The sequence below is a fragment of the Oryctolagus cuniculus genome, chromosome 12, assembly GCF_051225735.1.
Source record: "Oryctolagus cuniculus isolate XC-2025 breed Fujian yellow rabbit chromosome 12, ASM5122573v1, whole genome shotgun sequence".
In the NCBI taxonomy this organism is placed as follows: domain Eukaryota; kingdom Metazoa; phylum Chordata; class Mammalia; order Lagomorpha; family Leporidae; genus Oryctolagus; species Oryctolagus cuniculus.
The window spans coordinates 76688863-77660370 of record NC_142878.1 but is presented as its reverse complement, the minus strand read 5'-3'; the positions used below and the strand labels follow the sequence as shown (position 1 = coordinate 77660370).

The following is a 971508-nucleotide window of genomic DNA, read 5'->3' as shown; positions in this document are numbered from 1 at the left end:
TAAATACAACTGCAGGAACACAGTGATTCTTAAAGATATTGTCCAAATAATGCTGGTTGTGCAGACGAAAGGGGGGTGTTGAGACTCCTTTCAGAACCCTTTGACATATGAACAGGCACACTTTGTGGTCTTTATGAATAAAGCTGAATTTTGATTTCAATTTGCACAAGATGATGTTGAAAGGTGTCAAGACATGACACAAAGCAAAATCAATGTAAAATGAGCATTTTGCTATGAGCAATAAAAACTTAAGGTCATGATATTATTTCCATCACAAGAACATGAACTGTGTGAACATGGCTTTAGTATCACTGAGGATTTTGTTGGGTAAAATTTTATTAAGTCAATTTATATTTTAAAATTCTAGATTCAGGGAAAGTAGGGTTGGCTAAGACAGGCAAGGAGAAGTCAACTCCCAGTGGATTGTAATTCTCCCTTCCTTAGAGTTAGCCAAGTATTGTACTGGAAATTTTTACACACATTATTTTAATGGTACAAACTCTGGTTTACTTATTTCTTTATTCAATTCTGGAGATGATAAAATTTAGCTATGAATTATTTAAAACATTTTTTCAAGGTTGAGTAAGAGGCAAGCATCAGGGAGAGGTGGCATCCAATCCAAATTTCCCTGATTGCAGAGCTGTCTGTCACACAATGATGTCACATGGCCAGTCTCCATATAGGATTGAAGACAGTGACATGTGTTGACATAAAAAGTATGTGTAACCTTTGAAGTGCATGCAAAAGTTCATAATCTCTGAATTTTTACTAAAAATGTTTTCTGTACCTGCATCTGTGAACTCCCAGAGATAGTATCACAACTTGAAGATATTTGGAGCAGATACTTTATCCTAAATATAAAATTCATTATTTTAAACATTAGCACAGTAGGGATCCCTTCATTTTTATCATCTATGAATTCCTATAGACTTGCATATTCTCTAAAACAACAGACTTCATATTATAAGAGGATTTCTGTTGAAAAAATGTTAAAAAAGAAAAAAAAAGTGTGTGTTTTAACTTTTGGACATCATATTGAGGATTAATTATAATAATTATTTTTGAGACCAGTAGTTTAGCTCTTTCTTTTGTTAGTGAGTACACAATTAACTGCTTAAATCTGATAAGCTTTCAGTGGAGGATAAAGGTACTTGGAACAGATAGTGATTTACATTTTTATCCAATTTATATACTGCTTTTTACCCAAAGGAAGGTAATTAACTCCTCTGACCTCGCTTTATTAGTCTGTATAATAAGATATGAAAATAATACCTACATAGACATGTAATGATGATTCAATAGGTAATATTTATGAAGCTTGTACTGTTGCTTAGCACAGAGTAAGCACTATGTAAATTGTTAAATCAGGAAGATAGGAGCTTCAATAATACAAGGTTATTTATCAAGTTTTTGATATGTATTATGTGGCTTGTTTTACCTGAACATAGCAAAGGAATGTGACTGGCTTGAATTTCACAAATAGTTGGTGATCAAGCTGAGGTTCACAGTATGTTCCATGAATCTGAAGTGGGCTTACTCTTAGCCTCTCACTTTCCTAAGAAGAGGGAGACATTCAAGCAGTCTTCCTCTATACCTCAAAGTAATCATACCACTTTCCTTTACCATCTCCAAGATTTCTCTGTTATTCTGAGGGAAATTCCTTTCCTCTTTGAACTTCTTCCTCTTATATTCAGTTCTGTGCTCTGGGCTTTGCCCCAGGAGTCTGCTCTTTGGATCTCTATTTTGTGTTTTTCATTTGATTATTCTACCTTTTCCTCTGTGTATGAGCACTGTGCCCACATTTCTGAGTTCAGCATGGCTGAGGAGTCAGAAGTCCTATGTCTGCCCTTGGCCTTGCTTATTTAGACAATCACCTCATATTTTTAAGCTCATTCTACTTTTAAAAATTGGCAATGAACTGGTAGGTCTGATCTTACTAGTTGAACTCTGGGACAGTGATCACCCTCCCTTTATTCCTTGAAGACATGGGTTTGGGGTACCTAGAATTACAGTAGCAATGGCTTGCTGGGGGCCCTGCCCTCCAATTTTGTTTGATTATCTATTGCTATCAGTTTTATCTTACTTCGAAGTTCTTAAGTCCCTTTCTAAATAGCAATGACAAGTCCAAGTTTCCAATTCATTTGTTTTGCACAACAATGAAACATTGTCTAAACATTTTACATTTGAACTATGCCTGGAGGTAGAGCCTTCACTCATAATCAAGTAGTTCTCTTAAATGTGGTCACTGAACTGTTTCCTTCCTAGGAGTATTGTGTGTCCTTTCCCGTTTGGTTGAAACTACAACCAGCTTACCCTTGAGAACGTTTTTCTTTCTGTATAATTTGGGGGCACAAACTAGCATGACTTGATGCTTCAACATGCAGGGCAGAATCCTCCTAGAGTCTAGAAGACTGGCAGTCAAGAGATACATTCCATCTTGTTCAAGCTAGCATTTCCTCAATGTATTTGCCCACTGATTTTTTTGGTTTTGCATTAAGCTAATATATTTGTTATGATTCACCAGAAAAACAGAGCAAATAAGGGGGAAGGGTGGGATATGGGGAGGAGGGAAGATGATGGATATTTATTTTAAGGGACTGGCTGACATAATTGTGGTAGCTGACAAGCCCAAAATGTGTAGAGTAGGCTAGAAGGATGAGGAAATGGGAAAGAGCTGATGTTATGATTGATGTCCAAAAGGTGGTCTGCTGGGCTGAGTTCCTCCTTCCTTGGGGTGGGCTGTCTTGTGTTCCATTAAGGCCTTCACTTGATGTGATGAGTCCCATTCACAGTGTAGAAGGTGATCTGTCTTTTTTTTTTTTCTTTTCAACTTTTATTTAATAAATATAAATTTCCAAAAGTACAGCTTTTGAATTATAGCAGCTTTTCACCCCATAACCTCCCTCCCCCCGACAACCATCCCATCTCCTACTCCCTCTCCCATCCCATTCTTTATCAAAATTCATTTTCAATTATCTTTATATACAGAAGATCAACTTAGTATATACTCAGCAAAGATTTCAACAGACTGTACCCACAAAGACACACCAAGTATAGAGCACTGTTTGAGTAGTTTCACCATTAATTCTCATAATACAACACACTAATGGCAGAGGTCCTACATGGGGGCAGGTGCACAGTGACTCCCGCTGTTGATTTAACAATTGGCACTCTTATTTATGATGCCAGTAATCACCCGAGGCTCTTGTCATGAGCTTCCAAGGCCGTGGAAGCCTCCTGAGTTCAGCAACTCTGAATTTATTTAGACAAGGCCATAATCAAAGTGGAAGTTCTCTCCTCTCTTCAGAGAAAGGTACTGCCTTCTTTGTTGGCCTGTTCTTTCCTCTGGGATCTCACTCACAGAGATCTTTCATTTAGGTCATTTTTTTCTTTTTTGCCATAATGTCTTGGCTTTCCATGCCTGCAAAATTCTCATGGGCTTTTTTTTTTTTTTTTTTTTTTTGACAGGCAGAGTTAGACAGTGAGAGAGAGAGACAAAGAGAAAGGTCTTCCTTCCGTTGGTTCACCCGGCCCCTAATGGCTGCCATGGCTGGCACGCTGCGCCGATCTGAAGCCAGGAGCCAGGTGCTTCCTCCTGGTCTCCCATGCGGGTACAGGGCCCAGGCACTTGGGCCATCCTCCACTGCCTTCCCGGGCCACAGCAGAGAGCTGGACTGGAAGAGGAGCAACTGGGATAGAATCCGGCGCCCCAACCGGGACTAGAACCCAGGGTGCTGGGGCCACAGGCAGAGGATTAGCCTAGTGAGCCATGGCACCAGCCCCTCATGGGCTTTTTTAGCCAGATCCGAATGCCTTAAGGGCTGATTCTGAGGCCAGAGCATTGTTCAGGGCTTTTGCCATTCTATGAGTCTGCTGTGTATCCTGCTTCCCGTGTAGGATCATTCTCTCCTTTTTAATTCTATCAGTAAGTATTAGCAGACACTAGTCTTGTTTATGTGATCCCTTTGACACTTAATCCTATCTTTTTGATCAATTATGAACTTAAACTGATCACTTTAACAAGTAGATGGCATTGGTACATGCCACCTTGATGGGATTGAATTGGAATCCCCTGGCACATTTCTAGCTCTACCATTAGTGGTAAGTCTGAGTGATCATGTACCAACTGTACATCTCCTCCCTCTCTTATTCCCACTCTTTTCAGTTACATTTGAACACCTAAGAATAATTGTGTGTTAAAGAGTTCAACCAATGGTATTAAGTAGAACAAAAAAATACTAAAAGGAATAAAGTATTAAGTTGTACCTCGACAGTCAGAACAAGAAGGTGATCTGTCTTACTCAAAGTCTGTTGATTTAATTGTTAAGCTAATGTAAACAGTATATTCATAGAAACACCTAGAATAATGTTTGACCAAATATCTGAGTAACATGGCCTGGTTAAGCTGACACAAAAATTTAATCATCACAGCTAATTAATCCAAGGCTAGTATTTCATGGACAATATACTCTAGAAATAGAGGCGAAGCATCATGTATTACTAGGCTTAAGGGACTTGGACTTTAATCTGTAAGTAAAGAAGGGTTCTCAGTTTTGAGCAGAGGTGTGAGATGTATTTTCGGTAGAACATTCTGAAGGTAGCTATATTTGAGATGGATTGAAGATAATTCCATGAAGACAACATTTACAAATATGATACACCAAATAATATGGCATTCACACATTAAAATATGTACTAATTTCCAGAGATGAGAGGAAATGTGGTATTTGTCTTTCTGTATTTTACTTCTTTCATTTAGCATGATCTCCAATTTCATGTATTATATTACAATGTCAGAATTTCATTCATTTTATGAGGTGTAATCTTCCATTTGCGTGTGAATGCATGTATCACATGTTTATCCATTCATCAATTGTTGGGCATTTAGGTTGATTTCATGTCTTTGCAATAAACATGGAAATTTAAGCATCTTTGCTTGCTGGCTTTGTTTCCTCTGAATATCTCTAACATAATAATATATCATTGTTTCTTCCTTTTTGATCTGTGTGGTGATTCCCACTTTATGATGCAAATATATGCAAAGTAGGAAGTGGTAATGGAAGTGCTGAAGGCAGAGTGAATTTCAAAAACATTTTGGAGGTCTAGGTAAGAAAATGGGTTGAATGACCAGCTTTGGGAGCTATAGAAGGAAAACATTCATAATAGTGCTACGGCTTTAGGCGTTGGATATTGAGGAAATGGCAGTGAGTCTGGTAGAAAAGAATATTGAGGGGCCGGCGCCGCAGCTCACTAGGCTAATCCTCTGCCTAGCGGAGCCGGCACACCGGGTTCTAGTCCCGGTCGGGGTGCCGGATTCTGTCCCGGTTGCCCCTCTTCCAGGCCAGCTCTCTGCTGTGGCCAGGGAGTACAGTGGAGGATGACCCAAGTGCTTGGGCCCTGCACCCCATGGGAGACCAGGAAAAGCACCTGGCTCCTGGCTCCTGCCATCGGATCAGCGCGGTGCACCAGCCGCAGTGCGCTGGCTGCGGCGGCCATTGGAGGGTGAACCAACAGCAAAGGAAGACCTTTCTCTCTGTGTCTCTCTCTCTCACTGTCCACTCTGCCTGTCAAAAAAAAAAAAAAAAAAAAAAAAAAAAGAATATTGAGGGAACATAGGCTTTGTAGGTGGTGACAGACCTTATATCCAGATAAATAAACATTTTGGTTTCTTCATAGTTCGACATCTGATTACAAAGACAACTGATAGCTGGTACCAGTAACTTTATGAGAACTCCATGTGGAGGGTACAGCCATGCATATTGCTTGATTAGTGTGGCATGTCAAGCTGTTTTATTCCCCTAGGAATGAGGGATAGAATAAAAATTGGGAAGAAAACTATACACTCCATAGCCAACAACCCTTTGTTTAAAAGGAATGAATGCTCACTAAGACCTTCACAAATGCAACCCAGACCCCCAGTATTGAATTGGGCTGCAGGATTTGTCGCAGTGAATATTTCTGAGGCAGGGAGAACCAGGGTCAAGAGGCTTTCCAGGATTTGATGAAGGCAGCCAGTGGTCCATGGTAAGATCATACTGATTTCTTTTCAATTTGTTTTGCCTTCATTGGTGCTTATGCTTCGCAGCAATGAACAATTCCCCAATTTCAGCTGACCTTTGACTCCCACAAAGATACCATTTTCATCTTCTACTTGCTTCTATGCTATTTTCAGTTATGTTACTTTTGAAAATGTGTCTTTGATCTACTTAAAGTGCTATCACTGAATCGGGTCAAAAGAAGTCTACCCACCTTTGACTTCTAAGTTGAGGACTGGGACATGAATTACTCACCTGAGCCTGGTTCTGTCCCTGACCATTGGTTGAAGGAATTCTTGGACACTCAACAGATTACTGTTAGAAGGGTCCCACAGGTCATCTAAGCCCTTCTCTTGTGCTGTAGATGATGAGGCAGATATTGGAAGAAAGTGAGAGTCCAAATCAGTGCTGAGAGCAGGAGACATGTTGTCTGACTTCAAGTCCAGGGATGCTTCACTACACCATGGTGATGTAAGCACCCAGAGTTATATTAAAGACTTTAGAGGATTCAATAGATGAATAAGGTATGATTTTTTTTCCCAGTTAGAATTTTACATTGGAACCCCTTACTCCCCACTCCCTGCCAACTTTGGGTGTGGAATGGGGAAGGTTCTTTAGCGTTGTAAAAGGCAAGTCTCTTTTCAGTCCTCACAGGTTGAGACAATGTTAGGTTCATTTTTACCAGATCATCTCAGTCTGTTTTTCTGCTAGTCTTATAAAACCTCATGGCCATTTTATAAATCTTTTTCTTATCAACCTCAAGTATTAGGACCAGTGACAGTTGACTACTGTTTCTTGGTTTGCAAAAAAATGAATCACCTCATTGTGTTGTTCTTTCCCTAATTTGTCACATAATACTGGTGAACCATTTGACCTCTGTGCTACACAGGACATGTCTTGTTAAGAAGAATTATGCTTCTTAGGTACTAGGTTTTGATGTCCACTGGGCAAATTGCTTCTGAAATATGGCACATATTGTGGCTCTAGGAGATGTTTACAGATGTTGACCTCTGTTGACACCTACTGTTGAACTTGGTACTTGCCTGCATGATATAGGTGAAATGTGTTTATGCGGCTGCTCAGAGTCAGTCTGACTGACAGTTTGCATGTAAACTAGATAATGGATAAAGCAAATCCCAATTTGTCTATATGGGAATAATACACATGGAAAAAGTACTTTATAACTTTTAGTTGGGATTTAAAATATGCGCAATTTTCATGTGAAAACATATTGAAGGACTAAAAATTAAATGGAGGAGTAGTGTTTTTTTAAATTATTTATTTGAAATTCAAGGCTATATAAAGAGAAGGGGAGAGAAAGAGAGAGAGAGAGAGAGAGAAAGAGAGAGAGAGAGAAGTATGTTCTATTTGCTGGTTCATTCCCCAAATGGCCACAACAACCAGGACTGGGCCGGGCTGAAGCCAGGAATCAGGAGCTTCTTCTAGGGTCTCACATGGGTAGCAGGAGCCCAAACACTTGGGCCATCTTCCACTGCTTTTCTGAGCCATTAACAGGGAGCTGGTTGTGAAGTGGAGCTGGTTCTGAAGTGGAGCAGTTGGGACACAGACCAGTGCCCATAAGGGATGCCAGAGTTGCAGAGGCTTTACCAGCTACTCCATGGTGCTGGACCCTGGAAGAGTAGTTTTGTTTAAGAGCACAATTTATAGACTTTTGAGGGCACTTTAGAAAGTTTCCAAATGTGAAATTGCACAGAAAATGCCATGGCTGAGAGAAAACTTCTAAGATCAGTCCCATTCACAATAGCCATAAAAAATTTAAATACCTTAGAATAAATTTAACCAAGGAGGTGAAAATTCTCTATGATGAAAATTATAAAACATCAAAGAAATAGAAGCAAACACACACAAATGGAAAAACCTTCCATATTCTTAGATTGGAAGAATTAATATAATCAAAATGTCCATACTACTGAAAGCAATGTACAGATTCAATGAGATCCCAATCAAAATACCAATGACATTCTTCTCAGATCTAGAAAAACAACGTTAAGGTTCATATGGAAACACAAGAGACTCCAAATAGCTAAAACAGTCTTAAACAACAAAAACAAACTGGAGACATCATAATACCATACTTCAAGATATACCACAGGGCAGCTATAGTCAAAACAGCCTGATACTGGTACCAAAAGACATATAGACCAATGGAACAGAACAGAGACTCCAGAAATCAATCCATGCATCTACAACCAACTAATCTTTGACAAAAGAGCTAAAAATCATTCTGTGGAGCAAGCACAGTATCTTCAACAAATGGTGCTGGGAAAACTAGATCTCTACATGTAGACGTATGAAACAAGATCCGTATCTTAGACTTTACAGAAGAACCCACTCAAAATGGCTCACGGACCTAAATTTATGACCCAGTGCCATCAAATTCCTGGAGAATATTGGGAAAACTCTGCAAGACATTGGAATATTGGTTCTTGGAAAAGACTTCCAGAAGTACAGGCAATCAAAACCAAATTGACAAGTGAAATTATATCAAGCTGAGAAGCTTCTGTACTGCAAAAGAAACACACATCAAAGTGAAGATCCAACTGACAGAATGGGAGCAGATATCTGCAGACTATGAAACTGATAAAGCCTTAGTATTCACAGTCTACAAAGAGCTCAAGAAACTCAGAACAGCAAAACAAACAATCCAGTTAAGAAATGGACAAAATACTTGAATACGTATTTTTTTAAAAGAAGAAATTCAAATGACCAACAGACACATGAAAAATTGCTCAGGTTCACTAGCCATTAAGGAAATGCAACTCAAAGCTACAATGAGGTTTCACCTCACCCCAGTTAGAATGGCTCTCATACATAAATCAACATAAAACAACAATGGCTTTCATACACAAAATAACAAATACTGGCCACAATGTAGGGAAATTGTAACCTAATCTGTCAGTTGGAATGTAAACCGGTGCAGCCATTGTGGAAGACAGTATGGCAATACCTCAGAAATCTGAATATAGACCTATCATATGACCCAGCCAACCCACTCCTGGGAATTTACCCAAGGGAAATGAAATCAGCATATGTAATAGTGATCTGTATCCTCATGTTTATTGCTGCTCAATTCACAATAGCTAAGATATGGAATCAATCCAGATGTCCATCAATTGATGAGTAGATAAAGAGATTATGATATATATACACTATGGTATACTACTCAGCAGTAAAACAAAACAAAACAAAATGACAACAGAAAGATGAAATCCTGCCTTTTGCAATGAAATGGATGCAATTGGAAACCATTATACTTAATTAAATAAGCCAGTCCCAAAATGACAATTACCATGTTTTTCCCTGATCTGTGGTAACTAATACAGTACCTAAAAAATAATGTGTAGGAGTGATATTGACATTTTGAGATTTGATGATTGTTTATGGCCCTTGTCTCAACTTTCGAGGAACAGTGTTTTTTTTCTTCATACTGTTTGTTGAACTCTTCACTTAGCATAGGTTAATCTTATGAATATAAAGTAAACTGAAAATAGATCTTTGTAAAAATGAAGAGTGGGAATAGGAGAGGGAGGAGGAACTATGATGGGAGCATGGGAGGTAGAGAGTATAGGGTGGGAAGTATCACTTTATTCCTGAATCTGTAAATAGGAAATACAAGAAATTTGTATACCTTAAATAAAATTTTAAACAATGGCAAATTAATTTTGCTATAAAAATATTGTAATCTTTGCATAGTCTTTTCATAATACACATTTTCCAGAAACATTTAAGAAGACTACTTGTATATATTAAAATGATGTATAAAATGGGAAAATGAATAAATACTGACTTATTGCAGAAGTGTAGTGTTTGGGGCTTTAGACACCTGTGAAATCAAGGCCCAGAGTGATGAGGGAGATGTGAGATTTGATGTTGTCTGAAAAGGGTGAAAAACAAAGGCTCAGTATCTGAGAAAAACCACTGATGTGTCATATCACAGATTGGGTTAGCTGTAAAGACTTCACAACTGGGATTAGCAAGACTAAAGCAAGGATAGGCTCATAATGCCAGAAGGAAGACGAGGTAGATAGATGGAGAGAATGCTGTATCCATGTGATAGGGAGGAGGTTAGGGAAAAACTTTAAATGTACGAAGTTTAGCATAATACTGGGAGTAAGGATTTTGGGCTCATATTTTGGCTTTGTCATGTGTAATTTTGTGAAATGATTAGCATACAATTATTCTTAGGTGTTTAAATTTTAACTGAAAAGTGATCCCTGTTAGGAATTTGGAAAACATTATGTTGAGTGAAATAACCCAATCCCAAAGGGACAAATACAACTTGTTCTCCTTGATAGGTGACAACTAACTGAGCACCAAAAAGGAAACTTGTTAAAGTGAAATGAACACTATGAGAAACGGTGACTTGATCAGCCCTCACCCTGACTGTTGATGAGCAGCTTCATATGTTATCCCTCTTAGTATTTTTTTTGTTTGTTCTACTTAATACTTTTGGTTGAATACTGTAATCAATACACAATTCTTCTTAAGTGCTGAAACTTAACTGAAAAGTGATCGCTGTTAAATGTAAGAGTGGGAATAAGAGAGGGAAGAGATGTGCAATTCGGGACATGCTCAAGCTGACTTACCTCAAATGGTAGAGTTAGAAACATACCAGGGGATTCCAATTCAATCCCATCGAGGTGGCATGTACCAATGCCATCTCACTAGTCCCAGTGATCAATTTCTGTTCACAATTGATCATAATGATAGGACTAAGAACCAAAGGGATCACATAAACAAGAATAGTGTCTTCAAATACTAGCTGATAGAATAAAAAAGGGAGAGAACGATCTAACATGGGAAGTGAGATACACAGCAGACCCATAGAATGGCAGATGTCCTAAACAGCACTCTGGCCTCATAATCAGCCCTTAAGGCATGCGGATCCAGCTGAAATGCCCATGAGAGTATTTCAGGCATGGAAAGCCAAGACACTCTGGGGGAAAAAAAAAAAAAAAACTAAATGAAAGATCTCCACGAGTGAGATCCCAGTGGAAAGAATGGGTCATCAAAGGAGGTACCTTTCTCTGAAGGGAGGAGAGAACTTCCACTTTGACCATGGCCTTGTCTAAAAATGATCAGAGTCAGTGAACCCAGGGGGCTTCCATAGCCTTGGCAGCTCATGACAAGAGCCTAGGGTGTTTACTGGTGCCATAAACAAGAGTGTCAATTTGTTAAGTCAACAACAGGAGTCACTGTGCACTTACTCCTCATGTAGGATCTCTGTCCTTAGTGTGCTGTACATTGAGATTTAATGCTATAACTAGTACTCAAACAGTATTTTTCACTTTATGTTTCTGTGTGGGAGCAAACTGTTGAAATCTTTACTTAATATATACTGAATTGATCTTCTGTATATAAAGAGAATTGAAAATGAATCTTGATGTGAATGGAAGGGGAGAGGGAGTGGATAAGGGGAGGGTTGCGGGTTGAAGGGACGTTATGGGGGGGAAGCCATTGTAATCCGTATTCTGTACTTTGGAAATTTATATTCATTAAATAAAAGTTAAAAAAAAAATCTAAACCTGCATAAGGGAGGCATTTCAGTCTCTGTTGGCTTAAACAGTCTTTAAAATAAATTTTGTGAAATGAAATTATAGTAAATATGGTTCATAGGAAAATCATACATTTTCTGGGCATCAGTATCATCTATTGTAAAATAAGTGTAATGATACTATTCTGAGTTGCTAATAGGATTAAAATGAGATTGGTTTAAAGTCCTTTGTGCATAGTAATAAACTATATCAGTGACAGATACATTTGATTTATTAGCAATTAAATGAGAATGATGGCTTAGGCTATGTGTGATCATTCAGTTTCAATAAAAACCATTATAAAATGGTTGTAAATTTTATGTCTTTCCATTACAAGATGAGAAAGTGGCTTTGAGAGGCTAGTTCACTAGTCCAAGGACTTAGCTAATCAGTAAATATTTTCTCAATTTAGAACACAGGCAGTTTTCTTATATCTATTTTATACCCTACAGCAAGAAGAAATAGGTATGTAAGAAAAGTTTAAAAAGCTGAATTTATGTATTTCTTTTTTGCAAAAGTCACCATCGCACATCCAGAGTATCAGTAGAATCTATCACTTGTGAATTTTTAACAGGCTCATTGGAGAAATGTCATGGTTCATCAGAGCCACATAAATCAGGGTTTGCTGGATTTAGTCCAATCTTTAAGTGTCACTTGGAAATGAGGGAATAATACTGAGCCAATTTTCTGTGTAAGTTTAAATATAAACATTGAAAGCAGGTAGAGAAATCAATTAACATTTGAGAAAAAAATTACTTGAGCCAGAAATAGATATCGCTAGATATAGGAAATGGAAATTTTCTTAAAATGTGTGTTTGAATGCAGCAGGCTTCCTTGTCTTTCCTTTCATATACCTTATGTGACAACAGTTTTGAACTATTGGTCTTCATAAATATTTCTAGAGTCTGAGAACTCTCTCTAGTTAAGTGCATAACTAACTCCCTTACCACATATTCAACTCCTGCTGTGTCAGCCAGGACAGGCTGAATTTTGCTGTAGTCATCAACAACCCCCAAAACTCAGTGGCTTACAACAACAAAGGTGTATTCCAACACATTATGTCCCAGGTCCATCTTGGTCTCGCCGTTGTTTGTATTAAGTGAGTAGAAAACTCCATTGGCTGAAAATTTAGTCCAGGGTCACATGAGGCCTGAGCTTAGCAAAGCTAACCCTGCTGACAGGAGGATGCAAATGTAGGCACGTAGGATTGGTTCATATGGGCTACTAGTGAGGACGATGAAAATGGGAGGACAATTTCTGTCTGTAGCCTTGAGAGATGATCTCTTTCTGGATTGTGACGTTGCCAGAAACTGAAGAAAGCAGCCAGAAGAGGAAAAGGAGAAACCCCAGAAACTCCAGCCCTTCTTTGGTGAGGTGAGGATTTGAGGAGAAATTGGCAGTACCAAGCTTGAAAGAGGGCCTCACCAGAGCCCAGTCTTGCAGTATCCTGATCTTGAACTTCCTGCCTCCTGAACTTTGGGAAAGGCATTTCTGTAATTTATAAGCCACCAAGTCTGTGATACTTTGTTACGACACTCTGAATGGTCTAAAATGGTGACTGTGTTTCTGCTGACAGCTGGTAGGTGACATTTTTAGGGAGTACAGGTCATATCTTACTTATTGATACTAATAATAGGTAGTGTTCTTGGAAAATGAATAATGCTTACTTCTTTTGATGAATTTGGAAGAAACGACTCATCTGTGCCTCTAATCCTGTGTAACACAAGGCATCTTAGGTTGATCATCCAAGTATTTTGGTATAGGTAAGAAGGTGGTTAACAGAGGTTGAGCAGAGTCTCCCCACTCACCCTATATTCTTGCCTCTTAGTTTTAAATCTAAACTGAAGAGTAGGTGGAAATATTGGAGACAATGAGTCCCTTGGGAAGAGACAAGATAATCTGCATTTTCATCATGTCTTAATTGGGTTCAGAGTGTGCAGGATACACAGTGCTGTGTATCTACAGCCAGTTAGGTTCTGCAAATGGTCATGACTAGATGAATCTTCCTTCATCTTCATCTTCCTTCATCTCTGGTTTAAGAAAGTGATGTGCTCTCTAACAGCATTTGCAGAGTTGCTGCTACTTTGAGTCTAATTTAATATTTTAATAAACATTTTGGGAACAGTTTTAGTTCATGGTAAAATTATATGGAAAGTATAGAGAGTTCCCTTGTAACTCTGACGCAGAACTATTAATTTGAAACTTAGAATGCTTCATTTCTTTTTAGTAAACAGGCTGATCTTTCGCAGCAGGCTGAGTCTAGTTTCCATCAATAATACTTCCAGGTTTTACAAATCTGTATTTTAAGAAAGCACTTCCATATTTTTAAAAAGATTTATTTATTTATTTTGAAAGTCAGAGAGAGGGGCCAGTGCTGTGGCACAGCGGGTCAAGCTGTCACCTGCAATGCCAGCATCCCATGTGGGTACCGGTTCATATCCCGGCTGCTCCACTTCTGATCCAGTTCTCTTCTGTGGTCTGGGAAAGCAGTAGAAGATGACCCAAGTCCTTGGGCCCCTGTGCCCATATGGTAGACCCAGAAGGGGCTCCTGGCACCTGGCTTTGGATTGGCGCAGCTCCGGGCGTTGCAGCCAACTGGGGAGTGAACTAGCAGATGGAAGTCCTCTCTCTCTCTCTGCCTGTCCTTCTCTCTGTGTGTAACTCTGAATTTCAAATAAATAAATAAATAAATAAATCTAAAAAAAGAGAGAGAGACAGAGAGAGACAGAGAGAGACAGAGATATCTTCCTTCTGCTGGATCATTCCCTAGATGGCTGCAACAGCCAGTGCTGGGACAAGCCAAAGCCAGGAGCTTCATCTGGGTCTCCCACATGGGTGACAGGGCCAAAACACTTTGGCCATCTTCCAATACTTTTCCAAGGCCATTAGCAGGGAGCTGGATCAGAAGTGGAAAAGCTGGGGCACGAACCAGTGCCCATATAGGTTGCTGGCATTGCAGGTGGCAGGTTTACCCACTATGCCACAATGCTGCCCCTCATTTCCTGACTTAAAGGGTAATGTGTGGGAAGCAGGGCCCGGCTCCCACAACATGGCGCTGAGAGGGAGTAAACAAGTTCTATACAGCGGCTTCGGCTGCTTCATCAATTTGACTAATGAGTTGCAGGAGCTGACCCAACCTCTGATTGGAAGAAAGCAGCGTGCTCAGCACACAGGCAGCGGAGCACGGATTGGTGGAAGAGGACTATAAAAGGAGACTCAACTGCACTTTCTGGGACAACTGCTGTCTCCGGGCTGGTGGAAAGTTTCGGGGTGGAGAGTTCGCTGGGGAGCTCGTTAATTCGTTCTTCTCTTTACTTGTGCTTGCTTTACTGTAGAAAAAACCGACAGCAAGGGAATAACAGCGTCTGGTCCGGTGCCGTTCCTCCGCTTGCGGAGGAGCAACAGTAATGCCCCATGGTTTCCACCTTGTATACAAGCTTCTTAGGAATCAGTATCCAATTCAGCTAACACAGACAGAAGTATTTTATGCTGAGAACACTTGGAATTGATTAAGAAGTCAAATATTTGACAAAATGTATTTATAAAAAGTAGAACTTGGGAACAGAAAATAAAAGACATGGTCGAAATCAACATTTTGAATGTGTGACTACAAATGTTTAAAATGATTAAAGTTTAATTTGCTTTAAGGGGTAAGGGACATCAGAAGGCCTTTCTTGAATTGTGTGTACAGAAATGGTAGCCATGCGGCATGAGAGCTAGTTCAGCATTTGACAGCCTATAACAGGAGTCTTAGCACACTGATACTGAATTGAAAAAAAAAAAAAAAAACAGACTTACAGATTTATTTTCATGGCGATTTTCTTCCTTCTTGCATTTTTGCTAGGCTTTGGAATGATAGTAAAAAATTCTCGCTTAATCTGATTTGCTGTATTATAAGTTTCCAATTTGTAAGCAGTTTCAAGGTCTCTGCAATTCTGATTTCCAGAGCAAAATGATACATCAGGAAAAATGGCTGCAAAATATTACAACTTTGCATTTATGTGCATATTGGCGTTGGGACAGAAGGTAAAGCAGAGGCCTCAAGATGAGAGTGTAGAAGGGGAAAAGAGAAAATACTGAATGATTGTGTGTAGCTGTTTGAGATTAGTAAACACCATTCCTTTTCAGAGATGAGAAAGCTGAGGTTGAGCAGGATTAGGGAATAAGACTTCATACAGCCAGGCAGATCCAGCATTCATAGCGCTCTCTGCCAAGACTCCAGAATTCATTCTCTTTGTTCCTTGCTCCCTGTGCAGAAGACCTTCTGAGATGAAAAAGAAGGATGAAAAGGCAGAATTTTACAGATCTGAAATTTGGAGTACAGGGATGCTTGGGCAGAAGGTTAAAATGCTCGGACTGTGGTGGTAGTCACTGCTGAGTTACTCTGTGTTCTGTCTGTTGGTCGGTGCAGCTGAGAAAACTGTTGTATGTACCAGCATGGCAATGGGATATTAGGAAGATGGCAGTGAAGCAGCAGCTGGCTAGAGCTCTAGAAGCTTTCCTCCTGAAGCTGAGAATAAATTAGAAGGCAATAGAGGAAAATGGTTTATAAGCTGATTAAACTGTAAGGTGTGAATTTGTGTGTCTTGAGGGCTGCACAGTGAAAGAGAATAGTCTATGTGCCGATTGGACTTTAAAATTTCTTTTTTTATTGAACCAAATCTTTTTTAAATTTTTTGACTTTTTAAATAATCAATATAAAGAGAAAAGATTTATATATATATCATATTTACAATTCTTAGAAGACAATCATACTTCCTTTGCCTGATCCCTCCCTCCTTCAATACCTCTCCTTTCTTTTTTTCCTTTAATGTTTGCAATAATATACTTTCAATTTACTTTATTATAACAGGATTAATGCACCACTAACCATACTGTTCAACAAGTAAAAGTAGCTCTCTTTCTCCGGGTGTTTGGCCCTGTAGCACCTCGCGGTGAGGACCGCCATAGTTCGGCTGCAGCCATGGCGTCCAAGGGCCCGCTACAGTCCGTTCAGGTCTTCGGACGGGAAGACAGCCACCGCCGTGGCCCACTGCAAACGGGGCAACGGGCTGATCAAGGTGAACGGGAGGCCGCTGGAGATGATTGAGCCACGCACGCTGCAGTACAAGCTGCTGGAGCCTGTTCTGCTCCTTGGCAAGGAGCGCTTTGCTGGCGTGGACATCCGGCTCCGAGTGAAGGGTGGCGGTCACGTGGCTCAGATTTACGCGATCCGCCAGTCCATCTCCAAAGACCTGGTGGCCTATTACCAGAAGTATGTGGATGAGGCGTCCAAGAAGGAGATCAAAGACATCCTCATCCAGTATGACCGCACCCTGCTGGTCGCTGACCCCCGCCGCTGCGAGTCCAAGAAGTTTGGAGGGCCCGGTGCCCTTGCTCGCTACCAGAAATCCTACCAATAGGCCCATCACCCCGATCAGGGGTCGGCTCCATAATAAACAGTGGCTGTGGGATTTTAAATTTCTAAGAAAAAAAAAAAAAAAGGAAAAGTAGAAAGACTGCTGTTCCACAGGAGCATAGACAAGGGCTATAAACAATAATCATGATTTTAGTTTCATTCTTATACATTTTTGTATCCTATATTAATTAAACATATGATATTTATCTTTTTGTGATTGGCTTATTCAAATAAGCATAATGGGCTGCACAATGACTACCGTGTGGGTGAAATCATTATATTTTTAGTGTATTTATTTGAGATAGAGAAGATGTGTGTATGTGAGAGGGGAGAGGAGAGAGGGTGAGAGGGAGAGGGAAGAAAGGAGAGAGAAGAGAGAGAACACACTATCCTGGCTCCTCCCCAAATGCCCACAACAACTAGGGCTGGGTAAAGCTGAAGCTAGAAGCTGGGACTCAATTCCAGTATCCCATTTAGGCCACAGGGACTCAACTACTTAAGCCATCACCTGCTGCTTCTCAGAGTGCACACTACAGAAAGCTAGAGTTGGGAGTGGAATGGTCTTGAACCTATGCACTCTGGGATGGGAAGTGGGTGTTCCAACCGGTGGCTTAATCACTAGATCAAACACCTGCCCTAAGATCATGCTTATTTTGAAAGACAGACATCATATATTTTCTCTTACTTGTGGAAGTTAATACACAAAGTGTCATGTCATATCATTAGATATTTAATTACAAATATTACTCCACTGAGGGGCCAGCATTATAGCTTAGTGTGTAAAGCTGCTGCCTGCAATGCCCGCATCCTATATGGGTGCCAGTTTATCTCCTGGCTGCTCCACTTCTGAGCCAGCTGTCTGTTAACGGCCTGGGAAAAGTGCAGGAAGATTGCTCAGGTGTTACCTATGGGGGAGACCCAGAAGGAGCTCCTGGATCCTTGTTTTTGCCTGAACCAGCCCTGGCTATTGCAACCATCTAGGGAGTGAACCAATAGTTGGAAGACCTCACTCTCTCTCTCGCCTTCTTTCTCTGTAACTATGCCTTTCAAATAAATAAATAAATAATAAAACAAATATTGCTTCACTAAATCAAACTGTATAGATGACAATATTCTCTTCTTTTCCCACATTATATCATTGTCGTGAATCCCTCAGTAAGTGATATTATTATCCCTGTTTTCAAGAAAAAATTATATAGATGTATACATACAATGTCTACATTTGAAGTGAATGTGGCATAATGTAAAAAATGATAAAATGTCAAGGCTGGCGCCATGGCTCACTTGGTTAATTCTCTCCCTGTGGCGCCAGCATCTCATATGGGTGCTGGGTTCTAGTCCCGGTTACTCCTCTTCCAGTCCAGCTTTCTGCTGTGGCCCAGGAGGGCAGTGGAGGATGGCGGTTCTTGGCCCCTGCACCCGCATGGGAGACCAGGAGGAAGCACCTGGCTCCTGGCTTTGGATCAGTGCACCGCCAGCAGTACCAGCCATTTAGAGTGTGAACCAACAGAAGGAAGACCTTTCTCTCTCACTGTCTATAACTCTACCTGTCAAATAAAAAATATAAAATGTCAGTATAGACAGCAATATATTTTTCAGACAAAAACTGTAAGAGACCAAGAAAGGAAGAGTTCAAAGTGAGCTGAAGTCATGGGGAGGGGGTGGACTCATGGTACATGTGGTGTTGGGTTCGGGTATGGAAGGTTGAATAGGATTCATCAAACAGAAGGGAAATACAGATATTTCCGATATGAGGACCTACATAAAAAGAGCCATAACCTGAACCATGTTTATTGCACCCATAATTTTGGTCTTATCCAACATCAGAGGGAATTAATAGATTTTAGAAGGTTTTTATTGGTACACCTTAAAATAATGTTACACAGCTAAATAATAGTGAGAAATAGACCTTATATTTAGCTTTTAATTTCCTGTCAGTGAAGGGATGAAAAACATGAGTTTGATAAACGAAGTATAGTTGTTCTTCAGATGAAGTAGGATCTTGTGTCTCCCCCACCCCAATTTCAAGTTGGTATGTAAAAGACACTGACAATGTAACAATTTGTTTGTTATCTTTTTACCAAGAAATGTAACTCAGCTGGAGCTGAGTTTTTTAGATTTCATTTTTTTTTAAAGATTTATTTATTTATTTGATAGAGTTACAGAGAGGCAGAGGCAGAGGCAGAGGCAGAGGCAGAGAGAGAGGTCTTCCATCCTCTGGTTCACTCCCTGGAAGGCCGCAATGGCTGGAGCTGTGCCGATCCTAACCCAGGAGCCAGGAGCTTCTTCTAGGTCTCCCATGAGGCTGCAGGTGCTCAAGGACTTGGGCCATCTTCTACTGCTTTCCCAGGCCATAGCAGAGAGCTGGATCAGAGGTAGAGCAGCCGGGACTCGAATCCGCCCTTATGGGATGCTGGCACTGCAGGCGGGGGCTTTAACCCACTGCGCCACAGCACCGGCCCCTTAGATTTCATTTTGACAAAGAATTATATATATATTTTGGGTATAAAGTCATGTTATGGTATATGTACACCTTGTGGAAAGATGAGGTCAAGTTAATGAACGCACATATCACCCATTACACCTCTTATTTATGATCAGAACGTTTAAATTTTACTTTCAGAGGAGACTATATTTTTCCACTGACCAAATTCCTTGCCATTCAGACAGTGAGTGCAGAAAGGGAAATGGAACACATAACAGTATGAGTGGGGCATACTGTGTTGTAATCGTATCTACATGCTTTTCTTTGTTAAGGGCTTGGTCAAATGGCTAAACTTGAAGGGAAGTTCAGAAATGAAGTCCAGTGGTGGACCTTGGCAGACAGAGAGAAGATTTGGTGCATTTGGTAGAAATTTATTGGTTGCATAAGAAAAACTTTAATAGTATAAACATTTTGTGCTACTGGTTGAAGCAAGATTCAGTCACTTTTTATGTCAGATACTTGTGGGAAAATTAGGGACTGGGATTGGTTTCATTCCACATGGGGAACCATTCGACTTCCCTCTGACTGTGAGCTGGTGGGAAGTGGGGAATGGAAGCTTTCATTAAGAATCAACTTATTGGTTGTTCAGTGTTGGAAAGGTACTAGCTAAAATTCAAGGGTTCAGCCTGCAGAAAAAAGCTGCAGTGATGATTCATAGTGGAAGCAGTCTGAATGTCAGATACTAGAAAACTGTAGAACTGAAATAATGCCTATTAAATGAAGATAGGATCTTGGTTACTGGACCCCCATTCATTCAGTCACACCTTAGATATCCCAGCAGTGATGCTGAGATTTCTAATTCCTTTTTCCACAGGAAGAGGCTTGGCAAATGATGGACCCTTTTAATATTGTTATGAAGTGATAATAAAGCGTATTAGGTTTCTAATATAATTGATTTGTGATTGGAAAACATTATGTATAGTACCGACTCTTTAAAATTGCTTCATGGTTAGTGCATGATCAGTATTTATAAATATGCTATACAAGTATGTGCTTATAAAATGCATATTTCCTGGTTATTGATGACAGTTACATTATAAGGCTGACTAAATTGCATGGGTGCTTTTTTTTTTCTTCCTCAAGTTTGTTTGCCTTTCCAACTGGAAAGTTTTAAATCCAAAGTTTTTAAATCTTCCACAATGAATAGATATTTATCAATTTCATTTGTAATTCTTGACCAAGATAGTCTTAATGTTCCTCCTTCAGCCTGACCAGACTTTAGACAGGCTTTTCCTGACTGTAGCTGCCTGGTCTCCTTTTTTCTTAGAGCATTTACTTTAGAAACATTGTAACTGTGAATCCCTTCTCTGTCCCTATGAGATGTAAGAAGGTCTCTTGCAGGTTTTACAGCTCAGGATATGTTTCTCAAGGACCTAGGTGCCATCCTTTGTAAATGTAATCTTCCAGGAAAACAGAGACCCAGTCTTCTGGTCTCAGTGGAAGGGTGGAGCCTTGTTAGCCACAGCAGGTGCCGTGATCCAAGTTGCAAAGCTATCTCCTTTCCTGAAGGTGAGACTATGCACTACTTCTTTGGATAAAGCCAAGCAGCAACCAGAAACGTCCTGCACTCCCCTTACTCTCCTTTCTGAGATCTCCCGTCATTTGTGCCAGTGGGGTTGAGGTGATTGCATTCTGCAATGCTTTGGAATAAATCTTCTTTACTTGTTTAACTTGGTCCAGTACAGATTTTGCTGTTTTAAAATGTACTGACTATGACTACCTCAGGACTACTTTAATTTTTTCAAATAGATTTTTTCCTACTGGGCAGATAATGTAAATCTGAACTGAACATCCCTAGGAGACTTCTGGTGGGGGAGAGGTAATAGCAGTTGTAGTCACTGAATTTTTCTGGAACTAGGAAAGAAAGCATACTGGATAAGGGTGGAGTGAGGTACTTGTCACCCATGTACCAGAAGACAGTCCTGGTGGCATTACCCTAGATGCAGCAGGGACAACAGATATCATTGTCATTGGCATTTATTAAACAGAAACTGTTTGCTTTTCATTTAATTCACATGGACTCAGAATCAAAACCGTTGTCATTTAAAAAAATTTAAAATTTGAAAAGCAGAGAGTAAGACAGAGATAGACAGCAAGAACACTTCCATGTGCTGATTCACTCCTCAAAAACTTACAGCAGCTGTGGCTGGGCTAGGCTGGAGCTCGGAACTCATTCTAAACCTTCTACGTGGGTAGCCGGGACCCAATTACTTGAGCCATCTCTGCTGCCTCCCAGGGTCTGCAGTGACAGGGATCTTGAGCCAGGAATCAAACCCGGGTACTCTGACATGGATGGTGGGCATCTTAGTTGTTATGCCAAATACTTACTCCTGTCTCAATTTTTTTTTTTTTATTATTTATAGGCTGTCAAAGCACATATGAGGCAACTAAGTCCTTCATGTAATTTTCCCCTAATTTCAGGCACAGATCATTTCTGAGATGTGGAATGGGTCAATTTCTGAGCTCTCTTTTATTTTGAGGGCCTGCCAGGGTTAATGCTTGGCAGTTGTCAGATGCATAACTTTAGAACTAATTAGTTCATAGAGTTACTTGCAAGTGGTCAATTGCACTTAAGGAATGGATTTCTCTCTCTCTCTCTCTCTCTCTCTCTCTCTCTCTTTTTTTTTTTTTGACAGGCAGAGTGGACAGTGAGAGAGAGAGACAGAGAGAAAGGTCTTCCTTTTGCCGTTGGTTCACCCTCCAATGGCCGCTGCGGCCGGCGCGCTGTGGCCGGCGCACCGCGCTGATCCGATAGCAGGAGCCAGGTACTTCTCCTGGTCTCCCATGAGGTGCAGGGCCCAAGCACTTGGGCCATCCTCCACTGTACTCCCTGGCCACAGCAGAGAGCTGGCCTGGAAGAGGGGCAACCGGGACAGAATCCGGTGCCCCGACCAGGACTAGAACCCGGTGTGCCAGCGCCGCAAGGTGGAGGATTAGCCTAGTGAGCCGCGGCGCCGGCCAAGGAATGGATCTCTTACAGTCTGAGCACCATCTTGGAAAACTGCTTATCATTAATAGAATTTTTATATTACAACCTGATTTATGGAAAATGACACAATTCTGAATTCCCAAGAATTAGCAGGACAGAAGAATGAAACATTCTTTATGAAGCAGCTGAAAATTTTCTGATGGGTGTTCATGTCATGGAACCTTACAATATGATGGGATTGCTTTGAAATGAAGATCAGACAAGTAGATAAACCAAGACAAAGTAGCAGAGTCTCACTCAAGTTCACTTATAGAATATTGCAACATTAGAAATGGAATATTAGCCCAACACATATACTGTTACATTCCTCTTGCTGATTGCTTTTTGCAACATACAGAGACAACTACAGTTGATGTTCTGAGAATATTTTTTGTTTTGGAGTAATGAAGAGCCCTTTTTCATGCTGGTTTGGCAACAGCTTATAAATGGCTAACAATGAGTGTTATCTAAAAATTACCTTCTTTAGTGTATGCCAACCATAAAAATTCTTTTTGTTCTGAAACGTCTTGACTTTTGGTAGTACCTGTGTTTCCTACTGCTCAAAAGACCTTGGTGCTTCCAAGATTTCAAGGGGAGAGCACTTTGACCTTCAAGTCTGGTGGCAGTGGGGAGGGGGTTGTAGGAAGGTTTAGGGGCATTTTGTTTCCAAAGTAGATTATTTGTAGTGTATTATTGGTAGGTAAGGATACTAATATGCCTAGTACAGGATTGAAACAACCTCAGTAGCTGTACCAAATAATACATTGTTTCCATTTGGGAATCTGAGGGACTTTGATAGAGATAACGAAGCCACCGACAGCATTAATCATGACATAGGCTGAGCTATGTCATTAGCATTAAAAATACTGTCTTTAGAGTCTTTTTAATTTTCTTCTTTTCAGATACTAACTTTACCCCACTCTTTTCCATGTTTTCTTTTCATTTTAATGATAAAAATCCTTCCAAATACAGATGTGGGGACTACAATAACTACAAAATTCTAGCCTAGATGCATTGTGATTGTTCTTTTTATCCTTTGCAGCTATGCTATTTTTTTTTCACATTAGTGAACAAATAGGAAAGAATTGCAAAAGATCTTAAAGGCCTCCTGGCATAAGCTCTTCTTACTGCCCTAAAGTAATAGGAAGAAAACTGATTGAACTGATGTCTGATTACCTTTTACTGCTGAGTGCTCCTCATATGAACCTGCCAATTTTTCTTTGGTGATACAATCCAGATTGGATATGGCTCATTACCTTATTACCCCTTGCCACTGACAAACACCTCAGGACGTATGGTTTTGTGGCTAAGTTCTAACTAGTAAGTTAAAGCAATGAGTAGTAAGTACTCCCAAGACACTATTGTAAGAGGAATATGCCCCTCATTCTCATTTTCTGTCATATTAGAATGTGACAGAGTATTGAAGTGCTGTCAGGGCCGTGGCTTCTGTTTTGAACCATGAAAACACAAGGTGCATTGCAGAGCTGGTGTAGCTGACAATATGGAAAGGTTGGGTCTTGTGGACGATGACTGTAGACTGGTCATATTGCCACTAGAATGTCTAACTCTGGAATTGGGTCAAAGGGATAAAAATACATTGAACTTGTTTAAATCACTATTTTGAGTTTTCTGCCACATGAATTGAACTTATACATGAGACACTTTATGGTTTATTCAGTCATTATATTTCCAAATCTCTTAGTTAATGTCAGATTCTGCATTATGTCAGTGCAGAGACAAATAAGAAAGTGCTTACCTGGACCAGTTGGAGGTGGGAAGCTACCCGAACAAATAACCGTAAGACAGAGTTGCAGTAGTAGAGGTATGTATAAAGGGTAGGATAGAATAAAAGGAAGTGAGCCCCTCTGTTTTTTAGATCAAAAGGAGGGTTCACATATGGGGAAGTACTGAGCTGACTCTTGAAGATTTGTGGAAATTTTCTTGGTTAGATGATGTGAGTGGCATAAAAATCATTTGGTATATACTTGTAAAATATTGAGATTATTACAGAAATTAAAATACTTCAAGTAAACACTGTTATTCATATTTTGACTGTTGACATGCAATTTAACAAATATTAGTGATTTACAAAAATTTGTGATTTACAAAAATGTGTTTGTGTGCATTTGTGTCCTATATCTATATTTTAAGTATCTTATCTACCTGTCAGTCATCTGTCTAATCACAGAAACATGGACCTGAAAAAACTCTTAGAAAGAAAGATTTTCTCAAAGCTTTAGAAAAGCAATTTAGTCTTCTAAGACAGGTTGAATTTCTAATTTCTTGGCTCCTTAGCAAATGACTTTCCATTAATAAACACCCAAGGAGAAATTCTGAAGTATAGACATAATTTATTGATTTATTGATGTAGGCAATTTGGAGCCATTTGGAATCGAAGAAAGCATTAATAAGGTAATAAATAATGCATTCTAATAAAAATACAAACTGCATGATTATGATTATTTCAGGGAGACAACAGTTACTGCCCATTAAGTGGCACTTTGGTTTCTTCAGGCAGCCTCACTCCTAAATATCACTGGAAAATTGTAAGCCAAGAGGCTCATTCCGGGCATTGTTAGAATCATCTTGCAAAGGAGGTAGGTGTATGATTAAGAAGAGGGCAATGGAAACTATGAATCTGTTCTAGAATCCGAGACCTGACTCTCCACCCTTGCACTCATATTGTGAAAAATCACTTAAGTGTCTCATTAAATATTTTTTTGTTTTTCTGGTTATATTTCTATGAACCTTGTAACACCAGAAGCATTGAAATGTGACAGCCAGGTCTGCTTGTACCTTTGATTTTTGTTGCTGATGTTATTCTCATGGTTTTTAGAACAAAGATAAGAACTATATATATATATATATATTCTGGTTTAATTTCAGAAAACTTGAGACATTCAGGCTTATATATCTCTATAGAGAAACAATTTACAAAATGAGATGAAGAAAGCAAGATATTGTTTGGATTCCCTAATAAAGCTTTCATTCACTAATTCTTCAAAAACCTAGAAGCTGTGATGTGAAAGGCACTGTGGTAGGCCCCAAAGTGGATGGATAGCGCCTTTATTGGATGTATGAAGAAGGGCCTGGTGCTGTGGCATAGCGGGTAAACCCGCCACCTGCAGTGCCTACATTCCCTAGGGACGTAGGTTCAATTCCTGGCTGCTCTGCTTCTGATGCAGCTCTCTGCCGTGGCCTGGGAAGGCAGTGAAAGGTGGCCTGAGTCCTTGGGCCCCTGCACTTGTGTGGGAGACCTGGAAGAAGCTCCTGGCTCCTGACTTCAGATCAGCTCAGCTCTAGCCATTGTGACCATCTGGGAAGTTAACCAGAGAATGGAAGACCTCAGTCTGTATGTCTGTCTTTCTTTCTGCCTCTGCCTGTCATAACTCTGACTTTCAAGTAAATAAATAAAATCTTTAAAAGAAATAGACGTAGCCAGTGCTGCGGCTCACTAGGCTAATCCTCTGCCTGCGGTGCCGGCACACCGGGTTCTTGTCATGCTAGAAATGGAGGATTGGGTCTGTATATTGAATGGGAAACTTTGGCGATATTTGGCCTATCACCAGAATTCCATTGGTCATGTTTATCTACATTCCTCTCTGCCCCCTCCCCAGCCCATACACTCAGCTGAATTGTACTGGTATGACCCTATCTTTTTGGCCTCTACTGTTGTAACCCAGTTCCCATTCCTGACAATTAAAAGGATGCCATCTGGCAACACAACAGACTCTTCTCCAACCCTTCTGGCTGATGGCACTTTTGATTGGTTGGTTCCAGGAGCACTGTGCCACTTACTAAGTGTTTTGAATAGATCTCCTTGCATCTTCACAGAGGATACCAGGAAACCTTCTATGGAGTATTTTTCTCAAACAAGACTTATAGATATTGACATTTGTACTTCCAGGTATATATCTCTAGTAGGCAGACCAGGTGTTATACCATAATCCTGTTTAAACCTAAAATTTCTACCAATCTCAACACAGCACTTCAAATCAGGCTTAATCTGTGGATAAATAACAACATATTAAAAATAAAGACATGTTATAAAATTCTCTAATATGAAAGGAAGAAATCAGCTAAGTGGTAGGTCATTGAAAGAAAAATAAGAGTGAGAAAGAATTTAAAATTATATCACAACTATAATGATATAATGACTGAAAGAGAATAGAATTTATTCCTTTTCTGAAACATGAACCATATTCTACATACAAAGAACTAAGAATAGGAAGTTTTCTGGAAATTATAACCTCTAAAATCTGAAAACTCAGTGGACATGTTAAAAAAGAATATTTAGGATGTCTACTGGCTAAATGAATGAAAAGAAAAAGACATGACTAAGAGAAGATTAAAAAAAAGCAAGAAAACGCCTGACCAATAAGAGTTTAAGTGACAATTAGAGGAAATTTTGGGAAGAAAGTTAACAAAGATACAGCATTAGATATTTTCCTAGATCCAAAGGACATGGATTTTCAAATTATGAAAAACCAGGAAATTCCAAGGTTTTTGGCTAATTAAATTTGAAACAAAACAGAGAAATCATTGTTAAAGTTTGCAGAGAAAGGAAATTAGGACATGGCTAATATAGGTGACAGTTGATTGTCAGTGTCAACATTGAAAGCAGTGTATCCAAAATTATGAATGAAAGTACAATTCTCCATTTGTCAAGTCACTTTCAAACATGTAAATACTCAAACATCTATTTCCCAAGTGCCTTGTTTAATAAGCTACTAAAATGTGCCTAAAATTTGAGTTCAGATCCCTGAGTTGCCCCATACTAGCTTTGTAAATTAGGACAATATGTTAACTCTCCTAGTCCTCTGTTTTCTTCATTTACAAAATGAGGATAATACCAGTTTCTGCCAATACTGGGTTGATATTGGGATCAAAGGAGAAATAAATTTGAATTGCTTGGAACAATTAATGGCATATGGTTTTACAAAGTAAATAATAGTTGTTAGTCACCATTAATAATGTTATTATAATCCAGCAGGTTTTATTAGGTGGGAAATTGTACCATGAGGCATTTTTACAGTGCTGTTTTTAAATATGCGGAGACTCACTCATGTGCTCAAAGAAGATTGAATAAAAAAGGAGAGGCAATTGTTAATTCTGGGAAAATTGCAAAAATAAAAATAGAAATATTAGTATGCTACAGACGGTCCCTGACTTTGTGATGGCTTGAAAAGATTACACACTTGGTAGCAACTGCCCTTCAAATTTTGAATTTTGATTTTTTTCACCAAGTTAGTGATGTGGCTGTTGCAGGATGCTGGGTAAGCCTCACAGTCACAAGGTTGAACAACTGACACCCTTCAGTCTGCTGTGTTGCTAAGCTCTGATGCTCAGCAGGTTAGGCATATTAAACGCATTTTCAGTGTATAAGGGGATAAATGGCTTAACGGAGGTCTAACAGTATTGTAAGCTGAGGAGGATCTGTAGTTGGTTCATCAGTAAGATTCAGTTGACTGATTATTCATGAAAAATAGTAAGTACAAAAGGTAAATAATTACATTGGGAAAATAAGGGGAAGAGGGATTTAAGTGAGAAAAAGATCCTTATGTACCATACAGAAAAGCAACTCTATCTCAAAAATTATTAACTGAATGTAGAAATAGCACTTTGGAACTTTGATTTAAAAACATAGATTTAAATATCAGAAGAAAATGTTGTCCGAGTTGAAAATGGTATACTTTGTATAAATGAAAAATAAAGTCTTTGAAATATATCCACATTTAGGGGCCAGCGCCGTGGCGCAATAGATTAGTCCTCCACCTGCAGTGCCGGCATCCCATATGGGCGCCGGTTCTAGTCCTGGCTGCTCCTCTTCTCATCCAGCTCTCTGCTATGGCCTGGGAAAGCAGTAGAAGATGGCCCAAGTCCTTGGGCCCCTGCACCCACATGGGAGACCAGGAAGAAGCTCCTGGCTCCTGGCTTCAGATGGGTGTGGCTCTGGCCATTGTGGCCATTTGGGGAGTGCACCAGCAGATGGAAGACCTCTCTCTCTGTCTCTCCCTCTCACTGACTATAACTCTACCTCTCAAATAAATAAATAAAATATTAAAAAAAGAAATATACCCACATTTAGTAAAAATGTTTTTTAAGAGAAAAAAGTAGGGGTCAGAGTTGTGTGGCGGGTAAAGCTGCTGCCTACTATGCCAGCATCCCATGTGGTTTGAGTCACAGCTTCTCTACTTGTGATCCAGTTCCTTGCTAATTTGCCTGGGAAACTAGCAGAAGATGGCTTGAGTCTTTGGGCCCCTGACACCCATGTGGGAGACCTAGAAGAAGCTTTTGGCTTCAAACTGGTCCAGCTCTTGCCATTGTGGCTATTTGGGGAGTGAACCAGTGGATGGAAGACCTCTTTCTCCCTCTCTCTGTAACTTTGCCTTTCAAATAAATAAATAAATAAATCTTTAAAAACAGAAATGTAAGTAGATTATCTAATGTAAAATTCCATTTGTAGATTTGGTTATCTAAGAATTTAGTCTGTTAGTCATTACATATTATTCGAATGAATATGGTTGACTTAGTCATTTAAGAAGCACAGTCTTTGAGCTCTCTTTAGAGGAAGATTCAGGATCACAGATCCTCTGCCTTCCTGTAGGATAAACAGTTAGTGTTGGCAGGGAACAATGAGCTGTTGTGATGATCTTATGTTGTGCATTGCTGCTCTGGATGGTGGAGGAACACAGCTCCTATTAAACCATTTGAAAGTGTTGCCTGTTCTCCTCAGGGACCAAGCATAAGTATGGTCATGGAGGACAGATGAAGGTAAGAAGTAGAATTAGCATCTTCTGGTTCATTCCACAAATCCCTATAACAGCCAGGGCTGGGCCAGGCTAAAGGCAGCCCTGGTCTCCCACGTGAGTGGCAAGGGCCCACCATCTGTACCATCTGCACCACCATCTGCTGTTCCCCAGGGTGTGCATTAGAGGAAGCTGGGATTGGAAAAGATGCCAGGACTCCAACCCAGGCACTCTGATATGAGGTGTGAGTGTCCCAAGAGGTGTCTTGAGCTCTGGGCCCAACAATTGTCCCAGTCCTGAATTCTAGTGGCTCTTAGTCCATGATCAAGACATAGGACATCCACCATTCTATGAGTCTGCTATGTATCATGCTTCCCATGTTGGATCGTTCTCTCCCTTTTTTATTCTATCGGTTAGTATTTTCAGACACTAGTCTTGTTTATGTGATCCATTTGACTCTTAGTCCTATCATTATGATCAATTGTGAACAGAAATTGATCACTTGGACTAGTGAGATAGCATTGGTACATGCCACCTTGATGGGATTAAATTGGAATCACCTGGTATGTTTCTAACTCTACCATTTGGGGAAGTCAGTTTGAGCATGTCCCAAATTGTACATCTCTTCCCTCTCTTATTCCCACTCTTATATTTAACAGGGATCACTTTTCAGTTAAGTTTCAACACTTAAGAATAACTGTATTAATTACAGAATTCAACCAATAGTATTAAGTAGAACAAACAAACAAAAATACTAGGAGGGATAAAGTATTAAGTTGTTCATCAACAGTCAGGGCAAGGGCTGATCAAGTCACTATTTCTCATAGTGTCCATTTCAGTTCAACAGGTTTCCTTTTTGGTGCTCAGTTAGTTGTCACCGATCAGGGAGAACATATGATATTTGTCCCTTTGGAACGATCCAACATGGGGAGTGGGATACACAGCAGACTCATAGAATGGTGGATGTCCTAAACAGCACTCTGGCCTCAGAATCAGCCCTTAAGGCATTTGGATCCGGCTGGAAAGCCCATGAGAGTATTTAAGGTATGGAAAGCCTAGACACTCTGACCAAAAAAAAAAAAAAAAAATGACCTAAATGAAAGATCTCCGCGAGTGAGATCCCAGCAGAAAGAACAGGGCCATGAAAGAAGGAAGTACCTTTCTCTGAAGGGAGGAGAGAACTTCCACTTTGACTATGACCCTGTCAGAATAAGATTGAAATCAGCGAACTCAGAAGGCTTCCATAGCCTTGGCAACTCATGACAAGAGCCTAGGGTGATTACTGATACCATAAACAAGAGTGTCAATTTGTTAACTCAACAACAGGAGTCACTGTGCACTTACTCCTCTTGTAGGATCTCTGTCCTTAATGTGCTGTACATTGTGATTTCATGCTATAACTAGTACTCAAACAGTATTTTTCACTTTGTGTTTCTATGTTGGTGCAAACTGTTGAAATCTTTACTTAATATATACTGAATTGATCTTCTGTATATAAAGATAATTGAAAATGAATCTTGATGTGAATGGAAGGGGAGAGGGAGCAGGAAAGGGGAGGGTTGCAGGTGGGTGGGATGTTACGGTGGGGGAAAGCCATTGTAATACAAAAGCTGTACTTTGGAAATTTATATTCATAAAATAAAAGTTAATAAAAAAGACATAGGAACAGATGCATGTTGTGGATTCTTGGAAATGATTTCAGATGATACAGAATTTTAATTGTATCAAGAAAGCTGAAATGTCATTTATTAAGAAAAGGAAGAAGATAAGCAGACAAAGGAACAGAGAATAAATGTGATAGGTCTGATGGGAGGATTGAGCGTTGGTGAATGTCGAGAGGCTGGGAAAGAGAACATTGGCAGAAAATGCTTCATGGACGGCACTAGCTCTAGTCTCTACCCTAATTGAAGTGGCCAGATTTTTGGCCTGGTTTATTTATGTGTTCAATGTGGAAATAGACCATCACAAAATTTATTAATAAAAATGCCCTCATGTTCATGTTAGAAATGCCAGTAAAATATTAGCAGTATGAAAGCCTTAAAAGAAATTGTACAATTTGGTATAGCTTTAAATGCACACCAACAACATTTTGTACTCATTTTATATGCTTTTATCTAATTTCCATTTTTATATCTAAATCAAGTCATAAAAATACTTTTTCCCAAAAGGATTTGGACTGTGCCAATTAACACCTTAAATTTTGATTAAACAATTAGAAATTAAATATGTCTCCAGGAAACCAGATTCCATTTGAAGGACATATTTTCATCGACATCTGTTGCCAAGTAAACATATCTCATTTCCGTCATTCAAATGGAAGGTGTTTCTTAAAAACCATAATTCCCCAAAGAAAAAGTAGCAAAGCATATGAAAAAGTCTACTGACTTTATTATGTGTTTTAAATAGATAAACTGAGGGACCAGTGTTGTGGTACAGCAGATTAAGTTCCTGTTTGTGACACTTACATTCCGTGTGTGAATGTCAATTCAGGTCCCAGCTGCTCCACTTTTTTTAAAAAAAGATTTATTTTATTTTATTTTAAAGACAGAGAGGTAGAGACAGAAAGAGAGAGGTCTTCCATTTGCTGGTTAACTCCCCAGATGGCCCCAATGGCCTGAGCTGCACCAATCTGAAGCCAGGACCTTCCTCCGGGTCTCCCATGTGAGTGCAGGGGCCCAAGGACTTGGGCTGTCCTCTACTGCTTTCCAAGGCCATAGCAGAGAGCTGGATTGGAAGTGGAGCAGACAGGACTTGAACCAGCGCCCATGTGGAATGCATTGCTTCGGGCCAGGGCTTTAACCCACTGTGCCACAGCACTGACCCCTGCTCCACTTCTGATCTAGCTGTCTGTTAATGTGCTTGGGGAATCAACAGAAGAGGGCCTAAGTGTTTGCTCCCCTGCCAACTACACGGGAGACCTGGATTGAGTTCCAGGCTCTGGCTTCAGCTTGGTCCAACCCAGGTCATTATGGCCATGTGGGGAGCAAACTGATGGATATTCCTTTGTCTCTCTGGTTGTCCCTCTCTGTTTGTTGTTCTGCCTTTCAAATTAATAAAATAGACCTTAAAACTAAATCGGTAAGCTGAAAACTATGGTAACAACATAAAGATTTGACCAATTCTGCTATGCTTAATAATACAGGCTTCGTATCCTTATCTGAAATGTTTAGAACTAGAAATGTTTCACACTTCTAGAAATTCTGGATTCTTTGCATGTACATAATGAGATATCTCGGGGATGAGACTTAAATCTATGTAGGAAACTCTTTTTTGCTCATATACTACTTTAACATAGAAGGAGTGCAAAATTTGACACACTTTGAATAATTCTATGCATAACACAAAGCATGATTCATCAGAAGCAAAAATGTTTCTGTCTCAGCCACTCAGGCACAATCAATTTGTATCACCATCATTCGTGAATTTAAATGCTAATGATAACCAGTTATTTTCTTATAGATTCTTGCATGAGAAATCAACAGTAAAGAATATGACACACCATTATCACAGTAGAAAAGCTAATGTGTTCAGAGTAACTGAGCCACTCCGTAGCCTCAGCAGTGTACCTGTGTCGGCTATTAAATAACAGCATCAACAAACCACTGGAGGCCTTTGCTCTCCACCCACAATACTGTATTCTGATGAAAAGGTTACTATGCATTGAAATTTTATATTTTTAAGTGAGAAGACACAGGAGAAGCAGGTGAGACAGGATGTGGATCCTGATGGATGGCTTTTTTTTCCTTTTTAATATTTAATAAATGTGAATTTACAAAGTGCAACTTTTGTATTGTTGTGCCCCACCCCCCCACTTCCCTCCCTCCTGCAGCCCTCCTCTCCCCCACTCCCTCTCCCATCCCGCCCTTCCTGATGGATGGCTTTTAAAATGTTTCTTTTGGAGTCAGCTGCCCTCTAACCAGGGTTTTGCCTTAGAAGTCTCTCTTCAGTTTCATAAATGGACATGGTTGCTTGTGATGTTTGAATGCACGCTGATCTAGTCTTTCAATAAGCCCATCACACATTTAATCATGGTGTTGATTGGCAATTTTCATGCAGTGTTAAGAATGCCATGTTTATGGTCACTGTTACCACACTCACTTTGTTCAGAATTATTTTGAATGTTTCATCATTGATCAGTGACTGAACAACTGGAGCTTCATTGTTAGTGATAAAAGTTTCCTAGATATCCCCATCTTCCAGCTTCCTGATGGGCTCTGAAGATGTGTGTGTGTGTGTGTGTGTGTGTGTTTTCCAGGCTAGAGGTTATGTCAGGCAGGCATGGTGGTGTCTTTATTCACTGGGCCCAAAGAACTGGGAGCAGAGTGTCAGATAGCCTTCATCCTAAACTCCTTTTGCAAACCTTCCATGCCCACGCCTCTGTTCACTGCTTCTAGCATGCTTTCCAAGAATGTGTTTATATATTTATTCTTCATTGGTCTATGGATATCCTAGTCCTATGTCTGGATTAATGGAGTCAATTTTCACCTGGTGCAAATACTACTTTTGATGAGAATTTCAGTGGAAGATGAGTAGAACCATTTGTCAAAGAATAACAAAATCTTGCCGGCCATAGTGGCCACCTGGGGGGTGAAGCAACTGAAGGAAGACCTTTCTCTCCGTCTCTCTCTCTCTCACACTAACTCTGCCTGTCAAATAAATAAAAATAAATAAATAAATAATAAATAAAAAATAATAACAAAATCTTACTATCATCATCCAGTCTAACTTCTGTGAATGAACTTGAATCACTGGAACATGAGAAACCAATAAGAAAATATGCCTCTGGTGACCCATGCCTTTTTGTTTGCATGGTAATGGACTGATAAGAAGTTAACACTTTTTAAACAGCAAGGACAGGAGCTTTTGCTAATCACAGTAAGGTTACACTTCTGTCTGTCTGTATCACCTGGAAAGGTGTCACAATCCAAAGTCACTATCTTTCTGGGGCAATAATGACAAAATGACTATGTTTCATTAGTATTATAAGTTTTGTGGTGATATTAGATTTTTATTAGCAATGACTTTCACCAAGTTATCAGGGAATATCTCTACTGCTTCATAAATCTCTCAAAATTCAATGCTGTGATTTTTCTTAAAATTTTGCAACTTATTCGCATTTTCACTGTTCTCTTCAATTTTCGATTCACAATGATCATTGACCTTTGATTCAGGATCAGCATGCTGTTGAGTTGCATGTGTTGCCTGTGGTGCTAACATATCTATTTTCTGAGTGCACGGTCCATGTGAGTATAAATTCAGTTTTATATTTTTTTTTTATATGCAGTGCTTTTCTTTTTTTTTTCTTTTTTGACAGGCAGAGTGGACAGTGAGAGAGAGAGAGAGAAAGGTCTTCCTTTGCCATTGGTTCACCCTCCAATGGCCGCTGCGGCTGGCGTACTGCGCTGATCCGATGGCGGGAGCCAGGTACTTATCCTGGTCTCCCATGTGGTGCAGGGCCCAAGTACTTGGGCCATCCTCCACTGCACTCCCTGGCCACAGCAGAGAGCTGGCCTGGAAGAGGGGCAACCGGGACAGAATCTGGTGCCCTGACCAGGACTAGAACCCGGTGTGCCGGCGCCGCTAGGTGGAGGATTAGCCTAGTGAGCCGCGGCGCCGGCCTGAAGTGCTTTTCTAATATTTAGTAATTTTTGTTCATCAGTTCCAGCACAGAACTTCAATGGTTCATTCTTTTGTTTGTTCAGGTCATGTAAGTTGAACATTTCAGTGGCAAACTCTTCTGCAAGATGTTTCATAATAGCATTGCTGTCCAATTTCTCCAACAGCTTGAACTTCTCTGCTATATAAATATAAATGCTTTCTTTTATTCTTTTAATATTTATTTTATTTAAAATTCAGAGAGAGAGAGAGAGAAAGTGAGTGAGAGAGAGCAAGATCCCACCTGCTGGAAATGGCTGTAATGGGCAAGGCTGGGCCAGGATGAAGCCAGAAGCCAGAAGCTTCATCTGGGTCTCCCACATGCGTACGGTGGGGCCCAAGCACTTGGGCCACCTTCTGCTACTTTCCAAGGTACATTAGCAGGAAACTATGTTGAACCAGAGCAGCCAGAACTGAATCAGCTCATGTGAGATGTTAGCATTGTAAGGGCCCACTTAACCCACGGCACCACAATGCTGGGACTTGCTTTGACTTATTCTTATCACTATTACTAACAGGAGTATGTGTAAGCCTTTTTGTTGTTTTCAACACTGTCTTTACACCACAGAACAAAGAATAAGCAAAACAAACCAACAACAGCAACAAAAATAACACCACCAACACATAAAAACCACAGAACCGCATGTAAGACTTGGTTCCATGTGGAATTGCAGGGAACCTCCCTTTGGCGTAGCCATACTGCACATGGTGATTTTAGCACCACTGATTGGAGTTCATGCATTAGGGCAGTCTGGGCATGTATGACAAGGTACCTGACAGTTGAAGGAGTAGGTTTTCCTATGGATGCGCTTGATACACCGTGCTAGGCCCTGCATTTCCACCATGAACCATCATGTGATGCAATGTGTGACATTTTCTGCTTTTTGGCATCATGTCAGTGTTCAGATGTTTTAGATTTTGAGATAAGGGATGCTTAGCCTGCATCAAAGGTTTAGCATCAATTTGTCCATGTAAATCTGGAGAACAAAATTACTCTAAAGCACAGTGATAATGGGAAATTTGTCAAAATAATTGCTGTTGCACTGTAAGTGGTTTAAATGAGTTAATGCATGTAAAGTACTTAGGGCAGCACCAGGCACATAATGTTGTTGGCATTATTATAAAAGTTATCCTTAGCATTTTACATTATAGGATGTATTTTTCTTCACACTACAAAGCTTGAAGGTTTTAGATTTACAGAGAGAGAGGAGATAAGGAGATAATGTAGATAAAAAGTGATTTGCAAACTGTCAAGTGGTATAAAAATCAAATTATTCCTTTTGGTGATTGGAGACCCAGTGTAATAGGTGGAAATTTCATCCTTGGAATCAGGCCACATAAAAAAGGCTTTTTTCCTTAGTAGCTTCTTCTCAAAAATGGGAAAATTAACATCAAAATTACAGGCGTGGATATGTGGCATAGAGGTAATTTGGCACTTGGACTGCTTGCATGCCCTACCAGAATGCCTGATTCGTGTCCCAGCTACTCCATTTCTGAACAAGCTTCCTGCCCATGTGTGCCCTCAAAGAAAGCAGGTGAAAACTCGAGTACTTGAGTCCCTGCTACCCACACGTTAGGCATGGATGAAATTACAGCCTCCTGGCTATGGTCTGGCCCATTCCTATCTCCTATGGGCTTCTTGGAAGTAAACCAGTGAATGGAGGTTATCTCTGCCTCAAATAAAATTTAAAAAAATAAAATAAAAATATTCAAATAGAATTTTAAAATAAATAAAAATATTCAAATAAATCTAAAATAAATAAAAATATTCAAATAAAATTAAAAAAATAAAAATCTCTAAGTAGCTATAAGGTTTAAATGAAATAATACATAGAATATTTCAAATTTCAAGTATTTTAGCATGTTTAGGAATCCTTTTTCCTCATCCTTTTTTTGCTGTTGTTATTGGTTCTATCTTCTATGTGTCATTGTATTTGTTTTCTATTCCTGTCGTAGCAAATTGCCTAAAATGTAGTGGCTGCAAACAACACACATATGTCATCTTACAGTTCTGTAGGTCAGAACTGTGTAATCTCATGGGTTAAACATCTAGATGAGGCAGAAGAATCTGTTTTCTGTGATTTGAATCATCTTGAGTTTTTAAGACAGGGGTCCTCTGTACTTGGTAGCTTCCCAACTTGGTGTGGCCACCTGCATTCCTTGGCTTATGGTCCTACTCCATTCCACAGGCAGTAATGGAAGGGCTGGTCCTTCCATTGCTTGGAGCCTCTCATCCTTCCCCTCAGCTCTCTGACTTAGATGATTAAATAGCTCCAAGTAATTTCCCCAGCTGAAATTCTAGATTCTCACTCACATCTGCAAAGTCTCTTCTGCCAGGTAAAGAAATATATTCAGGGGTTCCTAAGATTAGGGCCACTAATCTGTCTATGATAATTAAGTATTGTGGTTGACACTGTGCAATATAAGGTATGATTGTAATTATAGATATAGGCAACAAGTTTTTTTCTAAGTATTCTACATATACATTTAAATGATCAGATTCACCCAGTGATGTAGGTGCTGGGACAGGACTTATTTTACACATGAGGAAACTGAGGCATGAAAAAGTAAGTAAGTGGCCCAAAGCTACCACACCAAGTAAACCAGGGTTTGAGCCCAAGAATTTTTGGTTTGGAGAGCAAAAATGCCCCATCCCCATCAAATTCATCATGAAGTAGGTGTTGTAGGGTTGGAAAAACACAATAATGAAGTTGCAAGTGTAAAAGTAATGTTCTAATAATGGTGAGTTCCAGGTAGGTGAGGTGCATGGTGCAGCACAAGACTGAAATGGAGAGAACTGACTTGATTAGGGAAATGTGAGGACTTGGCTCTTGCCTGCGTTCTGGATAACACATAGGTGTTGACCAGATCAAGTCAGGATTGAGAGCATTCTTCACTGAGAACTCCGCATCTGCACAAGGCCTGCAGCAATGATGTGTCAGCCAGTGTGGAATAACTCAGAAGAGACTGTTGTGACCAAGTGAGCGGCAGTAAAGGAGAATGTAAAGCTGAAATGAGACTGTTAAAGGAAAGGAAGGGGAGCCAGACCTCAAAGCACATTGAGGTTTTGTTGAAGTTTTCTGTGTATCTGAGAGTGATTGACAATATTTTACGTCCTGGATGATATGATCTGATTGATGTCCCCTGTGATGTACCTGCTTATAATGGGAAAAATAGGTTAGAAAAATGCCGGCGTGGAAGCCTACAGCTCATGGGAGGGTAGTGAAGTAGAACGAGGGCTGAGTGTTGGGATCTTGGGCTAGAGTGGCACTGGAGGTGATGAAGATAAGAAGTATTTCCAAAGTGTTGAGTAGCTGCCATTTCATCAGGGTGCTGTACTGCATGTGGTGTGAAGAATTAGAAGATGGAGAGCTACAGGGTGTGCTTCCTTTTTCCTTTGGCTTGCTCATCCTTTCTAGCATTCAGTATAATGTCACTGGAGCCTTGTGAAACTGTGACTTTTTTTTAAGATTTTATTTATTTATTGAAAAGGCAGCATTACAAAGAGGCAGAGAGAGAGAAGGAGGGAGGGAGAGAGGGAGGGAAAGGTCTTCCATCCACTGTTTGACTCCCCAGTTGGCTGCAATGGCTGTAGCCAATCCAAAGCCAGGAGTCAGGAGCTTCTTCTAGGTCTCCCATGCAGGTGTAGGGGCCCAATCACTTGGGCCATTTTCTGTTGCTTTCCCAGGCCATAGCAGAGAGCTGGATTGGAAATAGAGCAGCCAGGACTTGAACCCTCACCCATATGGGATGCCTGCACTGCAGGTGGCAGCTTTACCCGCTACGCCACAGCGCTGGCTGTGAAACAGTGACTGTTAATTGAGTGTCCTCATCCTGCTTATTTGCATGGAAATCCTGAAACAGGAAGTCTGATTTGAGACTCTAGAATTTGAAAAGTCAGAGGTTTTTGTTAAGTATCTCATTTGGACTTTCTTGTGTTTAAGCAAATTTGGGAAGCACTGATAATAGTGTTAAGTAGTCAGTGGTTCTCAGCACTGGCTGCACATTAGAATCTCCTGGGGTGTTTTAAAAATATTTATGTAAGAGCCCTCGCTGAGAGAACTAAATGAGACTCTCCACAAGTTGGGTCTGGGCATTGGCATCTTAATAGAGGACTGTGATGTGCAGCCTGTGTGAATGGAGTTAAATTATGACCCCAGAGAGCTTGTGGGAACAAAGAGAACCTGGGCTGGTGTAAAGAAAGGAGTGTGCCAGGCATATGGTAAAGATGATTTAGAAATCCAAACCAAGACAAATTATTCAAAGTGAAATTGGAAAAGTAATAAAGGAACTGAATTATGATGGCCCCACTGGGATGTTCGCAACCTTTTCTAACAACTGCACACAATTTCCCTTGTTTCTTCTGGCAGGAATGATGAACTGTTGTTTTGAGTACTATACACCTGTGTTTTCTTTAAGCCAGAGATAAAATAAATATGTCAAATTTAGAGAACCTCTTCAGAAAAAGAATCAAAAGCATTCCAGTGAATGTAAATCAACTTGGGCGTAACCATTAGCACGATCTGATGTAATTTATACAACAAATTACAGCAGTGCCATCATTTTGTAGTTATAAACTTTATTTATTTATTTATTGAGATACACACATCCAGAGAGAGAGAGAGAGACCAAGCCAGCTTCCATCTACTGGTTGATTCCTAAAATGACAGCAACAGCTGGAACTGGGTTGGGCTGAATCTGGGAACAAAGAGCTCAATCCATGTCTCCCATATGGGTGGTAAGGACCCCGATGCCTCCTAGGGTGTGCAGTATCAGGGTGCTAGAATTGGGAGTGGAGGCTGGACTCAAGCCCAGGCACTTTGATATGGGATGTGGGTGTCTTAACTGCTAGACCAACACTCAGTCCATATAAGGTAAATTTCACTGCCAGTTTTATATCAAAAGTCATTGTATTAAAAATATTAAAACTTATATTTCTTATTAAATATTTTTCATTGTTGAGAAAGCTTTGATTTAAAGCAAAGGCTAAAAAAAAAAAAACAATGTAACTGCAAATCTGACTTTTTTAGTAATTTTTAAAAACAATAGCGTTGAGGCCAATGTTTTGGTGTAGTAGGCTAAGCCTCTGTGGTGCCAGCTTTTGTCTGACTGCTCCTCTTCATATCCAGCTCTCTGCTATGGCCTGGGAAAATAGTGGAGGATAGGCCAAGTGCTTGGGCACCTGTACCTGCATGGGAGACCCAGAAGAAACTCCTGGCTCCTGGCTTCAGATTGGCACAGCTCTGGCCATTGAGGCTATTTGGGGAGTGAACCAGCAGATGGAAGACCTCTCTCTCTGTCTCTCCCTCTGTCTGCAACTCTTACTCTCTTTTAAATAAATTACAAAAATCTTAAAAAAAAGTATTGCAGACCTAATGACTATTCTCATTCGAAGAGAACAACCTAGGGCCCTGAAGAATCAAATTGCCAACTGAAAGTTAAAATAGGCAAAGGTCTAGAGAGATCTTGGCTTGCCACTCCTGTCTGTATATCTGAGTTATTTTTGCCATATAAAAACTAAGTATATTTAGAATGCACAATAAATGTTTATTTAAAACATAATTTAATATTTCGATGTATTTGTATCTTTGTGACACTCTCGTGAAACTCTCATGATGGAGACACAGAATGTGACCAGTCCCCAAATTCCCCTGATGTCTTTCTACTCCTCTTGGCCGTCACATTTGGTATTTCCCCAACCTTCATAGATTCATGATGCACTTAATTTGTTTTCACCCAGAATATTATTTATTTGGGGGATGCACCCAACTTGTAGAAAATACCAATAGTTCATTTCTTGCTGTTGCAATCCTTTGTATAGCATCACCAGTTTTTCTGCTCGCTTTTTTTTTTTTTTTTTTTTTTGACAGGCAGAGTGGACAGTGAGAGAGAGACAGACAGAGAGAAAGGTCATCCTTTTCCATTGGTTTACCTTCCAATGGCCGCCGCGGCCAGTACACTGATCTGAAGCCAGGAGCCAGGTGCTTCTCCTGGTTTCCCATGTGGGTTCAGGGCCCAAGCACTTGGGCCATCCTCCACTGCACTCCTGGGCCATAGCAGAGAGCTGGCCTGGAAGGGGGGCAACCAGGACAGAATCTGGCGCCCCGACCGGGACTAGAACCTGGTGTGCCGGCCGCCGCAGGCGGAGGATTAACCTATTGAGCCACGGCGCCGGCCTGCTTGCTTCTTGATAATCACTCAGGGTAGCCTCCAGCTGTTGGCTGTAACAGATAATGCTGCATTCATGTGTCAGTCTGTGTGTGGGTAGAAGCTTCTTTTCTTGGGGACCTTGGAGCAGAAGGACTAACTCAAATGGAAGGTATATTTATGATATCTTTAGAAACTTAAAAAAATGTTTCACAAAGTACTTGTTCCATTTTATGGTGCTACCAAGGTTTTTCCAGAGATTAATGCTCCAAGTGCCACCTGCAGATGTAAACCTGTCTGTGAATGCTGTAAGATTTGGGAGGGAGAAGCGGCACTGTATGTGGTGCTTTCAGTAAACGCTCCTGTCATGAGTGTGGTGCCTCACCCTGCCTATCATTCTGCTTCCTTGGCTTCTGAGATGCTTAGACACAGTTTATACAGAGAACAAATCAATTGCCTCCCAAGGGACTGAATAAAAAGAAATCACTTGGCTACACGGGATAAGGGACAGAAACAGAGTCTAATTGCTCATGTCCAGACCATCAGGCAAACCTTCGTTTTCAGGGTCGTGCCTTGCCCTCACCCCACCTGCACAGAGAGCTGAGATCCCCATTACCTGACCATTTCTGGTTAGCTTATGGCTCATTGGTATCTTCCTGAACACTCGCTTCTGTAACGCGACCTTTCACTTCTCCATTTTCTACCTTCTGAAACTTGCTTAGCATCTCTTGTTCTACCTCTTTCTGTGGCTCTACACGGTGTTTCATTGCTGACACTGAGAAGTGTTTGGAGTGGCGTCGATGCTGATTACTTGGCATCCTAATTCTGTTGTTACAATAATTAAGGAATATAACCTTTACACCCCAGAAACATTAGAAATAGCATGAGGGCAGAGTGGATATTCAGGAAGTGTGTATTGTGGATGGTACCCAGATTTAAAACACGAGCGCGATTTGATGCAGATTGGTTTTTAGTGACTACCCCAAACCTCCTGCTCCACGAAAATCCCTGCCTCATCTATGATATCTAAATATCGCCCATGATTTATCACATGACAAGGTAACGCCGAGTGCAGTGGGAGGGGCTCCAGGGTTCTGTACTGGTGCTCACCTCTGTCCGTTTTGATTGGTGGTACATACTCTGCTCCGCAACTTGTGTGATTAGTTGGGATCTGGCTCAGGTTGACCAAAATCCACAGTATCGTAACATGCTTGACAGTTTTGATGCTACCCTTGATGGAAGAAACTCTAGCGCATGTCATCTTGTGGGGGAGGAGGGAAGAAATGAATTATTAGTTTGAAGGGAGGCAGATGCTGGAAAGATAGTTCAATCCTTTTCTAATATAGTAGAAACTTTTGAGATAAACTAAAGATTTAGATCTGGGGTAGACTTAATCTGAATATAAGCATGGAACTTCAAATGGTTAAATTTTTCGAGATTCAAATGCATTGTTTTATTTACTGACCTGGGAATGCTTTTATGTCTATATTTACATTTACCTACATGTGTTAGGTATCATCATAGCTGTATGACTTTTATAACATGAGGTAACAAACACTTTTTATTCTTACCATAAAAGCAATACAGCTTTTTATAGCAGTACAACCTGAAAAACTTAGCAGAATACAGATAAAAAATAGAAAATCCTATTATTCTACAATTCAGAGATAATAATGTATTTTGTGTGCATTTTTCATAGTTAAAACAAGTAAAATTTTTTAAGCCTTCCTGTTGTATGAATTTCACATTTCATTTCTTTTTAAAAATATTTACATTATAATGGTTTCTGACCTTATCCTTTCAGTCAGAGGAGAAAGTCCACTCTTCTAAGAAATTTCTGGAAATCTTCAAGATACGTGTGGTACGGAATATTCACAAAACATTATAGTTGGACTTGCTTCTTTCTTTTTTCTAGCTTTACTTCACATTTGTAAAATTCTCAGGCCTCCTTGGGGCCTCCAGTGATTTTTCTGAACGCCATTACTTTCCCATGAGTTCACTCACAGTGTGTATATCAATCTCTCATTTAATTTCCCCAACTCACACCTAGGACGAGGCCGTGATGTGTCATAATGCTGATTAAATGTTTGACTGTATCTTTGAGACAGTGCAGGAAGTGTTTTCAAGTGCCCTTAGCACTGTTTGCTTTTCCTGCCTACATCCGGACATTACCCCAGAGATGCTGCCCAGATCCTGGCCAGCCTGCTGCTTGATTCCTTGGTGACAGAATCCATTCCTCCATGGAAACCCCCAGCCTAGCACTCGTGGGGTGATCAGACTTTCTTGTCCCAGGAAACATATTCATGACAGTTGCCTGTATGTTTCCCAAGGTTGAACCATGTTGTCTCAGTTTTCTATGTAATGCCAACAGTTCACATTAAATGCATATTTACTGATGTATGGGGGGAGAACCTAGGTTGGCAATGGCAAGAGCTCCTAAAAATGAATATATTCAATGCCCATTCTATTACAGAATATACAATATTTCAGTATTATGTGTCTGCTTTGAAATTTGGTAGGATTTCCACAGTTTTTCTTTAGATCAAGAGATTTGTACTTCCTTTATTGTTATATTACTGAAGCACCTGGGCTTGTGATTCTTTTCTAAAACAGTCTGTTTGAAAGATAAATCAAAGTTGTTTCCAAAGAAAAAGAAACTGCTGGTAATGCAGATGCTGTTTTTATTTTTATTTTTAAAAACAGCTTTATTGAAATAAAAATCACATACTCTGCAGCCTATTTAAAATGTACTTCACTGTGTGCGTTCCGCCTAGTGGTTGAGGAGACATTTAAAAGCCCACATTCTGCATCAGAATCTCTGCTTTTCACTCTGAGCTCTGGCTCCTGACTCTGGCTTCTGCCAATACAGAGCCTGGGAAGCAGTGGTGATGGCTAAAGTAGTTGGATTCCTCCCACCAATGGGAGACTTGGATTGAGTTTCTGGATCCTGGCTTCTACCCCTGCAGCCATCATGGGCATTTGGAAAGTGAACCAGCAGATGAGGGCTTTCTCTTTCTCTCTGTTTCTCTGCTTCTCAAATAAATTAACAACAACAACAACATGCAGTTCAGTGTTTTTTAAAATGTATTAATAGAGAATAAATACAACCATCATCAGAGTCTAGTTTAGTTTTCATCACTTGAACAAGAGACTGTATGCTATGGTGACAGCCTCCCTGTGCACCCATCCTTCTTGTTCCTAAGCAAATGCTCGTACACTTTCTGTCTGTGTAGAGTTGCCTGTTCTGGTCATCTGATTGGCTTCTTGCATTTGGCACATGTATAGGGTTCATTCATGTTATGGTATATATTAGCATTTCATTCCTTTCTGTGGATGAACAATATTTTGGTGTTTGAATATCTTATTTTGGCAGATGAACATTTAGATGGCTTCTATATATTGGACTTTTATTAATACTATTGATATAAACATTTTTGTTGAGCTTTTTTTTTTTAAGATTCATTTATGTAGTGAAATGGCAGAGTTAGAGAGAGAGAAGGAGAGACAGTTAAAGAGAGAGAGGGATAGGGAGAGAGAAGAGAAGAAGTGGAGGGGAGTGCCAAATGAAAGAAGCCAATCAGATGACCAGAAGAGGGTTTCCAACTGCTGGTTCATGGCCATAGGCCTCTGCTTTCCCAGGTGCATTAACAAGGATCTGGACCAGAAGTGTTGCAGCTGGGACTCGAATGGGTGCCCAGTTGGGATGCTGGTATTGTAGGCAGAGGTTTAACTTGCTGCACCACAATGTTGGCCTCTTATTCATGTTTTTTTTTTTTTTTTTTTTTTTTGTATAAGCACATATCTTTACTTCTCTTTTTATTTTTACAGGCAGAGTTAGACAGTGAGAGAGACAGAGAGAAAGGTCTTCCTTCTGTTGGTTCACCCCCCCAAGTGGCCGCCACGGCCGGCACTGAGCTGATCCGAAGCCAGGAGCCAGGCACTTCTTCCTGGTCTCCCATGCGGGCACAGGGCCTAAGCACCTGGGCCATCCTCCACTTCCTTCCTGGGGCACAGCAGAGAGCTGGCCTGGAAGAGGGACAACTGGGACAGAATCCGGCACCCCAACTGGGACTAGAACCCTGGGGTGCCGGCGCCGCAGGCGGAGGATTAGCCTAGTGAGCCGTGGCACCGGCCTTCTTTACTTCTCTTGAGTGTCTACCTAGGAGTGGGATTTATGGGTCACAGGTAGGTGGTAATGTAAATCCTTTTCCTTTAAAATGGTTATTTACTTGTTTATTAGAGAAACAGGTTGAGAGAGAGCTCCCGTCTGCTGGTTCATTTTCCAAGTTCCCACAGTGACTGAAACTTGACTGAGGCTGAAGTGAGGGTGGAGCAAGCCGGTTTCCCACATGGGCTTTAGGAACCCAGCTGCTTGAGGCACCACTCCCCCTCCCAGGCTCTCTACTGGCAGGAAGCTGGAATTCCAACTAAAGTGGGGCTGGTGCTGTGGCACAGAGGTTAAAGCCACCACCTGTGGTGCCGGCATCCCATATGGGTGCCAGTTCTAGTCCCGGCTGCTCCACTTCTGATCCAGCTCTGTGCTATGGCCTGGGAAAGCAGTAGAAGATGGCCCAAGTCCTTGGGCCCCTGCACCTGTGTGGGAGACCTGGAAGAAGCTCCTGGTTCCTGGCTTTGGATTGGCGCAGCTCCGGTCGTTGTGGCCAATTGGGGAGTGAACCAGGTGGATGGAAGACCTCTCTCTTTCTCTCTCTCTCTCTCTCTCTGCCTCTCTTTCTGAGTAACTCAGACTTTCAAATAAATAAATAAAATCTTTAAAAAAAAAAGAAAAAGAAAGCTAAAGTGATGGTAAAAGGAATAAAGAATAACAATAGTCCTGTGGTTCTTATATTAATATAAAATATATAATAATATAATTATATATTATGTATTAAAATATATAATGAATATTAATATATTAATATAAAGATAGGGTTTCCTGAAAGAAGAAGAAAGCCCATCTACTCTAGAGCTTTAGAACAACTTGGAAAAGTAGCAGGAAGGGAAAAAACAGAACCAGCCTGTTTCTCTTGGCATCAGTGTTTTCCTGTTTTAAAAATGTTATTTTCTCTGTTTACCAACATTTTTTCATAGTTAATGCACCGTTGCTACCCAGAGGATGTCTAACTTCATTTTGTGCAACTCTTAAGTAATTTTGCCATTGTCATTAAGATACATTGGTTTTATTTATAAGATCTAAGACTTAACTACCTAAATGCTGTGTGAGGTGACTTGTTTTGAGGAAATAAATGAAGTGAATATAAAAATGAAAGCCAGAGCAAAGAATTAAACCCAGCACTCTGATATGGTATGTGGGTATCTCCACTGCTAAACCAAATGCCTCACCCCGTCTGTCTGTCTGCCAGCCTCCCTCCCTCCCTCCCCCTCTTCCTTCCTTCCTTCTGTGGAGAACTCTGGTGTAAACTATACATATTGATGACATGAAAACTAATCATGGGGGAGATGGGATTAGAAGATAATGAGTCTGCTCCCAGGCCACTGTTCACAGAGCATCTCGACTTGCCCCAGCATCTTGTGGAGAGCTGCCCCCAGAAGGGACAGAGTGCTGCAGTGTAGCCCAAGGACTATGCAGGCATTGGTGACCATGAGATCTGGCAGTCTGAGAGGCCAAGGGGATTTTTTTTTTTTTGGCCTTCCTCTATAAATCTTGGGCAGACAACAAGAAACCACAGGACTTTCTGATGGGACTTAGTGTTTGGCTGGTAAAACCTATCATTGGCAAGTTTTTAGCCATCGCTGTGCCTAGGCTGGTGCCTGTGGATTGAGCCTCTGAACCTTTCCTGTGGAAACTAAACTCCTATGGAGTTCTGTGGCCCCAGTTGATCAGACTTACATCCCATTCCTTTTCACCTGTGGATTGTTGCAGTAGCTTCACAATGTGAGTCTACCTAGGGAGCAGGAAGCCTATAGCAGTAAGTGCTTTGATTCTACTCCATTCCTTCACATTACTTGATGTGCTTTGGCCTCTGGGTATGATCAAGTGTTTAAAGTGTTGGCTGCAGGATTAGGAATGTGGACCCACTCCAACCCCAGGAGAAGACTTGAGTTAACAGATTACCCCTTTCTGGACACTCCCCCACTTCCTTATGAACAACATGTTAAATGTGGATTTGAGACAAATTTGAACTCGAGGCATCCTCTAGGCCTAAAACATTAATAGTGAACATCAACAGTGGACTTGCAGTAAGTAGGATACCATCCAGTGCTGAAATAGCAGATGTTTCTTCATGCTCAGAGAGAACAGCCTGCTTAGAACTCTGGGACAGCCACGAAGTCAGATTGTAAAGACTGAAAAAAATATCTAATCCTTCCATGCACAGATGGCATTGTGTATCAAGTGTGCATGACCTCAACTAATAAGCAAAATACGGTGCCAGAAAACAACCAGAGAACAACTGATAATTGCAGATTTGTTGATGGATATAAAATAGTTGTTTTATGGAAATTCAGCAAACTTCAAGAGAACACAGATACATGGTATAACACTCTAACAAAGACTTAGTGAAGAGTTGAAAGTAATTAAAAAAGAACATAAATTTTAGAACTCAAAAGTGTGCTAAACAAAAGTGAAAATGCAATAGAAGGCATCAATAGCAGAATGATTCAAACTGAAGAGAACTGGCTTGAACATAGACTATTTGCACAGTTGAGGGAGAAGGAAGATAAAAGCTGCAAGAGGAATGAAGGATGCTTACCAGAACTTGAAATGCCAAAGGCATAGAAAATAAGTTAGAAAACAATAAAAACCTCCAAAATACAGAAGATACAGCTATGCAGGTTCAGAAAGATTAGAGGTCACTGGTCAGATTCAATTGCATGAAGTCTACCCCAAGACATGTTATAATCAAGCTATGAGAGGTCTGAGATAAACTGCTAATCAAGAACAGAGTACCCAGTGAAGCTATCCTGTAGTTAAGCATAAATAAAGTCATCCACAGACAAATAAAATCTGAGATCACTTATCGCCACCTGTCCTGTCATACACAAATTGCTAAAGGGAATTTTTAAAAGTGAAAGACATGCCAAGGACAAGAGAAAATATCAGAAGGTAGAAAGTAGAAGGGCAAGAGTAAGTTTATAGACAAATTCAGAACATTTTCTTATTGTAAACTTGGTGTGTAAACCATTCATACCATAGTATGAAGAGTAAACAAGAGAATTAAAAAATAATTATATTAATATATTAAAGATATGGTATTATAGAAAGATAAAAGTAAAATGGTGTTTTTAGTTTTTATTTCTTGAACTCTTTAGTAAGTGGAGTCAGTAAGCCTTTGACTTAAAAATATTTTCAAAAGTAATTAAAATCTTGGCAAGAACACAGGAAAAGTGCTATGGGCTTTTTTTTTTGGTGTTTTTCATTGTTATCTATTATTTTTTCCTGTGTTTTTATCAGTGTTATATTTATATAAAAGACATTTTCTGCAAGTTTCACGGTAACCACAAAGCAAAAATCTGAGTTACTGAAAATAATAAACAAGCACTACTACAGAAAAATCACTTAACCTCAGAGTAAGATTGCAAAAGTGGGAGAATGAATAGAATTCCAAGATCATAGAACATAAGTACCAAAATTACAGTGGTGAGACCTTACCTATGAAAAATTGCCTAAATATGAATGAATTATGTTCTACAATTAGAAACCGTAGAGGGGCTGAGTGGGTCGATAAAAGGGTGGCTGACAGAAAACTCAGTTCACTTCTAGAGAATGGAATAAGATGTTCCCTGCAAATAGAAACTGAAAGAAATCATCAGTGGCCCTGATTATATAAGATAAAATATTTTTAAAATAAAATGCAGTAACAAGAGACAAGGGAAGGTCACTATATACTGATAAAGAAGTCAATAGAGCAAGAATAAAAAATGATTATAAATATTTATGAAACCGGTTTTAGAGCAAAGATATATAAAGCAAATATTAATAGACCTAGTGGGAGATAGATGCTCCAGTAAGACAGCTGTAGGGGACGGTAACACCTCCTTTTCAGCAATGGGCAGATCATCAGACTGGAAAAATCGAAGAAATAGCAGGAGTAAATTGCATCTGCAGTAGATGAGAACACATTCTCCACTGCACATGAAATACTCTTCAGGATACATCCTATGGTAGACAAAAAAAGACTAAAATAATTAAAATGTGTTTCTGATCACAATGAAATGAAACTAGAGATAAGAAGAAGAATTTTGAAACTATATATATAGAAATTAAACAACTTAGTACTGAACACTGGTAGGTCAAGCAGGAAGTTAAAAGTTTATTTTTGAAACAACATACCAAAACCTAAGTGATGTAGCAAAAGCAGAGAAAGAGGAAAGTTTATAGGCATCAATGCCTGTACCAAAAAAGGAAGATCTTGAATAAATGAGGTGTCACCACTCCTTAAGGAACTAGAAAGCAGAGCAGAAATAGAGACCACAAACACAAGGCAAAGTATCAGGACTGGCATTGTGCCTTAGTGGATTAAGCTACCACCTGTGATGCTGTTCTCCCATATGGGCAGCAGTTCAAGGCCTGGCAGTTCCGCTTCTGGTACAGCTTACTACTATTGTGCCTGCAAAACCATCGGGTGATGGCCCAGGTGCTTGGACCCCTTCACCCTTATGGGAGACCTGGATAAGTCTACCAGCTCTGGCCTGGCCAGTGCTGGTGTTGCAGCCATTTGTGGGGGTGGGCCAGTGTCTGTCTCTCCTTATCTTTCTAGTTCTTCATTTTGAAGAAATATTTTTTAAAAGACAAAAAAATCATTGAGATAAATAGTTGCTTCTTTGAAAGAAAAAGTTGACAAACTTTAGCTGAACTAAGAAAAAATGAGAGAAGACTCAAATTAGATTTTTTATTGATAAATTTCAGGTATTACAAGTGACAGAACAGATCAACAATTATTATGGACAATTATATCTCAAAAAAGATTGAAACCCAGAAGAAATGGATAAATTCCTGGGCACATATACCTTTCAAAGAGTGGGTCATGAAGAAATAGCATACTTAAATGCATCAGTTATGATCATGAGATTAAATCAGTAAGAAAATGTCACCAATCAAAGAACAGGGCCAGGTAACTTTACTGCCAAATTATATTAAACATTAAATGATGAATTAATATCAATTCCTTTAAAAACATTATAAAATATAGCAGATGGAATTATTGCAAATTCTTTTTATGAGGTCATTTTTATATTGATACCAAACACTAGAAAAGGATACAATAAAAAGAAAGGTACAAGCTGATATCCTTGATGGGCATAGTGAAGAAGCAAAAATCCTTAACAAAATACTAGCAAGTTGAATCCAACAGTGCATTAAAAGGATTACTCATTATAATCAAGTTGTATCCATCCTGTGTGGGCAAGGATGGTTCATCATGAGCAAATCATTTAACATGATGCTCTATGTCAAGAGAATGAACATAAATCATGTGATGATCTCAATACATGCAGAAAAGGCATCTGAAACATCCAACATCTCTTTATGATAAAATAATCTGAACAAACTAAGTATACAGGATACTTGCCTTAATGTAATAAAAAGCCATTTGCAACAAGCCAACAGCTAACATCCTGAGTGGAGAAAAATTGAAGGTTTTGTCTATAAATCGGAAACAAGAAAAGGATGCCCAGTTTGATCACTTTGATTCAACACAGTAATGAAAACACAATCAGAGCAATTAGGCAAGAGAGAGGAATAAAGGCCATCCAAACTTGCAAGGAGTTGTTACAGGATCACAGTTTGAATATGATGTAATCTAATGTAAAGAAAACTCCAAAGACTCCACCAAAAATTACCGGAACTGAGAAATCAGCAGAGATGCAGGCCCAAAGTTGGTGTACAACAATCAGTAGTGTTGTGCTTCACCAATAGTGAATTTTATATCACAGAAATCAGAAAGTATGAAAAATAAAATACTTCAGAATAAATTTAACAAGAGGTGAAATACTTCTGCAATTAAAATTATATACATTGATGAAATACATTGAGGAAATAGAGATAGAAATGCATCTTGATTTGTGGATTGGGATAATTAATATTGTGAAAGGATATACTGCTCAGGGACATATACTGATTCAATGCAATTCCTGTGAAAATACCACTACTGAAATTTGATTGGAGCCACAAAATATCACAAATATCCACAATAATCTTTCGTAAAAAGTACAAAACAGGAGGCATCACACCTTCTATTAAAATATACTACAAAGCTATAGTCATTAATATAACTTGGTATTATGCCACATAGACTAGTGGCATATAATAGAGAGCCTGGAAGCAAGGTCATGCATATACAGCCAGCCAATTCTTAAAGAAGCTAATAAGAACATATTTGGGAAAAAGAGAATGTTGTCAATAAACAGTCCTGGGAAAATACCTAGAGCAAAAGTGGGACACCATCCGCCATAGCTCCCCATGTATAAAAATCAACTCAAAATGGATTGAAAGTCTAAATTTAAGGCTTGAAACTTAAAAAAAAAAAAAAAAAAAAAAAAAAAACACATGAGGACAAAGTTCAGGGCATTACATTGGGCAATTGGGCAAGGAATTTTTAGTAACATCTCCAAAGCACAGTAAACAGCAACAACAAAAATGGAATTTTTATGAAGGTTAAGAGCTTCTGCCCAGTAGAAAGAAGAAGCAAACGTACAGACTGGCAGAAATTATTTGCAAGCAATGTATCTGACAGGAGTTAATAAGCAGCACGTATAAGGAAAATCAACTGAATACTCTGACCAAATCTTCTTAAAGACACAATATATCTGAACAGATATTTCCCAGAGGAAACATACCAATTGCCAACAGGTATCTGAAAAAATGCTCAATTACTCATCAGAGAAATGCCAATCAAAACCGCAATGTGAAACCACCTCGTCCCAGTTATATAGGCTACTATCAAAGGGAAAAAGATAACAAGGGTGGTGACAATTCGGATGAAAGCGAGTTCCAGCTCACTGTTGCAGGAGCATGCATTAACAAAACCAGTGTGAAGACAGAAAGGAGTTTACTCAAAACTAAAAAGTGAACTATCACATAATCATACTGGGCATACAGGATATGAAAGTGGCCTATCAGATATCTACAGTCTCATATTCACTGCTGTACCATTCACAGTAGCCGAGAACTGGAAACAATTTAAGTGCCCAGAAACTGATGGATGAAGAGAATGTGGAATATAGACACAGTGGAATACTATTTAGCCATAAAAAGCATGAAGTTTACAACAGCATGGTTGGAACTGAAGACCATGGTGTTCAGTGAAGTGGGACTTGAATCGAGGCTTGTCTATGAGATGTGGACATCTGAAACAGCGTCTTAACAATCGCACCAAGCACCTACCCCTAATATCTTTTTGAATCTATAAAAACTACATATGTCTTTGATGTATGGGCTAAATTCCCAAAAGTAAAGAGTTGATGGAGCAAAGATTGTGCTACTTAGGGGTGAATTGGATCCCATGACTTTACATTTTTTGTAAAAAAAAAAAAAGGTTTTTCTAAGCATTAAGAAAATGTATGAAAGGGTACTGTTTCAATTGAGATAATTGTCTTTTAGTGCTTTGAGCAGCTGTCCTTGTGGGGAGGGGGTGGGGATATGATAGATATTTTAAAAAATAAGAGATTAAAGCATCAAAAAGTAATGATAACCAATGGGAGACCAACAGGTCTTCAACACTAACAGACGGAGTAAAAGGATGGCAGGAGTGAAGGATGAGTAGGAGTAGCGATTCTTTTCAAACTTTGGTGTGTCATAATCTACACATTTGCGTTTTTCTTTTTTAAATGTAAGCCATGTTTAATTGGATGTATGTAAACACAAACATGCCCAACAGCCATTCTTTAGCCTATGATTGTGACTCTGTGGGTCTTCTGCAGAGAAAATTCGTTTACCTTTCCAGTATATGGGCAAAATGTGTTAAAAATGTGTCCTAGGCATCACGGTAATTGGCGAGGCAGTCCTACAGTGGTAATAATGTTTTCACTGCAGAATATGGAAAACAAATGAGGAACTGCTTGGGAAAAAGATATTAATGTAGAAACCAGTGAGCATTGGCTCAAATGCTTTCAAAGGAAGTAAAATGCACAATTTGAAGGAGAAAACACCTTAGGTGATCTCACCACCATTGCAGTGCTGTAAAATATCTGAAGAAGATGGCTGAGCAGGAAGAGTGCAGCAAAAGCAAAGTTATTATGATCAGTTGGTCTGCTTTGACAGGGATAGCCCTCAGTTTTTATTTGTTTGTCTCTGATACACAGGAGTGCATATATTTAGTGCCATTTTCATTGTTCATTTTTTCTCTCATCACTGTGTTAGGAGAACTTGAGTTTTCTGGTCGTGACTCTCCCACCTCTGGCTTTTTGTAGAAACACAGTGTTTGCATGTCTTTGAAAGAATCTACAGTAGAAGTAGTCCCAGGGGATGGGAAGACCTAGGTGCGTCTAAAGAGTGCATTCATTACCTGAGCCTCAACATGAAACAGTACATGAAACACAGCCAACTTTTGTTCTCAAATTTAGAGCACGGCACTGATGGAACTTTTCTGGCAGCCTGTAGAAGTTCAAATGAGCACACACTGCAAGTGCTTGTAGCAAGGAAATTCTGGAAGTCAAAGGTCAGGAAAGAGAAGGGAGAAAGCACTGTGATATGGCTAATTACTGAGAAGGTGCAGAGCTCAGAGAAAGGGCCAGAGAAGTGGGCACTGACACCTGGGAGTTTGTGACCTGTCTTCTCTACCCCTTGCCCAGAAAGCTTTATGGTAGAGTGTGAACGCCACTGTCTGTCATGAAGCAGGTCAAGGTGAAAGGCCTGGTAGGGGCCCCAGAGTACGTGGCTGTCACCATATGCGTATCCTAAATATGCTCTGCGGCTGACCTCACTTAACTTGTTTCCTTATTCAGTGTTGCATTTCTGAAGTGCTTGTCAAACTTAGAGGAGTAATAGAGAACATGAGATCATAACTAAATAAAAGGGTCATGTGCAAAAGGCAGTAACACATTGCTTTTCTAGCTTAATATAAAGTTCTCATCTGTCTTGACTTTTTCATTTTACCTAGTGTCAGAAAAATGGCGCAGTTTTATCTATGGTGCGATCTACACCCTGATTTACATCCTAGGCCCCAGCCCCCGCTGCCATTGCTGGAAGCCAGGTGGCCACATGGCCCGACAGCTGTTGTCAAGCTCCACCCCCATCCTAATGGGATTGGCTGCTCGTTGTCAAGCTCCACCCCCATCCTAATGGGATTGGCTGCTCCTGCTTCCCTGCCCGCCCTCAGACAAAGTTTTAAAAGGGCCTGTTCCTGAACACGTGGCTCTCTTGGCTCTCCTCTCCTGCTCTCTTGGCTCCTCTCGTCTGCTCTCCTCTCCTTCTCTCGTCTCTCTTCTCTCTCTCTCTTCTCTCTCTCTAGCCTCCCATCTATCCTCTCCTCTCTCCTCTTTCTCCCTTACCCTCCTTTTCCCTCTTTGCCCCTTCCCTGCAGTCTGCTGGGTGTTCCCCAATAAACCCTTTCCCTTACTCTGGTGTTTGGTGTGTTTTGTGACGGCCTAACAGAAATACGTAAGACCCAGGAGTAAAGAAACAGGGATCCTCAATTCGCAATTCAGCATTTAATCCCTCAATTGCAAGTGTTTAACCGAATGATTCATGATTCATTTTAGCTTTAAATTCTGAAGGGTCTTTGTCTTCTCCTAAAACAAGCACAGGATTATCCAATCAAGTGTTGGATGCCCTGGTTTATAAAGTGTCTAAGGGCTTTTATTTTTAAAAATTTGAACTTAATTTTAATTGGTTTAAAAAACAATGTGATTTGTAGATACAATTAAAAGAACATAATGATATTCCCTCCCTGCCTTCCTCCCCCCTCCTTCCCACCCTCTTTCCTTCTTCTTCTTTTTCTTTAGTTTCTGAGATAACATCTTCTAAAATTGCATTACAGTAAAACTTAGTATTTTACCAAATAAGAAGCTTAACAAGCAACAAGCAAAAAGACTAGTTTAGTGAGAATATAGAAATGGTTATAAATAATAAATGAATGGAAAAAGATGACCGTTTCACCCATGAATGGGTACAGAAAATGTGGTATAGATATTCAATGGAATATCATTCATCTTTAAAAAAGAATTAAATTCTACTATTTGCAGCAAAATGGTTGCAACTGGCGGTCATCATGTTGAGTGAAAGGAGGCAGACCCAGAAAGGTGAATAGTGCCTGTTCTCCCTTGAGTGTGGGAGCTGAAATTAAAAAAGAAAAAAAAAAGAAAATAGAAAAAAGGAAATAAATTACTTGTGTATCAGTATTTCCTCAGATATAGTTTTCTAAAACTTTGTTTTATAATTTTGTTAAATCAATGATTAAGGATGTTATACTACTATAGTTTTAATAAATGTGTGATCACTTCCAAAATTTCTTGGAAAAGTATAATGAAAACAAGTTTATTTCGGTGCAAAATATTTTGAAATCTATGTATTTTTTCATACCATGCATTTTCCATGAACTATTTTATTTAATAATTTTTGTTGTAGAGATCTTTCATTTCTTTGGTTAAATTTATTACTAAATATTTGATTTTTGTGACTACTGTGAATGGGATTTCTTTCTTGATTCTTCTATGAATTCATCATTAGCATACAAAGGGTACTATTTTGTGTATTTATTTTGTAACCTACAACTTTACTGAATTGTTTATCAATTCTAACAGCTTTTTGGCAAAGTGTTTACCTTTTTCCATGCATAACATTATGTAGTCTGTGAACATGGATAATGTGACTTCCTTATTTCAATTTTGATAGTGATTCTCCCTTCTAATCCCTAATTTCTAAAACTTGCAATACTATATTGAATAAGAGTGGTTAAAGTGGACATGCTTGTCTTGTTCCAGAACTGAGGGCAAATGCTTTCAGCTTTCCCCCATTCGATATGGTATTGGCTGTTGGTTTGTGACATATAGCCTTAATAATTTTGAGGACTGTTTCTTCTATACCTAATTTGAGGAGGGTTCTTTTTTTATCATGATGTTGAATCTTATCAAATGACTTCTCTGCATCTATTGAGATGACCATATGGTTTTTATTTGTCATTCTATTGATGTGATTTATGATATTTATTGATTTGTGAATGTTGAATCACCTTGCATTTCTGGGTTAAATCCCACTTGATCATGATTATTTTTTGATGTGGTTTTGGATTTGATTTGCTAGTATTTTGTCGATAAACTTTGCATCTGTGTTTATTATTATTATATATTATATTATTATTATATAATAATTATTATTATTAAGGATATAGGTCTGTAGTTTTGTTTTGTCTTTGATTTTGGTATCAAAGTAATGCTGGACTCATAAAGAGTTCGGTAGAGTTCCATCTGAATAATGGCTTCTAATTGCTTTACTTTTTAACTGGTATTCAAATAAATACTTTATAAATTTTGTTTACTTTTTTGAAAAGCTGACTTAGAGGGAGAGGGGAAGGAAGAGGGAAAGAGATCTTTCAACCACTGGTTCACACCCAAAATGACTGCAACAGCCTGGATTGAGACAGGCTGAAGCCAGGAACTTGGAATTATATCTAGGCTTCCAATGTGGGTGGCAGGGGTCTGAATATTTGGGCCATCTGCTTTGCAGGTGCATTAGCAAGGAGCTGGACCATAAGTGGAGTAGCTGGGACTTTAACTGACACCCATATTGGATGCAGGTATTGCAGGTGGGGGCTTAACCTGCTTGGGACAGTGCTGGCCTGTGAAATACTTTTGACTCATTTGTCCTTACAGTTCCCTCCTAAGTTTGTGTCCTAGCCTTCCCCAGTCCACACTCTCCCTTGACTTAGTTATTCCCTTATTATACCACAAACATGGATTACCTGTTTTCTCATTGAAGTCCTATGATCTTTCTCATTCTTCCTGTAACACACTTCCCCTTACACCAACACTGAACAGTGCTGCTCTCTGAAGCCCACTCTAGTCACCTCTTTGCTCTTTGGGGAGGTCAGGACTTCAGAATCAGAGGAATCTCTGGCACTTACTAGGTTAGCAACCTTGGATCAGTTACTTAAAACTCCTGTGAACCTATTTTCTTTATTTGTAAAACGAACTCATGGGAGCACCTGGCTAAAAGAAGACTTGTGAGGTTGCATGCAGAGCACTTCACCTGTTTTTGGCACAGAGTAAACCTCAGGGAGTACTGATTCTGAGGAGGAAGAATCCATTGTTAGAATAGTGCATCTTGCCTCATGGTGTCATTCACACATTTTGAAAGGGCCTCTTGTGTTAGAGCTTGTTCTGCATGTATACTTGACTGTTATTTGACACCTGAGTATCCCTTTGTACTTCTGGGAAGAAAAGCTGATCTCCATGAGAAAGAAAAGGCCCTTCAAGTCCAAGAGAAGGGCAATTTCCATTTCACAACCTCAACTTCCATCTTAACTGTGCTTTCTTTCTCCAAGTTTTTACCTCATTATATTTCTCTGTACTGTTCCCTGGCCCACAGTTATAAACTGGGGAACACATTATTGAAATGAAACGAATAATTATATCATCCTTCTGATCTTCAAGCACAAGAGTTCTGATGGATTGTGAGGCATATTTTACATGAGCAGGTAATTTGCAATCTGCCCACTTTGTCTTATTAGATGGCATTTAAACAATCACACTCAAAATCACAGCAACTAGACAAAAGTAGACTCAACTACTGAGGAAGCATAAGATATTACAACTTAATAGTTAGGTGTACAGACAACACTGGGGACATTTCTACCATGAAATGTACCTTTTGAGCACACACAGCTCATTTTGGTTTCTAAAAATTACTACAGTTATTAGTGAAGAACACATTTTAATAGGACCAATTTCAGCCCTTTTCCAAGCTCGAGTTATCTAGTGGCTTAATCTTAGAAATTCCTGGCACACTGCAATGATTGAGGACTGGTAGGCAAATTCTTTTTTGTGTTGGTAATTAGGTCCACCCAAAGTATTGATTAATAATCTTTTTGACTTTTATCCAAGCCATTAGAATATATTACATGCAGATTTCTTAGTGTAATGGGACATGCATTTTTATTTGGTTTATATGTGTTATACTTACTGATATTGTACTAATAACACTGATACATGTTTAAAAAATTATGAACACTTATAAACAGTAGCATAAAAAGTACATATTAAAGGCCGGCGCCGCGGCTCACTAGGCTAATCCTCCGCCTTGCGGCGCCGGCACACCGGGTTCTAGTCCTGGTTGGGGCACCGGATTCTGTCCCGGTTGCCCCTCTTCCAGGCCAGCTCTCTTCTATGGCCAGGGAGTGCAGTGGAGGATGGCCCAGGTGCTTGGGCCCTGCACCCCATGGGAGACCAGGAAAAGCACCTGGCTCCTGGCTCCTGGCTCCTGCCATCGGATCAGCGCGGTGCGCCGGCCGCAGCGCGCTGGCCGCAGCGGCCATTGGAGGGTGAACCAATGGCAAAGGAAGACCTTCCTCTCTGTCTCTCTCTCTCACTGTCCACTCTGCCTGTCAAAAAAAATACATATTAAAGCAATAATTTTGTGGAAAATGATTATTGATAAGAGTGGTGTTTTTATTGTAAAAATTTGAGGTGTGCAACATGTTTTGATGGACTTGTGACAGTCCTTCAAAAATTTGTTTAAAGTGGGTTTCATAAAATAGCTTACATTGGTGAAAACATTTTTTAAAAGATATATTCATTTATTTGAAAGGCAGAGTTACAGAGGAGAGAGGAAGGGAGAGACAGAGAGCTCTTCCATCTGCTGGTTCACTCCCCAAATGGCTGCAACAGCTGGGGCTGGGCCAGGCAGAAGCCAGGAGCCAGGAGCTTCATCAGGTCTCCCATGTGAGTGCGGGGCTCATGTACTTGAGCCATCTTTCACTGCTTTCCTAGGTGCATTAGCAGGGAGCTGGATTTTCAGTGGAGTAGCTAGGACTTGAACGGGCACCTGTATGGGATGCGGGTGCTGCAGGTGGTGGCCTTATCCACTAAGCCACAGTGCCAGCCCCAGTGAAAGCATTTTTGAAATGTAGTATAGTTATTTCAGTATATGCATTTTATGTGGACTTGTTGCAGACTCCTCATATGCGTGGGTTTCAAAAGAGTCGATAGCATAATACGTTTTTCTTTTAATTCCATTTTCCACAAACTTTTGGAGTACTGTTATATACATAATGAAGTGATTATCTCAGTCCAGTAGATTAACCTATTACTCTTCTTCCACTTTTTTTTTTAGTGTGTGTCTGTTTTAACCATACCTGAAATCTACTCTTTTGGATAAATTTTCATTACACAACTGTAGCTCTAATGTGTGCCTTGGATGTCTAGATTTATTCATCTATGTAGCTACAACTTTGTATCTTTTGAATATCTCCCCATTTCCCTTGTAGTCTATTATTCCATCATTCTGCTCTTCATTGTATTTTTTTAAGAAGACTGTACATATAATCAAGATAGTGCATTGCTACTCTGTGCTTGGTTTATTTCACTTAGCAAATGCCCACTAGGTTCATGCACATTGTCACAAATGGCAAGATGTCTCTTTTTTAAACTGGAATAGTTTTCCACTGTATATTTGTACTATGACATCTTTATTCAGTCATCCCTCACCAGACACCCGCGTTGTTTCCATACGTTGGCTGTCATGAGTAATGCCACAGTGAACATAAGTGGGACCTAAAAAATAATAACACACCTGAATCTGAACACAGGACATTGGTTACTAGAGGCTTGTATGGGTGGGTGGGTGGAGGGGATAGAAACAGTTTGGCTTAAAAAAATCGGCAAATTTGGCTGTTTCATTAATTATGACAAATATATTGACATGATAACTCAGTAATAGGGAAACAGTGGTGTGGGGTACATGGGAACTCTGTACTACTCTTCACATTTTTCATTTAAAACTATTCCGAGATAAATTTTTTAAGTGAATTAGATCTCTACAGCTCTGAGGACCACTACAGTGAGCTCAAAGAATCTGTTCCCTCCACAGTAGCCATGCCATCGCTCACTTACAGAGCCTGGCAGTCACTCAAGCACTCGGTCTTTTCTCCAATCAACTGTGCACCAGACATCTCTCTATAAGTCTTTCTCTGTGCCTCAGTGGTGTAAATGTTAGCAAAAATATTCTTTGTCCCAACTATAGCAATAAGATAATGGGTCAGAAGATGAAAACTAAATGGAAAGCCTTCCAGTAACAAGACTGTGTGACTTGGGGAAGTACATACCTCTCGGAGCCTGGTGTTCTCAGCTATCATAGATAACATTACTTGTCCTGGTTAACTACTCCTGAGATGCTCAGAGAATCTGATGCATGTGGGAGGACTTTGAAATAGGAAACACAATTGTAAGTTTTTTTTTTCTCAGTGTAAGCCTGGTGATCTGTAAGAGTAACCTCCTTGAGACAGAATACCAAAAGATGCAATAGATATTCTGTCTTTTAAAACCAGATCCTAAACTAAAACTGTTGCAAAAAGAACATGGACAACCCTGAAATCACACCTGTCAGTAAACAAGTGACAGAGAAACTGGTTTTTGGTTTTGTTTCACTTTGTTTTTAAATTTTTTTTTTTTTTTGACAGGCAGAGTGGACAGTGAGAGAGAGAGACAGAGAGAAAGGTCTTCCTTTGCTGTTGGTTCACCCTCCAATGGCCGCTGCGGCTGGCGCGCTGAGGCCGGCACACCGAGCTGATCCGAAGGCAGGAGCCAGGTGCTTCTCCTGGTCTCCCATGGGGTGCAGGGCCCAGGTACTTGGGCCATCCTCCACTGCACTCCCGGGCCACAGCAGAGAGCTGGCCTGGAAGAGGGGCAACCAGGACAGACTCCGGTGCCCCGACCAGGACTAGAACCCAGTGTGCTGGCGCTGCAAGGCAGAGGATTAGCCTATTGAGCCGCGGTGCTGGCCCCATTAAAAAAAAAGAAGAATCAGTTATTTTAAAAAATTATGGAGAGAGAGGTAAAGACAGAGATCTTGTATCTGCTGGTTTACTCCCTAGATGGCTGCAACAGCCAGAGCTGGGCCAGGCTGAAGCCAGGAGCTTCATCTAGCTCTCTCATGCATGACAGGAACCCTAACACTTGGGCCATCTCCTGCTCTTTACCAGGCCATCAGCAGGGAGCTGTATTGGTAGTGGGCAGCTGGAACATGAACTGGCACCATAAGGGATGCTGGGTTTGCAGGCTGTGGGTTTACCCACTATGCATAAATGCTAGACCCTGTAATGTTCTTGTGAAGACCTTTGATTTTTTCTTCTCAAATGGAATGTGGTTTTGCATCTTTACAACTGTATAAATCCTAAAATCACCCAGTGTGGTCATGAATTTGACATGCTTTGGATATCTAAGCTTCTCACTTCTAAACCATTTATTGTGGCTTTGAAATGAATAGAAAATTCATGAACATACAGTAACACTTTCAAAAATTCACTTGTTTACTGAGTAATGTCTCATTGCTAGCATATTGAACTAATATATTTATAAACACTGAGCTTGGTAAATATGAGGATGTGAATATATCTACCCCCAGGGATATTTTTACAAATATCCAATAAAATAAGAAAAATACACTAGTATAATGTATCTGGTTATAATTTTTTAAAGCCTTCTTGACCAGATTAATTACTGAGTGACTTTTAAAATGTCACATCAGTAATGTGTCAGAATAATGCCGTATAATTAAAATGTGACTTACCAATTATTCCTCCAGCATATAAATTATTGACATTGCAATTGCTTTAGTGCATTTATGTTAATGTCTTCATGTTTAAAGTCTGTCCACAGGGATAATTTTGCTTATAACTTTAATGAACCAAGAGATGCTTGCTGAGTCGTCACTGTCACGGTTGATCTGATTTGTGTAAAATGAATATGCTTATTTGAATTCAGTGCTATGTTTACTTTCCTCCTCTTTATCATAAGCCAGTAGCTAAACACTTCGAAGCCCTTTTGGAGTTTAAGATCCACATAAAGCAGCAAAATTAGAAACCAGATGTGTCCTCAGATGGTATGGGTAGAAATAGGCAGATGGGTAAAAATGTGGTGATTGGAAATAGGTAGGTAGAAACAGAGTATGGAAGAGTAGAAACAGTTCCTGAGAGAAGCTCAGGAACAGGGTTGCAGGAATATGCAGTGTTTGCTCAGATGTGGTGCTGATGTCTGCTAGGTTAGTTGATTATCATACTCATATCTAATTCATTAGCTTGTATTACATGTATACATTTCATTACAAGAATTAAAGTATGTGTGATGACTGATGGAAATACACCAACAAAGATAATGTTAAAGAAAATATTCATGCAGGTGATTTAAATCATGAACATGAACCACCCAGTGATTTCCATCACTGGGAAGCCCTGACACGGCCTTCCCCGGGTCTTGAGTCCCTCGGGCATTTTATTTTGTCAGTTTCCTTGTCAAATAATCAGAACTTGATTACTTAAACATGATACTGTTCTTAACACTGTTTCTTTAAATGGAATCAAAATATTTCATTTTGAGTGATTCAAATGCTGAAGAAAAATAGCATTGATACATTTTTTGATGTTTATCTTTCATTTTTATTAGATTTTCAAAAGTAATAATTATAAGAATACACATTAGTGCATACTCTATGGAAAATAGTGTGGAGATTTCTGTGAAAACTGGAAATAGATCCATGTGATCCAGTAATCCTGCTACTGGATATGTATATCCAAGAGGCATGACATCACAGCATCAAAGGGATAAGTTCTCCACCATGTTTGTCACAGCGCTTTTCATGATAAACAATACATAAAATCAACCAAGATGTTTGTGATTAGATGAATTGATAAGTTATGGTATACATACACCATGGACTACTATTCAGTCATAAAAAGTGAAATCCTGCCATTTTCAGCAAAATGGATGGAACTAGAAGACATCAAGATCAGTGGGATAGCCAGGCACAGAAAGACAAATACCTTATATGCTTCCTCGTATGTGGGAGCTAAGGAGAAGATAAATCTCTGAACTGGGAAAGGAGGTAGGGATAGAAGTGGTTTGGATTATAAAATAAGGGAGACTGGGTGTGGTTTATTGATTACAACAAATATATGAATATGAGATGTTACTAATAGGGGTATTGGGCTGAAGCGTGTATGGGAACTCTCTTTTAGATTTTGTGTCATTATTAAACAAAACACTATCACATCTTATCAACTTCATTTTTAAAATGAAATACTAAATGATTTATTTTTTTTCTTTATCATAATATGCATTTTCTATGAACTTTTAAAAATTTTTATTTAGATTATACAAGTTTGATGTACTTCATATATACAGATTTAGGAACACAGTGACATCATCAAAATGTCCATACTACTGAAAGCAATTTACAGATGCAATGCAATCCCAATCAAAATACTAATGACATTCTTCATAGATCTAGAAAAACATGATACTAAAATTCATATGGAAACACAAGAGACCCTGAATAGCCAAAGCAATCTTACACAACAAAAACAAAGCCAGAAGCATCACAATACCAAATTTCAAGACATACTGCAGGACAGTTAGAATCAGTACAACCTGGTACTGGCACAACAATAGACCAGTCATATAGAGCAGTCGTGTAGACCATGTGACTGGTCATGCCATGTGTGGGTTCCAGTGTGCTGAGCCCCCAACCAGGGTCTTTCCTGGGAGACATGGTGTGCCATGCCCTCTTAACCTCCTGCATGGGCTAGGTAGGCAGTCTCCCAGCCAGGTACAGGATCACCCACACTTTGGAACTCTGGTGGGCCCCTTTACTAGAGAAAGTTGCAAAGAGAAAGGTTAATGAGAGGAAATAAATCCCTTGTTGCTAAATGTGGGCTACAGACTAAACTATGATCCATTGAGAGCCTTTGATATTTACCTAGCTCCTTTGTGGTTAATAAGCCCTGTTCTGTGTGTGACCCAGGGCTTCCTCTCTAAGGAGACCCAGTCCATATTTACCATATCTTTATTAGGCTGTGGCTATGGCAATTGTGGGTTTATCATTAATGTTAGATGAGGGTGTATTGGGATATGCCAGCCATACACTGCTGAACTTACTTCTCCTTCCCCAAGGCCTAATAACTGCAGCTCTTCTCCTGATGACCATGTTAGTTACCTTCCAGGTTGGTGATTTCTTTTTCTATGTTTGTTTTTCTGGCCATGAACACAGGAGCCCCAAATGCCTGTGTGGCAGTCATATCATATCCAATGAGACCTACGTAGTCTTCTGGGGAGAGGTGCACCCTATAATGGTCATTGATTTAACATGTATATTGATTGCATCCTGTGTGTGGAGGATGATGCCTTGTTCCGATGTGAAGTTGCCTGATGTCTGGGGCATCATCAGCTCCTTTAACAGACATTTTTCATACAGTCTTATGCCAGCAGCTTCTTAGTGATAAGACCGGTGGATTTCATGAACACGTGCTCCTGCCTAATTTCCTTTGTTATTAAGTAAGGGTGCATGGGATGCCATGTCAGTGGGTCGCATTCTCTTTAAACTCTTGGGTAGGGACATTTGCTAAGGTCTGTGTGGAACGTGTGGAGATTTCTGTTGACCTTCATTACTGTGTCTTTGAAGAAAGAAGTTTGGGGTAGCTAGCTGGTCTGTAAGTGTGCAGTTGGCCTCTAAAGAATGATACTGTATTTAGGGACTTATTATTGGTCTCTGTGGGGTCCTGTGAAAGTGTGGTAGCTAGATGCCGCTTGCTAAGTTAAATTTTATGCTACTTGATTCATGCCTAACTCCATTCCTGCCATGATACCAAATGCTTAGCCTGAGCATAGAGGAAATTAAAAAAAAAAAAAAAGGAGTTAAAGGCTTAAACTCTCTTAATTGCAGCAATACCTAATATTGATAATTTTGTTTTACTTTTTTGCCTTAGGAATGCCAATTGCAAATCTCTGTGGGTTGTGTGAAGCATTCCTGGGAGATGTAGTTTACTCTTCCCTGTTGTATCTATTACCATTTATGTATCATTTCTACTTCTTTTAAAGGAAGAATTTGAGTAAGTCAGCATCTTCTTTTAAGAAGTGTTTCAAAATCAGATATTAACCCAGAATCAAATTTATTTTAGCATCATAGTATTTCTGTGTATGGAGTTTTTTTTTTTTTTTTAACATTACTTGAAATTGATGGGAATGTCATTCAGAGTGTTGAACACTACTCTGAATACATATAATCTGATGCAGGAAGAGTAGGAGAAGCTCCCAGGAGCATCAACATCATAAGCATGACTTGCCATTGTATACCAAGAACTCTGTTGATGGACATAATTTCTCAGTGCAAGCAGTATACTTTGTGTTTCCGAAACTTTTCAAATTAGGTTTGCTCTACAGAAACAAGAATTCAAAACACTGTGTCTGCCAATTCTGGAAAGTTAAAAGATGAGTAGAAGTTATGCTTCTGAATTGTTGTATTTAAAAAAATTACCTGTCAGAAGCTTCAGGAACTTCCTTGAAAATGTATGGTCAAATAAATGCAGCTCTCACAAATGTGTTGAAACAGTACGGTCTTCTCTTTTTCCTTTTAAGTTTTTATTTATTTGAGAGGCAGAGCTACAGGCAGAGAGAGGGAGACAAAGAGAAAGATCTCCCATCCATTCATTCACTCCCCAAATGGCTGCAATAGCTGGAGCCTGGCCGATCTGGAGCTAGGAGCCAGGAGCTACTTCCAGATCTCCCACATGGGTGTAGGGACCCCAAGCACTTGGACCATCTTCTACTGCTTTCTCAGACCATAGAAGAGAGCTGGATCTGAAGTGGAGCAGCTGGGACATGAATAGGTGTCCATACAGGATGCTGGCGCCACAGGCAGAGGCTTAGCCTACTACACCACAGCACCAGTCCCAAGAATACAGTCTTATGATTTTAAAAATAAGAGCTTCTTTAAAGAGAAATGTTTTGAGAGACAGACACACAAGCACATATATGGTGGGCGTAGGGGAAAAGAGGAGGGGTGGGGGAGAGAGATAGCATTCCTATCCATTGATCCATTAATTCACTCCCAAAATAGCCAGGACTGGGCCAGGCCAAAGCCAGCAGTGACAAATATAATTCAGGTCTCCCAGGTGGCTGGTAGCAACCCATTTACCTGAGCCCTTACAGCTGCCTTCCAGAGTCTGCAATAGGTGGAGCTGCAGTCAGACCTGATCCAGGAACTGAGAGCAGCTATTCCAGGGTGATACTCAGATGTCTTCACAACTCACTAAATACCTGCCTCAAGAGCAGTCTTGATTAAATGGATCGGAGTATGTATCTTAATTTGGTACATTTTGATTTAATGCAAAATCCAGTAAGAGTTTGATTAAAGGAAGCCACAAACCCAAATGAACCAGAGTCTTCAGTGAATTGGATGTTGGTTTGGGGCCACATTAGAGTTTCCTGAGACCTGGACCAAGAGGAAGAGAAAATTCATACTCAAGAATCCTCCCTCCAAAAATCATTTTCCAGGGATGTGTTGTTTCCATGCATGTTTTGTCCAAGTTTCAGCACATCCCATAATCACAAGCCCTGTGCAGACGTAGTGATGTCTGAACATCACTTGGAGGTCCCACAGGATGTAAAGTGATCAGTGAAAGATTCAGCAATGTTCAGGGGATGGGTCCTATTTAGGAAAGACAAATTGCTTCTGTGTTCACATAAGGGATCCCTCTCAATGATGGAGAGAGAGGGACTGGTTAGTTTTCCAGGTTACCTGGAAGTGAATCAATCATCCATTTCCCAAACATTCTACTTACTCACAGCACTACTGTGTATCAGATAATCCTCTCCTTGTTAGCATCTGTGTCCTCACAAGTGTTAGCAATTTTTTCTTTAAGTTCCAAGTTCACACTTTGGGGCTGTCTCTTGATTTGCTTTATCAGGAGTCATTTTTCTCCTATCCACGGGGGTCTTTTACATTTCTCTTGTTATCTGCCCTCCAAATATTTCTCCTTTCTAGAATCATTGTTAAACAAAAAGTGAAGCAAACATCCATCTAGCTCCACCAAATGGCTAAGAATTTTTGTGGCTCTGGATAGAGAGGTCGTGTCACAGGACACAGAGTCTGTGGCAGCCTTGCCGGCCTGATCTGGTCCCCGTCCTTCCTTTTGGGGTCACCCCTCATCCAGAGTTTCTTAGGCTGATTCTCTCACTAAGTGCCCCTCCCTACCAGAGTGTAGCCCCATAGCCTAGAAGGAGTGTCTTCCTCAGGCTGACTATTGTGTCTGTATATAAATTTTGAAGGCATCAGTAAAACCTCCTATCTCTCTCTTACTTTGGTTCTGCCCACTTAGTGTATGCATGCACAACAGGACGAATCTAACTGTAAAGTCAGGTTAACATTTAAGCTGTTGCCTTCTGACCATGATTTTTGGTCCTCTAGTTTTTATTGTGGCTAAGCAGTGTTACAGAAAAATATTAGTTATACCTTTTTAGGGCCTGGGGATCAACCAGTACACCCCAGTGGACAGTTGGTTGGTACGAGTGAGTTTTGCATCAAGGGGACCAATCCAACATAGGATTCTGAGTGATCACGTGAGGGCCACTTGGGATTGGTCTATGACTTGATGTCCTGGGAAGACAGGTTCACATGCCAGAATCCTCCTTTTTCAGAAGGGGACCATGCTGGTACTCCTGATCCTTGCCTCCTGGAGCCATGTTGGTACTCCTGATCCTTGCCTCCTGGAGACAGTGTGGGGGTCACTGGGAACATGTGGCTCCCTGCAGAGGCTTGGTCAACATGGTAGAGGCACTGCACTGATCGAGCCTGGGGCAGGGCAGCCTGGGAGCCAGGGTTTGGGTGGCTGGGGTGTCAGGGTGGAAGGCAGGGAAACTAGTGTCCCAGAAGCATCTGTGGTTGGTGCACCATTACGATTCGCCAGGTGCCAGCTCCAGTGCTACTTGGCTAGGATTTCACTGAGGATTTTGTGTCTGTACAAGATACTGCCCTACAGCTTGATTTGTTTTTGTTGTGTCGTTGGCTTTGGTATCAGGATGATGCTGGCCTCACAAAATGAATTTGGAAGAATTTCCTCCTCTTCTATTAAAAAATAGTTTGAGGACGACTGATATTAATTCTTTAATTGTTTGGTGGCATTCTGCAGTGAATCCACGTGGTCTGGGGTTAATGGTAGACTTTTTATTACCACCTGGATCTAGTACTTATCCTTGGTCAGTTTAGGTACTCTGTTTCTTCATGATTCAATGATGGTAAGGTGTATATATTCAGGAATTTCCCTTTTTTCTAGATATACAATTTGTTATGTAATTGTAATAATTTTTAACAATTCTGTATTTCTGTGGTATCAGTCATAAGTCTGTGTTTTTATCTCTAATTTTACATAACTGAAACTTCTCTCTTATTTTCTTTTTTGAGAGATAGAGTTATAGACAGAGAGAAAGGTTTTCCGTCTGCTGGTTTACTCCCCAAACGGCTGTAATAGCCGGAGCTGCACCGATCCGAAGCCAGGAGCCAGGAGCTTTTTCCAGTCTCCCACATGGGTGCAGGGGCCCAAGTATTTGGGCCATCTTCTACTGCTTTCCCAGGCCACAGCAGAAAGCTGGATGGGAAGAGGAACAGCCAGGACTAGAACTGGCACCCATATGGGATGCCAGTGCTGCAGGCGGAGGATTAACCTACTATGCCACCGCGCTGGCCCCTCTCTCTTATTTTCTTTGTAAACTTAGCTAAAAGTTTGTTAATTCGGTTTATCTTTTCAAAGAAACAGCTGTTTGTTTTGTAGATTGTTTATGAATTTTTTTTAGTCATTGTGTTATTTGTGCTCTGTTTTATTATTTCCTTTTACTAATTTTGGATCCCATGTTCATTTTCTAGTTCCTTGTGGAGTAGAAGTAAATTGTTTGGGTCAGTTTTTTCTGTATTTTTGAGGTAGGCATTGATGGCTATACACCTGCCTTTTACTACTGCTTTTTTAGGGATTCCATAGTTGTTGTTATGCTGTTTCTGTTTTCATTTTTTTCAAGAGATTTTTGAATTGTCCCTTGCATTTCTTCATTGATTCACTGGTTATTTAGGATTAATTATTTATTTCTGTTTCTTTTGTAGTTTTTTTTTCATTTGTTTTTGATGTTGATTTTTATGGCCTCTTCATCAGAAAAGATACTAGATATGGTCTCTGCTTTATAAAAATTGTTGGGATTTGTTTGTGACCTGCTGCTTGGACTAACCTGGAGATTGTTTCGTGTGCTGCTGAGGAGAACGTGCGTTCTGCAGCTACTGGGTGACTTGATCTTTAGGTGTCTATGAGGTGCGAACGCTCGAGGTGCAGCTTAACGCCTCTGGGTTGTGAGTTCTGTGTGGATGATCAATTCATTTGTGAAGGAGGCATGTGAAATCCCCTACTGTAATTTTATTGACGTTTATCTCTCGCTTTAGGCCTGTTATTATTTGCTGTATATATTTAGATAAATACTGGAGATATATACATATATAACATATGCATATATAAATTTATATACATATATTTAGATGATCTAATACTGCAGATATTTATATTTAATATATATTTATGATATAACAAATGTATACTACATTGAATATATATTATACAAATATATATTTAATATATATTTCTTCTTGCTGGCTTGAACTCTTGGTCATTAAGTAGTCATCTTCTTTGCTCTTTTTATTGCTCTGATTTATAACCTAGTTTACTTGGTACAAGTGTGAGTATTTCTGATTTCTTTAGGATTTCATTTGGATGGAATATTTTATTCTATCCCTTGACTTTAAGTCCGTGTGTGTCCTCAAAGGTGTAGTGAGTTTTCTGTAGGGAGCATATAGCTTGGATATTGTTTGTATCCGTTCTTCCACTGTATGTCCTTTAAAATTTTTTTTCAAATTCATTTATTTGAAAGAGAGATGCCTTCTATCCATTGATTTTCTTCTAAAACACCCACAACAGCTAGGCATGGGCCACACCAAAACACTAGAAGGCCAGACTCAGTCCAGGTCCCCAATATTGGAAAAGGCTAAATGACTCTCTCCCATTGTACAAAATATCAGGAAGCTAGAACTGGGAATATGGCTGAGATTGAACTCACCCATTCTAACCTGTAATTCAGGCTGACTTAGCAGTGTCCTAACCACTCTGTCAAGTGCCTTCCCCTGTATATTTTAACTGGTAATCAAATCCTTGCACATGTAAGTTAGTTATTGTTAGGTGATTTCTTCTGCCATCTTGATACTTGCTTTCTAGTTTCATTGTCATTTCTTTCTCCTCTTTGAGGCTGTGTGCCAGGTTTGGAGAAGGGATGGTAAAGGTAGTCCCTTGGCCATCCAGACTTGAACCAGACATGGGCTGGTTCATCCTTCCTGGACCCTACAAAGTCTTGGGGTTGCATGCCTGGCCCATGTGAGACTGGCAGTGATGCATACCAATGCAGGTCTTCATGTGATGCCAGGGTGAGTAAAGATTCTCCATCTCTGGGTGCTAGACTAGCATAGAGGTCTTTAGGCTTCATCAGTTGCTGGGCCCCATGCTGCATGGGAAGGCCCAGAGTTCCATCTCCTACCCTAATATGTGCAGCCTGCACTGGCTGTGGGTGTGGAGGGTCCATTTTTCAGTCTGTAGTAAGGCCTGGGGGTAGGAGTTGTGGGGCCCTGTTTGACTCTGAATTTTATAGCAGTGAGCTTGATACTGGGATTCAGTTCCTTTTCCCTTTCCCAAGTGAGAGGCATCTCTCTCCTTCCTGTTTGACTTTCCTTATTGTTAAATGAAAAGGTAATTTGGTAGGTGAATAGCTGTTCAAATTGGTGACTGTGTGGAGGGGGTTGTTGGGATATCTTAATCAGCAGCCGTCTTGATCCCAGCCTCTAGATTTTAAATGCTTTTTATTAATTTCCTGTGTTGCTGAATTGCGATAAGATGTTGTTTGTACTGTATCTCTTGTGTGGAACTGAGAATTTAGTTTGTGATTAGTTCTCATGAATGTTTCATATGTCGTTAAGAATGAGTTTCTGCGTTGCAGTGATGGATGTGTTAATTTGATTGCAATAATCATTACACAATATATATGTACATCAAGTCAACACCCTGCACAGTTTGATTATATTCAGTTCTTATTAGTGAATTAAATGTTTTAAAATGAAAACACTTTTTATCATTTTAAGATTGTAAAGTTTGTCTGACGCTATTCACCAGCTCTGCCTTGTCCTTTAAGTCTTTTGTACATTTCTTAATATTCTCTCTGTATGACCTATGCGAGGCCAAGAGTCATGTTAAGCATGTTAAAATATATTATTATGAGTGTCTTTGTGTCATTTTCTTTTTGCCTATCTGTAGTTTCTGCTTTATGAATTTTTAGTATATTTTTAGTACACAGATTTACAATTCATATCTTTATTGTAAGCTGTTTCTTTTAAAATTACAAAGCATTCATTTTGTTTCAGTTATTGTTGGCACTAATTTCACTGTGTATGTCTTACCAGTATTACATATCCTGTTTCTCAGTTTGCATTTGTCTCAAATATTTTTACTGGTTTATTGCTCTTTATTTTTCATCTTTCTGTGTCTTTTTTAATTTCTATTTTGTTTGTAGGGTGGAGATTGATTTTACTTTAATCGACGACGTAGGGGCAGTCATTGTGGTATATAGTATGTTAAACTGCTGCCTGCCATGTCTGCATCCCTTATTGGAGTGTCAGTTTGAGTCCCGACTCCTCCACTTGTGATCCAGAGTCCTGTTAATGCCTGTTCATACCCAGCAGATAATGGCTTAAGAGCTTGGGCCCCTGCTACCAGTGTGGCAGACATAGATGGAGTTGCACGTTCCTGGCTTTGGCCTACCCAGCCCTGGATGTTGAAGGCAATTTGGAGTGAACCGGTAGATAGAAAAGCTCTCTCTCTGTCTATTTCTTTCTTTCTCTCTCTCTCCTCTCTTGTTTTCTTTCAAGTAGCTGAAAATAAACAAACATAAAAAATGGAATTATATTTTTAATTAGGTGAGTTAAAAGGATATTTACAGTGGTTTGTATGACTTTTATGTGTGGTCTCAACTTTGTCATTGTATTTGGTGTTTCCTGCTACATTTGTCATATTTTTTCCTCTCTGATGATTGTTTCTGCCCCTTTTAAAATCTGTCATTTTGGCAAACTTGAATATTTGTTGTAGTTTTTACTTTCCTACTGGAATTTTTATGATGCTTTCTCTACTTTTCCTTATTTGAGCTTGGTTTATTTTGGGTCTTTTTGTTTGTCACCTTCAAAGGTATATACTTTGATTCCCACCTCTTAACTATGGGGCAGTCATTGTGCTTATTCAACTTTGCTGTTTCCCTCTTCGCTCTTGCTCTGTGTTGTTGCTACATTTTTAGGCCATAGTATGTAGTATTTAATATACTTTCGAGCCATGATTCTACCACTGTCTTATACTTAGATTTCTTTAAATATTTTCAGTACACATGCCGTTCTTTGCTAAAACTCGCCTGTCATCTCTTAAAGGCATGGAACTCATTCTGTCGATTTAAAATATGACTCATTTGTTGTTTGAAAGGCAGAGTGATAAAAGGAAAGGGAGAGAGACATCTTCCACACTTTGGGTCACTCTAAAATGGCCATCACAGCTAGGTCTCGGGCAGGCTGAAGCCAGGAGCCAGGAGATGCATCCTGATGTCTCACATGGGTGGCAGAGGCCCGGGTACTTGGACCATCTTCCACTGCCTTCCCAAGTGCAGTAGCAGGAAGCTGGATTAGTAACAGAGCTACTGATACGTGAACTGGCACTCCAATATGGAATGCTGGGTTTACAAGCAGCAGTTTAACCCACTAAGCTGCAATGCCAGCCCCAGATTTGTTTTAGCACATTTATTCATTTGCTTGGAAGGCAGAATAACAGAGAGAGAAAGATGAATTCCATCCAGTGGTACACTACTCATATGCCCACAACATTTAGGTCTAGGTAAGGCTAAAGCCAGGAACCAGGAACTCCATCCAAGTCTTTGATGTGTGTCTCAGGAACCCAAGTACTTGCATCATCACCAGTTCCCTCCCAGGCACATTTGTAGGAAGGTAGATTAAAAGCAAAGCAGTCAGGATTTGAACTGGCACTTCAATAAGGGGCTTAACCTACTGTGCCACAAAACCTTTCCTCAGTAGGAGATTTTTGAAGAGTGATTTGCTAATCAATATTCCAGGAGATCTTTGATATTTGAACTGTTTCTGTTTACTGATGATTCATAAAAAACTTGGTTAGATTTTTTTTAAAATCTTCGGGTTATATGTTTATTTTCATTTTAAAATATATTCAGTTTTAAAAGATATTTGTTTAACATGTAATACTTGTACATTTTTCTGGGTTGTATACAATTCAACACACATTTATAGGATAAACTTCTCAAATTGGACAATTACCATGTCTTTTTTTTTGTAATTTAGTATAGGATGCCTGATTTTAAGACATACTGTAGTGCTGTTGTAAGCGAACAGAACACACTGGCATAAGAACAGGCACATAGATCAATGGGTGGGTATAGGATACCAGAAGAAATTCATATATGGACTGCCACTGGTTCTCTACAAAGATGTCAGTTTTTGCTTGCTTTTCTTCAGCTGTTTTAAAATACTACTGTGTTACATTTTTGCTCTTTCTGTTCTTTTTGAGATATTTGATATTAATCTGATTTTTTTCTTCCTTTTAATCAGCTAGTCTTTCTTCTCAGAAGCCCAAAGAATTATTTTATCTTAAACCTCAACATTTTTTCATCCCATAGAGTTGGATTTTTGCTGTTTCTGCAAAGTTTTCTTGTTTCACAGTTTAAAATACTTTTTCTGCTTCAGGGACTCCAATAATTTTTAAAATGTTAAATTTTTTTTTTTACTTTTTGTCTTACTTTCGAGTGATACATAAAAATTGTAAATGTCTATGGGCTACTTTGTGATATTGTGATACATGTGTATATTTTGTACAAGGTAAACATATCTGTCTCCTCAAATAGTTATCACTGCTTTATGGTGGAAACACTGTAAATATGTTGTAAGATCTTACAAAATAGGTAGTATATTATTGCTATTTATAGTTGGTGATTCTACTAATGTATTACACCCTTCATTATCTATTTCTTTAGCGTTCTTCCTGTAATATGCCCCTACTCTCTTTATAAAATACAGTACAATCCTTTATCTTGTTTCTTGCACGTTTTAATTTTTCCTCTTAGTTCTCCTGTTTTGTCCTGAATTGTTCCCATTTCCTGCACACACTGACATTCAGTTTAGCCTTCATTTCTGAAGGGATAGTGTGTGCTGCTTCAGAGTCCTTGCAGCTCGGGTCTCCCTCATTTCACGGCTTCCCATTTTTGTCCATTTTTATTCAGAGATTCAAATATTTGATTCAAAACCTTTAAAATATTCCCAGCTGCTTATTTAAAGAGACTTGATTCAGGTGGGTATCTTATGCCACAGCCTTTACTCACTCTGCTCTGTGTTTATTTATTTGGACAGATGTTTTTGTCAGTGAAAATGTCTTGATTCCCTGTTTCTCCAGTAGCTTTGTAAGAATGTCCTCTGCTATTTGTCATCAATGTTGAATATCCGGCATTTTCCTGGTCTGGCAGTAACAGATGTTTCTGTTGGCTTTTCTGCCATTGGGATAGTTTTGTGGATATCTTAAGAGCCATTCTCTTCCGGTGGGGTTTTAGAAACCTGTACTGTGACTCCTTTGAATTTTTGCAGTTCCTGTTTGTCTCTGTATATCCACTGCTTACTTCTTTGTCTTCACAAGCTTTAAAAATGCCCTTCCTTGGGGATGCTGGCATCAGTCTCACAGTGTTAATCCCCTTCGTTTGATTTCCCAGGGGCTTCTGCCCTTGATCTGCAAAGTCTCACACTTGTTCTTACCACTCTCTGTCACTCAGTGGGTGACATCCTCTGGTGCTGGTTTTATCTGTGTTCCTCATGGTTAGGCCCCCAATGCCCTCTGTTTCCTTCTGTGCAATCCCCATCTGACTCTTTCTCCTTGGGGTCCAGAGCGGATTCTACCCATTTCAGATGGTTATTGCTTTACTTTGTCTCTATGTGTTGTATTCCTTATCCCCCAACGTACGTGTCAAGATAGTTTATGAGTAGTTTTATTTGCTCTTTTTTGCTTTCATGTGATGTGACTAGTACAGATATATAGATGAGCTTTAAGAAGCTGGCATTATTCTATAAGATGCTTTTATTTGGTTTTGTTCTTTAGGTTTTATTACAGTAATGTACACAAGGCTTACTACCTCCTTTCGAGGAAGACTTCAGAGTGAGTGTGTGAGGTTAGGACCTTAAAATAATACCTCAAACTGCATCCGTGGAAGCATAGTGATCTTTTCACACAACTCTATTGTCTGTGTTCGTATTTTGGCTTACACCATGAAGAAAAGACCAAATGACTTCATGATACTGAATTTTACATAAGTTGTGATTGAGAGCTCTGTCCAGATAATTGGTTCATTAAACATCTGCACTTATGTAGTCAGAACAACCCCGAAATATTGCCAACAGTAACTGCCTTCATAACCACCACCAAGCAACTGTTCATTACCTTTATCTGCATAGCAGATATACAATGGAGCTATTTTCCAGTATTGTTCAGTGTTTTGAAGTAAACTGTTAAAAAGACTCCGTATTAATGATGACTGGCAGTTGAAAATGAGTTCAATGTTAGGAAAAATAGTGATAAGGAGTATGACTCAAATGATAGTCTATTATGTTAAAAATAAAAAGATCTCAAGTGTGAAATGTTTAACAAAAATACATTATTGTACTATAAAACCTATTAATATGATTTAATTTTAGTGAAGCATTATATATCACCTCAAAATAAAATTATTTTGAATTTTATTGGTCTTAGAATTTTATTGCTTATTTATGAGTTTTATATGGTTTTACACTTGTTTAGGAGCTATAAGTATGGAGTTTATTCCCATTTTTATGTTTGTTATATTTAGGCAAGATGAAAGCTAAATTGACTGGATGCCGGGAGTCCACAACAATTACTTCCCTCTACAGTGTATCTGTATTATTCAAATTTGAGACATAGTCATGTGTGCAAACTATAACAGTTTTCATATTCAGTGGTGTTGAATTTACCTCACTGTCATTTACTGACTTGGGGGATTACGTAAGTTTCTGAGTTTCAATTTCCTCATGTAAGTATCCGGAGAAATTATTTCAATATCATAAGGTTAGTATCAGATTTAAATGAAAAGAGAGTTTGCATATGAAGTGATAAACACAGAACTGTAGCAATTATTGGTAAATTTTTGGTTTACCAACAATCAAGGACGGATTTAACTCAGAGTGACTACACTGTCCAATCCCATTATGATTTTACAAAGGTCCATCTCCCCACCATATTAACTATTATGTTTCTTCAATCCTCATACTTGCATCTCAGTTATGACTTTTCTCACTTTGTGCTTCAGTGGGAAAATGGAAGCTATGAGGGTAGGACCCTCTAGTCCATCTGAAGTTAATCTAAAAAACACTAGCGTTCACATTCAAGTTTTTATTTCTTCTGACTACAAAGGTGATGAGTTCGTGCTATTATAAAAAGCCATTCTGTCTGAATGTTCTCTATTCTATGCCTCACTGCCTTTGCAATGACCTCTCTCTTTCTTTCTCTTTCTCTCTCTACCTCTCCCTCTCCATGTCTCTCCCTCCCTCCCTCTCCCTCTCCCTCTCCCTCTCTCTCTCTCCGATATCTTTTCTTTCTCGAGCATTATCAGTTGCTCTCTCTGTAGGATTCCACAGAGAATTCCTATGGGTGCCTTTCTATTTCTCCAGGTCCCTATCTGGATTGTGATTTATTTCTTTGCTCCTTTTTATCACTGAATCTCCCAGATGCTTTGTTCACAGTGCTGTTGCTCACTCATTCTTAAATCCATGCCAGTCTAATTTCAGTTCCACTTCTCCCTTGAACTGGCTCTTGGTTTATTCACCAGTGATTTCCATGTGGTTAAGTGCAGCTAGGTAAATTTTAGTTCTCTTCTTGAAATATCCCTTCCTTGTGGCTTCTGGGACTGTGTGTCTACTGTTTGCCCATTTATTCTCTTGTGCTTCTCCTCTTCAGTTATCACTGTCACCTGATTGCTAGGCCCTCTTTCACTTTTAAACTTTCTGCTTAAGTACTTTAATCTACCTCAATAGATTTAAAAACCATTTCCATGCTTCTCCTCATTAGTGAAGGAGGGATCCTTGGTCCTAAATAGCATGAAGAGGCCAATCGTAGGACAGAGGACACTGGAAAGAGGCTCCTCCTGCCGCTGGACAGATGGTACAGCAGTTCAGCAGTGACATACGTTCACAGGCTTGGGGAGGAGGGTGCCACAGGCCAAGCAGGACCATGTGTGCATTGCACTTGGGGGTACACTGAACCTGCAAGGGTGGTGACAGGCACACTTTGTATAAGGAAGATGGAATGTCCCACAGTTCCTATGGGGGGATGTATTGGCTTGTCTGAATGGTTCTGCAGGCTGGCAGGGGAGGGAAAGCTCTTAGACTGAGGACCAAGGGAAATAGAGCTGGTAAGGATGTGGGGAACCAGATGGGTGGGGAGCCTTTGCCACTGGAAGTAGAGCTCATCTGGAGAAAGCAGGAGAACTAATGGGTAGGTCTTTGGGCCTAGCCCTTTGTGAGGCTCAAAGATGGCAACGAAGTGCTGGAAATTTAGTCTTAACAACGTGCATGCTGGTGGTCTCCGAACATGGCCCTTCGCCCTTCATTACGAGCCTTCTCTCTGCATCTAAATTTAAAAACAAAAATCCACTGTGTCCTTGAAATTTTCCATGGAGGTATTTCCTAAGTTAAATGTTACATTTCCCCAAGTTCTGCTCCCCTTCACTCCTGTTTTTTTTTTTTCCCCTATATTTTCTTATCTCAATCAATGGAATTATTATCTACTCAACTATACAAACCACAAGTTTGGTAGTAATGTTGTATTTCTACCCTTATTTACCCTCAGAATTCATTGCATCAGAATTGCCATTTTAAAAAATCATGCTTGCTTCACCATCTTCCACTCCTGTCTAGTTTCACCTCTCCATATCATTTTCATCAGCCGACTCCTAACCAGTCTTCCTAGTTTAGTTCCCTTCACTCCAGTCACTCCCACGAGGTAGCTGAAATGAACCTTTATAAGGATCAGCCTGACTGGGCTGTGTCCCACTCTCCAGCACTAAGCAGCACCTATGTTCCTGGGTGTGACAGTAAGGGCAGTGATAAGAGTCTAAGTTGTAAGAGCTAACATAGTTGGGATCTAAGGACCTCAGCTTATAAAGGGCGCAAACAAAAGGTGTAAGTGTCCTTGTAAGAAATTATGTCACTTCCACTCTTGGATGTAAATTCACCTTAAAGTCCTAGAAGGAGCTCATTGGACCATATGTTTATCCACCTGTTGCTATTGCTTGTTTCCCTTGGATGCTTGATTATATGCACAGAGAGAGGGTTCCTTTTGCCAGGCTAACATGGGATGGTGTGCAAGATCAGACCCACATGGTTTCTGATTAGCTCACTCCTCCTTAATACTCAATGTATTTCTTTTGCATTTTTGCCCCCCTTTCATTGTCTTGTTTCTTCACAGTTTCAACAATGCCCATATTTCCTCTGATTTCACAGATTTTGCCCATTCTACTCTTACTGGTGAACTCTGGTGGATTTCCTTCCTCTAGTCCAACAGATTTATTTTTAAATCAATCCTGGCCACTTAACACAGGTCACAGCATTCCCCTGCACGGCATTCTTCAGGACTTCCTCCTGAGCATAGTAAAACATGAAGTTCTCATCACGACCAAACAAGAGTTGCAAAGTAAAGCCCTGATGTAGTTTCCAGCTTCTTCCTTTTTAGTCTCTCCTTTGATCACTGTGTTGTAGCCGCCTGAGTTCCGTGAACACATCAAGCTCTTTATTGCCTGACAATGTTAAAAACATGCTATTTTGGGGCTGGTGCTGTGGCACAGCAGGTTAAAGCCCTGGCATGAAGTGCTGGCATTCCATTTGGGTGCCGGTTCTAGTCCTGGCTGCTCCATTTCCTATCCAGCTCTCTGCTATGGCCTGGGAAAGCAGTGGAAGATGGTCCAGGTCCGTGGGCCCCTGCACCCGTGTGGCAGACCTGGCTTCAGATCGGCACAGCTCCGGCCATTATGGCCATCTGGGGAATGAACGGATGGATAGAAGACCTCTCTCTCTCTGTCTCTCTCTCTCTCTCCCGCTCCCTCCCCCTCCCCCTCTCCCTCTCCCTCTCTCTCTCTCTGTAACTGTCTTTCAAATAAATAAAATAAATCTTAAAAAAAGAATGCTATTTCCTCTGGCAGGTCTCCTTTCTCTCATTCATTTCATGATTCCTCCTTATCTTCTATGCAGCTTTCCTGATACATACTAGGGCTTTCTACCCTCCTTCCATTATTCTACCTAAATAGTATGTCGTTCCATTTCTTTAAAACTGTACCCAGGTTTGTAATACATATGTAATATGTATTGTTTATCATCTTCTGCCTTTACTAGGAGTAATGGCTATATGTTCATCACTGTGTTTCCAGAGTACTCCACTGTTTTGGCCAGAATTGGCCTCGTGAAAGTTTATTGAACAGTGAATGACAGCACACAGATGCAGAATGTAGATGGAGCATAGGAATCTATTTGTGGGCCAACTGCAGTCTAGACCAACAATTATCAAAGTTATTTTACTTAGGACCTCTGTGCATTCCTCTTTTTTTTTTTTTTTATTATTATTAGAAAGGCAGAGTTACAGAGAGGCAGAAGCAGAGAGTCAGAGAGAAGGGTCTTCGATCCGCTGGTTCACTCCCCAAATGACCGCAACAGTCAGATCTGGGCCGATCCGAAGTCAGGAGCCAGGAGCTTCTTCCTGGTTTCCCATGTGGGTGCAGGGGCCTGAGCACTTAGGCCATCTTCCATCACTTTCCCAGGTGCATTAGCAGGGAGCTGGATCAGAATTGGAGCAGCAGGGACTCGAATGGGTGCCCAAATGGGATGCTGGCACTGCAGGTAGCAACTTTACGCCCTATGCCACAGCACTGGCCCTGGACCTCAGTGCATTCTTATAATTTGAGGATCCAAAAGAATTTCTTTAAAACATTGGTATTTATCATATTAGAAATTAAAATTTTAGAATTGATATTAGAAAATAAATTATGAGTTTAAAATATTGTCATTTTAGAACAATAATAAAATAATTTTGTATTAATATAAATCATATAATTTGAAGAAAAATATAATAGGTAGGTGGGAAATTGGTTCTTAATGGTTTTTCACATCTCTTTAAATGGTAGCTTAATAGATGAAAGCTTGGGAACCAGCTTTGTGGCATAGTAGGTAAAGCCACTGCCTGTGACACTGGCATTCCATATGGGTACATGCTTGTGTCCTGGTTGCTCTACTTCTGATCCAGTTTACTAATAAAGGCCTGGAAAAGCAACAGAATATGGTCCAAGTGCTTGTGCCCCTGTTGCCCATGTAGGAGACCTGGATGAAGCTCCTGGCTTCAGCCTGTCCTAGCCCTGGCCATTGTGGCCACCTGAGGAGTGAACCAGTGGAACTGAAGATGTCTCTCACTTTCTTTCTCTCTCTGTGGTTGTCTGTAACTCTGCCTTTCTAATAAATAGATCAATCTTTGAAAAAGTTGGATTTTCTTATTATATCTGATATCAGTCTTTTGTTGTGTCACCTATTAATCTCTGGAAAAGCTTACTGTACACTCATGAGTGAATACAAATAATAAAAAAAGGTTGCTGACATCCTAGTATTATTATGCAGACAGCCCCTGAAAAGTTGTCCCTCTGTTACATTTTAAGACTTGCTGGTCTGGACAGTCACACATTTGGTGAGTGGCTATGACCTGTATATTCCTAGAGAGGTCACTCAGAAATCTAGGTGGCAACTGGGGCCGTGTCAGATGAAGAGGTCATGGCTGAGAGAACTGGGTTCTGATGCAACATATTGTATTACGCATGCCCATTTGTTAGCTTCTTCCTTTGTAAAGCGGGGGTGATTGTGTGTCTTGATGAGCTCCGTGATGATGATGCGTAAAGGGTGGTGGATGGACATTGGTCGAAGGAAAGTTAGCAGAGGCAGGAGAATGTAGGTGGCTATCTCTTTGCACCAGGCGCTTCTCACAAAATGGATAATGCGTGCAGGACTTCTGCTTGATGTAAGTTCTTTCCCCGTGGATTTGGCTTTTCATTGTATCCACAGGGCTAGAAGAAAAGTGTGACACTGATTCATGGTTTTGTGATGGCCTCTATTGCGGTAGCAAAGTGGAATTAGGTGAGAGACCTCTTGCTATGATTTTGGAAATCTATTTCCTGTGGAAATAAATTATTCATGTCACACACACAAAAAGTTAATTGTAATCTACTTCATATTGATTTTCTATTCACTGAAAAACAAGAGATTAAGTGACTGGTTATGTAGCTACCCTGGCAAGAGCTCTGCAGGACCAATAATGTCCATGTGGAGTCAGGGGTTCCTGTTAGCACAGTTCTCTTGTCTCACAGCTCTGCAACATCTCTGCCCTGTTTTGCAAAGTCTCACTTCTGGTAAAACTAAGAGGCTCATAATATGCAGTGCATCTATAAATCACTAACCTTTATAGTGTAAAGTAGAGTTTAATGTTTCCAAGAGCAGGAGTTACTGTTTCCTCACATATTTAATAGACTAGAAGATAAAAAGAACAGTGGTGCTGATGACCGAATCTTTGTAGTGGGAAAATCGTAAACTGGACATATTTCCAAATAGTTTGATTCTCATAACAGTCTTTACTTATTCCCCAAGTCACTAATAATCCTGAAGATATTTATAGCAGAGGAGAGCGGTTAGCTAGTGTTACTACTCCGTCAGCAGTAAGATAGCACGGGGGTTCTCAAACTGGAGCAGGCATCAGAGCCACTTGTGGAAAATCACGCTTCTGGGTACCATGCCTAGAGATTCTGGTTCAGTTGACTTCAGACAATTTCCCAGCATGTGTATTTCATGCAGATCCATGGACTCAGGAAGTGTATTTTGAAAACTACATTGGTAGAGGTGGTTTTCCGATGGCACTTTAGGCTCAGGCATACCATGCCTCAAATATCTACTTCCTGTGTAATCTCGGGTGCTTTTCTGTTTCTAAGCCTTAGTTGTTTTTTTTTTTTTTCCCTCAGAAAGATGGGATTAACATAACCCAAAGCTATTGCAGTTGTTACATAGCATAAGGAGTTTAAGCACATGCTTGGAGTGGTATTTTATAATTCTTACTGTTTTATAAGTTTTCTATTGTTTTCAAGGTTGAGTCTGTCAAGTGTTGGCAATGCAGATATTTTCTGTTGATGACTGAAAATATATTTATAAGATGTCGGTACTCTACCAATAGGTAGAAAGTCTGACTGTGTAATGTAAATTAAGGAGATTTGTTTGCTTTCTCAAAGCCCTGGAGGGAAAATTATCTATTCTTTTTTCTCTTTATTCCTTTTACTTAAAAAAATACTTATGAAAGAGTTACTGGGTCAGGGTGAGGGTGTTGCCACTGATTGTGGTTCCTCCATAATTTCATTTTAGCATTAGACTCTCCAAACCCTGCTCCTCCTTTTCCAGTTCTTCCCTGACCCCAGGAATCCTTAAATCTTACCGGGACCTAAAATCCATTGATATTTCCACTTTTATAATATTTCTCACATACCATATGCCCTCGCTCCTACATTCACGTGGAGTCCATACCCAATTGTTACAAATACTCCCTTGCAGACCAGGAGAAGCACCTGGCTCCTGCCTTCGGATCAGCGCAGTGTCATTGGAGGGTGAACCAATGGCAAAGGAAGACCTTTCTCTCTGTATCTCTCTCTTTCTCACTGTCCACTCTGCCTGTCAAAAAATAAAAAATAAAAAAAATAAAAATACTCCCTTGCATATACCCTTATGTTCTTTTTCTCCCTACATCGTGTTTCTCCAAGAAAATCTCAGACCTTTTTAAATGCAATTCTCATTGTTCTCCACAGAGCAAAACAAAGAAACACAACAACGTTGACTGCCTTTTGTGTATACATGTAATTTTTTGTTCTTGTGATTGGTGAAATGCCTGTATGTGTAGCCAAGGACACCCCTTTCCTTCTATTCTGGAGCGCATCCCCTCTTAAGGACATGACTCAAGGAATTGTCTTGCACCTGCTTCACACATCATCAAGTTGATCCTGTTCTTAGTTTATTTAAAAGAACTGCAAAATCTATATCAAAATACAGCTTCCTCAACCTCACATTCCTCTGTACTTTATTCTCTTTCTCTCAGCTTCTTTCAGCAAAACTCCTCAGAAAAGTTGCCTATACTTGATTCCCCAAATACAGGCAGCATCGTGCACTGAATCTTCAAGAAATTTACAGAATGTGCATGCTGTGAAAACAATGTCATGGATTTCAAACTTCTTTGCACTGCAGAAAACCTATTTTTTTAAAAAAAGATTATTTATTTGAAAGACAATTACAGAGAGAAGTAGAGACAGAAAGGTCTTTTATCCACTAGTTTACTCTCCTAATGACCACAATGGCCGGAGCTGCACCGATCTGAATGAAGCCAGGAGCTGGGTGCAGGGACCCAAGGGCTTGGGCCATCTTCTACAGCTTTCCCAGGCTCATTAGCAGGGAGCTGGATTGGAAGTGGTGCAGCCGGGACTCAAACCAGCACCCATATGGGATGCCGGCAATGCAGACCAGTGTTTCAGTCTGCTGTACAACAATGCTGGCCTGAAAACTTATTTTTAAATTCCATTTGCTCTTAAACATCTTGAAGTACCCTGGTTAATCTTGTTTCCCCCATTCTTGCTTGAATTCACTTCAGTCAGGCCTTCTCTCTGCCACTCTAGAGTTAGGTTACTGATATATTGTAAAACCCAATGATTAATTAATTCCTAGCCCTTGTCTTACCTAACTTACTGTCTTTTAAAGCAGTGAAGACATTGTCTCAAGAGTTAGGATTTTGAGGAAGAAAAACATCCAGATCATCACACTAATTCATATATATATGGTTTATCTAATGTAATTAATTCAAATACTGTCAGTCACCTGATGAACTTCAAAATTTATATCTCCACCTTTCCCCAGAATGCAGATCTATGTCTTTTATGACCTTAACCAACCACCCTAAAATGTCTACTATCCATTAAAATCCATCATGTCTACAGAGACATGCAGTCACATGGTGTCTAGTTTAATTCTGCCTTGACTTTCACATCTCAGTTGATACCTTCATCCTTGCCTTAGCCCCAAACTGTGGAGTCATCACTTTCATGGGCCATTCATCAGCAAATATTGTTAGCTCCATCTCCAAAAGTCAGCTAGAATCTAAGCACATCTCATCATTATGCAGCCAATGCCATAGTTTAGACATCATCACCTTTTCCATTTTCTGGGTTATTGGAGTAGAATCATAATGGGTCTCCTGGCTTCCTTGTGTCCTATACGTTGCTATTGATTTCCAGTATATCCGCTTGAGTGGTATTTTCCAAAAAGTTGAACCATGTTACTTTTCTGCTTAAATTCCCCCGTGCCCTTTTATTCTGCAGGTTGAAAGGTTAACTCTTCAGAATAATTTACAAGGCTCTACATGCTGTGGTTCCACTACTTCCATTCTAACCTTGTTTTGAACACATGTTTTCTCGCTTCTGTGCTTTTTCCAAACATATCTTGGAAATTCTACACTCTGTACCCCCTACTGTGTGTAGTCTTCACCCAGCTTTCTGCACAGCTTATGTTCTTAATCCCTCAGGTCCTTTTCCACATACACCTTATCATCCGGGCAATACTACACTGCCCCCTGTTCTGCATTCCTCATTTCCCTCCTTGTCGTATTTTCTCTCTGCCACTGTTTGAAAAATATGTTTTCTATTTACTTTTTTGTATATGTATTCATTGCCTTTCTTAACAAGAATATGAAATCCATGAGATTAAAAGGTTGAATATCACTATATTTCCCATATACTAAACTGTCCTTGAGAAATATTAGCTCCCTGATAAATACTTGTTAAGTGATTTTAATGAAATTGATGAATTTTAAAAATACACTGAAGATGACTGGGATGCTAAATTCAATGAACTGTGTGAGGTGCAATTGATTTTTATTTTGTGCTTGATAATTTTTAAAAGATTTTGCTTATAGAATCCTAAGTGCTTGTTTCTGCCTTTAAGATCCTCTAGGTCGATGATGATAACGAATGATAATGACTAAAATATTAATAACAATAAAATTGCTTTTCAATTTGGAAGATGTTCTTTCAATTAAATGTGGGAAAGCAGAAGCAAGGGAAAATTTAGCAAAACTTTTCCATGTCTTTGGTGATTTTTTTTGAAAGTCACCCATAGATTAGGAAATTGCATTTTATCAGATTTTTAAAGATTTATTTATTTGTTTGAAAGGTAGAGTTAGAGAGGAGGAGAGATAGGGAGGGAGGGAAGGAGAATAAGAGGGGGGCGGGGGAATTTCTGCTGTTTCACTGCCCAAATGGCTACAATGGCCAGGGCTGGATCAGAATGAAACCAGGAGCCAGAGCTTCATCTCGGTCTCCCATGTGGGTGCAGGGACCCTAGCATTTGGGCCATCTTCTGCTGCTATCCCAGGTGCATTAGCAGGGAGCTGGATTGGAAGTGGAGTAGCAAGGACTCAAACTTAACCCACTATGCCACAAAGCTGGTCCCCAATCAATTTAAATGTAATACTTAAATATTAAATTTGTGTGTTGGTACCTGGTCCTTAAGCTCACTTATGTTGGGGTGAAACATACTTTAAATACCACTTCTGACACCATTTATTTTATGAATGGTAGATTTTAATCTGTTTCTGCAGCATGCAGAATAAATATGAGCGGTCATGTGATTTCAACATAAAGTAACAGATACTTGCTTTAGGGAGTAGAGATTGGAGATTGGTTAGACATAGAGGTTGTATGAGAAATAGGATCCCAATGGAAAGCAGAAATGACCAATTAACTTGTGATGAGAAACTCATGTGAAAGGAAAAGATTTGCTGAAATGGGTTAAAAAGAGAGACAAAAATAGAGGTTAGGGCTGGATAAGGAGTGGGGCTTGGCAAATATCCAGAATGCATTGAATTTCTAAAGGCTGTGTTGTATACAGAATGCTAAATTACTAATAGATGTTTCCTTATAGTACATCAGCCTAGCTTCACATACTTTTGGTTTCTAATAATTTTTTTTAAATTTTTTTGACAGGCAGAGTGGACAGTGAGAGAGAGAGAGAGACAGAGAGAAAGGTCTTCCTTTGCTGTTGGTTCACCCTCCAATCTAATAATTTTTACAACATCCAACATTCTGGTTTCACTAAGAAAAATAAATTCTCTATGGAATGATAAATTTACATCATACAGAGTCTCAAATTATCTCTCCTAATCTCCATTCATAATAGTTATCACTCGATAAGGAATACTTGATACATAACAAAAAACAAATTCTGGTGAGGATGTGGGGTAAAAGGTACCCTAATCCACTGTTGGTGGGAATGTAAACTGGTACAGTCACTGTGGAAGGCAGTAGTGAGAGACGACAGTATGTAGATATCTCAGAAATCTGAATATAGACCTACCATATGACCCAGCCATCCCACTCCTGGAAATTTATCCAAAGGAAATGAAATAAGCATATGAAAGAGTTATCTGCACTCCTGTGTTTATTGTAGCTCAATTCATAATAACTAAGATATGGAATCAACACAGATGTCTGTCAACTGAAACTGGATAAAGACATTGTGGTATATGTACACCATGGAATACTGCACAGCAGTAAAAAAAAGAAATCCTGTTGTTTGCAACAAAATGGATGCTCCTGGGAAACTTATACTTAGTGAAATAAGCCTGTCCCCAAAATAAAAATACCATATGTTCTCCCTGAGCCGTGGTAACTAGCAGAGTACATAAAAAGTGATTTATAGAAGTGAAATTGAACTTTTTGAACAGTCCTTGTCTTGACTGTGGAGAAAGTTTCTTTTCTTCATACTGTTTGTTGAACTATTTATGTAGTGTAGGATTAATCTTATGTATGTAAAGATAATTGAAAATAGATCTTTGGAAAAAATAAGAAGGGCAGTAGGACAGAGAGAAGAAAGAAGGGAGGGAGTCGGGGGTAAGAGGGAGGGATGGGTGGGAAGAATCATTATGTTCCTAAATTTGCATATAAGAAAGGCATGAAGTTTGTATACCTTAAATAAAAGGTTTCAAGATTAAAAAAAAAAGAATACTTGATATAACAAAAAAGAAGATTGGGCAGAAAACCCAGAAATGAAATAGGTAATTGACACAGACTCCATGTAAAATAAAGAATTTTGGTGGTTAATTTTGCAGAAAATGAAAGATTCAGAACTGGAAATGTAACTGAATGTAGTAATTCAGTGAATGGATGAAGATTACACACAACTAGAGAGAGAGTTGGTGATACAGAAGGTAAAAGGTGAAAATCCATAGATATTTCCACCCAAGAATGCAAAATGGCAAGAAAAAAGAAAAATAATCCTGTTGAAATGTCTAATACGTATGAGATTAAGTAGCTGGATGGAGAATAATAAAATATAGCAGAAGGAATATGTAAGCAAAAAACTGATTAAGAATTTGTGAAACTTGAGGAAAAACAGGAAACCACACATTCATACCCAGATACACAAATAAAAGAGAAAACTTAACTTTGACACATCATAGTAATGCTGAAAAGAGAAAAATCCTTAAAGTGAATAGCGAGATAAAAAAAAAAAAACCTTAAAACATCAGCAATTAGGGAAATAGATTTATTTTCAAAAATATTTCCTTGTCTTCCTCAACTTGGAAAGGAAAGAGGGAGGAGAGAGATTGAGAGACATTGTGACCTCCATCTCCTGGTTGACTCTCCAAGGGACCACGCCCATCAAGGCTGGATCAGGCTGAACCCAGGAGCCAGAAATTCCATCTGGGTCTCCTCAATGAGTGGCAGGAGCCCAAAAACTCGAACGGCCTTTGAGGATGCATTACCAAGAAGCTGCCTCGGAAAATAAAGATGAGAATCAAACCAGAACTCTGATATGGGATGCAGGTGTCCCAAGAGGTGACTTAACGTTCACCCCAAATTTTTGAATAGATGGAAACCATAAGCAAATGAAATATCGTAAAGTTGTTGAAAAAACAACTTCCAATATAGAACTCTATAGAACTTAATACTAATTAAAATATCTGCAAATTAAAAAAGTATATTTTTATCCACCAACTGAGAAAATTTGTTAATGGTGGACCCATATACAACATATATTAACAGATGTTATTCAAGCAGAGAAACTCATAATAGGCTGAAGGTCCTAGATATAACTAATAATAAAAATGAAAAAAGTGAGTCATTTAGTTAATTCCCCTGAAAATCACTAAATATTGATAGCGTTTTAGTATTAATAGTGTTTTAGATATTTTAAAATATAGAAAATTAAAATACATAGCAATAATGGCAAACAGTATGGGAAGGGATAAATGACACTGTAGTATACTCAGAACTTTGTCTTGCTTAGGAGAAAGCAAATACACGAAGTTATTTTTCAAGTACTAAAAGTATAGTAGAAGGGATTTGTAACAAACAAGGTAATGGAAGAAGTGGAATAATAAAATGCACATACTCCAAAAGAGTAAGAAGTGATAAAGGGACAAAAATATACATGACAAAAAGGAAAACATGTAATAAGTTCACAGGTTTAAATATAATTATTGATGTCGTTAAAAGCAGAGGGGCTGAGTGTTATCAGTGTAAAATACTTTCTATTTTTTATGGGCCCAATGATGTTGATAGAGAAATTGCGTCTTTGTGTATTTGTTATACCTATATTTTAAGTTAGTACAGAAATGCTTTGCATTGAATACTTCACATGTGGAAAAAAGGTGCTTAGATGTAAACATATATAAATAAACAGTAACACAAAACATCCTGTACTCAGTGTGTATCTCTGGCAGCTTATTCACAGAAGTGGTGCTGGAAATTTTGGAAAAGATGCTGTGAGATTCAGGATCTGGAATATGAGGCTTAGTCTTCACTGTGTTGTTATTTGTATTGATTGGTTATAGTTCACCATGTGTACATACCCACTTTGAATACATATTTTTCAGATAACCACTGTTTGGAGAACAGTGGTGCTTGCCTGATTCTAAATATCTTCTAGAGTCCTCTAAGTAGCATAAAACTGAGGTGAGTGTTGTGGCATATTGTGGCTCAGTGGGTTAAGCTGCCACTTGCAACTCTGAAGAGAAAAACTATGCCAATAAATTAATAAATAAACTATGCCATGACAAGGCCTGTGATTACAGAGAAAAAGAGAGGGGGGATTTCAGGAAGAACATGACAAAGAGAGAAGAGCAGGAACTCCAGCAAAGAGCAGACAAAATCACTCCCAAAGAGAAAAGGCACCGCAGTGAAAATCAAAACTGGCAACAGGAGAAGGGTTGGACAGATGCAAGACTAAAGGTGTAACTTTATGGCAGCATTCTGGCCAAGAATCAGACAGGGAGCATGAAGAGGAATATGCTTTCCTGACAAGTTTATAAAGGAAAAGAAAAATATGAGCACAAAATTCAACATCTGGAGTGGGTATTTGGTATAACACTTAATGTGCTGCTGAAATGTCTATGTCTCATGTTGGAGTATCTGGGTTCAAGTCCCGGCTCTGTCCTAAATTCCAGGTTCCACTAAAGTGCACCCTGTGAGGGAGCAGATGCTGGCTTGAGTCTTCTGGCTCCTGCCACCCTTGTGGCAAACCCACACTGAGTTCCCAGCTCCTGACTTCAACATGGCCCACATTCAGCTGTTGAGGGCATTGGGAGAATAATGGGGGACCTCTCTGTGTCTGTCTATACATTAGTCCTTCAAATAAAAATGAATAAATTAATGGATGGATTCAAGTTTTTAAAATAAAAAGAAAAAATAAAATTCATAATCCTATGGAAGAAGAAAAACAATAAGATTTAGTCACTCTTCCCCTTCCCCACCATAAAAGAGGTTACACAGAATAGACAGAACTAACCTGAGAGTACCCTTGAACTTGAACCATGGAGTAGACAAAACAGAATACTGTATAAAAACAACAAAAATCCTTACAATCCAGAGCACAAAAATAAAAGTGTCACTGGTGATTAAAAATCTCTCTCACAAAAAAAAGGGGACCTACAATGAAAATGGAGAAAACTGTTAGATATTATTCCACATATTAAGTACTTTCATATAATCATTTGAGTCCATTAAAAATACACACCTTGTATTAAAAGAACAAAAATTAAGGCCGGCGCCGCGGCTCACTAGGCTAATCCTCTGCCTTGCGGCGCCGGCACACCAGGTTCTAGTCCTGGTCGGGGCGCCGGATTCTGTCCCAGTTGCCCCTCTTCCAGGCCAGCTCTCTGCTGTGGCCAGGGAGTGCAGTGGAGGATGGCCCAAGTGCTTGGGCCCTGCACCCCATGGGAGATCAGGAGAAGCACCTGGCTCTTGCCATCGGATCAGCACAGTGCGCTGGCCGCAGCACACCGGCTGCGGCGGCCATTGGAGGGTGAACCAACGGCAAAGGAAGACCTTTCTCTCTGTCTCTTTCTTTCACTGTCCACTCTGCCTGTCCAAAAAAAAAAAAAAAAAAAAAAAAAAATTAAGGGAGAAATTGAATCCAAAAAGGAAATAATTGAAAGTTAATGAAGTTAGGAAAATAATAGAAGGAAAAAAAAGACAAATTTTTTTGAGAAATGAAGACTAACTTATGAGTTCCCAAAGGAAAGGGAAAAAATAGAATAAAAATGAGATACAAACATAAAAAGAGCCCCAGAAACAGTGTTTGAACTATGTTATAATAGAGTCCCAAAATTTATGTGGTTGGTTTTCCTGAAGAAGAAAAAGCAAACAGAATAAAACAAATACTTAAAATGCTTACCTGGTATTCAGAAAAGTTGATCTGGTCGGTTATTTGACACTTTATAGTAAAATGATTAGGTTTCGAGTATAAAGTAATTGTGGTCAGGGTTCCAGGTGATAGAGGGATAGCACAGGGACGAGATTATCAGGCTGGCGGAGACGTCCTTGAAACAAGGGAGCAGGGGAGCAGCATCAAGAAACTTAAAGAAACCCAGAATAGTGTATGTGTATACTATAGGTGAACCGTTGAGTCCACTGGGATAAATACTTTAAGGAATAAGAAAGGGTCTTAAAAGAACACCTTAGGGTCACAGTTTCTTGGCCATAACTAATTTGAATGAGAAAGGGAGGAATTCAAGCCAGGAAAACTAAGGAGATGGTGTTTATGTTTCTCCTACAAGCCCTTCCATCCACCCCAACTCTCCTTCTTCCTCCTCTCCATCTTTGTCTTCCCTGCACTGTGCCTGTGGGGCTGGCCTCTGTGCAGCACACTCCTGGCAGTCTCCTGTCTGCCGGCTTCCAGCTGGGTCAGGGGTGTGGGGACAGAGATTCCCTTACTCTTCTGCCTTGTTGCGTGGTCTGTTAGAGTGTTTGTGTTAGATTTAAGCCTGCTCTTGTTGGCAGCTCCTTGCCCCAAGGCTCCCTCTGCTTGCTCTCTCAAGCTGTGGGTGATGAGGGCCTTGCCATGTCGCTGGATCCTGGTTCCTTTATCCCGGTTGGCTCTTTCAGTGTTTGCCCCGCCTCTGTAAATACACGCTTTATTGAATGCTCCTTAACAGTAACAGCTGAGTAGACCTTCTGTTTCTGTTGGGACTCTGATGGGCACAGGTTGTTTTCCATTCATTTGGGGTTAGAACTAAAATTTAAGCCTCAATTCCAGATTTTATTTCTTAAATAAGTGAGAATCTCATTGCTGCAGAACCCCCTTGTCCTGTGTGATGAACGTCGAAAGAGAATTGCGAGTGTGTTAAGGAAAGGAATTCCGGAGATATGCAGAGACCAGAGAAGGGGCAGAGAGCCTGGGCTTTTACTACTTGGTGCGTGCTGTCTGATTCCAGTCCTTCTAGCTAGCTTCCTGCACACGCCTAACAAGGCAAACCACTATGCTTGCCATAGATTAGTGTCTTATTTTTTCTCTTAGAACATTAGAAACTGGTTTGAACTTTAGTTGTTATGAAATCGTTGTTTTGTGCTTGAATTTCTGATTGCTGTTTAAAATTTTTCAAAACTATTATAAAATTCTCAATGTTCTAATACTGGTAGTTTGATTTATAATGATAATTAAAATAATGTATTTATATTTTAATATGTGGGAGAATATACATCAACAGTAATTTTTTTCTGGAGTACAGAACTTCAGCAGGATTTACTTCTTTCATTATTATCTTAATTTGTTGAAAGCAATCACATTGTCAGAAATTAATTTACATTCCTTTTAAAATATTTTCAATTACTAAATCTATAACTGTATACTATATTCTCATTTTTATTTTTTATTTTTTAACGATTTTATTTATTTATTTGAGAGGTAGAGTTATAGACAATGAGAGGGAGAGACAGAGAGAGAGGTCTTCCTTCTGTTGGTTCACTCCCAAGGTGGCCGCAATGGCCGGAGCTGCGCTGATCTGAAGCCAGGAGCCCGGTGCTTCTTTCTGGTCTCCCACACGGGTGCAGGGGCCCAAGCAATTTGGGCCATCTTCTACTGCTTTCCCAGGCCACAGCAGAGAGCTGGTTTGGAAAAGGGGCAGCTGAGACTAGAACTGGCACCCATATGAGATGTCAGCACTGCAGGTGGAGGATTAACCTACTGCGCCACAGTGCTGGCCCCTATATTCTCATTTTTAAAAAGGATTTGTTTATTTATTTGAAAGGCAGAGTTACAGAGATAGGGAAAGACACAGAGAGAGAGAGATCTTCTGTATGCTGGTTCATTACCTATGTAGCTGCAACAGCCAGAACTGAACCAGGCTAAAGCCAGGAGCCAGTTGCTTTTTTCCAGATCACTCATGTGGGTGTCAGGGGCCCAAGCACTTGGGCCATCTTCTGCTGCTTTTCTCAGGCCATTAGCAGGGGGCTGGATCAGAAGTGGAGCAGCCAGGACATGAATAGGTACCCATACAAGATAACGGCATCTCAGGTGGTGGCTTTACCTGCTATTCTACAACGCCAGCCCCTGTTCTCATTTTCATTCATGGATTCTTATTAGAGAAAAGTGATATTAGATAAAATTTTATTTGATCTATATAACTTACTGGTAAAAAATGAGCAAATATGACAAAAATGAATGTCTTTTATATTTACAAATGACTAAACCACAACCATTATCATGTTATAATTTAGAACTATTGGAAAATCAATAGTTGCATGGGTTATAATATGGTATATATAAAATACATACATTAGCCACTCATGAAAGTTTTCCCATGGCTTCAGTGTTTATGGGAATTTCTTATTGCTTATGATGGGTACTTGCAAGCATTTTCTACTTAAGTGGTCAGCCTACAACAAACCTCATGAATCATAACTTTAATGAGCCAAGGGAAGAAGTTTCATCTATTGTAATTATGGAAAGAGAATTAAGTAAATGTGTTTTTAAAATTGTACAGACTTATAGAGCATCTTAATGGGTTGTTATACATCTGCAAATAACTAGCTGTGAAAACTTCATGGATGTTTGTGTGGTAGACAGAGACTCACACTTCACCAGGATCAGAAACCTGGGTCCTATGGGCATTTGTCAGCAGCTCATGGGCTGCAGTTTCTCGATTGGTACATTTTGGAATAATGACTCTCCTCTCTATCTCATCCATGAGCTTTGAGAGTCTTTGTAGTTAGTGGATGTGTATGTACATTAGCATGTGTAAAGTTCTTTGCAGCCAAGTTATTATATATTCTTCTTATTGTGTTTAGGTTTAGATGGAAAAACCACTAAGCAGGGAAGTTCTAGCCTTTACAGTCTATTGATATCTCACATTTATATTGAGGCTTATCATATTCAAAGACTTTCATATGCATAATTTTAGTTAGTCCTTGCAAATATTCTGGGGAGTGGTACAGCAGGAATCATTTGTCCCCAGCTTATTTTTCAGTTTATCAAAACTGAGATTTAGAGGATTTCATTACTATTGCAATCATAATAGTAGGATAGTTTATTTGGAGTATTTATCAAGTACTGAGCATTGTGGTATAGTTACATCATATGGTAATGGTCATGCGGTTATGCTTGGGTGATGCCTGGATATGTGATATGACTTTAGGACATTGTTCTTTGCCATTGTTATCTTTCTTCTATGCCATATTATCTTGTTACTTTGCATGTTTAAATGTATTCATCTGAGAACTTTCATACCCTTATTTTGAGTGCAGTAGGAGTTTTATTCTTCTTAAATTATATTGGGAAAGCAACTGTTATTTGTGTTACATTGGTGAAGAATATGAAAGGAGAGACTGCAGAAATTGATTTTAGAACAGCAAAGCATACACTGGGGAGGATGTTGTTCCATTTGGGGGTTTAGTCAGGCTGTGAGTAATGCGATTTTCCTGATTGAGCAATTCAAGCCTTCCACCATCTTTTCCTACCTCCTATGCTAGCTTCTTTGTTCAATGGAAACAAAAATTAGTCTAATTTCTGGGAATAAATGCTAATTTTTCAATCTTTCAGGGAGGAAAAAGATTTGAAATCTTGGGGATCCTCAAGGTATTAGGGACATGGCAAACCCAATTTCTAATAGACAAATGCAACCTATTAATATATTTTACTTATATCTTGCTTTATCATGTTCCCTGTAATTTCATATCAGTTTTACTGTTTGATTCTTGCAAGCGCTTGGAGGTGTAAATGCAGAGGTGACTGTTCTTCCCCATGGTGTGATGACGCTGAGTCCAGAGGCTGTTGTAGCAGTAGTGATTCAGAGCTGATGCACTAATTTGATAAGATAGAATGGCAACGAGATAGGCACATTAGAGTGATCATTCTGGGAGAAGAAACTGGTGTGATGAGATACTTTCTGCTATTTTTATAGATCACTGGTCTCATTGCACACACCTGTAAGTAAAATATTTTGACCATAAATGTCCACATTGAAATATCACCAAGGCAGTATTTTTTCTAAATTTGTGTAGTAAACTTCTACTTTACCTGACTTTGTATCAGTTCCTTGTTCTCACAAAGTAGTCAGAAAGTAGTGCTTTTTAATATTTTTTAAGCAGGTTGTCCTAGAAACCAATGAAATTTTCTGGAAGACTGAAATCCAGTTATTCTCCTTCTAAAGTTTTGAGGTGAGCATGTGTGACCAACTTTAAAATACGTAATATACTTTTCTTGAACTTGAAATGACATGACCTGAGACAAATTTCTCATACCAGTTTCAGAAATTTTTTTTTTTTTTTGTGCTACTTTCTTCTTCTTCTCTAATTAAGACTTCCATTGCCTTGGCAGCTCATGACAAGAGCCTCGGGTGATTACTGACATCATAAATAAGAGTGTCAATTGTAGGCCAGCGCCCTGGCTCACTAGGCTAATCCTCCACCTAGTGGCGCCGGCACCCCGGGGTTTTAGTCCCGATGGGGCGCTGGATTCTGTCCCGGTTGCTCCTCTTCCAGTCCAACTCTCTGCTGTGGCCCGGGAGTGCAGTGGATGATGGCCCAAGTGCTTGGGCCCTGCACCCGCATGGGAGACCAGGAGGAAGCACCTGGCTTCTGGCTTCGGATTGGTGCAGTGCGCCGGCCGCAGCGGTCATTTGGGGAGTGAACCAATAGAAAAGGAAGACCTTTCTCTCTGTCTCTCTCTCTCTCACTGTCTACTCTGCCTGTCAAAACAAAACAAAACAAAACAAAACAAAAAAACACCAAAAAACAAAAAACAAAAAAACTGTCAATTGTTAAGTCAACAACAGGAGTCATTGTGCACTTACTCCCCATGTAGGATCTCTGTCCTTAATGTGTTGTACTATGTAAATTAACGGTATAACTAGTACTCAAACAGTACTTTGCACCCACACAGAAACACAAAGTATAAACTGTTAAAATCTTTACTTAGTATATACTAAATTGATCTGTATATAAAGATAATTGAAAATGAATCTTGATGTGAATGGGATGGGAGAGGGAGTGGGAGATGGGATGGAGGTTATGGGGGGAAAAAGCTGCTATAATCCAAAAGTTGTACTTTTGAAATTTATATTTATTAAAGTTAAAAGAAAAAAATCCATATAAAAAAAGGTTTCTAGGCAATGCATTTTTTGAAAATATGTAGAAAAGTTTCATGTCAAAATAAAAAAGTTTAAAACATAAAAAGATTCTACTGTAAAAATCCATCAGTGGCAATACTTGCATGCTTTTTAATAAATCCTTTATCAGCAAAGTGAAATTCTTATGAGAATGTTTGTACTCTCTCATTTCGTATTTGTGAAACACTAAGAAATAAACAATCGTTAAAAATACGACATACTGAGATGTTAAAAATATTTATTCTTCAAATGTGTAGTATACCTCTCATAGCCACATAATTCATTCTAATGCGTGTTTCTTCAAAATTTCAACAGTGTGTCTGTGTGTCCCTTTAAAGCAGTATCTTCTGTGGAGAGGACTTTTAGGCACGTCAGTGTGTGGGTGCTGCTCCAACATTCAGCCACTTTAACTGCTTCAGTTAAACCAACTGCTTCCTGTAAAGCAAATCTTTTTTTTTTTTTTTTTGTAGTTTGCGCTGTGAAATAGGAGATGTAAAAAGAGACTTCTTTTTATTACAATTCATGACATTGTGTCTATCCTAGATAAGAATCACATGACTTTCTATAACACTGTAGAAATTCATAGCCAGATTGTGGATGATTAATTTTGCAGTGTTAGTTAGAAGTGAAGGCTTCACACAATCATTAGCTAGAATCTCTGGACACAATAGATTCTTAAGGCGCAGTTCATTTTCAACAGTATCAGGCGAGATATAGATCCATATTTATATAATCTTGACAAATCCAGGATGTTGAAGCTCACTTCTTGCCAGGTGTGATTAGATTATCGTTATTTTTATTTTTCCAGTTGACAAAGAACATGTATTGGAGCAGGAATGTGTCAGCTCTGCTTTTATTTGTTGCTTAGTTGTTATTTTAGTATTTTTTTTTTGACAGGCAGAGCGGACTGTGAGAGAGAGAGACAGAGAGAAAGGTCTTCCTTTGCCGTTGGTTCACCCTCCAATGGCCGCCGCGGCCGGTGTGCTGCAGCCAGCGCACTGCACCTATCAGAAGGCAGGAGCCGGGTGCTTCTCCTGGTCTCCCATGGGGTGCAGGGCCCAAGCACTTGGGCCATCCTCCACTGCATTCCCAGGCCACAGCAGAGAGCTGGCCTGGAAGAGGGGCAACCTGGACAGAATCCGGCGCCCCGGCCCGACCTGGTGTGCCGGTGCCGCAAGGCGGAGGATTAGCCTACTGAGCCGTAGCGCCAGCCTAGTTGTTATTTTAGTATTATATCCAAATTGTTTTTGTTTTGCAGAAAGTTTTTGAAATTTATCCTTTTTATATGAGGGTTACTTGGTTCAAAAACAGATGACAAAAATGGAAAATCCATTAACCAGCTTTACATAGAATGAAATATGTTGCAGCATATTGGATACAAACACAGTAATGGTGCTTCTCTAGTCTATTCTGTGTGGGGAAGCTTTTCTCCTTCAGGCAGCACAATGCTGAAAATCAGTGATCTGGCACAGAGCTGGGGCGATGATACAGGTATTAAATGAAATACAGTTCCATGCTCTTTCTCTATACAATTCTATCACTTTGAATGTAACTAGAAAGCATCATGTGCTCTTATCATTCTATAATGTGACATCTTGTTCATCCCAAGGATAGGAGAGAACCCAGTTTTGGACTAGAGAGTTTGGCTTGGGAAAGAGTAGCCAAAAATGCATTACTTTGTAGTGAGTTTGGTTGTTATTCTTGAGGTTCCTGAATCTATTTGGAGTGGCCTGTCCTAAAATCCCACAGCCTTCAGAAGACAAATAACTATATCCTTGTTACCAGTTATGAGCATTCTTTGAAAGAGGGATGTGTGATTTGAGGAAATTCTGAGCCCCCAAATCTGTCAGTCTGGCTTCATTAGTTTTTTAGACTTTTATGTATTTACTTTAGAGGTAGAGTTACAGACAGAGACTTGGAGAGACAGGGAGAAAGGTCCTCCATCCGATGATTCCCTCTCCATCCAATGATTCCCTCCCTGAATGGCTGCAATGGCTGGAGCTGAGCTTAACCAAAGCCAGGAGCCAGGAGCTTCCTTTAAGTTCCCCACATGGGTACAGGGCCCAAGCACTTGGGACATCTTATTCTGATTTTCAAGGCCATTAGTGGAGAGAGCTGGATCAGAAGAGGAACAGCTGGGATAAGAACCAGCACCCACATGGGATGCCAGTGCTGGGGGAGGGGGGGAGGCTTAGCCTACCATGCCACAATGCTGGGCCCTCTGGCTTCAGTCTTAGAGTTGATTCACTTTGTGTCAGCAGCAAGTATGTATCCTCTAGTACACAGAAATCATGCCCTACACAACCACCTTATTTATACTAATTCTGCTCTGCTATCAATACTTATGTACAGATTTTTTTCTATATCTTTTTCTTGTGCAAGACCAGTCAACATATAAAAACAAAGTCACCTGAAACTCATGTAAAGCCATATTTTTCCTGCACAGGTCTGTGAACTCCGTATGAGTTTGATTATTCCCTCAGAAAATTCTGGTAGCCTCTAGAGCATGAGATGCTATGGCTACTTCTTAACAGGAGCTCTTTTCATGACTGGTTTCTAAGCTGCCACGGTGACCTCTCCTCCGGGACACCAATGCTCTTCAAAGGCACTGCTGTCAAAGTCTGAAAAAGTTGCCCTCTGCTGTCTGCCAGCCAGAGCTGTCTTGCCCAATGTCCAGACAGCTGGCTGGTCCCCGGAAGTGATGGCACTGCAGCTGCACATTCTTAACGCAAAGGGCACTGCTACTGCTGCTGTTGCTGCCCGCTGGTGTCATTGTTGAGACTGTAGAAGACTGATGAGGACAGGGTGGTGATGTCTTCAGGTCAAGCGGCTTCATATTTCACTTCATTTGATGAGAATAGCAGTGTAGCATCTGAATGCAGGTAGATGTTTGCAAAATGCTTAATGAACTAACCAATCAATCTTTTGGTAAGATACTATATTATAGATGTTAAGGACTCCATGATTCAATTTGTAGAGTGTACAAAGTTATAATTAATGGAATGTGTATGTAATTGATAGTTTAATGACTGCCACCATCTCCCTGAAAATTTCTCCTTTTCAAGTTAGCTTCTCAAAGGCTATAGAGCCTATGGTACCAGCCCCACTAATACTCTTTTTTTCTTCTCTTCTCTTTTTTTAAAAAAAATTAACATAAAAAAATTCCATGTATTCCATATATACAGGTTTAGGAACACAATGATATTTGCCACCCTATCCTCGCTCCCACCCATGCTCCCAACCCTCTGCCTCCCTCCTCCTCTTTTATTGCCTCTCTTAATTTTTGCAATGATCATTCAGTTTACTTTATACTCATTAACTCTACACTCATTAAAGAGTTCAACAAACAGTAAGAAGAAAAAAAAAAAAACACTGTTCCTTTGCAGTCAAGACAAAGGCTATAAACACTTATTGAATCTCAAAGTGTCAGCTTCACTTCTATACATTATATTTTTAAAATTTTTTTTTTATTTTTTTGACAGGCAGAGTGGACAGTGAGAGAGAGAGACAGAGAGAAAGGTCTTCCTTTTTGCCGTTGGTTCACCCTCCAATGGCCGCTGCAGCCGGCGCTCTGCGGCCTGCGCACTGCGCTGATCCGATGGCAGGGCCCAAGTACTTGGGCCGTCCTCCACTGCACTCCCTGGCCACAGCAGAGAGCTGGCCTGGAAGAGGGGCAACCGGGATAGAATCCAGTGCCCTGACCGGGACTAGAACTCGGTGTGCTGGCGCCGTAAGATGGAGGATTAGCTTAGTGAGCCACGGCGCCGGCTTATACATTACATTTTTATGTACTCTATTAGTTACCCAAGATCAGGGAACTATGGTATTTGTGTTTTTGGGACTGGCTTATTTCACCAAGTATAATGGTTTCCAGTTTTATCCATTTTGTTGCAAAATACAGGGTTTTATTATTTTTTATGACTGAGTAGTATTCCATATGACATATATATATATATGTGTGTGTGTGCGTGTGCACGCAAGCGTGCCCATGTAGGTGTGTATCACAATTTCTTTATCCAGTCATCAGTTGATAGACATCTGGCGTGATTCCATATCTAAGCTGTTGTGAATTGAACTGCATAAACATAGGGATGCAAATCACTCTTTCATATGCTGATTTCATTTCTCTAGGAATTACTGGGACATGCGGTAGATCTATTTTCAGCTGTGTGAGGTATCTCCATACTGCCTTCCACAATTGCTGTACTAGTTTGCATTCCTATCAACAGTGGATTACATTACTCTCCCCATCCCCACTTCCTTGTCATCCTTGTCAGCATTTATTATTTATTGACTTCTATATGAAAACCATTGTAACTGGGGTGAGGTGAAATGTCATTGTGGTTTTGATTTGGATTTCCCTGACGGCTAGTGATCCTGAGCATTTTTCCATGTGTCTGTTGGCCATTTGGATTTCCTTTCTTGAAAAATACCTCATCAAGTCCTTTGCCCATTTCTTAACTGGATTGTTTGTTTTGTTGTTTTTAAGTTTCTTGAGCTATTTATAGATTTTGGATATTAATCAGTTGCATAATTTGCACATATTTTCTCTCATTCTGTTGGTTGTCTCTTCACTTTTCTGAGTGTTTCTTTTGTAGCACAGAAGCTTCTCAATTTGATGTAATCCCATTGCAAAAGACTTCTTAAAAAAGACCCCAATGATGCTCTTGATGTTAGATGTCCAGGAGTTATTCTGCAATTTTAGTTCTACACTGTTATTTTTCTGCAGTTCCCAAAAACAAGTTTAGGGAGACTGGACAAGATTAGTGATTAGTGATTAGTGACTAGTGACAGCTATGAGCATGTGCCTGGCCAACCTTCAATATAGGAAGTATAATTGACAAAGGTACTAGCCTTTATGCTTTGAAATTCATCTCTGTGTGTTTGTATGAAGGCTGTACCACCTTCTGAACATTTCCCACCAGTGAGTGAGTGCAGATGGTAGGAAGACATGCAAATCTTTTGTTGACCGACTTCCCCAAGGCTTTGCTGAACTTGTTCAGACTGGAAGCGATGAAGGACACATCACCAGCTGTCTGTCTGCCACTGTCTCCCTCACTCTGGAACATCATGCTTTCATGGTTCTTGCAGCCTTTTCTGGCCTAGTCCTCGTGTCCTTTTTTTTTTTTTTTTTTAATTTGAAAGACAGAGTTAGAGAGAGAGGAGAGGCAGAGAGAGAAAGATGTCTTCCATCCGCTGGTTCATACCCCAGCTGGCATCAACGGATGGAGCTGCGTTGATCTGAAGCCAGAAGCCAGGAGCCTCCTCTGGGTCTCTCACGTGGGTGCAGGGGCCCAAGCACTCTTCTACTGCTTTCTCAGACCATAGAAGAGAGCTGGATTGGAAGTGGAGCAGCTGGGACTGGAACTGGTGCCCATATGAGATGCTAGCGCTTCAGGCCAGGGCTTTAACCTACTGTACTGCAGTGCCAGCTCCTGTCCTCGTGTCCTTTTATACAGGCATTTCCCCAACCAAGCAAACAAAACCCTGCATGTTTGATCCTTTCTTTTCACTTACTTCTTGGAACAAACACACTGATGAAAGCAGCAGTGTCATGAGAATCTTTTTTCTCTCATTCATCTGTGGTGCTTGGTCCATTGTGTGTGCTACAGGTTTTGCCTTTTAGGTTGGAATTTCTTTCCATGAGGATCCTTGGTCTTTCCTGTATATGATCTACTAGAGGGCTTTCTCTGAATTTCTCTATATTTGCCTAAACACCCTACAGTTTGTGGCCTGGATATGTACTAGGATCATAAATGTGATAGCACAGAGTGTTTTGCTTACTGCTGAGACAGTGACATGAATATGTCCAAATGAGAGTATAGAGAAACAATTTGTGTATAACCCTGGACTAAGAGCTTCATGTAACGCTAGAGCCAAGATGTTTAAGAAATCATAGATCTAAAAAGTTCCATAAAATATTATATAAGGAGGATGTTCTTGTAAAGCTTTGTGTTTTCACATTTCTTTCTGTGATTAGACATAAGAAGCTTTGTAGGAATAAGAGGGCCAGACAAATGTGCTTCTTGAGCACCAGAATGACAAAACATTAGTGTACAAATGAGAATATATGGGCGAGCCCAGGGCAGTGCTAATATGGTGGAAAAATACAAAGTACTCAGGATTTGTGCTGATAATTGTGTTCTCTGAAATTACAACTGTGTGAAATAGCTTTGTAATTTATATCAATTACTGGCTTACATTGGCCCATAATATGTATCTTCTAACGTCATAAAAAACTGAGTTTGACCAATGGACCTGACTTAAAAATAAAATTGCAGTGTAATACATTCTGTTTTGTTTGGGAGGCAAGGAATTTAGTCAAGAAGTAATACAGCAAATCACAACAGAATTGAGAGAAAGTGGACAAGTGGCTTTCACAGAATGTCAGTCACTCACTGCCTAACTTAACACAAGTAGCACCGCTTAATGAGATTGAGTGATCTGAGGTGCAGGGAATTTGCCACATAATTTAGAAACGCTCAAAATAAGACCTATAGTTTTCAGGGTCTGATTTTCACATGCATGTGTTCTTTGAATACATGTTTGGTAAGTCATGGGAACTTTGGGACTCTTCAAGAGACAGCTGTCTCAGGCAGAGAAGTTGGGAAGATGTCCTCTTCAGTTTCCAGAGAAAAGAACTGTGCTGTTTTCTGATCAGGCATAAATGTATATGAAACTGACCTGAGAGACTAGTGCTGTGCTCCCACTGCAAGAACTGCATGTTGTCTCAGCATCATAAAAAATAATATTCAGTCTAGAGGGGGGCTTTTCCACCTGGTCAATAGTAGCTTGTGGGAGAAACCATGAGATGGTGTCATGACTGAGGTATTTGTAAGAAGTCGAAATGCAGTGAAATGTGGGCTTGTGATACAAGGGGTCTTCAGAAAGTTCATGGAAAAGTGTATTATGAAAACATAAACATATGCATTTTAATATTTTTTTTGCATCAAAAGAAACTTTTAGCTCTATTTTCTCCACCAAGTTTCTGAAATACTCTCATAGGGAATGTGGTAATACTCAGGACCTAAAATCAAAGGATAATGGACAGGACCAGATACACAGAATTTAAGACTCATAATAAAGTAAAATATTCATGGAGCACTCAGCTACTTCTGTTGATAGTACTGTTTGTTATTAGGCTGTTGGGTTAATCTAGTTCCTTTTTGGTAAATCTTGCCCTCTGCACTTGGAGAGTAAGTAAATGACATCAAGCTACCAGGCTGTGAAGAAGGTGGATCAAGTTAGTAGGGATATGGACTTCACAGAAGAGTCTCTGATTTCTAACCATCGGGTCTCTGACAGAAAGATGACCTTGCAAGTGAAAGCAGCATTCTTTGTGTTGGATGTGGTATGTACCATTGAAAACTGTGAGAAACAGAGTGATTGTCTACTGGTACTGGTACTAGGACATTCCAGGAAATTGCCTCTGATCAAGGATGGATGGTTGCAGTTTTGAGTAAAAGAGAGGAGACAGATGTGCACCTAGATGTTAAGGCATCTGCATCCCATGTTAGAATGCTTGGGTTTGATACCCTTTCCGGTTACCTGCCTACGCAGACCTCGGGAGGCAGCAGTGATCTGTAGTGATTGAGTTCTTGCTCCTAGTGTGGGAGACCTGGGTTTTGCACTGGGGGGCGGGCCATCAGGTACCCCCTCACTATGTAACATACATGCATTTGTTGGTTTATCTTGTGTCAGAATCCTCTGTTCCCCTTAAGCAGGAACCTCAGAGACTGCATTCTTCTCTATTTGTAGCCTTTGATTCTTTGAGAGCCTAATCATATTCTCCTTGATTCTTTTTTTTTTTTTTTTTTTTGGACAGGCAAAGTGGACAGTGAGAGAGAGAGACAGAGAGAAAGGTCTTCCTTTGCCGTTGGTTCACCCTCCAATGGCCAGTGCGGCTGGCGCGCTGCGGCCAGCGCACCGCGCTGATCCGATGGCAGGAGCCAGGTACTTATCCTGGTCTCCCATGGGGTGCAGGGCCCAAGCACTCGGGCCATCCTCCACTGCACTCCCTGGCCACAGCAGAGAGCTGGCCTGTAACTGGGGCAACCAGGACAGAATCCGGTGCCCCGACCAGGACTAGAACCCAGTGTGCCGGCGCCGCTAGGTGGAGGATTAGCCTACTGAGCCGCGGCGCTGGCCTTCTCCTTGATTCTTACGAGTTCTCCTCTTGATGTTGTGAAAGTGGGAGTCAAATTATTTAAAAACCGGTAGCCATATGATTACTATTGTACTTCATTTTAAGTAATTGTTTTCTGTAAGTCATCAAGGGAAAATGAGTATTTAACTTTTCAAATCACATTGTAAAATGTATACTCTCTAAAACATGCATTCTAATTTATTTAGTCTACTTTTGTGCATCTATGAACTTGTTCAGTGTATTGATCATAAAGTCCTATATGAAAACACTTTTGAGGTAGAATTGGATGCTACTGCATTGTATTTTAGGTTTCCTAAACCAAAAGGAGATATGCAGAAATCAGCACCTTCTCAAAAACTGTGTATATTCTTCTTACTTAAATCTTATTTGATTTTCCAATGAATACTCTTTGACCAACTTTTCCATAGTACAGAATTATTTGTTGTTGTATTTAAAAATCATTAGTGCCTGTTATGTTTTTAAGCAAGAAGCAGGGGTTTTTGTTATTTTGCCAGCAATTTTTTTCCTTGGCAAGAATTAATCTTACATAGCATAACATTTGAATAACTTTTAAATATTTATTTATTTATTTTATTTGAAAGGTGGAGTTAGTGGGGAGGGGATAGATATCAAGAGATCGTCCTTCCGCTGGTTCACTCTCCAGGTGGTTTTAACAGCTTGAACTGGGCATTTCTGAAGCCAGGAACAAGAAGCTTCTTTTCGGTCTCCCATGTGGGAGCAGGGCCCCCAAGTTCTTGTGCCATATTCTACTGCCTTCCTAGGAGCACTAGCAAGAGCTGGATTGGAAGTGGAGCAGCAGGGTCTCAAACCAGCATCCATATGTGATCTCAGCGCCAGCACTGCAGGCAGTGGTCTTACCTGCTATGCCACAGTGCAGGTCTCTTGAATAATTTTTAAAAATTAGTTTAAAATATAGATATTTCAAATACTTGATTTTTTGCATTCAATTTTTTAAAATATGTGGTAAGATGAAAAAGTAACATTTATCTTTTCCTCAGTTACCATTCCTCTAACCACACTAAAATGTAAAGGGATACCTCTGCAATTTTTTTTGATAGCCATAATGATAAAGTTTTACAGAGAACTGGTTTTGTAAAATCCAGAATTTCCTGTGTCTCATAAGCTATTAGAGCAACCTTCTTCAATCACTTCAAGAAGTAAATAAGGATGCTGGTAGTATAGCAACATCTGAAAGGGAAAGATTATTTTCCAAGACAGTGAGCATGAAGCCACCTATTAGATGAATACCTTTTAGGCATTGTCATCACTTTTTGCTTTTCCATGTTGCATTATTTTTGCCTGAGTTCAAACAGTTAACCTCTTTCCACTCCTTGTGGCACCTACCTCTCACTTCTTTGTGACAGATCTGGTAAGCACAGCTATTATTTTGGGCCAGCAACTTTTCCCTTCACCACCTGGACTCTGATGGTTAAGAATGACCTAAGCTGTGCCCTTTAACTTCCCCTCTGGGTTTCTTCCATATGTGCCATCTCTTATGTGGGTAGACATTTGTAATATATTTTTGTACCATAAAACCTTGGGGTTTTTCCCTTTAAACTTAATTTTCCCTAGATGATGATTATTTGTAAATTCAGTTTCTTTGAAGTCATTGGCAACTATAGCAATAACCATTGCCAACTATATGATTGAAAAAAGCAGTATGCTCCTCAACATCTGTTTTCCCCTATTCATGCTTTTATCAGTACGACTGATATTTGAGTCGAGATATTCTGTTTCTTTGCCCCCCCCCAAAGAAACCTTTTATTTACAGAGTACAAATTCCATAAGTACAACTTTAGGAATATAAGGAATATAGTGATTCTTCTCCCCATAGACACAATCCCACCCACACTCCCACTCCTCCTCCTCCCTCTCCCATTCCCAGTCCTATTCTCCATTAAGATTCATTTTCAATTAACTTTATACACAGAAGACAAACTCTATGCTAAGTAAAGATTTCAACAATTTGCGCGTGCACACACACACACACATTGAGACAAGTTTTATAGTTAATTCTCATAATATAACTCACTGAGTACAGAGATCTTGCATAGGAAATAAATACACAGTGACTCCTATTGTTGATTTAACAATTAACACTACTATGTATGATGTCAGTGACAACTTGAGGCTCTTGACAGCAGCTGCCTAGGCTATGGAAGCCTTTTGAATCCACAAACTCCATCAGTGTTTAGACATGGCTATAAGCAAAGTGGAAGTTCTCTCCTCCCTTCAGAGAAAAGTACTTCCTTCTTTCATGACCACTTCTTTCCTGGGTTCTCACTCAGAGATCCTTCATGTAGGACATTTTTCTGCCACAGTGCCTTGGATTTACATGCCTGAAATGCTCTCATGGGCTTTTCTTTTTCTTTCTTTCTTTTTTTAACTTTATTTTTTCTTATTTTTATTTTATTTTTTCCATTTTAATTTTTTTTAATTAATGCATTTTTACTTAGATACAACTTTAGGAATATAGTGGTTCTTTCCTTCATACCCCACGCCCCACTCCTATCCCACCTCCCATTCCCTCTCCCATCTCCTTCTTCATTATGGATCATTTTTAGTATGACTTTATATACAGAGGACCAACTCTGTGTTAACCATAGACTTCAACAATTTGCCCCCACACCCACACACAACATATAGAGTACAGTTTGGGGAAAGACTTTGCAGTCGATTCTCATATTACAATTCCATATGGATAGAGGTCCTACCTGGGGAGCAAGTACACAGTGACAGTGACAACTACTGTTGTTCCTTTAACAATTAACACTCTTTTTTTTATGATGTATGTGATCATCCGAGGCTCTTGCCATGGGCTGCCAAGGCTATGGAAGCCTTTTGTGACCATAGACTCCATTGGTATTTGGACATGGCCATAAGCAAAGTAGATATTCTCTTTTCCCTTCAGAGAGGAGTGTCTCCTTCTTTGATGACCCTTTGTTTCCTCTGAAGTCCCACAGAGATCCTCCATGTAGGATGCTTTTTTTGTCACAGAGTCTTGTTTTTCCATGCCTGAAAATGCTCTCGCAGGCCTTTCAGCCTGACCAGGAAGCCTTATGGGTTGATTCTGAGGTCAGAGTGTTATTTACTGCAAAAATCATTCTAGGAGTCTGCTGTGTGGACTGCTTTCCATGTTGGCCCTTCCTTCCTTTTTTTTTTTTAAGATTTATTTATTTGAAAGTCAGAGTTACACAGAGAGAAGAGAGGAAGAGAGAGAGAGAGAGAGAGAGAGAGAGAGAGAGGTCTTCCATCCGATGGTCCACTCCCCAATTAACTGCAAAAGCCAGAACTGTGCTGATCCGAAGCCAGGACCCAGGAGCTTCTTCCAGATCTCCCACGTGGGTGCAGGGGCTCAAGCACTTGAGCCATCTTCTGCTTTCCCAGGACATAGCAGAGAGCCAGATGGGAAGTGGAGCAGCCAGGTCTCAAACTGGCACCCATATGGGATGCCGGCACTGCAGGCCAGGACGTTAACCCGCTGCGCCACAGTGCCAGCCACTTCCTTCCTTTTTAATTCTATTATTTTTACCAGGTACTTGATGCTATTGATATCGTCCCTTTTAAACTTAGACCAGTCTCTCTGTTGCCTTTAACATTTAATATGATCATTGTGACAGTGAAGATGGCGTTTATACCACCGATTCTTATGGATTTGGAGACCCATGATTAGTTCTTAGGCTGTACCCTGAGAGGTAAGTCTATATGCTTGTATGCAGAACTATACTGTTTTATAGTTTTAGACTACCTCCTTCATTTCTTATTCCCTCTCTTATTTTTAACTGAGATCTTTTGCAATTGCCTTAAAATACATATAAACTCTGTGTTACATATAGAGTTAAGCAATTATAATGTGAAGTAGAGAAATGAGAGAGAAAGAAGGAAACAGAGGAAAAAAACAACAAAACAAAACAAAAGAGGATAATACACACAGTCAAAAGCAAAATGGTAAACTGTCTCTCGACAATCAGGTCAAGGATTCTTGAAGACATTGTTTCTAAAATTGACAATTTCACTTCTATAGCTTTTGTTTCAGCTGTGCTATTATTTCTCCCAAATCAGGGAGAGCATACGGTGTTTGTATCTTTGGGATGGGGCTATTTCACTAAGTATGAGGTTTTCCAGCTTGCTCCATTTTGTTGCAAGGGACCAGATTTCATCCTTTTGTATTGCTGTGTTGTATTCCATAGTGTACATATCCCACAGTTTCTTTATCCAGTCTTCGGTTGATGGACATTTAGGTTGATTCCATGTCTTAGCTATTGTGAATTGAGCTGCAATAAACATGGAGATGCAGATAGTTCCTTTGTTTACTGATTTCATTTTCCTTGGGTAAATTCCCAGTAGTGGAATGGCTGGGTCATATGGTAGGTCTATATTTAGGTTTTTGAGGTATCTCCAAACCGTTTCCCACAGTGGCTTTACCAGTTTACATTCCCATCAATAGTGGATTAGGGTGCCCTTTTTCCCATATCCTCTCCTGCATTTGTTGTTTGTTGATTTCTGTATGAAGGCCACTCTAACTGGGGTAATGTGAAACCTCATTGTGGTTTTGATTTGATTTTTCCCTGATGGCTAGAGATCCTGAGCATTTTTTCATGTGTCTGTTAGCCATTTGGATTTCCTCTTTCAAAAAATGCCTGTTAAGGTTCTTGGCCCATCTTTTTATTGGGTTGTTTTGTTACTGTGGAGTTTCTTGATAGTTTTATAGATTCTGGTTATTAATCCTTTATTAGTTGTGTAGTTTGCGAATGATTTCTTCCATTCTGTCGGTTGCCTCTTCACTTTCCTGACTGTTTCTTTTGCTGTAAAGAAACTTCTCTATTTGAGGTAATCCCATTTATTCATTTTGGCTTTGACTACCTGTGCCTCAGGGGTCTTTTTTAGGAAATATTTGCCTGTTCCAATGACTTGAAGGGTTTCTCCTATACTCTCAATTAATTTGATGGTGTCATGGCATAGATTTATATCTTTAATCCATGTTGAGCTGGCGCCGCGGCTCAATAGGCTAATCCTCCGCCTAGCGGCGCCGGCACACAGGGTTCTAGTCCCGGTCAGGGCGCCGGATTCTGTCCCGGTTGCCCCTCTTCCAGGCCAGCCCTCTGCTGTGGCCAGGGAGTGCAGTGGAGGATGGCCCAGGTGCTTGGGCCCTGCACCCCATGGGAGACCAGGAAAAGCACCTGGCTCCTGGCTCCTGCCATCGGATCAGCGCGGTGCGCCAGCCGCAGCACGCCGGCCGCGGCGGCCATTGGAGGGTGAACCAACGGCAAAGGAAGACCTTTCTCTCTGTCTCTCTCTCTCACTGTCCACTCTGCCTGTCAAAAATAAAAATAATCCATGTTGAGTGGATTTTTGTGTATGGTGTAAGGCAGGGGTCTTGCTTCATACTTTGACATGTGGACATCAAATTTTCCCAGCACCTTTTGTTGAAGAGGCTGTCCCTGTTCCAGGGTTTGGTTTTAGCTCCTTTGTTGAATATGAGTTGGTTGTAGATGTTTGGATTGATTTCTGGTGTTTCTGTTCTGTTCCATTGGTCTATCCATCTGTTTTTGTATCAGTACCAGACTGTTTTGGTTATAACTGCCCTGTAGTAAATCTTGAAGTCTGGAATTGTGATGCCTCCAGCTTTGTTTTTATTGTGTAGGATTGCTTTGGCTACTCTAGGTCTCCTATTCTTCCATAAGAATTTCAGTATCATTTTTTCTAGATCTGTGAAGAATGTCTTTGGTATTTTGATTGGTATAGCATTGAATCTGTAAATTGCTTTTGGAAGAATGGGCATTTTGATGATATTAATTCTTTCAATCAATGAACATGGCAGATTTTTCCATTTTTTGTGTCTTTTTTTTAATGTTTTATAATTCTCATTGTAGAGATCTTTGACATCCTTGGTTATGTTTATTCCAAGGTATTTGATAGTTTTTGTGGCTATGTGAATGGGATTGATCTTAGAAGTTCTTTCTCAGCCATGGCATTATCTATATACAAAGGCTGTTGATTTCTGTGCATTGATTTTGTATCCTGCTACTTTACCAAACTCTTCTATGAATTCCAATAGTCTCTTAGTGGAGTCTTTTGGATCCCCTATATATAGAATCATGTCATCTGCAAAGGGATAGTTTGACTTCCTACTTTCCCATTTGTATCCCTTTAATTTCTTTTTCTTGCCTAATAACTCTGGCTAAAACTTCTATGACTATATTGAATAGTATTGGTGAGAGTGGGCATCCTGTTCTGGTGCCAGTTTTCGATGGAAATGCCTCCAACTTTTCCCCATTCAATATAATGTTGGCCATGGGCTTTGCATAAATTGCCTTAATTGTGTTGAAGAATGTTCCTTCTATACCCAATTTGCTTAGAGTTTTCATCATGAAAGGGTGTTGCATTTTGTCAAATGCTTTCTATGCATCTATTGAGATAATAATATGATTTTTGTTTCTCAATTTGTTAATGTGATATATTACATTGATTGAATTTTGAATGTTTAACCATCCCTGCATACCAAGGATAAATCCCACTTGGTCCAGGTGAATGATCTTTCTGATGTGTAGTTGGATTCAGTTGGCCAGGATTTTGTTGAGTATTTTTGCATCTATGTTCATCAAGGAGATAGGTCTATAGTTTTCTTTCTCTGTTGCATCTTTTCTGGGTTTAGGAATAAGGTGATATTGGCTTCATAGAAAGAATTTGGGAGGACTCCTTCCCTTTCAATTGTTTTGAATAATTTAAGAACTGGGATTAGTTATTCTTTAAATGTCTGGTAGAATTCAGCATTGAAGCCATCTGGTCCTGGGCTGTTTTGTTTTTTTTTTTTTTTTTTTTTTTTTTTTTTTTTTGTAGCGTGTTTATTACTGAATCAATTTCTTTCATGGTTATGGGTCTGTTTAGGTTTTCTATGTCTTCATGGCTTAGTTTCAGTAGGTTGTATGTGTCCAGGAATCTATCCATTTCTTCTAGGTTTCCCAATTTTTTGGTTTCTGATTTGTCTTATTTCTGTTGTGTCTGTTGTTACATTTCCATTATCATCTTTGACTTTACTGATTTGAGTCTTCTCTCTCCTTTTTCTGGTTAGTTGGGGCAATTATGTGCCAATTTTGTTTATTTTTTCAAAAAACCAGCTCTTCATTTTGTTGATCTTTTGTATTTTTTTGTTTCAATTCTGTTTTTTTCTTCTCTAATCTTTATTATTTCTTTTCTTCTACTGGATTTGATTTAGTTTGCTGTTTTTCTAGATCCTTGAGGTGCATATAGAGATCATTTATTTTGTACCTTTCCAGTTTCTTGATATAGGCACCAATTGCTATAAACTTTCCTCTTAGCACTGCTTTTGCTATATCCCACAAATTTTGATAAGTTGTATTGTCATTTTTGTTTGTTTCTCGAAATGTTTTGATTTCTCTTTTGATTTCTTCTATGACCCACTGTTCATTTAGAATCATGCTATTCATTCTCCATGTGTTTGCATATGATGTAAAGATTCTTGAGTTGTTGATTTCTAGCTTCATTGCATTGTGATCTGAGAAGATGCATGGTATAATTTCAATTTTTTTGAATTTATTGAGGCTCCCTTTATGGCCTAGCATATGGTCAATACTAGAGAAAGTTCCATGCCCTGGGGAGAAATATGTGTACTCTGTGGCTGTGGGGTGGAAGGCTGTGTAGATATCTATTATGTCTATTTGGTCTATAGTGTCAATTAGCTCTGTTGTTTCCTTGTTGGTTTTCTGGTTGATCTGTCCATTGCTGAAAGTGGTGTAGTGAAGTCTGCTGTTACTATTGTATTTGAGTCTATATCTCCCTTTAAATCCTTTAATAATTCTTTCAAATAGTCAGGTGCCCTGTAATTAGGTGCATATATATTTATAATAAAAATGTCTTTGTGTTGGATTGATCCTTTAATCATTATATAGTGTCCTTCTTTGTCTCTTTTAATAGCTTTTGTGTTAAAGCTTATTTTGTCTGTCATTAGGATGGCCACACCATCTGTTTTTTGGTTTCTGTTAGCTTGGAATATCTTTTTCCATCCTTTCACTTTCAGTCTGCGTGCATCTTTGCTGGTGAGGTGTGCTTCCTGAGGGCAACAGATAGATGGGTTTTCTTTTTTAATGTATTCAGCTAGTTTGTGACTGTAGAGTTGAGATCATTTACATTCAGTGTGACTATTGTTAAATACTGTCTTTTTCCTGCCATGTTTCTTTAAGTAGAGCATTTCATGTATTTTGGTCTTTTTTTATTTTAGTTGGGTCATTCTCTTTTCTTTTCTTTTCTTTTCTTTTCTTTTCTTTTTTCTTTCTTTTTATTTTTTTGACAGGCAGATTTAGACAGTGAGAGAGAGAGAGAGAGAGAGAGAGAGAGAGACAGAGAGAAATGTCTTCCTATTCGTTGGTTCTGAAGTAGCCCCCTGACAGTAGGGACTCCATTTTGGAGTCCTTGAGACTCCAACACCCCCCCCCCCCCCACCGTGAGACTCTGGTCTGAAACTATGGTTTCAAATAGTCAAACAATAGCAGTACACTATATCACCCTTGGCAGAGCACAAAAACCCCCTAGCATGATTGCTCAAGCTTACAAGCACAAAAAGTTGCCCCTGGGTTACCTGGATTCATAATGAAGATGTGATTTGTCTGTGTCTTACATTAATGTCAAGTCCTAATTGCTAATTGTAAGATTGTAACTGGTATTGTCAAGATTATGATAAATATTAATTTCACTTAGGTTTTAGGTTATGTTGACCCCAGTAACCATATACTCTTTTGATTTTATGTACTCTCTTTTGATCTTAGCAATTGTGTATAGCAACCGTGCATAGCAACCGTGTATTCCCCCCTTCCCGGTTTTGCGGTTTTTGCCTTTATAAACCCTAACCCTTGGTTATTCGGGGCTGCTCTGTTCATGATGATCAGACAGCCCCAGCATGCTGGATAATCAATAAAACTCCCCGTGCTGTTTGCATAAGAGACGTGTCTCTTGGTGACGTTTTTCGGGTGGTCGACTCTAACAGTTCACCCCCAAAATGGCCGCTACAGATGGTGCACTGCGGCCGGCGCTCTGTGCCGATCTGAAGCCAGGAGCCAGGTTCCTCCTCCTGGTCTCCCATGCAGGGCAGGGCCCAAGCACTTGGGCCATCCTCCACTGTCTTTCCAGGCCACAGCAGAGAGCTGGACTGGAAGAGGAGCAACCGGGACAGAATCTGGCACCCCAAACAGGACAAGAACCCGGGGTGCCTGTTGATCTTCTTTAGTAGTAAAGTTCCTGGTACTGTGTTTCTGTGTGCAGCACATTCTTGAGCCAGTGTTGTAGGGCTGGATGCAAAGATACAAATTCTTTCAGTTTCTGTTTTTTTGTGGAAAATCTTTATTTCCCCTTCATTCATAAATGGTAGCTTTTCAGGGTACAGTATTCTTGGTTGGCAGCCTTTTTTTTTTTTAAATTTGGAATATATCATGCCATTGTCTCCTTGCCTGTAGGCTTTGAGATGAGAAGTCCGGGGTGAGTCTGATTGGATTTTCTCTGAAAGTGATTTGTTGTTTCTCTCTCTGGCACATTTTAGGATTTGTTCTTTGTGTTTCACTGTGTTGAGTGTTGCCACAATGTGTTGTGGTGAATTCTTTCCTGGTCATGTTTGTTCAGACTCCTGTGTATTTGTTGTAATTGGACATTTAGTTTTCTGATATTATTTCATTAAGAAGGCCTTCTAATCCGTTCTCTCTTTCCACACCCTCAGGGACTCCTATTATCCGGATGTTACAACACTTTATTGAATCTTTTAAGTCTCTAACTGTGATGTTTAGTTTTCTAATTTCTTCTTGTGTTTGATCTGACTGTATTATTTCTGGAAGTTTGTCTTCAAGTTCTGATATTCGTTCTTCTATATCAACTGTTTGATTTCTGAGGGACTCCATGGCATTTTTTATTTGGTCAATTGAATTTTTCATGTCCAGTATTTAATTCTGGATTCTCTTTAGAATCTCTATTTCTTGGGTATGCTTTTTGTTCAGATCTTGAATCTGTTTCTCATTGCTTCTAAGTAATCTGATTATTAATTTTCTGAATTCTTTTTCTAGCATGACTTCAAATTCTTCTTCAGCCTCTATTATTGAAGTTTTAGATTGCTCCATTGGTGAGTTAATAGGTTCTTCTATATTCTTATTCAGGATTTTTCCTTCGTTCTTTGGCATTTCTGTGTGGTTTCTGTTTGGTTTAATTTTTAAGTTGATTTCCCTCTGCTATGGGCTGCTGTGGGTCTGTGCTGATTGTCAGTGTAAGCAAGCAGCTCCATCTTCTAGAGCTTTGTTTATTTCTGGTAGCTGAGGGAGGCTTGTGTAGGCTGGTACCTGGGCTTTGAGGTACTAAGCCCCGCCTACTGGGGCTGGTCTCCCTGTTCCTTTTTTCACCCAAAAGCACCTGGGCCTCCGTTGTTCAGCCCCCCGTCACTGTGCACCCCCATGCGACAAGGGGGAGTCACTCCAAACTGCTGTAATCCTTGTTCTCTGGTGGGGTGGCCCCCACCACTGACATTCATGTATGGTTGGAGAAAGCACAGCCCACCCTCCTGTGCTCCAGAATGTAAACATAAACAAACAAGATGGCTGCTCTCCTCCCACTGCAGCTCTGGTTGGGTGGGGGGTGGAGACACCAAGGGATCGTGGCATGTTCAGTCTCTCTGTTCGTTCCCCAGAATCGTGCCCTCCTCCCCCTTACAGCACCAGGCACTGTTTACTTGTCCCCGTGGGCTTGCACACTCTTATCTGTTCCTCCCAGGGTGCGGTGGGTGCGGCAGCAGCAATTCTCCCACTGGTTCTTCGTTCTGTTCTCTTTCTGCAGTTTGGGTACCTCTACCTCCCTGGGCATGGTCCCCAGCACTCTCTGGCATGCTCCCATGCCACTCAGTGCCAACCTTCTGTGGTTCTGTGGCACATCTTGCTGCTATACTGCCATCTTTCCCCATTCTGGACTTCTTTTTCTCACAGGCTTTTCAGACAGACCAAATGCCTAAGGGCTGATTCTGAGGTCAGAGTGCTATTTAAAGCACTTGCCATTCTATGAGTCTGCTGTGTGGACTGCTTCCCATGTTGGAACATTCTCTCCTTTTTAATTCAATTTATTATTACCAGACATATGATCCTATTTATGCAATCACTTTAACACTTAATCCTACCTATATGTTAACTTTAACAGTTAACATGATCACTTTAACACTTAAAATGGCATTTTTATCACCTAGCTTAGTGGCATTTGGGGTTCCATGGCAAGTTTTAAACTGTACCCTTAGGAACTGTACCCTTAGGAATGTATACAGGACTGTACAGCTTTACAGTTACAAACTTCCTCCTCCATCTCATTCCCACTTCAATTTTTTACTGAGGTCTATTTTCAATTGACTTTATGCAATATGATTAACTCTATGTTAAGTAATGAATTCAACAAATAATATGAAGAAGAAAAGAAAAAACTGTTCCTTGACAGTCAAGACAAGGGCTGTTCAAGTCATCACATCTCAAAGTGTCAATTTCACTTCTACAGATTTCCTTTTAGGTGCTCTATTAGTGAATTGATGTATTTGTATTACTTGGATCCTCACTGGGCACTTTTCTTCAGTCCTCTTCCTATCCCAACTACATTACTTTTTGTAGTAGTTAAAATGTGCTATGTCCTGTTATAATTTTTTTTCTTTCTTTTTTGGGGGAATTAGACATTTAATCAGCTTCTAACCTAGGCATATGATTTGTTATAAATTCACGGTGTATATAAAATACAAAGCACCGTGGTAGCCTGGCTTTTTGTGGGTGCCAATGTGGACTGCCTGGAATGGTCATTGTGTTTACCAGCTAATACATAGCTCCGTCTCTGTATCTGCTGTCTGTTTTCTCCAGAGGTGATGGTAGTCCTCTTTCAGTGTTCTGTACAAATCCTCTTTTCTCTTTCCACAGATACGCTATATGTTCTGAGAGTTTCCTGATTTCTTTCTCTGTCTCCCCAGAAGTCCTGAATCTTGAGTGCGGCTGTTGTGTTCTGCTTTTACTGCTCTTGGGATTTTCTCTGAGTACCCTGTTTAAGTTCTATTTCTTGAGGCATAGCTTACATAGTATTTTCTAACTTTATATGGACAATTTGTGTTTTGATAAATACATCTCATTACATAGTGACCGTGACACTCATGGGGGAAAGGGAAACACATTCCTCACTCGGAAGCTCCTTAATTTACACACTGAACATTTCTGTAAAGGAAATGTTTTCTTCTTTCCCTCTGAATCCTATTTTCTCTCTTAACTGAATGATTGTCTTCCTAAGGAAATTATCTATGTTACTTCTACTTCTTTCAATCCAGAACCTAAATGCACCACTGTTTTTAATGCCTTCTTTTTCTGAAAAACTTCTCCAGAGATTTTCCTGTTGCAAAGGGGCTATTCTGCATTTATGGGGAACACTTTCCCTGCTCTGTTAGCTTCTTCGCCTTGTGTTCTGAGATCTGAAATGTGTGCCTCTCTCTGCCTGTCTTGATGATTTTATCATCTTTGGTAGTCTGAACAGGTGAGTACTTTTCTAAAATGTAGAATTATGTAAAACATCCCTCTCCTCCCTTTTCCCCCCAATAGCAACTTCTGTAAGTCTGCTTGGAGACTGCTGTGGTGTTTTTGTTTATTACATTGTATTTTCAGTTGATTTCTAGATTCACAAAATGTGGCTTTTCTAATTCTGTGTCTTCAGTGAGAAGTATCCAACACTGATTAATCCTTCCTTCTCTTGCCACCATTTTAGTCCGTTTTTGCATTCCTGGATCCAAATCTGACAACTTTTACCCAATTTTTATATTATATGATAGTATCTTTATTGCTCACATGATTTGTACTCATTTCTTTTTAAAGTTTTTAAAAAGATTTATGTACTTGAAAGAGTTACAGAGTGAGGGACTGAGAGAGAGAGCAAGCAAGGGAGAGATCTTCCATCTGCTGGTTCACTCCCCAGAGGACCACAGTGGCAGGGGCTGGGCCAGGCTAATGCCAGGAACCAGGAGCTTTTTCTGGGTCTCCATGTCAGTGCGGGAGCCCAAGCACTTGGGCCATCCTCTGCTGCTTTCCCAGGCCTTAGAAATGACATGAATTGGGAGTGGAGCAAGCAAGACTGGAACAGGTTCCCCTGTGTGATGCCAGCGTTGCAGGCAGCAGCTTTACCTCAAGGCTGCCCTGACTTGCATTCATTTCACAGTGAATGAAAAGGAACTCTACATGATTCCTCTTGCTGATCAAATGCTGCCAAATGCTTGGATTCGTGAGCATTTTTAGATGCTGTAGAAATACCTCAGACTTTGGAGAGAGCACAACTCAGATAATGTCTGTACTGGACTCTGATCACGAGGCTGTGGTAGCTAGCTTACTCATGACTCAATTTATTCCTTTGTATAGTGCAAAGAATGCCTTTCACAGCCTTGATACAGTAAAATTAGGGCTAGTGTATGTAAAGAGTCCTTTAGAAAAATATATGCATCTAGAGAAAAATGTATAGAGAATATCCATTATATGTAGGCCACAGACAGTGTTCATTAAATGGTCGATATTAGCATCATTGTAGACTGTGAGAACTTCAGATGAATCCTAAATAGAAATTATGACATTGATCATGTACTTTTGTACCTAGTGTTTTAACTGCTTTCTCTGCTCTTGCAAAAGTTTCTACATAATTTCTTGATCTTTTAATCTTTCCTTGTGCCGTCCATACACCAGAAATTCCAGGATCCTAAGGAAACAAAACAGGAAAAGCCAATCTTTGCTTTGGCTTTTCTACTTCATGCCTTCCTTGATTTCTGTGCTTCCTCTTTTTTTTTTTTTTTAATTAATTATGCTTCCAGCATTGCACTGTCTTTTCCGTTTTCAAGTGTCGGGAGAGAATGGAATGAAAGAAAAGCTACTATGGAGTCTTAGCCTACTCAGTCTTCATTAGTTTTTTTTTTTTTTTTTTTAGAATCTGATATTTATTTTGTTTCTAAAAACAAAAGCACAAAGCTCTTTTCCCACACTTTAGCCCCTTTTAGCCCCTACATCTTCCTGATATCATTGACTACATTTTTTTCCCCATGTAAAACTCATTGGTTTGGAGAACTCACAGGATGTGTGTTACTGTCTTATTGGTAAGTAATTAGGATCCATAGAAGTTATTTATAGTTGGCCAATAAAACTGTTAGGCATATCTGGTTCTCAATTGACAATTTTGAGACTTTCTACCTGGTCAATAGTTCTCCTTAATTTGGTACTGATCAAACCTGCCTGTATGATTATCACTTGAGGAGATAAGTTTAAGTAAAAAAAAATATATATATATAAGTTTAAGTGCTTGGGCCACACCATTGGCCCCAGGAACCTGTATTTAAAAAAAACTTTAATAAATATAAATTTTGAAAGTACAACTTTTGGATTATAGTGGTTTTTCTCCCCATAACCACCCGCTCACCCACAAACCATCCCATCTCCTACTCCCTCTCCCATCCCATTCTTCATTAAGATTCATTTTTAATTATCTTTATATACAGAAGATCAACTTAGTATATACTAAGTAAAGATTTCAACAGACTGCACCCACGCAGACACACAAAGTATAGAGCACTGTTTGAAGACTAGTTTTACCGTTAAGTACCCTCAGATGATTCTAATATATAGCTGGCATTGAGAAGCACGCTGCAGCTAGATATCTCATTTCCAGGCTAACACTTATTTTTAAATTCAATTTCAGTATTTTTGGAACCAAGGAATAATTTTTTGAGTAACTTTGTTTTCTGGTGGAATTTTGTTTCCTAATTAAACAGGAAAAAACTGGAGTTGCTTTGAGGTAATATTGTGAATGTTTATTTTACCACTATACTTTAGGTCCCATTTCAGAATCTAAAACTCTGTTTGACATCCATTAGCCTCAGGACGGTGTTCAGCATCATTCTATGTAAGGTATACAGTGAATGCATCGGAAGGATGTTGGACATTATTCTCTTCAACCTCTGGGTCAACTGTGCAAGACCTGGCTGTGTGCCTCCACTAGTTTTGTACTGTACAAACCTTACCAATTTTTACATCAGTTATTATGGGAAAATGTCAGAATCACAGGTCTAAGAGATTGTTCTTAGGTCAATTTTTTTCACTACAGCCATGGCTATAGATTTCACTAAGAAACACTTCAGCAGTTAAGGGCACAATCAACAATTTTCAGCTTCTTTTAGGAAAATGTGAAGGTTTATACATTCACCTCTTTAATTTTCTTTTTGCTTTGCTTTCTTGCCAGTGTTTGTGGGTAACATTTCCAAATTAAGTGCATATTTAAAAATCAGTCCGAAACAGTTTGTAACAGGTGACACTCAACCAGGGAATTGGTTTTCATCACAATTACTTGGGAATTCTCGGTGGATACTGGCCTTGTTTATGTGTATTTTTTATAACAGAAACTCTATACCCAGAGCAGAATAAATTTTTGCATATAGCTTGCCCCTTGGTTATAGGAGATTCCCAGGAGACAAGCCCACTCCCGGGGTTGTTGATACTCATCTCATGCCGTGCATGTAATGAATTATTGTTGGGGGTAGCTTTGAGTGCATTACAGCTGTCATGTCTAGGACAGCTAACCTAGAATTAGATTGTGCCATTTCAAATGCTATTTGTCTTCATTAGTCTTGATTTGTGCCACCATTTGTCCTACACGGTGAGTGTGACCAGCATAGCTTATTGGTGGTGTGTTGTCAGGCAGTCTCAGACTGAAATACACACTGTACCTCATACATCTCAGTAATCTGAAATCTATTCTTTGGGTCATGTTGTTGTTGCTAGATTTTATTTTACTATGTTCTTGGTAACATTCTGCCAAGACTGCGTCCATCTTCATATTTTACTTTGATAACATAAGAAACAGGGGTGATTAAGGACCAATTGAGGCAGGATCTTGTAATCCGATTCACTCGAAAATTTCTGCTTAACTCAAGAACTGTCTTCTGGATGTTTCTTCCACTAAAATAAAATGTCCTTCAGACCAAGGAGCATGTCTTTGTCTTCATTCTTTAATGGAGTAGTTGATATATTGTAGACTCTTGAGTAGATAAACTTTTATGATAAACTAATGAACTGAAGAAGTGTCTGAAGAACACTGCAGGAGTACAGGACAAATTGATTACCCTTAAGTGTTACAAAAATCTCTGCAGAGAAGAAAAGCCCCCATTATACAAGGTCACACAGTGTATTAGTGGAAGAGCTATCTGTTTAACTTGAAATACGGTTTATATAGAAAGAAAAGATTGGTGTTTCATTTGTTTCTTTAACATTCTGAATTAATTTATATCTTTCATTTAGTTTTAGCTTTCAGAGGAATTTGTTAGCATTTTGACAATCTTCAAACAGACTAAGATTTTTCCCCAAAAATGAATCACTGTAACTTAATAGATTTTTTTAAAACTTTTATTTAGTAAATATAATATTCCAAAGTACAGTTTATGGATTACAATGGCTTTTCCCCCCCATAACTTCCCTCCCACCCGCACCCCTCCCCTTTCCCACTCCCTCTCCCCTTCCATTCACATCATGATTCATTTTCAATTATCTTTATATACAGAAGATCAATTTACTATCTATTAAGTAAAAATCATCAGTTTGCACCCACACAGAACATAAAGTGTAAAATACTGTTTGAGTACTAGTTATAGCATTAATTCACACTGGACAACACATTAAGGACAGAGATCCTACATAAGGAGTAAGTACACAGTGACTCCTGTTGTTGACTTAACAAATTGACACTCTTGTTTATGGTGTCAGAAATCTCCCTAGGCTCTAGTCATGAGTTTCCAAGTCTGTGGAAGCCCCTTGAGTTCGCTGACTTTGATCTTATTTAGACAAGGTCATAGTCAAAGTGGAAGTTCTCTCCTCCCTTCAGAGAAAGGTACCTCCTTCTTTGATGGCCCGTTTTCTCTACTGGGATCTCACTTGCAGAGATCTTTCATTTAGTGTTTTTTATTTATTTATTTATTTATTTTTTTTTGCCAGAGTGTCTTGGCTTTCCATGCCTAAAATACTCTCATGGGCTCTTCAGCCAGATCTGAGTGCCTTAAGGGCTGATTCTGAGGCCAGAGTGCTGTTTAGGACATCTACCATTCTATGAGTCTGCTGTGTATCTCGCTTCCCGTGTTGGATCATTCTCTCCCTTTTTGATTCTATCAGTTAGTATTCGCAGACACTAGCCTTGTTTGTGTGATCCCTTTGACTCTTAGACCTAACAGTGTGATCAATTGTGAATTGAAATTGATCACCCTTAATAGATTTTAATACTTATGAATTCCTTTGACATTTACATCATGTATAGTCATTGTTCTTTTATTTATTTATTTATTTATTTTTTGGTTTTGGTAGCCATATTTCTATAGGATGGCTTTTCATATTCTTTTGTGACTAACCTACCAACTACTGTTTGATATTTTTATTTCTTCCTTACATAAAATATGCACCTGGATAGTTCTGTGCATTCCCTGCCCAACCTTGATTTTGCTAATTCTCTGAGGAGTCTTGGATCTAGTGAGTTGGTTTTTAGAGGCTATAACCAGGGCATTTGTGATGCTCATTGCAACTATGCTCTTAATGTTTTCAGGCCATTTCAATGGGAAGAACTAGAAAATGATTTTTAAAATAGAAACAAACTGTTAGTTAATATAGCTGTTTCAGGTTTAAGAATGTACATTTTTAAGTTTATGTAAAATATATACTTATATCCCTCCTCTTGAAATTGAATGTCTTGTTTGCTGATAACAGAAGCATACTTACTCATCTTGTTCTACAGTAGGTATGTAATAATTGCAAAATACCAAGACTAGTATTATTAATAGTAAGATAAAATATAAAACAGTTCTAGTCCTTGTTTTCACATGATATAGTATAAAAATGGAGACCAGGCACTATTAGTATATAAAGATATTATTTAGTAGTTTTTCATAATTTATTTTGAAATATTTTGAAATTTTTTTAAAGGATTTGTTTATTTGAGAGGTAGAGTTACAGAGAGAGAGAGAAAAAGAGACAGACAGGGATAGATCTTCCATCCTCTGGTTCTCCCCCCAACCACAACCCCAAATGGCTACAATGACTGGGCTGGCCAGGCTGACGCCAGAAGCCAGGCTCTTCTGGGTCTCCCACATGGGTACAGGGGCCCAAGCACTTGGGCCATCCTCTACTGCCTTCCCAGGTGCATTAGCAGAGAACTGGATTGGAAGAGGAGCAGCTGGGACTTAAACTGTTGCCTATATGGAACGCCGGTACTGCAGGCCACGGCTTAACCCACTGAGCTACAGTGCAGGCCCAAAATATTCCAAACATTCATTAAAATTGTACTAACAATGCAAAACCTGTTAGACTTTCATATCCCCTTCATATATTGTCAGTTAATATTTTATCACATTTCACTTGATGTCCACTTTTTATGTCTATTTCTGTTATATACATATTATTAATATATATATTTACTATGTATTATATGCTTATTGCCATTATTCTTTTAGTGATCCATCTGAAAGCAAATTATTGATATCATGTGCTATTAGCACACAATATACCATTGTTTAATTCTCTTACTGTATGCCATGAGTATTATAGAAGTATCCAAACCAGGAAATCATTATCGGTATAATCCTTACCTCTAATTCACAGAGCATATTTATATCTCACCAACAGTTCCAAAATTGGATCATTTTTATGGGAGCATCTTTTGTCCAATCTGTTATCATGCATAGATTTTAGTTGCCGTGTTTCTTTAATCTTTTTCAGGCAATTCTTTTAGCTTTCTTCATTTTTTTAAAATAACTTGAAAATATTATAGACCACAGACCTCTCAATATGTAGTTGCTCAAATTGATTTTCCCCATTGTTTATGCATGACCATATTTAAGTCATTTGTCCTTGGCAAGAGTATGATAAAAATCATGCCATGCTCTTCTCAAGAGCACCAATGGGTGGGTGTTGCAGTGCAGTGGGTGAAGCTACCGGTTTGGCACCTGCATTGCATATTGGGGTCTCTGTTGAGTCCTGGCTACTGTGCTTCTGATCTACCTTCCTGTTGATGCAGCTTGGAAGGAAGCAGAAAGAAACAAACTGTTAGCTAACATTGCTGTTTTAGGTTTATGAATGTTTGCCTGGGCCCTTGCCACCCATCTGGGAGACCAGGATGGAGTTGTTGAACTCATAGCTGCAGCCTGACAAAGTGCTGGTTGTTGTGGGTATTTGGGGAGTGAAATAGCATATTGAAGATCTCTTTCTCTCTTTGTCACTTTGCCTTTCAAGTAGATGAAAATAAATCAATAAACATTTAAAAAGAAACATCACATTTAGAGATACTGACTTCATCATTGGTTAGGTTAACCTTGATAGCCTGGCCAGGTAAGTGTCTTCTGGGCCTCTCCAAAATAATGTCAACCTTTTCCCTTGTAAGTGATTGGTGTTTTGTAGGGAAATAGTGTGAGACGCCATCAGTACCACATTCCTCACTAAGGCGTGTGGACTATTCCTGGGATTTATTAATGATTCCTGATTGAATTAACTACCACTATATTGGTTTAAATACCTATTTGTCATAATTTCTTTTTCACTTCTTTGATTAATTTTTTCCATGAGGAACGGTTCTCTCTGTTCTTTCTTAATGTTTTTTTTTTTTTTTTTTCTGTAGTGTGAACTTACAGATTCAATGTTCTTCCACATTTTGAGATCCATTATTATTTTCTTAAAGATTAATGTATTTAGCCGGCGCCGTGGCTCAATAGGCTAATCCTCCACCTTGCGGCGCCGGCACACCGGGTTCTAGTCCCGGTTGGGGCGCCGGATTCTGTCCCGGTTGCCCCTCTTCCAGGCCAGCTCTCTGCTATGGCCAGGGAGTGCAGTGGAGGATGGCCCAGGTGCTTGGGCCCTGCACCCCATGGGAGACCAGGAAAAGCACCTGGATCCTGGCTCCTGCCATCGGATCAGCGCGGTGCGCCGGCTGCAGCGGCGGCCATTGGAGGGTGATCCAACGGCAAAGGAAGACCTTTCTCTCTGTCTCTCTCTCTCTCACTGTCCACTCTGCCTGTCAAAAAAAAAAAAAAAAAAAAAAAAAAAAAAAAAAAAAAAAAAAGATTAATGTATTTATTTTGAAAGTCAGGGATACAGAGAGAGATCTTCCATTGCTGGTCACTCCCCAGTTGGCTGTAATGGCCAGGCCTGAGCCAGGCTGAAGCCAGGACCCAGGAGCTTCATCCAGGTTTCCCATGTTGGTGGCAGGGGTCCAAATACCTGGGAAATTTCTGCTGATTTTCACAGGCCATAAGCAGAGAGCTGGATTGGAAGTGGAGCAGCTATTTCAAGAACCAGCATCCATTACCTGCTACGCCTTCATGATGGCCCCTTGAAATCCATTATTGTTGCCTGTATTTGTTTTGGTGCTCAGACTGTTGTATATTTGACTAGTGGGCATCCATTAAAACTGAGTTCATGTCTTTTTAAAATGAACACTATTGGGGGCCACCATTGGGGTGTAGCAGGGTTAAGCTACCATCTGTGACGCCAGCCTCTCCCATGAACCCTGCTTCCTGTACCAGCTGCTCCACTACCAACCCAGCTCCCTGCTGATGGCCTGGGATAAACAGTGGAAGATGGTCCTAAGTGCTTGAGCTCCTGCTCCCATGTGGGAGATCCAGACGAAGCTCCTGGCTCTTGGGTTCTGGCTGGCCCTGTCCTGGCTTTTGGAGCCATTTGGGGAACCAGGAGATGGAAGATCTCTCTTTCTCCCTCTCTCTTTGACTCTGCCTTTCAAATAAATAAATAAATAAAAATCTTTTCTTAACCCTCTGTTGACTAACAGCATAGATGCTCAACATGAAAGCTGTACTTAACGATATTGCTTTGTATTTGGAATTTTTACTGAAAGAGTGGTTTTAGGTGCTTTTGCCCCGTGAAGAGGAGAACTGTGAGATTTTGAGTATGTTAATTTGCTTGAGTGAGATAACAGTATCATGTTATGTACCTTAAATTATATAATGAGAAAGAATAAATGCTTAAAATTAATTTTTCAAATAGCATTTACAAGATGGAAATGTAATAGTTTTTAAGATTCTAGATAATATGAATTCATTAAAACTCACATGAGGACTTGCCTTTGGTGGTTAATCTTCCTGGGAATACTTTTCTCTTCTCCACTCATCATCCAGGCTCAGATTGTTTCTCTGACATCTTCCTTTGCTGTAATTCTGTCTCCTGTCCTCCCTCCCATCAAGTGCATACCCGCTTAGCGGTTTTGCTGTTATGAAAGCATCTCACTTCAAATCTGGATGAGACCTCAGACTTTTTCTTTCTCCGCTGTGTGATGTTAACACTGAATATCCCAGTCACTGACAGTGCAGACTCCAGATCAGACTTGCCCTGGAATTTCCCATTCACATAATGACCCCGCTGTTTGTCTTCAATGATTGCCTCACACGTAGCTCCCACTGGAAGTTTCCCCAGCTGAGCCTTTGTTTGCCCTGCTACACTGGATCTCCTCTAGTCTGCCCCGTCTCACTTGGTGACACTGCTGACCACTTAGTTGCTTGCGATGACAAGGGGAAATACCATTTCCTTCCTTTGTTTCCACTTCTGAACACTGCCAGTCAGTCGTCTGTATTTGTTTTGTATCCGATTATTTCTCCATCGCTCCAGACACAGAGCACTCTCATGTTTTCCAAAGGCTCTCACAGTAGTCACCTGGCTGGCCCTCCGTAGACGCCTTAGAGCCCTTCTTGTCTGTCTGTTCCACACACACAGCCATGTTTAAAAGCAGAAGTTTCACTGTGTCACTGTCCTTAAGTGAGATTCCATCATACTTAAGATGAAATTTAATGCCTCTATTATATTATTTCTTACATAGACCTATTTTATTGGCCTACTGTGTTTTATATAAACTGAGCAAACCCCTAGGAACTAGGCGTCTTGAGCGTTCTACACTCAGCAGTTTCCAATAGAGAAAAATCCCTTAAATAGCTAAGAAGGCCATGTGTTCTTCCCATTGTAGCTGAAGTCTCAAATCTATCATGTCTTCTTAGATTGCTTTATGTAAATTCAGTGTAGGCCTCTTTCTTTTCCTTGGCCTTGCTTTTTCTAACAGTGTCCTGGTTTTCTCTGGAGCATTTGTCATCTTTTGCAAATATATGTTGCTTTTGTAAAATATATTTTTTGTTTAAAAATTTTAAAATTAAATTTTTTTCCTTCCTGGTCACTATAGTGTTAGAACCTTGAGCAGAGATGATTTCTGTCTTGTTCATTGTTAAAGTCACAGTATTTAAGATTGTGTTTGCAAGTAGTAGATACTCAACAAAGATATCTAAAGGAAATTAGCAAGTTATTAATTTTAGTTTTTATTCTGCATTTCTCTAAGTATTATTAGTCCTCTCTTTGGAAAGATGACACCTGTGTGTCTAATTCAGATAACAAAGTCATGGATCTGAGCACTGTGTCTGTCACTCAGAAAGCCATACAAGGGATGGGCAGTGTGGCACAGTGGGCTGAGCTGCGGCCTGATGTGCCTGCATCCTGTATCAGTCCCAGCTGCGCTGCAGTGCAAGGCAGAGAGCAGAAGATGGCCCAAGGTGTGGGATTCCTGCCAGTCACACCGGTCCCTGCTCCTGGCTGTGGTCCGGCTCAGCCCCAGCTGCTGGGGGAACTTATGCAGTAACTCAACGAATCAAAGTTATCTCTTTCTCTGTCACTCTGCCTTTTAGATCAACAAATCTTTTAGAGAGAGAGAGAGAGAGGAAGAGAGAGGGAGAGAGAGAGAGACCGACCCAGATAGCAGCATATCACTCATATTTCTGACTCCCAGCATTATATAAAAACTATTGATTATTGATTCTTGGGCACTCCAGACATTAGAATCATTCTCTTACTAGTCAGTTGCCTCAGAGTTTTGTGGTGCCATAACAGGAAGAGAAAAAATAAAATACATCTCTTATTTTACTTTGCAACTCTGTGCAGTCAGAAGCAGACTGCCTAGGTTTAAACCTTATCTTAGAGGAATTCCATGAAGATTTTAAAGTCTAATAATGTCTTTCCATGCCTTTTTACTTTACTTTTAAAAAAATTATATAAAGGGAACACATTTCATATATGTATTTTTATGAGCACAATGGTACTTCCCACCTTTCCATCCCTCTTCCTCCTTTTCTTATTTTTATTTTAATTTTTCAGTGACATACTTCCAATTGACTTTATAATCACAAACTTAACTCTCCACTACATACAGTATTAAAGAAACATTATGTAGGAAAACCACTGCTCCTTAAGAGTATACACAAGGCTTATAAACAATAATCAAATCTCAAAATGTCTTACTTAGTTTCTTTTTCCTTTTTCCTTTTCACACATATAACCAAGGGTAGAAAAAGTTCCTGTTTTTCTTTAGGGTCCTTAATGGTATTTGCTGATTGATGACAATTAAATAGACCAAGAATAAAAAAAAAATCACTACTTATATTTTGCAAATCATGTGTGGCATTGTTCTATCCTTGTCTCTGTTCACAGAGAGCTGTTGTTGGCTCCAGGAAAGTTTGGGTGGCCAGGTACCCTGCAGCAATTAGCAGGCACCCCTGGAAATCTCTCAGTGATTATTTGCCTTTCAACTCTATAGTACTTTGAGGATATAAAATCAAAGACCAAGCAGGGAGTGAGCTGAGGGTCAACTCAAAGTTTTTTTCTGTCTGAATGAAGTTCAATTTTATTTTAGTGCCTGAATTTATAATGAACATTTGGACTTTGTAGTATCAGACCCTTGAAAGTTTAGGTGGTTATATCTCAAAAATATCTAAACCTAATATCTTTTATTACACCATGGATTTTTGATGGAGTTGACTTTCTAGTATTTTAAAAATATAAATTAGGCAATAATTAATATGCTAACATCAATTAAATTATTTAGAAGTCAGATTAATGGTTTATTAAGAATTATACAATGCAAGGACCTGTGCTGTAGACTGTAGTATTACAATATATCCTTGACATTGTGTTGTAGTGGGAAAGAATGTACTTTGAAATGATCAACTTATACTTGAACTTCATGTCTTCTTGTTAGTTTGGAGGACTGGCTTCCAAATGGATCTTGACACTATTAGAGTTCCATAAATTATCTTTTCTGGGGAATATTATGTAAGAGAATATGGGAAGCATACTTAAATTTACCCCAACATGGATTTTCTGAGGAAGTCAGCATTGATCTGCCTTTACTTAGTGGAAGCAACAGAGCATGGTACTTGATAGCTCAGAATTGAGAGACTGTGATGTGAGTTCCAGCCCTGCCTTTTGTTGTTCATTTGTGTGGGTGAAATGTTTGATCCAACATGTGGGAAATGGACTAGGAGCAGTTAAGCTCTTGTCTGAAGTCACCAAGTTGTCACTGGTAGTCTGGGAAAGGAAATTAGTCCTCTACCCACCTTCCCCTAGTCCATGCTATGAAAAAGCGACACATTTACCTTTCTTAGCTTTATACATGACCTGAGATATTAATTACAGAATCTCACTGAAGTGTTTCAAGCCCAGAATAGTTCATTCACGATAATCTGGTGCTGTTGTTGTCAGCTCGAAGTCCAAATGTCCTTTCTAATCTCTGTGTTTCTTGGCATTTGCATAAGCCCTGTGTGTCATGGCTCACATAAGGTACAATTTGCTCTCATGTGTGCATTGATGGAGACTTTGGTTTACTATTTCTGGGCCTCTAGTGGTATCTGAGCACTGGCCTTGGAACATCCTTTTGGGAGATTCCCACCTATTCTAGAAGTTTTTCAATAGCAGGCGAACCACGTTGGATATGAAGGATGCTTTCCTACTAGAGTTTCCCAAGCAGTAGAAAGTAGCCTACCCTGGAAAGCCCAGGGGGAGCATAGTAGGCATGGAGAGCCAAGACTACAAGAAGGACCCCTGTGGGTGAGACCCAGTGGAAAGAAGGGGCTGTACTTTTCTCTGAATGGGGGGGGGGGGGAGAACTTCCACTTTGGATATGGCCTTGTCGAGCTGGGGGTCCAAAAGGCTTCCATGACCAAGGCAGATCATGCGAAGAGCCTTGGGTGATTACTGATGCCATACATAAGAGAGTTATTTGTTAAATAAACAACAAGAGTCACTGTGCGCTAACCTCCCACGCAGGACTTCTGCCCCCACAGAGTTGTGCCGTGAAACCAAACAGTAAAACTTGTTCTTGGAATCACCTCCTTTTAGTATATAAAAAGGAGGAGACTAGTATGTCTCATTAGTTATAGTTAAGCCTGAGTCTGCAAAAGATGTGTCATCCTTGGGGTTCTTCTTTAAAGACAACTAAGTTTCTAAATGGAAACAAGGGGGAGGGAGGAAGGGAAAAGAGGAAATGGGAAAAAAGGAGAGAGAAAAAAATCACCTTCACCTTCAAGAAGCAACAACATGGGTCAGCCTTGTATAGACTGATGAGGAACACGTCTTAGTTTTTTTACTCCATTTGTTCTTTTTTTCTTTTTCTTTCTTTCTTTTTATTTCTCTTTCTCTCGGATAAAACAGGAGAGAGAACAGGAAGTCGGGGGAGAATGGGTGGGAGGGTATGTACGTGGGAATTACTAGGTACATAATGTTGTATTTATGAGATGCATACAAAGTAAAGACAAACAAACAAATAAATAAAATAAATCGGGGGAAAGAAGTAGCCTTCCTCTTGGAGTGCACTTCTGGTACATTTGAATTCAAATGGAGCTTTTGCTCTTCTGCTCTCCCTGCTGCCATTCCATTCAGTAAGCACTGCAGCTGACATACAGGGCCTTCCATGGAATTCAGAAATTGCCTGAATGCTACTGTCCTTTGGGTTATCCATTTACCACTGATGTATCACATGGGGGAACAAAATGACTTTGATTATTTACAAGATGATGTTCATAAATTAACCCAATACTCTATTATTTTGGATATGCAGGATCATATAAGTACATTGTCTATAAATTTGCATGACTCCTGTTTTTATTAGTTTGCCCAGACATTGGGTCCTGAGATTCCTGAGGATCTCAATGATAACTAATGCTGTCTGGAATTAGCAAAATTTCTTACTATCATTGCGAATTTCTCTGCCTCTTCAATTATTTCAATTTGATCCCTTTAGTTCCACAAATCTTTGGTAAGCCACCTACAAGCTGACTTTTCTTGGGATTTAGTAAGAGTTATGTTTTACCAAAAAGAAACACACTGAGATAAACTTGCATTGGTGTCATCTCTCTTTGTTAGCAATAGCCCCCTGTGTCCCTGTCACCTAAGTGTCTGTCTTACCATTTAGTATACTGTTGGTGAGGACATGCAGTTTCCAAGCTGGCAAATGAGACTTGAAGGAATCCCCACAAAACATAAGAAAAACTCAGTTCACACCTGTAAACTCACAACTGTTAGTGAGTTCAGGATTCATGAAAAGTTAATGAAGCCTTTGTGATCATCCAGTGTTTTGCATGGCTTGTTACCATCTCCATGCACAATTACATTCCCTGTACACAGCTCATCTCGTCATATGAAGCTAAGAGATTGATGTTCTGTCGGGTATTTTATGAGGTGGATGAATAGCAAAGCAGGTAGGAATAGGAGACGAGAAACAGATCGACCTGTGTTCTGATGCCACAGGGCTCTACCACTTACTGGCTGTGTGAGTTGGGGAAAGTTACATAACCTCTCTAAACCTCAGGGTCTTATCTGATTAAAGATGATAATGTTGTTTATCTCATGCATCTGTCATGAGAATTAAAAATATAAACTATCTAAAAGCTTAGCACGATTTCTGGCATGTGGTAAGTGTTTCTCAAACATGCAGGTTATATTTTTCCTAAGGAAATAAAATAGCTCAGTCTTTTAAAAGATTTTCTGGGCTCTGGTCTTATAACCCTCAAAATGATGGTCATAGTTTCAGCAAAATATTTTCCAAATCCTAATTTTTTAATTACTAAGTCTAAAGCCGATAGTGAAGTATTTGAAATGAGACTGCCTCCAAATATAGTTGGAGTTAAATCACTGTGGCCAGTTAATACCCTGCAGTTTTAAAGAAAAATTGGAATTGACTAATACCTTTTACTGGAGACACTGGCTTTACAACTGCTACTCATAGGCCTCTACACCTCTCCTAATTGCACAGTTGCTCCGTGGTTCTCAGAAAGGTTATTGTCAATAAAATGTCAAAATGGATTAGGCATAATTCTAGACCTGTCACTGGACAATTCTAAAGGAAGCACCAGGACAGACCACAGCCCATTGTGTATGCTGGCTCCCTGAGGAGTCTTAATTTGCGACATAGGTAAAGCTATGGTGAGGGCCAAATGCCCACTGACACATTCAATCCTGTTTTCTAATGCCCTGCAAAACACCTGCATAATTATCCTCTTGTTTTCAGATGTTTGGCTCTCATTGCTGGCGTTTTTCTGTTGGGAATCCAGGGGAAACTAACAGCCCACAGACTGGAGTTAAGCAGCTTTTAGAGGAAGAGTAAAAGCCATTTAGGATTACACTTCAGATCCTTGTGTCAGGCATCTGGGCTTAAGAGGACCTCAAAAAACAGGGTCATGCGGGAAAAATAGATGTTGCTAATACCAGGGGAAGCTCAAGATCTGTGAACAGTAGTATCTACGGAAGTGATCTGCACTGAAAGGTGGCTGTTTCAACAACAAGGATTGGTCGTGGATGCATAGAAATAGATGGCATGTTGCTATTGCTAGATTTCCTCAAACTGTCCCTCTATACTTATTCTCCACCTAGACCTTGCCCTGTGTACTAGGAGATTAATCTCTATGGATTGTGTGAGTCAGGCTCCTTGGTCTGTCAGCATTGGATTGGACCTGGCCAATGAGAGGAAGCCTCAGGAAACCAGAGAATAGGAAGAAAGAGGAGTAGGAACGGTGCTAACCTCCCTGCACTGCCCCTTTTGAGTAGGTGAACTTTTTCCTACGTTGACATTGCTTCTAAATGAGCTGAATATAGAAAAGGGATCAATCAGTTTAATCATGGATTTCTATCAGCTTTCACTAAATGTCTGTTAGAGATTACAAAATTTAGTAATTGCACTTCTGTATATTCTTGACTGTTGGATCACAGCCTGAGAAGGGTAGAACATTAAAATTATTTGGCAGGATAGCGTAATGAGCAGACTTGAGAAAAATGATGTCTGTTTAGAAGTTGTCATATTGGTAAATAACTCTGAGTCAGGAAATAGAAGAAAAATTAGAAAACATTGGAATAAATCAAAATCAAAAGTAAAATTTGTTATGTTATTTTCTGTAGCATGAAAGTTTAATACATAAAAAAATTGATTTCCGTAGACTAGCAAAGCACAATTAGGAAGTGAGAAAAAATTTTAAATACCACATAGAGAGGCATGATAAAAACCAAAAAATACCTAGGGTGATATGCTGAATAAAATATATGCTTGACCTATGCCCTTAAAACTATAAAAATACTGCTGGGAGAAATTAAAGGAGATCTACATGAATGTTTGTGGATCAGATGATTGAATATTAAGATGTCTTTTCTTATTACAATGCTCTATAAATTCACTACAACACTAAGTAGAATGTGTTTGGTCTTCCATTTTTGCCATTGTTCTTTGGTAGAAATTGACATTCTACTTTAAAATTTCCATGAAAATGTAGGGCATATTGAATGTCCTAGTTTGTTTATATGAAAGGGAGGGAGGGAGGGAAGGAGGGAGGGAGAGAGAGAGACAGAAACAGAGACAGTATACTTCCTTCCACTAGTTTATTCCTGGAGTTCCTTCAGTGGCTGAGACTAGGCTAGAGCTGGGATCTCAGAACTTATCCAGGTCTCCCATGTGGGAGGCAAGAACCCAACTACTAAATATATTACCACTTCCTCTCAGGGTCTGCGTTAGCAGAAAATTGTAGTCAGGAGCCAAGAGCTGGTGCCGAGTATCAAACCAAGGCACTGGCATGGGGTTTTTATATAACAATGTAGAGTGGATATCTTTCCAAGACTGTAGGGAGTCTTCACCAAGTTCTTGGAAAATGTGTGTATGTAAAACTTATGCATGGATTTCAAGGACTTTTTATTTGCAGCAAAATAAACTTAATTTTAATTCTATTTTCTATGCACTTTTGAAAGCTGTATCTAGATCGATTTCTCTCATGGCTTCAGGGTATTTTGCAGGATGCATGAACTACAATTTAGTCATTCACCTATTAATGGCTACTTGGCTTGCTTCTGTCTTGTTTTCTATTATAAGCATTGCTATGCTAAACAACTGTCTATCTATATATTATATTCTCCAGCTTTTAGTTGAGGTGAAAATGTAGACAGAACTGAGCATGACCCTAAATACTATCACCCCTCATGAATCTGGACTAGGATTTGGTACTTCCCATCTTTAAATAAAAATTCCCAGAGACAGAAATAGACGTGCCTGGAGTCATATTTTAGGAAGCATTTCTATCTTAAGTTTTCTGGGAAAGTTGCATAATGTTTTTGAGCTTATTTCCTACGTTTCCGGTTATACAATGTGAGATCCACCAGGCAAGTGGTTTTTGTCTATTTCTTCCCTGCTGGGTCTCCAAAGCTGATAATCATGTCCACATCAAACGCTTACAGTCAACATTCGATAAATAAAGGGATAGATCTACGAATGGGGCTAACACTGAAGATTCCAATACAGTCATGCATCATGGTGATTGCATCTGTATGCACCAAGCAAGTAGGAACTTTACTCTTTGCCATGACTTTTTCAGTCACTAAGCTGCATAGAATTCCAGCTGCTGTTTATTGGATGATCTCATTTAAAACAACAGTAAACCTAATAACACAAGAAAGATGACTTTGCCATTTCAATGGCACAAATATAATTTTTAATGGAAGGTTTATATAGATCAGTTCATGCTGTGCCCTCTTTCTTACCAAAGAATCCATCAAGATGGGAGCATTAACTTATTACAGTAGCTGTGTGAAAAATGTGTGATAGGGCACTATACTAATGTTGCTTACTATCATAAATCAGAATGTATAAGTGTGTGTATGTGGGTGTGCACGCACACATGGTTTTGCATACGATGCCTGTTTGTAGAATAAACTGAATATTTCTAAGGAGCATACAAGATCTATGTTTTTAGCATTATGCTAACTAGTCAAAGTTAAATAAGAATAAAACAAATTCTTCCACATAAAGTAAAATATACATTATTTATTATACGAATCCTAATAGACATTTCTTGGGAAGATTGTCAAGAATTCCCTCTTCCTTGTTTACTGTGAAAATGCATTGGTTTCAGAAGTATACAAAGCTTTGCAAAATTTTATGTTTATTAGGTTATGATGCAGAACTTCCATTTCTCATTTATATTCACTTACTGTTTAATTGGGCATTTAATTTCATCCTCCAGGCACTTCTTTCCATTCAGGAAGTTGTGAATAACATTATTTTGCTGGAAACTACTGGAATGGTAAGTTCCCAAAATAGAAACCTCAGATTTAGCTTGGAAGAGCTTTAGAGATAAAAGAAACAGAATTTCAGGGCAACAAACAGTATTGTTGTGTTGGAAACAGAAAAGCACTCGTAAGACTGTAAGACTCTTTTTGTGTGAGAAAGTCAAGGTAATTAGTGTTATCATTAAAAAAGACAGTACTTGAAAATGTTAGATATTTCTCATCAGAAGTAAGACAAAGCTGACTTATTTTGCTCATGAACATGATGTTAAGATCCTATCTTTACAGAGAAGTACAGTTTATGGAAAAACCATGTAGAAAGAAATTTACCTCAACATGATAAAGGCCACATACATGAAGTCCATGCAAAAAATCATACTGAATATGTAAAACCTGAAAGAATTTACTCTATAATTCTGAACAAGACAAGGATGCCCACTCTCATATATATTCCTTCGGCCGAGCACTGAAAGACTTAGTCAAAGCAAGCATGCCAGAGAAATTTTTTTTTAAAAAAAGACATTCCAATTGGAAAACAGTGAATCAAACTGTCACTACTTGCAGATGACATTATCTTATATGTGGGAAGCTCCAATGACTCCACCAATAAATTCTAAGGACAAATAAATGAGTACAGCAAAGTTCTGGGGTATGATGTCAAGATACAAAAATGAATGGTGTTGTTATACACCAGCAAATTATCTGAAAAATCAAGAAAGTATTTCTATTTTCAATAGGCACACACACACAGACAAACCTGTGGTAAATTTAATCAGAAGTACAGATAGCTGCAATGACAATTAAAAAGAAATGGAACCCTATGTTGGTGAATTAGAAGAATCAATATTGATAAAATGTCACTTTTTGTGCCCAGCAATCTATGGACCGATTTTAAATCCTATCAAAATACCAGTGAAATTCCTTGCCGAACTGGAAAAAAAATCAATCATGAAGTTCTTATGGAACCACCAAAATGCCTGAGTAGCCAAATCTGTTTATAGCAGAAAGAACAAAGCAGGCATCATTATTGTGCTTCCTGACTTAGAAGTATTCAAAAACCCATAATAATCAAAATGGCATGCTCTTGGCATAAGCACAGATGCATGGACTGAACAGAGTAGACCTTAAAAATAAACCCACAGCATATACAGCCAGTTGATCTTTGGCAGAGTACTACTAACACACACTGGGGACAGCACAATCTCTTTAATTAATGACTCTGGGAAAATTGGATGTCTACATGCAGAAGAATGAAACTAGATTATTACCTCTCACCATATACAAAAATCAACTTGAAATTGTAGAGAACTGGAGGTAAGACCCCAAAGCATGAAACTATGAGAAGAAAACAGGGTCAGTACTTCAGGATATTGGAATGGAAGTGGAATTTTTCCATCAGACATTCAAAGTACAAGAAACAAAAGAAAAATAAGAAACAAATGAAATTACATCAAAGTAAAGCTCCTATATGACAAAAGAAATGAGAGTGAAGAGAAAGCATATAGAGTGGGAGAAAATCTTTGCAAGCTATTCATCTGAGAAGGAGCTAGCCCCTAGCATATATAAGAAATCAAAAAATTTCAGTAGTCAAAAAACAGAACAAATGACAATAGAAATAATCTCATTAAGAAATGATGCTAGTGGGCATTTAGCCTAGCAGTTGAGAAAGATATTGGTTAAGAGGCTTGTGTTCTGTATCAGAGTATCTGGGTTTGATACCTGATTTCAGTTTCTGCCTCCAATTTTCTGCCATTATGAGCTCAAGGGGGGCAGAAGTGATGGCTCAAGTAGTTGGGTTACTGGCTACCCTGTCTCAGATTTGTTTGGCCTTGGCCCAGTTCTGGCCATGGTAGGTGTTTGGGAAAGAACCACCAGATGGTTTTGGTGATCTCTCTCTCTCTCTCTCTCTCTCTCTCTCTCTCTCTCTCTCCCCTCTCTCCCTTCTCTTCTTCTTCTTCCTCCTCCTCCTCTCTTTACTCTTCACTCTTCTCTTTTAGGCCTAAATAAGTATTTCTCAAAAGAGGCTATACTTAGGCTCAACAGGCATATGAAAATGTCCATCAGGGAAATGCAAGTTAAAATTGCAATGATATCTTGTTTCCCCCAATTAGAATGACTATTAATTATCAAAAAAAAGATAACAAGTGCTGGCAAAGGTGCAGAGAAAAAGTAACTGCTAGTCAGAATGTAAATTAGTATATCCATATGGAAAATAGCATGGGAATTTCTCAAAAAATTTAAAATACTGTATGATCCAGGTGTTCTTCTGCTGTTATTGGTTGAAAGAAAATAAAATCAGTCTCTCAAAGAGTCATCAATACTCCAAGGCTTACTACAGCCCTATTAATAACAGCCAACAATTGGAACCAAAGTATTTATCCAGTCATGAATGGATAAATAAAATGTAGTGTATATATAACACACACACACACACACACACATAAACGAGTGCTATTCAGCCATAAAAGCATAAACTCGGGTCAAGTGTGACAACATGGGTTTGTCAGAGTTCTTATATTACGTGAAATAATGTAGACACAGAAAGACAGGTGCCACATGATCTTATCCATAAGTGGAATCTAAAAAAGTTGACTTCATAGAAATTGAGAGTAGAAGAGTGGTTACCACAGGCTGGTTAACCAGTAGAAAGGGAAGGGTGGGAGTTGTTGCTCACTGTGTACTGAGTTATACCTGGATAGGAGGAATATGTTCTGTGTGCTGTTGCACAATAGGGTAAGAATAAATAATGAAAAAGTTTAGCATATTTTCCAAACTAAAAGATTTTAAAGGTTTTCGATGCAATTAAATAGTGAATGCCGAGGAGTTGCAGATCCTTGTATTACATTATATATACGTGTATCAAAACATCACATAAGGCTCCATCAATATGCACAGTCTTTATGTGTCAATTAATAAACAGCAAAAGGGGCCAGCGTTGTGGCATAACAGGTGAAGATGCCGGCTGGGCTGTGATGCCAGCCTCTCGTTTGGATGCTGATTTGCTCCCCAGAGGCTCCATTTCCAATCCAGCTCCCGGCTAATGACCTGGGAGAAGAAGGGAAAGATGGCCCAAGTGGTTGGTCCCTGCCACCCACACAGGAAACCTCGAAGAAGCTCTTAGCTCCTAGCTTTGGCCAAGCCCCGCCCTGGCCATTCAGCCATCTTGGGAGTGGGCCAGAGGATAGAATTCTCTGTCTTTCCCTCTCTATCTGTAACTGCGGCGCCGGCACCCTAGGTTCTAGTCCTGGTTGGGGTGCCGGTTCTGTCCTGGTTGCTCCTCTTCCAGTTCAGCTCTCTGCTGTGGCCCAGGAAGGCAGTGGAGGATGGCCCAAGTGCTTGGGCCCTGCACCCGCATGGGAGACCAGGAGGAAGCACCTGGCTCCTGGCTTCAGATCAGCGCAGTGCGCTGGCCGTAGCAGCCATTTGGGGGGTGAACCAACGGAAGGAAGACCTTTCTCTCTGTCTCTCTCTCACTAACTGTGCCTGTCAAAAACAAAACAAAACAAAAAAACACATGACTCATTAGAGTTGTATGTAAGTGGAGGCCAAACAGTGAGTCTTGTGATGTTTCTCAGAGGGAAGGACACTTGTGGGGTCATTTCTGGATACTTACTATATTTGGACAAGGAAAAGTGAAAGTATGTGGAATTGTCTTAGTCCTATCTTCTGTGCAGCCTCCTCTCTGGGGAGCGTCTGGTTAGTTAATTTTATGTTTCTTAGATCATCCATTCAGGAAGCTTTAGGAACTCTTTTAAGCCCTCTGAGTGGGGAAATAAAGGTTTAATGATGGAACCAGATGAGTAAATAATAGATCCATGTAAAGTAAAAAAGATCCATGGAATAGGATGGGCGTCTTTGTGTGTGAGGGTGGGGTGGTGGGAGTGGACACTAAGGTGCTTTGCAAAAATGTGACTTCTGCCTTGCTCCGTAAAGGGTAGGGGTGATGGCAAGTGCACTCGAGGCTGATGTTGGAGCTGGGGGTCCACTCGTACTAGCATATTTTTTTGTTACCACTTTTGAGAGATGCTTATGAAATCATCAGTGCATTGGTAAGACACTTATATCCCTGAAAACTTTCTCTTTCTCTAAAATGAGCTAACTGTGGCCCCAAGTGAAGGCTGACCATAGCAGAAATTGTCTGAAGGAGCTGCTTGGATCACTTAGTGTCACAGGTGATAGGACAGTGCCCTCCAGGAAGTCGGAGGCATCAGTGAGTTTGCAGTGTTGCCGACTGCACTAATGATGATGGAAGACTTTCTGGAAGAGGGAGGAAGGACGCCAACAGAGTCCTGTGTGCACTTCTTGGCTTTCTCTGTGTGCACAGCTTGGCCTTCTCTGCATCAAAGGAGACGGGATTTATTGGGTGGGGTCGTGTAGAAGTCCTCACTGGGGGATTCTGCACAGAAGCAGGAACCCCAAAAGGGGGTTGACTGTCCCATGCAAGCTCCTCTCTCACCCAGCTGAATTGTACACACTGAGCAGAGTCCAGAAAAACATGATGTTAGATTGAAACGGACATCTTTCTCAGGGCGTTGCATTCTCTCCCCTTGTGTAGTGTCAGGCTTCAGTGCAGTTTTTCTCTGTAACAATTGTTGCATAAAAATTTATTCCAAGCCACACACTGACTGCCCTTAGGTACCATTAAGAAAGGAGAAAAGCTAGCACTGTCAATTTGACAAAACAGGTGTGTTCATTAGTTTATGTTTGCTCGGTAAATAACTCAATTATATTAAGATAAAGTTTTGTTAGATTTTTTCCATGTCTGTCCCATAGTGAAAGACCCACTAAATCTCTAATAGTAACCATTAAAATGATGTTAAACGAAAAGCTGTTTTTAAAGTGTTATGGGATAATTCAAAGATAAGCATTTATCGGGTCCCATGCTGTGTTTTCTTTCTTTCTTTTTTTTTTCTTAAGATTTATTTATTTATTTGAGAGGCAGAGCTAGAGACAGAGAGAGTTCTTCCATCTGCTGGTTCTCTCCTGAAATGGCTGGACCTGGGCTAATCTGAAGCCAGGAGCCAGGACTTGGGCTGTCTTCTACTGTTTTCCCAGGCCATAAGCACAAAGGTGCATCAGAAGAGGAGCAGCTGGGACTTGAACCAGCACCCATATGGGATTCCGGCACTGCAGGCACAGGCTTAATCAGCTATGCCACAGCGCTGGCCATGCTCTGTTTTCTCAAATTTGTCCGCATCGTGTACTTCACATAGCCTCAACGTCAAGCTTCCTATGCTATTTATGGCATTCTTCAATCATAGATTTTCTTTAGACACTGCTGATAGTTCAACATTTGTGACTTTCCTTCTCCTATGATCAGTTTAACCCACATATTTCTTTATAAAACAACAAAGAAAAACTTATTCAAATTCCTCTTTAAAAAGTCATATGACTATAGAAGATATGATGAGTCTACCCTCTTCAACATCCCTTGAGATTAATGTCTGGAATCTCTCTGAAGGGAGAATGATGTAGGCAAGCAGAGAGGATAAAATTAACTAGGTTTGTGAGAAGGAAGACCACGCCCCCATGTGATCTCATGCCCCACCTGACCCTACCTGTATGCCCACCTGCCAATCAGACTATGTAGCCACTCCCCTTTGGAAGTGGATAAAAGGCCTGGACCAGGGTGGGCCTGTCCTTGTTACCCTTGTTGCCCCACGGGTGGTGGCAACTCTGCTCTCCTGCCCATGTGCTTGCTCCACTCCTGATCTGCTCTCTGCTTGGTATGGACCCAACTTAGCTTCTAGACCTTTTTCTCTCTCCTAAATGAAGTCCTCACTCTCCTGCACATTAATCTCCCTGAATAAAATCCTTAAAATCTTTAAAAAAATTCATAAAAGCCTTATTTAAACATCATTCGAAATTTAACAGTTTCCTGACAAAGGGGAAAGAGAGTTAATATTTAATGAGAGCTTACTATGTGCTGGGGAACATTTTGCATATTTTTCTAATGAATTCTTAAAACAGAGTTATGAGGTGTGTGTTGTATTATTCAATTTTATAGTGAATATCAAAAGAGAAGCAAAATGTACTCAAGGCCTCACATTTAGTAAACAGGAAGCAGCGTCTAAGCCGAAGGCTGCATGATGCCAAGTTTCTTCCTCTTTATCTTGTACTCTGCTGTCTGTCAATAGGAGAGAATCCTAGAACTTCAGTGTACATGAACTCTCCAGCTACAAAGTGAAGTAGTTAATACATGTTTGTGTTTCAGGAAGTGGCATAGCAAATAACATCTCAAAATAGTTAAAAGCAGACAAACAAAAAGACCAGGCCTTATATAAATCCTCATTCTTTCTGACAAAGGATTCGAGTGTTTTATAGAGAGAGTTTTAAAACACTAACCAAGTGATAAGGCTTTAATTTACTAACGTTAATGAAGAAATGATAAAAGGATTAAATAGAGGGTACTTTCAAACAATACTTAAAGAAGGAAGAGATTTGTTTGTATTCCTGAGTATTCTCCACTAGGAATCATAAATATTTGGCACATTGAAACATTTTTAGCAACTCATGCTGTGTTTTATAATAATCTCAGTGCTGAAAACCCTCAAAGGAATTACAGACGTGTAAGGAGACTATGTAAGTGCACTTACAGAATGCCTTTCCTCCTCTGGCATGATGAAGTATGGGAGTCAGCACCAGTCAAATGTGCTAAATGCTCTGATTTGATCATTGTACAATAGATGCATGTATTGAAGCATCACCCTGTACTCCATAAATACGTGCAAGAGCTATGTGTCAACTGGAAGCAAAAATGCAAAGTATCTGTCTGCAAAATACCTTATATGCAAGGTATCTGAATGTCTGAGACAGATGCCTTCTATGCAAGGTCACCCTGCCATTCAGTAGGAGGGGAAGGCCAGCCACGGAGAGCATGGGTCACAGTCAACAGCAGGCTTGTCGCTTAGGAGCAGCAGCTCCATATAGCAACAAGACCAAGCTGGTTGACATATGATACAAAAGAGAGTTTAGCATAAAATAAGCAATTTGCCTGGGAAAGGTTTTAGTAAGGTGGCACTTAACTATGAATATGAAGACTAAATGCATGATGTTGAGGTTTAACAAGCTCTTTTATTCCAGAGGTATTCTTTTTTATCCCCTCTGTTTCATGAATGTGGCTGCAGATATGTTCATGGAATTTATAGTTAATGGAAGTCTGGCTGGAGGATTATTAGAGATCTCCTTTTCAGCTCAGGGCTGAATTACCAGGTATCTATTAAACTCGGAAAAATAAGTTTTTCTGCATTTTTCTGGTCTCTTGACAATTTTTCTTTGAGTGCCTTTGCTTTTATAGAGTTCACTATTCAAGGAATGAGAAAGAGTGTCATTTGGCTCGGTTAACATGCCTCACTTACCTAGACAAAATCCAATTTCCATGTGCTTTTCAGGCTTTCATGAAAATGGTGCATCTTTAAAACTTACCCTTAATACTAGATGTAGGAATGAGGGGAAAAAAAAGAAAATAACATCCATATCCCATCACTCAAAGATAGCCACTATTTTGGAGCTTTTTCATTTATTTATTATATATGTTATATTTAAGTAGGTATAAAAATGAATAACTATGTGCCTATCTATGTACTTCTCTCCATATAAATAAAGACATCTATGCTAGTACTTACTTTCTTCCAAACACTGCGCAGGAGTATAATAATGAGCAAAACAGGTATGACCTGTGTGCTCAGAGCATCTGGTATGTTTTGGGATAGAGCACAGGATTAGAATGACCAGATATTCATACGTGTATGTAATTACCATTGTCATTTAGTGCCATGGAGAAAAACATATGACACAGGGAGACACTACAAAAGGAATCTATATTTTATCAGATAATGGGAATCAGGAAAAGTTCATGTTTCTTGAAGATGAAATGGTATCTAAAAGCTGAATAGAATTTAAGAGGTTGCAAGGAAGTGGGGAGTAAAGAAAAGGAGGGGAAAAGCGAATTCCAGGCAGGGGGGGCCACTCTATAGAAATACTCTGAGATGGGGAGTGCGGAAGGTGACTTGATGACCAGGAAGAATCAGAGAAGCTGGAGCACAAACACTACATGCAGGAGAGATCAGGGCAAGGCTGTACTTTTTCATATAGGTCGCATTTTGCAGTTTGATCTTCGTTGTCAAGAGGATGAGTCAGCATGAATAGTGTTGGAAACAAGGTGAGCGCATGATGAGATAGGAAGTTACAACACTGCAGAGGAGACAGGAGGCGAGGCCAGAGAGGAGTGCAGTGGGAAGTTGGGAGGTTTCAGTGGGAGCAGAGAAGTGTAGACCTGTGTGGCTGTGGATGCGTGCAGTGTGGGCAAGTTTGAGAGATACCTAGAAGCTTCAGTAGTTAATACTGAGTCATGGATTGGGTGTGGAAGTTAGGGAGAGTATCCTAAGTCGACCTCTAAGTTGTTGGCTTGTTTAACTCATGAGAAGATAATTACTGTGTTAGCAAAGAGTAAGGTGTGAAAAGATCCTGGATTTAGCTTTGAACGTGCTTCATTTAATGCTTCAGGTCTTTATGCTGAAACAGCAGCAAGTAGTTCGGCATGTACAATTAAGACCTTCAAAAGTAGTCATTTCTGGGAAAACATCTGGGGTCCTGGGAGCAGATAATAACTGTCGCTATAGGTATGGATGGAAATTCACTGCTGAGATGATAATACATTTTGCTTTCTTCTTCTTTTTTAGTTTTTATTTTTTGAAACATGAAGAGTATGAGGGAGAGATCACATCCAGACTTTCACTGTCCAAATACCCCACAATGGCTAGGGCTGGGCTGAGGCCAAAGCTGGGAGAAAGGAATGCCATCCAGATCTCCCACGAGAGTAGTAGGAACTCAGTTACTGGAGTCACTTCTGCTGCCTCCTAGTTCATGCATTAGCAGGAAGCTGGAGTTAGGAGCCAGAGCCGGATGATCAAACCCAGGTACTCCAGTGTGGGATGTGAGTGTATTCTATGCTAGACTAAACACCTGCCCCTCTTTCTCTTTTCTTCTCTCTCATTTAATTCTTGGTTTTATCTTCCCTCCCCTTTCCTCTCTTTTCTTTGATTAATTTTCCACTTAAATTGATGGCACCAAATGTGCAATATCTAATAAATGTGATAAGATGAAATTAATTTTTTTTCTTATAAATGTTTAGAGGAATACATCTGTTTATCAAACACTAAAGGTTGGGTATAATAGTGAGACAAAGTTGTTTCAAGTATTTTCAAGTGTTTTTGTTCCATACTTAGATTGAAGTTTGATTACCTCCCTGAAAGTTCAAAGCAATCTAAGTCAGTTAGGATTGGTTTCCGTTCTATACAACAGTGACTTGGATACATAGGGATTATTTTTGTTCATCTGAATGGGGTCTGGAAATTGCTATGTAGGGCAAGTATATTTGCTCTGTAGTTATCAGGGTTTTAGGTTTAGAATATGTCTTAAGATATTAAGGTTGCTTCCTGAGCAAGACAGCTACTACAATCAGAGTGACCACATGCGCATTCCTGGTGTGTCTCTCTGTCTTTCTCTTTGAGATACATATCAAGAGCTTTATTGGAACAAATGGGCTCACACAATTATCAGCGCTCTTTTTACAAATCTGAAGAAGTACCATCTTTCATAGGGTGCTTGGCCACCTGAAAAGTCTATTTTCCTATTCCGTTAGAAAGAAGAGAAGAAATATGAGTAGACACCTAAACCTCTCTGCCTGAACATGGCTGATTATGTGGGGGCTGGCTTTAACTCCAGGCCATACTGTTAATAGGACTTGCAGCATTACAAACTCCTCTGTGAAGAATAATTGGCATGCTGTGTGTGGAAGGGTGTTTTCTAAGTGTTGGACAATACTGCTATTGTTATTACACCTGGTGTGACTGGCTCTATGGGTACTTGAAAAATAGTTTAATCTTTGTTATAAGCATTAAAAGACTACCCGGATTTCAAAGTTAATGTTCTAGAAAGAAAAATTATTCTCTTAAATGTATGAGAATTGCTTTTCCATCGCTATTCTGAAGGAGTTTTGCATCCTGCTTTCTCACTTAACATTATGTTTTAGGCTTTGTCTGATGTTTCTACACAATCTTTATTGCCATCAGTTTTAGTGGCTATATAACACAGTTTATTATTTGGCACACCTATTATTTTTTGGCACACCTATTATAATTTCAGTAATTTGTATGAATGAATCAGAAGGGCACCCTGCCCCCCCCCTTTTTGTCACTAGTGGTGGCCAGCTTGCTTCAGTTCTTTTTCTATTGATAAAATAATGAATTGCAGTTCAGAGAGACAAAAGCAGGAACAGGAAAGCCAAGTTTTTAAAAGCACATTTCAAGCAAGGCACTGGCCAGTCGAGAGAGCCCATGGCACCCTTTCCTGGTTTGGGACTTTAAGCCCTAAAGCATGAGTCTTGACTGGTGATGTAACCAAGATACTCATGATTGGCATTTGTGGGAGTGGCATGCCTTTGGGTTCCTGTGTGAGTGGCTATCGACTGGACTTTACTGGCTTGGGTGATTCCCATTTTATCAGGACACCTTAACCACAAATCAGTTTTGTGCAGTCTTAGTTGGGTTCTCGCAGAAAGCAGGGTCCTTGGTTTTACCCCTGGAGGAGGGCCTTTAACCCTCCCTGGTTTGCTCATGTCTAATTACCTGTCTGTCATTTAAAAAGTTCCTAAAAGTGTTAAATATTGCTACAGGTAAGAAATTTTGCCTATTTCCTCATTTTAGGGAACTGTTTCTGGTGATGACTACTATTTTTTTCCTCTAAGCTTTTACCTAGTAAAACAATTAAATTTCCTAGTTTCTGGCATCTAATGAAATTAATACCCCCTTTTTGTTTTGGGAGGGGGAGAGGCTGTTACGTGGGACCAAAACTGGGTTCTTTGTCCTTTTGGTGCTATGAAGCCAATTACAAAACTAAAGCTGGGCATCAGCAGTGCAAGTTTTCTTCAGTGGCTGGAGATTCCCGAAGGGGAAGCTGCCTGGCCCATCAACCTGTTGGGCTGCTGGGGGCTAAGGACTCACAGACACTGGGCAACAGGAATGAGAGGGAGGAATCTACTTGTAAGTGGCAGGAATACCCATGGCTTCCTGGCAAAGGAGCGACTTTGGGGGTCATCTTTCTGTCTTCTTCTGGTCTGTTCTGATGGCTGTCACAGCGATTGTCTACAGCCATGGCCCTGGTGGGAGTGTCCGTGAGCACAGAAGTTGGATTATAATGGAACCTCAGATTTGTAAAGGTTGATTATGCAGCCGCAGTGTGGCTGGCTGGTCTGGTGAGTTCCTTTAAAGGAGGGGTAGGGCTGTGACTGTCCAGGCCTTGCCCCATGTAACCACCTGACTAAATTTTGTATATAAATGGGATAGATTTTGTTAGTTTTCTATTAGATTTTTTTATTCCTGGGAGAAATGTATTCTGTTTAGTAGATAGTTCTGTTACTCTCTGGGGCAGGCATTTCAGCACAGTGGTTAAGGGGCTGCTGGCAAACTAACATCCCACCTTTGAGTGCCTGGTTTTGAGTCCTGGCTGTGCTTCATATTCTACCTTCCTGTAATATGCAACCGGAGAGGTCAGCAGCTCAAATACTTGGGTCCCTGTTACCTATGCAAGACTTAGATTGGATTATGCTTTAATAGGCATTTGGGAATTGTAATGGCTGGATGACCTCCCATTGTCTGTCTATCTCTCTGCCTTTCATATAAATAAAGAAGTTTTTAAAAAAAAGTTATAAGAAATTTAAAATAATTTCTTATGTGCCATTGAACAGTTTGAAATGATTTAGAATTAAAATTGTTTAAAATTAAGAGCAGTCTATTTTTCACTTGTGGCACAATGTAACACATATATTATTTATCACATACCATTAACTAAGTACTTTACATAATTCATATAATTCTCTCAATGACTCAAGTATTGGAAATATTGTTATCCCCACTTTGAGCTATGTGAGCTAGCTGAGAAACTATTACAACAGGAATCAACGTTAAATTGGTTTCATAAAATAAATGGAGTTAACCTGTTTTTTTTTTTAAATACTCTAGAACCATTCATAGGATATTGAAATAAAATGGTTCTTAGACATTTGAATAATTAATAAAAACATCCCTCTAAAATATTTTGGGAGAAAACTGCTTTAAATGGTGGCTGACGCGTAACTCATTTTTGCCGCCTCACTGTGTCACATTGATTTGGCAGCATTGGCTTGATGCCTGGTAGCACTGGGTTTCTTTCTGGAGAGAGGGGCACCTGTTTGCTGAGCACCTTCTGCAGCCAGGTGGGGGGAATGTGGGTAGAGGTGACAACGCTGCCTCCATGACTGCCGTGAAGGTGATTAGAGCACTTCCACGGTCATCCTCTCTCCTCTCTGTGGCTGCAGTGGAGGGAGGACGCCCATGTTGCTGCCTGAAGAGAAACTGCTCAAGAGGCCAAGTGACTCACATTAGGATTATTGTCAGTAACAAAAACAATGGACTGCTTTGCACCACTGATACTTTTGCACTGCTTGCTATGGAAGGTTATGCTGTTCACTCCAAGATATTTCATAAATAAAAGTTTCTCAGAAAAGCAGCTGTTTTATCCATATTTTCCAATTTATTAGCACAAGGCTTTGCATCGATTAAAATTTACCTTTGTGTTGTTGTGATACTTTCTTTTTTTAAAAAAAGTCATGCCATTCTTCTTTTTTTCCACTCCCAATTTTACTTATTGTTTTGCCATATTTTCGTCTTGTCACTTTGCTATAGTGAATTTTACCATTTTTATTGTCTTTTAGTGTGGCCGAGAATTCTCTCTGTTCCCACCCTCCCTCTAATCTTTTTAATTGTCTGTTTTTTAAAGTTATTATATTTTTTGAAAGGAAGAGTGACACAGAGAAAGAGATCTTCCATCCTGTAATTCATTCTCCAAATGGCTATAATGTCTGGAGCTAGGCCAGGCTGAAACCAGGAGCCCAGAATTCTATCTGATCTCCCACATGGGTGACAGGGACCCAAGTACTAGGACCATCATGAAGTGCTTTCCCAGGCACCTTAGTAGAGAACTGGATTGAAAGTGGATCAGCCAGGATTTGAAGAGGCACTCCAATGGAGGAGGGCATTGCTGAAGCGATGGTTTAATCCGCTATGCCACAGCACTGGCCCCTACCTGCCTTATTTGATGATACTTCCTTTATGACAGTTTATATCATTGATATTTTAAAATATCCCATATAGTCTTGAGAAAATAAATTCTCTATTTATAATATATGCAAATTCCAAGAGCAACTTATCAGTTCTTTGGGGTTTAATGTGCAAGTGTTGAACACAGTGTGAAATGTTTTCTACTTCAGTTGTCAATCTTTATACATTTCAGGCAGAATTTGCTTTGAGTCCTTCTTCCTGTACCCTGTATTGACTTAATTTTTTGTTGAGTCATGGGCCCCATAACTAAGAGTTTTCATTTTTACTTAACTGAAATAGTACTAAAAAGTGAAAAATTAAAGTATTTCATAAATACTTACCAGTATATTAGTTTTGTAAAGAAAACAGGTTATATAAGGAAGTTGGTAGAGACATTCTCAAACATTTATTGTGACTCCAATGAAATGTTTCTTTCTTGTCGAAACAATAAAAACAACCAATTTCTGTAGCCACATTTTGTTCAGAAATATAGTTTAATAATAATGAAAACTAACAACATTATTCTCTAGTGTGCCAGCAGTGGTGACCGTAAGAGCTGACGGAACAGCACAGATCTGACAGCGGGCCTAGACACTCCTACATGGGAAGAAGGGGCCTGTGGGGAGAAGGAGAAGAATTTGGGAGTTAACTGTGCATTCCTGTGATATGCCTTCACAATATTTGAAAATTTTCCAAACTAATAAAACTGCACCTAGGAAAGCCATTAACTTTTGTTGCTTATAATCAGTTAATGTTTGAAAGCAAAAGAATTTGCAGATGTAAGAGTAATCGAATTTTAAATTAAACGTTTTTTTTTTTTCTAGGAACATTAATCCTAAAATGAAAAGACTGCAGCAGTTTGATTTTTGTTTTAATAGAGCCTTCACATCTAGAGTCTATATTGGGGCTCAAATTGAAATTTACAGATGGAAAGAAGAATATGCCATATACTTCATACAATAGTTTTACATTCTAAAAGATTCTTTAAAGTTTGTTTCTTAATCTCTGGTTTCTATTTCCACTATATACTCCAACACCTGTTTTTGGAACCATTGCAATGCATTTTTTTTTTTTTATTTCAAATGAAAATGGTGAACGGGGAAGAGGGAAGGAGAGACTGAGAGAGTCTGAGAGAGAGAAGGACAGGCCACTCCCAGCTGCTGATTCACCCTCCAGATGCTATCAGTAGCCTGGTCCGATTGGGGTCCAGGTGTGTAGTCCAGGCCTCCCGCTTGTAATTGGTGTGAAGAACTCAATTACTTGGCCTGTCACCCCTACCTTCCAAGGTGTCTGCATTACCAGGAAGTGGGAGTCAGAGCTGGGACTTGAACCCAGGTACTCAGATGTGGGATGTAGACATCTTAACTGTTCAGTTGAATGCTTGCTCCATGTTTCTTTGTTTTATGTGCTATTTTAAAACATGTATTTTTATTAATAATGTGCTCTAGACCTTCTGGTTTTGGTCTTTGGAAACCACCAGTGTACAGGCCTCTCCCTATTGCTGCATGTTCTTGTGGCCTGTGCCTGTTACATTGCACAGTAAGCTATGCTCCCTCTTCTGTTATCTACTCCCTCCCCCAGGGATGGCCTGTGGCCAATTACCTCTGAAAACCCTGCTACATCAACCTCTTTCATGCCCTCATTCAGACTTGTATGAAGAATTATTTCAGACATAAAGCCCAGGAACAGGACTGCGGAGTTAATTGATTCTAACGAAGTGGTGCCATATTCCTTTCCTGAGTAGCTGCACATGTTTATGCACGCACTGATACTTGTGAGAGGTGGCTGTTTCAAAGTTTAGTTTATTACAGGGAGAGGGAAGGAAGGAGAAAGGGAACAAATAAACAAGAGAACAAAAGTGAACATACTGCTATTCGCTGATTCATATTCTAAATGTCTCAGTGGCCAAGGCTAGGCCATGACAAAGCTGGCAGCTGGGGAACTGAAGCTATGTCTCATGGGTGGGTGATGGAGAACCAACAATTTGAGCCATCATCTGCTGCCTCCCGGAAATGCACCAGCAGGAGGCTGGATTCAGGAGTAGAGCAAGGATCAACTCCAGCCACTCTGACAGTAGATAGAATTTCAACCACTGTCTTCACCTCTAGGAGAAAACCTGCCCCAGGGGATAAATTTCTTGATGAAATTTTCAATTTTTAAAACAGTGAGGACTTTACTTGAGATTCTATATCCTCAGATTTTTATTTATTTATTTATTTGACAGGTAGAGTTATAGACAGTGAGAGAGACAGAGAGAAAGGTCTTTGTTCCGTTGGTTCACTCCCCAAATGGCCGCCACAGCTGGCGCTGTGCCGATCTGAAGCCAGGAGCCAGGTGCTTCCTCCCGGTCTCCCATGTAGGTGCAGGGAGATATAGTAATGAATATCAAATACATTATATGGATCATGATCATTTGCATATTTTAGAGAAGAGGTTCATAGCTCCAGGAAAAATCTGATGAAGCAGAGGAATCAGGAAACAGAAGGGAAATCAAACACTTGGGCCATCCTCTGCTGTCCTCCTGGGCCAAGGCAGACACCTGGACTGGAAGAGGAGCAACCAGGACTAGAACCCGGCGCCCTTATGGGATGCCAGTGCCGCAGGCGATGGAGGATTAACTAAGTGAGCCCCCTCAGTTTTATCACTTTTTATTTTTCTAAAAAGTATCCATTTCATCTATTTATTAGAGTATATTTAATAATAACTCCCTCTATTATTATTATTACATTTCTTTGGTCGACAATCCTCCTCTTCAAACTAAATATATTGAAATCAACATTTGAATACCTCTCCGTATTGCTTTTACATACAGTCTTATAGGTAGCATTTTAACTATAATCAACTATTTTCATAAAACAAAAGTTATTTGTGAAGATACTAGTTTTCAAGCGTATGTAATGTTTAGTTTCTTTTTGTTGTTAATTCATACTTCATTGAATATGGTCAGAAAACATAATCAGTGTTTACAGATAATCAGTTTGCCTTAATAGTCAATTAGCAATTTTTCTGAATATTCTTTTTCTAAAAAACAATATTCCCTATTTATAGGATAGAATATCTTTTGTAGTACTTAATAGTTAACATTCATTATAATGATATTATAACTAATAATTCATGTATAATCATTTCACATGGGCATATGAATTTCTTCAGTTGTGCTTTCTGATTTCTTTCTCTTTAGTCCTCTACGTTTATGTAGGTTTATGGGTTTTTGTTTGAATATATTATTATATGCAACTATGTTGTCAGCTGAATGTATATTCATCATAGTTTTATTAGTGTTCATCTTTGTACTCTGAAATCTGCTTTTGCCTTGAGTTTAAAATTGAATTCAGACCATTTGATTTTAAATTTTGATTTCCTCAACAGCTTAGTGGCCTTGGGCCATTGATTTTTGTCTTTCTAAATGACAGCTATCTTATCTCTACAATGTTTATTATAATACAAACCTCATAACAGTATTGAGAATATTAAACAAATTGAAGCATTTAAACATTTATAATGGTGATGGGCATGTGATAGCATTAAATTAATGCTAGCAATTAGTTACTGAGCATTGAGGTCATAAAGAACAACTGAACAACAGCTAGTAAATCATAGGTGAAGGATTTTAAAGCAAGCATAATTGCCTAAAATATAGTAATGAATATCAAATGCATTATATGGATCATGATCATTTGCATATTTTAGAGAAGAGGTTCATAGCTCCAGGAAAAATCTGATGAAGCAGAGGAATCAGGAAACAGAAGGGAAATCAAACCAAAAAACCAAAACTTCCAAGAAATGTGATATAATAATAATGACTATAAACATTTCTGAAAATTCTTTAAGGTAATTAATTACTCATAGAATTTAAAATGAAGTTAATCAAGTATTGTAGAAGATAAACTCCTACAGACACAGGCCATGACCCCAGTAAGTTGAGGAAGGGAAGATGAGCCCCTGGCAGGGTCTCTGGCACTGAAGGACAGACACTGCCCGCTCCCAGTTGCTACTCTGGGTGAGGCTTAGTGGTCAGAGACTGATAAGCAACTCTGGGGGGCCACAGTATCCTTAATTTGTACTTTAGCTTATGGAGGTTGGAAGTGTGGGGACAAAGTACAAGGCTGCTGTAGAGCCAATCAGTTTCTTCTCAGAACGTGGAAAGTTTTGCCAATTTCTTTTTTTTTTTTTAATATGTTGTTACCATAAATCCAAAGAATCTGATTTTTATTTATTTTTAATTTATTTGCCCCCCACCAAGAAACATTTTAGTTAAGGAATATAGCATTCATGCATTTCATAAGTGCAACTTTAAGAGTATAGTGATTCTTCCCACCATACCTGCCCTTCCACCCACTCTACCAAACCTCCTCCTCCCTCTCCCATTCCCAGTTGCATTCTCCACTAAGATCCAGTTTTAATTAACTATATACACAGAAGACCAACTTTATACTAAGCAAACAGTTCAACAATTTGCACGGTAAAAAAACAAAAACCAAACCAAAACAAAAAATACCTGTTCCTCAGCAGTTGAGACAAGAGATGTTCAAAGTCATTGCATCTTGAAGTTAATTTTACTTCTTTTTATTCATTTTCTAAGAAACTTAATTAACTTTAATGAAGCACCCGAGAATGATACATCTTTTGGGAGCACTTAGGCATAGTTAAAATATAACTCTTTGAGGAGAGAGGTCCTGCATGAGAAGTTAGCGCACAGTGACTCCAGTTGTTAATTTAACATTAACACTCTTATGTATGACATCAGTGATCACCTGAGGCTCTTGACATGAGCTGCCTAGGCTATGGAAGCCTTCTGAATCCACACACTCCATCAGTATTTACACAAGGTCATAAGCAAAATGGACGTTCTTTCCTCCCTTCAGAGAAAAGCACATCCTTCTTTGATGACCACTTCTTTCCACTGGGGTCTCAACCACCGAGATCCTTCATGCAAGACATTTTTCATCTCAGTGTCTTGGCTTATCATGCCTGAAGTGCTCTCATGGACTTTTCAGTCAGACCAGAATGCCTTAAGGGCTGATTCTGAGGTCAGAGTTCTATTTAAAGCAATTGTCATTCTTTAAGTCTGCTCTGTGGACTGCTTCCCACGTTGGAACATTCACTCCTTTTTACTTCTATCTATTGTAATTACCAGATCCTTAATACTACCCATATGATCACTTTAACACTTAAGATGGTATTTTTACCACCCTGCTTAAGGAGATTTAGAGTCTGATGGCAAGTTTTTAAACTGTGCCCTTAGAAGTAAGTCCATAGGAATGTATGTAGAACTATACAGCATTACAGTTAGAAACTTCACACATTATAAAATTACAAGTTTAGGAACATAGTGATTCTTCCGATCATGCCCCCCTCCTACCCATATTCCCAACTCCTCTTCTTCCTCCCTCTTATTCTCACTCCTATTTTTTAATGAAATCTATCTTGTAGTGAGATCTATTTTGGGTGAACAACATGAGTGGAAGATTAAAAAGGTTTTATCCAAGCTGTTCTCTCAAATCCATTTCTGGGTGCCCCTGAATCCCTAAAATAGCACTATCACCCCTGACACACACCCACACCAACACCTATACCCACACACTTCTCCTGAGTTTCCTGAAAAATTCTTCACTCACTTCCATGCTTTCGCTTTGCTGTCCTAGTTGCTCCAGTTTAATTTCAGGGGAAAATGTTAGCATATGTGCTAGTTGATTCACCTTAGGGACTCTTATTATAAAGTATCATTTTCCATAAGCAGTCCGTTCAAATGCTGTGTTAGTCTTTTATTCTGTAGGGAAACTCCTTGTCTTCTTATTGTCAAAGAAATAATCTAAAATAAACCTCAAATCTATGTCAGAGAAGAAAATGTAGTTCACAAGGTATGTTAGGAATTTAGACATGAAAATTCTGAGTTTTAATTAATCCTAGACTAACTATATCCACTAATCTTGTCCTTGTGGTCTTCTAATTAAAATAATTGTTACATAATACTTTGTATATAAAAGATACTTTAACAAAAAGATGGTTTAACATATATGCATTATCTGTTATAAAACACAGTTATGAAGTATTTATCTATGAATCTACCACATAAACATTAAAACAATTCAATAATGTTGACACTTTAAATTTAGTAAAAATATTTACACATTTGACATCAACCATTTCCTAGAGCATGGTTATTTCATTTATTCCTTTTTATATAATTGGTTTAATTATGAACATCCAATTATTGTTCATGATGTGGAAACACTTTCAGTTTCTTTATCAGGACCCTATTTGGTCCATTTGGTGCTTTTTGTCTTAATTTCTAATTAGGCCTATTAATAGCCCCATGTACTTTCTTTAGGTTTAAATTTTGCAGATATATTTTATATTACTTTTAAATTATAAAACATCTAAGTTGGTGTTTAAGTTTATATACTTAAATAATCAAAATATCATTTTATTAAATTCTTACCCTTTTCATGTTAAAGTTAAACATGAAATCTAAGTTTCAAAAAATTTATTTGATCCATTGAAATTATAAAATATAAAAATATGTTTATCAGGATACAGGTAATTTATTGGAAATTCTATCTATATTAAGAATCATGGCTGGTGCCGCGGCTCAATAGGCTAATCCTCTGCCTACGGCGCCGGCACACCGGGTTCTAGTCCCAGTCGGGGCACCAGATTCTGTCCCGGTTGCCCCTTTTCCAGGCCAGCTCTCTGCTGTGGCCCGAGAGTGCAGTGGAGGATGGCCCAAGTGCTTGGGCCCTGCACCCGCATGGGAAACCAGGATAAGCACTTGGCTCCTGGCTTCAGATCAGAGCAGTGTGCCGGCCGCAGTGCGCCGGCCACAGTGCGCCGCCGCAGCAGCCATTGGAGGGTGAACCAACGGCAAAGGAAGACCTTTCTCTCTTTCTCTCTGTCTCTCTCTCTCTCACTGTCCACTCTGCCTGTCAAAACAAAAACAAAAACAAAAACAAAAACAAAACAAAACAAAAAAGAATCACTAATGTTTTCAGGTGTCTAGACATATTGTAATATTAATGTGTTTATTTGATAAGTATAAATTATATGTGTTTCTGGCACACACTGTGAGTTTCAATATCAACATATATATTCGTTGTGGAATCACTAATTTAAGCCATTTAACACATGTATTCTCTCACTTATTTTTTAAGGGGATAATACTAAAAAATTTCTTTGCAGTTTTTAAGTATTCTTGACTATAGTCACCAAGGTATATAATAAATCTACTGAACTTTTTCCTCCCAACAGATATTTTGTTTATTTTGACCAATATTCCCCCATTCTTCCCACCCATTGGTCTATGGTAGCTACCAATATTCTCTGTATTTCTGCAAGTTAAATTCATGTACATCCAGATGTAAGTGAGGTCATGCAACATTTATCTTTGTGTGCCTGGCTTATTTAACATAACATCTTCCAGGTTCATCCTGTTATGAAAGACAGTGCTTCCTTCTTTTTTATGTATTCCTTTGTGTATATATACCATGATGGACACTTAGTTTGGTATCATATCTTATAAGTAATATGGTGAAAACATGGAAGTACCAATGTCTGTGTGACAGACGGATTTCATTTCCTTTGGATATATACATAGTGGTAGGATTTCTGGATCATATATATGTTAGTTCTACTTTGAGTTGTTTGAAGAAACTCCATACTGTTGTCCATCATACTAACTTGTATTCCCACCAACAGTGTGGCAGCATTCTTTTATATTATATTTTCTCATCAATACTTGTATTTTTTTTTTCATATCATCTGTTCTTGAAAGTACAAGGTAGTATCTTACTGTGATTTGACTTGTATTTATCTGATGATTAGTGATATTGGGCATTTTTATATGCGTTTTGGCAATTTAAAGTGTTCATGTCATTTGTCTATGATTTGATTGGGTTATTTTGGGTTTTGCTACTGAGTTGTATGAGTTCCTCATAGGTTTTCTATGAGCCCCTTAGATGAACCACTTATCAGATGTATAATTAGCAAATATGTTCTCCCATTCTGTAGATTGCCTTTCCCTATGTTGACTGCTTTATTGGCTTTTTCCCAGAGCTTTTACGCGTGTTGTAATCTCATTTGACTATTTTCACTGTTGCTGCCTATGGTTTTAAGGTCATATCCAAAAAAGTCATTGCCCAGATGAATGTCATGAGGTTTCTCCAAATGTTTCCTTTGGGTAGTTTTATGGTTTTAAATCTTAGATAGTAAGTCTTTAATATATTTTGGGTTTGGTTTTCATATTGTTCTGAAGTAAGGATACAGTGTCACACTTAAGCATATGAATGTGCCGTTTTCCAATATCTTTATTAAAAAGATTTTTCCTTAATGTGCATTCCTAACGTCTTTGCCAAAAATCATTTGACCATAAATGCATGGGTCTATTTCTGGACTTTCTATTCTATTAGATGGAATTTTTTCTGTCTATTGGGTCTATATGGTCTAAAGTATAATTCAAGCCTAGTGTTTCGTGATGAATTTTCTCTGTCGAGGATGAAGACATTATTAAAAGTGGGTGTTGAAGTCCCCTACCTTTACTCTCTTCTGTCTCTCTCCCATCAGAAGTGTGATTATTTACTTTAATACTTTAAATGTTATTATGTCAGGTATATAATTGTAATATTCTCTCAATGGCCTGACTGTTGTATAATTGTATAATGACTTTATTTGCCTCACTTTACAGCTTTCGACTTAAAGTCTTTTTTTTTTTTTTTTTTTTTTGAGGTACGTGTGTGTACTCCTTTACCCTGTATGTAGACTTTACAACCCTGGCTCCACATGTTAGGTTTTTGATTTTAAAATTCCTATCTTTTTTATATTGTGTATACCTTCACAAATTGTTGTTGATGTAATTTGACAACACTTGGGTTAAACTTCATACTAAGATACAAGCAATTTAGGTACCATTGTTAAAGTATTAGAGTTTCCTGAATTTGTGTCCTTTTATTGGTGAATTTCATATATCCATGCCTTTTCATAGTACTAATTAGTATCTTTTATTTTTGCCTGAAGAAATCCCATTAGCATTTCTTTCACATTTATTTTTCTAATTTAAAGATTTGTTTTCTATTATTTAAATTGACATATTTATATTTATATACAGCACATAGTATTATGATCAAGTCATCATAAGCCTATCCATCTATTCAAATATCATTTTTATATCACATTTTGTGATGATGAGCTCTCTCAACTGTTTTGCTTTGAAATCCAAGAAAAAAAGATTAATTTAAGTCAGAGAACTCCCAGAGTGGCCTGGATGGAGGCTCCAAGACAGGCAGAACCCGAAGGGGCTGGTGGTGCTAGGGTTTTTAAGCACAATTTTGGGGAAGAAAATATCCACTTGACATTCAGTTACAGGGCAGGGACGAAACCCATCAAAAGACCTGATTGGCAATCTTTTTACCGTTGGCTTGCTCATGATAAAACAAGAGTCCTCAGAAGGGTGGGTTCCTAGTTAGTTTTGCAGTAGACTGGGAGCTCAGAAGGGTAGACTCAGCTTTGATTTGCTTGCTGAATTCTTTATATCTTTGTTTCTGCCAGGCACACTATTCATGGCAGGTGGTTTTTTCCCCTTTGGTATTTTGAGCATATAATCCTACTCTTAGGTGGTCTGTAAGGTTTCTATTGAAAAGTCTGGTAGGCTTACTGGAACTCCCTCTTATGCAATTAAGCCACTGGGCATAAGTCTGGATTAAGGGCACTGGTGGATCAGTGCTACTCAGAGCTCAGGGCATGTATGGAGTTCAGCTGCTATTCTGAAGCAACTCAATAATAGCTGCTTCATGGATAACAGAGTTATGCATCTGTGTCTCCCTCTGTGGAGCTCCTACTGGGAGCAGCTATTGGTTACCTTAGTGGCAAAAAGAGGCCTGTCTCCTCTGTGGAGCAGGCTGCTAGGACCCCGATGGTTCTTGCCAATACTGATAAATTTTGTCCTTCTTTATTCCTACTTGTCTCCAGGTGTATCAGGCATGCTGATCTCATCAGTCGTTTTTTTTTTTTTTCTTTTTAATGTGGAAAGTCTCCGTTTTTATTCCATTATGTCACTACAGATTTTTCAATGGCCGTAGAGTCCTCTTAGGATTATTTGGGCTTTGGATAGCTGTTTGTATTTATGTGGGGGCATGAAAGTGGTATCTCCTACTACCATCTTGTGATGTTACCTCTTTAACGTAGTCATCTTTCAAATTTCTGTGTCTCTCTACAAGCCCTGATATTTTAATTTGCTTTTGTATGATTCTTTTAAATAGAAGTACTCTGGATTCAATTAAATCCTGTATGAGTCCCTACAGGAAAATTTATCAGCTGTGTATTTAAATTCTTATTGTCACACTCGGAGTCTCTTCTCCCTGATTTTAATATTTCTAGTTCGCATTGTCTCCTGAACTTCCATTCAATTTTTTTTATTGTTTGGCTATTTGTTGGCATGGCATTTGTAATTCTATATTAATTTAGAAAAAGGTATTCACTTTCAGTTCCAGTGATGGAGAATTTAAAAGTTTCCCATAATTGTCTGCATATAGTCATTATCAAATATACATACCAAGACATTTATTTCAAACTATGAATGAATAATTATATTTCATTTTTTAAAATCTCATTTCCTAGATCTATCTTCTTGATCTTATTCTAGAGTATTGAGTTCTGTCATTTAGACAGTTTTTTTGAATAAGGTATTTTTTGATCATGTTTAATCACTAGCCAAGTTTATTAGACTTTCTCCCACAAACAAGTAATTTTTGTTTATTTCTTGTGTTTTATGGACCTCAGTGCTTAAGAGCTAATGCATACCTTGAGTATTTATGGTCCCTATTCTAAATATTTTATATGTACTAACTTTCACAATCTTCACAATACTTTTATGAGAATGACATAATAGCCATCGTGCAGAGGAGAAAATGGTGGCTTAGAAAGGTTCCATGACTGCGTAATGTCATCAGGCTACTGAAGAAGTCAGGATTTGAGTTGAGGTTAGTGTCCATCGGAGGCCTATGTTCTCAACTCCATAGCAGTGGCTCTGAACTGAGGTGATTCGCCCCACCCTGCTGTGGCAGCTTAGGCTGTCGGGGAACATTTCTCGTTGTCATGATTCAGGGATGTGAGTGTGATTGTCCTCTAGTGGGTGAGGGCTGGTGATGCTCTGGACATCCTATAGTGCGCAGGGCAGTGTTGTACAGCGAAGGGCATCCTGTTCAAAATGCAGCGTTTTCTCTCATCTTCTTCCCGTTGATGCCTTCTTCACTACCATGAGTGCTCTTCAGTGCACCAGAAGCACATGTCACGTTGGTCTTGGCTGTTGTACGATACTAGTTCCTGAAGGCATTGTCTTCTTGAATCTCGTTAATGACATGGAAGAAAGATCAATCAAAATGTGACACTGATTATTAAAACAGCATTTTAACATTTATGCCACTTGGGTGGGTTCAAGATGTTTTGTGTTTTCATTGCTTCTAGTGGAAGTATATATATTTATTTATTATCATTGGTGTTATTCTTACATGAACTTCCTATTGGATTTTTAAAGAGATTGTTACAGTTTTGCCCTACATGATATAATTTAATTGATTACTGGTTGTTAATATATTTTTTTCAGTTGGACTGCAAAAAATATTTCTTTTGTCATTTAATACAAATTCATTTTTAAATTCCTGCTTAAGAATTTGTTTCTTATTCCTATTTTGTAAAGATATGTTTCATTCTAAAATACATTTTGCTTTAATTATTAGCATTGAAATCCATTTATATTTCATTTTATTGTTGGACTATACATTGACATCTACTTTTATATGATATAAAATATACATAAAATGTTTATGAATTTATACAATTACTGAATAATGTACCCTCTCCCTAATGATGGCAGTTTCCCACATATTCACATATCTGTTTCTTGGGAAACTATTTTCTTTCATTTTGTGATTTGTCAGTCTTAAAAAAGACCTGTAACTTTTTTACAGCTTCATAACAAATCTTGACTCATGATAGGTATGTTCAGTGTGTGTCTAACTCTTCAAATGCTTTTTTGCTTCTATATGAACAATAAAAAAATACTTATTTATCTGAGAGACACAGACAGCTTCCATCCACTGGATCATGCCCACAAATGTTGCAATAGTCAGAATTGGGCCTCAGTGCATGGAGCTGGGAACTCTATCTAGGTCAGCCATGTGGGTATAGGAACCCTTCCAGTTCTCATTAGCAGGAAGTTGGAGTTGGGAGCCACAGTTGGGTATTGAGCACAGGCACCCTAACACAAGGTATCTAACAGACGTTCAAAAATATATGAAGCAGAACAGATAAAAATGAAAAGAGAAACAGAATGATTCATAGTTATATTTGGAGACTTGATTTGTCTTAGCAACTGATAACACAAAATGCAAAAGATCAGTATGTAAGTATATTGAACACATAATTTTATCAACCAACCTGACTTAATTGTAGAATATTTCACCCAATAGCAGCAACACTATTTTCTAATGCAAATCTCTAATGTATTTGTATATTCACCATGAATATCTCCAATCAAAAACAGACCTTGTCCAATTCAAAGGAATTATAATTACAGAAAATATACTATTTAACCATAAATAAAGTAGAAATCAGAAAAAGAATATAAATATTCCAACACTCTGAAATTAAACAAGGTACTTACATATAATTCATGGGGCAAAGAAATCGCAAGGAAAAACAGAAAATATTTTCACTCAATAAAAACAGCATATTGGGGCCAGCACCGTGGCTCACTTGGTTAATCCTCCGCCTGCGGCACCGGCATCCCATATGGGCGCTGGGTTCTAGTCCCAGTTGCTCCTCTTCCAGTCCAGCTCTCTGCTGTGGGCCAAAAGGCAGTGGAAGATGGCCCAAGTGCTTGGGCTCCTGTACCTGTATGGGAGACCAGGAGGAAGCACCTGGCTCCTGGCTCCTGGCTTTGGATCGGCATAGCTCTGGCCATAGTGGCCATTTGGGGGGATGAACCAATGGAAGGAAGACCTTTCTCTCTCTAACTCTATCTGTCAAATAAAAAAATAAAAACAGCATATTAAAATTTATGGAATGAAGTTAAAGCAGGGCTTAGAGAAAAATGTCACAATAAGTGATCATATTTAAAAAGACAAAAGGGATCCATTCAATTCAGTAATAATCCAAGATCTCACCGTAATAAATTAGAAGAGAAGTTAAACCCAAATGAAGCACATGAAAGAAAACAATTAGGATAGCGGAAAAACAAGAGAAAAGTCAGTTAAATAAATTAATATATCTATCAGTGTAGACATCTTCAGTCAGATTGACCTATAACTGAAGTGATTATGTGATACTATAGTAAAGATTGAAAGAGGGAAAATCACTATAGACCCAACAGATTTTAAAGGATGATAAAGAAATATGACAGCAGCCTCATGCCCCTAATTTTGACAAATTTAGCAATTACTTGTAACACATAATTAAAATCTCTGGAGAATACGTAACTTTGATCTTTTTCTTAACTTAAGATCTCTCAGCAAAGAAGAAATCTAGGCCTAATGTTTTCACTGTTAAATTATAGAAAACATGTAAGGAAAACTGTTCTAGCACGTGCTACAGTTAGACTACCACTTCTATAAATCCCTTCCAGAAATTAAAATGTAGGAACTATTCTCAGTGCATTTTAGGAGGCCAAAATATTCTGACAGCAAAACAAAACACATTATATTACAGGACAAAAAAGCATGGATCAACATAGCTTGTGAATATAGATGTAAGCATTTCAACAAAATATTACAAAACTGAATTTAGCAAAATAAGAATGGATAATGCATGTGACTTTAAAATTCTGAATATTCTCATTACAAAGGCATGAGTTTATCCCTGAAAGTAGCCTATCAATGAAAAGTTAACCAAAAAAGTTGTCCATATTAACAGGCTATAGAAGAAAAATTATATGATCATTTCAATTGGTGCAAAAATAGCATTAGACAAAATTCAAATACCATTTGTGATAAAAAAAAAAGTACAATTCAGTCTAATAGGCATGGAAAGGTTCTCTAGGAGATAAATGGCACAAAGAAAACACAGAACTAACTTCATACATTCTAGAAGATTAATGTATTTAGTGATGGAATTTTAAGTGGGTTTTTCCTAAGAGTGACAACAAGGTAAGCATATTTGTGGTCACCTCTCTGATAAGACATCATACTAGAAGCCTTAGCTGTGTGATAAGGAAAGAAAAAGAATTCATATACAAATTTTAAAGGTAAAGAAAGGTCTCCATTTTACATGATTTTCAAAGTAGAAAATTTCAAGGAATCCACAGAAACAATCCAATAAATAATATGAGGTTAGTGAAGTTACAGGAAACCATGTCAGTATTCAAAGATCATTACAAGAAATAAGTGGAACTTGCATTCTATTTTTGAAACTATTTTCCAATTTATTTGAAAGGTTTAAATAAGGGCAGAGGAGAGAGTGAGAAGGAGAGAGAGGGGAGAGGGAGAAGGAGAAAGAGAGAATGGGAGAGAGAGAAGGGGAGAGAGAGGTTGGTCTGGGTCTCCCACATGAGTGGCAAGGACCCAAATACTTGAGCCACCATCTGCTGCTTCTCAGGATGTGCATCATCAGGAAGACTACTTGGAAGTGGAGGAGCTAGGATTCTTTTCTTTTTTCTTCTTCTTCTTTTTTTTTTTTTTTTTTTTTTTTTGACAGGCAGAGTGGATAGTGAGAGAGACAGAGAGAATGGTCTTCCTTTTGCCGTTGGTTCATCCTCCAATGGCCGCCACGGCTGGCGCGCTGCGGCCGGCGCACCACGCTGATCCGATGGCAGGAGCCAGGTACTTCTCCTGGTCTCCCATGGGGTGCAGGGCCCAAGCACTTGGGCCATCCTCCACTGCCTTCCTGGGCCACAGCAGAGAGCTGGCCTGGAAGAGGGGCAACCGGGACAGAACCCGGTGTGCCGGCGCCGCTAGGTGGAGGATTAGAAGGATTCTAACTAGGTACTCTGATAGGGGCATCCCAACTGATGTGCCAAATGGCCACCACCTTGAATTTTATACTGAAGATACCATGTTAATTATCATATGCACAATAGAAACACTAAGATTTATATGAAGTTGCTTCAAGAAGTTCATGGACTTTAAAAATTGTTTGCATTAAAATAAACTTTTAATTCTATTTCCATGAATATTTTGAAATATCCATAAATCCTGAAAACTGCAGAAAACTGAAATTGATCCAAATTAGAAACTTTTATTCTGAAAGATTCTGATATGGGACGAAAAATACTAGCCACAGTCTTGGATGAATATTTGAAAATCTCATATCTGAGAAAGGTCTTATATATAGAATATATACAATCTCTCCAACTTCAATAAGTTAAATAAATTTAAAAAAAGGTTTGCAGGCACTTTACCCAGGATGAGAAATGGATGCCAAAGTAGCACTTGGAAAGATACTATCAAAGCCATTTGGTGAAAACAGAGTGAAACCATGCAATGCCACAGCCAGATAGGAGAAATAATTTCTGGTGTTCTGTTATACATGAAGGTGATGTTTATTATAATTAACAATGATTCAGAATAGCTAGGAGAGGATTTTGAATATTCTCATCACAAAGGCATGATGTATGTTTGAGGTGATGAACAATATCCTGAGTAGTTTAATACACAATGTATAAATATGCTGAACTAGCATACTCTACCTTATAAGATGTGTACTTTTGGCATTGATTAAAATATTGAAATATCACTGCATACATTTTAGAATAATTACAATGAAAAGAACTGATAATATCAAGTGCTTGCAGAGATGTTGAGAAAATGCATCTTTCACATGGTGCTGCAAATCTAAAATGTCATAACCACTTTGGAAAAAGTTTGGTAGTTTATTTTAAATTTACTCCTGTGCTTACCAGATGATCTAAAAAGTCTACTGATGGTATTTGCCCAAGAGAAATAAGACATAAGGAAAATTCTGTACATGAATGTTTATGACAGCTTTGTTATGATATGCTGACACTGGAAATGACCCAAATGAATTAACTGGTTATTGACTAAATGTTTTGTATGCCCATGCAATAGAATTATACTGAGGACTAAAATATAGTGAAGAGTTGGTGCATGTCCCAACGTAGATGTATCTCAAATGCCTTGGGGCCAAGTCAAAGAATACAGGCTCCGATAGCTTAGTGCTGCCAGGATGTTTGTCTTGAAAGTAGTAGTATGATTGAATTCTGGGAGATGATGTAATTATTTGGTCTACTGATTGCTGCAGGTTATCCATGAGTGCATTTTCCAACACATAGAGATGTATATTGGAGTATATTTCAGTATATGCTAATTAAATGTACATAACTGGAAAATGCCTAACAAGTAATAGCTTTTTATACCTTTGTAAATGTTCCTTTATTAATATATTTATTGATTCTCATTCATTGCAAGACAAGCCATTTTATTATATGCTATTAAGACAGAAGGAAATCACTAAACAGTATGCCGAATGGTTATTACATGTATTTTGATTTCAAAATTATTACAACAAGGAAAAGATAGGAAAATTGAATTATATATAATGTGTGATTCTAGTAGCCCGAACACGAGTAGCCCAAACCAGAGATGCCTGATGCAGGATTAAGAGAATAAAGGGGCCAGCTACATCCATCAAGAGAGGACTTGATGGAAAAGAGCAGATGTTAGACCATGGGAATGCAGTCCCTTCCCTGTGTGCCCAGTGAAGAGGGAATCTGACATTTGCTGAGAATATTCCCTGTGTCTGGAAAAACAATGATTAAATTATTTGAGTACTGAGATTAAAATTGCTATATTAGTAAGATGACATGTCTTTGTGAAACTGAGATTACCAAAGAAGAAAATAAACCTTGCTTCAAGTGTTTTTTCTTAACAAAAACAAATGAAAGACATTAAGTTTATCATTTATGAATGTGCCCAATTTCAGGTAACTTCAATATTTAAGTTATTTGACAAAGGGATGAATTTTAGAGTAGATTGTGATGGGAATGTCTAATCATTTCCTTTAATAATAATTCATCAGAATGCCTTTGAATAGTAAATGTTTCACTGTGGCTTGAAATACTTTGTTTTGGCCAAAATTGATTTATATCTGTGTTTTTAAGAACTTTTAATGAATAATACAGCTTTTCCTTTTTATATTCTTTCTATCTAGACGATTCTGAAGAAGTCGCCACACACCTTAATGGGCATTGGAGTTGACAGAACACTGTAAACCTTAGAATGTCGTCTAATTTGGTAAGTAAATACATGAAGTTTTGTTCTGAAGACAATCAAAATTTATTTCTTCGGAGAAAAGTCTGCAGAATTTAGAACCATTTTAAAACTAGCACCTCTACTTTATGATGGTAATAAGTAGGTTTAATTCACCCTGCCACTATTAGCATTTTATATATAATGTATATATTTTGAAAAGAATATGTAGATTCAGTAAGTGTGTCCTGGGTAAAACTCCTTAGCTTGAAATTTCTTTTCAGTGACAATGTGAACTTGAACTGCAATTCATACGAATGTAAGATGTTTCACGACATTAATGTGCTCTTCAACAGCTCAAGTCGGTGTTCTATAAAATCACAGTAAATCTAGCCTGGAGCCTTCAATTAATTAATAAAACCTTACACATTAGTTCTTCTCACAGACACACCTGTTGAATTAATTTTAATAACATTCAGGTCTCAACAGTGTGAAGAGTGCTATCTACAGTAAACAAGGGCCTGCAGTTTCTGTGCTGAAACAATGAAGTCGTTTTGCATGAATGAATAGAAAGAAGATACAAAAAAGGTTTCCATGTGCTCCATATATATCCATTTATTAAATCAAATGCCAGAGGATCACATTGCACTATGCATTTGGAGAAGTCATTAACAAAGCAACTGTATCACAATTTAATATGAATTAGCCAATGTCACTGGTCTGTGTTTTCGCTCCCAGTTGCAGAAGCATTCTGAGTCCTGTCACCAATCACTCCCATTCTTATCACATCAGACCAGCTTGTTCACAAAATTTAATAATTGTAACAGGTTCTTATCTGCAAATATAGGTAGTCCACTAACAGTTATGACCTTAAGTTACGATTACAAAGTACGGTTCTACAGCCAAATACTTAGGTATAGACTAGAAAGTCAAACCATAAAAATGCAGATATTCATAAACTATCTTCTACTTAAAAACCATTGTAGGTATATTTTTATGTACTAAGCTGTATTTTCCTGTTGCATTTAATGTTTTGGGCTGATAACAAGTTACAAAATTGTAAGCAATTTCTTCAGATTTTATTTTACATTTTTTTCACTAAATAAACATTTGGTTTTGGTGCAATATATACTAATGCTGCATTCAGTATAAATCATCGAATATCTTAAAAAAGAAACATCTGCCTGATTATAGAGTAAATACGGAGATAGTCATAACTGTTAGAGGGGAAAATTCTAACCATCTAGGTACTTACCATAGGTTATTTAAAGAAACAAACCTATCTCTTTTCCCCTGTGACTTTCAAAGAATGAAATATTTTAAAGCTCAGACTTAACGCTATATGGCAAATGCATCAACTTACCTTTGATACAAATGTGATGTGACCTTGGCAGCGTTAAAGAACAAAGTTTTGTCAATATATCAAACATTGTTAACAAACTCTATTTAGCATTGCTTTGTATAAGTTTGCTTTGACAGCATTTTTTCACAGTGATATTTCAGAAAGGTTGGAAACTGATAAGCATAAAATATTTCCCGCCTTTTCTATTTTAATTTGTATGCAAAAATCATCACAATATATCTGCAACTATAAAATTACAAATACTTTCTAGAAGTCACTGCATTTCTAGTTATGGTAGAAAAAGGTATTTGTAAGATGTCTACCATGAGGTAAGTCTAAATAAAAGAAAACTTGGGTAAATCAATTCTTTCCGCTCTATGGGCAATATGAATTAATCTAACAAAGACAGCTAGTGGACAAATTCAGAAGACTGTGTCGTATGTCTAACGGATGGGAGATTTGTCAATGAAATGAAAGGAATGTTAAAAACATAGTGTTGGTATTTTACTTGACATCATGATTTTGGCACTTCATGGAATATCGATTTCCCCAGGACCAGAACTGGTAGAAAAGTTCAATAGATTTTCCACATGCCTTGTACACAGTGTACTTTAATATGGGCAAACATTGAAACGTAGTGAAATAAACATTCCTGTGTATTTGCACACGCATGCAGTAGTCAAATAGTCACAGTTTATGCATCCTCAAAGATGGTATCTTGCTGTACTCATTTCAAGAGCTCTCTTCGGCTGATCGGGTTTCGGATTTAAGTCTTACAAATTCCTTAGCCACATCGTCGCTGGTCCTCTGAGAGAGAATTCTAAGGATAGTCAAACCAGTTTCGTCCATAGAGATGCTTCTCAAAAGAGGGTACCATGCCCCGTAGCTTCCCTTTTCTGCTATGTTCTGTAACTGAATGACGGTCATGCCGATAACTCGGTCTTCTCGGGCAAAGCAGTAATCCTTAACCGAGAGATGCAGTTCATAGGCCCCGGGACGGTTTTCATTACCCAGGGTGCTGTAGGGGTTAAACATTCAAATCATGAGAAAGAAGTATTTCCTTCTGGAAATCAAGAAGCTTCTAAAATACTGCTGAGAACTGCATACAGTGCTGAACATACTTTGTTTTCAAATAGAGTAGCATTCTATTTTTAACCCTGATGTAAATATCCTATAAATTTTACTTAGATTTCTCTTAATATCCATGAGACTAGGAAATCTAACTTGAAACTCTTTTTTGCCTAGACAGAGAAAAGTATGCTTTACTGCCTTGATGTTAAGCATATTAGCAACAATGAGAATTAAAATATTATGCTGTACTTAATTGTTAGAGGCTGAATTTCCCATTGATATCAAGATTGTGGGTATAGTGGGGTTGCTGGGGTTATGGGGTTATGCCAAGTGAGAGCTCCCTCTTGTAAGAATTTCTATGCCAATTTAGCATCGGTAACTACCATCTCTTTTTTAGCACAGATACCTGGCTAGGGTATTCTACCTAGGAGCCTTTTCGCAGGGGAATACCGCACAGAGTATGAAGCACCGTTCACAAGATGCTAAACTGGATACAAAGCTCCAGAGCCGGTCAGATGCAGCAGACTCTGGGGCCTTAGTGCCAGTTCTTTCCTATGGCAACAGTCAAATCTGTCACGTACAGTGGGGGATGGCCTCTACTGCTAACAACCTAAGACAACTTGTCAGCATCGAACTGAACATAATGAAGGAAGCTGAGTGGTGACCCGTGAGAACTAATCTTCCTCTGTCCCTTATTCTAATTCGTCCTCAGATATTCTTGAATTCCTAATGAATGCACATCTATTCCTTTGTGTTACAGGCTTCCAAATACCTTTCCATGACACATTTTTTTCAGACTGCAACTTTAGTTTCTAAGAGACAGTAAGGTGCTTTTAATTTAGAGAAAATTTGCAATAATGTGAAGGAAAATGGTAGCATGATAGGAAGCCAGATCTTCTAGTGAATTAAAATTCATAAAAAAGCCAGCCTTTTCAAGAATAGTGGTATTGGGAGCTCACTGTGTTTTGTGTAATTTTTAGGTGATCAAAGTAAGTTTAAGAACCTTTAGAAGGGGCTGGCCTCTGTGTAGCAGGTAAAGCCGCTGCCAGTGATGCCAGCATCCCGTATGGGTGCCAGTTCATGTACCAGCTGCTCTATTTCTGATCCAGCTCCCTGCTAATGGCCTGTGAGAAGCACATCAAGGGAGGATGACCCTAATGTTGGAGCCTCTGTACCCACATGGACCATGGACTTCGGCTTGGGCCAGCCCTGGCCGGTGCAGGTATCTGGTGAGTGAATGAGTAGATGGAAGATGTCTCTTTCTCTAGGACTCTAAACCAAAAATTAAGATCATTTAATTGGATCAATGTTTCAGTGTAATTTGGAGAGGTAGGCAGTTAGAAACAAGTATATTAGCAAAGACTTTGATAGTTTTAAAAGTCTTGATTCATGTAATAGGATAGTGAACTATTTGTGAGTAGTAACAAAGTCAAGAATTCTAAAAGATCTCTGAAGAGCATAGCACAAACACAGAGTAACAGATTTTGGGTGAATGTGTGGAAAATCCCTGGGGGCTCTGTCCTGGGGACCCCTTATCTGCACTTCTAGGTCATTTAGTTCCACAAATCTAAGTCAGCTCTAAGCATCCCTCCCTGGAAACTCCTTTGGGGTCTCTTTCTGAGCTTCAAATGTCAAATCCCCGTGTGATGGGGCATTTACACCCTCATCGCCTCTCCAAACCCATTTCATTGCACTCCCTTACCCACAATCCCCCTGTGCCTCCCTTAGAGTCCTCGCACCAGCTGTTTCGCTTGCCCTGAAATGCTCCCAGTCCTCCTCCCTGCACAAATGGATGTTTATTTTCTTAGCTTTCGATTTTTAAAATCGCTGTCTCGCTCACTCGATCGAAGCCACTAGTAACGACACATCCATCTCTGTATAGGATTTATTACCTTACAGCCCTTTTTTATGTATTTGCGATTTTGTCTATCATATATTGATCAGATCTTTAGAAAGTAACTTCCTCGAGGGCAGAGACCTCTTAACATTTGTGCCCCACCCCTGTAACACTGCCTGGTGCGCTGCAGGCACTGAACAAACACGCAACACCGGAAAACGGCAACACGGCCTTCTTCCCTCGCTGTGGACCTGCCATGCAAAGGTAGCTTCACCCTGTAGCTGTCTCAGTCCTGGACTGAGCTCACGGGGCGGCTGGGACTGTGACTTACAACTGGAACGTCTCGTTGTACTTGGGTGACCACGTGTTGCTTTTCGTCTTTGTGCCTTGTTTCCGCTTCTTGTCTCCGAGGTTGGGTCCCAGTAGGAAAACTTCCACAAAGGGCCGAAACATCGCTGTGGTCTGCCAGTGTAGGTCGTTGATAGCAATCACTGAAAAGCAAAAAGAGACGGAACCAGGACATTTCAGCAGAAAACTCAGAGTACAGAAACTGCGTTCTCCATTTGGTCCACAGAATAAATTTTTATTTTCTAGTTGATTTATGAAACCTTAGCTGCGGTTTGATAGCACCCTAACCTCATTGACAAGAAAATGTCTTTCCAGAAAACAATTTCCACTCTGGAATGTTCCTTGCTGAGAGCTTTCAACTCTGAGCTATGTGGTACCTGTATAGCAAAAGGTGAGCTGTATTCAAATGATGTGTTTTATTAATGAAAAGCTACTGGTTTTCTTCCTTAGGTAAAAACATGGTATTTTTCACAGTAAAAATCTAAAAAAATGCTGAAATCTGAAGCATGGTTGATAGGCATATCTAGATATATGTAATATATATAGTACAGCTATATACTATTCCTTATCTAGATATATGTAATACAATAGTACAGCAATTATTTTTTGTAAAACAAAGGTACAACATGCAAAATAACCTGGGAAGCCATGGCTCTGCTCAAAATGGCTATCACTTAAAGAGACTAAGTTTATAATATAAAAATAGAAATGTATATATCAAACCAAATGTTAACCCTTAGATGCATCTGTGAAATGATCCCTGCTTTGAGCCACTCATTTAAAAATCACTTAGGAAAAAAAATAAGTAGGTAGATTATGTGAACAGTAACACTGACTTGGAATTTAAGAGTGTGATCAATAAGATACAGAGCTAATAATAGTACTGATGTTCAATATATACACTTAGGGAATGCAATTACTCACGTAAAGCATTTAGATACTGTAAATATCATAGGCAATCATCTGTAGTATTTTTTTCAGTTTTAAAAGGTCTGCTTTCATGCAACAATTCTCAGCATACCCTGAAGCAACTTAATACATTTAAAAAATCTAAGAAAAAGTAGATTCTTCACATGATGGATGCTGTAGAGGTTTAAAGTGGGGTAGGCTGTCTGATGAACATGGATCTGAAATATACCTTTTACAGTGACTTTATGCTCTCCAGTTCCCGGGGTGGCAGTGATGTCCACATGAACAGATATCTGGCCCACTACGTCTTTGGAGGAGCGACCTGCAAGGAAGCAGAAGTTTATTGCCCTGATCTCTCAGACTGCTTAATGATGGACAGCCACATTGTTTACGTAAGGGACTCAGATGTGTTAGTGGGAGTGAACAGTCCTTCCTTTTAATAGTTCATAGTAGGTGCTGATGACTGTTTTCTAACTCTTGCTATTCAGTGTTTGGGACTTGAGTTTAATCTTACTTGGCCCACTGAGTTGAACTTTGATATTGTCTGCAGCAATCCTAAGACATCCTGTCACAATTATTTCTGTTACAAGAACCTGGGGTTTCCTTACTAGGCCTATAAAGCCCTGTTTATTGCTGATGCATTACTTCTTTTCATTGCTTGAAGAACCTTTGTGTCATGTGCTCTCTGGAGGGCAGTGGAGTCACTGAGTGGACCCAGTAGGGCACCTGCCCTCAGGAAGTTCACACAGCAGGAGGTTACAACATAAAGCAGACTGTTGTAAAATGGTATGGTAAGTTCTCTAACAGACACACGTATGACATCTACTGATTGCATAAAAACATGTAGCCACCTGTATGCTGTTGAGGTTAGCCAAACATTAAATAAGTTGTATTGGAAAAAGCTTGTGATCTGGGGTCAGATATACATGAATTCAAATCATAATTATGCTAATCATGGTTCTAGGATTCCAAGTGATATATTTTTAAGCCTCAGTATTTATATTTGTCAAACGAGGTTAACTCCAGCCTCTTAGCACAAACACATTTATTCATGTATCATCTATGTCCATACACAATTTTCCTTAAACAAACTGAAGTAACATTCTATTATTTTTCACCCAAAATATGTTATGAAGTACAGTTCATTTAAATATATAGCTGTCTCCACATTGTTTTTCTATGGCTTGGAATGTCCTGGTGTACACAAAGACTCAGTTGATACTTGATCGAAAATGAATCCTTTAGCTGTTTAAAAGTTCTTATTTAGAGTAATCTTTGGTTTGTTGTCTGTTAGATGGATATAACATGATTTTAGCATATTTTGCTAATTTCCCATTCCTTGCTATTACAATTCATAGTAAATCATTACTTTTCACATATACAAGTCTATTTGTAATGTAATTTTTCAAATTTGAATATAATTTAAGAAAACTTTTCATACACTGGATAATAATGTTGAAAACAAAAGATCCTGAGAAATGTTAACTTGAGACAATCAGTGGGATTTAGGTCAGGATATTTCATTCAGACATGATGCAAAGAACCAGACCATCACACGGGTCTCACGCCCCTATATAACAAAAGTTATCCTAAACTCCACTGGGAGGGAGAAGCAAAATTTTTCTTTGGGAGAAGGAAATGCTAAGAAAAATCTAAGAAATTCTCAATTCTGAAAATACTAGCAAGATGGTCATTTCATTGTGGACAGATTGCCTACTTAGAGCCAGTATGACCTGAATAAGGGTATGTGGGTGAAAACCAGCCACAGAATATACCAGGCCACATTGTAATGTTCATAGCTCTTGAGAGATAAGGGAGGTGAGTCCTGAACGGGCTCGATGTGCCAGAGTTGAGGACAGAAGAGCGTCTTGTTGCCGATTGTCAAGCTGGGACAAAGAGACAGCTCCCTCAGAGGAATGAAGCATACTGGAACTGGGGTGACTCAAGAGGAGCCAGGAGCTAAGTCTTCAGTGTTGCAAGTCTGTCAACACCAGCAGAGTCTTACGGAAGTAAGTTTCAGATGAGGCAAGTCTGCGTACTTCCACTTTGGCAAAGGTAATGAACTACAGCAGTCATTACCACCCGACCGAACAGATGATGGCCTTCTCTACTAGTTCAGGTGACCACTCGTTTGTCTTTTCCTATCTCTCCAACAACACAGAGACCACCTCCAAGAGAAGGGCATTCATGAGAGACGAGCACACCCTCCTCCTGCACTTTGGAGAGAGGAGAGAGGCTCTGAACAGATGTGTGATTAAATATTTAATGTGGAAGGTATCAAGGCTCCAAAGTCTGCTCAGTAAGGAAGGTGTCGATGCAGTAGAGTGAGGCTCATGGAGTTGATGATTATATATTGGCACAATGAGATCCTTTCATTTATCCCTGAATTGGTGACATGGCTTCTTCCTATTCTAGAGCAGAATAGTTATACATTGCTTAATGATGGTTATATGTTGTAAGAAATGCACTAGTAGGTAATTTTTTTGTTATATGAACATCATAGAGTTCACTTACAACAGCTTAGATAGCTACACCAGCACTAGGAAATATATTTTTGGGGAACACCATCATATTTGCAGTCTATTAGTGACTGAAACATCATTATGCGTGAGTGTGTATCTTCTCATTATTCTAGTCATCTTATTTTACTTAAACTACATTGTATGTTTTCCCACAGAGGTATCAGTTTATAAAGTTTATTCCTAGCTATTTTATTTTGCTGTTTTAAATTGAACTGTTCTCATTTTAAATTGTAATAGGGAGGCTAGTGATTTTGCACTTCTTTAATGTTAATCAAGACAATTGATTCAAGTTGTGAAGGAATGATTTTCACTTAATTGTTTTGAGGTTTGCAAGTATAAAATCATTTCTTATTGCCTGCCTTAGCTGATTTTCTTAGCTTATACCTCTAAAAAATAGAGCATATGTCCATGTCATTGTTATTCTGTATTTAATCCAAATTCATTTTCTACCATTTTCCAATCTTTCCACTATCATAGGATCACCTGTGTCACAGTATCAGCGGTCTCCTCTGTACTCCCACAGCAAGTCTTGGCAAGAGACGGGAAGGAGATGGGGAGCCAGCTCAGGCACTTGTTTTAGTCTCTGTCCTATGGATTCACATTTTTCTGGCTAAATCATGCAAATGTAAGTCAATTTCCTTTAAACAGTCCTTGGCAGCAGACAGTCTCTTCTATCGCTCTAGTAGCTTCGTACTCCCCTTATGTTTTTCCTAGGGAGATTAGTTTCCTATTCATTCTATTCTCTCATATTCTGTCCATGCCTTTGTACATGGTTCATTGGAGGTAGGATATGTCTGGAGATTGAGCAAAATCATTTGGTCTGATTCTGCCAAGGCAGCTACAGGCAAAACTTGAAATTCAATACATATACAGCAGATAAATGTTTTAATTATTTTATTTATTTATTTGAAAGACAGAGTTACAGAGAGGGAGAGAAAGAGATATTCTACCCACTGGTTCACTCCCCAAATGGCTGCAACAGCCAGAGCTGAGCTGATCTTGAGCCAAGGGTTTCTTTCAGGTCTCCCATGCACTTGGGCCATTTTCTACTGCTTTCCCAGATAATAGCAGAGAGCCAGATCAGAAGAGGAGCAGCTGGGACTAGAACTAGAGCCTCTGTGGGATGCTGGTGCTGCAGGCAGAGGATTAACCTTCTACGCCACAGTGCCTGCCCTTGCTTAGAAAATTTTAATTTGGGTATGCCATTTAGTTCCTATATTGCTCATAATTTTAAGAGAAATCTTTTGAATCTTTTTCTAGTATTCCTAGGTTTCATGAATCCACTTGAGAATGTTATGAGGATGATGTAAATATATACACTCACTACTTTACAACTGCTTAAGGAGTTTCTTGGTGGTTGATGTGGAATGTATCCTGTACTCTAAGGGAACAGAGGACATGGCATGCACACAAATGAGATGCAGAAAATGGAACTGAGTCAAACCTTAATTTGCCTAACATCTGACTTGCTAGAAATTGCAGAGTTCAGTACAGAGGTAATATTAGAGAGAAAGCCAGCACCTTGTATATCATTTGAAAGAGCTTAGACATTACATTGGAGCTGCTGAGAATTCTCTTAAGTTTTTAGTCAGGAGTGGCATAGTCAGGGTTTTGAAAAAAATTTCTCACACCTGTGTACAAGGTAGATTCTTCTCTCTACTCTCTTGTGCATGGCCTCCCGGTTGCATTTCCTTTTACTGTGAGCCAGGTCTTCATCCAACACTTGTCTAGGTTGCCTTGGACTACCTTTCACTTCATCCACACAGTGGGCCCCTGCTGTTTACCCTTGGGAATATTCTTTACAACTTTAACGGAGGAAGTTTTTCTTGATGAAACGTGCAAAGTAAATGCTCTAATGGTTAATTCTTGACTCATTTCAGGTTTTTAAGATAAAAGTTTGTTTTATTTTTATTTTAAAGGCAGAGATAAAAAGAGGTTTTCCATCTGCTGGTTCATGCCACAGTGGGCTGGGCCAGATGCCTGGAACTCCATCTGGGTCTCCCATGTTGGTAGCAGAGGCCCAAGTGCTTGAACCGTTTTCCACTGTTTCCCAGGCAAGGAACTGGAGCAGCTAGGACTTGAACCAATGCTCATATGGGATGCTGGCATCACAGGCTACATCTTAACCTACTTTGCCACAATGCCAGTCCCTTATTTCAAGGAAAGAAAACCACATAGCTGGCAGCATTGTTTAAGGCTTAAAGAGTTGTTTAAAAATATAAACTATTGCATGTCTTCCAATATATGGATACATGTTTATTATAATACTTATGATTGTTTAAATCCTAAGTCACCTGAAAATTCATACTTACATATAAAATTATGCAAAGAAATCCCTGTGAATTTTATGCTTATCTGTATCTAACAACTTTTGAGTTGTTTCTTCATTAAAATATTTAGTTTAACACAGTATGGATGTCAGGGTTTTAAGAGCCCTTAAACATTGATTAAGAAGACTTAAATCTACGACCTGACACCATCAAATTATTAGAGAGCATTGGAAAAACCCTGCAAGATATAGGTACCGGCAATAACTTCTTGAAAAACACCCCAGAAGCATAGGCAGTCAAAGCCAAAATTAACATTTGGGATTGCATCAAATTGAGAAGTTTCTGTACTTCAAAAGAAACAGTCAGGAAAGCGAAGAGGCACCCGACAGAATGGGAAAATATATTTGCAAACTATGCAACTGATAAAGGGTTGATAACCAGAATCTACAATGAGATCAAGAAACTCCACAACATCAAAACAAACAACCCACTTAAGATATGGGCCAAGGACCTCAATAGACATTTTTCAAAAGAGCAAATCCAAATGGCCAACAGGCACATGAAAAAATGTTCAAGGTCCCTAGCAATCAGGGAAATGCAAATCAAAACCACAATGAGGTTTCACCTCACCCCAGTTAGAATGGCTCACATTCAGAAATCTACCAACAATAGATGCTGGAGAGGATGTGGGGAAAAAGGGACACTAACCCACTGTTGGTGGGAATGCAAATTGGTTAAGCCACTATGGAAGTCAGTCTGGAGATTCCTCAGAAACCTGAATATAACCCTACCATTCAACCCAGCCATCCCACTCCTTGGAATTTACCCAAAGGAAATGAAATTGGCAAACAAGCTGTCTGCACATTAATGTTTATTGCATCTCAATTCACAATAGCTAAGACCTGGAACCAACCCAAATGCCCATCAACAGTAGACTGGATAAAGAAATTATGGAACATGTACTCTATCGAATACTATACAGCAGTCAAAAACAACGAAACCCGGTCATTTGCAACAGGATGGAGGAATTTGGAAAACATCATGCTGAGTGAATTAAGCCAGTCCCAAAGGGACAAATATCATATGTTCTCCCTGATCGGCGACAACTAACTGAGCACAAAAGGGAAAACCTGTTGAAGTGAAATGGACACTATGAGAAACAGTGACTTGATCAGCTCTTGTCCTGATGGTTGATGTACAATGTAATACTTTATCCATTTTAGTATTTTTTTTTGTTCTAGTACCATTGGTTGAACTCTGTAATTAACACACAATTATTCTTAGGTGTTTAAATTTAACTGAAAAGTGATCCCTGTTAGGAATTTGGAAAACATTATGCTGAGTGAAATAAGCCAGTCCCAAAGGGACAAATACCACTTGTTCTCCCTGATAGGTGACAACTAACTGAGCACCAAAAAGGAAACCTGTTAAAGTGAAATGAACACTAGGAGAAACGGTGACTTGATCAGCCCTCACCCTGAATGTTGATGAGCAACTTAATATGTTATCCCTCTTAGTATTTTTTGTTTGTTCTACTTAATACTTTTGATTGAATACTGTAATCAATACACAATTCTTCTTAAGTGCTGAAACTTAACTGAAAAGTGATCGCTGTTAAATATAAGAGTGGGAATAAGAGGGAAGAGATGTGCAATTCAGGACATGCTCAAGCTGACTTACCTCAAACGGTAGAGTTAGAAACATACGAGGGGATTCGAATTCAATCCCATCCAGGTGGCATGTACCAATGCCATCTCACTAGTCCCAGTGATCAATTTCTGTTCACAATTGATCGTAATGATCGGACTAAGAACCAAAGGGATCATATAAACAAGAATAGTGTCTGCAAATACTAGCTGATAGAATCAAAAAGGGAGAGAACGATCCAACATGGGAAGTGAGATACACAGCAGACTCATAGAATGGCAGATGTCCTAAACAGCACTCTGGCCTCAGAATCAGCCCTTAAGGCATGCAGATCCAGCTGAAAAGCCCATGAGAGTATTTCAGGCATGGAAAGCCAAGACACTCTGGGGAAAAAAAAAAAAAAAAAAAAAAAAAAAAACCTAAATGAAAGATCTCTGTGAGTGAGATCCCAGTGGAAAGAACAGGCCATCAAAGAAGGAGGTACCTTTCTCTGAAGGGAGGAGAGAACTTCCACTTTGACCATGGCCTTGTCTAAAAATTATCAGAGTCAGTGAACTCAGGGGGCTTCCATAGCCTTGACAGCTCATGACAAGAGCCTCTGTTGATTACTGATGCCATAAACAAGAGTGTCAATTTGTTAAGTCAACAACAGGAGTCACTGTGCACTTACTCCTTATGTAGGATCTCTGTCCTTAGTGTGCTGTACATTGAGATTTAATGCTATAACTAGTACTCAAACAGTATTTTTCACTTTGTTTCTGTGTGGTAGCAAACTGTTGAAATCTGTACTTAATGTATGCTAAACTGATCTTCTGTATATAAAGAGAAACGAAAATGAATCTTGATTTGAATGGAAGGGGAGAGGGAGTGGGAAAAGGGAGGGTTGCGGATGGGAGGGATGTTATGGGGGGGAAGCCATTGTATATAAGCTGTACTTTGGTAATTTATATTCATTAAATAAAAGTTAAAAAAAAAAAGAAAATTCCCTCCATTCTAAAATATAATCAAAATCTGTATCACAAGTTTTTTTTTTAAAATGAGACTTTTGAAAACACTCTTGTTAAAACCAACATTAATGAGAACAGACCTCTTAGTAACAGAAAATGTTTCCAATTCTTAAGGATTGGAGCCTACTCGGTACCTGGGTTTATGTTTAAAACTTCTGTAGGTGGTCTTACAAGCATTACCTTACAGAAGAATGTAGCAGTGGGTACTTTATGCCCTAAGTAATCCCAAATGATAAATTGTTTGATTTAACCTATTTGTCATTTCTGAGAACTTTTCAAAATACTTACCAGGAGTTGTTATTCAGCTGAGTCTCCACTAAGATAATTTAATGGCTTTAATTGTCTTGTTATAGAACTTGAGAGAACTACATGGTGGAACAGAACGATTTTTATTATAACAGGCAAGTTATGGAGGAAGAATTCTATCCTATTTTAAAATGAGTAGCAGCTAACAAAATATATGGCATTTAAGCTTTCCCCCTTTCCCACATTGCTCTGCTGGGGTTTCCCACTTGTACATCCTGACGGTGGGTGTTTTCTAAGGGGACGATTGAAGGACCACAGGGGTAAGGAATGATTTAGCAATCACACTTATGTATTCAACAGCGTCTGAACACTGTGCTGAGTTTTCCTGGGTAGAAACACTTAGTAGACTCTCAAAGTACATTTTTGTTTTTCTCACAAATACTGTGAGCTTACTGCTTAATCACATCAAGCATAGTATTTAAAATTGACCACTTAATGTCACACAACCCTTGAAAGTAGAATTGAGAAAGTAGTAATTTTCTAACAGTGTTGAGTGAAGGCAACTGCTATCAGGGTGGAGTAGCCACACCTATTAGAATTGCCATTTTGGAACGATGTTTATGCTTTCCTGGCCTGGTGCCTAATGTACTCTATACCCCTGTTATATCTAATATTATAGTTAATTTTACTTTTGTGTTCCATAATGTCAGGAGACCGCTTTTTCTGTTTTAGTACCCTTTTCCTACCTGCAGGTTTATCTTCAGGGGCTTCAGTTATCCTTGGTCAACTAGTCTGAAAATATTATGTGGAAAATTCCAGAAAGAAATGGTTCGTAAGTTTTAGGTGGTAGGTTAATTAGTAAGATGAAATCTCCCGGCATCCCTCACCATCCCCCCTGGGAAGTGAATCATCTCCCATTTACCTATATATATACTACGCACACTTGTTTGACAATTACTAGTCATGTTGGTGTCAGATGGACTTGGTGGCAGCTGATGTACTCTAATGCTAGTACTTCCATCCTACATGTCACTGTGTGGCACTGGGTAGTCTCACATTATCCAAGAGAAAGAAGGGTGAGTGTAATCTATTGATATTGTTACAGAGCGCCCCCCAACACCTAGGTCCACTTGGTGAATGTGCAGCAAGCCAATCACTGACATTGAGGTGGTAGAATAGTTCATTTTGCTGTGCACAGAGCAAGTTGAATAGCTATTGTTCAAAATCTTAACTCCAAGAATTAAAATTATTGAATCTTAAGAAATTGGGGTTGAATAGCCAATCTTCTCTCATTGGTCCACAAAGCTCATGGTGTTTTTTTTTGTTTTTGTTTTTGTTTTTTTTTTTTTTAATTGGGCAGCAGTAAGAGTTTGGTGTTTTCTACAGAAACTGTTGTGATATGAAAGTGGTCTGTGACTCATCTGGGGTCTGTTGGTAGATTGTTATTTTCCTTTGATCAAGTTTTCAAGTTCCTTTAAAGCATCTCTGGAGGTGATCTGGCATCAAGATGCTAAGTATGGAGGTGATGAATGAATTCTGAGTCTGGCGGGGTCAGCGTGTGGAGGCTTATACCACTTCTTAAATGTAGTGAGATAATCTTCAGTGATTACCAGACAGTGCCTTACTAAAGACAGAGGAACCCCAGCTAAGGGAGAGAAACTGGGGCTGGATTAAGTCTACATCAAAGTGAGGAAGGGGCTACGTTTCATATTTTTAAAGAGAAACCACATTCACATAGAACTGTGATTACCATATATTTCTATAATGGTTGTATTTGATAATTAATGATTGTCAGTATCCTACTATAAATGAATTATAAATTAAGCTTTACTACATGTCTGTACATATGTGTCTGCACATGTGAGTACAGGAAAAATCAGTATAGGATTCACTACTTCCTAGTTTCCAGTATCTGGGGTGGTGGAGGGATCTTAGAATGCCTCCCCATGGTTAAGATGAGACTTATAATCCATACTTTTAATCTCTCATTTATATAATTACTTCATTCTTTTGATTATATATTAATTGACCAATTAAATATTTATTGATTGAATTTGCAGGCAGCCTTCACTACCCATGGCCTGTATACGTCTAGATTTCAGCTCCCATAGTTTATCATTATTTGTGTTACACCAAATGTGTCACATGTCAATAATTATAAACTTCATGGGCTGCTTCTTTACACCATGAATCACTCTGCTATTAGGTCAGCACCGCCATCAGTGTGTCTCTGTTACTAACATTTTCAAACATGGATCATCCAAAGAGCACACTGGGACCAGCATTTTAGTGTAGCGCATAAAGATGCTGTCTCCAACATCTCCATCCCATATGGGTGCCAGTTCATGTCCCAGCTGGTCCACTTTCCAATCCAGCTGATGGCCTGTGAAGTTATAGAAGGTGGACCAAGTGATTGGGCCTCTGCCACCCATGTGGGAGACCCAGATGAAGCTCTTGGATATGGTGGCCATCTGGGGATGAGTGAGCAAATGGATTATCTGTCTCTCTTTAACTGACTTTCAAATAAATAAATAAAACTCTAAAACAACCAAACAAGAAGGCATTGGCCAGGAAAGAGGATAGGGCGTCAGACACATACAGTGTTCACTGTGGAGTGAAATTTGAATAGCATGTCAATTACTGACTCTGGGAATGGTGACAAGACTGTCCTTGGAGAGGCGGCAGGGAAGCAGCCAAGTGACACAGTGAAGGTGACGAGAACCTGGTGGAAGTGATGGCAGAGAAAAATAGTCACGTTAAAGGAATTTCAGAGGCGTGTCACAACATCGAAAATAGAAAGGATTTAATGTTGGTAAGGAATCCAGACTTAGAAAGGACTATGACAGCCCACCAAGGCATAAAGAAGATGAGATGCTTGCTATGTGCAACCTGAGAATAAAAGGGAAGCGCTGCTCAAATTACTTTAATTCTCAATTTTTACAATGATCTCATATGAATTTTCCCACACTGTATTTCTCCAAAGACTTAGAAATGATGGCAAGAGGCTTTTTTTGTTTGTTCTAACAAAATGTTTTTAGAAGTCATGGCAGAATTGTAATTTTTCCACTGAGTTACCAAGAATGCTTTGCACAATTTCAGTCTTCCGTGTTATTTTCACAGTCTGCATTAGTTTACAAACTGAGAATCGTCTTTAATTTTTTTTTTTTTACAGATTTTAGAACATTACATGAGAGTTACTTGTGTGCTTTATTATGTAATAGTTTTTCTCCTATCTAGGTTAGTGTACTATAGCTTCAAATGCTTTTCCAGTATGTGTGAATGCAGAAGTGTGCCAAATGTCTAGTGCAGACAAAAATGAGTAAAAAAAAAGCATTTCTGAGTTGAAGGTATGTGCCAATAATGCAGTTATTTGCCCCAAGTGTAAAAAGTAACATGTAAGGTATTTCCATTTCTCATGAAACTGAGTAACAAAATAATCTTATATGGTGCTCATTATTCATTGATTTAACAGTTGCAATGTGCACATAATGAACATGTATAATGGTTATGCCTATTATAATCTTGTCTCTTCTAAGTCATAGGAATTAGATTACTTGAGTCTCAAGTCAGCATCTAGGTATGGAGAAGGCCCTTTGTCACCCACGGCATGTTTCATGACTACCTGGGGCTATGTGTGCATAAATATTGGCAAAGAACCGATGGCCTGCTCTCTTGGAAGATATTTTTAGAACAGCAGCTTTTGAGGATGAAAGGTCCATTGTGATACAGCATTAAATAAGCACTTTTATAGAGTGACTCTCTTCCCTACCAATGAAGTCATTGTTCTAATATTGAAAGAGCAATTGCAAATTATTAAATACTAGATGCAAAATATCTCAACTTCTCAGTGACCCCTGCAAGTTAACCAGATTGCTCAAGTCCTTGACAGAGGACTTGGAATTTGATTCTATTGACTTCAGCTGTGATCCACAAGGGATGAGGTGGATAGTGCATAAAAATGACTACTCTGGCAGTATCACAAATATCTTCAGGTCCAGGACTCTGAGTCAGAGTAACCTACCTCCATCCAGTCATGGAGGGAATACATTGCGAAGTGAGTCAACTTAAGCTATTTCACACGTTTCATCACTTCTCACACTTTGCTCCCCATTGGGCCCTAGTCATCAAATCCTGTTTCATTCTTAAATATCTTTGTATTTTATATTAGCTACCACATATTGGAGAATATTATGTTTGTCTTTTTGAGACTTTCCCTTAGCATAATGTTTCTAGTTGCAGCCATTTTGTTGTGAAAGACAGAAGTTCATTTGTCATGACTGAATAGTATTTCATTGCTTTTATATACCACATTTTCTTATCCAGTATGTGGGTTGATTCCCTATCTAAGCTATTGTGAATTGAGTTGCAATAATCATGGGGGTACAGATAACTCTCATATTCAGAATTCATTTCATTTGGATAAATTCCCAGCAGTAGGATGGTTGGGTCACATAGTAGATCTATATTCAGATTTGAGGTATCTCCATCTGTTTTCCACAGCAGCTGTACCAGTTGAGCAAATTCTAACGGTGGTAACAGCGGGGACCAGATGGTTAGTACCTGCTTAGAGGGCAGAACTTACAGAATATTTGGTATTTACTATGTTGTTTTGGCTATGTAATCATTCTCCCACTCCTTTCCATGTCATTTAAAGTCTTTCTGAATTCAAGACAGAGCAAGATGGTAGCTGGTATGATGCTCCAGCAATCATCTCCTTATAGGTATACTGTCCAAACCTTCACAAGAGCTCCAGCAGCCAGGAAACAGACCGCAGCGTCTGGCTGTACAGTATCATTTAGATAAGACATTGATGGAGAAATGAGTTTTCAAACCACCCCTTCCCCAGCTCCATGATGCACAGGGTGGAGAGACACATCTCTCCTCCTGCTTGGGAGAAGGAAAGGGAAATAAGCCAAGTCCTTAGAGTTGAATTCCAGTACTAGGCCCTCCTCCAATACATAGCAAAACTGCAAAGAGTCCCAGGGCCCCAGCCAATTCCTGTAGACTTAAAGTTTGTATTTAGAAATTTCTTTTTTTGACAGTGTTTGAGAGAAAGGTCTTCATTCCATTGGTTCACCCCCCAAATGGCGGGTGCAGGGCCCAAGCACTTGGGCCATCCTCCACTGCCTTCCTGGGCCACAGCAGAGAGCTGGACTGGAAGAGGGGCAACCGGGACAGAGTCCAGCACCCCAAATGGGTCTAGAACCCGGTGTGCTGGTGCTGCAGGCAGAGGATTAGCGAAGTGAGCTGTGGTGCTGGCCATGTAATTAGAAAAATTTAAAAAGTGTACCTGAAAAGCAGAGTGATGGAAGGAGTAAGATCCTCCATCCACTGGTTTACTCTCCAAATAGCGTCAAGGGCTGGGTCTGAGCCAGGCTGAACCTGGGAGCTTTTTGCTTCCTCCAGGTCTCCGACATGGGTGGGAGGGACCTAAAATCTTGGGCCACAACCCACTGCCTCTCAGGATATCCATCAGGAGGAAGCTGGATGGGAAGTTCAGATGCTGGGACTCGAACCAGTGCTCCAATGTGGCATGCTGGTGTCACAGGTGACATATTAATGCTGGCTTTTTTTTTTTTTTTTGACAGGCAAAGTGGACAAAGAGAGAGAAAGGTCTTCCTTTTTCTGTTGGTTCACCCCACAATGGCCACTGCTGCCAGCGCGCTGCACTGATCCGAAGGCAGGAGCCAGCTGCTTCTCCTGGTCTCCCATGCGGGTGCAGGGCCCAAGCACCTGGGCCATCCTCCACTGCCCTCCCGGGCCACAGCAGAGAGCTGGCCTGGAAGAGGAGCAACTGGGACAGAATCCTGCACCCCAACCGGGACTAGAATCCGGTGTGCCGGCACTGCAGGCGGAGGATTAGCCTATTGAGCCATGGTGCCGGCCGAAATAAGTCTTGGAATCCTCCTTAGCTAGCTGGTCAAGGGACTCTTCCTACCATTTCTCATCAGATCTTGGGAAGCAAAGAACCAAGATGGAAAAGAAAAGAACTGAGACCTTCACAGTGAGCTAGGTGAGAAGAGAGCAGCTGGGATAGGAAATGGCGCCCATGTAGGATACCACACCAACGGCTCCTCGTTGCCAGTTTGCAGTGGACCTGCAATTTGTCATAGACTGAGGCAAATGTGTGCCTTAGGGTACTGCAAGTCTCACTGGCAAAAACGTTGCCATTATCACCTCTCTAGGAACCTGGGACAGAGAGCAAGAAACAGAGGACTCAAAGACACTGGTAGGAGCCAACATTGGGCAGATCCTAATAACGTGGAATGGGAGGATATGTTCACAGTATTTGAGGGAAAAAATTATGCCAGACAGTATACTGTACTCAGCAAAGCTATCTTTCAGCTTTGAGAGGTAAGGACATTCCCACATGGATAAAATCTGAGAAATCTATCACCACCAGATCAGAAGATAGAAAACTAACCCATCTAATATCATAAACCTGGTTTGTAAACCCTTCACATTTTTAATGGAGCTTGCATTTGCTTCATGTTCAAACATAAACAAAATCCATTATATGGGGCTGGCACTGTGGCATAGTGGGTGGGGCCACCACCTGCAATGCCAGCATCCCATGTTGGCACTGGTTTGAGTCCCGGCTGCTCCACTTCCTATCCAGCTCTCTGCTATTGCCTGGGAAAGCAGTGGAAGATGGCCTAACTCCTTGGGCCTCTGCACCTGCGTGGGAGACCTGGAAAAAGCTTCCATCTCCTGGCTTTCGATTGGTGCAGCTCCAGCCATTGCAGCCATCTGGGAAGTGAACCAGCAAATGGAAGACCTCTCTTTCCCTGCCTGTGTAACTCTGACCTTCAAAATAAATAAATATTTAAAAAATATCTATTATATACTTATTCAAAATAAAATGTGATGAATCACATGACACTATTAGAGAAAATTATATAGCCACAAAGGAAGATAGAAAAATAAAAATGAACTATAATGAAACTAGAAAGCAAGCACAAGTATAGATGTAAAAATCTTCAACAAAAAGCTACCAAAGCAAATCTAACAAGGATTATTCTTTATGACAAATTGGTCATCATCTACATGATACAATGATGGTCCAACATGCAGAAATCAATAGACATGATACATCACATCAATAGAATGAAGGACAAAAAAGGCATTTGATAAATTCTAACTTCTTCATGATAAAACTCTCAATAAGTTAGGTATAGAGGGAAAGTACTTCCAGAAATGAATGGTCATATATAAAAAGCCAACAGCTAACATACCAAATGAAGAAGAGCTAAGTAACTCATAACAAAATAAGAATATTTAGTAAAAGTGGTAAAGAAGGTATAGTACTGCAAGACTTAACCAGAGCAGTTAGGAAAGAGAAAAACAATAAAGGAAATCCCAATTGCAGGAAAAAAGGTCAAATTATTTGTAGATGACATTATCTTAAATATAGAAAATCCCAAATATTCTACCAAGGTGCAAAAACCAATAGTATTAGTATAGACCACACAGCAAATTCTATTTACAATAGCTACCAAAAAGTTCCAAAGAATCAAAAAAATCTCTCTGCTATATACACTGTTAAGCACTGATGAGAATGAAAATAAGTGGATAGATACCTCAATCATAAATTGAATGAATCAATATCATTAAAATATCCATGCTATCCAACATGATCTACAGATTGAGAAAAACGGCTACAATTTGTATCACAAAAGATCCCAAATAGCTAAAGCAATCTTGAGCAAAAAGAACAAAGTAGAAGGTACAATACTACCTGGCTTTCAAATATGTTACAAAGCTAAAGTACTTAAAACATTTCTTTGTAATAAAAGCAGACCCATAAACAAAGGAAAAAAAATAGAGGCCCTATGAGAAACAGTGACTTGATCAGCTCTTGTCCTGATGGTTGATGTACAATGTAATACTTTATCCATTTTAGTATTTTTTTTTGTTCTACTACCATTGGTTGAACTCTGTAATTAACACACAATTATTCTTAGGTGTTTAAATTTTAAGTGAAAAGTGATCCCTGTTAGGAATTTGGAAAACATTATGCTGAGTGAAATAAGCCAATCCCAAAGGGACAAATACCACTTGTTCTCCTTGATAGCTGACAACTAACTGAGCACCAAAAAGGAAACCTGTTAAAGTGAAATGAATACTATGAGAAACGGTGACTTGATCAGCCCTCACCCTGACTGTTGATGAGCAGCTTAATATGTTGTCCCTCTTAGTATTTTTTTTGTTTGTTCTACTTAATACTTTTGGTTGAATACTGTAATCAATACACAATTCTTCTTAAGTGCTGAAACTTAACTGAAAAGTGATCGCTGTTAAATATAAGAGTGGGAATAAGAGAGGGAAGAGATGTGCAATTCAGGACATGCTCAAGCTGACTTACCTCAAACAGTAGAGTTAGAAACATACGAGGGGATTCGAATTCAATCCCATCCAGGTGGCATGTACCAATGCCATCTCACTAGTCCCAGTGATCAATTTCTGTTCACAATTGATCATAATGATAGGACTAAGAACCAAAGGGATCACATAAACAAGAATAGTGTCTGCAAATATTAGCTGATAGAATCAAAAAGGGAGAGAATGATCCAACATGGGAAGTGAGATACACAGCAGACCCATAGAATGGCAGATGTCCTAAACAGCACTCTGGCTTCAGAATCAGCCCTTAAGGCATGCAGATCCAGCTGAAAAGCCCATGAGAGTATTTCAGGCATGGAAAGCCAAGACACTCTGGGGAAAAAAAAAACAAAACCTAAATGAAAGATCTCTGTGAGTGAGATCCCAGTGGAAAGAATGGGTCATCAAAGAAGGAGGTACCTTTCTCTGAAGGGAGGAGAGAACTTCCACTTTGACCATGGCCTTGTCTAAATATGATCAGAGTAGATGAACTCAGGGGGCTTCCATAGCCTTGACAGCTCATGACAAGAGCCCAGGGTGACTACTGATGGCATAAACAAGAGTGTCAATTTGTTAAGTCAACAACAGGAGTCACTGTGCACTTACTCCTCATGTAGGATCTCTGTCCTTAGTGTGCTGTACATTGAGATTTAATGCTATAACTAGTACTCAAACAGTATTTTTCACTTTATGTTTCTGTGTGGGAGCAAACTGTTGAAATCTGTACTTAATGTATGCTAAACTGATCTTCTGCATATAAAGAGAATTGAAAATGAATCTTGATGTGAATGGAAGGGGAGAGGGAGTGGATAAGGGGAGGGTTGTGGGTTGGAGGGACGTTATGGGGGGGAAGCCATTGTAATCTATAAGCTGTACTTTGGAAATTTATATTCATTAAATAAAAGTTAAAAAAACAGAGGCCCTAGAATTACGTTATGCATGTAAGGCAAACATATCTGAAAAAACTGCTCAGAAAATGCATTGAAAAATAGGAATTTTAAGAAATACAGCCTGGAAAATTGGATGTCTCCATAAAGAGTTCTATAATAAAACCACTTCAAAATAGAATATAGATTTGTGTCTAAGATAGGAAACTAAGAAATAACTCTAGAAAGCAGAGGATAGAGGCTTCATGACTTTGGAACAAGCAATGGGTATTTTTGTTTTTTTAATCAGATACTAAAAGCTCAAGGAAAAAAATTGAGAATAACTTAGTGGTTAGCATATGCTGGGGGTAATGGGGAGGAGTGATGGGCTTAGTTGATTAATGGGTATTAAAGTTATAACTGGAGAAAAGTTCTGATGTTCTGGTTCACCAGAGAGTCACTATAATTAAATATATAGTATATTTCAAGAAAAACCTAAAAGATAGTATTTTTAATGTTCTCATCATAAATGCTAATTTATAGATTTTTTATATTGATTGCTTATCATACAATGTATACATATATTGAAAACATCACAATAATCCAGAGATGTGTACAATTTTGATGTGTCAGTTAAAAATCTTGCTGAACTAAATGAGACAATTGAAAAATCATTGTCGCTTATATTCCTCATTATTTTCCTGCTGGACTACATTTTTTTTTATTTGTTGAACTCCATTTAGTAGAGACATTCAAGCTTTTTTTATTTTTTTGACAGGCAGAGTTAGACAGTGAGAAAGAGAGAGAAAGGTCTTCCTTCCGTTAGTTCACCCCCAAAATGGCTGCCGCGGCTAGTGCGCTGCGCCAATCCGAAGCCAGGAGCCAGGCGCTTCCTCCTGGTCTCCCATGCGGGTGCAGGGCCCAAGCACTTGGGCCATCCTCCACTGCCTTCCTGGGCCACAGCAGAGAGCTGGACTGGAAGAGGGGCAACCAGGACAGAATCCGGCACCACAACTGGGACTAGAACCCGGGGTGCCGGTGCCGCAGGCAGAGGATTAGCCTAGTGAGCCATGGCGCCGGTGACATTCAAGCTTTTATTATAAATGTATATTAATTCTTCTCAAATAGATATATAAAAGATAGCATACTTAAGATAGGTACTTAATGATTTTTGTGTTACAATATTTAGTTTGTGCTTGCCATCATTATACATTAAACTCTATACCAGTCCTTTAAAAATTCTATTTCATTAATTTTGCCTCCTGGGACTTTGGGGTTTGACAGCTTCCCAAGGCTTTTTCATTAAACTTATTACTCATTGAACCAACTTATGCTTGCTACAAGTTATCAGTGAGGCTCCATGGTGACAGTTTGCTGAATTATGTTGACATGGTTAAGTGTCAAATCTTTGCACTAAGTCACTATTCTACCTGGGAATCTTTCTGGAATTGCTCTGAAATTTCTACTTTTGATTTTTAGGTTTAAAAATGTTAGAGCAAGAGTAGCTTTGAAAGCTATTGCAAGTTGAGGGTAAGTACCTGGTAGCGCTCCCATAACTGGTGTGTATCAGTGGCAGATGCTATTTTCAGCTCAGGAGGTTCTTTCTACTGACAACCTGTAGGTTGCCTCTAAAAATGTCTTTGATGTCCCACAGTATTGCAGACTGTGAAAGTATAGAATTTCTTAAGTAGATAGCACGAGAATTTGGCCAATGGCTATTTGTTCCTACTTGGAAAATCAGCAGTTGGAAAAACATAGCAGAAATAGTTAATAAAATTTTAATCCTGGTAAATGCTTGAGAATCATTCCTGATATATTCTGTGCTGATCTGTTTTATGTACGCCCTAAATATCTCTTCCAAAATGTATTCATGCTCTGCGATTCCAGCAAATTGAACTACCTAGGAGACAGAGGGTAAGAACTATGTCCATACAGCAATGTGTAACCAACAAGGCATTAGAGCTAAGAAGAAACTGGGTGGGGGTGGGAGGCAATGAAACCATGAGGAAAGAGAACTTTAGGGTGTGTCTGATTTCTTGGCAGTCACTGAAGTCAATAAATGTACTTGTGGGAGCAGAGCTTGTGCAAATGAGGGAAGTCAGGCTGGGATTATGAACGTGCTCACCACTAGCTTCTGACCACTGGTTCCATTAGTAAACAAGGAGTTAGGAAGTGGTTAAGGGTAATCCTATTTACCCTTATATTGAAGAATTGTATATGAATGAATCTTCTCATTGGAGGATGAGTAAGCATCAAGTTCAATAATGTGCTTCAGAGGAAAATCAAGAAAAAGCTAACAGTATCTTAATGACTAAGCGGAGAATCTCTCTAGAAATGAAGTTTCTCAAGAAATCAGAATATAAAGCATGGAACCACAATTATAAGTAGTGAAAGCAGGACTCAACCTAAATATTTTAATTTGTGTAATAATTACTTTAGAAAAATACCAATGTATGGCAAGCTTTCTTAATTTCAAAGATATTGGGCAAAACACAAGTATTTAATAAATACCCAAGAAGTAAAGGAACAGGATTCCAGCTGATCTATATTTAAAAATCAGAAGGAAATAGAGCATTAGAGCATTCCTGAATTTTAATTCCAGCCAGATGTTTTCATGTGTGAGTTAATATACCATTCTAGAGAAAGTGTCAGTTTGCATGGAAGCCATTTAAACATGAGAGAATTTGTATTTTAACTATGAGGTGCACATCAATGAGTCCTTGAGAGTAGACAGTCTACATTAGTTTTGAATTCCCCCTGCCTATCTTTTTGGCTGGCACAACAGACTCAAGAGTTGAAAAAACAAAGGATGTGGGAATTGAACAGGAGGACAAGAGCCTAGGGTGATTACTGACGCCATAAACAAGAGTGTCAATTTATTAAGTCAATAGGAGTCACCGTGCACTTACTCCTCATGTAGGATCTCTGTCCTTAATGTGTTGTACAATGTGAATTAATGCTATAACTAGTACTCAAACAGTACTTTACACTTTGTGTTTCTGTGTGGGTGCAGACTGTTGAAATCTTTACTTAATGTATGCTAAACTGATCTTCTGTATGTAAAGATAATTGAAAATGAATCTTGATGTGAATGGAATGGGAGAGGGAATGGGAGATGGGAGGGTTGTGGGTGGGAGGGAAGTTATGGGGTGGGGGAAGCCACTGTAATCTGTAAGGTGTACTTTGGAAATTTATATTTACTAAATAAAAGTTAAAAAATAAAGAGGGGATGAACTCTTAACAGGAGTGTTTCCATGAATGGGTTTTTCTCTTGGTTTTAATGTTGGCCTATTATGTAAGCATGTGCATGGTTGAAATAATCTCAAAGAGCATTTTTCTTAACTGGGTATTTATTTATACCTGGCTTCCACCATCCAGATGTATTCTCTACTGTGATATCCATAGTTACAAGAAAAAGTGTGGATTCAACTAAAAGAATAATTCTTTTAATAGATGCCTAAAGATTCTAAAGTTTGCTTTAAAGGAGCTTGGAGATTCTCATGACAAGTCTTCTAATAGAACTCTTAGGACTGTGGGTTCATGGATATTAGTTATGGCACAAGTTCTATTCCATGTGGTATTAAAATAGAATTAGAACATTAGCATTAGTGAATTGACAAACACTGGAACGTTTTAAATTAGATTCTACAAAATAGTTCCAAAATTTCTCCTGATATTTGTGTATTAGATTAAGAGTTAAATGAGGAAAGCAATATAACTATTTGTCTACAACCACTCTTCACCAAGTCCCTCTAGGAAACTACTTTATTTATATAGCTGGGTACCAAAAAGGAAGGGTAGAGTTAGCACTAGTATTATTGTGTCTCTTACCAACATAAATGCTCCAGGAAGGAAAAGCTTTGCCCTGCTCACAAGCACTTCATCAGTACATAAAGCAATGGTTGGTGTTCAATAAATACCAAATACAAAAGTAGGAAATTTGAAAAATAAGTGAGAAACAATGATAAATAAAGGAACTATTAGACAGGTAGAGTTATAGACAGTGAGAGAGAGAGACAGAAAGGTCTTCCTTTTCCATTGGTTCACTCCCCAAATGGCCGCCATGGCCAGTGCTGCACTGATCCGAAGCCAGGAGTCAGGTGACTCCTCCTGGTCTCCCATGTGGGTGCAGGGCCCAAGCACTTGGGCCATCTTCCACTGCCCTCTTGGGTCACAGCTGAAAGCTGGACTGGAAGTGGAGCAACCGGGACTAGAACCAGCGCTGCAGGCAGAGGATTAACCAAGTGAGCCATGGCACCAGCCCCCCATTAATAGTTCTAAGTTATAAATATTAAAATGATAAACTGGATTTATAATTATGGACATTATCATGATCTGCATTTCTATTTTGATTAGCTTAAAATATTACAGAAACTGTGACAAGCTCAAAAGTACCCTTTCCTGGTACTGTTATCTGTCATCATGAGCTGTCAAAGTATTATGCATTTTATATATTATAGGCTTCTAGATTGTTTATAGATGGCATTATCATTGCTTTGGCTGACCAAATATTTTTAGCTCATGTTAAATGTTGCTGTAGCTCATTCATTTTATTTATTAAATTTTTCTATTTATTATTTGAAAGGCAGCATTATAGAGTGGCCAAGAGAGAAAAGACTTCCATCCACTGGTTAACTCCCCAAATGGCCACATAGCCAACCTGGGCCAATCTGAAGCAAGGAGCTTCTTCCGGGTCTCCCAGGTGTGTGCAGGGACACAAGGACTTAGGGCCTGGGAAATCAGTGGAAGATGGCCCAACAGAAAGCTGGATTGCAAGTGGAACAGCTGGCACTCAAACTGGTGCCCACATGGGATGCCTGCACTGCAGGTGGTGGCTTTACTTGCTATGCTAGATTGCCAGCCCTGCTTATTCATTTTAAACTGCTGTATTTGATACCATTTATTAATACTTTATAATTACTCATACATTCTGTTGAATGTTTAGGTTATTTTATAAATTTTGGAGTAGCAAATTTAACACATTTAATGACATATGTATTGAAACTGTCTCCTGTTGTGGTTTTGTTTAATGTTGCATTGAATGTATGGACTATTTTAGTAATTGGAACTTTGATGTTGTGGTGTGTTCCATAAACATGGTATTTCTCTTCATTCAGCTACTCATTTATGTCTTACTATGAATAAAACTTTCAGTCTTATAGGTTTTAAGCATATTTTATTAATGTGTAGCTATCACTGCTTTATTGCTAATTTAAATGGATTTCTCATTTTATATTCAAATTGAGTATACACTGTAAAGGATTATAACACTGTAAAGGAATGCTATTGAGTTCATGTTGATTTTGTGGTGAGCAAACTTGTAACACCTTGTTTCATTTTTTATATGTTTGCTTATATTACGACTGAGATTAAAAACATGGAGAAGACGACCTCACTAAACCAGTTCATACAACTGCAAAAAATTCTAAATGAAGCCCTGATTAAGTACATCCCTTTGATCACGTAGAGGAAGTTATTGTAACAAGAGCTGATAATATCACCAAAAAAATAGCGAATAATGAAACACTTGATTGGTTTCCATGCTAATTCATGATGAAAAAATTTAGGTTACTCAGATTTGGAAGATGGTTTCTAAGTTTGGTAAATACCATTTCCTATCAAAAACCCACCAGTATCATATACATGTAAACCATCAAATACAGTTAGTTAGCAATCTATTTGGAATAAGTGACTCTGCAAAATTAGAATACATCCACTGTCGGAAAATATCTGAGGACAGTGATAGACTATAGAAAATGTAGTCTAATTTACAAATGACAATGACATTGCTATAATGTCTGCACAGAAAGCTAGCATAACTGAAAAATCATTTACTAAGAGGGTTTTTCATATTAACTTGGTAAGAGAATCCTGAAAATCCTAAATAACAATGTGACAAATTGAGACCTAACAGAATGAATGTAAAAGAAACCCATCTCAAAAATGAAGATAAAGTACCTTAGGAATTGCTTTACTGTATTGAGTTTACTGCAATTTTTAAGAAGGATTTATTTTATTTATTTGAAAGACAAAATTCCAGAGACATCTTCCAAGCACTGGTTCACTCCCTAGATTCACTCCCTGGATCGCTGCACTGGCCAGGGCTGGGCCAAGCCAAAGCCCTTACTGCTTTTCAAGGCACATTGGCAGGGAGCTGTATCAGAAGTGGAGCAGGCTGGACACAAACCAGCACCCATATGGGATGCAGGCAACAGCTTAAATCACTCTACCACAATGCCAGCTCCTACTGCAATTCTTTTCAGAATCCACCTCCTCCCACGGATTTTTATAATCAGAATCCAGGGACAGGTAGCAAATCCAGCAGGTTAAAATGCCCGCAATCCACTCACGACTTGGATTTGATTTCCGACTCTGGCTCCTGACTCAAGCTTCTTGGAATTATAGAGCCTGAGAAGCAGTGCTGATGACTCAGTAACTGGGATTTTGCCAGCCCTGTAGGAGATCTGGATTGTATTCAACTGCAGCTCTAGCCACTGAAGTCATTTGGATAATAAAGCCAGCAGAGGAGACATCTCTCTCCATTTGTCTCTGTTACTGCCTCTCACAGTCCTTTTGCAAAGTATGGACAACAGTAACTGAAAACTTAATTGCAAAGGGAAATGAACATTTATCATTTTTATAGAATATTAAGGTATTTTAAAAGTAATAATAAAATGACCTAATCCTCTGTAAATGGCCAGATTAGGATAAAAGGGCTGGAAACAGAATTCTAATACATTTAAGATGCCAATGACAAGGGAATCATCAGTGGAAAAAAGATAAGTGACATTCTGTGTGAATCAGTTACTATTTGGGAGGAAAAGTTACATGTACCATCTGACCAAAGCACAGATCAACTTTTAGTTTTAATGTGTGTGTTGAAAAACCCTGAACTTAAAAATGATCATTATGTTGAAAACATTTATCAATTGGCATCCCATGCTATATTTGAAGCTAATTCAAATGGGAAATAATTGCAAAAAGTGTTACTCAAAGATTACTACCCTTAATATATTAATATATTAAGAAGTCACATGAATTGCTAAAAACTCCAAGATACCAGAAAGTAAATCTCAAAAAGAAATAATTCATATAGAGAGAGGTTCAACTAGTTAAGAAATATGGAAAATTTAAAAAACTTTTGTCATTAGATTAATATATCTGAAATAAATTTTCCTATCATGTGAGCAGATATGTAATTTAATATTTAAAAATTGACATTGTGCTTTTAACTTTTACAACGTGATGCTTCAATATATGGTCAAATCTACCTAGTTAATGAGTACATTATGTAATGCACTCATTTTTGCTGATAGCAGCTATTTTATACAAATAAAGTCACCTCGTGCTAGATGTTATGGAAAAAATCTAGTTCACTGACAGTGAAGAGGGAAATGGGAACAAAGTCTACATGGAAAACAATTTGGGTTGATTAGCATTTTGCATATTCAGAACTTAGAATTCAGTAATTCAATTTACAAGTTTTTATTTAAAATAAATATGAGTAAGCATTCAGAAGTTACTGGAAAAATGAAATTAAAGGATAAAATTGTTTTGGTGCAGAAAATTTTGAACACCTTCCATATGTATAGATTCCAAACACTGTTTACACCAACAGAGGCATCTTTTAAGTCTATTTTCCATGAACTCTTTCAAGTCCATTTATATTTTCTAAATGGGAATTATATACATTATGAAACTCATATGATTGTAAATATCATGTTTATAATTATAACCAAAGTGTTAATATGTAAAATAATTATTCTATGTGAAAGTGATATAATTGAATACAAAGTTTAAAGTATTTAAAGGATATTTTTTCAAAATTTACTAAGTGAAATAGCAAAAAACTACTTTCTTGAGTAATCAAAATAATACAAAAGAGCATAAAATGTTTTCCAGTATGCATATGCATTTATTACCTCATATCAAGTGTGATTTAATATTCACTAAAACAGAAAGATAGCAAAGAATTTTAAACTCGGTAAAGAGATTTCAAAGTCTCTGGAGTTTTAAAATCTCGAGATTACTTCATTTTCTTTTTAAAACTCAGCCACCTGATGCACAGATATTCTAACTTCTTTAGATTCCCTCTTATATTCTGATATTTAATCTATTTTCTTGTGCATACTTCTTGCAAGACTTGCCTCCTGGATTCCCAGTCTCTAGTCCCAATTCACCATCTACAGCTCTGGGTTACTTCTCCATCCCTTTTGTATCCTCCTTTTAGTGTTCTGTTTTGTGACTTCCCCCGATTTCAATACAGTGGTCTTTCTTTTCCTTTCTCCATTACTACTGTCATCTTTACGCTATGCTCTTCATATTTGTATTTCCAGTCCCTATGGTGATCTTTAAACTTCCTTTCTAATTGTTCAATAAAAATACTTTCTTGGCCTAACTTTATGAAATCCAAAGCATAAGTTGTGAATGCTCTCAAAACAGCTCTAGTTCAACTTCCCCATTTTCAACGCTGATAATATTGTTCTTACTACTGTCCAACTCATTGGAAATCTGTAGATTTTGTGTTCTGCTGACCCCTAACAGCTAAACTGAATATTTTCCATAACTTGGTTTTACTTTATCTACTTTCACATTGTATTATTTCTTTGTTCTTTATAGTTTAGGCTCTTATCACCTTCCAAGAGGACATTTTGCTTTCTGTCATTTATAGTATATTTCATATAACACAGCAGGATACAACTTTCTACTGTATCAATTCTATCCACTCACCATTACCTTCCTAAAACCAACGGATCTCAGTGCTTTGAATTCCCAAAAGGTAGTTCTAGGATTTAAGCATTTTTTCCCTCAATTATAACAAAGTTTATCTCAGACTTAACAATATATCTTTCTTTTATTTAAAAATCATGCCAGCTCCAAATGTGCCATTTCTCCATTGCTTTCCTAACCCCATATAGCTGTTCTTATCTATACTATCCATTTGGAAATTACCATTCTGCCTCATGTGTATTTCTCTATTTTTCTACAGATTATACTCTTAATTTAGTATTGAGACTCAATTTTCTAAAAAAATTAATAACATCCACTATTGAGCAAATTGGTGGGATAATTGGGAAAATATTCCAATTGGGAAACGATTTCTGTAAATACAACATAATCACACAGTAGGTACACAGAAAGTAACAGCCCTGTCTCTGGTCCCCATTGCCTGTGTTGGAATCCATTCTGTACCACATACTACCTGGTGACCCGGTGCCAGTTACTTCCCTTATCTGTAAAATAGTACCTTTCTCATTCAGTCATAAATATTCTATGAATCATCACCACTATCAGACAAAAAATACCTGACATGTAGGAAGTCCTTCATAAATGTTAGCTGTGGCTGTGTTTATTAAAATATTGATTCATCCTCTCTGATCAAGCAGCTTCTTTTCTGTGAATCTAATACAGGACCACTTGTATCAATAAATGAAGATATATGTAACATTTATATAAGGGTTACAAATGGAGACAACCTAGGTTTATAAGCAAACAGTGAGTATATACTCATGTTATAAAATACTATGAGTTCAAACTGAGAAAATTAAAGGAAATTTGTATGGAAAAAGACTTGTTTAAAAATAAACAAATAGGACATATTACATTCTTTCTCCCTCTCCCCAAATTGGGTAAGTTTCATACAACAGGTCTTCAGCAAGTTCATGGAAGGTGTCTACTATGAAAAGTTATACATGGATCTCACTATTTTTTACACCAAAATAAACTTACCTTTTGACAAGTTTGGGGTATACCTGTACATCTATGATGGAAGGTTTGGGAGAAAATATGTTAGAGTTTACACATAGGGATGAAGTTGGCTGAGCATATTATTTTTGCCACCACACACTTTCATATCTCGTTTTCAGTGAGCATCTACAACTTATTAAGTAAAATGCTTCAGTACACAAGAGAAGAACTGGAAGATTCGAGCAGGAAAATATTGATGGCAAATTTGCTTCACTGATGTAAAACCCTGTGCTTTGACTACCTATGAGAACACACACTTCACTGATGGGCCTCAGTCATTTTGACCAGGAAATTATCGACCCTGCTAAGACGTTATCACAAATTGCTGAGTGCAGCATGCAAGCTAGTAATTTAACAGTGTTGAGAGGAAAATTGGTAATGTACGTGGGTGGGTGGATGGAGCAGTGTCCACAGTGATAGAGTAATTGGCACCTGGGTGACAACCCCAGACAGCACTGCCTTTTTTCAGTCATCAACCAGGAATGCTTGCCCAGCAGAATACTCAAGCAGTAAAAAGATGTTAAAAAACCAGTTTTGTGGGGCTGGCGCCGCGGCTCACTAGGCTAATCCTCCACCTAGCGGCGCCGGCACACCGGGTTCTAGTCCCGGTCGGGGCACCGGATTCTGTCCTGGTTGCCCCTCTTCTAGTCCAGCTCTCTGCTGTGCCTGGGAGTGCAGCGGAGGATGGCCCAAGTCCTTGGGCCCTGCACCCCATGGGAGACCAGGAGAAGCACCTAGCTCCTGGCTTCGGATCAGTGTGGTGTGCCGGCCACTGGAGGGTGAACCAATGGCAAACGAAGACCTTTCTCTGTCTCTCTCACTGTCCACTCTGCCTGTCCAAAACAAACAAATGACAACAACAACAACAACAAAAAACCAGTTTTGTGAAGAACAAAAAATGCAGAAAGATGACGAGATGACCACAGTTAGCAGCAGTAGGCCCCTGGTTCCAAAGCGCATGGCTCACAACTCATTCAATACCAGAACTCTAATTGCAAGCAAGAAACAAAATTCTTAGAAAAATTAGTAATGAGTGTTGAAGTAGTAGTACGTAATTCTGATCATCACTTTGAAGCAGCTACTCTTCATGAGGCCAGCATACACAAGTTAGCTGCCTTCTCATAAAGGCAACAGGACTTGGAAATGTACTTTTTTTTTTTTAATCAAGAACTGGATCCATCTAGCGTAACTCAAGGACAGCATAACAAGATAAGGGAACCATAATGTACAGAGGAGCAACATTTATTGGGAGAGAAATGAAGAATTGATACGATTCCACTTCTCAGCACATACAGTGAGCAGAGAAAATTGAAGAAAGTGATTTCTATTCTTCCCTTTTTCCTTTATTTTGTCCATTGATCATTCAATAGCTCTAAGAATTTGAAATACGGAACATAGGAAAATATAATGTAAAAATCAATTAAACAACATCCTCCACATTTGTTGATCTACTAACCCTGTCATTTTGCCAGATGTCATGGCAAACAAAAACCAAATGCCAAGATCATGGCACTCTGTCCAACAAAGCACAGTAAAATGTATATATAAATAATTCTACAGAAAATCAAGTTTATAAGTTACAATATCTGGATTTGAATCCTGGCTCTACTGTTTGCTACCTTGGGCAACTGTTTCAACATCTTTGAGAGTCAGTTTACTGTGGAACTTGGATAATCACATTCTTTTCACAAAGTTAGGAGGCAACACTTGGTTAAGTGACTATTCTCAGGTTGTTAAACATGTTAATTCTTTTCTATAGGCCCCTTTTTAATTTGGGTAAGATGATCTTTTAGGGTACTTCAAAACATTCCTGGAAATGGGGTTAAAAGATCATTTTAGGGGCCTATGTCTTGGCTTGGTGGGTTAAGCCATTACCTGAAATGCCACCATCCCACATTGGATTGTGGTTGGATTCCCAGCAACTCCGCTGCTGGTTCACCTGGGAAAGCAGTGGATAATGGCCCAAGTGCTTGGGCTCCTGCCACCCACTAGGGAGACTCAGATGGAGTTCCTGGTTCCTGGCTTCTGCCTACCGCAGGCCCAGCCATCATGGCCATTCAGGAAGTGAACCAGCAGATAGAAGATCTTGATCTCTCTGGATCTCTCTCTGGCTCGCTCTCTCTCTCTCTCTCTCTCAAATAAAGGGAGGGAGGGAATCTCCCTAGTCTCATCCCTCTGCCTAATAAGTTTTTAAAATTAGTTGTGGTATAAAAAATTTTCAAATCTGTGCAGCGTTTTCCTAACATATGTTTTCATGAAACTTTAAGTTCCCTTACAAAGGCCTTTTCATATGTATAGCAAACTTAAGAGTATATATTGTTCTAAGGGAAAACATCTGAATACCTTGATGTGATTTTAGTTTTTTATTTAAGATTTACATTTGATTAAACAGAATAATTTAAGCACGGAATCAATTATTTTCTTCCAAATATTTTGAACTAGATTTGGTAAGTTGAGAGAAGTGGGCTTTCTCCTCCTTTGGAAATAAATACAAAAGACAACTATTTGTCAAAAGCCATCATAAGAAAAGAAAACCCAGAAAACTGCACGTCTCAGAAACAGCTTCCTCTGGCTTTTTATTTTACAAGTACTGTCACTCTAATGACTTTCTACACTCAAACAATGCTGAGAAATTCCCTGGTAGGGGATACCATTTAAGACATTTTTCTCTGTAAGAAAATATTGAACCTCTGAAAATGGATAAACTTGCATGGGGAAACAAAGATAAAAGGCAGTGACCTGAAGGAGCTTCAGTGACAACATGCAGCAATTTATGGGGCTCAGTTCGATTCTGTGCTGTGTAGCTTGGTTTTCTCTTGATACTTGCCAGCATTTATATCATGCATTCCCCTCCTGGTTTCTACTCTGTAGGATAAGAACTCAGCCACAGCCAACCAGTGCTTGCAATCATAATGCAGAATGTGCCATAATATTGGACACCATCTTTGTTTTCTTAGAAAGCAATTCTAATTTTCATTGATTTTTTAAAAAACTGGAAATTTGGGCTGAAATTTAATGCTATGTTCACAGAGCATTCCCTGATTCCTCCACGAGAAACTTGCCTCCTCTTATGAATTTTCCCTCATAATTCATTTAAAGCTCTCAGTATTTTCTACTTTGATTATTGTTATTCGCATGCAAAATACATGTATTTCTAGTTCAGTACATTGTAAACTTCAGAGTCGGTGATAAATTCATCAGTATGATTGCTTGCCTAGCCCAGCATCTTCAACTCAGTATGCTCTCGGCCATGGAGCACAGCAGAGAGCTTGATAACACACTGCAGACAGAGGCCTTGGAAGCTGAGCTCCCAACTCAGCCTGTGACTTGGAATGGTTTCTCCATCTTTTAAACTTTTCATTTCTATTTGAAAAATGGGGTATTAACCTCATAGGCGTGTTGTGAAATTGAACAACAAAGTGTCTAGTACAGTGCTTGGCACATATTGGCCCTAAAGCCAGATCCATTCAGAACTCTGGGTTTGGCCAAGGTCCTTATACAGCTTCACCTTACCTCTTTTTTGAAAAAGAAAAACTGACCAAATGTCAACTTTAGTTTTGCTTCCTAGGTTTCCTCAAGGAAGCCACATACGGTTTATAGGATTTATACGGCAATATATTTTAGCTACATATGATCTTTTAAATTAATTGGCAAGTTCTGGCAAGATGGCTTACTAGAGGGATTGGATACTCTCCCCTTCCCCTCCCCCAAAGGAGGATAAAAACCACTGAACAAATAGCTACTACTACAACATGGGTCAAATAGAGAAACTGTGGAACACAGACAATCTTGCTGGCCAAGGGAAAAAAAGAAATCAAGATACTTGCAATGACTGCCCCATTGCCCCTGTCTGGACCGCCTTGGACTCTCTCCCATGATGGCAAACAGGTAAATTAGAGGTCCCCAGTAGCCCACGTTGGCATCATAGATACCTGAAATTTTTGTTGTGAGGCATCTTGTAGCCCTTGTAGACCTTGAGCCCAGTGGGGGAGCTGTTGGGAAATACATACCATCTCAACATTCCAGAGAAACCCAACTTACGTGGAATCCTCCCCCACCCAGGCTGTAGTTGGGCAACACCATCTTGAGACAAAACTCAACCATAGACCACCATTTCTGCCAATCACAACTCACCATCCCCAGACCCCTAGAGTGGCTGTACCACCAGGCGGTCTGCAGAGATTCACAGATGCATGTTTGATCAACTGTACTACAGCACCTGGGCATGCTAGAGTGACCCCACTCCCACAAAGGTCCCAGAGACTGACAGGTGCACCCCATGCCACAGGCACTCTTCCTTTGCTTCCTCTTGAGCTGCACCTCCATCACCTGGGCAAACTTGAGTGACCTCAGCCCTCTGCAGTCCTTAGAGATGGGTATACTTCATGCTGCAAAACTGTCCTGCTCCTATTGCTCTGTGAGCCCCATCTCACTCACCTGAAGGCACTGGTATGACCCTAGTCGCACTCAGTCTCCATGGACTGATTAATAGATAGGTATCTGGTTATGTACTTACAGGCACTCTGTCCTGCCGGCCTCTGAGTTTTACTGTCCTTGGGGCCTGCCGGAGCAGTTCCATGCTTGTGCAGCCTGTGAAGACTGGCTGGTACTCTGTTATTGGTGATACACATGTCACACCACAACTCCTGAGACATGCTGTATGGCTGCTTGAGACTTACAGGAACACTCCTGTCACCAGTCACATGCACGGCACTGAAATCGCCTCAATGTGTGGAAATGGCCCTTCACCAAGTGCCACACCCCTACTTTTAGGTGTACCACATACTTGTGTGATACTGCACATACCTTACCTTACCATGGGTCTCATGTAGATGGGCGAGATGGGTTCTCTGACCCTCTTGCTGTATATAACACACTCAAAGGCATCCATCACAGCTGAAGAGGCTTCACAAAACTACATTATGGTGCCTAACCTGAAACAAAGCCAACATTGCCTACCAAACCAACACCCTAATCTGTATCTCCAGAAGTAAGACTTTTACTATGAAAGGCATGCTATAGACTTTACTAATAAAGACAACTGATGTACCAGATGTGCAAGTGTTAACAAAGACACAAGAAGCACAAAAATGCAAGGTAGTATGGTATATCCAATACAAATGTTGTTTAGTAACAGATCTCAGATAAAAATTGAAAAATGCCAGGAAAGTATTTCTGAACAATTCGAGCAAACTCAGATACAAGAGAAGACAGACAAATGAAATTAGGAAAACAATTCATGATATGAGAGATTCAGTAAAGACAGCATGAAAAACAAACAGAAATCTTGGGAATAAAGAACTCAGTAAGTCAAGGAGAAAATCTAGTTGAGTGCCTCAACAATAGACTACATCAAGCAGAAAACATTTCTGATGTGAAGATAGGTATTTTTAAAGAATACAGTTGGATGGGGAAAAATAAAGAGAAAAAACAGTGAAGAAAGCCTCTGAGACTTGTGGCACAGCTCCAAAATATCTGAATTAGGGGGTTCCAAATGGTAAAGTGAGGGAACCATCATTGGAAAAATCTATGCATTGAAATTATTACTGAAACCTGCCAAATCATGGCAAAGACATGTATATCCAGGTCCAAGAGACCCAAAGGACCCCAGACATATGACTAAAAAAGGTCCTCTCCACAGTATATCATAATCAAAATGTTGAAGCCCAAGGCAAAGAGAATTCTGAGAACAAAAAATAAATGCCAAGTCACATTTGGGGGACCCCTCTACTAGATCAACAGCAACTTTTTCAGAACAAAGCTTATAAGCTACAAAGGAATGGAGCAACACATTGACAGTCCTGGAAGAACAAACTACCAAGCAAGAACAATATAGCCAGCAAGGATATTCTTCATAAATGACAAAGACTTGCTAATACAAGTGAAGACAGAGCATTCACCACCAGACCTGTCTTACCAAAGATGCTTAAGAGTCTGGCATTAGAAGTAAAGAGAACTATAATCATGAAAGCATAGAAGTATAAAACCCTAGGAAGAGCATTTATACACAGAAGATAAATGAATCAAATTTTATCAATACAAAAAGCCACTAAACCAAACTATCAAAATCTCTTTACAAAAGAAGGAAAACTTAAATAACCAAAATAAAAAACAAAATGCAAATCTTTTCTGTATCAGTAACAACCTTGAATGTAAACAGATTAAGTTCTCCAATTAAAATGCACAAACTGGCTGGATAAATGAATAAGACCTAATGAGAGATAAGCTACAAAGAACTCACATAATCACTAAAACACACACACACACACACACACAGAGTAAGTGAAGAAAGGAAAAACATTCCACACAAATGGAAACCATGAAACCATGAGTAGGAACAGCTTTACTTAGATAGAATGATTCAGTAAAAAACAAACAAAAAACAAAAAAAAACCAACTATGTACGATACAAATCAGCTCAGTAATAATTTAGTGATCAGTGTGAAAAGTGGATATAATTATAAACATATGCACTTAACACCTGAGCACAAGATTTTGAAAAATATACATTATTAGATCTAAAGCAGACATAAGTTCCAATACAGTAATACCAGGGGACTTAAACACCCTTTCAACAATGAACAGATCAGACAAAACATCAATAAAGCATGCCAAATTAAACTGTACTATGGGAAAAACTGACCTAATTGACATTTATACAACATTTAATCCAACATTTATAGTATACACATTCTTATGAGCAGAGGGGATAGTCTCTAAGATATTCATTAGGACACAAATCTCAACATCAAAATCATGTTATGCATCCACTTGGACCACAAATGAGTAAAATTTGAAACCAACTAGAGGAATTTTGGATAATGTACATATAGATGAAAACTAGGAAATATGCTACTGAATTCACAAGAAGTCATTGAGGAAAAGGGGAAACTAAAATTTTCCTTGAAACAATGAAAATGGAAATAACATACCCAAACTAATGTAATTCAGCAAACACGGTATGAAGAGGGACATTTATCGAAGTGCTCATATCAGATAATGAAACATTTGATATTAACAATCTAATGATACATCTCAATGAACTCGAAAAGAACAAATGAAATCCAAAATCAGAGGAAGTAAATAAAAAATCAGAGTAGAAAACAAAACCAAGACTAAAAAAATTACAAAAGTTTACTGAAATAGAGTTGGCTTTCTGAAACAATAACCAAAATCAAGGACACTTTAGCTATATTAATCAAGGAAAAAAAAAAAAAGAGAAGACTCTAGTAAAATATTTAATCAAAAAGGAGACATTAAAACTGATACCACAGAGGCCATTGTTGTGGCACAGCGGGTTAAGCAGCTGCCTGGGATGCTGGAATCCAAAATTGGAGCTCCAGTTTCAGTCCTTGCTGCCCTGCTTTGCATCCCATTCCCTGCTAATGTGCCTGGGAAGGCAGTGGAAGATGCTCTAATTAGTTGGGACCCTGTAGTAGACATAAGATCTTTCTCTCTCTCCTCTGTCACTGTGCCTTTCAAATAAATAAAGTAAAATGTTTAAAATAAAGACACCACAGAATTACAAAGAATCATTAGAGACTGTTCTAAATAACTATATACCAACAAACTGGATAACCTACAAAAAATAAATTTTTAGATTTAACCTACCATAAACAAATGATGAAGACATTGAAAATCAGAGTACACCAATAATGAATAGTGAGATTAAATCAGTAATCAAAAATCTGACAAAAAAGCTGAATTCTACCTAACTGATCAAGAAGAATTATTTCCATTCTTCTCAATATATTCCAAAAAAAAAAAAAAAAATGGAAAGGGTGAAAACCACTCCAAATTCATTCTAAGTGGCCAGCATTAGCTTGTTCCAAAAAACAGACAAGGGTATGACAAAAAGTGTAGATCAATCTCACTGATGAACACAGATGCAAACCTCTGAGTAAAATACTATCAAACAGAACCCAACAGCTCATCCAGAAGATTATTCACCATGACTAACTAGGATTCATCCTAGAGATTCAAAAATGGCTCAGCATTTATCAATCAGCAGTGCAGCTTAACAGAAAGGACAACAAACTTAGGATCTTTTCTTTTCAGTAGGCGTAGGAAAAGTGTATGAGAAAATTCATAATTTTTCATCATGATAAAAACTCTCAATAGAAATACTTCAACATAATAAAGGCTAATTATGATAAACCCACAGCCTATCACATCAAATGGGGAATAAGAATGTAGATCCTGAAAAGTTCCTCAAGTTGTCCATATTGATTACTCTTATTAAACAAAATACTGGAATATTAGCCAGTGCCAATAAGGAATAGGAATGGAGGAAATACAAATTCTGTTTTCCAAGGAAATATGACTTGAAGTGTTCCTGGCTCCTAGCTTCAGCCTGGCCCAGCTGTAGCTGTTGTAAACATTTGAGGAGTTAATCAGCAAATGGGAGGATTTTGGCATCTCTGCCTCTCAAATTTAAAAAATCTGGTGTAATCAATGCTGTGCCAGGAGGCAATGGGGCATTTGGAGCCCGCAGGAGAAGCACTTCATTGGGGGGAGACTACATAGGGAATTAAGACCAATGCCGGCTGACGCCACGGCTCAATAGGCTAATCCTCCACCTTGCGGCGCCAGCACACTGGGTTCTAGTCCCGGTTGGGGCGCCAGATTCTGTCCCGGTTACCCCTCTTCCAGGCCAGCTCTCTGCTGGGGCCAGGGAGTGCAGTGGAGGATGGCCCAAGTGCTTGGGCCCTGCACCCCATGGGAGACCAGGAGAAGCACCTGGCTCCTGCCATCGGATCAGCGTGGTGCGCCGGCCGCAGCGGCCATGGAGGGTGAACCAATGGCAAAAGGAAGACCTTTCTCTCTGTCTCTCTCACTGTTCACTCTGCCTGTCAAAAAAAAAAAAAAAAAAAAAAAGACCGACCGATGCCAACAAATCTTCATCTGCATTATCGAAGTTGCCATTTCTGTATAATTGGCCCCTCTGGGATTCGGTTGTCTGATCCACGCCAGGACTGAATAAGCTCCATCACTGACAGGAGTTAATTTCTGACCGAATGATCCTCCCCTGGGGCGACTCTGCCTGTTTCCCTGTGAACCTCCCACTCATTTCCCCACCCTTGGCCTCACACTTCAGTGCGCAGCTGAGGTACCGTTTTTGTCCAAGGCCAGGAATCCCAACTCCCAGCTGGGAGCATCCCCTTGGTCAGGCCCCACTAATTGAGAACATCCTTTGGAGATAAAGCGAAGAGTAATTTCCTCAAGATTTGCTTTTACAGTGTATTAGAAAGGCAGAGCGCGGCTCACTAGGCTAATCCTCTGCCTTGCGGCACCAGCACACCGGCTTCTAGTCCCGGTCGGGACGCCGGATTCTGTCCCGGCTGCCCCTCTTCCAGGCCAGCTCTCTGCTGTGGCCAGGGAGTGCAGTGGAGGATGGCCCAAGTGCTTGGGCCCTGCACCCCATGGGAGACCAGGGGACCTGGCTCCTGCCATCGGATCAGCGCGGTGCGCCGGCCGCGGCAGCCATTGGAGGGTGAACCAACGGCAAAAGGAAGACCTTTCTGTCTCTCACTGGCCACTCTGCCTGTCAAAAAAAAAAAAAAAAAAAAAAAGGCAGAGTTACAGAGAGGCAGAGGCAAGGCTGGGAGGGCAGGGGAGGGTTTTCCATTTGCTGGTTCACTCCAGAAGTGGCGGCAACTGCCTGGGCTGTGCCAGGCTGAAGCCAGGATCTTGGAGCTTCCTCTAGATCTCACATCTTGGTGGTAGGAGCCCAAGCACTTGGGCTATCTTCCACTGCTTTTCCAGGGAGACCAGCAAGGCGCTGGATTGGAAGTGGAACAGATGAGTCTCCAAACCAGCTAGTGCCCATACAGGATGTTGGCCTCCCTGGCAGCAGCTTAACCTGCTATGCCACAGCACCATCCCCAAAATTACTCTTCAACATAGGAAACAAAGCTGATTAGGCCCGAGTCCATGTCATCTGCTAAATTTTAGCCTTTTTATAACTTATTTATAAATAGAACAACTCTACTTGGTTTGATTTCCCTCATGCTATCACTGTAACAATCCCCTTCAATGGTTTCTCAAAAGAACAACATCTGTGAGTAACTAAAAGCCTTCCAGGACATTGTGGTCACAGTAATGCCTTGCATGGGCAGTGGAAGGAAGTATTCTGATGCAAACACCATCCTAACAAAAATACACGGCCCTAGGAGGCATTGCTGATTTGGACACGAGTAGAGGAGGGTCTGCCCTCAAAGGAGAAGCTCTTAATTTCTGGAGTAGCATTTCAACCTGAGCTGCTTCTTGGAAACTGGGAAGCCTTCCAGGAGGTGAGCCCTAAGATCAGAGATAGCAGAGATCCCCAACTTCTACTGCCCTGATCAAGATAATGATTCTCAGTGAATATGGACCCAAACTTGAAGGTACTGCATAGAACTGTGCCATTAAAAAAACAAAACAACGTACAGATGTTAGATACACAATTAAGTAAAACGAAGCCAATCTACATGGTGGGATATTATGCATTATTTAACCCACAATTTCAGAAATTTTTAAGTGACACATGAACACAGTAGGTGATAATACAAAAAGCTGGCCACAGTGTGGCATACAATATGATGTACACAATGGCAGTACATGGATAACACTGGGGGCCAGCTGGTCCAGTGTAGGATTAAGAAAAGGCAATCTCCATCAAAGAGGGGCAGGGGTCCATGTTACAGATCAGTAAGATGAGGGTTCAAAAGATCAGAGGCAGCGAAAGAAAGGTCTGGGAGCCTGGGTACAAGCCAACTGATGCCAGTGGAAGCAAAGAGCTTGTGCCTAAGTGGGAAGGAACTTTTAGGTATCGGTAATGAAGACAGGGATACCCTGCACAGAGACGATCAGGTGGAGAACAGCCATGCTCAGGAGTGAGCTTTCATGAAGTCTACCTGGCTAATTCTTCATCTCTTCATTGCTCGTGGGTGGAAGCATTTGGGGATAGGAGTGGTTAGAGCTCTGGACTGAAACATGAGCAACAGCAAGTGCCTCAATGTGTGTGGCTCAGCATGAAGTCAGTCTACAAGCAGGGTTCTGGCAGCAAATGAGCTGTGGAATAGTAAACCACCAGATGCAGCCTCTCAATCTCCAACAGAAACATAGTTGCCCAGAGTTGCAAGTAAAGTCACTTTGAGTAGCAACTATTTTATCATTAAAAATTCAACAATCTATAACTTCAAGATACAGAAAATATATGAACAACTATCACCTTTATCTGAACTCTGGGCAGGAGGCCCATAGGTGACATCCTAATTTTTAGATTTTATAAAATCCAAATACAGACATAGAGAAACTACTCTTTAAAGTTAAAAAAAAAATAAAGGAACTATTTACCAGGAAATAAGTGTCAAGATCATTGATCAAATCCATTAAGTTGATAGTGAATGAGGCACCACCAACAGCCATACGGTCTTTGCAGAATTGGTGTCTAGGTGGATGAGAAGTACACAGTGGCAGGAGCACTCCAGAAATCGCATGCAAATCCTACCTATCATCTCACCTGAGGGATGAAATTTGAGTCCTGTCAGCACTCCACACCCAACAGCCAATTCAGAGGTACACAAAAGGACATGGAGAGGTTGAATTACATATTGTATTTATTCAACAAGGAATACCCAGGTTTTTGGAAACGCTATAGTTAAGTGACCTGTTACTCTTAAAAAATAAACTTTAAAGAAATGGAGAAATATATTAAATAAATCAGAGGTGTGAGTACAGTGTCTACAGATTTATTTTGAGGCATTAAAATTTAAAAAAGTATAAAAACCAGGGTGGGGCCACTGCTGGGGCCCAGCGGGTTAGCGCCCTGGCATCCCATATGGGTGCCAGTTCTAGTCCTGGCTGCTCCTCTTCCAATGGCCTGGGAAGAAAGCAGAAGATGGCCCAAGTCCTTGGGCCCCTACACCTGTGTGGGAGACCTGGAAGACGTTCCTGGCTCCTGGCTTCAGATCGGCGCAGGTCTGGCCATTGTGGCCAATTAGGGAGTGAAACATTGGATGGAAGACCTCTCTCTCCTCTACCTCTCCTCTCTCTGTATAGCTCTGATTTTCAAATAAATAAATAAATAAATCTTTAAAAAAAAAACAAAGTAGGAGTTATCACAAAACAGCATGGTACTGGTACAGAAACAGATGGATAGACCAACAGAACAGAATAGAAACACCAGAAATCAATCCAAACATCTACAGCCAACTTATATTTAATCAAGGATCCAAAACCAATCCCTGGAGTAAGGACAGTCTAGTCAATAAATGTGCTGGGAAAATTGGATTTCCACGTGCAGAAGCATGAAGCAAGACCCCTACCTTTCACCTTACACAACAATCCACTCATGGATTAAAAGACTTAAATCTACGACCCGACACCATCAAATTATTAGAGAACATTGGAAAAACCCTGCAAGATATAGGTACTGGCAAAGACTTCTTGGAAAAGACCCCAGAAGCACAGGCAGTCAAAGCCAAAATTAACATTTGGGATTGCATCAAATTGAGAAGTTTCTGTACTTCAAAAGAAACAGTCAGGAAAGTGAAGAGGCAACTGACAGAATGGGAAAAAATATTTGCAAACTATGCAACAGATAAAGGGTTGATAACCAGAATCTACAAAGATATCAAGAAACTCCACAACATCAAAACAACCAACCCACTTAAGAGATGGGCCAAGGACCTCAATAGACATTTTTCAAAAGAGGAAATCCAAATGGCCAACAGACACATGAAAAAATATTCAGGATCACTAGCCATCAGGGAAATGCAAATAAAAACCACAATGAGGCTTCACCTCACCCCGTTGAAAATGGCTCACATTCAGAAATCTACCAACAATAGATGCTGGAGAGGATGTGGGGAAAAAGGGATACTAACCCACTGTTGGTGGGAATGCAAACTGGTCAAGCCACTATGGAAGTCAGTCTGGAGATTCCTCAGAAACCTGAATATAGCCCTACCATACAACCCAGCCATACCACTCCTTGGAATTTACCCAAAGGAAATTACATTGGCAAACAAACAAGCTGTCTGCACATTAATGTTTATTGCAACTCAATTCACAATAGCTCTCTGCTGTGGCCAGGGAGTGCAGTGGAGGATGGCCCAGGTGCTTGGGCCCTGCACCCCATGGGAGACCAGTAAAAGCACCTGGCTCCTGGCTCCTGCCATCGGATCAGTGCGGAGCGCTGGCCACAGCGTGCTGGCCACGGCGGCCATTGGAGGGTGAACCAACGGCAAAGGAAGACCTTTCTCTCTGTCTCTCTCTCTCTCTCACTGTCCACTCTGCCTGTCAAAAAAAAAAAAAAAGAATACTATACAGCAGTCAAAAACAATGAAATCCGGTCTTTTGCAACAAGATGGAGGAATCTGGAAAACATCATGCTGAGTGAATTAAGCCAGTCCCAAAGGGACAAATATCATATGTTCTCCCTGATTGGCCACAACTGAGCACCAAAGGGAAAACCTGTTGAAGTGAAATGGACACTGTGAGAAACAGTGACTTGATCAGCTCTTATCCTGAATGTTGATGTACAATGTCATACTTTATCCCTTTTAATATTTTTTTTTTCTAATACTATTGAACTCTGTAATTGAATTTAAACACCTAAGAATAACTCTTAACTGAAAAGTGATCCCTGTTAAATATAAGAGTGGGAATAAGAGAGGGAGGAGATGTACAATTTGGGACATGCTCAATCGGACTTGCCCTAAATGGTGGAGTTAGAAACGTGCCATCAAGGTGGCATGTACCAATGCCATCTCACTAGTCCAAGTGATCAATATCAGTTCACAATTGATCACACTGATAGGTCTAAGAGTCAAATGGATCACACTAACAAGACTAGTGTCTGCTAATACTAACTGATGGAATCAAAAAGGGAGAGAATGATCCAACACGGGAAGTGGAATACACAGCAGACTCATGGAATGGCAGATGTCCTAAACAGCACTCTGCCTTCAGAATTAGCCCTTAAGGCATTCGGATCTGGCGAACTCAAAAGGCTTCCATAGCCTTGGCAACTCATGACTAGAGCCTAGGAAGATTACTGATGCCATAAACAAGAGTGTCAATTTGTTAAGTCAACAACAGGAGTCACTGTGTACTTACTCCTCATGTGGGATCTGTCCTTAATGTGTTGTCCAATGTGAAGTAATGCTATAACTAGTACTGAAACAGTATTTTACACTTTGTGCTTCTGTGTGGGTGCAAACTGTTGAAATCTTTACTTAGTATATACTAAATCGATCTTCTGTATATAAAGATAATTGACAATGATCTTGATGTGAGCGGGAAGTTATGGGGGGGAGCCATTGTAATCCATAAACTGTACTTTGGAAATTTATATTTACTAAATAAATTTTAAAAATTATATGTTGCATTTTATTTAAATATATATTATTATGTAACATACATATAACATGTTATTATAAAATAATACATATTGTATTTAAATAAATAAAATAACATGTATAAAAAAACAAACTAGGGCAATGATCACCTTCTGCAGGGAGTATAGGAACTGTGATTGGGATAGGGCATATGGAGGAACTTCTTGGGTGGATGGCAAAGTTCTCTTTGCTGACCTGATTGGCCTCTGTATTAGCTTATGTGGCTTCCTGTCCTATACTGTGTTTTACAATAAAAGTGAGAAAAACACTAAGAAGAAACCTAAATGTAAAAATATTTAAAAGCCTAAGATCTATTGCTGAAAACCACTTCAAAAATAAAAATATCAAAATACTCCCCCTACTTGATATTACAACTATGATGGCCAAGCAAAGAATATTCCCGTGTCTCATTTTATGCGAAGTTGGGAGTGGTGGAGGATGAGGATCAGGGTTGAGGATGCTTTTCCCACTCAACTTGCTCTGACCCCCACTTCCAGCCCAGTGAAATCAATCTATTGTTCTCACAGAAGAGGAACCATTGTGTTTATTACTCTGAATAGCTTCTTAATGAGCTATTACAGTTAATAATGTGTTTCAGAAATAAAGTCATTCCTCTACCTCTATGCTGCCAAGCTCCATGGAAACCACCCACAGGTTTGCTTCCTTTGGATATTTTCCTGGTCCTAGAGGCCAAGGAGGAGCTAATCTCTTCTCAACAGCTGCTAATGGATGAGCACACAGATAAACTTGCCAAGAGAGGGTCTAGGTAGAAGGGCAGTATTGCAGGATGAGGGAGTTGGATTTGAGATCAAAGAAGGAGTGGAGCAAGATAGTTCTTCTCAGATCTGGCAGTGGTGGGTAACAATGGACATCACAAAATACAATCCACACACCAGGCAGGTCGTGTCCCCACTATTTTCTCACCTTTGCTCCTTCTATTTCTCGATTTTGAAGGGAGACAACATCTTACATGAATGGACATGGCATCTGTACAATTTCGCTTCCTTCTGCCTGTTGTCAAATTTAAGGTGAGCAAACTGCTGGAGGCAAGTTGGGAGTGGGGTGGGGAGAACAAGAGTTGGCTCTCTGGACTATTCAGTCATGCCCTTAACTCAAATAACCTACTGGTACTAAGAAGGGAAAGCCTTGTGTTCCCTATGAGCACCAAAATGTTAAGACTTTCACTGGGTAGGAATGTCAGTGGCAATGGTTCATTTTTATTAACTGTAGATGCTGATGCCAAGTAGGCAGCTGCTAAGCACTCTGCCTACCTTTCATGTCCTGCTCTTTGCCTTTTTTGACAGGCAGAGTGGACAGTGAGAGAGAAAGGTCTTCCTTTTTCCATTAGTTCACATCCCAATGGCTGCTGCGGCCAGCGCGCTGCAGCCGGCACACTGTGCTGATCCGAAGCCAGGAGCCAGGTGCTTCTCCTGGTCTCCCAAACGGGTGCAGGGCCCAAGCACTTGGGCCATCCTCCACTGCACTCCCGGGCCACAGCAGAGAGCTGGACTGGAAGAGGGGCAACCGGGACAGAATCCAGCACCCCAACCAGTACTAGAACCTGGTGTGCCAGTGCCACAGGTGGAGGATTAGCCTATTGGGCCAAGGTGCTGGCCCCTTCTCTGCTTCTTGATAATTGCTCAAACCCCATCCAAGTTAGGTCTCTAGACCCTCTATGTCTTCTCTGTCATTTCCAACCATAATGTGCTCTCTCCTTTGTCTACACTCAAAATGCTGTCCAGGAATATCCTTTTACCTCTGGCTGGCTTTTAAGTAACATTTGTGGGCTATTTGCCCAGGAGGTTGTTTGCTTTGATATTACAGACCCTATTTTATTGTACTCTGGATTCTCTCTAACATCCAGCCCAGTGCCTGACATGAAGGCCATGAAAACACATTTGTGCCCCATTTGATTCTTTTTACTCATGTTTGCTGCTTGATACATAAAGAGTCCTTTGGAACTAGAGAATTACAAGGAAGGATGTGCTAGTTCTCTTTAATCCATGTATTAGACTGGAGATTGCCTGGGGATAAGGGTTTAAGCATTAAGTGCTGTGTCATCAACATCTAGAATTGTGCTTAGTCCACGAAATACACTCAGGCAACATTTGTCTCTCGAATGAATCATCAACCCATATATGAAATTATCTTTCTAAAGGATTTCTTTTTCTAAAGAGACTTTTTAATATAAAAAATAAAACTAAAGCACATTAATTAGTTGAGAGTGAAATCACATAATTCAAAAAGGAATTTTTTTTTGACAGGCAGAGTGAATAGTGAGAGAGAGAGAGAGAGAGAGACAGACAGACAGACAGAAAGGTCTTCCTTTTTGCCGTTGGTTCACCCTCCAATGGCCGCTGTGGCCAGCATATCACGCTGATCCAAAGCCAGGAGCCATGTGCTTCTCCTGGTCTCCCATGCGGGTGCAGGGCCCAAGAACCTGGGCCATCCTCCTCTGTACTTCCGGGCCATAGCAGAGAGCTGGCCTGGAAGAGGGGCAACCGGGAAAGAATCCGGCGCCCCGACCGGGACTAGAACCTGGTGTGCCAGTGCCACAGGTGGAGGATTAGCCTATTGAGCCACGGCACCAGCCCAAAAAGGATGTTGATTAATCATCACCTGAAAATTAACGCATCCAAAAAGTGAATTCTATTTGGACTAGTGAGATGGCATGGTACATGCCACCTTGATGGGATTGAATTGGAATCCCCTGGCATGTTTCTAACTCTCCCATTAGGGGTAAGTCTGAGTGTGTGCCGAACTGTACATCTCCTCCCTCTCTTATTCCCACTCTTATATTTAACAGGGATCACTTTTCAGTTAAATTTAAAACACCTAAGAATAATGGTGTATTAATTGAAAAGTTCATCCAATGGTATTATGTAGAAAGAAAATACTAAAAGGACAAGAGCTGATCAATTAATCAGCTTCAGCTCATTATTGATCATAATGATAGGATTAAGAGTCAAAGGGATCACATAAATAAGAATAGTGTCTGCTAATACTAACTGATAGAATCAAAAAGGGAGAGAATGATCCAACACGGGAAGCGGAATACACAGCAGACTCATGGAATGGCAGATGTCCTAAACAGCACTCTGGCCTCAGAATTAGCCCTTAAGGCATTCGGATCTGGCTGAAGAGCCCATGAGAGTATTTTAGGCATAGAAAGCCAAGACACTGTGGCAAAAAAACAAAACAAAACAAAACAAAAAACAACAACAACAACAAAAAAAACAAAACAAGAAAAACCAAACCACACACCCTATGAAAGATCTCTGAGTGAGATCCCAGTGGAAAGAACAGGCCATCAAAGAAGGAGGTACCTTTCTCTGAAGGGAGGAGAGAACTTCCACTTTGACTATGGTCTTCTCTAAATATGATCAGAGCTGGCAAACTCAAGAGGCTTCCATAGACTTGGAAGCTCATGACAAGAGCCTCGGGTGATTACTGACACCATAAACAAGAGTGTCAACTGTTAAATCAACAACAGCAGTCACTGTGTACTTACTCCCCATGTAGGATCTCTGTCCTTAATGTGTTGTACTATGCGAATTAATGGCATAACTAGTACTCAAATAGTACTTTATACTTTGTGTTTCTGTGTGGGTGCAAACTGTTGAAATTTTTACTTAGTATATACTAAATTGATCTTCTGTATATAAAGATGATTGAAAATGAATCTTGATGTGAATGGGATGGGAGAGGGAGCGGGAGATGGGATGGGTGTGGGTGAGTGGGAAGTTATGGGGGGGAAGCTGCTATAATTCAAAAGTTGTACTTTGGAAATTTAAATTTATTAAATAAAAGTTAAAAAAAAAACTGAATTACAATGAGTGACCAAATGGCACAATCATTGCATATTCATCAACATGGAAAGCGTCATTAAAGGAATCTCAATGTTCTTCTCTAATCCAGTTTAGTTTACCTGAGCTTATCTTGCTGTCAAATTGAATCCTCTACTCCAGCCCATCTGACATATTCCATCATATCCTCAACATGGCTCTCTTATTCTTTATTTTTTTTTATTTATTTATTTTTTTAATTTTTTTGACAGGCAGAGTGGACAGTGAGAGAGAGAGACAGAGAGAAAGGTCTTCCTTTGCCGTTGGTTCACCCTCCAATGGCCGCCGCGGCCGGTGCGCTGCGACCGGCGCACCGCGCTGATCCGATGGCAGGAGCCAGGAGCCAGGTGCTTATCCTGGTCTCCCATGGGGTGCAGGGCCCAAGCACCTGGGCCATCCTCCACTGCACTCCCTGGCCACAGCAGAGGGCTGGCCTGGAAGAGGGGCAACCGGGACAGAATCCGGCACCCCGACCGGGACTAGAACCCGGTGTGCCGGCGCCGCTAGGCGGAGGATTAGCCTAGTGAGCCGCGGCGCCGGCCTGCTCTCTTATTCTTACTTTCTTGCCTTGGGTGGTACCATTGTCTTCCTAGAAATCACTTCTGACTTATATCAAATGACTCCACTGAAATCTCTCCCTATATTCCCCTTTGTCACAGCATGTTCCTATGTAACTATTCTATTCTTTTGAGATCTTGGTATAACGAGATCAAGTAACAATCCAGAACCTGCCATGTTTTTCACCTATCAATGTGCTACTTTGAAATGACTGTCAATGTCCAATTTACATATTATGCCCTGATGAAATAGATCCTAAGTTACTTTGGAGTAGAAATGGTATGCATCATTGCCTTTGTTCCCAAGCATCTAGTAAAGAGTTTTAAAAATTATGATATGCCTAAATTGCACCTAGGAAATGTCTTCCCAAAAGTTGCTGAAAATAATCAAAACGATACTTTAGAAGCAAGGGGATATGTTAATCTTTTCAATATCCATTAAACAGCACAGCTATTTACTGTTCTTTTCAAATTTACTTGCCATGCTTGGGGAGAGGCCAAAGTGAAGAAGAGAGTTACATGTGATAAGAGTTACATATGATAAGAAAACAAACTTCTCTCTGGAGGACAGAAACATGTGATAAAATAGACCCAACACATACCTACAGAACATTTGTCTTGGCAAGAAATTTTTATCACAAGTGACTCAACACTGAAGTAGTCCGCTTAGAGGAAATTCTTAATAAACGTGCACATTGTGCACATTGTGCACACAATGATTTTTTGGGGGTGGTTTAATCATTTGACGGCTGTAAGAACAATTGCTGTTTGAGGTTCTTCCAGTATGTAGAGCCATCATCTAATAAACTATAAGGCCACATTCTCAGAATTAGAGAAAGTGTTTTATACTGATTGTAGATAACAAATGTTAATAACTGCAAGGAGATACTGAGCAAATCCAGATCACCTTCACATTTCTAGAAGATTCAAGCACAAAGAGCAAAAGAAAGGGGAAAGGCATGAGGTGCAGAAGAAATGGCTCAAGCTGCATTTTTGCTTCATCTTCACTTCGGAAATTGACATAATTGCTCAAATATTTTAGAAAATGTACTAGTTGTAGAATCTTAAAACCTATTTATCCTAACAACTAGTTATGCAACTTTGATGACTGTTTAACTTCTTGGGACCTCCATTTTTCCCATTGATAAGATGGATATTTCTCTACCTATGTTTTTGTTATAATCTGGTAATATCATGAATATGGTTGTATTTCAAGATTTAAAATCTGCTATTAATCCAAGAAAAAGGATAGTGATAAATATAGCATTATTTTATGTTGTTACAGCACAGCTGCTGTTTTTTCGCCACTCAGTAGATGTTTATTGAGAAGTAGGCACAGCAGGTACAGAAATAAAAATAACCCTACTGTCATTCTTGAAAGACAAACCCTTACTTAAATATGAGCATTTGTACCAAATACAGAAAACATCATTTACTGAGAGCTTGCCAGATTACCAATGATGCATGAACATTTCTGCATAAACTTTATGACTGAACCAGTACACTTAAAGCAGCATCTAGCATGAGGGGAGACTCATCATTCTATTTTTAGAGGGGAAAATGTAGGATATTTAGTTAGAATTATGTCCTTAAATCAATAGAAATAGGCTTAATTTTTACAGTTTAAACTTTGCAGTGCTTGATTGAAATCAGGATAAACTAATCTTTCTTTTAAAGATTTTTATTTATTTATTTGACAGGTAGAGTTACAGATAGTGAGAGAGTAAGAGACAGAGAGAAAGGTCCTCCCTCCGCTGATTCACTCCCCAAATGGCCGCAATGGCCAGAGCTAGGTGCCAGGAGCCAGGAGCCAGGTGCCTCCTCCTGGTCTCCCATACGGGTGCAGGGGCCCAAGCACTCGGGCCATCCTCCACTGCCTTCCCAAGCCACAGCAGAGAGCAACCGGGACTAGAACTGGTGCCCATATGGGGTGCCGGTGCCGCAGGCGGAAGATTAACCTTGTGTGCCATGGTGCTGGTCCCAGGATAAACTAATTTATTTTAGGAAAACTGACAATACTTTCTTAGGGTTACTTCCTTCAGTTAGATTCAATGGAACATGCACTTGCTCAAATTATACAGGTTGTGTCTGGCAATGCCTCAAAAGAGCATAGAACTATGGCTATGTACTCAAGACCTGATCAAATTTTCACTCCAATTTTCTAGAATTCGAAACTTATATCACAGATTCTTCAAATTTAGACATCTTTAGTGGCTAACACATGGCACTCTTTGCAGGAGTCCTTTCTAAAATATGCCTGCAAAGTCTGACCAGTCTTAATTTGATTTCTATCTATCATGGGAATATCACAATCTAGTCTGGTCCTTTAGTAGACAGCTCCAGTGATTTGAGACAGAGCCCATCGTCTGGTTCAAAAGCTGAGACTGGGCTGTGCCAGAAGTGGGAGAAGGAAACTCAATCCAGGTCTCCCACACTCTCAAGGTCTGTATTAGCATGAAGCTGGACTCAGGAGCTGTATAAAACAAAGTCTACAGTCCAAGAATATTTCTAACACTGCAATTTCTAAAATGGTCATTATTCTATTTCATAAATGCCAAGTTAATTGGAAAATGGTTTTTTATCATTGGCCTTATTCCAGGAAAACTAGATCTAACTGGAAAATGACTTAGAATTAGAGCTAATAGTATTTTTCTAAGCCAGAATAAAAATTCTATAGAATGTACTTACTTTTGTAACACTTGAAATCATCATTAATGTAAGAAGTCTCTGACACTATGGATCAACACATTATTCTCCCATTTATTTACCCACTAATATTTAGAGTTTTTAGTATTTGTCAAGCAATGGGATTATGAGCTCATGAAAGATCAAAATCCCATTCTTTAGTGTAATTATTACATTTCATGCAGTGAGAGAGCCCTTTCTCGCTTGCGCAATGCCTCAGGAGTGAGATGACTCTGTGCCTAACAATCATTGCTCCCCTCCAGCTGATCTCCCTGAGAGCCATCAGTGGGGCTCTAAGCAGAGGACCCCATGGGAGAAGTAAAGTAAACCCTCTATGTGAGCAGAACCTTTGACTTGGAGTGCGGCGGACTACCTTTCTACTGGAGACCCCGTGGTCTGACAATGGTGGGGGGAGAGTACGTCAGCTCATCTGCTCACAAGCCCGGTGCAATTCCTCTGACACCTGTCGTCCTTGGCTCTGGCCTTCCTGAGTATGGTCTCGTCCTGCTGTGCAATGCTTCAGAACATGACTGTGCTTGAACCCCATGACTGATTTTATTCAGGCATGGACACACGTGTTCAAGGCAAGCCAGGGATCTCAAGATCATTCAAGTTTGCATCTTACATTCCAGTTCACATGAGGCTAATTCAAAAAGTTTGAGAAAGGTAGTTATTAAAGGAAAAAAAAACACTGACCAGATTTAAATTTCTCACTCCAAAGTATGCTCTTCTTTTATTACATTTTCCACAGATTCTTTGAAATACTCCCCACAGTTGAGCAAACTCCCACAGAACTAAAACTACCATAACTGTGTGGCCTCCAAAGCCAGCTTCCTCATGTAAGATCCATTTTCTACAATTCACAGGGAGGCATGTTAGGCTTGTGACTTAGAAACCGTCTTTTTAATAAGAGCTGATAGAAAGCGTGCCCGTGGTTAGAAGCAGCTTATTTATATGCAACAAAAAAGATACATCTTCCCAGTAATACAATCTGACATGAAACACACTTTTCTGGTTTGAACTTTGACTAAGCAGTTCAAAACTCATCCAATTCACCTCGAGTCAGGCGTGTTACATGTTTGACCAAAATTACCAGTTAAAAATTCAAAGCAAACCCCAAGTAGATGACTTTAGCTGCTACTGAAAATGTTGTGGGGCCAGCACTGTGGCATAGTAGGTTAACTGCACTGCTGGCATCCCATGTGGGCTCTCATTTGAGTCCCGACTGCCCACTTCCAATTCAGGTCCCTGCTAATGGCCTGGGACAGCAGTAGAAGATGGCCCAATCCTGGACCCCTGAACCTGTATTGAAAACCCATTAGAAGCTCCTGGCTTCAGATAGGGCCCAGCTCAGGCCATTGTGGTCATTTGGGGAGTGAACCAGTGCATGATGACCTCTGTCTCTCCCTGTCTCTGTAACTTTGCTTCTCAATAAATAAATCTTTGAAAACAAAGTTGCTGTCACTGAAATTTTTAAGTCACCTTTATTTTTTAAATATTTATTTATTATTTGAAAGGCAGAGTTGGAGAGAGAGAGAGACAGACAGACTTCCATTGCTGGTTCACTCCCCAGATGGCCACAACGGCCAGAGCTGGTTGGATCCAAAGCCAGGAGCCAGGAGCTTCGTCCAGGTCTCCCACGCAGGTGCAGGGGCCCAAGGAATTGGGCCATTTTCTACTGCTTTCTCAGGCCATAATAAAGAGTTCGATTGGAAGTGGAGCAGCTGCATCTCAAACCAGTGCCCATATGGGATGCTGGCACTTCAGGCGGCGGCTTTTCCCATTATACCACAGCGCTGGCCACTTAAATCACTTTTATACTTAGAATCTGTTACACCTTCAGTAAAATGCTGGATATGTAATAATTTTTTTTTTTGGACAGGCAGAGTGGACAGTGAGAGAGAGACAGAGAGAGAAAGGTCTTCCTTTGCCGTTGGTTCACCCTCCAATGGCTGCCGTGGCCGGCGCGCTCTGGCCGGCGCACTGCGCTGATCCAATGGCAGGAGCCAGGTACTTATCCTGGTCTCCCATGGGGTGCAGGGCCCAAGTACTTGGGCCATCCTCTACTGCACTCCCTGGCCACAGCAGAGAGCTGACCTGGAAGGGGGGCAACTGGGACAGAATCCGGCGCCCTGACCGGGACTAGAACCTGGAGTGCCGGCGCTGCAAGGCGGAGGATTAGCCTAGTGAGCTATGGCACTGGCCAACAATTATTTTTAGGTTTGTTTATTTACTGGAAGACAAAGTGACAGAGAGGATATATAGAGATACATTATGAAATATCTCTCTATATAGAGAGATAAATGCATCTGTTCATTCACTTTGCAGATGCCTATAACAGCTGGGGAAGACTGAAACCAAGACCCAAGAATTCTGTGTGGATATCCACACAGGTGGGAGGGACCCAAGGATTTCATATATCTTGTGCAACCTCGCATGATGCAAATTCGCAGGAAGCCGGATCAGAAGCAGAGGTGGCACTCAATCCCAGGCACTCTAATTTGGGGCGCAGGCAGCACAAGAGGCACTTTAACCCTGGACCACAATCCCCACCACTAATGAAATCATTTAGAGATCAAATGATTAATAAAATACAAAATTACTTCTATATTTTGGTTATTTTTTCTATACAATATCAAGTGCAAATCACTTGAAAAATAAGCCAGAGAATGAAATCAATGGAAGCAGCTCACTAATTCCAAATTACTTCTAGCCAAATTGTTATGCAATCAAATCCCTTGAGAGCATCAGTCTGAGTGGCAGGAAATTAATGTCCTTATAGTTTTCATGGAAGAGCTAAATACTGTTTTTGTTTAAATTATCTAAGCAAATTTTGTATCACTAATTAAGATTCATAATGTGCATATAAAGTATTAATTATATGCTAGGCATAGTTCTAGTAGCTTTATATACAATAATTCATCTAATCTTCTACCAACCACACTTACCTTATTACCATCCTAACTTTGCAAATGAGGAACTGAGGCATTGCAAACTTAGATAATTTACCCAATGTTGCATAATTAACAAGTAACAGATCCAGGATTTACAGAAATTAGTAATATGACCATACACTCAGTGAAAAGCTCAATTTACCTCAGAAAGCCAATTATAGCATATTATCATGTTCTTTGCATTGGGACAGATAAAGCTTTCGGTCTCAGGGCTATTTGAGAGAACACAGTAAGACATATCTAGCTCCACCAGGAGTTTTACTATGCAAGTAAGCATTCTCAGGATGTCAGATGTAAAATGCCAGGGGATGGACGCAAAGGCTGTCCTAACAATTACCACATCTCTACCTTGTTACCTCCAACTTCTTTTTGGGTTTGCCTAATTCATAACATAGTGTACAACTCGTTTTCCTGAGACTATAGTGATTCACCCATTCTTGGTGCCTAGGACTAATCCTGTTTGCTTTTGAAACCTGGTATAACAATGTACAATGAATCATCTTTTAAAAAGTGACCATTTGTCATTAAAACATGTCCAAATGGATGACTTTTACTCCAGTAATTATTGAATATGTAAGTGTATTATACAAAGAAGTCTAATTTTTATTTCATTCCAGAGATGCTCGTCATTTGTATGTGGAAGACAAGTGAAGAGGGGAGAATCAGAGGGTGAGGTAGGGATTTCTATGGAGATGTAGAGGTGTCATCCTACCTTTGCTTACTCGGTCTTCAAGTGTGAATGGGCCCGGGGCAGGGAGGAATAGGATCAACTCTGTCTTAGGTGGTGAGCCCCCTACTCTACCAAAAATGCCTATTAATGATTGAAGTTTGGGTGGGTACACCATGGCCTTGGAAACCAACCCCAAACCCGTTAGTTGTGAAGAGACCATACAGATGTATAATAGCTGCTCGGGAAGATACTACATATAATCCTGTGACCTAAGGTAGTGACAACAAACACTGATGGGGGAGGAAACGTCTAGAGTGTTTATGTGGAACAAAAGTAAGCTTCCCATTGGCTTAAAATAGACTATTACAAACCTAAGAATTTTTACCTAAGTCCCCTGGCAACCACAAAGAAAAAAATTACAATAGATTTACAAATGAAACAGAAGAATTGAAGCTTATCAATAGAAAAAGCCAGCAAAGCATAAAGGTAAATAATACCAGAGCAAGGAAAGAACACAGTGCCTACAAAACACACAAGAAACAACAAACTGGGAGAGGTCTTTAGCTATCAGTAATAACCTTTAATGTAAATGAATTAACTTCCCCAACTTAAAAAAAATACAGAGCATCCACATGTATAGAAATGAGAGATCCAGGGGTGAGCCAGTGAAGATCTCTGCATTTCCTATTGGAGTACCGAGGTTCAGTACTTTGCTCTGGATCCTGACTCCAGCTTCCTGTTAATGCAGACCCTAGGAGGCAACAGTAATGGCAGATGCGATATGGGAGACCTGGATTGCATTCCCAGATACCAGCTTTGACTTTGGCACAGCCCTAGCTGTTTGAGGCACTGGAGGAGTGAACCACTGGATGAATGCATGCTGTCTAATTAATGTTAAAAATATTTAAGAAACAACTGTATGTAGCCTATAAGAGGCCCACTTTACCTATAAATACACCAAGCATAAAAGTGATGAAAAAATGATACTCCATGAAAACAGACACCAAAAGGGATCAGAAGTGGCTTACTTATCAGTTTTCAAATCGACCTCAAGTCAAATTTTAACAGATACAATCATTTTTATAAAATGATGAAGCAGTCAGTTTAGCAAGAAGATATAATTATTATAAATACATGTGTACTCAATATAGAAGCACCTAGGTATATAAGGCAAATATTAAAAGACCTGAAGAGATAGACTCTAATACATTAACAGTTGGAAACTTTAACGACCCATGCTCAACAAGAGACAAATCATTTGGACAGAAAATCAACAAGCAAACGTTGGACTTAAACTGTACTCTACATCAAATTGGTTTAACCCATTTGCAGAATTTCCCATACAACAGCTGCCTAATGCATATACTTCCTCAGTGCATACATGACATTCTCCAGCACGTATACTCGGCCACAAAAATCCAATCTTAAATTTAATAATATTCAATCATACCAAGTATCTTTTCTGAACAATGTGGTCTAAGATTAGAAATCACTGGGGCACAAGTCCTTGCATAGCAGGTTAAGCTGCTGCCTATGACACCTACACTCCTCATGAGCCCGGTTTGAGTCCTAGCCACTCCACTCCTGATTTGAAGTCCTGGCTGCTTCACTCTCCTGATCCAGTTCCCTGCCTATGGCCTGGTAAGAGCAGCAGAAGATGGCCCAAGTGCTTGGGTCCCTGCCACCCACGTGGTAGACTTCAAAGAAGCCATGGCATAGCATGTAAAGCCACCACTTGCAGTGCTGGCATCCCATATGGGTGCAAGTTGAAGTGCAGGCTACTCTGTTTCTGATCCAGCTTTATAGTAATGCATCTGGGAAAGCAGCAAAAGATGGTCCAAGTACTTGGGCCCCTGCAGCCACGAAGGAGGCCTGGATGAAGCTCCTGGCTTCAGTTTGGCCCAGCTCCAACCATTGAGGCTGTTTGATGAGTAAGCCAGCAGATGGAATATCTCTTTAGGTCTCTCCCTCTCTGTCTCTAACTCTAGCTTTCATATGAAAAAATAAACCTTAAAAAAATAAAAGAGGATCCTGCTTCCTGGCTTTGGCCTGGCCCAGCCCTGGCTATTGGAGCCATCTAGGGAGTAAACCGGTAGATGGAAAATCCCTGTCACTCATTCAAATAAATAAATCTTTAAAAAATAGAAATCATGAACAGGAACAAATCTGGAAATTTTATAAATGTAGTTATGCACTGCGTAAGGGAAGTTCTAGTCAATATTGGATCAGATACGCAGTAGCAGAGCTTTAAGATTGTCTTAGAGGGGCAGACATTCACCCTAATGCTTGACACACTGGTTAAGACACCTACATCTCATACTGAAGAGCTTGATTATAATACCTGCCTCCCGCTCCTGATGCCAGCTTCCCACTAAGGCAGACCCCGAGAGGCAGCAGTGGTGGCTGAAGCAGTTGAGTTCTTGGATTCCTTGGCCGTGATGGACTGTTGTGGAGTACACGGAAGCTCTGTCTCTTCACTCCTTGTCTCTCCTCTCCCAGTCTTCTACTTCCCCCTTCACTTTCTTTACCTCCCTTCCTGTCTCACTCTTTCCCACTCAGGTCTTGGTCTCTCTCCCTCTGTTCCCCCACATCCTCCCACCCAACCCCTTCTCTGCCCCTGTCTCCCTGCCCTCTCCACCTTTTATGAGAAGTTGGAATGATTCAGTTTTTTAAAAAAGATAATGGAGCCAAAAATTCCAATTGCCTGTAACTTAGTATTCTTATGATGTTATTACATAACACATATATCCTGTGTTTTTGGTGAGGCTGGGCTAAGCAAACCTACTACACTGCCAGTCATATATTCACAGAAGCATAGCACACACAATTATATACAGTACATAATAGTTGATAATAATACATGACAGTATTACTGGCTTACACATTTATATACAATGCTGTTTCATTATTTTATAGTGTTCTACTTAGAAAAGTTTACAGTAAAACATTATGCTGCAGGGTCCAATGCTGTTGTGTAGCAGTTAAAGCCCCTGCCTGCAGTGCTGGCATCCCGTATGGTTGCTGATTCAAGTCCCGGCTGCTCCACTTCCAATCTAGCCCTCTGCTATGGCCTAGGAGAGCAGAAGATGGCCCAAGTGTGTGTGCCCCTGTACCCGTGTGGGAGACCAGAAAGAAGCTCCTGGCTTCAGACCAGCTCAGCGCTGGCCATTGCAGCCATTTGGGGAGAGACCCAACAGATGGAAGACTATCGTTCTTCCCTTCTGCCTCTAACTCTGCCTTTCAAATAAATAAATAAATCTTAAAAAAAAATGTTATGTTGCACCAGAAGTTGTCTCCCATAGCTCATCTTTGCTTCATCTCTTGACGGCATGATGTGGCTATGCTACCTGAGCTTGCCATCTAGGCTTTTGTAAGCACACCCTCACAACATTACACAATGACACAATGTGTTCATGATGCATTTCTAGAATGTATCCCTAACATTAAGTGACACACAACTATAGATGGAAACATGCTACTGAATAATCAATGTGTCAATGAGTCTGTTAACAGGGAAATTTAAACAATCCCTGAGACAAAGGGAAATTGAAGCAAACACATAGATCAAATACCTCTTGGACACAGCAAAAACAGTTCTAAGAGGGGAAAAAATTAAAAGATCTATGTCACAAAAGAGGATCTCAAAAAAAAAAAAAAAAAGGAACACTATAGCTCAAGAAGTAGACAAATAGGAACCAACCTACCCAAAATTTGTAGAATGAAGAAAATACTTCAAAATCAGAGCAGAAGTCAAATACGACTTAAAGATCATTATTTTTTTTTTTGAAAAGACAATAATAAACAAACTTTTACCTAGATTAACCAAAAAAATAAAAAATACATAAATGATGAAGAAGCTATCACAACTTTTACCACAGAAATAAAAATACCAAGACTATATGTCAACAAAATGGGTAACTGAAGATAAATTACTGAGTACATAAATCTAACAAAGTTGACTCATGAAAAAAATCTGAACAATTCAGTGATAAGTGAGGAAATAAATCAACAATAAAAATATCTTGTTAAAGAAAATCCTAGTACCTGATAGCTTCATTGGTAAAGTCTACAAAAATATTTAAATATGCCAATTCTTCTCAAATAATCAACTAAAAAGAATCCTTTCAAACTTATCCTATAAGGTCAGCATTACCCTGATACTAAAACAAGGCAAAAATAGAAGGAAAAACCACAGACTGCTATTCTAGATTATGAAGCATAGTCACATCAAAATACTAGCAAATTGAATCCAATAGCACATTGAAAAGACCATCCACTATGATAAAGCAAGGTTTATCTCAAAAACTGTTAAACACGTAAGTCAATAAATGTGATACATCACAGAATTAAGGGCAGAAGTGTATATTTTCAGAGATAAAGCATCTGACAAAATTCAACATCTCTTCCTGATAAACACATTCCTTCTATGCCTAATTTGTTGAGAGTATCTCATTACAATAAAGTCCTTGTGTGATAAATCCAAAGCTAACATCATTTTGAATGGGGCAAAATTAAAAAGTTTCCCCTTAAGATTCAGAGCAAGACAAGAATGGCCCTTTCTACCACTTCTATGCGGGTCAGGGAAGGGAGACAGTCCTGAAGACAAATCAGGAAAAAGGAAGAAATAAAGAACATACAAATTGGAAAAGAAATTAAGTCATCCACTTGAAGATGACATGACCATATATCTAAAATTCAAACAAAATGGCAGGATATAAAAAACCTAAATACAAAAGACTCCAGAAGCATAGGTAATCAAAGCCAAAATAGACAAACAGGATTACATCAAGCTGAGAAGTCTGCACTGCAAAAGAAACACTCAGCAAGGTGAAAAGGCAACCAACGGAATGGGAGAAAATATTTGTAAACTATGCAACTGGTAAAGGATGGATTAAGAGTTTTTAAAGAGCCCAAGAAACTCAACAACAATAAAACAAACATCTAGGTAAGAAATGGACAATGGGTTTGAACAAGCATTTTTCAAAAGAGGAAATCCAAATGGCCAACAGACATATGAAAAAATGTTTAGGATCACTAGCCATCAGAGAAACACAAATCTAAACCACAATGAGGTTTCACCTTAGCCCAGGTAGAATGGTTCTCTTACAGAAATTAACAAATAATAGATGCTGGTAAGGATGTAGGGAAAGGTACCCTAATCCACTGTTAGTGGGAATGTAAACTAGTGCAGCCTTTGTGGAAGACAGAATGGAGCTACCTCAGAAAATAGTTCTATTGTATGAAATAGCCATCCCACTCCTGGGAATTTACCCAAGAGAAATGAAATTAGCATATGAAAGAGTGATCTGTGCCCCCATGTTTATTGCAGCTCAATTCACAATAACTATGATAGGGAATCAACCCAGATGTCCATCCACTGATGACTGGATAATGAAATTATGGTTTATATACACTATGGAATACTACTTGACTGTAAAAAAGGAAATTCTGTCTTTGCAACAAAACAGATGCAACTGGAAACCACTATACTTAGGACTGAAATTGATGTTTCGAGCTTCAATCATTTTTTCTAAAGACACAAACAGTATTAGTTTTTTCCTATTTGTTGAATTCTTTAATTAGTGTAAGGTCAATCTTATGAATATAAAATAAACTGAGGAGGGATTCCAAGATGGCTGAATGGTGAAAGGATGGACCGAAACACATGAGGTAAAATTAATATTTAAAAAGGTGAGAAACTCTTGGCCAAGATAATGCTGTGGGAAATTTGCAGCAGGTAACCCAGTGAGAACAACAAACAGTCCAGGTCTGTGCCAAAAGAGCAAATAAGCAAAAACAAAAACAAAAACAAAACAAAAAAACAAAAAAAAAACCAAAAAACAAAAACAAAAAAAAAAAAAAACAAGCAAGCAAACAAAAAAACAGTGGAGGCTTAGGCCCAGAGAGGAAAATGCTGGTCCCAGAAAATCAGGTGAGAGGGGACTCTGTGGGCCCATGAACTACAGATAGCAGTGGGAGGGTGAGCTTGGCGAATTGCTTTTGAAGTTCCATGGGGGAGAAACAAGTATATAAATAAGGAAGTGAGTGGTGTATTGCCTTCCCCCCTCCGTCCACCCCGCAGAGACCTGCAGCCAGCTGGGAAAAGCCATTTTGCTACTTTTTTTTTTATGCAGGCAGGTGGCTGCTACCCCAATTTCCCTTGCATGCACACAGCAATACCAGGGGTTGCCTCACCCCCCAACCAAACAGCGAGGGCCACAACATTTTAGAAGAATTCCTTCCCCCTCCATACAAGCTGTATGGCAAGGGGAAGTGCCACCTATGGGAAGCCCATGCCCACCCAACACCATTGAGAAGTGAGCCAGACTCCAACAGGCAGGGGCGCTGCACACTCAGTGTGGCCAACAGACCTATAGCAGCTCATAACAGAGGGAAACATGATCACAGGAAAGACTCCACAGATCATAGGTGCAGTTCATTAAGCAATGCAAATGAGTGCTGAACACACAGGGACTAACACCAGGGCATACAGCAGCTGTGAGAAGGGCAGGTCACACCCACAGAGAGAAGTACCCTTCTCCATCCAGATAACCAGAGGAAAGCTACAAAGTCCCATGGGAGCCTTACCTTGTATATATGCTCCACTGGAATACTGAACAGAGCAAACAGGCCACACCCAGCACACACCTCTTAGTACTCACTGAAAGTGTAGATGTCCCACTAAGCCACAAAGATACAAACCAAAGATCAAAGCCACCAGGTAGTTAAAACAAAACAAAACAAAAAAACTACACAAATGCCAAAAAAAAATGAAGTAACTTAAGAACAAGGAAGATACTATGAGCCCTCCAAAGCAACACTTCAATAGAAGGTCAAGATGAAGAGATTAAGGATATGCCAGAAATGGAATTCAGAAAATTAATCAGATTAATTAGAAGCAATCAGAAGCAAATTCATGACCTAAATGAAAATTTTCCCATGAAATTGAGATGTCAAAGAGAAATCAATAAAATACTTAAAGAATTCAATAGATCAAATAAAAATGCAGTGACTGTCTTAGTAACAGACTTAGTGAGGCAGAATAAAGAATCAGTATTAGAGGATAAATCTCTGGAAAGTTTACATTCACACCCCCCTGCCGTAAAAAAAGAAATTAGACAACTAAAAAACACTGGAGATCTACAATATACTATCAAATGACCCAACATATCAGTTCTAGGAGTTCCTGAAGGTGTGGAAAGAAAGGATTAGAAAGCCTTATTAATGAAATAACAGAAAACTTCCAATTTGGAGAAAGAAAGGGACATCCAATTTGGAGAAAGGGACATCCAAGTACAGGAAGCACACATAATTTGCAATAGACACAACCAGAAAAGATCTTCACAAGGACACATTATAGAGCCTGGCGCTGTGCCGGCATCCCATGTGGGCACCAGTTCTAGTCCTGGCTGCTCCTCTTCCAATTCAGCTCTCTGCTATGGCCTGGCAAAGAGGTAGAAGATGGCCCAATTCCTTGGACCCCTGTACCCACATGGGAGACCCAGAAGATGATCCTGGCTCCTGGCTTTGGATCAGTGCAGCTCCGGCTGTTGCGGCCATCTGGGGAGTGAACCAGCAGAAGGAAGATCTCTCTATCTCAACCTCTCTGTAACTCTTTCAAACAAAATAAATCTTTTTTAAAAAAGAACACATTATAGCAAAACTGTCCAAAGTAATACAAACAATGGATTATAAAATGCACATGAGAGAAATGCCAGATAACATTCAGAGGAACCCCAATTAGACTCACAGCTGACTTCTCGGCAGAAATCCTACAGGCTGAGAAAATGGCGAGATATATTCCAAGTCTAAGGAGAAATAAAACTATCAATCCAGAATACTATACCCTGCAAAGCTCTCATTTATGAATGAAGGTGAAATGAAGACCTTCCACAGCAGATATTCAAAGAATTTGTAACAAACCACCCAACCTTACAAAGATGCTCAAGGATGTGCTACACCCAGAAACAGGAACATCACTATGAGAGAAGGTGAAGGCAGAAAATCACCCAGTAAAAGTACAAAGGAAAACCAAAGTAAACAACAGGACTAATAATGGAAATGACAGGGCAAAGTCATTACTTAACAATTATCACCCTGAATGTAAATGCCCTCAATTCTCCAATTAAAAGACACAGACTGGCTACATGGATTAAAAAAGAAACCTTATTTGCTTCCTACAAGAAACACATCTCACCAACAAAGATGAACGCAGACTGAAAGTTGAAGGATGGAAAAAGGTATTCCATGCCAACAGAAACCAAAAAAGAGCTGGTGTAGCCATCCTTATATCAGACAAAATAACTGCCACAAAAACTCTTAAAAAGAGACAAAGAATGACACTTTCTAATGATTAAGGGATCGATTCAACAGGAAGTTGTAACTATTATAAACGTATACGCACCTAATTACAGGGCACTGGGTTATTAAAAAGATATGTTAAGGAACTTAAATGGAGACTTATACTCCAATACAATAGTATTTGGGGACTACAATACTCCACTTTCAGCAATGGACAGATCAACCAGATAGAAGATCAACAAGGAAAATCGACTCTATAGACCAAATGAAACTAACATATCTACAGAGCTTTCAATCCTGCAGCCACAGAATATACATTCTTCTTACAAGTGCATGGAACTTTCTCTAGAATTGACCACATGCTAGGCCATAAAGCAAGCTTCAGCAAATTAAAACAAAAAAGTCAAATTCACACCATGCATTTTCTTGGATCACAATGGAATGAAGTTGGTAATCAACGACTCAGGAATTATCAGAACATATGCAAACAAATGAAGACTAAACAACATGCTCCTGAATGAACAGTGGGTCACTGAAGAAATCAAGAGAAATCAAATAATTTTTGTAAACAAAAGATGACAATCCAACACATCAAAATATATGGGATACAGCAAAAGCTGTGCTAAGAGAAAGGTTTATAGCAATTGGAGCCTATGTCAAGAAATTGGGAAGGGACAAATAAATGAGCTATCAATGCATTTCAAGGACCTAGAAAAAGAGTAAACCAAACCCAGAACTAGTAGCAAAGAAATAATTAAATCTAGAGTAGAAATCAAAGTCAAAATCCATAAATACAAAAGATCAGCAAAAAGAGCTGGATGTTTTGAAAACACACACACACACACACACACACACACACACCATTGGCCCAACTAACCAAAAAAAGGAAAGACCCAAATCAATAAAATCGGACAAGAAAAAGGAAATGTAATGACAGACACCACAGAAATAAGATGAGTCACCAGAAATTACGAAGACCTGTACAGCAAAAAAGAAAAAACAAGGGAAACCTAAAAGAAATGGAGCGATTCCTGGACACATACAATGTATCTAAATTGAGCCACGAAGACATAGAAAACCTAAATAGATCAATAACTAAGGCAGAACTCAAATCAATAGTAAAGACCCTTCCAACAAAGAGAAGTCCAGGACCAGATGGCCTCATTGATGAATTCTACCAGACATTTAAAGAAGAACTAACTCCAATTCTTCAAGTGATCCACAATTGAAAAGGGCATCCTCCCAAATTATTTCTATGAAACCAGCATCATCTGAATTCCTAAACCTGAAAAAGATACAGAGAAAAAGAACTACAGACCAATCTCTCTGATGAACACAGACACAAAAAATCCTCAAAATACTAGCAAATAGAATCCAACAAAAGATCAGAAAGACCATTCACCCAGAATAAGTGGGATTTATTCCTGGTATGAAGGGATGGTTCAACATTCATAAATCAATGTGATACATCACATCAGCAAATTGAGGAAAACCCTATGATTATCTCAATAGATGCAGAGGAAGCATTTGACAAAATACAACATCCTTTCATGATGAAAACTCTAAGCAAATTAGGAATAGAAGGATCATTTCTCAACACAATCAGGACAATTTATGACAAACACACAGCCAGTATTCTATTGAATGGGGAAAAGTTGGAAGCAATCCAGCTGAGATCCTGAAACCACTGCTTTTCAATACAGACCTGGAAGTTTTTAGCCAGAGCCATTAGACAAGAACAAGACATCAAAGGGATATAAATCAGGAAGAAGGAAGTCAAACTATCCCTATTTGCAGATGACATGATTCCATACATAGGGATTCCAAAAGACTGCACGAAGAGACTATTGGAACTGTGGCAGGATATAAAATTAACACACAAAAGTCAACAGCTTTTGTATATGAAGACAATACCATAACTAAAAAAAAAAAAAAAAAAAGAACTAAGATCAATCCCATTCTCAATAGCTACCAAAAAAAATAAAATACCTTGGAATAAATTGAATCAAGGATGTCAAAGGTCACTACAATGACAATTACAAAACAGTAAAGAAAGAAATAGAAGATACAAAAAATATGGAAAAACCTTCCATGTTCATGGATTGGAAGAATCAATATCATCACAATGTCCATATTACCAACAGCAATTCACAGATTCAAGGTGATACCAATCAAAATAAAAAAAAAATTCTCACATCTAGAAAAAATGTTTAAATTGGTAAGGAAACATAAGAGAACCCAAATACCTAAAGCAATTTTAAACAAAAACAAAGCCAGAGGCATCACAATACCAGATTTCAAAACATACTACAGGGCAGTTATAATCAAAATAGCCTGGTACTGGTATTAAAACAGTGGAGGGACCAATGGACCAGAATAGAAATACCTGTCATCAATCCCACATCTACAGCCAACTAATCTTTGACAAAGCAGCTAAAAATAAATCCCTGGAGCAATGACAGTCTCTTCAAGAAATGGTGCTGGGAAAACTGGGTCACCAGATGCAGAAATAGGAAGCAAGTCCCCTACCTGACACATTTTGCCAAAATCTACAACATGGACCAAAGACCTAAATCTATGACCTGACATCAAATTGTTAGAGAACACTGGGGAAAGCCTGTAAGACATCAGCACAAAGAGTTCTTGCAAAAGACCCCAGAGGCACAGGAAATCAAAGCCAAAATTGACAAATGAGATTCTATCAAATTGAGAAGCTTCTGCACTGCAAAAGAAAAAAATCAGCAAGGTGAAGAGACAATCTACAGAATGGGAGAAAATATTCACAAACTATACAATTGATAAAGGATTAATAACCAGAATATATAAAGAAAACAACAAATTCAACAATGAAACAATCCATTTATGAAATGGGTAAAGGACTCAGAGACATTTTTCAAAAGAGGAAACCTAAATTGCCAACAGACTCATGGAAAAATGCTCAGGATCACTAGCTATCAGAGAAATGCAAATTAAAACCACACAATGACGTTTCACTTTACCCTCATTAGAATGGCTTACACACAGAAATCAACAACAAATGCCGGAAAGGATGTAGGGAAAAAAGGTACCCTAACCCACTGGTGGTGGGAATTTTAGCTGAACTAGTAAAGTCACTGCTGAAGATACTGTAGAGATATCTCAGAGGTCTGAATAAAGACCTACCATATGACCCAGCCATCCCACTCCTGGGACTCTACCCAAGGCAAATGAAATCAGCTTATGAAAGAGCTATCTGTACCTCCATGTTCACTGCAACTCAATTCACAATAGCAAAGACATGGAATAAATCCAAATGCCCATCAACTGAAAACTGGATAAACAAATTATGGGAGACATACACCGTGGAATACTACACAGCAGTAAAAAAAAATGAAGTCTGGTCATTTGTAACAAAATGGATGAAATTGGAAAATATAATCATTAGTGAAATAAGCCAGTCCCCAAAGGACAAATTCTGTATGTTCTCTCTGCACTGTGATATCCAATAGAGCATCTTAAAAGCAACATATAGAAATGATGGGGCTGGCGTCGTGGTTTACTTGGTTAATCCTCTGCCTTCGGTGCCAACATCCCATATGGGCACCGGGTTCTAGTCCCGGCTGCTCCTCTTCCAGTCCAGCTCTCTGTTGCGGCCTGGGAAGGCAGTGGAGGATGGCCCAAGTGCTTGGGCCCCTGTGCCCACATGGGAGACCAGGAGGAAGCACCTGGCTCCTGGCTTTGGATCGGTGCAGTTCCGGCCATAGTGGCCATTTGGGGGGTGAACCAACGGAAGGAAGATCCCTATCTCTTTCTCTAAAAAACTCTACCTGTCAAATAAAAAAATGAAACTGACATTTTCAAAACCAATGTTTTTGAACAGTCCTTCTCTTTGGACTGCTGCAGTTCCGGGTGTTGCGGCCATCTGGGGAGTGAACCAGTAGCTGGAAGACCTCTTTCTCTGTCTCTACCTCTCTCTGTAACTCTATCTTTCAAATAAATAAAATAAATCTTTAAAAAAACTTATGTCATGGGAAAAGCAAGTAGTAGGACTAAGTCCTTATATTCTATTGCACATTAAGGTGACTATAGTCAACAAGATTGTACTGTGTATTTTGAAACAGCTGGAAGAAAGGATTTTGAATTTTCTCAAAGAAATGGTCAATGTTTCTGGCATGAATCTTAACTACCCTGGTGTAATCATTACAGGATGCATACATATATTCAACCATCATATTGCACCCCATAAATATGTACAATTTTAATGTGTCAGCCAAAAGTAAAACTTAAAAATAAGCTTAATTCTTTGTTATAAAGTGAATGATGCCACCTTCAAGTGCATGTGCAAAAACTTTGGTCCCACCATGACTGCCTCAAGGGATGGTCTTTAGGGACATCATTAGGTTGCATTAGGTACTAAGTGTGGCACCTTAATTCTGTAAAACTGTTTTTGTGAAATGAGACAGGCACACCAAAGATCTCTCTCCTTTTCCTGTACACACGAGGGCACAGCACAAAGACAGCTGTTTCCAAGCCAGACATCTCGTGAATCATCCATACAGTACCTCAGTATTGGACTTTCAGATACCAGAGCTGAGAGAAAACATGATCTGCTGTTTAAGCTACCCAAGGTGTGGTATTTTACGGCAGCCTATAGAACTGCTATAGCCTCTGAAGAAAATCACGTAAGAAACATCCTCCCATGATTGAGAGTTCATCGTTTGTCTTCCTGAAATGAATAGTCTTCATCAGAAGTTCATTATGAAAAACCTAGGCATGGATTCCATTTTTTTTGCACTAAAATCAACTTTTTTTTTTTTTTTTTTTGACAGGCAGAGTGGACAGTGAGAGAGAGACAGAGAGAAAGGTCTTCCTTTGCCATTGGTTCACCCTCCAATGGCCGCCGCGGCCGGCGCGCTGCAGCCGGCGCACCGCGCTGATCCGATGGCAGGAGCCAGGTGCTTCTCCTGGTCTCCCATGGGGTGCAGGGCCCAGGTACTTGGGCCATCCTCCACTGCACTCCCTGGCCACAGCAGAGAGCTGGCCTGGAAGAGGGGCAACCAGGACAGAATATGGCGCCCCGACTGGGACTAGAACCTGGTGTGCTGGCGCCGCTAGGCAGAGGATTAGCCTAGTGAGCCGCAGTGCCGGCTAAACTTATCTTTAAATTAAATTTTCCACGAAATGTTTGAAGTACCCCAATATATTAACCTTTTTAAAAGCTAAGTTTGGGGACCAGCATTGTGGTGTAGCAGGTGAAGCCACCACCCGCCATGCCAGCATCTCATATAGGCACTGGTTCAAGAACTGGCTGCTCCACTTCCATTCCAGTTCCCTACTTGTGTACCTGGGAAGTGGATGGAAGGTGGCCCAAGTACTCAGACTCTTGTAAACCCCTGGGAGACCTGGAAGAAGCTCCTGGCTCCTGGTTTTGGCCTGACCCAGCCCCAGCTGTTGTAGGCAATTGGGGAGTGAATCAGTAGATGGAAGACCTCTAATTCTGCCTTACACACACACAAACTAAATCAGTCGTTTATCAGGCTTACAACTCATAGGTGTCTTTCTCAAAGCCCCGAGAACCATCCTTTTGAAACTTATCAAGAAACAGTGTCTCTGTGTGTGCCTGTCTCCCTCTCTCCCTCCCTCCATTTCTATAAGGGAAAAGGAACTTAGGTTCGGTGGGTGTCTCCTGCACCAAACTGTGCTTTGGATACAGCTAATTACCTACCAGGGACAGTTATCACAATTATTAAGTACATTATTTAAGATGAACTATGGGTGAGTAACTATGCTGTTAAATCTTCCTGCAGGAAACATTACTGGTGGCCTTGAGAGTGAGTATGTAGTAGCTTCTATCTGTCTTTGTGGAATCTTAATGGATTGCATCCCATTCTGGTTTAATGCTTATTCAATAATAAAACTTGGCTTTCCCTCTTCCGTCTTTGTGTATGTTTTCTAGGTTGGGAGGATATTTTGTTTCCAATTAGATTTCTCTAACATTTCCAAGTGCTGGGGCAATGGTTAGTCCAGGTCCATTGAGTTAGTATCTGTAATTCCTCTTTCTGTCACTACAGCATCCAAACAATGAGAAGTTCTGCTGGACTTTGTTACGTCTTAAGTAAGAGTAAGCTGAGGATGAGGAAAAAAGGCTATAGACTAACGATGCCTTTGTCCATATGACCACAGCACCACCTGAAACGTTTGGAAAAAATCAGATTGCTTTGGTTAGTGGGCTAGTTAGGGGAAGTGCCCTGTGCTTGTAGTAGGAAGAATTGACATGTGAGCCCACTTCTACTACTTACTATTTATGTGATTCTTACAAAACACCCTCAATCCCAACCTCTTCTGAAGATGCCTCATACTCCTTATAGGGTCCCAGAAAGGATGTAGTGGATTATCATAGGTATGCTTGATGCAATGGACTTTTAGGCTGTAACGTTTGCCTGTATTCATAAACCTTGCTGTCTAGACTAACATTTTCAGGCTTATTTACAAATTGGCTTACTCCTAAAAAAAGGAATACTGACTTTCTTCTTTTCCTTTCACCCTTTAATTCTGCTCCCTTAAATTTACTTGTAGTGAATTCCCTGTCTTTCAACACCATGTTATTTCCTTTCTTTAATAATGTAGGACGGAGTGCCTATAGTTTTGCACTATTTAATTTGGTTCTACATTGGAAGTTATGGTTGCTAAGAGGGCTGCTCTATCAAGTTATCTTGTCTGTTCAGTTAAAGAGAATTCAAGGTGTTTCTAAACCAAGGGAATGAAATGACTTCCAGCGGAAAATAAAACGAAATGAAGTCTAACAGCATGCGACCAGATAGCAATGCAATTGAGAGCTAGAATCAGTCTAGTGTGTCCTCAATCTATCATAAACACATTTTACATTATAAACACATTTTATAGGTAAACAGCCACATGTTCTTTATAATTTCAGATTTCTTTCTAATTTGGTCTTGAGGTTGCCCTATTGAAAGTGTCCATAATTCAAAACGGCCACCCCTTAGGAGAGACCTGATGTGGCAAAATCAATATCAGAAGCGTTTGTCAGGTGAGACCCAAGGAGGTGAAACCAAAGTGCATGAAACATAAGAAACTTGGCTGGCATTGCGGCTCACTAGGTTAATCCTCCACCTGCGGTGACGGCACCCCGGGGTTCTATTCCTGGTCGGGGTGCTGGTTCTGTCCCGGTTGCCCCTCTTCCAGTCCAGCTCTCTGCTGTGGCCTGGGAAAGCAGTGGAGGATGGCCCAAGTGCTTGGGCCCTGCACCCCATGGGAGACCAGGAGGAAGTGCCTGACTCCTGACTTCCGATCGGTGCAGTGCGCAGGCCGTAGTGGCCATTTGGGGGTGAACCAACGAAAGGAAGACCTTTCTCTCTGTCTCTCTCACTGTAACTCTGCCTGTCAAAAAAAAAAAAAAAAAAAAAAAAGGAAAGAAACATAAAACATAAGAAACTCATTACTTACTGCTTCCAGAGAAGTTAGGGCTGCCTATGGGAGTCTGGTGGGAAGCTCGGAGTCCATGAAGAGCAAGAGAGCAGAGACAGAAGACTTGTGGGAAATCTACCTTTATTAACATCAGGATGTTATCCCTCAGTGGGCTGTTATGGGTCAGCAGATTTAAAGATAAAGCTTATGAAGGGTGAACTCACTTACCTCATCCTGTCATCATTGTAGTCAGCAGCTGTAGGGTATGTTGAGTTTTGGGTCTGTGTGATGAGGAACTAATGGGCTAACTTGCAAACAACCATTCAGGAAGGGCAAGTTTTAACTGGGTGAAGAAGTTTCAACCAACTTTTAGTGGCCTGAACATGGATGCTCAGACAACTATATTTAGTAAATTTGTGAAACTTTTCTATAGAACCTCTTAGAAGCTTCACACAATATTTTATAGGAACAAAAACTAAACTTTTCAAATAATTCAAAGTCACCCTTTTGGTTTGAACTATTGGCAGGGATCAGGTTTCTAGTGTCTTCTATTATATGTAAAAAGGGATATGATTTTTAGGTGAAACCTAAGATATGAGAAAAAAAATGTGAGGCAAATATGTAGTCCTGAACCTCAGTTAGGCAAGCGTGAAAGTGTTCTTGTTTTATTTCACAAAGGACTTCCTTCGTTTTAGTTTTGCTGCTGTTTTTACCGCAGACCACATGAGGGTCTTCTTTTGATTCTATAAAATACATTCTTTCATTTGGAAATCACATTTTCGTTGACTCTATGTTTTCCTGTTATCATCTTCAAGTGTTCTTTTCATGTAGAGGTTTTGTTTGTAAACACATTATTACAAAGGCCTTCTATTACAGTTGCTGCCAAAGAACAACCCTGAATTAGCTACAGGTGTTCCCAACCTTGTCCCAGGACTACACGATGGTTCTCAAAGTGCGATCCCTGAATTGCCAGCTTCGGTGGCACCTGGGACCTTGTTATACATGCAAATTCACAGACCTCTGAATCAGACGGATCTAGCAACCTGTGGCCCAACAAGCCCTGAAGGTGACTTAATGTGCTCCAGTATCCGGGAACCACCAGTGTGCTACTGTAGAACTCTAAATGAGGTAATCCATCTCCTGAAAGTACATAGAAATGGATTTTCAGTTGAGGCTGATTACTGTTATTCTATTTAGTAATGGGATCAGAAAAATAGTGATGGTCAAGATTCTTGTTGGCTGGATGGCCGTGCTTTGCAGGCATCATGATTTATTCCAGGGACTCGCACGGAGTTTGCAAACATGCCTCTTCTGAAGTGTTCAGACTCAATTAAAGACCTTTAGAGGCAGTAGCCAAGACAAGTGTTTCAAGGGCAGTTCTAATTACCTTGTGTTCTTTTTTTTCAGTGGTGAGGTTTTCTGACTTTGCTTATGTCTCCTCGCTGTGTGCCCTCTCTCAGAACTTGCACTGACTCCACAGGATTTGATAATAACTTCCTGAATGCTGTTTGAGAACCAATTGCTCCCTTGACTGTATCTCTCATCTGCACAGTGGACACGGTCACTTAGATCTCCTTCTATTAAGCTTGACATAAAGAAACAGAGCTGGATTTACAGGAGCCTCAAAGCAGTTCCCAACTAAACTTCCACGTTCTGGTCAGAGGCAAGTTCACGGACAGAAGTGACCCAAGTTCTCCTGTGCCTGGCTTCCTTATTAACGACCTGTATGTTCTTCCTTCATGACATTTCTCATATCCATCCCTTTGTCCCCGCTCCTGTTATTACTATATTGAGACCGTGGGTTCTTAAATTGCAGAACTGATTTTCACAAGACTTTGCTCCCTCCCTTCATTCCTTCTCAGAAACAGATGAAAAGGAACCTTTGAGCCCAAGTCCTACAGTTTTTAACTCAGTAGTTTGGGGTTGAAGGCTCAGATTTTGGATTTCTAAGTAGCTCCCAGGTCTTCTGAACACCACGCTGGTGCTTGCCCCATGCCCATTCACATGCTAAAGCTCTAACCTTCAGTGTAGTCGTGTTTGGGGCTGGGGTGACAAGTCAGACAAGGTCACAGAATAGGATTGGTGACCTTATGAGACAGGGAGCTCCTGCTCACCTTCTCTCTACCATGTGGGATACAGCATGAAGGAGGTGGTCACAAGCCCTGAACAGAACACTCACCAGAGACTGAACTGGACAGCATCTTGAACTTGGACTCGCCAGCCTGTGGTGTGTTGTTGCAAGCACTAGCAGACAGAGGCAGCAGCAGCTAATCCTGATGCTACCCACGCTTGCACTTTGAGTGTTCCTCTCTATTCCACTCTGCCGGGTCTGCTGCTGAATTGACTTCTTTGTCTGCCTCGCAACCCCATCTTCTCTCCTTGCCTGAACCTCGTATGTCTTTGAAAGCTCACAGCCATAGCCTTTCTGTGAGGCCTTCCCTGCTCCTTCCTCCCTCCTCTGAAAAGACATATAATTTTCCTTTATGCTCATCTGCCATCTAGCATCGTCTACTTTGTATAATCCTTTTTCTCTTCATATTGCTGTTTTAGTTTCACTGTGACTCTTTGGAGTAGATAATTTGTCCCCTGTGTCTCCCAACCAGCAGAGTGCTTTGTGCTCAGCACAGGCACAATACATGCATGCCTATTTGACAACCATGCAGAGAAGGAGTTCATAGAAACTACCAGTGTGAGTCATGCAGGTGTCATAGTCTCTCAAGCACTCTGACAGCCTCTCAGAGATGGAGAGGCACAGCCTAGGATGGGCACACACTGGTGGCTTCCTTGCTCAGAGAGCTGCATCCTAAGAGTGGAGACAGGATTAGTCCCTCTTAGCTAATGTTTTGTACAATGAGGAGTTTCTTTTTCAGGCAGGAAACATCTAATAATAATAATGTGAAAGAAGGACATTCAGTTTTCCGGCAAGATGGCGGAATAGGAAGGGAGCACACTGATAGTCTGGGGAGAGATAGTTTAATAAAAGTGGAGATACTGCAGGTTCAAGGAAGAGTAGGGGAGGAAACAGCAGAAGAAACTCTTCCGGAACGCGTGACTCACAGCGGACCTGCGTGGAGAGCGTGGGAGCCCACAGTTCGGGACATCAGCGGCAGACTCAACACACCAGCGCTGGAACGCGAGGTGAGCCGAACCTCAATAGCCCGAGACACCGGCAGGCAAGCGGAGAGAGGAGACTAGAGGGAACAACCCCCGGGGGGGGAAGTTCACAAGGCTAACTGGAAGAGAGAGAGAGAGAGGAAAAAGGGTGACTAGTACGGACACGGGTTTCTCTCTCTCCGCTCACCTCTCAAGGGCGAGCAAGACAAAGAGCAGGCGCCATCTTGGACATACGTCATAAGCAGAGCGACCTCAGGTCTGCACCGGCCCTGAGCCTAGCAGAAAAACCTGACTCTGGGCGGGGCGAATTAACAGGAGATTAGGAGCTAGTAAATTTGTGGTGCTACTGAACTGAGACTGTGAAAAAAGAGACGGTGGGGGAGAGAACTCACGGAATTCACGTGAGCACTCTCCAGAGACGCTACAATTCCGTAACTTTGGCAACCCAGTGGGAGGCTGAAGGAGAATTTGAGCCCACTCTGAGGGCCGAACAGATTCCCTGTGGGGATCTTGGGAAAGAGCTTCCGATCTCTGGCTCCTGTGGGTATATCATTTGCCTGCTAACTACCTCCAACTTCGTTCAGCTGTGCGGAATTACTTCCCTTTTGAATCAAAAAAAAAAAAAAAGAGAGAGAGAGAGAGATTTACCACGCCTAACCTGGGAGTGTCACCTTTGGCACACCAAACAGAGCTCTCAGGCCACACCCATCTCAAGCCCTAAGGCTCCATCAAAAACAGATAGTCCACTTAATCTAGAGTCATAGTATAACAAGAAAAAGCACCACAGTGAAGAAACCAAATATCTCCAATATGCCAAATAACAAACGCAAAAACCGAGGTAATAAAAACAAGGAAGTCACCATGACGCCCTCAAATGAAAAAGACACCCCAATTCAAGATTATGAAGATGATGACATAGAAGAAATGCAAGAAGCAGATCTCAAAAAATTGATAAGAACATTAAGAAGTTCTCAAAAACAAATTCTTGAACTACACAAATCCTTAATGGACAAGATAGAAAATCTCTCTCGTGAAAATGAAATATTAAGGAGGAATCAAAATGAAACGAAACAACTAGTACAACAGGAAACTGTGATAGTGACTGAAGTGAAGAATTCAATAGATCAAATGAAAAACACAATAGAGAGCCTTACAAACAGAATGGGTGAAGCAGAAGAGAGAATATCGGACTTAGAAGACAGAGAACAGGAAAGGATACAGTCAGACCAAAGAAAAGAAGAGGAAATTAGAAATCTGAAACATATTGTCGGGAATCTTCAGGATACTATTAAAAAACCCAACATTCGGGTTCTAGGAGTTCCTGAAGGCATGGAGAGGGAGAAAGGATTAGAAGGCCTTTTTAGTGAGATATTAGCAGAAAATTTCCCAGGTTTGGAGAAGGACAGAGAAATCCTAGTACAGGAAGCCCACAGAACCCCTAATAAACACGACCAAAAGAGATCCTCACCACGACACGTTGTAATTAAACTCTCCACAGTGAAACATAAAGAAAAGATCCTAAAATGTGCAAGAGAGAAACGTCAGATTACTCTCAGAGGATCTCCAATCAGACTCACAGCTGACTTCTCATCAGAAACTCTAAAAGCTAGGAGGGAATGGCGAGATATAGCCCAGGTACTAAGAGAGAACAACTGCCAGCCCAGAATATTATATCCTGCAAAGCTATCATTTGTGAATGAAGGTGAAATAAAGACTTTTCATTGCAAACAGAAATTGAAAGAATTTGTTGCCACTCGTCCAGCCCTGCAAAAGATGCTTAAAGATGTGTTACACACAGAAACACAGAAACACGGTCATCAATATGAAAGAAGGTAAAGGAAGGAAACCAAGGAAGGAAACCTCACAGCAAAAGATCACAGGGAATTCAAAGCATATATTAGAACTTATCTTTGGCAAATGGCAGGGCAAAGTTACCACTTATCATTAGTCACTTTGAACGTGAATGGCCTGAACTGTCCAGTTAAAAGACACCGATTGGCTGATTGGGTTAAGGAACAAAACCCATCTATTTGCTGCTTACAAGAAACACATCTTTCCAACAAAGATCCATACAGACTGAAAGTGAAAGGCTGGAAAAAGGTATACCATGCCAACAGAAATGAAAAAAGAGCGGGCGTAGCCATCTTAATATCGGACAACATAAACTTTACCACAAAAACTGTTAAGAGAGACAAAGAGGGACACTATATCATGATTAAGGGATCAATTCAACAGGAAGATATAACAGTTATCAATGTATATGCACCTAACTACAGGGCACCAGTTTATCTAAAAGATTTATTAACGGACTTAAAGGGAGACTTAGACCCCAATACAGTAGTACTGGGGGACTTCAATACTCCACTCTCAGAAATAGACAGATCATCCGGTCAGAAGATCAACAAGGATACAGTAGATTTAAACGACACTATAGCCCAAATGGATCTAACAGATATATACAGAACTTTCAATCCTACAGCTAAAGATTTTACATTCTTCTCAGCAGTACATGGAAGCTTCTCTAGGATTGACCACATACTAGGCCATAAAGCGAGTCTCAGCAAATTCAAAAGAATTAGAATCATACCATGCAGCTTCTCAGACCATAAAGGAATGAAGTTGGAAATTACCAACTCAGGAATCCCTAGAGCATACGCAAACACATGGAGATTGAACAACATGCTCCTGAATGAACAATGGGTCATAGAAGAAATCAAAAGAGAAATCAAAAACTTTCTGGAAGTAAATGAGGATAACAGCACAACATACCAAAACTTATGGGACACAGCAAAAGCAGTGTTAAGAGGAAAGTTTTTATCAATAGGTGCCTACATCAAGAAATTGGAAAGGCACCAAATAGATGAGCTTTCAATTCACCTCAAGGATCTAGAAAACCTACAGCAAATCAGACCCAAATCTAGTAGGAGAAGAGAAATAATTAAAATCAGAGAAGAAATCAACAGGATTGAATCAAGAAAAACATTACAAAAAATCAGCCAAACGAAGAGCTGGTTTTTTGAAAAAATAAACAAAATTGACACCCCATTGGCCCAACTAACTAAAAAAAGAAGAGAAAAGACCCAAATCAATAAAATCAGAGATGAAAAAGGAAATGTAACAACAGACACCACAGAAATAAAAAGAATCATCAGAAATTACTACAAGGACTTGTATGCCAGCAAACAGGGAAACCTATCAGAAATGGATAGATTCCTGGACACATGCAACCTGCCTAAATTGAACCAGGAAGACATCGAAAACCTAAACAGACCCATAACTGAGACAGAAATTGAAACAGTAATAAAGGCCCTCCCAACAAAGAAAAGCCCAGGACCAGATGGATTCACTGCTGAATTCTACCAGACGTTTAAAGAAGAACTAACTCCAATTCTTCTCAAACTATTCAGAACAATCGAAGAAGAGGGAGTCCTCCCAAATTCTTTCTATGAAGCCAGCATCACCTTAATTCCTAAGCCGGAAAAAGATGCAGCACTGAAAGAGAATTACAGACCAATATCCCTGATGAACATAGATGCAAAAATCCTCAATAAAATTCTCGCCAATAGAATGCAACAACACATCAGAAAGATCATCCACCCAGACCAAGTGGGATTTATCCCTGGTATGCAGGGATGGTTTAATGTGCGCAAGACAATCAATGTGATACACCACATTAATAGACTGCAGAAGAAAAACCATATGATTATCTCAATAGATGCCGAGAAAGCATTTGATAAAATACAACACCCGTTCATGATGAAAACTCTAAGCAAACTGGGTTTGGAAGGAACATTCCTCAATACAATCAAAGCAATCTATGAAAAACCCACAGCCAACATCCTATTGAATGGGGAAAAGTTGGAAGCATTTCCTCTGAGATCTGGTACCAGACAGGGATGCCCACTCTCACCACTGCTATTCAATATAGTTCTGGAGGTTCTAGCCAGAGCTATTAGGCAAGAAAAAGAAATTAAAGGCATACAAATTGGGAAGGAAGAGCTCAAACTATCCCTCTTTGCAGATGACATGATTCTTTATTTAGAGGACCCAAAGAACTCTACTAAGAGACTATTGGAACTCATAGAAGAGTTTGGCAAAGTAGCAGGGTATAAAATCAATGCACAAAAATCAACAGCCTTTGTATACACAGACAATGCCATGGCTGAGGAAGAACTTCTAAGATCAATCCCATTCACAATAGCTACAAAAACAATCAAATACCTTGGAATAAACTTAACCAAAGACGTTAAAGATCTCTACAATGAAAATTACAAAACCTTAAAGAAAGAAATAGAAGAGGATACCAAGAAATGGAAAAATCTTCCATGCTCATGGATTGGAAGAATCAATATCATCAAAATGTCCATTCTCCCAAAAGCAATTTACAGATTCAATGCAATACCAATCAAGATACCGAAGACCTTCTTCTCAGATCTGGAAAAAATGGTGCTGAAATTCATATGGAGGCACAAGAGACCTCGAATAGCTAAAGCAATCTTGTACAACAAAAACAAAGCCGGAGGCATCACAATACCAGATTTCAGGACATACTACAGGGCAGTTGTAATTAAAACAGCATGGTACTGGTACAGAAACAGATGGATAGACCAATGGAACAGAATTGAAACACCAGAAATCAACCCAAACATCTACAGCCAACTTATATTTGATCAAGGATCTAAAACTAATTCCTGGAGCAAGGACAGTCTATTCAATAAATGGTGCTGGGAAAATTGGATTTCCACGTGCAGAATCATGAAGCAAGACCCCTACCTTACACCTTACACAAAAATCCACTCCACATGGATTAAAGACCTAAATCTACGACCTGACACCATCAAGTTACTAGAGAACATTGGAGAAACCCTTCAAGATATTGGCACAGGCAAAGAATTTCTGGAAAAGACCCGGGAGGCACAGGCAGTCAAAGCCAAAATCAACTATTGGGATTGCATCAAATTGAGAAGTTTCTGTACTGCAAAAGAAACAGTGAGGAGAGTGAAAAGACAACCGACAGAATGGGAAAAAATATTTGCAAACTATGCAACAGACAAAGGGTTAATAACCAGAATCTACAAAGAGATTAAGAAACTCCACAAAAACAAAACCAACAACCCACTTAAGAGATGGGCCAAGGACCTCAATAGACATTTTTCAAAAGAGGAAATCCAAATGGCCAACAGGCACATGAAAAAATGTTCAAGGTCATTAGCAATCAGGGAAATGCAAATCAAAACCACAATGAGGTTTCACCTCACCCCGGTTAGAATGGCTCACATGCAGAAATCTACCAACAACAGATGCTGGCGAGGATGTGGGGAAAAAGGGACACTAACCCACTGTTGGTGGGAATGCAAACTGGTCAAGCCACTATGGAAGTCAGTCTGGAGATTCCTCAGAAACCTGAAGATAACCCTACCGTCCGACCCAGCCATCCCACTCCTTGGAATTTACCCAAAGGGATTTAAATTGGCAAACAAAAAAGAGGTCTGCACCCTAATGTTTATTGCAGCTCAATTCACAATAGCTAAGACCTGGAACCAACCTAAATGCCCATCAACGATAGACTGGATAAAGAAATTATGGGATATGTACTCTTTAGAATACTATACCGCAGTAAGAAACAACGAAATCCAGTCATTTGCAACAAAATGGAGGAATCTGGAACACATCATGCTGAGTGAAATAAGCCAGTCCCAAAGGGACAAATACCATATGTTCTCCCTGATCGGTGACGACTGACTGAACACCAAGAGGGAAACCTGTTGGAGTGAGGTGGACACTATGGGAAATGGTGGCTTGATCAGCATAGCCCTGACTGTTAATGAACAACTAAATACATTATCCCTCTTAGTAGTTTTTTTTAATCTGTTCTACTTAATATGACTGGTTTAGATCTGTAATTGATGCACAGTTATTCTTAAGTGTTGAAAATTAACTGAAATGTGATCCCTGTTGAACATGGTGGTGGGAATGGGAGAGGGAAGAGATGTATAATTTGGGACATGCTCAGGCTGACTTGCCCCAAGTGGTGGAGTTGGAAGCCTACCAGGGGATTCCAATTCAATCCCATCGAGGTGGCAGGTACCAATGCCATCTCACTGTTCCAGGTGATCAGTTTCAGTTCACAGTTGGTCATGGTGAAGGGACTGGGAGTCAAAGGGAGCACATAGACAAGTCTAGTACCTGCTAACGCTAACTGATGGAGTAAATAAAGGGGAGAGTGATCCAACATGGGAAGTGAGATACTCAGCAGACTCATAGAATGGCAGATGTCCTAAATAGCACTCTGGCCTCAGAATCAGCCCTAAAGGCATTCAGAGCTGGCTGAAAAGCTCATGAGAGTATTTCAGGCATGGAAAGCCAAGACACTCGGCAAAAGATCTCTGCGAGTGAGATCCCAGTGGAAAGAACAGGTCATCAAAGAAGGAGGTACCTTTCTCTGAAGGGAGGAGAGAACCTCCACTTTGACTATGACCTTGTCTAAACAAGATAAGAGTCGGAGAACTCAGAGGGCTTCCATAGCCTTGGAAACTCATGACTGGAGCATAGGGAGATTACTGATGCCATAGACAGGAGTGTCAATTGGTAAAGTCAACAACAGGAGTCACTGTGCACTTACTCCTCATGTAGGATCTCTATCCTTAATGTGCTGTACATTGAGATTTAATGCTATAACGAGTACTCAAACAATATATTTCACTTTGTGTTTCTATGGGGGTGCAAACTATTGAAATCCTTACTTAATGCATACTAAACTGATCCTCTGTAAAAAAAAAAAAAAAAAAAAAAAAGAAATTATCGATTCCCAACTTGACTCTCACTGGGATTAAACATGACAATAGGTCTGCCCTGATTTCATCATCATTTAAAAAATCATCTATTATTTTTCACTTTATGTTTCTGTGTGGGAGCAAACTGTTGAAATCCCTACTTAATGTATACTAAGCTGATCTTCTGTGTATTAAGATAATCGAAAATGAATCTTGATGTGAATGGAAGGGGAGAGGGAGTGGGAAAGGGGAGGGTTGTGGGTGGGAGGGACGGTATGGGGGGAAGCCATTGTAATCCATAAGTCGTACTTTGGAAATTTATATGCATTAAATAAAAGTTTTTTAATAAAAAAAAAAAAAAGAAGGACATTCATTGACAGATTGCTGTGTGCCAAGTGCTTTTGATTGTTACCTATTGTAGTCCTCCCCACAGGATGGCAGAGCGGGAACTATGGTGCTACCCATTTCACAGATAGGAAAATGGAGGCTTACAGAAGTTAACTGACTTATCCCAGGCAGAGGAAGAACAGATTCTTGGACCATGACTGCACACATATATGGTTCCCTACTTCCCAATTTAAATCAAATATATCTATTTCTTGCCTCTTTTCCATAAATAGAGACTTTTATCCATAAGTTCATAAAAACTTGAATTTCAACCTTTACAGATTTATGTTTACTATTGCTAAGTCACTTAAGACAGTTTATATCCCTCTTAGTAATGTAAATTAAACACTTAAAAATAAGGCTTAGCTTCTACCATGGAAAGATGAAAAAATATTCCATGTTCTCTTTTATGTGTTAGTTGTAAAAGACATTTGAAGATACTACAAAACGTTTGTGGAAAGTGGGATTAAAACACAAGTCATTTTTGTGCACAAAGCTCAACATGCATGCATAGTTTATTCATAACCCACATCTTCCACAAAGTTCCTGAAGACCCCTCCTTGTGCAGGTTGTGAGCAATAGTCTGCAGTGACCCATCAATGCCATGGACCCCTGGGCTCCCAGAACCTGCGCTAAGTAAACAGATACAGGTGTGACGGCTCAGTTGGCCCAGAGATTTGTACTGCTTTTTGCTTTCTAGACTCAGTGATTCTAAAAATGTTTTTCTGACATGCCAGCATTACTGTAAGACTCCAAAACAACTGATTCTGACCACTGTTTTACTCTCATATCAGACCCAAGAGTAACAGCAGGAACAAAAACACCAAAGAGTATCATAATTATCCTTGATGAATCTTACATGTATTATAATACTTTGAAATATTATAAGTATTATTATTTTATTAAGTTTATTATATGTATATTTGTATAATACATATAAGAATTATGATTTTTTTAAATATCTGCTTTGTCATAACCTCAGCATTAGCTTAACTTTAAACAGTGCACTATGCAATCAATTACTGAGTAATTTCCTCCAAAAATAAATTTTATAAGATTAAATTATATAGGGGCCGGCACTGTGGCGTAGTGGGTAAAGCCACCACTTACAGTGCAGGCATCCCATATGGGCACCAGTTCAAGTCCCAGCAGCTCCACTTCCAACCCAGCTCTCTGCTATGGCCTGGGAAAGCAGTAGAAGATGGCCCAAGTCTTTGGGCCCCTACACCCCAGTGGGAGACCTGGAAGAAACTCTTAATTCCTGGTTTTGGATCAGCACAGCTCCAGACGTTGTGGCCAATTGAAGACTGAACCAGTGGATGCAAGACCAACCTCCCTCTCCCTCTCTCTCTCTCTCCCTCTGGCTCTCCTTCTCTCTGTGTGTAACTCTGACTTTCAAATAAATAAACCTTAAAAAATTACATATAATATTTTTACACATATACACACACACAATATTATAGATATAGTACATGGCTCCCTCTCCAAATAATTATCCTAGCCACAGAACAATTTTGAAATCCTTTGAATCCTAAAGAGAAAATTTAATGGGGATTTTTATTTAAATCCACAAATGATAATCCAAAGCCATGAAAGACTTCAAATATCTACTACTTTGAATTAATTACATTTTGGTAATCAATTAAACCAATTTAATTTACATAGCAAAGTGTGCTTGTCATATTTCTTTTTAAAGGAAAATTATAACTTTAAAATAAATACCTGGCTATTTTTGGATCATCTGAAAGTTCACAAAATTTTAAGACAGAAAAAAAAATCACTGTCATTTTTCACACAGAGGTAACTTCTGTTTTACTAATTTGACATCACTTGCTCTAATCTAATTTGCTCAACTTCGAGTCTGTCCACATCTTTCCACCCCTATTCTCACTGCACTCCCCTGAACGTTTGCTACATCCTCCGTCTCGCCTGCTGCCTTCCAATGTGTCTCCTTTCAAGCTATTTTCTACACTGCACTCCTGCTCAAACCCTGCCACTGACATCCAGTGCCCCTGGCTACGAGGATTATCTCAAAAGGGTACCCAGACACAGTGTGGAACACTGGACCAAAGATGCAAAGGTCTCTGTGTGACTTTGTGGTGTTGTTCTGGGGCTAGAGTGTGGGAAGAGCATGTGAAGGTGGCAGGAACCATAAGAGCTCTCAAAGGAGAAGGTCTGGTTATCAGGCAGAGCTTCATCTCTGATCTTCATCTCTGATGTCAAGAGTTTTCCTTTGGGGCCGGCACCGTGGCACAGCAGGTAAAGCTGCTCCACTTAAGATCTAGCTCCCTACGAATGGCCTGGGCAAGCAGCAGAAGATGGCCCAAGTATTTGGGCCCCTGTATCCATATGGGAGACCCAGAGGAAGCTCCTGGCTTTGGCCTGGCCCAGTGCTGGCCTTTGCAGTCATCTGAGTAGCAGATGGAAGCTCGCTCTCTTTCTCTCATTGTATCTCTGACTTTCAAGTAAATAAATAAATCTTTTTTAAAAAAGTTTTTGTTTATTTTAAATATATATGTTGTTCATTTTCATATTCATTTAAAACAATCTCAGCCTTTGAGAGGCAAATAGCACATAATTCTTTTAAATCCAAAAATAGGGATTCTACCACCTCCAATATTAAGCATGACTTGGAATGAGAAATGAAAAACTTTCAACATACAAACACACACACAGGGTTGTTGGTTTAGTGTTATGAAAACATTAATCTTTCAGGTATTCATGCCAAGCAATGAGGAAGCAATGGAAGGGTACCTGTTCTAAGCTAGAGAAATGTGTATTTTAGTCTACCAGTGCACTAAACATTATATTGCCCCATTACCTCCCATACAAGAAACACCTACCTACTCATTCCATGCTGCATGAACTTGTACATTCTACCAATGGTATCACTGACAACTTCCAGTTGTCTCAATTTGATTTCAAATTTCCAGGTAAGATGAAATGCTGGGTGGGGTAACTACGCTATGAGAAGCTAGGGTGTGTGATTCTGATGTCCTGCCCCGAGTGTGATGGACATACTCCTGCAAAAGCTCTTTTTGCTCATTCTAGACAACTCAGTCATCAACATTTGATGTTTTCCCTCACCCCAAAGAGAATTATTCTGAAGCTTGACCTGCTTATTTCAACATGTTATTCTTCAGTGATCCCATTGAAAAGTAGTTGATATGGGGAAAAATAACCAGTAAAGTCATAAAGATTGGTCTTTGTGTTAATCAGGGAATTAATATCAAATAGATGGAAATTCACATTAGAGTAATAGTAGGATGAATTAAGAAATAGACATGGGGCCTGCCGGCACCGTGGCTCACTTGGTTAATCCTCCGCCTGCAGCGCCAGCATTCCATAAGGATGCCGGGTTCTAGTCCCGGCTGCTCCTCTTCCAGTCCAGCTCTCGGCTGTGGCCTGGGAAGGCAGTGGAGGATGGCCCAAGTGCTTGGGCCCTGCACCCGTGTGGGAGACCAGGAGGAAGCACCTGGCTCCTGGCTTCAGATCTGCACCGCGCCGGCTGTAGCGGCCATTTGAGGGGGTGAACCAATGGAAGGAAGACCTTTCTCTCTCTCTCTCTCTCTCTCTCTCTCTCTCTCTCTCTGTCTAACTCTGCCTGTCAAATAAAGAAAGAAAAGAAAGAGACATTTACAATCGTTTTAGTGGATGCCTAGAGAAACTGAAAGGGAGAGTGGAGCTACTTGCACTTGTAGTCCGTAGTGACTGAAAAGCAGAAGCAGTTACTGGAATTCGAAGCCAGCGTTCTCTAAGGAAGGCACATCGACAGGCTGAGAGTCAAAGGATCTGGCCAGCCTGAGCGGACCATGCGCAGAGCGAGCCTGCAGAATGAATACTTGGCTTCCCTCTTCCTGCTCATGAGGCTTCTGAGGGGCTCTCGACTACATGATGCAAAGAGGGCACAGGGAGCAAGAGCCCCTGGTTTTACTTCACACGGCTCAGCATCCTGGGGAGAGGTGTGGTTCACAGAGACAAACACCAGGTGTTCAGCACACTCATTGCAGTTTACCAAGCACTAAAAGCAAAGCCCAGCACATGGTGGATACTGCTAAATGCAAGTCAGGAGAAAGGACAGAGGAAGCTCTCAGTAACCAAAGACAAGCGCACTCATATGCTTGTTTCTTTCTTGTTTTGAATTTCATGCAGATTGAATCACACATCGTGATTAAAGAATCTGATAAAAATTAGTCATCTTCTGCTTACATCTAACTTTACATACTCCTTTGTTTTCATCCAATGCCATTTACTGTTGTTATTTTGTATGTTAATTAATGAATATTATTAGCCTTAGAAGTATGTAAGTACACACACACAGACACATTTTGGGTACTACACAATGGCTAACACAGGACCATGAACACAGCTGCTATCAATAAAGGTTTGTGAACATATAAATTCAAACATGACGACGCTATTACAAGGCACATTTGCTTATAATCCCATAGATTTAGATATGAGAATAGGTTATAAAGTTTATAATCAGATTAAATGTGGGGATCACATTACATCACATAATTTAAAATTTTAATTATTTATATTATATATTATTAAATAAATATCATTCCTTTGCTCTAAAGGTCACCAAGTCCCCACCTTGCACTATACTAATCACTTGGATTTCCAGGACAAATACACACAACGCAATGAATACACTGTGAGAGGAGAGAATTACCATTTGGCAGCCAGAGTACGACTGACAGTGTTAGGGGATGATGCAATGGACCCTTCTGCAGGCGGGGGATAGGGAAGGAAGATACAGCAGCAACATCCTACACACAAATAACACAGCAGACTCAGGAGGAATGGCCTCGGGCTGCATTCGAAAGGGTTTCCTGAAAGCCCAGTGCACTGTCTTACAAGCATTCACCTTGGATCCCTACAACCTAAGTGCTTCCCATTCACACTCACAGGGTGTCCTGGCTCCTGAGCCTGCCCAATACTGAGGCGCAATGAGAGGACACTGGGAATCAAAGGATGAAATTAGGAGTTTGGTGAGGGGAAAAAAGTATCCAAATTATCTCCTATGCAGAAGGGAGAGTTGGTCGTACTGCAAGGCAAAGCAAGGAGGAGGCAGGGTACCCAACTATCTGAAATGAGGGAAAGAAAGATTGTGGAGAGTCATAAACCACTGATTGCTTTGCTGATGGAAATGAGTGGGAGGTAGTGGGCCTTAGCAAATTTATCAATATATTTTTGACTCAGTGCCTCGTGAAAAATGCGGGTAACATTCCAGTTTCGGGGTGGGGAACTTTGGGGAAGAATGGCATGTAAGTAGATAGCGTTCTTGATGCACCATAGATACTAGCTCAGCGTTCCCGGAACCTTACCAAACACCTGCCATTTCTGCTCTGGGAAGGCAATCAACATATTCAGAACCAGACCACAGTACCATTTCTATTCAAGTTGTTTATCCACAGCTTTTTGACTGCACCAAGGATCCTCATCCAGTTTTATGAAGCGAATGACAACTGAATGCAGTGTCTGAGGAGGCAGAGTTCATGGATTCCTATCTATTTCTCTCCTCGTGACTTTCAAGAAGTGTTAATATTTCTCTTTGGGGACTGGGGGCACTGCTATCTAGTCTAGTGGTTCCTGGAGAAAGGCACTGAAACAGACCTGTTGAATAGGATTCCAGACCTCTGGTCATCCCTAAAGTCCTCACTGGTTAAAATGAGATGCTACCTCTATGTTTCAAATCAGCATCAAGTTGAAAATGGCCAAGTGGGTTATTACTGCTCCACACAAGCTAGACATTCCTCAGCATTTCCCTCGTAGACAACCGTGTAAGTGACCTTTCAGATGTGGCTCCTTCCCAAACATCTCATTTTCTCATTATGCTGCCAGTTCTGTCAAATAAAAAGCATCATTGCTAAATTCCCCTACAATTCTGATAACTCAGAGAAATGCTTCTTTTCCACTTCTGGGCATGCATTCTATAGATTGAAGGAGATAATGTGAGATGATTAATGCTTTCACTCGGGAACATGACCATGTTTGAAAAAGTCTGAAATTTTCCCTCTGCAGAATACAAGTGTGCTTGGATGTATAATTTGACATGTAAATTTTTCAACCTGTATTATGGATACTGTCACAAATAACACCAATTTTTTTCTACTTAAATTATAAAAATGACCAATAAATATAAGAGTGACCAATCCGACATAACAGCAATGTAATATAACGAATATAGTGAAAAATATTCATAGAATCCAAAGTGTACACCAATAGCTCTCTGCTTTCCATTTCAAATGGAAATACATTACATACTGCTTCAGCAGGATATGGGTTATTAAGATGACTAAAATGATATGATTCAAATTTTAAGAAACCTCACATAAGCAATCCTCAAAGATTTTACTCATGAAAACCAAAACGGAGAATAGATCATGGAATAAAATATTGCAGCTTATATTTCATTTCATATAATCATTAACTACAAAAGCTTTTTTTCTTTATGAAATGGATGTAACTTAGACATAAAATATCCCTTTTCTGTGCAAAGCTTTTGTGATTGTTTCCTCAAGCTGAAAAGGAAAAAAATGCAAAAAATCTCAGATAAGGAACCAGAATACCACACAGGATGGCTCAGCAATTAATCACACTGTGCCTCATTCCAAATTGTGTTACCCATTGACAATAAATGCGTAATGTGTTACAGTGTTATACATTTCTCACTGTCTACTACTGCATGCAGTATTCAAAGAGGCCTTGATATAACAAAAGAGCTGTTACAAAAAGAAACCCTTTTTTGTTTGGATGATTAATATCCTAATCAAGATGCAAAAAATGTATTTCATACCTGTTTTTAAAACAGTAAGTAACACATCCTGCAGAACTAATACAAAAAATACAAATTTTCAAGCAAATATCTACACTGAATTGTCAGCTTTTAGAGCAAAATTACATAATAATTTTTACAAATATTAAAATAATTCAACACTACCCAAGTCTACTGTAGTGTTCTGTACTGACAAGGAAATTAAAGACATTTTAACAATATTTATTGAGCAAAATAAGATAGCAATGTGCTATATTTTGTACCACAAGCAAAATAAACACTTTTCCCTAATAAAAACACACTATGGAGGTGCTTGCCACACTGAAATATTAACACTAATAGTACCATTGTATACTTTACTGCACAGATTCTACCTCTTCATGACCAATAGATCAATCAGCTCACTACCTTCTCTGCCTTACCTGTCTCCTCAAGCCAGCATCTCCCCTCTTCTAACACGATCTACTTTACATCAGTTCTCACTTCCAGCCTGTATTAGAGTGAAGTGTCCCAATCTCAGCACTATCTCCACTGGAAGTCTTTGGCCATGGGGAGCTGTCCTAAGTGCTGTAGAATGCTTAGCAGCATTCCCAGCCTCCATCTGCTTGATGTCAGTAACATGACCACTACTCCCAGATGTCGGAACAAAGCTCTCCAGATACTGGGGGACACAATCACCCTGCTTGAGAACACGGTATTAGAGCAACTTATACACCTATCATCCTATTCAGCTTTGAATATATTCTTTCTTGTATGAGACTTAGTGTGTAGATCATACTAAATAAACATTTGTTGAAAGAATGCAGAATAAGATGGTGTTTTAGCACTTCAGTTCCTTGGTAGAACATTATGTTATGCCTATAAATTGAACTTAGGAGTCTAAGAATACTTACACATCCATTTTGGAGTTGTTTGATTTCCAGTGTTTGGAATCGACAGAGAATAGAAAACAGTGCTTTTCCAATACAATAGATCTCATTTGAACTCTGTGATGCATAAATTATTTTTTTGACTGGTAGAGTGGACAGTGAGAGAGAGAGACAGAGAGAAAGGTCTTTCTTCCGTTGGTTCACCCCCCCCCTCCCCCAAATGGCCACTGTGGCCAGCGCACTGCACTGATCCAAAGCCAGGAGCCAGGTGCTTCTCCTGGTCTCCCATGCAGGTGCAGGGCCCAAGCACTTGGGCCATCCTCCACTGCACTCTGGGGCCACAGCAGAGAGCTGGACTGGAATAGAAGCAACCGGGACAGAATCTGGTGCCCCGACTGGGACTAGAACCCGGAGTGCTGGCGCCGCTAGGTGGAGGATTAGCCTAGTGAGCCATGGCGCTGGCCAATGTGATGCATAAATTTATGATGGAACTCTACCACTTGAATTTTTTTCCTTTCATATGTTCTCTCTTTCTCTCTCTCCTTCTTTCTTTCCTTCCTTCTTCTAACTCCCTCCCTACCTCTAGTCCCTATCCCCTCTCCCCTCCCCTTTTCTCCCCTTCTCTCCCCTTCCCTTCTCTCCCCTCCCCTTCTCTCTCCTCCCCTTCCCTCCCCCTCTCCTCTCCTCTCCTCTCCTCTCCTCTCCTCTCTTCTCCTTTCTCCTTTCCTTCCCTACCTCATTTTTTACTACTAGAAGAAAAAAAAAACAAAGAAACAGGGAAGCAGGATCAAAAAAGAAGAAATAAGAAAAAATAGAGGAAGAAAAGGAAAAACTAGTGAGCAAGATAAAGCACAGTTATGAAAAAGTTGAATTAAAATATTTTCAAGGAATATCTTTCACCTTGAACACAGTAAAATATTCAATTAAAAGTCATTGATTTTCCTCCTTATATTTGATACCACAATTAATTTTCTAATACAGAAACACAAGAGATGAAAGAAAATTTTAGAAAAGGAAAATAAAATCAGAAATTCGAGTAAGAGATTATATGAAAGTAAGACAAATAAAACATGCATTAAAAAGGTACACTTAAATTTCTAAATAATCATGGGACATTTTATACAACATCTGTATGTTATGATTAATTAACACTTTAATGGTGACTTAATTTCATTTGAAATAATTATTTCCCTGCAGAGTATGAATTTGAAATTAAGGGTACAAAATAACTTTCTGGCTTTTGATCATAAGGTAAATGGAAACATGCAAATTTAAATAAATTTACCTACTTACAACTTGAATTTCATTAATTAGTTATGAACTCTTAATTTAAGAAAACATGAGAAAAAAAAAGCCCAAGTATTGGATAAAATTATCTGTGGCATTTAGCCTTTATGTTTACGATCAGGGAGTTGTGTTCATTGATGAGAAGGGCATAGGATCTTGATCTAGACATGCTGGATTAGAATCTCACCCCTCACTTGTAATCTTGCATGTGGGTTATATTCCAGAAGTACAACCTGAGAGAAGAATTGAAAGGTAAGTATTTTATTTGGGAAGGGGTCCCAGGGAAATGAGTAAGGAAGAATTGGTAAGAAAGGAAGAAGTAGAGAAGCTAATAAAGAATACTATCAAAGCAGCCCTGTTAGGGGACTGGCGCCCATCTCACAGGGGGATTCTGGAGTGAGGTTTATGTAGAATATGCATTGGACTTGTCTTAAGTGAGGAAGATGGAGGTTTCCTTTCCTTTTTTAAAAACCCATCAACTTCCTGTATTTCACTGGTTGAGGGCTACTCTGTGGGGTGTTACCTCTTTCTGGCACTCCAGCTTAGCTTGTGTGAAGCTGAGCAGGTGTCTGCTGCACTAAGTCAGACAGTGGCAGGGGTCAGTTGTAAGCAAGGCTAGTGATTATTAGTTTACATTTCAATGATGCCATAATATCAGTAAGGTCTTTCTAGGTTGTATTAACAAAACATAAGTTTAACAAAAAAAAAAAAACATAATAAATCTTAATAGGTACTTGAGATTGTGTGAAGCCCTACAAAATTATTTGGATAATGGCAAACATGTTTACACTCGAAACTAAGACTTCATTTGGTCATTTTGGACTCAATGCTACCAGTATAGTAAGTCCAAAAAGGGGATAGTTAATCCTAGTATTCATGGAAATAACCTGCATTGAGTACTAACAGAGTGCAAAGGGTAGAGTCCAAGAGCCTGTATTTCAGCATATCCAGTGTCAACTGTTCAGGATAGCATCCTGTATAAATAAGACTCTGAGAATTAAACTTCTTTATATACTGTTAGTAAAAGAGCCCTGGAAGTGGAAGATTCTGTGAAGCCAAAGACAATGTGCACTGGATAGCAGAATCTGGAAGTCTTAAGTATAAATCATGACTCTAGGGTTAACTACAAAAACAAATAGTGGATTCATTGCTATATTTTCCTTTTTGTTGCTTCAAAAATAACTCTAATGTTCAGGTAATTTCCATTTTATCTTTCCTTTCCCTCACAATCTTATAGAGGATGTAGTGTTGATAGATAACTTTATTGTTCAATTGATTTTCATGAATACTGAGATGGGAGTCTAATAGAAATTAAAGAGAGAAGAAATACTTCTCAGAAATTCTGGGTCCAGTAGCTGATGAAACTTTGGCTTGCTCCATTTCATGATTCAGCGTGGTTTTTGTAGGTAATCCTAATCCCTTCTTTTCAGTTTGGAAGTATAAGCACCTATCTGAGCAGGTAGAAAAGAAAATTACAGAGCAATGGCAGGTTGGACGAAGTGTGACAGTAGAGAAGCCTCTGTTAACAGCAAATCCATGGAAATGATATAGGGAGTTTGTTATGGCACAGGTGGATCTCATAGGTGGAAGTAGGGTTTTAAACTTCTTCCTGGAATCTCCTTCCAGAGGGCTGGCCACTAGGGGTAGATTTTCAAGCATGAAGAAGCCAGGGCATATGCTGCCACTGGCAATCACAGGGATCACTGAAGGGAGTTAAGATGGAGTAGATACCACTCATCAGAGAGCTACAGAGATAGGAAACTCCTCAACACAGGATCCCTAGATACACCCATGAGAAAGTCTGCTTTGGGATTTTGTATTGGAAGTGTCAAAGGCATCTTCTTCCTCCATGTTAGTTTTCACTTTCCAACAAAACCTGAGGTATAAAGGGGCCTAGAAGAGGAAGGGGAGGAGGAAAAAAAGAGGACATCAAACTTCGTTTATAGCTAAAGTGTTTGGAGCCTGAGAATTCTTTGTTGGGGGAGGTTGGAGGAGCAGGGAGAAGATGGAAATAAGTTTCCACAGAGCATGGTTGAAGCTAGTTATAGCAGAAAATGAATAGGCATTTCATACTCATATCCCATAAGTTTCAGTTCTGTAAAAATTTGTACACTCAGAAAAAGCCAGGAAGCATGTAATAGAAAAGGAAACTAAAATTAAAATTAGTTCTATTATGTGAGTGCATTGATATTTCAATCCTCTTTTTCCCAACATATTTTAATGCTGTTGTACAATCCATATATTAAGAAGGAGCCATATTCTATATACCCAAGTTAGTCATAAATGATAGATAGATAGATAGATAGATAGATAGACGGATAGAGTCCCATATTACTCAGTGATAGGGATACTCTATGAGAACTGCCTCACGAGGCAACTTTGCCATTGTGTAAATGTCAGAGATGTGCCTACCTGAACGAGGAGGTCCACAATGTCACTAGGTGATGTAATATCATGGGACCAGCACTGTAGATGCAATCTTTCCTTGACTGAAAGCTTATTACACAGTGCATGACTAATAAATACTAATCACCCTTATCCATGGTTTTACTTTCTGTGGTATCTGAGAAGTTACTACTGGTCAACCATGGTCCAAAATAACTAAATGAAAAATTCTGCATATAATTTCTACATTTTCAACTGCACGAGTTTTTCAATAGCCTGTTAACATCTCATGCCATCTGTCGCTCCCCCTCTTCATGGAGGAATGACACTAAACCCTGCCTAGGTTTCCTATCCGAGTCACGGCACCATTATGTCGCTCTCCCTCTTCGTGGAGGAACGACACAGGACCCTGCGCTGTTCTTTTGTCTGCTCAGCCCTCCCCGGGTTTGCTGCTGGTCCTTCCCGGGTTGGCTACCGTCCCTTCCACCTCCGTGGAAGGGCGGTTCCCCCTGCCACTTTCCCCACTTCCACGGGGGAGCGGCACACCGCCGGCCGGCTCTCTCGGGGGCTGCACAGGTGTTCCTTCAGATAGATGTTCCTGGTGCATGTTGTCTCTCTCCTCCTTTATAGTCCTCTTCCACCAATCCCAACTCTGCTACCCACACGCCGAGTACGCTGCTCTCCTCCAATCAGGAGCAGGATCAGCTCCTGCAGGTCATCACTCAAGTTGGCGAGAGGCAGCTGCGTAGAAGTTGTTACTCCCTTCTCAGCGCCATATTGTGGGAGAGCAGATGCATAGAATAAGTCTTAATTCCAGTAACAGTCTAGTCCGAGTTGTTCCCCACAGCCATCTGTTCTGTCCTTCCCAGGATATGAGTCATCCCTTTATCCAGTGTAACCATGCTATCCACCCATTGGTTACGTGTTGTGTCTTGGTCATCATACTGACTAATGTAGTATTACAGTGCTATGTTCAAGGCGCTCCTACTTAACTGTGGCCCCAAATCATAGGAGTAGTAATGCTGGAGATTCAAGTGTGCCCAGGAGAGTACTTTATAAGAATGTAAAAAAAAAAAAAAAAAAAAAAAAAGCCAGCGTCGCTTCTTACTAGGCTAATCCTCCGCCTGTGGCACCGGCACACCAGGTTCTAGTCCCGGTCGGGGTGCCGGATTCTGTCCTGGTTGCTCCTCTTCCAGTCCAGCTCTCTGCTGTGGCCCCAGAGTGCAGTGGAGGATGGCCCAAGTGCTTGGGCCCTGCACCCCATGGGAGACCAGGAGAAAGCACTTAGCTCCTGGCTCTTGGCTTCGGATCGGTGCAGCGCGCTGGCCATAGCGGTCATTTGGGGGGTGAACCAATGGAAGGAAGACCTTTCTATCTGTCTCTCTCTCTCACTGTCTATAACTCTCTGTCTCTCTCTCTCTCTCTCTCACTGTCTAACTCTGCCTGGCAAAAAAAATAAAATAAAAATAAAGAATGTAAAACAAAATCGGATGTTGAGTTTGCTAAATTGTATGGGAAGAATGAATCTTCTATCTGCACAGTTCTGAAGAAGGAAAAATAAATTCATGATATTTTTGCTACCACAGGTCTAAGTGTAAAGTTTGGCACAGTGTGTGATTAAGTGCTTGGTAAAGATGGAAAAGACTAAATTATAGGGTTAGAGTACTAACACGGTTTCAGGCATCCACTGGCAGTCTTGAAATGTATTCAATGCAGACAAAGAGAGACTCTGTGTGTGTGTGTATACATATATGTACACCTATAAATACAAAGCAAAACTTTTATGTTTTCATTTCCTCTGGGGATAAATCTCTATCACTGTTTATCTTATGCATCAGATTTGCATTTATATCTATAAAGTTCAGGAATCTTTGAGGAGCCTAGATTCAGGGAGTAATGCTTCCATTATTACTCTCTCTCTCGATAGTCATTCTTCAGTTCAACTTTCCCCTTTCTGGAGCAATCCCACAATGTAACCCTGGTTTACATGCCATAAGAAAAGGGATATTGGTAGCATCTAACTAGAGACTGTCAGAAAGCACATGGTGCTAAAGACAGGCAAAAACATCAAACCAGCACCTAACTTGGCATTATTTTTGATGCAGTTAGAAAAATATCTGTAAAGAAACACAAAGTCTGCAACATTTTTATTAAAGTTAAAAAATGGAATTTTATCATTTCTGAGGATCTTTCATGAGTGAAAACAGTGTATTGTTTGTTTTCATTATTTCTGTAGTAGTTTCAGTCTGTATTTTGATCTTTTTGACTCATATCAACAGTTTCAAGAACCTCTTAGAAAATGCCAGACCCGTAAAGGTGTGTAATTACCAAAATATAATAAGCCACAAAGTGCCTTGAAAGAAAAGTTTTTGAAGAGCATATCCTAGAAGCTTAGGAGATGAGAACTTTGCCTCCTGAAACATATGTGAACTTTAAATAAGGTATCAAGCCTACCTTTTGATTCATTTTTTAAAAAGGTGAAATTTTTCTCATATAGAATTATGATAAAATTATAGATCCCTTATGGAAAGCTCATTGCAGGAGATGTTTAACAATTCAAGTTAGGATTTAGGGAATTTCTATCATTTTCGCAACTTACCAAGATAGGAAAACACTGAATCTTTTGTATCTAATTGAAGAAAATGTCATGACCATGGATATTCAAAACTGGTTGTACTTAAAATAGTATTATGAAAGTTAACATCATCGAGAGTTAACCATCCTATACAGTTTTAGTATTAAATATGTCATAGTGTTATTTAAATTATTTATAAAATTATAATTGATAAATGTCACAAATTGTTATTCTCCATTAAACATAATTCTCCATTATTAATGATGCTTTAATTTACTGTAGCAAGGCTAGCTCTATTTACTATGATTCTGATGCTGAACCTTAGTTTAGTGTTCAGTTTACCTTATTGTCGGGTCCAGTGTGTTACTTACTCTGTGAGGTTTGAGTGTCTATGAATTTCTTTACCAAGGCATCCGTAGTTTGGGTATAAAGACTAAGAGCATATTTCAGAGACTGAAGATCTGGGCTTTTCTCCAAGAAATTCTTTTTGAGACCATTTCCTCCTGCATGAAAGTATTGCTAAAAAGAAAACAAAACATAATCAGAGGGATTTAGAAAGAATTTTTGGAGGCGGGACTTCATTACTCTAATAGTGAAGCTCAAAAGACAATATGACCAATGCAAAGCAGGTACAAAGATATAGTGCTGTCATTTGCCTACTTCTGCATCATCATCAAACTTGGATTCCTGACATATTTCTGAAGTGATGGTCTATGTCACAGATGCTAGACCCTGAAAGGACTAAGCCTTTTCCTTACATTCAAAATCTGTGCTAAACACATGGAATTATAGAAGCAAAAGTAGAATCCTTACAGAATGACAGGTTTAGTTAACAGTTGCCTTCTGTTTCTGAAAGTGAGGAAATATCTTGAACCATCACACGTGCACAGGAGGGTAGCTCCTGGTCACGTATTTTCCAGATCGTACCCTGAGATTCTAGGCCAAGTGCTTTCTGCTCACCCTTCCCTGTCCTCTCACAGGCCAACCTGATGATGCACAGCGGTTCTTGGAAATCCAACACCCTGATCCTATGTCTGATAAATATAAGACACTGAGTTCATCTTTTGCAATTGTCATCCAACAAACTCAAAGCATTCCAACAGCTAAAAGATAATAAGGACATAATATGCTTATTAACAGTTAATACGGTCACTGACAGATATTAACGTTTTTAATGCTGCAGGTATTATGCACAGACATCTCTTTGGAAAGCAAAATATCCAGAGATAAGTCATAGAACTAAGAATGCTTTAACCAAACCATTTATCCAGAATAATATATTTATAATACTCCATTAAGTTTAGACAAATGGTTCACCAACCCCAGCTCCAAGTACTTGCCACTTCTTGTACCAACAGTGCTGGAGGAAGGTAAACACTCACCATTAACTGTGGATCACTGTTACACAGCTCTGGTGGAATGAAATATTTTTAAGACACTCACTAAATGATTCTGATACACTCTTTTAAATTGGTACATGTCATCTCTTTATCTTACATCTTTAGAATTTCTGAGGTGGAACAATTCAATGAACTGAAAAATCATAATTCACTTTTCGCATTTCTCACCTATTCAGGGAGAGATGCGGAAAAATATTCTGGGCATTTGCAAACATCTGAGTACACGTTCAGAGAGCGTGATGTAGTGAAGATTCAGAGGACGGGCTGGAGAATACAGCAAGTGGGGAAACAATCTTAATAAAGATGGCCACAATTATAGTCACCCTTCACAGGGAGAAAAATCTATGGCCATGTAACATACCATTCATGGATTCCAGTTGAGGAAGCTGTAAAAACACAAGTGATGGCAAAGCCTATGGAGAGTTATGAAGAGGGGTCACAGGAAAATGCGAAAATGGGGCAGGCATGTGGCACAGCAGTTAGCCTGCCACTTGGGAAGCCCATCTCTCCTACTGCAGTGCTTGGTTTAGAGTTCCTACTCCACGTTGGACATAGCTTCATGCTAATGTGCACCCTGAGAGGTAGTCGGTGATGTCTCAAGTACTTGGGTCCCTACCACCCATGTGGGAGACCCAGAGGGAACTCCTAGCTCCTGGTTTCAGCCTGGCCTAGCCCCAGCTGTTAGGGGCATTTGAAAAGTAAATCGGGGATGAAGATAAATCTGCCTCTGAGCTTTCCAAATAAATCAAATTAAATAATTAAATAAATAAAACTTTGAAAAAAGAAAAATAGGAAAGTCTTTTTTAATACTCTTTTTTTTTTTTTTGACAGGCAGAGTGGACAGTGAGAGAGACAGAGAGAAAGGTCTTCCTTTGCCGTTGGTTCACCCTCCAATGGCCACCGCGGCCGGCGCACCACGCTGATCCGAAGGCAGGAGCCAGGTGCTTCTCCTGGTCTCCCATGGGGTGCAGGGCCCAAGCACCTGGGCCATCCTCCACTGCACTCCCTGGCCACAACAGAGAGCTGGCCTGGAAGAGGGGCAACCGGGACAGAATCTGATGCCCCGACCGGGACTAGAACCTGGTGTGCCGGCGACGCAAGGCGGAGGATTAGCCTAGTGAGCCGCGGCGCCGGTCTTTAATACGCTTTAAGAAGATAAAGATTGAGACAGGCACTGTGGCATAGCAGGTGAAACCACCGACTGCAGTGCTTGCATCCTATATGGGCATCGGTTCGAATCCTGGCTGCTGTACTTCTGATCCAGCTCCCTGCTAATGTGCCTGGAAAAACAGCAAAAGATGGCTCAAGTCCTTGGGCCTCTGCACCCACGTGGGAGATCCAGATGAATCTCCTGGCTCCTGGCTTTGGTCTGGTCCAGCTCCGGCCATTGCAGCCATTTGGGGAGTGAACCAGTCATTCGGGGAGTAAACCAGTGCATGGAAGATTCTCTTTCTCTTTCTTTCTCTCTCTTTCACCTCTGTATTTCTGCCTTTCAAACAAATAAACAAATATTTTTTAAAAAAGACAAAGACGTAAGTACAATTGTTCTATACTTGTATCTTCTTTTAAAAATGTTACAGTGTTTTCATATACAGCAAATATTTATTGAGGACTTTGAGTCCAGAATTGTTTTTAAGTGCTTAATAGATGAAAAAAAATTCTGATACTCTTTCTTGGAGAAACATGATGTGATATGTAAGGGTAGATAAAAGATGTTATAGATTTATTAGCAGGGAAAGTTTAGATTGGGTTTGACTCTGTGTGTGTGTGTGTGTGTGTGTATTTGTGTACAGTCTCTGGAGGACTTTTCACATGATGAACCAAGGAATGATCAAAAGAGAATGATTCATATAAGAGTGAAGAAGATTCTTTTTGTGGGGAGCAATCCGGACTAGACTAAGTTACTCGAATTAAGACTTATTCTATGCATCTGCTCTCCCACAATGTGGCGTTGGGAGAGAAGTAAACAGCTTCCGCACAGCTGCCTCCAGTTCAACTAATAAACTGTAGGACTTGCTCCTGATTGGAGGAGAGCAGCGTACTCGGCGTGTGGGCAGCCGAGTTGGGATTGGCAGAGGAGGACTATAAAGGAGGAGAGAGACGGCATGCACCAGGAACATCTATGGGGAACATCTAAGGGAACCCGTGCAGCCCCCGAGAGAACCGGCCGGCGGTGTGCTGCTCCCCTGCGGAAGTGGGGAATGTGGCCAGGGGGAACTGCCCTTCCACGGAGGTGGAAGGGATAGTAGCCAACCCGGGAAGAACCAGCAGCAAACCCGGGGAAGGCCGAGCAGACGAAAGAACAGCGCAGGGTCCTGTGTCGTTCCTCCATGAAGACGGGGAGCGACACTTTTCAACAGAACCTAGAAGGTGGGAACTCACCAAGGTGAGGCATTCTCTCTGTCAGTGTTTCTCACAAAACCTCAGCCTTAACAGATCTGAGCCTAAGTACCAAGTAATGATGAGGAGGATAGTGGAAGAGGAAAAAAACTAAAAGTGATGAAATGATTTTTTTAAAAAAAAATTTAAGTTATGTAAGACTTATGTACTTCATATATGCAGATGTAGGAACATAGTGACACTTTCTCCCCCACCCTCCCTCCTGCCTACGCGCCAACCCTTCCTCTTGCTCCCTCTCACTTTCCCACTCTTAATTTTTACAAAGATGTACTTACAGTTTACTTAATGATCATATAGCTAATCCTATACTAAGTAAAAGAGTTCAACAAATAGCATGAAGAAAAATAAACAAACAAAAAAAACCACTGTCCCTCACTGTAAAAGACAAGTGTTATAAACAATCATTGAATCTCAAAATATCTATTTCACTCTTCTCAGGAAACAAGGGAAAAAAGGATTAATGAGTATTCTTACTGCTGTACCCAACTGGGTTTTTATTATTTTTCATTACCTTTGAACTGTTTACACACTCTGTAAATTCCGTGATTTTTTTTTGTCTATACTAATGCAAATTAATTGTTTCTGGTGAATACAACTGAGTGTTATTCTGTGGACCTATCTACTTTGCCGCTAGTTGCACATTTATTTCAGCTTTGCTTATTGTTTAGACAAGTATAGTGCAGTTCTTGGAATTCTCCTTTGAGCCATTTCTAATATCTTACTGGTTACCTCTTTAATTAATGAGCTAAATAACATTTTGGTACATTTTATAACTGCACAGTTACCACAATTACACAATTAGAGTTACAGAGGAAAAGAAGAGAGCCAGAGAGATCTTCTATCCATTGGTTCATTCTGCAAATGGCCTCAATGGCAGGTGTTGCTGTGGATTCTGAGAGGAGGAGGAGCACAGTGGGGGCAAGAGGTGCAGAGTCATCACACTCACACAGGGAGCTGGGTAAAAGCAGGACAGAGGTGAGCAGCCTGCAGACTCATTTATTTCAGTTGGAACAGCAGCATATATAGCTGAGGCAGCCAATCCAGTCAAGGGGCAGTTTATGCCCTAACCAGTTGACAGCCCTAACAGGCTGTAGCCTGTTGCCAGGCAGGCTTCATTGCCAGGTGGTTTCCCAGGGGGTTTCTGAAGCCATTCCTGAGTAACATGCTGGCTTGCCAGCAGCAATCTTGGCATGGCCTTCTCATTCCACCACGGGCAGGGGCTAGACCAGGCCAAAGCCAGGAGCCTGGAGCTTCTTCTGGGTCTCCCACATGAGTACAGGGGTGTCGCTCCCCCTCTTCACGGAGGAACGACACAGGACCCTGTGCTGTTCTTTTTGTCTGCTTGGCCCTCCCCGGGTTTGCTGCTGGTTCTTCCCGGGTTGGCTACGGACCCTTCCACCTCCGTGGAAGGGCGGTTCCCCCTGCCACTTTCCCCACTTCTGCGGGGGAGCAGCACACCGCCGGCCGGCTCTCTCGGGGGCTGCACAGATGTTCCTGCAGATAGATGTTCCCCTTAGATGTTCCTGGTGCATGTTGTCTCTCTCCTCCTTTATAGTCCTCTTCCGCCAATCCCAACTCGGCTGCCCACACGCCGAGTACGCTGCTCTCCTCCAATCAGGAGCAGGATCAGCTCCTGGAGGTCATCACTCAAGTTGGCAAGAGGCAGCTGCGTAGAAGCTGTTTCCTCCTCTCCCAGCGCCATATTGTGGGGGAGCAGATGCATAGAATAAGTCTTAATTCCAGTAACTTAGTCTAGTCCGAGTTGCTCCCCACACAGGGGCCCAAAGACTTAGGCCTTCTTCCACTGGTTTCTCAGGCACATTACCATGGAGTTGGATGGGAAGTATTGCAGCCAGTTCTTGAACCAGGGCCCATATAGGATGCTGGCATTGAAGATAGATGTTTAACTTGCTATGCCACAATGCCCGCCTCTAAAACGTGTTCTTTACCAGTGTGGCATTGATGCCTTACCAAAGATTTACTAAACTGGTACCCTGAGCCAGACCTTGTGCTGGATGCCAAAGATGAAAAGCAAGAGGCATAGAGATTACTTTCAAAGGGAGTATACTCCAGCGAGAAATGTAACCAAAGTGGAAATGTATTAGATAAATGCCTTGAATATACAAATAAGGGAGGAGGTAAATAATTCTATTAGGGAAGAAGTCAGTAAAAGCCTCCAAAGAAGTCAAGTATTCATGTTGATCAGTTAGTCCTGGATGACAAAATCTTCCTTCAGAAATGGCCTTGGCAGTCTGGTGTGGAGATGACAAAGAGAAGAGGAAGCTTGTATTGATGATAAATATTTACATTTTTATTCACTGCAAAATACATGAGTGGCATAGGTTAATATTAATGTGTTTTTTAGAGCCACAAAGTTTTATTTTCTCTAAGGTTCAACATGCTTTAATAAGCGAAGGGGGAGTTATCCAAGTGAATGAAATCTGATAATGCAATAATACAGGTCAACAGGCCAAGACCAAAGGTGTAATATGGTAAGAACTCGATCCACTGGTAAGTACATATATGGAATATTCGGTCCATTCCTAGGTTTCATAATTTATAAGAAACACAAAAAGGTGGAGGGTCTCCAAAGATGACTGGAATTTTGTCTTGAGGTGTGCTATTCAATGAACAGCCACTAACGACTTAGGATAGCATGAGAATTTTCTTCTATGTCTCTAAGACTATGGCAGGGAAAAGGAAGTAGAACTGCTTTATACTAGTTTCTTTTTTTCTTTTTTTTTTTTTTTTTTTTTTGGACAGGCAGAGTTAGACAGTGAGAAATAGAGAAATAGAGACAGAGAGAAAGGTCTTCCTTCCATTGGTTCACCCCCCAAATGACCACTACGGCCGGTGCACCGCGCTGATCCAAAGCCAGGAGCCAGGTGCTTCCTCCTGGTCTCCCATGCAGGTACAGGCCCCGAGCACTTGGGCCATTCTCCACTGCCTTCCCGGGCCACAGCAGAGAGCTGGACTGGAAGAGGAGCAACCGGGACAGAATCCGGCGCCCCAGCTGGGACTAGAACCTGGAGTGCCGGCACCGCAGGCAGAGGATTAGCCTAGTGAGCCGCGGCACTGGCCTGCTTTAGCTAGTTTCAAAAGACAGAAGGAAGTCCATTTCATAGCTAGAAGCAAGGAAGCATAGTTTTGTTTGTTTTAATAAAACTTTTAAAAGAATTCTTTCTTAAAAACAAAAATTGTTTCTGGCCATTATATTAAGTGGTGACTAGACGAACACTCTAGGAGACATCTCTCTATGAGCAAAGGTGGGAAGTGTTGGGTCATGTGTCCAATTCTGGGGTTCTAGAATTCTCTTCACTAATTGTACATAAAGATTTATTTAAGAGGCAGAGTGACAGAAAGACATACACACACACAGACACACACACACGGAGAGGGAAAGGGAGAGGGAGAGGGAGAGAGAGAGAGAGAGAAAGTGAGAGAGAGAGAGAGAGACAGAGACAGACAGAGAGAGAATCTGCCATATGTTATTCATTCCCCAAAGGCTATGCCAGCCAGAGCTGCACCAGGGTGAATCCAGGACCTGGAGCTTTATCCAGGTCTCCCACATGGTGGCGGAAATTCACTTACTGGAGCCATCACTCACTGCTTCCCAGTCTCATTAGCAGGGGGCTGGATTGGAAGTTGAACAGTCAGGGTTCACAACCAGCACTCTGATATGGGATGTAGGTGTCCCAAGCAGGGGTTTAAAACAATGTGTTAAAAGGCTCACGCCCCTTCACTTTTTAACTCCTTGCTTTTTACTTTATAATGTGCTAGAAAATGTAATTTATCATCTGTCCCACACATAGTGTGAGTGTCCTGTAGATTATTTAGCCTCGCAGAGTGTCATGTCATCATCATAGAATGGGTAGCTGAAGAATCCACACCACCTGTGGTCTCACAAAGATGTAAGTAGTTACTGGATCCAAAAGAGTTTTATAAACTATAATTTCCACTTGTAAGAAAATATACATAATTGGTAGAATAAACTCCCAAACTGTAGGCTGGCTTTGTCTCCTCAGCACAAGCCCTGTTTTGCTGGATACTTAGTTCCATCATCCTGCCATCATATCTAACTCCACCATGGCAACAGAAAAATAGCCCCCAGCATGACTGGCTGCTTTCTCGGGGGAACCATGCTTTTGTAGGTACCAGAGCTGACATGTCTGCACCACCCTAGGCTCCTTGTTACTCTCATTCTGCACTCAGTTGCAAGGTTCCAATGACGCTCCCTTTCTCATGCCATTCATACTTGCCTTCATCCTCTACTCACTCACAATCCCTTGGTGACAGCTCTCATTGTGATATAAATCAACTAGCTATAACTGATCTCTGTTACAGTCTTGAACTATGGAACCTATTTTACACATTTCTATAGGATGACTATTGCTGAAGTGACTTTTTAATGCACCACACATTTTCAAAGTCACAAATAAAGCCATTTTTAGAGAATATATTCAGGTCACAAAAGGACCTAAACATTTTCAACCTAAACATTTCCTTTTGACTGCATTATACACCACTTCATTATGCAAATGCTCAGTTAAGCCCAAGGCTGTCCACAGAGGGGTCTCCTCATTGACCCTAGCCCTCTTGTACAGAACCTTTCCAAGGTGAAGTCCTTTGTCTCTGATGACATTCCATTCATGGAACATGTTCAGGAAACTTCCTGAACACTCAGTGAATTCTCATCCATCCCTCAATATCACCCCAGATTTTCCTGATCTCTTCGCTTCATGCTGGTTGGTTATCGCATTTTAGCCCATGCCCTGTCAATTAACTATTTGCATTATCCTGTTCCATCTCTTACACTGGTGCCTTTAAGTGAGCACATATCATGATTTACTTGTCAATGCCCCTCAATCATTTTTCAATCTACACTGAAAAAATGTGAGGGAAGCAACAGCTTTGATCCCTATAGGAGAGTCCAGAGGAGTTGTAAAAATCCTTGGAGACTTTCTGCTGTTACAGCGAGGTGGTGCTGTGCAGCTGGAATCAACAGGCTGCAGGAGGAAACCTGGGCATGCGCCATTGCGTGGGGGATGTGCAGCGGTGTCGCTCCCCCTCTTCACGGAGGAACGACACAGGACCCTGCGCTGTTCTTTTGTCTACTCGGCCCTCCCCGGGTTTGCTGCTGGTTCTTCCCGAGTTGGCTACGGACCCTTCCACCTCTGTGGAAGGGCGGTTCCCCCTGCCACTTTCCCCACTTCTGCAGGGGAGCGGCACACCGCCGGCTGGCTCTCTCGGGGGCTGTTCAGGTGTTCCTTCAGATAGATGTTCCTGGTGCATGTTGTCTCTCTCCTCCTTTATAGTCCTCTTCCGCCAATCCCAACTCTGCTACCCACACGCCGAGTACGCTGCTCTCCTCCAATCAGGAGCAGGTCCTACAGTTTATTGGTTGAACTGGAGGCAGCTGTTTACTCCTCTCCCAGCGCCATATTGTGGGAAAGCAGATGCATAGAATAAGTCTTAATTCCAGTAACAGTCTAGTCCGAGTTGCTCCCCACAGAGCGGGAGGGAAAGGGGTGGACTGAATTTAATAATTCGCTTCACTGAGAGAGCTGAAAGAGTTTTATCATGAAAGAAGGGACAAAACACATTGGTTACAGTAGAATATGTGGGGTCTTGGATTTAAATATGAAAGATGGTCCTCCAATGTAAACAATCACTCCTCCAGCAACAAGAAAACTAAGTTATGCAGAGTTTTCTATGTGACAAGAACTGATTTAATGGGTTCAATGTGATAACTCATTTGATTTCTTTCATGCAAACAAATAGGTAAGCTTTACTAATGTAAAGGATGGAGACAAGAGACACTCCTATACCTCTGAATGGGGGTTGGGATAAGCTATGCAGGAAGTAACATTTTCATGATTTTGAAAAATAATGGGAGAATTTATTCCACTTTTTGCATTCTTCATAAAACTGCAGAAACTAAAGTCCTTCAGAACTTGCTGTGATTTCTGAGCAAGAAATATTGCTGCTATATAAAAATCAGGATACATATTGTCTGCGTGCTTAGCAAACCTTTCTTTTTATAATCCCAACAGACCCTGTAGCTGTGTAACTCTTCAGATTTGTCATAAATTGTAGATCTTTTACTTTCTATTTTTACTTACTGGGAGGAACAGTCTAATATTTCTTCACATGATAGCAAAAAGAATTTCCTTTTTGGTAGCAATTTCCTATCATCACTTTTTCCCCCCCTTCAACACCTGTTTCCACACTTTCTGGCAAATCCATGCAGATAATTCGTTTTGTAAACTCAGATATTATCACAACCCACTGAAACCACTGAAGCTTTCTTTTTTAGAAATTATATGATACTCAAACAATTGTTTGCTACCACAGCTGAAGTCTTCCTTTACATATCAGAATATGCTACTCCCTCCCATAAAATAGTTCAGTATTTCCCTCTGGCTGACAAACTAATGTTGTGATTCTTTACTTTGATGCTAAAGCTTCAGCACCTCAGTCCAATGAGCCATTTCCATTCCCTGTGATCTTCAGGCAGTCATGATCTGTCCCTCTATGCAAGTCTGTTTGAAATTCTCAGGCTGACTGACACCTTCTCTCATGTCATCCATGTGTTTTTCTAAGCCTAAAATGCATCTTTCCCCTTATTTTGTCTCTTCCTCTAAATTTCAGAATGTTCCTCTTCAGAAAGCCCCCTCAGGAGTTCTCCCTCAAACATCCAATACAAAGTCAGGACTGTCTCTGCTCTGCCCAGCACTTTGCCCCTGACTCTTTCATTTAATTGATGGTTGATGCTTCCTTCCTAAGCCAAAGGCAAGAGCTCTTATCTCCAGCTACCTCTTTATTGCCCCCCATATTTTCTACATTTGGTGAGCCCTCAAATAATGGTTTCTGAATTTTAATACTCCAAACTAGGTAGGTTATTTGTTTTCCCAATGAGCAGATGAGTTTTAAACAGTGCAAAACCTATAAAGTAAAAAAGAAGATGCAGATAATCAGTCACTAAAATTGTCTTACGGATAATGGGTAGCAAGGACAAATTAGACTTCAGTCAGGGTAAGAAACATAGAGACACTGAAATGTGATTTGAAGCCATATTCTGCTATTTGGATTTCTGAGTATAAAAAATAGCACTAGGATTAAAGAAGTTAATAAGAATATTGCAAAGTTATATATGAACTGATACTTTGCCTAAATAATCTCCTTCATACTAAGAAATGCCATTTCTCCAGAGGGCCTTGATCCAGTGTCTACTATTTTCAGAGAAAGTGCTGAATTACCTCTGCCTGATGTTCAGGTGTCGCTCCCCCATTCGCGGAGGAACGACACTGGACCCTGCACTGTTCTTTCGTCTGCTCGGCCCTTCCCAGGTTTGCTGCTGGTCCTTCCCGGGTTGGCTGCCGACCCCTCCACCTCCGTGGAGGGGCGGTACCCCCTGCCACTTTCCCCGCTTCCGCTGAAGAGCGGCACACCGCCGGCCGGCTCTCTCGGGGGCTGCTCAGGTGTTCCTTCAGATGTTCCTAGTGCATGTTGTCTCTCTCCTCCTTTATAGTCCTCTTCCACCAATCCCAACTCTGCTACCCACATGCCGAGTACGCTGCTCTCCTCCAATCAGGAGCAGGATCAGCTCCTGCAGCTTATCAAACTGATGAGGCAGCTGCGTACAGGTTGTTTGGTCTCTCTCTCTCAGCGCCATATTGTGGGAGAGCAGATGCATAGAACAAGTCTTAATTCCAGTAATTTAGTCTAGTCTCAGTTGCTCCCCACATTCAGGTCTACACACACTATGAACATTCTGTAGAATGTGGAAAGGTGGGGGAGAATCAAACCAGACAGGATTTTTCTTTATATTTCAAACTTCACAGTGAGATGACTTGAGGGATTGTTTAGGAGTAAAGAATGTCCTTAGGTCTTTGAATTCATGCTCAAGTTAGAGAGGAATTATTGTTGGGAAAAGGTCTCCTGTTTCTCTTAGAAAGAAATCTTCATTTCAGGAAATTCCAGGGCGGCCCAAGTCTTCTTGGAATATAAGTCAGGACACAAAAGTTCAACTATAATCCATTCAAACTAGGGTTTCCCAATGGGTAATCCATAGGATTGCACACACTGATTATGCTCTTGGTTCTCTCTCACAGCTGTCGCCTTGCTACTTTTACTTTGAAATACTCTTTTTTCCCAAAGGAAACTTTCATTTAAGGAGTACAAATTTCATAAGTACAACTTTAGGAATATAGTGATTCTTCCTACCATTTCCCTCCAACCCCTATTCTCACCCCACCTCTTCTTCCCTCTCCCATTTTCAGTCCTATTCTCCATTAATTTTTATTTTATTTTAACATTTTCAATTAACTTTATACACAGAAGACCACCAATTCTATACTATGTAAAGATTTCAACAATTTGCACCCCTCCAAACACAAATAAAAAACTGCTTGAGAACAAGTTTTATAATTAACTACCATAATACAACTCATTGTGGACAAAGGTCCTGCATGGGAAGTAAGTGCACAGTGACTCCTGTTGTTGATTTAACTGACACTCTTATGTATGGCGTCAGTGATCACCCAAGGCTCTTGACACAAGCTGCCAAGGCTATGGAAGACTTTTGAATCCACAAACTCCATCGGTATTTAGACAAGGCCATAAGCAAAGTGGAAGTTCTCTCCTCCATTCAGAGAAAAGTATATCCTTCTTTGATGGCCACTTCTTTCTACTTGGTGTCTCTCACAGAGGTCCTTCAAATAGAACACGTTTTTGCCACAGTTTCTTGGATTTCCATGCCTGAAATGCTCTCATGGGCATTTCAGCAAGACCAGAATGTCTCAAGGGCTGAATCTGAGGTCAGAGTACTATTTAAAATGATTGTCATTTTATGAGTCTGCTGTGTGGGCTGCTTCCTATGTTGGAACATTCTCTTCTTTTTAATTCTATCTATTATTATTATCAGACACATGATCTTATTTATATGATTCCTTTAGCCCTTAATCCTATCTATATGAGCACTTTAACAATATGTTCACTTTAATGCTTAAGATGGCATTTTTACCACCCAGCCTAATGGGAGTTAGGATCCCATGGGAAGTTTTTAAACTTTACTCTTAGAAGTAAATCTATTGGAATGTATGCAGAACTATACAGCTATAAGTTACAAACTTTCTCACTTCCTCCTCCCTCTTTTATTCCCACTCTTATTTTTTATGGAGACCTATTTTCAGTTGACTTTATACACATATGATTAAGTCTATGTTAAGTAAGGAATTAAAAAAATAGTATGAATAAGAAAAAAAAAAAACTGATCCCTAACAGTCAAGACAAGGGATGTTCAAGTCATTGCTTCTCAAAGTGTCAAATTCACTTCTGCAGATTTTCTTTTAGGTGCTCTATTAGTCATCACGGATCAAGGAGAACATATGGTATTTTCCCCTTTGGGACTGGTTATTTCACTAAGCATGATGTTTTCTAAATTCATCCATTTTATTGAAAATACTGGATTTCTTTTTTACCACTGTATAGTATTCCATAGAGTATATATCCCATAATTTCTTTATCCAGTCTTCATTTGATGGGTATTTAGGTTGATTCCATGTTTTAGCTATTGTGAATTGACCTGCAATAAACATGGAGGTACAGATAACTCTTTTATTTGATGATTTCATTTCCCTTGGGTAAATTCCCAGGAGTGGGATGGGTGAACCATATGGTAGGTCTACATTCAGATTTCTGAGGTTATTTCCATACTGTATTCCATAGTGGCTTTACCAGTTTATATTCCCACTATCAGTGGACTGAGGTACCTTTTCCCCCACATCCTGGCCTGCATTTGTCATTTGTTGATTTCTGTATGAAAGCCATTCTAACTGAGGTGAGGTGAAACCTCACTGTGGTTTTGATTTGCATTTCCCTGACAGCTAGTGAATCTGAACATTTTTTCACATGTCTGTTGGCCATTTGGAATTCCTCTTTTGAAAAAATGTCTGTTTAAGTCCCTTGCCCATTAATTTGGCTGCTCTAGCAGGTGAATGGAAGGTATCAAGGCATAACCATCCTCTGCAGCAAGACATCATAATTTCTCTTATGTCCACCATAGTTTACACTCCTGGCTTATAATTGAAACTACATCCCAGGAAAAATCGTTGCAGCTCAATTAAAGTTTCAGTACTTAAGAGAGTTAATACTCCTATCAAAACTTACATACAGGCTGAAATGTTTTAAATTCATTTAGAACTAATTATAAAGTAATCTAAATAATTTAAATATTGCATTATAATTCAAAAGAAGTAATATATCTGGAGAAAAGTGATCTGTTTTGGCCTGTTACATGTTATTTACACTTTGCAAACATTGAGTGAAATAGAGATTACATAGAAGCACGGGCACTGACTTGAGTCTGTAGTCTTTTTTTTTAGCTCTGCCAATTACCAGTAGTACTTTGGCCTCAGACAAACAACTTAACTCCCTGTACTATCAGTATTCTCATCTATATAATGTGAATGATCATTCTGTACCCATATAATACAAAGGATATTCATAAGGATCAGGTGAGATTATATATACACATGAGATAACATTGAAAAATGCAAAACTATTTCAGTCTATTTTCTTCAAGCCATAGCAGCCTTATTCTTCCTTTCTCAGCTCCAGCTTCTTTGATTAAATTGAACTAAAGGATAATTGAGGATCATCTCTTTGGCAGTTATTGGCAATCAGCCTAGGTAGCATCTGCTGCTATGGATTAAGAACATCTTTCCCATGAGGCATGGCTTCTCTTACAGTGCTCCTTTTGCTGAACTCCAGACAGTCACTGAATCTCTAGTTCTTGGAGTTACATGTCTTCTAAGTAGTGCTCACCCTTCTCTGTAATTCCTTGGTAGTCAGCATTAATCATAATTAGTACTTGGTAGGGCAGTCCATTGGGGCAAATCTCAAAGACAAATGAGATCAAGGGAGCCTCAGCTTTGGCAAACTGATGACAGGGGCGTTGGACTGCAGTTATCAGGTGAATAACATGCAGATGGACAGATCGCAGTATCAAGAGACTGCAGGCACAGCAGGCCAAGCATGGAGATCTCAAGAAGAAAATTTGGCATCACCAGTTAGGGAATAGAATAACTGAAAACCTGACACCTGGCTCAGGGGGACCAAGGTGAGATTCTAGTCCTGGATGAATGAGACAATGACAGAGATTCAGTTAGTACATCTTGGATTCCATGTGGGCTCTCTGTCAACACTGTTGGGCTGGGATTCAAAGGATTTTCTTAGAGATCAAGATTGTTTCAGAGATTGGGGAGAATCTGACTTGTAGATGGTTGCCATGTGCTCCCACCAAATATAATTAGAGTAAGGTTGGGGCTTGGGATGAGAACCAGGCCTGTCTCTACATTGGAGGGCTTTCATTATTTCCACAGAACATGTTTCTTTTTCCTCTCCTAATGTCATCCATTGACCTAATAAAACCTATAAGGAACTAAATTCAGATTCTAATAATTTTAGGGTTTTTTTTTCCTAATTCAGATTAACTATTGAGTCCTCATGTTTCTACCATTCTTTTCTTTTTTTTATTTTTTTGACAGGCAGAGTAGACAGTGAGAGAAAGAGAGAGAAAGGTCTTCCTTGTCCATTGGCTCACCCCCCAATAGCCACCTCGGCCGGCACGCTGCGTCCAGCACACTACACTGATAGAAAGCCAGGAGCCAGGTGCTTCTCCTGGTCTCCCATGGGGTGTAGGGCCCAAGCACTTGGAACATCCTCCACTGCCCTCCCGGGCCACAACAGAGGACTGGAAGAGGGGCAACCGGGACAGAATCCAGCACCCCAACCGGGACTAGAACCTAGGGTGCCGGTGTCGCAGGCAGAGGATTAGCCTAGTGAGCCATGGTGCTGGCCCCATTCTTTTCTTATATAAAACTATTAATACTCCCACAATTCCAAAGTTTAGTCATTTCTTACTCAAATTTTTAAAAAATAATTTTTAAAATAACTTATTTTGATATTTTTCTTGAGCTTGCTTTTCATAATTTCTATTTTTTTCTCAAACCTATTTTGCAAAACTTTCTACATCCTGAGGAAATATTCTTGCCGCATTCTTTAAGACACTGTACTTCTGTAATCTCATTGTTCAAACCCACACTCTGCTGGTGCCACCAGGTGCCACAGAATCTCACAACACTCATTTCAGAGTTTTCAGCACTGAGGCATCAAAAGGTGACTTCATATTAAGCGATGAAAGTACAAAACAGGAGTCATGTGCTAACAGCTTTAGGAAGGTCTGCATTACTTACTGAGATAGAGCTCTGATTTAATGAATACTATTGCAATGTGTGTGCCAGTGGTACAGTTCTGTGCTCTACAATGGCTCTTGATAGATAACAGTCCTTTGCTATACTGTTAATATGCCCTGGATAATAGATGCTTCCCACAGTGAAGAGGAGAAATACTGAACAGTTTAAATTTAGAACATAAATTTGTTGATTCATTTTTAAGTTCTTTAATAAACTTTCACATGTAAATATAATACTACTCTACATCCTGGATCTGCACATATTAAGCCTATATTTTAATAAATTTTGGTCAGCCATTGGCTATGAAAAATGGGGCACATATCATAATATATTTTAATTCAATAAAAATTAAAATTAAATTATTGTATCTTCTAAGACAGAGGAAGATTCATGCTTTAAAATTAACATCAACAAACAGAAAACAGAAAAGCAAATTTTATTAACCCAAATTTGTCTTGAAGCATCTCTTTAACTGAGTTTTTCTTTGAAACTGTTTATAACAACATGGGTTTCATACACATCTTTTAAAGAAAGATGAAGGAAGTGTAAGAACAGTGTAATATAGATGTAACAAGGAGATAGACAAAGGCTATACTTGTCATGCCCTAGGGTCCTCTCTATTCAACTATCTGTAGTCTCCTGGATGACAAGGCTGTACAGATATGCATCAGGGGTATGCAGCTCTCGAGGTCCATGGGGCACTCTTAGTACAGAACCGGGGATCTTCAGTCTTACCTTGATCGTAGCCAGGACCACCTCCATTATAGCACACTGTCTTGGTGTCAGACCCTTGGCATCTTCTCGAATCATGTGCTCCTGGAAAACAGGTTAACAACTGCGTATAAAACAGCCAGTTCAAAGCTGTTAAGAGTGATATACTTCTCTAGTTTTAATGGCCTGTGATTATTTTAAAATTAAGTTTATGTGAGTGAAATTGATATCTTGTCATTAGTTGACTGTTTATAGTTCTTCCCTTATGTTTCTGCTGACCTATGGTGTTTTTACTTTTTACTTGTTGAATTCTTTATTTGGTGGCACATTAAGCCTTCGACTATCATGCAAATTAAATATCTGAAAAAAATAGCTATCTCATTTTTAAACAACTACTTTCAAACAAAACCTGTATAGTTCCCATATGCAAACATTCCCTACTTGAAGTATGCTCATCTGAATGCATTTTAGGTGATCCTTTTGTCATATATTAATAAACATCAAGTTTTCCAATAGAAGAAATACTTTTAAAGCGGTATGTTGATAGAAATATAGCTTTATTATCACTTGCAAGTTAATGTTAAAAAAAGGGGGAAATCCAGAAAATGTGTGCCTAGGCTTTTTCACTTAATTCCTGGGTTTGTGATCTGTCACCTTGAGGAATGTCAATCACGGAAGGGATTTAGGGGAGATTTTAGCCTTTCTCACTATCTACTGATAAAGCCTATGTAAAATATAAGGTCCCTTAGGGCAGGCATTTGATGTAGTGGTTAAGTCTCCTGTTTGGGAAACTGCTTCCCACATTGGAGTACCAGGTCCACTTTCCAACCCAGCTGCTTGCTAATGCACTCCCTGATTGTGGGGGGAGCTGTGGGGGGTCCAGTGGGTCAAGTGGCTGGGTCCCTGTCTCCCATGTGGGATACTCAGATTGAGTTCCTGGCTCCTGAGTCCAGCATGGTCCAGTGCTGGCTGATGCAGGACTTTGAGGAACGAACCAAGGAGAGAAAGAGGGAGAGCTCTGTTAGTCCCTCTGTCTCCCTCTTTCTCTCCTTTTTAAATAAATAAAACAAACATTTTCTTAGATACCCCTAATGTTTACTCATTACTGAGAAAAGTTCCGAAGAATGAACTGAATTTGGTTTGGAGATTTAAAATATTTTATAATAATTTTAAAATTATTTTGCCATTGATTTAAAAACTAATTTTATTATCTTACAATGAATTTTCCCTATTTTCTCTGTGTTCTGTCTCCAGTCATCTAAAACTTAATTAGAGAAATGATAGTAGAAAGAGGAAATAATAAAGGAAATAGAAATCTGTGTAAGAGAAAGAATTTAAAATTTCTTACTGCCCAAACTGACACAATCTTCCTAGAGCTGCCACTGTCCTATTCAACAACACTCAACACATATTTGCAGTTATGATTATTCTTCTCTGGGTGACTGAGAATACTGCTCAATGCAATGAAGACTTTTGTTTTCCTGGAACTTAAATTCTAACTTAGGTAGGTGCCTCTGTGTGAAGTAGAGGAAAAGTCCCATGTGAGTAGACACATGTCCCATGTGAGTAGACACAAGTCCCATGTGAGTAGACACATGTCCCATGTGAGTAGCTCTAAGAATGCATAGCTTAATTAATGCACTGCTGCCTTTGGTCAGCAGTAAAAGTGTCTCCTTTTTTTTTTTTTTTTTTGACAGGCAGAGTGGACAGTGAGAGAGAGAGAGACAGAGAGAAAGGTCTTCCTTTGCCGTTGGTTCACCCTCCAATGGCCGCTGCAGCTGGCGCACCGCGCTGATCCGATGGCAGTGCAGCTCCAAGTCTGCACCCAGGGCTTGGTACGTGCAGCAGCGGTTCAATATCAGCTGCTGCTTGCTTTCTTAGATGTGCACTTGTTTACTGTGCACATCATGTTATCACATCCAGTGGTTTGTCCTTGTTCTATTTTATCACATTTCAAATGTTGCTATTTGGCAGATAACATACATAATCTCTGTGTTTCACCAACTTCAGTTTTTTTTTTTTTTTAATAATTGTCACCTGATAGGTAGTTAATAGGTTTTTGGATATTGAATTGTGCTTTCTTTAGCATTTCTTAGTGTACAGTATGTGTGAATAGAATCATCATCATTGAATATTTTCTTGCTTTTAATTTATTTATTTATTTTTGACAGGCAGAGTTAGACAGTGAGAGAGAGAGAGACAGAGAGAAAGGTCTTCCTTTCCCGTTGACTCACCCCCCAAATGGCTGCTAGTGTTGGCACGCACACCAATCTGAAGCCAGGAGTTAGGTGCTTCTCCTGGTCTCCCCATGTGGGTGCAGGGCCTAAGCACGTGGGCCATCCTCCACTGCCTTCCTGGGCCACAGCAGAGAGCTGGCCTGGAAGAGGGGCAACCGGGACAGAATCCAGCACCCCGACTGGGACTAGAACCTGGGGTACTGGTGCCGCAGGCGGAGGATTAGCCAAGTGAGCTGCGGTGCCAGCCCATCATCATTGAATATTATTGAAAACACTGTTTAATTATTCATGGGTCCATGATACACATATATGCATCTTACTTCATCTTTCTTCGATATAGGGGTTTCAATTTAAACATATGAGTTCATTTAGTACTTTTAGAATAAGAATATTTAATACTCATTTAAACCCAAAATAATAGGAAATTGTTACTGATTATGCCAAGAAATACTACAGGACAAGTAACTCTAAATATGTTAAATAAATCTCTCTGGATTTGTCATTCTTGTCTAGTTTTACAATGTGGTTCCATTTTTAAAGCAAATACTAATGAATAATATATGCTACAGGAAAACATAATTCTTACTAGAAATATTTTTCTAAACTGTAGCTCATTCAAATAAACGGTTTTTTAAAAATATATATTTATTTTCTTTATTTGAAAGGTAGAATTGCAGAGAGAGAAAAGAGGAAGAGGAGGATGGGGAAGGAGAGGCAGAGGGAGAGGGAGGGAGAGGGATTCTCCATCCATTGATTCACTCCCTCAAATAGCTGCAATGCCTGGAGCTGGGCCAGGCCAAAGCCAGGAGCCTAGAATTCCATCTGGGTCACCCACATGGTTGCAGGGCTACAAGTACTCGGCTCATCTTCCACTGCTTTCCCAGGCATATTAGCAGGGAGCTGGAGCAGAAGTTGTGTGGCCAAGAATTAAACCAGCACTCTGATATGGGATGCTGGCAATGCAGGTGTTGGCTTAACCGACTATGCTACAATGCCAACACCAAATAAAAGGATTTATAAAAGAGGCTGGCAAAGAGTTAATGACCAAGTAAATGATTTTGCTGAAATAATAGCCTAATGTGTGTTTTCATCAATTATTTTTGGTATTATGACATTATATCATGAAGATTTATGAATATTTTAGCTATGTCAAATAAATCTGATCCCTTTAAGTAGTAATAAGTTGGACATGCATAATATGCATACAGAATGAAGTACCACTAAGAAGTAATATCGAAAATGTCAAATTATTGAACACTTGTTTAATGAATTAATATTAAATCATATCAAATGTAAAACAAAATGTTGGCTTCCCACATTGTTCTGATTTTCTTGGTCTTGGGTTAAGTAAGGTAGTTATATGTTAATATTAATATGTAATAGTTCTGAAATCCATCGGTATGATTATTTCCAACAACACCTTTCTACCAGATTAAATCTTCTTTCAAACATATAAAAATTTAAAGGCAAAATGCTTAAAATACAAAGAGAAGTGACATGCTAGTAAAATAAGATAAAATAGCTTTGTAAAATTTGAAATTCTTCACAGTAGCTGGAGTTTAAATTTTTGCATAAGGTTGTAGATGATTTATTGATCTGTTACCCAAACTAATAATTAAGTGAGTTAATAATTTAAAAATTTAAGAAATCAAGTGCCAATTATTAAAAAATGTGATTTGGATCTTATTATTCTCTCATGAGCTACTGATATCAAGTTTCCAATTCTTATTCATTCAGATTATTTCAGTGTTGATGCAACAACCCTGTTAGGTTACTTTATTCATTGTTTGCTTTTAGGTTATTACAAGTAACAGAGGATTCACTGATACAAAAAAAACAAAAAACCAAAAAAACCTGGGGACTACAAAGGTTGTTGCTGAAGTGTCTGGTTTCACCGTGACTCTCATTGTCCAGCCAGCATGCATAACACCGTCTGGGGAACTGGTTTCTGTATGCTTCCCTTCCTAAGATTTAGGCAGAGCTGACTGGACCCCAGCTCTGGGATGAACCTGTGAGTTATGGCATTTGGCACATGTCCCTTCCCAGGCCACCATGATTTGCTTAGGAATAGTGACAACACTCCCTCAGAGCCAATGAGAGAGTAGACTCACAGGACACGAAGCTCAAAAGATATAGTAGAGGCAGCCGTCTTCTTGCCAGGAAGGAAGGTTTGTTGTGGCAATACATCAAACAAGGAAAACAGCACCCAGCTCTGGGTGGTGAGTGCCTGGGTCTTACAATATTACTCTAATATTACACTAATTACACAGTAACAGAAACCAAGTTAAGCCTGAACTATAAAATTTCATGTACTAATCAATTTCCTGTTGGCTCCTGTTAGTTTGGTTTCCTATAACTTGAAACTGAAACAGTTTTAGTTGAAATAACATTTAACTAAGGAAACAGAAGCCTAGGAGATGGAGTACATTTCATATGACACAGATGCTAGACACACAGCCAGTGCCATTTCTTCTGTAATGAGGCCAGTGCTGTTTCTCCTTCATGGGTTTACATAAGGAACTTCAGTACTGCATACACCCATCATTCAGCGTAGGGTACAGAAACCCCAGGGAGTCAACCAAAGAGATAAATGAAGAGACAGGGATCCAAGACACAAGGGAATACTTTGTCAGAAATATCTACCTGCCCTCTTCCTCAGCTGCACTCAACACCTGTATGAAACAATTTTAGCTGATGACTATGTCTTCTAGATGGATTATTGGTTTTACATTTTTTTCTAAGGAAGTACATAACATAGATGAGAAAACAAGATAATGAAACTTTAAGGCACATGTTTTACTGCAGTCAATAATTATGCAAATTTATGATCCTTTTCCTGTGTTATACACACAAAACAATATCAGTGATACTATGGGCTACAGTCGGGGAAGAAATGAAGACAGCTCCATGTTTCCGTGGAAGATGGCAAGCTCTTGGAAGTTACCATATGCATTACGTCATTTATTTGCATAACCATCCTATGAACCCAGTGTTCAAACGTTCTGCATTTTACGAAAGCTACTTCTGAAAATGGGGGCAGTTAAATACTTCAGCCCATGTCACACAGAGGAAGCAGTTGAGGAGGAAACTGGAATGAAGGTCCTGTGCCTCTGGAATCCATCCTCTAACTGCATTCCAGGAGACAGAGCTGGTATGAAAAGAATATGTATTTGAGCAATCAAGTTCCTGTCTGAGAAGGATAGAGACTGAGGCTCCCTAGAGAGCTCCAACGTTTGATGATTCCAAAGTGAAAACGAAGGGTAGTGATTTTTACTCAGCCAATCCCACCTACAGTTGGCAAGTTCAGGATCTATTTTGATGAGTTTCATGTTCTTGACTTTAAAACTTCTCTAGAGTTCACTGGATTTCTATGAGGTCTATTATCTGCTTTTATTTATACAAAGCGAGTTTAATATATTGTGAGCCCTCATCTTCTCCATAAGCTTCATGTTATAATGCTAAAAATCTGACAGCAGATTTTGACATTGCTGAAACATATGTGGACTTCAAGAAGTTTGTAGGGAAAGGAATTAAAGGATACATTTATTTAGGTGTAAAAAAATTTAAATGCAGGAACAGGGGTATTAAAAAGTTAACAGAAAATGCATTTTATAAAAAATATTATACATGGATTTCAAAAGTTTTTATGCTAAAATAAACATGTCTTTAATTCTGCTTTTATTTCCCACAAACTTTCTGAAGTCCCTCTATGTGTCTTCTTAATCCTGCCACATACATATCATCATTACTAAGAGGAAAATGCCTTCTAGCAGAGCTATACTTAGTAAATTATTTTAAGGACAACCCGTAACTTCATTATGCTTATTACCTTCAGTTTGGATAACTGTCCAAGATCTTTGGCTGCGATGAAAATCATCTGGGGCCCCTAAAACATGGAGAGAAAGAGAGAAGACTTAATGTTAAGATCTGTAATATTAATCACAGTAGAAACGTGGTAAAAGAGAACTTTTTTTATTTCCATTATTATTACCTTTGTGGCTTTTATGCCAGACACCTTTATCTATTTTTAAAAGTTCATTTACTTATTTTCATTTATTTGAAAGGGTGACAGAGAGAGTGAGAGAGCGAAAGAGAACAAAAGAGAGAAGTATCTTCTATCTACTTGTTCACTCTCCAAATGTCCACAACAACTGGGACTGGACCAGGCTGAAGCCATAGACCAGGAGTATGAGCAAGGTTTCTCACAGGGTTGGCAGGGACTCGAGTACTTGCACCATCATCTGCTGCCTGGGTGAAAAGTAGCAGGTAGCTGGGCTGGAAGTGGAGGTGGGACTCGCTCTCAGGTCCCCTGTAAGGAATGCAAGTATCCCAAGCAGTGCTTAATCTGCTATACTGCAACACCTGTCCCATTAGTTGTTCTGTATTAAATTTTTTTTTTTTTTTTTTTGGACAGGCAGAGTGGACAGTGAGAGAGAGAGACAGAGAGAAAGGTCTTCCTTTGCCGTTGGTTCACCCTCCAATGGCCGCCGCGGCCGGCGCGCTGCGGCCGGCGCACCGCGCTGATCCGATGGCAGGAGCCAGGAGCCAGGTGCTTTTCCTGGTCTCCCATGGGGTGCAGGGCCCAAGCACCTGGGCCATCCTCCACTGCACTCCCTGGCCACAGCAGAGGGCTGGCCTGGAAGAGGGGCAACCGGGACAGAATCCGGCGCCCCGACCGGGACTAGAACCCGGTGTGCCGGCGCCGCTAGGCGGAGGATTAGCCTAGTGAGCCGCGGCGCCGGCCGTTCTGTATTAAATTTTAATGATTTTAAGGATATCTAGCACTGCTGGAAGTGTAACAGTCCTAGTAAGTGTTGAAAGGCTTGAGTTGGGTTAAAGGTTTGCTGCTATTGTAGCCAGTTTAATATAGCATATAAATTAAATCAGCATTTTAAACTTTTATTTATTTTTAGCAGAAGCAATTCCCCCACTATCATCTGCTCCACAAAATAATCCTATAAAAATTTTAATATACAGGGCTGAAGAAGGTGGAGGTGCTTCTCCTGAAATGCTGTCCAGACTATTCATGTCCTGTCCACCTATCCCTGCCCTTAGTAAAAGGCATTCTCTGGAACAGGGGAAAAGAAGTTGAAAACCACTGGAATAAACCATCCAATGCATGGTGAGGACTAGCCTGGAGCATGTCTGTGGCATATTGCATGGAAAACTCCTGAATGTGGCCCATTAGAAGCTGGGAATACTCTAGTAGTAGGGGAAATCAGCTAGTATGTTTATAGTCTCATGCTTTTTTATTGCAATGTGTATATTCATTGGGAAACCTAAGACTACAAGTAACATTAGAACAGCAGCCATGGCTACTTTTGCTCATATTTTATTCTTAACATCCAACACTATGTAAAAAGTCAAATAATATTTATTCAAAAAATGAATAACAACATAATGAATAACAATATATAAATAATACAAGTCACACTTGAAGACATCAATGCTGGAAAAATTCAGGGGATTATAATCCTTTCTACAGATGACCTTATTTAGAAAATGTAATGTCATATATATATGAGTTATATATATATGATTATATATACTCGTATACATATATATGTATATACATGCAGTTAAGTCCATATATATGCATATATGTGTGTCGGGTTCATATATATATACATACATGTATATATGTGTGTGTGTGTGTGTATATATATATATATATATATGAGTTTCCAGAACAGGAGGAGGGTGGTCTGCCGGGTGTGAGACCTAGGCAAGGTATCTCTCTCCAGAGAGGGATCCCATGTGCAGGTGCTCTCCATGTGTGTGTTTGTTTTTTTGAAAAGCCCATGTTAGCTAAGGTGAGAGCACCTCCATTTATGAGTGGACAGTGAGAGAGAGAGACAGAGAGGAAGGTCTTCCTTTTCTGTTGGTTCACCCCCCAATGGTCGCTGTGGCCGGCGCACCGTGCTGATCCGAAGCCAGGAGCCAGGTGCTTCCTCCTGGTCTGCCATGCCGGTGCAGGGCCCAAGCACTTGGGCCATCCTCTACTGCACTCTGGGGCCACGACAGAGAGCTGGACTGGAAGAGGAGCAACTGGGACAGAATCCGGCGCCCCAACCAGCACTAGAACCCAGGGTGCCAGCACCACAGGCAGAGGATTAGCCTAGTGAGCAGTGGCGCCGGCCTGAATTATTCTTTTTTAAGGATTTACTTAGGGCCAGCGCTGTGGCTCACTAGGTTAATCCTCCGCCTTGCGGCGCCGGCACACCAGGTTCTAGTCCCTGTCAGGGCGCCGGATTCTGTCCCGGTTGCCCCTCTTCCAGGCCAGCTCTCTGCTGTGGCCAGGGAGTGTAGTGGAGGATGGCCCAAGTGCTTGGGCCCTGCACCCCATGGGAGACCAGGAGAAGTACCTGGCTCCTGCCATCGGATCAGTGCGGTGCGCCGGCCGTGGCGGCCATTGGAGGGTGAACCAACGGCAAAAGGAAGACCTTTCTCTCTGTCTCTCTCTCTCTTACTGTCCACTCTGCCTGTCAAAAAAAAGAAAAAAAAAAGGATTTACTTAGTTGAAAGGCAGAATGAAGGCAAGAGTGGGAGAAATGAGAGAGAGAGAGAGAGAGAGAGAGAGAGAGAGAGAGAGACAGGGATTGGAGATCTTCCACCCACTGGTTCTCGCCCCAAGTGGCAGTCAGGAGCCAGTGTGAAGCCAAGGAGCCAGGAAAGGCTGCCCAGGAGGAGCACGTGGCTGAGGAGAACCTCAGGGCCTTCCTCCGGATGGAGACCCAGCTCCACAGGAGGGGTGGAGGCGGAGCCAGCCGGCAGTGACACCCTCTGCGGGACAGACTCCCTTGTCCAGCAGGAATTGGAGAAGTTACAGACTACTGCCTAAGAACAAATAGACTCTGTGTGTTGCTACAAAAACAAACAAACAAACAAACAAAAACCAGAAAACCCATCCTGACTGCCCATTTGAGTGGCAGGTGCCCAAGTGCTTGGACCATCTTCTGCTGCCTGCCCAGGCACATTAGCACAAGCCAGTTTGGAAGCAGAATAGCTGGAAGTGAACTGTCACTACAAGCTGGGATACCTGCATTGCAAGTGGTGGCTTTACCCAGTGCAAAACTACACCGGCCCTGTGTAATATTATCCTTTGAAAATCTTATATTAAACAAAATTATTCACTAAAAATAATAGGGCTTAAGGGAAAAATAGCAGTGGGCACTACAATCCAAGCCCCTGTAATTTTATTACCTAGGAACTAACAAAAACAGTAATTACTGCTCTAAGAGATTGCTTGGACAGCATTAGGGAGCTCAGCAAAGCTGATGGCTGTTCAAGGGATATTAGATATGTAGAGCAGATAGACAACAATAAAACAAGAGTACAACGGCAGGCAGTGGAGTTTCCAGAACAGGAGGAGGTGGCCTGCCAGGTGCGGGACCTAGGCAAGGTATCTCTCCCCAGAGAGGGATCCTATGTGCAGGTGCTCTCCATGTGTGCATTTGTTTTTGAAAAAGCCCATGTTAGTCAAGGTGAGAGCGCCTCCATTCATGCTGAAGCCACAGCTCTTCTGTCACATTCCAGAGCCCCTTAGCCAAGGAAATTTCACACAAACTAACTCAACTTGCAGATTATACTGACTTCATTCTGCCCCTGATCAAATACATGAGTACTAACTAGTGTTATAGAAACGTATTATGTATGGTAGCAGAATAAGGGGTGTGTGTGTGTGTGTGTGTGTGTGTGTCTGTGTCTGAAGATTCAAATATTTTAAGGAAATGATTATTATGAAAAGGATCATGCCAGTATTTAATTTTGTACCAAAATAATTATCTCATAATTCCATTTTCCCAGTACTTTTTGAAGTACTCTTGGATATATGATTTGGCCACCTGCACATGTAGGTTATAAGTAATTAAATGACACATTTGTGGCATTAAGCAAAATTCAAAGTAGTTTATATTTGATCACTCACTGTCTGGCAGTAAGTAAATGAAAATATCTGTATCTTTTAAAATATTGGAATGTTTTATAAGAAAATATTTTCTATACATATAAATTCATGGGATAAATATGGAACAAGTGTACACGATTAACAGTATCCATATGTATTTTAGCTTAGTTTATGACTCATTATTTGTACCAATGTATCTTCCTCAATATCAGAAAAAAATTAATTCCTCCTTAATGGGTGCTTGTTAGTGTGATATTTTTCCTTTATTGTTTTAGGGTATCTGAACTGAGGTACCTGGCACTGTGTATGCGCTTCACTGTTGTCTAACTTTGCTGCCAACTGATCTTTCGGGTTCTTTTTCTACTTTACTGTTTGTGCTACAATCACATTCTCTAAATCCACTACAAGGTGTCTCCTCTATTAACCTCTATGTGGGGAGGTAACAGATAAAAGGAAAATGGAAAGGTGAAAAACATTCCATATGGCAGTCTGGAAACCATGTCCTTGAACTATAAATTTAGAAAAGAAGCACAGTGGGTTTGTTCTAGCCTAAATGTATTCCCTTGTATGTTCACAGTAAATTTTTATTCCTAGAAAAGTGCACATTAATTTTAATTTCTTTTTTCTATGTTTCTTCCAGGAACTGTTTGATATACTGTAGGGAATAACATTCATACAACAGCATTTCAGCATATTAACTGAGTTTCAGTGTTTTGCTTATGATGCTATTTTCACGTTAATTTTTTGTACTAGTGAGATGGGGTATTTCATGCTCACTAACACACAGAAAGGGTGGCAAACAGATCTCAAATTTAAAACAGCGAAATCTTTGGCTTCTCAATTTCAGAAAGGACGTAAACTCTAAAAATGGAGTCGAAGAACTCTTACAGAGACCATGATGTTTTGAGTGCCTTGGACTAGTAAAAGCTACTTTGTATGGCTGTAGTGGAAAGAGGAATTCAAGGAGGAAATAAATACGTGACAACAAGTAGAGCAAGTGGACTACACGAGAACCTGGTGGTGTCCTGAGTGAGAAGTCATAGAAATGGCTGGTGTGTCGGATGTGGTTCACAGTAAAATCAATAGAGTACTTTATATGCAGACCAGATAACCTGGTAAATTGAACATGGATAGTGTTTTTGAAGAGATGAAATTTTGAATTCAGGCCCAGTGGGAAGTTTGGTTGCTATTGCCACTATTTAAAATAGATTTGGATACCACATTTAACTTGATCAATCATTGTTCAAGGAAAAAAAAAAAGCTGCTTACCACATAGCTTTTCCTAAAATGGATTTATTAAATTTTTGATTGGGATTGAAACCACTCATTTAAATAAAAATTAATTAGATGGGTTCCTGAAAGTAAAACTAGAATTTGAATACTTACTGTTTGATCTGTCAGGGGAGGAAGAACAATTTGTTTTTCTATTTTGTTAAGAACTAGCTTCCATAGCTCTTTCAAAACTCGCTTTAGCACTGTCTTTTCACAGATTTTTGCTGAGAGACTTAATCTGCAACAAGATAAAACATACAGTTTTAAGTCTCCTATCAGTGTATTAAGTAAATTTATTAATCAGAAATCATATTAAATATTGAGATTCAGGTATCTGAATAGGCTTATATAATTTTCAAATGCTGAATTCAATTTACCAAACAAAATACATAATAACCAAAAATCTATTTCACCATACTATACATGAGATAACGAACTGGTAGGAAAAAAATCAGTATTTCTTTTGGAGTGTTTCCTAAGTTGACAGGTTTCAGAAAGTAAAAACATCTTTGAAAGTGTACATAGTCAATATTCATTAAAGATAAAGAATCCTCCTTTATTTGTAACTAGTACCTACATTAGGCCAAAAGCAATGTTTGAGATAAGTCATGAGGGTTTGGCATGAAAGCTGAGAAAGTGATGATACAGACAATATTTTCTGCCCACTTGATGGAAGTGGAGGGCTAACCATTCACCATAGTAGAATTGAAGTTCCCAAAATGTCTCACTTTCACCCTCACCTGACTCTGTACCTGGCCCATGTCCATAGTCTAGGCCAAACACCAAAGAATTACACTTTTATTACAAATGGGTGAACAACATAACCATATGTGGTTCAAATATGCTTAGACTTCCACTCAAGAACCACAATGAACCAACTCTGATAGTCCTATGTTATTCTGCACAGATGTGTCTCCCAGTGATTTCATCATGTCACATTAGCTAGCATTCGTATAAGAGTTTATAAAACTTCTTTAGAAACCTCTTCTGCATGTATGAGTAGTTCTCACATATCACTATAACTATTTTAGAAATAGAAAGTTGGTCCAGAAGTTTTAGGGTACTTGCCCAAGGAAGGGAAGCAAGTAAACAAGATCCAAAATTGGGCCCTTTTCTTCAAATCCTGCATGTCTTCCAATGTTATCTCACTGCCCATGATGAACGTGCTTGTGTATGAGGGCCCAGCAAGTACGGAGGCCCAGGGCTGCCCACATCCACTAAGGAGATCATAATAAGACTCCCGAATCGTTAAGACTCCTTTCCTAAGAGTGCATTAAGCATGGTTCATGGGTAACCTGAGCCCTGTTTTTCAGGGCAGTCTCATCAACTCTACCCAGCTCTTCTAAATACTCTGTATGCTTTTGGACTCAGAAGTTAGACCCGGGTGACGGTTCTGATAGACAGAATTGCTTGTTTTCAATAATTAAATACATATACAAATGATATCCATAGTTAATATTAGGGGCCAGCTCTATGGCATAGCAGGTAAAGCTGCCTCTTGCAGTGCCGGCATCCCATATGGGTGCTGGTTGGAGTCCTGGCTGCTCCACTTCTGATCCAGCTCTCTGCTGTGGCCTGGGAAAGCAGTAGAAGATGGCCCAAGTCCTTGGGCCCCTGCACCCATGTGAGAAACCCAGAGGAAGCTCCTGGCTCTTGGCTTCGGATTGGTGCAGCTCCGGCTGTTGTGGCCAACTGGGGAGTGAACCAGCGGATGGAAGACCTCTCTCTGCCTCTCTTTCTCTCTCTGTGTAAATCTGAATTTCAAATAAATAAACAAATCTTTAAAAAAAGAAATCTATTGTATAAAAATACGCAAAACCACCTTTTCTGGGTGAATTCCCTGGCATAGCGTGGAACTTCAGCTCCCCTTATTCAGAGATAGTTGTTCAAGGGTAACTTGTCAGTTTACTGGCAAATGCTTGTAGTATGGACGAGGGTAAAAACAAGCATAAGTATCACAACAGAACGACAAAAATCACCCTCAGAGAAATTCCTATGATCATCTGAGATACAGCAAATCTGCCAGTTCTGCAGAAGATGTGCAATTTCTATTCAGAAGGTCTGAGGTTAAGATTAGATGTTGGTTTTGTGGTCGGCTTGCACACTCGGCATGCTAACTGTGATTAGACTGCAGCTGAAAGAAGAGCAATAAAACCACTGACATATTTACAGCTATTTATGGGGTTTCTGCTCCTTGGTGACTGAGTTTACAGCTCAATTTATGAAGTAGTTAGTTCTTTGTGGAGAGAGTGAAACATGGAGAAATGAGATATTGTATTTATATGGCTGCACAAAGACAATCTATACATTTGTCACACGGCAGGTTCTCTAAAGGACTTTTCTGAAAATCACCTAGAAGCCGTTCCTCTCTCCATTGTTTCTAACAGAAAATCAAGCAAAATCCAGCACCTGCCTCCTTAATGTAGTCAGAGGTAACTAACTGGATAATGTATGCTGAGAAGCAAATATTTGGAAAGCTGAGTTATCTAGACTGATGGAACACAAACGAGTGAACCCAACTTTCCAAGTGCTATGTGTACTAGCTGGCAATAGAGATTTCCTGTTTATATGTGCATATATATGTATATATAAAATATTTTCATGAAATCTTACCTAGCTGTTTTCCCTTCCCATGAATGCCTGTCCCTCATTCCTATACATCCAAACCAAACTCATCGTTAAATCCACAGCACTAATGAAATTTCCACTCATTCTCTGGAGAGGAGATTAACACTTCATAGCTTATTATGTTTATTTATGTACTTTCTTATTTCTCCTCTTAAAGCATTGGCTCCTTGAAAACAGAATCAATATCTGACTTTTTTTTAAGATTTATTTTATTTACTTGAAAGACAGAGTTATGGAGAGTGGTAGAGACAAAGAGAAGTCTTCCATCCAATAGTTGACTCCCCAAATGGCTGCAAAGACCACAGCTGGGCCAGGCCAAAGCCAGGAACCAGGAGCTTCTTCCAGGCCTTCCACACAGGTGCAGGGGTCCAAGTACTTAGGCCATCTTCTTCTATTTTTCCATGTACATTAACAGGGAGCTGGATCAGGAGTGGAGCAGCTGCGACTTGAACTGGCACCCATATGGGATGCCGGCACTAAAGACTGTGGCTTTAACCTGCTGTGCCCCAGTGTTAACCCAATATCTGACTTTTAAATATTTCCCCAAACCAGCAGTCTTAAAGTTATACATTATGAATTAGACCGGAAAAAATTCTGCAACTTTCATGTCTAACATAATATCCCCTTCAAAAAATTCTAAACCATTCATGGATTTTTGAAGATCGTAGTTCTTCTCTTATTAATTATTTTTCTAGGAAATATAAGAAATGGCATTTATGATGATATAATAAATCATAATGAGAAGAATAAAAACTGAGGAGGAGTAGAGTATCCACATGGATTAAAAATAAAGGTCAACCTATTCTCCATTTTATAGATAGGGACGTGGATTCAAAGTCACTCATCCCATAGTTGCCTGTAGCAGGAGTACTTACAATTTTCTAAATGTTTCACAGCCTTTCATTATAGAATATGCAAAACAAATAGTTTTGCTAGTGATAAATGATATGTCTCCAAACTGCTGGTTACAGTTCTGAAAGCAGAAGGTATCTCAGTGGGAGCTCTAGGGAATAGGGACTGCTTGGTTCATATGCACAACCAAATATTGGTGATTGTTATTCAGTTTTGTATTGTCCAATGAAAAGAGTCATATCCCAGGTAAAAATTTCCTGGGAACATATAGGAAATAATGCAGTGGGAGTTGAAGTTTATATTAAGAAACAAAGGGCATGAACAAAAGTCTTCATATTTCTTTCTCTCTTTTTTCTTCTCTCTCTTATTTCATTTTTCATTTACCTGCTTGTTTATCTATCTCCTGTGTCTACCTACCTAATTACCTATCTTCAAGATATTTGTACGTGAAGAGAACAGAAAATAAGACCTTATTCTTCTACCATATACTGGAATTCAAATGCTAAGAGCATTAGTCTATTCATGTAGCAATAGTATAATATAACCACAGGGAAATTCCATTAAAATGGAGGTCATAAATATACAGAAGCGATTTTCCTTACTAATTTTTTTGTTTGTTGTTCTTGTTTTAAAAGAAGGGCATTGTCCCCTATGTTGCTTTTTCATCATGGTCCCTTTGGTGTTAGCTTGTAACACAATAAAAAATGCTATGCATATGTACTGCATATGACACTGGCCCCTTGGTAGGCATTCCAAATCATTATTAACCTTTGTACCTTTGAACCTATTTTACAAATGCTAAATGCTATTAACCTTTGCACCTTTGGTTCTGGTTTTCAGTTTCAGTGCTTAAGAAAGCAATCCTATACTTCTGGTTGCTATACATCAGTGGTTTATAATTATGGGCACATTTTCAAATACAGGTGCACTGTATTTGTCCCTAAGAACAGGGACAGAGCAGAATCATTTAAAAACAAACAGCCAGCCAACCAGCAAGCTTTGTGGTTGAGAGCAGCATTGTAGTGGATTACAAAGGCCTACACTCTCTCATGCATTCCTGTTGTAGTTTTCTCATGGTGTCAGGAACTCCACCTTTCTTTGTCATTACGGTCTATGGCCTAGAGTAGGTTTGGTATAGACGGTCACTCCATAAACAATTAGTAAATGTTGACAGACACCTATCTGTTTGCTTCTGAGCTGAGTTAATTCTAGCCACATTTCTGTTATTCTCTTTTTCAGCAGGTTTCACATGAAATCAGATATTCAGGGCTCAATTCAACCTTTCTCATTGTCCAGAAAACTGCAAAACAATACATTATCTGGAAAGCGTGCAATCTTAAATCTCTGTTTGCCTCAGAATAGCAACCTAAGGTTAACAATATTTATTTTCTTGCATTTCTCCTTCCATGAAAGTCATTTTAATTTTTTATTTGATAATTAATTAAAAGTGTGTTGCTTTTTAATGAGCTCATTTATTTCTATCGAAATCCTTTTAAAGCTGTTTTATAAAGTGAAAAACAATTTCTTTCTTAAAGCATTATCAATTATATTTAGGGCAATAAGAGAAAATTGGGTAGAAAACTTACGTTTTGTCTAAGAAGTCCATGAGAGATCTTAGCACAGTCTCAGCATCCATTGCTGCACTATTCTTATTAGAGCTGGTGTTTCCATTTGCTCTCATTTGGTTTAGTTCAACACTCATCTGTTTTATACACTCTTCAATTATAAGCTGAAAACTGAAAATAAAGTCTATAAATTCTAGGACAAAAGTAAACATTTTGCCAGTTTGTTTTAATGCTACCCTGAGGAGTTTGATGTTTCAAATCGTTTGAATTCCTTTGCATATTTGTTTTCAAACTTGTTCTACTGCAAACATTTCTTTTAAAAGCTAGAGTTAATATATATATATTATATAATATATAATATATAATAATATAATTTATTATTATAATAATATAATATATAAAATATATATAATAAATATATAATATTATATATATATACACACAGAGAGAGAGAGAGAGAGAAATCTTCTATCCACTGATTCACTCCCCAGTGGCTACAATGAACTGGGCAGGGCCAGGCCTGAGCCAGGAGCCAGGATCTTCCTGGAGGTCTCCCATGTGAGTGCAGGGACTTAAGGACTTGGGTCATCCTCTGTGGCTTTCCCAGGCACATTAGTTGGGAGCTGGATAGAAAGTGGGGCAACCAGGACACCAAGCAGCCCCACTGAGATACTGGTGTCACAGGCAGTGGTTTAACTGGCTATGCCACAGCACCAACCCCTGCAATCTTTTTGATACAATGAAAGCTTACTGGGAACTCTTAAAAGTAAAGCAGATAAAATGAATGCAATATGGAAAATGAAGCCAACGCAACAAGGATAATTGTTCTTTCTATAAGGAAAGTATGACATGCTGCCCATTTGTTAAAAAAAAAATCCTAATTACCCTAATTGAATAAATGCTTTCCTATATTTAAAACGTAATGGGTCCTGGATAGCCATGAGTTTCAATATCTAGACTGAACTAACTGGCTTTTTTTTTTTTTTTTTTTTTTTTTTTACTTGACAGGTAGAGCTATAGACAGTGAGAGAGAGAGACAGAAAGGTCTTCCTTCCATTGGTTCACTCCCCAAATGGCTGCTAAGGTCGGCGCTGTGCCAATCCAAAGCCAGGAGCCAGGTGCCTCCTCCTAGTCTCCCATGCAGGTGCAGGGGCCCAAGCACTTGAGCCATCTTCCACTGCCCTCCTGGGCCACAGCAGAGAGCTGGACTGGAAGAGGAGCAACTGGGACTAGAACCAGGCGCCCATATGGGATGCCGGCGCCGCAGGTGGAAGATTAAGCAAGTGAGCCACAGCGCCGGACCCAACTAACTGGCTTTGTACAAATAATGCCCTTCAAGTGCCTCCTAAAGGCGCCATTCCTTGTTACATAATTAAGTTCTGTTCATATTTCCCCAAATTGGAATTCATATGTTAGCTTTTGTAACATGAATTTCCTCCCCACTCCAACATATCAAAACACACTTATTCATCTCGATGATATGGATATTTTATAGATAGTAATTTAAATATTATTTTTCCACTTATATTTTAGTTCTTATTTTGTTTGGTCATCTCATTTTTTAATAAGTTCCGAACACCTCTATTTTTGACCATTTCGTTCTCCCACTAACTTTGCTAAATAATCTGTAATGTTTCCTTGGGAGCTGAAGGCAACAGTCTTTCTGCTAACCTCACAGTAATACACAATCGTGATCAACAGAGGCAAACCTGAAACAGCTATATTCCTTGGATCTAAGCAGCCGTTTTAAGGTTCCCCTCACCTTGAGTCACAGAGGCAGAAGTCACCCCAGGCATGTGGAGGCTCCCTGCCTCTGGCTTGAATGAGCCTGGGTGATGGGCCATTTGCCCAGCTGTTGCAAGTTTGCCTCTCTTCATGGATCAGCAGGTCAGCTAACAACACAGAGCAGCCGCAGAGCACCTGCCCTGAGCTTCCACAGCGTGCTGCTAGGGCGCTCTGCTAAAGGAGCTAGACATAGCACACCCCTGATAATGACACCAGGCTGGGTATGGCTTCTCTCCTTACTCTGCACCACACCTAGATGTCGGGGGAAAAACTACAATGTTTGCAGTGTCTTTTTTTTTTTTAAGACTTAGTTTCCGCTGTAACAGCAGTTTTTTAAGTGTCATGTGAAACTGAGTTACAACAATTAGTCAACATTTATTGCACTAGCATTTAAAGCAAATTCTACATTAAGTAAATGCAATTCTTCAAAGGTATATTTGCTTTCCTATCTATTTTAATATTTCATGATGAGATGATGACTTTTTCCTACAGGATCAATGTGAGGTTTATGCAGAGTAAAACTTCTCTTTATTTAGTACCACACCATAGATATACAAAGTTGCATAAAAAAAAAACAAAACAGAAAAATACATAGATCTATCAGTATTTTCTAAATTCCTGCTCATGACATGGTTGCGTCGGATTCCTAAACCATAAAACCAAGAATCCTGGTTTAGTGATTCTGAAGTGCTGCCACACTGCTCTGCATGGCAGGAACAAAATTAACTATTATTATGTATGTAAATACAGTTTTCTTCCCTCCCTTCCTCCTTCCCACTCTCTACTGTTCAACGGCCAATTTCTACACTTGAACTAGTGGAATCATTATTCAATGTGAGATATGAGCATACATAAAAGTGAGGGAAACAGACAAGTAAAACAAAGCCGAGAGCTGAGTGTTGTTAAGCGCTACCAACTGAAGGACTCCCAGGGCTCTGGCTGGGGTGGGCTGGGATCTTAGGGGACAACACCATTAGATGGGAGGGTCATGAAAGACCGTTCAGAGGAGATGATGCAGATCTCAACATCTAAAGGATTCAGCCACCAGGAGGAGAGAAACAGCACGGAAGTCATGATTACTGTAAGCTACATGTTAGCAACTACACAGGCCACTTACCTTTCCCCGTAAGCGACACTGAGTTCATCCAGAACCCCATTGAGTTTAACTTGAAGTTCCTTGAGAATAGTACTAGCTTCCGGATCTAGCTGCAGAGAGACCATAAATAACATCACTGTGGAGTCCTGAGGAAGCATGCCTCCGTTTCTCTCACAAGCATTTTGCTTGTTGTATCATAACTTCAAGTGACAACCAAAATGAGTTTATGCTTTTTTTTCTCTCCTCTTCTGTCTTTGAAGTCAAATAAGAAATTGTGAAGAAACCAGGAAGGTCTTCAACAAGTTCATGAGAAATGTTTCTAATGAAAAAATTGTGTGCGCATGAATTTCAAAATTTTTACATCAAAATTAACTTATCTTTTAAATTCTATTTCCCATGAACATTTGAAGCACCTTTTTATATCAAAAATTGCCTGAAGTCCATGGCATGCACACAAATAACAGCTAGATAGCAAAGCCTTTGGGTACAGCAATGGGATGCAAGGCATGACAACAGTGTCCTCCACAACATGATAATTTCAAAATTTAGAAAACCTAACATGTTATACAGTAGCTGAATATGTGCTGCTTCAAAATATATTTGAATACTTAGTATCCCTATATATACATGTATGTATTAAAAATAAAAACTCAGTTAAACATTAAGGTTTGAGTATTGTGTTGGGCCTTATGAAGGTATTTATTTACTTTTTCAATTTTTGAATGAAAAGTAACAGGAAAAATAAATTATCCAAACACTTCCATGTTTCTCTGGAGAAGATAGGACCTACATTTCTTCCTGGATGTCAGTTTGCAACTCAGAGTTCAGGATTCCAAGTTTCACATGTTAATTTATTATATTTTTCTTTAAACACTCCATTATCTGTTTGGGGCTAATCTTATAAACAAATTTTAGGAGAAAAGAAAAATATTTTGACCAAGTTCATTTATTTTTGATATTTGTTCTTACAATGCAAACTATAAAATCCAGCTTTTCTATCTGATTTATTCTTTTTGTTTTTTAAAGATTCACTTGTTGTTGCTTTTTTTTTTTTTTTGACAGGCAGAGTGGACAGTGAGAGAGACAGAGAGAAAGGTCTTCCTTTTGCCATTGGTTCACCCTCCAATGGCCGCCGCGGCCAGTGTGCCGCAGCCGGCGCACCGCGCTGATCCAATTGCAGGAGCCAGGTGCTTCTCCTGGTCTCCCATGGGGTGCAGGGCCCAAGCACTTGGGCCATCCTCCACTGCACTCCCTGGCCACAGCAGAGAGCTGGCCTGGAACAGGGGCAACCGGGACAGAATCCGGCGCCCCGATCGGGACTAGAACCCGGTGTGCCGGCGCCGCAAGGCAGAGGATTAGTCTAGTGAGCTGCGGCGCCGGCCCTGATTTATTCTTAAAATAATCTTAGTCAATATTATGAAATTACTTATAAATACAAATAAATAAGGCTAAATGTCAATTTACTAATATAGCAAAATTTATTTTTGCAATTAAAATGGTCAACACAGACTTTATCAGGAATTTTATTACATTTTATTCTGTTTGTTAATTGTATTTTTACAAGTTGATTATTTTTAAATACCTTATAATACATGTATTATATCAAGTAAAGAGAAATTCATGTAAAGGGTAATCTAGAATATTCTCTGAAATTGGAATTTAATTCAATGTTTCTTCCTTTGAGTCTTCATAAATTTCATTTCCTACCATTAGTATTTGTAATTCTTCCACAGAATAATCTACCATTGAGAAGAGGATGGGATAAAGCTAACTCTTGGAAGTTTAACAAATTAAAGCATGACTTACAATAAACAAGAGAATCTAAGAAGAGTATCAGTTTAAGTTCCGAGAAACCAGTGTTCAATCAATAAAATTCACTATGGGTGTACATTAGAAATAAATCTTAGTATCATCCAAGATAAGAAATTATTAGGAAGAAGTATTATCTCCATACCTCAGTAGGTGAGTAGCTCTAGGTTGTACTGGCAAGAATGAAAACATTGGAATAGAAATATAAAATTGCATTTGGCATCTGAGATTTTACGAATTATATCAACAGGTCTTGATGTTAGTTTTAACTCAAATCCAAGTAATGTTCAGGACAGATTAGTTTCAGCTCCTCTATTGGAGCTAATCAGATAGACTCACAGCTCTTGTCTACATACACACAGGCCATCATAATAGATTTCTGCAGCAGGGGAAACGTTAAAATACTTCGAGTTTCAGGCTAAGAGTTTTCATCTACAAGCAGTCTAGGGCAGCGATTCCAAAAGAAAATTAGATGGTGTTTATCTTAAGAAGAACTTAGACATGCATTTCAACACAATAGCCCAACAAATTCAAGAAATCTTAACTCCCTCCCCCTTAGATAAGAAAATGCATGGACTTCCCATTCCAGTCCTGGGGACCATGTAAGTGGACATTTTTATTTTTTCTTGTTACTAATACCAGTTATAACTTGTTTTCACATCTATCAAAATATTGGGGAAGAGGGACTGAGAGGAGACCTCCCATGTGGTTTTCTCAGGCTCCCTACTTCTTGCAGATATGGGCAGCAGTTCCCTCTCCACAGGTCTGCTGCCTCCAAGGAAATGGCTCCCCCTGCAGGCAGTAGGATGAACCTACTTGAGCCATCACTGCTGCGTCCCAGGGTGCCCATTAGCAGGAAACTAGAATTGGGAATAGAACTGGAACTTGAACCAGGCTCTCTAATAAGGGCTACACCATTCCAATGGTGGGCAACAGCTAGGCCAAACACCCATCTCTAATCTTAATTGTTGAATCCAATGACTTTATATATCTTACTCAGCCTTCAGTCACATTGCTGTTTATTCTTAAACTCTTACTTCCTTGTTTCTCTATGTCTTTTCTTGACTTCACTTCCTCTGTATGCTCCTTAAATATGAGTGTTATACAATTTTGGCATTCCTTTTTTGTTTCTCTCCATAATTGCTTCCTGAGAAACTGCATTCATGCCTGTGGTTTTAACTGTGGCCTATATGGTAAAGACCCATACATCTATTATCTACAGCCTTAAAGCATGCCTGAGAATCCTTCTCTATTCCAAAGTGCCTGTTAGACTTTCACATGTGGATGGCCCACACATACCTCAATCAAATGGAACCTGCTACTTGCCCATTCTTTAACTTCTTTTTGATTTGGATAATAGCATTCAATTGTTTAAGACTGAAATGTGAACATTGTCTCTGGCTTCTCTTTTTCTTCCTTCCATACTGTATCAATTAGATACCAAATATGATTAACAATATTTCTAAAGAATTTTCTCCATCAATCCTTTCCTTTCCATTTCCCAACTCAGTCATTATCTTAATTAGGCTATAACAGTCATCTCCAAGTTGTGTTCTTGTTTCTCATTTTTCCCCTTCTATCTTTTTCACTGTTCAGAGTTGTAACAAAGCCCCAAACTGATCATTGCACTTTCTGACCCCTCAAACTGGCTTTCAACCAGGGAAGTGCTTCAAGCAATTTCTCACAGTCTTATCTGGGATCTTGCTATTTCTTTTATTTTGAAAAGATCATTTCTCTCCAGCCCTTTCACTTAAGTGGAATCTATGTCTCATATGTAAGAACTAGTTCAATTTAAAATACATAATTGAGAAATCAGCCAAAATTCCCACGTGAATTCAGAGTAGGGTACTCTTCCTGAAATGCACCAAATCACTCCGTGGGCCCTAGCAGCAGCATGCATCCTGTGAAATGTTATCAATAAAGACTATGGGGTCCTCTTTATCGCAAATAAATTGTGCTCTAACAATGCTATCTTCCTATCTGTTTTTAAAAAAATCCATCTTAGGAGAGACTTTCTCCAAGAACTTAATGACCATTTAGAGATAAACTATGGCATTTTTCTTATCTCATCCAGATTAGTGCGAACATTAAGCCAGAAATACAAGTTATATGAATTCATGTTTCCAATTCATGGTTTCAAAAACTTGAACACCAGTACTGTCTCCCATTATAATTAAGGTGAGACTGTTGTAAATTCAGCTGTCACGGTGCCTCATATCAACTAAATGCTTTTGAGATACGTTAGATTAGGTTTTTCAGCCTACACACTGAGTAGGAAAGAAAGGAAGATTGCCTTATCTTTTATCATTTTCTCAAAGTAGTTTCCAAATAATTAATGTACAATAACTTTTAGATGTTTCTGTTCCTGTTTGGACCATTTTTTGTTAAATTATACTTTCAAGCCTCTTATAAATACGTAACATTTTGCTCAGTTAAAATTTGTTTTCTCTTTCTATTTTTTAAAGATTCATTTACTTGAAAGGCTGAGTTACAGAGAGAGAGAGAGAGAGAGAGAGAGAGAGAGAGAACGAGAAACATGAGCTATCTTTCACCCATGGGTTCACTACCCAAATGGCCAGGGTTAGGCCAGGCTGAAACCAGGAGCCAGGAGCTTCTTCCAGGTCTGCCACATTGGTGCAGAGTCTCAAGCACTTGGATCATCTTCCTCTGTTTTCTCAGGCCATTAGCAGGGAGCTGGATTGGAAGTGGAACAGCTGGAACTCAAACCTGCACCCATAGGGGATGCCAGTGTTCCAGGCAGCAGCCTAACCAACTGTGCCACAATGCTGGTCCCTGTTTCCCCTTCCTTACCTGCAATACATTTTCTCTCCATTGTGTTTTTTTGGAATGCTAATCAGGTTCTTGCCCTTCAGACCACAGAATGTTAGAAAACCAGAAACCACACTGTTCCTCTTATCCACAGGTAGGGGAAATGAAGGCCCAGACAAGGTGTCATGCTCCTGGAGTCACAAGAGGGCTGAAGACACTGTTTTCTCTGTAGAGAATCTATTCTGAACATGTTCATTAATAAAGCAAACATCCCAAATAAGATGACCTCACTGGAAAGAGCACAGAGCACATTAGACGACTAACTTTGAAACAGGACAGAGCAGAGAGAAGCCAGGAATAGAAGGTGAGGCCCTGTATTTCACAATTTTACTCTGCAAATACTGCCTTTTTGTCCTTCCCTAAGCTGTCTTTCCCATTTGTCTGTACAGAGTACTGCATCCACATTGAACCCCAGTACAGCAGTGTGAATATGGTCTGTTTTTCTACTCAATTCAGCACCTGCTGAACTTTGAGGGATAGAGACAGGATACCCTGAATTCAGAGCCTTTTGAAGGAGGTGCCTAGGGTTTACTCTGCTAAGCAGGAGAAAAGGAGGGTTGGCTGTGTTAAACTGTTAGGTTGTACTAGTGACTGCATTGATGTATGGCTTGCTAGGGCAGGCATAAGCAATCAAAGGGGAATCACAACACAATAGAGAAATGGATTTATTATAGAAGAAAGCAGTTAAAGTGAGATACTATTTCCCTCCTTCCTGACTGTGGCGTATACCCTCTCTTCTTAAGTTTTCTTAAGGTTCAAACAGAGGTTAGTTTAAAAAGGGGACGCCGTGGTAGTGAGTGATCTGATGTGCTGTCCCCCAGTGCTCTGGGGAATGAGGTTAACAAGCTGGCCTGCCTGTGTCTCTGCTTCATCTGGACCTGGGTTGCCAGCTCAAAACCTCTCAACCTTTTCAGCAACACCCTTCCTTAATTTTATGAACTTATCAGGTAGCTGAACTGCACTGAATTCTTAATCATGTTTATTAAATCAACTCAGTACAATTTGCCCTCTGGCCTTCATTATTCTCCTAATTTTCTATTAAGTCCAATTTGTTAACTCTAATTGGCAGTGAGGATTAGAAGGAGAAAGAAATCCGGCAATATTTGCACACTGCCACAACGAAAGGCTGTCACTCCAAACATGCAATTCTCCTGCTATCTGGTGCGATGAAACCTTTTATAAACAACGTTTTGTTTTGTTTTAAGACAGAATTCAGCCAAATGACATCACACCTTTGAGCTATACTTCCACAATGAAAAGCTGGAGGTTGGGTTTATTCTATGAGCTTGTGTTGCATATAATCTAACAATTATTCTTTTGAATATTCTTTTGAAGAATATTTTCCACTGAAGAAATGGTTGGTTTTTTTCCTTACAAACCTATGTTTTTAATCGATCAGAATCCCCTAATATATTCTGAAGTCTTTGAAGGTAGGGTTTGCCTCAGTATTTACTGTATCTCCCATACCTAGTAAAATCTAGAGCTACATAGGTCCTTAGCAAATAAATATTTGCTGATTACACTAATGGAGGAGTAAATTGTCTTCAAGTTCTATGTATGCTCATCCCTACTTTCCATAGAGCAGTCAGCTCTGTAGGGAAGAGTTACTTAGAGTAGCCAGGGAAACAAGAAACACCTGACTTCTGAATAGCTCTTTGTCTAGGTGTGAAAATGCATTCCTGTTCTAATCGTTGTTTTACAAGATTGTACTCCTCATAAGCTCCTTGAAGTGAAAGGCATTTAATATTTTTTAAATTTCCCACCCTAACCCCAGCCTCCCTGCAGATATAGGAAATATAAGAAGGCAACAATGAATACCTAAATGAAATAGGAAGAACTTTGCAAATTGCTTTAGAAAACAATATTTGAACTTAAAAGGAAGATATAGTATGACTGGGTGAAATAGCATATTTTATTATGTAATGATGTCTAACATAATCTATAATTTACCTTTTTCTATAAATTGTTTTATAATTACTAGAAAAGATAAAAACAGCAGGCTGATTCCCATTAATTTATTAACTAGTACATTACATCTTTATTTAGATTAAGGATAAAAACTAAGATAGAACAAAACATAAAACCAGCCTCTGAACATGAGGCTTCTCCTCTTTACAACTACAATACCTCTTTTATAAGATTATATATAAAATGCAAGCATAAAGTCCAGAATGTTAAAAAGATGCTGGACTTTTGTACATGACTGCAAACTGGTTCCCTGTATTTTGAGATTATTATATTCTTTAATACAAACATTACCCTCACTCGTATTGCATACTGTCTCAGTATCGAGCATATTGAATCTCATGTCTTCTCAAGATGCAGAACACAGAAAGCAGGTCAGTTAAGAATGGTGCACAGACAATTCAAGGGGATATTTTGAGCTATTTTCTAATTACTTGGTTCTTGTTCTAAAAATATAAAGCAGTAATTCTCAGAATATGGTCCTCTACCCAGTAGAATTAGCATCTGCTGAGAATTTGTTGGAATGTAAATAACTGGATTCAGGCCAAGACCTACTGAATCAAATACTTAAATGTGTTTGCTAAACTCACCAGGTAGTCTGCTGCATATTGAAGTTCAAGAACTAGTGGCATAGTGTATTATTTCCTGTAAAGCAGTGATCTGTTGGGGCTGGCATCCCATATGGGTGCCAGTTTGAGTTACAACTGCTTCACTTCCCATCCAGCTCCCTGCTATTGCCCCTGGAAATCAATGGGAGATGTCAAGTCCTTGGGCCCCTGTCACCATGTGGGAGACCCAGAAGAAGCTCCTGGCTCCTGGCTTCAGCCTGCCCAGGCCTGGCCTTTGTGGCCATTTGGGGAATGAACCAGCAGATGGAAAATCTCTTTATCTCTCTCTCTCTCTTTCTCTCTCTCTCTCTCTCTCTCTGTATCTCTTAACTCTGCCTTTCAAATAAATAAAAAAAACTTAAAAAAAACCAGTAATCTGAATCTTAGCACATAAAAATTTGAGAGGGTAGTATGAAGCAAAAAACAATAGAAACTAATTTCTTTTCTTTCTGGTCTAGGGTTGCTTAACTGATGACCAAGTCTATGTGGCTAATTGGTTTTTAAGAGAATTTCAATGAATTACATGTCCACGCTTTTAGGCAACCCTTTGCAATTTCTGACATATTTAATTTATCATCAAATTATTTGAAAATATATCATACATAAATATATTTATATCACACACACACACACACACACACATATATATATATATATATATATATATAAACTTTTTGAAGCCCAAGCATTTTAAAAAGAAATTCTATTTCCTACCCTAATCTCAGCCTCCCTACAGATACAATAAATATTAGTAGGCAATGATGACTACTTATACTAAATTGAAAGAACTTAGAAAATTTCTTTAGGAAACAATTTTAAAACTGAAAGAAATATATGTGTATCCCTGAAACAAAAGAATAATTAAATCCTACATTAAACTATATGCAATTCTAGGACATGGGGTTGTTTTAGATTCCTTGGCCCTAAGCAGCCTGAATATATGTAGAAGTTACTTTCACAGAAAAGTTTACCACCTTGAAATGAATTATAAAATTCGATCCGTTTCAAAGATATATCAACAAAAATAATATTATCATTGTACCAGTTGGGCTGTTTTATGGTCAACAGAATGAAAAAAAAATTCGGAACACATTTCCTCTTCCCCCTTTCTTCATAATAACTAGCATCTAGGATTTGAAAAAAGAGCCCTGTGGATAACTTTAGAATCCACCATTTTAGATGACTGCATAAGTCTAATACTGTGAAGAAGCAAGACATCTTCTGCCTACACAGAACAGTCATAATTATCCTGAACCAACGACTACAGGTTCTGTAGAGTTTTATAACCAATATCTATGACTTTCTGAAAGATAAATCGAGTTTTGGAATATTTAATTTTGTTTCCACATACTTGAATATATTGTATTACAGATCCAGAAAATACTAATAAGTCCTTCTCATGGCCAGGGCAAGGTTTTTGCTACAAAATGAATATAGATTAAATATATATTTGCATTTGATATATGCTCAGTTATATTTAGGAAATATGCTACTGAAGTATTATAAACTAAAATATCTAAGCTTTACTTTTGAGCCACAGGATAATAAAACAATCATTAACCAATGAATGAAAAATGATCATGTGACATTGATAAGCATCGTTCTATTATTGTGTTACCCAGGAGCAAGTAGTACATTATGAGGGTAGTAGAGTCAGAATTAACTTTTAGGCTATGTCAGTCCGTGACATGGATTATTTTATCTGTTTTAGTACAGTGATTACTAAAATTCCTTTCACATAAAAATTGCCTAGTTGCAATTCCAAAATGTGTTCTTCATTAGTATGCAAGGAAGAGTACTGGAAAGTCACTTAATAGGAGGAGAAATTTGCTAATTTGCTTTTTTGATTTATTTTGCTTAAATAGGGGATTGGAAAAAAGCTGTGCTGATGCAGCCCACAGGATACTGTGCACACCATTAATGGAAACTGCTCCGGTGACTGCTTTGGGAGCCTTTGTTAACAGTAAAACCCTAGATTGTCACAGCAACCGCAACATTTCCATCCTGGACTCCATACACAGAGTGAATTTTCCCATTTGAAAAGGTTTGTAATGCTTTGGATTCCAGAGGGAAAAGAAGGTGATCCTGTAAAGAAAGAGCATCTTCTTGAAGACAGAGAGGAGGTTAAAACAGCAGAGAGCTGCAGCACCATGCAGCCATGCCCGCGAGCGGCCAGCACTTTGCAGATCTTACTAGAGGCAAGCAATGCTGTTGTTGGAAGCCAAATAATAGCTGTACGGCATTAAAAACTATTTTGAGCAAATGCACAAGCAATCATTTGCTCATTAGATTTTTGTAGCAGGAAGTGCTACATCCCAGGACGGAAGGTGGGGGACAAAATAACAAACTTTTCTAAGAAGAATATCCAGGCTGCAAAGTTTCCCTTAACAATACCACTCAAGAGTTTATAAGCAAATCCATTTGCACTGTGAGGAAGAAACTGGGAATTAGCATATCAGGTCACATGTATAACCTTTAAAGGTCAATGAACATGTTTATGTCAAGTGCTAGAAATATTTCTCATATCCTATGGTGAACCCTGTCATACACAATAAGATTCCTTTTAATCTTTCTAAAAGCCTCAAGTTACTAAATCCATTTAGACTCTGCCATATATAGATAACTGTACTGGAAAGATGTGCCTAGTAATTTGAGATTCCGGTCCCTGGAATCCTGACATCATTCTGTATCGCTAAGTCTTATTCTTGTCTGGGAGGCTGCATGTTACAGTTAGACTTGGGTTCAGGTGCTGCTGTCTCATGAGATTTCATCAGTCCCCATGCCAGTGTTGTCCAGGGCTGATTAAAGCTTTTCCTTAGCAACTGAGAAAAGGAGATGAAAAAGGCAGAGAATAAGAAAAGAGACTATGCACAGAAGAGAAACGTGAGAGCCGAGAGTGGGAGGGAGGGGATGGAAGGCATTTAAAAGCAGGAAGGTAAAGGTAATAGGCTCAATGGCATCCAAAAATGCATTGTGCTGTCAGAAGCTAGACATTCCTATAATTTCACTTATTTAATTGAATTTTCCCTTTAGATTATGAATGAGGAATTTAGCAAACAGACATTGCATGAGTTATAAAGGGAAGAGGCACCAAGCTCACTATTTCTGTCTTCATTATTTTCCACAGTGTAAAGAAACATTCTCTGATTTAGTCAAAATGAAAGTATATTTTAGATATTTTTAAACTAAGCTTATGAAATGAAACTCCCACATTTCAAACTGGGAATTTTATCTGAAAGAAGGAGTGTATGTTTCTGGTTGGTGAACTAGCCACCCTGCAGCACTTTTCAATTAGCAGGTGTGTGGCCCATTTGGGCTTCTGCAAGTATAGGATTTGATTTATCTGTGTGGTCTTTTTGGGTTTATCTGGTAAACATTCAGCTTAGCAATATAGTTCTCACATTAGAGTTCAAATGCAAAATAGTAAAGAAATAGTAGTAGCATGAGGAGAAATTTCTGGAAATATGAATTTTTAAGTATAATTTCATACTTAAATGATTTATGGTCTTTAAAATTCACTGAAAGGAGACGGTACTTCCCCATGAGGAATCAAGTAATTTCCTACTTTCAAAACAGCAAGTAGACTTAAAGTCTGGATATCAAACATCACTAAAATTAAAAAGGATATCTCAGGTTATCATTCTCCAATTGCCTGTGCTAATTCAGCAGAATTTTAAAATGAGACTGATGCCCTCGAACCTTGCAAAAAGGCTTCAAACTCTTTAGGGAGTGAAGCCTTATTTTACACAAATTAAACTGAGACAGTAAGGGAAGCACAGCTCATAAAGGTTCATTTTTTAACTTGTGCATCATCACACATGTATTCTAGAGTTTCTCATTTGTAGGGTGCTCAACAACAAGCCCATTATTCAAAGGACAAACTGAAACAGGCATGTGTTGAGGTGAGTGGTTTTAAGAGTCTCCTTGGGGTTAAAAATAACATCTCACATGAAAAGACTCAAAAGCATTTGCAACTTAATAGATTTAGAAACAAAAGGAACACTTGCTTTGAAATTCTGCCTAGTTTTATACAGACCTCATACACCTTACCACATAGAGACAAGCATCAGATAGTCTTAAAGAGAAATAGCCACACACTCTTGTCAGAGCTGCCTTTGAGATTGTTTTACTGGGAGAAGGGTAGGCAAACCCCTGGTTTATGACTTTTCATCTGGGCACCTTCTCCAGTTCTCAGTCCCCAGATGCCCACACTGATTTGAGATAGAACAGACCGTGGCAGGCAGGAACAGGCAGATGCACAGCTAGTATCTCGCTGCCCATCTGTTCCACACAAGCAGATGACAGGAAGGAGGAAATGCAATGACCTCTAGGTGTAGGGAGGGAACAACAGCCAGGTAAAGGGGAGGGTGCTTACTATCACAAACCTCATAAAAGAATCTTTCTCCTTCCTTCTTCTGTTCATGGAATGGCAAGTCAAAGATGTTGGACAAAGACACGACACGTTACAGACATAGCACATGACACATTTTGACAGAACTTTCCTGATGTGAAAAAGACGCCACTCTCACATCAAAACCATTACTGCCACAAAGCATATTTCAGAACAAACATCAACATTAAACTGCCGTTGTACAACACAACCGAAAAAACTACAATTTGGGGAATTTTACAGATCATTAGCATATATACGTATATTTAATAGTGTTTATACGATTATCTATACATATCATAAAAGTGATTTCCCTTCTCCCATTTGTATTTCTAATACATGAATATTTACCAAAACAGTATTTTGTAGATAGTAATTGCCTTAATTTTTAATGGGATTTTAGATTATTGTGCATTTTCTGTTCACTGATAAACTACATAAAAAGTTAAATAAGATACTTTCCATAGCAAAGATATACATTGCTAATGATCTCTAAGTAGGTATTTGGAAAATGTAGGAGTAAAAATATACTCACCTCTTTCCCTCCCATAGATTCAAACATTTTTTCTAGCTGCACTCGTAATTGTTGAATATTGTTCATCAAGATACAGGGCTTTAAAGCAAGAAAATATGAGTACAGTGAGTATTGCTTACATATTTAATAATTTCAATTTAAAGTGGTAGTAAACAGTTATCAGCGGTGTGCATTATATTTGGCAAATATCATAATTCTGCTATTTCAAATTCTGTTTTTTAGCAGCTTAGAATGAAAAAAAATAAAAAGATATAATGATCATTTGAAGGAAATAACATTTTTTAAAAATTATTCATTTATTTGCATTTTATTTGAAAGAGAGAGAGAGAGAAAGAGGAGAGTAAAGGAGAGGAGAGATCTTCCATCTGCTGAATTACTCGTCAAATTCCTGCAATGACCTAGGCTAGGCCAGGCTGAAGTCAGGAGCCTGGAATTCAATCTGGGTCTCTTGCATGGGGGCAGGAATCCAACTCTGAGCCATCACTGCTGCCTCCCAAGTGTACACCAGCAGGAAGTTGGAATCTGAAGACTAAACCGAGTCACTCTGAAATTGGACACGGGGTACCACATAGCATCTTTTCCACTATGCCAAACTCTTGCCTCAAGGGGGAGAGAAGTTTAATAACACACTAACAGTGAGCCACTGGAGACACGCTACTGGGTGTTTTGTATCCTTAACATTGTGGTATTTCATACTTTGAAGCTAGCCACATTCTGTTTTTAAAGATTTATTTTGAGAAAAGCAGATTGAATTCTGCTATTTCACTGTTTTAAAGCCAAAATGCATTCTGAAAATTTTTTTAATTTCAAGAAAGAAAGAAAAACAGATCACCTTTAATGGATTCTCTCTTGACAGATAAAGTCCTCAGCTGGTATTTAAGGGCCTTTGCTATCTTGCTCCAATCCCATGTTTCCATTATCAATTTTCCCTCCTACTTGAGTCATATCTATCATTCAGATTAGAGTTTCTTTTTCCTAGGTTTTATGATTTTATCACTTGAGTGACATTTGTTTTCTGTTACATTATATTTGAGTTGATGTTCACTGTCTCACCAGCTAACCTTGAATACACTATGCATGCAGCTGTATCTCTTTCTGCTTGTTCTTGCTCATGACAGTACTGTGCTTTACATATCACTCACGTTCAAGAGTCTCTTGATTTGTTTCCAAAGTGGCAGATATATAATAATTACAAAGATGTACATCGGTCCAACAGGACTTGATGTGTGAACTTATTATTTATAACTGGAAAGTAGGATTCAGAATGGTGATAGGATCATTTAGATTTGCTGCATATTGATGCCAAAGAACCAGCAGAACAGAGAGGGAGACAAGAGGCAAAGAAAACAAAATGGATGTATCTTCCAAGTCGCTAGGAAGGGAGCCAGTAATGGATCAGATGTCATGCAAAGGACTTGCAGGAGGCCAGCGAGGTGCCGGCTCTCATCAGTGGGAAGATTTTGTTATTGCTTTAACCACATCCATGACCTTTGAAGAACTTTGCACTTGACTCTTAAAGTGACCACATCCTCACTTCAACTTAGGAAAACAATTTGACACTTCCATTCAGTTCCCTTGATACTAGTCACTTAAATACCTTTTAAAAAAACACACAGGTAGCTGAGCTTTAGCTCCCAGAGATTCTGATCCACTGAATCATAGTGTTCTATGAGTGATTCTGATTTCCAGGCCTGATCTAGAGTAGCTTGATCCAGGCTTGGTTCTTTCCATAGTGGGTCTGGCCAGATTTACAGGTCATTGGACATCTTGACCCAAAGTCCACAAACCAAATCAACAGACTAGTTTTCCACTAGGAAACAGAGACATTGGGATTTGTTTTTCTTTGTAAAAAGGGAAGATTTTGGCAGTCTTACCAGGGAGTTATCCAAGGTCAAAGATCATAAGGATAAGGAGGAAGAATACATGGGCTAAGGGTTCATTGCCTTGCTCCCCATGGTCTTAGCTTGGTGGACTCTTCTGTCACTGTTTGATACTAGCATCAAGCTTATCTTTATTGGCATACAGTTTGAGAACCAGCTTTGTAAATGAAGTCCAATTGCCAATCCTTCTTGATCATTTCCAGTGAAAAAGAACTATTAAGAACAAAATGAGTGGCCAATATTGTGGCATAGCAGGTGGAGTCATTGCCTGTGACAACAGCATCCCATATGGGCGCTGGCTGCTCCACTTCCAATCTGGCTCTCTGCTAATGTGCCTGGGAAAGCAGTGGGAGAGGGCCCAAGTACTTGGGTCCCTGCCACCCACATGGGAGACCCAGAAGAAGCTACTGGCTCCTGGCTTCAGACTGGCCCAGCCCTGGCTGTTGCAACCATTTGGAGAGTGAGTCAGTGAGTGGAAGATCTCTCTCTTTCTTCCCCTCTCCTCCCTATAACTGTGCCTTTCAAATAAATAAATAAATGTAAAAAAAAAATAAAGCTAGAACATGGGCTCACTCTGCATGAATTACTATTGACTATAAGAAAGGTTACAGAGTAAAAAAGAGATGAAGCTATGCAAGTGCTAACGATAAATATTTGAGACTTTCTTCTCTCCCTGACCTTGAAATGTTCAAAGTTCAATTTCACTGAATCAGTTTACCAAATTAGTAATGATAAATAGATGATATAAATCTACCTTAAATCTAATTATAAAACTGCTTTTACTTTAAAGAACTCCCTAGAAAATGAAAGAATAGAGACAGTAGAAGAAACATCATCCTAGTTCAGGAGCTCAGTGCAGATGAAACAACCTGTTTGGAGCATATGAGAAATAATTTAATCAATATGACACTAAAATATATATAAGCATTGTAAAACAAAAGAAACAACCTGTTTGAGGTCAAGTTATATATTTTTATTTGTATATCTTGATTTTATCCTAAAAACAACATAATACATTTCACTTGACCTCAGTCTGAAGCAATTAGGAACTGGAGGTGTGATAAATGTAGACTAGAGTCATTTCTACATTGCTGAAATGTCTCTGAGTTAAAAAAAAATTAAAAATTCAAAATAATGTAATTATGACTTTGATAATGATGCTTTGCTATATTTTAGAGTGTGAAATACAATGGAAAAGATATTTTGACCCCCTTGCAATTTAAACTGTCGCAGGAGATAAAAGTTATTCTGACATGGACTGCTTAACCGTGGTGTAAAATTCTGACCTCTGAGAAATCAAATGTTTTGGTCTTACCTTCAGTGATATCTGTCTTTAAATTTTCTAGTTCAATCTCAGATGAAATATATATACATATTTATATATATATATACATAAGCATACATGCACTGAGAAATTTAGAGTGAGTTTCGGTGGCTTTGATATTAAAATACACCTATAAATATAGTTTTGTGCACTCCCATAAATGTACTTAAGCACTTCTTCAATTTGTCTTCACTGAAAGTAAGAACTAAGTAACTAACTGATACTAGCTACTGTAAAAGCTAAAAGATATTTAAGCAAGAGTGTAGCTATCAATAATTAGGAAAGAAAAACATTGAAGAAAGGAAAAGAATATTCCTATGCTATATTTGTAAGGGTACTTTTTCTTTAAAAAAAAAAACCTTTAATTTTGAAAACTATAAAGCCTACAGAAAAATGCACAGTACAGTACAATGAGTACTGATTTATGATTTTGGTCTCGGTATTTTTAAATATAAAATGTAGAGTGTTAGTACATAAAACCTGCAGGGGAATTAAAAAGCTGATTTTTCTTTCTTAATGACAGGAATTGACCTTGAGAGTTCATAGCCACATTTCATAATCTTCACTTTGGCTATCCAAGCATAAACAGAATCTTGTCTGAAATTATCAGGCACTGTATTGATTTTCAATATAACACTTTAGCCATGTATTATCCTTTAATTATAAATGTATGCTTTCAATGAATACTCTATGCTGAGTTTTGGAGTGTTTATATTCAACAGTAAGTAGAAACCACTGCTGAATTGTCTGAAAATTTTAATAAAATTTCTCAGCACATTAATTTAAGAGAAAGAAGTATCTCCTGAAAGCTCCACAAACCACCAGGGCAATCTTGTCTTCTTCTTCTTTTATAAAGATTTGTTTGTTTGAAAGTCAGAGTTAGAGAGAGAGGGAGAGACAGAGATGGAGCTCTTCCATCTGCTGGGTCACTCCCCAAATGGCCGCAATGGCCCGGACTGGGCTAGGCAGAAACCAGGAGCCAGGAGCTTCTTCCAGGTGTCCTATGTGTGTAGCAGGGACCCAAGCACTTGGGCCATCTTCTGCTGCTTTTCCCAGGCCATTAGCAGGGAGGTGGATCGGAAGTGGAACAGCCAGAACATGAGCCAGTGCCCATATGGGCTGCAGGCATTGCAGGTGGCAGCTTTTGCGACCAATTCCACAACATCTGCTCTGGGTTCTGGGGACAATCTTGCCACAATATGCTTTCAACAAAAGGTCAATGGCATTTCAGGGAGAAGACAGGCCATTTTCTTCAGACTCCTCTTTTAGACTTAGCTGATAGTGAGGACTATTTTTTGGGGGGTAGTAGTAGGGAAATCACGGCATTCCTTAAAAAAAAATGCAGTACTCACTGTTTGAACACCCCCCCAAGTATTGCTCTTTTTAAAATTCTTACAATGTTGCCAACAAATTTTCTACCATTTAAGATAATGAATAAGAAAGTTTTCCTTTTCTGCCATGCCATAATAGTGGTTATATTGCAAATAACTTTAGTTTATTCTGCTTCTGTTTATGTCTTTTATTGATTACATTAAAACTTGTTTTGATTTCATAAATATTCATCAAAAAGGGGCTAAGTTAATAGCTCAAGTAGAAACAATATCATTCCATATGTTAAGCATCATTCTCAATTTATTTGAATCTTGAAAGACTGAGTTATACTTATTTTGGTATTGGTGCTAAAATGAAACTAGTTATACTCATTTAGTTTTTAACTCCCTGGCTCTCAGCTTCCTTTTTCAATGAGTATGTACATTTTCAGTTCTTAATGCTTGTCCTTTTTCTAATCAACATGGAAAACTACAAGTTGGCTGTGGATTCAGTCTTATCATGCATCCTGTATTTAAACCAGTTCAGGACTAGAGTTTTAAACTATTTATTGAGGTCCCCATCTCTTCCTGTTCGAAAACAGAAAGTAAATCATTTTCCTTTGCTTACACATTGTTTGAAGAAGTGAATCTCAACTGAGGGCAACTTGAGTGAACACACATTTTTACTTACCACGTTTTCCTTATCACAATATGAACTGAAATCACTTGATACAATTGCAGCATACTGGAGCAGCACTTTGTTAATAGTCTACAAAAGAAAACAATATGACATTTATCATGGTAAGTGCATAGTTATTGTTCTTGTTTTTTTTTAAAAGATTATTATTATTATTAAAGATTGATTGATTAGAAAGGGAGTGTGACAGAGAGGTGGACAGAGAAAGATTTCCCATTTGCTAGTTCACTCCCCAAATGCCTACAATAGCAGGGGCTGGGCCAGGTTTAAGCCAGGAGTCATACAGGACTCCCATGTGGGTGGAAGGAACCCAAACACTTGGTCCAGCATTTGTTGCCTCCCAGATGTACTAGCAGTTGGCTGGATGGATTAGCTGAGACTTGAATCAGCCATATGAGATGTGGGCATCCCAAGCCGAGGTTTAACCTGCTGTACTACAACACCAGCCCCGGTATATAGATACACACATACATATGTATAGATATAGATATAGATATAGATATAGATATTGATATAGACAAGGTTAATGCTAAGTCCTGCATACATTTCAGATGTCTTTTTTAGCTGAAAGGGAGTCTTAAGCAGTGATTAAATATATATATTGCCAAAAGAAGGATCTCAGTTAGACTATTATATTCAGAGGAGAAGTTATCACAGTGTTGAATGCAACCAGAACACAGTCCACATGGATCCTTTCCATTTTCCCCAATTTTCTCCATGGTAAAAACCTTAGTTTCCTATCTTTATACTTAGACACTTCTTATCTAAAGGTCTCTAAACTTTTTTTTCTGAATTGATACCTTATACTTTGAATTGTTGTTTCTAGTTTATAATCTCTGCCTCACAGCACACCCAACATGCTAAGATTATATGTAGTGCTCAATTTTTTTATATTCTCGAATATTTTGAAATACATCATTTGTAAGTGGGGGCAGAGTGTTCCTCTACATATCATTTAGTAGTGACAACTCAAAATAATTTTCCATAATAATGGATACTATCAAAGACTACTATTAAATCCTGAAACTCCAATGTTTATCACATTGCACTATTTCTACATCTTGATATATTTACCTTTTGCTTCCTAGTTATTGAGTATATGTCTTGCTTGCTAAGTTTTGCATAGTCATCATCCTTCTACCATTTTTTTCATCATAACTTCATACTTTTTTTCTCTAGTAAATGTCTCTGAGCCCAAGGGTACCATCTAATTCCATTAATTAGGCAAAACAGAGAAAAATGAGCATGTTAATGAAATTTGATTTTAATTATTTAAAGACATGTTGATGAGTTTGCATGCTATTGCTTGTACACATAATGAAGTATTATGAGCCAAATGTGAATGTGAATTTCAGAGATATTTCATAGAAAAGATAAAGCCATAACAGCAATAGAAACATGTCTTCTCTTTTCATAGAAAAGCAAAGACAAAAAAGCTTTTATTTTCCTTTTGGTACAACAAACTTGTCTGAATTTTTTTAGTGAATAAAAATCAAAATCAAAAAGTCGGGGAGACACTCCAAGGAATTAAGATGAAAGAGAGACGCTCAATCAACAAAACTGAATTTTCATACCAAAAGTGACTATAAACTAGTTTTATTGACTTTTACAGTGACAATGAAAACCTGAAACAAGGGGTAACATTCCGACAGAAATATTGGCATTTTGTAGAATTACACATCAATATGATAATATGAATCAATTTAAACAGAAAGTTGGTCTGGAAAAACAAAATCTTAGCAAGCAACCTACTAATAAGTCAAGGAAAACAGATGGCTAATCAGATTGGAGTATCTTTCAAAAACAACTCTTCAAATTTTACTTTATGCATAATGCTGAATTACCTTGGGTTTACCTATTTCATTCGTGCATATAAACGCTATTCTCCATTTACAGTTTCTTAATGGGAGTGTAAACTTTAAGAATTATTCCACAATTTTGCAAAAATAAAGACAAACACAAGACATTATCTTGACTTCAAAAGCTTATTGCAGCTCAAATGTTATACCCTGCTCACGATTGGACTGCACAAAATTCCCTACAACCCAGTGACATTTAGACATCTGCTGGGTGACTTACTGAGCAGTTTTTGTTTTGTTTCTTTTTAAATGGTGATGAAAGGAGAATCTAGACATCTACTAGACATCTACTCATGACCATTCTCCAAGTATATTCTCCATGGTTAGAGCTGGGCTTTATTTCATAGGAAAATGCTTGTCCCTTGGCTATCTGCTTAGAGAAAACTGATTCTGGGATTCCACATCAATTAGACTGAAAATGCCAAGGGTTAGCAAATCAGATGGCTTGTGAGCAGGAAGAGTACACAGTTATATGGGATACTGTTTAAGATGGTGATCCCATAAGAGTTGCAGATACACTGCTGAATTACCCCCATTTCTTTATTAATGTCCAAAGGATACCTAAATGGGAACGTGCAATGCACAATTTAGGAGCAACTTCAATTTCATTGCAATTTATTCAAGGATACATCACTACCAGACTTTAGTTCTTTACTATTAACAAGGAGCTACTATGACAGGTCTCCTAACTCATGTCTTTTCAGAGCATAATTCTGGGATCAGCAGTACCAGAAATGCAAATTCTCTGGTCCTATCCCAAATCTACTGGGTCAACAGCACAAGGTGCATTTATGCAAGGCTGTGTTTTACTACACTTCCAGGCAATTATGATGCAGGCTAAAGTTTGAGAACTAGGGTCCTAATGCATGGTAGAGTGGAAGTAACTACTCAGTGACAACTTGCCGGTGGAGGAAGTACCTAGCGTAGGCATCAAGATAGGACTTCCGGGTGAGGGCTTCGGTCATGATTTTATCTTTTGGGGCATGTGGCTTCACGAGTGAGGACAGTGAAGAGAGGGAAGGGGTGAAAAACAGACAGCCTGGCAGGGGCTGTTTGCATCTTGTTCTATAATAAAGCACAGTTTATGCAAAGAGATCATCATGAGAGGAGCATGTTCTTTTATAGCTACAGCAAAATATCTTCTATTCAAAGAGCTCTGGATTAAATAGTATGGAATTCTCATAAGATTGTAGCAGTGAAGCAAGTGATCCTGCTGCATTGAAAGGGTCAGACAGGACAACTAAAATATCTTCCAGTCAGTTGGTCTGACTTCACATGGAGCTACTGGTAGAACCTTGAGTAGGATGGCTATCAATGGCTCAGACAAAGGCACTGTGGTTTCCTGAGCTGATACCACACCAGCAATATTAGACTAAATATCCTGTTAACACTTTCAGTGGCTCCATCGAGCATACTGCTCTTATGATGGATGAGTTAGAGATGTGATTCAAAATTCGTCTTTACATTCAAGTCTTATGCATGAAGCAACACAGCATTAGAGCAACACCAGGAAAAGAAGATGGTTGTATCAGTTCAGCAATATTGGAAATGTGAGTTTAACGCTTTATGTACTATATGTTAACAATTCAGCATGGGATGAGGTCCCCCATTTCGTCTACCTCAGATGCTTAGATTTTGCCTTAAGGGTAAAAACAAATGGTGAAGCTGTTCTCTTCCAATTCTCAATTGATTTCTAATTGCACCAAAATGAGAAGGAAGTGTAGCTTCCTGATTAAAAGCATTCTACTCTTACTATTTATTGTTAAGTGCCTAGGTGTAGTTACCTAAATATTTTGAGACCATTTCATCATTTAGAAAATTACAGGAAATATCTGTACCCTTTTCATAGGGTGGCTGTGAAAGAGAAGTGAGACCATGTATTTAAAATGATTAGACCAGACAATGCTCAATGAATGACTGCTTAAAAATTAGGATCAGGTTCACAGAGAACAAGGCATAGGAATATGTACATCACATTCACATGATCTGCCTCACTTGTTGTATGTCCACCACCTAGAAAGCAACCAGTCACACCAGGACTCAGTGGATATTTGTTGATTTGTTTTTAAGTAACATTAAAATATCATTACTTAATTTTTCTTTCAAACATCGCAGTATTCATACTTACCCAAAGCAGCAGTGTAGTGTGTAGTCACAGAAACATTGACCACTCATAAGCCTATCTGATCACTCATCACAGACCCTGAATATTCCCACTCTGGAATTTCTTTTCTTTTTTTTTTTTTTTTTTTGGACAGGTAGAGGGACAGTGAGAGAGAGACAGAGAGAAAGAGAGGTCTTCCTTTTCCATTGGTTCACCCCCCAGTGGCCGCTGCGGCCAGCGCGCTGCAGCCGATGTACCGCACTGATCCGATCCGAAGCTAGGAGCCAGCTGCTTCTCCTGGTCTCCCATGCGGGTGCAGGGCCCAAGCACTTGGGCCATCCTCCACTGCATTCCCGGGCCACAGCAGAGAGCTGGCCTGGAAGAGGAGCAACAGGGACAGAATCCAGCGCCCCGACCGGGACTAGAACCCGGTGTGCCGGCACTGCAGGCGGAGGATTAGCCTAGTGAGCTGGCGGCGCCGGCCTGGAATTTCTTAAAAATACATACCTATCTAATTTATTTATTATTTGAAAGAAAGAGAGAATGATAGTGAGGGAGAGAGATTGAGAGCGGGAAAGAGAGAGAGACAGAGAGAGAGGGGGAAGGGGATTTTTCATCTGCTGGGTCACTCCCCAAATGCTTGCAACAACCAGGCTGGACCAGGCTAAAGGCAAAAACCTATAACTTAATCTGGGTCTCTACCGGAGTCAAGGAGTCAAGTACTTGAGCCATCACCTGCTGCCTCTTCTCTCTGTGTGTACATTAATAGGAAGCTAGAATTTAAGTTCAGCTAAGACTTGAACCAAGGCACTCCAATATGGGATGTGGGCCTCCTAAGCAGCATCTTACCCACTGTATCCAACATCCACGGCCTGCTGTGAAATTTTCAGTATTTGTCTGATGCCTTAGTCAGTCTTACATACACTTTAGTAAGATCACACTATCCTTTCAATCCTATTTTAGAATGCTAAGTCTGAAATGTCTGTAGATATGGCTACTCATTACCATGTCCTATCTCCAGGGTCTGGTATAAATCATTGTAAGTTGCTGAACAAGAATGTGATTTCAGTATATTTTATTTCAAGGATTCCCAGCTCTAGGAAGGACAGGGTTTTCAACAGACATAGTCACATCCAACGAAATAATGAAACTCCAATAGTCGGCACATATTGGGAAATGGCTAATTATATTACTCACAAACTTCCATGTTTAATGACTTTGCTACATAAAATACAAATTACAGATAGAAAGGCTAAACTGCTAAGATGGATTTGAATGATGCTTAGTTTATATTTCTACATTATTGATTTTGCTTTTGATTTGACATTGCAAGCCACTGAGGGAATTATAAAGAGCGATGCTGGCATGATTGTTAGCAATGATTCTCACGGAACAGAATTTCTTTCCAAAGAAAATTACTGATTTATACTTTCCTGGAAAATGTTTTTCATTAGTTATACAATTTCCTTATAATAATAATTGTACATTATTGAATTTCCATGGGTAAAATATTTTAATCGATTAGATATTTTTATTGTACCAATAAAACAACATTTTCAGTGATAACACGGGGCCAAATTCTTTTCTTCCAGCCTCAGAACAGAATGTTTTCCTGGGTGTGATTCTGATACTTTTTGGGGTTTCGCACTCCTTTTTACTTCCCTGCTGTCCATTTGATTGTACACTCAGCAGTTTCAACATCCGTAGATAAAACTTCAGAGCTGGATCTACAAAGAGGTGGAGTGTGGACTGGAGCCCAAGACTACGGATCCTGATTCAGCCTCCTCACACTCCCACAGGCCTCTCCTGTCTCCTACCTACCATAACCTGCCATTATGTTCTATTTTGAGAGTGAATTCAACTTACTTTTCTAATATTGTATATGATGATAATAGGATGTTACTAAATACATCCTGTCTGAAAATTTTAATTTCTCATATGTTTTTGCTTCTATTTTAAGTTCTCCAGAATACCAAGAATGGCCCGTGGCACATTTTCTCAAACACTATCCTTCACGACTCTGTTCCATTCTTTTCTTGGCATTCACCCAAAATGCACCTGCTAGTCAAGAAATGACTTAGAAAATTTCTATAATAATCCACCAGCAGGTTTCACCATGTGGGGATTTCTAATCCTGTGCTACCAGGCAAAGGCCCCTCTAGAAAGGAATGATCCAAACAAATAAATTGTAGCAATTATGTAAGCATGTGGCAGGTTTCTCCCACCTTCCTAATTAGTAGAGATGATGATGAGCTTAAAATATTTCAAGGGAAATAAAATAATTAACACAGTTAGGCTGACAGCTTGTCTACCTAAAAGTCTTTGCTATTTCCTACAGAATACCTTCCGCTACTTTGCCTGTTCATTGTTTTCTAAATCTCACATCGGATGTGTAGGTTAGGTGTCAAGTTCTTTAACTGGAGGGAGGGTTGTTGAAGATCTGGGTCCTCCTTCGCACTCCCCATCTTTCCTCCTGCTTCTCCCACAGAGGGTTGTCTCTCCCTCACGTGTCACCGTGCTCAGCCTCCTTCCCTCCCCCTGTAATCCTTGGCTCAGACTACTTTCCTCACTTCACATGTCTGTGACTTAGGCATTTTCTATGAAGCCTCCGTCTATTTTAGCTCCCACTAGGATTCCCTGCACCCAGTTTTCTGTAGGTCCCACCATGATCGAAGCTGAAGTGTGTTCCCTTTGTGTCATCTTCCATTTAGTTTCTGTCATGTGGTCTTTGATATTATATGGATTTTCTGGAGTAAGATTTGGTGTATAGAAATGACTTCTTTCATTTATTATATTACCATTGAAATGCTGGCAAAAGAGTTCAGAGGAAGCAGTCTTCGATCTTAGTAGGAGACGAGGCCATGAGAGAAACTTGGTTTATCAAAATTAATCTATCAAATAACAAAACCAAATTAATAAAATCTAAGTGTACTCTTTAGACTCACACTGTGGTTATTGGCCAATTTGTAATCAAAAGTCAGTTTTCATGACTCCTAGTCCAACATCGCTTTACTATGCTAGTCTGCTACTATTTGCCAATTTAAATATAAAATGCCAAGGATTACTTTCAGAGAGAGAGAGCACTGCATTTGAAACAGAAATAACTTGGCCACCCATGACAATCTCTTTAATTATAAACGACTGAGTCACCAATGTGAAAAATACATTTATTTTTAAGATGACAAATCCAGGGGCCAGCATTGTGGTGTAGTGCGTAAAGCCACTACCTGTGATGCCAGCATCCCATATGGTACCAGTTGCTGTTCCAGCTCCCTGCTAATGGCCTGGGAAAAGCAGTGGAAGATGGCCCAAGGGATTGGGTCCCTGCACCCATGTGGGAGACCTGGATGAAGCTCCTGGTTCCTGCCTCCTGGCTTTGGCTTGACCACTGTGGCCATCTGGAGAACAGATGGAAGGTCTCTCTCTCTTTCTCCCTCCCTGCCTGTCTCTCCCTCTCTGTAGCTCTGAATTTCAAATCAATCAATCAATCTTTTTAAATAGCTGAGAAATCCAGTAGATAAACAGGAAGTACAGGAAATCAGATTGTAAATATATGAACTACGAACCCTATTTGAACAGAATTCAAATGAAATTGAGAAAGCAGTTTCAAAGGAGAACCATAATACAAAACAACAATATTTTTAAGGTTGTCATCATGCCAGAAAGGAGAAGGTCCATCCATTTAACGTACCTTTGCAAATCTTCTCATTAAGTGAGATAGTGCTTCAGGATTAGGGCATTCCAGTTTCTTAATAATCTCAAAACTCTGATTAAGCTGAGCAAAGACGTCAACCACAGAGCAAGAGAAGAGGGCATGATCGGATGTCTGCTGGAACTGAGGGGAGAGGGGCAAAACCATTGCAATAAGGGCATTAGAGGGGATGTGGAAAGAATCCTCATATTTCACATAAACAACTGAATCTCTCACATCAGGATTTACATTTCTCAGAATAAAATGCTTAGATACTGGAAAATACTTCACCTATGTTTCTGGACCATGTAATGAAGCTGACATCATGGTTCTTCCACTGCTGAATGGAGGGGCTGGCTTTTGTATGCTTGTTCTTTGCCACAAGCATTAAGATAGATTAGGAAGCAAGTTGTCCTTGAGGACTTTGAGGGCTGCTGCAAAGGCTCTGGGGATGGAGTTATGCACTTCTAATCTAGAAATTCTGGACAGGATCCAGGGTGAGAAGAATGTGTTACACAAGCCCAAGGAACTTAGATTCATATCAGCTCATAAAAGAAAAGAATATTGGAGTAAAGGGTGATTGATTATTTTTTTTTGTTTGTTTTAAATTTAAGCAATTCTCTAGGGTTCTGACCAGCCTTTTGAAATTGCATTTTAAATTTATTTGATAATGGGTACACAAAAACAGCTGGGTGAAAGCAAAGAGTCCAGTGTTTCACAGAAAGGTAAGGTAACTGTGGTCTTTGATAAAGGAAGTGGAAGGGCTAATGGCCCAGGATGGGCATGGCTGATTTATGCTATTTATTTATTAAAATGCGGCACTATACCCTATCAAATATATTCTATGTTAATCCAACATTTAAAAAATAAGTGATTTTTAAAATTTACTTTTGTTACCAATGTTATAAAACTGAATAAATAACAAGCCTATCAAATACCATTAGCTTAAAAATAAGCAATGTGATAAAGCCATGGCAATAAGCAACCTAATAGAATCTGAACTCACCCCATCTTTTTTGTCTCTTCCCAGGGCTCCGTGAAGAAACTCCATTGACACATCTTCATTTTCATCTAGCCACTGCATGACAAAAGGTTCAAACCACCTGAAAAATTAATAATGTAACATATACAAAAGATATCATTTGTATATCACCTGCATGAATGTTGTTATTTTTTCCTATCTGAGAGTAATTCAGGATCAACAATCTCCTTCCGAGGGGAGATGTTTGCACAATGGTTAAGAAGCCACTCGGGAAGCCTAGATCTCAGATGGCAGAGCCTGGCTTTCAGTCTCTGCTCTTGCTACCAATTTCAGCTTCCAATTCCGGGGTCCTAATGTGCGACCTGAAAAGCAGCAGTAATAGCTCAAGTACTGGGTCCCTGTTAGTTATGTGGAAGCCCTAGACTGAGCTCCTGCATCCCAGCTCTGGCTGTTCTGGCCCAGGCTATTGTGAGAATTTGCAGAGATACTGGAAAATACCTTCTTTCCACTGTTTCACTCCCCAAATGCCTACAACAGCCAGGGCTGTGCCCAGCATACCATCTGGGTCTCCCACATGGATGGCAGGTGTCCAAGAACTTGTCATCTGCTGCATTCCAGGACGCATTGGAAGGAACCTAAACTGCAAGAAGAGTAGCTGGGATTCAAACCAACTCTCTGATATGATCGGAGAGTGTCCCAAATCGCTTAGCTCATTGCACCATAAAACCTGCCCCTAAATATCTTTCAATTACATGTTCCATGAACATTTTGAAGTAGCATTTATATAAAATTACTTCACATACTTTCAAATTTCTAGGCTTTCTTGTGTATTTTCTTTTAGATTTTCCAAATGCACATTTCTTAGACAAATACTTTAGCATAAATTTTGCTTTAACAATGATTACATTTTTCTGTTTCTTTGTTGCCTTATTGTACTGCACGAGACATCTAGAATGATGTTAAACAAAAATGATGTTTTCATATGTATTTTGTTCTTTTTTTATAAAAAAAAAGACTGTATGTATTTGAAAATCAGAGCTGCAAAGAGAGAGAGAGAGAAAGTGAGAGAGAGAGAGAGAGAGAGAGAGAAACTGAGGCAGGCAGAAGCCAGGAGCCAAGATCTTCATCTGCATCTCCTGCATGGGTAATAGGGGTTCAAGCAATTGGAGCATCTTCCGTTGCTTTCCTAGGCCATTACAGGGAGGTGGGTCAGAAGCAAAAAAGCCAGCTGTGCCACAGCATCAGCCCCTGCTTCATTCTTGATATCAGGTGAATCTGGAAAAGTTTTATCAAAATATTGTGTGCCTAGTACAACTGCAGGAATTTTCTTTATTCTTTAAATGTGTAAAACTGCATCAAATGGTTAAAAATTTTTGTTCCAGGGTGGGTGTTACGGCAGAGCAGGTTAAGCAACCTACATCCCATACTGAAACACCTGGCTTGAGTCTGGCAACACCATGCTTCTGCTCCAGCTTCCTGTGAATGCACCTGAGATGACAGATGACAGCCCATGTAACTGGGCTCATGTCATCCAAAAGGGAGACCCAGGTGGGGCCCCGCCTCCCGGCATTGGCCTGGTCTAGTCCCAGCTACTGTGGGCATCTCAGGAATTAAAAGGATGGATGAGGTCTCTTTCTGTCTCTCTCTTTCTCTCTGTCACTCTGCCTTTTAAATCAATCAATCAATCAATCTTTTGAATATGTTTGAGCTATCCTATTACAGGAATAGATTCCCCTTGGTGATATTATGTTAATGTTTTCTTAAGTCACTGAATTATATTAGCTATTACCTCATTTAAGTGTTTTTTTATATGTTTAGGCCAGAAATTGGTTTGTTTTTGTCCTTGTTTGCCATATTCTCAGTAGAAAATAGTAGTGATGATGTACTAACCTCCAAAAATGATTTGGGAATTTTTTTCCCATCATTTCTGGAACAGTTTATGTAATGCTTTTGGTATTCCATAACATCTGAAACAATTCCATTGGTAGCCAACTGGCCTTCTGTCAGCTTAATAAGTTCTATTTTAAAAGGAATTTGCACATTTCTAGATATTCAATCATATATTCTCTTATCTTTTTATCTCTGTAAGTCTTTACAATGCCATTTTTCCAACAATGGTAGTTTGTGATATCTCTTTTCTGTTTTGATAATATAAACCCTTTCAAAAAACAATCTGTGTTGCCTGGCGCTGTAGCATAGTGAGTATTTACCTGGTGCCTGCAGTGCTGGCATCCCACATGGGTGCCGGTTTGAGTCCTGGCTGCTCCTCTTTCAATCCAGCTCTCTGCTATGGCCTGGGAAAGCAGTAGAAGATGGCCCAAGTCCTTGGGCCCCTGCAGCCACATGGGAGACCCTGAAGAAATTCTAGGCTCCCAGCTTTGGATCAGTCCAGTTTTGGCCTTTCCGGCCATTTGGGGAGTGACCCGGGGGATGAAAGACCTCTCTCTCTCTCTCTTTTTCTCTCTCTGTCTCTGCCTCTCTGTAACTCTGCCTTTTAAATAAATAAAGAAATCTATTACAAATAGAACAGTTTGTGGCTTTGCTAATATCTCCCATTTTAACTTCCTTATTTTATTTTTATTCTGGATAATATCAATTATTTTCTCACTTCTTTCTTTTTAGTTCATTTGCTGTCTTCACAGCTTCTTATAGATGCTTATATTACTGATTTCCTGTCTTTCTTCTTTTCACACATTTATAATTAAAACCATGGATTTCCTCTCTTCTGTTTTAACTGTATTCTACAAATTTCAGTATATTATATTTTATTCACATTCAGATAAATATTTTGTAACAAACTGTTTCTCTATATGACTCAAGAGTTATTTAGAATAGCCTGCTTATTTTTTCTATTTGGTGATTTCATAGCCATCTTCTGGAATTAGTTTTTGTCACAATTCTACGGTGGTCTGAGAATACATAATATATCTTTGCAGTCCTTTAAAATTCATTAAAATTTTATGGCTATTTCTGGGCTTTATGGCCCAGAAGATAATATATTTTGGTAAATGTACCATATTCACTTGAAACACTGGTTATTTTTTCATGGTTTAGAAATTGTATGAAGGGTCCACAAAAGTGTGTAGTATGCAAAATTATACACTGTCATTTTTTGCACCAAAATAAGCTTACCTTTAATTCCATTTTACAAGAACACTTAAAGTATCCACATTTATACACAGTGTGCATTTGTGTGTGGACAATGTCTATAAAATTGTTTCTCTCTGGATAATCAATATAGATTTATACAGAGATACAAACAAAAATCTCCAAGTGTATTATTGTTCAAAAATTTTTATTCTTACTGATATTTTGTCTGGTTTTTCAATCCATTGCTGAAAAAATATCATCTCCAACTAGAATTCTATATTTGTTGATTTTTCCTTTTACTTTAAAAATTGTTGCTTTATATGTTTTGCCAATGTTATAGGTTTTCTACATATGGGTATGTGTGTGTGTGTGTTTTATAATCCACACAAATTGAGTGATATATGTGGTGAAATTAATCCTTATCATGAAACAGTTCTATCATTCAAAATATATTTTATTTTAAATTCTTTTTTATTTTATTTTTAACATTGGTATAGGTGCTTGAGATTTCTTTCAAATTTCTTTCACAGTTCGATGGCTCATTAGTAAGCAAGATATTTTGCGTTTTAATATTTTATAATATGTTACTTGTCATTTGATTAGAATGCTAATATATTTACATTCAAGAATTACACTTCATTTTCTGATTTAGTTTTAAACCTACTATCTTATTTCTAGCTCCCCTAAGTTTCCTACTTGCTTTTTAAAAAAATTCTCTTTTTTCCTGCATATTTTTTTGTTCCTTTGCCAGTTGTCTTACTAACACACAGTATCATAATATACTTTAAGTGATTACACTGTAGACTGCAACACACATCCATGGTATGTTAGAGGATTTTTAAAATCAGAATTTTATACTTTCCAATTAAAGGATCTTATAATGTATTAACTGCCTTTTCATGCTACTGTTGTCTTTTTTTTTTCTTTCTTTTTTTTTTTTTTTTTTTTTTTTGACAGGCAGAGTGGACAGTGAGAGAGAGAGAGAGAGACAGAGAGAAAGGTCTTCCTTTGCCATTGGTTCACCCTTCAATGGCCACGCTGATCTGATGGCAGGAGCCAGGTCCTTATCCTGGTCTCCCATGGGGTGCAGGGCCCAAGCACTTGGGCCATCCTCCACTGCATTCCCGGGCCACAGCAGAGAGCTGGCCTGGAACAGGGGCAACCAGGACAGAATCCGGCGCCCCTACTGGGACTAGAACCCGGTGTGCCTGCGCCGCAAGGCGGAGGATTAGCCTAGTGAGCTGCGGCACCGGCCTATTGTTGTCTTTTATTTTAATAGTACCTATATTTTATTCTATAAAAATCATTTTTATTTTAACAACTTAATATATTTTAAAATGTAGTAATTTATTTACCCTTTCTAGTGCTTTTTATTAATCATTTTTATTCTTTTCTGTTACTATTTTTTTACGATTTTTTTATTTGAAAGGCAGAGCTACAGAGAAGCAGAGGGAGGGAGGGAGAGGGAGAGGAAAGGAGAGAGAAGGAGGGAGATAGAGAGAGATGTTTTCTATCTGCTGGTTCACTCCCCAGATGGCTGCAACAGCCAGAGCTGAGCTGACCAAAAATCAGGAGCCAGGAGCTTCTTCCTGGTCTCCCACATGGGTTCAGGAGCCCAAGGATTTGGGCCATCTTCCACTGCTTTCCCAGGTTATAGCAGAGAGATGGATCAAAAGTGGAGCAGCTGGGACTCAAACTGGTGCCCATATTGTATGCCAGCACTGCAGGCAGCAGCTTTACCCGCTACACCACAGCACCAGCTCCTAAGTTACTAAGTTTTTACTGAGGGTCACTTTCCTTTGGTCTTAAAGCACGGTTTAAGTCTGAGAGTGTGCTGGAAACGGGTTTGTTGTGTTTCTGAGTTTTGTAAATGTCTTTATTTTGCTTCTTTTTTGAAGAACATCTTGTGCGTTTATAGAATTCTGTTATTTGATTTCTTTCAGGACTTCAAAGATGACATTGCATTGTATTCTGGCTCCAGTCACTTTTCCTGATCAATCCGCCAACAGTATTTCTGCAGATCCTCTGAAGGTAACATGCCTTCCCTCCTCGAGTCTGATCTATGCTATTAGCCTGCTTCTTTTTGGTTGTAAGTATCTGTCTATGCTGTATCAATAGCGTTTTTCTTGCATTTCTCTCACTTGGCATTTATAGGACTTCCTGAACCGTGGCGTCACGGTTTTCATCAGTTCTGTTATTGCTCCGATACTGTCTTTCCTCTTCTCCTTTTCTGGCACTCAATTCTTTTCACGTTAGTTCTTTATATTTTGTCCTGTACAACTCTTATTGTTTCTTCCATATTTTATACATTTAAGTTTTTCTCCATTTTTGTATATTTTCTCCAAATTTATCTTCCAATTACTTTAGTCCTTCTTCTGCTGTGCATAATCTGTTTTTAATCTCACCTATTGCATTCCTCATTTTATTTCAGTTCTATAAGTTCCATTTTATTCTTCTTACAGATTTCATTATTTTTCTGTTGAAATTCTCCAACATTTAAAGTACGTGCCAAAGTCCATGTCTAATAACTTTCTAATGCCTGCTGTCCCCCTCCCCCTTTGGTTACTAGCCATGCATTACTGGTAGCCCTTTTCTGTTTAACATTATACATTGTCTAACCACTGTGGACCATCAGTTGATCGTTTCCTCCAGGAAGGCGTTAAATTTTTCTTTGTAGACAGAATGCAGGGCCATGACCTTGGTCAGGACAAATTTGAGCTTCTGACTGGTCTACTTCCAGTGAGCCCATATCTCTAGGGCACTCATCTGAAAGCCTTGGTGTTCAGGGTCTTCCTTCTTCTGTACAAGCCTTGACCCTGAACTTGTATACCTCCAGCACAGTGGGGCTGCTGAAGTCTCCACCAGGTTTAAGACTCTCAGTGCCTGCTTTTTTTTTTTTTTAAGATTTTATTTATTTTATTTGAGAGGTAGAGTTACAGACAGTGAGAGAGAGAGAGAGACAGAAAGAAAGGTCTTCCATCTGCTGGTTCACTCCCCAAATGGCCGCTATGGTTGGAACTGCGCTGATCCGAAGCCAGGAGCCAGGCGCTTCTTCCTGGTCTCCCACACGGGTACAGGGGCCCAAGGCCTTTGGCCATCTTCTACTGCTCTCCCAGGCCACAGCAGGCCACAGCAGAGAGCTGGACTGGAAGAGGAGCATCCGGGACTAGAACCCTGTGCCCATATAGGATGCCGGTGCTGCAGGCGGAGGATTAACCTAGTGCGCCATAGAACCGGCCTCTCAGTGCCTGCTTTCTACTTGATTGGTTCTGCTTCAGTCTCCGCAAAGGTGAGATCAGAAATCAGAAACCGCCTCAAAGGGAAACTGTAAGCAATGTTGTATTCCTGTCAAATTCACTTTCTCTGGAATCTTGGTCCCAAAAGTCTAAGTCCTGGACACAAATATTTTTCTCCAGTCCAAGGCAATTGCTGTAAGCTCTGAGTGACTGTGCTGTTTGGCCTCCAAGCCTAGTATTGCAAAGTGGCAAGCATTTAGGGGTGGGGACCATGAGAGAGAGGCTGCGACTGGAACGTTACTCTGCTCAGTGAGTTTCTCTTTTCTCTGGGATCTTAGCTTTTCAGTGCCTGCTTCTGTTTTCTGATGCTGCTTAATTTTATTCAGTTTTTGTATCTGGCTTTTGAGCGACATCTGAGTCTAATTTTAGTTTAGTGTAATAACTCTAGACAGAACTAGAAGCCAGTGTCTGCGGCAAATAACTCCTCTGTTTTAACTCTATTCCTCACGTATTTCATCTTTAATTCTGACCTTTAACCCCATATGTATCTAGTTGACAAATTCTGTAGTTCCATTTTCACAGTTTCTCTTCTTCATGTCTTTGCTCTTAATTTTCTCACTGGAAAAACTCCATATTATTAGTATAGTCTTCTTATGTAATGAATATGATTTCATCTTATTTTTAATATTTTTATTTTTAATTAACAAAACCACATATTTGCTATGTAAAACATGTTCTTTTGAAATCTGTATCTATTATAGAATCACTAAATCAATTTAATTAACATGCATTATTTTTATATACTTTGATTTTTTGTGTGTGGCAAGAACACATACTATTTAGTCAAATTTTCAAGAATATAATACATTATTATTAACATACTGATCATATTATACAGTAGATCAATGGGACTTCTTTTTCCACTCTAGCTGGAAGTCTATATCCTTTAGCCATGATCTCTTCACTCTCCCAGTAGAACAACCTTTAACTTGTATCACTTATGTTACAATCTTCTATGAGAAGAGTTATACTAGACGATTGCTCTAATCTTTTCATGATGTTGTTCATTGCCTCATATCTCTTCCATCCCCCATTCTCTATCTCTTCCAGCTCCCGCAATGCTACTAAATACCATATAAGTTTCACAGCATTTATGAACAGAAATCTAGTTCAAAACTACTTTTCCTCTATCACTTTACACTAATTTTGTAAAAATATAACACACCTCTTTGGAATAGCACTATTTCCCATGGATCAAAGCCCATATATTCCTAACTCCATAATTATGCTCATAACTTCTGTTACCACCTGAAAGCTTTTCTCCCTGTTCCTGCCATAATCTGACCAGTTCTTCACAGTGTACATCAAATGCTACCCTACCCCTAAGTACCATGTGGAGTACCCCAAGTACCACTTTATGCTCCTTAAATGAACACTTGTTTCATTTTGCCTTGCTATTTTTTAAAACAATATTTGTTTCTAGGCAGACAGAGAGGAAGAGAGAGAGAGAGAGAGAGAGAGAGAGAGAGAGAGAGATGCCTGCAGCAGGCAGGGATCGGCCTGCCTGTACTCATCTGGGTCTCCCATGCGAGTGGGAGAGAAGCTGGAATCCACGAGAAGTTGGGACTTCAACTCAGGCACTCCAACATGGGATGCCGGTGTCCCAGGAGGCAACTTAACTACTGCATCTACCATCTGCCATTGCTTTATCGTGATTGCTCCTTTCAGGGCGAGGTCCTTATGTTACTCGTCTTACCCGACAGCCTTGCAGCGCGGTGTCTGGCATACGGAAGATGCCTTTCAATGGAACGAGGCCGAATCTGACACACATCAGAGGCAGGGTGCCACCAGCATGACTGTGATTACCAGTGTGCTTCACAGAGGCTCATTATGAAATGGTTACCTGTTAATTTTCTTTCAGAAATATGAATTTCTGAGATAGTTGTAAATTTAAATGAAAGGGAAAATCTAATGATATATATTTATATTTTTAAATAAAATTTGTATTTATATTCATATATATATGTCAGTATATAAACAGCCTTTTTTTTTTAAAGAAATTTGGTTTCTAGTGCTTTTCATAGGAAACAGTTTCATCAAGTGAGGGATACCCCATTATGTATTCTTTTCGATTTGAGGCTAATTTTCAAGTAAGGCTTACTAGAAAAATAAAACATAATTCACTTAAATATGGGTCTCAAAGAATGCAAATATTTTGATGATGATTGTGTAATAATGTCTGCATGGAAATGAAGACTATGTGAAGAGATTTTAGTGACGCACAATCCAGCTGTAATTCACAGGACTCTGAACTGGGGCACAAACAGGAGGGTGTGACATTCACTACTTACAGGGAGTATTCAGGCACAGCATCCTGGAAGGCAGGAAGCTCACGCACATATTCATTATAAAACCATTTCACTTTGAAATGCAAATTCATATAATCGGTGCTCTTGCATAACCGCTGCTTCTCATGTTCTATAACAGATAAAATCAAACATTTAATAAAGTGTAGTTTGCCAACAATGCTGTACGTTTCCAATCTACTTTTGTTATTCGTATTACTAAAAAGAAGAGAACAGTGAGTAAAAGGCAATGGCAAAGTGTATTGCTAAATGCAGACTTGGAATTTTATAATATTTAAAATAAAATGTAGATGATACAGAGTGTAGCAGTAATGTAAATATAACCTTGAATTTTCTCATTGTTCTTACTGGGAAAGTTGAGAGTTCAAATGCAGTTAGACAGTAAGAATGCATTAAAAATTTTCTATTTATCTTGAGGCTCTCATATTTTGGCTACTTTTAGCCTCATGCAAAGTGACAGAATTAAAATTTAAGTATGAATAAAACATGAGTGAAACTAGAAGCCATAATCATGGATTAATATTATAAATCTGAGTGAGTAGATCATATTCCAGCCTAATTCTTTAATATTTAAAGAATTAAGATCGTTGGAAAAGAGAACATATTTCTAGTGTCTAAGTCATATGGTTTCTTTATCAATTTATTTAAGTTTAGTTAAAATATTTTGCATCCTGTTTAGTATTTCTTTAGCAGGATTATCTAATATGTATAATTTGTTTCTCTCTTGCTCAAACAGTAGAACCTAACCCTGATATTGTAATCTAGTCTCTCATTACTGGGGACCAGAGACAAATAATGTGATTGGACATGTTTATCTCTGTTCTCTGAGCTCCCTCTTGGCCAATTCTGGCCACAAGCATGAATCTAGCAAAACTGAAAATATCTCTAGCTATACTCAGGTTAAAAGTGTCCCCTGAGAAATTCTGGCTTAGGTCTATGAGACTTCTTCAATATAGGAAAATAATATATAGTAGAAACATCCTATATTTACTTTCTACACTCAATGAGTCTATTAGATTGTTAGAAACAACTCAAGGGCATCCCTGTTTTCTAAGATCTGATTGTAGAGGGACTTAAATCCCAATGGTGAACACAAGAGAGAACACAAGCCCAAATTAAACATTTTTGAATAGAATAATGATCAATTCAGGACAATTTGTAGAAACCAAAGAGAGAAGGGGGAGGCATACTACACACAAACACACACACACGCCCACACATGGAAACAAGAATGAACTCATACTTCTAGGCCTCACTCCCAAACATAATTGTGGACAAGATACTTTGCTTAGTTCCCTCCAAATTCATTTCATCACTTTTTTCTGACCTTTCAATTCTGGCTCTCCACCATTCTCTCTCCCTTCAGATGTCTAGTGTCCCATCAGTTCTTAAGAAGAAAAATTTGATTAAACTTATAGGTAGTCACATAACACAATACTACCTTAAACCGAACAACAAAGAGACCCTTGCCCTGGGACTCACACATGTAGGGTGCTTATCTTACCACAAATATGGACAGAAATTAGACAGCTCCTGGGATCATCTATCATTTGTGTCAGAGCATTTTATTTTATTTTTTTACATTTATTTATTTGAAAAGCAGTGTTACCAAGAGAGAGAGAGAAAGACAGAGAGACAGAGATCTTCCATCTGCTGGTTCACCCCTCAAATGGCTGAAGCCAAAAATTAGGAACTTCTTCCAGGTCTTCCACACGGATGCAGAGGCCCAAGGACTTGGGCCATATTTTGCTGCTTTCCCAGGTGCATTAGCAGAGAGCTGGATTGGAAGTGAAGCAGCCAGGACTTGAACACGTGCCCATATGCAATGATAGTTTTACAGGCAGCAGCTCAATCCACTACACCACACCGCCAGGCCCAGTGTTTAAACTTTTTTGAAAAATTTATTTATTTGAAAGGCAGAGTTACAGAGAGGCAGAGAGAGAAAGAGACAGAGAGAGAGAGAGAGAAAAAGAGAGAGAGAGAGAGAAAGAGAGGTCTTCCATCTGCTGATTCACCCCCCAGATGGCTATATCAACCAGAGCAATACCAATCCAAAGCCAGGAGCCAGGAGCTTATTCTGTGTCTCTCATTTAGGTATAGGGGCCCAAGCACTTGGGCCATCTTCTACTGCTTTCCCAGGCTATAACAGAGAGCTGAATCAGAAGTGGAGCAGCCGAGACTTGAACCAGCACCCAGATGGGATGCCAGCACTGCAAGTGGTGGCTTTACCTGCTACGCCACAGTGCTGGCCCCACATTTTGATTTTAATAAGTGTTTTTGAATAGATTAAATTAAAATAACTTTCTAAAAACTTCATCTGAGAAAAATATATATATATATATATGAACTGTGCCTGAGAAAACTTGCAGAAATTATTTTAATTTAAAATTGTTGTAAATTTTTTTCTTTTTTAAAATTTTATTTAAGTTATACAAGTTTCGTGTATTTCATATATACAGACTGAGGAACATAGTGATACTTCCCACCCTCTCTTCTCTCCTGCCCACTCTCCAACCTTTCTTCTTCCTCCCTCTTCCATTATTCACTCTTAATTTTTACAATGATCTACTTCCAGTTTACTTAATGATCGTAGAGTTAACTCTACACTAAATAAAAAAGTTCAACAAACTATGAAAAACAAAACAAAACAACGTTGCTCAATAGAAGAGACAAGGGGACTGTTAACAATCATTGAATCTCAAAATGTCTTTTTCATTCCAATACTTTACATTTTAGGTACTCTATTAGTTGCCTGGGATCAGGGTAAACATATGGTATCTGCTTTTTGGGACTGTCTTATTTCACTAAGTATAATGTTTCCAGTTGCACCAATTTTGTTGCAAAAGACAGGATTTTTTTTTTTTTTTGAGCTGAGTAGTACTCCATAGTGTATATATACCATAATTTCTTTATCTAGTCAACAGCTGATTAACATCTGGGTTGATTCCATATCTTAGCTATTGTGAATTGAGCTACAATGAACATGGGGGTACAGATAACTCTTCAAATGCTGATTTCTTTTGGTTTGGGTAAATTATCAGGAGTGGGGTGGCTGGGTTTATAAGGTAGGACTATATTTAGATTTCTGAGATATCTCCATACTGTCTTCCACAGTGGCTGCACCAGTTTAAATTCCCACCAAGAGTGGATTAGGGTACCTTTTTCCCTGCATCATCATCAGCATTTGTTGTTTGTTGATTTCTGTATGTGAGCCATTCTTACTGGGGTGAGGTGAAACCTCATTGTGGTTGTGATTTACATATCCTTGATGGCTAGTGATCCTGAGCATTTTTTCAAGTGTCTGCTGGCCATTTGCATTTCCCCTCTTGAAAAATGCTTGTTGAACTCCTTTGTCCATTTTTAACTGTATTTTTTGCTTTGTTGTTGTTGAATATCTTAAGTTCTTTATAGATTCCTGTTATTTACCCTTTATCAGTTTCATAGTTTGCAAATATTTTCTCCCATTCTGTTGGTTGCCTCTTCATTTTGCTGAGTGTTTCTTTTGCAGTACAGAAGCTTCTCAGCCTGAAGTAATCCCATTTGCCAATTTTGGTTTTGATTGCCTATGCTTCTGAGGTCCTTTGGAATAGGCAAATTTTTTGTATCATAAAGCTTCTTTAAATTACTTATTATTATAATATACACAATTTTTAATGATTTATTTATTTTTGTTTGAAAGTCAGAGTTACACAGAGAGAGAAGGAGAGGCAGAGAGAGAGAAAGAGAGAGAGACAGAGAGAGAGAGAGAGCAGTTTTCCATCTGCTGATTCACTTCCCAATTGGCTGCAATGGCTGCAGCTGTGCTGATCCAAAGCCAGAAGCCAGGAGCTTCCTCCAGGTCTCCCACATGGGTGCAGAGGCCCAAGGACTTGGCCCATCTTCCACTGCTTTCCCAGGCCACAGCAGAGTGCTGGATCAGAAGAGGAGCAGCCGGTACTAAATTCAGCGCCTATATGGAATGCCGGCACTACAGGTGGAGGCTTTACCCACTACGCCATTGTGCAAACCCCATAAAATACATATTTAAATTATGTGCTTTGCATATAGTCACATTTTAGTCTTTTAACTGTTAGGAATCTGAATAAACTGAGATTGGGAAGGAAAAAATAAATACCTAAGTAAAGTTCTGAAAATGAAAAAAAAAAGCTTAAAAAAAGAAGTAGAAAAAAATCCAAGGTGAAAGTGTGCTTACAGCTTTAAAAAGAAGAAAAGAACAGACATCATATGACTCAGATGTCTGGCACAACTTTAAATGGAACACAGAATATTAATATTTAAAATCTTTTATTGTAACTGCATAATTAGTCATTTTACTGAAGTAAAGGTGAGTAAGGCATTTTCTGGAATAAAGTTTAACAATTTACAATTCGTATATAACTCTATTTTAAAACCCCACATTGCCAGTCTATTCACGATGCCCAAATATGTAAATATTATCTATACACACATTAATCATTACATTGCAACTTTGACATTTTGTTGGCTTTTGGCATGTTAAAACATACCTTGTATTACATGTAATTCTTTCATGTTGCTATTAAGATCTATTTATTGAGGTAGCAAGATAGAATATGTTTTAACAGCTTGGTGTAGAAATTGTAAGCCCTTAGATTCATGGTGTGTGAGCTTCCACACGGGCTCTTGCCTCTGTGAATATTGAGAACGAGCCGGACTGAATGTGTTAGCCCTTCCAAGACTATTTGCACTTTAACAGAACACTGGAGGGAAGGGCAGCCCAGGTTCATTTACTGTGCGAAGTCTGTATTGAGTATGTAGCTTGTGCCATGTCATGGACGAGGCACTGAAGGACACAATGTCAAAAGATACAGACATGTGCTTGGATCTGCAATGCCTTGGGAGTAAAGAGAAGAGATGTTGTGCTAACAGTCAATACAATATGGCAAATGCCATGCTTTTCATAATATCCAGGATGTCATGTGTCACTGTGGAAAAGATGGACTCAGCACACCTTCGCTCTTTATGTGACCAATTAAACACAGTATTGATTTGCTCATGGTGCTATTTAGTATACAGTGAGGAATTTACATCAGAAGAAATGTTTATAAAATATGACTTATTTTTACTACTTAAAAGGGATACTACCTTAATTTGATTTGAAAGTCAGAATTACAGAGAGAGGGAGGGGTGGATCTTCCACCTGCTGATTCACTCCTCAAAAGGCTGCAATGGCCGGTGCTGGGCCAGGCAGAAGTCAGGAGCCTAGAATTCCAATCAGTTCTTCCACATGGGTGGCAGAGGTCCAAGTACTTGGACTGTTTTCTGCTGCTTTTCCCAGGTGCATTGGCAAGGAGCTGGATCAAAAGTGGAGCAGGTAGAACTCAAAATGGCACTCATATGGGATGCCAGTGGCTTAACCCACTGTGACGCAATGCCAGCCCCCACAGGAATACTGTTTAAGATGTATGTGTTCCTTCTGTGAAATTATGTTATTTCCTGTTTAACTCTTGGGCTTCTTTCTTGTTTGTGCTCATGTTTTTAAATATTTGGGTGATAAGTCTGGTTGACCCATGATTCATGTTGTACATAAAAGAAAAGGGTTCACTAGTTCCTGACCAGGGCAATGCAGCACCAGTCTCTACTTTGGAAAGCAGACAGAAGCCAGTCAGGTTGTCAGACAACGCCTTCAGTCTCTGTGGACTCTATGTGCACTTCACTTCTCCATAGGAGGTGAAGTTGTCCCTACCTCCCTCTTAGGAGCCTCAGTTCAGAACTCACGAGCCTCCCTAACCCCATTCTGCAGGACACCGCAAGCTCTCCACATTCCTTCAGCCTCTCTGTTCCTGCATTTCAGGAAAGAAATATCTCTTTGTGCCTGATTTCCTGCAGCTACACATCCGCCAAGCCACTTCTCACCACCTGCTAAGTTCTTCATCAAAAATGGATACAGGAAAGCAGACAGGAAGGACATAATTGATGTTTAAAAGACAAAATCTGGTTTTGTTTTCATCTAGACTATCCTTTGTAGTTTCTAAGTATGTATCTGATATGATAATCCCAACTATCAGAGTTTTTCCAGCCCCTTGGCTGAAAAAGATATCCTAGAAGAATTACTAATAGTTTCCTCTTCACAGAAATTGTTTGTGAACCCATAGGAGTTCGTTTCAGTCCCTTTAAGTTGTGTTTCTCTCATGCTCTATCCACAGATTGCTGTTGGTGGACAGAGATAAGAGATCAGTAGCATCTGTTTTCCCATTAGGCCAATTCAGCCAAATCAACAAAAGAGTAACTGACATCTTTCCATGCATGAAGCACTTCAGCTGATACCACCAGAAGCTTTCAGGCTGAGTTGCCGGTGGTGTAAGCCTTAGCCTGAGGACAATGCAAATCGTATAGGAAAGCAAGGTATGGTCCTGCACAATGAAGTGCAACGTGATGATTGTACTTAAGTAGCCAATATCAACTCTAAGCGTTTTTCCCCTATAGGGACTTCTAAGAATAAGCATGAACTTGAGTAATTAAAAGACCTCCAAACCATTTCTATTCCGTCCATGCACACAATGACACGACATCCCCTGTGGAATCATCTGGCATCGCTTTAACCTCATCTGTGCAGATGCAGAAGGTCCCAGTGAGGATTCCAATGCTGTAGCAGTGGTTAGGAACTTTTTTTTTTTCCACCAAGGGCCATTTGGATATTTATGACATTCATGGGACATACAAATTTATCAACATAAATACTGCCCTGCTATTTGATTTATTGAAAGTACTGCCTGTGGTTGCCTTGGCATGGCCAGACCCAGTGATTTTGTGGACCTTGTATGGCCCAGAGACCAGGCATTCCCCACCCCTACCAGGGGATAGCAGTGTCCTAGATGATGGGAGGCAGGGTCCTTGAGCCATCTCTCGGAGGAGAGCTGCCCACAGTCTGACTCACACAAGTCAGTCATGCACAAGCTTGTAGTGTGATACATGGTCTGTTCTGGAGTTTGGCTACATGATATTAAATTTTGTTGAACCATAAAAACATTTTCAAAGACTGAGACCCACTTATTAATAATCCTCCTTACTATTATAAATGTTTACTACATATGTGTGTATATTTAGTGCACATATATGTATGAATATGCATGTATATAATTTATGTAATGTGTATTTTGCATGTTTGCAGGAGGCCCTCTAGCTTTGTATGGATCCCATTATGAATTGCCCCCCCTTCATAAAGGAAACCCAGTTAATCAGACTTTGTTATGTTAAGTTAAAAGCACAAAGGCTCTGAATGAAGAATAAACATAGAAGTAAGATACAAGGTGTATGGATGGATTAATATTGGTTTTTACCTTCCTGTAAGCCTTATTTCATACTTGTGTTCCCAGTTACATTCTGGGTAGTTATTGCCACTTAAATCATTCTTAAAAAACTAACTCTTATTGTTTCAAAATCCATGTGCCTGTTTTTCTCATGGGTTGATATATTTCTCCCATAATGTATAATTACATATTATACAGACAATGTTTCAAACAAACTACAATTACATCCTATCAACCACCTATCAAATATCAAAGACTATAATATAAAATTCAAAATACAGTCCAAATTATCATTGTACTCAAATTATCTTCTGTTTAATGGTAGACATTGTTGAAAAATTGCATCCTTCTTCTTTGATGTGAATGTTTCTTAGAATTTATTTAGCCATCAATCTCCTGCATTTTTAATTTTGTCAACCAAGATGTAATTAGCTCATTACATTTACAAAAATAAAACATTGAATTAGTTTTCCAAATTGCCAGATAATAATTCCGTACGAAATTCTGAATTGCAATGAGAAATATGAATATTTTACTACCAGAATAAAAATGTTTCATTAATATTATACAAGGAAAAAGCTTGGCAATTTGGAAGAATATGACTGTTTTCTTTGAAATTTTGATGACTAGTATTTACTTGGAAAGAATGTATGTTTTTTTTCTGAAAGTTAGTGCTCATGCATGGAGTTGTCTCTATAACACAGAAATGTAGAATTCTGTACAGGTTTATATGGTAAGGAGTATATACACCCAACACATTCCCTTGTCAAAGTCTAATTTGCTGTCATCAACGCAGTGTCATTTTCCATCTTTTTTTGCCATCATTCCATTGTGTGAGCTATCTGCTTTGTCCAGCAGCTGGCAGCCCACGTGTTTTGTACAACACTATTGAGCATTGCTCTCAGTGTTAGCTAGCTCTATCTCTAATAGGTGGTGTTATAGAAGGCCTGGAAGGAACAAATACAAAGCCAGCGATGCTTCGTTAGACATTGTGTGCTCAAACATAAAACTTTATTACTCAGAAAGTTTGGTTCTAAAATAAATTCATGGGGCCAGCGCTGTGGTGCAGTGGGTTAACGTCCTGGGCTGAGGTGCTGGCATCCCATGTGGGTGCTGGTTTGAGACCCGGCTGCTCCACTTCCAGTCCAGCTCTCTATGTGGCCTGGGAAAGCAGTAGAAGATGGCCCAAGTGCTTGGGCCCCTGAGCTCACATGGGAGACCTGCAAGAAGCTCCTGGCTCCTGGCTTTGGATCGGCTCAGCTCCGGCCATTGCAGCCAATTGGGGAGTGAACCAGCAGATGGAGGACCTCTCTCTCTCTCTCTCTCTCTCTCTCTCTCTCTGCCTCTCCTTCTCTCTCTGTAACTCTGACATTCAAATAAATAAATCTTTAAAAAATAAAATAAAATAAACACATCGAGGCAGGCATTGTGGCTCACTGGGTGTCATTGGGGTGTAAACACTCCATAGTGGAGTTCTGGTTCAAGTCTGGACTGCTCCATTTCCAATCCAGCTTTCTGGTAATTCACCAGGAGGAAGTGGGGAATGTCCCACATGTTTTGGTCCCTGACACTCACATGGGCGACCTGGATGGAGTTCCTGGCTCCTGGCTTTGGCCTGACCCAGCCCTGTCTGTTGCAGGCATTTGGGGAGTGAACCAGCAGATGGAAGGACTTGCTAACCTTTCCCTATCTCTCTGTCATGCTGCTTTTCAAATTAAATAAATAAATCTGAAAAAACTTCATATATATCAAACAATTATATACTCAAACAATAAATATCTATCTAATGAACTATAAATCAATATAATATATAAATAGGGATCATAGGTATTCTTTTTCACACAAAGTGCTGAGCCATGTAATTAATAATTTAAAAATAAAGTAGAATAAATCTCCATTTCCCATTTTACAAAAGATTTGTAAAGGTTTTTCCATAACTTATTTTTTTAAGATTTTGTTTTTATTTATTTGAGAGGTAGAGTTACAGAGAGAGAGAGAGAGAGAGAGACAGAGAGAGAGGTCTTCCACCCTCTGGTTCACTCCCCAAAGGGCCACAACAGCTGGAGCTGAATTGATTCAAAGCCAGGAACCATGAGCTTCTTTCATGTCTCCCATGCAGGTGCAGGGGCCCAAGGACTTGGGCCATCCTCCATTGCTTTCCCAGGCCACAGAAGAGAGCTGGACTGGAAGTGGAGCAGCTGAGACACAAACCAGCACCCATAAGGGATGCCGGTACTGCAAGTAGAGGCTTAGCCCACTACACCATAGTGCTGGCCCCTTTACCATATCTTTGAAGGTACAATTCACCTGAAGTTTTGACTGCCATAACTAAGCTATGATATTAATATTATATAAAGGTTGGAGTAATAAAAATTAAATGTAAAAATAAATATCCTACATAACATGTTAGGAAAAAGTTATTTGGAGTAATGTGATTCTTCTAAAGAAGAAAACAGAGAGAAAATATTAGTCATAATAATAAATTATGCCAATCAAACTTCTTAAGGAACAATGACTATGAAAGAAAAATATCATTGAATTTTGTAGGGTATGAAATAAGACATACGTATTTGTTAATGGCACATTTCTAATAACTAAATCTTAGCAAAATATCAGAGAAAAGCCATAAAACAGTAATATAATATTGTTTTCCCCGCAACCACTAAAAATGATATCAGAATAAGCTTTACTCTCAAGGGCAGTAGTTGGCAGTCCTACTCATATTTACAAATGATCTCTCAGCAGAGCTTACAGAGCTTCCAAGTTCCCTGGTTTCATTAAACTAAGAATGATGTGGAGGATAGACATACCTCATAGATAACACTTTGAGATATATATAGTCAGAATTCTAGATCTACAACCCACGAAGATAGACTGGTATGTTTCTTGTAAGCGACTACTCCACAGTATGGCTGAGAATACTGCGTGGCTTGTCTGACACACAGACATTGGAAGGTCAGAGAGCAACATAAAGACAGATTCACATAATTCAGTACTAAGAAATGGAGATGGAATCTATAATGGAAAAGATGCACTGGGGAGAGAAAGCGTGTTTAGAAACACAGAAAAAGCTAAATGGCAAGCACATAACGGAAAAATAAAGGCATTCAAAATAGCCACTGTCATTTATTTTATTTATTTATTTTTTATTTGACAGGTAGAGTTATAGACCATGAGAGAGAGAGGCAGAGAGAAAGGTCTTCCTTCAATTGGTTCACCCTGCAAATGGCCGCAACAGTCGGCACTGCACCGATCTGAAACCAGGAGCCAGGTGCTTCCTCCTGGTCTCCCATGCGGATGCAGGGCCCAAGGACTTGGGCCATCCTCCACTGCCTTCCTGGGCCACAGCAAAAAGCTGGACTGGAAGAGGAACAACTGGGACTAGAACCCGGAGCCCATATGGGATGCTGGTGCCGCAGGCGGAAGATTAACCAAGTGAACCAAGGTGCCGGCCCCTCCACTATCATTTATTGACAAGTGCTGGAGCAGAGTTATTTAAAAAAGAAAAAAGCTTCACTATCAATAGAGGTAATACAAAGCATTTCCATAAATTAGAACCAGGGACTAAACTGTATAATTTTATTCATTCATTCAATCTATATTTATTGATTATCTACCATGAATGAAGTACTAGTCTATACCTGGAGTATACAGCAAAGAAGGAAACAGAGTGTCTATGCTTTACCATTCAGTAAGAAAAGCCACTCAATGTCTCCTTTACATGTAGTAGCTAGTAGTTACAGTTAAAAAGAAAGAAAGATAAAAAGAGAGAAACAAAGGCCTGTGTATATCAATTTTGCTGCACATAGATTATTCTGTCAAGCTTTGTTATCACTTTGTCAAAAAAAACTGATAGGAATCATATACTACTCTAGTTTTCATGCTTTCGTGACTGTTAAAATTTATGTTCTGTGGGTGAAGTTGAACATCACTTTATCTGATGAGTGTTACAGCCCTTGCCTTTTTTTCCTACTGGACTAGGGTCCTTCTCACTCTTTATCTGTTCAACTCTTTATTCAGTAGTGCCATTAAGCCTTTGACTGCAACGTATATTAAAATATGTTATCTCAAAAATTAAAAATAAAATATTAATTTGGAAAAATGTGCCATTCAATGCAATACAAAGTAGTGGTAAGCATTCCGGAAAACCACTGCACTTCAAGGGAGTGGAGGAGCTGAGCCTGCCTTTTTCAATAGTCTGCTCAGGGCAGGTCTCTACCGAGATGACGTGAGAACAGAACTGAGTAGTTGGAGAGCGGACTATGCAGGCACGTCCCCAAAGAACTCAGCAAGTAAAGTGACCCTCAGGCAGAAGGATGTGCTTAACAAGTTTGAGAAGAAGCGGGAAAGCCAGATTGGTAGAAGCAGAGAGTGAGGAGTGAAGCGGAGTTGAGAGAGGGCCAGCATCCACAGGATCTTATAATACACAATAAACACATTTCTCCCTGAATTGTGGAATAACAATGAATGATTTGGTTCCAACTGACATTTATAAGCCATCATTTTGGTTCCTGCGACAATAGATGACAGGATCAAAAAGTGAAGGCAGAGAGACATACAAAGGGCCATCAAAAAATTAGGGGGAGGAGGGGGGAAGTTGCAGGCATTTGGCCTCGAGGTTCTAAGACTCTGTGCCCCATATCAGAATGCCTGGGCTCAGTATCCATCCGCAGTCCCTGAACCCAGTTTCCTGCTAATGCAGACCTTGGGAGGCAGGGATGATGTCTCAAGTAAGCAGTTTTCCTGCCACCCATGTGGGAGAGCTGGACTGAATCCCCAGTGTCTCCAGGCTTTGACCTAGCCTGAGGCTGTGGTGGGTATTTGGCAAGAGAAATGGTGGATTATCTCTTGGTAGCCATTACTTTGATTGACCTTGTGTTTGTATTCAAGATCATACTGGGAAGCCCATGCTTCTCTTCTGACTGTAATTCTTTGAAGAAATCCTTCAGGGTCTTGATTCAGCTCATTGAAAATTTCCATTAAAAGCTCTGTTTTTTCTCCTTGCTATTCTGGGAGCAGAGCAAGTATTTTGGTACACATTGATCAAAAACCACTTAAATTTTTCAGTCAGAATTTGGTAAGCTTGGGGATAGCGTTGCAAGGTAGTGAGTTAAGCTGTTTTTCTGCACCCTGGTACTCTATATTGGAGTTCCAGTTTGAGTCCCAGATGTTCCACTGCCAATCCAGTTCCAACACATCTGGAAAGGCAGTGGAAGCTGGTCTGCCCTGAGTGCCTGGGGCCCTGCCACCCATGTGAGAAACCTGGATGGACTTCCAGGGCTCCTGGCTTAATCCTGGACCAGTCCCAGCCACTGCAACCATTTGGGGAGTGAACCAGTAGATTGAAGTGTGCGCTCTCTCTCTCTCTCTGTCACTCAGCCTTTCAAATAAATAAATATTTTTAAAAAGAATTTTGTAAGTTGAACTAACAGATTTCTATGGTTTCTGCTGTTTTCAAGTAGGACATGAACAAGATTATTTAATTTTTTATTATTAATTATTATTATTATTTCTTAAATGTGGACTACTACTGAGAGATTCATCTACAACATCATTTTGTTCTTAAAACCAGTCTGCATTTGTAAACTGCATTATCTCCATAAACCTTTTGTAAAAAATCAGCGATTTAACCATTCTTTCATGCAAGCTTCACCATACAGTTGATATTTTTCCTTACTTAAATTTTAACAGAATTCATGTTGTTCTTGTCAGTGTTCTTTTCAAACTGATGTCTTATCCTCCTTAGTGTCTCAAATTAGATCCTGTTTAGAAATGTTATAACTAGTTACTACATTTATTTTGGCTAAAAAATCAAAATCCATGCAGGTAATTTTTTAAAGATTTAGTTATTTACTTGAAAGTCAGAGTTACACAGAGAAAGGAGAGGCAGAGGGGAGGGTAGAGAGGTCGTCCATCAGCTGGTTCACTCCCAAGCTAGCCGCAAGAGCCGGAGCTGGGCCAATCCAAGCCATTAGCCAAGGAGCTTCTTCTGGGCCTGTCACTTGAGTGAAGGAGCGCAAGGACTTGGCCCATTCTCTACTGTTTTCCTGGGCCACAGCAGAGAGCTGGATAGAGAGATGAGCATCCGGGACTCGAACTGGCACCCATATGGGATGCTGGCACTGCAGGCGGTGGCTCTACCCACTACGCCACAGTGCCGGCCCCTATGCATGTACATTTATAATGCATATTTTCCATGAACTGCTTGAAGACCTCTCAAAATGAAAAATGTAATAGATATTGCCACTTAGTCTTGGGTACTATCAGTGGTGATTATGATAGAAGTGGAGAGGCATGGGGTCTAATTTTGGTTGTTTGCCTTTCCATTACATGGCCTTGCCTCTTACTTAATGCCTTCCTAAATAAACTGAGAACAGAAATGTCAGCTTAGTGAAATTTTGCACCCACCTAATACGTTAATTGCTTAGAAGGACAGATGGATGAATGGGTGGAGAGGAAGATGGATAAAACAAGGTAAAGGTTGTACCCAGCCTTTTTGACATGTTTCTTTCCTCATTTTCTCTTCACTTTTTCTGAGATTGCATTGGGTCACCATTATGGAAGACCTGTCCCCACGGACCTGGTCGATGACTTCACTGATTTATAGCTGCTCATGAAGAAAAGTCACTGCTGTGTCTTCAAGTCTGAAATTTCTGTGTTAAAAGACTTCAATTATCTCAGTAAACTTTTAAAGGACTGTTAAGAAAACATAAATATCATATGTTCTCCCTGATCGGTGACAACTAACCAACACAAAAAAGGAAACCTGTTGAAATGAAATAGACACTATCAGAAACAGTGACTTGATCAGCCCTTGTCCTGACTGTTGATGTACAGTTTAATATTTTATCCCTTTTAGTATTTTTTTGTTCTAGTTAATACTATTGGTTGAACTCTGTAATTAACACACAGTTATTCTTAGGTGTTTAAATTTAACTGAAAAGTGATCGCTGTTAAATATAATTATGAGAGGGAGGAAATGTACAATTTGGGACATGCTCAATTGGACTTGCCTCAAATGGTGGAGTTAGAAATGTGCCAGGGGATTCCAATACAATCCCTTCAAGGTGGCATGTACCAATGCCATCTCACTAGTCCAAGTGATCAATTTCAGTTCACAGTTGATCACACTGATAGGTCTAAAGTCAAAGGGATCACACAAACAAGACTAGTGTCTGCTAATACTAACTGATAGAATCAAAAAGGGAGAGAATGATCCAACATGGGAAGTGGGATACACAGCAGACTTGTAGAATGGCAGATGTCCTAAACAGCACTCTGGCCTCAGAATCAGCACTTAAGGCACTCGGATCTGGCTGAAGAGCCCATGAGAGTATTTTAGGCATGGAAAGCCAAGATGCTCTGGGAAAAACAAACAAACAAACAAACAAACAAACAAACACCTAAATGAAAGATCTCTGTGAGTGAGATCCCAGTAGAAAGAACGGGCCATCAAAGAAGGAGGTACCTTTCTCTGAAGGGAGGAGAGAACTTCCACTTTGACTATGACCTTGTCTAAGTAAGATTGAAGTCAAGAACTCAAGAGGCTTCCATAGCATTGGAAACTCATGACTAGAGCCTAGGGTGATCACTGACGCCATAAACAAGAGTGTCAAATTGTTAAGTCAACAGCGGGAGTCACTGTGTACTTACTCCTCATGTGGGATCTGTCCTTAATGTGTTGTCCAATGTGAGTTAATGCTATAAGTAGTACTCAAACTGTATTTTACACTTTATGTTTTGTGTGGGTACAAACTGATGAAATCTTTACTGAAGAATTACTTTACTGTGGGGGGGGGTGGCCGCCCCCACCAATTAGAGCTACAAGAAAATTGAATAACAGTAGTTGAAGGTACAAGGATATTAAGAATTATGTGTGTGATTTGGATAATATTTTCCTAGCAGTGCTGCTCTGGAGCCCTGACTAGGCCATTAGAAAGGTGAACTATCTGAAAAATAAAAAACAACAAAAACCCTCAAATTAATTTTGGTGTTACAGAAGGTTTGAGAATACCTTTATCAAAAATAGTTCTCTATCCCCATTTCATATCCCTCTATGCTTGTGTCCCTTGTGGTACCTATGACCATGTGTAATTATCTTATTTGTGTACTTGCTTAATTGTTCTTCGAATCCAACTTACAAGTAATAGAAGTTTAGTCATCCTCTGGCTTCGGAGACTGGGAAGTCTGAAGCATGGTGCCAGTGTCTGGTGATAGACTTTCTGGTGTGTTAAAACATGGCGGAGGAGGAAGCAAACACACATGACAGAGAAAAGGGGGCTGAACTTCCCATGATAAATAACCACCTCCCTTGAGAGTGGCATTAATTTATTTAGGTCAGGAGAGCCCTCATAGGCTAAACATGTCTTCATGGCCCCACCTCTTAATCCCATCACAGTGCAAGTAAACATCTATGTGTTTTTTGAGTGGCAAATTCAAACCATTGCAAGAAATTTGTTTTTATTGGCAGATCTTGATCATGACCCTAAACCTCACAAAGTTTTAATCTAAATGGTCAGATAACATTTGTTGGAGTTGAGTTCTAAATCAATCACTCCTACAGGGAGGCAGAGAAGAGGAAAGAGGGAATTGGTGACATCTTAGACTATGCTAGATCCTCCCAAAATGTTGGTTACTCCCCTTCTTCCTTCTCTCATCCCTAGGGGATCCTTAACTGGGATCCACAGACCACCGGCACCTGCCATGGGACCGTTTCTGGAATCCAGGGACTTGAATGGGGGAAAATGCATTTCCACTCATCTCTGATAAAACCTTAGCATTTTCTTTACTCATGAACATAGGCAACAAATCCCAGTACTATATCTTTTTTAAGAGGTAATCCTGTGTTTTTTGTGATATTGAGGCTTTCATACAGAGCTGCAGTTAGACAGAGTTCCAGGGACTAGAAACAGACAAAAATGTAATCCATTCCATCAAGTTGGGATTGGAGGACTTTACTCTGCTATGCAGCCCTGAGTAAGTCTGGCGATTCTGTTTGCCAAGATTCTTCTGTATATAAAGATAATTGAAAATGAATCTTGATGTGAATGGAATGGGAGAGGGAGCAGGAGATGGGAGGGGTGCGGGTGGGAGGGAAGTTATGGGGGGAAGCCATTGTAATTCATAAACTATACTTTGGAAAATTATATTTACTAAATAAAAGTTTTTTAAAAAAGAAAACATAAAAATGATTTTATTTCACAACAGGTAGCTCATATAAAGCCATAATCATTTTTATGTATTTCTCAGAAGCTTGTAAACCTTATTGCAAAATCATTGTTTATATTTTTTGTTTAAAGGCTCAAATCTTTGTGGATTCCACTTCTTGTAATTTCCTGTATATTTTCTCATTATTTATTTAAATGTATCCTGTAGTTGAGAACCCACTTTAGGATAATATTGATTTCTATAAATTATTTACAAGATAGAAAACCTAAAAGGAATTTTTCTTTCTGGTAGATTTAAACTAATCTCTTTTTTCCTTGGGTTTCTGAGTTTGCCAACATCTCTTTATTACCCATATTTAAGAGGAAGTAGAACTAATTGAGAAGTAATGAAGATAAAGTGTAAAATGATTAATTTAGTTTATATTTTCACTGGAAGTAATTAAAACACCCTAATTTTTGATTAAAATTTACTGCTAGTGACAATCATTTTCTTAATTTATTGATAATTTCTTTAAGAAGTCTGAGTTTCTTTCTCTGTATGCCTAATTTTTAATTAATTAACTTTACTTCTTTGAGAGGCAAAGACAGAGAAAAGAGAGCTAGACAGAAAGAGGTAGACAGACAGATGGAGGAAGACCTCCAATCTGCTGGCTCATTCTTCAAATTCCTGCAATGGCCCAGGCTGGACTCAGCCAAGTCTAGGAGCTGGGAACTCAATCTGGGCCTGGCACATTAGTGGCAGGAACCAATCACTTGAGCCATCAGCACTACCTCCCAGAGTTTGCATTGGCAGGAACCTGGAATCAGGAGCCAGAGAAAGGACTTGAATACAGGCACTCCAACGTGGGATGTCGGCATTCCAATCAACCTTTCACCAGCAGGCCAGCCACCCACCACCTGCCCCTATGGATGCTTGTTTTAGCTTTACTAGGTTAGTCTTCAACTCATGATTTTATTTGATTATTGTTTTGAAAACCAGAGTCACACACACACATATACACACACACACACGAGAGAGAGACAGAGAGACAGAGAGAGACAGAGACAGAGACCTGCCTGCTGGTTCACTCCCCAAATGCCTGCAACAGCCAGAACAGCCACAGCTGGACCAGGCCAAAGTGAGGAGTCAAGAATTCCACCCAGGTCTCCTATATGGGTGGCAGGAACCTGAGCACTTACACTGTCACCTGCTGCCTCCCAGGTGCATTAGCAGGAGGCTGGATTGGAAGCAGAGGCAGGATTCTATTTCAGGCACTCAGATAGAGGATACAGCAATCTCAAGTGGCAGATTAACCCATTGTACCATAATTCCCTCTCCCAATTCATAGTTTTGAAATATGTCATGTGTGGGGACCCATGGCTGGCCATGGGCCCACATGCTAAGGCTTGGCTTGCTGACCATTGGCATTAGTTACTGCTGTGTGGATGTTTATGGTTTCTGTTGAGCTGTGATATCGGGACCGTTTCATAGCCCCAGGCTAGAGTCAAAACAACTCTGGCCTTGGGGCTTCCCATACTTCTTTTCCCACTGACCAAGGCTGAGAAAACACCAGGTGGAAGCTTGTTGTTAGCACCCGAGTTGCCTGCTACGTGACCAGGAGCTTGATTGGATGAAGGCGCGTGATCACCTTTATGGTTGGACAAGGAACGCATGGACTGTGCGTGATCAGGCACCTGGTTGGAGCGTCGCCGCATGGACTGTAGCATGGACTAAGCTTGCATTACATGCTTCTGCAATGATATACTATATAAGCCATTCGTGATGTAGTTACGGGAGCTTCCCCTTTCTTTCGGAGCTCCCCTTGCTCAAGGATTTCTCTTTCTATCCTGTTTAAATAAAAGTCTACTGAAGACCGATCAGCTGGGAGCAGTGTCGTTCCTTTGCGGGCAAGGGAGCAACAGTTATGTATCAATTACACACTGAAAATAAATAATGAAATGAATATTTTTATAACCACTAGAAATAGTTTTATATTTTTATATTATATATATTTTTATAACCTCTAGAAACTAAAATAAAGCTGATTGATAATCATGGCCAGAATCTAGGAGAAATTTCAGAAAAAAAAAGGAGAGGGGGAGAGAGAAAGATAGAGGGAGAGAGACAGAGACAGAGAGAGAAAGAGAGGGAGGGAGGGAGGGAGGTAAGGATGAAGGGAGGGAGGGAAGAAAAAAGCAAATCTGCATCTATAACATTGCAATAGATGATTCACTGAGATATTTTATGGGCACCTAACAGGGGGTTCTAAATTCCAGTGTGAGTCCCTCTGCACATCTTTCATCATGCTGCTTACCCCTTCACATCTAGCTGGATGTGAGCTAATCCTCAGGTATCCAGGCAGCCACAGTTCTGATTCTGAACCCCTTCCAACCCTGTATCATACTACAGTGTTGTAGAAGACCACTTGTAGAAAACAGCTGGCCAGAAAGTATCTGGGATGTGTGTGTGCTCTGAGCATGTATGTGTTTCTATTGGTCAAATGTCCAGAAAGAGGAAACAGGGAAACACCAGAGGATTTTGCATTCTACAGAGTATGGGGGTCTCATAATTAAAATCACATTAACATCCAGTGTAACAGCAAAGACAGAGAATGAGTCCTGTGCAGAAAACAGTGCGGTGCTTATGAGAAGAAATTAAGAATAAAGGAAGAGGAGCACCAGCAAGACTGTTTAGAGTGGTGGTTCTCAGACACTGCTCTTGGTTTGTTACAATGCAGATTCATGGGGTGGGTGTTTGTGCAGCAGATAATCTGCTGTTTGGGATGCACACATCCCAGGTTAGAGTGCCTCAGTCCAGATCGGAGCTCCTGTTCTGATCCCAGCTGCCTGCAAAGGACAAGCCAGGGGGCAGCCAGCAGTGGATCAAGTACTAGACCCTGACTGAGCTGCTAGCTTCTGGCTCTGGCCTCAGCCCAGTCCCCACTGCAGCAGGCATTTGGGTGTGAACTGGTGGGTAGACTATCTCTCTGCCTTTGCCTCTCACCGTTTTTTTTTTTTTTTTACTTTTCAAAAACCTAGGTTTTCTTTCCTTTTTTTTTTTAACTTTTATTTAGTAAATATAAATTTCCAAAGTACAGTTTATGGATTGCAATGGCTTCCCCCCCACATAACTTCCCTCCCACCCGCACCCCTCCCATCTCCTGCTCCCTCTCCCATTCCATTCACATCAAGATTCATTTTCAACTATCTTTATATACAGAAGATTGATTTAGTAAAGATTTCATCAGTTTGCACCCACACAGAACATAAAGTGTAAAATACTGTTTGAGTACTAGTCATAGAATTAATTCACATTGGACAACACATTAAGGACAGAGATCCTACATGAGGAGTAAGTGCACAGTGACTCCTCGTTGGCTTTCAAATGAAATATGCACATTCGTGATTCCCACTCTCATCCATTCAGAAAGTCTGGAATGAGTTGGGGCCATCTTACTAAAACATATTTATAAAAACATAAGCATCTAGGCCCATCTGATGCAGCGGATCTGGGTGGTATATTTTGAGAGACCCTGCCATTGAGGATAGGATAGATCTCTGAAAAATTCACTCCAGGAACACAAGATAACTTTAAAAGTTGAAAAAAAAAAGGCAAAAAAAGATATTTAACTTTTATGAAGTAAAAATTCCACAAGGAGAGAGTAGACTGAGAATATGAGATTATTAATTAAGGCAGAATTGCAGCTCTAATACTCAGTTTATTAGAAAAGTAATATTCAGTATAAAATTAAAATTGGATGAGGGTAAAACTACTGAACATTTTTGTAGCACTTCTGAAAAATGATAAATTTTTAATAAAGAACTTTTTAAAGCAATTAACAATTAATAAATCAGTTTATAAAGAAGTCAAGGAATAGGGAACTTATATCAAGATGAAATTGGCCAATGAGCATGTGAAAAAGGCATAAATGTGTTCATATTTATAGAAATGGAAATTTATACAGAACGTACTCATGTCTCAGTTTGGCAAAGAGTAAAATAAATGTTTTGTATTAGGGAAAAATTGCATATTACTTAGAAGTTTTGAATGCATAAGTAATTCTGACATTTCTACTGCTAAGAATTTGACTTTTACATATATTTACACATATACACAAAATGTATATTTGGAGGTATTTATCATAGGAAATATTAGAACTAATCTAAATATTGAGGAAATAGTATGATTTATATAAACTCATTCAATTGGAAAATTAAAATTATGACAAAGAAAAAGATAGATCTAAATGTTTTTATATGAGGGACTTCAAGATTCATGGAAAATAGAATTAAAAGATAATGTGAATTCTCCATGAATTCTTTAAAGCTTCTTTTATATCAAGAGGCTGAGTTTTCTTGGTAAGTAAATTAGGAAGTCAGAATAAATAAAGTCCTTTTATCAAAGATATATTTATATTTTAATGTTCATTAAAGTATTACTTAATATACAGCCATGATATGGGAACCTGTGGGAGCAATTGTCTGTTGACAGATTAGTGGATAAGGAAAACATGGTATATATATGTGATGGAATTCAGTCTTTAAAAAGTAGGAAATCCTGCCATTTGTCAACATGTATGAACCTTGAAGATTTTAGGCTAAAATAAGCCAGACATAGAAATAATATATGATCTAACTTACATGTGAAATCTAAAAGAGAAAAAAAAGTTGAATTCATACTTATATAGAGTATAATAGCAGTTACAAAGTTCTGGTGAGTAGACAGAAAAGGCATATACTGGTCACAGGGATAAAATTTTTAGCTATAAGATGCATTAGTCTGAAGATCTAATAGCATGGTGACAATAGTTGGTAAAACTTTATTGAAACCTCATTGTGGTTTTGATTTGCATTTCCCTGATTCTAATGATCCTGAACATTTTTTTCATGTGCCTGTTGGCCATTTGGATTTCCTCTTTTTTTTTTAACTTTTATTTAATGAATATAAATTTCCAAAGTACAGCTTATGGATTACAATGGCTGCCCCCCATAACGTCCCTCCAACCCGCAACCCTCCCCTCTCCCACTCCCTCTCCCCTTCCATTCACATCAAGATTCATTTTCAATTCTCTTTATATACAGAAGATCAGTTTAGCATATATTAAGTAAATGTTTCAACAGTTTGCACCCACATAGAAACACAGAGTGAAAAATACTGTTTGAGTACTAGTTATAGCATTAAATCACAAAGTACAGCACATTAAGGACAGAGATCCTACATGAGGAGTAAGTGCACACTGACTCCTGTTGTTGACTTAACAAATTGACACTCTTGTTTATGGCCTCAGTAATCACCCTAGGCTCTTGTCATGAGTTGCCAAGGCTATGGAAGCCTTTTGAGTTCACTGACTCTGATCATATTTAGACAAGGTCATAGTGAAAGTGGAAGTTCTCTCCTCCCTTCAGAGAAAGGTACCTCCTTCTTTGATGGCCCGTTCTTTCTACTGGGATCTCACTCGCAGAGATCTTTCATTTAGGTCATTTTTTTTTTCCCAGAGCATCTTGGCTTTCCATGCCTGAAATACTCTCATGGGCTTTTCAGCCAGATCCGCATGCCTTAAGTGCTGATTCTGAGGCCAGAGTGCTGTTTAGGACATCTGCCATTCTATGAGTCTGCTGTGTATCCCGTTTCCCATGTTGGATCGTTCTCTCCCTTTTTTATTCTATCGGTTAGTATTTGCAGACACTAGTCTTGTTTATATGATCCCTTTGACTCTTAGTCCTATCATTATGATCAATTGTGAACATAAATTGATCACTGGGACTAGTGAGATGGCATTGGTACATGCCACCTTGATGGGATTGAATCGGAATCCCCTGGTATGTTTCTAACTCTACCGTTTGGGGCAAGTCAGCTTGAGCATGTCCCAAATTGCACATCTCTTCCCTCTCTTATTCCCACTCTTATATTTAAAAGCGATCACTTTTTAGTTAAGTTTCAACATTTAAGAATAACTGTGTATTGATTACAGAATTCAACCAAAAGTATTAAGTAGAACAAACAAAAAAAAAATATTAAGAGGAATAACATATTAAGTTGTTCATCAACAGTCAGGGCAAGGGCTGATCAAGTCACCGTTTCTCATAGTGTTCATTTCACTTTAACAGGTTTCCTTTTTGGTGCTCGATTAGTTGTCACCGATCAGGGAGAACATATGATATTTGTCCCTTTGGGATTCGCTTATTTCACTCAGCATAATGTTTTCCAGATTCATCCATCTTGTTGCAAATGACCGGGTATCGTTGTTTTTGACTGCTGTATAGAATTCTATAGAGTACATGTCCCATAATTTCTTTATCCAGTCTACTGTTGATGGGCATTTGGGTTGGTTCCAGGTCTTAGCTATTGTGAATTGAGCTGCAATAAACATTAATGTGCAGACAGCTTTTTTGTTTGCCAATTTCATTTCCTTTGGGTAAATTCCAAGGAGTGGGATGGCTGGGTTCAATGGTAGGGTTGCATTCAGGTTTCTGAGGAATCTCCAGTCTGACTTCCATAGTGGCTTAACCAATTTGCATTCCCACCAACAGTGGGTTAGTGTCCCTTTTCCCCACATCCTCGCCAGCATCTGTTGTCGGTAGATTTCTGTATGTGAGCCATTCTAACCGGGGTGAGGTGAAACCTCATTGTGGTTTTGATTTGCATTTCCCTGATTGCTAGTGATCTTGAACATTTTTTCATGTGTCTGTTGGCCATTTGGATTTCCTCTTTTGAAAAATGTCTATTGAGGTCCTTGGCCAATCTCTTAAGTGGGTTGTTTGTTTTGATGTTGTGCAGTTTCTTGATTTCTTTGTAGATTCTGGTTATCAATCCTTTATCTGTTGCATAGTTTGCAAATATTTTTTTCCCATTCTGTCAGTTGCCTCTTCACTTTCCTGACTGTTTCTTTTGCAGTACAGAAACTTCTCAATTTGATGCAATCCCAAATGTTAATTTTGGCTTTGACTGCCTGTGCTTCTGGGGTGTTTTCCAAGAAGTCTGCCTGTGCCTCTATCTTGCAAGGTTTCTCCAATAATTTGATGGTGTCAGGCCATAGATTTAATTCTTTAATCCATGTTGAGTGGATTTTTGAGTAAGATGTAAGGTAGGGGTCTTGCTTCATGCTTCTGCATGTGGAAATCCCAGTTTTCCCAGCACCATTTAATGAATACACTGCCCTTACTCCAGGCATTGGTTTTAGATCCTTGATCAAATATAAGTTGGCTGTAGATGTTTGGGTTGATTTCTGGTGTTTCTATTCTGTTCCATTGGTCTATCCATCTGTTTCTGTACCAGTACCATGCTTTTTTCATTACAACTGCCTGGTAGTACGTCCTGAAATCTGGTATTGTGATGTCTCCGGCTTTGTTTTTGTTGTACAAGATTGCTTTAGCTATTTGAGGTCTCTTGTGCCTCCATATGAATTTCTGCATCATTTTTTCCAGACCTGAGAAAAATGTCTTTGGTATTTTGATTGGTATCGCATTGAATCTATAAATTGCTTTTGGGAGAATGGACATTTTGGTGATATTGATTCTTCCAATCCATGAGCATGGAAGGTTTTTCCATTTTTTGGTATCCTCTTCTATTTCTTTCTTTAAGATTTTGTAATTTTCATCGTAGAGATCTTTAATGTCCTTGGTTAAGTTTATTCCAAGGTATTTGATTGTTTTTATAGCTATTGTGAATGGGATTGATCTTAGAAGTTCTTTCTCAGTCGTGGCATTGTCTGTGTATACAAAGGCTGTTGATTTTTGTGCATTGATTTTATTTCCTGCTACTTTGCCAAAATCTTCTATGAGTTCCAAAAGTCTCTTAGTAGAGTTCTTTGGGTCCCCTAAATAAAGAATTGTATCATCTGTAAAGAGGGATAGTTTGAGTTCTTCCTTCCCAATTTGTATCCTTTTCATTTCTTTTCCTTGCCTAATAGCTCTGGCTAAAACTTCAGGAACTATATTGAATAGCAGTGGTGAGTGTGGGCATCTCTGTCTGGAACCAGATCTCAGTGGAAATGCTTCCAACTTTTCCCCCATTCAATAGGATGCTGGCCATGGGTGTTTCATTAATTGCTTTGATTGTATTGAGGAATGTTCTTTCCATACCCAGTTTGCTTAAAGCTCTCTGCTGTGGCCTGGGAAAGCAGTGGAAGATGGCTCAAGTGCTTGGGTCCCCACACCCTGGTGGGAGACCAGGAAGAAGCACCTGGCTCCCTGGCTTTGGATTGGCGTAGCTCTCGCCATTGCAGCCATTTGGGGGGTGAACCAACAGAAGGAAGACCTTTCTCTCTGTCTCTCCCTCTAACTATCTATAACTCTACCTCTCAAATAAATAAATAAAACCTTAAAAAAAACAAATATATGAATATATTGAATTTTCTCAAAACTATGTTAAGAATCTATGGAGATTATCATATGCTTTTCCTCTCATGTCTGTTAATGTGCAAAATGAAAATCACTTTCCTCATATAAACCAGCCTTTCATCCTTGGACTCCAACTCCCTTGATCATGATAAACTATTTTCTTAATATGACACTAGATAGTGTTGGATAATACTTAAATTTATGCTTTTGCAACAATAATCATGACATTATAAGCTTTTGGTAATGTCTATATCAGTGTTAAGTTCCATGTTATATTGAAGTGTCAACATTTGTTTTAGAGTTTTTCTTTATTTTTAGTGTTCTGAAGCAATTTATGGAACATTAAGACTCTGCCTTTTCACAGTTTTCTGTGTTTTACCAAAGACACCAGCTATGACTTTATTAGAGTAGTTTATTGATAACTGTATCCCAGCTGAGTAAATTGGTCTAATTAAGCTTTTAGTTTTTTAAGTTTTAACTAATTTATTTGAAAGGCAGAGTTGTAGACAGGAGGGGACAGGGAGGGGAAGGGGTGAGAGGAAATGGGGGAGGGGGAGGAAGAGGCAGAGGGAGAGATCTAAATGGCTGCATGGCCAGAGCTGGGCCAGGTGAAGGCCAGGAGCCTGGAACCCCATCTGGGTCTCTGACATGGGTGCAGGGGCCCAGATAATTGGGCTATGTTCTGCTGCTTTCCCAGGCCCATTAGCAGTGAGCTGGATTAGCAGTGGAGCAGCTGAGACTCAAACTGGTGCCCTTACTGGATGCCAATGTTGAAGGTGGCAGCTTAACCCACTATGCCACAATGCTAGCCTCAGCTTTTATATTTCCTAGTGGTCAAATTCAATGTGCTGCACTTTCTTTGGAAACTGTCAATTTCATCAAGATTTCAAATTTATTTGCCTATAGGTTCAATACTAATCTCTTGGAATGCAAAACACATTGTTTTCCGTGACTACTTCTCACTATTTCAATGTAATATATTTGTATTTTCTCAATTAAATGAGATAAAGGGTTATCTTTACTGTTAATTTTTTTCAAAAACTAGACTTTTAATATATTAATTAGGTCTACTTTATCCTCATCTCTTTCAGTTTATCTTTACTGTCTTTTCCAAATGCATTCACTTGTTTTACTATAGCGGTTCTTTTTTCTAGCCTCATTTCTTTTTATTTTAAAGCAGAGGGACATAGAAAGATAGAGATGGATACATAGAGAACACACAGTGAGAGACAAAGACAGAGATCTCCCATCTGCTCACTCCCAAATAACAGATGGATAAACGGCAGAACAATGAGTAAAGCCATGAGGGAAATACAAATTCTTATACATGAAAAGATGCTCAATTGTGCTAATTATCTGAAAAGGAAAATTCCAACTCCCAGGTACTATTTGTCACCTAGAAGCTGGATAATGATCAAGCATATTGACACACCAAATGTTGATGAGATAGGGGGAAGCAGGCTCTTTTAAATACTGTTAGTGAAAGTCCTCAGTGGTATAAACGTGCTGATAGATACACATTTCTCAGATCACTCATTTCTTCACTTGATGACTCTTTTGTGGTTTTCATGACTATTTGGTTGTTAGTGGCCTGGTCTCAGCCTCTGACCTCTGCTTTTCTACTGGGCTGTCCTCTCTCCCATCTCGGCCTTTCCCTCCTGTGTTCTCACCCTGGATCCTGTCATTACGAACAAGGTAATTCACTCAGAAATTTCATGTCAGTCATTCCCCTCTGTGACAAACACCCTACCCCAGGCTTTCATTTCCTTTTTGTATGCACTGAGACTCACATTTTCTCTGTAAATGACCCCTATAAATGACTCTCCCTCCCCCTTCCCTAACTGTGAGACTATGGCTTGTGGTTGCAATCTCTCTCCGCATATCCCTCCCCTGCTTCCTCGCCACCTCCCAGCCCTGTTTTGCCTTTATTATAAACACTTGGCAAAGCCTCATTCATTATCTGTTGGGTGCCTGTATCCTAGTAAACCACCATGACTGGAAAAACATACAACCATGCTGACGGGTCTGATCGTAAAGTGATGCCAGAAAGCTCAAAAGGCCCTCAGTGCAGAAAGTGATCTCTATGAAACTAAGCACCTTTGCTTCCTGCTCTCTGAGCTTTTTATTTCATACTAGTGTTCTTCTGTTTCCTCAAATATCCCACAACGCCCTCCCCTCTCCTCCTTCTCTACTGGTCACCTAGGGTCTACATCTCCTATGACCACACTTACCCTCAAGCCTTTTCTGCAGGCTTTTGCTTTGCCTCTCCTATTGCTACCATGACTGAACTACCCATCCTGCTAAGGCTAACTAGTTCACATGTGCACTGGGTCCTCCAATTTCTACTACTCAAAGGAGAACAACTTGTCCTGAACAGCAATCTCTACTATGTTAGCAATGTTTTCAGTTACTGAGTTATTCCTATAAAACACATGATATTTTCCCATTAATAGATGAATTTTAATACCAAAATGCAGATCAGAGGGATTAAAGAATTAACATTATTCCAATATAAATCAAATTACAGACTAACAAAATATTTTGTGTGATAACATTTAATTAAACTAAATGAAACTACAAATAGAAAGATTATAGGCTAAAATAAACCTTGCAACAAAAATAATATGTCCAAAACAGAAAATACTTTGAGAAAAATATGTGCAGTGATGGTTTCAAAAGTAAGATCTGTATAGTTAAGCCATATAATTAAAGAATGTAAAGCAGTATTCATTGAATGGAGGACTGAAATTCAAGGGTAGTGCATGAATAAAAAACCCACAGAAGAAATAACATTAGGGCACAAGCAAACAAACAACAAACTTCAACTCCTTATTTATGAAAAAATTCCAAGAATAAACAATGAATTTCTACTTCCTGCTCTTATAAGAACAAATTTAAAACCATTACAGTATTCTACTCTGTCAACAGAGTGCTGAAGTGAGAACACCCGTGGCAATGCACAATGTTGAAAACAGTGGGAAAGAATGTAGCAATACCTTTTAAAAGGCACACAGTATTAATCCTCATTGACTCAGTGGTTCTGCTCTTGATAATTTGCCCAGAGATATAAACAAAATGAGGAAAAAGTAAAGGAAAACAACACTTCATAATAGCCTTATTTATATTACTTTTTGAAAAGCAAACAACCAGATTAACCAAAAATAGGCAGTTGGTAAAAATTTTAGGTTTTTGGAGCCGGCGCTGTGGCATAGTGGGTAAAGCCGTCGCCTGCAGTGCCGGCATCCCATATGAGCACTGGTTTGGGTCCCAGCTGCTCCACTTCCCATCCAGCTCTCTGCTAAGGCCTGGGAAAGTGGTAGAGGATGGCTCAAGTCCGTAGGCCCCTGCACCCATGTGTGAGACCCGGAAGAGGCTCCTGGCTCTTGGCTTTGGATCAGCTCAGCTCTGGTCATTGCGGCCAATTAGGGAGTGAATCAGCGGATGGAAGATCTGCCTCTCTTTCTCTCTGTGTAACTCTTTCAACTAAATAAATAAATAAATAAATCTTTTTTTAAAAAAAAAAGTTTAGGTTTGTGGATTTAGTGGGATACTATGTAACTTCTCATGTAACTCTGAAACTTTGTACCCATCTGCCAAAATGTAAAAAAAAATGTGAAAAGGATAGAAAATGTATCTCTGTTATTATTGCAGATACATAACCTTCCACATGCATATGCAGTGCAGTGCTTGAGGACTGAAAGTCTGATCATAGCTAACTAAAAGATGTTGTTTCTGGGGCTGGTGTTGTGGCACAGTGGGTTAAGCTGCAAGTTGTGATGCCAGCATGCCACATAAGTGCCTGTTGGAGTTCTAGCTGCTCTGTTTCCCATCCTGCTCCCTATCAACATGCCTGGGGAGCTGGCTCAAGTTCTGGGGCCCTTGCCACCCATGTGGGTGACCTGGGTGGATTTCTGGTCTCCTTGCTTCAGTCTGGCCCAGCCTTGTACACCCTGGCCACTTAAAGAGTGAACCAATGGATTGAAGGTCTCTTTGTCTCTGTCTCTCCAGAGAATCTTTCTCTGTCACTTTGCATTTTAAATAAACAAATCTTTTAAAATATATTTCTGTTATGATAATTGAGCAATAAAAACAAATGCACCTATTTAAAAAGATCAATAATCAATTTTCATGCACCTTCAAGAAGAGGATTCTTTTTCTATTTTATAGATTTTAATTCAAGTTTTAGCTTATCTAATAAAAAGCGGCAAAGGCACTGGGGTCTGACTGCTCTTTTAGGAATCATATGCTATCTATACACAAATGACATTTTTTGGTGAAGGGTTATATCATTGTCCATTTCAAAGATGTACTTAATGTTATTAATGGGGTCCTAAGGAAGTCTTAGATTTTGAACCATTCAATACATTAGAGAGGGAAGGAAAGATAGTTTGAACTTAGGTGGCTCTTATACAGCAGGAGAGAGGCAATCTGAGAGAGAGAGAGAGAGAGGGCTTAAGAAGGAAGATGTGAGAACAATCATTTTGTCCTGAACTAGCAGGGGTAGATGGGTGTGAGGAGGGGGAAGGGAAGAAGATACGTGGAAGCGAGCACTGAATGGTCTTTGCCTTTGCAATGAGGAGCATAGGATAGGGGAGACCCTGGTCTACCTTTGGGTCTAATTAGGATTACTGGGGTCAGAGTGAGGCAGTTAAATACAACAAGGAATGTGGAGGAAGACAGCTTTGGAGAAAGGATATGATTTGATGCGCTTAAGTGTCTGGACATTTTATCCACCAACAACCCTCTAAAGAGATTAATCGCAACTCATGTGCAGTACAAGACACTGATAAATGTATCTAGACATCAAATCAGAGACTGTGTGCCCTGTAACAGAGGTACAGACATTTAAGATACATTCTATTTATCATTATTGAAAGCAAAGAAGATTTTGGTTACATGAATCCAGTAACATGGAAAGACAACTACTTATGTTGACTGAGAAAAAGGCCCAACTCATTTAAATCTACATGGAAAAAAATGTGATGCTTATAAAGGTGAGCACAAAGCCTTGGAAACAAGGGAATTCAACATTCAGGTTGCAACTCTCGGGTAGACATGGCCATTTTTATTAGAAAAAAGCAAACAGATGGGCATCTTTATTTCATGATCCTCTTCTATCCATATTTTATTAGAAGAATCAATGTCATTAGGAGACACACTTTTGGGAGTTGAGTTCAGGATTTAATCACAAACTATGTGCTGTTTAGATTCTCTGGGTAGATTCCACATTCTGGGTGGGTGATTTGATCTTGAAGATCTGACATGGGCTGGACCAGTAATGTGGTCACTTTTTTGTCATTTTTTTTTTTTCTGGGAAAATCTATAGGGTTTCCTTAAACATAACCCCATCAAATATTTCACAGACTAAACTGGTGAATACAGAAATTTATTTTTTATTATTTTTCTTTTATGAACACAACCATCCTCATGAAATAGAGAAATCTATCAGTTTTAGATAGCCAAAAATAAAAAACAACATTTAACGGAATAAGAGTGATATATTACTTTCATTATATACTCAATATGTAGTGATACATTAAGCTGTTTGTCAGTAGCTTACTCAATGTTTTTAATTTCATGAGTCTCAAAAGCTGATTTTAATTATGACCCTGAAGAATGTATAATTGCAACTATCCTAGATGAGTTCTAGAGGAGGGGATTCAAAGTATATTCCAATCACCTGTGTGAACCTGAGTGCTTATCAATGCTTCTTTCTTTGTTATAGGATAGAGTTGGACTAACTGACATTTCTCAGATGTCTTTAGGTGTTAACCCAGCCTGACTGTTCCCACAAAAGCTTCTCTACAAATAAATTTCATCCATGGTCTCATTGCTAGGCAAGTGGCCCAACCCTATGAGGGGGAGGTCACAAAGCAAGCAATCAAACAGCTAGGTCTGGAGAAGGAGAGGGCTGTAATGTGAACAATCAAATCAATCATAAGACAACACTCAGATTTTATGATAAAAACAGCAAATGTTTTGAAAATTACAAGTTTTATAGATTTTGGCATCTGTTGAGTGAATTTCTTTGCAGCTTATATAATAGATGCAACAACAATATTTGGATGCTTCTGAATATGTATGTCAAGCTTGCCAGCTGGAAATTACTTTGCGACTAAAATATCATGAGCATAATCAGATAGCTAAAGATGGATCAGCATTTCCTCCTTTGAAACTTTCTGGAGACTCACCAACACAAAAAGTAGCTGAGCTAAATGATGACCGATAAGCGCAATTCTCCAAGGGGAAGCTACTTTGACAATAAAGAAGATATGGTTTTGTTTTCAGACACACCAGACTGGTGAGTGCATAAGCCCATAAGACTTACAATCTCATTGCAGGCAGCCAATAGAGAGATGAAAATGCAACATTTAGGCTGGCGCCACGGCTCACTAGGCTAATCCTCCGCCTTGCTGCGCCGGCACACGGGGTTCTAGTCCCGGTCGGGGCGCCGGGTTCTGTCCTGGTTACCCCTCTGCCAGGCCAGCTCTCTGCTGTGGCCAGGGAGTGCAGTGGAGGATGGCCCAAGTGCTTGGGCCCTGCACCCCATGGGAGACCAGGAGAAGCACCTGGCTCCTGGCTTTGGATCTGCGCGGTGCGCCGGCCGTGGCAGCCATTGGAGGGTGAACCAACGGCAAAGGAAGACCTTTCTCTCTGTTTCTCTCTCTCACTGTCCACTCTGCCTGTCAAAAAAATTAAAAAAACATGCAACATTTCATAGGCTGTGGACATACATGATTAATGTAGATATTTAAAATCAAGTAGTTTAAAGGAAATACTTTGTTATTCATTTATTGCTTTGAATTTTTATCATTAAAACAGATCTTCCCATTCCTTTTCAAATGATTACCTCCTGCTTGTTCTTAAGATCTCAACACAGAAATCATTTCCCTAGAGATTACTCTGCTAAATCTTCTGAAAAAGTGAAATGCCCTTCTCAAATTCTCAACTTGTATTCATCATTTCTAACAGGTATCCAGGTTGCTTTTACCTAGAGAAGCATAATTCGGTCAGTACCAGCTTTGCTGACAAGATTATGAACTAAGGGTTCATAAGGGTAGAGGCTTCTATTTCTTGTTTGATTACTGTATAGTGTCTGATATAAAACAGATATTTAAATATTGTTTTTTTAAGTGGCCAAATAAACAAGCAACATGTTTGTTGGTAATATGAATGCATTTAAACATGAATGACAGATCCAGTCACATCTTAAGAATATCTTGAAATAAATTTTTAAACGATTATACAGAATAATTATTTGATACAACCCAGTATTATAACTATGGGGATTATATGGCCTGGCTCTAAGGTTGTTCCTATTTCATATCTGTTGTTTTATTTTATACATTAGTTCTCTTACTTGTCAGACTATGTGTCTTGTTACTTTAAAATTGATTATTTATTTAAAAGGCAGAGAGACATAGAATCAATGAGGAACAGAGGTCTTCCATCCACGATTCATTACTCCCCAAATGCTCACAACAACCAGGGCTGCACCACGCTGAAGCCAGGAGCCAGGAACTCCATCCAGACCTCTCATATGGGTGGGAGGGACCCAATTACTTCAGCCATCACTGAAGCCTCATAGAGTGAGCATTAGAGAAAGCCAGAACCAGAGGCAGAACTGGGACTCCAATCCAGGCCCTCTGATAGGGGATAAGGGAATCCCAAATACATCTTAACTGCTGGGTTAAACACCTGCCCCCACGTATCCTATTTTTATGTTTAAAAGGTATAGTAACCATAACTACAGGACATTCTTAATTCCAGTAAATGCTATTTTTACCAACAAAAATTGCAGGATATAAAATCAACTGTCTTCAAAAAAAGACTTCCTCAGTTGCAATCAATTCATACCATGTAGACTGTGAAACCTATATTATCTTAAGTAGATCTGTTTTACAGAGGATCTCACAATAATACAGAAATAATAAAAATTCATTTCATCAAAAATGAGTTTTAGAGTTTAAAACAAATAAAGCCAGATGGTTGTACATTTTAATATGCTGGCATGCACTGTCGATGTGATACTGCATATTAGACACCTAAAGACTCAGCCATTAGAAGAAGAGGAAGTAAGTTCTGAGACCTCCTATGAACACACAGAAAAAGTATTCAATGCCCAAGAAGGGAAAGAAAATCTGGTGATCCAGACAAGTAGACCTGACAGAGATGATCCCATCAAAGGCTACACATCATTCGCATAGAATCAAGACTGGGAATTTTTACTAACTATTCCAGGAAATTTGATCATGATATTCATTTGAATAAATCTTCTTTGCATTAATTTTCTTGAGTTTATGATTTAATAAAATCCAATATTCATCAAAAAAAATCCTGATACTCAGTTCTCTCTCAGCATTAATTATTCTGAATATTCCCCCTTGAGTAGTGAGTTAAGAGATTTTTTGTTGCTGTTGTTGTTTTTGTTTGCAAGTGCAGTGGGAGGCAAAGAGTATTAAGGTTACTACTTTGGGTGTTATTACCTCCTGTCCAGATTTCCTGCAAAGAGAACTGGCGATATGGTTCACAGTATCTGAAATTTCCCACGGGGAAGAGCTGGATCACTAAGTAGGCAAGATCTGTCCAAACCCACACACCAGCTGTTCCACCAATAACATCAGCTGCTTGAATATAGATGCCACTTGCCAGCTCTTGGTGGAATGAATGAATCAAAGACCTCCACCGCCCAGCAGGCTCTTTCTATTTCTTGAAATTCCTGAGACAGTATTTAGTTTGGTGATTAATCTCATGGGCTCCTTCTTCCATGTTGTAGCAAGAAAATGGGATTTAAATTCCCATAAAACATTTTTACTCAGAAAAAAAAATTTGAATAACTAATTCAAATCTGATAATGTGATCTGATAAATCATTTAACCTCTATGTACCCTAATTTATCTCAATAATATTTAATACTGACTTAATAGAATGATGAGAAACATACTAAGCTAATGAATATGAGCAATAGAAGAATTTTAAAACACAACTTAAAAGAATTCATTGTGAAAGAATCATTCAGGGGGCTGATATTGTTGTGTAATGAGTTAAGTTGCCACCTGCAATGCCAGCATCCCATATGGGTGATGGTTTGAGTCCTGTCTGCTTTACTGCTAATATGCCTGGGAAAAGCAGCAGAAGATGGCCTGGGTCCCTGCAACCATGTGGGCGATCCGGATGAAGCACCTGACACCTGGCTTCGTCCTGACTCAGCCCCGGCTGTTGTGGCCATTTGAGGAGTGAACCAGCAGATGGAAGATATTCTCTCTCTCTCTCTCTCTCTCTCTCTCTCTCTCTCTGCTTTTCAAATAAGTAAAATAAATCTTTTTAAAAAAACATCATACAAAGACTGATAATAATATAATTTTTGGATTTCTTTATATATTTCCCCAAATCTCAGTTTTCCTGCCTAGATTTTCTCTATTAATGGCCAGCTCTCCTAGGGCCTGTTGTCCAAGGCCATTAACTTGTGCTCCCCTCAAGGGTGGGTTTACCACTAAAGTGTTGATAGCTGAAACTCAACTGCAGTTGTTTCCAAAATCCTGCACCATGTTTCCCACTGTTCCTTTTTCCACCTTGTATGGTTGTCATTGTAGGCTCCCAGGGACAAGCAATTTTGTCTTAGGCCTGGCAGTGCCACTCATGTCTCAGGGTCCTAAGTCTCCTTTCCAGTTAACGCTTTCATTCTTCAAGGAAGTGCAGCTCCATCTGCGCTGAGCTATTTCCTGCCCCCTCAGTAAGCCAGGCTCTGCTTATTCCCTGCCATGGAGCGCCTTCTCTCTTCCCTGAGCCTGGACTTGCGTCCGTACCCTACCTGTTCTTGCCATCTCATTGCTTCTTTTTTTTCAAGACCCAGTTCACAAACTAGTACCCCCCGCTCAAGAAAAGATACGCAGAAGGAATGGGGAGTCTTCTTTTGGGGCCGATCCATCTGGAACTTGAAGGGAGAACCAAATTCCTTCTCATCCTCTTCCTTTTATGTGGTCCCACCTGTTGGAGGTTCTGTCCTAATCTTCATTTTTTAAACTGTGTGTTTCTTGAGCACTTTACAACTTTCTCATAGTTCATAACTTATCGCTTCAAACTAGAACTAAGAATGTTATTATTCGTTTTGCTACTTTATTGGACTGTAAGCTCCTGGATGAGGACTGGGGGTTGATCCCTGTAGTCGATCAGAAGGTACACTAGAGTTCCTGAATAATAACATAATGGGTCAAATAGCAAGATATTCTTCTACTTTCATAGGACTTAATAAACAGGAAGCACTATGATATTTCAGTGAAAGAAAGAAATTCTTGGGAAATTTGAGAGCAAGGCAGAAGGAGGGAAGGAGGTTACTTGTTATTTTGAAGTACTGATCTGGGTAATTAGCCATTTTCTTCTGATTGTGCCTAGTGCCTAGTGTATTGTCGCTCCCCCTCTTCACGGAGGAATGACACTAGACCCTGCGCTGTTCTTTTGTCTGCTCGGCCCTTCCCGGGTTTGCTGCTTCTCCTTCCCGGGTTGGCTATCGTCCCTTCCACCTCCGTGGAAGGGCGGTTCCCCCTGCCACTTTCCCCACTTCCACGGGGGAGTGGCACACCGCCGGCCGACTCTCTCGGGGGCTGCTCAGATGTTCCTCAGGTGTTCCCCTTAGATGTTCCTGGTGCATGTTGTCTCTCTCCTCCTTTATAGTCCTCTTCCACCAATCCCAACTCGGCTGCCCACACGCCGAGCATGCTGCTCTCCTCCAATCAGGAGCAGGATCAGCTCCTGCAGGTCATCACTCAAGTTGGCAAGAGGCAGCTGCGCAGAAGCTGTTTACTCCTCTCCCAGCGCCATATTGTGGGAGAGCAGATGCATAGAATAAGTCTTAATTCGAGTAACTTAGTCTAGTCCGAGTTGCTCCCCACAGTGTATCCCAGGCACTTTGTGTGCAGAACTTTCTGTGGGATTCTTTTGCTTTTCACAAACTTGTCCCTTCATGGCTCTTTCTGTTCCTAACATCACCCATGCTAGCAGTCTGAGTCACCTGCCTTGTTTTCTAAGTCTCACATCAGAATCCCAGCTAAGTCCCATCACTTCTACCTCAGTCTTCCTCCACAGCTCTCTTCTACTCATCTGGAGAATTTCAACAGGCTCTCAGCTTCATTTCTGTTTTCTTATTCCAGGCTAGATTCATCTTAAAGAAACACAGCTCTGACCGTGTACCCCATGTGTGTTCTGTCAGCCTTACTAGACTGTCAGACTCTAACACACAGAAGTTATCTTTGTATCTCCCATAGCTTCTTTTTTTAAAGATTTATTTACTTATTTGATAGGCAGAATTACAGAGAGGCAGAAGTAGAGGCAGAAAAAGAAAGAAAGAAAGAAAAAGATACAAAGAGAGACAACAAAGAGAAAGAAAGAGAAAGAGGTCTTCTAGTTACTGGTTCACTCCCCAAATGGAAACAATGATCAAGGTGGGCTAGGCCAAAGCCATGATCCTGGAACCCCACTGTAGCCTCCCATGTGGGTGGCAGGAGCCCACATATTTGGGTTATTTTCCACTGCTTTTTACAGATGCATTAGCAAGGAGCTGGATCAGAAGTGGAGCAATTGGGAATCCAGCTGGAGCTCTACGGGATGTTGGTGTCGCAGGCAGAAGGTTAAACTGCCACGTCACAATGCTTGCCTTGTAGTTTAATTTTCTTGTTCACAAAAAAGTGAGTATGAAATATGAAGACTTCTACTTGTCAAATATTTCAACATACTATTTGATTTGATATGGTTTGATGATTAAAAACATGTCTGAATGTGAAGTATGTTTTAAAGAGTGATGTGGTATCAATTATACACTTGTTTTTATGTTCATGGACTCAAATTGCCATATTGGTTTCACAATAATGACTTTCAGTGAGAGGTTTGCATTTTAGTATACGAAATACTTTTAATTATGACAGATAAAACACCATTAAAATTCCACTGTTACTTAAATCAAATCTCCTGGATCTTATCTACCATTACATTACTTTTCACTTTCTAATTCTTCTGAAGGGACTTGACATAGCTCTCCTTTGGCAGATGGAAAGAAATTAAAGGGCCAGGGAAACAGCTAGCCTGTCAGCTCACTGACTTCAAAGTTCAATATCAATTTCCCATGGAGATGAAGAAAAACAATAGCAGATGATAAAACCTGAAAGTAATGAACTCACATAGAATCCAAGTGAGAAAGAAACTAATTAAAATTATAAGCGAAGAAATATTCACAAATACCAGGACTTCTGGAAATTATCCACCTGTATTATGCTATGAATGAATGAAGTTGATAAAGAGAAATCATGGGAAAAAACTAGTTATAGTTAATATATAAGGGCTAAATATAACTACATGTTTACATATTATACATACATGGCTTTTATGGTTTCAGAAAAATATAGAAATCATGAGATTATTTTGAAAAAGGTAAAGTCATGGAAAATATGGGAAATTTATAATAGAATAATGCTTTAATTTTTTGCCCTTTGCATTTTCTCTACTTACCCATTATTGAAAATATTTGTATAACACTTATTCTTTTAAACTATTTTTTGAAACAGCCTTATTGAGGCAGAATTTATATAATACAAAGTTCACCTAAATAAAATGTACAATTTGGGGCCGGCGCCGTGGCTCACTAGGCTAATCCTCTGCCTTGCGGCGCCGGCACACAGGGTTCTAGTCCCGGTCAGGGCACCGGATTCTGTCCCGGTTGCCCCTCTTCCAGGCCAGCTCTCTGCTGTGGCCAGGGAGTGCAGTGGAGGATGGCCCAAGTACCTGGGCCCTGCACCCCATGGGAGACCAGGATAAGTACCTGGCTCTTGCCATGGGATCAGCGCGGTGCGCTGGCCGCAGCAGCCATTGGAGGGTGAGCCAACAGCAAAGGAAGACCTTTCTCTCTGTCTCTCTCTCTCACTGTCCACTCTGCCTGTCCAAAAAAAAAAAAAAAAGTACAATTTGGGGCGGTGCTGTGGTATAGTGGGCTAAGCCCCTGCCTGTAGCACCAGCATCCCGGTTCATATCCCAACTGCTCCTTTTCTGATGAAGCTCTCTGCTTATGTCCCAAAAAAGCAGTGGAAAATAGCTCAAGTCCTTGGGTACCTGCACTCACACGGGAGACCAGGAAGAAGCTCCTGGCTCTTGGCTTTAGGTAGGCCCAGCTCTGGCTGTTGTGGCCATTTCGGGGGTGAATCAGCAGATGGAAGACCTTTCTCTCTGTCTCTCCCTCTCTCTGTAACTCTACCTCTCAAATAAACAAAATCATTAAAAAATAAAATGTACAATTCAATGAAGATCAGGAGACCAGGAGTAACTGTTAATGGGTACATGCTTTCTTTTTATGATGGTGAAAATGTTCTAAATGTTGACTATGGTGGTTGGGCACAACCCTGTAGATTTATTAAAGCCCTCTGAGGTTGCCTTACTCCATCCTTAGATAACCTTTCAAGAACCTAGACTCCAGGAATGGATGACGGATGGTGTTCACACGCAAGAAACCTTAATGGATTGTGTAACACAGGGGAAGCACGGGACCAGATGAGAAGGAGGAACAATGCGAGGGTACAGTAACTGAAGTGAAAGGGCCAGAGACGCACCGGTGCTTCACTATGCAACTGGACAGGGTGGGGCAGGAGCAGGGAGCATCACCAGCTGGGAGGAGGAAATGTGGAATCTATCAACCATTTGGAAAGCACACAAGGGAACCCCAGGCCCCGGCTGGGGCATGCGCAGCTGTGCCTGACAGTGTAGACAGTGTCCCAGGAAACGAACTGCAGATGCAAGTGCTTCTCTGGAAGATGGGGTTATAGCAGTGGAGATCCCAGAAAAGGTCCTTTCATGCAGCTTACGGTCTACAGGAGAAATGGGCAGCAACAAATAGGCCCATCAGTGGGTCACAGGTTTTTCCTGTTTCATGAGGTTGCAACGTCCTCCTCATTAGAGAACTAGAGTGGGTATCTATATCTATGGAGGGGGCATTCCAAGCCAGGAAGAAGACATTCAGAGCCAACTGGGAAGTGCTGAAGGGAGAGGGGGTCAGAGTGACTGCAGCAAAGGGCTGGGCTCTGTGGTAGAAGATGCATTTATACAAAGAGACATGTGGGCCCAGCACAATGGGTTAAGCTGTTCCCTTGGACATCAGATCCCATATGGATTCTGGTTTGTGTCCTGACTGTTCCACTTCTGACCCAGCTCCCTGCTAACGTGCCTGGAAAGGCAGAGGATCATGGCCCAAGTGCTTGGGCTCCTGCACCATGTGGGAGATCCAGATGAAGCTCCTGGCTCCTGGCTTTGGTGGGGCCCAACCCTGATAACTGGGCCATTGCAGAGCACACCTGCAGATTGAATTCTCTCTGTCTGTGTCTCTCTTTCTGTAATTCTGCCTTTTAAATAAATAATTAAATCATTTTAAAAGAAGCCACCAGCAATGGTGTAGTGCCTCATATAGTCGAGGGTAAGTACTTTGGATTTTATTCTGAGGTTGATGATGGTTATAAGCAGATGAGTGACATCATTTGACTTTTGTCAGATGTAAACAAACAAGCAAACCAAAAATACATAGATATTTTCAGAATTGAAGAAATAAACTTTAATCAAATTTTAAGGACCCATGGAATTCTAGACAACATTAACAATGAAAGCAACACATCCACCTATTTTCAATCTTTGAAAAAAAAGAAAAACAAAACAATGATTCCCCAGACTAAAACAGAACAGATTGTGTACAAAGTAAAAAACAAAACAAAACAAAAAACATTCTGCTCTCATATTCCTTTGCAGTAATCCTATATAACACAAGAAAATAGAGATCTACTGAATTCTCTTAAAACTAGACCAAGTAATTATATACTTAGCACATTCAGGAACTACTTACCGATAGTCTCAGATATGCATGGGTTCAAAATATACAATCATGTAAACTTTATAAGCAATGCCTTGCTTATATGTGTAGTTGCTGGATAAATGACTAAATCAAGCATAGATTTGACTGTAGAACAAAGAGTCAAGAATGAAGCAATACTAGAATTACTGCAATATACTGTTTTCCTGTAAAATTCTTTTTCCCTGATTCTGCAGCCCTCACCAACGTCGCGCCTGCACTTGTGACCTGCTATCCCCTGGTATAAAGTGTGAAGACCATTGGTCTACACGAACCTCTCAGGAGGTTGAGAAATGCCTCTACACAGTATCACTAATAGCAACTACAACCAGTGAGAAACTTCAGGCCTCAGAAGCTTTTGGGTATATTAGTAAGCATCGTTCATGGCTGGTGGTACCTGTAAGTTTTACTTACACGGAGCTTGTGATAATAGTTCTTTAGCCTCATACTTGAGTTGTGATTCACCTGACCTTTGTGTTTTCCTGTTTGTAAACCAGCAGCCACTGGTTGCCACCCTTCTGAAGAATCCACATGTTGCCCCCACCCCACCACCTCATGCTCAGGTTTACTTCTTGTATTTTCCTATCCTTGCATTCCTAAATTGATCATATCAGTGATTCTAGGTCATGGTGTTGTGAAACCCTGGAATTTACATGTAAGTTGTGAGGTGTGTAACAATGATTTTACTCATTATAGTGATGGCACTCATGATTGCAAATTTTTTATGCTGTTGAAAGAACAGACTAAGTCATATTGCCATTCCCACTCTCTCAATGCTAAATAGATTCCTGTAGGGAGAAAAAATGCTGAAGAGTTTCATGTTGCACATGGCATTGTGTATAGAGTTCATCGCCTTGGCTGGAGTTGGGACCCACTTTGAAGTCAGGGCCAGCATTTTAGAGCATCCCTAAAGAATCCTTCCAAGGACAAGTACTGTAGAATGCACTGAGATTTCTTGAAGAGACAGAGAAGAGGATTACAAACAGAGCACAGCATAACCTACTCAGCTTCCCCATGATTCAGCCTGCTCCTGTCCTCTCTAGCCATCAGTTGTCAACAGGTCTAATGTCTACCTTCCTCTCCCACTGGCTTCTAAAAATGGCCCCTTGTCATCTGTTAATTCAGCAACCTCACTGGTTTAGGACTGGTATGTGTTTGAGGTTACTCCACCTGGCACTCACACATGCACATTATCTATCATGCTTGAGGAGCTCTGATCTCCTCAAGTTGGAACCAGATCACACTTACAGCACATACAACTGACAATCACTCCAAGGGAATCAGCAAGAGATCGCTCCTTCAGGGACTATCCTAGAAGGTCTCCAAATTAAAAACAAAACAAACAGGGCAAAGGACATGGTTTCCTGGGATCCTAATCAGGAGGAAGTCACTTGAAAAGCTGACATCATGCCAAAGCTAATCACGGCCTAGGTTTTCTGGTATGAAAACATTTTCACTGACTAACAGCAGTTGCCAAAGAAAGACAAATATTTTTCACTAATATATTACAAAAAAAGCCACAGATGTTGTTATTTAGGGACATCTGTATAAATGGATGTATTACTTGTTAGTAAAATGGTGCCATATTATCTGGGCACCATCTCAAGCCCCAGACACCATACTGGGCTCTGGCCCAGTAGCCACCTTGTGCAATGGGTTTGGTCTCTCCAGGACCCAGCTGGCCTTACTAGGAGTCAGGTGACCAAATGGCCCAACCATAGGCAGCAACTCCACCACACTCTAATGGGATTCACTGCTTCCACTTCCATACCTCTGCAAAGCTATGATGACCTGTTTTTTTCATATAAGCCCCTTTTTTCTGCTCTCTCTTGCCCTCTCCCTCCAGCCTGTCAGATTTCTCCCACCCAACAATACACTTTTCCTTTAACTCCAGTGTTTGGTGTGTTTTGTGGTGGCCTTTCATTACTGGGATTGTGATTGATTTTACTGAATGAGGAAATAACTAAATTTACAAGATCCACAATTGAAGTTCAAGTAGGTTAGATAATGCTCATTTGTTCCTAAATTCTTTTGTCTCTTTTAATATCTACCAGGGAAAGTAGGGCAATGATTACTATCTAAGGCCATTCATTTACATATTTCTATTTTCTACTTAAGTTGAGTTTTCCTATACTAACTTTCAACTACTTTCAACTTATTATTGATCTGAACTTTTTGTTTTTTACAAAATAGCCTACTAATGAAGAAATATTTAAGGGAAGTTTTATTTATTTATTTATTTATTTATTTATTTTATTTTCTTGACAGGCAGAGTTAGACAGTGAGAGAGAGAGAGAGACAGAGAGAAAGGTCTTCCTTTTTCCATTGGTTCACCCCCCAAGTGGCCACTATGGGTGGCGCGCTGCCAGCCAGGAGCCAGGTGCTTCCTCCTGGTTTCCCATGAGGGTGCAGGGCCCAAGGACCTGAACCATCCTCCACTGCACTGCCAGGCCACAGCAGAGAGCTGGACTGGAAGAGGAGCAACCAGGACAGATTCCGGCGCCCCGACCGGGACTAGAACCCGGGGTGCTGGCACCACAGGTGCAGGATTAGCCTAGTGAGCTGCGGCGCCAGCCTGAGAGGTTTTATCAATTTTTCTTTATCTCTCTTTCATGCCCTGTCTTTTCCCACATAAGACAAGGTTGAATGAATAATAGCAAGGAAAGATACAGCTAAACTAGAAATCAAATATATAAATATGTACTTACCAACACACGTAAGAGATAGTACACTGTTATGATATACACATATATAGGCTGTGGCAAACTCTATTCCCTTATTTCAGTCAATGGTAACTTTGTTTTCTTGATTGTACTCTCCTTAGGTTTTCAATCTGGCAATTACCATGTACTGGAAGAATTTCATATTTAAATGTTCCATTCAAATACCTTCCCAGGAGATGATAATTAGACAGGAATTTCTTCATTACTCTCAAGGAAAAATGTTATACCTAAATATCACATTTTCAGTATAGATATTTAAAAATTAGTAGCAAGGAACACAGAAACAGTCACCAAATTGTGGTAAGCTTTCAGACACTGTTTTGGAAATCATGTAAATGCACTGTTGCTGGCAAATGTATGAATATGCAAATATGTCTGGAAAAATCTTTTGTTGTGATTCAAGGTTATAGCACAGATTGTATTATTAAATTATTCAATGATTGCATTTTGAAAAGAAGTATTCAACTGTAAATAAGACTGAATGATTCCTGACTCTATTGAAGCTTATTTTTGGAGCAGTGCTTTTAAACTGCTAGCTTCAACCCATCAGTGAGTCACGATACTAATGTAAAGGATTATGAGTAGAATTTAAGTTCATCTACATTCTACAAATATGTATTTTATACATATATAATATGTGATCATTCCTCAGTACCTATGGCAATTGTTTCCAGGACCCCCTTGGACACCCAAATCTGCAGAAGCTCCAATCCCGTATATCATAGTAGCTGTATATAACCTACGCAAACCTCTCATTAACTTGCAATTGTATCTAGATTATTTATAATATCTAATACAACACAAATGAAATATAAATAGCTGTTTAGGGAATAATGACAAGAGAAAGCATTCATACTCAGTGCATAGACCATTTTTTCTCAAACATTTGTTTGGCTGAATCCACAGATGCAGAACCCAGGGTTACATGAAGAGGATATATGTGAGGGCACCTCAAAATGTTCACAGGGAAATAAAATTCAAAAATAAATTTACTGGGGCCAGCACTGTGGCTCACTGGGTTAACGCCTTGGCTTGAAGCGCCGGCATCCCATATGGGTGCAGGTTCGAGACTTGTCTCTCCACTTCCCATTCAGCTCTCTGCTATGGCCTGGGAAAGCAGCAGAAGATGGCCCAAGTCCTTGGGCCTCTGCACCCATGTGGGAGACCCAGAGGAAGCTCCTGGCTCCTGGTTCCTGGCTTCGAGGATCAGCTCAGCTCCAGCCCTTGCAGCCAATTGGGGAGTGAACCATTGAATGGAAGACCTCTCTCTCTCTCTTTCTCTCTCTGCCCTTTCTCTCTCTGCCTCTCCTCTCTCTTTCTGTATAACTCTTTCAAATAAATAAATAAATCTTTAAAAAATAAATTTACTTTGGTGCAAAATTTTGTGAAATAGAAGCAGTTTTTTTATATGCATTTTCATTAAATTTTGAATTTTATACATATAAAACATTTTGGAGTTTGTCACATTTATTATTTTTTAATTTAGAGGATTTAAAAATAATTCTTCCTTTTCTCCTTCTTTCATTCATTTGTTTTTCCTTCCTTCTTTTCTTGCTTCCTTCCTAAAGCAGAGCAAGCGAGAGAGAGAGAGAGAGAGGCAGAAAGAGACAGACAGATATTTTCCACCCATTGACTTACTCCTCAAATGCCTGCAACAGCTGGGGCTGGACCAGACTGAAGCCAGGATTCAGGAACTCCATCACACATGGGTGGCAGGGGCCTGAGTACTCAGCCATCACCCCCTGCCTCCCAGGCACATTAGCAGGGAGCTGGATTGGAAGGAGAGCTGTTGGGACCCAAACTTGCACTCTGAAATGGAATGGTGGTGTCAGAACTGGTGTCTTAAGCAACTATGCCACAATGCTGGCCCTATATCACCTCTCTTCTTATCCTCGTTTCTGGAATGTTTTATTTGGCTCATGTAAATCTATGTATGTGTTTATATGTGTATGTACTTTATCCCTGTAAAGGTAGTTTTTTCTTTAGATTCTGATTTAAACAATTATAAACAGTGCTCTAAAGAAAGAGAAAAATAGAAGGCAACTGAATAAATAACTGGGCTAACAATATGATTCAGAAGGAGCAAGCACCTGGAGACAATTAAAATGGTATGTATGTACAAAAGTATGGTGAGGGACAGTATTGTCAGGCAGGGCTACGAAGGGAGGTGATGCATGAAGTGAGATGGAAGAATAGAAAGCAGCTGACTACGCAAAGGAGATGAAGCGGATTTTAGGTAGAAAACAGAACAAAAATAGATACCTTGGTATGGGAAGAAATTTGGTGCATTTCAGAAACAGACACAAAGGCACAAGGGCTAGGGCTCAGTGAGAGGAAAAGTCAATGAGATGAAGTTGGAGGGTTGAGTACAGCCCAGGTTACATGGTGCACTGGAAACCATAGTTTTTGAAAAAAATGGATTTAGCTCTATTAAAAGAGGGAAGTCTTTGGGAACTTGTGTATACCTCATTTAAATTGTGCAATTTGCATGAAATAAGCAAATGATGAGAGGAAGACAAGAGCTGAAATGTATAAACTGCTTAGGGCTATTACAGATACCAGCATGAAGTGGGTCTTTAGGTAGAAATAGTTCCAGGTCATAGAGATAGAGGAAGGCAAATGAGAAGTCAGATATGTTTTGCAGGTATCTTTTAGCATGAATGTGCAAGTGTTGTATGTTTGGGTGGTGGGAAAGTAAGAGAAATAAAGGAATCAATGATAATGTCTGACACTACCACAGGTAGCATACTTAGGTATAAAGGGAAAGGCGGGGATAGGAAAAGGATGTGGATGTGCAGGGTGTAAGTCTAGAGGCTTATTTTTAACATGAACATTTGAGATGTCTAGTAGACACATTATTTTTCATTGATAATACTGATTCAACTTTTGTAAATACATATTTCTGTAATGATTTGCTTATCATAATGTAGAAGTTACTTGAGCATGGGTCAGCTTGTTATTTTGAGTGTTGGACAAGACCTTGCTGGAATGATGCCAGGCCCAGAACAGGCATTCAAGGAATGCCTTGAATAACAAAATTAAAAACTTTTTTGAAAAAAGATTTACTTATTTATTTATTTGAGAAGTACAGTGACAGAGAGAAGGAGACACACACACACACACACAGAGAAAGAGAGAGAGATATTCCTTCCTCTGGTTCACTACCCCAGTGGCCACAATGGCCAGGGCTGGATCAAGCCAATTCCAGTAGAACTCCATAGTTCACAGACGTGTTAGGAGGATCAAGTAAATTAATGCTTTAAAGAATTTAAAACAGTGAATGACAACTGCTAAATAGGTGATTAGTAAATTAGGTTAAAATCATGGGAACATTTTGCGAAGTCGAGGCTCCATCCCCAACTCTAATGGACAGAGTTGAAAACTACTCCTCTGAAAAGAAAACAGTACAGAGATGAATGAGTGCCTTTCTTGACAGTGCAGGGTTAACTTGCTCTCAGGAAAGCAAACTCCTCTTTCCAGATCAGTGTGGCTGGGTAAACTGGATAGGGCCATCAAGAGCCTCAGCTTCCCAGGGAAAGTACAAAGGAATTCCAAAATAAACAATGGGAATATTTATGGGAAAATGGCAGGGCAAAGTTGTTACTAATTAATAGTAACCTGGAGTGTAAATTGTCTCAATCCTGTGGTAAAAGATACAGACTGGCTGAATGGATTAAAAAATATTTGCTACTTAACAAAAAACACATCTCACCAACAAAGATACAGACTGAAAGTGAATAGATAGAAAAAAATATTCCATGCTAATGGAAGCCAAAAAAAGAGGAGGTGTAGTCATCCTAATATCAGACAAAATAGACTTTAACACAAAAACTGTTGGAAGAGACAAAGAAAGGCACTATGTAATGATTAAAGGATCAATTCAACAGGAAGATGTGAGTATAATAAACGTATATGCACCCAATTACAATGCACCTGGCAATTTAAAAGAAATGTTAATGGATTTAAAGGGAGACACAGACCCCATAAAATAGTATTGGGGGACTTCAGTACTCCATATCAGCAGTGGCTTGATCAACCAGACAGAAAATCAGTAAGGAAACAACAGTTAATTGACACTATAGATCAAATGGAACTAATGGATATCTTCAGAACTTTTCATCAACAGTTGCAGAATACACATTCTTCCCACCAGTGCACAGAACTTCTACAATAGACCACATGCTAGGCCATAAAGCAAATTTCAACAAATTAAAAAAAAAATCGAAACCATACCATGCATCTGCTCTGACCACAATGAATGAGGCTGGAAATCAACAACTCAAAAATCTCTAGAACATAAGCAAACACAAGGGAGACTGAAGAACCATGCTCCTGAATGAATGGGTCATAGAAGAAACCAAAAGAGAAATAAAAAAAATTCTGGAAATGAATGAAGATGAGAATACAGCATATCAAAACTTTTGTGATGCAGCAAAGGCAGTGTTAAGAGGGAAGTTTAGGGGCCAGTACAGTGGAGTAGTAGGATAAGCCTTTGCCTGAGGCACTGATCTGTTCATGTCCAAGCTGCTCCTCTTTGATGCAGCTCTCTGCTTATGCCCTTGGAATGCAGTAGAAGATGGCTCAGTGGTTGGACCCCGCACCCATGTGGGAGTACTGGAAGAAGCTTGGAAGAAACTCCTGGCTTCTGGCTTTAGATTTGCAAAGCTCTAGCAGTTGCAGCCATTTGGGGAGTGAACCAGCAGATGAAAGACCTTTCTCTCTGTCTCTCCAACAGTCTATCTGTGACTCTATCTCTCAAGTAAATAATAAAAAAGAGGGAAGTTTATAGCAATTGGAGCCTACATCAAGTAATTGGATAGGCACCAAATAAATGAGATATCAGTGCATCTCAAGGATCTAGAAAAACAACAGCAAACCAAACCCACAACTAGTAGGAGAAAAGAAATAAATAAAATCAGAGAATAAATAAACAATATTGAAACCAAGTAGATAATACCAAAGATAAATAAAATGAAGAGCTGTTTTTTTTTTGAAAAAATAAACAAAATCAATAAGCCATTGGGCTAACTAACCAGAGAGAGAAAGAGAGGAGACCCAAATCAATAAAATCAGAGATGAAAAAGGAAATAGAACAACAGACACCACAGAAATAAAAAGAATTATCAGAATTACTAGAAAGAGCTGCATGCCAAGAAACTGGGAAACCTAGAAGAAACGTATAGATTCTTGGACACATACAACCTACAAAAAATGCCTTATGAAGTCATAGAAAACCTAAACGACCAATAACCAAGATGGAGACTGAATCAGTAATAAGACCCTCCCAACAAAGAAAAACCCAGGACTGGATAGCTTCACTGCTCAATTCTACCAGACATTTAAAGAACTAATTCCAATTCTTCTCAATCTATTCAAAACAATTGAAAGGGAGATAATCCTCCCAAACTCCTTCTATGAAGCCTGCATCACCTTAATTCCTAAGCCAGAAAAAGATGCAACAGAGAACAGTAGCCTGATATCCTTGATGAACCTAGACACAAAAATCCTCAACAAAATATTAGCTAAATGAACCCAACGACACATCCGGTAGATCATTCACTCAGACCAAGTGGGATTTATCCCTGGTATGAAGCAATGGTTCAACATTTGCAAATAAATAAAGGTGATTGTGGGGAGCAACTCGGTCTAGACTAAGTTACTGGAATTAAGACTTATTCTATGCATCTGCTCTCCCACAATATGGCGCTGGGAGAGGAGTAAACAACTTCTACACAGCTGCCTCCAGTTCGACCAATAACCTGCAGGAGCTGATCCTGCTCCTGATTGGAGGAGAGCAGCGTACTCGGTGTGTGGGTAGCAGAGTTGGGATTGGTGGAAGAGGACTATAAAGGAGGAGAGAGACAACATGCACCAGGAACATCTAAGGGGAACATCCGGATGACATCTGAGCAGCCCCCGAGAGAGCTGGCCGGCAGTGTGCCGCTCCCCCGCGGAAGTGGGGAAAGTGGCAGGGGGAGCCGCCCTTCCACGGAGGTGGAAGGATTGGCAGCCAACCCGGGAAGAACCAGCAGCAAACCCGGGAAGGGCCAGGCAGACAAAAGAACAGCGCAGGGTCCTGTGTTGTTCCTCCACGAAGAGGGGGAGCAACAGGTGATATGTCACATTAACAAACTGAAGAAAAAAAAAACATATGATTATCTCAATAGATGCAAAGAAAGCATTCAATAAAATAAAACATCCTTTCATGATAAAAACCTAAAGCAAATTGGGTTCAGAAGCACATTGCTCAACACAATCAAGGAAATTTATGACAAACCCACGGCCAGCGTCCTATCGAATGGGGTCTCTCACTAATTGTCTACAACCACTTGTCAGTGGTGTGGCCCTAGGTAGAGGATCGCAGTCCCTCAGGCCATCAGCAACTGCAGCAGTGCTGGTAGATTTATTAACTGTGATCTCACAAGAGGCATCGAGTCAGATCCTCCCATCCTAGATGTGTGGAGAGATACTGCATGTTTATTTATCTGGTGAGCCACTACATTTTGTGGTGGATACATCACTCTGAAACTGGTACTATTTTAAAGATGTTTGAGCTGAGAGTTTCTCTTTTATTATTTTATTGCTACTGCAGGTTATTCTTTTATTTTATCATTTTATTTTAAGTCCAACTATGATGGGGAGATAGTAAAATAATTAGCGGAGATGGTGGGTAATCTGTAGAATGGACAAAGAGAATCCAGTCTCCTCCATGTGGTCTCTTGAGGCCTCACATCTGGGGACAAGGAAACGGAGATCCTCCTCAGCAGTGTCTCTCAACTGTGAGAGGCCAGAGATGTCCAGAAACACAAATTCTGAGTTAACAAGAAATTAATTCTACAAGCACCTCAGAAGGAAAATGGGAGACAGCAAAGTGTTTCTAGGCAGCACAGATGTTCATGTTGCCAAGAACCACTGAACTGCTGGTTCTCACGGCTGTCCTTCACTTACAAAGCAAATAAACAGATGTACGTGAGACACAGCTGGAGCCTGAGTCCAGCAAGTGAAAATGCCCATTAAGATCATTGGGTACTATTAATATACTGGGTACTATTAATATACTGACCATGCAGCAATTGAATGTATCTGAATAGGTAATTCTCCATTTCCTGGTTCTAATAAACCAGGGCACTTGGCTTATGAAAACTCATTTCCATTTACCAGACATTCTGCTAAAAGTTCGCCATTGTGGGAAAACTGAATTAGCAGCCATTGAATGAACCTATCTCAGAATGCACAATAAGTGTGTTCAACAAATGCATTTGCTGATACTTCTAGGAATACTATATTTATAGTTTGACATGTTGGCTGTGCCCTATTTTATCATTTAATTACTTCTAAATTTTTAAATGATGATTTAATAATGTTTGTGTACTTTTTCATCTACTTGAAAGGAAGAGCAAGAGCAAATGATAGCAAGAGTGAGAGCGAGAGAAAGACTTTCCATGTTCTGGGTCACTCCCTAAATGCACAGAACAGCCAGGGCTATGCCTAGCTGAAGCAAGGAGTCAGTAACTCCTGCTAGGTTTCCCACATAGATGGCAGGAGGCCAAGCAGCTAACCACCATCCATGGGGAAGCTGGATCGGAAGTAGAACAGCTGAGACTCAAACCAGGCATCCTGATATGGGTTGCAGGGATCCCAAATGAGAGCTCAACCTGCTACACCAGAACACCCACCCCACCATTCAATTACATTTTGAGTTAAAACCAGGGAAAGTGTCTGATTGGTTAATTACACACCTACTATGATATATTTATCTCTATGAAGGAAACACAGTGTATTACTCAGGTCAAAATATTTTGATTATCTTTTATCAAAATACATAATGAAGTGAGTTGGTATAGGGTTAAAGGTTAAGATGAGTAATGGCATGACCAACAGCCCTGCATGTCTACTTCTCCATCCTGCTATTTTGAAGGCAAATATTTTCATTATCATGTTTCTAGATCAATTATACACATAACTTACCATCTCTGTCCATCCCAGAACTATAAAACTGGTAGTTTCAATTTAATGACAAAATTGGGGAGGGGAACGCCCAAGAGGAAAGAAAGGGAATTGTTAGGGAAGAAAACTGAAATGCATTACTCTAAGTGTGAAGGGATCTGTGCTTCTCTTTCTAGGTCAATTGAATTAACACTGAAGCTTTCCTTCAAAGTGAAGATGAAAAGGAGGCAAGATTCTCCAAAATTTCTGAGAAACACGATTAGAAGATGAAAAGCACATGGTAATAAACTGCATTGCCGGCTTCCATTGTGTGTGTGTGTGCATGTGTGCAATGTTTATTCCCACATAGCCATTTCCAGCTCACTAGAGCATGCAGGTTTTACTTGTCAGCCCCACTCCTTCCAATTTTTAATTTTGTTCCTTCCTCATTTTGGTTTTAGATTTTCTTGGAAGGGATAACCAGGATGTTCTGAACACCTTAGTGTGTTCAATCAGCTGGAAATCCCAGAATGTACCAGGCACTCAAGAGATGCGAATAGAGAGGGGAAGAGGACAGGTAGGGGTGGGAAGAAAAACACAAGCTGAGGAAGGCAGGGCTGCAAAACACTCTCGATTTAGTTCTCTATATCTGCTCTCACTGATCTCTATTTCCTCACTCAATGGCAGAGGGGATTTATTGGAGTATTTTTAGACTTTAGATTATATAACCTGACAGCTGATTTTTATTAACCAGCCCATGAAATTTGCTTGATGGCTAAAATTTGGCTCTATCTCATAAACATGGTTTTACCATATGTTCTGTGTGATGTGCTTGCTAATATAAAATGGATTGTTATACAGCAGAAAGCCTTGGGCTAAGGATGAAAGCTGAAAGGCTCACCCCATGAAAGGGATTCTGATGAGCCGAGGCTTTACTATGCTGCTGTCCAAGCCACAATACGGACAGTTAAACTGATGAACAATGTACTTTAACAGAGAATAGACTGAGAACTATACAGGGAATTTTAACAACGGGCAAACACTGGCTCTAATCTAGATGAAAATCATTTTCAATTATGTAGTTAGTCTATACTTACACAAACGTGTTCAGTCTTAGTGCGCCTTGAATTTTCATTCGCCCAGTATTTATTAATCACCTTGTATACGCCAGGCTTGTGTTAAGGACAGGAACTTGGTCCACATAATCCATTCTCTGATAGAGCTCATGATCTCATATAATTGAAAATGTTACTCTTAAGTCTACATCTTCTACCAAAATGCAATACAACATTTTAATCTTCAAATTGCATATGAAACATGTTTAATAGTAAAATATATAAAAAAAAGGTTAGGTAGCATTTTATCAGAACTCCCAGTTGTTTCTGATATGATCAATAAAACATAAGTGATAAACTTAATTATCCATCTTGTAGAATATCTGGCTTATGCAACATATGATACAAAAAAGCATCATTGTCTCAAAAGTGATTGAGAGAATAAAAGAAAGATGTAAATATTAGAGTAAATTTATTTGCTTGGCTGGAATTTGACTCCAAAGCAAGAAAACTGAGAAATGACTTGAATGCCCTATGCCTTTCTATCCTAATAGTGGATTTGACAAAATAGGAAGATTTTTCATTTTTATGTAACATAGGTTCATTTTCCTCTGCGGACCTTCCTTCTCATAAGAGCTGCATGCCAGCTTGGCTGAGTCATCAATATCCTCTTCCTCATTTTTCTCCTGTTGAGTTTTAAGCCAATGGACTTGGCCTAGTTCATTCCCTTCCTCTGTTTATTTCCTTAAAAAGTATTTTTTAATTTACTCTATTCTCTGTTTTCTTTACTTATAGATTTTTTAAAATGTGATTTTTGGATATAGATGTACATTTTTGACTTGACTTTCTTCAATGATTTTATTCCTCTTTGAGTTTGTGTTTAGATGGTTAACATATCCATACCAGCTCTTCCATCTTAACTCTAATTTTAAAAGGCATATTTCCTTTTTCATCAATATTGTGGTGTGGTTTCAAATAAAAGTTCTATCTATTCAAGGTTTAAAACAGGAGTGGCTTAATACATCTATGCAATGTGATATGGTTTCCACAATCAAGTTAATAAACTCACCAATCACCTCACATAGTTAAAAGTATGTGTGTGTTCATGCACACGTGTGTGTGTGTGTATGTGTGTATGCTCTAGTGTTTTAGGAGAACTTATGAAGCACTGGTAAATGCATTCCTTTCCTTGATTTTAGGGACTGGGGATAAATATAACATAGGTCTTTCAAAAATTAGTAGTCCCTTCTAAATTGATATGTTAATCAAGAAATGATTCCAGTTGATATGTCGACTCATGAACTGCCACTGAAAATTTCAATGAACGGAACGTTTCCTGCAGTAATGAGTACTGACGACAGCTAAGCATTTTGGTTTAGGTTGTTTTCATTTGTTCCTATTGATCTGGGGTTGGAATTTTGTGAGAATACATGTTGATACAAACTAATGAGATGATAGAGAAAAGAAGGTAAGGACTTATGAACAAGCATGACTGAAGAGATTTGATTTCATAATTTGTTGAGGAAGTGTACTTTATATTTCATTGTAAACCCACTGTTTTCTCTTAAAAAACAAACAAATCCATGTATCTGTACTTATGCATACTCGCCATTTCTGTGGATAAATCAAAAATTCTGCTTTTCAGAACCTTCAATTATTAAAACTTACTTAAACTGCTACAACCACCACACATGGTATATAATTGTGAGAACTACATATGGAGAAAAACTTTCTCCTTTGCAAAAATGATTTTTTTTCAGGTTTCTGTGACCATTTTGGATTGTGACTGAAAATTAGTTTGTGAAGAGAATATATAGCTACATTTTTCTTTGTTTGCGGACTTCTATTCATGTATACATTCACCAGTTCATAAAACTTGGAATTATGTGTCCCAGACAGGTGACTAGGGTGATTCATACTAACATGATCACAGGGTGGTGAGTATTGTATTTGTGAAGCAAAACAGAAGGATAAATGTTGTAAGAGGAAATATTATGGGGGGATAATAAACAAATACTTATTTCTGTCTGGGACTTTCATGAATAATTTGACAGAAACAATATTTGAGCTGGATTTTCATGAATACATGAGGACTTTCCAGGAATATTCAGGGTGGTGGTGGTGGAGTATTATGTACAATGTTCTGAAGGAGACACTGGTACAGGAATTTCAGGGTAATTTTAAATAACAATGTAGGTAGAGTATATAGTGTGAGTACGGTGTGAGATGATGGGGCTGAAACTACATACAGTAAGGAAAGCAGGTCTGTGGGTTGAAGGTGTCTCCTCAAAGTTAACATGTTGAAAACTTAATCCCCAAATTCATGTATTAATGGAATTTGGAGGTGGGGTCTTTTGGGGTAATCAGGGTTAGATGAGGTTATAGGGGGGTCAGGATGACATTCTTCATGAGAAGAAGGGGAGACTTCAGCCAGCTCACTTGCTGTCTCACCATTGTGGGATTCCCTGTCCATGTGATCATGCTACAAGATGGCCTTGTCAGATGCTGCTGCCATACTCCTGTACTTGCCAGCATCCAGAGTCATGAGCTAACTAAACCTCTGCTGTTCATATGTTACCCAGTCTGTGCCATTCAAGCAAACTACCAGAAAATGGATTAGGACAATAGGGTACTAGTAGCAGGTTATGCTTGGAAATTTAGACTTCATTCGATGGCCCAAAGAAGCATCTATAAGAAAGAACCATGCAGCACCAATGCAAGCAAGAATGGTATCTGTTCAAGGACAACATCAAGAAGCACACACACATATACCAATAAAACCCACAACATTATTGAAGAACCATTCAGATACAGACCTTACAGTGTAGGTTTGCTGATTGGTTACTGGGAGAAAAAGAAATCAACTCTGACTTTCCAACTTTTAGTTTAGGCAGCTGAGTTGATTCTGATGGGTTTTATAGCATTAGACTATAGAAGTGACCTAACATAGTGTGTAACTGCCTCTGGGATTCCAGTAGGAAAGGTTGACTTTTAGCAGTTAGTTTTTACAATGAGAATGATTCAATTATCAGTCATATGAAATATGGGGTAGAATTTTTTCAGTAGTCAGACATTACACTTTAGAAGTTAATATCTTCACGACTGAGTATGGTGTTACTTGAATCACTCATAGCTGTGTCTGGACAAAGGTCCTATCAAAAGTTGTCCAAAGGAGGAGAGAGAAGTACCTGCCATCTATGCACCACTCACAACTCTGACACGTTTGCACACATGCATACCTCTGAGGTTGGGTTGTAGCAGCTGAAAAACCAAACAGGTTGAGAAAAGTGCTGTAAGGAAAGAGGCTGAGAGTTTTAACAAAAGTTTCCAACTACCGTCTCTGACGTATGCAGAGGTGCAGCATTAATCTCCATCATCCTGTTAAAGTTGAGGAAGAATAAAAGAAGGAAGTAGGAACATAAATGAGCTGTTTCCAGAAGGCAATAGTCATTATAGAAGTTATATAATATTTTCTATCAGAAAATGAGGACCAAGGTAATTGGCAACCAGTGACTTGGGATAGACAAGAAGATCAACAGATGAAACAGAAAGATGTGGAGTACAAAACTTTCAGTCTATGAGGCAGACCATAGAGATTCCTCTATGGGACTAGCAGAAGTGAGGCTAGAGGAGTGCACGGGACAGCGGGTTACTTATCTAGGTTTAGTCAAGGTGTCAGCAAGGCCAGGAGAGATGTGATTATGCTTCTGTGACTTCATTATCTCCGTTGCCATGTGAGGGGCCTGAGCCGTGTACTTGAGTGAATGGCAAAAAAAAAAAAAATGATGTTGTGATCCTTTGAGAGAAGCTGCTGTGTCCCCTGAAAGCCTGTGTGAGGGGAGGGAAGCACCTCTGGAAGGTACGCAGTAGGTAAACATTCGTAAGTCAAAGGAAGACAACTCATGGGAACCCTGAGGACAAAGTAACTGGCAACAGCTGTGTCTTTCAGGGTGGTGAGATACTGAACAATTTGCAAGCTCATCTAAGGATCTTCACCAACTGGTGAATTCCAACAAGACACCTGAACGATAAACAAGAAAGATTTGTGAGTAAAAGATAAAATGGTCAGAACCAAGATCTTGTTCTAACTGCACAGCTACTTGCTGTATACCAACCAGCTGTCCAAGGACGACCCCAGAATTTGTTAGAAATGAAGACAATCATCCTTTCCCAAGGGCAAGTCCACTTAACCAGCAACTGCATGTTAATGAGGTTCCCAAGTGATCCCATGCACGCTAAAATTTGAGGAGCATTTATTTAGAAGACTTTACTAATGAGAGGTGAGAGAAGACCATGTTTTGCATTTTACAGTTAATTCAATCTCTGCCTAAATTAATTAGGTGGATCAGACATTTTTAACTACCTTATTTTTAGGGATTCTTGTTTTTTAATTCAAAAATTTATCTGAGATTTTGGCAAATGCCTTACACAGCCCTTCATTACCATACTCACCCCAAATGTGGATGCAATTTAAGGACACTACTTGAAGCTCAACCACAAATCCCAGTTTAAGAGACAGTGGTTATTTTAAAGAATCCAAAGCACTCTTTTTGCAGAATTATTAACTAGAAACCACCTGAATCTTTGTGGACCCAACCTACCATCTGGCCACTGTCTTGGGACATATCAGGATTTTCTCTTAATAAAGACTTTGAAGACTCAAACATATGCTGCACAGTCAGTGCCCTGAGTATAAAGTGTCCTGATTTAAAAACTGCCAGGCAACCAAGTTCAGGTTACCAAGACGACAAATAGGTCTCCCAAAAGTTCATGGAAAATGCAGATTATGAAAAAACATATAGATTTCAAAATTTTTGCACCAGAATAAATTTTCATTCCACTTTACAAGAAATTTTTGAAGTAATCACAGATCATTAAAACTATAGCAGTATAACATTCTTAGTTATTGGTTTCACAAAGTTATAAAACAAAGTTTTACAAAACTATATTTGGAGCAATACTGATAAATACAGACATTTATTCCTTCCTTCCTTCCTTTCTTCTTTTCCTTCTTTCTTTTTTCCTCTCTCTCTCTTTCTTGTTTTTTTTTTTTTTTTTTTTTTTTTTTTAATTTTAGCTCCCCCATATAAAGGGGAACATTCAGTATTTGCCCTTCTGGGTCAGAATTATTTCTCTCAACATGATGTCCTCTAGTTTCATCAATTTTGCTGCAAATGGTAGAATACTGATCTTTTTAAAACCTGAGTAACATCCCCTTGGGTATATATACCACATTTTCATTATCCATTTATGTGTGAAATGGTCATTTTTGCATTCAATTATTATATATAGCCATTGTCTATTTTCCCATTAATCTAAGGTGTTTTTGCTTTTTACTAGTTAAAATGGTTATTTGAAATATTAAGAATTTTTATTGTAATATAATTTTAAAATGTTACCTCAAAAAGTTAAAAAAATCACAAATCACGTTGAATCTGTTAAAAACCAATTAAAATTAAAAAAAAAAAACTTTTTCCAAATGGCCAACAGACACATGAAAAAATGTTCAGGATCACTAGCCATCAGGGATATGCAACTCAAAACCACAATGAGGTTTCACCTCACCCCGGTTAGAATGGCTCACATTCAGAAATCTACCAACAACAGATGCTGGCAAGGATGTGGGGAAAAAGGGACACTAACCCACTGTTGGTGGGAATGCAAACTGGTTAAGCCACTATGGAAGTCAGTCTGGAGATTCCTCAGAAACCTGAAGATAACCCCACCATACAACCCAGCCATACCACTCCTTGGAATTTACCCAAAGGAAATTAAATTGGCAAACAAAAAACGGTCTGCACCTTAATGTTTATTGCAGCTCAATTCACAATAGCTAAGACCTGGAACCAACCCAAATGCCCATCAACAGTAGACTGGATAAAGAAATTATGGGACATGTACTCTATAGAATACTATACAGCAGTCAAAAACAATGAAACCCGGTCATTTGCAACAAAATGGAGGAATCTGGAAAACGTCATGCTGAGTGAATTAAGCCAGTCCCAAAGGGACAAATATCATATGTTCTCCCTGATCGGCGACAACTAACTGAGCACCAAAAAGGAAACCTGTTGAAGTGAAATGGACACTATGAGAAATGGTGGCTTGATCAGCCCTTGCCCTGACTGTTGATGAAAAACTTAATACTTTATCCCTTTTAGTATTTTTTTGTTCTACTTAATACTATTGGTTGAACTCTGTAATTAACACACAATTATTCTTAGGTGTTTAAATTTAACTGAAAAGTGATCTTTGTTAAATATAAGAGTGGGAATACGAGAGGGAGGAGATGTATAATTTGGGATATGCTCAAGCTGACTTGCCTCAAATGGTAGAGTTAGAAATGTGCCAGGGGATTCCAATTCAATCCCATCAAGGTAGCATGTACCAATGCTATCTCACTAGTCAAAGTGATCAATTTCCGTTCACAATTGATCGTAATGATAGGTCTAAGAGTCAAAGGGATCATATAAATAAGACTAGTGTCTGCAAATACTAACTGATAGAATTAAAAAGGGAGAGAACGATCCAACATGGGAAGCCGGATACACAGCAGACTCATAGAATGGCAGAGGTCCTAAACAGCACTCTGGGCTCAGAATCAACTCTTAAGGATTCTGATCTGGCTGAAAACCCCATGAGAGTATTTTAGGCATGGAAAGCCAAGACACTCTGGCAAAAACAAAACAAAACAAACAAACAAAAACAAAAACAAAAAAACACCAAATGAAAGATCTCCGTGAGTGAGATCCCAGTGGAAAGAATGGGCCATCCCTTTCTCTGAAGGGAGGAGAGAACTTCCACTTTGACTATGACCTTGTCTAAATAAGATCAGAGTCTGCGAACTCAAAGGCTTCCATAGCCTTGGCAACTCATAACAAGCACCTAGGAGATTACTGACGCCATAAACAAGAGTGTCAATTTGTTAAGTCAACAACAGGAGTCACTGTGCACTTACTCCTCATGTAGGATCTCTGTCCTTAATGTGTTGTCCAATGCTAATTAATGCTATAACTAGTACTCAAACAGTATTTTACACTTTATGTTCTGTGTGGGTGCAAACTGTTGAAATCTTTACTTAATATATACTAAACTGATCTTCTGTATATAAAGATAATTGAAAATGAATCTTGATGTCAATGGAATGGGAGAGGGAGCAGGAGATAGGAGAGTTGCAGGTGGGAGGGAAGTTATGGGGGGGGGGAGCCACTGTAATCCATAAGCTGTACTTTGGAAATTTATATTTATTAAATAAAAGTTAAAAAAAACCATAACACATAGTAATAAAACTGGGCACAGAGGAGGTGCTCAATAAATGTTTATTGAATAAATGAACAAATGAGTGAAATTGTACACATTTCTCTGTCTGAATTAAATACTTCCTATTGAAAATATGTCCTTAGGATATTTTACTATTTATCAAGTAGGATTTCATAAGAAAAAACTTTTTAAAAATAAATTTTGGACATGTTTTTTTTAAATGTCTTAAGTCCACAGGAATTATCAGTTAAATATTTCAATTGCTTATAAGCATCTAGACATCTCTGAGATTTTGTTGATTAAACTGCAATACTCTGGGCCAGTTCTATAATGCAATGAGCTAAGACTCTGCCTGCAGTGCAGGCATCCCATATGGGCGCTGGTTCTAGTCCCAGCTGCTCCTCTTCTGATCCAGCTCTCTGCTATAGCTTGGGAAAGCAGTAGAAGATGGCCCAAGCCCTTGGGGTCCTTGCACCCGTGTGGGAGACCCTGAAGAAGCTCCTGGTACCTGGCTTCATGTTGGCCCAGCTCTGGCCATTGCAGCCATTTTGGGAGTGAACCAGCTATGGAAGACTTTGTCTGACTGTAATTCTACCTCCCAAATAAGTAAACAAAATGTTTAAAAATATATATATTGTAACACTCATAATGTCTGTTTTGTGTTGAGTATTTACTGTAGGTTAGGAGACAATTCCTTTGGTTCCCATGTCTGTCTGTCTTTATCCTTAAAACAACTGTGTAAGATAGACATTTTTGTCTGTGGTTTGCAAATGTGGAAAGTGAAGTTTACTGACTTGAATAAATTTTTCAAAATCACAGCTAACATGTACATGAAACCTTCATCTAAATTATTACCACACCCTGTATTTGTATCTGCCATGGTAAAGACTGCAAAATCTTTCAAAATAAATTCTTTAGAAATTCTGAAATACAAATTTACTTAGAGTTTTCTAATTACCAATATAAAAAGAAACATTTTATCTGAGTCCTTTTTTCTTCCTACACTTTTCATCCTTACAGCAAATAACCTTTTAATACATAAGATAATCGATCATGATTCCATTCAGCAGATTTTCTCTTTCATAGTGATCTAATCCATTACTGTTTATCAAACATGTAGTGAGACTCACGCCAAGCCTGAAAGCCAAATAAGTTGGCTCATATAGGTTGAGTAAATTCTGTAATTAGACTATTCCTTATGTAGCAGTGAGGAGTTCATGAACTACCGCAAAAAGTCAAGTCCATACATTCCAACTCACTCTCCTGTATGGAACTGAATTCTTTAGAGGTAGCCCACAAGTCAAATTCAGAGGCTTTAATCACAAGACAAATTATGTAGCCCAAATTATATAATAACAACACGGAGTCTTTCTAGGTCAACAGCTAGAAGCACTACTCCACAGTCAATTAATTTTAACAATCTTCTGCATGGCAAATGGGAAAAATAGGAACATTACTGTCAGTGTGTAAAAACTTGCCAGAGGAACGTTTTTAAGCATAGCCTTCAACTCTGGGAGATAGTCTTTGTCCTAATTTTCTTCTAATAATCATTCATGTTATTCACACCACATTAAAAAAAAGGTGTTTCTTTAACTCATCCAATAGACTAAAATGATGAAAGGGGAGAGGAATGAGACGGGGAACAGACTGGCACACATTTATAAACTTTCTCCTAGAAGTTAAAACTCTGATCCCTACAGGAGACCATGATAAGACTGACAAGTCTTTCTCCCATTGCATAATAGTAACAATCTTCTCATTAACATAGTTCTTTATAGAGTTTGCAAAGTACACTAAAGTTTAATTTAATTCTTGTACCAACTGTGGAACTAATAGCACCATTTAAACAATAAAAAACTAAACTTTGGAAGGTTATGCATTAATTGCACTATATAACTAGTTAAGCAATGACATTTTCTAAATTCTGTTTCCTGGACTCTCAGATCTTCTATTGCCTGCTGTTTGTAATACCACAAATGTTTAGTTTGAACATGGTAAGTATTGTGGATTTGTCTTAGAATTTTTTTACATGGTTGTTCCATTTGTACTTTGACTCAGGTAAACAATGCATATTGAGCTCTAGTGAGGTTCAATGAGCACAAGGATGCCAAATACAATCGATACATAAAAAAGCCTTCTCATATAATGGAGGAAGACACAGAGACCATCAGCAGAGAGCTAGATCAGAAATGGAGCAGGCTGGACTTGAACTGGCACCCATGTGTGCCACAGATGGAGGCCATATCATTTGTTTTCCCAGATCCAAGGCAGCTAATAGAGTATCTGAAATGTAATGTACTGGAGTGAAACAGATATTTTGAGATTTGATGATTATTTATAGCCCCTGTCTCTTCCACTGAGGAACAGTTTTTTTTTTCTTTTCTTCATACGCTTTATTGAACTCTTTAACTTAGAGTAGGGTTAACTATATGATCATTAAGTAAACTGAACATAGATCTTTGTAAAAATTAAGAGTTGGAATGTGAGAGGGAGGAGGAAGTGTGGGTGGGAGGGAGGGTGGAGGGGAAGTGTCACTATGTTCCTAAATCTGTATATGTGAGATACATGAAACTTGTATAACTTAAATAAAGTTTTAAAAAATCCATGCAGGTAACATAAATATGTAAGATTAATAATGAAGTCATTGAGTCATACAATAAAAATTCAATCATTTAAAAAAATAAAATGAGAACAACAATAACAAAAAACGACACATAGACCTTTAACTAGAACCCAAGTGACACGTTAACTTTAGTAAGTATGTATTCCTGAAAATGTGTCTAGCTTTACAAATGTAACAACTGTGCAAATCTCAGATTTTGGGGTTATTTTTGTACTAAGTACAAAATGATTAACCTACAAGCAAAAATATCTGGTCAAAGTCATAGATATTTTACTTGCAACAGGGCTAATGTCATTGTTTCAATTATGTTAAAATGTGGATATTTATAATTCTTAGAAATGCTATACTTTCCCATCTAAAATCATTTGTTGTATAAGAAAGGATAGCATAAAGTGAAAGATTCAAGTAGCTGCACAAGTAAAGAGAGAAGCTCTGCTCAGCCGGATGTGCGGCAGTAGGCAGTGCCACCTTAGAACGGCTCCAAACAATCACCTGGAGGATGGGTGGGGTCTGCCCTTCCCTTTCCCAGTCCTTTGATCCAACAGGAACCTTTCATTTGACAGGTGAGGACAATAAAACACAAAGGTTGGGGCTGGCGCTGTGGTGTAGTGGGTAAGGCCGCCACCTGCAGTGCAGCATCCCATATGAGTGCCGGTTTGAGTCCCGGCTGCTCCGCTTCTGATCCAGCTCTCTGATGTGGCCTGGGAAAGCAGTGGAAGATGGCCCAAGCCCTTGGGCCCCTGCACCCATGTGGGAGACCTGAAAGAAGCTCCTGGCACCTGGTTTTCAGATCAGCGTAGCTCTGGCAATTGTGGCCAACTGGGGAGTGAACCAGAGGATGGAAGACCTCTCTCTCTCTTTCTCCTCTTTCTCTCTCCTCTCTCCTCTCTCTCTCTCTCTCTCTGCCTCTGCTTCTTTGTAACTCTTTCAAATAAATAATTGTTTAAAAAACAAAACAAAACAAAAACCTCACAAAGGTATTGGCCTCTTAGAATGTTCCCAAGACCACACTCAAAAGAAGTTCACAAATGGAAGTCTATTCCATTGCCCTTCCCACTGCTGCACTCGATTGGGATTACCTGGTGAAGACCTTAGCTATTCAACTGACACCATTCTTGGTGACTAGATAATGCTAGTAGAAGTAATAGACAAAAATGTGCACTGTGTTGAGGAAGATACATAATAATAAAATAGACAAAACAAACAGCAGATAATTAGTTGCTTTGAAAAGGATTAAAGTTATTTCCAGGACATCTCTCTCTCTCTTTCTCTCTCTCTCTCTCTCTCTCTCTCTCTATATATATATATATATATATGTGTGTGTGTGTGTGTGTGTGTGTGTGTGTGTATTACTGTGGTCAGGGAATTACCCTTTAGGAAGTGTCATCAGTTGAGCCCTGCATGGCTGCTTGTGAAATTGGTGGAAAGAGAGAAAATGAATTTACAGACAAACTGGCAGAAAAGCCCTAGTGTGACATGAAATGTGATTGTGGTGAGGACATGGAAGGAATCAATGACAAGCTCTGCATGCTTACATCAAGCTACTGGCTGAGTGGTGGTTCCAGTAACTCCAGCAGGAGCATGGAGAAACAGGTATTGATAGAACAGATCAAGATTTCTATACTGATACGCCAGCATTGAGAGGCAATGGGTTAAACCATCGCCTGCAATGCTGGCATCTCATATGAGTACCAGTTCCAGGCCTGGCTGCTCTGCTTTTGATCCAGCTCCCTTCTAATGTGCCTGGGAAAGCAGCAGAGGATGGCCCAAGTTCTTGGGCTGCTGCTCCCGTGTGGGAGACCTGGATGAACCTCCTGGCTCCTGGCTTTAGCTTGGCCCAGCCCTGGCCATTGTATAGCCATTTGGGGAGTAAACAGCAGATGGACAACCTCTCTCTCTCTGTTTTCCCCCTCCCCTGTAATTCTGTGTTTTAAATAAATAAAATACATCTTTAAAGGAAAAACAATTGTATATTGACTCTATAAAGTTTGTGATAACTAACAGAGTGGGCGAGTACAGCATAGATGGTCATAGGGATTGAGTGCTATCTAGGGGCTGACATTGTGCCACAGCAGGTAAAGCCACTGGCTGCAATGCTCCCATGTGTGTGTCTGTCTCTCTCTTTGTAATTCTGCCCTTCAAATAAATAAAATAAATCTGGAAACAATGTTATCTGGAGAAATTTAATTGCCTAGTGGTGGCTCTGGTCTGATTTCAGAGAACTTTGTGATCCCACAGACACAGTTAAAGCAGGGTCCTGTAAAAGGATGTGGCTGGGAGCAGGCTGAGATGAAGACAGGGGTGCAAACGCTGGGCTATTAATATAGTGGAGAAGGAATACCTCATTGTGGAATGAGGAGTTTGGACCTCTGTGCAGTTCACATCAGGATCTCAGAATTCCATCAGGATCTCCCATGTGAATGGCAGGGGCTCAGGCAAGTGAACCATCATCCACTTTCTCCCAGGATGCATTAACTGGGAGGTGGATTAGTCCCAGAGCGGCTGGGACTTCAACCAGGCACTCTGCTATACATGAGGGCACAGCAAGGTACTCTAGCCTGTCGTGCCACACATCCTGAATTGCTGTAATTTTTTTTTTTTGACAGGCAGAGTGGACAGTGAGAGAGAGAGACAGAGAGAAAGGGCTTCCTTTGCCGTTGGTTCACCCTCCAATGGCCACCGCGGCCGGCACACCATGCTGATCCGATGGCAGGAGCCAGGTGCTTCTCCTGGTCTCCCATGGGGTGCAGGGCCCAAGCACTTGGGCCATCCTCCACTGCACTCCCTGGCCACAGCAGAGAGCTGGCCTGGAAGAGGGGCAACCGGGACAGAATCCAGCGCCCCGACCAGCCTCTATATTTGTGGGTGGGAAACTCTGGTTTTATGAGAAGACACTGGCACTCTAACTCTTGTGTACTTTCTTTTCTTGAACTAGGAAAACTTCTAAACTCTTCTTGCTTCTGTTTCCCCTTCATCAAGTTAACGTTCCTCAAGGCAGGTCCTACACTAAGCCCACCTTGCCCCTTGCCTTCGGTCTGATTTACTTCCTTTTCCTACAGACACAGGACAGCGTCAGCCCTGACCACTCCATATTACAATTGCCTGTGTACTTGTGGCTGTATAATCTTTTAGAAGGCAGGGACCATGGGTGTCTTATTCATTATTATGGGGTCACACTGAGCACACCTAAAATCATTTGATATCTATGTGTTCAATATATATTTGTGGAATAAGTTCAAAGAATTTTTTTTCTTCTAGGATAAGGACCTGATTTATAGTTCAATTTGTAATTCTAAACACAGTGTAGGTGCTAAGAGAGTATTTAGGGAATTATTTAACGTTGAAATATATTCTCTGCTTTGCACTATATGATCTGGATTTACTGAGAGTGGGGTTTCCAGTGAAGAGCCTTGCTGCTGGCCCCATGTAAGCTTTGGTTAAATTTTAACTATGTCTACCCATGGATACTACTTCCATGTCATGAAGGCAAACATCTAGAGTAATACACTCACTAACCACCTCAGTTAAGTGTGTTTTTGTAAATTAACTGCCATAAACTCTCCTGAATTAGAGCATAATCCTGCAATTGAAATATGCAGCAGGATTCTGCAACTTAGATCAACAGATTAAAAGTCTTTGTATATGTGTATATGTGTATCTTTCATAGTGATCAAATCAATATAATACCCTTCATTTAAAATATTTGCCAAGAGAAATATTTCATATTTAAATATCTGCCTAGACATAATGAAATGTCTTGAAAGTAGGACCCAAACCTAAATATGAAACTCATTTATATTACATATACACACAGCCTGAAGGCAATTTTATGAAAAATTTCAAATAATTTTATACACAAAGCAAAATCTCATGGTGTAGAATTTTCCACTTCTAATATCAAATCAGTATTCCAAAAAATTCAGATTTTAGAGATTTTATATTTCAGATTTCCAGATGAGGCGTACCCAGCTCACAGGTCTTTGGTTCTTTCATATACTTTGGGACATTATCCCCATACCACTTGGAAATGCGATTTAGAATTAACTAGATTATAGTAGTAAACATTTTAATATGTATGTTTCTTATAGTAGAACGAAAAACACAAAATCATCTAAAACACACATTCTATTAAGTACAGATGTTTGTAATTACCTTCTAATGCATACTTCATATCCAGAGCAAAAAGGGTCCACATAATCTCAGCACTAACTTTTCCCATGTTCAGCTCTTGAGGAAACCTAAAAATGAACATATTTTGTTAGTGTATCAGAAAAAGAGAATGTGTCTAAAAAACAAAACACCACATTTTACATATATAACTCAGTACTTGTTACCTGGTTCATATACACTTTTATTTGTGATAATTATCAAGAAGAAATTTCATAGATGGATAAAACATTGCACACTGGAGTGCAGTGATGAGCAATTATCGGTTGGTGGGAAAATGGACTACTCTGTCCGAGCCAGGACTTCAGTGAGATGTGGAATGATGAGTGTTGTGTCTGAAGAGCACCTGCAGTTTTATCAAACACTCCGTCTTCTTACGTCTCAATTTGGAGTGTAAGTCAAATGAACGTGAGAAGCAGATGCCATAAAACAGCAAACATTTCTATTTCGCGTGTATCCCTGGGCCACTTTCCTGAAGCAAACTTCAGAGCTTCTATTCTCTATGCACTTAAAGTGAATTATTTCAAGGGAGATTCTTCACTCCCTCTGGCAAAATAGCCCATCGTGGAACCATTGGTCGGTACTTCAGAACTCCCAAGCAGGTCTGTGTTTTAGAGTCAATAGCCTTAGGCAGACAACAAGAGTCCTGTTGCTACTTAGAATGTATTCTGTTTGCATGCGTTTTCAATTTCATAACGAGGATTCTAGCAATACAAGCTCAGTGAATAAGTTTGACAAACCTTTCCATTACACCGCAAATACTTTATGCCAGAATGTAAAAGTAAAAGAATGTTCTGTTCTAATATACACATTGATATACAGGCTCACATTTTACATATACACATACATTCACATGTGAGCAAAAATAGATCTGCCATTTGTATATATTTTTCATCCAAATCTGAAGAGCAATAGAATCATCTATAGAATAGAAAGTGTTACCTAATAAACTATGACCTGCATATGGCATCGAATAAGAGCAGACCAGTGACATACATAGAACTATTTTAGCTCAGCTTTCCACCAAAAGCAGGATGTGTTCCTCAATGGCCCTTACTGACTGTGATCTATCAGCCCCTCATACAATGTCAATCAATATTTTAAAACTTAAATGCAGATGCTTTTCTCTTTCTCAGATATTTAAATTCAAAACTCTATTGTGATCAGAAAAAATTAATGTAACTCAGATACATACAAATTAATTTTCAACACTAAATTTTATTTTATTGATATAAAGATAACTTATTTATTTCAAAAGATTTCATTTGTAGATAAATACTATCATATAATTTATAGCATGTTACTTTTTATGTAATAAATTTGCACCAGCTGGTTCACTTCCCAAATGGAAGCAATGGCTGGTGCTGGCCCAGGCTGAAGGCAGGAGCCTGGAGCTTAATTTGGGTCTCCCACATGGGTAGCAGGGCCATCTTCCACTGCTTTCCTACGTGTATTAGCAGGGAGCTGGATCTGAAGCGGAGCACCAAGGACTGAAATCAGCATCACAGTCAGCTGCTTAACCTGCCGCACCAGAACATCTGCCCCCAAAAACAAATCTTAAAACAAACAGACAAAAACCCTGTGGTTTGCGTGATGTGGGGTAAGAAGAGGGATTGCCTGTAAAGTCTCATGAACAATTATGCGTGGGGATAAAAATATTCCACAATTTAAAATTAGTGGTTGTTACATGACCACGTGTTTGTCTTCCAGTTCATCAATTTCTACAGTTTATTACTCCCATCTTCTAAACTCTTCCAGTTTAACAGGTGGTTCCTTTCCTTCTTTTGTAAGAAAGATGCTTTTGTCACAGGTTTTTGGTCTTTCTTCCTAGTATTAGTATATATGTACACATTTCTTTTAGGAATTGCTTAGCTACATTAAAAATGGATATATCATGTTTACTTTATTAATACAAAGTAGTACAGAATTTTATTCTTCATTTCTTAACTTGCAATGATTCTGTAATTTCCTCAGCATCTTTTAGTTGTTGTTTTCAGCCCTAACCAGAATTAATATGGAAGAACGTATCCTGAATGATTCTAGTCTTCTGAAGTTTGTTGAGCTTGCTTTATAGTCCAGTAGGGAGTTAATTTTGGTAAATATTCTATCCTTTATTTCCCATCGCTTATTTCCCTGAGTTTGTTCTGGATGCTTTCTGTTGGACTATGTTCATACTATCTCTTCAAATATATCTAGCCTACTATTAAATCCATATACTGTTATGAATTTCATTTGTTGTAGCTTTTCAGTTCTAGAATTTCCATTTTCTTTAGTCATTTCCAGTTCACTGCTGAGCTTCTCAACTGCTATCTAATAAACATTTCAAAACAAAAATGTATATGAATGGCAGGTAGCCAGTGAGAGGCAGAGGCATAGAGAGAAGTGGCACCCATCTTTTGCTTCAGTGCCCAGGAGCTACAGAGTCTGTGGCTGGGCCAAGGCCATAGTGAGGATCCAGTAACTCAATCCAAGTCTTCCTTGTAGTTGACAGGAATCCAATCACCTGGGCTGTCACTGCTGCCTTCAAGTGTCAGGAGGTGGCTGCAGTCAGGAACCAGAGGCAGGTATTGAGCCCAGACTCTCCAACATGGTACAACGGTGTCTTAACTTTGAGGCCAAATGCCCAATCTAATCGTAGTTTATAAAATACAGTAACCATGATTACTGTGACATTTAGTATCTTACCCAAATTAACCTTTTATGATGCCTAGTTATTTCTGAGTGGATATCTTTATCTGTGTTTATATATGTATTATCTCTGGATGATCTTAGGAACGACTCAGTGAATGATTATTTTCTTCTGGTGGTAGTGACTTAGGGTTGTAGAAAGGGTCTTAACCCAGTTAGAGATGAGGTGCATTCAAAGCAGGCCAACATGTTAGCCATTACTCCTTTCATGCAGGCCTCTGCAGCTCCACTGTGCACCTGGGGTGTTTACTGTGAATTCCAGCTCCTTTCTTCCTGTCCTCAGCTTCTCAGATTTTCAGCCCCTGCTTTCTATGCAGCTTCTCAGACTCTGAGCTTTCACATAGACAATGTCTTAAGGGGAGGAGACTGGCACACCTCTGCTGTTTTTCTAGTAGATGCGTATATATTCCATAAAGATGGAAATGCATGAGGATTAAAAATATCAGCACCACGTTAATAGTTGTGTTTGGGTGAGGAGTAAAGCGACCTGGGTTCACGAAGGTTTACGCATGCACAAGGCTTCAATCAAATCTGCAGTGTTTTATTTTGGAAAAAATACAAAATCATATACATTTACAAGTAATAAAAATGATAAGTAATAAAGTACAAATGGCTGATAATGCCACTGACTCAACATTTCTTTAATAAGCAGCAATTAAGTGAGGGCCCAGCAGGTGCCACACACTGTGCTAATGGTAGAGTACATATATACTGCTAAATAAAACAGACATGCTCTCTGTCCCTCTGAAGTTTTCAATCCAATAGGACTGGCAACAACACACACACACACACACACATATTATGATAAGCCTAGGAAGAAAACTGTAGGGCGAAAAGGCAGAGATGATTGTGGGAAATGGTAGCTTTGTTATGTAAAGTTTTCGAAAAACAACAACTCTGTCTATCTGTGGCTAGGACAACAGTTTATTTTCAATGGAAGGTGAATCCTATGGTCTCTAAACAAACAGGAAGCAGCAGCATGAGAAATCTTGGCAACAAGGGATTCGGAATTTTTTGCTGTTAGGCATCAGCTGTGATACAAAACTGTGATAGAAAACCACACATGATGGTTGAAGGGCATCAGCCAATGACCAGCACAGGCAGGAATGTGGAGAACAGAACGTCATAGCTGGAGAGATACTAAAGGTAGAGACCGAAGAGCAAGAACAAAAAAAAGGCACAGGTGAAGGGGCTGTCTTGTTTGAAATTCTTTTTTAGATCTTAAGGTAGAAGCAGCTTCAATAAATGTGGCTTAAGGGAAGTAAGCCAGACACAGAAAGACAAATACTGTGTGTTCACCCTGATATGTGGAAGCTTAAGAAAAAAACTCAATCTGAACACACAATAGTGATTACTTGGGTCTGGGAGGGATAAGGGGGATAAGAGGGAGTTTGGATAATGGGGATCAAGTCAGAGTTAGATCAAAGGATTAAGCTCTGGATGTTACACACTGTAGTGGGGTCACTGTAGTTCAAAATGACCTACTATGTATTTTATAAGTGAAGGGAGGAGGGAAGTTCCAGGGCTATAATCCCAAAGTAATGTGGAGGAAGGGAAAATGTTGATGGCTCTGATTTGATCAGTAAGCGTTGTATACCTGCACCGACATGTCGCATTGCAGTCCAAAAACAAACACAATTATTGTTAACAAAAAATTCCAAAAGTAAAATAAATGTGATTGACAGTGAAAAGGGACATATCATTAGCGTGAAAATTACTGAACATAATAAAATAAGAGTATGAGATGTAGAAAAATTTACAGATACAGTCATTCATAGAAGGTAGTTGATAAAAATAAGATCCTGTGTACTTTTAAAGGAGAATAAAAATAAATTGGTAGATGAGATAGGCTACATATCCCAGCTAATGGTTGTAATTGCCAGCAGAAAAGACTCTCAAAGTCATTTCTAAAATATTTTTTCTTTAATCTAAAATCTTCTATCAGATAACTTCAAAACACAGCATCTAAAATAGGATGTTAGTCACACGGTTTTCTGTTATATAAGCACTGTCAGGCTTGATTTTCTTCCTTGCAAAGCTGTGGTTTAAGTGTCTCATTACTACTGTTAAATCCTAAACACTGCACAACCTAAACCCAAATCAAATCATTTAAAGTAAAACCAACACACTGGAAAAATATACACAACTTATATAAAGGGCAAAAGGGGTAATATTATTATTAGTGAAAAAAAAATGATACAAATCTATAGTGACAGGATGAAATGTTGGGAAGAAAATGCCTAATGAAAAAATGGACCATTAGAAAAGACAAGACAGAAAACCTAATGACCATACTAAAAGATATGTTAGCCCTTTCCAATACACAAATAAATTGCAATTAAAGTAACAGTAGGGAAGGCCGAGTGGTTAAGCCCCAGCTCTGGACACCTCTCCCGTTTCAGAGTGCCTGGGTTCCAGTCCCAGCTCCCGAATGCCATTCCAACTTCCCACTAATACGCACTCTGGAGGCAGCAGCTGATGACTCATGGACCTAGAACCTGCCGCCCAGGAGGGAGACCTGCACTGAGCTCCTCGCCCTTGGCTTCAGCTGGACCAGCTCTGGCTGCTCTGGACATCTGGGGAGTGAGCCAGTGAATGGCACATATCTCTGTCTGTCTTTTTCTCTCACTTTGCCTTTCAAATAAATGAAATAAATACACGTGGTGGATGCTTGACACAGTGGTTAAGCCATCGTTTGGCACGCCCACAATCCATATTGGAAGGTTTCGGTTCAAGTCCCTACTCCATTCTCCACTCCAGTTTCTATCTAATATGTGTCCTCAGAGGTAGTTGGTGATGGCACAAATGTTTGGAGCCCTGCAGACCACGTGGGAGGCTTGGATTGAGCGTCTAGATCCTGGCTTTGGTCTGGTCAGCCCTGCATGTTGTAGCTATCTGGGGGTGAACAAGCAGTTGGAAGATCTCCCTCTCTGTCTCTATTTCTTTGTGTATTTCTTTATGTTACTCTGCCGTTCAAAAGGTTTTTTTTTAATAGTGAATTTTTTTATTTGTAAGCCTAAAAACCATAAAAATTGATGATAATTCAGGTTTTTAGAAATTGATTTCCATGTAGTTATCTAATAACTCTCTCCAAACCTCCAGTTTTTATGCTATAACATAAAACTCCTGTGCTCCCCAGGAGTTCTCCCTACTGGCTGTATCATCCTTCTACTATTTGATACTATTGGATAATATGCAGTTATTAAAAAAATAGGGTCGATATGCTTGGATTGACATGAAAATATGTCAGGCAGTTTGAGGCACACAAAGCAAATTACAGATTTCTATACACAATATGAGCCCATATTTTGTAAGACACAATATAAAAATAAACATCATTAAATAAATTTCTGTGCTTATATTTGCAGAAAATATTAGTTCAAAAACACATTGAACCACAGCAAATGTATAAGGCTCCATTTGAGGAAGGTATTTTTTAATGATGTTCTTCACAAAAATGATTCATCAGAGTTTTATTTTCTACTTAATTTTCAACAGTCCAGTGAAATAGAATATGGCTCTTTTTAAACCAAAAATTGAAAAATTTCTTTCAAAATAAAATAGGGGGTTTTACTAAATATGTATGTAAATTATTTAAAAAGAGAAATATTATTCAATTATTTCTCATAAAACCCCAATTTAGCTATTATTATCTCTTTTACAAATGAGCAACAAGTGGGGCTGACACTGGCACAGCTGGTTAAGTCACCACCTGCAATGCTGGAATCCCACAAGAGCACCTGTGCATATCCTGGCTGCTTTATGTCAATTCCTGCTCCCAGCTAATGTGTCTGGGAAAATCAGCAGAAGATGGCCCAGGGACTTGGTTCCCTATTGTCCACACAGGTGACATAGATGCAATTCCAGGCTTCTAGTTTTGGCCTGGTGCAGCCCTAGTCATGTGGCCATTTGTGGAGTGAATAAGCAACTCAAAAAATTTTTCTCTCCCTATTTCTCTTCCTCTCTCTAACTCTGGCTTTCAAATAAATAAATAAATAAATAAATAAAGCTTTTAAATTGGTCATCAGAATTTGATATCTCTCCAAAAAACCAACAGTAAATAGTCAAAGTTTCTGATATGTAGAGTAGACATACAAGTAAGTTGAATAACAGTCATTTTGCATTCAGGAACATTAGCAATTAAGAAATGTACACTATAAAGGGATCACATAAATAAGACAAGTGTCTGCTAATAATAATTGATAGAAAGGAGAGAATGATCCCAACATGGGAAGCGAGATACACAGCAGACTTGTAGAATGGCAGATGTCCTAAACAGCACTCTGGCCTCAGAATCAGCCCTTAAGGCATTCGGATCTGGCTAAAAAGCCCATGAGAGTTTCTCAGGCATGGAAAGCCAAGACACTGGCAAAAAAAAAAAAAAAAAAAAAAAAATTACCTAAATGAAAGATACCTATGAGTGAGATCCTAGTAGAAAGAACAGGCCATCAAAGAAGGAGTTACCTTTCACTGAAGGGCAGAGAGAACTTCCAATTTGATTATGGCCTTGTCTAAATAAAGTTGGAATTTGTAAACTCAAGAGACTTCCATAGCCTTGGAAGCTCATGACAAGAGCCTCGGGTGATTACCGACATCATAAATAAGAATGTCAATTGTTGAATCAACAGCAGGAGTCACTGTGCACTTACTACCTATGTAGGATCTCTGTCCTTAATGTGTTATACTATGAGAATTAATGGTAAAAATAGTCTTCAAACAGTACTTTGTACTTTGTGTGTCTGGGTGGGTGCAAACTGTTGAAATTTTTACTTAGTCTATACTAAGTTGATCTTCTGTATATAGAGATAATTAAAAATGATTCTTAATGAAGAGTAGGATGAAGAGGGAGTAGGAGATGGTATGGTTTGTGGGTGGGAGGGTGCTTATGGGTGGGAAACCGCTATAATCCAAAAGCTGTACTTTCAAAATTTATATTTATTAAATAAAAGTTTTCTAAAAAAAGAAATGTACACTAGAATATATAAAATATTAATGATATAATCAGAAACAGCGCTCATGGTTCTTGACCATATTTTTTCATTCCATTTTTATAACAATGAAAAATTCCAATCGTTGAAATCGCTAAAGGATTTTTTTGGATTAGTATATTGATTTCCCTTTAAAATATTTAGGGTTCCAATTATTGGCTTGTCATTTTATGTCTTAGCTCTTCTTCAAATTTAAATCTTAAGAACTATTTCTAAGTAGAAAACAATCTTTGGAGTCTTAGACATCATTTTGATCTGTGTTAGAAAAAGGCTTGTTCCATTACAATATGCTGGATGAAACTGGGCTGTGCTTACTATTACCTATGGAAAGAACAGATATCTCATAATAGAAAAAAGAAAAATGCAAAGTTTCTGTATTTAACAGTTACACAGGTTCTTCTGAAGTCTGTATTTTTATTTTACTTTATTACCCCTCTATGGTATTTGTAAGTACTTCTGTGAGTTTTCTCATTCTTTAGCCTGTGAATCGAGATAACAGCTAGATTCATCAACTTCATAATCAATAGAATCTCCTTTCTCTTATTCCCCTCTAGATGTTCCCTTGGGCATATCTATGGATTTTGTTCATCCCTTCCCTATTTTTAGAATCTCATCCATAATTCAATTCTTTGCTCTCACTTGCTCCAAGAATTATACTAATATGTTAGTTTATCTCTTTGCCTGAATTTCTTCCTCTTCCATACTCTTTATCAACTTCTAATTTACTGTTTTAAAACAATTTCGTATCATACATCCATTAACACATACAAATTTGAATTTATTAACATGACTCTCCTGGCTCCCCATCATCCGATACAACTTCTCCCATTTCTCTATTTTCAAAAAAAGATTTATTTACTTGAAAAGCAGAGTGGCAGAGAGAGGAAGAGAGGGAAGATTTTCCATGTGCTGGTGTACTACTCAAATGGCCACAACAGCCAGGGCTGGGCCAGTGCAAAGCAAGGAGAAACGAATCCCATCGCAGTCTCCTCTGGAGGAGACATGGGCACGGGTACTGGGACCATAATCCAGTGCTTTCACTGCATTACCTGGGAGCAAAATCAGAGGCAGAACAGCCAGGACTTGGACCAGCACTCTGATGTGGGACGTTGGCATCAGCAGCCGTGACTTAACCTGCAGTGCCACAACACTAGCTCCTGACCCCTGCTTTCACTCCTTCCACCTCCATTCCCAAACACTTGAGGTGCCCTAGCCAGCCCGATCCTGGATGATTCTTGACAGGCCTCTTGTTCCATATCTTATCATCACTTTCCCTTTTCCGTTGCTCAATTCTCCTCAATGTCTGTGTATTCATAACTTCTCTCTTCCGCTTCCAAGCACAGCCCTGGTGCCCACTCCCTCTGAAACCCTCAGTAGTACTCTGAGCACAGGATTAGCAATGATTGAACAGAGATGAAGTGTGGATACAAACTAAAGGGCACAGTATCTGTAACTGGGTCATAACTCCCCTAATGTTAAGAGTTCGTGACAGTGTTGGTGCTTTTGTACTGTGCTGATTCCATCATTTTACTCTTGACACAGAATTGAACTTATCTGGCATGAGTCTGCTGACATTTCCTTTACAGTTCAGAACTGATGAAAATAATGGGACCATTTTTCTCTTTAACCAATTTTGTCTAACATCGTAAAATGCTTCTTTTAACAGGATTCAAGAAACACTTTTCCCAAAATTTGTCACCGTGGCATATTGCATGTTTTAAGCTGAAGGGATCTGAGAAATAACAGGTACAGGAAGGACTTTCAGACACTGCCCTGAGGCAAACCATAAAACGTTAAGAAGGGGCAGGTGTTCGACCTGGTGCTAACACCAATTAAGAAAACTGTATCCCACATGGGAGTGCAAAGATTCAATTCTAGGGTCTAGCCCCCATCCCGGCTTCCTGCCAATAGACACTCTGGAAAGCAGCAAATGATGATTAAGTAGTTGCGTCCTGTAACCCATGTGGGAGAATTAGATTGAGTTCCTAACTGCTCGATCCAACTTTGACCCAGCACCAGCAGTTGCAGACATTTGGGGAGTAAATCAACAGCTAGGAGTATCCTCCCTCATACTTGAATAAATGTCTAAAAAACCTAGGAGGGGCCGGCGCCGTGGCTCACTTGGTTAATCCTCCGCCTGCAGCGCCAGCATCCCATATGGGCACCGGGTTCTAGTCCCGGTTGTTCCTCTTCCAGTCCAGCTCTCTGCTGTGGCTTGGGAGGGCAGTGGAGGATGGCCCAAGTGCTTGGGCCCCTGTACCCCTATGGGAGACCAGGAAGAAGCACCTGGTTCCTGGCTTTGGATCAGTGTAGCTCCGGCCGTAGCGGCCGTTTGGGGTGAACCAACGGAAGGAAGACCTTTCTCTCTCTCTCTCTCTCTCTCTCTCTCTCTCTCTCTCTCACTATCTAACTCTATCTGTCAAATAAATAATAAAGAAAACCTAGGAAAGGTTTTCTGACCTCTGGAGCAGATCATCAGATCCTTGTGTGAAAAATGACCCCCATACCCAGAGAAAAGTGGTACTTTCACTCTTTGAAGACATGGCAATTCCAAGAGGAATGTAAATGAACAAGTGGTGCTATTGCCCACCATTCACTACATTTATTTCTTGCTTTGGTAATGTGTCCCATCACATTTCTCCAAAACTTATACTCTTCATCAAACCTAAGGTAAACAAAGGCTCAAGTCTGACCAATTTTGGGACTCTTTATTTCTTTATGAATGTTCCATGTGTAAAATCTCTTCAATAAATTTCTGTGCTTGGCCAGCGCCATGGCACAATAGGCTAATCCTCCGCCTGTGGCACCTGCACACTGGGTTCTAGTCCTGGTCGGGGTGCCAGATTCTGTCCTAGTTGCTCCTCTTCCTGTCCAACTCTCTGCTGTGGCCGGGGAAGGCAGTGGAGGATGGCCCAAGTCCTTGGACCCTGCACCCACATGGGAGACCAGAAGAGGCACCTGACTCCTGGCTTTGGATCAGTGCGGTGCGCCAGCCACAACACACCGGCTGCAGTAGCCATTGAGGGGTGAGCCAATGGAAAAGGAGGACCTTTCTCTCTGTCTCTCTCTCACTGTCCACTATGCCTGTTAAAAATAAATAAATAAATAAAAATTAAAAAGTTTCTGTGCTTTTCTCTTGTTAATCTGCCTTGTGTTACAAAAGCCCCAGCCAAGAACTCACAAGGGTATCCTTCTCTCTGCAATACCAACTAACACTAGTTATGTTTATACTTTCTATCTATTATTATCTATTCTGTCCAAATGATTTAAACTATTCTATGGACTAGAATATAATCTAGTGACAACATGTATAAAACTAACAGTTTCCAAAAAATTTTCTTTAATCCTTTCTACTTTATTAAAAGAAAGAGAAAAATCCACAGTTATGAGCTATAAACAACAGAGGAAAGAAAAGAAACATTGCTGGGAGTGAGAGGAGACGCCACTTTTCTCACAACATAGAATGTATCAAGTTCTATGTAATTATACTATTAGCTATTCTTTGTTCTCAATCTTTTAAGAGGTCACAGAATAATATTCCCATAATAGTGTTTTTTTTTTTTTTTGCACTGTGTACGAATTTCCTTCATGGATTTGCAAATATATCATCTTAGTTTGACACCAAATTCTACAAGCTTTAGTTTTGCTGCACTTCTAGCACCAGATCATGATTTCAAAGTTAGAGATGATTTCTTCCACAGTTGACTACTTCTCCCCTTTTCTTTGGTCTAGCTAAGAAGCTTATGCCATCTCATATTTACTAGAAGATTCTTTTCCCCACAATTTAACACATTTCTGGTTATTTCCTCTGTATAACCCACTATACTATAATGTGGTATCTAAACCTCAATACAATCCAAAAGATAGAGATTTGATTTCCCCTCTGCTACTTAACTAATTTAACCAGTGGGATAGTAGGTAATCTTTTTAAAACTAAATTTCCTTATCTGTCAAGTGGGGATGATAACAACTCCAACTTGGGAGTTTTTCTAGGACTACTATGAAAATTAAGCGGAATTTTATATGTAAATACTTTGTACGCACACTGGCACATGTTAAGCATGGAATAAATACTTGCTGGAGATAACAAAATACTAACTATAAATGAGACTTAGAGGGAACACATTGTTTAGATTCCATTGATTTCTAACATGAAAAAATCATCACAGAAACTGAATGCAAGCTTATGTTTGTTTTGCTAATTTTATTATAGGGGAATAAAAGGTATAAATGAAATTAATGTCAGTAACTTTAATTGTGGAGGAAATTTCTCATGCACTTACCATAATAAGCTGGTTCCATACATCTTAGAAATCCCAAGAGAGACATTAGCAATTTATATTCTAATTACAAGTAGGTTCTAAATTATGACAGAAACAGAATTGAGATGCACTGTAATTTTCCACAAATGTTCCTAAACTGGTAGGAATTATTTTATATACTTATTCAAGTACACATAAATATATTAAATACCCAGGTCCTATCACATATACATACTTAGATGTAAATTTTAATGTTATCCCTTCACATACTAATATTAATTTGTGAGGCTTTCCTGTAAACAAATTAAATTCTTTAATGTATAGTTCCACCTTTTTTTCATTTCCAGTGCAGTCATAGTCTAACTTTATTATTTATAGGTAGGAAGTTTAATGAAATAAGTGATCCATTTCAACATTATGAGAATGTCTCTTGTTAATTTGCAGCAATTAATACAAAGCATAAATGTTTAAAACTTGAATCTTACGAGACACAACAATTTGTAATCTAATTTATTATCTCACAATTCTCTTAGTGAAATAAGGAAAACATAATCTAAAACTGCCAAATTTGATAATACTGATTCATTAGTCACAACAGATAAAATTAGAATCCATTAAAAGTGAAATATGATTTTGATATGCAGTTTGTCTTTGAAGAAAAGTATGTTCATTGTTATAAATGAGTAAACAATTGTTCTGTGTTATTGCCTGTCATGTACGTGACTAAGGCTTCATCAGCATAGCTAAAATTCAAGGGACATTTAGTTTGCCTTGCTCTTTTCAGATTACAAAAAACAGCCTTTGTTAATGTGTTCTGATTGAAGAATACTTGACATGCATTACTGCAATTAACTGCCATTATTCTGAACAGAAAGAACAGCCAAGAAGAATGAATACTATAAATTGGTTTCACAAATTAAAGCTGTATAAATAGAAACTAAAAGACTAAAACATATCCTAACATCGCAATTAAGGGTGAAAAATCAACTTAAGCTTTGGCATACGAACTCATTTGATTGAATACTTCCTGTAGAGAACCTGGGTTCCATAAGACAAGTGAATTACTAACACCATTTAAAACCAATCATCTTTTAACCCATTTGTTTTATTTATATTCATATTAGTCAGTTATGATATTATTTTAATGAACCTGACCTTTAAGTAAGCATGTATTTAACAAGAAAAGTAAAACTTGGCATGGAACTAGGTTAAGGATTGAAATCAGCATTTTTGTAAGACATTGAAAAGGCAAAGGTGGAGAGCACCAGAGTTTGACTAAGTATTTGTAATTTGTGTATTGTCCTGGGTAGAAGAGTTTAATAAGTTCAGAAAACTATATCTTAGACTGCCACAGTACTTCTGGATTAGAAACTGGGGCAGAAGTAGTTTTTCTGTTCCCATTGTGGGAGAGCAGAGACAAGCACCGCATGAGGAACAGTTACTCCGTGCAGGTATCAGGCCAGGTACTTTTTATGCAGAATGTCCTTGAATTCTGGGGATGGTCCCATGAGTTACAACTTAATAATTTTTTACAATTTAGAAAACAGTCTGAAAGAGTTTGCAAAGCTTTCCTAAAATCTCAGGGCTTTGTCTTGCTCAACGATATTGGAACTGGCGGCGTTCTAAACTGGTGGAGTAAAGAGGGAGTTTACTGCTCTAGTCCAGGAGAAGGGAGTTTAAAAAAAGTGGAGAGACTGCAGTCTCAGGAAAGAGTTTAGGGAGAAAACAGCAGAGGAAACTCTACCAAAAATAGAGGGATATTGTGGACCTAGCTGGAGGGTGCGGATGCCCACAATTTAAGACTCCAGCAGGCGAGAGCCTACGCACCAGCATTGGAAAGTGAGGTGAGACCAGACCCCAGCAGCCCAAGCCACTGGTGCCACTGGTGCTAAAGTCTCAGAAGAGTCTAGAGGGAACCCGACTTGGAGCTACATGGGGGGTATTGTACCTGCCAAACTAGAGAAAAAAAGAAGGAGAGACCTGTTTCTCTCCCCCCATCACTTTACAGTGGTGTCCTGTAACAAGCTGATAGAGAAGGGACCATTTTAGACATTCCTAACAGCTGCGCCAGCTTGTGTCCGTGTCCAGCAACCAGTTGCGTGGAGACTCCTGACTCTGGTGGGGAGAACTAACAGTGTGCTGGGAGCTCCTGACTGTGGGAGGCTTCTGTGTCAGGACTGTGGAAAAAAAAAAAAAAAAAGAGGCTGTGTGGGAGGACTCATGTAGTGGCTGGGACTTTGGGCAATCACTGTGGGAGAATCCACATGCTGAGGGCTTCCTGGTTCCTTGGTGAGGGACATTGCTGGAGAATCTGAGCTTACACTGAGGACTGTACAGATCCTTTGTGTGGTCCTTAGGGCAGAGTGGACGAATATTATACACACTGGGGCTAGTGCTCAGGCACTGGTCTTCTTTGAGGAGAGGAGATCAGCTGAGCAGAATAAACTTCCCTTCTGATTAAAAAAAAAAAAAAAAGAGGAGATTTACTACGCCAAAACTAGATATGTCAACTTAGACACACTCTTCACCCTGGAGAACTTATCAGAGCTCCCTGGCCACATCCACTGCAAGCCTATAGATATTCACTGAGAGAGACACTCCACTTATCTACAGAGGCAATAGTACAAAGATAAAAGGCACCACAGCAACAAAACCAAGAAGAGACCAACATGTATCTCCACAAATGCAGAACAACAAACACACCAATTCAAGAAACAAGAAAAAGGACGACTGTTAGTAAAATGGCTCAGTCTTATCTATGGTGCGATCTATACCCTGACACCATCCTAGGCTATAGCCCCGGCCACCATTGCTGGATGCCAGGTGGCCACATTGCCCAACATCTGGTGTCAGCTCCAACCCCATCCTAATGGGATTTGGTGCTCCTACCTCTCTGCCTGCCCCCTGGCAAAATTTTAAGGGACCTGATCCTGAACACATGTCTCTCTTTTTTCTCGCTCTCTTTCTCTCCGTCTCCTGATCTCTCTGTGTCTCTTGATCTCTCTCTGGATCTGTCTCTTACATTCTCCTTCTCTCTCTTTTCCTTTTTTGCCCCTTCCCTCCAGTCTGTCAGATTTCCCCCAATAAACCCTTTCCCTTACTCCGGTGTTTGGTGTATTTTGTGGCAGCCTTACAAAGACAACATAACAGCCCCAGAAAGAACACAACACTTCAATATTAGATTGTGAAGATGATGAGATGGAATAAATGCAAGAAATGGAATTCAAAAAATTGATTATAAGAGTACATAGAAATAAACAGAAGCAAATACACGAAACTACTAAAATCTATACAGGACATGCAAGAAAATTTTGCCCATGAAAATGAGATCTTAAAGAAAAAGCAAAATGAAATGAAGAATTCAATAGAACAAATTAAAAAATGCAATGGAAAGCCTTAACAACAGAATCAGTGAAGCAGAAGAAATAATATCCGACTTAGAAGACAAAACACAGGAAATTATAGGATCAAAAACAAAAGCAAGAAGAGGAAATTAGAAAACTAAAAAACACTACTGGGAATCTACAGGATACAATCAAATGATCCAACATATAGGTTCTAGGAGTCCCTGAAGGCTTGGAAAGAGAGAAAGGATTAGAAGGCCTTTTAAGTGAGATACTAACAAAAATTCCTGGGTTTGGAGAAAGAAAGAGACGTCCAAGTGAGGATCCCCAAATGTGGCTACTTTCTGCCCTCCTCAGAGCTCACTTCAACTTTTGGCCCAAGGTTCTGTGAGGTCTGAAACTTCCTAGAGTTTTCCACATGTTAAACCGAGTTCTGCTTCTGATGAGGCCAGTGAGTATATAATATATGTTAACATTTTTCTCTGATAAATGGAAATTTCATTGTGTTTTTCTATTCATTTGTATTTAATTGCAACTGGTACCACTTAACATCTTGAACTTTATATTGTTGTGAGTAGCTAACCAGATCTAGATTAATCATGAAAACATAAGAAAATTTTATTTTCAACAAGAGGATTGAGGTCCATTTTCCTTACAATGAATCATGCTAATTTCAAAGGTTTCCTAGATTCTGATTTGCCTCTTGATTGATGTGTGATTTTGAGAGCTTCCTAAACTCCCTCCAGGCTGAAATTTCATCAGCTACATTTTGGGGGGATGATAACAGCACTAACATCATTAAAATCAAATATATGATTAAATATTAAACTGTACAAATGTTTAATACAATGTCTGGTTCCAGTTAATTTCCATAAGTCCCAATAGGATGATGCTCATATCTATGACATAAAATATCTAGTTGTGTCTAAAACTTTCAGCAAGCGTAAGACCTTGAAAAACTCCAAATCATCATTCTCTTTCTCTTTCCTCTGTTATGTGCAGTCAGGGAGGTAGAAAATTGAAGTTTTCAAAAGTGTTTGTATAAGTACAAACCATTCTTACAACCGCACTCTTGTGCACTTAGAAAATATTCTCATCCTCTCTATACAAAATATTGCCTTGTGGCGAAATATCTGATTTGCTTTAAAACTCAAAAGGGCTATAATTAACCTAAGCAAGAACTTGCAAAATCACTTCTAATTTTCATGTCAGCCAAGCATTTCAGAATCGATGTTTGGATTTTCTGGCTATTCTCTTTCCCACTATAAATCCCAGGTCTGCAGTATTGATTCCTTGTAGGAATGGACCTGTTTGCATAGATCCTGAAAATTCAAATTAAGGCATTCTTTCATCCGTCAACATCAGTCTCATTACAATTATATTAGAGTACATGTGTTGGTCCATGTAATATCATACTTATTTATTCAACTTTGGTTACAAGAGTTAGAGACTCAAATAATGACAAATAATTAATAGATAATTTTAAAAGAATGCTTTAAGTAGTGGAAGAAACAGTCTAAACTCTCTTGTCATACTGTGTTTGAAACAGAGAAGCTGAACTTGGTTTAATATGCAGAGAACTCTAGGAGGTTTCAGGCCTCACAGAACCTTGGGCCAAAAGGTGAAGCAAGCTCTGAGGAGGGCAGGAAGTAGCCAGAGATGGGGATCTTCACTGACTTCACCAACTCTGCCACTCTTATTCTGCTTTCCTTTCCATTTCTCTCTTTGTCCATAGACAATTACATTCTTCTTCTTCAATTCTGTTTACTTCCTAGCTTCTGCTTATACTCCACATTAACCTCTTCTTAATTTCAGATCTTACTACAGTCATCTCCAAACTTGGAACTTTTCCATGTCTACGCTCTTTGTCAACTCTCATTCTCTGGATTTCTGAGTTGAGTGAATGTAGTTTTTCTTATACCTATTTTTTTTTTTTTTTGCCTTGTTAGGTTATTTCAATAAAGGCCTGTAGGGCAAGGAATTTAATTCCAGAATGACTTTTGAATGTAGCATCACAGTAATAAAACAGATTCTGACTCGGGATTAATTTTGCCCACATTTATTTTCTGAATTAAATTTCTGTGACACCAATTTTGTATAGTGCCTGGTATAATTGAATACTCAGTACATATTTATTAAATTGAAATCAAGGTGTTAATGGAAGTTTTTAAAAATGAAGCAGTAAAGAAAAGAATGGCATTTAAAATTTTAGGCTAAAAGAAAGGATCAAATATTGATCCTATCTTTCCTGTACTTGCTACATATCAAGATAACAAAAAGCCTTATTAATAAAGGAAATCTTTTATTTACAAATAATTATAACTAATACATGTTGAAGAAATGACAACATTATAAAACCACAGTTTTTAAGACTGTAATGAAATCGTTGGTGTTGAAATGATTGTAAGTAAATGAAAGCATTCCAGGAAATGTTGATGGAGTTTGTAATGGCGAAGATATCAGCCAGGAAGTTAACTTCTAGAACTAATGTCCAACCATGGGGAGCAATGACTTGGAAGAGCAAAAGAAAAGGCACCACAAGAACTTAAATGCAATAATCTAGAAGTTGGTGGACCTTATTTGGCCCCTGAATGAAAAATATCAAATATAAAATAGTATTAAAAAAAGAAAATCGGGAACATTTGATTACAGAATGGTAATTATACAATTATCATGATATTAATATTATTAGTTGTGATGTGATATTTTGAGATGCAGGGAAGTGGCCACAATTTTAAAAATCAATAATTAAGAGTGGAGGGATGGAATTATATACATCTGAGACTTGTTTAAAATAATTCAGAAAGGAGAAAAATAAAATGAAAAAGCAAGAGATAAAACACTGTAAATTGTTGGATTTACACTATTTTATATATGATATATAAAATATATGATACACTATTTTATACTTTGTATACTTTTTGGTTCTGTGAGTAATAACTTCTTAAATAAAAATAACTCAGGAAAGCTGTAGTGCCAACAAAATTCCATGGTTTTAGTATTTTGCACATTATTTTCCAAATACAAGATGCAAATCCCTGATCAAAGTAGCTTAAACTCAATCTTCCTCACTGCAATAAATGAAATATATTTGGAAAGAATTTGAAAATAATACTGTGGCACATCCCAAAGCCCCGAGAAAATAAAAGCAGTATACTTAATCTTTGCAAATGAAACAGAACATCTTTTTAAAATTCGTCCATTTTTCTACTCCAAACATTGAATATTTCCTAATTTACATTCTTAATGTAAAAAGAAAATAAATTGATATTTCACTATATCTGTATTTTTGGAGGAAGCTTAAAGAAATTTCAGATAATATACTGCATACAAATAAATGGAATAACAATGGATGAAGCATATTTCTGCTTCTATTTTGGTCAACATTAAAAAAAAAGTAATGTAAAGTCACATAGTTAAATGAAGTAAGAGTATAATTTTCGAACTACTTTAAAAAGTGATGAGGTTTCTTACTTTTAGGCACAGATAATAAATCTCACCTATATACTGTATTTGATACCAATTTAAAGGGCTATCCTATATGTATACATGTACTGATACTACTTGGAAGACAGACAGGTCACTAAATCTTTATAAATCCTGACATAAGTCACTATGCACTTCCTCAAATTGAGGCTTTCCTCTGTATTTCTCATCACAGATAACAGTACCCCTGCAGATGTCGTATTTTCATTGTCTCTACTTCTCTTCCCTAACACTCTATTCAAGGCAGTTTGTCTAAAAGACCCATTGATTTATCACCTTAATGTTTCACAAACCCAACTCTAATTCTTTATCATCTTCTCACTGGATTACGGCTATGATCACTGATGAGTTAGGCCACTGACAGAAGAAAGGCCATAATATAAAGAAAAGAGAAGAACTCAATTGAACCTAAAACCAAAAAAATAATTCAGACACTTGAAACCCAAAGGTGCATTTTTTTCCTCCAACAGCCAACACAATTCACAAGTGCCTAATCAGTTGCACAGGACAAAGGAAAGAAAACAAAACAAAACAAAATATATAAATACCAAGTACAATAAAGGGGAAACGGATTTTATACACGTTAAGAAATAAAAAGTGAATGGCAGGAGTAACTATACACATTAAGAAATTTGACCACTTTGGTTAAATGGACAATTCTTATAAAGACTGCAAAAGCTTAATCAAGAACACGTCGTTAACCCAAATAGCAGTCCGCATAATAAAGAAATGGGACTTTTAGTTTAAAAACATCCTGCCTGGAGTGTGTCTTCAGCCTAGTAGTAAAGAGATCTGTACCTCACATCAAAGTGCCTGGGTTCAAACCCTGGGTCTGACTGCTGACTCCAGCTTCCAGTCAGCGCGGACTCTGAAGCAGCAGCAATGCCACAGTAATTGGGCTCCTGTCATGTTCCACCCATGTGGAACACCCGGACTGGTACTGCAAGCATTCATTTGGGAAGTGAAGCAGTGGATAAGTGACTCTCTCTCTCTCTCTCTCTCTCTTTTTCTCTCTCTATCTTCTCTATCTCTCAATTCAAATAAAAATTTTAGAAAATTTCTACATAGGAAACTCCAGGACCAGATAGCTTCTCTGTTAAATTGTATCAAACACTCAATAAGGAAAATTATAAATTCAACAAATACTCTTGCAGAGAAACAAAATGAAGGTAATGTTCCCCAACTCACTCTATAAAGCCTATACAATTACACTAACCTAAAAACCAAAAGATGACATTATAAGAAAACCATAACCCAAAGTCCTCATGAACACAGAGGCAAAAATTTGTAGCAAAATCATATCAAATGAAATTTAATAATATATAAGAAAGATTACACATCATGTAGAATTGGTCCTACCAAGGCTTATCATTTAGAAACCAATAAGTGCAAACTATATGAATATATTTGAAAAGTCAAAGTATATGATTATCATAATATAAACAGAAAGGGTATTTAACAAAAATCCAATATTTATTCATACTAAAAAAAAAAAAAAAAAACCTTCCAGAATAATAGAACAGATCTCTGTCAAGTTGAGGAAGGACTTTTCATGAAAATCATTTAACATTTGGAATAAGGTAAAGATGTATACTCTTACTCATTTTATTCAAGATTGTATTGAATATTCTAGCAATAACAACAAGGAAAGACAAATAATAAATAAATCCCAGATTGCAAAGAAAGGAGTAAAGCTCTCTTTATATTAGACAAGAAGATCATTCATTTAAATAATCTTAACAAATATACAAAAATGAAAGAAATTTTCAAAGGCTGAAGGTACAAGATAAATATATGGAGGTCTGTGTGGTGGCGCAGAAAGTAAAGCTGCTGCTGTGGTGCCTGTGTCCCATATGGGCAGTGGATAGAGTCCTGGCTTCTCCCCTTCCAATCCAGCTCTCCTACTGGAGTGTCTGGGAAAGCAGCAGACGATGGCCCAAATGCTTGGGCCCCTGCCACTCAGATGCAAAACCTGAACAGATCCCTGGGTTCCCAGCCCCAGCCACTGTTCACATCTGGGGAGTGAACCAGTAGATAGAAGATCTCTTTGCTTCTCTCTCTCTCTCTTTTTCTCTGTAATTCTGCCTTTCAAATAAATTAATATTTTTTAAAAAAGAGAAATATATACTAATATATATGCTACCAACATCAATGGTAAATTGAAGTAAAATATAATTGATGAAAAAATAAAAATAACAAATACTCAGAAACAAAATTAATAAATGATGTGTAAAACATGTTCACTAAAATGACAAATATTGCTTCAAGAAATTAAAGATCTTAAGAAACAGAGGTATATGAGGGCCAGCGTGGTGGCACAGTAGGTTAATCTTCAACCTCCAGCACCGGCAACCCATATGGGCACAGGTTCTAGTACCAGCTGATCCTCTTTCAGTCCAGCTCTCTGCTATGGCCGGGGAAGGTAACAGAAGAGGGCCCAAGTGCTTGGGCCCCTGCACCCACGTGGGAGATCTGGAGGAAGCTCCTAGCTCCTGGCTTTTGATCAGCTCAGCTCTGACTTTTGTGGCCATTTGGGGAGTAAACCAGCAGATGGAAGACTTTTCTCTCTGTATCTTCCTCTCACTGTCTGTAACTCTCTCAAATAAATAAATAAATTTTTTTAAAAAATAGAAATATATGAATATACTATGTGCCCGAATAGTATTACTCAATGTTTTTATATTTTTAGTTTTCCCCAGATTAACACAATACACTTCCATTCAAAAGTCCAGTAGGCATTTTTCCATGTAGAAATTTACAAACATCCAAAATTTAAATGGAACTGCAAAGGGGCTGGACTTTTTTTTTATCAGTTTTTAAGAAATATGAAAGTAAAACATAACATTTTAAGATATATTATAAAACTACAGCAAACAAGAAGTGTGGTACTGGCACAATTATATGCATTAGGTCCATGGAATAGAATACAGAGAATGGTATATGTTGTCAGTTGATTTTCAATATCGGTGCCAAAGCTATGTAACGTGGGAAGTATACTTTCAGTACTTCAGTAGAACAGAAAAATTTTAACTTTTCTAAGTGCACCCAAAGAAACATACACTCTCTTATCATAGTTTATACAGGAATTGACTTGACATGAAACACAGACCTCAGCCTCGGATGTCTAGCAGAAAATTGTGATGTTGCAAGATTATTATAAAGATTTCTCAAATAGGATACAATAAGCCCACAATATAAAAAACTAATCAATACATTGGATTACTCTATCAACACAGTTTTTTAAAAACTGCTCTCCTAAAGGCTCTTGTAAGAAAATAACAAAGTTACAGAATAGACGAAAATACTGCAATGTTTATATCTGACAAAATACTTTTATCTAGAATATATAGGGGAGCATTACAACTCAATAATAAGAAGATAAACATCCCAATTTAGAAATGGGAAAATGATTATAACATAAACATCACCAAAGAAGACATAAATTTCAGCTAAGCACATAAAAAGATGGCCATTGCATAAGAAATCAAGAAAGCACAAAATAAAATCATAGTAAGATATTATTTTACTCCTATTAAAGTGGCCACATTTAAAAAACTAATCATACCAAGTTTTAGTACAATGTTGTCAATCCAGAAAGCAGTTTGATAGTTTTTAGTTAACACTAAATACCTTCCCACAACCTAAGAGAAATGAAAGGATGTATCTATACAAAAATTTATAAATAAATATTCATAGATCTCTAGTTTTGAAACAAATCCAAATGTTTTCAAACAAATGAATAGATCTTCCTCTGCTGGTTCATTCCCCAAATGGCCGCAACAACCAGGCCTGAGAACCCGGAACTCTATCCAGGTCTTCAACACGAGTGCAGGGGCCCAAGTAGACCCAGGCATTGCAAGTGTCAGCATAACTCACTGTGCTACAATGCCAGCCCTTGTTCTATTTCCTTTAATACAGTTATGAAAATTAAGTATAACTATTATGCATTTTTCATGCTATAATTTTAAAATTAATCTGGGAAATTTTAATTTATTCTATGATTTTATAATGTATATTTCACTGTTCATACCCTGACTTAATATAGTTGGCAAATGTTAAGGATTTGATTTTTTTAAAGATTTACTTAGCTGAGGGGGCCCATGCTGTGGAGCAGCAGGTAAAGCAATGTCAGCATCCCATATGGAATCGGATTCAAGTCCCAGTTGTTCCACTTCTAATCCAGCTCCCTGCTAATGGCCTGGGGAAGCAGCAGAAGATGGCCCAAGTCCTTGGGCCCCTGAATGCACATGGGAGATCTGGAAGAAGCTCCTTGCTTGAGACCAGCCCAGCTCCACTGGTTGTAGCTATTTGGGGAGTCAACCTGCAGATGGAAAATTCTCTCTCTCTCTCTCTCTCTCTCTCTCTCTCCCTCTAACTCTGGATTTCAAATAAATAAATACATCTTTAAGTAAAATTTTAAAAAATTAATAAACAGATTTACTTATTTGAAAGGCATAGGGATAGAGAGAAAGAAAGACAGAGTTGTCCCCCATCTTCTGCTTCACTCCCCAAATGACTTCAATAGCGGGTAGACTGGGCCAAAGCTAGGAGCTAGAAACTCCTGCTGGGTCTCCCATGTGGGTTACCACCTGCTGCCTCCCAGGCACATAAGCAGGAAGCTAGATTAGAAGCCTGATATCTGGGTTTGGAAGCAGGCATTCGGATATGGGACATAGGTTTTAAGAAGCAGTCTGTGCAATTTCTTTGATTAAACACAAAACCGTTTCCAAGAAATTTTAATTTGCTTTTCTCAGCAAATATTGTTTTCAATCACAGTCATTTATCAGATGGCCTATGCCAGCCAGAGGGCACTGTCTTGAAACAAACTGTTGATTTACTGATCTTTAAGAAATCTACTTTGTTCTCAAGAATAGGCCACCAAGTGAAAAGACAAGATATTCTATTCCAAAGAGCTTCCAGAGGTCTGGGAATGACTTCCTATGTCCCACGACAGGATGCAGACATGGCATGGATTAAGAGATCTACTGGGCTGAACAGAAGAGAATAAAAGAGCAAAGTCCTACAGAAAATCACCAGAACACAGTATGACCACCAGAAGAAAAGGTCAATGGAAACACTGGATTTGGGGGAAGAGGGAGAATAGAATGAAAAGCCAAAGCTGACACTGTGTTGGTTGCTTATCAAAGACAGGACCATTTTCTCCAGAATTATGAGAAGTTTGGGGCAGGTAAAAATGGGTAGTTAAGAGTCAGAAAAGGGTGAACAATGGGAAATTAAATTTAGTATACCTGCAATTGGAATTATAATTAGATTCAACATAAACTTTGACCCTGTCTTGACCCATGTAAAGAACAAGAAATAATGGAACCTTTGAGTTTGAACTTGCTTCTTTGTTCTACTTCATTCTTGGTGTATATTTCTGCCCACATCATTTCTGCTCCCACCAATATGTCAGGATAACCTCCCTTTTATCTGGAGAGCATGTGCCTAGTTGGCATTTTACTGTTATTTTGCTTGTACTGCCTTTAGTGTGTGGGTGTGAAATAAAAACTAAATGTGCAGCATTGAAGTTGAATTGGATCTCAGAAATCATGGGTGATATGTCCTTATTTTACTTAGGAGAAGAACTGAGATCCAGGGAAATTAGATAATTTTTTCCAGGTATCATAGCTGGTGCCATTGTGATAAGATCATGAATAACCATGAATTTTAACCCATTTACTTTGTTTTGGAGGCACAGACTTTAGGATGTAATTTGCTGAAATGGACGTGTTCTATTAAATACCACATTAAATTTTTAAAACCAATATGCACAACAATTTTGAAAGCTTGTTTTGGACAAACTGTGACTATTAAAAAGCTGTAATGGAATGTGCTTAACACTAGCTTGTCAACATTCTTTAAAGTTATGAGGGGAGTATACTTATTTTTTGAGACAGTGGTATAGTTATGAAAGGAATTAGAAGAAAGAAGAAACATTTATATCAAATAAGAATCAAATACTGGGAGGTATCTCTGTCCATATCCAAAGAATCATACCTTATGGGCCTCAAACACAAAGTCCATATTATCACTCACATCTCTACCACACAAGCAGAGAACTGCTCTTTTTACTGTTCAATTCTGGACAAGCTTGCCATTATCATGGCAGCATAAGCTGTGCCTAAAACACCTAGTTTAAACTAACGTCATAAAATCCATTCATTTCCAAAGCAGTGTACTTACTGATTCAGGACAGGTGTGTAGGCAGTTTTATCCTCATCAATAATAGTGACCATCAGGGTAATAAGTTGGGGCCAAAAATCCAAATTCTTGGTAGTTGGTCCCTGTTCCTCCCGAGGAATGTCTTGTTTCTTACTCTGTCCACAAGGTCACACAACATGCAAAAGAGAAGGTCAAATGGGGTGACTTTAGTAAGATGTCACTGCCAAACAGGAGGATCAGAGTTAAGTGAGGACGGAAAACACTCAGGTCACGTGAGCCAAATACTACCTCAGGTTTCTTTTTTCATTGAATGGCATCCCATAGGCTAAACTAAATACAAAGTCAGGCTTGTCTTTCTAATCTCTCTTTTTATAAATTTCGATCACTCTTTGGTTTTGTTTTGTTTTGTTTTTGGTTCTGAAGTGGAGGATTTTTTTACATATTTTATTATTATTATTATTTGACAAGTTGAGATATAGACAGTGAGAGAGACAGAAAGAAAGGTCTTCCTTCCGTTGGTTCACTCCCCAAATGGCTGCCATGGCCGGTGCTACGCTGATCTGAAGCCAGGAGCCAGGTGCTTCTTCCTGGTCTCCCATGCAGGTGCAGGAGTCCAAGCACCTGGGCCATCCTCCACTGCCTTCCTGGTCCACAGCAGAGAGCTGGACTGGGAGAGGAGCAACAGGGACTAGAACCCGGCACCCATATGGGATGCCGGCGCCGCAGTCGGAAGATTAACAAAGTGAGCCACAGTGCTGGCCTCGGATTTTCTTCAATCTATTACAGTGCATGACCTAAAATTATTATTGTAGGAACTAGTCCTTGAACATTGATTCTCCCAAGGATAGAGACCAAGTTTAATGTACAAAGATGTATGTGTATGAAATTTTCTTTTAAATATTTCCCAAAGTCACATTTACCAAGTATGCAGAACTCAAATCTTATAAAGTCAGTAAGTCAGTACTGTTAAGTCCTACTCTCTGTAAATATATCTATATAACTATATGTATATATATATATATATATATCTACTATCATACAAATTTCTTGGATCTATCTCATTGTGCGCACAATTTTATTTAGTACAGTCAATTTTCCAATTCTGCCTTTTTGCTCCCCCCACATCTTCTGAATTACATTTGCCTCCTGTTAAACTCATTATGTCACCTGGCTGCCTGAATTCTACAACTGTCACTTTGAGAAAACAGAATGTAGCCATGTGGTCTATGATGATCTCAGTCTACCTTGAAGTTAACAAACTACAATAATAACTTTTCATGCTTCACAGATAAAGTTCATACTCAATAGATACAATTCTTTACAATATAAAAGCAAATTATTCTGATCATTTATTTTGTGAGTATCCTTCTTAGAAAATTCATTTCATATTTCATTTTTGAATACGCAAAAACACAAAGGCAGATATTTCTACTGAACTGTACAATTAAGCTGGAAGAATGATGGCTTCTGTGACTGTTATTGCTAAAACACTGATGAGTTTATAAGTCTAGGATATCTGAAGACTCCCATTTTGGCTCAGAAAACTCAAAACTCTGAAAAAATGTGTGTTAGTTTCTGTTGCCACATATAACTGTTTTGTGTTCTGATGTGATCAGATCCATTACCCTGAGCTGAAGAGTACCACATACTTACCTTTTAACAAGACGTGCAACTATACTTTGTTGAGTGACAATGCTACTGTGGATATAACTTAGAATAAACTCTCATGGTGAATCCACTTACTACTAGAGCCCTCCAAGCACATATGCATGTTATCCTAAGGTGTTTCCAAGAGTCACTGCTCTACTTTTATGTTTGAAAAGCAACAAATGTTAAAACATGCAGAACTAAAATAAAAATTACTTCAGATTGCCAGAATGAGCTAAAAGCTAAAGGATGAACATGACAGTCTCTTGACTACCACCAGAAACTCCTTGGCAGTCTTCCTCCCTTAAAGGAATCTCTTCTTGAGGCATATCAAGGTAAAGCAGTGGAAGAAAAGGCAGGCTTATAAATATATGGCTTGACTGACTTTAAACTTTTGATTGAAATTTATCTCTAGTTTCTGAACAGGACTTTAATATTGTTACAATAATATAATTATGCACTCATTCTATTAAGCTCAATAGATCACTGTGAAGAATTTATAAATCTGGAGAGGCTAGTGAGTTGTGACAGCTATACATAAAATTATTTCTGATGCCTACAGTGGACTACATTAGAATATTATCACTAATCATCATGACATATAGAACTATACTACATGTCTTCCATATTTTTAGTAAACAGATTCAATCAAAGCAAGTTACATTATATGTTTAACATCACAGACACTTAGGATTTCTGCAGAGTGATATGGAAAAGAGAAGACAGAAGTAGAATTTGCATCAACTCCCAAGATCCTTAGCAGTCACAAGTTGTACTTTCACCACTTTTTTATGACACCAAAGGATTCTTGGTGGTATCATATTTGCATCACAATTTGTACATTACATAGTAGTAAACCAACATGGATATTGAATCATTAAGCTTATCCATGACATAAAATTGTAATATAAGTCAGATTTTCCCACTTAATAGCATGTTTTGAAATGTTTTTCTTTGCTTATTTTCATTTTTTTGAAAGGCAAGGAGAAACAGAAAGAGCAGGGAGGGAGAGGAAGTGGGAATGGGTGAAAGAGAGGGAGAGGGAGGAGAGAAGACAGAGCTATCTTCCAAGCATTGGTTCACTCTACCAAATACCCACAAAATACGGGACTAGGCCAGGATGAAGCCAGCAACCTAGAACTCAAACTGGGTCCTCCATTTCGGGGGGCAGATCCAAATATTTGCACCATCACCTGTTGTCTCCAAAGATGTGCAGAATCAGGAAGCTGGAATCCAAAGCAGAGTTGGGCCCAGAGCCCTCGCACTCTGATATGGAATGTAAGCATCCCAAATAAACATATAAAATGCTGTTTGAAGACAAGTTTTGCAGCTGTACTATAATTTTAATAGTATAACTCATTAAGGACAGAGGTCCTACATGGGGAGTAAGTGCACAGTGACTTCTGTTGTTAATTTAACAATTAATAATCTTATTTATGATGTCAGTGATCACCTGAGAATCTGTTTCAACAAATTCCTTCACCAATCATGTCTTTAGTGGAATGCATGCTTAAAAGGATGGGGGAATTAATTATTTCTATGTAACAATTTATCAATATATCCTAAAAATCGAGTATGGTATGTGTATATAAATATATATATGAACATATATTTATACATATAATTTCATGTAGAATGTCCATTTTGTGGGGAAGAGTATAATATTTCAACATATGTAGATAACATAAACTGGCTAAATCAGATGATTATCACTTGTATTTCCTTGTTTTTCTTTATGTTTAGAACCCACCACCTCCTCTCTTCTCATTCTTCATACAGTGTTTATTTATTTTTCAATGCTTTTATTTAATGAATGCAAATTTCATAGGTACAACTTTAGGAATATAGTGTTTTTTCCCCCATACCCGCCCTCCCACCCCCACCTTCCATCCCACCACTTACTCCCTCTCCCATCCTATTCTTCATTGAGGTTCATTTTTAGTTTTTATACAGAAGATCAACTCTATACTAAGTAAAGATCTCAACAGTTTGCACCCCCCCAACACACACAGAACATAAAAAGTACTGTTTGAGGACAAGTTTTGCAGTTGTACTATAATTTTTATAGTACAACTCATTAAGGACAGAGATCCTACATGGGGAGTAAGTTCACAGTGACTTCTGTTGTTAATTTAACAATTAATACTCTTATTTATGATGTCAGTGATCACCTGAGGCTCTTGCCATTAGCTGCCAAGGCTTATGGAAACCTTTTGTGACCACAAACTCCATCAGTATTTGGACAAGGCCATAAGCAAAGTGGAAGTTCTCTCCTCCCTTGAGAAAAAAGTACATCCTTTGATGGCCCCTTCTTTCTGCTGGGGTCTCACAGAGATTCTTCATGTAGATAATTTTTTGCCACAGTGTCTTGGCTTTCATGCCTGAAATGCTTTCACAGGCTTTCAGCCAGACCAGGAAGCCGAAAGGGCTAATTCTGAGGTCAGAGTGTTACTTAAAGTGATTATCATTCTATGAGTCTGCTGTGTGGACTGCTTCCCATGTTGAACATTTCATACTTTTTAATTCTGTCTATTATTATTACCAGGCACTTGATGCTATATTTGTATGATCTCTGTAACACTTAATCCTATCTATATGTTCACTTTAATACTTAATATGATCACTTTAAAAGTTAAGATAGCATTTTTCCCACCAGTTTTAATGAGATTTGGAGTCCCATGACAAATTTTTAAACTGTACCCTTAGAAGTAAGTCCATAAGACTGTTTGCAGAAATATAAAGCTTAACAGTAATAAACTTCCTCCTCCCTCTTTATTACCCCTCTTATTTTTTACTGAGATATATTTCTAATTGACTTTATATACATATGATTAACTCTATGTTAAATAAAGAGTTTAACATATACATACAATGTTTAATACATCACTGTAAAATATAGTTGCTCAACGTGCTGTGAAACAATGGAACTTGCTACTTATCAAACCTCCCCTATCTTCTCCTCCCCTTCAACCTTCTCAGCTACTGATAATCACTATTCCAAGTTCAGATCAATTTCCTACTGATGAAAGAAAACATTCAGTATTTGCCTTTCTGTATCATTTACTTACTCCATTGTGCTGAAAATGGCAGGATTTCATTCTTTATATGGCTGAATAATATTGTGTTGTGTATATATACCACATTTTCTTCATACATTCCTCCATTGACACCTAGATTAATTTTATATTAGCTATTTGTGAATAGTGCTTCAATGAACATGGGAGTAAAGATATCTCTTTCGAATTTTGATTTCATTTTCTTCAGATATATATTCCCAGAATGGAGAAAGGTGAGTCATATGGAAGATCTACCTTTTAGTTTTTTGAGAAGTATCCATACTGTTTCCACAATGAAAGTACTAATTTGTATTACATTCCCACTGAGAGTGTATGAGAGTTCCCAGTTTGCCATATCTACCAGCATTTATTATTTGCTGCCTTTTGAAAATAGCCATTCTAACTAGAGTGAGGTGACTGATGATTGATAATCTACCATGATTTTTATTTTTCATTTCCCTGGTGGCTAATGATATTGAACATTATGTACTTGTTAGCCATTTGTATTTCTTCTTTTGACAAATGTCTATTCAGATCCTTTGTTCATTTCTTAACTCAGTTATTTGTGTTTCTGTTGTTCAGTTTTGAAAGTTCCTTATATATTATGGATTTAATCTTTTGTCAGATGAATAGTTTATGAATATTTTCTCCCATTCTGTTGGTTGCCTCTTCACTCCCTTACTTCTTTTGATCTATAGAAATGTTACAGTTTGATATATCTCTTTGGTCTAGTTTTGCTTTTGTTGCCTATGCTTTTTATTTTAAAAAAATCATTGCCCACACTGATGTCTGGAAGTGTTTCCCATATGTTTTTTCTTAGAAGTTTCATGCTTTCAGGTCTTACATTTAGGTCTTCGATCTATTTTAAGTTGGTTTTTGTATACGGTAAGAGTTAGGAGATGGGGCGCAAGCTTATTTTATATATGTGTGTGTGTGTGTGTGTGTGTGTGTGTGTCCAGCTTCCTCAGCACAATTTATTGAATGAGTCTGTCCTTTATCCAACATGTTTGAATGCTTTCACTGGGGACAGTTGGCTATAAATGCATGAATTCATACCTGGGATCTCTATGTAGTTTGTTTATCTGTTTGAATGCCATCAGCATGCTGTTTTGATTACTTTAACTGTAGTATCTTGTGAAATAACATGTTGTGATACCCTTAACTTTGTTCTATTTGTTTCAAATTGTTTCAGATATTTGGAGGCTTCTTGGGCTGTCAAAGGAATTTTAAGATTATAGTTTCTAGTTACTCAAAAAAGGTCATGAATATTTTGATACAGAATGCACTGAATCAGTAAATTGTCTTCATTAGTTTGAGTATTTTAACAATACAATTCATGAACCTGGGAATCCTTTCCATTTCTTTGTGTCTTCCTCAATTGATGTCTGATAATTTTCATCATAGGGAACTTTAAGATCCTTGGTTAAATTTATTCCAAGGTATTTTATTTTTTATACCTATTGTGAATGGCTTGCTCTTAAGCTTTTTGATATCATAATTTCTTTATCAATATGTTTGCTAATAAAATATAAAAATGTGATTGGTTTTTGTGTCTTGATTTTGTTTCCTGCAATTTTACTTAATTTGTTTATCAGTTCTAGTAGTTTTTCATGGGAGCTTCAGATTTTTCTATATATAAAATCATATCATCTACAAACAAGGATAATTTGATTTCCTCCTCTACTTTTTGTATGCTATTTATTTCTTTCTCTTTCCTAATTTCTTTGGCTGACAATTCCAGTACTAGAGAAAATGAGAATGATAAGAGTGGACATCCTTGTCTGATTCCAGATCTTAGAGGAAATTTTCATTGTGTAAAGATTCCTATAGGATAAATGTTCCTCTGAACACACTTCAGGAAACAGAATACTACAGAGATGCAGAGGTAAAATTTTGAAGAATCTTGTGTGTCGTGTCAAGGATTTTGCATTAAATCAAATTTGAAAGATAACATTAAAATATTAAAACATGGGAGTACTTTATTACACTTATATTTTAAATTACTTTTCAGAAGCATTTTAATAAAGAGGAAGGGACACACTTAGGGAAGGGTTAATATAAAAAAATTGGCAGAACTCTGACTAGCTAGTGAGAAAGAAAAGACAAGTAAGAATCAAAGGGAGCTTTCTAGAAGGTGATTAGGTAGAAGAGTTTGTAATTTCAAAAGCACCTGGACTATTGATGTAGATAGAAGAATTTAAGGGTATATGTAGCACCAGAAATCACGGTTTACAAGATTAATCATAGAGAGAGAGCGAAGAGCATTCACGGCCATCAGGAAATCTTTGGTGAAAAATTAAAAGAAGAGAATAAAAATTTACAAAAGAAAGGTATTATAGGAGGAGAGAGTTTCCTAGTAAAATGAGAGATATTGGGACTCAGAGTATATGTGGAAAGATTAGCTTCAAGTACAAACGAAGAACATGGCTTTTTCTGAGTCAAAGGATGAAGACCTAGCAGATAAGTCTCACTGAGGATGAGAAAGGAAAGCTAGGAATTTGCATCCTGGGGAAAAAAAAAAAGAGATGGTTGGGTAGACTGTGAGAGAAACAGCAGAAGTCTGAAATAGCACCAGCAAGAAATGAGAGAGCGCCTTGAATTGGATGCTCAGTGGCATTGCTGTGTAGCTTGAGATTTCAGGTGAGGGTGGGTTCCTGAACTTAATGTGACACCTATCCTCACAATCATGAGTAGTCTCCAGTCCTGGACCCGGAAGCCAAGGGAAGGGGGTGTTGGATTTACTACTAGAGTGCACAGTGAAAGCAGGAATGGAGAAAGATATTTGAATGTTGAACAAGAGTATATGTAGTACTGGAACTTATTTACAAAGAAGAAAAGAAAATAACTGAAAGTAGAGAAAAAGATCAAGAGGGAGGGAATGAGAAAAAAAAAAAGCACAGGAGATGGATTCAGTAAAATATTTGTGTTCAGGTATTCAGAGCATGAGAAAGGAGGCAAGAGAGATGAGACAAAGGGCTCTCGATTTGAAGTTGAGGAAAGCCAGGTGAGATGATTCGCCAGGTAAGACAAGGAAGCTGTGCCATTTCTGAACAGAATTTTCAGAATGTGTATTTGAATGTGTATAGATGGGTGACTACTGTAACGTGCATGAAGATGGCTTTACTTTGAGGCAGGTTAAGTAATGATTAATCATCTTGGCAACAGCTTTATTGATGATAAGCATTTGAAACACCAGGAAAGCATGCATATAAAGACAGACAAAAAGAAAATGAGATGGGGTGAGCCTGGATATTTAAAATAAAATGAGCTTTAAAGTGTTACAAAATGTAGCAAGACAAAATTAATGTTAAATCGGTAATTAGATCACCTTTACATAACATCTTTGCAACTTCCTCTGTGCCAGAGTTGGTTGCTTACTCCATGATTTCATAATCTGCAGCAGTAGGTCCACAAAGGCAAACCACAACCTCTGCAGCTCCTGACAGAATGTCACGAAGTGGTCAATGGTGGCTGGTTTCCCAGCACTGCCCTGATGTCCACCTCAGGACCAACCAGAGAGACATAAATGCTCTGCAAACTGATCATATAGGATGCCCTACTTCTATTGAACCAACTTCACAGCTTCCCATTGCCAACAACCACCATTCGATTGCACCTGAGCCTTCCCTGTCTGTCACAATAAGGCTTTCCCACTTCCCTGTCTGCTTTTGAGTCTCTGACAAATGCAAGTGATGATGATTGAATTCTTTGCTATAGTAAGCACAAACAATCTTTACTTATTTTCATTTGGGTGGTCTTCATTTATTTCCAAATGTTAAAATAAAATATAGTTAATCTCATTTTAGAGAAGAATAAATTGAAATTTATCTTAATTCCTACTTCCTCTTCTTAACTGAAAACAAAATGTGTAGATGATAGTCTTGGTTTTTGCTTTTTAGCTTCAACATCAATATATGGTTATATAGTTTATAGGCACAGGCAGCAACTGGTAGCTTTGATCCGCAAGGAGAGAAGGCCTATACTTCTGGGAATGGAGAGTCCCTCCCTGTACTTCCCGGGAAGAAAAGTCCTTGTCAAGGTCCCCACAGGTGCCTAAAGTTCAAACAATAAGGATCAATCTTTAACCCCCACGCCCTGTTATCTATAAAAGGAGCCCTCCCAACCTCTGATGCACGACTTCCCTGGCCCCCGCCCTGATGGGACCTGGGAACCTCACTGGGGACCGGAATCCAATAAAAGCTTTTGAATTAATTGATTCGTCTGCCTGGGAAGATTTGCTATGCACCAGACACCTTGCAGCAACCATGTCTAATAACACTGAGCTAAGTTTTCCTTCCAGTTTTATGTACTGAATTAAAAGGCAAGGTTTTAGAAGACAAAGTTACAGATGCCCATGCACTTTGTGAATTCTTGACTGCTCAAACTACTGAGTAACTCATTTGAAGTTTGCGAGCTATGGGCACAATCCAGTTTTAAATTAATTTCCAATTGATTTTTCCAACTTCTAGAGAATTATTTAGTGTGACCGTTTTATTGTCAGTACCCTATTGTTCTAAAGGTTTCAACCGAAGTTGTTAATCTTTCTGTTCATAGAATCACGGTTCTTTCATTTGCTTCTCATAACAGTATTGGTTAAATTATGCTCAATTATGAACAGCAGAAAATCAGTCCTGGATACAAGGACAAAATCAAAAGCTTTCAGCTTTTCACAGACTCCTTCCTCTGCTTTCGCAAGCAGAAAACCATCAAAATGATATGATGATATCCACAATGCATGTATTAGGATAGCTTTTCTTGGTAATCCTAGGAGGCTAAATTCCAGCTGGTTTTCTGGTTACACATAAGCAAAATGAATTCAATCTATTCTTCTGGTGTGAAGGGGTGGACAAGAAGTCAAAAACGCAAGGTATAAAATGTTTCATGGAGGTTTCAATCAAAAAAAATAAGGTGTGGGTGGGAGGGAAGTTATGTGAGGGAAAAGCCATTGTAACCCATAAACCGTACTTTGGAAATTTATTTTTATTAAATAAAAGTTAAAAAAAAGAAAAATAAGGTGAAAGAGGAGAATAATTGTGAGGATATATTAACTTTATGTGAGAAAATTGTGTTCCCTCACAGAGATGTTTAGAATCTCTTTCCTTCATCAGCTCAGACAAAGGAAGGCAGGCTATATTCCAGGATTCTGCATCTGGAGTGAAATCAAGCAGACAATCCAAAGACAAACACAGGAGAGAAAAAGATACAGAAATCTTGCAGAAATAAATGCGAACTTTTTTTTGCTCTTATTTTTTCTAAACTTTTGAGAACAGCTCATAGCTCCGCCCACAATACTGCATCTTTCTTCACTGTTACTTAACCACACTGTAGCACTAAAAAGGCTACAGAGAGCATCCAGTGTGATTTCTAAAGATGTAGAAACTAAACTTGGGATAGTGCAAAGTGATCTATCCAAGATCATATAAGGTGAAAAAATAAAGAAAAAACAGGTCTTGAAGATTTAATATTCTCCAAAGAACTTAATGCACTTTACTCCCTTCTCCTAAAGTTAAAGAAAAATCACTTCACTGATATAGCAGAAAATAGAGTTGCATTTGCTTTTCAAGGCATAAAGAAGCAAAAGCAGCACTAATAAATAGGTCGTCCTTTCCTAATTAAAAAAGTGTGAAAGCCACTGCTAAATCTAAGCATGAGTATTTTAAGTTTATGATGTAAAAAATCTCCCTATATATCTTAAAACCTAATATAAACAGAGCATAAGATTGTGCCAATATTTCTCTTTCCTTTGGTCTTTTCCCTCTCTCTCCCTCTCTCTCCCCTCTTTTTCCCTCCCTCCCCATCTCTCTCTCTCTCCCAACTTCATCATCTTTGATTTACTTACTTCCATGGTTATTCCCACTATTAATATTTAATGCCAATTTCAAAATATTGACTACCCAAACTGATCTGTACTTTGCATCGATTTAATTTCCCAAAAAATCCCAAGCATGTATCTTTCCTTGTAGTTGAGTGGGATTTCTTTAGTCACATTTAAGATGTTAATATATATTATTTTATGTCAATTTAAAAAATAATAATTTAAAATATGCATAGGGAAAATTTCATTAGAATCCATGAATTATAGCACATACAGATATATTAAAAAGAACATATTGAGGAGTGAGATTAAAGACTATATTCAAAGTTGCTTACTAGTGTTTTTCTAGGTCTGGCCCATGGAACATCTATGTTGTTATATATACTTGATGTTAAAGAATCTATTATAGATCTAATAAATCAGGTGAAGTGGACACATGGCCTTGGAATCCATACTAGCATACACAGAACTGCTCTCGTGAAGTTCCTGTGTTCATAGGAAGAACATGAGGACTCCATTCCCCACATTCTAGTAACTGGTGTTGCCTGTTATTAAGTCAAGTAAAAAATAGGCCTGTCCTGGATGCCATGTAGCACTCAAGGGTTTTCTAGACTTTGCACTTGTCGTGATAACAAAGCACTTCCCTTTCATCTTTACATCTGTCAAATTTCCATCTACATACAGTTATCTAAGAGGAGGTGGACTATCTTACTGCATATTTATAGTATCCCTTCATGGATTCCAATGCTAGATCCTTTTGTAAAACACTACTTTTAAAATTTATATTCACTAGAACATTACTGCAATTCTTAAATAGCTTAGTATGCTGTTACTAATTGAGAATAAAAAACTGAGGAACTGGTTGTCTTGAAAATGATCATGGGGGTGGGCAGGTGTTGTGGTGCAGATGCTGCTGCTGTTTGGGAGGCCTGCAGCCCTCACTTAAGTGAGCAATGTCATGGCTCCTCAGCCTCCAATCCCGCGAGTGTACCTGGGAAGGCACCAGATGATGGCCCAAGCACTTGGGTCCCTGCCACACATGTGGGAGACCTGGTTGAAATTCCACACTCCTGGCTGTGGAATGGACCAGGTCTGGCCATTACAGGAATTTGGGGCAGTAAACCAGTGGATGGAAGATCTCTCTCTCTCTCTCTCTCTCTCTCTCTCTCCATCTCTCTCTCTCTCTCTCTCCATCTCTCTCTCTCTCTGACATCCCCTCTCTGTCCCTCTCCTCTCTGGCACTCTGTCTTTCAAGTAATAAAAACGAATGATCATTGGAAACTAAAACTACGTCAGTCTGATGAGGAAAAAAAAAAGAAATTTCCAGATAATAGGATATTTCATTTCATGACAACAATATTTTTAAAGAACTTCACTAGATTCTTTCAGTTTCAAAAAATCAGAGGGGCCAGCACTGCAGCTCACTTGGCTATCCTCCGCCTGCAGCGCTGTACCCCAGGTTCTAGCCCTGGTTGGGGCGCCGGTTCTGCCCCTGTTGCTCCTCTCCAGTCCAGCTCTCCACTGTGGCCCCGGAGTGCAGTGGAGGATGGCCCAAGTGCTTGGGCCCTGCACCCCATGGGAGACCAGGAGGAAGCATCTGGCTCCTGACTTCGGCTCAGCGCAGCGCGCCGGCTGTAGAGGCCATTGGGGCTGAACCAACGGAAGGAAGACCTTTCTCTCTGTCTCTCTCTCTCACTGTCTAACTCTGCTGTCAAAAAAAAAAAAAAATCAGAGGTATCCTGGCATTTAAATTACTAAAGCATCATAGTATAACAGAAAAATAATATATATAAAATAGAAAAATAAAATTGAACATGGTATCAAAAATATATTCTAGCTTCAGCTATGATTATGTTTAATGAATTTGGAATGGCATTAATCTCTTCAAACTTCAGATTCCTTTATAAATATATTTATACATATACATAATGATTTATTGTATATTTTATAAGGAACTAGAAAAGAGTAGCTCAAAGTTTTCCAGAACAAAAAAAAAATTATGAATGTTTAAGGAGATGGAAATTCTAATTATGCTGATTTGATCATTAAACATTTTACTTATGTATTGAATTACCACACTAATGCCCCATAAATATGGGCAAACATATGTTAATGAAAAAATAACACCTATCACTTGTAAATAGCTTATGATATAGCCGGGTTATTTAAAAATTGCCTTCTACCAATCTATGTCTTTTAACTGCAGTGTCAAATTTCACATTCCTAACATTGAAATGTTGTACCTCTGATGATTCTAACAATCACAGATGGTTCCTGACTTACCAGGGATTTTGCTTATAATTGTGTTACTCTACAGTATTGCAAAAGCTAGATGCATTCATTGTAAACCATACATGGGCATCTGGAGTTTGATCTTTCCCTGGGCCAATATGTGGTACAGCTCTCTCTTAAGATGCAGTCAGCCATGCAATCTCAAAGCTAAATCTCAAATCTCATAGGGTACTGAGTTGCTAAGCTACGATATTTAGTAGGCTAGGTATCCTAAATGCATTTTCAATGTATGATATTTTCAACTTAAGTAGAGTTTATCAGGATATAATCCTATTGTAAGTCAAAGAGTATCTATACAGAGGTACTTCAAAAATTCATAGAAAAATAAAATTAAATTATGTTACAAAACTTTTTGTATAGCTTTTATGCCATTTTTCATAAAATTTTTGAAGCTCAATCATATTTATAAAATATCTTTAAAAATAGATATTTGTTGCCTTAATACATGAATGTTCACATTTAATTAAATTTATAGTATATGCCCTAAAAACTGACAGAGTTCTTGGCAGGACCCCAGAAGAGATGCATATGAAAATTTCTTGAATATAAACCATCACTACTATTTTAATGGTTAAAGTAATAGTTTTATTCTTTCCTCTTTACATAAATTGACTTAGAATGAAAATGAAGATATAATAGATCAATCTGATGGCAATTTCTCTTCCATTTGAGATGTCATATCTGTAAATAGTGGATAGTGCTTCAATCAAGATAAGCAAATGTCAGAGAACATGGTAACCAACTTTCAATACACAATGGATTATTCTATAGAAGAAGATTAAAATATAAATTGGGGGCCAGCATTGTGGCAAAGCAGATAAAGCCACCACCTGTGGAGCCGGCATCCCATATGGGTGCCTGTTAGTGTCTCGGCTACTCCATTTCCCATCAGACTCCCTGCTGATGGACTGGGAAAAGCAATGAAAGACGGCCCAAGTGCTTGCGCCCTTGCCACCCCTGAGGGAGATCGGGATAAAGTTTCTGGCTCCTGGCTTGTGCCTGGTCTAGCCCTGGTGTGCCCATCTAGGGAGTGAATGAGTGGATGGAAAATATCTGTCTCTCCATCTCTCATTCTTTCTGACATTCAAATAAATAAAATATTTTTTAAAAATAAATTGGATTCGTAAAGAAAATAATACTAGTGTTTATTAATAAAATTTTCAATAGATTAGACTTCAATACAATATAAGAAAAAATTTCTAAATAATCATTTCCAAAAGTTATAAATTCCAAACATAAAAAAACTCTTTTTAGGGAGTGTTGTACATGGAATCCCTTCTCTATAGTTTCTCTAAAAATTGAAATTCAAAAAAATTTAATACACATTTCTAAAAGTATATGCCTGAAAGTGGCCTCTCACATGTATGCTTCCAATTTGAAGTCTTAAGAATTTGGCAACTGCCCATTCTAGTGTCTTAGAACATCTGCTCTTTAAATTCAGTCATCATGGCACACACACCATAAAATCTCACAAGAAAGCCCAAACAGCCCATTTGGAGAGGTTGAGGCAGAAAAGAATGGAAAGATCTGGTGGACTTCCCAGCCAACAGCTAGTACCACTTTGCCAAGTGAGGAAGCCTTTGGAAGTCCACCAGCTCCTAACTATGCCAGCTGAAGCCACATGGAACAGAGAGAAGAGGTTATCATGCAGCTCTGGCTCATTTTATAGATCTACGAGTGAAATAGGCTACCATCATTCTTTTGAACAGTTAAGTTTTGGGGTGATTTGTTATTATTTAATTATTGTTATTATTGAAGAACAAACTACTGAAATAGAATTTGACACTGGAAGTGGGACATTAATGTAATAAAAACATAAAACATGTGACATTGATTTGGGACTGAGTGGGAGTGAGCAGAAACTGGAAGGGCTTCAAAGAGATTGTTAGTGAATATGGAGATTTGTTGGTGAGAGCTCAAAACACAGCAAGGCAAAATTTTATTTCAGGCAATATAAAAGGTTGCTCCTGTTACTTTCTGGGGGAAATGTGGCCACGCCATAACCTGCAGGAAGTATGGAACAAAAAAACTTAAATGCAAACTGGTGGACTTGGAAAAATGCTGACTACTTCGTGGATTTTCTCTTAGTCATGTAGAATAAGAAACAACTGCAGGGATAAGTGGCCTCACAGCAAAACTGATTAATTTCCAAGCAGAATTCAGGGGAAATACAAAGATTCCAGGTCTCTTTGGATTCAAAAATAATATTTTCTCACCCTCAGTCTCTCTGGAAATCAAGATTCTCAATATAAGAAATACCTTCATAGAACACATCAAATTCAATATGCTTGACTAGTGTATGTTTAACTTTGTAAGATAGCTGGGTCCAACAGAAAGTTTCCAAGTAGCTCAAGTATCTTGTATAGTTTCTAAGAATCTGAAGTGCACTGTTCCACAGGCCTATAATTTTAAATCTAAGGTAGAGAAGGTGCATCTCAGAAAGAAATATCAGTATTGCTTTTATCTAACACAATGTCCACATGTACTTGAAATAAATGCACCCAAGTTTGGACTGAAAGTGATTGAGCCCATATAAAATAAATGCAGTCTTTGACTCTCCAAACTGTATGGTAAGTAAACAGACTAGAAAGCTACTTCGTTGGAATCGTGAAGCATTTATTGAGGAACAGATGACTCAAACTCAAAACCAAGAGCACAGAGAATAGAGCTACATGTCAAGAAGAATCATTCCGCTAGTGCCGCGGCTCACTAGGCTAATCCGCCTCCTGCGGCGCCGGCACTCCAGGTTCTAGTCCTGGTTTGGGCGCCGGATTCTGTCCAGTTGCTCCTCTTCCAGTCCAGCTCTCTGCTGTGGCTGGGAAGGCAGTGGAGGATGGCCCAAGTGCTTGGGTGCCTGGCCCCGCATGGGAGACCAGGAGGAAGCACCTGGATCCTGGCTTCAGATTGGCACAGTGCACCAGCCTTAGTGGCCATTTGGGGTGTGAACCAATGGTAAAAGGAAGACCTTTCTCTCTGTCTCTCTCTCTCTCTCTCTCTCTCACTGTCTAACTCTGCCTGTCAAAAAAAAAAAAAAAAAAAAAAAGGCAAAAGAGAAAGAATCATCCCAAGAGAGTATGACTGTATGACTAGGGTAATCAAGACCTGGGAACATGGTCCTGGCTCAATTTCATAATTTCAATAGACAAGTGGCTGTGTGTTTTCTGTTCCCTCCTTTTTGGAACAGAAACCCTTACTACAGTTACCCTATTTCTATATCAACACTTTCCTGCTGTGTTGGGTGTGTTAGGATGTGGACAAATTGTCCCTTTAGTTTCTGAGTTTTTGGGTAAAAAGGAACCCTACTTAGGCCACTATACCCAAGGAGTCTCATCTCTATTTGGACCTTTTTAGATGTATCCAAAACTTAAAGCATGGACCTAATTCTATAATATATCTGCATTATGTGATTCATGAATTCATGCCCTTTCCCCTCCTCCCTGTTTGGCACAAATGATAAGGTGGCAGAACCACAAGGTAATAGGGACCTCGTTCACTCCATCACTGCCTGGAGTAGTGAGTCTCTTGTTTGTAGATAAGAGTGTCACATCCCTGTAGCCCATCTAACTTCAGTGCACCTCTGTGATAGTTCCATGGGTGTTGCTAAGGTTGCCAAGGTCCTTCTTGCTGAAACCTGTGCCTGTTTTACTGCTCAGTAAAATAAAATTGCAAAGTCATACAAGGCTTTTCTTTCTCATTCGGGTGTGATCAAAATGTAAGGGATTTAACAGTTGAGCACTCAACATATTAGAATCCTAGGAATACCACAAAAAAATTACATGGGATTGGAAACTTGGAACATGAGTATATTCTTTCACAGTTTTGGAGGTGAAAAGTCTGAATTGAAGATACCGTCATGGTTGGTTCTTTCTGGAGGCTGTGAGAGATATCCCTTTCCATCCTTTCTCCTCGCTTTAAGGGCTGTTAGCAACCCTTGAGACTCTTCAGATGGCGACCACAGAACTTCACTCTCTGCTCTGTGTTTACAGAGCTGTCTTCTCTCTGTGAGTCTCTGTATGCTAGTTTTCTAGCTCCTTTAAGAATACTTGCCATTGGACTTAGAGCCTGCTGCAACCTAGGATGATCTTACTTTTAAATGCTTAACTATGTTGTATCTGCAAATGCCCTTACTTCAAATTGGATCACGTTTTGAGGTTCTGAGTGGGGAAATCTTTTTTGGGAAGGGCCCCATTAAACCACTGCATTCTCCATCCTCCCTTGGGACCATATGGGATGTGTTCTGTAGTTTACCAGTTGGTTTTCAGAGGAAAAGAGCCTCAATTTGCCATGGAAGTCACCAGTTCATAGCAACCTTCATTGTTCTTCTCTCTTACTTTTCTTACTTTCTTTACATATTCAACTTCTCTTTCCTGAAATCACATCTCAAGTGCGGTACCTACATGCCTTTCTTTTAGACTTTGCTTTTAAAGATTCCAAGATATGACATGAAGCCCAAGTAGACTGAGTTTTACAGACTTTCCCTGAGGGAGAATAAAACTTAACATTCAAGCTTGGTGTTTAGCTTAGCATGTAAAATGCTGGATAGGATGCCTGCCTCCCAAAACTGAACCTTGGGTTTGAGATTCAGCTCTGAATCTCGACTCCAGCTTCCTGTGAATGTGGATCCTGGAAAGTGGTGCTGACTGCTCAAGTAATTGGGTTCTTGTCACTCATGTGAAAGACCTGGATGGAGTTCCTTCTCTCGACTCTACCCGTAGGAGCTGCAGGCATCTGGGGACTAAACCAGCAGCTAGGAACTCTCTCTACCTATGTGTCTTACTCTGTTTCTCAAGAAAATTAATTTTTAAAAATTAAAAGGTTTATCTGTAATTCTGAATCCATCTTTATAAAATGTAAACTCATACACTTTTTCTATGTTTCAGGTGTCACTACCATATTCCTTATGTTTCTGTCAAAGTTATTTTCTCAAAATCCCTTTTTTCCTTAGTCTTGAAATATTATGTATAACTTTTGTTGTAGATTCAGGATTATTAAGTGTTTCAAGAAAGTACTTCTTTATATTTTATCCTTGAAACTGACAAATAATTTCTCTCTAATACTTGAGCTCCTATAAATATACTTATCCATGGAAAAGGAATATAATTTCTTTGAAAAAAAGTATTCATTACTACAATAGTGTACAATGTACAATGAAAAGAGACTAAGTGTCTCTTTTCAATGAGTGAGGAATTCTCTTAAACATAGAAATAATAAACTTACTGCAAGTACAAAAGATCCAATGGAATTTAAATAGCCAGATGGAGAAAACAAAATATTGTGAATGATGATAAGTATATTTGTTTCCTGATGCTGTGGAGCAGCTTTAACAGTAATTTAACAACACTTTCATTAATGAACATTGATTGTCACACAGTTTCCTTGGGACAGCAGTCCTTGCACAGCTTCACGGGGCCCCTCTGCTAAGTGTTCTAGAAACTCCAATCAAGGTGTTGGCTGGGGCTAGGATCTCAACTCAGGCTCAGGGTCCACATGCAAGCTCACATGGTTATTAATTTCCTTTATCTGTAGGACTCTGAAAAGTTTGACTCCTTAAGATGAGCAGGACCATCTCCCTGACATCAGTAAAGGCCCAAGCCTGCTAATAAGGAATGAACCTCCCTTGATGAGGCCGAGACCTCTATGTAATCTGTCTTTACATTAATTTTATTTAAATTGATTAGGGACCTTAATCATATCTATAAAACACATTTACCTTTAGCATATAACATAATCTAAATGTTGGTTTAGATTTTCGTGTTAAATTTATGGTTTTTTTCCATATTATTGTATAGAAGCAAGGCATAAGTTCTACCCACATTCAAGGAAAACATTACATAAGAACATGACTCATTGGGGCTTATTTCAGAATTCTGTCAATCACTGCAGGGAAAAAGTTATTTTAACATCTTATTCAGAGTAAAGTGATATTTAATGCCCCAAATTTATCTTCTGCATGGTAGATTAGAAATTGTGAATAAGCCTTTTAATTGCCATCATTCAAATATTGAATGAAAGAGTATAATCTGTAAAGTATAAAACCACTGTGGAAAACAACCTGGAAGAATTGAGTGAAGTCACTTGTGCACACACCCTAACTCCCTGTGATTCCACAAACAGGCAAACACCCTGGAGAAACTCCACAACTATTCATGAGAAGACACAGACAGATCCATTTAGTGAAACTTGTTTTCCATAGCCATACCTCCCCAAACTGGACATAACCTCTCCCTTACCTATAGAACATATCAAAAAGTTAAGATTTATTTATATATTGGAGTTCCTATATTAGAGCAAAAATGAGTGACCAACTATATAGCAATTACTACTTCGGGCCTGGCACCAATCCCTTACTGATAATTTTAGGTGCTAACAGCACACAATTGTGCTCTCACTGGAAATTGTCCCCGGAAGCAAGAAATTGACTCAGCCAAGGTTGCTCCCTCTTCCTGGGGGCAGTGCCAAACGATTGGCTTGTCCTGTAGTACTAAAGTTCATTTGCTTTGCCTCAATCAGGCACGGCTTTGAAGGGACATTCCTACATTTTTTTTTTGACAGGCAGAGTGGACAGTGAGAGAGAGAGACAGAGAGAAAGGTCTTCCTTTGCCGTTGGTTCACCCTCCAATGGCATTCCTACTTTTAACCTTCCAGAAGGACTGACTGGGTCAGCTTCTCCCTCTGCCAGATCTTGCTTTCCCACTCGACTATATATAGTTCTGCTGTCCAATACCATAACCCAGCAGCTGCATGCAGATACTGAAATCTATTTTAAAATAAAATTAATTTAAGTACTCAATAGTTACTTGTGGTTAGTGGCTACAGCTAGTTTATTGGGTAGTACAGGAATGGAACACTTCAACCACTGTACAAAATTCTTTTGGACAGCCTATGTTAGTGCATTCCTAGGTCAAATTTCTATATGTAATTCTCTACCTCAGAATCTGTTTCCAAGGAATCTAAACTAAAACAAATTATCACAACAGCAGCATGGATCAGAATCAAACAGGATACTGAGGTCAAAGAATGAGACATAGAAGAACATATTCAGTGTGACTCCACACATACAACAGTTTAAAAACAGAATTAGATAATAAACTGCATGGAGAAAGTTATGTTTACATATGGTAGGACTATAATGAAAGGCAAGGAAATCAGTAATACACATAGTACAACAGTGGTTATTTCTGGAAACTAGATGCTATCAGGGTAATCTTTCTAAACCTCTATTATTAGTACTTGGGTGCTCTATCAGTTTTTAAACACAAATATTCACTCTTTTCCTAGAATATTTTTCATAATAAAAATATCTTAAGGGGCCAGGACTGTGGCATAGTAGGTTAAGCCTTCCACCTGTGGTGCCAGAGTCATACATGGGCACCTATTCGGCCCTGGCTGCTGCACTTCTGATCCTGCTCCCTAATAATGGCTTGGGAAAGCACCTATGTAGGAGATCTGGAAGAAGCTCCTGGCTCCTGGTTTTGGATCCGCTCAGTTCTGGCTGTTGTAGCCATTTGGGGACTGAACCAGTGGATGGAAGCTCTCCCTCTCCCCCTCTGTAAATTTGCCTTTCAAATAAGTAAACATATCTTTAAAAAACCTTAACATTAGCAATTCTCATACACACAACATATTGTTATTAACTAGAGTCAAAATGGTGGACAACAGATCTCTTAAACTTATTCCCACCTAACTAAAATTTTGTGCCCTATGACCAAAGTCTCCCCAGTCACCCCATCCCTTACAGGCCACTAGTCACTACTGGTTGTTCTGATAATTAACTTGAGAGGCAAAGAGAAAGAGAGAGAAAGAGAGAGAGAGAGAGATACGGAAAGAGCGAGAGAGCACTCATCTGCTGGTTCACGCCTCAAAAGCCTGCAACAACTGGGACTGAGCCAGGGAAGACACTAGGAGCTAGGAACATAGTTCAGGTAACTCACATGGTTGTCAGGAACCCAATTACTTGAATCACCACTGCTGCCCTCCAGGTCTGTATAGGTAAGAACCTGGAATCAGGAACCAGAGTTGGGTCTCAAACCCAGATGCTCTGATAAGGGACATAGGCATTTTAACCAGGATCTTAATCAGTAGACTAAGCCACCCCTAGTCAACTACACTGCATTTTCTGTCTACATGAATTTAACTATTCCACACTCCACATATAAATGAGATCACAGGGTGATTGTCTGTGCCTCTGGCTTATTCCAGTTAATATAATCCATCCATCCACACTGTACTAGTGATGAGTTTTCTTTTCAAAGGCTCAGTAGCAATCCATTCCATATATATATATATATATATATATATATATATATACACTACATATATATGTGTATATATATATATGTGTGTGTGTGTGTGTCACGTAGTCATTATTCAGAAGTCTTTTATTTAAATTAAACTAAAACCTGTTTTACTTAAAACCTGTAGTAAAGTCAGGAAAGTCCCTAGATCAAAAATTATTTAGTGAAAATAAGATTAGAGAAGTAAAATCAAATGGTAAAGTCTTTAATGATATCACTTTAAAGCTTTCAGGAATGAAGTGTCTTACCCAAAATAGACTGGAAGACTAAGTATTTCTAATAAGCCTCAGGTCAGTCAAACAGAACTTGAGATGAGTTCGGCGTGATGATTTTATTCAACTTGGGAACTTAATAGGGTACCATGTTGATGGCAAAAATGGGAATGAATAGGGCATATATTTAATTGGATCTAAGAAATAAAATTTCCTTCAGATGCTTGATAACCATTCAAGTTATGTTAAATTTAATAAGCTGGGCACAGAGAGACAAATACCACATGATCTCACTTATATGTGGAGTCTGAAAAGTTGATCTCATAGAAAGAGACAGTAAGAATCCTGGTTACTAGCCCGGGGTAGTGGTTGGGGGAGTCACAGTCAAAGGATACAATGCTTCAGTAATATAGGACAAATAAATTTAAAAGGCCTATTTTAGAATATGGTTGGTGATACTTAATAGCAATAGTATATTGTATTCCTCAAAAAATGAGAGTAGCATTTTCTTCAAAGAAATTATGTGAGGAAATGCAAATGTAAATTAGCTAGATTTTATCATCCCACAATGTATATATGCTTTAAAAATCACATTATCTTTGGCAAATACATGCAATTTTAACTGTTAATTTTTTATTTTAAAATTAGTGATTAATGAAAATTTACATCTCCATGAAAATAACATTTTAGTTTTTAGTATTATTATTTAATGGGAGAGAGACAGAGAGAAAGATCTTCCTTTTCCGTTGGTTCACCCCCCAAATGGCCGCTACGGCTAGCACACTGCGCCGATCCGAAGGCAGGAGCCAGGTGCTTCCTCCTGGTCTCCCATGCCAGTGCAGGGCCCAAGGACCTGGGCCATCCTCCACTGCACTCCCAGACCACAGCAGAGAGCTGGCCTGGAAGAGGAGCAACGGGACAGAATCCGGCGCCCCAACTGAGACTAGAACCCGGGTTTCCAGGGCCACAGGAGGAGGATTAGCCTCGTGAGCCACGGTGCTGGCCTAACGGGATTTTTTAAAATCCAGCTTTGTTACATTGAAGAGAAATTTAGATACCTATGCAATATTCAGATACTATCTCAAGCTGAGAGACTCAATGAAGGCCAACAAGTCAGGAAGCTGTAAATAGTCTTTGGAGGACTGACACATACACCAAAATCTATAAATAAAATTATGACAAGATGTCGGGTTAGAAATCAGAATGATCAACTAGAAAACACCACAATCTTGTTTTGTCAAAAGCAATCTGCCAGTCATGGTGCAGGCACGGGTCCTCCAGTGGGAACGCGCACCAAGGCAGTGCAGACACCACCATCTCATGGTACGGCTGTCAGACTGCTCGTGGTCAGGAAGTTTCAGACTTGAAAGGGGAGTTAAATATTTCAAGTCCTATTTTTCTCTAGCCTTAATGTTAAGTAAGCAAACTTTATCCATATGCCTAAATGTCTATGTTTCATTATAAGGTATTTCTTGATTTTATGTAGTGAGGTCAATTGCTTGAGGGTGATTCCAAGATTCAAAATTTATGTCAGAGTTAGCAAAAATAGACAGCCCCAAGAGCTTTGTTTTTCTAAAAACTATTTCTCCTCATTGACAGCCTGGCTAGATAGGGTCACCCTGCCCACAGGCTGAGCATCAGAACAACTCTGACACTGTAAGTTGTAGTGATCCACAGTATTTGCTTTTATTTTCCATCTGTGCTTAGAGAGAGATGGAGGAGTTAATGAAAGCGCCAGGAACATACTATTATAGACATGCCCAGTGTTAGCTCATCAGAGCCACCATACATCAGTGATAATGGCAAAGAAAAACTCAGCACATGGTCTCAGGTGCAACCAATGAGCTTGTAAGAACTGCGGCTTCTGTGGTGGGCAGCCATTGAAAAGCCAGATCAAAGGCTCTGTGCTACCCTATGGCTGGGGGATTCAACAAAGTCCACAAGATGACCAAGAACTTGAGCAAGCCTCGCCAAGTACACCAGCTTCCTGTGGGACATGACCTGGGAGATGTGTGGCTTTGGTGCATATGAACGTGAGCTGAGCCAGGGCACTAAAGACAAAAAAGCCCTCAAATTCATCAGGAAAGTGGTGGCTTTTCACACACACACACCCAGAGGAAGCAGGAGGAGCTGAGTGGCATCCCGGCTGCCAGAAGAATGTGGCTACGCAGAGGATGGAGTGCCTGCCCCTACCCAACACAACAAACCCTCCATGCCTCTCACAAAGAAACAAAGAAAGGAAGAAACAATTGTGGCCATTGTTTTTTTGGTTTGTTTGTTTGTTTTTTTGTTTTTGTTTTTTTTTTTTTCACTCAAACACGAGGAGCATGAGTGATCAGCCCTAACAGGTCTTGTTACTACTCAGAGATTTCAATCAAGTCACCTCCTATTTTTTTTTTTTTTTTTTTGAATTAGTAGGAAAAAAGGTAACTGGCAGAGCACAGAACTCAACAACAGTCCGAGCCCTTTCATGTGAGGGAGTTGACCACTCTAAGGGTCACTTTTTTTAATTTGTGCCTACTTATCAGTGAAGTTGAAAAAAAAAAATCATGAGAATTGGGATTAAAAATAGAAAAAGGAACCTAAGGACTTTTCAAAGTCCTCACCTGTAAATAACCAAAAGAAAGCTGTTCTTTCTTCATTCTTCCTTTTTAATTTTCTAGTTAATAGCATCCATTTAGGATTTCCTTCTGGATTTATTGATTCATTGCATAGACATAAACTTTGTGCTGCACTACTTAAATGATATGGCTTCTTATTAATGCCTGAATTATTACTTATGGGCATGGTGTTGCATGGGGAACAGTGATGTAAGCAGTCAATTACCAATTTAATTTAAATTGAGGCTGTTATGCCGGATTGCAATAAATTGTAAGAAAGGAAAAGAACAGGCTTCAGCAAAGGCAACATTTTTGTTTAGGGAGAAATCTCCAAATTACCCTAAATAACTCCAGTTCAAAAATATCAATTGCAGTTCAAAAATACCAATATTAAAGTGAAACTAAAATGTAATAATACCTTATCATTCCACTGGTATCTGCCAGCAAAATGCAACTTTTCCTTGGCTAACAACCATTTAACTCAAAAACGTAATGGCTGTAATCTACTTGTTGGTATAAAAACATAAGTCATAGTCAATTTCAACCATGGGGCAACTACAGAAATATCATTTCCCCCTTTCTATGTCATTCTGAAAGCCTATCTAAGGTATATGGGAACAAATAATTAGCTTCATGGAGGAGATAATTCTCTTGTTTTCTCACTTTAAGAAACAATTGGAAAATGAATTTATAGTTGTTTCACACAACAATGCCCTACTAAACCATCCACTCTTTTTATTTTGCACAGTAGATTTCTCAGCCTTACTGATAATACAAAGGGTAACATTATAATAAGCTACTATTTAGTAAGTGTCAACTGTTTCAGTTGTTAAAACAGGAGCTTTGCGATCTGGGTAGAAATTTGTTACAACCAATTATTTAAGAATTTACTGGGCCTAGTCTATGAATCGAAAGACCAAGTCTCCCTTGCTGAATGAACTTGTGATATTTAGTGCAAATGCCAGGCACAAACCAGGCACACATTAAACAGTTGTTAAGAAAATTCAACTGAATTAGGTATCCACATATCATGTGAGCCTGTGGTGGTGGTGGGGGATGATAAACTGACTCAGAAAATGAAATCATTGGTTGGGTCACATTCCTTATCCACTGTTTAAACCCAGTCTTGACAGAAGTGAACACGCAAAGCCAGTCATCTCACAGGGGACATACAGTTTGATTTGATTCTGGAAAGGGGGAAGAATTAAAGCAGACATGTCCTGATTATCACAATAGCAGAAAGGATGTCCTTTAGATCCGTAAATAATCCATTCTACAGATAATATGCTCCTTAATTAGTCAGTATTGGGGTCCTGGTGCCATCTATAGCTTAATATGGGCCTAGAAACAAAGTGACAGTGGTGGTAAGAAACTTTCGTTAATAGTTACTAAACAGCACCAGGACTAAGGTGAGGCCCTGAGGTGTCCTTGAATACAGGATTTAAGGCTCAACCATGCACGTCCATGATCCCTGTTGGTGGAAGTTCTTGAACATAAATGTTAATATTAGCCATTGCTGACTTCTGCAATTATGGTTTCCAATGTGGCAGACACAAGCCAAGTGTGGCTGTTTAAATTTAAATAACATTAAAAACTCAGTTCCTCAAATTCTCTAGCATTAATTTGAGTGCTCAATAATTATGTGTGGCTAGTGGTTACTATATTTCCATCATCAGAATATTCTGCCGAATTAGCTCTGTCCACAATCTGAGGACTAGATGCTGGAATGGGTTTCAAAATGAAGATTATGATAAAAGCATCCTTTATTGTGCTATAATTTGCTGAATCATTTGCATTTTCTATCCAGAACTTTCCTTAATGTGTTGTACTATGAGAATTAATGGTAAAACTAGTCTTCAAACAGTACTTCATGCTTTGTGTGTCTGTGTGGGTGCAAACTGTTGAAATCTTTACTTAGTATATACTAAGTTGATCTTCTGTATATAAAGATAATTAAAAATGAATCTTAATGAAGAATGGGATAGGAGAGGGATTAGGAGATCGGATGGTTTGCGGGTGGTTATGGGGGTGGGGAGGAGACTGCTATAATCCAAAAGTTATACTTTGGAAATTTATATTTATTAAATGAAAGTTTTCTAAAAAAAAAAAAAAATCCTCTAGGGGCCAGCGTTGTAGCCATTGCCTACAGTGTCAGCATCACATGTGGGTGCCTGTTAGAGTCCTGGCTGCTCCACTTCCAATCCAGCTCTCTGCTATGGCCTGGGAAAGCAGTAGAAGATGGCCCAAGTCCTTGGGTCATTGCACCTGCGTGGGAGACCAGGAAGAAGCACCTGGCTCCTGGCTTTGGATCTGTACAGCTCCAGCCATTATGGCCAATTATGGAGTGAACCATCAGATGAAAGACCTCTCTCTCTCTCTCTCTCTCTCTCTGCCTCTCTTCTCTCTCTGTGTAACTCTGCATTTCAAATAAATAAAAAAATTTTAAAAACTCTCAAAAGTCCATACAGCATAATAGGGAAGCTAAGATTTTCCAAAAAATAACAATAATATTAAGTAGAATAAATTTCAAAAATAAATTGATATTGAGGAGAAATTATTTACTGTTACATTTGTCAAAAAATCTTTATAGCAAAGATGATATTTATATAGAAAATTAACGAATAGATGGGGTAGGAAAAGTGAAAATAGCAGCAGGCAGAGCTCTGTAAGGAAAGTCAAGGCAGAAGGAAAAAGGGAGGGAAATACAGTAATAAGTTTAATTTCCTTGGAATACAAGGTATGTGGGACTTGGCACATTTCTTATTTTTCGTTGGTATTTTCTGATAGCTTATGAGAAACAATTTTAATATAAATGATTTAATACACATATTTAGATTAATAACCATGATGCCATGAACAGCTGATCTAATGCATAATTAAACTCCATGAACTAACTGTAGGGTCATTGTGACGCCTTGAAATTTGACGACAGGTGTCTTCCTGTGAGAACACAGGGCTGTGAGAGCCCAGTCACTCCTGACCACACAAAACAGTGTTGTGTTCTGTTGAAGGAATGAAACTAGTGTCTTGTAGCCACTAAACGACTGGGTGCATTCTGCACCTAATTGAGAGCTGCTCAAACATGCTTTAAAGACCAGCCAGCCATTGTTCAGAAAAATGTTTGTAAAATATCTGCGAAAGCCAAGGCGCAGTACCAGAATCAAATACAGATGCCAGAGTGCTGTTTAATAGAAACATCACTGTGAGAGTTCCTATTTCCATTAGTGTCTCAAATTTGTTTTTTCCAGTATACTCGTACTTTCTCAATTACAGCCAGTATCCCGGGAAAACGGTCAATCATTTTCAGAAAATACTATTTAGTATATACTTATTGTTTTATCACGCAAACTTTGACAAACCTTGTAGATCTGTGCTATAAAAAAAGGAGGGGGCATGTGTTTGGTGTAGCAAACAGGCTGCTGATTGCTAAGTGGCACATCTGTATCTTGTACCACAGTTCCTGGGTTTGAATCCCATCTCTGCCTCTGATTCCAGCTACCTGCTGAATGTGGACCCTGGGAGGCAGCAGGTAATGGCTCAAATAGTTGAGCACCCACCACCCACATCAGACACCTGGGTTTAATTCCTCTCTCCCAAGTCTAGGCTGGTCTTACACTGGCTACTGCAGGAATTTGGGGAACAAACCAGCAGATGGGTGATTTCTCTCCCTCTCTAAATAAATATAAATAATAAATAACAAGCAACTACACTAAATTAAATATAACAAGTTCAGATGCATGCATATGTAGGTATGTTTCTGTATGTGAGAGTGTGTGTATGTTTTTACACAAGAATGGTTTTTATCCCAGCCACACGAAATTGGGCTAGAAAATGAACCTCTGGAAAATAAAAAGTAGGATTAAAATCCACATCTGTAAAGCCATTTAGGGAATCTAAAGGGCTGAACATAAGTACCCCAAGCTGCCAGCTTCCCCATAACATTTGTCATATTTTGGAAAAAAATCTGTTGTACAGCCAGTAGAAAATGCATCAGTGAAATTACATAAAGATGAAACAACAGTAATTAATTCCTAATATTAAAATAATCATCATAAACAGATAACTTTAAAAATAAATCCTTTGTATCTGAAGAACAGATGCTTATTTTTAAAAATAGGACATAAAATAACACAGCAAGCAATGTAATAAATTGCTTTTCTTCTATGGAACAACTGCACAATCACAAAGTTTCCAATGGAACGCAAAGGTCAGAAAATTAAGAAATTTGTTTTTTTTTTTAAATGGGAAATTGAAAATGTTATATATTTTTCCTTTATAAAAACACATATTTTTACAACTGAATACAGTGAGTACTCCAAGAACTGAACCTCTAGGAAGACAAGATATCACAGAAAAAAATTCTAAAGAATATTTCTATAGTGGTCAGAGTGTGCATATTCCAGGGTCAGGATTTTCTAGGGATGGAGTGCAGGAAAGGTGGGGAATCTGGGAAAGTTGCCCTGGGAGGACTAACAAGGAACAATCAGACTCTGCTAATGATAGGGTTCGGCTGTGTGTCCCCCCAAGGGCTCCTGGGGTGCAGGCTTGGTCCTCAGCGTGACAGGTTAGAGGTGGTGCAGCCACATGGGAGGTACTCAGATCATCCGGGGCACTGGCCTTGGGGAGCCTGAGGCAGTCACGCTGGGACGCTACTCGGCTCCTCAGGGTCACAGCGCACACGAGAGCCTCTCCGCTCTCCAGCTGCCCGTCTCATCGCGTTGCCTCTCCTCCGTGGGATCCCCCTGAGGCCAGCTGCCACGTGGTGACACAGCTGCAGGGCTCCTCAGCACGGACCGAACAGCAGGGCTACGCCATTTGGAACGGCCAGCCTCAGAAACTGCGGACCAAATACATCCCTTTTCTGTACATTCAGTCTCAGATACCTTGTTATAGTAATGGAAAATAGGCTGGTGTATATCACAAAGCCTGAGTCTCCCATGACTCATGGCTGACATGAAAAATCACAAATCAACATGAACTTCTAAGCTATCCCAACTTTGTAGGTAATACAAAGGATATCTGGTAACTATGAGAGGAATACATTTGGGCAATAAAAACAAATCTTTGGGAGGTGATGGATAAGTTTATGGTCTTGCTGATGGTTATTGCATCACGGTTAGAAACTTAATCTCAAATTTATTGAGTTGTATATTTTAAGTACGTACAGTTTTTTTAAATTATCAGCCATACCTCAATTAAATTGCTTGAAAAATGAAAGCTACTTCAATACAGGGCACATAGGTAGGGATCAAAGAAACACTTGGTACACACTAGTACACCGAGGTACTAAGAAGACGATGGGGGACACTTGCAGAGGGCCAGCAGGTCAGAGGGAAAGCGTGGAGCAGAGGGATGGCTATCCAGAAGAGTCTGCATCCAGCCAAGTCCAGAACAGAAGTGGACGCAGGAAAGGAAGGAGGGACCATGGCAGCAATGGAGGCCTACGGCCAGGTTCTGACGCTCTGGAGCTCTGACATGGCAAAGTGTGATTCTCCTGCGAGACTGCCTCCAAAGGGTCAGAGGAAGAAATGGCTGTCAAAACCAAGCTGGTGTTGGGCTATGCCAGCTCAGGGGCTAGGTCCTCTGCATTTCGATCAGAGCTGCTACCCCACACACAGTACTGTGGAGCTGGTGTTAATGCTTGAAAACCCAGCAGGTTGCGTAGCAGTTACGACCCAGTGTGAAGGTTTTGATACTAGCCAGCAGCAGCTGTAGTATTCTATAATTAGACCCTTTCCTGGGTTTTTAGTTCACTCAACTATTGATCAGTGAGAATCAATCACTAGATAAGTGTGTCACCAGCACTTTCTAGACATAGATTACATCGAATAAGGTCCATTAACTCATTTAATGGGAACACAGTAAGTACAATCAGTGCTATATTGCACTTTTAGTGGCCTGAGGTGAACCTTAAATATACATCTGCCATTTTTATAAATGTTTGGATTTTTTTTAATTCAGATTCACATGAGGTTTTTTTTTTTTAACTCACAGAGGATTATTAAACTGAAAATTTGGGTTCTTCATTAAAAGTAAGAATTGCAGCGGTAGTGTTGCAGTGTCATGGGTTAAGCTGCCATCTGCAATGGCGGTGTCCCATATGCACGTAGGTTCTTATCTCTGCTGTTGCACTTCCAATATAGCTCATGCTAATGACTTGGGAAAGCAGTGAAAGATGGCTCAAGTGTTTGGGCCCCTACCACCCATGTGGGAGACCCAGATGAAGCTCCTGGCTCCTGGCTTCTGGCTCTGGCCTGGTCTAGCTGTGGCCATTGTAGCCATTTGGGAATCGAACCAGTGGATAGAAGACCTCTCTCTCTCTCTGTCTCCATTTAAATCTTTTTTTTTTAAAAAAGAAACAAAAGTAAAATTATTTTTATTTGTAAGCAGTTACACTTAGAGCTGCTATGAGAGGGAGAAGTTAGTTTAAAAAAAAAAAAAACAAAACTGTGCCCTAAGAATTTGAGCAGGGACCTAATTCAATGTTGATTTTTTTAGGCATGTTGCAGGAGGAACCTACTGGGATTTAATGACATCTTGAACACATTCAAATTCAATTCAGCATCATCCTTTGAATGGCAGTGGCTTTGGTAATTTGAGATAAAGGCAATTCATACTTTAAAAAAAAGTCATGTATTAAACCATGGCCACCATCCTTTTGAATGGGGAAAGCTGGAAGCATTCCCACTGAGATCTGGTACCAGACAAGGATGCCCACTCTCACCATTGCTATTCAATATAGTCCTGGAAGTTTTATTAGCCAGAGCCATTAGGCAAGAAAAATAAATCAAAAGGATGCAAATTGGGGAGGAGGACATCAAACTATCCCTTTTCACAGATGGCATGATTCTATATAGACTCCACCAAGGGACTACTGGAATTCATAAAAGAGTTTTTTAAAGTGCAGGATATAAAATAAACATGCAAAAATCAATAACCTTGAGACCCAACAGGCTAGTCCACTGCAGAGGCTTTCAATGTGGAAAGCCAGGGCTTTGGAAGAAATCAGCTTATGAAGAGCCCTGGCAGCTCTGCCAGCCAAGACTTGGGTCACTGGAAATGAAACTGCCCTGGAGTTGAAGGACACCCAGATCAGAGCCACAGATCTTGCTGGCTCCAAGCTGAAAAGCTCTTTACTTGGCCCAGCTTCCAAAGTGACCACCGCTGCTGAGGGGATGGCCAAGTAGGGTCAGTAACATTGCAGGCAAAACTGTAAATTAGAGATGACACAGGCCTTTACTTAGGCAGCTCTCCTCCCAGGCCAGCTAGATAATGGAAGTCAACAAGGTGCCTTCCCAAAGAGGTTCAAACCTCTCTTAGGATGCACCCCATGTGGAAAGATAAATAGGTCTGGGCTTCATAACTGACAAGGCCTTAAAGCCCACCAGATCATTATCAGCCCTTCTATTTGTCTCTCAATCGAAGAACTTAGTCATGGTTTAGACAGAAGCTCTCTTAGGTTCTCCAATAATGACTCTGACTTTTGTTCTAGACCCTATCTAGTCCATCTGGGGCCTCTACTCTTACATCAATAGCTCTAATCCTGACCTGTGTGTATTGATGGTCCTCTCCCCAACTTAATGTTGTATGATTATTCAGAATTTCTCCACAGACAAACCCCTTTACCTGCAAAAGTTGAGTGGCCTTTCTCCTGGTCTTGGTTGGGATCAGCTTTAAACCACGCCCATCAGACAGTCCTTACAAGGGTCCAGAGACATCCCTCATTTCCTCTCCTCTATGAAATCCTCTCCTTACCTGGTTAATGCCATTCTTAGGATTGTAGGTTGCTATTCTCACCCTGTCTTTTATACTACCATGTCTGTTTAAGTGTTTACAGTAGTTGATAATGGAATAAACGAAGCACTTCAGCAACCCAGCAGTCAACCAAATGCTGCTATAGGGATAAACTCTCCACCCATGAGATAGCAGATTGAGACTTCGCCCCATGTCAGCAGAAAGTAGTTCTAAAGACAGATCATTGTTCCTCTACCCCTCCTGGACTTTTGGGACTAATGTAATCCCATATAACTTCTGCTTTATAAAAAACAGAAGGGGGGAATGTTAGTAAAATGATGCAGTCTTATCTATGGCGCAATCTACACCCTGACACCATCCTAGGCTCTAGCCCCTGCCACCATTGCTGGAAGCCAGATGACCCAACCACTGGTGTCAAGCTCCACACCCATCCAAATGGGATTCACTGCTCCTACTTCCCTGCTTGCCCCCGGTAAAGTTTTAAAAGGACCTGTTCCTGAACACGTGTCTCTCTCTCTTCCTCTCCATCTCCTGACCTTTGTCTCTCTCTTATGCTCTCCTTCTCCCTCTTTTCCCTATTTGCACCTTCCCTCTAGTCTGTTGGGTTTCCCCCAATAAACTCTTTCCCTTAAAAAAAAATCAATAACCTTTGTATACACAGACAATGTCATGGCTGAGAAAGAACTTCTAAGAACAATCCCATTCACAATAGCTACAAAAAAAAATAAAATAATTTGGAATAAATTTGACCAAGGATGTCAAAGACCTCTGCATTGACAATTACAAAACATCAAAGAAAGAAATGAAAGAAGACATAAAAAATGGAAAAGTCATCCATGTTCATGGATTGGAAGACTCAATATCATCAAAATGTCCATACTACCAAAAATGATTTACAGACTCAATGCAATACCAACCAAAGTACCAAGGACATTCTTCTCAGATATGGAAAAAAAATGATGCTGAAATTCACATGGAAACACAGGAGACCCCAAATAACTAAAGCAATCTTATACAACAAAATCAAAGTTGGAGGCATCACAATATCAGATTTCAAGACATACTACAGGGCAGTTATAATCAAAAATGCCTGGTACTGGTACAAAAACAGATGGAGGGACCAATGGAACAGAACAGAAATGCCAGAAATCAACCCACACATCTACAACCAACTTATCTGTGACAAAGGAGCAAATATCAATCCCTGGAGCAAGGACAGTCTCTTCAACAAGTGCTTCTGGGAAAACTGGATCTCCACATGCAGAAGTACACCTTATATTCAAAATGGATTAAAGATCTAAATCTATGACCTGATACAATCAAATTATTAGAGAACTTTGGGGAAACCCTGAAAGACATTGGCATAGGCAAAGAGTTTTTGGAAAAGATCCCAGAGACACAGACAATCAAAGCCAAAATCCACAAACAGGATTACATCAAATTGAGAAGCTTCTGTACTGCAAAAGAAACACTTAACAAAGTGAAGAGGCAACTGACAGAATGGGAGAAATTATTTGCAAACTATGCAACCAATAAAGGTTTAATAGCCAGAATATATAAAGAGATCAAGAAACCCAATAACAACAAATCAAAAAACCCAGTTAAGAAAAAGGCAAAGAATTTAAACAGGCATTTTTCAAAAGAGGAAATCCAAATGGCCAATAGATACATGAAAAAATGCTCATGATCACAAACCATCAGGGAAATGCAAATCAAAACCACAATAGGGACCACTGTTGTGGCTCACTTGGTTAATCCTCCATCTGCGGTGCCGGCATCCCATATGAGTGCTGGGTTCTAGTCCTGGTTGCTCTCTTCCAGTCTAGCTCTCTGCTTTGGCTCAGGAAGGCAATGGAGAATGGCCCAGGTGCTTGGACCCCTGCACTCACATGGGAGACCAGGAGGAAGCACCTGGCTCTTGGCTTCAGATTGGCTCAGCGTGCTGGCTGTAGCGGCCATTTGAGGGGTGAACCAACAGAAGGAAGACCTTTCTCTCTGTCTCTCTCTCACTGTCTAACTCTATATGTCAAATTAAAAAAAAAAAACTGCAATGAGGTTTCGCCTCACCTCTATGAGAATGGCTTTCATTTAGCAATTAACAAACAAGAAATGTTGGCAAAGATGTGGGGAAAGGGGTACCCTAATTCACTGTTGGTGGGAATGTAAACTAGTACAGCCACTATGGAACAGTCTGGAGATACCTCAAAAATCTGAATATAGACCTACCAAATGACCTAGCCATCCTACTCCTGGGAATTCATCCAAGGGAAATGATATCAGCATATGAAATGGTTATCTGTACTACCATATTTTTTGCAGCTCAATTAACAATAGCTAAGATATGGAATCAACCCAAATGCTCATCAACTGAATATTGGATAAAGGAATTATGGGATACACACCATGGAATATTACAAGCAGTTAAAAAAAAACAAATCCTGTTGTTTGCAACAAAATGGATAAGACTGGAAAACATCATATTTAGTGAAATAAGCCAGTCCCAAAAGGAAAAATACCATATGTTCTCCCTTATCTGTGATAACTAATAGCACACCTAAAAGGTAATTTATAGAAGTTAAATTAATACCTCAAGATGCAATGACTGGACAGCCCTTATCTCATACAATGTGTTGAACTCTTTACTTAGTATAGAGTTAACTGTATGTGTATAAAGTTAATTGAAAGTAGATCTTAATAAAAAATAAAAATGGGAATAGGAGAGGGAGAAGGAAGAGAGGTGGAAGTATTGGTGGGAGGGTGCCTACAGTGGGAAGAATCACTATATTCCTAACGTTGTATTTATGAAAAGCATAACTTTGTATCCCTAAATAAAAGGTTTCTGGGGAAAAATTCATGTATTTATTATTTATTTATTTATTTGAAAGTCAAAATTACAGAAAAAGAGGAAGAGAGAGAGAGAGATTGATCTTCCATCTGCTGGTTAACTCCAATGGCCAGGACTGGGTCAGACAAAAGCCATGAGCCAGGAGTCTCTTTCAGGTTTCCCACATGGGTGGCAGGGCCCCAAGAATTTATGAGATCTTCTACTGTTCTTCCAGGCACATTACAGGGAGGAGGACTGGAGTGGAGCATTGGAGACGAGATCCGGCGCACATATGGAATCCAGCATTACAGGACGTATCCTAAGCTGCTATGCTACAACACCATCCCCTTAATTTTACATTTCTTTCCAGGTCTCTTTTCAGCCTACCATTTTAGTGTCCACCAAATTCACTTTGGTCTAGCTACATCATATGATGGATAACATGCCATGGTTTGTAGTATTAAGCTACAAAGACACTTGTATTTCTTTTTCTATCATTAAATTCTACCTCTTCATTTCTTACTGCATTAAGCAAAAACTAATTAAGCAAAAACCCAATTGTCTTGTGTTTTTGTTCTCCAGTTATATGTAATGTGCAAGCTGGAGTTTCTAATCAGCACTGAGTGATTGGAATGCCTATGATGAGTTGATACAACTCAGGCAAAATGAAAGAAAAATGAACTTTAAGTTTGCTTTTACACAAATCTATGATTGAGCTGGACTTTTCAATACACTGACAATAGCTTATTATTTCTGATTGTTTTCTATAAACACCTACGGTTGCCCATGATCTCCAAATTGGAAATCATTATTTAAGAGATAAGACTTTCATCTTTCTTCATGCATTATTCATATTCAACATATACCACAGAGCTACAGCATATTTTGTAACTGATTCTTTTAGCAAGAACAAAACAGGTTCTAATAGGAAATTTCATGCAGCCTGATTATCCAAGTACCTTATTAGCTGCTCCCTTTCATTTCAGGCTCTTCCCTCAATTAATTCTCTATTCTGCAGCCAGACCTGTCCTTACAAACACAAATCTGATCATGCCACGCTCCTACTTAAAATTCTTAGTGGCTCCACATTTCCTTCAGGACAAATCCTAATTCCTTAACTTGGCTTACAAAACATAACTGCTATTTTCTCAGCCTTATCTATCATCAGTAAAAGGAAACTATTTGCTGTCCCTACCACTTTCACTATTATTAGGACAAACAACTTGTGGCACCGCTAGTCCTTGATAATGTCTCATGCTCAGCTCAGAACTGTGGCTGTTAACTTATTTCAGCCTTCAGCTCTGGAAGATAGCAAGCCCTGTTACACCTCTGAGATTTTGCCCAAGTGCAACATCCCTTTATTTGCAATAGTTTCTCTGGCCCTTCATTCTCACCATGCCCCAACCTTCTTTCGCTAACATACTCCTCTTTCTTAATGTACCTATCATTTATCCTTCTTAGAAGTCAATTCATCTTGAAAGGCTTCCAAGCTTCCATGGGCATCTCATATGGGTGCTGGTTCCAAACCCAGCTGCTCCACTTCCCATCCAGCTCCCTGCTATTGTGTCTGGGGAAGCAGCAGAAGAAGACCAAAGTCCCTGGACCCCTGGACCCATGTGGAAGACTTGGATGAAGCTCTGGGCTCCTGGCTTCAGCCTGGCCCAGCCCTGGCTGTTATGGAGTGAACCAGCAGATGGAACATTTTTCTGTCTGTCTATCTGCCTTTGTCTCTCTATCTCTTCTCCTCTTTCTATAACTCTGACTTTCAAATAAATAAATAAATCTTTAAAAGAAATGGGCAAAGGATATGAATAGACTTTTTTTAAAGAAAAAATATAAATGGCCAACAAAGACATGAAAAAATGCTCTGGATCTCTAGCCATCAGAGAAATGCAAATGAAAACCACAATGAGATTCACCACACTCTAGTCAGACAAATACTGGTGAGGTTTTGGAGAAAACAGTAGCTTAATACACTATTGGTAGGAATACAAATTGGTATAGCCAATATGGAAAGCAGTATGGAGATTCCTCAGACAAATAAAAATAGATTCACCATAGGACCCAGCTATTCCATTCCTGGTAATATATCAACAGCAAGTGAAATCAGCACTTAAAAGAGGTACCCACATTCCCATGTCTATAGCAGATCAATTCACATTAGAAAAAATGTAGAATTAACCTAGATGTCCAACAGCAAGGGACTAGATAGAGAAAATGTGGTATATATACACGATGGAGTATCAGCCACAAAAAAGAATGAAATCCTGACATTTGCAACAAAATGCATGGAACCAGAAATCACTATGCTAAGTGAAATAAGCCAGACCCAGAAAGACAAACAGCACATGGCTGCTGGTATTTGTGGAGGTTAATATAGAGTATAAAATTTATGTGGATTTCATATAATATGGTATACGGTTATAAATATTGCTTCACTGAATCACACCATGTGGGTGACAATATACACTTCTTTTTGCACATTATGATCATGATCATAAATCCCTTATTCCGCGATAGTAATCTCTGTTTTTAAGAGAAAACAGTTTAAATGTATATAGTATCTGCATACAAAGTGAATGCAGCACAGCATTGAAACTTGCTAAATTTTAAAGCTAAAGAAAAACTTATTTAAAAAAAAAGAAAGAGGAAAAAAAAAAAACCTTGAAAGCAAGACTTTGAATTACTTAGCCTGGCATAGTTAGTTAGTATTTAGCTTAACACATGTATATGACAGAACAAACACAAGCATTTATTGCATGGATTGGCAAATGTGGGAAGTGTAAAAATCACCACCCAGAGAGAGAATGATGAGGCAGCAAACATTTGTCTGAAGCTTTCCCAACACAATACTGAATGGCCGGGCTCCCTGGTGATCTCAGTATTCACCACTGCAACTAATGCACTTTCACACAGTCAGATTTGCAACACTTACATTGAAATTACATTAATTAATTAATATATTAATTAATTACATTAATTCAGATTGTATACTGATTAACTGCAGAGTTCCCCTGATTCTTTCTTTGAAAAAGCTAAAAGATGTCTTTGGGAAACACTAATTAGTATAGCCAAGGCTCCATGGCTTTTGATGAAAATAGAAGACTATAACATTTTTAAGAAAAAATTTGCTTTATAACAAAGTTTTGCTTTAAGACTGGGGGGATTTATATAGAAACCAAAGAAGTGTTTACTTAAAGGATGAGAGATTGTAAAAAATCTGTTTATCTGTTTGTATTTCCTCTTGGCCCTCTCAGTCATTTACTGATGCTGTGGTCGGAGCATGCTTTAGTTCTCCAACTCGTTCAGAGCACAAAGTCACACATTAACGGTACTACAGAGTGTGGAAGTTTGACACAAGTACGGTGGGTGGGTGGTAGCGCTCCTGTGAGGTCTCAGGTCACAGGGACACACCCTTGCAGAAGGTTAGTGATAAAAGTTGGGCCTCCATGCTCTCTCTCTCTGATTCCTAACTCATCGTATGATTGTTGCTCCATGCATTTTGCCAGAGTCCTGGCCTCGTCAGGTGGCTGAATCCATGGGCAGCGTGAGCTTGGATTGCAAGTCTTCAGAACAAACTTCCTTCCTTCATACATAGCTTGTCTCAAGAATTTATTGCAGTAACAAAACCCCTTACTTATACATCTCTCCAGATTACTTTCTCCTAAGACACTAAGAGCACCTACGCTGTCCATTTTTGTACTAACTCGAGAGGTTTTGAAGTCACCTTTTTGATATATGTTTGCTGAAACCTCTTTTGGTTTTGCTTTGTCTTTTTAAAATATTTATCAGTACAAATATGTATGAGAAAATGTGTAGTGCTAAAAATTAGCTCTCTTCCTTTTAGGATTTCAAGTAATAAGGTTAAAATGAAAAATGACACTTTACTTCTAAAATTGAGCTTGACAACTATTTTCAAATTTAATATTTCATGATAGCAATTTGCAGAAAGCCCCTTTGGGAAGTAGAAGAAAGCTAGAGATTTTTTTGTACAGTACTCTGGGCTGTATTTTTAGGATGGATACAATGCAAAGCAAACATGTAATTCATTGATTTAATTCTACTATTTTTTTTTTTTTTGACAGGCAGAGTTAGACAGTGAGAGACAGAGACAGAGAGAAAGGTCTTCCTTCTGGTGGTTCACCCCCTAAATGGCTGCTGCAGCCGGCCTGCTGCACCAATCTGAAGCCAGGAGCCAGGTGCTTCCTCCTGGTCTCCCATGTGGGTGCAGGGCCCAAGCACTTGGGCCATCCTCCACTGCCTTCCTGATCCACAACAGAGAGCTGGACTGGAAGAAGAGCAACTGGGACAGAATCCAACGCCCCAACTGGGACCAGAATCTGGGGTGCCAGCGCCGCAGGTATAGGATTAGCCTAGTGAGCCGGGGGAACTGGCCTGATTTGGTTCTACTTTATAATTCATACTAAAAGTTTTTTTTCCCCCAAATTTGCAGAAAAACTTTAACACAATGTTTCCGTCACTCCTTAAATCAAAATAAATGCCAGATGAGTCATAAGTTTAAACTTAAAAGAAGACTATAAAAGTCTATACAGAAAGATGGGGTAATATTTTAAAAAAATTTTGAAGTTGAGATGGTATGTCTCAATATAGCATAAATCCTATATCATTTAAAATGATACAGCTGACAATGCAAACTTTTAAAAAAAGTAAAAAAAACTGCCATAAACAAAATATAAAGAAATCATATTTGTAGCCTTTATTTAAACAAAGGTTCCATATTCCTAATACAGAATGAAATCTTACTGATAAGAATACCATAGAGCAACAAAAAATGAAACTTTGACCAGACATTGTTTTTTTTTAATATATGAACATGTGGGCAGACATTGTGGTTCGGCAGGTTATGAGCTGCTACTTGCAATGCCTGAAACCCACACTAGAATGCTGATTCAAGACCTGGCTGCTCTGCTTCCCATACATCTCCCGGTTAATACAACTAGGAAGGCATCAGAGAGCCCAAGTACTTGGGTCCCTGCAACCCACGTGGAAGATGGAGATGGAGCACCTGGCTCTTGGTTTCCACCTGGCCCAGACCCAGCTGGTGTAGCCATTTGGTGAGTGAACCAGTGGATAGAAGGTCTCTGTCTCTCTCCCTTTCTCTGGCACTCTCTCACATAAATTTAAAGAATCTTTTTAAAAAGAAAAAAAATGAAAAATGTTTAAACTTGTTAAGAGAGATATAATTTGAAATTCTTCCATATTTTTACATCTGATAACTAAGAAAAAAATGTTACAAATCAATGGCTACAGGTGGGAATTTGGCCTAGCAGGTAAGACTCTGCTTAAGATAGCTATGTTCCAGAACAGAGTGCCTGGACTGATGCTCGGCTCTAGCTCCTCACTGCACCTAATGCAGACTTTGGGAGGCAGTGGTAAAGGCTCCATTACTTGAGCCACTCATGTCAGAGACCTGGAGTTCATTCCCAGCTCCAGGGTTTGGTCCTGGCCCAATCCTGGGAACCGAATAAGCAAGTCGGAGCTCTCCATCTCTGTCTCTCAAATTAATCAATTAATTTTTAAAACTCACTGTGGTCAGAATGTTGGTGTCCCCTCAAAATTCAGAGGCTGGAATGTAAAGTCCAATATGGCAGCATTAAGAGTTGGGACATTTGTGGACGTGATGAAGTGCTGAGACCTCTACAAACACCTGGGTGAGTGAGCACCCTTGGAAGGATGAGCCACTCTGCCCTTTCCACCAGGCAAGGACACAACAAGGACGTGCCATGCTGAGAGCAGAGAGTAAGCTCACCAGAAACTCAATCTGTTGGCATCTTGATCTGGGAGCCCAGCCTCCAGACCTGTGAGTAATAACTCTGTGTTTATCCATTAGACAGTCTAAGATATTGTTGTAGAAGCCCAAAGGGACTAGGGCCACACCTTTGGCAGAATAGTTTATAGGTGAGATGTGGGACAATCGCACTTTTAGAGACTGCGAGAGGGACTGAAAAATTAATAAAACCTCTGTTGTAGTCTATTTTGGGTTGACATAATAAAAAACATCTGAGCTGAGTATTTTGTAAAGAAAAGAGGTTTATTTTGCTCACGGTTTTGGAGGTGCAATACTATGGTACCAGCATCTCCTTAGCTCTGGTGAGGGGCTCAGGGCAGATGGCACCAAGTGACAAACAACACATGGACAGTATCAGGAAGAGGGGTCCAAGAGGGGTTCCAGGATCTGTTCCAACCACCTCCTTTGGATAAATAACCTGGCCCCACAAGACCTGCATCACTTCCTCCCATAGATAGTGCCCCCGTGACCTGATTACCTTCTATTCTGCCCCATCTCCTAATGTTTCCATGACCTCAAAGCTGCCACCCCAGAGAGCAGGCTTCCAGCACAGGAAATCTCAGTGAGATAAACCCTGCATGAGCCACAGCGCCCTCTTCAGGGCATAACTGGCTGGTACGTATTAAAATTACAGATCCGTCTGTTACAGCAACCAAATACGCCTTTTATAGTCAAGAGATATAATTCTGGCCACAAATAACACTATGAAATATCTACCATTTCCCTCAGCACTGTTTGGAATAATTTAACAGTTAAAGAAAAAAAAGCCTCAAAATTCCATCAATCAGAGCAGATTAAATTGATCATGAACTATTCCTTTGATGACTACCATATAGACACAAAATAGCGATACTTTTATGTATTGGATATGAAACCATATCAAAGCTACATTAAAGAACAGTGCAATATGTATAGTACACGGTCATTCGTGTTAAAGGCAACAACATGTCTTTGTGTTGTGTGCGTGTGTGTGTATACTTTTCCCACCTATAATACGTGTATATCTAGAAGCAAATATACTTATTTATGAATATAGTGTCTCTGAAAGGATATACAGCTTAATGATAATATTGTTTACTTTTGAGGGGGAGTTAAATACTTGGGGACAATAGGACAGGGAAATTTTTCCTACATTTTTTTTTTCCAAAAGAAATCTTTAATATAATGAGTACAAATTTCACAAGTATAAATTTAGGAATATAGTGATTCTTCCCACCATACTCGCCCTCCCACCCACTCCCAGCCCACCCCCTCCTCCCTCTCCCCTTTCCAGTCCCATTCTCCATTAAGATTCATTTTCAATTAACTTTATACACAGAAGACCAACTCTATACTAAGATTTCAACAATTTGCACACACAAGCACAAAATAAAGAAAACTGTTTGAGAACAAGTTTTACAATTAGTTCTCCTAGTACAACTCATTGAGGACAGAGGTCCTGCATGGGGAGTTAGTGCAGAGTAACTGCTGTTGTTAATTTAACAATTACACTCTTACATATGATGTCAGTGACCACCCAAGGCTCTTGACATGAGCTGCCTAGGCTATGAAAGCCTTTTGAATTTACAATCTCTGTCAGTATTTAGATAGTCCATAAGCAAAGTGGAAGTTCTCTCCTCTCTTCAGAGAAAAGTACAACCTTCTTTGATGGCCACTTCTTTCCACTGGGGTCTCTCTCAGAGATCCTTCATTACTACAGCCTTTTAAAAGTCACATTTTCAATACGTATCCAGTGAAGAAACTCTCAAACAAAATGAATAAATAAAATTTAAGTTAAAAGGAACATGGGGGCTGGTGCTATGGCATAACAGGTAAAGCCACCACCTGCAGTGCCCACCATATGGGCGCTGGTTCGACACCCAGCTGTTCCACTTCTGATCCAGCTCTCTGTTATGGTCTGGAAAAGTAGGAGAGGATGGCCCAAGTCCTTGGGCCCTTGAACCCACGTAGGAGACCCAAAGAAGTTCCCGACTCCTGGCTTCAGATAGGCACAGCTCTGGCTATTGAGGCCATTTGGAGAGTGAACCATTGGATGGAAGACCTCTCTCTCTCTCTTTCTCTTTCTTCTCTTTCTCTTTCTCTTTCTCTTTCTCTTTCTCTTTCTCTTTCTCTTTCTCTTTCTCTTTCTCTTTCTCTTTCTCTTTCTCTTTCTCTGCCACTCTGTAACTCTGCCTTTCAAATAAAATAAATACATCTTCTTTTAAAAAAAGCAATACCAAGATCAATTCATAGGTGATCAAATAAGATTTCTTGGTTATATAAAGTAATTCTTATTTTAATTGAACACCGCTTCCTGTATTTTTTATCACAATGTATGTCTTAATGCAGAACTTAGGAGCACTATTCTTAAACTGTTTTCCTTGGCTAATGGCTGAGTTGAGATTTCCCTGGAGCTGGAAATGGTACTTTGGCTTTTATAACCTTCCGCCTGTTACCCGTTCTGTGAGGAACCCATGCCAGAAACTAAGCCACAAAAAGACGGAAAAGACCCTTGAATACATTACCAACAGCAGCAATTTTGATAGGGCTTCTGTGCAGATTTTAATTACAGGGCACTTTCCGGTGCTTCCAAATACCTGGAGGATGCTTTGCAAGCAGATGGAGAGTTACAGCACATGCATTTCAGAGTAAGCCTGATGAGTCCGTCAGACTGTGTGCTTTGTTTATTACCTCCTTCTGTACAAGGCGAACGGATTCAGCAAGAGAAATATGGAAGCAAAAACGGCTCGTGCTTCAGCGCATGTTACTGTAGCACAAGCCCCCAGCCCATCCGCGAACTTAGCACACATACAGGGCAAGTACTGATGCAATAAGGAAGAGGACCTCCTCCTGATGTTTACGAGTAAGGTGGCCCACGTACACCATCTCATTTAATCCTTGCAGCAATCCTACGAGGTAAATGCTGTTATCCTCTTTTCCAAATAAACACATTGAGACTCCGAGGAGTTAAAGAATTTGTCCAGGACTCAACAGCTTCCTAAATGAGGAGAGCTTCTACTTGAATCCATGTGGGGCTGATTTCAAAGCTTGGTCGCTTCCTAAGACACCACCACTGCAAGTCAAAACAACACTGATTCGTTGTTGACATGCATCAGGCAGGGCCTGTGAGAGTGTTTTCCAACTAAACAGTGGTTTGCTTTTTCATCATGGGCTAGATCTAATCCCTGCTTTCCAAAAGTTGAATGTCCTGCAGGTGTTTCAAACCCAGGACTGCCTTGCCTGAAGCACTAAACTGAGACACTAAGTGTACCTAGAGTAGCAGCAATGTTTTTTTTACATTTATTTCAAAGGCAGCATTACAGAGATAAAGAGAAGGAGAGAGAGAGGTTGATCTTTCATCCACTGGTTCCCTCCCAAAATGGCCTCAACAGCTAGAGCTGGTCTGCTTTGAAGCCAGGAGCCAGGAGGTTCCTCCAGGTCTCCAGGTGGGTGCAGGGGCCTGAGGACTTGGGCCATCCTCCACTATCCCCAGGTGCATTAGCAGGGAGCTGGATCAGAAGTGGAGCAGCCTGGACTTGAACTGCACCCGTATGGGATGCTGGCTGCAGGAGGTGGTTTTACCTGCTACACCACACTGCCAGCCCCTATTTTACCTCTTTTGCTAAGATGAAAAGCAGAACTGCTTTTTTTTTTCTTTGACAGGCAGAATTAGTGAAAAAGAGAGAGATCTTTCTTTTCCGTTGGTTCACCCCCCAAATGGCTGCTACAGCCAGCGTACTGTGCCGATCCGAAGGCAGGAGCCAGGTGCTTCCTCCTGGTCTCCCATGCCAGTGCAGGGCCCAAGGACCTGGGCCATCCTCTGCTGCACTCCCTGGCCACAGCAGAGAGCTGGACTGGAAGAGGGGCAACCGGGACGGAATCCGGCGCCCCGACCGGGACTAGAACCCGGGATGCTGGCGCCGCAGGCAGAGGATTAGCCCAGTGAGCCGCGGCTCCAGCCGAGCAGAACTGCTTTTTATGACAGCTGCCACCTACCGCACGGTGTTTTGAACAAAGGGAAGACAGTGCTTTATCTGCTTGGTTTTAGTTTTATAACTTATCCCGGGTCTTTCTGGGGAGGCAGCTCCAGCGTTAGCACCTGCAGTGAAGGAGCTGCCTGTAAGGCTTTCCAACTAGAATATTCAGCTCCCCCGACGTCCCTGACCAGGGCCGCTCTCCCTGAGACACACTCTAATCCTATGTTGTACTTTCCCTCCCTAGCATGCGACAAGTGTTCAGTTATTGCTGTAATTACTTCCTTAATGTCTCTCTTTATGGAAAGGCAGTGAGTCCCATGAGGACAGTGACTGTGTACATCTTGTTTACTGTTCTTCTCATTATTCTTAGAGTGTCTGTCACATAAGGAAAACAACGCATTTTAATTATGTACATTCATTCATGTATGTGAATGAATGAATGACTTTAAAATCCTCTTCCCCAAATAGAACAAAAAGCTCAGAACCAATCATCCCGAATGATTTGGAATGATTCCACTTGGCCATTTTTGCCATTAGCAGAAAAGAACATCTCAGAATTTTTCACTAGATGAAAATTTAAAAGCAATAAAGCAGGACACATAAGTTGAATTTTTAATCAGGCTTTTTAAAGAATGTAAGGAAATTGCACATCTCTATGGAGAGGAAAATAAATGCAGGAAAGAAGCAGAAAAGATCAGTTCATTTATTCGTGAGATTCCATTTTCCCTTAACTAGTTCTGGAGATGGCAATGGAAAATCAAATTAGTGGGTTATTATAGCCTATTCCGCCTTTACTAACCATCTATTCCAGAACATGTATAGATACCACTTATGTTAATAGTTCAACTACATGTTTCTTCTCTAGTTTAGTAAAATTGACAGTCTGTTCCATACTTTCCATTTGAGAATGTGCTGAGGCATCAGGAACTTTTTAAGAGAACCATTCTCCTAAATATGACTCTCTTTAATTAAAGAGACTACATGAACAACATATTAAATCTCAATTAATGTGAAACATCATTTTACTAACATGATTTTGTTGTTAAAGCTATTATTATCCAAAATATTAAGATGGTATTTTCTCTAAATATTTTCTGTATGTTCCTATACATAAAATATACAAACAAAATCAAAGCAGTGATAAGACTGTCAGACCAAATGGTGAATAAAAATAACAACTCATCCAACATCATCACGTATGTGTCCTTTTAGATAATTCAGAACTCCTCATCTCATCTTGCAGAATTTCACATCTGCCTTTCCGCCCAAAGTATATTTTCACCGAATTCAGAGTAAATGGTATTGTAACTTGAATGCTATCATTGATATGCTTCTCTCTTTCAATTACTTATGCTTCTGCTCTGCTTTGTAATTCACTAGGTATTTTACATCCATTTCTGATTTTAAGATCCACTAATGCTAATTTAGAAAGGAAAAGTATTGTGTTTATTTCAGAGAAGAAAAAACTGTAGCTAATGAGTGATTTCTATGCTAATTATTTCTAACTAATAAGTACAACTACAAATTGAAGCAAAGGTTTTATGGGTTTAACTTACAGGTATTATAAAACAATCACAACTCCTGCATCTAATGTAATGTCTATTTTGTATGAAATGCTATATTTTGAAGAATTCGTTGGTGAAGAAGAGAGCAAAATTTCCTGTGCTGGTGAGGTTTATAATCTGCTCCACCTATGTCTCCCATATGATTTTTTTTTTTTTTGACAGGCAGAGTGGACAGTGTGAGAGACAGACAGAGACAAAGGTCTTCCTTTGCCGTTGGTTCACCCTCCAATGGCCACTGCGGCCGGCGCGCTGGGGCCGGCGCACCGCGCTGATCCAAAGCCAGGAGCCAGGTGCTTCTCCCGGTCTCCCATGGGGTGCAGGGCCCAAGCACTTGGGCCATCCTCCACTGCACTCCCGGGCCACAGCAGAGAGCTGGCCTGGAAGAAGGGCAACCGGGAAAGAATCTGGCGCCCCAACTGGGACTAGAACCCGGTGTGCCGGTGCCGTTAGGTGGAGGATTAGCCTATTGAGCCACGGCACCGGCTTCCCATATGATTTTAACTGCTGTATTATTTTACTGAAAGTTCAGTAATAACTCTGATAACATCTATTTTTTTCTCTTAAGAAGAATTATATGAAGGTTTCTGTGACTTCAGGAAGCTGTAAAAAGAAAACCTTAGTCCTTGGAAAATAATACAGACATTGTATAAAAATGGTCTTTAAGGAGACTACAAATTAGCACTCGATTCACAATTCAGTTTTCAGTTAGAACTTTCTCTTCTTTTTCTCTGGGCACTCACAAAAAATAAGAAAATAAATAGAAAACAGGAGATCAGAGAAGTGACAGCACTCTACTTAATGTCACACTTGCCTAACGTTAGTAATCACCTGAAAAATGTGTTAAAGATGCAGATTCACTGAGCCCAAGGCAGCCAGGTAACTGCATCTCGACCTGTTCTCCAGCTAGTGCTTCGTACCATGGGAGTTCGGGAAATGCTAAACTCAATTCCAATGATTCTGAGCATCCTTGTGTTTTCTACACTCTTCATACATTTGGAGTAATTGACTAACACGTCCTACCTGAATCAACAAGTATATTTAAAAACCAATAGATAAAGCCCATGAGAGTTTCTCAGGCATGGAAAGCCAAGACACTCTGGCAAAAAAAATACCTAAATGGAAGGATCTCTGTGAGTGAGATCCCGGTGGAAAGAACAGACCATCAAAGAAGGAGGTACCTTTCTCTGAAGGGAGGAGAGAATTTCCAATTTGATTACGGCCTCGTCTAAATAAGGTCTGAGTTTGTGAACTCAAGAGGCTTCCATAGCCTTGGCAGCTCATGACAAGAGCCTCGGGTGATTACTGAGGTCATAAATAAGAGTGTCAATTGTTAAATCAACAACGGGAGTCACTGTGTACTTACTCCCCATGTAGGATCTCTGTCCTTAATGTGTTGTACTATGAGAATTAATGGTAAAACTAGTCTTCAAACAGTACTTTATGCTTTGTGTGTCTGCGTGGGTGCAAACTGTTGAAATGTTTACTTAGTATGTAATAAGTTGAACTTCTGTATATAAAGAATTAAAAATGAATCTTAAAGAAGAATGGGATGGGAGAGGGAGTAGGAAATGGGATGGCTTGCAGATGGGAAGGTGGTTATAGGGGGAAAAACTGCTATAATCCAAAAGTTGTACTTTTGAAATTTATATTAAATAAAAGTTTAAAAAAATAAAAAAAAATAGAGTCAAGCTCCATCGATTTCCTAAATAAACTTAAAAGTCACTGTGGCAAACGAGATTCTTTTGAATGAGATGATTCAATGTCTACCTTCCAATGAAACCCTGTATGTTCCAAACAACTTAATTAAAAACACTGGAATACAAAGAAGCACATTGTGGATGAATCTTTTATATCTGTCATCGGTTGTGAATGAACAGAAACTGTGAGGACGAACGTTTCTGAAGTGGGGACCTACAAACGGGAACCTCACAAGATGCAGTAGGGAGTGGTGACGCTCCTTGATTCTGCCGCCGTGGTCTATGACTAAGGCACTGCCTCCTTCCCAGGATCACCGTTCACAATATCAAGTATGGCCACGTAAGGTCAAAAGAGCTGACGATAAATCTACAAAGTTGGTTGTATTCTTCTTGGATGTTAAATCCATATCACTAAAATGTTCTAAAAGCAAAGATAAAATCCATTGTTCTGGTTGAAATACTACAGCTTCTTAGACCCTCGTCCGGCCCTGCCAGTCATGACACTGCAAGCATTTTTCAGAACCTGGCATCCTTCTTCAACTCCGTCACAATGCGTACCTACAAGACATTCTCCATATAACCAAGTGGACTGATTTTTCTATTGCCAGTCTGTGCTTTGAAACTCTAAGAGGTCTTTCCTCTGCTGTAGCTACCTGAAGGGCATCTCTCACACCACTGCTGTCACCACGAAGCGCATTTGGTTCCCGGTGCTATTTCTGATTCCTTGACACTATACACTAAACAGCGTGTTTCTTTCCCTATTACTATGTGTGACATCATGTCTACTGTATAGAAATGCAATTGCTCTTATACTTATTGAATAATATTTATCCAAGTGAAATACCATATATTGTAGATTATATATTTCTTAAAAGAATACACCTAAGTTTTATGAAAGTATTAATGATAGCTTTAAAAAAACTATAACCTTAACTAAATTCAAAATTCTGCTTTATTCTTAGTTTTCTGACTCTGCTTTTAATCACAAAGAGGCATAACCTACTACCATATGCGCTTTCTACATATATTGAATAAACATAGGATATTCATCCTTCGGTTTTGGTGAAATTATTTTGATTTTTTTCTAATGTTGAACTATCCTTGCATTTGTGGAACAAAATTCCTGTAATACTCCATATTCTTAAATATATAATATAATTAAATATATAAATGGTACTTGATTTAGACATTTTTCTTCAATATTCGTTAATAAAATGTTTACAATTTTGTTTTTGTGCATGGTTAGAATCTAGTTTTAGAATGAAAATCCCACTAATTTCATTGATACAACTTATTTTCTATATTACTGATTCTTATATAATTTGTTAGTTTCATCTTGTGCATTAATTTATTGACCTCATTTTTAAAGAATAATTAAAACATACACTGATGGAAACAGAACTGTCACACTTATTCACGCTCTGGGCTTTTGTATCTCTTTCTGCTTCACAACACACATAGTATGGCAATATTCCACTGCTGTGAAACTCAGAGTCATACAGAAAGGAACAGACAGCGAGAGAGATCCTCCATCTGCTGGTTCACTCCCTAGATGGCCACAAGTGTCAGTGTTAGGTCAGGCGGCAGCCAGGAGCTTCTTTTGGCTTTCCCCTGTGGGTGAAGGGGCCCAAGTTCTGCTTTCCTAGGACATTAGAAGGGAGCTGGACCAGAAGTGGAGCAGCCAGTACATCCACTCATTTTGAACAATTTCTTTTTACAAGTAATATTATTACAATACTTATGAAGCGGTCAGTTAAAAAATTTGTTATTTGTAACTTTTATTCTATAAGTTTACAATAATAACTTTATGACAGAAAATTAAGCCTAAGTGTTTTCATATTTACTCAGACCTCTTGCCAAGGCAATAAACCTATGAAATGAAAAGGCACCTTGCCTTTAATAACAAACATCATTGGGGCCAGCCTGTGGTGTAGCTGGCAAAGCTGCTGCCGCTTCTCATCTAGCTCCCTGCTAATGTCTTGGGAAAAGGAAGAAGTTGGGACCCTGAAATTCATATAGGAGACCCAGAAAAGGAAATTCATATAGGAGACCCAGCTCCCTGCTGTGGCCTGGGAAAGCAGTAGAAGATGGCTCAAGGCCTTGGGCCCCTGCACCCACATTGGAGACCCAGAGGAATCTCCTGGCTCCTGGCTTCAAATTGGCACAGCTCCAGCCATTGTGGCCAACTGGGGAGTGAACCATCAGATGGAAAACCTTTCTCTCTCTCTTCTCTCTCTCTCTCTGCCTGTCCTTCTCTCTGTAACTCTGACTTTCAAATAAGATAAATAAATCTTAAAAAAAAAAAAAGCCACCTATGGACTGAAACCTGCCTTGGAATATCACATGCCTATCTTGTTCTTTTAATCCAAAATATTTCAACTTTTCCATCAAAATTTCTTTTTTCACTTCAGGGATTCTATTTTTAATAGTCCTCCAAAATTCCTTTAAGGTAAAGAAGTATGTTTCCACATTTAAATATTAATTATACTGTGTCTAACCACCCTGGAATTCTTAATTTGTGATGTTAGATCTTATCCCATGTAGCGAGAATTCAGATAAAACAGATTAGCATGAATATTAAAATAATGCCCTGATGAAGAAACTGAAACCTAACTAGACTCCAGAGCTCATACAAAACTAAGCAGTAGAGTTGTAGTTTGAACCCAGGATATTTGTTTGTTTTTATCAGAGATCATGCTCCGGGATGTAGCTTAATATTTTTCTTTATTTATTTTTATTTGTTTGAAAGGCAGGGAGACAGTGACAGAGACCTTCCATTTGCTGCTTCACTATCCACCAAGAGCCAGGGTCTGGCCAAACCGAAGCCAGGAGTCCGGAGCTCCACTTGGGTGGTGGGGACCCAACCACTGGCGCCATCACTGCTGCCTCTCAGGAGTTGCATTGACTGGAACTGAAGTGGGGATGGCACTTGACGCAGGCACTCCAAGATGGGATGCAAACATGCCGAATGGCATTGTAACCACTAAACCAAATGCCTGCAATTAACCAAAGGTTCTAGAGTGGTGGAAGGAGACTAAAAATAATGACCTAAGGCAATTCTGCTTTTACAGAAGTCATTTTGTAGTTCCTTTGTTTACCAACTCTCCTTTGAGTTAAATTCACCACTCAGCACTGAGGACACAAAGATGATACTCATAGTTCTGTGAAGAAGACGGATCGAACTTATACATATTATGGGCCTAAAAAATTCAGTATTGTGCCATCTCACTATTCCAAGTGATCAATTTCAGTTCACAATTGATCATAATGAAAGGACTAAGAGTCAAAGGGAGCACATAAACAAGTCTAGTATCTGCTAACACTAACCGATAGAATAAATAAAGGGGAGAGTGATCTAACATGGGAAGTGAGGTACTCAGCAGACTCATAGAATGGCGGATGTCCTAAATAGCACTCTGGCCTCAGAATCAGCCCTAAAGGCACTCGGATCTGGCTGAAAAGCCCATGAGAGTATTTCAGGCATGGAAAACCAAGACACTCTGGCAAAAAGATCTCTGTGAGTGAGATCCCAGTGGAAAGAACAGGTCTTCAAAGAGGGAGGTGCCTTTCTCTGAAGGGAGGAGAGAACCTCCACTTTGACTATGACCATGTCTAAACAAGATAAGAGTCGGAGAACTCAAGGGGCTTCCATAGCCTTGGAAACTCATGACTGGTGCATAGGGAGATTACTGATGCCATAAACAGGAGTGTCAATTTGTAAAGTCAACAACAGGAGTCACTGTGCACTTACTCCTCATGTAGGATCTCTGTCCTTAATGTGCTGTACACTGAGGCTTAATGCTATAACGAGTACTCAAACAGTATATTTCACTTTGTGTTTCTATGGGGGTGCAAACTGTTGAAATCCTTACTTAATGTACACTAAACTGATCTTCTGTAAAAAAAAAAAAAAAAAAAAAAAAAAAAGAAAGAAATTATCAATTCCCAATTTGACTCTCACTGGGATTAAACATGACAATAGGTCTGATCTGATTTCATCATCATTTAAAAAAATCATCTATTATTTTTCACTTTATGTTTCTGTGTGGGAACAAACTGTTGAAATCCTTACTTAAGGTATACTAAGCTGATCTTCTGTATATTAAGATAATCGAAAATGAATCTTGATGTGAATGGAAGGGGAGAGGGAGTGGGAAAGGGGAGGGTGGTGGGTGGGAGGGACGGTATGGGGGGGAAAGCCATTGTAACCCATGAGTCGTACTTTGGAAATTTATATTCATTAAATAAAAGATAAAAAAAAAAAGAAAACTCCTTATGATGCTAATAATCCATTTTGATGACAATGATGTGAGAAATGTATGTATGGAGCTCACTTTAGGAGAGAGGAACTCTGTGTCTTCCTCCCAAATGAAAACAAAACAAAACAAAAATGGATATACTTGTTTCTTATAATTTTCTCCTACTGTAGTTGAAGAAAAAAGTTAATAAAACTTTTTAGTGATTCTCAAAAAAAAAAATTCAGTATTGTAAATACATTGGTGGCAACAAATGAGAATAGAAATACCCAACTCAGCTAGTAGAGGGCTTAAAGACTTTCTGGAGAGAAGATAAGATGTGTAGGAGTACATCATGAGAAGGGTGCTTGAGGAAGTGCCACACATTTCAGGCAGGTAGACACACGTGCAAGGGCCTCACAGAATTTAAATAGCTGAAGCACAGGATGCAAGATGAAGACGATGCTGAAATAAGACAATCAGGGCTCTGACTGGGAGGGTCTTGGATAATGGCCAATACTTCCGATATGAAGTAGATAGTTCAGGTGGCAGGTTGAAAGTTATTTGAAGTCTATTCAAAATAAGCCAGGTGGCCCTTCAATAACAACCGGGTCTCCAAATATCAGCAGCTTAATGGAATAAAGAATTATTTCTTAAACACGTACAGTGTGCAGCTTGCTGGGCAGCCCTCTTCCATCTGGTAAGCGCACCATCTGGAATATGCATTCTTACAGGTTACTGCGACAGAAGAGAAAGCTGGGGGACGCTGCAAGGTGTTTTTAACACACTGAGATGAGAAATAGCTTTCATCAACTGCTGCCAGATTTCATTGTTAAGGACTCGGCCAGCTGTCCCCAGGAACTGCATGAGGCGAAAGGCCATCCATGACAGTCTACCACAGAACTGAGCATTTCTCCCCATCATGGTTTCACAGTTTAATACGCCTATAGATTTGCAGTGCACAGTTTGAGAAAGATCAGTTTATTCACTTATTCATCTAGCAAACGCTCTTTTGGCACCCAGTCCGCTCTGTCATCCGTCCTAAGCACTGCCGTGGTCATGAATTCCTGGAGTTCTGTTCTGCTCACGTTACTTCCCTCTGAGTGATTCTGCGTTTGCCTTCCATGCTCACAGTGACATGTACAGAGGCAGAGAATTAGAGTAAATTGGTTGGAAAGTGTAAATGGGCACGATTATGTGGGGTTTTCCAGTCCACTGTAAGGAATTTGAATTCGGCTTAAGCAAAGAGTCTTCAGAGCGCTCCGTGTGGGAGAGTAAAATGATTTGTCTTACTTTGAAAAAGGGTTGTTTCAACTGCTGTGCTGAGAATTGATGCAAGGTGCTAGGGGTGAAAGCATTCATTTCCATTGGGAAGTTAAACTTGTGCAGTGATCCAAGGTGAGCAGTGCTGGTGGCTTGAACCAGGGTAGCATTGTATTTGGAATATATTTGGAAGTTAAGATACTGAATGTTGAAGATAAAATCATCAGAATTTGATGACAGTTCAGATATGCGCAATAAGATGAAAAGGCCTAGAGCTCCAAGGATAATGATGTTGCAGTTGGCTGAGGAGAGCCGAGCCCTAATCATTTCCTCATTCCCAGGCAGCTTCTGAAGGGCTCCAGGGAGAATTAGAATCCTAAATTATTCATACCCAATAGGTGCTTCCTTTAGAATTTAAAATGATTACAATGTTTCATAAAAAGTGATTTTTTTTAACTCTAAAGCTTAGCTTCCAACAGTTCCTACCCTGACAAAATTTGATATAAAGATCTACAGATCTATCTATCTAAAAAGAATATTAGGGGTGGGTGTTTCAGTGCCGAGGCTGGGCCACTGCTTGGAAATCCTGCATACTATGTCAGAGTGCCTGGATTCAAACACTGACTCCATTTCTACTCCAGCGTCCTGCTAGTGTAAACCTTGGGAGGCAGTAGGTGACGTCCCAAGTACGTGGGTCACTGCCACCCATGTGGGAGACCCAGATTGAATCCCACCTTGCCGGCTTCACTCTGGTCCAGCACTGGATGTTGTAAGATTTGGAGTACAAACCAGCAGATAGAAGATCCCTTTGTCTTGGTCTCTCTGTTCTGTAGTTCTATCTTTCAAATAAAAAAAATAAAATAAAAACTTAAAAAATACATAAAAGAAAAATATTTTAAGCAAGTTATATGAGCTTTTGTTTTGAAAGCCACATCAGAAACTACTAAACTATATTGTATCTATTTTGATGTGATGTAGTGCACTTACTTTTGAACGTTTGACAGGACTGTCTTGGAGAAGTAAACTGTTTGATGTGTTTATTATTATTATAATTATTTTAGTAAGACACTAAGGTAGGTCCCTTTATCTTGGCTCATCCACTGTGTGTCAATTAGCAAACCAGGAATTGGCAAATCTTGTCTCTTTGAATACATTTGGTCAGATTCTCCTGAGCTTTCTTTTAATCAGATCTCAACTTCTGGGCTTCTATGGCAGTTTCTGCATTGTCCAGTTCTAGTAAGACTCCTGCTATGTTAGTTCAGACAGAACATCTCCCATCTCCAATATCTGACCACCCTTTGATATCTGATTAGATTTTCTCCTATTACCCTCCAGATGTTATCTAATCATCCTGTTCTTCCTTCAGCAAGAATCCTGTAGGGTCTCTTTAGGCAGAATCTGACGACCCCCCCCCCCCCCCGCCACACACACACAACTGATGTTAGCTCTTAGTAATTTCTATCCAGTCATCCCTGAACCCCATCTCAGTTCCACGGCCATAAATTCCTGATTGTCCTTGTGGTATTTGGAGTTGAGCTCACTATCCCCCTCTTTGTCTGTCTCTCTCTCTCTCTTCCCCCCTCCTTTTCTTCCTCCCACTCCCCTCCATCTTCTATAAACCCCATCTAATAGTACTGTCTCAGTACTCTTCCTTGAATAGTCTACCTGACGATTCTTTAACAAGTTCCATGAATATGGTTCTTTTTTAACAGAGGTCATATTAAAACTAAATATTGATAAAGGCATCGAGGAAGGGAAGAACATTCTAGGCTTATACAGTAGACTGCATAAGTGCACGGCTGTGAAAGAGGATGGTCAACTGATGAAATTCTAGAATTTAGGGTTTGTGAGCACATACCTATTTGGTTTGGGGTTATATGGAGCATGAAATTGAGGCTGCTCAATGATAATGAAGTTATCAATGAGTAACTTATATGGTAGAATAAAAAGTCTAGATTTTTTTCTCCTTCAAATTATATAAAGAGAATAAGGTTGGATAAAGCAGAATAATGCAAAAGACCTTATGGGAGGAAGATGTTGAGTAGTCAATAGACAAAGGGGAGACATTGGGAAGCCACCGCACTGGGTCAGGAGAGCATACACGAGAGAGAACTAATACCTGGACATTCCAGAGACCAAGCCTTCTAAACTATGACATATCCAGAAGGTTGATAAATTAAAATTATGAGCTGCTATGTAGGTTTATATTATTTTTTCTGCTTCTATAGTACCAGACTCTAGTTTCATTTTTTTTTTCTCTTATTAGGCAAAGGGATTAGGCTGAAATCCAGCTTGGAAGAATCTTGCTTCCCCTCATCCGACATTTGCCTTCTAGGATTTTCCCCACTAATGTGGTCAGAAAGATCCATAAATAATGGATCAGTTTTTATTACACAGCACAGCAACTGTATTCTTTAGGGGAGAAGATAAGAAATAAACACATTTTTAAAAGGTACCTCAAATACCAATTTTATAAAAGTAATAGTGACATATAATTCATAGTGTGCTTCAGAAAACTTTAGTGCATTGAAAAGAGGGAAGTAATATATGAACTCCACATACTCAACAAAGGATTAGTATGCACAAAGTATGTTAGAATGTTCTATAAGTTAATAAGAAAAAGTCAAGCAAACCAACAGTAAAATCAGCAAAAGATTATTAACAGGCAACTCAAAGAACATGAAATTTAAGTGTTCACTGAGCATATGTGAAAAGATGCTCAAGTTTACCAATATTCATAGTGTCCATCTCTGAAGAAGGCGGCACAAAGGGACGGGCAATAGGAAGAAGTGCAAAGCAAATTGCCACTGTATGTGTAAAAGTGTTTTTAAACAATGAAGAACAGAGCAACTATTGCTCAGTGTTAATGTTTGGTTATCTAAGATGGTAAGTGTATGCATATTTGATTTACTTTCTATATTTTCTTTCGTATTTATGAAATATTTCTTTTTGTATTTAAAAACTAACTGATTCATTTTATTTATTGGAATGGGAGGCAGGAGCAGGAACAAATGTTCCCATCTGCTGGTACATTGTTGAAATACTTGCACTTGCTGGGGATGTGGCAGGCCTAAGCTAGAAGATAGGAACGCAATGGAAGACAAGTCAGTCACAGGAACACAGCCACTTCAGCCATCATCATCACCTCCCAAGGTGCTCAGTAACAGGTGGCTGGGACTGAAAGTGGAGTCCAGAGAAACATGGGGACTCTAATATGAGACACAAACATTTCTAGCAGCTTATTAAACACTAGGCCAAACACCTGCCCTTGAAATATTTCTTAATAATGAATGAACTTGTGTAATGATTTTCCATTCTGCTCATCAAAAAAGTCCCCAGATAGCACTTTTAGAAGGTCAAATGATAAGGGAAATAGTGCAATGAGCACCCAGGAATAGACAGTATCCTCACATCTAATCTCAAGACCGACAGTTACCCAGTACCACCCACACCCTTAGCAAACTGCCTTGTTCTTCTAAACTGACGACTCAGCTGAAACATCTGAACAATGTTATCTTCCTTGACTATACAAAGTTATTGCAAGGAGTGATTAGTTCATGTATTTAAGTGTTATTCAACTGTGAAGGCAAGGATAGAAATTCTCACACCTATGACTAATATGAAATTAAATGAACATAACTTCCCATTGGTTACTATGCTAAACTTTCTGAAGTGTACATTAGAAACAGAAAAGTCCAGATTATTAGAAAAAGAAACAAAACACATCCTCACTTACCGGGTCTATTAGCTGAGAATAGAGTTCATGGCAATTGTCAAAAATATATTTGTATGTGGAATCCAGGCAAGCTCTGACACAGTCCTTCACCACCATGCTGGCCTTAGGGGGACTTTGCAGCTCTAGAACCTGACAAATACATTTTAAAAGTTAACAACGGAACATTAGAATCCACCAGAAGCAACTTAAATACTATTTGATGCATGATTTCAGCTGATTTTTCTATATTTAATAAATGTTTCTAATGTCTATTTATTTATTACTTTCATCTATTTGAAAGGCAGGGTGATGAGAGAGAAAGAGAGAGAGAGAGAGAGGGAGAGAGAAAGAGAGAGATAAAGGGGGAGAGGGTGAGGGAGAGAGAGGGAATCTTCCAACTCCTGGTTAAGTTCCCAAATGCCTGCAACAGTCAGAGAAGGGCCAGGCCAAAGTCAGGAGCCAGGAACTTTATCCAGGCCTCTCCTGTTGGTGGCAGGGGCCATAACACTTGAAATATCACTTTCTGTCTCAGAGAACGCATTATCAGAAAGCTGGATTGAAAGTGCAGTGCCCAGTACCCAAACCAGCACGCCAGTATGGGAGTTGGCATCGTGAGCAGAGCTTAACCCATTGTGCCACGATGCCTACACCTGGAAGTATTTTAAATATATAAGTTTCATCACCACTTTCTGATATGACAACTTATTTTAAATGATCATGGCTGTAAATATTCAAATAGAAACACAGTGTGACCAGTTACAACATCATTCATTCATTCATTCCATTCTTCGAAACATAGTATCATTTACTCTTTGTCAGTTAGTGGTGATATTGCAATGAATAAAGGAAATAAAATTCCCTTTCCCCATGGGCTTAATTCTAGTAGATGATAAACAAACTAAGTAAAATCTATTATTTACTAATGCATTTTGAACAGAAAAATAAAGGAGGGGAATAGAAAATGTTTTGATAAAACAGAATTAATTAACACAGAGGACAGTGGTAATGCATGAGTCAGAGCAGTCCACTGGGTGGGGACAGGGAGAAATTGCATATTGGCCATGCAAGAAAATTTGCTTTGAACAAAGGGAAGCAATCGGGACATTTCAACAGAAGTATAAAGCGAACGAACTCTCCGTCACGTGGTTCCTTTATGCTGCCTAAAGGTGGGCTATGTGAAAAGAAGAAATACCAGGGAACAAGAATGCTGTAAAAAAATCAGTCAAGAGAAGATGATGATTGCACCAAAGTTGTAGGGCTGGGAGTTGCAAAAAGTCACAAATAAAACTTAACCAAAAAGCTTCTGATGATGTGAGAAGTTAAGAGTCCTACTGGATGGGGCTTGAAAATAAGGGTGAGTTTGAAGATTTTAGTTATCTGAAAATGTCAATGCTGTTCAGTTTGATCTAGAGATCTAAGGCCAACCCAATCAAAATCTTGGCCAGAACTAAACTCACTTAAATAATTTTTCAGAAGAGAAACAGATTGAGGAAATCCACTGTATGACTCTAAGATTTGCTAAAAGTCTATATAATTAAAGCACTACATTGAATAGTATAGAGAGTTTATAACTAGACTCCAACATATATGATCAACTGATTTTTTTTACAATGCTATAAAATCAATACATTGAAGAAAGAAAAATAATTTCAATAAATCGTGTTGGAACTTGTAAACATAAGTATATAAAAAAAAAACTATCCTTGATCCACCATAAACCAAACAAAACCAAAACCAACAAAAGTAACCTGAAAGTCTAAATGGAATACAGACCTAAATTGAATAAAATCTTTAATTAAACTCTTAGTAGAAATATACAAAATTCCTGTGACCTTGACTGAGCAAAGAGCATTTTTCACAAATGCAAAAAGTTAATAAAGTAGGCCAAATTTATTCACGGAAAACATTCTTTAGGAAATGAAGAGATATGGCAAAGACAGGGGAGAAAATATGAACAAATCATAAATCTGACAAAAGATTTGTTTCCAGAATTTATGAAGAACCCCCAAACTCAAGAATTTTACATTAAAAAGTGCTAAGAGAGATTTCAAATGTTCTCATCATTAAAATGATTCCTTTGTGGGGTAAAGTATATATCAGATAGCTATTCCATAATATATACATATTTAAACATCAAGTTGTACATAATAAAGATACACAATTTTATCACAAGTTTGTTAAAAAAAATAACCCAACAAGAAGAAAGCAAACTAATGAAAAGGGAAAAAAATCTCAACTTTGTTCACCAATGAAGATATGAGATATTCAGATAGTAAATAAATCCAAGAGAAGTTGCTCAACATGATTAATTTTTGGAGAAAGAAAATCAAGACCACAGTAAGATCTAGCTTCATTTCTATCAGAAAAAAACAAACTGAATAGACAGATAAGCAGACAGATAGGAAAGTACTGAGAGCATCAGAAGAAGCAGAGAAACTAGAACTCTCATACATAAATATGCAGCAGCTACAACAGTTAAAATAGCTGCTGCATATTTTACCTAAAGAAAGCCAACACTTATATATACATAACTGACCTGTACATTAGTAAGTTTTATTTGTAATAACTCAAAACTGGAAACACCTGTCAAGTAGTGAATGCATAAACAACCTGCAATACATATATAATAAAGAATTGCTACTCTGCTATAAAAAAGAGGGAAGCTAAGGCTGGCACTGTGGCATGACAGGTAATGCCACCACCTGTGCTGGCATCCCAAATGGACGCTGGTTCATGTCTCAGCTGCTCTATTCCTATTAGTTGCCCAATTTCACCTAATGTTAAGCCAAACAAATTATAACTGAGCTTTAAAGAGGCAAAATTACCATAGATATGGTATGGCTTTGTTTTCTTTCTTTCTTATATTGTAAAATACCATTTTTTTTAGTTCTAGGGAAAAAATTCTGAGTCACTGAAAAGAAAGCTATAATTGTTTTGTTTTGGGATTTCTTGGTTTGTTTTCCATCTGGGAACTTTCTGAAAAAGCATCAGGATACACTCTTTCAAAGATTAAAACTTTTAGCTCATAGTCTGGCAGGTAGTGTCTGAAAAGGCTTTACATATGCTGCATTCTGGCCAAAATTATGAATGCAGGGAACTTGCTATTAAAGCAGAGGAGATATGCTTAAGAAGAAATGCATGGATGGTTTTGTAGACAATAACCCATTAGGCCAGAGGATTCGCCGAATAAGTTATATTTCTATATAGATATTACCAGGGCTACAAAAGGCTGTTGCCATATTGGGATAAATGTAAAAGAATAAAGGAGCTATTGTGACAACAACAACAACAAAGTCAGCAAAACATCTGAGTTAAACCTCAACTAAGAAGAGAACTTCATTTCCATTTAACATTCCTGGTATTTTTTTTAAAGTGTCACGTCCACTTACTAAAGAGTTTGTTTAAGATGAATTTAATTTCAAACTAAATTTGAAGCAAATGTACCAGAGTATCTTAAGTGTCTAGAATAATTCCTTCTTCAATACACCTTGTATTGGAAGACTCATTGAGCTCAGGCAAAGACGCATTGCTTAATCAATGGTGTTGAATGGTATTGATCAAGACTTCCTCAGTGAAGCCATGTGTTCTATGATGCACTAGGACAGGGCAGGAACAAAGGGAGATACCTTCATCCTAAAAAAGGTGATGCTTGTCAGAAGATCAACAGTTGACTTCAGGTCTTGCAGTCTTTCATTATTGCTGGCAGGAAAGTTTTCCTGGTTAATTAGGAAACAGAACATGGGGCAAGTTGTTAGCATTAAACCTCCAGTGGGAAAATAAACTAAAATTAGCATTCTGCAAAAGAAAATGGGAAGTAAACTGTGTAAAAATTTTAAAATAACTCTAAGGTAGGTATTATTAAAAACATTTATCAGAAAACATAGGAAGTAAAAGATTTAGATACCCTCTCCTTGGTCTTAGAAGGCCATATTCTTTATTTAACCTCACAATGCACTAAAAATGTGCAAATTAATACCATTGGTGCAAGGTTATGATCTTATTATTTCTTATTTATCAGAGGTTCACTACTAAAAGAAAGGTAGGTTTTCATAATTTTCTCAAGATAGGTGTATTTTTCCAACAATACTTTGGACACTGTATATCTGTTACAATTAATTCATTCATAGTTACAGGGAGGCTTCTGTAAGTTGGAAAAAAGGCTTCCCTGCATGGTCTCATAATCTCTCCTGAAGTACTGCTGATTTCAACCCAAAGGTTCTGTCAGTGAGGCTGGCTGAAAAGTGGCATTCAAAAAACAGATGTTCAGAATTTTGAAGGAAAGATCTAATTATGAAAAAGTTTGAAAAAGAAACCATATCAACATTGAGAAATTTCTTGTATCAATATGCTCTCAGCATGGTTGTCTAAAGAGCAGGGCAACTACAGCTAACTCCTGGATATTCGTGAACTTGAGCAGAGTTCAGGCACCTTGATGATGGTGAATGACATGGCCTCCAGGTCCTTAACCCGTCCCCCCCTCAGAACTTTGCTAATGGCTAGAAGGGCAGTTCTTTTCTCACCAGGTTCCAAACAATATGACTTCAGTAAAATTCGGTTTATAATTTCCAGAGATATGCAATTATTATTTGCCAGTAACAGAGTAATTAAAAATGAATGCAGGAGAGATAAATGTTTGAAAATAAAAATAGTTAGGGTAAACTGTTAAATAATGCAAGATGTAGAAGAGCAACTGTATAATGAATATTGATAGTTCTGTAGTGAAGATATTTTGTGACTATGATTATATAAGGAAGCTTCAACAAGTTCATGGAAAATGGAAATAATGTTCATTTTCATGAACTCTTTCAAAGCTCCTTGTATGTGTACATACAGGAATATGTTTGTGGTTATGTTTCACCCAGAGGTGAAATACAGAACTGTTGACAGTGAACTCTGGACAGCATTCACAGAGCGTAGTGTACAGATTTAGAGTGACAATTTAAAGCAGTGATTTCCAGTAGGAATCTCAAAAGCTAAGAAATAGAGTATCTCAGGAACAAGGGGAGAACTTTCAAAACGAGACCCGGACTAAACATTTACTTTATGAATCCAAGGAGGGTCACTAAATCTGATGTTGTTTTAAAAAGTAAGCTACACACACACATGTTCACACACACAGAGTCCTGTAGGTTTAAGCTCAACAAATCAACCTGAAGAACAACAGAGAACTTCTAGTGTGACAGGACCTGAACTCAGTCTTTCTACTTTCCCTGCATATGTAGTAGGTCATTTGTACAATATGACAAGAAGTCATCTGGACAAAACACAACAGTTTACTTTTAGTTAAGTAATTTGACACATACCCTATATTTTGACAAGTCAATCCTTAAAGAGTTATGTAATTGATCCAGTAGTTTTATGAATTTTTCTCTCTGTAGAAAGCAAACAGAAAACAGGAAAACGTAAATAAGTGGTTATTCTAAATGTAGTACTAGCTACAATTCACATGGGTTGTTTTGCCCTCACTTTATAAAAAAGAAAGACCAAAGATGTCGATGATTTATCCAAGATCACAGAGCTAGTACACAGCATAGCAGTTATTCAAACTCAAATCTCTTTGATGCCAAATCCATGCTCTTCCCAACAAGTCACGATTTTTCTATGATAAATGAAAAATGTACAACTGTTCTAACAAAGTGTCTAGGAGTTGCTTTCTGTAGAAAGAGCTCAGATAAATGAAACGCTACTGTATTTTTCCATGTGTAATGATTCAGCCATACAATACATCAGCAAAAGAAAATATAGCCCACTCCCCTTTGTATTCTCGGACACCATACTGTCAAATACAATTTTAAAAACTTCTCCCACTAATGGAAATGGGGACAACCGTTGTTTCTGTTAGAAAATAACTTCAAAATGCATTTTCCTTTTGGAAGGAAGCACAGACGTCATAATTGGAAAGGATCAATTGCTTTTAAAGGTGGCTTATGATTTAGTGGCAAAAATGGCATGAAACAAGGCCAAAAAATTGCTGCTTCCATTATTCATGCAATGTCCATGCTGGACTATTCTCTTCATAGAAGGATTTGAAGACAGTGTGAATAAGAAATTTGGCTAGTAAGTGTAAGGGTGAAATTGTATGGATTTTATACAAACAAGGGAAAAACACTGACATCACACACATGCAAATCCTGGGGTTAGACACTTCATTACTCAGATTCTCAGCGTTTTCATCAAAACTGAAAACAACTTGGGTGGGGGGAGTGTAAATGACAGTAAAGGACTCTGCCTACATTACTATTCTTCAAGCATCAAATTACTACTTGGGAAAACTGAACAAAAACAGAGACTTCCTAGCAGTTTGACTTAGAAGATGGATTCATGGGCTATAAAACTCATTCCTTGATGTCACTGATCTTAATGGAGTGGGCTGGATATTAAGAGCAGTCCAGACGCCAGCACTGTGGAGGAGTGTGTTAAATCATGGACACAATGCTAGTATCCCAAATGGGCACCTGTTTGAGTCCTGGCTGCTCCACTCTGATCTAGCTCCCCGCTAATATGCCTGGGAAAGCAGCAGAAGATGGCCCAAGTACTTGGGTCCCTGACCCCACATAGGAAACTCCTGGCTTAGCTCTGGCCATTATGACCTTTGGGAAATGAACCCATGGATGGAATATTTCCCTCCCTTCCTCCCTCTCTCTCTCTCTCTAACTCTGCCTTTCAAATAAATAATAAAAATATTTCATATAAAAAAGATCATTCCAATGCATTCTAAGTTGAAACTCCAATATTCTGAGTAAAATACTTCCATTCAATTTACACCTCAGTGAACAAAGTTCATGCATCCCCCCTGTGTGAACCCCCATGGAGGAAATAAAAGGACCCAAGAAGTGAGTCTTGCCATCCAGAATCTTGCAATCTTATTAGGTAGTTTTAAGACTCTGCCAACGGAGCAACCAAAACATACAGATGAGCTAAATGTCTTTTTTTTTCTCTGCCACTCTCCACCAGTTTTTTTCCTAGGAGAGAAGACAATCTATGCTGTCTTTTGTTAGCTCCACAGCTCCTATCCACAAAGGTCAGTGGCACTCCACTAACACTGAAAAATAAAAGAGCCACCCCAGTCATTAGCTTAGGGCACAGTAAAGTGAATCACTCAGATGAGTGGAAAAGTCAGTATGGTGCATGCCATGTCGCTGCCTTCTTCACCTGACCTCTGTGATTGGCACAAATCATCAAGACAGCTGAAGACACTGACCCACTGCTACGGCCCAGATCCCGGCCTTGCTATACTCAGTGGGGGCAAACTGTGCCGTCGTCTGCTCAGCATCCATTCTTCTACTGTCCCTTAGTACTAGAATCTCATGTGTCGAATGTACCCAATAGGAAATGCTAACCTTCTCAAACCTCTTTGTTTCCAAGGATGTCTGGGGGGGGGGGGGTTCATTTTTCTGCCAGGGTCCATTTGGATATTTAGAACGTCATTCATGAGCCATACAAAATTATCAATGTAAAAATTAACTTACTGTAGATTTATTGAATTTCAAGTCCCACCTATTGTTTCCTTGGCAGGTGCAAGCCAAATGATTGTGGGGGCCTTATACAGTTGTGGGCTGGATGTTCCCCACCCCTGCATACACAGTAGGGGTTTGGCCAATGAGATGGATACAGTTTCTTAAACAGAATGGAGTCATACCCTATTATCAATGAACTATTATTTGAAAAAAAATCCTAAAAACATACTTGGCACACAGTGTTAGTTATATTAACATTTGCCATAGAATTTTGTGCTCTGTATACATTGCAGGCTTTTTATCTTATCCCCTGTGCATCTCCAATTTTCCCACAGTAAACTCAGATATTAAAACGTGGAGCTATTATTTCATGCCAATAACACGAAAAGCTAAGCAATAGAAAGGTAAGGTAGAGCCAGAAGCTTGAAGAAGGAGCCCCACATCCTCCTCCACTTGCCCAGTCTTCATATTATAAGAGGTATTTATTTATTTTGAAAGAGTTATAGAAAGGAAGGGAGAGACACACAAAGACAGAGAGGCAGAGAGAGGTGGAGAGAGATGGTTCACTCCGCAGATGGCTGTGATGGCTGTAATGGCTAGGGCTGGGCCAAGCTGAAAACATTAGTGTAATCTGGGTCTCATAGAGGGTTGTGGGAACCCAAACACTTGGGCCATCTTCTGTTGCTTTTCCCAGGCCATCAGCAGGGAACTGGATCAGAAGTGGAGAAGCCAGGGCACGAACATGGGATGCAGGCATGGTAGGCAGCAGATTAACCTGCTATGCCACCTCAGCTCCCATCTGCCCATTCTTTTTAAAGAAGTAATAACCTTGTAGTGGGCATTTGGTCCGACACTTAAGAGGTGGGGCAAGACAAGTTGCATATCCAAGTGGCTGGATTTGAGGCCTGGATTCAATTCCCAGTGCCAGTGCAGACTGAGAGGAAGTAGTGATGGCTAAAGTTTGCCACCCATGTAACAGACCTGGTTTTATCTCAATTGATCCCACTGTAGGCATTTGGGGAGTGAACCAGCAGATGGGATTCTGTTATTTTACTTACAAATAAAGAGTAAATAAAAATCAACATAAAATTACAATACTAAGCAGCTACAGTGATTGTGAATTCTTCACTTCCAGACTTGGGTTTATGGGGAAATGAAACCTTGTTTAGCGAAGTTTATTTAGTTGAATTTTCTGCTTCACACAGCTGAATAGAATTCTGACTGACAGAGATCACATATTAAATCTCCTTCCTTAAGTCTTCAGTGCCCAGCTGGAAAATTTACATTCAAGAAAAATGAAAAACCGGGGAGAAGACCGCTGGGCTTGTTGTCACAGAATCCCAAACAATATCAGATGATGGGAAATTAGAAGCATGCTGCTGATTGAATTTTCAAAGAGATTCTTTCAACAGCAGGGCAGCTTGAAATTTGATTTTATTTACCATATTTCTATTTAACTAGAGGGAGACTACCTTTGCAAGAGCAGCCGAGGCCTCTTGCCTACACTGTGTGATTTGCAAAGTAACAAAAGACTGTGTGATTAAAAAACATGTCTTCTGAAGGCCACATCATTCAGTTGTTTGTATTCGAGGAGGGACCCGTAGGTCTAACAGGAGATCAATCCATAATAAATATAGTAAGTTCTGTCATTATCAAAAATTAGGCTTAATTAGTTGATCAGAAGAACTAGTCCAGGGTCAGAACACTGTCTACAAAGGTCTAGAAAGCAGATCTTTTTGACTTTGTGACCTCTGTCACAGCAATTCAACTCTGAGGCTGTAGCCAACAACTGCTACAGACAACACACTGGCTGCCTTCCAGACGGATTTTATTAATAGGAACTTAAGTTTGAATTTCATACAATTTCATGTGCCAAAACCTGCTATTTTTAAAAATTCCACTCAACATTTGAAAATGGAGCAAAGCAATTTTAGATTATGGTTCACAGGAGCCTAATTTGGCCCATGGACAGACAGGAGATTTAGACTGGGTGAGGGAGAACAGGTGCATTCTCAAAACTTTTCTCCAGAATTCTGGGAACTGTAGAAGTAAAGCTACAGTAAAAAAAAAAAAAAAAAAAAAAAAAAAAAAAAAAAGGGCATGGAGGGTCCGGCGCTGTGGCGCAATGGGGTAAAGCCAGCATCCCATGTGGGCACTGGTTCTAGTCCCGGCTGGTCCTCTTCCAATCCAGCTCTCTGCTATGGCCTGGGAAAGTGGTGGAGGATGATCCAAGTGCTTGGGCCCCTGCACCCATGTGGGAGACCTGGAGGAAGCTCCTGGTTCCTGGCTTCGGATCAGCACAGTGCCGGCTGTTGCAGCCAGTTAGGGAGTGAACCAGCAGATGGAGGACCTCTCTCTCTCTCTCTACCTCTCTCTGTAACTCTGTCTTTCAAATAAATAAAATAAATCTTAAAAAAAAAAAAAAAAGAAAAAGGCATGGGAACTTTGGCTTTATCCTCAGCTTCTCTCTTTAATTCCTTTCTTTCCCGCTGTCCCTCTCCCACAGCAGGGGCGCGTTTCACCAGAGCTAATGATGGCTGAGCCTTAGGGCTGCTTTCCCCCTGGCTATGAATTCACATGACCTTAGCTTTTCCTACAGGTTTCAGGTGTAAGATAAAAATCATTCTGAGCTGAACTCCCAAACTGAAACTTTTTTCCTCAGATCATAATAAAAACATTACATTAAAAGAAGAGACAAAAGTTTTGGAGACAGGTTATTTTGATGAGGTTTTTTGATAATTCAATGAGTGTGAACATGTCATCACATTGGACATATGTTTGTTTCTTACTAGTTTAAGACTGACACTCTATTCAGTGAAGGTGTGATAAAATTATAAAATACCACTACAGTGAGGCTTTGAATGGCAAACTGATATATAAATGCCATTGATTCAAAGTGTCTTGTTACACGTCCTTTATAAGAAATCATGAAAAGTACAGACATGCTGGAGTTCACTCACCCAGAAAGCCAGAAGCCCCTCAGTTGAACCTGAGACAGGCTTCTTTCTGACTTCAGGTGCTGACTTCTCTTTTCCTAGAGAAATTCTATAGGAGCTTGTAATTGCACAGTTTTCTCAGCCCCTTTGATATGTAAATCTTTCTAAAAGCATCTTGCCAGTTTTATGTCAGGAAAGGCTTCCTCAAGACTTGGGCTCCAGTCCTCTGAAATACCATCCCCAGACAGTCCCTCTATCACCATTCTCTGTAAGACAGTAGGAGCCTAACTTGGATAGATGTCAGTAAATACTAATGATCTAATCACCGAAAACAAAATTGTAACTCAAACACTCAATATGCTGGGAACGTCACATTGACCACTGGCTATATTCTGAGAATTACTATGGAATGACCTGCCTGTGGCCCTCTGGGTGATAGTTTAAGTATCTAACCCTTCTTAGGATGTTTTATATTAATTACATCTTAACCCTGTCTCACACACATTCTTTCTCTCCCCTCTGCAGTATTTCCACTACAAACTGATTGTTCCAAATTGAAAGCTGAAGATTATGCCTTCTACTTTAACGATGAAATCCAGGGTGGTGGCACAGCATGCTAAGCTACCACTTGTGACACCTGCATACCATATCAGGGTACTGATTGGAATCCCTGCTGCTCTGCTTCTAATTCAGCTCCCTGTTAACACGCCTCAGAAAAAGGTGGATGATGGTGCAAGTACTTGGGCCCCTTAAATGCCTGCGGGAGACTCAGATGGAGTTTCAGGATCTTGGCTTCAGGCTGGCCCATCCCTGGAGAGTGAATCAGTGGATAGAATCTCTCTCTCTCTCTCTCTCTCTCTCTCTCTGGGTGTGTGTGTGTCTCCCTATCATTCTGTCTTTCAAAAACTAAATAAATAATAATGAAATCCAAACATCTTAGTTAGTCTCAAAGGCCTTCAACAAGTTGAAACCGAACCCCTATAATGTAAAAGAAAGACCTGTCTCTTGTCTAGCTCTCTCTAAGCCTAAGTTCTCCTTTATCAAAATTTCTGCCCTTTATCAAGAGAAATTCACTGACTGGAGCCCACCTGGCCATCATAAATTCCCTGAAGAGTACAGCATCACTAACCAATCAAGAAAGATCACAAGTCCCATTGACCAACCAGGAAGCTGGATACAAGCTGACCCCACACCTCTCAGCCTCAATTCCAACCTATAAGAACCTGCATCTCTAAGTATATGGGAAGCCCAGGAATTAAGTAATAGCTACCTAGCTCCTTGCTCTGCATTTTGCGAAGAATACCTTCTTTCTTCCATTAGTGAGTGACTCTGCACAGTGGGCAAGCAGACCTGGTTTGTGGGTCTGGTTTGATCTACAGCAACACCTCCAGCTAGTCTGGGGTGTTGTTCAGCAACAACGCTACCCAAAGAACCCAGCCTCTCTTAAACGTCCATCATTTCTTCTCTCAGCCCTACTCAGTAGGCAGGCCACCATCTGCTCACTTTTTTCAACTTATTTTGCATTTTTACTTTTCCTTGTTTTTCCTCAAATATTGTGCTAGGCCTATGGTAGTTTGTTGACTACATCTTGGACTCTGAAATACCAGTAATTCCGAAGAGTACTGCTTCTTTGTAAAGCAGCCATGAGTCTCTGAAAAGAATCCTTTGTTCCGGGGCCATCAAAGAAGGAGGTACCTTTCTCTGAAGGGAGGAGAGAACTTCCACTTTGACTATGACCCTGTCGGAATAAGATTCAAGTCGGCAAACTCAAAAGGCTTCCATACCCTTGGCAACTCAAGACTAGAGCCTAGGGAGATTACTGATGCCATAAACAAGAGTGTCAAATTGTTAAGTCAACAACAGGAGTCACTGTGCACTTACTTCTCATGTGGGATCTGTCCTTAATGTGTTGTCCAATGTGAAGTAATGCTATAACTAGTACTGAAACAGTATTTTACACTTTGTGTTTCTGTGTGGGTGCAAACTGATGAAATCTTTACTTAATATATACTAAATTGATCTTCTGTATATAAAGAGAATTGAAAATGAATCTTGATTGTCGCTCCCCCTCTTCATGGAGGAACGACACTAAACCCTGCCTAGGCTTCATATCCGAGTCACGGCACCATTATGTCGCTCCCCGTCTTCGTGGAGGAACGACACAGGACCCTGCGCTGTTCTTTCGTCTGCTCGGCCCTCCCCGGGTTTGCTGCTGGTTCTTCCCGGGTTGGCTACTGTCCCTTCCACCTCCGTGGAAGGGCGGTTCCCCCTGGCCACTTTCCCCACTTCCGCAGGGGAGTGGCACACCGCCGGCCGGCTCTCTCGGGGGCTGCACAGGTGTTCCTTCAGATAGATGTTCCCCTTAGATGTTCCTCGTGCATGTTGTCTCTCTCCTCCTTTATAGTCCTCTTCCGCCAATCCCAACTCTGCTACCCACACGCCGAGTACGCTGCTCTTCTCCAATCAGAAGTAGGTCCTACAGTTTATTGGTTGAACTGGAGGCAGCTGTGTAGAAGCTGTTTCCCTTCTCAGCGCCATATTGTGGGAGAGCAGATGCATAGAATAAGTCTTAATTCCAGTAACTTAGTCTAGTCCGAGTTGCTCCCCACACTTGATGTGAATGGAATGGGAGAGGGAGCGGGAGATGGGAGGGGTGCGAGTGGGAGGGAAATTATGGGGGTGAGGGAGCCATTATAATCCATGAACTGTACTTTGGAAATTTATATTTACTAAATTAAAAAAAAAAAAAAAAACAAAAAAAATAAAAAAGAATCCTTTGTTCCTCTTCAGTGTCAAAGCATTTTTAAACACTATAAAACTCCTTTTACATTCACCCCATTTTGGATTGATTTAGGATGATTTTGCATATTTATATGATTATCCCATTAGGAAATAAAGCCTCAGATGTCAAGGCAGTTTACATGAAGTATCAAATATACTGAATGAATATGTAGACAAATACAAGAATAGATGTAATTTAAAGGAAATACTTATTGGCATATTTGTCTTGGATTGGCACTGACTGTCAAAGAGAATGTGTATATGCTTAGGAAAAAATAGAGCTAGTTAACCATTATTTTTATTAATAATGTATTATACAAGTGTACCTTAAGATAACTCAGTAAATTTCTGAAGACAAGCCAGAATTAAAATATTGACCCTCACCTCATGGAGTTTTCTTCCTTTTCAAGCCCTGATCTACCTGGGGGTTTCTTCAATACCCATGGAGACATTTTCTCCAACACAATGCTTTGATCTTAGCTCCAAACAACATTTACCCTCAGTGGGGTGCTGGTAAACTGGCTCTCTGAAAGCAAAAAGCTTTGATTTTAGCCTTTACCAATTTCCATGATGTAAATATGCTCAATATGTCCAACTTCAAGGATGGCTGCGTTTAACAGCTTACTTTCAATAATCTTAAAAATTTAGAAATTAGTTCTTATGAGTAAGTATGAGCCAATTGTAGCCTACTACTGTTTTACAGCCAATTTTCAACAATCTACTTCCAAAGTTCATCTAAGGCCCAAGACATCCACCTTTGAAATGTTAACTAATGCATAGGACATCCCTTTCCTTCACCCTGCTGCTCTCCTCTCTTATTCAGGAAGCTTGCTTGTGGTGCCACTTATCAAATAGACAGCCCATGACAAATCGCTTCAACTTTTGTCTTCACAATATCTTCTGTATCCAAATTTCCTTAGCCTTTCACTGCCCTTTTTTTTTTTTCCTGCAACATTTCAGCTTGGAGCCAATATAACCATCTGTCACATATCTTACTATATCCACATCAAAATGCTGACAAACTCTGACAAAAATTTCACAAGCCCATGAAATATGTGACACCAAATTTATGGTGCCCAACATCAAATGTTACCCTCAGATTTAGTAGGAATTCTTTCGTGTGGCTCCGAAACATTCTTCTTAGCGTTCTCTTCAGTAGCTTATCCAAACCATTACCACCCTCCTCTACTTCATACACCCACACTGTAGTCCTTGTTTTGTAATTAAAGCATGCCTGGTCCTTGCAGACAATCATAGAGACACTTAAGGAAACGGGGTATGGTCTCCACTTCTCTATCAGAAGCTTAGAATTCTTTGTGAGGACAACTATTCCTCCACATTTAATCAGGGACATTTGTCATGAAAAAAACTCTTCTTTAAAAATTTGATTATATTTTAGTGAACAAATGAACCTTAGCTGACACAACTGTTCATCTCTATCATTCCTTGAATAATCCCATGAAGTCAGTGGTAGCTTTGGGGTTCACAAGGAGGGAAGGCCTACACTTCTGGGAATGGAGAGGCCTACTTCCAGGGAAAAAAGTCCTTGTCAAGGTCCCTGTGGGTGCCTAAAGGTCAACCAATGAGGATCAGACCCACCTCAACCTTTAACCCCCCTGCCCTGAATCTATAAAAGGAGCTCTCCCAATCTCTGACCCGCGACTTCCCTGGCCACCCCCGCTCTGTTGCTCTATTGGGACGGGGGAACCTCGCCCGGGAGCAGAACCCCAATAAAAGCCTGTGAATTAATTGATTCATTGGCCTGGGAAGATTTGTTACACGCCGGACACCTTGCAGTCAGGAGTTATCAACTGCTTCACTGAATAATCATTCTAAAAAATCCGAGTTGTTCATTTCTTTGACTGCCTTACATAAACATTTTACAACAGTCGATAATGCTTTAGACTCCTATTTTTCAAAAGCTGTTAGCTATACCTCTCATATCACATCTTTGTTACCATTTTCATCCAGTTCATCCAGCCATTTTATTCAGTAAACTTTGCTTGTCTCTCTTGCCTACAAGGAAGCTTCTGTCCCTGTTGGTTTATTTTTGAGCATTTTTCATTTACAACATGACTTCAACTAACATTTAGACAAAAAGACTTGAATTTATAAGTGTAATAGTTTTCTTGCAGGTTTGTTTTACAGTTGTCATAGGTAGGACGTCTTTTTCCACCTGTTTTATTGTTTGAGACTCAGAGGGACTGGTTTATACCTTGGAGAAGAGGAAAGGATGGACACTATAGCTGTCACTGGGCTCCAGGTGACAATCTCAGCTTCCGTACTCAGATAAATAAAAACTTGGGTCTCCAAAGAGGAGGTGGGTGACAGTATACTTTGTAGTTAGTGGAATCAGCAAGTTGTAGTATTTTCAGGAGAGAAAAATAGTCAAAATCACATATCAAATCAGCAGTTTGTCAAGATGTAGTTAGCAGAAATGTTTTATTATTTTGACCCTATTCTATAAGAAGATATTTGATTTATAAAATAAAGTTTTTATAGCCCTGTTGCACTGAAACACTGAGATGTACTTAATCAAACCGCTTTCTCCTCTTCCGGTCTGCATGAAGTAAAGGGACATGTTATCTAATTTTCCTCCAGGTAGCTTTTATGGAAGATATTAATCACATAACCCCGTCTTCTCTCTCAGTGTTCCACAAGTTTGGCTTATTCCCCACAGTGTAGGCAGGCAAAATATTGGAAGCAAAACAATTTCGTAACAGAATGCTTTATGTTATGGGGAAAATTCCCAAACGAGTATTGTTACCAAGATGAAGTTTTTATAAAAAAAAAAAAAAAAAACCTGTTCTATGATCTGATATTTGGTCGTAATAGTATTTTGTTGAGCTGGCTAGGGAAAGTTCTTTGGTCCCAGCTCCTATAGAGCCAATATATAAAATATAAGGAGCTGATGATAATAGTGGTGACACTGCAGTGGGACAGGAGAGAAAAAAATCCTTACACCTTATATAATTACAGCACTTTCAATTTTTACAAACTGGCTTCCCATCTTTTATCTTATTTAATGTTCATCATAAATTTGAGAAACAAGTTAGAGCACGAATTACTATCTTTATATAGCAGGTCCAGAAAGAAAGGTTTGGATAATTGAACTGACTTTTGCTACATTTGAATAAAAACTCAAACCTCAAACTCTCAATTCAGAGTGTTCTTTGTTACTGGAATTCACTTGATTTGTCACTAAATCTCAATTATTTCTTCCTTTTATTCATCGCAGCTCACCTCGCACACCTATATGCCTTCTCCTTTTTAGATAAAAAGGACAGAAACAGAATAATCACAGAAACATATTTTCTCTATTGGGTTTTTGCCTTTTTATTTTCTGTGTGTTGATTGTTTCTATTTTATGACACATACTTCAAAATTCGATTTCTAACAACAGATTCAATAACAAAATCTAATCAGTGAACTAATTTGGAACTGCATTGCCAAAAATAACTGGTGCCACGGAAATCGCATCCCTAAAATGGAGCTTAGTTCCCACCCCCCCCAAAAAAAAAAAAAAAAACAGAGAATTAAAAAAATACTATATCACTGGATTCTTGGATATCAGTGCTGCACATCCAGTTTTCCTGGTTAAAATTCTTGCGGTTTTCCAGGCATTTTTCTTCTTTCCTCAATGTCTACCTCCCCACAGAAACCAAGTGCTACTGATTATGTTGATTTTATGCCCTTGAAAGGTCTAGAATCTATGCTTTTTAATTTATTACCACTAACTCTGGCTTAATTTGAATTCTCACCAATTTACAGAGTTTGCTCTTAGTTTATATCCTATTTCCATTCTTACTAATTTCAATTTCGTTATACTTATAGAGAATGAGTTCTATTGGCAGGTACAGCAGACACAGTCTTGCATTTCCCCTTTCATGTGTAATGATGTCTGAATACTTCAAGTGGACAGCCTTAATGAAGCACAGATGATTCCTTCAGGCTCTTTATATAGCTATTGTTTTTGACACCAACAGGAAGTATACAGTGAGCCCACAGTTGTCAGAAAAAGCAAACACATAGATACCAGAGAACTGTTTCTAAAACTGGGGAATCTGGAAGAATGAATCCCAAGTTTGCACACATGATAGATTCCCTATAGAGCCCCAGTACTCTCTTTAAAAATGTATGTTTCCCTCAATTAGAAAGATCCTTTCAGACATGGGGATTCAATTCTTTTTTTTTTTAATGGGTTGTTTTACAAACAAAAATGAAACTGACACAATGGCATAAATAAGATTTAGATCAATTCTAATAAGGAGTCCTACTATCAAATAAAATTTCACTGAAGGTAGGTGTTTCAAATGAAGTTTGAACCGTAGCCAAGTATACGAACAGATATTTTGTAAGACGTCCCTTCAGCAATAAGATTCAAGAATATCTTGAGGCCGGCGCCGCGGCTCACTAGGCTAATCCTCCGCCTTGCGGCGCCAGCACACCGGGTTCTAGTCCCGGTCGGGGCGCTGGATTCTGTCCCGGTTGCCCCTCTTCCAGGCCAGCTCTCTGCTGTGGCCCGGGAGTGCAGTGGAGGATGGCCCAGGTGCTTGGGCCCTGCACCCCATGGGAGACCAGGAGAAGCACCTGGCTCCTGCCTTCGGATCAGCGCGGTGCGCCGGCCGCGGCCGCCATTGGAGTGTGAACCAATGGCAAAGGAAGACCTTTCTCTCTGTCTCTCTCTCTCTCACTGTCCACTCTGCCTGTCAAAAAATAAAAATAAAAAAAAATAAAAAAAATTTCTTTAAAGAATATCTTGAGTGCAAGGCTACTTGTAAATGAAGTCCTATACGTTCCTAGGAATTTCAAAGTCCAAAAATGATACTTACACCAAAGTTGGTGGCGGCGAATCTATCTGAGGCAGAAACCTGTACATTAGTTGAGACTGTTGTGTGAGCGTAGAAAGCATTTATATTAGCAAGCAAAGTGCTCATGACGGCAGGGACACCGGGACACATGTATTTAGAAGACAGACATGAAAAGTGCCTGCAGGACAAAAGAACATAAAGTGTTTTTAAAACAGAAGCTAATTAATTCACAGAACAGCACGTCTTCTAACATCAGCAGTTAATTTTTCAACTACATCAATGGACAGGACAGAAAACTCCCAAGATCTCTAATTCAAAGAGAAAACGATTTCAGCCTTTTGAAAATCTCTCATTCAGAAATGTGAAGTGGCTTAATTAGAATGTGATTTGCCACAGGGTTCTGTCCAATTCCTTTCAGCTGTGCGGGTGTGTGTGCACACTCCAGAGTACAATGTCCTCTGGAATTCAGCACAGCCAGAAGCAATGACACCGGGGGCTCCCTCTCTCCTCCAGCCTGCCCCTCCTATCTCTGTTCCTGAAATCCCATATTCCAACCAGAAGGTTCTTTTGCACTTGCATTCCCCTACCCCTGGTGACAAAGCAAGAGGCCCTCCCGTTATGACACGTTAACTAAACAAGCCAACCTGTCTTGAGTTCAGTTTCTGAGGTCTTTAGAAAGGAAGATCTTCCATTAATAAATCTGTTTCTTAAGCACTTTATTACAGATAGGATTTAATTAGGCAAACAGATGAATGGTGAGGATGGATTGAATTATACTGGCTTTGTGCTGCAAGACCATTCCTTTTAAACCTTGAATAATAGTATCACTTATAGCCATCAAAAGCATCAAGTGTTCAATTCTGTTACTTCTTTCAAGGAAAACTGTTTCATTTGAATTACCACAAAAGATGTGGAAACTGAAGGAATGACTCATGATAAAAGTGAATGATAAAATATTCATGGAGAAAAGAAATTTTCAGTATGTAACCAATCCAATTATGTTCTCATATCTTAGTAATTTATCCTCTGACTTGCTGATTCTGAATTTCACTTTACTGAACACAAACACACAATCTACACAAATACCTTGAGAGGCACTCCTAAAATAAATGAATGGTAGCCTTGAAAAATCGTAGCTGCTTCTTATGTAATGATAGTGGCCAATCAACGCAGATTATAATTTTTAACCGAGTTTTGAGTTCATGAGTAACACTTTATGCCACGAGCAAGACTTGACTAAGGTAATTTTATGCCAAAATTGGATTATCATTGATTGCCTTTTAAATTAAATAACACATATTTTGACTTTAATATGTTTTAACATTATAAATAACACTAAGAACACAGACTTTATTTAACTAGAAATTTAAAAATTAAGCTATGCCATTAGATTTCTTTTTAAAATTTGTACATAATTAGATATCTTAGAATTAAATCACAGGTCAAGAGTTGCAGAATCTGTAATTCCTGAAAACAAGGATATGGGAGATGGCAAAAGGAAAATATACATGCTTGGGATCAGGTAGGGGAGAGATAAAGCATCATAGGCAGTTGTTAAATTAAACCATTAAGAAAATGACTAGAAATGTAGCAACTCTGAGCCAGTTTTGTCTATTTAAAGAGATACTGGAGGTCATGAGATTGGATCATCAATTTCCTTGGGTTTACAAAAGCATTGGTGTGTTGTTCACAAGACATCTGTGTTTCTCAGTGTTTACTTCATTTAGCTGCCATCCTTTGATTCATGGGGTCTGGGTAAGATGGCAGCAGCAGATTAGGGATTACTTCAAGCATCAATAACGGAGAAAACTGGGAATACACTATCTAAAGCACTCACTGTGTAACTTCTAAGTGAAAGAGATTTATGTTGCAAATGACATAATCAGTGAAGGTTGGTTCTTACTGATAAGGCATTTGAGATGAAAATAGATGTGATATAAGAGCCACAATTATCAAAACCAAGCTGTTTATTTTACACTTTTAGTTGGTTAAGCAAATTTTTTAAACACTATTTTTAAAATTTTTAAGTATATGGTATTTTTTCATTTAATGCTGCTATTTGTTATTGTGAACTCAGAACTTTATTGTGTTTTTATGTATTTTTATTCTTATTTTTTAAAAGATTTTATTTATTTATTTGAAAGGTAGAATTACAAAGAGGCAGAGGCAGAGAAAGAGAGAGAGAGAGAGAGAGAGAGAGAAGAGGAGAGAGAGAGGTCTTCCATTGCTGGTTCACTCCCCAGATGGCTGCAATGGCTGAAGCTGTGCCATTCCAAAGCCAGGAGCCAGGAGCTTCTTCCAGGTCTCCTACGTGGGTGCAGGGGCCCAAGGCCATCTTCTACTGCTTTCCTAGGACTTAGCAGAGAGCTAGATCAGAAGTGGAGCAGCTGAGACTTGAACTGGTGCCCATATGGGATGCCAGCACTGCAGGTGATGGCTTTATCTGCTCTGCCACAGCATGGGCCCCCTATTGTGTTTTAAAAATGATGCTGGGCTTTATTTTAACCATAACTTCCACAGAAGCATGGCAGTTTGATTGCAATGAAATGTCACAGAATCCTTACTGAAGAAAAGTATAAAACTGTTTAAGTTGAAAGATAGAATTGTATACATATTATATTTTAATACATATCTACATATTTTGAATACATATATACATGTCTGTAATATTATAAATACATATCTTAAAAGTATTTAAAATATAGATGCACACATCGTACTATAGTTTTTAAATATATATAGTATAAAACACTAAACATCTATGAACATTCTATTTTTAAATATATATTTTAAATGTGTGTATATATATATAAATTTCTACATAGGAGATATAAATTCAATTTATTTATATATTTATTATATAATATATACTTATATAGAGAGAAGATGTAAATGTTCTAAGAAATTATGTTTATTATGCATTTTATATAAATGCCATTTATTTATGTTATTTTAATATGCATTGAGAGCATGTAAATACCCTAAGAAATTTTGTCACAGCAATGCTTCACAACCAACATTATAATATCAACAAATAATTTATAGATTATATATGAGTATTTATGGACAATATAGGCAAAGCCATCTAAATAGATATAATTTTGAGTTTTCTATTTTAATATTATCTTTTCTATGCATTATCATTAATAATATAAATTATTCATAGAAAAATTGGGAAAATATTGACAAACACTGAATTCAAGCTCCTGTTCATACTTTAAACATTTCCCTAAAAAAAATGAATTCAAGTAACAGCTCAATTGTAATCATGAATAATCGCTGTCTTACAAAAGCTGAATTGATTAGAATAGAATTGCAGGGTTTTCTGCTGTCTAATCTTTAGTTCTCTCTCTTTGACTATTAAAGACTTCTTGTCTGAGCCCTCTTCCTTCATTGATCATGCATTTACTGTATTTCTGGTAGTGCTTTTTGAGCTAGGGATATGGAGTTGATTAAAACACATTGCTTATATAAAAAAAGCTGCACACACATTAAACCCTACCTTGTCACCCAGCAGCAAGTGCTATCCCAAGGTAGCAAAAAGGCTTGGATGGGCTATAGGATAGAGGCGTGAGGCCTGGAGGTACAGGGCTGAGCTGCAAGTCACAGCTGAGTCCACTGTGAGTGAAAAGACATCAGAGGGAAATGTCTGAGCCAAGGCCTAGATGACGGGAATTTATGTAATGATGTGGAAGGAGTGAAGAGCTCAGTGTCCCTAGGATTTGGGTCAACAAATATTTATTGAATATGTCTTCATTATGAGGCTGTGCAAGAATTAGGCTATGTGTATGCAGTAATGAATCTACAGCTGGATTAATGGGGGAATAAATCACATGATGTATTTAATACAATCACAAGAAAGGCATGAAACTTACTGGAGTTATGAGACATACCAGTCAGTATTTGTGTATAATGACCCAGTCTGGAGGGTCAGGAGAGTTGTCTTGAAGTGAGATTGGACTAAGAATTAATGGATGAGTAAGAGACAGCAGAGCCAAGTAGGGCTTGATATCCCTGACCAATAAAGAATGCACTCCAGGAGCCAGCATTGTGGTGTAGTGGGTGAAAGCACCACCTGCAGTGCCAGCATTCAATACAGGTGTCAGTTCGAGTCCCAGCTGCTCCACTTTCAATCCAGCTCTCCACTTTGGCCTGAGAAAGCAGTGGATGATAGTCCAAGACGCTGGGCTTCTGCAACCACATGAGAGACCTAAAAGAAACTCCTGGCTTCAGATGAGCCTAACAGTTCTGGCTACTGCAGCCATTTGAGAAATGAACCAACGGATGGAAGACCTCTCTCTCTCTCTCTCTCTCTCTTCTCTCTCTTTCTGTGTGTGTGTTTCCCTTTCTGTAATTTTGCCTTTCAAATAAAAATTAAATACGTGTTTTTTAAAAAAGAATGTACTACAGAGAAATCAGATAGTTAGAAATCAAGACCTGCGGCCAGGGTTGTGGCTCAGTGGGTTATGTCACCACCTGCAACACTGGTGTCCAATATGGGCACCAGTTCAAGTCTCAGCTGCTCCACTTCCAATCCAGCTCCTGGGAAAGCAATGCAACATGGCCCAGGTCTTTGGACCCCCGCCACTCCTGTGAGTGACCTGGTTGTACTCCTAGGCTCATGGCTTAGGCCTGGCCCTGCCTGACCCACTGGGGTTATTTGAAGAGTAAACCAGTGGATAGAAGAACTCTATCTTTCATATCTCTAACTCTACCTTTTAAATAAATAAGTAAATTTTAACAGATCAAAACCCAATGGAAAGAAAAAAAGAGTCATAACATGTATGGGGAACACTAGCAATTTCAGCTTGGTAAAGCCCACTTTTCTAGGAGAACATCCCAGACCTGGAATGGCCAGAGAGGAGGCGGGGAGCATGCACAGTCTCGTACACTTGTGCCATGTTATGTAACCTGGAACTATCCCTTTGGGTAAAAAACAAAGCTCAAAATCTTTTTAAAAATTATTTATATATGAACGAAACAAGTTTCATGTTTTTCATATATAAAGGCTACCCTCTTTGCCTCCCTCACTCTCATATCCCCTCTCCCTTTCTTTCTTATTTGTCTTTTTTGTCTTTTAATTTAATTTTACAATGACATGCTTTTTTTTTTTTTTTTTTTTTGGTTTTTGACAGGCAGAGTGGGCAGTGAGAGAGAGAGAGACAGAGAGAAAGGTCTTCCTTTTGTCGTTGGTTCACCCTCCAATGGCCGCCGTGGCCGGCGCACTGCGCTGATCCGATGGCAGGAGCCAGGTGCTTCTCCTGGTCTCCCATGGGGTGCAGGGCCCAAGCACTTGGGCCATCCTCCACTGCACTCCCTGGCCACAGCAGAGAGCTGGCCTGGAAGAGGGGCAACCGGGACAGAATCCGGCGCCCCGACCGGGACTAGAACCTGGTGTGCTGGCGCCGCAAGGTGGAGGATTAGCCTAGTGAGCCGCAGCGCCGGCAATGACATGCTTTCAATTTACTTTAATCACAACCTTAGCCCTCTACTACGTGAAGAATTCAACAAGTAGGAGGTAGAAAAACCACTATTCCTCAAGAGTATAGACTAGGTCTATAAACAATAATCAAATCTCAAAATGTATGAATATAAATTAAAAAAAAAAATGATCCCCAGGAACTTGAGTTTGTCTGTATGGAGTAGGAAGTCAGACAGCAGTCTGGACTTTGATTAATTTGCACAGGAGAAGCTTTTAGGAGGATGGATTTAAGAAAGCTAAGAGTAAAATAGAGTCCAGTTAGGAGGCTAGGAAGTGAAGGGATGATAAATATCTTAGCTAAGCCAGCAGTGTGGAGACAAAGAAGATGTAACAGATTTGATCAATGTTAAGAGGAAAAACTGTCAGGACTTGTAATTTGATAAGGAATGTGGTATGGGGAAATGGACAGGTTGAGTTCCAAATTTATAGTTTGGGTGATTGGATGAATAGTGCCTCTGCCAAGTGAGTTTCAAACTTACAAGCAGAAAGTAATTTGAAGGTACTTTGAAGATTCTGTTGAATTGAAGCTTAAGGTGCTTGAAGAGAGCTTCCATGTAGGTATGTTATTGGTTACTGGAGAGCTAAACTGTACACTTAGATGTGGGATAATCATCAAGAACCATAGGAAACTATGAGAAAGGATAAGATCATTCAGGGAGACTATGCAGAGTGTAGATGTTAGAGAATGGAAACAGAGAAGCATCAATATAGAAGGAAATGGTGGTCGCAGCATCTATGACTGGGACCAAATAAAAAACGAGAGAGTTAAGTGGAAGTTGGGAATCAGCAATCCAGAAATGACGGGCCTAGGAGGTTTGCAGGGGGAAAGGATGATGGATACTCTTAAGTGCAGTGAGAGTCTTATAATGTAAAGACAGAGGTTACTGGACTTGATAGGTACAAATCATTGTGACCTCAGCAAGGTCAGTGATCGTGGAGTGACAGGAACTTGCACTAAGCGGAAATTAGATGAACATTAGGAAGTGCATGAGGCCGACCTTGGTTAAAGCCAGTCGACTGGTATCTAGCTGAGCAGTTTTGACTTTTACATATGGAAGTCTGAGATTTTTGAAGAGGAATGTAGAATTATAATATGAACCTGGAAAGATGACTCTGAAGTGGGATAAATGTGGATTCAAATAAGTAGGTATTGGAAGCCAAAAAGAAAAGAGAGACGAAATTATGAGGTGAGAAGTGAAAAGTGACACTTCTGCCTTGCTTGCCACATGGATAAACACTTTACATTCCACAGTGAGAAGGAGAAAAAATAGTACTTTAAGATAATCTCCAAATCATAGGATCAAACTGTCTCTTTCTGAACTCCAAAATATAAAAACTTAAATACTTCTGCAATACTTGATTGTACTAGGGAACTAATTTTAAACTTGATTTTGACTATGTTATAGCAGAAGAATTATTATGACCTCTAGAAATATGAAAAACAGGTAGGAAAACTGCTGCTTTGCCACATAATCTTCACCACCACCACCACCACCATCATCATCATCACCCCACCAGGTGAACTAGGTAATTCTAGGCACTAAAGTTGTTTTTCTTTAAATTAATGGCCTCTTTTGTTTTGGTTTCTTTCTTCAATGTTTCTGAATTCTGACACTTTTTTTGAAATTAAACATTTTATTTCCTTTCCTTTCCCCTAATTTAAAGTAATATGCTCAAGAATTTGAGTTCAGACATGTAAGTTTAGAGATGTGTCATAACAACTAGCGCCTTTCTTCTCCTACTGTCTTCTTTTTTAAAGAGAAAGCTTTAAAAATAATTTATGTATTTCTAATTAACAAAAATTACTGTGCATCTATTATGTGCAGCATTTTTAAATATTCCTCAAGTATTCATGGAAAATAGAATTAAATTTATTTCGGTGCAAAAAATTTTTGAAATCCATGCATAATTTTCTAAAACATGCAATTTGATGAACATCCTGAATATTACTTTTATGCTTGGATTCAAAATCTTTGTACCAAACCAATCTTAGCTTTTCATTCATTTTCCACAACCTTTTTGAACTAGACTACACTGTGAAATAATTAATCCAAGCTAATTAACTTATATATTTCTTCACATCCTTTATGATGAGAAGATGTAAAATTTACTCTGTTGACTATTGTCAAGAATAGAATACACTGTCATTTACTATAATGTCATGCCTGGAGTGGGCCTCTTGAATTTATGCCTCCTGATTAATAACTGAAATTTTATATCCTTTGACCAACCCACCCCTCCCACACAGCTCTGATAGCCACCATTGCATTCTCCAGTTCTGTGAGATGAACATTTTGAGAGTCCACATTTGAGTGAGCTCATGTGGTATCTGTTTTCCTGTGCTTGGTTTATTTCACTGAACATATCCCCCAGCTTCAATCATAATGTTGCAAATAGCATGGTTTCCTTCTTTTTTAAGGATCCATAATATCCACTGTGAAGTATAGACCATGTTTTCTTTACCCATTTTTCTGTTGATAGACACTAAGGTTGACTTCACAGCTTGGCTATTCGAATGATGATGCAATGAACAACACTCGAGTGCAAACACCTCTTAGACATCCTGATGTAACTTGCTTTGGCTCTCCTCCCTCTATTTTCAATGGTGCATATTACTTGTGTTTCTATTTCTGCTATATTGCATTTTGTTCCTGCTTTGTTGTAGTCTTATCCAACCCATATGTAACACAGTGTTTTCCTGTATATAGGAATTGCCTAATGACTGTTCCTTAATGAAACTATTAAAGTAACATGAGCCAAAAGTACTTAGGCAGAGTTAGAGATTACAGAATATACGCTTGGTTACCTTGAGTACAATTTATCAAAGCATCCCAGCACTCTCTGAGCATTTCACTGAAGCACATAGCAGTTCACACAGACAATGGCTACTTTGAAGGCTAACCGTGTTCCACCTAGAACTGGTATGCTACTAGTAGTATTTTAATTTTTCCAGAACATTAAACTTGTATTCACCTTGAAGAACTGAGGAAGACGTTGTAGTTTTGGATTAAATTTAACTGAGTTGATTTCTGGAGTTGATGTGCAGAAGATAGTTATTCATGATTCATCCCTTTAAGCCTCTCACAGAAATTTTCCAGAAACAAACAAACAAAAAAAGATGTGTAATCACAGCAGTACTTGATATCTGGGCACCAATCAAACATTCCCCAAGTATCTGGGAAGAAGTTTCCCTCACTACAGGTCAGCTTGCTGGAATGAGAAATACTCAGTGATTGACTGGTATCTAACCTCTTAAAACATTGACCTGACTAAAGAGGAACAGGAAAATATGTCTAGGAATCATCCTCCATACATGTACGTCTCCAGATCAATGATCTGGGGCCTAGCCTGCTTCCCAAGAAGGCTGTCAATCAATCCCTGTTCCATGGTAACAGCCTCCTGAGGCAGTAAAGCTCTTTGTCATTTCCCACAGCTCCCAATCTATATCCTTTAAAGAGCATGCAACCCAATACTGCAATACAGCTTGTGTGATACAGAATGGGCAGTGGGATACGAGGCTGGTTAGAAGAGAAGGCCAGAAGAACACTAAGAAGAGTAAGCCCTGGGGTTTACATGTAATATTTTATGTTCTTCTTGCAAAATAAAATTAGCAGGTTGTTCATATTTCTCAGAAAAAAAAATCGGCTTTTACACTTAGAGAACCCTTCAACAAAAGCAGATGAATTATTTTCCCTAGTCCAAAAGAAGGCTCATTTGAAAAAAAAATACAAGATGTAGAAAATTTTTCTGGGCTTGCCTTTCCGATTAAGGCCTGCATGTAGATAATGACAGTACCCAGGTAGTTGGTCAGCAAATAGGAATGTGCAGAAAGCCTGTGAGTAGCCAAAACAAGCAAGATGCAAACATCTTTTATATCATCATCTTACAGACACACACAAGTACTTAGATAGCCAGAACAAACATATGCTCACCCACCCCCCAAAAAAGAGGAGGAATTAAACTGAAGGATCACAGTGTTATCTACAGTTGAAGCTATACATTTTCGTGATTTACAAAACGTATGTTGAACTTTTAATAAGCGCACCATATGGGGGCCAGCATTGTGGTGCAGCAGCTAAAACTGCAGCTTGTAATGCTGGCATCCCATGTTGCAGTGCCAGAGTTTGAGTGCACCTTCTCTCTATGTATGGTTACAGCCAAGGCAAACTTTCTCTCATTTCTAACCATCTTTGATGAAAGCAACAATTCCAGTACTACAGAAATTATTTTCAGGATAAAAAAACACAATCAGCAATATAAAATGTCTGAGTATACCTCTGCTGAAAAACACTCCTTTAAAAACAGCCCTTTAGTGAACATGTTGGTGTAGCCAGTTAAAACACTACTTGCAATGACAGCATCCCATATCAGTGTGCTGGATCAAGCCCCAGCTGCTCTGCTTCTGATCGAACTTCCTGTTGCTGCACCATGGAAGACAGAAGATGATGGCTCAACTTCTTGGGCCCTTATCCCAGATGAGAGACTCAGATAGAGTTCTGGGCTCCTGGCCCAGCCCTGATTATTGTGGGCATTTGAGAAGTAAATCAATGGATGGATAATATACATACATACACATCATATACATACATATATATGTACATATGTGCATGTGTGTGTGTATCTCCTTCAAGCAGATAAAGATAAATAAATAAACATTTTTTTAAGTAGCCCTTCAACAAATTAGGTCATAAAGTGCTACTGCAAACTCTGGAAATATTTAACATTTCCCCCCAAAGGCATGATTAAAAACAATGGATGAATAATGTTAAAAGCAGTTAACTTCACTTTCACAAGTAAATGAGGCTAATGTCAAAATGATTTAACAAATGGAATTTCAGTTCCACAGACAAAGCTGGAGTAACAAATTTCAAAATGATAATGCTTAAACTGTGAATAATGAAGCATAGTTCTAGCTTAAAAACAGACACACAGACTAATGAAACAGAACTGAGAGTCCAGAATAAATCCATGCATTTACATCCAGTTGATTCTGCACAGAGAGGCCAAGAACACACAATGAGGAAAGGACCATGTCAACAATAAATGGTGCTGAGAATACTGGGCAGCACCTGCAGAAGAAGGAATTTAGAACCTCAACATAGCTAAATGCCATAAGTCCCAAAACTATGAAACTACCAGGAGAAAACAGAATAGGAAGGTCCCATGATATTGGTCTGGGCTCGGTTTTCTTGATTTAACTCCAAGAGTGAAAAAGGATACATGATATTATGTACATCAAACTAAAAGATATCTACATAGCAAAGAAAGTTATCAATAAGTGAACATACAACATACAAAATGAAAGAAAATGTTTTCAAGCTATACAACTGATAAGGGATAATATCCACAATATGTAAGGCAAACAATTCAACAACAACAAAACAACCTGACTAAAAATGAGCAAAGGCCCTGAATAGGTATTTATCAAAATGAGACAAACAAAAGGCTAATAGGTTAATGAAAAAAAAAAAATGTTTGACATTGCTAATCATCATCAGGGAAATGCATATTAAATCCACCATAAGATACTGTCTCACTCTAGTTCCAATGGCTACTGTGTAAAAGTCAAAGCATTTAGCTTAGCAGTTAGGATACCCGCATCCTGCATCACACTGCCTGGCTTTATTCCTGGTTCTGGTTTTGACTGTAGTTTCTGACTACTGCAGGCCCTGGGAATCAACAGTGACAGCTCAAGTAGTTGGGTTCCTGTCACCCAGTAGGGAGACCTGGATTGAATTCTTGTTATCTACCTTCAGCCTCAGCCCAGCCCTGCCTATCAAGCAACTCGGGAGCAAACCAGATCATGGACACTCTTTTTCTCCTTCCTTCCTTATATCTGACTCATAAATAAATAAATAAATGACATGAATGTTGATGAAGATATGGAGAAAAGGGAATCCTTGCACACTGTTGATGGTGGGAATGTAAATTTGTACAGCATTGTGACAAACAGTCTGCAGAGTTATAAAAAAGTTAAAAATTGAACTATGATATAATTTATCAATCCCACTACTAGGTATCTACCCAAAAGAAATGAATTCAGTACACTGAAGAAATATCTGTATTCCCATGTTTAATGCAGTACTATTCACAAAAGTCAAAATCAGGGATCAACCTAGGTCTCTGCTGATGGATGAGAAGATAAAGTAAATGTGGTGTGTGTGTACAGTGGAGTACTACTTAGCCACAAAAGTAGAGTAATTCTGTCATTGTTGACACCAGGGATGAATCTGGAGGACCCCATGTTAAGTGAAATAAGCCAGACACAGAAAAACAAATGCCACATGATCTTTCTCATATTTAGAACCTAATAAGTTGGTCTCACATAACTAAAGAGAGATTGGCGGGGGGGGTGTTAGGAAGATATGGATAAAAGGATACTAACTGCCAGCTGGTTAAGAGGATTAATGTCAGGAGACCTATTCCACAACATGGTAACCACAGCTAATGACAACATAATGTATTCTTGAAAATGCTACACATTGGATGCTAAGTATTCTCACAACAGACATTATACCCATATGAGGTAATACATACGTTAATTTGCTAGATTTAGTCATTGTACATTATATAATTATTTGAAACAGCTTGTTCTGTATAATAAACAAGTATAATATTATCTGTCAATATATAAAATAAAATATTTTAAAAATGTACATAATGGGATAGTTACTAGCATGTTTTCAGCTGAAAAAACCACTACATTTACTGACCATTCTCACAAAACTATTAGCAAAACATTAGGCAGTCATGTGTATCTCAAATAACACATCTAAATTCATTTTACTTGATATTGTTGCATAAGCACCAGGATGAGAAAAATTAAAATAATCATCTAACTTAGATGCTGTTTCATGGACAGCTTTCATGATCACACCTAACCTCTGGTTTTCATGGAAAAGACATGCCTTGGCCGGTGTCGTGGCTCATGAGGTTAATCTTCCACCTGAGGCGCCAGCACCCCAGGTTCTAGTCCTGGTTGGGGCGATAGATTCTGTCCCGGTTACTCCTCTTCCAGACCAGCTCTCTGCTGTGACCCGGGAGTGCAGTGGAGGATGGCCCAGGTCCCTGGGCCCTGCACTCGCATGGGAGACCAGGAGAAGCACCTGGCTCCTGGCTTCGCATCAGCGCAGCGCCGACCATAGCGGCCTCAGTGGCCACTTTGGGGGTGAACCAATGGAAAAAGGAAGACCTTTCTCTCTGTCTCTCTATCTCACTGTCTAACTCTGCCTGTCAAAATAAATTAATTAATAAAAATTTTAAAAAAAGAAAAGACATGCTTTTGACTCCAAAGATTAAAAAAAATTGTTTTTAGTGAAGAGCAAGATGATTGGAAAGAATTCCCTAAAAGACACTGTAATTCTTAAATCCTTTGTAGAGATTTGAGTGAGTCGAGGCAAATGAAAGATGATCTGCATTCCTGATGCTAGAAATACTCTAAAACTATATTAATCACATCTAGGCACCAAATTGAAATCAGCATGTATTTCAGTAATCAATAAATACTTAATTCATGCCTATCACTGAAGAGAGACTCAAACATTTAAGGGCCACTTCTCCCTCTCCCAAAAACATCACCACTTCTCATAAGATATTTTGAATTGCTGGAGTCTATTTATGGAGGTTTGGAGCATTGGAAGTCACAGGGCTTAGAGAAGTGACAAAAGTCAAAGAGCAAGCAAGAACGGGGCTGCACACTGCCCTCTCCTCTATGCCTTCTACTCTCCATTCTTGGATCTGGCTACACCAGCTCTAAGCTCTTACAGCACACGCGCATACCTCAATTACCACTGTTTTGTTAGCATTAAACTTCTCCCTACTCCCCTTAAAATAGGAGCTCACTGGGGACAAGAATTATGACTCATTGCTGTGTCTCCATTGCCCTGTACTGTGTTCTGAATGTTGTGTCTGCGCAAAATTCCTCTGTTGAGCCTTAAGCATCAAGTTTATGGGATTAGGAGATATTGACTGTGAGAGGTGCTTAGGTCATGATGGCGGAGCCCTCAGGAGTGGAATCTTAAGTGTCCTTATTAAAGAGATCTCATACCCCTGCAGCCCAGTGAGGACACAGCAAAAACACGATGTCTGTACATCAGGAGAGGAGTCCTCACCAAACACCGAATCAGCCAGCACCTTCATCTCAGACTTTGCAATTCCAGAACTATAGGGAATAAATTTCTGCTGTTCATAAGGTACCTAGTTTATGGTATATTGTCTTAGCAGCCTTTATAGACTAAGACATAGTAAATCCTTACATGGGATACTCAGGAAAGGTCTATTTTCTTAATAAATTTCATCTTCTAGAATGTGGGCTCCATGAGACTAGATATTGCTCTCCTGACCACTGTTTAATCCGCTGTGCCTAGAACAGTTTGGGCACAAGGTGGACCCTCGATATGTATTTCTCAAATGCACAAATGATTCAGTGAAGTGGTATCCACTTTAGAAAAAAATATAAACAGCTAAAATGTATTGGTGGCTTTAAAATACACATGTCCTAACAATGCTAGTTCAATATAAACTAGATTAACACGGTCTATGCTCAAAAAACAGGTTGTTTTTTAAGCATGCCAAGGTCAAAAGCAATGGTCTAATGCCTTGCTCATTAAATATTATGGATGACAGCAAGAGTCTAAGAGAACCTCAAATTTTGTAAGAAAACTTGGGCTTCATTTCATAATAAAATACTAATTAACCATTTAGTATAAAGGCATTTCCTTGATAGAAATCACCTCCCAAAGATGACTTAATCCTTGAGGGGTGACATGCAGTTCCCAGGATGTGTTGGAAGGTGAAGAGCATCTATCAGAATATTAGTAGGAACATCTATGTTAGCATAAACAGTTGAAAAGAATCAAGGACTCCCCAAATTCTCATGCCATAACCATTCTCTCCGAGTGACCTCACAATATAAAATATATGAAATGGCCTTCTCCTTTGAAAAAGGGAACAGACTATCATTCTTACTGTCACGAATTAGAAAATTGATTTATGTTAGATGGATGGCTGCATTTGCCACATGGGAACAAATTCGTCAGGTCCTTGATCAAATACTTGTTCCAACAACAAAACTGTAATCCCTTTCTTTCTTATAATGGTCCAGAATAAAGGATACCTTTTTATATAACAGATGCATCTAATCAATTGTGCCCTCTTAAGAAAATTCTCTGTGGTGACAAGGGAATGCATTTATAGTAAGTATGAAGAGTCTTAGAGGATTCGGAAGCTGAGTCTTAATGTTCAGGTTATTTACCAGCAAAACAGATTCAGCTCTTCTTCATATGATGAGAAATACATGAGAGAAAAATGTAATACGGTCCTACCAGACTCTGACTTAATGTACAGCTCACCTTACTTATTTCTTTTCCAAAACCATCTTCAAAAAAATAGGAATGTGCTTGAATGAAACAAAGGGATTGTGAACAGGAGGAAGGTTATGAAGTTTGGTTTTGGCTAAATATACAGGGTCTTTAAACATCAAAAGAAGCTGCAATTTGAGATCTGCGTCTGTTGCAACGGTGTGTAGGAAAGCCCACGAGCATGAAGCAGTTTTGTCCTTTCCCGTTTTCCCAAGTGTCACCACTATACAGACAGGACATCAATTCTAGATGGAAGCTGAACACCTTTATTTTGTGCTTTTTAAAAAAAATGAAGTAATTCTGAGCTAAGTTTACAATATCACTTTCTGTGTTTGGTTTGTTTGTTGTTGGGCAGTGCTTTGGTGTTTTTCTAGGGATTTTATTTTGTGGCCCCCTGAAGCATGGTTTGGAAACAATAGAACAACATTGATGGGGCTGGCACCATGGCGCAGCAGGTTAATCCTCTGCCTGAGGAATGGCATCCCATATGGGCACCAGTTCTAGTCCTGGCTGCCCCTCCTCCAGTCCAGCTCTCTGCTATGGCCTGGGAAAGCAGTAGAAGATGGCCCAAATGCTTGGGCCCCTGCACCCACATGGGAGACCAGGAAGAAGCGCCTGGCTCCTGGCTTCCGATCGGCACAGCACCGGCCGTTGTGGCCATCTGGGGAGTGAACCAACAGACAGAAGATTTTTCTGTCTGTCTCTCCCTCTCACTGTCTGTAACTCTACCTGTCAAATAAATAAATAAAAATCTTAAAAAAAAAAAAACAATATTGATTCACTAGTCAACCAGCTTAAATTTGAAAATAGGTTTACTTATAAACTGTTTTTTCCTTTATTTTTTTCCTAGTTTTATTATTAGCCAACAACAGGTTAGGACTCAAGCTACAGTTCAATTGCAGAAAGTGTCACTCTGAAAGTATGATCAATACTATCTCTCAAAGCTCATTTCAACAGCTAATAGAAAAATGTTAGTGTTTTGAAACTTTCCAAATGATTAGAAATGATCAATGTGGTGTGCTTTAAAATAATTACATACAATAAAATGGTGAAATAGTTATCTTTATCAGCTTAATTAAACTTTTCATTCTCTCTTTGTTTGCTTTGCCCCTCTGAAAACCTTTTGAAATCCAGAGATACGGCAAAGGTTGAGAATAAAGGTAATTCTGATACACAACTTCTGATTCTGATTTGTTTAATTATAAATATGTAATGAGCTTTTTCATGTGCTCAGAACTTCTTGTAAGATAATAATGAAAAATATGACTCCTTTTCAAGATTTCAATTTGTAAATCCTTGAACAGAATTCAAGTATACTTCTAGGTTGTTTCATTTAATTTTCTCTCTTAAACATAATTCTAGATTATAATTAACAAACATATCAATCTAAAAAGGGTAGATGTGTATTTTGCTAGAAAGTCAACTAAGTTCCAACAACTAATGACTATCAACAAATAGCAAATGAAGAGGATGTATCTATATTGGTAGTAATTTTTCTTTCGGGAGTTACTGGATTATCCAGCAATATATCTGTTTCTTCAAAAATTGCACCAAGGTTAATTGTACAAAAAACTTATATACAAAGCTATTAAATAATGAGCAGGCTTTAAAAAAATATTTATAGGGGCAGGTATTTGGTCTACCGGTTAAGAGGTTAGTTAAGATGCCCGCATGCATCCTAGTTCTGGCTCTGGATCCCACTTTCCTGTTAATGGAGATCCAGGGAGGCTGCACTGATGGTTCCTGCCACCCATGTGGGAGACCATGTTTCATGTTTGAATTTCCAGGTTTTTTTTTTTTTTTTTTTTTTTTTTTTTTTTTTTTTTTACAGGCAGAGTGGACAGTGAGAGAGACAGAGAGAAAGTTCTTCCTTTGCCGTTGGTTCACCCTCCAATGGCCGATGCGGCCGGTGCATCGCGCTGATCTGATGGCAGCAGCCAGGTGCTTTTCCTGCTCTCCCATGCAGGTGCAGGGCCCAAGCACTTGGGCCATCCTCCACTGCATTCCCTGGCCACAGCAGAGAGCTGGCCTGGAAGAGGGGCAACCGGGACAGAATCTGGCGCCCCGACCGGGACTAGAACCCAGTGTGCCGGCGCCACTAGGCGGAGGATTAGCCTACTGAGCCGCATTTCCAGGTTTTGACCTGGCCCAGCCCAAGCCACTGCAGGCAAGTGGGAGTGAATCAGCTGATTAGAGTGCTTTCACTTTCTCTCCTTCCCTCCTGTTACTCTCTCCCTCTCAAGTCATAATAGAATAAAATGTATCTCAAAGAGGTAGAGAAAAATGTCTAGTTACAAATTCTCTAAAGTAAATGCTGTAAGGAAAGGTAGGTGAGAGGTCTCTGGGAAGAGACCGGACTGTGCAAGGGCCAAGAAGAGAGAGGGAGACCAGGGACCTAGAAGCAGAAAGTAGCTGCTCTAAAGTTTTGTCAAGGTGAGGGCACCGTTAAGGTTGTCTTGATCAGTACTCAATGCTAAAAGAAACAAATAATAAATAAAAATGCCACTATCAAATGTAGGAACATCAGTAGATATAATCTGCCATATTTTATTAACAATGAAGTGTACCTGATCATTTATCACAATAAAACAAGACATTTGTCCTCTTTATGTTTATCTGCATCGCTTTTGCTCTTTAGAGCAGTATTTGGCAATCCACAGCCCTCAAGTCAACTCTTGACCATGGTTCGCTTTATTTTAAATAAGCTTTTATTTACAAACTTTATTTCTAAGAACACAGCTGTGTCTTTTTTAATACAATATCTATGTCTGCTTTTCTCTCTGACTGTATAACTGAGCAGTTGTGAGAAAGACTGTAGGGCTCACAAAATATTCATTATCTCTCCCTTCACAGGAAAAAAAAATGCCAACCTCTTCTTTGGACAAATTATCTGGCATTATCAGGGACTTTGCCAAATTTGAGTCATATTTAAAAGACTCACTTTACCTGAATGTCACTTGATATTAAATGCATGTCCACTTTCTTTGTATTCTTACTGTTTATGTTGGTTGAAAAGCAAGAGAAAAATAAAATGTTGTAAAACAAAGGATTCTTCTTTTCAACTTTCTCACATTTTCCATTTTTCCCTTTAACATGACTGTGTTCTCAGATATAGGAGACACAGAAGTATAAAGGAATTTGACATCGGCTCAGAGATATTTGGGGATAAATTTTTATCTGTGTCATTTCTTTCACTAGGATTCTCTGCAGAAGGATGCTCTGATTTTCCCCCCAGTTGGACAGGACAATTCATTTACATGAGATTGTTCATCACAGCTGCATTCTAATTGTGTTAAAGTTTTACTCTAAGCGTGCTCTCGAGTTACAGCCATCGGCACAGGAGACAGCAGATGAGCAAGTCACACACTCCCTTGTGGGTGCTCAATTACCAAATGAGTTGCTGCCTAAGGAATGAGCCCCTGCTACTAGATGTGAACAAACGGGAACAATGACCATCAGTCTGGGACCCCACCACAGGGATTCCGGATTTGGGAGGCAGGTCTAGTTGGATGACTTCCAAGATCCCTTATGTGTCTAAGAATCTGAATATCTTGATTACATAGCATCAAGACATTCTGCAAATTGAAATTGCATGCACAACTGCTTTATCAGTAATTCAAAAACACTCCTATATTACGCTGTTCTAGAATTGGTAATAATGACGAAATGCCACAAACAGTAAACTTTGAAGTGGAATGCTAGTTTTGATCAAAGTCTCATCCATCATTCAAATGGTTTAAATGTATTTTCGGAGCTGGGATCTATTCAGTTCACATGGAAAAATTCTGTAGGATCACATTTACTCTAGTGTTTTGATTCTATGGATGCTAATTAAATATTGGGTTTATTTATTATTTTGGGCAATACATCATAAAGGCTCTAGATGTATCTGACACTAATAGACTCATCTTGGCAAATCAAGGTTTAAATTTCTCAGATATCAGATAAGGCACTGGTTTTCAAACTTTAGAACTTATGAGAACCACCTAGAAGGCTTAATAAGACACAGATTGAAGGACTTTCAGAACTTCTGATTCAATAGGTCTGGGCTAGATGGACAATCAGCATTTCTAAGTTCCCAGATGCTGGCGATGGTATTGACCAAGAGACTATATGTCAAAAACAGAACAGAAGTTGGGCAGATGATAATAATGAATGACAAGTCCTTAATATTTTACAGCTATAAGACAGAGGGTACACATTAACAATATGCACAATAAAACATAATTGTAGTTTAATTAAAAGTTCATGGGAAATAGAAGTGAAATGAATGCTCTTTCTTTAGACTACAAGGGAGATTTTTGACCATGTAAATGTTCTTTAGTACTTACGTCATAGCTTGATAAATGGATTCAATTCCGTAACGCATGGCAAATTCATCAACTATTTCTTGTGAAGCATCATCAAAGAAAACCTTCCAGGCTTCATCCCCCTTCACCTCTGGGATTTTTACTGCTCCATTAGATTTCACTTCAGTCAAGTAATGGAACAGATTCTAAAAGCAAATGGTTTTCAATTGTTTAGGATTCCCCAGAACAGGACAGAAATACTCAAGTATAACTTTCAGTAAAATTCATTTGCATTGTCATCACATCTAATCGTATATCTACAACCATGAGGACTATCTTGAATTTCTATTCTATCTCACATCGAAATTTTGATGTAAAAATCTCCTTTTATTTCTGCCTGGGTCTACACAGAGTCAGTGATCCAAATGTTTTGTACCTATCAAGTAATCTTAGTAGGAAATAAGTTTCTGCACTTAAACATTTCTACAAGATAGAACATGTTTTACATTCGTGGATTCTGGAGTAAATAATGACAAGCAGGATGAAAATGGAATTCTGGCTTTGTTAATTGAGAATGTAGTTATAATATTAATGAAACTGAAAGGGTGGCTGCAAAATGTAAGAGGACAATACCTTGCAATGGAGAATGAATCTGTAAGAGAAAAAAATCACTACCCTCAATTTCTTTTCGCTTCTAACAAGTTTAGGAACTGCTACTTCGAGGCAGCCTGGGTCAACTGAGAAACAAGTTCTTGAAGCAGCAGAAAAGACTCTGAAATGGGAAGCATAATGCAGTCCATCTGACCTAAATCTTCTTTGCCCACATTTAAGGTCAGAGGTCTGCATCACACCTCTACAAGGGATTTCTATTTATTCGTCTGAAGACTGAAACACCTTTCTTGAAGGAATTGTGTCATTGACTTGCTTGTGGTCCAAATTTAAGCCTAGGTCCTATACCTAATTACTGTATAATATGTAGATGACTTTACATCATCCCTTCTTTAATCAAATGGGCTATAAATATTTATATGGATAAATTTTTAGAGATGTATGTAGGAAAATAAGCAAAAAGCAACACCGTCTTTCAAATATCTCTGCAACCTAGGGAGGCATCTTCCCTTTATCCTTTGGAACACACAGAAAGGTACGTTGCTCAGGGTCATCTAGGATTCTTTGATATACTACACAACTATCAGTTGCATTAGAGAATGCCTGCAGTGATTCCTCTAACTAATCTCTCAGATGTAAAGTATCCAATAGAAACCCAAGATTATTTGAGTATCTATTCTTAGGAACCAAATCAAACTGCCAGCTTCATGTTTGGTGTTCTACATTTCCTTCCAAACCCACCAGGCCATATCTTTTGGGTAGGTATATACTCTGCTATCTGCGGGTGGGTAATCACATTCTTATCCTTTCCATCCCCATCTATGGTTGTGAAAAGAGTGGTTAAAATAGAGAAGAGCTCAATATAATGAAGACCTTCTTCATACTCTGAAAAAGGAAAAAAATATGACTATTTGGGATATTGGCTCTCAAAAGTCATTATTAGAGCATCTTCATTGAATTGGTATGCAGTGATAATGAGCCTCAAGAGAAACCGAACCATAACTCAGAATTCACAGAAATAATCATGATCTGGATCCCTTTCTCTATTGCTAAAATACAGTAATTTTAATACTTCCAAAGTATTTGTTCGGATTCATTTATTCAATGCGTACTTTTTAACACTGTTTTCCTTATTCAATAAATATAACATCATATATCATCTTTATTCATACCCACCTCATGGGCTCCTTCTAAACTCTCATTAGAAAACAAGCTCTTCAGGGGGTAATGCATAGGATTTCTGAAACCCTAGCATACCACCTGCTGCAGCATGAAGTCAGAACTCAAAGAAATGCATAAGCTTTATTCACTGATTTTTAAACCAAGCATTCTGCCTTATGATCTACAGTCTAGACCATTTTCTTTTCTAGATTCTATCATCAATAAAAATCAATTTATTTACCTCATGTAAACATGTATATTGTATATGGTATGGAGCAACCTTCTCTTCTCCTTTAATTTCCACGTTGATTTTCAACCGAATTGCACCAGATACAGCAGACTTATCTGTCCGTTTCTCTGTTAAAGCAAAACAGTAATGGTCATTTTCAACAACACTGCATTTCCCATACAAGTTCTCAGAAGCTTTGAAAAAGGGACAAGTGGCTAAAACCATTTTTTCTAGCTCATATTTGATTAAGTAACTATAATGACACTCCTAAAAACAATTAAAAATATTTACCTAATATGCCCTTGTCAAACTGTCTTCACTATTTCAAGGAAAAATTCTATCCCTCTGATATAAATTTCTGTTTTCTTGATCAGTTTGCCCAATGAAATGAAATAAATTATTTGGCAATTAAAAAGTAAGATAAGCAAAGGATACAAATAATTAGAAAAGTATTGTATCTAAAGGCTTCTACTGCTCAATTTATCTCTTTATTTCTGTGCTTGGAAAGATGAGATTAAATTCAGGTTAACAAACAAAAAAACCTATTCATAATCGTCACTGTTCATGATTCACATAGATCTATTGTCTGCAGGCTACATTTTCAACTGAAACAATACATATACTCAATTCAGCCAAATAATATGTCTGAAAATGAGTGTCCAATATGAACTGATCAATAGCTTTGAGAGTAATAATGATACAGTCACAAAATTTCTAGTGTGTGAATGTAAGAGTAATACCCATTTCACAGATGAAATATAGGGGCAAGCTGACTCATATTCCTTATAAGATAGAGCTAAATCAACAGCTATTTCCTTGCTGTAGAATGCCAGCTGACTTTTCATCATTACTCCTTAATAGTCATTGTGTTGCAAAGATTCTTCCTGAGTAGTGTGGGATCATTAGAGCTTTACTTGTTGTCTGAGAAATGGTTGATTATTGATGAATATTAAAATGCTGAGATGAGGCCAAGGGAAATGCAGGTCCTGGGATCTTCTTATCACACACTTCTTCCTCAAGAAGAGTTCAAGAGGAGCTTTATAGTTTTTTAACTCTCATCATCTCAATGGTTCCATGGGAAGTTGGCTTTGCTTGGACACCAAGGCTTTTAGCCAAGTCTTTCTTTGTGTGGTACACTGAATTCTTATTTATTTATTTATTTATTTTTTGAAAGGCAGAGTGGACAGTGAGAGAGAGAGAGACAGAGAGAAAGGTCTTCCTCTGCCGTTGGTTCACCCTCCAATGGCCGCCACGGCCAGCACGCTGCAGCCTGCACACCGCGCTGATCCAATGGCAGGAGCCAGGTACTTCTCCTGGTCTCCCATGGGGTGCAGGGCCCAAGCACTTGGGCCATCCTCTACTGCACTCCCTGGCCACAGCAGAGAGCTGACCTGGAAGAGGGGCAACTGGGAAAGAATCCAGCGCCCCGACCAGGACTAGAACCCGGTGTGCTGGCGCCGCAAGGTGGAGGATTAGCCTAGTGAGCCATGGCGCCAGCCCGGTGCACTGAATTCTGAGTGATGAGGAAGGGGAAATTTTATAAAAACTGAAATTACAGTATTTGTGAGAACTGAACATACGGAAAGATTTCACAGGAAGTTAAAAAAGCTAAAACCTAGCCTCTCCTCTCTCAAATGTCAAACACTGGCAACAAAAGCACCAAAGTTCCAAATTAAGATGAATAGGCAAAGGTTTACAATGCTGATTGCACCTGTTCCTCGCATAGGCAGAGGGCCAGGTTCAGCATGAGAGCTGGATGGCTGATATTACTGACAGCGCTTTCCAATCTCTCAGCAAAGTGAATGTACTCACACGATTTGCTAAAACAACAACTCTGAGCAATCTCTCTTCTGAATTACCACTCTGTTGCCTCAACTTAAGGACACACAAATGTCGTAGAGATCAAAAATGTCCAGGTGTTGGTAACCTCTTTAATTGACATGTAATTTGCAAATGTTACACAGTTAGTGGCCTGAGGTTTGCCTTCATTTCATATTTTTATTTTCATATATGAAATGATTTACTTATTTAAATAAGACCTGGAGGGTACTCCTTATAATTGAAGCAAAAAAAATCCTACTCCAATAATGCAGAAGTATCAATTTTCCTTAAGGAAGTTTTCTCAAAACACTCTTTTTGATACTAAGATTTTAGTTCAGCTTGGATCATGTATATCCAGAAAAGTTAAATGTTTTTTTTTTTTTTTTTTTTTTTTTTTTTTTTTTTTTTTACAGGCAGAGTGGACAGTGAGATAGAGAGACAGAGAGAAAGGTCTTCCTTTGCCGTTGGTTCACCCTCCAATGGCCGCTATGCCAGCGCGCTGCGGCCGGCGCACCACGCTGATCCGATGGCAGGAGCCAGGTACTTCTCCTGGTCTCCCATGCGGGTGCAGGGCCCAAGCACTTGGGCCATCCTCCACTGCACTCCCTGGCCACAGCAGAGAGCTGGCCTGGAAGAGGGGCAACTGGGACAGAATCCGGCGCCCCGACCGGGACTAGAACTTGGTGTGCCAGCGCTGCAAGGTGGAGGATTAGCCTAGTGAGCCGTGGCACCGGCAAGCTAAATGTATTTTTAAAATTATTGTATAATTTAGAATTTCATTAATTCTATGTGACCTTGTCTCTTTACTTTGTTAACTATTACATTGCTTGAAGTACATAGGTTTTGAAGAAGACAAAATCATTTTTTAATTTGATAAAATATATAAGTATCCTAAATGGGATTGGGTCAATTACTCTTTGTTCCATGAGCAGTCAGTCCTCCAAAGAATTTAACTAAAATATTTCTGAGGATATGATTAAGAAATCTTTGGATCATGTCCTTTACAGAAACTGAGATGACATATATTTTTTCTATAGTTCATTAGTCAAGATTCCATGTAATTTATTCAATTCTAGTAAAAGTCACATTTAAACTATCTTTATTTAATCCCTGATTCCATAGTAAAGTTTACATTGAAAACTATGTCAATTAAACATGTTCCGAATATGTTTGTAATTAGCTGAATCCCACACAATGTCTTTGCCATCTCAAACTTTATTGTTTTTTCATCATCTGAAAAGAATTAAAAATGTTTTACCTTTATTGTCAAACTTACCATTAACAGGCCAGAAGGAAATAAGACAAATAGTGACAAATAGTATTAAATTCTTATTTAGGTTCCTGATCTGTTTCATAGACATTGGGTAAAATTTTTGAAGCTGTGTCTTATGAATTAAAAATTAAGAATGGTGTATTTACCTTGCAAAAGACATTCCATTGATTGTAAGAGCTTTCTTTTTTCATCTGACACTTACCAAAAATGTTTCAAGAATACTGAATTGTAATAAATAATATCATCTAGTTGCCAATTAACCCACATCTAAGGACCAACAGAATGCTTTAGGAAGGAATTGGCTATTTTTACCTACATGGGAATATAACACATGCCACAGGTATTCTGGAACTTGAAGTAGATAGAAAGGTAATCACCTAGGTTGTACCAGACATCCATTTCTCCACTCAAGGTTCTTACTTCTACAATTGTCTGTCCGAGAAAATCATCAGACTCCTTTTTGAAATGTTGCTTGACTCTGGATTTAATGTCATCATCTTCATCCCACACTCTGACTTTGATTCGATCTGTGGAGTTATGGCATTCACTGAAAATAAATGTGGATAAATTAACAACCACCGATGAATGCTTCAAACAGCATCTGTTATGAGCAACTTATTTTAAAACTAACTAATCCAGAATGGCACAGTACATTAAATCAATTAGATTTCCTACACACCCATTCCACCTATGCTGCAAGTACCTGATGTACACATATTGAAGAAAAGTTCATTTAGTTAAATTGTGCTAATAAGGGAAAATCCTACCCTATTTCATATTTCTTACCCTGTTTTATCCTATTATTTCCTGAACCAAAATAAACATAATGTGCCACAAAATTTGACATAAGTCAAATTTCTTATTTGCCACATTTATGTTCATCATTATGTACAGTTATGTACATCCATGTTCAAATTTCTTTCATCATAAAGCTAATTTTATTTCAATGAGTGCTCACAAAAGTGGACTTCACCGACTATAAAATGACATTACAGTTATGAGCAAATTCTTGGTGAACTAAAAGTCCCAGTAAGCACAGAACATAATAAATCAAGAAGAATGGAAGCAAAAACTTTCTGATTTTACGAATAAATTGTATATTCTGGTCCATTCTTCATTTCCAAGTTTCCTCCATTGTCTTTTGTTAAAGCAAACAATTTAGTATTTTCCATTCATATTACAGTATCCCTGATTCAATGAATCTCATATACACTCTCCTTTATGTCTACTTTTAACAATCAGCTGGTCTTCTCTCTATCACATTTCCCAGTTTACTGAAAGTGATGATCAAATCTGAACACTCAGTTTACTCTGAGCTTGGATCCCATCTAGCGTGGGGCCTTTACGTTGGTAGTCATGAATGAGTTATGAGCATTACTGAAGTTGGATTTTATAAAGCAATAAAATAACTGCATCTTCCTTTTTTTTTCAATTATGAGTATAAGCATTAAACCACAGGGATATTTTGTTATCACTAAAACTACAGATATTTACATATAACAAGTGTCACAAAATTGAAAACATTATTTATGCCAGTCAGTGCATTAGAATTGTATTTCATTAAAATGATTTTCTTTTCAATCCTATGTATTTTATTTTGCATGTTATAAAAGCAATTCATTTTCTTTTCTTTTCTTTTTTTTAACTTTTATTTAATGAATATAAATTTCCAAAGTACAGCTTATGGATTACAATGGCTTCCCCCGCATAACTTCCCTCCCACCCGCGACCCTCCCCTTTCCCGCTCCCTCTCCCCTTCCATTCACATCAAGATTCATTTTCAATTCTCTTTATATACAGATCAGTTTAGCATATATTAAGTAAAGATTTCAACAGTTTGCACCCACATAGAAACACAAAGTGAAAAATACTGTTTGAGTACTAGTTATAGCAATTCATTTTCAAAAGGCATCTATAGTCTTCACCAGGCAGCCAAACTGATGTATACTACAACAATTAATTAAGAACTCCTGACAGGGTAGTACCTGCCACATTAACCTATGAGGCAGGTTAAATACATTGTTATTTGTACAGCAAATACAATAAAATAAGCTTTGTAGTCAGACATGCCTATCTGAAAGTTGTAGCTCCACTACTTGTGTTGAATTCAGGAATCTTCAACACAGAGCATTTCTGCGACATTCTGGGTTGTCCCAAACACTGAGGTACACTGCTGTCAGTCAACAGGGTAGGATAAGTGATTTTGACACTCCGCCCTCCCCCGACACACATGTACAGATCAGTCCACCAGAATTGAAAGAAACCGGGAGGCATTAATGCATATGTAAAACCCATTGGCAATTAGCTTAGCTCAGGACTTAATACCTTTTACATACAAACACTTTGGCATGTTTTGTTAGGTACAGAAATATGGAAAGCAATTAGTACATCAGCTGCTAATTGAGTTTTTTATAGTTGTTACTCAAAACTTCTTTACCAAGGGTTGTTTTCAGTTGTGAGAAATTACATCTCCACTGTCAAAACTATTCAGATATTTGAGTCAACATATTTACATCAGTTTGCATTTGAAATAGTCATATTCATGCTGATTTTATCAACAGGTAGACGCTTGTATCTGCTAAAGAATGTATTCCAGGGTAGTTGCACCTGAGCCTTTCTACACTAAGACACATACTAGGTAGGCTTTTGGCATAGGGGTTAAGGTAGCACATCCCATATCGGGGTGCCTGGGGTTCAGTGTCGGTTCTGCTGTCTGCTCATGTGTACTGTGTGAGGCAGCAGATGATAGCTCGAGTATATGGGTCCCTGCCATATACATATACATATACATATACATATACATATACATATACATATGGTAGAAATAGATTGAGTCCTGGGCTCCTAGGTTTGGCTTGACCAAACCCTGGCCCATATACTAGCTGTTGTAGGCATACAGAAAGCGAACCAAGAGGTAGACCCTTGTATGTCTATCATTCAAATAAATATAAATAAATAAGAATACTTTTATTTTTCTTTTATATTATAGTTGAAACATTATGCTAATTTTAAAGCTTAAGTTCATGGATAAGTAAAATTACATGTTATTCTGATTATGTATAGAATAAGTTATTATGAATTATTTAATATAAAGATGATCCATTGAGTCTGATAAGGCTGAGAACTAACAGCTACTATTGATTTAACTTGTATGAATCTCTTTGGCTATAAAATGGAAAATGGGGTGGTACCTGTCTTATAAGATGTTTATGGTTATTACTAAGATAGTATCATACAGCACTTAGCACAGTGCTAGACATTTTAACCCATATTAATGTTATAGTGGCACCACTGCATGAATTTTAAGTTCTAGCCCATGCTTGATAATATATTTATTCTTGACAAAGTTCATGGCATGCATTTTTTAATAATTAGTCATAGAAAAGAAAATCTCTAAAATGTTGCCAAAATAAAATCCCATTGGTTATATTTGAAGGAAAAATAATTCTGTCATTCATAGAAATACCATATATCTAATTTTGAGAAATATTTTATAAGCAAAATATGGCAGAGTTAGCAGGGAAGGAGGCAGAATTACTGCATAATATTGCATGTGCAGTAGCTAACAGAGCTCACTCTCCACCAGGGAGCAGTGTTTTGGTATTGAGTTTCTGGTATTTAGTTCTGAGAGACAAAATGATTGATGCATGATGGCAATGATGATTTCCCTAGAGCATCTCCATGATGTAAGTGGACATTGTTCTTACACAGTAGCATTAGAGGCTGGCACTCTATTCTTGAATAACCTTATAATATATGAAAAATCTTTCAATTTTTTGCATAAACTAGACAGAAGGGACCCTGCTATTTGCTGTTTTCTATTTATGATATCAACTATTGTAACAACTTTAAAAGCATAGAGGGATCTACAGGTAACAGGACATAAAATAGTGAATTTAATCTGTAGAGAAGATGGGGCAGACAATGAGGACTCAATCATATTAAGCTTGAATGTCAATGCATTTTGATATATCACAGCAGAACAGCTAGTCAAACTGTTGAGTGCTCTAACTATGAAAAAAACCATATGCCAACTAGACATTTTTATTTGTAACAATGGAAGGAAAAAGCTCTGCATGTTGGCATGTGCCCCTGCAATCTTGCCACCTTCAAAAATGTATTCCAAAAGAGATGCACTCAAATTAGAGGTGGACTGGTTGTAAGCAGTGAAGCCAGGGAGCACAGTATGCCTACAGGGGTTCACTCAACTTGTGCCTTGAAATGTAAATTGACCGACAATATATATGTGGGCACCCTTCAGGGTGGAGGAAAGCCAGCTGCTTCTGTATCCAAAAAGGCAACTATATCAACAGAGATTTCTGAGTGCAATTTCTAATAGAGATAAAGCCGTGGCCCCGGGTCTTTTCAAGCATCTTTCTTTAGGACATCTTTCAGTGACAATAAGGATGGAGCTTAGGAGAAAAAAAAAGTCATATTAAAGGTGCTGCATTTTACCCTGGTATATACTTTTATTGAAGCCAAGGCTGTAATCATTAGATTAAGGGTGAGGAATCAGAAGAGGTGCCCATAGGTAGCAGTTAAAATTTCCAGGCTTATAAAATTGTCTTGAGTTTTGGAAGCTTAGTAAATGTCTCAGGGAAGAGTGTTTCTAAATGCACCTCCTATTTGGCTGGCATCAGCTGTTCTCAAGTAATTCCTGAGTCCCTGAACTCACAGCAATAGGAAATGGGCTCCAATTACAGTATCTCTCCAACTAGGCCAGAAGATCACTCGCCTGGAGCTTCCGGGATGGCTCCAGTTCACGGGTATTGTAGATAATGTTATACTTATCAAATATTTTTAGAGTTCTTTGTCATTTACTTTATGTTGGATCCACCTTGAGTGTAAGCAATGACAAAATGGGCAAAAAATGTCTACTGAGGTGTAAACCCAAGAACTTGGAGAAAAATGAATAAAGGAAATTCAGGAAGAAGTACCAGAGTCTGTCGGATGGACTAACCAAGAACTACTGGTGCTGCTGGATCAGGAAGTTCTCTGTACACCTGTCTAGCAAGCTAAAAGTCCTGCACTTCAAGCTAAAACTAGTAACAGAATACAATTTTGGGGTTCCTTATCTTGGTAGCGAAGGGCATTCATTCATTTCAGTTAAAGCAGGGATAGGAAAGTATATAAATGCTAAGTAGCCAAATAGGTGCATGGTGGCAGATACTGTGTTTGTCTATCTAACAGCCTTTCAAAATCAATCCCTTGGGCTTTTTCCAAGTTTTACACAGTTTCCCCATCTCCCTTCAACTAAAAATGTATATTTGACAAAGTTTTTCCACTGAGGTATAAGCAATAGTCTTCTGGTACAATCTCCTCTATTTTCTTCATTAACTGCTCTAACACATGGATGTAGAAGAGCCTTCACTAAAGGTATTAACATAGAAAGAATAAGATTTGATGGAATCTTTGAGTTACTGCAGTAGTCCCCAAATGCCTAACTCCTGAAATCTGTGTTGAATGAAACAAATGAATCCTTTTTTTTTTTTTTTTAGTTAGTCTGTAATTGGGGTTTAGTGTGAAACTGAATAAAATTACTACAGAACCAAAAGGAAAAAGGATAAGTAAAAGTTCCTTTTGTTTGATTATATCTGAAATGACTAAACACACCTTTAATTTATGGACTTTTACTATTTCTTACATTTATTGTCTTCTGTGGAATTCTTTAGTTACTTAAAATGTGTTTCACAAACACTAACTTCTATGAAAATATAAATGTCCACATTTTGAGGAAGTTATAGGCTCTTGTAGTAAACAGATTTTGGCAGCAAGAGAAATATCTCTACATGCAGTAGAAAAAAAATCTATCCCATATTTTAGATAGAGGTGTCACAGTTTTATGAAATCTTTTCCGGCTAGAGTTTTCCAAAATGGTCAATTAGTTAAATAACAGATCTTAGTTTACTAGCTTGTGAATTTGGCATTTTTGGCAATCAACAGAAATTAAGAACTTTTTACAAATATAAATAAATAAAATAAGTGCTATGGAACCAAGCGATCTGCTTTGTAGTATTGGTTTAATTTTAAAATATTCCTTTATTAAAAAGCAATTTATATTTTTAACATTATATCTTCTCATTAGAGAAAAGATTATTTTTCCATGGAATGAAGTATTTTGTTCTTTACTAAACTGAAGGAAAACATTTTTCCATTTCTGGACTCAGTATTATTATACAAATGTGTTTTGCTTTGCTCTTATTTTTGTTTTAAATTCACATGGTACCTATGAATCATGATTTGTTCTGGTTTCTTTCAGAAGGCATCCAACTGACTAATCTTTAAATAATTACTTTGAAAAAATGGTCTTATTATAAATATTTTTGGATTTGGAGTTTCCTGTATGTGGCCCATAGCTATATCCCCTATTAAAGCAAAAAATAAAAATTCTCCTTATCCCAAGTTATCAAAGTTTAACTCATTCTGAGATGGATTACTTTACCTAGAGACATCTTCTGTGGATATCATAAAGTCAATAAAGCCTCATTGCCTGATTTTAACAGAAACAAATTTCTACCCAAATAATCATCCCCTGATGTGAGATCATTACTGAAACAGTGCAATAACAAACAGTTGTTTAAAATGTAAACTGCAGTTACAATGCAGCTAGGTCTAATGAAGCAACTAAAATGTATCTCAAATGGCAATTCCATCAGAAAAAAGCAACAGTAAGTCATGTCACCATCAAAAATCATGTTCTTGAAAAATATGTGACATTTCTGGATACACAACTTTAGTATGTCAAACAAGATTCTGCAGTGTTGTAGAGTGATGTACTAGGTATTGTTAATACACACAATTAAGAGAAATATTAAACATACATGAATAAGGATACTGTATGAAATAAGAGATGCATTATATCAAAATATAAGTGATATAATTAGGGAATTTTTTCTCTTATTTTTATATTTTCTATTACAACAAAAAACTCTACTTTAAAATACATCCTAGTAATTGTAAAAAATATTCAGGCTGGAAGTCAGAGCTCTGATTGAGAAAATCATCAGCCAGAAACCTTCTGTGAGAGCCATTGTGAGACAGAACAGCGCTGACAGCATTTCAAACAGTAATTAAATTCTCTAGTTACAGTGTAATTCCCTAAACTGTGACCCACAAAATGGAAATACTATGAGATACTCAACGTTCACATTTCCTCCTTACTAATTGATTATGAATTATGTAACCCAGTTCCATTGCAATATTCGTGTCTCATTTATTATTGAATCAAGATCCCTACACGTCTGTTATCTTTGGATTCTATTACAACAGAAGGACAAACTCTAAGTTCAAAACTCAACGGCAATGCCAAGGAATGTCTGCTGCCCACATTTAACAAGGACATTCAATTACAGGAAATGGGATAAAAGAAAACACCACCCAAAATGTGCTTGTGTTTAAGTTTGCCCAAGGTTTTTCTTTGTTGTGTTGGGATGTCGTAAATCCATTCTATAAGTCAATCACATGCAAGACAATAAAAAGAACAAGAAGGAAAGCATATTGCTAGCATGACTTTGGAAAAGGAAAAGAAGAGGAGCTCCCGCACTGGCATTTAAGGGTTGACTGAAAGAAGTTCATGCATTTTAAGTGTAACAGAGCCAAAGGTCAGCGAATATCAATGCAAGGCACATCTGTTTTCCTGTCCCACAATTAGATGCTGATCCCTCCAAGTATTGCATCATAGTTTTGCATCTAATAGTTTCTCAACAGATCCTAAAGTTGCAGCAAAGTCACTTAAACTGTCTTAATAGTTATTAAAAGACTAAAATTTTCAATAAAATACATGCTAAAATAGTAATATTTAATAATTTGAACTGATTATTAAAATATTAAAATAATTATGAAATATAGAATATAAAAATAATTATTAAATAATATTAAGAGAATAAATGCAAAAACTTTGTTTAGGATCAATACCCCATACAGATAAGCAATTCAAAATACTCAACAACACATCAATAACCAATCTAGTTAAGAAACAGGAAAAGCACCTCCATAGATAGTTCTCAAAAGAAGAAAAACAAATATATGAAAAGATGCTCAGTATCATGAGCCATCAGGGTAATGCAAATCAAAACCACAATGAGATTTCATCTCACCTCTGTCAGTGCGATCATGATGCAAAAGACACAGAGCAACAAGTCCTGGTGAGGATACAGAGAAAGAGAAACTCTTATACACTGTTGGATTTCATAAAAAAACTGGAAATAGACTGCTATGGGATCCAGCAACCCCACAACTGGGTATACACCCAACAGATATGGACACACTTTATCAAAGAGGTACCTGCACTGCCAGGTGTATAGCAACACTGCTCACAATGGCCAAAACATGGAATTCACCAAGGTGTCTGTAATCAGATGAATGGATGAGGAAAATACAGTCTATACGTATATATAGATGAATGTTATTCAGCTATGAAAGTTGAATGAAATTCTATCATTTGTAGCAAAATGATTGGAACTTGAGGACATCATATTGAGTGAAATAAGCCAGACACAAAAGATTAATATCAGAAGATCCCCTTAGATATGAGAGTGAAAATTAAGAAAGAAAACCCAAAAATGAAGAAAGCAAAAGACAGTGATCACTGTCTCTCAGTTTTACTGCATATACAAATGTTTTTCCACATTTTGTTTTAAATCTTTGTCAAACAAATAGATAGGAATTTTATTCTACTATAGTTTTAGTGACTTTTGTGGCTATTTAAAAATTTATATGGGTAAAATTGAAAGTTTTTTCATTTGATTATTGTTTATAGCCCTTGCTTATTTTCCTGCCAAACTATGTATGGCCTTTTTACTTTTCCTTTGTTGAGCTGAGCTCTTTATTTAGAGCATTAAGCCTTTGACTATAATGTGAATTAAAAATATATTATCTCAGAGATATCCAAGATGGCTGAGTCGGGTATAGTCACACTGACTTCAGCTACTCTGGGATATGAAAGTAACATAGGAAGGATCAAATGTCCAGAGGTCTGGCTAATGGGAACTTTTGGCGAGAAGTGAGAAAACAATGAAGCTTCTGAGGACAAGAAAAGAGAAGACAGCGACACTGCCACAGCCTGCTACATGGCACGGCCAGCTGCCAGCTGTGCGCCACCACCTTACCACGTCCAGGCAGGAGGAAATTGCCATGCCCTCTGCCACTCACAGTTCTAGGTCAGAAGGAATCGCACAGTCACCTGCTGACTTTTGCTTTACTCTGGGGAGCTGACTAGAGGCTGAGCAATGCCGAGCTTGGAGAAGGGGAGCCTTACTGCCACCCTTCCCTCTCACATTCCTGCAGAGCGCCAGACTCCACAGGGAAAAATCTCGCAGAGGGCCTCTGTTCCATTCCTGCCAGAATCAGAGTCAGAGTTAGGGAAACACGTGGGGCAAACCACAGATTCCCTGTATCCTCCAACTGTGGGAGTTTGGAGCCATTAACCCCATAGCTAAGCTCCTGTACTTTATGGGAGCCAGGAGGATTCCCCCGAGCTTCTCGGGGCTAGTACCAGAAGCAGCCCATGAAAATATCCACTCCAGCCTGGGAGATCTGGGTAATGACTCCATTGTACCCTGAGACACCAGGACTGGAACAACTACTGCTAAATTGGTTAGTTCCACTAGAATCTACCAGGTGGATCTAGAGAAAAACCTAGCTGTATTCCACCTCTGCATTTATACCCGCAAGATCAAAATTTCCTATATACCTTGTAAATTAGAGTAGAGTTCAGTTCACATCCCCTAGTCCCAGGACCAGAGCTGTTGGTACTACAATCCATAAGACCAGTAGGACTTCAGGAAATACCAGCAGCACTTGAGGAAGGGACCATCTGCATCACACAATCCTAGAACCAAAGTGATGGATATCACAAGGCCCAGCATCACTCAGGCTTGCCAGGGGGCAAAGGGGACAGCCACTTTTGTCTCCCTGGGCCCCAAGAACAGGGACCTGGCTAACACAATCACCAGGGAAACTGATGCTGGCCGAACTCTTCGGACAAAGGTACACACCCTAGGAAACCCATATTTATCTCAAAGCCACACTTCTATCCATATGAATTGCAGCAGACTAGACCACTTTGTCACATACAGGCACAATAGACATTGATTAAGACAAATCACTCAGACACTATACTCCTGGGCTCACCTAGAAGCAAGGTGAAAGCAACAAGCAAAACAAAAATAGAGGAGAAACATGAATTCTTTTTCCAATACACCCTACTACATAAAGAAGAAGGAATGATTACATCAGATGAACAGACATCGATGCAGGGACACAGGAGACAGGCAGAACAAGGTAGGCTGATGCCTCCAAAAGAAGCCAAATCCTCCAGAACTAGATACTGAACTGAAGGAAATCTATGAAACGTCACATATAGCATTCAAAATAAGAATTGTAAAGAAACTCAGCATGCTGCAAAAGAATACAGATAGATGAAAGAGATGAGGAAATGAATACTGACATGAATGAAAATGTTACTAAGGAGATAGAAATCATTAAAAGAACCAAACATGGGGCGGAGCCGTGGCTCAGTTGGTTAATCCTCCACCTGCAGTGCCAGCATCCCATATGGGCGCTGGGTTCTAGTCCCCTTTGCTCCTCTTCCAGTCCAGCTCTCTGCTGTGGCTCGGGAGGACAGTGAAGGATGGCCCAAGTGCTTGGGCTCCTGCACCCACATGGGAGACCAGGAGAAGCACCTGGCTCCTGGCTTCGGATCAGCGCCGTGCACTGGCCATAGCAGTCATTTAGGGGATGAACCAACAGAAGGAAGACCTTTCTCTCTGTCTCTCACTTTCACTGTCTTTAACTCTACCTGTCCAATAAATAAAAAAAAAGAACCAAACAGAAATTTTGGAGATGAAATCCTCAATTAATGAAATTAAAAAAAAAATAGGATTTGGAGCTTTAACAGCAGAATAGACCAAGTTAGATGAAAGAATTTCTAACCTTTAGGACTAGGCTTTTGAAATAATCCTATCAGACAAAAATAAAGAGAAAAGAAAAAAGACTGAAGAAAGTCTACATGAAATATGAGAAAACATTAAACGACCAAATATTTGTATTTTAAGTTATTCCTGAAGGAGAAGAAAAGGGAAAAGCAATTTAGAATCTGTTAAATGAAATAATAGTTGAAAATTTCCCAGGAGATGAAAGGGACATGGACAGACAGATAGAAGAAGCTCAAAGGACCCTATGCAGACTCAACTCAAAAAGATCTTCTCCAAGGCATACTGTAGTCAAACTGACAAAAGCCAAAGGCAAAGAGAGAATCCTAAAATGCATCAAATGACATCTAAAAGAAAAGCAAGTAGATTAATATCAGACTCATCAGTTAAAACTCTACAGGCTAGAAGATATGGCAGTGATATATTCAAAGTCATAAAAGAAAAAACTTCCAACCAAGAATATTATATCCAGTTGAACCTTTAAAAGTGAAGGAGATATAAGGTATTTTCCATATGAGCAAAAACAGAGAATTTACTACCACCAAAGCATCCTTTCAAGAAATTCTGAAGGCGGGTCCTGCATTAGAAATGAACGTCATGAAACACACAACACCACCAAATGTACTAATAGAGCAGGTAATCAGTATCCCATTCAATAAAACATCATGTGTTAGTTTTATCTATCAATACTAACCTTGAATATAAATGGATTAAATTCTGTAGGCAAAAAACTTAGGTTGGGTGAATGGATAAAAAAACAAGACCCCACTATATTCTACCTACAAGAAACTTACTTCATAAACAAAGATACACACAGGCTGAAAGTGAAGGGCTGGAAGGAGATATTGCAAGCAAGTGGAAACCAAAAGTGAACAGGAGTAGCTATCCTGATATTAGTTAAAACAGACTTTAAATTAAAAATTGTAAAAAAGAGATAAAGGACATTGCATTTCGATAAAAGGTTCAGTTCATCAAGAAGACAAAACAATTATATATGTGTATATATATATATATATATATATATATATACACCCAATACAAGATCACCCAAAATACGTACAGCAAATATTATTAGACCTAAAGGGAGAGATAGACTCCAATATAATATTAGTGGGTGACTTCATTACCCCACTCTCATCAATGGACAGGTCATTCAAACAGAGTATCAAGAAAGATAAAAAAGAATTAAAGCATACTATCAAGGCAATGGACCTAACACACAGAAACTTTCACCCAATGGACATACAGAATACATATTCTTCTCATTAGCACATAGAACATTTTTTAGGATAGACCATATATTAGGCCAAAATCAAATATCAGTATATTTAAAAACATTTAAATCATACCACGTATCTTATCAGACCATAAAGAAACAAGACTAGAATTCAACAAGAAAAACACTAGAACACTCATAAATACTTGAATATGCTATGGAATGATCAACGGGTCAATGAAGAAATTAAAAAAGAAATAAAAAATTTTTTTGAAAAAAATGAACACATAGCATGTCAAAATCTGTGTGATACAGTAAAAAGTAGTGTTAAGAGGGAATTTTATAGCATTAAGTGCTTACATTCAAAAAAAGAAATATCTCAATGGTACATCTTGAAGAGTTAGAAAAACAAGAACCCAAAATCAACAGGAGAAAAGTAATAATATGTATCAGAGCAGTAATAAATGAAACTAAAACAAAAAATAAAAATAAAAAAGTTGATTTTTTAAGAAGATAAAGTAAATAAATATCTAGCTGGGCTAACAAAGAAAAAAAATAGAAAAATTCAAGTAAATAAAATTAGCTATGAAAAAGGAGACATTACAACTGACACCACTGAAATACAGAGAATCATAAGAAAGTACTATGAAAAATATGTTATAATAAACTGTAAAACCTAGAAAATATGGATAAATTCCTTGATACATATAACTTATCAAGATTAAATCAGGGTGATATAGGCAATCTAAACAGACCCACAATAAACAGTGAGATTGAAGCAGTAATCAAAAGTCTTACATTAAAGAAAAGTCTAGGATATGATGGCTTTACCACTGAATTCTACAAAACATTTAAAGAGGAATTAATTCCAATACCTTTCAAACTATAGTAAGATATTGAACAGTATGGACAGCATCACTTTACAGCATCACCTTGATACCAAAACTGAACAAGGACATGCAATGAAAAGAAAACTACATACCTATGTCCTTAATGAACATAGATGCAAAGATTCCCAACAAAATATTAGTAAACCAAATCCAAAACCACATCAAAAGATGATACCTCACAATCAAGTGGACTCAACACATCATTTCATCATTAAAAAAAAGACAAACATTCCACAAATTGGGTATACAGGAATATACCTCAAAATCACAAAGGTTATACATGACAAACCAACAGCCAGTGCTGGCATAAAAACTGACACATAGAGCAATGGAACAGAACAAGGAACCCAGAAATTAATCCACATGCAAGCCAACAATTTTTGACAAAACAGCTCAGATAATACAATAGAGTAAGGATAACCTCTTCTACAAATGTGGTGGTAACATCAAATGTATCTATAATGCAGATTTAAATTAGATCCATACCTCTCACCATATACAGAAGTCAACTCAAGATGGCCAAACACCTAAATTTAAGACCTGAGATTGGTGCTGGCGCTATGGTATAGTAGGCTAAGACTCCAACTGCAGCACCAGCATCCCATATGGGCAATGGTACATGTCCTGGCTGTTCCTCTTCCAATCCAGCTCTCTTGCTGTGCCGTGCAAGATGCTCCATGTGCTTGGGCCTCTGTACCCACATGGGAGATGCTGAAGAAGTTCCTGGCTACCAATTGGCTCAGTTTTGGCCATAGAGGACATTTGGGGAGTGGACTAGCAGATGTAAGACCTTTCTCTCTGTCTCTCACTCTCTCTAACTCTACCTACCAAATAAATAAATAAAAACTTTTTAAAAAGACTTGAGTTTATGAAGTTGCTGTAGAAAACATAGAGGAAACACTCCAAGTCATTGGTGTAGGGGATGACTTCTTGGGTAAGACCTCCAAAACACATGCAACAAAAGCATAACTCTGATGTAAATTTAAAATCTGTTATCTCAAAAACAGAAAAGAAAAGTGGAAAAAAGAAGGGTGAGGAGAGGATGGGAGGAAGGGACTATCACTTTAGACTTGTATGGATAAACCATATTGAATCCTAAAAATTAACTAAAATTAAAATAAAAATGAAGGTAAAAAAGCAAAACTAAACAAATGGGACTATATAAAATTCATAAGTTTTGCACAACAAAGGAAATGATCAGTAGAACGAACAGACATCCAACAGAATGGGAAAAATATTTGCAAATTATCCAACAAGGATTAATATCCAGAATATATCAGAATAATATATCCAGAATAGATAATATTCTATTATCTATTATATAATAGATAGTATCTATTATTACATATTATAATAGAATATATAATAGAATATAATAATAATATCCAGAATATATAACTGAAAACACCTGACAACAAAAAAGCAGTTAATCCAATAAACAAATGGACAAAAGACTTCAATTGACAGTGCTCAAAAGAAGAGACACAAATGACCAACAAATAGATGAAAAATGCTCAATATGTGTATATCAGCACTGTTCACAATAGGAAAAATTTGGAATCAACCAAGGTGTTCATCATCAGGGGAATGGATAAGTAAAATGTGGTATACATACAAAATGGGATATTATTCAGCTATAAAAATGAATAAAATTCTACCATCTGTATCAAAATAGAAGCAACTAGAGGACATCATGTTGTGTCAAATAAGATGACACAAAAACACAAATACCACATGATCTCCCTTATCAATAGGAGCTAAAATTCAAAAAATAAAAATAAAAAAAGAAATGCTTGTGTGTATCAGTATTGCTGCAAATAGAGTTTTATAAAACTTTGCTTATGGCTTTGTCAAGTCAGTGATTAAGATAATTATATTACTATAGTTTTAATGACCTTTGGTTACTTTAAAATTTACTATGTAATATTATTCTTTTGGTTGCCTCTTCACTTTGCTGAGTGTTTCCTTTACAGTGCAAAAGCTTCTCAGCTTGATAAAACCTCACCACTGCAAAGGAAACACTCAGCAGAGTGAAGAGGCAACTGAAAGAATGGGAGAAAATATTTAGAAATTATGAAACCGCTGAAGGATTAATGTCCAGAATCTATAAAGAGCTCAAGAAACCTAACAACAACAAAACAAGCAATCCAGTTAAGAAATGGACAAAGGACCTAAACAGGTATTGAATCCATTAAGAACTAATTAAAACTTTACAAAAACAGAAAAATACATACCATCCCAAAACAAATTAAGTGAAAAAAAGCACAATTCTCACTTTTTTAAAAAATCAGAAAATACTGCAGTGTCCATTTTACTGTGAATATAGAGACCACTTAGGAAGAATAAGATCAGAAAAGAGGATCTCAAACAAATGGGAGAAATAGCATGTGTGTGTGTGTTCACACACATGTGTATTGGGGGTGTTTCCTGCTTTTCTGGCTCACCATGTATTTTCACAGTTTAGACCTTCTATTCATTGTGTTTCTTAGTATAAGGATCTACGCCTGTATCTGACAAATATTTACTGGTCTTTCACCACCCAGAGAAAAAGTCATCTCAGTATAAAGTTTCCCTTGGAGCTCATTTATCTTTTCACTTTCATTCCCTGGTATGTTCAGAAAGCAGGTATTCAAGACATTTTTACTGAGCAAATAAGATCATTTTTATAGATAACAGTAACCATATGGTTCATTTTTGTTCCTCATTACATATTACAATATGCATATTCCAAATGGTGGCACAATTACTGTAGCTAAAATGGGTCCATTTGTTTGAAGTTGAAAAAGAGATCCACTTTGAGTATAGGTTTGACATGTAATTGATATTTTAGCAAAGGATTTATATTATGAAATCTTATTTTTATTTAAGTTATGATATGCATCCTTTACTAATGCTTCTTTGTAGGATAAAGAGCTGCAAATCAGTGATCTCTGTAACTCTAAAAGGCCTGCAAAGGTGTATATTCCTGTTGTTCTGTGGCTGTACAAGTCTAAACCTCATGTCCCTAAGTGATTCACAGAATAAGTTAAGCATTTTGCATTTTACTTGCGAGATCAATGTGTATTAGGTATGCTGGGATAGTAGAGCAACCTTGGGAAAATACCTGCATAGTGCAAATTCCATTTGAGCCACTCACTAGTAATATGACATTGGGATTACTCAAGTGCACTAAGACTTCATGTCTAATCTATAAAATTAGAATTCAGACAATTTAAGAGAATAAGGAATAGACATACAAAATGCCTATAACTGTTATATTCTTTTAATTATATCTAACTAATTACAGCTAATTACATAATACAAATGTATAAATATGATTTGTCTTTAACAGCAAATGAAAAATTAATGCAGACATATAAGATTGGGAAAATCTCATTAGCCAAATTATCAAGGCCCAGGAAGTTAATTAAATATTGATATAAACTGATATAATAATATTCTAGTCTATTCTTAACAATACCATTTTAGGGATATATTTTATAATGTAGAAATTTTTAAAACAATTCAAAAAAAGAAATATTTTACAATGTAGAAAATATAGTAATGTAAAAATTTTGAGAGATTGGCTTTTATATGTAGCCATGTACCAGACATGATGCTTTGGTCAATGGCAGATTATATATGACAGTGGTACCATAAAAACATATTGCCTAGTGAAGTCATAGCAGTATTAGTGTGCATAAGTATTAACATCAGTCTATGATTCATACAATGAGGAAAACACCTAACAATGTCTTTCTCAAAAGTATCCCTATTGCTAGGTGATGTATAACTATCACCTATTCTCTTTCTCTCTCTCTCTCTCTCTCTCTCTATATATATATATATACACACACATGTACATATATACACATATATACATGTGTATATATATATACATATGAATAGCATATATATGTGTATATATGCATGTATATTTTTGTGTGCATGCATGTCAAAATGTGACTGGGTATGCATATCCTAGATATTTACATGTATACATATATATGAATATAGACATATAATCAGAGATATACAAGGGGTATTCAAAAGTATAAAAATGTAAATCATACAAACTTTCCTAAATGCCTTTGCATATGATTATACATATGTAGACATTTGATTAGAGATATACAATGATCCTTCAAAATGTTCATGGAAACTTAATTAAAAATTTATTTTGTTGTAAAAATTTTGAAATCCATTTAAATTTCTTTTCATAATGTACATTTTCATGAATTTTTAAAGGTTTAAATATATTATTTTATACATACATACATATAATATGTGATTAGAGGTAGATATTTGAAATTTTTCACAGTGATTATCTAAAAATGACACATAATGTACTATTGAGAAGCCATTCAGAATTTGGTTTAGAACAAGTAGTTAAGCAAGCATTATTCATAAAATACAAAAATTAGAACAAATCCAAGTTCACCAACTGGAGAACAGTTAAACACAATGTGGTATAGTGAGGCAGTACAATACCATTCATTATGAAACAGAAGGGAACTAGTGAAACATGCTGCAAAATGGATCAAACTTGAAAATATTATGATAAGGCTGGCGCCGTGGCTCACTAGACTAAGCATCCACCTTGCAGCGCCGGCACACCGGGTTCTAGTCCCGGTTGGGGTGCCGGATTCTGTCCCGGTTGCCCCTCTTCCAGGCCAGCTCTCTGCTGTGGCCAGGGAGTGCAGTGGAGGATGGCCCAAGTCCTTGGGCCCTGCACCCCATGGGAGACCAGGAAAAGCACCTGGCTCCTGCCATCGGATCAGCGTGGTGCGCCAGCTGCAGCGGCCATTGGAGGGTGAACCAACGGCAAAGGAAGACCTTTCTCTCTGTCTCTCTCTCTCACTGTCCACTTTGCCTGTCAAAAAAAAATATTATGATAAATGCTGGCGAGGATGTGGGGGAAAATGTACCGTAATCCACTGTTGGTGGGAATGTAGACTGGTGTGGTCACTGTGAAAGACACTATAGACATATCTCAGAATTCTGAACATAGACCTAGCATATGATCCTGCCATGTCACTCCTGGGAATGTGCCCAAACCAAAAGAAATCAGCATATGAAAGAGTAATCAGTACCCCCATGTTCATTGCAGCATAATTCACAATAGCTAAGTTATGGAACCAACCCAGATATCCATCAATTGTTGCTAGATAAAGAACTTATTTTATATATACACTATGGGTACTGCTCAGCTGTAAAAGAAATGAAATCCTGTCTTTTGCAACAAAATGGATGCAAATGGAAACGATTATACTTAGTGAAATAAGCTAGCCCAAAAAGACAGATACTATATGTTTTCCCTGATCTGAGGTAACTGAGAGAGTACCTAAAATGTAATGTATTGGAGTAAAAAGGACATTTTGAGATTCACTGATTGTTTACAGCCCTTGTCTCTTTTGTTGATAAACAGTGTTTCTTTTTTTCTTTATACTATTTGTTGAACTTTTACATAGTGTAGGGTTAACTATGAGATCATTAAGAAAAGTGAAAGTAGATATTTGTAAAAATTAACAGTAGGAATGGGAGAGAGAGGAGGAAGAAAGGTTGGAGCGTGGGCAGGAAGGAGGGTATGATAGAAAGTATCACTATGTTCCTAAATCTGTACATATGAAATTTGTATAACTTAAATAAAATTTAAAAAGAAATGGATTTGATTAAAGATTCCTATAAACAAAATTATTTTGATAAATGAACACAGACACAATGTGTGACTTGACTCCTGCATAAATTAGATCATACTAAACCTGTTACAGAAACGTGAGAAAGAGAGCTCAGTTGTGGCCCACTATTTAATCTCTAGGTGCATTAACTTTCTCACCTCTTTAATAGTGATAATAATAATAGAGATACCTATATCCTAAATCTATTTAAAGAAGTAAATTCACTTATGTGTCTATTTGTGCATGCATCACTTGGAATAGCATTCAAGAAAGTATAGGCACAGACACTACTCATTAATAATGGTTGAATGAATCATACATTCTCTTCAATTTCATTTTTGACTAAAAAGAGTTTTGTTTTCAGACTTTCTCCTGTTGTTACATTCCATGAATTACCTGGACACTGTAAAAGCAGCTCCTTAGAAAATTTAATGTGTGTCTTCATTTCACCTTAATTTGATATGTTTTGTTTAAAATAACTGTTGCTTTATAACTTAAGTTAGCCTTATGGTTAAAGTGCCAAATCAAATGAGAAAAATACTATGAGCTTATTGGGAGCAGGTGGAACTTCTCACCATTTTATGTAAACTCAGAGCACATTATAGCCAGGAAGGTAAGAAGGGACCTCAAGAGACAGAAAGAGCAAACAGTATGGATTTCAGGAAAGCTGTAGTCAACACTGATCATCTCCATTCTCATGCCCTCCTAGTGCCAGAGAGAGCGGCTAGTGACAGAGACAGACCCCTTGCTCTTTCTTAGATGAGAAGTCTATGTCAAGGTTTGGCTTTTACCTAGAGAGAAGACATATGCTCCAGCCCAAAGCACTTTTAGCCATCCTAAAGTGCTATGCTTTGCTGGACAGTCATTCTGGATTCTGGTTCCTGTTTCACAGGTACAGAGTTTGAGGTGTGACATTTTCTAAGTGGAAATATTCTGGTTGTTGCTTGTATCTCACTCCATATGTACAAATGGACTCAGAGCAAGCAATCTATTTGAGCAGGGACCATGCCTCATCTTGATACTCCAAGTGTGACACAGTGTCTACTGCAAAAAAGCTGCTGGATGACTCTGACACGTTATTGGGGTTCAAGATCATTGTAGTTCAGGACATTAAATCTGGGCCATTCAATTTTTCAACTGTTTCATAGAATGAACTGCAGTATGATTATTCTTCCAAATCTTTTCTCACTGATACATAACACAGAAAATTATGTATCCTGCTCTTTTTTGATCACCACAAATCATGAAGAATTGATAAAAGACACTGCTCTTGCCTATGTGAGCAACTCCCTAATTAAATAAGAAAAAAAGTGTACTTGTATATCTCACCAAATAAGATTCACAGATGTTAAGTAAACATCAACAAGTCAGCTCAACATCACATATCATTAAGATATTGCAAATTAAAACAATGGCGAGATACTACTATATACCTATGAAGAGGCAAAAACTTCATGGAAAAAGTATATGACATTTGAGTTCCAATTTCCCACACACCATGTGAAGTGCCTTCATATTAAAATAACCTAACTCCAGAACAGTGGGCAATATCAAATACCGGTGAGCATGTGCAGCATTCGAAACTCTCCTTCAATATTTTTGGGTGTGTAAAATGATACAATCACTTTGGAAAACAGTTTGGCAGTTTCTCACAAAACTAAACATACTTTTACCATACAGTTCAGCAATTATGTTCCTTGCTATTTACCCAAAGGAGTTAAAATTTATATCCATGCAAAATTTTGAATTTAAACATTCATTTATAAGTGTTAAAACTTACAAGCAACCAAGATGTCCTCCAGTAGGCGAATGGATAGTTACCTATGACACACACAAAAAATAAGGTAGACAGTATACTCGGAAAAATTGATCAGGTCAAAATTCAGTTAATGACAGAAAACACTCTGGGAACATAACATAGGGACTTTCTTGTACTGTAAGTAGAATATCTGAGAAGCCAAATAAGTTAATAATACACCCTAGAAATTAGCAACCCCAGAAGTTGCCATGAATCAACTTTACGTTGGATGGACACAAGGAAGATATATTCAAGAACCCAGAAGCAGGGGTTAAAACCCTGAGCAGGGATTGAGAAGTAGGAGTCGGACCCACAGGGGGTTCCATCCAACAGGAACTTGGGCCATGGCGGAGACCCAGACACGGGTTGTGGTGCTCCCATCAAGACAGAAAGAGAGGGGTAAAATACCCTGCCTTCTCCCATCCACTCTCCTTTATTCTTACTGCAGTTCTTCCTCATAGATACGAACTGCACATGAAAGCCTGTGGTATTGCCTGAGATAAAGAGAAAACTAAAGAAACTTCAGAGAACAAACTGAAGAACAAACAGGCAAATGACCCCACGGAAAGATACCTTAAGCAATACACTTAGCTTGAAGTATTTCTTTGATTTCCTCAGTCCTTTCAACATGTTTTTGTCCTTCCATGAAAGGTCTTAGCATTTTCATCTTGACAGGATAAAACACTAAATGTTAAAAGCATTTTTCTAGAGTATGCCATTCAACTCCATTATTTCAGAAAGGAAAACTGATAAATAAAAAACAATAAATTATGTCATGCTAGGTAACACAAGGAGCAAATTGGAAAGGAATGGATGCATAGGAAATGCCTTGGGTTTGGGGAAATCTGGCTCAGCAGTTAGGACACCCCTCCTCCATTCTGGAGTATTTCCTCGGTGTATCTATCTGTGGCTCCCAGTGCCAGCTCCCTTCCAATGCAGACCTTGGCAGACAGCAGTGAGGGCTCAGGTGGCTGCGTCCCTGCCACCCATAAGGCTGGCCTGGATCCTGTTCCCAGCCTGGGCCTTTTTAGGCATTTGGGGAGGGAGTCAGCAGACTGTATCTCTCTCCTTGGCCCTCTTCTCCTCTCCTCTACCCCCAATAAAATAAATGTAAATTAAATGCTTTGGAAAAACAATAGTGTTCTATAAGCCATTTTATTGGCTTTATTTTTATACTTAGTCACTCTGTGTAATTACAAGCATACTTTAACTTTTTAAAGTGAGTGTTTCTCAGAACCATGGAGCAGCTCTTTACCAATTTCCATCTGCCTTGAGCGTAATCCTTATCATTAGGGTATCTTCATTCAGTGCATCACTTGACTCACTAACTCACTAAATGTAACTGTCAATATTTTAACAGAAAGATTTTTGTGTTTGTATTTGCCTTTAAGAGGTCAGAACATTGTTTTCAAAGTAGTGGAGTGTTTTTACTTTGAAATGTTACACATGTGGAATAATACTATACATACCGTTTGGCAATGTGGTTTTTTTGAAATCTGATATATCAGGCACATCCTGATTTATTTGCATGTATATCCTTTTGAAAAACGATTATACTTTATTCCATTATATGAATGTATCCAAATTTATTTTATTTGTACCTTAAATATAATAGATGTGCATAGAGATTTCCAGTGGTTTGGTTTACTGTTGGAAAGAATACTACAGAGAATATTTTGCATGCATATCTTTAAGATCTTGTGAAAATGTCTGTTCAAACAAACTATTAAAAATAGATGAGACAGATTGAATGGTATGCGTACTAACACCCATGCACATCTGAATACATACACACACTAAAATGCCTCCAGAAAGCAAACATACACTCACCTTTGTACCTGTTCTACTATATTCTCATTAATACTGAGTATTACCAATTTTAATTTTGATAATCAAGTTAGGGAAAACCTCCTTTTGATATTATGTTGACATTCAGGGAGCACATCAGTCATAGATAAAACAACACATGTACTTACAATATGTACTTTTCCCCTATACAGTGCATTGGAAAAGAAAACAAAACTAGTGAAAAGCTTGAGGCCTCTAACAAGTTTGTGAATATTTCTTAGCAGAGATAAGGGAATTAAACTAAATACATAGCCAGAGCTCATCTCTGGTGAGCACACAGGTCAGTCTTCCGTGGGTTCTATAGCCACCACACCTGCTTTTCTCTGAGATCTTCCTGAATCTTTGACAGAACAAAAGAGCTACAATTCCCAAGAAACAAAGAAGCAACAAGGAAAATGTCAGTCACACACTGAAGTTGCATCAGTTTCCTGAGACTTTATCTGCGCACCAAACTAGAATCAGGAGAGGCTCTCATCAAGGTAAACACTATTAACTAACAGCCCTCTCATCCTAAATATCATCAGCAAACAACACAGAAGCAGGTTTATAGACAACTTCCACACAAATCGCCAAGGAATTGTTGAAGAAAAGAAAGGTTAGGGGATGCCATATTCCAATTAACTTTTCCTCTTAAATCTAAGCTTTAGACAATTATCTATAATGGAGCAACGGTGCTCAAGAACTCACAAATAGTAATGCTTTATACCTCAGTCCTCTCCGAAGTCCTTTGTTGGATGTTATAAACAATGCAAAAGGATGGAATACAAACGCGACAAAAATATCAACTCACTGCAGAGAGAGGGCGAAACATTGAAGACTGGTATTGTGGCATTGACACTCATCGTCAATAGTTTTCCTTCATCATTAAAATGCAAACCTTGGCTGGTGCTGTGGCTCACTAGGCTAATCCTCCACCTGCGGTGCCGGCACCCAGGTTCTAGTCCCTGTCTGTCGGGGCACTGGATTCTGTCCTGGTTGCTCCTCTTCCAGTCCAGCTCTCTGCTGTGGCCCAGAAAGGCAGTGGATGATGGCCCAAGTGCTTGGGCCCTGCACCTGCATGGGAGACCAGGAGGAAGCACCTGGCTCCTGGCTTCGGATCGGCGCAGGTGCCAGCTGTGGCGGCCAGTTGGGGGGTGAACTAACGGAAGGAAGACCTTTCTCTCTGTCTATGTCTCTGTCTCTCTCTCTCTCTCACTGTCTATAACTCTACCTGGCTAATAAAAAAAAAAATGCAAACCTTAGTGCTGCTGAAACTGAAACTGAAGATTCACATAATACTGGCCACCTGGATAACATTTTTATCAAACACCACGTTGAATGAATTCAAAGCCTCTTAAATGTCTGTAATGAAAAGTAGACCACCAGTGTGACTGAACATAAACACACCTTTTCAAAAATACTCCCCTCAAAAAATACTATGCTTTAGAGGATATAAAGACAAGACTAACTACTCAGGTAGAAAGTGCAATTGCTTGTTTGGAGGTTCTAGCAGGGGAGCGCAGCTACTCGTATACCCTTGACCGAAGACCGGTCCTCCTCTAGTGGGGAAGGTCGTCCTCTTCGACCGAGTGCGCAGCTTCGGGAGGGACGCACATGGAGCGGTGAGGGAGGAAGGGGACACCCGCCTAGCCAGCCAGATCAGGCAAATCAACCCTGGAGATCAATGGGGTGACAGATGTCGCAGCCAGATCGCCCTCACATCCTTTCTCTTAGGACCAAAGAGCCAAATATCAGCAATCTCAGAAGATCACATATCCATGATGAGAAAGTGTTCTCAGGTGCTGGTTCTAGAACTTTGTCCACTGGTTACCACCTGTCTTTAAAGGCCCTTGTTAGAGAGGAGCCTCCAGCCTCTGATAGCTGGAGAGCCATTCCTTAAATGCTATCAGCAACTTAATTTTCCCAAAATGTAGCATTTTTGCCACAACTTTACTCTTATATTTAAAAAAGTAGTTTTTACTGAAGTCATTTGGGCTCTTCTCAATCTTGTGTCTGAATGTACAAGTAAAATATAGCAAAATGAAGTATAAATAAGCAATAGCATATAACTAAATATCTAATGAAGCACATTAGATATGCATTTTATATATGGCTTTGTACTTGCCATGTAAGAAAGACAAACTCACTTACTGTAGGGTTAATCTTATGGGTTTAAAGTAAAATGAAAATCGATCTGCGTAAAAATTAAGAGTGGAAATAGGAGCGAGAATAGAAATGAGGGTGGTGACATGAGCAGAAGGGAGGGTATGGTGGGAAGAATCAGTATGTTCATAATCTGTTTATATGAAATGCATGAAATTTGTATACCTTAAATAAATGTTTCTGAAGATAAAAATTAATGTTTCTGTTCTTATGGAATTTTTCCAACACATACTCTCTCCGCGGTGGAGTTTCATAACAGTGGCAAACACGTGATGTCAGGAGCACCTCAGAGATGGCAGTGAGATGAGAATGCAGGCCAGATGTCTCCCCAGTTACTGGTAGTTCTCCATCCTGTGCTTTCTTAACCTTATACTTAGTCTCTGAGGACACAGTGAAAAGGCATGACACGGATCCAGTCATAGACAACGCTCAAGAGGTTACTTCCTATTGCTTTCTCTGGTGCTTTAACTAAGTCAAAATGCGTTTTGTCCCTTTCATTGTCCCTCCAGGCATAGTTCTAGTCAAAAGCAGCATCTCAGTTTATTGGCCCGAGCTGTAATTGAAAGAGGATAACAAACATTTCTCGGGCAGGAAAACATTCTGAGATGTTAATAAAAATCTCAGTGTCCGAGTTCACCAAAACAATGTGCAGGTAGTGTGCACAGAGGAGAAAGACATGACTTTGGAAGTTCGTGGAAGAAAATAATTCAAGAAATATTAAGAAGAAAAGCATAAAAGTGAAGCAAGATTGCACGTAAATGAAGAGTTAAAAGTTTGCAGAAGACACTTTTCTTGGTAAGAAGTTTAGAGATTTTCACTTGAAAATAACTATTAAGTGGATTTAGGAGATTAATTTGTAGCGAATTCTATTTTAGGAGGTGCAAAGTCCTTAAGCTCAAAACATGCTTCAGGAAACAACATTAACATACAAAAGGGACATGAATATCATCAGGCACTTTATTACAAAAAAAGCTCTAAAATGCTGTAAGACTAATAGGAAAAAATAGCAGACTCAAATAAATGTGCGTACTTAAGACAGCACACTCTTATTTTTGAATAATAACACTTGATAGACAAATCAATTAGTAAACCATGAAAACTTTCCAATTACTATGTTCCAGTTACATCCCCCTTCTGCCTAGGAACATTATGTGTCATGTACTTTCAGTAAGATGACAGAGGCTGGGTTCTGGCTCTGCCATTCAGTTATGAATGCAAGGACAGAAATTCCCCCGATACCCGTGTTTCTTCTAAGATTGAAATTATTTTAGATGTGCACAAGAACACTGGAAAACAGAAATGACCAGAAAAGAAAGTACGGTAGCAGCCTGAGTCATTTGATATAATTTTTGTGGTGGGAATTGTCATGATCGTCTACTACAAGCAATAATTCCATATAATCTTGAATTTGTGGAGCACAAATAATTAATAAAAAACTGACTTTGTTAATGCATTAAATATATGTTGTGCAAGAACCTTTAATATTTAACAATTTATTGAGATATGTTGACATAAAATTAATCACACATCTTTAAAATACACAATTTATTAGGTCTTTGTCATTGTGTTCCCCATGGAACAATTACTATGCTCAATGTAATCCATAGACCCAACTCTTCCAAAAGTTTCCTTAGAGTTCTTTTTCATCAATTCCTCTTATCATTTCCCCTCCTCACTCTCCAGGCAACTACCATTTTGATTTTTTACACTATATTTGTCATATTTTCTATAATTTTACATAAATGAAATTGTAGAATAAGTATTCTGTCTGAATTCTGCCATTCAGAATGATTATTTTGAGATTTATCCACCTTGTTGTATGTAACAATAGTTCATTCTTTTCCATTACTGAGTAGTGGTATAGTCTACAGATAGATCACAACTTCTATGTATTCACCTATTGATGAACATTTTGGGTTACTTCCTGTTTTACCTATTACAAAGAAAGAAACTGAATATTTATCTGCAAGTCTTTATATGGTTACATACTTTCTATTCAAAAAACTAATAGACTATTTCCCCAAATGGCTTACAATTTTATATTCCAACCATCAGTGAAGCAGGATCCTCTATGTTCTTGCTAACAATCAGCAATACAAGCATAAAACTCTAGAAGAGACAATTGAAAATGTATACCTAGCAGGCACCGTGGCTCACTAGGCTAATCCTCTGCCTAGCGGAGCTGGCACACCGGGTTCTAGTCCCGGTTGGGGTGCCGGATTCTGTCCCGGTTGCCCCTCTTCCAGGCCAGCTCTCTGCTGTGGCCCAGGAGTGCAGTGGAGGATGGCCCAAGTGCTTGGCCCTGCACCCCATGGGAGACCAGGAGAAGTACCTGGCTCCTGCCATCAGATCAGCGCAGTGCGCCGGCCGTGGCGGCCATTGCAGGGTGAACCAACGGCAAAGGAAGACCTTTCTGTCTGTCTCTCTCTCTCACTGTCCACTCTGCCTGTCAAAAAAAAAAAAAAAAAAAAGAAAAAAAAGAAAAGAAAATGTATACCTATACGTTTCTTATATTGTTTAGGAAGTGATATAATATCATTGATAATTAATGCAATTATCTGATAATTTAAAGATATATAATAGAATGTTTGAATAAACTACTAAAATAACAAAGCAACCAAAAAGACTGAGTAAAATTATTAAAAACAAACAAACAAACAAACAAACAAAAAAAAAAAACAAAAAACAAAAACTCAACTTGTGGGGAGCAACCCGGACTAGACTAAGTTACTGGAATTAAGACTTATTCTATGCATCTGCTCTCCCACAATATGGCGCTGGGAGAGGAGAAAACAGCTTCTACCCAGCTGCCTCTTGCTAACTTGAGTGCTGACCTCCAGGAGCTGATCCTGCTCCTGATTGGAGGAGAGCAGCGTACTCGGCGTGTGGGCAGCCGAGTTGGGATTGGCGGAAGAGGACTATAAAGGAGGAGAGAGACAACATGCACGGGGAACATCTATCTGAAGGTACACCTGAGCAGCCCCCGAGAGAGCCGGCCGGTGGTGTGCCGCTCCCCCGCGGAAGTGGGGAATGTGGCAGGGGGAACCGCCCTTCCACGGAGGTGGAAGGGTCGGTAGCCAACCCGGGAAGAACCAGCAGCAAACCCGGGGAGGGCCAAGCAGACAAAACCTGTGTCGTTCCTCCACGAAGACGGGGAGCGACACAACTGCTTCAGAAAAAAATAGAAAAAGAATGAGAGGCAAAGAGTACAGTGATCTACAAGATGTTAACTGTTTCTGATTGTGTTTAATGTGCATTTTCTTTATGGTTATTGAGATTGAGCATTATTTCATGTATTTCCCAAGTATACATACAGTCTGTTGTACAGTTGACATATGTGTATTCTGCTGTTGTTGGGTGTAATGGACTACAAGAAATACACCTATTTGTGTCTTTATGCATTTAGTGTATTTCTTGCACACAATATGTACTTGACATTCACTTTTTAAATCAGTCTAACAACTTCTATTTGTGCATTTGGGCATTTAGGTGTTTTATATTTAATGTGAACAGCCTTATATTTAAGTTTAATCTATTGTCTTGGTTTGTTGTGTATTTTCTTCATGTTTTTAACATTCTTTTTCCTTCTCTAGTTCTGTTTTGGAAGAATTATTTATATTGCATTTCATTGACGATGTTGGCTTACTAACTGTAATGGTATTATTTCCATTTTAGTAACTGCTTTAGAATTTATAATATACATATTTAAATTGTTATGGTCATTGTACAGATGGTGTTATACAATTTACGACCCTTACTGTTTTATACGTCCAGTTTTGCCCACCAGAACACTGTGTGATCACTGCCATATGTTCTAACGGGTCAATAAGATATGAACCCAGGAACAAATTGTTATTATTTGTGTTTATGCCTTCAGTAATACGCAAAAGAAATCTAAATAGTAAAATAGTTGTCTTAATATTTGACAATATTGTTACCACTTCTGGTGTTTTTCAATTAATTTCATGCCTTTACATATATCCATATTTTTGTCTGGTTATTACCTGCCTTTTGCCTGAAGGAGTTCTTTTAATATTTCTTGTAGTGCAGGAATTATTTTACCTTTTTATATTTGAAAAAAAAACACTATTTTTCATTTGTCTTTTTAAAAATTATTTTGTTGCCTTTGCTTAAATTTTTTTCTCTGGGTATAGAATTACAGCTTGATGGTTTCTCTTTCAATGACTTAAATGTGTTGCTCCACACTCATTGCTTACAGCACTCCTATGGAAGTCTGCTGTTACTTTTCTTTCTTTGTATGTGTCTTTTTTCTTTGGCTGCTTTGTTTTTCTTTTCATTGATTTTGATCACGATGCACCTTGATGTAATTTTTTCTTTGTTTAGGGTTCACTGGGTATCTTGTGTGCATTTATAATTTGGGTCACATTTGTGAAAACCTTGGCCATTATTTTCTTAAATAATTTGTACTCCTCTCCTATCCTTTAGGGATTCCAATTAAATATTTATTAGGCTGTTTGAAGTGGTCTCATTGTTGTGTTTCATTTCATATTTTTCTACCACTATAATAAATTTTAATTAGTAATCTTTTCTTCTGTACTCTCTAATTGTCTATCACTTATATTCATTGTACTTTTCATTTCATATATTATATTTTTTCATCTCTGGAACTTCAATTCTATTCTTTTTTTATAGCTTCTATACTTTTATACCTTTTTTTCATGTAAAGATTTTGTCTTGAGGGGCTGGTGCTGTGGTGCAGAGGGTTGAGCCACTGCTTGCAGTGCCGGCATCCCATATGGGCACTGGTTCAAGTCCTGGATCAGGACCCGGCAGCTCTGCTTCCTATCTAGCTATTGCTGGTGTGCCTGGGAGGGTAGTGGAGGATGGCCCAAGTCCTTGGGGCCCTGTCATCCATGTAGGAGACCCAGATGAAACTCCTGGCTCCTGGCTTTTGCCTGGCCCAGCTCTGGCTGATGCCATCACTTGGGGAGTGAATCGGTGAATAGAAGACCTATCTCTCAGTCTCTTGTCTCTCCTTCTCTTTCTGCATCTCTGCCTTTTGAATAAAATAAATAAACCTTAAAATAAAAAGATTTTGTCTTGAGTTTCCCAGGGCTCTCCTTTGGAGGTTAGTTTGAATAAATGACACTAGTGAAGGAATGAGATAGTACATAAAGGACATTTAATGTAGTAACTGAATAAATGGATAGGAGTTATCTTTTCTTTTTTTTGTTGAATACATTTTTTAGCAAAAAAAAAATTCAATGATTTTCCCGAGCCTTATCTTCCTTATTTGTAAAATGATGAAAACAACAATGATAATGATAATAATTTATAACTTATTGTGCCATCAACACATAAGAGAGCAGTTGAGATACAATAAATGGGTGTACAAAAGGAAGTGTCTATAATTATGCAGTGATTTGGGTTGTAGATTTTTTTTCTAGCCATTAACACTTCTTCAAAAAGTTGTTTATCCATCTGCAACTTCTTTTGCCCAGAGTTCAAATACTACCTTGCTTTAAACACCCTTCATTTAGAGACAAATAGCTATTCTATTGTCAAGATAATAGCCTCAAATAGAACTAGCCGCTTTTTCACAATCCCAGGAAAGCCTTTCTCTAACTATATGATATTAGCCCCAGGGTCACCTCTGCTCCATTTAGACTAAAAGCTCATCAAGAGAAGGCACTTGTCCTTTTTCTGCCCTTAGGAATTGCCTTTCCTATTTACCTCAATGCCTGCATCTAGGGGAATGTCTTACAGATAAATATATGTGCTGTGAATTATTTTTCTGAAGAGTGTTGGGGCTGATATTAAGAAAAAAACACTCTAGGAATCTGGAGTTTACGTGGTAGAGATTTGAATCAATAGAGATATGCAGATCGCTAGTTTGGCTAGAAACAGTGCTAGGATGATGTTCTTCCTCTTCCGCTTTTGGAAGTGTTGATTCACACGGGGTCCATCGAAGAGGTAGGGGAATGAAGTACACATTGCTTGGGATTGTAAAACCCTCGAAAATGCTTGCTGGATCAGGCTGGTTTTTGTGCCCATTCTGGATATGTTACACTTCTGGGAAATTGCTCCAATCCACATAAGTGACCAGGAGACCACCAGGGCTTTTCTGCTTTTCCCAAATACACAAAGTGTAGAACCATTATGTCTATGATGTTTCAATCACAGGCTGACTAATAACCCATGGCATATTTGATTTGTATTACAAATATGATTTGGGCTAATTGGTTAAAAACCCAAACAAGGTTCTGGCAGTAAACTTGGTTACAGAATTGGGAGACGTGTTCTTGGAGAAAATGTGGAAGGTATTGATATGAAAAGCTATGGAGTATTAACAGGAATCAAACTAAGGTGTGGAAGAAAATGTGAGAGAGGGAAGGGAAAAGAGGATGGGAGAGATAAAATGAAGGGGTTGGGGGACAGATACAGATGGACAAACTATCCCAGAAAAATAAGATGAAAATAAAATGGAAATCATCCTTTCTGTCCTGTGGACGTTCTGGTGTTTGGCTTTGTCTGGATTCTGGCAAGGACTTCCTGTTGCCATAGAACAGAAATCATCCCCTGCCACTCCCTTTTCCATGGGTTAGTTAAGTGTGAGGTGTGCTTCTTCTGATTAGGATGGATTCTTACAGAGCAGATCTGAGGTGAGGTAGGGATGGGGGGGTCCTTCTATCCTCTGGTTCTTTCCCCAAATGGCCACAATGGCTGGAGCTGGGCCAATCTGAAGCCAGGAGCCAGGAACTTCCTCTGGATCTCCCAAATGGGTGCAGGGGCCCAAGCACTTGGGATATTCTCCAGTCCATAGCAGAGAGCTGGATTGGAAGTGTAGCACCCAGGACTCAAACTAGCACCCAAAATGGGATCCCAACACTGCCTCAGCTGCTTTACCCAATATATCACAGCACCTGCCCCAGGACTGGTATCTTCAATCCAACTGGTCAATAATGATTTGGGGGATTTTGTTTGCATTTGATTTGCTTGTCCACTTAAACCTAAGATAAGTGCATCCTACCCTGCATCTCTATCTATGGAATATCACACGGTTACCCCTAAGGATGGTACCAATATAATATGGTTTATTGAGGGTGAAAGAATTATCACTGGTGCATGAAATTCAGTCCAGATCTCTTCCCAGAGCCCATTCCTGTCCTTAATTCAAAACTTTTAGGTTATGGTCTGAAGCAGTGAAAAAGTCAAATCTACACCAATGGCTCTGCTGTTTGCGGATTGGTAACGGCTCAATCTCATTTAGCAACTGAAAAGCAGCAGTGGTTATTCTATTTCCTGACTGGTAGACATAGTCACAATGCAGGCAATTATTACTTTAAAAAATTCTAATCTCATAAAGTGTGACTGCACTTCTTCCTGCTTTAGACAACCGTGGAACTGTCTTTGACAAATGACTTGCTCATGCCGATACCATCACTGCTACTTCAGGCAACTGTGAAAACACTCCTTCCCATAGAACCCAGAAAAGGACGGTTAGAAAGCAAGGCAATAAATCAAATCCTTGATTACACCCAGGTTGTCATTTTAAAATATGAGTCTGCTGTGCTATGAAGATATTTTATTTAATTGTTGTATTTATAGGCTATCTCTCATATAGTTTAGTTTATTTAATTCATCTTCCAGCCCCAGCAGTGCTGCTACTGGTATGCTGGAGAGCTGTGAGTCGGAGGCACTCTGTCTGCCCCACAGCTGGGTATTAGGAACTAGATGTGGCTGACACGTGTTTAAAAACAGACAAAGAGGCCGGCGCCATGGCTCACTAGGCTAATCCTCCGCCTTGCAGCGCTGGCACACCGGGTTCTAGTCCCAGTTGCCCCTCTTCCAGGCCAGCTCTCTGCTGTGGCCAGGGAGTGCAGTGGAGGATGGCCCAAGTGCTTGGGCCCTGCACCCCATGGGAGACCAGGAGAAGCACCTGGCTCCTGGCTTCAGATCAGCGTGGTGCACCGGCCGCAGCGCGCCAGCCGTGGCAGCCATTGGAGGGTGAACCAATGGCAAAAAAGGAAGACCTTTCTCTCTGTCTGTCTCTCACACTGTCCACTCTGCCTATCAAAAAAAAAAAAAAAAAAAAAAAAAAAAGGAAAGAAGAAGAAAAAGAAATCATGCATCTAAGCAATGGTATTGTGGATTTATGGTGCTTTCATGTAACACAGCTTCTTACAGTAACACCACTGCAGGCACAGTGTTGCGTCAAATTATGTCAAACAAATTGATAGGAATTATATAATATTGAAATTTTAATGGTTTAGTTTTAATGGTTTTATGACTATTTAAAAATTTATTTTATATGGGTAAAGTTGAATATCTTTTCATTTCATTATTGTTTATAGTCCTTGCCTAGTCTCCTGCTGTACTATGATAATTTTACACTTTTAGAAGATTTTATTTATTTATTTATTTATTTGAGAGGCAGAGTTGTAGAGAGAGAGAGGGAGAGACAAAAATCTTCCATCCTCTCGTCTACTCTCCAAAGAGCTGCAAAGGTTGGAGCTGGGCTGATCCGAAGCCGGAGCCAGGAACTTCCTCTGGATCTCCTAAGTGGGTGTAGGATCCAATTCCACAGCTTTCCCAGGCCATAAGCCAAATTGGAAGAGCAGCAGCTGGGACACAAACCGGCACCCATATGGGATGTTGGTGTCATAGGTGGAGGCTTAGCCTACTATACCACAGTGGAGCCAATAATGCAACCAGTTAATGGAACCACTGACTATAATGTAACTTAAAATAAGTTATCTAGAAAACCATATTTTGAAATTAAAAAGAAAGCAGAGATATAGCTACAGAAAGACAGGAAAAAAGATAAAATATTTTTACATGCATTTCCCACTATGACACTGAGATTCAAAGAGGTTAAGATGTTTCTGGGAAGTCAATGAGCCTATCAGACCCAGAACAGTTCTGGGACTCACATTTCTAATCACGTAAATGAGACAGGTTTTTGTATAATGTTGAATCACTCATAAAATCAATACTTTCCATGGCAGGTGGGATACTGCTTTGCATATGATGGTCGCTCTGGCAACATGGGTGGAGTTTAGTTAATACCCACAAAAGCAAGTGAACTAGTGCTTTGCCTTTTCAATTCCACAGTATATAAAGGCATCCTTGCACTTTTACTATAGGAACTGAGTTGAACATATTTCTGCATTAACATAATTCTTTACTCCAGTGGTTAGTACCAATTAAAAATAGATTAAAAAGCACATCTCAACTATCAACTTTAGGATCTCTCCCTCCTCCAGGAAAGATTCAGCAGAAATATGATTTTATTTCAAAAATTTACAAAAATGCAACACTAAGTATCAGGTATAGAGCCCTTTGAAAGCACAGTATCAACATATGCGTAACATGATAGCTTCCTAATCCCAAATTTACTCAAATGAACAGATGGCATTGCCATTTTCCCTCTGTGACCCACTGTGAGAGGCTAGTTCCTTTTCTTCCTGGGGAAATGGTTTATGATAAGCATAAAACATTTCATTATAGCAGCGTAGGAAAGTGAAATCAAATGTCAGAATTAATCATGAAATGATCAACCATACAACTTATCAAAGAGCAAAGACAATGAGCACTTTAGATTTATATAACATTTTATCATTTTCAAAGCACTTTCACTTACATTATCTTAATTAATCTTCATGTGATATTGTAGGATTTGGACATGCGTTTACAACTACTCCTAACCCAGATTCCTACAAGGCCTTAATTGGTCATGCCCCTCTGTTCCCTGCAAATATGTTCCAGAATGTCCCATGTCAGTTTCAAAAAACATCTGTGGTCTTCTGAAGATTGAAATTTCCAACTTCATGTTTAAACGTAAAGTAAGATAGATAACGTTTACATTTAAATTATTAGCATTAAAATCTCCATAGAAGTTTGTCATAGTGGGTTAGATGATGCTTGGGACACCTACATCCCATGTCAGAGTGCATGGGAGTTGTCCCGGCTCCACTTCTGATTCCAGCTTCCTGCTTATGCACACCCTGGGAAGCAGTAGTTAATGGATCCTTGCCATCCACATGGGAGTTCTGGATAAATTTCTGGTCCCCTGGCTTTTGCTGACCCAGCACCAGATGTTGTGGACATTTGGGGAATGAACCAGTGGATGGAAGATTGACTGATCTCTCCTTCCGCCCCCCGCCCCTTTCTTCTTGTCCATCCTCCAAATAAATAAAAATAAACCTTAAAAAATTCTCTGGAGGGTATCTAAATGTCACTAATGGTGATAAGGAGCTTTCTAACTAAATCCAATGTCAAAAAATTGTCTTAATTACATCTTAACCACCTTCATTGTGACTGCTTGCCTTGTTCAGGTCGACTGGATTTTTCAAAGAAAAAGTCTGTATATAGGAAAAAAGTACACTTCCTGATTTCTACTTGTTTCTTCTTTGTGGCTTCACAACAGGGAGTTGCTTTGTAGCTCTGGTTCTGCCATAACCCATTTGAACTTCAATTTTCTCATCAGTAAAATGATGGACTTGGTCAATCTCTTGGATTCTTTGCTGAATCTCACTTCTCCGACTTTTATTACAGCAGTACTTTCTTTTTCTTTTTATAGCATCCTATTCATTGATTCTTTCTTGGCCTCACTATTCAAGTTGGGACTTTGACATGAAAGCACTACTTACTGTTACATTTGCTCTGAAGTCCTGAAGCTCAGTGCACAGGAAATGACTGCTGATAGTAATGGTTATATGGTTATGGTTATAATAGTAATGGTTATATGGTTAATGGCTATGGTGGTAATAGGTAAATGATTCATGATAGTAATGGTAGTAATACAACTGTCAGGAGGCTTATATACATTATTTCAACAAATATAACAATACTGTGAGATATATCTTATGATCCAAGTTTTTCATACTGGAAAAACTAAGCTCAGACATTAAGGAAGTGGCCCCAAATGAAAAGTAAAGCCATACTATCAATAAAGCATTCTATTTTCAGAATTTCAGGATAAATTTCCACACCCCAGTTCACAAGGCAGAACTGTCAGAATAAGGGGAGGCATTCTGACACATATTCATTTTTCAAAATTTACACAAAAACTCACAATAAACTGATTTTCTCCAGCTGAAGACAGTCAATTATAAAAAAATAACTTTGCAATTCTTATGCCAGTTTCATGGTAAAATGAAAACACGCACAGGTAACTTCCGTATAGAATTCCTGGAACCAGCAGTATAGAACCTCTAACAAATATGGGATTTCAGAGTTCAGGAAGCTGATGACAAAAGTAATTAATTCTAAAAATGGTTGGAACTATTTTTTGATATTATCAATAAAAAATAAATAAAAAACAACTATGAGTGTCACTTCATCAAAAGCTCTTAAATGCTTTGTTAACAAAGTGAATATATTGTGAAAAAGTATGGGCCATATACATTTCATGCATGGCAGGGTATAATGGATTTGAAATTAATTTTTTCTTTGAAAATTACATTATATAAAAATTTCATATATTGTTATTGCCAATACAGATGGTACTTTCCATCAAAATGAAATTAGAGGAATGAGACAAAGAAAATTATATGAAAATAAAGTACTGCTGAAATGAGAATCAGTCAACTGAAAATGAGCAAATGATCTATAAGATATTGCTTTTCCCAACTTCTTCATTTAATGGATGAAAAAAATTCAAGCTTAATTGGGTTCATATTTTAATGGTCCATTCCATTACACACTTCTGCATCCATGAATTATGATGCTTTGTAGCCTGTGTGGTGGGTAAAAGCACTATTGCTATGCGGGATAATGCTGGGCACTGTCACATCTAGACCTCCTGCATGAACTTTATCATGGTCTTGGGTAGTTTCTCCCCATGCATTGCACTTATTACTAAGGTTATTTTTCCAAGTGTAGGAGTCTTGGTAGGATTAGAGTACTCTATTAAATAATTTCACAATCGAATTCCTTTGGATAAATACTTTATCACAGACCATAACTGGATCCAATGCCTCCAGAAGTTCTATTTGTTTGACATGTCTTGTGCTGGCTCTCATATTGTTTTATTTATTCTCATTAGCAATTAAATTTGGATGCCCAGGCTTTCTAATCCAATCAAGAGAGAATAACATGGACCCAAGTTATCATTCCACATGAAACATCAAAGAGAATAAGATACATGAAACAATGGTTTTCAATGCAGTGAGGCTTTGACAACGGAGAACAGTCATGCCTGAAAAGCAAAAGAACAACAAAAAACCTTTTGATTACTTCAGCTCCCTTTTTGAGGGAGTTTCCTATCCACTCTGCCAGGAAAGAGAACTCAGAAATGATAAGACTCTGAGTTTAAAAGACAGACTTAGGGTTTGGGAAAAAAAAAAATCACAGGAGCTAGAAGTGACAGAGCCTGCTGAAAACAAGAGTGATGAATGAGGAACTATTTCAACAATCTGTACAGAGTTCTACTTGAGAAACCAGTGGAGTAATTATAAGGGCATGCATGTGATGAATTTACCCAAGGCTAAGATGAGAGTCATTGAAGCATTAGCTATAACACTCACCCAGGTCCAGAAATAGTACTAATTTCCACTGGACAGAATAGAAAAACTCATGAGTCAATGGGCAGAGTGGAAGACTCTTGCCTGCATAGTGGGGAATAATTAACCTATATTATTCTCATTTAACAGGCGCTACATGCAAGATTCAATGAACTACACAACTACTATGTACTTCCCATGCAAATTAACTCTATCCAGAATAAAACTCAAGAATACTTATAAGATCCCAAAATATTCAGCAAATGACAAGATAATATTTTTAATGTCTGGAATTGAATCTAAAATGACTAATTATGCAAAGCAGCATAAATCATAACATACAATGAGGAGAAACTATAGAAATCAAAATTGAAATGAACACAAAGGTTGAATGGGCAGTCAAGGACACCTAAACAGTTACTATGAATATTGCATATTTGGCAAGTTAAACAGAAAATAAAATATCTGATATAAAAAATAAAGTGGCTTGAATATGTAGCAAATTGCACATATGGAAGAAAAGCAAATATAATTCATTGCAATACAAATAATATGAAATGAAACACAGAATGAAAGAGAAGAAAAGAAAAAATAAATAGAAACAATATTAGTGAAAAAATTGGACAACTTCAAGAGACATAACTGGACAGTTATAATCAAAATAGGTTTCTATTGGCAGAAGGATAAACACATCAACCAATGGAACAGATTATAGACACCAGAAATTAATCCACACATCTACAACCAACTAATCTTTGATAAATGAGCTAAAATCACTCCTTGCAGGAAGGAGAGCCTCTTCAACAAATGACATTTGGAAAACTGGATCTCTGTATAAAGAGATTAAACAAGATTCACAGTGAATCAGGGATCTGGATCTAAGACCTAAAACTACCAAATTACTAGACAAAAAACATAGGGAACACCCTGCAGGACACTGGCATAGGCAAAGACTTTGTGGATAAGACCCTAGCAGCACAGGCAAGAAAGACACAAATAGACAAATGGGATTACATCAAGCTAAGAAGCCTATACATGGCAAAGAAAACACTGAACAAAGTAAACAGGCACCTGACAGAATAGGATAAATTATTTGCAAATTATACATCTAATAAAGGACTAATATCCAGAAGATATAAGGAGGTCAAGAAATTCAACAACAAAACAAGGCATCCTGTTAAGAAATGGGCTAAGGATATGAACAGGCATTTTTTAAAAGGATGAAATACAAGTGGGCAGCAGACACATGAAAAGATGCTCAGGATCATGGCCATCAAGGAAATGTAAATAAAAAAAATCACAATGATGTTTCACTTCCCCCCTATTAGAACCACTATCATCCAAAAATCAAAAAATAACATATGCTGTCAAGGATGTGGGGGGGGAACATACCCTAAAGCATTATTGGTGGGAACGTAAACTCATACAACTACTATGGAAGACAGTATGGAGATTCCTCAGAAATCTGAAAACAGATCAACATGTGATCCAACCATGTCACTCCTGGGAATTTACCCATGGGAATGATATCAGTATGAAAGAGTTATCTGTACCCCTGGTATTTACAGCAGCGCAACTCACAATAGCTAAGATATGGAATCAACCCAGATATCCATTAACTGATGACGATATAGAAATTGCAGTATATATACATGATGGAATACTGCTTGGTCATAAAAAAACAGTGAAATCCTGCCTTTTGCAACAAAAAGGATACAACTGAGAGACGATTATGCTTAGTGAAATAAGCCAGTCCAAAAAGTAACAAATATAATGTTTTCCCTCATTTGTGGTAACTAATATAGAGGGTACAAAAAATGTAATGAGCGAAATTGGTATTTTGTGATTTGATTATTGTTTATAGCCATTGTCTATACTCTTGAGGAACAGTGATTTTTCTCACTAGTTGTTGAATTTTTTCTTTACGTGTGGGTGAAGCTTGTGATTATAAAGAAGTTGAAAATATGCATTGTAAAAATTCAAAGAAAAATAAGAAGGGAGGTTGGGAGTTGGGGGGAGGTCAGGGTAGGAAGTATTATTATGTTCTTAAAACTAAATTTATGGGGCTGGCGCTGTGGCTTAGAGGGTAAAGCCGCTGTCTGTAGTGCCAGCATCAACACATATCAAAGAAAATACATAGGTAGCACATAAGTACAAGAAGAGATGCTGAAGATATGGGTCATGAGAGAAATGCAAACTAAAACCATATAGGATACTATCATACACTAGCTAGAATGGCTAAAATTCAGAGACTAGCCTTATCAAGTATTGGGAGGATGGATTTGAATTGCAACTAACATTCATTCTTGGTAGAAATAGAAAATGGTATAACTAGTTAGGAAAAGTACCTAGAATATAAAATTATTAATATTAAACATTAAATATATTAAATAATTATAATATTCATGTTATAATTTATATAATTATAATATTATTGTAACATAATATTATAATTTGTAGTATTTAATATTAAGTATTAAATATATTAAGTATTATATGTTAATAGTTTGAATATACCATCTAGCAATACCACTCATAGATATTATGAAAGAGAAATAAAAATACAGGTTCATACAAATATTTATAAAGAAATATTTCTAACAGCTTTGTTTTTAACAACCAAAAACTGGAAACAACCAAAATATCCATCAAGGAGTGAAAGCATGAACTGACTGACATATCTACACAGTGGCATGCTACCAAGCCATTAAAAAAAAAAAATCAGCTCTTGTTATACCCTACAATGTAGACTGATTTTCTACATAATATTGTTGAATGAAGGGAATTGCCTGAAAGAAATTTTCTAGAAATTCTAGAAAATGTAAAGCGAAAAGCAATCCATAGCCTCAGGGAGCAGGTGAGGGATTGCCTTGGCACAAGGCAGTCAGGAGAGCTGACTTGCAAAAGGGCAGGAAGAACATTTTGGGGGTGCCCAGGTATTGATGCTGGTGCCTCTACCCCTCCCCTTTGTTGTCCTTATTCTGCTTTATTCATTTCCTCAGTCTCATAAGGAATTTAAATTTGCAACTACCAATCAATTTCCTACTTTCTTTTAAAAAAGAAAAGAATCTTTAGTGTCTCCCATAAGTCTGTAAGCAAAATCTATCCAAATTCCCTATATCATTCTATAGCAACATCCATTTGTTCTCAAGTGATTTTCCAAACTTATTTCTTACTGCTTTCCTACATCAGCCAATATACAGGAGAAAATCTGCTTCTTTCAAGCTACTGCCTGCAGGCTCAAATAAGCTGATTGCCCTGGGTTTGTTACTTAGCATGCCACTGAGATTCATTGTTAAGCCATTTGCAAACAAAGCAGAAAGCAAAACGCACTGCCTGTAAGTTCACTTACAAGTGAGTTAAGCTGCTGCTTGGGATACCATATTATTGAGCCTTGTTCAAGTCCTGGCTCTTACACTTCCAATTCAGTTTCTTGATAATGTGCTTGGGAGACAGCAAATGATGGCCCAGGTATTTGGATTCCTATCACCTGTGGAGGGGATCTGGTTAATGTTTCCAGCTCCTGGGTTTGGCCTGGCTCACTCTGGGCTATCTGTGGGTATTTGTATAGTAAATCAGCACAGGAAGATCCCCAAATCTCCTCCTCTCTCTGTCACTCTGCCTCCCAAATAAATTTTTTTAAAGATTTGTTTGTTTATTTGAAAGGCAGAGTTACAGAGAGGCAGAGAAAGAGAGGTCTTCCATTTGCTGGTTCACTCCCCAATTGGCCACAACGGCTGCAGCTGCGCTGATCCAAAGCCAAGAGCCAGGAGCTTCTGAGTCTCCCATGCGGATGCAGGAGCCCAAGTGCTTGGGCCACCTTCTACTGCTTCTCCTAGGCCACAGCAGAGAGCCGGATCGGAAACAGAGCAACCAGGACTTGAATTGTTGCCCACATGGGATGCCAGCACTGTAGGCAGTGGCTTTACCCACTACACCACCATGCCGGCCCCCCAAATAAATCTTTAAAAAAAAAAAACACTTGGATATTTTCATTTCTATGAAATGGTAATAGAAAGTTCTGTTTTTGTTTCTCTAAAGAAGAGTGAGAGAAAAGGACCCTTGAGAGAAAAATCTTTTTTTTTTTTTTTTTTTTTTGCTGTTAGGCACAAGATTTCAGAGGTTTAAACAGTAATGTTCTCACAGAGAATAAGAGTTCATTAAAGCCATCATCAACAACCGAAGCAACAGAATTAGGGCAGGTTAGGTTCTCTTCCAAGGGCAGGGTCAGGTCCTCCTCGAAGCCCTTCTGTGGTCATTGAGAGCCATCTTCGGGTGGCAAGATGCCGCTGAAGGAACCCTGGAGACTCCTGGCTATGCTGCGTCATCTCACGTTAGAGATCATTTTGTGAACCTTTACTTTTTTTCTCCTGAAAACTGACCATAACTGTGTCATTTTTATTTTTGTATGAAGTATTCTTTTTTATACATTTTCTTCAAAAGACATAGGAAAAAAATGACAACTATTATGAGAGTCCTAAGTGCAAACATCCATTTCACTCTTTTTATAATGTTGTCCTGAAACCATTAAAATTTGAGGTAATTACCACTTGTATACTTTGTATGTCTGTCACATTTATACTCAAGATATTTTAATATTTGTAATAGTAACGTATTATATACTCACAAATAAAACTTCTCATCCCATACTGGATTCAGGTTTCCAAAAATGGTTTTAGTTCTTCTTTTGTTCTTCCCTACTTGAACTGTAACATATGGGTCACTGGACCCAGTTTTGTCTTTTGCCTGCAAGCCTTGTGCAGAAACCACTGAAATAAACCAAAGGAACATTTCAATATAAAGATTTTTTTCCAGAAACAAAAAATTATAATTTAAGGAATACATTTGCTATCATTTTGCCCAATGGGCTTGCAGATGCATTTCCATTGCTTCAAGTCTTGGGATCTTAAGGAACTATTGAATTAAAGAAGTGCACCAACCAAGAAACTCTTCCTTTTGTTCTTTATGGCTGAATAGCTGTGGGGAGCAACTGAGACTAGACTAAGTTACTGGAATTAAGACTTACTCTATGCATCTGCTCTCCCACAATATGGCGCTGGGGAGGAGTAAACTTCTACGCAGCTGCCTCTCGCCAGTTTGACTGATGAGCTGCAGGAGCTGATCCTGCTCCTGATTGGAGGAGAGCAGTGTGCTTGGCGTGTGGGCAGCAGAGTTGGGATTGGTGGAAGAGGACTATAAAGGAGGAGAGAGACAACATGCACCAGGGAACATCTGAAGGAACACCTGAGCAGCCCCCGAGAGAGCCGGCCGGCACCGGCGGTGTGCCGCTCCCCTGCGGAAGCGGGGAAAGTGGCAGGGGGTACTGCTCCTCCACGGAGGTGGAGGGGTCGGCAGCCAACCCGGGAAGGACCAGCAGCAAACCCGGGAAGGGCTGAGCAGACCAAAGAACAGTGTAGGGTTTAGTGTCGTTCCTCCACGAAGAGGGGGAGCGACAAATAGCAATTTTTTGTGTGTATATATTCAATATTTGCCTTATCCATGATTCTACTGATGGACAATTGGGTTGAATCTCTCTCTCGGCTACTGTGAATACTGTTTTAATAATCATGGAAGCACAGATGTCTTTTCAACATACTCTATTCATTTCTTTGGGATTTATATTCAGTAGTGAGACTGCTAGATATCTTAATTCTATTTTTAATTTTTGAGTGACTTTCATTTGTTTTCTTTAAGAGCTGTACTAACATACATTCCCTCCAATAATGTGCAAGGGTTCCATTATTCCATATCCCCAACAACATATTATCTCCTGTCTTTTGGATAACAGCCAATATAACAGGTATGAGGTGATATCTTATTCTGTTTTTGATGCACATTTCCCTAGTAATTATTAATGCTGGACATATTTTCATATACCTGTTGGCAGTTGTATGACTTCTCTGAGAAATGTTTACTCAAACCTTTGGCCCATTTTTAAGCAAAAATAAGAGAAAATGAAACCTGCTACTTTGAATAGCATGTAAGGACATGATGATAAAAAAAAAAATAGACCAGACACAGAAAGACAAATACTGCATCATCTTGCTCATATGTGGAATTTAAAATAGATGATCCCATAAAAGTAGAAAATAAAATGGTGTTTTCCAGAAGCTGGGTTAGAAGGAAGAGGAACTGAAAAGTTGGTCAAAGGATACATAACTACAGTTAAGAGAGACAATTTCAAGAGATTATTGTATAGTAAGGTGACTACAGTTAATGTCAATGTGTCATAGTCTAGAAAAACAAAGAGAATATGATCTCACCACAAAATGATAATTACGTGAGAGAATGCATTTGCTAACTAGCTAGATTTATCTATTCCATAATAAACATACTTTAAGTTAGCATATAACACATACATGATACAAACATACAATGTTATCTGAAAGTTTTAAATTCTCCTTTAGGTAACACTGGCTTCTATCTCTAATCAACTGTAGCCATTTGCATGCATATATGTATTAATTATATGTGCATATACACATTACTGTATACATTGAATAGAGAGATGAGAATTATATACAATATGGGAACAAATAGCCAAAACAATTCAAGGGTCTATGATTTCCATTTTAGTTATTTATGAGTTTGTTTTCAGTTATGAGCAACTCAACCTAGTAAAAGGAGGACCTTTATTTTACCTTGTAAATCCAGTATGAATAATTTAAGAGGTTTGGTAAATGTTGACACAATACATAGGTACTTTGCTGTTTGTATTACAATCAACTTCAGAAGTACAAATGACAAGATATCATTCAGCCCAAACTGCCTTTACTGGAAGACCAAATGAATGAGGAATACTGAATCAGGAGTAAGTAACATGCTTTCTCATTAAAAAAAGAAAGACAACTGAAGAGATTATTGGCTGTCTTTAATTTATCAATTGCAGATGGCAGCAAGTCAAATCTTTGTAAACTGCAGGGACCTGATGAATGTGTTGAGAAACAGGTAGTGTTTTCCTATGAAATAACTCTTGTAAAGACTAAGACAGATGGAAATTATTACAATTACCTAGCACATATTTTATAAATTTGAAGAAGCATCCAGACCTCTTGTCAATATTGATAAGATTGCTTACCTATCATTATTATTAGCAGTGTTTTTCCAAGATACATAAACATATCAATGTGGAATACAATTTTTGAAGAAGACAAGTTTTTACCTGTAATAGTGATTTTTGCTGACCACTTAGATGTCCCGTCCAGAACACTTTGTTTGGCTGCCTTTGTGTACTGTACAAAATCATCTTTCGAAATCTGAAACATTTCCTGAATTACTTCAAATACTTCTGGCCTGTTCTTCTCCCTGATCTTCATTCTTTCTTTCATGGCTGTAATAATGGTCTGAGTCTTGTCTTCAGCACCATGCTTGGAACTCTTTTCTGCTGCTCCTGTAATGGAAAATTCAAGTGATGAGGACATACATGCAGCTACTTTACGAAGGTATGAGGGAAAAGAGAAGGAGCGATATGAGAATGAAACAATATTTTTACCCTGAGAATTCAGGGTGGCCTTTTTTGGAAACAAATTACTTGGCTGCAATGTCAAACAACTTGCCCTCATTTTGTTATTGCAAGTAAATTGACCTTTGTGATGTCCAGTTTCCCCACTGTATTATTGGAAGAAATCCACGCTGTGCAATATTTTGGCTTGAATTTTCAAAACAAAATTCAAAAAGAATGCATATAATGAAATATTTATAAAGGTATATATTTATCCATTTGAAAGGCATAGTTACAGAGAGAGAGGGAGAGAGAGAGAGACAGAGATCTTCCATCCACTGGTTCACTCTCCAAATGGCTGCAACCACCAGAGATGGGCTAGATGAACACCAGGAAGCAGGAGCTTCATCCAGATCTCCCAACATGGACAACAGGGGCTCAAGCACTTGCACCAACCTCTGGTTGCTTTCCTAGGTGCATTAACAGGGAGCTAGATTGGAAGTAGAGCAGCCAGGACACAAACCAGCATCCATATGGGATGTCACTATTGCAGGTGCTGGCTCCACCTGCTACACAACAATTTATGGCCTACAATGAGATTCTTAAACAGTAAAACTTGCCTAGGCTGGATTAAATAGTTGGAGCTACCCACTAGTCACAGTTTTCTTCAGCTAATAGAGTATTCATTACATATAGAAGACAGTCTTGGCTGGAAGACATTACCCACAAAATTCAAAAGACTCCAAAAGTTTGGTGTTTGATTGCCTTTCTAAGGATGCTCTGTGCATGAATATTGTCATAAAATGATCCTTTTCAAATCCCAGCTTCTAAACACCTATTGTTATTGTGGCTACTAGTATATCTAAAGACTCTGGGTAGAAGTGCTAAAGTCTTGTAGAATTAAATATGTTTTGGATAATTTTTCTAAATTCATGAAACAGCCTAGTTAACTGCCCATACAATAGAAGTCAATTCAAGCAATAGCTTCCAAAGTCAAACGCAGAATGTATAATGATTTTCCATCCAAAGGAATCACAATTCTGCTCTTAATGACTGCCTCTTTAGTCCTTCAAAAAATAATTAAGAAATCTTGATGAATATCTTTGAATTTTTTCATCAGTGCCCTTGGTGTGGGAGTAGAGTATCAATTCTAATATGCGCAGACAGTAGACAGACTCATAGACTAAAATTAACAATCCAGGAAGAGCATTTTAGTAGGGACTTAAGTTTTTATTTTTTAAGCTGTTATTTCTATAAAAGATTTACAGCTTTAAGTTTTTTTTTTGCTTTTACAGTTTTAAACATCTTTTATTTCTTTTTTATTTAAGAAACAGAGGATGAGAAAAAGAGAATGCATGCTCCCACCTACTGTTTCACTCCCCAAACACCCCCAATAACCAGAGACCAAGCCAGGAGCTGAGAACTCAAATCAGTTCTCACACATAGGTGGTAGGAAACCAATCACTTCAGCCATCATTGCTAACTCCTAGAGTTCAAATTATAACGGAGCTGGAAGCAATAGCTGGAGCTGGGAGTCAAACCAAAGCACTCCAATTTGGGAGGTGGGTACCCTAACTGGTGTCTTAACTACTAAGCCAAATGCTTGTCCTACTTACATACTTTTATCTGAAGACAATAAAAGTGAGTCAACTTCGATTGATTTTCATATGTATTAGAGATAATTAATTTTTGTCACTGATCTACTATTTTCAATTTCCTGTAGTTATTAAATCTGCATATCTTTCCTTGTTTTTCAAATCACACTGTTTCTTAATAGTTGCGATTTGTCAAGAATTCTCATGCATTTGAGGGTATTATTTTCCTTCAGCCTTGTTTTATAATCAGAGGTCACTTTAAACTTGCATGTATGAGTCTGCCTACAAAGTAGAAGGTGCAGTAGTTTCCCTGAAGTGCAGTAATATGCCAACAGGAAACAGATATCAACAGCAAAGAAGGTCAAGGAGATGGGGTACAGTGAAATATTTTGTAAAATATAACATGCTATCCAAACAAAATACATCACTGCTACTCTTAAAAACACTTAATTGACAGATCAGAAACACAATAATGGACATTAAAACAGAAAGGGAATTCAACATCAGACATAAGCCAACTAACTCTGTACAAGTCAAATAGGTTCTCTACTAAATAGTTTATGGGACAACTACAAAACTTTTAATCTTTTACAATTTTTATTTATCACCCAAAATATCTATATGTCATCAACTTTACATGGCAAATTTATCATTTTAGTATATTTCCAAAGCATTATCTATATATGTATAACAACTCTAGTGTTCTCAGTTGATCTCAGTTCCTCTTTTTTCTTATTTTTCTCGACAGCTGTCCCAAAACGTTTGTACTTTAAGTTATCTACCACACTCTTATTACCCACCATGCTAAGCATATAAGCAAATCTCCTCCTTAAAAGAAAATAGAAGTCTCTTAATCTTAAAGGTCACATATTCTTTCCTCTCCTACAGAAAATAAAAAAAAAAAAAAAAAGTAACTTAAACCTGATTTGTAGCATTAGCAGACTTCTGTGATGTGAATATCCTTAACATGGCTGATTTAAGCAACTGTCTCATAAAAATCTTGATTATTTTAACAATCACCAGTAAATTCCTACCTGCATTTTCATCTACCTCTCATGCTAGTCTGTAAGGCTAACCCCTATTAAATATGTATTCGTTAAAAGAATATTTATGTGTTTGAAAGGCAGAAACAGAGATATATAAAGATAAATAAAGATATAGATGATGTAGATATTGATACAGATATAGATGTATAAACAGAAAGAGAGAGAGAGAGATCGCACCTGCTGCTGTTCATTCCTCACATACCAGGGGCCAATCTTGGGCCAAGATCAAATCCAGGAGCTAGGAATATACTCTGTGTCTACCACATGGGAGGAAGAACCCCTCCTGACTCCCAGGGTCTGCACTGGCATAAAGCTGGAGTCAGGAGTTGTAGCCAGGAGTCAAACTAAGGTACTCAGAAGTAAGATTCAGCATCTTATCCACTAGGCTAGACACCCTTTCCCTAATGTGCACTCTAAGTATCTAGTGCACTGTTGGAAAATAGGATATTCTCAGTACATAAAGAAAATAAAACATTTCCTGGGGAAATCCAAGAAAAAATTATTACCGTGATTGAGTATTTAATTTGGTTCTGGGTTTAAATTAACACATAATGAACTTTTTGTAAGATCTGACCAGAAGGCCATGATCCTGAATGAAATGAGAATAAATCCAATGTAAACATGTTTAAATATAATGTGGGATATATCTTGTGAAGAGACAAACTACAATTGGCCCTTGGCTTCAGATCTGGAGCTCTCGTAACACAAAGGCTAGGTGCCCACTGTTAGGAAGCAGAATTGGGTTGACCTGAATATCACATGCATTTCATAATCAGCATAAGATGAGGACATAACTCCAACTATAAGTGAGAGAAATACATTGAGACAATTTCTTTTATAGAGGACAAAAGTGCATAGTAGCCAATGGTGCTTTGGGTATAGAGGCAGACTTTCTTGATTGTGAATCCTGATCCACTACCCAATAACTGGTATGATTGGAATGTCTGTGGCCCACTCAAATCAGTACATTGAAAATTAATCCCCAACATGATTATGTTACATGGTGGAGCCTTTGGGAGCTGGTTAGGGCACTGGGGGAAAACCATCAAGAATGGGACAGTGCTGTTTAAAAACAGCCAAAGTTCACTCTCTTGTCTGTCCCACCACATGAGGACCCAGCATGAAGTATGGTTCCTTAAAAGGGGAGAGCTGCCCACTTCTGCTATCAGAAATGGAGTGGAGATGATGCTGTGTTAGCTCTGTGCTCCCCCAATTACCCTTCTTTTCAATGCCTTTATATCTTTTTCAAAAAATGTATAAAACACAAATTTTAACATTTTAATTTTTATTTGTGGTTTTTTTTTTTTTCATAAATAGCCAATGACATGTGACAACTTGGCCTACACAACTATCAGCAGTGTTATTTGAGCCTGATCTGACACTCACAGCTTAGGCATGCTGTCCTTCTCGTGGATGAAGCGTATTCCAGAACAACAATGCTCACTGTGTGGCAAGGTTGAAGGCAGGCACACAAAGTCACTTCATTACTTTGTCTGAGCCCAGAGAGAAACATGATCACTGGGTACACTACTAAGTACCAATACCTTCTGTTGACTAACGCCAGCGACCAGTGTTTCTGTGCCAAGGACAGTACTAGCCTCACTCTAATCTGCCTTTCTATTCCAGAGAAGATTTTTGAAGGTCTTAGATGATGGACTTGTCTTCACTTCCAGACAACACTGCATGCAGAGTAAATCTCTCTGTTCCAACGTCATCTTTCTGAGATGTCATCCAGTTCACCCGGGTGTGTGCTCTCCCTCATAGTAACCGGTAAAAACACTACAAACGCGTTCCTAGTGGTTTTCAGCTGGAGGCAAGGACAAGTATTTATTCACTCTTTTCACATATGAAGAAAATGATGACCAGGGAGACTGCAAAAAATTCATGCAGCAACAGGACTGGAAGCCAGATCTTTCTAAAGTTGTACAGACTATGAAACACACACACACACACACACTGACATCCCATGAGCATGTTACATAGAATACTTCTATGGCAATGTGGAAGGCGTACACATGCTCTTAGTTCCTCTTTAACAGCCAATCCTTATTCTTGAAAATGCCCCATCATTATTAGTCTACTCCTTTAGGTTAAGGAACCAACTATTGTATTAAGGTAATTGTTGATTCCATTTTACCCAATTTAATGTATCAGATCACTTCTATCTTGCTGTTGTTGAAGTCAATGGAGTAACATGTTGAGACAGGGGATGGTGGTATTTAAGGTATATTAGTGGATTGGCTTCATAAATAGCAGGTCTTGAGGGGTCATCATGGTGGGGAACTCTGAGAAGCCAATGTGTAGGCAGCATAGAATGTCTACAAGAAAGGGGAACCAGAAGAGAAAGTGCAGAATAACTAAAAATTAAAATTCAAAAACTTTCCATGTATTTCATAGAACCAATGTTACATATTTATTTATGTTGGGAAAAATATGACGCTGGGAGTTCAGAGAACTATGCTGTAAATCTGCTTGTGATATTCATTTGATTCTTTTTACAAGATACTAAATTGTCTAAAGCCAATAAAATCAGTAAATCTGGATTCACAGCCAGCTCATTTAGCAGTTCCTCTAATAGTGTACGCACATATGGAAAAATTACCTTTAAACCATCACAGGCTATTTCTCATTGTATTTCTCATGATTTCATCCACTGTTTAATTAACATGGATCACTCAGGGCCTGTACGTAAACGAATGATAATTCGCATGGAAATAAGGACTGTGGTGTCTCCTGTGTAGCACTGGATACACAGAATCCTACTTCAAAGCTTGTTGAGCCCTCACCACATAGTCATACCCTGTGTAAGTGCTGTGGAGAGCACCAACTGTCCAAGGTGCCCTGGATAGGTGTTCACATCTGTTCATGTAAGCCATGGTTCAGGAAACAGGGTTAATTCTAGGAAGTACATTGGTTACATTTTCTAGCTCTGAAAGACCAGAATAAAGTTCCCAGCCACAGGAGGGGCTCAATATTTACAAATATCTGCTGTCTTCAAAGAGCATGGCTGCATTCGGATCTGGCTGAAAAGCCCATGAGAGTATTTCAGGCATGGAAAGCCAAGACACTCTGGCAAAAAGATCTCTGTGAGTGAGATCCCAGTGGAAAGAACAGGTCTTCAAAGAAGGAGGTACCTTTCTCTGAAGGGAGGAGAGAACCTCCACTTTGACTATGACCTTGTCTAAACAAGATAAGAGTCGGAGAACTCAGAGGGCTTCCATAGCCTTGGAAACTCATGACTGGAGCATAGGGAGATTACTGATGCCATAGACAGGAGTGTCAATTGGTAAAGTCAACAACAGGAGTCACTGTGCACTTACTCCTCATGTAGGATCTCTGTCCTTAATGTGCTGTACATTGAGATTTAATGCTATAATGAGTACTCAAACAGTATATTTCATTTTGTGTTTCTATGGGGGTGCAAACGGTTGAAATCTTTACTTAATGTATACTAAACTGATCTTCTGTAAAAAAAAAAAAAAGAAATTAGCAATTCCCAACTTGATTCTCACTGGGATTAAACATGACAATAGGTCTGATCTGATTTCATCATCATTTAAAAAAATCATCTATTATTTTTCACTTTATGTTTCTGTGTGGGAGCAAACTGTTGAAATCTTTACTTAATGTATGCTAAGCTGATCTGTATATTAAGATAATCGAAAATGAATCTTGATGTGAATGGAAGGGGAGAGGGAGTGGGAAAGGGGAGGGTTGCGGGTGGGAGGGACGGTATGGGGGGGAAGCCATTGTAATCCATAAGTCGTACTTTGGAAATTTATATTCATTAAATAAAAGTTAAAAAAAAAAAGAGCATGGCTGCTAAATGTGGCAATAACTTCACAACAAAACAGAGGGAATCAAGATCTCATTTTCAAGCAAGAGTATGGAGTCTGATTTTCTTAACATGAATTTCTAATTGTTTACATTAGGAAACAGAAGCCTAACATAAAGTCACTGGGAAATGCACAGAACTAAAGAACAGGTCTTGCAAGATGCTGATTCACTGAACTTTTGGTGAAAGAGTTTTTATCCTAATGTGTAGGTACTTAAAATTTCCAGTTAGGAATTAAAATTGGGCAGAATGCTTATTCAGTGGGACTCTAGAATTCCTTCTTCAGAGACATATAAAGAAGTATAATCCAGATGCATTAGGTACCCTGATTATTTTTTTTCCAATTTCTGGGGCTGTTGCCCTTTTTATTTTGAAACTACTTTTATTTATTTGAAAGAGGGGAGGAAGGGAAGATAGAAAAACCAGTTGGCTGGCTTATTCCCCACATGCCCACAACAACTAGGGCTGGGCCAGACAAAAGCCAGGTGCCAGGAACTCAGTACTGGTCTCCTATGTGTGTGGCAGGGAACCAGTTACTTAGCAGGCCTCACAGGTGCATACTAGCAGGAAGCTGGAGTCAAAAGCTGAGCAGGGTCTCTCAAACTCAGAGACTCCAACATCGAAGGCAGGTGTCCCAGGCAGTGTCTCAAGCCCTGTGCCAAACATCCACTCCTTTTTTTTTCTATATTGAAACAATAATCAAGGAAAATACTTAATAAATGATCTCTCTTTTTTATCTGTCTCATTCTGCATATAGCCTCATCCTAGCCAACATGCTTTTTCTTTCTTTTTTAATGATTTACCTAGTTTAAAACTGCCAACATAGTGCTCAGGAAAGTTCTATACTGGTTAATATTAACATGACTTAGGTTATAATTCACTCCTCCATTTTCTATAATTCAATTATTCCACTGCCAGGTGCTTTTAGCAAAAAAGAATTAAATGTCTTTTTAAATGACAGGACACAAATGAACTAATTAAAGAAAGGGCAGGTGGACTCTGGCCGCTGTCGCTGGCTTGGAACGGAAAGGGCAGTAAATCAGTTCTCCGTTCTCACAGATTGTTCTCTGTGGTTCCTTTTGTCCTCTCTGTCCTACCTACCACCTTATGGCAGTCAGTCTTGAGTCAGGACAGCAGGAGCTTCCAGGAACCATCAGATCAGATCAGCTAGGAGGACCAGAGATGAGGCTGTATGTAGAACTCACATTGGACAGTTCCAGGCCCCTCGAACCTGCAAGGAAGCATTGATGTTGGGAACGGCATGTTACAATCCCTTCAGTTTCACTTGACTGAATGTGTGCAAGACACAGACCTTACACTATATGTGAATGAAACAGCAAACTCAAATCAGTTGAAGTAATTGTGTATACGCTCTCTTTTGCATGGATATGTCCTCTCGGGGGTGTGTGTGTGTGTGTGTGTGTATACGTGTGGATCACCAGCAGTGATTTCAGAAAAAAATCAGTAAAATAATGAGCATTCTAGAAGATGAGATAATTATTTTTAATACCTGAAAAACTATCACATACACATATGGAAGTCAGCTTATTAAATATTTTCTCAGGAGATAAGATATGCCTTAATGCGTAGAGATTATGAGGAGGTAGTTTTCAGTTTACATTTTAATTTAGGTGCTAGAGTCTTCTAATAATGAGTTAAACCGCCTTACCACAATGTTGAATTTTCCCTAGAGGTATTCAAACAGCTTGAACAACGATTTTAAAAAGAAAACCACCGGAAACTTCTTACATCTACAGCATGCTTAATTAGCTACCCCTTCCAATGCAGATTTCTCTGGACTTTTCAACTCTCTGCTTTTCTTCAGTGTTGTCATACATGGGGCTATCTCAAGCATGGCATTATCATTACCTATTTCTTGCTTAAAATAACAAAAGAGAAAAAATTCTTAAGGAAGCCTTTGCTGATTCTTTGGGGATAATTGCAAATTTTATCCCTAGCTATACAAAGCTATGAAGTTGAAAATATATACTTGCCAAAATCTACTGAACAGTGTGAAAGTGTTGATTTTAGGGAAAAAGAGAGGACGGATTTTTATTTATTTATTTATTTATTTATTTATTTATTTATTTATTTTACAGGCAGAGTGGACAGTGAGAGAGAGAGAGAGAGAGAGAGAGAGAGAGAAAGCTCTTCCTTTTGCCATTGGTTCACCCTCCAATGGCCGCCGCCGCCGCCGCAGCCAGCGCGCTGTGGCCAGCGCACTGCGCCTATCCGAAGGCAGGAGCCAGGTGCTTTTCCTGGTCTCCCATGGGGTGCAGGGCCCAAGTACTTGGGCCATCCTCCACTGCACTCCCTGGCCACAGCAGAGAGCTGGCCTGGAAGAGGGGCAACCGGGACAGAATCCGGCGCCCCGACAGGGACTAGAACCTGGGGTGCCGGCGCCGCTAGGTGGAGGATTAGCCTATTGAGCCGCGGCGCCGGCCAAGGGGAGGGATTTTTAAAGAAAATACCCCTGCCCACCTTCACTGTTCTTTACTATTTTTTATTCTTCCAATTTAGTGAATATTCTCAGTGATCAGTTTTGATGGCACAATTGATTTAATAAAGATCAAAAGCACATACTGATTTTAAGAAAAAGAGCTAGATTCTGAAGGTGTTTCTAAATTTGATGAATGATGCTCTCTCTCCTTTCTGAAAGACTAAAAGAGGAAGAAGTTCATCTTGTTTCGGGAAAAGGGCTGTTAGTAAAATGGTGCCATCTTCCTAAACCCAGCCTGGCTCACTAGAAGTCAGGTGACCCAATAGCCGGATCACAAGTGTCAGCTCCACCCCCGCCCTAACAGGATTGGCCGCTCCCACTCCTTTACCTCTGCAAACCTATATAAGACCTGTTCTCCCAGTACAGGCTGTGCACACGGAGGCAGCCTGTTGGGCTTCCCTCACAATAAACCTTTTCCCTTACTCAGGTGTTTGGTGTGTTTTGTGGTGGCCTTTCCTTTCAATGGGGGTGGAGAAATTATTGTTACCTTGGTTCTTTGTCTCACATGGAAGAAGAATTTCCAAGCGGTCAGCAAAGAGATTTAAAAGTATTTATTAGAATCAAGGACCTCCAGACAGAGTGGCATGACGGGGGGCTTCCAAGAAAGGAAAACCCAAAGGGGACTGGTGGTAGCAGGCTTTAAGTACAATTTCGAAGGAAAAAAAAATAAAAAACTGAGGATTAGATTGGCATTCAGTTACCAGGCAGGGACAGAAAAACATCAAAAGACATCATTCAAAATTCTGCACCCTGTCTGGCCTGCTAAGGGTGGGGTAGATAACTTGTTTTCACAATAAGCTGTGAGCTCTGGAGGAGCTTCCTTGCCATTCTCATGGTAAATGTGGAGATTCCAAAGGAATGAGGGCAGCCTGTGTTCTTGCTAAAGATAATGTTTTTTGGGGAAGGAAGCAAGTATTTTACACCCCAAATTCCACTGGGATCTCCTGACCATATAGTAACCCATCTGACTCCTCACACTCTCCTGACAATGATCTCCATTCTTTCTTTTTCCTTAAAGCATTCAAGTCCTCTGCTCCTAGAAGGCAACATTCTATTTATTTTCTCAAACACTAATCCATTAATATGCATACTTCTTAAGATATGTTGCAATTCGCCTTTTAAATAAGTGAACTGAATTTTAATAAGATTATGAGATTTTGCAAGTGAGTTGGATGAGTAATGTCAAGTCAGTCTGCTATAAATTTTTTTATAAGAAATGCTACCACCTCTTTTCAAAATAAAGAAGGCAATAATTATCATTAGCACAGCCTCGATCTGAAATGACTGTGTAGGGAGAATACTAATTCCATAGAGGAAACTGGAATATATGTGATTTTGACAACACTAAACAGCTGTGACAGCACTCCTGAGTGAATCTTCATTTTATCATTTTCTTCTGTCTTCAATTTTGGGCAAGACATAAACTTTATATTGCCTGCATCACTTAAACATTAAATGGGACAGCATGTAGGTATGGATAAAAGCAGTAGGTACAATGAACAACCATGTTTAAGTAAATTAATTTGGCATTTTTTTTTTAGTGAGGTCCATGGACACCACCCAAAAAAATACACCAGTTAATAGTCAATTATATATGTAATTTAGAGTGTGATATGTTGGCATTCCTCAAGATTCCTAAGAAAACTTGCCATAGGAGTTGAATTGGCATGAATTCATTCAGAAGTATGAAAGGAAGAAGCCTGGCCAGACTAAGCACATTTCAAGTATCATTTCATTTATCCTCCCCAGTAGTTCTCCAAGATAAATGTTATCAAATCAGAACCAGGGATCCTCAAAAATTTTTTTTTTTAGAAATTCACCCAATGTCACATATCCAGCAAGTTACGTTCATATCTCACATTCTAATTCAAGACCTTTTGCTTCCAATGCCTGCACAGAGGCTAAGACACTGTCAGATAGATAGTAAACTGAAAGTAATCATTGGAAAACTTAAGAGAGGGAATAAGAGAGGAAGGAGGAAGAGGGGGAGCGTGGGCGGGAGGAAGGGTAGTATGGGACGTATCACTATGCTCCTAAATCTGTATATACGAAAGACACAAAACTTGTTTACCTTAAAACATCAAAAAAAAAAAATTAAAAAGAAGCCAAAAAGAATAGGCTTGGCAAACAATTCCAGTTACTGTAACTGCAGTTCTCCCTGTCTGGAGAACATGATTTTTTTTTTAAAAAAAAAGGCTGTTTTGGGCCGGCGCCGCGGCTCACTAGGCTAATCCTCTGCCTAGCGGCGCCGGCACACCGGGTTCTAGTCCCGGTCGGGGCGCCGGATTCTGTCCTGGTTGCCCCTCTTCCTGGCCAGCTCTCTGCTGTGGCCAGGGAGTGCAGTGGAGGATGGCCCAGGTGCTTGGGCCCTGCACCCCATGGGAGACCAGGAAAAGCACCTGGCTCCTGGCTCCTGCCATCGGATCAGCGCGTTGCGCCGGCCGCAGCGCGCCGGCCGCGGCGGCCATTGGAGGGTGAACCAACGGCAAAGGAAGACCTTTCTCTCTGTCTCTCTCTCTCTCTCACTGTCCACTCTGCCTGTCAAAACATAAAAAAAAAAAAAAGGCTGTTTTACTAAAAAAATAAGATTGGGCTCTGGGAAGAGGGCTAGTCCCTTCAAGCCTTCAGTGGCCAGGTGGAGACTTAGTCCTTTTCAGTGATGTAGACAAGGACTCCCATGCCTGACACTATATCCTGGTCCACAGTGTTCAGAATGACTTGGGAGAAGGTTTCAAACAGGCTGGGGAACACTATTTTACACATCTCCTCTTACCATATCAGACTATAATGAGGCATAAGCAAGATGTAAGTCAGAAGTTATACTGAAATTTTATTCTTGGTCAGAGTGGTAGGAAGGGAGAGGATGGAATGGGTGGGAATTGTTGAAAACCCCAAGAGCTGGACATCTAATCTGCAAACATATAGGATAAGACAGGCACTGTGCACCACTCCTGCAACCAAATCGAGTACTCACTCTGCAAACAGTCGGCGTTGAGGAGGTCCTGGCACTTTTCATGGCACTTCACTCCACATTCCAAACACTTCATGCCTTGCCGGGCAATGCCCCACAGGAGCCCTTCACACTCATAACAATAGGTGGGCGTTGTAGCTGTCCAGACCTCAAAATTGTGTGGGGTGGTGGAAGACATGGGGTAGATCAATGCCTGCAAAGTCTTCTTGAAGACATGCATTTTCTGTGGAGAGAAGTTACCAATGCAAGCCAAATCAGTGGAATTGGAGAACTCATCATAAAGCAAACCATTTTATCACTTTTCCCTAAAAATGCTGTTTTGTGAAAGCCCCTTTTATCAATGTAAGTGATAACAGGAAAAACAACTCTGCCCACTTATGGTTCACTCAGTATTCTAGGGACCAATTTCATCATTTGAACAAAAAGAAATCCCTGATTTCCCAGATCAGACTGGGCCAACATGATGGGCTGGCTTCTTTTACAGCTACACACAGTTGGAATACAGTAATTTTTCTGTCCTGGCTCTAACACAAACTCCACAAGAGCAAGGATGGTGAACAGTGTACTTGCTGCTACATCAGTCCCAGAGGTTAACTTAGGACCTGACTTCAGAAAGATGTTCAGGAAACATTAATTCAAAAAATAGATCTATACTAGTATTCTTAGTTGGCTTTCGGTAAAAATGTGAAGTATGGAAACTTCTCAATGCTGATCCTAACTGTCTAGAAACACCACCACCACTCTTCTCTTCTATCCTGCCCAGGCCTTTCTTCTCTGCTTCTGTGGGCCTCACTGGCATTGACTGCTCCCTAGCCCCAGTGCCTGCTGGAAAATCCTTTCATCACCAGTAACATACAAAGGATCCCAGCAGCTAACTCACAAGCAGATAAAGGTTACAAGTGGCACTCCCCTATGGTGATTTATATTTTAAAGGTGGGTAACTGTCTAACGGCAAGCCATTGGTGGATTGGAATATCCACTAAACCTGTTGCCAGAAGATCTGAGTTTTGTTGTGTAGGCTTGGTTGTTCACTTAATACTTAAAATGGGCTCTTAGGCAGGGACTACCTTCTATCTTTCTCTCCTTAGTGCCTAAACAGAGGTTATCATTGTCCTTGGCACATGGCAGGGATAGAATGTTTTTTGAAAAATGAATAATGATCTGCCATTTATGAGTCCTTTAATGTACAGAGAAGCAAAGTCTCTAAGACCTCTTGCTCTGCTCTAGTATCACAGGGTATTAGTTTGGAGACAAAATTATATAATGGTAACAAAAGTCTTTGATAGGTTTCAAAACACTAAATACATTCTAAGTATTAGTACTACAGTTTTTTCTATATAACAAAAATATAGGGTAATGGAAATGAGAACTGAGATACACCCTTCTCTATGCTTCTCATATCCCACTATGCAAGTGACCTCCTGAGAGAAATACCAACACCTCCAAGGCTATTATATTTCCAGATAATTTCACATGACTGCCAGTGCATAATGGATGTTATTTACACAAATCCTCCAAGAAGCTTGATGGTAAGAGATGCTAGAATGGAAGTATTTCTATTATACACTAATCATCCTTAAATCTCATTTCAGAATATCTTCCCACAGTGTTGAAATGACCAACTTTCCATTATTTTGCAATTGCACAATCTGGTAATAGCATATTGCCCTTTAACGGTACATATTCCTCACTATGCATTTTCCCAGCATATGCCTGGGAACAGTGTTTGGAGGTTTCCTGCCAGGGAGTGAAGCTTTGCTGAAGAATTTTCTGTCTTTGGATGCCCAGCTCCATGCCTTCTGCTAGATGAGGGTTTGGACAACCCAAAGTTCATTGTTGTTTGCTTCCTTTGTTTTATTTCTATCATTTTCGTTGGTATATAAGGATTTTATGTACTTACAGAGCATTATGTGACATTGTGTAATGATCGTATCAGGGTAAATATATCTGTCATCTCAAACATTTACTCTTTGTGTAGTTTCTCAATATTTCCCCTTTCCAGATGAGTGAACTTAAGATCAACAATTTTATTCTGTTTACTCATTTTAATTGGAGGCCAGAAGTCTTGATACTTCCCATCTTCCCCAAAGCTCTATGCTTCAAATGTGTCCACAGAGCAGTGGTTATGGTCAAATATGGCAAACAGCCAACTGGGAGATCCCAGTATGTTCCTAAATTTGTATTGATGAAATGCATGAAGTTTGTATACCTTAAATAAAAGGTTAAAAGGTAAAAAAAGAAAAGAAAAGAACAACTGGATCAATTACTTTTCAGTGAAGGTAGCTTGAGCCAAATACACCTTTTGGCTTCATTTAATAAAGCAGGTGTCTTTCCAAGAACTGTTCATAGTTCATGGAGAAATAGGAGCATGTATTATTAATTTTTGCCTCCTCTTTACTCTCTAGCACAGTGGCTATCTTCAATATCATTAAAATGTACTGAATGATCTTGGCACAATAGATTTCTCATCAATCATTCACACATACAAATGGTATCTCCTGTGTCAGCAGAGGGCAAAGGTCTGTGGGCTGTGTGTGGTCTGGTCTTTAATAGAGTGTCTGCAGTCTAACTGTACCACTAAGGAATTACATCAGTCAATTTGTTGTTTGTCCCAGTGAAGAAAAAAAAAGCAATCATTCCAACTGAATGCAATACTAAGTAGAGAACAAGGTACTGCTACTAAATACAAGAAAAGTAAGAAATACATATTAATTTACAAAGCAGAGGTGGGTAACAGGGTGTTTGTGAGCATGCATTGGTACATTCATTTCAAGATTAATTAAAAGGTTCATATAGTTTATCTACTCCCCTTTGTTCATTTACTTTTTATTATTTTCAATAAATAGTTATAAAGTAAAAGTAACAAATATAAACGATAAATGCTAAAAACTTAAATGTGCTGGAGGAAGATAAATAAAAGTTATGAATAGTGAAGAAAGTTTCGTTAAAGTGTTCTGTTTACTCTGGTTTTGTGAAAAAGCCATGATCCATTTCACACAAAAGTAGAGTGATATTCATGTCAAAAAGTTAAAAAAAGACATGGAAAATTTATTAAACAGTACATGGAAAATCAATTGAATGGGCACTAAGACATACCCCAATACACAAAAGTTATAGATGCTGGATAAAAACATGAGCTAACTCACTAAAACGTGTCTCCATTTCCCTGGATATGTAAAATGAATCTTGTCTTTTGGGATATGGGTTTGTGTTTGTCAGAGCTGAAAATTACTCATAAATGGCTTATTAAAACGTTCCTTATTGCAACAAGCATAATATGAAGTGGTGGTTAGTTCAGAAAATGAACATTAATAGTGGAAGAAAGTTTTTAAAAATACATTTTATAAAATAGGGATTTTATATTTCAGGGCAACGCTGTATGTTAGGGAAAGGAGGTACTTTCTTGGCAGCAAAACCAGATTAAGTCTGGCAGGATTGTAAGACAAACAGAATGTAGGACTTTTGTGGGATAGGAACAGATTAAAAAAATGGATAAAAGCATGAAAGAAAACAGAGATTGTGGCAAATGGAAATCTGTAGTTTACCATTACATTCAGAATTAGATTAAAGGAAAAAAAAGGTTATTTTTAATGTAACACCTTGAGTAAGCAGATAGTAATTAGCTACAAGTAATAGGGCTCAGTCGAGGGGAAGAGGAGACTGGGAATGTTATCAAGGGAGAATTTCTGCTTAGGTAAACAAATTGAATCAGTCGCAGTTGGCACTTTATATCCATGGATTCCACATCCATGGACTCAACCAACTGAAGATGGTGAAGAAGGCAGAAAAAGTGTCTGTACTGAACATTTCCAGATTTTTTTCTTGTAATTATTTCCTAAACAATATCTTCCTATTTAAATAGCATATATGTTATATTAAGTATAATGAGTAATCTCAAAATGACTTAAAGAATATAGGAGGTACCCAATGTACGTCATTGTAAACAAGGTAGTTGAGCATGTGCACATGTTCATGGCTTCGGAGCACTTAGAATCAATTCCCCATGGACACAGAAGAATGACTTAGATGAAAAAAACCTTAAATACTGGGATTGACACCAGAAGACAGAGAAATTCAGAAACATGGGGTGAGTTCCTGATCAACTATGCTAAATCTTTCTAAATTTTCAAAATTTTCTATAGAAAACATACACAATTTTCTAAAATATGTGTGTTTTTTATCCATATGAAGTGCATATTCACTGAAAAAGTAATTTATAGAAAAACAATTTATAAAACAGTCACTTAACCAAAAAATAATTCAGTTTTTCAAAGGTAGGCATGGTTTGATGCGTGTCCTTCCAGTATTTTTTCTATGCATAGACAGGATGAAAAACATATGCATTTAGGAAAACAAAATTATTTTTACAATGTTTAAATGACTCCAGTAAAGAAGGCAGCTTTTAGTAACCACAAATGCTATTTTAAGCTATAGAAATGAGAGTAATAAATGCTTCCAATTTCTGATAAGCCTCTGTAGCCAAGTACAACTTATAGACCACAAGAGGAGAATGTTCATATTCTAGACAAATGCTTTGTTGAAAATTCCTACTCAAAGATATTGATGTAGGCTGAGTTGACTAACATACCACATTTGGAAAAAAAACAATTAGGACACTGTAAGGAAATAAATTGCCTTTTCTATTCATAGCTATCTCAGGAAACTAGAAATGAGTCTGAGAAACAAGGCAATGAAGCTTCCTGCCAAGAGCAATGCCTGCTTACGCTAGGCCATCAATATCATAATTTATCAACTGGTAAAAATTCTAATGGCTACCTCCATTTGCTGCATTTTTCTCCACCTTTATCTCCTATTGTGTTAACTGATGATTAAATTAATAAGGTTAGTTCTATCTTCTTCCTTGGGCTGTGGGTTTCCCAGATGGGATTATGTAAAGCATGCCTTCCCCATACTAAAAAAAAAAAAAAAAAAAAAAAAAAAAAATCACATCACATATTGATAACTGCAAGGCAAGTATATGCTTCTTGTGTTTAAGTATCTTTCAAGCACTTGATGCATACTGATTAGAAAACAGAACTTGGAGGCCGGCGCCATGGTGCCGGCACCCCAGGTTCTAGTCCCGGTTGGGGTGCCAGGTACTAGTCCCGGTTGCTCCTCTTCCAGGCCAGCTCTCTGCTATGGCCTGGGAGGGCAGTGGAGGATGGCCCAAGTGCTTGGGCCCTGCACCCGCATAGGAGACCAGGAGGAAGGACCTGGCTCCTGGCTTCGGATCGGCGTAGCACCAGCAGTAGCGACCATTGTGGGGGTGAACCAACGGAAGGAAGACCTTTCTCTCTGCCTCTCTCTCACTGTCGATACACTGTCGATAAAAAACTCTCACTGTCTAACTCTGCCAGGCAAAAACAAAAGAAAAAAAAAAAAAACAAAAAAAAAACAGAACTTGTTTATTAATGCTTCTGAACAAAAGTGCCCAGATGATTTGCAAAGTAAAAATAATCTACAAAATATGTTATAAATATGAAGAAAAAGGCAATGCTAGAATAAATTCCCGAGTACAAAAATAGATACAATTTCAGTGCTGATTTGTTCATCTGAAGAATCATCAATAAAACTGACCATAGAAATTAAAATTACTTGTCACTTTTTCATAGCAGAAAGTACAAACACAGAAAGTTAAATGCTCATCCATAGAAGACTGTAAGTCATTTTCTTACCCCTGTATTAATTTAGAACACATGCTAATTATCATCCTAATAACCCATGGGGTCAATCCAAACAAAGAGAGCAGAATGGAGGTCAGGTGGAGGACTCGCTGACTCAAGGACAGCACAATATAGGACATAAGTTCAGTAAGGACACAGGGCATGACCTGGAACCAAATGAGAAGATTTTTCATGTACTACTCATGTCACTTCTATCTCAATTTCAAACTCTCAGAGGAAATGTGAAAGTTGAAAACTTACTCAAGAACATGCATTCAAAGAATATAAATGCAATCATTAGGTTGTTCCCAATAAATACACAGCTCAGATGGTTTTAGAGGGGAGTTTTCTAATCCTTCAAAGTAAGCAACCTACTTTACAAAAAGCATCCCAAAGAAGTGCAGAAAAAAAATGAAAGCTGCCCAGATTATTTTATGAAGCAAGTTCAGTATTGATGCCAAAACTGTGCAAGGTCCCAGCACCTCACAGGCCATATTTATGAACACAGACCACTTACTTATGAACATAAGTGTAAAATATTATATGATCTGTAAGCACGGGAAAAGCAAGGCCAAGAGTGTTTCAATAACTTGCCCAAGGTCCCACAGCTCCTACATCATGGAGTAGGGCCAAGATGTCTCTCAAGCCAAAGACATTTGTTGTAAAATGGACTCAGGACCAATAGCAATACTGGTAAACAAGAGATAATCTTTAAACTGGGCCTCATTACTGCCTCTTTCCAAGTCAGCACTCCCTGGAAAGGAATCCAGCCCTTGGCTGTGAAGAAGGGGAGGTATTAATGTTAGTGCAGCCAGTGTGGGCCTTACCCACTGTCATCTTGTATCAGACATTATAGCCCTTGCTTTCCTTGCAAGAGATGACTGAGATTTCTATTTTGCATCTCTTTAATTAAAGTAGAAGCTCTACTGTTTGATATTTCCCACGTGGACAAGTCATTTTTCTTCATGCAAAAGCTAGTATTTCATGCTTTCACTTCGAGGGTGCCTAGAAAGACTTCCAGCACCAGAGTGTGGAAATTATTTGCTTCAGCATTTATGTGAGTTGCCCATGAAATGACCGAATGTGACAGCTTGTCAAGAGTGACATTTAATATGCCTGTTGTACAGAAATCATATTTCATTTACTGTTTCAGACATAGGCCCCAGGAGAATGGTCTTGATGAACTTCAGGGGGAGCGGATGCACTATATTCATCATGCAACACATAGCTAGAGAAGCCCTTTATTTAGACCTCTGAGGCAAAAGGAGGAAATGATACTTTTAAGATGCTAAAAATTAAATAGCAAATTAAACCATAAAGTGAGGATGTGCTGTCTGTTCAGGACCTCAGAAAATGTTGTCTCAATCCATTAATTTCTATTGCTTTCCTAATAACTTTTCCTAGGAATAGATATCTGTAGTTTGAATCAAATACTATATTTTGAAACACAGGCAAGGAACCCTGTTGGAGTTTGTCAATAAAAATCCTTTAACGTTGATTATCTCCTCACAAGAAAAATGATAGATGTTTTGAGATTCTGCAAGCAAGACCAAGCTTCCTCATATACTTCTGAAAGTGTTTGCTTTCTCATGTATCCAAACTGTATTCAAAACATTACTTGGTATCATAAATCTAATGGATTAAAATGAAAATAAGACCCTGGGGCTGCAGTCACATTTTTCATATTCTGTAGTGTAGCCCCCTCATACTCAATGGACCTGCACAATGAACATGAACGGCTTCTTCACCCTTTCATGTTTCTCAGTGGGTACCCGTGTATTGGGGTGGAAGGAGCTTGCAGATAAAAGGACCTAGTAAATGTTCTCTTTTTGGTGGAGGATGACAATGACAGGAATAAGAGAATGAGAGATACAGATATAAATAGTGATATTTAACTGTCAAATGCATTAAAAATTTAAAGTAATGTCATAGTAGTGGAATTTTTATTTTTAATGCAAATGTTGCTGAAATAGAGAGAGATGGGAGATGTTAGTTTCCATAGGGGAGGACACAGGTGAACTATCCCAAGTAAATTCTCAGCTGAACATGAAGGAAAGAGTTATCAGAGCACAACACACACACATACACACACACACACACTCACAAAATACAAGGTTTCTTTAAAATCCCTAATCCTATGTTATACTTCAGGCCAAGGAAGTCACAGTGACACCCAGGCAGAGGTATGTTTTAAAACATCCTTGGGTGTTCTAGTAAGCCACATTTAAGGATCACTGACACATGTATTGCGAGCCTACATGTGTCTTCCAGTGGGGCTGGTTCTTCCTTCAACTAGAATGAACAAAGCATCTCTCTTATGCTGGACAGGGTGCTAAGCAATGGTGATGAACATGTTTAGTAAAAACAGACAAGATATACTGTCAAATGCATGGGTATCCAAGTCTAAAATGGGAGTTTGATACATAATAATCAAGTTGATTATAACAAAAATAGCATACCAGCTCTTGGGTACTGTTGACTATATTCCCGGTTATGTCCAACATTTATTATGTATCAACTCCTGTAATCCTCTAGTTTCACTATTACCTCACTTTATAGCTGAGGGAACTCAGGTTCAGAAAAGTTACTAAACTTGCCAGATATAACTCTGCTTATTAAGTGCCACAGATGGGACTCACCCCAGGCAGCCATCACCTTTATCCATCCTATGTTTCAGAAGTCATGATTAAATGGTATAAAAGTCCAGAGGAGGAAGCTAAAAATTCAACCAGAAAGCAAGGAGGGTGTTTGGGTAAACCTCATTTAAAAAGCGAAACTTGCATGTTAAATTTGGAAAAACTGGTAGGATTTTTGCAGGGGGAGAAAGCAGATAAACTATTTTATGAATTTTTAGAAATAGCATTTCTAAAGATGGGGAGGTATGTATATTTCTGAAGAACAGAGTTGTTACTGCTAATGTGGAGGCCCTGAGGAATTCAGCTTGTGGTCAGATTTTCACCATGTTACCAGTTATTCTTGGAACGTTGGAATAAACATTCCAGCAGAACAGCTCAAGTAAAATGGATTTTATTCCATTATTACTATTAATACATAGTAGTTGGCACTGTACCTACCAGTTCCTCATTGTTTAGTGATGTTCTAATCACCATGGCAAGGGAAAGTCCAGATTTCCGGGCAGCCAAGGTCTGGAAAAAAAAAACAAAACAAAACAGAATTATGACTTTTTAATACATGGGGAGGTTGCCACATGCATATTTCTCAGCATTCATGGAAATATATGAATATCAACTGTCAGTGTTCATGTTTTTAGTCATTAGATACATGCTTTTTTGTCAGTCAACCAATTGACCCAGAACATGAAATCATAAAACAGGGAAGTTGGAAAAGATCCTATTGATCATCAAATCTACCTTCTAGAGATTACAGATGACACAACTGCAGCCCTCCAAGACCAGACCACAGACTTGAATTTTGAAACTAGCATGAACCTTCCAGAATTTCATTATTTCCTGAGGTAGTTACTACCACATTCCTTCTCAAAACATGAACATTGACACCAAGTCAGCCCAACTTAGGTAATGGCCATCAGTCACAGCTGGTGTTAGGTGATTCTTGGGTTATTCGTATTTTCCTAGAATACCCCTCCATATCTAGCCAGAAGATTTCCTCCCAAGTGCTCATTTGATATCCTTAGAATCATTTTACTTGGATTCATTTTCCTGACTTAATGCTGATAAATTATGTAATCTTAAGTAAGTGTCAAATCTCTTTAGTTTCTGTACTTATAAAATAGATGGCTTATTACCTGCTGCTCTAACAAAAGTGATATAATATAATACAGAGAACTTTGGAAATCAGAAGTCCAAATCAGGGTATTAAATCTGCTCTCTCAGAAGGAACAAAAGAAAGTTATAGTGGAATAATGCATTCCTGATTGTCTTTGGTGCCAAAGGTAAAGTCACTCTCTACCAATCCACACCAATCTCCGCCCTGACCACAAAGATTACCTTCAAGAGCTTATTCAACTTATTCTTTGTATCTCATAAGTAATTGTCAACAAAATTATGTTTTTATTTTATTTTAGTATGTGTTTACAGTGATAGAATACATGCTATAGGCTGTCTTTCATAACTGAACTAGATATAAATTCTCAAAGAACACAGACTGCTTATTCTTGAATGTCTTTATCTTTTTATTTCCCCATCAGGATATCCCACAAGCCAGTGCATGTTGTTTGAGAAGATTAGCAAATATTAACTAAATAAATTGAAAAGCACTTACCATGGCCTGAAGATTCCAGGAGTGAGAGGAAACAAAGTGCAAATAATTAGACATATGCAAGGTGGCAAAAGAGCCTAACCATATTCAATTAGCCTAACACTTTAAAATAATGTCCACACTATAATGCCAAGCATCTGAGCTCATTCTGCTAACAAGCCATGCTTCCTAGTATTAGATCTTTCCAGTCAGATCTTATTTAAAACCAAAGTGATAGTCTTCATCTGAAGGTGTTCTAACAACAATAAAAATTAGACGGTAAAAAGCGTTCATTGTAATTAAAATGGAAATTTATGTTTCTCTGGAGAAAAACTGTGTTTTATGTTGTTAATGATCTAGCACATGCCAACAGAAAACTGAATAAATTTTGGATAACTTAATGGTACTGAATTATGTGATCTTAAATAAGAGTCAAATCTATTTGCTGCACTTAGAAAATAGAATACTTATCACTTTCTTCATGCTAATGAGCTTTTTAAATTAATGTAATGCAGACCATTACCAATTCTTTCTGTTTCTAGGTGGTCCCTAGAATATGTCATTATAAGAGAATAACTTATGCAGAATCAGGTAGTAATAAAGGACTAATAATGATTTTAATGACTCAGAGACTGTGGTTTTCTTTAGATAAAAGTGCAATTGGTTAGAATTGACCTTAATATACTATAATAAAGAATTTCATTAATATTATCTGCTTGTTTTATAAAGCATTCAAATGTACTAGCTTAAGGTAAAGAAGTTCAAAGTAACCCCTAAAACTCTGCAAATTAAATTTGTGGTCATTCGTAACACTGAACACATCCAAGCTCAGAGGTAGCAGCTCATGTGGCATGCTGTGAGATTTCCTTTCACTCAATTAAAGCATCATTTTAGCTCAACTTTTAATTTCAACTAATAAATATCAAAAGCCGTCCAAAGGTTAGAGTTATTTTCTCTGTCTAATACATTCTAAAAGAAATAATAAATATAAATCTAGGAAGAATTTGGCTTCATGTATTTAATTCTGTGAAAGATTTATAGAGTAAGTAGTTAATAAAGAGGACACAGTGCATTTTAACAAAGAAAAGGTCAACACTTGAAAGCAAAGAAAATGAACAGGAGAAACTCACCACATCTCGTACAATAGGCAAAGTTTTCTTCCTGCGGAGATCTGGCATACTGTCAATGCCGTAGAGCCCCCGTCCAGCCCTGGAAGGGGGCACAAAAGCAATAATTTTCAATAGGTAAAATGACCTCTTCTAATACACATAACAGAGCTGTTTATAGCGCACTGCCTATGGAAAAGATGAAAATGAACCACAGTTTTCAGCGAATTCACAAAGCAGCGAAGATCCAAGATTCCAGGACGCTGTCTTGTGAGAGAAAACTCCTACACCTATCATGATGGTAATCAGTTGCCTCCTTGGACAGCGCCATATGTTGGGAGTTTCAGACATTCATGGCCCTGGGTACTCACTGTTCTTGGCTGTGTGCACAGAGCAGAATCAAAACTGCTATGCGTGGAAACAGAGCTAACCCATTTTGGCTGCAATTTTGGTTTGTCTATCTGCCTCCTATGTTAAAGAAAGGACCTTTAGTGCAAAAATAGCACTGTTTGATTTATTGTACCTCTAGAGATTAAAATCCAAAATGGCACCTAAAGGAGTCAGGGACAAATTTAAAATACTACTAATTATTAAAACAAACAGTTTCATTTACTGGAATTCTTCCCACAGATAAACGAACAGGATTGAAATAATTTATTGCACAAGGACGTCTGTTGTGCTCTTTTTGTAGGGCCACCAAAATATAGGTAACCTAAGCCATCACCAATAGCATACATATTAAGTAAATCAAGGAAAGGTCACAATAAAGAAAATTAATGAGGCAAACACACATATGCATATGAAAAAATATGAGTATTTTGAACAGAACGAGCAAGTTTCCATATTAGCACATCTAGTGTGATTCCCTGTTTGTGTGGATATATATGCCTATGCACCCAAAGTGTCTAGAAAGATATTGATGAAACTGATAAATTAGCTACCTCTGTGTAGTAAAATTGGATGAGAGAAAAACAGAAGACTCTCACACTGTTATAGATTTGGTAATGGTCAATGTTTTTATAATAAACATGTTATTTTAAAATTAGAATCCTTGCTTATAAATGAGTCTGATACACTGAATTTAATTTTATTGCATCAAATCTACTCATTTATACATCAGGAAGGTACTAAAATTACTGATGATATCTTCACTTTATACCAACATGAACTCCAGATTTCTTGCTGACTTCTTTCTCAGGGTCACTTTTTCTTTTTCCCTGAAGAAAACAGTTTTTACCCTTGAATGCTATGTGGCCAGTCCTGGCAATGGAGTACCAGCCACTGTATGTGATAAGCATTTTATAGCCTAGGTTTCCAATGACAGAGATGGTTGCATGTTCTCGCTGCTTAGCATAACAAAGGACTTACTGTTTTACTGAATTTTTCCTACTAGCCGTGGTTCTACTCTATCACTTCTTGTGGGTTTCATTTACCACCTTCGTAATCTTGGGAAAATCATTCAATTAATCATTCAGCTTATATGAAAGAATAATAACAGAGGGTGGTGCTGTGGTGCAGTAGATTAAGCCTCCGCTTGTGGTGCCAGAATCCCAAACGGGCACGCATTTGAGTGCCAGCAGCTCCACTTCCAATCCAGCTCTCTGCTATGGTCTGGGAAAGCAGTGGAAGATGGCCTGAGTGCTTGGGCCGCTGAACCCATGTGGGAGACCTGGAAGAGGCTCCTGGCTCCTGGCTTTGGATTGGCCTAGCTCTGGTCCTTGTACCATCTGGGAAGTGAACCAGTGGATGCAAGACTTCTGTCTCTCCCTCTCTGTATGTAGCTCTGCCTCTCAATTTCTAAAAATAAAGGTTATTCAAAGTAATACTTAAAATGACATATAAGTTAAAAAACAGTAATGAAAGCAAAAGTGGACTAAAGTAGTAATAAATAGTAATAATGCCATAACTTACATGTTTGGAAATAGGGATATAATGCTATGAGCAATGTGAAATATGAAAGTCATTGCACATGTGTAAGAAGGTATCAGTGATAGAAATTATGTTTACAGTCAGGTACTTCAACTATAAGTTGTCTTTAATTTAGATCAGAGTAAATGAAAAGAAAAAACATGGAGTAGAGATCAGAAAAGAGGAAAGGAGAGAGAAAGGAGCAAGGAAGGATCAGCTGTGTGGAGGAGAGGTCACAATTAAGATCCTGTTCATGGCTGATTCTTATGATAAAGAAGCTAATTCAGTTTTGCTCGTTTTCCAGAATAAAGCCAATTGGCACTCTCTAAGCCAAGTGCTGCGACAGTCACAGTTGGTCAAAGCTTGGGAATTTGGGTCACAAAAATGAATCATTGTCAGCATGCTATTTTTCTTGATAATAACTTTGTGTTTTCACATTTTCATTTAAAAATAATAATAAATTTGAAAGCTGGAGCGAGGGAGAGAATGGTAGAAGCAGAGAAACAGAGAGAGGGAGCGGGAAAAGGAGGGAGGGAGACACACACACACACAGAAAGATTCCATCTGTTGTTTCACTTTCCAAATGCCCACAACAGCTGGGGTAGGACTGCACTGAAGCCAGGAGCCAGGAACTCCATCCAGGTCTCCCACACGGGTGGCAGGAACCAAAGTACTTACATCATCTGCTTTCTCCCAGGCACATTAATAGAAAACTGGATCAGAAGTGGAGCTGCTGGGACTGGAACCAACACCATGGTTTGACATGTTTTGTCACAATGCCCACCTCTCCATTATTTTTAATTGACAAATACTACTTGTGTGTAATTCTGAGGTACAATGTGATATTTTGCTCTATGTGAACATTACTGAAATTTCAGTTCAGCAAATTAACATATCCATCACCCTACTGTCCTATCTGTGTGTGTGCTGAGAATGTTAAATGCTCCTTTGAACTTCAAGAAATGACAGAGTGAGGGAGACAAAAGTGCAATGATTTTTTTCCTCTTAACTCACAAATCACATCAACAACTTTATCAGTGTGATGTCTGTTTCACTTCCCTCCTCTCCTTTCCCTTCCTTCTCTCCCTCTTCTTTCTTCCTCCCCTCCCTGCCAATTCCTGGTTGACCCTGTCACTCCAAAACCTCAGACACCAAACACGTGGGGAAAGGCCAGAGTGGATGGTTTTACAGTGTTCCCCCAGTCACATACTTGGGCTGTGATTCCGAGCAGTTTCTGGTTTCCCTCCTCTCTGAATAGTATTAGTAATAACATTAAATGTACATTAATATCTTTCTAGCACATTGCAGATCAATCATGTTAACCAGCTGCCTTCAAGTGTTTTGAAATGTTTTGACTTCTAAATAATCTGATTTTCATAACCATGTAAAGGAACATGTTGAATTGAGCTAATGATTGAGAAAATGATTTACAAAATGCCAAGTGTTACATAAATGACTTGTGTATTTTCTTCCTATCAGTGATCATTTATTTCTTTTCTTTGATTTCCTTCTCATGGATGCCAATTCCGATTCTCAAGGAGCACACAGACTTGTGAGTCAACTTTCTAATTGGTGAGTCAGTTAGCAGACATGTTTTCTTACTCCTGACACTTCCCTCCTATGCTTTTGTCATCAGAGCAGAGAAATCCAAGGACATAGGCCAAATCTAAACATTATGCAATTATGAATCCAAGTTAGAAATTATGCATCCAAAATTCATTTCTGCCTCTTCTAGGCCTGTCATTTAATTTCACTGAACTTGCATTTTGTAATTTGGAAAACTGCTACACAACAAAAATGTCCTATTAATCCTTAAAAAATAACCTCAGAAATGCTCTTTTTAAAAGATTTTTATTGCCGGCGCCGTGGCTCAATAGGCTAATCCTCCACCTTGCGGCGCCAGCACACCGGGTTCTAGTCCCGGTCGGGGCGCCGGATTCTGTCCCGGTTGTCCCTCTTCCAGGCCAGCTCTCTGCTATGGCCAGGGAGTGCAGTGGAGGATGGCCCAGGTGCTTGGGCCCTGCACCCCATGGGAGACCAGGATAAGTACCTGGCTCCTGCCATCAGATCAACGCGGTGCGCCGGCCGTGGCGGCCATTGGAGGGTGAACCAACGGCAAAAGGAAGACCTTTCTCTCTCTGTCTCTCTCTCTCACTGTCCACTCTGCCTGTCAAAAAAAAAAAAAAGATTTTTATTTATTTATTTGACAGGTAGAGTTACAGACAATGAGAGAGAGAGAGAGAGAGAGAGAGAGAGAGAGAGAGAGAAAGGTCTTCTTCCCTCGGTTCATTCCCCAAATGGCCGCTACGGCCAGCGCTGCGCCAATCCAAAGCCAGGAGCCAAGTGCTTCCTCCTGGTCTCCCATGCAGGTGCGGGGGCCCAAGCACTTGGGCCATCCTCCACTGCCTTCCTGGGCCACAGCAGAGAGCTGGACTGGAAGAGGAGCAGCCGGGGCTAGAACCCGGCGCCCATATGGGATGCTGGTACTGCAGGTGGAGGATTAACCAAGTGAGCCATGGCGCCAGCCCCCAGAAATGTTCTTAATCAGGTTATGCTTCCTTATGCTTTTACCACAAAGAGTTTATTTAAATATACACATTCATGAGCCTACTCATCAAGTAATAATAAAGCTTTGATTCTAAACTTAAATCTTAAAAAAAGTCTACATTACTGGTCTTGCTTCATGAATTAAGAAAACACTGGATAAAAAGTAAATGGCCCTACACAAATACGTTTTATATTACATTAGTTGGAGTCTTCTTAACCAGGAGAGATCTGGTAGATGTTAAATAACCAAAAAAGATGAAGACTGGAAATATTAGCAGAAAAAATATTGACTTTCCAGGCCAGAGACCATGGTCACATACACTAGCTAAAATATAGCAGAGATTATCTAGACTTAATGAGGAGGTCAGAGGCTGCCAAATCAGACCACAGCAGTATGGGCTTTGGGCCTTGTGTTCAACATGACAGCTAGGACACTCACATCCCATATCAGAGCATCTGGGTTAAGGTCCCAATTCACTTTCTGATTCCACCTTACTCCTAATGTGCCATCTCTAAGGCAGCAGGTCAAGTAGTTGGCCTCAGTGACCCACGTGGGAGCCATGGATTGATTTTTCAGGCTATTGTGAGCTTTTGTGGGAAGTGAACCAGTGGTTAACAGCAATCTTTATCTCTTTCTCTGTCTCTCATCTGTGTTTTAACTAAATTAATTAAAAACTAAAAATCAGGGCCCAGCCCTGGCTGCTACAGACATTTGAATAGTGAACCAGAGGATGGGAAATCTTTGTCTCTCAGTCTCTCTCACCCACCCCTCCCTCTCCCCCTATTTTTCTTTTTTGTGCCACTCTGACTTCCATGTTAGTTAAACAAATAATAATTTTTAAAAATAAAATGCATTATTTTATACATACATACACTGTGGAATACCATCTGGGCTTTAAAAATGAAGGAAATCCATTTGTGACAACGTGGGTGAAGTTGGAAGACAGTATGCTCGCTAAACTGGACACAGAAATCCAAGTGCTGTGTGGTCTCACTCATACATAGTCTTCAAAAGGTTCACATAATATGCACATTATGAAAAAAACTGTGCATTGTGAATGAATTAACATTTTCACAAAGAAGTTGATCTCCCAGAATTAGAGTACCATGGTACTCACTAGGGGCTTGGGCTGTTGGCAAATGGGGGATTGTTAAGGACTTCTTGGTCAAAGCTCTGAAAATATTCAGTTACATAGAAGGAATAAATTCAAGAGAATTATTATACAACATGGAGGCTACTGTTAAAAACAAAATATTGTATTAAATACTAAGAGTGGAAGTACGCTCACCACAAAGAAACATAACAATGTCAGATAATTTTCTACAATATATAAATATACTTCAAAACATCAAGTTCTATATGGAAAATACATACAATTTTACCTACCATTTTTTTAATTAAAAAACAGTGATTCAATGATTGTTTAGAGCTCTTATCTCTACTGTTAAGGAACAGTGTTTTTTTTTTTTTTTTCTCATATTATTCGAACTCTACTTACTGTAGGGTTCATCTTTCGAGTATAAAGTAAACTGAAAGTAGGTCTTTGTAAAAATTAAGAGAGGGAACAGGAGAGGGAGGAAGAAGAAGGGTAGGAGTGTGGACAGGAGGGAGGGTAGGGTGGGAAGAATCACCATGTTCCTAAATCTGTATATATGAAATGCATGCCATTTGTTATATATTAAATAAAATTTAAAAAGGTAAGATGAAAAAAGTGAAAATTTCTATTTTTTTTCCAGATTTTTCTGATAATGGGATAAAGGTGTGCCATTTCCACAAGTGGATGGTTGATGCCAAACTGGCTCCTATTCAGGGCGGTGCTGTGGCATAGTAGGCTAAGCCTCCACCTGTAACGCCAGCATTCCATGTGGGTTGCGGTTTGGTTTGTGTTCTGGTTGCTCCTATCTGCTCCAGCTTTCTGTTTAACACCTGCGGAAGCAGTGGAAGTTGGCCCAAATGCTTGGGCCCCTGCACCCACATGGGAGATACAGAAGAAGCTCCTGGCTCCTGACATTGGATCAGCCCAGTTCCAGTTGCTATGGCCATTTGGGGACTGAACCAGTGGATGGAAGACCTTTCTTCCTTCCTTCCTTCCTTCCTTCCTTCCTTCCTTCCTTCCTTCCTTCCTTCCTTCCTTTCTTTCTTTTTTACAGGCAGAGTGGACATTGAGAGAGAGACCTTTTGCCGTTGGTTCACCCTCCAATGGCCGCCACGGCCGGCGCACCGCGTTGATCTGATGGCAGGAGCCAGGTACTTATCCTGGTCTCCCATGGGGTGCAGGGCCCAAGCACTTGGGCCATCCTCCACTGCACTCCCTGGCCACAGCAGAGAGCTAGCCTGGAAGAGGGGCAACCGGGACAGAATCCAGCGCCCTGACCGGGACTAGAACCCGGTGTGCCAGCACCGCAAGGCGGAGGATTAGCCTAGTGAGCCGCGGCACCAGCCGCGGCTATCTTCCTAACGTGCAAGTTTATCTACTTGGACCTCCACTTTTCAATCATCCTGGCTACATGCCAAAGTTGGTTGTAGGGAAGTTGAAATGAATAAAACTTATGTATTTAAAAATTTATTTTATTCATTTGAAAGGTAGAAAGACAGAGTGAGAGCTTCCATGCGCTGATTCAATCTCCAAATGGCTGCAACAGTCCAGGCTTGGACCCTGCACCCTATGGGAGACCAGGAGAAGCACCTGGCTCCTGCCATCAGATCAGCGCGGTGCGCCGGCTGCAGTGCACCAGCCGCAGCGGCCATTGGAGGGTGAACCAACGGCAAAGGAAGACCTTTCTCTCTGTCTCTCTCTCTCAATGTCCACTCTGCCTGTCAAAAAAAAAAAAAAAAAAAAAAAAAAAAAAAAAAAAAAAAAAAAAAAAGAAAGATAGATATTCATCTCCAAAATCAAACATTAAAGGACCAAAACAGAAGCCTGAGGGCCAGAGAGAAAGCCAGAGACCTCACTAATGGAGGTTAATAGGCAGAGAGATGTAATCACAGGGAAGGAAATAACAACCTAGTATTTATCTGACCAATTAGAATTTTTAAAGATTTATATGAATCTCAGTTGCTTCCTATGGAAAACAAAAACTTCTGCATTCTTTAAAGCACTGTTTAGAACATTTAATGAGAATATAAGTAAGTAGATTATATATTATTGGCAGCAATTATTTTATTGCAAACTTCATAGATAGGGAGCCTGTTGAAGTTGACTGAATCAGCGCCAGTTCCCCAATGCATCAGGGTTATTTATTTACATTCCTCCAAACCAGTAGGTGAGTAATAAGTCTCTAGCAGCCATGAACTTGAAGGCAGCTATCTACATACAGAACTAAAGAATGAGAAGGGGCGACACGAAGGTTTTGCCAGTTCCCATGTTGTATTCTTAGTTCTATTAACTTCCAATTTAGACTTAGCTTTAATCCAATCTCTCTTCTCTGTTGGGCCTCCTTGAGGTCATGGTCATGATGAGGCTATGTCTTGGTTAATCATATTCCTAATCTAACACTTACATACATCCCCATCCTACTTATTTAGCTTCATATCAGACAAAAGCTTTACAGATGACCCAACCAACTTCATCTTCCTGAAAAACAATGCATTAATATATTTTTATGTTAAGCTCTGTATAAAATATAAATAAACTTCAAAGAGGAAAGTTTCTTCCCATACCAATCTTTCCAGAATCCTCCATCTATCTCCATTAATTCTGGATTCTCTTGTGTCCATAATGATGAACGTTTTTCTTTATTGGAAATCACATACTGTACTCTAATGTAACCCTGAATCTCTTTGAGAGAAAAATATGACATCTTTTAAATAAGACTAGTACAGCCGTATGTCTTATTGTCTTGGAGTAAACACTTTGGTTGAGCATAAAATAATTGCCTTGATATTAGAAGTTATGGTTGTATGGAAAATATACCAGTGTCACTAACCTGGGATTAACTTCTAACAATTTAATTACAATATGTACCTTCTAGGATTCATTTCCTTAACAATTGTATCAAGCAAACAAGATAGCCTTTGGGGTAGGCCTTGTAATTCCTTTTTCCATTACATAAAATTATGCTCAGGGAAACAATAATGCTTATGCCTGGGAGGCAAGGGGAAAATGGAATTCCAGTAGAGAACAACATATTCATATTTCTCATCTTGCTCTTTCTGGGTATATATTAATAATATAGTGGACATTCCAACATTTTTGCATTTTATGGATGTGGAACTCAGTTTCCAAGACTTCAAATGCTTGTCCAACATGGTTGGCAGCAAGCTAGACATACTCAGGGCTGCAGACCCCACTGATGTCCTGTGTTTTCCTTTTCCTTTGTTTCTTAACATCCCAGTATTCAAGAGCCACCCAAGTAACAAACCTTGTCCTTCCTCCTGCACAATCTGTTTATCTCTCTCTCCCCCCTCTTACATCATTTCTCATTTGCATCTTCCTTTATATTTGGAACACCATCTATTTTTGTTGTAAATTTTGTGTAATGCCAGGATTTTTTTATATATATCCCCCATCTCCAGTTTAAATCAGCTTCATTTCATCATGACCAAACTGCCCCAATCATCTTCCTACGAGGGTTTAGCCAGGAGGCTAACATGAAGACAGTGCGGTGTTTACAAGGACCAGTCTGGCAGTACTATTCATGATGGATTAGAGGAGGAATAAGGAAGATAGAGAGACAGTCTGAAAGATCATTGAAGTAATCCCGAATTCCTTAATGGATTTCTTAATGGGGGTCTTGACTGAAGTGGTTTTGCCATTTTTTTCCTAATCCCTCCATTCAACTATATGAACTTGACAAATTCCTAAATCAAAGTGCTATAATATTTTAAAGAGTAAATGGTCTCATTGTCACATAGAGGCTTTGCAGTCTACTAAATTATTCTCTCTCTTCTTGGCATTTGACCTCTTAAAGCTCCATAATGCTCCTGAAGCACGTTTTTTTCTTCAAACTCTTATTCTTTTGAAACTTGGTTTCAGAACTGCTGACTACCTCATTACTCATCTTTCAATTATTTTGTAAAAGCTAATACCACATTTACATTTTGAAAGAGATAAAGAGAATACGGAAGATATACTATTCTGGTGAGAAAGGGGATTGCAAATTGTATTTCCAGTGATTCAAAATCTTTTTCATAGCACAATAATTAACCAAATGCCCTAGGTTTTTATTATGAGTTAAGGAAATAAAAACCTAAATTGTAGCGTTAACACACTCCTGCATGTTTTCTCTAGGTTAGGCTTAGGAACACATCAGGTACCAGGGATTAACTTCTAGCAGTTCAATTACAGTGTGTACCTTCTAGGGCTCATTTCCTCAACAAATTATGTATCAAGTAGACAACATAGCCTTTGGGGAGACTTTTAATTATCAATACCAAAAATCTTTCTTTTCCCTCTCATAACGTTATATGCACCTAAATTAACCCCAGATACAACACATGCTACAGAACAAAACAAAAATACAAATGCAACCCCAAACTTTCTTGTAAATAATCATTAAGTATTGTTTGACATAAAATTTTCCCTTAATTAAAGTTCATGCCAGGGCTGGCTATGTGGCACAGCAGGTTAACACTCTGGCCTGAAGCGCCGGTATCCCATATGGGCGCTGGTTCAAGTCCTGGCTGCTCTACTTCTGATCCAGCTCTCTGCTGTGGCCTGGGAAAGCAGTGGAAGATGGCCCAAGTACTTGGGCCCCTGCACCCCCATGAGAGACTTGAAGAAGCTCCTGGCTCCTGGCTTCGGATCAGTGCAGCTCCGGTTGTTGCGGCCAACTGGGGGGTGAACCATGGATGGAGGACCTCTCTCTCTCTCTCTTTCTTTCTGCCTCTCCTCTCTCTGTGTAACTCTGACTTTCAAATATATAAACAAAAAAATCTTTAAAAAAATAAAGTTCATTCCATGTATGGTTTCAATTCTAAACCATGATTCTGTGGCTTAAAGCTAAATATGAGATATGCATGTGTGTCTATGAATGCCCTTTTTTTTGGAGTTAATTTTCTTAGCCATCTCTTTCTGGAAAGTCTCCAGATCCATGTAAGCAGAGATGCTAGAGTGTAATCATTCATAATTAAAGTCCAGCTTCTTAAAAGTATCTACTTAAATGTAATTAGATAGAATCAAATATCTAATATCAAGGAAACTACATTTCTCAAAGCTTAGATTAATGACACAGTTCTTTTGAAGTAAGCTACCTATTTAGATCCCTAAAATTTTGGACAATTCCTCTCCTACCACTAATGAAAAATTAGCTGTACTTTAAAGCAGAGACAAAAGTGGTTACTATAATTTCACAGTCAGGTCTCGTTTATTATTAGAAAGTGTTTCTTGTATTCCTTCTTTTAGTTCCCCATGTCCAAAATGACAGGATCCAAAAATATAACCAGACTTCTGCTCAGATGAAAGACACTTTCAACTCAATGGTGTAACTTTTCTAGTTAGTTACAACTTGCAGGCATTACTCACTTCCAAGGATAAAGAAAGAAGTGTGGGGCCAGTGTTGTGGCACAGGATGTTACGCCTCTCTATGTAAGGTTGTATCCCATATCACAGAGTTGGTTCAAGCCCTGGCTGCTCCAATTCTGAGCCTGCTTCCTGCTAATGTGGTGGAAGGCATTGGGTGACCAAGTGCTTGGGCCAAGGCCACCCATGTGGGAGGCCCAGATGCAGCCTCTGGCTCCCTGCTTCAGCCTGGGCCTGTCCTGGCTATTGTGGCTGTTTGGGGAATGAGTCAGCAGGTAGAGGACCTTTCTCTCTCTCCTATTCCCTGCTGTTCTGCCTTTCAAATAAATATATAAATAAGAACACTTGCAAAAACAAAGAATGAATAAGAGTAAAGAAAATGGGCATTTGGCAAACTGGTGAAGATGCCACTGGGACTACCACAGCCCATATCAGAGTGCCGCTGGCTTCCAGTCCCTGGCTTGCAGCTCTTCTTCGGACTCCAGCTTCCCGCTAATGTATACTTTGAGATAGGAGGTGATGGGTCAAGTAATTGGTCCCTGACACCCAGGTGGGAGATCTAGATTGAGTTTTGGGCTCTTGGCTTTGGTTTGGCTCAGCTCCAGCTTTTGGGAAGTGAAATAACAGATGGAAGTTTTCCCTCCTCTGTTCATCTGCCTCTCTGCCTTTTGAACGAAATGAAAAATAAATGAAGTTTAAAGAAAATTTGCTCTTTAAATCACAGAATCTATTCACAGAGAAGGCAACTAAGACAAGCACTAGTTATATGCAAGCCCATGGATGTTTTATTATTTTAAGAGAATTTATAAAATTCTTGGTGTAGCATTAAAATCTAATTTTAGAAAAGCCATCAAAACATACCAAGTATTGTCTTAATGAATAGTGTGTTGGCATTGGAGGAATCCAAACTGATCTATCTAAACACATAAATGTAGAATATAATAATATTGTCCAATCAGTTAACTTTTAACAGGTTTCTCCGACCAGGGCAGGCACTGTGGCACAGAAGGTTAAGCCTCTGCTTGTGACCCTAGCATCCCATACTGCAGTACCAATTTTAGTCCCAGCTGCCCTGCTTCCAATCTAGCTTCCTGCTAATCTGTTAGGAAGGCAGTGGATGATGGCCCAAGTACTTGAGCCCCTACCACCCATGTGGGAGACCTGAAGGGAATTCCTCATTGCTGGCTTTAGCTGGCCAAACTCTGGCTGTTGCAGTCATATGGGAATGGACTAGCAAAAGAGAAATTTCCCTTTCTCTCTCTCTCTCTCTCTCTCTCTTTCTCTCTCTCTCTCTCTCTCTCCCCCCCTTCCTCCTTTCCTCTCCCTCCATCTCTCTCTCTCGCTATCACTCTCGCTCTGTGTGTGTGTATATGTGTGTGTGTGTGTTGTTCTGCCTTTTGAATAAATTAAAATATTAAATAATTTTTAAAGTTCCTCTGATTATTAATTCCCACACTGTTATTTCTCATTCTTAGCTGCTCCACCTGTGCCTGTGCTGCTCTGGATACATGATCCCAACTCCTGTGTCTGGTAGACTTCTGGCACTCCTGGACTAGGGACGATTCTCTCACCTCTGACAGTGTCAAGCGTGACTGCCTTTTATGCTTGGGAAGTTGGGTATTGCTTTCCCCAACCTACTCACCTGCTGTAAGAGTCTATAAGCTATGAAGGTACACAGGAGAGTGCCTAAGCATGGGTGCAAAAATGACCAGAAGTTTACGAAGTTAACATGACTCAGGGATCAATGTGATCACGCTACATTAAACTCAACGCATTCCCTTTATAATAAAGATCACACTTCATTGTAGAGGCATTTCCTCACATTTGACTTCCCGCAGATCAGGAAGTCATCAAAATTAGGAATTTGCACAATTTACTTTTCACCTCCAGTGCTTATTATTGGGTTTTACACATATTAGATGCTTAGTACGTTAGTAATAAAATTAATGAATAAAAAATTCCTTCTTACTAAAGCAAACACACACACCACACACACACATACTTGAAAGTCCTGAGTCATTAGGAATTAAAATATCATTGTAGTTTTCTTTTCTGCCCCAGGGTATGACAGACTACTGTCTAACAGGCATGAATTCTGAACACTGAAAAGCACACATTTTACATATTTCTCTAAACCAAATGTATTGTTGGGTGTTCTTAGCAAATGATATTATGCCTCTTCAAGGCAATCAGGGGTTAAATATTATTCTGCACCTACAGTGTTTGTCAAACTTTGTTTTAAATCTTTGTCAAACAATTTGCTAAGAATTATATACTACTACAGTTTTAACGATCTGTGACAATTTAAAATTTATTATATATGAGCAAAATAGACATCTTTTCATTGATTACTGGTTATAGCCCTTGCCTGTATTCTTACTGAACTGTGGCCTTTTTATTTGTTGAACTCTTTATTTAGTGGAACATTAAGACTGAATATAATGTACATTACAAATATGCAAAAAACCTGGACGCTCACATACCATATTCCTAAGTATTAAAAAATACAAATCATGAAAAAATATTTGTTTTTAATATTCCTTGCATTTTCAGGTGGAGTCCCTGGAACTGAAATAGGGCTTAATAAAACACACACACAAAACTATAAGAGGTAACAATGTGTAACTCCTTTTGCCAGGGTGTCATTGCCAGGACTCACCTGAAGCCTGGACATCACAAGGTTAGCTTCAGCCATTGCTCTCTCTCTCTCTGGTTGGGACTAGCTTGGTCCTTACCCCAGAAATGCCAATAAGCTATTTTGAGCTACTTACTGTCAACCAACATTTTTAAACATGAAACTTTTTGTTTTAGAAAATGGAATTATAAGCTAAATGTTTTGTGGCACAAAAAATTTGAAATCCATCAAACAAGTAACTTTTAATACAGTGTCAGCCTTTCTCTTTTATTGAAACAAAGAATAAAAATGCTCAATCCTGAGTGAAATTCCTAACAGCTAGCTTCCTGGTGTGGCAGCAACCTTAAAGATACCATGTCCAAGGATGCTAAAGTGGGACAAGATTAGTTTAAGGATGTGACAACCACAAAACTCCGCTGCGGCCATCTGGGGAGTGAACCAGCAGATGGAAGACCTCTTTCTCTGTCTCTACCTCTCTCTGTAACTCTTTCAAATAAATAAAAATAAAATCTTAAAAAAAAAAAACTCTTAAAAAAGGGACTGGGTGCAGTTAGCAGAGCAAACAGACCATTTCTGAGAAGTGAAAACATGGGTGTGGAAACAGAATAATCACAAATGTTCCTTCTAGAACACTGACTGCAGCCATGGCTCTAGCCCTGAACCATGCAGGCAAAAGCTCTTGACCTTCTTAAAATAGATAGATAGATAGATAGATAGATAGATAGATAGATAGATAGAAATAAAAAATACATACATACATACATACCTGGGGGAGGGTGCATTAAACTTGGAAAATAAAAAGTTAACAGGGGACAGTGGGACAATCTTGGGTGATCTGCAGGAAGACTGAGCCCTAGGTACATAGTCCATGAGGAAAGGAGGGGAGGGGCTTGTGCACTAGGGAATAAACACCTTGTTGTCCTTGCCCCATGTGTGCTGCTCACCATCACCCTTCCTTGCAAGACTGTGAATACAGCCTCACTTTTAGATGACTTTCTGTGTGAGAGTTCATCGTTTGGTGAGTAAAGTGGTCTCTTGTGGGCTTAATTTCCCATAACAACCAAAAAGTAATTACAGTTATTTAAACAAAGGCAAATCTATGTTTAGCTTAATTTGTTACCAACTCTGTTAGAAGGCTATCAAACTGGTATTTTGGAAATATTTTTAAACGTAGTAGATAAAACAAAGAAAGACAGAACTAATTAAGGCAGAGGGGAAAAGAAGGGAGGCCACCTATGCAAGTGTGGGATGATTTGACGGTGCTGAACGAAGCAGGGGAAAGGAAACGCTTGTTCACTCTGCCCAGCTTCTGTAAGGAGCACCCGATCCTACACACAAGGTAACAGTCTTCTTTGAATGTCTTTCCATATTGGAGCTGGTTTTCACTGGCCGTACATAATTCTCTAAACAGGCATGAATCATTGGCCAGTGGAATAGAAGTATAGTTATGTGAAAACAGGCGTATTTCTGAATCTGATCAATAATCTAACAAGGCTACATAAATCTATCTGAAAATTTTCTTTGGGATCTTGCATGCCTAGAATTTGTCTATAACATCTAGCCCCTGGATGTCTGCTTGGCAATGTGGCATGATGATTATCTTACCTTCAGTAATGAGGTGAACACACACACACACACACACATACTTTAAGTGTGTTTGTAAGCCACAAACACTAAAATATTGGATCCAAAGCAGCAGCTGTACCAACAAGCAAGTGCTGATCACAGAAAATATTAGCACCTGGAATTTTAACTTGGTTGTTTTTCCCCTCTGTGGTAATTAAAGCAGTTGAGCTGATGACAATTAGGACACCATACAAAGTAACTGGGGCCTGGGAGGGAGTAAGCCAATAGACAGTATCTCCTGGCCACGACCTAATAACCTGGGGCCAATGTTTCAGAGAAGAGTAGAATCTTCCCTCTGATAATTATGATGGTGTTGTAGGGGGCGGAAACCACAGTAGGATCCTGATCATAGGCTGCACGGTAAACTCATCCATTTAAGTTTTACTTTAGAAAAAGCAACTATAATTATATTTGCCAAATGTGCACATCCCAAGAAGCCCCATGTATACTGCTGCATGACTTTGTTTATCTGGAGGAAAAACAGGGTGGGGCTTTGGGGATAATGAGCTACTGGTACTGTTCCTTCCACTGTGTACAAGCCTGGGGCAATCTCCAGAGGGCTCTACAATCTTTCCCTACTCCACATTCAGAGAGGCCATGTTGGTAGATAGTGATTGGCCATAGAATGATAAGCTAAAACAGAAAAACAGACAAATGCTACAAACTGGCCCTCCACACTGCACTCCCCACTGGAGAGCCAGTGGTGAAGCATTTACCAACCACAGCTCTTGTTAGGGACCCAGTAAGGAACTTCTGTAACTTGTCACTTCACTAAGTCAACCAATTCCCGGTTCTGCCTTATCTCCACCTTTGATTGACATGGGTACTTAGCATTTTTCTTCATCATCTTTGCATAAATATTTGAGTTCTTAAACATCAGGATCTTTCCTAGAAATGTCATTTTGAAAGAGAAGTCAGAATAGAGGTACACAGAAATGTAGTTCACAGCAAAGACTTCAATTCAGGGCTCTCTTGACATGATGCTCTGGTCAAACTGTCTTCAACATTTAACCAAGGCCCTGCTCAGTCTCTATATGCGTGCACCCTGACTGCCATGTGCTGTATTTTCAGGGACACAATTCCTAGGGTTCATCTGCATTTCTGTACATCTTGTTCGTGGATGCTCTGCCTGCTTTTGCTGTACCTCTGCCTCTGGAGTAGAGGACAGATTTGTTCGCTGATCTGTACTACATGAACTCTCCCCGTGAGGTGCAGTTGGGCTTGATTTTCTTTAAAACACTGAGTGATTAGAAATGATGCAGATTCCTGTGTGTCCTGTGTCTATCTATGTCTCCTCCACACCATCTTGTCAGACTCAGGGACGAGGGGAACTGATACAAGCATGAAGCTCATGCCGCCTACTGTGAGTCATAACATCTTTTCTCTCTGAACCAGGAGCCTGGTGTCTTCTGCTAGTGTCCATTTAACTGAGGGAAGCTAACATGTCAGTTCTCCAGCAAATAAAACTTCAGGCCCGTGGCCAGTGCTGTGGCACAGCGGGTTAAAGCCTCGGCCCGCAGCACCAACATCCCATATGGGCGCTGGTTCTAGTCCCGGCTGCTCCACTTCTGATCCAGCTCTCTGCCATGGCCTGGGAAAGCAGCAGAAGATGGCCCAAGTCCTTGGGCCCCTGCACCCATGTGAGAGACCTGAAGAAGCTCCTGGATCCTGGTTTCAGATCAGCTCAGCTCTGTCCATTGAGGTCATTTGGGAAGTGAACGATGTCTCTCTCTTAGGCTCTGCCTCTCTTTGTAACTCTGTGTTTGAAATGAATAAAATAAATCTTAAAAGAAAAACCTACAGGCCCTTCACAGTTTTTGAAATGCAGGACATACAATAAGGTTATTCTTGACCCTGAAGAGACATATAACCCTGTTGGGGATACATGGGATGATGTATGAGTGCATTTAATTGTAGAGCATCCAACTGTACAAAATCAACACAAGTGAAGCTCTACCAGGAAGTTCAGAAGGGGCAGATTTATAGCATAATGCTTGAATCTCTCATCGTGAAGTAATTTATGTCAATCTTCAGGTACAAAAATGGATCTTTTATCCTGCACGACACTCATTCATGATCATGCTTATTGCACAGGAGATAGAAACAACTGTCACACTCAATAATTGATGAGAAAAATATATTGGGGCCAGCACTCTGGCACAGCAGGTGCATATGGGTGACAGTTTGAGTCCTGGCCTCTCCACTTGTGACCAGCTCCCTGCTAATGTGCACCAAGGAAAGCAGCAGAGGATGGCCCCAGCACTTGGGAACCTGTACCCACGTGGGACACCCAGAAAAGGCTCTTGGATTCCGGCTGCAGCCTGACCCAGCCGGGTCAATGTGGCCATCTGGGGAGTAAAACAATGGATGGAGGATTTCACTCTATCTCTCCTTCTCTCTGTAAATCTACCTTTCAATTAAAAAAATAAATTATTTAAAAAGAAAAAGCAATATAGTAGAGATTCCCATTAAAGTGCAAATGATCCTCTCAAATAAAAACAAACAAACAAAAACAAAAAAAAAACAAGGGGCCAGTACTGTGGCGTAGCAGATAAAGCCACCGCCTGTAATGCCAGCATCCCATATGGGCGCCAGTTCCAGTCCCAGCTGCTCCACTTCTGATCTATCTCTCTGCCATGGCCTGGGAAAGCAGTAAAAGATGGCCCAAGTCCTTGGGCCCCTGCACACGTGTGGGAGATCCAGAGGAAGCTCCTGGCTTTGGCCTGGCCCAGCCCTGGCCATTGCGGTCATTTGAGGAGTAAACCAGCAGATCTAAGACCTCTTGTTCTCTCTCTGTCTATCTCTCTGTCTCTGTCTGTCTCTCTCTCTCTCTGCCTTACCCTCTCTGTAACTGTTTCAAATAAATAAATAAATCTTTTTTGAAAAAGGGAATAAAAACATTCCATTCATTTCTTGAACACCAACTATACTTCAGGCTCTATACTAGGTCAGCAGTATGCTTTGTGATACTTACAATAACTTTTCAAGTAGCAGTTGTCCCTACTTTGCAGACCAGGAAAAAAATAGTTGAGAAATTAAATAACTTGAAGTTAATACAGGTATTAAATATCAAACATTGATTCAAATACTATTATGAATGTAGTTATGAAACACTGTTTTATATAAATTGTAAAACATTTAAAATTAACATGTGCCAAACATTTTTGTCTGTAATATTTCATTTTATCTTATTTAATTTAATGCAATATAACTTTTGGATGTATATCTCAATTCTAAAGCATTTGCTCTAATTTGTCTGGTTATACACAACACAATGCTAAAAGGATAAGCCCTGCTGAACTGACAATAAGAACTCTTGCTAGGAACCACTATTGCAACAGCTTACACACACTACCTCATATTATACACCTGCGAGACAGAGATAACACTACTCTTATTGCATGGGTCAACATACTGAAGTACTGCGTATGATATATCTTCTTAAAAATCAAATACTAGCAAATACAAAGCTGAGATCTGAACCTGGGCAGTCTGGTTTGAAAGCCCATTTCCCAGTCAGCATGGTAGTGATAGATATTCACAAGTTTTTTGACTAAGTGATTCTATGAAAGTATATAGGTGATGTTCTTAGTATGGTTGGTCCTCTGCACATACAGATTCAGGATACATTAATTCAATCAACTGAGGATCAAAAATAATGGAAAATTAATCACTCTGTACTGAACATACTAAGATATTTTTCCTTACTCTTATTCCAGCAACAATACCCTACAACCACTATTCACACAATACTTATAATATGTGTTATAAGTAAGGTGGAGCTAATCCAAAGTATACAGAAGAATGGGTGTAGGTGCCATGAGAGTATTTCAAAATATGCATGGGAAAATGCAATTGAAAGGTTTTTTTATTTCTTCTCTCTCTCTAGTCTCTCTGTTACTCTGCCTTGGAAATAAATAAGTAAGTAAATAAAGATATTTTCAAAATCAATAAACAAATAACAGGGGACTGGTGCTGTGGCACAGTGGTTAAGCCTCTGCTTATGATTGTGGTATCCCACATCTAAGCGCCAATTTGATTTCTGGCTGCTCTGATTCCAATACAGCTCCCTGTTGATGCACCTGGGATGTCACCAGATAAAAGAACTTGTGCCCCTACCACCCATGTAGGAGACCTGAGTGGAATTCCTGCTCCTGGCTCAGCCCTACACAGCTCTGGCTCCTGTAACTATTTGGGGAATGAATCTGGGATGGAAGATCTCTGTCTTTTCCCCTCTGTTTCTCCCCCTTTCTCTGTCACCCTGCTATTCAAATAAATAAATGTTTTTTTGACAGATAAGTTTGGGGACCAGTATATTGGCACAGTAGGTAAAGTCACTGCCCATGACACAGGCATCACATATGAGCTACTGTTTGAGGCCCGGCAGCTCTACTTCTGATTGAGCTCCCAACTAATGCACCTAGGAAAGCAGCAGAAGCTGACCCAAGTACTTGGTCCCCTGCCACCCATCTGGGAGACACAGATAGAGTTCCGGGCTCCTGGCTGTGGCTTGTCTTAGCCACAGCTGTTGCAACAATTTTGGTACTAACCCGCTAGATAAAAATCTCTCTGTCATTCCTTCTCTATATGTAATTCTGCTTTTCAATTAGATAGGTAAATCTTTTATTTTTTTAAAGATAGATTATTTCAATGAAAACATTTTTAAATCCATGTATAAATTTTTCATAACCCACGCATTTTCCAGGAACATTCTGAAGACTCCATGTATGCAGATTCTACCCCATTTCATAGAGGGGACATGAGCAGCAGTGGACTTGCAACTGCAAGTGTCCGGGAACAAGTTCCCCATGGATATCGCCAGACAACTGTATTTTCATTTACTGATCCGAGACCCACCCAGTTCTTTTTTAGAAATACATTTCATCAACATCATATTATACCTTATTAAAGTATTTCAATAATATCTTACTCCAATATTAACTATCTGAATATCTCTAATGGGCACTTCAGTTATCTGGAAAACAAACTTACATGATTATCCTTATCTTTAAAACTTCAATAATTTTATACTGTTAGTTTACCTATTTCTATGTCTATGGTTTCTTCTCTCCCTCTCTGTTTCCTAATAATCTTACCTTTCTTGTTCCACTCTTGCCCTCCCTCATCTCAGGAAACAGGCAGCCTAGTTGGAAAATCCATTTCTAAATCACTATGGTAGTGGTTGATATTCAAAACAGTGTCTTGACTGAGTCACTTTCAGAAAACACATACATAGTGTTTCTAACACATCTGATAACAGTCACAGTCATCATCGTCTTATTTATCAACACTGTGTCACTGCCACCTTAAGCTGCTACAGTGTTGTGCCTAAGGATGCTTCCTCTCAAACTGTTAGCTTCAGACTTGTATGAAGGACCCAAGTTATCCTCGCTACTTCAGATACCTCGGGTCTTATTTTGATCAGGAGTGAACTGCAGCACCATGCATAAATACCCGCAGAAGTCACCACATTACAAACTTCCAACATTCATGAATTATGTTCTTACCAGAGCAATTTAATGAGCCAAGAGCCCTGGCCTCCCAGGTCCATTCTGTCATGATTTTCTGGGCTGTGATTGTTTGACAACACTGAGTTGATTCTTTGTAAGCATGAAGGGGCCTCACGAAGGTTATGGAGAATGGGTATCACACAAAAAAGCTACATGTGCTTTCAACATTTTTGAACCAACATAAACTTAGCTTGTAATTCTATTCTCCGGATTCTCTTCAAGTACCCTGTCATATCTATAAGAAGCCATGTGAGGCTCCGATTTCCACATCGCACCTGCTGCCAAGCATCACACAGACCTTTAACACAATTTACTCTCTGGTCTAGACAGAATCATACCGGACAGCCATTTGCTTCACCTGAACCTGATTTACTGTGCAACTTTGAAGATGATCTGCTTTGTCTATGGAAATAGAAGCAATGCGGTAGAGTTCTTAAGCATTAACGCAAGACCCATTCTGTCATACCCATAAGTCATTTAAATTTCCAAACAGAAATGCTCTACTGTTGCATTTTTTAACTTTTTTTTTTTTCAGGAATGCTAGATATAATCAAGTTGTTTCAAAAAAATGGTGTAGCTCAGAGTAACTCTGATGGAAAATAATTAAACCTTTGCTACTATGGGAAATAACTTGTATCGAAGAAAATGATTATTTAAGTTAAAGTACGGATGAGGGAGAGGAGACTTTTGAGGATCAGTTGAGATGGAGGAAATGACTGGCAAATAAAGTGTTCAAATAGAATGGAGAGGCACTGCTATAAGAAAAAACAAAAAATCATCATCTACAAGTATGTTAGGAAGGTCATGCGGAGATTTGTGAGACACATGAAATCAGGAGTAATGGTACCTTTATACAATGGAAATTTACAATCATTGATTTTATTATATTCTGTTCTTTAAGGATGGTAGACCACTGATCAAAACCTAAATCATGTCCTTCCCTCTTCCAAGTACTAACTGAACAGCTCCCCTAGAGTTATTTGTCTGAGATAAGCCTAGTTTAACTGTGTGGCAGTCATGCATTCTCAGACGTGCAGTTATCATTTCAGCTGACTTCCTTCCCTGTCACTGCACTGGTAACCGATCTTGGAGGGCCATGACTGCTGTGTCCTACAACAGAGCAGCAGAAGAGTGCTCCGAAAGTGAGATGTCTGCCTTCCAAGTGCATCCTGAATGGTTTTAGACACTACAGATGTTTTTGAAACAGCAGATAAAATTAAAGGTGACATGGTGAGGCTTTTGAATGTTTAACAAGTCCTATCACAGAGAAAGGGGAGCTATTCTCCGTGGCTTAGACAGAGAAACAAAGGCCAATTTGTGGAAACATCAGAGTTAGAAGCTGTCCCAGCATCAATCACTGTAGCTACAGGAAACATGGAACTAGCTAATATCCACAGTATCATTACTGAGAGGTAAGTGTGAGGCAAGACACCAAGAATGAAACAAAAATATTTTGCCATTTTCTCTCTGTTAATACTTTCAAACAATGAGAACCTAATAATTAGCAATTAGTGGAAAAACTGCTTTATTAGTTCCTTACCAATACAAATACACGGTTGAGGCAAACTGGCTGTTTTTTAGGATAGTCGAGTAAAATAAATCTGTTTTTGGAGGATAGAATGAACCAGAAAGCCAGTGTTTCCCTGAACCACTGATCATCAGAACTACTTGGAAAATGTACTTTTTTTTTTTTTTTTTTTTTTTAAGGAAGGGAATAGGAGTTAGGTTTTAAAATGGAATACTACATGGGGCCAGCGCTACAGCTTAGCAGATGAAGCTGCCGCCTGCAGTGCTGGCATCCCACATGGGCACCAGTCTGAGTTCTGGCTGCTCTGCTTCTGATCCAGCTCTTGGCTGTGGCCTGAGAAAGTAGCAGAAGATGGCCCAGGTCATTGGACGCCTGCACCTGCATGGGAGACCTGGAAGAAGCTCCTGGCTCCTGATCAGCCCAGCTCTGGCTGTTGTGACCATTTGGGGAGTGAATAGGGCGTGGGGAGTGGAATACTTCTCTCTTTCCACCTCTGCCTCTCAAATAAATAAATAAACCTTTTAAAAAATATAATACTACACTATCCATCATCACACCCTTTATCATCTTTTTTTTTTTTTTTTTTTTTTTTTTTTAACCAAAGAGCTGATTTAACAAGATTCTGATTAAAGAGATCTAGAGAGGGTCATGGAACTATATCATCAGGATTAGGAGCCATTACTTCTAAAATCTCTTAATTGTAAGATTGAAAAGTCTGTGAACAAACATTAAAAGAATGAAGCATGTCAGTATTAAAATTATTTTAATGTATTATCTGTGATGTTCTATTATGCAATGATTTATATACAATAATGTAAATAATATACTGATAACATAAAAGTGATTCATATATTTACTGCTCAGTTCTAAAAATGTCTCCAATAATACTGACTTTACCCAATCTTGTACCTCTTTCTCTCCTCCAGAAGTAAACACTATCCTGAACTTTCTCATAAATAATTAGACATAATTCCCTTGCTTTACTCAGTAAGACTGTCATAATTACTATGTTTAGGGTAAGTGGTTTATCAGGTAGGATAACTACCCCAACATTGTCTTTTTTCTTAAGACTGCCTTAGTTATTGTTGTTCCAAGTTTCCCATAAAAAATTTGAATCATTTTCTCAAGTGAATAAAACTGCTTGTTTAGATGTCAGTTTTAATTACAACAAACCTGTAAATCAAGTTAGGGAGAAGACAAATCTTTGTATTTGGTGGTCCTATCTATGAACATGGTGTATCTCTTCCTTTACTTATGTCTTCTTAACTCTGTCCAACAAAGCTTTTATAATTTTTCCACAAACAGCATTAATATCCACTATTCACTTTATTCTTTCAGCTCTTCTACTCTTTTTATTTTTTTAAGGTTTTTTTTTTTTTTTTTTTTTTTTTTTTTTTTTGACAGGCAGAGTGGACAGAGAGAGAGTGAGACAGAGAGAAAGGTCTTCCTTTGCCGTTGGTTCACCCTCTAATGGCCGCCATGGCTGGCACATTGCACTGATCTGAAGCCAGGAGCCAGGTGCTTTTCCTGGTCTCCCATGGGGTGCAGGGCCCAAGCACTTGGGCCATCCTCCACTGCACTCCCAGGCCATAGCAGAGAGCTGGCCTGGAAGAGGGGCAACCAGGACAGAATCTGGCGCCCCAACTGGGACTAGAACCCGGTGTGCCGGCGTCGCAGGCAGAGGATTAGCCTAGTGAGCGGCAGCGCCGGCCTCTTCTACTCTTTTTAAAAAATTATTTTTTTAAAGTTTTTATTTGAAAGGCAGAGGTACAGAAAGAGAAGGAAGGAGGAGAAAGAGACAGAGAGCTAGATCTTCCGTCTGCTGTTTCACTCTCCAAATGGAAGCCATGGCCACGAGGCATAGAGGTAGTTACACAATACTGTTTACTACAATTTCACAAAGTAATAATTTTGATTCAGCAGAGAGTTCTGCATTATTATGTTCTAGCCCATCTAATTAAACATGAAATTATTTCATGACAGTCAAAGTACTTTACCAGAGTTAGACACTAAGAGTGTTCACCTTAAACCTTTTCCCATAATTTCTTTGATTTCACATGAAAAAATATTTTATAATGAAAATATAGATCAGTGCTTTTCTCACCACCAAAGATGCCTATCAACTTTGAAATAAAAAAATTACAAACGAAGTATGTTATTGCCACTATATTTAATTGCATCCCACCAATAAAGATGAAAGTTAAAAACCCATGTGTGAGAAAACAAGAGTGAGTCTGATACAGTAGGATTTGACTAAAGATCTTGCAGGGCTTCCAGACATGATCACCTGTATCTGTCACTGTTCTACCCCAAACCATCATCCTATCCAGCTTGGACTGTTACTTTGTCCCCTAACTGGTCTACACAGAGAGCCAGAGCGATGCTGCAAATGTACGTCAAAATCCATAATTAAAATCCCTTTATTGCTTTTTAGTAAACACAGCAAGAAATTCGTTCACTTTATACAGGTCGTCCTGGTCCTCAGTGATAGCACTTTTGCATCTTTACAGACTCATCCTCAGCTGCACTTCCCTTTAGTTTACCACATTTGTATGACACTAGCCTTCCTTCTGTTTCTCCGCTTGGCCAAACTAATTCTCTCCTCTGTACTCTTGGCTTGAACCTTTTTGTCTTCAGAACTCACAACCCAGGTTCAATTTAAATGTCACCTTGAGGGATCGGCCTTTTGGTACAAAGGATTAAGCCACAACCTGCAGTATCGGAATCCCATATGGGTGCCAGTTCAAGTTCTAGCTGTTATGATTCTGATCCAGTTCCTTGATCATGTGCCTGGGAGAGCAGTGAATAATGGCCCAAGGACACGCATAGGAGACCTGGATGGAGTTTCAGGCTCCTGGCTTCAGCCTGGCCCAGCTCTGGCTGTTGTGGCCACTTGGGGAATAAACCAGAAGATGGAAGATCTCTCTCTCTATCTTTCCTGCTCTCTGTAACTCTGCCTTTCAAATAAATAAATTGATATGTAAATTAATTACAATAAGTGTCACCTTGAAAAACATTCTACAAAGCCCTTATGAACATCTTTAGTATTAGCTTTATTTCCTCCATGGCATTTAACTTTACCCAATACTTTCTTTTTCTTTCTTTCTTTCTTTTTTTTTTTTTTTTTTTTTTAAGACAGAGTTACAGAGAGAGGTAGACAGAGAGAGACAGGGAGAGAGAGGGAGTTAGTTCTTCCATCCACTGGTTCACTCCCCAAATGGCTGAAATAGCCGGAGTTGAGGCAATCTGAAGCCAGGAGCCAGGAGCTTCTTCCGGGTCTCCCACGCAGGTGCAGGGGCCCAAGGGCTTGGGCCATCTTCTACTGCTTTCCCAGGCCACAGCAGGGAGCTGGATCAGAGGTGCAGCAGCTGGGACTGCAGGCAGCGGCTTTACCCACTTAGGCCACAGTGCCAGCCCCTACCAAGTACTTTCTTGTTTATTTGTTCTTATCACTATATTAGAATTGAAGTTCATGAGAGTGAAATGCTCTTTATTTTATCTGACAATTATACCAGAGCCTAAAACATTCTAATTGATTTATCCAGTAGTATTGTACTAAATAGTATTGTGTAGCCACCTCTGTACCTTGTAGCCACTAACCATTTGTTGAACAGATGAATTAAAACATATTCTCCAATCAGTAGAGAAGTATGTTGGCTTCTATAGCAAGAATGATAAATTGTTCATATATAGAGAGAGCAGTATGAGAAAATACTTTAAGATATGAGGAGATAGAAATCCATGATGAATTTCATTACTAAGTTGAATTTAATAAGGAAAAAAAATATTAAGAGAATTTATATTATCAGGGAGCAAAGATGGAAGAGTTTAACAAATAATGAGAAGATCTTAAGCCCTAAAAATCAGGCAAAAGGGGTTGTAACTGATAGAGGAAACATTACACTGTAAATTTATTTCTCTGAATGAGAATACAGTAAAAAGGAAGAAAAGTCAATGTAATTAAATAGTTTTCATCTGTATGAAAACTCATTAAAAATAAAAGAGACTTAAGTGTGAATGAGAAATAATGAAGTCCAGATTTGTGCATTTAGCAATTAATGTACACAGGGAATAGCAGAGTTTTTGCAGGAAGATGAATTCCCATTAATAGAAGACTTAATACTGAGGTAAGACTAAGTCACTTGACCTTCTATTACCTCAATCTGCTAGTTATTGCAAATTGCCTCACTCTTTAATTAATATTTGCAAGGGTGAAATAGAATGGCAGAGTAGATTGAAGAACCAGGGGAGTGGAGTTTAGGGCATTTTGATAAGTCAGACAAAGGAGAATGCTGAAAAGCATTAAGGTCGACAGAAGTTTCTAGAGGAGAGGTAGATGAGGAAACGAAGAGAAAATAAGAAAGTGGGGGGAAGTGATGGACTTTTGGGGAAAAGTAAGAAGTAGTATTTTGAGAGAAACAAGTTATTTCCTCCATGAGGAGGTGTCAACATTTGCTGGATAAGGGCAGCAAACTTGTGCCTTAAATACTCAAGGTTCTTGGAGAAGGGAAGTTGTCAAGTGGCCCAACACATCTCATGATCTCTAGTGACCAGTGGCAACTAAGGCTGAGTTTCTGACTTCTAAGGAAATACGCAAAGATTTGAGCGTTCAAAAAAGATTAAAAACTAGCCAAAAGCTTTCACTCATCTGTTGCATATTTATTATCATCTCTTTTGGGATTTTATAAAATCGAAGAAAATGTGATTTTGCAGATACCTGAAGATTCAGTTTTGAGGGACATGAGTCTAAGCTGTTTAATTACTTAGAAAAATAGTAACATCCATTGATAATGCAGTACAGCAGGGAAATTAAGAATATGAGGTTTTAGGTGTTTAGGTTTCTACTTACAAAACAGATAAAAACAGCATTGTGTTCCTTCTTCATAAATGAGAGACAGACAGAGGAAGAGACAGAGATAGGGAGAAATGATAGAAAGAAACCTGTGTTAACTAGAAGTACAAGAAAGGTCATCTCTATTTAATATCTATAAGACATGACTGCCAAATGCACTGAAGGTTCAGATAAGGCACAACCAAAGGCGAGAGTAGTCTCAGAGCTACAGATCTCACATGGCATGAAAAGACAAGAGGATTGAAATGACATAGCCCACTCTGTGTAAGAAAACCAATTGTTCTTCAGGATGGAGAAAAAGATAGGACTCAGACTTTGTGTGGTAGTAAAATAAATGAAGGAAGAGCCAACAAACAGAGGAACTGCCCAGTCATGATACCATGGAGATTCAGGGTGGAAGACAAGGCTGCACTGTGTGGAGTCTGCCACCTGCCAATCTCAGTTGTCTGGGGACAAACAAAAGATAAAATAACTCAGGTGTCCAAAGCTCTGTGTTATCAGGTACTACTTATTTATTTTATTTTATTTTTTTGACAGGCAGAGTGGACAGTGAGAGAGAGAGAGAGAAAGGTCTTCCTTTTGCCGTTGGTTCACCCTCCAATGGCTGCCATGGCTGGCGTGCTGCGGCCAGCGCACCGCGCTGATCCGATGGCAGGAGCCAGGTGCTTCTCCTGGTCTCCCATGGGGTACAGGGCCCAAGCACTTGGGCCATCCTCCACTGCACTCTCTGGCCACAGCAGAGAGCTGGACTGGAAGAGGGGCAACCGGGACAGAATCCAGCGCCCTGACCAGGACTAGAACCTGGTGTGCCGGCGCCGCAAGGTGGAGGATTAGCCTAGTGAGCCGTGGCGCCGGCCCAGGTACTACTTAAGAATCATGAAGAAACTACCCTTGCCAGTGATGAGCCTCAACTGGCATACAATACAAGAACAACTCATTTTTTAAATGACTGAATAATAATAGCAACAATAGTAAACCAGTATGAGAAAGGCATGGAGATATCACAAGAATAAAGGAGAGAATGAGCAGAAGAATAAACGACAGGAATAAATACTGTGGAAGTACGAAAGGTTCCCCTGAAGGAATGAAAACTGGGATGAGAACACTGTCACTCCCCCTCTTCGTGGAGGAACGACACAGGACCCTGCGCTGTTCTTTTGTCTGCTCGGCCCTCCCCGGGTTTGCTGCTGGTTCTTCCCGGGTTGGCTACTGTCCCTTCCACCTCCGTGGAAGGGCGGTTCCCCCTGGCCACATTTCCCACTTCCTCGGGGGAGCGGCACACCGCCGGCGCCGGCCGGCTCTCTCGGGGGCTGCTCAGGTGTTCCCCTTAGATGTTCCTGGTGCATGTTGTCTCTCTCCTCCTTTATAGTCCTCTTCCACCAATCCCAACTCTGCTACCCACACGCCGAGTACGCTGCTCTCCTCCAATCAGGAGTAGGTCCTGCTGTTTATTGGTTGAACTGGAGGCAGCTGTGTAGAAGCTGTTTTCTCCTCTCCCAGCGCCATATTGTGGGAGAGCAGATGCATAGAATAAGTCTTAATTCCAGTAACTTAGTCTAGTCCGAGTTGCTCCCAGTTGCTCCCCACAAACACTCATTCATAATCAAGGAATATAATAAAGCAACTGTTCTCATAAAACAAGATTTCATAGGAAACCTACATGAAATCAGAGAATGTGAAATAAGATAGTACCTAAAGATAAATCACTGGCAGGTAAACTAAAGAAGGAAGGGAAGAAAGAGGAAAAAAAAAAAAAACTTTTACAGAAGTGAAGAATGAGAACAAAAGTAAACACACATTGCTGAAAATACAGAACAAGCAGGAAAAGATGAAGAAGACTGAGCTGGAAATATATGTAGTGTACAAATAAAATGGTGCATATGAGGACCACTGCTTTCTCAGGCCATAGCAGAGAGCTGGATTGGAAGTGGAGCAGCCGGGGACTTGAACCGAAGCCCACATGGGATGCCAGCACCACAGGCAGTGGCTTTACCCAATATGCCACAATGCCAGCCCTTTGTTTTTATTCTTAAGCATAATGCATCTTTAACTTTCATGTTTTTCTTGAAAATATTAAATCCATCTTTAAATATGTTATTATTTCTTTATCTCTGAAGCATTTAGAATGCATAAATGGAAATAGACCTCGTTTGATCACTTATTTTATATTTCTTCTTTTTATTATCTTTTTTGTTTCTTTGTATATTTCTAATTTATTTTAGTAACTTGGAAAGGTGATCTTTTTAACGCATAACATTTATTCCTCTACTTTGGTATATTATCATTCATATTTATTTGTATATTTATTTTATTTGAAAGGTAAAGGGACAGTCAGGGATAGAATGAGTTTCCATCTTCTGGTTCACTCTCCAAATGCCTGCAATACCAGTGACTCAGACAGGCAATGGAAGCCAGGAATTCACTTGAGGTCTCCTACACGGATGGCAGGGACCCAAGAACTTGAGCCATGACCTGTTGCTCCCATGTTGCACATTAGTGGGGATCAGGAATTGGAAGTGGAATTTGGACTGAAACTCAGGCACTCCAGTACAAGGTATTGGTGTCTCAAGTTGTGACTTAGCCATTTTAACAAATGCCTGTCCTATCATGTATATTTCACACAATAAGGAAATATACGAAAATTCTAGTAATTCCTAAAATAATGCTAGAAGAAAATACAAGTTAATGGAAAACAATGGTTGGTACTAAGGAAAAGAGTTGTTAGTAATAGAGGTGAAGAGGGCGATAAACTTATTTATGACCTCTTGACACCTTTTTGATTTTTATGGTGTATCTGAATTACCTATTTTGTTAAGTAAGCTAACTTTCTTTTCTTCTGTGCTTTTTTGTTAGGTTCTGAGTTTTGTATTTCGGTCTGCTACAGAGTGTGCCAATTTGAATCAGTTTCCTTGTCATTGTAATGAAGATAACCACATAAGCAAAATAAGATTTAAGCCACTCACAGGGACCAGAATACTATGAAGATTGATCTTACACATTAATCTGTGCTAAGAGTAAGGTATTGCCTCATTGAACAATTCTGTAGAATCAGTTCAATCGCCAAAGCATTCTTCCAGATGCAAAAACATTAGCTAAAGATGTGACTGGTTACTTGAAAAGTTACATAACATTTCTATAATTGTTCTTCTAAATTCTACATATCAATTCTATTCTTTGCAAATCTCTCTCCAAAATAAGATTTTCCCCTGACATTGAAATCAAGTGAAATCAGAAAATAAAGAAGCCACAATGAAACAGCTATTTATGATGTGTCTTCCCTTGTTGTAAACTTGATCTGAATATGGTCCCATAAAAATTAGAACTAACATTGACTCGTAATGAGGAAATCTCTTCAGGTAAAATATACATTTTGAATCAAATTATCTAAATTGTCTTTTTACTAGTTACCCAAATTATCTAGAAAGTTGCTCCAATTGTCTTATTTCTGCCTCTAAAAAAACAGATCCAGACCCTGATACATGATGAAAATTTCCTAATGACTTCTATCCAAGTAGTTACAACTTTCATAGCTCACTTTCCTAATAGTTATAAAATATTCAATAGGCAACTTGTGCTAACAAGGTACTGTTTTCCTTGAAAGTGCTTTAAAATAAATTGAAGTTTTAGAAATGCAACATCAAATGGTTTATTTTATAAGGAAAGAAATTCTAATTAGAATACAGGCAGGCAAAGTGCGCACCCACATCTTCCAACACATTTCTCTGTTTTGTGACCAAAGAATGTTTACTTTCTGGGTGAGGCAAAGACAGAAAATCCTGAGCCAATTTTGTATATTCTGCTCTAGTTCCAGACACTGACCTGAGGGACAAAGAAAATGAGTTTCCCATATCTTCATAACTACAGATAACCAAGATCCATAACAGCCAATGGCACGCCCTTGCTTATATTTTTTGTTTGTTTTTGGTATAGAAATTTCAATTTTCTAGTAATAGTTGACATTTTTAGAATATCATCCACCCAAAATCATTATTTAAAGCAATAATAGTGTTGATTTTTAATATAGCTTTGTCAAGACTATTATGTAAGCATATGTATTGTTACTATAAAAATTGGAAATAATAAAAGTAGAAGGGTAAGCTCATACTTCTTCCTGAGAAAAGCTTCATTTTAGAAAAAGTAATATTTAAACTTCAGTGATTTCTCTCTGTTTATATACAGAGGAAAATATAGGGGGAACACTGCATAGGGAAGATCTCTTGTGTAAGGCCCCAGCAGTACAGGTAAAAAAAGCCAAAATAGACAAATGGCATTACATAAAGCTAAGAAGCTTCTACATAGCAAAGAAAATAATCAACAAAGAGGAAACCAGCAGAATGGGAGAAAATGATACATCTGATAAAAGATTAATATCCAGGATACAGAAGATCAAGAAACTCAACTACAAAACAAGGAGCTCAGTTATGAAATGGGTTAAGGACTTGAATGGGATTTTTTTAAAGGATGGAATACAAATGGGCAATAGACCCATGAAAAAATGCTCAGGATCACTAGCCATCAAGGAAATGCAAGTAAAACCACAATGAGGTTTCACATCATCGAAGTTAAAATGGCTATCATCCAAAAATCAAAATAAATAGTGTTAGATAGTTAAGTGATGTTTGCAAATACACGTACACATGAAATTCATAGAAAGCATTGGGCCTTTTTGTAAATGTTTTCATAAGTTGTTAACTGACAGGTAAATTGCTTGCTATGTTCTCATCTGATATTTCTATTGTCATTAAACGATTTGGGAAGCCTGACTTGGTCCCTCATTTTTCAATTCTCTTCAAGATGGGAAACTGACTCCATATTCAAGGACTCTCCAGGATGTACAGTTTGATCTTTAGACATTATAAAAGGGATGGCTAACATTTTCTGTAATAATAGCATAGCCAAAAGGAGAGCTTAAATTATAATTATAATTTCACAGCTGGATTTACTTTGCCATGGGCACAATAAGCAAGCAAAACCTCCCTTTCAGACCAAACAAAAGGAGAGACAGCTTTAAAGTGAGGACATAGCTTTCCTCATGGGCATGTCTACCTCACAGAAGAATGACTGTCAGAACACGACTGTGACACCGAAGATTAGAGACAGGACTTGAGCACCCCCTTGACTTGCATCCTCTTTAAGGTTCCCTCTGGTCTGCTTTAATCAAAACCAGAAGGAAGAGAAAGCTAGGCATCAGAAACAATGATAGGTGGAAGGCCAATTTAGGTTGCTCTATACAGTGATCACTGGAAATGGAACTGCCCTGGAGTCGAAGGATGCCCAGGTCAGAGCCACAGATCTTGCTGGCTCCAAGCTGAAAAGCCCTTCACTCGGCCCAGCTTCCAAAGTGACCACCGCTGCCGAGGGGACGGCCAAGTAGGGTCAGTAACACTGCAGGCAGAACTGTAAATTTCCCGTTAGAGTTGCCACCTGCCTTTACCTGGCCAGCTCTCCTCCCAGGCCAGCTAGGTCAACAGGGTGCCTTCCCCATGGAGGTTCACACCTCTGGTAGGATGTACTCCAGGTGGAGAGATAAATAGGTTTGGGCCTCATAACTGGTAAGGCCTTAAAGCCCACCTGATTACTATCAGGCCCTTTTGTCAGTTTCTATTTGCCTGTCAATCAGAAAACTTATTTGTGGTTTAGACAGCAGCTTTCTTAGGTCCTCTAATAGTGACTCTGTTCTTTGTTCTAGACCCTGTCCAGCCCACTTGAGGCCTCATTCCTTTGTAATCAGAGCCCATACTCTAAAATCAATGGCTCTACTCCAGACCTGTGTGTACTGATGGTCCTCTCCCCCACTTAATGTTGTATGATTGTTCAGGATCTTCTCCATAGACAAACCCCTCTATCCATAAGAGATGAGCGATGTTTCTCCCAGTCTTGGTTGGGATCAGCTTCGCAGCCTCCCTCTCAGCAGTGATCTCAGGAACAGCTTTGGGCCACAGTGTTATCTCCACTAACCGACTCCAAAAACAACAGTTACAAGAGGAGGTCACTAGTCCACTGAGACCTCCGCTGACACCATCCAGGTCTCTAAAGCCAAATCACCTCACTAACAGGCGTGGTACTACAGAACAGACTGACCTTAGCAGTGTTGTTGCTATGTTAACCAATCAGGCCGGGTAAAACCACATCCATCAAACAGCCCACAAGGGTCCTCTCCTCTATAAAATCTTCTCCTTACTTGTTGAATGCCACCCCTCGGACCATTGGCTGCTACGCTCACCCTGGTTTTTATACTATCTTGTCTGTTTCAGTGTTTACAGGAGGTGATAATAGAATGAACCAGAGCCTTCACCAACCAGGCGGTCAGCCAAATGCTGCTCCAGGGATATACTGAGCTCCCCACCCAGGAGAAAGCAGCTTGCAACATCGCCCCATGCCAGCAGAGAGTAACTCATCGCCCCCACATCAGCAGGAAGTAGCTCCACCCCTCCTGGACTTTTGAAGCTGATGTAATCTCATACAACACTTGCTTTAAAAAAAAAGGCAGGGGGAATGTTAGTAAAATGGGGTGGTCTTGTCTGTGGCATGATTTACACCCCAGACACCATCCTAGGCTCTAGCTCCTGCTACCATTGCTGGAAGCCAGGTGACCACATGGCCCAACCACCAGTGTCAGCTCTACCCCCAACCTAATGGGACTCGCTGCTCCTACTTCCCTACCCGCGCCCCTGCAAAGGTATAACAGGACCTGCTTCCTGTACATGTGCTCTTTCTATCTTACTCTCTCACCCTCTCCCCCCAGCCTGTTGGGCTTCCCCCACCCAACAATAAACCTGCCCTCTAACTCTGGGTAAATAAATAACAAGTGCTGGCAAGGATTGGGAAAATCCTAATACACAGTTGTTGGGAATGTAAGCTAGTACAACCATTATGTAAGACAATATGGGGGGGGGGGCGGCACTCTGATGTAATGGGTAAAGCTGCTGCCTGTAGTGCCGACATCCCATGTGGGCGCCAGTTCGAGTCTTGGCTCTCCACTTCCAATCAAGCTCTCTTCCATGGCCTGGGAAAACAGTGGAAGATGGCCCAAGTGCTTAGGCCCCTACACCCATGTGGGAAACCTGGAAGAAGCTCCTGGCTCCTGGCTTTGGATTGGCACAGCTCCGGCCGTTGTGGCCATTTGGGGAGTGAACCAGCGGATGGAAGACCTTTCTCTCTCTCTCTCTGTTTCTGCCTCTCTATAACTCTGCCTTTCAAATAAGTAAATAAATCTTTAAAAAAAGACAATATGGGATTCCTCAGGAATCTGAATATAGATCTACCTTATGACCTAGCCATCCCACAACTGGGAATTTACCCAAAGGAAATGAAGTCAGCATATGAAAGAGGTATTTGTATGCCCATGTTGATAGTAGCCCAACTCACAATAACTAAGATATGGAATCAACCCAGATGTCTATCAACTGATGACTAAATAAATTGTGGCATATATGCATGATGGAAAACTACTCAGCTGTAACAAATAATGAAATCCTACATTTTGCAACAAAATGGATGTAACTGGAGATGATTATGCTTAGTAAAACACCAGCCCCCAAAAGAAAAATATCATGTTTTCCCTGATTTGTGGTAAATAATACACAGAGTGGAAATATGTCATGTATATGATTGAAACTGATGTTTTGAGACTTGAGCATCATCTATAGCTGTCGGTACACTCAACGTGCAGTGGTGTTTCTACTTCCTACTTGTTGAATTCTTAACTTAGTGGAGGATTAAGCTTGTGATTATGAAGAAAATTGCAGTTTTGCACTGTAAAAATTTTTAAAAAGAAAAGAATGAGCATGAGGGTAAAAGGGAGCATGGGAGAGTATGGTGGGAAATATGCTCTTAAAACTGGATATATATATATATATGTATGTATCTATAAAGGCATGAAATTTGTTCCTTTTAGATAAATTTTAGAAAGTAAAAAGTAAAAAAAATCTTAATTACAAATTTTCAATAAATGCAAATAAGATATATAAAAAATAGGAATCATATATACCTATCCAGCTATGAGGATCACATGAGATAGCGCGTCAAACTGTTAATGAAATAACAGATAATAGTACCTAACAAATAATGATGAATACTAAAAAGATTGTATGTTGCCACAGCAAAGCAGAAGCATAATTATCAAGAGCTTTGGCTCTCAAGTCAGGCAAAACACTTTTGGATCCCATTCACAGTTACCCATAGGAGAATTAAAGAAGGTAACATTTGCAAATTGCTTTGAAGAGTGCCACTAATCTAATGGATTCCAAATAAATGTAATTTTCTTTACTTGATTATCACTAAAATACATTAGGGAATTCTATGAAAATTGCATATATGTTGACAACAAAAAATAAAACCTATTCTCATGTAATTACTATTGCCTGTCTCCATTGCATGAGCTCAATGAATATCTTACTTTTAAAGAAGCAAACTGGAAAATGACTTAATAAATTTTGGTCTTATCCAAAATGAGGTCAGTTTGTGTCGTTTTGTGCCATTTAAATTACTTTAAATGTAATTAGTTTCTACTTAGCTGAAATGTTGGAAGGAGATGAAATAATCATTTCCTGAGTTTTTCTATGTACTGGGCAGACTATGCTGGACACTGGGGAGCCAGCGGTAGGTAAACACACAGTCTGGATCCTGGCAGACCTCACTGTCTGTGGAGGGAGAAGACATCAATCAAATGATTACAATGATAAGATATAAATACAGTTTGCTGGGATGTAAGGGATGTGTACTTGATGCCATGAAAATTTTACAAGAGAAAACCATGCTACATAAGCCTGAGAAGGCTTTCACGAGTGGGCTGAGATGTGATGGGGAAAGAGAAGAAGGTTTCTGAGCGAAGGGAATGATAGACTATTAGGGACAGAAGAAGGATTAGGGATGCTGGATCAGTGACAGAGGAAGTGAGACACATCTTAGAGGCAGAAAAAGCCAGTGTCACTGAAACGCAAACAGCAGGCCTGCAAGACTTACAGAGAAATGTCTGGATAAATTATGGATGGATTTGATTTTCAACAGCAATGGAATATCGTGAAAGAATTTTAAACAAGATGCCATGATCATAATTGCATTCTGAAATACCCATCTGGCCAGTGTACGTGGAACATCTTGGTTCAGGGCATGAAAGGGTGTAGGGAGGTAAGGGATCCAGGAGATAGGCGCAGCTTTGCTTTCCCATGAAAAATTCAGAAGACATATGTGTCTGAGCTGACACTGGCTTGGATAACTGTAGCACTCCTGTTTGTGTGTCATGGAGCACAGCATTAGCTGACAAAGGGCGGAGGCATTAAGTACTGTGTGAGCCATGTGCATACTCCTATTTCTCAACTACATCACTTCTTTTCTCTAAAAGTTCCAAAGCATTACACAGTTCTTAAATGGAAAGGGAAATTGATCCATCCTTACCACAGTCCATGATGAAATTTCTCACCACAGTGGGGTAGACTTGGTAACTTATCATATAATAGGTTAAAAATCACATTATTTGCATTGAGAAAAATCTTATTGTGAGATATAAAATTAAAAGATAAATTTGTTTTTAGAATTCTGAATAGTGCTGTATAATTAAGAAGAAAATACTTTAGTACTGTTATACTTGATTGATTCTGTATGATTTTTCTGTGGATTAACAGTTTTTCAAGTATTGAGTACATACAAAGAATCTGTCACTTTGTTCCTTTCCTTTCAGCAAAAAAAATTAAACTACAGAGCAAGTGGGTAATGAATTAAATAGACAAACACTGGAAAATTCAATGTAGTAAAACATCTTGTTTCCTTTTAACTTTCATATTAACATTAATTACCACAGAAAATAAATAAGACTTTAAAGAAACAAATTAAGGGAGTTGGCATTGTAGCATAGTGGGTAAAGCCACCTGCAATGCAAGTATCCCTGTGGGTTCCAGTTCGAGTCCTGGCTGCTCCACTTCTGATCCAGCTCCCTGCTAATGCATCTGGGAAAGCAGGGAGCATAGCCCAAGTGTTTGGGCCCCTGCACTCATGTGGGCGACTGGGAAGAAGCTCCTGGCTCCTGGCTTAGGACCAGCCCAGCTCCAGCCATTGTGGCCTTTCTGAGGGGCGTTGCAGCCATTTGGGGAGTGAACCAGCAGAACAGTTGAAAGAACTCTCTCTTTTTCTCTCTCACTCTGCCTTGCAAGTAAATAAATAAATCTTTTAAAAACCCCTAATATACATATAATAATTCACGTGAAGGAAATGTGCAGTCTGCATTCCAGAAACTATAGCACCAAAGAATGATTCTCCATTTTAACATAATAACATGATGATTTGATTTGCTTTGCTTTTTAAGTTTTGGCCTAGTGTTTTTTTTTTTTTTAATTTTATATAAGGTATAGAAATTTCATCTACTTCATATCCCATGATCCTACCCTTCCTCCTCCTTCTTTCTTATTCCCTCACATTTTTTACAATGACAGACTTAACTAAGTAAATAGTTCAACAAATAGTAAGAAGAAAAAAAAGAAAAACACTGTTCCTTGACAGCAGAGACAAGGGCTGTAAACAATTATCAAATCTCAAAATGTCCATTTCATTCCTATACATTACATTTTAGGTACTCTATGAGTTACCACAGGGGTTAGCATTGGGCCACTTGCAACACTGGCATCCCATAGTGGAGTACTGAGTCAATGGAAGGAAGAACTTTCTGTCTCTCCCTCTCACTGTCTGTAACTCGCCCTCTCAAATAAATAAATAAAATCTTTTAAAAATTATTTTCATGACTTTCTACCACAATCAGTTCCCTTATTAAAACTTATTATTAGTATATTCCTCTTTTGCCTTACATTTCTGTTTCCTTTATTCTACACCTCAAATCCAAGCTGTTATTTAAATCAACATAACCACTTATTTGTTACTCCATACTACTCAATAGATTTGGAAAGCAATCCCAGCACTATACTAATATAATTATTATAACAGTTTTGTATTTTGCCTTTCTGTTTTTTTTGAAATTTTATTTAAGGTATACAAGTTTCATATATATTTAGGAACATAGTGATACTTCCAACACCCACCGTCCTTCCTGCCAATCTCCAACCCTTTTTCATCAACCCTCTCCTATTCTCACTCTTAATTTTTACAAAGATATGTTTTCATTATACTTTATACTCATAAGATTAACCTTATACTAAGTAAAGAGTTCAACAAATATTACGAAGAAAAAAAAATCTTCCTCAACAGTAGAGACAAAGGCTGTAAATGATCATCAAATTTCAAAATGTCAATTTCACTATAATACATTGCATTTTAGGTACTCTACTAGTTACCCCAGATCAGGAAAAACACACAGTATCTATATTTTGGGGGCTGAACTTATTTCACTAAGTATAATGGTTTCCAGTTGCATCCATCTTGTTGCAAAAGAAAACATTCCATGTTTTTTTACAGCTGAGTGGTACTCCATAGTGTATATATATCATAATTACTTTATCCAGTCATCAGTTGATGAAGATCTGGATTGATTCCATATCTAAGTTATGTGAATTGAGCTTCTATAAACATGAGGGTGGTACAGATAACTCTTTCATATGCTGATTTCTTTTCATTTGGATAAATTTCAAGGAGTGTGATTGCTGGGTCATAGGGTAGGTCTATATTCAGTTTTCTAAGGTATCTCCATACTGTCTTTCACAATTGCTGCACCAGTTCACATTCCTACCAACAGTGGATTAGGGTACTTCTTACCCCACATCCTTCTCAGCATTTGTTATTTGCTGATTTCTGTATGAGACCCATTCCAAATGGGGTGAGATGAAACTTGCTTATTTATTAACTGGATTGTTTGTTTTGTTATTGTTAAATTTTTTGAGTTCCTTATAGTAATCCTTTATTAGTTAATCTTTTATTAGTTATATAGTTTGCAAATCTTTTGTCCCATTCTGTTGGCTGCCTCTTCACTTTACTGAGAGTTTTCTTTGCAGTGCAGAAGCTTCTCAGCTTGATGTAATCTTGTTTTTCAATTTTGGCTTTGATTGCCTGTTCTTCTGAGGTCTTTTCTAAGAGGTCTTTGTCTATCCCAATATCTTGCAGAGTTTCCCCAATATTCTCTTTTTTTATTTTTTATTTTTATTTTTGGACAGGCAGAGTGGACAGTGAGAGAGAGAGGCAGAGAGAAAGGTCTTCCTTTGCCGTTGGTTCACCCTCCAATGGCCACCGCAGCTGGTGTGCTGCAGCTGGCGCACCGCGCTGATCTGATGGCAGGAGCCAGGTGCTTCTTCTGGTCTCCCATGGGGTGCAGGGCCCAAGCACTTGGGCCATCCTCCACTGCACTCTCTGGCCACAGCAGAGAGCTGGACTGGAAGAGGGGCAACTGGAACAGAATCCGGCGCCCCGACCGGGACTAGAACCTGGTGTGCCGGCACCGCAAGGTGGAGGATTAGCCTAGTGAACCGTGGCGCTGGCCCCCAATATTCTCTTGTAATTTGGTGGTATCAGGTCACAGATTTAAGTCTTTGATCCATTTTGAGTGGATTTTTGTGTAAGATTTAAGGTAGGCGTCTTGGTTCATACTTTTGCATATGAAGATCCAGTTTTCCCAATACCATTTGTTGAAGACACTGTCCTTGCTCTAGGGATTGATTTTAGCTCCTCAGTTAAATAAAAGTTGGTTGTAGATGCATGAATTCATTTCTGGAGTCTCTATTCTGTTCCACTGGTCTATGTGTCTGTTTTTGTGCCAGTACCAGTTGATTACAACTGCCCTGTAGTGTGTCTTGAAATCTGGTACCGTGATGCCTCCAGCTTTGTTTTTGTTGTATAAGATCGCTTTAGCTATTTGGGGGTTTCTTGTGTTTTCCATATGAATACAGCATCATTGTTTTCTAGAACTGAGAATATCCTCAGTATTTTGATTGGGATCTCATTGAATCTGTAAGTTGCTTTCAGTAGTTTAGACAATTGGATGATATTAATTCTTCCAATCCATGAACATGGAAGAGTTTTCCATTTTTTAATGTCTTCTTCTATTTCTTTCTTCAATGTTTTGTAATTTTCATCGTAGAAATCTCTAACATCCCTGGTTAAATTTATGCAAGGTCTTTATTTTTTATTTTTTTTTTGTAGCTCTTGTGAATGGGATTGACTTAGAAATTCTTTCTAAGCCATGACATTGTCTATGAATACAAAAGCTAATGATTTTTTTGTTAGCTTTATATCCTGCCACTTTACCAAACTCTTTTATGAATTCCAATAGCCTCTCAATGGGGTCCTTTGGATCCCATATATATGTTCACTATTTAAAATTTTTTTCAATCAAGATATCATTTTTATTTCTTCTAGCACCCATAGTTGCTGTTGAAAAAATTAGTTTTAAATATTATTGCTCCCCTTTGAAAATAACATATTTGACTCTTTTTAAATTTTTCCTGCATTCTTTTTTGTTTAGCAATTTGACTGCAATATATATTGGTGTGGCCTCTTTGTTAGTTTATTGATTGATTAACTGAGTCATTTATACAGAAGGCTGAGAGAAAGGAAGAGGGAGAAGTAGAGAGGCGGATGTGTGGGGAAGGGAAAGGAGAGGGAGAGAGAGAGAGAAATCGTTGATTTGCCATTTAATTCTCCAAATGACTGCAACAGCCAGGGCTGGGCCAAGCTGAAATTAGGAGCCAGGAACTTCATCAGGGCTTCCGACATAGGTATCAGGAACCCAAGTACTTGGGCCATCATAGGCTGTATCTAAGAATTATTAGAAGCAAGCTGGAGCTAATAAGCCATCCAAGGCTTATTAGAAGGAAGCAAAACACCCTTGAGTTGAACCAGGCACTCCAATCTGGGATGAGAGTATCCTAAGTAACAGCTTAACTGGCTGCCCCACAACACCTACCTTTGTTATGATCCTCTATTTATTTATGCTACTTAGATGCTGTCAGACTTTTGAATTTGTAATTTTTCACCTTTAATGATTTTATAAAAATTTGGTTATTTTGTTCTTATATAGTGTGTTAACTTTCCTGTGTCCTTATTCTCCCCTTCTGGAATTACAACTGCACATATATCTGAACTTCTCACCATACCTCTTATTTCCATTATGCTTAATTGTAAAGACTCCGGTTGATTTTATGCTTTTTTTCTGGATAGTGTTTTCCTTTCCTCTGGCAGGCATGTAGGATTGTGCAGGAAGGGCTTGCTAATCACCTCTACCTCGTTACGCATTGAGCTGAACTGATATTTTAGTAAGAATTTGTTCAAACTCTCCCTTGTCCTTCAGTCACATGCTGGGCTTCTGCTCCAGACACTGGAAAGTGTTTATGTTTTTCTCTCCATGTGATTACCGGAGAGTTAGCCAGCCTTTTAAGGCTCTGAGTTTTACTTATGGGTTTTGCATTTCTTGCCTCTCATAACTTCAGTAAATGTCTTCAGAAGAAACAAGCTGTGATTTGAAAGCAGTCTTGTTCCTTGAGTGGGACTGTATTTCCTTAATTCCATGAATGCACAGGAAAATGTCAGACTTCCATCAAAAGCTCAATGACCTTCAGCACAACCCCTAAATTCAACAAGCACACCTTAGGAAATACAGGATTCTGAGCACCCAACATTTTTAAAAGGCTGTACAACTGTCACACAGGATTTTCTGGTTGTTGATTTCACGTTCTGCTTTGTGTCAGCAAAGCTTGGTCCTTAATCCATACTGGGAACTGGTAATTACTCCCAGGGAAGCAAACAGCAAGTGTCCAACTTTGCACCTTGGAAAAGCCTGTCCTTCTTAGAATTTCTGTTTGGTTAGTTCACTTTGTTTCTATTACCCCCTTTTCAGGAACTACTTATGACCATGGCTTATTTAACACAACAAGAGTCACACTTCTGAGTTTTGCTGATATCTCATTATGAAATTTCGGAAACCTCATGAGAAAGCCAAGCTGTTTCTATTGAGACTCGTGAAGGCAACACTGCCTTGGGTAGAAAAAGACCATGTGGGGAGAAGAGATTGGAGAAGGAGGCCCAGTCTCTTTAAGAGGAGTTCCTCACAACCTGCAGTAAAGCAATGAATGACTGATCTAAGCATTTCAAAAAAAAATTTTTTTTGGCTCTAAAGCAAACTTTTTTTTAAAAAAAAAAGATCTAATTATTTACTTGGAGGTCAGAGTTACACAGAGAGAGGAGAGGCAGAGAGAGAGAGAGAGGAAGAGAGAGAGAGAGAGGGAGAGGGTGAGGGAGTGGGAGAGGGAGAGGGAGAGAGAGAGGGAGGGAGAGAGAGAGAGAGAGAGAGAGAGGTCTTCCATCTGCTGGTTCACTCCCCAAATGACCACCACGGTCAGAGCTGAGCAGATCCAAAGCCAGGAGCCAGGAGCCTCCTCAAGTCTCCCATGTGGGTGAAGGAGGCCGGGGACTTGGGCCATCCTCCACTGCTTTCCCAGGCCACAGTAGAGAGCTGGATCGAAAGTGGAGCAGCTTGGGAATGGAACCAGCGCCCATATGGGATGCCAGTGCTTTAGGCCAGGGCGTTGACCCACTGAGCCACAGCACTGGCCCCTAAAACAAACATCTTTTAACTCCATTTTCCACAGACTTTTTAAGGTAGTCTTATGCAGGTCTCCCACACCCAGTGTGAATTCGATGTTGGCTGATCTTTATCCTGCTTATTGTGCTAGGCAGTGGCACATGGCAGGTACTCAGTAAGTGTTTTGCATGATTTCATGAATGAAGCATTCATTCAACAAATAAGTCATTAAAACAAATCAGCCTCATGGGGATGACATTGTGGTGCAACGGGTTAAGATGCTGCTTTGGACACTGGCATCCCATATCAGAGAGTCCCAGCTGCTCCATTTCCAATCCAGCTTCCTGTTAAAGAATGGGAAGCAGCAGGCAATGCAGCGGGGGATGGTCTGAGTGCCTGGGCCCCCTCCACTCACATGGACAGATGACCCAGATGGAGTTCCTGGCTTCCACTTCGCCTAGCCCTGGCCATTGAGGCCATCTGGGGAGTGAAACAGCAGATGAAGGATCTCTCTCTCTCTCTCTCTCTCTCTCTCTCTATCTCTCCCTCTTTCTTGCTGTAACTCTGCTTTTCAAATAAATAAATCCTTTAATTAAAAAAGAAAGCAAATTTAAAATGAATAAAAAATAAAATTCCATGCCAAAAAAAGAGAAGTTCCTAAATCACACTTCAAACAAAACCATTTTATGTATTCAACTTACAAACATTCTGCCACTTAATAAAAGTGTATCTACATAGATGATTTTATACTTTGAAAACCATGTTTAATAATCAAATGCTTATTTTACTAGAGTTGAAAAGCACACTATAATTTTTCTACTTAAAATAAAAGCACCATGTTGGAAATAAAAGGGAAAGAAGGAGGAAAGTGGAGTATATTTTTAAAACCAAAATAGCAGGTAAAAATAAAAATGGAACAAGCAAAAATAATCAGAGTAATAAATTCCTACAGGCTCACAGAACAGGAACTACGAAAGGAATGGCACAAAAAAAGAAACAGAAATAACATCTAATAGTGCTACCCACATACAATGAAAGAACTAAGGTTTTTTGTCTCTTAGGGAAAAAAAATCACTTCTTGGACATGAACTAACACATCTGTTATAGCTTATTAAGAAGAAGATGAACATACGGTAATAACTGTAATATGTCATAACTCGGGACATGAGCTAACTGCAAGCTTTATTTAGCAATTCACAAAACATGATATATATATATATACATATATATATATATACACATACACATATATATCATGCTTAAATAATACCTTGTTTCAACTTATCAGGAAACAGACCCACAGAAGAAAGTTCACACTAAAGCAATAGAGAAAACTAGGATTCTTTTCCTGCTTTTCCCCTGAATAGGTGCATGGCCTCGCTTTCAGCTCTTAGTTAAGAGAGACTGTTGTCTCACAAATAACCACAACATACAGTTACCTATGAGGGAGTGGGTACAGAACACGTATGGAAACCAGAACATGGGCACATTCCAGTCCCTTATATTAAATGACACTGTAATTCAATACAACCTATGGACATCCATCTCTGTATTTTAAGTCATCTCTACATTACTTATAATATCAAATACAATGCAAATCTTATATAAATAGTTGTCACACTACAATGTTTATGAAACAAGGAGAAAAAGTACATACAGGTTCAACATAAATTTTCTTCTGAAATTTTTTGATTTGCAGTTGGTTATATCCATGAATGCAAAATCCAAAGATAAAGAGGGTTGATGGTAGTCATGGACTGGTTATATCAATATTTATTTTTGATGATTCCATATATGTGGGGAGCAACTCAGACTAGACTGTTACTGGAATTAAGACTTATTCTATACATCTGCTCTCCCACAATATGGCGCTGGGAGAGGAGTAAACAGCTTGTACGCAGCTGCCTCTCGCCAACTTGAGTGATGACCTGCAGGAGCTGATCCTGCTCCTGATTGGAGGAGAGCAGCGTACTCGGCGTGTGGGTAGCAGAGTTGGGATTGGTGGAAGAGGACTATAAAGGAGGAGAGAGACAACATGCACCAGGAACATCTAAGGGGAACACCTGAGCAGCCCCCGAGAGAGCTGGCCGGCGCCGGTGGTGTGCCGCTCCCCCGCGGAAGTGGGGAAAGTGGCCAGGGGGAACTGCCCTTCCACGGAGGTGGAAGGGACGGTAGCCAACCCGGGAAGAACCAGCAGCAAACCCGGGAAGGGCCGAGCAGACAAAAGAACAGCGCAGGGTCCTGTGTCGTTCCTCCACGAAGAGGGGGAGCGACACATATACACTTATATTTTTATAGTAAGGGGCACAAAGTCCTCTCCCAGAGTACAGAAAATGAACTTATTTAGTTTTTTGTGTGTGTATGCTTAAAAAAATTCTGAGTTGTAAAGAATTTCTGCAGGTATTATTAAGAGACAGAACTCAATAGACCAACATATTCATTGTCTAAGTCCACACAAATGGTACGCATGGTAACTATTACAAATACAACTACTTTTATTACTATTGGTGACAGCAATGGTCATGTAGATTTTATAGAATTTTGTTGGCACATCATCAGCAATCAGTTCTCTTTAGCTTTGTCACCCTTTAAATATGTACATGGTATAATCTGAAAATCATATCTAATCATATGATCAAATATTTACAGCTATATATTGTAAGATCATTCTTAGAGTGCCTTTGAAACAATTTAGGTTTTCAGATTTCCAGACCATAAGAGAAAATTTAGAGTCAGAGGTTAGAAGTAGGAAACCCATTCACATATCCAGCCTATGAGGTTAAAGATAATACGATAATATTGATCTCAGCACTACTAGGGCTCACTTTGATGAAGAATATTAAATGCTCTTTACCTTAATTTAATGAGTCTTCATTAGTAGCGTTTGTCTTTCTTTTATAACACTGTAAGATATATCCTAAAAATGATCCATCCTATTGCTCCATATAGCAAGATGAAATCATAACTGCATAATGAACTAAATATTTATTGCATATCTAGTATCTTCATTCTCAGATATTTAGAGCATATAATATTTGCACATATAAGGCAATATTTGGTATTTTTAAATTTATTCTTCATTGTCAAACTTTCATGATTGAAAGCTTGGTAGGCTGGATTTTTATTTTTCTTTCTCTGCAGTCTTACTATTGATATTCTTAGAGTTATAACTTGATCCTTAAAGTTTTTCAATACAGGCCTTAAGACTTTCAATAATTGTTCCAAACTCATTTATATGACATTTGTAATATTTGTACAAATGGTATTATATGAGGTGAACAGGGGTTAAAGGAGATATAAAAGGTGACTATGACTATAGGTTATAAGATCTAGGTAAGCCAGATTCCCAAACTCAAACAGGCAGAAAGCAAAAAAGCAAATAGTTTTCTGAATGGAAGATAATAATTTCAGAACTTCACTAGAATTGACTTTTCTCTTCCAAAATCACTACCTTGCAGTGTGGCTTAGAGATGTTACTGAAAAATGGAAAACACTTTCTCATACATCATTGCAAATAGTCATCATAAAACTTAGCAGAGACAAACAGCTGCAGCCTTGAAGAGTGTGGCTATAAAGTATTCTGGGCTGTCAACAGATCATTTTGAGTATGTTTCTTTCAGTTTGTGATTCTATGAGGTTGGGATGAAGAAGTGTATGATAAAAATATAAGACAAAAATAAATGAGAGAATAGATATCTTATACTAAAAGTCAAAAAGTTTGTGTCAGGAATAGGAAAAACCCTGTTTGTGACAGATGCCTTATTTCAGGTAGTAAAAAAAATATGTTCTAAACTATTGCTTTGCATACAAATTATGGTTTATTTAAACAGCATTTAAAAATATTCCTATCCAGTGTAGTCCATCGTGGATTCTTAGCATGAACAACTGTGTGCAGTTTATCTCACATGATCCATAACCCTATTAAATCAGAAGAATCCACTGATCATGGACTTGAATGCTGGAGCAATGTTAAATCACTATAAAGTGAACTCTTCCTCTCAGTTCTGACGCATCTCCTGGTGTAATGGAACAAGCTCTTGGATCAAAACAGCATTCTAGGGGTGGACTAAATGCTCTTTTCCTCTGACCTTTTCTCAGTTCAACTCCATCGTCATTTTCCCACAAGAAAATGGAATCCTATCCTAGCTGCTCTATTCCAGTCCATTAAGTTGGCTATATTTATCACCACTTATGATAATTTGGATTAAAATTTATGGTTTCCCATTCCTGTGATTGCCTCTTTACTTTGCAGACTAGTTCCTTCCCATGCTTGATGTAGCCCATGTGTCTAGTTTTGCTTTTATTGCTTGTGCTTTGGGGGTCTTATCCAAGAAGTCCTTGCCCATGCCAAGGTCTTGCAGTGTTTCTCCTATGTCCCTCTCCTAAGGAGCAGTGGTGTTTCTACTTGTTGAAGTCTTTGTTTAGTGGAAGATTAAGCTTGTGATTATGAAGTAAATGGAAATTATGTCATCACAAAAATTAAAAGAAAAATAAGCAAGGAAGGGAGAAGGAGGGTGGTAAGTGTTGTTGTGGTCTTAAATATATATATATGAAATTCATCAAATCTATTCTCTTTATTAAAATAAACTTATTTAAAATAATTATGGTTCCCATGTATTTGTTACGCATTCCCATAGTGGTGTTCAACTCCCTTTTTTTCTCCCTCTCTTTGTCCCTTCTACTCCCCACCCTCAGCTTTTACCCATGAAAGTTGACAGGTTGGTGAACTCAAGGCTTACCTATCTTGTTTCCCTTCTCTTCACTGTGCATCCTAATTAACAGGTCCTCTGAAGTCAATAAATTAATGGTATGATTCTAATACTCATATCCACGTTTTCCAGAAAGGTGAAGATGTCTTTATGCTTCTGGCCTAAGCTATATGCTACATGTAAGCATTCCCAGAGAAATCTCATACTATAGCATCAAACATTGGCTTAGATATTAAGAAATATTTTCTTTGGATTGGCAAAATAGAAACACTGAGGGGAAAATACAAAAACTACTGATAAAGAAATAAATAACATGAGGATTTTTTTTTGCTGCTTTTCAAAAAGATTTATTTAATTGAAATGCAGAGAGACTGGGGTGAAGGAGAGAGAGAGAGAGAGAGAGAGAGAGAGAGAGAGAAGAGTTGGTTTATCGTCCATCCTCTGATTCACTGCCCAAATGACTGCAACACCCAGTGTTGGGTCAGGCTGAAACCAAGAGCCAGAAACTCGACCTGGGTCTTCCTCGTGAGTGGTTGCGACACAAGTGCTTGGTTCAACAGCTACTACCATCTCAAGTGCATTACCCTGGAGCTGGATCCCAAGTGGAGCACCAGGACTTTAGCTTGCACTTCAACATGGGACGTGGGTATCACAGCGACTTAACCCTCTGTATCACACTGCCAGCCCCAGGGAGGAGTTTTGAAAGGTTGGCTGGTAAACCTGGATGGAGAGAAGCAGCCTTTGACTTGAGCAACCCATAGGCACAAGTGATATCAGCGGCACAGGGAAGGGGATCCTTTCGTACCCCAGGAGACTCACCTCAAAATCATAGATCTTTGGTTTATTGTCTTTGAGGTATATGTGGGCAAATAAGAAATTATTGATACTGAACTGACCATAATAGACCTGGATTCTCTTGTGTTTGTTTTGAAATTCTGTTATTTTCTTAGTTTGTTCTTCAGCCAGCGTGACTGAATGTATCCCCCTCCACCCTTCCACAGCAACTCAGCTTCTATTCAGTCAGAGAACAAGTGGTTAAAAGGAAATTCTTTGTCCTGTTGTGGAAGTAGTGTTACCCAAGGTCTGGGGAACTATGGAACTGACAAAGATATAGGCATACATCACTCTGCTTCTCTCTGCCACTGGCGTGAAATCCTGGCGAGTCCAAGTAGAAGCCTGAGGGAGTCAACAGAATTGAACTTCGAAAAAAAAAAAAGTAGCACTTAATCTTTAGATGAATTAAAATTCCAAGTTTATGAATTCTGCACAACTGGCCTGTTATTGAAACTGAAATGAAGATGACATTTTTCATTCTCATCTGTTTTATCAGTACATGTGCCTAAATTGTTCAGCACTGGAGAAGGCCATATGAGAACATTCCTTTGACTATGAAATTCTATTACTTCAGAGGAATTAATTGGTTCTGGGAATGATGGAGTTAGTGCATGCTCTCTGCTGCCTTTTGCTTGTTTGTTTAACAATTTAGGACTAAGACATTTTTATGTATACTGATGAAAGAAATTGGTATGTTAAGTACACATTGGTTTTAATGAACTTGCTGTTAGTTTTACTCCTTGATGCTACATTAAGTTATAATAGGAGATATAATAGATCACACCTGAACCGACCAATTTACTGATTTCTATTAGGAGTTAAAACAGCACAGATGTAGTAAAAGTAAAATAAACATGTGTTATCAATAATCTCTCCTCTGCTTATGGCCTGGGAATGCAGCGGAAGATGACCCAAGTGCTTGGGCCCCTGCACCCATGTGGGAGACCTGGAGGAAGCTCCTGGCTCCTGGCTTTGGGTTGGCCCAGCTCCAGCTGCTGCAGCCATTTGAGGAATGAACCAGTAGACAGAAGACCTCTTTCTTTGTGTCTCCCTCTCTCAGTCTATAACTCTGCTTCTCTGATAAATAGACCTTAAAAAAACTCTTCAAATAAATGAGGGATGGTTACACAATAATGGCAGAAATACTCATTTTGGATGAAGAGACAAATACCACATGTCCTCCTTTGCATATGGAACTAAAATTAAACGAAAAAATCAAAAACCAAATATACAAAAATAGGAGCTGGTGCTGTGGTGTAGTGGGCTAAGCCTCCACCTGTGGCGCCTTCATCCCATATGGGTGCCAGTTCTAGTCCCCGCTGCTCCTCTTTTAATCCTGCTCTTTGCTGTGACCGGGGAACGCTGCAGAAAACAGCCTGACTGCTCGGGTTCCTGCGCTCATGTGAGAGCCCCTGAAGAAGCTCCTAGCTCTTGGCTTCGGATCTGCCCAGCTCTGGTTATTGCAGCCATTTGGGGAGTGAGTGAAACATTGCATGGAAGACCATTCTCTGTCTCTCCTCCTCTCTGTCTGTAACTCTGCCTCCCAAGTTAATAAATAAAATCTTTAAAAAAAATACACACAAAAAGAAAAAAATGCCTGTGTATCAATATCATTTTATATCGTTGTCAAATCAATAGTAAAGAATGCTATACCACTATAGTTTAATGATCTGTGATTATCTTAATATTTACTGCATATGCATGAGATGGTCATCTTTCCATCTGACTATTGCTTATAGCCCTTGCCTATATTCTCGCTGAACTAAGTAAGGTCTTTTTACTTTTTCACCTGCGGAACTCTTTATTTGGTGGTACATTAAGCCCCTGACTGTAATATAAATTAAAAATGTTATTTTAAAAACAAGAATGAAAAAAAAAAGAGGGAGAGAGAGAGGGAGTAAGAAAGAAAAATGAAGGGAGAGGGAGGGATGAAGGAAGGGAGAGAGGATGAGGGAAATGAGGAGGAAGGGAATATCACCATTTCTTACCTTTATACCTATGAACTACATTGAACTATTCTCTTTGTACTAATATCACATTCATTAACATGAAAAAATAAAGTATCAGGTGGTAAAAATAAATAAAAAGAAAAAAAAAAATCTATTTGGCTTTGCACTCCTTTAAGGAGCAAGTTTTACCTCTCAGGGAAACTATTTGAAAAGAAAATCAAAGAAAGAACACTCCCTTACTTATTTTTATGAGAACAGCATAATCCCAGTCCTAAATACAAAGAAACTATGGAAGAGAAACCCAGAGATCAATGGCCCTTGTAAAAAGCTAAAAAAAAATCCTTCACAGAACATTAATAAATTGAGTTCAGTGACAGATATAAAGAAAATAAAACACGACCAAGTAGAATTTATGCTCGGGAAGCAAGATTTGTTCAACATTTGAAAATCATTCAGTTTAATTCACCAATACACATTTAATAGGAATTAAACATAATAACCTCAATAGATGTATAAATGTCATTGGGCAAAATTCTCAAATTTATGACAAAAATTTAGGAGTAGATGTAAGGTTAACAAAGAGAAGCTATGAGAAAACCTTTGCTAACACGATGAATAGTAAAAGACTGACTGTGTCTCCAGGAATTGGAAACAGACAAGCATGTCCAATCTCTTCACATCTATTTAGCATTTTATTAGCGAGCCTCCTCAGTGATAAACCTACTCACACTGGAAAAGAAGCAATGAAACTATGTATATATATGCAGATCATAAAGCTAGACACATAGAAAATCCTACAATAAAATCTGCAGAAATGCTATGAAAACCAATGATTTTTGCAATGTTGCAGAATATAAGTGCAATATTACAATAATAAATCCAATCTCTATGGAAAGCAAAATATTGGAAAATCAAATTTTTAAATTTTTAACACTATCTCAAACCATGAAATAGAAAATGCATGCCATACCTGTAGGCTGTAAACTACAAAAAAAAAGTATAGAGAGAAACTGAAGAACACTTAAGTGGAGAGATTGGAGAAACCACACAGTTATTATTTTTAAAAAGGCAATTTGCCCACAATTGATCAGGTTTAATGCATCATCAATCATAATCCCAGCAGACTTTTTTTAAATAGAACTTGCAAAAATTTAAACAGAAAGTCAAAGGATTTAGAATAGCTTAGAAAATCTTATAAAAGGAGAAAATAAAGAGAAATGCAGTTTTCTAGGCTTACTATAAACCTGTAGAAACTATGATATAATGTTGGCATGGGGAAATACAAATAGGTCAGTGAACAGGATAGAATCCAGAATTCAACCCATCCCTGTAAGATCAACTCATTCATTATGAAAGCACCAAGGTAATTGCAGAGGGGAAATTGCTAGCATTTTCCAAAGTAAGGCACAACACAAGCACGTATTCATGTGGAAAATGAGAACACTATCTCTTACCTTTACAGTTTACACAAAAATTAATTATGAATGGATCACAGGTCTCCAAAGCTAAAACTATAAAATTTCTAAAGCACATCATAGAAGAAAATCTTTACAAACTTGAGGCAAGGAAATATTTCTTGGGATGCAAAAACACCCAATATAGTATAAGAAATAGGCATATGAATTTGATACCATGTAAATGAAATCTTAAACAAGAATGCATGTAGAAGATATATTGAGTAGCAAAAACAAAAACAAAAATCAAAAACCTCACCTAAAGTGGAAACTCTTCAAACATTTTCCAATGGAGGACTGATAATCTGTACTATGGCAAACCCTGGTTTACTACTCAGCAATTAAAAGGAATGAATGGTTGAAACTATCAACAATATCATACTGAGCTAAAGAAGCTGCAAAGAATCCTTACTGTATTACCTCCTATACCTAAAATTCAAGAACAAGAGAAAGTTATCTATAATTATTCTAAAGTCAGCAATGGTTGCCTGCAACCTGTGGTTTGGGATTCATTATAAAGGGACATGAAGGGATGTTTCTCAATGAAGGCAATGTTCTGAATGTTGATTAGATTGCTGGTTACACAAGTGTGTGTACATATGAAAAACTCATGGAATTGTGTACATAAAATGGGTTTTTCTGTATATAATGTACATGCCCCAGCCTTGTGATTCTTCCAAGCTCACACTCGTAAATAGTCCCTCTGTTGGCAAAACTCTTTAATTCTATTTTGTGGACACCATTTGTTTCTTATTCAGATCCCAAAAGTAAGTTATTAGAAATTTACATCATTAAGCCTGTTAACTCCTTAGATATTTCTGAAAGAATGGAGATTCTTGAAAGGAGCTATCTTTACCTTCAAAAAGCGCTCAGACAGGAACGGCCTGTGGAGTGTGCATTGCTAGCACAAGCATTATCTCTATCCTAAAATAGCTGAAAGTACAATATGCTTACTATGACAGACAAGATCCTATAATCTCATTAAATTAAATGGCTGTCTATTCTGCAGAAGAAAAAGCTAAAAACAAAAACAAACACTTCACCAGTGTTTTTAATTTCAAAAGGGAGATATGGTAGGCATCTTGGTGCAGTGGAGTGAGCCACTGCTTCAGATGCACACAACTTGGATCAGAGGTCTCTCTGCTTTCTGTTAATGCACTTACTGGGAGACAGTAAATGATGGTTCAAGGGTTTAGGCCCTCACCAATCACTTTGGAGATCCCGAAGGTGCCTATGCTTCTGGTTTTTGCATAGTCCAGCCCTGACTGTTGTGGGCATTTGGGGAGTGGGCCAGTATAGAGATTTCTCTCTCTTTGCATTTCAGGTAGATCAAAATAAACACACATAATAAAAATAAAATGGAGACATCTCCCAGTACCATATATAATGGTGACAGTAGTATTTCTGAGAAGTCCCAAACATGTAGCTCTTCTCCTTTTATAGATTTATATTCCTGTCATTTTGTTTCGATATTAGGCTGTGTAACTGACAAATACGGAACTTACAATCACTTAGAATCACCTGTGTACTATGAACTAAATGATTTTTATTTTTCTTACTCTTCTCAGTGCCATTGAGTTTTATATCTGAGAATTTCATCATAAACAGACCTTCTATTCCATCACCAATTGTGTATTTTTCATACACACAGGCTTTTCAAGTAGAGACTGATTTTAGTCACTATCAGACATGACTATCATAGTAAGGACAAGTATTCCTTCTTTCCTTTCACACAGAGACATGAGAGTAAGATTTTATCTGAAAGAAACAATAACTCTTACAGCATTCAATTTAAAAAAGAGATTTTCAGAACTTTTTTTTTTTTTTTTTTTTGACATGCAGAGTGGACAGTGTGAGAGAGAGACAGAGAGAAAGGTCTTCCTTTGCCGTTGGTTCACCCTCCAATGGCCGCCGCGGCTGGCGCACCACACCTAACCGAAGGCAGGAGCCAAGTGCTTCTCCTGGTCTCCCATGGGGTGTAGGGCCCAAGCACTTGGGCCATCCTCCACTGCTCTCCCTGGCCACAGCAGAGAGCTGGCCTGGAAGAGGGGCAACCGGGACAGAATCTGGTGCCCCGACCGGGACTAGAACCCGGTGTGCCGGCGCTGCAAGGCGGAGGATTAGCCAACTGAGCCGCGGCGCCGGCCGATTTTCCGAACTTCTGCCACATACCATGCACTATGATAGATGTTGAAACAGTGATTAAAAAAAAATCCTTGTTGATATGAAGTTTACAACCTTGTGGGAGAGGAAGTGGATATTCAACACTTTGCTACAATAAAAGAGATTCAACAACCAAGACATTTTCCCAAAACAAAAAGCATCAAAAGCATCTTGGATAAAAGACATCATAAGTAGACTTCTTCCTTTTTTTTTTTTTTTTTTTTGTCAGGCAGAGTGGACAGTGAGAGAGAGAGAGACAGAGAGAAAGGTCTTCCTTTTGCTGTTGGTTCACCCTCCAATGGCCGCCGCGGCCGGCGCACCACACCTATCCGAAGGCAGGAGCCAGGTGCTTCTCCTGGTGTCCCATGGGGTGCAGGGCCCAAGCACTTGGGCCATCCTCCACTGCCTTCCCAGGCCACAGCAGAGAGCTGGCCTGGAAGAGGGGCAACCAGGAAAGAATCCGGCGCCCCGACCAGGACTAGAACCTGGTATGCCGGCGCTGCTAGGTGGAGGATTAGCCTATTGAGCCGCGGCGCTGGCCATAAGTAGACTTCTACAGTATGGAGTTGGTGAGCGCAGGCAGTAAGTCTTCTTAAGAGCAGCCCAGGCACTGTAAATGGTGCCCTAACTCTGGGAAGCACAATCATCATATTATAGAAATCAAAACAGGCCCAAATGGTGGGTGACGCAGGGATAGAAGGGAAGAGAGGCACGGATGAGGGTGGAGAAGCAGCCCGGCCCTTTCAGGCCAGTGAAGTGCATTGAGTTTTACTTTTAAATGCCATGGGAAGCCATTATTTACAGAAATGTCCCCTTGGAAACTCCAATTGTCAAATGAGTAATGATTGGAACTGACAGGAGGGCAAAGTACTTAAAAGATCAATAGCTTTTCTACTTTTACTTGTTGAATATTATGGTTAGTGTTGCATTAAACCTGTGATTATAGAGTGGATTGAAATTAAGTTTGTGCAAAAATTAAAGGGAATAAACAAAGGACAGAACAGAATGGAGGGAGAATGGGAGAAAGGGAAGTACGTTTATCCTATTAACTCTGGACATTGTGGGCATTTGGGGAGTGAAGCAAAAGATGGAAGACTTTTCTCTCTCTCTGTCCCTGCCTCTCTGTAACTTTGTCTTTCAAATAAATAAATAAATATTTTAAAATAAAAAGAAGAATTATACCTATGAAACACATGAAATCTGTTCTCTTTATATTAAAAAAATCAACATTAAAATGATTAAAAAAAATCAATAGCTTCTCTACATAGAGCAAGTCCCATCTTGAGGAAGGGGTTGCATTTTGAAATGATGTTTATAGTTCCATCAGTGCACAATATTCAAAATGACTAAGCAAGATGTAAACTTATAGCCATGAGATGTACTCCCACAAGTCTTACAGCAGAACTGTTTAACTTGCGATAGTGATCTAAATACTTGCTCAGGACCTTTTAAAAGAACATTCATCTATTTTTTTTTAATTAAGCAATGCCTACCCCTTTGATGATATCTGCCAGATTTTATTTCTTCAATAGTGAGGTTATCAATGAAAAGGTTCCTTGCCATTTGATTTGATGTTGTAAATAGATGGACAGACACTTAGTGTACTCCATATCATTGGCAGAACGTTTCGTTGATTTTTCTGAGTTAACATTAGGCTACTTCCTGGCCAAATCGAAATAGATATTCTAGGCACACTGTTAGTGTTTTTCCATTTTATTAATGCCATTGATCAATTTTTGGTGGTCATTATTGTTTGCATGGACACAGCAATTGTTTTGTGTTGCAAGATTTATTTAAGTTCTTCCAAAAGTCTGTATTGGCAAAAAAAATATTTGTTCCAGGGCCTGTGCTGTGGCACAGTAATCTAATCCTCCGCCTGCGGCCATAGCATCCCATATGGGCACTGTTTCACATCCCAGCCACTCCTCTTCCCATCCAGCTCTCTGCTAAGGCCTGGAAAAGCAGTGGAAGATGGCCCAAGTACTTGGGCCTTTGCAACCACATAAGAGACCCTAAAGAAGCTCCTGGCTCCTGGCTTCCAATTGGTCCAGCTCCAGCCATTGTGGCCACTTGGGGAATGAAACAATGATGGAAGATCTTTCTCGCTGTCTCTCTCTCTCTCTCTCTCTCTCTCTCTCTCTCTCTCTCTTTGTCTATAACTCTACCTCTCCAATAAATAAAATCAGAAAAAAAATCTCTCCCATATACACATATGATGGTGATATTTTATCCCTACTGTTTTTTCAATTTAATCCTACAACTCTGATTTTTAAGTTCTTAATTCATGACAATTACCCCATCCCTGAGTTTACAGATACTCCTGTGTTGGGGTCATAACCTACCTCAAAACAATCAGGCTCAGGAAGCAATACACACCTGAGCTGTTCTAGAACAAAATCACTATGGACAAAAACTCTCTCCACTTGATATTAACAAGCAGAATGAACTACGTATGCTTTGTAGCATGTTAAAGTTGAAAACTCTTAAATAAAAAAGTATCCGCACCAGTAAGAACCAACTACAATCCACATGATTATGAGATCCCAATCAAGAAGTAAGCAAGAACATTTAATACCAAGCAACAGCTCAACAGTAAATGTAAAGATAATATAAATTAGTCAAATGTATTTCAACTATCAAGATTTGATGAAATTGTTATAGTAATCTGAATAAAAAATATTAGCCAGGAACATTTAAAAGAAGAATGTGGGAATTGAATATACATTAAGATGTACTCTAAAGCTGTACTTTTCCAATATTTTATTATAAAAATTTTCAAAGTTGAAATAAATTTTATTAGAATACTCTATGCCTGCCCCAAAGATTCTACTATTATTATATACTATACTTGCTTTATCACCTATCTATCCATGTAGTCATGCCACTATAATTCTCCCTTTAGCCACAAGAGAGTTCTTATTATTCGGCAGTGCTGCCAAAATTTGATGTTTCAGTTATTTTGATGGGCTGTGGTACCATGTGGTAGCTTTAATTTGCATTTTCCTGAAGGCTACTGAGGTGCATTTTCCCATGTGTTCATTGGCCAGTCCTATATGCTCTTTTGCTGTGTTTGTTGAAATCTTAGGCCCACTATTTACTGAGTTACTTAACTTCTTGATAAATGACTTGTAGGATTGCGCTGTATCCCCTGCTTTCCAGTCCTTTGTCAGATAACTGTTTTGCTTATATATTCTCCCAATACATAGCTTGTCTATTCATTTTCTGAAAGATGTTTTTATATTAGTATTTTTAAAACCTACTTTTCAGATTTTTTAGTGAAAATAAATCTTATTTATTTTTTATTTTTCTGCTCTTTTCCAAGCACTTTTAAATTTTTTTTTAATGTAGAATAGTGTTAAATTTACAAATAAAAATGTGAGTTCCTGTTCACCCACACAGACATGGTCAAATCACGTTGTCTAAGATGATGAAAATATTTTTAACGTGGTTTATGTTAGTATAGTAAATGATAGTTGCTATAATTAAGGCAATGTTCTGAAGGATTTATCACATTTAAACCAAAACTGTTTGCCTATATAGTTACTCCAATTTTCTTAATGCAAGGTATAAACATATTTTAAGTGCATTAATAATGTTAGATTATTCAAATGGCACACATATGTTTGATATATAATTTAAATTTTAAATTTAATTTAAACTCATAATGTCTAACTTGAAAAAAATTACAATATATTTTATTTCACTAAATACAAGTATGGAATTATTTCTTATTAATAAACTTTGGTGAAAATAATTAGGTTTACACATACACTAAGCATGGTTGCATGTTTATTAATATTACACACATACAACTCCAGTATATAATCACATATCCTTGCATTTCTTCATTGTATTTCTGGGAGAACATTCAAAATTATGAATAAAAGTTTATCCTGGAAAGTGAGACACAATATACTGTGAGTGAAAGAATGGGGACTTTTTACTTGCTTCATTCTTGAGTCTCTTTGAAATTTTAAAGTGAGCGTGAGTTATTTTAAAATAACACCCACAAACCTACTATTCATTTGCGTTATGTAGGAATAATACAATTTTACAAATGACTGATATTTATTATCTATAATTAAAATTTTAAACCCTAGGCCGGTGCCATGGCTCACTAGGCTAATCCTCCGCCTGCTGCGCCGGCACACCGGGTTCTAATCCCAGTTGGGGCTCTGGATTCTGTCCCGGTTGCCCCTCTTCCAGGCCAGCTCTCTGCTGTGCCCTGGGAAGGCAGTGGAGGATGGCCCAGGTGTTTGGGCCCTGCACCTGCATGGGAGACCCAGAGGAAGCTCCTGGCTCCTGGCTTCAGATCGGCACAGTGCGCCGGCCGTAGCAGCCATTTGGGGGGTGAACCAATGGAAGCAGGACCTTTCTCTCTCTCTCTTTCTCTAACTCTGCCTGTCAAAAAAAAATTAAATCCTCATGTTTAACTTTTTTAAAGAACACATTTTTGTGTGTGCCTTCTCATTTTATTTGAGCTGCCTACAGCAGCTGGGAGGGGCCAGACTGAGGCCAGGAGCTAATGCACACCCTGGGAGGCTGCATTTCAGTGCAGGTCTCCTATGTGGGTCTCAAGGATCCAAGTACCTCAGCCATCATCTGCTGACAGCTGGGATCAGGAGCCCAGGCGGGACTCAATCCCAGGTACTCCAGCACAGAACACAGGCGTCTCAAGTGCCATCTTAAGTGCTGTGCCAAGCACCTGCCTCAAAAATCTAACTTTCCAAATACAGTCACCTTTAGTTCCCTCTTCAAGATGCACAAGATGATGTGGCTCCTTTATTCAAGCAAATGAGCATTATCTACCATCTTGCAGAGTTTCCTTTTTGTGGTAAGAGCATCTAAAATCTCTTCTCAGAAAATCCCAGTTCATAATATTAGAACTATAGTCCATATATTGTATGTTACATCTCTAGGCCTATTCTTCCTATATTTTCCACATTAAGGTAGCTTATAATTTAAACTTAGAACATAATTCTTCAGGGAAAAAAAAATTCTATCCCAGCTAACTTTAAAAACCATGTTTTTCTCATATCTCAGGTAACTTCACTCTAAATTTATTCCACTCATGATTGCAAAAACATAGCTTAAAAGAATACCATTAAACTGAGTGACTTTCAATTGTTCAATACCTATTTATCTCTTGCTTCCCCTCTGTTATCTAATCTTACTGATAGTAAGGGAGGAGTCAGCATTTTGACATAGTGGTTAAAGCTGCCTGAGATGCCTGCATCCCATATGGGTGATGATTGGAATTCTGGTTTCACCACTTCTGGTCCAGCTCCCTGTTGATGGCCTGGGAAAGCAGCAGAAGATGGCCCAAGTGCTTGGGCCCTGGTACCCATGTGGGAGAACAGAAGAAGCTCCTGGCTCCTGGCTTCATCCCAGCCCAACCCTGGCTGTTGCGGGCATCTGGGGAGTGAAGCAGCAGATGGAAGACCTCCCTCCCTTCTTCTCTCCCTCCCTCTCTCCCTTCCTCTCTCTCTCTCTCTCTCTGCCTTTCAAATAAATAAATAAATCTCTCTCTCTTTTTTTTTTTTAAGAAATTACTGGATTATTTAGGAACCTATTCTAAATCCAGATGAGATTTTTTTTTAATTTTCTAAGAGATTAGAGAATTAATGTGTTGTTTTAAATTTCATTTAAGGCATACAGATTTTACATCTACAGATGCAGGAACATAGTGATACTTTCCATCCTACAGGATAACAAAAAGCAAGTATGAGTCTGCATTGTGTGCAGCGAGGGAAGACCCAGGAAATCTTTCCTACCGCAGATGGGGAACTGTTTCCTCAAATTGTTCCCGAAGGAGATGAGACATAATAGAAATGGATTTACAAGCAGAGCTCCGGATTTGGTAGAAATCTTTCAGATGGTGAAGGTGTTAGAAACTCAAAATTGGAGAGAGAAAGAGGCTTGAAATCTCAATGCTTGGAGATGTGCCAGAATGAGGCCACAGTGATCCAATGTCCCCTCTCCCTGATTGCAAGCAGTAGCCCATCTTCTGGTCTGCACTTCCACGATTTCACAAAAGCCAAGGGAGTCAGGTCTCTAGATTCCGCAATCACAAGGCATGGGCCCCGAAGTGAGCCAACTGGGAACCCCACCAGTGTCTGCTTTCTAGTGACATGGCTCATGGTAGGAGGGTACTTTAAATGCTCACAGAAAATGGAAATAAAAGATATTTATTGAAAAGCAAAAGAATTCTGAAATCCATGCATTTGAGGGATATTCAAATGTTCGTGGAAAATGCTTATTATGAAAAAGCTATGTGTGGGTTTCAATTATTCCAACACTGAAATAAACGCTTAATTCTATTTTTTCAAAAACTTTTTTGAAGTATCCTCATATGCTAGTCACTTGCTTTGGCTCTCATTAGCCCCTTTTGAGTTACAGATTTTTATCTGCTATAAGAGAAAAAAATATTGAACAGTGGACATCTCTCTCTCTCTCTTTCTGACACACACACACACACACACAAAACCCACAGATTAACAACAACAATATGGTTCTAACACGTGTAATTTCCTAATTACTATAGAGCAAGGCAGAAGGGAAATGATAATGTTGGGTAACTCATACCGAATTTGTTGTACAGCAAAAATCACAAATCCTTCCATGACACAGAGAGAGGCAATTGCTTGGAAAAAGCCAAATTTCTATTGACACTTGACAAAAGGCTTACTGTATCCAATATAAAACAGAATACAAAAACATCCAAACAGGGCCGGTGCTGCGGCTCACTAGGCTAATCCTCCACCTTGCGGCGCCGGCACACCGGGTTCTAGTCCCGGTCAGGGCGCCGGATTCTGTCCCGGTTGCCCCTCTTCCAGGCCAGCTCTCTGCTGTGGCCAGGGAGTGCAGTGGAGGATGGCCCAGGTACTTGGGCCCTGCACCCCATGGGAGACCAGGATAAGTACCTGGCTCCTGCCATAGGACAAAAAAAAAAAAAAAAAAAAAAACAAAAACAAAAAAAAAACACCACACATTCAAACAAAAATAACTCTGAAAATAATGAAACTAAATATTCAGATTTTTATTCTCACTATAAGGGAAACTTATACCACTATTATTTCTCCCAGATCACTGCAATAAGATGAAGCTAATGAGTAATCCAATTAGTTAATGCCAGTTAGACTGGACAAAATTTTGTGGTTTGGGTCATTTTCTCCCAATGTTAAACGGGGTGCATGGGCCTGGCATCTGATCACTGTCTTAGAACTAGTATACACAAGCACTGGGCAGCTTCACGTTGCTTGTAGACTCTGCCTGAGTCGGGACACAGATCAGAATAGTTTATAATCATTTACTGCAGGTGGATTGGCTGAGCTGTTTTGTTCAGCTGTGAGCCTGTGCTATCACCCACATTAGCTTTTCTCAACCTCTCTGAGACTAGCATATTATAGTCTAACCTGAATCTTCAGACTTAGTGATTTTTTTTATGTGCCAGGGTGTAAGCATTTAAGAGCTCATTAAAATACAGTTTGTCTTTCAAACCTATACTCACCATCATAAATCTATCAGAGATATATTTAAGGATATCTGAAAACATGGACCAATTAATGATCAACAGGTAGTGAATGTATTTTTCTCTATGCCACACACTGTTATAAATCCTCACATCTGTCAATACAGTTAATAGTCACAGCAACCCAGTAAAGTGGAAATTAAAAATCCTCTTATACAGAGGGGGAAAATCATAGTAGAGAAATTAAGAAAGGTTTCCTTGGCTAATAGTCACTTAGCGTGGCCGGCCCTGTGGTACAGCAGGTTAAAGCCCTGGCCTGAAGCACTGGCATCCCATATGGGCACCCAGTTCTAGTCCCGGCTATTCCTCTTCTGATCCAGCTCTCTGCTAATGGCCTGGAAAAGCAGTGGAAGGTGGCCCAGGTTCTTGAGCCCCTGCACCCACATGGGAGACCTGGAAGAAGCTCCTGCCTCCTGGCTTTGGATGGGCACAGCTCCGGTTGTTGCGGCCATCTGGGGAGTGAACCACAGATGGAAGACCTCTTTCTCTGTCTCTACCTCCCTCTGTAACTCTTTCAAATAAATAAAATAAATCTTAAAAAAAAAAAAAAGTCACTTAGCTAGTATTTGATTCTAGGCATCACAGCACACACCAGATTTGAAGTCCATGAATTCCACTTTAAATCAAAAAAAGACAAATGACTCTGGATCTTTATAATTTTGTTTTCTTGGACCACAAAGAAGTCAAGAACATTCTACAGTGAATGGCAACTTATCATAGTTCTTAGGATACCAGGGTGTCTTATAACTCTTTGTTACTGATACAAAGAACAGAGTAGGATACCTGGTTAGGAGGGTTATAATAGCATCCTTCTTTCTTAACTTTTCAATCTAGGTCTCTATGCTCTATCTGTACCATTTCTATCTAGATGCCAACTGAGAGTGTACCCTGAAATCATTGAACTTTCACCCATTGCCTAGCCTTCCACACCAGTGGTTGACCCAACATTAGCATTTGACTATCCTTTTCATATTTCCCCCATGTGAATATGCTTAAAGCTGAGCTCATTACTTATTCTGACAAAGTAGTCCCTGTGTTCTCTCTTTGATCTTTGTATTCCAAAAGGCTTTCAACTGTTTGCCAATACATATCACATTCTCCTTCTACTTCAATCTGTGTATAGCAAAGATTTTTTTTTTTTGACAGGCAGAGTGGACAGTGAGAGAGAGAGACAGAGAGAGAAAGGTCTTCCTTTGCCGTTGGTTCACCCTCCAATGGCCGCCGCGGCCGGCGCGCCGCGGCCGGCGCACCGCGCTGATCCAATGGCAGGAGCCAGGAGCCAGGTGCTTTTCCTGGTCTCCCATGGGGTGCAGGGCCCAAGCACCTGGGCCATCCTCCACTGCACTCCCTGGCCACAGCAGAGGGCTGGCCTGGAAGAGGGGCAACCGGGACAGAATCCGGCGCCCCGACCGGGACTAGAACCCGGTGTGCCGGCGCAGCAAGGTGGAGGATTAGCCTATTGAGCCACGGCGCCGGCCGATTTTTTTTTTTTAATCTTTAATCTTACCATGTAAATACCTTTGCTGGTTTCTTACTGCCTAAAACTGTTGTTCTGCTCAAAAGACAGAATATGCGGGTAAAAAAAAAAAAATCTAAAAGAGGAAGTTTGACATGGTTCCTCCCTTATCTTCCAATGATTCTAGCACTTTCCCTAGTGTACTACTATGACAATGAAGAACCAAAATAATCTTCAGGCATCTGGAGTTAATAGAATAGGTTAGACAAGACAGAAAAAGAATTTAGGTTCTTAGTTGATATTTAAGACCCTTCCCAATCTGGCATTGACCTGTCTTCAAAATGCTTATGACCCCCAAATCAGGAGCCTGATTCATCTACCAAACTGGATCACTGGTGTCCATTACTAACTGATGTTTTATGCCAGGAAATCATCCAGGCACATTCTGGCCCCCTGGTTCTTTTTTTTTTTTTTTTTTTTTTTTTGACTGATAGAGTTAGACAGTGAGGGAGAGAGACAGAAAGGTCTTCCTTCTGTTGGTTCACCCCCCAGATGGCTGCCACAGCCAGAACTATGCCTATCTGAAGCCAGGAGCCAGGTGCTTCCTCTTTGTCTCCTATGAGGCGCAGGGACCCAAGCACTTGGGCCATCCTCTACTGCCTTCCTGGGCCACAGCAGAGAGCTGGACTGGAAGAGGAGCAACTGGGATGAGAACCAGTGCCTATATGGGATGCCAGCGCCACAGGCGGAGAATTAACCAAGTGAGCCACTGTGCTGGCCCTGAACCTGGTTCTTATGATCCTCTCTCATTCCCTGTCAATGATAATCTCAGCTAAATTCAACATGCACGAGGAAAAAGCTGGCTGTGTGCTTCTCTGTCCTTTCAAAATAGCAAACCATGGATTTGCTTGTGCACTTGGAGGACCCTGAAGTGTATGGGGTGTGCTGACTTTACTGTAGTTGAAACAACACAATCCCCCCTCTTTAGTTTCTCCTTTCTATGCAAATCCAAGGGTCTTTATGCTGAGTCAGACTTTTCCTATGTCCATTCTGCCTGGTCTAGTGGACTAAATAGCATTTTACTGTTCTGCTAGGGAAACTTTCAAATTATTATATCAGCAAGTTTACTGGACAGTTCTATTGCTGCCTGCTCAATAGTGAGCATAAAAGAGCTAACTTATAATAAGTAAGACATGTTGCCAGCAGGGAAATGTTTAATGGTGTGGTGCAAGAAGTGTCAAGTTTCTAAGCAGTGGCAAGATTTGTTTCCAAGTGGGTCCCTTATGCCAAAGATGGTGAAATAAAACCCTGCCCATGGTACACTTATCAATAATAGATGAGAAAGGCTGCAACCAACAGTCAAACAATTATGGCTAATAAAACACAGCAAGTAGAGGGCTGGGTAGGCAATTAGTTTTCCAAGCTTGAACCTGTGCATTTTCTTGGTCAGACGCATGGAGAAGCAGAACTGTACAGATGGAAGTATATGCCCAATTTAATTCTCTAAATGGCAGCGTCTATTGAGTGGCACACATGCGAATTTCAAGGAACAGCTGGAGCAGCCAGAGTCCCCCAGATGCCACAGGGCGGCCTACTCATCTCACTTTGCTCTGGACCTTCCTGGTTTTAGCATATAAATTACATCCTGGGAGCCCCCTCCATCCTAGGAAACCCTATCTCTAATCACCATAAGCTAAATTTGCTTTTCTAAAAATGTATGTTTTATAAAACTGCTATGTTCTATAAAATGTGCTAGACAAAAAAGTTGAGACTGACCAAATGAACCTGTGATTATAATACAATGTGACTATAGTCTATATTTTTTAAAGGAGTTTAAGAGACCAATAGTTGTCACTCTGTGAATCTGGAACAACTACTCAAGTATTGTTTCCCGAAGGAATTTTTATATGTAAAGATTATATGGCAGATGGCGTCGCTTTCTGTGAAGAGATTTGTGCTCAGGTTGTCTGAACAGCAATGGTGTCTGCAAATCTTGTGTTTTGGCTTTTCCTACCTGGCACCTTGGAGTCCAAACATCAAGGTAATGAGCAGGAGTTACAGTGATGCTTATCACGGATGACAGAGTTGTATAAAAGTCCTTACAGCAAAAGAGATGCCGGTTATGCCTGAGTGCACCTGCTTCTTGAGACTAGTGTCTTTCTAAAAATTAAATTCCTTATATTTCTGGCAGGTGACTCCGCCTAGTGAACACCGTCTGCTCTTGTGCGTGTAAGGTCACCCGCTTCTTCCTTCCCATTGTCACAGTCACCCAGTAGCTATTGTTCACAATGTTCCCAGAGGAGTTGAGTTATTTTCCACACCAAGTAGCTATTCTAAGATACAGACTCATTCTACAAAGATCAGTATATGTAATAACTTTATTGAGAAATTCAGACTTTTGGCTTACCTTCCCAAACATGTCTTCTCCCTCTGTCCTCCCCATAGTCTGACTACTGCCTATTCCCTCTTGATGCTCATGGTGCTTCCTGTTTCTTTTTAAAGCCTTCTGGCTTGCATTTTTTTCCATTTGCACATGTTAAAATCTATATTCTAAATTCTAAATCAAAGCTACCTTCTCCATAAAAATCTGATTTGGTGCTGGTGCTGTGGCATAGCGGGTAAAGCCACCACCTGCAGTGCTAGCATCCCATATGGGTATAGATGCAAGTCCCAGCTGCTCCACTTTCAATCCAGCTCTCTACTATGGCCTGGAAAAGCGGTGGAAGATGGTCCGAGTCCTTGGGCCCCTGCACCCACGTGGGAAACTCAGAAGAAGCTCCTGGCTCCTGGCTTCAGATCAGCATAGCTCCAGCTGTTGCGAACATCTGAGGAGTGAACCAGAGGATGGAAGACCTCTCTCTCTCTCTCTCTCTCTCTCTCTCTCTCTCTCCCCCTCTCCCTCTCCCTCTCTGCCTCTGCCTCACCGTAACTCTGCCTTTCAAATAAATAAATAAATCTTTTAAAAAATCTGTCCTCATAACTCAAAGTCAGAAATACAGCCACTCTTAAATTTTCAGAGCATGTTATCCATTCACCTAGAAAGCAAATTACTCTTTATCCTATCCTGTAACTGAGATAATCAGGTAAATACTGATAATGAGATGTTGATAGTTTCTAGCAATTTTTCATTATTCCAATACAAAAAATGCTATGTTATATGAGGATAAATGTATGAAATCATGTTGTAGCTTTTTTAAATTATTAAAAATAGATATTTTGACAGATATTTCATCATAGCTATGCATGATTATGTTAGATTACAAAGAATGGCCTGGGCTGTTCGCTTCTCCAATAGAGAGGCAGATCTGTGTTAATCTTGGTTGGACTTGTTGTCCACAGTGGAATGCAGCATAAGGGTGACTTGTTCATTCCAGCTTTGAGTAAAGATGACTTGCATGTTTCCACTTGTTTCCTTAGAGTCTATCACTGCCACATGAACAAGCTTGTTCTGGCCATCTAGATGATGAATGGCACAAATCAATCTCTCCCTGTTGCCCCAGACAACAGCTAGACAGGACTCAGCACGTGAGAACTGACCTTGCTCCATATGAACACACAAGCATAAGTGAATGCAGACAAATCATTGCTTTAAGCTCTGGAGAGGTTTGCTACCACTGGTGCGATGATTACATTAGGATAGGTTATGATATTAGGATAAAATGTGACTCAATCTTAAGAATGGAGGAAGCTTTGAAGAATCAAGCACCTGAAATTTGAATTCCCATGCAGTGTTTTTAATAAATGATCACTTGACTATTTAAGTCTCTCTAGAAAAGGGGAACAGTTTTTACAAAGACAGCTCTTATTGTTGGAAAAGTCTTCTCACAGTGACCAGAAGTGTGCCTACGCATGATTTCTCCAGTGAGCCACATTCTGCCCTCTGGGAAGCTCAGGACAATGCAGTCCCTCTTCCATACCTAGTTGTGAAAGTATCAGAAGACCTCTCACTGATTCTCACCTGACCCTTCTCTCTCCCAGACTCACGAGACCTGGACATTTGGTACTTCTCACCAAACATGAGTTGAGATTCTGCTCCAACTCTGCCCTCTCTGTCTGAAAGCTTTCTCTGTGATCCGCACTCTGTCCAGCACTGTGTTTGAACTAAGAACAGCCCCCTTGAGATGCAGCAGGGCTCAGGGGCGGCAGGGACGCACCTCCCTTCTCAGCCGACTCCTTTCTCCCCAAAGTACTTTCCTTCCTGGTCCACCGTACAGCCATCACAATCTTATTTAGTTGGTAAGTTTTAGTTTTAGTTTGTAATTTTAATTTGTAATTTTAGTTTGTAATTTTCCAGGCTAACTGATCATCCTGCTTAATGTAACAGAGGCCATTTCACAGTCACTGAACTGGCCCTGAATCTGAATATTTTTCCCCTAAAGGATGTAACAGTAATTTTAATTTGTTTCTCCTCAAACTTACAGAGTATCTGGAAGAGATTAGAAGGTTAAAGGTGATTCTGTGCAGCCTAGCTACAATCCACTGATTTCCTAATGAATGTAGTCCAAGTCAGAAACTTACAGCAATGATTAAGGTCGGTTTTAAAGAACTGACAACAGATAGTAACATATACATATTCAACAAGCAAGCTGGACCCAGAGAAGGCTTGTACAAGTATTGGGCTTGTACATAGCACATTTTCCCTTCAAAAACATAATTTCCCTGGATTGCTTATGTAGGATTTCTTTATTTTTCAGCCTGGGTTGTCCCCAGTAGCTGCTGCATTAGGTGGCCTCAAAGCCAGAGTATACAACTATCACGGACATGAGAGATCTTTCTTGCTTTCTGCGACAATCTCTGGGATGAGAATATCAGTCTTTAAGAGGAGTGACAGGTGTGATGAGATAGAAGTAATGTGCTAAAGTACATGTAGGTAACCTTAGTTTTCTGATTGAGAAAATACTGGCCGCAAGAGTTGGGCGTATGTTACCAAATGCTAGTCTTTTCAAAGTATGTGATTTGGGATTCCTTTAATATCTTGAATACGAAGAACTGGAATTAGTGGCTCAGAGAGGGCAGGGAAAGGCAAACTCCCTGTGGCTTTATTTTTTATTGGCAATTATAGAAAGGTTAAAAAAAAAGTAGAAACAAACAACTACAATGAAATCAGAATCTTTCTGAGGAGCCAACCTGTGCAATCCACATCAACTATGAACTGGCCCAAGGGACGTGGCCAGAGTTGGTGGCAGCTGTGACTTTCCTGCCTGATGTGGCTACATTATGGGCATCCTGGATTGATACGGATGTGAAGTCGCATTCCTCCTCAAGATCTGAAAAGTAAACCTACCTCCCTAGAATAGCTTTCATGCAGTGAGCAAAACTGGGGGTTGGTCTTGCCTGCAACCCTGTCATCCTGAGGTTTCAGATTCTTGATTATGAACTAATAGATGTAAAAATGTGAATTCTCAATAGGTATGACTCCTTCGCAACCACTAGCATTGGAGACATCAGGTTTCTGGAAGATGTGTGAGGATGGGGATCCATTCTCACCTATTTTAAGAGGATGAGGGAATTTTTTTTTTTGACAGGCAGAGTTAGACAGTGAGAGAGAGAGAGACAGAAAGGTCTTCCTTCCATTGGTTCACCCCCTAAATGGCCGCTGCGGCTGGCGTGCTGCACCGATCCGAAGCCAGGAGCCAGGTGCTTCCTCCTGATCTCCCATGTGGGTGCAGGGCCCAAGGACTTGGGCCATCCTCCACTGCACTCCTGGGCCACAGCAGAGAGCTGGATTGGAAGAAGAGCAACTGGGACAGAATCTGGTGTCCCAACCGGGAATAGGACCTGGGGTGCCGGTGCCGCAGGAGGAACATTAGCCTAGTGAGCCACGGCGCCGGCCGATGAGGGAATCTTACACACCATCCCTGAATTGACTGTGAGCAACAACATTCAAGTAGCCTTCCTAGGTTATGACCTATTACTAAACGGCAAGAATGTTAAGCTACAAATTCAGGTCAGGAAATGAGATCATGAAAAATCTTTAACTTGGTATACTATGAGAAAGCAGTAGCTTGATCTCAAGACCACTAACTCAAAATCTTTGAGCTAGTTTTTTTTATTGGCTGCTATTGCTTCAGGAAAATATATAGTGAAAAGAAATTATTTATAATCCACTTCAAGAAAACTATGGTATTTATAAGCCTGGTTTATGGTCTATAGATGTAAATTTTATCTTACTTACACAGCTACTAAGTGTATTTCTCATGCAGAGGGTCCATAATGTGGCCCTGATAACTTTCTCATAAATCTACACATTAAAACCATCAGTCTTGGGTCTGGTCTCTGTGGCTCATCTCAAAGTCTACTCTAACAATCTCAGACCCTCCTAAATAGAGAAGATACCAAGTGCTGCTGAATTCCCAAGAGAGCTCACTGAGGCATCCAGTTGACTTTAAAATAGAGGAGAGAGACCTGGGAGTGGGAAAACAATTACATAGGCAGTGTTCTTGGTTACATGAAGCAAACAGCCTAGCAACCACTTCATGATAATGGGTTTTCGAAAGCTGGTGGCCCTACTGCTGTCAGTTTTCCTGAGTAAGAGTCTGTCCCTAAGCATGGTCTTGGAAGTCAGGTTATGATGCAGGCAGGATGCTGAGGGCCAGTATTACTAATACAATCTGGAGTCTCCCCGGTCTCCTATGAGGCTTCTTCCAGCTGCTGTCACTACCGTGTGGTATGACTGTGCGTGATACAAGCAAACAGGTGTAAGGGGCTGTCCTGCAATGGTTTAAGCAACTCAATTTCTTTGAAAGTGTTAAGAGTTTAGAACAAACTTGGAACATAAGAATCCTGTTACATGTGTACAACTGAGGAATTGATACACAGTACAGGAATGACACAAACAAGTGAGCACTCAGAAAAGGGAGATAATATTTTACCACCATACAGACAGAGAGAGGAATAGAAACAAGAAAACTGGCCGAGGTCGTGTGGAAAGATTTATACTTACACTGCAGGAAGACGAGATATTAAATTCACGTAAGCAGACAAGGATTGTGTTTGAACAGTGTGTAGAGTGGATGTGATGTGGAAGAATGAGTGATGAAGCAGGTTCCCTTAGGGATGAGTTTTCAATTGCCCAGTTAGCACTGAGGAGTCAACCAGGATCTGGTTGAGGTTGACAGCCATACAAATACAAGCAAGTAAAAAACAAGAGGGACATGGTAACTAAATCGATGTACAATAATGAATTGTCCAAGTGGGCACTGTTTGTATCTGATAACTTTATGGTAAATAAGAATTTTGAATTCACTTCTACCTAAATCAGTAGTGAACATATCCATATCAAAGTCTCTAGGGTAAAAAGGAACTCATCTATGAAAGCAAGTCGCTAGAAAGTTAAAGACAAAAGCTTCCATTTTCCTCTGAGGGTGACCTGCTACTGCAACTGAAGCTGTGTTTTGCCAGAGCTGCCATTTTCGTTGTAGAAAACCTGATCCAGGGCATGCAAGAGTGCTTGTGTAGTGTGAACTGTTGTCCTGGGGAGAAGGGATTCTAGCAGTGGAAACAACCATTGTGTAGGCTTAGGAGAATTTCTGATTTTTCAGAAGTAGGGACATTAACCAACAGGATAGGGAAGTTTTGGATTGTGGAACAGAGAGAGAGAGAGAGAGAGAGAGAGAGAAAAAAACTACTGAAACAAAGAGTTCTCAGCTACTAGAGGGACCAGTGTTACAAAGAAAGGCAAGTACTGAGCCCCTCAGGGTGAGAACAACCTTATCTTCTGTTCACTGGGCATTTACCTGGCTAAGCACACAAGTCAAGACTACAATGGGGAAGAGAGCATGAGGACAATGTGAAACCTTCTAAACTATAGAGAGATTTAATAGCAATGTCAGAACTATAACAGAAATATCAAGATTTTATGGAACTAGTCATATCCATATATTTTCAATCTAATTCATGTTGGATCCTATAGTGACAACAAAAATTGCTTTCATCGAGGCAAAATTTAAAACAGAAACTGTAAAAACCTTAGGCTGATTCAAGTCCTCAAAGTTATTTTTTCATGACACTAATTGAACCACCTTGGAAATTCTGGAACTCTTTTTTTTTTTTTTTTTTTTTTTTTTTTTGGTTTGGCAACTGTACACATTTGAAAATGAGGTTGAAACAGAAGCTTTTCCTTGTCTGCTTGGCAGTCTCTCAGTGTCCTGCCCTTCAACAGGACCTTTGCATTTTTCCATCTGTGCATTTTCTCACCTTTGTCACCACCATTTCTTCCCTGACAAAGTTCTGTAATCCTGGGAGTGCTGGGTAGGTAACACTGCAGTGCTGAGGTTAGGAAAAGCAGCTCCTGCCTGGTTCAGAGCCGTGCTAAGGGGAAAGGCTTCCTCCTAGACAGGCTAAATAAACTCAGCACTCACGAGAACCATTCTGCAGAAAACTGGTTGCCCCTGCCTGAATTCTGCTATATGCAAGGCTGGTAATTTGAGAGTAGAAAGAAACTAAAATATATAGAAACTTTGAAATGGTTTTCCAAATGCAACCAATGGAACTTTGAATACAAATGTCCAGGAAATGGTGAACTTAAATGATGAGCAATCGGAGTTCTAAAGGGATGTTATCCTAATTAAAAAGATGATTCTTGTCTGGAGAGGATATCCGTACGATTTCACAACTTCATTCACTATCATTTGGAGTGTGGTTTCAACAAGCTGATGCTGGGGAGCCATGAACAAGTAGCACTCAGATTCCTTAGCAGAGAATTTGCTGAGAGCAGGATTGACCACAGCTCCAGCAACCATACCTCCAAAATCCACTGCAGCATTCACCTCGGGGCCACACTCTCCCCATGCTGCCCCAGCCAATGGCTAAACACAGTGTGGATACTAGAGTTGGCCGTGAATACCAGGCGCAGGCCCCTTTCCTCTAGGGCTCTCCACTCGTCCCATACTTTCTTGGTTAAGACTGTGTATCTCATCCTTCTTCCTTCCCACCTATCTTTCCACGGATGTAGACCCAAATCATAGATTCCCCTTGCCTACTCCTGTTGCATTTCTGTTTTCTATTTGAGATGTTGACCCCAAATATGTTATATATCTCAACATGTCTTTTTGTGTGCTTTCTATATGACTCTTTGCTTACATATATGGTAAAAATCGCCGAAATCTGTTAAAGTCGTGCTTTCACAGTTTCTCTTGCCCCCTTCCAGTTTGTTCCCCAAAGCCTTGTCTGGATGCTTGCCTTGGCAGATGCAAAAATAGAATAATGTTTGACATTTTTCCCCCCAGAACACTTACAGGAAATGTACAGAGAGCTGAGCAGGAATCAGAAAGCATATATCTTAATGCCATTATCTGGTTTCAGTGGGTGTGCACTATTCTTTCCCCGACACTGGAGAAGGAAGGAAGGGTGAATGTGCTTTGGCTCTGACTCATCAGGAACGTTGAGAGAGAAGAGTGCGCGAGGCAGCAGCACTGCCATTCGGAAGCAGTGATGCCCTCTTTTCAGGTTTCTCCAGTCCTTGCTTTCCAGGACAACAGAAGCTGGACTATTGGAAGAACTGTAGAATCTTTCTGAAAGAGTTTGCGATCGAAGGCTCATATTTTAACATAAACTACAGGTACATCAAGAAGAAATAAGCATTCAGGAAATGACAAGCTCCCTAGGTGACTACAAATTATCACCCCCCATCTCATACCATCATAATTTCCACATCTCTTAGAAAGTCCTAGAAATAGGTAGTTCTCTAAAAATGGTGCAGAAAAAATCTAATGAAATATGCAAAGATGACCTAGTTTAGCCAGACATTCACCACAACATACACTTAACAAAAGCATGGATGTAGCCTAAATCTGTTACGTTAGCCATGATAATTGTGTATATTCAGACATAGGTTAGGAAATCAAGCTGTTAGGAAGAGGCTGATGTCACTACAGTGGGTGGGGAGGGGCAGGGTCTGAAAGATCATTAACTCAGTTAAACCTCCAAGAGTATGCTACAACATTTTCTCATAATTAAAGTGGAATCCACATGATTATGTTCAAAGCTAACCATTTTATTCAATTTGCCAAGTTATCATTTTTAGTAAATAAAGTATATCTGGGGTAGTAAAGAGAGATTAATCTATTTATTACCTGAATTTTCTGTGGCTGAATCATAATGACCTTTGACAGCAGGTAGTTTTTATAACCTATTTAAATCATTGTGATATCGTGTAAAAATGTAATTCTGCACTTATTTATTATAAGGACATTGAAGTTATATACATAACAGAAATTACACCTTAATGACTTCTACTGGGAAGTCATTATATATTTATAATTTTGTAGTTTAAATTTGAAAATTTAAATCATTCAAATGTCTCATTTAAAATAGGGAACACGCAGATATTGTTAACAAATTAATTTTCAAAGAATGAGAGAATTACAAAATAAACTAAAATTTTCCATAAATTTCCCTAAAATATATCCCCAAATTCTGCTTCTATAATATTGTACACAAATATATTAAAATCTCAACATTTATCCAAAACCTAATGTATACCTCTATGGCTATAGCTAGAAATAAACAAGTAGACAGGTAATAGATAGGCAGACACACAGATAGATAGATGGTATGCAATGCATAAACTTGGTTATACAAATTGCACTTTAAAGCTCTATTACAATACATTTGTTATTTATACCTAAAATAACTTCAAAATTATCTAACAGAATAATTCATTAATAAATTATATGAATATTTTGAAATATTTATATTGCTAAGAAATAATGAAACAAAAGAAATATAGCATAGTGGTTAAGATAATAGACTTTAGAATGAGATTAACTGAGTTTGCATACTGACTAACACTTACTTGCTATATTACTGGAAAGTTTTCTAAGTGTTTTGTGCATTGGTTTTCTTTTTTATAAAATAAAAATCAAAATAGTACTTACCTCATAGGCCACTATAAGGATTAAATGATACAATATTCATGAAACAACTGGTACTTACCAAAAAATTGGTACTAAATTGTTGCTTATATGTTTACATATGGAATGGTCTGGTTCATCTCAAAACGCACAGAGATCAGAATAAAAGCTATGTGTCTTCTGGAACCACAGATGTAGGTATATACGCAAGCACACAGAAGACCTATGAGCATGTAAGTGCAGTGTGTACCCTTGGGGCGTTAAACAGGATGCTATTATTAAATTTTACTTTGTCACATCCATTAAATGTAACATTATGCAACTGTGGAAAATAATGGTATAGCTTATGTTCATTGAGTTATGGATATGGACGGATATTGCACATTTCATTAAGTGCAAACACCTACACCAAAAATTAGCATAACTGTAATAATGTAAATTTATCCACGCAACAGTTGGACTCGTGTATGGAACAATAACATATACAAATAGATCCACAGTGTTAGCAATTTTAGTCATGAGCATGTGTATCATTTTTCTAATAAAAAAGATTATTATGAAAAATGGAAGCAACATTGAGGCTAGATAATTAGACCATCATGAAATATACTACACCCAAATTACATGTTGAGAGCACACAAGCACCATTAAATGAAGGAGTTCATGAGAAAGATCATGAAGTACTACTTACCCACCAAACACCTGCAGAGAAGAGAATTTGGAAGCATCCAAATCACTGCCACTTACTATTCGAGCCTTAAATGAAGAATGAGAGAAAACAAAACAAAACAATCTTTTAGCACAATACCACTGATCATAGACGAATTTGGGACACAGGTCAACTGTACTACACACGTTAACACCTAGTATGACAGATGCTAAGCAGGGTCAGCTCCAAGTCAAAGCTGTGTTTTTGGGAGTGGTGGTTTTGAAACTGGCCGTCAGCACTTCAACAATAGCATTGGCAGAGTCCAGTAAAAATATATCATATTCCACACACGATTTGCCCTTAAAACTTGATATGCACAGTGATGATCATGAATCAGTCAGGAAGGTCATGATTTAGCCAGACTTAAGAACAGATGCTGTGTTTGACCGTAGCAGACCCCTAGGTAGGCAAGAGTAAGCTAAAGTAAGCGCAGCTGGCAAGGTGTAACCTCTTCATAAATGCAACATATCAGGGCACACTTAAAAGACAACCAAAGAATGGAAAGCTGGGATAACATGCACATTTCACAATCGAAACAGAGGAACAAAAACAAGCCTAGTATGTCACAAACAAACATGTACAAAAGACAAGATCCCTCAGGAGGGAAGAAAAAGTATGATTTAAAACCTTTTCATCCACAGAACTGCTATCTGAAAGAGAATCAGGAAAAGAAGGGATGTTAGATGGAGTACTTTTCAAGAAATTATTTAAACATACATATGAACAAGCATTACTGTTACATCGTTTAAAACAAAATGAAAAGAGCTTCAAGGCTGAACCCCAAGGGGATAGGGACAGTCCATCGTCATAATTTAACAAGCAGGAAAACATGACAGAATGCTTGAAAAGTATAAAAGGTGATCACAAGGTTTCATGAAGGACAACACGTGTCATACTATAAAATAATGCAGTTGAATCACAAGTCCTGTGTTCTAACTGGAGCTCTGAAACTTGCTAAACACATTGTACAAACTATAAAATCCTTTGGAGAGGAGACTAGACTACATTCTCAAACTAATTTACCAGTACCTTGCTTAACTGCTTCACAATATTATCGAGAGGATCAACTGAGATCAATACTTATGAAAATAAAACTCAGATGACTATATAAATTTTTTTCTAAAGGAGTTATTTATTTATGGCTTCTCATTTCATAGAAATTGAGAACCAAAAGATGAATCAAACTGAACCCAAGTTACAAATAAGAAAAATGATGCCCACAGGGATAAAGATCACAAAGCAAATGGCAGAGGTCAGACAGACACAAATCCGTGGCTTCCCTGCTGCATCTGCTGCTTTTTTAGATGCATGTTTCAGGTAAGGGGTGGGTGTCCCATCGTCTTCCAGTGCAATCAATCGAAGGGAAATCACAGGGGCAACATTTTCCACTTTAAATTGCTCAGGAACCCTCGTAGGTAGACAACAGAATATTGAATTTTTGTTGTTGTTTGCTCATTTGTTTTGTAAACTCGGGCTTAAATCCATCAGGGTCAAAAGGACATGGTATATTTTTACTTAGCACAGTGCTACTGCTCTCAAATGTATTCAGCTTTGTTTATTAGCACAAAATTGTATACGTGTTGGCAGAACGCTAGAGCCTGGAGCTCTGTTAGTTCAAACCATTGGTGTATGTAGATGAGCTCCACGACATATAGATTTGCCTCAGATCATATAGCTCAATGATGACCCTTATTGATGAAATCTGAAATGTGTTAGAATTCCTGACTCATTATGCATGGATTAAATACCATCACTAGACGTTTCCATGCAAATGTTCCAATATCTCAGAGCTATATATTCAAACATAAAACATAAAATTCACTATATAGTAATAAAAAAATCTTATTTATTATCATACATATTTTAAAGTACTAAGTAAAATATGAGAAATAAAGTCCAGTGTTATTCAGGATAATACACCATATTCAAGATGACTTTATCTCAAGGATGATTTAAAGTTATGAATGACTAATATAATGTTACACATTAATTGCTCAGAAAATATGAACCTGAATTTCACTAGATACCCAAAAATAACTTGATATAATTTCAAAGTTTCAAATAATTTTTAAAACCTAATAAGATATGACAGGAATGGGTATTCCTTAGGTTTAATATGTTCATAGACTCACTTTCAGAATCATAAACTTATATCTAAGATATCAGGGTGCTCCTACCATCATGAAAAGTATAACAAAACTGTTTACTATCACCATTTTATTTCTAGTAACTCTACCCAATATACTAAAACATGAATAGAAATAAACAATATAAATAGAAGTCAGTGTACAAAGTTGTTATTTTCAATAATTATAATTTCATATTCAGAAAACAAAACAAATTCACCTGGCAAACTATACGTGTTAATAAAATAGTTAATAAAGTAACTTTGTATTTGGTTAATATATAAAAAATTAATAACAGTAAAAGGTATTTCTTACATATTAGCAATGACTAGTTTGTAAATTCATTAAGATTAATTTCATATGCCCCACACTAGGGCAGGCATTGTGGCACAATGGGATAAGCTGTATTGTGTGACACTAACATCCCATATTCAAGTGCTGGTTCAAGCCCTGGCTGCTCCACTTACATTCCACCTCCCTAATCATGTGCCTGGGAAGGCCTGGAGGCAACAGTTCGGGGAGTGAATCAACAGATGAAATACCACTTCCTCTCTCTGACTCCGTCTCTCTCTCGCTCTGTGTCACTCTGCCTTTCAAATAAAATAAGTAAATAAATAAATCTTTTAAAAAAACACCCAATATTTGGATGAGTACTTTGTATTCATTCTCCCATTGAAATGCCATCCAGCTCAGCCATCCTATTCAAGAAAACTAATCCTACCAAAGTTGTCAATTACTTTCTCACTGCTAAATCTGTTAATGCCTTGTTTCATTCACTATTCCAATCATTCATTCATACATTCAGTATAGATCTACTAATTATCAATGAATCCTATTGCTCACATTGACTCTTTCTTGTCTCCCTTCTATTTTCTCCCTCTGAAATCTTCTTAGAATACAGATGTGATCATGTTACCATCCTTAAAACCCAGCAATAATAATCATTACTGTCATGAAAAAAAAAAAAAAATCCGAAGCCCATCAGCTTCAGTCTCATGACTCATCATTCTTCATCCACATCCTAAATTTCAGCCATAATTAAATTCCTTAGGTTCTATTCTGTGCCATGCTGTTTGAAATTGGATGTTTCCTTCCTCTGTAACAACCAAAAAACTGCCTGTCATTCCTCCAAAACTGAGCTGAAGCTATCGCCCCCTCTCCTAGAAACTGATCACTGCTCCAGGATCTATGGCCCTCGTTTTGAGGACTGCACACTGAGCACCGCTTTCCATTCATCATCATCTTTTGCCAGTTTCCTCATCCGCAGTTCCGGGTCTGAGTTCTTTGATGATAGTCAGTATTTTAACCCCCTCTTCTGAGCTTGTGCCATATTTCTGCAATGTAGATCACCAGAAATGTTTCCCAAACAGCGAATGAAAAGCTTCACAAGCTACACCACTTTATATTCCCCCCAAAATAGGGAAATATCATTCCATATTCCTCTGATGGGAGGTGAATAATTATCAAAGACTTTACAAAATTAATTGCCAAAATTGTATAAGAATGGCAGACTGTTGTAATTTGAAGTTGACCTAAGTTGACGTGATTTCAAATATAACTGGTAAAACAAATGAAAATATCTAAGACTTTTTAAAAAGAAGTTTATGAGGACAATCAATAAAAATATTAAGAATTTCTAATAGCTGAAACAGTATGATCCTGCTAAAACAATATATTTAAAAATCAGTGAAATATAAATGTGACTAGAAAATCTTTAATCAATAACCAAGAAGACATATTTTTATCAAAGAAAAAGAAAAGCACTGATTAGTATTAGTGGTTAGACAGGGTATAAGAATTGTAATATTCGTTTGTATTCTCGACTTATACAAAGTTCCACATGTGTTAAAGAATTAAATACAAAATAATTAGAGAAAAAATGAAAAATAGTACTTACTAAAACTGTGGAATGAGAGGTAGGTTCAAATTTAAAGGTCATAGAAAATTCATAAATTTGAATACAATAAGCATGAATATCCAACTTATTAAAACTGCTCCTAATCTTACGATAAAGTTAGCAGAGTAGGATCGAGATTTTAACTTTAATGGTGTCAAAAAATAGTTCCCAAGGTTCTTGAGGATATCATGAATCAAACACTGTAACACAAAGTTAATGGAAGTGAAAATTATCATCAAAGTCACAGAAAAGCTCTAGCTATCTCTATTATTTTTGATAAATAACCTTTTTAAGAAAGTGATGCTGAGAGATTATTTGTATTAATGGATGAAATGTGCCCTTCTGAAATTCTTAGGTTAAAGTCCAAATGCTTGGTATCTCAGAATGTGGCTTGGTTTGAGGGCAGAGGATTGTTGCAGGTGTAACTGGCTAAAATAAAGTTATACTAGAGTAGATTGTGGTCTAAATATACTGTGATTAGCATAGCATAAACAGGAGAAATGTGGAGAGAACACCATGTAAAGACTGCAGTTGCTCCACAAGCCAAGCCACTAACAAAAGTTAGGCTTTTTTCACTTTTGTTTCTTTTTATTAAAAAATATTTTTGACAGACAAAAATTGTCCATATTTATGGGACACTATGTGATGTTCTGAGATTACATACACATACATATGTACATATAATCTCTATATAATCATACATACATTGTACAATATGTAATCAGGGTAAATGTATCTATCTCTTCAAATGTTTAACATTTCTTTATGGTGAAAACCTCCAAAGTTCTATCTTCCATTTTGTTTATTAAATAGAGGAATATACAGTATATTGACATTACTTGTAGTCGCCCTACTGAGCTACAGAATCTGCTGGTTCACTCTCAAACAGCCGTAACAGTCAAAGGTGGGCCGATATGAAACCAGGAGCTTTTTCCAGGTCTTCCACATGGATGCAGGGGCCCAAGCACTTGGGCCATGCTCCACTGCTTTCTCAGGCCATAGCAAAGAGCTAGATTGGAAGAGGAGCAGCTGAGACAGGAACTGGCACCCCTTTGGCAAGTTGGCACCACAGCCAGAGGCTTAGCCTACTTTGCCACAGTGCCAGCCCCTCAATTTTTTTTATAATCATAAGTTTAACCCTACAAATCTGTTCCTTTTATATAAATAAAAAAAAGATTTGTTGTGTTGACTTTTAAAAATGCTAGCAAATCCAATTTAACAATGTATTTAAAATATCATATATTAAGATCCAGTTGGATTTATCTCTGGGATGCAAGACTGGTACAGCTTACACAAATCTACAGATATAATACACAACATTAACACAACAAAGGACAAAAATTACATGATTATCTCAATAAGTGGAGGAAAGTATTTGGCAAAACAACATGCTGTAAATCTAAAAATGCTCAATTTTTATTTTTTATTTTTATTTTTATTTTTATTTTTTGACAGGCAGAGTGGACAGTGAGAGAGAGACTAAAAATGCTCAAAAAATTAGTTATAGAAGGAATGGATTTTAAAATAAGAAAAGCGTATATAAAATTCACAGTTAACTGAGCAGTGAAAAGCTGAAAACTTGTCTTAGGAGATTGGAATTAAGACACTCTTACTATTTCTGTTCAACAAAGTACTAGAAGTATTAGCCAGAGCAAACAGACTAGAAAAGAAATCACATTTAAATTGCAGAGGAAGTTGTTAAATTCTCTCTGTGTGGAAGTGGCATGCTTATATATATATAATAAAACCCAAAGACTCCAGAAAAAAATTCTTAATATAAAAAAGTAATGTGACAAGGTAAAAAAAAAAAACTTATTAAAATCAACAGCTTTTCTGTATATTACATGATTCTATATATTACATGATTACTTAAATATTTACCATATATGGGTGAAATGGTAATTTTTCCTTTCATTTATTGTTTATAGTCATTGTCTATATTCCCATAAACTAGGATCTTTTTGCTTTTTAGTTGTTAAACTTCTTATTTAGTGAATTATTAAACCTTTTTGCTGTAATATAAATTTAAAATATGTTATCTCAAAAGCACATTGAATCTAAAAAACTAATTAAAAATTAAAATAAAAATTCTTAAAAAAGAAAATCAAAGGAACATTGCCATTTACAATAGCTTTAAAGAGAGTAAAGTACCTGGATATAAATTAAACCACAGGGATGAACGATCTATACACCAAAATCTGTAAAACTACACTGAAAACTATTACAAGATTTATGAAATTTGAGAAAAATCCCAATAAGCAGAAAGATACCCAGAGTTTACAGATTAAAAGAATATAGACAGTCCCTAACTTATGATTTTGCAAGAGTGACAAGCATTCAGCACAAAGTGTACTTCATTTGATTCTGCTCTGCTCCCAGGCTAGGGATATGGGGTACAATACACAATTGTGATACTGGGCAAGGAAGCCCCAGCTCCCAGTTAGCCACATATCAGTAATAAATGATAGTACACTATGCTGTTAACCTGTGGGTTTGTTAGGTTAGCATACTAAACACATTTTTAATTTGTCATATTTTTAGTTTCTGATGGTCTCCTTGGGCCATAATCCCAATATACATCCAGGAGAACCTGCGTCATTACAATGTTCATGCTATGCAAAGTGATTGGCAGATTGAGTGTAATCTCCCTCCAGATTACATTTTAGACACATACATACACAGAAGCAATTCAAAAGTTTATGTGAAACCACAAAAACATCCTACAGAGAAAGCGATCTGCAGACCGAAGAACAAAGCTGGAGTCATCATGTATCCTATATTCAAACTATATGACAAGGCTTCAGAAACCAAACAATTTGATACTTGCATAAATGCAGAACCACAGAGCAATGGAACAGATTTAGAGATCCCAGAAATAAACCTAGGTGCATATGGTCACCTAATCTTTGATACGGGTGCCAAGACTACCAAATGCAGGAAGGATAGACTCTGCAATAAATGGTGGTGGGGAGATGGAATACATAGAAAGGAATACAATTGTGCTGTTATCTTATTATGCCATAAAGGAAAATTAATGCAAAATAAAGAGTTGGCCGTAAAACCTAAAACCAAAAAAATCCTAGAAGACAACTTAGAAAGGTAAAAAAAAAAAAAAAAAAAAAAAAAAACCTTGGCAATGATCTTGGCAATGATTTTTTTGGATATGACATCAGAAGCACAGCCAACAAAAGCAAAATAAGGAGATAGAAGGAGCTTTGCCAAACTAAAAAGCTCTGCATAGCAAAGGAAATAATAATTTAAAAGAAAGGGAATGCAGCATAAAGGATCGTGAGAAATATTTGCACACCATATATCTCATTAGGGATCCATATCACATAATTCTTACTAGTCAATCAGACTTCAATTAAAAAACAAATAAAAATGATACAATAAGAGGCTGCCATATTACTTTAGAAGTAGTGTGATACAAATATAAAACAAATACATTTATAGAATCATGTAAGTATGTTTATACATATACAAATGTATATGTATATATAACAAACATGCAAACACAAAGGCTTTGTTCCTTGATGAATTTTGTCTTTTACTGCACATAGTGTAGCTTGTGCCTAAACGTTGCTTTCAGTCTCCTCTGTCTGGAAAATCAGATCATTTCATAACAAGGCAACTTTGCAGTTCAGTGACTTAAATGTCATCAACGCACAGCCCTGGTGCATTCATCTACTTCATAGGAGAATTTGCCATAAAAATGTGATTAAAGTGAGGTTCTAGTGGCTATCCATTTTCAGTGTCCCAAATTTCATGAACTAGGTATTTTAGATAAAACTGATAAAATATTTACCAGTGGAACAACATTATTCTATTGAATCACACTCAAGAGGGGTATAAAATGCTAACATCTTGAGTATACAGGAGTGCATAGAATATATGTGTATCTCGTGAGTTTAGATCCATCAGAGGTTCTTATCTGCACACCCCCAAGAGGAAATTTGAACATGATCTGAAGCAATGTTATCTCCCTCCACTTCAGTGTTCCTTCATATATAAATTAAATATGAAAATTTGAGCAGCATTCATCTAGGAATCTAGCTACAAATTCCAAGGTTCTGTTTCAATATGTGCAGTGATGTTCTCGCAAACAAGGAATACATATGCACCAATTATTCCCAAAAAGAACTATGTAACATTCATCCTAAATGCCTAAATTTGATCCATATGTACCAATGTACAACTTCTAAGACAAAAGTTGAAACTATTGTGTTTCTTTGCTTGATATTTTATCTACACTATAAGATACTTTCTGAAGGAAGATTGGATGGAAGAGATTTCTAAGTTTGTAAATAACTTGATTTCTATCCCATCTACAATATGAATCCCCTTAAACTTCTCTGCTCTGAAATACTTCATAATAACATCAGTCCCTCACTAGTGATACAATTGTTCTCTGGAAGCAGTTTTGCTTTATATACCACCACCAAACACACACACACACTCACACTCACATATACACACATGACTACACACACACTCACACTCACATATACACACATGACTATAAAAAGGTATGTAGTGGGGCCAGCACCGTGGTGTAACCAGTAAAGCCACCACCTGCAGTGCTGGCATCCCATATAGGTGCTGCTTCAAGTCCTGGCTGCTCCACTTCCAATCCAGCTCTCTGCTATGGCCTGGGAAAGCAGTGGAAGATGGTTCAAGTCCTTGGGCCCCTGCACCTGCATGGGAAACTAGGAAGAAGCTCCTGGCTCCAGGCTTCAGATCAGCCCGGCTTTGGACATTGTAGTCATTTGGAGAGTGAACCAGCAGATGGAAGACCTTGCTCTCTCTATAACTCTGCCTTTTAAATAAATAAAATTTTAAAAAATGTATGTAGTATGCCTGAGAAAGTCATCACAGAAGAGCTGAGAACAGTGCAGAGGATAATCATTAACATAATGAGCTGTCATTACGTTTTGTAAATTACCTACTATATGCTGGCAAGTCTACAAATCAGTTTATAACCTGCACTTTAATTGAATTATTTCATTTGTCTTCTAAGCTAGCAACATTCATTACACGCTGCCAGTACAGAGGAAGCACTTCTCCATTGCACAAATTGCAGATGTATTTCTGGATACAGCTGTGTGGGAACAAGAGATTAATTTCTCTTACATTTCTCTTACACTTCTGATTGCTCACTTATGCCTGGAGGTAACCTGAAATATTGAGTCAAAATGACAGTATGACATATAAGGATATTCGAAAGAAATGAATGAAGTGATATGGAAACACAAAAGAGATATTCCCCAACAATTCAGCCAGAGAAGACATAGGATGCCGGAAGCATTTGTGGGGGAGATAGGTCGTGAATACTTGCTTCTCATGTATAAAAAGGTAGTCTTGGCAGAGGGAACAGAATTTGAAAAGGCTTTGGATCCTGGAAGTAGAGTACTAAAAATTGAGACACGATAGTGTGACATTTGAATGACAGGAAACGAAAGGTCAAAAAAAAAAAAAAAAGATTCGTAGAATGAGAGTCTTTCATTATTAAGGAATATAAATTATACTTTAATTGCAATGTACAATCTCAGAATGTTTTCAAACAAGAGAATGACATAAACATGGATAGGATTTTATTTTTTGTTTTTAGAAATCAAGTCTAGTTCTCTGGACAATCATCCTGAATAAGATGATACAGAAGGTTTCTGCCCTCTAGTCCATATGTAACACATTTCCATACATACATACAAAGGCTGGCCAGTGCCCCAGCTTACTAGGCTAATCCTCCACCTGTGGCGCCGGCACCCCGGGTTCTAGTCCTGGTTGGGGTGCCAGATTCTGTCACGGTTGCTCCTCTTCCAGTCCAGCTCTCTGCTGTAGCCCGGGAGTGCAGTGGAGGATGGCCTAGGTCCTTGAGCCCTGCACCCGCATGGGAGACCAGGAGGAAGCACCTGGTTCCTGGTTTGGATCTGAGCAGTGTGCTGGCGGCAACACGCCAGCCATAGCGGCCACTTGGGGGTGAACCAATGGAAAAAAGAAGACCTTTCTCTCTGTCTCTCTCTCTCACTGCTAACTCTGCCTGTTAAAAATAAATAAATAGAATAAAAATAAAAAAATACATACAAAGGCTGATAACATAATTCTTAAAACTTTATTTATTTATTTGACAGGTAGAGTTATAGACAGTGAGAGAGAGAGAGACAGAAAGGTCTTCCTTCCGTTGGTTCACCCCCCAAATGGCCGCTACGACCGGCGCCGCTGTGGCAGGTGCACCGCGCTGATCCAAAGCTAGGAGCCAGGTGCTTCTCCTGGTCTCCCATGTGGGTGCAGGGCCCAAGCACTTGGGCCATCCTCCACTGCACTCCCGGGCCACAGCAGAGAGCTGGCCTGGAAGAGGGGCAACTGGGACTAAAACCCGGCACCTATATGGGATGCTGGCACTGCAGGCGGAGGATTAACCAAGTGAGCCATGGCGCTGGCCCCAAAACTTTAAACTTTATCTGATTTCATAAACAAAAACACAATTTCCCAATCACCACAAATGAAGTAGCAATTCAAAACCAATAGTGAGTTAAGAGAATATCAAATTTTCATAGAGTTGGTGGACTATTTCATTCATTCATTCATCCTTTCATTCATTCACCAGCCATCACGTCACCTCTAAGTGTTAAGCATCATGCAAAGGACTTGGAATGAAACTCTTAAAAATAAAGATAAGCATCACTTCTCCTCATGGAAGTTTTATATTACAGGCAAATCCACCTAACAAAATCTCTGCATAACAAAAGCTAAAATTCTCTGTGGCTACCTAAAGAATATAGCATAAACGCACTCATATAATATAAATGAAGATAAGAATTATACATGAGAATGGATCAGTAATAAAGAAATAGTCTGTCCATTTAGGGCCATGCATGCAAAAGACTTACCCATGGAAAATAGGCATCTCAAGCCTGCACAAAAACATGTAGGGGTTCAGAATTCACACCAAACTCAAATGCATTCATTTTTTTCAACATCCCTTCTTGAGAAAAATCTTAAAAATGAAGGATACGGGGCCGGCGCCACGGCGCAGTGAGTTGATCCTCTGCCTGTGGTGCCGGCAACCCATATGGGCGCCGGTTCTAGTCCCGGCTGCTCCTCTTCCAGTCCAGCTCTCTGCTGTGGCCTGGAAAGGCAGTGGAGGATGGCCCAAATGCTTGGGCCCTGCACCCGCGTGGGAGAGCAGGAAGAAACACTTGGCTCCTGGCTTCGGATTGGCGTAGCTCTGGCCGTGGCGGCCATTTGGGGAGTGAACCAATGGAGGGAAGACCTTTCTTTATTTCGCTGTCTCTCCTTCTCACTGTCTATAACTCTACCTCTCAAATAAATAAATAAAATCTTTAAAAAAACGAAGGATACAATGAATGAATTATAATTATGTATGAACCATTTCACAGACAAAACATACTAAATGGAGAAAAACCAAAATCATCTAAGACAAGGAATAAGACATGGATTCTACTGCCACCAATCTTATTCAACATAATATCAGAAATCTTACACAGAACACTAAGGAAAGAGAACTAAATAAAGGACATCGAAACATGGAAGGAAGAAATAATACTCCTGGTAGTAGATGATATGATTCTATATAGAAAAAAAAATCAAAAGATCTTAAAAAACTGTCAGAGCAATCAATGAATTCAGGAAGACTCCAGAATACAAAGTAAACATTTACAAGTCAATATTGTTATAAAATGGTAATGCAAATACTGAGGAAGAAATTTAAAAATCTGTCCAAATCACAAGAGCTATAAAATAAATAAAATGTCTTGGAATAATTTTAATAAAGAAAGTGAATGATCTATCCAATGAAATTTAGAAAACATAGGTGAAAGAAACTGAAGAAAACTTTTAAAAAATTAAATGTAGGGGCTGGCGCTATGGTGTAGCAGATAAAGCCGCTGCCTGCCACGCCGGCATCCCATATGGGTTCAAGTTCTAGCTGCTCCACTGCCGATCCAGCTCTCTGCTAGGGCCTGGGAAAGCAGTAGAAGATGGCCCAAGTGCTTGGGCCCCTGCGTCGGCGTGGGAGGCCCAGAGGAAGCTCCTGGCTCCTGGCCCTTGGGGTCAGCTGGAGAGTGAACCAGTGGATGGAAGACCTCTCTCTCTCTCTCTCTCTCTCTCTGCCTCTCCTTCTCTCTGTGTGTAACTCTGACTTTTAAATAAATAAATAAATCTTTTAAAAAAATGAAATGTAAATAGATTCCATGTTCAAGCTTTAAAAGAACTAATATTGTTAAAATACCTATAATACTGCAAGTAATTTACAGATTCCACACAAGCCTCTCAAAGGAGAAAGGACATTGTTCACAGAAATACAAGAGTCCTAAAACGCATATGGAGAACAAAAGGTTCCCAAACAGCCAAATCAATCCTGAACAAAAAGAAGGAAGCTGGAAGTATTTTGCACCTGACTGTGGTAACCAAAACAGTATTGTAATGGCATAAAAACAGACATTTAGATCTATGGGAAAGCATAGAGAACCTGAAAATAAATTCACCTTTTATAACTGTTTTGTTTTATAAAGACTGAAAAGCTTGTTTCAATAAATGATGACTGGAAAACACTATCCACACTCAGAAAATTAAATTAGACCACTCTCTTCATAGAAAAATCAACTTAAAATACATCAAAGAATTAAGGAATAGACCAACAATTATGAAACTTCTAGAAGAAAACTTCAGAAAAATGCTTCAGGACTTTGGTCTGGGCAAGCAATTTTTGGATATGACCCAAAAAATGCAAGGCAACAAAAATAGACAAATGGGATTATATCAAACTAGAAAACATCCACACAACAAAAAAAATAATCAATACAACAAAACCAGTTTGCAGAATGTGAGAAAATATCATCAAGCTATTCAACTGACAAGGGATTAATATCCAAAATACATGTAAGTAACTCAAACATTCAGTATCAAAAGCAAAAAGTTTAATTAAAATGTGGAAATGTCTTTTTCTTCTCAAAAGAAAATCAAATGTCCAACACATGCATGAAAAAATGTTCAACACAAGTAATCAGGAAATGCAAATTAAAAGCACAGAGAGACACACTTTGACACAGTTATGATGCTGTTATTTAGAAAAGAAAAAAAAAATGTATGGTTGTGAAGATGGTGGGAATGTAAATTAGCCATTATGGAAAACAGTGTGGTGGTGCCTTAAATACTAGAAACAGGCTGCAGATGACATGTCATGGTGGGCTAAGCTACCACTTTTGCTACCACTATCCCGTAACAGAGTGTTGCTACTTATCCTGGCTGTTCTACTGCTGATTCACTGCCTGCTTATGTGCCTGGGAAAGTACCAGAAGATGGCCCAAGTGTCTGGGCTCCTGACTCCTTTGTGGGAGACCTGGATGAAGCTCCTGGCTCCTGAGTTTAGCCTGGCCTATCTCTGGCTGTTGTGGCCATTTGGGGAATGAGCCGGTGCATGGAAGATCTCTTTCTGTCTCTCCCTCTCTCTTGCCTTTGAAATTTTTCAAATAAATAGATAAATTATTCTTTTTTTTTTTTGACAGATAGAGTTAGACAGTGTGAGAGAGAGAGACAGAGAGAAAGGTCTTCCTTTTCTGTTGGTTCACCCCCAAAATGGCCGCTATGCCCGGCGTGCTGCGCTGATCCAAAGCCAGGAGCCAGGTGCTTCCTCCTGGTGTCCCACATGGGTGCAGGGCCCAAGCACTTGGGCCATCCTCCACTGCCTTCCCAGGCCACAGCAGAGAGCTGGACTGGAAGAGGAGCAGCCGGAACTAGAACCCAGCACCCATATGGGACGCCAGCACCGCAGGCGGAGGATTAGCCAAGTGAGCCATGGCACCGGCCCTGATAAATTATTCTTTAGAAAACTAGAAACATAACGATCTAGCATTTCCCACTACTTGATATGTATGCAAAGGAATGAAATTGGTATATAGAAGAAATATCCACACTATATTCATTGCAACTCTATTCATAATGATCAAGTTATTAAATCTCCCTTGGTGAAGATTGATTGATAAAGATAATGTGATGAACATACACAACTGAAAAAAAATTCAGCCATGTAAAACAATGAAATTCTGTCATTCCCAATAGCATGGATGGAACTGGAGGGCATTGTTAAGTATAAACCAGGCTTAAAGAAACAAATGGAGTTCTCACTCATATGTTTAAAAAGGGTCATGTCACAGAAATAGAGGATAGTGGTTATGAGTTCCAGGCAAGAGCAGGATGGTTAACAGATGCAGGCATACACTTGGATAGGAAGAATCATTTCCAATGTTCTATAGCACAGGATAATTATGGTTGACAACAATTAATTGCATCTTTGAAAACAGCTGGTATAGAGGATTTTGAATTTTCCCTACACAAAGGAATGAGGTGGTGAATATGGCAATTACTCTAATCTGATGATTATACATTGTATAAATGCACTAATTTGTCACACTATACATCTAAATATCTAAAATCACTGTATCGATTAAACATAATAGAAAAATTTAACAAACCAATAATTACTAAGAAAATTGAAACATTAGTAATATTTTCCCTAGAAAGAATATGAGATAGTTTTTAAGGTAAGTTTTATTAACTCTTTGTGAGACATATAATCCCACTGTAATACAAATTTAATTATAGATGTAGAATGGGCACAGAAACACACACACACACATACACACATAATTTCCTAATGCTGAAACTGAAACAAGAAAAGGATAGTACATGAAAAAACTATATACCAGTATCATAGGTAACAAAATGCTAAATGAAATTTTAATGTGGCATGTACATGTAGTAAATGTGTACACATTCAGCAAAACTGTATTTACCTGAGTTAAAATAGTGCTTTAACAGCCTAAAATGTATTAATTTCTGTTACTAGAAAAAAAATACATAAACCTACTCTTCCTATTATTTTCATAAAATACAGCTAAAACGTCTAGATAGTATGTATAAAACAAACATAAGACACTTCGAAAACTGGGATACAAGAGGGCAAACTGCCTAGACATCTCAGGAAACAAAGTCTGAACTTCCACTCTAAAACAAGATGGTATATTCGACTCTTAAAAAGGTTTCCAAATTTCCCAATTTGGGGGAAAATAAAAGGTCACAATCAAATCTGTGGGAAAAGTTGAGTAAAGCACAGAAAAGGTAATCTCAAAGAAATTTATGCCCAAACACATTACCATCAAATGTCAATAGAAGCAAGGAAAAATGTCAGAAGCATCCAGAGAGAAATACCACATAACCGTAGAGGGAAAGAAGCTTGCATGCAATGGTTTTCTCATCAAAATCACACAAGCCAGAAGGAAGCGCCACCGTACTTTTCATATACTGAAAGAAGGTCACATAAACTCAGACGTCCATATCCTCTGGTGTGGAGCAGAAACCAAGTAATTATCAGTTGAAGGAAAACTATGAGACTACGGTGTTAGCTGACCTACTCTAACTAGACTGGCACAGGGAGCTTTCTAAACAGAAGGAGAATGACAACAGAAGGAACTTTAGAACACCCAGAAAGTAAGCATGTGTACATGTAAGAGCAACTGTTGGAAAGCATATTCAATATACTTTCCTTTTCCTCTTGGGTTTTCCATATTTGATGGTTGAAATAAAAATTTTAACACTAATGTGGTATATATATATATATATATATATAGAGAGAGAGAGAGAGAGAGGAGAAATATTCAATACAATTTTATCTTAAATCAAAGAAAGGAAAGAGACAGAGATGATAAGATTTCTGTTCTTCATAGGAAGCGATAAAATTTGTACACGGCAGACTTTGAAAAATGATGCATATTCAATGGGGCGCAATAATGCCCCCAAAGATGATCACATAATAATCCTCAAAATCTGATGAGCTTATACATGAAAAACAAGATTTGAATTTGAAGGTGGAATTAAGGCTCCTAATAACCTAACCTTAAGATAGGAGTATGAGTTTCACTTGTTAAGTGAAGCCATTATAATCAATAAGGCACTTAAACATGGATGAGGAAGTTAGAAAATGAAGTCAGAGTTAAAAAATATGGGGAAAAACTCAACAAACTGTTGCTGGATTTGAAGATGGAGATGAGGCCATCAGTCAGGAAACATAACTAGCATCTAGAAGCTCAAAAGTCAAAGAAACTGGTTCTTCCTGTTTAGCTCAACGAGACCTGCATCAGAATTTTTACATCCAGAATTGCAGGATAAAAATTTGTGATGTTTTAAGTTTGTGGTGAGTTTTTAAAGGAACACTAGAAAATATATACGTGTTATAATACCTATGTTAACCTCTAGAAGAGCAACACAAAGAAATATATGCAAAAAAGTAAAGTTGTAAGTCATCTATAGCAATGCAGGAAAAAATACCTAAGTGAAAAAAAACAGGGAGTGCAAATAGAAAACAGAAGAATAAAATGTTAACTGTCATACTTAGCAAACCAATAATTATAGGGAGTATGAATCGTCTAACTACAGCAAATACAAGCAGCTTAACAGAATGGAGTAAAAAACCATAACCTAGCGTATCAGGTGCACAAGAACTTAATTGGAATGCAAAAATATAGAAAAGCTGAAAGTAAAAGAAGGAAAAAGATACTACATAATCATTAGTGAAAAGAAAGCAGTGGCAGCCGTGTTAACTTCAGAGCAAATAAAATAACAGAGGCACATTATGTAATGATATAAATATCAACTTAGCACGAAGATCCAATAAATAAAAATGTATATCCACAAATTACAGAGCTTTAAAATACATGAAGTAGCAACTGACATAACCAAAAATAATAATAAATTTACAACTGTAGCCAGAGACTTAAACTCCCATACTACACTGGTGGAAATATTAAAAAACATCTTCATGCATCTATAGATTAGAGGACTTAATATAGCAAGATCTAATTTCTCTGGAAATTCACATGTAGGCTTAATACAATTCCTACCTAAACTTCAGCATGACTTTGTTAATAGCTAAAAAAAGTATTTCTAAAATGTATACAGACAGGTAAAGAAACTAGAATAGCTGAAACAAACCTGACAACGAAGAAAAAATTACTCTACCCAATCACACAATTATTTTATGTTTATAATAACTAGGATGGTGTGGTATTGAGGGAAGAAATGACATGCAAATCTATGAAACATAATAGAGAATCCAGAAATAAATTCACACATTTATGGCCACCTAATTTTTTGAGAAAAATACAGAAAATGCAAACTGCAACTTCCTGAAGGATAGACTTTTTGACAACTATTTCTTGAGTTATTGGATACTCATAGCTCCCTCAAAAACAAAAAAAAGTATGAGGATTGTTCAAAAAGTTCTTAGAAAGTGTGTCTTATGAAAATCCTTTGAATGGGGTCCTGCGGTGTGACATAGGGTTAAGCTGCGGCCTGAGACTCCAGCATCCCATATGGATGCCGGTTCAAGTCCCGGCTGCTCCTCTTCCAATCCATCTCCTGCTGATGGCTGAGAAAGTAGTGGAAGATGGCCCAAGTGCTGGGGTCCCTGAACCCCCGTGGGAGGCCCTGATGAAGCTCCAGGCCTGGCCCAGTCCTGGGTGTTGTGGCCATTTGGGGAGACAACCAGAGTCTGGAGGATCTCTCTATCTCTCATTTCCTCCCTCCACCTCTCTCTCTCTCTAGCTCTGCCTTTCAAATAAATAAATAAATAAATAAATAAATAAATAAAATAACATCTAAAAAAATACTATGCATGGATTTCAAGATTTTTTTACACCCAAATAAATTTATTCTTTAACTCCATTTTGCATGAACTATGTAAATTGGGTAATATGTGAAGCAACTCAAACTCACACCTCAGGGGAGAATATAAAATGCTATGTCCACTTAGGACAACACATTGGCTGCTGCTTAGAAAATAAACATTTGCCACATCACCCTGCAATTCTAATTCAGGAAAGAAAATGAAAATGTATGTCCACATGAAGAATAAACATAAAAATTCATAGCAGTTTTATTAATGATAGGCAAGTGCTAGAAACAAAGCATGTGTCAACAAATAAAGATATAGAGAATTTTTGCAAAATCCAGAAACAAAACATTATTTATATATATATACAAGGATATAATGAATTTCAACAATATTTATACTGAGTTAAAGAGGTAAATACATTTAATGTGCACGCTATACTGTCTCATTACCTAAAATTCAAAACACAGCAAAACTAATCCATAATGGAGACAATCAGATCAGTCTTTGCCTGGTATAGCAGTAGGGGAACTGACTACAATGGAGCATGAGGAACTGTTTTCCAATCATGGAAATTTTCTCTATCTTGAATGTGAAGTTGGAAAAATGAGTGTGTATCTCAGCAAAAAGTGAATTAAAATATATACTTAAAGTGAGCATATATTTGTAATATACATATAACTTCTTATGTAACTTCAATGAAGTTAATTTTAAAATCAGTGTAATACCCCAAGTTAAAGGGTTGAATAAACAAGAAATACAACATGACCTCATTAGATATTGTAAACTGTTTTTAAAAAAATCAAGCATCCATTCATAATTACCAACAAATAACTAAAGATTCAAACACAAAATAAAACTATTAACTAAACAAAAATCACCATCGATTTCTTGGCCTAATAAAATACACTAAAAACATATGATACACTATATAAAAATGATTAAACATTTGGTCAAGAATAAGACACATAGTTCTGCTATCATTTACAAAATTTAACAGTGTTCCAACACCATACCTAATGCACCAAGACAAGAAAAAAACAATGAATAAAGATGAAGAAAAAAATAGTATTTTCAGATAAGTTATGATACTGGGAAATGCTACTAAACGTTACTGGCTGTATAAAAAGTTCAGAGCAACCTACAGACAAGACATCACACCTATTACAAATATTCACTCATTAAGGCCACTTTACATAATATCAACACACAAAACTCAACAGTATGCCTATATTTTAATAATTTCTATCATTAATTTCCTAATTATGTAATTAGAATATCACAAAAATCCATTCATAATAGCACAAAGATAATAATATGCCCAAATGAAAAATCTAGTGAAACAACTCTAATACCTTTGCAGGAAAAACTATAAAACATCTTTGAAAGCAATAAAAGAATACATGAATTAATGACACAATATAATTTTATAGGTTAGAAAACAACATTTCAACACATGGCTTCCTAAAATTATTCCATAAAGATAACACTTTTGGAAAAATAGCATATTAAGATTTTTGCCATGCACCTCTTCAAGAATAGTTAAAATAACACTGAAAAGAAGAAAAGGAAGAGCACTATTCCCCTTTCTAACATGAAGGGAAATTTAAAAAGCTGTGTTAATTGGGACAGATTAGCAAAAGTGATTTTCCCCACAGAAAACAATGAAAGAAGATTAGATTCCTGTCTCAAGACATACACTTGAAGACATTTTAGTGCATTCAAACCTAAATGTGAACAAAACATTTTAAATTTACTGAAAAATATATGTCGGTGGGCATTTAGCAAGACGCTGCTTGGGATACCTATGTCCCTATCCAGTGCCTGGCCTGGGTTCCTGTCTCAGCTCTACTCCAGATTCCAGCCTCCTGCCAACACAGACATTGGGAAGCCATGGTGATGACTCAAGGCACTGCATTTCCTGACACTCATGTTGGAGGCCTGTGATGAGTTTCAGGTTCCCAGCTTCAGCCTGAACCAGTCCTTAGCCATTGCACATCAGACACTACAAGCATTCAAGAAGCAAATGAGAGAATGGAAGTTTATTTTTTTTTTTCTCTCTCTCTCTCCCTCCATTTCTTTCATAAACAAAAAAGTAAAAATAAATAAAAATATAGGATGTGTGTATGTTTTTAACAATGAGCTAATAAAGTCTTAGATAAGAAAAACCATAAATCACTAAGGCTAAGAAAATTTAATCCTATCAACAGTAAAAATATATATTCAAAAAAAAAAAAAAAACAAAAGAGCAGAATACATTTGTAGCAAAAATTACCATTCGTATTAAAAAGTCCTGAACCCCAGAAGAAAAGTAGGAAATATACTTCAACAGCAATTCATTAAGAAGAAATCTGAACTAACAATAAACAGAGGAAAAGACCTCACATCCCACAACTGTAATGAGCATGCAAATCAGCATAATATGATCCATTATTCCATGCCTACAGCAATGGAAAAATACCAGACACTACCATGCAGTTATAGATGGAAGCTTTCATATTGTGCATTTAATCGTAAAAATATATATGACTACTCTATAGAAAATGAAAGCAGTGTCTGAAAAGGTTAAAAAAAAAAAAAAACTGTTTCTCTGGAGCAGGCAGTTGGCCTAGAGATAAAGATACTGTGGGTATGCTGTGTCACATGTCAAAGCGCCCCAGTTTGCGTCTGGCTCCACTCCCAAATTCAGCTTCCCACCAATGCACACCATGGAAGGAGCAGGTGAGGCTCAAGTAGTTGAGCCCCCACTGCGTACATGGGAAACCATGGGAAACCAGAAGATGGAACTGATTTCTCAATCTGTCTCTATCTGTCAGATAAATGAAAAAAAAAATTTTAAAAGTCGCTTGTCCTTTTGTCTAGCAATTCTGCCTCTAGGTCTGGGACAGCAAACCTGCACAGGTGTATCGTGTAACATATAGGAAGATATTTAACTACAACACTATTTGTAATAGCAGAAAATAATATAAGTGTAAATGCCCATTAACAGGGATGTATAAATTCCAATATATTCATATATGGGACATAGTAAAATGAGTCCATTGGACTGAGAGGCATCAAGGTGAATAGTTTGCAAAAGTGTAAGAATAAGTGAAACAAATCAAGGTGTATAATTATCTGCAACAGAATATATATATATATAATTTTAAAATCACAAAATTGTACTTCATTATTTATGGTGAGGAAAATAATATAATATAACCTGTAAGGATATACATCAAATCTGTCATTGATTGCCCTAAGGAGAGAAGGAAATGGGCCTGGAGAGCCAAATAAGGAAACCAGTTTTATCTTCATGCTGTATTCTTTAAATTAAAAATGTCTATAAAAAATAAATAAAGCCATTCCAGTGGCAGGCTCTTGGGCTCTCTATGTATCCTTAAGGCTGATGAAGATAAGCCATGGAAACTGGATGAGAGACGGAGAAGACAATTTCATTCTGTTAAAAATATATTCAAGAGGCAAAGAGCCCCATTGCTCATCCACACTGGTTCACTCCCCAGATGCTCACAGGGACCAGAGCTGAGCCAAAACAAAGGTGAAGCCAAAAGCCACACGCTCAATCTGCATCTCTCATGTGAGTGACAAGAACCCAGCTACCTGATCCAACCCCCAGCCTCCCAGGATCAGCCCTGGCAAGAAGCTGGAATGGGAAGCCACATCCAAGAAAGAAACCCACGCACAGCAGTAGGAAAGGTGGAAGCCATCCCTGGGGTCTTCATCACTAGCCAGCCACCCTAATTTCACCTTTACAGATCTTCCTAACAGCGGCTTGCAGATGAGGCAGGATCTCTGCAAACAGCCAGCTGTGGTATGAGGGGAACACCTTGTTCAGGTGGGAGGAAGGTGGCCCAGGAGAGGCACAGAGCGAGCCTTTCGGAGGTGTGAGGGCATCTACCAGACTGGCTGAAGCAACTTTTGTAGGAGCCACAGCTTCTGGAATCCAAGCACAGCCAGGTGAATTATGACTGAAAGTCACACATGCATCCAGTCTGGTTGGAACATTTTAACAAATAATCCACAGCACCTCACAGCTCGCTCCCTGGACCGTGCCACTGGACCTAACACACGTCTAACATCCCCTTCCTTCCTCCCACTGCTCTGGGGTCTGACTCGACTTGTCTGTTCATTGTTGCTGCTGTTCTTTGATTTCTCCGCTTGAATATTTCTCCAGCCAGCTGTTAAACACACACATTTCCCCACGACTTGTCTTCCAACTATCGTTAAAATAAATGCAGTTTGGGAGATCACAAATGGAATAACGAAACTCCCCTTTCTTTCCTTAATCAACATGCATGAGAGCTGAGAAAGCACTCTCCTTTCTCCTAAAGAGTTTGCAGTATAAGGAGCTGGGGTGTGGTTGGAATGAGTGTGGAGGAAAAGCGGCCCCAAAAAACTCTCTTAACGTGATAAAGTGCTCCAAATGATGCAATTTATCAGGTACAAATATAGGCACATCGGTTTAATAGCAAATCATCATTTACTAGACCTGTTTGCAACCTTATATATGCATACAGTTTTTTTTTTTTTAATCCAATATTAGGTTCAAGTTAAAATTCTATCAAGGCAGGACTTTGTCTCCTGGGAATATTTTAAGGTGGATTTTTGGAATGAGGGAAAAATGCATGCCATGTATTTGGGCCTGGTACTGCCTACCTGCCTCCATTTATATCTAGGGCTGGCCCTGCATAGAGAAGTCCTTTTTGTGGAGGTGAAATTATAACTCTTCTTCGATCTACTAGAAATTGGAGGTTTAGCAAAGTTTTAATAGGTTCATTAATGACGCCTCTAGCCCCCGTCTTGGGAAGACGGCCTTATTCCACAGTGGCTTATTTACTGAAAGGTGATGAAAACAGCATTGGCAGCAGCCACCAGCATTCACCCCAGCCTCCACTTCAGTGGTAAAAGAGGCGCCCCCTGGCTGCGAATCAAGGACATCGCAGGCTATCTCTCAATGACTGGTGATATTCGGTTTCACACTTATCTCCATTTGTGTCCACCACTAAATCCTCTCTGATCCCTACAGCAGGCCCTCAGGTCCACTCAGGTGCGCTTTGGCTTTCTGTCTTCCAGAATCCTGCTCTTCTTCCACCACAGGGCCCTGTCCCTTACTCAAGAGTTACGTCAGAGTACAGAGCAAATAACACGGAAGCATCGGTAACTGCTTGTTGGAAGTTGATGCAGAGGGTGTTTGGAGATTGCACTGCCCACCGCTTTCCAAACTGTGTTCGGAGAAGCACTAGGGTTCAGAGAGCGGCTTCACGGGGTGAGAAATGGTCTTGGCATCCAGGAATCTAATGTACCACCTCTGACTCAAGTACAGCGCTTATCACTATTTTTTTTTTTTTAATTTTTTGACAGGCAGAGTGGACATTGAGAGAGACAGAGAGAAAGGTCTTCCTTTTGCCGTTGTTTCACCTTCCAATGGCTGCCGCAGGTGGTGCGCTGCGGCCAGTGCACCACGCTGATCCGATGGCAGGAGCCAGGTACTTATCCTGGTCTCCCATGGGGTGCAGGGCCCAAGCACTTGGGCCATCCTCCACTGCACTCCCTGGCCACAGCAGAGAGCTGGCCTGGAAGAGGGGCAACTGGGACAGAATCCGGCACCCCGACCGGGACTAGAACCCGGTGTGCCGGCGCTGCAAGGCGGAGGATTAGCCTAGTGAGCCGCGGCGCCAGCCGACAGTACTTGTTTTATAACTGAGTTCCAAATGAAACTGCTGACAAACAGATCCTTAATTTTAAAAAGCAAGAAAAATAACATTTAGTTTAGACATTAACTTTATCTTTTTATTTATTTGAAAGACAGAGAGAGAAAGATAGGCAGACAAAAATCTCCCATCTGCTGGTTCCTTCCCTAAATGTAGGCAGTAGCCCGAGTTGTGCCAGGCCAAAGCCAGGAGACATGGAACGGAATCTAAGTCTCCCCAGTGAGTGTCCGGGACCCAAGTACTCCAGTCAGTTGCTGCCGCCCAGGATACATACACATTAGCTGGAAGTTGGAAATGCAAACAGAACCAGGTCTAGATTCCACACACTCCAGTAGGAGATGTGTCTATTGTGGTGTCATGGTGCCAAACGTCCATCCTTCCCTCCCAATTTTATTTTTCATAAGGAAATAAGCAGTTTACTTAAAGTCATTTCTCTCAAGGTCACACTGATCTTCCATGGTTAAGTAATTTGATGTTTACAGAAGAATTCTCAGCACTATAGGAAACAATTAAGGAAGAACTGTAGGGCGCATTGTTTTATATCATCCATCTTCTAAGACAGGATGTTCCTGGAGGTGTAAAATAAGAAGTGAGGGGCTAATTATGATTAATTCACAAACAGCAATTCTGGCATAAAGTCAGGGATAAAGGAGGAGGTAGAATTTGCACCCTCAAATTTTGCATCATGCCTGTGTAAGTCAGGAGTGTAAGAGTCATCTACCAGTGAGTCTGGAGAAAGTTTTTAGATTCATTAACTGTACATGAGCTTTAGTCCTTAAATGAAGTGCAAAGATGTATGTGAACTTTTCGAAAGCAGCAGCATACTCTGGCAAAGCCACGGGAGACGGGACCAAGTCACCAAGATTCCCTCCCTGTCTCTGTCATCCTGGTGAACTTTAATGCAGGTCATTTATAAGGCTCATCAGTTTTGTTCAGGAAAATCCATCATGAAGGAGCACTCCCAAATCTATTGAGAACACACAAAAACCAAGTGTGATTTCTATTTAGGCTCTGGTTTGTCTTCTAGAAAACTAATACTCATTAATTTTCACAAAGAGGGGTCATACAGCTAAAGCCAGAATGCTTAAATATTATGCAATTATGTTTTTCCTAATTTTTAAATCATTTTTGAAACCAGTGACCACAAATGCATCTGTCATTCCTAAAATATCTTTGCCACAAGTCTCACAAACATGGAAAACAATCTCTTGCAAGGCCACCTATGGCAGACAGAACCTAATTTTACATTCAGATCTTGTCTGGCCCAACAAACAGAATGATAGCGATATTTTCTTTATTCTTTCTGGTATAAAATTGAAGCACAGTACTTTTTGCCTTCTGTGGAATTTCCCAAGTTAGCTTAGAAATTTTCTTCATATTTTAAACAGATCTGGGTATGATGTTTAAAACAACCCACTTCTTCCTTATACTGACCAAGGCAGCTGGGCAGCCAGCAAACAGAGTGGGCCTGACAGTGACAAAACTTATCTAAATTTGGAGCAGAGATAGTCACCCATAATAGCCCCATCTCCAGCCCAGCAACTCACAACCTACACTATTCTTCATAAACAGTCTATTTGTTTCCAAGGAATATCAGACCCTTAGTCTATGAGGTGCCCATCATCTTGAATGCAGAGTACAAAACAAAAACATGTTTCTATTGACAACATATTGATAAAAAATCTCCCTTCTGTTGGCAGCGAGGTTGTTAGCTACTTTTAGCTTTCAGTTTTGTAATGCATTAGCACAAAAAGAAAAAAAAAAGATTGGGCTGGCTTTGTGGCTTAGTGGATTAAACAGCTGCTTTCAACGCCAGCATCCCAAATGGGTGCCAGTTTGAGATTCAGTTGCTCCTCTTCCCACCCAGCTCCCTGCTAATGCTCCCGGGAAAGCAGCAGAAGGCAGCCCAAGTGTTTGAGGCCCTGCACTCAGTTAGGAACCCCAGAAGCAGCTCCAGGCTCCTTCCTGGCTTTGGCCCAGCACAGAACTGGCCATTGCAACCATTTGGGGAATGGACAAAGCTCGCTTGCTCTCTCTCTCCCTCCCTCCCTCCCTCCCTCCCTCCCTCTCTCTCCCTCTGTAACTCTTCCTTTCAAATAAATAAAAAATAAATCGATAAAAAAGAACCTCATTTAGAAATGGAAATGATCTACGATCCTAGGCAGAAAACATCTGTCTATGTGGGGGAGCAGTAGAGAATGTGGGTGCATTGTGCCTATGAGCAGGAGGGGAATACTGGAACCTACTACATCAGAAAGGACTGAAGCTTTGTAGCACTTCCAGATTCTCACTCACTCCCATACTCAGGATACAGCCTGGCTGAGTGTATGAAAGCCAACTCAAGAAAGGACAACCACATGCTTCTTCCCTTGCGTTTGCTGATGAGGGCTTCTCCCAGAGCAGGCTACTTGCTGTCATCCAGGTTTCAACCACTGCAGAGAAATTCTGGTGATTACTTTCCTTCATTTCTTTTTAATCTAGCTTCTTTGTTTTCCAGACAAAATAACAGTGAAGTGAAAATGTGAGGTTACAGCTTAGAGCTTCTTTGATTGTTGTTCAATCTTTTCTAGCCTTGGAGGAAAACCTGTATGCTGAGGTTAACAACAGCTACGACAAAGGTAAGAGAACCCGATAAACTCTGAGGCTTGAAATTCAAACCTTCTATAAGACCATAACTATTACACCAGGTAACTGATTGACATACAGTGTTGCTAGAGATTTTTAAGCGTGACTCAGTAAGATGCACTGAAATTAAAAGAATACTGATAAAAATATTGTCATAAAGTCATTCACCAAATAATCTGATACAGATTCAAAAAGGAAACAATTCTGTAAAACTGAGCAAAAACCAGAGGTTCCTGGCATGTTGTTAATTATTTGAAAAATTCTCTCTGAAATAGGCTTCCTCCTATTTTACAAACTGTGTCAAATCATAGAGACCATCACTATTATGCCTTTCCTCTGATGAGCTTTCAGGAACTTTTCGCAATTTCAATTCTGTCAAGACTCAACTCCATTTTTTTAATGGGAACCTTCATTTCAAATGCTGCTCTTGCCCTGTCTACATAATCATATAATGAAAATAAAGAAAGGCACCCTAATCTAGTCTCAAGTTTCCTTAGAAGTAGCCAGCAAAGCCAGCCCAACATGATGGGGATAAGGCTATTTAATATGGGAGCTTGAAAGCAGACAGTACATTCCTTCACTTACACATCACACTAATTCCCTCAGTGCTAATAGCTGAGTTTTCATCCTGTGTGAAAGGAGTAGCCCCACTTAAAGCCAGCTCAGCTCCTGCTCTCAGCTGGGTTCCCAAGTTGAATTAACATCATAAATGTTAGAGACTGTTTCATTGGCTGCCGCTCTTATAGATTGTTAGCTCCTTGGAAAATGGGAGCCAGGCTGTCATTTTTATATTAGACTCCACATCTTAATTCAGTTTCTTGAATATACCAGTCTGTAGGAACCAACATGTGAATGTGAATAAATATGTCAAGGATGAGATTAAGGCACTGACTTGGAAATGTGTGTACTGATATTTAAATATTGAAATGCTTAGAATTTAAAGTATAAGTATAAGGGCTTTTTTGGTGATACTTTTTTCTTTTCCCTTATACCTAAGTGGCCCTTATTTTTCAGCCATATTATATACAATTATCAATGTACTAAAAATAAAAACAGGACAAAGGCTCATAAATAAATGAAATACAGGTTAAGAAGTGAAAAAAATAACATTCAGAAAAATATCACTCTTAATTTTCTTTTAAAACAAGTTGGGTTTTTGCTTACAGACTGTAACAAATACATCATACTAAGATCTGATTTTAGCAACAGGCCAATCTTGGGGTAAAGTATATGGGAACACTTTGTACGACTTCATACTTTTTTTTGTAAATTGAAACTATTCTGAAATAAAGTTTCAAAAAATAAAAATAGATATAATAATATATTCTCTAATTTTCTGATAATTATTCTTTACATAATTATATTTAATTTCTGCCTAGATAGATGATTCCTACTGCATAATAACCTGTGAAACGAGCTAAGTTTTCATTTTGGAAGTATCTGTCATTACTGAGTATGACAACATACTGGAGCCAGAGGTCCCCTGCACTAACCTGCTGTCAGATGAGTCTGTCTGAAAACTCCAAGGAAGGCTTTTTTTCTGCCTCTTCCATCAATTGTCTGCGGTATCCTTGAATCAACTCTTCTTCCTTTCTAACTGTCATTAGCCACGTGGGTTGACTGATACTTTGGCCTGTTTAAACCTGAGTCATGTGCTCAGTGTCCACTGACTGTCTCTCCAGAAGAGGGATAGAAGAGAATGACTGAAGAGAGACATTTGGTGGGAAAGACAAGAGACAGCACATGGAACAGAAAGCAAAAGATTAACTTCATTTGTGGAAAGGAGTTTTTTGTTTGTTTATTTTTATTTTTATTGTTTATTTATTTTTTTTGCTGAAAATAAAAAATAGGAATCCAGGTGAAATGATAGTTTATATGGTAACTTATATTCCGATCAAGTTCAGTGCAGTTATTCTGGGTAAACTCTCGAATCTGAATTCCTCTTAACATCAAATCTGAAAATATTCTTCCTTGATGTGATTTGTTAGGGTTTAGAGGAAAGTAGCTGGTCACTGGGGTATTTCAAGTTCTTGTTTTAATATTTATGCTTTTCAAGATGACTTTGGCATCAGCAATGATTCATTTTTATACAAATGGATATGATCTACTCTGACAAACCCAAAATCTAGGCTTTAGATCTTGCTCTATACATATTATTTCTCGTTTCTCTAAACATGAGTCTCAGAAGGATTCTAAATCTTTCTCAAACAGAGTTAGATGCTTCTGAATTAGAATCACTCTATTACTGATATCCATTTACTGAGACAAGGGATCTAGAAAAGGATGCTGAACCAAGAAGTGGAATCATTAGAGTTCATCACAGCCGTATCACTGAGGACTCCAGCACGGGTTGCACTCACTGCCTTGCAAACTTCAAGGGCAACAGGTCTCCCTGGTGACCAAACTTGCGTGGGTGAGCCCAGCATCTCAGACCAGCAAGCTTCCTGCTCCTCTGTCAGGCTTCCTTATACATTCTCTGTTTAAAGGACAGTGATGGCTCCGATCCTCTCCTCAAGCCAAAAACCATGAAGTCATCCTAGACATTTTATTTCACTTACTTATTCCAGTTATTACATTACCCCATATCCAAAGAGACACTAAGTCTGGTTAACATTAACTTTTAAATCTTTCTCACATGCGGCCAGCGCTGCGGCTCACTAGGCTAATCCTCCGCCTTGCGGCGCCGGCACACCGGGTTCTAGTCCCGGTCTGGGCGCCAGATTCTGTCCGGGTTGCCCCTCTTCCAGGCCAGCTCTCTGCTGTGGCCCTGGAGGGCAGTGGAGGATGGCCCAAGTGCTTGGGCCCTGCACCCCATGGGAGACCAGGAGAAGCACCTGGCTCCTGCCATCGGATCAGCACAGTGTGCCGGCCGCAGCGTGCCGGCCGCGGTGGCCATTGGAGGGTGAACCAACGGCAAAGGAAGACCTTTCTCTCTGCCTCTCTCTCTCACTGTCCACTCTGCCTGTCAAAAAAAAAAAAAAAAAAAAAAAAAAAAAAAAAAAAAAAAAAAAAAAAAAAACTTTCTCACATGCACACTCTCCTATTCATACCTACCATCACTATCATGATTCATGTTTTCATGACTTCTGCATGGTTGCCCTTCCTCTGGTTTTCACCACAAACAGCAGAATTTTATTTTGTTCTTATTTATTTATTTATTATTTGTTTGCATTTATTTATTTATTTATTTTCCATTCTCAGTTAATGGCGGTTATACCTTTCTATTTCTGGAGCTTTAAAACACAACCTGGACTCCTGTTTAAACCCGATGAATAGGCTACCAACATGTGTGTTTTTTTCTCCCTTTTGTGACTTCAGTAAAATGAAAATGGAGTCTAAAATATCTACAGAGCTTCAGAATGCAGGAAGCTATAGGAAAGAGCGCAGAGTGGACAGTCACTACAGAAAGTGAATTTATTCATATCACTACAGAAAGTGAATTTATTCATATCAGCGTAATTGTGATAGACTCCAGACTGCTAGGTATCAGGTGGCAGGAAGGTGGTCCTCAGGAAAGACACATAGTCAGAAGTATTTCACCAGCCATCTGAATACACTGTTTGAGCCTCGGTGTACTGTTCATCACAGTGAACCATCAAGCTGTCAGTGCCCCCAGGAAGGAGAGTCAAGGCTTACTCTCAGGAGAAACTGAATATGAGATGCTATGGAATGAGAAACTGCAGGTGAATGGAATGCTCTCTTGTCCACGCTGTTCTCAGAACCATCGGAGCAGGTACATGCCCCTCACAGAGGGGCTTTTCCTCTGAAGAGCCAAGTCTCAGAGACAAAATTCACAGAAAGTGGCACCTGTAACTCTTTCAGACACACACATACACATCAATGAAAATTCAGGCTTGCCACTGAATATAGAATAACCCACTAGTTATCAAACCCTACCTAAGCATACAGAGCTTCTGGTCATTTTCTCCATGCCTTATTCTTACACATGAGCCGATAGACCTGGGAGGCAAGACAATGAGGAACAAACCGCTCACATGACAGGTGGACACAACCAAACTAGACAAGGAAGCCAGATAAACCACATTCAATATACAGAACAGTCAGGAAGCATAATTTAAAAAAATGATAAATATAATCCAGAGAGTAGAAATTACATTCCATTATAAAAAAAGAATAAGAACTATAAAATCTAACTATCCAAAGAATAAGAATGCTTAGATATTGAACATCTTATAGATAAAATAAAACTATTAAGTGGTGAGACTTAGAGTCCAGAAAACTTCCCAGAAGTCAGACACAATGAAAAACTATAGGAAAACAGAACAGATAAGAAAATTAGATGTGTATTGTGTAAAACCAACCCCAAGTTAAGGACTCTAAGGGGAAGGAAAGGCTTGACACAACACTGACACAATATTATAAAAGTTCCAGGCCACTGCGGCTCACTAGGCTAATCCTCCACCTGTGGCGCTGGCACACAGGGTTCTAGTCCCGGTTCTGTCCCAGTTGCCCCTCTTCCAGGCCAGCTCTCTGCTATGGTCCGGGAGTGCAGTGGAGGATGGCCCAAGTGCTTGGACCCTGTACCCACATGGGAGACCAGGAGGAAGCACCTGGCTCCTGGCTTCAGATCAGCACGATGCACCAGCTGCAGGAACAAGATCATCAATAATTCTAGGGAAGCAAAAGATAATCAAGTAAATTTAATAAGAGAATTCTCTTGGGTGTGCAGTGAAAAACATATTATCATAAATATATATATAAAAACTGTAGTAAGTTATAATAAAGTTGTATAACTTAATGGTAAATAGTAAACATGTTATAGTAAATATATTTAAGAACTATTTCAATAAAAATGTGAAATATAGATCGAGGGAAGGGTGGATAGGGAAGAAAGATACTGAAGAATTTGATTCATGTCTACTAAAAATTAATAGGTGATGATTAAAACTGAGATCCAAGAAATGGTGTTAAAAGCACATTATTTAAAAATTTATTTTCATGTCTTTATGTTTGAAAGGCAGAAGGACGGACTTGCCCCAAATGGTGGAGTTAGAAACGTGCCAAGGGATTCCAATACAATCCCATCAAGGTGGCATGTACCAATGCCATCTCACTAGTCCAAGTGATCAACTTCAGTTCACAACTGATCACACTGATAGGTCTAAGAGTCAAAGGGATCACACAAACAAGACTAGTGTCTGCTAATACTAACTGATAGAATCAAAAAGGGAAAGAACGATCCAACATGGGAAGCAGATACACACCAGACTCATAGAATGGCAGATGTCCTAAATAGCACTCTGGCCTCAGAATCAGCCCTTAAGGCATTCGGATCTGGCTGAAGAGCCCATGAGAGTATTTTAGGCATGGAAAGCAAGACACTCTGGGAAAAAAAAAAAAAGACCTAAATGAAAGATCTCTGCGAGTGAGATCCCAGTGGAAAGAATGGGGCCATCAAAGAAAGAGGTACCTTTCTCTGAAGGGAGAAGAGAACTTCCACTTTGACTATGACCCTGTCAGAATAAGATCGAAGGGCCGGCGCCGTGGCTCAATAGGCTAATCCTCCACCTTGCGGCGCCGGCACACCGGGTTCTAGTCCCGGTCGGGGCACCGGATTCTGTCCCGGTTGCCCCTCTTCAAGGCCAGCTCTCTGCTATGGCCAGGGAGTGCAGTGGAGGATGGCCCAAGTGCTTGGGCCCTGCACCCCATGGGAGACCAGGAAAAGCACCTGGATCCTGGCTCCTGCCATCGGATCAGTGCGGTGCGCCGGCTGCAGCGGCGGCCATTGGAGGGTGAACCAACGGCAAAAGGAAGACCTTTCTCTTTCTCTCTCTCTCACTGTCCACTCTGCCTGTCAAAAAAAAAAAAAAAAAAAAAAAAGAATAAGATCGAAGTCGGCGAACTCAAAAGGCTTCCATAGCCTTGGCAACTCATGACTAGAGCCTAGGGAGATTACTGACACCATAAACAAGAGTGTCAAATTGTTAACTCAACAGCAGGAGTCACTGTGTACTTACTTCTCATGTGGGATCTGTCCTTAATGCGTTCTCCAATGTGAAGTAATGCTATAACTAGTACTGAAACAGTATTTTACACTTTGTGTTTCTGTGTGGGTGCAAACTGATGAAATCTTTACTTAATATATACTGAATCGATCTTCTGTATATAAAGAGAATTGAAAATGAATCTTGATGTGAATGGAACAGGAGAGGGAGTGGGAGATGGGAGGGGTGCGAGTGGGAAGGAAATTATGGGGGGGGGGGAGCCAATGCAAGCCATAAACTGTACTTTGGAAATTCATATTTACTAAATAAAAAAAATTTGTGCCAAAATAAACTTAAACCCTTTTAAAAAAAAAAAAAAAAGGCAGAAGGGCACTGGGAGACAGACGGAAAGACCCTCCATCTAACCAGTATTCTCCCCCTCCCCTAAATGCCTGAAAAAGCTGGGTCTCATCCAAACTGAAGCCAGGAACTCAGAATCCAGACTAAGTCTCCTATGTGGGAGGCAGCGACCCAAATACTTGAGCGTTCACCTGCAGTCTCTCAGGGTATGCGTTAGCAGGAACCTGTTACTGGAGTTAGGGCTCAAACTCAGGCACTCCAGTATGGAACTGGAGTGTCCCAAGCAGCATCTCAATTGCCGCACCAAACCGTTGCTCCCAAAAGCATATTATTTCAACAGCTGGAGGGAAATTCCAGAAGTGAAGATACTTTCAAGACGTTCTGAAAAGGAAAAGGAGCAAGGCCTACTCTGTTTCATTAAAAGTTGTTTTAGATCATTGATTAAAACACCAATATGCTCTTCTAATTTAAAAGTTAAGACATTTCAAGCAATACTTTAATCAAGCAGGTGTTGTGAGCCGGTAACTTACTCATCCCCACTTTTTGCCCTCCTGATAGATTTGAACACCGGTAAGCAAGGACAATGTCTTCAGTTTCCCATGCAGCCTGGGTTCCCATGTTCTCCATTCCTTTGTGTGATCTGTTATTTCTACCCGGTATGATTTGCACACTTCCTGAAAGATATCTGGTAACATCCTTGGAAATGCTTATCTATCTGCCTGCAGACAGCTTCAAAAAAATGTGTCTTCTATCGATAACATCGAAAAGTTTGCCTTCAATGCGCCTTGCTGCTGTCTCCTGTTTCTTGTACTTTGCCAAAACTGGGAAACCCATAACAGGATTTTAAAACTTAAATCACTTTGCTTTTTTTGAAGGCTATTCATGTTGCTTTCTTGAATTCCTGTCAATGACACTTTCTCAGGCGGAATTCTGCTTCAGCATAATAATTAGGAGGACCAAGAGCCCTTCCCCGTTGTTTCCTGATTTCCAAATCCCAGAGTTGAATAGTTTATCACTGGATGATTTGCCAGTTCTTGTAGGTTTTGATGGGATTGTTGTTTAAACGCACCCCTGATGTTAATAGCTGGGGTGTGGGCAGCATTTGGCACAGTGGTTAAGATACCACTTAAGTCACTGGCATCCTTGAATTATAGGGCCTGGGTCTCCACTTCTGATCCAGGTTCCTGGTACTGTACACCCTGTGAGTCAGTTATCTGCTCTCTACTACTCCTGTGGGAAATCTGGACTGAGTCCCACGCTCCTGGCTTCGGCCTGTGCAGGCATGGTTGTTGCACCCATCTGGGGAAGTAATCCAGTAGATGGAAGATGTCGCTTTGTCTATCTCTGTCTCTCTGCCTTTCAAATAAATGAAAACAAATAAAAATTTACAATATTAACTTAGAAAAATAATTTTCTATTGTTCTATTTATCCTACATATACGTGTTGATGGATGGGAGTGCAGGCTTGGATGAAAATTTTCAGCATTAGGGCTCTATTTATTAATAAAAAGGGGGTATGGCTAATTGACATATATTTCAATAGAACTGTTCCCAAGCAGTTAAGAATATTTAGAAGTTTGTCCTCTAATTGTGCCAATATATATGAAGGCTCATGCTTATGAAATAATGAGAATAGCAGGTACTAATTGCTAAGCCCTTAATCTATAGCAGGCAGTATCATGGGAGTCTAATTATGTCTAATTTTCATAAAGACCTTAAAGAACTATCTCTCTATCACCAACAAGAAAATTGACTGCTCAGATCAGACTGCTAGTAAATACTACAGTCTACAATCCAAGAAAGGAACAGCTAGTTCCAAAGCCTTTTATTTTGTTAGAATTTTATAAATCATAATAGGAAACCCATTTGAAAATCAGTTAAACTATGACTGGTTTTATACTAAGTAGTTAAGTCATATGAAAAATAATGTTTCTTCTTACTACTCAGTAAATATTTGGGCAAAACCCCTGAAATAAGTTCCTTTGAAGAAGAAGGAAATTAATATTTTAATAACTGTAACTTATAGGCTACTATGCTATGTTATCTCACATTTATTATTTATATTTACCAGATCTGTGAAGTGATATATTATTGCTCTCATTTACAGTTGAGAAAACCTAATAACTAAAAAATCAAATCAAATCAATGATTTGCCATCACCTTGTACGTTATACAGACTTGATTCGAAGTAGACAGGAGAGATTCCTCTGCCAGTGCTGTTCCAACACTGTCCCACCACAAGTCACTGTGGCAAGGATAGGGCCTGAATAATGCTGAGATGACAACATTCCTCAGCATGTGTCTCCCAGCAATCTCTCCTAACACTCACTGACTAAAGAACAGCCATGCCCTTGCTTTTTTATTTAGTTTGAAGGTGCAAATGAGAGCGGTTGATCATAGTTACCTAAGTTCTCAAACCCCTGCTCTGGACCCAAGTAGCTTTACCACTTATTAAATGGATGTAAAAACGCATATCCAGGGGCTGGCATTGTGGCATAGTGGGTTAAGCTGCCACCTGCAATGCTAGCGTCCCATAGTTGGCCACAGATTTGAGTCCCAGGTGTTCAACTTCTGATCCAACTCCCTGCTATAGCAGCAGCAACTGGCCCGAGTGTTGGGCTCCTGCCACCCTTGTGGGAAACACAGATGAAGCTTTGGGCTGGCACAGCTCTGACAATTGATGTCATTTGGGGACGGAACCAGCAGAGATGAGATATATTCTCTCTCTCTCCTTCCACCTCTGTAACTCTACCTTTAAAATAAAAAAAAAATAAAATATTTAAGCAAAAATTCAAATCCAGATATCAAATGGGCCTACATGAGTAGACCAAAATCATGTAGTCATTAATCTGAGAATAAAAAGCTTTTATTGTAGCAAGAGAGCCACTATAAAGTGAATAAAATATAGCAATCAAAATATCCAGATATATTTTACTTAATAGAACTTGAGCTGATTTTTAAATTTCTATGAAAGAAGAGAAGGTTGGAAATATCCAACAATAGGATAAAAATCCACAGTAACTATTATTTAATGTAATACCTCAAATAAAGGTAAAGGACTTAAGGCTTTGGATTTGATTCAGAGACAAATACATCTATGGAACAGAAGAGAACATCCAAAAGACTGTGTACACACACCACACACACACACACACACACACGCACATACACACACCAGACAAAAGACAGAGGTGGGGAGAAGAAAATAGAAAAATAACTAAATTATTCTAGGGTAACCATATATGCATATGAAAAATAAAATTGGATTGTTATTTATGTTACGCCTTCATTTATACAGCTATATGATAAAACTATTCATGGAAATTAAAATTCTAGGCTGGCGCAGTGGCTCACTAGGCTAATCCTCCGCCTGCGGCGCCGGCACCCCAGGTTCTAGTCCCAGTCGGGGCGCTGGATTCTGTCCCGGTGTCTCCTCCTCCAGTCCAGCTCTCTGCCCTGGCCCGGGAGTGCAGTGGAGGATGGGGAGGATGGCCCAAGTGCTTGGGCCCTGCACCCGCATGGGATACCAGGAGGAGGTACCTGGCTCCTGGCTTTGGATCAGCACAGCACGCTGGCCATGGCGGCCATTTGGGGGGTGAACCAACAGAAGGAAGGCCTTTCTCTCTGTCTCTCTCTCTCTCACTGTCTAACTCTGCCTGTCCAAAAAAAAAATTTTAAATTCTAAAAGTGAAATAAAATTTAAGAGACTATGACTTCAGGGTGACAAAGATTTTCTCCTATAAAAGTACAAACACACACACACATAAAAACCCCACATTTTGAAGCCAGCGCTGTGGCATAGCGGGTAAAACCTCCTCCTGCAGCGCTGGCATCCCATATTGACGCTGGTTCAAGTCCTGCCTGTTCCACTTATGATCCAGCTCTCTGCTAATGGCCTGGGAAAGTAGTCAAAGATGGCCCAAGTGCTTGGGTCTCTGCACCCACATGGAAGACCTGGAGGAAACTCCTGGCTCCTGGCTTTGGATCCACGTAGCTCCAGCCATTGCAGCCATCTAGGGAGTGAACCAGTGGATAGAAGACCTCTCTGCCTCTGGCTCTGCCTCCGCCTCTCTGTGACTCTGCTTTCAAATGGATAAAAACGTCTTTTAAACACATACACACACATACACACACACACACCTCCTAAAGAGGAGAACATTAAATTTGTGTACACCAAATATAAAAGTTCTGTACACAAAATATAAAAGTCCCCCTGCGAGAGTAGAGTGAGAAAAATAAGCCTCAGCCTGAGAGATAATACAATTAGCCAACTTAAAAGACAAGGAACAACAATACAACGTATATGAAGAATTCTTACAACTGAGAGAAAGGGCAAATAATCAGTTAGTAAAAGAATAAATTACAAGAACAGACAATTTTAAAAGAGAGTGTATATGTTTTTGTGTATGTGTATGTGTATGGGGTGCAGGGTGCCCTGACCACAAAGAATTTCAACACTGGTTCCACATACACACCAAACACGCATCAATGATCAGAAGTTAGGAAATTATGCACAAAGCTTGTAGGGATATGGCACAGTGTTAAGGATTTTCACATGTTTCTGGAAGGAGTATAATCAAATCTAATTTCAGAAACAATTTGGCAGTGTGGAGCGAAGTTGATGGTGTGCATCTCCATGACTGGGAAATTGTATTCTTCTCTATACTCCTCACAGGGAGAGATACACAAGAATGCTTAGAGCAACATCAGTTTAGATGGGGAGAACTGAGAAAAAGCTTAAATGCAAATCTGAGTAAAAAGTGGCCTATCAGAGAATAGGGGAAATTAATAAATCAGGGTACATATATCTAGCTGGATGAATATCTAACAAAAATCTTTCCAAAAATAAAGATTATTTTAAGTTCACCATACATGTCAGACACTATTGTTTTATGGATACCAAATCATCTATGCTTTCAACAACACACTAAAATCAGTATTTGTATGGCCATTTTCTAGATGATGATATTGAGAAAAGAAAACTTATGAAACATGTCAGAAGGTGTCTTACATATTGCTTAGAAGTACCTATACATGCAGTAATAATTTTTAAAGGTAAATGAACAAGTTGAACAAATAGAAACATATATGGAGTTTAATTTTATTTGCAATAGTTTTTGATTTTATTTTTAAAGATTTTATTTATTTGAATGAGTTACAGAGACAAAGAGAAAGATCTTCCATCCACTAGTTCACTCCCCAGTCGGCCATAACAGCTAGTGCTGGACCAGGCTGAAGTCAGGAGCCTGGAACTCCATCTGAGTCCCCCACGCAGGACTCAAGCACATGGGCCATCTTGCACTGCTTTTCCCAGACCAATCTCAGGGAACTGGATCTTAAGTGGAACAGCCAGAATGCAAATCAGTGCCCCTATGTCATGCTGGCGTCATAGACGGTGGCTGTATCCTCTATGCGGTAACATCGGCCCCAACTTTTTATTTTATAAATGTAAGTTGGTGAATAGGTATTTATTGGATTACTCTTTATGCATTTTATGTACAAATAATTTTATGTCCTTGTAATTTAAAAAAAAATTTCACACCTTAAATTAGGAGACAAACAAGAAAGACAGCTTTCTCATATAAATGTTCTGTGTCTTTGGTCATGTTCCTTGATGACTGCAATCTTAGTTTTATTTTGCTTTTAGTTTATAAAAGGTAAATAAGACTGATATGTTTTCAAATGAGGTAACTAATTCGACTGTATTTGATAAATGATAAAATGCTCTATACTTATTAACAGGTATGATTTTTTTGAAGAAATATTTCTCACCTGTGACAGGAAATAGAGTAAGAAGTTCAGATTTTAGCTCTTGAAGTCATGAAAATTAAGGTGATGAAGATGGGTTGTCCCCAGCCTCCCTAGTATGCCCTTAACAAAAAGTATAAGAGATACTTGGTTCTGTGTGTGTGTGTGTGTGTGGTGTATGTGTGTCTGTGTGCATCCTTAAATAGCTGTAATAAATTGATCGCAAGTCTATTATGGTTATCAAACAATTACTGCGAGCTAAACACTGCGAATTCGGGGCTTCCTCTCCCTGATATAAAGCCTGAGAATCTTCCAGACAACAATCTTCACTCTCAGAGGACAGAATTCGTGCTTCCTTCAGGACAGCATGTGTCATGGCCAAGAGTATTCATCTACTATGGTCCCCATTAGGCTGCTAGCAGGAGACAAGTAGTGCATCACTTATTTTTGACAATGACACCAGTACTGTGGCAACCTTAGCAGAGAATTCTACTTTCCAGGAAAAGGAATCAGATTTTCTCCTTTATTTTCCTGTGAGTCAAGAGCCCCTGAGATTGAGTGAGCAACCTGGGTTCATGTTCATATTCATGTTTGTGCAAGGCAGGCAGGAATAAGGAGAGAAGCAGAAAATGAAGCATTTTAACATTTAAAAGGATGTGGCTCTTTACCACCTCTCCAAGGAGAAAGCAAAAACACAAATGCATAAATAAATCAGATCTGTAACAAAACTTTATAATATTAACTACATTTTTACTTGCTGTTGCACCCTCCCTCCAAAGTCAATAGAGCATCTTTTCACGAGTAGCACATTCATGGTTGTACAGACCTGCTTCAAGAGTTGTGGAGAAAGAGGTGGGAGGGTAGCAGCTCTGTGCATCTTGCAAGCGATGCACACAAGTAGTCGAACAGAAAGGAAGCTCGCCACTTGAAAACCCTTCAGTCATGGTATGAGCTGCTTAGGGTAGTTATGGACACTCTTTCACATCTTTTTGAAAGTCAAAACTGAATCTTAACAAAGACATTTTGTTAACAACAAAATCATCAGAATAGACTCTGTCCTTGCACTCCCAAGTAATTCCATTAAGAAGAACCTAGTAGAGGTGTGTATATAGATGCATTTAAATGTGGAATGAATAGTATTAGACTTCAAGTTATAATCCTCAGTTTCACTTCTTTACATTTCTGACTGATGGAAATATGCTTACCCTGTCTGAATTTTGATTTTCTACCAGTATTAGATACCTTACACAGGAAGCAGTGAGCATCAGCAAGATGACAAACACCCAAAAACTCTGTAATGTAAAGAGCACTAAGCAAAGGCAACTGGATTAATCATTTTAATGGATGTACTGTACTTTTCAAATTCCATTCTTTGGTTCTCTATGTTAGGGGGAAGTATACAAGTGCAGAGCGGAATAAGAAGCAAATGGAACAACAATAACTCTTGACTTGACCAGAATATATTTACATGTGAATTATGAATACAATTTGATTCATTTAAACAAGAGATTCCTCTCCTTTAAAAGTTGCTATAAAGTACAACCATTAAAAAAAATGGGGAAAAGATGTAGAACTTTCATGGCACAAAGAGAAACATCTCTGTTCTAATATAGCCCATAAGGTCATAAAAGAAGCAGAGAAGCAGTAACAGAAGCAGTAAAAATAGGGATATGTTGTACATCAGGAAACTTGGATTTTATTTTCTATCTGCACTACCCACCAGACTACTAAAAATGAAGTGAAAAAAAAAAAAGAACAGAAACAGATTAACAGACTATCCAGATACTAGTCCAAAACATAGGTGGCAAATATTTTGAAGGAAATAGAGGAAAAGGTAGAAAATTTCAACATAAATCTTTATTAAATAGACCAAATGAAATCTGAGAATTAAAAATCTTAGCAAATCAAAATAGATTTAAGAACATTGATCTGAATGCTCATTACTTGAGTGTATACTTAAGATTTATTTAATTTGCTACATATGTCTTATGTATCCTATATCAGTTACATTTATTTTTTTAACTCCCTTATCCTGCTCTGTGGAAATGGAAAGAAGAATGGTGGGGGAGAGGGGCTGGGCAAGAGTCAAATAGGGAGAAGAGTTAAAAAGCCACACTAGGCTATTAGTCACCAAAATGATGGCATGGAAGGGATAGAAACAATGGAGAAAGTGCTACATGGAAAAGTTTTGAGATAACATGAATAGGATGGGAAACAAACTATAAAGTTGTTAGAGAACAGGGTTTTTGTTTGAATGTTTGTTTTACAGGTTGAGCTCGAGGCTTTGGGAACCACCTGCACATGGTTCGGGTACTCAGTTCAGGGCAGAGATCTGCAGTAAAACAGAAACCACATCGCACAGGCAGCAATAACACGGGATAAAATTACACAAGGGGAGAGGAAAATGGAGATTACAAGGGGACATGGCCAAAGTCCTGACATAGACCAATGCTTAGAATTTGGAAGCAAGACCGCAGGTGCTCCTGAACAGGGTGAGATGGAGGAAAAACCAGGCAAATGTCATGCCGGGGGGCCAAGAGTACAGAAACGCATTAAGGAAGAGCAGTCAGCCCCGTGGAGCTGTACGGATACACTGCTAGAAGCAGCTGAGATCTGAGCGGGTGGCATTCCCGGCTGACTTCATGAGAGCCTGTCCACAGTTGGTGGTGGGAAAAACTTAGAATAAATGAGTCAAAAAGAGAGAAAGAGGTAGGGAGATAGAGACAAGAGAGACATTACTGTGTGGATGGGAGGAAAGAAATACGGTGGTAGTGGAAGAAGTGGAGGAATGCAAGAAGTTTTTTTTTTTTAAATATAGAATATATGAAATTGTGCTTCTGTTCTACAGTGGCAAATATGCTTTAAAAAATGAGAGTGGATGGGTAAGACTACCCATGGAAGGGAAACAAGGGTTTTGCTTCCATTTTGATCAGATTGAGAGACGTTCGGGTAAAGAAGCGTGCAAATTTGTAAATGCAACGGTGGAAAAATGTTCAGCTTCCTATGTGAAAAGTTCTCATTTCTTATTCAAGTATGCAGAACTTCATTACAAGATGGGTATGACTTCTGGAGGTTGAAACAAAGAAGAAAAATAAGGGCCAACACTGTGGCGCAGTGGGTTAAAGCCCTGGCCTGAAGCACCAGCATCCCATGTGGGCGCAGTTCAAGATCCGGCTGCTCCTCTTCCGATCCAGCTCTCTGCTGTGGCCTGGGATAGCAGCAGAAGATGGCCCAAATCCTTGGGCCCCTGCACCTGCATGGGAGACCTGGAGGAAGCTCCTGGCCCCTGGCTCTGGATTGGCACAGCTCCTGCCATTGCAGCCATCTGGGGAGTGAACCAGCAGATGGAGACCTCTCTCTCTTTCTCTACCTCTCTCTGTAACTGTCTTTCAAATAAATAAAATAAATCTTTAAAAAAAAAAAGAAAGAAAGGAGAAAAGGCATGAGAAGATCATCTTGGGGTATTAGCAAGCAAGCTGATGGAAGAAACGTGGCAGAGTTGTCAGAGAGGTCAGTCTGAGGTGCACGGGCACATATTCAGAGCTGCTTTCTTCTGCTTTGCTGTTTTCTCAAGCCAAGTGCAGCAGCACAGCAAGGAACAGAATATAGGAGTGAAGGGAAAGTGAGATTCAACTACAGCCAGATTTTGTCCATGGGAGAAAAACAGACTAGGGCACTTCATCCATCTTAGATGCTACAGCCTCTTACACTTGGATGCCTGGGACAGTTCTGTTACCTCCCTCCTCCCCTCGCAAGGCATAGATAAACTGGAAAAGGAAAAGTTAGGATTTCCTATCACTTATCATCAACTCTGACAAATTGCCCCTTTCTAAGAAGAAAATCTGTAAGTTCATCAAGTGGTTTCAAAATCTTTGAACATCTTTGGTTTAAAACAGACTGCTGAGCCTTTGATAAGCCTTCCCTCAGAAGAATTATCTAAGTCAGACAAAATCCATGAGACAGTTATTAATCACAAAGTCCCAGAATCCGCAATCCATTTTCTAGTTCTGACCTAAAGAAAAGTTGTGAACAGACCTTATTTCTTTAATTATGTCAAATCAGCTGAACCATTTTAGCACAGTGTTACAAAATTAAAATATTCTTTTTTTAAAAAAAGATTTATTTTCTTTATTTGAAAGGCAGAGTTACAGAGAGAGATAGAGAAAGAGAGAAAAGTCTTCCATCCACTGCTTAACTTTCCAATTGGCTGCAATGGCTGGAACTGAGCCAATTTGAAGTCGGAAGCCAGGAGCTTCTTCTGGGTCTCCCACGCGGATTCAGGGGCCCAAGTACTTGGGCCATCCTCCACTGCTTTCCCAGGTACATTAGCAGGGAGCTGGATCAGAAGTGGAGCAGCTGGGACTCGAACCGGCACCCACATGGGATGTCTGTGCTGCAGGCCAGTATTGTAATCTGCTGTGCCATAGTTTGCCAGTTTGTGTCAATAGTGCTGGCCCTTTAAAATGCTCTTTATAGTTTCACTGACATTTGAAGAAGGTGCACATCTCTATTAGGAAGATCATGATTTGCAAATTATCAAAAAGAAAACACTAAATTAAAATGTTTTTCCAGTAAAATGAATTTAAAATGTGCCTATGAAAAGATTAGACGGTAGATATTTATCTGTTGGGTATTAAATTGGCAAAATGTAATCTATTGTGATATATATATATATCATATACATAATCATGTCTTTTTAAAAACAATAGCTTGAATAGAAAAAAGAAAAACCCACATAAAGTAAAGGTTAACACCTTCATCACCAGAAAGAATACAGAAGCGTGTGCATAAAAGCAGGTTATGGCTTTGGCGTTTCTTGCATTTCCAGGAAGTTCAGAGGAAGGGAAGACACTTAGAGGGAGTCACAGGTGCCGGTGGTGGAAAAGTGTTTGGGCCCAGCTATCCCCAGAAGGCCCTGGCCTCCGCACCCTGCACAGCCAAGACTACGGAATCTTACTTCCATGACTTGCTGCTGACCCCTATACTGGAAAAGTCACACTCCATCGTATTCTCTAACAGCCAGTGCAAATTTAAACTGACAAGCAGAGAAATGTTCACAGCCATTTCCATATGACCGTACAGGACAGTCTTTCTCCTAAAACCCTTGAGTCTTCCCATGTAACTGAATGTTATCACTACATGACTCACCTTATTAGTAACTTATTTTAAAAATGACCTTCACTGTGACTTTGATGAATTCCTCTTGGAGATGATTTATCAATCACTCAAGAACGTTATTCTCTCAGGGCTGGGGCTGTGATGCAGTGGGCTAAGCCTCTGCCTACAGCACCAGCATCCCATATGGGTGCGGGTTCGAGTCCCAGCTGCTCCACTTTAGATCCAGCTCCCTGTTAATGTGCCTGGGAAAGCAGTGGAGGATGGCCCAAGTGCTTGGGCCCCTGTATCTGCATGGGAAACCAGGAAGCAGCTCCCGGCTCCTGGCTTGGGATCAGCCCAGCTCTGGATGTTGATGCCATTTGGGGAGTGGACCAGTGGATGGAAGTCCTCTCTCTATCTCTCCCTCTCTGTCTGTAACTCTATCTCTCAAATAAATAAATAAATTCTTTTTAAAGAAAGAACATTATTCTCATAGCCACACAAAGTTAAACATTTCAAATTCTTTGTGGACAAGGAGAGATGAGCAACTAATCAGAAAGACAACCAGTGCATAAGTTACAGGTAGACCAGAGGCCACAGGTCCTCGTGCTTCTATTTCTAGAAGCTGTTGTGAAGATGAGTAAGTTATTTAAACTGTTGTGTTTCCAATATTTTCTGTCTAGAAAATAGTCCATTATACTGGAACCCAGACTCCTTCACAAATTAAAGCAGGTGAAAAGGGCAAATACAAAGAAGAAATAAATGAAAATGTATATGAAAACAAACTACATAGAATATCAGGCTCTGGAATTTACCAACATCTCATAATCTCGTATCTCAAGTTCTCCATGAAAGCAATGAAATTTTCTTATACATTGGTGAGAATTAAGTATAAGAGGATGAGAATTAAGATCTATATTTTCTATTACAGAAAGACCTTTGAGGGGTAAGACATTTGGCCTAGAAGTGAGATACTGGATAGAACACCTGCATCCTCAGTAGAGGGGACACATTCCAATTAATGCAGTCTGGGAGGCAGCAAGAGATGACCCAAGTAGCTGGGTCCCCATCAATCATATTGGAAGCTTAGCTGAGTTCCGAGCCCCTAGCCTCAGCTCAGTTCAGCCCCAGCCATTGTGGACACTGTGGAGAGAACCAGTGAATTCTCTCTTTCTCTCATTATCTCTCTCTCTTTCCTCTATCTCTCCATGCATGTGTATCTGTGTGTCTCTAAAAAAAGAAGAAAAAGAAAGAAAGGAAGAAAGAGAGAGAGAAAAGAAAAAATGAAGACTGTTGAGAGATATGTTGTTGAAAGAGGAAAAAAGCAAATAGTTTATGTTGTAGACCAGGTCATAATTTTAAGGAAAAATGGACACTGAAACAAAGATTTTGCAAAGTGAGCTCCTTCAAACAGGGGCAGTGGCTTTCTTAGGCAAGTGCACACAAAAGTCCTTCACAAAGTTTATAGAAAACAGAATTAAAATGTTTATTTTGGTTTAAGAAAACCTGAAATACATGTAAACGAAAGGTCTTCAAGCTTGTAAAAATGCAAATTATAAAAAAGTACACATAGCTTTCAAATTTTTGCACTAAAAAACTTATTTTAAATTCCATTTTCCATGAAGTTTTTGAAGTCCCCTCTCATATACTAGGTGATCCAAAAATATTTATACAATAATGGCATGTTATAATAAAGCTATGATAAACAGACTGCTATGGGAACATGGAAGAGGAATAATGGGCTTATTTCTACTTTGGCACTGGGAAGGGAAAAAAGGCTGTATCCTAACTCTGACTTAAAAAACAACCCAGTGAGGGGCAGGCATTTAGCCCAGTAGTGTAGACATCAGTTTGGATGTCAGGGCCCCATATCAGGACCTCCGTGTTCAATACTCAGCTCTGTCAATAGAGATCCTGTGAAGCAACAGTCATGCTTATAGCTGGCTTCCTGTCACCCATGTGGGAAGACAGGACTGAATCCTGGCTGCATTTCAGCCCTGGCCATTGCAAGCATTCACGCAATGCACAGGCTCTTTCTCTACACTTCAGATAAATAAATAAACTTCAAAAGGCTTCACAGTGATCCATAAATATATTTGATCATAGAGAACTAGATTTGAATATTACAGAGAAGCAGTTTTCCATTTTTATCTCACTACATACTGCCTTACTCAAAATAATGAAAATTATTAATTTATCATATATTCTTGTGTTTTTTTTTTAAGTTAGAATAGATTATATTTTAGGGGGGTAGAATCAGGGAGAGTAGAGAGAGTGGGGATGGAGCCTGCCCAAACAGAGTGCAGGAGGTTTAAAGCCAGAATTCATCCCCTATCCTTCTGGTTGTTAAAGAACATATTTACATACAGACATGTACTGAAAGAAATGGGACTTTATTTTTCTGTTTGCCTATGTTTCTCTAATATTATACTTCATTCTGCCTCTAGCCAGGTAGACTAGAGTACACAGTCAATGTGGCGGCAGAGTGTGAGACAAGGTGGGGAGGAAGGCAAGAGACAGATCATGCTGAACCTCAGGCAGCAGTAGAGAGTTAACGGCAAGAAGGTTTCCAAGCTGTTCTAAGGAGGGTAGTACAATAAGACTATGGCTAAAGACGATGCTAGCAGCTGAATAAGGAGTGCCTCAGAAGGGCCATACTCCATACTGAAGCGAGCACAGGGATTGAAGATTGGTAGGTAATAATTACAGACAACCAGAGAGGTTTTATTGTCAAGGAGAGAAGAAAATTGGCATTTTTCCAAAATACAATATCCAGGATGTTCTTTTGTCCAAATTCCACTGGGAGTACTTAAGACCATACTTTTTGACCCATTAACAGATTATTTTTTTTTCAAATAGAGAGATGAGCAGCAAGAGATGATCATATGAACAGCCTTGAGATTCCTGACACAGCACAATCCACCCCTCGTCTCTAGATTCACACTTTCTGCTTCAGCCAGACTCTAACTTCAGAACCGTATTAAAGTTTCAAGCCATTAGGCTTTTATATCAGTTGAGCTGAAGGAAACAGCTAAGGAAAATATTTTAGTCCATCGACTGCCAGATTCGTCTCATTTTAAATGAAGTACAAATGACAACTCAACACTCTAACCCTCAAAATACCTTTTCTAGTGCAGTTCACATGGCTGCCTTTGCCTACTTCTCTTCTAGTTGAAAATAATGACTCTTTGTACCCTTGTCTATGGTTTGCCCTGCTATGCAAAGCACAGCACACAGACTCACCCTTTGTATTCTAATCCTCCTACATCCAAAGGCCAGTTCTTCTATTCCACATGGCCAACCACTATGTGTCTTTCAAGGCTCCATTCAAATCATTCTCTCTCTGAATATCCAGTCAAAAAAATGATCTTCCTCCTCTAACATTCTACAAAACTCAATCACTCTGTTAGCATCCCAATTGTATGGCTTGTGTTATGTATATGCATTTTCTTTTTCAAGCTCTGTACAAGACCAGGAGCCTTTTGACTATGTCTTGTACCTACAGTGGTCGATAGATACGTTGCACAGATAACCACTGCTGTCATAGACTGTTAAAATAGGCTGTTTCTAACCTGTGACTCAGCCGAGAAGCTAGCGTTTCTCAAAGTGACTCAATAAAAATCTCCTGAGGACCAGATGAATATGCAGATTGTGATGCAGTAGATTTGGGATGGGGATTAAGTTTCAGTATTTCTCCAAGTCAATAGGTTGAGACTGCTGTTGGTACTCAGACTGCGCTCTGACTATCAACCAATTGGATAGGAACCAACTATTGTTACATTCTGAAATGGGACCACAGAAGCAGAGAATGTTAATACCACAAAGGTGGTTGCTTAACACTAGTTTAATGACACAGATATGGAGCAGAAAATACACATCCAGCTTATAGAAAAGGGAAGAGTGGCAAAGAGTGGACTTGAAATTTTAAAGACACTGTTGCAAAATGAGAGTCCTGCTGGCCCCTTGCTATGGTATAGAGACTTCATGGTTTATCATCTCTCAAGTCTAGGGAACAGGCCTTGAATAGGAGATATATATGACATAGATTTGAGATGGATGCAGACTGATATAGAGCTTGGTTGGTATCTTCTGTAATTCAAGAGGCACAGCACCTGGGAGATCTGAAGGCAAAGAAACGATAAGCAGTCTTCTTTCTGAGGTGGGCAGTGTTCTGCAGTGAGACTGCCATGTCAGGGCATCGTACATGCTGAGAGTTTGTTGGACAAAGGATTTGTGAGTGTGTCCTGTGGAAAATATGTGGGCCACACCTGCGAGAAAATCCATGTAGGCTGTCATAAATATTGTCCCAGAGGGCCACGGGAATGCATTTGGGTACCAGAAATGCATTTAGATATCAGAATAATGCTGGAACTGTTCAGATAGAGGTTTCAGGACTAAGAGAAATGCAGATAATCAGCCAGATTCACTGATAATTTGGTCATATCATTAATACAACCCAAAGAGAACAACAGCTTTAAATACTTTCTACAAATGCCAGAAGTAAAGAGAAGGAATAATTTTAACAAAACTTTTGGTTATTAGTGGGAGAGGGCACTTTAACTGATGGACTGAGACGATTTAGTGGAGGACTCAAAGCACATTTTTGTTACCTGAGAACAACATAAAAATCAATGGCATACACTGAAGTGTTCATCAAAGATGGTACAGATCCTATCCACGAGCTTAAAGGGACAGTAGAAGATAAAACATGTTGTTACAAAGTTTTACCATATGAGCATAGCTGGCTTAAAGACATGACTCCACACAACTTAATGAACACCATTTGGCCTTAAAATTAAGTCAAGAACACACAAATCCATGAATACCAATTGGCCTTAAGTTAAGCCCCTAAGACTACCTTAGCTTGCTGCAAGGTAGAGGTCAACATGAAATTGGCTACAGAAAACTTTATGAGAGCAGCATCTACAAGGAAAAACAGGACAGAGCCAGGAGAGGCTGCAGGATCTGTCAAAGTACTGTACAAAACTGCCTTTTACAATGACAGAGAGAGAGGGGGTGGGAGGGAGGGAAAGAGGAAGAAAGAGAGGGAGAGAGGGAGGGAGGGAGGGACGGAAGGAGGGAGGAAAAAGACCTTAGGGTGCAAGTGGAGAGCCATGTAGTTCTAACAAAATTCAGCAAGCCCTTTGGGGAGTCCTTAAACCAAAGTTGCCTGTCTAAGGAGTTCCATGTCACCCAGAAACAAGTCTGTCTTTGCACCTCTGCCCTGCTCACTTACTGACCATGGCCCACATGTGTCCTCAGAGGAACAGCAGTAACAAATTTCAAAGCATATCACTTGAGGCTAGAGGTCAATTATGCTCTCCACAGCCTGAGAATTGCATTATCATAATTCCTACAGTGGTTATGCAGAATTTCATTTACTTACCATTTTTTTTTCATGAGACCTTGAACTATGAAATGAAGATGAATTATGCTGTATGCTGTCACATGTGTAGGTATTATCAAATTGCTCTTGGACTGGACAATGCATGAGAGGACTTACGAAAGTTCAAGGGAAAAGGAATTAAAAGATAAAAATATAAACGTTGTGTTTCAACATATGTTCCATCAATGTCAGGACACTTGTGTAATTGATAATACCAACCATTTCTTCTGTCCCTAGAAGAAAGACTTCAAGCTACTGACCCTACTTGTCGAAAATTTCTACTGAAAACTTTGATTTTCCCTGCAGCTGATCTGGGTGCAACAGTTTAGGCACTCACCAGCCATAAACTTTCTCCACTTAAGTTTTTTAGTCAGACTCATGCTAACTAAGCCAACTGAGATAGCTGCTGGCGGTGCTGGCTGTTGTTTCTGCTGTTAATCACAGGTCCTCTTCAATTAACCCACAAAAAAGTTTTATGTTTTCCTGGCAAATTGTTGTCCAGGGCCTGCCACTGAGGGCTTCATCTTCATCAGCGCCTTGTCTATTCTGAGGATGAATTCCGCATTTGCATGCTGCTAATTTCATTGGAGCGTTGCTTCTAGAAGCTGTTCACAAAGCTTCAGTGATTTCGCATTCTTCCACTCAAGCTTCACAATAAATCTGAAGTGTGTTTTCACTTTCATTTTAGCAGAATTCATATTTTCTGAAAGGGGCTTTTAAAAAAAAAAAACTGATGTCTTTCCCAGTTCTTCAAACTAGATCCTGTTCAGATGTGCTTTATCAAGATAACAAACATTTATTTTGGTACCAAAAATTACAGAATCCATGCATATTTTTTCATAGCATGCATTTTACACAAATCTTGGAAGAATTCTAATATTTAAGGGCTGAATGTGACTGACTACTTCTCGTAAGAATTGAAAAGTTCTTATTAATAAGGACACACACTCAAAACAGCAAGAGGCATTCACACAAAGTCCAGCACATACCTAAGTCATAGCAGAAAGAATCTCATTTTCACTTTTCAGAGGTTCTCAGATGATGCTAAGTCCAAGTCATTTCAGCATCCAATATAGCATTTGAAAATCACCACATTAACAATATCTTAAAACAAAAACTTATTAAAAATAAAATATTTTCTAATTAAACTTTATTTAAAGAGAGCTAAATTAATACCAGCCTGACAAAAGTACTAACCCATGCTTATTAGTTGCTAATCATCAAATTATACTTTACCTAACAGCAAAGGACAACTTCAGGAGCAGGATGATGCAAAGCAAGCACTGTTTTAACTGTTTAAGCCATATCTATATAAATATGAATAAAACTAAAAGGCAGGACCAGTGTTGTGGCATGGCAGTAAGGCTGCCATCTGCAGTGCCAGCATCCAATATGGGTGCCAGTTCGAGTCCCAGCTGCTCCACTTCCCATCCAGCTCTCTTCTGTGGCCTGGGAAAGCAGTAGAAGATGGTCCAAGTCCTTGGGTCCCTATACCCATGTGGGAGACCAGGAAGAAGCTTCTGGCTCCTGGTTTTGGATTGGTTCAGCTCCAGCCATTGTGGCCAGTTGGGGAGTAAACCAGTGGATGGAAGACCTCTCTCTCTGCCTCTTCCTCTGTGTAACCCTGCCTTTCAAATAAACAAATCTTTTAAAAAATAAAAAATAAAAGGCTTCAGATAAAGTGAAGAATTAATTATCTAAGTCACCTGTGCAATAAGAAATAAGTAGGTTAAACATATTTGACTGTCTCAAGTTTTGTTTGGAAATAGCCTTTGATTGAATTTTCAAAATTGTCAAGACTGACAGATTTAAAAAATATATTCATATATTCTAGCTTCCTGTAAACAAATCCCTAGAGATGAAAAGTAACAGCATAAATGTAAGTTGAAGAGTAGTACTGATAATAAATAGATGTCAAATAGACAGAAGACCCTAAGGACCCTAGCATCATGCGACATGAATCAGGTGAGACCCAGGGGAATTAGGATATGCACATCTTAAAAGCAAGAAGATTCTTCCTAGATTATATTTTTCAACTTTATCTATTAAAAAGACATTGTCAGATACATATTCTCAAAGTAACAAAAAAAATCCTTATTTCTGTCATACAGTAATTCAATCTTTAAGATACATTTTTGGTTGAGGTCTCCTATGAGGGTATTTGTCAAAATCCATGCTAAAAGACAAATGAGTGTTGATGTCATGGGCAACCATACTCCCACTATTCCCATAACATCTTGTATATATTTCCATTTGTACTTTATTTATTATCTCAATGATATATATTATTTAAAAGTAGGTCTTCTCAACAGACTTTTCAACATCTTGAAAGTAAAGAGTTCTGCTGTTTAACTTATTTGCATCAGTAGCAATAAGTAATGGTGTTGGTGACTACGCTTAAGGATTCTGTTGGGTTTGCATCTTGGCTCCAATACTAGCTGTGCTTCCTGGAACACATTAGTAACCTCCTGAACACTGTGTAAGACAGACCACGACACCTCGCTCTGTGTTGTGAGGATAAATAGAAGAATGAATGCAAAGATATAGAAATTATCTGCAATTACCTTTACGATGTTTATGAAATTTTTTAAAGTTATAGCAGGTAATCTATAAATACTTGTTGAATTAATTCATTTTGTGACCCTATTTACCCAATCATAAACCCCAAATTTGAAGGATACTGATGTTCACAATAAAAATAATGTTAAACACTTGACTCCATAAAACCATACCCATCATTTTTGAATTATTTGTCCAAGTAGCATCCTAAACTACACAGCATCAGTTAAGAAACTTACTAGGACTTAATGTCCTAACAGTGATACAGGTCACTCAAAGGCTCAAAGGATGTTACTGTTGAGGAAATTTTAAAAGACATGACAATCCCTACCCTACTCTGAAGAGGAAGTCTCCATGTCTTAGTTCACAAGTCTATAGGGTTTAGTAAATTAGAATTCAATACCAACCAGTATTAGTATCAAATTTTTGAGTTACTCTTTTCATGTTCTTGAAATAATGCTAAAGAAATAAACACAGTTACTTCATAGTAAGCAAAGCATTTCAACGATGAAAACACTAAAAATTAAAGAATAAATCTCAACAGGAAAATACTTGTGGTAGAAATAAAGCCAAATGGAAAATTCTAAGTACCGTGAAACAAAAGCTCAATGAAGTGATGTCTCCTAAAGAATCCATCAACCGAAAAACATTAAGAGCTAATATAAAGCCGGCGCCGCGGCTCACTAGGCTAATCCTCCACCTTGCGGCACCGGCACACAGGGTTCTAGTCCCGGTCAGGGCGCTGGATTCTGTCCCGGTTGCCCCTCTTCCAGGCCAGCTCTCTGCTGTGGCCAGGGAGTGCAGTGGAGGATGGCCCAAGTGCTTGGGCCCTGCACCCCATGGGAGACCAGGAGAAGCACCTGGCTCCTGCCTTCAGATCAGCGCGGTGCGCCAGCCACAGCGCACCGGCCGCAGTGGCCATTGGAGGGTGAACCAACGGCAAAGGAAGACCTTTCTCTCTGTCTCTCTTTCTCACCATCTACTCTGCCTGTCAAAAAAAAAAAAAAAGAGCTAATATAAGTTTTCAGAAAGGAGCCAGTTGAAAAAAAAAAAAATATGCAGACACTGATAGCTTCTCCATCTACTAGCAATATCCAGTTACAAAAGGTAATGAAAAATACCTCATTCAAAGGAACAATAAAAATCTAAAATCTACAATTTATAGAACTAGAATCAAAACATACAAAAATACAGTGCTAAAAAATACCCTGAATAAGTGTAAAAATACTGAATAGTAGGATTGAGAGCACTCATCATTCTAAACATATCAACTCTTGCCACATCAAACTACAAATTAAAGATGGTTCCAATATAATTTTCAACTGATGATTTAAAACCTAGGAAATGATTCTAAAGAACATCTGGAAGAATAAATAGGGAAAAAATGAGATTGAAGTTCTACAGAGCCAGAACTAGGCAGAAGATTTTTGTTTTGCTTTGTTTTGTTTCATGTTTGTTTCATTTGAAAGGCACAGTGACAGAGAAAGGAAGAAACAGACCTTCAATCAGCTGGTTCTCTCTCCAAACAGCTGCAATGGCCAGGGTTGGGGCATGCTTAAGTGAGCCAGGAATTCCATGTGGGTCTCCACGTGAGCAGCATGGACCCAAGTACACAGGCCGTCTTCTGGTGCTTTCCCAGGCACATTAGTAGGGGACTGGATCAGAAGTGGAGCAGCCTGGACTCAAACAGGTACTCAGATATGGGATGCCAGCATCACGGGTAGGGCTCACCGTGTTGAGTCAGAATGTTGGTCCCTAGAAAGAGGTTTTAACCTGAGATAGTACAAAATAAGAAGAGCTAGAGGGGCCATCAAGAGAAGGCCATTTAGGGAAAGAGGTAGTCCTACCCACAGGGAGGACAGGTGCAAATCCTAAGCTGAAAAGTTCAGAGCTAGGATCCCTATGGCACTGTAAAGCAAGAGCCCAGTGTGATCCGGAGAAGTCAGAGGACACCCCCTGAGGAGGGCTGCGGATGGCTGTAGAGACGACGTCCGTTGGCCTCAGTGGAAAGTGTGTGATTTACAGGCCGTTGGGGATGATCCTCAGAGCTTACAAAATCTGTGCTAAGTGGGCACCGATATCATTCTCACTCCTCTGCACACAGGTTCCAAACCCTTCAAAGTTCCCCAGTCATGTCAACATCAGATCCCTACAAACACGTCCAGTCCACCATGCATTCTGCCATGGAGGCACAGCAGCACACTGATGCGTGCCAGACCCGAGGCACCTGCCTAAATCTCATCCAGTTAAATACAACACTGAGGATTTCCAGTCTGGGAGTCTCATCACAAAGAGCCATCAAATACTCCCAGTACTCACCATCTCTGCAGAATACTGACATCCAAACAGAAAAAAGTAATGGATAATTCCTATTCCTCTGAACTTCTCAAACATTTTAATGAATAAACAACTTTATGGCTGGCTAAATATTAATTAGGAACATGACCTTGAGAGAGTATGAGTTCGAGTCTTGACTTTGTGGTTTTATGAATGTGAGTGAGCACTTAACTTCTCTATGTCTATCATCAGTAAACTGGAGTTAATATCTCATATTAGCAATAATACACAAGGCATTGAGAGGCAAGCTTACTGCACAGTACTGTATGAAGCATTTTCTCTGCTTTTATATAGGACACTTGGTTATTGGGGAGGCAGGACTTCTTGTCTCTCATCCTTGAACCTTTTTGCCAAAATTTTTGCTCTCTACAGAAAGAAAAGTTCTATCACAGAAAAATCTTCTTAAATAGCATCTGAAGAAGCTCTTCAGCAAGGCCTAAAAGGCCCCCAAAGAGCAGGACCATGCAGAACACATTCTTCCCCTGCAATTCTGAAGTAGTTTGATTTTCAGTGAGTTGATTCCCCTTGGCTAGCACCAAACAATCACTTGACATGTGCAGGTGCTGCACGTCCTCAGAAAAAGAAATGTACCCAATGTCACTCTTCTGTACAGCAGCAAAGGAAACACATGTGAGCCCCAGGCTGTTTATGTCATGCCAAAGTCCTTCCCAGTAATATGGGTCAGAGCTCTTATGTGACCTGCATTCTCTTGCACACATTCCACTGAAGACAGAAGCAGTGCATTTGCAAGTTCAATGGCTGCTTGTCCGAGTGCCACGCCCACAAGGCTGTCCAGGAAACATGGAGACCAAATTTCACTATTAGATACTATATTTACATCCTTGAAATCTATATTTGCATGATGAGTTGAATTTCTCAGTTTCCTATATGTATTTCTTTAAACTTGCCCTCCAGATGATAGAAATTAATGCCTCACTCTGAATGCAAATATGAAATGTATCAAACATACAACCTAGCAAGGAATTTATATTGGAATGAAAAAGACTGGAAACAATAACCAGAATGCTTTAAGTAAGTTAAATGAAAATTTGGAAATAGAAAATAATGTAGAAAGACTGTATTTTCCACTCAGTTCAACAACTCCTGTGCAAATGGATTCATGTGCACACATTGTAACACAGGCATACTCACACCATTTCTCCCCCAACCTTGCAGAGGGCACACTCTGAGAAGTGCTATTGTCTGAAATTTCACCGTGAAAATTTGAGGTGTTCTCAGGCTACTCTACGGCATCTCAAGCTCAAACTCAAGAAACTCTAATAAAGGCGATGGTATTTCCAATCCTTCCTCCTTATTAAAATAAGAGAAAAAATTATAAATGTATACAAATTCTTTCAAAGAGTGACTTATAGAGAGAGTGAGCTTGCTTTCTTCTGATACTGTTCTAAAATGAGGCATACTTCACCTTCAACTTTCACAAGAGTCAAACAATGTACATATAACTAACCCCAGCTCCACACATGGAGAAGAGAAGTTATTTGCCCAAGGTCAGACACCTGGCAGATCCAGAATGTCAATACAGGAGCAAGAAGGAGGCAAGAAACAGAGGTACAGGAGTGAAACACAGCAGATGATGGGATAGGGACTCAGCCAGCATTCAGGGTCATAGGCCTGTGGTTTACAATGGAATTAGGATGTTGTCAAGGACCATTTAAAGGTACTGAAATTTTAATGAATTTTTGCACTCTAGTCATCTGGGGCCAACCTCAAGTCTTCTTCTGTTTCATTCGTTCTTTATTCTACTCAAATACCACCCACACCACTAAATGGACAGAGGATCCATTTACTTCTTATCGTATGATCCTAACTCCCACATCTGATTTGACCTTAAGACAATAGTTTAGAAGATGGAGGCAGTATGTTCTGATAAAAGATGGAGTGCACAGTGAACTTGTTTGTAATTAAGCTTCAATTCAAATAATACAAATAAACACGCACTATGACAAAAATAAGGCAATAATATTCTGGAGGAAAAAAATTGAATTCCTATCAATCAATATAATCTTCTATTCAGTTAAAATCACCTACTATTTAGAACTACATCTATAATCACATTCTGACAATTGTGGACTAAAAATGCTACAGTTGGGACAAGATGGCCTGCCTCCAGCCAACATTTCCAGAGTAAGTTGCTTGAAACCAGAAGAGAAGGGTACAGGCAAGGGTGTGTGTGTGTGTGTGTGTGTGTGACCCCAAGTCCTAGATTCTGAGAAATTAGACCTGTGAATGAGGAAGAACTGGGTGATTGGCTGAGGAAGCTTATAATTACTATTACATTTTTACCTAATGTACTATGGGGTTAGGGGGACAATGCACTTGATATAAACATTGGTAGGAGCCCATCTTAATAGAAATTAACACTATTTTAAAATCAAGGAATACATGTAATATCTTTAATTCCTATACTATACAGGTGCTTTTTGTATACAGTTTAATATGTCCTTACAACAGAAAAATATGTTCTTAAGTATTGTTTGTAATTTTAAGGTAAAAAAAATCCACATTTTTCCATTTGGCCTTATACATTGACTTAAATATTGTAGATTGGCTTCAAGTCTCATTCTTCACAATAACCAGGTTAACCAGAATTTATGATACAGATTTTATTTTATAATTTGCATTTTTCATGAGCTTTTTGAAGACTACTTGTATGCATGAATTCTATTTTTTGCACCAAATTAAACTGATTTTTAACTACATTTTCCATAAACTTTTTGAAGTACCCTTATTGTCTGAGAAAATATTTGACAATTCCCCCAGTCCAGGAAGGTCCAGGTATAGATGAAAGCTTTGTTCCCTTTGGAAAATGACCTTAAAGAACACAGAAAATAAAAGCATTAAAAAATATTTCCACCCACTTTTCATCTTTCTTTATTTGAAAGGCAGAGAGGGATAGAGAGAAGAGAGGAGAGAGAAAGAGAATATCTATCTTCCATTCACTGGTTTACTCCCTGTAATGCCCACAACAGCTGGGCCTAGGCCAGACTGAAGCCAGGACAGCTGAACTCAATACAGGTCTCCCATGTGGTTGGTAGGCATTCAGGTGCTGAGCCATCATCCCCTTCCTCCTAGGGTGTGCATGAGCAGGAAAATGGACTCGGAAATGGAGCCAGGACACAAACTCAGACACTGAGATATGGGATGTGGGCACCCCAAGAGACATCTTAACCCTGGCACCAAATGCCTAGCCCAACAAATCCATTTTTAATCCAGCTTCTCAGGGGCAGGGGCTAATCTATAAACTTATCCTTTATGCCATAGATAAGGCTCTACCTGAAGCAACTGTTCTCCAGGCATCTTCCAGTGGAACAGTTTTGGCACAGGAAATCTACCTGTGGTAGTAACACACGTCACACTAATTTAAGCGTGTAGTTTGCACAGCTGTGGACTTCAAAGAATTTTTGGCAATCTATTCAGTAATTAGCATATGTTTATTGCTGTGGAAAGGGGAATGAAAGGGATCACGCTGTAATAAGGACAGAGGCTGAGGGTTAAAATGAAGTGTGAAGAAATGCAGAGAAGGCTGTCCTGTCAGATAATGAGCTCCCTGACACCAGGAATGATCAAGTCAAGTGCAGACTAGAAATCCACCTAGCACCCATCTGATGGAAAGGGAATCCGTATCAATGAACTAATGATTTCCAAGGGCTCTCTGAATTTGAATTTTCTTTGATTTTACAAAAAACAAAAGTAAAATTGACTTCTTGCCTCTCTTGCAAAAGTGTAGTATCCACAAAGATAAAAAATATACACATGTAGAAGTTAGAATTAAGATTAATACATTAAAATCTGGCTTAAATCCTGTTCTGCTTTCTTGAAATGGAAACAATGAGAAAAACGCATCATAGGAGGTGAATGACACGTCTGAATCAGGTTACGTTCAATTTACATTGCAAAGAGAAAAGGAAATAGGACTTCCAGTAACTGACAAGTGTCAAGCTAAAAATATTAGCACGTATGGTATACTGAAAGAATGTCATTGCAAAAATTAAAAGAAAAACAAGAATGAAGAAGGAGGGACATAGGGAGGGAGGGAAGAAGGGTGGAAAGTATCATCATGTTCTTAAAACTGTGTAGCTGGTGCCGCGGCTCACTAGGCTAATCCTCCGCCTAGCGGCGCCGGCGACACACAGGGTTCTAGTCCCAATCGGGGCACCGGATTCTGTCCCGGTTGCCCCTCTTCCAGGCCAGCTCTCTGCTGTGGCCAGGGAGTGCAGTGGAGGATGGTCCAAGTAGGGAGACCAGGATAAGTACCTGGCTCCTGCCATCGGATCAGCGTGGTGCGCCGGCCGCCGCGTGCCGGCCGCGGCGGCCATTGGAGGGTGAACCAACGGCAAAGGAAGACCTTTCTCTCTGTCTCTCTCTCTCTCACTGTCCACTCTGCCTGTCAAAAACAAACAAACAAACAAACAAACACTGTGTAGATAAAATGAAATCTGTTTCAAATAAACACATAAATAAAAGAGGTAAATGGTAACGTTTCAAACCTGCAATGTATCAGACAGTTTCTTCCTGGAGCATGTTGCTTCATCTTAACATTGACCACTTCTTTCTCTCACCACTACACTCTCCCTCCTTTGAACTCCCATTAAGATGAGATTTAAGATTGAACCCAGGGCCGGCGCCGCGGCTCATTAGGCTAATCCTCCGCCTAGCGGCGCCGGCACACAGGGTTCTAGTCCCGGTCGGGGCGCCGGATTCTGTCCCGGTTGCCCCTCTTCCAGGCCAGCCCTCTGCTGTGGCCAAGGAGTGCAGTGGAGGATGGCCCACGTGCTTGGGCCCTGCACCCCATGGGAGACCAGGAAAAGCACCTGGTTCCTGGCTCCTGCCATCGGATCAGTGCGGTGCGCCGGCCGCAGCGCGCCAGCCGCGGCGGCCACTGGAGGGTGAACCAACGGCAAAAGGAAGACCTTTCTCTCTGTCTCTCTCTCTCACTGTCCACTCTGCCTGTCACAAAAAAAAAAAAAAAAAAAAAAAAAAAAAGATTGAACCCAATGACTGAGAACAGACTTAGGCTCTGCCTTTGCCAGAGTATCAAACCCATCGACTGCTCTCCAAGCACTTTGATGAACAATTTATTTTCAGACGTCTAACAGCCTTGATTTTATCACTTGACTGAAAAAATTGAATATGCCATGTGGTCTTTCAGCAGATGGGCAGCATAATTTCTGCGAATGTTAGATATAGGTCCTTTTTACAGCTCCCATTTCTGAATGTTCCCTACAATCTATCCATCTTTCTTCATTCACTTTCCTAAAACTGTCATCTCATCTGAGGTACAGAAAAAGGAGAGGCTAACCATTTATCCAAATATACCCAACAACAGTTTTATAATCATTTCTAATATTGCTTTGCCTTCTCAATCATTATTATGAAGACAGAAAAGTACACTGCACAAAATATTGATCTCAAAATTTTAAGAGTGAATAACCATGTAATGCTCACACAGATATTCCCAGCACCCTTGGGACTCATACTACATCCAAATGTGTCTTTGTCTTCCACTCTTACAAAAGCAACAGCAATCTTGGGTTCTATGCTAATTAATGTCTTGTTTTTCCTTTTAGTTTTACTATACATGTTGGCATCTCCAAGTCCTATAATTTAGATTGTTTTCTGAACTTATATAAATGAAGTCATACAGCAGCCATACTTCTGAGACTGTTTTTCTCTTCAAAATTATGTTTGTGATGTTTTTCCATGTTTTTAGTGTGACTGCTGTTCATTCCTTTCATTACCATAGAATGCATTTCTCAACCTTGGCACTGTGGGCATTTGGGGACGGATAACTCTTATTTATATTATAGGAGACTTTTCTGTTCATTTCAAGATATTTAGCAGCATCCTTGGCCTCTGCCCACAAATGCCAGTTGCACTACCACCACTCAATGTGACAACCAAAAATACCTCTAGACATTGCCAAATGTCCATCAACAGTCCCAGCTGCCATTTGCTATACACAACTGCTGCATAGGATTTCACTGTATGTCTATTCCATACTTTATCTATTTATCATTGGTGGATATTGGGTTGTTTCCAGTTGGAAACTATTACAAATAATACTGTTCTGACTATTCTTATTTCTGCTATGTTTTATGAACGCTCTTATGCACATCTAGAAGAATTACTAGGTCATAGGTAATGGATCTATGAAGATATTTGGAAAACTCACTATGTCCTATTCCCTCACAATTCAGTCAACACAGAAAACTTCTGTGACCTGTCGTCAAAATGTGTGGAGATTTCGAGTCACTGCAATCAATAAATTCTGCAGCACAGTGTTCAGTGGATATCAGCTATATGTCTTCTAATTCAATTCAAATTGGATGCTGTCTACCTGGAAGTAGCATCAGGTCTCATAGGTGGAGAGTCAGTCCCGCAAGACTGACCCTACTCCAGATGACAGTCCAGATGCCAAGTCCAGACTTCTGGAATATTTTATCCACCAGCTATGTATAGAGATTCCCATGACTCCCTACTGAGGTTTGATAAGTGTTTTACAGTGGCTCACAGAACTCAAGAAAACACTTTCCTACATTTAACAGTTTATTATAAAGGATATTACAAAGGATACATATGAACACAGGGCAAGGAATGGTGGAAAGAGTACATATCTCCCAAGCTCTTTATGGACATGCCACCTCCCAGGCACTCGCATGTAATCAGCTCTTCAGAAGCTCCCTAAACCTAGTACTTTTGGGTTCTTCTGGAGGTTTCATTTCTTAGGCATGACTGACCATCTTGTAGGTCATTGGTGATATCGGCAATCAATTCAACCTTCAGCACTTCTTCCCTTTCCAAAGTTTGGAAGGGGAAGCTGGAAGTTGCAATCCTCCCAACATGCTTTGGTTTCTCCTGTGACTGGCTCTAATAGGGCTGAATGCCAAGAGTTTTACGAGTTCTTTATCTATCTATCTATCTATCTATCTATCTATCTACCTATCTATCTATCTATTTATCTAGTCTTTATTTTTATGGTTTTTTTTTAATTTCAAAAATAGTTCATTTTATATTTCACAAATCACAGGGTCCATTTTATTTTGATAGACAAATTAAACTTCCCCTAAAGTGGAAAATTGATCAACACTCCAACTAGCAGGGCACAAGTGTTCCCACAGATCTACTCCATCACTACTATTTGTTATTATTGATATTTTCATTTTAAGTCTTCTGGCGCTCACAAACGTGTTTAATCTGTAGCTTTTGTTAGTAAGTTCCTGATTCCTAAAAAGGTACGGTGCCCTTTTTAGAACGTTTATTGGTGAATCGGCTATCATTTTTATGCAGTGCCTATTCAAATCTCTTGCTCATCTTTTCTGTTGGGTTTTGTGATGTGCAGAAATGCATCTCGTATTTAGAACAGAAACTCTTTGCTACTTATATGTTGTACAGTCCTCCAGCACTGGAAATCACAGAACAGGTGGCTTAACCAATATAATTATATTTTCTTACAGTTCTAGAGACTGGAAGTCCAACATCAAGGGGCCAGCGGGGTTGATTTCTGGCAGGACCGCTGTTTCTGGCTTGAAGACATTCACCTTTCTCCTGTGCAGGTACACTTTCCTTCTTATGATACCAGTCCTGCAGGTTAGGGCACCATCTTTATAAGCTCATTTAATATCAATTAATTTCTGAAGTGTAATGGGGTTTAGAGCTTCAGCAGACAGATCTAAAAGCAGAACAATTCAGTCTTTATCCTTTACATTGAAAATATTCTGTATCACTTTGTGATCTCCTTTTAGTTATCTTAATGCACTCTTTTGATGAACAGTGTTTTGATTCTAGTGGCAATTCCACTGATTCTGTCTCCTTTATAATGCTTCAAGTTGTAAGAAATATTTTCATATTCCAAAGTCATAAAGATAATTTTCTATATCATCTTTAGCATCTCAAATTTTGCCTTTACATTCATATGTACAATTTAATAAAATTGATTTTTGTATGGAATATAAGGAGATTCAGTTTTATTTTCTCCATTCAGAAACCCAATTTAGCAGCACTACTTATTAAAAGATGATACATCAGTTATTATAAAATTTTTCTATTTTTTCACATACTTAAAAATGTTTATAATTCAAAATTAAAATTAAAAAACTATCCTATACTTTGATTACACTTTAAAGGATCTTGCTTTTATTATAAAGATCATATTAGCTAAGAGCTACTGAAATGTACATATGAAAAGGGAGAATTGCATGATACATGCATTAAACCTCAATACGACTGTTTAAAATAAGAAGAATTTGTCAATTACCATAATAGACATGTTGGTACTTTGATAACATTGTATTTAATCTATAGATCTTCTGGAAGAAATTGTTATCTTCACAACATTGGGTTTTTCTACCTTGTAAATGTGGTTTATTGCTATATTTGGTTACATATTGTTTCACTTCTAGCAATATTTCATTTTTCTACAGAGATCCTACTAAGTAATGATTATTTTTGTGACATTATAAATGAAATTTTTTCCACTTTATTTCCTATTCGTTGCTGGAGTAATGATATATATTCCCTTTATTTTGGTCTTACATTCAATGGTTTTGCTAAGTTCATTTTCTAATCTTGGAAATTTAACTGTGCATTATTTATTATTTACATATACAGTATCTCCTATGAATAATAATGGAAATACAATGTAAAATATTTTATAACTTTTTCCCCAACTTTACTTCAGTGTGCAGGATCCTCAAAACAATATCCAGTAGGAGCAGAGATAACAGGGATCCTTGCCTATTTCCTGTTCCAGAGAAATTTTTTTCTATTTATTTATTTATTTATTTATTTTGACAGGCAGAGTGGACAGTGAGAGAGAGAGACAGAGAGAAAGGTCTTCCTTTGCCGTTGGTTCACCCTCCAATGGCCGCCTAGGCCGGCGCACTGTGGCCGTCGCACCGCACTGATCCGATGGCAGGAGCCAGGTACTTATCCTGGTCTCCCATGGGGTGCAGGGCCCAAGGACTTGGGCATCCTCCACTGCACTCCCTGGCCATAGCAGAGAGCTGGCCTGGAAGAGGGGCAACCGGGACAGAATCCGGCGCCCAGACCGAGACTAGAACCCTGTGTGCCGGCGCCGCAGGTGGAGGATTAGCCTGTTAAGACGCGGCACCAGCCCAAAGAAATTTTCAATATTTCATATCTGAGAACACTAGGAGTCTCATTATACAGACACCCTTCAGCTTATAGAATTTCCCTCAAGAAAGTTCTTTTGACGGTTATTTTTAATGGTTTCCTAGGCGTTTATAGTCATAAATGGATGCTGTTATTTATTTAGCACTTTTTTCTCTAAAGAAATGGTCATTTGATTTTTCTCTTTCATGCTTGTAATAGGGAATGTCATTCCTTGTTATTAGATTATAATCAATTTCTGTTATTCAAGGAAACTCAATTTGTATGATACATTTTTTTGTTATACAGTGTAATATTTGGTTCGCTAATATCTACTTAGAATATTTGCTTTTAAAATAATGAATTTTATTATTTGGTATATATTTCTTCTTTTTAATGCTCTCTTAGGTTTTAGTAGCAAATATATTCTATCCTCATAAGATTTTCTGGAGTATGCCCTTGTCTGTTTTCAGATGCTTGAAGAATTTGAGAATATCAGTGTAATTTGTTCTTTAAAAGATAGGTTGGAAGCCAGCGCTGTGGCTAAATGCATAAAACCACTGCCTGCAGTGCTGGCATCCCATTTGGACGATGGTTCAAGTCCCGGCTGCTCTTCCTCCCATCCAGCTCTCTGTCATTGCCTGGGAAAGCAGTGGAGGATGGCCCAGGCCCTTGGACCAATGCACCCACGTGGGAGACCCAGAAAAAGGTTCTGGCTGCTGGCTTCGGATCGGCCCAGCTCCAGTGTTGTGGCCATTTGGAGAGTGAACCATCGGATGGAAGACCTCTCTCTGCCTCTCTGTAAGTCTGCCTTTCAAATAAATAAACAAATAAATATTTTTTAAAAAAAGGTTGGATATTCTAGGTGTTGATATCAAAATAAACATTTTTTTAACTTTTATTTAATGAATATAAATTTCCAAAGTACAGAATATGGATTACAATGGCTTCCCCCCCATAACGTCCCTCCAACCCGCAACCCTCCCCTCTCCCACTCCCTCTCCCACTCCCTCTCCCCTTCCATTCACATCAAGATTCATTTTCTATTCTCTTTATATACAGAAGATCAGTTTAGCATACATTAAGTAAAGATTTCAGCAGTTTGCTCCCACACAGAAACATAAAGTGAAAAATACTGTTTGAGTACTAATTATAGCATTAAATCTCAATGTACAGCACACTAAGGACAAAGATCCTACATGAGGAGTAAGTGCACAGTGACTCCTGTTGTTGACTTAACAAATTGACACTCTTGTTTATGGCATCAGTAATCACCCTAGGCTCTTGTCATGAGCTGCCAAGGCTATGGAAGCCCCCTGAGTTCACTGACTCTGATCATTTTTAGACAAGGCCATGGTCAAAGTGGAAGTTCTCTCCTCCCTTCAGAGAAAGGTACCTCCTTCTTTGATGACCCATTCTTTCCACTGGGATCTCACTCGTGGAGATCTTTCATTTAGGTTTTTTTTTTTTTTTTTTTTTTTTCCCCCCAGAGTGTCTTGGCTTTCCATGCCTGAAATACTCTCATGGGCATTTCAGCTGGATCTGCATGCCTTAAGGGCTGATTCTGAGGCCAGAGTGCTGTTAGGACATTTGCCATTCTATGGGTCTGCTGTGTATCTCACTTCCCACGTTGGATCATTCTCTCCCTTTTTGATTCTATCAGCTAGTATTTGCAGACACTAGTCTTGTTTCTGTGATCCCTTTGGTTCTTAGTCCTATCATTATGATCAATTGTGAACAGAAATTGATCACTGGGACTAGTGAGATTGCATTGGTACATGCCACCTCGATGGGATTGAATTCGAATCCCCTGGTATGTTTCTAACTCTACTGTTTGAGGTAAGTCAGCTTGAGCATGTCCCGAATTGCACATCTCTTCCCTCTCTTATTCCCACTCTTATATTTAACAGTGATCACTTTTCAGTTAAGTTTCAGCACTTAAAAAGAATTGTGTATTGATTACAGTATTCAACCAAAAGTATTAAGTAGAAAAAACAAAAAAAAAATATGAAGAGGGATAACATATTAAGCTGCTCATCAACAGTCAGGGTGAGGGCTGATCAAGTCACCATTTCTCATAGTGTTCATTTCACTTTAACAGGTTTCCTTTTTGGTGCTCAGTTAGTTGTCACCTATCAAGAACAAGTGGTATTTGTCCCTTTGGGATTGGCTTATTTCACTCAACATAATGTTTTCCAAATTCCTAACAGGGTTCACTTTTCAGTTAAAATTTAAACACCTAAGAATAATTGTGTGTTAATTACAGAGTTCAACCAATGGTACTAGAACAAAAAAAATACTAAAATGGATAAAGTATTACATTGTACATCAACCGTCAGGACAAGGGCTGATCACTGTTCTGGCATCGTCTGTTGAAATGGCAATGCTTCTATTGACTTGCCTTTTCACACTGTCAAAAATCAGTTGGGCATATTTGTGTGGGTCTATTTCTGAGTCTGTTATTGTTTCATTGATCTCTGAGTATCCCTCCGTTGATACAATGCTATCTTGATTACTGTAGCTATAGACAGGATTTAATAATGAGTATTCCTAGTTTTTAAAACTATCTCTATACTATTTTCCACAGTAATTGCACTTACTTCACTCCCACCAATAGTATGTAAGAGACCCTCTTTCTCCACATCCTCACCAATATTTGTCTTTTGGATCTGTCTTTTGGGTCACAGCTATTCTGACAGGAGTGAAGTGTTATTTGGTTGTGGTTTTGATGTGTGTTTCTCTGATGGCTAGTGACATTAAACATTTTTGTCCCGTATTTTCTGGGCATTTGTGTTATTTTGAGAACTATGAAGGTCTTTGCCCATTTCTTAACTGGATTGGTTGCTTTTTGTTGCTGTCATTAAGTATTCTGAGTTGTTAATTTTTCTATATATTAATCCTTTGTCTGAAAAGTAGCTGCAAATATTTTATCCCACTCTGTCAGATGTCTCTTTTTTATTTTTTTATTTATTTTTTGACAGGCAGAGTGGACAGTGAGAGAGAGAGAGACAGAGAGAAAGGTCTTCCTTTTGCCGTTGGTTCACCCTCCAATGGCCACCGCGGCCGGCACGCTGCGGCCGGTGCATCGCACTGATCCGATGGCAGGAACCAGGTGCTTCTCCTGGTCTCCCATGGGGTGCAGGGCCCAAGCACTTGGGCCATCCTCCACTGCACTTCCTGGCCACAGCAGAGAGCTGGCCTGGAAGAGGGGCAACCGGGACAGAATCCGGCGCCCCGACCGGGACTAGAACCCTGTGTGCCGGCGCCGCTAGGCGGAGGATTAGCCTAGTGAGCCGCGGCGCCAGCTATCAGATGTCTCTTCAACTCTGTCAATTGTGTCCTCTGCTAGTTTTGCTTCTGTTGTTCACATTTTGACGGTCTTGTCCACTTATTTTAAATTTTCAAGTTTATTGTTCTAAACTGCATACCATACTGCTAATATATTTAAAATGTTTGAAAATACTTTGATAAGCCTCTTCCTAAATCCTCAACTTATATTTTTTCCTTTTTGCTCCTGATCAGTTTCACCAAGTATTTAGCACTTTATTATTAGCCTTTTCAAAAAACCAATTAGTGTAATAATTAATTATTTTATAATTCTTTTGTATGCGTTAATTTCTTATCTCTACTTCTATCTTTCCCCTTTATGTTTTATAAATTCCTTGAAATAAATGCTTACATCACTGATTTTTAGCCACCCTTCTGTCTGTTAAAATCTATAAATTTTTCTCCATAGCTACATTATGAGATTTTAAAATAAATTTCTTAAAATAAATCTTCTTTGATGAGCCAAAGGACAGACAAACAGGCTGAGACACACACAGAAACAGACAGACAGCGAGGGCAAAGAAGACGGCTAGAGATGGCTCCTCCCCTCGGCTCCACACCTAAAGTGCACATTATTAGGGAGCTCCAAGCAGGAGCACAGCCAAGACTAAGATGAGCACTTCTATGTGAGCTGCAGGTGTTCAAGTGGCATCTGCACTGCTACACCAGATGCCTGCCCCCATTCTGCAGGGATTCTATGAATCACATTTTAAATTATGCAATTTAAAACACTACTGCTCATCCAGACTTACTGTTTGATTGTTTCTAAACGCATTCTTTTCATATTTTTCATTAAGGAATATTTCAAAAAGGAATAGAAAAATTGAGATAATTATTTAATGAACTCACTTTGAGGACAATTTTCACCTATGGGCATTTCTAAAATCTTCATCCCTTGAAAATGTGGCATATACACACACTATGGAATACTACTCAGCTATAAAAAAGAATGGGCTCCTTCTTTCACAACAAAATGGATGCAACTGGAAACCAGTACGCTTAGTGAAATAAGCCAGTCCCCAAAGTCAAATATTATATGTTTTCTCTGATTTGTGGTATTAATATACAGAGCACAAAAAGTGTAACATATATGAGTAAGGTTGACCTTTTGATATTTGATTATTGTTTATAGCCCTTGTCTATATTCTTGAGGAACAGCGGTTTTTGCTACTTACTACTTGATTTATTTATTTGGTGGAAGGTTAAGCTTGTGAGAAAATAAACTCAAAGTATGTCATTGTAAAAATTAAAAGAAAAAATAAGAAAGGAAGGATGAGGGAGGGTGGGAGCCTAGGTGGGAGGGAGGATAGGGTGGGAAATATCATTATGCTCTTAAATTTGTATACAGGAAATACATTAAATTTGTTTACCTTATATAAATAAAAAATTTAAATTTTAAAAAAATCTTTATCCCTCTTTCAATTTATATTAAGTAAATCATTTGCAAATAATGCATTTGTAAATATCCTTAAATTATAAGAATTATTTTTATTTATTTTCATTTATCTGAAAGTAACAGAGAAAGAAAGAGGAAGAGAAAGGGAATGGAAGGGGGAGGGGGAAAGGTAGAGAAGGGTCTTCCATTCTCTGATTCACTTTCCAAATGTACACAAGAGCCAGGGATGGGCCAGGCTGAAATCAGGAGCCTATAATTCAGTCCAGGTTTCCCGCGTGCATCACATGACCCAGCGCTTGAGCCATCATCTGCTGCCTCCCAGGGTGCGCAGGAATAGGAAGCTGGAATCAGAGAGGAGCCAGGATAGAAACCCACAGACTCCAACATAGCAATGGGCTTACCAAAGCTCATCGTAACCACTGTGCCAAACGCCCAAATCAAGGACTCTTTTTGAAGCCATAATCACAGCAGTTCCTTACTGCAATCCAACATCAAGTCTTTTCTTTTTTTTTTTTTTTTTTTTTTTTTTTTATCTTTTATTTAATGAATATAAATTTCCAAAGTACGTCTCATGGGTTACAATGGCTTTCCCCCCCGATACCGTCCCTCCCACCCACCACCCTCCCCTTTCCCACTCCCTCTCCCCTTCCATTCGCATCAAGATTCATTTTCGATTATCTTAGTATACAGAAGATCAGCTTAGTATACCTTAAGTAAGGATTTCAACAGTTTGTTCCCACACAGAAACATAAAGTGAAAAATAATAGATGATTTTTTTTTAAATGATGATGAAATCAGATCAGACCTATTGTCATGTTTAATCCCAGTGAGAGTCAAGTTGGGAATTGATAGTTTCTTTTCTTTTTTTTTTTTTTTTTTTTTAACAGAAGATCAGTTTAGTGTACATTAAGTAAAGATTTCAACAGTTTGCACCCCCATAGAAACACAAAGTGAAATATACTGTTTGAGTACTCGTTATAGCATTAAGCCTCAGTGTACAGCACATTAAGGACAGAGATCCTAAATTTTACCAATTTTCATGAATTATTTTGACAGTTTCTTTACCCTAATAAGCTGTGACATTCGTATTTCACAACTTGTCAGTGTATGAGAAGTTTATTTCTTAATTTGCACACAACATTTTTTTTTTTTGAACTGCAACAGAAACCATTATTGAATTTACTCCTTTGGAAACAGACTTGCTCTATATCTGGTCAAATTCTGAAAATACTCCATGGTACATGAAAAGAATTTGTATGTGTAATCTGAAGTTTTAGATTATAGTGCTCTAAATATATCCAGTAGAGTAAGGGCATCTCTAAAATCTTGAGTTCTTACTAATTTTTTTTTTCTGCCAGCTCTGTTACTGAAAGACATGTATTCAAAACCTATCATTCTGACCCTGTTATTAGATGCATATAAATTAAGAATTATTTTCCTTATGAATGGAACTTTTTATCATTATGAAGTTCCTTCCTTTTCTTCTGAAAATCTTCTATACATTGACATTAATACAGCCACACAGCTTTCTTTTCATTAGTACTTGTATAATACTTTCTTTTCTATCTATTCTGAAACATCTGAATCCTCATGTTTTATATGTGCCTCTTTTGTAGTGATTTTTTTAAAATAAAGTCTAACAATCTTTCCCTTAAGGTTCTTATTTATTTATTTATTTTGGACAGGCAGAGTGGACAGTGAGAGAGAGAGACAGAGAGAAAGCTCTTCCTTTGCTGTTGGTTCACCCTCCAATGGCCGCCACGGCTGGAGCGCTGCTGCCGGCGCACCGTGCTGATCCGATGGTAGGAGCCAGGTACTTCTCCTGGTCTCCCATGGGGTGCAGGGCCCAAGCACCTGGGCCATCCTCCACTGCACTCCCTGGCCACAGCAGAGAGCTGGCCTGGAAGAGGGGCAACCGGGACAGAATCCGGCGCCCCAACCGGGACTAGAACCCTGTGTGCCGGCGCCGCAAGGCTGAGGATTAGCCTACTGAGCCGCGGCGCCAGCTAGCAATCTATCATCTTACTTTTTGCCTTCGAGTTTTCCTAACTGATCTATATTTATTTTTCTTTATTTTTTCAACTATTTCTAAATAGATGAAAATTTCTAAGCTACTGAAATATACCCATTCTTTCATTCTTCCTTTAGAAAGTTGTTACTCTAGAAATTAAAATATGCACCCGCATGGGAGACCAGGAGGAAGCACCTGGCTCCTGGCTTCGATCAATGCAGTGTGCTGGCCGTGGTAGCCATTTGGGGGTTGAATCAATGGGAGGAAGACCTTTCTCTCTGTCTCTCTCTCTTGCACTGTCTATAACTCTACCTGTCAAAAAATATATGAATTCTTGACGACAGCTGATTATATTTCCCCAGAAAGTCCTAAATAATATCTCATATTCCTTGAGCTAATGTTGTGATGCTGTGGGTTAAGCTCCCTCTTGTGAAACTGGCATCCTTTATCAGAGTAGCAGTTTGAGTCTCAGTTCTGCTTTCAGTCCAGCTCCCTATTAATGCACCTGGGAAAATATGCAGAAGACCCAAATTTTTGGGCCTCTGCCACCCACATGGGAGACCAGGATGGAGTTCCTGCCTCTAGCTATGTCCCGTCCCAGTCCTGTCTTTTGCAGCTATTTGAGGAGTGAATGAGCAGGTGGAAGAAGTTTCTCTGTCACTCTGACTTTCAAATAAGTAAATCTTTTTAAGTCTCCCATTCCACTTACTGATCCCCTAACAGGAAATATATTCTGTGTCTCATCACCTTGAACTTGAGTGGGCTTTCATGACCATCTCGGTTAAAACAGTCTGTTGAAATTTCTTAAGTGACTTCTCAAGCTAGGTGGTAAAAATGTCACTTCCTTATGCCTTTATCTCTTGGCCTGTTTGTTCTTGGAATCCAGAAACCAGAATTAAAGGAACTCCAAGAAGCCCATAGAGAGAGACGCTATAGCAGTTGGCCATGATCTTGTCTGATTTAACCTGTCAACAGTCAACACAAATGCACCAGAAATCTGAGGCATCTCAAAAAGGCCACAGATGATAGGTCTTAGATGAGAGATGAACTATAATTCCCCATCCACAGGATCTGTGAGCCTAATAAAATATGAGGCTACTTCAAAATATTAATGAAAAATGCAGTTAAAATATAAGTTTATTTCAGTGCAAGAAAAATTTGAAATCCATGTACAGCCTTTTCATAGTAATGATTCTTCAGGAACTTACAGAAGATACTTCACTGTTGTCTCATTTCATTAACTTATGTAATGGTTTGTTCCACAGCAATAAAAAACAAACTTTTCAAAGCTTTACTTTATTAATATCTTAATTGTATTTCTCAACTGTTAGGAAATTAGGATAATTTAACTTCATTTACAATCCCCAAAGCCACCCACTAAAAATGTCATTGTTTATTCTTTTATTAAAACATTATAGAGAGGCAGACATTGTGGTGCAGTGTATTAGGCTGTTGAGATGTCCACATCCCATATCAGCACTCATGCGATGGAGATTTATTAATCTGAAAGGCAGAGTTACAGAGAGGGACAGACAGAGTCAGCGAGAGAGCGAGAGCAAGAGCGAATCTTCCATCTGCTGGTCCACTTTGCAACCCAAACAGTCATGGCTGGGACAGGCCAAAGCCAGGAGCTTCATCCAGGTCTCCCACATGAGTACAGGGACCAAATACTTGGTCCATCTTCTGCTGCTTTCCTGGGTGTTTTAGCAAGAAGCTACATCAGAAGTGGAGCAACCAGGATTTGAACTAGCACCCACATGGGATGCTGGCACTGCAGGTCACAGCTTAAACACGCCACAGTGCCAGCCCCTTGCTTCTGCTTCTGCTTTAGCTTTTTGCTAAGGTGCCTGAGAAGCAGTAGGCAGTGGTCTCAATACTTGGGTTCCTGCCATCCTCCTGGGAGACTCAGCCTCAGCTATTGTAGGCAGTTGAGGAGTGAACAAGCAAATGAAAGACATTTTTCTCTTTATTTCCTTCTCTTTCAAATAAATAAATGAATCTTAAAAAATTAAAAATACCATAATATTAGTAGTATACGTCAATATTAATTAGGATTCAACCATGTACTTAACATTTGTTTATATTTATCCTCTCCCACATCTCTGTGCTTCCGTTGAGATCATTGTTTTTCTGCTCAAAAAGTTACCTTCACTAGTTCATTTCTCTTGTAATGAATTCTATTTGTTTTAATTTGTCCAAAAATACTGACATCTTTCATGCTTTAAAAATATTTTCATTGGACAATAGTTTTATATCATAGAATTTGGGTTCGTCCATCAACTTTTTGAGAAGTCAACTATTAGTCTAATTAATTCCCATTGCAATGAAATAGTGTTCAATAGTTTTTTGATTTTTCCTCTTTGATTTTGCTAGCAGTCTCAGTATGATGTGCCTTGGCTGTAATTATTTCATATGCATATGCTACTAAGGGTTTCATGGAGCTTTTAAATCTTGGACTTAGCTTCCTCCAGTTCTGAAACTTCTCAGTCATTATCTCTTCAAGTAATATTTCTTCCACATTCTTACTGTCTTCTGCTGACACTCACTACAACACCTGTTAGGGCTTAGTCACTGAAACTTTAATATATTTTACTCTCAGTTCTGGCTTTTCTCTCTTTTTATGCCTTTTTATACTCCATTTTGGCTGTTTATTCTGATTAATATTCCAATATTTACTTTCCAATGTACAAATTATCTTTTAATTGTATGTAATCTTATTGCAAACATTCCATTATTCTCTTTCATATACAGATGTCCCTTTGTCAATTGAAAATATCATAATTAAAAATGTGCTTAAGACACCTAACTTACTAAACAGCACAGCTTGGCAACACCATACACCGTAAAATATCTATCAGTTGTATAATTTAATAATCTTGTGGCTGACTGGAAGCTGTGGGATGCCACCATTACCTGGCATTGATCACTGCATATCACCAGCCCAGGAAAGACAACACAATCCACATTTGAAGTAGGATTTACACCAAATGCATACCATTTCAGCACCACCATAAAGTCAAAAAATTGAAAGTAGAAGTTTCATATGTCAAAGACTGCTTGTATTATGTTTTCCAACTCCAGAATTTCCATCTGGTCCTTTCTGTAACCTTGTCACTTGATGAATAGCTCCAGCCCTCAATCTTGCCTTCTGCTTTCTTCAGCATAGAGCCATACAAAAATCTATGTCTAATAACCCTGATGTCTTAAATCCCTCTGGATATGTCTGTCATTTTTAAACCCTAGTTGGTTTATATTCCCTTTTTCTCTCATGCTGTCTGGCTGTTTTTTCTTGATTGATAAATACTGCATTTGAAAAACAAATTCTAAAAATAATCTGACACCAAGGATGAATAATCTTGAGGAGAGGATTGGCATTTTCTTCTGCTGGGCACTGGGACACTGGCAATCCAGACTCTTCTTATTCAGCTTCTATGACTGAGGTGAGGGAGGCAGTCCATTGGAAGTCTGGCCTGTACCAAATTCTGAGTGATTGCAGAAGATTAGGTATAAAGACCTACTTGAAATCCTTTCTGGACTTCAATTTGTTTTGTATTCCTTGCCTTACAAGCTTGTCAAAACTGTAATTAGACTTCTCACTGACTTTTCTGGAATAAGTAAACAGACCAGAAGGAAGTAGCTCTAAACTCTGGGCAGAATTCTGAACTTTTTTCTCCTCTAGGATCAGAGCCGCACAACTCTTCACAAGCTCATTAATCCTCTCATGACTTTAAATTATTTTTCCCTGGTTTTTTATTTGCTCTCAAAAGTAGAGTTAGTACAAATTACTATAATACAATTTCAATCTTAGCAAAATTCTCCATAAGTCATTCCAAAGCCTACTGACAATAAATGCAAATTTGGATTAATTGAGTCATCAATTCTATAACAAACGTTTTTAGAAATTATCTAAAATAGGGATATACATGTCTTACACCAAAGTAACTTGTAAATAACCAGTATAATACTTTATTCAAATACATCACTATTTTAATCCAAAATAAAGCATCATTTTTCTTCCTGATTCTTGTAACTGCAATATTGATACTCAGGAGTTCTGATTCCAAGCCATGAAAGAGAGTGACAATTGGCATTAGCATGTCTGCTACATGGGATTAAAGGGTTTCCTCAAACATGCTCTGTGTCTTCATGTATGCTTTCTTATTTAGTATTTACAATATACACTGGAAGTACCTATTACTAGTCCTCTTTTACTCAGAAGAAAGCTAAATCTCAGTCAGGAATATATATCTAAAAATATTAGTGACAATAGAAAGGACAGATTCTGAATGAACCAGGATCTTTTATTTTAAACATTACATATAAAGGGCGATGCTGGGAATTTGTGAAGCCACAAATCCATAGTTAAACAAAACTCATTCAGGAAAGAAGGAGAGGCTGGCATTGTGGCACAGTGGGTTAAGCCACCACTTACAATGCAGGTTTGAGGCCAGACACCTCCACTTCTGATCCAGTTCCTGCTAACGTACCTGGGAAAGCAGTGGGAGATGATCCAAGTGCTTGGGCCCCTGACAATGACCAGGAAGGAGTTTCTGCCTCCTGGTTTTAGTAATGTCCATCCCTGGCTGCTATGGTCTTTCAGAGAGTGAACCAGCAAAAGAATCTCATACTCCCCTCCTCCCTCCTCCCCCCCTTTCTCCCTCCCTCTCTCTCTCTTTCTCTCTCTCTCTCTTTCTCTCCCCCCCACACACTCTGCCTTTCTATTGAATAAATAAATCTTTTTCAGAAGAAGGAAGGTAGCTATGCTTCACATTTCTTACTTCTGAACTATAAGGATAATTCATAAAACCATAAAACGTAATTGCCAAAAGAGATTTTCAAGACGACCCACCCCTACTCATTCGATTATATATGACAAACTTAGATTCAATTGGCTAAAAAGAAATAGAGCATAAAGAATACAGAAACAAAACAAAAAGGTGACAGGAAAAGAAAATTACACAAGCTTATTTGTTTAGGTAGCAATTTCTTATGTAGCAAGTTGGTTTGTAATTACTGTTATTAAATTTAATTAGGTATAATTTGACCAGTAAAACAGCAACTATTTGTGCCAATTATAGAATTATATGTTTTAAGAATGAGTCTTGCAGAAAAAATATAATTGACAAGTAAGAAAATGTATTAAAATGTACCATAAAAAGAACACATAGAACAATCTGTATTAGGAATGTATAGTCAGAATTTTCTTAAGCAAGATATTCAGCTAAAAAAAAAAAACAGCTTCTTTGAGATAGGCAGTGTTTTCCCTTCTTTCCTTCCTTGTGCCACCAAAGCTTGTGGTTTGTGAATGTAGGGACAAAAATTCACAGCTTTCTCAGGGTCCTGAAACTGGCACCCAAAGGCCAGAGATTAGGATGCTGTGCAACCACGGATCAGACATATAAGCTTGATAAGCCACTGATCTCTGAGATGCAGTTTTCCTATATACAGATATGGGTATAAAATCCTTCTGTAGATTTCAAAGTATATTAAAATTCTCAGTAAAGACTGCCGCACAATGTGAATTTTTAAATCTTTTACCTACATCCTTCTAATATTTTAAGTTCAACTTTTATGGAAAGAAGTTAAGTAGGTATATGTGTTCAGTTATGTTGCTTCCTTTCCTTGTAACTCTATTCCACAGCAAAGAATACTCCCTGGGATTTGATCAAAACAGAGCACACAAGTAAGGTTAAAGGTGGTGTGTGCGTGTGTGCATGTGTGTGTGTGTGCACGTGCTGGGGCAGGTAAGAACAGTAATTCCAATTATTACTTTGCTTACATTCAAACAAACTCGTGATGGAGTGGAAGTAAAGGCTAACTTTTTCTCCTTCATGAGTGCTTCCTCTTCTATTCCCTTTACTTAGTAGATGAGATGCTATCCAGGGAAGAGGAAGCATTTAATTTAATTTACCTGAATCTTTTTAATATTTACAAATGAGAGGGATAAAGTATTTAAACTGAAATTCTATTAAATGTAAGAGATGAAGCAAACAAGTGAACAGTGGTGGCCTGGACCCTGTTCTGAGCTATAATGAACTAGCTGTGTGACTTTGAGCAAACTACTAAGCACCTTCATATACTAAATGAAGAAAATTAATAGGAAAATGAAAGATCTCTGTGAGTGAGATCCCAGCGGAAAGAACGGGCCATCAAAGAAGGAGGTACCTTTCTCTGAAGGGAGGAGAAAACTTCCACTCTGACTATGGCCATGTCTAAATATGGTCAGAGTTTGTGAACTCAAGAGGCTTCCACAGCCTTGGTAGCTCATGACAAGAGCCTCAGGTGATTATTGACGTCATAAATAAGAATGTCAATTGTTAAATCAACAACAGGAATCACTGTGCACTTGCTCCCCATGTCCTTAATGGGTTGTACTATGTGAATTAACGGTATAACTAGTACTCAAATAGTACTTTATACTTTGTGTTTCTGTGTGGGTGCAAACTATTGAAATCTTTACTTAGTATATACTAAATTGATCTTCTGTATATAAAGATAATTGAAAATGAATCTTGATGTGAATGGGATGGAAGCAGGAGCGGGAGATGGGATGGTTGTGGGTGGGAGGGAGGTTATGGGGGGAAAAAGCCACTATAATCCAAAAGTACTTTGGAAATTTATAGTTATTAAATAAAAGTTAAAAAATTTAAAAAATTAAAAAATAGGATGTTTTGTAAGGATTCTTGGAGCCTTTGTATTTTAAAAAAATCTAATTTCCATGTTTACATATATAATATTTTAAAATTATTCTCTGCAGATATTATATCCAGAAATAATATCTGCACAGGAAATCTTCTGAATATATGAACACATATTTTTACCTGAATCGAATGCACATACAATCTTTTACTTGTTATAAATTAAAATTATTTTCAATAAGTTGCAGTACAATTATCTAGACTGATAACACACATTGGTTGCCCAGTACTTCTGTTGGTACTAAAACCCATCACTTATGGAAAGATGTACCCTTTTCCTTAACTGTGCCACTTTTTTCTAGGTGATATTAAGACTCTACAGATATGATAACTGAGTCTCAGCCCACTAGCAAATGTTGAAGCATAGATCCACCTGACTCCAACTTCACTAACTGATGATATTAAAAACACAGATCAAAACTGTAGGACAGTCCGGGAAGAGGAAGGAGCTCTCAATCTACAATTGTAAATTGTCAGGAAAGTCAAGGTTTGGTTAGTAGACTCATTATCCAGTCCTATGATTATAGCTATAGGTAGCAAACTGTTATACACAGATCAATCTGTAACTCAAAAAAGTGATTACTCAAGAGAAAGGAGGAAAAAACTCCCTTGGTGAGTTCCAAATAAATTAAATCCCTTTCTCGATTTGTCTCCACCTACCCCAAGCTAAAGTTTCCATTAAAATCATTGCAGTAAGAAAAAAATAAAATGACATGGTTGAAAAAATGGAGGGAATTAAAATGCCTTGTGTTGCCTATGCAAATCAAGACCCACATAATAGTACCATGGAAAGCCCCTAACCTTGTAGGGTGACACCTACACTACCTAACTCACACCCAGTTGCTGCCATATGAGTACCAAATGAGTGTTAAAGAAGAGCCTCAGCAGTTACCGGGAATTTTCTGGGCACTCTTAATGTGTGGGGAGCAACTCGGACTAGACTGTTACTGGAATTAAGACTTATTCTATGCATCTGCTCTCCCACAATATGGCGCTGAGAAAGGAGGAAACAGCTTCTACACAGCTGCCTCCAGTTCAACCAATAAACAGCAGGGCCTGCTCCTGATTGGAGGAGAGCAGCGTACTCGGCGTGTGGGTAGCAGAGTTGGGATTGGTGGAAGAGGACTATAAAGGAGGAGAGAGACAACATGCACCAGGAACATCTAAGAGGAACATCTATCTGAAGGAACACCTGAGCAGCCCTCGAGAGAGCTGGCCGGCGGTGTGCCGGAAGTGGGGAAAGTGGCAGGGGGAACCGCCCTTCCATGGAGGTGGAAGGGACGGTAGCCAACCTGGGAAGAACTAGCAGCAAACCCGGGAAGGGCCGAGCAGACAAAAGAACAGCGCAGGGTCCTGTGTCGTTCCTCCGCGAAGAGGGGGAGCGACACTAATGTACAATTCAGATTGTCCTAGAGTTATGTTTATAAGAAATATCTAAAATATCAAAAATGTGCAAGGGGGGCCAGCATCATGGCACAGCAGGTAAAGACAATACCTGAAGTGCTGGCATCCCACATGGGTGCCGTTTCAAGCCCCGGCTCTCCATCTCAGACATGCTTGCAGTAACAACTGAAACTGCAGAACATTTTCTCCAAAGGAAATGCACCCCTGCTTCCCACCCCCTACTTACATATGGTAGTTACAGATCATGGACAGAGCAGGTCCTTGATTTCTACTCATAGGACTCGGAAAAGTGGGAGATAACAAAGTCTATGGGAGAAGTAATAAGAGAAGAAAGGAGAGAATGCCATTCTGAATAACAGCTATAAACACATTCAGAAATCCAACTTTTTATAATCCATATGCAATTTACCTGAAATTCAAAAAATTTACTAATAAAATATTATTGAAAATTGATTGCAAAATTTGATCTGACTTGACAGTCATGCATATTCTTTAAATCTCCCAGTTAGGGTAACCATTCACATGTTTCATGACAGAAATATTAATTTGCTTGATTATCAGATGTGATGCTGGGCTTGATACCTAGCAGTTGATATATAAAGAAAATTACTTTTCTAATATTTTAAAAAACAATCTGACTTTCCAAATACATACTGCCCTATGGATGTTGGATAATAAAGTATATACCTGATTAAATTCCTAAAGTATTAATTAAAACATACTTAGGAATTCATTATACTTTAATTAATTTCCTAAAGTATGAATTAACTTTTACAAATGACAGTGCTCTCTATAGAAAGAAGCTAAGGGCAGGTGCTGTGGCTCACTTGGCTAATCCTCCACCTGTGGCACCGGCATCCCATAAGGGCGCTGGGTTCTAGTCCCGGTTGCTCCTCTTCCACTCCAGCTCTCTGCTATGGCCCGGGAGTGCAGTGGAGGATGGCCCAAGTGCTTGGGCCCTGCATCCGCATGGGAGACCAGGAAGAAGCACCTGCCTCCTGGCTTCAGATCAGAGCAGCGCCGACTGTGGCGGCCATTTGGGGAGTGAACCAACGGAGGGAAGACCTTTCTCTCTGTCTCTCTCTCTTACTGTCTGTAACTCTACCTGTCAAATAAAAGAAAATAAATATGTTTTAAAAAAAAAGAAAGAAAGAAAGCTATATTAATTAAGGATCCTTTGGAGTTATCCCGGCTATTACTAAGTAGCTGAGACCTTTAAAATTTCATTTTCCCTCTGTGGATCTGAATTTCCTCATCCTGACCAAAGATTACAAATTGAAATTACACACAGGGCAGTAAGAAATGTAAGTGCAAAAAGCAGAGCAGCTGTTGGCCCTGGGAGGGCAGAGCACACAGCACCTGGAAAATAGAAGCCCTGAATCACAGTGCATAGGCATCCATGTTACTGATATTGTGACATATTTTTGAGATAAAAAAAATCAGATTTTATGTGAATTGACCCAAGTTAAAGCAAAATGAAAAAAAGAAACTATGCAGGCAAATAAGGCAGATCTGTGGCTAAGTGTGATGTACAGGCTGCAACCCTCAACTGACTGATGGGCAGTAATAATTTCCTGTACCACATTAGACTCAATGTCTTTCTTCACCGGCTTTCTGCACAGTGTGTTAAGTGATTTGCCCTTCTTTAATCCCTGTACCCCTTACATATTCCACTTAATCAGCATTTGGCCTGGGCTGCCTTCCATTTTTAGTTGCTTTTCTATCTTCATGTCTTTCATCTTTAACTAGATTATAAGATCCTTGAGGGTCCTTGAGGGTAGTGAAGTACCTCTGAATTTCAGTAACAACTGGCTCAGTGCCTTGAACACAGCAAGGTTTTAATGAAAACATTTGGACTGATGTGCAAACAGGCTATAAATAACCATGGCTAAATCAGAAAGCCCAAGTCTGGAGATCTTGAATTCTTTGCTGCTAATCGGAGACATTGTGGTCAAATCATCCAAAGAGGGGTTTCAAAATCCAGCAGATCTAAGCCAGAACACCAGCTCATTTGCCCAAGACACATGACCTTGAGCACATTACATAACTAAGGATCAGTCACCTAATTTGCAAAATGAAAAGCTAACAGTGCCCAAGTCATTCTGTAAATTAAATAAGATGATGCGGAAAGTATGGGGCACAAAGCAGAGGTCAGTAACCACTGATTCTCCTCCTTGCTTCTGGCCAAGAAAAGAGCAAGGTTTATACCAGAGACTTGAGGACTACTTATATGGCTCTTCATCACCTACAGAAATCAAGGTCCACAACTGTTTTGGGATCCCCAAGTGTCAAGTGCACCTACTCACTACAGCTTAAGACACTACGTAACTTTATAGTGTAACATTTGTGATTTCAAATTAAAACCAAGCCCCTATATGGTACCTTTGATGCAGACACTAGATACTACCAGACCCTGGTCTCCTATGGTCTCCCACTGTGCCTCCCTTAGCTTAAAGTTCTCATGTTCTGCTTCTGTGATTGCAAATTAACCTCTTTCTAAAATTAATTCACTAAACTGAGTAAGTAGTACAGCTGGTCACACAGGATCCCAGCTCAGAGGATTAGGAAGTCATTTATCTCCACTATCAGCATCTTAACCATCAGTCTTGAGTGTTTTTCCAGGAACCCCTGTCCTGTGCTTTCCACCAGCCCAATGTCAATGATTGGCTTGCTGTGCAGTGAGTGAGTGGGCACAGCTTCTACGTAAGGTTCTATAGCAAAATGAACTATGGTTTCCCCAGTTAGCTTGAAAAGTAATCTATTCTCCTTGAAGTAATCAAAATACTTCTGTAGATGCTTGGTTTGTAACAAGAAGAAGTTTGTAGCTGCAAAAGAATGTTTTGAGACACACTTGACCAAAGCAGAGAGCCATGTGTGATTTCTAATATACACATCAAGGAGGATCTGAGATGGCTGAATAAGGTATAGCCACGCTAACTTTTCCAGGGTCTGACTGACAGAAATGTTCAGGGAAGAAGTGAAAAACAACCTCAACAAAGACTCCAAGGGATAAGAGGAGAGAAGACAGACACCACCGCAGCCAGCCACATGGGGCAGCCCACCGCCAACAGTGAGCTGCCATCTTACCAACTCGAGGTAGGAAGAAATCATTGCACGTCGTCCCCTTCCCTCAGTTTCAGCTGAGAGGGAATTCCACAGCCTCCTACTGACTTTTACTTCAGCCTAGAGACCTGCTGCCTGGGATCTGAGCAGGGACGCCGCCTTGCTTTCCTTTCCTCCTCTCCCCTACCCACACAGAACTCCATACTCAGCAGTGCGCCTCTAGTCTGCTCCCATCAGCACTGTAGTCAGAGTAGGGGCATCCTGTGGGGCAAAGTATAGATCCCCTACACCCTGCAACTGTGGCAGTTTTTTGGCATTAGCCTCAGAGCTATGCTCATGCACTCTACTTGAGCCAAGAGTATTCATCTAAGCTGCGGGGGGCTAACACCAGAAGTAGCCCCACCTTGAGAGATCTAGGTAATGGACTCCATTATACCCTGCAACACCGGGACTGCAATAATTTGTTCTAAATTTCTCAGTGCCATCGGAATTGGAATCTACCTGGTGGACTGGTGGACATAGAGAAGAACCTATCTGCATTCCACCTCTCTGGACTCATACCCTACACAGTGAAATGTATATACCTTGCAGTCACCCTGTAAGACTCAAACAGGGTTTATTTAATATCCTCTAGTCCTTGGACTAGGGTTGTTGGTATTACAAGCCATAGCACCAGATGGACTCACCAAACAGGGCCCGAAGAAAGGTCCATTGGCATCATACAGTCCTAGAGCCAAAGCAGTTGGTGTCATAAGCCCCAGTATCACTCAGGTTTGCCAGTAGGGCAGGGAGGCACTCTGGTCTCCCTTAGCACCAACAACAAGGCCTGGCTATCACATTCACCAGAGAGACTAACAGCAAACTCTTTGTGGGCCAAAGATACACATCCAAGGAAACCCTTATTCATCTATAAACCACAATCTATCCCTATGAACTGCAGCAGACTAGACCACTGTGTCACTTATAGACATGTCTAACACTGATAAAGACAAATCACTCAGAGATTACACTCCTAGGCTCACTTAAACCAAAACCAAAGCAACAAGCCAAGTGATACCCTGCATACCAGCTACACCATAAACTCCTTTCCAATAAAACCTACTCTATAAAGAAGAAAGGGCGAGTACACCAGATGAGCAGATGTCAATGTAGCGATACAGGAGAGATGAAGAAGCAAGGTAGCATGACGTCTTGAAAAGAACACAATAATCCTTCAGAACTAGACCCTGAACTGAAGGAAATCTATGAAATGCATAAAAAGAATTCACAATAATGATTATAAGGAAACTCAATGAGATAGAAGAGAATACAGATAAAGAAATGAGTCACATGAATGAAACTATTACAAAGGAGATAGAAATTTTGGAGATGAAATCTTCAATCAGTGAATTAAAAAATAGGATTGAGAGCTTTAACAAAAGAATAGACCAAGTTGTATGAAAGAATTTCTGACCTTGAGGACAAGAATTCTGAAATAACTCAATCAGACAAAAATAAACAGAAAAGAATTAAAAAGAATGAAGAAAGTCCACATAAAATATGGGATACCATTAAATGACCAAATATTTGTATTATAGGAATTTTTGAAGGAGCAGAAAGGAAAAAGGCACTGAGAAACTGCTAAATGAAATAATAGTTCAAAATTTCCAGGTCTTGGAATGATATGGACATCCAGATACAAGAAGCTCCAAGAACTCCAACCAGACTCAACCAAAAAAGGTCTTCTCCAAGGCATATTTTCATCAAATTGTCAAAAGTTAAAGACAGGCCAGTGCTGCGGCTCACTTGGCTAATCCACCTGTGGCACCGGCACCCTGGGTTCTTGTCCTGGTAGGGGTGCCGGTTCTGTCCTGGTTGCTCCTCTTCCACTCCAGCTCTCTGCTGTGGCCCAGGAAGGCAGTGGAGGATGGCCCAAGTCCTTGGGCCCTGTACCCACATGGGAGACCAGGAGGGAGCACCTGGCTCCTGGCTTCGGATCAGCGCAGTGTGCCCGCCGTAGTGGCCATTTGGGGGATGAACCAATGGAAGGAAGACTTTTCTCTCTGTCTCTCTTTCTCACTGTCTAACTCTGCCTGTCCAAAAGTTAAAGACAATAAGAGAGTCCTAAAGACAGTAAGAGAAAAGCATCAAGTTATATATAAGGGAAAACCAAGTAGTTAATATCACTCAGTGGAAACCCTATTAGCCAGAGGAGTGAGATGATATATTCAAAATCTTACAAGAAAAAAAATCCAATCAATAATATTATATCCCACAAAATTATCTTTTTAAAGTGATGGAGATATAAAGTATTTTCCAGGTAAGCCAAAACAGAAAATTCATCATTACTAGATCAGCCTTACCAGAAATTCTGCAGGTTGTTCTGCATTAGGAGTAAACATGAAACATGTCACCACAAAAATCACTAACAGATCAGGTAGAATCATTATCCAATCAACAAAATGACAGGTCTCAGTTCTTATCTACAGATACTAACCTTGAATCTAAATGGATTAAATTCACCAACCAAAACGTGTAGGTTGACTAATGGATAAAAAATCATGACCTCCCTATATACTGTCTACAAGAAATTCACTTCATGAACAAAGATACACAGAGACTGAAAGTGCAAGATTGGAAAAATATATACAAGGCAAATGGAAACCAAAATGTAGCTATCGTGATGTCACATAAAACAGACTTTAAATCAAGACTGTAAAAAGAGATAAAGAAGGACATTATATTTTGAGAAGAGATTCTACTCAGCAAGAAGCCATAAAAATCACAAATATATATGCACCCAACACAAGACCACTCAGATATATACAGCAAATGCTAATAGACCTAAAGGGAGTGACCGACTCCAATACAATAATAGTGGGTGACTTCAATACCCTATTCTCTCTCTCTCTCTCTCTTTTTTTTTTTTTTTTTTTTTTTTTTACAGGCAGAGTGGACAGTGAGAGAGAGAGACAGAGAGAAAGGTCTTCCTTTGCCGTTGGTTCACCCTCCAATGGCCGCCACGGCCGGCACTCTGCGGCCGGCGCACCGCGCTGATCCAGGTACTTCTCCTGGTCTCCCATGGGGTGCCATGGGGTGCAGGGCGTAAGCACTCGGGCCATTCCACTGCACTCCCCGGCCACAGCAGAGAACTTGCCTGGAAGAGGGGCAACCGGGACAGAATTCAGCGCCCCGACCAGGACTAAAACCTGGTGTGCTGGCAATACCCTATTCTCATCAATAGACAGGTCATCCAGGCAGAATGTCAGTAAAGACACATTGGAGTTGAAAAATACTATTGAGCAAATGGCCTTAACAGGTATTCACAGGGCATTTTACCCAATAACTACAGAATACAACAATATTCTCATCAGCACTTGAACATTTCTAGGACAGACCCCATATTCAGCTCTAAGTGAATTTAAGAAGGTTGAAATCATACCATCTCTCTTCTCAGACCATAAAGGAATAAAACCAGAAATCAACAAAAAGAACAATAAATCACTCATAAATATTTGGAAATTAAACAACATGCTACTGAATGATCAATAGGTAACTGAAGAAATTAAAAAGGAAATACAAAGCTTTCTTGAAATAAATGAAAATAAAAACAACATATAAAAACCTGGGATACAGCAAAAGCAGTAATAAGGGGAGAATTTACAGCATTAAATGCTTACATTAAAAAAAGAGAAATGCCTCAAATTAAAGATCTAATGATGCAACTTGAAGATTTAGAAAAACAAGAATAAAATCAGCAGGAGGCAAGACATAATAAGGATCAGAGCAGAAATAAATGAAATTGAAACTTAAAAAAATTACAAAATATCAACAAAACAAAAAGTTGTTTTTTGGGGGCCTGTGCTATGGCACAGTGGGTTAATGCCCTGGCCTGGAGCACCAGCATCCTATGTGGGTGCCAGTTTGAGTCCCAGCTGCTCCTCTTCTGATCCAGCTCTCTGCTGTGGCCTGGGAAAGCTGCAGAAGATGGCCCAAGTCCTTGGGCCCCTGCACCCATGTGGAAGACCCAGAGGAAGCTTCTGGCTTCTCTCTTTGGATCGGTGCAGTTCTGGCCATTGCAGTCTTCTGGGGAGTGAACCAGTGGATGGAAGGCCTCTATTTCTGTCTCTACCTCTCTCTTTCAAATAAATAAAATAAATCTTTTTTTAAAAAAAACTATTTTGAAATAAGCTTAAAAATGAAAAAAGTCCTTTTTTTTAGTAGATAAACCTGTAGCCAGACTAACAAAGAAAAAAGAGATAAAATTAAATAAAATTAGATATGGAAAAGTATACATTACAGCAGACAGCACTGAAATACAAAGGATCATAAGAAACTACTATGATGAACTATATGCTAATAAACCGGAAAAGCTCAAGGAAATGGATAAATTTCTGGATTGATATAACCTACCAAAATTAAATCATGACAGCCTAAATATACCCATAACAAGCAATGTGACTAAAGAAGTAATCAAAAATCTAGGGGTTGGCTCTGTGGCTCAGCAGGTTAATCCCCCACCTGTGGCGCAAGCATCCCATATGGGCACCAATTCTAATCCTGGCTGCTTATCTTCCAATCCTATGGTTGGGAAAGCAGTGGAGGATGGCCAAAGTGCTTGGGCCCATGCACCCACATGTGAGACCCAGAAGAAGCTCCTGGCTCCTGGCTTCAGACTGGCTCAGCTCCAGCCTTTGTGACATTTGGGGAATGAGACAGTGCATGTAAGACCTTTCTCTCTGTCTCTCCCTCTCACTGCCTGTAATTCTACTTCTCAATGAAATATATAAAAAATCTTAAAAGTCAATCAAGGAAAAGTCCAGGACTTGAAGTCTTTACTACTTAGTTTTACAAATCATTCAAAGAGGAAGTAACTCCAATACTCTTCAAATCATTCCAAAATATTGAACAGGATGGAATTCTGCCAAAGGTTTTTATGCGGCCAGCAGCACTTCAATACTAAAACAAAATCAATCAAAGACAAGATACAAAAAGGAAACTACTTAATGAAGATAGATACAAAGATTCTTAGCAATACTAGCAAACTGAATCTAAAACCACATCAAAAAGATCATACATAACAATCAAGTGGGATTTATCCCAGAAATTCAAGGGTGGTTCAACATTCTCAAATCAATAAACATCATAAACCCTATCAACAGAATGAAGAACAAAAAACATATGATCATCTCAAAAGTTGCAGAGAAAGTATTTGGTACTATTCAAGATCCTTTCATGATAACTCCCCCCCCCCATAAATTAGGTATAGAACAGTCCTCAAAATTGTACACTGTATACCACAAAGCAACAGTCAATAACACACTGAATTGGGAAAAGCTGAAAGCATTTCCCCTCAGATCTAGAACAGACAAGGACGTCCACTTTCACCACTCTCATTCAATGTAGTACTGGAAGTTTTAATGAGAGCAGTTAGGGAAGAGAAGAAATAAAGGGCATCAAAAGGAAAATAAAAGGAAGTCAAATTATCCATGTTTGCAGACTACATGATGCTGTACATGGAAAATCCCAACCACTCCACCAGAAAGCTCTTAGAATTCATACACCAATTTTGGAAAATTGCAGGTTACAAAATAAAAATGCAAAAACCAGTAGCTTTTTAGCATGCTAATGATGAATCCACAGCAAGAGAAATCAAGAAATAAATCCCATTTACAATAGCCACAAGAAAATAAAATATTTAATAATAAATTTAACCAAAGAGGTAAAATATGTCTACAATGAACATTATCAAACATTGTTGAAAGAAATCATAAAAGACTCAAAAAATGGAAAGATGTTCCTTGCTCATGGATTGGAGTTTTAATATCATTAAAATGTCTATACTACCAAAAGCAATCTACAGATTCAACGCAATCTCTATTAATATACCAATGACATTATCTACAGAACTAGGAAATGCAATCTTGAAATTCCCATGGAATCACAAAAGACCCAGAATAATCAGACCAATCCTGAGCAAGAAAAATCAAGCTAGAGGCATCACGATACCTGATTTCAAAGCATACTACAAGGCTGTAGTAATTAAAACAGCATGGTACTAGCATAAGATCCTGTATATAGATCAGTGGAACAGAATAGAGTTCCAAAATTAATCCACATACATACAGCTAACTAATTTTTGACAAAAGTGCTCAGACCATACAGTGGAGTAAGGATAGTCTCTTCAACAAATGGTGCTGGAAAAACTGGATTTGTATATGTAGAAGAATGAAATTAGATACACACCTCTCACCATATACAAAAATCAACTCAAGATGGATTAAAGCCTAAATTTAATACCTGAGATTATGAAGTTGCTGGAAGAAAACATAGGGAAATACTCCAAGATACTGGTGTGGGGGATGACTTCTTAGACAAAACTCCCAAAGCACAGGCAACAAAAGCAAAACTAAGCAAATGGAGCTTATTGAACAAAGAAGCTGTTACACAGCAAAGGAGATCATCAATAGAATGAACAGACATGCAACAGAATGAGAAAAAATATTTGCAAAACACCTACTTGACCAAGGATTAATATCCAGAATATATCAACAACTTTAAATAACAACAACAACAAACAACCAATCCAGTTGAGAAATAGGCAAAGGACCTCAATGGACAGTTCTCCAAAGAAGAAATACAAAGAGCCAACAAATATATAAAAAAGTGCTCAACATCACTAGCCATCAGGAAAATGCAAATCAAAACCACAATGAGATGTCACCTCATTCCTGCCAGAATGTTTAAAATCCAAAACATAGAGAATAAGAAATGCTGGTGAGGATGTGGAAGAAAGGGGAACTCTTACACACTGTTGGTGGGAATGTAAATTTGTGAAACCACTGTGGAAAACCATTTGCAGATTTCTTTAAAAACTAGAAATAGACTTGCCATCTGATCCAGCAATCCCACTACTGGGTATATACCTAAGAGACTTAAACATAATGTTATCGAAGAGATCGCTGCACCACTATGTTCATAGCAGCACTGTTCACCATAGCCAAAATCTGGAATCAACCAAGGTGCCCATTATCAAACGAACAGATTTAAAGAAGGTGATGTATATACACAATGTAATGTTATTCAGCAATAAAAAAGAATGAAATTTGAGGCTGGCACTGAGGTGTAGCAGGGTAAGCCACTGCCTGCAGCACCAGTATCCTACATGGGCTCCTGATTGGGTGTTTAAGTCCCAGCCTTCCACTTCCCATCCAGCTCCCTACTAATGTTCCTGACAGACAGCAGAAGACGGCCCAGGTGCTTGGGCCCCTGCACCCACGTGGCAGACCTGAAAGGGCTTCCTGGGTCCTGGCTTCAGACCAGTCTAGCTCTGGTCGTTGGGGCCATTTAGGGAGTGAACCAGCAGATGAAAGATTGACCTCTCTCTCACTCTCTCTCTCTCTAGCTCTGCCTTTCAAATAAATGCATAAATATTTTAACAAAGTTCATGGTAAATGGAAATAAAAGATGCTTATTTATAACTTTGTGAAACCAATGGTTAAGAATGGTATACAACTATAGTTTTAATGATACGTGATTACTTTAAAATTTACCGTATATGGGTGAAATGGTCATTTTTCCATTTATTTATTGTTTATAGCCATTGTCTACATTCCCACTAAACTAGCATCTTCTTGCTTTTTACTTGTTAAACTTCTTATTTGGTAAAGTATTTAGCCTTTTTTACTGTCATGTAAATTTAAAATATATTGCTCAAAAACTAAAAAAAGAAAAGAGCAAGAGGAGAAAGGAGGAAGACAGGGAGGGAGGGTGGAGGGGGTTATCACTATGTTCTTAGAATTGTATCCACAAAGCACATTGAATCTGTTAAAAACAATTACAAATTAAAATTAAAAAAATGTAAATAAAACTAATCTACATGTTGGGCAATTTAGGAAAGGATGTGGTCCCCTGGGTTATTTTATGCAGAATGAATAAAATTCCAAAATAAGCAGTCCTGTTAGGAAAATGTACACAGTAGTTCAGTATTCATAGATAGACTTTTGATGTTATACATATCTACCCGCATGGGCTGCCTGAGCAGAAGATTGCAATGACTGTGATAAAAAAAAAAAATGGGGTGGGGGCGGGAACTTTCAAGTTTCAGAGACTGTGGATTACAGAGTCTGCGAGCATTCATAGGAAATGGGTTTACTAGCCATCTGGTCCAGATTGACAGCTGTCTGGTGTGCATCTTGGAGGTGCTTACACATTTTCAACTGGAAGGGGGACTCCCTTCTTCCAGTGAAAACTTTAACCACACTAAGAGTTTCAAAAGCAGAGACAAACCTCTAGAACTGTGTCTAGGGTGTCTCTTATCTGGTTTCTGCAGACATAAAGCAGAAATTAGTATGAAAACATTCATATCTGTATGCATGTACTGAATGTCCCATTGGTTCCTGGAATTATTGAAGATGTGACAGATAGTGACAGGCATTTGGACTAGTAATTAATATGACACTTGTGATGCCCACATCCTGTATCAGAGACTTGGATTTGCTTCCTGCCTCTTCTTGAATATGGGTTCCTATTAATGTAGACACTGGGGGACATAATGCAATGGTTCAAGCTGTTGGGTCCCTGCAAATCACGGGGAAGATCTGGGTTAAATTCCTGACTCCTGATTTCCATCTGGCCCAGCAAAAGCTGATGCAGGCATTTGGAGAGTGAACCAGCAAACAGAAGATCTCCATCTTTCTTTCTCTGTCTCTGACTTTCAAAAAATAATTTAAAAAATGTGATAGATAGGAAACAGTATTGTGGCATGGCAGATAAAGCCACCTCCTGCAATGCCAGCATCCTATATGAGTACCTGTTTGAGACCTGGCTGCTCCACTTCTGAACCAGCTCCCTGCTAATGTGCCTGGGAAAGCAGCAGAGGATGGCCCACGTGCTTGGGACCCTACACCCACATGGGAGATCCAGAAAAAGCTCTTGGCTTCTGGCTTCAGCTTGGCCCAGACATGTTTGTCATCTTGATGCAAAATCCATGAATTGAACCTTATTTGAGAATGACTAAAACAGACCTAATACCTGTGTATAATAAATTATCAATACTATTTATTATGTAGTTTGCCTTTAATTAAAAGTATCAAAATTATAAAGAGGAAAAAATTGAGTTCTAACAACTCTATTGCAGCTTCTTGAGATTCTGTAACTACTACAGTTATAGTCAACTATGCTACTCATTCATTATTCTGTGCAGTTTATGCCTTGTCATCTTTGAAAATGAAACTATAAATTTAGTATGGTGGTTCTTGTGAGAACTAGAAAAGCAACTCCAATTATTTCCTTAGAACCATGTGGCAGGGGCAGGCACTGTGTTGCAGGGTTTAAGATGCTGCTTGGGAGCACACATCCCATACAGAAGCACTGGCTCCAGTTTCTCCACTTTCAACTCCTCTTCCTACTAGTGCACCTGGGAATGCATCAGACTGTAGCCCAAGCACTTTGGTCCCTGCCACCCCAGTGGGAGAGCTGGATGGTTCTGGTTCCTGGCTTCAGCCCAGCTCAGCCCTGGCTGTTACCACCATTTGGGGAGTGATCCAGTAGATGATCTCTCTCTCTCTACCCCACTCTCTCAGTCTGTGTTTTAAATAAATGCATCTTTTAAAAAACCTGAACTATGGCCGGCGCCGTGGCTCACTAGGCTAATCCTCCGCCTTGCGGCGCCGGCACACCGGGTTCTAGTCCCGGTGGGGGCGCCGGATTCTGTCCCGGTTGCCCCTCTTCCAGGCCAGCTCTCTGCTAGGGCCCGGGAGTGCAGTGGAGGATGGCCCAAGTCTTTGGGCCCTGCACCCGCATGGGAGACCAGGAAAAGCACCTGGCTCCTGGCTTCAGATCAGCGCGATGCACCGGCCACAGCGCGCTGGCCGCGGTGGCCATTTGAGGGTGAACCAACGGCAAAAGGAAGACCTTTCTCTCTGTCTCTCTCTCTCTCACTGTCCACTCTGCCTGTCAAAAAAAAAAAAAAAAACAACCTGAACTATGAGAATGGGATCCTTTTCTACTTTCAGCAGTGACTAACACACTTTGTGTAAACAGCCATGCAGTGTTTCTGTTACAAGTCATCAATTATGCTATGGTAGATACAGTAGCCACAGACAATACCCAAACCAATGGGTGTGGTGGCTGAATTACAAATAAAACATTATCTACAAAACCAGGCAGCTGCCTGGATTTAGCCTCCACCCAAGGCATTCTCTGTCAGGAAGAACAAAGGCGTGGGAATCAGGAGACAGAGGACTAGTTGTGGTCCTTCTCAAGTGACTTGTGTTAGCCAAAGCGATTACTTCACAGCTCTGGGGTGGGGGGGGGGGGGTGGGGGGCGGGGGGGGTGGTCTTCATCTCGAAAAGGAGCACGTTAGGTGATTTTTAATTGAACACCAATTGCAGAGTATCTGTTAATCAGATCTTAAACTTTCTCAAACCATTGTGACTACCAAATTTTCCAGATTTTACTACAGCTACATTCAGCACTGTTGATCAAAGCTTTCCTTAAGACCAACTTAAAGTGTTTCCAAAGAACTCTTCTGAAAATCATTCACAAATGCAGGCAACAGTTAGGGATAGGGCAATATTCGTCCCTTAGGAAAGTGATGCAGACTGCTCAATAATTACAATCTTAGGGCTCTAGATTTGGTAAGTAATTTTTTATCAGAAATTTAAATTTAACTGGGTACCTTGTATTTTATCTGGCATTATTATTATAATTCCTTACTTTGAAAATGGAGTTATACTATAGACATGGTTATATTTTCTCATGCAATCAGCATTAAATTTCACAGTATTCTATTTGTTGGGCACAGGAAGCATTATCTTCGGTCTTACCAGGGAAAAGCTGAGGTCTCAGAATTTATGAATTATCCACATTCAGATGGAGAATGGCAAATTAGTTTAAACTGCTCCTAGTAACTTTGGAGATACAAACACTTAGTTCATGATGGAATTACAATCTAGTTTGTACAACAAGTGCCCATAAAGATATACCTGTCAAAATGTAAAACTTCAGCGACTCTTCTGTCTTGTTTAAGCACTGTAACACCTGCTACTACTTCCTAAAACAGATTCTAATGAGTCATAATGGGGCAAACTTTACCCATCACAGCATGATTTATTAGCTCAGTCAATGGATTCTTCTCTGGAGAGAGAACAAATTTTTAATCAATTGAAGAAAGTAGAATATTTAACTATTCTATAAAGTCATTAATTACATTTGAGAATAGAAGATCCAAAAGTAGCTATGAGATGTATTGCCCTAAACAACAAATAATAGATATGCTTATTCCCTCAGGAGATAAAGTAAAAGATTAAAATGCATTGAAATATGGCATTGATCTAAATATTCAATAATGCTGATGTGACAATCCCATTTTCTATAAGGTAGATGCAATTACTGAGGCAACATCACATTCAGGAATATTCAACCATGATTAAGAAAATAGTCATCAAGCTGAACTAAATAGGGGCATGGGGAAGAATTACTGTCTTACTAATCTAAGAAACTCATTTATCTTAAAAAAAATCAGCATTAACTAGGGCTTTAAGCTAAAATACTGTCAAAGCAAGCCAAGTATTAGATGGAGTAAACGTGCCAAAGCCCTGTATTAACATGGCAAAAACTATTTTGCCTAGATTTAAAATAATCAGATATAATTTTCTATATTCCCCTTCTGCATTGATCGTTGGACTCTGGGCATTAAATTTAATTATTCCCACAGAACAGCTGGCCTTTTAGAATACTGTGCTGGGCAAAATCTGATGGGTACCTTGACACCATCATTGCTATTACTTCCCTTTCCTGCTTCTCCCTTGTGAGTAGTCACTGACCTTGTTAGCCTCATTCCTGGGTTCAACTCCTCAGGAGACACTAATAGGTGCTCATTTGGGTCATTAAGTCCCCACAAATCATCTGACCTCCACTCTACATCAGAAATCTCACTTCAATGGACATGAATTTCCTCAAGTGGGGAGTGGTCTTTAGAACCCTGTGCCCTTGACGTGAGACCTAGCATTAGGGGCCCAGTGAAATCCTACACCGACAGCACCTCTCTCTGTGCTTGTTCTTCATAAGTATGCAGTGAACACTGGATTTGAATACTGACTTGAGAGACTAGACAAAAAATGTTTAAAAATTTGGGGCAAGATGAACTGACTCCTAACTAACCTCAGCCCTAAATTTATTAACAAAATATTTCAATCCAGATCCACTGGAAAAATAACTCATCAGAGGAGGGGTAAAAGAAACATTTTCATTCAGTATCTATTTTGTGTTAGGCTGCTTGCCATCATGACAGGAGGCAGAAAAATCTCAGACATAACCTGAATTAATCTACAATCACTTAAATTAGGTGATCCATTAGTATCTTCCACTGACATTAACCACAACAGTAAAATAAAATATTCCTAGAAGCTGCTTATGAGTTGACTTTGCTGATTAAAAGGTTTTTGGACTTCATTCTATTTGCATAAAACTGCTCATGCAGCATTAAATACTTAATTAGAGATAAAGCAAATCAGATTTTCAGAATTCTACATGGGTGTTCATTCACTCTAATACACAGTAAGTAACATTTATAGGTATGGTCAATTAATCATTCAAGAAGAATTAAACTCAAACTGTGCTTGCTTTGCTTTCCTTATGTCCATATTGTGTAGTTGTAGCAGATTACCACCAACTGGCTTACGTATAAAGAAGAGATATGGGCCAGTGCTGTGGCATAGCGGGTTAAGCTGCCTGCAGCAACACTGGCATTCCATATGGGTTCCAGTTCCAGTCCTGGCTGCTCCACTTCTGATCCAGTCCCTTGCTAACGTGCCTGGGAAAACAAGATGACCCAAGTGCTTGGGCCCCTGCACCCATGTGGAAGATCTAGAGGAAGTTCCGGGTTCCTGGCTTTGGCCAGGCACAACCCCGACCGTTGTGGCCATTTGGGGAATGAACCAGCAGATGAAAGATCTCGTTTTCTGTCTCTCCCTCTATCTCCCTGTAACTCTGCCTTTCAAATAAATACAATAAATCTTTAAAAAATGAAGAGATATTTATTTTTCACCATTCTAGAGACTAAATAGCCTGATATGAAGATGTTGGCATCCAATAAGGGCCCTTCTGCTGCTTCCTGTTATGGCAGGAAGCAGCACATGGTGAGAGAGCAAGCGTGCCAGTTCAGGGCTCTTTTCCTCTTTCTATAAACCAGCTGGGACAGGTGTCATAGTGCAACAGATGAAGCTGTTCCTCACAACACTCACATCCCAAAATGGAGCCACGCTGCAGGTTCCAGCTGTTCCCCTTCTGACCCAGCTGCCTTCTAAAGCATCCTGAGAGCCAGCACATGATGTCCCAATTGTCTGGCTCCCTATGGGAGACCCAGATGGAGTTCCAGGCTCCTGAGGCTCCCGGCTTCAACCTAACTCAGTCCTGACTGCTGTAGACATATGTGAAGTAAACTCGCAGATGGAAGATCTCCTTCTGTATCCTTCTGTGTGTGTGTGTGTGTGTGTGTGTGTGGGTCATTTGGCCTTTCAAGTAGATGAAAATAAATAAACAAAAACTCTTATTCTTTAAAAAATAAAAACAAAGCCACTAATCCTGTCATGGGTTTTCTACCCTCATGGTCTCAACCAATCCTACATCACCTCCCAACAGGCCCATCTCCAAATACTGTTAATGTACAAATTTGAGAACTGAGTTTCCAACACATTAACTTTTGGGGGACACACACAGACCATCACACCAGAATTATAATTACTTAATACCACTCTCCTTACCAGAAATGTCACTCTGTAATAACTGTACAAGATAGCAGCTATTTGCCCAACATTGCCAATTCCTCCTCCTGGGCACACAGAAGGGTACATGTCTCAGTCTCGTTTTGAACTGGAATGGGGCCGTGGAAGTAGCTCTGGCTAGGGACAAATCCTGCCCCTTACTAGTTTCTGTGAAGCGATCCACGTTCTCCCGCTAGTGAGATGTGAAGGACTCTGAGATGGCCAAGCCACTCAGCCAAAGAACTCAGATGCTTGCCTCCTCGCTTAGAAGACATAATCCACACCGAGATGTGACGTGGGTGAGAAATAAATATTTTCCATGAGAAAGCCACAGAGATCTGTGAGTTGTTTATCACAGAAGTTTTAGCATCCCAGGACATCAGAAAATGGGTTCAGTCCCAGTATTCTGAGTCATCTTAGTGTGGTTCACCATCATTAAGGAACGCCAAGGAAATGGATAAGGACATGGCTTGGCAGCAGAGACAACCTGATGCAGAAAAACCAAAACAGAGAGTGGAAAGCTGGCCAACAATTCCTGGAATGGGCTCCCTCGTCAGGATTCAGAAAGCAGGCCACCCATTTGGGAGCAGAGGCCCTGGAGATTTCTTTGAATCCACCTGGTTGGTGTGTATCTCTCTGATCCAGGCTGAAAGGTGAGCCCAGTTAAAATGCACACTGCAGCCCAAAGCTCTGAGAAAGACTACGCCATATTTGCATATATAATTTGGAAGACTAGATATTAGCTCAGAATTCCAAGGGTACCATGCAATTGAAGTGAATGAATCTTAAGCCCAGTTTTCGACAATAACAGTGATACTGGTCAGCTAGAAATCCCCGCAGAGTGAATTTATTTGCAAATCTCACTCTTCAAGTACTTGCATTCCTCTCCAGTCTTGAGAAGTGAATGCAAGACTTTCTTCAAAATCCTGGTGATGGTCACCACCCTGAGATTTTGGCAAGCACATCTAAGGAGATGGCAACTCTTGAATTACAGCATGTTTCCTGAAGGTATATTAAATAGCATCTCTGCTTGTTCCTATTTAACTGTCCCTAATAAGGCTTTACATGATGGTTTCTGCTGATGGAGTGCAGAGGCACAAGAATTGGCAACAGGGAAGCAAAGTGATTGAGTAAATACATATTTGGAAGATTTCCATTTAATTCTTTTGAATGAGCTTCTGTTTCATGTTAGTATCATCTCTTGGGAAATTAGCCACACTGCATTTGTTTCACTGCTCCCACCTGCAGACTGAATGAAACAGCACAGACTGAATACAAAGTCTTTCTCTCAGAATCTCAGCTAAGGAGACTACAGTGCAATCTGAGGCTTTCACCAGCCAGCCCCAATCTGGGAGGAAAGACCTCTTAGGTGAACTATAGACATTTCTCAAGTTTCGTGGCTGTGGTAATTTCTGTATAATCTTTTAACAACAAACTGACTACACTTATAAAAAGCAAATGGGCCTCTTACAGACATAACAACATGCAATTATGGCAAGATCATAGAGCCACAAACTAGCTATGGGATCTCTGCCTAACTTTCTGTATCTTATCTTTATAAGCTGAGCATGTGTTGTCAGAGTAATTTCACCAAAATTTAGACACGAAGAGTTATACTTCTGGAGAATCCAAGGTATAAAAGAAAACAGTCGAGGCAGAGAGATGCAGAGAAGTTCCAGAGGCAATAAAGCCTTCTCATTTCATTTCCCTTTCACTTGGCTGCAAAGCAGATCTCAGAAATTCACAGGGCCACCAACAGTGACTATTCTCTCCATGAAATTCCCACTGCCCTTTGTGCCAACTAAAATTGTTTTTTTTTTTTTCCAGATTAAATGACAGTCATTTTTCTACTGGCCTTTTCCTCACCTTCTCCATAGCAAACTCTCCAGGGTAGCTTTTGTGACTCCTGTCTGGGGACTGTCTGTGCCGCATCCCACCATTATTTTTCTGTATGCACTCAAAAAATATCTGTGGAGCTCAATGGAAGCATAGCATTCCTATTCACACACTTTGCATAAAGAGTAGTCATTTTTTTCTTTCTTTCTTTCTTTTTTTTTTTTTTTTAGAAAAGGCAAATCTATTCTCATAGCATTTACTCAGGTCCTAGATGCCATTAATCTCTGACATGTATCCTCCACATTGTTGGCAGAAAAATAAAAATTTGCTTCCAGTTACTCCAATCTCCTGAATCCAGGTGAATAAAAATGTGTGAGGGGAAGGAAGTGAGAATGTTTAAAAGAATTCAGACGACCACTATCCTGGGAACTGATGGCTTTGAGGAAGAATCTGAAACAATAGTAAGTAGATAGCATTTGCTTTGCTTCTCTCCTTCCCCGTGGTGCCCTGTCCAAATTCACCAAGGACTCTGCCTCAGTTCTTTCCCACTGGGACTGCTGTTGTGACACAGTGGGTTAAGCTCCCATCTGCACTGGTTTGAGACCCAGATGCTCACTCTGCTTTTAGTCCATCTCCTTGCTAATGCGCCTGGGAGAGTAGCAGATGATGGCCCAAATACTTGGGTCACTGTCCTCCATGTGGGAGACACATATGGAATTCCAGGATCCTGGCTTTACCCTAGCCCAGCCCCAAGCATTGTGGGCACAATCTTACAATCTCTCTCTCTTTTCCTCCCTCCCTACTTCTCTCCCTTCCTCCCCCTCTCCCTTTTTCCCCATCTCTCTGCCTTTTAAATAAAGTGAAACTTTAAGAATAAATAACTTCCTTCCCATCATCCCCTTCCCCACTACTTAGAATGTTATGAAGTCTTACCCATCTCCTACTCAATCTTATTCATGTATGGTTTCCTTCAGAATTAAGGTCAGAATGAAAGTTGATTAACTGACATTAAGTTTATGACTAATCATCTCTCCCACATCCCATATACTCCTTAATACACTTGAGTATGTTTTATGCTACCCTAATTAGTAAAATCTTAGTAAATGTGGAGGAGATATTTTAGGATAGGAAAACATCCTCTCTTGTCCAAGAATAGGAGAAACAGACACCACAAGTTTTCTTTTAATCTATCCCTCATGCCAGTTCCACGAGCCTATCCCTATTAGGGCTGGTGAGCCTATTCTACCCCTCTTATCAATTTCTTATATTAAGATCAATAAAGTTTCCTAATTACAATTGTGTCCATCAGTGGAAGGCATTAGGGTAGAATAGTGGAGATATCTACCAATGTGCAGCAGGACCCCTTTGTCTGAGTTCCCAGTTTCACAACTGTCAATCATTATACAACTAGTTCTCAAAATCTGAGGAGGATGAGTGCCACCTGAAGGGGTTATTAAAATGAGTTCCTGGGATTTATTCCCAGAGTTTCTAATTCAGTATATTCTGTGGGGCTCACATTTTGCATGACTAACAAGTTCCCTGGTGATGCCGAAGTTGCTGATTCAAAGACAACACGTTAAGAAACACTGCGTTAGCCCAAACTTCTCTGCCACATGGAAGGGAAATAACATTACAAAAGGAGAAAAAAAAAGTTTATTCAATGACATACTGGTGTGAAAAGCATGGTATCATAGTACCACTTCCACTTTGCTTTCTCTAAAGATTGAGCTTCCTGAAAGGTAGGAAAAAGGTGGAGAGTTGAAGGTGGCTTAGCAGAGAATTGCGTCCCTGTAGAACACAGTTTCTACAGGAAACCTGATGTCTAACATGTAAGAAGAGTCCCTAATGACATTACTCATTGATAATGGGAAGTGGTTTTTTTTTTTTTTTTTTTTTAATTTGACAGGTAGAGTTATAGACAAAGAGAGACAGAGAAAAAGGTCTTCCTTCCATTGGTTCACCCCCCAAATGGCTGCTATGGCCAGCGCCGCACCTATCTGAAGCCAGGAGCCAGGTGCTTCCTCCCAGTCTCCCATAAGGGTGCAGGGACCCAAGCACTTGGGCTATCCTCCACTGCCCTCCTAGGCCACAGCAGAGAGCTGGACTGGAAGAAGAGCAACCGGGATTAGAACCCAGTGCCCATATGGGTTGCCAGCACCGCCGCATGCAGAGGATTAACCAGCTGAGCCACAGCGCTGGCCCCAGATAATGGGAAGTTTTAAGACACATGAGGTCCTCATGGATGACTCTCCATGTTGGGGAAAGCTTAGAATAAGTCCCTGGTATATGATATAAGCTGCTCAAATCCTGAGGTTATTTTTAACATATATAAACATCCATGTCCTTGATTTAAATGGCACCCTGTGGTAGGAGGGAAAGGGTAAGAAACTCTGTGCCCATCCCTTTCCCACTTCCTTCTCTTCCATCCATCTTGAGACTTCCCACCTCCAAGGCATTCTAGAAACCTACCAGGCTGCATTCACAATGAGGAAGTCCGCATGCATGAAAAGGGTTTGTGGGCTGAAACCCCTTCCTTCCACATCCTCTCCACCTCACGCTGAGGGACTGTCACCTCTCTGCCCCACTATCCTGCTGCTTTACGCTTTTCCTTTAAGCGTACTAAGAGGCTTGTTGTACCATTTTGCTAATAAGGAATATAGGATTCTGAAGTCCGGATGTGGATGTGTGGAGCTGTATACTTTCTCACAGATCTGAAAGCTGGTGTTTGCACTCCAATCCAGTGTTAACAGAGGGAGATTTGGGATGCGGGAAAATTGCCCAATAATCCAAATAGTGAAAAAAAAAAATCTGGTCCCTAGCAATAGGTACACAAGTTTCCCAAGAGCAAAGAGAAAGTATTTCTTCTGTTTGTACAATGACAATGGATAGGTAGAATACAATTTTTCTTCCAATGAATTCAACTCTTAGGAAGCACAGTCATAGGTCTTCAGTTGGGTTCTCCCATAATCAGACCCTGATTAGGATGTAAATGCAATGAGTTTATTTGGGAGAAAGTATTGTCAGAAAAGAGGGGAAGTAGAAACAAGGGAGAAACCAACAAGGAAAAGTGAGCTTTATGGAGAATTGCAGCTGATCTCTGGAAAACTATATGGAACACACAACTGAGTATTTCCACAAAAGTATAAGGGAACACAGGTATCTACCAATTCCCTTTAGTTGTCAGTTAAGTTTCACTCTCGGGATGTTAATTTGCTTGATATTTCTATCCACCCTCAAATGGCCATGGTTGCTCTGTAATCAGAAAAGTCACACAGAGTCATGGAAGCTGGTGGACTGTGTGCAGGAGATGTGAAGAGAATGTCCATCGCTCTCTTACCGTCATTTGCAGGATTTTGCCCTTTCCCTCACCTAGTTTTCCTAAAATTCCTAGGTGTGACTAAAAATTTTAGCCACTAAAAACACAGCATGTACTCTAGCTTCAGGACTTTCCTGTTAGTGCCATCTTAATTCTGTTATTTGATAGACTGTCACTGTCTTTCTAGAAAATGTATGTAGGAATACTTTTATTCCCCAAACTAAAGCACCATCTATGCAAAGATATATTCAGATACTTGGTAATTAGTTCTTTAAAACAATTAACTCTGAGAAATATGCTCAACACTTCCCAAATGCGTACTGACAGTAAGAAAAAAATATGGAATACCCACATTTGCATTTTGTCTAGACACGGTTACAGACTGAAATCTCCCAAATGATCAGCTTGAAGTACCAGATAAATCCCTGATGTCAGTATGACAATAGCCCTAAATTGGTTTATTTGTAGCAGTGAATATCAACAGATGAGTACCAGCATAAAAAGATAATCTCAAGAAATATTTTCCCAACTTAAACACATGCTAAAATATAAATGGTGAGTTTGTGTAACTTAACTGGAGAACTGACAGGAAAGAAGACAGAACAAAATACAAGAATTATTTGGCAAGTACCAGTTCCTAAGCAGCTAATTTAATCTTCAAAGAAAAGCAAAAATGCAGACAACATGACTTTTTCTACTTACCCTATGTCCACATACTGCAAATGATTTATTTAAGCCAACTTATAAGTGAGATATGAGTATTTTATTAGAATAAATCGATTGGTACTACATCTTAATTAACTTAATCAAATCAATGTGCCTTTGCAGACACAGAGTAATTCTTATCATTTGTACCATAACCAAGTTGAGTAATGAAATAATGTCAGTCTGTTTGTATAATATAATTATAAAAAGAATAAATAAATGCAAGGGGGTTTTCAGAAAGGTCATAAAATGCATATTATGAAAAAACTATGCTTCCTTGAATTTAAAAATTTGTGGCAAAATAAACTTTTTAATTCTATTTTACCACATTTTGATGTATCTCATAAAGCAATATCTAGAGACTTCACTCAAAAAATGCAGGCCAGGGATGATTCAGATTTTATAACAGTTGATTGAACACACTGGCCAGCAGATTAAAGAAAAATAAAAATAAAAAAATACATTAAAGAAAAATAAAAATCATTTGTGTTTACCTAGCCTTAAAGAAGTGTCAATAAGGGAAAATAAAAAAAAAAAAAACCACAGACAACATCTTGGTGAAAAGTATCATTTGCATTCTCATCCACGTGGCAGAAGATAAAGACAAACATCTGTTTGAGATAGATAACTGATGTGATATGCTCCTATGAACAAAACGTGTTCACAGTGCCCCGTAGAACTGGTACAGAAAACGGAAAGTTATTAAGAAGTGAAGAAAGTTGGTCAAGTTAGGGTTACATTCCTGTATGTATATTATATAGAGTGAATGGATGCTGAACATCTGTTTAATAATCCGAGAGTCATCTTTTTTGAAGAAATCATATTTTGCTTGAATGACAGAGATAGAAAAGGAGAAAGAAAAAGATCCACAATCGACTAGGTTGCTTCCCAAATGCCTAGGAAACAGAAACTCAATCAAGTTCTCCCAGGTGGGTGACAGGGACTCAACTATTTCAGCCATTACCTGTCGCCTCTCAGGGTGTGCACTACCAAGAAGACAGAATTGGACTCAAACCAAGGCACTCAGAGATCAGGATAGAGGTGTCCCAAACACTTAGTCTTTGCCTGAAATTTCTGCTCTAATCCTTGATTCTTGATTTTTCAAAACCATCAGATTTTTTCTAACACTACATTGTAGATTCATAAAATGTTAATTCTATTTGCATGACATCATCCAGTGACCATTACACAAGCTCCAGTCTTAAAATAGGCTTTGTGTAGAGGATGCAAAGGCAAACCAGGCATACAGAATTCCTTTAAGGAGCTTACAGGCTACTATGTAAAGACTGACAAAATCGAAAGAGTGGATACTCACTTTGAAACAAGGATCAACAGGCTAAGTGTAGGCCCAAAGAAGAAAACAATTCAATCATAGGTGTGCCGGGGAAGCATTTGCCCCCAAAAGCTTTCAAAGAATGTGACACTAGGAGTTGGTATTGTGATGCAGCAGGTTAAGCTGCTGCCTGCAAAGCTGGCAACCACTATGAGTGCCAGTCCATGTCCCAGCTGCTCCGCTTCTGAACCAGCCTCCTTCTAATGAGTTTGGAAAAGCAGTGGAAGATGGCCCAAGTGCTTAGGCCCCTGTCACCCATATGGAAGACCCAGATAAAGCTCTTGGCTCTTGGCTTTGGGGAATGAAACACCAGAAGGAAGATCTTCCTCTCTCTCTGTTTCTCATTCTCTTCATAATTCTGCCTTTCAAATAAATAAATAAATAACAGTTATTATAAAAATATTGTGATACTGTTAACTGTAGACTTTATATTTACATCGCTGTATGCAAAACTTCTAGAACAAAGTCCAGGTTAAAGAGGAGAGCATTTGAAAGTCAATAAGATTTCTAAATTTGTTTTTAATATGTTTTTATCTGGATAGTAACCAATTCACTGAGTATCCTATAACCATCACTGGACATTTATAAAATCAAATAAACAAACACAGAAAACACTGCCTAAAACAGCAAGCAAAAGCAAACAAAAGAGTAAAGTAAAACCTTTTAATTCCAGGAAGGAGAACAACTCGTAAAATGAACTTTACCAAGCAAATAATGAAACAATGAGGACTTAAGATAGAGTTTCACAAATAATAAGTCATTTCTTCCTAGATAGTATTCTTCAATACCATAAATATGTCATTGATCATCAACTCATGTATATGTTTACTGCAGTCACCTTAAAAAAACAACAAAAATATTTGAGATCAACAAGATAAAGTTCATATAAAGATAAAAACCTGGAATTGGCATTTTGGCATAGTAGGTAAAGCTGCTGCCGGCAATGCTGGCATCCTATATGAGCACCAGTTCAAATTCCAGGTGCTCCACTTCCAATCCAGCTCCTTGCTAATGGCCTGGGAAAAACAGAAGATGGCCCAAGTGCTTCGGTCCCCACCATCCATGTGGGAGATCTGGATGAAGCTCTTGCCTCCTGGCTTTGCGGCTATCTAGGGAATGAGCCAGAGGTTGGAAGATCTTTCTTGCCTCCCACTACTCTTCCAAAATAAATACATAATCTTAAATACCAAATAAAAAAACAGGGCCTGAAGCTGTTGGGCAGTTGGCCAAGCTGCCACCTTCAGTGCCGGCATCCCATATAGGTGTCAGTTCAAGTCCAGGCTGCTCCACTTCTCGTGCAGCTTCCTGCTAAACCTCCTGGGAAAGCAGATGTCCCAAGTGCTTGGCACTCTACACCTCTCTGGGAGACGCAGATGAAGCTCTTGACTCTTGACTTTGGTCTGGCCCAGCATAGCTGTTGTGGCCATTTGGGGAATGACTCAGCACATAGAAAATTTCTCTCTTTCTCTCTTTTTATGTCTTTCCCTTTAACCCTGCCTTTCAAATAAATAAATCTTTATTTAAAACAAACAAACAAAAAAACAAATAAAAAGCATTAGAATGAAATTTTCCACAAAAAATAATCAAAATAAACATAAAAATGTGGGGAGAAAATATTTGCAATATATATCACAGTTAAAGGTCTGATAATGAATATGTTCACCCAGAAGATTCACACATTTAATAACAGAAAATTATATCTACAATAATAATCTCTATATTACAAACTACTAGAAATAATCTAGATCCCCAAAACTAAAGATATTGGTGTAATTAAACTATGGCACATCTACTCAAAGGGGACTTATACAGCAATAAAAACCATGAGAATGATTTTTAAAAACTATCAAACTTCAAGATAGACTGCCAAAATCAAGTCATGAAGATACACTCCTATATTCTCCTCTAAGAGTTTTATTTAGACCTACAATCTATTTTGAGTTTACTTTTGTATATGGGGTAAGAGCAGTATCCAACTGAAAGACGGAAAAATTCATTCTAAGACAGTGGCAGTTCCTTTGATGACATTCATTTGAAAATTCTAGAAATCTGTACATTAAAAGAATCCAGGAACCCATCTTGAGGTACTAGCAGTAACCTATTTCCCTTGACAAGAGGCAAGTGATCTGTCCAAACGGCTAGTTGGCCACAGATTCCTTTCCCATTTTAATTCGTTCCTACCTAAGAGGTTAGCCAGAGGAAGAAAGCTGCATAAACTTGGCAGGGTAGAGACAGAATCCTCCAGCCTCCATTTCTCTGGTGTCTACCCATCACTAGCCTAAGAGCAAAAATAAAACGCTACTAATAGAGAACCAAGAAACCCTGACCTGCGTTTCTAAGTTCTAAGTTCATGCTCATTCAACTGGCAAGGCATAAAGTGGTGTGAGTTCCTGTATCTGCTGGCTTGATGTCTCTGAAAGTTGCAGTGTCCAGGTTTTCTGTCAGGTCCTGTTCTCCTGATAAAATCCACACACTGCACAGGGCTGCCCCCTGAATTGCACACATACATTAAGGGGAATTTCAATGTTCAAAATCATTTTAGCCACCTTATGACAAAAGACACTTACATGTTTGAAGTCATTACTCTTCTATAGCAAATACACATTGTAAACCTTTCCCTATGGAGAGGTGAAGTTATGTTTCCAAACTGAATAGGCACACCCAGTGTGATCCTTGAGGACAACAACTGTGATAGACTCCCTGTGCAACCTTGATGCTCGATGCTGTGCAGGGCAGAAGCTCAGTAAATGGTTTTCAAGATACTAAGTGAATGAACAATGAGTAACTGAGTTGTGCTGTTCTAGGTTCTAAGTTCTCCTTCACTAGTTTTATATTTTAATCTTTATTCTTACATAGAATAACTCTGATCCTTGCAGTATCAATATATTAATCCATTTTCCAAAATCTGTAAGCATGTTGGGGTTAAAACATCACTGTTAAGGATACAGCTACAGGATTGCATTTCAATGGTGAGTTCACAAGTTATTGTGAATAAATTTTAATTTGAGGTTTATGTCAAATAAATAAATAAATCTTTCAAAAATGAATTTTTAGAAAATAGGAACTCAATATCTGACTCCATAGTATTGTGCTTTTTATAATACCAAACCCCAGCTCCATCATACTAAACTGAGTACAAAACCAGGTTTAAAACTTTATAGTCTCCATAAATCTTACCAACAAATCCTCTTCAACACTGACAGCTCTATACCCCTAGGACAGACAAGATTCAACAAGAATGAAAGTGCGAGAAATATCCCATTATCCAGAATTGTGCCCAGTGATGGACTGTTTCAACAGATGACATCAAATTATTCATATGAAGCCAGATGTTTCATGTGCATTTGAGAACATTCATTCCACAGCCTCTCTCAGAATCTTCCCTCAAGCTAAAACCATCTGACTACCACCTTTTCAACTATCAAGAGTTACAGTTATTCCCCCTGCCAATTAGAAATGCCACATGGAATTTTACACCTCCGCTCTGAGGCATATAACATAGAATTTATGGGTACCAAAGATAAAAATTTAGTATAAAATATTAAGTTAGAAAAAGATCTGCCTCAAGTATAGTAAACTAATATCTTTATAATTCAATAAGATTTAGAAAAATTAAATTCTCAAAAGAAAAAATATATATGCTGAATGTAACAGGAAAACTTCAACTTCTAAAAGATACAACTTCAAATGCAAATTACATATAAACCAATACCATGGATTCATTTAGCAACTGAAGAAAGTCTCAATAAAGTAAGAGCTTATTATGTGTTATTCACCTTATACTTCAACTACATTGATTGCAACCTCACAGTAACACTGTGTGATAAGCAACACTGTTTCCATCGTTCCAATTTAACAGATAAAGAGAGTCAGGTATGGGTAAATTAAGCAACTTGTCCAAAGACTTACAGCTCGTAAATCAGACAGCTCGTATGTAATCCATGGCAGTTCATCCCCGGAATTGCACTCTTAGCTACTATGCTATGTTTCCTTGGGTTGATGAACAGGATATGGTGTGTCAGCTATGTTCATTCACTGGTTAGAGGGGTATAGGGACACAATTGCTGAAGGACAATTTCAGGTGCATCGATCAAGTATTCTGGGAGTGGAGTGGACAACAGCCAAGTGCAGCAGTTGAGATACCACTTGGGACACCTGCATCCCCTATATAGGGCCTCAGCTAAAGTGCCAACTCTAATTCCAATTCCAGCCACCTGCCAATACACAGCCTGGGAGGCAGCGGTGATGGCTTAAGTATTTGGGTATCTGACACCTATGTGGGTGACCTGGATGGAGTGTCTGGCTCCTTGATTCAGCTTGACTCAGCCACAGCTATTGCAGGAATTTTTGGGAGCAAGTGTATGATTGGAAGATCTTTGTTGCTCTCTCTCTCTCTCTAATACACACACACACGCACACACAAACATACGCCCCTATGTTTATGTCTCTACCTTTCAAAATAAAACAAAAATAGAAAGATTTGTTCAAAATGAATCCTTACAGTACTTTTTTAGTGTTTGTCACAATATTTTGACTTCCAGCATTAAGTCTTTAAAAACGATATCTAAAATGAAACAGACTTCTGCAGAGAAGGTCATGAAAGCATTATCTATAATCACAGAAAGAAAATAGGAAACAATCTAAATGCTAAATGTTAAGAGAACGTTTAAGTTCTAATTTGTAGAGACAACATAGAACTTCACAATCAATTAAAAAATGGAAGACTTTTTCTAATATGAAAAATATCTGTAATGCTAGCCAAAATGCAGCCTACAAAATTCTACGTGTATTATTATCTTTCATTAAAAAATACAGAAATTTACTTATTTAACAACTAGGAGAGAGCTCCTAAGGGAAGTCCATCAGTAAGCGAAGCAGACAAGGTTCCCTCCCTCTGTGGAGCTGAATTTCCAGAGGAGCAGGCAAACAATTAACACATTAACTAAACAGATTACACATGAGTCTGGAGGCTAAGTTCAATCGAAAAGAGAAAGAAGAGCAGGGAGATGGGAACTGAAAATGCTGGCTTGGCGCAAGCTGGCTGCACGATTAAATACTGAGACAGTAGGATCTGAGCAGAGACGAGAAGGAGGCGAAGGGCCCAGCTGAGTGAACACGCGAGGGAAAAACATGTCAGAGAGAGCGAAGGTTCAGGCTGTTGGTACTGGGTACCCACCCAGCATTCAGGATTGAGTCATGATAAAAGCCTATGTTGTACCAACTTCCTTCTCTCTTTCACACATACAAGGAAACTTCTGAGCAGCGGACGGCACGATAATAAGCTCCAATAGTAAGAGCATCCCCTGGCTATGGTGGGCTCAAGTGAGTCAGCAGGGAGCTCAGAGGCTGCTACGGAAACAGAGCACAGGAGATGGAGACAGTGGCCAACAGCAGAGACCGGAAGTGCACCAGTGGACATGGGACAGCCAGGTTACAGTTATCACCAGAGGCGTCCAAACAGAGTTGTGCCACCGCACAGCCTGTGGTTAGGAAAGACTTGCGCATTAGGAATGATGGCAGTGCTTGTCGCCAGCACGAGGTAGCAGTTACATAGCCATGGGACTGACACACATCACCGACTAAACAAGTGTACAGAGAGAGAAAAGAGGCAGAACCTAAGTTCTAGCCCTTAGTCAATGGCAGAAGTGTCCATGTGCAGGAATTTTGCGTGGTTGTGATTTTCCTTACTGTCCTCAGCTTCACGTTGCTGTTAGTCTGTGGAGCCAAGGACACGCTGAATACGAGCCATCCGATGACGTGTTATCCTGCCCCATTGTGGCCCTGTCAATTGGGAAGAGCTGGAAAAGAATACAGAATCTTGACGACTTACATTAGCCAGCCAAGTTGAATGAGATTTTAAATAGTATGATAGACAAGTGTGTGAATGCAAGGATAATCGGATTTGAGGCAAATGAAAAAAATATTAAAATGTATTGAGGGAATCAAGTGAGTGCAAAATCTACCCAGTGTGAGACAGAAGTGCAAACATCCTTTCTGGGAGCAGATGGAAATGTCGTGCATTAGCAACCTGAGCCCAGGAGAGGCATTTTTCCCAAAGACCATGCAGGTCATGTTGCCACAGTGAATGCACAAAGCAGAGCAACATACAAGAGAATGGCGTGGGAAGAAGCAGACATTTCATCCAGACCCCCAAGTCTCCCCGTGAGGACATGTAACTTCTACCGGGCCTGAGATCATATAACCACCTTTTAAACAGAAAAGCTCAGAACTTACCATAAAGAGGATAAATCAAATCTGTAATTTGTATTCTAAAAGCATGTCCTAAAATGATTTCTGTAAAAGTAGAACAGTATTTAGTAAAGTATTAAAATATTTAAGATAATTGGATTTGTTAACTAAAATAATAGCTTTGGGATTCTAAGTTTACATATAATTGATTTTGGAATTATCATCTTAGTTATTCAAAGAGAATTATGTTTTAGAAAGTTTTAGGTATTTATGAGAACTTGATATTCACCTTATTTCTAAGTTAAATTAGTACATTTCAATTACCTATTTAAACACTTAAAGAAGATCTGCTTATCAAAGAATTTAAGAATTTAAGTTGTTTTTTTTTTTTTTTTTTTTTTGGACAGGCAGAGTTCGACAGTGAGGGGAGAGAGATAGAGAGAAAGGTCTTCCTTCCGTTGGTTCACCCCCCAACACCGCCCAAGTGGCCATAACGGCCAGCGCGCTGCGCCGATCCAAAGCCAGGAGCCAGGTGCCTCCTCCTGGTCTCCCACGCGGGTGCAGGGCCCAAGCACTTGGGCCATCCTCAAAGAATTTAAGTTCTTAAAAAGGAAACCAAGCATTTTAATGTATAGATGCAATTTAAATAGTTAAAATTATTTTGGTAACCTTATTTGTAAATGGGGCATAACATTAATGCATGGCCTCCCTGATTTTAACAAGTGATTATTAAAATTTACTACTTCAAAAATAGGAGATATACAATTTGTACTTAAAACCATAAGGAGGGGCCAGCACTTTGGCACAGCATGTTAACGCCCAAGCCTGTGGCGCTGGCATCCCATACGGGCACTGGTTCGAGTCCTGACTACTTCACTTCCCATCCAGCTCTCTGCTATGGCCTGGGAAAGCAGTGGAAGATGGCCCAAATCCTTGGGCCACTGCACCCACGTGGGAGATCTGAAAGAAGCTCCTGGCTCCTGGCTTTGGATGAGCTCAGCTCTAGCCACTGCGGCCATGTGGGGAGTGAACCAGTGGATGGAAGACCTCTCTCTGTGTGTCTCTACGTCTCTCTGTAACTTTGTCTTTCAAATAAATAAAAATAAATCTTTAAAAAAAACATAAGAAAGTCTTTTTAAAAATTTACAACTGTAATCAATTGAACATCATTTAAAACAATATGTATAAATGGAATATTCCTGTTCAAAAGCTGACACAAAAGACATTAAAACAAAGCAAAAAAAAAACAAAACCTTGCTTTTTCACTTGTTAGTGAAATATTCTCTTGCATTTGCTCAATTTAAACAATATTAGTTTTATTTAGAAAAAGCAATTTAAGGACATACAACCACCCCAAAAACTTTCAAAAGGAATTTGCTCCATAATGGCAAATAAACCTGAATTTTGTCTCTAAATGCTAAGTGCATAGTGTCAAAATATGTACAAAATAATTAATGGGAAGATTTTGAATGGATTGGACTACATTTTAAAATAAGCACCATTTGCCAAAACAGGCCAAACTAGTAGCAAATACTGGAAGTAAGTCTCTAGGCCAGTTTGTGGCACGTGGGTTAAGCCTCTGCTGTTACGCTGGCATCCCACATGAGTGCTGGTTCGAGACCCAGCTGCTCCATTTCTGATGCAACTGCTGCTAATGTGCCTGGGGAAGGGTTTGGAAGATGGCCCAAGCACTTGGGGCCCTGCACCCATGTGAGACCCATATGAAACTCCTGGCTCTTGGCTTTGACCTAGCCTAGCCAGTCATTGTAGCCCAAACCAGTGAATGGTAGATCTCTCTCCGTCTCTCCCTCTCTCTCTGTATCTTTGTATTTAAAATAAAGAAATAAACCTTTTTAAGAACGGTAAATATGGAGCCAGCATTGTACACAGGTAATGCCACTGCCTGTGACACTGGCATCCTATATGGGCACCAGTTCAAGTCCCCACTACTCCACTGTCGCTCCCCCTCTTCGTGGAGGAACGACACAGGACCCTGCGTTGTTCTTTCATCTGCTCGGCCCTCCCTGGGTTTGCTGCTGGTTCTTCCCGGGGTTGGCTACTGTCCCTTCCACCTCTGTGGAAGGGCGGTTCCCCCTGCCACATTCCCCACTTCCGCGGGGGAGCGGCACACCGCCGGCCGGCTCTCTCGGGGGCTGCACAGGTGTTCCTCTTAGATGTTCTTCGTGCATGTTGTCTCTCTCCTCCTTTATAGTCCTTTTCCACCAATCCCAACTCTGCTACCCACACGCCGAGTACGCTGCTCTCCTCCAATCAGGAGCAGCTCCTGCTGTTTATTGGTTGAACTGGAGGCAGCTGTGTAGAAGCTGTTTCCTCCTTTCTCAGCGCCATATTGTGGGAGAGCAGATGCATAGAATAAGTCTTAATTCCAGTAACTTAGTCTAGTCCGAGTTGCTCCCAGTTGCTCCCCACACTCCACTTCTAATCCATTTCCTTGCTATTGTGCCTGGAAAAGCAGCAGAAGATGGACCAAGTGCTTGGGTCCCTGCACCCACATGGGAGACGTATTTGGAGCTCTAGGCTCTTGGCTTCAGCTTGTCCCAGACCCGCCATTGTAGCCATTTGGTGAGTGAACCAGTGGATCTCTCTGTAGTTCTGACTTTCAAATACCTAATAAATAAATGACTAAAATATAATTTTTAAAAGATATGTTTTGTGACTGCTCTATCAAACAGGTCCCTGCTACACTACAGTGAACGCACATAAATGATGCTATAACTGTATTTTAATGTATCAATGAATTCAAAGTTGTCTTTTCCTATCAACTATACATGCTGAAATAAGAAGAGCAATTACTGATATGTTTTGATTACTTACTCAATGACAAGCATTGTGCTAACCCTTTTGGATTTATTTTTATTTCTACATGACAACTCAGTGAGGAAAACACTATTATTACTCAGTTTTACAGCTGAGGAGAGCAGGGAAAAGAGGGTTTTAAATGCACATTAGGGAGAGGCTGAGAGTAGAACATCTATATCTTTCTATGAAGCAACTACACTTAACCAAGTTACGGCAAGAAACTTGCAAAATTACGTGGCTACTACAAGGGACAGCTGATAGCCAAAGTAGCCAGAAACAGCGACGGTAAACTCAAGGCAGCAGTTCCTGGTGTAAGTATCATTTGGGGGCTCTGCAACACTGCTTTACCAAGCAAGCACAGAGTACTTAGGCCAGGTCTCCCTTCAGTGTTAAGTCAAAATAATAGAAAATGGATCACAAGAAGTCTTCATATCAGGCTCAATTTCTTGGCAGTTCTGCCCTTCGTGTAGACGGAATCACTAACTTTCCGCGACTTAAATAAGGACAGACATGTCATTAGCTTAACTCCTGTCCATACAATATCCTGGATCCTCCCAACTGAATCATTGTTCATATACTCCCAGAAATTCGGAAGTTAAGCAACTTTGGCGATTTTCCCTCAGTTTTCATCTTCTAACACTCCAGTTTCCTTATAATGCAGCAAAATGCCCCAAATCCATCATGAGAATGCTAGACGAGGCCAGATGGGAAGGACAGAAGGAAGAGAACTTAACTGCAACCAGCGCTGCTGAGAAGTGCACGTGGAGCAGGGATGCAGAAGAGAATGACCCCATCTGAGTGCACAGGCTCAGAGCAAGGGGGAAGTGACTGGGGCTCCATCCTGCCCCTCTCCTTACACGTGGGAAAGCCAGACTAAGGGGGAACTCAAGGCTAGCCAGGATATCCCTGGCATTTGGAATGTACCCCCAAAAAGAACATCTAAAGAGCCAGGACAGAAGGACTTTTGAACCAGCCAAATGGGAGGTACAGTCCTCCTGCCCTTAGCAAATTCCTCACTTCCCTGGGCCTCGGTCCCTCTCAGTAAAGTGAAGGATTTTGATGGCGCTAGGATTTCCCCACCTGAGACAGAGAACTCCCTGTGGCAGGGGCTGCCCTGTGTTGCGGAAAATCAGAGCATCCACGGCTTCTGCCCACCGGCACCCACTGTGGAGAATCTCTGCACAAAATCACACACAGGCCACTTCAGCTGTTGGCATACTGGATTTCTGGGGACACGTCAGAGATTCTATCAGTAATAACTTTTGGTTGCTTTATTAAATCCTCGAATTCTAAGATCCTTTGGGAATGAAAACAAGAGTGCATTTAGCTAAGGCCAAGTGAGCGTCCCTGGAAAGGAAAGGGGCTGCTCTAGGGCACAAACCGTGCAACTTAGCTCGCAGGTTCCTAAGACTGATTTCTTTGCAGCCTCGATTCCTTGATGGCCAAACTACACATTCTCTCCAACATTACTACCAGACCTGATGTTTGAGGCAGAGAAAATTATGACCACATCTTCATTTTGTCTCTTTCCTCCTGGAAACCAGCAGCTTCACCGAAGAATCTAAACCCTAGGGTAGGCAAATGCTGCTTAGCAGGCTCACATTCCATGTCAGTGTCTGGTTTGGAGTCCTGGCTTTGCTCTCGATCCTAGCATCTGGCTAATGTGCACCCTGGGAGGTAGCAGGTGCTGGCTCAAGAGGTTGGGTCCCTGCCCATCACATGGGAGATCCAGATTAAGCACCTGGCTCCTGGCTGTGGTAGGGATCCGTCCCAACTATTGCAGGCATTGGGAGGGGGCGTTAACTGGAAGGAGGAAGCCTCTCTTTTCTGTCTCTCTCTCTCTGCCTTTCAACGGAAGAAACAAAATTTTTCAAAGGAATCGAAATCATCCCCTCTCTGACACAGTCCACTGGTGTGAAACCTCCTTGTGAACAGCTTGGCTTTTGCAGCCTTCTCCTGGACCCCCTATGCTTTCAAGCACCGCACTCTCATCCATTCTCATTGGTGCTGCTGCCATCCATCCAGATGATGACAAGCTTTTCATCAGAGCAGGAAACCGGCTTCTGCCTTCTCTCTGCGCGGCAGTGCTGGGGCACTGGCATTTCTCTGTCAAGAAATTCAGAGCTCCTATCCCCTCCCCAGTGACAAAGGCACAGACAGTGGTTGGAATAGGTCAGTGAAATTGGAAGGCAGCTTCCCATACAGACAATTTCTTAGTTGGAGATAATGAGCTGCTATGAAGTCAGTCGATTAACTGCTGGTGCTTGTGGAGTTCTCCTAAGTTACAACCGTCTCGGGAGCATTTTGGCTTGTTTTTTATCATATAAGTAATCCCTATACAGTCCTAAGATTTTTAAAAAGAAAAGAAAAACAGGAAAACAATAAAATGTACAAGAGAACTTCAAAAAATTTGTGGAAATAGAATTAAAAGAAGTTGATTCTAATGCAAACAATTTTCTAATTGATATTCATTTTCATTATGCAGATTTTCCATGAGCTTTTTGAAGACACCTCATAAATAGTCACATAACACATGCTACTTGGCATCTTGGACTTTTTTCCACTGAGAATATCTCATGCATTTAGAAATGTCTCATTGGTTATACTGACAGCAGAGTTACTTGTTGTCTAGACATATCATATATTTTTAACAAATCACCATCATGCATGGTTAGTTTGTATACTGTGTTTCATATGACAATATCCCCACACCTGTGTATCTGAAGAAACATCCATAAAGCAAGAAATGATGGGAGAAAGGATATGCACACTGAAACTTTGGGAAGAACTGTCCAGTCGTCCTTGAAAATGCTTGCACCGCTGTGGATGCTGCTGAGGTCTTCTGAGGCAGGAATCACAAGTTTCGGGTTTCTAGTCCATAGTAAATTGCAAGTTTTGAGAATCAGATAAATTGAACTCTAGTTCTCTCACTCTGTGGTCTCCCTCCCCGCTTTATAATATTTTGTAATGTCTAGAGTGAGGCTGAACTAAACCCCAGAAGGAGGTTCTGAAGTCAGTTTGAAGAAAAGACTGTGTCATCAAAATTAGCTTTGGAAACATCTTAAATAGCACACGAAGTCATCTTGTTATCAGTTTGTGCCAAATAAGTTGTATATTAACATATATGCAATACAGATCAAATAAATTAACAGAGTAGAATTTCACATTACTATACTCTGAAAAATCAATCATTTTCAGTTCAAGGATCTACTGGCATTTTTAGGGAATTCAAGAATTTAGAATTATTATTGGAAACAATAATTACATTTCCCATCTAACCTAGGTGTCTGAAGGAAACAGAACAGATCAGAAGTTAAAATCAATTTCTATAAGGAAGGCCCAAATTGCAGAGTTGTGATGTGAGCTGGGTTAAGGGAAATATATATATACATATATACACACATATATACATATATATGTATATATATGCTGCATAGCAAGGCCCTAAAGACTAGATTCTAGTGGGACGTAGATATTAGCCTTAGCACTGAAGAACAAAGGGAGCAAACACTGAACCCAGTGCCGGTGAGCGTGGCTGTGTGGGCTGATGGAGTAGTAAACCGCAGAGGCACAGCGATGGCCTCAGCCACAGCAGAGACACAGACAAAAAAAAAAAAAAAAAAGCACCTTGTCCTTTTCCTGCTGCCAGTTGACCTGCTGCAAACGTGGCCACCAGCCTGCTGGCAAAGGAGACACAGCAATGCCGTAGGCAGAGGTCAGCTCCCTTGGGCTGGGAGCAAAACCAGAGAAGTCCATTCCGGAATAAAAGCTCATTGAATGGGCTGGCAAATGCAATCACTCACACTATTTAAATTGATCTCCCTCTTCCTCTCCCTCTCCTTCTGCTAGTGGAGTTGAACTAAATTCATTGGCCCTGTGATAAGGCTGTACCGCTTATAATAGGGGATTATAGTAGACAACTCATCACTTCTGGACCCTTCTTCTGACCCACAAAGATGAAGGTAAAAGGATACCCAGGCAGCTCAGGGTGAGCAACTTTATAAAGTGGGTACTTGGATCAACTTCCTAGATCCCTCCCCACCACGCCGTGTGCTGCCCTAAAAGAAAAGAAAATGGACCCAAGCACATTGATATTGTTTGGTTTCATCTTTTTTCATTTGCAAAATGGAGAGGTCTCCAACTTGGCCAGTTTTCAAAAAGCTAGGGGATCCAACTGGCAGTACATACTCCCAGATCCTTTTACCCAGGAGTAAAATTCCAAAGCCCCAAATTCTACCTAGGTGATGCTGGCATGCCCCCAGGCTTGCGAACAATAGTACTCAAAGGTCTCCAAGAATTATTCCAGCTCCGAACTGTATGACAATAAAATAAAACTTAAAAGATGATCGAAGGAAGCATTTTTTCTCCTATCCAATGGAGAAAATTGAGAATTATGTTCCATGGAACAATGTTTCTCCAATCTCTTTTGAAAATGTTTTAACATTTCCTCATTAATTTTACATGTTCATGTTTTCATTCTAATAATAATAAATAAGGGCCGGTGCTGTGACACAACGAGTAAAGCTGCTGCCTGTGATGCCAGCATAATGCAGGAGTCCCAGTCTAATCCCCTGCTGCTACACCTTTGATTCAGCTCCCTGTTTATGCACTTGAGAAAGCAGCAGCAGATGGCTCACATGCTTGGGTGCCAGTCACCCACATGGGAGAACAGGACCAAATTCCAAGTTCCTGGTTCCAGCCATGGCCATCTGGGGAGTGAACCAGCAGAACCAACCTCTCTCTCTCTCTCTCTCTCTCTCTCTCTCTCCCTTTCAAATAAATGAACAAAATTAAAAAAAAAATAAGGGCAAATTTAAATACAATGATAGTAGTAAATAAAAGAACACGGAGTATTTTTCATTTGTATTTCTTTCTATAATTTAAGAGTTAGCCCTTGAAGCATTCTCATTCTTAATAGCATCTACACCATTGTTACACTATTTTAACAGCAACATCCTTCTACTGAAATCAAACATTTACTTCCACACCTGACTGTACGAAGAGAACCAGTTCCCAGCACGCTCACTAGCACAATTACCTGTCTGATCTTGAACAAAATATTTATCCTCCAGGCCCTGGTTTCCCTCAACTTCTAAATAACAGAATTGGCCTAAATAATTTAGCAGGTCCCTCATAGCCTAAAAACCTGCGTCTAAGAAACGCTACATTAAATCAACGTGTCGTCCTCTGTGTCTATCGCTGTGTTTTAATACAACCTTCAAAACCTTGAGTACCTGGTGCTAAACAGAGTTTGACAAGTAAACAACCCACTAATCATTATTTGCATTTCAAACTTGAAATCATGTGCAAACACAATGAGGAAGCCTAAGAAGTTTCCTGTAAGCGGTGACTTCAAGGCCTGTCCAGTCTTTCTCATATTTACCTGGAAGTATAATTAAAGAGTAATTTTTTATGCACTGATTTGACTTTTCTTGACATGGAAATGACTGCCTTGCACGTAAACTGATTTTCTCCGTAAATCACACCAAAACCCAGAGAAAACAAAGCTATAAATACAACTGAGTTATATTAACATGTGACCGGTCACAATTCAGCGCTGCTCAGAACAACGCAATCACCTGACCTTGATCTGTGAAGTATCTGTAATTGTACTTCCTCCATCTATAATGGGTCTCCATTTGTAAGACATGCAGATTCTGTCATGTCTTTGCCATAAGGAAAGGAAATTTGTCTAACACTCAAGCAATTATTTATCTAGGTAGCAGAGCACAGGATCAAACATTTGTGTAATAATTCATTTAAGACAGATTTCATCAGTGATGTGTAAAAATTGATCTTGCATGATAGTTCTGATAATAATGTAATCATGTTAAGCAGATAATGTATTTCACTAGAGTTATGGTTAATTTTATGCAGCCAGATCAAAGTTCTACTGTATTTGATGTTTATTTCTTTAGTATCTGTAAAAGGCATCAAAGAAAAACACTTGTCAGCCACATGTACAGTCAACTCATTATGCATACATGTACATGCACACATGCACAAACACACACATGTGCGCCTCCCACAGATCTGCAATAGCACTACTATTCTGGTTCTTTCCATGTTCCTTTCTCTGTACTAACGCCTCTTCAAAATATAGTCACCTCCAGTTGTTCAAAATGGTTTTATTCTGGCCAAACCCACGTGTGTTTAGTTACTGAAATGGTGTGAATTCAGGATATTTGGACAAACTCTGCTATCCTAAAACTGTACCCTACCAGCTTGTCAATGTCAAAAATGCTTTTATCAGCAGGAAATATTCCATTGCATAGGGAAGAGAAAAGACATAAAATGTAAACACATCCAGGAGATGCAGCGTCTTAATTGAAAGTCAGTTACGATGCATATCAGAGTCATTCCACAAAGGAGTGATGAGAAGGTCTAGGGAGGATGAAGCAGAGGGCAGCTAGCTATAGCTTATTTGACATAGCACTGCCAGCGCAACAGACTGGAGAGTGCCAGGAGACTGAGAGAAGAGGGCTGCTATGGTTTCAATGTTTTCATCTCGCTGAAGATTCACTTGAAACTTAATCCCCAGTGCAAAACTAATGGGAGGCCTTGTCTGTGGGAAGTGACCGAGTTAGAATGAATCCACCCACATGAATGGGAGTATGTAACTGATAGAATTAAAAAGGAGAGAATGATCCAACATGGGAAGTGGGATACACAACAGACTCATAGAATGGCAGATGTCCTAAATAGCACTCTGGCCTCAGAATCAGCCCTTAAGGCATTCGGATCTGGCTGAAGAGCCCATGAGAGTATTTTAGGCATGGAAAGCCAAGACACTCTGGAAAAAAAACAAACAAAAAAAACCACCCTAAATGAAAGATCTCTGCGAGTGAGATCCCAGCAGAAAGAACAGGCCATCAAAGAAGGAAGTACCTTTCTCTGAAGGGAGGAGAGAACTTCTACTTTGACTATGACCTTGGCTAAATAAGATCAGAGTTGGCAAACTCAAGAGGCTTCCATAGCTTTGGTAACTCATGACAAGAGCCTAGGGTGATTACTGACACCATAATCAAGAGTGTCAATTGTTAAATCAACAACGGGAGTCACTGTGCACTTATTCCCCATGTAGGATCTCTGTCCTTAATGTGTTCTCCAATGTGAATTAATGCTATAACTAGTACTCAAACAGTATTTTACACTTTGTGTTTCTGTGTGGGTGCAAACTGTTTAAATCTTTACTTAATATATACTAAATTGATCTTCTGTATATAAAGGTAATTGAAAGTGAATCTTGATGTGAATGGAATGGGAGAGGGATCAGGATGTGGGAGAGTTGCATGGGGGAGGAAAGTTATGGGAAAGTTATGAGGGGGGAAGCCACTGTAATCCAAAAGCTGTACTTTGGAAATTTATATTTATTAAATAAAAGTTAAAGAAAAGTTAAAAAAAAATGGGAGTATGTAACCCTTGTAAAACCTAGATGGAGTTTTCCCCCTTTTGTCCCCTTCTTTCTGCCATGGGAGGACACAGTGTCCCCTCCCTCTCTAGGACACAGCACTCAAGGCACCATCTTAGAAAAAGAGTCCATAATTATGAATAAAGCAAAAAATCTCTGTTCTTTAAATATCAGCAAGTTTCCGGTATTTCACTATAGCACCATAAAAATCCAAGATGACAGTAAGAAGTTGATGACAAAAGTCCCACAGTTCTGTCCTGATGCTTTCTCAACATGGACAAAAGTGCCTGTGCTCTCTTACTACTGCCACTAACAGTAACTGCTAACCCGTAGGACCTTACTGTGTAAGGTGATGCCTAAATCCTCTTAAACTGAGACATATGGAATACAATTAGGCCTGTTTCATAATCACTTTCATATTGTTCACAAGAGATTGCATTACCAATAACAGTAAGGGGGGTGGTATTCAACCTACGGCTCCGCTGAAGGTGCATTCCCTAGGTAAGTCTATCCAGTTTCAAGACCTAAGCTTCTGTTAGCTTCTCGGCAAAACGAGGACATTAACAGTCATGACCTTGGGTCTTCATCTGGGTCCTCTTTAAAATACAGCCTGAGGCTCCACCTATTAGGGGAGCTGTTCCCAGAAGTAGAAATGGGGCATGAAGAGAACAACGTAGAGAAGGAGGCAACACCTCTATTTGCCTGCAGGTGCCTCCCTGAGGTTGCTGCTGCAGTGGAAAGGGTTGGACTTGGCTAAGACCTCCAGAGGTGAGTTGGGTGTTTGCCCTGAACTGCCCTCCGCAGGGCACAAGGTAACAGTACTCCTGGAGTACTTCTCTCCTCTACCACTTCAGAGCTGCTGAGGGGAACTCCCTAGTGTGAGGGAAGTCTGAGACAGCTCTGAAGGGAGAGAGATGGCCATGTGAAAGATGAGGCTGAGCTTGACCACAGGCTCTGGTCTGTCACTGCTGCAACACGACTGGGAGGACAGCTGAATGGTGTCACACAGGATTCCAGAGACAGCAGGTGTCCCTCGCAGTGAGCCACAGGCTCAGTGTGGAAAATAAACACAGAGCTCTCACCTCTGTTTGCCATGTGTCATCTGTGTTTGAGCTCAATAAATGACTTGTTTTTAACAACAAATAACATTTTAGGATGTTGTTTTCTCTTCTAAGCTTGTCAGGAGTAATAATAATAAATAACATTAATAATTTATGTCATCAGACATCCAGTTATTGAAATATTTTGTGTATCTTCTAATCATAACCACAACATCCTTCACAATGCATTCATGTAGGTGCTTATAAATACTTCTAATAGATAATTAGAAGGTAAGCATTTGGCATCATGGTTAAGTTGCCATACTCCATTTCTGAGTGCCTCATTCAAGTCCTGCAACTCTGCTTCCAATCCAGCTTCCTGCTAAGGAACACCCTGGAAGGCAGCAGATGGTTACTCAAATACCTGGGTCCCTGCCTCCACAAAAGAGGCCCAAACTCAGTTTCAATCTCTTGGCTTTCACCTGGCCCAGGCTTGACTATTGAAAAATCTCTGTCTCTCTCTGTTTCAAATAAAATGAAAATAAATAGCTTTTTAAAACTAGATGCTGGTATGTATTATGATTATTAGCCACAATGTTAATCATTTCTCACAAGAGTTAGTTTGAGGAATAATTCTGAATTGACTTAAGCCAGATTGTGATGGTTTTAAGGAAAGAGCCCACACCTTTGTATCGTGGTGTCTCTCCATTCCCAAGGTCCTAATCTAGACTTGAACACATAACTCACATTCAGTCAAGGCTGATGGATTCAGTTGGTTCTCTGTGCTGAAACTGGCCCCCAAGGCACACCAGTGACCAAACTACAGAGCTCAAGCAACTGCATGTTTTGACGGTTCATGAAAGCGTCAGTAGCCTCAGACACGTCTGCCCAGAGTCTTTCGAGAGTCAAACCACAAAAATAATCATATAATTTATCACTTCCACAAACAGATTCTGGATGGTTATTTTAGTTCAGTAAAGAAATATATAGGATAATGCTTATAGCATTTGGAGTCTGGCTTCTGTTTCTCAGGAATACTTTAAGATCAAAAGAAGTCTTTGTGGGTTTCCGGTAGATTAGTTCCCTACTGATTATTCACTGGTTTAGCTGAAAGCTTATTTTGTTTTTATGTATTTGCTTTGTTTTTACCACATGGAGACACTATTATCTGAACTTTGTTAAGTGAGGAACCAGCCCTAAACAGGTTAAATAACTTGCCTGAGATCACATAACCTGTAGGTTGATTGGATAAACTATGTTCTTAACTTACTGCACAGCTCCCTTGTAAACATTTGGAGATTTAGAGACAGACCAGGGTACAAAGCACAACACCTGCCTCCCAGAAGCTTATAGCCAGTGAAGGAGGCAGCAAGAATACATGTATTTTCAGTGCCATGGAACTATTGATGGCTTTGATCTCAACCTAAAAGTAATGAAGGATTATCATTACAACTTTGCAGATCTGTATGTATCTCAGATGCATGGAGGTGACAAGGCAGTTTGGGGGAAGGGCAGAACACAGAGAGAGGAATTACTTAAGAGGGCTGGACATAGAGGGATGTTCTAGAAATAGTTCAAGCAAGATATGTCAGTTGCTAGAATGAGAGTAAGAGCAATGGAGTTTGAGAGGCTATGCTGTATTTAAAAGATAATAAGGAGGTAATAGTGCCAGGATTTATTAAATGACTAAATTTAGGGTGATGGTTTTACACCATATAAGAAAAACTTTCACTAATTAAAGGAGACAATAATTCTGAATTGATCATAGAATCAACTGAAAATATGTAGAACTGGCTTGAGAAACAGGAATTAAGGTAATGTGCAGGGGCTGGCCCTGTGGCACAGTGGGTGAAAGCCTCAGCCTGTGGTGCCAGTAATCCAAATGGAAACTGGTTTGAGTCCCGGCTGCTCCTTTTCCAGTCCAGCTCTCTGCTATAGCCTGGGAAATCAGTGGAGGATGACCCAAGTCCTTGGGCCCCTGCACCCACATGGGAGACCAGGAGGAAGCACCTGGCTCCTGTCTTCATATAAGCTCAGCTCTAGTCATTGAGGCCATTTGGGGAGTAAACCAGTGGATGGTTCACTGTCTGTCTGATGTTTCTCTCTGTCTTTCCCTTTCTCCATAATTCTGTGTTTCAAGTAAATAAAATAAATCTTAAAAAAAAGGTAACATGCAAGCTATCCAAGGCTATCCATAGTCAATTTACCACTAAGAGTACTTAAGCCATGGGCAACTGCCACCACCACCTGGATTCAGGATTCCACATATAGCGCTAATGAATAATTTCCTTTTTTATATGTATTAAATTATTTGAGAGGTAAGAGTTACAGATAGAGGGAAGGCAAGAAAGAGAGAAAATTCCTCCATCCACTGGTTCACTCCCCAAATGGCTGCAATGGCCAGAGCCAGACCAATCCAAAGCCAGGGGATGAGGAGGGTTGGGTCTAGGTTTGCAACGCTAGGCTAGAAGGAGGGAGCCAGCGGAGGTGCAGCCAGGTCCATCCTCCTGGGAACTGCCAGCAGAGTCCTCAGGAGTGTGCACTGCGAACTCTGGGCTTGGCCTTGAGACCTCCTATCTCTCCTTCCAGCTGGCCAGGCAGGCTGGAGGGTCAGGCACAGCCATGGACCTATGGAGCTGGCAGCCCATGGGCGGGGCCTCCACGCGCAAGGTGGCACAGGCTGTCCTGGGGCTGTGCCTCATTCCGGCCCAAGGGAGGTGGGGGGATCCTAGGAGGCACCTGGGAACGCATGAGTGCCCAGACTGTGGTCCTGCAGGGAACATGCGAGGGCCCACGCGTGGCTGCTCAGGCTCAGGAGGCTGTCGTGGGACAGCCCGCACCCCAGCTCAGGAGCCAAGAGCTTCTTCTGGGTCTCCCACACTACTGCAGGGGTCCAAGCACTTGGGTCATCTTCCACTGCCTTCCCAAGCTATTAGCAGAGAGCTAGATCAGAACAGGAGCATCTGGACACAAATCAGTGCCCAAATGGGATGCCCACACTGCTGGCTAAGGATTAGCCCACCATGCCACAGCGCTGGCCAGACGAATAATTTCTAATTCTCCTTACCTTGCAACAATCCTTCCAAATTCAAAGGTCTGGACAGAAGCATCCAGTTATCAGAGGTTTTCATTTGCTCAAGGCACAGCTGATGAAGGTTGGGAGATGCTGTCTGCAGCTCCCTTTGGCTGAGCAGTTAAATATAGGGCACGACTGCCCACAAAGGTCTCACCAAGATGGGAACAACAATAAGAAGGAATTCAGATGCTGCACAACCAATCAAACAAAGGGAAGGAAAGTTCCAAGGAGGATGACTCTCTTAAGCCAACAGAGGAAGAGTGGTGTCCTTTAGCGGGATAGGGAACACAGGAAGAACTGGGTAGAAGACCTGAAGAGTTTTGAAGCCTGCCAGACATCCTGTTTGATGAAACCCAAACAACTCATTTTGTCACTCCCCATTCAATGGCTGTCCTTGGCTTCTACAAGAGAGAAAACTCCAAGGAATCTACAAGACTCAGAAAAAGTTGGCTTCTGATTATTGCACCAGATTTGTCTTACACTGCCCTTATCTTTATTTGATGAACTTTCAACAATCCCTGGCATTCATTCAGTTCCTCAACTTTATCATTTATCAGTTCTTGAAATTTGTAATTTACTGCCTCAAGACACAGACCCATAATATTTCCCATGCATAAAATGCTCGTTTTCCTTTCTCTTAGTCTAGTTCAATTTATTTGTTCTTCAGATCTTAGATCAAATGTTATTTCCTCATCGAAGTCTTCTTTTTTCTAAAGATTTGTTTATTTATTTGAAGGCCAGAGATAGAGAGAGAGAAGGAGAGACAGACAAAGAGATCTTCCATCCACTGGTTCACTCCCCAAATGGCTGCAATGGCTAGGGCTAGGTCGATCAGAACCCAGGAGCCAGGAGCATCTTTTAGGTCTCCCATGTGGGTACAGGGGCCCAAGTACTTGGATCATCTCCTGCTGCTTTCCCAGGCACATTAGCAGGGAGCTGGATCAGAAGTGGAGCAGTCGGGACTTGAACTGGCATCCTTAAGGGAGGCCTGCATGGCAGATGGAGACTTAACTTTCTACACCACAGTGCCAGCCCACACAGAAGTCTTCTGTAACCTTTAAGCTAATTTACTTCTAATGCTTTATCCATGTTTAATATATTTGCGTACTAAATAAGTTATAAAATTGTTTTTACTGATTCATACCATCTATATCACAATAACTTCTTTCCTCACTTTATGATCATTGTCATGAATCATATATGATGTGATATTAGTATCTGTTTTAACAAAAAAGTACATATTTATATGTATAAAATATCTACAAGTGAATTGATTACAGCAAAATGTTAAAATTGTTGAATACTAAAGTAAATTTTAAAAGTGCTTCTAGAAGCACAAAGAAAAAAATAAAATACCTGTGTAATTTAAAATAAGTAAATTCATCTCATATACTTAATAATGACACAGACCTAATATAATTTGTTACTATTATATCTCTGAGCTCAAATAGGCAATTACTAAGAAGAAAGGAAGTAATAAATGAATTAATGCTAAGAGAATAAATGTACATAATAGTCTAGGAATTGGAAATAGGGAACTAACACAAAGACATGGATAGGGGAGCATCAGTACAAAGATGCTAATTCAACCACTGCATAAAGGAATCATTCAGGCCAGCACTGTGGCATAGCGGGTAAATCCACCACCTGCAGTGCCGGCATCCCATATAGGCACTGGTTCAAATCCTGACTGCTCCACTTCTGATCCAGCTCTCTGCTATGGCCTGGGAAAGCAGTGGAAAACGGCCCAATAACTTGGGCCCTGCACCCACGTGGCAGACCTGGAAGAAGCTCCTGGCTCCTGGCTTCAGATTGGCCCAGCTCCAGCTGTTGCAGCCATCTGGGGAGTGAACCAGCAAATGGAAGACCTCTCTCTCTCTCTCTCTCTCTCTCTCTCTCGCCTCTGCCTCTCTGTAACTTTGTCTTTCAAATAAATACATAAATCTTTTTTTTAAAAAAGGAGTCATTCAAGAAGAGGAAAATAAAAGAGGACTTAGGTCACACTATTAACTATCAACTATTAAGCATTTCTTACTGTGATCCCTGAGTCACACTTAATCAGAATTGACTAGAGATTGGACCAAGGCATCTGTATTTTTAACAAGTGACCCTAGATGATTATTGGGTTTTCTAAAAGCTGAGATCGCTTAGCTTAAGCTGTTAATGGAGAAGTACCCTGAAAACAGTCCCAGCGGTTTGTTTCATAGGCTGGATGTTCCACTTTGCAGAAGAAAGAAGTATGAATGTATGCCAGTGTTTAAGAGCTTCTTGTTGTGCAAAGAATATTACAGCAGGATTCAAGAGCCCTGGGGCTGACCTCTGCTTCCATCACACGCTCACTTTACAACCTCATAACTACTGCTAAGTATCTTGATGAAAAAAAAAAAAAAAACACTTGAGGACTGTGGATACCATCCAAACTTACTGATGCTTTATGAAGATTCAACACACATAATAGTTGACTTTTTAAAAATATTCCATTTGCATTATCAAAGGGCATGTTGAGCAGCTTGAGATTTCCTACTAACTTATTTCAGACAATAAAACACCACAATATTAAGCATAAAGAAAATTCTCATTTTCTCATCAGTATGTGCATCTTCAAACACAATCAGTAAAAAAAACCCAGAAATTACAACTAAAATCTTAGAATTTCCACAGAGCACTATAAGCACCAGAAAGGCATTAAGAAAAGGATAAACTTAACCCAGATCTCTCAGAAGTCCTATTAAATCTGTCATGACTTGATGCCGCTAGTGCATGCCGCCAACAATTTTTTTTTATCACAAGGTACATGAAAACGACATGTGGATAATCACATTGGCTGTAATAATATCACGTAAAAGGGCAGAATGTTCTCATAACTGGAATGCTGGTTTATGATTTGGAAGAACAGCTTGTAATTCTGACTCTGCTGACAAATCGGTGCTGTCAGGTAAAACAACATTTTGCCACTTTGGCCTCTCCATCTCATAAAATTGAATATGAAAATTTAATTTCTAAAAATCCTAAACTGAGCTGCACAGGGTAGCAGCTAGATACAGGATCTGGAAGAGAAACACCAAAGTTCAAATCTTGGCCTTTCCATTTTCTGCTTTTGTTCCTTCCCAGGAGTAAAGTTATGATGTCCCTGTTTCTCACCCATAAAATGGAATTAATAATAGTATTTATTCAATAAGGTTATTATGAGGATTATATGATTTAATATACTAGAAAGATTTAGAGTAGTGCTTGGAACATAATGAAGGACCTAAAAATGTAACCCATTATTAAGCCTCCTATCTTAAAGAGTTCTTAAGAAAACTAATGAAATTATGAGTTTGTGGGTGAGTCAGTGCTACATTAAACACACCACATGCACATCAACTTTCATATTTCAAAATAAGAGCTGTCTGTTTTAAAGTCATTGTGTTTGGGACAAGTGTTGGTGGTACAAGTGAGGAAGCCTTGGGCTGGCTCTGTAGTGTAGTGTGTAAAGCCGCCGCCTGCAGTGCTGGCATCCCCTATGAGTGCCAGCATCCCACATGGGCACCAGTTCCAGTCCCAGCTGCTCCACTTCCAATCCAGCTCTCTGCTATTGCCTGGGAAAGCAGTAGAAGATGGCCCAAGTCCTTGGGCCCTTGCACCCATGTGGGAGACCCGGAAGAAGCTCCTGGCTCCTGGATTCAGATCAGCACATCTCCAGCCATTTAGGCCAATTGGGGAGTTAACCAGAGGATGAAAGGTCTTTCTCTCTCTCTCTCTCTCTCTCCCTCTCTCTCTCTCTGCCTCTCCTTCTCTCTCTGTGTAACTCCAACTTTCAAATTAATAAATAAATCTTTAAAAAAAAAAAGGTGATGAAACCTCCACTTGCATGGCTGCATCACTATCAGAGTGTTTGGCTGGAGTCCTGGCTGTTTCCCATAAAGCATTCTGCTAGTGTGCCTGGGAAGGCAGCAAATGTTGACCCAAATATTTGTGATGGACTTGGCTTGAGTTCCCTGCTCTTGACTCCAGATTCTAGCCCATCCCCAGCTCTTGTGGTCATTTGAATGATGAACCAGCAAATGGGCACTCTGTCTCTCAAACCAATGTAAAGAAAAATAATTCTAGAACTGAATCAGATGAAACTCAACATGTGTTGATTTCCCATTTTTTTAAGTCCAAAATTAGGCCAAAGGAGCATATTTTAAAATCTTGGCTTCTATTTAGGACTAATCTCCTCGGATGTGAACATTATCTGCTTCCCCTCTCACCTGATTTACAAGCACATGTGTTTTTGGGTACAGTCTCCTAGAATTACCCCATTCTGTATACACAGCAATATAGTATGGACTCGGATAGTTCTCTGTTGCCTCTAGGGACCCTTGGCTACTTCACATTCTCAAAACTCCAAAATCACAGGCAACAAAAGCAGAAGCAGACAAATGGGACCAAGCCAAACTAAAGAGCTTCTGCATGGCCAAGGAAATAATCAACATAATGGATAGGTAACACACAAACTTGGTGAACACATTTTCAAACCACACAGCTGATAAGGGATAATATCAGAAACATGTAAAGAACTCAACTCAATATCAATAAAACACAAAATCTGATTTTAAAATGAGCTAAGACTTAAACATACACTTCTCAAAAGAAGTGATACATATAGCCGGTAAATATACAAAAAAAAATGCTGAACATCACTAATCATCAGGGAAATGTAAATTAAAACCACACTGGGATATTACCTCAAGCCAGTTAAGATGGTTGTTACCAGTTTAAGTGTGTGGCTCAAGTTTAAGTTGCTGTTTGTAATGTCTGTATCCTGCATAACACTTCCAAGCAGAGACACTGCTTGGAATGCTCATATCCCATGCTGGGGTATTTAGCATTGAGTCTGACTCCACTTCCTTCCTGCTTCCTGCTAATGTGTACTGTGGGAGGCAGCAGATGATGGCTCAGGTTCTTGGATTCCCGCCACCAACAGGGGAGACCTGGATTGACTTCCATGCATCAGTTTGGCCAAGCTCCAGCTGTTGTGGGCATGTAGGGAATGAACCAGTAGATAGAAGATAAGAGGTAGCTCGCTCTCTCGCTCGCTCTCTCTCTCTCATCTCCTTCCCTCCCTCCCCCTTCCCACCACTCCCCCTTAACTAATTAATTTAAAATAATAGCTATTATAAAAAATCTGAATGATAAATACAGATGAAGATGTGGGGAAAAAGAGAATCCTTATATACTGTGACCGGGAATTTAATTAGTACAAATATTTTGTAAAACAGAATGGGGGAGTGGGGGAGCTGGAAGAGGCTTCTGGCTCCTGGCTTCGGATCAGCACAGCTCCAGCCATTGTGGCCAACAGGGGAGTGAACCAGCAGATGGAGGACTTATCTCTTCCTCTGCCTCTCCTTCTCTGTGTGTATAACTCTGATTTTCAAATAAATAAATAAATCTTTCAAAAAAAATAAGATGGAAGTTCCTCAAAAAACTAAAAACAAATTACTATTCAACAATTCTACAACATACTATATATCCAACAGAACTGAACCTGGTGTACTGGAATTATCTGTACTCCTTTGTTCATTTCAGCTTTAGGTACAACAACCAAGAAACAATCTATTTAAATGTCCAACAGGTGAATGGATAAGGAAAATGAGGCAATACGTACACCATGGAATTCTAAATAGCTTTAAAACAGAAAGGAAATTTTGTCATTTGCAACAACACGGATGGAAGTGGAGGACCCTATGCTGAGTGAAAATAGTCCAGCACAGACACACAAATACTTGGGGCTGGCACTGTGGTATAGTGGGTAAAGCCACTGTCTGCTATGCTGGCATCCCATATGGGCGCCAATCAAGTCCCAGCTGCTCCACTTCTGATCTAGCACCCTGCTGGTGCACCTCGGACAGCAGCAAAGATGTCTTGAGTCCTTGGGCCCCTGCACTTGTGTGGGAGATCCAGCTGAAGCTCCTGGCTTCACATCAGGCCAGCTCCAGCCATTGTGTTCATTTGGGGAGTGAACTGGTGGATGGAAGAGCTCTCTTTCTCTGCCTCCCTCTTTCACTATAACTCTGACTTTCAAATAAATATATGTCTTAAAAATAAAAAGAAACACAGTACTCCATAATATCACTTACATGTAAAGTTGAAACAGTCAATTTTATAAAAACAATTTGGAAAATAATTACCAGAGGCAAAGGAGGAATGCAGGGAGAAGATGTAGATTAAAGAGTAATAATTTTCAGTTAGAGTGGAGTAATAAGGTTTAGTTATCTATTGCAGTGCATGGTGACCACAGTTAATAAAAATATAGTGTGTATTTAAAAACATTTAAAGGAATTCAACAGATTTTCAACATTCTCAACAGAAAAATTGATAAATCAGTGAGGTAGAAATAGATTACTTAGTATGAGTGAATCTTTCTACAATGTATATATAAAACATCCCATAGTACCTCTAAGTATACCTAATTATTGTTTTCCAATTAAAAATGTTTAAAAAGATAAATATTTGATTGGCAATTATACAGTATTAAAATTAAGATTAGGAGGCTTCCAAGATGATGGAGTACGGAGGGAGCTTATTGCACTAGTCTAGGAGAAGATAGTTTTTAAAAATGTGGAAGTGTTAGGGAGAAAACAGCAGAGGAAACTCTACACAACTTAGAGGGACACAGTGCACCTATGTGGAGGCCGTGAACACCCACAACTCAAGACCCCAGTAGCCTAGAGCTTCTGCACCAGCACTGGAGAGTGAGGTGAAACCAGACTGCAGCAGCCCAAGCCACTGGAGATAAAGCTGTGGGAAGAGCCCAGAGGGAACCTGGCTTCAAGCCACATTGGGGAGAGTGTACCAGCCAAACTAGAGGAGGGGGAAAAAAGGACAGACATCTTTCTCTCCCCAGTCACTTTACAACAGCGTCCTGTAACAAGCTGATAGAGCGAGTGCCACTTTGGACATATGTAACAGCTGATCTAGCTTGTGGCTATGCCCAGCAACCATCCAAGTGGAGACCACTGACTCTGGTGGGGAGAACTAACAGGGGGCCAGGAGCATGTGACTGTGTGAGGCTTCTGTGCCAAGACTGTGAAAAAAAAACTGAGGGTGTGTGGGAGGACTCACGGTGTGGCTGGGACTTTGGGCAGTCACAGTGGGAGACTCCACACACTCAGGGCTTCCTGGTTACCTGGTGAGAGACATTGTCTACGGCCATACCACCCTGAACGCGTCTGATCTCATCTGATCTCAGAAGCTAAGGAGGGTTGGACCTGGTTAGTACTTGGATGGGAAAGACATTGCTGGGGAATCTGAACTTACACTGAGGACTGAACAGATCTTTTGTATGGTCCTTAAGACAGAGCAGACAAATAGTATACCCACTGGGTTTAGCACTTAGTCACTAGTCTCCTTTGAAGGAGCTCAGCTGAGCAGAATAAATTTTCCTTCTGATTAAAAAAGAGAGAGAGAGATTTACCATGCCAAACCTGGGTGTGTCACCTTAGACAAGCCTTTCACCCTGGATAACTAAACAGAGCTCCCTGGCTACAACTACTACACACCTCTAGATATTCACTGAAAGCAGACACTCCATTAAACTATGGAGGCATTACTAAAATAAAAGCCACCACAACGAAGAAAAAAGAAAAAAAAAAAGAAGAAGAAACCAATGAGTGTATGCACAAATGCCGAATAACAAATGCACCAATTCAAGAAACAAGAATAAGGAAGACAACATGAAGCCTCCAAAAGGAGACAACACTTAAGTACTAGATTGGGAAGCTGATGAGACTGAAGAAATGCCAGAAATGGAATTCAAAAAAATGATTATAAGATTAGATAGAAGTAATCAAAAGCAAATGCATGAAATATTGAAATCTGTACATTTCATGAAAGATAATTTTTCCCACAAAATTGAGATCTTAAAGAGAAATCAAAGTGAAATGAAGAATTCAACAGAACAGATGAAAAATGAAGTGGAGAGCATTAACAACAGAATCGGTGAAGCAGAAGAAAGAATATCTGACTTAGAAGACAAAGCACAGGAAATTATACAATCATATCAACAAGAAGAGGAAGTAAGAAATCTAAAAAACATTATTTAGAATCTATAGGATACTATCAAATGACCCAACATACAGGTTCTAGGAGTTCCCAAGGTGTGGAAAGACAGAAAGGATTAGAAGGCATTTTTAGTGAAATAGTAACAAAAAGTTCCCTAATTTGGAGAAAGAAAGGTACATCCAAGAACAGGAAGCACATAGGACCCCTGACAGACATGACCAGAAAAGATTTTCACCATGACACATTGTAATCACACTCACCACAGTAAAATATAAAGATTCTAAAATGTGCACAAGAGAAGCGCCAGATTATGTTCAGAAGATCTCCTATTAGACTCACAGTGGGCTTCCCATCAGAAACCCTACAGGCTAGAAGTGAAATGCAAGATATAGTCCAAGTCTTAAGAAAAAAATTACTGCCAACCCAGAATATTATACCCTGCAAAGCTCTCATTTATGAATGAGGGTGAAATAAAGACCTTCATTACAGAAATTGAAATAATTTGTCACCACACATCCAGCCCTGCAAAAGATGTTTAAGAATATGCGGCATATAGAAACACAGAACCATGGTCATCACTAAGAAAGAATGTAAAAGAAGAAACTCTCCCAGTAAAAGTACAACGGAAATCCAAGGTAAAAAAAAATAGGAATAATTTTGAAAAAATAAAAAAGCCTTTATGCACCTAATTACAGGGTACCTGGCTATTTAAAAGAAATGGTATGGGATCTAAAGGGAGATATAGACTCAAATAAAATAGTAATGGGGGACATCAATACCCCACTTTCAGTACTAGACAGATCAACCAGAAATAAAATCAACAAGAAAACAATAGTTATTGACACTATAAACCAAATGGATCTAGCAGATATCTACAGAACTTTTCATCCTACAGTTGCAGAATATATAGTCATCTCCCCAGTGAATGGAACTTTCTCTAAGATTGATACATACTAGGACATAAACCAAGTCTCCACAAATTCAAAAAAATCAAAATCATAACATGCATCTTCTTGGACCAAAATGGAATAAATTGAAAATCAGCAACTCAGGAATCTCTAGAACATATGCAAACACATGGAGGCTAACAACATGCTCCTGAATGAATAGTGGGTCATAGAAGAAATCAAAAGAGAAAACCAAAAAATTCTGGAAACAAATGCAGATTAACACAATGTATCAAAACTTATGGGATACAGAAAAAGCAATGTTAAGAGGAAAGTTTCTAACAAAAGGTGCCTGCATCAAGAAACTGGAAAGGCATCAAATAAATGAGCTATAAATGTATCTCAAGGATCTAGAAAAACAACATCAAACCAAACCAAAAATAAGTAGGGAAAAATAATTAAAATTAGAGAAGAAATCAACAAAATTGAAACCAAAAAACAGTACAAAATATCAGCAAAACAAAGAGCTGGTTTTTTGAAAAAATAAACAGAATTAATACAACATTGGACAAAGTGACAGAAAAAGAAGAAAGAAGACCCAAATCAATAAAATCAAAGATGAAAAAAGGAACATAACAACAGACACCACAAAAATAATCAGCAGAAGTTACTACAAAGAGCTGTATGCCAACAAACTGGGAAACCTAGAAGAAATGGACAGATTCCTGGACACATTCAAGCTACCTAAATTAAGCCATGATGATAATGAAAACCTAAACAGACCCATAACCAACACATAAGTTGAATCAGTAATAAAGACCCTCCCATGGGACCAGCATTGTGGTGTAGTGGGTAAAGCCACTGCCTGCAGTGCCAGCATCCCATATGGATGCCAGTTCAAGTCCCAGCTGTTCCACTTCTGATCCAACTCCCTGCTATGGCCGAGGAAAGCGGTAGAAGATGGCCCAAATCCTTGGGCCCCTGCATTGGCATGGGAGACCCAGAATTAGCTCCTGGCTCCTGGCTTTGGATTGGCACAGCTCTGGACAATGTGGCCAACTGGGGAGTGAACCGCAGATGGAAGACCTCACTTTATCTCTGCCTCTCCTTTTCTATGTGTAACTCTTTCAAATAAAAAAAAAAAAGTTCACTCTTGATAACAAAAGAATAAATAAATTCTCACCTCAGAACACTGCAATGAGACGTAGAACATAAAAAATAAAAAGAAATCTTTAGAAAGAAAAAAAAAGGTCCTCCCAGTAAGACCAGATGGCTTCATGGCTGAATTCTACCAGACATTTAAAGAAGGACTAACTCCAATTCTTCTCAAATTATTCAAAACAATTGAAGGGGCGGAAATCCTCCCAAATTCTTTCTATGAAGCCAGCATCACCTTAATTCCTAAGACTGAAAATGATGCAACACATAAAGAGAACTACAGATCAACTTCTCTGATGAACATAAATGCAAAAATCCTCAATAGAATTCTAGCCAATCAAATCCAACAACAAATCAGAAAGATCATCTAGCCAGATGAACTGAGATTTACCCCTGGTATGCAGGATTGGCTCCACATTCACAAATCAATCAATGTGATACATAATATTAACAAACTGATGAAAAAAACCAATATGATTACCCCAATAGAGAAAGCATTTGATAAAATACAACACCCTTTCATGATGAAAACTCTAAGCAAATTGAGCAAAGAAAGAACATTCCTCCATACAATCAAGGCAATTTATGACAAATCCATGGCCAGATTCCTATTGAATGGGAAAAGTTGGAAGCATTCCCACTGAGATCCAGAACCAGACAAGGATGCCCGCTCTTGCCATTAGTATTCAATATAGTCCTGAAAGTTTTAGCTAGAGCCATTAGGCAAGAAAAAGAAATCAAAGGGGTATAAATTGATAAGGAGGAAGTCAAACTAGCCCATTTGCAGATGACATATACAAAGGGTATCCAAAAGACTCCACAAAGAGACTACTGGAACTCATAGAAGAGTTTGGTAAAGTAGCATGATATAAAAGCAATACACAAAAAGCAACAGCCTTGTATATACAGACAATGCTGAGGCTGAGAATGAACTTCTAAGATCAATATCATTCACAATAGATACAAAAAAAAACACCCAAATACCTTGGAATAAGTTTAACTGAGGATGTCAAAGATCTCTACAATGAGAATTACAAAATATTAAAGACAGAAATAGAAGAATATACAAAAAATGGAAAAATCTTCCATGTTCAAGAATTGAAAAAATCAATCTCATCAAAATGTCCATTCTTCCAAAAGCAATTATAGATTCAATGAGATACCAATCAAAATACCAAGGACATTCTTCTCAGTTCTAGAAAACAATGATGCTATATTCATATGGAAACACAAGAGACCCCGAATAGCTAAAGCAATTTTGTGCAACTAAAACAAAGCAGGAGGTATCACAATACAAGATTTAAAGACATACTACAATGCAGTTATAATCAAAACAGCCTGTTCAAAAACAGAAGTATAGACCAATAGAACAAAATACAAACACCAGAAATCAATCCAAGCGTCTAAAACCAACTAATCTTTGACCAAGGAGCTAAAACCAATCCCTGGAGCAAAGACAGTCTCTATAACAAATGGTGCTGAGAAAACTGAATTTCCACATTCAGAAGTATGAAGCAAGGCCCCTGACTTACACCTTACACAAAAATCAACTCAACATGGATTAAAGATCCTAATTTATGACCCACACCATCAAAATATTAAAGAACATTGGGGGAACCCTGCAAGACACTGGCACAGGGAGGGTTCTTGGAAAAGACCCCAGAGGCACAGCCAATCAAAGCCAAAATTAACAAATGGGATTACATCAAATTGAGAAGTTTCTGTACTGCAAAAGAAAGACTCAGCAAAGTGAAGAGGCAACCAACAGAATAGAAGAAATTATTTGCAAACTATGTAATTGATAAAGGATTAATAACAAGAATATACAAAGAGATCAAGAAACTCCACAACAACAAAACAAACAACCCAGGTAACAGATGGGCAAAGGACTTAAACAGACATTTTCAAAAGAGGAAATCCAAATGACCAGCAGACACATGAAAAAATGTTCAGGATAACTAGCTATTGGGGAAATGCAAATCAAAAACACAATGAGGTTTCACCTCACTCCAGTTAGAATGGCTTTCATACAGAACTCAACAAACAACAAATTCTGGTGAGGATGTGTGGGAAAAGGTACCCTAATCCACTGTAGGTAGGAATGTAAAATGGTAAAGCCACTATGGAAGATAGTATGAAGATACCTCAGAAATCTGAATGTAGATACCATACGACCCAGCCATCCCACTCCTGGTAATTCACCCAAGGGAAATGAAATCAGTTAATAAAGAGTTATATGCACCCCATGTTTATTGCAGCTCAATTCACAATAGCTAAGGCATGGAATCAACTTAAATGCTCATCAATGGAAGACTGGATAAAGAAATTATGGGATATGTACTCTATGACATACTACAACATGGTAAAAAATGCAGTCAATTTGCAACAAAATGGATGAATCTGGAAAACATCATACTTAATGGAATAAGCCAGGTACAAATAACATATGCTCTCCTTGATCTGTGAGAACTAATAGAGCACCTAAAATGAAATCTGTAGAAGTGAGATTGACATTTCAAGAAGGGATGGCTTGAATAACCCTTATCTTGACTGTCAAGGAATGGGGTTTTTTTCTTCATAATATTTTTGAACTCTTTACTTAACATAGAGTGAATCTTATGTGTCTAAAGTAAATTGAAAATAGATCTCAGTAAAAAAATAACAGTGGGAATAACAGAAGGAGAAGAAAGTTTTAACTGTAAAGCTGTATATCTCTGCATACATTCCTACAGACGTACTTCTAAGGGTACATTCTAAAAACTTGCCATGGTACCCCAAATCCCATTAAGCTGGGTGATCAAAATGATATCTGAAGTCTTGAAGTGAAAATATTAAGTGTAAAAGTGAGCATATTAAGTGTTTAAGTGAACATATAGACAGGATTAAGTGTTAAAGTGATCATATAAATAGGATCTAGTGTCTGGTAATAATAATAGATAGAATTAAAAAGGAGAGAATGTTCCAACATGGTAAGCAGTCCACACAGCAGACTCATAGAATGCCAACCACTCTAAGTAGTGCTCTGACCTCAGAATCAGCCCTTAAAGCATTTTGGTCTGGCTGAAAAGCCCATGAGAGCATTTCATGCATGGAAATATAAGACACTGTGGCAAAAAATGTTCTACATAAAGGAACTCTATGAGTGAGACCCCATCAGAAAGAAGGGGCCATCAAAGAAGGATGTACTTTTCTCTGAAGTGAGGAGAGAACTTTCACTTTGCTTATGGCCTTGTCTAAATACTGACAGAGTTTATGGACTCAAAAGGCTTCCATAGCCTTGGCAGCTCATGTTAAGAGCCTTGTGTGGTCACTGACATCACATATATGAGTGTTAATTGTTAAATTAACAACAGGAGTCACTGTAAACTAACTTATCATGCAGGACCTCTGTCCTCAATGAGTTGTATTATAAGAGTTAACTGTAAAACTTGTTCTTAGGGTTTTTTTCGTGTATGTGTGTGTGTGTGTGTGTGTGCAAATTGTTGAAATCTTTACTTAGTATAGAATTGGTCTTCTTTGTACAAAGTTAATTGAAAATAAATTTTAATGGAGAATGGGACTGGGAAGGGAGAGTGAGGAGGAGGAGGGGTGGGAGTGTGAGTAGGAGGGCAGGAGTGGTGGGAAGAATAACTATATTCTTAAAGTTTTCTTCTGAAATTTGTATTCATTAAATAAAAGGTTTCTCTCAGGAAAAAAAAAGAACTAAACAATACCAGGACAAAGGTTGTTGCTGGGCAGTATAATTTAACGAAATATTTTGCAAATGTATTGCTTTTTTTTTTTTGTGACAGGCAGAGTGGACAGTGAGAGAGAGAGAGAGACAGAGAGAAAGGTCTTCCTTTGCCATTGGTTCACCCTCCAATGGCTGCTGCAGCCAGCACACTGTGGCTGGCGCACCGCGCTGAACGGAAGCCAGGAGCCAGGTGCTTCTCCTGGTCTCCCATGGGGTGTGGGGCCCAAGCACTTGGGCCATCCTCCACTGCACTCCCGGGCCACAGCAGAGAGCTGGCCTGGAAGAGGGGCAACTGGGACAGAATCCGGTGCCCCGACAGGCACTAGAACCCGGTGTGCCGGCGTCGCAAGGCAGAGGATTAGCCTAGTGAGCCGTGGCACTGGCTAAATGTATTGCTTTCTACTGGCAGTACTGCTATGCCTATTTTGAAGGAATATTTATGAAAAATGATAAAATAGCTTCAAACTAACAAAAATAGATAAAATATAATATGATGCAGAAATATTTGTAGATGATGTAATATATTGACTTCTACAGCAAAATCTAAAATTTTTCAAATAGGTGATTTCTTAAATTTTCAATTTATACATGCCTTTTAAGGAACAAATGTATTGCTTCTCTGAGTTTTTATTTTTTAATTAATTAATTTATTTGAAAGGCAGAATTACAGAGAGGCAGAGATAAAGAGAGAGAGAGAGAGGGAGAGAGAGAGAGAGAGAGAGAGAGGTCTTCCATCTACTGGTTCACTCCTCAAATGACCACAACAGCCAGAGCTGCACCGATCTGAAGCCAGGAGCCAGGAGCTTCTTTAAAGTCTCCCATGTGGGTACAAGGCCCAAGGACTTGGACTATCATCCGCCACGTTCCCAAGCACATTAGCAGGGATTTGGATCAGAAGTGGAACAGCCAGGACTTGAGCCACTGCCCATATGGGATGTCAGCACTGCAGGCAGAGGCATAACCCACTATGCCACAGCACCGGCCCCTCAATATATTAATGTATAGATATTACGAAAACCTTTTCATAAAATGCAATCATTCATCACTTTAGAGGGCTGATATATTATTATTTGCTTTTAACAAATCATTAACCTGTTTCCTTAGATTGACTCTATCCCTCCCAATGTAAAAAGAAGAAATTAAAGAATGCTGTGTGGGTAGGTATATTTGCTACGGAATGATTAACAGTGTAAATTTGCTGATGATCCCCTGCATCAGAGCAAAGCTAGCACGTTATAAACACAGATTCCACTTATGGCCTGAAACCCTCAAATGCATTCTAAAGTTTGAAAAGAACTTCTTGACAAGTTTGGAACAGCAAGGTTCCAGCAACTTAGAGAGAAGGCCAGAAAGTAACTTAAAGAAATACTTTTTGAGTATATGCCAGGTACCAAGCCATGCTCTGGCATTAAAAGCCACAGAGAGAATTACTCATTGACTTTTCAATCTGGTCCATGGGCAGAGAAAACATAAATATAAATGTACAGCCACAACATGTGATTTGAGAATGAAGTACTGAAATTTATGAAAGATTCATGAGTTCCAAAATCTCCTAAACTGCAGTCAATCTCTTGAACCCATAGCTCCACATCCAGGAATTTATCCCCTATCCAGGCTGTTTCATTTGTCCAATGACCCATGATGGGGTTGCAGTGCCATGAGTAAGAAACATAAATGTCCAATCATAGGGGAATGATTGAAAACGTTTTGTAATAACTAGATAATAAAACCCTGTGTGTCATTAAAAAAGAATCCAGTAGATAACAGCATGAAAAGATCTTTCAAATATATATTACAAGAAAAAAAATCAAGGTACAGGATAATACAAATCAATGACAGCATAATGCCTTATTTTAAAGAAAAGAGGTATAATGTAGATTTATATAGAAACAGTTCTGTCTCTTTTCATTCTCTTTAAAGATTTATTATTTTTTAATTGTGTGTGTATATATATACCAAGACAAGAAGACATATTGTATCACTAACTCACACAACCCTGAAAATATATTTCTGGCCTCATTACAGGACCACCAAATCACAATGTATAGGGCAGGAATCTAATAACGAGTCATTTATGAAGAGCACCACATAGGGGTGGATGTTGGGGACTCTGTAGCGTCATGGGTAAATCCACAGGTTGTGACGCTGGCATCCCATATGGTGCCAGTTCATGTCCTGGTTGCTCCACTTCCAACCCAGCTCTCTGCCAATGGCCTGGGATAAGCAGCTCAAGATAGCAAAAGTCCTTGGGCCCCTGCCACCCATATGGGACACCCAGATGAAGCTCCTGGCTCCTGACTTTGGCCTGACACAACCCTGGCCATTGCAGCCATCTATGGTATGAACCAGCAGATGGAAGATTGTGTGTGTGTGTGTGTGTGTGTGTCCATCTCATTCTTTGTAACTCAGACTTTTGAATTATTTTTTTTTTTAAAAAAGAGTACTACATGAACAACAACTGCTACTACTAAAGCTCCCAGATGATTCTAACAAGCAACCACATTGGGAACCAGTGGTCTAAACCTGTGAAGTGTCAACTCCAATACATTTTTATACATTGGATTTCAAATCCTATTCAGGAATCACAATATTCTCACAAAATTTTATAACAATTTAGAACACAAGCTGCACACCGCTATTTTAAAAATCAGTAATTTTGTTAACTGACAATGTCACAGTATCTTTCAGAGTAAGATTCTTGCTCTGCCAGCTAGGAAAGTTATTTGAAACTGACTTCAGTTCTGATTTCAGATGAGTGTACTCAGACTCCACAAATACTATCCTTGACGCAGCTACTGTAGGGTAGCATTTATCTGTCTCTCCAAATTGTGATTTATACAATGGATCAAGAACTCCAAGTGAAAAACTGAGAAACATTTCACATGAAAACCTCAGTGTGTCAGAAAACTTAGTTCCTTTCACATTAGTATTGGTTTCTCATGAAAACCCTTTAATTGATATAAAACTAATGGCTGATTCTGTTCTCCAACAATAATAATATTTTCTAAGTCAAAGATGAATAAAACCACCTTAACATAAGTAAACACATTGCTTCTCCAAATACTCAAACCAACCATACATTTCATTCTGGATGCACCACTTAGTAGACATGTTACATTCAGTAATTTATGGAAGTTTCCAGCATTTCAGTGTCCTCATCTGTAGAAATGGGATATAATAGAATCACATTTCTTTTTTAATTTTTTTTATTTATTTGAAAGGCAGAGTTATATAGAGAGAGGAAAGAGGCAGAGAGAGAGAGGAGAGAGAGAGAGAGAGAATATCTTCTTTCCGCTGGTTCATTCACCAAATGGCTTCAACAACCCTGACCAAAGCCAGGAGACCCAGAGCTTCCTCTGGTTCTCCTCCATGGGTGCAAGGGCCCAAGCACTTGGGCCATCCTCTGCTGTTTTTCCCAGGCCATTAGCAAGGAGCTGGATTGGAAGTGGAGCGGCAGGAACTCGAACTGGTGCTCATATGAGACACCAGCATCAAAGGTGGAGGCTTAACCCACTAGGCCACAATGCTGGCCTCAACATTTCATTTTCATAGCAGTGTTATAAGACGTGAAGGAGAGAACACAGATAACTGCCTGAAAAGTGCCCAATAGTAATGTTGAGTCTCTACCACTTTTCTGTTCTCTCCAGAGATAAAGTCCTAGTCCTAGGAATTAAAGGTCACAGTTTGAATACAATTTTTAAGCTTGTACATTCTATTAAACACCCTGTCCCTCTTTGATTCAGACTCTTACAGTACATATTCACTCAATGCTATCTCTGAATTAATCACTGGTCTAGGGGCAGTACAAATGAAAGCATGAGAAAGACAGAACCACTGGTTCACAGTTTAGAAGAGAAAATGAGAAGTGTACCCAAACATAAGGAGGAAGCCAACGCCAGAGCAGGGAGGTATGTGGGAATGTACAGGAGGCAACAGTTGCAGATGATGCATGATGCAGGGCTGGAGATGGGATATCAGAGTCTTCCCATAATGCTTTGGACTTAAGGCCAGCTACAGAAAAAGTACCACTCAGCAGGGACCAATAACAATGGCAGAATTTGACCTCACGGACAAATTTGCAGCAACATACTCCCAAGATCTCTTTCCCTCCTGGAATGGTGTTCAAGATAAAGGCTCTCAGAAACACCATCACCAAATATCCACATACATAAACATTGTGGGCAGTCTTGTCTTCCAGACCCTGAAGGCAAGTGTTGAAGAAAATAATTCAAATGTCTGAGTTTACAAATTCACAAAGGTTTATCTGGAGAAAAACAATCCCGTAGTTTTACAGCGAGAGCTCTGTGGTACAATCTGGCCAGGTTCGAGATAAAGAAAAGACAGGCACTGCCACTACATGACGACAGGGTAGCCATGGAGAGAAAAATGGGTTGGCATCCGCCCAACACCCGGGAAGCAGATGGCCATGGGCACAAACCCATCGTGACAATTGGCACCTCGTTGGGATGCTCTGTGCAGGGCAGAGGCCTGGAAAATGTCCTTCTTTGGATGCCCTTCCTTCTGAGGCATATTGAGACACAGGATAGGGAAGGCTGCCTGATTCCTGCCAAGGCGAGCAGAGATGGCCTTTAAAATCCCAGCAACCACAGCCTCCTGGGCAGTCAATCTGGTGTCTTTCAGCAACTAGAGAAATGCTTAAAGATGTGTGTTGATTTCCACTAGGGAAGGGGGCACCAACAGATTTCATGCAAAGTTGGCTTTCAGAACAGGAAACCAAGTTTCAAGAAAATGGAGTGGTCAGAGTGCTCTGTGGCCAGGCCTAACAGGTCAAGTGTATGACACAACTCCGTTTTTTCCATTGTAGAATTCTCAAGTTGGTGGTATGTAAATAATCAAGTGTGTTTATGTTTCCAAGGAGAAGTGCCACCGGAAGCCTGGTTTATAAGCTGTCTAAGGATCATTACAAGAACAATCTATTTTAGAGAAGCTTGCAACTTTGGAATTTTAACTTTTTAAATTTAATTTTTCTGGCTGGTGCTGTGGCTCACTAGGCTAATCCTCCACCTGTAGCGCCAGTACCCCAGGGTTCTAGTCCCAGTTGGGGGGCCGGATTCTGTCCCGGTTGCTCCTCTTCCAGTCCAGCTCTCTGCTGTGGCACGGGAAGGCAGTGGAGGATGGCTCAGGTCCTTGGGCCCTGCACCCGCATGGGAGACCAGGAGGAAGCACCTGGCTCCTGGCTTCGGATCGGCACAGTGCGTCAGCCATAGCTACCATTTAGTGGGGGTGAACCAACGGAAGGAAGACCTTTCTCTTTGTCTCTCTCTCTCTCACTGTCTAATTCTGCCTGTCAAAAAATTAATTTTTCTTAAAGATTTATTTATATGTTTATATATTTATTTGAGAGGCAGAATTACAGAGAAAGAGAGGCACAGAGAGAGAGAGAGAGGTCGTCATCTGCTGGTTCACTCTCCAAATGGCCACAATGGCTGGAGCTGTGCCAATCCGAAGCCAGGAGCTAGGAGCTTCTTCAAAGTCTCCAACGTGGGCACAGGGGCCCAAGCACTTGGGCCATCTTCTACCACTTTCCCGGGCCATATGAGAAACCTATTATAATTGGAGCAGCCAGGACTTGAACTGGCACCCATACGTGATGTCAGCAACACAGGCAGAGGCTTAACCTACTATACCACAGTGCTGGCCCCTTAAATTTAATTTTTTTAAACAAATTGCATCTTGGGGCCAGCACTGTTACAACACTGTTACACCACTACCTGCAATGCCAATACCCCTTATGAGCAGCAGTTCCAGTTCCAGCTATTTTACTTCTGATCCATCTCCCTGCTAATGTGCCTGGGAAAGCAGTAGGTGATGGCCCAAGTGCTTGGGTCCCTGCACCCACATGGGAGACCCGCATGGAGTTCCTGGCTCTTTCCTTTGGCCTGACCTAGCCCCAGCAGTCATCCGGGGAGAGAACCAAGAGATAAATGGTCTCTCCCTCTTTCTCTCTATAAATCTGCTTTTCAAATAAATATTTTTTTTAGAAAATGAACTGCATCCTATATACGTAAAATATACAATGTAATGAGATAGATGTAGATAATAAAATTATTATTGAAGTAAAGCAAATGAACATAACCTTCATCTCAGTGTTACCCTTTGTGTAGATGTGTTGCAAGAGCGGGTACCAGTTAGTCATATAAGAAAAATACAGAATATACTTTTATTAACTATAGTCTCAAGGTTACACATTAGATTTCTACATTTGTTCATCCTACTTATCTGCTGTTTTGTAATCATCTTTATTTGGTTCCTCTTCTCGACTCCTGGTAACCACTGCTTTATTCCCTATATATATTTGACTTTTGTGGGTTAAGATTTCACATATAAATGAGATCATACAATATTCTTTTTTCCATATCTGCATTATTTCATTTATGATAATGTCATCCAATTCTACCCATGTTGTTGCAGATGGCAGAATCTCTTTTTGTAAAGCTGAATGTTCTATTCATATATTATGCCTCCTAGATTTTATGCTTTAATATATATTACATATAGCAGTTTCTTTTTAAAATGTTGAACATTCATTCTTTATGCAATATATAGCCTTGCCTTATTTATATATACTAACATTGCAACCAGAGACCTTAATTAAAATCTGTATCTATTAAATCATCCATTCTCCCCCCACCCTGCCACATACACAGACACTTTTTAGTCTTTAGACCTGACTTTAAAGTAAGTTTCTCTAAATTAATTGCAAATAAAATACAATGTGTAAAATACTGGCTTGCAACCCAAGAAACTGTCAATTGAGTTTCAGTAATAAGGACTTCTAACAATCAAAAACCACTCTGGTGTAAGATATATATTAATTATCTCAATATAAATTATTTTTATAATTCATAATGTTTGATTATTGTATACTTTCAGAACAATTCTAAATATAGTTGGCAACTACGTCCACCCTGAAAAATTCAGTGATTAAAAAAAATCATTCAATGAACTCGTTACCCTTGACTTACAATGTTCTTTATATAAATTACTTAGGCTGTGTTGTTTTTATATAGGCACATTTTCAGAGCAGAAAACCCCAATTACTATTTTAATTTTCTTAGAGCTTGAAACAGTTTAACAATAACATATCCAACTATTGAATAATCTGCCCATATCAATCAGAAAATGACCAATTTTAAGGAATGTCTAATCACAAATGTCTAATAAAGACAAAGAAGCCATAATCATGTACTGGTAGCATCAATTACTATGTTACGTTATTTTAGAATATGAAGTAACAATTACATAAATATATACCTTTATGAAATGCTATAGAAGTATTTTACTTAAAAATGACAATGCCATTATCAGTAAATATTAACATTTAATTCATTAAAAAGTATATTATAATAAACTATCTTCAAAACAAAGTGATAAACATGTAAATAAAATAAATTCAAGAAATTAGGGTGCATGTGGATGAAGCTTGATTGAGCAATAAAAACATCAACAAACTTATATCATTTATATACTTTTCTAAATTGAATGAACCAAAATTATTTACCTGGGAAATTCAGCAAAATTTTTAGATAAGATATTCTCATTTCACTTCTACTCCACTTTTAAGGAGGTGACTTTTTGACTTCCCCCCTAAGGACTCTTTCTAGAAAGACCCAGAGGTCTCGGCTCCACTCTTCTCCTTATCTGCATCAGTGAGGGAGCTTGTGATCCACTGGACTGGACAGGGTGGCACTACAGACTCAGCTCTGCCCACCAGCAAACCCCAAAACGAAGATTTAATAGAAGAAAAAGTGATGAAGTCTGAGAGCCCATCCTTCCAAATGTGTCAACATCAACTATAGCTGTTTCCTCAACCCTGCAAACCAAATGCATGCAAGAAATAGACCCCAGACTCCTGGGCTGAACTGGGGGACACTTGATTTCACCCATCCTTCCCTTGATAACTGATGCCACGGAGTTGGTTCATTTAAAGTTTGTTTTTTTTTTTTTTTTGTATCCAAACCTATCAGAGGCATCTTGATCCTCAGTATGAAGGGTTAATTTGGGCTTATATTACTATGACCCACTTGAAATATATTTTGATTTTTAGTCATCAAGTCCAACTTGTTGGGAGAGCTTTGTGAGTAAAATAAAACCCTTCTGAGAATAAACATGCAAACTTATTGCAAATAAATGCATTACCCCCTGAGTAAACACACAACATGCTTCCCAACAGTTCCACTCAATGATAAAGACAATGAGCCCTTAATATAGCATTAAACAGAAGTACCTCCAGCCAGGATCTTCTCTTCCAACTCAGCCATTTGCTTCCTATAGGCTCTTAGAGCTGCTTCTTTGAAGGAGGGACGAATTCTCTTTGGCTTTGTGATTTCCACTGGCTGTTCGGGGATGTTTTGGTTTTCGTCTTCTTTAATTTCCACTTCAGCTGATGGTTCACTTAAGGGCTCCAATTCCCCTTCACTAACCACATCATCTGCCTGCCCATCATAACCCTCATCTTGTGGAGTTTCGTAAGGTGTTTCATACGAAGGGTGATCGTATTCTTGCATTTGTTCATCTGTTTCAGTCGTACTAGTCCTGTTTTCTAGCTTAGCAAGGACTTGTTCCATCACTTCGACATAATCTGTTTCATTATCAGCCACTGGTTCGCTGTAGTCCTCCTCATCCTCAGCTTTGTAGTAATAAGGTTCTGTGTAGACATCAGAGTCAAGGGTTGTACTTGATTCATTTGCCGTTGAGTGGGATAATGTCCGAAACCTCCCCATCAAGGAAGAACCACTATCCTCATAACCACTGAGACTCTGGGTACTTTTGTTCCATACTACCTCCAAAGCTGACTTAGCCCTCTGTAACGTGGACCCAAATTTGGGGAAGCTGAAAGTTTTATCAGAAAGGTCAATGCTTAATCGACTATGCCAAGATTTGGGTGGGGCATCTCCTGAATCATCACTCTGAAGTTCACTTTGACTTTGATACAACATCGACAATGGACTTTGATTTCGGTACAGCTCATTAGAATTAGCTTCTTTATAAGAATCATATTTTCCAACCCACTGGCCTTGGGGCTCATTATCCAATCCAGGGCATGGAGATGAGTTGTCATCCTGGGTTAAATCATAGCTCTCCGAGTCATCTTGAAGGTCACTGTGGCACTTGCTCAAATCTTCCAAGTCTTTATTGTCAACGTCCAGCTGTTGGTCAGATAGACTGTTTGTGTCATAGTCAAAAGCTTCTTGGGTGGATGAGTCCAATCCTAAATCAGCTGTTGGCTCTGCTTGATCCCATTCCTTCCATGGAGAAAGATCCTCATGTAAAGAGAGCTGAGAATCACTATAATGACTCTGGTCTGCAGATGCACATACCACGCCATTACTCATTCCACTATCCACAGTTTCCGGTTTCTTGCTTTCTCTCTGCTCCTGGACACCCTGAACACTCCCATTCAAGTGCGACTCCTGAGGGCTGTCGTATAAGATGGATGTGCCCTCCTGTCTCCTTTGCCAAAGTTCCCTGTCTGATGATGACAGAAGGGAGCTGCCATTAGTTCTAGCGAAAAACTGATTTTCTGAAAAATCCTCTGAGTAAGACTGACACAACTTGGAAAAATCCGATTCAGAACGACTAAGTTTAGTAGTGAAGAAATCACTCTGCGAATGCCAGAGAGGTATTGCATCTGCATAGTGGGCTGTAGTTTGTTTTTCTAAGTTATCTGATTCTGACAGTTGTGAGGAAATTTTATCATAATCTGATTTATTTGAACTTCTGCTATTAACAGTTTTATTTTTGGATCTAGAACTGTGTGATTTTGAACTTGATTTGGAAGCACTTCCTTTTATTGGAAAGTCAGACTTGGAAAACACAGCGTAACTGTTTCTATTAAGGTCAGATTCCAACTCTCCCTCACTGTCCTCAGGTGACTGCCAATTGTTCTTCTTGATTTTGGGTTCTGGAGTAGACAACTTTATGTCCATGCTTTCATATGTCTGTGAAGATGGTATTACTTTCTCCTTTCTTTCTTTGATGTCATGAGTCAGAATATCTGTTGAGATTCCAATGCCAGTTCCTTTGAGTTTATATGATTTTTTTAAGACCAAATCTCTTTGCTGAGGTGTTTCAAAGTACACAAGTATAGGTCTAGGTTTTGCATTTGGACAGTCTCTTTGGTGCCCTATCCTCTGAGCAAATTCAATTTTAATAGCATTTGGTGCATCTGAAAACCCCATTTTATCTATTAGAATTTGGTACACCACACTTTCAACATACTCAAATCTTTCTTCAGGCACATTTAAGAATCTCAGGCTTGCCTTGCTTCCCATATGACCTAAGTGTTTAATATAATCATGGATGTCTCTAGTTTCCCTCCGGGACTGGACAAACCCTGTACGCAGTTGCTCAATTTCACTTTGTACAACCTCTACACTACTGGAAATCTCATCAATGGAGTGTTTGAGGGCATCCACGTGACCTCGAAGCTCAGTAAGTTCTGTTTCAATCTGACTTATTCCCTGAAGTTCCTTAAAGATCATTTCCATGACGTCATGTGTCTGGCTAATGCAGCCAGACGAACTGAATCCAGGCTCTAGAGCACTTGTCTTTGGGTTTCGGGCAGTTCTGTCCAAAGACTTGCTTCGGATTCCCCAGGTTTTCTTCATGGTGCTCAGCTCTGAGTCTGAGGAGACACACTCTTGACTCTTCTTCCATTTCCGCAATTTTCGTAAAGCTCCTAGTTTTAAGCTATGTAGAGTGCGTTCCCCATCAGAGCTGCCCTCAGAGGGCGCGAGGCTGCTTGAGCTCTTTCTGTTGCGTCTAACTGGCATGGTGTGTGCTGACTGTACCTGGTTTTCTGTGCTACTCCTTAGTTCATTTAATGACTCGGAATAGGAACTCTCGATTGAAGAAAGCTCAGGAAGCAGATCCTCATGGTCGCTGCTGGTTACATTAATGTTCTTTTGTAGACCATTGGCAATAGCCACTCTGTAACTGAAGGTTGGTGAGAGGGAAAACTCTTTACTAGCCTCGTCTTCTTCTATGGATAAGTTGCGAGCAGATGAACACTTTGCAATCTTCTTTACAGTGCTTTTCAAAGTATTAGAAAATGTGGGAATTTTGGTCTGTGTAGCTGTGGGAAAATCTTGATCCTTTTTCTGGGAAGGATTCTCTTTTTTTTTGGTTGTATTTCCCAATTTCTTTGTAAACATTCCTTTACAAAGCTTATGGATGTAAGGTAAAATCAAGCTCTTGAAAAGATTAGCCACCATGGAGAGTAATTAGTGCAAGCTTTTCTGCCCCAAAGAAGTAGACAAGGTATCAGGATGGGAATCTGTAAATCCAAGGCCAGCATCACTGTTCAGATGGTCTGCGAGTCACTGAAAACAGCAGGAAGTGCAGCGGTGGCTCTGCCACAGTGTCAATGTCCTGGGAAAACCAGAAGCAGAGCTCCATTCAGGAGGGGCACTTTCTCCTAGAGGGGTTTCATGAATCGCTCTCTCTGCCACATAACTTCATGTAGTGTCTAAAAAGGAAGGAACGTTAACATGATTAAATTAGAATTCAATGATCGATTTAGCCCATGTCCCAGACTTTTCAGAAATATCCGTATGTTTTTGAAATATATGTGAAAAATTACAGAGGGGAATATCTGAACTTCAACACAAAATTACTTTCAAAACAATAAAATTAAAAGCGAATCAGAATCAGTAAATGAGTTTAAATTGTATTTACTTCTTACAAATCACTTAAGCATGGACCCAACCGAAATATTAATAAAAGGCAATGATTTTATTTAGAAACAATGTGTAAGATGACAATTTAAACAGCTGCATTCTTCATGTCATTTTCTATTTCCTTGGCTAAAGTGTGTTTACTTAGACAAATGTTATGCTCTAAATCTAAGTATATTTCTCCTATATCAGGTATTTAAAATCTACCAAATAAATAGTTTTTATGTATATAAAACTTCTACTATTTCAAATAATCTTTTACTTTTCTAGATAGTCAATGATTGGAAATTTCTCAAATAATGATTAAAATAATCCAAGTAAAATATTTTGTAAATGAAATTTTAAAAAAAGAGAAAACAGATCTTATATAGCCATCTAATGTGTCAAAGGGATATCATGAGTTGAAAAACCATTGAAGGTTACATCACATTACACATTATAATGACAATGAAAATGCAATCATAAAATATATTCTAACAGCAGACACATAATTTTTGAAAGCTAGTGGCTTCAGACAATAAATCTAATCTACCAGTGTAGACCTGTCATAGACGGTGGAAAAACCTATGCTTGGGGTTGGGACCATGACTGAAGAATGGTACCAAATCACAAAAACAAAGTTTTGTCAAAGATACAATAAGTATCCAAATCATGAAAGGATGGCTGACAGAAGTTAATTCTGTGAGTTGGTGTTTTAAAAATCTAAGTGATCACACAACTAAGGAATCTGATGGCTACATACTTGAATTACAATGAAGAGAAACTTTTACATTTAATTTTGCTGGTTCACTAGCAGACTGTCTTGTATATAGAAGATATTCCATGTTTTGCTGCATTGAATTTAATGTTAGCAGTGAAATGTTTTTCAGACTAACAGTAACAGACAAAAGCCTTTGCTGATATTTGAGTATGTACTTGAGTAGATAAATAATCCAATTCACTAACAAATACATCATAAACTACATTCTTTTAGGAGACTTCTTACTCTGTCAGCTCCTTCCACTTGGAAATCTGCCAATTTCACTTCAGTCAGGCTCTGCAGGGATTTGAGGAACACATGCTCTGGCCAGGAGCCAAGCTTCTTAAGAGACCAGGGAGCAAAAAGGAGAAAGAACGCAAAAGATGGAGGGGAGAAAGAGGCTGAGTTTCAAATCCATTGCCTTTCTGGGTTTCATAAATTTTTCTTCTCTGGGACAATGTAGTCTTCATTCACAATTCACAATTACAAATGAAGACCTAATAAAACTGTCAAGAAATTGACTTCTGAATTAAATTCAAAAAGGACCTATTATATCCCTATGTGTCCTTTCTTTATACAGAAAAAGACTGGAAAGTTAGCCAGTGGTAGAGTAAACACATTATTTTAAAACATTTTTGAAACCAATTTTGATGGAATAAAGTGTTTTACCAGTGACTCAATACAAAAGCCTCAGTCTCACAAACCGGAAACAAATTCCTGCTTTTTGTTCAAGTGAAAGCAGTGATTCTGCTAATGCCCATGATGTTTTTCTGTCTACACCTCATGAGCTGCATTTCTAATTTAGAGCTATTCTCGGCAATAGTTGTTAAAAACATTTGTGCAGGCGGAGTACTGTCCCAATACACACAAACTGAAGAGCATGTGTCCACAGGTGCACATATGAACTGACGTGCTCTGTATTCCAACAGACAGAATGATGTGTTACTCACTAGGGGGCCTGCATTCTTTCACAGCTCAGTAACTTTTATGTTCTATCTTACTAGAATATCATTTATACCCAACCCTCACTATTAAAATTGTGTTTAAATTCCAAAACCCTTTGTTCTATACAGACTTTACCAATTCAGCTCACATTCAGCTCCTCTCTCTATTAAATAACCTTTCATATGGCCCAGTTCATAGGTCATCAGTTAAGAGTAAGATATCTTGTCCAATTTTAAACATCCTGAAGCAGGGTGTTTAACATTATTAATACTCAAATGTTTAATGAGAAATTGTCTCTCATGTCAGATATTTACTAAGTATCTTCACCTGGTTGCCCTAAACTTTTTAAACTTCCTCCAAAACCTAATCATCTTTCTGAATTATTAACTTCGATTAATGTTATCATAATTATACATTTACTGTACCCAGGAGTTGTTATAAATTCCACAGAATCCAGCCCCTAGCTACACCTGAGGTGACCACAACCCTTGGTCCACTAATAAGGCCTCTATTCTTAACTCTGTAATTTGTCATCCAGACTACTGCAATGTTATCCTAAACAGTGCTCCTAATGCTCACTTAACCCTTCTTTCAAATTCTAAATTCCTCTGAAGCAGACACATTGGGAAATAGATAAATCCTCCTACCTAAAACACTGACTTAGCAGTCTTCTTTTCTGTTCCTCTCACGAGCACATCAGTCCCAGCCTCGCTAAAATGATAGCAATTCTCTGCCTAGATTTCTGCATCCCCAATGTGCTTTTTTCCACACTATTCTGCCTCCCATTTCTTCCCTTCCCTGATCACCCATGGACCTCGAGATTATCTACAGAGTATACACCTTAGACCCAGCAAGAGATGGGCATCAGCTGGTTTGATCTCTTCAATATCCAACACTTCCTTCTCCATGCTCCCACAATACGCTGAATGTCCCTTTGTCACAGTAACCCCACAATGGGATAAAATGTATGCCCTTCCCTTTAGTCTGTGAATTTTGAGGAGCAGCGGCTGTGTTTGACCTAAATATGAATATTCATTTTGCTTGACACACAATACTCATAACATTTTTTGGATCTTGAATGAATATATAAACAAATGAATGAATGGACAATTGCACCATGAATGAATAAACAATAAAATTCACAAAAAAATGCCTACACTGGGTATAAAGCAAAACAAAAGAGGAGAAGCAGTGTGAGCGGAAGCCACGCGTCAGTGTCTTTCATGTCACATCCAAAGATGGAGAAGTATCTACTTTGACCAGAGAAGAATGTCAATGAGGGAGACTAGAGCAAGGAGACAATGTGGGCAGGTTTCAATGTAGGTTAAGAAGTTCAATCTAGAAGGCACTCATGGTTATTGGCTTCCGGCATGGTCCCTTGATCCAGGTCACCTGCACTGGAATCCCATTCTGAGATATCCCTGCTGTGTGATCCTAAGAAGGGCACTTACTTTCTCAATCACCTTAGCTTATAACTTTATTACAATGTGACACAAAAGGTATCTCTAGTGGTAAGATTTCAACGAATTAACATGTGTAAAGTTCCTAGAACAACGCCTACAACATAGCAAAGCCTTAAAGTATTAGTTATCAATACTGAAAAAGGTAGTAAAAAGATATAAGAAGTCATCACAAAAGATTAATCAAATGGTATCCAATGAGAAAATTATGGTAGGAGAAAGTGGGAGGCATGCAAGTCATCTTGCTAGGTTAAAGGGTGAGGTGAAGAATACAGACATTCAAAGCAGCAGCTGGAGAGAGAAGAAGGACACCTTCCATCTTTATGGTTCAGTAACAGCACCCCAGTATTAAAATCTCACCTTCCCATCACCAGGTCCCTATGATGTGTGTGTGTGTGTGTGTGTGTGTCCTGGGGTCTACAGAAGTGATCATTTACAAGTGAATATTACAAAAGCAACTGAAACATGTCATTAGAATTACACCTTACTAGCCCACATAGCTACTTTCCTCTCTGAAGTTCAATTTTTAGAAAGGAGATATAAAGGTAAGGTGAGGGCAGAAACAGCTTGAGTGGGAGGTAGCTGAAGTAGGCAGGGAACCATCCCGGACCCTGCTCTTCTTTGACTTTGTGCCAGGAACATCATACTCATCACCTGAGTTTGTGACTTACTACTTATTCTACAAGTAGAATACTAGACTGATACAAGTTCACTCTTAACTCATCTTCCATTCACAGTTGTTACATACCCTAGACTGTGCTACAATTAACTAATTTAATTAAGCTCCCACAATAGTGTAGCCAGAACACTTCTTATCACTGTGTTGTACCTCATCAGTAAACACACTATACTCTACAGTATGAGATTCATCCAGAAATAAGGGTGATAATGCAAATACTGCTCAGCAAATATCTATCTAGCAGTAAACACTTGGTGATCTGGAAAGCAGCTAACTCAAAGAAAGTTCCCATCAGGTGGGAAGGCAGAGTCACTGCAGCAAAGCAGCAAACCCAACGAAGTGCAGAGAAGACACCTTCAAGTGAGACAGAACCAGGGGAAGGCAGGATTGCCTGGTCCATTGCCCAGGTAAATGCATAAGCAGGGTCCTTACAGAACAAAATCAGAGTAACTGGTGATAAAAAAGAAAATCAGTCACACCAATATCCAGAGAGGGAGCAGGGAAAAACAGAACAAGTTTAGAAAAGCCAGGTGATGCGTAAATAAAATTATATTTAAGATCAAGTTTAAAAAAGCTTGTTCCAGAATGCCTTATTGGATAAAATTTTTCTATCTGTTTTGGATCTCTTTTCCATACAGATGAATAAAAACTGACTACATGGTTCCTCTGTTGTGGCACAGCAGGTAAGGCTACTATCTATGATGCCTGCATTTCTGGAGCACTGGTTCAAGTTCTGACTGCTCAGTTTCTGATTCATCTCCCTGCTAAGCAGAGAATGATCTCAGTGTTTGGGCCCCTGCCACCCATGTGGGAGACAAGAATTGAGTTCCAGATGGCTCATTTTGGCTTTGCCCAGCCCTAGCCATTGTGACCATTTGGGTAGTGAACCAACAGATGGGAGATAGATTCTCTCTCTCCTTCTCTCTCTCTCTCTTCCTCTTCTGGCTTCCTTCCCTCCCTCCCTCTGCAATTCTGCCTTTCAAATAAGTAAATACTTTTTAAAACTGTATATATAATGTAGACAGTAGCACAGGGATGAATATGGCCATGATGATTACTGTAACACACTAACACATAAAATGATGTTTTGATAAGATATTACTCCTAGGCAAAAATAGACCAACACCTATTAAAATATTTCAACAAAGATTATCAAACCAGAGAGTAATTAAAAAGTTTTTACTAAGCTAATAGATTGTTTTTAAAAATGTCTTTCCCGGGGCTGGTGCTGTGGCGCAGTGGGTTAAAGCCCCAGCCTGCAGTGCCAGTATCCCATGTGGGCACCGATTCGAATCCCAGCTGCTCCTCTTCCAATCCAGCTCTCTGCTGTGGCCTGGGAAGGCAGTGGAAGATGGTCCAAGTGCTTGGGCCCCTGCGCCTGTGTGGGAGACCTGGAGGAGGCTCCTGGCTCCTGGCTTCGGATCGGCTCAGCTCTGGCCGTTGCAGTCATTTGGGGAATGAACCAGCGGAATGGAAGACCTCTCTCTCTGTCTGTCTCTATCTCTCTCTTTAACTCTTTCAAATAAATAAAATAATTCTTTTAAAAAAATGTTTTTCCCATGCAGGTGGAAATATAAACTGGCACAGCCACAGTACAAGACAGTATGGAGATAACTCAGAAATCTGAATATAGACCTACCATATGACCCAGATGTCCCTCTCCTGGGAATTTACCCAAAGGAAATGAATTCAGCATATGAAAGAATTATCTGTACCCCATGTTTATTGCAGCTCAATTCACACTAGCTAAGATATGGAATCAACCCCACCATCCATCAATTGAAGACTAGATAAAGAAATTACGGGATTTGTACACCATGGAATCCTACACAGTGGTTAAAAAAATGAAATCCTGTCATTTGCAACAAAATGGATGCAACTGGAAACCATTATACTTAGTGAAATAAGCCAGTCCCAAAAAGAACCATATGTTCTCCCTGATCTGTGGTAACTAATAGAGTATCTAAAACATAATTTACAAAAGCGAAATTGACACTTTGAGATGCAATGATTTTGAACAGCCCTTGTCTGGACTGTTGAGGAACAGTTTTTTGTGTTTTTTTTTTTTTAATATATCCTATTTTTTGGAACTTTTGACTTAGTGTAGGGTTAATCTTATGAATATAAAGTTATTTGAAAACAGATACTTATAAAAAAATAAGAATGGGAACAGGAGAGGAAGGAGGAAGAAGGGGGGGAGTGCAGGCGGGAGGAAGCATAGGGTGGGAGGAATCACTATGTTCCTAAATGTGTATATAGGAAATGCATGAAGTTTGCATACCTTAAATAAAAGGTTTCTAAGGAGGCAAGATGGCAGAATAGTGACAGGGAGGTTTACTCTAGGCTGCCTGAATTTAGCAGAAAAAAACCAGTGGAGAAGGTACACTCTCAAGGAAAAGTTGTGGGGAAAACTGCAGTGGAAGATCTTGGGAAATTAGTGGAGATGTCCTGGACCTAAGGGGAAGGCACAGAGGTGCAGCCAGAGCACAGAGCATAAACACAACAAAAGAACTAGGAGCCTACTCTGGATAGCAAGATGAGGTCAGAATGCACCGGCCGGCTGTGTCACTGCTTATACAACTTGAAGGAGAGTCTGGTAGACTGCACTGTGTTTGGGTCCAGCCTGGAACCCTCAGGGGAACTGGGATACCCAGAGGAGGGCAAAAAAGTGGAGTGTCTTTCTCTATTTTTTCCCCGCCACATTAGCACCCTGTAGCTAGCTTGCAAGGAGAAGGCTGGTGTCATTTCAGCCATAAACAGGAGCAATGGTTCCAGCTAGTGGGGACTGTCAATAGAGGCAACCACAGCAGTTTCAGTCAGCTGGTGGGGTCCGTACCCCCCTTGTCATTAGGACAACAACACCAGCTCTGCTCTGCCCACCAGGCAATGGGCAGAGAGGAGGAGCCATCCCCACTGAAGGGAAGTGCCACCTACAGGTACCACTGTACCCACCCAGTACAACTGTCAAACCAGATTAATCAAACCATTAGGACTGCCGATAGTGGGTACTGTGCTTGGTTGTGATCTAGGGATTCTACCAAAGGGAAAAATCCAAGTTCCCCATGGATTTTGAGTCTGGCTGGGAAAATCAGACTCGATCCATCTGGGACAAAACTCACATGGACAGCAGCTCTGGGAAGCCCTCTGTTTCTCTGTAGACAGGATAGGCCAGTGAGGCACAGTGACTGTGGGAGCCTTGGGTGCTGAGACTGTAAAATCACTGTGATTGCGTGAGAGGGGGCAAGGTGTAACTGGGGGTCTGGGTAAGCTCTGGGTGCACAGCCACACCCTCAGAACTCCTTGGTTGCCAGAGCAGCTCATTGCAGCTGTAACCATGCACATAAGGAGGTCTGTGCAGACCATTCACATGGATGAGTGTTGAACACACTGGGGGCTAACACCCAGGCATTTCTCAGCTTCAAGGAGAGGAAGTGAGAAGTGTTCACAACAGCAGATGTGACCATCACGTCAACTTCTGTAGGTAAGAGGAGAGCTGCCACCCCAACTTGGGTGTTACCTTGGATGCTCATTCCACCCTGGAGCACAGAGCAGAGTTCCCTGGCCACACGCACCATACACTGAAAGCACAGACATTCTACTAAGCCACAGAGGCACAAATCAAAGATAAAATCCATCATAGGGGGAAAAAACAATTAACTACACAAATGCCTAAAAATAAATGCAGAAATTCAAGAAACAAGAAGGAAGACATCACAAACTCCCTCACCCAAAGGCACATGACAACATTTCAATATTAGAAAGTGAAGATCAAGAGATTGATGAAATTTCAGGAACAAAATTAAAAAAAAATCATAGGATTACTCAAAAGCAATCAAAACAAATCCATGAACTAAGGAAAACCATACCTGAAATGAATGAAATTTTTCCTATGAAATTCAGATTTTAAAGAGAAATTAAAATGAAATATTAGAAATGAAGAACTCAACAATCAATAAACAATGTGGTTTGTACAAATAGCAGATTTGGTGAGGCAGAAGAAAGAATGTCTGAATTAGAAGATAAATCTTTGGAAATCTTACAGTCTAGCCAAAAAAAAAGAAAGAAAGAAAATAGAGAACTTAAAATGAGTGTTAGGGATTTATGGGATACTAAAACGACCCAATATATGGGTCTTAGTTACGCATTTCTTAAGGTATGGAAAGAGAGAACAGATTAGAAGGCCTACTTAGTGAAATAATAACAGAACAGAAAACGTCCCCAATTTAGAGAAAGAAATGGACATCCAAGTAGAGGAAGCACATAGACATGACCAGAAAAGATCTTCACCATGACACATTGTAACCAAACTCACCACAGTAAAACATAAAGAAAAGATTCTAAAATGTACATGAGAGAAATGCCAGATTACTTTCAGAGGATCTCCAGTTAGACTTATAGCTGAATTCTCACCATAATCCTTATAGGCTAGAATGGAATGGTGAGATATAGTCCAGTTCTTGAGAACAAAAAATGTTAAGCAGAGTGTCTCTCTCTATTTCTTCCCCTGCCACATTAGCACCCTGCAGCTAGCTAGCAAAGAAAAGGCAGGCGACATTTCTGCCATAAACAGGAGCAACGGTTCCAGCCAGCAGGGACTATCGTTAAAGGCAACCACAGCAGTTTCAGTCAACTGGTGGGGTCTGTCCCCACCTTGTCATCAGGACAACACCAGCTCTGCTCTGCCCACCAGGCAACAGGCAGGGACAAAATTGGGGACAGAAAAGAGAATATTGTATCCTGCAAAGCTTTCATTTATGAATGAAGGTGAAATAAAAACTTTTCATAATAAACAGAAATCAAAAGAATTTGTCACCACTTGTCCAACCTTACAAAAGATGCTTAAGGATATGCTACATAGAGAAACACAGAAAGAAAGCCATTATAATAAGATAGCCATCATCATCATAATAAACAACAGGGTGTTTATGGAAAAATGGCAGGGCCAAGTCACTACTTATCAATAGTCACTTGAATGTAAATGCCTAAACTCTCCAGTTAAAAATACAGATTTGCTGAATGGATTCAAAAACAAGACCCATCTATTTGCTGCCTACAGTAAACACATCTCACCAACAAAGATACATGCAGATTGACAGTGAAATTATGGAACAAGATACTCCATTCTAACAAAAACCAAAAAAGAGCTAGTGTTACCATGCTAATGTCAGACAAAATAGACTACAACATAAAAAGTATTAAAAGAGACAAAGAAAGGCACTATGTATTGATTAGCAGATCAATCCAACAGCAAGATATGATTATAATAAATGTATATGCACCCAATTACAGGATGCTTGGCTATTTAAAAGAAATGTTAATGGATCTAACAGTAGACATAGACTCCAACACAATAATAACTGGGGACTTTAATACCCTCCTCTCAGCAATGGACAGATCAACCAGACAAAAAAAATCAGCAAGGAAACAGAGTTTATAACAAAACAGATCAAATGGACCTAATGAATATCTTCAGAACCTTTTACCCCACAGTGTCAAAATACATATTCTTCTCATCAGTGCACGGAACTTTCTCTAGGATAGATCATATGCTAGACCATAAAGCAAGTCTCAGTAAATTAAAAAAAAATTGAAATAATACATCTTCTCTGACCACAATGGAACAAAGCAGGAATTCAACAACTCAGGAATCTCTAGATCATATGGAAACATATGGAGACTGAACAACATGCTTCTGAATGAACAGTGGGTCATGAAAGAAATCAAAAGAGAAATCAAAAAATTTCTGGAAACAGATGAAGATGATAATACATCATATCAAAACTTATAGGATACAGCAAAAACCATGATAGGAAGGAAGTTTATAGCAATCGGTGCCTACATGAAGAAATTAGAAAGGTACCAAATAAATGACTTATCAATGCATCTCAAGTGCCTAGAAAAACAACAAACCAAACCCAAAATTAATAGGAGGAAAGAAATAATTAAAATTAGAGAAGAAATCAACAAAATTGAAACAAAAAAATACAAAAAAACCAGTGGAACAAAATTAATAAACCATTGGCTCAAGTAACCAAAAAAAGATGGAGAAGACCCAAATCAATAAAATTAGAGATGAAAAAGGAAATGCAATAACAGATATACAGAAATAGAAAGAATCATCAGGAATTACTACAAAGAGCTATATGCCAACAAACTGGGAAACCCAGAAGAAATGGATAGATTCCTGTACACATACAACCCACCAAAATTGAGTCATAAAGACATAAAAAACCTAAACAGACCAATAACCAAGATGAAAACTGAATCAGCAATAAAACCCTCCCAACAAAGAAAAGCCCAGGACTGGATGGCTTTTCTACCAAATTCTACCAGACATTTCAAGAAGAACTAACTCCAATTCTTCTCAAGTCATTCCAAACAATTGAAAGAGAGGGAATCCTCCCAAACTCCTTTTACAAGGCCTACATTACCTTAATTTCTAAGTCAGAAAAAGAAGTAACAGAAAAAAATAGACCAATATCTCTGATGAACAGAGATGTAAAAATCCTCAACAAAATATTAGCCAATCAAATCCAACAACGCATCAGAAAGATAATTCACTCGGACCAGAGAGGGTTCAACATTCGCAAATCAATCATTGTGATATAGCACATCAACAAACTGAAAAAAACAAAGCCATATGGTTATCTCAATAGATGCAGAGAAAGGATTTAATAAAATACAACATCCTTTCATGATGAAAATCTTAAGCAAATTGGGTATAGAGGAACATTCCTCAATACAATCAAGACAATCTATGAAAAACCCACAGCCAGCATCCTATTGAATGGGGAAAAGCTTGAAGCAAACCCCCTAAGTTTCAGAACCAGACAAGGATGCCCACTTTCACCACTGCTATTTTTTTTGGATAGGCAGAGTGGACAGTGAGAGAGAGAGACAGAGAGAAAGGTCTTCCTTTGCTGTTGGTTCACTCTCCAATGGCCGCCACGGCCGGCCTGCTGCGGCCGGCGCACCGCGCTGATCCAATGGCAGGAGCCAGGTACTTATCCTGGTCTCCCATGGGGTGCAGGCTTGGGCCATCCTCCACTGCACTCCCTGGCCACAGCAGAGAGCTGGCCTGGAAGAGGGGCAACCGGGACAGAATCCGGCGCCCCGACTGGGACTAGAACCCGGTGTGCTGGCGCCGCAAGGCGGAGGATTAGCCGTGGCTCACCACTGCTATTCAATATAGTACTAGAAATTTTAGCCAGAGCCATTAGTCAAGAAAAAGAAATCAAAGGAATACAAATTAGAAAGGAGGAAATCAAATTATCCCTATGTGTAGGTGACATAGTCCTTTATATAGGGGATCCAAAAAACTCTAACAAGAGACTATTAGAACTCATAAAAGAGTTTGGTAAAGTGTCAGGATATAAAATCAACACAGAAAAATCAATAGCCTTTATATACATATACAAGGTCCTGGCTGAGAAAGCACTTTCAAGATCAGACCCATTCACAATAGCTCTGAAAAGAATCAAATACCTTGGAATAAGTTTAACCAAAGAGGTCGAAGATCTCTATGATGAAAATTATAAAACATTAAAGAAGGAAATAGAATGAGATATTTAAAAATGGAAAAATCTTTCATATTTATGGATTGGAAGAATCAACATCATCAAAATGTCCATACTACCAAAAGCAATTTGCAGATTCAATATGATCCCAGTCAAAATACCAATGGCATTCTTTGCAGAGCTAGAAAAAAAATGATGCTATAATTCATATGGAAACACAAGAGACACTGAATAGCTAAAGCAATCTTATACAATAAAAACAAAGCCGGAGGCATCACAATACCAGATTTCAATATATACTACAGGACAGTTATAATCAAAACAACCTGGTACTGGCACAAACACAGACATGTAGACCAATGGAACAGAATACAAATTGCAGAAATCAATCCATGCATTGGATTAACAACCAAGTCATCTTTCACAGAGGAGCCAAAATCAATTCCTTGAGCAAGGACAGACTCTTCAATAAATGGTACTGGGAAAATGAGATCTCCACATGCAGAAGTATGAAACCAGACTCCTACCTTATACCTTACACAAAAGTCCACTAAAAATGAATCAAAAATCTACATCTAAAACCTGATACCATCAAATCATTAGAGAACATTTGGGACACCATGCCAGACATTGGCTAGGCAAAGACTTCTTAGAAAAGACCCCAGAAGCACAGGCAATCAAAGTCAAGATTGACAAACGGGACTACATCAAGCTGAGAAGCTTCTGCAATGCAAAAGAAACACTCAGCAAAGTAAAGAGGCAACCAACAGAATGAGAGAAAACATTTGCAAACTACACAACTGATAAAGGGTTAACATCCAGAATCTATAAAGAGTTCAAGATAGTAAACAACAACAAAACAAACAATCCAGTTAAGAAATGAAAAAAGACTTGAACAGGCATTTCTCAAGAGAAGAAACTCAAATGGCCAACCAACACTTGAAAAAATGCTCAGGATCACTAGCCATCAGGGAAATGCAAATCAAAATCACAATGACGTTTTACCTCACTCTATTTAGAATGGCCCACACACAGAAAATACAAATAACAAACATTGGTAAGGATGTGGGAGAAAAGGTACCCTGGTACACTGTTGGGAATATAAACTGGTGTAACCACTGTGGAAAACAATATGGAGATACCTCAGAAATCTGAATATAGATCTACCATCCGATCTAGTCATTCCACTCCTGGGAATTTACCCAAACCAATAAAAATCAATATATGAAAGAGTTATCTGTACTGAAGCACAATTCACAATAGCTAAGATATGGAATAAACTCATACATCATCAACTGATGACTGGATAAAGAAATTATGGTATGTATACATTTGAAGTATTACTCAGCTGTAAAAAAAAATAAACCTTGTCTTTTGCAACAAGATGGTCCCATCTGGAAACCACTATACTTAGTTAAATAAGCCAGTCCCCAAAAGACAGATATATGTTTTCCCTGATCAGGGGTAACAATTAGACTGCCTGAAATATAATGTATTGAAGTGAAATAAACATTTTGAGAATTAATGATGGTGTACAGCCCTTGTCTCTTCCATTGTTTTGTGCTACTATGTTCCTACAACGGTATAAAAGAAATACATGATATGTGAATAACTTAAACAAAATATATAATAAAAATAAATAAAATGTTTCTAGGTAAAAATAAATAAATAAAGTGGAAAAGGGAATAAAACAACCACATACATTCTTTAGTTGCTCCTATTGCTCCCACTTTAAGAACAAAAAGATGGTATTCAGTATGATTATTTCTATGGCACTTTGGGATCTACTAAGAATTTACCATCTTATAATTTTCACAGTAAGGATTTTATCTCCAGTTCATAGTTAAGAATTCTAAGTCTCAGAGATGCTAAAATAATTGTATAAGTCTTCTAACTGTAGCTTTTTAATAATTTGCATGCCCTTACTTTCAGAAATCGAATAGTGAAATAGCTTCTCTATTCACTGAAGAAACTGCATCTACCATTTTAACTTACTCCAACAAGTCTACATCTAACGTTCCATAAATATAATTTTCTTCCCATTCTCCTGTGGCAGATAATAATCTACCCTTATTATAGGCCATTTCGTGGTCCTGTGGAACCACGCTTATTATCCACAAAGCTAAGTCCTTCCTTGTTTATTTAGTCTTGTTCACCACACATGGCCTGAAATGTCCTCCACCAATTTTGTTCTCAGTAATTTGAGGGCCAAAGCAAGACTTATCTTTCCCATAACTAATACTCAGTCACCTTGTAATTAATAATTATTAACTATTCTTGTAAACTATTAACAACAGGTCTTATACATCTTTCTCCATTTTATTTATTTAGTATGTACCAGAAACTGACACCAGTACTTTGTATAGATTACTGCATTAACATTTGATAACTATCTATGTAGTAGGAACTGTTATTAATACCCATATCATTTAATGGATGGAGAAACAAAGACTCTGACTCTGTATTCCCAAAGCCATACAGCTGTAAAGTGCTAATTGTGTACTTACAACCCCATTTGACTGGTTTCTGCACCCTTACTCATGTACACCATGTTATACCATTAGGCTTAGGAGAACTAAACTTAGGTTGACAGGTAATCACCTACATAATATTTGGAGAATTATTCCCCCAATAAGAACCCATGCTAGTTTCTACCATTAGAACTTTATTTGTCTAATTTACTACTCCGTCCTTGCTGAAATTCAGGTCTCATGTAGGGGCCCCAAGTTCTAAGGCTGATCAGAAACCTTGCACATTGGTTGCTGGGAAAGCCCCTCAAGAACTAGAAGGGAGAACAGAGAGAAAACACAGGTGTCTGAGAATGGGAAGATTCCACCACCACAGGAGGTAGGCAAGGGGAGAGTCTAGGAGTGAGAAACCACGGAGCCTAGAAAAGCCTTGCCTATGTACTGCCAGGTGTGGCATGGCCCTGCTCCCAGTTTAACTGCACAACCCTTGGTGATAAATCCTATGGCTTTTTCAGTCTTTGCAACTTCTGCCCATTCACATGCACAGGGAGTAGAGCACAGCTCTCCTGGCTTCCAGGTGAACAACTTAGGAAAATATCATTTCAGAACCACATTATTTATTGTGATTTGTTTGCTTTTATCTTCAGAAAGCACCACAGACCTCCAGGTGTTTTGTGTCTTCCCACTATGCCTAATCTTTTTTTTTTTTTATATTTCACTCTAACTCTACCCTTAAATAATTTTACTTTAATTTCATTCTCTATAGTCAACATTCGTAATTTTCTGGAACTAGAAAGACTTTTGAGATTAAAAGAGAAGAAAATAAGTCCTGTGATCCTGTGAGCAACTGTGTATTGTTCTAGAACTGTTGAGAGAGTTCAGCTGCATGAATACAGGCCACTGGGGACTAGCACTAGCAGTCACTACTATAAAGAAAGTCAGGGCAAGGCCCAGTGTCTCCCACAAGACTTCTGTCTCACGAGGCTGCACGCTGCACGTCCGAGTGCCTTGTGCCAAGACAGGGAGCCCATACTCAACGAGAACAAATTCCTCCCTTCTGTGGACTTTGTCATCTGCATCCTATAGGAGGGGCTGCCTGTCTTGGGTGTGTGAAAAAGGTTACTCCATATACTCAAAGCAACCCTTCAAAGCAAAACATCATTTTCACTTTCAAGACGAGAATAAAACCTGCCCTCAAACATCCCAAATGCCTTACTCAAAATGACACGGAGATGATTTGAATAACTTCTTTTTGGTTAGCAAACAATTCCACATCACATCTGTACATAGAACATGAGTTGTAACAGGAAGCAGTTCCATCTTTGAGTAGAAGGCTCATTCCATTCGGTGCCCAGCTGAGCTCCGGCACCCACCACTCGTCGGTCTGGTGAAAACTTAAACCAGACTCCCTCCTCTGCATCACGGGGCTGTCATGGTCCAGCTGTGTGCACTGAGCAAACTGTTTAACCTCTCTGTTCCTCCATGTTTTCATGTGGCCAGTGAGACCCTAGTGCTACCAACTGCCTCATGTTGCTGTAAGGATTAAACAAGAAATAACTATAGTGACCAGAACATTAGAAGCACTAAAATATTATTATCATTATTAATAGATAATTTGAATCTTACACGAATCCCAGTGCTCTACTCTTACTCCGTCCCTGACTGTATGGCAGCCAAGCAAGCCTTCATAGTGACTTTAAATTCATTAACACTAAAGCAAATTGCTATCTTTTTCAAGGTAGAGTAAGAATCATACTAATTTTTAAGCGATTAAGAAAGATTGAAGCCAGTAGTGCTGCATTTGGTTAAACATGTTACAGTCACGCTTCAGGACATGGAAGATTGGTTCCAGGACCTCCTCATGCCTCAGGACATGGAAGATTGGTTCCAGGACCTCCTCATGCCTCAGGACATGGAAGATTGGTTCCAGGACCTCCTCATGCCTCAGGACATGGAAGATTGGTCCCAGGACCTCCTCAGACAGCAGAATCTGCAAATGTCTGAGTTTCCTGTATTAAATGGTGCAGTATTTGTATAAAACCTACATACATGCTCTTGTGTTCCCTGAATCTTTGTAAGATTACTTACAACACCCAATACAATGTAAATGCTGCATAAATAGTTGCTACACTGTTGGGTTTAGGGAATAATCCCAGAAAAATGGTCTACACATGCTTAGCACAGATGCACTTATTTTCTAAGAGCTTTCCATCTGTGGTTGTTTGAATTCATGGCTGTTCAATGCTCAGGTATAGAGTTCAGACTGTAACTCTTTTAAAATAGCATGTACAGTAAAGAAGTAGGTAGAAAACTCATGAAAATGATGTAATTTGAATTCTATTGATACTAACGCAGACACAGTCACACTTCAACACTTCTGAAACTAGGATTGTGACTGCAGAAACATCACGTTCCTCCCTTATAAGCCAGGAGTGATTCTATATGGTTCATGGGGTTGTTGATAAGGTGTGTGAGTTGATGTGGTAATTAGTCAGCACGTTTACCACATTTCTTGGTGGGCACACCATTTGGTTTCACTAATACCTCTTTTCTTTCTTGTCTCTCCCTCTCTAAACCCACCAAAATGTTATTTACATCAAAACTCACTCAGACAGCTAGAGTGTCTTGAATTCTTCACTTGGCAAGCTGGAATTTAGATGCAGGTAAAGTAACACTTTCCTGCAGAATTCTCTCTAATGGCCAAAACAGGATTGAATACACTCTTCCATCATCAGTGGCAGGGGTCTACCAGATGATAGGTTCCTTGTCTGAAGCACATACACGCCTTTACTATGTAGACTATATTACATATACTTTATCATATAACACGAAGCAATTGAAATCGTCACTTCTGCATATTTTTTCCAATGGAATGTATCAGAGTGCCTCATATTTTATACCTGTTCTCATTGGAAACAGGAACGGTATATGGAAGCCTCTCATGACTATCACTAACCAGCTGAGCTGTAAACAGAACTCAAGCTAAAAGTTAGGTGGAAGAAGACTGAGCGACTCTCTTCTTACTACAAATCTATTATCCTCCTCGATGTAGGAATCATCAATCTAAATTCCGAAACAATAAGATTCAAATGTCTAAGATTTCTCTGTGTTTCTGTGAAAGTCTACTGTCTAAGATATGTCAGCCAAAAATGTCAGGCTAGAATTTCACTAAGTGTATCCATGACAGGAAATTGCGGATACCTGCTGGCAAATGCTTCTACTGACTAGATGCCCACATATTTAAATAGGGATTTCTAAAGAACTGCGCATCAAAGACAGCTTGATAAAAACTCGTTCACAAAGCATTTTTCATTATGATTAGGTGCTGCTTGCTCGTTTTGCTAAGTTTTATTACCTTATATCTGCTCATAAATTCACTGTAATGCCAAGAACACATCCTTCAAATCAGCACACAGCTTAGTAATAATTAGTGGCAATTCCGGACTCATTTCTAACTTTTTCTAAGACCTTGATGAAGAATAAAATGATGACAAAACCACTTCGTGGACAATCTAGAATTAGTTCCACTTAATTTGACTGATATTAACTATACATATATATTATAAAATCCTTAACTGCATTCCGTATGACTTAATTTTTTAAAAATACCCATATTTGAGGGTACCTGAAAAAAATTCATGGAAAACTACAATTAAAAATTTATGTTGGCACTATAACATCTTTAAATCCATGGATAGATTTTAATAGCTTGTCTTTTCTATGAGCTTTATGAAGACTCCCCCTCACATGCATTCATGTCGATTTTTTCTGCACCAAATAAGCCGATTTTTCAATTCCATGAAGTGTTTGATGGCCCTTCACATACTGTCTTGCTTGATCCTAAGAACAGTGAACATACTTAGCCATAGGGAGAGAGCTCATTTTCCCCAGAAGTTAGAAATTGGAGAAAAAGGCTATCTTGCTTTAGATAAAACAGCTAAAATCCAATAGGTCTTGGCTTGTGGAAACAGACTTACATTACAGCAAAGGGCTATTCCCGATGCACTTTATGATATTTTTTGCAGTATTTTCAATCATGCTGTGAGACTCGATTTTATAAAACATTTTCCCCAATCTAGCTCAAAACTTCTACTTTAGGATTATTGACTCAAGCAATTTGGCTTTCTCTGAACTAGGAATTTCTGTAGAAGTTATCTAATTTTTCTGTCAAAATATCGTGTACTCATTACATACAAAAACGGGACAACATATATTATTTTCATGTGCAGAGAGCTCATTAACCAAGATAGACTTTCTACTTGAGCTTGAATTAATCTTCAAAATTTTTTGAAAGATTGCCATCTTATAGAATATTTGTTGTGACCATATTTAAAAAAAATAAAAAGCATTAACAACAGGATATCTAGAAACATTGCCCTCACCAACACTTTGAAGTTAAACAACAGTCTTCCAAATAACTCATGGGTCAAAAGAAAAAAAAAAAAACACAGAGAAAACAGAAATATTTTTAACTGAATGACAATTTTAAAAAACGTTTATGGAAAACAGATACAACAGTGCTAAAAAGGCAATTTATAGCATTAAATGTAAAAACTAATCATTTAGATTTCACCTTTAGAGGTTAGCAAAAGAACAAATTAAATACACAGGAAATGCAGTAGAGAAAAATGAAAAGAATTCAATTTAAAGAATAATAAATTGGGGCAGGTTTTGTGGCATAGCCAGTTAAGCTGCCACCTACTACACCGGCATCCCATATGGGTGTTGGTTTGTGTCTGGCTGCTCCACATCTGATCCAGCTACCTGCTAATGCACATGGAAAGCTACAAAGGATGCTTGGGCCTCTTCCTCCCACTTGGGAAAACTGGAATAAGACCATGGATCCTGCTATCAGCCTGGCTAAGCCCTGGTTGCTGCAGCGATTTGGGGAGTAAAGCAGCAGACAGAAGACCTCTCTCTCTCTGTCTACTTCTCTCTCTGTAACTCTGCCTTTCAAATAAATAAATCTTCAAAAAAAAGAACACTAAAATTAACAAATCCCCCAGAAAAATCTATGAGGAAGATAACAGGGAGAGATGAATGCCATTATCAGAAATAAGAAGAAATATAACCACAGATAGTATGTACATTAAAAAATGAGATACTGTAAAACTCATGTCAATAAATTCATTAATGGATAAAATGGCACTAATTTTTTAAAAAATGAACACTGAAAACTAACTCATGAAGAATTCCTCTTAGTGACATTAACAGACTCCTTAATCACTACATAACTGCCTTCTTGGTCACTTTTAAGTTTTTGTCTTAAACTCTATTTTGTCTGATATTGACAGCTACTCATGTTTGCCTTTTATTTCCATTTGAATGGAGTAACTTTTTTAATCCTTTCACTTTCAGCCTGTGCGTATCTTTATTGGTGAGGTGTGTTTCTTTTAGGCAGAATATAGAAAGGTCTTGCTTTTTAACCTATTCAGCCAGTCAATATACTTTCTTTTTTTTTTTTAATTTATTTTCCAGGTGGAGTTATAGACAGTGAGAGAGAGAGACAGGAAGAAAGGTTGGTTCACTCCCCAAATGGCCACTTGGAGAGTTTAATTTATTTATATTTAGTTATTATTGATAAGTAATGACTTAGTCTTGTCATTTTTCTATAAATATCCCTATTGTTTTTGGATTTCCTTTGTACTATTAGTAGGTTTTTGGCCTTCACATTATTTCTTTTTTTTAAGATTTTTTATTTGAGAGGTAGAGTTACAGTGAGAGGGAGATACAGAAAAAAAAGGTTTTCCATCTGCTGGTTGACTCCCCAAATGGCTGCAACAGCCAGAGCTTCTTCTGGGTCTCCCACACAGGTGCAGGAGCCCAAGCACTTGAGCCATCTTCTACTGCTTTCCCAGGCCATAGCAGAGAGCTGAATCAGAAGAGGAGCAGCTGGGACTAGAACCGGTGCCCATATGGGGTGCCACTGCTGTAGGCAGAGGATTAACCTACTGTGCCACAGCACTGGCCCATCACATTCTTCCATAATGCTGGCTAGCTTTCTCTGTTTCCATGTGTACTACATGCTCAAGTATCCTTTGTAGTTAAGCCAGGCATTCAATTTTTGTTTGTTCTATAAGCTTCTTATTTCACCTTCATTTATAAATGAGAGCTACAGTGGATACAGTATTCTGGGCTAACAGTCTCTATATTTATTTATTTATTTTTGACAGGCAGAGTGCAGTGAGAGAGAGAGACAGAGAGAAAGGTCTTCCTTTGCTGTTGGTTCACTCTCCAATGGCCGCCACGGCCGGCGTGCTGCGGCCAGCACACCGCGCTGATCCAAAGGCAGGAGCCATGTACTTCTCCTGGTCTCCCATGGGGTGCAGGGCCCAAGCACTTGGGACATCCTCCACTGCACTCCCTGGCCACAGCAGAGAGCTGGCCTGGAAGAGGGGCAACCGGGACAGAATCCGGTGTCCCGACCGGGACTAGAACCCGGTGTGCCGGCACCGCAAGGCGGAGGATTAGCCTAGTGAGCCATGGCGCCGGCTGAGAGTCTCTTTATTTAAGGACGTGGACTAGATCCCTCCATTCTCTCCTAGACTGTAGAGTTTCTGAAGAGAAATCTGCTGTCGGGAGTAGCTCCTTAATTTCAGACAAAATAGACTTTAAGGAAAAAAAGGTCATTACGTAATGACTAAGGCATCAATTCAACAGGAAGTTGTAACTATAGTAAATGTATATGCATCCAGTGCTAGAGCACCCAACTAATTAAAACAACTGTTAACATATCTAAAGGGAGATATAGCTTCTAATGCAATAATAATGGGAGACTTCAATACCCCACTTGCAGCTAAGGACAGATCAACAGGACAAAAAATCAACATAGGAACAACAAAGCTAATCTACACTATAGACCAAAAGGATCTAATTGATACCTACAGAACACTTCATCCCACAGCTTCAGAATACAGATTCTTGACATCAGCACAATGAATGTTCTCTAGGATAGACCATATGATAGGCCATAAAGCAACTCTCACCAAATTAAAAAACAATGAAATCATACCATGTATCTTTTCTGATCACAATGAAATGAAGCTGGAAATTAGCAACATTAATAAACTAGAAAATATACAAACATGTGGAGATGGAACAACATGCTCCTGAATGAACAGGGGTCATAGAAGAAATCAAAAGGGAAATTATAAAAATTCCTTCAAACAAATGAATATGACAAAATAACATATCAAAAATTATGGAATAAGCAAAAGCAGTGTTAAGATACAAGTTTATAGCAGTCAGTGCCTACAGCAAATAATTGGAAAGATATCAAATAAATGACCTAACAATTCATCTTAAGGATATAGAAAAATGAGAATAAACCAAATTCAAAATTCCTAGGAGAAAAAATAAAAATTAGAGAATAAATAATATCGAAACTGAAATAACCAAATAAAGACCAGTGAAACTACAAGCTGGTCTTTTGGAAAAAAAAAATGATAAACCAATGGGACTACTAACCCAAAAAATGGGGGGGGGGGGGCAGGGAGTTAGGAAGATCCAATTGATCTCACCAGAAATGAAAAAGATATTACAACTGATGCCACTGAAATAAAAAGAATCATTAGAATTATTACAGATTTATGCCAACAAATTGGAAAATCTAGAAGAAATGGGTATCTGAACACATAATTTACCAAAATTGAAGCATGAAGACATAGAGAATCTAAATAGACCAGTTAACCAAAACAGACACTGAATCAGTAATAAACACTCTCCCAACAAAGGAAAGCCTCACTGCAAAATTCCATTAAACATTTAAAGAATTAATCCCAATTCTTTTCAAACTATTCAAAACAACTGAAATAGAATCCTCCCAAACTTCTATGGGGCCATCATCATCTTTATTCCAAAAGCAGAAATAGATACAGTGCAAAAAAAGAGAATTATAGCCTGATATCCAAGACGAACATGCAAAAATCCTCAGCAAAGCACTAATCAAATACAACAGCACATCAAAAAGATCATCCATAAGAATTAAGTAAAATTTTTAGGATATTTAGGGATACAAGGATGGTTCCACTACACAAATCAATCAATGTGAATTAATGCTATAACTAGTATTCAAACAGTACTTTACACTCTGCGTTTCTGTGTGGGTGCAAACTGTTGAAATCTTTACTTAATATATTCTAAATTGATCTTCTGTATATAAAAATAGTTGAATCTTTTTAAAAAAAAATTTTTGACAGGCAGAGTTAGACAGTGAGAGAGAGAGACAGAGAGAAAGTTCTTACTTCCATTGGTTCACCCCCCAAATGATTGCCATGGCTGGCAAGCTGCACTGATCCGAAGCCAGGAGCCAGGTGCTTCCTCCTGGTCTTCCATGCGGGTGCAGGGCCCAAAGACCTGGGCCATCCTCCACTACCCTCCCGGGCCACAGCAGGGAGCTGGGCTAGAAGAGGAGCAACCGGAACAGAATCCGGCCCCCCGATCAGGACTAGAACCTGGGGTGCCGGCAGCGCAGGTGGAGGATTAGCCTAGTGAGTCACGACACCGGCTGAAAATGAATCTTGATGTGAATGAAATGGGAGAGGGAGCAGGAGATGGGAGGGTTGCAAGTGGGAGGGAAGTTATGGGGTGGAAAAGCCACTGTAATCCAAAGCTGTACTTTGAAAATGTATATTTATTAAATAAAAGTTAAAAAAAAATGGCCGGCGCCGCGGCTCACTAGGCTAATCCTCCGCCTTGTGGCGCCGGCACACCGGGTTCCAGTCCTGGTCGGGGCGCCGGATTCTGTCCCAGTTGCCCCTCTTCCAGGCCAGCCCTCTGCTGTGGCCAGGGAGTGCAGTGGAGGATGGCCCATGTCCTTGGTCCATACACCCCATGAGACCAGAAGAAGCACCTGGCTCCTGCCTTTGGATCAGCGCGGTGTGCTGGCCGCAGCACGCCGGCCAAAGTGCGCCAGCCGCGGTGGCCATTGGAGGGTGAACCAACGGCAAAAGGAAGACCTTTCTCTCTGTCTTTCTCTCTCATTGTCCACTCTGCCTGTCAAAAAAAAAAAAAAAAAAAAAAAGAGAGAGAGAGAGAAAAGAAAGAAAAAAAGTTAAAAAAATAAAAAAGAAAGAAATATGTTTTATATCACAGAAAAAATAAAATAAAAATACTCAGGACATTCTACTCAGATCTAGAAAAATGACCTCCAAATCCCAAATTCATGTGAAATAAAATAAAACCTGAACAACTAAAGCAATCTTAAACAACAGAAACAAAGCCAAAGAAATCACAACACTAGATTTCTCTTTTTTTTTAATTTTTTTTTAAAGATTTTTATTTATTTATTTGACAGGTAGAGTTACAAACAGTGAGAGAGAGAGAAAGGTCTTCCTTCTGTTGGTTCACTCCCCAAATGGCTGCCACGGCCAGAACTACGCTGATCCAAAGCCAGGAGCCAGGTGTTTCCTCATGATCTCCTATGTGGGTGAATGTCCCAAGCACTTGGGCCATCCTCCACTGCTTTCCCGGGCCCCAGCAGAGAGCTGGACTGGAAGATGAGCAACCGGGACTAGAACCCGGTGCCCATATGGGATGCCGGCACCACAGGCAGAGGATTAACCAAGTGAGCCACAGCGCCGGCCCCACAACACTAGATTTCAAGACAAACTACAAGGCAGTTATAATCAAAACATCCAGGTACTGGCACAAAAGTAGCTTGTTTATCAATGGAACAGAATTTAAACTCCATAAATTAATCCACAGGTCTACAACAAATTAACCTTTTACAAATATGCTAAAATCACTCCCTGGAGACAGGTCAATCTCCTCTACAAAAGGTGTTGGGAAAATTAGATCTCTGCGTGCAGAAGTATGAAACAAGACACCTTGCGCAAAAATTAACTCACAGTGGTTCAAGGATCTAAATCTATGTCCAGAAATGACATGAGGAAAACATTGGGAAAACTCTGAAAGACATTGGCAAAGGCACAGAATTCTTGGATAATATCCCAAAAGCACAGGCTATACAAGAAAATTGGACAAATAGAATTACATTAAGTTAAGAAGCTACTTCAAAGAAAAAGAAATACTCAACAAAGAGGCAACTGACAAAATTCAAGAAAATATTTCTGAACTATGTAACTGATAAAGGATTAATATCCAAAATCTATAAAGAGCTCAAGAAATTCAACAACAAAACAATCTAATTAAGAAATGGGAAAGGGCACACATAGGTATTTTTTCAACTTATGAAATGGCCAACGGACACATGAAAAATGTTCAGAATCACTAGTGATCAGGAAAATGCAAATAAAAAATCACAAGGAGGTTTCACCTCACCTCAATTAGAATGATTATCATCCAAAAAATCAAAATGTAATAAATTCTGATGAGGATGCAGAGAAAAAAGTACCCTATTACACTGTTGGTGTGAATAACAACAAGTACAACCATTATGGAAGACAGTGGGGAGATTCTTCAGAAATCTAAAAATTGATCTACCATATTATCCAGCCATCCCACTCCTGCTAATTTCCTTAAGGGAAATGAAATCAGCATATTAAAGAGTTATCTGTACCCCATGTTTTTAGCAGCTCCACACAATAGCTAAACATGGAATCAACACAGATGTCTGTCAGCTGCTTACTGGATGAAGAAATGGTGGTATATATGCATGATAGAAAACTAGCCAACCACAAAAAAAGTGAAATCCTGTCTTTTGAAACAGAATGGATACAACTAGAAGCAATTATACTTAGAGAAATAAGCCAGTCCCAAAAAGACAAATATCATGTTTTCTCTGATATGTGGAAGTTAATATGTATATTTATATATAAAATTGAAACTGACATTTGGTTATTGTTTATAGCCCTGTGCGTATTCCTGTGGAACAGGTCTTTTTTTTTTTACTTGTTGCACATATGATTAGTGATGCATTTTGTCTGTGATTATAAATTAAATTGAAATTATGTTATTGCAAAAATTAAAGGAAAAAAGAAAGAATGGAAGATGCGGGACTGAAAGAAAGGGAAGTATGGAGGAAAGTATGGATATCTTCTTCTAATTGAGTCTATAAAATACATGAAGTCTGTTCTGTTCAGATTGATAACTTTTTTTAAAAATTGAGAATATATAATGCAAATTAAAAATCAAAAGGATGGCCAGCGCCGTGGCTCAATAGGCTAATCCTCCACCTGCGGCGCTGGCACGCCAGGTTCTAGTCCCGATCGGGGCGCTGGATTCTGTCCCAGTTGCTCCTCTTCCAGTCCAGCTCTCTGCTGTGGCCTGGGAGTGCAGTGGAGGATGGCCCAAGTCCTTGGGCCCTGCACCCGCATTGGAGACCAGGAGAAGCACCTGGCTCCTGGTTTCGGATCAGCGCGGCACGCCGGCCACAGCGACCATTGGAGGGTGAACCAATGGAAAAGGAAGACTTTTCTCTCTGTCTCTCTCTCTCACTGTCCACTCTGCCTGTCAAAAAAAAAAAAAATCAAAATGAGCTAACCATTTCAAACTCTTAGTTCTTTATGAAATTAATCCTACTATTACCCTATGATCCAGTAATTGCATTCCTCTAAAAGTTTACTTGAAAGAAATGGAAACATGTTTTCTCAAACTTGAATAGGATTGTTCATGGTAGCTTTTCACAGCAGTCAAAAACTTTAACATTTTCCATCATAATGAATATGGGCAAAACAAATTATGGCATGTTCAAATAATAAAAATCTTAAGAAAAATAATTTAAAAATTACATAATCACTTAATATACATGGAATCATAGAGTATTTACTCTTTTGTCCAATATAATGTTTTTGAGATCCATGTGTAATAGTCATTTAGTTTCAAAGGAAGATTGATTTATAATAACATAAATGGAAACATTTATTGCTTATGAAGTGATGGGGACATAAAAAAAACTCGTGGAGTAATAAAAATTTTCTAATCCTTAATCAAAGTGGGAGGTGTTTTCATGTTTTAAAAATTTCTTCACATGTTGTGGGACTCAAATCATATCTCATTCTGGAAATGGCAAAATTATGAAGACAGTAAAAATATTAGTGGTTTCCTAGAGTTGGCCAAAGACAGTTGAATAGGTATACCTCAAAGATATGCAGGCCAGTGACCACGTAGAATGCTCAACATCAACCGTGAACACTAATGTACACTATAGACTTTGGGTGATAATGACATGGCAATATGGTTTCACTGATTTTGTTAAATGTTACTCTGGTTGGCACTGTTGATATTGGGAGATACTATGCATGTGATGCAGTTAAGAGGAATATGAAATATCTCTGCACCTTCCTCTCAATTTTGCTGTGACCCTAAAATTGCTTTTACCCAAATAAAAAGTTTGCAAAAAACAAAACCTTTCTTCAAATTATAAATTTGAAATGTACACATTTTATCATCTGTAAATCTTAATCCAATAAAATATAAAAATAAACATGAATACAGCATGTACTTTGATAACATAAGCACATGAGCACATGAGCACATGAGCATTTCCTGCATTGGCTGAAATTAGTTTAATTGTTGTATGAAAATTAGGTCTTCTTTCATTCATTTGTCCTGTTCAGTGACAGTTCACAGAATGCAGCCACATGCTGACCTATGGAGACACATAACAGCCTAAGCAGTGTGTTGGGAACAAGAAGTTCTCTAAACACTTCACCCCAGCATAGAAGCCAGACTTTACCTATCGAGCCTTCTTAGAAATCCACTGGCTGATACACAAAAGTATCCTTGGCTAAGAAAAGAATGATGTTGTCCAGGAGCCCAAAGTCATCCAGTGGGAACAACTATAATAAGTATTAATACTTCAGTACTGCAAATACGGTATATATGTCTAACATACAAGAGACGTATCTTGGGCCTTCTCTTCCAAGAGTCACGAGATCTCCTGAATTCAGCTGAGTCACCTGTGACATTTTCTAAATCAATACTCCAGCAATTAACTTTTCTCTTATACATATGTATACCTTCAGTCTCTATTGGTTCCAGCCAACATAAGCAATAAATAGATAAAGAAAAAAAAATGAAAGAGAGTGTCAAGTGTCTTTAAGCGATATTCCCTTGTCAGCTACTATACCTCCCACCTCTCTTCAAAGTCATAATGGAGACCTGCAATCTCATTTCCCCATGAGTCCATTCGTCTCCAAGGTCCGGCCATCTGACTCCAGCACTAGAATTCTTCAGACATTTCCCTTTTATTGGACACTAAACAATATTTGAATAAATCCTTAATGTTCTCCATCCTATGTGCTACATCTGAAACCATAAAACATTTGGCTTTTTTCCAAATCTATCCTATTTGTTCCCATGAAAACAGACCCTTCTAGGGCCTCTCTCTGACGACAGCTATTTCTGTTGGGGTGGTCACATGAGCAAAACTGGGCCAGTAAGTTAAGTAACCTAGTATCTATCTGTCTCTCTCTCCCCCTCCCTCTCAGGAATTTGAAGTTAGAACCATGGAGACTTAAGCAGATCTGTTCGAGCATTTTAACAAGTAAATGACATAAAGCATGACCTGAGCAGTCAGTTTTGAGCCTTGTAAAAGTTAAGTATTGAAAATGGATTCTCAAAGATAGAAGAGGTGGTAGACTGGGAACGAAACAGCACTGAGAGAGCAGATGGCTGCAGAGGGAGTGACTGACTGCCTTTGCTTCTGGTTGTCTTCTAGGTTGAAGTCTGGGGCCATTGTGAGTTGTGTCCTATGTATGGGATGATGCCAGGTTAAGTGGGTTTTCTTCCTTAAAAAGAAGCCCTAGCAAAGCCATTCACTAGCTTCCTTTCCCTCTCAAATAAATAAATAAAAATCTTTTTTTTAAGCCAAAGTAACAAGTTTGCCATCAATCTTACCTTCTTTTCATTTAATTCTCTTTGTTGACTAACTGGGTCTCAATGACCATTGACGTCTCAAGTCCTTGAGGTCAAATATTCTCTAAATTTCTCTGAAAGTGCTTATTAACAATACCAATATCCTTCCCATTATACAAACTGAAGCCCCATGTTCACACTTAATTCTTCCATTTTTCCTAACCCTTCTAACCAATTTCTAAATTTTGAGTTCTTTTAATTGACAGTTTCTCCCATTCCCCATATTTCCTTTCCATTCCCATAGGTACCAATCCAGCTCATGCCCTCATCAGTGTTTATTTAAGGTCACTATCTCCTTTTAGAAAATAAAAATCCACAAAAAAGTAAACATTCCTATAACTTCTCCAACATTTCAGCCATTGTCTTACACATTAAAAGAGAGAAATCCACTTGATCCTCACCACAGCCTTTCACATGTGATTATTGCTGTGGCTTACTAGCTGTTCTCACCCCATTGACTGTATGTGAGTTTAGATGTGTTCTTGTTCTGTAGTAAAAATGAGAACTTTAAATTTTACTGAATGCTGCACAGCATGGCAACAGACCAGAACTCAGATGCTTGCAATAATCAGTGCTTCTCTCCCCTGCCCTTTGCAGAATTAGATCCAGTGCAATTCTTCTCACACAATGCAACTTCATTTGCTTCTAATTCTTAGATGAAAGCCAATTACTTATGCTCAAAAGCACTCAAGCAAAATGGGTGTGGCACTCATAACTAAAATTTAAATTAGTGTCACTAAACAGAGCTGTAATTTCATCCTTTTCCTGTATCACAGGGTGCTTTTAAAGTAAATCCATAAAGAAATTATCTGACAGTGCCTAATAGCAATGCATCTTTTCAAATTTTCAGCAGTGACAGAGCACATTCCACATCATGAAAGGTAGTAAGTATCTCAATAAAGAATTCAAATATCTGGTTCAGTCCTTTAACACTTTCTGATATTTTGCTATGGAATACTAAATTATACATGTGAAGTTTCTTCAACTGAAAACTAAAACATGCTTGGTATCAACCAGCTTTTACCTCAAAGGATAACTTTATAAGAATAAATAATCACAAGAGATGTAGTTGATAACTCAATATAGGGCAAGTCTAGGTGTTGGTATAATTTAAACAAGAAAATAGAAGGAAATTAAAAAGACAATATGAAAATTTTACCCCTATGATAACAAAAGGGGTAAAAATATACAATGTCAATCTATCCAAAACTCCTTCTCAAAACAGAGGGAAAATTCTTCCTCCCATAAAAGTACATTAAGATTAAAGTCTAATTATATTTGTATTTTTCTGGTACTCTACTTCATTCTACACCATTTCCTTAGGTCTTAACTATAGCTAGAATGCAAAATCCCAGAAGAATGCTCTGGGGGATTAGAGAAACTATCTTTGAAAAACAGGGACCATAATCTGGCAATTTTCAAAAACTAAGTAATTAGAATATTCTCTGAGTAAAATTCTGTAGCTTTGGAAGACGAAGAACAGAAAAGGAGTATCCTCCAGAGAGTATACTTTCTGAATATCCCTGATATTAAAATCAGTGCAATATCAACCACAGTATTTGCATTCCAGCCCCCATGCAAGTCCACCCTCAGAATTAGTGGAAAGAAATGATGTGGCACAGCTGTGGTGGACCACACAGCCATCCCCTTCAGAAATGAAATCACCCATATACCTTGCTTCCAAGAGGGCTATGTTGGTCACTATGAGCAAACACCTGAGTCACTCTCTGAGACCGGTTCATAGTCAGGGAATTGTTTTCTCCACTCTGGGGTAGTCCATATCCAATGACTAACAGGTGTACAGGTTCAAATGTCTGGCCCCTTGCTTTAATACACAGACTTTCCCAGCATCACGGCTCCCTGTGCGATTGGTTAAGACCTCTGCAACAAATTCATTGTAGTTCAGCCTCTCCCTCTACCTAATTGAATAGAAGCACTGCATACACATCTGTCTAGTTTCCCGGGAAATCTGACCTAAGGAAGTTGGCACTGGTGGAGTACTGAGGAACAGACTCTACAATAGGTATCTTACACGTGTCTTCTGATCCAATGGCATTGAGGACCTAATAACTGAGGCTTTACAGAATAATAACAGCCTGTGGTGTGTTGGAGCGATGAAATTGTTAACAATTTTACTGGAGGTGGATCAGGATAGGATGCCAGTAGAAACAAATGGAGCAGTGAATATGGTATGTCAGGCATTTGAGTGGGTTAGGTGAAAAAGTGATCAGCATAACAGAACAGATAGTTATTGCTTGGGCTTCATCAGGCAGTGGAGAGGGACAACAAAAGCTGAGTAATCAATCACTAATTTAAGTTTATTACAAAGGCAGCAGACCTCTATGTCATCATATAAATACATTCTCACTTCCTGAAGCTCATGCAAGAAAAAAATATCAGCACACCAGCCCTAGCAATTAATCACAAGAGTGGCAGATCTCCAGAAAAGGTTTAATTCTCAACTTAGGCAGGTTGGCTATGCCAAGGTGTCATCCTTAATTGGTAAAAAATAAGACCACAAGTCATGGGATACGATATTTGGGCTAATTCACTTGAAACTCTTGAATCCCTGGATTCCTTTAAATTACCTGAAATTCTAAACTGGTTCTCTTCTCCATAGTAGGGGCTAGCACTCCATCCTTGCTTGAACACAACACAGAAATCTCTTACTTGTGAGTAAATGTGTGCATCTAACATAAAAATCTACCACAACCAATCCTCCTGCCCTCTAGATCAATATCTCTGGTGCAGACAAAGAATAATTCACCTGCTGAAACAAGGATTCTGTTAATGGAAGAAACAGAATTTATGTTAAATTTATGTTATGATCTCATCAACATGGATGCAGAAATACGACCTGGTAGTATATTTCTAGACTGGATTCTGTGAGTGCCATAACAATGGAGCAATATACAAAGCTAAATAGGAGCAATTTGCTGCTGTATCTACAGATACTGTCTAGTTTACATAAACAAAGGAAATACTGGATAGATTATCAAGAGATTCAGGATAGCCTCCCTATTAAGATTTGTCAAAGTTGATCTAGGTACTATTGTTGCACAATACCCAAAATTCCAGCAAGTGAGACTGACGCTGAGCACAGGATACAACACGACCTTTCAAGATGGTTGATTAGGGGCTGGCATAGTACTACAGCTGGTCAACCCACTGCTTCTAATTCCAGAACATGTATCAGTGTCCCAGTTCAAGTCCCAGATACTCTGCTTCCAATCCAACTTCTTACTAATGTGCCTGGGAACGCAGTGAAAGATGGCCAAAGTACATGGGTCCATGCCACCCATGTGAGAGACTTGGATGGAGTTCTTGACTCTTGGCTTCAACATGTCCCAACCCCGACTATTGCAGCTATCTGTGGGATTAGGATGAAAAACCTCTCTCTCCCTCCTCTCTCTCTCTCTCTCTCTCTCTCTCTCTCCCTCTTTCCCTTTCTCCTTCCCTCTCTGTCACTCTGCCTTTTAAATAAATAAATAAATCTTTACCAAAAAAATCAAACATGACTGGCCAGCCTTTGGTGGCAACTGATTACATTGGACTTCTACTCTTGAAAGTACAATGTTTCATTTTAATTGGAATCAATACAATTCAGGTGCTGATTTATATTTCCCACCCACAAAATTTCATTTTAGACCTAAAGGTCTATGTCATAGTAGCAGATGGGCAGTGTTGAGCCCATTATCATGCAGCTCTACTATTCCTTTCACAATAAAGCCAAGAATATTCCAGCCTCAAATAGAAAGAGCCTTTAAAGGATGTTGGTAGTACCAGCTTATAAATGATACCCTTAAAGGAATGGGTTCCATAACTGAGAATGCAGCATATACTCTAAATCTGTAACTATTGTGTACCCAGCAGAAAGAATACAGGAATGTGTGAAGCAAAGAGTAGAAATAGGTGTGCTCCAATTCATTAACACTCTCAGCATCTCACTCAGAGTATTTGTGTTTTATCCTCACAGCTTTACTCTATATTTATAGAGAACCTGGTTCCCAGAAAGGGATTGCTTATACTTGGAAGATTCCATAAAAAGACCATGGGGTCTTATTACACTTGTCACCTAGTCACCTTAGACATATGCAAGAGGAAATGATTCTGATCATTAATAGAATGTTGGACTGAATTGATACAAAGAGGACAACAGGAAGTACATAGTGCACCCAGATAAGCCATGGACAAGACGCCATAATTCTCTGCCCACTCAGTTTGATTGTGAATGGATGAGAATGGCAGGACCTCCAAGGGCTCAGACCCTTCAAGGATAATTGAACTCACAGCATTAGATAAGGATGTAGATCAGCAGCCATAGTCACCATATGTGAGAGGACTTCTAAAGCAGAAATCTGCTTTAGAAGAAGAACTGGGAGGAGGGGTGATTAACTGTGGCCATGATATATATATATATATATATATATATATATATATATATATATATATTTCAAGTAAATGGGCTTGGGTTTATTTCAGTAATCTCTAAGTTTTCCTAGGAAAAGACCAGCCAAAATTTTGGAAGAGCCATTCTAATTGGTGTAACTTAGTCACACGAAGCAAGTGGGTTTCAGTAAAACAGAGTGGACAAAATGGATAACAGGGTGTAATGACTTCATGACCAACGTACTTATTCTCCCAAGTCAACCTCTGTGAATGCCTCTCAACTGAAGGTAATATTGGTTCCTGGATTGGCACAGGCACTGGTTCACAGCTTTTCTATACTGTTCTTTTATATGCCCTTATTTTGACCTTCAAGTCATATAAATCCAGACCTACAAAGTGTATTTATTTTCCTAGTATATCATAAGTATCAGAGAGTCCTAAAGGGAAAAGAATATTTATAATAGTAGTCATCATTCAATATATTCTTGCTCTATTCCAGACACTATGATATGCATTTACAAATTATTCCACTGAATCATGACAATAAGCTGCTATAAAATGTACTATACTTACTCCTGTGGTAGAGATAAGAAGGCTGTGGCCTTGCATTGTTTAGTATATTTCTCAACATTACAATTCTAAAAGTGGTAGTGCTTACATCTGAACATGTATACTCCCTGTATACATATCACTGTATATACAGATATCTAAAAAAACATAAAAGTACACATTTAAGTCAGGAAAAACATAATTGGAAGTGAAGCTATCTGCACTTACATTATTGAATACACAAAACATAAACATTTGAAACATTCTACTGAAAAGGTTATGTGTTGTTTTATTGTATAGAACTGAAGAAATCATTCTTTTTTTTATTTATTTACTTGAAAGAAAGAGTTACAGAGAGGCAGAGGCAGGGAGAGAGAGAGGGAGAGAGAGAGGTCTTCCATTCTCTAGTTCACTCCCAAAATGGCAACAATAGCTGGAGCTGCACCAATCCAAAACCAGGAGTTTCTTCCAGGTCTCCCACGTGGGTACAGGGGCCCAAAGACTTGGGCCATCTTCCACTGTTTTCTCAGGCCATAGCAGAGAGCTGGATCAGAAGTGGAGCAGCCAGGACTCGAATTGGCATCCATATGGGATGCTGGCACTGCAGGTGGTGGCTTTAATTGCTACACAACTGCACGGGCCCCAAGAAATTATTTTTGATTAAGACAGATACTCTGTCTCCCAGCTGAGATTCAACTTTGTGTCTAAAGGAGCTATCGGCCAGCTGCTCTGCACATTCAATCTAACATGCCAAGAAATGCCCAGCCTGAATATACTGGGGTTGTCAAATAAATAAATTTGTTCCCAAAGCATGTGCTTCCTTTTTGTTTACTTTTTCTGATGATACTCTAGCTCAATTATGGTTGCCTTCCATAAAACCACACTAAAAGCAAAGCTGTGGGGCCAGCACTGTGGCATAGCATGTAAAGCCACCAGCTGCAGTGCTGGCATCCCATGTGGGCACCAGTTGGAGTCCTGGCTGCTCCACTTCCAATCCAGCTCTCTGCTATGCCCTGGGAAAGCAGTAGAAGATGGCCCAAGTCCTTGGGCCCCTGCACCCATGTGGGAGACCTGGAAGAAGCTCCTGGCTCCCAACTTCAGATCGGGGCAGCTCTGACCATTGCAGCCAATAGGGGAGGGAGTGAACCAGCAGATGGAAGACCTTTCTCTGCCTCTCCTTCTCTATCTGAATAACTCTGATTTTCAAATAAATAAATAGATCTTTCACACAAAAAAGGTAAAGCTGTAATTGTACCCTAACTCAGCCTACACTATCTCCTTAGGCCTTAACTACAGTTAGAAAGCAAAACCCAAGAAGAATGTTGTGGAGAATTAGAGAAACTATCTCTGACAGAGACCATAGTTTGGGCATGATCTACCACAACTTTCAGGAAAATTTATATATAAAGGAATTCCTTATATATAATTTATATATAAATTTATATATAAATATTTATATTTATAATATAAATATAAATAAAATATAATAATATTTATATTTATAATGCCTGTTTAATGAGAATGATGCATCCTAACATATTTATTTTTATGGGAGATTTGTATTAAGGTATCAGTAGCCTGAGTGAGAGGATGAGGGTACTTTTTTTCCAACCATGAAAACATCATGGCTCTGAAGTCTTACCAAATAAGAAAAAATGATTTCCCTACTCCTAATATACTTTGTCTATTTTCTTTTAAACTATTTTTCATGCTCTAGAGGTTCAAACTTTAGTGGTAGGGAATCTTAACTCCACTTACATGATAGAAGGTAAAGTGCCAATAAAAATTTTAATTTGGAAGGGTGGTGTGAGGTAGGAAAGACTGGTGCATCTGTCACTATTGAAACAAAAGACAAAAGGTGCTCCAATGCTGTAACACTCCCATGTCCTTTGTACACAAGCATGAGAAGAACAAACGGCTAGAGGTGTCATCAATTTCTTGGTCAGCAGAGAACAAAGCAGAACTTTACTCCTGTCCTGCATTTAATCTTCACAAACTTTTATTGGGTTCTCTTAAAATTTCTTGAATTCTTTATTCATGGTCTCTCTTTCATAGATGAATTGACCAATACAAGAAATAATTATCTACAGCTTTGGAATAATTTAGAGAATGAGATACAAAACAGATTTGTTTTAATAGAAAGATCATTTTTCCAAGGATGAAGAATTGTGCTAATGTGGATACAGTTACGTTTTAAAATATCATTTTTTTAAAGGATGATGGATCGTGCTGATGCAAAAAGGCAAATCTAAGTGAAATTCAGCAGACAGTCACAGCTACCATGGTCTGTTCCATTTGGGGACAAACTCTCCTGTTCTGCCCCAAATTAACAATCCCTGCCTCATCACCCCGCTTAGGAATAAAGGCCAAGACCACAAAAAGAAATAGGAATATAGAGTCATGTTAGATTCATCAGCTTAATTCTTCCTTTAATTTCCTTACCAGGACAGTACTAGAGAACTTTGCCAAAACTCTAAGACACAAAACTATTGCAATGCCACCTGTCAGCACTTAGGATAGCTACTTTTAAAAGCAGTGGATGGAGTAGCCAAGTCATTCCTTTCAAGAAAGCTTCAGTACGAGGAAGTTCGTACTTAGGAAAGAACAGGCTCCAGGTAGCAACTACTCTACGAATACATTTAGCATAATTTTCCAGAAAACCAAAAGCCAGGTCCCTGGAGAATGACACTAATTTTAAAATGCAGATATTTTACAAATCCACATGACATATAATGAAATATCTGAACACAAAGTAAGAAACAATCCTCCCTTTGTTGTGTATTTCTCTGTTTTGCAACCAATAATGAAAAAATATAGGTTTTATATGGCCTAACAAGCAAAGCACCAATATCCTAGGCTGCCAAAGAAGAAATCTATGGGAAAAGAGGTGAGACACAAGGAGTTATAGTTTTCATTTAAGGCCATTGCGCTGCTTCAGGGACTATTTGGACTACTTTTTTGTTTTTTGTTTTTTTTTTTTTTTTAATTTTTATCCTTGAATTTCTTACCAAGCTATTGTTTCAAGAAGAAACCAAGAAAGTTTGCCTAGATTTAATTTTCCTAACAAATTAAGAAGTGCTTATTAATCAGATTTTGTTGACAGTTTTCCAAGACTATAATTGAAGTTATATAACCTTGCTTTCACTGATAAATTTGGATTAAGCCACAATACTCAGATGAGATATATCTGATCATAATCTAGAAGAGAGATATTTAACAAATTCTAAAATATTGAACAATATGCAGAAATTAGAGAAACAGTTCCACTTATTCTGTGAAAGCTTAATCACCAAGCATGGAATCTGGTCTCTTTCCCCAGTAAGGCTGCAACCTCTTATTTAAAAGATGTCCCTTTACAACCCCTGTACCTATACAACAGTCAACACAGAGTAAGTGGATCGCTGAAGTTGAAGAAGTAAAAGTAAGAGAAATCTAATCAGCTAGAAATCTGACCTTGAGTTCAAAAGCTTTTAAACACAATGCCAGTATGGAAGTATCAACATTATCCATTTAACCCAGAAATAAGTACTGCATGCTGGCTCTGTGCTGTGACCTGTGCCAGGTTTGTGGGAAACAGCGGTCAGTAAAGTAGCAACAGGCCAACAGGCCCTACTCTCTGTAAGGTGGGAAAGAACAGCCATTTAGGCAAGTGGTTTCATTAAGCAATAGTATTTTCTTTCCCCTCAAAGTGATTTCTTGATGCCTGTTCGGACTAGAGCTGCTCCTCGTCATATACTCTCCTCTAACCCAAGACATCCTCACCTCTTTGTTGAACAGAATTTACTCTAATTCCCACCTCGTCAGACTTCACTTTCGCAGTAGGAAATGGTGTAATTCATCCCTTCCACGTCCAAGTTTCCTTCTGTCACCGGCCTGAGAGTGCTTGATGCAGGTCCCCTGTATGTTCATGGCCACCCCCTTCTGTATGCCCTGACAAAGAACCTCAAGGATTCTGAGAAAGCAACAAAAACACTCTGTACTCTCTTCACAGCTACGCTACTTCCTCCTGCCCCACACACTTTCCCTCTGTCCGTAGCATTCCGGCTGGCCAGTAATCACGATGTATGCCATCTCTCTTCTTCAAAATGTAAAGAAAAGCACTCTCAAGCACTACTTTTCTTATTAATGATGTCAAACCCAGCAAACTGCTGCACTGTACCCCATTAGAACTATGCTAGCTCACCAGGTTTTTTCCTCCCCACACCAAATATACTTAAGCATTCTACCTGTTTTTTCAGTGGAAACAACAGCAAAGACTTGCCCTCAGGGAAGTCTCAATCTAGGGGAGAACAGAAGAGAAGGCAAGGGAAGGCATTAGAAATTCAGAGCAGCCTGGATGATGAGGAAGATAGGTGTTGAGAAAGCCAAGCCTTGAGGCTCCCACACAGGTAACCAGACCGACACATCTTGCCTGAAATTGAACTTGCTTCATTTCTCCTGCAAAAGCTGCTTGAGGCTCTGTAATTAACCTAGAAGGAACCCCCGGGACTCCAAGCGTTTTATAAATAGTCTGATTATGACAAAAGCAGAGGCCCAAGATCCAGGAGCTACACCTCCCCGCTGGAGAGGTGTAGAGATGTTCCTCAGACAGCCCAAGGCACAAAGCAGAAACCGAAAATGTAATCTTCTCCTTGGCGCACCGGGATTTCTACAAGGTGGATTTTGTGGTCGTGTTTCAAATTCTAGGTGGGCTTTCTGCTGGTGGCCATGACACTGCTGTCCCACCATCCATAACCAACAGCTGAGTCCTCAGGAGCCACAGACTGATTTCAGTAGGAATCTAAACAAAATGTAATTAAGATAAATCTGCTAATTCTCAGGCATATGAAAAATGTACTGTCTTTCATGCACAGAATTGATGTGTTACTTCCCCGTCAACAGGATGCTGGCCTGGAATTGCTTTTCTGGAAAAGCACTGGATTTTGTATAACTGTAATCACTTTCGTTTTTTTTTTTTTTTTTTTTTTTTTTTTGACAGGCAGAGTGGACAGTGAGAGACAGGGAGAAAGGTCTTCCTTTACCGTTGGTTCACCCCCCCTCAATGGCCACTGTGGCCAGCACACCGCACTGATCCGAAGTCAGGAGTCAAGTGCTTCTTCCCTGTATCCCATGTGGGTGCAGGGCCCAAGCACCTGGGCCATCCTCCACTGCACTCCCTGGCCACAGCAGAGAGCTGGCCTGGAAGAGGGGCAACCAGGACAGAATCCAGTGCCCCAACCGGGACTAGAACCTGTGGTGCCAGTGCCGCAGGTGGAGGATTAGCCTATTGAGCCACGGCGCCAGTCTGCAATTTCTTTTCTACTCCTCTTTGAGACCAGTGTTTTTCTTTTGCAAGATGATGTGTTAGAAACCAGGACTGGGGTCTTGGGACAGACTTAACTTACTTTCCAAAGCTCCCCAAACAAATAAAATTTGTTTTGATAAACAAATTTGATAAAATTTATCAGACAACTATTCCTCATCATTAACATGGTGTTATTTACCTGACGAGGAGATACCTATTTGACTAAAATATCTGCTTATCAACTTTAAATAGTCACAAGGTGTTAAACTTCAGAACAATTTTGCTAGATACAATTTGGTATTTTGTAAAATATTAAGGAACAATTAAGGAGAACTTTTGAACATCTCCAATGAATCAAAATGAATATAAATCAATATTGTAAAATATAGCAAACAAAAGATGACAAATCATAATCTCTAAGTAGTATCCTTACCTTTACACATCCATCATACTTATCCTTCTTCCAGAGCTTACTTCCACAAATTAGTTAATTCTTCACTCATGTTTTAACTCTTAATCTATAAGAATATCCACTAGTTTTCAGATTGGTTGGCTTTATAACTCATTAATTGTCACAGGCATATAGTAATAGTTTTTTGTTAAAATATTAACAGGCTTTGCTGTTTGGTCCATTTTCATCTGACATTAAGCAGTGCAGTAAATAAGCTATACTCTAAGAATTCTAGATAACTAAGAAATTTAATTCACAATGAAAGGTAAAACAATATGTTGATTAACTGAAAAGCAATCAAAAAACAGACACTCACTCAAAAATACATTACTTTGACAACTACTTACTTGGTATTCTCTAATTTTTAGAAATCTTATCTGGCATTTTATAATTCTGACTAAATATTCAGTTTAGAAATCCATCACATCTTCGGGAATTTTTAAATTTTCTGCATGCTAGGAAACATCATCTTCACTGCCATAGAAAGAAATTTGCATTCAAATGAAACAATTAGCAAATGATGTCTTGAGTATAGGGCCTGAAGTAGACAACTGGAATCACCCATAAGAAAAATTTATCAAGGTGTATATGATAGCAATTCAAGATGTTGGTGGGAAATGGAAGGAAAAGATAAGTCTGTATCTGGTACAAAAACATTCTGAAATCCAAGTACAGTTTTTCTTCAGCATTATAAAGACCTCCACATGCATAGGTTTTAATCCTTTTTTTTCAATATTTTACTTTCATCTTCCACCTCTTTGCAGCCATACATCGTTACTTTTAGGTGGTTCAGTTCATGAGTTGCATGGACACTCATTAGATCCTAGCACTGACCACGGAGGGCCCCATCAAAAGTTCTGAAGAATGAGAAAAAACTCAGGTTGTTGATCAGACTCTGATAGCTCTTCTTGTTCCTGGTAAAATTTTACTGTGGTAGAGTCTTCCTAAAACCTCTATCAGTTGCACCATAGGAAGTCATTAAGCTTTGCTGCCACAGTACCATGGAAAACACATCCAGCTTCAAGTGAATCTCAGGGCACTTAATTTCATCAAAAATTGACTGCCCAGAGCTGTTCCAATGAGTCCTAAAAATAGTTGCTGAGGTCACTGCTGCCAGGACACAGTAGATGTTCAAATTTTCCTTCTTTCATTTTTTTCTTGTTGTTATTTCCTACTTTGTATACCAGACATTCTCCTTCCCTTACTGGAGTTTTCCTCTAATAACTGGTATTGCAGAATACAAATTAAGTACAAAAGCAAGCACATATTTATTGTACATCCAGCTTCTATACAGATATTATGAAGAATCTGAACATAACTACAATTAATTGTTGCCGGTATTCCTTGAGTAATTACTCTATATTTTTAAGTTAATCCTCAGGAAAACTTTGTGAAGTGATAATACTTATTATAAGGTATTTATTTCCTGGTTAATAATTAAAATGTAGAAATTGTAATTGTCAAAGTTTGCACATTCTAATGAAGGGGTTGCTAGCCTAACTATGACTTTATTTAAAAAAATAAAGTGATATAATAATGGCTTAAACTGTAGGTCAAATCAAAGGAGAATTTTCATGAGAAAGTATATGACATTTGTGAAAGAATTAGGCAAACAAATTAGTACTATGGAATTTTATAAACTAATAGCATTTGGAAACCACAAGTAATCTAAATAGGGCAGGTATTGGATAAGAACTAGAAAAAGATAAATTTGGAAAGGCAATCGGGGATTTAATTTTAAAAGGTACATTGCCACACTAAGTATTTTAGGTTTTATTTTACATAGCATATGACGTCCTTGAAAGTTTTTGAGCAGGGAGTGATATGCGCCACAATGTAAGCATTTGTAGGACAATGAATCTGGCAGCGCTATGCACGACAGATGCTCAGAGAGAGATTCAGAGCAGATACAACGGAAAGCTTTGAGTCTAATTCCAGGCATAAAATGATAAGAACCAAGGTGGACTAGAAGGAGAGGAGGCAGGGCTGGAATTAATACACAAAAGAGAAAAACCAGTTGATTAGTAATTGAAAATGACCATGAGGAACGAGGCAGAAACGACTACAATTTAAGATTTGAACCTGAGAGGCTGGGGACACCAGGGAGAGGACTTGCTCTGGGGAAACTGTTGGAGATGAATCTCTTGCTTTGTGAGACATGTTAGTGGAGATCCCCTCAAAGAGGTAATAAAAACTACTAAAGAAATCGAAGTCACCGAGGCAAAAAGGGGATGGAGAAGATCAGGGAATGGCCCAACAAAAGGTAAATGAAGGAAGACAGCAATTAAGAGACGCATTTATTGTAATCTGCTTTACTTATTTATCAACAGTTATTTCTCACCCTCTATTCTTTCAAAAATTATGTTCTTTCACCACCCTCCAGCAACATTGTGACATATCATCAGTTAATGAGTTACAAGCGTCTAGTCCTGGAGATTACTTTCTAGGAAGTGATGAGTTAAATTTTAACTGCTTACATATATGAAATTATCTACATGATTTTCGCCCTCTGCCAATCAACCTCTTTAGAAATTAAAAAGTAAATACAAATTCTCCTTAAAATGCTTCCCTAGTTAAGTTGGCCCCTTCAGCCATGACAAGAATCCTTTAACATTCTCCCCGCCCACCGCCCTGTGCACCTCTCAGCATACTGTCCCTCAGTGTTCTCTTCCTGGGAGACAGACACCCATAGAGAGAATTATTAAACCTGTTCTGATGACTAAACAGACCATGTCCATACACTTTATTTTTTGAAAGCACTTTCTCTGAATAACAAAAAAAGTGACCAGTCAAGCACCCTAATGTCATTTATATTTTGTTAGTGAAACAGCAGCAGCATTTCAACACCCCTCAAAGCCACAGACAAGGTTTTACAATTCACAGACACAAGACCTTATTCAAAATATAGCCAACCTTCAGTGTCTGTGGGTTCCACTTCATGGAGTCAACCAACCTTGGTTGGAAAAATACGGAGAAAAAAATTGCGTCTGTACTCAAGATGCAAAGTTTTGTCTGTTTGTTGTCATTAGGCAATACAGTGTGACAACAATGTATACTGTATTATATAGCATTAATAGACAGCATTTATACTGTATTAAGTATTATAAATAATCTAGAGACAAATTAAGTATAGAAAGGGATACACATAGGATGTATGCAAATACTATACAATTTTATAGAAAGGACTGGAGTATCTCTGAGTTTGGATATCTAGAGGAGGAAGTCACAGAATAATTCCCCATGGATACTGAGAGATGATTGTGTGCAGTTATGTGGAATACAATTAAGCCGATACTTCTGCCTAGCTATATGAAGGAAAACAAGTTGACAAATGTCCTACTCAATTCTAAAAGGATTACCACTCTTTATTTTGTCTATCAGGCAGGGAAATGCTGTTTACAAACCTCTAGCCTCTCAGAAGCAGCAAATAAGTCAAATAATTCTCCTGCAACATTACAAATCGTGTTAACCCTACAGAGTCTGCACAAAACAGATTTTAGAGAATCTTGGACTCATGGGCTTAGAGGGATATGAGCACCTAACCAGTCTTCCAGAGAAGAAAACAAAGGCTGGTGCAGGAAATTGGCAGCCTAAGTTTACGCAGCTAGTTGGAAACTGTGCCAGGGCTGAATTAGTTCCAGCATTTTCTACTAGGTTGTAAAAAGCACTGGAGTTCTGTACATGTTTAATTCTGTAGCCTCATTGTCCTGGCAACCTTTTTAAAGCAGTTGTTTAAGTTGTTTTAGTTACATGCCTCACAAGAATGCCATGATTCAAAACACATCTACTCTTCCTCCACTTCTAGAATCATGTCAGTGGTGCTACCTTTCAGAAACATACCTAAGTGATTGTGCCTAAATCATTATTTCTTCTCATCTGTAAATTTAAACAGTCATATCAACCTGACAGCTACTCCTTTACTTTTCTTTCTGCTTCCCTTTTATTCATTTATTTAATTTTTATTTATTTATTTTTATTATTTATTTATGAATTAGTTTGGCTCTGAAATTGTATATGCCTGGAAAAGCTAACTCTGGTGTGTTATTTCCAATTATAAACCACATGAAGCAAAATATTTTCATGTAAATCACTTTCTCTCTATAAAAAGACATGTTATACCCAGGTTTGCCAGACCCAGAATGCTTAGAAACAAAATGTGTTTTACCCTGAACACAGAATTTGGGGCACTGGAGATTGGCTGTTAGGAATAGAGACAGCCTGAAGGTATGACTGTACAAGGTTATGGAAGACAAGACAATACTTGAAAGAGAAACTCATTTTTCATAATTACTTTTGAAAAATATTTAGAGGGGCCGACACTCTGGTGTAGTAGGTTAAGCCTCCACCTGTGGCACTGGCATCCCATATCTGCACTGGTTCATGTCCTCGCTGCTATCTCTTCCAACCCAGTTCTCTGATTATGGCCTGGGAAAGCAGCAGAAAATGACCCAAGTGCTTGGGCCCCTGCACCCACATGGGAGACAGAAGAAGCTCCTGGCTCCTGGCTTTAGATTGACTCAGCTATGGCCCTTGTGGACATTTGGGGTGTGAACCAGCGGATGGAAGACTTCTCTCTCTGTCTCTCCCTCTCTCTGACTGTAATTCTGCCTAAAAATAAATAAATAAATCTTTTTTTAAAAAAAGAAACATATTTAGAAAACCCTGAGAACAATTTCGCATGAATGATCCAGTATTTATTTTTATGAAATAGTTTCTTAACTTTCTATATAGATGGAGTTCTATATAGATAGAAGTTTCTGCCATGCCACAATTATAGTAATTGCTGTAGATGAGGCTAACATATACAACAGAACTAGAATATTCAAGAGACAGGAAACACACATGCCTGTGGGATCACAACACCTCTTAACAGAGCAGGAGGCCTTTGATCTAGAGGACGGAATACTTACTCCTGTCTTCCTCACTATGCCTTAAGACTACAAGTGAAGTTAACACAGCTGTAGCAGCTACCAGCTCTGCAGAGATTACAGAACTGGGTGCTCAGTCTCCTGCATGCCCAGATCCACTCACTGAGAGGACTTTAAATAAACTCTATTTTTTTTTCTTAAGAAGCTTGAAGGGAGTTGGGGCTCAGAAATGCAAGCACAGACAATGTAAGATCCAGAATGAATTTTTAATAGTGACAATAAAGATGCAAATTAGATTCCTTGAACTGGCAATTATGGCTTGAGTGATAGTAGTCTAAATATACCAAATAATTTAGTGTTGGCTAAACACCACAATATAGTTAGCTAGTAGCTTTCCGCCAGTAAAAGTGTGCTTTAGAAACAAATTTGGCAGGTATCTAGACGTCCAAAAATTTCTAGCTGAAAAGTAGGAATATTTTTCTTGGGTGGCAAGGTAATTCCATTATCTCCCACAGTTCCAGATGAAGTCCTTGTGTGGAAAGGTCTGTATGATGGAAAGAATGAATTGCAGAAGCTGATGGTGTTAAAACTGGAAGACAATGTACAGGTGGCATAATGCCTACAGAACTCAGAGCAGAGTTCATGCGCTATGTTAGCTGAGAAGGTCAGTAAAAATGAAAGTCGGTGGGGCACTGGAGAAAGGGACCATCATACCTAAAATGTCTTGTTACTCAAAAGCACAGCTTGGCTCTAAATCAGCAAAGACATTGTAGTACCTCCTCTTCTCCACGGACCCTCTTCTCCACCCACCCCACACACTCAATGGAATTTATTTCTGAATGGTAAATCCCTGCAGTTGTTACCTGGTCCCTAGGATCATGCAGAACTCAGGAACTAATTCTGCATACCATATCTCTCACTGCTTGATATTTTAAGAAGAATGGCCAGAAAGGTATTGGATAGCCTTGAAAGGAAAGGAGCTTACTGTGTTAATGATAAGTATATGAAGAGTTATTTCTCTCGGTTTTTCTAACATATTTACCTCATATTTCATCTGGGCATCAATGTATCCAAGTACATGGTGATGATGATGTCTGAAGAAAGTTTCCAAATTATATTAACAAATAATAGAATGCTTAGAAAAAAATCTGACCACGTATCCACTGTCCAATCCAAGTTCACAATTATACTAAAATTACTTTCTCAACAGAATTCCATTGCAGTTTGAAAAGACAACTTTGTACATCAAAGTTCCCAATATTTTATATGCCCTTGCATAAGCATACTTATCAGCTTGACAAATAATTCTGGGAATTATTATCTTATATCATTGCTACTGTGGTGTTGTGTCTGCAGATAGTATAACCTTTCCCATGCAATATGTCAACACAGAAGAAACAGCAATGTTTTTCACTCCCTTCTAATGAACATAAGCTTTCCACTTTGCCCACGTTCTAAATCACTCCTCCAGTCTCCTGAATCTCCTGCGGTTACTTTCTATATTTTGACATTGTTACTATAGTAATGCGTGGGATTTTGAAACAACAGTTTTCCTCATTTTGTTGAATGGTCCAACTCAGTTATCCAGATGATTAGCTCTGGGTTTCCTTTTAACAGAGCAAGGTGATGATTCACCTTATAGCACGCACATTCATTTAAATCCCATTGACCCTTATTCCATCTGGACCTTTAAATCATTGCAAAGTATGACCATGGGGAAGCAGGACCAATTAAGAGTCAGGGTCCAGGTGCTTTAGCACTAAATATTTGTATTAACAAAATACTAAAAACACTATAAAATATTTCCATATATACAAAAGTGCAGCAAACTTTCTCATTGTCTTGCTTCTCTCCTCTAGAAAGACTCAGTCTACACACATATGCATTAAACTTATTTCCAATTTTTCCACTTCCAGGAAAACAAATTATTGATGGGTTAAAGAGGACAAGATTACTGTTAAAACATTATATTTAATTTTAATTGCAAAAAATTTACTTTTTTAGCATTTTAAAATAAATGCAAAGTGTTTATGTTTTAAACTCACCCTATGTGTTCCCACCTCCCTCCTTCAGTTTTTTTCTTTAAAGGTCTAATAAGGAAAATTAACACTAAGCTTTGTCATCTCAGGGTGAGAACTAAAGGCAGCCAATATTACTACTGTTGCTACATCCGTCTTTCCCTTCATTATACAAGTATGTCGATGATGTAATTGCAGAAGTTAGGGTTTACCATGCTGTTGGATCAAATGATTTGTTTCAGCTGCCCCCTCCAGCAGCAGTTCTTCAGAGAACAGTTGTAAAACAGAACCCAGCACACAACTGAAGCAATTCATCTCGTGACAGTCCATCTGCAGGGTCCTCATCTTGAAAGACTGAGCAAGAGCTGCGGATGCAGAACCATCAGCAAGGCTCAGTTTCTCCAGACTGGATGGTAAGCTGGAGAAACACTTGAGTGAGACAATGCTGGTCTATGACAGCTTGGCTTTTAACCCTTTCCTAGAAGTCCGCAACTTTTTTATTCTCTTTGGCTTTAATCCCCTACCTCAGAAGGAATTAAGGAATATATCAGCATTTTTGTCCCAACCCTGCTGTCCCTATGTACATATTCCCCTGAAAGTTGACTGGAAACTAGTCATTTATTACCCTGCATTTTAAATAAAGCCATGCCTGGGAAGTCTGTAGCTGTCAATAGAATCCTCTCTGTCACAAACACAGGAGAAGTCAGATTTGACTAAAGCATTTACTACACCAAGACAACCCCCAGCTGGGACTCAAAGTGCCAACAAAAAGAATCAACAAAACAGACATGAAATGCCATGCAAATGAGGCAGCACATACAGAGGCGAAGAGAACATACCTGAGGGAGTCTCCTTTTAAAAAGAAAAAAAGAAAAAAGAACGCACACGCCCCTGGGTTGTTCCTCCCCTGCTTTTGGGGTGTATGGGTTTCCCTTTCAGGAATCCCACTTGCCTTCGTGTTTCTAGTCTCGGTTCCTTTTTCAGCCACAAATAGTTAGAGCAGGAGCAGCGGCTGCGTCCGGTGATCTGACTCATGTGCAATCAGGCATGCCTTGGGTCTGCATCGGTGTCTGTTCGCCTCTTGTCAATTCTCTCGAGCTCCCCAGGCAGCCTCCAAAGCGATTTTACAACTTAGCTGCTGGCACCAAACTGCCTGTCACTCTTCTCATTACCAGATTCCTTGGGCAGCTCATTTCACATCCCTTTCTCTAAGAAAGCAAAATGGGATCTCGTTCGCCCATTTGTTGAAGAGCGCCTGGGCTCATCAACAATTGAGGGTGAGAAGCAGCCGAGCTGGGTGAGTGCTGGGAACTTCACCCATCCCGGCTGCGGCCACTGCCTTTCCGAATGCAGCACCGACAGCTGCACTCCCCCTGCCTCCTCCACCCAGAGCCGTGCGGCTCCCTCTGCTGCCGCCGCCGCCGTAGCTGCACAGAGCAGCTCAGCGAGGATGAGCCACAGCCCCTGCTCGCAAGAGATGCACCCTGGCCGCTGCCAGGTGTGGCTGTCACCACCGCACAGGCAACCAACTGTGCGGGGCACAGCTTCATCACCGCGGAAACGCCTGGGCGCCAGAGCATCCTGCCTCTCACTGGAGACTGATCTAGGAGAAGATCTTGCCGCCAACCCTGACAGCCGCTGTTGCAGAACAACATGGATAACTCCCAAATTATCCAAGTTCATTATTGCTATTTTAGCTGTAGTTGGCTGTGCTTGGCTTTCTGAAGAGCCCATGGCACACAGCAGAATTCTCAGTTACCCACCAATAAGCAGCTCACAGGCCCTGTATTTAGAAAGAGGACAGGCTAACACCTCATCCCAGGTGGGTTCTCATTTCTCTCTCTCTCTCTCTCTCTCTCTCTCTCTCTCTCTCTCACACACACACACACACACACACACACACACCGTCTCTGTCTCTCAATTGTGGAAATCCACTTGAAGGTGATTCTACAACAATTTAAATTAAAAACACAGACTCAAGTCCAAGTGAGAAATGGTGGGAAGCTGACAGTGATAAAGGTTTTCCTGCTCACGACTAATATCTTCCCACTTGCTGTTAACGTTGCAAAGATCTGGCTAGAATGTGTTTGCTTTCTTTTTTAGTTTTGCTGAGTAGAGGAGGTGGGGGGAGTAACAGCTCCCACTTTCCATCAATAAAGCATCTTCAGTCCTGTAACCCTCCTGTTGGAACACATGAAAGAGTCTAGATCTTAAAATAGAGGCTTAAAGAAGCTCTCAAGTCCTGGACTCATTTGTCAGTTTTAAGCTGCATCTGGTCTACCGGCTTACTTATTTAACTTTGCTTTTTAGAAAATGGGAAGCTGATTCCAGAACTGAAAACGGTTGACCTGTAGCTGAGATTTAGCAGTGCAAGAAGCGTGTGCAGAAGCTTGGTTGGCACTGCTCAGTACATGTAAAGATGAATATGACTTCACCAGCTTTAAAACTGACTTTACCTAAATAATAGTTGTCAGCGAAAGAAACAGCTAAACCGTTTATTTTTTTTTGCAAAATGTGACAAACTGTATTCTATAATAAATAATCTCTACAATTAAAAAAAGTCCTCAAAGTTGACACAATGTATATACCAAGGGCTGGCAGTTGAACCCTCCCCACTCACATTTTTTCAGTTATACCGTTAGCTCATAGCAGCAGATCTTCCCCAACCTGCTGCTGAAATGACTGTTAATGGACTCAGCAGCTGCCCAAGGTCCAGCGATTTGCACCAGGGGCAAAAGCTGGGGCTGTGTGAGCCAGGCTTCAGCAGTCACTGGAGCAGCAGTAGGACAAAGCTTTGCTGCCCTCGGCTGTAGGTGCTTAGAGTAACAAAGGGGAACTGGAGAGACCTAGAAGTACATGGTAAAAGAAAACTTGACTTTTGTATACGGAAAAATCCCTGCTATTGTAAATGTACTGTTTTGAACAATGTCCTCTAAGACAAAGAGGAAAGAGCAGCTATTCGGGGTCTCTTCCTTCCTGTTTATTTTGCAGACAAAGTGCTGTGGCTGTGCTCAGCTGAGAGCACCCAGCACCAGGCAGAGTGCAATGTCTGCTCATTCTCAGTAAAGTGAAAAATAATGTCAAGGACTTCAATGTTTAAACCTAGAGAAGAAATAGAAGATGATCCTAACCACAAGTGGTCTATAGACCATGAACGCATCATAATGAAAAGAGTTGTGAATATATTGCTCTAATTCAAATATTCTCTTGGAGGAGATAACACCAGTGGTGGGGATCATCAGTCTTTGCTGGGAAGAATAAGGTTTCCCGAGTGATCCAATGTCAGCTTGTGTGTCTGATAAATGCACTGCTTTGTCTGCTGATCAGAATTCTGATCCTATATTTCAAAGTAGAAGTTGTTTACTACTTTCAGAAGTGGCAAGCATCACGTATCTGAGCGACACCAGCTGCTAATAAAATGTCACTACTGGAGAGAGCGACACAGCTCTATGGTTTTATTGATCTGCAGGGACCCCAAAATCCCTAACAGACCTTCCTTGGCTTTTGCTGGGTAGTCTTCACCTGCTGATGATCTGATTTGAATAATGTATAACTACAATAAAGTGAATACAACCTTAAGTTAGAGCACTACATATTCTTATCAGTGACATGTAGTCTATCTCTCCAAGGGACTTCCCACCACTCTCGGATTAGTAGCACTGAACAACACCAGATATTAAAGAAGTTATGTCCAGATCCATACTCACCACTCCATAGGCACATGCCTCAAGACTTACTTGCAAATTAACTGACTACATAAGAAGATAATTTCTGGGCAGGCACTGATGCAGCGATCAACATGCCACTTGGGATGCCTGCATGCTATATCAGAGTGCATGCTTTCAAGTTCCAGCTCTGCTTCCAATTCCAACTTCCTACTAATGCACACCCTAGAAGGCAGCGTGCGAGGGCTCAAGTACTTGGGTGCCTGCCTCCCTATGGGAGTCCCAGACTGAGTTCCAGGCTCCTGACTTTGGCCTATCCCAGCACTGGCTGTTAAACACATTTGGGGAGTGAACCAGCAGATGAAACATAGTTTTTTTTCTCTCTCTCTCTCTCCTAAAAATAAAATTTTTTTAGAAAGAATTTTTCCTCCAAATCCTTCAGCAGTAATCTTATGAAGAAGGAAATCTCTAGGGGACCTTTCACCACCCATGTTTCAAGGCATAAACTTGGCAAAATTATGTGTCTTATTTATCTTTCAAGTGTGAAAAAGCAATGTACCTGGGTCACTGGTCATTTTTTGTTATTTATAAAGCTTGACTAAACCATAAGAATCAAATAAAAGGATCACTCTTGTAGAATCTTGTCACTATCTTTTACCTGGCTTTAAGCAAGGAAAATTCTTTTTTTTTTATAACTCTAGTTTGTATGTATTAAATTTTATTTCCAGTACTCTAGAATATCTCACTATTTTGGGAAAACTGGTAAGTAATTATTAAGTTTCACAATTGGAAAAAAAAAACTGATCAGCCATTTACTTCCTGTTTCTAAGAAAATGGATTGGCAAAATGAATTGTCCAGATTATTGAGTACAAAAACATGATTCCATCTAAAATAGAAAATTTGTATTTCTAGTCCTAAAAAACATGAATAATTTATAGAGGAACAAATATTTGGGAATAAAGTGTCTCATGGAGGACCAATGTCGTGGTGTAGTAAGGTAAGCCTCTGCCTGCAGTGCCAGCATCCCATGGGGGTGCCGTTTCCAGCTCCCCGCTGATGGCCTGGGAAAACAGTGAAAGATGGCCCAAGTGTTTGGGCCCCTGGATCCACGTGGAAGACATGGAAGAAATTCCTGGCTCTTGGCCTCAGATCAGCCCTGCTCTAGCCATAGTGGCCATTTGAAGAGTGAGCCAGAGGATGGAAGACACCTCTCTCCCTCTCTCTCCCTCTGTCTGTAACTCTGCCTCTCAAATAAATAAATGTTTTTTAAAAAAAAATCTAATGAAATTTGGAAAGATTTTCCTAATAGTAATTACATAGTAGTAAATCATTAAATTACAGCTAAAGATGTACCTTTGAGCAGAAGTGACCACATGTACCTTTTGGAAGCTGACCCTCTAATGCTATTCAGGCAATCAATGGGCTACAGCCATGGCTGAGATGAGACCCCTAAGGCAGAAACACCCATCTAAGCCATCCCTGCTTTTCTGATGCACAGGAACTCTAAGACACTTGTTGAAGTGCCCCTGAAACTTCAGTGTGAAGAATTACATTGGCTATTGTATAATTTTGGAATTTAGATGTACCTGTTTTAAGGAGTAAACTTTTAGGCCCACCAGATCAGCGACAAGAATGCCATACTGCCCATGTCAGGGCTAGCAGGGCTTTTCTCTGCATTCTTAGCACTTCGACAAATGTCATTACTGGCTAATTGCCAAGTATGCGAACTATCAATTTATTCTGCCTGCCTTTACTTGCTCAACTGTGAGCTCCTTGAAGGCAAAGACCATGGTTCATTTTTCTTTTTATCATCAATGTTCAACTTAAGGTGAAACTCATTAAAGGTAGATTGAGCAATTGAGTAATATGTGCTTAGTTAGTAAAGCACAGAGTCAATGAGGCTGAGGACGCGGGTTGACTACTTGCATAATAAATTACTTTTGTTCTATTTCTTGGTCCAAATAGCATCTTTAGTTCTCACCAGCTGTATCACCTATGTGTGCCAGAACAAACCTTTTAACTGCATAGTCCAACAATAATTAAATTGATAAAACAAAAATAACTCTAACTAGCTTTATTATATATTTTTCCTATTAGAACTTATCTTTCAAAACTTGCAAACCATTATCATAATATTATTATTGTCCCAATTTTATAATGATGAAACAGACTATCATAAGGTCTATTCTGCCTAATTATGCAGAACTGGTAAGTGATGGAGACTGGCTTAAAAATCAAGCCTTGAACTTCTATTTTAAATCTGGTTCTAATGCTGCAAAGCAGACAAAGTTTTTTGTTTTGTTTTGTTTTCAACTAACATTATTATAGTTGCTAAATTTGTTGGGTTTTGTTTTAATAATTAAAAGGAGTCAAACTACACAAGAAGTACTTCTTAAAATTTTTTTTCTTGCATAGTGGTGATATTAGACTTTGGATTATGACCATTATATGTTAAATGCTATTCTGTGTGGCTTCATTTTTTTTTTTTGTTTCCTGCAATAAAATTACTGTCAGCTCTGTCATCCAGCAAATCATCCAATGGAAGTATTTTTAAAGAAGTTCTAAATATTTCAAAATACAGCACTTGGATAATATTAAATTAAAGAATCAGATGTTTATTCTTTTGACTTTTTGATTAGGGAAACTATGATTTAGTGATATGGCACAATGGAATTTTAGATCTAGAACCAGGGTTCGTGGTTTCAACTTTTGGCTCTACTATGTACTGTCTTTCTAATATTGGTCAAGTGTTTTAACCTCACTAAGCTCAGTTATTTTATCTGTAAAATGAGTATAAAGATAATATCTATTCATACTCCTAATGATGAATGAAGTAAAATAATCTAGGAAGAGAGTTCAAAAGCTTTGAGGAGGGACACATTGGTTAAAATTTCAGTCCAGACAACCTCATGCAATATTAGAGTGTCGGGGTTTGAATTCCAGCTCCAAACCCAATCCCAGCTTCCTGCTGACACATACCCTGGGAGGCAGCAGGTGATGGCTCAAGCAGCTGTGTCCTTGCCAACCATGTGGGAGACCTGGATTGTATTCTGAACTCCTAGCATCAGGCTATGTCAGCCCAGGCTATTGGAGGAATTTGAGGAGTGAGCCAGCACCTGGTAGTTCTTTCTCTCTCTTTCTGACCCTCTGCCTCTAAAATAAATAAACAAACAATTTTGAAGTCCAAGGAAAAGTGGAATTAAAACATAATGCTTTGGCCAGCGCCACGGCTCACGAGGCTAATTCTCCGCCTGCAGCGCCTGCACCCCGGGGTTCTAGTCCCGGTCGGGGTGCCGGATTCTGTCCCGGTTGCCCCTCTTCCAGTCCAGCTCTCTGCTGTGGCCCAGGAAGGCAGTGGAGGATGGCCCTAGTGCTTGGGCCCTGCACCCCATGGGACACCAGGAGAAGTACCTGGCTCCTGGCTTCAGATCAGTGCGGTGCGCCAGCCGTGGCGGTCATTTGGGGGGTGAACCATCGGAAGGAAGACCTTTCTCTCTGTCTCTCTCTCTCTCACCGTCCACTCTGCCTGTTCAAAAAAAAAAAAAAAAAACTTAATGCTTTGGGCTAGTGCTGTGGTGCAGCAGGTAAGGCTGCCACCTGCAGTGCCGGCATCCCATACGGGTGCGGGTTCAAATCCCGGCTGCACTGCTTCCAATCTATCTCTCTGCTGTGGCCTGCAAAAGCAGTAGAAAATGGCCCAAGTCCTTGGGTCCCTGCACCCACATAGGAGATCCAGAAGAAGCTCCTGGCTCCTGGCTTCAGATTGGTGCAGCTCTGGCCATTGTGGCCAATTAGGGAGTGAACCAGCGGATGGAAGACCTCTCTCTCTCTCTCTGCCTCTCCTCTCTCTGTGTAACTCTGATTTTAAGTAAATACATAAATCTTTAAAGAAAAAGATCATGCATATTCCATTAACTTTTTGAAGACTTTTCATTAACTTTTTGTATAGAATGCTACTTAGTATATACCTGTTATATAGCAGGTATTCAATGAATATTAGCTAACAATAATTAATACATCATAAAACTTATCCAATATCATTGCCATTGTATTTTACTGCCACTGACCTATTCTCCATTTATTATGGTAAATTTTCAGACTAAATATTTTTAAGACTTTGCAAACAAAGCAGAGTCACAGAGAGAAAGGAGTGGGGGAAAAGAGAGAGAAAGAGAGAGAGAGAGATCTTCCTTCCACCGGTTCACTCCCCCAGATAGCCATAACAGCCAGGGCTGCACCAGGCTAAAACCAGAAGGTAAGAGCTTCATACAGGTCTCCCACACCAGCAGCAGGGGCCCAAACACTTGGGCCATTTTCTGCTGTTTTCCCAGGCCATTAGCAGAGAGCTGAACTGGAAGTAGAGTTGCTGGGACTCCAATGGGTGCCCACATGTGATATTTGCTATGCTACAATACCAGCACAAAGATGGAATTTTTTTTTAAAGTTGATAATAAGGTTTAGAATAGAAAAGGGTCTATCTTTTATAGTTCTGCTTTCTATCTATATGGTCTTATCAATTTATGCAGTTTTCAGGTTCCTGTGTTTTATGCACCATGTACTCAATATTTGTGTTTCTTTTTTCTTTTCTATTCTTTTTGGATTTCTATAATGCACATTTCAATTTGATTTTTACATGCTTGACAATCAAATTCATATATAAATTGTGTTAACTTCTACAGTATTAGAAGGGATAAAAATAAATGTCTCAGATAAAATATTTATTTATATGGTGATAAATAAATGATTCTTGGGTTTTCCCTTCTTCCAAAAACAACAGTGACCTCATTTTCTTTCTTGCTAGGACCAAGCAGTGCAATCATGAGCAATACTGCACACCAGTATCACAGGAGCTATTCAATACATACGGACAAATCAAAGGGCAGTGAAAATGACCTCAAAAAGTTACATGAAGATGGGGTGAGAATCATTATTGACTATAAACTGTGGAGATTCAAAAATCGGTGGAGATAAGGCCTTTGTCTAATAGGCTTTTAAAATTATATTTAGTACTAAAGAAATTTTAATTGCCCAGTTTCTGGTTATAACCTTACTTTCTACTGTAGCTCTTTAACCCTGACTTAAACAACTGCCCACGATATGTTCAAATCATGAGAACATATTTCTTTGAAATGCAATATAATATTTAGATCAAAAATAGATTCGATAAGAGCATGTTCTTTGGTATGATTGGGCACGGTGTCTTTCCCTTTCATGACAATCCACAGTCTTCTCAGTTTCCCAGTCTTGGTGTCCAGAGAGCACAGCCACATACTCTGAAGAACCTGTGGTGGGGGGTGGGGTGGGGAGGAGACCGGAACCGCAGCCTCCTGGCTGAAAGCCAAGGAGAAGTGATGTCTTAGCGCTCAGAAGGGTCAATTTGAAATCAACTGTAAACTAAATGAAATTTGTCTTCCAAAGCCTTCCCTTTTTAGTTTATGATCTTTTCTTCTTTGCATTTCTTTGGCTGCTTTTTTGTTACTTTGGTTGTCTCTATTGAGAAAAAAATCTAAGTTAACAGAGACGTGTTATAAGTCACTAACGCACAGCACATGTGAGGCAGAGGAAGTCAAGGCAATGAGCCAATCGCCTTTTTAGATCAATTCTGACCATGGCATTGCAGTACAGTTGGCCTTTTTATTCAGGAGACATCTGAAAATGAAGAAAAATTTTAAAATGGCTACTCATTCACATGGTTGTAGTAAGGATTAGATAAGTTAAAGACATACAAGGGCAAGAATCTAACTCCACATAATAAAAGCTCCATGTGACAAAACCAAAGCTAACATCACAATGACAAGGGAGCATCTGAAAGCACTGCTTGTAAGATGTAGAACCACATGAGGATGTCCACACCCAATGCTTTTTTTAAAAAAGATTTATTGATATATTTGAGGAGCAGAGCTACAGAGAGATGGAGAGACAGAAAGCGGGGTCTTCCATCTGCTGGTTCACTCCCCAAATGGCCTCAATGACTGCAGCTTTACCATTCAGAAGGCAAGAGCCCAGAGCTTTTTTGGTTCTCCCATGTGGGCACAGGGTCCCAAGCACTTGGGCCAACTACCCCTGCTTTCCCAGGCTATCAGCAGGGAGCTGGATCAGAAGTGGAGCAGCCGGGACTCAAACCATATGGGAAGCTGGAGCCATAAGCAGAGGCTTAACCTACCACACCACGGTGCCGGCTCCATCAATGCTCTTATTCAATACGGTACTAGAAGCTTCAGCCAGAGAGGCAAGAGAGAAAATGAAATGAATTCAAATAGAAAGGAGGAAGCCAGATTATTTGTATACAATACCATATATAGAGAAACCAAAAGACTCCAAGAGATTATCAGAAATCTTACAAGCATTTAGTAAATCAACATACTAAAATAAGTAGTGTATTTGTATATCAATAATGAACTCATTGGGAAGTAGGAGAAATACCATGCACCATAGGTACAACAAATAAAACACCTTATAATCAATCTATTGAAGAATGTGAAAGAACTCCACAAGGAAAATTACAAAACACTGATGAAGGAAATTGAGGAAGACACAAAAATACAGAAAGACCTGCCAATTTAATGTATCTAAAAATTAATATCACTAATAATACTTGTATTCCCCACAGCAATTTACAGATTCAACACAATATCTATTAAAATACCAATTATACTCCTCATAGAATAAGATATAACAGCCCTAAAATCCATAAAGCATAAAAGCACCAATTATCCAAAGCAATCTTAAAAATATACATAACAAAGCTGCAAGCTTCATAATACCAGATTTCAAGACATATTACAGAGCTATTGTAACCAACACAACACGGTACTGGCATAAAAACAATCACATGGACAAGGGAACAGAATAGACTGAATAAATTAGTTCATGTGTCTACTGTCAATTGATATATGGCAAAGGTGCCAAAAACATGTATTTGAGAAAGGGCAGTTTCTTCAATAAATGGTTTTGGAAAAACTGGAGATTCATATAAAAAGACTGAATCAACACCTCCATTACCTTCTACATTGTCCAAAAATCAGCTCAATATGGATCAAAAACCTAAACATACGTTGTGAAACTATGAAACAACTAGAAGAAAACTGAGGAAACACTTCAAGACATTGGCAAAGGCAATAACAGCAAAACTAGATAAAAGGGATTATATAAAACTAAGAAGCTTCTACACAGCCAAAGAAATAAACAAGAGTAAAGAAACTGACAGGATGGAATAAAACATTTTCAAATCATGCGCCTGACAAAGGATTAACATCCAGAATTTGCAACAAAGTCAGAAATCTCAGAAGTAGGGGTGGAGTCTGGCAGAGTGGTTAACATGTCACATCCCATACCCGGAGCCTGAGTTCATGTCCCAGCTCTGCTCCCAATCCCAGCTTCCTGCCAGTGTGCACTCCAGGAGGCAGCAGCGATGGCTCAAGTATGGATTCCTGCCACTCACATCAGAGACCTGTAACGGAGTCTCCAGTTCCCAGGCAACTGGGGCATGCAACAGCAGATGCAAAATCTCTTTGTCTCCCTTTCAAATTAATTAATTCTTTTTTAAAAAAATCAACAACAAAAAACAAACAATCCAGTTAAGTAATGGAGAAAGTATTGAATATTCTCAGAGGAAGAAATACAAACGGCCAACTAATACGTGAAAAAATGGTCAAGCACTAGCTGCAAGGAAGATGCGAATAAAAATCACAAGGAGATCACATCCTACTCAGGATGGCTACTGTCAAAAATCAAGGATCTAATAATGCTGGTGAGCATGTGAAGGTGAGGGAGCCCTTAAAACAGTTAGTAGGAAGTAAATTAGCACAGCCACTAGAAAGAACAATGTGGCGGTGCCTCTCAAAAACTAAAAATTGGGCCGGCGCCGCCACAGCGGCTCACTAGGCTAATCCTCCACCTGCAGCGCCAGCACACGGGGTTCTAGTCCTGGTCGGGGCGCCGGATTCTGTTCCGGTTGCTCCTCTTCCAGGCCAGCTCTCTGCTGTGGCCAGGGAGTGCAGTGGAGGATGGCCCAAGTGCTTGGGCCCTGCACCCACATGGGAGACCAGGAGAAGCACCTGGCTCCTGGCTTGGATTCAGCGCGGTGCGCTGGCTGCAGCACCGGCCGCGGCGGCCATTGGAGGGTGAACCAACAGCAAAGGAAGACCTTTCTCTCTGTCTCTCTCACTGTCCACTCTGCCTGTCAAAAAAAAAAAAAAAAAACACCTAAAAATTGGGATCTTCGTGATCCCATTTCTGGTTATCTATCCAAAGGAAATGAAATCAGCAAGTGAGACACCTGCACTCACACATTCTTTGCAGAAACACTTGCAATAGGAAAGACATGGAATCAACCTAGATGTCCATGATGTAGAGATAAATGTGAAATATACACATATATTTGTATAATGTTTATATGCATATAAATAATGGAATATTATTTAGGCACAGAAGAATGCAATCCTGGAGCTGGCATGGGGCAGTGCAAGCATCTCATATGACTGCAGCTTCAAGCGCTGCACTCCACTTCTGATCCAGCTCCCTGCCAATGGCTTGGGAAAGCTACAGAAGATGGCTCAAGTGCTTGGGCCTTGCCACCCATGTGGGAGACTCACATGGAGTTCCAGGCTTCTGGCTTCAGCCTGGCCCAGCCCCAACTGTTGCAGCCATTTAGGGAGTGAGCCAGTGCATGGAAGATCTCTTATTCTCTTTCTCTCTCCCTCTGTAACTCTGCCTTTCAAATAAACAAAAACAAAAAAAAATTACAAATAAAAATAAAAAGAAAGACTAAAATCCTGATATTTGCATGGAAATGATTGTAATCATTATTCAAAGTGAAATAAGCTAGACACCAAAAAGTAATTAACATAGGTTGCCTCTCTCCAGTGAGAGAATTATAATTAACTGAGAATAGTGATTAGTAGAGGTTAGGAGGGGCAGGTGGAAAAAGACTGGAGGCAGGCTGGATAACAGGTAGCAAAACACAACCAAATAGAAATGACAATTGGTAGTGTTCTATAGCACAGTGAGGAACCATCACTCACAATAAAGTGTTAGATCTCCTGTATAAAGAACTAGAGGAGAGGAGTTGGTAGTTTCCAAATACAAAGAAAAGAATATGGAAAAGCTGGTACCTGGCTTGGTCTATGCTGTATATATGAGTTGGAATTCTGTGCTACACCCCACAAAAATATGCTTGCATTACATGTCAGTCAAAGATTTTAAAAAGTAAAATAATTTAGGGAAAAAAGAAACTATATACAGTGCTTGACAGTACCAGCTGTTATTGTTATCATCATAATCTTCATTTTTTTTTAAAGTGAGGGCTGAGGAGCAGGTGGTGTATCTCAGAAAGTGGTAGAAGTAACAAGCATGAGAGTGCATCATGATAAGAATTAAAAGGAATATAATAAAGTTTTCTCCATATACATGTTTCTTTCTAGTTTCCAAATATACTTCTTGAAATAAAGTGTATTCCAGAATTCCAGAAAGGTCTTCTGTTTTAATACATTGCCCTCTTACAACAATGAAATTCCAGTAACTAGTGGAGACTTTTTTAAAGAATCATCTTAGCCGACGCCGCGGCTCAATAGGGTAATCCTCCACCTAGCGGTACCGGCACACCGGGTTCTAGTCCCGGTCGGGGCGCTGGATTCTGTCCCGGTTGCCCCTCTTCCAGGCCAGCTCTCTGCTGTGGCCAGGGAGTGCAGTGGAGGATGGCCCAAGTGCTTGGGCCCTGCAACCCATGGGAGACCAGAAGAAGCACCTGGCTCCTGCCTTCAGATAGGCGGGGTGCGCTGGCCGCAGCGTGCCGGCCGCGGCGGCCATTGGAGGGTGAACCAACAGCAAAAGGAAGACCTTTCTCTCTGTCTCTCTCTCTCTCACTGTCCACTCTGCCTGTCAAAAAAAAATTAAAAAAAAAATCATCTTACAATAAATTTAAAATATTCCTAACTACACATATTTTTTCCCATTCCATAGGTTACCTATTCAATTTGTTGCATCTTTTTTGTTGCACTGAATTTTCTATGTTTGATGTTCCATATGCCTATTTTTGCTTTTATTGCCTGGACTTTTAATGTTGTATCCAACACAGCATTACTAAATTCAGTGTCTTGAATCTTTTTCCCTAAATTATCTTTCAAGGATTTTCCAGTATGTCATCGTGCATTTAGAACTTTAATCCATTTTCAGTTAACTTTGTAAATGGTATAACAGTCCAATTTCACTATTCTTCATATGCATGTCTACTTTTTCCAACATCATTTGCTGAAGACACTGTTATTTTCGCCATTGTGTGGCTTTGCTGTCCTTGTTCAAGGTCACATGACCACAGGAGTACAGGAGCATACACAAAGGTTTTGTTCCTGTGCTTTCTACTCTGTTCCATCAGTTTATATGTGTTTATCTGATATGGGGTTAATATCTACTAAAAGTAAACAATCTACAAATAAACACCAACAAACCATATTTAGTTCACTTTAAAAATTAGAAAAGGACTTAAATAGACATTTCTTCAGAGAAAATATACAAATGGCCAAGAAGCCTATGAAAATATGCTCAACATCACTTTTTGCTAGAGAAATTCAATTCATAACTGCAATGAGATACCATCCTATAATCATTAGCAATGCAACTTTTTTTTAAATAAAACATTGACATGAATGTGAAGACATAAAGATTCTTGTATACTGTCAGCAGAAATGTTGAATGGTACAGATACAAAGAAAAACAGAACAGCAGTTCTACAAGAATAAAAAACAGAATTACTATGTGATCCAGTAATTCCATTCCTGGGTATCCAAAAGAATTGAAAACAAGATCTTAAAATGACATTTGCATACTCTTGTTCATCGCTGTCCAATAATCAAGAATTGGAAGCAACCTAAATGACCGCTGATGAATTACTATATAAATAAATGTAGTATAAGCATGTATTGGAATCTTTATCAGCCTTAAAAAGGTAAGAAACCGGGGCTGGCGCCATAGCGCAGTAGGTTAATCCTTCGCCTGTGGCACCGGCATCCCGTATGGATGCTGGTTCCAGTTCTGGCAGCTCCTCTTCCCATCCAGCTCTCTGCTATGGCCTGGGACAGCAGTAGAAGATGCCTAAGTTGCTTGGGCCCCTGCAACTGCATGGGAGACTGGGAAGAAGCTCCTGGCTCCTGGCTTCAGATCGGCGCAGCTCCAGCCATTGCGGCCATCTGGGGAGTGAACCAACGGAAAGAAGACCTGTCTCTCTGTCTCTTCCCCTCACTGTCTGTAACTCTACCTCTCAAATAAATAAATAAAATCTGAGAAAAAAAAAAGAAAGAAATCCTTTCATAATCTACAACATGGATGAACCTTGAAGACATTATGCCACATGAAATCAGTTACAACTAAAACAAAAATCACTACATGATTTCACATAGAGGAGGTATCTAAACCAATCAAACTCATAGAGAAACAATAACAGTGGTTGTCAGGGATGAGGGGAAAGAGGAAGCAATGATTTTGTTCCATGGGTATTGAGTTTCCATTTAATAATATAAAAAAGTTTTAGGGAACTACTGTACAACAATTTGAATATACTTGATACTACCAAGCTGTACAACTAAAGATAAAGATGATAAATTTTATATGTTTTTAAAATAACTCTAAAAATAGTCCATCTGAAGGAGCTATTATCCCATATATTAACACTAGAAAAATAATTTACCAAGTTTCTGCTTCAGGTAGAAAGACTCTTGAAACTGCCTCCATCAGGAACACTTTAACAGGCCTGAGCAAGGGCCTCCCATGGCGCCTCCCCTTTCCCAAGTACTCTCCCTCCCTACTCTCAGGTTCTTGAGGCCATTTCCATCCTTCTATAGCTCTGTGTCTTCAAATTTCAAACACGTTTCCCTGGCTGTGCCTTCTATTTGTTGGTCTAAAATCTGTGGAACATTCCAGTGTTTCTGTAAAGAAAACTACCCAGGTATTTGATATGCAACTATTCTCTTTATCCTAAAGGTCAAACTTGCAAGCATAGATATCGGAATGGATGACTTGTCTATGAATTGAGTCATCTGTGTGATAAATCCAGAGAAACAGGAAATGTAGAAAGTTCAGAGTACATGCAGCTGCCTAAGGAGAGAAGCACCAGATAACGATGTCTGTTTTCACAACAGGGCAGAAACTGGGAACTTTGTGAAAGTCCTTGCAATGTTTAAACCAACCCAGGAGGGGATGGGAGTGTGGGGAGGGTGGAATCCATAGCCTATGTCCACGCAGGTGGCCACAAGCTTTTAATTCTTGCTGTAATGTTCCAAAAATTAAGAAATTCAGATCCTCTCCCAAACCCAAATTACATTCAGGAAGACCGATTTCTCTTCTCTCATAGAGCGATGCAAGCATTGGGCCTTACAGGACCCCGGGGCTGAGAGGCTTTCCTTAGCCCAACACTCCTTTCCTGATGCTGCACCTGCTTGATACCAGGGCTCCCACAAGCACCACTGGTTCCTAGACTTCGATTCTAAAAGCTCCTCCCATAGGGTTTCAGCGGTTATACTGAGACCCACTTTCCTCTGTCACCCAGGATACTGGGTGTCCGTCTTTAGAGGGGCTCTTTCTCATTCATAGTACCTCATAGTACCTGCTATCTCTGTGTTTTTGCTATTCATATTGGTGTCTCATTCTTCAACTGACAGAAGCTCTCCCCCAGGAGGACCCCATCCCCAGTTTTACCAAGGTCAAGTGTGAGCTAAATTTGAAAGCTGCTAGGCCAGTCTAACCAAGATCAATCTGAACCCACTGAGGTTATCTATGGAAATGTTTTTATATAATATTGCATAACGCAGTTTCTTAACTCTTCTCTAAATTATTCTGATATGCAGTGTCGCTCCCCCATTCGCGGAGGAACGACACTAGACCCTGCGCTGTTCTTTTGTCTTCTCGGCCCTTCCCGGGTTTGCTGTCATTCCCTCACTCGCAGAGGAACGACACCGTCCCGGGTTAGATGCCCCCCCCACCCCGCTCCGAGGGGCGGCACCCCCTGCTGCTTTCCCCACTTCCACGGAGGAGTGGCACACCGCCGGCCGGCTCTCTCGGGGGCTGCTCAGATGTTCCTCAGGTGTTCCCGGTGCATGTTGTCTCTCTCCTCCTTTATAGTCCTCTTCCACCAATCCCAATCCCAACTCTGCTACCCACACGCCGAGCACGCTGCTCTCCTCCAATCAGGAGCAGGATCAGCTCCTGCAGCTTATCAGTCAAACTTCAAGTTAAACACATAATATATTTTGAAATGTAGAGTACACAGAAAAAAATGTAGTCTCCTATTTGAGAACAAAGATTGTACAGGATCTACTATAGATATTTTCAGAAAATGTATCACAATTGGTATTGCTCTGTATTTCAGTATCCACATGAAATACCAAACCAACTTCAACAAAGTACTTTGGGTTAAATATACTTATTTATATGCAAGAAAGACTAATATTTCTTTATTTTTATTTTTTTTTTTTGACAGGCAGAGTGGACAGTGAGAGAGAGACAGAGAGAAAGGTCTTCCTTTGCCATTGGTTCACCCTCCAATGGCCGCCATAGCCGGCGCACCGCGCTGATCCGATGGCAGGAGCCAGGTGCTTCTCCTGGTCTCCCATGGGGTGCAGGGCCCAAGCACTTGGGCCATCCTCCACTGCACTCCCTGGCCACAGCAGAGAGCTGGCCTGGGAGAGGGGCAACCAGGACAGAATCCAGCGCCCCGAACGGGACTAGAACCTGGTGTGCCGGCACCGCAAGGCGGAGGATTAGCCTACTGAGCAGTGGCGCCGGCCCCAGACTAATATTTCTTTAAAACAAACAAGGCTCTCCTGCTGCTGCCCCACCTTAATCTGTATGATGAGCCTTCCTTTCAGAGTAGTTCCAGGAAACATCCTTAAAACTAGATGGAGCAACCAGAGTAACAAAACAAACACCACAATGGGCAACACAAAGTAAAATGGACAAGATATCTTTGTGAAAACAAAATAAAAGCAGATGGGAAATAAAAGTGATTGACAAGATATTTTCATGGACCCAAAATATAAGCAGATGGAGACAAACAGGGCTAAGACCCAATAAGTAATGGCTTTCATGAGAGAGGGAAGAAGGAAGCAATAAGGAATGTGGAAGGCAAACCCCACAGCAAAGGTGCTCACTTGAAAGCACAGTGGGCCAGGTGAGAAGAGCAGCTGCAAACTTCCACCAAGGAGGTTGTGAAGAGACGTTTGTGTTTGTGTGTATTAAGTTTCTAAAAAGTAAGCAAGAGAAAAGTGCACATCCAAATCCTGAAGTTATTACAAGCAGGAAAAAATGGGTATACAAAGCACAATAACATCCTTCCAGAAAATGAAAATATCACATCAGGACAAAAACACAAAGTAACCTAACATCTCAAATAAGTTACAGAACCTAAAAGAATTATATCGTATAAAATATTAAATCAGAATTAGACAAACTATAAATTAGGTTATAGAATTTGGGAAAGAGAAATAAAAGCAAAATTATCTCAGAAATGGAAGAATACAGAGCTTGTGAACACAACTACTACTATCTTGAGAGAAATGTAGAGAGTAAACTTTTTAAATAGCAACAGGTAAAATAGAAAAATAATTAAGGTAAAATTACTACTGAGGGCATAAAAGGAAAATCTGATAAACATACAACAGGAAACCCCAAAGAAGAAAATTAAATAGTAAAAACTTTAATTCAAGGAGAGTTAACTGAAATTTAAAACCCAAAATACATTTTCAATATGTTGTTTCGAGAGGGCACCGGGCATGCCTGGAACTATCAATCCATCAACAGCAGTGCCCTGACTTGTTCTAGTAAAGACAAAAGATAAATAACTTAAAAGGAAAAATAACAATCACATAATCTTCATATTTTTTCACAAATTTTATGCAAGAAGGCAATGGAGTAGCACAATTGAGGTACTTCAGCACAGATAATATGAAGCATAAATTTGACATTCTATGGACTTCCAGAGATAAAGAATGCAATATTCTATAAACATACAAAAATCTCATGAATTCTATCTTTGCTATCTCTTCCTGAGGAACACACTAAAGGAAAGAACAGATGACCAAAATCAACATGGATGGCATTAAACCTGGGAATGTTGTACACAATAGTCGCTAGCATCACAAAAGGAGACAGGAAGATATGCTGCGTCTTCTTATGAAAAAATATTCAACCACCTAGAAAACAGTCCTGCAAGACAAAGTTGAACTTGAGCATAATCAAGCCAGTAGATTCAACTGCAGATTCACAGAAAATATAAATAGAAGAATACATTAACTCTACCATAGGAATCTGATCAGCAAAATCCAGAATGTGGGAACCGTACAAAACACACCTTTAATAATTCCTTCAAAGAATATATCTCAGAAGAAAGATGAAAAGAACAGTGTAAATGAAGTGGGAAACCTATAGATAAAAGTACCTTGAAGGACAACAAATATGTTCAATATTAGAGACTGCTTGGATCCTGATTAAAAGGGAGAAAAGAAATATAATCCTTGTGAGATAACTGGAAATTTACACATGTGGAGAGATATTCATTGCTATTTGAAATGGTTGCTGATTATGAAGCAATAGCACAGAAGATGCACAGAAGATATGTTGAAAGAATTCCAACATTTTAAAGATGTATACTGAAGTAGTTAAGGGTAATATGGTATAATATCTAAGACTGGCTTTAAAAATAACACAGGTTGAAGAGAAGTTGAGAGAATGTTTGCCATGGGTTGGTATCACCGAAATCATACCACAGACACCTGGGAGCTCACTACAATATGCTTACTTTTTATATATTCAAAATTGTGTACAATATAATGTAATTCAGTTCATCTTCTACCTAAAGATCACACTATGAAAGAACCAGTGTATTTTGTATAGTGAGGCCTGTTTAAGTAAAAGGCACCAACTATTTCTAAACCATTATAAATAAAAATTGACTGTGGTTTATTGGCATAAACAGAGAAGAAAGCGTACGATGTTAAGGCTGCTTCCCTGCACAATTGTGTTTACCCAGCTAAAAGATGTACACACATCTCAGGGGCAGGACACAGCCAAAACTCTCCAGCTTAGAAAGATGAGAAATCATTTCTAAACACCACTGAGATATGACTTTGGAGGGACTGTGGGCAATAATTGATAAGCCTCCTATGTACAGATCTTGCTGAAAACAACCATATCACAACAGCAACAGCAACAGAGTAAACCACAAATACAACTCCACAGTTGGGGAACAAAGCCTTTCCCAAGGTGTTGTCTCCACAAAAAGCATGGCCACTCAGGAATCATCTTAGCCTGTGATGTACCTGTATGATTGTGGCTGACAACACGACTTTAAGCTGTGCTACCACTTCCTTCCAGGGACAAGGCTGCTGTCACAGCGCCTAAGAGGCCAAGGGAATGTAAGTTGTCATGTTGCTTGTCAAGCCTTCACCTGCCTCTAGGTGAGATGCTGTTCTCGAAAACATTACTTAGAGATGTATTCCATTTTTTAAGTATTGCATTTCACATATCATCTTGAATAAAGCAAGTGAAACCTTTGTTACACGTGATGGAATTCGGGGTCAGGTAAGCTGCCAGACCCATTTATTTAGATAGGTATTTAAACGCCTCAGAATCCTTGACATCTCTTTAGAATGTATTTCATCTTATACATTCCATGTCCTCAATGTAGAGAAATATGGACAACTCTGTCATTATTGCAATAAATCTACTTTTCATATCTACCTATAGGGATAACTCTGTACGAACAGCTGTAAAAAATATAGTGTCGAACTAAGTGTAATTCTTAGAGTTAAAATGCTACTTCCACAGAGTATTCAGGATTTAGGGAGACAGATCAACCATATCGACTCTTTCCAGTAAGTAGATAAGCAGAGCTGCAAAATTGTTAATTTGCTTCCAAAACCTTTTTATCAACTTGTTGGATTTAGTGCTCCCACGATACACCATTCAGGATGAGGAAGATACAGTCTTCCCCATGCATTTTCTCAGTGTTCCCTCTACTCCATAAACATGTTGGTCCTTTCTGATTTTGCTTTCTGAAATTATAAACCATTTTTGCTGCCCCAAGCTCACATTTTCTTTTTCATCTGTCAAGCCTCCAAGCTGCAAAAGAACAATGGATAAAGACTATTTCCTTCCAGACAGATGGGCCTATTTGTAATTTGCCAAACTCCGAAAGATATGTTCACTCTTGAATCCTGCCAGAAAGAATTTGGGTGCTAAAATAGATGCAGAAAATCCCTCTGTCCTGACACAATTGCTTGACTGTAAATTATGTTTCTGGATATAAAACCACCCAGCCTGTTTTATTTCCATTCCCATGTGCAGCACTCAATTCCTCTGACAATTTCTTAGTCATTTTAAGTTTGTGAACCATGAACCTGTCATTGGCGCCTTACTGTTAACTGAAATACACATCAGTCCTCCTTTAGCATCTCATCCTTCCATTCTGCAGACTCATCCATTCAGAAGCCTTCCCAAATCCACCCTCACAAGGGCTTCTCTATCAGACATTATTACAATCTCTGAGTGTCTATTATTTCCTAGGATTTGTTCTAGTAGTGATACATAATACTTACCAGGATTTTACCATGAGGCTGATACTAAGCTAAATTCTTTACATGCATTATCCCATATGCATGTAGGTATCTCAACAGCACAATGACATAGGTACACGTCTCATCCACATTTCACTAACAACGAAACTAAAGCACAGAGAACTTGCGCATTTTTGCTCGGGTTCACACAGCTCCCAGGGGTTCAAATTCAGGCAGTCTTGATTTAACTCAAATTTTCATGCATTTAATTATGCCAGGCTATCGTCCCCAAATCTGAGTGTTTTTACAACAGAAATCTGGTTAATAATATTGATACCATATGAAGACAAGAGTCAAGGAACTGCATATAGTTGAAAATAAAATTTTAATTTTGAAACTTTTTTAAAATAATTTTCACCAAATAACTGTGTCAATGTGCATGCAGCAAGGTATGCCTTTGCCTCTCTATACTCAACTGTAAGTCTGAGCTTTTCTCATGGCTAATGCTTGCCCCCTGCTGGTGTTGCTGATTTGTGCTTCAAAATGCAATGTTATTTACAACATGGATTAATCCAGAGGATGCTGTTAAATAAACCAGGTCTGAAAAGACAAATACTCATGCTCTAACTCAGATTGAATCTAAAAAGCTTGGTCGCATGGACTTAGGGAGTAGAATGCTGTTTATGAAAGGCTGAGAAGTCAGGGCAGGGGTGGGAGGTAGGGTAGAGAGAGGAAGAGTCGTTGGTTAAGGCAATATAAAAGTATAGACAGGAGAAATACATTCAAGGGATCTATTATACAGCATGATGACAATTGCTAAGAAAAAGACATTTTATTCTTTGAAAAAGCTAAAGAATGAATTAAGGGCAGGCTCTGTGGTACAGTGTGTAAAGCTGTTGCTAGGGCTGCCTGCATCATATATCAGAGTGGCTGCAAGAAAGCCCTACCACCTCCTTACCATCAGTCTCATGCTACCGCACCTGGGAGGCAGCAGATGTTGGCTCAAGTACTTGAGTCCCTACTACCCACTCGGGAGATCCAGATAGAGTTCAACCCGGCCCAGCCCGGCTGTTACAAACACTTGGAAAGTAAACCAGTGAATGGAAGCTTGCTCTCTCTCTCTCTCTCTGCCTTTTAAATAAACAAAAAGTTATTTTTTTCTTAAAAAAGGAATATGAAATGTTCTCACTATAAAAATGGTAACTATGCAAAGTAATGCATGTTAATTAGCTAGATTTAATCAATTGCAATGTCTATTACTATTGTCCCTTGCTATCTAATCTCCATGAGGGATTGGAGGGATTGGTTGCAGGACCCCCATGAACTGTCAAGTCCCTATATAATATGGCACATTATTTGCATGTACTCTATGCACATCATCCTGTATATTTTTCTGACACTTTATTTGTTAATGTGGTATTAATACAAACAGAACAGATTCAATGTAGTTCACAGATACAATTTTAAGAATATATTTATATTCTCTTCCTTTCTTTTTGTTTTTTTTGAGATGGTATACTGTTACTTAACTTTATAATAAAGGGCTTAATGTGCCACTAAATAAAGATATAAACAAGTAAAAAGGAAAACGATCCTAGTTCAGAGTTAACATAGGCAAGGGCTATAAACAATAATCCAATGGAAAGATGACCATCTCACTCATATACAGTACATTTTAAAATAATCAGATCAGGAAAATTATAGTGGTATAAAGTTCTTAATAATGGGTTTCACAAAGATATAAAACAAAGTTAGCAAAAATATATTTGCAGCAGTATTGATAGGCAAAGGCATTTCTTCCATTTTTTAAATTAATTTTTTTTCTTTTTAAAATTTTAACTCCCACATATAAGGTAGAACATGCATTGCAGTAAGGATAATCTCTTCAATAAATGGTGCTGGAAAAGCTGGGTGTATATACGTAGGAGAATGAAATTACATCCATACCTCTCATCATTCACAAAAATCAACTCAAGATGGATCAAAGACCTAATTTTAAGACCTGAGACTACTAAGTTGCTGGAAGAAAACATAGGAGAAACACTCCAAGACAATGGGGTAGGTGATGGCTTTTGAATAACACCCCCCAAAGCACAGGCAACAAAAGAACAAAAGCAAAACTAATCAAATGGGATTATATCAAACTGAGAAGCTTCTGCACAGCAAAGGAAATGATCAATAGACATCCAACAGAATGGGAAAAAAATTTGTGAGCTACCTATTCAACAAAGGATTAATATCCATAATATATCAGTCTGTTAAATATATCAACAGTAACAAAAAAAATACAGTTAATAAATGGGCAAAGGACCTCAATATACAGTCTTAAAAAAGGAAATACAAATGACTAACAAATATATGAAACTATGCTCAACATCATTAGCTGTGAGGGAAATGCAAATCAAAACCACAATGAAAAGTCACTCCAGTCAGAAAAGACAGATTAACAAATGCTGGCAAGATGTGACAAAAGGGTAACACTTATACACTACTGGTGGGAATGTAAATTAATGCAAACACTGTGAAAAACACTATGGAAATTTCTTACAAAACTAGAAATAGACTTGCCATATGATCTGGAAGTCCCACTACTGGTTTATGCCTCAAAGACATGAACCCATTGTATCAAAGAGACATCTTCACCACAATACTTATACCAGTACTGCTCACGATATCCAAAATATGAGATCATCCATAGTGTCCATCATCAGATGAATGGATAAAGAAAATGTAGTTTACACATATAGTGGAAATCCTTTTCAGCTAAAAATAATAAAATTCTACCGTTTGTATCAAAATGAATGCAGCTGGAAGTTGTGATGTTTGGTGAAATAAGCCTGACACAGAAAGATAAATACCTCCTATATACTTTAAATCAACTAGATTGTTTATGATACCTGAATCATATAAATTATATACAAATAGTTGTTTTGTTGTATTGAGCAGGAAATAACAATAAGAATAAAATATGTATTTGTTCAGTATAGATGCAGAGTTTTTTATTAGAGAATTATTATATTTATTTGAAAGGCAGAGTTATAGAGAAAGAGGGAGAGACAGAGAGATGGGGTCATCCATCTACTGATTTAGTCCCTACATGGCCGCAAAGGTCTGAGCAGGCTGAAACCTAGACCCGGGAGCTCCATCCAGGTCTCCCACATAAGTGGCAATGGCTCAAATAATGGGGCCATCATCTGCTACCTCCCAGGAAATTAACGGAGTGCTGGACTGAAAGTGAGGCAGCTGGGGCTGGCATTGTGGCAAAGCGAGTTAACCAGTCACCTGCAACACTGGTTTACCATATGGGCATGACTTGGGGTCCTGGCTGCTCTACTTCTGATCCAGCTCCCTGCTCTTGTACCTGGGAAAGCAGCAGCAGATAGCCCAAATCCTTGTGCCCCTGCATTACATGGGAGAACCAGATGAAGCTCCTGACTTTGGCTTGGCCCAGTTCCAGCCATTGTAGCTATTTGAGGAGTGAATCAGTAGACAGAAAATCTCACTTTCTCTGTGTCCCTCCTTCTCCCTCTGTAACTTTGCCATTCAAATAAATAAATAATTTTTTTTTTTTACAAAAAAGAAAAGAAAGTGAATTATCTGGCACTAAAACTGGTGCTCAGAGGGGATGCAGGCAATCACAGGCAGCTACTCAAGATGATGTGCCACAACGCCAGCCCCAATGCAAGATTTTTTTTAATTGACTTTTAATTAATGGATGCACAGCGCACAGATTTGGAGGGCCTACTCTCCTTCAAAACATCATATTGTACATAAGTCCATATAATTTCACTTGTCAAATAAGATAGCAAGCAAACATTCTCTTTAAGGCCAGAACCCTGCTATCTGGTCATTAAAACATAGCCTACTTTCTGTTTTTCAGAATTAGGTCATCAAAAATCGCTTTCTGACCTCCGTAAGCCAGTGTGAATTTTAAAAAGCATGCAACAGCGAAAGGTCAAATAGATAATTTCTCTGCAGGTGGGTGTTAACGTGCTCCCTTTGATTTCGCAGGAGTGCGCATTTCATCGTGCACAGGAGATGGCAGCTGAACTCTCACCGGCTCCTCCCTTCAGGTGGTTCTGACGGGGCACAGAAGACTGACATTCCCACCAAGGAAAGAATTCATTACAGCAGAGGCTCACCTCTGTTACTCCATTTTGTGTCTGAAAAAAGACACTAAAAACCTTGATATTCACTCTAATCTGTTCCTCTCTTCTCTTTAATAATGCAGAGTTCTCTTTTTGCAGCCCGTGACCCGACAAACACTGCAATGCTGAAATGGATCAGTTAGCGCCTTATAGATCTGTCTGCTTCTTGAAGCCGATGACAGTCACTAAGAGCACTGTGCTGTCTGCTGATGCGAAGCGGATCCTATTTTTCTACTGACATAATTAAACAATCAGACATATGCCTTGCAAGAAACACGGGTGGGCCTAGAATAGAATAAGCGCACACTCCATTAGCACACTTGAAAATAAGACTTAAATATCATTGTTTACATAAATAATAGCTTGATCATGAAATAGTGACTATATTAAAGTATTAATTTATTCAGGTTTTATCAATATTTAAAAATAGTAATACCTAAAAATTACTGGCAAATTAATCTTTATGCTACCTGTTCCATTTCTCATACAATGATTTATATGTTTACTTTTCTGATATCCTCATTAAGTTGTTAGTGTGGAAATTCAGCCAGTAAAATGCTTAGTATTGTCAGATATTAACTAGACACCAGAGTTTTATAAATACATTCAGGGATCCAGGATTATGGCTGATGTAATGTCAGAAATTAAAAATAATGCCAACAATATAAAAGTACAAAAGTCTCAAATTTTATGAGTGACTTGAAGGAAAAAGGGAAGGTGTATCTCTTGAAAGAAATTTACAACTCATTCACTCCTGAGGCTTGAAAATACAGATGTGAACAAATGAAAAAGAAGTAAAAAAAAAAAGCAGCAGAGAAGACTAAAGAAAAATAGGAAAGACATTTACAATCTCCATGCCTTCTTCAGTCCTCAAAACTCTTGGCTCTGTGAGGTTGCAGATTTCCCAAGCTGATGAACCACTGGAAATGCAGTTTGTTCTGTTAACATGTGTTTAAGGTCAGTTATCTCATGTTTGTGATAAATAGGAAACTAGGCATAAGGTTCTTCAGAACCGCCAAATTTGTTACAGCTGTAATATTACTCAGTGTGTAAACCTATCTTCTGTGGTAAGTGATTGCATCTAATGTAGTGTGCTCTGAAGAGTTTCATTTTCCTCTGCCTTACTGTTAGGAAAATGAAGGCTTAAAGATGTCACATAGTAACAAAATCAGGATTAGAACACAGTTTCTCAACTTTTCTCAACTCTTAACCTATGTGTTCTGTTCTTTTGATTTCTGAATCTGCTCTCAAACACAGTGTGTTACATCCGCAAGACCTCAGTGACAAAAGCATCATGATGAAAATTTATGCATTCATCCTTCATCATGAAGACAAGCTAAGTGTCGCTCCCCCTCTTCGTGGAGGAACGACACTAGACCCTGTGCTGTTCTTTTGTCTGCTCGGCCCTTCCCGGGTTTGCTGCTGGTCCTTCCCGGGTTGGCTGCCAATCCCTCCACCTTTGTGGAGGGGCGGCTCCCCCTGCCACTTTCCCCACTTCCGCGGGGGAGTGGCACACCACCGGCCAGCTCTCTCGGGGGCTGCTCAGATGTTATCCAGATGTTCCTGGTGCATGTTGTCTTTCTCCTCCTTTATAGTCCTCTTCCACCAATCCCAACTCTGCTACCCACACGCCGAGTATGCTGCTCTCCTCCAATCAGGAGCAGGTCCTGCTGTTTATTGGTTAAACTGGAGGCAGCTGTGTAGAAGCTGTTTCCTCCTCTCCCAGTGCCATATTGTGGGAGAGCAGATGCATAGAATAAGTCTTAATTCCAGTAACTTAGTCTAGTCCGAGTTGCTCCCCACAGCTAAGGCCCATGTTTGTCAGACAAAACATCTAGAACCCCAGCATCTAGAGCCCTCCTTGCAAAAAGGACAACTTCCTAGGTGAGAAAACAATTTACAAAGGGTTAGGAACCACCGTGCAAAGCCTCAGGAGATCCAGGCTCAGGTGCTGGACCAATGCACAAAACTTGAGAGCTACAGATATTCTTCCACTGGGCCAAGATCCAGTGTCCAGAGTGTCCCATAAAATGGTAGGGAATTGTTCACTGAATATCAGCCACAGAAAAACCTCAGGCATGAAGAAAAGGAAAGGAGTAGGACAGGAGACGCAGGGACCTTCAAAATGTAGGCATTCACTCCAAGGGTGAGTTTGGCCGATTTCTACATTTTATGTGAGGATACACACACACTCAGTAAATAACTTTGGGAAGTGTTTGTTATCTATTAATATACCCATCACCTAAGCATAGTTACAACACCTGAGTTACATCTGCTGCCCATATGAAATACATAAAGGTCAGGGGCAGTGGTTTAGCACCTGCCAAATTGGGAAGAGAGTGAGAAGCTGGTTGCAGGGAGGATGAGAGACCTAATACAGGTAATTTGATGGATAAATTTGATTTGATGTTAGCATTAGCTCATATGGGCATGAGAGGTTCAAGTGTAAATTATAAAACTGGCCAACTGAGCTCCACCTCCCAGAGGGAACCCATTGGATCCAAGCTATCACGGTGCAGACCACATCCTCTCTTCACGTTACAGCATTACAAGTTTATAGTAACTCCTCATGAAAATCATGTTTTTGTCACAGTTTATGTGCACTGTGGTCTCTAACTTCTAAAGTCTTTTACCAGAAGTCTGAAAAGTTCACCAAAGACTGAATAAGACGAAGAACACAAAACAATTTGTGAAAGAAGAGGCACACTCTGGCTCCATTCCTGCAATCCTAAACAACTCAAGCTACCATTAAGAGGAAAATGCTAATGCAATCAGCTACACACATGGACAGTCTACTAAGGGATCATGTAGAGTTCTCACAACAGTTCTGGGGGCAGGCATTACCCAACTACACAGATAAAGAGACTGATTTAAAGAGGTCTTATCTGCCTAAAGTGACAATACCAAAGTGGAGACCCAAACTCTAACCAGGCTCTACTCAGTTCCAATGACCTTCCAATAACTGCATGACATGGGCAATGAGCACACAACTATCTACTAGGAGACAGAGCATCCCCTCAGTGCCTGCCTGCAGCCAGGGCACGGGGGTGATGTCCTTGTTCTTTTCAAGCATAAACTAAGCAAACATTTTAATGGGGGGAAAGAATGTTTATTCAGGGAGTTCTAATGCTGCCTTCTAGCCTCTTCACTGCATTCATTAAAATGTCACCACGTTTTCTCCCCTAAACCGTGATTTGTAAAGATTTGCTTCTTCAATGTAATTTTATTACAGACATACCCAGCTATCAGAAACTGTAATGAAGCCCAGGGAAAAATGTAAATAGAAATTCATTTTATGTACAGCTCAGCCATGAAGCATACCATGATCACCATGAATCATCAATATCGTATCGAGTGGTCTGCTCTAATCTTGCAGCTTGAATCTGTTTTCTGCTATGAGAATTAATATACAAAACATCGCCATGAAATCTCTATCAAGTGATACACTGCAAACAATAAATCATCAGCCTGAATTACAAAGCTTTTGCTTGAGCCTTAAAATCCAAAGAGAACACCCAGACCTTTACAAAATTGTGAGCATGCTACTAGGTATGGGTCCAGAATCAGCAATGAGGGTTAAACCACAACCACCACCGACAGCCTGGATAACAAGATAGGAACAGAGGTGGCAGCAGTAGGGGGACCCCTGAAAGGGATCAGAGAGCCAGTTGTTTTCATTGCTCCACTATCAGACGATGGGATAGTATTGAACAAGTCAAGACCTCCGTTTCCTCATCAGTGTGTTAAGGCATTTAGCACTTTCTAGCTTTTCTTTGGAGTATAATGTCTGTTGCACTGAAAGTAAGGCAACATGTGCAAGCCTCTGCTGGTAATGCCTGCATTGCCTATAGAGTCTTGATTCAAATGCTAGCACCCCGGCTTTTAATCCAGCTCTGTGCTAATGCACCTGGGAAGGCAGTGGATGTGGCCCAAGGCACATTGCTGCCATCCAATGGCAGTTTTTGGTTCCTGGCTTTGGCCTCACTCAGTCTCAGCTCTTGCAGGCATTTGGGGGAGTAAACAAGCAAATGGGACACATTCATTCATATTCTGTGTGCAGTGTGTGTGTGTGTGTGTATGTGTCACTCTGCCTTTATTTTTTTTTTTAAATGAAAGTAAGGTAACAAAAAAGCTCCAAGACCAAGTGAAAAGGCCATAACAGTAAGCATAAGCATTCATTTCATTCTGGTTTCAGGAGGTAGAGGAAACAAGGACACAAATAATTAGCCAAATCAGTCATGTGCAATGCTGAGGCTGAGTCCACTGAAATGAGTGCACTTTGCGGGAGAAAGAATATTGCAATGTGCTCGAAGACCTGAGTCCAAGGTTGTTCTCATCTCAGAAACTTGCCACCAATTCTTTTTCACTACTTTTTAAAAAATAAGATAGAAACACACACACACACACCCCCACACACACACTCACAGAGCCCCTATGCACTGCTTCATTTCTAAAATGCCCACAACAGCCAGGGCTGGGTGAGGCTCAAGCCAGGCGCTGGGAACTCAATCCAGGCCTTCCATGTGGGTGGTATGGATCCAATTACTCGAGCCATCATTGCTACTGTCAGCGTCAGCATCGGTGGGGAGCTGGAGTCAAGAGCCACAGCTGGAGCTGAACAAAACCACTCTGACGTGGCACATGTGTGTGCTAATTGTTAGGTCAAACACCCACTAAAGACCCTTCATCTTTAAACAATGTCATAGGTAGTTAGGGTGAAGAAAGGGGATTGAGTCACAACTTTTGTCTACAGTTCTCTGCAAGCCATCAATTCCAGGTGGTGGCTCCACAGATTTTCATGCTCCTACTAATCAAGAAGGGAAATAGTTCCACACTTTTAGAAGACTTCTTTAAAAGTGCTCTGGAAATAAGGAACAACACCATACTTAGGCTCTGCCTTCTCCTCCCACAAAAATAAACTGTTTGAGCCCCAGTTGTAATCATTACCATAGTTTGCTTCAGAACAGACATATGTATTGATATTTGCTGAGCTCCTCATAGTGGACTCATTGGAGACTTTTTGATGTTTGTTATTGTCTCCCACACAAGGCTTAGCAATGTTCCTGGCATCTACTAGACATCCAGTGGATATGTGTTGACAGGTAAAAGAAGCCTACATTTTTCTCTTTCCCTGATTCATTTACTATGCTACAATTGAACACTGAACAATAATGCCAGAATGCAATTGGTATTTATATTAAAGCAGCTAGAATCTCTGGACTGTAAAAACTAATTTGCTTCAGGTGAGCAGAAGAGGAATTTTTTTGGTAGTGCTTTATATGTAACATCAAGTTTAGCATTAGTAGCCTTACTACTTTCACAATGCTGTGAGAATATTTTAAATCGTATTCAAAGTCTGTTCAACAAAGTATAGTATTTGCCAAATACTGTTTCTTTTAGAAACAGAAATCTGGGTATATTCTCATTTCTGTAACTTCTTACTTTGCATGTGTTACAATTTCAGAATAAGCATGGCCCTAATTAACACACACATTGTAATTGTTTATATTCTTTTTTTTTTTTTTTTTTTTTTTTGACAGGCAGAGTGGACAGTGAGAGAGAGAGACAGAGAGAAAGGTCTTCCTTTTTTTTTTTTTTTGCCATTGGTTCAAAAAAAAGCTGCCGCACTGCGCTGATCCGATGGCAGGTGCCAGGTGCTTCTCCTGGTCTCCCATGGGGTGCAGGGCCCAAGCACTTGGTCCATCCTCCACTGGACTTCCGGGCCACAGCAGAGAGCTGGCCTGGAAGAGGGGCAACCGGGACAGAATCCGGTACCCCGACCGGGAGTAGAACCCGGTGTGCCGGTGCCGCAAGGCGGAGGATTAGCCTAGTGAGCCGCGGCGCCGGCCTGTTTATATTCTTCAGCACATATTTTAGTGAAAATATTCCTGTGAAAGTAACATCAGAACAATGGATCTCAGGGTGATTTTCTTTTTTTTAAGATTTATTTATTTATTTGAAAGTTAGAGTCACACAGAGAAAGAAAGAGAGGCAGAGAAAGAGAGAGATCTTCCATCTGCTGCTTCCCTCCCCAGTTGGCTGCGATGGCCAGAGCTGCACCGATCCAAAGCCAGGAGCTTCATCCAGGTCTTCCCACGCAGGTGCAGGGGCCCAAAGACTTGGGCCATCTTCTGCTGCTTTCCCAGGTCACAGCAGAGAGCAGGATTGGAAGTGGAGCAGCCAGGACTCAAACTGGCACCCATATGGGATGCCGGCAATGCAGGCGGCATTTATCTTATTTCACAAGCTTCTCGTTATTTTTCATTATCCAATAAAAGCATTTTAAATTCCAAGACCTATCATCTTGCTCACACCTGTGCCAACACCAAGACTCTTCTGCACCTGTATTTTGCTTTGTAGACAAATCCCACCATTATCACACAATGGTTAAAAACAGGAGTCTGGAATAAGAGGTTATATCTGTTTCTGTTCACTGAGCATTTAGAGAACCTAATATATTGCTTACATTGTGAGAAGCAAATATACAAAGTGCTAAAATGTATAAAAATCTATTCAAGATGACCAAGAGGCATTAGAATGGGGAAGCTAGGTGACTGCAGTGTTGCTAAACCACCGAGCTGACTAGGTGTGTAAAATAAAAAGCCACAGCATTCTTGGGACAACCCATTCCCCCATTCCCCCTCACCCCATGTATTCTACTTTCTACATTCTTTTTAATATTTACTTACTTATTTGAGAGAGAGAGAGAGAGATTTCTTCCACCTGCTGGTTAATTCCCCACATGGCTGCAATGGCCAGGGCCCAGCCAGGCTGAAGCCAAAAGCTTCATCCAGGTCTCCCATATGGAATGAAGGGGTCCAGACATCTTCTACTGCTTTTCCCAGGCTGTTAGTAGGGAGATGGATTGGAAGTGGAACAGCCAGGACACAAACAAGCGCCAATATGGGGTGCCGGTGTGGCAAGTGGTGGCTTTACCCTCCACACCACAATGCCAGCCTTTCCATGTTTTCCTGAGTTCCAGCCACCAGCCACTTACACAACCACCACATCCTGGCAGCCCCACACTTCTGAATGAATATCTGCCTGTGTCTAAACCTTCCGGAGGTGAAATTTCAACAGCTCTGTAACTTTGATTGTGTTTCTGTCAAATGTAGATAGTTCTCACTACCTACATTTTGGCTAAAGCAGTTTGAACTTTTCTCATTTCCTACTTTCTTTCACTCTAATAAAGTAACAAGAATACAGTAGCTTAAAAACCATATCTCTTACTGATCTGATCTCGTAAAATTAAGTATTCTGTAAATTATCACATTCAATATCAAAAAAATATTTCCAGGAGCAGAAGTTCAGTCGTGATTAAGCTGTCAGTTAAGGGGGTTGGCACTGTGGTGCAGCAGGTTAAGCCACTGCCCACAACACCAGCATCCCAAAGGGACACTGGTTCAAGTGCTGGTTACTCCATTTCCAATGCAGCTCCCTGCCAATGGCCTGGGAAAAAAAGCAGAAAATGGACCAAGTGCTTGGGCCCCTGTCACCCATGTGGAAGACCCAGAGGAAGCTCCCAGCTCCTGGCTTTGGAGTAACTTCACTGTAGCCATTGCAGCCACTTGGGGGAGTAAACCAGCGGATAGAAGATCTGTCTTTCTTTGTCTCTTCCTCTCTCTAATTCATTCAAATGAATAAATAATTTTTTAAAAAAAATAAAAGATGTCAGTTAAGATTCTTGTGCCCCGTATTGGAGTACCCAGGTTTATTTTCGTGGCTCCCGATTCTGATTCCAACTTCCTGCTAATAAGAGCTTGGGAGAGAGCAGCGATGGCCCAAGTAGTGGAGTTCTAGCCACAGAAGAGAGAACTGGGTTGAGTTCCTAGCTTCCGGCTTTGCCCTTGATGCCAGCACAGCCCAAGCTGCTGTGGGCATTTAGAAAGTGAACCAGCTCTTGAGAGCTATCTACCTTTCCAATACATCTTTAAAGTTTATTAATGCATTTATATAGATATAGATATAGATATAGATATAGATATAGATATAGATAGTTCTTTCCCCATTATGACTTTTCTCCTAGTTAGATTCGCTACGTCACAAATACACACACACACACACACACACAGCCAAAAAAATTCAGAGTTCTGATACATTATACTAAAGGAGGAATGTTCACAAATAAATACTACACCTTTGTCTTTGCATGGGAAATAATTGAAAATATCACCTAGATATATCACACTCAAAATAAATATTCATCTGAAATTGCCTTGCACTTAATGGCACTGATTAGATGCTTCTGCGACTGAATATTCACATCCCAGTTCTCTTCTTGTATCCATCAAGTTCCTCTAAGTATAACCATGAGTTGATATCAGATGTCCTTCCCAGATGACCTTTATGACACTATCTGGACTGTGAAAATATTCTGACTATTTGGCTATTTTTTTACATAGAACATTGACCTTTAATTTTGACTTTGGTTTCACTGTAAATTATGAAAGCCTTAAAGTAATAAAATAACAGTGTGTTGGCATGCCATAGAAGGCTAGAAGCATATATGTTTTATAATTTTTAAACTCAACTGTAGCATTTCTGTGTATAAACATATGCAGACAACTTTTGAAATTCCCAAATATTAATTATCTGTGTTTCATTTTTAAAGATTTATTCATTATTTGAATGCAGAGTTACAGAGAGGCAAGCAGAGACAGAGAGATTAATCTTCGATTCATTCCCCAAATGGCTGCAATGGCCAGGGATGGGTCGGACCCATACCAAGAGCAAGGAGCTTCATCCAGGTCTTCCACACCGGTGATAGGAGCCCAAGGACTTGAGCCATCCTCCACTGCTTTCCTAGGCCATTAGCAGGTAGCTGGATAGAAGTGGAGTAGTCAGGGCTCGAACCAGCACCCATATGGGATGCTGTGTTACAAGGAGTGGTTTAACCCACTGTGCTGCAATGCAGACCCCAATTTCCTTTATTCACTCTATTAAAATTTATTTCCTTGGGGCTGGCATTGTGGTGCAAAAAGTTAATCTGCTGCTTAAGATGTCAGCATCCCGTAAGCGAACACTGGTTCAAGTCCCAGCCACTCTGTTTCCAATCTAGCTTCCAGCTAATGCACCTAGGAAAAAAGCAGCAGATGTCCCATGCATTTACAGCCCTACAATCCATGTGGCAGAGCAGGATGGCATTCCTGGCTCCTGGCCCCATCTTGGTCATTGCAGCCACCTTGGGTATGAACCAGCAGATGGAAGATCAATCCCCAACTCTCTCACTCTCTCTCTCTCTTTCTCTCACTCTCTTCCTCCCTCCCTCTCTCCTTCCCTTCCTTTTTCTCTCTTCCTTGTCAAATAAGTACATCTCTTTAATCTAATTTTTAATTATTTTTAAAAAGCTGCCTTTATTTGAAAGGCAGAGTTACAGAGACAGAGATAGAAATAGAGAGAGGCCGGCGCCGCGGCTCAATAGGCTACTCCTCCGCCTTGCGGCACCGGCACACCAGGTTCTAGTCCCGGTGGGGGCGCCGGATTCTGTCCCGGTTGCCCCTCTTCCAGGCCAGCTCTCTGCTGTGGCCAGGGAGTGCAGTGGAGGATGGCCCAAGTCCTTGGGCCCTGCACCCCATGGGAGACCAGGAGAAGCACCTGGCTCCTGCCTTCGGATCAGCGCTGTGCGCCAGCCACAGCGCGCCGGCCGCGGCGGCCATTGGAGGGTGAACCAACGGCAAAGGAAGACCTTTCTCTCTCTCTCTCACTGTCCACTCTGCCTGTCAAAAATATAAAAAATAATAATAATTATAAAATAAAAAAGGAAATAGAGAGAGAGAGAGAAGGAGAGAAAGGTCTTCCAACCACTGGTTCACTCCAGATAACAGCCAGGGTTGCATGAGGCCAAAGCAAGGAGCCAGGAGCTTTCTCAGGGCCTCCCACATGGGTTCGGAGGCCCAAACACTCAAGCCATCCTCTGCTGCTTTCCCAGGCACATTAGCAGGGAGCTGGATCAGAAGTAGAGCAGCCAGGCCTGGAACCAACATCCATATGGAATTCTGGAGTCACAGCTGGCAGCTTTATCTGCTAAGGTACAACACCAGCCCCATAAATACATCTTATAAAAAATTTACTTTCTTAGAAAATAATGGGCAATGATTCTTAAACAAGTTTATAATTACATCTTGCACGTAGAATTATGTGAAAATGTGTGCTAAGCAGCAGTGTCTACCCTCAAGAAGCATAACACCTAGAGTGACAAAATACCATGATGTGATGGCTACACACACATAGCCGGCTCAAAGAACAGAGGAGAGATGGGCAGATATTTGGCTCAGCAATTAAGACACCACCTGGGATGCTCTTCTCCTATACTGGAGTGCCTGGATTTGAGTCCTGGCTACTCCAGTTCCAGTTTAGCTGCCTCGCTAAGGCGTGCCCTGGGAGGCAGCGGATGATTGCTCTAGCAAAGGTAAGATCTCTGTCTCGGTCTCTCTAATGAAATGAAAATAAATAAATAAATAATTCCAAGAAAGGATATTATAGGAAACGTCTAGCCCAGATTTTGGCTGAGAAGTTGATGATAAAGAGTTTTCCACAGGTTGAGTTAAATGAGATGGTGTATGTAAAATTAGTAGGCACATACTAGTTATTCCTCCTATAATCCACAGCTGTGAGATGTTCAGGCTCTTGAATGGATATGAGGCAAATGATGACTGAGGAAGGGAGAAGGCGAGGAGCTTAAGGAAAGCCGTGCGGCCCGGCCGCCTGCTGCAGCTTTGAGGTTTCAGGCCAGGCATCCAAGCCCAGCTCTGTGTGTCCTCAGAGTCGGCGTGCCAGGCTGTGCACGCCTAGCTGCACACGGCATCACCCGGCCTGTTAACGAGACGCTCTGATTCTGCTCTGACACTGCTTTGGGGGACGTAAGAGCAGGGGAGGTCTGTGATGAGGAGATCTATCAACCCGACTCCGCTTAGGGGTGAGTTAGCAGGAGAGCCCGAGGATCTCTTCAGATCCCTTTCACTCCCATGACTTCGTAGGCCCAATTGGCATGGAGCATGTCAGACTGAAGAATGACAAATTCTGTTGGACGTGAAGATTACATCTAAATATCCGTTCTGCCTCTCAGCCATTGCTTCCAGTCCCTGCCACAGAGCAACTGCCCCCAATTTGCAATGCATCCATTTTTGGAGCAAGCTTGTTCCAGCTTTAGCCAAGTCTAAAAATGAGAATCTTAATTTTGCTCATCTTGTAATACTTTTGGATGATGCCTTGATATTGCTCTTTGAGAAATATCCCTGGGTCTAAAGATGCCTCAGAGTTGCATTGGACAGAAACTGGAGATTCACCACTAATTTTGATTTGACTTTGGGGGCCCTCCTGAGGGGAAACACCTGGAGCATCCAGCAGCCTCTGCAGTCGGCACAGCCCAGCTCCAGGCTCAGCAGCCAAGTATGCATAGCACAGTCTTGAATTCCTCATCTCCCTGGGGATTCAAGAGTGCCTAGTTTGCATCAAATTAATGGAGGTTTTTCCATACAGAAATGAGCTGTTGTCTCTGATCATTTAACTACATGAATCTGAGGAAAAGAATTCTCAAAGTCAATTTCAAAATCCTCCCATCAGATCAAAGTCTGAAACACATATAAACAGAAGCTTAAATTATCCCCTGAGAGCACCTGTTGTGAGGTGTTAATTCTATAAAAATTTGGTTTATTCAGACCCATGAGTTTACTTAATGTTTTGAACATAGAAGTGACGTGTATTTCATGCTATGAGCTTCACAGAAATACAAGGTACTCCAGAAAGTTTAGTTTCATTTTCTTAAGGTTCTTCTAACCTCTCAGGAAAAAAATCAGACACTCTGGAGAAACCGTACAATTAATAACTTTTATTCTGTGTGACCTAAATATTCTAGGTCCCTTGATTCGATATTTTCTTTGTATACGTAGATTAAGAAGGAAGACATTGCAATTTTTAAAGGGTAGCATTTTGCCTGGGTCATTTCCTTTTCCCAGCTCTGCATCAAGTACCAAGACAGCTGATTCCTACTTCAGTTATCTTTTACATTCTTCTAGAGTGTTTTTAAACAAAACTAATGTTCAATTCACAGTCCATATCAGTTAAATCAGAACACAGATTTATAACCAGGCACAGCTCAGTATTTAAAAAAAATCTCATGGTGTTTCAAGTAGGCATCAGATTTGGGAACTACTGCCCTAACCAAAGTTGATATTCAGATGTTTAATAATTTGCAATATAAATAACTGATGGGTAGAAATGAGGCCAGAGGGGGTGAATCAGAGAATTACTTAGAGTCAGAAATCCTGAGTTCAAGATCTGGCTTTCTTATTACTGTGCAGCATGGATCAAGCATGGCAATATGACTCTACTTTTCAACACAGTAGAGGCAATGAGATAGTCCAGACAACTAACACTGTTATATTCATTGCCATTATCACATTTACTTCTTAGCCTCCTCTTGTTTCCCCACCACTGCACATCACTCGGCAATAACCTGGCTCTCTAGGTCATGTGTCCAAGGTCTTCAGAATTTCCACTCTTTGGCAGATTCCTCTTTTCTCCTCTTGTAATAATGACTGATCAAGGAATGGTTCACTCTGTCATTTACCTTAGGAACACCACATGAGCCCCAACATTTCCCAAACCTTTCTATCATCCTGTAGTAAATGCATAAACCAAAGGCACAAATCATCCTGTAAAACCTCTATCCTTTGCTCTTTGCAAAATTTTCAATTTGCAGAGGCATAAGGGATGCATACACCTTGACCAAAGATAAAATTCTGGCCCCCCTGCTGGTTGGTCTGTAGCTCTGCTGGAATACAGCCAAAACAATCATTGAACTTCCAACAAGATAGATTTGAGTTTAACACAAGGAAAACTGTCCTAGGGGTGCAGGGGATGAAGGTTATTTGCATTTAATAGTAAATAACAGGCCGGCGCCGCGGCTCACTAGGCTAATCCTCCGCCTAGCGGCACTGGCACACCGGGTTCTAGTCCCGGTTGGGGCGCCGGATTCTGTCCTGGTTGCCCCTCTTCCAGGCCAGCTCTCTGCTGTGGCCAGGGAGTGCAGTGGAGGATGGCCCAGGTGCTTGGGCCCTGCGCCCCATGGGAGACCAGGAAAAGCACCTGGCTCCTGGCTCCTGCTATCGGATCAGCGCGGTGCGCTGGCCTCAGCGCACCGGCCGTGGCGGCCATTGGAGGGTGAACCAACGGCAAAGGAAGACCTTTCTCTCTGTCTCTCTCTCTCACTGTCCACTCTGCCTGTTAAAAAAATTAATTAATTAATTAATTAAAAAATAGTAAATAACGGGCATAGCAACCATTTCAGTGTTCTAAGTAATCTTCCCCTCTAGCGTTAAGTAAGAAAAGGAGTCCTTCAAAGGTCCTGGTTAAGAACATGGATTTTGGCATCAAACAGAACTGAGTGTTTATCCTGGCTCTTCCACTTGGTAGCATTAAAAAGTTGCTTAAGCTGTCAAAGGCAGCTACCATTTCCTTACGCACAAGAGTAGGAGACCAACACACATATTATGGGTGGATTATATGATCATATAATTTATTATTCAAATCAGGACCCTTTGAGAGGGAAAGGGATTACAACACAAAGACATTTTAATTCATCTGTAATAGAGGCAAACCACATCTGTTCCAGCAAACTGAAATCAGCCCACATAGTAGCATCCCTAAAATGGCTTGCTTAGTCACATTATTTCATTAAACATCATAGCCTTTATAGATTAGACAGACATGATAATGGAGTAAAATGGTGAAATGGGTCAAGTCAGAGTTGCATATCCCCCATTTAGCTCACATACTGACTTGTTAACAAGTCATTTCTGTTGCCAAGTCAGCCACCCATGTAGGCTCATTGAGTTAAATTGAGTTGAATAGAGATTAAGAAAGGATATTTTTGCACATGGTACAGACATATAAAAATACTCACTAAAGAAAGGTTAGCAAAAGGGACCTCAGAAATTATCTAGTGCACTGCCCATATTTTACAGTTTAGGAAACAGCTTCAGAGAGAAAGCATAATCTCCCCCATGTTCTGTTCAAAGAACAGAGTGTAACCGCAGGTTTTTTTTTTTTACCAGATTACTATATTAAATTGGTCTTTGTACTATATCAGAACATCAAGTTACATAAAGACCTAACACTTTTAAGAATACTCATATTTATGAAGGAATGCACTTGTCTTAGCTTATTTCTTACAATCCTCTTTAAACACAAATGTGTCTTAACTGAGCATAAAGTGTTATATCCTAATGCTAACTCTGAGCTTATTCTCTTGGCTGGGAGAAAAATGCACAATCACCAACTACTACCCACTCTTTGTACCTTTAGCCCTAAACACAGAATCAAATCAGACTTTCTCCCGTCAGCTCTTACAGAAGCGTTCCACATCTTATTGAGCAGGTGGATGCTAGAGGTAGAGCTACTGAAATGCAGTCCAAAACCAGATATTTAAAAAAGAACTGTGAAATATCAATTGACACCTTTGATCCCTGACCCATTATCTTCAGTTGTTAGAGGTGAGAAGTCAACACAAAATTAAAATAATGAAGAATTATACTAGAGAAGATTAGCATTAAATTAGCTACTAAATAACACATCCTACAGAGGCTAAAGTCTTTGTTAGCACCTGTTTTTGCTGTGGCTCATACTTTTTTTTCAGACATAGGAGAAAAGGCAAAGGGGAAATATGACAACTTATTTAACAAAAAGGAAGAAAACAAATAGACTTATATGGAAACTTCCGTAGCCTCTCCAAGCTTCAATTTCCTGCACATAAAACAGGCGTAAAATTGTCTGCTTCATGTGGCTGCTATGAAGATTAAACACATTTATAAATAGAAGTTGTGTGCCACAAGGCAGGCTTTCAAAACATGATGGTCTTATCCTGACCCTTCCATATATTCTTGCTTTTGAAGGCTGTTGTGGCAATGACGTTCAGTTCCCTAGCTGGGGTTAACATGCATTTTTCCTTAACTTGTACTTATATAATGCACTGAGGTAGAGTGTCACGGATACAAATGTTTTTCAGGTACATTTCTGTGTATTGACATTTGTGTCTTCTTCTTGCGTGTGTTTCTGATGTTGAGAAGAGTGGTTCCAAAAACAGGAAAAGAACAAAAATAGATGGTAGAGCTTTTTAAGGTCAAGTATAATGTTACTTAAGCTTGAATTTATTATAAGATACCTTCTCACTGGTGCCACGGCTCACTAGGCTAATCCTCCGCCTTGCGGCACCGGCACACTGGGTTCTAGTCCCGGTCGGGGCACCGGATTCTGTCTGGTTGCCCCTCTTCCAGGCCAGCTCTCTGCTGTGGCCAGGGAGTGCAGTGGAGGATGGCCCAAGTGCCATTGGAGGCGGCCATTGGAGGGTGAACCAACGGCAAAAAGGAAGACCTTTCTCTCTGTCTCTCTCTCTCACTGCCCACTCTGCCTGTCAAAAAAAAAAAAAAAAAAAAAAAAAAAAAAAAAAAAAAAGATACCTTCTCTAGTCCAAAATAAGTTTTTGAATATCAACAAACATTATGCAGTTTTAGTAAATAATTCTCAGGCTTTAGTATTCATGAGAGTATTTTGAGAACTGCATTTAAATGCAACTCCTGAATCCTACTAATAAAATCTGATCTAATGGGAACGAAGCGTGACTGTGAGGACCTGCATTTTCACAAGCCCCTCAGGTGGTCCAGGTAGGATGCTTTGAGAAAACATCTCTAGGGAATGCCAGGTCCTCCACTTAGGATTCTGCTCAGAGACCTGCGGTGCTGACAGCTCCCACACCTGCACGGAGGAGTCAGGTGATAACCACACGGAAACAAATACTAACAGAGGCCTACCCAGGGTGCTAAAGAGAAACACAAGAAAGGCTGCTTAGCACTCCAAACCACCAGGAACAAATCCTTGAGAAATTCATCTACACAGACTGCGTTAGGCAACTTGCAGTTTTCTCACTTCTCCCTTAAAGGAGCAGAGAAACACAACACAAAATCAAAAGATATGTCCGTGAATTTCCTCAGCTACTTCAATGTTACCAGTGAAGCACTTAACTTTTTTTCATATCTGAGGATTTCTTTTCCAATAAGTACAAAGTAGTCCAGTTGTCACTCCCCCTCTCGCAGAGGAACGACATCCGACGCTGCGCTGTTCTTTTTCCCTGGCCCTTCCTGGGTTTGCTGCCAATCCCCCCGCCTCCGCAGAGGGGAGGCACCCCCGCCGCTTCCCCCGCTTCTGCGGAGGAGTGGCACACTGCCAGCCGGCTCTTTCAGGGGTTCCTCAGATGTTCCTCCTGCATGCTGTCTCTCTCCTCCTTTATAGTCCTCTTCCACCAATCCCAAATCTGCTGGCGTTCTCTCCCCACACGCTGAGCACGCTGCTCTCCTCCAATCAGGAGCAGGATCAGCTCCTGCAGCTTGTTAGTTGAATTGGTGAGGCAGCTGTGTGGAAGTTGTTTATTCCCTCTCAGCGCCATATGGTGGGAGATCAGATGCATAGTGTTAGTCCTAGCAGTTCCAGTAATTTAGTCTAGTCTCGGTTGCTCCCCACACCCAGGGTTTAGAACAATGGCTAAGTGCTTACTACATAATAGGCACTTTACCAACAAAAGATAAATATTTCATGTTTTGCCAACTTGGAGCCATCTTCCAAACTGCACAAGAGTGATCAACCTAAAATATCAGTGATTCTTTAATCAGGTGCCAACTTCTACCACGCAACAAAGGTAAAACATTTATTATATCGTTCTAAGTCTCCATTTTTTGCTCCCTTTGCTAGCGTAAAAGTCCGTTGAGGAAAGGTCTGGAGACTTACCGACTGCTGTATTTCAAGCACTTCGAACAGTGCCTAGTACAAAAAACAGTTTCAGATGAATTAATGGCATTATATTCATTCATTTATGCTGCAAGCTCTTTAAGCACACTCTACCCTAGGCTCTGAAACCCCCCTTCTAGCTTTGTTCCCCGACATTCTCCTGACTCACAGCTCAGTTTTGCTGTCCCCACGTCACACTCTACATGAGCTGAAGATCTGCATGCTCTCCATTACTTCTATCTGAATGACTATCTCCACACTTGGAGAGTTCCTACAAATCTTGCTAGAGTCATTTCTGCTCCCCTCCACCTTGTTTAAGAGCTTATAACAATAAAAATCCAAGGGCCAATATATTGGTTCTCTACCTCATTTGTTCATCCATTTGACAAACATTTATTAAACCCCTTCTGTGTGCAATACTTCAACTGTATTGTGGAGGCCACAGCCTAATACCATCTATCCACACCTGCTTTTCTCATTGGGTCTTATTACTTCACTTTGAAAGCTGGGAACAGATTACAATTGACTGTTTCCTTTGTGTGCTCATATAACTAGCTAGCCTCTTCATTGCCACCCACCACACTCTATGTTCATGACTCTTTGAACAGTGGGCCAAATTACATTATCTAAATAATAAAGTAATCTTTTTATTCTCTCTGTGCTTTTAAACCAGTGCCATCCTAGATTGACAGACGTAAGTCAACTTACATTTATAAAAAATGATGCTGCACATAAATCATCTTAATAAACCAAATAAAATATTGATTGCTGACCAATTCGATTTTAAGATGTGACCCAACTGGATGCTAACTACAAGAAATTCACTTCAAATATATCTGTTTATGCACACTGAAAGTAAAAGGATAGAAAACAGATAAATTATGTAAACATTAGTCAGCACAAAGAAGGGAGGTTTAATTTTGTGTATCTGCAAACAGATGCAAAAAAAGAACAAAAAAATCCACACTTCCTTGGCACCAAATAAGTATTATTTAAACTCTCACAGGTAAATGAACAGAGGGGAAAATAGCTAATGACCAAGAATGACCCTCCATGCATTCTGAGATAGAGAAAACAATGTTCTCATTGGTAAGCAATTGTCATAATGGCAAAACTTCCATCTCAAATCAGGAAGCACTGAAAAATTTAACAACAATAGGAAGAATGAAAGCAATAAAGAAAGAAAAATATGGAAAGTTGTGACTTTGGCCACCACTAACAATAGATGTAGTGGAACTTTCTGGTGACAGTGAAGCAACTCTTACCATCTCTGCACCTCAGTTCCTTCCTACACAAATGGAAGTGAGAATATGTACTGCTATACACTTAATGGCTATGGCCACCCCTAATCCCATTTGTTGAATTCCTAACCTCCAATATGATGATATTTGGGCAGGACTTTGAGAGGTGACCAGGTCACGAGGGGGACTCACATGAATGGAATCACTGTCCTTATTAAAGAGGCCCCAGAGCAATCCTTCACCTCTCTAGGATGAGAGGATATGGCCCAAGACGGCCATCTGTGAATTGGGAAGTGGGTCCTCACCAGACATTCAATCTGGGGGACCTTTAAATTTCTCATTCTCCAGAACTGAGAAATCTCTGCCATTTGTTAGCAACACAGTCTATGATATCCAGTGATAGTAGCTGAGACTAAGACATGCACCTTCTGAGATTATCAGAGATTGGAGATAATGTGAATTAAGAATACATTGCAACTGTTCAGAAAAAGATGCCCTTCATTGACTGGTAATTTTGTTATTCCAAGACTTGAATATGTCTTGTGGTTCATGATAATCTTACCATATTCACTCCACTCACTAATATTTATTATGTACCTACTATTATCTGAAACTTTCTGAAGTGCTATGGATACCAAGATGTAGGACAGAGGTGAGAAAAGGATGAAAGCAGCCCTGTTATACAAGAGAGAAAGATCAAGTAGTAGACAATTGTAGATAAAGGCAATTTCAGTGAGCTTGTGTGGGTGTTCTTGTGGTTCTGAATTGAGGATCATTGGATAAAATTGCAGGGGAAACTTCACTGATGAGAAGATTTATGAGCTGAGCTTTGGAAGTTTAATAAATGGTCACCAAACAGACACGTTTAAGCAGAGTGCTCCTAGCTGAGAAAGCAGAGTAAAGGCAGAGACACAGGCAACAGCATGGTACAGTCAGGAGGCTACAAGGGTTCGGAACAACTGAAGCACGGCAGGCTAACAGCATGTGTCAAGTTCAATGCCTGGAGGGGCGTGGAGAGATAACATCATGCAAGGTATACTAAAAACTTTGGACGTCATCCAATAGCTCGCAGTTCTCTAGAGCAGGAAGTATCCACTACCAGTGTCATCGTATCCAGTGCTGGAGTATAGAAAGTAAATATTAGAATGTTTCATTGTTTCTATTTTTGTCCCGTCATTTATGTGCCTTTTATAATTTTGTAGTAGGATATGCTGATAGTTTATTTTTAGTTTTCATTTTTGTTTTTATTTCTCTCTTAACATAAACAATCCAACAGAAATGATATCAACATAACAAATACCTATAACCCATATTTATTGCTACACTAGTCACAAAAGTCAAGCTACTCTGTGTATCACCACAAATCAGAGAAAACATGCTATTTGTCTTTTGAGGACTGGCTTGTTTCAGTAAGCATAATGATTTACAATTGCATCCATTTTGTTGCAAAAGATAGGCTTTCCTTCCTTTTATGGCTGAGTAGCCTTCCGTTGCGCATATATACCACATCTTTATCCACTCATCCATTGGCAGACATCTGAGTTTATTCCACTTCTGAGCAATTGTGAATTGAGCTGCTAAAAACATGTGAGTAGAAATAACTCCTTCAAGTGCTGTTTTCCTTTTGTTTGGGTAAATTCCCGAGGAGTGGGATGGCTGGGTAATATGGTAGATCTATTTTCAGATTTCTGAAGAATCTCCATACTGTCTTCCATAGTGGTGGTACAAGCTTACTTTCCCTCCAACAGTGTATTAGGGTATCTTTTTTCCCTACAGCCCAGCATTTTTTTTTTTATCTTTGCATGACAGCCATTCTAACTGGTAAGACAACACCTTGTTGTGGTTTTTTATTTGCATTTCTCTATTGGCTAGTGATCCTGATAGTATTTTATGTGTCTGTTGTGTTGACCATTTGTATCTCATCCTTTTAAAAATGCCTATTCACATCCTTGGCCCATTTCTTAACTGGATTATTTGTCTTGTTGTTGAGCTTCATGAACTCCTTATATGTAATCCTTTATCAGACGTACAGTTTTCAATATTTTCTCCTATCAGTTGCCTTTTAACTGTTTTGAATGTTTACTTTGCAGTGCAGAAGCTTCTTATCTTGATGTAATTCCATTTTTCTATTTTTGTGTTTATTGTCTGTGCTTTCAGTGCTTGTGCTTCTGGGATATTATCCAAGAAGTCTTTGCCTAGAACAATATCTTCCTGTGTTTCCATCATGTTTTCTTCTAGAATTTGATGATTTATTTCAGGTCTTAGGTTTATATCCTTGATCCATTGTGAGTTAATTTTTATATAAGGTATAAGGTAGGAATCTTGTTTCATACTTCTGTATGTGGACATCCAATTTTTCCAACATCATTTGTTGAAGAGATTATCCTTTCTCCAGAGAGTGATTTTAGCTCACTTGTCAAAACTTGGTTGGTTATAGATGTGTATTAATCTCTGGGGTTTCTAATCTGTTCCATTAGTCCACATGTTAATTTTTGTGCCAGTTCCAGAACGTTTTGATTACAACTGCACTATAGTATGTCTCAAAATCTGGTACTGTGATGCCTTCAGGTTTTTTGTTTTTTACTTTTGAGATTGCTTTAGCTATTCACAGTTTCTTGTGGTTCCATATGTATTTTAGGGTCATTTTTTCTAGATCTAGGAATGTCAGTGGTTTTGAGTGGGATATCGTTGGATCTGTGAACTGTTCTGGGTAATATGAACATTTTGATTATATTAATTCTTCTAATCCATGAACATGGAAGATTTTTCCATTTGTGTATGATTCTTCTTCTATTTCTTTAATTTTTTTGTAATTTTCATTAGTTTTTTCACATCCTGATTAAATTTACTGCAAGGTACACTTTTCTGTAGTTGTTATGAATGACACGGATCTTACAATTTCTTTCTCAGCCATGGCATTGTTTGTATACACTAATGCCATTAATTTTTTGTGTTAATTTTATACCATACCATTTTGCCAAACTTGTCTGAGTTCCAACAGTCTCATCTTCTTGTTCCCCCATATATAGGATGGTATCATCTGCAGACAGGGGTAATTTTACTTCCTTCTTTCCCTTGGTATCCCTTCGATTTCTTTTTCTTGAATAATTGCTCTGGTGAAACTTCTAGAACTATATTGACAGCAGTGAGGAGAGTGGGTATCCCTGCCTGATTCTAGATCTCAGTGATAATGCTTCCAGTTTTCCTTCATTCAATATGATGCTGACTGTGGGTTTGCCATATATGGTCTTGATTGTTTTGAGGTATTTTCCATCTATACTCAAGTTGCTTAAGATTTTTGTCACAAAAGAATGGTTTATTTTACCAAATGCTCTCTCTGCATCTATTGAGGTAATCATATAGTTTCTTTTTTTTTATGCATGTATTTCTTTTTTTTTCTTTTTTTTTTTTCTTTTTTGACAGGCAGAGTGGACAGTGAGAGAGAGAGACAGAGAGAAAGGTCTTCCTTTTGCTGTTGGTTCACCCTCCAATGGACGCCGTGGCTGGTGCACTGTGGCCAGCGCACCGTGCTGATCTGATGGCAGGAGCCAGGTACTTATCCTGGTCTCCCATGGGGTGCAGGGCCCAAGTACTTGGGCCACCCTCCACTGCACTCCCTGGCCATAGCAGAGAGCTGGCCTGGAAGAGGGGCAACCGGGACAGAATCCGGTGCCCCAACCGGGACTAGAACCCAGTGTGCCGACGCCACAAGGCGGAAGATTAGCCTAGTTAGCCACGGCGCTGGCCATATAGTCTCTATTCTTCAGTTTGTTGGTGTGATGTATCACAATTATTGATTTTCAATTGCTGAACTATCCCTGCATTCCAGATATAAATCCCACCTATAAAGAATGGATGATCTTTTTTATGTGTGGTTGGATTTAATTAGCTAGCATTTTATTGAGGATCTTTGCATCTGTGTTCATCAAGGATATTGATCAATAGTTGTCTTTCATTGTGTGACTCTTTCTGGTTTTGGAATTTAAGTGTTGCTGGCCTCATAAAAGGAGGTTGGCAGGTATCCCTCTGTTTCCATTGTTTTCAACAGTTTGAGAAGAATTGGAATTAGTTCCTAAAAAATTTGGTAGAATTCAGTAGCGAAGCCACCTGGTTCTGGGTTTTTCTTTGTTGGGAAAGCTTTGTAACTGACTCAATCTCCATCTTGGTTATTGATATTTGGGCTTTTTATGTCTTCGTGCCTCAACTGTGGTAAATTTATGTGTCCAGAAATATATTCATTTCTTGTATACTTTCCAATTTGTTGGCATATTGCTTTTTCTGGTAATTAACTATGATTCTTTTTATTTATGTGGTATTGGTTGTAAAATCTCCTTTTTCTTCTCTGAGTTTACTCATTTGGGTCTTCTACTTTTTCTTCATTAGTTGGGCCAATGGCTGATCATTTTCATTTTTGCAAAAAAAAACAGATATTCATTTCCCTGATCTTTAGTATTATTTCCTAGATTTCAATTTTTCTTCTTCTATAATTTTATTATTTATTTCTTCCAAATAATTTTGGTTTGGTTTGTTCTTGTTTTTCTAGATCCTCAAGATGTTTTATTAAACCATTTATTTGGTGCACCTCCAATTTTTGATGTAAGCACTAATTACCATATACTTACCTCTTATCACTGCTCTGGCCGTATCTCCTAAGTTTTGATATTTTGTGTTGTCATCTTCATTCATTTCTGGAAATGTTTTGATTTCCCTTTTGATTTCTTCAATGATTCACTATGCATTAAGAACATGTTGTCCAGTCTTAATGTGTTTGCATATTTTTCAGTTCCTTATGTTATTAATTTCCAACTTCATTCCATTTTGATCAGAATAGATTCTTCTGAGGCTTGTTTTATGGCCTAGCATATACTCTATCCAAGATAACATCCAATGCACTGATGGAAATAGTTTGTATTCTACAGCTGTGGGATGAAAATGCTTTGTAGATAGCAATTAGATCCATTTGGGCAATAATACAGACTAGATCTGTTTGTTGATTTTTTTTTTGATAGTTAATATGTGTATCGATGTGAATGGGGTGTTGAAGTCTCACACTGTTATTTTATTGAAGCCTATGTCCCCTTTAAAAAAAAAAAGCTTTTATTAAGTAAATATAAATTTCCAAAGTACAGTTTATGGATTACAGTGGCCTTCCCCCCCAATAACTTCCCTCTCACCTGCACCCCTTCCATCTCCTGCTCCCTTGCCCATTCCATTCACATCAAGATTCACTTTCAATTATCTTTATATACAGAAGATCGATTTAGTATATATTCAGTAAAGATTTCATCAGTTTGCACCCACACAGAACATAAAGTGTAAAATACTGTTTCAGTACTAGTTATAGCATTAATTCACATAGGACAACACATTAAGGACAGAGATCCTACATGGGGAGTAAGTACACAGTGACTCCTGTTGTTGACACAATTTGATACTCCCTAGGCTATTGTCATGAGTTGCCAAGGCTATGGAAGCCTTTTGAGTTCGCCAACTTCAATCTTACTTAGACAAAGTCATAGTCAAAGTGGAAGTTCTCTCCTCCCTTCAGAGAAAGGTACCTCCTTCTTTGAGAATATTTTAGGCATGGAAAGCCAAGACACTATGGCAAAAAAAAAAAAAAAAAAAAAAAAAAGACCTAAATGAGAGATCTCTGCGAGTGAGATCCCAGTAGAAAGAACGGGCCATCAAAGAAGGAGGTACCTTTCTCCTTTTAGATTCATTGTCATTTGTTTTAAAGAGCCAGGTGCCCCAGCATTGGGTACATATGCACTTACTTAGGTACATCTTCCTGTTGAATTTATCCCTTAAAAATTGCATATTCCCTTGTCTCTTTTAATAATTGTTGTGATAAAGTCTATTTTGACTGAGATTAGGTTGGCTACTCCTGATTTTTATTTCTGTTTCCATGGAATATCTTTTTCCATGATTTCACCTTCAGCCTATGTGTATTTTTATTAGCAAAGTGTGTTTCTTATAGGCAGCTATAAACGGGTCTTGTTTTTTAATCCATTCAGCCAGTCTGTATCTTAATTGGATAATTTAGGCCAATTTCATTCAATGTTATTATTGATAAGTAGACTTGGTCCTGCCGTATTTCCACAAATATTTCTATTTTTTAATCTCCTTTGTACTTTTCTGCAAGAATGTTTCCTGCATTCACATTCTTTCATGATGCTGATTATCTCTCTCTATTTTTGTGTGAAGCATATATCCTTCAGTGTGATTTGAAAGGCTGGATGAGTGGTGAGAAATTCCTTCAATTTATGTTTGCTTTAGAGCTCTTTATTTCACTTTCATTTATTAATAAGAACAGCATTAGGGGTTGGCAGAGTTTTTTTTTTTTTTCTTTTAGGATGTAAACTATGTCTCTCCAATATCTCCTAGCTTATAGGGTTTCTGATGAGAAATATGCTGTCAATTTAACTGGAGTTCCTTTAAGGTAACCTGGTATTTTTCTTGAACATTTTAGGAACGTTATGTTCTATTTTTCAAAAGTTTGACTTTAATAGTGTCATGGTGAAAATATTTGCTGATCACGTTTCTTAGGTGTTCTATGCACTTCTTGTGCTTGGATGTCCATATCTTTCTGTAAATTAGAGAAATTCTCTGCTATTGTTTTACAAAATAAGTCTTCTAAGCAATGCTGTTTTTCATACCTTTAGGAACTCCTATGACATGAACAACTTGGTCATTTGAAGGTATTTAATAGATCTCAAACACTGTTTTTGGTTTTCCTAATTTCTCCTTCTTTTTTTGTCTGATTAAGATATTTCCAAATATTTACCTTCTAGCTCCAATATTCTTTCTTCTTCTTCAGTGATTCTGTTGTTACAGCTTTCCTGTCTATATTTATTTGATAAACTGAATTCTCCATTTCTAATATTTTAGTTTGATTTTTCTTTAATATCTTTATCCCAACAGGAATTTCTTGTACATGTCATCTACTTTTTTTTTTAATTCATGTATTTGCTTCTCTGTGTTTTTGAGTAATCTTATGACCATTCTTTTGAATTCTTTTTCAGGCATTTCATCAACCTCTTGTATTCATAGTCTAATATGGAAACACTATTGTATTCCTTATTCATATTTCTGGTATTTCTAGATAAATGCCTGTTCATATCTCCTCTGATGGCTTTGTTCTTTAAAATGTGCCTCTATGGTTTTACCAGAATGTCTGGTCCTTCTGTTGGTTAAAATCATCTCATCTATTCCCTCTTCAGTCATTCTGAATCTGTGATGTTTGCATTAATATGCCCTCACTACAGAGGTAGAGGTAGCAGTGTGGCATAGAGGGCCTACAGCAGGGCCAGCTAGCCTGCTGTTGGAATTTTCAGGCTACAAGAATGAGGATCTAAACTATGGAAGTAGTTTTTTAACTGGGGAGGAAGGCGGGAACTATTCTTAGATCAATTTATGGAAAATAATTTTTAAGATGTAGTTACAAAATCAAAAAAGGGAGACAACCTGGAATGACGCTTATGCCCCGGGATTGAGTGAGTGAATATATTGCGGCAACAGCTCTGGAGACTGGGGCTTGGCAACAGAGAAATTTGTGGCAAGTCATGGTCTCCTCTTTTGACTGTTTATTTATTAAATTCTTCTGTGACAATCGGATGGAAATGTAGATGGAAATGTTTTGGAGATAGTTGGATATGTGAGTTTTGAAGTTCTGAAAAGAGATCTGACCTGCTAACAAATACACAAGGGAGTCATCCACATTTAGTCAGAAATTCATGAGTGAATCCACACAGTAAAACAAATAAAAATTAAATAGCCTGAAGCCAAGCCAAGTCTAATATTTAAAGAAAACATAAGAAGGAAAGACAAAAAAGTAAACATAGAAGGAACGTTTAGATCAGTGGAAAGAGTCTAAGTGGAGATGAGTGTCATGCTATCCCACATAAGGAAGAGTATCATGAAAAAAAAATGATTTTCCAATTGCCTTAAGTAAACAACATCCCTAGCTCATCCTCCTATTAACACTGTCAAGTACTCATTGATAATCTGTAGTTAGACAATCTATATTAAATTTTATATCACAGGATGATTAACACAGTCTACAATTTCCAAAAAAAATCTGAATAGTATTCTTAACATTTTTGTTTGTTATTTAAATGCATCAGTCTCATGCTGTTAACCTACCACACAGTATATGATAAATTAAAAGTAACATAAGGACTGCATTATGAATGGGAAAAGCACTAACAGTGATTGTGGACCAGATGTTAGGAAAAGATCAGTTTAATCATCTCTACTTTGATAAATGACTTTGCTCCTACTACATGAATCATTAACATCTGAACTCCAGAGACTTGACTTGACTTATAGTGTATGTGTGATAGCTGGCATTAGGCACACTTCCTGCTAGAAAAAGAGGATGATTTTAACTAGAGCACAACTCAACTGATTCCATCCTTCTTATAGGAAAGTCAGAGTTGTCTACAAAATTCACCTAGGAAAACACCTTAGTCTATTTGTCTTCACAATGTATTCACACTTTGGGCTATACACATATTCCAGAAGTCCTGAGGGTCCAATCAATCAGGTCCCTGCACTGGGTCACTCACGAAAATATATGTGGTAGCAACAAGAAATCTAAGATTATGTATGCATACCCTTTGTAATGCAAGCATTCTAATTAACAAAGAAAACTAAGAGAAGGAAAATCTTCTCTCTGAGATGTCAAGCTCATCTCACTGAAGGAGAAGTCACGATGTTTGAATGGCACTAGTCAGTTGTCACCTGCTGGTTCTTTCTCTACGAAAACCATAAAGTATCCTTTTCAGTTAAGGACATGCAACTAGGAAGAGCCCATTAGAGAATGACCAGAGAAGGTTATTTTATTTTACACAACTACCTGTTCTCTGCAAAATTAACAAGACTTAGGTTTCACTTACACTTTCTTGCTCTACAAGTCTTGGCACTTAAAAAGTACCTTAAAATCTCAATTTGAAAGTACATAAAAGAAGCAGTTCTCCAACATTGCACCTAACATCAAACTGCCCTCAATAATTGCTGAATGAAGAAACTGGAGTTCAATATTGAATCTGTATATTATAATGATCCTGTCAGGGATTGAGTATCACATGCAAATAAAAAGAAAAAGATACACACAAAATCTCATGAAAGCTACTGAGAAGCAACTTTCCCCAGCACAGATAGAACAATAATGGTATTTATTAAGCACCAGTGCTCTGTATATTTTGTCTATCATTGTCCCACAAGCAGCCAAACCAAACTTTTTCCCAAAAAATCTGTTCTTAATGGTGTGGCTATCTCCAGAGATGGCCACCAACAACTACACCCATTCTTCTAGTGACAGGCCACTCCAGCCACCCAGATATGAGGATTATTTCCATTCCTTGGAATCTGGGCTTACCTGTGATCTTCTGGACCAATAGAACGCATGGCAGGGACTCATGTGACTTAAGGTCCGGCCATACGAGAACTAGTAGCATCCACTCCTGCTCCCTGGGAACTCGACTGCCATGCTGTAAGGAAGTTCATGCTCTCATCCTGGAGAGAGTGGTCACAGGGAGGAAACCTGTGGAGAGAGGAGGCACTTTGGAGAACTGAAGAAGCTAGGTGACTGACCATCAGCTTCCAGGCCCTAGTCACATGAGAAAGGCCATCTTGGATGATCCAGCCCAGATCAGCAGCCAGCTGGATGTATCCAAGGGAATGATACCAGCTGTAGCAGAAGGACCATACAGGCAAAGCAGAGAATGGTAAGAAATACGAAGCCATTGTTAATTAAAGTCCATATGTTTTGGGTAGTTTCGAACACAGTAATAGGTAACTGAAACACATGACTTCACCATTCTCCCCTTGTAGGCCACCATTAGCATCTCATTCTTTTTCTCCTTTTTGATACTCTTCTCAGAAATTCTACCCTACTTCCTTTAGCGGTGATTCTGAAACCAGTTTCTAGAATGGAAAATGATGGCTTCTAAATTTTTTCAATGAGTATGGGGCCAAACTAAATTACTTATTAAAACAGAGACAAGCTCTCTCTAAAATGTTTATAAAATTCAGTTCATAATTGATCACAATGATAGGATTAAGTGTCAAAGGGATCACATAAACAAGGCCAGTGTCTGCTAATACTAACTGATAGAATTAAAAAGGAGAGAACAATCCAACATGGGAAGCGGGATATACACAGCAGACTCATAGAATGGCAGATGTCCTAAATAGCACTCTGGCCTCAGAATCAGCCCTTAAGGCATTTGGATCTGACTAAAAAGCCCATGAGAGTTTCTTGGGCATGGAAAGCCAAGACACTATGGCAAAAAAAAAAAAAATGACCTAAATGAAAGATCTCTGAGTGAGATCCCAGCAGAAAGAATGGGCCCTCAAAGAAGGAGGTACCTTTCTCTGAAGGGAGGAGAGAACTTCCACTTTGACTCTGACCTTGTCTAAATAAGATTGGAGTTGGTGAACTCAAGAGGCTTCCATAGCCTTGGCAGCTCATGACAAGAGCCTCGGGTTATTACTGACTTCATAAATAAGAGTGTCAATTATTAAAATAATAGGAGTCACTGTGCACTTGCTCCCCATGTAGGATATCTGTCCTTAATGTGTTGTACTATGTGAATTAACAGTAAAACTACTACTAAAATAGTACTTTATACTTTGTGTATCTGTATGGGTGCAAACTGTTGAAATCTTTACTTAGTAAATACTAAGTAATCTTCCGCATATAAAGATAATTGAAAATGCATCTTGATGAAGAATGGGATGGGAGAGGGAGTGGGAGATGGGATGGTTGCCTGTGGGAGGGAGGTTATGGGGGGAAAAAGCCACTATAATCCAAAAATTGTACTTTGGAAATTTAGATGTATTAAATAAAAGCTAAAAAAATGTAAAATGTTTAAATCCAAATCACAGTACTTGAAACATTCAAATGCACAGAATTTAATTTTTAAAATTCAGCTGACACTTAAGTAGTGAGTACAAGAGCAAATATAATGTAGTCTGTCCCATAAACTTCACCAAAAGAAAACTAATTCAGCTCTAGGCTTATCCATTATATAGCTAACATGTATACATCTTGTTTTTATACAGTTAGAAATGGCTCCTTCCTGCATCACTCAACATTTCAGTGCTAGATGCTCTGCAACCAGAGTAGATACACTGATCAAGTAAATTCTCTGGCAATGTCATTTTTATTCAGCAGCACTTCCAAATAACCTGACCCAATGAGACGGACTCTCAGTAACACCTCCCAGAGCACATGGAATGGGATCTTTTCATTCCATGACCCCTGCCATGACACAACCCTCACCTCTTTTTTCAGGTCAGAATTTCAATCTGGAGTCTTCTCAAAGAAAATGTCAAGGGCATGACCCTGTCCTGAAATTGTTCATTCACAGTCACAAACATTTTTTATATTAAGACTACTTACACAATGGGTGAAATAGTAAGTTAGACCTCCTCATACTTGGAGAAAGCAGCAGTGTCTCCATGAATACTATAGCTTGCCCCTAGAAAGCTATTCACAGCCAGCCGTGCTGTATTATAAATCCCAGCTGTAAGCACCCACAGCGACACTTTCTCATAACAAAGCTGAAAACAGAGTGTCCTCCCAGGAGAGGATAAACAGAAATTCGGTTTTGAATAGTAAAGATATTCTATCTCTATACTGAAATGTTCCAAGTATAAATATGTCTATCACCTTTTTAAATAAATTATTATTTCTAAAGTTGTTAAACTTCACTGACTAGTCATACATGGCTATTTCAACTACAGAATACACTAAATATGACCTCATTTATTCTATCATTTATTTTGCTTATTATGATTGTACTGTTAAAAGCTACAGTCTTCTTCTAGCCCCTGCTTTTAGCTTTTTATGCCAAATGAGGTAAATTTAAGTATATACATCTACATGTCAGATCAAAGCAGTGCAGATCCATTTCCAAAACTACCCTGGGCAATGTATCTGCCCATAATTTGTAGTGATGACTCTGAAATCTAAATTTCAGCCTTGGATCCTTCCTTTTCTTAAGGATATATTTCTCTATTTATTTGAAAAGCAGAGTGACAGAAAGGGAGAGAGGGAGAGAGAAAGAGAGGTAGAGAGGTAGAGAGGGAGAGAGAGAGAGAGAAACCTATCCACTAGTTCACACCCCAAATGCCTGCAACAGTTGGGGCTTGGCTAGGCCAATGCCAGGATCCAGAAATTCCACGTAAGTCTCCCAAGTGGTTGGCAGGAACCCAAGTACTTGGGCCATCGTCTGCTGTCTCCCAGGCACATCTGTAGGAAGCTGGCTCTTGAACACAGCACTCTAATGTTCCAGGCAGCAGCTTAACCAGCTGCTACACACTGCCTTGCGGACCCTGTTTTTGAATCCCAGCTCTACAGAACCATCTGTCTTCAGTCCGTGACCATCTGCATGTCTCATGGCCACTTCAAAACATACATGGCCAATCTTCTCCCATTATTACTGTACTTCATCCTTTTTATGGAATCATCCCCTGTCCTGAAACAGTTCCTTAACTCCTCCTTTACTCTCTACAGTCTATCCACACTCATTTCCATCAATTCTATCTGCTAACATGTCCTTGGAATCCACTCAGTCCCTCTCTTTTGCTCACTGCTTCATCATTTCTTCTCTGGACTCTTGGACCCATATCCCAGCTGGTCTCCTCCCTGCAGCCTTGTCTCTTCTCTCAGCCATTCCCGGCACAGTAACCAGGGTAAGCATTTTAATACATGACAACAATCCTGGGTGGCAGGCAGCATGGGACAGTGGTTAAGAGGAAGGACTTCAGAGCCTGTGTTGAGTCCTGGTGCCATCACTTACTAGTGGTATTGCCTTGTGCCTCACTTCCCTTACAAGTCAAACAGAAACAAAAATAATGTCTATATCAACTGGGGTTTATTTCTTATTTGACAGAGTTAGACAGTGAGAGAGAGACAGAGAGAAAGGTATTCCTTCCTTTGGTTCACCCCCCAAATGACTGCTACAGTATGGCGTGCTGCACCCATCCAAAGCCAGGAGCCAGGCGCTTCCTCCTGGTCTCCCACGTGGGTGCAGGACCCAAGCATTTGGGCCATCCTCCACTGCCTTCCAGGGACACAGCAGAGAGCTGGACTGGAAGAGGAGCAGCCGGGTTTAGAACCCGGTGCTCATATGGGATGCCGGTGCCGCAGGCAGAGGATTAGCCAAGTGAGCCACAGCGCCGGCCCCCATCACCTGGAGTTTATGAAGACAATGATATCTTACTGCTTTAATAGATAAAATCTTGGAAGTACCTTGTATCATTTTATGTTTATCCATGTAATACTAGACAGAGAAAGTTATCTAAGGTTTTAGGAATTAAGTGGTTACTGAAGGTTCATTATTTAAATCCACAACTTAAATTCCAAATCCTGTTTTTTGCTTCACAATCACAAATGCTTGTCTCGAGATGACCATTTTGTATTAGTTAAATTCTGAAAAATTAATGATACTACCTCCTACAGCGCCTTCAAAAAACACCTGTGCCTCTATGTCTTTAAGATAAATACTTCCCCATCAAAAAAGGAAAGAAGAACAAACTAATCTCTCTTGTTTTAATCACCAAGAACAGTATTGTTTCTGGTCAAATACATTCATTACTTACAAATATGTCTTCTAAACTTCCAGGTAGGTGACTTTTTAAAACATGTTGTGTTCCCTCTGGGGTATGGACAATATCCGTGGGTGCTATTCAAGGGCAAAAAGTCCTTGGAGCCAAATAAGAAAGGTTCGCCTGCAATGTCAATTCATATTTTACAGCAATCCAGCCAGGAATGGTCACAAAAGCACAGCACCTGATCTGGCATGGAGATTTTTCATAAGATCTTAACAAGGAAGATCTTAAAAAAAAAAGTTTTGGAGACACCTAAAGATTAGGCTCAGAGCCAGTGTCACAGGTAAATAATAGTCTGGTGTTTACATTTCGCCAGGGAGTGTTTCTCTTGACACCACAAATTAAATGAGGCAGCCTGACTCTCAGAGCCTGCAATTTTACCTAGAGAGCTGTGTGTTTAAAACCTAAACAAAGGGGCTAGCCGGCCTTTCCAGGGAGTGTAAGAAAAGCCAGAATAGAACATGCAAAAACACTTGTATCCTGCCAGACGAAGGGGCTTCATTTCTCAAAGCTCTAAAATGAGTTTTCTCTCAACCCAGAAGCCCTTCCAAATGCAGGTGTGTGGCAAATGCTAATTGCCACAGAGAAAACAAGCCTCTCCCTTGGGAAGGAGAGGCCCTGTTGCCAAACACAGACCTTCTGGGGTTTGAAATCTTGACAGGTCCAAACAAAGCAGCTTGTTTTTCTTTCTTCTTCATAGACTGCAATGTTTAATGTTTTGTAACGTGAAAAAAAAATATGATTGCTTTATTTTATCTTGAATTTCTGGAAAGTATGTAGCTTAGGAGAGACCATCTGAAAGGCAACTTCAATGACATTGCTATAGAAGGCCATGAATGCCCAATCCAATCACCCGGTGACATTTATCCAATCACCTCTGCATCGAAAAAGCAATAATGCAAAAAAAAAAAAATTCCCTTTGTTCTGAGACATTCCCCATGAATGCAAGTGCTGGTCTCTCTTTATAAAATCATTGGCTGCAGCTGGAGTTGGTTGGCAACAGCTGTGACAACACAGTTTTCTATTGATAGCTTAATTCCCATCTCACCTTGGGCTTCTGAGTTATAGGCAGGCTCAAACCACTTGTATGTCCATATACCCTCAGCATCTAGTTCACAAACAAAATCCCTTCTTAAAGGGGCACTGATTTTTTGAAATCAACAGAATTTATTTATGTTTAAAGAACATTTTGATTATGATAAGATGACTCAGTGTTGAAATGTCCAAGATCTTAGTCAGTGGAAACGTTGACCTTTTTTTGGGATTGGGAAAGATGTTCTTGCATTTGGATTGTTTTTGACTGAAAGCAAAAAAACTTGTGGCACATCAAGTTTGCTAAATTTGCAGTGAAAACTAAATAATTATTTATGTTACACTAAGCACAAGATAATAAACCAGTGTTATCTCCAAAATTTACCCCTAACACAATTTAAAAACTGTGCAACCTATCATTTTCTTTATTCTTGAAAATAAAACATAAATGAAGGGGCTAGTAATAATCTTATATTTTATAAACATTTATCTATGTTCTTTTTCAAATGGGGATGCAGTTAACTAGTGGCAGATCTTTCATCTACTAGTTCATTCTGTAAATGCACACACTGGTTTATACTTGGCAACGTTAGGAGCCAGGAATTCAATCTAGGTCTCTCAATGGGTGGCAGGGGACCCAATTACTTGAGCCATCACTGCTGTCTCAGGGATCACAAAAGCAGAAAGCGCCAGGACCTGAACCCAGGCACTCAGGTACAGAACACAGACACAACAATCAGCAACTTGTCTGCTAAATGTCGGCCCTTTCCTATTGATTTCTAAGTTGAGCCTCACAACAATTCTATGGAAGAGGAAGGAAGGGAACATTTCTCCCTTCCCACAAATGAGGATTTCAGTCTCAGAAAGGATTCAGGGGTCTGCCCTGTCACACAGCTGGGAAATGGCAGAATTAGATTAATCTAGTCTATTAGCACTGAACTGCGCAGTGCTCTTGCTCCATTCAGTAAACTTGGCCCTCACCTAGGGTAATCAACTTAGACTCCAAACTGCTAGCAGTTGCCTATCTGCTGTAATACGACTCTGGAATAACTTACAAGCTTAGTAAGCACAGGAGAATTTTGAAGACAAAGCTGTTGAGCACTCATACACAGAGATGATTCTCAGGGTGATGACTCTGTTCCAAGGAAGAATCACACTCTCCCTCCGTGTAACCTGTACTCTCTGGACAGCCATCTCCTTCCAGCTGAATCCTACTCTGAAGCTCTACATTCACTATGTTCAACAGAAAACAAATACCCTGAGCTCAGTAGTGACAGCTCATATTGAAGGGAGCTGTGATACAAGAGTTGCACAGATGCTTTTTCGGAATGAGTCAACAGCCATAGGAACTGTTTTCTGTAAGTCATCAAGGCTGTGGGTTGCAACCCTCATAACTGTTTCTACCATAAGCATAAATGAGTGTTAATATGCAATGAAGCCATCCCTAGGAAAATATGAAGACTGTTCTGTCCAGTATGATCAGTGATAGACACACAGAGACATACTTCTCTTTTTCAACCAATAACTATTGGGCATCAATTATGGATCAAACACTACACTAGATCCTGAGGGTACACCAGGATATCCACATGGGAGAGAGTAATGCAAACTGATGATCACACTGCTGTTCTCCTGATGGCATAACTAAGATCTTTGCTTAGGGTAGTTTTCATCTGAGTGGGATGACTTCCAGAAATTATGTCATTTGATCTGTCTCAGCCACACAAACTACCAATGATAATATTTTATCACTGCTGTACTTCACAAACATAAAAATTCAAATGAATACACTAGTTTCCACTGCAAATCCCTATCCATCCATGGGTGCAACAACTTCAGAACACTGAGACCACGACTTAGAAAATAATAATTACAGATCACCTCATGGACTTCATTGTTGCTAACTGCTTTTGGCAACTAGTGGTCCTATAAATTACATTCATTTGAAGACAGTCAAAATACTAAGGACAGAAAAGTACCTAGAAGCATCATCTTTTTGATAAAGCAGAGACAGATTGTTACATGTTAAAATCACAGTTAACCACTGAAATTAAAAATATTCAAAACTAAAGGCAGGCATTTGGCCCAACAGTTAGGACATTACTCAGTGTGCCCACATCCCATAGGTCTGTGTGTGAGTCCCAGCTCTGCTTTCAATTTCAGCTTCCTGCCATTGGACTCCCTGGGAGGTAGCAGCTGATGGCTCAAGTAGATGGGTTTTTGCCATATATATGGAAGACTGAGTAACAGGCAACTGGCTACACTCTGGCCTAGCCTCAGCTGTTGCAGGTCTTCAGGGAATGAACCAGCAGATGGAAGTGTGCTCCTTATCTCTGCCTTTAAAACAAAAATGTATATTTTAAAACAAATATTCAAAATACATTTTCCTTTTTTTTTTTTTTTGACAGGCGGAGTGGACAGTGAGAGAGAGAGACAGAGAGAAAGGTCTTCCTTTTCCGTTGGTTCAACCCACAATGGCCGCTGAGGCCTGAGGCCAGCGCGCTGCAGCCGGCGCACCGTGCTGATCTAAAGCCAGGAGCCAGGTACTTCTTCTGGTCTCCCATGCGGGTACAGGGCCCAAGCACTTGGGCCATCCTCCACTGTATTCCCGGGCCACAGCAGAGAGCTGAACTGGAAGAAGAGCAACCGGGACAGAATCTGGCACCCCGACCGGGACTAGAACCCGGGTGCTGGTGCCACAGGCGGAGGATTAGCCTATTGAGCCATGGCGCCGGCCCAAAATACATTTTCTTACATCTAACTTAGTTTCTTTCTTCAATATTGCATGCTCTGTTGTTGTGAGTCAATAGCTTAGGTTAGGGATATCCTTTGGGAACATAAGGGGATGGTTTGAAGTCACAGGGGTAGGCTAATCAAATTTACATCTATAACTATAACTATTTTGTGTACTATGAAAAGGGATAAATCCATTTGTGTGTGAATGCCTGTTGCATTTCTCAAAATAGTTATACAGAACCTTTATCATCTATGCTCTCAAATACTCAAGCCAGATTCATGTATTTGGTATTGGTTAGTCCCAGTTTAGAAATACAGAGTATGTTGTCTAAATAAGATCAGAGTCGGCGAACTCAGAAGGCTTCCATAGCCTTGGCAACTCATGAAAAGAGCCTAAGGAGATTGCTGACACCATAAACAAGAGTGTCAATTTGTTAGGTCAACAACAGGAGTCACTGTGTACTTACTCCTCATGTAGGATCTCTGTCCTTAATGTGTTGTTCAATGTGAATTAATGCTATAACTAGTACTCAGACAGTATTTTACACTTTGTGTTTAGGTGTGGGTGCAAACTGTTGAGATCTTTACTTAATATATACTAAATTGATCTTCTGTATGTAAAGATAATTGAAAATGATTCTTTATGTGAATGGAATGGGAGAGGGAGTGGGAGTTGGGAGGGTTGCAGGCGGGAGGGAGGTTATGAGGGGGAAAAGCCATTGTAATCCATAAGCTGTACTTTGGAAATTTATATTTGCTAAATAAAGTTTAAAAAAAAAGAAATACAGAGTATGTGTTGCTGAGTTTTTGTGACTTACACAAAACCACTTCCCAAATAGATTACAGAGCTGCCCTTGGAACACATATCATTTATTTTATATTTTATTTTTCAAGTATAACAAAATATACACACTTATGAACAAAAATACTACTGAAAAGTTTTGGAAAGCAGCATGATATTTATGGCACTCTGGCATATTCTGTTTCTTGTGCAAACACTAGTTACAACCCACTAAATTGAATTATTGAGTAACTAATTTCATGACTATGACTTGCAATTATCAAATACTTCCTGCCGTAGGTTATATGATGCTCATGCTGTTTGTGTCAATAAAGCTTTAAACCAAGGGTCCACACTGGTTCTAAAATTAGACTTTAATAGCTATGAAGGTGCTTTAGACAATTTCAAGTGCCATGAAAATGCGAGGTGTCCACAGCACACCATTAATCAGATGCCTCCACCAATACTGGCTCACAGCACAATTTCCCTCACCACTGTCTACATGCCGAGTGAAAGGGCAGGCACCGTGAGTCCTTTACAGCCCAAGGAAGATTAAGTTATAAATAGCAGTAATTTATCCTGACATTTAGAAAGTTGATATCCCAGTGAAGAAGTTATTAGGTTGGAGAGCTCTGAGAATGATAGATGTTTAAGCAATATGACTTTTTCTCATATGCAATATATAATCTCTATAGAGATTTGTCTAACTTTAATGTCAACAAATATTCTTATTTATATACTTGGCTCAGAAATTATATTGAATATGAAAAATCTCCTATTGATATCAAATCACAGATGTGAATTCCCTCTGTTAAAAAGAACTACATAAATAATATATGAGAATTCCCCTTTTCTTATTTATTGTAAATGGACTGTTATTTCTAATAAACATAAATAGATCACCAAGCAACACTGAAGTCTTTTACCAGTACTAAAACCAAAACACTGAAAAGTTTATAGAGAAAAAAATAATGAAAACATTGGCAGGATATTTTCATTCACATCCAGAGTCAATGTGATTCTAGAGCAGGAAAAAATGCCTCATAATCTGTGTTCCACTTGGCACGATCATGCACTCCAGCTACAGGGCCAATTCAGATGCTTTCCTTTTGCCTAGAAAATTCCCCCACCTCCTGTTGGTTCTACGACACATAAATAATACTGCCTCAGACAATTTCTGTAAACCCTTGCCTTGGTCACCATACCTCACCCTCATAGTTAACTCTTCCAGGCATACGCTCAGCTCAATTTATTTTCACAGCTATTACAAGTGTGCAAACTGGGGATGACATTTTGACATATCAAGATAAGGCACTGCCTGCAACACCAGCATCCCATATGGGCACCAGTTCAAGTCTTGGCTGCTCCACTTCCCATCCAGCTCCCTACTAACATCCTGGGAAATCAGCAGAAGATGCAGAAGACAGCCCAAGTGTTTGGGCTCCTGCACCAACGTGGGAGACCTGGATGAAGCTCAGGGCTCCTGGCTTCTGCCTGGCCTAGCCCCAGCTGTTGTAGCCATTTAGATAGTGAACCAGTGGATGGAAGATCTCTCTCCCTCTCTCTGCCTCTCCTTCTCTTTGTAAATCTGCCTTTTAAATAAATAAATATTAAAAATTTTTAGGCCAGCACCGCAGCTCACTAGGCTAATCCTCCGCCTTGCGGCACCAGCACACCAGGTTCTAGTCCCAGTCGGGGCACCAGATTCTGTCCTGATTGCCCCCCTTCCAGGCCAGCTCTCTGCTATGGCCCAGGACTGCAGTGGAGGATGGCCCAAGTCCTTGGGCCCTGCACCCCATGGGAGACCAGGATAAGTACCTGGCTCCTGCCATCGGATTAGCGCAGTGAGCCAGCCGCAGCATGCTGGTCATGGCGGCCATTGGAGGGTGAACCAACGGCAAAGGAAGACCTTTCTCTCTGTCTCTCTCTCTCTCTCACTGTCCACTCTGCCTGTCAAAAAAATAAATAAATAAAAATAATTGTAACAGTTATGATTTACATAACTGATTAAAAATAACTCTCACACCCTATTCCCAGTGCCTATTACAGTTCCTGGAACATGCGAAATACTCAGATAATTCTTTTTCTTTTTTCAAAGTAAGTGGCTCCTTCCTGGGAAAGAGTGCACACACTCTCAGAACCAGGCTTCATTTCCTGCCCCAGGCTCTACTTCAGGGGCCTTCACTCCTAAAGAGCCTTATACACCAAGGTATTAATGTATTATAGGAATAGAAAATCAAGCCAATAATCAATTTTTTAAAATGATGCCTCCAGAAAATATCCAAGAGGAAAGAGTATTATGTACAAAGTTTTATGCAGTAGCGTGGCCCAAACAATAATATACAAACAACCTTAGCATCCAACAGCAAGGAAATGGTAAGACAAGGTATCTCTATTCAGTAGAACATAACCTATCCTTGCACATTAAAAAAATCAAAAAATACAAATTTGTTATAAAAAGAAAAATATTTATAGTGAGGCTAAATGAGTCAGGACAAAATACAGAATTCTGTAACTACTAATATACAAGCCACATGTTTATCTAAAAAGATAGATTGGAAAGAAACATGAAAAAGAAGCAAATTAAAATAAGAATTATATTCAGAAATATATTCAGAATATAATTCTTATTTTAATTGCAATATTATTTTATCAAGATAATCATTTAAAAATACACATGAAGTAATACTCGGAGGATGATTGAAGAATAGCATAATCAAAACTTTCAATATGCATCTTGAGACTGCTATATCATGTTATATGTGTATCAGATTTTCCAGCAGAAAGAACAACTAGATTACGTCTTGCAATGAAGACTACGAGTACCAATGCAGTCCTGGTCTTGATTCTCAAGTTTCTGTGATTTATGACCCGATAGTTGTATGCATGGCTACAATCTAAAATCAACACTGTTTCACAAAAGATGGTGAGAATTTCTCCAGCTATTACAGCATGCTTCCCATCACATGATGATGCTGGAGATAGACAAGTGCTAACCTAGATCACAGATGAGCTCAGATGCAATTGTTTAGAAATCAGCACCCAAGCAGCTCTGAGAATGCATCCTGGGAGAATCCAGAGCTCTACACTACGAGTACTGATTTCACAGAGACACACACTGTCTCCTGGGAAAGCAAGTGGGTTCTTCTGACAGTCACGTCAACAGCTGATCTCTGACCTCATTTCATCCTTACAACAATTCTACAAATTGGGCATTATTATTAATCCCTACTTTGAAGTGAAAAAAACTGAGGTACCAAAATTATTATATAAACTGCCCAAAGTCACATAACTAGCATGTGTCGAAGCCAAACCCGTACAATTAAACATAATACTGGGGCTGGGGCTGTGGTGCAGTAGGTTAATCCTCCGCCTGCAGCTCTGGCATCCATATGGGTGCCAGTTCAAATCCTGGCTGCTTCAATTCCGATCCAGCTCTCTGCTATGGCCTGCGAAAGCAGTAGAAGATGGCCCAAGTCCTTGGGCCCCAGCACCCATGTGGGAGAACCGAAGAAGCTCCTGGTTCCTGGCTTTAGATCAGCATAGCTCCAGCCATTGCGGCCATCTGGGGAGTGAACCAGCGATGGAAGACTCTCTCTCTCTGCCTCTCCTTCTCTCTCTATGTAACTCTGACTTTCAAGTAAATAAATAAATCTTTAAAAAAAATTCTGTTACAAATGTGCCATAAATGGGAGATTTGCAAAGCATTAGAAAAAAATTGGCCAGTTAGAAAACTTTTGAACTTTGTATTATTAAATTCTCATGACTTACAAAGTTACCTACATCTGCACACATCGGAACAACACAAATGGAAAAGAAAAAAAAAATCCCATGTTCACTGTTTCCTCCTACAGAGCCACGAAGGCACTTATGCCGGGACTATAAAATAATTGTTCATGTCCTATCTTACTCAAAATTGCCCAGCACTGTTTGCAACACCCTCAGCAAATACACAAACCCATGCTGTATACTACCAGATAAGTTCCAGGGTGTGGGAGATAGTGTCTCCGAAGACTGGCATTTGCAGGATGAAGTATCCGGCTTCACGATCCTTACTTAACCACTAGCCTCTCTCTCTGTCTGGAAAACAGCCAATTTCCAATCCCAGTGAGACTCAGCAGTCACCAGGCAATGGGAGTGCACGGTCTCCACAAAGCCTAGAGCTTGTACTGCAATGGGCTACAAGGGCTGGGACAGTTCCCCTGCTCAACGCTGACTTGGCAGTCTGGTAATTTTAAGACTGGACAGACATAAAAAAAGACTCACTAGCCAGGGACAGAAGTATCAAGGTTACAGACTGATGCTCCTTTGAAGATGACTTTACAAGCTGAGATATTATTTTCACCTCTGGCTTAACCAAAAAGCCTGATAACAAGCTGTTAATAAATAGGACTTGTGACAAGAGGGTGAGAAAAAAAAGACTCTGAATAGGGAAATAAACAGTTTGTTGACAGCTGGTCAAAGACAACTGGGCCCTAAGCCAAAAACCTGCCCTCTCCCAGGAGTTTCAGCTTAGCTCTGAGAGCAGCACACACAGGACCTCAATACTCCACTGATTTGAGTCTCTGTTGCTTCTGCAATTGAGTGGCTTTCATAAGCAAAACCAAACAAACGAGAGACAAAACAAAGTCAGTATTGAAGGTGAACAACCAACGTCCTTATTAAATCAGAATTTAAAGGCCATCCAAATTTGAAGCAAATAAAATTCCGATAGGAGTCTGTTGGTGGGAACAGTCCATCCAAGGATTTCTCCCAGGATCAGCCCTTCTGGATACTCCCACTGTACCCAACCCTAGGAGTTTGTTACACTCCATAAAACACACTAAGCTAAACAGACTAAGGGCCTTGTGTCACCTTTCCCCTCCTCCCGTTGTTCCTCCTTCCCCCTCCTCGCCCCACATCTTCCCTTTTGTGGAGATCCTTGGTGCCTAACCTGACCCTTCTCAACTCTTTGCAGTGCAAATGGCAAAACAGATAAGCTGCACAGGGCAGCCATGAAACAGATAAGAGGAAAGTTCCCTGAGACTTCAAAGAGCCCCCTGCTCTTCTGCCAGCTGCCCTCCCACCCCCCTCCCACCCCATGGCAAATTCCCCTCTCCCAACCCGGATAAAAACCTGACTCCCAAATGCACACAGCGTACAGCCCTCTCCTGAGAACGCATTGCCACCGCTCTTTGCTTCCAATAAAGCAACCTGTTTCTGTTGATCATTTGTAAGAAAGATCTTGTAGGATTCTTAACTGTTAAGTACAGGAATTATCGGAGGAGCTGGCACTGAGGTGGCATAGGTTAATCCTACACCTGCAGCGCTAACATCTCATTTGGATGCTGGTTTGAGTCCCTGCTGCTCCACTTCTGATCCAGCTCTCTGCTGTGGCCTGGGAAAGCAGTACAAGATGGCCCAAGTGCTTGGGCCCCTGCACCCATGTGGGAGACCCGGAAGAAACTCCTGGCTCCTGGCTTCAGATTGGCACAGCTCCAGCCATTGTGGCCATCTAGGGAGTGAACCAGAGGATGGAAGCCCTTTGTCTGTCTCTCCCTCTCACTGTCTGAACCTCTGCCTCTCAAATAATAAAAACTTTTAAAGAACTGCTTAAAATGGAATTATTTGATTAATAAGGCCTATTCTGAGTTGCAAATAAAGCCATCAAAGTCTACCTTCTTAGCATGAAGTTTCAGTTTTCTCAAATAGAATGTTTAGTATTGAACATTCAGTTGGTTTAAATATTATAATTCTAAGGTTTGCATATACCTATTGATCAATAAGCCAATCTATTAAGAATTACTAGGTGTGTGTAATACATACATTAAAAGCTCACTCAGGTTCGAGGGCTTTCTTTCCTTTTCTCTCATTTGTCCCTGAACAGTGACATCCATACTGTACAGCATTATTCTTTTCTGATGTGCTTCTATGTTCTAAATACTAAGTGTTCTCTATCTCAGATGGAAAATTCAGTATCTTCTCTTTCATTTTCCAATAATATCAGAGCAATTCTTGGAAAGGTCTTCAGCCACTAAATTACTTATTCAAGCCAATTAGCTGTACTTAATTCTTCCGGTCCAACCTACTTTTGAACATAATCTTTCAATTTCCAGTTTTCCATTACCAGATCTTGTCTACTGCTTGCTCCCCTTATGCCTCGCTGAATGATGGCATAACTGGTCTGATCACTGTTTCCTGCTTGGAGATTGATGGGAATTGATACTCTATTGATTTTGCTGAGAGCAATGGTATTGAAAGAGGACATTGTTATACCACTGATTATTTCCTTCTTAGATGCTACCATCACTAGGCTTTGTTTGTCCCAAAGACTCCTTACCAACCTGATTCTGTACTGGCATCTTGAATTACAAAATTGTTGGTTTCACTGATATTTAGAATGCATTATCTTCCCTTTCAAGCACTTTTTTCATACTTAGTATATAGTGTTCTTTGTACTTAGTATGTAGGAAGTATTTAATATGAGTTCATTAAACCAATTATTTAAACAGACTTGCTAGTCTCAACTATTTCTAGTGCACAGTCCATCATTGTAGTTGGTTTCTTCCCACTCTAAGTATTCCTCTTGTGGCTATTAGGTTTCCACTGCCTCAAACTACTTATGTCAGGTCTCCAGGTCCAGTCACCAGATGAAGTTATTCCTTTTTTCAGTGTGATTCCTGACAGTATCTGTTTTCTTTTTATTCCATTATGGGAAATGCTTGACCACAGATGTGACCTCTTCCAATCTGTCTGACTCCCGTCACTAGAAAAGCACACTTAGGTGGCCTAGGGTTAGGGGTGTTAAAGATCAGAGAGGATAAGTAAGGTGAGTCCTAAAAAGGATCCACTGGATTTACAAGTAGTAGATCATTAATCATCTGAGAAAAATTTTTTCCAAAGTTATAATGACATTGATGTCCAGGAGAACGTTGAAAGTGGAAAAAGTAAGGGTAGCGAGTTAAGACTATTCTTCCAAAGATACTTAGCTATATAGAAAGGTAAGAAATAAGTGAACATAGAAGTGGAAACTCTGTCTTTAATGTGTTGTACATTGTGATTTAATGCTATAACTAGTACTCAAACAGTATTTTTCACTTTGTGTTTCTATGTGGGTGCAAACTGTTGAAATCTTTACTTAATATATGCTAAACTGATCTTCTGTATATAAAGAGAATTGAAAATCAATCTTGATGTGAATGGAAGAGGGGAGGGAGAGGGAAAAGGGAGGGTTGTGGGTGGGAGGGAAGTTATGGGGGGGAAGCCATTGTAATCCATAAGCTGTACTTTGGAAATTTATATTCATTAAATAAAAGTTAAAAAAAAAGAAATAAGTGAACATAGAAGTGGAAACTAGAATGAGGAAAGGGTTGTTTTTTTTTTTTTAAACAGGACAAATTCGAATGTTGTTATGCTATGACGAAAGAACCATCAGAGTGGGAGATATTGAAAGCATTGAAAACAGATGGTATGGCTGAAAACATGATCTTGCAGCATATAGAAACAGATAAAAGTTGAACCTCATGTGGTAGTATTGATCTTAGATAAAAAGGTCATTTTTTTCATTGGGATAGGTGGAAAGGACTAAGGACAGTGGGTATGGATAACATTGCAGATAGAGGGATAGGAATCTTTGACTTTCACGTTAAGTAGGAATAAGGGTCACCTGCTGAGATATGTCAAGGTTGATGGAGAAGACTTGAGGAGAGAAGTGAAAATATAGAATAATTAATTACCTTTAAATTTTTGATGAGACTATCCAAATGTTTTGAATGTATTAAAATATACACTCTCAAGTGTCTCACCATATTTTGAATTGGCAAAACAATGTTTGGAATTCAATTTGGTCTCAACATGGAAGGTTTTGTGTTAAAAAAAAGGTGTTCATTCCAACTCTGTTCATTAGGACTAAATTAACTAGAAACAATTTTATTGTCCAATGATAGAGAAGCATCTAAATAAATTATGATCTATCCAAATAAGAGAAATCGACGTAAACAAGGGCCAGCATTGTGGCACACTGGATGAAGCTATCATCTGTACTACCAGTATCACATGTTGGAGCTCTGGTTTGAGTGCCTTCTGCTCTGTTTCCCATCCACCTCCTGCTAATGCCCCTAGGAAAGCAGCAGAAGGTATTCCAAGTACTTAGAGCCCTGCCCAATAGAAAGACCCAGATATTATCACAAAAATTAAAATAAAAAGAAATATCATATGTGCTTAAAATAAAACATATATATATGTGAAAAAATGAAGTCTGTTCTCTTTATGTGAAGATTTTTTTAAAAAGTGAAAAAGATCAATGATTTTAATGTTAAGTTTACTAAGACTAAATATAGAAAATAGATAAAAAACAATAACATAAAAATATTTTTCTGACATATAATTTTCAGTATTTTCCAAATTTTCTAGAGGTGACCATTATTTCTATCATCAGACAATACATACCAAACTCTTTAAACATAATCTTTGGGAATGTATCAAAATTAATACTGCAAAAGAGAAAAAAAGAACATGTTCTAGTCATTTATGGAAAAATCAAGATTAAATGAGGGAAAATGAATTAGATTGCTGCAACTCAATTAATTAAAAGATATTTTCTAAGTCAGTTTTACAAAAATATAAAATCAAAGTTGTAGATTTGGGTCTTATATAGGTAGAGTATCTAAAAACTGGGTGGTTGAAAGTAGAAGATACATACTACTTGCCCAGGTGGTTGAAAGTAGAAGATACATACTACTTGCCCAGGTGGTTGAAAGTAGAAGATACATACTACTTGCCCATTTTGACAAAAATGGAAGCTCAGTGGACACTCATTTTACTTAGTGATGATCTCCTGGACATGTGCAGCAGCTACTCTCCATGGTTGACTTGTATGAATGCAGTTACCCATAATCTCCCACAATATCTCATTATTTTCCTGTCAGTTGCTTTAACACCTCCCCTTTCTTGTATAATTTGTAATAATTATTGCTTTGTCATCATGTCTAGTAAAACAAACAAAAAAGATAACCTGAAAAACCCACATATTTCAAGAAAAATACAGAGCATGCTTATTTATGGAAGAGTAGACTATTTCTCTATGTCTGAAATTTATACACGAAGCCCACTTCTCTAATTTACATAGCTTGCATAGATCACCCAAGCATTTGTGTCTGTAATGCTGGAATAAATCTTGGGGTATATTATAAATAACACAGATAAATACTTAATACACTTTCATATCAAAATTATAATTCCTAAATAAATCCATGAGTATCATTCTGGTTCATCATGAATTATGAGTTAAATAGATATACTACTCTCTGTCTGAACACTGTGCAAGAAGATTGAGCTGATATTTTAATACCATTATGCTGTTTTTAGGAGAGTAACCTACACTCAGGTAAAAGAGGATAAAGATATATTTAAAGAACTTGGTAACAATTTAAAATATAAGATACATGCAGTAGAAAAGGAAGCATTTTCTATAGGGTAGAATAAAGTTGGGACAGGACTAGAACTCAAAATATGTAGGATTTGGTGAGACTTCCTTTTGTACAGTAGCAAAGATAAAAGACTGAAAATGGATTTTCTCAGAGACACAAATATCAGCCTTTAAGCAAAGGGATCAAGCTGGGGAACACTAGCCAAAAAGTTGAATCAGAAGAATTAAGAAATTCAGTATTTTTAAATTCAGGAAGAGGAATTTGGAACTTAACTCTTTTAGGAAGCTATGGTATGCTCTTGAACACAAGAATTTGATATTTCAAGAAGTTTAATTTGGAAGAAAAGTACTTTGAAGCCAAAGATTAGAGACAAAGGACAACAAGGTGTAACAACACAGAATTCACACAACCTACAGTTTCTTAAAGAGCTTTTGCTATGAGAGGCCATCTGCTGGGCACTAGAGGTGCATAACAATAAAACTCCTTGATTTCAAAGAATTCATATTTCAGTTGAAACAAAAAGATAATAAACAGGTACATAAATATACAAGGTTTCCAAAAATGTCATGGAAAACATCTATTACAAGAAAACTATGAATGCATTTTAAATTGTGTTTGCTCTTGATCCAGTCTCCACACAACTGAATTCATCAGGATAGAGTGCACAGGATCTTTACTAGAATTACTATGTTAACAGGTGATCTTTTTGAGAAGCAACATTCAGCTGGGTCGCCAATGATGAAAATGATGCTCTTACATGAAAATCCATGGTAAAGTCATCCAGGTTGATGGGATAAGCACAAGGTCGCCAAGAGGAAATGAGCATGGTGTTTCTAAGGAACCAAAAAAGAAAAAAAAAAAAAAACACAAAACAAAACCAAAAAAACTCAAGTCTGCAGAAACGTGGTGAGAAAGGGGGAAAGTGGTAGGAGATATGATCAGAGAGAGAAGCAGGAACTTGGTCATGTAGACTTGCATCCCAATGACAAGGAACTGGGTTTTCTTCTAGTTGACCTGAGAAACCACTGAAGAGGTTCAGGCAAGGGGGTGATACTACACAATTTACACTTTGGAAAGATCATTTTGGCTATATGAAAAATAGGCCATTACAGAACAAGAGTAGATCCAGAAATACCATTAGAAAGCTGCTCCAAAACTATACATCTGATAGGATTACACCCTTGATCTTAGCCAAAATGCCAAGAAGCAATGTGATAAAGAGTTAATCTCCAGATTATGTAACAGCTTAAGAAACTCAACAACCACTAAACAAAACAATCCAGTTAGGAAATGGGCTAAGGACATTAAGAGGTATTTTTCAAAGGACAAAATACAAATAACCAATGGACATGAAAAGATCTCATGATCACTAGTCATCAGAGAAATGCAAGCAAAACTACCACCAGGTTTCACCTCAACCCAGTCAGAATGGCTCTCATACAGAAATCAACAAAGAACAAATGCTAGAGAGGATGTGTAGAAAAAGGTACCCTAATATACTGTTAGAATGTAAACTTGTACAACCATAATGGAACAAAGATAGTGTGGAGATTCCTTAGAAATCTGAAAACAGATCTACCATATGACTCAGCCATTCCACTCTGTGGAATTTACTCAAACTAAATTAAATTAGTATATAAAAGAGTTATCTGTACCCCCATAGCTAAGATAAGGAGTCAACCAGATGTCCATCAACTGATGACTGGATAAACAAATTGTAATATACTTACATGATACAATACTACTCAGCCACAAAAAAGAATGAAATTCTATCTTTTACAACAAAATATATGCAACTAGAATTATTATGCTTAAACAAGCCAGTACCAATAAGAAATACATTTTCTCAAATTTGTGGTTTCTAATATATAGAGTATAAAAATGTAATGCATGAGTATCTTTTCATAATTTGTATCTTTTTATAATTTTTTTTTAGAAAGAGCTAGAGAGAAGAGGCAGAGGCAGAGAGAAAAGTCTTCCATTCGCTGGTTTACTCCCCAGATGGCCACAATGGCCAGAGCTGGGCCAGACCAACGCTAGAAATCATGAGCTTCACCTAAGTCTCTCACACAGGTGCAGGGGCCCACTTAGGTCATCTTCAGCCATTTTCCCAGGCACATTAGCAGGGAGCTGCATCAGAAGTGGAGCAGCTGGAACTCAAACCAGTGCCCATGTGAGATGCTGGTGCTGCAGGCAGCAGCTTAACCTGCTAAGCCACAGCACTAGCCCCAAAATTTTATCTTGAAATTTTATTATTGTTTATAGCCTTTTCCTGTACTCCTGAGGGACAGTAGTTTTTATTACTATTTGTTGAATTCTTTATTTAGTGGAAGATTAAGCTTGCGATTATAAGAAAGCATGTCATTACCTCAAGAGGCGTTCACAGCCTTGGCAGCTCATAACAAGAACCTCAGGTGATTACTGACATCATAAATAAGAGTGTCAAATGTTAAATCAACAACAGGAGTAACTGTGCACTTGCTCTCCATGTAGGATCTCTGTCCTTAATGTGTTGTACTATGAGAACTAATGGTAAAACTTCTTCTGGGTCTCCCACGTGGGTACGGGGCCATCTTCTTTTTTGTTGTTGTTGTTGTTGTTGTTGTTGTTGGAAATTCCAAGTTTTTTTTGCTTTTTTTTTAACTTTTATTTAATGAATATAAATTTCCAAAGTACAGCTTATGGATTACAATGGCTTCCCCCACATACCGTCCCTCCCACCCACTACCCTCCCCTTTCCCACTCCCTCTCCCCTTCCATTCACATCAAGATTCATTTTTGATTATCTAAATATACAGAAGATCAGCTTAGTATACATTAAGTAAGGATTTCAACAGTTTGCTCCCACACAGAAACATAAAGTGAAAAATAATAGATGATTTTTTTAAATGATGATGAAATCAGATCAGACCTATTGTCATGTTTAATCCCAGTGAGAGTCAAGTTGGGAGTTGATAATTTCTTTTTTTTTTTTTTTTTACAGGACGTTCTAACACTGTTCAGGAAAATTAATCTCTAGAATTTAGCTTATTCACAATAGCCAAAGGAAGAAAATAACTTGTGTCTGTGATTGGTTAAAGAAAATGTGGAATTTATAAGAATACTTCAAAAATTTGGTAGAAAAATGGAATCAAAAAGTTTATTTTGGTGCAAAATATTTTGAAATTCATTTATAGTGCTTCTGTATTATAGATTTTCCATAAACCATTTGAGATAACCTTATACATGCAATGGAATATTATTCAGACTCAAAAAAGAAGGTAATCTTGCAATTTTCAACAAATGGATGGATTTGGAGGACATTATGTTAAGTAAAATTAGACACAGAAAGACAATTACTGCAGGATGTCATTTACATGTGCAATCTAAAAAGTCAAATTCATAGAAGCAGAGAGTAGAACAGTGGTTGCCTGGGGTTGTGGAGGGAGATGAAATGCTGAGATGCTGGTCAAAGGATCCAAATTTTCAGTGAGTAAATTCCAGAGATTTAATGTGTGGCATAGTGAATATTAACAATAGTACTTGAAATTAGCTTTGAGTTGATAGTAAGTGTTCTTACTATAAAAAAAGACATTTGAGTTGACTGATGCTAATTAGCTTCATTGTATAATCATTTCACGATGTATACATACATAAAATCATCATCTTGTACCCTTGTACACAATTCTTATTTGTCAACTATACCTCAATAAGCCTGGGGAAAAAAAAAACACAGTTTAAAATGGCCCCGTCAAAGGTCTCCTTCCATGGGGAGCTGAGACATTTTGATGTTTTTCCCACTCAGTGGGAAATTAGAAGAGATCCTGATGACCTCATTCTTTAGGCTATCATTTGTGTAAAGTTAGATTTTTGGAAAGGTATATACAGCTGTTAGGGAAAAAAAACTTTTGTGTGTGTATAAGTGTTTGCGTGTGTTTTAGTGGAAGAGAATTTAAATAGAGTTTCAGAATCAGGTCAAGAAAAACTGTACTCAGTAACTTTATAGTATCACTCTGACCTTTAAAATAACTTTATTGGGACCATGTTTAAAACATAAGCATGACTCATTTAAAATAATTATATAGTCCCAACCTTAACACAAGATGATGATGATGATGATGGTGATGGTGATGATGATAGTAATCTTTGCCTAAAATGAGAATTGGATGCCCTTTTAGGACTGCAGGCAACAGCAGGAGGAAGTGATGTCCTATCTCTTACAGTGAACTGACCAGCATGAATCTCTCAGCTGGAATAATTAATTCAACAACACTTGTAGAGAACAGGGTTTTTACCATCAGACACTAAAGCTCAGCCAGTGCATTCATAGTCAGAAATTGAAGGACTTAAGATACTCAACCAGAACTACAAGGGTCAAGATCCAGAATTTTTCAAAGCACAACATTAATCAATAGGAATTTTAGTAGGAGTTAGATAGGAAATGAAAGTTGGATAAAGTGTTCCCAAGTGAGGGAGGTGACTAGGATTCTGCTGCCTCCTCTATAAAATAAGGGCATCGGACATTGTCAATAATTTTCAGTTTCTAAGTAATTATGTGTAACAGAAAACACTGAAAACCTAACTATTGGATTTCCCAATTAAAGGCTTATTGTTCTCATTCGACAAGACGTTAGGAGGTCGGTAGGCCAGGACTGCTGGTGTGGTTTCATGATATGATCAGTGTCCTGAGTGTCTTCAGTGTCTCTGCTCATCTCCCTAGGGTGCGCCTTTTATGTGCATGGCAATGGTGTAAGGTGACTGCCTCACATTCACATTCCAAGATGGAAGTATCATAGACTGCAGAATAGGACATGGTTTAGAAAAGCCAGATGGTCCCAAAAATCCCCAGCATATAATACAACTTCCATTTCCAGCAATGCTAGGAAATCAGAATATTTTTCAGCTGAGCAAGGAGCTGCACTGACCATCTCTTGGGTCATTTTAATGAAGAGGAACAGAGGACATTAAATAAGGAGCTAATCTGCCATCAGGCTTAGGGGTTAAAGACATATATCCACTTCAACACCCAATGTGTCGTTACAATAGGAATAAAAGTAAATGTAAGAACATTTGTACTGGTATCCAATATCCATAATGCAATACTTATTCACACACAAATATTTAAAAATGATACCTCTGCCAAACAAATAATCCACACAAACTTGCAAAAATCTGCTACACTGAACACCCAGCTTAAAGTACTAACAGTAACACTTCAGTCAGACTGGGGTACAATGCATATTGGATCTAGTCTTTCTATCACTTAAATGTATTTGCCAGATGTGTGCTGTAGTAGTCTACTTTTCACATTTGTCAAAGTTAAGTTAAAAACGATGGGGGAGTCATTAGGTGCAGAAGTTAATGTGCCACTTGGGACACCTAGGCTCAAGTCTTGGCTCCGCTTCCAATTCCAGCTTGCTACTAACGTGCACCCTGGGAGGCAACAGATGATAGCCCAAGTATCTGGGCACATGCAATCCATACGGGAGACCTGGATTTTGTCCCAGTCTCCTAGTTTCAGTCTGGCCTGTCACCAAATGTTACAGCCATCTGGGGTGTGAAGCAGTGGATGGAAGATCTTTCTCTGTCTCTCCCTATCTCTCTTTTTCTCTTTGCCTTTCAAATAATAAAAACAAAATAAAAAAAAAAAAAACACCAAATGAAGCAATGATACTTATATGCTTCTTAAACAAAACCATGTTTATAAGATATTCCAATATTCACAGAGATGACTTGGACAAGTGATGTACTAGGGACCCCCAGAAGTGTGTTACACTGACAACTCAAGTAATCCTAATGGTGGTCACCAATGTGTCATATCGGCATAGCTATATTTAATAGCCTACCATTATTTTGTTTTATAATGTTATTTGCTTGAAACATATTTTAAGTTAAGCAGCAAATAAAAAATACCACAGAGCTCTGACAACCTCAGAGAAATGCTAAAGTTAGAAAGTACCGGACTAAATGGCCTCAGCCTCACTTAAAGATACAGAGATCCTAATTGTTTTTGCACTTTGTGGGAGCAATATCTTTGTTAAAGACAGTAAGGATGAATGACAGATTATAGTGCAAGTGCTTAATGTTCTTCAAAGAACACTATTTCTCTAAACTTTGAAATTTGGGGGACATGCATTATAAAACTGGGAGACAAATTCATAATGTAATGAATCCAGAGATGGGTAAATCCTTCTCATTTGTAACTACTACAAAGAAACAAAACAGTATTTATTCTTTAGTTATCTGCACACATTCTAATCTCACAGACAGATGGAGAATACAAAACTCATCTACAAGGGATTAAATATGTTAGTGGTTAGATATACAATTTACTGAGGCTGGGGTATATTTTAATTATGTTTATAGAGGAATTGTGAAATACGTTCTTACAGAAAATATGTTCTTACCTAGTCTGTTTATGAATATTCAATTATCTCATCTAAGATTTAAACAGTATCAGGCCATGCCTGAATTTTTTATAACCTATCTTTCAAAAGACAAAGGTCATTACTAATTGACTCAATGATTTCATTTCTAAGGAATAATAACAGGATAAAAAGATTTATTCATAAAAATGACCATTAGATAATTATATGCAATATTTACATTTGTTGGACTATAATTATCAATATAATACTTGAAGAGTGGAATGGAAAGGGGAAGATACATGTATTTAAATGAAATAAGATGGGGGCCAGCACTGTGGTGCAGTAGGTTAATCCTCTGCCTGTGGTGCCAGAATCCATATGGGTGCCGGTTCTAGTCCTGGTTGCTCCAATTCCAATCCATCTCTCTGCTATGGCCCGGGAGAGCAGTAGAAGATGGCCCAAGTCCTTGGGCCCCTGCACCCACATGGGAGACCAGGAAGAAGTGCCTGGCTCCTGGCTTTGGGTCAGCGAATTTCTGGTAATTGTGGCCATTTGGAGAGTGAACCAACAAAAGGAAGACCTGTCTCTCCCTCTCATTGTCTGTAACTCTACCTCTCAAATAAAATAAATAAAATCTTTTAAAAAATAAATAAATGAAATAAGATAAGCAATGATTACTGTTGAACTCAGTGATGAGTTCATGGGTTATAATTTATACTAGTCACTACTTTTGCAGATGTTAGTTTTCTATAATAAAAGTTCAGAAAATGAAAAACACAAACAAATGAAATTTCATAAGGAACATTTCTAGTGACAATTAAAATGAACCAAAATGACTTAAACAAATGAGTAGTTATTCACTGATAACAAGAAGTCTCCAAATGCTCATTGTCTCAAACAACTGCTACAACTTGCACCATCAGGTCTTTATCCAGGTCTTTATTCAGTTTTTTATAGAAGGGAAAGTAATGGTGCCCAAAGACTTCTGCTCCAATTCCAGGCCAATCACATGACCAATCTTTGCTGCAAGGAAACCTGGAAAATTGAGTATTTGGTTTCTACATGTTCTATAGTAGCTAAGAAGGGGAAGAAAAAGGTTGGGTTCAGATACTGGGTGAGCCAACCTATGGCATCTTCCGAAGCAACTATAAAAATACTTATAAAACAGTTTTATAATCAATTGACTGATTGTTCTTAAGCCATTTAAAAAAAAAAAGTCATGCAACCATAAGTTTAAATAAGCAAAAGACCAATGTTAACTTTATATACCACTAGTGATAATACTACTAGTTAAAAAACATCCTTATATACAGAAATAAAAAGTCATCCTTATATACAGAAATAAAGAAGATATATGGGAAAATATTGATAAAAATTGTGTTTAGCAATGATTTGAGATCATTATTTTACACTTAATTTACTTTGTTTCTTCACTTTTTTTGTTTTTTGTAAAGACTTCATATGTTCATGGATTGAAAGAATATCATTAAAATGTTCATACTGCTGAAAACTTCATAAATTCAAAGTAATCTGCATCAAAATATCAATGGAATTCTTCACAGAAAAAGATAAAACAACCCCAAATTCATCTGGAAATACAAACAACTCCTAACAGGCAAGGCAACCTTGAATAAACAGAACAAAGCTGCAGGCTTCACAATACTGGATTTCAAGACCGTCTACAGAGCTACGGTAACCCAAACTGTCGCTCCCCCTCTTCGCGGAGGAATGACACAGGACCCTGTGCTGTTCTTTCTGCCTGGCTCTTCCCGGGTTAGCTGCCAGTCCCTCACTTGCAGAGGAACGTGGAGGGGTGGCACACGCACACACACACACACACACACACACACACCCCGCCGCTTTCCCCGCTTCCGTGGAGGAGCGGCACACCGCCAGCCGGCTCTCTCGGGGCTGCTCAGATGTTCCTCAGGTGTTCCTTCAGATGTTCCTGGTGCATGTTGTCTCTCTCCTCCTTTATAGTCCTCTTCCATCAATCCCAACTCTGCTACCCACACGCCGAGCACACTGCTCTCCTCCAATCAGGAGCAGGATCAGCTCCTGCAGCTTATCAAACTGATGAGGCAGCTGCGTAGTTGTTTGCTCCTCCCCAGCGCCATATTGTGGGAGAGCAGATGCATAGAATAAGTCTTAATTCCAGTAACTTAGTCTAGTCTCAGTTGCTCCCCACACCAAACAGCATGGTACTGGCATAAAAACAGATGCATGGACCAATGAAACACAAAATAGACATCCAAAAAATAAGCCCATGCATCTGTAGCCAACTGATTCTCAAACACAATGGAGAAAGGACATGCTCTTCAACAAACAGTGCTGGGGAAGGGGTATATGGCATTTAGCTTAGACCAATGATGACACCCACATTGGGGTACCTCAGTTCAATTCCTGCCTCTGACCCCAGAGCTCTGCTACTGCAGACTCTGAGTGGCTCTCAGATCCCGGCCTGCCGACACCTGTGTTCCTCCGTGCGCTTGCCTGGGCCGGATGGAGTCTGCAGGATGCGCTCTCCAACCACTCCACTGCAGAGAACTCACACATACCCCTTCCTTCATCTCCCGGACGCCAGCGCTCCATACCAGCCGTGCCCCGGCCACCCAACCCCGGCCACCCAAACGCAAGTCGCCATTTCTCCACCTGGCTATACGGGCGGCCTCCCCAGAGTCCCGCCCCAGGCCGGCTTCGCAGGAGCAACCTCGATGCTGGGCGTCTTCTGGGTGGCACCTGAGAAACCGCACGCAAACGAAGGTTCTGGAAGTGACTGGAAACCTACCTCCACGGCAAGTTCATTCCGAATACCGTGTTCACATTTCTTACAATGAAAAGAACTCCTGGAGAATAAGAAAAACAAACATGCTAAATAATAAAGGATTAAGAGGATACAATGGATAAGTTTAATAGGTGATATTTTAATATACATTATTTTTTAGACCAGTTTTAAATTTACAAAAGAAGAGAGTAATACCGAGTGTTTCCACAGCTCTTCCCACCACAGTTTCCCATGTTATTACATCTTGTATTTGTATGGTACATTTGTGATAATCAATGAACCAGTATTGATACAGTATTGATAACTAAAGTCCATTGTTTATTCAGATTTTAGTAGATTTCCTCAGCGTTTATTTCTGCTCCAGGATTTCATGCTGGATATCCCATTACATAGCACTTTCTGGCTACAACAGTTTCTCAATCTTTGTTTATACTGACTTTGAATATTTTGAGTAATATGGAGCTTTAAGCTACAGTATTTAAATTAAAAATATGCATGGAAGGTTCATCTGTGTCTTTTGGTAGCTTGCTAATTCATTTCATTTTATTGCTAAATAATATTTTGTTATACGGATATACTAGAGTTATTTTGTCCACCTGCTGAGGAGCACCTTGGTGGTTTTGATTTGTGGTGAATATGAATAAAGATGCTACAAACATTTGCCCTTTTTTGTGGGCATACGTTTTCATCTCAACTGCTTAAATACCTACGAACACATTCACTGGGTCCTATGCTACGATTACATTTAGCTTCGTAAGAAACTGCCTGAATCACCATGGTTATATCATTATCACATTTTTACTAGCAGTGAATACAGTCCACATTCAGTGCCTTTCATGTCAGTTGTTTCCCTTTTTGTGTGTGCTTTATTTTGTTTTTGTCATTCTAAACAGTATACAGTGGTACACCATTGTTGTTTTGATGTACAATTCCCTATCAGCAAAAGATATTGACCGTCTTTGTATACATGCTTATTTCCCACCTGTTTATCTTCTTTGGGAGGTGTCTGTTAAGATCTTTTAAAAAGTGATGCTCTTTATTTTCTTATTTTGAGCTTTAGAAATCCTTTGGAAATTCTTCATAAGATACCTCCTACAAGGAGTTTTTCCCAGTCTATGGCTTGTTATTCCATCCTCGCAAAATTATCTTTCACAGAGCTGAAGTCTGAATTTTAATAAAGTCCAGTTTACCAACATTTTCCATCCATGTCTCGTGCTCTGTTTTAGGTAAAAAGGACACAGAGATTTTCTCCCATGGTCTCTTCCATTGAGCTTTATGTCTGCCATTTCCCCAGGAACACACTGAGTAGATTACAGTAGTTTTATAGTAAGCAAAGGTAAGATGGTTTTACTTTTGTCTTTGTTTCTGGCTTCTTTGAAGACTTTTCTCTTTACTTTGGTTTTTTGAGGTTTCGACATAATATTCCTAGGTGTAGATTTTTGGAGTATTTATCATGCCAGATAGTCTCTGTACTTCTTAGTCTGTGGTTTGCTGTTTTTACCAATTTTGAAATCTCATCCATGATTACTTCAAAAATTTCCTCTGAAACTTTCTCCTTCTTGTGTTTCTTTTATGCACATTTTGTACATTTTGAAATCCTTCCACAGTCCTTGTGTCTTCTACTTTTTTCTTTTATCATTGCATTTCACTTGTTTAAGTTGCTATTGTGATATCTTCAAATTCACTGTTTCTTTCTTTGAGCCTACCAGTCTGCCAATGAAAATACCAGTATCAAATGCCTGCCTCATTTCTGTTAGTTTTTTTTTTAATTTTTAGCATTTCATTTATATTCTTTCACAGTTGCCAACTCTTTTCTTACATTACTCATATTTTCTTACAATATTTTCTGAGTTTTCTTTCCATTAGAACTGTTAAAATATGAATCATAGCTATTTTAAATCTCCTATCTGTTCATTCTCAAAACTGTGTGATATATAAGTCTAATTGTGATGCTTACTTTGTATCTTCAGTCTGTAAGGATTTTTTCCTTTTAATATGCATTGTAATTTTTTATTGAATTTCAGAATTAATGAATTGGGTAATGTGGGGAGCAACCCGGACTAGACTAAGTTACTGGAATTAAGACTTATTCTATGCATCTGCTCTCCCACAATATGGCGCTGAGAAGGGAAACAGCTTCTACGCAGCTGCCTCCAGTTCAACCAATAAACTGTAGGACCTGCTCCTGATTGGAGGAGAGCAGCGTACTCGGCGTGTGGGTAGCAGAGTTGGGATTGGTGGAGAGGACTATAAAGGAGGAGAGAGACAACATGCACCAGAAACATCTAAGGGGAACACCTGTGCAGCCCCCGAGAGAGCCGGCCGGCGGTGTGCGGCTCCCCAGTGGAAGTGGGGAATGTGGCAGGGGGACCCGCCCTTCCACGGAGGTGGAAGGGACGGTAGCCAACCCGGGAAGAACCAGCAGCAAACCCGGGGAGGGCCGAGCAGACAAAAGAACAGCGCAGGGTCCTGTGTCGTTCCTCCACGAAGACGGGGAGCGACAGGTAATGGTACTGATATGTACCATTGTGGCTTTCTTATGATTGCTGTTGATGCAATTATAGCTCACTAAAATTCATATGCTGCTACCCTAACTCCAAATATGACTATTTAAAGATGAGGCTTTTAAGAAGTGATTAAGGTTAAATGAAGTCATATAATGAGGTTCTAATCTAGTAGGCTGGTAGATTGACGACCATATAATAAGAGGAGTCTGTGTGTGCACATGTGTGTGCACACAGAGGAAAGGCCATGAGTCATGGAAGCGAGCAGCAAGAATGCTGCCTTCTCCAAGCCAGGAAGAGAGTCATCACTAGAAATGGACCATTCCAGCACCCTGATCTGCAACTTGGCATTCTTCAGTGCTGTAAGGACATAATCTCAGTTTTTTTTTTTTTTTTTTAAGCCATGTAATGTATTATGTTTGATTATGGTATCCAAGGAGATAGCCAAAGACTTTTCATGTTCATCTGACTGGGGATTGATTGGTGTACCGATGGAGGTGCTGGAGGCTTCTGTTTCCTCTGGCATCCTGTTTTGTTCCTCCTGTTTACTTTCTGTTTCCCTGAGACTCCTTCTCAGACTGTGTGCATCCCGCAGCTCAGCTGTGATCCACTGCTATTATTTTGGAGCCCTGTTGAGGCAATGATAATGTGTTAAGGAGGAAAAGTATTGTATAATCTGATAATTGATCTCGGTCTTTGAGTGGGTTTATGCCCCTGAGCTGTGACCTTTCCAAGTGTTTCTTAGCTCTGGGTCTATTTCAAAATGATTCTGTTTATTCCTGCCAGAAACATGAGGGGATTTTTCTTGGCTCTTCACCAAGGCACCTGATAGGGTGCAAGCTTGTGCCTCCCATGGTTTCTGCTTTAGATAACCCGATTGCATCTGTGATTCTCTGCATTCACCTCAGATTTCAGGGTGTGATTTTGTCTGTGAACCTGAACTATCTGGTAAATCTGAGGAGAGTCATGATTGTCAGTTGCTTCCAATTTTGCCTTGTGGTGACTATGGGAGTGACGATTCTCAGGCTCTTTACAGATCAAAGCTAAAACCAGAAGTTGGTATTTCAGTTTTGCTACAGAACATTGTAGTAATTAAACTTTGTCAAACAACTTCTACTCCTAACTGGGGCTTGGAAACCATATTTGTGGTATTTTTAAACCAGTATACCAATTGTTTTCTGTAATTTCAAAATTTTGGCATGTATGACAAATACTTACACAAGATCAATGCCTATGTGTTAACTTATCTCAAAAATCATTATATTCTCACAATTAATTTCTTAAAGCCTACAAAAATACTGCCTCTCCTAAAAGAAACAAAATATACAATGTGATGTGTTTGCCTTCTAATTATAAATTTAATATTCTTCAGTTTAAAAATCTAACTTAAGGTTAATAGTGAGCCAATTAACAAAAAGTTTCATTTAGATTGTAAAGGAAAAGTATTTAAAAATAAATTTTTACCTAATTAGACTAATGATTACATTAAAGCATTTATTTAATGAATATAATTTTTATAGGTACAACTTTAGGAATACAGTGGTTTTCTCCCCATACCCACCCTCCAACCCCCTACTCCTGTCCCACCTCATACTCCCTCTCCATCCCATTTTCATTAAGATTCATTTTTAATTAACTTTATTTACAGAAGACAACTCTATACTAAGATTTCAACAGTTTGCACACACACACACAACATAAAAAGTACTGTTTTAGAACAAGTTTTTCAGTTAATTCTCGTAGTACAGTTCATTAAGGACAGTGGTCCTACATGGAGATTAAGTGCACAGTGACTTCTGTTGTTAATTTAACAATTAACACTCTTATTTGTGACATCAATGATCACCAGAGGCTCTTGAAATGAGCTGCCAAGGCTATGGAAGACTTTTGAATCCACAAACTCCGTCAGTATTTAGACAAGGCCATAAGCAAAGTGGAAGTTCTCTCCTCCCTTCAGAGAAAAGTATATCCTTCTTTGATGGCCCCTTCTTTCCACTGAGGTCTCATCCACAGAGATCCTTCCTGTAGGATATTTTTTGCCACACTGTCTTGGCTTTCCATGCCTGAATTGCTCTCATGGGCTTTTCAGCCACATCGAAATGACTCAAGGGCTGATTTTGAGGTCAGGGTGTTACTTAAAGTAATTGTCATTCTATGTGGACTGCTTCCCATGTTGGACATTCCCTCCCTTTTAATTCTGTCTATTATTATTATCAAGCAATTGATGCCATTTATATGGTCTCCTTAATACTTTCTATCTAAATGTTCACTTTAACACCTAATCCTATCTGTATGTTCACTTTAACACTTAATAACATAGTTATTATGAACAAAAGTATGTAAACAATATAGAAACAATAAGTATATTATCAAGAAGCTGGAAGTACAATACATTTCAATATATTAAGTTTTCCCCATGGAACACTAGCTTTGTAAATTAATGCCATATAAGAAGTACTTCAGGCACAGGCAAAAATAAATGTATTTTACATTGTCCCACAGAGAAAGCAAGGTGATGGTGTGTGTTAATTTGGCTTTGAAAAAAACAAAATTACTTGTCATTGCTACAAAATGTCATCACAAATAACACACAACAGAAAACCTGGTAAAAATAAGAATTTATAGCTATTCATTTATCCAGTAAACCATTTTATTCATTTTCTGCTAAATTCAAATTAGGCAACTGCAAATAAATCCGTCCTTACACATCTTTAATTGAATCATGAACAGTTACATCAAATTGTTTTATAGCATTAGAAAAGTCTTCCTACACTGGTCACTTCAAGACATATGTTTGATGGTAAGTCTAGTGTTTAAATCCTTCGGCTGTGGGGCCAGCACTATGATGTAGTAGGCTAAGCCTCCACCTGCAGCACCAACATCCCATATGGGCACGAGTTAGTGGCCCAGCTGCTCCTATTCCCATCCAGCTCTCTCCTTATGGCCTGGGAAAGCACTGGAAGATGGCCCAAGTACTTGGGCCCCTACACCCACATGGGAGACTTGGAAAAAACTCTTGGCTCCTGGATTGGTCCAGCTCTGGCCATTGCGGCCATTTGGGGAGTGAATCAGCAAAAGGAAGACCACTTTCTTTCTGTGACTCTGCCTCTCAAATAAATAAAATCTTTTTTCTTTTTTTATTTAGTAAATATAAATTTCCAAAGTACAGTTTATGGATTACAATGGCTTCCCCCCCCCCATAATTTCCCTCCCACTTGCACCCCTCCCATCTCCCATTCCTTCTCCCATTCCATTCACATCAAGATTCATTTTCAATTATCTTTATATACAGAAGATCAATTTAGTATAAATTAAGTAAGGATTTTCATCAGTTTGAACCCACACAGAAACACAAATTGTAAAATACTGTTTGAATACTAGTTATAGCATTATTTCACTTTGGGCAACACATTAAGGACAGATCCCACATGAGAAGTAAGTACACAGTGACTCCTGTTGTTGACTTAACAATTTGACACTCTTGTTTATGGCATCAATAATCTCCCTAGGCTCTAGTCATGAGTTGCCAAGGCTATGGAAGCCTTTTGAGTTTGCCGACTTCGATCTTATTCTGACAGGGTCATAGTCAAAGTAGAAATTCTCTCCTCCCTTCAGAGAGAGGTACCTCCTTCTTTGATGGCCCCGTTCTTTCCACTGGGATCTTACTCGCAGAGATCTTTCATTTAGGTCTTTTTTCTTTTTTTTTTTTTTTTTTTTTTTTACAGAGTGTCTTGGCTTTCCATGCCTAAAATACTCTCATGGGCTCTTCAGCCAGATCCACATGCCTTAAGGGCTGATTCTGAGGCCAGAGTGCTATTTAGGACATCTGCCATTCTATGAGTCTGCTGTGTATCCCGCTTCCCATGTTGGATCATTCTCTCCCTTTTTGATTCTATCAGTTAGTATTAACAGACACTAGTCTTGTTTGTGTGATCCCTTTGACTCTTAGACCTATCAGTGTGATCAATTGTGAACTGAAATTGATCACTTGGACTAGTGAGATGGCATTGGTACATGCCACCTTGATGGGATTGTATTGGAATCCCCTGGCACGTTTCTAACTCCACCATTTGGGGCAAGTCCAATTGAGCATGTCCCAAATTGTACATCTCCTCCCTCTCTTATTCCCACTCTTATATTTAACAGGGATCACTTTTCAGTTAAAATTTAAATTTTAACTAAAATCTTTTTTTCAAAAACAGGATACTTAGGCTGTTCCATTTCTTATCCTTCAAAAAATACCATGAAAGGTTTATTTGGATTTTGAGAAAAAATACAAAAGTTCTTTAAAAGAGAAGAACTTAAAACATTCCTCTTCACCCCAGGCTTTTGCTTCTAAAAAACTTTCCCTTTTGTGGGTCTGGGTGCCTGGAATAAAAACATCATGGCCAGCGCCATGGGTCACTAGACTAATCCTCTGCCTGTGGCGCCGGTACCCCAGGTTCTAGTCCCGGTCCGGGCGCCGGATTCTGTCCCAGTTGCTCCTCTTCCAGTCCAACTCTCTGCTGTGGCCCAGGAAGGCAGTGGAGGATGGCCCAACTCCTTGGGCCCTGAACCCACATGGGAGACCAGGAGAAGCACCTGGCTTCTGCCTTTGGATCAGCGCGGTACGCCAGGCAGCAGCAGTGTGCTGGCCGCAGCGGCCACTGGGGGATGAACCAACGGTAAAGGAAGACCTTTCTCTCTGTCTCTCTCTCACTGTCCACTCTGCCTGTCAAAAAAAAAAAAGAAAATAAAAAGAAAAAAGAAAGAAAACATCGTAAGGCTTGCCCATGGTTGGCACTAAACCAACAGCTGTTGAACTGAATGCAGTCCAAGGAAACCACTATCATACCTGGAGACAACTAGACTTTAAGGTTTCAGGAGAGAGTTGGGGGCAGCAGAGCCCTTCATATTCAGACCCTCAGTAAGGAGGAAGAAAGAACTAGTGGGCAAGTGAGGAACTCTGTAGGGAGACGTGAATGTCCATGGAGAGGGAGTGGAAGGAAGGTGAGAAAGAGAGAGAGAGTATCTTACATCAGTTGGTTCATTCACCAGGGCTGGGTCAGGCTAAACCTAGGAGCCACCACGTGCTAGCTTCCGGGAACTATATTAGCAGGAAGCCGGATCTGAAGCAGAGCAGCTGGGCCTTGAACCATGTACTCTGATATGTGAACCTGAGAGAAGTGGGGACAAGTCACTGCTCACACAGTGTAGAGGCAGTCCCTCATGGGAGCAAAGCAGGCAACTGCTCCAAGTTTACAGAAGGTGAATGAATATAAGAACTGCTCCTTAAGGTTCATGCATTTTAACCCATTTAATAGGTGTATTTAATCAGATTATTTTGTAAGCTTAACCTTGTCATTTTTCAGAACAAGAAACTCAAATTTAAAAGGTGACTTATATCGTTACAAAATTGAGATAACCTGTCTTCAACTTCACAAAAAAAAAGTTTTTAAACGAAAGAGACATGTGGGTAGGCATTTGGCCCAGTGGTTAAGTTGCTAAGTAGGAGGCCTGCATCCCATATCAGAGTACATGGTTCAAGGCCCAGCTGCTCTGCTTCAGATCCGGCTTCCTGCTAATATAGTTCCCGGAAGCTAGCACGTGGTGGCTCCTAGGTTTAGCCTGACCCAGCCCTGGTGAATGAACCAACTGATGTAAGATACTCTCTCTCTCTTTCTCACCCCCCTCTCTCTATCCCTGTTTTCTATCTTTCAATAAAATGAAAATAATTAATTTTTTAAGAGAAGACTATGCTTATTGACAGTGTATGGGGCTAAGATGCTGCTGAAATGAGGAGTTAGGGGTGGGTGGGAGAGAAAGGACCTAAACAGCAATGGTGTGGGAGAGGATTCCTTCCAAGTTCAGCTTTGGTGCCATCAATTCTGAGAAAGAGGAATTCAGCAGTCTTAGATGGACAGATTTGTTTTCTTCCAGGGACTCAATAAATGAATGAAACAGATGTCAGGCCTGGCTTTTCATCTAATCATGAAGTGGAAGAATCTGTGGCTTTTCTCCACAGGAGAGGAAGTATTACCTCCACACCGACCAGGGCTAACGGGAGAAAGGTGTTCTTCACCAGAACCTGTCTAGGCATTGGGAGGTAGGAGAAATGGAAACCACTTGAAGGTATGGATTTCTCATTTAGTCTGTGTATAAAAATCACAATTCTTTCATAATCTCAAAGGGTAGTGAAGACTCGTGTGAGGATTCCTGAGACCAGTGTCCCTGTGTCACCCTCAGGGGATGAGTAGGAGTAACAGTAGATATGGTGGTGTAGAGCTAGTTTCAGATCCCTAGGGTCTTCAGGGGTAGGCTGGTAGCACAGGTAGTGTCATTCTTCCCTAAATGCAGTACCCAACTCTCACCACTGCTAATTGTGTGAACTTGAATAAGCCATTGACCTTCTATCTAAAATGAGAATGAAATTCTGTATCTCATACAAGTGCAGGAATCAACCGAGGTAATAAATGTGAAATTTTCTAGCATGTTTGTATGTACATAACAAATATTCATTTAATATATTTCCTTCTTTTCTATTGTGCAGTGAAGTAGCCTACCTGGAACTAATGTAAGGTTGTCAGATAAGACCTAAGTACCTTTAAATCTAACAAGCGGCCTATGAGTTGTGACAAAATAGATACAACCTGTGTTAGCTTAAAGGGCAATGAATGTCCTTGGACAGCTGTTGAGATAAATGCTGCCACAGGCCCCTTCAGACCACGGTGCCTCTGTGATGGTGGGCATAAAATGGTCAAAAAGGAATTTGTCCCTTGAGCTGCAGAAGTGGGAGGTAGAGACAAAGATAGAAATGTGCAGTAGCTTATGTGGCAAACTTATCAGAGTATTCTAAGGTCTTGCCTTGTGAAGGGTGATTTTAGATCCAGTTTCAAATCAGCTATTACTGTTTAAGCAAAAAGTTACTCCACAGCCAAAAGAGTGAAATTTATCAGTTCCCCTTCCCACTTCCTGAATGGGTAGCAGCTTAGGACTGTAGGAAAACAGCGAGCCCCAAGAGCATTAAGCTGGTAAGTCCTAGCACCAGACAGAACCAAAGAGGGAAGCCTGTTGAGTTAATACTGACTGTGGATATTTTACAAAGCAGATTATTAGGAGTCCGCATCCACTAGCAGTTTAACTGTAGTGATATTGTACCTCTGCCCCTGAGCTTTAGGCAGTTTGACTAAGGTATCATGGAAAGAGCGTGGGTTTATTTATTTATTTATTTATTTATTTTTGATAGGCAGAGTGGACAGTGTGAGAGAGAGAGACAGAGAGAAAGGTCTTCCTCTTCCGTTGGTTCACCCCTCAATGGCCACTGGGGCCAGCACGCTGCGGCCGGTGCACCACCTGATCCGAAGCCAGGAGCCAGGTGTTTGCTTCCTCCTGGTCTCCCATACAGGTGCAGGGCCCAAGCACTTGGGCCATCCTCCACTGCACTCCCAGGCCACAGCAGAGAGCTGGACTGGAAGAGGAGCAACCAGGACAGAATCTGGTGCCCCAACCAGGACTAGAACCCGGGGTGCCGGCACCACAGGCAGAGGATTAGCCTAGTGAGCCACGACGCCGGCCAAGAGTGGGTTTTAATCTCAGATCTGCCACTTAACATTTTAAGGCAATGGGGACAGGAGTTAGCAGCGCTGAGCTTTAATTTTCTTGACTAAGAAGTCAAAAATCCTTTAAGGGACTTTGTATAGAGTCAGTGAGTTGTTTTTAGCAAGTGCCAAGGGCAGTGCCTGACAGAAAGTAGAACTGAACACATCCCCCTGGTGGTGGCACACTAGCAGCAGCAATAGTACGGATAGAAGTGAAGCAAACATGGTTGGAACTGAACAAGGGCTCCTTCTGTAGGAGTCAGGAACTACAGCCTCCAAAGGAGTAAGTCCAAGATACAGTATTCCGGGTGGGAAAATAACCCTTAATCAATATACCCAAAGGACAGAATTAGGGCCAAAAGAGTAGCATGATCATGATCCGGAGCCAGCACAATGAAACGGAAACAAGCCGGGAGTGAAGTCCAATGTGTCTGAGAAATTACTGAAAAAATTGCTCAACAGAGAACCAGTCTAGATCACAGTTCTGACACCAGCTGACCACAGGACCCAACAAGTCCCCTCATTTCCTGCATCTTGTTTTCCCAATTGAAAAAGGACAGGATTGTACAGTTGCTTTGATGATCCATTTGAGCCTTAACCACTCTGACTGTCTTTTATCAACCATTGTAACAACAACCATGTGCTCCAGAGGCCAAGGAGACACCCTGACTCAGCCATGGGCAGGTCCAGCATCCCTGCTTCCACACAGAGCTTGGCATAAAAGTGACGCAGGCAAACGGGAAAGAGCAGAGGAACATGGAAGCAGCTTACCCTCAGACTTCACCTGAGAATCTGTGCCCAGCATTGGCAGGGAAGATAGATAACAGTACCCTGAAATGTTTTGTACACTTATTCCAAATATCCAAATGCTTTGACAAAGTCTAAGGCTTTCAAAGTCAAAACAAAACCAATTTTAAAGGAGAAAAATTCAGTGTTCAGGGTTTATGTTCCTCTTAAAAGTAAGATGGAGCCTGGAAATTTTTCCTCTGAGATTTCCACAACAGGAGAAAAACAAATATGACTTTTTTGACAAATAACCACTCTGTATTATATGATGACTAAAAAAAAATTGTCATAAAAACCTAATCTTGGGAAATACATACTGTGTCTGCATTAAATAGCAGTGATGGAAGCAGCATCTATCATTTCTGTCACTTCTACAGTTAATAGTTTTGCTAACAGTTCTATGGAAGAATACCGGATAGACCTGAACTGACATTTGGTTCTCTCCTTTTGGATGAGGCAAATTAAAGCAACTCTTGAATATGATGCAAAACAGACACTTATTGTTAAGGTTTTTGCTTGTTAATGCAACCGAAAGCCTGAGAAATGTGAAATATTTGTCAGTCCTTGCAAGGTTATAGTTGATACCAAGAGGAAATATTTCAAAGCAAACAGCAATGATATTTGTTGTCATAAGTAAAAATAAACAAATTCCTCCTTCCTGAGGCTCCCAAAGCCACAACCTGCAGCCCAGACCTACCAGTTGCTATATTGTACTTTTCTGAGGTTGATATTAAAGCTTTATGGTAATATAATAAATCTGTGTTATTTTTAAGCTTTTTATAAAGTAATCAATTGCTGTTTCATTAAATCTTTTCCCACAAGATTAGTTTTCTCAGGTGTTGTAGCTATATTGTTCTCCCTAGATTCTCTGGGTAATAGAAAACAGATGACCAGGGGCTGCTGCTGTGGGGTAACAGGTAAAACCGCCACCTGCGACACCAGCATCCTAGATGGATATGAGCTTGAGTCTCGGCTGCCCTACTCCAATCCAACTCCTTGCTAATATGCTTGGTCCCCAGCCACCCATGTGGGAGTCCTGGATGAAGCTCCTGGCTCCTGGTTTCAGCCTGACCCAGCCCTAGCCATTGAAGCCATTTGGGGGAGTGAACAAACAGAAGATTCTCTCTCTCCTCTCTCTGTCTCTCTCTCTCTTTCTCTTCCCTCTCCCTCCCTCCCTCTCTCCCTCTCTCCCTCTCTCTTCCTCTCTGTAATTCTGCCTTCCAAATAAAATAAATATTAAAAAGATGACCAGAAGTTGTCTCTTAATAAAAATAATGGGATAATCTTCAGTGGAGAATACCATTCTGAATACTTGATAACCTTGATAGAGATCATGCTAATCCTTACATCAGGAATATTACACTACACAAAAACAGTCTGCTGGATATACTGATCAGCCAAAGTTTTGGAAAGAGAGTGGGCCTCCAGCACCAAGCCTATTTTTGATAAATGTAGGTTATATGTCATTTAGCTATGTTGTATGTCTAATGTTATTTCTCAAAGGACTGCTCTATATTTCAAGTCTTGCCAATGTGAATAATCCTCATTCCCTGTCATTATTGTAATGTATTATAAAATTGAATATATACACACAAACACAAATAGAAATAAGGACTTGGTCACATGAAATATTATGAATATTATAGTCCAGTAAACTTGAACTTTCACAAATTAAAAAAAAAAACCCTAATTTCTAGACTTGCCAATCCCAAAGACAATACTGCATTTTCATAGATAAATACAGTGTAATATTGTACAGCCATGAACTAAAGGAAGATTTTGAAATAGTTCATAAATCAAAAACATTCAGGGTGTAGGCACTTAGCCTAACAGTTAAGATGCTTGCCTCCCACCATGGAGTACCTCGGTTCAATTCCTGGCTGTGGTTTCAGACTCCACTTCCTGCTAAGGCAAACACTAGGTAGAAATGGTGATGGGTCATATAATTCAGTTCCTGCTACCCACATGGAAGATCTGGATTGTGTTCAGGTCTCTGGGTCCAGTCCTGCTGCTGTGACCCTTTGGGGAATGAGCTAGCAGATATAAGCTCTTGTTCTCTCCCTCTACTTCTTCCATTTTTCTGCCTTTCAAATAAATATTTTTTAAAAAAATCAATTTTGTTAAATATTTAACACTTTCCTTGTAATAAAAACAGCTGACATTTATTAAACATAAAAAAGCTGGACTCTGTATCCAATGCCTTAAAAGGCATTGTCCTAATAACAGTCTGCAACCTTCAGAGGTAAATATTATGTTCACCCATTTCATAGAAGACTTTTCCCACAATTGTGCATGTTCTGAAAATCCTCAAATCCAAGGGCCATAACCCTACCAGCTATGGCCTTTTTTCCTGAACCCTCTATGCTGGGTCTGTGCTGACTCTTCTATCAAGTCTTGCAAAGGTTGCTCAGAAGACAGCAGAAAGAAATTAACCTCCAAAACACCACACGGCTTAGAGGTGCCATGCATAGCCCTTCTTGGTAATAGTTCTAAATAACGAAGTGGGATAATTCACTTTTTGGAAAGACACTGAAGGATTTTTTGAGAACATGAGCCCTCTTAATGCTTTCCAACCTCTTTGTGGAGAAATAGTGCGAGTTTGGATAAAAAATAGGGGACAATAATTGTGACAAATATATTATGTTCATGTTAGATGTTAGTAATAGGAGAAGCTGGATATTGGGTATCTGGGAACTCACTGTTCTACTTCACAACTTTTGTAAATTTAAAACTATTCTGTAAAAGTGTTAAAATAAATGAATAATACTCCCACCACCAAACTAATAAGGTTACTGGTTAAAAACTCTGTAAGTGACAAAATCCAACTTTTCAATCCTCACTCTCCCATGACAAAAGGGAACTGGCTGAAGAACTGTGTGATCTGGTGCTTAAAAGCTCTGGTTGGAGGCTGGTGTTGTGGTTAAGCTGTCACTAGCAGCACGGCATCCCATATGGGCACTGATTCGTGTCCCTGCTGCTCCACTTCCAATCCAGCCCCCTAATGATCTGGGAAAAAGCAGTGGAATATTGTGGGGAGCAATCCGGACTGGACTGAGTTACTGGAATTAAGACTTATTCTATGCATCTGCTCTCCCACAATATGGCGCTGGGAGAGAAGTAAACAGCTTCCGCACAGCTGCCTCCAGTTCAACCAATAAACTGTAGGACTTGCTCCTGATTGGAGGAGAACAGCGTACTCGGCGTGTGGGCAGCCGAGTTAGGATTGGCGGAGGAGGACTATAAAGGAGGAGAGAGACGGCATGCACCAGGAACATCTAAGGGGAACATCTAGCTGAAGGAACACCCGTGCAGCCCCCGAGAAAGCCGGCCGGCGGAGTGCCGCTCCCCTGCGGAAGTGGGGAAAGTGGCCAGGGGGAACCGCCCTTCCACGGAGGTGGAAGGGACGGTAGCCAACCCGGGAAGAACCAGCAGCAAACCCGGGGAGGGCCGAGCAGACGAAAGAACAGCGCAGGGCCTGTGTCGTTCCTCCACGAAGATGGGGAGCGACATAATGGTGCCGTGACTCGGATATGAAGCCTAGGCAGGGTTTAGTGTCGTTCCCCCATGAAGACGGGGAGCGACAGAATATGATCCACATACCTGGGTCCCTGCCACCAACATGGGAGATGCAGATGAAATTCCTGGCTCCTGGGCTTCTGCCTGGCCCAGCGTTGGCTGCTGCAGTCATTTGGGGAGTGGATCAGCAGATGGAAGATCTCTCTCTCTCCCTCCCTCTCTCTCTAACTCTGACTTTTAAAATAAATAAATAAATAAATAATCTTACAAAAAAAAAAGCTCTGATTTGTGGCTAAAATCACATGCCCAACACTGGACAACTGAACTGTGACCAAGGAAGAGGGTCTAGAAGAAGCTGACAGCCCCTGTTCATGCTATGAAGAATGCTCTTTACCTCATCATTCTTGTTCATACTCAGCTGCCTTAACGTGTGAAAGTGAGATATGGGTATGCAGAACTTCTTCAATATTTATATGACTCTTTAAATTTCTTTTTTTTTTTTTTTGACGGGCAGAGTTAGTGAGAGAGAGAAAGGTCTTCCTTCCGTTGGTTCACCCCCCAAATGGTCGCTATGGCCGGCGCTGCGCCGCTCTGAAGCCAGGAGCCAGGTGCTTCCTCCTGGTCTCCCACACGGGTGCAGAGCCCAAGGACCTGGGCCATCCTCCACTACCCTCCCGGGTCACAGCAGAGAGCTGGACTGGAAGAGGAGCAACCGGGACAGAATCCGGCGCCCTGACAGGGACTAGAACCCAGAGTGCCAGTGCCGCAGGCGGAGGATTAGCCAAGTGAGCCGCGGCGCCGGCCAATGACTGTTTAAATTTCAAATGTCTTCAGAAATTATAACACAGGTGCAGGACAAGACATATAAGTTCAAGATATTATTAACAACCACTTTAACAATATCGGACAGGGTGCTGTAGCAGACTCAAGCACTATTTTCAGCTCTCTTAGTCCCTAAGCATGGAAACTTGGGTAGGCAGTGATCTCTCCAAATGGCCATGATTACTATAAGTTTCTAAATAAAGAACCTAGACACATCCTAAATTCCATTTCTCCCATTTCACAGAGAGAATGAAACCAATTAGGTTTAAATCACACACACACACACACACAACACCAACTTCTCCAAGAAGCTTAGAAGAGTTAGCAGAGCCCTTGAATGATGGGCTTATTTCCTTGCTAAATCTCAGCCACTGCTGAAAACTTGACCGGAGCTGTGATGCATTTGACAAAGCAAGCATTACTTGGGGCAGTAGAGAAAAAGGATTGCTTCTTTGCTATTCCATCCACCTCCAATTCAGCCCCAAGTTCCTTTTCTCCTGATACTTTTTTTAATCATCTTCCACGTTCAGACTCCCTAACAGGCTTCTTCTTTTATTCATGAACATTAAAACCAAGCCATTGTTATCCTAAAACCCACTTGGGTAGTCTCTAAGGGAAGTCACACTGGCATTAGAAGGGCAGAGAGCAATGCCTTCATCTTAACTTTCTCCATTATCTGCAGCCATGACTTAAGCGAAAGACTCTCTAACACTTTCCTTTGTGATGATTTCTGTGGGGAAAATGAAGGGGGGGACAAAAGAGCTTGCTTTTTGAAAGAGAGAAGGAGGTCTCCGTTAATCCCTGGTGGAAATCCTCTCATTTCAAGAGCAGGACAGGTTATCCTGATAATAGACCCGGATTTGGTCTCCAGAGAATCCCCCAGCCGACCTCACAGGAAGCTTCCTGAAGCCGAAGCCTTTTCACGCTGTCACCAAAATGCTGCCCGGAAAACCAGATTCGCAGTTCAGGAATTCCTCAGGCTGTTTCTGGAACTCTTTGGAAAACAACTGCAAAACTGCTGAAACACAAATTGACTTCTTTGAAATGGAAGTGATTGGTCATTATAGTTTATTCTGTATGAATATTGATTTACTGTCCAGTTTCTTCACTCTCTTTAATACAGTTTTCTCAGCAGCTTTCTAGTTCTCAGATCTGAGGATAATTACCGTTTATCAAAGGCTCTCATTCTGCCATTTGCAGACTTGCTTTGTTCCAGAGAGAGCTCTGGAAAATGTCTCCCAGAGGGCCTATCTTTTAATTCCAGCTTCGTTTCTCCCCAGCCATTGAATGGAACCCGGTCACCGCCCCAAGGGTGGAAAATGGATACAGTAGTCACCCTACTTAATTCACGGCATCTGGAAGCAGCCACACCATGGTTGCAACAAAAATGTCGGTCACCTTTGAGAAACTATTTTGCCTGAAAACAAAGAAGAAAAATCACACACACACACACACACACACACAACATGCAAAACAGATACACACAATCACAACACATACATACACTGATTATATACATTTATGCAGCATGAGAAATACATTTTAAACATTTTCATTATACCTGATTTTTTACATTATGTGGTTTGCTTCTATTTTTATTTTCATTTTAACAAGGGAGCTAGCATTTGCTTCTAAAAAATCTAAGTATAATTAAAAGAGCTGTATGAACCAAGTTCATTTCTTACTGATCATGATGAATACAAATGCTAATTCCACACATACATTTGACATAAAAATTGAAGATTAAAAAATTGAAATCATTTGAAAATCTTAAAAGATTGCTTTCATTGCTTAGAAAAATAATTTTTAGTTTTCAGATATGCTTTATTTTATAAAGGAATCAAAGTGAGTATAATATGTATTCTTTTTTTTTTTAAAGATTTATTTATTTGTTTGAAAGTCAGTGTTACAGAGAGAGAGAGAGAGAAGGGGAGACAAGAGAGAGAGAGCAATCTTTCATCTGCTGGTTCACTCCCCAGATGTCTGCAATGGCTGGGGCTGGGCCAAGCTGAAGTCAGGAGCCAGGAGCTTCTTCCAGGTCTCCCATATGGGTAGCAGGGGTCCAAGCATATGGGCCATCTTCTGCTGCTCTTCCCAGGCCATTAGAAGGAAGCTGAATTGGAAGAGGAGCAGTCGGGACATGCATCAGCACCCACATGGGATGCTGGTGTTACAGGGGACAGCTTCATGGGCATAGCACAATACCAGCCCTGCATGCCAAGCTTTCTTAATAAAAAATATTATATGGTGACTCTCCTTTCCAGCAGAGTCATGTCCTAGTTTTATTTACTTGTTCAGAAGCAAAAATTATTTTAAAATTATATAAAGTCAAAGAACTCATAAAAAGAACATACAGTAATTGTCTCACTATTTTATTTATTTGAAACATAGAGACAGAGAGAATCTCCCACCTGTTAATTTATTCTCCAAATGCCCGAGTCATCCAGGAATTTGCCAGGCTGAAGCCAGAAGTCAGGAATTCCATCTGGGTGTCCCACATGGGTGACAGGGCCACAGCCAATTGAGCTATCATTTGTTGCTTTTTAGGATGCTCATTAGCAGAAAGTTGGAACCAGGAGTGGAGCTAGTTCCGGATTCCAAGCATTCTGCTATGGGGTACAGGCATTCCAAGGGGTAGCTTAACCACCTGCATGAAATGCCTGGCCAACTTTTCTAAAAGTCATCCATCACTTTAGATATCAAATGTCCTTCTACATACACTTTCTTTCTTCAGAGGTTCACTTACTGGTTGGTTCCTTGCATAAAATAGCATTAATCCTTTAGCCATGCAATGAAACACAACAAAAGTAGTTTTTTCCTTAAATGATTTCAGAACCAGATTGAATTGAAAATATCTTGATTCAGGGTACTCAGCTCTTCACTTCCTTTTTTTTTTTTTTTTTTTTTTTTTTTTTTTTTTAGGAAAGCTTCCAAATTCTCTTTACTTTCAACAAGTACTGTATGATGACCAGGAGTATACAAAGAATAGCACAAGAACCACTTGCCTGGAAACAGGAGCTCTTCAGGAGGCAGTAGGTTTGGCTGCACTGAAATCCCAGCAAGCCTTATGGCCACATGGGGGACAGGTCATTCCTTTAACAGGCCCAGTCTGACAGAGCACCACATCACAGATTTAGAATGTTGGCAGGTGGAAGGAATACAAATTCCTCATGCCCAACTCTGAATCACAAAACCTGGTACCCAGAAACTAAAAGTTGAGTATGGCAACAGGAAAAGCTGTGTGTGAAAATGCATTGTAAAGCCAGAGCGGTCATCATACCATACCTCCTAACAGAAGTTAGGGTCCATTTTTCTCGGGGAGGAACTGAGAGGAGTCAAATGAGTTGATAGGCAGTCAGGTTTGGTCCTGGTGGAAACCAGGGATGCAAAATGCTTGCTTTCCCCAAAAGTTACCTTTATCAAGGTCAAAAGTGCCTGTTCCACTCCTTGGGAGCTCCCAGTTTTATCATGAGAATGGAAAGGGAGTAGAAATTCCATCCTTCTGAGCTTACAGTTTGTTTTGCTGTAAAACCAAGTTACTTAACACACCAATGTACCCATGTGGGAGAACTGAAAGAAGCTCTGGCTCCTGGTTTCTGCCTGGCCCAGCCCCAGACATTGAGACCATTTGGGGAGTGAACCAGCAGATGGAACATTTATTGCTCTCCTTCTCTGTAACTCTGCCTTTCAAATAAATAAAATAAATCTTAAAAAGGAAGAAAGGGAGGAGGGAGGGAGGGAGGGAGGGAGGGAGGGAGGGAGGGAGGGAGGGAAAAAAGAAAGAAAATAAGAAAGAAGGTGGCCCAGAGGAGATATTTACAGTGAACACAGATGAACTTTCTAAATTGACAATAGATTTCAGTTATCATCCAACTCCAAACCATCATCACAACCAAGCATGTTCAGTACAAAGACTGAAACTGCAGTGACCAGAAAACAAAAGGAGACCAATGTTTTCAGAAGACAAGTTTCATGGATAATCAACCATAAGATGGAACCATACTTAGCACTAAAGAGAAAGAACTATGATACAAATGACCTGAATGAATCTAAAATGTTTCTATATTAAACAGAAGGGTAAGTCACAAAAGAATACCTTACATTAATATGAAGCTCAAGAGCAATCAAGTGGACCAGCAAAGACAGCCTGGTGCTGACTGACAGGAAGGGAACCTGCCATTTGGGGAGTAAACCAACGGAAGGAAGACCTTTCTCTCTGTCTCTCTCTCTCTCTCTCACTGTCTGTAACTCTACCTGTCAAATAAAAAAAAAGTTTTGATATGTTGTGTTGTTGTCTTCATTTGTTTCCAGAAATTTTTTGATTCCTCTCTTTATTTCTTCTATGATCCACTGTTCATTCAGGAGCATGTGGCCCAGTCCATGTGTTTGGATATATTCTAGAGATTCCTGAGTTGCTGATTTCCAGCTTCATTGCATTGTGTTCTGAGAATATGGATGATATGATTTCCTTTTTTTGAATTTGCTGAGACTTGCTTTAGGCTTAGTATATGGTCAATCCTAGAGAAAGTTCCATGCATTGGTGAGAAGAATGTGTATTCTGCAACTGTAAGATGAAAAGTTCTGTAGATATCTGTTAGGTTCATTTGGTCTACAGTGTCAATTAACTATGCTGTTTCCTTGCTGATTTTCTGTCTTTTTGATCTCTCTATTGCTGAAAGTGGGGTATTGAAGTCCCTCATTACTACTGTGTTGGAGTCTAAGTCTCCCTTTAAATCCCTTAACATTTCTTTTAAATAGCCAGGTGTCCTGTAATTAGGTGCATAGACGTTTATAATAGTTATATCTTCCTGTTGAATTGATCCCTTAATCATTACATAGTGCCCTTCTTTTTCTCTTTTCACAGTTTTTTTTTGTTAAAAGTCTATTTTGTCTGATATTAGGATGGCTATACCAACTCCTTTTCAGTTTCTTTGGTCATGGAATATTTTTTCCATCCTTTCACTTTCAGTCTGTTTGCAGATTTTTGGTGAGATGTGTTTCTTGTAGGCAGCAAATAGATGGGTTTTGTTTTATAATCCATTCAGCCAGTCTGTGTCTTTTAACTGGAGATTTGAGGCTATTTACATTTAAGATGACTATTGATAAGTAATGACTTTGCCCTGCCATAGTTCCAAATTTTTTTTTTTTTACTTTGAATTTACTTTGAACTCTTACTGAGAGATTTTCTTCCTTTCCCTTATTTCGTACTGATGACCATGTTTCTGTGTTTCTGTGTGCAGCACATCCTTATGTATATTTTGTAGCACTGGTCAAGTGGTGACAAATTCTCTCTTGTCTTTGGTTTAGCTGTAATATTTCCTGTGCTTTGTCTTCTAAGTCTGATATTCTTTCTTCTGCTTCACTGATTCTGTTGTTAAGGCTCTCCACTTCATTTTTTAATTTTTTCTATTGAATTATTCATTTCATTTTGATTCTCTTTAAGATCTCAATTTCATGGGAAAGATTTTCTTTCATGTTCTGTATGGATTTCAGTAGTTCATGCATTTGCTTCTTATTACTTCTATGTAATCTTATGATCAATTTTTTGAATTCCATATATTTCATTTCTTCCCTCTCATCATTTTCACAATCTAGTATTGAAGTGTTATATTATTTTGAGTGTGTCATTTTGTCTTCCTTATTTTTGTTTCTTGAATTGGTGCATTTGTTGTTTGGCATTTGTGAAGATACTCATTTCTTTCTTTTTTCCTCCCTCCCTCCCTCCCTCCCTCCCTTCCTTCCTTCCTTCCTATTTCTTTATTTTTGCTGCGGCAGATTTTATCTTTGTACTATGACTCTGTACATAAGTGGAATGTCTGTTTTAAGTGTTTCAGTGAATATCTAGAGGCTTGTAGTGGGTGTAGCCAGGGAGCTCTGTTCAGTTTTCCAGAGTTAAGGATGTGCCTCAGATGTTACACACAGGTTTGGCGTGATAAATCTGCTCTCTTTCTTTTTTGATCAGAAGGAAAATATATTATGCTCAGGTGAGCTCCTCTCTTCAAAGGAGACCAGTGCCTGAGTGCAAACCCTAGTGGGTATACTATTCGTCTGCTCTGTCTCAAGGACCACACAAAGGATCTGTGTAGTCCTCAGTGTAAATTCAGATTCTCCACTGATGTCTCTCACCAGATAACCAAGAAGCCCTGAGTGTGTAGAGTCTCCCACTGTGAAAGCCCAAAGTCACAGCCACATCGTGAGTCCTCCCACACACCCTCAGTTTTTTCAGTCCTGGCATAGAAGCCTCACATAGTCACAAGCTCCTAGCCCCCTGTTAGTTCTCCCCATCAGAGCCAGTGGTCATCCCTCAGATGGTTGCTGGGCATAGACACAAGCTGGCACAGCTGTTATGTTTGTCTAAAATGGTGCCTACTCTGTCCACTTGTTACATGTTGCTGTTATAAAGTGATTGGGGTGAGACAAACACATCCATCCTTTTTGTTTTCCCTCTGCTAGTTTTGCAGGTACACTATCCACCAAGGGGCTCCAAGCTGAGTTCCCTCTAGGCTCTTCCTGCAGATTTATTGCCAGTGGTTTGGGCTTCTGTAATCTGGTACCACTTCATTTTCCAATGCTGGAGAGTAGGTAGGTCCTCAGCTGCTGCAGTTCCGAGTTGTGGGCATCCATGCCCTTCAAGTAGGTCCACCATGTACCTCTAATTTTGGTACTTTACTCTGCCATTTTATCCCAGACTCTTCCCTGAGACTACACTCTCTCCACTTTTTTAAACTGTCTTCTCATGGACTAGAGCAGTAAGCTCCCTCCCTACTCTTCTAAAGATCTCTATGATGAGAATTACAAAGCATTAAAGAAAGAAATAGAAGAAGACACAAAAAATGGAAAAATCTTCCATGTTCATGGATCGTAAGAATCAATCATAAAAATGTTCATTCTTCCAAAACCAATTTACATATTCAGGGTGATACCAATCAAAATACCAAAGACATTCTTCTCAGATCTAGAAAATATGATGTTGAAATTCACGTGGAGGCATAGGAGATCGCAAATAGCTAAAGCAATCTTATACAACAAAAACAAAGCTGGTGGCATAACAGTACCAGATTTCAAGACATACTACACGGCAGTTATAATCAAAACAACATGGTACTGGTACAGAAACAGATGGATAGATCAATGAAACAGAATAGAAACACCAGAAATTAATCCAAACATCTACAACCAATTTATATTTGACCAAGGAACTAAAACCAATCCATGGAGTAAGGACAGTCTCTTTAACAAATTGTGCTTGGAAAACTAGATTTCCACATGCAGAAGTATGAAGCAAGACCCCTACCTTACACCTTACACAAAAATCCACTCAATATGGATTAAAGATCTAAATCTATGACCCAACACCATCAAATTATTAGAGAACATTGGAGAAACCCCGAAAGACATTGGTACAGGCAAAGAGTTCTTGGAAAAGACCCCAGAGGCACAGGCAGTCAAACCCAAAAAGAATAAATGAGATTACCTCAAATTGAAAACATTCTGCGCTGCAAAAGAAACAGTCAGGAAAGTGAAGAGGCAGCCTCGAACAGGAGAAATTATTTGCAAACTATGCAACTGATAAAGGATTAATAACCAGAATATACAAAGAGTTCAAGAAACTCCACAACAACAAAACAAACAACTCAGTTAAGAAATGGGCCAACGACCTAAACAGACATTTTTTTAAAAGAAGAAATCCAAATGGCAACAGACACATAAAAATGTTCAGGATCACTAGCTGTTAGGGAAAAGCAAATCAAAACCACAATGAGGTTTTACCTCACCCCTGTAAGAATTGCTTTCATACAGATATCAATAAATAACAAATGCTGGTGAGGATGTGGGAAAAAAGGTACCCTAATCTACTGTTGGTGGGAATTTAAAGTAGTAAAGCCACTATGGAAGACAGTATGGAGATACCTTCAAAAATGTGAATATAGACCTACCATATGGCCCAGCTATCCTACTCCTGGGAATTTACCAAAGGGAAATGAAATCAGTAACAAAAGAGCTTTCTGCATCTCCATGTTTATTGCAGCTCAATTCACAAAGGCAAAGACATGGAATCAACCTAAATATCCATCAACTGAAGACTGGATAAAGAAATTAGGGGACATGTACACTATGGAATACTACTCAGTGGTTAAAAAAATAAATCTGATCATTTGCAATAAAATGGATGAATCTGGATAATATCATAGTTCGTGAAAAAGCCAATCCCAAAGGGACAAATGCCACATGTTCTCCCTGATCTGTGAGAACTAATAGAGCACCTAAAATGAAATCTGTAGAAGTAAAATTGACACTTCAAGAAGGATGACTTGAGCTGCCCTTGTCTTGACTGTCGAGGAACAGTTTTTTGTTTCTTTTTTCAGTTTTTTTCTTCTTACTATTTGTTGAACTCTTGACTTAACATAGAGTTAATCATATGGGTATAAAGAATTGAAAATAGATCTCAGCAAAAAAAAAAGAGTGAGAATAAGAGAGGGAGGAGGAAGTCTGCAACTGTAAAGCTGTATAGTTCTGCATACATTCCTACGAATTTATTTCTCAGGGTACACTTTAAAAGCTTGTCATGAGCCCCCAAATCCCATTAAACTTGATGGTAGAAATGCCATCTTAATTGTTAAAGTGACCATATTAAGTGTTCAAGTGAACATATAGATAGGATTAAGTGTTAAGGATATAATATAAATAAGATCAAGTGCTTGGTAATAATAATAGAATTAAAAAGGAGAGAATGTTCCAACATGGGAAGCAGTCCACACAGCAGACTCATCTCTTTAAGCAACACTCTGACCTCAGAATAAACCTTTAAGGCTTCCTGATCTGGCTGAAAAGCCCATAAAAACATTTCAGACATGGAAAGCCAAGTAACTGTGGCAAAAAAATGTTCTGCATGAAGGATCTGTGAATGAGACCACAGTGGAAAAAAAGTGGCCATCAAACAAGGATGTTTCTCTAAAAGGAGGAGAGAACTTCCACTTTGCTTATGGCCTTGTCCTAATACTGATGGAGTTTGTGGACTCAAAAGGCTTCCATAACCTAGGCAGCTTATTTCAAGAGGCTCAAGTGGTCAATGAAGTCATACGTAAGAGTGTTAACTGTTAAATTAACACAGGAGTCACTGTGCACTAACTCCTCATGCAGGGCCTCTGTCTTCAATGAGTTGTATTGAGAGTTAACTGTAAAACCAGTTCTCAGTTTTGTGTGTATGCAGATTGTTGAAATCTTTTCTTAGTATAGAGTTGTCTTCTGTGTACAAAGTTAATTGAAAATGAATCTTAATGGAGAATGGGACTGGCAAAGGGAGAGGGAGGAGGAGAAGGGGTGGAAGTGTGGGTGGGAGGGATGGTATGTTGAAAGAATAACTGTATTCCTAAAGTTGTACTTGTGAAATTTTTATTTCTTAAAACATAAATTTAAAAAAAGAAATCGGACATTTTAATTTTGAGAAGGGCTCATTTGAGACAGTGCCTCTCTGAGAGTCAATTGAAGTTCACTCCTTGAGCTCTGAGCTCTCTATTGAATCAGAAAAAACAAAAAACAAAAAAATTCCAGTGCATTGACAAGTTAGTTTAGTACCATACTGTCAAAATGTCTGTGTGATATTGGATTTCAAAATGCAACAGGAGCAAAAGTTAAAAATAATCGTGAATAATTCAGATCACAGCAGGTATGTCAGACCAGGAGGAGATATTTTATCTTGAATGGGAAAGATTATTTAGCACCAAAGGTCATTATGTGGGACTGAAGCCAAAGAGAAGCATTTTAGAAAACTTACCCTGTGCTCAGATATCTGAAAGAACATCTCATGGAAATTGACATTGTGTACAGAATTAGTGTCCTTTTCTCACCACTACTTGTTCCAGCATCTGTCAGACTGCTCTCTGTGGACTGCCTGCCACGCAGTGGCATTGTGTGACATACACTGGTGGCAAGGCATGACCCCACATCTGCAGGGCTTGCATGAAGAATGTGACCACAGAAAAGATGGAGAACTCAGGATAGGGTTGAACTGTGTAATGCAGACCATAAGGACCATTGCAGAAGTATAAGCACATATGCCAGAGGCAACATATTGGAGGTGGGGGAGGCAGGAGAAGGAGCACTAATTTCTTGTTTCTCAATTCTCTGCTCAATGTTACACAACACTGCTACATCCACCATCCCGCAGTACAGCTCCCATCACTCCGCTTTTTAGCTCAAACACTTCAGTTGCTCCCCAATGATTTGCTTACTTGAAAATCTTTGTCCTGACATTGCATTGGCCTCCAAGACACCTTACCTGCCTCCTCTTCTCCCAATTCAAGTGCCTTTTGGGTCCAGGCAGACATGATAAAATGTGTGCAACCTGCCATAAGATCACAGGGATTAGAAAGTCGAGGCAGGACAGACTTGAAGTCCTTCAGATTAGAAGTAAAAGAAAAATATTGTGGTAGCCAAGTACAGTAAGCCTGTCATCCACGCTGAACCTGCTGAGCCACCACACTACAGTCCAGAAAAGTGGAGCGAATCTCTTGCCTTGAGCACTGTCTTTCCCTCCCTTTACTGTGTCTTGCTTTTCCTTCTGCATTGAATGCTCATAGATCCACATATTCACTGTCAAGGCCAACCTGATATCTACTTCCGATAAGAAGCCTCTCAAATTCCTTCAAATCATATCTCTTTTCAAATCTCATAGCTATGGCAATTATATAACTTGTTCTTTTTAAGATAATAATTTGTGCACTTAAATTATCTTCTTTACTAAGAAGGAAACTGCTTGAGATTAGAGATGTTCTTACTCATCTCTGAGTAGGTTGTGTTACCCTTAGCTGGTGTTCAATGCGTTATTTGATAAATTGAATTGAAAATGTCACTTGAGAGAATATTTATTAAAGGGTTGCTCAAGTCACTTAAATGTGATAGGAAAAGTCATGTGCATATGAAATTATTTTTTAAATCAGTCACATGGCAATTCAAGAAATGGCAAGACAACATATGTGGAAGTGGCAAGCTAGTGGTACCAGCAGTAAGTTTCAGAGGAAGGTGAGACCACTGAGAACCAATCTGAATGGGAAAGGTTTAGGTAGAAAGGGATATGAGCTGGATAGTAAAGGCTACACAGGCTTTGGATATATAGGCTGGTAAGGGAAACGTTTCAGGGAAGAACAGTCTGATGTATGATTGACCTTGACAATCACAGGTCCTTTCTGGGTGAATGTTCTCTCATCTACATAATTAAAAACCCTAATTGGATAATTTCAGAAGCCCAAGTTCAACAATGTGAGTAAACGTATAGTACATGGTGTGCTTAGAGATGACACATCCAAAGGGTGGCATAGGAGTCAGCTGCAGCCTTGGAAAAGTTTAAATCTATTTAAGTCTCAGCTGCTCTCATCTTTAAAATGAGAATAATGCTAATAGCATTATCAGGCCATCAAAAGAATTAATAGATGAAGCATTAAAGTACTTTGAGCAGCACCTACCACAAAGTACATGCCCAGTAAAATGCATCTTTTATTTTATGACTCAAAGTATCCCCATTTGTGAGTATATTAGAACATTGAGTTGAGTGTTCCCTGTTTATCCCAGAACATGGACTAGAACTTACAGATCAAGAACTGACAACAGCACATTCTGAAAATTCTTGGAAGAGCAGATACCCCTTTTATATTTTTTCAGATTACTAAGCCATCTAAACCACCAGCCCATCACAACCCTGTGAGGGGTGGAGAGGAGCAGGGAAACTCACAGATGAAAGTCGTCTACTATGGCAAGAGCTCTATGTTTCATATTTTTCCTTTCCTCCCCCTGAAAGGGAGGGGGGGTTTCTCAATCTCCTCACTTATCTGAAGCCATGAGGAGCCTCCAGGATTCTCAGCACATGGGGAAACCAGTATCTCATCCCATGACTGGAATGTATACTTATATTCCAGAAGATAGATTTATTTATTTGTTTGTTTGAAAGGCAGAGCACTAGCCGGTGCAACGGCTCAATAGGCTAATCCTCCGCCTGCGGCACTGGCACCCCGGGTTCTAGTCCCGGTCGGGGTGCCAGATTTTGTCCTGGTTGCTCCTCTTCCTGTCCAGATCTCTGCTGTGGCCAGGGAGTGCAGTGGAGGATGGCCCAGGTCCTTGGGCCCTGCACCTGCATGGGAGACCAGGAGAAGCACCTGGCTCCTGGCTTCGGATCAGTGCGGTGCGCTGGCCACAGTGGCCACTGGGGGGTGAACCAACGGCAAAAGGAAGACCTTTCTCTCTGTCTCTCTCTCACACTGCCCACTCTGCCTGTCAAATAAAAATAAAAATAAATTACAAAAATAAGAAAAGCAGAGCAGTAGAAAGAGGGAGAAAGAGAGAGGGATAGCTCTTCTATCCACTGATTCACTCTTCAAATGGTCACAAGAGCCAGGCCAAAACTAGGAGCCTGGAACTCCCTCCTGGTCTCCAACATGGGTGGCAGGGGCCCAAGTACTTACCACATGATCTGCTGCATTCCCCAGCACGTTAGCAGAGAGCTGGATCAGAAGCAGAGCAGCCAGGACTCAGAATGGCCCTCCAATATAGGATGCCTGCATTGCAAGCAGCAGCTTAACCCCCGCACCACAACGCCGGGTCCTGAAAATATGGTTTTGTAGATTGCCAGATAGTTTGGCTTCTGGACTTTTTTGCACTAAGAAAACTCATGAAAGAGAAGAAAGGGAATAAGGGATTGTAGGTTTGTGAAGCCACCACAGTGCGACAAGGTAAGCAAGGCTGCTGGGTGAGTTTCCTGTGAGTCAGATGGACCTCACAGAAGAGGAGTCAGGTTGAGTGCCTTTCATGCCACAGGGTGGGGGACACTACTCTGTTAGGGAATGAGACAATGGTAAGACATAGGTCTGAGCACAGCGAGACTCGGCATCCCTGCGAACAAGGCACTGCCAGTGGCCTCGGCGCCAGGTGCCCACTGCATGCTGCTCACCTCTGCCATGGCAACTGCAGGCAGCGCTGTGGGGACGCTGCACATGAGACCTGCTCTGCTTTCAGTGCGTAAATTCACAGAGAAACAGGAACAGATAGAAATAGAGAATGATATTGGAACAGCGGGAATCAGCCATTTTGCACAGGGAGCTTTGGGAGATGTTGTTTATTATAGTCTGCCTCAGGTTGGGCAAAATTGAAAAAACAAGATGAGTTTGGTGCTTTGGAAGTTGTGAAAGCTGCTAGTGAATTCTGTTCTTCTCTAGCAGGAGAAGTAACTGAGATTAAAGAAGCCCTTGCAGAAAACCCAGGACTCGTCAACAAATCTTAGTATGAGGATGGTTTGCTGATCCAGATGACACTGAGTAACCCTTCAGAACTAGGTGAGCTCATGAGTGAAGAAGCCTATGAGAAATACCTAAAATCTATTCAGGAATGAAAGTGGAACCCTTACGAACTAGTATGGAATAATTTAATCCAGCACAGTTATCTTAAATTAGCAGTGGACAGGACTTAAAATAACAACTTTAAGCAATATTGATGGGAAGAGATACTACTTTCAATTCTGCTACTGGGAGAATATACCCCCTAACTTTGTAACGATTGCAGTTGAACACAATATGCATCTTTTTCACAGTACTTTGTGATTTTTATACTACGCTCTAGGCACTAGTATTCAGAATACATGAAGTTATCTGTGTTAAAAACTAGTTATACAAGGCCGGCGCAGCGGCTCAATAGGCTAATTCTCCGCCTAGTGGCGCCGGCACACCAGGTTCTGGTACCGGTCGGGGCACCGGATTCTGTCCCTGTTGCCCCTCTTCCAGGCCAGCTCTCTGCTGTGGCCCGGGAGGGCAGTGGAAGATGGCCCAAGTGCTTGGGCCTTGCAACCACGTGGGAGACCAGGAGAAGCACCTGGCTCCTGGCTCCTGCCTTCAGATAGGCACGGTGTGCCGGCCACAGCGCACCGGCTGCGGCGGCCATTGGAGGGTGAACCAACGGCAAAAGAAAGACCTTTCTCTCTCTCTCTCTCTCTCTCTCTCTCTCTCACTGTCCACTCTGCCTGTAAAAAATAAAAATAAAAAAAAATAAACTAGTTATACAAATAAAGTAATTCAAGGATAACATTATCTTAAGCCTTATGTAATATTGTAACTTCCCTGGATTGGGGTCAAGATATGTAATGATAATTCCATTGGAAGTAACTGGGAATGCAGAACAGTTTTTGTTAGTATTTTTCTTCCTCTGGCACTGTACTACTATCTTAATTTTTGCAATATATGCATTTGCTGGTGCTGTTGTATACAGTGAAGCAGCAGCTCTGCAGCAAAATAAGAAACATAATAAAATTTTCAACTTCCTCACTAATCATGTTTTTTAAAGATTTATTTATTTATTTTCAAGTCAGAGTTACATAGAGAGAGGAGAGGGAAAGAGAGAGAGAGAGAGGTCTTCTATCTGCTAGTTCACTCCCTAGATGTCTGCAACAACTGGAGCTGTGCCGATCCAAAGCCAGGTGCCAGGAGCTTCTTCCGAGTCTCCCATGTGGGTGCAGGGGCCCAAGCAGTTGGGCCATCTTCTACTGCTCTCCCAGGCCATAGCAGAGAGCTGGATCAGAAGAGGAGCAGCCGGGACTAGAACCGGTGCCCATATGAGATGCTGGCGCTTCGGGCCAGGGCATTAACCGGCTGCACCACAGCGCCGGCCCCACTACTCATGTTTTGATGTTAACGTTTGATTGACTTGGCTAGTATCTATGAAGATCCTAATTTTAACTTCTAGAAAGTTATGTTTTAAAAGGAAGTTTAAGGCATAACAATGAAAGGTTCCAAGAAATGTTTCCTTTTAGTTGCAAATTAATTATGGTAGAATCAAGTACTTTTGTCATCTTTAATATAGGCACAAAGAAATCACTGACTTTTTCACCACACTAGGTTAGAAATGAGAAGAGGAAAAACAAGTAAATGGGAACCTTTTTTGATCAGCACAGCACATGGTATTCTTAAGAACTGAAACCACACGCAGGTTTCTACTTAAGAAATGGGAGCAGAAGTGGCCATCAGCGAGGGCCTGTGAGCTGTGGCACTGACTCAGACACAGAGTGTTTTTAAAGCTGAACCACTGTTTCCTTAGGGTACTAAATGTCATTGTCAAATGGCTAATATGTCTGACATACTTACTGTCTCTAAATTAGTCAACTGTAACAGTTTTGGGGGGTGGGTTAAATTCATGTACAAATAAATAGATATTCATACACACAAAGCAAGAGCTAACTCCTGTATCATTTCCCCAGCTACTATAGGACAAGTGAAATACTCAGATGTTACCTCCTTCTGGTGGTAAATTGCAAGTGTGAGAACTTGGAGGGTCAGTAGGTAAATAACACACAAACTTTCTCAGCTCTTTAGCAAAACAAAGCATCTTTCCAGGACTGTCCTAATGGCCACATCACTGCTGGACTGTCCATTTGTAACCTTAACAACAGAGTATCCAGATAACTGTCTCCCTATTTGAGTGACTATTAGTCAGGGTAACTAACTGGACTCTCTGCTTTGGAAATACACGCGTCACACATAGTCTGCCCCCAGCATCAGCACAATAATTATATACACTTACCTTTTTGTTTTGAAGGTGATCTCTTATATTACTCTGCCCAAGCTAGGTAAGAACCCATCACTGCCAGCATTTCTCAGAAAGGTGATGGAGACAGTAAATGACTTATAGTTACGTGTTAAATGTGGAGTGCTACATTTCCTAGTCTACTCTTCATCCCTGTGCATTTGTTACTACAAATTAAATATGAGTATTTGGCATAGCAATTACAAAATTAGCTTCCCACATTAGAGCGCCTGGGTTTGACTCCCAGCTTCCTGCTAATGCAGACCCTGGGAGGCAGCAGGAATGATTGCAGTTGTCAAGTTCCTGCCACTCATGTGGGAGACCTGGACTGAGTTCCCACTTTTGGCCTGCTGGCTATTGTGGGCATCTCAGGAGTGAACCAGTGGATGGGAGCATGCTCTCTTTGTGTCTCAGATAAGTAATTTAGAATTTAAAATAAGTAAAATGAAAATATGAAAAACACCTCTTTAAAAAAATACTTAAGAGTGTCAATTTTGTTTGTTTTTTCAAAAACCCAGCTCTTCATTTCACTAATTTTTGTTTCAATTTTGTTTATTCTCTGAATTTAATTGTTTCTTTCCTTCTACTAAATAGGGTGTGATTTGTTTTTGTTTTTCTGGGTCTTTGAGATGCATTGAGATCCATTGTTAGATCATTTATTTGGTGCCTTTTCAATTTCTTGATGTAGGTATTAACTGCTATAAACTTACACACTGCTTTTGCTGTATCCCACAGGTTTTCATATGTTGTGTTGTCATTAAATTCATTTCTAGGAATTTTTTTATTTCCCTTTTGGTTTCTTCTGTGACCTGCTGTTCATTCAAGAGCATGTTTTCATTTTCCATGTGTTTGCATATTTTATAGTTTTTTTTTTAAAGAATTTCTAAGTTGTTGATTTCTAGCTTCATTCTATTGTGGTCAGAGAGAACCCATGGTGTGATTTCAATTTTTTGAATTTTTGAGAGTTGCTTTATGGGCTAGTGTGTGGTTATCCTAGATAGGGTTCCATGCACTAATGGAAAAAAAAAAAAAGCTAGGTCTAACACACGCCTTCCACAATGCTCTCAGCCTCCACAGGGAACCCCAGAAACTCACAACTCTCCCTCTCCAGAATCAAGGGAGGCCTGAAACTCAGAAGGCATTGGCAATGCTGGATATTGACATTAGAGAAACAGGAATGACACAGAGAGAAAATTACAACCAGGGCCACTGCAGAAAAGGAGACTCATCCTTGTCCCTCTTCCTCCGCATGACAAAGGATCCAGAACCAGAGAGAAAGAAAGAAATAGAGAAAAAGGACAACCACAGACAGTCCCCTCCCCTTCTGAAGATCTCCTAGGATATTGATGAAGCCTGTGGAAGTCGAGGAAAGGAGACGGGAGTTTAAAATTCCACTGCAAGTTTTATGAGCTGGAGCAACCAAAAGGCCAAAAAGCCATGGAACATGGGAAGGCTGTCATTTAAGGAACTTGAGCTTGGTGGTGAAACTGATTAGAGAAGAGAATATCATTTCCTGTGTGTGCACCGACAAGGTCAGCATAGCTATGGTCAGCCTATAATCGGCAATACTACTGGAATAGGTAAACGGAGTCCAGATTGCAAGGATCTTGAATTATTAGCACCTGACTTGTGAAGAGAATGCAAATACTGACAGTTTGAGGCTAGATCGGCACAGATCCCTAAGAGGATGAACTGAGCTGTACCGTGGAGGGTGAATCAGGGGATACACAGCTGAGAGGCACAGAGACTGGGGAGGAAGTTATCCAATCATTCTGTGACTCACAGTCACTGGAGCCCACACCAGAGTGATGACTGTTGAAACGGAATATAAGGAACAGAGAGCAGGGATGTTTCTCATGCAGATTTTTAAAGATTTTGACAGCCATCTATATCTAGGGAATAAGAATAAAAGATAACTTTAACTTGATGTGAAATTCTTAAACCTATACCATGATTAGTCTTGGCCACTCCTCACCCACTCCTCCAAACTCCTCTCTCAAGAACAACCCATGACCCAGTGTGGTCTGAAGTCATGTGTCCTTTTCAACTCATGAAAAACTTCTACACTCCTGGTCTAACATCTTTGTTCAGAGATGCTCCATGTCAACACTACTCACCCCTTCTCTGAAAACAGAGCTGGTGCAGCAGAGTGTGAGAAAAAGACATATAGCTCTCAGAGGTTAGACCGTGAGCCCAGAAACATCAACAGTGAGTCAGACTTCCTGAATCTTAAATCAGAGGTCACAGTAACACATCCCATTAGTTCTCTGCAGCTTCTACAGATGTGGGGTATCTCTCTGTTTGTACTCTGTGCCCACTGCAGGAAACATCCCTAATGCCACAATTGCAGGAAAAAGCAATAAAGAAACTTTTTTTCTTGCACATTTTATTGAGGGGTGGTGGAGCACACTTCATGACTACAAGTTGAAGGGTTAAAATGCAAGTACCCACTTGTCAATAATCATTGAAATGACTTCTGTTGATATCATTTGATATCAAGGTGGGTAATTCTAAATATGGAGGTACTTTTAAAAAGTTCTTGGATAATAGGATTAAAAGGTAAATTTTTTTTTGGTACATAGATTTTTGTGAAATCTATGCATAGGTTTTGCATAATATGTGTTGATATGAGCTTTGTGAAAATCCCTTGTATGCATGGATTTCAAAAATTTTTACACCAAAGTAAACCTACCTTTCAATTCCATGTTCACTGAGCATGAAGAAACCACACACAAAAAAAAAACACAACATTTTCATTTTTCTTTTTTTTTTAAATTTATTTGACAGGTAGAGTTATAGACAGTGAGAGAGAGACAGAGAGAAAGGTCTTCCTTCCATTGGTTCACCCCCCCAAATGGCTGCTACGGCCGCAGCTACGCCAATCCGAAGCCAGAAGCCAGGTGCTTCCTCTTGGTCTCCCATTCAGGTGCAGGCACCTAAGCACTTGGGCCATCCTCCACTGACCCCCCGGGCCACAGTACAGAGCTGGACTGGGAGAGGAGCAGCCAGGACTAGAACCCGGTGCTTATATGGGATGCCGGCGCCGCAGGTGGAGGATTAACCAAATGAGCCACGCCACCGGCCCCAACATTTTCATTTTTCTAGAATTCATAATTCCTGAGTTGAACCAAGGCTACAGGCTCAGGCCTAGGGTGCCACTCCCCACTTCAGTCATTTTTCTAATCATTCGCAACATATTCATTAAATGCCTACTCTGTGCTAGCCACTGTGGTGTCAGCGTAGAGCAAGTAACAAAAGAGACCTGCTCTGCCTATGAGATCAACTTCTCACGGCATCCAGGAAGAGATCAAAGATATGAAGGAAAACGACATCTGGTATCAGCGAGCAGAGGCTGTTATGGAAGTGATTAGCCATCTTAGATTAGGAGCATCAGGGAATGTTTCCATGACTTCAGATACAAGCTAAACCCAGAGGAGCAAGAGGAGTCAGCCAGGTGGAATCATGAGGTGATAAAATACTGCAGGCAGGTGCAAATCCTCAAGGCAAGAACAAATATAGACAGGGCTGTGCATGACATGCATGGAAGGTCTGTTGGTATTCCTGGAGCCTAGAGAGCAGAGAGAGGGTAGGCAGAGGAACAGGGATAAAAATAAGGTCATAAAGATACCCACATCATACATGAAGTTCTTTGTGATAGAATTTGAGAAGGAGATCAAGGGAAACACACAACACTTCAGTTTACTTTGGGGGAACAGGTCACTTCGGAGGCAAAATGAGAATGAGCCTAAATTAGAGTAGAATATTGTGAGCAGCTGGGACAATTATGGGAGTGAGGATGGCTTGTGATAGGAGGGCTGGGAATAAAGGAATAACTCCGATTTGGCCTTGCACCTATGATGAGTCATCTTTGAATAGAGGTGAAGTGTGGTTCAGGGCAAATAACTCTAGTTCTCCTAATTAATTGCTGTATAATTTTGGCCAAAGTTCTTCAACTTCTGTCCCTTGGTTGATTCATTTTTAAAATAGATATAGCCATGAGACTTGCCTGATAGAGAGGTTGCAATGATTATATGTGACAAGGCACATAAAGTTCTGAATATTGCCTAGTACAAATCATATGGGTGTATTAATAGGGATATAGACTTCATTGCTGTAACAGTTTCTCATCTACAGTGACTTCGATAAGGGGTTAGCAGTCTTAGGAAGATAAACTGGATGGCCATGGACTGTTGCATTTCTTACTGCATTAACACTGGAATGAGGCACTCACTTACATGATCCAGGGTGTCTCCATTCCAGCCACTGGAGGATCAAAAGAAGAGTGAAAAGAAATAGCACACCCAGCAAAATCCAGGAGTTGTGTTCTTTACT

General features: G+C 39.3%; 1 protein-coding gene and 1 pseudogene across 1 annotated transcript; one reads left to right on the top strand and one right to left on the bottom strand.

The window, feature by feature from the left end:
* The first annotated feature begins 16538 nt into the window (after positions 1–16538).
* Positions 16539–17045, top strand: LOC100351844 (small ribosomal subunit protein uS9 pseudogene; annotated as a pseudogene).
* A 148505-nt stretch (positions 17046–165550) lies between these two features.
* On the bottom strand, positions 165551–810693 carry UNC13C (unc-13 homolog C). Its single transcript, XM_017348010.4, has 32 exons — positions 807699–810693; positions 664297–664319; positions 663652–663716; positions 589518–589596; positions 588412–588417; positions 587244–587315; positions 578510–578729; positions 566281–566508; positions 563746–563887; positions 522547–522716; positions 519088–519203; positions 517119–517282; positions 497968–498124; positions 485265–485333; positions 483588–483677; positions 479983–480111; positions 423248–423381; positions 398279–398364; positions 332899–333025; positions 324246–324342; positions 323240–323383; positions 315580–315657; positions 310375–310452; positions 298260–298348; positions 295379–295528; positions 290427–290550; positions 284964–285020; positions 278922–279002; positions 262501–262648; positions 170698–170790; positions 169543–169702; positions 165551–167321 (listed from the first exon to the last, which is right to left on the bottom strand). The coding sequence occupies exons 1-32, from the start codon at positions 810685–810687 to the stop codon at positions 167036–167038; spliced, it is 6651 nt and encodes a 2216-aa protein (XP_017203499.3). The 5' UTR covers positions 810688–810693; the 3' UTR covers positions 165551–167035.
* Between the last annotated feature and the right edge of the window lie 160815 nt (positions 810694–971508).

Bases quoted from the DNA above. Each gene is read 5' to 3' on its own strand.
- UNC13C (XM_017348010.4), bottom strand. From the start codon at position 810,687: ATGGTGGCTAATCTTTTCAAGAGCTTGATTTTACCTTACATCCATAAG. The intron at 423,382-479,982 runs GTAAGTGAGGAT...CCTTGTGGACAG, and splicing joins ATTCTCAGCTAATAGACCCG to AGTAAGAAACAAGACATTCC. The intron at 324,343-332,898 runs GTAAGTAGTGAA...TTAATTTTTCAG, and splicing joins GCTGTGCCTGAATACTCCCT to GTGGTTTGAACCTTTTGTCA.